This window comes from Colletotrichum scovillei (genome assembly GCF_011075155.1).
Source record: "Colletotrichum scovillei strain TJNH1 chromosome Unknown Contig00007, whole genome shotgun sequence".
NCBI classification, from domain to species: domain Eukaryota; kingdom Fungi; phylum Ascomycota; class Sordariomycetes; order Glomerellales; family Glomerellaceae; genus Colletotrichum; species Colletotrichum scovillei.
Window position 1 is genome coordinate 2,104,152 of NW_023336265.1, and position 1,055,322 is coordinate 3,159,473.

Sequence of the window (1,055,322 nt, forward strand, 5' to 3'; positions counted from 1 at the left end):
CTGGGCAGGGGGAGCATACATACGCAGCACAGAGAGAAGCGACGATTCGACGAAGAAGGGGGGGTTCTGGATCAGAGGCGGTGGCAGTCTGGCAGAGGCGCGAGACAGAACGGAGTCGGGTGCCATCCGATATGGATCCTCTCCCTCACAACTCCCGGGTCTTGGCTTCTTTCTTCAACGCCGATCGTCGGATTTTCTGTCAGGGTCGCTGGCGAGATGGGGGGCGTGACACGGTGACACGCATTGGGGGCGTAGCGCAGTAGTGTCACTGTGTGGGAGGGAGCCAGTCAGCGACTTTCAACTCGCGTGTCTTTGCCCTCGTCTCGTGGGGGATGTTTAAAAAGGCTCATGGTTATGGTTTGGGAGGATTTACAGTGTCTTGCATTCTGCGACTCTGATGATCCTTTCAGTGGAGAAGGATGGAACACTTATTTTTCTTCAACGGGTTGTGGATTCAAGATTGCGTTCTTTCGTGCGACGGGAGTGGGAATCGGTTCAGGACCGTTGAACCGTCGATTCATCGACCACGGGGTTGGAGACTCCCAGTCTCTGGTGCGGCCATTTGCGATGGGGGGCATGGACGGTTGACATGACGATCACCTCACGGTATCTGGACGGAAGCTACGCCGGTGCGATGCTGCGGATGTCACTGTAGGATGCAGAATGGGGGCATTGTTAGGACATTTTATTCAAGAGGCTTCATGGGAGAGTGATACCCTTGGGAGAATGATACCCTACCTGGTCTCTTCGCTCGGGCCTCCCTTTTTTTTCTGGATCGTGGACTGGGGGAGCGAAAGAGAGTGATGACTTACTCGTGGGCTTGCCTCCCGGTTTCCGAGTTACGCTGGGCATTCCAATTGTTCTGACTGGCCAATTCAATGATTGTGGACAAATGTGCCTGTAAGAATATGGAGCGTTCGAAGATGATGGTATGCAATGGGTAGTGACTTCCGAAGCTCCGAGTCAAGATACAGCAAGTAATGCAGCCCATGCAGGTATCTTGATGGTTGATAGAGAGGTATGGAGCATAGGTTCGATGGGTTCACTATGGTCCATGGTCTTCAATCTGCATGTTCACGATCACGTCTGTATTCCGATATGAAGACGGAGCTTGGACCTTGAGTTCCCAATCACAATGACAGATGAACTGACGGTTCGCGGCGGCTACCACGTCAATGAGGGGGAAATGTCAAAAAGGGAGGATTGCTGGTCCACGAGGTGAGCAGAATATTCAAAGCCCTCGCGACCAAAGCTCCTGACTGAGTTTGAGAGGAAAGGTTACACGGCACGGCACTGAGGAAAGGCAATCGGAGGCCCTGTCCAATCCGGAAGACGGCTTCGGAATGGAGGCTGTGAGTATCTTTGATTCAGTGGAAGTCTGTCTTTGCCTCGTCCTGTTGCACGGCGCTTCGGGCACTATCCGCAGGGGTCCAACTCCCGATAAACCGGCGCAAGGTTCCGATTTCTTGCTTCTGCAGCGGGCGCGTATGTAGTTCATCGGGAGTTTCTCAGTGGGAGCCGGTGCTCCGATTTCACGTTTCGCGGTGGGATGTCCGGAACCACGACGTACGTCTAGACTCTGCGGACAGAGAGCGACACTAGCTCGATGCCTAAGACTGACATGTTGTTTCGTTCAAAGTCAGGATCTCTCGAGCGGTCGAGCCATACTTCCCGCCTTTCATGTCTCGCATCAACGATCTTCAGCCGGGCAATCCCCACCACGCAGTGGAGTTGGCCAACGCAGGGGCGCATACTCAAGTTTTCGCCAACTCCACTGATACAGCACCCATACTCCGTACCTTGGAGGCTTGGAATGATTAGACGTACCCATCCTCCATTCCGCGGGAGTTTGTAATTTGTATCCAGGGGAAATCCCAACTCTTGAAAGGTAGCAAGACGTTCTTGTCATGTCCCATGATCGCCCATGTCGCCCACTTTCCGCAATGATTCGGCTCGGGTTGCACAAGACTGGAACATCCAACAGAGTTGCCTGCCGTTGACCTCTTTCTCGCCAAAGCTTCTTTGAAAGAAGCTAGACTCTTTTGTCTCGTAGCTTCCTTTGCATGGCACAGTTCGCGTCTAACAACGTGCTTTTAAACTTAAGCTAGATAGCCTTCAGAGGGCTGATGCTGTTTTTGTGTTTCGATTCTCCCACTTGGCGGGCTCGGCAAATTTGTTTCGTTGTTTTGTTCTCTCAAATTAGCCGCCTCGCTTTTTTTGGTGAACGTTTGGCACGGGCACGATCTCGTCATCAGAGACACGATTTGATTCTTTTCCCGCCGGCCCGGTGCTCTACATGGCGTAAGCACCTAGAATTTTTGATTGCAATTTGCGACAAACCTGCGTTGACAGCTGTCAGGGAGAGTTTTATCCACTGTTACTTGAGTCAGACGCTCGGAGAATTACTGCTCCAATTTAAGCCCAGTTTGCACATAACATGGGCTCAATACTGCAATGATTCGTGAATTGGTCGTCACCACCAGACAAGTAGGCTCGCTATATCAGGTACGACACGCTGCGATTCGGATCATGCATCTTTTTGAGGGACTTCAATGAGCAGTCTGATTATCTGATTTGAATGATGTCCGAGCAGACCGGGGACCTCGATATTGGTCTGATTTACGGCGGGGACCAACACGCCAAGTCTTGAGATTGCGGCGGCAATCAGGATAGCTCACACTTCAGCCCCATCCAATTCCTCCGTTTCAACATGAGTGGCTACTGGCATTGCTAGTCCATCGAACAATGCTGCTTGTCGACAACAATTAGCTCTCAGACGTTGCGAAACTACCTAGTTTTCACTGACACATGTTTAAGTCAGCTGGTGACAGCGATAGCTTCACTTCGAAAATCGGGAATTGGAACTCAACCACTAAGGTTGAAGCATTGAAGGCTCACCATAGCTTCAAAGCTCCAAGAACTTGAATCTACCTCTTCCGTATCAACCGGCAAATCTTCCCCTCCTTCGCATCGCCCCCATTGCAACGCGAAACCAGCATCAGGGCCCACGTGGGTGATTTGGATCGAGGTCTGTGTCCCAATATCACCTCACTGGAAACTGCCAATCACCTGAGGACGTCACTTGTCATGATCTGAATCGCTACACCACGGCATGGTGCGGCGATGCGGCTTCCTTTTTCAAACCGGATGACCTGGGATGCGTCCGCGATAGCCGGCTGAGATCTTGCTTTCGGTCTTAAGACGGCGCAATTATAGGCCATTTGAAGCCAGTGATGGTGGCTTATGGATATAGTGAGGCAGAATATCTATGCCACTATTGAAGACATTTAAACCGAGAATTATACCCGTGTCGGGTGGCTTGACTCGCTGCGATCGAGCAGACAAGATAGTAGCCGATGCGAACGCAACCTCGTGGTGAATGGCGAGTGATTGAGGATTGGGATGCATTGGATAATGCGACTTGGAGTTTCTTGGCTTGACAGGACACCATTATTGCCTCACTGACGAGTTTGGACGACCCGATGGCATCTTGGCTTTGTCACATACCTTAGTACGGGGTGTTGTCACAATCGTCACACGAAGCGCTTCTTTAGTTCTTAATTCCTCCTGTAAATCGCCAGTCAGTGTTTAAGAAAAGAAAAAAGCTTACGGCGCAAAAACTCGCTGAAACACACGGGTCGCCCCCAATGATGTGCGCTACACTGACTCGAGCTCTCGTCGCAGAGCAAGGAACCGGGGTGTTAACGCCTCTCACTTCAACAACGCGGAATCTTGAGATCGTGGGGTTGCAATCTCCTCTTTTTCCTTTTCCTCCCACTCTCCTTTCCAGGCTTCAGTGTTGTAGATGCGCGTGTCACCGATCACAGGCTTTGCTCCAGTATTCTTCTCTTTCCCCGGCGGCAAATCCGTGGCGCATCGGGAAAAAAGACGTGCCTCGTGGGATGTCTTGCCATGTTTCGCTGTTTCGAGGTTAGGCGCCTCGCAGACGCGCTCTGCATGTCTTAGTTGCATGTGAGACCAGGTTTCTGGACCTGGATGCAATGCTTGCACAGGGTCGATCGTACTCCAGAAGGGGAACTAGTCTGCAGCTTTGGTGCAAAGGAAAAGGTGTGGGATGGTGACAACGTGGCTGTCCAAGCTCCTGCAGATTGTGAAGACTGGATTTTGGAATGATCCGGGACTTACAGCCTCCACCTGCCTGCCGGGGCCAACTGTTTCTCTGGCCCTTGAAGACTCATTCGGACGACGACCGGGGACATGGGAGAGACCACTCGAAGAGGCGGTTTGCGAACGTCGCTCCCTGGTGGGAACTAGTTCAACCAGGGGGAGGGTTGGGGTTGTATTCGCACGGACGCCTTCAAGCAGGACCAGACAGAGAGATCAGCACGGCGTCGTGGGCCGCCGGGGCTTGAGAGCTACACAGCGAACATGATGCTTGTCCAGCTTTCTTCGCCCGCCAAAAACAGTTGTGCGAGCCTTTGTTGTTGCAATCTTCCTGGCGTAGTGGGAAAAGGGGGCATGGTTTCGACTGTGGAGTAGAAGGGAACATGAGAGACAGGACCCTTTTCCAAGTCTACGCCTTGCCTTCCCCGGTCTTATCTGTGCATTCGGCATATGTCAAAGTGGGCACGACGAAGAAACGATGGCCCAGGCCCGTTTTCTCATTCCTGTGAGCAGAATATATTACCACGGCCGTGGAACAGGTCAGATCGTTCTAGAGTCGATCTCGTTTTTGGGACCCGGCGTCTATCTTTCTTTTTCCTCTTCCTCCCACAATCTCGAGAGACATGAATGGAGCTTGCTTCGATTCTGACATCTCATTCGTTTTCATTTTGACGTCTTGACTTGCCTTTGGCTAGGCGGTGGTCTAGCCCCCTTTCCACGTTAAACCTCAACCTAAGCTAATGTCTGGTCTGGGTCCGTGGTGATCACCATGGACGGAGCAACAATTCATGCATTGTATGGAACTGCCGACAACTCAGGCGAGCCTACGCCCTTGGTGAACAAGACTCCAACTATCCTAGGCGTGGTGATTGCTTTCGCGGTAAGCTCCTACTTGTTCAAAAACATACCAGCAATGTGACTAACGACGTTGCCTAGATCTTCTCATGGATGTGTGTCGCCTTCCGGATGTACGTGCGGGCCAAGTTGGTTCAGTCATTAGGATGGGATGATTGCTTCGTGATATTGTCGTTGGTGTGTAACCCTCTGTATACTCAATCGATGACGAACAATGTCTCACATGAGGATTCTAACACAGTTAACCACAACAACTGGATCTGTTGGAATTTGTGTCGGTAGGACCCCACCAAATATCCCTTTCTTGCCTTTGTGAAACTAATCCTTTGGTCAACAGCTACCAAATATGGGATGGGAAGACATATCTATACCCTCTCTGCGACAGAAGTCCAGAATTACCTCCGAGTACGAAGTCAACCCGCCGGTAGTCGCCTATGATGACGACCTGCTAACCAAGAACCCCCTCGCCTTAGACCTTCTACGTTGCAAACGCATCTTACCAAATGTCGACCGCCTTTATCAAAATCTCTCTCCTCTTTCAATACCTCCGCATCTTCGACCGACCGTCCTTTCTTCGATCGCTCTGCATCTACCTGATCATCTTTGTCAGCTTATGGGCCACCGCCTACTCGTTTCTGGGATGGGTTCCCTGCGTGCCAGTCGCAGCATATTGGAACTGGACCATCCCGGCCACACGCTGGGCGTACGGCTCGCTCAATTCTGATATATTCTCGGGAACATATGAGAGTCACTCTTCGGTCAACTTTGCCTTGGACGTTCTTGTTCTCGCCATCCCGGTTCCGCTCTACTTCAGGCCCCAACAGTCGCTTAAGTCGAAGCTTAGACTGCTTGCGCTGCTGGTCATTGGCATTGCGTGCGTTTTGCCCCTCGTCCTCCCCAATAGCGGACTATCACTCTCAGGGTTCCCAAGAGCGCTAACACAGTTTATAGAGTCAACGGTGTCTCAGTCGTCCGAGTATACTCCATCATTCAACACCGATCCGCCACTCGTCCGACATTAGACCCCATGTGGTACGGTCCTCTCAGCATCGTCCTGTCCGCCGTCGAAGTCGATCTGGCCATGGTTGCCAGCAGCGTCCCGATTTTCTGGCCAGTACTGCGGCAACGATTCCCCGGTATCTTTGTCACCAAGGAGGTTGAAGTCACGAGAGAAGTTCGGAGACTGGAGAGCGTGGAACTCGAGGACGACATGGAGATGGAGCCGGATCGGAGGTCGCGGGTCGGCAGCGAAGCAAGTCTTCGGCAAGAGAACATCAATCAGGGAGGAGGAGCGGGCGGACGATACATGGATGAGTTTATTGTGAACCAGGTCGATCCGCTGAGGAAGGCCAAGAGTACCGTCACAGAGGTCAAGGCCGGCGATGAGGCTCAGGGGGGTTGGTGGCAGAAGGGCCGCTTTGGTTGACGAGCGTGAGAGGACTGCAGACTTTGCTCATGGCAGATTGGTTAACCAGCTTGTTCGGAATGAAAACAGTAATATCCACATGGACCTCTGAGTAAGAGCAGATCCACCGCAGGCGGTATGATGTGGCTTCTGACCAAGTATGCTCCAATCATACTCCTCAAGTGACTTTGCGAGCGCGGCTCTTAGCCGAGTGTAGCTCCATGAGTAGGTTTAAGAGCTACCATGTTGTTCCATGTTTGGCATCGGCTAGCACTCAGAGACTACATGAAGGCCGCGCAAGACCGGAGGATCTGCATAATACTCTTCACATAGCCAGACTTTCAGCATGACTGATCCTGAAAGTATCAAAGCCATCGTTTATGTAAGGTACTACATATGGGGGAGTCCGGTCGTGTTACACTGAATGTCCGGGTGGCCTACCTTACTTAGGATCTTCCTACCTGCATTGGGGCCTACCTTTTCTGACGCGTTTGTGACATGGGTGTGCGTGAGTAGGCAATCCTACGGTCTTTAAAAAGAGGGATCTGACGAAATATAAGGGTCCATCAAAAGAAGTCGTGCAATGAAATTGAGAATGGAATTTTTCGTCAATCTGAGTCTAAGTAACGACTAGCATTTATATTTGACGGCGGAGCTTGAGCTCAATGTATCTAAAATCTAGATCTAAGGCGTAATGTATTCACAGGGTATCGTATTCCTTCGGACTTAGACTGCGCGGTTGTACCCAGAGCGTCCATCGGTAGTGATGTCAGAGGCTTCGTCACGCCTGTTATAACCTGAGCGTCCATCGGTACCGATAGCAGAGCTTTCCTCACGCTTGTTATATCCGGAGCGCCCGTCTTCAACACTGTTGTAGCCAGACCGGCCATCAGTCTCTTCCCGCTTGTTGTATCCAGACCGTCCATCAGTGGAGGCACCAGCGACCTCCTCGCGACGACCGACTCCAGAAGCTCTGTCTTCTACACCGTTGTACCCCGATCGTCCATCTGTTGTAGCGTCCGAGCCCTCTTCGCGACGATTGTACCCGGAGCGACCGTCTTCCACACTGTTGTATCCTGAGCGGCCATCTGTCTCCTCACGACGATTGTAACCAGATCGACCATCTGTTGTAGCGTCAAGGGCCTCTTCGCGCTTGTTGTAGCCAGATCGTCCGTCAGTCGTGGCTGAAGCGTCATTCTCTCGGCGATTGTATCCTGAGCGCCCATCAGTGCCGATAGCAGAGGCGTCTTCGCGCTTGTTGTACCCGGAACGTCCATCAGTGGTGGCGTCTGAGGCTTCTTCGCGACGGTTATACCCCGAGCGGCCATCAGTTGTGATAGCAGAGGCTTCCTCCCGCTTATTATATCCTGACCTTCCATCAGTAGTGGCATCAGTAGCCTGTTCGCGACGGATGTATCCGGATCGGCCATCGGTTGTAGAGTCAAGAGCCTCTTCGCGCCTGTTGTATCCAGATCGTCCGTCTGTAGTAATAGCGGCATCTTGTTCACGGCGGTTGTACCCAGAACGACCATCCGTGGTCAAATCAGACGTCTCCTCGGCGTTGCGCCGATTATACCCAGATCTACCATCTGTCGTAATAGCCGCGTTTTCTTCGCGCTTATCGTAGCCAGACCGACCGTCTGTAGTCATGACTTGATCTTCATCACGGCGGTTATATCCGGAACGTCCGTCAGTGCTGACAGTCGCCTCTTCGTCACGGCGGTTGTAGCCAGAACGACCGTCGGTGGTAATAGCAGAGTCATCACGACGGTTGTATCCAGAGCGACCATCTGTAGAGACAGCAGTGTCTCCTTGTAGGAGACTAATATCTCGGACGCGAAGCGCCGCGATACTTGTTGCTCCATGAGCTCTGCGCTCGCAGCTCTCAGTGTTTTTGGTGATCTGATGGAACCATAGAGTTAGTGTCATGGAAATACCAACCTTTAAGGATGATAGAAGCTAGTAGAACTCTGAAGATGGACTTACTGCTGATAAGATAGTCTCGCCCTTGAGGAAGGATAGGACCAAGATGCTGGTGAAGAGGGCTACCAAGAGGACACGTCCAACTGGGCGCCGAGCAGGAGGGCTATTGGGCATAAGCCCATGAGTCGGCAAAATCGTCTCTTGTTTCATTTTGGAAAAAGGATATGAGGTAAGAACCTTGATCAAAGCCAGAAAGCTCGCCGTTTCAGGTGTGAATGTTGATATCAAGAGACAGTGAAAGTTTTCAAGCTGGATCCTGTTGTAATACAGGAGCTCAAGGGAGTGATAGACCGAGGTACTTGGTGGTTATTGGATGCTAATGAAGACAGAACACGACGAAACAAAGAGAAGAGAGCCTCTTATATATTGCTACATGACTGAACTTCTCTCAGAGTTCTCGAGTGTGAGGTACATAAACGAAGAGACTGGAGGGTTGAGGCGTAGGAGGCGCAGTCACGAAGCACGCAGTACCAAGATACTTACCGTCGACTCTCATAACCTGGGTAGCAATACGACACAGCCGCTGCAGCCCTATGCAAGTTGCCATGAGCCATCAAGTTGAGACATGCAGCAACAGGTCATGATCCGGTTTCTCATCAAGGACTCAAGGGTTGCCTGAACTAAAGTGGAAACAAGATTCAGACTCGGCCCCCACAACATTGACCGGTGAGATCGCGGAAGTGGTCGCGTTCGCCGCACCCTGCACAAGTCCGTGGCGACCGGTGTTGCACTAGGTGCCAAGCCCGACCCTCATAGGTCGCCCTACAGCCTGCTGCAGTGCTGCCAACGCTGAAGGATTTGGCCTCGCCATCATCGGCTGGAGATGCCCGGCGAAGAAGACGGAATGCGAGCCTGCCCGGTGTTCCAGTTCCTTGTCAGCGGAGATGTCCTTAAACTTCTTTGGGGACTGGAAAGCCAGGGTTCGCGCCCGTTCCAGGGGTCAACCAACGGCGTTTCTAGGGTTTCTTGGGGAGAAGCGGCCCCCAACAGAAAACAAGGGGGGCGGCTGACATCCGGCCGTAGACCCAGCCATAGGCATCGACGCTGAAGGGTGTTGCCAATTCGAGGTTATGATTGGTGTAGGAATGTGATGAGTCTGCTTATCCGGTGCGATCATACTTCTCAATTGCTCCTTGCCTAGACCTCGGCCAAGTCTGTGCCACACTGCTCCGCCTCCGTTAGTAAGATCACGATGATGCAGTCATGTCTTGGGCTGATTGAGTGAGGCTATCTCGTTTAGGAGACAGTAAGTTGTTGCCTGAGAAGATGGGGCATACAAAAACGACGCCATGCGTTAAGATTCTCGAGTGGGTTGCTCGACAGCTGCATGATAAGTTCCAACAGCTGGAAGATGGTGTCCACATGACCTTTTTGCGATAGCCGAGATATGCAAAAGGCCAGACTCGCCTGTCTTGTCGCGGATATGGAGGCACCCTCCGACATCATAATCAAAGCTCATTAAGCCTTACCACGATTGTCTATATCTACGGACTTTGGACTTCTTCTGAACATGTATAAAGCGATGACTAGAGTTGGTTGTGCAAAAGTACCACAAAAGTACCATTTATCACTTACTCTAGAAAGGACGGGAAGTCTGGGTAATCTGATTGGTCGAAAGAACTGCCTAATTGAAGAATAGAGCTCGCAAAGTGTCGTGCGATGCTGACAGGCGAAGGATTCGGTTTACTAGGATCCTGGCAAGCCTGTAGCAGTATCACATTGCATACGGTCACGCAAAGGGAGCGCAAATAACATGAAGTCTGTCATCCATTCATTTCTCGTCTATTTTTAAACCGAGGGTAGGCTAGGTATCCATGGTTGGAGTCTTACCCCCTCGTAGGAGTCAGTCACTTGGGTGCTTCTCCCTTAGAAGTGGGAGCCGCCACCGCAGGGCCCGTCGTGGGAATGACCGGTCAACTCAGCAGCACGCTTGAGGTGCTGGGCCGTGTCTGCAGCCCATCTGCGCTTCTTCAACTCAACAGCAGGAAGGGTTTCCCAGCTCATGGAATATTTGGCGACACTGTGGGCGATGGCCTTGGTGTTGACAAGGTAAGCATCGTTGTCCAGGTTGGTGATATCGTCGCCGATCAAGTGGTAGTTAACATCGTAGGCAACACCGACCTCGCCACCAAACAGCGCGGCCTCGGCCTCCGTCTTGAGGCCCTCTGCGCCAGTGAAAAGTCCACCAGACGGGATGCCGTTCTCGATGAACCCGGCGTAGTCAGAGCGGCCGTTGAATTCCGTGGGTACGTGGCCCAGGCCCTTGGACTCAAAGAACTCCTCAAAGTCCTTCTCAATGACATCAGAACCGGCGGGGCCAGTGAAGTTGAAGGCACTGCCGTCACCATCATAGATGGCGAGCTTGGGGTTGGGGCTGGCGATCATGTCGAAATTGAGGTATGCTCGGATCTTTGAGATTTCCTCCTCAGAGCTGTTGAGCGACTTCACATAGAAGTAGGAGCCGAGCTTGCCGTATTCTTCCGCGCCCCAAAATCCAAGTCGAACGGCGTTCTTGGTGGTGAACTGGGTAAGGGCCTTGGCGACAGTGAGAACACCAACGGTGCCGGAGCCATCGTCGCTGGAAGAGAATATTAGTCAGTTCGTCTTTCCGAACGTATCTCATAGTGATGTCAACTTACTTAATACCAGGGCCAGCAAAAACAGAATCGGAGTGGCCTCCGATCATGAGAACATTGTCATGGTCTCCGCCCCTCGTCTCCGCAATGACGTTATAGTTGACACGGTTCTCGATAATGGAGATAACATTGAGATCAAGAGTCAGCGCTTGACCAGCTGCAAGAGAGGCAACAAGGGTCTGACCCTCCTCACGGGTAATTCCCACAGTCGGGGCGTAACCATCCGAAGCCGCACCGAGGGTTCCTGAAAGCGCGCCAACGTCGTTGTTGTAGATGATGGCACCGACAGCGCCTGCAGACTTGGCGAGAGTGGCCTTGACCGCAAAGTTGCAAGTGCCTCTCGACACGAGCGCAACAGCACCAGAGACTTCGGCAGGGTAGTCCGACGCCTCGCATCCAAGGTTGGCGACGTTGACCAAGGTAGCGCCGGTTAGGGTTCCGCCAGGTGTGTACGTCAGAGGGCGGGCGTCAATGGCATCACCTGCGACGGAGAGGGTCGCCTTGGCACCGGCGAAAGCCTCGGTGAAGGGCTGCTTGTAGACGTCGTAGTAGTCGAGCTTCTCAAGCTCCTCGACAAGCCAGTCTACGGTCGCGTTGTGGCCGCCACCGCCGAAGGCGCGGTTTCCCTCGTGGGCATCCGCAATATCCTGGAGCTTCTGGGACCCGGCGAGGAGGTCCTCGATGTTGATGAGCTCCTGGAGCTTCTCGGACTCGACGTACGGCTTGCACTTGACGGCGCTGACTAGCGCCGGCAGAGCCAATGCGAGAGCGGCCGTCTTCATCTTGTGAACTGTTGCTACACGACCGGCGGGGTCTTGCACAAGATTTGAAGTTGCCTTGTGGTGGCTAGAAACAAAAACCTGCGAGTGGGCGAGCGAGGAGATGTTCCCAATAAGCAGGGCGGAAAGCAGCGGCTTGTTGGCCTTTTAGACTTCCCTCAACCAACGAGCTGGAAGCGACGCATGCATCTCTTCGCTCGCGTGATCATCGCCAAGACGATAGATAAGGAAGCTGGTGATGTTGGCAGTAGCTCACCGACCGGCGCCACTGTCAATTAACCTCGACGCGTACTAGGCTCCCCAGAAACGCGGGGACGTAAGACTTAATGAGGAAGCCCAGAGCCAATATTTTCTTCTGCTCCATTACGACTCTATCGCGACCTGCCTGATCCAGGAACGGCCGTACGCGCCAATGCGATTGCGCAGCTCGGTTACGCCGTGGAACTTCTTGGCATTGCAACCCAATGAGGTTGAGCCGCCGATACGCCAATGGCAATGACACAAAGTTCCAGCCACGATTTTCCATGATTCATTCCTCATTGTGGGAGACCATACCTTACGTTGACACACGTGATCTCGTGAATGAACCTTTGGGACCTGACCATATCGATACTGGAAAGGTCTTGTGTTCACAACAAAGCCTTGCTACTATGTTATTACTACTTCTCTCGCGAGCTTGATGAAGAAACCCCGACTGGATATCCTTGTGGAAATGGCAGCATGGCTAAACGCGGCTTGTCAATGCACAGACAGTGAACAATTGCTTGGCAAATAGTACAGGATTAACCGTCGTCCTCGGGGTGTGGGGATACAAGTTCGGGCCATCTGCCATCTGATATTGGAGTGTGCCGCACCAAGTTAGCATCACGTGAAATAAATAAACGAACATCAACTATTCGGCTTACATGATTCGCCACTCATCCACATTTCGATAGCTTGTATCGTCGAAAGCTTCCGTGTGTTTTCTTCCTAGATGCCACAACGTCTGAATGCGGATTAGTCACTGCGTTGGAGAACATCATGTCGGAAAGCATGTTAGTTCTCCATCAGGTGCGAACTCATCTAGGAGTACCAATTGAGTTTGGTGTCACAGGTAAGCTACTGCGAGGTAGAACTTGAATCGACCCAAATGTGCCTTCAGGCTTGCGAGAATAAGGTTGAGTTTCTCAAGGTAGCATCATTCAGATTGAGTTGGAGATCGATGCGCTAAGACTGCCGTCCTCCGATCTTGGCGACTGCTTTGTCATGAGATAAGGACTGCGCGTCAATGTTGACTCAAGGCCAACGCGAAATGAGACTGCGGAAATAGTAATCGGGGAAAACAAAGACCCCGTTGGAATAATTCCAAAACTTTGCGAAGCCGACGATGAGCTTGCAGACTTCAATCTGCAAGAAGCTATGACCTCAGGAACCCAACGAGCCGCTAAGCCAGGCGCGAACTGCGGCTCGTGAAGGATCCGGGAAAGTAGTTCATGTAAGAGACCATAGAAATCAGGGGTTCAAGCCACAAAATGGACTAACGTTGAAGATCGACATTTGAACAAGGGCCTCGGAAGAGAGCCGTTGCAACGGACTCACGACTAACATTAGCTATCCATCAATGTTAGCACGAACGGAAAGAGCGGAAAGTCCTCGCTATCCAATCGCTGTTTGTATATTAAATATCCTGAACCCTCGAAAAATTGGACTTGAAGCTCATATGATAAACTGCAGTTTCTCATCCTTCTGTATGCTGATGAAGCCTTTACATACACCTGTGTGAAACGTCCACTCCAATCAGTGCAAATTATTTCAACTCCTGTCCCGTTGGGTGACACCAGAAAAGTTGCAAAAGATGCAATTTTCTTTGATGATACTTGGCTCAATGCCTATTGCATATGCACTTCCAACTTTTCCTGGCGCCGGCAGCGGGTGCCCGTTCCAGTCAATTCTACCACCATCAACTTCAGCGCCAGGCTTAGATGCAGCATGCCAGCTAAAGCCTAATCATTTCACGTGGACACCACCAGGTCCTGGAGACTGTTAGTCAAGCTTAATCCATCTGCGTTAAGTCTTCCTTGCTGACAAGCTGCCTAGTACGCGCGCCCTGCCCGACGCTAAATACTCTCGCCAACCATGGCTTTCTACCTCACGACGGCCGCAATATCACTCTCGATGTCGTCATAAAAGGTCTTAAAGATGCGATGAATATTGGAGAAGACTTAGCAACGGCTGCCTTCACGCCAGCACTGAAGTTGAACTCAATACCAAACGCAAATGTGAGGCGACATACTTATATTTATGACATAAGATATTTCATGGAACTTGTACTGATCAATCTCACTTACTGTCTAGTTCATCGATCTAGATATGCTGAACCGGCACAACGTCATTGAACACGATGGCAGTCTATCACGCCGAGACATGTACTTCGACCCGTCGAATCGATTCGACAAGGCGACTTTCGACGGTTTCGTTGCCTACTTTGGTGATGCAACAACGATAAGCACAGCCGCCATGGCCAACGCCCGTGCAAGACACGCTCTAGCTATGAGTCGTATTAATCCAATATTCACTCTTCCCGAATCATCCGCACCTTTGTTCTTGGGCGAAGCATCCTTGATGTTGGCTGTATGGGGCTCTCCGAGCAAGCCGGTGGCCAACAGAGCGTTTCTCGAATACTTTTTCAGTAAGACTTACTTTTCCTCTCAATAAGGTAGTGGAAGTCATTATCCATCGCCCAGGTGCTAAGAATGAATAGGAAACGAGCGTTTACCAGTAGTACTCGGTTGGGTTCCGAGCGATACCCCCATCACCTCATCCATCATCTTGCAAATCGCCAACGATATCGCCAATCAGACACCTTCTGATGTTCCTTTGACTTACACAGCACAGCACTCATGAGCACAAGCGGAAAGAAGACGCGAATGACTCGAAGGTTCGGAAATATATGTGTTATATGCTCTGTTGGGCTGCATGCGCGGGTGAATTCAATCCGCGCGTTGAAAAGCAGATGAGAACGAGATCGAGGTTACCAAGACGCTGGAGCCTCTAAAAGCGCAATGCATTGATATATCAGAACAATAAAAGCACCGCACGAGTGTCTGAAAGCCAAGAAACATGCCTATGCCTGCAATGATCCTCATCCCGTGAGTTTAAGTCCATTTCACACTACATGTTTGTGTCTCCCGCAAGCACCTAGATCCATTCTTTCCAACATCATCCTATAACAGTTACGTGAATCTCTTTTTCCACCTCAAGTGTCTCATCTTGAGCTATTACGTCAGAGGTCCGCCACCAACGTAGAAAGTTTGCGAATCTTGAGCTACCTATTTCCAAAGATGGTCTCTGTCACAGATATAGGTTTGGCATTGTGTCAGAAGATGTCATATTGATCGAATGGCATAGAAACAGGGAAAGCAACGGAACTTTCAGATTCCAGGTAAAAAAGACAGAGAGTTGGGGACTTCAACGCGGCTACACGCTGCAATGTTACATGTCACTGAGGATGGCAAGGAAAGAATCGACTCCATGCATTGACTCAAGTATCATAACTCTTGGGGTATTCGAGAATGTCTCTTTGTTGTTCAAAAATGCCAGAAGATCCTTGCCAGGCGAGGGAGACTATTTTGGCAGCAAGCAATGGAGCGCACAAGGACACTGCCGGATGGCTGACTTAGAAAGGAGTTTTAAGCCGGATCAAGCTTGCTGTAGCTTAAAGGTAGGCATCGGAATGCAGACGCCCCTTTTCTTCACATTCTACTTTAAAACAACACAATGAAGTAGCTAGTATTTACTCGAGGGAAGTCATTACGAAACAAGATAAGGTAGTTGATAGACTTTGACTCTCCGCTGACCCCATTCACCTTTTCGAAAATGTCGGTTAAGTCGGCTCTGAGACAGCGAGACTAGTCATGGTTCCGGCATGAGATGGACAAGGGTGGAACGCAGCGTTGTGGGATGCCAAGGTCGTTGGATCATCGTATACACCCGATGCAGAAACTTGTCCGAGCCGGCCCCGATGCCGGGGCCCCATTTGAAACCCCGAAGTATCGGAGCAGAATCGCACGGCAGTAAACTTGGCATAATATTAACAATAGAGTTTTGGAAACTCGAAGTTGAGAATGGCCATTTGAGAAGGGAAAGACTCGAAAGAGGAGGGGCCGTTCATGATTCAGCCGATACTATTATGAGTTAGTCGACACTGTCGCTTACCTGCTGTCATTAGCGCTGACCAGCAATGCAACGCTGTTACCAGCATGTCTGGGGTTCTAGTTCGATCCACGCCGGTTCATTTGAAGTGCAGCATGTCACGACCTCGGAAAAGGTCCACAACAGCCAACCAACGATTTGTCCACCATGCGGACATGGTCAGGGTTAAAGACGCTTCTTCATATTGGATTTAACACATCCACCATTTAATCAATACCGTCTGGGCATCAGGCCTGTCGACTTTTTCGCCTCCCGGCCGATGTGCCTCTTCAGAACTTCTCGGAAGCGTGCCGTTGTCATCTAACCCCGCCGGCGCTATTTTGACATGGATAACAGAAGGCTGCCTGTCGGCACTGGAATTGAAGATAAATAACGATTGCCACGGTATTCATCGCTGTTGCTTGTTCTCTCCGATTGCCTAGTGCTCTCAATTTCACGAAACTTAGCACCCCAGCTCCCTACGCCAGGAAAGCCGCCGAACGCATCGCAATGCGTATCCTCAACCTCTTCGCGGCGCTGAGTCTCTACGGAGCGACTGCTCTCGCTTCTGAAGGCGACGAATTGTCAGAGGTCCAGGCTCAGGCTATCGAAGCTCTTCAGGCGGCCGAGGGAGACGGTACTTTTGGCAAGAGAGACTCATGCACCCTGTTCAACGCGCGTGTTCGCCGGGACTGGTACGTAAATGTCCAACCAAAACCAAGGTCCATTCACTGATAACATCAACAGGAACTCGCTCTCCGGGTCTGAAAAGAAGGCTTACACCAGCGCCGTCAATTGCTTGTTGACGAAGCCTTCCAAGCTTACGGATTTCGCTCCCGGCGCTCGCAGCCGATATGACGACTTTGTTGCTGTTCATATCAACCAGACCTTGAGCATCCACGGGACCGGCAATTTCCTCACATGGCATCGTTACTTCACGTGGGCCTACGAGAATGCTTTGAGGCAGGAATGTGGTTACAATGGTTATCAACCGGTGAGTAGATAGGATTGGATGGCACTTGGAATTACAGCGGCTGACGATGTGTGTACTAGTACTGGAACTGGCTTTCCTACCGAGAGGATCCTTCCAAGGCGCCAATGTTTGATGGCAGCGAGACTAGCATGAGTGACAATGGTGCCTTTAAATATCACAACGGCAGCACGTCGGGTGGTGGTGTCTACATCCCCTCTGGTGAGGGAGGTGGTTGTGTCACAAGCGGCCCTTTCGCCAAGTAAGCCTCCTTCTGGACCAAAAGAAAGAACACGAGACTGACTCATTGCTCAAGCATGACCGTTCATCTTGGCCCTGTCAGCCCTGGCATCGACGGTCTGGCAGTCAATCCCGGCGGACCTCTGGCCTATAATCCTCGTTGTCTCTCCAGAGATATCAGCGCTTGGACATCCCAGCATTGGATGACTCCTGAGAATGTGTTGAACCTCACCGTGGGCGCTGCGGCAGAGAACATTTTGACGTTCCAGAACGAACTCCAGGGCCGCTTTGGTGATGGCTTTCTGGGTAAGCTTTCGTCAACCCACTTAAGTAAGCAGAGTTCCTAACAATAAGCAGGTACACACACTTCCGGACACTTCATTGTGAACGGTGAAGCTTCTGACCTGTTCTCGTCGACTAATGACCCGACTTTCTTTCTTCACCACGCGATGGTCGACCGAGTTTACTGGCTGTGGCAGGCGCTTCATCTCGGAGAGGCCTTCAACATTGCCGGAACAATCACGATCCTAAACACGCCCCCAAGCCGTGATGCTCGTCTCGATGACTTGGTCATCCAGGAGCCAAACGCGCCCAATCGCCCAATCAGCGACCTACTCAATACGCTTGGAGGAAACCCGTTCTGCTATATCTACTTGTAGAAGAGTTATTGAGTTTCAAGATGTAGTCAAGAATGATACCATTGTCCAAATTTCAAGAAAACATCAAAGTCCTTCGAAAGTTCGAGGATGGAACGGAGGGCCATTGACTTCAAGGCTGTAAACTGCTGTGTCTTCTCAGGCGGAGCACGCACGGCAAGGGTATTCCTCACGGCGCTTGACGCACTAAAAGTCGCTGCACCGTCTCATTCCTGTGACTTTCTCACGCGCGGTTCAGTAGGAAGCTGGGAAGCATTGCAACAGAACGAGCGAATGCGAGTTTTCAATGCGAGTTACCCCGGAGCGCAATCAACCGAATGTTGGGAACTAGATCGAGTTGGTGATAAGTCAAAGGAAGCAAACAATTGCATCGTGTGATGCGAAACATGATTCGACGTAAGAGAGTGAAATGTGGATGATGGCACCCTAGTCCCGGCGGAATTTCCATCCGAGGATGCCTTGTTCTGTGTCGTTGCCAAGTCTAATTGGGGTGATAAACCGCCAACGTTGTTGGCTGCCTTTGTTGAATCTGCTTTGGCTCATCCCTGTCTCTCTCACGTTGGCGGAGCGGGACCTTTTTAAACTGCACACCATCTCCCCGAATCTCCAAAGAGTCACCGAATGCCTCGATAACACACCTCGCAGTAACAAACTATGGCCGATCAATGGAACCACCAAGCCCCTCCATCATGGGCCGATCATCTATCGCCAGAAGGGTCCTTGCCACTTCCACCCGAAGCAATGGTCACAACTCAAGACGGGGCAAGCGGTGAAGGGGACGGGTACTGGACTGCCTCTGCCTCAAGCAACATACTACCATCTTACTCGCTCGCATCCTCGATTCGGGACTACAGCTTCGAAAACAAGAGACGTTACCACAAGTTCAAAGAGGGCAGATATGTCTTCCCAAACGATGACGCCGAGCAAGAACGCGAAGATATGAAGCATTCAATGGTAGTGACTCTTTGTGGCGGGGCGCTGCATAGCGCGCCACTTCAAGATCCTCGGACTATTCTAGACATTGGCACCGGCACTGGCATATGGGCTATAGACAGTAAGTTATTTTGTTGACACCTCTGTCTCGAACAAGACTCACTAATCGCCTTGACACACGGTAGTGGGTGATGAATATCCAGACGCGGAGGTCACGGGCATTGACCTCAGCCCGATTCAACCCGCATACGTCCCGGTTAATGTTTCGTTCGTAGTTGACGATGCTGAAGCCGAGTGGCTGTATCCGACTGAGTCTGTGGATTATATCCACGTACGGAACATGGGCGCAGCCATTCAAGATTGGGATAAACTCCTTGCACAAGCATATAGGTGAGTAAAATCACACAAACATGTGAAATATTCTAAATCTCGTAGAGTTCTAAAGCCAGGCGGCTGGATCGAGATTCAGGAGATGAAATGGAATTTCAACTGCGATGATGGGACAATGCGGCCGGGCTATTCTCTAATCAAAATGATGGATCTGGTATGGGAAGGTCTTGGAAAGTTTGGCATTGAGGCCGACGTTGCAGACACCAATCCCCAACGCCTACTCGACGCTGGCTTCATAAATCAAGTTGAGGACGTGCAGAAAGTCCCGGTTGGTGATTGGCCAATCGACGAAGAGCTTGCAATGATTGGGGCATACTGTCAGGCTGTTCTTTACGATGGTGTGCATGCAGTCACGATTGGTCCTTTGACCAGAGGTTTGGGTTGGAAATCCGAAGAAGTCGAAATCTTTCTAGTTGACGTACGGAAAGACCTCTTGGACACATCAACCCACTCATATGTGTTTTACCATTCTGTCGCGGGACAGAAGCCTTTGGCCAACGATCATGGTGGCAACTAGCTTGAGGGAGGTCTCTCATAGATGCTTCCAACGTAGCAAGGTAGTTCAGCGACAGAATCATCCGAGTTGTGCCTTATCTGTGTTGATTGAAGCTGAGTATGTAGTGGAGTATTACAATGTAAGCTACATACATGTGGTCTTCGATGATGCTTTGAACCGCACCAAGTCGATCCAAGTATCATTGTATCTGGATGATAAATATTTGAGTGTGTCTCAGTCACTATCTTCGATGTCACCTCCCTTTGGTACCGGGTAGTAAAGAGTCGTTTGGCCAAGTGCAAAGATAATAGCTGTGATCAACGCAAATGAGGTAAATATGACGGCAACCTGATACATGTTAGTGCGAATGAAACACAAAACAGTGGCTCCTGGATGCTAAGTACCTTGCCGTTGTCATCAAACCCCTTTCCTCTGCCAATATCTTCGGCAACAGCGCTCCAAACCAAGAAGATCATCCCTGAGATCATGCAGAGAACCGCGCCTGCCAGGAACAGAACTGACAACTGCCAGGCGTAGACTTGCATTTTGCGAGGGCGGTACTTCCACTCAGTGCCAATCAAGACCCGATCTTGGGTGCGCAGAGACTGTCTGATGAGAACCAAGCCATCCCTATGTCCGGCCATTCTATGGAGCCGAATGGTCTGGTCTGCCGCTGTCAACACGCTGGCAAGGGCGAAAGCGATGCCGCAGAACCAGCAGGTCCGTACAGGCCAGGGAGTGGTCGTTTCAGGGGGCAGAAGATTCGGCCATGAACCGGTCGATGTGAGAACATTTGCGAGCAGAGCGGACTGTATATATGTTAGCCCGGCGTATGTGGACACAAGTCACAACTGCCGTAAAACATGTAGGACTGCGCATTGGACTATAGACAAGAGCTCAACTTACTACCACGCCTACGAAGTTAAGCTCTTGCAGCTTGTTGTCCTTCCATTTCTCAGTGAGTCTGTTTCTTTCGTCCTGGTCGTCATGGTTCAGGAGCAAGAGTAGTGGGTCGTATGTCAAGGTTGGTGGAGAGAAGAGACCACCCCGGAAGATGTGGACGATGAAAGACACCGCCCTGCTACTCTGATTTTTAACACTGCGTGAAGTTGATCGCTGTCCCTTATTATTAGCTCACGAACATCTATCTGTCAAAGCTTCCATTCATTAGACTTTGGAAACACACTATTCTAGCTGCTGCCTCCGACTGGCCATTGTTGCCCAGCAGAGGGGTTCTTGTCCGTGGAAGATCGTCTGAATAAGGCATCGTAGCATCCGAATTAGAGTTTGATGCTACACCATGAGATGGCAGACTACCAATTACTTGAGTTCTTCAGGGAAAACCAAAGAGAGCGTCCAAAGCTACCGAAGTTATTAGTCAAGTTTGTCATTTCAACCCCGCAATCGACATCGAGGTCATGCGACACGCCTTGAGGCAGATCATACGTCATTGTGAACGATTCGCTAATCGGAAATGGGTTGGATCGGAGTTCGCGCTGCTTACATAACACACTTTAAGCTTTCCACTGCTTGTGACAACCTGTCCATCCCATCTTCCTTTCATCGTAATCTCTCCTTTTTGGCGATTCTGCAGATGAAGCGAGGATACAAGGCGAGTAGATCTATTAGATCTTATGAGCTTAGTCTTGAGGGGGAGGCCTTGTTGAAATTGAGCTGATGTGGAGAGTACGTCTATCGGTGTAAGTCCTATTGCTGTGAGCAGTGGGCGCCTAACCAAGGCACTTAAGTACTAGAAGCAAGCAGATTCATTTGTCGTGCAATGTCCCTCTTTCATTCGATCTTCTCCATCGATTAAAGAAGGAAGAGGAACATAGTGATCCTAGTTAACCCTACTTCTTGAGGTGACTTGTTCTTAAACACAATGATGCCGGAAGAAGTGACGCCCACACACCTCCCCCTCGCACATGCCAATGCAACACCTTCGACACCAATCGTCTTTCTTCGCTGTGGTTCGGTTTCCACACCAGAAACACCAAGTCGGCTTAGATCCTCGCTTCGTCAACAAATTTGAGAGCTCCTCGCGAGCTGATCTGCTACTCCTACCAATGATTTCTTCGAGCACCTCGCTTCTCGTCATATCTTTCTCAAGCCTGGGGAGCCACTTAACCCAAGGTATCCACGAACCAGCCGTTTTCGCGCCCATGACCAGCATCTCTCCAGCAATGTCCTTCCTTACAAAGATTAGGCTCTCTAGCCCTCCAAGAATTTCAGGAGGAGTCACCTCGTGTCCTCGTTCTGCTGCCTGTTCGAGGACAAAGTCGCGGATGGCCTGTCCGATGATTCTACTCAACATCACAAAGTTCCCCTGAACTGCAATCTCAATTGTAGCCATGGCCTGAATCAGGTCTGCAGTCGGCAGGGGCTTCTGGAAGTTGTTTTGCCACTTACGAACAGCCCGACCGCGTGAAGTCCCCGAGAGCCCAAACTTTTTGACAAATTGCCCATCAAAGCTGATGGCAATTCCCTGGGAGCCAGTAGCCTTGCCAAAAAACACGAGATCGGGGGAGATCACATCGAAGTACTCCTCCCGTTGGAAGCAAAAGGGTGCACCGCAACGTATGGCAGTCAGAGTTTCATCTACTGCTAACAGTAATTGGTACTCCGCGCACATGGCGCTCAGCCGGCTGAGAAGACTGGGTTCCAAGACTCTCCCATTGAACTGGGTTTCCACGAGCTCAATAACAATGCCGATGCACCCCGCTTCTCTGGCGACGAATAGTTGATCACAAAGTTCGTCATCAGAAACACCATCTATGTGAAGCAGGACAGGGTTGCTTCCATAGGGCTTTGGAGAGTCCGAATATTTCAGTGAAGATTTGTGCTTAGCAAATACGTCAATGATGGAACATTTAGTAGGATTAAGTGAGCTCTTACTCCTGGTGTTCTAGTTGACACGGTTGTTGCTGCGGCGTACGTATCAGATAAAAGTGCCCAGCAAGACTGCTTTGCTTGTATATCCTCCCAACCCAATCTCTTCAGAGTATCGTCCTCATCTGTGAAGGGGCTCTCAGATGATTCTGAAGATTCAGACATCGAAATTTCTGCAATCGTCAGAATTATTTTGACCACAGTTTCGGGATCCATGGTGCTGCTGGTCAAGGTCCCGTAGTGGATTGGCATGAAACCACCAAAGTAGTTCCTGCGATGATTTACGTCAGAGCAACTCGGATGTCTTGACGAGCCACAACTTACGAAAACATTTCTTCGTACAAGTGCAGAAGCTGCCCATAACGACGTTCGAGGGCTAAACGATTGTTGATGAACTCTCGCCAAAGAGGATTTGCCATGGTCAGGCTCCGCATTTGATCAAAAGACAAAATACTTCCCTCAGCATTGTTGAAATTGTGATCTAACTTTCGGAGTGGTAGTCCCGCAGGGAAAGCCATTTCGCAAGTTGGCTCTGATAGCGTCGAGTCTTTCAGCCAGTGCGGCAGCCAGCCAGATTCTTTGTTTGAGCTCGGGATCAGATTTTGGATGAACCTAAAGGCTAAGAGAGTTGGGAGACGTACTTGAAGCGGGCCGTAGCAGCTTGGGTATGTGCGTATGCTTTGTGGGACTTGCCAGAATGATCTTGAACACTGTCTTATGTGTTTCCGTCCGCGAGGTTTATATAGTATCGATCGAGATAGGATCTATGGTATATAACGACCTGCTTGCTTTGATATGAAATGGTTTGAAGTGGGATGCCTGACTGACGTGAGCCTGGCTTCAAACGCACGATTATCATGCGGCTCGAACGGTGGCCTCAAACCTGGACTCAGAGTAGGCACTAGCCTTTTGTTATGAGGATACGCATATGCCTAGGAGTTGCCGGTTCCATTTTGGGTCAAGTCTTTGCCGAAGACAGAGGCGCTCTTGAGGGTCGCTGAGAACTTAGGGCCAGGGGCTGCCTCTCTTTAAGCAACCAAGGGTTTACCGGAGAAAAGCTACGGCAGAGGCGGCGTAGACTCCGCGATGGATGCCCTCAGCATAGCTTCTCGGTCGAATGGCTACAAATGGCCATTCCTGGAGAATAGAGCACGCCCGGTGGGTGGCTGAAGGCCGCAACTTCGGTGCCTGAAGCATGGACCACCAATGTGACGAAGTCGAGATCCATGATGGCACACAGTCGTGTGGTCTGGACAAATAGCTCAAGGTTGAGCAATGCAAACGACGTTGAATGTCAATGGCAGATAAACGACTACCGCCTCTCTCGGCCTTTCCTTCTTACAGCCGTACGGAGGAATCAGGCCTGGCCATGTTTCGCCACTGCACTGCTTCGACAGTCTACGATACAGATATGATTGAGGATAATCCAGGTGACGCAGCCACGTGTAATTTGGTAAGAGCCGTCACATATTCAGAATGCAGTGCATCTGGCTCGTGAGATGGCTTAGAAGTCATGTGCCATAAGGCCCCAGATTTGCGGACTTGACCGACCGAATCGGAGTCGGATCGGTGACCGTCCAATGGGGCCATCCTAAGGAACCGATGAAACTCAATCAAGCCGCCAAAAAGCAAGCAAGGAAAGGATTATGCAGTGAAAACAAGAGAAAGTTCTTCGATTCGGCATAACCACTGTCAGTAAGCCTTACTGACAGCAGCATCGGGGCGAAGGATTCGGCTGACCCCTGTGCTCCAGGACACCATCCCGTCGACCCTGGCATGTCACCCCTATCTGATCGGCATCCTGCAGGTTCGCCATCCAATCTGCGCCACAGAATCTGACATGAATTTCCCCGATCGCCGTCCAACTCCACCAATTCCTTCTGGAACAGGACCCTGAATTGTGGTTTGACCCGTGAGTGGCCACGTACATGTTGCTGCGTAACATGGAGCTGCTTGAAACTGTCGAGATCGACAAGACCAGTCGTCTCTCAGCGAGTGATTATGACTTAATCCACTTCAATGCTAATATTCGCCACAGGAATGAGCCTTGCCAAACTCATTGACGAACGATTGGTTTGGGACCGAATTACGCCACAACTTGGGCATAATTGAGGCATTTGGACAGTGGCTGGTGATTTGGCTTCAAGTTCACTCTCTAGGCGACAGCTTTGGTCTTCAGCACTTTCCGGGGCACACGTTCTCCTGCTTCTGGAAACTGGGAAATGTACGCTCCTATTCACTTTTGCCTCTGTCAAGCCAAGGAGAGTTCTCACCTCGGCATTGAAAGTTATCGTAAGTGGGCTGCTCGTGGCTAGAACCTCGAGCCGTTAAGGATAACACTTTCCTGGTCCGCTTTTTTTTGATCACCACACGATGTATCCTTATGATTGAGCAACCGCAGCAGCGAGTATCGAATGGCTCAAGCTTTAGTATCCAGGTGTATTATCTAATTTTCGATCAAAACGCCCTACTCAACTTTCTTCGGTAGTTTCAAGTATCATGATCTTGTGAGACACAAATTTAACCCATGTAAGGCATCTTTGCAGCATAAACATTTGCCGGCAAATATTCAGCGAGCTCCCTACAAGTTTGTGCCATGACTGTAATTTGACATTTAATTCCAACGGTCTGGAGACTTTGATGGCAGCTTAGGCTGCCTCATCTCACATCAAGGCTTCAATCTTGGGGTTTCTGACCCAGAATGGTGCGGAAACGCGTTTTTCTTCCGGTAAGACTAAATCAACCTCAGTAACATTGAATAACGACTAACACCTAACGCCCTTTGCGCCTGTTTTCGATTTGATATCACCCACTTCTAGCTGATGCGGGGTGCTGCGACACGGATCATCGTTCGCTGGAAGCCTTCGTTCTTGTCTCAGGGTTTGAAGCTGCGCTCACTGCTCGTTTCGTGGCCATCATCGTCCTGGCCGGGGTTGCACTCATAGTATCGAAGGTTGCGCAGCAAGAGGTAGAATCCACAAGCAATCAGAGATCCAACGATCGGACCAAGCCAGTATATCCAGTGATAGCTGGGGAATATCCCATCGACCGCAGCGGGTCCGAAAGATCGAGCTGGGTTGAGGGAACCACCAGTGAAGTAGACGCCTGAGGAACGTGATGTTATTATCTACCGTGCTTAGACTGAAGATAGGGTTGATCGTGCTTACCTGTGAGTTCGGCGAGGAAGAATGACAGACCAATACCCACAGGGGCAAGGAACGTAGAGCGATGCTTCTCAACGGCCAACATCAAAATGACGAACACCAGCTGAGCGGTCAAGACGACCTCGATGAAGAAGCCCTGGGCTGTGTTTGTGCCACCACCCAGTCCCGTGGTCACGGAGAGGGGACCAGGAAACATTGTGGAAGCAACCCCGGCTGCACACAATCCGGCTACGATTTGAGTGGGCATGATGAGAAGAGCTCTCAGTAGTGGCAGGCCACCACAAACTGTGAGGGCGAGAGTCACCTATGAAGATCTCGTGTGAGTTACACGTACATGGCAAGTTGAAGCTTCTCAGCACTTACCACAGGGTTGAACATCCCACCCGTAACTCTGTAGAATGCCCACACATTTGCAGTGAGGGAGACTCCGAATGAAAGCGCGATGAAGATAATGGATGGGAGGTTGGGATCCGATCCTGGTGCTCCAAGAGGCGTGTTGGCAACTTGAGTACCGGCGAATGAGAAGAAAAGGAAGAGAAATGTTCCGACAAACTCTCCGAGCACAGCTACAATGTTGTTCCTCGTAGTGTTGGCAATGTTGAGCATGGGTAACGTGCCAGCAGCATTTGAGCTATCGCCTGAAAGCTGACGACCGACTTTGGTGTTCACCATTGCGAGAAGATGATCTGTAATCCAGGAGAAATGGGTTTTGGTTGCGAAATCTGTGATTGCGAGCTTCCGAGCTCAAGATGAAGAATTCGGTTCTTTAAGACACGTCTGTCCTTATAACGAGAAATGAATGTCGATCTCTCCTGTGGTATCCTTTATAACTTCTCGATTCACGGAGGCTTCCCTCCTCACAAGAGGGTGTGCAACTGATACATGGCTCTCGAGAGCGTGTCCCGTTTGCTGCGCAGACACTCGAATCCGCATTCGTCGCAACCTCCATGAGACAGAAAAGCCCAACCCAAAGCGGTTATGTCTCCAAGAACTGGTTGTAGCCGGTGACGCCACACGACCCATGGCGCCGGGTGAGTATGCCAAGCTACGAGGCCTGGACTCCTCTCCGGAACGAGGTCGATGGACCTAACGGCAATTAGCGTACACACGCCCGCACATGGCTGTTAGTCTTCTCCAGACACAGAGGGCATCCAGCAGGAACTTGTCTCGGTTGCGGCACCGGTCATGGTCATTGATGGGCATTAGGCTGCGTACTATGGAGTGAGGACGTCACCCTCGACGTAGTTTGGACAGACGGGACGCTCAATCATGATGAGGTCAAGGAAACAATCGACGACGATCTGGTATTGAGGGAGGGGAGCTCCCAGCTAGTTGCAACTTTCTTCATGTGTACAACCAAACTGTAGTTGCATTTCATCCTTGAAAAGTAAAGTCAAATACTATGCCGGATGAAATCTCAAGGTTTCTCATAACGTTCATGGCTGGCCTGACAGCTCCCAAACGGGACGAAACGTTAAGACATTGTGGACGATTTGACACCTGTCACTTCCCCTTGTCATTGGACGGAATGCGCAGGCGTGTAGTTCGTGAATGTGAAACCTTTCCGTGGCAGTCCGCAGCCTCGCGCATCGCTCCCGTGCGGTCTGATCTATAGGGATCCAGCTTGACAGAAGCGTACGCACCGGGCGAATCTCATCCTCGTGGGCTTAGCGCCGTCACAGGGGCTTACCCTGTTCTCGTCGACATCATCACGGAAGCTAAGGTGTGGAGTCAGGTGGGATGGGAATGCGAACATGGCGTCTGAGACACTCTCTCAGCTGGCAATTTTGACTTCCACAAACGGGGCTAGTCCATATTTGAGGAACACCAGTTCGAGGCGTGTGGTGTTGTGGCAATTCGGCGACGAAAGCCCTCGATTATTCCCAAAAGAGTGATTCGTGAGAGAGAGTCGGAATTTCCTAATCTAACGGTGTTACATTCGCGATTCCCTACATTCCTTCCCCAGAAAACCACCGTTAGAAAGCAATAACAAGAAGCTCCAAATTCGTGACGGTTGATTCTTGGAGTAATTGTGGTCATGTCCGGCCTTTCTTCCACATTCATTTCCCACATGTACTTACAGCACCTATCTCGACATCGAGCTAACAACGCCCTGTCCCCATTTCTTAAGCTTTCCGGATGCTACCCTCGCTTCAGCCCCAGCCTCTCGGGTTGTCCGCTTTTGTTGATCTCGGAATCACCCCCGCACAGACATGAGACCTGTCACAGTATTACCTCTCGTAAGTGTCTTTTTGTTCAATAAAACATCACAACCCAAATCTCTGCTGGGCATTTACAGATCAGCCAGCCATCGGGACGCCGCCATCTGAGGGCTTGTCAGCTGAGAGGTCTTTGAAGACCGAAAGCATCGCGGCCCGATCTCAGATCGCCGACTTGAGATGGTTCCCGCGAAGTTACGGGAAGGTCAAAGGAGCTGAACTTCTCAGGCAGCCTCAAAGATAGCTGTCCTGTTCAGACCCCGAAAGACTTGTTTCAGCATCTTGTCTTCCACCAGGGATGCTAAAGTACATCTCTGGCGGTTCAGAATCCGGGCCTAAGTACTGACGTTAATGCAAAGCACGCTTGGCGTCAACGGAGATCGTGAGCTATGACAGACTGCACTGAAGTAACAGGTACGGCCTACTACTGGGACGCGGCCGGATGAGACGCATCATGGGCACGATTGGCGTTGATTTCACTGTTTGCGGCTGGTATGTTGACTGACGCGTGGAGGCCCGACAAAGACGTGCCCGCCTACATTGGTAATACTAAGCCATTGTATAGCAAGCGACGTACTCAATCAACTGCTATATGGGATTAATACAAACATATCCAAACTTTCCTCCAACTCTGCTCATATACTGACTTTTTGATCGGCATATTACGGGAAATAAGAATGGATTAACAGATGGTTGGCTATGACCCCTCATAAGAGTACGTACCTTCGTAGTGATGCCATCTCGCAGCTGACGGGATACGGATACGTGTAGTCTTGTTATATCTGGCGGTACTGGGGGCCTGACAAACACACTTTCGTAGAACTTGAAGCATTCAACCTCCTTCTCTGGAAAGCAAGGTTACGTAAGCTTGAGGTACTCTTATTGAAGTTATCAAAAAAGTATGAAGTAATAGTTCTCCTTCGACAATGACGTCGTGATCGACGCATCGACGCAGAAGCACTATGTCTCAGCTATCTACCAGTTCCATTACTCACTTTGCATGAATCGCACATCGAATCTACGCAGGCAGGTTCAGCACCATTCCTGGTCCTATCTTGTGCCCGCTCGCAGCTTCACTACCTTGGAGGAAAACGTTTGATATCATCTTGGTCCAAGATTTTGATCGTACATGTATCCATGAGTAGGAGAAACTCTCCCCTATTCTAATCGCGTCATTCGTCCGTCGATGCATCCCGCCTCATTGGCCCCATCTCCTGAGAATAAGAACCATCAATAACCTTTGTGTAAAAGTTGGGCGGATCACCGCCACCCCAAGTACGCGTCAGGTATCTCTTGACCAGGTATGGCAAATGCTCTCTCAGTTGGAACCGTACGAAATTCTTCTTTGGCACCGCATAGATGAGACTCAGCTCTTCAAGGCTTACCTGCTTGGTTTCCTCGACGAGCAAAAAGACCAGAGCAAATGCCACGAGATTGAGGCCAGCGAATAACGCCAGCGTACCATACAGCTTCAGCGCTTCGTTGACAGCTGGAAACACGATCGTGAGTATGCCCGCAAAGAAAAGATTGACGGAGATGGCGGCAGAGCATCCCTAAAATACTACATTAGTCGCGTGCATGGCTTTCAAGAGTCAACATGTCTAGAACTCACAGCCTCGCGCTGAGAAAGGGGAAAGCTGTAAAATAAGATGTTAACAGCCACTAACTCCAGAATCTGACACATATCTGAATGAATAATGAGATATTCACCTTTCAGAAGCCAGTGTGAAGGGGATAGGCCCTGTGATTACGAAGTCAGAAAATGCTCAAACGATTATTCACTGCGCACGTGACTGACCAAGTCCTGGTGAGTACACAGCTGCAAATACTGCAAAGTGTTGGTTATCGAGACAAATGTATGTATCCATCGATGAAACTGACGAAAGATAAATAAGGCAACGATTCCAAGTTGAATCGGGCCCTTGGGGAGAAGAAACGCCAGAGCCCCTGCAGCCAGAAGAATGCACATTAATGGCAGCGTGACGAGTAGCCACCGGCGTCTCCCGAAGACGTCAATCGATCTGATGACTTGTTAGAAAGGGTGTGTTCGAAACAGTGGCAAGTAATTGAGAACTTCACCGGATTGCGAGAAGGCCGAACAAGAAATTCACGGCACCTGTGTTTCTCGTTAGGTAATAGTCCTTTGAGTATTTTACTGGCAAATCCCGATCGCGAAGGGAATGTCAACCACACGTACCAAATCCCAAGCTGTAAAGCATGGCATTGCGAGGACTCGGGTCTCCTTTAATGAAGAAGTTGTCTATTGGCGTGGTAAGCAAGAGCCGCGAGAGTCTATATGAGATAGATAAGATACCATACTTGAGTAGAAGGCAAAGACATTGACTGTAGAAATCAGCAGTAGGTCCAACCATGATACGCTAAGCGCCGGAGAGAGAATCGTACTTCCACAAAGTTGCTGTGCAAGAGCCACTATGCACGTGCTCCAGACTGCATTCCGCAATCGTGGAGTAGTCAGGAGGTGGCTGTATTGCCGATAGGCGTCCGACAAGGCGAACGACATGTGTTTCGCAAATGTTAGGCCCTGTTTTTGGTTCTCCGTAGATACGCTTGGATCATTAGGCGTCTCCGGTAGATCCTGTGCCTCTTCGTATTCAACGTTCTTGTGGATAAGGTAAATATCTCGAAGAGCTTGGAGCTAGTTTGTTTCATTTAGTCAGTGACAGCGGGAAAGTACTCTAACTAAGAAACCAACCTGTGTGTTCCGGACTTTAGACAGGATTTCATAGGCACGCATGGGTCGATAGTTTGGTGTGTTCTTCTGCATATAGAATCGCGGGCTCTCCATGCAATATGCCAGTGCAATGAGCGTGAAAATGGCCGGGACCATGGGAGCAGCTAAGATTAATCGAAGCGCCAAGTCACCTCTGACTTCAAGAGAGGCAGTACTGTCCTTTGCTTCAGGTGGAAAATCCAGAGCCCCCACAGATCCAGCAAGGATTAAGTTGATGGCGTTTCCTAACATGATACCAAAGGCAACCCTGCCATACGCGATATCACCAATGCGTCAAATTCTCTGAAGACAACTGTTGAAATGAAGTGGTCAGGGGGGGCCTACCATAGTTGCCACATTAGAATAGAAGAGCCTCTCCATTGATCAATCGCAGTCTCAGATGCCAGGATCGGCGTGCTGACGGCCTTGATGCCCATACCTTGGATTTTGTCAATTGAACGTATCAGTCGGATCTTATGGCCTTGTGGCGACGTAAACTTTTTGGGAAACGCTGAATATGGAGTTCCGACTCACCGAGGCCGTTGATAATCCTAACACCGAGAAGCTGCTGCCATGTGTGCACAAATCCAGAAGCCAAAGAGCTCGCAAAGATCAAAGCGGCCGCAACAGCTATAGCACCACGTCTCCCCATCCAGTAATTTAGCGGGAGTGACATCGGAGCGCCTAAGATGGCAGCGGCTAGGAATGGCGCCGAGTTCATTCCACCAAGCTGCCACACTAAATCATTCCGATATGCTGTGCTGGAGACCTTGTCCTGAAGAAGTCTCGCGTAGATACTGCCGGCATTGATCGAAGCTTGAACATGGCCCTGCAGCAGAGCTGCTAGCGCCACAGTGACGACAATCACCGTCATGCCACTTTGAGAGAATGCTTTGTCTCTCTCTGCCCTGATTGCTGCTAGTTCCTCTGGCTCCAACTCAATGGGTAGAGTGTCTTGCAGGCCTTCGTCAGTGTATGCCCGGATCTCTTTTGACACTTGGGCTGCTCTCAGGATAGGTTGGAAAGGAACACCAGGCAATATCTCGGCGAATTGTCGCACATCCTCCTCGAGCTCACCATCGTTAAGATGGACTGTGATAATGGTTAGAATGAGAGATCCTACTTTCAGCTCCATATGTCACTTTGACCATGGAGCTGATACACTTACCTAACGGGGCTTCAATTATGGCTTCCGTATTGATGTGTCTCCGAGAGACCTGCGCCCGAAACTTGTCGGCAATGGATGTGGAACTTGCCATTGGTTCGGTCATTTTAATGAGGTACTTTAAGCATGCCTAGATCGAGGACAGAAGCGATGGTTGAACTTGTATTGATAAACTTAATTTCAAAGAGAATAGGAAACTTGTATGCTGAGAGTAGCTAGCTACTTATCTGAGGGGAGTTACCATCGGTTATTCTTCTGCTTTATGCTTTGTTTCGCAAGGCCTCTGGGAAGACTGATATACATCAGATTTGTAATGATATCTAGGGAGGCTATGAGGCTGCCAAAGTGTCACACGGGACGGCAGCCGGCATGCGAATGCAGAAACCAAGAAAAGGCAACCATAAGGCATTTTGGTTAGGCAAAATGACTTACTCTCTTGCCAAGCCATATTCAGCTACCATTGATCAGCGTTGACAATCCATCGTCGATAAAACGACAAGTAGATTTGTCAGAGGCCTGGTGTGCTGCTCGTAAACTTGTGCATTTGGCTCGCAGGACAATAACACTCATAAAGTCTTCGCACTTTGACGGAACATCTGAATATGAAATATGTGAGTGCAAGGCGTGGGAATTCAACCCCGGTGAAGAAAGGTAGGCAAACGCGGGGAGACCCCGCCCCCCACAAGTTGCCCCAGAGCCAGGGATTGCAAACCGTGGCGCTGGATCACTCGGGTCATTGGGCCACTCAGATGTAAGTCAGCCTGTGAGTACTTCTCGTACGGTAAGCGGTGAGAGCGATTTGTAATTATTAGCTAAATCCTATGCATACCGATGTGCAAAGTGCAGAGACATGCAGAAATAAACCATGGCATGGAGGGAGAGCCACAGCCTTGTTGTCTACCGAGAACCTACACCGCGGATCAGCTGGTGACGCGTATGAGCGTATGCCCAGGATCGTTTCACATCCTTGCCAGCCTGAAGTAACCCTGTCGCTTCAGATGGGCTGTGTTCCCGCCCTGATCTTAGGTACTGGTGCCTGAGTCCTGTGCTCCTATGTGGATGGCGTGGGGAAGGGTGGGCGAGGTAGTTCGCCAAAGTGACAGACCGGTTCGGATGGAAATTATCGTACAGTTCGCCCGAAATTCAGGCATACTGCGGATTCAGTTTCTGTAGTTTGTTGTCTAAATAGAAGTGACAATGTTTGTAGCCTGGCAGAACCTGGCTTGCAAAGTTGGCGCGCCCGGTCTGTTACGTACGCTGTCGCGTGATGGCTTCGAACTGGCTAATAAGCGAGGACCGTGACCTGATATTGTCTGATACAGATATCAGTGGGATGATCATAATCACTCTCTCCCTCAGAACCTTCGAACCTTCCAGTCCTAGGTGCCAGTCCTACCTACTACGGTCGATAGTCTCACGAGAAGCATCCCATCATATCAACACTCACCATGGAAGCAGCAGCAGCAGTCATCGGGCTCATTCACCCAACCTGTAAGGCTGCCTTGAAGATACATGAAATCATAAAGTCAATCAAAGACTCACCAGGCAACGTATCGCGACTTCAAACAAGAATCGAGGCCCTTTCCAGCTGTTTAACGCTGCTTGGCGATGCGTGCAAAGAGCGAAGGAAAGCCCACCTCTTGAAATCGGAAGACGAGCACTTCACATGCATCAGAAACATCATAGAAAACTGTCGGACTTCACTCGAAACTCTGGCCGATCGGCTGAATAAGATCGAAAGCAAACCATCCGGCTTCTCTCGCAACTTGCGGATGGCATGGGACTTGGCATTTAGTCGAGATGATGTTCAACAAGCGTCGGAAGAAATAAGTCACTATACTTCCGTGTTGAACCTTAGTCTCTCCACTCTGTCACTGTGAGGAAGATACATGACCCACTGATGATCAACGTTCATAACTAATATCTCTTCCCTTGTAGTGCGCAAACCTTGGAGGCGAAGCAACCGCATACCGAGATAATAGGGAGGGTGCAATATGTCGCGCGCAGACTCCGTGTCGAAGTCGAAGTATCCCAGTGCATTCCTTCACTACCTGGCCCTGGTCATGTAGCCATCGGAGGTCGGGAAGTCAACAATCCCATATTCGCAAGGACTATCCAACAATGGAGTAGATCAGCTGTCAGTCTAGCGGAGGAGGTTCTACTAGAAGGTAACCAGGACCTGAGGATATCCCGACCCCGAGTCCATGGCAGTATTCCTAGAGGATCAATCTCTAGTGAGCGCTCAGAGCCACATGAGCAGGAACCCCCTTTCAATCCTCAACTGCAGCTCTACAAATACAAGAGGACCGTCGAGATTGTAGAGCTATTGCGAGTTGGTGAATTGTTCGAGAGTGCCACTCAACATCTCCAAGACGCGGTGAGCATACGAAAGCTGCTGGCAGAGGCAGGGAAGAAGGAGTTCAATGAACTAGAACAGCAGGATCTTGACGAACAGCTCGCAGATCTCAACATCATGTGTGAGACTGAAGTAGGAACCGCAAAGGCACGAGAGATTCTGGAGGCCTTGAATCATCAATGCGACATGCAACAACCAATCGATCTAATTCGATCGTCCAGACTACATCATAAACTTGGGAAGCTACTCTTCGATAGCCAATATCTGCTTGGGGCTTGCCGACATCTTCAGACTGCTATGGAGCTTCGACTACGGGAAGATCCTAGGGACAGGGAGAGAATTATGGAAACTTACGAACTTTTGCGTCATGTGCAAGGCCTCCGTGGTAGCCACGCCGAATTCCTGGCTATCAAGGACTGGGTTGAAGAAGAAATTGGACCTGTAGAAGACTCGCCTCACAACGAGTTTGAAACGGCCCTGTCTTGGGCTCACAACAAAGGTTTCCACGAAGCCACGTTGGATGACATGAATCTACCCAAGTTTGATGTCTGTGACCTGCAAAAGCGACCACTTTTATTCGCCGCCATCGCAGACGACGATATGGATGTCGGGGTTCTCGAACAAGTTATCCAATACTATCAGAACCTCGAAGTTATCGACAGCAATGGGGAAACACCCCTAATGGTGGCGGTGACAACTGGCCACGTATCGGCTGTGCGTCTTTTACTAGAAAACGGTGCTTGTTCCGACTTCAAAGACAAGCACGGCCGTAACATTCTTTACAAATGCCAGACCGAAGGAGTGGCCGAGGAAATCTTCACAGCGACGTCTACTCGGAGACTCAGCGTCGCTGCGGAGGCTAGCAGACTCCGGCGTTCTTCAACGGCGCGCTTAGACATATCACCTGTTAAAAGCAGAGCCAGTGATACATCTCTTTCGTCGATAGATATCAACTCTCGAGACTTTTATGGTAAAACGGCGCTTTACCATGCATGCGAAAAGGGAAACAGAGATGTTGTATCGGTTCTTCTACACTCCTTCAAGGCAGATACCGAGATCTGTGGTCCAAGAAAGTGTACGCCACTCATGGCTGCAATTCAAGCACAGTCCAACGTTAGAAACGGAGGAACGCCTGGGAACCAAGCTGCCTTTATCAAGAAGAAGGTTGATATTGTTCGAATGCTGATAGCACATGGTGCTGATCGGAAGGTTCCATCTTCCACGCTCCGAAGTGCTGGTGTGGCACATGCGGAGATAAAGAAGATCTTGGAGAGTAAAGTGGGACCGCAGGGGAGTACGATTACTCTCTCCAGTATAGCAGCGTCTGCAAGTAGCGGCGTCGTTGAAGAAGGGTGGCAGATGGTAGCGAGGAACGATGTGAGGCACACGGGCTAGGCCGCTAGATTGCACGCTGGTGGTTTTGGAGGGCAAGGAGTTCGCAGATTCGACTATACATCAGGCTTAGATCTCTTTGTGTCATGAACGTTGACAGGGACATATAGAATATGAGCATCTTATTAGTACCATACCTGACTTACGATACCCTATGAGTCCTAGAATTGCCAAGTGTCGGCTTCGAGGGTCTTAATGCAACTGCCAGCAGTGACCATGCTGCCCGGTATCATCATCAAGGGCTGAAGAGCCTGTCTTCTTGTGTTTTGCAACAAGGATTCTGACAGTGTTCCCCCTCCCCCGAGAATTACCTGTGTCCGAAGCGGGCATACAAGCACGAGGGTTACATTCCATATGCGCCTCAAAGTGCGGACCAACGTCAACGCCGCTAGACTTATCTACTCGAGAAGCGAGTGATCAAAGATCGGCTCGAACTCCACTGCGACCTCGGACAGTACCTATACAGTAGGGAGAATAGGAACGTCTCAATGGATCGGGTTTGATAACCCCCAGGGCGCGACCATCAAGGTCCTCGAATCCCAAGCCAACATGACCCGAGATCTTGGGCGCTAGCAAATGCAAGTCATCGCGAAATCGTTTATAGCCGTCGTAAAGCTTGTTTCCACTTGAACTTGCCAAATGATTCTTCTTGGGACACGGAATATTGGAATCAGTGGCGTTGCGCAAAGCTTCAAGTCAGCTGAGAGCAGGAAGTTATGCGACTTTCAATAAGTGAGACTGCTAACACATTGGTAATTCAGAACCATCAGTACTACCAGGTCCCGTACTTCAATTGACTTGCCTACTTCAGTACTTTGAATACAAATCAGGACTTTTTTCTTTCTGTTCTCAACAGATCAAGTCTTGACGGGGAGAACTTAGAGTTAAGCATTATCAAAATCTCCAGCCCCAAGTGTGGATTCTACACCATTTACCATGTTTTGACCAACGAAGGTTGCCGGGCCGGCATCCCACTCACGCGTGACGCTACATGATTAGCCTGGCGTGGGGCCGATCGCCATCTCCGAAGAGAAACCTTACAGGGACCATGGCAGTCTCAAGCAATCAAGCAAGATGGCAGAGCACGCCCGGCCATGGATGTTATCGCATCAATCAGCAACTCCCCGCTTCGCCAAGACAACTCATTGCATTGTTCGTTGCCAAGTCTTTGAGCCGGCATCAACCATAAGCACATGCCTTTCCCGTCATCTTGGCCCAGCGCCTCATTGCCAGGGTCACTCTCGGTCTTGCAAAGAAGTTGGGAAATTTACGGTGCACTGCTGTAAGGCTTCGGCAAGTATCGCATTTATTCGACACACTATTCGTCGGCGCCAATGGCAAGAGGTTGAACGGACTGGCGTGCTCAATTGGGCTCTTGGGAATGCGTCAGTGAAAACCACTGACCTGCCACCCTACATACTAGTGACCCTGCCGCCTTGAGGACGGGTTTGGGTGAACACCCATTTGACAGTGACACGACGTTCTTGATTTAGCTCGCTGACTTCACTTGGCTTCGACTGCAGTGCAACGCTGTAGCTGCACCATGCAGGCACACACGCGAGAGGCTTACGAGCGGCAATTCGCGGATGATTGTCAATATGATCCGTGCCAGACACACCTCTAGATGTCCTCTGAAAGCCGGGGACTAGACGAGTCACAGAAGACCAGATCATCCTTGAGCGCTTGACGAAGAAATAGATATCGAGGCTTCAAAAGTAACTTTGTGGCTCTCATAATCCTTTCTTGCGGCATTCGGAGAGAAGGGGACAGAGAGGTATGGTATTCAACGGCCCAAGGTCCGATTAGACTTGTTTCTCTCAGCCACTCTCGACAAAAGCCCCTCTCTTAAGGCTTGGCACCTGCCCAATAGAGCAACGATGATCCACAGAGTCTAGAGGGGGAAGATCCGCCGGTAGCCCAGAGCTTGTCGCATTTCCACTTCTTCCGTGCTTCTTTCAAGCTCTACTTGGTCCATAGGGGTAAGTTTAATCCCCTAGTCTGGTACCGATCCACAGACAAGGGTCAGCGCACTAGTCACATCATTAGCATAAAATAGCTAATATAATTAATAATTATAAGATCTTAATTAATTTCTATAGCTAAATTAGTATTTAATATATATTCCGTTAGCATTAATTACTACTTAGTAACGTATTAATATTATACTTAATAATAAGTATAAGAAGTCTTTTAAAAAAGTATCCTAAGCCTTTTTAATTTATTATTATAATATATTATATATAGGGTTTTTATATATTTATAAGCTCCTATATATAATCCTTTATTTAATTTTAATATATTTTAATAGGGTTAAGGTTAAGTAAAAAGCGGTTAAAATATTAAGTAGATATTATAATTATTAAGCTCTTATTAAGTAAGTTAACTCTACGTTATATATTAAAGCGCCGTTTTATATTAAAATAAAGTTATTATTATATATTTATTAATAGAGGCAAATTTAGTTATTAATAAGTATAATATGCTCTTAATAAGTATTAATATAAATATTACCTTAATCTTTTTTTAGAAAATACTTAGTCCTTTTAATCCTTAAAAATATCTTTAAAATATCTAACTCTATTTATATTAATACTTTTAATAATATACATTTAGTCTTATTTTTATTATAATAGTAAGTAATATAGAGTTTATAATAGTAACTACTCATAACTTATATCTTATTTATTTATAAGATTTTTATTAGTTTTTAATAGTTTAGTAAAAGTATTATTAAGCCTAAGTAAAACGTTTAATTTAGTTAGTTTTAAATATAGGTAGCTTATAATAGGTAATACGATAATAAAACCCGAATTAATATAAGGCTATTTATATAACGTAAATATTAAATTAAGAGGAAAAGAGTATAATAAAAAAATAATAAAAGAGGCCTAGCGGCCCTTTTAAAAAAATAACGTATTTAATAAAAGCTTTTTTATTATATAATTATAACTTATAGGTAGCTAGAATATAATATAACTATTATTAATAAGGCTTTTATAACTATACGGACCTAGTTTTTATAAATCTAGTTAATTTAATTATTTAGGCTTATATAAGCTTTACGTTAGTATATAATATATAAATCTATAGGTAATCGGCCTTATTAAAGTACTTTATTATATTACTTATTAACTATACTATATTAATAATAGTTTATTAAAAGTGAGGGTAAGTAGGTAGATAGGTGGTATATAAGAGGAAGAGATCGTAATTAGTAAAAAAGTTAGGCTGGGCTAATTAGTGGGCCTGTGCTGGAATGGCGGCCTCTGGTTGGTTAACTCACCCATGGAAGGTGGGTGTGGGTCAGCCCCACGGGTACTTGACTAGGGGGTTAAACTTTGGCCTGATACCGTAGTACGCCTGCTCCGCGTCGCCCCCCAGTCATTGACCTGCTCTCCGCGTCCTAGTAATGGCATCGGTTGGGGATTGGACTTTAACCTTAGACCAACATTCGCAATTCATTCTAGCAAAAGTACTTGCCAAGAACACCCGACATCGTTCACCTGCCAGAGGTAGCATCGCCCGCGACGCATCGATGCCTCAGTAAACCTGCCGGCCAAGGAGCAGGCCTACCAGACCCTTGGACGCAATTCATCCAAGCCGAATTTTGTCCCGCCATTCTGAGCATCTCTACGACGTTGCGAAGCTATCCGACCCTGCCACGCCTAGGTCTCTGCGGCGAGCCAACCGTAAACACGGCAAACGTCTCCCCCCCTACGTAGGTCTACCGCTATGCTCCAGCACAAACCGAGCTCGCAAACTCCCCCGCTGCTCACGATGCGGTGTCACTGCATGTCGTCTTATCGCGCAATTTTGTTTTCGCCGTATCCACGCTCTTGGCGCGCCGAGGAGGCGTAGACACGGAGCATATAAATGTCCCCGCCTTGCCGCTGGCATGATCAGCTTGTCTTCTCTGTTGATCAGTCCATTCGTTGGGATTCTCCAGAAGCCATTGACAATCATCTCGTGCCTCAATTAGCGGTTGAGAATAGCTTCCATACGCGATGAAGACCGCCACCGCCCTCGCAGCTGCGCTGTTCGCGCTGCGATCTTTCGCAACCGATCCCCTCACAGCAGACAAGGCAGAGGCCGACATCAAGACCGAGGAGTGAGTCTTCCATACTACAATTGGAGTTTATACAGGCGTCTAACGTGTTATTGCCAGACTCGAGCGCAACCTCTGGAACTTGAACAAGATCGCCCGCGACAACGGCGGCAACCGAGCCTTCGGTCTGCCTGGTTACAAGGCCTCCTCTGACTACATCCTCGAGCGTGTACAGGGCCGCTTCTACAAGCAGCTCGACACCAAGGTCCAATACTTCAACCACACCTTCTCCCAAACGCGTGAAATCAGCGTTACCGGCCCGGATGGCGAGGATGTCTATGTTGTCGCTCTTCAATACAACCACCCAACAACTCTCCCCGGCGGTGACACGGCCCCTCTCATTGACACTCCCGTCGATGACACCAGAGGTAGGAGGAATCTATCAACTGAGTCATTGCGACAATAACTGACTAAAACACACATAGGCTCTGGTTGCTTCGCTGACCAGTGGGCTGGCATTGATGCCACTGGCAAGCTTGCTCTTGTGAAGCGTGGTGTTTGCGCCATTGCTGATAAGCTCAAGCTCGCTAAGGCTGCCGGTGCTGTCGGTGTTATTCTGTACAACCAGACCCCGGGCAAGGACATTGGCTCTGCCACCCTCAGCGCTGAGAACCTGGGTCTGCTGGTGCCCGTGGGTCTCATTCCCCTTGAGGATGCTACTGCATGGAAGGCGCGTTTGGCTGCTGGCGAGACTCTCGAGGTCAACCTTCTTGTCGATGCCATTTGGGATGAGCGCGAGACCTGGAACATCATCTCAGAGACCAAGGAGGGTGACCCTAACAACGTGATTGTTCTTGGTGCTCACCTGGACTCTGTCCAGGCCGGACCCGGTGTCAACGACGACGGCAGCGGTACCACTGCTCTTCTCGAGATTGCTGGATCCTTCAAGAAGTACAGCGGCTTCAAGAACAAGGTTCGCTTCATCTGGTGGGGTGCCGAGGAGTCCGGTCTCGTCGGATCTCTCTACTACACTGCCCAGCTTTCCGAGGCCGAGGCCGATGCCATCCGGTTCTACTGGAACTACGATATGATCGGTTCCATCAACCCCGTCTACAACGTCTACCTCGGAGAAAACGAGGGTGACAAGTTCGGCGCCCAGCCTATTCACGACTACATCGCGGCCCAGGGCAAGCCCGCTGCTTTCGGTGGCTTTGGCTCCAGCTCTGACTACGTCGGCTTCCTCCAGCTCGGCATTCCCTCTTCCGGTATCTTCACCGGTGCCGGCGCCCCCACCGACCCATGCTACCACTTGGCCTGCGATACCCTCGACAACATCAACTGGGACGCTCTCACCATCAACGCTAAGGCCGCTGCCCGTGTTGCCGCTGACTTCGCCAACGAACTCCCCGCTGGTCTGCCTCGCCGTGCTACCACCACTCCTGCTCGTCGCAGCCGTGATGCCATTCGCCGCGAGTTCCAAAAGTGGGCTTTGGCTTCTGAGCAGGCTGAGCATGCTAAGAGCTGCTCTCACGGCGAGCACAACGTTTACTAAGCGAGCCAAATAGCAAGTAGTATAGCTCCATAATATTAATGTCATCACGATAACGTCCAAAAAGGCATGATCAAGTGGTTCAAACAACGTTTCCCTATGCAGAGTGATTGGAACGCCTTGTGCCTCGTGGTGGACAACTAGGTATTCTGAACACCAAGTCGCCATTTCCGACGCTCAGATGGGTGGTGGGACACTTGAAAATTTCTGGTCCAACCTCTCGATACTCTGACTTCCAAGTAGCCAAAAGACCCTGGTCCATTGGTGGCTCCTCGGCCATCCACTTGGTGTCTAAAAAGAGGGGATGTACCTACTCCACCGATGATAGGAGGTTAGATAAACCATTCTTCACTCTCAATAGGTAGCCATGGCTTTTGCAACGAACAGAGTCCACTGCAGGTTTCTACATCGTCTCTATTGCTCTCTATACCGTGCAATAGACACTCACTAACGTGTGTCATTTGAGGGTGAAATCACGATCAATTCCCAGAACGACAAGGAATCAACGCGGTCTCTTGACTACCCTTGTCAGCAGATTGAACATTAAAATCGAGCGATGTCCTCCGCCAGGCCTCAACGTAACCATGAAGTCTTCCCGACGTGCAGGAACAGAAGACTGCGTCAAGAACCCTTCAATAAGACCAGCACATTTATGTTCCTCTGTTTTAATTCAGGCGGTAGAACCCTCCGAGAGTCTTATTCCCCGGGAAGCGTCCGGGTGGTTGGCTGAGCTCGTCATCGCCCCCTGCCTCTGTCGCCTTATCATCCCCCGCGATCCCATCTCAACTACTATTGGCCAAGCTCGTCGGAATGACCCCGATGGCTCCAGTACGACGCCAGTTTGCACTGCAAGATGTTCTCAATGAGACGGGAGCATCAGTCTGTCGCCCGGGCCGCGGCACTTGGACTTTTCTACTTTTGGCTTACATGTCCGTGTTGATCATTGTTAGTGGCCATTCCGTGCTATCAGTGCATGTCTGCACATTTACGTGCAGAGATATCATTCAGTTGGTACATCAGTGGAGGGTGAGGAGCACATACTAAAGGCAGTTGCGTCCTGCTAAGTTCTGCGCCTGTTGACTTTGATCGTTCTGCAACCTTCAACTTCGATATTACTCAAGGCGTTATTTCTGAACGTCCACGATGGCAGAATCATCGCCTCAGCCTTCAAAAGCGCCCTCGCGGTCATTTCGCTCTTTCATCTGGGACACGGATACGCACCTGAAGAGTCATGAAGAGCGCGTATTGCTTCGCAAGTTGGATTGGTCAATCTTGACCATAGGATGCTTAGGCTTCTTCATGAAGTATCTCGATCAGGGAAACCTTGCAAACGCCTACGTCTCAGGAATGCAGGAGGACCTCAAGATGTTTGCCAACGAGTATACGTATGCTCAAATGGTTTACACCTGCGCCTATGCTGTGATGCAAATTCCGAGTACTTTGATTGTTCAGAAGATCAGGCCGAGCATATGGTTGGCCGCAATGGAAGTCGGATGGGTATTCCTTGCCCCTCTCGGGAGATCTCAAGCACGCATGCATGCTGACACTATCGTTCTTCAGGGTATCTTTACATTTGCCCAGGCAGGGACGCAGAACGTTGGCCAGCTCTACGCATTTCGATTCCTTGTCGGATTCTTTGAAAGCTCTTTCTTTCCTGTCTTACTTTATGTACTTGGAAGCTGGTACACCAAAACAGAGCTTGCAAAGAGAGTCGCCATATTCCATATGACCGCCCCTCTAGGCTCGGCTTTTGGGGGATACCTTCAAGCAGCAGTTTACAAGAGCCTCGACGGTGCCCATGGCCACGCAGGGTGGCGATGGTTGTACATCGTCTGCGGAGTGAGTACTGCAGTTGCCTCTTAAAGTCGGAATTGGCCAAGAATTGGACAAAGTTGTTAATCTTATGTGGCAGTGCATGACGATTCCCGTCGGCGTTGCGACCCTTTTCGTCTTACCGGACACACCGTACACGACCAAGTCGAGGTTTCTGACCGCCAAAGAATGCGAGCTGGCCATTGATCGAGTAACGAAGGCTGGTAAAGCGGCACCTGCAGGAGTCACCTTGGCTACTTTCAAAAGAGTCCTTCTGAAGTGGAGGTGGTACGCTTTTGTCTTGGGCTATGTCGTAAGTAAATCACTCCTACTTCAACAGGGCATCATGTGTATTACAGAGACCTAACTTACCATCAGCTCTACGGTGAATCTTGCCAATCGGGTGGATATTTTGCCATCTGGCTCAAGGCGGAGAAATTTTCGGTTGTAGACAGAAATGTCATCCCAACCGGCTCAAAGCTCATCAGTGCTTTCTGTATCATTCTCTGGGGCTTCCTGTCGGACTACACCGGAAGCCGCTTTGCATTGATCATCTGCCCATTGGTACGCCACGAACCCAAGTATTGGGAACCACTCTGCGCCATGATTAAGTCTGACATACTCGCAGCTGCTGGCCTTGATCCCAAACGGCATCTTGGCTTTCTGGCCACCAAGCGTGCAGCTGAAGTTATTTGCTTTCCTGACGAGCAGTGTGCATCTCATGACGGCGGTATTGTAAGTCTTTGCCCTGGACATCGTGCAATATTACATTCAAGACCGATTCCTGGGCTGACAAGCCATTCTTCAGCTACACTTGGGCGAATGAAATATGCGCCGGCGACAATGAGGAGCGCGCTTTGGTCATCAGTAGTATGAATGGAATGCAATATGCCGTCGACGCATGGCTTCCCCTTGTCATCTTTCCGCAAACCATGGCTCCAACCTTTAGTAAGTTCTCAAGGAGTCTACTTTGTCTCTATCAACAGTCACGACCATCGAGTATCAGTTACACCTTACAGGAGCACGCTCTTGATTGGCAATATTCGATTGCTCCATCTACGAACGACTACTAATGATTTTTCGCCTTTAGGATACGGGTTTCCTGCAACGTTTGGTTTCATCATCGCCGCAATCATTGCAGTGGTTGGTATCCGCCTTTTAGTTTTCCGAGAACAGAAGCGAGGATCTAAGGATGGAGAGACAACTTTGGAATCTGGAGGAGTGGAATTTCACCCTGAAGGAAATGAGAGCATCGGGGAAAGCGACGGGACCGACAAGAAGTAGAGCGCCAATGCGGTCATTCAGTACGGTGGCTAATACGCGGTACCATCGCGAGCAGTGTAAGAGATGCTTCTAGTCTAGACGATAGTCGCGACCAAGGATTGTCAGCTTACCATCAATACCATCACCTGCAATTTGTTCACCAGCTACCCACATCACGGAATACCGCACAGGGTTCTCAGATAAATAGAGTGCGTATTACTTAGAGAATGCCTGACGCCTCCTTCAAAAATGCTCACACCAGATCATTGTCTCTCTGTGCGTGCACAAGCCATGCGCATCAAGTTCTTGATGGTCTGACACCCCTTACCCACACCAAGTCTCAGGCAAGTCAGTCAGTGTTGAAGTCCCGAACCTGAATAAGACTGTGGATCGATGAACCCCTTTGATGTGGTCAGAGCACAATCAATGCTCGTGTTATGGATGCAAAATAGTGAGCGGAAGTTTTCAGCATTGCTCTCATTCGAAATAACTGAGCATGGTGAGCTCTCCAGCACTTTCCAACTTTTCCCCTTGAAATTTTCTTCCAACAATACTAGTACGTAGAGATAACTGGCTCGCACAGGCCTCTCGCAACCAGCTATCATAATTCTCGCTTTCAGCCAGATCATTTCGGCAGAAATGGTTCAAGTGGGAGCCGAAACTTTCATGATGGATCCACATGCGACTGAGACATGGCCTGGTGCTTCCATTGCCTCTCCGGTGCTGCTTTACTTTTTGATGAACCAAAAGGCCAGCGGTGCTAATACATTCTGACTTTGTCATCAACTGAAAGAGATGATGAGCTTGTAGGCGCACGAGTACGATGAGAGACTCCCCGTACGGAGACTCAACTAACTAGTAGTTCGCTCATCTTTGAGATTCGGAGTCCTCAGCGAATTCAAACTTTAAGCCGCACAGGCCACGGACACAATTTATTTCGAATAAGACGGAGGAACTTTCGACGTGTTACATGCTCACTATTGTAAGGCTTCTGCCGTAGGCAAGCCGTCTCACTTCTGGATGATACGATCTGTCACGCCTTACACCTTTCGCAGCACAAGACCGCGTCCCGCCTTGTATGACGAAACACGAACAAGAAGTCAGGATCATCAAGCAGTCCTGGCCGTAGCAAGCAACCAACTGTTGGCCTCTGCACTCATGCTCAAATTGCACTATGTACCCCTTAGCTCGCTGAATATTGACCGTGCCCTTCGGCAGCTTCGTACAAGCTAGGGTCACTGGCACTGCTCGTCTCGGAATCTAGTCACCCCGCAGCCGGCGCATCCGAGTACGTGTTTCATTGAGCTGGGATAAGCTTCGACAATCAGTGGTTGATAAAGCTAGGGACCGGCACGTATTTCTTTGATGCGATCTTTTAGTGTTAAGGCTGCGTTTTTCATCGCAATTTCGGTCAATTCTCACCCCAAACTTGCATTTGCTGCCCTGCACGACACTTCAAATCGCCATTGCGACGCGAAATTCTCAGACGCGAAATCACTATCACCCCATCCATTGAAGAATCACGGGACTCTCCTCTCGCGAACTGGATCTGACGACTGGAACACCATGACCTCCCAACGGGTCACGATCAAGGGCTCTGCCGCAGTGCCAGGCATCTACCGACTCATCATTATGACCCTTGAGCCAATCTTCGCGCTACTCGGCGCCGTCATGGTCCTCCACACACCGAATCAATACCTCGCCGGAATGACGCGCAACGCCTTCGCATACGAACCCAACACGCAGTTCATCTACACGCAGCTTGGCGGCGGCTGGCTGCATTTCGCCTTCACCGAGGGCGTGGTCATGCGGGTATTTGACGACCTCACTCTCTGGCGCGTTCTCTGTGCGGGTATGCTTCTGAGCGACGCCGCTTTCTGCCACGGTACTGCGCAAGCCGTCGGGGGCTGGGAGATTTGGCTGGACAGATCCACGTGGACTGTCGAGGACTACGTTGCTTTCTTCACGACGGCGCCGATGGTCTTGGTTCGGATCCTGATTGTCCTGGGTATTGGCATCAGCACACCGAAGGAGGCAAAGGGCAAGGAGAACGAGAAGCAGCTTTAGAGAGATTTGGACCGGGTACTATGAAGTCTATGGGACGATGCCGCTAGGCATACTTGCTGTATAAGATTAGCATGCAATTCCACCTTCAGGGTATGCAAATTCTGCATCTAGGAACAGATTTGTAGGACTACTTCCAGCGAATAAAATTGAAAAGACCTGCGCTCTGCTATGCTGGACATCCAGGATCTTGCGCTAATGTGACAAGTTGAAGATGCGTGACGTCAGCTTGTCATGCATATCACATGAGATTGATGCAGGTAGCTCGTCTCACTGGTAGTCAAGGTCGGTGCTTCTGCCGAACCCGTCGTAAGGATGCGTTGACTAACTCACGCAGACCAACGTTAACCGCTGAGTCACGAGCGCACTCATGTGAGGGAAGGCTTTGGTGGCTTACAGACTAGACCTTTTTCTAGAACCCTCAGAAAACTGCAGTCGGGGTGTTCATGAGAAATTGCGTGACTGTGCATTCCACCTTGTCTATTCAATGATATCTCGGACAACTAGCTTCACCTCTGTGTGCTTTGATTATCATTCTCAGATCCGAAATATCATATGTACTTGGCAGTTTCGTAGCTCATGTTCAAGGTCCGGTCACATAGGAGAGTCCCAATGCCTCGCGACGTCCCTTACTGTTGGGGTCCTGGTAAGGCGCTTCACCAATTCCAACCGCCCGGTTTCCAAATCTTTCTCCTTGGTCATCATAATCGAAGGTTGCTGTGTGGAATGTGCTTCTGTTGTCCCAAATGGCTGCAATTCTCTTTAGTTACTTGCACATCCATTCATAGTCACAAATTAAGCAACTTACCGATGTCATTAGCATTTTGCCACTTGAGACGGACTTGTATATCATGGTTCTTTTGCAAGATATCCAGGAACCAATCCAACAGGTGCTTGCTCTCCTCCGCCGTCACGCCGTTGATGTGCTTCACGTGGCCGCCAACAGGGAAGACACTCTTCCAACCCGAGACAGGGTTCGTTCGTACAACGGGGTGGACAGCTTTGAGAATACTGCCAATGTTCTTCGGGTTGCCGCGCGGCTTATCATAAAGCTTGAAGCCGCCACGCTCGGCAGCGGCTGCAAAACCAGGCTGTTCAAAAGTGACCGTAAGGCTCTCCAAGAACTTCTGGTAGGGAGTGCTGAGGCGGTCATAAATCTCATATCCGGATGCCCAAAGGGTATCTATGCTGTCTTAGCTTCATTCCGGTCCCTCCAAGACTTATCATGCGTGTTCTACTTACCGCCGCCAGTCTTGGGGAGCTCAACGAGGCGCAAAGATGAGTAGTCGGCCGGGACAGGTTCAAAAGCAATATCACTGTGCCATTGTGCAGTCGACTGCTTCTTGGGGCTAAGCTCTTCACCCTCCAGAGGCTTGCGGTAGATCTTCTTGTGCTGCACAGAGCTGATGGTGCTGATCTCCGGGTCAGCTCCGCCCAGTTCCCGCTCCGAGTTAAGGACGGGGTGGATGTGGAGCCCGGAGTCGGAGGGTCGGCCGGTGAGCTCTCCCAATCGGAGGATTAGTTGCTTTTGCAGATCATTGGTCAGGTTGTCCTGAGCACGGAAGAAGACGACACCGCGTTGCGAGACTAGATCCCACAGTCAGTCACACCTGCCGCCTAACACTCATTCCTAACCGCAGCGACTTACTTGTGATGGCAAGATCTCTAATCAGCTCATCGGCGTTGGGGGCATTGAGCCAGTCAACCAGGTTTGCCTTTGGGAATTCGCGACCAATGTTTGGGGTTACATCAAAGGACTCATATTGTTCCAATGAGTTCGATGACTTCAGTGGGGTCGGGAGTGAGGTCTTGGTGCTGGTATGAAGAGGTACCTCGGTGTCAATAGCTGTAGGAGCCATGATTTCAGCTGACGAAGTGCTTCAGATTTTGGATTCAGAGGGTATATGCGATCGATCGTTTTGTCTCTTAATTTGCTTTTTCTCCTTCTCCCAACGGGCGTAAATAATGCCATTTTATAAGTCGACCGGCTCGCTCGTGATGCGGAGTAGTGAGGTGCAAGCTATCGCGACATCCTGTCGGCGGTTACGACTTTGAACTCCCGATAAAGCGACATCCGGTGAGAGTCAATCGCTCGGGTATTCCCCGCATTCTACAGTTCGTAAGTTAAGAAGCGCTTTGAGATGGTGAAAGACAGCGAACCCATTTCGTGATTGATCACCCCCTTTACACAATGGCGTAGATCCGGCAAGAATGATGTGATCGAGGTTTCGTCGCGCGGATTGGCCAATGATTGCTCGCCTATTTCACCTCTTGAACAACCCTTTCATGAACAACCTTCAGCTCCTCGATAAGAAGGAGAACTTTCTACTTCAGAATACCTAGCATTTGCATTAGTTTGGACTGCGGGTGGCTGGGGGTTTTCGTGGGGGCAAGCTGATGCAAGCCCGCGTAGGTGCCTTGTCAGCCCGCACTTCAACAAGCGACGAGATTCATGTTCACAAGAACTAGCAGATATTCCATCAGAATGATTAACGGATAGATGATAGTATTTGATGTTGGTTTTGGATGTTGTCTTGCGCAGTTGGGACTGAATCTAACTTCATAGATAAGGGTCTGAAGTGGTGTCTTGCGTCAGATCCCTGGCCTATGGCGAGCTCGAAGAACGCAGCCCAACCCAGACTCGAAGGGAACTCTGAATGGTCACTAAACAGCTGTAACAGTTGCGATAGCGGCGCTTACTTTGTATCATTCGTTTTGAGTCTCTTGTGAGCTGAAGAATCCAGACTGGGAGAGAGTTGAGTCTCTGCACGGCGACTTCGGATGGCTCCCCCCACTCCCCATCTCAGACAAGGATACAGGCGAGCTCAGACTGAAAGGGTGACCTGTCGTCCGACGCCCGCGCTGGGTGATACGCGTTCACAAATTTGCAGAAACTTGTAGGATTCCCTGCGAGTGGAAGTGCATGCATGGAATGTGTCCGAGGATGAGGGCAACGGGAAGGTGAAAGGACCTGAAGTAGGCATTTCCACCCTCACTTCTACGGGAATTTCCATGGAAATGATGGCAGATTTGAGACTCACTGACTGGGATTGTGGGCTCACTTTTACTCCCGTTGAATACTGGCATTTTTAGGTCAACCACGTGAATGTCGTCGAGACATTTCCGGTTGTTCGTCAGGGCACTGCTTACTTCGTTGGCTCTTCTCCCGCATATGGAAGTTTATTTCCCCCTCCAACAAGCCACACACCCTTTGAAAACCCGAGAACAAGGATAATTTGTCTCGCGAGTCCCTTCGGAAGGATATAGAGAATTGCCATATGGGAGAATGGACCCGGAATCCAGACCCCTACAGCTGCAGAAGACGCCGGCGCCCGTCTCCCTTGCAACAACGTGATACTGTGGATCGCATTCGCCATCGCGGCATACCCAGTCTAACATGAAAGTGAAGTCCCGGTGGCGGATGAGCTCCACGATCCCGAAATTTCTGACGAGATCCGCCGACCCGTCTTTTCTTCGTCGCAGTTCTTTATATAGCATTGAGGTGAAGGTCCGAGGAGACATCAAATCCGGCATTCATCTCTCAGCCTCAACACCAAGTCGGAAGGACGACATCATCGTCAGTAACCATGGCGACCGTTCTGGCAAAGAACACCTTCCAGAAGGGGGAGGCAGACCAATCTGCCGTATCTCTTGAAGGCATCCCAGCTCTCGGGGCTCCCATTGAGGAGAAACGGTTTTGGTTCCAGCGGAACAAAGATTTCGACCCTTTCGCCGTCGCTACTCAGGTATGTGGGACGTTAGGTTTAGATGCACATTTCGAGAAACCGCTAACTCTACGATGAAGCCGAGTGTTTTTGACGACCCAGATTCGGCCGAAAAATATCATCCGCGAGAAGATTGGTGAGTTTTGAGAGTGCCCAAAGTACATATCACAAAACTGCATCATCTCTAATGCGTGCAACGTCGTGCAGGGAGAACTACCATCGCTTTGACCCTCTCGCCCGATGGACATGGGCCGAAGAGTATGCTTTGGGTGAGTAAACTTAGCCTCTTTTTCCAATTACTTGCGGTGCACTTGTGCCTGACTAACTTTGAGGAAAGTTCGAAAGATCGACATACGTATTATGATTTGGGCATGTATCATGTTCATGGCGCTTGAACTGGATCGAGCAAACATCAGCCAAGGTGCGCTTAATTCAACTCAACATGCGCAATTGCAGGTCTAACACGCGGCTGTTATAGCAAACACGGACAATATGCTGGGGGATCTGAAGATGAGCACCAATGGTACGTCGTAAACCACAAGTATTGGCGTCGCAAGTAGATAAACACTGACAAAGCTCACAGACTTTAATCTCGGAAACACCGTTTTCAAGCTTGCTTTTCTTTGCGCTGAGTTGCCATCTCAGCTTGTTTCCAAATGGGTTGGCCCCGATCGCTGGATTCCTGCACAAATGATCCTTTGGAGTATCGTAGCCAGCTGTCAGTTCTGGCTCAACGGAAGAGACTCATTCCTTGCCTGCCGTGCATTGCTGGGTCTGCTTCAGGGTGGATTCATCCCCGATGTAAGCTGTCTCTACCTGTTTCAACTGACTTCCCATGAAGTTTTCCCGACTAACATCCAGTGACTAGATCATCCTCTATTTGTCGTACTTCTACAAGCATCACGAGCTATCGCTGAGACTTGGCTTCTTTTGGACCGCCATGAGCATCGCGGATATTCTTTCTGCGATCTTTGCGTATGGATTGCTTCACATGCGTGGCGTTCAAGGACATTCTGGATGGAGATGGTTGTTCCTCATTGAAGGGCTGTTGACACTGGTCATTGGTATCTTCGGCTTCCTTTTGATGCCAGCTGGTCCTTGTCAGACTGCAAGTTGGTTTCGCGGGAAGAAGGGCTGGTTTTCAGAAAGGTGAGTTTGACTAGTGCTTTCCGGCACGGTGTGCTTCCAGAAAGAGAACTAACAAGAGACACAGAGAGGAAGTCATCCTTGTCAACAGAGTTCTACGCGAAGACCCAAGCAAGAGCAGCATGCACAACCGCGAGCCAATCACGCCAAAGTTGCTCTGGGACAGTCTCAAAGATTACGATCTCTGGCCCTTGTACATCCTTGGCCTCACTTTCCAGATTCCCATGACACCTCCGTCACAGTACCTCACCCTGACGTTGAAGAACCTCGGCTTCGACACCTTTCAAGCGAATCTCCTTGCGATTCCGTGGACCGTTGGTCACAGTCAGTACATGTTGCATGTCCTACACCCTTTGCCGGACTAACAAGTGAGATAGTGGTCACAATGCTGGCAATCACATACCTGGGCGAAGTCATCGGCGAACTCACCTTTGTCTCGATGTCTGGTCAGGTGTGGGCACTCCCATTTCTGATCTACCTCAACGTAGTCGACACATCCGGAGTCAACAGATGGGTTCTTTACTCCGTCATCACGTTGCTTCTGATGTATCCGAATCGTAAGTTGCTTTACTTCATACGTGCATCCAAATTTATTGTGTCAAATATTTGAAACTAACTGGATTTCAGCTCACCCTATTCAAGTAAGCTCAACAAATACCGGCCGACAAGACGCAATCATTTGATGTGTTATCGGCTTCAATCGCTGGACAATTGCTAACTCCAATTTAGGTCGGATGGAACAGTCGCAACTCCAACACAGTTCGGTCAAGAACCGTCTCAGCTGCTTGTTACAACATGTTTGTACAGACGGATGGAATTATTTCTTCCAACATTTACCGATCTGGTAAGCCTCTCAGTTGGATATGGCACATGCACGAAGTCAAAGTACTTACTAACTCTATAAATAGACGATGCGCCACTGTACAAACGCGGCAACAGGTCTCTTCTCGGCATTGTCTGCATGAACTTGGTTCTTTACCCATTGGTGAAGGCTTACTATGTGTACCGGAACAAGAGACGTGACCGGATCTGGGAAGGTATGTCGGAAGAGCAGAGACTTGCATACTTGGAAACAACAAAGGACGAAGGCAATAAGCGATTGGATTTCCGTTTCAGCCATTGAGAATAGCATGTCGCATATGTCCTGCAGAATTTCTCACGATCCATTTGTTGAAGATGTCTTGGAACAAAGTGGCAGAATCGCTCTTGATGAATCTCGCATATATACTAGGATACTTAGACGAATGGGAAATATCACACACGACACGTTTACGGATACGCCATTGGTGACCACGCGTAGCAGGTAATTAAAGAAGGGGATATCCCATAACTGCTGGGCTGGATGACGTTGGTACATAAATTTCCAGTTTTCTCCAACAACGAAGTAATTCGGTTGGGTGCGTTGGGAGAGAATGAGGTGGAAATATCTTGGAGTATTGAGGAACAAAATAGGGTTAGTTTTACCCCTCAGTAACGATACGTACTTATGTATCGACGTCAATCAACAGCCGATGGGATGTTGCGCTTTCTTGGTCAAGTAGAGTTTTTCTGTCAGACATTTAATAATACAATGGATACCAAAGCCGCCGATGCTAGGCCTCAACATTTTCGTTGTCTCCCTTCACTGGAATCAGCCCAATCTTTTCAAACCAGCGTTGGATATACCCATTGACCTCCTCACTCTTGAGCTGGTGAAACCAATGACCGATACCCTCTACGAGATGTATCTCATCGAACTCACTACTGGGAGACAAATAGCTTCTTTCCGTTGTGACCCAATATTCGCTGTTTCCCATAGTCAACCGTGGGCACTTAATCTTGCCGTCATGTTGAGCCGCGGAGACCTCTCGCCTCCCAATTGCTTCTGGGTCAACTTGGCATGCGTATGACTGAGCCAGAATGACGTTCATATCCCCGGCCAAACGACGTCTGCCTATCCAGGTCAAGTGCCAAGCAGGGACCGTTGGCGGATACAGCGCGGGACCAAAGAGCATAGCAAGGTTCTGCAAAGTCTGGAGAGGGTCGGTGAGATACTTGTCCACTGTTTCACTTGGGATTGAGTGAAGCGGGTCAAGTATCACCATCGCCCGCATCAAATCCGGCCTCACAGTGGCGAAGTGGTACGCCACGGCCGTGCCGAGAGAATGAGCAATGACGACAACAGAGGAGACTTCGAGGTGCTGCAGAAGGGCGATGAAGTCTAAGGCAGCGGACTGCGGATAGTAGTCGATGATGGTAGGGTCAGCGTCCGGTCCAGGGTATGATTTGATGTCCGGAGTGGGTGCCGGAGCGGATGAACGTCCCTGTCCCCTGGGATCCGGAGTAATCACGCGGAAGCCATGCGTGAGAAGGAAGGGGACCTGCCAGTTCCAATCGTGGAGGTCGCAGGTGATGCCGGGGATGAGAAGCACAGCTTGTGCATCTTGCGGACCCTCATCGAGGTAGTAGATTGAGATGTTCTCGTTGCGCTTGAAATAGGGCATGATGTGAAAAAATGAAGACTGGGTAGAGAAGTCTGTCGTAATAATTCATAAAGAACACAAGTCACTGCAGGTCTGAAGTGAATATTTTCATTATGTCTCCAAGAACCGCCGCGTTCTATATAAGTGAGAAGATAACTTTGATTTGGACAAATCTTCATTGAAGTCGGGTGAGGCCCGATTACTTCCGCTCGGGAGATTGAGGGTCAGGACTTATTGACCACCTGACCAGAGTCTGACCACTGTGCCCAATCATGACAGGGCGTTTTCACCAATGCGGCATTGCCCAGCCCGCTTCCATCGACGACGCCAGAAGACTCCCCAGTCCCGAAATATAAGATCGGCGACTGTCGGGAGGACTCCTACGGGAGAAGGTCGATAGTGTATCCCCATGTGTTCAAAGTAAACTTAGACTATGCTTGACGCGCCTTACCAAGCGGCTGCTAGATTCTGCGCAGAGCTTATGGTTTTCTTCACGCCGTTTCTTCAGACGGATTTAGACTACTTAGATAACACATATTGACAAAAGTACTGGTGTCAGGATGATTTATCGCCGCGCGGCAACATAATTCTTCAGGATGTGAAAGTTTGAGACTAGAACCTATAGATACACTTGACTCATCGATATAATTGATAAGGTGGTTGACGAACTTAATCTAAGTAAAGTCCTGCATTTAGTCCTGTAATATACGTGATTGTGATTGGTGTTGATACTTCATCTTGAGAGCAAGTAGCGATTCTTCATTTGGATTGCACTGCTCAATTGCTGGGTGGGGATAAAAACAACTCGATGGATTTAGAAGAGCACCCCTGCGGAAACTTGTGAGCAAGTTCTTCAATTTGACAATCTACAACTGTGCCATCACCGGATTCCAGGCGGCCTCTATTCCTCCGTCTTACAGGCCCTAGATGGGGCAGCACATCACGTGCCATCAAGATCGTTCCTTCCACTGCGTACTTTTTGGCTATCTCAAATGTAATCAGGAATGAGGTAGGAAATCGAGTAAATCACCAATTCGCCTTCGAAAAATGCTGTGAAATGAGAGAGCTTTATGTTTAACTCGGCAATCAGCTCTAACTCGTAGCATTGTCTGGATCGTGAACATCTCGATTGGCTTCGAAGACCGAACTTGGAGGCATCATTGAGGCTAGGGGTGTGAATTCAGGTTTCGTGCCAATCGAGCTCTCACATCGAACTAAAGTGCTCTCGAGGTGGGCGCCTGAACCGGCCGTGAGTAAGGGTATTCCTGTCGATGTGTTGAGAGATTAAAACAAGTACACGAGAGTTCGAAAATGGTATCCGAGCCTAGTGCAGAGATTGGAATGCAACGGACGCGTTAGGGTCGGAGAAAGCCCCTTTCGAGGTAGCAGACCGGCCGGCAGCTAATTGATGCTTCCCCGCTGCACGCTGCAAGGTCTAGGCAACGTGGCAAGCTACAAGTCATTTTCGACTAATATCTGTCGACTTTGACCGTCAGAATCATGACCAAAAGGTGTACTTGTCATGGAGTTTCTTTTTCTCAATCTTAAATACTCAGTCATCGTGGGATTCGTATGCCGAGAGTTACACAGCATGATGAGCGCAGAAGGATCGGAAGTCTGACTGCCGACCGCCGGAGATCGGGGTCAGTGTGGGCTGGGACTGCATAGAGGCCTGAACATCCGTTGCTTTTTGCGATCAGCTCCGCTACCACTTCCCGGTAGAGCGAGATGCAGTTGGGCGCTGTGCGACTCATCACATATCAGCCCTGCCAGCTATAGGTGCAGCGAAAGATTGTGGGTAGATACGCACCTCGGATGCAATGCAGGTCGATGGTTTTGAGTATTTGAGGAGATAAAGCACATGAATGGTCCTTGGCTCTCATGGGGATTCGGAAGTCAGGACGCAGTCGATCAGTCTGATAATGACGTTGCTTGCATTCTCAGACGGTTTGGTCCACTAAACACGAATGTATAGAGGAGAACGACCATTCGATGACCGCAGGGAATTGGGACGCAAGAGTCTTAGTAATGGACTACGATTGACAGGAACGAGCGATGGAGATTCAGTTGAAGATGGACGTGTTTCGTGAACCTGTAACTCAGCGGTCAAGAATCGACAGTAAACCGGAATGCGGAGGATTGGCTGTCCAGCGCGTGGAAAGAAGTGGCCTAGCAGGGCTAGAACAGTACTCGACCCGAGTCCTCAACCTGATAACCGGGCACCTGGGAATGGATGATACCGGCTTGAACTGCCCTAACGAGACCCAATAAACGCCACCAATTGTCCCACCAGCACTAAGGTACTCCGTACAAGGCACGCCTCACCGGCGAACAGTGACTGGTGTGCAAGGGGGAAGTTCCTACAGGCTCCAGGGTAATGCTGCAGTCATCAATGGCAGAGGCGGCGGCAAGAATGACATGATTCCCCTCTCTCAATACCAGTCTGGCAGGTGGACGTGCCACAATTACGATCGTAGCGCAAGCGCTGTAGCGATCCGTCGCTGGCCAGAAGAAACCGCAGAAGAGGAATGTACCTTTTCCGTGTCCCTGTCCCGACGCTGCTTGTCCGCACTATTGTATAGCCTTGATCGATGTCCTCATCGGCGTCAATGAAAGCCAAGAACATGGAGGACATCGCTTGCCCTTGCTGGCGTTGATGAGCTTGTTCGAGATGCTCTTAGCGTTCGGTTTGCGTTGTGTCTCAGGCCGACAAATCTCTGGGGCCTTCGTGACAGTCACTCATAAGCCATGGACCCCTTCCGGCCGGATAATTCTCCTCGCGAGCCATCTAAATCTGCCGCGTCTGCTCCTTGGTCGGCCTCCTTCTGTTATCTACGCTAGCCCAGATGTCTCACGATCTCGCCGAGTCCCTTGAAGCCAGCATACAGAGGATGGGAGGAAGAGTACTCTGCAAGACAAACGCATTCCATTCTCCAAACCTTAATCCCCTGCACGAATAAGAAGCCTAGACCTCTGAGCGCACCCGGACGCACTTTTCAGCAACCCCGCCTCCACACTCTTGACTCGGACAGACTTCCCGTTCACTAGGTTGAGTGACGGGTGGTCCGATTCATGGGTCATCCAGGCTAGGGTAGCTTGACCTTCGGAGCCAGGGCCGCTAGAGATTACGACGCGAAGTCACAACCAAAACATTGTCATTCTCTCACTCATCCTCATTCCAAACAGTTTCACAGAACTTGGCGAGGCTTTGGATTTCACGCGAACTAAGCTTCAAAGGCCCGAGTACGGCGGTAGCTTGAGCGCATACACTCAAGAAGGTCCAAGCCGTGCTGTTACGATGGGCACAGCAAGCAATCCCGGAAGCCCTAGCAGGGGCCCTTCTGAGGGCTCACGACGCGACAATGATGGTGAGCTAAATTGACTATTCGAATTCGGGGGTGGCCCTATAGAGATTAAAACCTCGAAACCACATATCATATCACAATTGTCGCGTCGGATCGCGTCTTATCAGAAGGATGGTGGTAACAAAAGACAGCAGCGTCAGGATCTGCCGCACCTACGGCTGGCGGTTCAAGTACGGAGCAGACGACGACGACGACGACGACAGTCTCCGATGCAACGACGACATCAACCGATCCAGTTCCAGCCCAATCAAGCATTTCCAGCCCTCCTGTACAAAGCTTCGCCGGGCCCTCCGCCGAACATCCCCTCGAGGCCGGGGGCACCGACGATGATGATGAATTTACTCCCAGCGTCTTTGACGGATCATCGATAGACGACGACAGGAGTCAAAGGACTGACTCAACTTCCCTGAACTCTAGCGTCTATGAGCATAGCTTCCAGCACGGCCGGCGTTACCATAAGTTCCGACACGGACGGTACCCGATCCCCAACGACGAGACGGAGCAAAACCGCGAGGACATGTTGCATGCGATGATGCTGGAAGCCACGGACGGGAAGCTTTACTTTGCGCCCATCGGGGATAACCCGCAGAAGATTATTGATCTCGGTACGGGAACTGGTATCTGGGCAATTGAGAGTGAGTGAAAATATCCGAATGTCTCTCTGAGAAACAAGAACATGCGGAAAGGGGATAGGTCAGCTAACCGAAGGAACAGTGGGCGATTTATTCCCAAGCGCGGAGATCCATGGCCTCGACTTGAGCCCCATCCAGCCCGTTTGGGTACCACCGAATGTCAAGTTCTTAGTAGATGATGTTGAGGATACTTGGTTGAACGGCACAAATTTTGACTTTGTCCACCTACGAAACATGGTGCCTGTTCTCAAGTCACCCGTTGGCCTGCTACGGAATGCGTTCGAGTATGTTCTTTGACTTGAAATCTCCACCTCTCCCGTACTTTAAATTAATTACGCCCTGTAGGCACATGAAGCCCGGCGGCTGGGTCGAGCTTCAGGATGTTGACGGCCAAGTTCACTGTGACGATGGCACGATGCCTTCTGACTGGCCCCTTGTCCGCTTCACGAACCATCTCGTAGAAGCATTCGCGAAGTTTGGGACGAATTCTCATGCCGCTGTGTTTGGACGGCAGTATCTGGAGCAGGCCGGCTTCGTCAACATCCAACATCACACAGTGAAGTTACCGTATGGCACATGGCCCAGGGATAAGTAAGTGCCGTCAGAAAGTCCAAACATATGATTTGTGACACACTAACAATCTCCTCCCTCAGAATTATGCGACTAATTGGCATGTATTACCGTACGGCCTGCGAAGAATTCTTCCCGGTAGTAGGTGCAATCCACTTTGAGCTGTTGGGATGGAGTAAGATTGAGATGGAAGTTCTCTTCGCCGAATGTCGGAATGCCATGAGAGACCCTAATGTACATGCTTACGGTATGATGCATTTCTGGAGTGGACAAAAGCCTTTGTGAAAAAGGCACTGGGGGGTCGCAGAACGAAGGAAAGGACATCCGCTACCACGGCGACTGGGTTGGAGAGGGATAGCAACAGAACACAAAGTCAGGCTCAAAAAAGCCTATTTGATTACACATATCCTCCTTCTTGACGAGAGTGTTTCGCTGAATACTTGTTGAATCCTGAAACTCGACTCATCATCATGATGGGGATGCATTTCCATATTGACGAGTGCTTCAGCGCTCTGGTCTTTACGTTTCTGGGAAATCGGGGCTGCCAACACATCATCATCAAGGATACGACTGCACCGAATCGGGGCAATCAATACACGTTATTACTTGACTATCTTCATTCGTTTAGAGGGCCTTGGCTGCAGGTGAGCCGTTGAGAATGCCAGCTAGGGGTATTTATCCTGCATGCCCCTAACCCTCCAGTCGGTATCCAGATATACGGCATGCCTAGAATGGAGCGAATTGCCCGCATTCAGGATCTGAAGACTTCCACCTGCGCAAGATCCAACCAGCTTAGAACTTGGGACTTGCACCGCCGCAAAGGTAACCAAAGTCGCACTCTCAAGCCGGACACTGCCGGGGTTTTACGGCGGTGCGGGACTCGCGTTTGCCGGAAAGGGAACATGGGGTCCGAAGGCATTAGCTCAACTGTGATTGAACAGGTGCTTGTCGATAGTTTGCCATCTAAATCCTTCAACGATGACCAGAATGTTCTTATCGACGAAAGTCCCTTACGAATAGCTTGAACTCATTGCTCTGCAGGGCACCCCGGGCTGTCCCTGATTAGTCACTGAGTCCTCCAGAGTCTATCACGGCACAGTCCATCTCGACTTCAGAGATGTACAAGATGCCAGTAAGTTGGCATCACTGATATCAAATTGTGATACGAGATACCCCAGAAACTAACTGTCTTGAATATTGCCCAGCCGATCCACTTAACAGGAATGAAAGACATTATCATTACTCAGATTGCATCTACGACGGCTCGGCACGATAAGCAAACAGTCTTGGTACCAGTAAGGGGCGAAAAAAAGGACTTTGGTGCATGTTGGTCGGGAGGAGCCTTTGCTGACGTTGGATCTTTCGTCCAATATTCCACGTCCCGGCCCTACCTCTGGAAGTCTGACGTCGGATGCTTGTGGACTTTGGACGTATCAGTGCCACTATTTCGCCCGAGGCGGATATGCGGCTTTCAATAGTCGACCCACGATCTACTGCACGTCAGAATGATTTGAGTCCAGACGCGTATTCATCCACAGTTTTCCCTCTTTGAGACAGCATTATCTACGTTTGGGAATCAAACAACATTGCCAAGATCGCCTTTGACCAAGATTGCTGACGCCAACCCAACAATTGCCTAGAATGGCAAAAGTATGTCACTACTTACTTTTGCTGGTATGACAGTCAGGGTGAGATTTACTAAAGCTTGTCCTTGCCCGCCTGAAGTGCTCATCTTCATCGGATAGGTTCATCAGATCTAGCTTTCGTTACCCATCTTACACGTTTGGTTGCGAAGCAAAACATAGCCACCACTTTGGGCAGTCGTTGATAATTATACCATGGCGCCATTTATGGAATCAATTGCAGAAACGCCTGTAGGTCTCTCCCCGTAATGAGTCTGAAAATCATCTCTAATACGCGATTTTCTTGCAGCCAAATGGGCAATTGGGGTCGGCGGATGCTCCGCCAAATGCTATGGAGCCCATTGCGATTTGCGGCATGGCGTTGAGACTACCTGGTGGTATCGCAACCCCTGAAGAGTTCTGGCAATTCCTAGTGGATAAGAAAGACGCCCGATGCCAGATCCCCAAGTCCAGGTTCAATGCATCCAGCTACTACTCTGATACCGGAAAACCTGGTCACATCAAGACCCAGCATGGATACTTCTTAGATGACTCCGTCGATCTTGGGGCGCTTGATACTACGTTTTTCCGAATGCCCAAAAACGAGGTTGAGAGAGGTGATCCTCAGCAAAGACTACTCCTCGAGCTGACTAGAGAGTGTCTGGAAAGTGCCGGCGAAGTTGACTATCGCGGCAAGACGATTGGGACTTTTGTTGGATGCTTTGGTGAAGACTGGCTCGAGACTTTGACCAAGGATAGCGAAGTTGTTGGCCAGTACAAGATTACCGGCTACGGAGACTTCATGCTTTCTAATCGGCTTTCCTATGAGTACGACCTCAAAGGACCAAGCATGACCATCAGAACGGGCTGTTCCTCCGCCCTCATTGGGCTTCACGAGGCCTGCATGTCTATCCAGCACGGCCAGTGCAATGCCGCAATCGTTGCCGGATCTAATCTCATCTTGGCACCTGGGCTATACGTTAGCATGTCTGAGCAAGGAGTTCTCTCGCCAAACGGCTCATGCCGAACTTTTGATGCAGCTGCCGACGGCTATGCCCGAGGAGAAGCTGTTAATGCTGTCTATGTTAAACGACTGAGCGATGCCATTCGAGACGGCAATCCGATTCGTGCCGTTGTTCGGGGAACATCATCCAACGCAGACGGCAAAACACCGAGCTTGACTATCCCGAGTTTCGAAAGTCACGAAGCAATGATTCGTCGTGCCTATAGCATGGCAGCTATTAGTGCAACGGGTATTGCCCTGACAGGATTCGTGGAGTGTCATGGCACCGGTACTCCCGCGGGCGATCCTATCGAAACGAGAGCCATTGCAAAGGTGTTTGGTGATTCTGGAGTTCACATCGGTTCTTGTAAGCCCAATATTGGTCACTCAGAGGGTGCCTCCGGCATCACATCGCTCATCAAGTCCATCATGGCCTTAGAGCACAGGACTATTCCCCCTAATATCAAGTTCGACTGTCCCAATCCGAAGATTCCGTTCGAGGAGAAGAATCTCAAAGTTCCAGTTGAACCAACACCCTGGCCGGAAGATAGAATCGAGCGGGTATCTGTCAACTCTTTTGGAATCGGAGGTGCCAATGCACACGTCGTAGTCGAGTCTGCGGCGAGCTTTCTTGGTCGCTTTGGACGCCCATCTTTTCCAAACTCAACGTCAAGCATTTGGGACCAGGCACAGCTCATGACATACTCTGCCAACACGGCTGATTCATTGAGACGACAAGTTGTCAACAATCAGAAGTATATCGCCGAACATCCGGATTCTCTCAACGATATAGCGTATACGCTCGCCACCCGCCGCATTCACCTACCGCACAGGGCATTTTCAATCATGGGAAACGGGGTCGAGCTCAGTACGTCGACATTTGCGAAGTCGCCCAGCACACCCGCGGATCTCGCTCTTGTATTCACTGGCCAAGGAGCTCAGTGGCCAGGCATGGCGCTAGAGCTAATGTTGAGCAACCGAGTATTCGCACAATCGATTCGGCATATGGACAAAGTCTTGAGTCTGCTTCCGGACGGGCCATCATGGACTTTGATGGACGAGCTTCGCAAGCCAAAAGAGTCGAGTCGTCTTCACGAAGCCTATATCTCTCAACCGCTTTGCACTGCTGTACAGATTGCCCTAGTAGATACCCTCCGAGCCACAGCGAGCATCAAACCGTTTGCTGTCATCGGCCACTCTTCTGGAGAGATGGCTGCTGCTTATGCTTGCGGAAAGCTGACATCGAACGAGGCGATTGCAGCGGCATACTATCGCGGAGTAGTCTCATCAGAAGTCACCAAATCGGGTGCCATGGCTGCAGTAGGCATGGGTCGAACTGATGTAACTCCGTTCCTGCGACCAGGCGTCGGGATCGCTTGCGAGAACTCGCCTTCAAGCGTCACAATTTCTGGTGATACTCATCTCGTTGGGGCAGTTCTCACGCAGATTCGGGCGGCAAAGCCCGAGGCCCTCGCTCGTCTACTCAAGGTCGATACCGCATACCATTCTCACCACATGCAGGAAGTGGGAGATCGATATCTCACTTTGTCATCTCCTCATATCGATGCCTCAAAGTCTACGGCCACATCCTCTCCTTTGATGTTTTCTTCAGTGACCGGCAGCCTCCTACCTCCGGGTTGGGTGGCTGATGCGCATTACTGGAGGTCAAACCTTGAATCTCCGGTGCTTTTCAACGCAGCTGTTACTAAGCTGATTGAAGCTCACAAGACTCACAACAGCAACCACCTAGTTTTTCTCGAAGTTGGGCCGCACTCGGCCTTGGCCGGTCCTTTACGGCAGATTCTTGCGCAATTCTCCTTGAACCTGTCCTACGCATCCTGTCTCGTAAGGGCAAAGAACGCGACAGAGTCATTCTTGGCAGCTCTTGGACAACTCTGGCAACTCGGCATGGAAATTGACTTCAACCTTCTCACCAATCCTGAACGAACTGCCAATGTGGTAGCAGACATGCCCTCATATCCATGGCATCATGACCACTCGTTGCTTTTTTCAAGTCGCATTTCCGATGAGTGGCGGCACCGAAGGTTCCCAAAACACGAGATTCTCGGCGTAAGGGTTACCGAAAGCAGTCTCAACGAGCCGGTGTTTCGCAACATGTTGTCTTTGGACCATGTACCATGGATTTCCGACCACAACATCAAGGGCGACGTCATCTTTCCATGCGCGGGCTACATTGGTATGGCTGGAGAAGCTGCGAGGCAACTCGGCACGAAAGACTTCGCCGGCTACTCCATGCGCAACGTTGTAATTGACATGGCAATGGTATTGAGTGCGAACAAGGCCACAGAAGTTATTACGAGTCTCCGGAAAGAGAGGCTTACAGACAGCCTCGATAGTTCTTGGTGGGATTTCACAGTTACCTCCTTCAATGGCTCCACTTGGATGAAGCATTGCAGCGGGCAAGTCAAAACCCTCGAAGACAAGGCTCAAGCCTTGAAGAAACCTCTTCGGGATCTTCCACGCGATGTCAATTCTGGAAAATGGTACCAAGCTCTCCGCAATGTCGGCGCCAACTATGGCCCTTACTTTCAAGGCTTGTCGGACGTCACTTGCTCTCCGGCAGAGAATGTGTCTGCTGGTACAGCAACACATACCATTCAAAACGATTCCTACTACGCAATTCATCCAACCAAAGTAGACTTCTTTCTCCAACTATTCAGCGTTGCTGCAATGAAGGGCATCGGCCACAAACTCAACATCATGAACGTCCCGACATCCATCGAAGCCCTTGATCTTTACGATTGTGATTCTGAGGTACGAATGGAGGTCGAGGCCACTCAGACCCCGCGAGGACTGCTTTTGGGAAGTGGATTTGGACTCGATTCTGAAGAAGGGACGGCCCTCTCACTCAAGGGAGTGAAATTAAGTCCGCTAGAAAACGACGTGGCAGAAGAGAATGTCGATCCTCATGCAGGAGCAAGGATTTTCTGGCAGGCGGATATTGATTTCCTCAAGATCTCGGACCTGATCAAGCCTCATTCTCAACAGAAAGCCTTCAGCCTTACCCGAAATCTCACGCTGTCTTATATCAAGGAGGCGTTGAGACGATTAGAGGGTGTAGTGAGTGTGCAGCCGCACCTATTACGATTCCTCGCTTGGATGCAACAGCAACCAGTGCTACCCGATGTCCAAGATCTAAACAGTAATGGCATTGATCTGGGTCCTTTTGGTCCTCTCGACGTTGCGATGCGTGTCGTTCTGGAACACATTGGCCCGATTTTCAGAGGCGAAACTGAGCCTCTCGAGGTTTTGTTGCCAAACAACATCTTAACTTCTGTCTACGACTCCTTGAACATCACAAACAGAGAGCCACTCTTCCGAGCACTTGGCCACTCAAAGCCAAATCTCAGAATCTTAGAGGTTGGCGCTGGGACGGGTGGAACTACAAGCAAAGTTCTTGACTGGTTGAGAGGACCGACGGGCGCATCACTGTATTCCGAATACACATATACCGACATCTCTGCCGGTTTCTTTTCGGCTGCAAAAGAAAGATTCAGCTCTTCTTCTAACATGTCTTTCAAGGTGCTTGACATATCCAAAGACCCAACCGAGCAAGGTATTGAGCCCGGGACTTACGACTTGGTGGTTGCGGCCAACGTTCTTCATGCTACTCCAAGTCTGAGGGAGACTCTGGTCAACGTCCGCAAACTGCTGCAGCCCCAGGGGAGGCTGTACATGGAAGAGTTGTCATACGATGCCTTACCGCTCAATTTCGTCATGGGTATTCTTCCAGGCTGGTGGCTTGGAGCTGAGGACCAGAGACCCGACCAGCCACATGTTTCGCCGGAGCGTTGGGAATTGGAACTCAGGAATGCCGGGTTCAATGGCCTCGAGGACGTTGCCTATGACTCCGACCGTCCGAACAACTTGCTTGCTTTCATGACAGCCAGGCCCATGCCAGCCGCCACTACTCCCAGAGGTGTCACTATATTGCATGACTTGACTTCTTTGGGCCTCGGAAAAAGCTTGCGAGACGTTCTGACGGAAAAAGGCTCGCCGAGTGTGACTCTGCACGACATCTCGGATGGTCTTCCATCTGAATCAAGCGAGTTCATCTCAGTGCTTGATCTTAAGACGCCATTCTTCGATGGTATCAGCCCGGAGGCATTCTACAAGTTCCGTGGACTCGTCACACAAGCTTCGAATCAACAGGCTAGAATCCTTTGGCTTACCGGCTCTTCTCAACTCAAGTGCTTCGACCCACGATGGGGGCAGACTATCGGTGCTGCACGATCTATTAGAAATGAACTGAGCTTAGACTTTGCAACTTGTGAAGTCGATAAGATCAATTCGTCTTCGCTCAGCGCTATCTCGCAGGTTATAGACAAGTTCCAGAGGACTCGTCATGGTACACGAAGCTCGTCGGAGTACGAGTACAGCATATTGGACGGGACGGTACACATTCCCAGATTGTATCCCATCAGTATCAACGATGAACTGCAAGCTTGTCGTTCAGATCCTGGCGACTTGACTCATGATCTACGCATCGGTAGATACGGCCGTCTGAACACGCTTGACTGGTATCCGAAGGCCAAACAGCCATTGGGGGGCGATGATGTGCTTATTGAAGCCAAAGCTGTCGGCATGAACTTCAAGGTAAGCATGAGATTTTTACGCTTGAAAATAACACTACATGTGATGTATCGCTGACAGCTTGTAGGATGTTCTCATAGCCATGGGCATTGTCGACTCAAGCATGAGCAGTCTCGGTCTGGAAGCCGCTGGAATAGTCCGTGAGACTGGACCCGAAGTTACAACTCTTGTCTCCGGCGATAAAGTCTTTGTCTTTGGCGGCGGCTGCTTTTCCACTGGCATCACAATTTCGGAGAAGTTATGCGTCAAGATTCCAGACTCGTTGGCATTCCAAGATGCTGCCACCATGCCATGCGTATTTTCGACTGTGATTTATGGCCTGCTTGACATTGGTCGTCTCACCGAGGGAGATTCTGTCTTGATTCACTCTGCTTGTGGAGGTGTTGGCCTTGCGGCAATCCAGATCTGCAAGATGGTGGGTGCAGAAATCTACTGCACCGTCGGGAGTGATGAAAAGGTGCAATACCTTGAGTCGACATACGGAATTCCCAGAGAACGAATCCTCAATTCTCGGAACGATTCTTTCCTTGGGGGTATCCAAGACTTGACTAGCGGTCGGGGTGTAGATGTTGTGCTCAACTCTCTCAGCGGAGAGCTGTTACATGCCTCATGGAACTGTGTTGCGGAGTTCGGTAAGATGATTGAGATTGGGAAACGTGACCTGATCGGCAACGGGAAGCTCGCACTGAATGTCTTCGAGCTGAACCGGAGTTACCACGGCGTTGATCTTGGACATCTGATCGAAATTAAGCCTAAAGAAGGAAACAGGTACGAATGCTTGGAGTTCGAGGGCTGCGTTACCTTCCTAACAGATCACTAGATTGTTGAGACGAATCGTCGAGTACTATGAGCAGGGGTACATTGGCCCGATCACACCAACAAAGGTTTTCGGCGCCGACATGGTGGAAGAGTGCTTCAGGTACATGCAGAAGGGCCAGCACATCGGCAAAATCGTGGTCACGATGGAGTCAATGAAGACGACTCTAGCAGTCGGATCTGCTTCAAACGGCCAGCCCTCTTTTGATCACGACTCCAGCTACCTCCTTGTTGGCGGATTGGGCGGTCTTGGGCGTTCTGTCTCTACCTGGATGATCGAGCATGGAGCAAGGCATCTGGTGTTTTTGTCCCGACAGAGCGGAGAGACAGCAGAGGACCAAAGATTTATCGCCGAGCTCGAAGCCCAGGGATGCTCAGCCATCGCCGTCCGAGGAGACATCAGCTCGCTAGCGGATGTCGACCAAGCCATCCAAGCGGGATCGCGCCCAGTCCGCGGCGTGATCAACATGTCGATGGTTCTGCGGGACCAAAGCTTTGCCAATATGAGCCATGACGAGTGGACAGCAGCAGTAAACCCAAAGGTCAAAGGGACGTGGAACCTCCATCACGCCTGTATCAACGCAGGCTTGGAATTAGATTTCTTTTTGCTCTTCAGTTCCATCTCCGGTACTTATGGGCAGAGAGGACAGGCCAACTATGCTGGAGCGAACACGTTTCTTGACGCTTTCGTACAGTACCGGCAGAGTTTGGGCCTGAAGGCTGGTGTCGTTGATGTTGGCGCTATGATGGACTCGGGCTATGTGGCTGACAACCCTATACTAATGGAGAGACTGATGGGACAAGGTATCTACGGCATCAGAATCCCTCAACTACTGGACGCCCTGGCATTGGTTCTCGGCGCACCCGAACCCATTGCTCAATACCCAAGAGCGTCTTTCTTTGTCAACAACGCTCAGGTCGTGATCGGCCATCGCAGTCTCACATCTTTGAGTGACCCGGCGAACAAAGTCCCATGGAAAGAAGATCGGCGAATGGGGTACTACTTCAACTTGGGAAACAGCCAGAAATCTGCAGCCAGCATTTCTTCGGAGCAAGGTGCTCTCTCTGCATTCTTGAAATCTGCAACTGCTGACATATCCATCTTGGCTTCGTCGGAAGCCTCGGTGTTTATTGCAAGACAGATTGCGGTACAGTTGTTCCACTTACTATTGAAGCCGGTTGAGAACGAAGAAGAGATTGACGTGAGCATGTCGCTTCAAGATGCTGGACTCGATAGCTTGGTGGCAGTAGAAATGCGCGGGTGGTGGAAAGGGGTATTTGGATTTGAAATTAGTGTTTTGGAAATGCTCGGCATGGGTAGCTTACTAGCCCTCGGAGAAAGAGCGGTGAGGGGTTTGAAAGAGCTTGTGGGAGAAGCAGGAGATGAGCGCCAGGAGCCCGGCGAGAAACATGATACTGAGGGATACTTGAAGCTGAAGATGCCTTGATAGTATCAGCTCTCAGGCGTTGGGACTACAAACTATGCTTAGGCTATGCAATCTGGTATGAACGGCCCTTTGAATAGAATGTTCTAAGTTCCTTATTAACTGTGTGGTCAACTCAACGAGATAGGCGGCGATGACAGTGGTGCTAATTGTTGCCTTTCCAGATATCTCTGCTTTGGGCTGCCATTTAAATTCGGGAGCAGCATGAGCAGTACAGCGAGGAGACCCGTAGGTTCGACACGCAAACTCAAAAGGCTCTAAGTTGCTACAAAAGCTCTGCCTCGGCTGTCATTCTTGTGTGTGGAAAACCAACGCCATTTTCTGACGTGAAGTTTCGCGCTTCGTGTGTGTACCAAACCATTTTCGCTGGACAGTGCTCTGGTAATGCGGCTACACATTTATCATGAACGGGTTTGCAGTTCCTGATATGTCCTTTGTGACCTCAATTCTAGTAACTCAAAGAAGCACCAAACTGCACTGGAATCTCCGCTGAACCTCCGCCGGTGTTTTTACCGTGCCGCCGCGTTTCTCCCGAAAAGAGACCCACACCGCGTATCCGTTCAACCCCGAGGAAAAAACCAAAGACTATCGGAAACGAGTGTATACGAAGTTCAACCACTGATTGCAATGATAATGTAGATTATCCGAAATGGTATCAACCGAATGGTTCAAGCTTGCTCAGACCCCGCCCAAGTTTATCACGAAGCCGATCTGTAGTTTCCCCTTCCAATGCCTCGTACATGTACATACTGGTCACCCACGTAGCAAGTTTTCTTGACATGCTCACCACATCCAAATAGTCGATGCTGTTGTCATATCATGTCACATACAAACAGGTGTCTGGACTCTTTCCGGACATTGGTCTCATACTATGATTAGCAAAAAAACTCAAAAGAGGCAATGAACAGAGACCCTTGCCTCTGAAATCTAATCTGGCAACATACACACAGTCAGCCCGCAATTTAGTCTCCAGTGCTTAAGTGAATTTTGAAGCAAGCAATGCCCAAGTTCCCTACATACTTTTTGTTTTTCAGATAGTGAGCCGGTGGAAATGTCACTTTAGCGGGGTTCACTGTAGAATTAAGCCTTGCTAATCAGCTCAGCGACAAGAGATGTAAACATCGATCTGCCATTTGAAGTCCATTACACTGTTACACGGCTGCACCTCACAGACGCAAATAGCGACAATGCTTTCATCGGATTCGGCTAAATTATCACTCAGAATGTTCTAAGGAGAAGAATCAATTTGACGGAAACGGAAGTCGCACCTCTAACGATCAATATTGCAATTGCCGGGTTTCTGAATTCCACTTGTGAGACACTTGATTGCTTATCTTAGGTAGTAGCCCAACTGTACCTTGACAATAAACTCGGGATTTGATTATGGATTTGCCGGTAAGACTCCGATCAAGGTTTTCAAATGCGACCAGTCTTCTATTACCCACTGACCGCAAGTCAACCTTGATATATGCTTTGCATTCTCACACCCTTTTCTCCATATGGACGTCTTGCCCCAAGTGTCAATCATATCTATCCACGGGTATCGTACCCTTTAACATGCTACTCACCACTCTCTAAATGAAGGTCGCTCCGGCACTCGCGTCCGAAAGTTCCATACTGCAATAATCAAAATCTCGGACTTGAACCCCTTTTCAACCTTGTCTACTGCCGGACCCTCTACCGAGGATGGCACCCCTGCCGACGCCCCAGTCGGGTGCCGAGGTCGGCACTTCACGCCCAAGCATTTCATCCCAACATGTAGGGTGCGGATACGCACGTCCAGCTTCACCGGCAGTATCGGTGTAGATAAAATTCGTCTCAAATCGCCGCTGCCAAGTCGAACTCGAAGAGTGTTGCATTAGAGTTGATCGGCTCCGGGCAAGACCTCCTGTTGTCGTCTTTTCAAATTCCTTCTGAGGCGGACATTGTCCGAGCGGCCGCCGGTGGGCTTGCATATCCCTCAGAATAGAGAGGCAAGGATATCCGTTGACTATTGACAATCAGTTTTTGGATTTTTGCACGAAAGAGTCGCAGATAAAGGCATCTTGCAATTTGAAGGTTCTGGTGTCTACGCAAAGCGTCTGAGGCGGTGAACGGTTGTCGAAGTGCCGTGTTTTCGCCACAATCTCACCACGTTGACCTTGAACGAAAAAAAAAGAGGATTGGTTTCTTGAGGAGTTTGGATAACAAGAGGTGCAGCATCTATGTGGGGATGTTGCAATCGGCGAGCGAGGGTGCTACGTCTACGTCTGCACATCCGAATAGTCAACTGTTGTCGTAGATCCTCAAAAAAAAAAAAATGCGCATATCCTCAGGGAAGAGATTCCTGGCAGCAAACCCTGACAGTGGTCCAATTCGAAACTGCAGACAAAGGTCTAGAATTTGTAAACGAGTCACAACATCTGGTTTGGTCTAGACGCATCGAAATGGATCATGAACATGGGACGACCGCTTGCGTTTTCCAGTCTAGAGTGTGAGTGTCAATGAGAATGAAAGGTTCAACCCGGCTATGCTGTAGGCAGGGCGGTACTTAGAGTCTGTATCATTCGGAGCATGTTGCTTCTTGTGACTACAGTGGCATTCAAATACTTACACAGTTCAGAGAGTGTGACCGGGATTTAAAGAACACATGAAGAACGGTTCAATACCAAAATCAGTCTAAAAGCGTACCTACCACAGTGATGTTGGGCTGTTCAGAGGCACGACGTTGAATGGAAGTCGCACATATTGCCGTTCCTCCACTGTTATCTCCCTGCAGGTGTTCAATATTCACACTTTGTAAATGCGCAACAGCCCTGTGTATCGCTGTTCCGACTGGGGACTTGGCGGGAACCACGACATCCACAAAACGGCCCAGGGTAAGTTCAATAATCAATGGCGGCATCGCCCATCACGACATGTGATGGTACTCTTCGTTATTAAAATGTATGTTCCCGAGAAACCGCAAATCTACAAAGCATGTTGTGGACTACTCTCGGCGCCCAATCATCTCAAAATTCGTGCTTGTCTCTTACGTTTGTCACTGAGTTGAGAGGTCCTTGACTTCCATCCGATGCTAACTTGAGATGGGATAGAGACAATACTCTAGTGGCGTCAGTGTTCTACAATCCGTACACTGTAGTACTCCGTACAGATACCGACTATCTGGTATTAGTGATTACAGTAGGGATGTCTTGGACAGCAATCATGCAAGGCGCTCGCAATTCCAGCCCAAATTGACCGAACCTTGACGCTCAGCTGCAGCCACAACTAGAAAGGGGCATAAAGTGCCTATCAACGTGAACAGACCTGTCGCCGCCATGAGGGTAATAAGGCAGTGGAGGATTCACCATGGAATAACCGACATTGAGCCGCTAACCCCACGATCGGCGACTGAATTGACGCCGCTTGAGACTTTGCGGCCGTGTCCTAGGGTGGTATCCGCCGTGTCGGCGAGTCGGCGAGACCACCGTGAGCAACATTAGACCGCGTGTCGGCAGGGGTCCGGATCCTTCTGGCATGCAGACCTTGGTCAGCGATGGCCTGACGAACCGGCCACTCAGTTGCGGGCACTACGGCATCTCACAGTTTTGAGACAAATTTCCAGTAAGCGGCTGGTGCCAGAGCGGCAAAAATATCTCAGACGACCCGCACCAAGTTCGCCGTCCGATGCGAAATAGGTAGCGAAGGCGCGAGAGTATCAGGGTTTGGTGCTTGGGGATTGAGTCATCATTTGTATTTTGTCATCAGGTCTTTCTGTCCCATGGAGTGTGGGATAATTTTCCCACATGGTAAGTCTGGTAAGTTAGTAATGCACCCTGACTAACAAGTGCTCTCTCACCTTTGTAATACTGCTTGCACAATTCGTGCGCCTTATGCAGCCATCAGCGTAGTACAAAGCCACCAGTCGAAAACGGTATGGTCTTGGCCAAGAGTCGGAGTACACGTCGGCGTCGCAAGCAGCGCAAGACGCAATGAATTAAGCCGATTTCTCAGCGAACCACCGACTTACGTCTTTGGCGCATTATGAGGGTAATTCCTCAGCACCGAGCGGCTCAACAGTTCATCCTCTCTCGCCGACATTCGTTCTTCTTGATGTTTAGAAATGTACGACAGTGAAGTCACAACGCCGTTATAGAGTCTTCATGTTCCACATAAAGTTCAACGTTTCTTGATCTCCAACAAGGTTTGTTTGTCGTTCACAATAAGCACGGACAGAGAGAACAATATTCGTAAATCTCTACTCCCATCGCAAAGCCAGATATAACATCATCTCCACTCAACAAAATGACCAAGGTCGAAGCTCCGCTGGCCGCAGACCAGGCACCAGTTCCCGGCGCATTGCAAGTCTCAGACCCCGGCTTGATCAACGAGGGAGCCAAAAATGTAAGACCCCTACCCCCAGCGCAGCGAGAGGCGTTCGTCCTGTGGGAATGCCATGCTGCCAGTACTGAGACGGTGACTGCACCGCGGTAAATCCTCCGCGAGGCCACTGTCTAGAGCTCACAAAGTGCCGTACGCGTACTGATTAGCCCGGATGAAAGGTTCCGTACTTCACCCCCATCCAGGACCCAACCGCCGGGACTGCCAGGGACCCTCAGCCAGACGGCACCCTATTCTCGCCGCTCAAGATCCGCGGCCTGACGCTGCACAACCGCATCATCGTGTCGCCCATGTGCCAGTACTCTGCCGACAATGGGCACATGACGGCCTGGCACAAGACCCATCTCCAGAGCTATGCGGTCCGCGGCGCCGGGCTGGTTTTGACGGAGGTCCAGGCCGTGGTGCCCGAGGGCCGCATCTCGCCCGAGGACCTGGGTATCTGGGATGACTCGCAGCTGGTCGCCGCTAAGGAGGTCATTGACTTTGTCCACAGCCAGGGAGGGCACATTGGTGCCCAGATTGGCCATGCCGGCCGGAAAGCCAGCACCGTTGCACCTTGGATTGACCGTAAGGCGGTGGCAGGCGAAAAGGTATCTACTTGGCGTCCTGAACCCCCGTATCCGTACTTTGAAGAGCTTCGGCTCCCGCATCACACACACTTGCGCGTGTGACAGTGATGAGCACACAGCTAACACACATTCGTTACAGGGTCGGGGATGGCCCAAGGACATCTACGGGCCCTCTGCCGTAGCGTACAGTGATGACACCTACGTTCCCAAAGAAATGACCTTGAAAGACATTGAGACTCTGAAAGCGAAATGGGTCGATGCCGTTAAGCGTGCTGTCAAAGTCGGATACGACGTAAGTTTCACTGCCGGGGGGCCCAGTTAATCACTGTCCCTTTTTTTGTTTACAGCTGTTGAATTATTCTACAGACCATCGAGATCCATGCTGCCCATGGGTACCTGATCAATAACTTTTTGTCGCCCACATCCAACAAGAGGACCGACCAGTACGGCGGCAGCTTCGAGAACCGTTCCCGCCTGCTCGTCGAGCTGACGGAACTGACACGCGCCAACGTGCCCGACGACTATCCGGTTCTGGTGCGTCTCGCCGGCACCGACTATCTAGAATTTGACCCTTCGATCCCTCAGTGGGACATCCCTCAAGCCCAGAAGCTCGCCAAGATCCTCGCGGACAAGGGGGCGGATTTCCTCGATATTTCCGCCGGCGGGCAAGATGCGAGGATGAAGGTCGTGCCCGGACCCAAGTACCAGGCGTATATAGCGGAAGCTATCCGGAAAGCCGTTGAGGGCACCGGGACCCTGGTAGGGTCCGTCGGCGGCATCGCGACGGGGAAGGACGCCACGGAAGTCTTGGCGGACGGCCAGGCAGACGCCGTTCTCGTGGGCCGGGCGTTCCTCAAAGACCCTAACCTGGTATGGACTTGGGCTGACGAGTTGGACATTGACGTCCATGCTCCTAGTCAATGTGAGTTGAAGAGTCTCTCCATGTTCTCCAATCCCAAAGAGCGTTTTCTTCTCCATAAATTAGACTTTGGCTAAACTCATGTTCCCAGACGGTTGGCCTTTCGGACGCACAAGGACCCACAGACCAAGCAAGCATTGAGTTCTGAATTCTTGGAATCATGGCTTGGCCTCATCCACATTTCCGTGCCGTTTCCGAGGATCGAACGGTCTTGGTCTTTTAGAATGGGATCGAACGGGCTTCAAGGTGTTAGGTAGTAGTTTTTTTTCTTTTCTCTATAGAGTCCCATGAGTTGAATCATTCAATGATGATTGAATTTTGTCCCATCCTTGTTTTACGCCGTTCTAGAAGTTTCAGTGTTCCCACAGATTGCGTCACCCGTAATTCATATGTCTTCGCCATCATCAGACGGTGGTTGATGCGGATGAGGATGCGGGTGCGGATGCGGTTGACTTTGACCGTGAGATTGTCCAGCTGGTGACTGATTCCAAGGAGGATAACCCAGCGGCTCAAGTGCCTGCTGAGCTGCAAAATAACTGTGGCCACCCAAGACTGAAGCATCTTGACCAAACATTTGTACGTCGCCTAGGATGTCGTCGACTGTCGCATTCTCCAGTGAGAGGGAGGCCTTTCCCTGCGCGGTAGTCAAGGCCTGGACTTGGTCTAGCCTCTGGGCATACCACGCTCCTTCGTGCGATCTCTGCTTGTGGTAAAGCATAGCCTGGTCGCACAGAGCCTCGATAACCCTCCAAGCAGCAAACTTGCGCATGCTAATGTCCTCGTTGTTGTGTCTGCGGAACACAATGTTCATTTGTCGCCATGCTCGGTCTGTAACCGGGTGTTTTGGTTGTTGAGCGAGACCGATGAGAATGTTTGAAATCGTGAAGGGTGTCGTCGGCCATCTGTAGATCCAGCCACAATGGTTTTGGAGAGCCACTGCTTCACCACGCTCTGCTTCCTCCAGAATTTCTACACACTCTTGATAGAATCTAGCGATTGCAAATGTTAGTCAGTGTCAGAGCCTCTTGGCTTTAGGTTCCAACTTACCCCGATCGGAATTCAGCATCTTGACTAGCACCGGTATGTCGAGCCACAACTGTCTCAACTAGAAGTCGCATGCTTCTCATACTTGTTCTAAAGTATGATACAATTATTGCATGACTTGCAGAGCTACCGTCAACGTGGGATATAAACTTGGCCTTGATAAAGTTCTCGGTCTGGTCAATTATCCTGTTCAGCTCTTCTGGGCTCGTGTCGTTCCTCTTGCGCGTTATTGATTGCATCGTCTTGAACAGATGCTGTCGTATTAAGACAAAAGACATGTCTGTGATTCCATCCTGATCTGGAGGGGTAGAGCCTGGTTTTGCAAATCGATTTGGCATCCACTGGCTGTCGTTTGCATTCTTTGCGGGTTGGACGTCGGATATTGATGGCAGGCCAGAGTCTGCACCCTCCAAATTGTACACCGGGTTGTCCATGATTTCGAAGTGAGTCCAGACTCGGCGTCTCATATTTGCTATCCAGGGCGAATAGCTATAGTGACTCGGATCTCGGTGCAATCCAAGTCTTGTGCCGAATCGACCAGCCAATCCGAGGAGAGAAACTGCAATTTCTCCATCACCCGTGATGAATTTTGCTTGCTAGGAAGATTAGTAAAGACTATCTTCGGAGTTGTGAGTGAATGGTAAGGGAAAGTGGCCGAACGAACAATATGATAGAGCAGAGCAAAGAAAGCCAAAACCTTCCTACTCCGCAAAATGTCTGCTCTCTCAAGGGCTAGTTGGGTAGCTTCCTGCAGGTGTCGAAGGAGATCCTTCTTTGGTTTGCCTAACCTCTCTTGGATAAGGTTTGCCGGCAATGCCGCAACGGTCATGGCTTGGGTTGCAAACATGCCTGCCTCCACGTCTATCGGGATTTTGTGGACGCCCACTCGGAAATCTGTGATTTGCTGCCGCCAGTAGGACTCGTGGACTATCCGAACGTAGGGCTCAACATGCGCGAGGAAAAGGTCAGTCAGGATATCTTCCTTTTCGGGTTCAAGGTGTAGATGAGAAAGATCGGCCAGAACGGGTGTTCGACCAATAGGCCAGGAAGACGGACTCGCGGGGTTTTTGCCCGTCTTATCCGAGTCGATACGGAATAGGCATCTTGGTTCGTAGACAACGTCTTGGAGGTTGAGCCAGTAGTCGGGACCAAGATAATAGGAGACATTCTCGTCGTACACCTGCATCCCAGGATCTCCAGCCAGGGACTCGTCTCGTTCGTTGTAAAACTCGCCAAAGTGACTTGTTGCTGGACTCGCAGATGGAAACGAGCTGCTAGTCGCCTTGAGTGATTCTCCTCGAACAGACATGCCCTTCATCTCCTCGATCACCCTTTCCAGTCGGTCGACCCTCTCCTGCAACTGCTGTTGGCTTTCGGGGCTGGGGACGCCGGGCTCCCTCTGGGGGTCGTAGACACAGGAAATGCCATGACGAACACAGTTGAGGCATGGCTTGGCCTTATCGCAGCGGACCTTTCGACGTCGACATCCGTTGCATGGTTTGTTGAAGTTCAACAAATTGGACGACATGGTTGTAGTTGAAAAAATCCCTAAAACTTGAACAGGCAGACTATCTGCTCGGATAAACCACAAGCGTGCTGACAAAAGTTTGACGATGAGGCTCTCTTGGGCGTCTGTGGGGAAAATTGGGCGGACGAGCAGTCTCTTTCGGGAAGGGATGCGGCGCCGAAGCCCTAGAAGGCTCGTCTGGCGCCGGTCCGGATTTCCCGAACGACGGTAGGCCTCAGCTAAACGATACAGCAGTCAGGGGTTCAAAGGCACCAACAAGAGTGCTTGATAATTGCTTCAAAATTGCCAACATATCCGAGCGTGGGCCGGACTCGAGAACAAGAACGGGCAGGGCCCTTCCAAGCGGGAAGAGTGGCGATGGATTCGTCCGTGTTACTGTCCCGGCTCCGAACGCTGATCAAGACGAGGGCCGGTTGCCACGTGTGATGATCGATGTTAAACCTCTGGCGATGGTGAGGATAGAACCAAAAAACTCCACTCCGGTGTGGGAGGAGATGGAAGGTCCAAGAGCAGAAGACCACGTCAGGGCCACCGCCTTTACTGCTGCAGCTGAAGTTCCAAAGAAGGCGACTGCGGCCGAACAGGCGGATCTGGGCGGCCCAATCCCGCTACGAGGGATTTTGGGATCTGAACGAGGGTCGAGGATGGCAGTGGGGTACTTCCCGTAGGTCTGTACTCGGAGGAAGGGCTAGAGCGGTTGGGCGGCGCCGCGGCGGATGCTCACTGCAGTACCCTTGCAATTTTGGGCTTGTGTGTCTCTCTTCCTTCTTCCTGTTCCTTCGTATTGCGCTGTTGACTCTTGCTGTATGAATCAATGTGCTTCCTTAGCGGCCTTTAAGCAGCGAGTCGGAGAATATGCAGTGATTCGTCATCATGACACGAAGATAAATCAGTTTGATCGTGGGAATCCGAATTGGGCCTATCTGTTGCTCTCGGGGCCCGGTCCCGAGTATCACGGAGAAAGAAGATCAGAGCGTGAGCGACTGCGGCCACGCGGCGGCCGCCACGGAACAGGAATCTAGATCGTTGCTGTGAACGATTGGACAATTCACTGACATAATCCTCCGGATGGTCGATGGAGCTTCCAGGTGACGGAACGGCAATGCAATAATGAACTCTAGATGGGACGACAGGGCCGGCCCAACCCGCTCGAGACAGGAGCTCAGAAGTTCAAAGTCCAGAGACCTTCGGCTCGAGTGGTTGGTGTTGGGTTAGGCGACGCGGAGAAGGAAAAGAAGAGTGAGGAGAGATCTGCAGCTGTAGGGTTGCAGCCGTTGAGGAGCAGAAGTCCCCTTTCCCTAGTAGATGAGGTGACACAGATCTCTCAGGGCCGATTAGCTAAGGTGATGTCTCAGGTGAAAGAGAGACCGAGGGACGTCAATACCTGTGACCTGTCGCACTTGTTCGAATGGCCATCTCATTGACGCGCTATTGGCGTGACAGAGCGGATTGAGCGCCGATTGGCGAGAACGAGAATTTTGTTGCTTCCCTTGTACTGCATACTCACAAAGTATCCGCCCATTTCTAGCTTGGCGCGGTCATGGATATTTGGTAGCACAAAAAGTAAAAATAACGAGCATATGTGGAGAGTCCAGATTCATCCAGCATTGCAGTGCCACCTCTTCACATATGATACCACTGCGGTCCGGACCCGCCTGGAATTGGCCAGCCCGGAGGATTCAGCTGGTCAAGGCAAGGAACAACCTCAGCTCTTATGCATCCAGGCCTTTTCACTTATCGTCCAGCCTTACGTAGGGCGCATTACCTTATCTTAATCCCATCGCGCCCTGGGGGCCTGGACAGCTGGGCTCCTCCATGACCCTGGTAGACGGCTCGGAGGACCCGGCCTGAAAGTGGGTCATCCTCCGGGGATAAGTGGAGACATTGGCCTAGCGTAGGGTGGAGCTCTGCCCGGTTCCCCGATCCAGACGGTACGTACTCTTTTGCTATCACCTGGCCCCTGTCGTCAAAAAAGCCCGAGCTTCAGGTACAATCCCACCGAGGCGGGCCGGCTGCTTCCGTGCGCAACCCCGCGGCGCCGTCGCACCCACCAAACTGGACGCGTCTTTCGAGTAAGGTAGGGCGATTTGCAGCTTCAAACCTCGACGGGGGCTTGCTGCAGCGACAGGTGTTGTTTGCGAAAAACCAACGATGGCTTTGCCTCTCCCCTCGGGTCTCGTACCCACCGAAGTGGCTTTTCTCTGCGAGATGGAGCTCGTCACAATCGTCCCTCGTCAGCGGCTGGAAAGCATCCATCTTCTCAGCGTAAGAACGGAGCAGCAGCCCCTTCGAAGCACTTTACCCCGCTACGCGTCGCGGATAGAATTCTTCTGCTAACTCTCGATGCTTTTCCCAGGGTGCAACTCCAGCCTTGCGACCCCCGGCACGTGCCGACTTACCGCTTTGGCTGGCACTCCTCCTCAAGAAGCAACGACGAGCAAACATTGTTCCACCCCAGTGGCTCCATCCAACCTCCCTCGCTAAGATCGTACATCAAGAAACGACACTGAACCCCGACGCCTTCTCTGCTCCCCCGCCACCTCCTGCGCGCGGCGATGCAAGAGGCAATGCCCGTCGACTAGGCGCGACTCTCGACGAAACCCTGTCACCGCCGTTCCTACCCTCGTGTACAGCCGACGCGCCTCCGAATGCGCTCCCTTACCACTGGTTCGAGCTCGCCGAGGTGCTGCTGGCCCACGCATCCGACGATATACCCTCTACTTCCGAGGTGAGGTCTCTCCTCAAGGACCTTCAGGAGGTACGATCTGCCAAGATGCGCAAGAGTACACAGGATCTGTCCGACGGTGTAGGCGGCGTCATGAGTTTACGGGGAGTCGGAGCGATGGAGCTGGCTGAGAGCCGCGGCTTCTTCCTGGGCGTCATAGAGGGCGTGCGGAAGATCGGCGCCAGTGCGGAAGCCAGTAGGCGTGAGGAAGAGGAGGAACGAGGCAGTGGGGACGGCGATTACGACGAAGACGAAGATATGCTATGATACCCAGCGTTTCCAACGCCAATACAACAAAGAAAATTTGCGCGCCTGCGCGGATTGCTTCTACCATGTCCATCGTACGAACTGGGCATGGGGAGGAACCATGTCGGTCCAAGCTATGCTGATTACCCTGGTGCCTCAAGAAATACGCTCCTGATCCTGTCATCAACCCATCAAAGGACGATCATCCACGAGCCTGGCAATCACTTTTGATAGAAGACATGTCACCGGGTGGTAAGGTGCGCGTACATGATCCATATTCTTGCTAGCTCAGTAATGCTTCAATAGGGCAATGTCAATTCGAACAAAATCTACGGCTCTAAAGACCATACCAACCAACCATCTCGTTGCTTGTCTAAATCTCCTTCACGTTTCCCTTATAACACTCTCGTCTTCTTCGCAGGCTTCTCTACTGCTTCGTCAAGCGAGCTGCTTGGCCTCTTTGCTGTTGCCCGCTTGTCTGAAGTCTTTGGTTGTGACTCCCGGGAGCTTGGGTAGGGACATATTATGCGATATTGGGTACGAGGGAACTTGTTCCTTAACGTTGGCACCGCAGTCTTGCCCGTGTCCTCTCTTTGTCGCTTCTGTGGCCTGGCTTCATCGTCTGCGGTGTGATCTTCAGGTCTTCCCCTCTTCCCAGTGGCATTCTTCGTCTTCGTTGCCACAGAGCCGCGTCCGCCTCCTGTTGCCGAGCCCTTGTTGTTGCCACTGGACTGTCCGTTCTTTCTTCCCTGGGCTGTAGAGCCTTGCCCGCCGCTTGAGCCTGACGGCTGCTGCTGTCCCCCGGCAGATGGGTCCGGAGAGTGGCTGGGCGAACGGTTATTCCGAGGGAAGACCGGTGAGACACCGCCCGGCGAGGACTGCCTCGAAAGATTGGACTCGCTACCTTGTCCGTGGCCCATTTCGGGTCGACCCTCGGTTTCGTCGGGGTCGAACATCGTGTAGTCGGGAAGGTGCATCTCAGAATCATCGTCGTCATCCTCATTGCCCTCATAGTCACCTCCGACGTTACCACTCTGGTCATACCGGTTGTCGCCGTCATCCTCGCTTCCATCATGCTCTCCCCTCCAGTCAACTGAGCTTGGATAGTCCTCCAAGTTGAAAGTGTTATCTCCATTATCAAAGGTCTGGTCTGGGTCAGGCCTCTCGTGAACTAACATTTCCGTTTCGTCGTCGCTACCATAGTGAACGATAGTGCGTTGAGGCGGTTCATCCTCTTGTTGAGAGTGTTCGCTCTGTGGCTCACGGGGAACTTGGCTACTCTCCGACTCGTCGCTGCCTGTTTGAGTCGGATCCATGTTCTTTGAACCCTTTCGTTCTTGAGGTGTCTTTGAAGGGGTGGACATGGGCTCAGAGCCTCCTCCGACTGACCCGGGAGTTGATCTTCTTGACCGCGTGGCTTCGTCGGGTGTACCTTGGTCGCTATCCTGTGGATCTTCTGGGTGACTGCCTTCGCTTCTTTGAGAGTTGTTGGTCGGCTCCTCACTGTCGTCACGACTGGCATCATCTTCGGGTTCTTCAGGCTCGGAGCTTTCTTCAGGCACTTCGATATCGCTGTCGGATTCGTCTGCAGATGGGCCAACGGGAAAGTCCGAATGGTTGCTATCAGTGCCATCTTGGCTCTGTGCAGCTGGTGACGTCTGTGGTTTTGTTGCTGTTAACTTGATCTTGATTTTGGTTGGTTTTCCAGTCGGAAGGGGGGTCCTCGTAGGGCGTTTAGGCGGCGTGGGAGTCGATGAAGGACCTGCGGTATCATCACCAGATTCATTATCTGATTCCGCCTCAGATTCCTCGGCAGATTCATCGCCTGATCCAGCCTGAGATCCTTCTTCAGATTCTTCACCTGACTCAACCTCAGGTTCTTCGCCAGATTCGTTGTTAGGTTCATCGCCAGATTCACCGCCAGATCCATCATCAGGACTGGTCCCAGGCTTACCACCGGCTTCGTCACCAGATTCATCTCCAGAGTCAGCATCATGGGGAGAAGGTATCGATGGCAGGACAGGAGTATTGGGCCCCGGCGGCGGCGGAGTAGGTGGTCTAGGAGGAGGCGGAGGAGGCGGAGTAGGTGATCTAGGAGTAGGTGATCTAGGAGTAGGTGATCTAGGAGTAGGTGATCTAGGAGGAGGCGGCGGTGGCGGAGGCGGTGGACCAGTTGGTCCAGGAGGAGGCGCCGCCGTCTGCTGTCCCCTTCGACCCCCGCGCACCGGGCGCACTAAAACATGGTTGCCTTGGGCGTCGTATGCCTCTCCTCTATCAGTGAGCCCTTGCCAGAGGTTGGGCTGCTGTTGTTGATTCCGAGTCTGTGTACGAGTCTGTCGACGAGTATATCCTGCGGGAGGGATCCAGGATTTCGGAAGGGCCTTGCCGTCGCCTTTCTTGGGGGCCATCTTATTGGATGCTGATATACGTCAGCGCTGGAGCGTAAGTGATGGATGAAGATCGTACGCGAAAGGGGAGGAAGATTCTGTTGAAATCGATTCGAGGTTTAATCTGTTGTTGGTTATTTTAGGAAACTTGGCTGGAGATGCAATGGAGTCTGGGTGAGTTGTTTGGTTTAGGTGGATGGAATATGCTCGTTATGGGTTCTTGTGAGTCGAATATACAGCATCTTTTCTAGAATACCGAAGTCATACATATACCAGAGTTCAGGTTCTCGGTCAGTCTTGTCGGCCATTGTGCAATTACTTCAATTCATTCAGCTTTCATGTTTTTGAGTCTTTGACACGGGCGACCTGTCTTGTCTGGCTTACAAGGTTCTTTGGGGCTTGTGTCTTTCATGCATTTGTCTGGACTTGGACGGCATTGTTGTAGAGCAAAAGATCGGCGAATCAAAGGTCTTTCATCATATGACAATGAGAACAACAGATGTTCGCGCAGCTGGATTGGTTGTCTGGATGTCCCTGGTGATTTCAACTCAATTGACCTGGTTGCCTGTGAGTCCCCAACGCGTCATGATATGAGGGAGACGATTCTCGCCCGAGTCAATTGGTCCTAGTTGACTACATATCTCATGGTGACTCGGAATAGATGTTGTAGGGCACTTATCATGTCTTACACCATTTCAGTCAGAGTGAAGACTCAATTCAAGTCTCAACATGAAGGCTTCCCTGGAAGACTCATGATCCTGTATCTTCATCGCTATGAGACGGGAAAGATTTCATCTTCTCTTACATCCATGATGACCATATGCCCAGGCGCATGCCCCATTACCGTGCCCTTGATATCAGCTCTCATCACAGCCTCTTGTGGCGTGACCCCGCACCCCCAGAAGACGGGCACATACTCTTCATCGTCATGCCCGAACACAGTTTTCCCATCCATCTGCAGTGCTGGATCGCCCCAGTGAGGCTTCGTGATATCCGTTACCCCGATCCTCTCCGCCCCATCCCATCCCCACGCGATCGGCTCCCCGTGTGTCGCCACGAAAGGCCTGGTGATATCCCTCACTCTCTCAATCTCCGACACCTTGTAAGGCCTCATGGAGACTACATATGTTGCCCCCTTGAAGACGCCGGCTGCGCAGAGTGGGATGTTGGTACGATACATGGGCACGTTACGGTCATGCGTCATGTGTCGCGGCGTGAGTCCAGACTCGTTGAGAGCCCTCTCGAAGCTGAAGGAGCATCCGATCAAGAAGCCTACGTGGTCGCCGTCAAGCCACTTGTCTTCCACATTTACGGGTTCCCAGACGCCGTTGACTGGGACGTGTTTGCTATCCTCGTAGACTCGGTATCGTGGTGAGTCGTGGCGCAGATCAATGTTTGTGGCCACGGGTAAGATCTTATCGCCGTCTGGTGATCTAACATAAGACTTGAGCTTGTCGAAGTCTCCTGGACTTGATGACTCTGCGAGGAGGGGACAAGGTACTGGGTTGCGGTGGCAGAGAAGACGGAAGTCATCGGCGTAGCGTCGTGGAAGAACGATGAGGTTCGCTTGGAGATACGTTGGGGCTTGACCGGCTGTGGTTGAGGCAAAGGTGCCGGAGCGGCAGGCCAGTCGAGCTTCCTCGCCCGTCTTGTAGATGTTAGTCATGGTTGGTTGGTTGGTTGGTGTGCTGAAGTTGTGGACTGTTTCAAGAGGGTTGCGGGAGACTTGAGTTTCACTTGAAGTGCGATATCAAGAGGTCGTTTGGTGAGGTTTAGTAGCAATCTCATGAATCAACAATTTGTTGAAGTTGTATTCTCGAACTGATAAGGCGAACATCTACATCAACTGATCGACGGGCCCAAGCGCGCTTACGCCGACCAGTTCACTTATCAACCGGCGTGTCGGTGACCCACTCCGATCTCCGAACGCAAGCCGGCATCGGCCTTCTTCCCCGAGGGCAACTCACAGAATCTGCATTCGCGCATCAGTAGCATTCGTGTTATGGGAGAGTTTCAACATAACCATTCCGCCATATGCTATATAGATAATCTAGCTCTATGAGGCTGCAAAAGAGGCTGCTTTATCTCAATTTTGATCACTGACCTTCACCCTCTTCCCCAGATTTCGGGGCCTCGGACGCTGGGGCCGGGGACCCACGCCGACTCCCGAGACATCTCCGCCCCCATCATCACCATTCCCTTCCGTCATCACCTCCATCGAAGGCATCGAGGCATCCTCATTCCTCAGAGAGCAGGCGAATCAGAATAGTTGCCAAAGGCCGCACCTCGATCACCTTGCACATCCGCAGCAGTGACCAAGGCCCTCAACTCCCTCTCCTCCTCCTTGCCCAACACAACCTCCAGCGCTCCCATATTCTCCTCCAAATACTGAATCTTCTTCGTCCCCGGGATCGGCACCACATCCTCCCCCTGCGCAAGCAGCCAAGCAAGCGTAAGTTGCCCCGCAGAGCAGCCGTGCTTCGCGCGCCCGACGGCGGCGAACTCCTCCACGAGCTGCGTGTTCTTCTTGAAGTTGTCACCCATGAACCGCGACCTCTGGCGGCGGAAGTCGCCTTCCTCAAAGTCGTCCACCGACTTGTACCGGCCCGTCATGATGCCGCGGCCGAGCGGCGAGTAGGCCACGGTCGTGACGCCAAGTTCGCGGCACGTCTTGAGGAGGTCTGTGCCGGCGGGGCCTTCGATCTCGAGAGACCAGGGGTTGTATTCTACCTGCACGGCTGAGATGGGGTGGATAGCGTAGGCGCGGCGGAGGGTGGTTGAGGAGCACTCCGAGATGCCAAAGGCCTTGACTTTGCCCTCACTTCACATTCGCCGTCAGTAATCTGGAGCTATTGCGACGACAAGACGCCTAATTATGGTCCAGTCTCAAACTCACTTCTTCAGCTTAACCATCTCCTCAATCGTCTTCTCAATGGGCGTGGTCTCGTCCAAGCGGTGGATATAGTACAAGTCCATAGCCTCAATGCCCAGTCTCTTCAAGCTGCGCTCGCACGCCTCGCGGCAGTACTCGGGCGAGCTATCGATCCTGATGTCGAACGTTCCGTCGTTCCTGATCTCCCCGCGCAAACCGAACTTGGTCGCCAGGAAGATGTCGGCGCGGCGCTCGGGGTGCAGCGTGAACCACTTGCCAATGAGGTCCTCGTTGTCGCCGTACGCGTCGGCGGTGTCCCAGTTCGTGGCACCGAGCTCCCAGGCGCGGTCCAAGAATGCGAGACGCTCTTCGTCGGGTCTGTGGAAGAGATGGAGTTAGCTCGAGATGTCTCTTTAACGACTTGGTGATGATAGGCCGCGAACCCAGGCTTGCCGTAGGCCACGCTGAGGCCCATCAGTCCTACGCCGAGGGCAGTAATCTCGGGGCCAGTCTTGCCAAGGCGGCGCGTGGGGAGGTTTGCTGGAGGTGTCATTTTGAAGTTCTCGGTGTTGCTATTAGCAAGGCGCTTGGTTTGGTGAGAGGGTCGAGCTTGCTGCAGAACAAGACCACTTCATCATCGAGACTGCGGAACGTTTATATAGGTAGTTCAGGCCTCTCTCGTGAGGATTGCCCGTTTGAGTTCTCCATGGCGTCGAAGCAATGATATCCAGACCCGTAGCTGCACAATCCCTGAGATCGAGCGCTAAACTCCGTGAACTTGATCATGTTGCCGGCATCATGCATAGACTTCGATCGCACAACGGCATGTACAAGGACCCCATGTCAAAGGCGGCGACTCGTACTTAGTCAAGTGCCAGCTCTAAACTGCCTCGGTATCGAATTAGACTCGAACGAAATGAGACTAGTCAACGAATCAACGGCTCAAGGAGACCTAGAAGAAGCAGGTTTGGTGGTGCTGGTCCGCGATTGATACTTATATCCGGGCGTGCGGGTGGTGCGGCCGCTTCGGCCGCTCCATTCTCATAACTCCGGTGACATCTCCCTCGACCAACTTTCTCGTCAATTGGCTCGGTGGGTTGCCGTTAGTGGGTATCTTCCGAAAGAGATTCTCCAAGTGAGGCTTTGTTCGCGCACTGCCGAAGTCTGGGTTGCCCTTCAGACTATTGTAAGGCACACAATCACCCCTTGATCGAGGGCAGAAATGCGGCCACCTTAGAGAACCTGGGTCGTGATGCTTTGTTCAGCTGGCGCTGATACCACGGTCGAACACCAAAGAGATTCAAGAATAACTCTCTAGCTGGATGCTTTGTCAAGTGACACTTCATAAGCATGGGTCGATCTGCAATTCGAATGGCGCACATCCCTGCAGCTTGCTCTCTCCAACGACCTCGTCACATCTATACGCAAATACCAGACTCTGTACCACATCCAAAGCCATCTGACACATCCAATCAACCCAACATCTCTCAGCGAGACGTCAGGTAACACAACCATGACAGCCTCAACAAGCCCCTTTTATCTAGCTATCCGCACAATGTGGCCACCAACCCTCCTCGCCGGAATCTTCACCCTCTTCATCACCCCCCTCGAAAAGGTCTTCTACCGCGCTGACCTCTCCATCGCATACCACATCTTCGCCGCAGCCTCAATTTACCTCACCCTCATTCTCAACGCCGTCATCGTAATGACGCCCCTCAAGACCGATTTCCAAAACATCAAGAAGAACGAACAAGTCTTCTCACAAATAGGTATCTTCAACCGCTGGCTCGTCGAGGGCTACCTCCACAGCCTCTTCTTCCTCCCCAACCTCTTCGGCCCCATCATCGTATGCTGGGTTATCTTTGCTGACAACAGGTATCTCGATAACCTCGCCCATCTCTACGGCTTCGTGGTGGGCATGCTGCATGCGCCGCTGCTGCTGAGCCTGGCTGTTCATCTCGTCATTCACCTTGTCTTCCTCATCCTTCGGTGGGTTGTCGCAAAGACGTCGTGGCTTGTATGGACGGTCTCGGAATACGTCCCCCAACACCCCTGTGAATCAACCCAGAAATTCCTTCTTGTTCTATACGTTTGGCTCGAAGAGCTCCCCGATGAGACTGCGGCTGCGATCGACCGCAAATTGTTTCGCACCGAGTGGTTCTTCCTCCAGCTGGTCGCCGGCTTTGCTTGTACTAGTTTGGTCTGTATGCTCTACACCATGATCGTTGACACGTTCCGTCCGTGCTTGCAGCGCCTTGTCGTCCATATCACTGCGGAAGTGCTGTTGTATATCGGAGACTTCATATTCGAAGTGGGTCGTTGGATTGAGGGCCTCGTGGTAAGGCAGACTGTTTGGGAGGAAATGAACTTGTGAGAGGCTGAGGATGCCCGCAGCTTTGTTCAACGCTATGCGACTTTGTCTTCTTTCGCGCCTCTCGTTTCATTTGTAGCTTCTGCCTTGCACCCGTTTCGTGAGGCCATAGGTCTCAAAAGAATGAATAAATACTAGTGTTATTTCAAGCTAGCTTAAGCAAATCGTCTGACCAATCCTGGGGTATCAAACGCCAAAGGTACATAGTACAAGAATGGGAACCGGTAGCCATCCAAGAGATGGGCAAATCCGATCCAGAATACATGATTGTGAGGATGGCCCTCTATTCTAGCAAAGTGATTGATCCGTGGCCTACTTTTGGCCCTTGTAAAAAAGCATCCTCGCCTCTCGTTGTCATCATCCAGCATCATCTGCTGAAGGATCTTTGTACAATGCTTCACAGGATCATGCTATTCTCCGCGGTGTTGGGTTCGATCGACAGAAGCGTATGGCAGCGATGGACACGCCATACCAGGTGAGTCGCCGTCTTGCCGGTACAAGTTCGAAAGAGGGGATATGGTAGGCTGCACAACATTAAGCGGCCGACTGTCCAGCAATGATGATGCCGTCGGAGCTAGTCTCAATGACCTTGTAGCCGTCGGCGTTCGCGGTGCCCTCAGCCGCCTTGGAGTAGGCGTCGTCGCTTCTGCAGAACATGTTAGAAATAGTCATATCTCAACGAAGACCACTGATGAGCTTACCTGTTGCATAGAACGTCGAGATCCTTGTCACTGAGGACCTCGTGATCACCGGAGTACTTAAAGATCTGACCATCCTTCAGCAGCAGAGACTTGAGCGTCTCGCCGTCAAGGTCTTCTTTCAGGTCAATCTTCTGGCCCATCGTCTTAAAGGATCCCTTCTTGATGATTAACTTCTCGAGACGACGCTTGGCGTCAGCGCTCATGAGAAGCTCCTCCTCAACGGTGCCCTTGGTGGCGAGACGGTAGACAATGACGGGGCGAGTCTGGCCGATTCGGTGGCAGCGGTCCTGCGCCTGGAGATCCTGCTGCGGATTCCAGTCACTGTCGAAGAGAATCACAGTATCGGCACTCGCCAGGTTGATGCCCTGACCGCCGGCGCGCGTGGAAAGCAGGAAGATCTTGAACTCGGGGTTCTCGTTGAACTCCTTGATTTGGTCGCGGCGACTTTCCTGCGAGACGGATCCGTCTAATCGGCAGGCCTTCCACTTCCGAAGCTCGCAGTAGTCTTGAAGGATGTCAAGTTGAGTCTTGAACTGGGAGAAGATCAAGACCTTATGGCCCTTGCTGAACAAGGCAGGAAGGAGACGATCAAGCATCAGCATCTTGCCGGATGATGTGACAATGCTCTCGTCAACGGGAGGACTACCCTCGTAGCCCCAAGGATCGAAGAAGTTGTGCGGGGAGTTGCACACAAGACGAAGTTGCATGATGGGGTTTCCAAGCTTCTTAGTTGACATCTCCTTCTTCGCCTGCTCGAGAATGTTGACCTGGTGTTGTTCCTCAGGGGAAAGAGCGGGGGCAGAATCATCGTCATTCTGGTCGGCTTCCTCTGCCTCCCGGGCCAGCTTGGCCTCGAACTCATCATCAGAGAGCTTATCCTCGTCGTCAGGGTCGGAGTCAACATAGCGTCGACGGCCACGGGTGACCCGGCCTCGGGTAGTAGTCGAGGGTGTCGACTGTCTCGATGACTTGGCACTCTTGGATTGTGGGGTTTCGAGAGTGGGTGCTTCCTTGCGCTTGGAGCCAGCCCGGGAGGATGCCTTTGATGAGGCTTTTGACGTTGCTTTGATGGTTTCTTGGGGCTTGGAAGACGAGCTTCTAGCCCGGTTCATCATTGCCGAGAACGCATTAGGTTTCTTGGTCTCCGGCGCTGCCTCGCCCTTAGTCTTTCTAGGACTACTTCGGATCGGAATTTCAAGCTTCTTGGCAGAGATTTTCTCCTTCTTGACAGGAGGAGCGATGGCACTGAGACGGTCGATGACCATCTTCTCCAAGAAGGCGCGAGTATCGACATCCTTGTCGTTGATGGCATTATACATATCAGTCTGCTCCTTTGTCATTGGCGCAAACAGAACGTATTCCCGCTTCTTGGGAAGATGCGCGGCAACATCTGCCTTGACGCGACGCAGAAGAAGTGGTTGAAGAATGACGTGAATCTTCTTGATCAGCTCCTGATTCTCGCGATCGGCAATGAACTCCTGCGCGCCCTCTTCGTCCTGGAGGTCGTCAAAGTCAAACCATGCCTCAAAAGCCTCGTAGCTCTTGAAGATCATAGGCAGTAGGAAATGAAGAAGAGCCCAAAGCTCTTTCAGGTTGTTCTGCAGAGGTGTTCCCGTGATGAGCATACGAGTAGCTGATGCAAAAGTCTCCAGCTCTTGGAACAGCTTGGACTCGAAATTCTTCATGCGGTGGCCTTCGTCCTAATGAATGTGAGCAAGCGGGGTTGATAACCAGGGTGTCAGGCAAAAATACTTACAATGATGATGAAAGCCCAATTGAACTTGCTCAAAGTAGCCCTTTCTCTTAGAACCATCTCGTAAGATGTGCACACCACAGGGAACTTCTTGGTGGGGTTGCCGTTCTTCATATTTGGCGTCAAGTGTTTCCTCTTGATTTCCGCGCGCTTCTGAGCGTCTCCGTGAAAGAGAACGACAGGAAGGGAAGGACACCATTTCTCAAACTCGTCCATCCAATTTGAGAGAGTACTCAAGGGTGCAACGATGAGATGGGGGCCAAGGTAGTTTTCCTCTCTCAAGTTGGCAATCAACGAGATGGTCTGAACCGTCTTGCCTGAATATAGTTAGTATTCGACTCTCCGAAGTATTCTCACACATGAATGGAATAAGAGTGTAAGTTGTGCAAATGATGAGGAAGAAAGACTTACCAAGACCCATCTCATCAGCGAGAATACCAGACAAGCCCTGAAGGCATACTTCCCGCATCCAAGTAAGTCCTTCCAGCTGGTAGTCTCGCATGGTGCCACCCTTCATGATCTTGGGTTGGGCAGTCAGTGATAGACTGTGGTCACCCAAGGTTTCACCCTCCAAGCTTGTACCAACCCGACCCATCGCCTGAGTCTTTTCCATGAGCATCTTGCTGAACGCCTGAGACTTCTTGAGCAGTTCATCCAGCTCCTTGGCCAACTTGAGCTTCTCCTCTTTGGAGAGCTCATTCTTGCGCTTCCTGCGGTTCTTCAGGTTCTGAGACTTCTGTGCGGCTTTGTTTTTCTTGTTATTGTCTGCTTTGGCCCTCGCCTCTTCCTTCATTATAAGAGCGAACTCAGAATCCATGGGCTCAACACTCTCATCCCGCGGTGGTGAGGAAGGGGCACTGGTGTCAAGCCGCTGATTAGCGGACATGACGGACTCTACGTCCGAAGTTGATGAGCTCATATCGATTGCAGTTGAGACCAGATCCGGGGGAAAGTAGCAAGATTATGAGTTCGTGACTTTTCTAGAAGTTGATAACTCCTCGAGAACCTCGCTTTCGTCCTCGACTTTGTGGGTGAATGGGAATACTCCGTCAGTGGTGATGGAATCCGGGAGAGAGAAAAGGGATCCAAATCGATGATGCAAGGGGAGACGCTAAATTTGGCAGTGAAGGTCTGTGCCTCAAAGGCTCAAAAATGTCGAAATAGTGAAATTGATGTTGGGAAAGATGCTATAAAGGAAGCTGGCGATGTAGTGCTGTCTAATTTGGAGTGAGGTTTCCTTCCAGTAGAAAAAAAAAAAGGAGGTTCCCGAGATAATTGCGTGAGGGTGCGGTGGCAAGGGGAAATAGAAAGCAGGAACGAGTGGGCTTCAGCTGCCAAAGGGCGCGCGATCGCGGGGCGACAGGGGAAATGGCAGGGGCGCGACGCGAAGAGAAAGCGCTAGCACGTGATGTCGTGTCGCTTTCAATTAAAGCCCCGGTTCTTCTTTCCTTTTTTTCTCTTTTTTCTTTCAGGCAACCGTCGTCATGAAGTCGGTCGGGGATCGGAAGGAGATCGGGGTCCCAGCGATGCAATCTAGACCCTTGTCTTGCATATTCCTCTTCTTGCATAAAGTAATGCCACTCGAAGCAATGAAAGCTAGCTGTATAATGAATCGTGGTCGTTATCTGCATTGATCAGGTACTCGGTACCTTGAATACAACCGGTAAGATGGGCGGTCTCAGAGAACACTCACCTGTGTACACCGAGGAGTTGGCTCGGTCAGCCCCCAACGCTCACCGAAAGCTTTAGCCTGAGGCACTTAATCAAGGTGAACGGCGTGGAGGGGCAATCCTCCCACCACACCGTTGCTGGCTACCCCGCAGAGCCACACAGGTAAAAATTCCACCTCAGACTCACACCTGATGCTTTCTTCACTACGCGCTGTCCGACCCAGCTCACGCAGCATCTCCCCGTTCCGATTCGCAAGAATGGCCTCCAACACCACCTACACTCCCAACGAGGAGACCGAGATCCAGCAATGGCTCACCACTGCCACTCGTCTCCAGCAGTCTAAGCCCGACGAGGCCTCCCCTATCCTCGATACCCTCAACTCCCACCTGAGCACCCGCACCACCCTTCTCGGCACCAAGCCCAGCAAGGCCGACACCGCTCTCTACTCCGCTGTCCGTCCCCTCGTCGCCTCCTGGTCCCCCGAGCAGCGCACCGGCGAGAAGGGCTACCCCAACATCGTCCGCCACCTCGACTTCGTCCAGAACTTCCCCGCCTTCGCCGCCGATGTCAAGGCCGACGACAAGGTCAAGGTTGACCTCGACGAGGTCCTCTACGTGAAGCCCCCCGTCGACGCCAAGGCCGAGAAGGAGCGTCTCAAGAAGGAGAAGGCCGCTGCTGCCGCCGCCGCCGGTGGTGCTGCTGCTGCTGGTGACAAGGCCCTGCCCGACCGCACCAAGGAGCCCAAGAAGGATAAGAGCGCTGGCGAGAAGGTCAAGGAGGTTGTCGCCGAGGCCAAGGACAAGGTCAAGGCCGCCGTCGGTGCCGGCGAGGGCCAGTCCAAGAAGGAGAAGAAGGCCAAGGCTCCCAAGCCCCAGAAGGCTGCTCCCGCTGCCGCCCCTCTCTCCCCTGCCCTCATCGATCTCCGTGTCGGCCACATCCTCAAGGCCATCAAGCACCCCGAGGCCGACTCCCTCTACGTCTCCACCATTGCCGTCGGCGACGAGCCCAACGATGAAACCACTGAGTACGAGGGCCAGGTCTGCCGCACCGTCTGCTCTGGCCTCAACGGTCTCGTGCCCCTCGAGTCCATGCAGGGCCGCAAGGTCGTCGTTGTCTGCAACCTGAAGCCCGTCAAGATGCGCGGCATCAAGTCGTGCGCCATGGTTCTGGCCGCTTCTCCCAAGCTTAAGGAAGGCGAGGTCGACGACCACAAGGGACCTGTCGAGCTCGTCACTCCCCCCGCCGATGCCAAGGCAGGTGAGCGTATCAACTTTGAGGGCTGGGAAGGTGAACCCGAGGGTGTCCTGAACCCCAAGAAGAAGATCTGGGAGACCTTCCAGCCCGGCTTCACCACCACCGACGACTTGGCCGTTGCCTTTGATGCCGGTGTTGTTGAGGCGCTTGGAAAGCAGGGTCTTGGTAAGCTCAAGACCAAGTCTGGCGGTCTTTGCACTGTTCCCAGCTTGAAGGATGCCGTTGTGCGGTAAAAGTTCTTTCATTATTGTTCAAGTCATGATAAACAAAAGTCCTCGCAGCCATATTCTGCTGAATCATCCAAAATAGAACAAGATTCCATGATGCACCAATGTTATTCTCGCAGCACCTATGCAACCTGTCCGCCTACGAAGTTTACCATGTGACGCTGCCTAAATACCATAATCCCGACCCCTCCAGTAGAATCTACCGGCTGACTACATAAAGACCTGAGGTATTCGTCACAAGCCACATCATGAGACCTCTCTTCTTTCTGGCTCCCTCCCGCTCCTTCCCGGACGACCTTGGTCGCATCTTAATTCTTCGCCTCTTCAAACCCAACATTCGACTTCTACCGGGATATAATTCAGCCTTCATGACCACACCCGAAATAGACTATGCCTCCCACCTACTCACACAACGAAGCTACCCTGAGAGGCGTCCTTCTCACCCTCATACTCGCCAACCTCGTCTGGATCGCAAGCATGCTCGGCTCCATCTACGAGGAAGACATGGAGTGGGATCCCTACACCGGCCTTCCCATGCCCAACGACGACGGCGATGCCCAAGGTCGGACGGGGACATGTGTTGCCACACGAGCTCGCCCGAAACCTACACTTGATAATTTCCTCATCTCTGCGAGGATCGGCACGCCTCAACTTGTCAAATTAGCCGTCCGCGCCTTCTTTGGCTCTTGACCTACGAGTGCATGGGGATATCATGGGATAGCGAACTCAGGGACGTGGTGCCCGAGAAGGATGAGGGCAGAGTCATCAGCAAAACAATACCAGGCCGAACATTTCAGAATGGAAAGAGTGGCTGAAAGGGGCGTTGGGTGATTCTTTCCACGAGCATGAGATACACAAGGAAGCAGCTCAAACAGCATCACAAAATCAAGAAATCAACTGCTTTGTCGCATATTCCTTGATACCCATTAGTATGAACATGTGCTTTGTACATTGCAATAACTTTTGTAAGACCTCTATTCTAGGGTATGACCACAACCACGCCTCGAATCAAACACCAATGCGCGAGAACAAAGGAAATTCCCGCACTCATCTCCTGCCAGCCTTGCTAGCCGCCTTCTTCTTCACCGACGCAACAAGCCTGCTCAACTCCTCATCATCGTCGCCGCCGCCAACCTTCTTGGCCTTCTTCGCCTTCTTGCCTTCCCTCTCCGCAGGCACATCCTCCACGTCCCCGCCAGCCTTTCTCTTCTTGCGACCCTCCTCCAACAACTTCTGCATCGCCTCCGTGCCCTTGAACTTGGGGTTGCTGGGATCAATAGCGAACTCGTGGCTGTCAAAGACGGCCTTGAAACGATCGTCGCCGACGTCCATCTTGAAGTCCTCCTGGAGACCGAGCTTCTCACCGTCGGCGGCCGCCTTCTTGGCCAACCGCTTCGCGGCCTTGCCCTTCTTCTTCTTGGCCTTCTCCGCCTTCATAATCTCGTTCATGTCAAAGTGATCCAGGTGCTCCGCCCCATCCACGTTGTCGTCCGCCATCAGGAGCTCCAGCTGCTTCTTGTGCTCCGCCTTCTCCTTCTCCTCGGCCTCGCGCGCCGCGCGCTTCGCGAGGCGCTCCTCCTTGCGGACGGAAGTCTTGGTCTTGACCGGCTCGTCGGTCGTGAAGAAGGGGTCGTCGAAGCCCAGGTCCTCCGCGCTGTCGTCTGCGGCTTCGACCTCCTCGGCCTCCTCGGCGGCGGGGGCGCCGGTCTTGCCCTCGCGTCTGGCGCGGGCGGCAATACGCTTGGCCTCCTTGCGCTCGCGTTCCTTGCGCTGGTACTTTTCGATCGTCGTCTCCTCTTCCTCAGGCTTCTTGTTCTTCTTGCTCTCCGTCAGAGCGGGTGTGAATGTGATCTCCATCTCACCAACGGGGGCGTTCTTGGATGACTTCTTCTCCTCCTCGGCGCCAAGGCCAAGGGCTTCTCGCATCTTCTGACGGGCGAGCTCCTTCTTAGATAGCTTGGGCTTCTCGGCAGCTTCCTCCTCATCCTCGACCTCCTCGTCGTCGTCGAAGCCCGCAAATTCCTCGCCAGAGTCTTCGCTGTCGCTGGCCAGGTAGGCCTTCAGGTCGTTCTCCTCAATCTGCGAACGACTTCCGGTGAAGGCGCGGTTGATGGAAGCCTTGCGAGCGGCGTCGTCGGGGTTGACGTCCCAGGTGAGTTTGACCTTGGAGTGCTGCAAAGCGTCCGTAGTGAACTCGACAGGCTTGTATCCCTCCGGCAACTTGTCGCACTCGTCTCTAGGCTCGTCGTCGAATGTGGTATCGTCCGGTACGAATCGTAGGTCGAGGAAGTTTGATGAAGACGCGTACTCTGTGCCGTCGGTCGCCTCGTAGAGCTTCTGCGCCGTCGCCTTGTCAGAGACGGTCATGACGGCGTAGAAGTACCGCAGCCGATCCAGCTGGTATTTGCGCAGCGCGTCGTGATCGAAGTCGTCGGCATCGCCCTCCTCCAACAGCTCCTTCTTGATCGCCTCGTCTTCCTCCTCGCTATCCTCACTCTCCTCTTCAGAGTCGTCCTTCTTGAAAATGTCCTTCGGGGGTCCCTCCAGCTCCTCGCGCTGCATGCGCTCCTTGCCGAATTCGCTAGGGTAGACCGCAACCTTCTCGATGCGCCCGCCAGTTGAAGGCAGGAAGCTGTGGAAAAGAGCAAACAGATCGGCCGACTTGATGTTGTCCCAGTCCAGGTTGACAATCGCTATCCGGTTCGTGACCTCGCCCTCCTCGACCTGGGCCTCTTCGTCGCGCAGGCGCGACACGGAAGCCTTGGGGTCAGCGACAGCCGTTTCTTCCTCGTCGGACTCGTCATCTTCAGATTCAGACTCTGACTCCGACTCGGAGAAGCCGCCGCCGCGAGCAGGGTCGTACTTGGCATCCGCCTTTGCCAGCTCGCGCTGGACAACATCGTCGGCCTCGACCTCGATGCCTTCGCCCTCGTCTGAGTCTTCTTCGTCGTCCTCCGCCTCGTATAGGTTCTTCAGCGCCTTCTTCTTGTTGTCGGACTTGACTTTGCGGCCGTATCGGTCAACTTTTGGGCCGGAAGTGAAGGATTCGTCCTTTAGTGCATGCGCGAAACGCTTGTCGATCTTGGTTTTGGTGTGCTTCTTCGAGGGAAGTCGAAACCGAGGGTCGGTCTCGAAGTTTGCGAATCGAGAGTCGGCGACCTTGCCGTTTTTGCCAGATTTTGAAGACATGGCGATGGTGTTGAATTGGCAGTGGTGAAAAGGGCGTAAATTTGCTGTCGCAAGTGCTTGAAGAAGTGCCATTGGAGCGTGGGGTCGACGAAAATTTAGTGGGGCCTCTATTCTGCCACTAGGGCGGTGAAGGATTGTCTCGGTGAGCCTCACCGGGTCTATTCCACTCACCGAGACACCGAGGTAAGCTGCTCAGCATCTTGAGGTTATTCCCGAATTTGGAAATAGTGGGGTAGGCTTTCCATGGCATTGGTTCTTTCCCAAGGCAAGAGAATCACTTCAAAAGAGCGACCTCCTTCCCTCAATCAGTTCTGAGCTCTTTCCTAATGCCAGGCTGATCTGTTGCCGCCCTCCCAATCCTCCCAAGTCTATATAATACACTCATCTTCACCACCCAACCTTGCCTCTCACTTCCCCTCTTCGCCCCAACACACCGATCCCCCATCCTCTGCCCTTTCAAAATCAATTCAAATCATCCCATGTGTTACCTCATCTACCCAAATCTGCTTCCAACTCCACCAAGTTTGCTTTAGGCTTTCGGGTTGTTGAGCCAACTACACTCACTCATCACGAAGCTTCCTATTTCATCTCTCTTTCCCTGAGCTCAATGAGAAATTACTCTATTGGCTGCGCTTTTTTCCTCTGCACTTCAACTGCGCTCCCGCAATTTCCTGTCAATGACCTAGTCACACAATTTCCCAGGGAGTGAGTCTTTTCACTCAAGGGTCTCAGAAAGTTCCGCATAACCCATCATGAATCCTTCTGAAGAGAGTTATCGGGTCATTGCAGAAACAGACAGAGAAACTTCTCCGTCATCACACACTACCACAGCCTCTGATCAGCATTTCGAAGATCTATTCGTGGAACAAGAGGAATGCATGGACAGAAACGGACTCGATGCACCAGATTCAGATAGCGAATCAGACTGTCAGTCGCTGAGCGATGGCGAGTACTCCGATGATGGCTCTGAGTCGGAGATGAGAGAAGAGGATCATCAGGTCACGCTGGAGCCGACTGCGAAATCCAAATCCCAGCAGAGAAAGAGGGCCCCAAGACGAAAGAATGCCAGGGATTACGTCAATGGGGTGGTGAACGAGAATATCCTGAGAAGCCTGAAAAAAGAGATACAAAAGGAAATCGCCAAGAAGAGGCCGACCAGTCATGAAGCTTTAGACATCGTGCCTCCCAAGGCCAAGAGGCAAAGACGGACACGAAAGATCAGCGCAAATACAGCTCAGTCAACTGACCACAAATCCGCCCCTCAAGCATCTCCAGACAATTCTGAGAGTGTTTTCATTCAAATCCCTCTCAGCCAAATGAAGAAAGTCACAAATGCACAAAGGCAGAGGGAGATCACCCGGAAGAAGAACACCGGCAGCAATAATAGACGAAGCGGAACTCAGGCGGCAGACCTCTTGGAGGGCATCAAGGTCTTCGGACATGGCAAGGTCGAGTGCCTCCAAGTTGGCGAAGAAACACGGTACGGCCTTAAAGGCATGGCCGAGACCACAAAGCTTTTGGAGCCCCAAATCGGCCCTATTGCTTGGATGGTAAAGAGAGAAAACGGTCTCGCGCCACCTTATGGCGGTGTCCTGGCCGACGACATGGGAATGGGGAAGACCGTGGTGTGTCTGGCCGGAATCGTGGGTAATCCTCCCCCTGAAACCCCCTCGGACGGCTTCTCTGGAGCGACGCTAGTCATCCTGCCTGGAGATACCACTGTCAGACAATGGCAGCAAGAATTATCCAGACATGTGGAATGTATTAGTCTCAAAGAGGCTTATTATTACAAACGCAACAATCATGCAACCTCTGGTGGCGATATTTCGCGTTACAAGATCGTGTAAGTCGCTTTTCCCCTATGCTATTGACGTCCCGCTAAGGCTTATTCACTACTAGTTTCACAACTTACAGGGAGGTGTTGCAAAGCCTCCCTACTCCTGCGATCATGAAGAAGCTTGAGGAAGACCGCGAAGCTGATGAAAATTTCGATTATGACACGGCTTTCAGAGCTGTAGCTGGCGAAATTTTCTCAGTAATGTGGTACAGAGTCGTGCTTGACGAAGCCCATGAAATCAAAAACATAGCCACGAGAAGTAAGTCTCACCTCCCCCGAATTACAGATATCCGATATCCATACTTATGATGTAACATATAGCCTTCCAAGCTTGCAACCATCTAACGAGGAAGTACATATGGCTTCTCAGCGCGACTCCTTTGATCAACAGAGGAGGAGACGGTAGGACTTCAAAGCAATTCCAGACATCCTCTGAAATAGCCATAGATGATTCGGCTGACACTTGGTGCAGAGATGTTTGCCTATGTCAAGACGCTCCGAGTTGAGGGTATGGACACACGTGAAGATTTTCGAGAGAAATATCTGGGAGAGGTGAGGAATCGCAACGTCTGTAATGACCAATCACGCAATCCTACTAATGATTGGTGCTACCTCATAGGATAACTCGACTGCACTTGACGCCCTGATCAATGTTTGCACGTACAGACGGTGAGTAATGCGATACATCACATGCGACATGAATGCCAGGTTGTAACATTCATAGTACCAAACAAGACGAATTTCTCGGCGAAAAGATTCTCAAGCAATTGATGCCCTTCAAATCTGAAGTTAGATGGGTAAAGTTGTTTGAGCAAGAGAGACTGGCCTACGAGTGAGTTGTAATCACATGTCTCAGTTATCACATCTAACACATTAGCCAGTCTCATGACGGAGACGTACGACAAGGCCAAGGCTGAGGCCGACACCGAGACTATCAGTGCACTGAACATTCGTCAGATGCAGATTATTTCCCACCCCTACGGCGTCGAAAAGGCCTTTAGAAATGACTTGGAGCCCGAGCTACTAAAATTCATATTTAATGGTTTGAGTACACGACCCATCAATGACGGCCCGACAAAAGGTGGCTTTCCAACTGGAGAACATCTCTCCTTGCCACAGCTTCTGCGCTATGCACACAATGAGGCCTTAATGAGCCCCTGTAAATGCGGCATCTGTGGGACAGACAGCATTGAAGAGCCACACATGATCAACACAGTGAGTGCTAGCATTACTGTTGGCTCCCGACATGCCAAATCGGATTCACTGACAAATTTCTTTTCCAGTGCAGTCACGTATTCTGCCGTAATTGCCTTCTGGGCACTTGGCAATTCAAAGCGCAAGAGGGCACTTGTCAAGAGAAGGGCTGCAAAGTCGCCTACGAGAAGGAGACCGATGTCAAGAGAGTCTTGACGCTCAATAGCATGGAAGCAGAATGTGACAGACAGGACGAGACCGAAGCCGCGACTCATGCTTCAGTGTCAAGTCAGACCCCGTGTTCTGGAAGAGGAGCGAAGAAGAAGAGGGCAGCCAAGTCTTCACGGGCCGCGAAGGACAAGCAAGCAAAGGAATTCAGCAACAAAAAGTACGGGGCTGATTACCACGGCGTGCTCCCGGCACTTGATGTTGACGACTATGCCTTCATCAAACAAGGCATGCGAGAGAACGGCGGCATTGTGCCCCTGGGCGCGAAGCTCGAGGTGGCCAAGGAGCTGATCATGCAGTACCAGGACGAGCGAATCCGGCTCTGGGATGAGACTGACAAGACGCGGAAGAGATATGATAGTCAAAGCCCGAAGACTATAGGTAAGCTACCCCCAAGTAAATCCTCTCCAATTAACAGGTTTCGGCAAGCTAACATATCAGCAGTCTTCCACGAGTTCACCAAGACGGCCGTGATTTTGGGTATTACACTGAACGCTCTTGGTATCCCCTTCGTATATCTCAACGGAAAAGTGACTCCGACGCAGAAGAACAAAGCCATTGATGCCTTTCGTGACAACAAAGACATCAAAGTCTTGGTAAGGCCTCTAGCGTCCTCGAAATCAAAAGCGAATACTAACATGATTACTGTTTTCAGATCTCATCCGTCAAGACCGGCGGTCAAGGACTCAATCTGACTTGTGCGAGCAAAATCATCCGCGTAGACGCCTGGTGGAATGCGTCAGTCGAACAGCAAGCCGACGGCCGGGTCCACCGCATCGGCCAAACGCAAGTCGCCTCGTCGGTCGTCATCAAAGCCGAGGACACCATTGATAACCGCATTCTTGATATGCAGGAAGAGAAGTCGGAGGAAATCGCTCGCATTCTCCAGGATGACGCCCACGAAACCAAACTCTGTAGCGAATTGGAGCTGATCAAGTCGACGGCACCGGCGAGATACAAAGAGCTCGTCCGGATGGTGTTTGAGGCCATCAGGCGGGAAGATAACGAAGCAGACAGGCTCTGATCCGAGATTGCGTCACGGGCACTTGCAATGAAGGTGATGACTACAAGGGCAGGTTACAATTTTGGTAGGCCGACATTTGCAGCTGAAGGCAGCTGGTGCTTTCATCACTCGCTTCATAAGGAAGTGGGCTCATATTTCATTTGCATTCTGGGGTTTGACTTTCTGCTTTTCATGACATTAATTCCCAACATATTTACGCATTTCATAGACACAGCATCACATACATGATACTAGATTAGAACTCAAGACTGGTCTCCTTTCACAAAAGGATCTACATACTTGAAGAGAACCATGTGAATAATGAGATATGAATTCTCAAACAAGGCCAATTGTCTACGTAGGCAATACCGGGTCCAATCTATTCCGCGGGTAAAAAGATGATCAGTGAAAAGGTGATCAAGACTCGGCATCTTGATAGCTACCGTGCAACAGTTACAAAGATAATTTTCCCGTTCGGACTCGACTCCGTCGGACGTGCCCTCCGGCCTCGGTTAATTCGGGTAACGGAAGCAGCTGTGACAAGGGGTGACATCACGAACGATAGGTCTGTGACTCATTCCACCCACGAGAATTGTCCCAGACACAGGGATTTCCCTGCCCTTTCGAGGTCTCCATTCATAGGGCTGGGTTGGCCCCAGCCCGGTCTACGGAAGCCGTTCGCAAAAGGCGTTATTCTCAGAGGACCATCCTAGAACTCATTAGATTTCTCCGTGGGGGGCATGAAAAACCGAAATGAAAAGGTAAAGAGGGAATGACCGGTCATCTGATGGTCTCCATGGTCATGAGTGTGGCTATGGCGTTGCCATAGCTCCCCCACCATGAGCCCAGTTATAAGATGATTTGAGTGCTGGGTTCTTTGTGAAACGGTAGATGTCCCGGGTAGTATTGGATGCATAGTTTCTACTCGGCAAATCGGGGCGGCGAGTTGAAGTTCGTCTAATAAAACGCGGGTAATGATAGGCGCGCGACTGGTCATTGTTCGTAACCGGACCCATGCCAAGAACGAACAACGTTCGCGCCAAATACTCTTTGACGGCAGAGAGGCATCTCGTCCTACGAGTGTTGTATCAACATTGCCCTTTGAGGAATGTCTAACGAAGCTTTCAAGATCAGATTTCTGCCTCCTTCAAAGCAGCGAGAACGCAAAATTCCTTTCTGCTCGTCGATGACGGCACGGTACGAGGTCAAGTTGCGACAACGAGAATATCGGCGATCACCTACATACGAAGTAAGCAATACCCGAGTCGGCAAGACCATGGAGTTCCATTGAGATACCCGTGTGAAGATGTCTCTTGTTAGCAAGAGTTTGTGTTAGTTGAGACTGCCTACATAGCTTCTAAAGGCTGCACCGAAGGGATTTGGTGAGGTTGGCATGTAAAGCATTAAAATTCCAAGAACAGGATGCGTGTTGTTTGAGCAGAGATGGCGCATGATCTTGGGCATTAGCCAGACTGTATTCATTGATCTGCAAGTTTTGGTCGCACGTATCCGGGCCTTGGTTTTGAACTCGGAAAGTTGAGGCGCCTCGGGACCACGGGATAACCCAGGTTGCTCAAGTGTGCTCAGGTGTTGTAGGAGGTCCTGCCAAAACCCTCCGAGGTATGAATAGGGCCGTCGTCTGAAAGTCTAGATGGTTGCGAGAGGGTAACGGTTTCCTCAAACGAACTCAGAGCGCTTGCAGGTTGCAACAGGTCAAAGACCCGACATGCTTGCCTGCTTGCTCTCTAAGTGGCTGAACGGCGAACGCGGACTAGACCTTTGAAGCTACCCCGAAATGGAGCTACCCATGATGTCCGTTCGCAAACGTATTCGACGTGCGGGTATCGTTTTCGGTCTCTCGTAACGCTAACTATGGAGGGGCGTCGAGCACGGGAAGATGGAACTAGAGGAAGAGTAATTATCCGCGTATGTAAACGACGTGATGACAGCATTCAATTCGGACGAATGGTCCCCCACAGAACCGATAGGAGCGCCAGGACACTGTAGTCTGGCGCCACGTCGACTAAGAAGATGCTCTGGACCAGGACTGGGATAGTTGTAGGATGTTTACAGTTTCCCCAACCTCCGCAGGATTACAAGACCTCGGGGTCGAAATGTAGCCCAGATGGATGATCAGGAAGCGCATGAATGACGAACAGTGTCGTGCTGGGTAGTAAGTTGGTTGAGGAGCGCCCAAAAATGTGCGCCTGACTGCTTAGAGCGGGTTGTGTGGTGGTTGACTGGCAGGGACAGCCCGACCTGGCTCACCGACAACAATGGTCCAAGTCCCGGAATGAAGGTTAAGCTTTCCATCGCCGACCAGGATGGCACGGCTCGAGTGGGAGTAATCGATGCAGTCAGCCAATCATGAGAATGTTGCGCGAGCAAGATCTGGATGATGCTCGGCAGATGGCGATTTCAGCGTTAGACAAGGGTCAGTGGGCAACCAAATTACCCCATTTGAGCAAGGACTGCGGGAAGAATGAGCCCGGTTCAGGTGCTTGCGTGGTGGTAAACGCCCGAATTTGGCACCAGCTGAATCGGGATTGGGAATAGGCTCAGGGTCAGGGCGACGGTCTGCCACGACGCTGCGTAGAGGCGGAGAGCGGCACATAAGAGGTGTCTGTTCCTTTTCTCGCGTCTCTTACGACGCGTGTTGCGCAACTGACAATTGGCACCTGAAGGACAGACACCAAAGGCTTTGCTTTTCGTCCAAAGGATTGCAAAAGTCGGACCTAGAGCCGAAAGAGGGTAAATTTGTCTTCGTATTCCCAGGTACATACTGCAGGCTACCGCAGGCGACCGCAGGCGATTTAAAAGGGCAAAGGCTAACAGACGGGGTCAGAGCTTTTTCGGATCGTTGGTCCACAGGATGACCGACGCGAGCGAGAGTGGTCTGCATTTCTTCGGTGATGGTGTGCGGGTGACGAAAGCATACCGAGTAGCGTTGCATGTAATGACCCTACCGAAGCACGATACATATCCAGATGGCGCTGATCATATCCGTCTCATGGTGCGGTTTCCGTAGATTGAATCTCGATAGCCAGCAAGCCATCATGTGACCGTAGAGCCTGGTCCCATTGTGTTAGGACGCACACTGCAAAATGCGAGGAAGTAGGTACCTAGGTAGGGAGAATGTGTCAGCGTGAAGAGAACCAAGATAACCCCAATGGCGCCGAGACCTGTCTCGCGCTTGTGTTCTCGGCTCAACAGACTGTCTGCATCTGTAACTCACGAGAGATTGCGAATGGGCTGGCAGGACGAACCAGCCCACATTCGATCCAATGGGCGACGGAAATGGGGGTCATGTCTCTGTCGCTGTCGGCTACAAAGTTTGGAGAGGGAGGAATGTGGTGCTGGTTGTCCCATCGAAAAAGAAAAATACGGGCGTAGACCTGTTCCCAAAACACAAGAACCCAGAAGGGGGAACACAGGGAATGGTGCCTAGCGTCTCGGATCGGTAGCCATACCAACGACGAGGATGGGGTGGACGGGTAGTTGATACCCTACCCAGCTTGCCAGGATGTCAGGTATGGATATGTGCACTTTGAATCGACGCTTCGGATAACGTACAGTAGATACGTTTCGCTTGAGCTAGGTACGCCGGCCAAGTTGCCGTCAGAGATGCAGATGGTCGTCGGCGCCGTCCTTGGTCCGTTGTTGCTGCTGCTGCCAGCGATGCGCGGAAACGGCGGTGTTTCACCGCTCTTGGAGATCGTGAAGTGCTCCAAGATGACACGGATCGGCGAGATCAGATGCCTCGAAGGAATTTTGGATAGGCCACTGATGGTCCAAAATTTGAGCTGATTAGTTGTCTGCAAGGTGGTGAGGAAGAGGGAGACAACGGTCCCTTGGATGAAGCTCGGAGTCGGTGAGCAGGAGCTGAGGAGCGTAAGGTAAGGTACCTTGGCTTACTCATGGGGTGCCTCGAGGTACGTAGTCAAGGTACCCCCGTCATTCCCGCAAGCGGACCAGCATCCGTCATTGTTCCTCACCTCATTGGACAAACAGGGGGTCAATTTCTTCCCGTGGCTCGTGCTTCACATGGGGCATCGGATGCGACGCTCGGGCCAGCCGACTGTAAGGCAAGTATGTACCTAACTTGACAAGGACAGGGCAAGACCATGAGCCGGGCAGGAAGGGAAAGCTGTGAAACAAGGCTCTGCTTCTTATTCTTGTTGGCCAAATTACTACCTCCCTGAGCTTTGAAAGGTATGCTCAGTACATCATACAACGTTATGTTATAATAATGGAAGCAGCGAAGAGAGAAGTAATAGCGATAGTAATGGTGCTTAAGATGCTCGCTCAAAATCGAAATGCCGGGTGATGGTGGCAGATCAAGGCAGGGAAGGAGAGCATGAGAACCCCGAGAACGGTAGGCAAGTGCGTCCAATGCAAGCGGCTGCCCCGTGCAACAAGCAAGGAGTAACTGCAGGCACATCTCGTCTCCTCGGACCTGGGTCTTTCTTCATCATCTTCAGGTGAAGCACTTCAACGTCCAGGATGGAAGTCTGACAAGCCGATCGTCAATACGATCCCGAGATGCTACTGATGGGCAGAAGACTGAGCGCTATGCGAACCAGCCTACTAGGTGTATGAGGAAGTCTAAGGTAGTTGGTGTTCAAAGCGTTGAGGACTGGTATACCTAAAGTAAGGTACATTACCTCACGTGAATATTGCCCGTTCCCTTCTAACCTAATTGTGCCAATTCGTACCTACCTCATATCTATTCGTTCCTTCTGTATACGCTGTACGAAGTACGTACTGGTTGGTTGGTGGTGCCTCTTGGACACATGGAAAAAGGAAAGGGAAGCGCATCTCGTGCCCTGTGCACCGTGACCTGCACCTGCAGCTCTACGAACAACCACATTGGAAGGCAAGAACCTAGGCCACCTTATGTCTCTCCTTCCTGCTCACGTTGCTGCAACCTCAGCTCCTGCCCGTCGTACCTGGGTAGTCAGCTCAGCTCTATCCGTACAAAAGGATACATTGGCTGCGCCAGCTCCTGCCTCATTTCTGGGTTTGCTTGGTTCTTGCCGATCATGAGCTGTTCCCGCCCGTGCTCCTTGCCTCGGCCATGTGCCCGTCGTGCCTTCCAATTATCCCACTTTAGAATCCCGTGCGTCTTGCGCATTCTCTCCGTCCGTGATCACCGCGTCGCACCCTCCAGTCCATCTCACCACCTCACGTTGCGTTGGAACGGGATCTTATTTTCCCATTACAATGCAACTGCGCATCTTCACGATCCGTCATGAGCACTCATTAGTTGCCATGATGTTGCCGCGGCCCTCGGGGCTTTTTCGATAACATGCTTTGCACACGTCAGCACTGGTGCTGGGCCTTTGCCGAGCCAGGCGCTCATGACTCCTCCCGTCTCAACCTGAAGCTCCTCTATCCAATTCCCTCCATACAACGCCAATCGGCGCATCCGTTGCCCGTTTTCGGCTTCAACCTGAAGGGATGGTCGAAAATACAACGTCCCGTCCACGTCACCTGGCAAACCGCAAGTTCGGGAAACGCACCGCTAGAGAGTCCCTGCGCACCCGTCAAAGCCACACATCCTATCTTGACTATTCCTGCGTTCCTCTCCATCTCTACCGAGCTCGATCATCACTACGTTCAAACGGGCTTGGTTCTGCACAAGTTGCTTTATTATGCAACAGGCATACAGACTCTGCCTTTGCGGACCACCACATACACAGCAATATCGCCTCGATCACCAGCTGGGCTGTTCCCTTCATAGCGAAGCCAAGGAGTGGACGGTCCCCCATCCCCCACCATCATGCCGGCACTTCTACCTCTACCCACAGATTACCAGGCGTTCAGTGCCGTTCCCGGGCACACGGCAGCGAGGGTCAAAGTCGCTCAGCGACGGCCATTCCGCATCCGTGGATCAACTTAGATTTGGTTGTGGCCATCCCGTCACCATCCCATCAACCACTCAGTGACATTCATGTTTTGGAATGTTTCCAACTCGACGTGACTTTAGCCGACGGCGGCTGACGGGCGAGATTTCCGCCAAAATACCTACAAGCTACAACAGCATCGGTTGGCCGGGTTTCTTCTCCCTGTTGCCTCACCGCATCCTGGCCCGATTTCGCAAACGAAACTCTCGTTAACCCAAAAACTACTCGCTAGGTGGCGCTTGTGGTTTCCGCCATTCGTCACTTGTCTCGGTTCGCTGAAGCTAGTCATGGGCCTGCTTAGAGCTCTGCTGATGAGCAAACTCGGCCAATACCACCAACAAGGCAGAGCAGAGCACTTGCATACCGTTCGGCTGTCTGCTGCATAGCTCGAGGTTGTCGGCACCTTTCTGACCATACGCATCGCATCGTGAGAAAGTCATGGCTGTCCTGGGGATCACACGGAATGGATGAATGCACATCGTCATCACCGATCGTCACCTCGTTGTTCCCCCATACGCCCACATCGCTGCTTACCTCAGGTTGGTACCATCACCTCAGATGCATAACCGCCCTGTTTGGGAAACAAACACAGTTTTTTGCTTTTTGTTCAACAAGCGCCCGGCGAACCAGACGAGAAGACAAGTCCAGCAGACCTAGACTGCTAGCCCGCCATCCGACCCAACACAGCCGCTTTGCAGTGCTCGTTACCCCTGTGCCGCCGACTATACAGTGTACCAGCAAGTGACTTGTCTCTTTCATGTCTCTCGTTTTGCTTAGGTCGCCGACCCCCAAACCATCGAGGATTATAGGTAGCAAACGCCCACCTATTGTCTACCCCCCTCGGCTCACCAGTACCTATCAACCACCAAACTCTCGCACTCTGCCACACACCGACGCCAACGAAGTCAGGCTCGAAGCATGCTGGCTCGCTCGACAGACGCCCTCACCGCTCTCCACGCCCCCAATCACACGATCGACGCACAAACACACAGACACCACCACACCGCACCGGATGCCTATTCCCTTGGCCGCCTGTTTATTGGCCAAGCTGACATCCGCCCAAAAGCCTCAAATCACGACGCTAATAGCCTGTCTTGCTTTTTTGGGCGCCTCCGACTCCCGTCTCCCCTATTCGCGGTCAAATGTCTCGCCTGCGTCCGTCCCTTTTTAAGCTTCTGTCGCCCTTTCCTGAGCGGCAATCCGATACCAGGCGGAGGACGGACCTCATATTCCACAGACCCTGCTCATTGAAGGCTGAAGGCTTACCAAAATAGGACTTACGTACCATCACCTTTTCCCTATAACCAACAACCTATCCTCTCCCATAAATCCTGGCCATCTGACGAGAAAAAGCACATTTGCATCTCCCAGCCATATCAGTAGTCAACTTTCATCCTGGTCCATCCACGACTGGAAGCTTCCCTCGCAAGATCGTGGCTCGGGTAATCGCCGTAACCAAAGTTATACCTGTTTTCGGTCATCGAGGCAAACAAAGCACCACGGAAACAAAGTTTCGCCCACTGATCTACGAATATCCGACTCTTGAAAAGGCTGGCCGATCACAAGCGGGGGATCTACGGAAATCGAAGCGAGCGTTACACATTGCAGGGAAGCTGAATGACGGGCCAAGAAACGAGCACATCGCAGAAACCCGCAGTTGGACAAGGACAAAAATCGAGGGGTATACAAGCAGATTCGCAGCTTCATCGCCGACTTTTTCAACGCCAACATCAAGCACGAGGGTTGTCTAAGTGGTCAAGATCATATCATCATGAGGAATCCGAAGCCTCCCACGTAAAACGAATCATCCCGCCGACTCCCAGGTTACGTCCGGTGTCCAGGAAACCACAGCCGTCATGGCACCGTGGCCCCGCGCACTGGACAACATTGGTGCATCACAATCACCAGCTGCGTCGCCGCCCGAAGTTATTAGCAGCCGTATAGATACGGCTTATACCCGCATTCCCGATGGGTTGACCGATCACCAGTGGACGATTATTCAATCCACGTCACTTGCTGCCGCTGCATTGAGTTTTGCGTCTGTAACCTTCGCCTTTTACTGGTTTTCTCGGAGGAGGCGAAGCTTCAGACATGAGTGAGTAACGGTCACTCGGGGGTGCATGGCCATCGCTGGATCAGGCTATTCGCACCAAGACGGAAAACGGGCATTGTGCTGACAACTTAACAGTCTCATTATGCTGCTCATGTCGAGTGACATGCTGAAATCGCTGTGGTTTATCATATTCCCGATCGTCGACTTCAAGAGTGGTCCAGTTGCCTCGAGCTCGTCATTCTGCCAAGCCAGCGGCTTCTTCCTTGCAGTCGGCATAGAGGCATCGGACATTGCTGTTGTGCTCATCGCTTTGCATACGGCCATTTACATCTTCAGACCGCGGCATTCCGGGCGACAGAGTGGATTGTACCCCCACCGTCGTCTTGCCTTCGGCGCTTTTGCATTCTTTCCACTTTTGATGGCTTCATTGGCGTTTATCAACTGGCCCGGCTACGTCAACAACGGGGAGTACTGTTACCTACCCGCCCGCCCCGAATGGGCAAGACTCGCCCTGAGCTGGGTTCCCCGCTACATGATCTTGCTCACTATTGTTGCGCTTTACGCCTATATCTATATCTATGTCACTCTTCGCATGCGGCGTTTCGGTCGACTCAGTGCCATGCGACGTGCGAGTGCAACTCATATGCTGGACGACGGGCAGTGGGCCCATATTCCATCGGTGCCAGCCACCCCAACATCACGGCGCGGGTCGGAAACCTCGATGGAAGACTCGGATCAGCAACGTACCTCTTCCACAAACACTACTATGACCGCCGAGATTGAGCTTCTTCACAGCCGGCAGAAGATTCAATGGAACTGGCCGAGCTATGGAAACGAGAACGATGGCCGCATCCCGGAACCCAATGACAATGTCTCTCCCCGTGCATTCGAGGCCAGCACAAGTCCGCTTTCCACCAACTTTGAACCAATTTCACCTCCTCCGCAGAGCTACATACGCCGCGATACGGTCGACTTGAACCCGCCCCAGATACATTATGATCACGGGAGCTTCAGTACCCAGTGGCAACCACCCAGCAGCCCAACAAGCGCTCGAGCCAAGTCGCTCGCCAACATCTGGTCAATCCTCCGTCGAGGCACCTCCCTCGACTCTGACACAGACCACAACAATACTCCCTTTCTTTACCATCCTACTATTGACGGCACAGGGATGGCAAAGACCCGCGATAAGATTCGTCGCCAACTAAGACTACTTTTTGTTTACCCACTTGTATACATACTCATTTGGGCTGTTCCTTTTGTCGCCCACGTCATGCGCTGGGACAACCCAGAGCAAGCCGGCCCCTTCGTGGTTGTGCTTTTATCACTTGTGAGCCTGTCAATACAGGGTCTTGTTAACGCATGTCTATTTTGTGCCGTAGAGAAGCCGTGGATTGACACGCAAGCCAGACATCGGAGGACGCCGTCAAAATTACGGCGGGATAAAGACGAAGCCCGGCAACGGGCAGGAAGGAGAACATCATTAGCGTAGTCATTTTTCGCCTTGATACCACATGAATTGAATGAACAAATATCATTACCACACTACATAAATATTTAATCAATTTCTATCATACTTTATGCTATGCTCGGCGGTGGGAGGTTCATTTATCGGTAGCATCGGGGATGCGGACCCACAAACTCCGTCCCAGGAGGCCTGCACGCACGGCAAGTTCGGTCCTTCGGCCCCACTAGCGCCGTAGAAGCTGAAGACCGAAGCATGCAATGATGCCGACATGTTTGCGACAGTGGTGAGACGTCCACCCAGGTTGCGTATGTCGGCACAAGAAAACGCCAAGTTTGTATATAAAGATGTCCGACGCGAGAAATCGGCGAAGGATCGAATAGGATTGAATACGAGAAGTCTATTTTTTGAAAAGCAGTCTATGTGTCATGTGAGCTATGAGACGATGGCTGAAGCTATTCCTCAGGTCTCCTGAGCTCCTTTTTGGAAAAGAATTCCCTGGCCGCCCCTCTAGCTTCTCCCTTTCCCATGAAAAGCTCTCGTTGCCTCTATGAATGGCATCAAGCTGTCCTTTCCAGGCTCACATTCCAAGCTCTCCTTTCCAAGCGCACTACTTTCCCATCCAGTGTATGTAAGATTCAATCACCTTGCCAGAATAGACTAATCTCCCTATTTCGCAAAATCTCGGTGTGTTCCAGGATGCACAAGTTTGGCTGGATTTATTCCGAGAATATATGGCACCTTCTCGTGATGCGGTCGAAAAAGCAAGTTGTAAAAATCAAAATCGTACGTCGCAAAATTGAAAAGAAAACGAAATGCTGCTTGCATCATGTCGCGCCGTGTCGTATGGGCGCAACTCCAACTCTGATTGCGGTCCATGTGTGTGGTAATTCTCAGTCGTGGAGCTTCACTCCTCTTCTGATTCGTCAGAAAGGGAGCCCATCCGCTCCCGAATCGCCAACCTGCGACTCTCCAACTCCTCATCTTCGTCGTCGGGAACAACGAAACCTTCAAGGTCTTCCTCTTCTTCCTTATCAGAGTCGTCTTCGTCGTCATCCTCTCTGTCGCTATCATCCTCATCGTAGTCAGCCGAGACGTGGTGGATGACTCCGTCTCTCATCGTGACTCTGCCGAGAAGGCTAGCTATATCCTGGAGGCTAATCTTGGGCGCCCTGGTCGTGTCGTCCTGAAGTGCAGCGTCAATGGAGAGGATCTTGTCAGCCTGCAACTGCAGCATGCGCTGCTCAATCGGCGTATCGACGATGAAGCGCACGAAGTGGGTTTCCTTGATCTGACCGATGCGGAAAACGCGGGCAAAAGCCTGCTGCTCCACGGCGTGGTTCCACCAGAGCTCGATGAGAATGACGCGATTTGCTCGGGTGAGGTTCAGACACTGGCCCCCTGCGCGAAGCGACACGATGAGCACCTTGATTTTATCGCCATTTTGGAACTCGTCAACGGCCCTGTTGCGCTGCTCGGTGGTCTGACTCCCGCTAAGGTAGGCAAAGTCGATTCCTTCCGCTTCGAGCATGCGGCCGACGATCTTCATGACGACGTTGAATTGACTGAAGACTAGAAGGCATTCAGTCAGACATCTGGGAAGCACAAAAAGTTGAGATGTGAGAGGGTACATACTAATAATCTTGTCGTCTGAGGCTTCGGCCTGCCATCTCAAAACTGTCTCCTTCAATGCCGCCAACTTGGCACTGGAGGTAAGAGGCAGACGAGGATTTCTATCTGCCACTTGCAGGAATCTGACTGCATGCTTATCATCCTTGTCATCCTCGGTATGCTGGAATCCGGTGCAGTCGAACCCTTTGGCGTACTCCTTATCATTAGGGGCCTTCGCGGCAGACTCTGCATCTCCATCGTGATTGTCGTCGAACGGCGTGAGTGGCTTCGGAAGGCCAATAATCCTGCGACACTTTGGACAATTTCTGCTCTGTTCCCCACCTGAGTTAGCAACGAAAAAGATTCTGGGGGCGCAGAAGATGTATACCTTCAGTGCTAAGTAGGACACAACGCAACTAGAGCAGAAGATGCAACCGCACTTTGAATCATATTAGCTATGCAGACTCTGCAGAAGATCATGTCGGTGCATTAGACTACTCACTTTGCCCTTGACAGGATTCACCGGGGGCTTCTTGCGACAAACGAGGCATTGGGCCTTCCTCATCTCCATGACCTTTTCCAGGTACTCGAGTTGCTTAGACATGTCAAATCCCAGACCGAAATCGCTGCGGCCAAAAGGCCGGAGCCGATCTTCTTCCGCATCGACATCTGAGGACGCTGCATTCTCTGGCCCTGCTCCGGGAATGAGAAACCTCTCCGGTACTAGGCCATCCTCATCCTCTTCTGCCTCGTCTTGGCTGTCGACTTCGTCGCTGTCATCGGCTATCGTGATGATACCCTCGCCGGCCTTGAACTGGGGAAGACTTCTGCCAGCGACATTGCGGTGATCTGGCTCTATAGTCTGGCTATCGTAAGCGTCGAGTAGCTCTTTGCTGTCATCCAGAATCTGTTGCTGGCTGCGCCGGTATGTTTCCTCAATGACCTCTCTGATGCGCTCGCTGGCAATATGGTGCCTCTGAGTCCAAGAGCCGATCTGGTTGTAGATAGTGCTACCGCCTTTGAGGTCCTTCAGTTGTTTCCGGGTTGCTTCCAAGTCACGCTGAGTGAAATACTCTGCCATCATTCCTTCGAGCAAGAAGGGGTGGGTAGAAGCCTGGCGCAATCGAAGTAGCATGACGAGATAGCACCTCAGCTGTCTCGAAGCCTCCCCGGTCTCGATGTCGTGATTGATTTTCCGCCGGAAGCATGCCTCCATCATCCTGACCACTATCAACAACTGAATCGTTCCTGAGGAGCGTTTTTTGACTCACCTGAATATAACCATTTCTTCCTTCGAGAGTATGAGATACTGATGAGTGGGATTGGTAGTAGGCAGGTTCAGGATTGGTTGACCCATGAAGTAATCGCCTTGAGTTCTGATGGAATGGATAAGCCTACAGTTCTTGTAGTTTCAGGGTAGTGATGTTACCTTCTGTACATAACCTCATAAATGAGTTTATTATGCTTCACTCGGCTTTGAGTCTGATAGAAGTCAGTATTTCCACCTACTCATACTTCTTTAGGAAAAATGCCTACCCCTGGGCGATACTCCTTCTCGTAGTTACTGAACTCCTCAATTCCGTCGCATCGAATGAATTTGAGGTAGGAAAAGAACTCTGTGAGCTGTGAGAAGTCTCTCCTGTCATCTGACAACGATATTTTAGACTCACCAGTAGCTGCATTGATGAGCGGTGTTCCGCTAACTGCCCAGCGGTGCTTGGCTTTGAGTTCGAAGCACGAGAATGCAGCTGGAAATTTCGGAAGTTAGCAAGTGAACTTGGACAATCAGTCTCCAGCTCCTTACAGTGAGTGAGGTGATGTTTGATTGCATGAGCTTCATCAAGCACCACGCGGTGCCACTCAATTTGATGCAAGACGCCGGTGGACTCTTGCAGCCACTCCTGATATTTCTCTGGGTCAACAATCTTCGTCAGCATTTCAAGCCTCTCCTTGGCATGAGGGATGCTATCCCGGATTTGGTGGTAGCTAGCGAACCTGTGAACAATCATCAGTCTACAAGGAGCACACACGTTGCTGCACCATACTCACACCATGTTGAAGGAAGATAACTGCTCAATATCCATCTTGTTACCGATTTTGAAATGGATGATGTTCTTGGAGAACTTTTTCTCGCAGTGCTTCTTGACCTCGGACATCCATTGACTAATCATCTGTCCTGAGGGAACAACCACCAATGTTGCTCCCTTCCCTTCTTCTTGGAGCATCTCCGACGCCTGGTTGCCCACAATGCAGGAAAGGGTCTCGATGGTCTTTCCTAAGCCCATGGCGTCAGCAAGAATGCCTCCTCTGGGCAGTTTGGGCGTCGCCTTGAGCTCACGACCCATCATCCAAGCGCCAACAATGAGTTGATGGTGGTGCATCAGAGACTGCAGGCCTTTGACCTCCCAGAAGCCGTCTTTGGCGCGGACAGCGCGCGGTCCCCAAGCTTTGGTTGCTTCCAGAAGCTCTCTTTTCTGCCGATCTAAAAACTTGGGCTCAAAGTACTCAGGTGCAGATTCTCTCATCTTCTTCAGTTGGTCTGCTCTCGTGGTCGCGATGATGACTGGAGCAGCTGTCAAGTCACCTGCTTGCGCTCGTTCCTGGATCGCATCTGTTGGACGAAGCAGCGCTTCTATCTGGCGCTCAATTCTTTTGTTCTCACTTTCATCTCCAGCAGTATTTGCGTTGTTCAGAGTCCTCGCGCTTTTAGTGGCGCGTGAACTGCGTTGAGATGCCCCGGATCTCTTCTGTCCTTTCGCATCGCGGTTGCGGTCCTTCTCTTCTTGTCGAGCCCAGTACTCTGCCGCACTTTTGATGCGAGGGTTCGATTTCTTCTTCGCTTTCTTCTCATTGCCTTCAACTGATGCTTGATCCATATTGGCTGGAGGGAAGGGTACCGCCATTGGCGCTTTGTTGCTGGTCTTCACTTCTTCTTGAGCCTGGCTGAGCTGAGTGATGATCTGGCACATCTCTGATAATTCTTCCGTACTCAGAGCACCTTTGAGTGCTTTCGATTGCAACTCTTCCTTCCTCTCTTCTAATTCCTTGACGAAAGACTTGCTCGTGTGAACAGAGGTGCTTTCACCGGCGAAAGCTTCTGCATCGGGCTCTTGCTTGATACTCTTGTTGATGGAACTGTGATGAGGGTGCTCTACTGGCTCTGTCTTGACCATTGACGATGGAGTAAGATCAATTGTCCATGGGCCTCGTGGCTTGGACCATTCCTCTCGCGCTTTTGATGATGCTTCACCCTGGTCGATGATCATTAGATCAAAGTCATCGTCAGACTCCTCAGACTTGATGGGCACAGCGGCTTCGTGCGAGAGCTCAGCGTTCTGAACTCGCTCATCTCTGAAAACAAAAAGATCGTCCATCTCGTTGTTGCCATGGTATGACGAAGTTGCAGCCTTTCCACTGTCTTGAATGTCGCGACGACATTCCTCGATCATGTCTTCTATAGACTGATCGAAAATGTTTGGCTCTGCTTGTGGGGCAATTGCTGGGCGAACTCTGCCTTCCACCGGACCATCGTCGTCGTCGTCGAAACAGAAAGGCTGTTTCTGGCGCTTGGCGCCCTTTGCCACTGCATTTCCAGATTCGAAGCTGCTCATGATGAAGAGCTTCGGAGTGCCGCAAGTGCAAGATGTAGGCGAAACTTGGAGGTTTGAGGCTTAGAATAGTGACCGAGTGACGGCGATGGAAAGTAGCCAATGAACGATGAAGTAGAGCTACTTAGCGCTGAGAACTTGGAACTCTCGAAGGGTCTGACTAGAAAGGCAGTAGCTACCCAAGCCTTTAAGATCAGTCAGGTAGGGTAGAGGAAGGTAGTACGTGTGTGTGAGAGAGATAGAGAAGAGATGTATGAGGGAGAAGATGTGTGAGGGAAGATATGTGTGAGGGAAGAGATGTGTGAGGGAGGGATGTTTGAAATAAAGATGTATGCGAGAAAAAAGGTAAAGCGAGGAAGTAGGAAGGTGCTGTAAGAGTCTTTCGGCTACGAAAGCGCGCCCGAGATGGCAATTGGTACGAACCTGCTCAATAGTTTCTTGAAGTTTGGATATGTTTTGACGAGGACGTGCTGAGAAGAGTGTAATGAGTTGAAGAAATCGTGTCAGGTACTGCAAGATGAAAATAAGAAGCTCAAGATGTTGGAGAAAGAAGGATTGGGTTTCGAGGTTAGCAGTGGCGGGGAGAAGCTGAAGAAAAGAAGACTCGAGAAGGGTGAGGTTGTAAAAGAGAAGAAAGAGGTCTTCGATGGAGGGGGTAAATGAGGCAGGTAGATTTTGATAGTATTCAAGGAAGGAAGGAAGGAACAGCGCGTAGTCCGTAACTCTGAGATACCAGCCATCCTTCCCAGACAGAGGTAGTTGCGATTTTGGTTTGCTCTTGTGCCGAGGGACTGGAGGGACTGAAAGCGGCAGGAGCTCTAGGCATGTTCAAGATGGATTGCTGCATAGTTCAGGTCAAAGACATGACAGGCTAGGGGAGTGAGAATGGTATCTAAAGCAGTCGCTGATCTATTGGGGTAAATAACTATAAACGACGATGTATCATTCTCTAAGGAAGCGCAGGAAACCACGAGCGATATTGACACCGTCGTGCTCAATGTTCGCGCGGTTGATGGCATCAGTAAACATCGCCTCGTCAAAAATGCCAGCCTTGTGGCGAACGTTGAGGATCTCACTGACGATGGGGCCGGTGAACTCGGGGTGGCCCTGGACAGTGATGAACTTCTTTGGTGAGTAGAACCCCTGGACGGGGCACAGCTCCGTGTATGCCAAAGACTCAGCGCCCGCCGGGTTCTCTGTTACGACATCGCGATGCATTTGGTGGATGCGCTGTGACATGTCAATACTTGTCCACGCAAAACGACCGCCTTCACTCGCGCCGAGTTGAGGGACGGAAGGTCCGGGTTGAAAGCTTACCATCTTCTCCAGCTGGAAAATCTCCTTGCCCTTGGGCGTGAGGTTGACATCCACAACGGCAACCTCCCAGCCGAGGTCGCTCCTCTTGACCTCGACACCTAGTGACCGTCCGACGATCTGGTGGCCGAAGCATACTCCAATGACTCTCACGCGCCCGCTGTCGATGCACTTCTTGGTGAACTCAACCAGCTTCAAGATCCACGGGTCGTTATCGAATGAATTGTGCTTGCTTCCGGAGATGAGAATAGCGTCGATGGAGTCTAGGTCTGGGTAGACGGCATCATCGCCGACGGCGTGGTATACTGAAAGGTCGACGATGCTGTCGAGCGGTGCAGGCGGATCGCTGGCCAAGGCGGCGGTGCGCAGGAGTGCGGTGAAGACACCGCCATATCCGCCGTATTCGGCGTTGGTCTGAGGCTGCGGTGTATCGGCCTCGAGGATGGCCAGACGGATGCGAGGTGGTTGAGAGCCCATGTTGAGTCTGATTGAATGAGTTTATGTACAGGATAAGGAAGGAGATGTTGCAAGGATGAAATTCAAGTTGTTGTTGTAGAATGAGACTGTGTTGTTATTTACGACGAATGACAATGAAGCCAGGGGACAAGGCAGAAGATGAAGGAATCGTGAGAACAAAGCACGGAAGCAAGTGACAGGTGGTGGCTGTCCAGATGCCGGCGCCCCGACCGCGGTCCCGCGGCGATGGTGGGGTTCACGCGGGTCGCGGTTGAGTCAAGTGAAAGGCGCCCACCCCAAGCCACCTGAGTGCCCCGCGATCCGATAGCGGGGGGAACCTGCGGCGATAAGGGACCGCGCTATGGATAAGATAGCGATAAGACAGAGCACCGTTGAAATCCACAAAAGTCAATTGGACCGCCGGTCCCCCAGACTTACTACCGTACGTATCTTAGCTGAAGGGACCTTACGCTGTGCAACGTTCCGACGTCATCCCCACCACCACCACCAACAGCTCCAAGCTGCGAGGACCGCGCCTCTTGATACTCCCGCGGCAACCTGCATATGCAGTTCCCCATGCGTTAATACCACCAACGCTCGAAGCCTTGTTCCAATAAACCTACCTGTTATAAGTCTTCTGTTTCAATGCCTCCAAGGGTCTCCCTCGGCGCTTTCCTCGCCAACGCGAGATCAGCCCTGACAGCTCCGCAACGGGCCAGTCCCTTGACGTTGGTCGTCGGCAACGAATCTGCAGGTACGAGAGACACCCAAGGCTTGGCATTCCTCTATTCATGTGTAAACAAGCTGACGATTCCCTTATTCGCACCCAATAATCAGACCTCGACTCTCTCTGCTCCGCCGTCGTATACGCCTACCTCCGCAGCCATGCTGCCCCTCACACGCTCCACATCCCCATCTCGAATCTACCCCGCGATGACCTCAAGCTCCGTCCCGAGATGACGGCTGCCCTGGCGCACGCCAAGCTTAAGCCGAGCGACTTACTCACCCTCGATGAGATACCGCAAGACCTCGCCGCGAAGGACTCCAGATGGGTTCTCATCGACCACAATGCCCTGACGGGAGACCTCGCCAAGAAGTACAGCAGCAGTGTCGTCGGCTGCGTAGACCACCACGCCGACGACCACAAGGTTCCCCAAGACACGGGCGACGAGCCCCGCGTCGTCGAGAAGTGCGGGAGCTGCGCGAGCTTGGTGGTGGAGTACTGCCGCTCAGCATGGGAGGACCTCGCAAAGTCGGAGGACGGCGGTAGCGAAGTGGACGAGCACCTGGCCAAGCTTTCGCTCGCAGCAATCCTGATTGATACCACGAACCTCAAGTCCAAGGATAAGACGACGGAAAAGGACACCAGCGCAGTCTCCTTTCTCGAAAAGTTTACGAGCGGACGCGACGCGTTCTTTGACGAGATATCTGCCGTTAAGGAAGACATATCCTCGCTGGGATTCCGCGACGTATTCCGAAAGGATTACAAGCAGTGGGAGGATCTCGGCGAAGGGTTTGAAGCGAGCAGCCGCCATCAGGTCATGGGCGTGTCGGCTATTGTGCAGAATCTGGACTATCTACTCGACAAGGCTGGCGGCGATGATAGTGTCCTGCTGGGCGAGTTCAAGGAGTGGGCCAAGGAGAAGAAGATGGATGTTGGGGTCATCATGACGACTTCACACCCCGGCGGGAACTTCCAGAGAGAGCTTCTTTTGTGGGCCTTCAACGAGAACGCTGTCGAATACTGCAAGAAGTTTCATCAAGCATACAAGGATGATCTGGGTTTGGAGAGCTGGGCCGATGGCAGACTCGATGAGGTTGGTGCAGGGGAGTGGAGGATGGCCTGGCATCAAAAGAGTCTGTCCAGCTCTCGCAAGCAGGTTGCGCCTATGCTACGGCAGACGATCAAGGGCGGCACCAAGCTTTGAGACAAAGGAGATATATTACATAGTGCGGCACTCAAACATGAAGCATGGAGTTATCATTCGGCGGACTGCATTGGCTTGGGACACGTTACGCAGGGTGTAGACAGGCAATCCCCATTCACCCTCGAAAGGCGAAATAGAGTTGTGATGGATGGCTAGCAACTAAGTATCTGTAAATAATGGCACTATCCATTTCAAAATTCATCGGACTATTCCTTATATCGAAAACAAAGCGTGGAAGCACGTTGGGTTTCGAAAGAGCAAGTCGTAGAGTCAAACAGCAGTGGAACTCCCAGTTGCTGCCTTATAGCCTAATATCAAAATCGAAAAGGTTGATATAAACCACAGTAACAGCGTTTTCAGAAAATGAATCTCATCATGTGGTCTCAAAGTAGACCAGTAACCATCATCATATTATGGATTATCTTGTTTGGCCTGGACCCGCTACATCATCATTCATCATCTCAAATTTCATTGGCTTTTGTCATGCCCTTGGTATATCCAAAAGCACCTCATCTCATCCCGACCGTGCTGCTTCAAGCAAGCTGAGCAACAATTGCATCCAGCCACTTTGCAAGTCTATTAAACATTAGTCTCTCAACTTCATCCAAAAAGCAAAAGAACAAGGGACGGAGCTTACCTGTAACCCTGCTTGGCAACCTGCATACTAACAGTAGGCTGCGCATTGGTCGTATACGCGCCACTAATATCCTTACCCTCCACAGCCTCACGACCATCCGGCAGAACGACAGAGCACACAAACTTGTTACTCTCCGTCGCCCACGCGAGCGCCTGGGACTCGGGGTCCTCGAGGCTCAGCCCGCCGATCCAGCACTTTGACGCCGTCTTGAAGTCGCCCGAGCTGATCTCGGTGCTGAGCTTCGAGGCCCACGACTTGGCGACGGCCAGCACGCTGCTGCCCGTGCCGGTGATGGACTGCGGGATGTTGGTGTCCCACGCGGCGTGCAGGTTCGTGCTGGACCCGTTGAACTCGACGGCGATGCCGTTGCCGCCGAGCTCGAGGTTCTCGCAGTGCAGGGGCTGGCCGATGTCGCCGGTGAAGTGGATGACCATCTTGGCGGCGATCTGGCGCTGCTCGAGGGAGAGGGCGGGCTGCTGGAGCAGGCGGTTGGTGTAGTTTGCGTGGGCGGAGACGATGCAGCCCGTGGGGCCGCAGTCGCGGTCGAGGTCGATGCCGCACGAGTGCGGGGGGTCGTCGAGGGCGTCGATGTAGTGGAAGGTGGAGGTGAAGGCGCCCTCGGTGGTGTAGCGGTACGAGTCGGCCCAGCTGGCGACGTTGGCGAGGTAGTCGTCCGTGGTGTCGGCCAGGAGCTGCTGGAAGTAGGTCTTGGTCTCGGGGGCGACGAAGTTGGTGGCGATGTAGGCGATTGTCGCGTGGCCCATGGAGCCCCAGGCGAGAGCGGCCTTGGGCAGGGCGGCGGCTGCCAGGAGGGTGAGGGGGGTAAGGCGAGCCATGGCTTTTTGTGCTGTGGGATTGCTACTTTGTGACAAGAGTGAGAGACGAGGTGAGGAGGAGGAGGGCAAGGAAGATGGATATGAAGGGCGGGAGATGTGTCCTTGGCGAGCGGGAAGAGAGGAGGAGAATGTCACGGTAAGGGAGCGAAGCGGGTTATATGTAGCATTCTGGAGACTCGAGGTCCCTTCCGGCCCACGTGTGGCCAAGACCGGCGCGCATTAGTCCACTTCCATGATCGATGTATGTTCCATGGAGGCGGTAAAGGGAGTGGGATAGGCTGTGTGTTGGCACGGCAAGACAGGCGAGGCGCGGGAAGCAGGCCTTGGAGGCTGGGTTGGTGATGCAGCATTTTGCAGACAGCGACCCCATCGTGTTGGCCCTCCTGCTTGTTCGGGCATCGCGAGCTTCACATAAGTACCGGGCTAAGGTTAACCTGGAGCGTCGATCTAGACTGCGGAGGGCGTTTCCCAGACGCTCATTGGTCGACAAGATCCGAGTTGCACAGCTTTGCAATCAGACACTGCCATGCTATGCCGATATCCGGGCGCGAAAGAGAGAGAGAGAGAGAGAGAGAGAGAGCGGAGAGTCAGAGAGTGGGAAACGTCTGCGTGTGATGGACCAGGGGTCGGGATACAACCGGCATGTTCAGACGACGCAGATTGACTGGCGAATGCCATCTTCTCATTACTCACCCGTGTCACCGCGACTCGGCTGATTGTTCAGATGCTTCTCTCCAGCAAGTTGAGGCGGAAACGCTGGCGCATTGAAGTTGGATTACACCTGCATTAGTGCCGAGGTGAAGTGGGAATTAGGAAAAAAATAAAATAAAAATTGTGTCAATGTCAAATGATAATAAGGTAGACTCCGATCCTCCCCCGCAATCCTGCCGGGCTCACCCAGAGATAAGACGGAGCACTTCCCGAATAAGAAGGTCTGGGATTAGAGCTCGGGGCGGGCTGAAAAGAATTTCATCGTCACCAACGCCGGAGGAGGCGCGTTGCAGAGTCGCATTACCCATTCGTGCAGGTCTTTAGACGAGTGAGATATTTTGTAACATGGCCGTCTATCCGTAGTTGGCGTTGTTGTTATTACAGTATGGTACATTTGAAGTTTGCTTTTGTGTTGAGTGTTGTACATGTAGAGGTGAAGCCTCCATCTCTGCCGCGTCTTCCGCAGCTTCATTGCTGAGTCGATATCACAATCGGTCAACATCGGTGAGCGCCGAGTTCCGCCATCGGACCAGAGACGCCCTTGTTTGCAGGCGCACTATCTCGCCAAGAACATGTCCCCTGCCGTCACCCGTGCCGTTGACGTATTCCGCTTTGGATCTTAAAATCTTAGCTTGGAGATCGATTCCAGCTTCCATGTGAAAGGTCTCAAGCGTTCCTTCGCAACGCCTCGAGCTCCTTGAACATCTTGACAAACTCCAACTCGACAGTCTTCTTGCCGTCGCTGGCCACTTTACTGCCGGATACCATGTGAGCGCTGATGTGTTCCGCATTGGGGTCGGCCACACGGATGCAAGCCTTGATATCGGGCCAGATCGTTTCGTCTGGCAGCACTGGCGGCTGCTCAAGAACCATCTCGGGTACACATCTCCGGAGGGCGTCGATGCTCAGAGACCTCCTGTTGATGTGCGCAAAGATGTGAAACACTTCCCGGTATAATGCTGACCCTCTGCGTTCGCTGTACCGTGGGGGAAGACTCCAAATCTCCCAAAATTGATCCATGTTGCGTTGAACGGCATATGCTCTGAGAAGACGTACGAGTTGCGCTTCCGAGGGACAAGATTGCATGCCCTTGAGCATTACAAACTCCAAGTTACTTTGGATGCCCCGCAGCTTTCCTTGCTCAGGTCCGCCTCGCGCAGGTGATGTTGCGATCGCCTCGATAATTGTCGTGAGCATTTCGTGGTCCATGACCGGCATTTGCCGTTGGTGCATCGTCTCAATGACCTTGGTGGCGAGGTCCGCCTGGTCCTGGCCCTGATCCCCCTCCGCTGTAGGCGCCTGAAAGATGCCCCTCAAGAGCCCTAAACAGTCCTCGACCTTCACTTGCTCCCCCTCCGACCGGACTTTATCAATTCGCTGGCGATATTTGTTCAGCGGGTCTGTGACGGGGCTCGAAGTTGCTGAAGGAGTAATACCTGCGTCTTTTGCGCCCACAGCCGCCTGCTCGGTGTCTGTCGAAGGCCGAGAGAGACTTGTGGAGAAGTTCCTCCTCTGCGACGTGTTTGCGTAGTTGGGTTTCCGCGCTCGGATCGTGGTTGTCGGCAAATCACCGTATCGGTTGTGGTAGGAAGAGTCTTCGTCGGCCAGTTTGCGTTCTTGAGCCTCGCTTCGTACGAGCTGCTGGCTCCATAGTCGTTCGAGGTCTAGTTCGTTACGCCGAGACTCGGTCATGACCTGGACAATAATGGTAGATCCAGTAGCTGGTCCACCAAAGCCAGACATCTTGCCTTGCGAATCGAAGCGTTCGCTTTCGCTGTATGTGGATCCGCTGGTACCGAGGTTGACGCAGATCCACCCAGTCGAGATTCCATCGTCGCCGCCCTTTGCAACCATGGCACTCGAGCCGAGTAGCTTTGCCTTCCTCCTCATTCTTCGTAGCTTTGTCTTGAGCTCGCCCGGACCAATCAGCCCATCCGCGTTTGCCTCAATCTTGTGGTGAAAACGGAGCCACTTCACTAGCCGGGAAGCCGAGACGTGCAAGTGTCGCTCGCTTCGCGACGTTGCAAAGAGCATGAGAAGGTTGGGTCCCAGAGCAGGTGGCGGGTCGAGGGCGCGCAGGTCGAGGAGAGAGAGGTCATCGAGTCCCATTTCTTCGTAGACATACTTCAATAGAGGCTCGAGGATAGGAGGTGGGTTGCTCGGCAATTCGGGTAACGGTGACACATCTTCTTTCGGTGGATGTATAGGCGCCTCGACCTCGAGGAACCATGGCGTTTCTTCTTTTTCGCTAACAAGTTGGTCGCCGATATTCTCTCCAACCTTTGCTTCAGCTTCGGGTGCTTGGGCAGGAACTTCGCTTGGCGTCTTGGGTGCCTCGGGCAGGCTCGAGAAAGCTCTTTGCAGGTTCCGAGGTCGCAGGCTTGCGGTAGTTGTGATGGCGGGAGCTCGAAGAAAGGTAGCTGAGCTGGAAGTGACGGCTCGTAACACAGTGTTGCGACACTGGAGACAGCCCAAAGCTGCAAACGCAGGTCGGGAGGCCATCTTCGCTTTAGCTTGCTGCACTCCTCGGAGACTGTGGTTGAACCTGGGAGCTACCTGTCGAGAAGAATTGTTGGCAGCCAAAATTCTTGTCCTTCCAGAGCTTGGACCGTGGCGTGGGAGCGCGACAGTAAATTTTGGCGCATTACCTAATCACCCGGTAAAGTGCCCCATATTTCCGGCCCGTCGCTCCTTGAGCCGCGAACTTTGACTGACGGGAAGGTACTCCGTACTCTCAACGACGTGAAATTGCACTGCAATGGCGGTGTTCGGAGGTATCAGTTCCCCATCGAAATGGCCGTCGATTCATGGCTTACGGCACACCGTTTCAACTTGCCTCGTTGGAGCATATTGCAAGTAACTTGAATCTTTGCACTTTGGATGTGGGCAGGCACAATGGTTCTTGCCTCCCACCTCTTCAGATATAAGACGCGCGCCTGCCATGTCTGCGTACCTAAAGACATGCTTACCTAATAGATGGAGAACCTGCCCGTGCTTAGGGGGTCGTACCAACGAATCAAAAGCTCAAGAATTAACGACCAATTGGATTAGCTCTATGACCCACCGTCCCCTTTTTGAGTGGCCAGAAATTTCCATCCAACGACGTTGGCCATTCCACCCCGGCGGATGGAGTGGGACGACCCCCGATTGCCCGAGTCAAAGGCCAGGAAAAAAAGGACGGCAAAATTTTGATAGCTCGCGCCTCCTATCGACAAGCTCCCGTCCGCCCTCCCCCCCAAAACTTCTTCCTCCACCCAAAATCTGTTGCATCCGCCTTACTGTGTATGCGCCCCAGCATCGCAACGCATTAGGTTCATTCTCTGTACTTTGTAATATAGCCACGTTCTTTTCATACTCCTTTATACTTAATGCACCGATACCTCTCCTAGATCTTCAACAGACTTCCTGTTGTTGTAACGACGTCACTTACCCCGGTCTGTCCTTTCGTCGCGTGAGCTTTCAAGATGCTCCTCAGGAACAGCCGGAGAAGTCTTTCCCTCCACCACGCCACCGTCTTCCGACCTTCTCGACCGACACCAAGATACCCATTGACGACGATAAACGCGAGCGACAGAAGCAGACGTCTTTTTGGCACACAGAATGATGGACGGCCCACGGCGAGAAGAGGTAGCCTCAGCGGCGGGCGGAATCTTGCCACCGCCGTAGATGACCACCAGTCCATCGCGAGCTCCAACTACGACAGACTGGACAGCTCTGTCCTGTCAGCATATCAGAACGTCTCGGCTCGCCCGAGATACCACGAGCTGCGCGCCTTCGATCCCGCCTCGCCACTGGTTCTCCAAGAGAGCAACGCACCGCAACAACCTCGGGGGAAAATCAACAATTTCGGCGTTCCTGGCGATGTAGACGAATTGTTGCCGATATTCGATGCCTGTATTCGCGTTGGAAAAGTCGATCGTGCACAAATGGTCCTCAAGCGCTTGGCTGCTGTCCCAAGCTTCCCTGGCGAAGACTTGATTTTCCTCCACAACCGATTCATCCGAGCCTCTCTCGAGCAGCTGCGCCTCCATCCCGACCGGAAACAAGCTGAGAGCCTTCACAAGTGGTACGAGTTGCACATCAACACCAGGGGCCTCCCCCAAACTGCCGAGACTATCGCTTGCATGCTCAAGGCCTCTCTTATCTCCGAGCGCGACGCCAGCAGGCGTCACCGGCTGGTTACTCGCTACATGAGACTGGCACCCGGCGAGGCGGGCTTGCAGGTCTTATCGATGGCCGAGATCTTGAGCGACCAAGACCTCGCAGTCATTACGGAAATCTGCCCCATATACAATCTCGCGCCTGAAGAAGATACTTCGGCCGCTGAAGCCAATAATGAGCACGTTGCCGTTGAAGAAAGTGAAGCTTCAACTTCCGCTTCCACAAAGCCCATGCCGCAAGTCATGGCCACACCTCAGAAAGGCTTCGGACTGAAGAGTTTAAAGCAGACTCTGAGCCTTTTCGACGAAATCCCTCAAGAATGCGACATCTCCACCCTTCCCCTTCGCGAACGAAGGGAGATCCAAGCCCGTCTCGAGCGCGACTGTGTTGACGCAGCTGTAGAGCGATGGCGCGAGGAGAACGAATCTCTACAAAAGATGGGCCTCAATACTTCGGTTGCTCATGCATCACTTAACTCCCGCTTGTACGACTGGCAACTTGCACTGGAGGCGCGACTCAAGGAGGAAATGGTCAAAATTGAGAAGTCCGAGGCTGTCGCGAAGAAGACGCCTGAAGACTACGACCGATGCGTATACGGACCCTTCTTCAGACTTTCTACGCCTAGTCGTTTGGCTGCTGTCACCATTCTCAGCACCTTGAGTTCCACTGCCATCACTGGTGTCGACCGTGGCATGGGTCTTGCTACCGCCATTAGCGGCCTCGCAAAACTCACCGAGGAGGATATTCGAAGTCAACTCGCAAGCCAGAAGGTGAAGAAGGCCGACAAGAGCAGAAAGGTCGTGATGGCTCAACCTGCAGAGGTTGCAGACGACAAATCACCAAAAGAGGTGGCCAGCAATGAATTGTTTAGCGATGAACAAGCCAGAGAAGCTGTCCTAGCCGATGCGGCCTGGCCCCCTGCGGTGAAGGCCAAGGTCGGCGCGGCCTTGATGTCTGCTCTCATCGAGACTGCCAAGATCAAAGTTGTGAGGGAACATCCCGAAACCAAGACTCTCGTCAGCCAGTTCCAGCCCGCGTTCTCTCACGCTACTCAGCTCAGGAGGGGCAAGAAGATTGGCATGATCTTGCTCAACAAGGAGCTCGTCAACATCCTGAAGCGAGAACCTCAGGGAGACTTCCTGGCTAAACATCTACCTATGGTTGTGGAGCCGGAGCCGTGGCAGGCCTTCGACAAGGGCGGCTTTCTGGAAAGCAAAGCGAGTCTTGTTCGTATCAAGCAGGGTGACAAGGACCAGAGGCTGTACAGCGAAGCAGCGATCGCCCGCGGAGACATGGACCAAGTGTTCAAGGGATTGGACGTCCTGGGCAGAACCGCTTGGCGGATTAACAATTCAGTTCTCAGCGTTATGCTCGATGTTTGGAACAGTGGCGAGGAGTTGGCAAACATCCCGGCGTTGAACCCCGATATCCCTACGCCGCCCGAGCCCGCGCCCTCCGAGGACCCCTCCGAACGCATTCTCTGGATCAGAGCCGTCAAGGCCGCCGAAAACGAGAGGGGCGGCTTGCATTCCGTTCGCTGCTTCATGAACTTCCAGCTGGAAATCGCTCGTGCTTTCAGGAATCAAACTTTCTACTTCCCTCACAACATTGACTTCCGGGGTCGTGCCTACCCACTACCGACATATCTCAACCATATGGGTGCCGACCATGTCCGTGGCATTCTTCGCTTTGCTAAGGGCAAGGAGCTCGGCGAGCAGGGCCTTAAGTGGCTCAAGGTTCACTTGTCCAACGTGTTCGGTTTCGACAAGGCCAGTCTCAACGACAGAGCGGCGTTCACCATGGACAACTTGGCCAATGTCATAGACTCAGCCACCAACCCGCTTACTGGCACCCGCTGGTGGCTCAAGGCCGAGGACCCTTGGCAATGTCTTGCAGCTTGTTTCGAGCTCAAGGCAGCGCTTGAATCCCCGGAACCAGAGAAATACGTCTCTAGCCTTCCAGTGCACCAGGACGGCACCTGCAACGGTCTTCAGCACTATGCCGCCCTCGGTGGTGACATTTGGGGTGCTCGCCAGGTCAATCTCGTTCCCGGCGATAAGCCTGCCGACGTCTACTCTGCCGTTGCCAACATTGTCAAAGACCACATCGCCAAGGACGCGGAGGGTGGCAATCCTTTCGCGAAGGCTATGGACGGAAAGATCACGAGAAAGGTGGTCAAGCAGACCGTCATGACCAACGTTTACGGTGTCACATTCGCCGGTGCCAAGAAACAGGTCTGCAAGCAGCTTGATTCGCTGTACCCCAACTTGCCGAAGGAGTGCGGCTTCGAAAACATCGTTACTGCATCCTATGTGGCTACTCTCGTCTTCAAGGCTCTCTCGTCCATGTTCCGCGGTGCTCACGACATTCAGTACTGGCTCGGTGAGATTGGCGGTCGGGTCTGCAGGGCTTTGTCCGCTGAGCAATTGGAGCGGATCGCGAATGATGGAATCGTACCCGTGCTGTCCAAGACCAAGGCTGTTGAGAATAGGACCTCAACTGACGAACTCCTGGCACAATTCCGCGCCACTATTGTTTGGACCACACCGTTACGCATGCCCATCGCCCAGCCGTACCGCAAGAGCGGAACCCGAATCATCAAGACGTCCCTCCAGGATCTCTCACTCACAATTCCCGAGCGCTCCGATCCCGTACACCGCAAGAAGCAGCTGCAAGCATTCCCTCCTAACTTCATCCACTCTCTCGATGCCACGCACATGCTTCTGTCCGCGCTGGAGTGCTCTGAGCTTGGACTGGACTTTGCTGCTGTTCACGACTCCTTCTGGACCCACGCCGCTGACGTCAACACGATGAACCGTGTTCTTCGTGACGCCTTCGTCAGAATTCACGAGGAGGATGTTGTTGGCCGTCTCGCTGCCGAGTTTGAGGCTCGTTACCGTGGCTCCATCTACATGGCAAAGATCAATGTCGGAACCGATGTCGAGAAGAAGATTGCGGCCCTGAGAAAGAAGAAGAAGGTGTCATTCAAGGATGAGCTCCTGGCTGAGCACAAAAGACAGACGCTGCTCCGCTCCGGGGACCCCGAGCTGATTGCGGAGGCCAAGGAGATGGTGACCCCCGCTAGCATCTTTGAGGAGATGGCGGCTACCGAAGCCCTCGTGAAGGGCGAGGATCTGAAGGCCATCGGCCTCGGTGAGATTTCAGAGGATGCGGACGAGACCGACGTCAAGATGGAGTCAGGTGCTGGCGATGAAGCCAACGACGCCGAGACATCTCATGCCGTCAATGAAGAGCTCCTCAGCGGAGCCAGCTCCCGATTCGCCACGAAAATGCTGAAGAACATGGAAGAATCGCACTTCAAGCAACACCTTCTCGCTAAGCCCGGGAAGTCGACCTCACGTCCTAAGACGATCCAGGTCTGGCTTCCTTTGACCTTCCCCCCGATTCCCGAGAAGGGCGACTTCGACGTTCAGAGACTCAAGGAGAGCGAATACTTCTTCTCATAATTGCGTCTCTGGTCTGTGCATCAGGGCGGAAGCGAGGCATACTTGCCACGCATGAAGAGGACATTTTGTTGGGGAGATATTGACTGCACATTTCTGATTGATTGCATCCGCGATGGCGTTGATGATTGTATAAAAAGGGGGCGTTTTTCTGATGGTCCCGAGGGCGGCGTTTAAAACACAAAGAAGCAAGATAACTCCCAAGAAGGTGGATTTGGGCATGTGTACGATGTTTGATAACTAGACAATTGTATAAATAAGGTGGATGGGACGAAAGAGCTCTTGGCTTCAGTTGTTGATACCAGGCGTACCTCCCACCGCACAAATAAAGATTTGTAAAAGAGACATTTGATTCGGTTAAATAAGGGTGAGATCCCAACACGCAGTTGAAATGTCAAACGTAAGTTAGGGCGTAGTTGTTTGTGATTGGGTGCCCGCTCAACTTGCTGAAATCGGAGCGACACTGGTTCTCGATTCTGACAATACCTATCTTGCCCAGTACTGGAGCTTTTCTTTCCACGCCGAACAACGCGAGGTTCGAGGATGAAAGGATCACCATGCTGTTCTCGGTAACAGCACCCTCGTCAACCGAGTCAACTGTGATTGGATCGCAACAGGAGAGCCTGCTCCAACAGCTTGCGCCAACTGCGGTTCCTTTATCCATGTCTTTTGCTGCACGCCCACCCCCCTCCGTTTGGTGCGTTGGTTGGCGGTAAGGGTTGTTTCCCCCCTTCTCTCATTCTTTCTTCTCTCTTTCTTCATCGTTGTCGCAAAACGAAGCCAAACTTAATTCCAGTGACCAGGTCTCAGTCGCCTGTTTTTGTGAAAGATGGTCAACACGCCAGAGGCCCAGCCGGCTTCGCCTCCTGTCGCGACCTCACCCTCGGTGCCGGCCGCGGAACCCACGACAACGGCCTCACCTCGGAGCCCACCTAAGAGCTCGCGGGGTAACTCGCCGAGCAACCCTCAAGCCACGATTGAAGCGGTGGATGCTCTAGAAGCGCAAGAGCCAGCGAGTGTCCGTCACTTAGGTGAGCTTTGAAAGGACTAAATATGCTGACGAGACTTCCTAGGAAACTGATGATGGCGCTTCCATCGACGATCAAATGTATTGTTCATAAGCTTCATCCCCTTTTGCCTAGCTCACGTAGACTGATCGGGTCTGAACAGTTCCTCGTACACGGCTTCACTGGCATCAAGCGCTGTAGACTATCCCATTGAGTTTGGTCGCCGCTACCATGCTTTCCGCCCTGGATGTAAGCAGCGCTCTTACCATGGATTCATCTAGCACGTTTGAGTGGACGGCTAACGGTTCGGTATCTGACTACCAGCGTACTATTTGCCCAATGACGACGTGAGCGATTCTGCCTTTGCGCACATGTCACACGCGACAATAAGAGCTAACTTTTGCAGACTGAAATGGACCGCCTTGATATGACGCACGACCTTACACTGAGGATGCTGGGATACAAGCTGTACTTGGCGCCGATTGAGAAAGAAAAAGTCAACAGAATCCTTGACATTGGAACTGGCACCGGAATTTGTGAGTCGCTGACGAACTCGGTCCGATCTCGCGACCCAATTAGAACGGCATTAACAATGTTTTAGGGGCCATGGAGATGGGTGACCTCTTTCCTAATGCGGAGGTATACAAATCTCTCGTTGTAAAGCAACTCATAGAAGCTAAAGCAGCCATTCTTAGGTTTATGGAAACGATCTGAGTGCTATCCAGCCAGAATGGTGAGTGTCCAGGGGGACGAAGCCCATGATTACAAGCTAATGTCCGTGTCCATAGGGTTCCTCCGAACGTCAAGTTTGAGATCGACGACGTCGAGAGCGACTGGATCGGCGATCGGAAGTACGACTTTATCTTCTGCCGCTACATGATCGGCTCGATCGCCGACTACCCAAAACTGATCAAGAATATCTACGACAACCTCAACCCCGGAGGCTGGGCAGAGTTCTCAGACATGAGCGGCAAGTACTACTCGCCAGATGGCACTCTCAAGGAGGAGCACGCCACCTTCAAATGGAATGATATGCTCATGGACACCATCGCTTCCATGGGCCGCGAGGCCCGCCCAGGTCCCCAGCTTGAGGGATGGGTTCGCGAAGCCGGTAATTTCCAGAATATTACTCACAGAAAGTTCATTCTTCCCATCGGCCCTTGGCCAAAAGATCCGCACTACCGGGAGTTGGGACTGGTCAACTTGACCCAGATTTTGGAAGGACTTGACGGGTTCTCCATGAGGGCGTTTTGTGGCGTGCTGGGCTGGACCAAGGTTGAGGCCGAGGTCCTGCTTGCCCAGGTACGCAAGGAGTTGAAGGCGGTTCACACCTTCCATGCTCAGTTTGACATGTAAGTCCGATTAGATAGTTCAGTCTGTGGATGTTGCAGCTAACAGGGTGCGTAGCCATAACGTAGTGGCTCAGAAGCCTTTCGAGGCAGATCCTTGAAATAATTGCTTCCGGAAGCCTCTTGTTCTCTATAAACATCTTCTTGATCGAAGCGAGCCACGCGAATTTCAATCACGTTTTTCCCTTGTGATAATGCGCATGCCCGCTCATGTGGCTCAATATGTTGCAGTTTTGATAACTAAGCGCCCACAATGATGAAGAATGTCAATGGCAGCACTTTTGATTTTCAATTAGTGTCTTGCGAAGAAAGAAATTGGATGCTATTTCCGCATCACTACTTATGTAATTGACAAGAAGATACTCCTGCTTTGATGGGCACTCCACCAGGACACACCTTCATGATTTTCCCTCTCAGTCGGCCGGCTTAGTCAAGCTCTCTCTTCGCACCTTTGTGGGCTGGGCAGAGAAGAGGATGCAACCTTTGAAGAAGTTTCAATGCTGCCATGGAACAACGCCAGAATCTTTGGTCACAGACTTCTCTAAGTACCTTGTCATCGCAGAAACTTAATTCTTGTGAGTCATCACAGACTTCTCATGAAGAGTTCTAGCCTTGCCAGGTACTTTAAATTACCGGCCGCCCAGGTATCGGTAATTTCACTGATTGAGGCTTTTTTTCACTACATAAGAGACATACTCTCTTCCTCCTCTCTTGGGGGATCGCCACGTTCAACGCCCTTTTCTTTTCATACTTGCCATATTGGCTCAACGGTCCCAATCTCTTCAATACATCCTAACGTACCAATATTGCCATTTTGGACCGGCCAGTCTCCCCGTGATGGACGATACTTCGGAGGAGGTCGTAGGCGAACCCCAGCCTGGGTCGCAACTCACGCAACTTGCATATATGCCCTGTTTGGTGGTCCTAGGTACTGTCGACATGCTCCTTAACGATGATAGTCTTTCTGGATATCTCGATATAGATGAAGACTATCCACATCCCCAGTATAGGCGCCGCAGGGGAGTGCAAAATGCCACCGGCAAAGACTTGCACACGGTTTTACAACCTCATCAGCCCAGTAATCTTCAAGCATGATATTCGGCAGCATTACGCATCGTCATTGCATTTGTCGGTCAAAAGAAACAAGATTGAGGGTGTCGCGGCTTCACTTCGCCACGGCGCTGATATCAATCAGCCTGATCGGTCGTTGATGCACATTGAAGAAAAAATGCTATCAGACCATCGATTCCCGGATTTGGGAACCCCAGTTGAAACGTCTTTGACCGCTCTGCATTGGGCGTCTTTATATGGATGCACAGATCTGGTACATTACCTCCTCGAGTCTGGCGCCGACGTCCACCAAAGGGCCGACATGGGCTTCTATCACTTTTTCAGCCACGAGTCTTATAGCTTGGAGAAGTTAGAAACCAATGGAGATGATCCCCATAGAGTTTTGTTCTCCGTTACGATCGCAGAATATATCAGCAATCTGGGGAGACACGGAATGGGCAATGTGAGCGATCCGTTACCTTTGCCCATGCGGGCTAACTCGCTCTTCTTTGCCCTGAAAGGCAGTTTCAGTCGCGCAAACCGCTGTAAGTGGGAGTCGGCGTACGTTCATCCTGGGCAGCGTAATGAATTGTATTTGGACACTTTCGTTGATGACGATACAACTGGCTCTCGTCTCAAGATTGTCAAGGCGCTGATCAAGGCTGGGTCATCCCTGCTTACTCGGGAGAGGGGAAAAGTTCATGCACTTCACCAAGCTTGTGCATATCGAGACGTTGAGGTAGCTCGGTTTCTTCTGGAGGAAATGGAAGTCGATCCAAACACTAGAGATTCCAAGGGCGACACCTCTCTTCACTACGTGGCTGCCAGTAATTATGAGTTCGATCCACGCACACAGAAGATTGTGAACCTCCTCATCGACAAAGGGGCAAAAGTCGATGCCCAGAATGCAGATGGACAAAGCCCCGCTGACATCGGCTTGTACACGGAATATAAGTAATGAGTTCTGGGCACCAGGAGGCTCCTATGGCCCGTTTAGGTCGTCTGTTTGGCAAAGGCAGACGAACATACGCAGGTTATCGGAAGCAATCATTACTAAGTATGTATTGACAGATTCCCCAATACAGTATGTCAAGGTGCACTATTATTGTCCCATAAAACCCTGTTCTGTTGTGTTCGTATCTTTGAATTGCCGCCTTTCCCTGTCTTTCAACAACTTCGTTTGATAAGAGACGGAAAAGCCCGCAGAGTCGTGCAATCCCGAGATGCGTACCTCAAGGTGAGAAGAAGGGGATGGTTTATGAATGCATCATAACTTGGGTTGCTGCTTCCAAAGCTCAGTGTCATGGAAGGATTTGTTGAACTCTCCGTAGTTGTCGTCTTTCCCAAAAGATCGTGTCCCAATTGCGATGTGGTGGCTTAAGAGACGGAGATACAGGCCGGTATGCGAAATATCTATTTCGACCCCTACTCAGACTGGTTCAGCACTGCCTTGCCCCTATGACTAGTCAAGAAAACTGGTGAGATTCCAATGATGAGACTACAGCCATCGATGGAATGTACGATTTGATAACATAGAGTCATTGTACAGAAGCGTCATAAAGTAGAGATTCCTGATGTTGGAAATATAATCAAAGAGGAATTATCCACTTTGTAACAAGTGTACGTTTCATATTCTACGATGAGTATCACTAGAAGGTCCAAATGGATTCGAGCGTAGGTGCGAAGGCCATTACGTGAATTAGATGTAATGTCGAATCGAATAACAAATTGGAAGCTGCGAGCCGGTTTTCTAGACTAAATTATACTTGTCGTGCGACTGGTTCATAGCAATCATGAAGTTAAGAATCAGAAAGCTTTGTCCTGATTTGATGTTTGCCTTGAGTATCCTCGTATCCAATATTGGGATTGCAAGAAGACACCGCTGCACACTGAGTGCCACGGATTTGTCGGGTCGACGAGAACAAGATCAAACCTTCTTAAGAGCTATTGAAGGTACATTTCATCAGCATGCGGCGTCGCAAAGTGACAAGTACGAAAGACGCAGGGTTGAACGACTCACCTCCACGAAGACCTTGTTCAGCTCCATTAAAGCTACGTTTCGACCCAAGCACTGCCAGCGACCGTACCCAAAGACGATCTCTAGCGTGCCCTCCATCAAGCGCAGCTTTTCAACGTCGGACTCTATCCATCGTTCTGGTCGGAACACGTGGGAGTCCTGACCCCAGATGTCCTGCCTGCGGAAGATTCCCCATGCACAGTACCCGATACGGGTGCCTTCTGGAAGATGAACACCCTTGAAGTCATCGCCGGCTCCTCCATTCGAGACCTCCTTTGACATTTGGCCGACTACTGGTGGGAATATGCGAAGACCCTCCTTGATGACGGCTTGCAAGTATGGCATCTCGCGAGCCTCTGCATCGGAGACGATGGGCCATGACAGCTTGACAGCGTCGATTTCGGCTCGGAGTGTAGAGGTTACCTGAGGATTCGTGATTATGTGCAGGATAGTAGCCCGGATGGCGGTCGCTGTAGTATCAGAACCAGCTAGTCTTTTTCAATGTCAGAGAGTTTTGCCACGATCGCTGCGTGAGTGTTGGCTCTTACAACTGCATGAGAATCTCCGACTCGGCCTCAGCTTGTGTAAGCCCTCGCGCGACGAACGATCCAAGCATATCTTTCTGGACCTTCTTGTTTGGACCGAAGCGCTCTGATGCTACTTTCTTGGCAATGCTAGACCCGGCGAAGAATGCCAAATGTGAGCAGAGGCGACGCGTAAAGGTGGCTGCGTGGGCAGCAAGTTTTGCGGAAGAGCATGCAACTTGAACTTACCCCATCGTCTTTCCCACGCCGATTGCGTCTTTTTCAGAAGGCATCATGCTCCTGAAAATAGGCGAAGAGAGGAGTGCGAGAAGCCATGGCAGAACACTCGTCACGAGAATCGTTGGCATGTTTTGCTCCATGGTCTTGATGTACTCATGGACATCCGAATCAGTTGCCAAGTCTCCAAACGGCTCACCGAAAGCCAGGTCAGAGATGACATCGAGGGTGAAGTATTGCGCCTTGGCTCCAAAGTCAAAAGCTTCGTCGCGAGAAGCATACTTCTCAATCAAGCCGATGAGGCGGACGACGTTTTGATCAATTTTGGCTTCGAGATCTTCGACTTCCTTACCAGAGTACTATCTATCGTCTTAGTTCACTGTGCCTTTCTCTTATACATCAAGCATTTATGCAATTGCTTACACCTGCGGCCATTTTTGACCGGAGTTTGTTATGCAGCTCATCATCTCGGGTGGATAAGACATTGTCTTGGCCAGGCTTGAGTCGCATTCCATCATACCAATTAGATCGCTTGTAAGTCGTCCGCACATTAAGCATACGCTTCATGAGATCCGGATCGCTGGTGATGAGATCATTCGGCCCGACACGAACTATTGACCCTATTCGGCAAAGATGGAAAACGGTTATTTTTCACAAGCGCTATAGCGCAGGCTAAGGGGTTGAAGTATAAAACACACCATATTTCTCGCACGCCTCATAAAAGTCGAGGTGCGTCCTACCGCCGCCGACGGCGCGAACGAGCCACCATTTCGAAAATCCGGCGCTCGGTGGCCCCTTGATGTGCCGGAGCCTTAGGTATTGGCGAGCGATGGATACGACGCTGTACGCGATAAAGGCCGAGACTGCGATGCTGGCGTATGCGAGGTATTCCCGACTCATGGTCGCACTCGAGCCCACGAGGAACCGATTCGTGTATGAAAAGGTTGGATCATGGGATTGTGAGTGTGGATAAGAGGAGGAAACAGTGTCTCGGGCCACACATGGGAAGGGGGAAAAAAAGAAAGTCTGAGAGATCCTGAGACGAACTGCCTTCTCGGTCAAGGATGCCGCGGCACGGTGGAGGGCACGGGGAGCCTGGGAGGAGCTGGGGAATATTTTGACCGAGAGGACTGCATCGATACGACGGTCAAATCCTTCAATGGCTCTGCAATAGCATGCAATAGCAGCGAACATGACGCCGAAATGTTACCAAAGTTTCTGACGAGTTGACGACCCATGGCGATATCATTGTCGGTTCGGGTCTCTGCCCAATAGCGTCTATACTTGCGATGGGTCTGGACCCCCTAGTCTTTAGGCGGCTTAGATGATTGACACGGCAGACTCGGGAATGCAACCTTCCCGCACGGAGCAGGGGCCGGCGTGACGGGGTTTCAATCCAATGAGATTGTTGCCGTGTTTTGCAATGCCCTGCTATCCCTCTCCTCCTCCTCAATCGCATCGGCAATGACCAATGCCAACGGATGCGTCTAGCGGGGGTATGATGCAACGTTCTACGGGCACGGCTTTGCCCGGGGGACATTGCCAGAAGGAGGAGAAAGAATGCAGAGAGGGGGCAAGCGGTGAGGTCGCATCTCCTGATCTGCACCGTTAGATGCCATCTGCTGGTTCATTACGAGAGGCACAGCCCAACCGTCCAATTAGACTCTGCCTAATCTTCGATCTGGCGGTTGAGGAAGCTTGTGGCTTTTGTTTTTCTGGAGATTCTTCTGCCCTTCACATTTTTTTTTTTTCGCGTTTCACAACTTTTCTTCAATTGCACATGTTAGCTTGATCGCCGTTGAGTTTTGAATTGACACCCCATTAAAAGGGTCTCATCGTTCGGTTCCTTCTTAAGCCTCGACCCTCCGAGGCTCCGACAGATTCAATCATGGCGGATCCAGCACCGGCGGAAGCCGGCCCGCTCGAAGCAGACGTCAGTTTGACGACCTTTCAACATATCTGCTTGCACTCGACAGACCTTGATGCTGATTCTTTTCGATAGAATGGAGAGGAGAACGACAACACCAATGATGACAGCGACTCAGCCATGGGAGTGGTGAGTAGTGGTACCTCGGTCTAGCGGTACAATGTTACGCGTAAGGCTAACCCGTGTTGCAGTCTGTGCTCGGGTCATCTGCATCCATGACAAGCAGTATCATGCGTTACCGCGAAGAAAATGGAAGAACATACCACGCTTATCGAGAGGGCAGTAAGTGATTCAAAGCTCTTCAGTTTGATAGCATCTCACGTTATCCGCGATCGCTTTTGCGAGATAAGCGTTTTTGCTTGATATGACGCGGTAGGTGGTCTTTAGCAGCTTAACCGCCCTTCTCCAACCTCAACTTGGAGCTAACGCGTCGCCTATCTGGAATCGCAGGTCGAAAACGACAGGCTTGGTAAGTGACATAGTATTTGTTCTGTCAACAGAGAGATGCTCATGCCTGCGTGATAGACCTCCAACATCATTTGTACACACTTACCTTTGATGGAAAGCTGTTTGTATCGCCAGCTGGCCGAGACAAGCCTTTAAAGAGAGTATTAGATGCAGGAACCGGAACCGGAATTTGGGCAATGGACTTTGGTAAGATAGCTGTACCCGCGAAGTAAGTAACACAAGATGGCTAATGCCCTCTTCCTGGCAGCCGATGATCATCAAGAGACACTGGTAAGCTCGCCCAGAGCCCAAAAATTCCTTCTCAGGCAAAAGCTAAAGACTGGCAGATAACCGGTGTCGATCTCAGCCCAATACAACCGCCATTGTGAGCACCATCAGGATAATAATCCTGCAAATCAAGGTTTTTCGATGTGTTGATTCACTAATCAATGTGAAGTGTACCTCCTAACGTGACATTCTACATCGACGACCTAGAAGATGACTGGACATACTCCTACAAGTTCGACTTCGTCTTTGGCCGAATGCTCACAGGTTCCATAGCAGACTGGCCAAGATTTATCCGCCAAAGCTACGAGTAAGTTCTTACTCGCTGCACCCGGGCTCCAAAACTGAATATATACGCCTCCGCGGCTCCGCCTTCTTGTCTGACGGTATATCATAGGTACCTCGAACCCGGGGGCTGGATAGAGTTGTCCGACATCCTCTTGGATCTCCAAAGCGACGACGGAACAGTCAGGCCCGAATGCGCAACCCAAAAGTGGGCAGGGCACATGCTCGAAGCGGCAGCGATATGGAAACGACCGCTGGACAGCTGCAAATTCTACAAGGAGCAGCTCGCCGAAGCGGGGTTCACCAATATTGAGGAAAAGATTTACAAGTGGCCGTCGAACCCCTGGCCAAAGGACCCAAAGTACAAAGAGCTAGGTAAACCGGCTTCCTGTTCAGCTCTTACCCGTGACATAGGACCCAAATGCTGACTGAATCGCTTTCCGAAGGCGTGTGGACGTACGAGAACCTAGGAAACGGCTTATCCGGGCTTAGCTTGGCGCTTTTCACTAGGGCGTTGGGTTGGTCGGCGGAGCAGCTTGAGGTCTTCTTGGTGGATGCTAGGAAAGACATGAGAGACAGGTCCATACATGGCTGGTGGCCAGTGTGAGCAATCGCCTTTTCCCTTGTTGGGAGATCGAAGCCCAACTGACAGTATCTCAGATATGTGGTTTACGCACAAAAGCCGGAATGAAGTCAAAAGCGACCGAGTGGCGAACGTATCAAATGGAACGACAGTACACACGCACCACGAATATAGTTAACCCGCGCCGGCACGCAGGCATGGTATTATGTGCTTGAACCAAGCAAGTCTTCAAAATATTTACCTAATCAATCCAATGACCTGGGTTATTATCTGAAAAAGAGACTGCAATTAAAGCTCCCTCATTATTGTTCAGAGTGAGGCGATATCATACTTTTTCTTGATGATATCCGCAATCTGCAATGAAGTTAGTAATCGCGTACTAAACCGCTTCAGATGCCCTTCTTACCTTTTCTCCAGAGGCATAAGTCGTTGCCGTCGGCGCTGCAGTCAACACCATTGGCCAATAACTAACATCAATAACCCTCAACCCCTTGACCCCATAGACCTGCATCTCCGTATCCACTACACCTCCTTTATCCTTGGGCACCATAGCCGCAGTACAACACGAATGGGCATTCGAAGGTGACATGTTCGCAGCCAGCAACACCTTCATCTTTTCTTTGGAAGCGGTATCATACGGCGCCGCCATCTTGGGCCCAAGAATCTTCATCGCCGGCGCAGACATGATCTCCTTCCCCTTCTCAAACAGCGCCACAGCGAGGTCGAAGTCAGTGGGATCAGAAGCAGTGCGAAAGTCAATGACGGGTTGCTGCAGCGGGTTCGTAGAGTTAATCTTCACCGACCCGCGGCTCAGCGCCCGGAGGAAGTAGAGCGTGATACTATTGCCGGTGCCCCAGTGGACCATGCCGAGGGGCACGTCTTGTCCTGCGAGCTGGTCGAGAACGATTTCCCGCTGCTTCCTGTAGCCTTCTTGAACGGATGCAGGGGTACCTGGAGCAAGATACTCGGTGGGGTCGTGGGACTTTGCAGTGGCGAGGATGTCGCGCCAGGAGGAGGTTGTGTTGGCTAGCGGCGGTACGGCTAGGTTTGTGCTCAGGGTTCTGACGATGGTGTACGCTCCCTTCTTTTGGGCGTCGTAAAGGGCGCGTTGTTCGGCATCGTATGTTTTGTTGGTGTCTAGAGCTCCAGAGTTGGGGAAAATGTTGTTCTCAACTGCGTCGTTCTCTTCAGTCACTGTACTTTTGCTCTCGAATCGGAAGGTACCAACATGTGAAGGGAACCTTGAGTTCACCCTGATCCATAAAGTTCTCGCCGACCCCAGGCAGATCAGCAATGGCATCAATTCTAAAGCTCTTCAAGAACTTCTTTGACCCGATGCCAGAAAGCTGTAGAATCTGTGGTGTATGGAGCGCCCCAGCAGCCAGGAGGACCTCCTTCTTCGCGTGGACCTCCAGGCGCTCACCACCAGTTGAAGGTAGATACTCGAGACCAACGGCCCGCTTTCCCTTGAATAGAATCTTGGATACAGTGTGTTCAGCCAAGATGTGGTAGTTGGGACGAGAGTCTTTGACACGTTGGTAATGGTTGATCCGCGCGTGGCTCCGGGTCCGGGTTGTTGCGTCGGCGAGGGTGGGGAAGTTGAAGAGACCGACAGCCCGGTCGCCGCCATTGGGGTCCGGGGAAGGGGTGAGCCCGCTTTGTAGAGCGGCTTGCCAGAAGTTTTCTACGTGATTTTAGTGGAAACTTTACGCCAGAAACCTCCTCCTCTTTGTATTGAGCTACATACCAGCACCGGGGAAGTAATAATTGGGATACGAGGCACGGACAGGTCCGTTGTGGCCGTGAGCCGACTCTACCCACGAGATGTTGGCAGCGTCAGCAAAGTCTTGAGGCGGGGTCGTGAAATTCTCGCTCTAGCAAAGGTGTGATTAGCATTCTTAGTTCCATGCTGAATGTACATCCAGATAGAACTCACTTTCCGAAAGTACGGCAACAGGTCATCCCATCCCCAGCCTTCGGCACCCAGCTGCTCCCAAGCCGCATACTCTGACTTCCCGCCGCGCACAAAGACCATGCCGTTGACAACCGAACCGCCTCCAACTACTCGACCGGCAGGCACCGAAAAGACGCGGTCGTTCAACGCAGACTGTGGTGCGCTGTTCAAGTTGGGCCAAAGGTACGGCACAGGGAAGAAGGCACCCGGGACGAGAACGCTGTCTTCATCCTTATCGAAAGGCCCGGTCTCGATGACTAGAACTTTGACTATATCACATGCATTAGGTAGAGGATTCACGTCTGAGGTAGATGAAGTATGGCACGGTCTCTACTTACTTCTTGGGTCTTCGGTCAGCCGATCGGCAACGGTAAGCCCCGAGACGCCTCCGCCGGCAATGACAAAGTCATAGTCAGTTGCGGCAACCGCATCTCGCGAGGCAATTGTGGCGTAGCGAGGGACCTGTAGTGCTAGTGAAGATGAGCTGAACGCCAGCAACGCCAGCAACGCCAAAATGGCCTTCATGGGTGTTGTAAGAACACTAGGCATCTGTACTACTAGACTCAGACGAGGTTGAACGGGTATCTTGAGGAGGTGGAGGGACAACGACGAGGAAGGGCCGATGAAGAAGGAACACGCCGGAGACACTCTTTAAAGATGAGTCTCTCGTCAACGAGAATGGCAACGATCTCGCCATTGTCGCGATGCAGAAGCCCTGTACGTGCATATGCCAGTAAGCTGAAGTCTAAACGATGTTGCATTGGAGTAACTCAAGCCGGGAAAAGTCGCAGGAACGCCAATCGGAATGTGCTGCGTGAGCTAGTTTTTAAGAACGATGTGAATGCTTAAGCCTAGAATAGCGCGTGTTTGCTTTATTTTGTAGAGGTAACGAATTGAAGCCGATCCTCAAATGACTATGAGTGGAATGACTGCATTCAAGTCGGGTTGTTGCGTGCGGGGGAGGGCTCAAAGTGCGGTGTCAACGGAGGCTGGCACAGACGCAAGTAAGCAGTAGCGACGTCAAGTCAGTCTTGGCATATTCTGCGTGATAGAGAAGTGGCCGTTATGGTTAAGCGCAGACGTAACCAGGCATTGTGAGGGTTGATTGTGAATTGGGAAGGATATTAAATTACGACTAAATCTTTCTGTGAATGGTATCTCTAACCACGATCTCTAAATGAAGACTCGACTCATCGTGCCTCGTACAGGGTTTCGGATATCCATAAATCAATTACGTGAAATCATTACATCAACAGTCTTGGTACATCCAAACTCGATGCTTAGATCTTGCTAGGCAGGTTGTCATTGTTCTCCGCAGGGCGGATCTGGACGTCGTCAACCGCAAGAGTTTGCTGGTCGTTCAACTTGGGGTTCCTCAGGAGGAAGGCGAACGCGATAAGAGGGACTGTCAAGCAGATACCGGTAATAGTAAGAAGACGCTGAACGTGCTGGTACGAGTCGATTATGGCCGCGCGCTCGGGGGTTCCAACGGGGTACTCGGCGATGGCAACAAAAGGCTGGGCGTAGGTTACGGTAGCCAGAGAGTCATTACCAAAGGGTGCAAGGTTCTCTTGAAGGACGGAAGGCAGAACCTGAGTCCAAATAGCGCCAGATACTGTGTTGCCGAAGGCAGATCCAATGTTATAAGTGGAGAGGTAAAGACCGGTCATGATTGCAAGGTGCTCGTGCTTCAGAGTAGTCTGGAGCGAGGCTTGCGCAGGATAGGGGAACATGCCACCTGCAATACCGAGAAGGACCTGGGCACCGATGACACCGCTTTGTCCGGCGGAGGTAGGAGAACCACGGTAGTGGATCAACAGACCGAAAGCGACCATGAAGAGCATGGTACCAGCGATGATAAAGTATTTGAGGCGGCGGACCTTGAAGACGATGAAGCCCAGGATGAAGCCGGTGATGACACTGCAGAAGGAGTAGAGCGACGTGATCCGGGTAGCGGACGCAATGCTGAAGTCGAAAGCAACGATACAGACGGTGTAGAGGTAGTCTCCCTGCATGTACCAAGCCCAGTTAAGACCCAGTGCAATACCGAGAGGGGCCAGGATGCCACGATCGCGCATCAACTTGAAGGGAACGAGAGGGTGCTTGGCCTTCATCTCCCACACGGCGAAGACCGGGATGCAAAGGATACCGATGACGAGGGGGGCAATGACGTGAGCCTCGCGCCACGTTGTCGAGAAGCCACCGGCAATGGTGAGAGGAACCAAAATCAAGGCGAAGATGGCGATAACCAGGATGATACCGATGACGTCGAGCTGCCAGAACAACTCAATGAGGAACTTCTTGGGGCCGAGCATGCGGAAAGGAGACGAGTAAGAGTCGAGCAGTCCCTGCTTCCTAGCGCGGCGGCCGACAATGGACAGGCTGATGATGAGGGGAAGGGCACAGACAGGGTAGATGATACACCACATGCCGATACCCCACTGCCAGGTGCTTTCGCCGAGAACCTTGGCGGAGATGTTACCACTGACCCAGGTGTTGATGATGAAAGGAAGCGCAGGAATGTAACTGAACAGCAGACGGGCGCGGGTGGAGGTAATATCGGCGATGATGACCTCGACAAGCAGCATGATCATAGTGTAGCCAACCTGGTAGACGACGGCGCCGGCGGCGAAGGCCTTAACCTCGGTGGCGCAGGCTTCGACGATGGTACCAACGACGTAGAAGATAACAGAGACGCAGATGAGCTCGACACGACCAAAAACATCGGCAATCTTGGCGGATGTGGGCTGGGCAGCAGCGGCGATGACGGAGCGAAGGACGTTAACAGTAGCCAGAAGGGAGTGCGTAGCGTAGCTGCTCGTGGCGGTGGGTTGGTAGGCGTAGCGGAGGGTTCCATCAAGACCGTAGGCGTAGGCCACTAGGAAGACGCCGAAGAAGATGAAGTAGCGGTCGGTAGTGGTGATGGCGGCAGAGAGGGCCTCGATTCTCGCAACACCAGGCGACTTTTCGCCGAAGATGCTGTTGGACTCATACGTGGGAGGAGGAGGGCTGCTTTGGGAGAGAGGAGCATTCTTCTCTGCGGAGGTGAGATCGGCTGTGGGCGAGACGATATCCGAAGGAGACTCAGTCTCCTTCTTGCGACCAAAGAGACCCATCTTGAGTCACTACAATACCCAGATGAGATGGATGATAAGGGAGCCTGGGATAAAAGTTAGTACGAGAACAGAGAGTTTTCGCGAGAGAGTTGTAGTCGAGATGAAGTTGAATTTCGCAAGATCCCCGGACGAAGTCGGCGAAACTCCACTTCCGCGCCGGCAACCTTGAGGGACCTGACGGAAGGTGACGTTAAAGGACGGCGGCACTTACTCGGGAAGGAGTCGGGGCTCCGGTGACGTCTTGCGGTCTGTGGCAGGAGCTGCGACACACCGAAGGTCAATGCGCCGAGGTGAGCGTTGACCGAGAAGGTGAAAGATCCGGGGTCTAGGTGAAGGTCGTGTCTCTGAGTTTCGAGTCTGCTCAATTGCACAGAGCACACTGCGCAACTATTTGTCAACAGACAAGAAGAGCAACGAGACGAGGTCAAACTGATGACCTGGCCGGGGATGTAATGAATTAAAGAGGGAGAAAATTCAGCAAGAGGATCCGCCTGCAGGGACGACAGGGAGGACGAGGTGGTGAGGTTACATCCAGGGCCCTTTTTAACTTTCCAGACATGGCGAATAGAGCTTTATCATTGTCTCTCAGGCTCGCAGGCAGCCTGCACGCTGCCCAATCAAGGCCGCTCCAGCCATCTCTGCCCATCGGAGCCATTTCGGTGGGCAGCCAGAGACTGGGAAACCTACGGGGAGGGGGCGAACCACTGAGCCAGTCGATCCAGCCTGACGCAGCCAGCGCTAGCCGTGATGATTTTTTCGCATCTTGTTAGTTAACAGACTAGCGCCCTTTCGATCCCTGGCCCTGGGTCTTCAAGCCTCGGAGTTGAAGTCCTTGAGTGTATCCAACACTCCAGGTTGGTGGCGTGAAACTTGATGGTGTCGGGACCAAGGACTCACGCCGTCAGAGAATTTTTTATCAGATCCATCTTATCTGATTTAGCGTGCGCCTTTCGCACCACGAACCGGTGCGATCGATACCGCAAACGGTAACGTCCTCCAAGCCGTCGTGGCGCATTCCATGATCCGCCCACCCATTCCTCGGCACGAAAGTTGCCAAGACTGCGAGTTTGAGTTGGCCTTTCTCTTTTGTCTCATTCTCACTCATCATCTCTTCTTCACTTGTGAAAAAGTACCGCCGCCAAAGAGAGGAAGTCAGCAGAACATCTGCTTGACTCGATCAGGCTACCCGCAGCCACAACCAACGACCTCGGCGCACTTTTGTTGTTTGTTGTAAGAAATCTTCTAACTACAGTCTCCCAGCCCATTTGACGGCTACAGCGTTGCTACCTCGTTGTGCGCACTATTTTGACGAGCAATTATTGCAACAAGCGTCAGGATCCTATTCTCAGTCTGCTGCCTCGTAAAGGACCACAAATCCAACCCAGTTCACCCCAAAAGTCGCCCACAAAGACAGCCCGCGAATCCACGACCCTGTGTCTCTAATTCCGGCCCCCACTCTATGACCAATCTCCGCATGCTCCTGACTGGCTCAGGAACGGGGTGGCCAAGTGATCAGAACATCGGTCAACCCGGTCGCTTTTGACAGATGGATTTGCACCCGCGCGAGCCACGAGGCCGCCTTTGCGCCTGTCAGCACCACCGAAAAAGGGTTCCCGCCAAAGAAAGGACGGCAGCGGCCTCGGCGACTAGAGGTGGTTGGTTTCTCCGTGTGGGAAAAATCGGCTCATGTTCACGTTCAGAGTCTAGGTCTCTTGGCCTGTTCAGAGAATACACCCACCGTACGACCCTCTGTCATCGCTTCACTTGATTCTTCTGCTGTGGAACGCTGTCCACAAAACATTGGAAATCCCGTTAGTCCGGAAGTTCTTTGCATTCAGGCTAGGGGGCCAGGACTCATGATATCTACTCCGAGCTTCCCCCACAAGACGACTGCGAACATGTCGGCCGGTGGGCAGAGCTGAGATTTGATCGCGCATGCCACCAACACTACTAAAACGCCACAAATGATGCGTCTGACTGCCGTCTTTCCACTAGGGTACCGGTACTAGTCAGCGGCACTAACAGAAGTGCCGTCTGCATCAGTGCATCATGGTGTCTGCAAAATACCTCGTTGTCAAGTACCTTTTGGGCTTTTCCCTGGAATTCTACCTACAGCACTAACTAAGGATCTAATCTCTTCTCAAGGCAGGAGGGTCAAGAGACACATAGAAAAGACTATGCAAAACAAGAGGGTCGGCGGGATTTTGCAGTAGCATCGGAGCTGGGGTTCCAGGCGGCGTCCGAGCTCCCCGGCCACCGATCTGTGGGTATTGACCAGAGTGTCGGGTGCGCCAGGAATCTGGCTATTGATCAAAGATTTTCACTCGTGAAAAACTAGTTGCTCACCGCTGGGTCTGGGGTCATGGGAATTTATGTTTCCACCGGTCTGGAACCTAAGAGGAAGTTCTCCAAAGGTTGGGGCTTCAGAAAGTAGTCGTTTGCCGCGGCAAGTTCCTGGTCTAGATCCAACTCCCACGTCCGTCACCTCTTTTCAGCCCAACTCACGAGAATTTGTCGCCGAAGGAAGTGCTAGCAGCGACGAAGAAGATCAAGTGACCCATGCCTACTACGTGTACTGTGTGTACAGTCGAACGCCCTGCCACATCGCCGAAAATTGTGCACCGCGCTTCACGCGATCCAAAACCAAATCCGTTCCAACCAGTTGCGAGGCTTCACCACCGGCCACGTCGGCTCAAGCCGATCAATCTCCGCCTTGCCCGACCAGATGTCCATCTCGGAAATTTTCACAAACTTGGTCTTCTTGACAAACTTGTAGCCTAGAAAAAGTGACAGGAAGATTGGAATGTCAATGTACGGCGGCAAAAACGTCTTGGCACTGAACCGCCCTGGGAAAAACGCATCAAACCCATTGAAGAACGCAACGACGAGACAGAAAACAATGGCAAAGTACGCGAGAAACGGCTGCATCGGGGCCTTGTACGGCAACGTATCGCGATCAATACCATTATGTCGCAGGCACTGGTAGAACCGTAGGTAGGTATAGCACACGCTAGCCCACACAATCAGCGTGCTCACGGCGCTAAGGTTGCTGATCCAGAAAAACACCTCGGCGGCGCGATTGTTCACGTTGAGGTAGACCAAGCACCCCAGCGCCGATGTAGCAGCGACGCAGGCGTACGGCACGCCGAAGCGCTCCCACTTAAGGATCGCGGGCGCCTTGCCGTCGAGTGCAGCAGCGTAGAGGACCCGCGTGGAGGCGTAGAAGAAGCTGTTGCCGGCGCTCCACGCACTGCTGAGGATCACGCCGTTGATGATGGAGGGCAGCGTCCCGATGCCGGCGTTGCTGATAGCGATGACAAAGGGGCTCTGCGCGGCGCCGGGACTGCTGCTGCTGATCGCGTTGAGCAGGTTAGGGTCCTCTGAAGAGACGCACAGCCCAACGAGGAAGATGGCAAGGACATAGAATATCGCGATGCGCCAAAAGACGCGGCGGATTGCCTTTGGGATGTTGCGCCGCGGGTTTTCAGTCTCGCCAGACGCGACGACGACCATTTCGCTGCCGCCGTAAGAGAAAGTAGCTTGGATGAAGACTTTCCAGAAGGCAAGGAAACGACCGAGGGCGCCGGGCCGGAGGTATTCGTTCATCGGGCCGGGGTCGTGCCAGTATCGGAAGCCGATGGCGTCTCCACTTGGCCCGCCACCCACGGTGATGATGAACATTAGGATGATGAGCCCGATGATGGTAGTGAGTTTGATGGCGCCGAAGAAAAACTCTGCTTCACCGTATATGCGCACCGGGAGGCAGTTGACGAGGACCATTGCTGCAAAGAAGATGGTGATGAGGGCGGCTTGCGGTATGGCGTGGTCCCAATAGTCAAGGATGACCACCGAGACGGTAACTTCGATCGGAACGCCGATGGCGAATTGGTACCTGTCTTACGATGAGCGTTCGCTCATTCCAATAGTCTTGGAGCTGGAACTTAGATTGCCGGTGTCTTAACAAGCATAGTTATCTGTCCATCTCCGCGCCTCGCGAAGTCTTCAGGAATGAGTCGCTTACCAGTAGTTCCATCCCAGAGTGAACCCCAACGCGGGATCAACGAACCGCGCAGCAAAGATTGGCACAGCTCCCGGAATCGGAAGCCATGCAGCCATCTCACCGAGACAGTTGATCACGCAGTAGAGGTTGAACCCGGTCACCGCATAGCAGATGAAGGCGGACAACGGCCCGGCCAGCGACAGAACTTGGCCGCTGCCGACGAAAAGTCCCGTGCCGATGGCTCCCGACAGAGCCAGGAATTGAACATGCCGCGACTTCAGTTTCCGGTCAAGTGTTCCGATGTGCTGTAGCTCTTGTTGTTGTTTGAGGTCCGCTACTGTTGCGCTTCTTGTTGTCGTTGCTAGCTCGATGTCGATGTGCGCGGGGTCTCCTGCTCTCTCTGGCCTCCCTTCTAGCTTCTCGCTGGTAGTCTCCATCGTTCTTGTGTGTCTCTGGCAATTGGGAACGAATCCTGAAGCTTGTAGAGGTGTAAACGATTGTGCTGCTCAACTTGAGGCGGCATCCGACAACATAAGATCTGTTCTCCAGAAGACAAACAGGATACACGCAAGCGGGCGCATTAAACGGCAAGGAACAATTTTAAGTAGTAGCAACAAGCGTAACACTTTTTCCGTTTATCGCTTACCCCGTTTCCCCAATCGTCTCTCTCCTACCTCTATGGATCACGCGTTTGGCTTGCAGATCTCTGCATTCTGATCCTGCACAAGCGGCACATGCGCAATTGAAAGTGCGGGGTTGATAGGAAACCACCTCTCGATGGGCAAACAGCGACATAAGAAGACAGGGTGAGAGTGACGGTCATACTGAAAGAGCACAACGGCACAGACATCAGCTGTCGTGTAGTCATCGTAGCATCTATAGTTGTGGAGGCAACTAGCTTATAAGACTCCATCAAATTCCGTCCTAATGTGACGATCCCACGAGACCTGGGTTCAAAAAGGCCTGGCACTTTCAACATGATACTCCTTTGTTGCTGAATATGAGTACATACCTCGATTTATTATATTACTTGTGCACATCTATGCTTCTCGATGTATAACAGAATTAATTATTGGTACATGATATTCTTACTTAATCTTTCGAGCTTCTGAGCATGCCATAAATCATGCGCTGACTTTCTCATACACTCAGTCCCATTACATAGAACCGTGCTCATAGTGAGTAAGATCAGAAGCTTGGCGGGTAAGGTTTTGGTGCATCGAAACATCACAGGACTTCAAAATATACCACCGACGACAAAGAGATAAATCCCACCCTGCTTTGGGTGCCTTGAGTATATTTTTCCGAGTATACCACTATCGGGGAGAGCAGAATTATAACTAATCTCCATTGAAGGCCCGGAGAGCTTCTTCACTACAGCAGACAGTGCAGGTTTCCTCACGACTCACCTAGATGTTTTACCTAGACTTCCACCTATCTCGTTCACCCACTCCACAAAAATGCTTCTACTTGCATTCTCAAGGTCGTAGATGTTCTCCATGAAGCTCGTCTGGAGAAGGCTTGTATGGAACCCACTTTCCAGGAACTTTGTGGTTACGTGTCGTGTTGAGAACCAAGAACAAATGTTTTCATCTAAATCATTTCGAATAGACCTCCCGGGCCCAACTGGGAGGTATCAGAGTTAACAGTTCCTCTAACACGAATTCGCAGTACTGCTGGAGGTGCAGAACCAGGACCAGGCTCCATGTATTCCGTGTATTCCATCAGTATATTCCACCCAATCTTTCTTTTTCAGATCAAGCCCAGTCTGCCCATAGACGATTCAAGGAAGGAACGAACGATTTGTCTACGTAATTTCTGCTTTAGATTTGGCAGGCAGTCTTTGAACTCGATTGAGAAAAATTCCTCCGCACAAACTTTTGTTTACACAAATTCCTGCTCAGACACACTACCTACACAAGCAACGGCGCGTCCTTCCAAAAAGAAGGTGTCTTGGATTCTTTTTTCCTCACCTTTACTTTTGCAATCAGCTCAATTATAACCAATACCCAGTCAGTCTACATTTAGTCGGTGAGACACTGTGAATCTCCTTGGGAAATTTCCATCTGACCTCTTACCAAGGCCCTACCATCACAGACACTCTAGCAATTCTCCGTCGTCAACACCAGCGAAAAAGCTGTACTAAGACAAGATGGGCCATAGGCTTTTCAACGCCAACGCCAGTGCCGGCGCCGTAAGACTAGCCTACATTTCCTTTCTTCCCTTGAGTTCCTTTTGATCAGCACCTCCATTCCCCTCACATCCCATCACATCAGCTCAGGACAATAGGTCACATGACTATACGAACGTCCAAAGCTAACAACAGATTAATAGAACGAGGAGAACGACAAAGATCTGGGCGACAGGGAGCTTTCAGATGAGTATTGCACCCAAGGCAACTGCGAACTCTGCGAGCTGGCTGACGAATCTATCATGACGATCGACTCTGATCTCTATATGACTTTGCACACCGTCAATCAAAGCATTGGTCGTCGCGAAAAGGTGCAAATGGCCAAGGAAGCTCTTGCAGAGAACCAGAGTCGTGTGCATTTTCTCAAGTACGAGACGGATTGCCTTGAGGGAGACCAGTCGGAGATCGCGTGCTGAGAGTCTGACTGCAAGGCTCTGCAAGAGTTCATCGAACACATGGAAAAACACTGAGGCATGTCACTGAGCTCTCACCTGGCTACCGACTGGACAACCTTGCATAAGCAGCGCGACTGCGCTACATTGGGTACCTTACAGATGGATAGGAGGAATGACTCGGAATTGAGATTATGAATGGCCAGTGAGCTGGCTTGGAAATGAGGAGAAGCGGTATGCCGCTTTACGCAGCCAGGGCCACCAGAGGATAATACAGGGCCCTAGTCACAATAGCCAATTCGACACAGTACCAATGAATTTGATTTGTTCAACGACCGGTTATTATGTCCTCCGCGATCTTCTCTACCAAAGCATATACAGCAGACTGAGGGTGTCCTGGCAGAGCAAATGGAAAAGTGCTCGCATCAGCAACTCTCAGTCCCTGGACACCAAACACACGCCCGCGGCTGTCTACCACCGCCTTGCCCGATGTGACATCTTCCTCTTTTCCCATGGCAGCAGTGGACACAGGATGCCACACTTGCCCCACGTTAGCCCTCACATACTCCAGTATCTGTTCGTCGGTCTGCACCGAATCTCCTGGGAGCAGCTCAGGGCCAGTCTTGAATCCGGGAGTATTGGCGGATGGTGAGGCCCAAGCCGTACGTAGCCGCTTGACGGCCGTGACAGCCATTTCTACATCGGCGGAGTCGGATAACCAATTCAAGTTGATGACCGGCTTCGCGTCAATGGAAGCTGACGATATAGTGACGTTACCGCGGGAGAAAACGAGAGGGAGGTAAGCAGCGAGAGTCCCGCTAGTTTGTCCTGGCCCAGTTGAGAAGGATCCTACGATGAAGGAAAGCTGAGGCCAGTCAGAAGGAACCGAAGCAAGCTTGTCGCGAGTTGTTTGCGTGAGATTGGCGAGAGTAGAGTTGGGAAGCCGCTCGTGCGCCAAAAAGCCTGCAGCGGAACTGTAGGGACCGGTGCCAAATTTGAGATACTCTTCGACGAAGCCTGGATTGAGGGCTGGATCATTAGTGAGAGATTGTGCAGAAGGCGTGCTAACGGGGTACGCGACGAAGATCTGGATTGGGTCTTGCAGGTTCTGTCCCACGCCGGGGATGTGGGCGATGACCGGGATTGAGAGAGCTTCCAGTCTTTCGCGAGGACCAATCCCAGAGACTTGGAGAAGTTGCGGAGAGTGAAACGTGCCAGCGGTGAGGATGACTTCTTCATTAGCAAACAGGGTGTACTCGACCCCTTGGGAGTTGACGCTCACGCCCACAGCCTTGGTGCCATCGAACAGGATCTTAGTTGCCTGAGTGTGAGTGTACACAGTGATTTCAGTGTTCTTGATAGCCTGTCGTAGAAAGCTGCTCTCGCTCGTAGATCGCTGCGTATTTTCCGGCTCGATCGTCGAAGGCACCCACGCGCCGTATCCCGCGAGCTTGCCACTGCTGAATCCCTTGGGGCTGATACTCAGTCCGAGGCTCAGAACCACTTGAGCAAGCCACGTCAGCGTCGGGTCGACCCAGTTATTCCAAGAAACCTGCAACGGGCCTCCCTGCTTATCGTAGTCGCTAGGATCGAACCTCACAGTCGCATTCGTGTTCTGCCTCTTCTCCTCGTTCGGCGGCGTGAGGTCGACAGAGCGCTTGAAAAACCTGAGCATGTTCTCCCAGCGAAACGTCTCATCGCCAACTGTCTCGGCCCAGAGGTCATAGGATCCCTTTGTTCCGCGGATATACGACATGGTGTTGATCGCAGAAGACCCTCCAAGCGTTTTTCCCTGCGCATAGTGCACCCGTCGGCCTCCGGCGCCTGCGATCGGTTCCGAAACCAGGGACCAGTCCATCAGGGGCTGCGGTGTGAACTCTGGCGATGGATCGATGAAGGCAATGCCGGTCAGCGAGAGGAGGGGCACGATGCTGTTGTTGCCATTTTCGACCTTGTAGAAACCGCCGGCCTCGACTACAGCGACGGAGGCCGAGGTTGCGGCGAGGCGCGACGCGATAGTTAGGCCGGCGGTGCCGCCGCCGATGACGATGTAATCGTAGCTTGCATTGCGGCCGGGGTACCCAAAGGCCGAGGAAAAGAGGCGGTCTTGCGCCGCCGCGAGGCTCACAAGCGACAAGATGAAAGTCCGCAGCATTATGTTGTGAAGGGTGGGTTTGTCGCTTGATACTTCAATCGATGAGCGCGTTTTGCTCGAAGAATCTTGAAGGAGTGAGCCGAGCTGAACTCCCTGGGGAAGTCCATGATGAAGGTCAATGACTTGAGTCTATACTTATGTATACCCTCCGAATCGCATCATCGTACGTGGGAATCCATCATGGATTGAGTCGTCGGAACGCGGGTCATATGCGCCACTACTGTGGAATCAGGCTAGCATGCTTAAATACCCCTGAAGATGGGCTATACGGGCGTCGTGAGGTTGGTTCAGAAGTGCTGTAAGGTCGGCTCGGATTCTGTTGTTGGATTTAGCCAGCTGTCAGATTCGATAGTCTTTGGTCCCCTAGCAAGACGTCAGCACAGCGTAGGATTTCCTCTCGGGCATGGTGACAGATTGGGGGATGAATACTGGAGGGATTTAAGGGGAAAACGGGCCGTCGCTTAGTGGATGGGATACGTTACATTGTGCGCTGACAGATCCCACACCATGCTGTTTCTTGATTACTGCTCACTATAGTGCCGGTATGTCAAGCTACAGAATATGGTCTGACAAGCCAAGGCCACGAGTTGATGGTTGTGTATCTATGGTAAGTTGAGGGAAGCCATTTCCGTCGTTGAGAAACTAAAGGGGTTCTCGAATCCGCAGGAAGGCAGTAAGGGGTTGGATTGAAAGACAGAAACAAGAACATAAAATAGGAAGATTATTCTCACAAAGCAAGAACCAAAAGCTGATTGCTGCCGACCACAATGGACGTGACTGACCTTGTACAACCTTACCTTTTCAGCCAATCGTTCATTGAGCTACTTTTGTAGGTTGGCCATTCCTTGGCCTGAGGCTTTTTGTCCAGTGGGAGGCACAGCAACTACTTACTAAGTAAAGTACTTTAGATAAGCTGCATCTCACCTGCACCTCGTAATCTCACCATGCCAGGCTTCCTTATTATGTTCAGTCAAACTGTATTCAACCATATCGATATCATCACTTTCAGAACGCGAACCTTTTACGTGGCGGACGGAAGCGGACCTTAGACCTCGTCAAAGTCAAATCGCCCGTGATAAGGCTGTAGCAGGGTCCATGGAGCCACTCGTCAATGATATGAATCCGGAACTCCGAGGTACCCGGAATGACCGGCCGGAGCGAGAAGGGGAGCATGATGGCCTGGCGGCGCGAGGAAATTCGAACCGTCGAGACCATGACCATATTCCGATGGCACCGAGAGAGCATATGCAGCCGGAGAGGATGAGCACCCCTGTATACTTGGTGCTTGTCTCACTAACAGTAATATGCCTCGCCATGGCAAAAGTCGCCTTGGATGCTTTTCTTCCCCCAATCAACTGGTGGATCCCATTCCCATCTCTAGGGTCTGTCTTGGGCGGTAGGGGATCCAAGTGTAGCCCAGTCGTCGTCATCTTCAGAGTCCTGGTTCAGAGGAGCCACCGAGACCACTGCCATTATCTTCAAAACCATCATAGTGATCCTTGGTGGCAAGTACATAATCACCAACGGATCTCAATGTCTCGTCGACTTTTTCCCGGCAGAATCTGGTCCGCGATCTCTCTTGGAAAACGGCACTCTCCGACAAACCCTTACGCTTATGAGCTATTTCATCCTCCCCACCGCAACGTCGGCTACGGTCTCCTCAGTTGTCCCAAACGGCTTCTGCAATCCAAAGGCCAACATTCTACGCTGGTGGCCGCCTCGAACACGAGGTGACATCAGAGCAATATTGGAGGGATGGAGCCGCCTCGCAGGTCTTCACTTGAAAACGGGCGGCAGCATGACGCAGATGTCCAAGTGGAAATGGAATTTTGGGAGAGCTTTCATGTGGCTGTTAGGGGTCGGCACATGGACGACGGTTGAGATTTACTTCGGTCCATGCCGATATTATCTTCTGGCTTGGCGATTCTGGTTTTCGATGGTGTCGGTTTCTTTAGTTTCGTGGTTTCTTGGCAACGCTGAGAAGTTGATTGTGACGAAATGGTCTTCCGTGCGACTACTGCATGTGGAGTTGGCAGTGTATCTGGCAGTCTTCCGCTTGATCAGGCACGCAGACTTGGATGGTTTCTGCTCAAAAGCGAATTGTTGGTAGAGTAAGAGGTCTCGAAGAGATATCATGACGCTCACAATGCGATCGAGATGATGAAATGAACGCGATAGACAGGAAACTATAGAGTGCGTGCAAGTGACCTGTTTTAGGGACCTAGATATGACTAAGTATTCAGAGTCCAACCTCCCCAGTACAGGAGCTCATTTACAGCAGCATTATTTTGATTCCTTATCCTATCTAACAAATCAACAATACAAAAAACCCTCCAAGCACTACACCTTGGAATATAAATGCGCTAACGAGCTGCCAGAACTCGGTAGAGATGCGACGTAAGAGGGCAGGGTATGATCTTAGAGTGCTGGCATGACATGTCAGCCAGCCAAGTACCCAGACGAATCACAGTCGGCTCCAATTCGCAGACTTCATCATGAGTCAGCTGGTTTGCGAATAGCCTCATTCATCTCGAAGACCAGTCTGTGGCGATTTGCCATGGATTGTCATTATCGCCGTTGTCGTGCGATAGTTTTTGTGATGATTAAGCAACAGCACGTCATATTTACTGCACCTTACTCGCGTGTAACTGTCCAAAGCATCGTAGTCGAGAAAAGGCGGGGTGAGGCGTGGAACGCGCGGGGTTGGTTCTCTTTATCGGCGTTAATATCCTTACAAATCACAGCTCACATACCTCGGCACAACTTTCTGCCCACAACTACGTCAATGCAGCTTTAATTGAAAGACTATTTCTTGAAGTCCGGTCTCCTAGTTATCAGAAACTAATTACTGGCTTTTGGACCATCCTCAAGCTCACAATCCAAGACCACTCACCAGACTTCATCTAAGAAGCTCCTCCAACCCACATCATTCACCATGACCCAAAACAAGACCCTCATTTTTAAGAAGATCCCCACCGGTCTCCCGGTAGCGGGGGAGCACCTCACCATCGAGGACCGCCCTATTGACCTTAACGATGCTCCCGAGGGCGGCCTGGTCATCGAGGTTCTCTATGCCTCCTTCGACCCCTACCAGCGTGGCCGCATGCGCGACGCCGGCAAAAAATCATACTCCCCCGCCTTCGAGCTCGACGGGCCCGTCACCAACAGCACAATCGGCAAGGTTCTCAAGAGCAACAGCTCCGACTTTGCGGAGGGCGACCTCGTCTACTCCCACACTCCCATCGCCCAGTACGCACGCGTCACACCTCAGATCCTGCAGCAAGGCCGCAAGGTGCAGAACCCCCACAACCTGGACCTCGGGCTCTTCCTTGGACCTCTCGGAATGCCGGGTTTGACCGCCTGGTCCGGTCTGCACAAGATTGGACAGCCGAAGAAGGGCGAGACTATCTTTGTCAGCTCGGCTGCGGGTGCTGTCGGCCAGCTCGTCGGCCAGATTGCCAAGCGGGAGGGTCTTACCGTGATCGGCTCCGTCGGTTCAGATGAGAAGCTTGACTTTATCACCAAGGAGCTTGGTTTCGATGCTGGATTCAACTACAAGAAAGAGAAGCCCGCCGAGGCTCTTCCCAAACTGGCCCCTAACGGAATCGACATTTACTTTGAGAACGTCGGTGGAGACCACCTCGAGGCTGCGCTCACCAGCATGAACACCGAGGGCCGCATCGCTGTCTGTGGCATGGTAAGTAGTGGAATTGAGACCTTGATACCTATATGGGTATGAATAGGACGCTAATGGGTAGGACAGATCTCAAACTACAACACCCCTGCCGACCAACAAAAGGGCATCAACGGCTTGATGCAGCTCGTTACCAAGCAGATCACCCTCCAGGGTTTCCTCGTTGGCAACCCCAAGTTCGGCCCCGCCCACTTCAAGGATCACCAGGAGAACTTGCAGAAGTGGCTGTCTGAGGGAAGTGTCAAGTCCAAACTGGCAGTTACTGAGGGCATTGACAACGCTGCCGATGGTCTGATCGGCATGCTTACCGGAAAGAACTTCGGCAAGGCTATTCTCAAGCTTTAATGGACCATATCGTAACATTTGAATGAAAATGGAAAAGTTATGACTGATGACATCTCTCGTGCCAAATTTGGTTCCGTTGATAGCTGAGTCGTCTCAAGTAACGGCGGCTACGCAACTCAGGTCATGTCGCAGAAGGAGTTCTCACTCCACCCGCTCTTCTTTGCTTCACGAGTGCAAGTCTAGGCCGGCTTACCGCAAACTGTGGGATCGAAAGTCTCCTCCATTGCGAGCGGAGATTTGATATCAGTCTGTTTCCGACAGCTGAGAATGAGGAATTGTTTTGGCTCATACTTGATGCGAGACACGAAGTTGCTGGAGAGTCATATGAGTTCGGCTCCCCAAGACCGCGTTGCCTAGAGACGACATTCATTGCCGTCCGAACAAGGTTTTCCCGTTTCTCGCAGATCACGCCGTGTATGTCCACCCTCGGAAACAAAGCCGCCCAAATACTTTGGCTCAAGGCTCGCCAATATGGAGGTTCCGCAGCTGCTGACATGGGAGTGGAGAGACTCAAGATCCCCGTGGGTATCAAAGAGTCCAACATCAACCAACAAGCGATTTAAGCTTAAAACTTGGCCAACGTCATTTCCGCAAGCGAACCCTTGCCCGCCGAGGAACACCAAGCGACGACCAAGACAACACCAAGACGAAAAAAAGGGTCTTACTCTTCCCATAAACCTTTCAGCTTGCTGCAATTATTTTTTGTCAAGGTCAAAGAAAAAAAGTTTTGGACCGCCCAGCCTCGGCTTACTCTATTGGGCAACCCGTGCGGGAGGATGTTGGCTCTTCGGGCTCGGCGATGATTTTCGCGATCCACTGCCAGAAGTCAGCTGGCTATCGACTGGTATCATGAAGACATGTTCTCTAGCATTCGATTCATCTCACCTATTGTATCTCAGAGGTTGACTGGAGCTCATCGTTGTCGAAGAGCTCAACTACCTCCACAGGCCTGTCTGAATCTGCATCTGCCTCTCCGAAGGATGGCAAAAAAAAAAAAAGGAGAAAAGAAAACGTCAAGAGGAAAAGAAAACGTCAAGATTCGCAATCAGAAAGTAGCATTGTGAAATACATTCGGCTAGTCAACCGACAACATGGCATCGGGCCGTTTTCTGCAGTTGGCTGGAGAAACCAACCAACGGCGCTTGACCACCAACACCCAAGACATTCACCCGGAGAAAGATGTGGGTAGCGCTGTTCCAAGACGCAAAGTCTCCATATCGATGTCTCCTGTTCGCCTGTCAGCTTTCCCAATTCTCAATATGACCTCAGCCAAGTCATCTTTCATCAAGAACCGTCTCATCGGTGGCCCACGATGTTGGTCAAGACGCTAAGCCGGGAGTGAGAAGTGAGCAAGTACAAAGACGGACGCACATCCTGCAGTCACATTTTACCCAAGACCTTCAAGCTTCGAGTGATCGTCCACCACTACATGCAATTTCCAACTTCTCGACTTGGGTCGGTAGCTGGATAACCATGGCCGAACACAGCACGGCTGTTGAGCCCAATATGACCGAGAAACAGGAAAAGCGCGAACAACCCAGCGACAGCGACAGCCGAACGCCGTCATCGGCCAACAGCAGCCGCGCCGTCGACCAGAAATCAAAGTCGCCTGGAGGCTTGATGGGATTCTTCGCCAAGATGGGCGATCTGCCAGAATGGGGGTTCCGCGGGAAACGTCTCGAGGGCAAGCTGCTCAACTGGAGTATCGGATTCATCGCGTCTTGCGGTTTCTTGATGTTTGGTTATGATCAGTACGTGTCTTTTGCTCCATATGTTTAAGAAACCAGATTCTAATACTAGTACCCAGAGGTGTCCTTAGCTCGCTTCTGACTCTCGATGACTTTCAGAGGAGCATTACCTTGATGACGCCCCTGGACCAGTCAAACGCCCTGTGCTGGCTCGACTACCCCGAAAATACCCAGCGAGACTACAGCCAGTGCACCGGTGATCCGAACACGCAGGCCGCAGCCGTGGCCGTCTATCAGATTGGTTGCTTCCTGGGAGCTTTCCTGATCCTCTTCTACGGAGAGACCTGGGGTCGCAAGTCGTCCACGTTCTGGGGTAGTGCAATCATGATCTTTGGCACAATTCTGCAGGCTGGAGCGCATGAATACGGGCTGTTTTCAGCCGGAAGAATAATCGGAGGGGTTGGAAATGGAATGGTCACATCAAGTAAGACCACTCGCAGTCCTTTTCTCTTGTCTGCTAAGGTCATGACCTAACCAAAGCGCAGCTATCCCAACGTGGCAATCGGAATGCGCTCGACCTCATCAGCGCGGATTCCTCATTACCCTCTCTGGCGCTCTCATTTCTGGTGGTATCATGATTGCATACTGGGTGGTAAGTTCTTTTACCCCACGACTGTCTCATTTACAAGACCTGAAGTTGCAATAGGATTACGGATTCTACTTCCTTGAAGGCACCATCCGCTGGCGGTTCCCTGTAGCTTTCCAATCATTCTTCACCATCATCGTCATGATTGGACTCCTCTACCTTCCAGACTCGCCCCGTTGGCTAGCCATGAAGGGCCGTATGGAAGAAGCTCGTGAAGTGACGTCTCGCCTTCTTGGTAAACCCATTGATGACGAGGAAGTCACTCTCGAAGTCAAAGCCATTCAGGATGCCCTCGAGGTTCAGAGCCAAGGTGGAGGTTTCAAATACAAAGAGCTCCTGACAAACGGCCCTTCGCAAAACTTGAGGAGGACTCTGCTCGGCATTGCCGCACAATTCTTTCAGCAGATCTGCGGTAGGTCAAGTCGGGACAACTGCCCTTTATTAGACTTTTTGACTGACACGTTCCATAGGTATCAATCTGATTACTTACTATGCTGGCTTTTTGTTCGAGAATTCTCTTGGCTTTGGTCCCGAACTCTCTCGACTTCTCGCCGCTCTCAACGGCACCGAGTATTTCCTAGCGTCACTGGTTGCTTTACCACTAATTGAGAGAACCGGTCGACGCAAGCTGATGCTTTTCGGCGCATTCGGCATGATGGCATCAATGGCGATCCTGGCCGGCACTGTCTCAACGGGCACAGTTGCAGATAACGGAGCCCCCAATCTCGAGACTCGCTATGGTGTCACCGCAACAGTCTTCCTCTTCGTCTTTAACTCATTTTTCGCTATCGGTAAGCCCCTCCCACCACTGCCAAGGCCTCTTTCTGATCAGACACTAATGTTCAATCAGGCTGGCTTGGAATGACTTGGCTCTACCCTGCCGAGATCACGAACCTACGAATCCGCATCCAAGCCAACGCCCTATCCACCTGCTCCAACTGGCTTTCCAATTTCCTGATTGTCATGATCACGCCCCCTGCTTTTGCAAACTTGGGCTATCAGACATATGTGATGTTTGCGGTCTTCAACGCCGCCATCATTCCCTGCGTGTACTTCTTCTTCCCTGAACCCAAGGGGCGGAGCTTGGAGGAGCTTGATGTTATCTTCGCCAGCGCGCACGCCGACAAAGTCAACCCTGTCAAACGCGCCAGAGAGATGCGTCACGTTGAGGGGAGAGAGCTTGAGAACGAGCTGGAAAAGTATTTTGGCTCAAGTGAGATGGTAGAGGATGCTCGTCCTATGATGCACTAAGATTAGCGATAGTCATTGTACATAGGCTCTTGAGAGCACTATGTTTCACTTCCATTTTTCACACCTGAGATACCGACCTTGCTAACAAGATTCAATTGATCAATTCCATATATGGTAACGAAGAATTTGCCATGCTCAATGACAAATGAGAAGACTTCGCCTTGGGCTTCCAGTCCTACTTGAGAGATCCGCAGCTTAGGTAGAACCTTGCTTCTCTGAAGCGCATGGGTGTGAAGTTCTTTTGCCCATTCCAATCAATATAGTCCAATAATAGTTGCGATGTTCCAGACTTCGACGCCTCCGAAGCCTTGTCGAGACAATAGCCTTGCTCCTGAGACAACTCGCAACAAGGCCATCGTCTTTAAGAATAGTGAACAACCCTCGGGTTTACTGCCTTGTTTTCTTTGCCAATTCATTCGCACCTTGACAAAGGCTATTGTTTTGTTTCCATTTAATCTGATGTAAGCATTGTTTTAACGTTTCTTTAGTAGAGAACGAAGAATTATCGGTCGCCAACAAAGACTGAATGCGAAGGCGTGTGTCATTGTTTCCAATGTCCATCAGCGTGATAGATTTGTTCAATCTCTGTCGTATCGTGCTACTTGTGTCATATAACTAGGCTCAACGTCGTTGATCTAAGACATTCGGAGTTGTGAGTTGTCAATACATTCTCCAGCATTCTCTCCCACTTGTTCGATACCAATAGTACGACTCACAATGTCTTACACTGACGACTACACGGACAGTTCTGATACGGAAGGTTCTGTATCATCAGTTCACTCGATACAGCATGTCTCTGGCGGCCAGGTCCGTCCTGAAACCCAACTCAACCCCAGTTCACTTCTGACTACGATACTAGGATTCCCTCGAAATAATCCGAAACAGTTCGTCTTCTTCATTTTCACCATCTTGCTATCTTGGAAGCTAGAGATTTACAGCAAACTAGCAACGCCGTTTTATGACTACACTGCAGGGGACTGGGCCACGATTTTCCAGTACACCTTCGTCCTTCGCTACACTCGCCTATTCTGCAATATCTGGGGAAGTTGGCGGTACGAGCCATCCCCCGTTCAGGCCTGGCCGAAGTGGACCAACAGAGACGTCACCGTGATTCTCCCCACGATTGACCCAGGTAACGTAAAGTTTGTTAAATGCATCATCTCCGTACTCGAGAACAGACCAGCGGCCATTCTCATCGTCACCGTCGGCGCCAGAATGCGCCGTCGCTGCGAGAAAGTCGCCAGGCGCTACAAGAAACTGTACCCTTCCACAAGAATCGGTGTGAGTGCCATCCTCCATCCCTCGAAGCGACGTCAGGTGGCCCACGCCGTACCGCACGTCGACACCGAAATCACGATCCTCGCCGACGACCACGTTTACTGGCCCAGCACCGAATTCATACCCTCGGTCCTGGCCCCCTTCGAGGACAACAACATGGGAGTGGTGGCGACATACAAGCGCGTGCTTCGCACGACACCCGGTAAGTGGTCCGTCATCTCTATTGTCAACCTGATCGGATGTTTCTACCTCCTTCGCCATAACTGGGAGCTACGCGCCTCCAATGCCATCGACGGAGGCGTCTTTGTCGTCTCCGGCCGCACCGCCGCCTACCGAACCAAGCTCCTCAAGTCAATGGGTTTCATGGACAGATTCTGCAGGGAGCGTTTTTTCTTTGGTCTTTTTGGCGGTAAAGGTCTCGGCCCCGACGACGATAACTTTCTCACCCGCGAAGCGTACCGACACGGTTGGAAAGTCAAGTTCCAGCAGACCGAAGACAGCGTGGTCGAGACGTCGCTGGGCGACGAAAATGCCGTCAAGTTCCGGGGCCAGCTAGTTCGCTGGGCTAGAACGACCTTCCGAAGCAACCCGTGCATGTTGAGGCGTGTCAGCGACGTTTACACCTGGAGAATGCCATACACCTACGTGGCGGTATACGCAGCGGCCCTCTTCAACTTTGCTTTGTTCTGGGACGCAACTCTCTTCGTGTCTCTGTATCTTTCATGGCATACCAGGGGTGTTTTCACGAGCGAGATGGGCCTGCTTGCGCTTTGGGTCCTGTGGACCAAGACCATCAAGCTCTGGCCGCACATCCTTCGCCACCCTGCCGATATCCCCTTGATACCATGCCAGATTCTCTTCGCTTACGCTCACTCTTTAATCAAGGTTTGGGCACTCTTTACGTTCTGGGATTGTGCCTGGCTGGGCAGGAACTTGGACGCTGTCGACGCGGAGTCCAAGGAGTTGAGGAAGGAACTGGATAAGCACTTTACCTTTGCATAAGGTAACTGGTAGAAACTTCGCGCTGGGCAAACATATTCACTGATTTTGGAGGGCGTTTCGGTTGACTTTCTTCTTCTATTGTTGGGTTCTCTGCTCAAGTAAGTAAGTCAGGTAAGGTTAGGGGAGTTTGAATTTCATCCTGGGATACCCAGTCGCAAGAATTTTGTATCATTCAAACCAATTAAGTTGATTTCATTGATCTACCAGTAGGCCGATCTTCAGTGACGTGTCCAGTCCTGTAGTTCCTCTTATAATCCACTCTGTTCAGCAGCGCAAGGATATTTACACACAACAAACCCAGGCTTCGCAAATACCCGACTAGGCAGCAACACCGTCCATGCAAATCAAGTAATCGAATTCACGCATCTAGCGCGCATTTACTTCCGTTCAATTCAAACTCCATTGCTTGACACGTGTCTTGGACTCAGAATTGCTCGTAAAGAGCTGTTACACGATGAAAGTGCTTTTTTGAACCTGCACGACAGGAACACCACGGTGTCCACATTGCAAAAGGCCACGTCAAATCGAGCTGACCAAGTGCTAATAGATCCTCTCCTTATCTGTAAACGGAGTCCACTATTGTATTGAAACTGTATTCTCCAACTTGTGACTCACAAAGAATCCAAAGAATCCAATCTCGTCGATAACAATGTACCTGTAGAGCTGAAAGCATACGCCCGTGGTTAGTAAAAACCTCATACTAGCGCAGGCCGAAGTCATCACCACACTCCCTTCGAACCGGCAGGCATACACTCAAGTCTGCCTGACTTCTTGACGCAGCCACAATCTGTGTCCTGGGCAAAACACAGCTACTTCCAAGTGACCTCTCCTCCAATTGGCCTGTTTTGGCAGGACGGCACCCTAAAGCATGTTAGTGTGCTTAGGAAGGATTCGGACCCATGCAGATCGGCAGTCCAGGCATCCCATCTTCCCAATTTAGGATCCCGGGATGTTTTTCAGCCCTGTGGCTTGACGCTCTCTTGGACGCTGGACCTATGAGATCTTCTTGTACCGCACCAGAATTCCCATTCCATACCGTTGGTTGTGTGTGGCTTTGCACTTGGCTTGATACGTGCATGTAACATCTGCACTTACACTCCAGATGAGGACAGGTTTTAGGCACCACCTTAAGGATCTGATCTTGATATAAGTCTACTCGTATACCCAAGAATCTAATCCTCAAACTTTGGTCTAGTATCTTCATCCTGTGAAACAATCAAAGCAACCAACAAAAACCAAACACGTGCATCACCCAAGCCAAGATGTCCTCAGCAGCCAGAACCGTCACCCTCCGGCGTCTCGAAATCATCGCCTTCCCACCAGCATTAATCCTCCTCATCGCCCACGGAATTGCATCCGAACGAGCCTTCCCAGCCTTGGGTCTCCTCCCACTCGCCGCCTCGGCCCTCCTTGGCCTCTTCGTCCTCAACCGCGATGCCGTCGCCGCTCTCGGCTCACCGATTCAAGCCCTCTCCGAATCCAACATCTTCTGGGCCGACTGCCTTCTCGCGGTCTTTCACCTAACATTTCTCATTCCGAGTTGGATTCTCCTGACGGATCCGTGGCACGAGCCACTCATTGTGCTGGGGACGTATTGCACTGTATTCATGATGTTTGACTTGTGAGTATTGCTCTTGTCTCGGAGTTGACCGAGCGTCTCAAGGCTGACAATGTTCTTCAGGGGCGTCCATTTGTACATTGTCCTACCGCAGGCGCTTCATTTTCTTGTCAGTCGCAGCTGCGACTGTCCTCACTGCCGTAGTGTATCCAAGGCGGGCTTCTTCTCGTCTACCGTATCCGAGTACACACCGCTTAGCGATGGCGACGAGCCAGAAATGGAAGCTCGGGATCTTGAGGAGGGTAGCGGATCCCGGCGCCTTTGAGGGGGTCACGGAACAAGATACAGGATAGGCCTTGAGAGTAGCTCTCATCGTGGGGGACGCAACCTTAGCTCGGTTTTGAATGGCAGACCTGAGCAGACTTATGGCAGCCTGGCGGGGCGCTAGATATGTATTGCATCCCACACTACCTCAATAGATATAGAGATCGATGTAAGAGTTTTCTTTTACTCAAAATAGTCAGCTGCATGTATAGGCAGCAGCAGAAGGCTCTCGTTAGCTTTGTTGGACTTTGCTTCATTACCGATGCCAGGTAAATCGGGTGCCGTAAAGTATCTGATTGCCAAGTATTTCCGATGCCAGTCAATTTAGTGAGAATTTAAGCCTTCGCGTTCAGAACTGGCTTATAATGACCAAGAAGTCAACTGCCCATTTCTTTTCTCGGGTGTCTGATTAGACACCTTTCTTCGACAAATCCAAGTCGGGGATGACCTGATTAGTGATATGGGTGTAGTATTCAACACCCCAGAGTAGTAGTTTCAACCCAAATATTGAGCCCCTAGCAGCAGATTGGACAATCATGGCAAGGTTCAAACCTTGAATGATATCCCGCTTTCTTGCGTGCTCACTTTATGCTTTCATGGAGACCAGATACTGAGGGGAAGATGACTTCATCACAGGTTGCCTTGTTCCTCTTCTCTTCTTCAGGCAAATTTTCGGCGGAACAGTGAGCGAAAACGATAGCGGAGGAAGTCAAAACCTGAGAAGGAATGCGTTGAAAAGCACTCTAACCCTCCACTCGCGTTCTCATCCTCCGCGAGGTCCTAGGATGGCATGATTGTGTGAACTCAATCTCCATCATCTACACAAACTCCATTTGCCTCCTCCAGTCAATTCAGTGCACGTAGAGCTGTGCACCTATTATAATGATGCTATCCACAGACCTCACGCGACAGGTCGGAATGGGTTATACTGCCATTGGTTTAATCCTAGTCCTCATTATCTATGTAAGCATTGTCGTCAAACAACGGACAGCGGAGAGATGCCTATCCATTCAGTAGAGCCTCTGTGTCACGACGACCTTGCAAGAAATATCGTGCTATCTTCATTCAGTGTGTAGGAGCTGATCCTTCCAGATAATCGACGCAAATTTCAGCAATCCCCTCCGACACATCCCAGGGCCATGGCATACGCTCCTCACCCACCTCCCTCTCAAATACCACGTCCTCAGCGGCCGACGAATGTACTATGTCCACGCGCTGCACGCCAGCCACGGCCCTATCGTTCGCATCTCTCCCCACGAGGTGGCTGTCGCAGATCCAGCAGGCTTTACCGCAATCCACCGCATCGGGGGCGGATTCCTCAAAGCGTCGTGGTACGAGGAGTCCAACTCGCCCGACGGGGGCGAGCCGAGTATTTTTGCGATGCGGGATCCCAGGAAACATGCGATTCGCAGGAGACTTCTCGGTAGGGTGTTTACGAAGGCTTCGCTCAGGAAAGAGTGGGAGGGCATCGTTAGAGAGAAGGTTGATGTAGCAGTAGATAAGATACGTGCAGAGGCTGAGGGGGGTGGGTGCTCGGATATCTTGAAGTGGTTCACCATGATGGCGACTGATGTCGTGGCTCACTTGTGCTTCGGGGAGTCTTTCAAGATGCTCGAAGTAGGCGAGGTAGGCTGTTCCTGATTCTACGCCGACCTCATGCCAGCATACTAATGACACGACGAAAGAAAAACGACTACATGAAGATGCTGGAGCTCATCTCGGTCCAGAACATTACGCGCTACGAGCTGCCCTGGCTGCACTTTATCCGCTCCCGCGTGCCGTTCCTCAAGTCCTCGACAGACTTCGTCGACGCACAAGCTGTCCTTGACAGCTACGGTGATCGCGCGGTTGAGAACCTTCGCCAGAATAGCGATCGCAACAGGACTCTGTTCGCGACCTTGCTGAATGCCCTCGACGCAGACGATACCAACGACAAAGAGGAAAAAGAGAATAGTAGCAATGCGAAGCTAACAGAAGAAATGGTGCAGAGAGAAAGCCGGAGCATGATCATCGGCGGCTCGGATACGACGTCTATCACACTGGCATACCTAGTGTGGGCAGTCGTAAAGCGACCCGAGTTGAGAATCAAATTGGAAGATGAACTTGCGGGATTGAGCCCCAATTTCGACGATGATGCACTGGAAAAGCTGCCGCTGCTCAACGCCGTGATTGACGAGACGTTGAGGCTGTACGGCGCTGTACCGGGACAACTGTCGAGGTCGGTGCCGGCGGGCGGCGCCACGCTCGGGGGTTACTTCGTCCCCGGCGGCGTCACGGTGGAGACGCAAGCGTACACACTTCACCGGGATCCGGAGGTGTGGCCGGGTCCCCTACGGTAGGGCTCTCCCTGATTACTAACGAATGTGGTGTTGCGATGGTTATGGCGTCGCAAAGAAGCAACCAACTGACGTGACAAAAGCTTCGACGAGACACGATTTATGGACCAGAGCAAACTCACAGCGGACCAGAAACTCCTCTTCTCGCCATGGGGCGCCGGCTCGCGGATCTGTTTGGGCGTAGAGCTCGCGAGAATGGAACTCAGACTAGCTGTGGCCGTGCTCTTTCGGGAGTGCAGGGATCTAAAGATGGCGCCTGAGATGACGGATAAGATGATGGAGATGGAGAACTTCTTCATGATCAGCCCTGTCGGGCACAAGTGCGAGGTGAGTTTGCCTTGATGCGCCTGTGACCAAAAGAAAGAATCAGTGTGTGGCTTGTGGGTACGTACGCAGTAGAGTCTGGCTCGGGGTTTCCGGATCGCGCAATTCGAGGCGGTCATTGAGAAGTGGGCAGAATTTTGGGGGATTTGACTCACGGCGGCTATGTTTTCAGAATGTCATACCATGATCAATTGCCGCGACGCGGTGTTTGGCAGGTTTCCCCCCGTTTGGTAGATCTTGAAGATGTTGATCAATTTGGACCTCCACTTACATCGATCTGTCTGACGCAGAGGGACGCCAGGGCTTCCTATCAACTATGCTATCAGCTCCCATCATTAACAAGAACCCCTCATGCCTCTCCCGGTCTTGGAGGTAAGATCCCGTCTTGGCCATGTCTTTCGGGAGGGAGCACGTGGGGATGGACCCTTTCTTGCAAGTGCTCTTTGTCACAGACATTATTTGCTCGGCGCAAGTTTTTTCTTGCCATTCACGTATTCTTCCAGAAGATTTTTGGAAGATTTTCAGATGAACGACTCATGCGTTCGCCTCCCTGTTCGCAGATTGCAACCGGCGCTTCTAGCCACTCACAAGTCTACTTGGTGCTGGAATGAGTGGAATCGGGCCCGCCACATACCGCGCTACCGCGCTTTGTACCTCCGTACCGCCGGCGCAAATGGGATGGGGCCCACAGCACCCCGTTCTCCGCGACCCCGGACCCGCCCGCCTCGGCCAACTTGGGAAGAATTTTTACGTACCTGGAATTGCCATCGCTCCATTTCTCAAAGCTTTTTCTGCGAGACCGGAGATGGAATAGCTTCTAAAGCTTCGTGTCTATGCTTTTTGATGCGTTGTATCAAATGCGACACGTTTGAGATGCCATCAAGACCCTCACTGCATGTGGTAATCGAGTCACCGTGACAGACGACTACATCCAGACCGAAAGCAGACCGAGGTGAAGAGGTGAAGCGCGGCCAAGCTCGGTGAGAGCGCCCAGCTTCACGATCTGCTGCAAGCTCTCATCTTCGCCCCTCATGCCCCCACACTACCCAGGAACGCCCCGCGAACTAGCCCGATGATGCCACTGTCTAGTGCCCAGTCCTCCGGTCTCGCCCTAGGGATGCGAAAAAATCTTGCAGATGGGATTGACTGCCGCTAGGTATTTCATATAATCTCGATATGGGCCCTCCACGTCTTGGAGACCGTACCTTCTGGACAACATTTCCACTGTTCGATCCTTCAAGTTTCGAACAAACATAGGCACCTAGCCCCAAACGGAACAATCGCCGGCTTCAGTCACTGTCCTTGAGAAACAGGATATTCAGCCATGACGGCGTACGATTCCTCCCGGCCCCGGTCCATCGGGCCCGCCGCCGACGACGATGCGGTCCGCGACATTGAGAAGTCTGGCGCCGAGGACCACCACGACCACCACGACGACAAGGCCGCCATTCTGGAGCCCCAGCTCAACGTGGGTGGCCATGGCCGCACCCAGCGCCGCCTGCGCGACTACCAGGTCACCATGATTGGTTTCTGCAGTGGTATCGGAACCGGTCTCTTCATCGGAACGGGCTCGGCCTACGCCAAAGCCGGTCCGGCTGGTCTTCTGCTTGCCTACATCATCGTCGGTGCTGTCTTGTGGTGTGTGATGCAGAGTATCGGAGAGCTTGCGACCTTGGTATGTGTTACAGAGCTTTCCACTGCGGAAGAGGTGCCTGCAGCTATCACGCGCAAACAGCAAGACTGACTCTAAACTACAGATTCCCACCGCCGGTTCATTCCCCCACTGGGCAACCCGCTTCATCGACCCGGCCGTCGGTTTCTCCCTTGCAATCTCATACGGCTACTGCTACACAATCTCCATCGGTGCCGAGGCTTCCGCGGCCGCAATTCTGGTGTCGTATTGGACAGACATAACACCCGCCGTCGTCATCACGATATCCCTCGCCCTCATCCTCTTCTGCAACCTGCTCAGCGTGCGCTGGTACGGCGAGACCGAGGTCGTGGGCGGCTCCATCAAGGTCCTCTGCTTCATCGGCCTCGTCTTCACCTCCATCATCATCACCGCCGGCGGAGGTCCCAACCACGAGGCCATTGGCTTCCGGTACTGGAATAACCCGGGTGCCTGGGTTGATTACAACGGCATCACTGGGTCGACTGGTCACTTCCTGGGCTTCCTCGCTGCCTTTGTGAACGCGTCCTTCTCCTTCATTGGTGTACGTTCTCCCGGCCTCTGCTGTCCCCCCTTCTTCACATCTAGAAACTGACACCAAAAACAGGTCGAGACAGTCGTCATCAGCGCCGCAGAATCAATCAACCCCCACAAAGCCATCCCCAACGCCGCCCGCCGCGTAACATGGCGCATCGGCTTCTTCTACGTCCTCGGCGCCCTCCTCATCTCCCTCATCGTCGACCCCCGCGAAGAAGGCCTCGTCTCCGACTCAGGCAACGCAAACTCCTCCCCCTGGGTCATCGCCATCCGCCAGGCCGGCATCAACATCCTCCCCTCCATCGTCAACGCCTGCATCCTCGTCAGCGCCTGGAGCGCCGGCAACTCGTACTGCTGGGTCGGCTCCCGCATGATCGTCGCCATGACGACGGACCGCCAGCTGCCGCAGTTCTTTGGCCGCACGACCAAGCACGGCGTCCCGTACGTTGCTGTCATCACCGCGTGGTTGTTTGGCCCGTTGGCGTATCTCAGTCTCGGGTCTGGCGGTGCTGCTGATGCGTTTAACTGGTTGCTGAGTTTGAGTACCGTTGCTGGGCTGATCGCGTGGGCGACGCTTTGCTTCTGCTACATCCGCTTCCACAAGGCGATGAAGGTGCAAGGTGTCAGCCGTGATACTTTGCCCTGGAAGGCGCCCTTCCAGCCGTTCGCGGCTTGGTTTGGCTTCATTGGATCGACTATTATCGTCTTCGTCGCTGGCTTCTCCGTCTTCCTTGCCGGTAACTGGTCGACCTCGGACTTTATCTCATCGTATATCGGCATCCCAATCTTCATCGTGCCCATCATCGTCTGGAAGATTGTTCATAAGACCAAGGTATGTTTACTTCTTTCTCTTGATCGACGAGGACATCTTATTAACTGTCTTAGTTCGTCCGCGCTCACGAGATCGATCTCTGGTCTGGCCGTCTTCACGAGTCAGAGTGGGCCCCCGAGAAGGCCAAGCCGACGACATTTAGCGGGAAGGTCAAGGACTGGTTCTCATGATCGACACAGACATCGGAGTCGGGTGCAGCTCCACATTGTCGCTATTCGCGCGCATGAAGATGGAGGTCGTGTAGCATTAGTCTTAGTAATAGAACTACGGAAACGTTTCCGAAGACTCAAAACATCAAGCTCCCCCGTGTGTAAAGTTGATCAAGCCAGACAAGCCAGTAGATACGATACCATTTTGCCCATGGAAGACCTGCCACTTACCATCAAAGCCACGTAGGAAGCAATTTGTATCGCAAACAAGCTACCTATGGTCCGATTATCTGAATCACAAGGGGCAAGTCTTCCATAAGCTTTTCTGCATGGGGAGTTTGGCTATCCTGCCACGAAATGAAATTATCATCGGACCTAAGTCACCTTGTAGAAGATGATTATGGGAAACATCTCTTGATGGGGAACAAGCACTAGGTAGTCTACAAGCCGGTGTTCAAACAAGTATCGATTTGTTTCTTCATAGGCCTATCAGTCAATCATCACGGAAGGGGCTCTTCTTACCTCTCATACGAGGCCTCTTCACCGGCACCAGTCACGACCGTCACCCGCTGGCGTCTGCAGGGCAGTTGTTTATCTGACTGAACCCAACGCCCTCCATTGGATGATTCCACATCGTTTTCCGTCTCGGAAGGTCGGAACCGATGCAAGAACGTCATTCCAAAGTGGCCCAACCCCCGTCAGCCCATCCAAGAAGGGCGAGAGGAGAGCTCAAGTCATTGAAATGAGCTAGCCTGAACTTTGACCGACGTCAAGGCAAAGATGTCCAGATTATCGATAAGCTGACCGCCAGACTACACAGTACATGAGGTGGTCTCGAGCCGTCGATGCCACCCTCCTCCCCGTTATCGCTGCCCTGGCGGGTTTCGAACCCCAGGTTTCCGGCGGTCATGACCAAGATCGTTGCCAATTTTGACTTTGCTTGACTAAGTGCAGTCTCGCTCAAACGACTTGCGTAGTTGGCTCTCGTCGGGTCCCTCCTGCACGTAGGTGTATCCACCACACACGATGTTGGTCAGCCGGGAAGTGAGGCTTGTCAGCCGTACGTCGGTAAAGTGTGTAGTCAGACGTCACACCATACACCGCGCATCCACACACACCTCACACTCGCACGCATATCCCGTACGCCTACATGAATGACCTACGGAGTACACACACAGCCCTTATCCCCCGCGTTTTTTCGTGTCCACGTACCGATAACGGAGTCGCCGCTGTACTACGCCGCAATCCGCCCATGCATCTGCATTCCACGATGTGTTTACGACATGGGGTTTCAGCTACATAGGGGTTTGGCTGGATAGTAGCGAAAGGGCAATGAAATATGACTTTGGGGCTCATGGTTTCCAAAGAGGGCGGCAACGGTGCCCGTCATTCCGAACCAAGTTTACATACATGTAAGGTTCGAACTCGGCGTCGATATCGTGCTAGTGCGACTGGAGCAATAAGCGCATTCGAGCGACCTACACCAAAAGCATGCATAAGAGAGCCACAATACACTTGCTCAGCCACTGTATCGTACACACGAGAATCCAAAACAAGACCAGGAAATCATGTTATCAAGACGAATGAACCAGTCCGCTCTATGGACATTCTACGAGAAAGCTGCAAAAGCTGCAAAAGTCTTGTCGACTCTTTGGTTGAGTTTTGAGAGTCTCGTGGGACTCAAGGGCTTGGCGTAAGCAGGCCCGTAGGACGGCAGATCGGCTGGCTCAAAGAGGTTTGGTCTCCTCCTGCACGAGTCTCGGCCGTTCCGGTACAACGCATTTTTGCGCTGCTGCTGATTTGCTTTTTTGGCCCGTACATTCAACCCCTCTCCCCCTGCTAGAGCTTATTATCGTTCCGGTTGTGCTGTGGTGGTAGCGACTTTTTGACTAGCCTTACCACGCATGGTGGGATTGCAAGGGGTTTCGCGGTTTCGAAGAGACCCTGGCTCGCCATGTTGGTCCTGATTCTTGAGATTCTAAGGAACTTTGTGACCAAGGCCAAGAAAGCTCTGCATTGGAAATGCTGGATGTGTTACCCGATCCTATTATCTGGGCCGCATTCATATATGTGTGTTTACCTGTCAGGCGCCTTTGGATCGCTATTGATTGGGATGCTGGGTGGGTATGATCTGCCAGGCGAGGTTGGAAGAGTATCCTCATCGAGCGACTGGCAGCCGTTGAGATAGGTATCCGTCTTCAATCGATAGTCGCTTGTAGATCAGTCGCCAAGGTCCCGGATGCTCAGGGTACAGTAGGTCTGGTGTCGCACAAGGACTCTGCGAACGGCGTCGCCAAGATCGCGAATGCGTGGCTGGCCAGGCAGGGTCCTTGGAGCGCTCTTGTTTTTGCGAGAAAGTCCCGCTGATGAAGATCACGAGTGGCTGAGACGTATGCAATGACATCGGCTTATTTCTTCGGAATCAATAACGAGACTCTCTTTCTAACCAATCTTCTTCGACCGTAAAGACTATGCTCATGACTAACAAGGCAGAAGGGTACCATGAGCCTCCGTCACCTCGACTCATCTGTGTCTTTCTGAAACGGCTATTGGTAGTCGCGATGACAACACTGCCTAGTATGGTACGAAGAACGAAGGAGTAGCGGACACCTCACATGATGAAAGTTATGATGCCATCTCGAGATTAGTTCGCAACGGCGGTGTCTTCTCCTGGACTCCTGCATAAGAGACGCTGCACCGCCTGCAGCGGACATCATAGAGTCCGCTCTTTAGGGCTGAGGGTGAATCATCGTGGCACATCGACATCTCCAGAGGCCTCACCGTCGTCATCGACCACCCAAGATCGCGGTAGACTCGCCATCAAATCTTTGGCTTCAACGCAGGGAGGGTGTGGCGTACAGACACACCTCCATGCTGACAGGCGAACCAGTGGTAGAGAGTCCACGACTGATCCCCAGAGACACACGTCCCCTTAGGCAGACACACACTTGATATGCAGGTTGCATACAATGTCTCTTTCCCCCCGGTCCAGTCCTCGCACTTCTCGGACGACGTTGGACAGGCACGTCAGTAGGACCTCGGACTAAGTGGGTATGTTTGAATTAGGCAGGGCGGGTAAGGCTGGCAGTTGGCTTCTGGACGGGATCCCGGGTGTGTCCCGTGTGCCAGTAACTCGGCTGCGGTGCCCCCTTCCCACCTTTGGTGGTCCCTTTGCTATCCCCTGGCGTAAGAAGTAGCGCCGGCTGCACCCAATCCAAGGTCTCTGATCGTGCCGCCTTAACGGGCGCTTCTCTTGTTTGGGAATCTGACTCCGAGAAGGCTGATCAAATCGAAAGACGCGAAGGAATGGGGGTGGTGGTGGGCAAGTCCTTGTGGTACATGGAAGAGGGACAATATTCAACCTTGTTGTAATATGTGTTGGGGGCCATTTCCGGCCCCCAAACTTCTTCTTTTCCCTTGGAAAGCTCTTGTTAATAGTCTGGAATTCACTCTTAAAGACGGGAGTTTCGCCCTACCAAAAGCAGATTTCCAAGATTCGCAAATCTCTTTTCTTCTATTCTCGAAAAGTAGGAACAAAACGAACCACAATGACTTCGTCTGCGTGCACCTACGGCGGAACCCAAATCAACTTCCTGATGCCCCGGACACCTGGTGTGGCATGGACCGAACCAGCGGGACACCCAACGGCCCCCAAGTATGATCCCACCCCCATCCCATCCCGACATGCAGGGCGGCGAACACGCAGATCTGGTTGGTGGCAAACGAGAGAGGACAGGACATCGGCCGCTGACATTTTTTTGTTTTCTGATTTGTAGCAGGAATGGAGGCAACAGTGACAGGCCGCAGATTCTCACGTTTGCTTTACAGAAAAGGCCACGGGCGACTCGGGCGAGCGCCAACAAGGTCCGGACGGGATGCATTACTTGTAAGCCAGTTCCACCACGGTCCATATTTTGAGAGAGCTCTCTTCTATGTTTCAATAGTAGCTGATCAGAACATCGTCACAGGCAAGTGAGTATTCTTCCTCGTAGTGAGAGTGAGAGAAAGGAAAGCAGGAATAGCTTCTCACGCCTTGTGGTCTCAGGCGCCGACACGTCAAATGCGATGAAGTGAAGCCCTCATGCCAGCGATGCGTGAAATGGCAAGGGTTCTGTGAAGGATACGACTCTTCCAATAGCTCTTCGGCCTCCCCTCCTAGCTCAGACGACGCAGACAACACCAACAAGACAGCATCCTCATCATCATCATCGTCATCGTCGTCGTCGTCCGTCGCTCGCGTCTCCAAGAAGAAGCCGCTCGTCGCAAACGCCCGCCCCAGATCGCAATCTCAACTAATCGACATCAGCCTCCCACTCGAACCCACAGAGAACCTCTTCGTCAACGTCTTTGAACGCCAATACTTTGACTACTGGCTCTCCCGCCGATACCGCCTCGGCGGCGGCTTCTTCGACGAGCAGCTATGGACCGAGACCATCCCGCAAATGAGCCACCAGCACGCCTCGGTCCGGTACGCCGCCATGGCCGTCGGCGGCATCGGCAAAGCCCTCCGCCACAGCCTGAAGCCGACCACGCCCGCCCAGCTCGGCGCCAACGGGCCCCACTACGGCCTCGCCCTCTCGTACTACGGCCGCGCCATCCGCGAGGTCCACAAGGCCGTCGCCGCGCCCCGCGACGAGACAAACAGCAGCAGCAGTCTCCGGGCCGCCATCGTCTGCTGCCTGCTCTTTGTCTGCTTCGAGGTGCTCCACGGCGATCGCAAGGCCGCCTTTGCGCTTATCAATAGCGGGCAGACGATGATGGATGAGCTGCTGCGTCGGTGCGAGGAGGATAAGAGCCGGGATAAGAGCATCATTGGCGCCGAGGCCGTCGAGACGGAGGCGCTGCATGTGTTTCAGCGGCTTATCCAGCAGTCTTGGTCTTGCGGTGTGCTTCGAAGGCGGGAGAGGCGCCACGTGAAGGTAGAGGGTGATCTCGTCGCGGAAGAGAAGAAGGACTCGTACTCATCTGAGTCGTGGTGTTGCCAGGGAGGGCCGGGGAGGAAGTGCGCGATTCACAAGATGCCCGCCATCTTTAGTAGTCTCCAGGAAGCTCGTCGATGGTGGGATGTGACGCAGCACTACGTGACGCACTCCTCCGACATCGTCTGCCGCGTCACCCAGCTAGGGTTGAGCGAAGACTTCCTCTCTGAATGCAACGAGCGCATCCGCAGACAGCTAGAAGAGAGCGAGCGCTTACGAACCGGAGCCGTCAACAAATCATCCTCGTCCTCATCTGCGGCCACAGGAGCCGAGGACACCGCCTCGCGCTGGCAAGACTTCAGAGACGCCCTAGCACGATGGGAAACCGGCTTCGCGCCCCTCTGGACCGCCGCCCGCAAAGCCAAAACCTCGGACGAGAGATCCTACAGCCAAGCAGCGCACCTCCGCGCCCAATACCTCACCCTCTCCAACTGCCTCGAGTCCCCCCTCGGCTGCAGCTACGAGCGCGTGGCCCGCCTCACCCCGCGCTTCCGCGAAGTCATCCAGCTCTCCGCCGGCCTGCTCGACTACCAGAAGCGCTCCTCCCTCCCCGGCGAGATCTTCACCATGGACATGGGCCCCACCTGGCCTCTCTTCCTCGCGGGGACGCGGTGCCGGGTGCCGGAGCTGCGCAACGAGGCGATCCGGCTGCTGCGGGAGAACCCGCGGCGCGACGGGCTGTGGGACAGCCGGTTCTTCTACGCGCTGATGATGAGGAATAAGATGTTGGAGATTTCGAACTCGAGGGAGGGCACGCCCGAGGAGCAGTGGTGGCGGCTGCAGCACCGGTCTGCGTGCGTTGACGAGCAGGGGGCGTTGATTGCCAAGGCGATGGACAAGAACCCTCTGACGGGGACGTGGGATTTGGGGGAGGATAACGTGAGGAGGTTTCTGTTTGATTGAAGAAAGATTGTTTCTTGGAAAGGGGGAAGAGGCTGGTCTCGTACCCCTTCTTGGTGTATGGATGAGGGAGAAGGTGGACATTTTGGTTGACTCTTCATCTGAGCCTTGACCTATTGGAGGGTTGGTTTCTGAACTTCAGACTGACATCGGAAAGATTTGATAGTTCTACATGTCTTGAAATTGTGGAATCCTGGGTGGTCGTTGTCATGTAAATCCTCAGGCTAGATTGGATCCGGTTATGCCTGATAACTACTAGTATTGAGCATGTATCCAAAGACTTGTATCCTCACAAGGAACCATCACGAGATAACGGGCAATCATGAATACCCCAATTATTGGCTCGTACAGTAATGAGACATGCCTGCTCGTTCTAATATCTAAACGCAAATGTGAAATCAAACACTCGGAGGGGAGTGGTATCCTAAACTCAACACAAACACCATCCAGCCCATCAAACCAAGTCCGTACTCATCAAGGAACCCCTTTAGTCAAACACATCCGTAGCATACCTCTCATTCCGAATACCCTCAAACCACTTCTTCGCCCCCTCATAATCCAAATCCCTCAACTCAGCAAGTCCCTCACCCTTGCCCTCCTTCGCAGACTCTAAAATGACCCTCACGCAAGCCTCCTCTACCGCCTTCCCCACACTCCTCGTCCCGCACACAAACAACTTGGCCCCACGAGCCCACAGCTCCGATACATCCTTCTTATCCCGGTACATTCTATCCTGCACATACCGACAACTTCCACCCTCTACTTCCCCTTCCCCTTGAGCCGTAGCAGCACGAGAGTACGCTCTCCGAACAGAAACAGCACCCATCTTCTCCCAGGCATCGAACTCCTCGCGGTACAAATCATCCGCGCCCGGTCTCCGGCATCCGTAGAACAGCAAAGCAGGCGCAAGCGTCCGTCCCGCAGCCAGCATCGCCGCGCGCTCCTGTACGAAACCGCGGAAGGGTGCGATGCCGGATCCGGCGGCGACGAGAATCAGCGGGGTGTTTTCCGGGTCGCGAGGCAAGTGGAATGCGGCGTGTGAGGGTCGAACCGCGACGTGCAGCTTGTCGCCCTTCTTGAGGGCGGCGAGGTAGCTTGTTGCTACGCCGACGTGGCGGCCTTGGCCCGATAAGGAGGGCGAGTCGAGGACCGAGTAGGTTAGCGTTGCTTGGGAGGGGTTGCGGAGTGGAGAGGATGAGATTGAGCTGAAGGAAGCAAGAAGTTAGCTGATATGTGTTTCGGAAGAGAGAAGCAGAGAGAACATACTATTGGCGAACACGCATGGGAGGGAGCATGGCGAGGAACGCGCCGATAGGCAGCGCGATGGACGGGAATCTCTCTAGGAGATCTAGGACGGTAACCCGCTTTTGGGTGATTTCCTCTTGATACTCATCGCCTGCGAGCTGCTCCAGCTTCTTGATGGTGTCATCATCTTGGGTCGCTTCCATCAGAGACAAAATATTCCGCTTCGTCGCCGGCTGCGCGAGCTCCACATACGCGCTGAGAATATCCAGGGCAGAGATCGTCTGATTGACTGGCAAGGCAGTCCTCTTATCGCCAGAGATGGTCAGGCACGCATCCCACGCTAGCTGGAACCTCCTAAAAACTCTCTCGACATTGCTGCGTGGGTTCAGGGGCAACACCGCGAGGTAATCTCCCGACCTGTACGTCATATTTGATGGGAGCTGGATATCCATGTGTCTCTTCTCGGGTTCACCAGGCGAAGTCAGCATCTTCTCCTCCATAACGACAGCCTCCTGGACATCGGACCGCAGCGTAGATGTGCGCGGGTTGGAGATCTGCACGGCGAGGCCGGATTGCAAGCCACTGCCGTCCTGTGCCTCGGCCACTTCGTACTTTTCAGCAAGAGCCGGCCACAGGATTTCGTCTTCCCAGACTTCAAAGTCGGAAAACATGTCTCGCTCGGCAGCGTCAGTAAGACCCATGGGAACGAGTCTGCTGCCTCCATGCTTCTCCATGGTAGTATCAACCAGATGTGGGATGCGGTGGAAGGTTTGCACCCAGTCATGGTGTCCACAGCCAAAGACGGCATAGGGGACATCCTGCAGCTCCTGGCCCTTCAGGCTCTCGAGCCAGGCGACGAAATGGGCTGCGTTATCTGGTGGCTGGCCTTCGTATGAAGCAGTAATGATGACCACGGGCTGGTTTTTGACGAGATTTTCACGGGCGGTATCAAGAGGCTCGACGACCGTGGCGTCGAATCCGTGGGAACTCGCGTCGGTCGCAAGGCGTTGGGCAAGGGCCTCACAGGTGCCACTGTTGGAGCCATAGTAGATACTAATGGGTCTCCCGCTTCGTGCGGAGGCCTCGTTTCCGTTGGTCTGTTCACCGTTCGCCTGAGCTGATGGCGAAGGCCGATGGGCCAGCTTGGTCTTACTCGGTCCCCTACCCGCGAGTTTGTGCTCCAGCTCTGTGGGACTCATGCCGTGCCGCAGAGTCGCGCGCATATAAAAGTCCTTCGGTTTAATCGTGAGAGACTCAGAAATCTTGAGCTGGTAATTCGGGTCGTCCATGGTAAAATTGAAGTTTTGCAGCAGCATGGCTGTGGCGAGCAGAGCCTCTTGCCAGGCGAATGGCCGGCCGATACAAGCGCGCATACCGTTGCCAAAGGGTTTCCACGAATTCGGGAATTCTTTCTGGGTTCGCTCAAAGTTTTCGTCCAGCATTCTCTCGGGCTTGAACTCGCCGGCATCGTCGCCGTAGACGATAGGGTCAAGTTGGGATTTGCCGAGCAGGCAGGCAATGGATTCGCCCTTCTTGACTGGGTATTTGCCGCCGATGAGGGTGTCTTCCTTAGCTTCAACGGCAAAGGCCGGGATCGTGGCGCAAAGACGGAGAGTCTCGCGGAGAACCTAGCAAGTCGAAATATCAGTGTCATTGTCTTAAGCGCCCGTGTATAGAGCTGTCGAGACTTACGGCATTCAGGTAAGGCAGCTTTGAAAGGTGGTCTATTGTAATGGGGGCTTGCCCAATGACATCGTCAACTTCCTGCTGGGCCTTTCGGTAGGCCGCTGGCTGGCGCAAAAGCTCAAAGAATGCAAAAGACAGCATGCCGGAGGTTGTCTCATGGCCGGCAATAAGGAAGGTAATCAGGTTATCAATGATGCTGGCATCGGTCATCTTCTGGCCCGTCTTGGGGTCCACGCCGTTCAGCATTGCAGACAACAGGTCCTTCCTGTCTGATGGGTTTGCCTTGCGTGATTCAAGAACTTCTCTGGCCGTTTTGCGCAACAGCTCAATGTCGGCGAAGAACTTTTGCTCCGTGCTCCGGAAGAAGTAGTTGGCAAAGGCTGGTCTCTTGTCCCTGTTGCCGCATTCTGTGAGAGCGTCGCCCATGGCGTTGATGAAGGGGTGGAGTTCCTCGCGGTAGTACGAGTTGAAGCGGAAGTCCATTGAGCAGAGGGCAATTGTGTCAAGGGTCAGCCGAGTGAAGTCGTCGGTGACGCGAATCGGTGTCTGACTTCCGTGGCGGGCCCATTTCATGGCCATTTGGGAGGCAACGTCGGCCATCTCGTCGAACATGCCGCGGATGGTGACGGGACCGAAAGCTGGGATGAGGATTCTGTGCGCGATGCCCCAGTTGGGTTCCTCTGGTTTGGCCTGGAAGTTTCTTAGCTAGAATGCTACCATGAGTATGGAGGGGGTTCTTACAGTGAAGAGACCATCGTTGGCGATGTGTCTGACTTCCTGGAAGGACAATTAGCCTTACTTGCTGTCCGGGGGACTCTTGGTCTGTCTTACGCGAAGGACATTGTTCAAGGACTTTTGGAAGCGAGTCTCATCGCACACTTCGTTGACAAGGGCTTGTGTGGATACGAAGACCACAGTCATTCCTGGCATACGTAGCCGGTAAACCTCGCCTGGCAGTATGGTTGTTTTTTTTAGCAAACTTGAGTTGGGCTTATGGAGACACGCCTTTGAAGAAAGTCGATGAGCTTACCATATGTATCAGCCAAACGATGTAGGTCGTTCAATGGGTTCTCAGGATTGAACTCGGCAATGTGTCCTAAGAAGGGAAGACCTCTTGGTTCGGGGATAGGCACCTCCTCTATGGCCGCCATGTTGACAGAGGTTGACGTCGTATGATTTGGGACACGGAGGATGACTGAGTACTGTAGATGGGACGAGAACGGGGGGACAGCGTTCAACTTGTACTCAAGACTCAAGTCAAGTCTAGTACGAGTCTACGTCAAGGGTAGAGCAATATTCCGGAGTTGTTGCAGGGTGGAGAGGTAGAGAAGGGAGATGCGTGTGGAGCTGTGGAACAACTCGGTGAATTCCCACCGTCTCCAATGATCCCTAGCGATAATCTCAATGGCTAATGGCCGACGGCCTTTCGATTTTTAGTAGTATCGTGGCGCCTTCTTGTCAACCCAGAACGCTGGGCATGTGGGAACGCTAGCAACAGTAGTGAGCAGGGGAATCTGAGAGATGCGGACGAAAAGATGATCAAAAGCTGGCTTTTAAAAGGATGATTGCGTTGGTATGGGGTTGAGCGGGTCGACATGTACGTTGGTCCGGATACAGCGCCAGGGGTATTGGATAGAGATGCGCGAGGTGCTCGTAACCTTTAGAGGGCGAGTCCAACTAAGGTGTTCGTACTTGTAGCCCCTCAATCTTTGGCCAGTCATCGACGCTACTTGGTTTGTCTTGCCCCGGTTCTGAAGTACACTAGTTGGTACGGATAGCGGCACGAAACGAAGGATCTTTGCCTGCAGCGGTTGGTTGAAAATGCCTATCCTATGTGAAACTGTTGGTTGGGACGCGCATCTACGGCCCAAAGCGCATAGCTATCTACACATATAGGCAGCGATTGTAGCAAGGACTTTACAGAGACAAACCTAATGCGACAGGCCTAGCTTCTGTGTAAAGTGCCTGGTGTCTCCCAGCTACACTAGGGCTGACGGCGCGTGGGAAGTGGCTGGCATACGAGTACACCCAGTGGCTAAGTTCTGAGACATCAAATTTGGCCGCCGCGAAAATGTCTCTCGCTCGCATTGCGCTGCCTGCCTGCGGTGTCATTCGACTCTTGCGGGGGTGCTTGTTATTCCTCTCGGGCGCCTTTCCAAGCCGCGACGCACTTTTGAACAATTCCCCGAAGCCGATGCATGTTGGTGGAGGACACTTTGTCGTTCAATCGATAATGCCACGACCTGGAAACCAGAAGTGTTCGAGTCGTGATCCAGAGGCCCGGGAGTTGCAACCGGAGCGGGCGAATAGAGTTCGGCGGGTTTGCAACGCCGACCCTCCGGTCGATGGACTCTCATGATGCAGCGATTGGCGGCGGACAGGCCCGCGCTGGGGTGGATTACTCCGCTAATGACTCTCGTCTTTCGGCCCTGAACTCTGTTCTTGCGGGCATCGGTGATCTCAGTGCTGCGGTACTTCTGCCGCTGTGGAGGTAATTCGACGCATCGTCACTGTCATAGCCAACAATGTTGAACGCAGTAATGGCGCTCGTTGCGCGAATATTGCCGGGTTACGCAGCGTCGAACCGCCAAGCAGTGCACTTTCAATAGTGTGGGAGGTTGACAAGCCGGCGAGCGATTTGTGCTGTTTCGTCGCGCTGCGCCGTCGCCGCCGAGAGTAAGGCGCGAATTTCCCGAGGCGAAAACGCCGAAACCGCGGAGATATGGCTTGTCCTGTTCTCCTTTCTCGATCGCATTCTACTCGATTTCGTCAAACGGAGTACTACGTGGTCAGTGCAAGATGACACTGTATCTCAAAGTCCTCGAATGTCTCCGCCCCATGATTGAAATTGATATGTCGTATCCACCGCTGTCCACGGCTGTATCGAATTCAGGGTTGAGTTCAGGCCCGGGACGGAGCTTGGGAGAGGAGTCGGGTAGACTTGAGCTCCGGAGCGGCTTAGGACGGGCCGTGCTTTGATCTTCGATCCCGGGTCAAGCAGGCTGTGGCGCCTGGATTTACACGTCAGCCTTGACACTGAGTACATCTCAGAGGTGGTATCTGGATACCTGGACGAAACAAGAATGATATGATGTACCATGCAGCGGTACGTCATTGTATCTCATTGACAGACATATCTGATTTTTGAGGCTTGTATGAATCTGTGCCGCTCAGAGAGCCGAGTGCAGCAAACATCATATGTCGAAAGGATGAAATGATCACGGAATGATGAGATGACTGGAAAGAATTGAGTCGAAATCATCAAAGCCATCAGGGTACCTACGGATATTCTGCACCTTCCTCCCGAATTCTCGACACTGGACGGAGGCAGGGACGACGGACGATGAGCAGCGGCGGCAATGGCAGGAGCTGGTGCCCCACCGCGGGGTAGCCCGTCGCGGGGTCAGGACCTGCTGCGGTGTACGGAGTACTCCTGCCACTCGGCCACATCAACCCGGGTGCCGATCCCGCCAGCTTTTTTCCATCGTCAACTCCCGTCCCGTTTAAGCCCGCTGCGTAAACTCCCTCACCTCACGATAAGGTACAATCCAATTCCCAAGGTTCCGCCCACACTCCCAATCGACACCATGGCAGACGTCAAAGCAAACGCCGAGGCGTTAATCCCCAAATTCAAGCTCGATCGCGTCCTTAACCAAGGTATGATCCAGCCACACCGCCACCATCATCTCCCGGGCACCAACACTGACGATACCCTCACCAGACCAAGCAGGCCGCCGCACCTCTCTTCTAGGAACAATCGACTCCAACCCGGCCCTCTTAATCCTCGAACGCGCCCCCTTCCCAGCCGACCCCTCCTACCTAGCCGCAACCCCGACAACCCTCTCCTCCATCACGAACCTAGGCGCAAACGACATCTACCACTGGTACCTCGCCAACACCTCCTCCACCTCCACCGACACCTCCCTCGCCGACCTCAAGATAAACCTAATCTACCCCTGCACCGCCACCCACATCAAAAAATACAGCAAACAAGGCGTTCGCTTCGTCACAGAGACTCCAGAGCTCTATGCCTCCCACATCCGCCCCTACATGCAACGCAAGCGCGGCGACGGCCGACTGGACTGGGTCTTCAACATCATCGAAGGCCGCACCGAAGTCGAAGACGTAATCTACCGCACCGAGCTTGGCACCCAAGGCGACGAGGGGTTCCTGCTCATCCCGGACCTCAACTGGGACCGCAAGACGATCGAGGGCCTCCACCTACTGGCTCTCGTCGAGCGCCGCGACATCTGGTCCCTGCGCGACCTCCGCAAGAAGCACATACCCTGGCTGGAGCACATGAAGGCCAAGTTGCTGGCTGCGACGGTGAAGCAGTACCCCGACATCGAGATCGACCAGCTCAAGCTCTACGTCCACTACCAGCCGACGTACTATCACTTCCACATTCACATTGTACACGTGCAGCTGGAGGCCGGCGCGACGCAGGCGGTGGGCAAGGCGGTTGGTCTCGACAGCATCGTGGAGACGCTCGAGATCATGAAGGGAGATGAGGAGGCGGGTATGGATGGTATTGCACTAAGTTACACACTTGGCGAAGCCAGCGAGCTATGGACAGAGGTGTACGCGCCCCTCAAGAACTCTAAGCAGAACGGTACAGCTTCTCAATAGCGATGACAAGATCGTTAGGGCCGGCACCGTGCGGACAGTCCTTCCACTCACCGCCGTCCCGGATGCAGTAAATCTCCTCGTTGAGCCTGACGGTGCAGCTCTTGGTAACGCCAGCCTATACAATTGATTAGACATAGATGAGATAGGAGGGAAATGTGGGCAAGACTTACATCCTTACTCCGGCGGACGCTGTCACGCAGCATACCAACGCCGAAGCCACCGTCGTCCTGGGTAGCACAGTCGTCAAGGGCCTTGATGTCAATGGCGTGTTCCAGAGCGCAGTCCTCGACCAGAGTACGGTCGGGGATGGCGCTGTATTCGCGGGTAAGACACATGGTGAATCCGAGGTTGATCTTGGGATCGGGGTAGAGGTGGATGGCGCAAAGCTCAATAATGTTTCCCATGCCTGTCATCGAGGTTAGCATTCACATGTAGTGCGGATTGTGTTTTAGGTAGGAGCAAACATACACTCGGCAGGGCCGTGCTTGCAGTCTACGCCATCATTCTCGGTCGGTCTAGATAGTGGCATCATCAGTCAGTTTCGTGGACCACCAGAGAGCCTCGAAGGAGAGTAGTTACTTACGTGCCGATATACGACAGGGTAAAGTTGACCTTGTCGAGGGACTTGACCATGGTAGGCAGAACCAAATCTCTCAAGCAGTCCTAAGCACGGATGGCATCAGCATCCTCTCCTCAATCATAGATATGTCATCTCGACATGGATTGTTGCATACCCTAGCATCCGGACACTTGCTCATGATATGCGCCTCCAAAGGCACCAAGCTCTTGGCAACCTCGACCGGCGGCTCCTGAGGCACGATGCGAGATTTGCTGCTGCTGCTCAAAGGGTGACGCAGATAATTCCACAGAGAGTAGGCGAACAAGACGGCCATAGCCAGGGCGGGCAAGATGCCCCTTCTCCGGGTCATCCGCGCAGACATGGCCGGGTAGGGAGGAGGTGTCGATGTGCGGTGTCCGTAATAGTCTCGCTTTTCGTCCATGACAACGGGGTATTCGGACTCGGGGTATCGGTACGGAGAAGGAGTTGCGGATACGGGAGTAGTCGTGGTCGTCGGGTCGATAGTAGATTGGGATCGAGCTTCTTCTTGGCGCTGTTGACGGTAGACGGAGCGGTGTTCTGAACAGCCTCGATGCGCCCCCATTTGGAGAAGAGGAGCTGCAGATGTTCGAGAGGTCCCCCCGAAGCAAAGTTTAGTAATGACGGGATCACGTCGCGAGGGGTGGTGGTGGTGGTGCACTGGCACTGGCGTGTGTGTGTGTGTGTGTCTGTGAGATTGCGACAGAGACGCAGGATGCGCGCAATGCACAATGCACTCTTCAGCCAATAGGAGTATGGGATCCGTACAGAGAGACCCTTAGCAACGACGACGGAGCGGACGTTGGTGGAACGTCGACGCTAGCTGGATGGGGAAACGCTAGCTGAGATTATCAGAGTACATGAGATTATGGTGAGCTCCGGTGGGAAATCAAAGTACTCATATATCTCCACCTTGTAAGCTCCGCGTCCGGCGGCACGCCATCAGCATCAACGGGCAACAGCGGGGGGGCTTCCTGTTCCTGGCGAACCTCCCGTCCCGTCAGCTCCTCACTGCCTTATCTTATCAGCTGTTGCATTCCATCGTCAGGTGCGGGAGGGTCCATTGGCGCTGATGTAACAGTGCGAGGTACTTCTGCCCCTCGACTGTACCTACCCATCTGACCTCATCAGACCTTATTTATGTCGACTGAATAGTAGAATACTCCTCTTTTGTTGGGAGAAACCACAAGAAGAGATGTTGATTTCATAAGATATGTCAAGCAAGTATAAGTTGGCAACGGTACCTGTATAAAGTGCCCGTGAAGCTTCATGTCATATGTACCTATCCCCAGGAAGTGACTCAGTGGCCCGCTCTTGCTTTCAAGTTTCCACTGAGGAGAGGAGCTCTCCCCTTCCTGTTCTGGGCCGAGCTACGACGGCAAGGACATCAGGTGTGGATGATGGAGCAGGCGCATCTCAGCTGAGTGTAACGTGCCCTGCTCCATACTCAATGCTCCATATTGTCATTCTCCCATCTCCTTTTTCCACACATTGCGCAACTTCAAACGTCAGATTCAACTTTTAGATTTCTTTATTCCCGACAACCAGGCCATTTTCAACTCTCTGCCTGTAAAGCTTTATTTCAGCCACCCAAGCGAGCATACCTACCTAATCCGCAAACGAACACCCATCCAACCAAGCGACCGGCCTTGGACCCGGCGAAGCACAGCAAGGGTAGCAGAGTGACATACACAGTAGACAAAGCTACAGATCATTATACAAACATAGAAACGTAGGAAACAGCCTCATCGCCTCGTCGCCTCGCGCCTCACTCACGCCTCACCACCAACCCCCGCGCCTGAGCACAAACGACATGGATCCCGGCTCTACCCTGCAGCACTTCCTGCAGCCCCTCCAGGTCGATGCCCACAAGATTCATACACTGTCCAGCCTTTTCTTGTCCAATTTCAAAGACCTTGCTCTTCACGCCCAGGATCAGTTCCTCTCCACGCCCATCTCAGAGTCCATCTTACGACATGTCAGCCAAGAAGGTCGTGGAAGGTATGATGGTTCCCTTCTTTAACCCCTCGATTCTTTCTCGACTCCACCCGGCTTCCTGAGATGCCAGTCATCTCTTTTAAAGTACTCTTTCAAATCACCCGGAGTAGTGGAAAGTTGTGATGAAATCGGTGTGCGGATTGCCATGTTTGATACTGAAGCTAACGACGCAATGTAGACACCTGGCCATTGACATGTATGTCGCCAGCGCCCTCCCCAACCAAGCTCTTCCAACTGTCTGCCGCAATGCGCATCTCGCCATGTTGCAAGGCTTCTCTAAAGAATGAATCAAATGACTAACCTCCACGTCAGCGGCGGAACGAATCTGAGGGTAGGCCTCGTCGAGCTGGGGCGCAAATACTCCACAGACACCAACAAGACAACCTCATCCTCGGCCAAGCCCAATGGAACCTCATCCTCATCAACCCTCAAACTCAGAGAGGAAGCATGGCCCATAGACGATCGCGTCAAAGCAGATGCCAAAGGGGATCCCCAGCTCCTCTTCGACTGGATTGGCGCCCGCATTGCATCCGTCGTCCGCAATGCCCGCAAGGAGTCCCTACTGCCCGATGATGAGGAGTCCATTCCCATGGGTATCACATTCAGCTTCCCCATGATCCAGCGTTCTATCGCCGAAGCACAAATCATGACAATGGGAAAAGGCTTCAGTATAAAAGGCTACGCTACACTAGGTCCTTTGCTCATCAGGGGCTACGACAAAGCTCGCAATGCCCAATCCAACGGAATCCATAGTAGCCCTCTGCCCCCCATCCACGCCGCCGCCATATCAAACGATTCCGTCTCAACACTAATCACCTTCATCTATCTCTTTGACGACTTCAAGTCGAACCCCAAGACAAAATCAAAGTCTGAATCCAAGTCACCGCCCCTCATTATCAAAAAGGCAAGCATGGGCCTCATTGTCGGTACAGGCTGCAACGCCACCATTTCCCTCCCTCTCACCGCCCTGGGCCCCGGAAAATGGCCCGAAGCTGTGAGCACCCTTCCCGGCGAACCCGCCGGCCACATCCGTATCGCCGTGAACACAGAATGGAGTATCCGCGGTACGGCTCCACCCCTACGTGAACTGGGCTTCATCACAGCATGGGACACAGCCCTTGACGATGCCCTCGTCGGGCCAGGTGAGATTGCTGGCTTCCAGCCCCTGGAGTACATGACGGCCGGCCGCTATCTCGGCGAGCTGGGTCGCCTCGTTCTAGTCGACTACCTCCGTACCGTTCTTGGCTTCGACGAATCCTCATTGCCAGAAGGCTTGCTCACGAGGTACGCGCTGACGACGACGTTCTTGAGCCATTTTAAACCTGCCGATGACAATCCTTCCGACCCGTCCCCTCTACTGTCAATGCTGGAAAAGCAGTTCCCAGTAGGAGAAGTAGAAGCAGGAACGGGACCATCACCCCCTTTCCAATGGACGCAAACAATCGCAGCGGCCCTCTACCACATCGCCAAAGCAATAGAGATCCGTGCCGCAGGCATCGTCGCAGCCGCCACCTTCGCCCTCTTGAAACTCGCAGAAGACGTCCCACCTCCTGTCCCAAAGGGTCACCACCATCATCATCAAGACGAAAACCACCAACACGGGCACCCCCACCACCAGCGGAAGCAAGGCATCCCTCCTAGTATGGAGCTAGGCGTCGGTTACACGGGTGGCTGCATCTCCCATTTCCAAGATTACCTCGCCGACACGCAAGACTTTTTAGACAAGATCGTAAAGCTAGAATACTCTGCGGGCGGACCAGAATCACAGTCGCCTCTGCCGGTGAGAATCGTTCTTAGCCCTTGCCATGACGGCGGGATCAAGGGCGCCGGAATCCTCGTGGCCGCCACGAGGAAAACGTTTAGGCAAGAAACATAGTTTGTTGAGAAGGGAAATGACATAAAGACTTGGCTACAGTCGTGTGAATGAGAGGTTATCCGCCCGCCTCAATTACTTGCTGTACCATTGAGGCAGAATCGTCTCGAGAAGGGACGAGAGAACGGTGAGATGGGATGAGGTATACTAGGAGTGCCTTTCACGTATAAATGACGAATACGCACTCGCTCTGCTCCGTAGGGTGTAGAATAATACATCACCAGACTGGCATACAGGGCGCAGACTCGACAAGCAGAAATAATCATGATGCAAGAAAACCTTTCGATTGACTCGGCAGATCAACCAGAGACCTTGCTGCTGTACCCGAGACGGTTGACTCAAGGCCGGCCTTCTTCTCCGTACTATTAAAGACAGTAAAATAAAATGCAATTCCCTCGCCTTGTGCTTCACAGTAAACCCAATTCTCTCACCGTCTCTTTCTCTTTCCAGAAAGATTCCTCCTCAGTGCAAATATGTACGACGCAAGCAATCTCCTATGCAATTCGAGCGATGGTGAAGAAGCAGACGCTATGCTATGCATGTTGTTTTTTGATATCATCGGCGGCAAATCTTTTGACCCTCTTCTGTCCACGTGCCTACCAACCACCTCCCCCCCCCCCCCCCGTTTTGGTTCTCGTTGGTCCCCAGTCAATGCTCCTCTCATCCCCAGGTGAGGCCGTTTCATTCATTAAAATAAAGAAAAAGAAATATGCCTTTTGTAAATGGATTGCAATATCCGATGATGGCGTCTAGCCACGCATCGCCCTCGTAGATCGATAGTTCAGCCGAGGCGGCAGGGTGATTTCCATGTCGTCAATGCCCTCGTCGTTGTCGGCCTCAATCGGCCCATCGTCTGCCTCAAGTGGCTTCGACATGTCCACCTCGATCGTCTTGGCAACTGGAGTCTTGGTATCGGCCTCAATTTTTGCATCAACCTCGAGCTTCCTAGGTGTGATGGGTGGGTTGCTGTCCTTGGCGGCCGTGAGCTCCCGCCGCATGCTCGTTGGTCGAAGAGTCCGCACCTTGTTCGCCTCGCTGGCCGCCTTCAGCAGCTCGGGCTCTTCTTTCTGGACTCGCTCCATCTCCTTCAGGGCTAGCTCCTTTGTCTCCGCCAACCGACGCTGAATATTGCCAACTTCTTCTGAACACTCTCCATCACGCAGGAACTGGTGTGCCGCGTGCTCGCACTGATTTTGCACGTATTCAAGACACTTGTCCAGCTCGTCGTAGGCATCCGGGGCCCCATCACCCATCATTGCTCCACCACCGCCGGCCTGTCCGGCTCTCATAAATGAAGGACCCCTCCGACCGCCGGGTCCCATCCGCCTTGTGCTCATGTACCGCAGGGACGGCAGCGCGTCGGAGGCACTGGTATTGGTATCTGGCTGGAGATCGCCAGCCTTATCGCCGTCTTCGTCTTCGGGTAGTTCTTGTTCTGCCAAGCGACGAATCTGTGCCACCTTTGCTGCCATCTTGGCCTTCCGCATCAGGTTGCGGCTAGCTGACACAAATTTGACTAGCTCTTCAAAAAAGAGCTGCACGTAGCTGTCGTAGTAGACCATGACCAGCTTTCGTGATCGGTACTTGATCGGCGCGCCTTCCTCGACTGAAAGGACGGAATTCGGTCGGGGCCTCTTCTCTACTACAGCACGAGCTCGAGCTTGTGCCAGGGCCATTGCTTGCTCGGTTTGTTTCTTGAGGGCAGACGGCGTGCCGCTGCTTGGGCTAGAAGGTTGATCGTTGCTCTTCGGTTCGTCTTGGGGAGGCGTCTTGGTGCCAGTGGGTCGTTGAGCGTCGGCCTTCTCGGCATTCAGTTCGTCGTCTGTTGGGGGGATAGCATTGGCGGGTTCGTCCTTTGGCTTGAGTGATTCGGTTGAGCCGCGGTTCTTGATTGATCGCGACGAGCTGTCTGCACCAAGGGCAGCGAGCTCAACTTGACGTTGGTCTATTTGGTCCCCGAGCTCGTCGAGACGATTGAGCCAATCGGGGACATTGTTGGCGATGTTCTTGAGGGCGTCCATGACCAAGTCTTGGTCTTCGTTCTTTCGTGAGCTAGCCGTGATTGCTACAGCGAGTACTAGGCGTTGAGTGTTTGGGGACCCTCAACGTCTAGTTGTAGAAAGTGTGGCAGGTTTGAATCGGGATGCTGTCCAGCAATGGAACGTAGCAGCGAATGAAGCAGGTTTTGAGGGGATTCTTTGGTGGATTCTGGGGCGATGATCGGCGTTGCAGAGTCGTCGACAGGGAAAGGTGGGAAGAGAGGAAGAGATCGACGCGATTATGGGTGAAGCATGGTCCGCTAGCAAGCGTCGGCGTATCTAGAGATGCGTCTCTCGCGCGAGTGTGCTGGTGCGACAGTCTCTGGGTCGGTAGATGCTCAATAGTCGATGATTCCTACAGCAGGCGATGCTAGAGCAAAGGGTAAAAAAGAAGCCTTGCGCTTGGACTTGGGCGGCAATCAGAATCGAGGCTAGCGGCGGTCTCGTGCCGGCAAAGACGTAGCAAAAGTGAGTCGGGCAGAAAGCGACAGACAGTAAAATAGGTGGTGAGGAATGCTGTGCTAAAGGCGTCGGTAGAAAAGGAGCCGTAATTGGACGAGTGTGATCGGCAACTAGAAGCAGAGGCGAGATCTGCACGGGAAGTGTCCAAGCCTCGGATTGATGGGAAATGTGGACGTGGAAAAGGGTAGGTGAGATGTAAAGTAAGGTATGTGGATGATGAAGGATGATGGATCGGTGGATGGATAGGCAGGTAATAAGCGTGGGTAAGGAAGATAGTTTTGGGGGGGAGACAGAGGCTAAGGTATGGATATCCGTACTACAAGCCTACGAGGATCAGAAGAGAGTTAGGTCGGTGTCGCTCATGTGTGAAATGCGGCCAAGTGGATGGATGTACCGTTTCTATGCCTTCGTATGCTTGGCGTCCAGGTTGGGGGTCAAGGACTCAAGGGCACTAACAGAAGCCGCTAGCGCTGGGAGGGAAAGGTGAAGAGGAGAATTTCGGCGGCGGCTTGTTTGTCGAGGTGAGGCGGCTTGATGCTACTCTGGAGTCTGAGGGGGGAAAGTCGGCAGGGGGGAAGACTTGTAGTGTTTTCGATCTCAACGGCTGGATCGAGGGTCTCAAACAAAGACTACCGTGTATCTGTGAGGTATGGCGCGGATGTTGTGCCGTATGGAGGTTTGTGGCGAGGTGTACGGATATAGGCAGATGGATGATTCTGCAAGAAGACAGAGGCACAGATGTGTATCTGCTTCGGAGGATGCTTCGGAAGATGGTGGAGAGGGGGGCAACCAACGGCTACGTTATGATGCACAAAGAACAGAGAAAGACGAGACACGATGGAAGAGGGAGCATCAATTATGAGGAAGAGAGGGAACCCCGAGTTGTGCGATGTGAATGAAGGATGGTGGGGTGGCAGGGCGGGAAACGGGGGAACCCAGGGACTTTGTTCAACAGCTCAGGAGGAGATTGGAGAGGGGAGAGAAAGAGCGGTAGAGAAGGCAGCCGTCAAATAGAGAGGTACGGTTATTCGTCTGTTTCTCTCTGTGGTCGCTGTGTGTATGTTGTGTATACAGTACTTGTTATGTGTGCCAGTATGCGTGTGTTTAGTAGGTGTGTGTACGGAGTATGCGAGAGCGATGCAGAGAGGATGCAAAGCAAATGCAGCCAGTGCGAAAAAGCAGGAGAGGAGAAGGAGAGGAGAGAACCTGAGATGGAACCAGAGTCTTGAGGTACGTACTGCCAACGTGGAGTCCCATCGTTAGAGAGCAGGGGGGGAGGGGGTGGATGAGGAGAAGGGATGGACGAGGGCAAGGAAAGACCACGCTGCATCGCATCGGGCTGGAGACTGGAGACGGGAGAGAGCGAGTGAGGAGGTGGCAGGCCGGGCAAGGGCCAAGGGGACACACGGAGACTCCACACCGGGGGCGTGGTCTCAGCATAGCAGCGGTACGTATCCATCCTCATATGTATACCTACCTTCTTTCCGCAAAATGGAAGACAGGGGGACCTCACGGGGGTACTGTTGTCACTGTGAGGAAGAAGGAGCCATGGATAGAGGATGATGAAAATGGGAAGGGGACAGCGGACGGGAAGGGAAGGAATGGTGGAAGGATGGATAGAAGGAAAGAAGCACACAACTTGGGGAAAGAACCGGACGGTACGTACTTTTGTGTGTCTGTACTCCGTACCGCAGAACGGAAACACCTCACCTCCAGGTCACACCCACCACCTGCCTCAGCATCTCAAAATCAAGATGGAAGGAACGGACACGGAGTATCCTGCAGTACGTACCCACGAACGGCGTAAGGCAAGGTACGTATGCGTACGGAGTATTCCATCTTCATCTCGTGTCATTGGATTCGTCAACGTCAACGTCCACCCTTCTCTTTGCCTCGCTTTCGAATAATCGGATTACAATACGACCTTCAAAGTTGAAGGGCTTCGGCTTCGGCTTCGAAAAGACGGGTGCCGGAGTTCGGATGTACCTTCTAATCTCTCAACTCTGACATTTCGTACTCCCGTCTGCGCTTGATGGACGCTTCACGCTTGATCTGATGATCGTTTCGAACGCACTCAGTCAACCACACTGTCCACACATGCAAGGGAGAATCGGAAATCTCCATCCTCGGTCACAACGAGAAAAAAAAAACAGCACCCCAGACATCCATGCCCATCTCCTTCTCCATGTCTGACAGCGGATACTGGACGGACGGCGACTTAACACGGGGAATGGCGGCTCATCGTCTTTTGAAGCCCGCCTCGTCTCCATAGTACATGGCACTACGAATACTAGCGACTCCATCCACCTGCAGGCCGCACGCCGCACGCCGCGCGAAGATCTTGAGCTTTGCTTTTCTGACGGGGCCTGCCGCCACTCACTGGCCCTTACCCAGTACACTACTGTACTACACTACTGCGTAGCCTTCAACCCTCCAAGTCGAATCCTTGAAGTCGAGAATGTCGATTCAAAGCAACATCTGCTTCACTGCCTCCTCCCACTTACTGCGCCCTCACTGCGAAAACCAGCCGCCATCACTGAGGACGTGTTGAGCTATCGTTCAATGACTGGCCGCCATTGCTTCAGGAACAGAACGTGGTCCTGCGAGAATCTCACTTTGGTGTGGTGTTCTGCATCGCTTGCTCTATCCGAACCACATGGCTTCAACGCGGCAGAAGTGAGGGGCACGCACGCTGGCACTTCGCATGGAACGTATTCGCGAACACAATAGCTGCAGATCCCAACCCCAGCCAACTTTTCTCTATGTACGGAGTACGCTGCCTGTAATATGGAGTATTATTGAGGGCGGTTTGTGAGGCGGCGGTCTCAACGGTCGACATTCAATCCAATGTCTCGCCGCCAGGGACTACCTATGACAGTGGGGCTTAAAGTACGCACACCCGCACAAAACAAGTCTATCCAAAGTCCAACTACGGAGTAGGCACGGTCAATTACACCGTTGGCAGAAGCCAGAATATTTCTCTACATACGAGACCACCAGAGGCTTTTGCAACATGGAGCTGAAATCAATCTGTCACCGGCGCGGATGAACTGCACATTGGCCACAGCGATGAATCGTTCTCAGTGCAGCCATCGATTGACCAAAATCCCAGCAAGAAATCCAGCTCTCAATTGCTTGTTGCGAACGGTGTGAATGGACACTTCTCCTCACATCACACAGCGGCTCTCCACAGACTGGCTGACACAACGTTACGTACTTGACCTTATCTCATCCTTTCCGATTTCGATCGAGGCGTTGGTGTACGGCCACGGATGGCCAAGCCCCGGCGGCCTAGCACTGACATGCAGCTGCACCGTCTTGCGGCAACATGCAAAGTGCGGCACGGAAGTGGCAGAGTCAGAAAAGCGCCTCCTCCGGCCGCTATGTACCTGACTGACCACCCGGCCGTCACCCACACGATACTTACCATGCAACGCCCCCGACGTCGAGAAGGTTTACGGCCGTTGCTTGCACTACCTACACCAGACGCCCAGAGTCCGCGTCCTGATCCCCCGCCGAGTCGCAGCCTTTCTTAATGAGGAGGGCAACGCCATCAGCCCTCTCTGGAGATAACACAAAGGCACCGGCTCTGGCACATGACATCCTTGCCTTGCCTTGCCTTGCTGCTCGGGGCTCAAGCATCCTTCACAAAAGCCTCAGGGCTCCTCTTCGTGTTTCTCGATTGGAATGATGGATGCCCGACATACCCAAGCAGCGCTAATCAGAGACATACTAGTGGTCTACCCCGAGACCTAGTCTCATTAGAAAATGACGAGTCGTCAATCTTCTTTTGCTCCTAATGCGTTTTCACCTAGCGGTGCCTTCTTAGCCCTATCACGATACGAATTCGGCACATTGACCAAACCTTCTTGGGCAGCAGCCGTCACCGCCCCAGCCTACATACAAATTCTAAGTTTCTCACATCGGACGTGGCTCCGACATACGGTGCCGTCTCCGCCGTTAACTTTGCACGGCGCCAGTGGGCAATCGACCGCCCTTGCCATGTCCGTGCTTGAGGTCTTATTAACAGCGCCAATAATAAGGAATTAAATACAACCTAGCATCAGAGCCTGCGACTGGCTGGCGTACGATCGGCGCTGTTGAATTGCAAAACTGCAAAACTCTCGGGCGGCCGTGCCATTTCAACTGTCTATCACGGGAAGAATACCGCCTGCCGGACAATGCGAGCTACCGTGTCGGCTGCCGGCCGAGGAGATCGGCGACTACGGATACGACAACACAAAACCGCCTATGAAAGCAGGCCCGAAAGGGCCAAAAGGCGAGAAGAGTTGATGCTAAGGGCATGGATCACACCATATGGGCCATCAGTCCTGCTCAGCTGCTGGCTATGCTTGGAAACCAAACCAAGCACACTATACGTCTGGGAACTCCTCGTCGCTCAACCTCTGGATCCTCCAAGCGGTTTCGAAAATCACTGTCTGCTGCAACCCTCTTGTTCTTTTCCTCCCTCCCTGGCAGCAAGTCGCTCGACCGCCCAAGTTACCCACAGCCACAAAGTGTACGGATAGGGGACCAAATACAGTGTCTTCCAGGCCTTCTCGAACAAATCATTTAGCGGAGACAAGCAAGGATGAAACATCTCAAAGCAACGGGCCCCCGTCGATCGCCACTACTAGCTAGCCCTATTCCTTCTCGACTCCGTAGGTATTCGTGCCATTGTTCAGACGCTCATTCTGGCCGTTAGCAGCTGGTCAACGGCTTCAATTTCGAAACCCACCCACCGCCTAGGGAGATTAACCGACTTTATTCGTACTAATAGCTCACATTGCCACTATTGCGAGGCAAAGAAGGAGACGCCCGGAGAGTTCAATATCGCAGCTCGAACCTTGTCCGCCGCTTGTGACCTTGCACTGCAGAACTGTCCAAGTCTGGCTTGTGCCTTGAGTTATTAACAGCAACAATTGGTAGGCAAAGGTCCAGGGTCCAGTCCCCAATGCTGGTGGCAGTTGGATAAGGACGCGACGGCACTTTCTTCCAGTGGCACATTCAACTCCAAGTCGAATCATCCATCGCCGCTGATAACAATCACCGGGAATGACGCTTAGAGCCTCAAAGGAGAATTTTCTCCATCACTAATCACACACGTCTTCGATGCTCTCGTTGGTGAGAACCGCATCCACGCCAGTAGCCGGGCCTCAGACTTCCAATGGACAAGGCCGGCGCAGCCTCCCTCGGTCATCAACCAAAGCGGGGAGACGACGCTGTCTCTGCATCTCATGCATACAACGGACACCTGTCCATCCACTCGATGCCTGCAGCGTGCGATCCTCTCTTGCGGCCTCCTTGTTCTCTCGCTTGCTCATGCATGCCGCTGCAGATCAAGCGGCCTGCCCGCCTCTAGTCCCAACCTTCTGACCCATCATTCATCCAGTTGGTTTTATTTTGATGCGTTGGCGGTTTTGCCAGACCGCCAGCAACTGGTTCTGTGTCTTTTCGCTTCTGGCTCTCGGCCCCTGCGCATCCTACGCCACCCGATATGGGCTCTCACTCAAAGATGCCTACAAAGTACATAAGATGGATCGCAGGTGTTTTTGGCTGACAATGCCAATGTCCGTCAAGGCCGGTTGCCTGCGCACTGCGGATATCTAAGTCGAATACCCTCCACAGTGTGCGAGGCAGAGTGAACGCAGGTGGCTGGCGGCACTGACCTTGTCAACGGTTTAGAGCTTGTTCACGCGTACTCGTAGATGAGGGTTCACTACACAAGCCACAATCGCCCGGCTACCTATCTGATAATTCTACCTTGTCCGGGCTTACACGGGGTTTGTCAACGAAGGGTCTGAGAAAAGGGACTAGGATGGATGTACCGATCTGTATCTGTGCCTACACACAACCCTCTATAGGGTGTGTCTAGCCAGTGTGGTGATACTCGGTGAGCGCATCAGTCAACTCTGCTGAACACATTATTACCCCGCAGACTTGTTGGTTACAGCCAACTGATGTTCTGGCGCAGCAGAAGCCCAGTCAGTCTCCAATCGGACCGTCTAACTAGAAACGGTCAAATGAGAACACAACGAGACAGACAGCCTGTCAATTGTAACGAACGAGCTGCCCGGCTCCCTCCGCCCGGAGCAACCGGGGTAAAGTCAGGCAACTCATTGAGACGATTAGTAGAAGTGCCCGCGAAACAGTCCATACTGGTGCCAGGGAGACCCCCGCTCTCTCAAGATGCACCAGTTCACCCTGATCAAATCAGCTCGTACAGCGATTTCTCCGATTGCTACGAGGTAAAGGTAGGTATAGCCTATAAGTCGTCATGAACTCTGCAGGTTGCCAACGATATAGCGTTCATGAGCCTTGTGTTTCCATGAAAGCGTCAGCGCCATTGAGTTGACCCCTCAAACGCTGACCCCTTATTCGGTGGCGGCAAGCTCTCTGGGCGGGCAGCTGAGGGTTTATGATGCCAGTTCAAGTCGGCCAAGTCTTCCGGTATCATCGCGGCCGCGAGCATAGCGGGCGGAAACTGCTTGGAGAAGATGTGCTCTGGTGGAGCTCCTCTTGCAAACTCGGTCCCATGTTGCGGCAAGCAGGACAGGGCAGCGGTGCCCTTGTTCATGTTGGGAGTTCACGAATTGAATACGCAGTGCAGCTCATCGGCAGGGCGACAGGGTGAGGACGGGGTACCAGACCCGAAAATCACGGTGAAGCATCTTCAGCCATACAAAGACGCCGCCAGCACCCACACACCCGAGTTTGTTCAGAGAACGGCGACATGCATATTGGCCGCTGCGCGGTTTGCGATATCCCATGACGAGCGGCAGGTTTCTCCGAGTTCGATGCGGCGCCATGTCCGATCCGAGAGAGATTCGATTCCACTCGCACAGGTGGGCAAGAGTGGCTGTGCGTATCAGGAAAGTCATTAATCTGACGTTTGACACTGCATGTTGTTGCTCATAGCCTTATAACACGCGCATTGCGGCATGCTACCTCCATCTGTGTTGGGACTGACTTGCAAATGTAACAGGGCTCATTGCACTGAGCAAGCAACATATGTGCCGAAGCACATAACCTTTAGCAGTAGGAAAAAGCATTTCCTTCTTCGTTTGGCTAACCTGCAGTAAGTAACTCTGCTCCTTCTTCAGAACTCGTTCTGGATAGCACTCGGTCCTCAAATCGATCCGCGGGACGAAGCGACTACGCGTACGTGTTCGAGATAATCCAGGAGGAACCTTGGCCGAATTGCAGCGTCGACAAATTAAAGTGTCTGAGGACGACGCACGAGCGCTGTTTTACTCCTAACTAGGTAGGCTTTTACTCGCAAGCTCGTTATGACGGGGCAGAGGCCACTTTGAAGCTCTGATCGATCTGAAGTTCTCTTCACAGTGTGGCTACGAAATCATCTCTCATCTGCATGCAAACCTCCCAGGGGCCACCCATCCACAGCAACAGCTCTCTAGCTGCCCCGCTTACATGAGTGGCAACATCCCCTTGAGAGGTGCGATACAGATATTTCGGGAGGGAGAAGGGCCTGCAACAGGGCGGATCCTCAATAGAATCGGTTGGCAGCCTACGAGCTGTCGTGTGTCGACAAAGAACGGGACACGCTGGAGTAGGAAACAACGAATCAACACAAGCGAGCTCCATTGATTCATGGCACCTGATCTCGTGATGCTGCCTCGGCGGTTAGGCGAGCAATGCATGTGCCGGATCGTCTTTCGTTGGGGGGCTATCGGCTTGTACGATGCGGAGATGATCGGTGGCCGACCGCTGATGGAACGCCGCCTCCTTTTGCATCCGGCGCCGTCAACAGCCTCACACGCACGTGGGAGAGAGACAACTGATGAAGCGCGCGGGGAGCTTCCGCAGTGATTGATGAGCTGAGAGCTCAGTGAGCTACGTCGTCTTTACGAAAACAACTTGGCCCCGTCGCGCGGTTTAGAGTTTGGGAACCCTGGCCATTGACGAATCCAGAGTCAGAACAGGGCCCGTATTGTTCGCGCAGTGCGCGCACACGATGTTGCAAGAAACTCCGCGCGCTTCCGCCAACGCCCATCAATCACATACTCAGGACGGAACCGTCTAGTGGCAGTTGGCACCGAGTCACCGACAGCACGCAGGGGATACCGATCGCTAGCTGCAGCTCGAACTAAAGACGGATGCTGCATTTATGCCCTGACATACCCACGCGTTCAAACAACATGCTGTATTGCCTCTAACGCAAGGTAAAAAACGGCGAATTGTTGAACACGCCGTTGCCGTTGCGATTCACGAAGAAGAGAAGGGGCCCTGGACCGAACGGGGCATATCCTCGAAGTACGAAGTACAGACAAAGTATGCATCTTGTCATCGCACATGGGGCTGCATATCCTCTTCGTGGGGATGGCCTGATATCTGCTGCCCTTCCTCGAGTCTCGTGTCTCGTGTCCCGAATGACCCGCCGGAACAAGAAGAAAGCAGGCTGCTGGGGTCTGGACAGTGAGTGAGTGAGAGCAAGAGAAAGAGAGAGAAAGATGCCCCTGCTCTCTTCCTTCGCCTAACCTCCTGTTCAACTTCTTTCTCCCTGTAATCACGCTACGCGCCAAAAGATGGCCGCCCGCCCGCCAAGTATTCGCGGAAGCAGCGCTGCCAGATCCGGAGTGGGGAGCGCTCTCCTTTGTGGTTTAGAGCTATCATGGCTGCCATGTGGAATTGACTGACTAGCGACGGAGACAGGCTGGGAAGTTGTGGCTTTACATACGATTTGATGTTTTTTTTTTCCCTTGCTCTCGAGGGGTTGGTGGTTACCGTCTGCTAGCGTCCGCCCACTCAGAGCTTCCATTCGAACTGGGGATGTTCATCCGCTCATCGGTGCGATCGCCCTATTCGGGATGCCAAACCCGTCGATTTCGTTACAGTAGCAACGAGCAACGGAACAAGCTTGGTGGATGGGGGGAAGAACAGACGTGGTCAACCGTCAACAAGTGTTCTTCATCTCGTTTCAACCCCGTAAAGTCGCTACTCTATCCTCTGAAGCTCGCCTGGGATCGGCTGACTTGCAAATAGTTGGAGTACGAGCTTGGCTGTTCTGATCGGAAGTGCCATGTGGTTTGTGGCAGGGCTATCCATGAGCGGCCGTCTTCGAGACGATTCTTTGTCGATATTGCTCGCCCTCACTCAATTTACCCTTTTTCTCCCTCTGGAGTTTCTCCTCTCCCCCCACCGGGTCAGAATTGCTGTGGATACAAACTACCGACCCGACCGTATCCGACCTTCCAGAGGCCGCGTTGACGAAGAGTAAAGACCAAAAACTAAGATTGAACCTAAGCTTCCGACGCGGACGGGAAGCAGCAATGCCCGCGTCGTTCGGCACCTTTCTTCATCCATAGTTCGGAAAATTGTTCCCATACTTGGTACGTACGCGCCGCATCGCGATCACGCAAGCCCGCGCGTCCAGCAGCGGCTGTATCGTATCGTGGAAACATGCATGCATAACTACTGTGTAGTAGTGATGGTTACTCCGTACGCCGGCAGCCGACGCTTTTGACCAAGAGGCCTCGATAAGTTACAGGTCACAACACGTTGCAACAACAAGGCCCTATCCGCAAGGATCCCAATTCGCCAACTCGGACTTCATGGGGAACTTTGCTTTCTCTCCTTCCTCTCACATGCGTGAGAACATCTCCCATCCCGCGCAGCCATGCAGATCCCATCGGACGTACCATTTTCCTAAAAAGGGAGCCGGCCATTGGGGCCCGCTGAGTACCACTCCTTGCCCAGCTTACTTACGGAGACTTGGGTGTTGGAACACTCGTTCAGAGTCTCTTTCTCCCTCACACCCCTGTTCCAACAGCGCCAGCAAAGGGAACAAGGCCTGCTTCGGGCGAGGAGTCGCAATGTGGATGATGTGTCCGGTCTCTCTTTTTTTTTTTTTTTCTGATCGACCGGTGAACCTTTGAAGAGGGGGTGTAAGCACGGCACGGCTCGGCCTGGTAGCTTGACTTTTTCCCCCCTCGACATGCGACATGCAACATGCAACATGGTACCTACTAGTACTTGGTAGTCAGCCATCTACATTTTTTGTGACGAGTCTGACCAAGTTTTGAGAGTGTTTTCGGTAGGCACGAAGACCTGGGGGGTTCGGACTTTCGGTCTGCTGCTTGAGGCTAGCGCTTCGTTGGCACATCTTCCACGTTTTGAGGCGCAAACAATTGTACGATCATGATGTGAAGGCGCGCGTGACATGGGCTCAGAATGATGATATTCCTTGGATGAGGTTGCGACGCAAAGTCTATAGCCAGTGATGTCTTGAATCTACCGTGCATACGGAGTAGTAGACGGATCTATTCCAATCATGGGTCACCGAGACCTCTCCTCTACGGCCACAGCTCAATCTTCTCCCACCCATTCACCCTCTCCGCACCACCCTCCGTCTCCTCCCCCTCGGCCTCGGCCCCGACGAACCGGTACAGGTACCGTCTCGGGTCCTCCGAGGCGCTCAGGTCCGTCTGATCCACCTCGGTCGGCACAATCACCACGACCCGGAAATTCTCCCTCGCGACCTCGTCGTCCAGGTCCTCGACCTTTTGCCCCAGCTTCAGCGTGTCCGAGGGCGGGTTCGCGGCGCGGGACGTCCCCGGCACCGGGTTCCGGAACGTGCCGCGCATCATGGGCGACAAGTTGCCAAAGTGCGCCGTGACTTCGCGGGCGAAGGACCAGTCCTGTTCCGAGGAGCCGATGACGGTTTTGCCGGAGGGGATGTCTTCCTCCCGGCGGCGTTTGGCGTCTGCCGGCGTCACGGTGCGCATGCGGGCTAGGAGGTGCTCGCGGAGCGCTTTGGAGGAGGAGGAGGAGGAGTCGATGTCCGGGCCGAGGAGGAAGGCTTCGCCGCGGACGCGCCATTGGACTTTTGCGTCGGTCCAGAAGCACGCTTCTACGGGGCCGCCGCCGCCTGATTTTTTGACGTCGTCTTTTTCTCCGTTGGGGTTTAGGAAGTCGGGCACTTTTGCCATGCGGGCGTCGGTTGTTAGGGTCAGGAGGTCGGATTCGTAGAGGGGCGGGTTGAGGTCTGCTGTGTTTTTTGGGTTGACTGGGAGGGAGGCCCAGAGGCCGCGGAAGATTACGGTGCGGAGGCGGGGGGTGAGGGAGGATGAGGCAGAGGATGAGGATGAGGTGTGGATTGTTGCGAGGTTGAATTCTGGTGAGGCCATTTCGTTTACGTTTTTGAGGAAGGGGGCGCGCCAGGGCGCTGGGCCTGGTGAGGCTTTTGCTGTTGATGGGGAGGAGGACATGGTGCGCGATGAGCTGGGTGAAGCTGAGCGTGATGGTGAAGTTGGGGATTGGAGGTGGTGGGTTAGTTGGGATATGCGGCGGGTTGAGAGGGTTCGGATGGTCATGAGTTTATGGGCTGTGATGGATTGTGATGAATGGGCGACGGACGGGGATGAGGTAGGTTTGTTTTATGAGTGAAGTTGAGAGGTGAGGAATGTCGTGTGAGGTTTTTTGAGGTTAGGTGGTTTTTTTGGTCTATGATTCATCATTGGGCCACATGGTGAGTCGCGTCAGCCTTCACAGCAGAATGAAACTTATGGATATTTTATTTATTGAAGCTATTCAATGATACTATCTTAACGAAAAGCAATATTTTTCTCTCATTGATAATTATGTTTGAGCGAGGCAGAAGTGAGATTCTCTGTTGATGTGCGAGGTTTGGCGGGGTCGTCGGGAGATACCCCGCTGTCGTCATGACGTGGATGAGGCCGTACAAGAGGCAAGTCGAGAAATATGCTGAGTTCATGCGCTTGCTCTCCAATTCGCTGCCTTTTCCCAGTCTTCTTCAGATAAGTTGAGAAATCTTTTGAGGTACGGTAGCCTCAATTCATATATTTCCTCCATGGAGTGCTTCACGCCGGGATTGGGGCCGAGATGTAGATCAGACGCAGCGAACGCATCAGACATTTTGTTCGATTGATCAAATATACGCCGTAACGTATACTCTTGAATTATTTTGCTGTTTGAAAGCACGTCAGTTGAGGTAAAGCAGGCGAGGTACCTTAGTAGTAGATAGGTGACATGGAAATGAGAGCATAGTCTGATGGTGAGTCTCCTTCATAGATCTTTCGATACGCCCTCAAGAAACGAATGTCTTTTTCGGGGCTGGAGTATTCTGCATCTTGGTTCTCCTTCAAGGAGATTGTGTCTGCCACCAGGTCTGCCACGAAATCACTGGAGTCTTCACTGCTGTTCTCAGAGGAACTAGCGGGTGAAGGCGCAGTTCCGTTGGCGGCTTTTGCCTCCTGGATCAATTGACGCAGGGTCTCGATGACCTTTAGGGTTTGGGTTGAAGGTTGATTACCTTTCCAAACGAATCGAGCCAATTCCGCTGTGCATAAAGTAAGACGATTAACCATGTTTCCGTCTAAATTGCACGGGGAGTTGCTGACTTACGCGAAACAAGAGTCGTGCCGATACTGCTCAAGATCTTGATCTTTGCACGTTCCCATTCGGCAGATTCGGCAGTGCTCTCGGTTTCTGTGGTCCACCCTGAAAACCTCCACGGGGCTTTACATTCTTCAAGTCTCTGGTGACTATCTTTGAGACTAGTCACTAGGGTGGAACTGTCGCCAAATGAGGTGTCTATTTCTCTAAAGGCAGCGATTGTGTAAAATGTCAAGTCATACAAGAGGTTTTCTGCCTTAGCAGGAGTCTCAGGGCTCGTCGCGTCCAAGGCTGAGAGCGGGTTGTTGTGTTGGCCAACGATATTGCCACTGTCCGATGACTCCATTTTGGTCACGCGAATAAGATGAAGCCAACGACTATGGAAATTGAGGGCGAGAGTAGGCTATATATACAGATGGAGGTTTACTGTTCACTCGTCTTTGTTAGGGCGTCCAGACACTTTCGGCCAACGACTTCTTACATCACAGTAATGCTGTTCATATGTCTTTGTTGATCTACGTCATCTGCCATGGTCAACCTTGCCAGCCCTGGCGGTGACAGGTGGTGCTTTCCTATGTTGTAACAAAGTAGAAGCCATGGTAGCAATGTAACTTGTAGCTGGATTATAAGCTTTGGCAGGGCTGTTGGAGAAGCACCCTGCTGGCATCATGACGTCCGGAAGAGCCTCAAAAGAGGCTCAAGTACACAGCAGACCTCTTGCGGGACGATGAGAGGCAATCGGCAGAGCGACTTGGCTTCCGTGCCAGCGATATTCATTCACGACACCACTGTCTGGCTCATTTCAGCCGGATACCTTGAAGACGCAATCAGAAATATCAAAGGTTTGACTGAGCCTCGAGTGTGATCGTGAGACTATGTGTTTGAATAACTGGCCCACAAACGTGGTAAGTGACTCGAGCCTTGTATATGATAAGTATAGATATATGACACATTAATTGGCTCCGCGGCTTATCGAAGAATCACCAAGTCGGTCTGATATGCCATTGCCTCATCTCCCCTGATCAGGTCACCCCCCGATGCAGCTGAGACTACGCTCGCCCGGTGGAAGATATACCTAAGCATAGGAAAATGAGCCTGCTCCAATTCTTGGGTGTCCTCTTGCGATTCGTTTGTACACCAGTGCAGCTGAGCCTCGACCGATGCATGGAGAACTTTCATCTTGTTACCCCACGATTTTCTCTTGAGATCTTCCCAGGTGAGGCTGTAAGAATGTTAGGGAAGTTTGAAGGCATTTAGTGGTGGCAGATTGGTGATACAGCGATGTTGACATACCGTCCTTCACAAATTTTGTCCAGCGTCAGTAAGAAATATTGTTCAGTTTCAGCGCTGGAGTATCCTTCATACTGCATGTCCACTAAAGATATAGTGTCTGCAGCGATATTTACTGCGTTTAGTAGGTTATAACGTCACCATTTATTCCATCGATTTCTGCGTATCGCAGAAGTTGATTGTTCACGTTGCCTCCGCCGTCGACTTCTGCCTCATGGATGAGTTGGCCCATCATGTCACAGACTCCGTCTTCTGCTATCCGCGCAATAAGTTGCATCATTCCACTATCTCCGTCAGCGCACACCTTCCGGATGAGGTCATGTGTTAACATGTGGTCTCCGTTCAGAAGTTTATGCAGTAGCTGAATCCGTTCAAGTGCCACATCTGTCCCAGCGAACCCTTCACACGGCTCAGCTGATTAGATCCTATCTAAGAACAGGGAGGGGGGGGGGGGGCAAACTTCCGTTGAGGTCCTGGTTACATACATTTCTTAAGAGACCTTGCGATGCGAGTTAAAATCTCGAACTTTGCACTTTGCCACTGAGACGACGGCTTTGGACACACGTCAGGAATCCTCGTGGTAACTCTCAAATCGTCTTTACATAGCTCAAGTCTTTTGAGGCTTCTTTTCAGACTGTCAAGTTCCGGCTCCAATCCAAATCCTCGTCTTGCCTCGAGGTCGCGTGTCAACATCATGGTGGTGAGTTTGAAGATATCTGTCAGTGTTCTTGTCATGTGAGATAAGCGAATCTTATCCACCTGGTATTTCTCTTGAGCCGCCGCTTCGGCGATTGATAACAGAGAGTTCTCTAGGTAAACGATGTTTCTGTCGTTGAGTGTATCCATCTTTGGCAATGAGAGAAGGTGCTGGAGAGAAGAAAAAGCCGACATGCATGAGAATGGCAGGTAATAGTTGGCTAAGTATATAAAGTGGCTTACTGCCGTGGCTTTTTTCTATCTTCAAATATCTCGATGCTGTCGACTAAAGGGCCTTTGAATGACTGTGTTGCTGTTCATGTATCTTTGTTAGTTTGCCCTAGCTGTTGTGGCCAGGCTTTTTAGCCCGGCGGTGAACAACGACATCACCTCATTCTGAACAAGAGTACAAAGGAGTGATGCTAGTCTTCCAACAGACTTAGATGTTGTTCAGACATACGTCACGAACACACTATGGCGTATCAAGGGAACGCAGTTGAAGGACGAGGTATCCAAGAGGGCGGCTGTACGGATTGTGGCGACGATATGGAACCCGGGACGATTGTTCAGCGCGGAAAGCTTGAGCATGGCATGCGCAATTCTGAATGAGAAAATCCTGGAATCTCTTAGTTCCGTTATATCAGCGTGAGGAAGAGAAGACACCTCCAAAGCTAGCAGCTTGAAATTACTCGGCGAAGACGAGATTTCAAGGCCTAGCATCAAAATACCTACAAAGTAGATACAAAAGCAGAGCTGAACCTCCGACCTTCAGATATCAATCGCATGCTAGCGAAGGAGATACTTTCTATTGCCACAATAGTGGTTGTACACTCATCTCTCTTCCCTCCTTCCTGATATGTTCACCTCCCTGAAAAATCAAAAGTGTCACCTTCCCAACTCTTCTAAAGCTCGGTGTAAACGTTCCTGCCTGGCCTCTAAAATGGCTAATCCTTCGGACAACTCTCTAGCGTCCTCATTGGTAAGATGTCCCGTAGGGTTAGCCATAACCCCGGACGGTACAGAGGTACTCAGAATAGGATGATTGATAATGAATCCGGGCTTTCCTACAGTGCGAAGCTCAGCTGATTCTGGCAAAAATTTCTTGAAACCTTCCACCAATTCAGGATCAGCCGAAAAGATACCTGTCGCTCTAGAATAGACTTCTCGGATCGGGAGGCTATCGAAACATTAATCGGGTGGACAAGAGAGCGATGATGGGGAAGCGACTATAATATACCCGTCCTCTTGATATTCTCGCAGCAAATGCAAGAAATCTTTGTAAACCTCAGGTTTTTGGCGTTTGACTTTGTCAACAAAGCCCATAGCTTCGTCGAAAGTGACCGGCTCTTTTTTTCCCTGTCTAATTTGTTCCATATGAGACAAGTCTGCAACGCCGATCTCTGGTGCTAGATCATTACTCTCGTCTATGTCGCTTATCGTACCGTCGTACTCAGTTATGGGTGGCATCTGACTGAGGTCTGAAGCATGGGTTTCTGTCTCCGTATCAGACTTTGAAGGCAGAGCAGCAAGAGAAATCTCCTCAAGGTGACCCCCGAGGTGTTTGAGAATAGTGATTTTGCCACTGCCAGTGTCATTCCGGCACAAAGGGCACTCGGCTTCTTTCCACTCGGGCCCGAAGTGTTCGAGAGCAAGATGTGAGGCCCAGTCCTCACGAGTGCTGAAGATTTCCTTGTGCCCACATGAGGGCTCTAAGCATTGCCAAGGCTGCAAGTCGTTGAATAAGTGTCGCTTCCATGCCAAGTCGCTTTGTATAAGGGTTGGCAGGCCGCATGCTATACACAGAAAAACTGAACCGTTCTTGGCCGACTTGGGTAGGGATGGTAATCGTATTGAGATCCCTTCACCACCGTGGTACGACATAATTGTCTCCGCGTAAGATGAAGGAAGGGATGATCCAATGCCCGAATCGTTGAATTTAGAACTAGCAGCGTCTGAATTCTCGATCTCTTGCAACATGACAGGTTCCAGAGGTGTCCGGGAACTAATGTTTCTCTGCTCTTGACCTCTCAGGAATCGCTCATAATTGGCTTTTCCCAGACTGGTAATGAGCCCATCATCTGCCTTTGGAAATCTGTTGGTGATGATATGTTTGTAAGATTCATGAGGTTCCCATTTGTGCAAAGACGACGGAAGAGATTGCTTCATGTGTCCAATATCCAGAATAGGTTCAGAGAATAAGGTATCGAGTTCCATCAAACTTCTGGTGTCTGTTTCGAGATCTGCAGTGATTTGTTTGATATCGTCATCGTCGTAATCGGATGATTCAGTCGAAGATTCACTCTTTGCTACGGCGTCTTCGGCCTCTTGTAGCAGTTGCCGCAGCTGTTCTACCTTGGCTGTGAAACTCTCTGGAGGTTGCGTCTTCCCAAGAAGGCCCGCCCCAAAAGTTGATGCTACAAGTCCTGATTGTTTGACAGTGATTATCAGCTTCGATGCAATTACAAGTAGTTTATTGGATTGAAGTTTCGTCAGTAAGCTTGAGACTTACTCTCAGTAAGAACCAAACCTATACTGGATAGAATTTCAAGCGTTGCACCTCGCAGTCGACTAGATCGCTCAAATAGGTCATCGGAGGCTCCACTGGAAATTCCGTATCCGTCTGACCAGAGTCGAAGTCTGTCAGAACTCCTTCCAAGACTGACAAGATACGATTGAGACTCTGAATCTCGTTCGACTCCGTCAATCGGACCTTTTTGTATGTCTTGAAACACAGCCATTGTCCCTGCTGCCAGGCGTGCAACGAGACTAGCACCCACATGAGGCGTTGCCTCGGCTGGCGTGTCAAGGAACAACCGAATGAGATAATTCGTGTCAACGGCCCCTTCATCTCTCAGAGAGTTCATTTTGATGATCGTTGGAAATGTTGAGAGTAAAGATAGAGACTGTGAAGGTGAAAGCGGGGTAATTACAGTTCCAACAAAGTCGCCAGCCTGCTTCGTTAAGGCGCCCCGATGCTTCAACCAATGAACCAACGCCTTTTGCCGCCTGCAATGCCAGCTCTGGTACCAACAGCCTCATTCTTACATTTTGAGGTGGGGGAAAGAGCTCGCCCTTACGATCAAAATATGATCTAGGAGCTCTGAACGGTTGTGACAATGGATCCATTCTCTTTGACTTTGGGCCTCTTGCCGTTGGTCGGCGGAGCAATGAAGGCATGCTCTGTTGTCCGCAAGAAATTCAAGACGTTTCGCCACTACTCGCGAGAAATCCGGCGCATCCAAAAGCAAGTTGACCGCCAACTGAACTTCTTTACGAATGAGATCCACCTGTTGCTTAGACGAACTGTTGATGATGAAGAGACGATCGCATTGATGCTCGAGAATGAGAGCACTCAACAATGGCATAGCAAACAGATTGAGGAAGAGATGAGAAAGGCACTAGACAAGGACTATGATGTCTGCCAGGGTGCGATTGAAGACATTGTCGGCGCGGCGCAAAGCTTCCAGGACGACTTCCGCTGCTTCGATGGACTCACGGCAGAGTGTCGACAGGCAAGTAAAAAATGGCATAAGAGGACGCTAGAAGAGAGGACTGACACATCATCACGAAAACAGGGCGAAAGTCTCAAAGATGCTGTGCGCCGGCTTCGCGGACGGGTGAAAATCTCACTAGACGAATCCAGGTTCGAGAAACATATCCAAGATCTGCGAGCGTCCATCGACGACCTCAAACGTATCCGAGAGCAGAGGAGTGAGCTGAGGCGAAATAAGAATGAGCTCATAGCAACGAAGCCGAACCGTGGAAAACTAAGCCAAGAATACGGGCATATCGGTCAAGTCAGGAGGGCATCGAAAGCCTTTCACGAAGCCCTTGCTGAAGCTTGGTCGACCTCGAGTACTTCCGCCGAGGTACTCGGCATGCGCCATACTGTTAGACTGTTTCTGGATACCACGGTCAAGGACGATGTTCAGATGCATGTTGCTATATCATGCATGGGCCATGAGCTTACTGATAGGTAGGCGTTCTTATTGCTCTTGCCGTCGGGATAGTATGCTGAAGATTGTAGGGCTATGGCACAGGAAAGACTCGCTAGAATTCTAGTACGATCACAGATACGGACCTGGATCGCTGAAACCGACAACTCTACGTCGACTGTAGCTGATCCAGACGAAAGGCCCCGACAGAAACGAAGAAAGGTTCGCTTCTCGCAAGACATCCGAGAAGAGGCCGGCAAAGAAGACGATGAAGCCGACGCAACGAGGGATATTCATCATAACCAAGGCCCATCAGTCAACTTGTGCTCAAAGGGTCTTTGCCCGGCCTTGAATAGTGTCTTCAACTTTGCCTCGGAAAGGGCCTGTAGCGACCAATGTCTAGGGTACATTGACAGCTCATCGCAAGATCCCTTCCGGCATTCGATTTACCCGGGATCCGTGGACAACCACAACCATATCATGACCACGCCTCAAGCTCTGATGTCAATGAACGAAGTGCTGATGACTCCCGCCGAGACAACGCTCTCCATCATCGACCAACTCAAACTGGCTCGTGATATGGTCAGCGCGGTTCTCAAGTTCTACTCGACACCGTGGCTGAGAGAGTACTTCACCCTACGGGACCTTTCCTTCTTTCAGATGAGCGGGGACTTTTCCAGGTGCCTTCAGACCCTCCATCTAGGCTTCGACTTTGTCCAGTCATCCGCCGCAAGCCTACCACGGAGCATGGAGGGGATAGAAGCGACAGCCATGCCGGACAGCAACAGCGCCGGCCCTAACGAAGTAGAGACCGCGGCCGAGCGCGCGAAGTTGGAGTACGGTATACGCAACCTGACGCTTTGGAGTCTCGGCATCACTCTGCTTCAGATCGGACGGTGGTCTAGCCTAGAGGCCCCGGAAGACGTTCTCAGCGTTCGGAGGCTATCGCGACAGGTCCCTACTTTGGGGCCGAAGTATAGAGACCTTACTAGGAAGTGTCTGGAGTGTGACTTTGGGTTCGGCGACGACTTGTTGAAGCCGCGCTTGCAGCAGGCTGTGTACGAGAGCGTGGTTTGCGAGTTGAGCGATATGATCAAGACCCTCGATGTCAGCGACGATTGAAGATGTTGGATAGCTTCCTGGGGTAGTTTGCATTTGTGCTGCGACCGGGTAGGACAAGGCATATCCGCAGTACACAACCTTGAAGACCACGGGAAGATGTCATTGCATCGTTTCACAGTATTGCTGTCTTCCTCAACCTCAAGAAATGCTCAGAAATAGTTTTTGTCGACGTCGCGTCCTACCTTCCCATGAAGCTGCTTTGCAAAGACCATCAGGTCTGGCGATGGAAAGATTCGAGTCAATATGGAAGTTGTGACTTGACAAACTCTTGTTCTCCCAGGGGCCTCCAAAGTACCCATCAGACACTAAAAGACGACTAAGCTGTCTCGAGGTGAGATCTCCCCAACAAGCCGATCCTCGAAGTTGACCATATCTCACGCAGTCTACCTTTCATTCGCACCGTGAGCGTCCCACAGGCTCCCGGGAGACTTCTATTCATTTGATGACACGGCTCAAGATCCAGCGATTCTGGACTCACAAGATACAGGCCCATTCTCAACACACTATGATACATCCTCTTTCCTTTCCTCGTATAGGCTAGGCGACGATTCTTCCGAGACAAGAGCCCACAAGAGTGTCCGTCAAGTAAACAACTACGTGGTAACAGTAGGCATATCATGTGAAAACAAAACGCGAACATACCGTGAATTACTGCTACGAACCCTGCTACCTTCAGTCCTTTGCGAGAAGTCTTTACTTTCGGCGTCCGAAGCACCTCCGAAAGAATGACACCGGACGCTGCTTTTCCCCGACCGTGTCGGCGGGAAGAATCCTTTTCAACTCCCACAACCCCTCCAAATAGTCAATGTCCCTGACTATGCTTTCATAGATTTGACCAAACTCATTCAGTATCGCCTTGACCCAGACCTCCTTCCACTCGCTGTCTTGCTTCTCTATCAACTTTGCAATAACCTGGTTGACACTGTCGTCTAGTGCGGTGTAATTCAGTGTAATCCAATGCTTCACGGCTGGGTCGTCTGCAAGTTCCGTAATCTTAGGACGGACATCTTTGTTCGTCACAGTCCGATATAGCGGTACCAAAGCTCCGCAGTCTGGATCGCAGTAGGCACCTTTGGTCCTATCCATCTCTTCACGCAGTTCCCTGACGTTGGTGATCAGATATTCATAAGGCATCTGCTGTGCCCACACAGCCCAAAGTGACGGATCCGCGAGTCCTATGTAAGAGGATGAGATGGTAAGCTTCATGTTCTTTCGAGTCAATAGGCAACTCCTGGAGTGTTTCCGGCAGCTGCATGACCACTTACTCGAACAAAGAACTCTTGCAATGCTGTTCAATTTCCGAAGCGTAAGGCATCGCAACTTTTTCTTAATCGCTACTTCCCTATCCCAGTCTCCAGTAGGAACCCAGTAGTCGTTCGACCATCTTTTGAGTCTTTTGTAAGCTTGTCCTAAGTCGTGCTCCTCATAGAAGAAGTCGAGTGTTCGACCGCGAAGATGGTAGTCAATTGTTTGGAAGACAATAAGCATTTTTTCCACCAAGGTTGCTACACGAGCCGGTTCCATAAAGTTTTTCTCCGTCGTTGCTGCACAAATAGTGTTGATTGAAGCAAGCGCATTGCTAGTACGCGGTGGCGCCATCTTTGGCAGCTCGAGAAGTTGATGAGGGTAAGGAAACGGCTGGGGATTGCGAACGAGACCTGAATATAAGTTTGTAAATGGACAGGTCTGCCGGGATTCTTTGTTTAAGCACCTCAGACTTTGTCCACCTCGATGATTCCTGAAATCGATATAACGCTGTTCATGAGTCTTTGTTGGTCTATATAACCTGCCATGGCTAACCCTGTCCACTTGGACGTGGTAAGGGGATGAACAGTCCTGTCGCTTCATTCTTCAAGAGGACAAAGGAGCCTCGAAATGAGAGATCGGTCGTGCAAATGCCTGCGGACTAGAAGACGGCCCAGCCAAATCCTGGTCAGGGGTCATGTTGAAAATCAATCAAGCCTCTCCAAGTCGCGGAGATTTCAATCGTGGGAGCGCATCGTGGCACAAAATTAAGATGGAAGACGCGGCGTTGTTCTTACATTCATTCATCTATTCTCAATTCATAGGGCCGCACATGAAGTCTGTTGCTGGGAAGGTAGATTACAATGGAACTCCAAGTCCTAATCCAGCCCCGGCAACCACCCATGGGTATCCAACGAACTCAACCCCTCAAAATTAGGACTCGCCGTATCCTCAGACGACTGCCTTGGTGGCTGCGGCTGCGGTTGCGGCGGCGGCTGCATACCCCCATTCCCGCTTGAAAACATAAACAGTTGATCGCTCGCGGGCATCCCGCCTCCGCCTCCGCCGCCGGGCTGTGACGTAGCCATATTCCACGCTTCAAAGTTCTGGTGCCACTTTGCGCCGTCGTTGAGGAACCAGTCCTGGTCTAGGCCCTGGAAGACTTGGCCGGGGGAAAGTTGCTGCTGCCGCGACGCGCTGCCGGGCCCGGCGCGGGAAGTCTGTGATGGGGCGAGGTTGTTGTTCATTGGTGTGAAGCGTTGTTGCTGTTGGTATGTTGGTATTGACTGGGTGAGGCCAGGTTGGGACCATCCGCCTAGAGAGTTCGGCCCCATTCCCATCCCGTTGTGAGATTGGTGAGAAGGTGGTCTTGCACCACTGATCTGCGCAAGAGACGCGCTCGCCATCAAAAGATCCGTCGGACTAGGCGCCACATCCTGCTCGCCAGTCTGCGGTTGCGCAAACTGATTAAGCGGGCTATACTGATCCGGCTTCCCCATCACCGGCGAAACGGGACCCTGCGTCGGCGAAGGCGACGACGCAACCGTAAGATTCGACCTCGGCGACGGCACGTCAGAGGTACTAAACGTGCCGTACGTCTCGTCCGTCCTCCGCAGCACGGCCTCGGCCTCCTCGGGCAGCTCGACGTTCCACTTCCGCGCCAGCACGCTGATGATGCTCAGCGTGCGGCGCGCGCAGAGCCAGTCTTCGGCGATTTCCTCGAGGTGCTTCACGCCGTGGATGATGTCGCGCTTGGCTGTCTTTTCTGGGAGGTTGAGCATGTGGATCGTGCAGGCGCTGTGGACCATGTAGACGGCGATGTTGCAGATTTGCCGGAGGTTCCAGTTTTTCTTGTAGAGGCGCATGAGTTTGGAGATTGCGCCGGCGTTGGCTGTGCAGATGCGCCGTGGGGAGACGTGGGATGGGAGAGGGGAGGCTGCGGGCGTGTATTTTAGGAAGGGGCGGAAGAGGTGGATGTATTGGAGGTGGAAGAACATGCTGGGATGATGTTAGTATCGTGAGTTTGTTTAAGGGGGCGGTGCTAGACTTACTGTACGAGGATTACGTTGGGGAGTTGTCCTTCCTTTGGTTCCAGTTCGTTTGGTAATTCCTTTCGCCAGTCCTCTAACCTCCGATGAAGCTCACTGAGCTTCTTCAGTTCGACAGATTTGCCACTTGAGCGACCGATATGGTTTGGATGATAAAAGAACAAGAGTAAGTCGCTGCTTATCTCGCAAAGCTTAGAGAGTTGCAACCCCACGGCTCGCGTCCTAGATGGCTGGCTGCATGTCTGATCGAACCCTGTATCCGTATAAGGCGCCCATAATTCCGCATCCTCAGAGGGGAAGACGTCGTACTTGGGTACGTTGTACGAGTTCTTTGGTATCTGCGGCAGGCGACCCAGATAGTTCGACCACGCCTTGTCAAAGAGGAAGCACCCCCAAAACGTCATCCGCCTTGCGTCGACGGCGTGCTCGCCGAGATTCTCCTTATCATTAGACATACCGCCGTCGTCAAAGTTGAGGCCGATATCCTGGGCCATGCGGAAAGCCATGCCCGAATACACCCAACCCTTTGCTTCCCGCCCGCAGCCAGCTTCCCTGACGGACATGAGCGCCAGGGCCTGGACGGTAGTGAGCTTGGGTCGCTCGTACTCATCGTTCTCGACAATAAGGCGCTTCGCCTCGGCAAAGAAGTGGTCGCCCTTTGTACGGCTGTCCCCCGGCGTCCCGTACGCTCCCGGCACGCTGGTGAAGTGGCACCCGAGGGATAGCATGGCGTTGACTAGGAGTGGTGAGCAGTAGATGGTGCCTTTGTAGTTGAGTCCGTGCTTCCCCTTGAAGAAGTCACGGTAGAATAGTGTTTTTGATAATGTCGTGAAATATGTGTAGTGCCAGTTGAAGTACATGTTTATGAGGTGGGCGATGAGTTCCTTATCTTGCGTAACTCTCGTCCAGCTGGTGACGGGGTCTTCATTGGTGAGGTTCGTGTCGGATTCGGGCTCGTTTGTGTTGGCGTCGCCTGAGTCGCCTAGGTAGATGAGATGTGATGTGCCTCCGATGAAGCGTACTGAGCCGTTCTCGAGGCGCAGCTCGCCCATCTTGCGAGCGAGTTCCCTCTCACCCTCGATGGGCATGTCGATCGTGTAACCATCGTCTCCATTGTCGTTATCCTCGGCCTCCTGGATCATAGTCTCATGCTTCAAGATCTGTTCAGCGACAGTGTCAAGGCTGTCGCAGGTCCTGATCCTCTTCACAATGTCGGGAACCTCATCCTCGTTTGCGTTGAGGATGGCCTCGATAAGGATCTGCAGTGTCGAGTTGCGCGCCTTCATGCTATCGACCTTTTCCTTGTAGACGCCCTTGCGGCGATGGTCCGAGTTGGGATCATAGACGCACTCGGTGCCGTAGACGCTGGCGCATGCAGCGCAGCTGGGCACGGCTCCATCGCATTTCGACTTCCTCCGGCGGCAGGCGACACATGCTGTGCTCACGCAGCGCCGCTTCTGTGACGCCGAGTCGCCTCCTCTGCGCGACGACTTCTTCTTGGCCGCCGGTGGTGGTGGTTGTGGTGCGGACGACGATGAAGATGAAGGCTGTTCCGGGGGATTGGCCAGGGAGCCGCCGGGTGTGGACGACAAAAGGAGATCTTGATCGTCCATCTTTCTTTCCAAGACACGCCTCTGGCTGCCGAGTTCCGAACTAATGAGATGACGGTTGACGCACCGGAAGTGGTGAAGTGAGCGACCGGAGATGCTGAGTCCAACTTTGATGCGGTGCGCGGAGATGTGGAAATCAGATGGGGACAGCAAGTCCCCGGGAGACGGGGTGGATGCGACGGGCGGCAGCAAGCTGAAGTGACAGCCCAGGGGCCCCCACCGGAGCAATAAGAATCAAGAGCTGCAAGACAGCGATACCCGATGCCGATAGAGGGGGTACCGCAGGGACGGGAGCGAGAACCGTGGAGAGAGAGAGAGAGAGGGGTGTGGAGGGGTAGTTCGCGGGCTGCGGGCGTCTCACCTCTCCGTCGATGTTGAAGGTACCCTGTCGTTGAGATAAAGAAGCGGCAGGCTATTGGGCGTGCAGAGCGTGCGAGTTGGCGCGACGCCTGATAACGAGCCAAGGGAGTCGATTATCAAGGCTTGGCCTTTGATGACGATATAATACTTAAAGACTGGTGGGCTGCCGCTATCTCATCGGTTCTGAAGCAGCTGTGCTCTTTGGACGATATTGCAGCCTCGAGTCAGCCTTGGGTTAGTTATTGTCAGAACGCTCATGAGTTGCCTGGTACACAGCCATCAGAACGTGGGATTTCTCATTGAAAGGATGACTGAGAATAACGGTTGGGCGAGAAAGTACGGTAGCACATGTCTTGGAGTAAAGGTGACGCTGGCGCATCTCAGCCACGGGCAGTTCGGGGGACTAACGACAGTATTGCATATGAGAATTGGCTACTTGCATATTACGTACCAGAAAATGCTCGGCTTGAGGCAATTTATGCGTGAGGTGAGGTATTGCCTAAAAGCCGCAATGCGTTAAGGAAACGCTGAGAAGGCGGGAGGGGCAATTGGACGGCTCGAAAGGGGGCCGAAGCGGATGAGTAAGTTCGCGCCGGCGCCGGTGGGAGAAGCACAGTAGCTTCTATTGTTGTTCCGGGTCTCTGGAAAGTGTGATGAGAAATCCAAAGTGTTTGACTTGACGACTACCTTTGGCCTGAATGCACAGAGGCTGGGATTAACTTGGGGTGTGGCAGGCCAACAGGCGATTGCGGTAGTGGAGAGGTAGATCCGGCCTAGGCACGTTTGTTCCGGCGCAATGTGGAATCAGATGCCGGGTTGCTGCGTGAGGCCGCCGGCGGAGTATAAGGTTGTTGAAGGAAAGAAAATGCTTGCCTTTTCGTCATACTGTGGCACTGCACTGCTGGACAAGGTAAGGTAGTCTCAACAGGGGCCAGCTGACGAGTCTCTTCTGCGTACCCGTGACTGCAAGTTGGTCGCAGAAAATGAGTAATTGAAGAAAAACTTGGAAAAGAGTTTTGCTGACAATTCACCTTCAGAGTCCTGACGGCTGGGACGACTTGAATACCTCCGCGGCCCGCAGCTCCACGAATTGGGAGGCGAGCCGGGAAGAAAGGGATACCCTAGTCATCATGTAATGCGACTGGCATAGTGGGGTTTCCACTGTAGTCTCTACTGGTAGCGTATCTGTAGCAGCAACACTACTAGAAGTCTAAGCTGTAGACGGATAAAGACGTGTTATAAGATGCAAATGACTTTACAGTTATTTGTTTACATGAGCTTTGGAATAAAGACACTTCAAGGTGTCGAAACGTCCAGCTTGAAGTGTCAAGGACTCCTTACTATCATTCACTTAGTATTCTATCCTTACTTAAGTATGTTTAAAGCAACTCAGATCTCGAGCCGACAACAAGATGATTACTCATGATAAACAGATCATTGAACTCATGAAAATCTCGGCAGTAATAGCAGACTCGGACAGATTCATCGCAATTTGCTTGATGATACCATTCTCATTGAAACAGCAGAGGGACATGATGCTCTTCACCCAAGTCCCTGCAGAGATCCGCTAGCGCAAGACATTTTAAGGTCTCGCTAAATACGTGCACGTGCCACACCCCCACCAACTCATCCCCCACCTTCACTTTGATCCGTGCACGCGGGGCTTCCCCGGCCACGGAACGGCCCTCGAATGTTGAAGAACTCCCGTTACTTTGGACTCCCGATACTTTGATCGAATACCCATCTGGCTTCCGCTTCTGACGTCTGTCGATCGATCCTGGGCTATCAGGCTCTTCAGTCTTACTATTCCTTTTGAGCTCCATTGTCGAGAAAAAGCCTAGACGCCATCTTCGTCCACCACAAGTTGTGCCAGATTGGCGCTTCTCTGCCCACAAGAACTTGAGAAACCTTGCGCTGGAGCTATGGCCACTAACCGCAAACACGATACCTCTGAGTCCTAGCTTACATCAAAGTGCTAAATGCGGCAACCCAATGGCCGAAGCCTTAACCGTAATAGAGGTCGCCCTCTGCATCACCGAAGTAGTCGAACGGCTCTGCAAATACATCTCGGCTGTCAAATCCGCCAAAGATGACATTCGCAAGCTCACCCAGGAGCTCCTCGCCCTCAAAGGGGCAATGGACCACTTCCACGTTCAAAATGAGCGAAGCATGGATAATCCGCTACAAGAGCAGGCCCGCGCCATGCTCAAGATGACTCAGGAAACCCTCGACGCCATTCGAAAGAAGCTTGGCACGCCAAAGACGTCGTCCCTGGGCCGCGCTGCCCAGACTCTGGCCTGGCCTTTTCGGCAGGGTGATATAGAGACGTATTTTGCTACTGTTGAGAGAGCCAAGACCTGGTTCATCATGGTCTTGATGCGGGATTCGCTCGATACTACGGCATCTGTGTTGTCAGAGATGCAGAAGCTGACGGCGCTTGTGCATGAGGATATTGTTGCGCGCAAGACGGATCGGATGCTGGAGGAGACGGCTGATTTGCTAAAGTGGCTTTCGCCCGTCGACAGTGAGGACAAGCTTGTCAGTTCTAGGCAGAATCGCGCGCCGGGTACTGGCAGATGGATAGTCGATAAGACTTTCCTGGAATGGCAAAGGAGCACTTCCACTGATCGGCCAGTATTCTGGATCACAGGAAGGTGTAAGTCATGTCGCTCATATTTGTAGCCCGCGCAGCATCCCATTGACACAACAAACAGCAGGATCCGGCAAGACGGTGCTTTTGTAAGCATAAATAAGACTCTCTCGTTGTCCATGCCGTACTGACTGATACAAGCTCGCAACTCGTTGAGGACCTCAGAGCACACCCTAGCGATGAGGCCTCGGAAGAGAATGGCAACATAGGCGTCGGTTTCCATTGCTGCTCCCTAGACGATGCGGCATCCCAAGCCGTTCCGAACGTCTTTGGCTCCATCCTGGCCCAGATAGGAGCGACGAATCCCAGTATCCTCGATCACGTCCGGCCACTGAGGAAGTCGGGGAACAATCTGATTCCGCAGAATAACCTGACCGTCGAACAGATTTACAACGTGATGGGCGAAGCTCTCGGGCTGTTTGATGTCTTTTACCTCATGATTGATGCTCTCAATGAGACGAGCCAAGAACCTGTCATTGTCGAAGCCCTCTTGCACCTCTGCTCGAAGCACTCTAACCTACGGGTCCTGGTTACGTGTACGCGCGAGCCGGTGCAGCTTGAACCCAGCATATACGTCCGACACATGAGCACACAGTCTATTGATTGTGATATCGAGGTGTATGTGGAGAAAAGACTTTCGAGCGAACACAGTTTCCAATCTTTGAGTGCGAAGATACGAGCCGAGATCAAGGACAAGGTCACATCAGAAGCGGATGGAACGTGAGTGTTCTGACTCCACCCCTTCGTGGTCAAGACTTACACTGCTGCAGATTTCGATGGGCCAAATTGTGCATGGATAGACTCAGCACCCTCCGCACCGGGAGAGACGTACGACGAGCTCTAGTCGATATCCCGTCCACACTCAACGGGTTCTACGCCGGTATCCTCACCCGTGTACCCCAACAAGACCGGGCCATGGCCCGCGAGGCTCTTGCCTGGCTCTGCTTCTCTCTCCGGCCGCTGCATCTCGGCGAGCTCGCCGAAGCTATCATCCTCGAAGGCGACGAAGTCAACATTGACGATGACGACCGACTCACCGACCCCTCCGCCATTATCGAGATCTGCCAGGACCTAGCCCACGTAAGCGACCACCACGTCACCCTCGCCCACGACTCCATCCGCACATTCTTACAATCAGACTGGATACGGACTTCCCCTGCCTCGGAATACGCGCTGGACGCAGCCGCCTGCCACCAAAGGATCATGCGCAAGTGCCTCGCCTACCTCAGACTTGAGCCCTTCACCACCGGCCCCTTGGACAAGCTCCGGCACGTGAAAGCCAGGTTCGCAGCCTACCCGCTGCTCAACTACGCCACAAACATGTGGCCCATCCACTCGGAGCGCTTCCCCCTCGCAGACGAAGACGAGAAGCTCATCCTCGACTTCTTCGAGACCAAGAAGCTCTCGCACGGCGGCGCCTTTGAGGCGTGGGTGCAGTTCGTCCTGCGCTCGGCGGACCTGGACGTCATTCGGCACACGGAACCGCTCTACTACGCCGCGTCGTTCAACATGACGTCCGTCTTGCAGTTGATACTGAGACCAGAGTACAAGGTCGACGTCAACAAGAGAGGCGGACGGTTCTCTTCGCCCCCGTTGTTCGTGGCGCTCTGGAGGGATAATGTCGAGGCGGCCATGTTGCTGCTCAGGGCCGGGGCGGATCCGGATTCTCGGGATACGAGTGGGCAGACTAGTCGACGCCTGGCCACGAGTCGAAAGCATCACGAGGTTGTTAAGCTCATGAAGGAGATGAGTCCGGCGGGGGCAAAAAGGGCGCCGACTTGGAATTGGGATAGGGGAGCTGAGGATGAGTGGGCTATGGAAGATGCTCTTTCGCAAGCGAGACTGAGAAGCTATTTGGACGAGGATTCCTGAGTTGATAACATTGGAACGCATCTCCTTACCAAGAGAGGTTAATACAGTTGAATCAAGACATCCTGAGCGTCAGTATCAAGTATATGTACACAACTCGGCTGGGGTTTATCCCGAAGCACTGACATGTTATGGACAACCCTTCCAAGCCACACTCTTTCAGCTGGAACAGTGTCCATAAGGCATGTGGTGTAAGTGTTTAGGCCAGGATATCCACTATAGCTGGGGGTCATACCGGCTTGGGGAATGTCGAAAGGCTTGGTGTGAGGTGGTAATGCAATGTGATGGGTGGTAAAAAGACGCACTGCCACACCGAAGCTGGTGGAAGGTGAGAGGTGCTTAAAAGTGGAGACACGGATCAATGCTGTTGTGGCTCGTGGCGGTGTTCTGGACAATGCAAGATTACTAAGCCGGGAAGTAACCCCCACTACAAGCATCACGTCACGTCTTCCGGTGAAGAGGTACCTCCCCCAGCCTACCTAGCAGCACAGCGCTAACTGACGTGACGGGTGCGCTTGCACTCTTTCTTTCTCCAGTCCACTCACTGTCCACTGCATCATCCCGAGCTTGAGCAGTGCCGCGGGCCTCTCTTTTTGTGATCCCAACAACCTCACCCAACACCCTCACGCCTCTCTTCCACCACCTTTCCTTTTGCCTTTTTCCTTTTCTTCCTCGCACCTTACCTTACTCCGCAGCAGTGGCGATCGGTCCCTTTCCGTTCACTTCCGTGACCTTACTATTGGAGACGTGCGCATGCTCCATTATTCTGTTTAGCTCAGGTACGTCTTTCTGGTTCCTCCAGCTCACATCACCCACCACCCCCAAAGCGGCAGCCGGTCACAGACCCGAATTACATGCCAAAGACACAACTCACAGCATACACTTCTCACATCTGCGCTTCATTGGCTATGCCTTTTGGGGTTTCCGTATAATTCAAGCAGGCTGTGGTACTGACCGTGTTCACGCCAGTCTTTCCACTCGCAGCGCTGCTCTCACCTGCCAGGTACCTGCCGACCTAAGAATACAACGCTGTCCTACCGCACCTTCCGTTCTCCACCGATAACGACCCCAACATCGCTTCGGCTGATGTTCTGCGCTCTACACCGTACACCAATACCAACTTTGGATTGCGCCTGCCCCAACTTTGGGCATTCCATGAGAGCCTTCTTTTCCACTCTGACCCAGACCTCCGGCTACTGTCAACAAGCAGTCGAAGCTCCGCAATAGCTTCAGCACCAGTCACCCGACAACAGCGCAACTCTTGCCTATACTCAAGCTTCCGCCACCCCAAAACGACTCCATAAATCATTCAGTCTGGCGTTCCGAGCTCTTCGCGCTGCCGGCCTCGCTGTAGGCCTTGGTCTTACAGCCCTCGCCGCCTACAATAGCAACCAGGCCGAGATGGACTCACACGCCCCAAGAGGCGGGCACTTGGTTGCCACGGATGGCCGAGAGGTGGTTTACTGTCACGCCTGCTCCCATGAGTGGTGGCAAGATGAGCATGGTCTGCAGTGCCCTCGCTGCGAAAGTGAGATTACAGAGATTGTACGATATATATCCACTGCCCCCCTCCTGCCACATTTGCTGACATATACCCAGGTTTCTCCCGAGAACGACCCTAGAGAGATCGAGGATGGGCCTCCTCTTCACGATTCCCCGAGACTCAGACGTCACATCTACGACGACGATTCGGATCCTGAAGAGGCCGATATAGAGGAGCATCTGCATCGCGGCCCAGGCGGGTTCGTCGTACACCGAGCCATCTGGGACAATTCCCAGCGCCCGGGACAGAGTCCAAACCCAAACACCCGCCAGCCCCCCGACGTGAACGATGGCGACCAGATCATTCGACGCTTTATTGATATGGTGAATGATTTCGGCATGGGCATGCCGCCGCGACCTCCCGACGAGACTCGCCCTCCTGGCTTTGGCACTGGTGGAAATATTTTTGGCGGTCAGGGCAATGTTCGCACATTCCAGAGAACAGGTCCCGGAGGCACCACGAGCTTCACGATCGCCACTGGACCCATCCATGTTCACCAAGGAGGAGCCAACTCACCTGCTGGAGCTGGAGGCGACCCCTTCCAGTCGTACGTCAGCCTTGAACCTCGTGGCCAGCCACCGCCTGGACCTCGAATCACTGTCGTTTCCATTAGAACGAATGCTGACCAACTTCCTAGTATCTTCAGCAGCGTCTTGGCTGGAGCGGGACCCCCTCAACCGGCCGGAATGGGTCCAGGCCAGGGACAGCGGGCGCCTAATCAAGCGCCCACACTTCTCCATGAGATTCTCAACATGCTCAACCCAGCTAATGCCTCGCACGGCGATGCAGTGTACACTCAGGAGGCCCTGGACCGGATTATTTCTCAGTTGATGGAGCAGAACCCGGCATCGAACGCGGCACCCCCGGCGACTGAAGATGCGCTCAGCAAGCTGAAGCGCAAAAAGGTCGACAAGGAGATGCTTGGCCCCGATGGCAAGACCGAGTGCACAATCTGCATTGACGACTTCAAAGAGGGTGACGATGCCACAGTGCTACCCTGTAAGCATTGGTTCCACGACCAGTGCGTCGTCATGTGGTTGAAGGAGCACAATACTTGCCCCATATGCCGTACGCCGATTGAAGAGCCTAGCGGCGGCAGCAGCAGCAATGACAACAACAATAATAACAACGCCAATGCGAGCGGTTCAAGCAACGGCGGCAACGACAACAACAACTCTTCGCAACCCCACCCTGGAGCAGCAGCGCCTGGTTCTTCAGAGAGCCATCAAGACTCGTTCTGGCCCGGTAACGATCCGGGACACTGGGCAAACTCGATGAGAGGGATTCCCCCTCGATCGAGCTACATGGACACGACCCCTCCGGTACCTGCCGACTCCACGAGACCCCAGTCGTCATTTGTCGATGAAGTCTATGGACGCTACGGGGCTTCCAGCACCGGCCGCAGTGACCCGCAACGTCCCCAGGAAACGAGCCGAATGCCCAGCTTCCGATCCGCTAGACGAGACTCTCATTCGCCCCCGAGCCTCCGCCGACACCAGTCCGATGTGTTCCGAGCTAGGCAGCGGAGTCCCTCGTCTGGAAATTGGGATAGAGGTCAGGATAGCAACCAAGACAATAACCAGGACGCGGGATCCAACCACGGCCCGCTTAATTGGCTGAGAAACCAGTTTTCTCGAGGATCGGGTTCGGGAGACAGTAACCCGCGTGAGAGACGGAGACAGTAAGCCTGTGGCAGTGATTAATGGAACGGAACGGATCTGGGTGGTTTGCCAATGAAAGATTTGAGCGAGCCACGCGGCTCCAACACGGCCGGTAGGCATATCACGAATTACGACGAGGGTCGACGGCGTTTAGCATTGGTCATTGAGACCGTTATTCTTTTTTCTTGAGCTCGACCGCGCCGCCGTGGGTCAGACTTTTAGGACCCGCAGGGCGTCTTCTGTACATACTTGGGACCTTGTCACAGGAAAACAGACAGGCATCTTCCTTTTGGTGGCGAGGGTTAGGCAGGATAAAATCTCCGTACTGCAGTCAGCATTAAACAGGAAGTCGCCGTCCCAATGTGAAGTATATGAGTGTGTTCTGGGATGAGCCATTTACGGCGGGATTAATAGATCCAGGCAGATTTAAGTGGCTACCCTAAAGGATGTGTCGTAAAACTAAGTCTCACTTCAATCTCATGGAGGTCGCCCCGAGTGCCCTGCCAGTATCTGAACATCCCTCGGTATTACCGTAAAAGTAAATGGTAACCGTCACTCCAAAGCAGAAGGAATTGCGTGCGTTTCTGTTGCAAATATATTGCTCATGAGGTAGAATAGAGATGTGTATACGCCCCGTACACCGGTGTCAAACAAATAGCCGTCGTTACTTCCATACAAATACACATTACCAGATACTTGAGAGGAAGAAGCACGAGATAGTAAAGGATTCGACACAAGCGGTGCGCGATGCAGCCGTAGCAGTACCCGCACGTGTGTCATCCTTTACATCCCCCTCGCCCCCCCCTTCGAATGCAATCGCTCCTTTTCATCATCGTCTTCATCTCAGGTGCCCGCCCCTCACCCCGACACCTCATAGCTCGTCCCACACACACACTCTCTCTCCGTCTCTCACAGGTGTCACACCTATCTCCTCTTAACATTCCTCACCAAAAACGCACCCACCACGCCCGCCGCGACCGCCACGCCGCTGATGATTGCGACACCCATGAGGCCTTCCTTGGCGACCTTGTCGTCGACGAGCTGGCGCAGGTTGGAGGCCTGGAGGTTGGCGGGCTCTTTTTCCAGGAGGAGATCGTTGTAGCGGCGGGCCTCGCCGTAGTTTCCGAGCTTGTAGTTGCCGAGGGCGAGGTAGAAGAGGCACTCGCGGCGGCGCTCGGGGGAGACGCGGAAGATTTCGGAGAGGAGGCGGACGCCTAGTTGTTGGTCGTTGCGGGAGTCTGATTTTACGAGGCCCTGTTTTTTTGGCGAGAAGGTTAGTTGACGTTGGAAGGTGGAAGGATAGGAGTATGGGGTATGAGATTTGGGGGTAGATGATATCGGCTACATGGGAGGGAAGAGAGAAGGGGAGGCTATCGTACCCATGCGTAGTTGAACTTGGTTTGGACGCCGACCATGTCGCCTTCCTTTTCATATTGGGCGCGGAGGACCTGGAGCTCGGATGCCTTGAGGGGCCTGCGGTGCGAGGGGGGCTTGTTAGTTACGACGCTATCGCATGGGCGGGTTTCGCGGGAGGTGGCCTTGAAGATGAGCAGGAGAATAGACATACGTTTCCGCGTCAAGGGCGTCTGCGCAAATGGTCAGTCATGAAGTTCTTCCCGGCGACATCGTTTTCACAGCATAGGAGAGAGGCGGGGTGGGGAGGGCGACTTACAAGGTAGATCAACCATGGCTGCGATGATGCGGTTGACTCGTGGCTATGGAAATGTCGTGTGTAAAGGTAATTTTCTTTTGTTTTGACGGATCGTACGAGTGTGTTCGAACTTCGTAGTGTTGTCGTGGGATGGATTATTCGATCGTGTGAAAGTTCGAAAGCAGCTGTCACGGTCGCAAGGTATGACAGGGCTGAAGATGCCAAAGCGTTGGAAGATGCTGAATGCAGAAATCGAGAAAAAGGCGGCAGGCTACAATACAGCTGGGAAGAACGGGATCGGGGAAGAGTGGCTGAAGCTCTGACATTTGAAGATGTGTGGGGACTCTCCTTCCGGGCGGGCCACTCTGGGGGGCGGCGACGGCGGCGGCGTCATGTGTGGCGGATGACGAGGTTTGGAGACGAGCTGAGGTGGGGCTGTTGAGTCTGTGACCAGGGGTCACTCACAACCAGAAACTTAGTCATCACTGATTGTCGTCCGGGTGATGCCGTGCGATAAGGTGAGCCGGGGGCAGACGGGTAGCGACAGTTTTTTTGTTTGGGGGATTTCTGTATTGGGGTTAGGCTGGTTCGTTCTGCCGTGCTTTATCCCACCTGCACGATTTCTGGTCGCATAAATCCATCGATCCAAGTCAATCAATTAACGACACCAAACACCACCCACGAAAACAACGCGACATCACGATCTTCCTACCGCGCATACGCACTTCAATCTAGCCGCTTACACAATCTTCCACGGAGACAACACGAAAGAATCAGCCAAGATGCTTCTAGCAGAGGAGCCCGCGACGGTAAGAACCCCCTCCATTCCCGTCATCCCGCATTTTTGATGGCATCTACTTTCTACTCGGAGAAGCAATTCGCTAACAAGAGACATGTCGTTCGCGCCAACAGCTCATCTCGCACACAATCGACAACTTCAACATCCAACCTGACAAGCAAGCCATCGCCCGCATCAATGAATCCCTCTCCACCCTCCAGCAAGCCCGCGAGCTGCGCCTCCGCGAGGCAGAGAATGCCCTCAAGAGTACGTCCTCGTCACCATCCTCCGTCTCCTCCTGCCCCCTCCTCGATAAGTCACACAAGCATCTCTCCTTTCAAAAGCCAAAGTCGCATCCAAGACCTCCTCCTAAAAACCACAACCCATCTTCAAACCCGTATCGAAAAAAAAAAAAACCGAACCAAAACTAACATTCTCCCACAGAACTCTCCCGCCAACTAAACACAATGACATCTCAACACGCAGAACTAACTTCGTCCCACTCCTCCACCGCCCACGCCTCCGAAATAGCCCGCCTCGACACCACGAAATTCCGCACCGCCAAAGCCGCCTCGGACGCGGAAATGGAAGCGGAGCGCCTCGCCCAGCAGGCCGCCGACCTCAACGCCCGCCTGCAGGAGCTCGAGATCCAGGGGCTCGACGGCTCCGCCGACGACCAGGCGCGCCGCCGCGACCCCGTCGACGACGAGGTGCTGCTGCGCCTGAAGGTGTACCGCAGCCTGGGCATCGAGATTGAGCGCGACGGCAAGGACGGTAGCGGCTCGGGCGAGTTCACGCGCGCGGTTGTGAGGAACGACCGCAAGGGGGATGTGCATGTTGTGAACATGGATAAGAAGTTTTCAAAGTTCTTTTATGCCAATTACTTTTGGCAGACTTTGTAAATGAGGCGTTTCAAGGGATAAGTTGGTTTCTGTTTGGGTTTAATGACGGCGTTTGGAGGACTTATGATCGGATACCACGTCTTGAATAACAGACACTTTTCTTCACGATTGTACAAAAGCTGAACAATTACCCTATTCCCATTAATGATGGGAAACACAACCCGTCGCTCATATGGGATTGAACATGGAATTCGGTTCTTGCGACGGCGAATGGCCGCGTTCAAATTGATGATTTCTTCATTGTTGATTCAATGATCGTCCGTCTGGACTGTTGTTGAGATGTGTTACAGCCAAACGCCTACTGACTCCCAGTTCCAGTCCTTAATCCTGTCCGTAGATAGCCTCGCCGGGCCAATATTCCCATTCCTTGTCTGAGACTGTCCTTCATAGAGGATATCCCGATTCTACCTGACCTTCCTCCCATTGCCCGACCCAGGGACTTGATTCATGCCTTGTATCCCGGTTGTAGACAAAAGAAAATGATTCACACAACTCTCTTACACCACCCACTCTCGAAGGCGTACCTTTCTCGTCAACTTCGTGGCGAGGGAGTCGAGATAGGAACCATGATTTTCTCTTTCCGCATCCATTAATGATAACTTTTCGTCATCCACCAGCAGACCAGCACACCACAAACGTTCCTCTCACGCCACGGCAACCTTTCTTACTGACTTGGTTGATAGTGATGGAAAGTAGTCGCCATCGACACCGTCAAGTGCTGTAAAGGCAATGTGCGTGTTGGTCGGTGTCCGTGCTCTTGAGCTGTTGGGCGACACAATAGCAGTGTACCCGCCTCGATTGCTTTCCGGGCTCCGGTTGCGACCTCCCTTCATCATGAGGTAGCCATCACCGCCACCTGGGGTGGTAGGTCCACCGCTAGGGCTTCTGTGGTGATGTCGTTGATACTGGCGATCGGGCAATTCGAGACGTGAGTTGATGGTCATCCACAACTCATCGTCGTTCCCGTTTCCTAGGCGCCAACCACCAAGACCTTCATAATCCCGATCGATACCGACAGAGGGGAATAAGCCGATGCCCCCTGATTCCGAGATGGGTGTTATTGTGCCGACGGAGACGGCGGAGGCAGAAGACGGTCGTCTTGCGCGACGCGAGGCGGAACGCCGTGTGGGCGTTAGCGACGGTGACGGACTACCGGACCCCGGTGCCTTGGAGGCATAAGAAAGATACCTAGGACGACCGGTGATGTACGACGGGAGCAGAGATATCGCGAGATCAAAGTAGACGAGAATGACTCGGAATATGAGCACAGTGAAGGCAAGTGTTGTCGTAATCCCGGCAAATATCGCTAGCGGGATGGTGAAGAGAAAAAGGAAGGGGACAATGATGGCGTATACGGGGTTGATGAGAGCCATGGCTGCGATTGGTAGACGTAAAAGCCGTTTGATTTGGGGTCGTGATGATCGATATCTCGATAAGCCCCTCGTTCACAACATCTCCTCAGCTCCCTCAAAATTGGCCGGTGCGTGGTTTATCTCTCGGTGAAGCAAGAGGGTGGTTCCGGGTGTGACCAGTAAGTCCCGGTGACTGAATCGTATGATCCGGTCACTGTCGTTCGGTCGGCGGTCCGATCGTTCGATAACGTTGTAATACCCAGCCCACTGTCGACGATTCCCGCTCCTTCAACACTTGGAAACAGAAAAGGAAGGGAAAAAACTAAGCAAAGTTGTGTGGATGGAAACCTGGCGGTTTTGTATGATGCGGCAACGGAATGTCAGGTATTGTGTAGGAAGATTTTGTGCACACCTAAAGTCCAAACTTCAGAGACATGGCGGACGGGAGAGGTATGCTCGAGAGAATTGGGATGAGACGAAGGGGAGCCGGGAGCGAGCCTTCAAACCTAGAGGTTGGTGGCTCTCTGGGGTGTGGCAGCACGGAGGGGGGTCTGAACCACACCGGAGAGAAAGCGAAAAGAGTACGCAGCACTCCGTACAAAGTAGGGGTGCAGTCGCCGTCGGATCGAGACTTTGTTTGGTCTCTTTCACATGCCGGAAGCTAGCGGCAAAGCACTAGCACCGCCCTTGTCTTCTTCTGCCCTTGTCCTTGGTCTCCTAGCCCTTCTTGTCCAAGGGGGCGTTCGATGCAGTGTAACGCTACCTTATCAGAGTGAAAGAAAAAACTGGAGAAGCCGAGAGCTGGACTATCACAAGCTACAGGGTCTCGCGGGGCGACTACACCTGTTGCCAGTGACTTGGCTGATGATGGAATGCGAGTCGATTTTGTAGTGCTCTTGACTGTGCGCTCGAGCTTTCGTTTGCCAGGAGAGTTTTTCTGCCCACCATGTACGGGGGCTCCGGCAAGGAGAGAATTTGAGCAAATCCTATGTACTTCGTTGTCGTAGGGCCTGTGGGCTCTCTTTCGTATTCCACAGGGTCATCGTTTTCCGAGCCTGGATACTTCAGGCCATCCAATATTGAATGTTGTTCAAATCAAATCTCGCTGGGACGACGGATGAGTGAACAGAGTTTGCAGTTCCTGGACGGTGTCTTTTTTTCCATGTGAAGAGCGACGTGTTTCTGACTGACAGAAACGGCTGTGGGGAGCAAGCGGAAAACAGAGTTTGCCGGGTGAATCAGCGTCTTGACTTATGCGCCTCCGGGGGTCGGAATCCTTTGCCTGCGAGCCAATGCCCAAGTAATGCGCCCTGGTATTCATGGGAGAGTGACGAAAGACAGCAAACGTGCGTTCCGGACTTGGGATGGGTGGACATTGTGTGTGTGTGTGTGTGTGTGTGTGTGTGTGTGTGTGTCTACGAATAGGTATTATGCCGCTATCAGCGTCGCCAGACGAGACATTGGTTGGTAAAGACAAATGCAAGTCCACCATGTGGTTGGTAGGCAGACAGATAAGAGGTCTGTTTCGGTGAGATGAGTCCGCTTGTTGTCCGAAACCGATCGCCGCGTCTCCGCATCTCCAGACTCAAGGCGTGCCAGGGTCAGGCGTTGTATGGAAGGTCTGGGGAAAGTGCAGGGGAGAGTACCGTAGGCATCCCGAACTGTAGACCCCGCAAGTCCAGAACACAAGAACGTTGCCAGTCAGAGCTCGGCAGCGACGAGCAACGGGCAAGGAGGGGCAGAATGGCTCGAGAAATGTAGCTTTTGCGTGCCGTCGAGGTAACGTTAATTATGTGTGTAATGATTTAGCGTTCTCTATGTATGCAGCAGACCACGGTGGTGCGTGAGCCGCAAAGATTGGACCGATCTTGTCAACGGTAGGTCGACACAGCGAAGATCCCTAGCAAGGGCGAAACGCTCGGCATGGCGAACTTTGGGAGACGAGCCATGGCCATGACTGCCGTCTGCCGCCTGCCGCACCGGGTTGGCCCTGGACAGGCGGGTAAGATGCTCTTGATTTCCCCGCGATATCAACATCGAGCAAGTGGTTTTCTCCAGTCACAGCCCGGATAGCTGGATGAAAATCCCGGGGTGCATGTGGGATGTCTTGGTTGTGCAGTCGGTGTCAACTCCATCTACCCCAGACCAGACCAGCACGACCATTGGCGGTCGTCTGGGGGGAAAGTGTCAGTGTACTCCGTGGTCTGTAGCATTCTTTGCAAAGTTCCCATGGCCCATGCTTCCCTTGTGCGGTTGTTAGCCAGCGCCATTGGTATAAAGGCAGACGCCACAGCAAAAACAGGCATGGTGATCGTCAGAAGCCAAAGCTCCCCGAACAAGCTTGCGACGGCCAACGAGCGCAGACCGCGGAGGGGTCGAGGCACGGCGATGCAACCGGTAGAGTTCTCATTGTCCTAGGTGCAGACTTAGACGCAGCCCTAGACCCGATAGACTGACAAGCGGACGGTGGGACTTTGGGGTCTCTCTAGCGATAGGAAGCCGTGGAGGTGTACTGGAGGGTACGGCCTGGACTGGTCACGTATGTATGGGTTCTATGTGATTCGCCAGCTTGGGGTTTGCCGGTGAGGATTCGATGGTCATCGAGGGTGTCGTCGTTGTAGGGTGGCTGTGTCTGTGTTGTGCGTTTCTGCAGCTGGTGCATACGCTACACGCCGAAGATACCGACCGACGTGGTGTTTGGCTGCGGCATGACATTCGAGAGACGACACAGAGACTGGGGTCTGTTTTCTTGGTAGGTAGGACATCTTCGCAAGATGTCACGGTGGCAGTGACGCTCTTCCTCCGATTTAGAAAAAGTTTGGACGAGGCAACGAAGAGGATGAAGAGGATGTAGAGGATGATGATGCTAACCCTAACTCTTGGGGATTTGGGAAGCTCAACGCAGTAAGGGTCTCGAGCGTCTCCTTCCTGCCTTCCATACCAAGCTCTTTCCTTTCCATCCGCGCTCTTTCCGTGTCACACATGAAGGTAGTTGCCAATCCCGCCCGCTCCCGGTCCCTTCCTTCCCCCGGCCGTCCCCGTCCGTTTCCCGTCGTTCCTTCCAAAACTTGAAGTGATCCATTAGACATGGAAATGGAAATGGAAGTCGCAGAGCCCATGTTCCATCGGGTCGCTCCTGCCCTTGACATCATTCCATAGTAGCCCCACTAATTGCCCGTTCCAGATCTGCCTGCTCTCAGAGGCTCAGAGGCTCAGAGGCTTCAGAGCTGCTGCCCCGCGTTTCTGCTTGTCACTGCCACAGCATCATCGCGCCCTTTGATTTCGATAACATCGAGATGCCCCACTCCAAAAATATCACATCACCACACATCATCACCTTTGCGCCAGTGTGACAGCCTTTCTGCGGCTCTTTTCACTTGTCAGTCGACGGGTATCCATCTCCGGCACCTCAGCCAACACACCACCGCTGCCTCTCCATCTGCGCCCTGAACGTGCCTCGAGGTATTCGTCCACGCTTAGAGACCCCGTCGTATTCGCAACCCCTCCGCCGCCGTCCAAGACCGTCCCAGCGCACCGCGGTCCCTGCTTGCAACCGTCACCCAATCCCATAGTTCCAGCCGTCCCGTTCCTGGCCACTCATTTGCGTTTGCAAGACGGCCAAAGATAGTGGAAGGTTCCGGGGTGCAGTTCACCGGTTGGAGGTAGCGATAGTCAAACTATCTACCCATCGTGTTATACCTCTCCTTTGAGCCACAGCCGTCTCTTTCTGGTTGAGGCCAGGCGATCACCGTCATTTCCGCTTGCCCGTAAAGGTCAACCCAGTACGGATACACCACACAGCTCCAGGCCAGGCCAAGCACCAGCATGTGTGGCCATCACGACGGTGAGGAGCTTACCCGCTCCACTGCCGTCACCTCTGTCTCGACATCATCAGACCCCTTCCCCTGGGAATCTGGCATTTACGATGCTCATTGCCACCCCACGGACACCATGTCCACCATCGAGGCTATACCTGGTATGCGCGCCTCGACCCTAACCGTCATGGCCACCCGGAGCCAAGACCAGGCCCTCGTTGCTGAGGTTGCTGCGTCCCACGGCGTGCGATCAAAGTACGAGCTGTCTCAGGGCCATCTGATTCCCTCTTTCGGCTGGCATCCGTGGTTCTCCTACCAGCTGTTCGATGACACCGTGCCCGAGGCTGAGAGGACGTACCACGAGGGCCAGCCCGACGCAAAGAAGCGCCATTACCAGGCCGTGCTAGCCCCCGCCCCTGAAGACCCCGACTTTCTCGACGCCCTGCCCACCCCGCGTTCTTTGTCGGCCTTTTTAGCCGATACCCGGGCCCGCCTCCAACATCATCCCCTGGCTCTAGTCGGTGAGGTTGGCCTCGACAAGGCCTTTCGCCTGCCCCAAGGACGAACGGACGCCGACGAGTCCTCTCGTGACCAGGCCCTTACCCCAGGTGGTCGCGAGGGGCGTCGTTTGGCGCCTCAACATGTCAAGATGCCCCACCAGGTTGCCGTGCTGAAAGCTCAGCTGGCTCTCGCCGGTGAGCTTGGCCGTCCTGTGAGTGTCCACGGCGTCCAAGCCCACGGTGTCCTCCATGATACCCTCTCTTCGCTGTGGAAGGGTCACGAGAAGGAGGTCGTCAGCAGGAAGAAGCGTCGTCTCGTCGCCGAGGGAGCCGAGGATTTTGATTCCGAGGACGAGCTCGAGGAGGATGAGTTTGGCAGGAAAGGCGTCCCGTCGAGGCCGTACCCCCCGCGTATATGCCTCCATTCGTACTCTGGACCTGCTGAGATGCTGAAGCAGTATACTAACCCAGCCATACCCGCGCGCATGTTCTTTTCCTTTTCATCGGCCATCAACATGGGCACCAAAGCTGGCGCTGACAAGATTGCCGAGGTTCTCCAGGCGTGTCCCGATAATAGCATTCTGGTTGAGAGTGACCTACACATCGCCGGTGAAGAGATGGACGCCAGGCTAGAGGAGATGTACAGAAAGGTGTGCGAGATCAAAAAGTGGACATTGCAAGAGGGGGTGGAACGCATAGGAAAGAATTACCGCGAGTTCATCTTTGGTTGACGTGGGTAGCAAGACGTAGAAATACTACCAAGATGCCAAATACCTCTCCGTGATGGACTCTAAGAAATGTTGATGATGCACTTGTGACAGACGTTGAACAAGGCAGAACGAACATTGCAGTCACGACAACTTCCACACGCGCCCGCAGATTGCGCATCCTATGCATTTACATCCACTAACCACCCACGCGAAACCACTCGTTTCTTTTGTCCCTCTTTATCACAAGCGATTTTCAACGGCCATGGTCTTTAGGATGACGGCATGAGTTTCGCTCAGTGATTGTTCCTCTACTTTGCACCATTAAATCAATACATGATGTATTCGAATCAGTCTCTATCATTCATGATTATCTCTTCATCTCTTAATGGCCATGAGTATCTACATCGACACCCAACCAGCCCACAACACTACTCCTGTTTAGCCCATTGGCCAACAAACGCCAACCACCCGGTAGTATATATATACATAGCAAAAAAAAAAAAAAAACACAAACAAAAATGCGTAAGAGAGAAAAAAAAATAGATGTGATATAGATGCGGGATATCTCTACTAAATATCAATGTGTTTTATACTCAAAAAAAACCGACTCTCTTTTCACTACACTCCATATACATCCCCTCTCCTTCTCTACATGGCAAAAGATGAGACTATCTCACAGGAGTCTAGTTCTTGGTCTCTCCCAGGACATCATCAATATTGGACGCCGTATCCGAGCCCGCGCTGGGGGTATAGTCGCTAGACCCGGGCGTGTAGCTGCTGAACCCGTCGGAAACAATCACCGAGGGGGCGGCGTGCTCGTCGTAGGCCGGGAGCACGTCGTCGCCCATGTACTCTGCGAACGCGGTGGTCGGGGAGGGAGGGGTGATGATGGCGGGGCGCTGGAAGTGGGAGGGCATGAGGTGGTGCTGGTGCTGGCACGGCATCTGTTGTTGCTGTTGTTGCTGTGCCATCTGCTGCTGCTCCTGCTCCCTCATCCGCTGCCTCCGCTCCTCAGCAGCAACCATCTCCGAAACAAGCGTCGCGGCGTTACGGAACTCGGTAATCTCATCCGTCATGCTCTCCATCGTCTCAAAGTCCCTCTCAGACTCGGAAATGGAGGGCCGGCTGTTCATAAACGCCTGCTTCTCCTCGTCTTCGGCCGTGGTGCCGGCCGTGGTGAACATGCGCGACCAAAAGTCAGTGAGGGTCGCCTTGAAGGCTTCCTTGCGGGCTTCGCGGTAGTCGCGGCGGAGGGCGCGGCGGGAGTTTTTGCGTTCGCGGCGCTCTGCGCGAGACTCGCTGTGGCGGGAGGATCTAGAGGAGGAGCGGGAGAGGATGCCGGCGCGGAGGAGGGCTAGGATTCCGATGAAGAGGAGGACTGCGACGGAGATTTTGGCGGGGAGGGGGAGGTGAGGGGGCCCGTGGGGGGGTCCATGAGGGCCTCCGTGCGGGCCGCGGTGAGGGCCTGGGGGAGGAGGGGGGAATCCCGGGGCTGTTGGGAGGGTTAGTCTTTGCTGGTCTTGTGAAGAGGGGAGAAAGGGGGATGGACTTACGCCGTGGTGACCGTGAGGGCCGCGGTGGTCGCCTTCGTGGTCAAGGGGGTGCTCATGCTCAAAGTCGGGAGGGGGTCCCGGGGGCGGAGGGCCGGGGACCGGGAGGACCGCCGTGGTGAGGGCCATCGAAGGGAGGAGGAGGGCCGTGGTGACCGTGGGAACCGGGACCATCATGAGGAGGTGGGGGAGGAGGAGGAGGACCGCCGTGGTGTCCGTGAGGTCCGTCAAAGGGAGGAGGAGGAGGAGGCGGCGGCGGACCATGGTGGTCGTGAGGAGGTCCATGAGGTTCGTCAAACGGCGGCGGAGGGCCGTGGTGAGGTCCTCTCGGGGGCGGCTCAGGGGCATCCTCAGGGGGTCCATCGGGAGGACCCTCTGGAGGGGGCGGCAGGCAGTGGCAGAAGCCCGGAGGAGGGGGACCAGGCGGCGGAGGCTCGGTGTGGTTTCCCTTGGTGTGGTTGCCGCCGTGTCCGGGGAAGGGGAAGCCTGGGCAGGAAGGGGGAGGACCGTGGGGACGACGGCCGTGGTGGTGGCCTTCTCTTCTGCCTCCCGGGTGACGGCCCTTGCCGTGGAAGCCGGGGCCGCCACCGCCGCGGACGCGGTGCATGAGGGTGTCGATTACGCACTTCAGGGAGTCGCAGGAGCGGAAGCCGCGGTGGCTGGGAGGGAAGATGCCGTGTTCTTGGGCGAGGCGGGATTCCTTCTCGTGGATGGCGTGCTTCAAGGCGTGGAGCTGGTGGCGCATGCACTCGAGGTCGTCGAGCTCTGCCAGGACCTTCTCGTCGAGCTCGGGGTGCTCTTCGGGGTGGTGAGGGCGGCGGTGGTCGTCGTCGTGGCCGGGGCGGTGGTGAGGAGGACGCTGTCCCTGCTCGCCGGGGTGGTTGTCCGGGTGGTTGCCGACATGGTGGTGAGGAGGCGGGGGGAAAGGCGGATCCTCGAGGAGTCCATCCTCGTCGTCACCGGGGCGGGGAGGGTGTCCCTCGAACTCGGGGAGCGTCTGGGAGGGCGGAGGCGGGTGGACGTCGGAAGTACGAACGTTGCCGGCGACCTCGATGATGGCGGCGGGCGCAGTCTGGCGGAAGCGGGCGACAAAAGCGAGGTCGGAGGCGAGGGTGCGGCCGGAGAGGGACTCGAGGGTGAAGCGGAGGAGTTGCTCGTCGCCAGCGCAGGTAGCGGACCAGGAGGCAATGAAGGTCGAGCCGTCGTGGTCGCCGGCAAAGGTGCCGCGGCCGAGAGTGTGACCGCCCTGGGAGAGGGCGTTGTCGTTTATCTTGATGTTAGGGTATGCGCAGGGGGAAGGGGCCTCGAGGACTTCCAAGTGGAGGGTCTGTGATGTGTTAGGTTTGAGATATTTGGATGATTAGGGGATGAACTTACGTAGGGCTTGGTCTGGTCCTCGTTGAAACCCGGTGGGATGTCAAAGGTGACAAAGGTTGATGGTGAGGCATCTGGAGGATATTAGTCATGATGAGATGACGATGAGATTGCGGAATGGGAGCTGAGAGAAGAATACATACCGGTGGCCTTTTCCATACCAATCTTGGAGGGAGCGGCGCCGACGAGGGCGGGCGCGAGCAGGAGAGCCTGCGCCAAGCCACGCATGATGGGCGGTTTGGGGGATGTTTGGTTGATGGATGGGATATGAGGTTTACCCTCGTTGAGACTCAACGGTCGTCAACCCCTTGCCTGTCCGAGTAGGTTACAAATCCCCAAATGTTCGTATTTGAAGAAATCCCTCTGCCTGGACTAAATGGGTCCTTGTCGTCGTCAGTCGTCCTTTTGATGTTGTGATGCGTTGAGTTGAGTTAGGTTAAGGTCGGGTTGACGAGGAGTGAAGGGTGAAGGAATGACGGAGAGTGGACGGCAGGGTAAGGTGATAAATGGCTGCCTGGGTAGGTAGGTGTACGTAGTAGGTAGATATGTAAGTCGTCGAGTCGTGTATTGGCTGGTGGTGTGCGTTGGTTCGGTGTGCCAACTTATTTGCTGCTAGTCCAGTCGTCTTACACCGTCGATGATGTCTCACACCTTCTCTCTCTCACACACACTCACAAACCCCCCTTAGGAAACGAAACAAGTATGAAAAAAGAACGAGTGGAAGGTATTCACACTTTCCACGGAGAATGAAAAGTGATGAACTGAGATTGGTGAGGAAGGAATGAGAAAGAGAGAAGGAGTGAAACTTGAAGGATGGCAAGAGATGGAAACAAACACACCCAGGGAAGGAGAGAGGCAGTGTCGAGGGACGCGCAGTCCCTTCCTTCCCCAATGTAGGCTTACACTGAGAGCAAAGGAGGCAAGTGGGCACATTCAGGGACACTCGCACCTGCCAACCTGCGCTGCGTAGATTGGGGCTGCGTGAGCTGCGCAATCCTCTCGGCGCCGCTGGACCGGTGGTGGCCAATCAGCGTCGATGAGCTGACGAGTCCCTCGATTTTCGTCCGGTACGTATCTGCTGCTTGGCTCGTGCACTCCGAACTGCCAGTCCCGAGCCGGGATCCACTTCCTCATACAACCAATAGGAATCAGCGCATGTTAGCTAAGCATCGGACTGGTGGGGTTGATGCGATGGCCCTTGGGAATTATTTCTGCTCTTGTTTCCACCTTCTCGACCGAACACAACACCAACACTAATTAGTACCAAGAAAGGTACATGGTGTATGGTGTTGCCGCCCTGCTGACTACGTTTACACTGCAGCTAGACTCCTAGGCTATCACAATGTGCAGAGACTGCTGCAGTGTCCCGTTTGCTGTAAGACTGGTGACTGCTGTTGGTCTCCTTGTGTCCTCACTGTTGGGCAAACCGCAGAGTCGGGTGGATCCCGAACCACGGGCTAAACACCGGAACGTGGGGGGCGGCGCTAGTCTTCCGAGGCGACGGGGGTCTCCACCGTCGAGGCGATGAAGTGATGAACTCATGGGAATCCGGCACTGGCACATTGCTGCACTTACTGATGGACGCGCATTTTTGCTCCCGACTTCCTGGACGGCCACGCCGCTTCTGGTCCTTTGCCTTGGGGTTGTTTGATTATTTTCGGTCCCTCGGTTCCACGATCGGGTGGAGCTATTTGCACCCATGCGGCATGCCACCCAGAACGAACGGAAATGGGTGGCCATGCGCATTATAAGCGACCCATTTTGGCATGTCACAGACTCACAGTCCTCGTTGCCGCCGTGGGCGCGCGGGTCCTGCTCGACTAGTAGCCGAATCAGTGGCCACGAGGCCATCCACCTTTAAACGACGACGGCGTGGAACATGTGGTACGATGAGAATGTTCGGAGGGGTCAAAGACGAGACCAGACCCAATGCAGAGAGAAGGGGTAGAAGAAGAACCTGATAAGAGAAAAAGAAGGCTCGTTCGCCTATGATTAAGCAATACACTAAGGTAGTCTCTTTCCAACGTAATCCTACAAGCATGTCCCGTGAGAACGCCTGAATGTGGGAATACCCGTCCGTACCTTGTAAAGTCAAGACAGTGAAAGATAAGTGAATATGCCGGATACGCCCCCTTTCCTCCGTTGTCCCATCTTCTCGCCCCGCCGTAGACTGCCAAACGGTTTAACCTACGGATACGCATGCAGGGTCGGCAAGGGAGATGTACGAGACGAACCAACAAACAGAACAAAACAAGCATGGACAAAAGACCACGCAACTCCTCGCGGCTCAAGCTTCGCACCACTGACCACCCAAGAAACAAATAGTGTAGTCAACACTCCCACCCGTCCACGCGTCAACTACTACGCAATGAGAGTTGCATGTGTGTAACATGGCTCTCGGACTCTCTGTTTCCTCCCCACCAGGGAAACAAGAGATCTGCGAAACAATCGCAACTCTGCGGTTCTGCCCCCTAGATTGACAGGCAAAACCGTAGAACAGACCCCGCCGTAACCTAGAGAGCATGAACAAGCAATCATACCGGCACCGACGTCTTACAAGGGTGGCAGGAGGTCCTTCAACACTTGCACACGGGCCCGCGCGACATCCGACCCTTGCTCGCCTTCGCCCATCAACACCATGATCTTGATCATTTTTGCTGCATCACGTTGATTAGCACACAGTGATCATGAAGCCGATAGTGAGAGAATAATGGAAAAAACGAGAGACAGGAGAATAACGGGGGTAAGAAACTCACCAATGTCACTCCTAGCCCTCTGGAACAACGGATCCCGATCCGCCTCCTCCGCCGCAACAGGGTCCTTACCCATCTCCCGCAGCACGCTCCCGATACACAGCGCCTCGAGGAACGCGCGGTGGTTGAAAACCCACCACACCCTCGCCTCGAGCTCAAAAATGTCAAACAACAGGAAAAACGACGTAATCGCCTCGTGCGCCGCCTCCAGCGTGCCCCTCGTATTCGAAGGACACTCTGCGCTCTCGGACGCGTACACGAGCATGATGTTGTGGTGATAATTGCTCGTCAGGAACAGCGTCTGCCTCACGACGCGCTTATTCGTCCGCGCGAGGCTCGCGAGGCTCTCGGCGTCCCAGGACCGGAAGACGTCCGGGAAGGAGCGGTAGACGCAGCGGAAGTCGGCGATGAGTTTGGACTTGTGGCGGACGGTGGCGCAGATGGGCAGATCCAAGGAGCGCGGGGAGCAGATCGTCTCCTGGACGAGGTTGGCGAGGGTCCAGGAGCCGCGGATGTAGGCGATGTCTGTCGGGTCCGAGGAGGCGATGGCGGAGCCGTCGTCGACGAGGTCTTCGACGGAGACGTCGGTGTGGGTCGCGGAGGGGGGGAGAGAGAGGAGGACGGTGAGGAAGGTGTCTTGGAGGAGGACGGCTTGCCAGAGTTTGCGGCGCTGTTGCTTTTCGAAGATGGGGGCGTCGGGAGTTACTGCGATGGTGTTAGTTTATGATGCTCTTTGGTAGATGACTTGAACGTTCGTACCGATATTGGGGTCACGATGTAGACCCATTGCGTAGGCTTGGCGGATGAGTATGCCGGCGAACGCCCACCCGTCCGAGGCGTGGTTGTCGTTGATCAGGAAGTACGTCAACCTGGTCTGGTCAGTATGAACGGTCTTAAGGTTGCTGTATGCAGACCCAACATGAAAAGGGGACCACTTACAACACCATGGACTGAATGGAGCGCAACGAAGCAGCACTCAGGTACGAAAACATGCGCAGCGCCTGATTACTCGCCGACGCATAAAACTCCGCCGTCTGCTTCGCATCGTTTGGCGAACTCGACGTCACAAACTGCGTGCCCAGCGCGAGCATCACAAAAATGAGCCCCACAAACGCCGCGTCGACGCGGTTCTTCTCCTCGGCGCTGAGGCTCCAAAAGTGCTCGTAGTCGGCGTAAAAGGTCTGCCGGTGGATCATGGGGTAGACCGGGTCGACGCACTCAAAGTACTGCGCCAGCAAGATGTCGGCCTGGACCTTCTCGGGCAGGACGGAGATGACCTCGGGCAGGCCGCCCTCGCAGGTCCAGTAGTTGGCAAAGGGGTGCTCGGAGCCGATGCCGAAGACGTTGCTGGCCGTGGGGAGGGAGTAGGGGACGTTGGAGAGGAGGCCCGTGGAGGAGGAGAAGGCGACGGAGCCGACGGAGCCGCGGGAGGTGAAGCCGCGGCCTTCGATGAGGCCTCTGTCTGCTACGTTTGGGATGGTGGAGATGTCGCCTGGGCCTTTTGGTTTCGGGGGTTTCGTCATGCGGCGGCCGTTGGCGAGGGATCTTGTTGTTTCTCTGTTCTTTTGTCAGTTGTGTTTCGAGGGTCTCGACAAGTCGCGAGAGCTGTGTGAGTGTGCTTACTCGAGTATCGTCGCTACAGCCGCATATTGGCATTCCGTCTGGCGTTTGATACATGCTAGGCAGTTGGGTCGACCTCGGTCACACTGCGTGCGTGTTAGTATGAGCGTTGGCTTAACTTGGTGGGTTTGACAGGCCTGCTGCTTTCACTTTGAGAGCAACAGCACTTAATCCGACGTGGTTTACATCGTATGCATGCCATGTGTCAAACCTGAGAGCATCAAATATCGTATGCCTACGTCGTGCAAGTAGCATCATGTGCCCAATGATCAAGAAGACCTCTTGATATGACATTCAACTTTAGTCGCATTGGTACACTCGAACCAACAGCACAATTCAGTGTGGGGGCATAAGCACGCAATGATGAGAAATCAGATCAGATGAAAACACGGAGTGAGAAAAACAAGGCATGAAGTACAGATGACAAAAACACGGGCAGTAAAATGAAAAATGAACAGAACGAACCTTTGTCTTGCGCTCAACGCACTCAAAGCACGACAAGGTAGGCTTATTCCGCTTCTGCTTCTTCCTCGCAGGGCCCTTGTCGCCGCCGTCATCGGGGCTAGCCGAGTTGCCGTCGACGCTCTCATCCGGGTGTTGGTGATGGGTTCCGTTGCCGTTGCCGTTGCCGTAGCTCTTTGGTGTCGCCGTTTGCTGCCGCGCGACGGGCGTCGAGTACGACGGTCCCGACGCCGCTGATGTCGTCGGCGAGAGTGCGGCAGCAGCTGCTCCTCCATTTTGTGGATGTGTGAGTGATGGTAGACGCCCGTTTTCCGGCACTGGCGATGCGTAGGCTGTTGAGGCCGAGCTCGGCGTGAAGGGTTGCGGTTGGGGATGCGGGAGATGGTTTTTGGGCGCCATTGTGGGCGGTTGGAACGTTGCGCGACGCCTCAATTGAATGAGTTGAAGGTGTTGATTAACGATTGAATTACGTTGTTAGATGAGCGGCCGGTGCCAAGACCGATTTGATGCCGATTGTTAATGGCGCCGCGAAGATGAGTGAAAAGGCAGTCGATTCAATTCCTGCTGCTTGTTCCCGCTTGCGGCACGCCCAAGGCGATGCTTCACCGAAAGAATCGCAATTGAGCCGGCGGTTGACTGTCCGGGCGGAGCGTCGTAAGAGACTTTACGGGATAATCAGACACTGTGACCGATTCGAACAATTAGATTGCCCGGACGTCGCAACCGGCCGGGTTGGTTGAGAGCTTTCCAATGCGGTGCCTCCGTTTCCGCCGGGAATAAAGGCCAAGATTTGACGAAGCGGAGGACAGACGGAGTGGATGAGCAACAACTCGGCGCGGCGGCGGCGGGCCTTGCGCAAAGTTTCCCGGGAAAAAGTATAGTGATTTGATCCGTGTCGGTATCGGTGTCGCCCGGTGCTCAAAAAAGGCCGGAGGGATGTGTGTGTTTGTGCGGTGTTGCGCTGGGAATAAACAGGTGATAGAGGCAGTGTGAAATGCGGTGCGGCGGCGGCGTCACACACAACGAAGGGAGGGAGATTGCGATGGGAATAAGGAGGGAGACAAAAGGGAAAGGGAGAGAACGTGCGGAACGCGGCGGGAATTGGGGGAGAGGGAAACTCTCTTTCTCAGCCTGGCCGGGACTGGGACTGGGACTGGGGGACTTGGCCGGGAGCGACACGGCGGAACGTCTCGCTCTCTGTTTCTCTCTCCAACAAATGAACAAGGGCACTCGAAGAAAAGAGGGGAAACACTTGTCTCTGTGTCTTGCTCACTATTCGACAAGCTAATCCAGGTCATGGGATTGAGCAGCCAAAGTCCCTATTAGAATCAACAGCTTCATAAACAGCAAGCCTTGTCTTGAATGTCTTGAACCAGTTCCATTACCCGGTACCGGTTCCCAGGTTCCATGATCCAACGATCCAACGCGATGGATGACCAATTCACTTACGGAGGGAAATCCGCGATCGATGGGGGCAAAGAACGAATACGCGCAGCATCAACGCGCCCGCCCGCCCCTTGATCATTACATGCCCAGTAACAATGGGCAATACAACCCCCAGCCGTCCCATCTTCCAGGTTACCTTTTTGCCTCTCTATCATCCGCCTACCATCTGATCTGATAAAAAACGTTGAGCGGGAAGACACCGAGGTGAGGATCCGTACCCACGGTTCACGGCCATACAGCAAGACCTGTGTACGAATACAGCAAACCCTCCTCTTGGAAGCCCATCCATCCAATGGGCCAAGCCCCCGAATCCAACTGCCGGCCGGTCAACGGCGCAAGGCTTGCTTCTGCTTTGCCTGCTTTGATCATTGATGGCTGGGGGGTTTCTTTCGATCCAGTCAAGCAACTATCCACTCAATCCATCCTTGGCTCCTACACCCACCACCTCGTGGGCTTCCCCCCATGGCATGCTACAGTGGTGGGCAGATCAGCACTAAACCACGCCGGGGGGCAAAAAGGCTTGTCTTGTCTCGGGCCCCAGAAACCCAGGTCAGATTCGCCGGGAAAACCTCCCCGAGTGCCGCCATTCCACCATTCCACCATGCAGACTGCAGACGAGCGTGATGCCAGTTCCAGGACCTGGATCATACGAACCCTTGACATTTCTGAGATATCCTGTATATCCGTAGATCCGTTGGTTGAAAACAGGCTCTAGACTTCTAATGCCTTGCCCTTGGAAAACTTGAGCTCTTTCGACTTACTTCTTCGTGAGAGTGAGAAAGAAAGAGAGGACTGATCAGACACGGGCACTGCGTATACTAGATGCAGACACCATTCGCGGCACGGAACATGCTCTGCATTCTCAAAAGAAAGGGTAGCTTTACCTAGTATCCTGCTTGAACACCATGATGTCTTATCCAATGCGCAGATATCACTGACCGAATGGATCAAGGTGAGCGAGAACGAGATGCAGCATCCAATAGATCCATTCTCATGCATCTTCTCTCTCTCGCACCTGCACAGATACGCTGCGGTGCTCCTTTTGCCTGCCGCGAACTCCCCTGCCCCAGTGGAGTTTTCCTCTCCCCATCTGCGCCCTCGCACTTCTACCCGAACATCGACGTCACCAATGCAACCAGAAAGCGCCCCCAACTTGCAACCAGAAACCCTTTTCAACAATGACCTCGTCTCGGGGGCCAAAGCTTTCAATATGAGCCCCTTCCTCGCAGCCTTCTGCTCCCCAGGCTCTGTGTCGCACAACGGCTCTGACTGGCAAAAGACCACACTGAGGCTTCAGACGACAGCCACCTCGGCTCTCTTGCGAATCGCGCCTCGACCCCAGGGGACCGCCGATATCGCCTGCCGGCTTTTCGGGTACGCGACCCCTGCGAGCTGGAAAGCCCACAGAGGAGCGGCCGCCCGACCTTGCGCCCGCCCTCTGAGCTCGCACGCTTCAAGAGCGGGCAAGCAGCAACGATTAGCATCCAATCACAAGCCGCGTCGATGGTTTAGTGGTAAAATTCTCCGTTGCCATCCAGCAGCGTCGGGGAGCCGGGGGTTCGATTCCCCCTCGACGCATTTCTTTTGCAATTTCGACCTTTTTGATGCCGTAGAGATGCTCTGTTTCCTCTTTTACCTCTGCTCATGTATTTCTGCATCTGTAGTTTTGTAGTGAGTGAATGGTGGGCGTATCGTCACTCGGGGGCCCGAGTGCTGAATCCTCATTTATTCCTGCCTTGATATACGCGTTTTATTAGTAGAGACACCAACTTTGCCAGTTAATAACAGTTGCCTCTGGTCATGGAAATGTTCAACACTACCCTATCACTAATGTTGACCCGGACTCACATGTTTTGTTAGTTGTGCTCAAGTCATCGACATGCAACTCAGAGTCACAACAGTGGCAGGCATCATCCAAGAGACAGCAGTTTTCTTTCTACTCAACTCTCCTTCACCAAGTCTCTATCCGCTCCTCAGGACCTAGGAAAAGTCTCGAGCGAGGCCTGTCTGGTACATTGTTTATCCTCAACCCCGCTGTCCTTCCACCGAAACACCATAAAACCAACACAGCAAAACCCAGCAATCAACTGGAGGTATAGAATAACTGAAGCCGCAGCACACCTTTTCAGAACGAAACCTGCAATAAATGGGGGAGTTCCTTTCGCCTATCCTTGGCTCTCTCCTTCACTCCAGTTCCCTTGAAGCAATCGAATCCCTTTTCCTATAACCTGTCATCATATTCCAACACTCCATCCACCCCTCTGTCGTTCCCCATTACTTTTGACATCCCAAAGGCCGTATTCTCATCTACCATGAACCCTACAACTATATCCCAAACTCCCCACATGCCATATGTGCTGTGCCGCGCTGGCCAAGGCTTAACCAAAAATCAGAGCGCAAGCCCCGTTCCATCGCCGGTCCAACGGTACAAAGCAAGCAGTTCCCGTCGACGCTGGTGCTGCTCGTGGAGATCCTCCGGCACCCGACCCCTGACCTGCGCCAGAGCACTTCGCATAACCTTGCTAAAGTTGCGCTACAAAAGGCAAGTTAGCACCCCACCTTCTTGAAACGAGAGAAGAAGCGTGAAAAGGGAGAAAGGCTTACCTGGTACTCTGTATTCAACGTCACAACGCAGGCCTCATGCGCGCGCACAATCGTCTCGCACGCCTTGACGACACTAGGCGACGCCTCAAGCTGCAACTTATCCGCGATAAGGAGCAGCAAAAACGATCCCTGGAGCAAATAAATGCCAAAGAAGAACGGCATGAACTCCAAGCCCGGGTCGAACTCGAGAATGTGGCTGATAGCCTCGGCTGCCGAGACAGCGTGGCCAGTCGCCGTGATGAACCCCTGCGACGAGATCCAGAGGTCGTTGTCGTCGATGAGGTTGATGGGATCCCATTTGCCCGCCAGCAGAATGTGCAGCACATGCATCACGTGCGTGCCGTACGCCATGACAATCTTGGTCTGGATGTCGCTCTCCGTCATGCGGTTGAGGGATGAAGAGGCGGTTGTGTGGACTGAGTGGACAGAGGGCGTGCCAATATCAGCAATCGGACCGTGGTCTACACTGCCGCTCTCCGGGTTCACTACTACGTCGCCGTTATCATCGAGGTTAATGTTGTTCACCCGCGTGAGGTGAAGCTGCTCGAACCGCCCAAGGCTCTTCTCGTACGCCTCGAGATGGCGCGTAATCTCGCTGGCTTGATCGTCCCACTCGCGAGCCGAGCGGAATCCCACACCGAACCGCGGATGGTTCCTCGCGTGATGGAGGTCCACGATCTCACCCAGGATCGTCATGAGCGGGAGGAAATAGCCGAATATGCTGTGTCCCGTACACTCAAAGTGCGGGCCACGCACACGGCCGCTCGATACGCCGCCGGCACCGGTTGTGGCGTCTCCTCCGAGGCTAGGGTCCGTCGTGGCGTGTGCGGGTCTGAACTCGCCATTCTGCCACGCCGTGTCGTCCATCGGCTGCAGCAGGCCGGCACACTCAAGGTCGAGGAGGAATAGGGGCCTGTTGTAGCACAGGGCTAGGTGGCGGTCGACGATGTACGTGAGCCACCATATCCTTCGGCGCTCCTCACGCTCCTCCTCCGTGATGACGCCCGGGTGCCCGCTGCCCGCCAATTCATCTTCAACCTCGCCGTCTGCGCCATCCCCGTCGTGCCCGTTGCTCTGGTTCATGGAAAGAGGGGTCGGTGGCAGTTCACGGCCGAGTTTCAGCTCCCTGGCCAAGGACCAGGCCGCGTTCCACCACCGCAGGCTCGCGCCCTTGTACTCGCTCGCGGAGACTACTGTCGCGAGGTGGATGTAGGTGATAACGTCGTCGAGGGTGCCGGCGGCTCCGAACGGACCAGATTCGCCCGTCAGCGCGTCCATGCTGATGGACCCCGGAAGCGCAACGCCGAGTCCGCCGAGTGCTACGCCATCGATGGCAGGGCTGGTCACCGGTGATGTGTCCCCTGAAGGTGTATGGATGAGCGGCTTGAGCAGGCTGACGGTCAGCTCCAGCAGCCTCTGGCAGATCTTGCCCCGTGCTGAGGGGACGCTGGTCAGGAAGGGCGCATCGCTCGTCTGGGCTGCCACCCAGAGTATGCTGGCTAGCAGGGCCGGCTGGCACCGTCTCGGTTTGCTGGGGTGGAGGAAAGACCTCTTGCGGAAGACGAAGCCCAGGACGTATGGTGACATTGGATGCATCTGTGCCGAGGACGAGGATGCGAAGTAGAGGTCGATCAAGTCGCATGCCAGAGCCGCCGGGATGAGGTTTCCAAGATGGGGCATCAGAGGATGCAGGACCGGGTATCGTAGTTGCTGTTGACCGGGGTGGCCGTAGCTGCTCGGAGGCATATGAGACTGGTATTGCGCCGCCGGCGGAGAGGACATGGAAATCCACCCGGGAGACGTCGGCTCACCACCGAGGGGGTATGCGCTGATCGGGCTGGCTGCGATTCGGAATGGCGCGCCATTGGTATATGCCGTTGGACTCTGGGTCTGCATGGGATACGGTATGTCGGGATATGCTGATATGCCGCCCTGATTGGGGCCGTACGCTGCGTGGGCCGGTCCCGGCATTATGTGCGCGCCCAGGCCTTGCCTGTCGTATCCTCCGTGGACACCCCCGTAGCCGTTGAGATCCATGGTTGTCTGGCTTTCGAGTTGATCTCTGTCCATCCCATGATGAGCTGCTAGGTGGGCTTGGTGGCTGACCATATCTCCCATGCTATCGAGTGAGCCGGTCCTCTGGCTTTGATGTATGGCTTCCTCGCTGAGCTCGTCCATGGCCTTGCCGATGTGGCCGTGTTGAGAAGTCGTCGTGCCTAGTGATGGCCCTGCCTTGGCGTTGTTGGACTCGGATTGCTCCGAAGGCTGCCCATTGTCGTCGGAAGGCGATTTCGGGCCCTGTTCTGCTCCTGATGTCCCTGCTTGCGCGGCAGCTTGCGCGGCAAGGTCCTTTCGTGATGCCTTGCCTCTCTTCTTCCTCTCGCGGATGTACTCGCAGCCCAATCCGAATTCTGAAAAACATGTCAGTCAGTCTAGTCCAGCCCAGCTCCCCCGCGCCACGCCGATCGTCTATTCAACCGTTTCTTTCTTACCTACGCAGTGGGCACAGGGGTGTTGCCCGTCGCACTTTGTACGCAGCTGGTTGCACTGATCACAGGCCCGACTGATTCTCCTGCGGACGGGACCGGATGTGCTAGAAGAACGACCCGCGGGTCCGCCGCCGTATGGGTGTTGGCGGTGTTTTGTCGACTGAGGGCCTGCACGCGCGAGGTGCGGGCTGTGGACTCCCCCAACCTGCTGCTGGATCTGCTGCAGAGCATAGTGTGAGCTCGGGTCGAGACCATTCGCGTGGGCATGGCCGTTTGGAACATGGTGGGCGTTGGAGAAGAGGGTGCTGGACTGCATGCCATGGTATGGCGAAAAGCGGTGGAGCGGGTTGGACAGCATCTTGTCTTCCTCGTGCTGGGACCAAGCCCGCTGTTGGCGATGTAGTGGCTGAATGGTGAAAGTGCTACTCGAACAACGAGCAACTATCTGCCTTCTCTCATGCAGATAGGGACGTGAATAAGACTGCGAGATGGGCGACTGGAAGGATTCGAAGTGGTCGGACGACTTAGGTCAACCAGCTTTGGCGATGTTGCTCCCTTAGACTGGGGCAAGCGATAGATAATATGCGAGCCTTGAATAACACAAGGTGACTTCTGCTTCGGTCAGCGCTGCCGTAGGCCGTTTAGGATAGTTGGGGGCGTAAAAGGGGGCGGGACGGAGGAGAAGGATGGGCATGGGGTATAGTAATATGAGCTAAACTGAGAACAAGTGGTGGGCGTGAGATCTGCAGCGTCGTTGGAGAACGGCGCAGCATAGAGCAACGACAATCATGGCGGGGTTGATGTACAGACGGCTTGGGTGACAGGGTAAGGAAGACGGGACAAGCGACAGGGTGCCTGAAGGAGTGCGGCGCAGAAGATGGTTGAGCGAAAGAGAGCTTTCTGTGAAAGTGGAATATTGGGACCGAGACCCAAGTTAACTCACCCCTTGGAGATCAACCCGTGAAGTTTATGAATGTCGGTCGTTGCCGTAATTGGGAGAGTTCCAAATAGTTGAGTCGTTTGGTTGCGTTCCGTGTCTCGCGTGTTGTGCTGCGGCGGGAAGGGTATCTTGAACAATTGGTTGGTATATCCAAAGGCGAGGTGGTAGTATCAAGGCAATTCGGAAGCTCGTAAACAGTGGTTATTCTGAAGTTGTATCGCAGGCGTTGTATTCGATGTTGATCTTCGTTTCGGTCGTCTGGCTCGGAGCTCTCCTCCCTTCAAGTTCTCGATGTCCACTTTGGCTCTCTCTGACAGATGGCCTGCGCCCGAAGCTTGGCAAATATGTAGAGATGGCTCGATGGAACGTGAATGCTGTTCAAGCCGTTGAGTTACTGCTCAGTTTAGCTGGTCCGCTTGCTGTATGAAAACGTGGACCATCGCAATTACATTGGTAGGATACTGTAAACGGCGGGATGAAAGGGCGAAAGGTGTGGAGGAGGATGGCTGGTGACAGACAGGGCGGCGGCCGCAGAAGCAGCGAGAGGATGGATGTATGTACGGGACACGCGCGAATGATTCGAGAAGAAAATTAAAATTGAGAGATAGGATGCTCAGCGGCAGCGCATGCGCATGTACAGACAGACGTACAGACGTACCAACGGCGCGTCAGGTAAGGTTCTCGAAGGGGGGGAAGAAGCGAAATGGTGACTTTGTGGTTCCTCGGGCTTAGCTATATTATATGGGACGCTTGTACATAATGGCATGCGAGGACGGGGCAGGGTTGCAATGAGGGGAACAGGGGTGATGGCTCGACGATGGGCGACGGTAAGGTGAGGAGCAACGAACGGCATCGAGAGGAAAACTGGCGACGGGCGGCCATTTACGGGTGTGGATGTGGAGAATCAATGAGCATCTTTGGGCGAGGAACAGGGCCACATGCCCCAAAGACGCTGCGCCGGTCTAGAACGACGGGCTCATCCCATCCATGGTCTATCCTCCTCCTCTCCAGGATGGATCATCTCGTCCTGGTTTGGAGCGACGGGGTTGTATGAGTGTGTGTGTATGTGTGGCTCAGCATTGGGTTCGGTTGGTTGATCAACAAGAGCAGAACAAGGTGAAGGTTAGAGCCAGCCCGGTGAGGGTGATGAACGCGTTTCCGGTCCATTCCTCTGGAAGGATCAAGGCATGACATGGCGGTGACAAGACGGCATGGACTGTCATCAAACCTTTTCCTCCCCACCGGGACAGGATCCCCACTGCTTTCATGGTGTTGCTCGGCTTTGTTTTTGGCCTGCCTCGGGACAAATACCTAGTCACAACATGACAGTCACTGCTGCTTGGGTTAGGACGTCGGCCGAAGATAGCGTGGTGTGGCAGCTATGCTCCGTACGTCTGCGCGAAGAGGGCGGGGGTGTTGGCGCGGCACATTTTGGGCCCTGGGGGTAAACGAGGAGGTGGGAGAGGAAGATGGGGAATCGTCTCTTGGAAGCTTGAGTCTCGCTCGCTTTCTCCAGTCTTCAGGCTCGTCTCCAGACCTCCACCAGCGCGGCCCCAAAGTGGGTTGGGAGCAACAAGCTTGGTTCGCTGGACTGTGCCATCCTGGCCAATAATGCCATTCGGCTTGGCGGAAGGCTTGCTTGGCTTGTTCAAGTTCTCGTTCGGTCTGAGTGCAGCCGAGTAGCAGACGCACCGCCGTTGTTGGAACCGGTCTCGTTGGTCCGGTATAGAGACGACCACGCAGCCTCGCTCTCTGGCGTGAATTGTAGGGCTTTGGCTTGCCCGCCTCCGCCGGTCTTAGCGGTTTGCTCTCTTATCCCAATGTATAGCGAAGTGCCGATATAGGTACGGAATTGTGTGGCTTCGTTCGCTGCTACGACGAAAACGGCAGACGTGCAGAAGGTCCGGCCATTTCGGAGCTACTCGTCGGTCATCTAGCTTTGAGGCGCTATATGTGCCTTTCGTTATGCTTTCTATAGACGGGGTGACGGAGTCGAGCTTCCTTTCCAGCATCTGAACCAAGCGTGGATGGGCTTTTTGCTACTTTCTGCTGGTCGTATCGTCCCAAATGGCGACGCTGCAAAGTGCCCAGCGACGAGCCGCAAGTCATACGGTGGACATGCCCTTGTGTGGTGGAAAGGGTCAACAGATGGCATTATCATGCTCACCATCCTGATCCAAGCTTGCAATGGGATCAAGACGAAATCCTTCGCTCGAAAGAGCGCGCGCAGGCCAAGGGGACGACGTCCCTGTCGAAAGCCCCGGATTCTCGTTGGATACTTTGATGGGAATTGCCCAAACGGGAGCCAAGGGCATGGGGGGAAAGACCCTTTTCGTTGGCGTCTAGAGAGAATCCTTTGCCGTGATGACAATGGCGCACGGATTGGAGCCAACACTAGGCGGAAGCGAACCCCTGGAAGGGTGGCGTTTACGGGTGGTTCTGCAGCCTCTCGCCGTTTCTTCTGTCCGGGACGACATCGCTATCCGTCATCGGTCGAGCCGCGCCACATATGCAACCTCTACTGCGTTGACTGGAGATGAGTTGTCTCGTTTCCCCAGTCTGCGCTCTCCAGGTTTCTGATGCAGGTGCTCGGTGCTGGTGGGTTGTGCTGGAGCTGTCGGTACATGGCAGTACAAACCCCCGTTCAGACGAAAGACGCATAGCAGGGGTCTGTGCGGTAGAAGAACAGTTGGAAGAGGAAGAACCCGACGAAGAGGTGTGCCAGGGACATGGGAGGAGGAGAGGTTAGGATGAGGAGTACTCTGTGAGGATGGAGTAGTAGAGATGGAGGTTACACTAGTATGAGGAGAGGTACTTGGATGACACCGAGTCAATTTGAGTGCTGCCAGTCACGCGGAGGGCCCACTCCGAAAGCCCGTCCAGAGTGTCTTCTCTCCTGCGTCCAAGTTCAAGTTGTCGCTGGTGAACATGTCACTTTGTATCTGCAGTCTTCAGGATGATCCTCCAACACTCTTCAGATGAGGTCTTCTCTTACATCTAGAAACTGAAAGACTTTATCAAGCTTCATTAAAGACGGAGATTGCCTTCAACCCCTTGATGCTCATGCTCTTCGGCGGCGCGCGTGTGTGAAGAACAACATGTGGCAGTCCTTCCCCTGACAGCATCTTAGCAAACTCTTTTGTTAGCCCCCTCCCAAGTTCCATCAAGCCTTCCTTCGAAGAAGAAGCTTCTTCTTACACTAGACACGCGTCGACAAACTCTGGGGATTGGAAAGGAAGGTGCACCCCTCCGCTAGCTAGCATGTCCCCTCCAAGGTAAACTAGGACCATCTATACCGCGAACACTGCCACAGCCACAACGTACCCTTAACAACCCCATCCCTCCGGCAAGATCATCACAATCAACGCCACATTCATCACCAAACTGTTGGTGGTTGTGGACTCTTTGCATCAAGTCGATTGGCTTGCCTTATTCGACTGTGGAGAGACACTGTTACTCCGTACGCTCTGGTTCTCTACGCAAGTGCAACACTCACCACTACCTGTCAGAGCCTTCCTGGTCCAAGGCTCGCGACGACAATGCCCCGTTTCCTCCATACGCACAATGTCGAGGAAAGTCCCGAACGAAGACGCTTGCAAACCTTCAGCTCCGGACCCGCAGGTCGAGTGCCGGTAAATCCAAGGGCATCCCTACCAGCTCCTCCGGACCCAACGACAACGGCAGCCCCATCGTCCCCAGCACAACAGAAGAACCCTTGGGGTTGCCAGAGTCAGCACCCTGTTGTCCGGTGATGGTGTTGACTTAATTTCAGCTAAGGCAGCTGTAAGGGGTATGCTGCGGCCTGCTTCAAGGGCTGCGCAATCGTGCCCAAACCCAAGAAAGGGTTTTAGGTTTTCCCAAACCAATTTCTATCCGTGGCGACGTCGACAGCAACATGTCAGTCACAGCTGAGTAACGGGCAGAAGTCTTGCTTGTTCTCAGTGGATCAAGTCGATAGCGACAAGTCTTCTTCTATGGACGGAGTACCTCACAACGAACTGTGTCATGCACAAGCTGGACCAGCATTAGACTCATCGAAAACGGGCTCCCGCATACCGTCACGGTACCAAAAGGAACATCCAGCTTGGCTCTCCGTCATCCATCTCAACTGGCTCGCGTCCGCTTCAGATGCCTTCTGCAGGCTGCCACACCAATCTCACCTCCTGTACAGAATAGATGCCCAGTGACACCCTCGCGCTTGAGATGAGCATGGAGAAACGGTCAATCTGATCCGGTCCACTAAAACGCCTCCCACCGCTTCTCCGCACATGCGGAGCAAAGGATGTTTCTTTCTCCTCACCTCCCACACCCCGTTGCAGTCATCCCGCCTCCTCCCCACACCACGCACACCACCACTGGGGCTGTTACCACCACCACAACCAAAGATTCCATTCGGTCCTGCCCGAGAGATACGCCGGGTGCGGGACCGTGCCGAATCTCTCGCAAGACTGGTCTTCGAGGTGCCATCTTCACTGTATCTGCTTCTTGAGCTTCCTCGGCCCTTTGAATGAGGCACACCTGCTCGTCTTGCCGACCCGAGTGCCTCGGGTTTCAAGTGCCTCGGAGCAGGTTGAGTGAGCGTCCCTTTCGCAACCTCTTCCTCAAATGTGTTGACCTTTGCTGGCTATTGGATCTAGACGGCCCGAGGTGAGCATCAGCTACGAGCCCTGAGACTAGATATGCCCCAGGCATCCTCCTGGACTGGCACGAGTTGAAGAACTGTAGAAATTGGAGGAGCTAGCTGACGGCGACAGTGAGAGTGCGTGTGGGGCCTTTGGAGAACTTTTGATGGAGGGTCGGCCCTTGGTCCACCACCACCAGCCATGAACCCAGCACCGATGATGACGGCCCTCTCTCACAGCCTCTCAAAGCTGGGGGACCTCCTTTCAACAAGCCGGTCTTGGAGTTACTACTACGAAAGTCACCGACAGATGAAAAACCTCTCCATCCTGGTCGATGTGGTCGAAATCGCGGTCGCCGCACAAAGTTGGGTGGCGGGATGCCATCCTGTGCCGTGTGTGTCTGGCCAACACCTCGCTACCAAACTTCGCATTCGAGTTTTGCAAACCTGCCCGGGCAATCCATGGCGGAGAGAGCAAGTGACCGTAACCATCTCAACATTTACCATTTTCTCCTCAAGAGACTTCACCTCCAGTGTACGACATGTCATGTTCTAGACGACTTCTCGAACAAACGTACTCACCAATGTTGAGCTCCCCTTTCCCTCGGAAAACAACCAGCAACGGAGGGAATCCGACTCTCTAACGATGACGGATGAACGAGAATCCGGCCAGAAGAGTATGGCGCCACCAAATTAGGTTGCTCAAGTGTGCCACGAGGTATTTAGCCTGAATACGGCACGGCGGTCGCGCGTGGCGCCATACCATAACGGTCGTCGGTCCGAAATTCCCCAAGATGCGAAAAGATCGGACGCTCCCCTTGTCACCTCTCATTCGTGGCTTTTGGACAGAGGCCCCTTCTTTTCCTCCGCGAACCAATCGAGGGCCCCTGTTCTACCCCGAATCATCCACACTGCTCATATTACTCCAAACCCCAACATCACCAACCGCTCTTCAGATGTTCATGCTGTACGGAGTACATTGCTTGTCAACGGCAATCGCTTCGTTTCTTACTTTTAAAGTCTCGAGGCAGGCTTCTATCGGCTCTGTGGCCTGCGTCATCGTTGCGGTTTAGTAAGTGCTGGATGTCCTGCACAGTAACTACCTTGTTTACTCCGTGTCTCGCTACCCTAAAATCGGTTACCTTACCACGCCTCCTCTAGAGTCTTTACGGCAGGTATGCTCTGTAACCCTGGTCTCATTCCGTTCCCGACTATATCGTACCTCTCGGATGACGGTGTCATCGTCTCCTTAGCTCATTTCCGTCAGCTAAACGAGGCTTCTTCCGTTCGCCCTTCACACCCACGTGGCAACGATACATGCCGTCTAGACTTTCCGGTCATCTGGGGACATCGGCCGGTGAGCTAGTGTACCGGCAGATCGCCCTCATACCGGGCACTCTGCCTCGTCAATAACTAGTCTTATGCTTACACATTTGCCATCGCCGAAACTGCAAAACTCAAGCCCCACATACAGCTTTCAAATACCATCTACCTATTTGAGACGCGAGCTCAGTTTGCGGTTTCCAATCTGGTACGCGGCGGAGGCAAGTGCCCTGTCATCCGCTGGTATTCAAATCTCGTGCCGTCTTGGCTCAGCTAGGCTACCAAGAAATCCTCTCAACCAACAAATCAACATCAAGGGATCTGACTTCCATTGGCTATTGCTACTGTGATCGGTCTGAGCCAGAACGCCGCAACCCCACACATATTGTTACGCTGCTCCGGGGCAAAGTCAAGTGACGGCGAGTTGCCAACAGGATCTCGCGTAGCCCTTTCCTCAGGTCGCCACATACTCTGCAACTTGATGGAAGGCTGAGGACTATTCTACTCGAAGCAAGTTGCTCCAGGGGCCCACCTATGTTTCTGAAATCCTCGTATCCATGCCCGTCTGGTCCAATACTCGCTGGAGCATTCGGCAGCTGGACCGCCATTCCATCCAACGAGGGTTACGTTCTAGATTCTCTTCCTGGAGCCACCGTCCCACCTTCTTAGGGCCGGACTGTCTAGTGACTTACATATTTTCTCCCATTCTTCCCAGATGTTCATCGAACGAAGCGCCAATAAGGCTCCGATCTCGCTTGCTCGATCAAAGTTCCAGGGAAGACAAGCGATCTGGGCCGCAGGTCCACTCCCGGCTTCTCGGGACCGGCATCATTCTCGGCCTTCTTAGTGGACTATCGGGGAGTTTCCCCGGCCCTTGCTGCATGTCGCGTGAGACCACAGGCGTGAAAGTAGACTTTCGGGACGAAAGTTCCTCCCGTGATCCGTAGCTCCAGTCTGCGCTGATCTTGAGGTTCGTTCACACCCGTGGGCCCAGCTTCAGTCCAGACGGTGGCAGGGACAGCGTTTCTTGACGAGAGATGGGGAAGCCGGACCAAGAGATGGTACATCCAACCCAAAACAAAGAAACACCATGATTTTACGGGCCGCCCACGAGCCGCTCAATAAAGGAGGAAGCGGCATGCGACGGTGCCTGGTCAATGTGGGCAATGATGTGCTACTCTCGGGCGTCTAGGCCCGATCACACCTAATCGTTGCAACCTCAAGATAACCTGGTTGGCCCTGTATAGATGATCATCCAAACAAGGGGCATTCACCCAAACCGTGCCGTTGTCTACTAAGCCAAATGTTCCACGCCCAGTACTTAGTAGAAACATGAATGTATTGCGTTGCGACCACACGGCTCGTCCGGGCCTGCTAACAGGACCCCCCATCAAGGGTTCTTGCTGCCAGGCACAGTGAAGCAAGTTTCCAGATGACCATGAGCCAGGCCCAAGCAAGCTTCCGGCATTTGAACCTCATGACCTGACATCTGCACTCGAAATCCGGGGTCGGGGGAAAGGAGAAATTTCACTGCATGCAGTGGGTAGTATGCTGCCCTTTCCCCCACCCACGTGCCGGCTAAAGTCGAATGTTGAGGCAACTCCGAGCTGAACTGATGCAGTCTACTCTATTTAGACAACGAAGAACTGTCGAAACGTCATTAGCGGGGGAGGTTTCCTCGCCGATGCGGTGGCGGGCTGAGAACTTGTGCTTCATCTCAAAGCTACAATTAGGTGATCTAAGGAATAAGACAATAGTCGAGAATGAGAGAGTTATTCTAGCGTTGATGCCATGACCTGGTCTCTCTCGGTTGCTTGTATACCATCAAAATGGATCAACTCGTCACGCAGCTGTTCTAGCCCGCATCGCCGACCAACCCTACGAGCTTTGAGGAACGACTTCTTCCGTAGACCTTAGATATAGTAAGACATATTGACACGCATTAGAAGTTGCCACTGAGGAGCTGAGGTTCTTGAGGTGCGCGAGCATACGCCCTCAAACAAGCTTAGGCTATCAGCCTCATTGGGTATTCCATGGTAATCTCAAGCTTGGATTCGGTTGATGGCGATGTTACACCCCGCATTCTCAAATGAGGGGAACCACTTGGGTCTTCCCCATTAGGAAGCAATAATCATTGACTCTCGTGTGCTGAAGTTGATCGATAAGAATTCGACCCTAGAAACATCTTAGGGCAGGCCTTCTGTTGTTTCCAGCGCCGAGCAGAACCTGCAGTTGAATACTAGTGCTTAGTTTGGAGGCAATATCACTTTCGGGATATTCCTTTCAAAGAGACATGACTTGTGGAGGCATGAAGCGAGCAACAAGTCCGAGATAAAGTCAGCAGAAGGGTCTTAAATGAGACAAGAGTGAATACGAAAGAGAAACAATAGATGTCTCGGTCAGACTAGAAGGATATATCCAGGAAACATCTACCTTATGTTTATGGCACAGATGTCGAGTGGTCCGCGGGATGGTGCCACTCATAAGGAATCTGAAATTAAATCTTATCGGTCGCTTACTTCTTAATCCTTACTTTTTAATCGATGTATTATGGTGAAGACAAGACTTTCGCATTTGCTCGTGAGCCAAATAGCCGTCTAACGCTGGAAGGATCCTGACTTTCAGCCACATGCTTGATACATATGAACAACACGAACGACAATGTGGAGAATCGCGAGCGGAATACATATTGCGTTCTCTGCATAAAGTCCCGAAGCCTATCGGAGGCTATCGTACTTTTTCCTATCAGGGGTTTGCAGCTGCGATGCTAGTGTCGGTCATGGGTCGCTCTGAGGAATACAAATTCCGCCGCCTCGGACCCCGGGCAAACTTGACCAAAGCGTGGTCCAGGCGATTGGACATCGAATGAGGGGACCAATTCATCCATTCCCATCTTTGGAGACTATGATTTGGACCGACCTCTTATTATTCAATCAAATCAAAACTCGAATATTTTTTGTAAACCTCCTATACTCATTTTTGTCACGTATTGGACCAGGTTTTATTCTTGGAAAATACTCGCAAAAATGGTCATCGATTCTCACGGAGATAAATTCAGATTTGCGGACAATGTATCGTCCGATAGTAGTCTGCCACCCTTACAGGTAGAGCTGCCCGATGTTTCTCCATCATCACCGGCTCCTTACACCTTAGATGACTTCAGTTTACCAGCCTTCCAGACGGCAATCGTGACACCAAAGCTGGGCCCAAAGCTCAACCAAGAGGTCCAGCTAGTCCCCGTGCAACAGCCAGGTCCTGGTGAAGTTGTTGTGAAGATAGCTTACACAGGAATTTGCGGTAGTGTAAGTTCCCCGAGTAAATCCTATGATGATTCTGAACAGCTTTTATTTACAACCTTTACTTACAGGATGTTGTCTTTTCTCTCGGCCCAGAGGACGGCCTCCGTGGACCAAACCATATCGCAGGCCACGAAGGCATCGGGCATATTGTTATGAGCCACGATCAATCACTTCTTGGGAAACCAGTTGCGGCAAGATATCTAGCATCCTACTGCCGAAGCTGCCATTACTGTACCCGCGGCGTTCCAGAATCCTGCCCAAAGCAGACGACATTTCCTCGCCACCACAACGGCACATTTCAGCAGTACATGACCGCACCTTATACCTCACTTATGCCTCTGCCAGATTTCATCTTTGATGACACAGCTAGTGTGGGTCTTGGTCTGTATACTACGGCGCTGTGCTCTGGTGCCACGGCACTCAGAGCCTTGAAGGCGGCGACTCCTGTCCCCGGGGATGTAGTCGTTGTTAGCGGGGTGTGCGGCGGGATAGGACATCTGGCCGGTATGATGGCTCGCAACGTGTTTGGGGCAAAGGTAATCGGCATCGATTTGCTGTGGAAAGTTGAAGCATTGGGCTCAAGGGCTGCTGACGTCTTTGACGAATTCATTGCTGCCCCTTCCAATGCGTCAGAGAGGATTGGGGTTGTGGAGAGAATAGCAGACGCCTGTGCCCGTTTACGCCCTGTAAGAGAGGCTCGCCGCGGCGCAGACTCTGTTCTGGTCACATCAGGTGACGAAAGTGCTTTTGAAGGGCTGATTGACTACGTTTGCGACGGCGGCTCGGTGATTTGCGTAGGGTGAGTTTACTTTCGGGCTATTTGTGACCGAAATTGCTGACATCCTTCAGTGTGACGAAATCCCGGGGCGACTTGACAATCCCCTTGGCCTTGATGGTTGAGCGCTCCATCAGGTTTCAAGGTCTGTTGATGGGTGGATGGGATGAGAGTTATCAGGTCATGAAGTACATCAGGGATGGTAAAGTGAAGCCTATACTTACGGAAGTCTGTCTTGAGGAGATACCATCCCGAATGGAAGCTTTTGGGAATCATGCAAACACGGGAAAAGTGGTTGTTAGGGTGAATTAGGACAAACGCCAACTTGAATTTAGAATTGTCTGCCATGAAACTCGCGTTATCGAATCCATACCCTCATCAGTAGTTGCAAGGTGTGATCAAATTTACTGACTTGTGAGGGAATCTATGAGCCAATTGCTCGTCAATAATGACGTGAGCCTGACACTCCGAGTACGCCTTGCTGAAAGTCACATATCACGCCATCCCTCACACTGAGTGTGGTGTCGAGACCCGAAGGCTTCAAGTGGTATGCCGGGATCGCCTATACTATTGTTATGTACAGTCCGGCAATGGAGATATTGAGAAACTGACGCCTCTGACGTGAATGATTGAGAGTAACGGAAACTCTAGGATTTAAGTCGTGATATTGGTGTGTAGCCTATGTTGTTGTGCTTGCCAGGGCTATTCAGGCAGGTGCGTAGGAAATTGAGTGTTGTCAAGTTCAAATTGAATCGAGGACAAGAAACGGGATTTGACACATCTGAGAAAACGATTTTGCTTGATTTTTGTCACAGATTCACAACCCCAACACACTGGCCCCTTTCCCATGCCACCAATTCCAACCTTCGGAGCCTCAAATACCTTAAGGTCTTTCGACTGTAACCCCGGAAGATGTATTGTAATGTCGAACTAAGCCGACTGTTCCTCCTTGGACTGCATCTTTTCTTCAATAACGACGGCCTTGTCCGGAACAGACTCAGAGACTGCGTGGATCGTTCGAAGGTTCTTCTGCCACGTCCGTGAACACCATGCAGGCACATTCTCTTCAAACAATTTGTCAATCTGTTGGAATCAGTCATGCGCATGAGACTAAGACTTTGATTTTTCCATGCAAGGCAACTCACCTCCATCCTCGAAAGCCCCGTGAGTTCTGGGACACAGGTGTAGGCCCAGACGAGGGACAGAACAGTCATGCCAAACCAGATGTAGGACACCTTGACCCCGAGGTCTCCGGCAGTCTCGTCAATCATGTAAGGCGTAACAAATCCAATCAGCCACGTGATGATCCAGTATGCCGTCAACACGATGGAAGATTGGTAATTTCTCGCACGGTCGGACAGAGGCTCTGCCATCAACAGCCAGCCTACATAATTTGTCAGTGGAGTTCTCTTCTGCAGAGTTCTAAGGCAGACAACTTACCCCCGATACCCCAAGTTGGCGCGTATGAAGCAATAAAGAACACCGCTCCAACGATCAGCATCATCTTGTCAGCCTTGCTATCTGGAGAAGCGCTATGGATAACGCCGGTGAGTAATTGGGCGAGTCCCATAAGGATCCCGCCCGCGATCAAAGATCTTCTCCTTCCCAGGCGCTCAATGAGGTACATGGAAGGTGCTGTGAAGACGCAATTGGTGATGGCGAGAACCAGAGAGATCAGGTACGAGTCGTCGACACCCGCCGCGGCAAAGAAGGTTGTTCCGTAGCCGAACCAGAAGGTGATGCCTGTGGATATGGTGAAGAATGACATCGCCACGCCAATGAGAGTTCTTCTGAGATCGGTTCCTCGGAAACACTCGATGAACTTTGCGCTTCCGTTCATGTTCTGATCTGTAATGTAATTTTCGATATCGACCATGGCGTCGTCAACTTCTAAGGAGTTGACGTCTGCGTTGCGGAGAATGGCGAGAGCACGGCGAGCTTCGGATTTCTGGTTCTTCTTGGCAAGAAGAAGCGGCGACTCGGGACAGAAAAAGACACCAGTGAAAATGATCAGAGCCAAAACCAGCTGGAATGCGATCGTAATGCCTACTTCTGGATCAGCCTCTGCCAATTTGTGGTCATCGTATTTTCGCAATTTACTTACGCCAACTTCGGGAATCGTTATACTTGGAAGTTGCCAGGCTGATGCCACAGGCTATCACGTTGCCTGTGGTGAGGAATTGGGTGTAGAATGCCATCAATTGTCCTCGATTTGTCGGCGTAGAGCATTCCATGAGATAGGCAGGAACCTGCATCATGATAATCAGCCGTCGTTCACACTAACAAGAGGTGTGAAGCGGAGTTCTTACTGTGATAGAGATGAGGCCGAGAGCAACACTAAGTAGAATACGGCCCACGATGAATACGGCGGGGGCAAGTCCAGCGGTCTGGAGTGCTACGCCTGCAGCATAGGTGATTGAGGCTGTGAATAAGTTGCCGCGCCGGCCAACTACGGAAGATCAGCAAGTTTGGCAACACCATAAGTTTAGAACTGCCCAAAGACTTACTCAGGTTGGTAAGAGGTGCTACTAGCTGACATCCTACAAGAGCTCCAACGACGAATAACGCAGAGAATATGCTCCGAGTATACGGAGTCAAGTATACGTCTCCGGTGACGCCATGCTTAACGCCGTAGATTCGGATGAAGTCCTCGGATCCGAGCACGCCGTTCAAGTATCCGGAATCATACCCGATGATAGTTGCTAATGTAGCTTCTTAGAAATGGCACGATCGTGTTGCCAAGACGAACTTACCGCTCGAGAAGATGATGCTGTACACGAGAACTTTGCGGGCTGATAACATTTTGGTTAAGAGATGAGGAAATTCGAAGATTGATGGGCTGCCTTGCACTCGAACTGTCTCATTGCCGTGAGCGCATGCCTCATGAATTAATAAGTCGAGCCATCAATACGTATAGACTAGACTCATAGACCCAGCCTTCTAGCCAGGGTCATTTGGAGGTGGCCATAGGATTTGGTGAGGACCTTTCCGGAAATGGTCTATCAATCATTCTGGTGGTCTCGTCAAGAGATAGGAATTCGCATTCCGTCTAAGGGGGCAAAGGCCTCTCTTATCTCACTGGCCTATGAGCTTGGGCTTTGCGACAATCCGCCAAACTCTAAATTCCAGTAGCGATAACTCCTTATCAGCTGCAACATGGCTACCTTAGATTGCATGGCTCTGATCTACTATCAAGTTGAGTCTTGCCTTACAGTGTACTGCGGGATGTAAAAGCTTATCTACCCTAGGGTTGGCCTTGCTTTCAATGCTTGATCAAAGAATCGAAATTGCCGGGTCTTTTAGCCCCTTCGTCAGATACCTCCTATCAACGAGATTTCAGAGTCTGGCCTAATCTTAACGCTTGACAGCGATTGAGACGCTGGGAATATCAAGTCAAGATGAGGTTCTTTGAATTAAGCCGACATAGGAAGTGATACTACTTCGGCGGCGATCAATTTTGAAAAGTTGAATGCCTACATGGGCGAGGGGAGTTTCGTGCGCTCCCGCCGTTTCGTTTACGAGGTGCAGAAATGCACATTCAACGTTTGCATTGAAAGGTCTATCGTACCAACCATAAGAAGGCACGAGAAGATATATTTTGAAGTTTCAAGTCTTATTTGCAACGATGTCCCTCAGCCAACATGAGCCACAACTTCGATTTCCACGCGCATGTCATCTTCTCCCAAACGTGGAACGCCAACACAGGTCCAGAGAGGTTGATGATCCGGCATCCACTTCCTAAAGTTACGGACCATCGCTTCCAGAGCTTCGTTGTTGATTGGGACATGATAGGAGTTGACACGATAGACTTGGGTCCATCCTTTGCCACCAGCGTCCTTAAGGCATCGTTCCACATTCTCGAATGCCAGATCGATTTGGGCGTTGATCTCCTTTTCGAAGTCTCCAGTGATCGGATCCCAACCGCCTTCAGTAAACAGGGTTAGACGTAATTTCGATGGAACAGGCAACAGGTGAGGCACTGGGGAAAGGTTGTGATGGGCGAGCTCACCTTGTCCCGAGCATTCAATGCGATCGCCGATTCGCACTGCCTGGCTATAGGAGAACCTTTTCTGCTTTTCAACCCCCTGTCCCTCGTACGCGAAGAATTGTAGATGAGACATGGCCCTTGGATTCCTTGAAAGAGGTGGCGTGATAGCTTAGAGTGAGAAATGACGACAGACTTGCGACTAGTCGATAATCGATGAAGCCGAAAGGGTTCGTTGCAAAGAATTGGATGCAAGAAAATCGGCCGGGAAGTCGCAGTAGAAGAAGAATTCTCCCTACGGATTTTGTAATGTACACGAATTGAATGTCTTGGAAAGATCGAGGAGTTCACCAGGGCATTTGATAAACTCCGAGAATAGCGAAATACATAGAAAACCCTCACGCACTTGTGAGACTTTGATCCGCGGAATTCATATCCCTCGTGAGGTAGCACGGGTGCACGGATCGCAACCTCCGTCCTCAAGCGAAACCGAGGCGGAATTTGAATTCCTTGAGGATTCTCGATATCGAACTGGGCTCTTACGTCACACGCGATGGACGAGCTGGAACCGCAGTCTGAGTATTACTATGCGCGTTCAGAGGGCCAGTCCCCTAATAACCGATGGGCCGCCCTCTCACCACTCAAAACTGCTGCCTCCACGCCTGCATGGGCGAAATAGTCACCTGCTAACACAATACCATCAGGCATTTCGGCATGAAGTGAGTCCAATGTTGCAAAATGGCCCGGCGGTGAAAGTGAGAGACCCCTCTCGTAGTGAAATATCTCGATGAAGTCAGGCTGAGGCGCAGCACCAAAAACCTCGGTCACGGCCATCAATGCTTCATTTTTGATTTCTTCGTCTTCCATATCCGCGAGAGGCGGCGTGTAGAAATAAACACCAACTGCTTCCCCGCCAGCAGGGACCGAGTTTGGATGGCGATGGCTCAGTAGCACGCAGGCGCCCCATTTTCTCAAATCAGTTGCCGGCAACGCCACGGACGCCGGGAAGTTTGGCCAAGGATTCTTTTTGTAGCAGAGCTGCACGTGGGCATACTCTGAGTAGCGGCAGTTTCGAAGCTTTGCTGCTGACTTTATTGGGATGATATCGTGCAGGAGATCGGCGGCCACAGCAGGTTCCGGCGCCATCACCACGGCGTCAACCTCATAGGACTTGCCGCCAGCGTCGACAAAGTAGCCTCCAGCATCGCGTGTGCGAACGGCATTGACCGGGCAGAATAGATGGAGATCTAGACCGGGTGAACCCTCCACTAACCACTGGCTGAATTGACCGACGCCCTCTGGTGGTACCTGCAGTGAAAGTTTGTAGAACTGCTGGACGACACCTTGAAATAGTGGGGTGGATTGCCAATGAAGAGGAACTGCATAGAGAAATCCCATGTACGGAAGAGTCAGGTAATTGGTACCTTTCTTTCCCAGTACACGATCAGACCAAGTGTCCAACGTCTCGCCATGATCGTATCGTGCAAGTTCAGCACCATCGAAGAGTGATTTTGGTCCAGGAGAGAGTAACTGCATGATGATGCTAATTCCGATCCTCAATTTATCGAGCAAGTTGAAGACGGGTAGTTGAATAAAGCTTGTGATCTTGTCGAAGCGTGCAATGTACCGTTGACGATCCCAGTCAACGACATGAGTGACAGGCTTCCATGGCACTAAGTCTTTGTGGTGGTCGAGCTCCTTGAGGATGGCGTTGGTTCGAGGATAGATACCTCCCATCAAGAAGAGCGCCCCGGTTCCGAGATTGAAGCCTTCTTTGAGAACTTGGCTGGTACGTCCGCCGATGCGGTTATCGCGCTCGAAAAGATGTACATCGCAACCGGCCTTCCGCAGGGTGTACGCCGCGGTACAGCCAGCCGGTCCACCACCAATGACGGCAACTCTCATCGTTATTAAATGTCGTCCTTGGGCTGAGGTATGAGCCGTTGATGTACGGAACAAGATTCAATTCCAGAACTTTTATGTACACAAGGAACTGGGTCTTCGCTGCAATCGCGACATATCCACCGATAAATGTGTACCCACACCCTCGGCCGAGGTGAAGACCATCATATGATACGAGAAACTGCTCGGGACGGAGGAAACCCATCTCGCGACGTCTTGAACCCACAGATTCCCTCCAATTTTACCGTGCAATGTCCCGTCTAAACTTATGGATAAGGTGTAGCCTTTTTTTCCTATGGAGAAGTGGCTGACGCTGTCCAACCATAGACCCATGGTCTACTTACCAAGTAATTCGGTAGCGTTTATCTTCCGGGCCCGAGGCCGAGCCCGAGCCCGGATTGACGCTGAACATCCATGCAATGCCAGCGATGATTCAACTTGCAGTGCTCTGGAAGTTTTCATCAGCTCAAGCAAGATCAGCTGCGAGTCACCTCTGATAGTAGGTCAATGTGTCAAAGTGCGCATGAAACGCAGGTCAATTTTCTCAGATTGGAGCAAGGTCCAGCGAGAACAGCTGGTTGAGTATCCAAATAAATCCTTCGAGGTCGATGCCCGTCAAGCAGTGCCATCGCTGCAGTAACTCCGGATGTGCCAAGCATAGGTGATAATTGCAGGGGATCGTATCGGAGATCTTGAAGATTTCGGAGGATACAGGCATTGTTAAAGTTCGTTAAGCATGTGAAATTCCAACATAAATTGCTCCAGGCCCAAGGCAGTCCGAATCTATAACACAAGCCTGAACTCCCTCGTCCTATCGTAAATTGATAAACCATCGGAAGATACTCATTCGTTAACTGTTCTCATAGTTTGAAATGCCGTTTTATGCGTTTCCGAGTCGACTCTTGACTGCCTCACGTCCTCCCGCAATCCGCCTGCTACACGCAAGAAATCACCTGCTCAGATCGAAGAGATGGTTCGCCAACATATGCTCAGCCCTCCATCCTGCTGTACCAGCTCTTACAAAAACGCCTTCTTCAAGTAATCAATTCGATGTACTCGTTATAGGGGCTGGTGCTAGCGGAGTGACTACCGCCGCGCTTCTCGCCGAAAAGGGCTATAGCACGCTCATCGTCGAGGCAAAAGAGCGCATTGGCGGTCGTGCTTCCACGCGATCAGTCGAAGGATTCTTGATCAATACTGGCGCCCTTGTAATTGAGTTCGACGGCGCTGTGGCTGCCACGTATCAAGCACTCGGGTTGCAGCTCAACCTACACGAACCTGGTCGCGGAGCAACTGTTATACGTTGGGGGAATCGTGATATCAATATTGTCGAAGGCATCTTTGGCCTGCTTCGCAACGCTGGACCTAGGATGCTCGCCATCATGCTCTGGAGCCTGCCTTGGCTGCGTCCCAAGAAGAACGAGTCGACTCGTTCATGGCTCAGCAGATTCACGCACAATAGCACCATCCATGACTTGGCCGACAATGTTCTCGGATCCATCTTTGCAGCACGAGGCGATGTTGTCTTGGCGGAAGTCTTCCTGCACTACTTCCTAAAGGATACTTCTTTCAAAAAGATTGGACTTCCACCAGGCGGGACAATTGAGGTCTGGAAACCTTTGGCACGGCACGTGCAAGCTTCTGGTGGCCAGGTCTGGCTAAACTCAACTGTCTCTAAGTTATTGAACGGCCCTGATGGCAGCATATCAGGGGCTATAGTCAAAGACGGAAGTGGTCGCGAGATCAAAGTGTCCTCTAAAGTTATTGTGAGCAGCATCGGGCCACATGGTACTGCCCTTCTCGCCGGCGCCGATGTGCTCCCAGCTGATTACACCGAAACCTTGCAGCGATGGAATAAACCAGCTGCTATTCTGACCATTCACTTTGCAAGTCAAAAGCCTCTCGCAACTTTCCCCTGTCTTGCCATGTTCAGCAAGACCCGCCGCTTGGTCTACGCAGGAAACTTCAGCGCTCCCGAGCTCAATCGCTGCCCCGAAGGATGGCATCTGTACTCCGGAGCATCTGTTCCGATACCGGCGATAGGTTCGTTCGACTTGGAGAAAGAAAAGAGTTTGTTGATTGAGGATCTGCGCGTCAACTTCCCTGGTTTTGATGAAGCTAAGATCCTGGCTATCGACGTTACTGCCGACGAATGGCCTGCGCAACGTGCTGTGTCTGGCTATGATCAGCCGCAAACTACCCCTTTCCCGAACTTGTTCAACGTTGGAGATGGCACAAAGCCGTGGGCCTCGGGTGGAACAGCCGCTTGTTCGCGGTCCGGTCAACTTGTTGCTGAGTTGATCTCCAAACAGTTTCCTTTGAAGATGTAGCATTGATAGACATCACTTATGAAAAGCTTCTAACAAGTAAGACCGAAAGCATGGTCTATATGCATCTCGTGAAAGAATGATGCCCGATGACATGTTTGCCCAGTTCTGTCCCACTGCCCGATCAATGACAACCCCGGGACAGTAGACACAAGTCCGAAGCGGCGCCCCCTTCAACGTTACCGACCCAACTTTCACCTCCCAGTCAATTGATCGATTATTCATTAGTCAATTGGTTGGGTTGGTTGCGACTAGTTGATCAAACGTATGCACTTCAAATTTGAAGTATGTTACTTCATGTATAAACCAATGTGAAGTGCAAGAGCTCCTCACTGTCTATCGCTCAATCGACCATGGCACTAGTTTTGGCAACTTACTATTGTGGCGGATATGACTAAACCTGTGGTGCTGAAATATTCTAACTGGATCAGAGCGATTTGGAAGGCCGAGTCCGGGCCCGAAATGGAAGAGAACAGGGTGGCGTCGGCCTCGGCTTCGCTGTTTTTGGGGGCGGCGGCTGAATTCCCGGTCATAGCAACCCTAGGAGTATCGCACACTCCATCACTGTCTCAGCCAAGTCTTGAGGGTTACTGTTGTTTACCCTAGGTTCTGCCTCCCTTCGTTACATCATTTTATGCCCCTAGCCAGACGCAAGCTAATGCACCCCGCGATCAATCAATCATGACACCCAATTACGTGGTTGCCCGTAGTGGTGAATTTCAAGCATTTACTTGTATGGAGAGACTGCTGGAGATCTTATATATTGCATATCTGTGACTTCAAGCCGCGATCAAGAGGCAATGAAGGAAATTCTCTTTATGGCCCAATTTGAGTAAACCCTCAAACTCGACTATTCATATACCTTCGTCTTGAAACAAGAACGATTTCAGTACCCTAATTTCATTTTGGCATTTGCAATGTTCAATCCTCCCAGTTCATCCCTTCTTCTTCTGGCCGCTACTGTTCTGTTCTTTCTTTGGAAAGTCAGCAAAGTGGGATCTAGGCCACACGGCTATCCACCCGGTCCACCGACACTGCCTATACTAGGCAATCTGCATCTTGTTTGTGAACCAATAAACTACACTGAGACGGCGATCTCACTAATAGTATGGATATAGATGCCGAAATTGAGACCACATCTTCAGCTGCAGAAATGGGCCAAAGAATATGGGTAATACTTCATCTTTACCCTTTCGGAGGATAATCAAAGGAATAAAGCAGACAAAGAGCCGGGGGAAGTCATAGTATTAATGTTGACTCAATGGTGCGGTAGGCCGATTTACTCATTGATACTCGGCACAAAGGTGATGATCGTTCTATCCTCGGATACAGCCGTCAAAGAAGTATTGGACAAGAGGAGCGGCAACTACTCTGACCGGCCAGATATGTTTATCGGTCAAAAGGTAGCTAGCGGCGATCTCCGCCTTGTTGTGATGGTAAGTGATATCTGTCACAGGTGCGAAAGGAAACCAGACAGCTGACAAAGTGCAGAGATACGGAGACAACTGGCGCATGATTCATCGCATGGTACATAACATATTGAACATTAAGGCTGCTGTCACGTACGTCCCTTATCAGGACCTCGAGAACAAGATTCTTCTGAAAGATCTTTTGGAGACTCCTTCTGATTTCCTTCAGCACATCAGGAGATTTACTTACTCTCTTTCCACGCAAATGATATACGGTTATCGCTGTACTGATAATCATGACCCAAAGCTTTTGCAGCTGTTTGAGGTAATGGAGTCTTCCCATCACAGTAAAGTCCTACACAAGTTAATTGTGCCCAATACTGACAATTAATGAACTAGAGCTTTGAGAACTGGGGGAAGTTGTCCGGAAGCTCTAGCGCTCAGCTAGCGGACATATATCCTTTCATCCAAAGCCTACCTAGTTCTATTGCGCCAAACGTCACTTACGCCAAAAAGTTGTATGAGATAGAAAGCCAGAACTATCTCCGACATTGGATGATGTCAAAGAAAGCGCTTGATGACGGAACAGGACTGGTGAGTGCCACAGTACGAAACTCAGGATTGAGAAATCCATGCAGGGAACCCTTTCTGACAAGTAACCCAACAGCCCTGCTTCTGTAACGACATCTATCGCGCTCAAACGAAAGAAGGCTTCAGCGACGATGCAGCTGCTTATATCAGCGGTTCGCTGCTCGAAGCAGGCTCGGATACGACAGCAGGAACTCTCTATGGTTTCATCCAGGCCATACTTGTGTGGCCAGAAGTACAAAAAAAGGCTCAAGAGGAGATTGATCGTGTCATTGGCGGTGCCCGTCTCCCCACCATCGACGATTACCAGGACCTGCCGTATATCCGCTGCTGTATCAAGGAGAGCCTGCGGTGGATGCCAACTGTCTTCCTTGGTGTGCCTCACGCAGCAGTCAAGGACGACGTTTACATGGGTTATAACATTCCGAAAGGCGCGGCTGTTATCAATAATGTGTGGTGAGTGAATCTCCTCAGTCGTATCTCGCTGGAACTCCTTATCTGATGGTTGAACGTAATACAGGGCAATCCACATGGATGAAGAGCGTTCGCCCAACCCCCGCGTATTTGATCCTGAACGCTTCAAGGATGACCACACGACACTCTATCAATCTGCCATGGGGGACACGAAGAAACGTGACAACTTTGTATTCGGCGCGGGAAGACGGCTGTGTCAGGGTATCCACATCGCTGAAAGATCTCTCTTTCTGGGCATGTCGAGACTCTTGTGGGCTTTCGACTTCTCCCCGGCTGTGGATGCCCAAGGCAATCCGGTGAAGTACGACATTGAGAACCTCGTTGGTGGTATCACTGTCCAGCCATCTGATTATCCAGCTCGGATCAAGCCCCGGTCTGCGGAGAAAGTCGCTATTATCAAAGACGCCGCTGAGGAGTGCAAGCAGCTGCTGAACCCGGTCACTATGCAATGGAAGCAGGTTCCAGAGGGCATGGCCTTCAGTACATGGATGCCGGACAGCAACTATGAGAACTTCGACAACATCTAGCTATGGCTACCTGAGATCAGTTAGAGTCTGATCAAGAACTGAGATTATCCGATACCGTGTCTAATTTGAAGTCATGTATAGTTCAATGAAGAGCGTCAGAGAGTTTTACTTGGATAAACAGTTTTTCATGAAATACAATCATCATAGTTGCACTACTTTGAGACTTGGAGAAAAAGATCTATACGATAAGCAAGTTGAACTTTCGCAACACTGATACAAGCAAGAAGTCGACGAATATTTCGTGTCAACTCATAAACTGAAAAGGTGCCGGTGATGTGAAGGCATTTTAGGTCAAGGACACATGAGGAAAAACATGTGCTTCACCATACCTTAAGGCAGGATAGTTGAGGCAAAAAGAATGTACACGGCCGAAGATGACTAAACCGACTTGAACAAAAGTTTGCTATGAAAGACTATGGGGTTCCCGAACATCCGCCTACTCGCATCTGGGCTACCCCAGTTCGCAATGCCTTCTGCCTTCACTTAAAGTTCAGAAGTCACTTCTATTCAAGGCTTGCGTCTTCGCTAACTGCCTTCCTTATATCCATGACGATGCGCCCAGAAACAGTACTCAGGACCGCAGCTGCGATTGCTGAGGATTCCACTGCCTGAGCTCTCCAGGCGACGTGCTGGTCTGGCCGAATCAAGAGAAGATTTCGTTCATACAACGCTCTAGCTTGCGCTTCTCCTGAAAGATTGATCAGGGACAGACTTAAACCCAAATCGCTCGCGGCTTGGACGATATAATATTGTCCCACATTAGTTTCGGTGAAGCAAAGAAGTGACCAGTGTTTCCCGAACTTGTCGAATATCGGGGTACCATCGGAGAGAAAAAGATGAGGGGGCCGGCCACCAGGCCACGTTGTCGGCGTATAATAACGCGGATCCGAGGGAGGCTCACTGCCGTCGTCTTCCCGGTGCAAAACGATGTGTGAGTTGTACCGGTATCCCATCTCTATCCCAAGGTCCCTATTTTCCCCATCATGGCTTTGGTAGAATTCGTGAACACGCTGTCTGAGAATACGTGCTTCTTCAGTGTCGGCGTCGACGCGATGCGGATCACCGCCGCCGAGCAACGTCTGCAACTCATTGTGAACCTTGAAGTGATCATGAGACCGCTCCACATTTTTGAGGGCCACTGGCTTGCGCTCCAGCTCATACGACTTGAGGAGCTCTGACCCGCCCTCACCGTTGATGACTGAGGCGAGCTTCCACCCGAGGTCGAAGGCATCTCCAATACCCATGTTCATCCCATATCCCCCGGTGGGAATGTTCTGGTGTGCCGAGTCGCCGGCGAGGAACACGTGCCCTTCGTCGCTTCTCCAGCGGCGTGCCACGGCGACGTTTGGCCTCCAGATGGAGCGCACCAGAATCTCGTCGATCTGGAACTTGTACGGCTCGTAAAGCCCTCCAAGGACACGGTAGACTGCATCATGAGATTCGATCTTTTCGGGCTCAGCATCAAGGGGCAGGAACAGATGGGTCGTCCAGGTATCCTTTTCGTCTTGTGAGATAATGGCCCCTTCAAATCCGCCTGACTGGCCGAGGAGGAAGATATGCCAGAACCTCCCTTGTTTGTGTAGTTTCGTTAGATCACGAGACTTGAAATGAACCAGCAAGGCACAAGAGGGTCTGGAGAGGTTTATTAGAGTCTAAACAGGAATCGACGGACTGGTCAAAACTTACATTGGGCCTCCGTCGAGAGGAATCGAAAGTGAAGTACGCGTTCGACTAGAGGCGCCGTCGCATCCCACGACATAGTCGGATCTTACAACGGTTCTCTCTCCGGTATTGACGTCTGTGATTGTCGTGTGTGCGAAGCCCTCTTGCTCTTCAACGTGTTCAACTTTGAAGCCATAGTTGAGGTCAATAAGAGGATCGTTGTCGCATATTTTCTTCAGCCATCTCTCAAAGATGGCTTGCGAGACTCTCTGCCAAGGCTCTTGGGGCTGTGTGCCGTCATTTGTGTTCTGGATTTGGGTTCTGAATTTCTCTACTCCTGGCAGATCCCACTGCGTGAGAGGCTTTTCGGCAGAGAGCCCAGTGGATATTATGACATTCTGGTCGATTTCCGGCGGAACGCCTTGCTTTCGGAGATCATCTGCGAGGCCCAGCTTGTGAAAGATCTCCATTGATCGAGCGTTGGTCAGGTCCATTTTGGGCCACTTGGTGGTGGCCTTATTGCGTTCGAATAGTTTCGACTTCACACCATAGAAGGAGAGAACTCGCGCAAGTAGCAGACCGATTGGTCCACCTCCCGCAATGACAACGACTCCCCTAGGCAGCAGCTCCATGCCAGGTTTTGGCGTCGGTTCGTTCGAGACCATGATATTTTTGCTGCAATTCGGCATGTTTGTTGAATTCTATTTCTTGGAAACGTCTGAATGTCTCTTGGAGGACCAGCTCTTTTTATTTCATCACACGCGGTCCATGCACATAGGTAGGCAGAGGGACCACAAGATGGACCTACATATAAGACTTAGACCACCATCGAATGCAGAAGAGTGGCCTGCCTCCAATATGTCCTTAGCCAGATGCCGGACTGGGTATTGTGTCGCTTGGATAAGTTGCACTAATGACTATGGACATGCAATATACCATTCTATTCCCCGGCTTCCCTTTTTTCAGGGTCTTGGGTAGCGGCAAAGCCGATCCATTTGTTACTTGATAGGGAATTCTCACTGAAGGGTTGCCGTCACTCCACGTTTACTCACTATACAGCTAACTTTCAATATGGAAATAGTTGCTGCAGTTTCTTACCGTACTCGAATCAAAGGGGCGCATACTCGTGGGTTATCTGAGGTGAGACCAAATGCCCCACTCGATGCGGCCCGGCTACCTTCACCCGGCCCCACATATGCCGACGAGAAGTGGACCCCGAGCCCGAAGCCGAAGCCTAAGCCCGATAATGCGCAAGCCGTAGCCGTGCTCACACCCACAAGTGTGACCCTGTTTTGGTGCTAGTTCCATTCTTTTTTGGATACAGCCGGTTTTCTCAGTACATTCATTATTTCCATTATTTCCGGAGTCACTTTCCAATCATGCACCCTTCTCGGAAGCAAAGTTTCTGAACACTTCGGCACAGTATTTATTCATGGACTATTGCATCAATACTCCTGTCAAAAGCCGAAGTCGAACCTAGGCTTCTAAGAAACTCATTACTTCCCTATGTTTAGGAACTCCCTAAATTAATCACTTTGTTGTTGATAATTTGAATGTTTTGCTCGTAGCCAGACTTTCCTGAGGTCGGTTACGGAAGGGACAAAGTCGTTCTCATCTTCAATGACCGAGCCGAAGTCTATACCCGAGCCTATCATTGAATTAATAGACATTTCTTTTTTCCTGCTGACTTAATTGGACGGCATAATGCCATTAAGCTTTGTTGGCGAGTAGACACGCTGGAACCTCATCTCTTGTGGGTTCTTGACACGCTTTGAGGCTCGCTTGAGGTGTATCGATACCGGCCACGCTCCCTAGGCTAGCCATGTTCCGATTCACACTGACGTCGCAGACTTACACGTAGAGGTAGTCATATTGTCGATCGAAGCAGGCACAGAACCAAGTTGCTGCCAGCATTGATGTACGTATCATAAGGCACCCTCAATGGTTCGAATCCGTTCATTCGTGGGGTGGCGAAAGGTCAATTGACTCTATTGTGACAGTGTGCAAGGGGAGATAAGAGGGCATTGGGAAATTGATCAAGTGGCCGTTGGTAGCCCCCGCGGCTGCCCTGACTCGCAGTCGTGTCGGGCTGGAAGTCCGGCATCTAGTCCGCTGCAAGGTTCGGCCGCCAACGCATGCTCTTGTTTTCTGAACGGTAAAGAAGCTTTTCAGTGTACATTGACACCACCCCAAACCGGTGCTGGCGTGATGTTACCAAAGGACGTCAGATTGAGGGGGTCTCGAGGGCCATCAAGGTTGATTTATGTACGTACTGCTAAGCTAAGGGGGTAAAATTCAATAAGACTCGTTTCTAGTCCACCTGCCGGCTTGAGGAGTCGGCGTCTTTACCCTGTCCTTATCGAGGGCACTTACACAGTACCTGGTCCTGTAGTACCTGCTCCTGGTAGGGGACCGTGGGGACGTGAGTCTAAACTTTAGCCCCATGCTGATCCCTGCAAGTCAAGCTAAGCACTTGGTCAAAACGGCTTGTGGGACTTAGGTCCACTCAAGTCGATCTACCCTGGAACAAAAATGACACTAATGGATCATATGGGCAGCCAAAGGCAGTTCGCTGGGGTCTGACACGCTGTTCATGTACGGAGTACTATCCAGGCGGAATGAACTCTGTCTGTCTAGTATGACCTACCTAGGTATGAAGACAATGAAGCTCAAGATGTTAGCACCCAGCTATTCGGGACGATGGCTGGCCTAATTACCTTATATCTTGCAGAACAGAGGAGAATGATGCTTGAGACATCATTGCTGAGACTCTCATTTCGTGGTACAGTCGGCTGCCCTTTTCTGCTCACGACGGCCCTTGTACCTCGCTTGTACAGTCGGAATGGTTGATGAGGGTCATAGTGTGGGGCAGGATACTCGACGGCTTGCAGGATCTTGGGTACTGACATGATAGGTCGTTTCCCTAGACAGGACTGGACGAGGTATTCCCATCAACTCACAAGCAAGAAACTGCAAGCACTCCCATGACCCTGGAGTTGAGGCATTTTATAGCAGGCTGAAGGGCGTTGGCTGCTGTGCCTTTAAGCACCTGTGGAGGCGACGCTCTGAGGACCGGACATCTAGAGCCAGCAGAAGCTCGATTGGATATTGCCAACGGGCGGCAGGCCAGCTATAAAGGAGGTGCGTTTTTCTTCGACAGCTAGTTCGCTGACATGCCTTACGCTGTCAAACATCGTTTTCCATATCACTTCGGATTTTCACCATGGCGGCCCACGCTACCGACAATGAAGCCGCAGTCCATGAGGCTACCACTAGAGGTGAACCAGGCGTCAAGCCAAGGAGCGCCCTCCTCACCAGTGAGGCTGCGGATGACATCTCTGGGGATAATCATGAGCAGCGCATGAAGGACCGTGCCCTTCTCTCCGCTGAAGAAGAGAAGAAGCTCTTGCGCCGCGTCGACTTCCGCTTGATGATCTTGTGCGCTATTATCTTCATGATCAAAAACGTCGATTCAAACAATGTCAGCATCACCTATCGCCTCATTAGTGGCGACAGAACTGATGTATAGCAGGTTGCAAATGCCAGAATCATGAACAAGGGCACTCCCCGGAACATCATGACGCAGCTGAAAATGACAGCCGATGACTATAACTGGGTCAGCACAATCTACAACGTGAGTGCCTTGAGGCCGATATACTGAACAGTGGTCAAGCCAACATAATTCACAGATTCCGTTCATGATTTGCGAGATTCCCACCAACATGGTCGTGAAGAAGATGCTCCCATCACGATTCCAGTCGCGCATCATGGTAAGCCCCGCACCGAGGAGCATATTGCCTTGGACCTGGCAATAGCACGTCTTGCTGACCTCCATAGGTAACTTGGGGCATTGTGTTGGCTTGCCACGCTGCCGTTACATCTAGTGCTGGCCTCCTTACCGCCCGCTTCTTCCTTGGTCTTGTGAGCTGTCACTGAAGTGGGCCTACACGATTAACGATACTGACCACCAAACAGGCCGAGTCTGGCATGTTTCCAGGTATTATTCTGCAGATGAGCTACTGGTACCGCGCCGATGAGATGACTCCTCGACTCTTGATTTTCTGTGCGTAATACTTCTCTTCATACTGTTCCAGGGCTGTGAATAGAACGGGCCACTGATGTAACAACAGACTCATTCGAATTCTTCGCCAACATTGTTAGTGCTGTTCTGGCCTATGGGTTCAGCGGCATGAACGGGCGACATGGCTTGTCTGGCTGGCAATGGTTGGTTTGCTTTTCCTCCCGTCGGCTGCTTCCAACCCTTGAATTGACCGCTAACTGGACATGGTTTACAGGTTCTTCCTGGTTGAGGGTGTGATTACAATTGGCTTCGGCGTGTTGCTTCTTTTCATTTTCCCTGATTGTAAGACCGCCTACCTCGAACATGTCTTAACGATTGCTTACGATTCGGGTATCTAGTCCCCGCGCAGGCCAAATGGCTTACCGACAAGGAAAAGCGATTCCTCCAAGCTCGCCTACCACCAAACGCTCCTCGCTCTTCCGAGAGCAATTTCAAGGCGAGCGAGATCTGGGACACTATGAAAGACCAGCGCCTCTGGTGGTTCGCGTTCATCTGGGCCACCAAGACGATTGGTAGCACCGGTCTTTCGTTCTACTTGCCGACAATCGTCGCCAGTCTGGGACTCGCGTGAGTGATAACAAATGCCGTAGCGAATGCCCGTAAAGTCCAGTCCTGACTGATGTCTCGCAGTTCCATCGCCGAAAGCCAACTGCTTACCATCCCATCCTCAGTTCTGGCCATTATCCTCATTGCTGTCAGCGGTTACTTAACTAACTCGCTGGCTGTGCCATACCCCCTTGTGGCACTGGTGTACCTGGTCTCTAATTTAGCGTGCTACGGCGTTATGGTCGCATACCCGAACAACGGAGGCGTGTATGCTGCTACGCTGATTGCTGCGGGTGTCTCGCTGGCCTGGTTCGCTACCATGTGGCCATGGCGTCTTCAGACGACGTTCAGGGCAACGGGCTCGGCCTTTGCTATCGCATGGGTAAACGCCCTTGGCGGGATTGGTACTATTGTTGGTCCCCAGATCTTTCGCTCCAAGTACGCACCCGAGTATACAGTGTCGTTCGCGGTGGCCATGGGCATGACAGGCGCATGCATCCTCGCCATCTGCTGGACCTGGTGGATTACAAGGGAGACGGAGAGACAGACCCGTCACCTGAGGAAGAGGCGTCTCGCCGCTCACAAAACCAACGAGGTCATTTTGGATGATGTTGACATCGACGCTGACTTTAAGACATCGAAGGTGCACAATTAGGTGAATGTCGGACACTTTGTGTCTGCAGCTCGATCGACTAGGCACTAGGAATGATATGATCAGGTACTAGGTAGCGTAAGGTAATATCAAGATATATGTAAAGTATGTATGTGTATGTATATATTAGTACTCCTCTGAGCATGCTGGGCTGAAGGCTATGATGTCTAGGGTCTTGCTGGCTTTCTTATGTTCACAGGCTGCTCGGGGGTCTGGTAGGTAGTTTAGGGCCTCCGAAAGCTCGTGCAGAAGCCTGTGAATCATGCCAGTAATTCTTTTCCGGGAGTGAGAGTGACGGCGCAGGAATGCGATTTTGCTTTTTCAGCCCAGCAACCTGTTCAAACCAGAGAGTACAGGCGCGGTTATGATGAGCCATACCCCTGGAATTGGCATATCCATACCTCGGATTTCCGCATCAGCATCAGCTCGGAAAGCCGAGCAGTCGCGAAAAGATCCAACAGTGCGAGTGGGGCGGCTTCACGCCCCGGTGAGACAGACGACTGCAAACATGTCCATGCCTAGGTCGACAGTACCGGTTTCATTGCGAATAGATGCACAAATGAGAAGTGTGATTTCTTGTCCGTGTTGTATTAAGACTACAGACCTCTCTGATTCCTCCAAGGCCTCGTATGATCGCATCTTTCCACGCCAGGGCATATCAGTCCTGGCACACAGCCTGTGCGCATCAGCGGACATATGCAATAGTGATGCCAGAGTTATAGCTTCGTTGCCGGAAGCAACATCAGCGGTCCAACTTAGAGGTCCAAGCATAACTGACAGCTCATTCAACTTCTTTCAGGAAGCTACTCCATCTAACATGTTACACAATGGTCAAGAACTACTTGCTTTGTGTCGGCAGGTCTTACCGATTTTGGACAGAATTCCATCTTATTTGACAGCGCCGTTGCATCTCGTATTGCCTGGAAAGGCTCCCAGTGAAAGTGCTCTGCTTAAGTCCTGTATCACTGTGCTGTGCTATGAAGGTGGGCACGGGAATCGTCTTCCTCCGAGCTCCCCTCGATGCATTCATAACCTCTCGGTGCAAGTGGCAAACTGCATGGGACGATCACTTTCTTCACGAGATCTTCTTCGCTAAAATGGCTGGAAGTTTCGAACATCGCACAGGTGCTATAATTTATGTCCAAGCTGCTCTCGTTGTCAACGCTAATTGCTCAGGTACCTCCATGTGTATTTACATGAAGGTGATGATGCAGATTTTTCAAGAACTTCCAACCCGTAGTAGATATACAAGCGATAGATCTTGGTAAAGTGATACAGAATGGCTCTTGAGTTGGCGTGAGGTCATAAGACTGGTTTCGCCATTGCGAGGCCGAGTAAGAAATACCAAGGTAAGGTAGGGACGAATCCCGCGCCCAGTGTGTGACGACCACGGGCTGATACGTTTCCGAGCTGCAGAGCTATGCACAGCGCTGCAATAGACATAACCAACGCAGCTTTCTCCTCGAATTTAGGTCCACCAAGGACAGGTTTTCAAAATCTTAGAGGGCGCTTGATTAAGTTGTCTTACACGGAAGATCAGAAGGGCGCTTTAAGCGGTAGTTTACTTTTCACAAAGACGAATGATCTTTCTCTCAGAATTCTTTTTGACAAATACATGTATCCATGTGGCTTGATGAATTGATCAAGTTCGAACTTTAAGTTAAGTTGATTGAGGGCGAGCCTTTGGGGTTTGACTGAGCCCATCGTTAAGTCGATTATTGAAGTTGCGTTGAGTGCATAAGTCGTACCTCTTGTGGGGCCGGGAAGTAATTATCCCACTCGGGCCTTCAGCTCGTGTCATTGAACCCGACCAGTGGCACCTCGTATGCCACTGGCTGACGTTGAGAGACTCGATCGCTATGAAAATGCTCAACCAGTTCAACGATTCATGGTGCAGGCAGATGCAGTGGCTGCCAATAAACAGGGCGCAGATGGATTGCTCGTATAATCCTTCTCCGTGGATCGACAACATTGGAATGAAAATGGCAGGTAAGTGTGACATCTGCTCACTTTCCGTCAGGAGACAGCTCGGTTGCCGAGCAAAAATAGCTCGGCCGAGCAGAGCTCGCAGCTGTCTGCTCTGTTAGGTTAGGTTGTCAACGAGGCAGCAGACGGCCATTGACAGGCGTGTAATCAGATTGATTGATTGATAAGATGCATGTAAGGTACTTCGACGTGATAAAATTGGACGAGCATGGTTCATGGGTACTGCATACGCGATCCCCACGCTGTAACCGTCCGGGTCTTCGGATACTCCACGTCTGCGTCAAGAAGAAGCATGCGCCGCCGCATTGGCATACATTTGAGAAAGCCTTGGTAGCCCTTAGCGTGCGCCTCAGCCTTTTAACCGAAGTAACCTTGCCGACTTCATGACATACACTTTCCAGCGATCTTACGAAATAAGCTTACTTACTACCTCGTTCGCAGTTTGACAAGGTCGTCCATTGAACGGAGGGGAAGTCGGATCTTGATATGTACGCGTACATCTCTATACTTGGTGACCAATGATGTACCGTCTCCAAAGCGAGAGCTACCCATCGCAAGAGAAGGCAAGGAACGGCACAGACACCTGATACAGGTGTTCACTAAAACAATCTTACGATAGACTACTGGTAGGCTGCACGTAGCCTCGAATCTATCCTCTTGAGTACATGTACCTAGTGGGAAACAGATCCCACAGACTGCCCATGGTGGGCTGGGAAGTTGGGCTTCCCGCAGGGATCCTCCAACTGCAAGCCCACCTTCCGCATGGCCCGAATCCCTCCGTTCATACTGTCTGCAGCGTATCCTTTCGCGCGAAGAACACTGGTGGCAACGCGGGCGGAGTCCCCATCATAGCAAATGATGAGTGAAAGCTTGTCCCGAAGCTGAGAGCAGATGTCTTCGTTCTCAGAGCTAAGCTTGGCCTCAAGCTCCCGCCAAAGCGATGCCAACACCTCTGGATCTGTGAAGGGGCTTGGAGTGCTTGCCTGAATAAGCGGGAAGTTCACAGATCCGGGGAGACTGAACTGGTCGAAGTCCTCAGGTTGGCGCAAGTCAACCACGATAGTGTCTGGCGACGGAGCTATGATTCCTTCCCAGCCTTGCCGTTCATCTGAACGTCTCTTAGACAAAAAGAAAAGGAGGTCTCTGGTGAGAACCTTGTCCAAACGGTAGAAATCGTTTAGGGCCACTAGTGGGTCCTTCTCCCAGGCCGAGTCGTAGCGGTACAGGTCAACGTCACTCAATTCCTAGGTTTTGCAGGATTAGCAGGATGTGGCATACCGCGGGTATGATGAAGAACATATGCATACCGAGTTCCTGATCGGAGGGAACTGCTCAGCTTCCAGCTTGGCAAAATACTCATCCATGTATTGGTACGGGAGATCGCAACACAAAGTGACGCAGTGAAGCTGGCCGTCTTCCCCTGCCAGCTCACTCAAGGTCCCTTCCTTCTTTCTTTTCTCGATGAACTGATAAAGTCCTTGGAGATTAAATCCGGAGGATGGGCCGCAAACAATGCCGTTCCGGCAAAGTTCCAACGAAAGCGAGTACGAGGGGTGAGATGCAACCTCTTCAATATGATCCACAGCTGACTTCCAGGGGAAGTTGACTGGAGCTAGGAGAGCCAGGGACCGTGGTCCTGGAACTCTGTCGCCTGCGGCAGTGCACACGCTGCGATTGCTGTTAGAAGGCACTGTGAAGCGGGCGCATTGGATTTCTTACCCCAAACGGAAGACGGACGGATTCTTCTCCTTGAAGAAGCTCCCCAAGCCTGACATTGTACCTGAACACCATACTTTTAGACTTGTGACGTTGAAAGGAACTCAAGGCTCTTGAAGATGGGATGTACCAGAAGTTCCCATTCCTGCGCAAATGAGGCTTATTTCTGGGAGTTGTTCCAGAATCTGCGGACCTGTCCATCGCATGTGAGATTGCCAGTTCTAGAATACTTGATTAGCAGCTGTAAGCAATCCATAACTATCGGCTGAAATCTCACCAGATCATTGTTATACTGGTCCGGGTTGAGCACGGATTCAGATTCCTGGGCCCAGCGGTATGCAGCCCGAATTCCGCCACGCTCGTCGTTCGGTTCGGGTTGGGACGGGCCGCCGAATAAAGTACTGTGATATAGCCATAAGTATCTAGCATAATCACGGCGCACAGAAAGGGATGTCACTTAGCCAAAACAGCTCGACTTACATGTTAAGACCAAAGAATTGCATCAATTTCAACTTTGCTGCTGTCGTCTTATTGCTTAGGAAAGCGTGAACATCTCCCAAGTCGTAAAGTACGCGAGACATCAAAGCCATGGAAATGACAGTTGATCCAGAGCTGTACTCAACTACCGTCTTGGTCTTATCTGGAGCTACTCCATGCTCCAGGAGATTGAGAGCTTAGCCGATCCACATATTAGCACTTTGGATTTCGTCTTTGTTCAGAGGGTCTTCTCGGCTTGATTACCTGGCATAGATTTGACATTGTTTGCTGGGTGCATAGTCATCATTTTGGCGTAGATGCGGACGCCATCTTGTCGGTAAGGATTGAGGGCGTTGGGAAGCTCCACAAGGGGCAGTGGTGGTGTCTTGTCAGGATTGAAGTAGTCCTTAACAGAGTCAGGACCCTTATAAACGTTGAGATTGTTTCGTGGCTGCATCTCGAGGTTGTCGTTACAAAAAAAAGAAAAGTAGTTAATGTGTGAGAAGTTTCTGTTAGGAAATGTATAGCTTGGGAAATCTTCAGCTGTAGGAATGATAGCCGATGAAGTTAGTGCTCCAGGTGGAATGATGTTATATTTTAGGGCAGGCTGTTCTATGTATTCAAGTACAGCAGCGAGCCTTGTGATTGTCGCATATTCATGGCTGGACCAAATACCCAAATACACTAATGAACGATCTGTCTGAACCATTCGACCGCTTCCGAGCCTGGCGATATTGCATCACGTCTAACCTCTACACCTGTCCATCGGACGGGACAGGGGGTACAAGAATTCACGAGAGATTTTCGCCGTCAGAAACCGATCACACCAAACAAATGGCTCACTGGGTCAGTCATGACTCAACTGACAGGAAGTCAGCTTAGCTATGAGAGGTTCATGTTGAAGCTTTCCATACTTACACGACGATATTGTCAACGAAAGGATCGCGAAATGCATACCCCGGTCGCGAATTGACACCCCACATTCCCTTATAACCTATAGACGTAGTGACGGCCAGGTCCGATAACACCGAAGGGACCCTCTTTTGTCCGAGTGCGACCTGGCATTGCTTGTTCTGCGTGATGATCTGCATCATGTAACCTTGAAGGCCCGTCCCATGGAACTACCAAAGTCTTGGGGGTGTGGATTTAAGACCTGGCATCGAGCGACATACCTGTCAGTGAAGACCGCATCGCAGTCGGCATCCAGACTGTGACGGCGGATGGCGTGTGGAGCAAGCACAATCTATTAAACTGTTAATGGCAACAAGCCCGATGAACAAAAGTAAAGATCTCTACCAAACTCAAAAAAAGGAAAACCCGGCAATTCCAGCGCAACGTCATTACCAAATACTTTGCTGCTCCACTGACCCTGGCCACTGAATTCGCAATGCTGCGCATACGGCTGGGGAGTGCTGTACTACCAATCAACAAAACCATCTGCCAAGAGGTTCAGAATGTCCTGCCACGTCATTTGAAGCTTTCGAAAGAGTTTGACGCTGGTCTCAAGGAAATCTCCGGGCTATAATTTGCTCCAAGATGTCGCTACAGACACAAGTAGCCAGATAGTCAACAGATGAACAGATACGAATTTTTTGAAGCATCCTTCGCCCGAGTTCACCCATCCTACCAGCTATCTTTTCTGACAATGTTTAAGAGCACCAACTCAGCAAACCGCAGCGCTCAGGAGGCTGCGGACATCAATGCCAGCAACCCCGGAAGCTCTCATACGCCAGATACGGCGCTGGAATCGCCGACGCCCACAGACAAGAAAGCAGAGACACACGTGTTCAACGAACAGACAAATTATGTGTCCAAAGTCAAGGTCATCACGGTAAATCACCCCGCCTCAAAGGATTTTCAAGTCTCAATCTTGATTTTACCTCCGATGTGATGAAGTGACACATACTCACAAGAACAGATTTTTCTAGCATGCGCCAGCGTGGATCTCGTAGCACTGATGGACCAGACTACCTTGGCAGCTAGCTTGTCTATTGTTGGCAATTACCTTCATGCAGGACAACAGCTATCCTGGCTCGCTAATGGCTATTTCATGTACGTTATGTTTCGCCTGATGGCGACTCTTCCTGATTGATACGTCTGCATAGAACATCCACAGTCGGGCAACTCCTATACGGCCGCCTCTCGGACATATGGTCGCGTAAAGTCATTCTGATGGTCGGGCTTGCCATCTTTGGCCTCGGGTCGCTTGCATCCTCCCTGGCCCAGACAGCTACACAGCTCATTGTTTTCCGCTGTTTTACGGGTCTTGGCGGTGGCGGACTCATGACAGTTGCACAGATGATCGTTAGCGATGTAGTGCCTCTTCGTGAGAGGGGGAAATATCAGGGTATTTTGGCAAGTTTCTCCCGCCGGTCACTTTTGCATCCCCACCATAGACTCTATTCCCTGTCAGAGTATCAGATTTGATCAGATATTTTTGTCTCGCCGGGTAGACGAAAACTCACGCCCCCATCCCCTGCAAGCGCCTTCATTCTGCTAACGCCTCGGCTTCCTCAGGGCGCCGTCACTGCGTTGGCCAACGGCATAGGCCCCGTCATCGGCGGCACTCTATCCTCCAAGGGGGGCGACTCATGGCGCTGGATCTTCCGTCTCAATCTGCCCCTAACGGCGCTATCTGCGGGATGCGCACTATTCTTCATGCCCCTCAGAAAGGTCGAAGGGGACTGGAAAGTGTGAGTTGTCTTCTTGTTAACCCACCCCGCACAAGCTGACCAAAAGCATCTCAACTTAGCAAGACACGAGCCATTGACTTCGTCGGCATCTTGCTTGCATTAGCTGGCACCACCACCTTGATGCTTGGCCTGACATGGGGCGGTGGAGAGTACCCCTGGGCTTCTGTAGCCGTTCTCACTACCCTAATCGTCGGTGCCTTTATCTGCGTCATTTTCATCTTGTGGCAGTGGAAGGGACCAAAACACCCGCTCGTGCCTCGTAAGATCCCACGTCTCCCTTGTTTACGATTATAGAACTAACCCATGTTCTTCATACTCACATAGTGGACATCTTCCGCGCCCGAATGACCATTGGTGCATGCATTACAATGGCCATAAACGGCTGGAACTTTGTCGTTCAGGTCTACTACATTCCCACCTTCTACCAGCTCGTCTACAATTATGGAGCTACTAGGTCTGGTGTAATGCTTCTTCCCATCACCCTGGTTCAGACCGCGAGTAGTACTCTCTCTGGACTCATCGTCCACTGGGTGGGACGGTACCGTGAGTGCATCTTGTTCGGCTGGCTCTGCTGGTCAGTTGGTCTGGGTCTCATGTCCACTCTCAACGAAACTTCCGGCCTAGGAAAGCAGATCGGCTATTCCTTGCTCATTGGCGTGGGTGTGGGAAACACTCTTCAGCCGTAAGCGTCTAGATTTCGCCCGATGACTGTGTTGTTTACTGATGCGGTCGTCGACAGTGCCCTGGTAGCCATCCAAGCGGGCGTCCCAAGAAAGGACATGGCCGTTGTCACATCCTTCCGCAAGTTTGTCATCTCTTGGCTCGGGACCGAAAATGTGACGGTGCGACTGACGCTGGTGAAACAGCTTTGTTAGGAACTTGGGGGCTACATTCGGACTTGCCATTTGCGGCACAATTTTGTAAGTCAACTTCCCAGAGGTATGCACAACTTGCTCTATCGGGCGATGACCTGACACCTCCAAGGAACAATGTTGTCAAGAACTCTGTCAATGGCCTGGATCTAAGTGCAGATCGACGAGACTCCCTTCTCAGCAACCCACAGCAATACTTGTCATCGCTTTCCGACGAAGACGCGCAACGTATTCGCGACGTTCTCGCACCTGCGTATCAACGATCGTTCAAGGTCATATTTGAGCTTGGTTCTGGCTTGGCAGCAGCAGGTTTCTTCGTCGCATGGTTCTTGATGCCACACATTGACTTGGCCCGCCCTGACGACCACAAATTGAAAGAGGAGGGCCACCAAGCGCAACTCCAAGGGAACGCGGAAAAGTCTCCCTGATTATCGGTGAGGCTGCAACCAGGACATCTCTAGGGCAATTCCGAAAGAAAACCCTCAGCGATAGGAAGTTGGTAAAGACTTGCGGGGCAGGCCGGAGTCGGCTTCAACTCGACAGGGCAAGATCAGCGCTCTCTGGAAGCTGACTGACTTGATTTTTGGAATTATATTGACTCAAAGCGTTTGGTGGGATTGCTACAAAGCTCACTAGTAGCACTCGATCGACCTTGACTTGAAAATCGAATAATTCTGCCAGAGTGCTTTGCGTCTGCATGGGTTGAGAAGGGTTGACCTGGAAGCTGTATCCCAGCGTATAGTGACACCATGGATGAACATGAGGCCATATCCCACCGTCTGCTACCTACATCATGTAACAGTAAATCCGATGCTGATGCGGCAACACCTGTCCGTGATTGGTGACCACAAAAAGACCCAGAAATCTTCACTGTGTCCAAAGCTGCTGACACAAGATCCTTGTTGATGTATGATTAGATTGATAAGCATTCTAGCCGCCATGTACTCCATCAGACTAATGCACTCCGCGGACCACAAACCTAAATCTTCCCGGGGGCCAAGGTCATCTAAACACACGCCATGTGATATCTCCGAAGTGGACCGACTGTCCGAGGCGGCGAGGTATTCCTACAATGTAACCCGAATCCGAGCAGTTTCCTTACGTGGAATATGCCATGCAACGCAGCCCCAGCCGTTGGAACGCCCGGGTGGGCCAACGCAAGGACCTAGTCTGTAAGTACTCATCCGTACTCTAATTTCTAGGGTCCCGAAAGTAGGCAAGATCGTGACATCAAGGTTGCTCTCCAACTATCGCCTCCTTGGACTCGACAACTACCTGACTGCATGCAACAATTTTAATCACTCATTCACAGTGGATTTCCGGCTGGGACTCGGAGGTAACTTAGAACTGGAGTTGCAGCTATACACGCAAAAATTCCTCAATCATTGTCACTAGTCCTGAGTACGTGTCGATATGCGCGATGGAAGGTTCGTAGATGGATTCAGTCCCACATCATAGTAATATGAATATAAGCAATCGAGGTCCGATTCCGGATCTCAAGATTCATCATCATCGCCCTTCCAAGTCGCCAGGCTCTCCAGAGTGACAGATATTGTCTATACGCAAACATCACAATTTTCTATCTATCAGCTCTGCCATTCCCCAAGATGATCCTTCACACAAGCTCAGTCGTGCTGGCTGCCCTGTATGCTGGCTCAAGCCTTGCAGCCACCGACTCTCAGCGACCACTGCTAAAGGACTTTGACGCTCTGGGCGCTTGGTTTGAGGAAGTAGCCGCTATCAATGCCACTTCTGGCCTCCAAGATGCTGAGCAAGCCAAGAACACCACCATCGCCATCGTTGGAGCAGGTATCACGGGCCTATCCACGGCCCTCATGCTCGATAGTGTTGGTGTGCACAATTGGGAGCTACTCGAGGCTAGTCACCAGATCGGTGGACGCTTGCGGACTATATACGTTGGAGATACTCAAGAATGGGCAGAAATGGGCCCTATGCGTCTTCCCTACAAGATCAAGTACAAGAGTGACAATGCGACCCTCGAGTACTCTGATCATGCCATGACGTTTCAGCTGGCAGATTGGCTCAATGAGATGAACCAAGACAGTCACACCGACCTGAACATCAGCTTTATCCCCTGGATCCAGCACTCGCCTAATGAGTTGCTGGCTTTGGGCACTGGCAGACATCCCGACGGCAGCATTCCTACTCGTGCCGATATTGCTGCAAATTCGAGCCTTGGCAGGCCGGCGCCAATGAATACACAGGAGTACAAGGATGTCAAAGCGAAGATGAGCGAGATCCTGCTTAACGAAGAAACACTCAGAGAGATCCAAAAAGACGTATGGAGAGTACATGGGCGCACTATGAAGAGAGGTCTCGACGATGTCAGTCAGCAGAGCATGATGCGCAATGTTTGGAACGCGAGCGCCGAAGTAGCAGACGCCATTCATGGCGCTACTGATTACGACGTCTTCTGGGACGAGATGCATCACAACTCGAACTTGGCACAGGATGGCAGCAAGAGCACCTTGGGCGAGACAGAGTGGCGATGTGTCGATGGCGGCTTTAGCCGCTTCTCTGATGCTTTCCTACCACACGTCCAAGACCGCCTCGTCCTGAACCGTCAGGTCCGGGCGATTGAGGCTGTCAAAGATGGTCAGAACATGGTCACGGGCACAAAGGTCTCTTGGATCGACGTTGATTCCAACAGAACCCAGACGAAGCCAGGCCCTCAACAGAGCAAAACTTACGACTATACAATGCTCGCAGTACCTTTCACCATGACGAGAATGATGCGTCTTCCATCTTTCTCGCCCACGCTGTCCCGGGCGATGGCCGAACGCGGCCTCCGCTTCAAGGACGCCTGCAAAGTTGGACTGCTCTTTAGCGAACGTTTCTGGGAGAAAGGTGACCGTCCCATATTTGGTGGTTACTCAACACCTCCTGACGCAGCTGTTGGTGCTCTCTACTACCCAGTGTACGGGCATAACGAGTCGGGGCGCCCAGGTCTCATTCTGCACTATCGTGGAGGCGATTGGAGCAGCCGTTTCGCCAGTCTCAGCGAGGAACAACACGTCGGCATGGTCCTCGATGCTGTTGCTTCACTACATGGCGAGCAAGTTCGAGAGCTATACACGGGCGTCTATGAGCGGCTGTGCTGGCTGGACGAGCCATTCATCGCCACTGCTTGGACACGCCCGGATGTGGCTCAGCATGCGTTGTACATCCCGGCATACCATCGGACTGAGTCGAATGTTATTGTACTCGGTGAGCATACGGCTCCCACACATGCGTGGATCAGCTCCTCTCTGTACTCTGCCGTTCGTGGTGCCGTTCAACTATTGCTTGAGATTGGTTTAGTCGACGAAGCCAAGCAGCTGAACCAGCGGTGGATGGGACGATGGATTGATATGGAGTAGAATACAGTCGCCTAAATGTGGAAAGATTCAAGGGTTTGTGGTTAAGTCAAACCCCCCACTTCCCGGCACCCCCCTGTTTCTGGCACCCACAAAAACGCGAAAATCCACCACAACGCAATGCCCACCCCCAACCTCCTTTTATCACAACATTTTCAATTCGAGTCCAAATGGGCTCATTTTTTGCACATACCTTCTTCTATATCTAATGCCTCAATATACCGAAGATCAGCTTCGTCAGGCTCTCGAGGACATCTCAAACGGCAAGAGTCAAAAGAGAGCCTCATTGGAGTATGGGATACCACGATCAACCCTCCAACTACGTCTCCAAGGTGGTCAGACTAGGAAAGTGGCTTTGCTGACTGGCAGAGGCTGTCTCCTGACCAGGAGAGTAAGCTGGCACAATGGGTTCGCATTCAGGCTTCGCTGGGCCTCGCACCAACGCACCAACAGGTGAAGGAATTCGCAGAGCGAGTTCTGGCTGCTGCTGGGGATACCAAACCATTAGGAAAAGGCTGGATCTATGCCTTCGTGAGAAGGAACCCTATCATTAAGGTTCAGAGAAGTCGTTCCATCGATTCTAGACGCGTTAATGGGGCATCTACTGAGGTCATTAGGAACTGGTTTAAGTTCCTTGCTATCCCTGAGATCAAGGACATCAAACCAGCCAACAGATATAATATGGATGAGACTGGCATCCTCGAGGTCAGGGAGCTAATGGGTTAGTGCTGGGCATGGCTGAGACGACGTCTGTTCAAGAAACAACCTGGGTCGAGGGCATGGGTCTCTATCATTGAGTGTATCTCAGCCTTGGGTAGGGCACTTCGTCCTCTTATCATTTTCAAGGGAGACGGTCCAACAACAGTGGTTTCCATTACATCTGGTTCCATACGATGGGTGGGAGTTTACAGCAACAGATAATGGCTGGACTACAGACTTAACTGCCATTGAATGGTTAGAGAAGGTGTTTATCCCACAGACTATGCCCGAGGCTGAGGGCGAGGCTCGACTGTTGATTGTGGATGGGCATGGGAGTCATACGACGACAGACTTCATGTGGAATTGCTATATTAACAATATCCATTTACTGTTCTTACCACACTCCTCTCATGTCCTCCAGCCACTTGACCAGTCTGTCTTCAGCCCTGTTAAGTCAGCCTATCGGAAGGAGCTCGGTTACTTGTCTCAATGGAACGACTCTACCATTATAGGTAAAGGAACTTCCTGGACTGTTAGAAGGCTCGACTTGCTGGTCTATCAGTCTCGAACATCAGAAGTGGTTGGAAGTGGACTGGTCTACACCCTGTAGCGATGGTTAAGCCCCTGATGAACCCTGGTATTACCTGAGCCTTCTGCTAAGCCCACCACACCCAAACCAACCAGTCGGGGCAAAAAGCGATGCCATAATGGTCAACAAACTACCCCTGTTGAGCCATGGGATTCTGCTTCCTCTGCAGTGGTCTGGTCGACACCCAGGAAGCTGGCAGAGCTCAGCGGTCAACTGCACCACCCAACTCGACAATGATACCAGCACTCAACGGCTGCTGTTCAGGAAGGTGAAAAACTTCACAGAGCAGGCCTGGCAACTGGCAGCTGCCCAGCAGCAGCTGGCTCACCTGAGGGCTCAAGTTACCAACGCTGCAGTTAGGAAGAGGAAGACTGTTCAGATCGATCCCAACACGAAGTTTGCGAACATCAGGGATATCCATCGGGCTCAAATCGAAGCGGGTGAAAAGGAGGTTATTACGGCTGAATCCAGCGACTCTGAATGCCCTAGTGAGGCTGGCAGTTGTATTGTAGTGGGTGTGGTTGAGGATCAATAGTTAATAGTAATGAGGAGGTTGGGTTGTGATCCCATCGTTTTTGTGGGTGCCAGAAACAGGGGGGTGCCAGGAAGTGGGGGGTTTGACTTAATGGTTATCTGTTGGAGGAATGTCAATGAGAGAAGAGCCGGTGGCGATAATTTGAGATAGTCCAGATAGCAGCGTAAGACCAGTTCAATCTTGCCGACATAATGAGATTTCACTCAAAAACCATTGTAACAAGCGACACTTTGGCAACCATCCATGTAACCCGCTTTCTCGTCCTCAAGTCTTCAATCAACCAAGCCATTGTCTTGCTGGAGCATATCTGAATCGCAAGTGGAAATAAGGGAGGATATGTTCAATTCATCTACGTAAGAATTGGGCCACCGCTAAGACTACCACCAACCTCCGGCACTTTTAATATGCCTTCGCTCACCAGATCGATCGCTAGCCTACTCAAAAGTCCATCACAGCCCTTCGCCGCAAGAATGCCCACCGCCACCGGCAGCTTCTCACTATGACCGGTCAGGGTGCTGAAGCTGGAGACTTCACCCACTGGGTAGATCAAGTCAGGGCACCCGGAAAAGACAGACATACGGGCCGCTGAGAAGCCAGCGAATGGCGCTGGTGGCGCTATGTCGTATCGGTTCCTCAGAGACTGCGTCCCACTCTTGCCGGCATATAGAATGAGCCCGGACGAACATTGCAAGGTGTCATTGACCGGAGGTAAGATCTGATCATTGAACCAGTTCATGAACATTGTCTTGTTCTGCATGGCCTCATCCCAGGAGTAGTTGGCAGCCCAGGCCCATCGTGCCAGTGGGGAAGGGTTTATAAACGGCTGACGACCGTCGAAGTGTTTGGCATAATCTGCAAAGAATGGCTGAACCACCGCGTCGTCTTGACCCTTCCCAGTAAGAACTGGGTAAGTGATGTTGAAAGTCTCGGTGAAGTTGAGTCCGGCGTTGGGGTTGGTTTCGCGCGTGCCCCAACGCCGAGCCACGTTCAAAGTGGTCACGTTGCCACCCACAAACCTAGCCAACGCGGTCGCGAAGTTGTTTAGCAGTAAACCTGCCTCAGTGCTAGAATTGGGGTACGAAACCGTCATGATCTTGGTCGGATACTTCGGCTTCACTTCCGCCAGAGAAGTGTAGTTGGGGCCGTATGTGACAGCCTGGAGTTTATCCCATAGCTTTGGGTCTCGGGCAAGGAAGCCAACAGTATCCAGAGGCTCAGATAGCGGCATGATGTGATCAGCACTCACAGCACCGTGCGATGCTCTGTTGCCAAAGACGCCGTTGACACCTGCAGGGCTACGGATGCTGCCACCCGTATCAGTTCCGACGGCAGCGTCAAGCCAACCATAAGAAGCAACAGAAGCACCTGCGCCCGAGCTCGAAGAAGATGGGTCCTGGTAACCATCTCCCCTCGGATTGAAAGGACTATGGTAGTCAACCCAGTCGACAGTGGCAACCTCGCTCGTTGCAAACTGGGACAACTTCTGCGTACCTACGATGATGGCGCCGGCTTCAATGAGTCTCGAGATGGCTGTTCCCGTGATGTTGTTGGCCGGGTATAAATGATACCAGGCCCGGTTCCCATTTGACTGTTTGACTCCGGCCAGCGAGAAGATGTCCTTGACGGCAATGCGGACACCAGCCAGTGGCTTGGTATCTGAAGGCTCGTAGTATAACCGGGAAGGCACGCCGATGGTGAACGTAGCTGAACCAGCAATCTTTGCTGACAAGACTTGAAAAGTGCCATCATTGTTGTCTAGCAAGGCTTCGGTGAAGGCACCGGCAGTATCGTCGTAAAGACGGTACGCTTGGTGTAGGTCTCCGGTGCCTTTGCGCAGAAAGTAAGGACCCTTCGGCACGTCGGACCTCGTTGTAAAGCTGACCACCGCCGAAGGTGTCTCATTGGTAATTTGAATGTCTTGTGCTATCGATGTGTCCGAAATATTTGTCTGATTGAGGAGAAGCCGCATGAATCCGGATTGGAACACGTCGTCAGTATCCTTCCAAGCGGTGAAAATTTGGGACACATTGTCTGCTCGGCTCGCAGCTGGCAGGACCGCGACCGGAACAAAATCCAGAACGTCCTCAACATATTTGGGGACACCGGATTGGAGCGAGAGAGTTGCCGCGATGTGGGGGCTGATGAAGTACGGGATCCCGTTCAAAAGAAGAGTTAAGCCAGTCGATGTGATCTGTGACATAGCTAATGGCAATGCCATCAAAATCCATACTCGAATTACTTGCATTTTCATCGTTACAGCCAACAGATGTGGAAAGTTGATTACACGACTATGCTCGGAGAATGATATCGACCACAAAGAGGCTGATTATTTAACGAAAGCCAAAGCCATGTTCAATCGCTAAGTGTATGCGGTATGCCCGGGGACGGCAATTTGGCTAATCTCATTGCTCTAGTACTTACCGTACGTGATCGCCCGAGAACCGGGCTTGCACCCCCTCCCTCTTTCTTCTGCCAAGTTATCATAGACGAAGTAGCTCGATGCATTCCATTTTTTCGACGCCCCATAATGAGTCCACATGGAGTCAACTTCACCTTGAGAGCTGCAGAAACGTACAGGGATCCGCCAAGCGTTGGTGCGAATGTGGTACCTTGCTCTCGTCTCTAAGCCCTGCAGAGAACTACATGTATTCTCCACGCAGGATATCACTATGGGACGTATCACCGGGGCTTTCTACGATGCGTTCGTACCCGGATGGCATAGTCAGGATCTCATTGCACACCGTACTAAAGCCGAGCTTACACGGAGTGCCAGGATCTCGCAGGCACAAGTCACTCTTCACCGTAGCTATCACTGCTGGCCCCTGCAAGGGCGTCATCCCTGCTACCTCACTGTGAAAGTGCTTGATCATTCCAAATGCGCCGAAGGATCGAAGGAAGTGGCGTATGTCGCGCGGTACGCGGCGAATGATTTTCCCCGGTCTTTGGCACGTAATGTTGTCTTCTTTATCCGTACTTTCGTCCATCCACGTGGGGTAAGCGACACGGACTTAGGCTCCACAACAGTCTTGTCCGTGCATGTTGACACTATCACGTCACATCTTACACCTCACGAATTCCCCCGCACACTCAATGGCGTACATTCAGGCTATCATATATACTGTTGGTCTCTTGACACTCAGTCTTGCCGGCCTTAAGGCAGTGAGCTGGATTGCCGTTTACACCCTTCCTTCGAAACTCAGCCGTTATGCGCACAGCTCATCGAACGGCGATGCGCCCTGGGCTCTTGTGACGGGTGCTTCAGACGGCATTGGTCGCGCTTTTGCATCTGAATTGGCGACACAAGGATTTAATGTCGTACTTCACGGACGGAATCATACCAAGCTCACCGTCGTTGCGTCTGAGTTCCGAAAAAGACACCCCTCGAGGTCTTTCCGCATACTGGTAGCAGATGCGAGCGCTGTGCCAGGTGTAAACTGCAATGGGGTTGAGCGGCCGCTTCAATCTGTCGACTCATCACAAGCTCCTCTCGATTTTGCATCAATACAAGCGGAAATTCGTGATTTGCATCTTACTGTAGTCATCAACAACGCGGGAGGTGGTCCCACCAACCCGGTCTTCTCACCTCTCGTCGACTGCTCAGCGGACAGGATCGCCAGCAACGTCAGCCTGAATGCGCTCTTCCCACTTCATCTTACAAGAGTGCTTCTACCGGTTCTCCGCCAGAACGCGCCGGCCTTGGTGATGAACATTAGCTCCATGGCAGACGAAGGATTCCCTCTACTAGCGTCTTACAGCGCCAGCAAGCAGTTCCTCATGACTATGACACGTGCCGTGGGTCTTGAGCTGAAACTCGACGATGCTAGCAGCAATGTGGAGTTGTTAGGTGTCCGGATCGGCCGAGTTACGGATGTTTCGCACTTGAAGGAGGCTCCGTCGCTGTTTACGCCCGATTCCCAGACTATGGCCCGCGCCGCCCTGGCACGAAGCGGTCGTGAGCATGGAATAGTTGTTGGATATTGGGGCCACGCGCTGCAGCAAGCCAGCTCTATCTTGTTGCCGAGGTGGGCTAAAGACCAAGTCATGATGGCTATCATGCGTGAGCAAAGAGCTGGAGAATTGAGAAAACAGTGAAACAAGACATGTATTTCCCATGCAGGCTGCTCTTATGGGAGAGCCTTTGTCAATCCGTCTCTATATGGCATGCAATGATAATGAGTTGGTGAATTACAAGCATTTTGGCTGATAGTGTTTTGTTATCAATGCTGACGACATATCAATCCAGCCTGCCCACTACATCAATCGCGTATCTCAAATCTCCCGCTCTAGAGCTCCCAATGACGAGAATACCTATTTCGTACTCAAAATCGCCGCTAGCGGCGACTTGTCCTACCGGTAAATGGATTAATCTGTGGCCAATGAAGCTCCAATCAGAAAATTTATCACTTACAGAAAAGACCTCCAGAAAGTCGATACGAGGCTCAGTTAAGCGCTGAGTTGAGGAGCCCATGATAATGTGAGCAGCAAACGGCGAGTCGAGGCTCTTCCCATTCACCAACTCCATATGGACCGACCCAAGCAAGACCAGTTCAGTCGTACTGCTCGTGCCCATGCTTTGGGTTGCCGCAAACCCTTTCGAGACGCTGTGCCTCCTTAACGTCACTACAGACCATGCACCCTCTCTGCATTTTGATATCTCTGTTGAGCATAGCACGCATGAGCCTTGGGTTAGCATAGAACAAGATGCCTTTCAAAGGATTTCGATCACCGCGGGGGCAGATTCATCTCACCTGCAGTCCCATTGAAAGTCCCGCTAGGACTGATGAATGTTGCTTCATTCGAGAATACGTCGGTGGCCAGTCGATATCCTGCGTCCTCAGCCTTGGAATCCGCGAGCTCGTAGAAGGTAGCGACAAGGCTTTTGGCCTGAGAAGTAATGGAATCAGACAACCAGTTGGTGGCGTTCGTGACGTAGCTCATGGTTTCTCGGAGTTTGTTTGAAATGCAATGTTATGACAGAGTAGTATGACAATGCGACTAGGTAAACCTTGAAGAGAGGGAGTTCGATGTAGCGAGGTAAGCAAATGCTTATTCGTGGATATAGCATGTTGAGCTGGGGATAAGAGAGAAATACTGTCAGCGTCAGATGACGCACCTCTGGCTCGGAGATCCGTCGCTTTCTAGCAAAACGCGAAGACGCGCTTGCCCATTCGCTTTTCGTCGTATTTTCGTCTCTTCGGGATCGGGCTCGGGTTAGAGTCCTGGAGGAGACCATCAAAGAATCGAGACATTAGCGTCAACTACGCAGTCGATCATTTGGTGCTATTGCCAACGTTCTCATCAAGTGCCTTAGAAATGAGGGGAAACAAATGTCATCGACTTCCTTCCTACAATGTTCAGTTGTCTGAACTTTTGCTCGACACATTTATTTACCACTCAACTGCACACCCAAAAACACGATCTTTATCATCCATACAAAGCACTCCAAGGCCGAACATAGAAGAAGATTGGTAAAATTTGAAAGGAAGCATGTCACAAATTTCCAAGGGTCTCGACTACGACGCTCCAGTTAGCAAGGTCAAAAGTCCATCGGGCCTCGCCCACGTCGTACTACGAACCGGCAACCTCCACCGCCTGGTTGAGTTTTACACCACATTTCTCGGAGGCAGCGTCACCTACGGCAATGAGATGATATCATTCATCACCTATGACGACGAGCACCATCGTATCGCTTTGATCGGGGTTCCAGGAACGGCGACCAAGAACCCGGCGAGCTGCGGCCTTGAGCATATCGCCTTCTCCTTCGATACTCTGGAGGCTTTGCTGCTTGCCTACCGCCACCGTAAGACCCGGGGCATCGAGCCCGTCTGGTGTGTCAACCACGGCCCTACGACTAGCATCTACTACAAGGACCCGGATGGCAACATGCTAGAAACGCAAGTCGATAACTTTGATACGGTTGAAGAGGCCACTGCGTTCATGATGAGCGACGCCTTTACCGAGAATCCGATTGGTGTAGACTTTGATGCCGAGGAGATGATTGGAGCCTTGCGCGCTGGAGGGGACGAGAAAGGATTGAAGAAGCGGCGCGAGATTGGCCCGCGCGGATTGCCGGACTTTTCGAGCATGTGATATTACCTTGACTAAGCTGATGAAACTGTTCGTACTTGTGGTAGATCAGTAGTCACAATTGTCACAGGGAGTTTAACTTGGGGTTCCTGCAAGACCGAGAGTACAACATCCCGGGCTCGGCTTCGGCCTTGGCTGTGAGCTTATTGGACTGTCGGGTTCAGAACTCCATGTCATTACATATCCCTAATCCGGGGTCGGCCCAGGGTTCGGCCCCGGATTCCGCCCCGCATTCCGAGCCCGAGTAAGCTGAAGTGTCGCATTTTGGGTTCATTCGCTCAATCTACGAGAAGTTCGTTTCTGTAGTGGCTTAAGGTAGTTGAGGTAACTATGGTCTGTGTTCCCAGGAGCGTTTTGTGATGGTGCGTGCAATGAACCAAGTGTAATTAATGCTAGGAAGAGGCAATACTTGAGGCATTGTTTTTGCTAGCAGTCATCTGAAAATCTCACCAAACTCACGATCAGCTAATCCATTGATATGGGGTCTTTCGCTTGTGAATTAGGGGGGTTTAATTAGCGACGTCTCACTTCAATCATGCTTGATAGAGCTCCCAAAACACCTCCCGAAGCTTGGCTGGATTCGCATGCCCAGTAAAACAATTTTCCTCACAGCATCCTAAACAAACAAAAGCCTCATGCCTTCGATTTTTACCATATGTAATTATACATCAAGGAATATTGACTAATTGCTCGAACAGAACAAGAATATGGGTCATGGAAATGTTGGTGATTCCAAGAAGTATACTACCACTGGACTTGGATTGAGTCTTCCATGTTGGGTACCGTAAAACCAGCGAGGTCGGAGTAGATCGTATGGCCATTTTGCGAAATTTCTATCTCTCGAACGTTCGGAACGCCAGACACAGGATGGTCCTCTTCGCTAACGGCCTCCATTCGCGAAGATTTGGCCAGGGGAAGCAAACTAGTGCCCGTGGTATTGAATGCACTGATGCCTTGGCTAGCAGTGATTGAATTGCGTGCATAGACACCCGTCACCTCTGCTGGCCTACCCTGCGTAGAGGCATCACCCTGCAGGGAAATCTCCATAGATGTCATGAGATCCTCATAACTCGTTGTGCTCTGAATATTTCGGCTATCGCCCTTGTTCTTATAACTGTCGACAACTCTCCGGGCCTGTCGGACAAATTCTGTTGTCTTTGTAAAGGCAGCTTCGCCGGATGTGACGTACTCGAGGCGTCCAAAGAACCCAACGACTGTTTCCATGAGGGCTATGTCGCTCTGGTTACGGCTATCATGTGGGTTGGACACCACATGGACGAAGATTGTGGTCAAGGCTGTGAATGGATAGTAGAAGACGAGCCTTCCAACATGTGCGAGGTTAGAATCAGGGAATCATCTGTAAGAGAGTAGCGAAACGAGTTATCTGTCACAACTGCGAAAGCAATCGAAGCTGTGTGGGGGCTTATGGATCGTCCAACAACCAGATTCCGGTAACGACATAGAAAAGTGTGAGACATACCATGCCGGAGTGAAGCTCTCGATATCCAGGTGCTTCGTGAGCAAGACAATGGACCTTGCGGCCTCTATGTGCGATATATGAGACTTTCCATCGATAAGATGTTCCACATCTGTTTTTCCTTGATTGAACATGGGTGATCCGCGTCTGAAAATAGAGCACAACGCGTAGTAGTAGGATGAATGTAGAACAATGATTTGTACCCGTGATACCCCCTGTCTCCCGAGGATTTTACCAAGTGGCCTACCAGGCCGGACCTTAATAGGAATAGATTTCAGCCACCTCTCCAATTCCTGCAGCAAGCGATTTAATGCTGGCACTAGCCGAGATATTGGCATGAAGAGAGCGCTCGCAGAATACAAGGACCGGGATATGTCACCACCAATACGCGCAAGCTTTGTGAAGTATCGGAAAAAGTCGACGTCCAACTCTTCCTCGCCTATCTCTGTGACGTTGGTTGCTGAACCCGGATGGGCCAAGTCGATTCCTCGCGGGAAAGGACAGCTGATTTCTTCGTCGCAAATGACCGCAGGTCGACCACAGCGTAAGGCAATTGATTTGTCCAGACAATAGACTGCCCAGAAGACACGGTTGCGCTCCTTCTTCTCGACATCAGAGAGACTCCATTCGGGAGGCGAGGCGCAGTTGAGCCCAATGCTCTGGGCTAACCGTAAAGCGACCGAGGAGAGAGTATATTCGAGCCTCTGGGGACTGGACAGCCCTTGTGCGAAGACGGCCATCAAAGCCACTGCTTGCACAGCTAGTAGGTCGGTGGCGCCGTGAACAATCTGGGACTCGTAGGATAGAGCTGATCGGAAGTATCCCCATGCCTCAGAAACAGATGTTCGAAAAGCCTCGGAAGTCTCATCGGAGAGTGAGGCTCGAAGCCCCGAAGCTACCACGACGTTCAACAGTGCTAACCAAGACGGCTTTTGAACAACATCAGAACCATCTCCCATTTCAGTCAGCTGAGAGTCAAAGGTATCCCGGTCCAGGATGGGGAAGACGACTTGAACCTCCGTGAAATAGGCATCGATATACTCAAGCAGCTGCGGCCGAGGAATGTCTAGAATCCGATGAGATGTTGATAGCGCGAGTGGCAAGTCTTGCGTGATGCACTTCGGCTGGCGAATATGGACGAGAATGGCGTTTCGTATGTCCTGAATTGTCTCACAAAGGAGGTTCGAGTCGGGGACTTTATCTCGAATCCAGTTCAGACCGAGGTCGGAAACTGTGGAGATGCCGGAGGAGGGGCCGGTGTATTCGTCACCGTCGGTGGTTCGGCCCCACAAGGCCGGGCTGGCGTCTTTGAGGCTCTCCAAGTCCTCATCACCGTCAAGGATTTTATCAAGTAGACTTTCACCTTGGGTAGAGGTGGAGTCGGCTGGAGTTTGGAGGATGACCTCGCCGTCGCGGGCCATCTGAGCAAAGAGGCTAGCCATGGAGTTGGAATCCATGGTTTGCCAGTCAGATCGAGCGGCAGGAGCGGCGATAGCGATGCTCCAGTCCAGACAATCTGATGCGGCGTCATTCTGCGCCGTTCCATCCGGCATGCGGTGTGTTAAACGGGTGGTAGACTGGACGCACAGCCCTTGTTCAACATGGCACGCAGCGGCGCCGGCATCGGGCTGTCTCGGCAAGGAACGCTGGCCCAGGTCGATGACACTCGGGCTTTGGTCATTCTGAGAGGTGGAAAGACGTCTGTTGTCAGCGTCGGCTTCCGTCCAGCGACGTACCCGTCGCTCGCCGGCGTACGAACAGTGACTGGCTCGTTGTCTGCAATTTTGGCAGACGGGCCGGACGCGGTCGCATTTGATCTTCTTCGCGCGGCATGCTTTGCAAGCCATGGCTCAAACATGAAGCTAAATAAATAGTATGAGCCACGCGAAGATCGCCGAGGTATGTGGAAGAGTGGTTGAGGAACGAAGAACAACATGAAGAAGAATGTTGGTAACCGGTTCGAAGTGGGGCACCAGCAGGCCGGCAGAATCCCCACAAGGCGCCAATGCGGCATCCTGCAACTTAAACGCGGGGTAACGGGAATGGAAAGATACATGCTCTTTCGTACAACTTTTGAGTAGGTCGAACCAAGTATTCTCAGTATATTATGTGATTCCGTTCAATATAACCTCGAGGAAGGCCCTTGTCAAAGCTTTCTGACGTGGATCGATGTAGAAGAAGAATACAAGTATCAGCAGACCCAATCGTTGCGTGTGTTCATGGCCATCACTGAGAGTACCTTACACGGACTCAAAGTAGGTAAAGCAGGTTAAATTGGGACAATGAAATTATTTCGAAACAATACTTACACGAAAGGCCACGAAGTAGGATGACTTGTTCAGGCCCTCGGATCCAATGCCTACTTTTGTCACACACATGAGCCCACTTGGCTTCACGAGGCAGTTCGGGCCCGAGCCAAACTTGCCAGCTTTCAATCTCTGAGCCTACGCGAGTAGTCCAAGGGTGACGTGTCAAAACAGCCCTAAGACTTGGCCACAAACAATCATGCTCTATCCTCATATCGAACTGCTATCTGGTCCTTCGTCTCCCCACAAGAAGAAAATGTCCAACTCATTGGCAGTCAAGCCCGTCTCCCCAAGCGCTCCCGCGTCTACCACGTTACCTTGAGTGAGTTTATGCTGACCCAATACTGTTCCAGACCCTGTAGTAGTTGTGCCAGAACTGTCCGTTGTCTCCATGTTTCTTTGGCTTGCCTCCCCATCTTCCCAATTCACCGCCAATCCAGAGTCTGTCTCCTCTACTGCATATGCACTTCCACCTTCTTCTCCCATGCAATGCAAGCCTTGGGACGAAACTGCTGCGGCGCCTATCGAAGTCTCCGTAACTACCGGTTCCCGGACTTTTCCATTTTCATATCTCACTCCCTGGACACCCCGTGGTAGCTTCGTTTCGAACACGCCAAAGCCGCTAAAACTACGGAGAAACTGTGCGTCATCTGGTAGTCGGCCCTTGCTAAACGCTACATCTATTGTGAATGCAATTCGAAGATACCATCTGGGTTGGAAGTTCAAAGCCTCAATTGAACCACTCACACCAATAGATCCCGGCCTGCTCCGCTGCAGCATCGACGGCTCGGCGTCCGTCATGGCGCCGACCTGCGCAAGCTTAACCACCTGGTTGATCGCGTCGCTCACCCATTCAACCCCTTCATACTGGAATCGGTATACCTCCATGGCGCTTTTGAGAATCTTCAGTCGGTACTTCATCAGTTCAAGACGCTGTGGATTTTCATTGTCCGCTGCCGCGGAAGACATCTCCACGTCCAAGAAATGTAGGAGTAAAGGTAGCGCCGTGCATGAGATGGCCGTAACGGGAAGTCTCTTGATGAGTTGAGAGGCAAGAAGCTCTTCCAAACATCCCACTGTTCCTATTGCAGCAGTCTGGAGCTCAAAATGCTTCTGTATGTTCTCTGGGGTATCAGACGGGCTGGCAGCTGTAGTGATAGCGGCTGTCCGGAGGATCTCGTAGTGACCCAACGCCACCTGCGATGCGCTATCCAAGGTAGCATGTTAGCAATTGAGTATCTCAACAAACCTTGATCGATCTTTGTCAAACAAGGGCTGATTTCTTACTAGTAGTACATCCAGAGAAGGTTGGCAAAGAGAACTAGCGACCCCTCTTGTTCACCTTTACAGATCCGTGAAGTCTGGCTCTTATTTGGAAGCCGAATAGTCGCCTCCCGACGCCAACCCACCAGGGCCTTCTGGCAATTCTGTATCTGCCTTCCAGCCTCTGCGTTGGTCCGGCCGTGTTTCAAACAGTCTTCAATCGGGAACGCCAGGTCCAGTATGTCGGTTAAAATGATGCACAACTCCACTAGTAGCCCGAGGATATCTCCCAAGAGAATCTTTGTTTCGAAATCGTACACCAAGCTCCGAGTAGCCTCATCTGCAAGATCAAACCGGGAGAGAGGGACGTTGCCGACGATGGTGGACTGTTCAGGCGTGAGCAGCATGGCTCGACGCATCCCTAAGGCGAGAATCCTGTCTCGAATAATACAGCCCCACCACAGCCGCTTGCGGACCGCATGCTCCTCTGAGTTGACATCGAATTTTTCGTACTTGTGTGCTTCGGCGTCTCTGGCGTGATGTATAGCGATGGAGAGCCAGGGGATGTTGTGCTTGTGAGGGGCCTCATACGCGGAGAACGAATACGATGCCAACAGCAGCGCAGCTTGCGACTTTGCCATTGACGAGCACTCAGTATCCAGGTCGAAAAGGAGTTTTGCCCGCCGGTAGAACATCGCACGCGCTTTCCGGGTCGTCCCTAGGCCGAGTTGGGTGAGTGTCGTCTGAGGCAGAAACTTGCCATGGCAGCCGAGTCAGTTGATGGATTTCGTGACGATGCTTTGCAAATAGTTCGTGAGGCGGGGCCAACTTACATTGCAGCAAGAAAAAAGCATACTCTGGAAGAGAAGTAGCGAGATCTTATCATCGCATGGCTGCGATTTAGGACGCTGATAGTAAACGTCCCAGAATGCCCCTTCGTCGATTATTGGCAAAATTGGGTGAACGTATAAGAAATAATGGCGTACGAAACCGTCGAGGATTGTGGGGGTTGGGATGTGAAGACATCCTTGCTGTTCAAGAAACCTGTAATCTTGTGGCGGCATGGAAGAAAGGTTGGTCAGGACAAGAAATTGGTAGTAGGCATAGCTGTTGTACCACAGCGAGCAAAATACATTCGCCGTAAACCCATCCATCTCGCTCATCATGCCCTGCCTGTCGACATAGCTGGCTCGTGGAGTCGTGGAAGATGTCATATTCACGATCCCTGCGTCTTCTGACCGCCAGCCACCGCAGGCATCAAGATGTTTCGCCGTCATTGCATTGAGTTCCGCCTGATCTATTGCAGAAGCTGGATGAATGCCATTATCGTTGCCCCGGGTCGAGCCTGGCTGCCTCGGGACTCCAAACAACGAGTTCAAAGGCCCTGGGCTTCCTAAAGTTGGATGCATCAAAATAGAGTTGACGGGCGAGGGCAACTTCTCGGATGTTTCTAAGGGCCCTTCAAGTCTTGAGCTTTCGTTTTCAAGGTCGCCCCTTAGATTCAGAGATGGTACTTGTCCGGAACGGCGTGGTCTGGAGAGGCCAAAGTTGCCTCTCCGGGGGTCAAAACCCTTCGCGCGCCAACTTGAAGTACATGAAGTGTCATAATCAGTGGTCTGCTTGGTAGTCACCTCTCTTAGTGTCTGACTTACTGTCGCTTGGTTCGTCTAGACCATTTTACTTCGCATTCGTCGCCGTCAAGACGACAATTCATGCATGGAGGACCACGGACGGTGACATCGCACCTCACTTTGCGAGCCCTACAGACTAGACAAGCGTGGGAAGCTCTTTTGTGGACCTTGGTATTATCCTGTGTGGTGACCGCCTTGTCTCCAGCTTCCGAAGCCATTGTATCGGTGTAGGCTTGTGGACTTTATCGGAGCCAAGTTGACTCTAAATAAGCTCTCCAAGTGCCCTTGAGCAGTAACCAGAGAGCAACAGAAGTATTGCGGTTGAAGACATTAAGTACCGAGGATCCTAAATAAGTATCAAGAAATATGGCCAGGTTTGATATGGCCAGGTTCGGCAATCCTTCGCGCAGAGTGGATAGTAGCAATGGAGAACTGTCCAACGATAGGGAAATTCCAGGCATCGGCCGTAGAGAAGATACCTTGCTCCTCAGAATCCAAGTCTCAAAATTTTCGTCTAGCTCCGGGAGCCCACGGAGTCGCAATCCTGTTCCATGCTATTTTGTCTCTCCTGCACCAAGTCCATATGAAGTTGGGTTACCTCGGCTACTTCTAGGCCACGTTCCACCTCGTAGAGCCCGAGGCCGAACCCGGGCGAGGTGTTTCGGGGAACCCCACCATGCCCTTTCATTTCTTGCATTGTCAAAATCCTCGAGCATATCTCAGACATAATCGATTCGGCATTTGCTTCATTTGAGCAACCGTTGGTGCTATTGTGGATGTTCGGCTTCTTTTCACGCTACGCCCTCGGCATCAGAGTGCGGGTTTCTCAGCCACATGTTCATCGGCCAAATGGAGACTTTCGGTGATGGCACACCTTTCATAGCGTTCACAAAGATCGACTCACTTGATGTGATTCGTAACTCGATGGTCAGGCCTTCCTAGCCTGTCAGCGGCCAAGCCGCCGACCTAAGGTACTTGTCAATCTTCAGTACACCTTTCACTGGCCAGTCACCCACCTATGCGTGGCTCCAAATCGAGACATCCCGGGTTCCATTTTTTCTGAAGAATTTCAGAAGAAGTCGACATGACGTGTTTTATGTACAAGACACAGACTAAGGTAAAAAGATGAATCTTCAATGAGCTGGTGTGCCAAACCAAAATCCAGCACAACGCAAGTAGTTCCCTTAATCTGAACTAAAGATTTCTCAGAGACATTACTTCGGGATCCTCCGTAGTATGCTCCTTGGTGTTAGGTATCTGACGCCACTCCATGGCCCAGCTGACTAGCCAAGCAAGGGCCGGGGTTGCAAGGGCAACCCAGAAGACCTTCTTCAAGGCAGAGTTAAACGCATCGATGACAGCTTCCAAGAGCTGTGGAGGGACAATGCTCCTGAACTCCCCTGCACCAACTGCCACAACAGCTGTACCATCGATTCCGTCGATCGCGTTCAGCATCCGCAGGAGTGTATCCGTGAAGAGGTTCTGTCCGATACTGGGAGCTAGAGCACCTCCGAGCACCTGGAAGAACATGATGATCACGAGACCTGTAGGCACGTCCGTCTTGTCGAGAACTACCTGGACCGCAAGTATCGGCATCTGGCTACACATTCCGTACCCAAGCCCGGACGCAATTTGGATAGGGACCCACTGACCGCGCGGGCTTTGAGAGTGCACTAGTTGGTAGAGACCGCCTCCTACAGCAAGAATAGGAGCACCGATCCACATCAAAGGGACATAATGCCCAGACTTTGACGAGATCCAGCCCGCGCAGAGTGTGCCGAGACTGTTAGACACAATGATTGGTAGTAGATATATGCCTGAGTCTCTGGCGCTGTTGTTTCTGACCGACTGAAAGTAAATCGGCCAGTAGTACGAGTGCAGTACTATGGCCACCTGAACAAGCATCATGAAACAACATGATGCAACGACGGTGCGGCCTCGCAAGATGCGGAGGGGAACAGTAGCACTAGCATGAGATCAGCAGGCGTTCCAAACGAGAATATGAGGCTCCTAGACTAGTATGAAAGAATCACCCACGTTTCTTTGCCCCGGGCTTGCAAACTAACGAAGCAAATGAGCAGCAGGCCAAATCCGATTAGGCATCCGAACACCTTGGGATTCGACCACGGATGCACAATTCCACCCCACTGCAGAGCGAGATTCAAACACGACGTTGCACCAAGTAGTAGCGTAGCGCCTAACATGTCGAGTTGCCGTATCTTGTGCTTCCACGGTAGATTCCCCTTGACAGCAGGAGGAGGATTTCTCAAGCTGATCCAGATGAGGGCCAGCCCGATAGCACCAAATGCTATCATCTGTCAATAAATGGTGAGCAGGGAGACTCCGGGAGACCGCACTTACGAAGGTTGAGCCAGAAGATGAAGCGCCAAGAAAGCGTCTTGCTGTCCGTAATAGAACCACCTACCAGCGGTCCTATGGCCGATCCAGTGCTATACAGACCCAGAATGACCGGTGACAATTTTGCCTGCTTTTTCAATGGAACGCAGTAAGACAAGATTGTCGTAGTTCCGCTCACCAAACCGGCAGCTCCTACACCAGAAACAGCCCTTCCGATAATGAGGGCCATTGAGTTCGGTGCGACGGCCGATATGACGGAGCCGACCTCGAAGATGATGAGCGATATGCAGTACACCCATTTGATGTTGTAGAAGGCGTAGAGGCGACCGCAAGTTGGCAACATCGCCATTTGCGCGATCAGGTAGGACGAACCATACCAACCGATGTCATTGAGACTTTTGAAGTCGCTGGTGATTTGTGGTATTGCAGTTGCTGATCGAACCCTTTTGTCAGTTCAAAGTTTTGCCCAGACAAAAGTGAGAAAGTCTACGTACCTAAAATGGTATTGTCGAGTGCCAGCACGAAGCAAATGGCCATGAAGGCAATGACCAGAGAAACAAGTGCCCATCCTTGCAAGTGCGTGTTTGGTTGCTGCTCTTGGTTTAGATCCACTCCATTCTGCTGGATTTCGGGCTCATCTATAGTTTCTCCAAGGGGAGGAGGAGGCTCTACAGCTTGGCTTGCCATGCTTGTCGTCTATGAATGCTGCACGAGATGTGGCCGACACTTAGGGAGACAACCTTCAACTTACGCTGAGTGCTGATTGTCGTCTGGTTAAGAGAGGCAACTTTGTTGAAGCAAACGTCTGATGGATACCCGCCTGACCGATCAACGCAATACGAAGTGAGACTGAGTTGCTCCTCTTACTTGGCGTTGGTTGCGTGTCTGACTTTGAACGACTTTCATTCGTTCGAGATCCTGGTCCACGCGGATCACCCATTTCCAGTCACTTCTCCGCTGACCGCCTATCCAAACCCACATGAATGTGAGGTTAGGGATTTCGACAACCCTCTGAATTTCGAGCAGTTGATAATTGACGTCTCCCGGCTGCGTCACTGAAGGCCATAGATCTGGCTATCTAACTTTTCTAGCGGTGTCTGAATCTTAACGAGCGAAGACTGATATCGCGATCAACAAAATCAGTGGAGTCGACTGAGCTATAAGACAATTGCGGCCTACATTATGGGACTTCTCTGTGCCGTGGAAAATCCTTTTCCTAGGTTTTTTATTTACCATAGCTCGCATAACGGAAACGGCGAGGTATCAACGCATCGGTACGTACTTGGTGAGCAATCGATCAATTAACAAGAAAGTGACTCGATTCGTATTTAGCCTTAACTAAATAGCCGGAGAAACCCTGCGGTTCGTTGGTGCACGCTTGTTGCTGCGAGGATGAGGTTGCAATGTGAACCAACAGATTCTTCGAAGGGTTCAGCGAAATGTCTAAGTATCGATCAGCTTTGCAGTCTCGTTGCCGGAGGTAAATGTCATGTTCCTTCTTGGCATAATGAGTACTTCGACCCAGTCTGCGGATATGAGAATCCCAGACTACATAGATCACACCTCGATCAGTGTGGATAGTTGATGCCTTGCAAAGTATTACCCGCCTCGTGATGAAGCCGACTCGAAGTCGAGAAATCTCCCAAGATATCGAACACGGACTTAGTATCAAACCTCATCACCTTGTCCGAGGTTAATCTCCAAAGATACTGACGTCAAGGGCTAAAGTACAAGCCAACTGAATTACGGGCAGAATTTCGAAGACCGTAACATTTGTCATCTTGTTCATCGAGATTATTCGTTACGCAGACTACCTCCCTATACGGATTGGATAAAACAAATGTGGCGCATCCGTTGCTCGTTAAAAGAGGGAAACTAGCATTGTTGATTAATATTTCAGAATGTATCTATTGATCAACTCTTCTTTTGTGGCCCGCTGGTTCAGCGTCATCACGTGCGAAATCGCTGGGCCACAAGCGTAACAGTATCTTGACTCATTACCCTTCGTATACAAAGTAATGGTCCTAATCTTGGTCCAATCGGCTACATGCATTATTGGCTCGGCGTACCGTACCGTAGCATTCGGAGACGCTCCCGGTCATGCATCAAGCCTACTGCCACTCGAACACAAATTTTTGCCCGTCACACGCGCGGGAGACACTGCAGCAGGTAAACACGGGGTAAGAAGATAATCCTTATCATTTCCTCGCCATCTTCGCGTCGGGCCAATCTTGTAGCATCGGTAATCTTCCTTGCTGTGGGCGGTCTTTACCGTGGGCGATCTTTACCAGGAATCGGAGGAAATCCAACCCGAAATATGCACAACCTATGTAGGTAGGTAGATTGGAAGAATTCTTTAGGTCATCTTCCAGAACTAGCAGCCTGATTCCTTCATGAAATGGCGTGGATTGAGGAAATATAGAAAGAATTAGAGGATCACAAAATCACCATTCGCCCTCCAGCTCTTTCATGTAGGACAACCTTTAAGCTGGTAGAATATCGGCAATTATCCATCGACATGTCTCCAATTCCTGTTTCCGGCGGCTCCAGCCACAGCCTGGTACCACTTCATTTCGATACTTATCCTTTGGGGACGATAAAGCCTAACGGCTGGTTCCAAGATCAGCTCCGACTTAGTGCAAAAGGTCTTGGAGGCAATTTGTTCTACTTCTATCGTTTTGTCAAAGAAAGCACTTGGCTCGGGGGTACATGGGAGTACACCCCCTTGAACGAGGCAGCCCCGTACTGGTATAACTACATTGTTCCCTTGGCATACACGCTTGACGAGGCATCAGATCCGAATTTGTATATCGAAATCAAGAAACAGGCGGATTCCTTTCTTGATTACACGTTGTCTCACCAAGCTACGGATGGCTGGCTTGGACCAGAGACAACGCCCCATACTCGGGGTATCTGGGCGCGCTGTCTCTTGCTGCAAGGCCTCATGAATCATGCCATTGCGGACTCAACAAAACGGCAGACCATCATGAACGCGATTTTCCGTTTTGTTAGACTAGTGCACGCCATGCTCAAAGATAACTATGCGGGGTACATCCCGCAGAAGGACGATGTTTTCGACTTACAGCTCTTTGGTGTTGCCCGCGCCCATGAGCTAGCACTAACTCTTCAATGGCTCTACGACCAGACCGATGATACTCAAGATCGCAGAATCATTTGGGAGGTCATGGAGATGATGTGGCAAGGATCTCGAATAATGGAAAGAGATTGGACTGTCTTCTTCGGGAAAGACTTTCCACAAGAGCCGTCTGTCAGATATAAGTCTCTCAACTTCAAGCATGGTGTCAATGTTGCGCAAGGTTAGTCGCTAAGATGGGGACGCACGCTGATATTGACATCACATACACAGGACTCCGTTATCCAGCTCATCTATATCGAATGCACCCATCTCTTGAGCTGGCGAACTTATCCAGAGATGCTGTGCACAAGACCTTCAAATATCATGGAACTCCCGCCGGATCAGTCAGTAGCGATGAGTACATCGGTGGCCTCTCTCCTCAACGGGGCTCTGAGCTTTGTTGCTCCGTCGAGCTTATGTTCACATTGTCATACCTTTACCAACTCTTTGGGGACAATGACTTAGCCGACCGGGTGGAACTAGCAGCGTTCAACGCCATTCCAGCTGGAATTAGTGCGGATTGGTGGAGCCATCAATACATCACTCAGGTTAACCAGCCGTGGGCCTGTGAATTGGAACTTGCCGAAGACGAGAAGACGCCATTTTACGATGTTTGTCGATACGCTAATGTCTTTGGACTAGAGCCAGAATTTGTTAGTGGTCCGTCTAAACATCATGGGACTTTTTACTGACTGGATATGAAAGCCTTGCTGTACTGTCAATCATCCTACCGCATACCCCAAGATGTTGATGAACGCCTTTCTCCGAGGTCAGACAAGCCATGGCAAGCCTTCAGTGGTCCATGCCCATCTCATCCCTTCTCGACTGGACATCGACGGAATAAGCATCAATTGCGAATCAAACTACCCTTTTGTTCCCTGCGCATTGCGTTATTCTATCCATGCGCGAGAGGCATTCGACTTCCTCATCCGAGTTCCACATTGGTCATCGACCTCCTCCACGATAGAGCTACGTGAAAGCGAATCACAGTCTCGACGAGAAACACAACCTTTCGGCTCGACTGCTAGAAATGAAGATCCAGAATCCTTTCACCGTCTCCAGATCCCGTCTGGAGGAGACTTTGTCATTTTCGTTACGCTGAACGCGGATGTGAGGGTTGAGGAACATGACGACAACTCTGTTAGCGTTTACTATGGCCCCTTGCTCTATGCTTACGAGGTCGGTCACAAGACGATCACGAGACTGCCACGCGACTACAAAGACCAAACCTCCGACTGCACAGAACTTGCAAATATCAGCGATCAAGGCGATGAGCCGTGGAGGAAAGCTTGCCGTGATCACGACTACCTCCCAAATTCTCGTTGGAACATTGCAATTGACCCTAGCAAGGGTGTCAAAGTGGTCGTGGAACGAGACTCTTGGATAGAAGAAGGGGTTGAGAGACAGGTGGCTGCCCTCCCGAACCCAGTTTGGGCCTCAGGCACTTCGCCTGTACATCTCGAGGTCGAAGCTGCTTGGGTAGATTGGCCTGTTCAGAATGGAACAGCAGCAGACCCCAGTGCAGTTGATACAACTTCGCATGGGGAGAGTTTTGTGGCCCGCTTGGTCCCATACGGCACCGCAAAGCTACACATAGCACAATTCCCTGTAAGGTACTGAGAACCGAGAAGACTTGACAGCGCGTAAGGACTGAAGGGCGCGCTGAAAACTTTAGATTGGATCACATTCGGTGCTGAACATCCCCGCGACTTTTACCTCGACTTGTTGATGAAGTGATGAGTTTCTTGACTGACAGAACTTATCTTACTTACTCTGAGGTCTGGTTTCGATAAGACATGTTTTTGGTCTAGTCACTTACTGCTTCTTTGTAACCTTCTTATCTAATAGCTTTCATTAGACGTACTTATAACGTAAGCTATTGATCAGATTTTCTTCATCAATCTAAGTCTTAATCCTTCTTGCGAAATCGACCTAGATTGTATCAAACCCTGGGACCCATTTCTTCATTCTTTGGCTTGGGAGTGAGTAACATGGGTTGGACAGCCATCGATCATGTTATCAGAAGCTCTTTTCGCTTCCGACCGATTGACGGCTCAATTTTGATTATCATTCTTGATATAGATGTTTTCTTTCGCATTCCTAAGCTTGAATAATGTCAAAATCAGAGCAAGAACCCAGATCATCCATACCCTGATCCCTACAGGGCGACTCCCCAGATCTCTAGACCCCAAGAAGGACGACCAAGTCGAATTGAGCTATGTTCCATTGCCTATTCATTGCCTAGCTCTCAGGCCTCACGAGAAAGTTGAAAGTCTGATTTGAATATTCAAGCCGCTGTCTGTGCCGCCAAAGGCGAAAGTGAGGTTGTCTTGGTAGTCTTGGCGGTTCCATTCGTCTGAAACGTACTATCAGGGGTGATCTTGAATTGCCCTGTGGCGATGTCGAATCGATTGCTAGTTCTGTTGAAGATTTGGAAAGCAGCAGCCGGTTGGAAGTCTACTGAGAGTTAGCGTTTACCAAATCGAGACTTATGGCTCCTTCGATACGAGCTGCGGGACGAAATCACTTACAAGGTATCTCATGTCCAGCATTCCACACTCGAGTGAAGCTAAGTTTGCCGTATTGCCTAGTTTCACCATAGGCTTCGCCGTTCACCATCAAGCTAGTGTAGCCTGCGTCACGGAACTTCTCGGCCCCGGACCAGTTGGCAGTGACTGAGAGCGCCTCACCGCCCAGCCAGTTACAGATGTAGTCAGCATCGCCATAGACCAACGACACCTGGACATCAAGTTCAAGAAGCTTCTCAACATCCGGGAGATATCCAACCGCGAAATCACCTGAAAGGGTGTAAGCAGTATAGAGCAAATTATTTGACGTGTAGTTCAGATCAACGCCAAGCGCATTTTGTGCTTGAGCGGTGTTCAGCCAGGGCTATTCACTCAAGTCAGCTTCAATACAAAATTTTCTTTAGATATCTGAAGAACACGACTCACACGCCAGTTGTCAGGTGGGACATCTTTGCCTGATGGAAATCGCTGAGAAAGGTTAGCGAAAGCAATCCACAGTGCAAGATGGAACGAAATAACTGACAATATCATAGGTCCCTCGGCCTTCCAAATTGAAAGTATAGTACATGCCCTCAACATCGGATTGGCAAATGAATTGTGCGGCAGAACAAGCCGACCGTCGAACGATTGAGTCGCGTTCAAGATAGTCACAGTAGTCAAGCTTCTCTTGGCAGCCGCCAGGGCGATCTCGGTTCCACTTGCCGTATTCATAAATCGTGTCGTTGACGAGATCGACGCCATAGCCATTGTTTTCGCCTCGAGTGAAGTCAAGCAAGTATTTGGTCTGCACATGCTCATCAACGATGCCGTTAACAATGCCGAGACTCTTCAAGTTGAGCTTGCGCCCAACTGGAGTGCTTTGCTCAAGCTCAGAATTGCGCTCGTTGAATAGGGTGTAAAAGGCCGGGCCCCAATGCCCTCCAAATGACTCTGTCTCATTGTAAGTCAAAGTCGTTTCTTTTTGTGTCGGCGACGAATGCTTACCAGCCCAGAGGTGAAAATCAATTGAAGAAATGTTGGAAGAGCTCAGCTTCGGCAAAGCGTCATAGAAACCTTGTACCACTTCCCAGCAAGTGATAGCAGCCAGGCGACTGGTGTCTTCTTTGGTAGGGTCAATGACTGACCAGCGGCCTTCGCGCTCATCGGAGCTTCCTGGCTCCTTGTCTACTAGAAGGTATGTAGGGTCAAGAAATCCCACCTCTTTCTCGCTGTAGGAGAACCCTGTTCATATTAGATTGTGTACCTGAGCCGAAACTACATATACGCTTACCTGTTCCGACTGGTTGTGAGAGAAATAGGACGTTCGATATTTCATTCCAAGCGTAGTCTCGCAGAACGGTGGTCATGTTGTCAACCACTTCGCAAGGCCCAATCTCCTCAAAAAGACCAATCAAGGAATCGGAACCAGGACCACCATTGAGCCAAAGCGTCACCTTCAAAATTAGATGGTCATTATTGTGAAAGCGATTTTTGTTAGCTTAGCGAATAACTCACCGGATCATTTGCAGGATCTCTACGTGACTCAAAGAACCAGAAGAAGACATGCACGTCCGGGGCGATATCGATGTATCCACTGTAAGAGTTGACTCCAGGGGTAGTCTCACAGATGCCATCTTTACCGGGCTGCTTGTAGCGTATCTGTGAGCCTCCCGGACTAGTGATAGTTGTCACGCCTTCTGCAGCACCCGGTGCTTGTCTAGGAGGCAATACACCGGCGATGGCGGGGACCGCTGCCACAGCGAAAAGAGACACCAGCAAACTCTGAAGCATCATATTGCTCTAATTGAAGTCAAATATCAATAAACTCGATAGCTTTTCAGGAATGACTGCTTTTTCTTCTTTCTTTCTTTTTTTTTTTTTTTTTCATTTTGGACTTCCGTGATATTTAATCTCGCTGCTAGGCATGGTCCATTCAGTTCGATCAACTAAGTAGGAAGCTCGATAATGCAACACGCAGTGCCCGTGGACGGACCTCCCACAACTTGGACCTGGCCTCGTATTCCTTCTATCACGGCAGACTTGTGGTCTCGGCGTATCTTGACATCCCGGTCATCACATTGCAACGCCAGAATCATATACAATTGTAATTAGGCACCTGATGATCACAACGCTTGCTCGTCAAGACGTCATGTAGGTTTAGTCGACTTCCATTGTGGGCGAAGCGGGGAAGGTTGACTTGGTTCCGGCAGCAAATATCCGCACCAATCGGACATGGACAGTCTACCAATAATTTGCAAATCGGAGTGATGCTACGAACTCAAAAACTCCATTGCTACTGCAGCGATGGAGGTGTTGATTGTCACTGAAGATCGTTGCTTTATCCTACGTTACTCCGGACAGCACTCCGATCTCTAATGCTTATCTCTCGGATGGCCCGAACTTGCATGACACCCCTGTAGTGATTTCGACATCATCCGAATTTCAAGATACAGTCTCGAGAAAACATGACAACTACCAATGTCAACATTGGATATCATTGTTACGGGCATCTTCAGTGGGAGTGAAGAAACGCAGCCAGGGATAATTCTCAGACAACCATTAGCCCAACAAAAGTTGCCCTTTTGATATCGCTTTACTGCCACGACCTAGGCACACAGTGAAGGTGATTTCTCAGGTCCTCCATGATGTAGGAACCAACCGGATCTCAAGAGCGCATTTGGATCAATTTCAACTGCAACTTCACAGGGGCATTAGATGTGGACAATGAGGGATAGGAAGTGCTGGCGAGCTATCAGCGTCGATGACTACTTAAGTACATTCTCATCATTTCCGGCTTGTTTCCAATACCTCAAATTATCAGATGATTTCAAAGCTCTCCGCTTTGCCTTTGCTACCAATCTTGGAACATTTGTTCAGAGGCGCGATAGCTGCGAGCATCACAAGGCATTTCGCCTTGATAGTCTTCAATTTCCAATTGATTCGAAGCAGTAAACTTGCTGTTGTAGGCCTTTCTTATCAGAAGGCATTTCCAGATGGATAATGCTTCAATATTATCAAGATGTGGGACTTCGGGCCTACCTCCTGAAGTGCGCGACATGAAGTACGGAAATCGCGGCATAGCTCTGGGCTCACAGTCTGCGTTGAACAGCCTCAAAGCGAATGCTTCGTGGCATCAGTATCATTCATCCTTGCCCGCGGGGTATTAGCAAAGCGATGCTGTGCATGCCGTCCGATCTTCTGGTCATGGCTGGATAATTGCTGACATCAGGCGGAAACTGTGTAAGATTCCGCTCAGTAAGGGGATGGCTGCTATTTCAGGCTGCGAGAACATGCAAGGCGGTGCCACCAACGAATAAATGCAACGCCAGGAAGTCAGAACAACGATCTTGTCTGCAAAGAATGGAAGACATGAAATTGCTGCTCGTCAGGTGGATAATTTCAATGGAAGCACAGAGGCCGACTGCGGCACCGGAGCCGATCTGGAACCTGTCGTGGTGGCAATGGGTCAAGTCCGATGGACGGGAGCTATTCGAAGTGAGAAATATAACCCGGTCATTCAAGCTTCCTCTCCGTTCCGCTTCCTTCCTGGTCCTCACGGCCTCGGTTACCACATCATCATCACTCGTGATAACCTGACTGTGTTAGATTCAGTCTCCGGGCACCACCCCCATTCCGCATTACACGTTTCCTCGGCCAGTACCGGAGCCGACGGCCCTTCGCGCCACCCAAGATCATCCCTTCGTGATACCGTCACTGCTTTTCATTCCTCCAGGTCACCCCAACGCTACAGTTTTATTGCACTTTCGATGTGGCTTACATACGCCCCCACCCACTACTGTCTCGCTTTCATTCGCTCCGACTATGTCTTGCATCTACTTGTAGGGTCCTATACCTCTCTAAATAGGCCTCTGCTTCCGCTGGCACTGGGATGCTGGTCGACCTAAACTTCTGAATATCACTTTATCCTCATTGCCGAAGCATGTTTGTCGTCATTCTTTCAGAGACTTATCTTTCTCCTTCTGGGAGCATATGAGCCTACCCCTTTGTTTCGTTTCTTTAAATCTCGCATTCACCCTTTACTATCAGTTACACCGCCGCAGGGAACCTTTAAACCCTGGCATTCGCGATCCAGACTCCGAAAAGCCTGTCGAAAGAAGCAGAGCTTATCGATATGAGCCCACCAAGTGGCCGAGGGGATGATTTTTCCAAAGTTCCAAAGGTCAAATGAACTTGGCGGGTGGGGTGCACAAAGAATTGGGCGATGCTGTTCAGGATTCATGGAAGCGTTTCGTGGAACAGTTTCTTTGTTTCCCAATCAGTCACCAACTCAGATATCTACTTTAAGAAGCAATAATTCCCAACCGATTCTGCCATTTGCATCTTCTCTTTTCTGCGCGCACGCAGCACATGACTTATAACAAGCAGGATTTTAAACCCAGTCCGCAATCAACCTTCCTAGTCAACACGTCAATTCAAAAGCCCCGAGGCAGGTTTGAGTTTCATTTTACCATGAAGGATGCTAAGAAGTTGAAAACGGTATTTGTCCGTCCTGGTGAGCACTCAGAATGAGCCTACGTGTCGATCACCTAAGTCTCTGACTGAGAACTACCTTCTAGACGAAGTGAGGGCGGCGGTCCTCGCTTGCATGGACTTTTTGGAAACCCAATTACCAAAAGGCATTGTCATCGCCGGTTCCACGACATTTCTTTTGAACGGAGGTATCTCGTTCAAGATTGAGGAGAAAATAAAAGTTGAAGAATATCAGGACCTGAACTGCAGAGAGATCGTGCTTGCTGTGCTTGGGCACATCTACCTCTGGAAGAAGCGGGACGTGGGCATGGGTGCGCTAGTGCCCGATATTTTGGACTCTTTTCTGAAGGACTCGTTGAGTTACGTCGAAATGAGAAACCTTTTCTCAGACAGAGTGAAGCTTCCTTCAGTGGAGTATTTGATGGACCTTAGCATGAAGCTAGATCATAGCACAAAAGACATGAAAGAATGGGTCAATGAGCATAAGAAGGCACAGACCTCTGCAGAAATTAAGATTGAGTTGCCTGCCTCGCTGTGCGACGAGCACCGTAGGCGCTTGCAGAATTAGCCACAGAGCGTGCACCGATGGTCGTTCATAGATAGCCGCACAGGAGCGAGACAGAGTTCTAGAGTGCTTCAATTCATGCGATTCTTAGATCGAGGGGTATCAACCGATTTGATTCCGGATCCAGTCTTTCTTCCTTCGATAGCTCAATAAATAGACACATGCTGATTGCCCACAGACTCGAATCCTTAATTCATTAATTCGATGAGAAACCATCGTTAGACAGATGACAATCCGAATTGCGTAATTCGCGTATTGGTGGATTGAATGACTTCTGAACCTCTCTTCTGGGGGCGTGAGTGCCAATACTGTTCCACTATGTTGTCTGGATTGTGATTGAACTGTAATCCCTTATCTTTAAGCTCAACTCTGCGCAGAAAGCCCATATCTGTGTCCGTCTTCTAACCGCTTTACAAGTCTTCGGGTTAAGATCTAGACATGACTGTCCTGTAAAGGAACTCAAATGACGCTAATCAACAGTTGAATCATCAATGTAGATACCCTACAGGTCAATGAAATAGGAACAAGCGGCCAATACCTCCAAACCTTATGTAGCTTACAGAATTGGATGCATACTATCAATAGCCAGAAGGTGTCAGTACATCCGTCTTGAGCCTTTCTGTAATTACCGCTCTATCTCGAACTATTCACCAGCAGATGAAGAAAGGTAGGGTCGGACAGATACACAATCCGTTCTTACCCCTCAAGAAAGTGAACGTAAGTATGTATTGATGATATCCAGTAGTTATGAAGGTTGTTGGACCTTCTGTTTTAATGCGTGTATTAGAGTTGCGGTTGAAGCTGAACAGACCAATAGCATTGCATCTGGAGTCGGAAGCAGCGATAACGGTGACCCCACGTCAACAACCCCGCCGGCCTCAGTGCTATCTCTCCGTGCTTGGCTGCGGCTTGCGACGGGTTCCATGCACCCCGCATGGAACCAACAGTAAAGAAACAATGCTCGAATAGGAACTTGGAGATAGGCATGATCTGGGATTCCCTTGCTAAGCGGGCCAGTCATGCCCAGTCTTATCAGCCACCTTGAACTACTTCGCTTTCGGACGTGGACTGCCGGGAATACGCTGAACTAAGAAATGCTATGGGCAACAGTAGTGCGAAACCCCGCACCCTGATTATTGGAGGTTCGGACAACCCTTCCGATATCTTTAGTATTCTGGCTTCTGTGCGAGACGTCACTCGGATACCTCATCCACCGTACACCACAGCTCTCGCTGCCCTACGCCGCCAGCCTCTGGAAGTGCTTCCGAGTTTTGAGCCAAGTTGGGAAATAAGTTCTTGTGGCCTTAGAAATGGAGTCTTCTAACACTCAACGACGTATCACGAAACGGTCATCTTACGCGTGCGTTACATCGAGTCCCCCTCGCTACTCATGAGGCATGGCCTTACTGATAGGTCATCATCAGCTGCTCGCGATGTCGGAGGCAAAAGATCAAGTGCTCAGGCCTTCACCCGTGCAACAATTGCACGCAGAGGCGGCTAACATGTATCTTTGACGAGCGGGACAACAAGGTTATGGTAACGCAGGGGTGAGTAGTGACTCAGTGCAATAGTCGACACACACTCGATTAGGTTGCACTTCTCTAACACGGTGTTTTTGTCACAGATATCTATCCGAGTTGCAACAAAAGGTGGCACAGTTGGAGCGCGCTCAAGCAAGAGCATTAGTGGAGGAAAGCTTGAGGCATGCCGACGGCGACGATGATGCCGTCGCGTGTCGTGAAGGTACAGTCTCCTGGCTGAGTGTGAGTCAAGCCAATGCTCATTCAGCTAGATGATCCAAATAACCCATCACGCTTCGATGAGCGCAAACGGAGTTATCACACGCCAGACGGGACAGGCGGGAACTCACCACCTGGAGATGGAGATGGTCCAGACTTGACGAATCCTTTGACTGCAACGCCATCTCGATTCTGCATGTCGGAGTCCAATGGACAACCCTGTGAGTTTGTCACTCTAGTAACTGCACCTTACAACACACAACTCATCCAAGCCTAGACTTCCTTGGCTCTTCCTCAAACTGGTCCTTTTCCCGCCAAGTCCTAAGCGTCACACACGAACACGTCTGTCAATCACCCCTCCCAACAAATAGCCTCCTCTTCGACGGCTTCGCCTATGACCTCGGCTGGGACGGCTCCCGAACGACACAAATGCTAGATAACAGACTCATACCGAGCCACGACTACGCCATCTTCCTCATCAACGCCGTCAAATTCCACTGCGGGCAAATGTTCCACCTATTTGAGGAGGAAGAGTTCATGTTCCATATGCAGACGTTTTACGCCAGATCGTCGGCCGACCGAGCGGAAGAAAATAGCCTCTGGTACATCCACTTCCTCGTGATTCTGGCGTTTGGTAAGAGTCTCATCCAGAGAAAGACGCACGGGAACAACAGACCGGCCGGGGCGGATTTCTTCGTGCGGGCGTTGCAGCTTCTTCCTGATGTGACGGCGTTGTGTAAGGAGCCTATCATGTCGACGGAGATTCTGTGTTCAATGGCATGGTATTATCAAGCGTTGGATTTTCGGCATGCTGCGCACAATTTTGTGAGTCTAGACTCATGATGGTATCTTTGTTGATAATCAAAGTCGAGACTAATGAAAGTCAAACAGATCGGGCAAGCCAAAAGCGTGGCGATGAATCACGGGATGCATACAGATATGCCGATAATGGACTTAGGCCCCGGTCTAGTTCAACGATGTCGCAAGATCTGGTGGACAGTCTATGTTCTCGACCGGCAGATGACCTCCCTGATGGGGTTGCCTCAGTCGACTCTGGACGAGGGCGTCTTTTGCCAGCTACCATCCTATCCGGGCTCCGTTCACCGCACCACGGCACTGAGCATGCAGATCAAGTTTGCTCGAATCATTGCAGAGATAAGTAGTAGTGCGTCCAAGCCTTGATCAACATACCTTATCCTCATCTTTTGAAGTTCTAAGTGCTAACTGCTTGTCTCCCCGCATCTAGCCGTCTATGGCGCGAAAGGCCGCTTGAACAAGAAATTCGTCCTCAGTACCAAGGCAGTGCTGCAAAGCATCGTTGCTGTGGCCGATGAGCTGCGTACTTCATTTCCGCTGTTTGCCGATGAGCGTTTCGACGGCATTTCGAGACTTTCTGCCCACCTGCATCTCCTATACTACCAGGTGAGCAATTTTGTGTCGGCACTTTTCAGTTTTGACTTTTGAGTTTTGTGCTAATTTTATGGTTAAGTGCATCATTCTCGCGACACGACCTCTTCTCTTGTGCTGTCTGATCAAGAGGTTCAACTCTCCGCTTGAGGCCGACTCGTTGATGGCATCGCCAAAAGTTCGGAATCCGCTTCAGATGTGCGCCGAGTCCGGTATTCAGATTCTAAACATCCTCGACCGTCTGAGAGCGCAGGGACTTCTCGGTCAGTAGTACCAGGCTGCTGCAATTGAGGGACTATTCTAATGCAACGCACAGAAACATTTCTCCCACTAGATCTAGACTCCCTCTTCGTGTCGACAGTAGCGCTCCTCGTCGCTCGCGGGGTCGACTCGCGACTCATAGAGAGCCAAGTTCCCTGGCTCGACAAGTCGCACGCCATCGTCGAAGAAATGGTGGCCAGCGGCAACCTCATCGCCGAGTTCAGAAAGAATGAGATGCAAAAATTGGAGGAGATGCTGCTCGAGTTCGACATCACCCGACCGAGACTATTAGCCGACTCAACAACCATTGTCGCACAGCAGCAGCAACAGCCAATACCACAACCAGACTGGCAACAACCGCCAGACGCACCAGCCTCCCTCCCACCGGCCCCTCTGCCGGCGGAGACGGGATTGCCACTGAGTCAAGAGACCATGCTGCCAGTGTACAGAGAGTTGAGCAAAGACAGCAGCAGTCAGGCGGAGGACTTGACGACGCAGCAAATTATAGACGTCGTTAACTCAATGGAGTGGGAGGACAATGAGTGGATGTCATTCACAATGGTCCAGGATGAAGCATGAGGCTGTGGGTCTCTTTGGGAGTTGTCGTTTGTAAGAAGAATGCACCCTTAATTCATTCCCTTTAAAAGTTAATTTTCATCTCCTGAGTCGATTAATATCGGCAACACCGACTTCGGTATCGTGAAACATCCCACATAAGCCAGAAAACCTTATACTTTGATGATCAACCAAGTTGAACGAAGCAAGACTTTTACAACAGCAATTCTACGTTGACAATTCGCGTTGTTCCTCTTCAGGCGATTCGCAACCGCGGCGCCAAGTTATCAGATAATCAACAGAACTAACACCCCAGACTGGTTAGTGGAGCTACGTTGCAACCAACATCCTCGCGACCGATCGACCCAAACGGCCCATACGAAGTACGCAACTCGGGTTCGGTCCCGATCTAAACTCGCTACCCCAGCAATGAACTAATTGCAATTCAAAAGGGGACGTTAAGGCTCCACGAATGGGATGGGGGAGATGGAAGACAAGCACTACTATACCCTCGACTTGATTCCCGTATCCGCACCCGCAAAGTAAAGACTAGCCGCCCCGCTCACGTACAAGGACATTTACATCCGGCAACCCCTCCATCTCGCCAGATTGCAGAGAACAGCAACCGGACCTGTCGATCATTGGGTAATAGCCGACAAGGCGCGCAAGGTCAGACGATGCGACCGAATGTTAGAGCGCCCTGGCTCGTATCAATGGTTCCCGAGCTTCTACAATGGGTGACGGGCTCCAGATCGCATGAAACCATGGGGAAATTAGCGGTCCATGACGCAGATCAGTACAGGAAATGCTACCTCACTGATGATGGAGGCATTTCGTAGTGCCCATACGGAGGACTCAGTGATAAATAGAATGCGCCTCCCGCCTTGGCTAGAACAAGCATTAGCCATCGTTGTGATTGATCGAATCGAAACGGTCAGCTACATCACTCACGATGTTTCGGACACAACTCCTCCCAGCCCTCACGCTGGCGCTGACGTCTCTCGTCAACGCCCAATCCAGCGATGATCTCGGCATAGCAAACGGCTTCCTTGACTTTAAGGCTGGCCAGTTCACCGGCCAGCTCGTCAAGGACTCTCAAACCCTCGCCTCCCTCAAGCCCGGAACCGACTTCGACTTCCTCCCCTCGGACCTCCTCGCCAACCTCACCTTCAACTACGCCCACCACATCGGCGACGTCACCTTCCGCTTCAAGCTCGACGGCGCCGGCAACTGGACATCCGTCGACTCCGCTCAGGCCAGAAAACCCGTCAAAGCCCTCGCGGACCTCGCCCCGGGCGTGATTGCCGGTGCAGACCTCGCCGCGACGCTGCCCGCGGGCGTGCCCTTGACCGTCACGCGCGAGTGGCTCCCCGCCGGCGACGGCCTCGCTCTGCGAGTCAACTTCACCAACACCGCCAACGGCACCGTCGAGCTCGGCGCCCTGGGTCTGCCCGTCGCCATCAACAACATCTTTTCGCGCCCGTCGGCCGAGGAGACGCAGGCAAAGTGCTCCCTCGCGGACCCGTACATCGGTCTCGATGCGGGCTACGTCCGCGTCTCCCCCGTAAAGGGCCTCGGCAACGCCCTTGTGGTCGCGCCGCTGGGCTCGAGTCCGTTCGAGGCGTGGAGACTTCTTGGGGAGCCGCAGGGTGATTACTACTACCAGTCGCAGACCTACGAAGGCACTTATGAGTGGATGATTCACTCCCAGGCGTGGGCGGAGACCGAGTGGAAGGGCGCGACGCCCTGGAACACGCCCACCTCGAAGACGCTCGAGGCCGGGGAAACATACTCTGTTGGACTCAGATTCGTCGCCGCCGAGAGCATCCAGACCATCGAGGCCGCCGTCACAAAGGCGGAGATCCCGCTCGCCGTGGGCATCCCGGGCTACGTCGTGCCCACCGATCTCACAGCCAGACTCTACCTCACGCACTCGTCCCCGGTTAAGACCATTGACGGCTCAGCCTTCACCATCAAGCAGGACACCGCCGCAAAGGGCTCCCCGTACCTTCTCACGCCGACCGCCGGCGCCTGGGGCCGCGCAAAGGTGACAATCACCTACGAGGACGGCAAGACGCAGGTGGTGCAATACTACATCACCAAGCCCGCGCCGGAAACAGTCTCGGACCTGGGCCACTTCCTCACCACCGCTGCGCACTTCACCGACGCCTCGGACCCCTTTGGCCGCGCGCCGTCCATCATGGGCTACGACAAAGAAGCAAAGGCCATCGTCACCCAAGACGAGCGCGTCTGGATCGCGGGTCTAAGTGACGAGGGCGGCACGGGCGCCTACGTCGCCGCCGCCACGAAGCTCTTCGTTCAGCCCGTCGAAGCCGAGGTCGCCGTCCTGGACGACTTCATCCACGACACCATCGTCGGCACGATCCAGCCGGCAAACGACACCTTTGCCGTGCGCGCGAGCACCTTCTTCTACCAGCCCGACGCCGTCAACTACACCTATGACGCCTCCCGCGACTGGACGTCCTGGGCGTCGTGGACCAAGGAGAGAGCGTACACCACCGTCCGCGCGTATAACTACGTCCATCCCGTAGTGGCGTACTGGTCCATGTACCGCGTGGCGAGGGACTACCCGCAGGTCAAGACCCGCGCCGACTGGACCTGGTACCTGACGCAGGCGTACAACACGGTGACGCACTGCATGAAGAACGGCGCGGCGGACTGCGACTACGGGTTGACTGGATTGATGGGCGAGACGGTGTTTGCGGAGCTGCTCGAGGATCTCAAGAGGGAGAACATGACGCAGGAGGCTACGACCTTTGAAGCCAATATGCGCTTCCGCGCCGAGTTCTGGGAGACGCTGGCTGTTCCCTTTGGCAGCGAGATGGCGTGGGATAGTACCGGCCAGGAAGGCGTCTACTACTGGACCGAGTAAGCTCGTTTTAACCCAGATCACCAAACTCTTGATACGCAACAGCTAACACGAGGGCAACAGGTACTTTGGTCACAACAACACCGCCATCAAAGCAATCAACAGCATCAGAGCCTACATGCCCACCGTCGCCCACTGGGGCTGGAACGGCAACGCCCGCCGGTACTGGGACTTCCTCTACGGCGCCAAGAACCAAGGCATCGAGCGCCAGCTCCACCACTACGGCTCCGGCCTCAACTCGCTCCCGATGCTGCACCACTTTGAGCGGAACCCGTCCGACGTCGACGCCCTCCGCGTCGCCTTCGCCGGCAACACGGCGCCCCTGACGAACATTGACGCCGAGGGCTGCCCCTCGGCGGCGTTCCACTCGTTCCCGGAGCATTTGGCGTGGGATCCGTATACCGGCGACTACGGTCTCGGGTTCTTGGGTTTGGGTCTCGGTCAGGGTGTGTATATTGTCAACCACGCGACGTACGGGGAGGTCGTGTTTGGCGGCAACGTCGTTTCGTCGACTGAGACTTCTGTGGTTGCTGAGCCGAGGGACGCGGTGCGGAGGCGTGTGTTTGTTGCGGATTTGGGGTTGAAGGTTGATCTCAGCGCCGGTGCTATTCAGACTGTTACTTATGATCGCGAGGGCCAGACGGTGAAGTTGAGTCTTGGTGCTGCGGCGTCTGAGGCGGCGCTGAAGGCTAACTCGACTATTGTTTGGCTTGAGACGACGTCGGGTGATGCCAAGTTCACGGTGTCTGGCGCGAGTGTGGCCAGAGGAGGATATCTCGTCGACTTGTCTGGCGGACAGGTTGAGGTCACCATTTCCAAGGCGTGAGATGGTGGTTGGATTATACTTTGAATTCTAGTACATATTTAGATCCTAGCACACGGGGCTTCTCAGCCTTGTAAATTCTATTCTTATTCAGTTGTCAATCATGTCACATTGGTAAACACTTTCGCTAGGCATTATATATTCCCATCATCTCTTTACGACCGATCTGAACAGAGCAAGGACTTCCACAAAACCAGAAAGCAGCGTCAAAGTCTGAACCGACGATTACAACCTGGAACCCAGCCCAGTCAATAAGTATGGACAAGTCAACTCAAACATCAGACGGCGACAACTTCAGATGAACCAAGTCAACTCAACTCAACTACGGGAATGACTAAGAGAGGTGAACGCCAAGAAACAACGTTCCACTTCTCCAGATTACCCCACAAACTTAGCTGCAAGACTCCTCCTTCAAACCCCGCACGCTCCTCCTCCGTCTCTTCCCATTGATCCTCTTCTTTCTCTTCTTCTTCCCCTTCTCTTCTCTTGATTTGTTCCTTGATTATTACCGAAGATTCCCCCTGGCTCTCTCTGCCAAGCGATCGACTCCCACCCTGTCTGCCCCCTGCTCAAGATCCAAAGGAACCACGACTCGTGTTCGGCTGCAGAACTGCAGAAAGTTCCCCAAACCTAACCACCCATCATTGACCCGAAGTCACCGAACCCCATGGGGCCGGAGGAAATACCACATCACCTCGTGCCCGCCATTTCCACCAAGAAACCCGGACCCGAGATGACAATGACACCAAGGACAGAGGGACCCTGCGGGGACTCTCTACTTAGCCTAATTCGAGGCATTGACATCACTTGAATCCCCAGTACTTGGGTCAGGGGAGAAACAACATCAATACGCTTGCCTCGGGGTAGCAATGCCGCGATACACCACCCCAAAAGCCTATGAAGCTGCACAACATATCACGAACCGACCAACCTGACCTCTCTTCCGCCTCACGTCTAGATCTCGAGACTAGGCAGGGTGCCAGACCGCACCGCATCCGTCCACAATGGTCTCATCCTCATCGTCCTCCCTCCTCCTAGGCCTCGCCCTTCTCTTCACAAACACAGCAGCCCAATCCTGCTGGCGCAACGCAACCTGCACCCACCCAACCGAAGCCTCCTTCCCGGGCCCCTGGGACGCAAACATATACGCCCCAGACTCCCGCACAGCCCGCCCAAAGTCCATCCTCTCCCTCGCGACAGGCGACCAACTCGCCTCCTTCCCCTCTCCCGAGTCACAAACCCTCACCGGCAATGGCTCCGCGCTCGTCTTCGACTTTGGCGTCCTCGTCGGCGGCCTCACCTCGGTGAACTACACACTCTCCGGCACCGGCACCGGCAACACCACCGAGCCCGTGACCCTCGGCCTCGCCTGGACGGAAGCAAAGAACTGGATCGGCGAGTACTCGGACAACTCCAACGGAAACTACCGCGGTCCGGGCCAGACCCTCATCTCCGTCGACGGCGCCCTCTTTCACCAAATCACCGTCCCCGGCCCGGGCTCCTACACCGTCCCCTTCCCCCAGCTCCGCGGCGGCTTCCGATACCTCACCCTCTACCTCATGACAAACACCTCGTCACAAGCCCTCACAATCGACGACGTCTCCCTCGAAATCGTCTTCCAACCAACCTGGTCAAACCTCCGCGCCTACCAAGGCTACTTCCACTCCTCCCACACCCTCCTCAACAAAATATGGTACGCGGGCGCCTACACCCTCCAAACCAACGCCGCGCCCCCGGAAACAGGCCGCGTCCTCACAGAAGACATAACCAACGGAGGCTGGTCCAACGACGCCTGGCTCGGCGTAGGCTCCTCCCTCCTCCTCGACGGCGCCAAACGCGACCGCTGGATCTGGCCCGGCGACATGGGCGTCGCCGTCCCCTCCGCCTTCGTCAGCACCGGCGACCTCGAGTCCGCGCGCAACGCCATCCAGACAATGTTCGACTTCCAGCGGGACTCGGGCATCTTCCCCCGCGCGGGCCCGCCGTACCTGGACGCCACGAGCGATGCGTATCACATGTGGACCATGATTGGCGCGTACAACTACGTCCTCTTCTCCGGGGATACGGACTGGCTGGCGGCGAACTGGGCGACGTACCTGAAGGCGATGGACTACATTTACGGGAAGCTCATACCCGAGACGGGGATCCTCAATGCCACGGCCGCGGGCGATTGGGCTCGGTACGTCAACTCGCTCAACGGCAGCGCGCCGAACATGCTCCTCTACCGCACCCTCACCACCGGCGCCTTTCTCGCAGACCTCGCTCCCGCCAGCAACACATCAAACCTCACAGCACCAGCAGGGACAAACCTCACAGAAACCTGGCTCGCCCGCGCAGACGCCCTCAAGAAAGCAATCTTCACCCACCTCTGGGACCCCACAAAGGGAGCCTTCATCGACGGCTACAAAAACCGCACCCTCTACCCCCAAGACGCAAACGCCTACGCCCTAGCCTTCAACCTCGTCGCCCCCTCCAGCCCCGAAGCCGCCTCCATCTCCAAAACCCTAACCCAAAACTGGACACCCATCGGCCCAGCGTCCCCCGAGCTACCAGGTAACATCTCCCCCTTCATCTCCAGCATCGAAATCGAAGCACACTTCGTCGCAGGCCGCCCCGATCGTGCGATGCAGCTCATCCGCGACAGCTGGGGGTGGTACCTGAACCACCCCAACGGCACGGGCTCGACCGTGATCGAGGGGTACCTCGTCGACGGCACGTTCGGGTACCGCAAGGGCAGGGGGTACACGGATGACCCGAGCTACGTGAGCCACGCGCACGGGTGGAGTTCGGGTCCGACGAGCGCGATGACGGAGTACCTCGTCGGGCTTCGCGTCACGGCGCCCGCGGGCCGGGAGTGGAGCCTGAAGCCGGCTTCGTTTGGCGGCGAGGCGGAGGGGTTGCCGGCGGAGGCGGAGGCCGGGTTCACGACGGCGCTGGGGCGGTTCAGTGCCAAGTGGGTCGTTGAGGAGGGCGGTGGGTTTGCGAGCGTGGAGTGGGATGTTCCTGAGGGCACGAGGGGATGGGTGCAGCTTGGGGCCGAGGAGGGACGGTGGGTTGAGGGCGGGAAAGGAAGCGCGAGAGTCGCGTGTGGAAAGGGGACGGAGGGTCGGGGGAAGAGACGCGCGGCCTCCGGGCCGTGATGGAGTGAACGCGGATAGTAGTTCTGAGTACCATAGATAAGCCTTTCTTAGAGGTGATGCGTACCTTACGGATAAAATATTCTGACCTCTTGGGCAATGTTTGTGTGATTCTACCCCCGAGAACCCCGTTATATTAGAATACGAGTTTTTTGCCCAAATACGAGGCCCGAACACTCCGCTCGTCGATAAGGGAACCCACTTCAACGGCTTTCCTTGGTCCCTAGACTCGAAGAAAAGGATGGCCTCTAGGTTCCCCCGTGGACTTAATGATCTCTTCCCACCGGATACCCGGCGGTGATACCTACCAATCACCCCGGGGCTCCGCGGCCCTGTTGGCTCCGTTGGCTGTTCGAATACCGAGACATGCTTCACTAGCTCGCGAGTGCGCACATTGCGAGCTGCTAGTCCCAGGTCCAGATGTCTGTGTGCGAATGTGAAGGGACCATTGCCCTTTTGACATTCATCACACAGGCGCAGTCCAAGCGGGATTCGAGCTAGACCTTGGGCTACGCACGGATTTCCTCGAGAGAAAATAGTAGCACTTTGAGAGTATCTGAATAGCAAACAAAGCTGCAGTTTGTGCTTTCAATAAAAGTCGTGGTGAGTCACAATCATCATGAAGGAATTGCCCTTTTGTTCAACTGCGTTTTCCTAATCTGGGAAACGTTGAGCCCCTTACAAGTAAACATGAACCTACAAGACCTTTCTTCTAAAAGACCAGACGACGATCCTCTGGATTGACTTTCCTGACATGCACCGAAAGCCGCCGCCACTGGACAGAAGGTGGCCAACGTTTCAAACGGTCCGAAGCCTCTCGCAGCAGCCCTAAACTCTCGTAAAAAGTCGCCGCTAATGTAACCGTCATTTGGGGGAGTACACAGCTGAGAGCCCGGGTCCGACGGAAGTGACGCACGTCGCTAGTGATGGGTGATGTAAACTCGATTGCATGATGAGGAGCAATGTGAGAGAAATTGAGGATGTATGATGAACTGTGCTGGTTTTGATATTGACAATTCCGGGTATCTTTTCTGTTTTTGTGCCTTCAACGTGAGAGAGTTGGAGGCTATTCAAGGTCCTATGTTCCGTAAGAACTTGATGAACCATCGTCTAGAATTACGACACGGCTGTCGGATATCCAAAATCTCTCTGTGTCTGCGCCATGATATCCCAAAAGTGTCATTCTCCAGGCGAAGAAGGAGACATGTCCGTTTCTTCCCTCAGTAGTGTCCTTCATGAACGTGGATATTCGTCTTCCCCCGGCCAAGACCAGCACTTGCTCGAGGCCGCACCAAATCCATTTGCCCATGTCTCATGAAATCCCCGTACCCTTCATCTCCTAAACGCCAAGAACACCCCAAGCCCGAACCCAACAAAATAACTCCCAATGCAAAGAGGTCAGCACCCAAGAAGACCACGTCCCGTCCCGAGTCCGTCTGCATCATCAACTCGGCACCACCTGCGCCGTCTCAGGATCACTACTCCCAATACCCGCCCTCCTCTCCCTCCTCTCCACCTCCCTCGCCCTCCTCCGTGCCCGTCTCCGCCGCTGCTGCTCCGGCCCGCCCTCCTTACACGCGTCGACGCAGTGCATGGCCATGTACAGGAAATGCAGCACCGCGGCGATGAGCTGCAGCCACATGTACCACGGCGCCCACGTCTCCTTTTCGACCCTGAGCGGATCCTCGCGCCAGGCGCGGTACTCGCGGTCCGGGCTCCCCGTGCGCCAGCCGTTGAGGATGATGAAGTAGAAGAAGGCGACGAGGCCGAGGACGAAGAGGACGAAGTCGCCGACGACGATGGCGCCGGTGCGCATGCGGGGGATCTGGTGGGTTGAGTTTGCGAGGGTGACCATTTCGGCCATGGAGAAGATTATGCCTGAGACGGACTTTTTTGGGTAATTAGTACTTAGTCTACATGGTCAGGAAAATGCGTATGAGGCTTACTGTGACGTATCCGAGCGGGAAGTGGAAGCCATATCGCGATAAGGTGATGAGGGCGGCGAGGGCGCACACCTCAAAGACGACGAGGGTGAGGCGGAGGCAGAATTGGAGGATCCCGTAGAGGGCGGGGATGCGCGGGCGCGTCATGCTGGGTTGACGGCGGCGACGGGGTTCCGCCTCGATCGCGAGGTTGAGGTTGCGGGGGCCTCTCTATCGTGGAATCATGCGGCGGTAACCAAGAGGTCTGGCTCATGCGGCTTGCTTGACAAGTTGGAAATTCAAGTGCGGTGGCACAGCCGGTCTTCGTTCGGTCGGTCGGGATCGGGGGTTGTTGTCGTTTGTCGAGGGCGGTGGTATCGCAACGGCGACGGCCTCGGTGAGTGGCAGCGACGGATGGGCCGGCCAGAGAATGAGATTCCCGGAATGCTTGAATTTCCTTCGGGTGCGGCGTCTAGGCGTCGTTTCTCTTTACCGTAGATTCAAAGGTTCAGGTAGTTTGCCGACACACCTGCGACGACGGCCCGTTCGACGGGAGAGAAAGAAGTTGGAGTCAAAGGTCGGAGGTTGGGAAGAAAGAAAGGAAGAAGAAAGAAGTCAGAAAGTTGCCAATATTGGGCGGAGGTTGGGAAAGCTGTCGTCGAATTGATTCGTTTGAACTTCTTTGGAGCTTTTTTTCTCGCATTCAAGGCCCCAACCAACCACTTTACAGAATGAATGCTCCCCTGGTGTGGCCCGCGGGGTGTTTGCTTGGCGATTGAAGATTTGGGCAAATGGAACACAAAGAAAGCGGGCGGGCGCAAATCGCTACAGAAGGGAAGGTCGAACTACTGCGAGATTGTGGGTTTCCAGCCGTTGTTACCGTCCTTTTTTCTGAGAGCTCTGCAAGATGATAGGAACAATGGAGGGTGAGTGGATGGGTGGGTGGTGGTCGCTTTCGAGGTAAGGTAAGGGTCGTAGGTAGCCGGCCGGGATAAGCGGTGTAACCGATCCAGCAGGTTGTCTCTATGAAGAAATCCCGGGATCTCGACGGTGAGAAGAAGAGGAAGGGAAAGTGAAGAAGGAAAGAAACAACCACAAGCTCTGACTAGACACGAGATTTGCGGGGGTTTGCTGACGGCTAGAATAGAACTGAAGAAAAGTTGAGAGGACGGGAGGCAAAAGGATGCCCGCCCGCCTTAATCCAGAATGGAAAGTCGAAAAGGAACAGCGCCAAGCATGTCCAGGCAAGGGTGGGCGCAATCCAGGATGGACAAACGTAATGGGTGGGTGGGAGAGAGAGAGAGTCGCAAGGCCGAGGGATTTGGGGATTTGCAGACAAACTCAACTCAGATGGAAATCCATTGACGATGTTTGGACGGACGGGGCACGGGAGGGAGAGGCATTGGACCAACGATCAAGTCTTTTCTCTCTCCCTAATTCGACTCTTGGGCTGTCCCTTATGCATCCATGCGCTGGTGTTGTCCGTCTTTGAAAGGCCCCGACGACATACACACACACACACACGACACTCTACAGTAAGGTAGAGAGAGATAGGTCTTTCCCCCTCCGTCTCTACTCTTTAGTTTCTACAATGTCAATGTCCGTCAGGTGGGCTGTGCGGCGCGGCGCTGCATGAGAATGGGCAAAAAAGACAAAATGGGGTTCCGGCCAATATGCATGCGACGGCGTGGTCGGGGCAGGTCCTTGGAGTAAGGTCCATCCAGGAGAAACCTTTTTCTCTCATGGATGATGGGACTGGGTCATGTTTCCATCTAGACCTTGAACTGTCAAGGAACCACACGTCAAACTGCCAGAATCCAAAGAGAAGATAGTTTCAACGCCTAAAACGCCATCATTCCTCTTCCCTCTCCCCCCCACCGATCCCAGCCTAGGGCCGGTCTTTGGCATCCCACCCCTTGGCGGAGTCGCGGGAAGATCCCGGATTGTCTCTCCCGCTATGAACTCCCCGATGGACTCTGCTAAATTACTCCGTAGTCCGTACCAAGCCCTGCTGCCCTACTGGCTCAGGTAGCGTATCCGTACCTTACCTAGTCTAACCCGTCGGTAGGGCTTTACCAGGGGCCAAGACGCGTACGCCCGAGGCATTGACAACCCGTAGAGTAGTAATTTTGCCAATTGTGCAAGCGTTGAAAAGTGCTCAAAGCATCGGAGAGCAGTAGCTAGAACCTGCTGGCATACTACGGAGTAGATTAGATTCCACTCACTGTAGAAAATTGTTAGTGACGTGTGCTTGGCAAACGGTAACCGGCAAACGGGCCAGACGGGGAGCTGGGGGCGCATCCCATCGGACCAAGAAATGCCATTGCGTCATCCCATCAACTCGCCCCAGCGTCGCAACGAAACGATGTCACTGGAAACACAAACGGTCCAGGTCAAAACGTGACGGGAATGGAAGCCATGAACCCTTCCTGTTGTTGTTATGCACCTTGAATCGATGACATCTCGTGGTGCCTCCAACTAAGCCTTATCATGAGACGGGAATGAGAGATAATGTCAAGATTGAAGAAGGACTGTAAGATTATACATGAAATTGGGCACCCAGTAGGATGATCAAAAAGCAGGGTCCTTCCATAAATAAATCAGTGGCGCACCCATCCAAGTTTCCTCCCAGTCAGCCCGGTTTCTGCTGTCTCCACATCGCCACCAGTGACCAACTTCACGGACTACACCTTCATAGTACTGTGTAGCCGTAGTATACTGATGGTACAGACACTCAACATCAAGAACTCAAGAGTCCTCAAGCGAGAGAAGCTTACGAAAGGATACGCCTCTCCCGAGTTCCCGTCAAGAAAGCGGGCCGGCCAATTACTCCGTCAGGAGATGACCGTCGCGTTATGAGATCAGATGGGGGGCCACACCATTGCGGCTCACGGCACGTTCCCTTTGTGCCATTTTCCAACCAACACACCCAGTGGTCCCAGTCCAGTTCAACCTCACAGAAACGTAATAGGAGTGGAAGAGCGCGGCAAGCTAGAATGTCACTAGAGCCCACAGTGAGGCTCAAACGGCACCCGCCGCAGGAAACCTGGCCGAGCCTGGCAACGCCTGGGTCGATGAATCCGGTATATCGAGGCATCTCCACCAAGGAAATCCAAAATACCAAGACGGTTTACACGGCACTCACGCGGCACTTGGCCCGGAAAATCCCCCCACAAGCCCTCACAGCTCTGTCTGCTCTGGACTCCTGAGACCAGAATTGCTTGAGTCCAGACAAGTGAAGGCTGCAATGACACTACCCTTGTCCCCTCTATGGACTGCTCTGACGTCAAATTCCCCGGTATTTCTGTATGCTTCTTTTTCCGGGGTCGGGAGTGTGATGCTTGGTGATGTACTTTTCAATGGAGAACTCCCGGCCGGTGGTGGGATTTGACGTAGATGGGAGAGTGCTGCATGGAGACGTGGGCTTGAAAGGACGGTCGCAAGCAGGTTGACGGCGCTGTCGATGACGGACGTCGACGCGTTCCTTGGCCACGATGACGGACTTGTGTCAAGACAGTGCAAGCAGGTAAAGTATAAAGACATCTTCTCGAAGTGCCCCAAGCAGGTATTCTCTCTCATCATCATCAAACACAACCACGACCACCAACACAACTACAATCTCATCCGAGTACCACTCATCATCACCACACTACAATATCCTAAGGATCTCAGACCCTCAACCAATAAACCCATACTCTTCAACACCCTCTACCCCAAAGATCAAAATGCACAGCGGAAGACAAGAAAACTATGGCTCCAGCGGCATGGGCGGCGGCATGGGCGGTGGCTACAACGACGGCCCTAGAGAAAACTACGGAGGAGGCATGGGAGGAGGCATGGGCGGCGGCTACGGCGGCGGCCGCGAGAACATGGGCGGCGGTGGCATGAGCGGCGGCATGGGCGGAGGCTACGGAGGCGGCGGCCGAGACAACTACGGTCCCTCCGGCGGCATGGGAGGCGGCCCCGGTCCCCGCGATAACTACAACGGCGGAGGTGGTATGGGCGGCGGCATGGGTGGTGGTATGGGAGGTGGTGGCGGCTACGGCGGTGGCCGTGAAGAGTACGGACATTCCGGTGGCCACTCTTCCCACGGACGTAAGTTTACTCTTTGGATTTGTCTTGACAAGGCAGGACACAGCGAAGCTAACACCATCATAGGCCGCAACAGCTACGACCGTCGCGATAGCTACGACCGCCACGACAACCACGGCAGCCACGGCAGCAGTCACGACAGCCACGGCAGCAGTCACGACAGCCACGGCAGCAGCGGTGGTAGCGGAGGAGGTCTCCTCGGTGGGATCCTCGGCGGCGGAGGAAAGGATAAGAAAGAGGAGAAGAAGAGCGAGGGGTTCACTGACAAGTTGATTGACGGTGCCGCTTCGTACGCCAAGAAGAAGTGGTAAACCCTCAAAGAGCATCTTTGACACACGCGTCGGAAAGATGAATGATGTAACGAATACCTCTTGTATTAGTAGCCGGGCCTACATCATGGCCTGTAGTAATAATTCCATGATTATTCAGAATTATTGCTAGAGACTTGTCGTGGTTGCGTGTTTGTTTATACTTACTCTCGAGCGTTTGTTGGTCTTTCGATCCTTTCATAGTCCCCTTCACACATTAGATGTCAATAATGTTGGGCGGTCCGAAATCTTGCTAGCTCATCACCATACACAGAGATCACGTTCAAGCGCGTCCGGAATTGCAGTCATTATGAATCTTGGGCGATCTCATCGCACCTCATTCAAATCTGCCAAAGTGGCCTTCGGGGCATTTTCGCTTCCCGGTGAATACTCTTGTTACATGCCCTCAAAAACGCCAAATTTCATCCTCTCTCGTCAATCAAAAAGGGGTCCGCTTCCCGAAATGTCCACTCCGAACGACAATACCCCCCTTCCAAGTCTCTCGATAGTATCCAGAGACACTGCGTAAGTCAGAAGGATCACCAAAAATCAAGGCCTTTCCTCCTCCTCTCGTAACAGGTATGGAGCGAGATTTTTGTAAAACCCAATTTCCCTTTTTTGCCCACCTTCCAGATCTAATCCGGGGTACCACACCCCAATGCTGATGCAGGTTGTCCAAAGCAAGGCGAAACAAAAGAAAGCCCCAGGCAAGGGGTTGAGTAGGGCAAGTTTGAAGAATCAGTTGCAGGGGCTAGGAGACCACAATCCTCCAGAGAATCCTCGATAAACTCCGATGATAAGAGGTGCAAGAATGCTCTGGGTAATGCCCCCTTTGCCAAATGTACAGGTCGAGGCCAAGAGCGTCGATGGGTAGTTCGGTATGTACCAACTGCGAGATTGTCGCCAAATCAAGAGGTCGTCAGGCGTCAAGCCGGGGCCGTGAAATTTACACCGGATCAGCGAGTGCAATTCGCGAATCGCACGTCAAGGCGCGCTCACTCTTCCTTCTTGGGCTTCTCTGCTTCCTCAGTGGGCTGCTTCTTCTCTTCATCAGCCTTGGCCTTGGCTTTCGCCTTGCCCTCGTTGTACTTCGTCATCTTCTCAGACATGTACCGAACGGAACGGCCGACGCCCGCGGTAAAGAAGCCCTTGATTGACTGGGCGGTTGCGGGCCAGTTTACGGTCTGGCGAATGACCTTGCGAATGGACTTTTGCAGCTCCTCGGGCTCATCTTGGACGATACGCTGCTCGAAGCCACCTCCCTCGCGACGCTTGAAGCTTACGGCGTCCTCGTCCTTGGAGGCATCCATCATGGCCTTGAAGTCAGCAGTCGGTACCATGAACTTCTTCTGGTACTGGAAGTAGAGGCGTGAGCGGAAGGCCTTGGGCAGGCGACGGACTATGTTGCCACGCTTAATGGGGTCCATGTCCTGGTACATGGCGCCGTCGTACTCGGCGTCGGCGACATGCTTGCTCTGCTGGTCGGCTCCGTCGGCGAAGTCAACGTTGGGGAGAGTATTGAGCAGCGGGCCGTATAGCTTGCGGAAGGAGACCATGTTGTTGTCCACAATATTGGAGATCTTGCTCTTGTTCTCGGTGGGGAGAGACATGCGCGGATCACCGAGGTACGAAATACCGGCAATGGTCGAGAAGAGCTCCTTCTCGGTGAACTTGGGAGGCAGAAGTAGAAGAGCTGTGCGGACCGCCGAGATCAGATTGACCTGATTCGCGAGGCGAACTCGGGGGTGGTCACGCAGGATCTTAACCGGCTTGTGAAGTCTTCCCGCGAGGTACAAATTGTTCCAGGTCGAGAGGTCGGTACAGAGGTTGTCGATGGACGTGACGCCGTACTTGATGAGCATGCCCTTCTTGGTGACGTAGGGGTTGAAGTAGACACCTGCGCCCCAGCGATCCTGGGTGGTAGAGACGAGGCCCGAACCGAAGCTGGCCAGGCCAGAGTAGTGGTCACGGTGCTGCCTGATGTTGAGCGAATGCCAGTGCTGGGTGTGGGTCACACCGAAAATGAAGTCAATCATCTTGGGGCCGCCTTTCTGCACTTCCATCAACGAAGGAGACGGCTTCGGGTGGACAGCGCGAAATTCCTCGTCCGACACAGAACGGCTGATTTTGGACTGCGGGAAGACACCTGAGCCGTACGCCATGGCGTACATGACAGGAGCGCGGAATTCCCGGACAACCTCGGTCAGAACCTTTTTGAACTCGGCATTAACCTCCATGTGCTGGTTGATGCCAAACTCCTTGTATGGGAGTTCCTCGAAATCTTCAATCTTGGCATCAGGGTGTTCCTCCCAGTTGTCCGCCGACAGAGTCGGGCCAGTCCTCTCCTTCTTCTCGCGGCCCCAGTGAAAGTTGATCGCAGAGCCACGGTGAGTGTAAGGAGGAGGGCTATCCTCCTGCTTGTTCTCACTTGTCACATTCTCGTCCTTCTTGCCAGCATCCGCTGAGTAGTAGCGAGCTTGGTGGGAGAAGCTGAGCGCAAGGCCAGGCACGGCCACGGCTCGAAGCGCCTGGCTGGTGTTGCCTCGGAGCTATCCTGCACATCAGCCACGGTCGTTCCTAGCTGATTCGCAAGTTTTTGGAGAGAAAATGGGGCTTACAAGGAGGCGCGAGAGCGTCATGATGGCGATTTGCTGTTTATGGTGGGATTTTGATAGTGTTGATCTTTCGGTAGTCGATGTTGGGTTGAAGGGAGAAAGAGCTGAAAGAGGGGAGAAGCAACAGTCTCCTGGCTGCCTGTGACTTCCACCTGCTCAAAAGAAACACAACAACTACTTCAAAAGAGGCGGGCACACTGATGTTCTCAAGGCGAGAGCAGCTGGTCGGATCCCAGTTCGGTTTAGACCGGGTCGTCAAGCTTAGTCGTCGCAGCCAGGCTCAGCCTTGTGCTCAGTATTCCAACCGGCCCAGCAGCAGACCCTGTTATCCAAAAAGCCTGCAATAATTCTCTGTTTCTGATGAATCGAGGAGCAAGGCTGAGTGAACGTTGATACACTCTTGCCAAGGGGATCGCAGTGGTTTCGAGCTCGGTTGTCCCGGACAATAATTCTCGTGCTGAGTAACGGCCCCTTTCGTATGCCCCAATTGGCCGAGCTTCTCCTTCGCAAGCGGTTCGATCGAGGAATCGTTATAGTGGACGTCTAGGCTCGGGAGGTCGGCTCGGCGTGGGCGTTTGGGGAGTTTGGTTGGGGTTTGCGGAAGGGGGGTAATCCGGAAGTTGAAGCTATCGTTGAAATCTGCTTCTGAGCACCGGAGCTTGGGAGAGCACAGCAACGCTTAGTCGCAAGGGCACGGAGCGGATCCTGGTCCATGCTGCCGCCAAGTCAGGAACAAGCTCCAATACATGTGGGATGTGCCCATCACGTCATGGTGCAGCTGTTCCCTGTCGCCCAAAATACCCCAGTACTATGCTCGTACCTGTTCTCTACCCGTTTGTTAGTTTGAGCCACAGGACCACTGGGTCTAGAGCCTTTGGTGTTTGTCTTACACTATGTAAAAATCCGAGCCGGCTGGGTAATGGTGGAACTGAAAGGCCATGTGGATGCCTGCTCGGCTAGTGTTTGATGAGAACAAAAGAGCTCATCTTTGCCGCATAATGGCCCTTGGCTCTTCCCGGCCATGGAATGATGGGCAACTGGCGAAATCCGTTTTTGTTTTTCTGGATAGATGATAATCTCACTTGGAGGTGCCGGACTTTCTGATGTTATTATTCTGCATGTCTCGAAAAGTCGTGGGAATCCTATGAATAAGGTTTGGAAGAAGATTTGGTCAATGGCTCTGCCTGAGGCTGGGAGAAAAGAGCAGACCGAGAGAGCAAGGTAGTTACGTTGGAAAGTGGCAGAAGCAACTTGTCGCGAGAGAGGGAAGGAGCGATTTGAAGCTTTTTTGTTCTCCTAGTTGCTGGGGAAAATAGACAGACAGCGACCTACTCACTGCATAATCGCAACCTATCTGACAGTCAAAAATAGATTCTCAATTCTCTCCGCTCTACATTCCGTTTCGATCCGATTTATGTTGTGATTCAATACCAAAGTTCATCATGTCCGACATCGTCATAGACGAAGACGAAGACTCAAGAGGCGCGCAAGAGATGGGCGTGCTGCTCAGGAAGAGCCAGCGACATCCCTCCCGCTCCTCACCGCGGGGTGCAGTGACACCACCAACAGCAGGGCCCTCCATGTTACGTCACGTGACTCTATCCCCAGCATCCCCGGCCGTCAACAACCGCCAAAACATTGGCCGATCCTCAGGGCGCGTTGAGACGAAGAAGAAGCTCCTTCAACAAAGCACCGGCGCAATGAGGTCGCATACCCCCTCGGGCGACCCTCCAGGGAGGCGCGCCTCCGTCACGAACCGTTTCCGCAATAGCACCGGCGGGAGCGCTCTTCCCAGACCCCATACTTCCTTGAGAGAATCCAGGGTACGCTTGGTTGCCTCTAGTAAACAAAAACAATGAGAAGCGTTGGCCCGCTGACAACGGAGAGTTAGACTTTTCGCGCAACACAACCAACATACAACCTCTTCACCGGCGGCGATGCCAACAGTAGGCCAGGCTCGCGCGCAAGTCTCGCCGCCCCCGACTCCGTCCGCGCCTCATCCCACGAGAGCTCGAAAGAAAACATGGCGCCCCCCGATGCCGCCGAGTACGAGTCTCAGCGTCAGGTCATTGAGGAGCTCAAGGCCGAGCTGGGTACCCTGCGCTACACCATCAGCACCTTTGAGCAGGAGAAGCAGATGGCCGACGCCCGACACAATGCCGAGCTCGAGGACCAGCGCCGTCGCGCCCAGGCCGATTTCACAGCGAAACAAGCTGCCGAGAGTGAAAAGTCCCAGGCGGCGCGCCAGCTAGAGAATACCCAAAAGGAGTTGAGCGACCTCCGCGACAACATTGCGGAAGAAAAGACGAGCCTAGAGAAGCGTGCGCGCGACGCGGAAGAGGAGGCCCGTTTATTACAGGAACAATTGGAAGACTTATCAAGCTCCAAAGACGAAGCCGCGCGCATCAATGAGAGAAAGACGATCGACCTCGAAATGCAGCTTCAAGCTGCCCAAAAGTCGACGCAGGAGCTGGAACAAGAAAGCCAGGCCCGTGAGGCTGCTCTTCAGCAGATCCAGTCGCAGCTCGTGGACAAGGACAACCATGTAGCCGACCTCGAATCTGAAGTTCTCCGCCTCAAGGCCCAGACAGGCGACGCCGACACAATGGCCATCATCAAGCGCGAGCTCTCGGAGCAGGTCGCGCACATCCGCAGCCTCGAGGCCACAAACCGTGAGCAGCTCTCAGAGCTGAAGCACCTCCGTCAGATCCACCGGGCCGTCGAGGTCGTCGAAGAGGAGAAGCGATCCCTTCAACGTAAGCTCGAGGCGGCCCGGTCCCTCGAGACGGAGCTCGCCGAGGCACACATCCAGCGCCAGCGCCTCGAGGACGAACGCATCGCCTGGACGGGCTACCTAGCCAGCACAGACAACGGCAGCGGCGATCTCGAATTCGACTCCCCTGAGGCTGTCGCCCGCGCCCTCGTTGAGCAGCGTTACGAGAACGCCGCCCAGCTCGACAAGATGGGCTCCCTACAAGCCGAGCTCGCTGCGCAAGAATCCTCAATCAAATCTTGCCAGGAAGAAATTACCACCCTCAAGTCTCAGCTCGCCGACGCGAAGTCCGCCGCATCAACCCCCCAAAACGTCGACAAGACCCGCCTTCGTACGGAGCGCCAGCGTGTACTGGCCGTCAAGGAGGTGGAATACCTCCGCGCCCAGCTCAAGACCTTTGACGCCGAAGACGAGGCTTTCCAGCCCGAGGCCGTCGACGAGACCCGCGCCCGTCGTATCCAGGAGCTCGAGGATCTCGTCGACAAGTACAGAAGCGAGGTGCAAGCTCTACACACGGAGATGTCCTCCATAGAAGCAGGTAAACCACCCGCCGCCGCAGACCCAATACCAGCAGCCGGCACGAAGCGCCCGCGCGACGAAAACGACGACGCCTCGGCCGCGCAGGAACAACTCGGTCTCCTCACCCGCAAAAACCGCAAACTCCAAGACCAGCTCGCCGCCGTGCAAACCCAACACGCCCTCACCCAGAAAGAACTCGCCGTCACGCAAGACCAGCTCAAGGCCCTCAAGACACAATCCAAAACCCGCGTCCTGTCTCTGCGCTCGAACCCGACGTCAGACTACGAAGCCATCAAAGTCGCCAAGCTCAAAGCCCTGGAGCAGGAAAACGCCGACCTCCTCGCCCAACTCAACGACAACGAAAACGTCGACCTCGTCCCGCGATCCCAGCTCGACGCCGCAGACCGCCTCGTGGAAGAAGCCCGCGCCGAGACCGCATCCGCCCAGAAATCAGCCAAGCGCCTCAAGGAGGTCTGGTCCAAGAAATCCCTCGAGTTCAAAGAGGCCATCTTTTCTACGCTCGGCTGGACCGTCATGTTCATGCCCAACGGTAAGATGCGCGTCGAGTCGACGTTCTACCCCTCCCAGACGGACGAGTACGAGAACTCTATCGTGTTTGACGGCGAAAAGGGGACCATGAAGGTCGGCGGCGGGCCGAGGAGCGCTTTTGCCCGGAGAATCGGCGACCAGATTGGCTTCTGGGTCCGGGAGAAGGGGTGTATTCCTGGGTTTTTGGCGGCGTTAACGTTGGAGTTTTATGAAGAGTATTCGAGGAATCAGATGCAGACTGAGTAAAAAGGAGCAATGACGATGAGGCTGGATGCTGTGTATAGTTTGTCATGGGATGGAATACACGGCGGGCCTCTGAGGGGGAGGGGGGACGAGAGCGGAGTTTTCTCGCGTACACATGGCGTGACGGCCAGAAAGCTGCTTTCGCCCACTGCATATTTATTACTACCACCTAGCTAAGACGTGGCGCGACGGAACATGAGGACGGTGGAGAGGGAGAAAGAAGGAGAGGTATAGCCTCGGATGGGAGGCTGGCTTGTACATGTTTTGATATCACGATGATACCTCCACCTCACGCCCCAAAGACGCGGTGTTGAGGGTTTCGGATGCTTGACGGATAGTTATCCTTAATGATACTATGGCTTTTTTCCTTGTTCATACACACTCTTTGCGCTTTGCACTTGGTACTTCCCACTTCAGCACACCTAATTGGTAAAAGTCACACGAGTAAAGACACCGGGTATCTTGAAATCTCTCTTTTTTTTTTCATCATATCGGTACAGAAACTACCTACAAGCAAAGCACCCCTACAAAAAAGTCCGTCTCCGTCATCAAAGGGATGATCCCGCAAACGAGATCATACTCCTCGAAAATCCAACACCAGACAGAAGATGGGGAGGTAAAAATCAACAAGTGACTGAGCCAGACAAAATGATTATCCGGGGGGTGTCTTCTTTTCCTCTCCTGCCATGCGCTCGCTATGTAAAATGGTCTGTCTTCCAATGGCAATACAAAGTCTAGCACTTTGAACGGGTATGTACACCTCGCCACCACATCTTCCTCATTAAAAAAGTTCATGGTTGCAAAGATTACTTGGCCTCATACTTGCCGCTAGTAATCTTCTTTACCAAATTCACGTCCACCCACTGCTGATCAGCTGGCAGCGCCGGCGAGGTCGGGTTGTCGTCGGCAAAGGGATCGGCATCTTCATCCTTGCCCTTGCCCTTGGTTTCTTCCAGTCGAGAAATGGTGATACCGCTGCCCAGGGTCTCCGGGGTAAGCTCCCAGCGGGCTTCGATGTGGCCAGGCTTGGGTTCCGCATTCTCAGCTCCCACGATACGGCACACAATCTTTTGGGTCTCGTTTGTGAGCGTCAAGTCGCCCAAGCGCCAGTACACCAGGTGCTTGTCTTTCAAATGTGTTCCCGTCGGCTTTGTCTGGGCACCCGAAGCCTTGGCACCCTCGTATGTGGCGACGAATACGACGTTCTGCAGTGTGACAGGAGCTGTCAGGTTACTCGCGGGGTTCAGGGAATACTGCAAGAGAAGTCCGAGCTTGTCACCCTGCGGCTTCCAAGCCGGGCGGATCAGTAGAGGGACTTGCGCCGCCAGACCGGAGCCGTCGGCATCGCCAGCGTGTACTCTATACGTAAACGCTGTGGATGTCTTGTTGAGATGCGACACGTCCAAGTTGAATTCATCGGACTTTCCGGGGCTGTTCTGAACAAAGATACGGTTGGGTCCAATAACTTCAAGGCTGGGGAAGTTGTTGATCCTGATCGTCTCATGTTCTGTACAAAGTTAGCATTTTGAAGTCGGCAGAACGAAAGCTTGACTTACCTTGCGGGGCATCACCAGTTGCATGGTAGGCAAAAGCAATCTCGCCGTGAACCTTCGCACTCTTGACGGTTCCATCCTCAAAGGTTGCGGAGACCGTTTCAATAACGGAGGCATTGAGTCCAGGCTGGTGCATTTCGGGATGCTTCAGGTGCGCGAGGCTCACGAGGGAGTTTGCGGAGCGGATCGACTGCGTGTCTGACGTTGCGGCGATGCTTGCCTCGGATGTGAGAGCAGCGACGGTTGTGGGCTTGGACGACTGGCTCGGCAGTGATGGCGAGGTCGGGAATGGGTTTTCGTTGGTAAGCTCGGGTTCCGGCAGGCTAGGAGGCGGGACGTAGATGGTATTTCTCACGTCTCTCCGTCCTCGCACAGTTCCTAGCTTGCGTGACGGAGCAGCCATCTGGGTCAACGTGTTTGCGACATTCGACATGGCAGCTTGCTTCGCATCGGCATCCTCCTCGGCGATGGGCGAGCTCGCAATGTTCAGCTTGAACATCTGCTCATTCTCCTCGGCAGCCTCGCGCTGAGCCTGGGAAATTGGATCATTATCGGGTGGCCGGATCGTGAAGCCTTCGTCGTCCTTGGCTTGGGAATCCTTGCCCTGTGACGGCGGAGGACCGGGTGGAGGAGCAACATCCAAAGCATCGGTGTCGTGATTTCCGTTGACGGGACCAGCAGAAGAGCCCAACCGAGCACTGTCCGAGTGGAAGTTGCTGAAGCCGTTGGTGCCTTCGTGGAGCGGTCCGTCTGTTCCGGAGGATTGAGGTGGTCTGGGAGAGTCGGGTGTTTCGGGAAGAGCGGAAAGACGGTTGTTCGTCTCGTTCAGGTTGTTCGACGATGCTCGGGGAGAAAGGCCGGGGCGAACGTGAGTGCTACTGTGACTGCTGCTGAGGCCTCGGCCGAACGAAGGGACACCGCCCTTGCCGGGAGAGATCTGACCGAACCCGCCGTGGACGCTCTGCCGACGGCGGCCGAGCATCGTGCCGATTCGGCTTCGCAGCTTCGACTCTGCGCTCTATATTAGTCTCCCAGTCTCTGGATAGCATTACATAGTACAACATACCGCTCTTTCCTTCGCCCAGACCGGAATGTTCGCTTGCGTCATCGTCGTGGTGGCCGAGACTGCTGGGAGGTGGTGGAGGTGGTGCCAGAGTCTGGCTCGTGGGGGCATTGGAGGATTGTCTAGACGCCGTGGCCCTCTTCTCCAACCTTGGTCTGCCAGACAGGATTCTTTCCTTGAAGCTCGCGATTTCTTGCTCGGTGCTGATCTCCAGCATGGAAGCCAAGGTGTCGGCAGCGCGGCTCTGGTTTCGTTGCGCCTGGTCGCTTTCGTGAGTCTCGTATTGCGTTAGCAGGTCGCGCAGCTGGTTGACGCGTTGCTCGTCAAGGGCTTGGAGGGTCTCGAAGATGAAGGGAGCCTGCGAGTCCCACTGCTGAGTGGTAGACTCCAGTCTCGCCGTGGCATCCGCCATCTTCTGGGCGTTCGTCTTGGGGCCTTTTCGAGCCAAGGCTTCAGTCTTCTTCTGGGCATCTTCGAGGTCCCGGGCCATGGAGGTCAAGTTGGCGGTGATGGTCTGCATGTTCTGCATCTCCTTGCGGGACGAGAAGTTACGCAGGGGACCCTCGACATCTTTTTCGAGTTGGCTCGCGAAAACGTGGTGGGAGTGGGCAGTTGAGTCGACGGATTGGAGGATTTTGTCCCAGGGACCTGAAAAGACGCTGCACAGTTTATCAGTATAGGGTCCTACTCCTGAGAGCCGAATGCAATGGTCGGGCAACCTACCCAAGCTCCGACGAGCTGTTGGGGACCTTGAAGGCGAGCAATTTCTTGAGGCTTTGGACGTATTGATCTTCGACTCGGCGGCGTTCCTGAGTAGGAGTACAGTTCAGCATGGGGTTGTCCTGTGCTGTCGCATTCTATTCATCGTGGGTGGTGCCTTACCTGCAACCAGTCTGCGATCTCGGTGTTGATCTTGTTTATTCTCTTCACACGATCGGTAAGGACGTTCACGGCCTGCATGGGCTGGAGGTGCTCCTAAACAAAGGGGAATGGCAGTCAGCAAAACAAATCGCAAACAATGCGCTCCAGCCATGGCAATGGAAGTACATCAGTCGCAGTGAGGTGGATTGTGGAAGGCCAGCCCGACCTCGGCTTCTGCCCGGTAGGAGGGCCTTTCCAACCACTGGGGGAAATAGTGACGGATTGACGGGAATGAATGGGGGAGGAGGGGGGAAACATTACCAGCATGGCCGGGTACTCGGCCCTGGCGAGATCATCCATTGTGTCTAATTAGTGCGGCGCGCGCAAAGTCATGTACGATGAATGCAAGCAACGAGAGAAAAGGCGCGCATAGCGATGCTGTCTATGATGCGGGAAAAGGTGTGGGCGAAGTGAGGAACATTCGCATCGTGGGAAAGTCGTGAGGTGTGAGGAAGGTGGGTTGTCCTGCGAGACGGCGGCGGCGGGAATTGAGTGGATGGTTGGAATGGTCCAGTTGGATGGTGGATGGATGGAACAATAAGGCAGGCCAGGAAGGAATGGAATGGCGCCGCCGCTGCTGCTGCTGCTGCCGAACAAGACGAAGCCCGGTCAGGCAGTCACCAGGTGCAGCAGGTGCAGACTGTGGTTGCCAGTGATGTGTGGGAGAGTGGGCCCTTTGGACTGGAAAGCCGGGAAGAACTCCTGGTACCTATCCACAATGGAGGTCACTTCACACACTCGGTACAGCTAAAAGTGACTTGTCTCCCTCTTCTTTTATTTAGTCTTGGGCTGATGATGAAGTGTGGAGAGGACCGGACCGGGGGGCATGGGCTGGGCTGGACTTGGGATTTTTTTTGGTACATTCACAGGTCGGACTTGAACAGCCCGATTCATACCAAGTAAGGTACCTACGTTGGTATGAACCTGGAATACTTGTATGTACAGCAACATGAGCATTCGAGGTCGAGGTTTACGGCTCGCCTCAATCAACATCGAGACGCGTCAACTGCATGCAAACGCAACGTGGTAAGCCCCGTCTCATCATCTAATGCTGCCTTCTTGCTTTAGCTTGTTCAATGCTGCTGCGTGGCCTCGACGCCTCCTTGGTCTCCCACTGGCACCTGGGTGTCAATGTCATCCAACCTCATCCTTGAGATGTCTCACGTACCTTTTTTTCTTCTCGAATGCGTCGCCAATTGGCCCGAGTGCTGCCTCGTCGTGACCAAAGGTTCAGCGCATGTTCCACTGGCGCCAGATTTGAATTTATTGGATTCGGATGGGACAATTGGCCCGGGAGCTGCGGACAAGGACGCACCATCCATTAAAATTCACAGTCATCCACAAGATCATGAGATACATATACTATTCATAACTGGGACTTAGCAATTCCGCTTCTCCTTTTTCCTTTCCTCATTCTTGTCATCCCGGTATGAGTTCTTAGTGGCAATGAGCCGGTTAAGACGAATCAGTCTCCTTTGCACAGCTCAATCCTAAAGAGACAACATACATCTCAACTCCAGTTCCACACTGACCAACCACCCTCATCTCTCTGTGCTTTGGGTCTGACAGGGCTCCTGTAGTCGAAACAGGCTAGCTCGGAGGGGACCTCTGCAAGTACGTCACGCACCTTACAGACCAAGTTAGCACAATCCTCAGCTCGAGTTGGCAACCGAGGAAGAACCCAATTGAGCCCTCCAGCTTCGAAATGTCCTCATCTGAAGCTGACAAGCAGTACGGAGTACAGCAGGCAAGACAAACGTGATCATGAAAAAGTACAGAGGCACCGCTCGTTCCCCCGATGCTGGAAACAACGGCGGCGGCGGGCTGCATAACCCAGACCACATTCCGTCAACCTTAAGCAGCTTCCCTGCCTTCACTTTGCCTTAGTCACGTTGATCCTGTTTTAAGCATCCCGCATCCGCCTGGCAAGGTTCAGAGGAACGGTGCCTGTATGAGATGACGGGAAGTGCCCTGACGTGTCGCGACCGCGTAAAGTCTCTGATCGAAATTCAATCTCAACCCACCTCACGGAGACCAAGCCGGCGCAAGAGGGTAAAGGGGAAAGAGAGAAAACCCCATGACTGAGCCGCCCCCATCCTTGCAGGTTGTCAGCTGCGCATGAAGTTTTATTCTGGCCCTTAATTCAATCGCAAGGATCTCGATCTTCAAGCCAGAACACCACCCACAAAGTATGAGTATTGAAGAAAAAAAAAAAAGGACCTTCCTGGCACGACTTGCCGGCTGCCCTCCATGAACTGCACGGAGTGAGACCCAAGAGTGGTGCGCATTAGCGCAGAAAAAGACCATGATAATCCTTACGCCTCGTGAGGCTAAGAGAGAAGCTAAGATTGAGTCGAAGAAGTAATTAAAGACATATTTTGACGCCATGGGACGCCCCTCGTCAGGTACCCGGAATTGCGATGCCCAACCAGGCATTATGTAAGCTTATTTCTCTTCCTGTTCATTCTTTCCACTCGAAAAGGAGACGGCAAGTTTGCACTGTGCGAACGCTGTTTCCCGCCGAGATCTACCCCGGCGGGTCCGGCCCGGACAGTCTTTCTACCGTCTCCGATCTTTCTCACACGGTACGTACCCAGGTCTACTGCGCTCCCGCTTTCCTGGCTGCATCACAGGGATCATCATCGAAAGGTGCAACGACGCCTCATCCCTTCCCGTCTGGTGCTCACTAAGAACGGTCAATTGAAAGCAACGCCAGTGCACCACCGTCAAAGTCTCGTCATCCTTGCTCGTCCACCTCACGCCAACTTCCTCCCTCGACAGCCGCCCGGTTCTCATGGCAGACGGCGATTGGAGGACGCTTTTATCGGCGTCAGATCGATATGAAAACATTCAAAAGATGTAAGTCAGAAACCTTCAATTTGTTTTCAAGCCATGCTTACACCAATGCCTCTGCAGAAAGTCCGTCTTGGAAGCAGCTAGTCCGAATGCCAAAAACACGTCACAATCGGACGCATTTTCTGTAGAAAACCAGGCGTATAAAGACTCGTCGTCCAGGGTGAGTTTTCCACCCTATATTTCACCTTTTGCCAAAGTTCAGCGCTCACATGTCAAGGTCAGGCTCAATATGACGAAATCTGCCAGCTAGTCGGCTCAGCCAATTTGTCTCGCCCGGAAGCTCCAACACCCGCTGATGACCAACCTGAAGATGCTGGCGTCAACATCGGTTCTTACAAAAACTGCGTTTCTTTTGCTAGTGGCTTGACATCAGAAGTCTACCGATGCAAAGATCGAGCGCTCAAGGTCATTGTGGAAACACACAACATTGAGCCTCACAATCCGCAACGCGAGGCCAAGATTCTGGCGACCTTGAAACGGCCATGCATTCCGCTTTTGGAAACATTCAGGGACCAAAAACAAAGATTTGTTCTGGTGTTTCCTTACAAGCCCATGACACTTGCCGATGTCATTGACAAAGAAGCCATCCCACTGCCCCAGATTAGACGTCTCTTCAAGGATATCTTTACTGCACTCGTAGATATCCACGGCCAGGGCATCATACACCGAGACGTTAAGCCGGAGGCCATCCTGCTCGATGGCCCGGATGGGCCAGCATATCTTTCTGATTTTGGAACAGCCTGGCACCCAGCCATGTCGATTGTCTCAGAGCCGGCCAAATCCAAGATTCTGGATATCGGGACCGGCCCCTACCGAGCGCCTGAAGCGCTCTTTGGCGATAAAGCCTATGGTCCATCTGTCGATATGTGGGCGGCTGGAGCCATGCTGGCCGAGTGCTGTCGCAGCCCCCCAAAGTCCTTGTTCGAATCAAGACCCGCCCATGAGGACGGCAACCAGCTGGGGTTGATTCTGAGCATCTTCAAAACCTTGGGCACGCCGACACGCGAGACTTGGCCCGAGGCTGCAAGCTTCAAGACGCCGCCCTTTGAGATGTACCGCATGTTTGACGGCCAACCGTGGACAGAGATTCTTCCAGAGGTTGATCCCCATGCTCGAGAGCTGATCTCGAGCTTGGTGCGCTTTGACTCCAAGAGGGCTACGGCGGAGCAAGTGAGTTGCGGAGACCGCTTTTACCACAAGCAATTGTTTTACTGACTATACAATAGGCCTTACAGCACAAGTTCATGATGGGCACTGAGGAAAGTCAAGCGTAGGAGACCACCCGGTCTTCGAGGACAACGTGACAAAGATCAGGTGTATTTGAAGATGGGCCACCTTCAGTCCTTGGAAGGTCGAAGGAAAGGGATCAACATTGTGCTGCGGGTATTCAAAGCAGATTCTTTGTGTTTTCGGCCTCCATTGAGTCCCATGAGCCTTGGAACCCGTTCAGAACGCTCCGACGAGACCTCGGTATCGAAGAACAAAGGCCCCGGGATCTCGCACCAGGTATTAATGTCCGCGGTCCTGCGTGTCATCGTCACCCAACCACGTCAAACTCAACTTTTCCCATCTCGCAAGATCAAGTCAGTTCAGCACACTGCTAGCCTCATCCGTGCTTCAGAAGTCGAAGAAAGCTGCCAAATCATGGCCCCTCCTGGCGAAAAAAGATCAAAAGATCGCGCGCCCTCTGGCCCGAAGAAAGTGAAGAACCGTAACGGCCCGAACATTGGCACTCAGAACGCACCGGACACGTCGGTCCTCGGGGGCCAACCCGAAGGGTCACGGCGACAAGAGGGCTCAAAAAAGAAGAATACCAACGCCATCGCAGACTTGCCAAGAAGGTCAGCAGGAGGCAAAAAACCCCACCATTGTCCATCAGGAGAGCACAATAGCGACAGGGCTTGCAGAAAAGGCCGTTGTCTTATAAAGTGCTCTGTATGCGCCTCCAATCGCTCTACGTTCGGAGGATCGAAATGTTGGGTTTGTAAGAAAACCGAGATCCGTCTGGCACAGATAGAAGAGAGGGAGGCGGGTGGTATCGCCAACAAGGCGTTGCTTCCTCGGCAACGGCCTACGCGCGTCACTAAAAGGGGGACGTGGCTCCGTATGGGATCCCTCGGGCGTCACTACCAGGTCGCGCGGGCCAATCGGCTCCGGAGGGTCATCTCGGAGAAGGCTCTCGAGGACCTTCCCGAACACACCTACGCCAACACGGCTATGGACGTCTGCTTTACCCCCAGCGTGATCGAATCCGACACTTACATGGGCGATGTCGATGACGAGCCTGATGACGAGCCGAACCTTTCCCCTGTCGACACCAGCTTGGATAGCAATGAGAAATTGAGATTCATCCCAGAAAACGCGGGCGTTGTGTGTAACGAGGAGCAACGAAATCAACGTGTCCGGGATGCCGAGGAGATTCTTAAGCTTGTTCGCGAAGGTCTTCATAGGCTTATTTGAGTGCGTGAAGGATTCTCTGGTTGGTCTCATGGTGTTACGCGGGTTCACGGGTCGGTAGAAGTTTAGCAATTTGAACGTTTCTGCTTTTTATCATCTATCTACTGCCAATCCTTTGGCATTTTTTCATGCTCTGTTCCACACTCTCTAGAATGTGACTTTTTACAAGAAACTACACTTTCATCTTTCTCATCTCACGTTTCTTCTTTTCCCTTCCCCCTTTTCCCCTTGTAGTTCAACATGGTTCTCTCAACCGCATCACCCCACAAGAGACCCAGCTACCTTACACCACATAATCCGACTGCCCCCTCTTCGCCCTAGAATCATGGCCCAGGTAATCGATAGGGTTACGGCACAGCGGGCACGTGTTCTGGTTACTGCTCTGGAACCACTTGTACAGACAGGTGCGGTGGAAGAGGTTCTTGCACGTGGAGCACCGCTTGTCGGGCATGCGCTTGTCGGAGGAGATGATGGAGTAGCAGATGGCGCACTCAGACTGGCCCTTCAGTGCGCCGACAATGTTTCGCCTAAAGGCGGAGAGGCCGTCGATGATGCTCCCGTTGGAGAAGGTAATCACGCCCTGCGTCGTGAGAAGCCAGCTCTGCCACTTGCGCTCGTTGACCGCGACGCGGTTAATTCCGACGACGGCGACGCCTTCGATGGGGTAGCTCGCGGGCACCTTGACGGCGATGGAGGCCATGCTCTCGTCGATTTCGACACCGGCCGTGATTTCTCTAGACGCCTTGCTGACCTTTACAACGAGCTCTTTTTCGTCGTCGTCGGCGGGCGGGTCTTGGGCGGCGGCCCAGGCGGCCACCTCGTCGAGCGCGTCCGAGACGATGATGGGGGAGAAGTAGCGCGTCATCCAGCCCTCGACGGCGATGCGCGTCTGCTTGGAGCGGCAGTCGAGGTACCACGTCTTGAAGAGACCGGGGGTGTATTTGAGAGTGAGGTAGTAGAGGTGGACGAGCAGCCAGTGGAGGTTGCGCTCGTCGGGTTCCGCGTCGGCGAGGGAGACGCTGTAGGAGGTGAGGTGCTGCGTCGTCAGGCCCTCGCGCTCAAGGTTCAGCGGGTGCGCGGCCGAGTGGCCCAGCACGTCGAACGTGAAGTCCATGAGCGGGGCGATGTAGTTCTCCGTCTTGAGGTGCTCCGTGTAGTCCTGGCGGACCTTGAGGGAGGCGGTGCTGAAGGCGTCGAAGATGAGGTGCCACGAGAGCAGGTAGGAGCGGATGGCGAGGGGGAACTGCGCGAGGATCTCGTCCGGGTAGCGGTCGAGCGTGGGCGCGTCGAGGAGGAGGGAGAGGAGCTCGTCGGGGAGGCGGGCGTCGGTCTTGTCGAGGAGGACGTTGACGGAGAGTTCCTCCTGGCGCGCGGGGAGGGCGTAGTGGAGGAGGTTGAAGGCCGCCGTCTGGATCGAGCGGGAGTCCGCGGCGATGAGGCCGTAGAGGTCCGAGAGGTCGTTGATGTGCTTCAGGGGGATCTTGTTAACTTGTCTGCAGATGATGGCGTCGACGATCTCGAGGGGCTGTGTGGTCTTTTCGCGGTCGAGCTTGAGGAGCTCGATAAGGGAGAGGGATTTTGTCTCGGCGAACTCCTTGATGGCGTCCACGAGGTCATCGTTTGGCTCCGACAGCGTCTCCAGGGTGGTCATGAGCTTCAGTGATGCGTGGATGTACGGCAGCGAGTCGTCGAGACGGTCGTCGGAGGCCCTTGCCCAGAGTGCGGTGGAGAACTCAATCGTCTTGTCCCAGTACGAACCGTATACGTCCTTCATGCATGGAAGTAGCCTCTGTAGGGATCTACAGATCTCGGCTGACAGCGCGGGTGTGAGGCTGGGGATGTCGTCCATCCAAGACGTGATTTGGCGAACGGCGAAGACGATGCGGTTGTTAGCAACGGGAACCCCGCCAACCTCGTACACTTGCAGGCATGCGTTGAGGAGGACCAGGATAAGCAGCGTCTTTTCGGCCTTTTCAGGCTCAACACTGGCGCCCGCAATGTCGCTAACAAGACGGTTGCACAGATTGTTGATGGCTTTTGATGACTCTAGACTCTCGCCGAAGCCGGCGAGCACAGCCGTCGCCGCCAGGATCGTTGGTGGTGTGGCCTTGAGTGTGGCCAGCTGGTTGATCTTCTCGTCCCCGGCAGCAGGGAAACCGTGCTTCTCTGCAAGGTTCTGGAAGAGGTCGCTCAGCGCTCTAGAGCTGTAGACGCCCAACGGGGTGAGTTCCTTGGTCTCCTGCGTCATGATGGCGATGAGACCGTTGATCAGCTTTGTAGAGCCAGTCTCCGAGCCGTCCCTCCATCCCTTGGCTTCGTCGACAATGGCATTGATGGTCACGCGGGTGGAAGAGACGAATGACTCGGCAGAGGCAAGCGCGTCTCCCATCTCGAGGTTCAGGAACAGCTTGTTCTCATCCATGAGTGTAATCTGGTCCGATACCATCTGAACCGCGACACAAAGGAGGTAGAGCAGCTCAACCTGGAAGCTGTCAGGCAGACTGGAGACCGAAATATCCGATGACAAGAGCTTGGAGGTGTAGGATGCCATTCTGGCCGGGATGGAGAGGCCATCTCGGTCTCTGCGCACACGAAGGCGCTGGTCGGACTCAGTAGGTTGAACGAGGAAATGAGCGCCAGCCAGACCGCTAGTAATCGACAATGACGGGTTGAGCTTGGCCTGGAAGAACTTTGAGAGCTGCTGCATCCAGATGTTCGTGCTCGGGAACAAGTCCTCGATGGCGACAGACCCAGCTTGGGACGCCTGGAGGGCTTGTTGTACCAGTGTATCGACGCCAAGTGACTGTGGCCCAGCGTCTTCGAGGTTTCTCTGGATAATGGTGACGACTGGCGATACCCCATCCGCGGGCTGTTCCAGTAGCGCTCTCAGCGAGGCCGCACGGGAAGAAATTGCCCTGTCGTTTAGTTCGGCAAGTCCCAGCAGCTCAGTCACGACCGCCATGTGCGTTGACTCGTCTTGCGACAAGAGCCCAGGCTTGTTATTCGCAATTATCTCCAAGGAGCGAAGGGCCTGGCTAGAGTGCTGCTTGTCTTGCGACAAGGCCGACACGCTGTTGTCTAGCAATTGCTTGGCGGTTGAGTCGGCGATGGCATTGTTGGCAAAGGCGGCCTCGAACAGACTCCAGGCATCCAACTCTCCGCGGGCTGTGCTGGAGCACTTGGACTCGATGAACTTTTGGAGCTGCTCGTGTGATTTAGAGAGCTCTGACGCTTTTTGGTTTGCAATGAGACGCTCGATGCCCCTAATGGCCTGCGAGTCACCGGACAAGCTCAACAAAGCCTCGATCCAGGTCTTCCAGATACCGGCGTAAGTTGCATTTTGTCCCTCGAGAGTGCCCAGTGCATTGACGCAGTTCAGCAGATCGGAACCAGACCGTGACAGAATCAAGACATCCATGCGATCTCTGCCTTGTGTTGACAGGAATTGCTCCAGAGCTTGAGCAGCTTCCGCGTCTCTCCACACGCGCGGAGCGTTCTTGCTCGCGCTGTAGAGCACTGCAGCTGCTCCATATGGCTTGAGATTTCTCGTCGCCAGTAGGTCCACGCTGCATTTAATGATGGCCCTTGAAGGCTCGATGAAGAGAGTGTCTGTTGGTTTTGCCTTTTGAACTTGGCCAACGAGGGTGAACCAGCGGGCGCCCTCGGAAGCAATAGCCTCTTGAGACTTTTCATAGTCCTTTGAGACCTCTGGGAGTGAGTTGGATATTCTACCACAGAAAGCCGACGAGAGCAGCCCCAGCTTGTCGGTTGTTACCGCCTTAAGTTCCTCGGATGATGAGCCGACAGAGACCTCGTACACTTCGCCTAGCACAGGGAGTCGTCCGTTTCCAGCAATCTCCCATAACGAGTTTTCGGGTGTGGGTAAGAGGAAGTGCTCAATTAGAGGGAACAGATGTTCTTGAACAAGTGTTGCCCTCTCACTGTCGGAAGGAAAGTTTTTCAATAGATGCTTGGTAGTTCTGGCATAGCAGGTCCACGCCGCGGTAGCGTTCATCCGCGGTTCCTCTCTGCTTGTAATTCCCGTCCTCATTGACTTGAGCGCGTCAGCTGAGGCATCGACCGTGAAGAGATCAGTTGGGATGGCCTTGATTAAGTGCTCGAGGTGCTCCCAGTACTTGGCGGAGCTGCTCTGGGAACCCTTCTCCAAGAATCCATTCAGCCTAGTGATCGGGGTCTTCTTCTCGCTTGAGCTCGTCCAGATCTCGGGGAACTTGGTCGTCAACTTCGTGAGAACTCTGACGTATTCGACAGCCGATCCCACTTGACTGCTCTTGAGTCCCTCGGCGACGAAAGTCTTCTTCAAGCGAGAAATTTGGGAGGATACGGAGTCGAATCTCTTGTCGAGACAGGCCCACAAGAGCTGACACGCGGTTTTCTTGACCGAACTGTCTCCCGTGACCACACTTTTCCAGACCTTCTCTTCGGCGAAGAAGGTATCGTACGCCTCCTCTTCCTTTTGAATGTCGGTCGACTCGAGCTTTTGCAAGAGACCAAGGACAAGGGAGAGACTTGCCCCTATCACCCGGAGGTATTTGGCCTCGGCATCGTCGGCCGTCGTGGATCGTTCGTCGCTCAGGGTGTCCTTGGTCTCTTGGATAGCGTCGGTCGCATATGTCAAGATCTGTGACTGGCATTTGTTCCAGAACAGCGCGACCTTTTCTGGGCTGCTGAGGAACGAGGAGAGGCCATCGTTGGCTGCTCTCGACACAACTCTATCCTTGTCGTATAAGCCAGCAAGCCAGGTTCCGACAATCTTAGGGACACGCTTTTCCATGCGCTTCCGTGCCGACTTCATCAACTCGAACTGTAGGGTGTGGGAGAGTTCGCGGACGCGGCGGGAGTTGTCTATCGAGATGCGAGGGTATATTTGAACCTACACAAATCAGTACATGGTCGCCAAGCTTTACAAGATTCTGGGAATAGCGTACCCATGCTTCCAAGATGGACTCTTCTACACCTCCTTCTACTTCGAATGGGTGAGCCTGTACGTAGGCGAGGAGGTCCTCGAGTGCCTTTGCTTTCGTTGTGGCATCTTTCTTGAGGGCGTTCTTGAATGCGACAACGACGTTCGCATCGGATATGGAGGTCAAGTTGGGAGGCTCAGAGAGGTAAGATAGGCCACTACCGCCGGCAGAAGAGAAGCCACCGAAGCCAGCAGGCGCTGGACTGCCGAAGCCCCTCGCAGCGCCGGATGATCGGCCGCCTTTACCAAAAGCACGCGACATGATCTAGTGTGAATGAAGGTAGTGTTGAAATACTGCTGTTGGGATATCGGTGTAGCTCAGATGCACGAGTTCGCGCGGCGCAAGAAGGCAGCTGGAGAGCTCGAATATGACGTTGGCGGGGTAATTACAACGGAGGTGCACAAATGCCAAATGCGAAATGCGAAATGCGAAATGCGGCGGGCAGGGCACCACCTTAATTTCCTTGTTCGAAATATCGGAGATAGATGAGCGAGAGGGACTGATGGCGGAGATGGGTATGCAAAAGTCTATTAGAAAAAGAAAGGCTTTCTCCGACTGAATCGTCCCCCAAGGTAAGATAGTGAATGCAAAATGATGACCAAACGAAGTCGAATCCGAAGAAAAAGTTTGGGTCGCAATCGAAGAATGTTGCGCCGCAAATGCCTCTACTACGTAGGTACCTAGCAGCACCGAGTTGACTCAGGCCGAGTGAACAATTTGAGCCCCGGCCAATGTGCAACAGCGGCGAATGAAAACGGACGAGATGCCCCGCCAAAGCTGCCTCTGATGATGCTGTCATCGGTACCTGGTCCAAGCCTTTTTCTCTGTCTTAGGTAAGCGTGTCTCTAGGTACTTACAGACAGCTTGTCTTAGGTCAGCATTATACACGTGATTCACTCGCTTCCTGGCTTCACCCGTGCACACTTGCATTCTTATCGCCCACTTCTTATCCATTCGCGTCGATTGGGCCGCATTTATCACAGCTCCAAAGTGGTAAGACATGGTGCTCCACTTTCCAGCCACTGGCGCACCTCTGCAACTGCGTCACTGGCCAGTTGCCCCAATTCGGGGTCGTTCGGCGGTTTCAAGCGTTCCTCGGGCAAGAGGGCCACTGTCCGCAAAGGCTTACCCCGCAAACTGCCCTGCTGAAGGCTCTCCACCTGGGCGTGCACCTCAGTGGCCCTCAGCCCACGGTGCCCACTCGGCTCACTGCGGGAGCAGCGCTAGGGAGCGGTAACTGTGGATCCCACCTCTCCCATTGCGACCTACCAGTGTCCCAACCCGGCCAGTGATTGCCGCTTGCTTGCTGAGGTGCTCCCTCTGGCCCGTCAATACCTCTTGAACTCTCGCTACCTCTTTCCTTCTAACCTTGCTCGCCTCTCTCTTAACATCGCCGAGGTGGCGGATTGATTCTCAATTCTTACCTTTTCAACTCTTCGTTTCAAGCAACATTGCGACGTACAGCCTACATGCGGGTCGTGATACGAGCAGCTTCCCCCCTCACTTCTCCCTCGTGTAAGTCGTTCCGGTTTATTCACGTGCGCTCGAGTCCAAATACTCGCTGGCCGCATTTGGCCGGCCACTCTCTGCCCTCGAGAAAGCACGACGCGACCGCGCTCGCTGGATTCATTTTCCGCTGACTCCTGCATGGAATTAGTCTCGGGACCATGGTAAAGGCACAAAGCTAAAATCCATCGTCATGCTCGCCACCGTTTCTCGCTCCTCGCCTCGGGCGGGCGGTCTCTACCCCGGGAGAGCCTCCACCGTGGGATCACTGGTATCCTCGAACCAGACGCCCGTGAGGGCAAGCCACTATGGCCAGACTCGCGGCTTCCGCTTCGGTGCGTGGTCATCCTACTTGGATCCCGAGGTCCAGCGTCAGCTGCGTCTTCGTCAGCGCCACATCAAATACAAATACATGGAATCGATCAATCGCAAGCTGTCCTGGGACCTAAACTCGCGTGCCCAAGACTCGAGAATCGTGATGAAGAAGATGTTGGCTCAGTGCTGGATCAGACAAGGTCATACCCGCTCTGGTGGCAGATACGTGAGAGAGGAAGACGTGAAGAAGGGTGGATCGGGCGAAACCCCAGGCACCCGACCCGGCCAGAACATTGAGGATGTCGAGCGCAGTGCAATCAATGCTCTCTTCTCCGGCAAGCGCGCTAATCCGTTGGAATATGACCTGTGGCAGTCTCCTCTGCAAAACATTCGCAACTATCTCGGTAGCCAGACCAGGAGCAAGTATACGGCTGCTGCCGGTCGCGACGTTTCGCCCGACATCGACCCGATTACGAACCGAAGAATGCACTCCTCACACGCGCCCCAGTCGGTGTTTGATAACTCTTCGGACAAAAATACTCAAGAGCCCTTTTTCCCAGACGGGGTCCCCCCCGCCGACGAGCTCAAAGAGTATGGCAATGTCGCCATTGACAGTGCCCCATGGGCCGAAGCTGGGTCCAGTAGTGGAGTTGTGGAGACCCCGCAATATGCGGATCTCGACAAGTACAAGCCGGTCATGGATGAGAAGCTTGATGCTAAGCAACTTTCCGAGGAGCCGAAATACGACGACTTGGGCAAATACACACCGGTAGGCCTCAAAGATTTCTTGGAAGAAGTAGACGCTACGCCTAAGTATGAGGACCTCGGCAAGTATGCCAACCCGACACTGAACGACCGCCCTCCCGAGGAGCTCTCCCAGCCTGCATACGAGGACCTGGACAAGTACCGTCCGGTGATGCACAATGAGAATGCCGAAGTGCCGGAGCCGTACGAGCGATATTCGGATTTGCACAAGTATGGCCCCATCATGCATAATGAGAAGGATGTGGTGGAGGAGAAGCAGCCCTACGACGACCTCCACAAGTACGGCCCAATCATGCATAACGAAAAGGACGTCTTGGAGGAGACGCAGTCATATGACGACCTCCACAAGTATGGACCCAGCAGTTTCAACGAACCTGAGGGATTACGCCCCCGTTCCGACGAGGAGAAATCAAAAGACTACGACGACCTTCACAAGTATCGCCCGCATTCTTTCAACGAGCCCTCGGGTCTGCGCCCCGTGCATCCCGAGGAAGCCTCCAAAGCTTACACTGATTTGGACCAATATGGCCCCATGTCGTACAACGAACCTCACGGACAAGCTCCCATGCACCCAGAGGAGGCATCCAAGGCATACGCAGACCTCGATGCCTACAACCCCGTCGGCTGGAATGAGCCGCACGGCAAACCACCAATGCACCCAGAGGAAGCCTCAAAGCAGTATAAGGATCTTGGAAAATACTCCGAGGAGTTCAAACGCGGTGATGCACCGCCACCAGAGGGTGTTATTGCTGCGGTTGAGCCTGAAGAGGCGGCCAAGCACCAGCCTGTGCAATACAACGAGCCCGAAAGCCAGCGCCCTAAAAATGACTGGGATCAGAAAGCTTTCGACGAGGCCAAACAGTATGAATCTTTCCGCTACAATGAGCCCGATGGCCAACCTGCCGCCGTTGTTGACCCTGTTTCCAAGGGGTTGGGTGACTTCGATGCGGAGATCGCTGCGAAGGCAAACAGACGCAAGTCTTTTGCTCAGGCGTCAGAGAAGGAGAGAGCTGACGATTTGGACTTGCTCCGAGCCAGCGATGTTCGGGCCAAAATCCCGACGTCCTCGGGCCAGTCCCGGAGAGAGTACAGCACAACGAACAGACAGATTCTCGAAGCCGATCTTCCCCGATATGCCGTGAACTGGGATATCTCGAGCAAAGCTGCCCGTATTGCAGTGCGCCAGTCTAGAAACAAGGCGTGGGACCATATTCCCTCCAAGAAGGAAAACCTTACTGGCAACTATGTCAGGGACTTCCCCGAAGACTTTTCGCGGAACTGGAACGACATTGTTGCGGCTGCCACGGATAGTCAAAAGGTTGAGGAAAGCAAAGACCAAGACGAGGTTGAGGCTGCGTCCTTTGATGAGAGTTTTCCGAGTCTGGAAAACAAGTTGGAGCCATCCCTGGACCGGTCGTCTTCCTTTAGGACTACTCGCATTGCGGGAAAGAGAGGTCAAATTGACCAGTATTCAAAAGAGCCTCAGGGCCTTGAGGTGAGCTACTCCGAGGAGTGCGGTGGCAAGCAGACCTGGCCATCCTACGTCCGCACATATGGAACCGTGACGGACGCCATGACCAATGCCTCTTCAACCGCACAGGAAGCGGTTTCCGCTGCCAAGAGCCAGGGTGTGGTACCTTCGACCGCAGCCGAGGCACCCCGGGAGCCTACCATTTACAAGATTCTTGCCTACGACCCGACGATGCAGGCCATCAACACAGCCGAGACCACGTCGGTCGTGCCCGACAGCGCAACACCGCTGACGCCAGCGGAGGTTATTCTTCGGTTGTCGAACCCAACCAAGTTCTTCCCCTACTTTAGCACTCTGCAAAAGGAGGGATATGAGATTGTTTCCGGAAGCGGAGACGTCCTGGTATTCCGCAAGGTCCGCGAGGCAGAGACGGCATCCAAGGAGCAGACTGCTGTCTCCTTCGCCCCTGCGATCGAGAAGCCGACAACATACCAGGCGCCAAAGGTGAACCCCATCGACATGATGGGGAGCGACCCCGTAGTACCAAGCGCTTACTCTTCCAGTCCTACAGGCTACCTCAACTATGATTACCCCGGAGCGGAGACAGCAGAGAAACCCCCGCCTCCTTTCAGCCCGCTGAGGAGGCGCAACACGATATCCTGTGACAGCCAAGACTTCGAGCCTCCAAAGCGGCCGAAGAGGAGCAGGGCCAAGAAGGTTGTTCTTGGCGCCGTATGGGTCGGTGGGATTTCTTACGCGATCGGTGTCGTTGGGGAGTATTTCAAGACTGGAGGCAAGGATGGTCAGGGGCCTAAGGGTTTGTAGGCAGACGTCGTGAGGAAGGGTTCTGCGGATATTGATTTGGGATTTCGTTGGGATGGATTATATACCTTTTCCGGTTGTAGGATTCGGCTGCCATTTGAGCCAGGCAAACTCTCCATTGTATCAGTAGCATGCCCAATGATGCAACAGTCACTTCTCACTTTCGTCTCAGGCTGCTGCGATTGACGCAATTTGAGTGACTTGTTGATTCTCTTTCACAAGCGGCACTTGCAAACAAAAAGGTGACATCGGAGCCATATGGGATGATGCGTATTTGATGATACAACCTAGTAAAACAATTTTTTAAACGCCATGCCTTCCTAGCCATTCGACGGCGACTTCATCCATGCCCTCCTCCGCACCAATCTTCATGGGGATCGCTTCAAGGAAATCTCGTCTTCATCAACACACCATTCCCTCTCAACACCACCATCGCCCATCCATTGTCATTAACCGCAGCATGTTGCCAATTCTAAATTTCACATCTGTGTTTTGCACAGCTTTTCCCTCATTGTTTTGTCGTTTCCCCCCTTTACGAACGCTCAGTGAACCCAGGACCAGTCTTCACGTCCTCAATGTGACTCATCTGCAGCGCGCGCTTCTGGTCCTCCTGATTCCAGCTCTGGCGGCGCTCGAAGGAGGGTTTCCAGCTGTTTGTCGTGGACTCGACGATGGCGCGCGGGGTTGTGGCTGAGGGGGAGGATTGCTTGTTGGAGGAGGTGGTTGGGGAGGTGGTGTAGTTTGAGATGTCGGGTTGGGCCGTTTGTTCGGATGCCATTTTGAGAGCTGTTGGAAAGTTTGGCTGGTTTACAAGGTCTCTTGAGGCTTGGGGGTTTGTGGGGGGTTTATGTGGATGTTGGAAAGGTTGATGTTTTGTGTGATTTGAGGTTTTGTTTGGTTTGGTGATGTAGGTGAGGCGGAAAGCATAGGGTGTTTTATATTCGGAGTCGTTGGAATGTAGAAGGTTTGATTACACGGCGACGGGGTGCAGGGCAACGAGACCGAGATGAGCATCACGAGAGGAGAGAGTGGGGAAGTTGAAGAGGAGGAATGAGATTCTTTTAAACTTCCCATGTTACCTCCTCCTTTACCATACGTTCTTTCCTTTACCACTTTCAGGGTCCAATGCGCCTTTGAGATTTGGCGTTACACGCACACCACCACCACACCACCACCCTCTTTCCGGATGTGTTTAACCTTTTTTTTTGCCTCACTCCTCCTCTTCGCCTTCCTTCTCGGCGATCGTCGCTGCAGGAAAACGATTCTCGAGAAACTACCTTGCCTTCTTTACCTACCTATCTACCTGCCGTGCTCCCGCGTTTTGATGATACCTACGCCTGTCTAACGCAGAGATGACGAACCCCCCTCAGCTCTGAAAGGCCCCGTCAAAACATTCGTCTAACAACAAGCAGACGCCAAAATATGCATGGATGCATGGACACTAGCCTCGAGAGGTGTGGTGATTGAGAAATCTTCCTGTATCAGACGACGATTAGCCCCAGCAGAGGCTGAACGCACAACATCATACCCGGTAGCTCCTCTGCCTCTTTTCGTTACCTTCCGTTGGCGGTGAAGTAGGTAGGATGGGCTAGCTAGCTAGCTACCTACCGCCAGAACATATCGCCACTGAACATCTGTGGGATCGTACTCCCGTATGTAATCGGCACCTCTCTTCACACCACAAACCCCTGTCGTCATAAAACGGTCTTCGAGCATTTGTCTTTCGACCATCACCCCCCTTCCACTCTCAGATCAGCACACAAGGCGAGGATGCTCAGGATGATGCACCTCCATACGCCTTATTACGTGGATGGCTTCGACTAGGTATTGCCTCAGTCTAATCGGCACCGAATCCTACGGTACGGTAGAGACCTATGCGCTGCCTATTCACACTCTGACAACACAAAACCATCACCTTACCCACGGTCTGTTCACTGAGCCATCGAAGGAATCTAGATCAACATCCAGTCAGTCCATTCAGGCAATCCGAGAGCGTGCGTGCAAAGAGACATTCACACCACCATAAATCCACCTTACACCCCAGAGAAACAAGAGCAACCACCGCCGTCATTGCGGGGTAGGTTCGGGGGGGCCCAGGCCCATACTAAATTAGGCTTATCGGACGTTATCAGTCAAAGAGGGTCCGTGCATCGAAGTTAGTCGGCCCCACACAAGCTCCGGGATCACCGCGCGAGCAACGAACGACATCACGCTGCAGATTCCGGCTTCCTTTCGTCTTAACATACCTTACCTAATTTGAGCCGTTGTTCGATAACAGTAAGGTATGATGACAGAATTGCAATTCGGACCTTGCTGAATGCCTCTTCGGTGAGCTCAGTAACAGAGATAAGTATTCTTAGAATCGCATGAGAGAAAGAGTGGCATAGTTGGCCCACGTACCTATCCGGAGCCGAAGTATGGAGTGAGTTGTGTTTTTACAGCACGAGCTAGACGCGGCAGGGATGAGCGCGTGACGGCGTGGACCCCATTGCATCTCAGCTGGTTCACCAGTATCCTGTCAAAGGAAAGCCTCATCGGACGCCAAGTCACTCAAGATCCCAGGCAGCCTCATTAGAACAAACGTGATTTTTATTCGCCAGACCTCTGATTGAAGATAATACTTCAACTTTTTCTAACCCCCGCCTCCTGTCCATCCAACACCATCCCATCCCATTCGTCCCACCCATCATCATTTCCCATTTCCGTGACCGACCGCCCGCCAGTCCCAATTCATATCCCATCCTTCTTCGTGTAACCCTTGCAAAAAATCAAGTTCAAAAGACGAAACAGGCGAGACGAGAAAAATCCATCAAAAATCAAGAGACACACACTCCTCGCTTCCAAATCGTATGTAACCTGGATGCCGCATGTATCTCATCTAACGGGGTCGGTGTCGGGGTTGTAGGCGCGGGCGTGTTACGGTGATTTTGTTTCGCGTGCCTTTGGGGGAATCTTTGGGGTAAAAATAAGGAGGCCGCCCTTCTCCGGAGATATAGTAGTAGTAGTGGAATCGTACAGTAATAATACGTTGAAACAGAAAAAAACGCCTTGCGCTATGCAACCAGTACACACGAGTTGGTTTTGCCCAATGGTGGCTTTTGAGAGCCAAGGTATAGACAGTAAAAAGGGTGTTGTGCAAGAGGAGAGAAGTGAGAGGCCATGCTCGGTGAATGCACGCCATCAGTTCAGCCTCAGCAAGGCAAAAAGGGCGTTGAGACCCCGAAAAAAACATGGGATGAAAAGCGATAGCTGGAACAAGGTTCAAGGTGTACGGGGGCGCTTCCAGTAGTATTGCTAAACCCAACATGTTAATTTCAACCTCTTCACTTCTTGGCTTTAGTAATCTTACCTTGTGCTGCTTGCGACACGCGCGCAGGCTGGGCTTGCGCAGACCATCCGTCACGGCAAGGCGGCGCTGGTCGTCGTCGTCGAACTCGGGAACGTAGTAGTACTCGCTCTCGAGCTGCTTGCCAGCAGCGTCCTTGCCCTGGCGTTGGATGATGCCAATGCATGCCGTTGCCTCGATCAGACTTCGAAGCTGATCTTTGGTCAACCCTTTGCGCTCTTCCGACGGCAGGTTGTTCATGATGGTCGACAGGGGGTTGGACGACAGACGCGAAAAGGCCAGCTGGTTGACGACGTGGTTGCAAACGGTAGGATTCTCGTAGGGGGGCTCCGCTTCCTTGACTTCCTCCTCGTCTTCTAGCACCTCGCCTTCTTCTGCTTCGTCTGGCGACTTTGGCGGCGCGGAGATGGGGCTGGAGGGTCTAGACTCGTCGCTGACTGTGGGCAAGGCTGCCCGCTTGAAAGGAGGGAATTTGGGAGACGCGGTAGTGATAGAGGCGAGACGATTGGAGATATCTGCCCCAAAGGGTCCAAAAGAGTGAACAATGGGGTCATTCTCCTCGTCAGGGTCATTCACGTTCTCGTCTTCCGGCTCACTGAGTTCGGACGAGAAGGAGTTGGTGGCCTCGGTAGCGAAGCTCTGACCAATGATTGTGCCCGAGTCAACCAGCTTGGGAAGCTCGGGCTCGTCTGCACTCGAGTCCTCATAGATTTGCACTTCCCCATCTTCCCTGGGCAACAGAGCTTGAAGGCGCTGCGAGCTGCTGAGATGCGCCGTTGGTGAGTCTGGGGACTCGATGCGCGAGGGCCGGCGCAGGGGACTCGACTGCAAAAGGTCGGCGGCAACGCGGGCAGCAGAGCGAGGAGGCGAGTCACCCCAAGCAGAATCATCGGGGCTCGCGAGGCGGTCGCGACGGTCCCGCTTCGGCCATTGGATCATGACGCGGGCGTCCTGAACGTCAATCATGATTTCGGTCCCTTCTGTTTCAGACGTGAAGGAGTCGCCCTTGAGAAGCTCCCACGTGCGACCCTGGCAGTGAAGCTTCAACCCGTTCCAGCCATTGCAGATGATTTCAATCTTGTTGGGCTCCAGAGCGGAGGGAGCAGGCACGTAGCGGGCCTTTACGTGGATGCGGGACACGAGGCGGTTTGCGGACAGCTGGTAGTGGGACGAGTTGCTAGAGCGGCCCATGAGGAGAGTTTCGCCATTCTCGTTCAGTTCAATGGAGCTGACAGCACCGAGGGGAGTGCGCTCAGAGGCGGTAGAGAGTGCTCGAGACAGACCACCCGGTCTTGAGTGTACGCGGGGCGGAGAGGAGGATAGGATGCCGGTGCTCGAGGTCGGGATCGGGGTGGGATATTTCAGATACGCGTTGCTTGCTCCCACAGAACCGGGACGGGCTTGTCGTTTGGAGGGTCTAGGGAAGCCCGGGGAGGAAGAGAGAGGTTCGAATGCCGGGAGAAGGCTCGGGGCAGGACGTTTGGTGCCGGCCAGAGGAAGCGTAGGCTCCTGGGTCTTTGATTGGGGCGACGAGTCGAGCATTATGGCGACGACAGCATGCCCAGACTAGGAGAGTGAGAGTGCCGGTCTGAGGATTATAGAAGGGCGTGTTTGTTCCTTGTGCAGTGTTCCCTCTTGTAATTCCTCGAATTCGTGTTCCTTGCACGTCGTTGGGAGGTGGGCGCGTTATGCTCGGCGCGGGTGTCGCTTCGACTATCGGACGTGGGATATTGGCGTTGTGCGGGTAAGCGTGTAAGTGGCTCTCGCTCTTCCGGCAGGGGTGAGATGTACAAGAGTCAGGATCTCGAGGGATATATCCGTGGAAAGGAGAGAGAGAGGTAGAGAGGATAAGGTCTTCAACAGAGTTGAATATCTCGAAGGAGGTCTCTAGGATCCAAGCCTGGCCACACGTGAACAAAAAAAGAGAGAGAAGGCTTTGGAAGAGTGAAAACTGTCAAAGTGGTTGCAGGTCTGATGGAAGGAGGCCCGGTGGTGCGGCCCTGGACCTTTTTGAGGGGGGCCCTTGCCCAAAAAACGGGAAGCGTGTCTCTCGCGCGTCCACGTCTTTCCCGCGTGTTGGTGGGCGCGCGCCGAATTGTGCTGTGCAGGCACCTCACATTGTGCTTTTAGGTACTTTAGGTACGTAGAGTGGGGAGCGAGAGTCGCGTGCCCGCTGACGGTAGACGGGTTTATAGGCACCTTCACGGGACGATGGATGGCCACAGCGGGTAGATGCGCTAAAGATGACCGTGTTTCCAGGCCATGGTCGCTGGACGCGGGCCGTTGTCTGAGCTTGTTGCGGCGGTCACCCGCTAACCGTGGAGTTTAATTGCTTCCCCAAGGAGTATCTGTAGCTGTGTTCACCTCACCAGTCTTTACGTCTTCATCACCAACTCTTACTCTCACTCCCATACTCATTCTGAGCCTTTGGGCTCATGACTTCTCTACCCGTAGACCGCCATTTCTCTTCCAGCCTCTTGTGTGCAAAACTTGCAGTCATTAGGCCTCACAATGACCGTTATGCCCCTCATCAAGATCCGATCCAGCCTCCCCGAAATCACGTCCGAGTCTCCAAGTCCCCACCATGCACGCTTTCTTGGGTGAGAGACGAGTAAGAGACTGCAAGAAAAAAAAACCAATAGTGGCCCACTTCCAGTGCGCGTCTCTCTTACACCACCACACACGCACACACGCTTTCGATCATTGCCGATGGTCAGCATTTCATCCTTCTTCCCAGCTGTTGACGGATGAGCTAAGGTACCTTACTTTGACATTACGGGGGCCATCCTATCCAACGGCGAAGAGCGCTGAAGAACATACTCATTAGCCGCCCAAGGCCACCACCGGTGGATGAGAGTCCACTCTGTCCAACCGTCTGGCCCATTCGAACCCCGGCGCATCTCAAGCCTGGCCGAAGTGATCTATGCTAACCAGGAAGGTAAGGTAAACTGACTGAAGTAAAGTATCTCCCTCAGCATGGCGTGTCCAAGACAAGATCAAGAGGCTTGCAATTTACATTACTAGTACGTTGCATAGCTAGCGGAGGTTTCTCTCAGAGCCTTCTCCAAGTCTCCAAGAAAGCCATGCATTCCATCACTGTGCGCTGTTCCCCCCAGTCCTTCGTCCATCCCTGTGCTTCACAGCCGAGACTCATACACCCTAAATCGCGATATCGCACTGGACCGGTTCTCGTCTAAAACCCTCCTCTGAATTCATTGGTTCCGAGCACGGTCATTTCTCTCTTCCTGTGGCTATATCCGCCTTCCCTTTGCTGCCACAAGCATCATAGATGCGCCAAAGGTCCGCCCGTCTGGTGAGACTTTTGAGTCTTGACCCGCCCCGTCGACTAGGATGCGGGCAACCGGTGCCAGACTCCCAGACTCCCAGTCCCAGATCGCCTCGTTCCAGGCTGCCCATGCAATGCAATCCGAAGGGGGTTGAAACGAGCATCGCGAGACCGTGTTTGCTGCGCGTAAAGTGTCCTTCACACTTGGAAAACCTGAGTCCCCTTCAACTCTCATCATTATGGTCCCTTGATTTATATACCATGTTCCAACCTTCCGAATCCCCTGCACTTTGTTGCCTTGTTGTACGCAAACCAACATATCTTTACAACGCGTACCCAAGCGAATATGACTACCCGTTCCCTTAGCACGGGTGGAAATGAGCTGTTAGGAAGCGCCAGACACTTGTACCCAGAAAGCCGTGCTTTGAAAGTAGTTAAACCCACGTCTTCCCGAACCGTCAATCATCGCGTCCCGACGGGAACACCCCGCATCGCTAAAGCAAGTCGCGCTCCCTCCCATCTCATTCTCACACGACCCGCTGAGGCTCTTGGGCAAATGATGATCCCGGCGTTCCCAACCGGATTCCATTGGATTGAGAAAAAAAACTCGTTGGCATGTGCATATTAGTGACCGACCAACTTACAATGGCAGTCCGGCCCACAACCCACGTTGCCCACACTTTCTCAGAGACTCTTGGATGCCGGGACCCGTTTTCAGACTGAGACAATGCTCGTGTGTTGAGACTTGTAGGCAAGTTGATTTCCATGTCCGTCGGTAATAGGAGTGAAGAAGCGTTGGTCAATTCTCACACAAATCGCAACTGTGGTGCAAAGAGTTGAGACGTTGCTGCCGAACGCGCTGGTCGACTGTTAACTCGGCTGTCCTCGGCTGACTTTGCATCTGAAGACGCGATATCAACCACTCAACGCGTCGAGACATGTGCAACCCGTTTTATGCAGTGAACAGAGTCTGACCGTCGAGGCCGAGGCCAAAAACTTCATCTCAGGCCATTCATTCCAATAAATGCATCAGTATCGAGACAAGACCGCCAAACTGTGCACTCAGGTCAGCAACCAAGAAACCCAGCAAATCGCGGCGGCGCGATGGGTGCGGTTGGAGCTAAGGTCCTTCACCGAGCACTCACCTCGGTCAGGTCAGACCGAAACGGGACGCACGGACCCCATCGGCACCGGCGCCCTGGATCCGCCGACAGGACATGATCCCTGTCGTTTTTGGCCAAAAAATTTCTGGACGACGGTCCAAAGATTTCTGGTCGCCCCCACCATATCTCTTTCTGTAGTCGCAGTATTGAAGTTTTGCCAGAACCAAAAAAACCACACGACGAGCCTTCAACCAACCCGTCAAACCAGCAGTCATGGCTCCCTCAAAGACCGTCGCCGTCGCATCGAAAGATGTTACGCCCTCAATTGACCCCGAGCAGGTACAAAACTACCACTACTTTCCCCCCGTTTGCCAATAGCGCAACCAACTTCAAGATCTCCCAAATCGCTAATCCGATGCGCGAAACCTTAGACCCTGAAGGCCTCCAAGGCTCTCCTGGCACACATCAAGAAGGCCGCCAAGGAAAAGTCTGAGGAATCCGGCAAGAAGAACCTCCTCGCCGACGAGACAGAGGACCTCGCCAGCCAGCCCATCTGGCTCACCCTCACGACCAAGCGCCACATCGCCGACAGCGCCCGCCTCAAGCCCGGCAAGATCACCCTCCCGCACCCCCTCAACCAGGACGAGGACGCCACGATATGCCTCATCACCGCCGACCCCCAGCGCGCCTACAAGAACATCGTCGCCTCGGAAGAGTTCCCCGAGGCCCTCCGCAAGCGCATCACCCGCGTCGTCGACGTGGCCCACCTGAAATCCAAGTTCAAGCAGTACGAGGCCCAGCGCAAGCTCTTCGCCGAGCACGACGTCTTCCTCGCAGACGACCGCATCGTCAACCGCCTCCCCAAGGCCCTCGGCAAGACCTTTTACAAGACCACCGCCAAGCGCCCCGTCCCCGTCGTCATCTCCGCCAAGCCCCCGCGCGGCGCAGACGGCAAGCGCGCAAAGGCGGCCCCCAAGACCCCCGGCACCGTCAACGCCGGCACCCCGCAGGACATCGCCGTCGAGATCGAAAAGGCCGTCGGCGCCGCCCTCGTCAGCCTCACCCCGTCCACCAACACCGCCATCCGGATAGGCTACGCCGGCTTCAAGCCCCAGCAGGTCGCCGACAACGTCACCGCCGTCGTCGACGCCCTCATCGCCAAGTGGGTGCCCGAGAAGTGGGCCAACGTCAAGAGCATCTACGTCAAGGGCCAGGAGACCGCCGCCCTGCCCATCTGGCTGACGGACGAGCTCTGGCTCGAGGCCAAGGATATCGTCGCCGACGACAGCGAGCAGGCCAAGGCGATGAAGGAGAAGGCCAACGTCGGCAAGAAGCGCAAGTCGATTGGTGCTGACGACGAAGAGACCGAGACTGCGACCAAGCCCAAGAAGGCTAAGAAGGCGGCCAAGGAGACGGCGCAAAAGGCTCTTCCCGAGGGCGACGACGAGAACCTCAACAAGCAGATTGCCGAGCGCAAGGAGAAGCTGAAGAAGCAAAAGGCCAAGGCCAAGGCTGCCGTCGACAACTAGATGCGTTTGAGACCCAGGGCATGGCTGTAGAGATGGTACCGAAAAAATAAAAAGGAGGAAGGGTATTTACGTGCGGGATTATACCATGCATGGTTTGTGGCGTACGGCGTTGGTTCAGACAAAAATTAACCATGAGAACTCGTGCTTAGAAATTTACCAATAAGAACTAGTGTACAATTTTTCCCTTTTGCACTTTTCCCCTTGTGTCGCTTTCATCAAGTTACTACCCAGCATTCTGATCCAATCGCATTACAACTCCTCAAAGACGGGAACATCCTCGACCGTCTTCTCAGCCTCGAACGTCTTCTTAAACGGCCCAAAGAACTCCTGGATGGTCTTGTTGAGCGTCTTATCAGAAATCTGCATGTGCTCGCCAGGGATCTGGCGGAAGCGAAGCCCGCCCTTGCGGTCCAGCTCCCTCAAGCCGATCCAGTCCTCCTTGTAAATCGCCCGGGCCCGCAGCGGCAGGCTCTCGGTGCCGTTGACCTCCTCGAACCACGCCGTCTCCTTGGGGATGACGGTCGTGTCGTCCTCGAACATGACCATGACAAAGTTGGCCAGGCTGGCGAGGTTCTTGCCGTACCGCACGTTCTTGAGCTCGCGCTCGTTGTTGATGTCGGCCAGGAAGTTGGACGACTCGAGGTACTTTTCGTACTGCTCCGGCTGCGGGTCGCGGTAGTACTGGGCCGGCACGAGGCGGTTCTGGACGAAGCCGGACCAGGTGTTGAAGCGCAGCAGGGCCATGGCGCCCTTGCAGAGGAAGTCGCCGTCGCCGCAGGCGCGGAACTCGACGATGCCGTTGTGCTGGCTGCCGTAGGTGACGAGGGACCGGACGGGCGGGTTGTTGCAGCGCTCGACGTAGCCCCTCAGAAATTGCCCGCCCTGGCTGAAGCCGATGGCGTCGACGGCGGGTGCCGTGGAGAGGATCGGGTGGGCGGCGAGCTCGGCGCAGACTTCCTCGAGCTGGGTGGTGACGTTGCCGAAGAAGGTGGCGGAGCGGTCGGCGTTGGGGTCCGCGCCGACTTTGATGGTGTAGACGAAGGTGCCCGGGTTGAGCTCCTCGGCGACTTCGCCTAGGCGCTTGATGCCCTCGCCGTCGTACGAGTCGCCGAGGCCGTGCCAGACGATGAGGGGGATCGGGTGGTCGTCGGTGTCGTCGGAGGAGCTTGTGTGGTGCTTCGGGGTCGCGGCCGTGTAGGCTGCAGTGGCTAGGGAGCCGACTGTGAGCAGCGTGGGGATGGAGAGGGACTTCATTGTGGATTCTCGTATTCTCTGGTTATTCGTCTACTACTATCAAAGCTGGACTATGGTTGTGAGGTTGGAGAGCGACCAGTGTCCCGGAGACTATTGTTGGTCTTTCTTTGGATGTCAAAGGGATGGAGGGGAGTGTGGCAAGGGAAAGCTGACGACACCCAACCTAAGCCCGTGGACTGTAGCTGCGCGGTTGGGTGAGAGCAGGAGCTTGGCCGTTGCCGCCTGCCTATCGCCATGCAGTGCTGACTTATCGATTGAGCTTCCCATTGGCCACGGACAAAACATGTGGGCTGGGGGATGTTCCGAGAGCCCGTCCACTCATCTTTACTGAACGTGCCTTGACACGCTTAGGTCAGCACCTTACCAGCGGTCCGTGCCATCCAATTCACGAAGTTCCCAGGCCTCAAGGGGTTAGCGTCTCAGGAGCTTCAACCTCGACAGCTCTCAAGCCGTCTCTTTGGCCCGGTGCTCTCTACCACCGTGATGCCCAAGTTCAACTACTCAGCCAGACGGTAGACCTAGCCTCCCCTGTCAACGTCGGTCAAAAGTCTTGGAGGTCCGGCGGTCCTCCTCTGCCAAGTTCACAGCAGACAGACTAGAAGCAGCAACAGCTCCAGCCAAGTCCGTCGGGGGCCTTGTCAAGTGTCGGTCCTCGTTCCTGGGAGCTAGTCGCTCACGGATGGCGGTAGAACGCAGCATAGACGTTCGTTACGTCGATTGACTCGAGTGGCCATCCCTCCCCCCAGCCGTGTGAGTGTTCAACGGCTCAGTGGTGGGTAGATCCCAGGTCGGCGGGATTCCCTGCCCTCTCTGCCCCTCTGAAACGCTCTCGGTGCGAGACCAAAGATGCAACCAAGAAATGGTCCCCTGTTTCACGCAACCTAGCCTCTCACGCTCTCTTACTGGTGTTTCCCCCCCGGAGTACCACCACCACAGTCTACGACACACCCTCGTACAGGGACAGAGGCTGACGACGCTGAAGACCGAAGGGTGCATGAAGTAGCCTTGTGGCTGGGCGACGTTGATCGGCCGATCTTTTTGCGGCCTTGGCTCGGACGGCATGTGTTCGGGTGAACCGTCTTTGCTGGCGGGTTACGTGGGTGGGCAGTGTTCGCGGGTTCCATAAGTATGGACGACGGTCCCTTCTCGAACGACACTTGAAACACGGGAAGACGAGTATGCTCATTGAACTGAATACCCATCTGCAGAGTTGTCGAGTTTGTCTGATCTGAACAACTGCATCTCTCTATTTCCATCCTTCAATCTAAATATACGCCTTTGCTCTGCATTTCACTCTTTTCGTCTCGCTCATCAGACGTTTCCATCTCACAGTCCGCCCAACCGATCAAAATGCAGTTCTCAAAGGTTCTCTACGTCCTCTTCCCGGTTGCCGTCCTCGCGGCGCCGTTCAAGACCTTCGAGGTCCCGACGCTGGACCCCAACACGGTTGCACCGGTGGTTCCTGCTATCGACCGCCGTGTTCCTCAGGCGGACACTTGTGACGAGTAAGGTGGTTTGTGGAACAGCACCGAGGGAAGATGTGGGCGGCTCTATCGACGTTTCTCGAACATGACGCCGGGGGATGGACATGGATGCGTCCGTATGTTACTCGGTGCTACGAGTAGACCGGTGATATCAAAAAGGTTTGTCTTTATCCAACAGCCTCCACTTACGTCCATTGTAACTTTCCTTTACGACTTATATACCGTCAACGATGTTTCAGTACGGCATTGCACACAATGACACCAAGCAGCCTTTTTGATATTCCTTTACAACCCTTTGTTGTCTAAAGACATGAGGCATGGCACATGGCTAACGTCCCTCTCAGATACCCCTATCACTAGTCTACATGCTCAATCTGCGAGGAGGAACGTTCAGAGACGGGTCTCCTTGGTCCCATTGTCAACACGGTCCGGGTTCAAGGCCTCACCAGCCGCACCTTGACTCCCCACGCGGCTGGAAAGGAGGCTTCAATTCCCCGGGTTCGTTTAGTGGAAACGGAAAAACGTTTGGAGAAGGAAAGAATATTATTGTACCTACCTTTGAAGGCGGTCTTTCGAACCTGCGCTTGGAAAAAAAATAGACGCCGAGATATCCACCACTTTCTCATTTGACTTTATGCTCCCAAACTCAACCAGTTGACGATACCTTCATCGTTGAGTGACCACAGTTTCGCCGTGCTCGTTTGGCCGTCGCCTCTTGAGGGTATTTATCTTGCTATCGACAATTGCAGTCTTATCGCAAATCTCTTTGCGAAGCTATCGTTGACCCGACTCAAGGTTTCAATACTCTCTTTTCGAAGTCTTCACGTTTGAAGTTTCTGCATTCGCTCTCGAGATCTACGCCACCAGTCACTTGCTATCGACTAAGTCTACTTGGCAACTGAACTACCTTGGTCGATCATTCTAGCTCATCTTCGTCATCGAGCAGCTTCTTCGTCGAGCGGATTCACATTGACCAGCTGACTACAATCTCACCTACACTCTCTTTTACTCTCGCCTCTCTGGACATCATGGCAAGTTGATTTCCTACCTTTTCGAAGACCGTTAGCAATATCCTCTACTCTCCAGAGAGCGCTAAGTGAATATCTATCACGTTATCAAGTTATTCAGTCATGGGGACAATTTATGGAACTTCATCCCCAAACGCTCTTACTACTTACGCACATAGAGATGGACGATGAACTAACACGATGAACGAACACAGAAGTCTCTTATAGTTATTCCAGCTGGGATGATTGCTCTCAATGGGTACTATGTTCCTGCCAACTCTTCAATTCCTGGAACCTCAGAGATCAAGCAATTCGACTTCACAGTTGACGGCCATCCCAAGTTGATCCGTGTCTTGCATCGACAAGACCGGTCCGTCGAACCGCCCCGCTTCCGGCTCCGAGTCGTGGAGCACCCCAACTGGGTGACACGGTCCGTGCGCAAAAGAAAGGTCGACTGGGACGCCGCCGTGGACGCAGGTCCAGCACCGTTCACACACCCCACCGCCACTCTGCCGGACATCTACAAGGCAGTTTTGGAGACCCTCGGACGCGAAATCTCGGAGGCTACGCTGGAACAGATCAACAACCTCCACGAAGACGACACCACTCTCGACCTGCCCCTCGAGGGAGACAAGGTCTGGTTCGATGACTACAGCTGGATTCAGCTTCCCATCACGCGTACTTCGTACCTAGCCATCAACGACGACGACGACGACGACGGTGACTCTGACGACTCTGGCACCGTAGGCGACAACGACCGCTACCTCGACTGCGATTTCGACTGCGGCGACGCATTCAAGGACGAGAACGAGCAGACATTGCAGGGCGACTCAGACACGGCTGGCGAAGATTGCGACGGCGACTACACAATGGCTCCCTCCGGCCCCAAGGCGCAGAGCGTTGCGCAGAGTGCTGCTGCCACGAACAACTCAGCACCTGCCCCCGAGCCAGCGGCGGCCAAGGGTCCGCACCCTGGCCACATGCAGGTGTCTTGCCAGTTCACGAGCGAGCAGAGATTGAGACGCATGCTGCGAGACAACAAGAGCGACCCAGCTAGGGAGGATAGCTACCGTCTTCAGGGAGTGCAGCTCATCGATAACGTCCGCACCATGCTGCGCGTGTATGTTGGACCCTCGTTCTGGTTCCGATGGCAGGAGCTTGCTGAAGTGGTGATGCTGACTTTTTACTCGCAGCCCTATCAAGACGTTTGACACTGCTTGTGTCTACTTCCACTGGTTCAGACTCTCGTTCCGCGACGCTGAGTACAACTATTCAGATGCCGCCATGGCTTGCCTCTTCCTAGCCTGCAAGGTCGAGGACACCATCAAGAAGTCCAAGGAGATCCTGTGCGCTGCGTACAACATTAAGAATCCCGAGCACCCCACGACCCAGGACGACAAGGTGTGTGATGACTAGTAGCCTCTTATTTGGCTGGGACTAACCCAATCGCAGATGTTTGAACAGCCCTCCAAGATCATCATCGGCCTGGAGCGCCTGGTCCTCGAGACCGTCGGCTTCGACTTCCGCTGCCGCTACCCCCAGTCCGCTTTGCTGAAGGCAACCAAGAAGATCTTGGGCCCCCAATCCAAGAACGTCTTCGCTACTGCCATGGAGATGAGCGTCGACCTGTATAAGACCTTTGCCCCAATCAAACAGACAACCTACGCCCTGGCCCTAGGCCTTCTAGAGCTCAGCGCCCGCCTCCTCGGCCAAGGCGTCGACAAGGTAGAGAAGATCAACTACGCAGACTTCCACACGACGCGCCAAAACGTCGTCGAGACGGTCCTCGACCTCCTCGACCTCTACACCCAGCATGGCAAATCCACCAAGCTCGGCGTCCAGTTCGACCTCAACAAGTTCATCGAGGTCAAGATCGTCATCAATAGCGAGGTCGACAACACCCCCGGCCTCGTGCGCTACGCCCACTGGTGCACCAACTGCGACGGCGGCGAGGACGAGAACCTCTCCAACGGCGTCTCCGTCCTCAAGAACATTTCCTTCTTTGGTAGCAACTCTGCTAAGCGCAATGGACGCAGCCAGGACGGCACCATGCGCTTCGTGTTTGACCCGGACCGCGCCCGCCAGGAGCGCAAGGAGGTCGAGGCTTACTACCGCGACGAGTACGAGGAGTATGAGGTCGAGGTTGAGGTTCCCATTGAGCCTGAGCAGCGCGGCGGCGGTAACAACAACAACAACCATAACCACCGCGATAAGCGTCATGAGGGCGGCGGTGGCGGTGGTTGGGGCGGTCGTCGTAACCACCACGGCCGTGCCAAGGGCCGCGGTTACTACTGAGCTTGCTTGCTACGTCTATCATCACCTTCGTCTTTGAATTCGCTCTTCACCGCGCGGCGGTCATTACTTCTGTCGACGCTTACATAGCACCCGCCAACGAAGGAGGCTTTGCACATCAAGTGGATATGGGAAGAAAGGGGAATTTTGTCCGATTATTTGGCGTTGACGGTACCAAAAGATACCCCATGGGAAAAGAATTTGGAATGCTTTTTTGTTTCCGGGAAGGAAAAAATTACTACTATGGTGGTTTGAGTCCGCCCGCACGTCACATTGTAAGAACTACAATTCATATCACGAGGCTTGTATAAGCAGATAGGAATTGAAACATGAGGTTGCAAGTTGTTGTGCAATTGGGTTTGTGCGCAATTGCCTACTAAAAGCCCAGCCTTGAACAACCTCGCTCGGTACACCGAAGGGCCAAATTACGAACGAGCTCGATCAAGGCGTTCTACGTAGTAGAGCATCGGGGAAGAAAACAAGACACCCCTGATTGAGGCCCTCGGGCTTGATCGAGGTGCTGAGGCCACGTCAACCATGTAGACTGCCTAGGCATACTGGGCCACATTACAGCGGTTCTCACTGCCTGAGTTGAGCTGAAACAGCGAGAGAGCCTAACGGGTATTGTTGGTGTTGATAGATAGCCTGGGTGGATGTCTTCGCTTGGGACTTGGCATGGAGGCCGCCCTCGAGAGGTGGCTTGCAGAGCTGAGCCTGCATTCATCGTGACACCCGACACGAATCCGGGGACTCGCCTCAGTGGCCTCACCTGTAGGCTGTCTTTAGTGTCCTTCAGTGACAGTCTGATGCTGTGCCGGTTTTCCTTTGGAGGCGCATAGCAGGTCGGCGCAGGCTGGGAGGGGGAGCGGTTGTGTTACACATACCCATGCCCGATAGGCGGTTATTTCGAGTTCATTCGCGAGGCAGGCTGGGAGGCTCACTGAGAAAGTGCATGTTTCCCTTATTTCACTACACAACGTGTCATGCGCAGCTTTGCTGTGCATCTTCGGTGTGGCCTCACGAATGAGGCGGAGACATTGAGATTTTACTCGATGTTGGATGCGGCGCTGTCTGAGGCCACGCGCCTGCTTACCTTGAGGCGCTCATTCTAGTCGTCTCGCTATTGTCCGGCGCAGTCTCCTGGCTCAAGTTATAAAAGATGGACATCGCGCACTTGGCAATGAGATTAACCATTACTTCGCATTACCATAGCTACCCAACAAACACACACACACGATCTACTGCGCTCATCAAACCTAAGCCACACTACTTCATACACCAAATCTTCCGCATCTATGATCATCGATGGAATGAAGCTTGGGCGATATAGCATCGTGTATTTAAAGAGACTGGCTGTTCTCACACAGTTGTTTGAACTGCTCATTGAATCTCCTTCTCGTCCGCTTCTCCACGCATTGCGATTCATGTTACTAGACCATGGTCAATATAAATATAAAGTCTTTGCCCACCCCGAACTTGTGTTTTAATAATGTGAGTCTTCATGTTCCTCAGTCCCAATCGGAAGCAAACTTCCAACATGTCCTCAGACCTGACATACTTTATTCACAGTCTGAGACCGAGCTTTGGGGATGAAGACAGACTTCATCCACCAACAACTATATGGTCTCAAAACCTGTAGGCTCCCCATGTCCAACGTTTGGTATATTACCAGACACATATGTTGACCTTGAATGCATCGCCTTAGCTCTTCACCTCCGGCTTCAGCTCAAACACCAGAGAGCACAGGCTTTACTTACCCTGCTGCCCTAACTTTGGGCTCTAACAATGAGGCGACGTACATCTCATCTCATGGAGCATGCCCACATGACTTGTGCTGCCATGCTTTGCATCATGGACCGCTTGGTGGTTGCTTTCATGGTACCAACGACAGCCTCTCACGCAGCTCCTCCTACAGCGGAAGCACATTGCCAGTTGCTGGCCCCTCGCTCTCAGACGATCGCTTCCCGGATCTTGACCTGAGCAGTGTACCCTACTCAATCAACGACTTGTCCGCACATACCAGTCAACTGGATTTCCAAGCTATTGGTGCTTTCGAATGGAACAGTTTGCAAGCTCCGCAACAGTCCCTCGCAGATTTGCACATCACCGACAATGCACCATTGACAGCACAATATCCAGATGTGATCCCTTTGCGCCAGAGCAACGATACTGGCCTCGTTTCTTTGGACATCCCAGACGACCAGTCTGTCCACGCTCTTGGATCATTCGACTTCTCTATCGGAAGTGGATTCGACAATTCGATTTCAGTATTCCTCTCAGATTCTGCGAGCCCCCAAGGACCTCTCCCACACAAACAAGGCGTACAGCCCGACGCTGCTGACTGGGGTTTTCAGGCCCCCCTCACTCGGACTGATAGCATTAAACGCTCTAGAGATGAGTCCGACTCGGATGATTCGTCAACCTCGGGCGATTGTCCGTTCTGTGAAAATTTCAGTGGAGATGCGAAGCAACTTAGGTTCGTGTGCTCGTAAGATCCTCAACTTCGGCTCGTGAATTGACAATAGTACAGAGAGCATATCAGGTGCCACATCCGGAAGCATGTCTGCGCGGTGCCCCAATGTTCTCTGCGGTTCAGCACCGCAAGGGATCTACAGAGACATGACAGGTCTGCGCACCGCAAGGAAACACCCAGATGCCACATCTGTAATGCGACCATTCGTGGCGGTCGTGAAGACAACTTAAAGAGGCATGTTAGACAGAGACACTCATTATAAAAACATGGCTGGTTCAGTTTAATATTCTTGCAGAGTGACGACCGTTCTATGCTTCGTTCTGTTGGCAGCTTGGAGTTGGAAGCGCTCATTGTTACATTTTGGGTCCGTCGTATTTAGGAGTACACGAGTTGGGCAATTAGTTATGCACGCCAGCGCGTTTTCCAAAATCAACTTCTTCTGGAAGTTATTTTCTACTCAAAAAGTTTGAGTGTAGAATGCCTCCAATGATGATGCCTTTTCCAACGGGATGCCAGAAGAGAAGCAAAATTCGCAAATATGCACGTGAGGACAATGTTCCCATGTATGTTCAGCGGACCATGGAGGTAAGCCGCGATGAAATGAGATATGTTCAAGCACATCAGTAAAGACTGCGCAAGTTGGATAGTCCTGCAGCCTCAAGGTTCTCCTTAATCGTTCCATTCAAGTGAACGTTGAACGGACCCAGTTCCAATGGACAGTAGTGTTCCTTGCCACACATGGTGTCTTGGAAGTAAGATCGAATGGCGGCGAACGCACACATGTTGTTCGTGGCGACAGTGGTGTGCTATGATACTGTTAGCGCATTGCACCTGTGAAGGAGATGTTGAGATTGAACCTACACCCATGCCATCAGTGACGAGTCTTCTAGCGTTGGTATACTTGGGCGCATTCGAGATGGCGCTGAAAACTCTCGTTAGCGAGGTTTACAACCGTAAGCAGGATCAACTTACTTCTCAATGGGTGTCGTAGGATCGTACGTGTTACTGGCGAAGAGCATCGGGTACGAGGTGTTACCTCCATACGGACCCTTGAAAACGTCGTTGGATCTGATGGGCCAATCGAGGCATGCAAGCATCGCCCTAGACCAGACTTCTCCCACGATACTCGTATCCTTCAAGCCATCCAGGAGAGGCTTAATATCCGCGAGTGACTTTCCATACCAGGTATTGCTCTGATCAGAGCACAAGACGCCAAGAGTCTGTTCGGGATACACGTATCCTCCCAAATTCGGGTCGCCGTAGATCGCGTTCGTCTGCTCGGTCCACACAGCAACGGAGTTTAACGAAATGGCCTTCTCCAATGCAACAAAGACATCCGAAATTCTGCCAAATTGGGCCAGTGGTTGCACCACCGCACTGAGAACGCTGACTTTGAACGTCACAAGTGCCAGACCAATGTCGGTAGCATTCGCCCAGCCTTCTTCCTCAGCCTTCTGAGCGTCAAGCTGCGTAAACGAAGCATTCCATCTGCTAAATATGTCCTTTGGCGTGTTTCCCGTGTAGAAAGAGCAGAGATCCGGGCCTGCGGCATGACAGTACACGAAGAACGCTCCCAAAACGCCGTCGACGTGGTTGATGGAGCTCGAAGTGAAGTTCGTCTGGTAGCTGATCGGATCCACTAGCCCATCGATAGCCACATGACCAACTCTATCAGGGAACATCGACGCGAATGTCTGACCGAGCATGGTGCCGTAGCTCACACCGTAGTAGTTCAGCTTACTTGAGTCAAGCACCGTCCGGTTCCCATCAGGAGAAGCCGAAAATGCCTCAACGATGCTGAGCATGTCGCGCGCAGTGACAGCAGTCGTCATGTGCGGACCGGCTTCGGTATCAGCACCAGCCTGAGCTTGACACTTTTCTCCGAGCTCCTTGCCAAAGTCGATGAACTGTTGGTAGTATCCATCAACTACCCGCGGGGCATCTCGTCCGGAAAGTGTACCATTCTTGCCTATCGAGATGCCTGCTGAGCAATTGGGTCGTGGTTCGCTAATCCCAACACCGCGGGGGTCGAAGCCGATGATGTCAAAGTTAGAACCGGCCGCGGCTTGAACCGTGGTGCCATTGTAGCGTGCCAGCTCGATCCCAGACGCTCCTGGTCCGCCTGGGTTGATGAGGATGGCGCCTCGGTAGGGGCCGTCTGGGGACTCGGCGGCGGCAGGTATTTTGAGTAAGGGGACGGAAGCTCTGCCAAGGCTCGGATTCTTGTAATCGAGAGGTACCTGGGTAACTCTGTTAGTTGGAAAGAGAGGGGGGTTGGAGATATGACTTACATCAAGCTTGGCGCAGAAGAATTGGCCTTCACATGGGCACCAGACGAGGTCTTGGGAGGGCGTGATCGAGTCGAATGTGCAGTCTCGAGCTCCGACAGCTCGGAATCCTACGAGGGCAAGTGCCGCCGTCAATTTCCAAGATGTCATTGTAGCTGAAGGTGGAGATGAACGAAGGTGGTAGTTTGGTGTAAAGATTGAAAAGAGCAGAGGAGCAAAACTCTCAGTCGCTTCTCGGTTGGTCTGGGTACTGCTTTGATACACCAGCATCGGACGGGACTTTGATTTAAATATATATACAAATCCTCAGGAAATTTGAACCGATACAAGAGGACATTCAGAAAGGAGTAGGGGTGTTACACTAGTGAGTAAGATGGCAAACACCCCTTCCGAGACAAAACCTGTCTTCGTTGGAACTCCCTAAGCTTGGCTCCGTCACCACCGCTCTCGTCATCTTGCACCTTGCATCATCAAGTCCGAAGCCAAGTTCATCATTGCTGCCACTTACACTGATTGGAGCGTGAGGGGTTTCTAAGCAGCATCCGAGGCTGCATAGAAAAGGAGATTAGAAGTAGGCTGTGCTCGACCTGCGGGTCACTTCGCAGGGTCTAAGAATAACCTGCAGCTGGACTCTACAAAAATTCGATGTTTCAAACACGGCCATACAATACTTAAGCTTGTCTTGATGTTTCCCGATGGAGAACCTCGACGTAGGTAGTCAATCTTAGGCAGCAGTCATTCCTCCTCCATACTCCCACCGGGCGAGCCAACCTGGGAAGATCGCTCTAATCGAGGACACGTTGATGTTGTAGAGGGGTATCTTCCACCATAGCCACGATTGGGTCTCTGGATCTCGGATACGAGATATCTGTAGCATTTTCATTTCCTCTTGCGGCGATGTAAATCACTTTGATGATAGGAATCCCTTGCTTACGCTCTGTGATTGGTGGTGAGCGACCACCACGCCCATACCATTGGTCTGAGAATCATTGCTTGCACCGAAGGATTTCCATAGACCGTGGCATCTAAGTCGTACGATCTCCAGATCTAAGACTCCTTGCAGGATATCAAGCTGGTGAAGGTGTAGTCGAGACAAGCAGGCGATGCCACACGTGGGGATATCCCCATTAGCGAGACTATCCCGCTTCGCGTTAGTGTTATACGAGCAAGACAGGGATCGAGGGGAGCCTGGCAACAAACCGAGTGGCTCCAAGACGATAGAGACCTAATGTAAGTCACATTTGAATTCCATTTCTGTCTATACGAAGGCTCCGACAAAATCTTGCGAAACATTCGATGGACGAATTCTTACATTGGTTCAGCTGTTTGGTCTATAGATATGGTAGATTCTTGCTGTTGACTATTCACGGAATAGCCATACAAGGCCAACATAATTTGGGCTTAGATGGGCCTCTGCGAGGTCGCGAATGGCTCGCTCAAGCAACAACGGACGGCGAACCAGAAGATATCGGCCATGGACGAGGTGGTTAGGCGTGGTTCTTTGGCGAAGACGATATCAACAATGTGGAGTATGCGGCTTCGGGGATGATGGCCTGATCCTACCCCAAGAGAACGACATTTGGGTCCAACGGGTGGCAGAAGTTGGTCGGTCAGGGGCTTCAAGCCTGGGTGATGGATGCTGACCGCATCTCCAATATGGATATGCCGCGGGCTATTGAAACGAGTCAGTATATCAAAGAGGTTGTCTTGGAGTGTTCGCGATCTAGCTAATCTAAAAGTCCGCTCCTTGACACGGTTGGCATACAGACAGGCAGCGAGAAACAGGACATGGAGGCGAGGAATGTGTGTTTTTGTATTCGTGCGTTTTTTTATCCTCTTTTTCTCAGTTTCTTTCTTTCTTCTTTCTTAGCATAATTTACAATTCTGCTGTTCCCAGTCCTCATCAGGTAGAGGAACAATTTGAAGCAAGTATCAGATAGTGTGCAACAGACTCAAAAGCACAACCACTGTCAGGTATCCAGATAGCGCGCGCAGTGCGTTTGAAAACACAAGGAAACCTCACTTCATATGGATGCCAAATCCATTATAGGAATGGCAGGCAAGTCCCTACTTCAGTTTTCGTGCGAAAAGTGTCAAAAGAGGCACTTTTCTCTCGCGGGCGTTGTCCACCGTACGTACCCGACTTTACTCCTATCCACCTTTCTGCGCAGTCTGCAAAGAAGAGCCAGACTCTCCCTCGATCACACGTCCTTGGCTGTGCTGGGCGTCAGGTTGCTTGGTGAAGAAGCTGGTGGCGCGCCACTCGCCATCAAGAATGTAGCCTGGGTGGAAGATGGTCTGCAGCAGCACAGCCAGGCCGATCATGGCGCCCTCAAACACCATGAAGAGCGTCTCGGCGTTGTCACCCGCAGCATTGAAGCCGTTGCGTAGCTCCTCGACGCGGAAGGCAGAGCGGGCAAGGATCAGTAGGGCGGCCGCAAAGGATCCTGAAAGAGTATCAGCACAAACGGGGAACCAGCTAAGACTGAAGACACACATAAACTTACCCACGAGGAAGTAGATGAATGCTCTGTGCTGACGGACATGAGCATACCGCGTGGTCCATGTGCTCCGGTTCCGTAGCACCCGGATTCCCATATCCAGCGAGAGCAGGACGAAAAGACCTAGACTGGCACACTGCAGTCCCAGACCGGCCCGCAGCAAGTTGAGCGCCCGGTCGAGATCCTGGGGATTGATATCGTCGGCCTGCGTCCATGCCGCACCGCCAGCTTGAAGAATAAGACAGATGATGTCAAGCGTGACGAAGATGATGGTGTAGGATCGATGGGGCATGAGCGACACGTGGGGGCCGTAGATGAGTACGATGCGTCCGAAGCAGAGGTAGATGGTGTAGCAGAGGAAGGCTGGGGCGATGGTTATGGTCACGATGTATCTATGACAGAACAATGAGATAACCATCAGCTTTACGTGTGATCGGAGAAAGGAAAGGGGCGAGAAGGGAGGGCCGCATTCACTTACACGATGAATGTCTGGTTGTCGAACGGGTCATCTCGGAGCCTGATACGCTCGACATAGCCAACCACCTCGAGCACCAGCCCGCACGCCTGGCCCGCCAGGTAGCTCCAGGTCTTATACCGGATTGCGAGGACTACCTGTGCTATCAGGATGATTCCGAACCAGGCCACCATGAAGGCGTTGCCGCCCAGGTTTGGCAGGAACCCAATCCTAGACAAGCTGACCGGGCAGGTGGTCAAGGTGCAGTCGCTGGTATCCATATCTAGTCTCTGTGTTTCTCGTTTTGTCAGGCTGGCTAAGAAGAGTATTAAGAGAAAGGGGAGAGGAAATTGTGAAGGAAGAGGCGCCTCAGGTCTTTATGGATGAAGATGTGTATATAACATGCAGACAACTCGCTGGTAATAAAAGGAAATGATGCCCGCCCTTAAATGAGTGTTTGAGCAACCCCGTAGTGCTGAGACCCTGATAAGTACCCATTTCTGCCTGTCCATAGTAGCAGACTAGAAACTGTGAACTCCCTCTTTTCGTCGTCCTTGGTTGGTGATAGTTCTCAACCTCCCATGTAGATTATTGAGCTAGCTATCAACGGGCAAGGAAAACCAAGCTAGCATCAATGACTAAGCGGCAAATTTCCTCTTTCGGATGCAGCATAGCCCTGCTGGACACGACAAACCGGCATACGCAAGTACAACAGCAGGAAGAGGACGTTCCCAATGGCTCTCATAACCCCGATGCTTATCAAGAAGGACGCGCACGTAGTAAATTGCTCGTCACATACCCGAGCGGTCCGTTTGGAAGCAACCGCAATTTATCCCCGCCCAGGATCGGTCTCTAATGGGAAACTTGGCAGCATTGAGTTCCGCTTCATATTCCGGCCGGGGAAGAGAAAGACGATGCTACTGTATTCATCAGCCCCAGCACTACTACGTGCGACTAGTGGGATGCCGTCTTTGTCGTTGACTATCAGCTGAAGTACAAGATTGATGATGGGAATCGGACACATAGGCAGTCCGGTAAGCATGATGCACGCGGCGTGGCTGTATAAGCCACTTTGACCAGCGAGGTCTGCGCATGAGCTCGAAGATGCTCCCGTACCCCTGCCGGTTCATCAGCCGTGTCGCCAGCTTGACTGGTAGTGTCGTGTGATTTCGACGTAGGCGAGCTGGGCGGCGTCAATGCCAGTCTGGGCCAGGAGATCGCGGTAAAGGTCCTGCTGCATGGCGGTGCTGGGATACGTGATGGAGACGGCGCCGGCCAAGTCGACGCTATACGAGAGTACGCCCCAGCTAAAGTGACGGTTAAATCACCCCGGAACAAAGGCGTGATGCAGCACAAAGTAGTAGACGTCGACGGCCTCATTAATGTTAGTATGGCGGTGGCCGTCGGCCGCCTGGCCATAAGTGGAGTGTATCCACTCGGCTGGTCCGACCCGGGGCGGCACCCGGCATTGGCGGTGGGGCCATAGGAGGAGGTGTTTGTGACGGCTTGCATACCGTCTCTCTAAGTTGTTTTCTAGAGACCCACTATCTACTATTGTCATTCAGTCTCAAGATCCAGCATAGCCAGTGCCTGTTGTTGACCAATACAAATACGGGTCATTCCCACCTCAAGATATTTAGCATTATCGAAAAACATACATGTGTAACCATCAAGCAATTTACTTGACGTGAGCAGCCATAGTCATAGCACGCTTGGACAATCGGATCACCTCGGCCACAAAATCGTCAACGGTATTCAAGTCAAGCTCATAGGGTGGGATCGAGCTTCTAGCACAGTCCACGCTCACGAAGTTCGGGATGGATTCGAGGAGTCTCAGGTCGTCTGTCGACTGGTCGTCCAGTGGATTCCGCAACAGATTGAAAAATAGAGTGACTACAGCAGATACGGGGTAGAAGAGTAGTACCCTGTCGAAAAATACTTATTGCTCAGCAACTGATCATCGGATTGAAAGAGCGAAAGGAAAGTAGAAAAGGGGGGTTGCTGACCAAAAGGCAGCTCCCATCAGGGAAGGAGCAGCATCGCGAAAGTACTTTAGGCAAGACCGGCTGGCCTCGACAGACAAGGTCTGACTCTGACTGGACCCCAACGGTAAGGTCGCCGCCGTTGACACAGTTGCTTCGCCTCCCAAGGTGAGCCATGGGCTCGCGGCTCGGTGCAGAGCGGCCACAAGGTGCTGGTACTCAAAGTGCAGCACCATAACATGCATCCTCTGGCTGGCGTCCAAAGTCGGGTCAAGCCAGCAGGCGCCGTTGTTGTTGCCGCTGTAGCTCCGGCCGAGCAACATGGGCCGGAACCGGGCCGGGATGGAGAGGCGCCACCGCTCTAGCTCACTGTCCAATTCGCGCACTTCGCGCAGCAGCCCGGCGTTGGGTGTTGGGCGGTGATGCTGCTGGTTGGACGAATACTGCTGTAGGCGGACCGAGTATAGCAGCCTGCAGGCCTTGGACTTGATGATGCTCAGCCGTAAATCGCCCGGCAGGCAGCAGAGGGCGCCACTACTACTGCTACTGCTACTGCTACTAACGGTATCAACGTGGTCAATGTATAGCCCTTCTACGTAGCCCGGAGGTAGCGTGAGGTCACAGTGCTCGTCGTCGATGCAGGGAGGCTGGCTGGTCCGAAGTGCCACAATCTTGTCAAAGGTGTAGCAGAGCCAGAACAGCTGGCGCGCGTGGCTTTCTGTCCGGCTTTGCTGCTCGGGCGCATCGCTTGCTGCGCTGGGCTGCCTGTGTGCTCCTAATACGAACAACAGGCGACAGGTAAGAGCAAGGGCCATTGAGGCCATCTGGATCTTACCGCAGAAGAGGTGATACATACACTGGTTTACGTTAGAAGCCGAAACGTACATTGGTAAGAACAGCACAGCTTAGCCTCTCCTTCCCCTTACGAAGCCGCAACTCACCTGCATAAGGCAAGTTTGGAGTCCCGTAATGTCCTGACTCGCTTGGGCTAGGGGCATCAGGCGCTGGGCCTGCCAGACGCATGCCTCGCTGTCAATGATGACGGCCATATTGCGCGGGCTCCATTGTGTATGAGTAATGATGGCAAGAAAGGAGAAGACACAGGCCTGGGCTGCTGGGTTGGCTGCGTGTTGCGGATCGTAAGCCTGACTGACGGTTTCTTGAAATAAGACACCGTCGACGATTGGAAACACGAGTCGGAAGGGAGTCGCTCGGAACATTTGTAGATAGTCTTCGACGACATGTCGAGCCGGCAGTTCGATCTGATTGCAATCAGCAGAATAGTAGTCGCCTCCGGCACAGGAGGATGATGATGACAACGACGACGCTGGTTCGAGCCCCGACAGGTTAGAGAAGACGTGAGCCTGTCCCGTACACCGGCGGATCCAGGTCTGGTGGTCGACAGAGAAGAAAGGTGCACCGCTGGGCGAGACAGTCTCGCTCAGATAGTATCGGGCAAATCTTGGTCCACATGCCAGTGGCACGGAGGAGGAGGACGACGACGAGCCCTCAAGGCTGATAATCGAGGTAGTTACAGTAGGCGAGGCTGCGAGCGATGTCATGTGGGTAGCAGTACGTGGTTGAGGTCTGGTCATGCACGTAGTGTTGACCTCACGGTTGCTGCTGGTTCTGCCGGCGGTTGCTGGGATCGAGGATAGGCTGGTTCTTGTCGTTGCTGTCGTGTGACTATGAAGAAGAAGAGTCAACAGCTCTTAATCGTCATGCGTTGAACTCAAGCTCGCCCGGATTCGTGGGCGAGAATGAGCATCTTACGATGGGCGCAATGACAACTCACAGTGTGGTGGAGGCTGCGCGTCTCCTCCGATGCACGACGCGATTGAAGGTGCACTGTAGCTGGTGATGGCTGCACCAGTCGCACTGGGGCACGGCCGCGTCACATTGAATCTGCAGTTGAGACAGCTACGGTCAGTAAGGTCAAGCAATCAAAAACCACGAGTCACTGTTGCACATGCCTTCCTATGATGGCACGCATCGCAGGCACGCTTTCTATCAGTGAAGAAGCTGGCCATGGTTGCGTGGTGGGTTTGGGCTGCGAAGAGGGAGATTCTGCTTCCGTGTTGGCGTACGATGGAGTTATGACTATGAAGAAGATGTACTCGTGCCAGGAACGAAGGAATTAGTGCCTACGACCCAACATAAGTAAGGTACTTATATAACACAGTAGGTACGTATCGGTGAGCGTGTAAGTGAGAAGCGGGCGGTGAGCTCGGTGAAGGTGGGGCAGAAGAATGTCACCGAAGGTCAGGAAAGTCAGAACTCGCGGCAACTCACCGAACAAGACCCAGTTTATTTTTTTATCGCAAAGCAAAGACCCCACTAAAATTTTCTTATCGGGTCCTCCCCAACTCTCCATTTCTCTTGCGCCCGAGTCTGCTCCAAACAAGACTTTGTGGTTTTTCATTGTACTCGTCTTTTGAGAACTTTTTCACACTGCTCGACTAGATTTTAATTGACGACATACCAGCGAGAGAACTCCGGTCCCAAATACAGATCCCACCATGTCAGGCTTCCAGATCCCCGGCCTGGGGTTCGCGAAACCGAACGAGACCCTGCCGCCGGTGCCCGCCGACGTTCTCGCTGCCGCCGCGAGCTTCGAGGGCGTCGATCCCGAGATTATCGCCGCCGCCAACGGCACCTCGGAGCAGGTCCAAAGCCAAAATGAGGATGTCAACATGGGAGAGAGCACGACCGAGTCGCAGCCCGCCCCTGCGCCTGCGCAAACAGCAGAGCCCGTCGCGGCGGCACCCGTAGCTGCCGCACCACAGGAGGCTACCGACCCCGATGCCATGAACGTCGACGATGCCGCCGAGCCCCCTTCTCTGACAGATGCCCTCGAGGCCATGATCAGCGGCCTCGATCACACCCCCCCAGCCCAACCAGTCGAAGTTCCCCAAGAGGCGCCCGCAGCGGCTCAAGAAGCGCCTGCGTCTGCGTCTGCACCTGCGACCGCACCTACACCCGCAGCACCAGAGATGATTGACGCCCCCCAAATGCTCGAAAGACCCCAAATGATCGATGCACCGACCTCCTCCACCACAGTCCAAGACCAACAAAACCCCGCCGCCGAAGGCGAAGGCGACCACCCCGAGTGGGAAGCCGACTCCTCGCCCTACGAGTCCTCCTCCGACTCCTCCAGCGACTCCTCCTCGGACTCGGACGACGATTCAGACGCAGGCGGCTACCAGCTCCTCGGCGTAGAGGAGACGGCGCGCATGCTCATGGAGATGGAAGGCGGCTCAGACGACGAAGGCGGCGGCGACGGCAAGAACGGCGGCGGCGCGGGGGCCGGCGCCTCGGGCCACCTGCGCACCAAGAACGAGGTCGCCGACGTCGCGGTCCCCGCCAAGCCCGACGTGACCCTCACCGCGGACGACAAGATCGAGGAGCTCGGGCTCGTGGAGCAGATTGTCGAGAACATCATGGTGGTGAGGGCCTTCACGCCCGGCGAGTACCAGGTCCTCGACACGGGGTCGGTGCTCTGCACCGAGGACCGGAAGGTGTTTGGCGTGGTGTGGGAGACGATTGGCAAGGTGCTGCAGCCGCTGTATACCGTCATGCTCTCCACGGCCGAGGAGATTGCCGAGGCCGGGCTGGCTGTCGGGGTGAAGGTGTACTACCCGCCCGCGCACGCCAAGTTTGTCTTCACACAGCCGTTGAAGAATTTGAAGGGCTCGGACGCGAGTAACATCCACGACGAGGAGATTGCCGAGGACGAGATGGAGTTCTCGGACGACGAGAAGGAGGCGGAGCACAAGAGGCAGATCAAGCAGAAGAAGAAGGAGGCGAGGTTCGGCAAGGACGGTGGCGAACGTGGTGGACCTAGCGAGAAGAGGAGCAGGAATCATCGCGAGCCGCATCCGCTGCGGAACGAGGTCAGCGCCTCGGCTGCCGGTCCTTCTGCCGATGGCGGACTCAACTACGACGACGAGGACGATGGTCCGTACAAGCCCCTCGCGCGACCGCCTGGATTCGGCCAGGCCCCGCCTGCGCAGCAGAGTTTCACTACGGAGCCTGAACCGGGTCGTTTCGGCGGGCGTAGAGGTGGACGTGGCGACTCGAGGGGACGCGGCGATAGGGGCAGGGGAGGAAGTCGTGGTCGTGGACGCGGCGGGTACGGAAACCGCGGGGATCACAGGGAGGGATACTCGGCGCCTCAGAGACATCACTCGGGCGGCGGTGACCAGCAACATCAACATCAACAGCAGCAACAGGGTGGACAATGGGGCGGCGCCAGCGCGACCGGGTTCCAGGCGCCTCAACAAAACTACAACAACCAGCAGCAGCAGGGTGCACCCGCGCCGACGGCGCCGACGTTCAACTTCCCGTTCCCCGGGATGCCCGTGCCGCAGCCGGGACAGCAGGGTTTCCCTGCCGTTCCGCCGCCGCCGCCGGGCTGGCCGACGCAAGGTGGTCAGCCTGGGCAGGGCGCGCAGCAGGGTGCTTATATCAACCCGGCCTTCTTTGCCGCGTTGCTTGGACAGATGCAGCAACAGCAGCAGCAGCAACAAGGCCAGCCGCAACAACAGGGAGGACAATATCAAGGCCAGCAGCCCCCTCAGCCTCCACAGCCGCCACACCAATGGGGTGCTCAGCCGCCTCCGCAGTAGATCGACTTTCATCAAGGTCGAGCATGAGATCCCTTCGTGATGCTGGTGGTAAACAGGTGAAGGTGCAAAGCTCGACGTACCATACGAGGCGGGAGGCAGCGTGGGCGTGGAATCGGAACCTCTGTGATTCTGCACCTAGACGGATTAAGCCAAAGGAGACATATGCCAGCTATCAGCGTAGACGAAGTCTCGGAGAAAGGGACGTGCAAAGCCTTCGAACGCATGGCTTGCTCTAGCTGTCACATTTGGCACACTGAACCGGGAGGCTACCAGCTAAGGTAAAGCCCAACCGCAACCTACAATAGCAAAGCTAGAAAGGAGAGCGATCAGTGTTGGGATTTGTATCGCTTTGTAATGATTAGAACTGTGGGAACTCGCGACGCGACTATACGCGAAGAGGAGGTATGGATAGATAAAAGTGAAAAAAATAAGTTTCTATTTCGACGTTAGACTGTGTGTGTTACGCTCTGACTGACGGAAGAGGCTGTCTCCGAAGGGTCCCCTTGGAAATTCCGAAATGAACCGGCGGTATCTATTTTGTTCTAGGCTCGCTCGCTTTGATGATCAAATGCAGCAATTCAGCCATGAATGAATGGCCTTTGAATATCAACGATGCCCGACGCTACACTGATTTATTGTAGGGAATGCAGACGATCGAGATGAGACAGGTTTGTCGCGGAGCTGCATCAGGCCGGTGTACGGATCGCTGCCGCGGTCCTGTCTCTGTCTGTTTTCTCCCGCGTCCAAATAACCGGATGCGCAGCAGGAGATCTCCCTCAGATCAAGACAAGGAAGACGGCAGGTCTGACTAGGATTAATTGAAACATTCCATAACCTACTCCGTACTTCTCGGGCTATCCGGCTGATTGCGGGAGCATGCCGCACAAAGGCAGTAAAATGACGCTGTGCCGATCTACGACGTCGAAGACAGGTTTTCTCGTTGTGTTTGCATAATACATTGTCTGAAGTGCTGACACTGCACTTTGTGTAAGGCATGGACGGTTTGCTGTGCTGCATGGGGAGGCAATGTCAGGGACGCGACGTTCCCCATACCCGGGAATGAGGATTGCGCGGAATCCTGCCCCCAACTTCGTTCTGACGGAGACGACTCCATTCGCAATGTTGATATTGCCGGCGTGTTGGTTGCCTGCGAGCACCTACAGGCTGCGGTAATTGACCCCGTACGCTGTACAGTCACATCCGGGTCTTTTCGTTAGATTGCCCGCTGATTAGCCATCATGTTTCCGCGTGTTCTCGCATGGATGTCATGGATGTCGATGGATAAGGCTGGTGGGCGGAGGTCATCTCCAGTGTGGAGAGATGGGCCACAATGCGAGAAAAATGCCAGCATCTGCCAGGTAGCCAGGTACCGAAAGGCGCTTGGCAGTGGCATGCTGTGGAGGCGGGCAGATCATGGGGGAGGGAACCAAAAGTTGAGACTTGACAGTGATGGCGAGTGCTCACTGCGCGACGGGTACGAAATAGGCGAACCAAACCTAATGGCACGAGCGGACGAACCGGCTTGTTTCAAAAGGTCTCTCCAATTTCGGTGTCACGGGTGTGTTGATGGAACCCTCGAGGGCCCAGGTAAGAGCGGTCTTGTGGCTTTAGGCTTTTTGGTGGCTTGACGGCGCCGTTCGATGCATGTCTTAAAATTAGCCTCTAGGTTAGGATTTGTTGTGTGTTTTCTTTGCTTGTTTCCCTGAGACCACGCAGGAGATCTTGTTTGAATTTTCTTCCGGCGCACGGCGGGAAGTCTAAACGCAACCGAAAAAGCAACGAGATCGAACGGTGTGCAGTTCTCAGCTCTTGAAGTCTCGACCGCTTGTTGGACACGAACACACCGACTTCTGTCAGGCAGACAGGACAACAAAAAGGTCTCCTCGCGGCAACGTGGCCTGACAAGTCTCGTATTCGAGGCAGATGGGCGGATGATGAGCACTGACTGCTTTCTGTAGCTTGAGAAGATCAAGAAAGGGCAGTTGGGTGACGGAGAAAGCTGAAAGGCCCTTGCGACTCGCGAGGGAGAAGCACAGAGCATGTCGTGTCATTCTTTCAAAGACAAGATTGCTTCTTGAGGGGTCTTTAAGAGAGGCGGTGTCAATGGGTGGTTTGGTGATAATTACGGTAATGGCCGTGGCATTCTACTGTAACTTGTAAGTGTATGTAAGTCAGCGCTGCCTATATCAACCCTTGCGAGGTTCCGGGCCGAATGGTGAGATGAGGATGGGCAGGCCAGCTTCGCCATCACACACGCCAGGCTCTAGCCAGTCTTTTCGTTTATGAGGCTATCTTTGGTATCTGTTCGATGGTGGCTGTTTTCCAGCTTTAGAAAATGCTATTTCGGTGCATTCTTGCTAACTCTCTTGTGGCGATAAGCTGCCTTTGTGTGTGTGGCTCGCATGAACATGGCAGTCTTGCCGTGCTTCTCGAAGGCGACGGGATAGGATGGATGCTGTTTGGGCGGGAAAGAAAAGGGACCAGGCCGAATGGGAACAACGTCGCGTGCGCAGGCGAGAAGGGCAGGAGACGGCGCGTATCACAGCATTAGTACTCCGTAATGGTGTATGTGTGCCAGTCTGGTGTTTGTGTGATTGGTATTCCGTACTCCGTACGGATTGAATGTGTTGGTCCCCTGTTGGCGATGACGATGGGGATGTTGGAGTTTGGGGGCTGCTTGTGATGGTTCACTGGTGGTTGAAGCTCGGGCCGGACAAACGCCTTCTTTTCCCGTCCCACCTGGCAGGGTTTGATTGGACGAACGGCTCAGGAACCCCGAGCAAACAATTTCGTTTATTCTGTGGGTGGGTGGTGGATACGAGTGGATCCATGTACAAGAGAGCCAATCAGACGGGGTCGGTACCTGACAGGCACGGCAGGATAGGCGTTGGGAGGCCCCTGCTTTAGCGCGGCCCGTGCATGTGCGCTGATGAAGATGGGCGCCGGTGTGGATGGGCAAGCTGCAAAATGCGACCGGCGGATTGAGGTCGGTACCTACGTCGGAAACCGATGGGATGGGTGCGGGATTTGTTGCCTTCCATTGAATGTGCTCGTATCAAGATGGATGGAAGCCTTGTGATAAATGGCAGTCGGTTATTCGCACAGTGATTACAAGTGAAAAGATGCCGTTTCGCATGCACGTAGGAGAGGACAGCCTGAGGTAGATGGATGTGTAACTATTCAAAAGTGTTTGTTTGTTTCCTCCCTGATTGTGTGCACCTCTGCTAGAGTTCATCCCAAGCGCAGGGAGAGGCCAGAGACAGGGCGGATGGTGAAACGCTGACTCGATGGTGTGGACGTGGATCAGATGCATTGTCGAATGACCGTTGGAGCCGCGGTTGCATTCTTTGTGCGCGTTTATCCCAATCCGGCCAACTTCCATTTGTGCAAAATGTGATCCGAGCCATCGCCCACCGTTACCCAAGAGACATCAGCCAACTACTTTACGCAGAAGAAGTTAGGTACCTTTACGAAGTAGACCGCAGACTGTGATATCCCCGGACGGCACTAAGACGGCAAAGACTGCAAGCCCTGACTTTGACCGTATCGCACGGCCGCCTTTTCCACGCGCCATTCCCTTTTTATCTTGATATCTCACGGTCCTCGTGCAGTCGCTCCCCCATCAGTTCCTGCCTGCTGTCTTGGTACCTGTGCCCGTGCCTGTATTCGTACCTAACTTTACATAGTACGTACAGCAAGTGATCCTGAGAGCCAAGATGGAGGGTGAGAAAGTGAGAGTGAGAGTGAGAGCAAAAAGACTGAGGGTACCTGTCACGGCAGGGATCTGCTTCCCATCCACACCCCAGTCGTCCGACCCTTGTCATCCGTCCAACGTTGCTTGGGGCCTCTTTCCCAACTTCCCATTCGCCCAGGATCCTGAACTGGCAGTCTGCGAAGTGCGTGCAACCTCAATGTCCCCGGTTCTCTTCTTCTCACTGTCCCTTCCCACTTTCGTATGCGCCCTCTTCTTCCCATCCCATCCCATCCTCCCCCCCGTTCCGTCCGAACTGCATCTCACTCGCTGAGCCTGACTGCTTCCTGCTGTCGCTGCACTCTCTTCCCTTCAGAGACAGACAGAGAGACTTCATCGTCGTCCGCTCTCTCGCAGCTTCCCAAGAGTCACGGTGTGCAGATTCATCCGTTCTTTCCTCCCACAAACAGAACATCATCGACGTCCCCCCAATCGTCTTCATGACAATTCACTAAGACGGTTTGTGACTGTCCAATGACTGTGAGCTGGTAGTGAGATCTTGCAAAAAAACAACGACCTCACCTCACCCACCTTCTCACTTTACTCTCCTTCCATCGGGCCCAGAGCCACTTCACATTCGTTCAATTGCACGCACACGTACGCGCAACAACACTCGACTTTCAACCCACAACACCAAGGCAGCCAGTCTTTCTCTAAATTCAATCGTCCTCGACCACCGCGACTCCCTGGTCGGACCTGGACTTATTCACTGCTTGCTGGTTCATTCTTTCGACGATCGCCTCACGAACATCACAACCTTTTCCCTTCTGGAGCCGGATCCCTTGAGCATTCCCATCACCAGCCTCTCCCGTGCACGCCAGATATCCTCCCTCCATTTTTCAGATACCCCGCCTCGACCCACGAAACTCACGATACGAATCATTCATTACGCGCTTCAAACGCCTCGCTTTATCTTCAACCACCCCGACGACTTCTGGCTGGACTAGTTGGATTTGATCCATTTCCATTAACCCACGCCCGCAATTGCCGCAATGGCTCACCATCACCACCTCCACGCCCGCAGGCATATCGCGCCTCGCAACCCCGATTTCTGGAGCAATGTTGGCGACAAATTCAAGGATCTGAATCCCTTTGCCTCCAATGACGAGGCCACGACAAGCAATGGAGGTAATCTCAAAATCAGACAGGACGACGACGATGATGATGCCACGACCACACGGCGCGCTAATACGAAGAAAGGCCGCTCGACCGTTATCAAGACCATCTACCAGACCGTCACTGGTGATGATGCCGTCGCCGCCCCCACGAGCACCACCTCAACCAAGCTGATTGTCGCTCAATCACCCCTCCCCACGAGGTCGAAATCGACGACAGTTGACTCCACCGAGACTACCATTGCCAGGGCCGGCGCCCCAATCATTAAGACTGCCGACAGCTCATCCACCACCATCGATGCCGCGTCTACCTCGTCGCTGCCCACCGTCATCGAGGACCCCTTGACCGAGAGCATCCAGACCACGCTCGCTATTGCCACAGACGCGCCCACGTTCGCAAAGACCACCAAGACTGCCGCCACTGCAGACAATGCTAGCATCATCTCCAGCGCTTCCCCTAGCGCGACGTCAACCACGGACAAGTCGACCAGCAACGAGACCAGCGGTGCCGCGAAGGCTGGCATTGCTATTGGTGTTTTGGCCGGTGTTCTCGTCGTCTTTTTGCTCGTCTTCTTCCTCTTCAACCGTCGCAAGAAGCAGATGGAGCAGCAGCGTCTGGCCGACGAGGATGAGAAGAGCCATGGATTCGGAGCCGCCGCCGCTGCCGCTGGTAGCCAGAACCCTCGCGCTCCTCGTATCAGCCTCCGCCCCGTTACCCAGTTCTTGCCCAACTTGAACCTCGACAAGCGCGCCAGCAAGGGACCTGCCGGAGGACCTGCCGTCAACATGAACGCCAACCTGGCCCCCGCTGCCGCTGCTCTGGGCCTTCGCAACCCTGGCCAAGGCGCCTGGGACAGACCGGCAACGAACCAGAGCTCGAACCCCGCGAACCCCTTTGGTGCTCAAGCCGAGAGAATCAACGGTCCCATCGCCGAGGAGTCCGTCAGCTCCATGAGCCTCAACGAGAAGCCCCTTCCCAACGTCGGCGAGCCTGCTCCGGGCACTGCCGTGAGTGACATCCCCGCCAACGCCGCTCCTAACGGTGCCGCTATTGCCGCAGGTGCTGCGGCAGTTGGTGCTGGAGCTGTCGCCGCCGGAGGTCTGGCTCGCAAGGCGTCGACCCGCAAGGACGGTCCCAAGGCACTGGACCTGACTTTGCCCGCGCCTCCTGCACCCTTGTCTACCATCCCTGCTTCTCCTTCTGGAACCACGTTCAGCGCCGACTCTGCCGGCCCTGGTCACCAATCAAACGGGTCCACTGGCTCTGCTGCCATCGCCGCCGCTGGAGGTCCCGCCAACACCACTGTTCACCGTGTGCAGCTTGACTTCAAGCCCACTCTTGAGGATGAGATGGAGCTGAGAGCTGGCCAGCTCGTGCGCCTCCTCCACGAGTACGATGATGGCTGGGTAAGTTATAATGTGCATCATGATGAGTTTGTAAGCTGACTTTGCCCTAGGCGCTCTGCATTCGCTTGGATAGATCCCAGCAGGGTGTTGTACCGCGCACCTGCCTCTCCACTCGCCCGGTTAAGCCTAGACCTCCTCAAGCCCAGGGACCTAACCAAGGACCTCCTCGTGGTCCTCACATGGGCCCTGGTGCTCCCCGCGGTCCCGGTCCGAACTTCCCTCCTGGCCAGCGCCCCATGAACCCTCAGGGCGGCCCGCCCTACCCCCGCCCCGAGTCGCCAGCAGGTCGTCCCATGAACGGTGGTGGCCGACCTCAGTCCCCCGCCGGCAATGGACCTATGGGCCCCGGAGGCCGACCTCAATCCCCCGGTCCTCGCTACCAGGGTCCTCCGGGACAGCGACCGCAGAGCCCTAACGGAATGGGAGGTCGCAAGCCAAGCCCCCCGGGACCTACCAGAATCCCTCAGCCCAGCCGAATGAACCCTAATGGTCCTCCCAACGGTCCCATGAACGGCCCCATGAATGGACCCCCAGCCCAAGGCCGCCCAGGCCCACCAGTGGGGCCTGTCGGTCGCAAGCCCGTCCCCGGACAGGCTGTGTAAATGACAACCGAAGCAGCGTTCATATACACTGACTCCCTGCGTATATAACGTCTTTTGGCACAAAGACTGGGGATTCATCTTCGTTTGGCGATAGACTAGGGTCTACTATGCATTCTGGACAGCACGGGCACGGCGTTTCTGCGAACTACCACAAAAAGAACTTGGGAGAGGTTTCCCCTTTTACTGGACTCTGACGATGAATCCGATCAAGGGGCGAAACGAACCCCGACGACGCGTTTATACCTTTCAAGTCACTCATTCATGACACCCGCTTTTGATACACCCTTTTTGCAGCCTGGTATCAGTCGTGGCTTGCAATCTTCTTTTCTTTTTACGCTTCTTCACACTCGCTTGAACACCCACTGTTTCGCGATTTCGATTCACCTACCTTGGCCCCATCTTGTGCCACGCGACTGCAGCGGCGGCCATGGAGGATGGGGCAGGGATACGCCTAGTGCTTAATGTATATTGCTCACTCTTGTTGTTTGTCGTTTCTTTGACACATCTCGTTTCTTCTTGCAGCTCTGGCGGCTGTGTTTGGTCGTTTAGCAAATATGCCGAGCGACCTATTTTGGCAGGATGAGACGCGAGTGCTTCTTCTGTTGGTTCCTTTTGAGATGCCTTGAAGCGGCATGATTGGGAACAGCATGGTGGATGGAGAGATGGAGGTTTGGTAGTGGTTGAGACAGATCGAGAGAGAGAATCTAGGTCCTCCTGAAAGGAAAGGGACGCTAGAGCTGCTTCTTTGTGTCGAGCAAGCTAGGTAGAAAATGAAATGCCTATACCAGAAATCTATGTCACGCGTTGTATTGAACCAATGTTTCTGAAGTTGATGAACCTGCTACTTCCTTAAAGTCTGGCTACCCTGTGGTATCCGAGCTCTAAAGTACCTTTTGCCAAGAGCCGTCTCACGAACTCAGGATCGTTGTGCCAGTCGTAATCTACTAGGTTTCAATGATACATACTCTGATCTACACGGTTTTCTGCGGGCCGGTGCCGGAGGAGTCGTTTTGCCACTTGCACAGAAGTTGGCACTAGGGGAGATGAAAACAAGTGGTGTTTTCGTAGATGTTCAATCACGGATACCGATCCGAGAGGTGAGAGCAGCAGCTATGGTGTGTGACTAGACAAAAATACGTAAAGCTACTCATTCGCCATATTACCGTGTTTTTTTTTTTCTTGCCTTATCGACAACCGTTGGAAGGAGACAGATGTGTTAAGGATGATGAGCAATTCACAACCTTTCGCCTTGGGGATTGTAGAATGAGAGCTAAGTCCAAGTTACGTTATTCATGTGTACGCTAGGTTGAGATCCATCTCTGTAGGTAACCTTGGGAGGTGCAACGCCCATCGTTCACAGAGCGATACGCTATGGAGATCCCTCAAAGGTATGACGGGGAGATGTCGCCATTCTTCGCAATGATGTTGTCATACTTGTCGCGACTCATCAGTAGTCCCTTTGATTCGCGCGGGCGGCCATCGTAGCAACGGGAGCCCTAAGTCGCGCAACAGGCTGTTGTAGATGTCCAAGTTGCTGCAGCGAGCCTGAATGCTCGCTTGAAGTCACGACTTGCCAAACCAATAGCGTAAATTGGACTGATTTAATCGGTTACGTTTTGATGCTTCTTACTTGGAAATGGTATGGCGAGTTACAGTGATGCCGTTACGAGGGCTGTAGATTCACGACAGCGTAGATTCACGGCAACGTACATCTTGATAGAGCGGGGTTCACCCGCCTCTTTCACATGTGTCGCCGACGTTACAACTTAGACGCGGCTAAAGACCAATTTTTCACTATGAATCTTGACACTGACTTACTTATTGTATGAAAAATGTACTACTGTAGCACCACCGGGAACCCGGCCGCGGCTCTTTGGCTGTAAACAAACGGGGACCACTCACGTCTTGTCGACCCGTGGATCGCCGACACAGCAGGTCGTACGTGGAGGGGGTTGGATGCTTCTGTCCGAGGATGTTACCATCTCATCGTCTGGAGATATCTTTTCAGAGCGGGGAGAGTTAGGACGATTTTCAAGGTGGGAGAGAGGTACACAATAAATGAGAAAATATAAAAGGGTTGAATCTTCTGAGTGTTTGACCTCGACGGATCATCTCAGATCATCATCCAGCAGCAAATCTCATCAAGATATCCCTTCCATTAGCCTCACCCGGCATTGAACTCTTTTCCAAACAACCAAAAACAACATGAAGTTTTCAGTCTTGATCCTCCCCGTCATGGCATCAGGCATCACCGCGCTCTACGTGCCCGACAAGCTGGTACAAGCGTTCCTCAAGGACTCGTCAGAGGGCAACTGCTGCAACGAGACGCCCTGCTTCATCGGTTGCCCAGTGGAGGGAGTATTCCGCGTAAGTTGCCTTTTATTCTTCTTCTTGTTCTTACTATTCGATCTCCACGCAGTTCGTGTACCCTGGCTCAGCTGGAGTTGAGTAAGTCCAATATACTGACATATTCATTCGACGGATCAGCTTTGCTGCTGAACAACGAAAGCCCGCAGGCCCAGATCAATGGGAGCCCCAAGGGGCCCAGGAGTGGTCGTTGTATGGAGTTCTTCTATGGAAGTTTAAGCTCGGCCGACCGAACGCACTGGGGTGAAGGGGGAGAGATTGAGGAGGACCGATGCCTTTCGTTATGTTGCTGCTTCTTGGAGGAGAAGCAGAGCTGTTCCTGGTACCGCTGATCTCCCCTGAATGATGAAATGATGAATGAGACGATCCTTTGACATGGCTTTGCTCTTCGTCTCTCTGTGATGTTTTGGAGTTGCCCTGTTCCCGCGCTTGCATATGCCCGAATGAACCATGCAAGGGATTGCAAGATAAATAACTACCTCGACATAGCATAGGAGCGGCCCATCGTTCGTTTTTCGGATCGAGCTCTTAGTACTACGTAATGCATGTCCAGAAACTCCTTGCCGAATAAGTGGCCGTCGCCTTTCAACGCCAGTATGTCCAATAATGCTGGTATTCAGCATTGGTCCCCGGTGGCCTATGGTGGTTTCGGTAGCTATATCATGACATCCGACGAATGTCACGATGTTCTTCCTCCAACTTCCTGTCTATTTTTTTGGACACGACATACTTGATCCAGGGGCAATCCGGGGTGGGCTTCCCCGACACAGAGATCATCAGCTTCATTGGAAGTGCTGGTAAAAGCGACTTTGACGAAGTGTGTGAAGTACAGACGCGGATACAGGTGCTTTCACAGCCTTGGAGACGCTTGCCTCGTGGTCTAGAGTGGTCCTCTTCGGGCTGATACCCAGGGATGGTCGTGATCTGGAGTTGAGACCCACTCTTGAATTACCTTTACGACCATCGTGATTGGCCGAAGGCTCAGTTATGCTGTCACTGCTCACGGCTCGGCCCTTTGGGTCTTGCTCGCGTTTCTAGGTGAGTATCTCATAGTTGATGACCGGGAACGTCGAGGTGAGCACAGGCGATTCTGCATTTTCGAGATCTGCTTCTCAACCATTGAGTGGAGGGGTTCGTCGATCTCCTTCTGGTCAAGGTCGCGGGCTCATACAAATCGAGCTTATTGTATGGCAAGAATTTGGACGCCGCCGTATCAACCGGTCTTTCAACAACTCACGGGAAAACACAATCCATGTATCACTGAGGGCGGAGCAATAAATCGCAGGGTCTTCCAATGTTCGCAACTGCCGCTACCGCGCGGCGCTCAATTCCTGGGGTACCGTATTTACATTGTACAAAAGTTTTCCGACCGTCCGAGTCGTCGTTTATGAGTTCTGAATCGCCTCCGCCTGCGTCGTATCCTTAGCCTTCCTCGCGGCCTGTTCTCTGTCGTACTCGATCAATTGCTTCGACCAGCTGTGTTTTGTAGTGTCAGTCCGATACTCTCTCTCTCTCTTTCTTGCGTAATGACCTCAAAATCGCAGAGCGAGATGGAAACGTACTATCTGCTGGGGAAGAACCGGCCCTCCTGAGGCATCACGTAGCGCACCTCCTTCTCAGCGCTGATCTTCCAGATAACGGCAACAACACCGGCCATAACGGCACCGATGACGGCGGTGTTACGCTTCCAGTTCGCGGGCTGGGCGTACCAACCACCGGCCGGCGACCAGACGTGCTTGGGGTAGCTATCGTGGGTATTAGAGGAGCTGCTTTCGAAGGATCGGGGTGGTTCGCATTCGATGGGGATGTGCGCTGGGTCAGAACTTACGGAACCTTAGGACCGCCTCCCTGTTCGTGAGTTAGCAATTGACCAGCAATCACTGAATGAGAATTGACGTACCATTTTGACTGTATTTTCAGTATGAGGGGTTGGATAGTGTGGTGATGGCAATCGCTTTCCCGCCTCGACTCGATATTGGAGCTTTTACCCTTGGACGTCGCGAATAGTGAAGTGCTGCCATCCATTCCTCCCGAAAAGTGGGACCCAAAGCCACCCCGGAGCTGCGGAGGAGCGGATATTCCGCGCCTGCTTCTACTGACTTTCTCGCATGGCTCGTGCACGGTACCCCCTAGCATGCTGGAGCTCACACGACTTCCAATCGGTCGGCTCCAGAAACTTTTTCGTGACGGGAGACCGGCGCTGTTCGAGAGAATTCGGGACGTGGAACTTTTTTCCCTTGCCCCCTTTGCGATTCAACCCCCAGCGAATACCGCATCCACCCAATTGCTCTCGACCGCGTTGTACAACACCTATTCTTTCGTTGCCTTTTTTCTATTCGTTACGTTGTTACTGGGCTTTCGAACAGCTCAGCAACAACCCAACCTCGACCACCGAATGGCGTCCCAGATGAAGAGGTTAAGGATATCAAGATGCACCGGGCAACTGCTCAACGCCCAAGCCAGGACACACGCCTCGCCGTGCCTGACGCCCATCTCCTTTAGAACACAGCTTCACAACATCAACCCGGCGCGGACACTATCGACCTCCTCCCCGTCCTTGGCAGCAGTAGCAGAAGAAGCATCATCCGACGCCTCAGCCAACATCACCACCACCACCGCCCAACCCCTCAAGTCGAAGTCGAGAAACCTCCCGTCACCCGCCCCCGAAAAGGCCCTCCAGTCGGCCAAGCTCGCCGCTCTCCACGCCCGCCTCTCCCTCCCCGAGAAACTGCCCCTCCAGTCCCTCGCGCGCACCCTCGTCGACCCCTCTGCCGACTCAAACCCCAACTTCAACAATGCCAACCTCGCCGTCGTCGGCGGCTCCCTCATCAGCTACCACGTCTCAGAGTGGCTCATCACCCACTATCCCCGCCTCCCCATGGCCATCCTCTACGAAGCCATGCGCGCCTACGCCGGTCCCGACTCGCTCTACCGCGTAGCCAGCCAGTGGGGCGTCGAGAGCGCCGCCGCCCCGGGAGGCGAAGTCGACCCGGGCCTGCTGCAATTCTCCCAGGACCCCGAGTCCCACGGCCTCGTCCACGGCCGCTGGGGCTACGTCCGCAAGGAGCACCTGGAGCTCGACAAGTTCAAGTGGCGCCGTTCCGTCTCGTCCCGAGTCATCCTCGACGACGAGTTCGGCGACGTCCTGCACAAGCCCAGACGGAACCCGCTCGAGCCCCAGCCCGAACCCAATGATCCCGCCCTGCTGAAGGAGCAGCGCGAGAAGCTCCGCAACGACGCCTACGCCGCCCACGTCCGCGCCGTCACGGGCGCCGTGTACGCCCACGCCGGCCGCGACGCCGTGCGCGCCTTCATCGACGCCCACATCCTCAGCCGCCGCGTCGAGCTCGAGAAGCTCTTCAGCTTCAGGCTGCCCACGCGCGAGCTGGCGATGCTCTGCGCCCGCGAAGGGTTCGAGGCCCCCGTCGCGCGGCTCGAGAGCGAGACGGGCCGCCTGAGCAGGACGCCCGTCTACGTCGTCGGCATCTACAGCGGGCGCGACAAGCTCGGCGAGGGCACGGGCGCCAGCTTGGACTTTGCGCGTCTGCAGGCGTCGATGAACGTTCTCAAGGCGTGGTACCTCTACAGCCCCGGCGCCAAGGTGCGGGTGCCGAGTGATATGCTTGTCGAGGGCGCGAAGCCGTGGCAGCCTGCGCACATTGACATGGGAGAGATTATCTAAAGAAGATATGTTGGGGGCAAAATGGGGAAGAAGCAAAAGAAAAAAAAAACGAAAAGCAAAATGCATCGACTGTAATTCATCCATCGGAGAAAGAGAGGAGAGAGGGGCGATAAGGGAGGAGAAGTGACGGAGAACGTTGTCAAAGGGCCGGGAAACAGGTGATCCCGGACTTTATCAAGATGCCTTTTTGTTAGGCAGTGTACATTTTGAAGCAAGGACATGTAGAAGGTCAAGCATGTCTCTGTAAGATGAATAGATTTGTAAAAACAATGACACACTCCTCGAAACGGGGCCATTTACTGAACTTGACCTCTCTTTATCAACCCCTATTTGACACTTTCAATCGGTTGCAAAATACTTCAAAGTAACAAACACACTTTTCATTACAATGGATCTACTTCCAATGATAAACCTACGCCATCCTTCAGAGAATCCTCCTCCACCTTCTCGGGTATCTTCATTCCAGCAACTCTATAATCCGCCTCTTCAACTAAACTGATCGCCCTCGCCCAGCTTGTGCGCCATCCCCCGCCTGACCAAGCTCCGGTACCGATCCTTCTTGATCCCCGCCTCCCTCTCCAGTCTAAGCTTCTTCTTGCGCTCGTAGACGGCCCGTACCGTCCCACGAATCTGCTCCCGTCCCTCGGCATAGTTAGCCCTCGCCAGCGCAGCCACCTTTTCAATCTGGTCAGGGGTGTAGACAAAGTTCCACGTGCTCAGGTAATCCGTCGTGCCGGGGTTGATGCCGGGCGCCTTGGGGTTGGCGAGGTACGGCAGGTAGATGATGGCGATGCCCGCGTCGGGCTCCATGAGCTGCCACGAGTTGGACTCGGTAATCGCCTTGGACGGCGGCGGGGTATCGGACGACGACCGCTCCTGCGTCGTGCCGACCCAGACGGTACAGTACCCCAGCTCGCCCGACTCCTCGTCGCCGGGCGTGAACTTGGCCGCCTGCCCGCTCTTCGTGTCCTCGTCCGGCTTTCGGTGGCCCTCCTCGGCCTGGTGCTCGCGCTGGTGCGCCTTGGCCTCGCGGAGCTTCTGGTTCGCCTCCTGTGCGGACGCGGCCTGAGCTTCCGAGAGCTCCTCGCGCACCTCTTTCGGAGACTCGCTCGCCTTGGGCCAACCGACGCCGACGGGCCAGCCCTTAATGCCGCGCTGGCGGGCGTAGCCGTCGGCGACGGCGAGCCAGTTGTCCGTCTTGATGTCTGCGGAGGCGTCAAAGGCGACGACGACGTCGACGTCGCGGCCGGGGCGGAGGAGCGGGTAGATAGGAAGGTTGTTGGACATGCCGGCGTCCATGAGCTGAATGTATTCGGTGTTGTAGGTGCTTTTCGGGGCCGTCTTGGGCAGCTTGTCTTCCATACCGTAGGCAAAGTTTGCGACGGTTCCGGGGTCGATTGGGTGAACCTTGCTGAGGTCCTCGTTGTAGCCTGAGATCATGCCGTCCAGGGCGCCGAACCCGGCGAGGCTCTGCACAAGGGGTTTGATTTCGTTGTAATAGTGGCTCAGGGTCGCGCAGAAAGCGCTCCCAAAGACGCCGAGGAGGAACGGCATGCGGGTCTCTGGGAGATGGAATCCTTCCTCGGGAGGCACGTCGACGCCGTTCTTGAAGCGTCGGCCCATGGCCCAGGTCGGGATGCCGGCGGAGAACTCCTCACAGAAGAACTCGTATGGCGTGATCTCAAACCACTGGAACCAGGCTTCCTTCTTGGCGACCTCTTTCGCCGCGTCCGAGGTGGACGGCACTGTCCCGCTTCCGTCAATGTCAACATCGGGGATCTCGTGTCGGACGGCTGTGTAAATGGGTAGCGGGTTCTGGCCATATTTGATGTACTCTCGTTGATTGGACAGCTTGAAATCGCGATCGCTCACTTCCAGCTCGCCTTTGGGAACCAAAAATCTCGTCGCCAACAGAAGGCCGTAGACGTCGACCAGCCCAAAATCCGCGCGGGGGTCACCCTTGAGCTTCTCGACAAGACCGCTAAGGAGATACTTGCTCGTCGGGGCAGAGAGAAGGGTCTGGAATGCCACGGGCGGATAGGCGATGTGGATGCCGGCGCGGGCCTTTAGGTGCTGTAGAACCTTGGGAAGACTGCCCTCTGAGATGGAAGAGTGGTAGAGGGCCTGTAGCCAACATGAACCGCTTACACCAGAAGTGTACGTGACACAGTCGAACAGCCCATCTTCGTCTGCGGCGAGCATGGAACCGGTGCCGGCGACAAGGGCCCTCAGGCCACCTCCGGAGCCGCACATGGCAATGGTAGGGACATCGTCCGGATGAACATCCCTCTCGTCGATGTCGAGATACTTGGCTAATGCCATGGTAGTGACTCGTTTCCGCCTTGCCAGGAATTCCTTTTCCTCATCACATAGATCATTGGAAACCCTGACCTTGGCGGAGTACTGTACTTCGGGGTTAATAAAGGGGTCATGGGCTTCTCGCCAAATCTCATCTGCTAGAGATCCGGGGGCCATTGACAGCTGGTGGTGTTAGTCGATGGTGATAATTGGCTATATTGAGCTGAACCTCACCTCTCTCTGGAGCTTCCGGATGTATCCGGGGACCAACCTGGACCATTCTGGTAGGATGAATCCAACAATCTTGTCTGCAGTCCATTCGACGTCGGCAGAGTCGGACAAGGTCTCAAACTTGAGGGCAAAGTTGTACCACGCAGTCTGGTCAGACTTTGTGCTTGTCGCATTGCTGCGGACTCCCTTCCTCCTCTCATTCTCAGCCAGGGATAACCGCTCAAACTCATCAGACGGATAGAGCGCCCAAACCACCAGGCCGACGGCAAAGATGGCGACCGGGATCGACGTCTTCTTGGGCGGGACCTTCTCCCTCGCCGTGAAGAAGCCGTGCCGCGACTGGCGGGACAGCGTAGGCCTCCGGTGAACCAGGAGGCCGTGAGTTCTAATGCGGCCGACAGTCACGCTGTGGTGAAAGGATCTCGCAGCCCGGCGCATGGCGTCGCGGGAATACGGCGCGAATAATCTCATCTTGGCGATATTGAGAGGCTGAGGTCGTGGGACATGACTGGCTGGCTGAGCCAGAAATGAACGGTGGTGTTGTTTACCTTGCGTTGATCAGTTGTGAATTGGGGGTGGTGTCGTGGCGTAGAGTGGGATATTGGTGGTGGTAGTGGTGATTGCTATCGTCCTAGCTTGCTCAGGAATCTCGACAGTTACGGTTTCGGCAAATTCGTTGTCTTCATTTTCGATCCAACAACTAAAACTGTCCAGTGCTACAGATGAGAGGGAGAAAAATTAGAGACCAAGATGGCCGCGGCTACTCCGGGGAAAGAGCACCGAAGCTGAATTAAGCGCAAAGCGCGAGGCAATGACAGCGAGGTTAGCTCAACAACTTTCTCTCTCTCGCTCTTTCCCGACCCTGGTCTGCTCCTGACATCATTGAGGCATGATTGGGATTGGTGGATCGAAAGCAAGGAACTGCAAGGGGGCCTCCATTAGGTGAGTTAGACCGATACTTTTATCTTGGCGTAGATGTATAGCTGAAGAAAGTACCGCTCTATGCCCACAAATCTCCACCGTCCGTTGAGAAAGCTCCGGGCGGGTTCATTCGCCAATTGAACTGGCGGACCACTGGACCCGGCCGCCGCTCTGGCCACTCTGTGGCGCCAGGTTTTCCCTTGGCCCACCCGGCCTCTGCCGCTTCCCATGTGACGATGACATGTCTGTAATGTCACGGCTCATCGTTCGGGTGAGTCTAGAACCTCGGAGCCTCTTCAGACGACTCCATGACACTGCTGATGATCGGTTGGAGGTCCAAAGGAGAATCTTCTAGCAGTTTGGGACAATTTTCTTATAAGCCGGCTCAAATGATGCCATTACTCGTTTGAGAGTCTGCTTTTCTTAGAGATTGAAGTCTGAACTGGGCTGTTGTCGTCAGTCACAAGTTTGGGAGAATATCGCAACTCTACTGAAGGAGTTCATCCAAGCCATATGCCAAGGTGAATCTTGCCCATCGAAAGACGCCAAACCTTACCCTTGAGTCGGGACAGTGCGGTCCGAGAGCTGGCTCCTAGAACGATCCATGGTGGTTTGCAATCTTGTGACATAGCTTCGACTCTGCAGATGAATGGGCCAACGTTCGAAGAGATGAAGCCTGCGCCGTAGTCAATCAGCATCATGAATTTCCACTGGAAATGGGATCATTGCTGTCATGCATGTTACTTTGAGAACTTTATCAATAGACAATTCCCACCGCGCATGCGACTGCTACAAACATGGAGACTGACTGATGGGAATCTATGTAATCCCAAGCCGTGTCTGCACCACAAGACTCAACAACAAGAACCTCACGGAAATACAGGCTATTTTGAAACCGGTCGCCTGTCTTCATGAAACCTGGATGGGACCAGTCTTTGCTAAAAGATCGCAATCGATCAGTCGCGGCGCCCATGAGCCACTACCGACTCTTCGTGGCAGTATCTCATCTTCATGCTGACCTGGATCACTATGGCCAAGGGGATCGCTCAACTTCTGCACCTCGCCTTGCCTTTGCCCTAGACATTAGATCTATTTACGAACCCGGGATTTACGCAAGCCAATGACTGTCGTATGCATTTTTGACCGCAACTTGAATGGCTCAGTCTACCATCTGCACTATTAGGCTAGATGTCAAGCAAGGGCCCAATCTCCTCGAAGACCAAAGGTATCAAGCGGTTCTCTGAACGTTGTAAACTGCTAGGAGATAGCCGGCGTAACACGTCGGAACATTGACTGTCGGAATAGCGGCATCGGATGAAGAGAATAAAAAATGTTCACCGTAACTCTGACTGGAAGCTCTACGATAGGTAGGAAGAATCGGGAATCAGGATGCAGATTCCCTGACTATGACCTCCGCTGGGTGAGTGAGTGTGTCCGAACCCGACAATGCCGAGAGGGTATTGCAAAGGAGTACATACTCCTGAGAGAGATCTCGACGTGAATATATATTCCGAACCATCTCCCTGTCTAATGCTCACCAGTCAGAGCGGGCCGTAGGTCTCTTGATACACAATGTGTCTAGCTTGTGTGCCCTTCACATCGAGGAGGAGGTGCAAAGACAATCTGAATGGTCACTTGAGACTCGACTAGCCTCGACACCAAATGTTCCAGTATCTGTACCAGACCAAGGCATGTCTCAAACCCTTGCCGACGGAGTTACACATCTCTTGGTTCGAAGACTTATGCTCTCACTAGAGTAAAAGCTATCACACGCTATTGTGTTGAGGAATCACAGGTGATATCCGTGTGATGGCCAAGAACCAAATTCACCTAGCCGTTCGGTAAGAGATGCCCAAATCTTGGTGGCGGGAGTATTCAACCTAGACCGAGTCGGAGCACACATCAAAGGCATCGGGGTAGAGCCCCACAAATGCGGGTGTTTGAGAGCCGGCTATCTCACTTCGGGGCCGGAGTTCCATGAACGGGGACAGGACGTCAAATCTTACATCCATGTCTCCTCGAGTTTCTCGCAGCTGTAAACTGATATATCTCAGGCTTTGGAAGCGCAAATTTGACGTCAGAGAAAAGCCCTGGTCAAAGACTGCACTTTTGTTCTGGACCGACAAGAGATCGCTGTTCTCGGAGGCCGAGATGCGGCATCCCACGGGTTAAGACCTCTAGAATCGAGGCAGAGCTTTCTTGCGACTTAGATAGAAAGTCGCACTATGCCGCTGATGCGTTTATAAGTTGCGGCCATGGGCCTCGACGATTCTGTTAGCTCGAATTAGGGCTGTAAGGGTTGCGAACGCAAGGCCGAGGCGTCACTTCATGACATCGAAATTACCATGCGAGCGCCGCCAAGTTTAGAGCGGCGAGGAGAATGCACCACAAGTGCAAGACGTGGATTGTCCGACTCGACAATAAGGAGGCGGAACACCCTCCTGGTCCGCTGTTAACAGCGTAGGAGATATTGGGAAGCGTGGCTTGCTCCGGCAAATTGAAGTGGCAGGCGTCAATGGTGTTTGCGGGCGGTTTCTGTCACTTATAATCATCTTCTCCCGTTTGCCTCTCTCTGCCGCCGTCTGGCTCTTTGCTGCAGGATCTGCGCGAGGCAGATCAGCGATTTGTCCGACGCAGGGAGTTTTGGGGCAAGACAAGTCAGACCCGAGACACGGCAAGGCTGGCTGCCAAACCTGCATCCCGTGCCTCATCTTGGTTGGTTGGGTGGCTGAATAGCAAAAATTTCAACATGCCACACTGCAAACTTGTCGCTTCACTAGTCGGGCAGTCCCTCGACGTGTTGGACCATAGCTGATAAGGTGGTGACGCAGCTTGCATAGTCTCCGTGGTAGGTGGTCGGTCCGCTTCTTTTTCGGCATGCCACAGGAACGATTGGCCGCCGACAGCTATTTGGCCACGAAGCACTCTTTAACCCTCTCCAGCACGACCTCGTACCTGCAACTGTGGACGAATGACACCCTCTGGATGGACAGACTCATGAAGAGGCCGCGGTGATGTGGATGCCTCGAAGTGGCTGAAGAGAACGCAGCTAATGTAGTATGACGGCCGGGGCACCTTTCGGCAGACGACGGGGTGTGTTGCTCTAGGTTTCTTCGGGGCAAGTGATTGGCAAGTCCCGACTCCCGGGGGGGAAACGTCTGCGCCTGAGTCTGAGAGAGAGGGCCATCAGGTGTGGCCCGGGTTCAGGGACTACTCCTGCAGGTCCACGGGGTCTCGCTGCAGGTAAAAGTGGCCAAGAGGATGAAGGGGGTGTGAAGCCTGCAGCGACAGCAGGGCATAGCAGAAGGCGAGCGAGAAGCTGGGGTGAAGCCTGTGAAGTCAGTGTCAGAAGACGGCCCGTGTGTCGGAACGTCTTTTTTCCCGTTCCTTGGGGGCCGAGTGGGTCTTACCTCAGGTACCCAAGTACGGAGTATCTGAGAATGAGATTGGGGGTCACCCAAATTTGGTGTGCCGTGTGTGCCTGAGGCGCAAGTTGTTCACTGAATTGTGACCAGGATGCCATAGACAAGAATGGGTGGATGGCTTCCTCCCATTTCCCATTTGGCCCCATTCCATCTCAGTCTATCCTCACACGGCGGGATCCACGGTGGTCCATGCCTTTTTGCCAGGCCGTGCTGGTTTCTGGTGGCTCCGTTATTATTACTGACTGATACTGGCTATGGCGCTGTCTCTGGTTCCGCCGTCCGGGCACAGGCTCTTTTGTGTCGCGGGCGTACCTCTCTTCATCCCATGGATCATGGATGAGACGTGGAAATTGGAGGTCGGATTCCTGCTTTCCCGGCCCTCAACGCAATCACAGTGGTCACGAGCACCTAACGAGAGCTTGAGACTGCTGCTTGCTGCTATAATCTGTACTCCGTACCGCAACAGTAATATCGTTCTGCAGGCCGGGGCACACATAATCGCTGCGTAGGGATAGGATCTGCTAAAGTACAGCATGGTTAAGCAATACCTGCCAGTCTCATCCTCGTCCCAAGTTTTGACTTTTTTGGAGAAAGAAAGCCGAGTACGCAAGCACTTTGCAGCTTGCGTGCATTATTGACAGTACCTTATCGCACAAGCACGCGGGAATCCAGACAAGGCCAACAGCCCAGGACGGCAAAAAACTCAACTTGTTTCATTCTCTCGGGACACCTGTCAAGGTCGTGATGCAATCATCTCACGTGGGCTTTCCTTGGCCTTTGAGCATGGGTGGATAAATGACCCCTTCAAATGTTCACATTAAATACTGTGTGTTGGACGCGAGGTAGCGGTGCTCAAACGCAGCCCCAGGTTGTTTCTGCTTCCGTGCTGTCCCCGTGGCCTGGCCGGCAAACAGTTGGCACTCTACTTTGTTTCTGAGTGGAGAAGATGCCAGTTGGAAAATCATCGTAAATCGCCCAAGCGTCGGGCAGGAATAAGGGGTCCTCTCTGTGTCGTGGCTCTTGAGATGGACGATAATACGTGAGGGGACGAGACCGACAAAGACAACAGAGTTTTGAATAGTGAGGAAGAAAATGGAAGAATAAAGACATTGACAGCCATCAAGAACAAAAATAAGTAGTGCAAATCTTACCTTGTCTGTGTTGAATTTCAATGTCTGTCGTTCCTTTCCCCAATCTCCAGATGCTCCTTTTGGCGGTTTTTTTTTTCTGATGCTTCATTACGACCACCGCCCCCATGGCCAATCATGTCGCGCCGTTAAGGGCAACCCCGGTCTCTAATTCTCCTGCTCCATCCAACACCCTTGCTCGGGATCCACCCAAACCAATCTAGCCCAACCGGGATTAGTCCACTTCAACCCCCTTTTGCTTGGAGAGGAAGGGGACAGCAACGTGCTTCTTCCCCGTCCATCATGCACCGTGGCCCAGTAGGCCCAACACCATCTCCCATCCCCCATCAGGCATGCTGGTCCCCTGTATCTGCACCTCGTAGCGGCGGGCAAGCAGCACCATCAGTCCCAGGTTCCGTCCCTTCCCAGTGGCTGTCCTCTGTAGCCGTACGTGTACTCGTTTACGTAGGTAGTGTCCCTTGGTAAGTAGGTACTGAGCGTAGGGAGAGAGCAGGCCAGCAGGATGTAACGCGCTGCTTGAAAAGAGTGGTACGGTACGTTTTGTGACCTGAGGTGAACCGTAAAGGGAGCACCGACCGTCGTCAGGAAACGGGGTCACACAGCCAAATCTTTCTTGTCCCCGTTGCACCCTAAATTTCCCCTTCCCACCCCCAAAACGTACGTTCATCGAGGAACCTACTACCTACCTCACCCTACACCTCTCCTTCTCTACCTTACCTTACTTCGTAACCACCACACCTTTCTCTCCCTTGAGGTTGTGATTCTTCTCTTCGGCCCCATCATCAACTTTGCCCTCGAGCATTTCGCCATCTCCTCTTTCGGTACCGAGAGGTCCAATTGTCTGTCGCCAGACTCTCACAACCACTTTCCTCCTTTTCTATCGTTCGTTACCCATCTGCGACGCTCCTTGACACGCGACTGCTTTGTAGACGTCCAGGTATGTGAATCTTCCCTCGTCTCTCTTCCCATACTTCTCCTATCGTCCAAGATTCGGCCGAGGAAACAAACCGGCCACACAATCTACTTCCTTTCCCTCCTTCACTCAGCCAGCTGGCATCATCTTGCCATTGCGCAATAACACAACCCCATCACCGACTTGCGTCGTCCCATCTCCTGGGCCAGCCTTTTCCCGCTTTTCAGCAACGTTCTGCCTCACATCACAACCAAGCTAACACATCCTTTCTGTTCTCTAGATCCAGATATTTTTCTTGAGACAAACATCTCCAAGACAACTCCCCTGATATTCGCAATGGGTAAGCAGCTCGCAATCTCATGATCTACAAATCAGGACCGGCAAGGCAATACGAGAATCAGACCGTAACGATCATGTGCTACGTGGGAAACCGTACACGACCATTCCCAGAGAACCTGTCATTCACTCTCGCTCGACGCTCTATTCAATATATCTTGGATGCTATTCCCTGGCTCCCAACACTCGATAGCATAGCCCGGAGACGTGGACGTGGCGGTGGAAGACAACAGTCGGGCAATAAACGACAGACGGCATACCCCTTCGCATTTCGAAATTGGACAGCCCAGATCATCTTGTTCTCGCCACTGCCTTGCCGATTTGCCAAATTTCAATCTCTGGAAAAGAATCATCACTGACCTGAACGCAGCTGACGAAGGTTCTCCTGCTACCTCCCCGCCGCCCTCGGCGCCCACTTCGCCCCCCGTCGAAGAGCCCTCATCTGACTCCTACCAAGCTGGCGGTGCCCCTTCGGCTCCTTCCAGTGATCTTAGGAACATTGTTCGCCGCAAGCTTACTGGCTATGTCGGCTTTGCCAACCTGCCTAACCAATGGCACCGCAAGAGTGTCCGCAAGGGCTTCAACTTCAACGTGATGGTTGTTGGTATGTTATTCTACCGTTTGCTTCCATGACGTGGAGTATCCGTTAACAGTATTCAATCTAGGTGAATCTGGACTCGGAAAGTCGACCCTGGTCAACACTCTCTTCAACACTTCTCTCTACCCTCCCAAGGAGCGCAAGGGCCCTAGCTTGGACATCATCCCGAAGACGGTTACCATCCAGTCCATCAGCGCCGACATCGAGGAGGCCGGCGTCCGCCTTCGCTTGACCGTGGTCGACACCCCTGGATTCGGAGACTTCGTCAACAACGATGAGTCCTGGCGCCCGATTGTCGACAACATTGAGCAGCGTTACGACGCCTACCTCGACGCGGAGAACAAGGTCAACCGCATGAACATCGTCGACAACCGTATCCACGCCTGCGTGTTCTTCATCCAGCCCACTGGTCACTCCCTCAAGCCCCTTGACATCGAGGTCATGCGCCGCCTTCACACCAAGGTCAACTTGATCCCCGTCATCGCCAAGGCCGATACCCTTACCGACGAGGAGATTGCCAACTTCAAGTCCAGAGTATGTAGACTATTGTCCAGTAACTCGTGCCAGCCACTAAATCCTTCCAGATCCTCTCCGACATCAAGCACCACGGTATCCAAATCTTCGAGGGCCCACGCTACGAGCTTGACGATGAGGAGACCATCGCCGAGAACAACGAGATCATGTCAAAGGTTCCCTTCGCCGTCGTTGGTGCGACTAACGAGATCACCAACGCCGACGGCCGCAAGGTCCGCGGACGTAGCTACCCCTGGGGTGTCATCGAGGTCGACAACGAGGAGCACTGCGACTTTGTCAAGCTCCGCCAGATGCTCATTCGGACGCACATGGAGGAGCTCAAGGAGCACACCAACAACAGCCTGTACGAGAACTACCGTACCGACAAGCTCATTGGCATGGGCGTGTCGCAAGACCCCAGCGTTTTCAAGGAGGTCAACCCCGCTGTCAAGCAGGAGGAGGAGCGCGCCCTGCACGAGCAGAAGCTCGCCAAGATGGAGGCCGAGATGAAGATGGTCTTCCAGCAAAAGGTTGCCGAGAAGGAGAGCAAGCTGAAGCAGAGCGAAGAGGAGCTCTACTCCCGCCACAGAGAGATGAAGGAGCAACTGGAGCGCCAGCGTATGGAGCTCGAGGAGAAGAAGCAACGAGTCGAGAGCGGCCGGCCCATCGAAAAGGAAGGCAAGCGGAAGGGCTTCTCGCTCCGTTAAGATGCCTCCTTCTTTGGTCTCTTGACGCCACACGTTGCTCGCATTCTTCTTTCCACGACCCATGTCTAAGTACCAATGATGCCCATACAATACCAGCACACCGCGCCTCTTTGTCGATTCTCTTCATGTTCTTTCTTATCACCCCCTTTTTCTGGACCTCTTTTAATCACACACCCTCATCTAATCACTTAACGGAATCCCAGCATCATCAAAAGTCTTTACGAAGCAGTCACGCAGGGGGCTTGATGCAGATTAAGGAGGGAAAGACGCGAAAGGAACGAGGAGTCATTGCTTCTCTTTGTCAGCTTAGTTACAGTGCTTCGAAATGATGATTCCCTAGACCTTGTCCAAAGTGCCTACTTCTGTGATGTGTTTTTTCTCGGTGATAGTTCTGAGCTCGATTACTAGGCGTCGACTTAGAGATTATGGTCCTTTTAGTGTGACTGGCGCCCCAAAAGAGATGTATGGTATAATATGTCAAGGGTGGGCATCGAGGCAATAAGCCCCCTACTCCATCAAATCCTGAAATCAGTGCACAATGGAGTTTTATAATAATATGCTTGATTTTTCTTCAATTGATGATGTACATAGACGACTACGTCTACACCTTTTTACATGCAGTCCTACAAGTTTTTGGGGATCCATTTCCTGTTGTACACTGCCGTCTGATCTTTCCAACGGCCATCTCCTCTACTGCACCACGACTACCACCACGCACAACGCCTAAATCTTTACATGCAATGCTCAGCCCCTCCTCAGGTACCAGTTGAAGGCCAATTGGTTCGTCTCGTAGGTGAAGGGAGTGGGCACCTCGGCCAGACCGCGCCTTGCGACGGGGTGACGGAGGTAGACGGCGGCGCAGATGTTCTGGTTCACCTCGAGGTAGCGCGGGATGAAGGCAAAGGCCGACATGTAGCGGCGCGGCTGCCAGGGGGTCCAGTAGGGCTTGGACTCGTCGATGGGGTTCTCGGCGTTCTGGCGCAGGAGCTCGGCAAAGGCGCTCTGCTCGGCCTTGCTGAGGCCGCTGAGCGCGTTGCGGACGTCCTTTGAGGAGATGAGGTCCGTGACGGCCTCGGTCTCTGCCTTTTCTTTGGCGCTCGTCGGCTTGGAGTGGTCGGCGGCTTGTTCCTGGCCCTCTGCTTCGGGGGAGGCGACGGCCTCGACCTTGTTGCCCTCGAGCTTGAAGTCCTTGAGCAGGGCGGTGAGGTTGTTCATTACGCCCTCGTGGTCGAGCGTGGCGACGGCGTCGTCTGTCACGCGACCCGAGGTGGAGAGGGCGCGCTTGGCTTCGGCCATGAAGGCCCGGAGCTGGCGCTTCTTGCTGGGCTTGAGGCCGTCTTGGTCCCCGAGGAAGGTCTTGACAGAGCGGACAAGGGATTTGAGCTGCTTGTGGAGCTGCTTGGACTTTTCTTCCTCAGAGAGCTGGCTTCCCTCCTCCCCGTCGGCCGCTGCTTCTGCTGCTTCGGTGGCGGCCTCGCTGCTTTCTGCGGCGGCATCAGCTTCTTCGACGGCGGCATCGGCTTCGGCAGCCTCGGGTGCTGCGTCACCAGATTCCTGTTCTGAAGCGCCCTCTTTAGTCGCGGATTTGTTGGGTTCGCCGGCGTCGTTCAGGGATTGATAGTCTTTGCCAGCGAGCCAGAGTGCGTGGTTAGGAGTCTTTGCCCGGCCGGTGGCAAAGAGAACATTGTCGACATCGACCTGGAACATGTCGCCGGGGTTGAGCTTGTAGGAACCGTAGCGCATCTAGAATCGGATGGATTAGGTGTCTGCCGTATATACAAATGGTGGAATCTTGTGTATCTGGGCTAGAGAAATATGGGATCACTCACGACTTTGCCGTTGACCTTGACGGCTCCGTGTGTGCAGAACTGTTTTGCCTGCAGCGTACTGCTGGCGAACATTGCGCGGAAGATGGCAACGTCCAGCCTCCGCTCGAGGGGGGCGAAAGCCATTTGCATGTAGGGCGTCATTTGCCGGACGGGACGGGCAAGCATCTCGGTCTGTGCATCAGTTCTTTTTGGTGAAGTTCTGCCATCTTCTCTCCGTTGCCTGGCTGCTTCGAGCTTAGAGAAATGGTATGCGGTTGGCGTGAGGTCCTCTGATCCCGGCTCGGCGTGCAGACCGGAACCGCGGCCGGCCGAGTGCTCTGATCCGTCGTGCTTGGCGAGGTACTCAGGCGGCATATCGACGGCGGAGAAGAGGCGGCGGGAGAAATTGCGTGACCATTCCGCCTCCTTGACGTGGGCGCCGTGGTAGCCACGGGTCATTGACTTGGCGGTCCATTTCTGCTGGAAGAAGGTTCTCGAGGTTCGGTTTCGTTTCAAGTTGAATGTGGCGAGGTTGAAAAGATTGTACTTGTTCCATGACTGACGAATTTTCTGTTCGAGGAGAAAAGGTGGTAATGGTTAGCTCCAGTTCATCCATCGTTTGTTTCAACATCATGCGATGAAAGTTGCCCAGAGCGATTTCAGGGGAAAAGCACGATGCGATTGACGTCGGGGCTGAATGGAAACGAATGGGGTGATGACTTACTGGCTTCGTCAAGCTGTACCACCTTGGCTTTCTACCTCTCATCTTGGGCTAATTGGGGCTGACTGGTCGCGAACTTGGAGCTGGAGGGATGGCGACAGCTTCAGGAGCACGAGACGACGCAAAGACGGAAATTTTGGTGATGGAACGGCATGTCCCGGTTGTCGGTACGTACTCCTTCTTGCCTGCTGTGAGAGCTGTCACGTCGTCACGTGTAGAAACTGGAATGGAAGAGCAAAATATTGCTTACCTAAGTCAGGTAGCTTTTCGAGGCTTTGGGGTTATCGCAGTACGTACCCAGCCTCCCGTACCGATGTAGCATTGGCAGCCACCCGTGTGGTTGATTTTTTCATTCTCCCCACCTCGCCAAGTGGAGTCGAGTTGCGGGCGGTGAGCCTCAATTGCGCGCAAGCCGCCGCGGCAGAAACTGGAGCTCTCGCTCGTGCATGCGAATTCTGGTCGCAAAATCCTCACCACTGGAGAAACGGGGGACTTTTTTTTTTTTCTGCCATTCCCGCTTGACCAAGAACTATCGCCTTTCTCCGTTTCCTGTATAAACTCTGAAAGGCAAGACACATTTCACGAAGAACGCTCAACCCATACTACGGTCGCCGAATTGCATTGACTGATTTTTACAATGTAAGCTTTCTCCGGATTACTCACTTTCCCCTCTGACTCTTTGCGGTTGCCTACCCCGCCACATAATAAATACTGCCGACCTTGACTTCTTCCCGAGGCTGGTGTTGTGTTACTCACCTTTGTCGCGCAACAATCAACGTCTAACTGCGACCAAGAAGATATCATTGACAACATTCTTACTTTACAGACCATTCAATACTTCCCAATTCCCAACCCGACTCGCCCTACGATGAGCGCCGCCGAGGAGACCAAGCCCATCGAGGCTGTTGCCGCCGAGGCGCCCGTTACGGTCGAGGAGCCTGCACAGGTCGAGGAGACAGCTAAGGCCGAGGAGAAGGCCGAGGAGGTCAAGCCCGCCGAGGCTGAGGCCAAGGAGGCCGACATCATCAAGACGACCGCCCAGATCGACCAGAAGACCCACGCCAACAATGTCAAGTTTGACCCCTCTCTCCTCAAGGAGACAGACGATCCTGTTGAGATCCGCAAGCAGGTAAGATGCTCCAATCTGAGGCGCCCCAACTGACCGATTGACTAATGTGATTGCCTATAGGTTGAGTTCTACCTGTCGGACAGCAACCTTCCCCACGACAAGTTCTTGTGGGAGCTTGTCGGAGGATTCGACAACAAGCCTATCCCCCTTAAGACCATCACCAACTTCAAGCGCATGCGCCGCTTCCAGCCCTACTCTGCTGTCGTCGCTGCGTTGAAGGAGAGCACGCAGGTCAACATCGCTGGCGAGGAGGGTGAGGAGACTATCCAGCGCAAGCAGGCTTACACCTCTGGTAACGACAAGTTCAACGCCCGCTGCGTCTACGTCAAGGGATTCGGAGATGAGGAGCCCACTACCCAATTCGACCTCGAGTCCTTCTTCCAGCAGTATGGACCCATCAACTCCGTTCGTCTCCGCCGCACCAACGAGAAGCTCTTCAAGGGCTCCGTCTTTGTCGAGTTCCCCGACGAGGAGGCGGCTCAGAAGTTCCTCGCTCTGGACCCCAAGCCCAAGTGGAAGGAACACGATCTGAAGATGATGCCCAAGATTGACTACGTGAAGGAGAAGTCCGCTCTCATCCTCGCCGGCAAGCTCGAGCCCAACACCTCCCGCCGATTCTTCGAGGGCAAGGAGGGTGATAGCCGTGGTGGCCGCGGTGGCCGCGGCAGAGGTGGCCGTGGCGGCAACTTTGGAAACGACGACTGGAAGCAGCGCCGCGACCACGACCAGAAGAACGGCTTCAGGGGTGGCAGGGGCGGACGCGGTGGACGCGGCCGTGGCCGTGGTGGTGACCGCCGTGGTGGCCGTGGTGGACGTGACAACCGCGAGAACCGCAGGGATCCCAACGAGGTCACCAACGACCGCAACGCGTATGTATCACCGCATCTATCCAACATGGACAGCAGTGCTAACCAGTCTCACAGTGGCAAGCCTACCATCCAGGCTACGAACGGCAACGGCGAGGCCGTCGCGGAAGATAAGAACAGCAACGGCAAGCGCGGACGCGAGGAGGACAGCGCCGCCCAGCCTGAAGCGAAGAAGGTTGACACCAAGACCGACGTCGCCGCATAGGGTAATGAGATGGAAGCCCCCTCATTACACCTCGGATTCCTCTGAAACAAGATACCACTTCCAAAAGCAACTTTTGTCGGACTCGAATTTTTGGCTCTCCTGCCTGTTGATAAACGAGGCACACGGTCTATGGCGTTCATGGGACTTGACTTTAGGTATTACTGGTTTAGAGGTCTGGTTGTTACGAATAGCATGAGCATGTGACCTTACTCGGCAGTGTCTCTGTCTGCAACAATGCAACTGCGAGAATGGACTACTCACCAGCAGATGTGCAGTTCTCTGTTGAGACACAATCTAGTTCAATCAAAATATTTCTGACCCCTTTGAACAACTGTTGTCTTTCTCGGACCGATCGCATTAGTGAGCGCCATTCTGAGGCCACCACCTGCTCGTGCTGCGATATAGCTTGGCCAAGGTGGTAGCTACTGCAATGCCAGCAATGCACCCTCACATTGTTTAGTTACAGCCGGAAGACCAGTTGTTTTTGAAGGGATCAATCTTCTACCCTGTCCAGCTGCTCAGGGTTCCGTATCTATGCATAGGTTACGGACAATGGCCGAGACCGCAAAAATCTGAGGCGCCCGAGTATCCTCGCCGTCACAGTCCTGACGCCGAAAAGGTTGCACGCTGTGACAGCCGAAGCCGATAGACAGGACGCGTGTGGAGATGGTTAGCTCCATCGCAAACCCAGACCAACCAACAAGAGCGGTCATCCGAACGTCAGCGACCCTGGATCGCTGCCGATTCGGCACCGTGTGCCGTGCTGGGGCCCTCTCCAAGCTCCGAACCTCACCAAAGAGAGGTCCAGACGAACGGATTACGGAGGCGGAGGCAAAATCCGGACTCACATCTTGTCAGCTCCTAGTCAGTTTTCTTCACGTTGCGCCCACTTAGACCACGGCGTTTGTGGTTCTCTATATCCGCTTTGAGTAACTTGACTAATAGATGCACCCAGTTTTACCTGGTTTCAATGCCAAAAATTTCTACACGCCCACCGGAAGCAAAGACATCTGGGTCCAGGTACCCGAAAAACGAGAGAGAATGGAAGCGGCCGAGTCCATTCAGCCTTCAGATCTCGGGGATATCTGTGCCTAGCGCCGCTTCAGACGGCGTCATGGGGCACAAGGAGACGACCCTCGCCCCCAACGCATCTCTCGGCCGTTGAGTTGAGCTGTGTGTGCCTGCGGTCTCTGCTAGTAGTCACACATATCTTATGCTGACCTGCCGACGGACGTCATTGGATAACACGAAGCTAATAAGCATGCTCGGCAGAATGACCACCTTCCCGAAGCCGCAAGTGCGGGCATGCGCCGATGGAGAAGCGATGTGCGGCGGGCCGCCTTCTGGGGAACACGTTGGGGCATCCCCGGTATTAAGAGATTTTAATGGCAATGATTCATTCCTTTGCCCTCCTTTCTGGTGCTGGTAGCTGTTCTGCATTTTATTTAATTGGGGCGTGTTTCCGGTCGTTTGGAATTGGTTTGCCCCGAGTTGAGCCTCTTTGTTACTTACTTCTACACTATCTCACCTACTAATAACCACTACTCCTACTACTACTCACTTACATACGTCATTGAATCTCCTCTCATAAGAGTATTCAGCCCACACCAAGGTGACTGGCCTGGCATGCTCACAGAAGCTAGTGCAACTATAGCATACACATAACGTAACAAGGAGATGGCGGACTCAAGCAACTCGCCACACTCAATCCAACAAGGCTCACACGATGGGGAAGACCGATCCGCAATCCCCCAGCGCACGACGCTGAGACAGCAGGTCGAGAGGCACATCACCGCAGCTTCGGAAAAGCAAGTCGAGGAAAAGCAGACAGACTCCTCACGACACTCATCCTCGTCAGACGATAGCGACAGCAACTCAGAACACAGCGCAAGCGTCCTCCACGGCGTACGGAGCTCTAGGTCAAGATCCCTGTCGAGGACGGTATCCGAAGTCAGAGATGGCATCGAGAACAGACGAGACTTGGAACGCGGCGAAGAACTCGATCTCGAGAAGACCCCGACAACGAGAACCGTTCGAGATCCGAATCTCGTGACATGGGATGGGCCGAACGACCCTGGAAACCCAAAGCAATGGTCCATGAAGAGAAAATGGGCCGCCGTCTTCTGCAGTAAGTTAAGTTCCTGGTCACCAACTCGAAGACTACTAACAAGTGTATAGTATCTTGCTTTACTCTGCTCTCGCCAGTCTCCTCATCCATGGTAGCACCCGCTTTGGAGGCCATCGGATCCGACCTTAACATCACAAGCTCCTTCGAGAAGGCCCTCGCCCTCTCTATTTTCGTTCTCGCCTACGCCGTAGGACCGCTAGCCTGGGGTCCTCTCTCAGAACTCTACGGCCGTGTCATTGTCCTCCAGCTCACGAACCTCTTCTACATGTTCTTCAACCTCGGATGCGGTCTCGCCCAGACAAAGAGCCAGATGATCGCCTTTCGCTTCCTCGCAGGTCTCGGCGGCTCAGCTCCCCTAGCCATCGGTGGCGGCGTCCTAGGCGACTTATTCGAAGCCGAACAGCGTGGCAAGGCAATCAGCATCTACTCTCTCATGCCGCTCCTGGGCCCGGCCATCGGCCCCATCGCCGGCGGCTTCATCACCCAGAACACGACGTGGCGCTGGATCTTCTACAGCACCACCATCCTCACGGCCGTCATCCAGTCCATCGGCTTCTTCGTACTGCAGGAGACCTTTGCGCCGGTGCTCCTCACGCGGAGGAAGAAGCGCCTCATCAAGGAGACGGGCAACACGGCGCTGCACACCGACTTTGACCACCCGGACCGCACAATCGCTCGCACCCTCGGCATCGCCTTCACCCGCCCCTTCCGCCTTCTCGGCACGCAGCCTCTGGTCCAGTGTCTCGCCCTCTACATGATGTACCTCTACGGGCTCATGTACCTTGTGCTCTCGACCTTCCCTACCCTCTGGACGGGCGAATACGGCGAGTCCGTTGGCATCAGCGGCCTCAACTACATCTCCCTCGGCCTCGGCTTTTTCATCGGCGCGCAGACGTGTGCCCCGCTCCAGGACCGCATCTACGCAGCCCTCAAGCGCCGCTACGTTCCCGACGGCGGACCGGGACGTCCCGAGTTCCGCGTGCCGATGATGATACCTGGCGCTGTGCTCGTACCGATGGGTCTCATTATCTACGGCTGGACGTCGCAGTACCACACGCACTGGATCTGGCCCAACATTGGCGCGACGCTGTTCAGCGCCGGCGTGATTATCGGGTTCCAGTGCATCCAGGGCTTCTTGGTCGACACGTATACGCGTTATGCGGCTAGTGCCGTCGCGGCGGCGACGGTATTAAGAAGTTTGGCTGGGTTCGGGTTCCCGTTGTTTGCGCCGAGTTTGTATAACAAGTTGGATTATGGCTGGGGCAACACGCTGCTCGCGCTGTTGGGTGTTGCTATCGGGTGGCCCGGCCCGCTGTTGCTTTGGAAGTTTGGACCGAGGTTGAGGAAGAAGAGTCAGTACGCTGCTGGCTGAGTGATACCCATTGGAGTTGAGATATATGTAAAGCCATGACATAGACTGATATCTGTAGCCTTTCCTATCATACTGTTCATCTTGCAAGAGTATCATATGACATTGAGGTTGGCTCTGATGTGCCTATACACAATACTACATGAGCCTGGAAACAACTGCCTAAAATTCAAAATCCAGTTTTGCTGCATCTCTACTTGCTCTAGCACAAGACTGGCTAAGATGGTGACATAACAGTTTGCCGCTCAATACCTTCGCTCTGTTTCTATTATCCCTATTTACTGCTACTATCACTATCACTATCACTACTTTCTATTCCTCATAACACACTTCAGAAAGCATACAGTAATGACCGGGATCCTGTTGTGTTGGCCACTTTGGAGGTCGTCGGCCACGAGCTAGGACTGGGCATCTTTCTCGACGATTATGACATTGCGAAGGATCTCATGCCTGCAAGTCGTAGCATTGCGGAGGACATGGACTAGAAAGAGGTAAAGCACCCAGACATGACAGAGAGATTCACAGAGAAGGCCGAGCCCCTTAGATGATTAAAGGTTGAAGGCCGTCTGAATTTCTCATGTATGGACTCCGTACCTTAGGTGGATCGTGATAATCCGGCGACCCGGCAATGGAAGGCGGTCATCAATTTGCGACGGGGACCCTCCGTGCCGGGCCGGGCAACGGACACAAGGCACAGGCTGAGCCGCTGACTCAATAAGCCGAAGATGCGAGCTCATCGGCCGCACTGATCCAATTGCTGATTAGCTGACCCCATACCGACCATTGAGATGGCGAAGAGACTTTGGCGTCTGATAACGCAAAAAAGATATATCTTGGAATGAGATGCTGTTGAATTTTGGCTCTTCACTTCCAAGATCAAGTGACAGTTGTCGGACTTTCACTGCGCCAACTTCACGGCAAGTTTGCCTCTTAGACTATGATGACGTAGGAGTTAGTTAGCAACCCGAAGGATCGTACGACGAGTGGGTTTGAACAATGTCAAGTTTTCTGTAAGCGAAGCTCGAGACACTCGCCTTTGACCACCCCATGAAGTTGAGTCTCTGGGAATCGAATTACCATAGCCAAGGACTGATCCGGTCTAACCGAGAAGAGTTGTCGGGATGTGGGCGGGCGTAGTCGAAAAAAAAAAAAGCTCTACCAAAAAGCAACGAGAGCATAGCCCATGCCATTGAAAGACTGACTCGTAAACAACCCCTTTTGCGCCCCTTTTCAGGCCCCCTTCCATGCAACTTTGGTGTACCTCCAGGGCCTATTGACAGGTTCTCGGAATGTGGGCGGCGTTCCGCGCCGTATTAGGAAAACTTCGTGCGGTTATTCCAGCAAATGCTTCACTTACAGGATTAGGCTCAGGCCTGACCCAACAAACAAGCATTCAGACCCGCTTAGCAACCTGTTTTATAGACTTCTTATAGGCGCCCTCATCCGCGCGGTTGCCAAGAAATGCTTAGCTGATGGATTTGACAGACGATCGTTCCAGGTGTATGCCTGTTAAGCCTCCATGAAGTCACTATACGGGCTTCCCGAGTCTTCCACCACGTAGTGGACTGACTGGTTCAACGGTCTTGACCGGCTACTTCGTGGGAATGGGGAGGCGATCATCGGGGACGAGGAGAAGAACGATAAAAGGGTCAAGAGACTCTCGCCTCGTAGCTTCATGTTCATAGTCTCTTCACTCTCACTTCGACCGTAACAAGGACTTCAAGCCAATACATTCGTTCATAAAAACTCATTGCAATTCTCGAGATGCACTCCACTCTTTCAACAGGCTTGACGGGCCTTGCCGCCTTGGCATCTGTTGTCTCTGCGTTCCCATTCAAGCTGGCAGAAACCGCAAACTGCGCAGCTGTAAGTGGTACATTCGAAATCGAGAACTATAAGCTCTATCCCGAGAATCTGGATTGGGACCCTATTCACTGCAAGCTCTATATAAGGTATGGTTGCATTGCAACTCTCCGACGTCCGATCTCGTCACATCTCATATCCTAATCTGGTCGCCCAAACTTTAGTGCCAACTTCAACTCTACTGTCCTTGTCTACGATCCGTACAAGGCAACCTACGACATCCTCTCTTTCGACGGCATCACTGGCGTGGACCCTTACCACGTATCCGGCATCGACTATGACGCGACGACTCAGTCCATCCTCATTTCCGCCAACAGCGGAGAGCCATTTGTGACTTCCGGCTCGAACATGACCGGCGGCAACAAGGTCATTCGCTGGGATACTAACACGAACTCCGCCGCGTACACGGTCGACCTGGCAGACTTCACGTCCAAACTGGCAATCAACAACTCAACTGGCGGAGGATATCAAGACTTTGCAGAGGACAAGGAGGGCAACACCTACGTCCCCTCGGTCTTCCACGTCCCCGCCATCGCCAAGATCACCAAGGACGGCGAACTGTCGAGCTGGTACATTGGCGAGCCGAGCTCATCTAGCAAGTACATGTACCTCGGCATCATCTTCCACGAGGCCTCTAACAAGCTCGTCATCACCGCTCCCTACCTCGGCACTTTCCTCTCCTTCGACGTCGGCTCGTCCAGCCCGGCGCCCACTAACGTCAGCATGACCTGGCCCGCGGACGGCTCCTACACCGCCAGCGACCTCGAGTGCGACGGTCTGCTGAACCCGGCTCGCTACAACCGCGATGTCCTGCTGTGCTCTGAGAACGGGCTGCAGGCCATCACTCTGTGGGCGTCCAAGGATGGCTTTGCTTCGGTCGAGTACATTGGCAAGGTTATGGACAACTCGACGACTGATATCGCGACGTGGGGGTCACCGACTGCTACTGTTCAGATCCAAAACAGCATTTACATCTCGCACGAGTACTTCCACGACCTTAATGAGTTTGATGTCGCTGGTAACCGTTCTACCTTCCCCTTTGTGGATGCCACTGCCGACTTTGATAAGTTGGTTCTGGCTGCTGGCTATAACGTCACGGACTGCTAGATTTAGCACAAAGAGATTGTGTTGGTATCCCTATTATAGGGATATTGGTTGATTGGTTTAAACCGTGGGTTGACGTAGTAGTAGTTTAATTAACTATATAATTTTGCTATGTACGTGTAGAAAAGAGATTCTAACTATAAGTTAGGTAGGTTATTATAATTAATTATATAATTAATAGGTAGCCCTTGCGCTACTACGAGGTTAAATTAGATTTTTAATTTAATATTAACTTTTTTTTTTTTATTATTTAATAGTAGCAATTAGAAGTATAATTCGACTTTTACTTAGCCCGTTAGATTTACTCCTTTTTCTTCTTTTTTTTATTTTTTATAAGTAACCTATCTTTTTTATACTATAGCTTTCCCTTACTAACGAATTATTTTAACCTCTTATTAAGTATAGTTTTTATAAAAGCATTAGCTAGGTTATTATTTTTATTAATTTAATAAATCTCGAGGATTTTTATTATTTATACGATTACCTAAGGGTTATAATATTAATTATGAGCTTTTTTTATAGTACTTAATTTAACGAGGTACTCGTATAATAAATATAAATTAATATAAATAATTATAAGGATCGTAAAAGGTCGAGTTAATTTATAATTTTTTTAATATAATAGAAATTGCGTAAGCGATATTTATATTATTTATTATCCTATAGACTTTAAATACTAGTACGCTCTTAGTAATTTATTTATTTTTATTAATAAATAATAAATTATATTACCCGATATTACCCCGGATTATAAAGTTATTTTTACTAAGGGTTTTATTAGCGAGGATAATAATATATTTTAATTATAAGGTTAGGTTATTATTATTTACGAATAACTTATTAATAAATACGTAGAGCTTTATAATAGTTAAGTTAATAAGCTAATATACAAGATTATAGTTATAGTTATTTTATTATTATTAGAATTATTAATTAAGAATATTAAAATTATACTTTATAAGCTCTATAGTTTATATAGCTCTAGCGTAATTAAAAATAGCTTTAAGTTAATAAATATTCATAATATATACTTTTATACGAGCTTAGCCCTATATTATTTTTATAATTAGGGATATTAAGTTAACGAAGCTAATCTTTTGCTTTATCCTTTTATTAAAAATTATATTATTTTTTTAATTATAAGGATCCTTTATTGAATACTAATAAGGATTTTGTTATAAGGATCTTTTTAGCTTAGTTACGAATATTACTTTCTAAAGCTCCTCGTCCTCCTTTTTATAAACTCAGTATTAAATAAACTTAGTATATTATTTATTTATATTCTAACAATACTAAATAGATTATTTATATATATAGAAATTAAGAGGTAAGGATTATATATCAATATAATTATTAATAATTAGTTAATATAAAAGTTATAGTATATTACTTATTAGTAAGTTCTTAACTTTACGAGATTATATAATAGTTTAAGTATTTTAATAATCGTACTTTCTAAGTATTTATTAATTATTTTTTTAATAAGTATGCGGATTTTTATAAGCCTAGTAGTTAATTAAGTATATACTTACGTAATATTATAACTCTAAATTTAGTATTTTTTACCATAGTAATACTATTAGTATTATTATAAAGCGCTAGTTATATTATTAAACTATAAGTAACTAAGTAAGTAGCACTTTTTCAATATTACTATACCCTAAATAACGTACTTCGATTTTTATATAGCTAGAGAGTACTTTTTTTATTTTTCATATTATATATAATTTAAAAATATAAATATTTACGTATTTAATTAGATCGTAGAAAATAAATTAATAAACTTCTCAATTCTATAATATATTTATTTTAACAAGATCTAATCCTTTATATAGCTTTTTAAATATTTTAATTATACTATTTTTTATAATTATATAGCGAGCATAAAATTAGCTTTTTTAGTTATATAAAATATAGTATTTATTTTATTATTAATAACAAATTATTATAGTAGTACCTTTTTATAGTTTTTTAGTTATTTTTTGTTAGTAAAAGGATACTTTTTCTTCCCTTATTATTTATTTATTTTATAATAACGATTTTATTAAGGATGATTTTTTTAATTATTAGGTTACTAAGAGGATTCTTTTAGCTCTCTTTTTTTATAGTATTAAAATCTTTTTATTAAGATTAGTATAATATAGGCGTATTATTATAATTAATATTTTAAGTAGTTAGTTCTAATCTTTAGCAACGATATATAACCGTTTATTAATAGAGATTAGTTTATATAGCTTACTTACTATTTAGTAATTTCTTTTTATACTCTAATATCTAAATTTAATAATATATTAAGGTTAGTACTTATATTTAGCTTATTATAAGTAGCAATAGTTTTATTAGTTTACTATTTTATATTCGCTTTAAAGTTTTTATTACTTTTTAATTACTTAAGCTCGCTAGGTTATATTTAGTAATAGTAGCAAGGCCGTTATTATTTTTAAGTATATTCTAAATATTAAAAGTATTAGGATTAGCCTTTTTAAGCTTATAGTATCGTTATAATATTTAAGTACTATTTAAAAATACTTTTATCCATAGTATTAGGCTCTTATTATAAATAATTTTAAATACTCTTTTAGCTATTATATTTTTTTACTTTACTAATACTATAATACGTTTTAATAAGTACGTTAGTTATATATTATAAGTAGTAGTATTATTCTTAAACTCTATTAATTTAAAGCTAGTACTAGTATTAGTTCTAATCCTATTTAGTAATCCTTAGTATATATCAATTTAAGCCTTTTTAGCATTAACTAAATAGTCTTAGTTTATATATCTTAAAAAATTATCCTTTTTAGAATATTATAGCCTTATTAATATATAATATTAAGCAATTATTTAAATAAAAGATATTAATAACGATTTCTTAATTAAAGTTAAGCTCGTTATATAATTTAAATTTAAATTTGCGCGGGCTTTATATATTTATTTAGTATTAGTAATATACCCTCGTTAGCTATTTTAGAGCTCCTATTTTTATATTATTTTTAAATACTTAAGGAAGTTATATAATTTCGTAATTAACAAGTAGCCGAAGCGTTTATATAATTATTTTAGTTTGCTCTTTATAAAATAATTAATAAATTTAATATCTAATTCGAGCTTTATAAACGCATATCCTTATTATTATTTAACGAGCTCGAAGTATTAATTATTAAATAGTTAATTTTTATATTATTAAATACGATCCTTAATTTATTTATATTTTTAAATATAGTAAGAATAGTGTATTAATAGGGAGGATATAAAGATTATTATGCCGAAGCGTATAGTGATTTTTATTATACTTAAAATATATATTTTTTTACCTAGGCCGAAGCTAATTTTTATAATACCCGTTATTAACGTATTTAATATAATTAGGGATATTTTTTAGAGCGCTTAGAATTGCCCTTTATTTCTAGTTAATTATTATAATACTCCTATATTTAGGATAATTTTATAAAAGATTTTTGGGCCGTACTGCTTATTAGTATAGAATACTTAGGTAGTATTATTAATTAGTTTTTTTAAGGAGTATAAAAAAAGAGCTCTTAGCCCCTCTATTACTTCTTTTTTTTTAATAAGATTTTTGCTAGTGACTTTTTAAGTACTTATAGTAATGTTTTTTAGATTAAAGTTATTAGGTACTACAATATTTAGCAAACTTATCCTCTAGGGGATTTACTTATTTTAATTATATAGGAAAGCCTATTTATTAAGAACTTATATTATTTTTATTTATTTAGTATAGTATATTTTTAGTAATTAACGGGGTAAAGAAGGAATAGTTAAGATTATTAAATTTGTTATTATTAATTTTTTTATATATGGTTAAATCCTTATTATTTTTAATACCTCTTAGGATAGCCTATTTTAGTAGTGTCGTTCTTTTTACTTATTTACTACCTTGTAAGTAATAAGGAAGTAGTTGAATTGATTGCTATTCGTTTTACTCTATATACCCTTTAATTTTTTATATTATTCATACAATTTAGTATACTCTTTTTTAAAATAATTATTTAATTAATAGCCGTTTTTTTTATATATAAAATATTTCTTTTTTTATTACCCCTATTTTAAATTAAATTAGTAACTAATTAAAAAATTTATTTTTTTAATCTAGCGGCTATTATACTTAGCCTCTCGTTCTTTATTTTAGTATATATAATTAATTTAGTACTATTAGTAAGGGCCGTTATAAGATTAGAAGTGCGCCTAGCGAGGTATTTAGGCCTTAATATTAAAGCTAGATTTTAGTTTTAAATAGAGTATTTTATATTTTTTAAGTAGTTAGTATAGAGTTATCCTTGCTTTTAGAACTCTTTATACTACGGTATAGAAATATTTAATTTTTTACTTATTTATCTTTTTATTTAGCTACGTCTTTGCTAGCTTGTTAATATAGTTAATAAGCTTTTTAAAAATCTCGAGCTTTGATTTTTTTTTTATTATTCTAGCTATAGATTTAAATAAAAGTACCCTTAGCTCGGATAAGAGCTCTAAACTCTTATTATAAGTCTCGAAGTAGCTTCGGATTGCGTTAATAATATTAAGAAAGTTAGTTCGATTATATATACGTACTGCTTTATAATAATATTCTATAGCTTTACTAGTTAGTATAACGTTAATTATTAAGTAGTACTACTACTCTAATACTAATTTTTATAATAATCAAAAAATATTATAAGGGTTTTTATAAAACTTTATACTTCCTTTAAATATATTTTTTTAGAAAATATTTTCGTAAGGTTTATAATTTTATGTGTTTATAATTATTAGGTTACCCTTTTCGTAAGTCTTTTATAAGTTAAAATAATTATATTAACTTTACGTAATTAATCTTATACTTTGTTAGCTAGCTAGTAGTATACTACGTATTAGTAGCGTTACGTAGTTAGTTATAGAAATTAATAAAATTATTATTAGTTATTTTTAGGGGTAATTTTTTAGCTCGTGTTATGGCTAGCGTTAAGATATTACTATTAGTAATTTTTAGTAAAAGTCTAGTTAGTTTACTTATTTATTAAACTCGTTATATTTTAATACTATTTTATTAACTTAGTATTAATCTTATAGTATAAATTCGTTAGTTACGATTATTATAATAAGTGTTTTATAGGCTCTTTGTTTTACCCCTTATGCTAATAAAATACTTTAGTAATAAAAAAATTAATTAACCTTTTTTATAACGTTTAGATTAGCACTAGCAAACTATTTATTTTTTTAGTTACCTAGGTCGTTAGCGATTTTATAAAATAGGGGTTACCCTTCAAAACTTTTCTAAGTATAAATTTTTATAATATAGACTAATACCATATTAATTTACTTACTATTAGGGTTATTAGTCTTTTTATATACTTATGTTCCTTAGTACTTTAGATTAATTACGACTTAATTATTTAGGATAAGAATCCTTTTTTTTAAATTATATATTAACTTACCCTTCGTTATACCCTAGCTCGTACTCTAATTTATTAAAATTAGCGTATTTAATTTTAATAGGGTTATGTTAGAGCTATTTACTAGTTATAATATTAATATACTATTATTATTCGCTAAATTTATTAGGGTTTAGAAGCTTTTACTTTTTTTTTTTATACCTTACCTTATTAGTATTAGCTTTTTAGTTAATATAGTTATTTATTATTTTTTTATAGTTTTTTTGCCCCTTAATTAGCGTTAGAAATAGATTTATAGGTAGCTTAACGACGTTTTAATTACGTAGTGTTTTTTTAAATTAAAACCCGAGAGGTATATATATATATTAAATAAATTATTATTAGTTAGTAGTTTATTTTTATTTTTTTAAAATTAGTAATTTTGTGCTATGGAATAGTAATATAAAAGAGCTTTTTAAAGGCCCTCTAGAGGATTTTTTTTTTTTTTTTTAAAAATAGTGCTTTTTTTTTTAATTTTAATAAGGTTTAAGAAGATATTTAAAGTGTTAGTATTAAAGACCTTAGCTATTACGTTTTGAAGTTTTGTAATTACTAGTCTTTGTAATTATTATAATTTTTAAATTCTTTTTTTTTATAGTACCTCTTATATAGTATTCCGTAGTAATATTCTAGTAGTAGTTAAGGGGGTTATAAGGAAATTATTTAGATCGCAGGCCTTAAGGTTAGATTTATAAGATTTTTATAGTAATTAATTTTTTTATACGTTACTAACTTTATTATAAGTTTTATATAAAGCTAAATATTAAGTAAGAAGCGGAAGGTAGAATTTAATTTAAGGATTTTTTTATAGGTTACGTAGTGCTTTTTATATTATATAGTAAGGCTCGTTTATTATACTAGTTAACTAAGTAGGTAATTATTACATAAGTAATTTTTTTTATTACGTAGGTTGTTTTTTTAATTACGGGCTAGCTATAATGAAATTAAGTAATAGAAATATACATAAGGTTAATAATAGTAGCTCGGTTACTTTAGTACTTTTATTAATTAGCGGGGGTTATTTTAATATAATAGACGTTAATTTTCTATAAGTAGTTAAGAGCTACGATCTTTTTATTTTATTTTATTATAGAAATTTGTGTTTTATTACTTACTTTTCGTAAGGCTAGATAGTATAATTCTTTTGTTACGTTTTGTTTAAAGAGGTCGTTTTATTTACGTATAAGATACTTTGCTAATTTATAATAATGGAAATTAATTACTAATTAGTGTTAGTATCCTTATTATAGGGATATTAGTTGATTAGTTTAAACCGTGGGTTAACGTAGTAGTAGTTTAATTAATTATATAATTCTATTGTGTATGTGTAGAAAGGAGATTTTAATTATAAGTTAGGTAGGTTGTTATAATTGACTATACGATTGATAAGTGGCCCCTGCGCTGCTGCGAGGTCGAATTGGACTTCTAATCCGACAGATTGCTTGTTGTAGCTTAGAAATGACCCATGAGTTTGAACTTAGAAAAAAAGAATATTGTTGAGAAACTTGGATTGCTGTGCCTACAAGCTCTAGGCCTTCCCCTTCCTTGACATGTTTGTAATTAGTATGTTGTACTATCGCTCAGCTTCATCTGCTTGGCCAGCTGAACGATAGAGGTCGATGAGGTTTCGAATAGCCCTTAGTGATTGGTGCTTGTCTTGTCTCTGAAAATGCTCTGCCGCATGCTCATATGCCTTGCACCCATACGCGACAGCCTCCTCAACTGAACCAGTCTGATAGCATAGCCGAGCCATGACTTCGTAGTGAGACAGCTCCAAGAGAAGCCATGGCCTCTCAGGATTTCCCTTGTTCTCCTGTATCAGAGAGTGTGCGCGTGCCAGAGCTTCCTTTGCTAGCTCATATTCCTGTCCCCATGAATAGATCCCGGCCACTACCGAGAGACATTCGCAGGAGCTTTGGTAATTTCCTTCTGCAAAGTGTGCTTCGCTGGCGGCAGTGTATTTGGATAGGAGCTCGCCAAACTGGCTTACGTCTGTCTCACCTGGTCTGTCGAGAACATTTGACGTCGAGCCGAGAGCTAGTGCTACGACTCTATTCAAGATTCCCTGTTGTCCTTTGAGAAGCTGAACACTGCTGCCAGCCATCATGCCGAGGGTCGTAGCACGAAGTTCAAGTGACAGGCACTTGAACCTGCTCCATACAAGAGCAAGGGGATGTTGAGGGCCCAATATCGTCTCGTGCATCTTGTGGATGAAAGCAACAACAGGGTCGGATATCCTAGGCCCAAGCTGCATGGTGCGGTAGGACAGGATGTAAAAGAGAAGCGGGTCTTGCTCTTTTATGGCGTGGCCGAGCGAATCGAGGCTATTATTCAAGGCGCGAAAAGCAGCCTCTAGCTTGTTCGTCCCCAATAAGGTAATTGCATTATCCAGATCCGTGCGCATTTCGATGACCCGTAACTGACCGAACTCATCGTCGAATCCATGTATCATGTCCTCCTCTATTGCCCATCCGCCTTCCAAACCCCCCTCAAAGTAGCCCTTGAAGATCCGCAGCATCTCTTCAGGTAGCCGTACTTCAGGGGGCCCACCTATGAAAGCGGGAAGTTCAAGAGATGGCGAGGGTGTTCGGCAGATTATGTCGAGGGCTGCATTAGCGGGAGTCTTAGCGGAGGCACGAAGCTTGTGGCGCAAATCGGGACGTCTCTCCAAATAGCGCTCTACTCTTTCCCAATGGACTCGCTGGTTTCGAATGTAGAACTCTGTTTTCTTTCCCATAGCTTCGCGCTCTCTTTTAAGCTGGGCTATATGCAAGGCCTCGGACTCCTTGAGCTTCTTCTCGAGCCCCCAGCTCCGAAGGCGAGTCTTGTACATTCTTTCACTTTGGATATCGTTAGCTCTTTGCTAGATACGTATGCAGTGCTCTCGGGCGAAGCTCACGTGGCATGAAAGTTGTAATCACGCTCCATAATCAGCTTAATTTGCTTCAACGGCTTTCTATCATCCTGGTAGAGTTTGGTAATAATCGAACGGTGGCAGTCCCAGACTTCCTCTGTGGCGTAGGTCTTCCCTGTGACTAAGTGTGTCTCAACATCGCGCCGGGTACCCATAGCGTGGTGGACAAGCCAAGTATAGTATCGTGACTCGATAGTACTTGCGACTTAAAGATAGCTGATTTCTTGACAGAACCCAGTGGCCTTTGCTCGGTGCTCGAGAAGGGTATGAAACAGGAACAGTGGTAGAATCGCTCCCTTAGCAAAGTGAGGTCGTCTTGGCGTTATGGAAGCTGCTGAGGGCTACTTAGGCACGTCTTCGATGGCCAAGAACAAAAGGACTTCGCATATCTGATCAAAGGTGCAGTGGAAGTATATCAACTATCAACCATTGGGGGCACTTGACCGTTGGCCATGTATCTGGTCACATTTGGCGCGATTCGCGATTCTGCATGGTGGGATTTCATCCTGGTCACTTCAAAGGTGCATCGCTCCATACCAGACCGGAGAGACCCACTCGGCCCGAGATGCGAACCTCCCTCGGGCCTTCCTCCACGGCTTAGATAGCCAGTTCTTAGACGAACGCACAGTCAAAATAGAGTCATTAACACTTGTCAAATGACACTTGTTGCTACCTGTAGACGCTTTCTCGTAACTGCGCGTGGACTTTGCTCTTCTCCCAACAGCCATTAATTTTGTTTTCTTTGATCCATGATCTCGTTTCCCTGGGAAGGACAGGCCTCTTGACTGAATGGACGCGCACCCCTGCACCCAACATCCTCGATTTCAGGTGATGGTTCCATCACTTTTCATTGGTTTAGGACAAAAAGACTTCGCATTGATAAGTGGGACTCGGATATCAACCCCGGTTATGCATGTTCATCCCAAATCCAGATCGGTCACTTACATGCTAGCCTGATTTCATTACTTACAGAAAAGAAATCTTGGACTGCAACCTGCTTCACCAACTACAACATCTTCTAACCCTAGGAAAGGTCCTTATTTAGACTAAACACCGGCGGCTCTTGTCCGGCCTGACGTGAGAAACATTATCTGCCTTGCCGCATGCGTGATACCTTCGTTTACTGGGGGCCAAGTATCACAGCCTTCTTCTGTGTTACGGGGAATGATACGTGTACCGCCTTATTTCCATAGATGCGCCAGCCTGCTGATCGACTGTAGCGTTTTGATGCGTTGTGATAACAGGAGGGATGAAATGAATGCACAGTTGGGGGCGCAATTGTTCAGCTGGGTCGATCTTTACTTCCGGAAGGAGCAGTTCTGACGCAGAATGTCCGAAAATGGCGAGCCTGATTGTGACGAGGGAAGGTTGCGAGTATCTATTCAGCCCCTGGCGTTGCATTTGGTGTTACATGGACATTATTAATACTGTGTATCCCGCTGATCGCGTAAGGAGTTTCCACGAATCATGTAAAACCTTATGCAGTCGAAAAGCACTGATATCACGGAGGCTGGAGTGCTCTCTTGTGTACTGAAACTACTAATGCTATTTGGGCCGAGCCTCGTCACCCATGTGAAGGATTTCAGATAGACTGCATCGACCTCGGCGCCGGAATGGTGGAATAAGCTTCCACATAACCCTGAGGTACGAGTTGTCTCGTCTTTCTGGACTTCTACTCTTTCTTACTCTCCAATCTTTGTTTTGTCACAAGCTGCAACGATCCAACAACAGTAATCGAGCTCATTTCACGCTGGAGTGTCAATGGCCGGTGCGCAGACTTACAGCACCCTCGAGGTGGACCCTCGTCGACCAGAGGCCGGCCTTGAGGTACAACGTGGTCAAGGAGCAAATGCCTGGGATACTGAGAGCCGGTACCTTCAACGAACGTCGGACATCCGCCAGAAGCAGGATCAACAGAGCTACGACCAGCCCTTTCCCCAGCAATATGACGACTCAACAACCAAGCCTGAGCAGAAAGGTACCATCTGTGGTCTTTCCCGACGAGTGTTTATCATAGTGCTTCTTATCAGCTTGGTTATACTCATTGGAGCCATTGCTGGTGGTGTTGCTGGAGGTGTGCTCAGCCGTCGGGATACCGCCAAAGACTCTAAACGCCACTGCATACTTGACGAATCAAGGCTTGCAGCAGCGAACCGAACGGTCCAAGGGAATGCGCAGAGGACTGTCTTCTTCCAAGATGGTTCTGGCGCTCTCATGGCGCGAAATCTACTAGCACCTTCAACGAGTTGGACGACCACAAACTTGACGCTATTCTTTGAATTCACAGAAGATGCAGTCACCCTTCCTCCCGGTGCTCCCATGGCAGCAGTGGCCTGCAACAACTATGGTTGTGGCGACACTAGGCTCTTCTTTCTGAGTACAGATCAAATGATACGCGACGTCAGTGACGACAGCGCAAAAGGTGGCGTTAACTGGTTCACCCACGGCCAGGTAACAGACGCTAAGTTACGCCCAATGCCCGGCTCACAACTTGCGACAACATTGACAGAACGTCCCGCAAACGAGGATGACGAAGGTTCAAAAGACGCTGCGCGAGTCAATCGACTGATTGCTTACCAGGGGCTGAATGGGAAGATCTTCGTCTCCAATGATAGTGCGCGCTACACTTCGCCACGGCAGCTAGATCATATGCCGGCCTGGACGACCAACACAAGTCTGGCTGTAATTACACAATTCGGTGGCACCATGCTTGATGAAGTCAGTCTCGTAGCAAAGGCTCCAGGGGCGACGGACGCCTCAACATCTAAGGTCAGCATGATGGCAGCGAGGTATGATGCAAATCAGACAATCTGGAATCAAGGTAAGTTGCACATACCCATTGGCTTGTCAAGCAGGACTACTCAATGAGATCTTTCTAATGTTTCCACCTGTATATTCAGACGGTGCTATTCTAGAAAGTCTCTCTCCGACCCAAAGTTCAAAATCGATAGCGAGGTCACAATTTGCCGTTACGATGCGAAACAATTGGTTAGACAGCGTTTACTTAGCACTCAACTCCGACGGAACAATGACTGGCCGTATCATAGGACAGCACAATCAGACGATGAGTAAGATCACGCTTGAAAAATCAGGTGGGGAGCTAGCAAAGTTCTCGGCTATTGCAACCACGAATGACGGGTACCTTTATGGCATTGTCGACGACAGCATACGCGAGTACTCCTTCGATACCTCTGATCCTTCGATTTTACATTTTAGTGAAACCGTCTACAACTGTACGGGAGATGGCTCTACTTAGCTTCCTTTTAGACCGTCTTTTCAGATTGGCTACCGCCATGGGCTGGATCCAGCCCCGCAAAGTAGAGGGGAGGACAACTAGTGGTTGGAAGTGAGTCAAGCAATCTCATTAGCGTGGTTGGTCGCTGGAGACAATAGAGCCATGATCAAGGTTGCAAACTAGTTGACGACAACATTGTTCATACCATAGATGCTCAGTAAAACCGGGAACCAGGCCAGAGTTTAATGTATCTAGTTGTTTCTAGTTTTATGTCGCAGGATTTCTGAAAGGACGTTTACCGCATTCTCTTTGTATGATGCACGAATGACAACCGCTGCATTTCAATTCATCTATCTTCTGCTGTCTCCGACTCACTTCAAGCAGCAAACGCCGACTTCATCCGCCTCCAACACTCTCTCTTCACCGCGGTGTGCTCATCCGTTGTCCTCAACACCGCATCGCGGTTCTCCACAGCTCTGCGCAGTAAATACGCCAGACACTCACTCATGGTGCCCCACGTAGAACACTTGTACACAGCGGGGCTCTCCACGCCCTCCTTCTTCGCCTGAAGCAACGAGAAGCTGACTTGGTCCGACATACCGTGAAGCTGGCCAAAGGATATCGGGACGGTGGGCATGCCATTCTTGACCCGGTCCTGGTGTAGCTTCAACGAGGCGAAGAGGCTCTCCTTGTTATGGCTGGCCAAGAACAGATCGACTGACGGGAAGGCCTTTGATGTGCCAAACTCGCCAATGCTGCGCTTTACAGCCCCTTGAGAGATGTAGTTGTACGCATGATCAGTATCCTCCTTGGTGTCGTGGATCATTGACCTGTTATCGGAGAGGATGTAAGCTCCCCTGACCAGTTTGAGTCCGAGGGTGAATCCGTCCTTGGCAGCTTCGGTGAGGTGGTTCGTGACGTTAACGGGCGTGTGCTTGAGGTAGGCCTGGTAAGTGTTGTAGATGGATGCGACTCCATCCGTGTTGAAGCGACGCATGAGCTCGAGTGTCACTCTGTCGATGGTCTTCTGGAAGTGTGTTGACTCGGCATCGACGATGATCTTGATACCCCTCTGTTTGCATATCGTCGCAATCTCAGTCAAAGCATCTTGCATTTGCTGTGGCGGTAGTTCATTGTTTGCGAATGAGGTGGTCACGGCACGGCCGGCACCAGTCAGCCTAGAACTTGATTAGCATCTCTGACCCAGGGTTGCATGAGAATGTTGTGTCTTACTTAATGGCGAGGTAATCACCCTCCTCAATCTGCGCAGCGGTCTCGAGGGTACCCTTCTTCCACGACTCAATATCCTCATCAAACCCATCCGCCGACGCACCAACAAGCTTCCCATGCTCAACAGAAGACTGCGTCAAGTGATCAAAGACAGTCTCTTTAGCATACGTGAGAATCACCCCCCTGAACCCCAAATCCTTGAGACTCTGCACAGTCGCCTTGGTCTCCTGCGGCGTCTCGCCGGTACAAAACTGGTCATAAAACGTCTTTCGCAAAATCTTGTGCAAGACGGGGTTGCGGTCGACGTCGAACAAGATCGTCCGCCCCGGCTTGGCGAGGAAAGATAAGGTTTTGAGTGCGGGGATGAGGAGGAAGCGGTTGGAGGAGATTGTGGTGACGAGGAGGGACCGTAGGAGTGTGCCCGTCGGCATGCCGGACAACGGGAACCCATCGACGGGCTTCCTGTTTGTCTTTGCTGGCGTCAGAGCCGGCTTCAACGTCAAGGGAGTTGTGTCGTTTATTGAGGCGTGTGGTGAGTTGGCGGCGCCGAGTGACTGTCTTGGCTCTGTCGGTTTCCCGTAGGCGCGCTTATCAGATCTGACGGCTATCGTGGTACCCCACGAACGCCTGGCGGCGAAGAGTCCCAAAGAGGACTTCATCTTTGGCGTAGTAGGGGCACAGCTGTGTCTCTGTTTATGGTGTGATGGAGGAGTTGATGGCTGCAGGGTTATGAAGAGAGTACTTTGAGTTGTGAAGCGATATAACCTTGCGCTTGGTATCTAAGTAGGAGGGAAATGGCATGAGGGTTGCTCTAAATGCCCAACCTCTATCGCACCGGATCGTGCCGTTTCGGAGCTATGCCGATTCAAACACCACCGCAACTAGTCTAGTATACATCCGATACCCGGAACCAGATGCATGGTGATCCCAGTGTACAAGCGATGACGCTTCAGTCTTGGACCTCCATGGCGGAGGAACTGATTCGCTGACAATTGACAAACTCTATGCCCGTCCGCAAGTTCGGGCGTCCTTGACACTCGACAGCCACAACGGCATCAACGCCAACTGGCTATCGGATACGTGTGTCGTTGGCTGCCGTGGGCCGCAGTGAGCGGGCGTAGATAAGCTACGGCTCGTCCGTGAGGGGAAGCGCACGTGGCGTAGGTTGCTATTACCCCATCCGGGCAGCACTCAGTACGAGGGACCGGAGACGACTCCGTATCGGACCCACTCACCGGGCACCCCTCCGATACGACCCCACCATCTTTTCAACATCACCCCGAGGGCTCTTATCAGGTCCCCCCGCCTTCCCCTTTTATCATCGGGGCATCGTACTTGATCTGCCGGGATTGCATCTTATCTTCGCTCCGGAGTGAAGACGGACCGAAATAGTTGCGACGTGCGAGTTGTTATGATGAAGATACTACCCACCATCTTCCGTATTGGTGCAATACAGCTGAAGTAACTTCATGACGGAACTCACATCTCGTGTCAAGAGATCTGCCGGCAACATCTGTTCTCGAAACGGAGTAAAAGAGACGAGCGATACGACTGCCAAGAAGTACGAGAAGGAGGAATTCCATGCTCATTGCTCCCATTGACCGAGTCTCAACGCCCGGCGTAAACCCGCGCCCCCAGTGACGTCGATCCCAACCACCAACAGTCGCTAACTATCTGCGTAGCAACGCTCTGATACCAGCATCCTGAACATTTCCCAGGATTTTGATAAGCGTGACCTTGTCGTTGCACCATTCGAGAATGGGGGGTTGATGCAGTTCAGGGGCGCGAAATCGCGTGCAAAGATAATGTCGCATACAATCGGACGAGGATTGAATTGCTTTAAGCAGACGGAATCCCGCGTAGAGTCTGGGCGTCCCTTGAGAATACGTAGATCAATTGACCTTTGAAACACAAAAACACTACTTGCATCGTTTTACAGAATGACTGTAGAGGAGAAGAAGCTCGATGCCAGCGAAGCGGCCGTTCAGCCCACGTCTAGCAATGGCGAGGGGGAGATCGAGCCACAGCACCCGCAGTTGTCGAGGGCGCTCAAGGGTCGGCATATGCAAATGATTGCGATCGGTATGTCGCTCATCACGGAAGCCATTCAGAGTCTGATTTAATCCGCCTCCTCCCAGGAGGTTCTATCGGTGCAGGTCTCTTCGTCGGGACAGGAGGAGCATTGCGGACGGGAGGTCCAGCTGCTCTGGTAAGTATCTCTACATCAATATCATCTACCAAGTTGAAGCGGAGCTGAGTGGTCTGCAGCTCATAGGCTTCATCATCATTGGTTGCATGATGATGTGTACCGTTCAAGCTCTTGGAGAACTTGCGATCATCTACCCGGTCAATGGAGCTTTCTACGAATATGCCGTTCGCTTCATAGACCCAGCTTGGTGAGATCCCTTCTAGCTGCGTAGTCGTGTATAAAGATCCGTTCCGACGTCTAACGTCTCGCCAGGGGCTTTGCAATGGGATGGGAATACTCCATCGGATGGATGGTCACACTTCCCTTCGAAATCACCGCAGCCGGCATCACAATCGAGTTCTGGAAGAGCAGAGAAGAAGTCAACCCCGGCGTGTGGTGCGCCGTCTTCATGTCTCTGTTGATCATCATCCAAGTCTTTGGGGTCCGTGGGTACGGCGAGGGTGAGTTCACACTCCCCTCAAGTCAAGCTACGATGCTGCCCCCATCCCAATGCCCCCTAGAAGTGAGACATGAGATGTTGTGACTAACTCTTCTATACCATAAGTCGAATTCATCCTCGCTATCGTCAAGATTATCGCATGTATCGGCTTCATCATCCTCGGCATCATCATCAACGCCGGCGGCGTACCCACGGACCCGAGAGGCTACATCGGCGCGCAATACTGGCACGACCCAGGCGCCTTCAGGAACGGCTTCCAAGGATTCTGCTCCGTCTTCGTGACTGCCGGTGAGTTCACCTCCTTCTCTTACTACATTACCGCCCCTATATCCACGTCAAAGTCTATAATGGTTCGAGAGCTCTGGAAACTAAACAAAAAAATATCCCAGCCTTCTCCTTTGGCGGCACTGAAATGGTGGGCCTCGCAGCCGCCGAAGCCAGGAACCCGCGCAAGACCCTCCCGAAAGCCACCCGCCAGGTATTCTGGCGCATCGCCCTCTTCTACATCCTCAACATCTTCATCATGGGCCTCATCGTCCCCTCGGACAGCGACGTTCTCCTCGGCGCCAGCGGCGCAAATACAAAGGCATCCCCCTTTGTTCTGGCCGTCCAACTCGCCGGCATCCAAGTTCTCCCTCACATCATCAACGGCGGTACGTCTGATATCATCTCATTTTCCTCGTCTTCTCCCATACACCCGTTCTGAATACCACTCAAGCTATATCATCAAGTGACTCTAACACTTCCAAACACAGTAATCACCTGCGCCGTCATCTCCGTCGCAAACAGCTGCACCTACGGCTCAACCCGCGTCCTCCAAGCCCTCGCCCAATCCGGCCGCGCCCCCTCCATCTTCGCCAAGATCGACAAGTCCGGCCGGCCCATCTACTGCGTCGCGCTCCAGGTCGCCTTCGGCTTCATCTCCTTCATCACCGTCGCCGCCGACAGCAAGACCGTCTTCAACTGGCTGCTCGCCGTCACGGGTCTCTCGGGCCAGTTTGCCTACGCGAGCATCATGATCGCGCACATCCGCTTCCGCAAGGCGTGGAAGGTGCAGGGGAGGAGTCCCGAGGATATCCCCTGGAGGTCTGCGCTGGGTGTGGTGGGGAGTCATGTTGGTGTGTTTTTGGTTTGTTGTTCGCTTGCTGCGACGTTTTATTCTTCGCTCTTTGTAAGTCTGCAGATCTCATTCCTCTTTTCAAGCGTTGTTGACTATGTTACTCATGCTTGTACAGCCCGTCGGAGGGAAGCCGAGCGCAGAATCCTTCTTTCAGGGATACTTGGCTGCTCCCATCACCATCTCCCTCTTCTTGTTTTGGAAGGTCTACACCAAGGATTGGGGCTTCGGCGTCGACTTGCACAGCGTTGATCTTGATATGGGAAGACGGCCCGAGGAGGAGCTCGATGATGTCTACGAAGGGACTGAGAAGAAGAAGACTGTTTGGAAGCGGGGCTTGTCGGTCATCTTTTAGGTCCAGTCAATGGCCTTCCATGATGACGTTCTAGAAATTTCATGTCCTAGGTATGATAAAAACGCATATCGATGCTCGAGCATTTGAAAGGTTGCACAGTAGTGAATAGATGTACTTATGCTCTTTATTGATGGGCACAGAACTCAAATCTTGTTCTGTAAAGCTTCTGGGTGACCTCATGTGATTTCCTGCAAGACAATGCCGGCGATCTCTTTGGCCCCTCAAGACTGGAGGAGATTGCGCTTTGCTCTACAGTTCTTCCTGCTGCTCACGACCTTGTCCCAGCTATGAAGTCTGAGAGTTGATCCGGTGCTCAGACTGTTGTGGTGCCCAGCGACTGCCATATGGCCATCGTCTTTCTGAAACATTATCTGCCCGTGAAGCTTCTCGATCTCTCACATCCTGGATACGTGTTGTAACAAATACGGCTGCATCGCCATCAGGATAGTTGATTGCTGAGCCATGTCAATCCTTGGTCAAGATGCCCGGCCTAACTGCAAAGGCAGCCCCCCTAGACAGCCTTATGCTTTCCTAAAAGATGGCTCAAGAATCCGCCTTCAAAGGTACAATCATAACGAAGGGTCACTTCATTTCTTGTGCTTGAGCAGGCAGTGACGGCCCCATTTCCGCTTAAACTGCTCTGGGACGAACGGAAGGTTGGGCACGTAGAGCGCTCTGGCCAAAACATGGGTATTCTCCGCGTCCAAGAAGGGGATGCACTTGACAATCTCCCAGTTCTCTTCATCAGCGATATAGTCGGGCTCGTTTGGAGGCAGGGGAGCGGTTCGTTCAGGGTATTGTGTGTCCACCATGAAGCCACAGAATCTCTGGTCGACATATTTACCCATATCCTCTTGGTTTCTGTCGTTCATGCCATTCGTTGGCATCCAGGTACCGCTCCAGAAACCGAATCCAGTGCGAGCCTCGGAGAATTCACCTGGGAGCAAGCCCCTGAACTCTGAGCGAACGAACTTTGCGTGCATATCGCGAGGCAGGAAGTAGGATGACGGGAAGCGATACCATTCCTTGCCGAAGCAGACATTGTCGCCACGCACACCAAGGCCTTGTTGGCCACTGACGCCAGCTCCGAGAGGCTTGTAAAGACTCAAAGGGGCAGAGTAGGCAGACCAAATGCCGTACACTCGGGAAAGACTAATATCGAATGACAGTAGCAGGGTGATGGTGACCAAGGACAGCTTGAGCTTGGCAGGGATCTTGCCAACGAGGGTCTTTGGATCGGAGTTGCCGAGCGCGGTAAGTACAATGTGCAATGACATTGCTGCGTTCAAGGCAAGGAAGGGGTACGCAGGGTACATGAAACGCTCTTCCTTGTGAGGCTGAAGAGTGAAAATCCCGAGCCACAGATAGAAAGGCGAGATGAAGACCAGTGCACGAAGACCGGTCTGGAATCCCTGGCCAGAGGGAGAAACGATCTTCTGCAGCAAGAACAGAGGCAGGCAGACGAGCGCAAGCGCGAACCAGATGTTGAAGTTCAGGGTTAGGTTGCGGAAGTAAAAGGTCCAAGGTTCTGTGCCGTACAGTTCAGGGCCGCCGGTCTCCGAGAAGATGTTGTACTTGACAATGTTCCAAGCTGCGACCTCGATTTTCTTGTAGAAGAAGGTATTGATAACGCCATCGAAGAACTAGTTGGTATTAGACAGTGATTGGTTACGAATGAATCAGTACGCCAACTTACAAGAACAATGAGGCCCGCAACGACGCCCCTCACCACGCGCATGATAGCTTCAATCAAGCGGTCCGTATCACTCAAGGCAGCGAAGAGAGCCTCCTCGACGAGGAATGGCGCGCAGAGTGCCGCGGCAAAGGGCCAGCCCACCACCGCACCGACAGCAAACCAAAAGATGCCTTGAGCGGTCTTGAGACCACCCCGCCAGTTCATGAAGGACGAAGCGCCCAGCATGGCCATGTACATGGCAAAGCTGGAGGGCAGATAGGCGGTGCTTGCGTGGAAGTTTCCAGGGCTGAAGACGGTGGCCAGAATGAAGAACAGGCCGATGCGTGCATTGAGGGTGAGGCTAATGACACGGAAGAGAAGGGTCTGGCACAAGGCGCAGCCGAAAGCGAGTACGTAGCGGATGAAGAAGAACTCTCCGACCTGGTGATGGTTAGCAATTGGTCGCAAGTAGTACTCTGTAGTGCGGCAATGCACTTGCCTTGGTGGACTGTGGCATCAAGCGGCGAATGTTCCCAACAATGGCATGTAGACCAACGTATAGCCAGCTGCGAATCGCGTAGGTGGGGGAGTATTCCCACGTTTGTAGGCCATAGCCGTGGGACAGGTAATGGGTCGGTTCATAGTAATTGAATGTTTCATCGCAGTCTTGAATCGGGGCGAAGAGAGCAGAGATGATGTTGGCGATCAGGAAGCAGTAGAATGCCGAGATGGGCTCGATAGCGAAAGCGCTGGGGGGCCTGTTGAGAGGTTGCTGTTAGTGGAGGGGCATTTTCTAGATGAAAGAAGAGGCAAAGAAAGTCGGGTAACTCACTTCTTCCGAGCATGTCCAGCTTCGGGATGGACGAACTCCCTTGGTCGAGGGGCTGCTTTTGGAGGCATCGTGGCTGTTTGTGGTGTCGAGCAGTGCGCAAATCAACACGGCCGTCTGGTCGATGGACTGAGGTGAAGCCACGAAGCTGCAGCCCTCAACATTTCGAAAAGCTCGGGAGCTTGTGACGCCACAGCTTCCCCAATTGAGCAGGGGTAATGGGAGCAGTGGACATCTGTAAGATTGACACTGTCCAAACGACCGAAGGTTAGCCGGGAAGGTACAGTGTGACTAAGCAGACTAGATGCGGAGAATTCTCATTGGTCAAAGCTTTATGGACTCGACGGAGCTATCACCTGCAGCTGTCGCACAGACCAGGCGTGATGATGACGAAAAGAAACGAGCCGATGATTGTGGCTTGACACCAGGCCAGGAAAGTCCGGAGCTAGCGCCAGTGGTGATGAAAGAGTCTCGACTCTCGAGTCTCCTGTCCAAGGCACAGCTGCGTCCAGATATCGACACGTAGGTTAGGTATCTAGGGGATGAGCATTTCGTGCTGCTTTTGTCACAATACCCCTGCCAGATTCATTCGTCATTGGAGGGAGCTCTGGCCATATCATTCCATTTCCATATTATCGACTACACATTTGAGTGCAGAGACATGCGTGTACCACCAAAAAAATGGCTCTCCCTTCTGCACTGCATGCACATGCTTTTCAGTGGCCCTGGTGTTTGCTGATATTTCCCGTCCTGTTTGGGGCACGGATTTTCTGCCGTCGTCTCATCTTCACACTGACCTGACGGACGGTTGGGTTCTCGCGGTCAGATCTCCTTCCTGTGCCGCCGTTGAAGACGGGAAATTCCAAAACACTCGAGATAAAAGGAAACATTGAGCTTCTTTGCATGTGTGTGGCAGCGCTCATTCGCCAAACACGATTCTCTGTGTGACGCTGGGATGAGACGGAAACAAAAGCCAGAGAGCCCTGTCTTTACCTGTCTGTCATTTAAAATCTGGAGCAAATCCCACTCCCTCGCCCATGGTCGGAGTGCAGATCTGCCGCTTCTGTGTCCAGGACCCTAGACTGGAATTTGGGGAATTTTGGGTATGTACGAATACGTATTCCAACCTGGAAGCTCAAAAATACCTGGTAGCCACACAGAAAATAAGAATAGAAAAAAAAAAAAAAAAGAGGGACCGACGGCGGGAAGGAAAGAGGGAACCGACCAAAGGGAAGCACGAAGAAGGAAGCAGTGACGCACCGACGCACCGACCACCGCTTTCCTCAGCTGGTCCAGGCTCCATCTTCCCTCCACCCCCTCCGTCTCCTCTGCTCTGCACTGGACACTTCCATGCACACTGGACCAGCCACTCGAGTCCCCGCCGCCGCATCACTTCAACTTCTTGCGCATTCTGGCCAGCTTTCCCCAAAGTCAACCCAGCAACTGCATCTCCGAGAAACTTCTCACACGACACAAAAACCACCAGCTTACCGTCGCAGCTTTCTCCTCAACTACGACATCGCTACAGAGTACCAATTTCGACTGCTGCATCGAATATTCCACACACATCTGTTCTGCCCTTGAGAGCCGCCGCACTCAGAACGCATCACGATGGCTCCCCCTCCGCCTGCCAACGTCCCTTTGACCCAGAGGCTTTTGCTTCTGGCCCAGACCCTGCAATGTATGCTGATTCCCGTCTTTTCGCCTGCATGTCTCTGTCGCTACAAACAGCTGCTAACATCTCCATCAACAGTCGCTTGGTTCGCCGGGTATGTACAGACCATCCTGATATGACGCCCTGCTCCCTCCCTGCAACCCGACGCCCCGAGATACGCACGCGGAGATGCCCGATGGGCTCACAGTCGACGAAATCAACCTCTAATCTGCAAACGTTGGCTGATAACTCTTGCTGCAGACACTTGTCCCTGATTTTTGCCGTTATCCGTTATGGCTTCTCCTACATTTCCTTCAACTACTACAGCCGGATCGCCCGCTTCAGCTACAGACTCACATTCCTGTCTGCTGCCCTGACCTACGGCATTGTCGTCTACAAGACTCTCCGCGCACGCAGTAAGGCTGGAGCCAAGGCTCCCCAGAGCCCTCTGGCCCTGATCGCCGACGAGAATGTTCAGTATCTTGGTGAGTTTGCATCCTTGCTCTCTTATTGCGGGGGAATCGCTTCTAACCATGCGACCCCAGTCATGTCCCTGGTGTGGCTTCTGTCCCCCCAGTACCCCCTGGCCATGCTCCCTTACGCCATCTACTCGATCTTCCACGTCGCAACTTACACCCGCGCCAACGTGATCCCCACCATCACTCCTCCCAAGCCCATCACGCCTGCTGCTGGTGCTTCCCCTAGCGGCAAGGCCCAGTACGCGAACAACCCGATCGCCGACAAGATTGGCGCTTTCGTCAAGGAGTACTACGATGCCTCCATGTCTGTCGTGTCCTCGCTCGAGATTCTTCTCTGGGTTCGCCTTCTCCTCTCTGCCATTACCTTCCAGCGCCGCTCCTGGATCTTGATTGCCATCTACACTGCTTTCCTTCGTGCTCGCTTCACCCAGAGCACCCACGTCCAGAACTCGCTCGCCCTTCTCGAGTCCCGTGTCGACTCCGCTGTCGGCAACCAGGGCACTCCCCCTGCCGCCCGCCAGGCTTGGGAGACCGTCAAGGGAGGCGCTCGCCAGTTCTACGCCTACACTGACCCCAACCGCTACCTCAGCGGCACCGCCGTCCCCAAGAAGACTTCGTAAAGCTTTGGCGAAACAAGCGAAACGATTAAAAGTCACGAGTACCTTCAAGGGTGCAATGACAAAAGCCTTTTTCGAGATGAGGCTGATTGTCTAGCGGCTCCGCCGTTGCGAAGAGCCAGGTTGCAAGCCAACCAGGATGACAATATTTCTCGACAGGGGACGATTACGCAAAGAGGTTTATAACGAGAGTATACGGTCGCAAAGGAAAAGAAATGAGCGGGAGGGTTCATGGCCGGCCAAGGTTCACATGGTGTTTCGCCGGTAATTCAGGTTATTATAGTGTAGGCGAGTTTGGGGCCTGGTGGTTTACCTGGTTGCTCTCTGCATCACACGATGATTTCAGGTTTCCCGTTTGCTCACTGGCTCCGGCCTTTGTTTGTTAGTTTTGATTGAGCAGTAAATCCAAATTCGCATGACTACACAATTATCTTCTTCGTCCTTTCCTTGAATCTTTGCGGTTTGCGGAGTTTGCTAGAGATACCAACACCAAAGGCTAAGTCAAGGGCTGAGCACATGCTGCCAAGAAGCCGGGTCGGACGACGGCACTAGCCACACCCGAAGTGGCGTAGCTCGGCAGCTCTTCCCCGGCTCACCCCACTACGAATGACGTCGCCCTCCCCTGCTTGGAGGCCGACGTCAAGGCTCACTTCCCGCACGCGACCAAGGCGCAGCTACGACACAGTAGGCCGTCATGAGGGAGGACGCCTTGGTTAGACTTCCGATCGCCCATTTATACTACAAGCGCTGCAACAGTCCCTATTTCCTTGGCGCCCGTTCGTCCTAAACCTTGCTCCGCTTTCCTGGGTGCATCGATAGATTTGTCTCCATCATGGCCTCTTTACTTCGACAGATTGTTGCGGGACCTCGAGCACGGCACGCCGAGTCGGACTTGGATCTTTGCTATGTTACCAACAACATCATTGCAACGTATGAAAGCACTCGTATAGCAAACACTATCTCAAAGGAAAAGAGCTAACTCCTTTTAATTTACCCAGATCTGGTCCTTCAGGCACATACCCCCAAAGAGCTTACCGAAACCCGCTCGATCGGCTCGTCACCTTCCTCGACTCTAAGCACAAGGATCAATGGGCGATATGGGAGTTCCGCGCAGAGGGAACGGGGTACCCTGACGAGGAGGTCTACGGCCGAGTGCGACATTACCCGTGGCCTGATCACCACCCGCCCCCGTTCCGCCTGATTCCCATGATCATGGCCAGCATGCGGAATTGGCTTCAGGGAGGCGATCTCGAGCCGGGCAATGTTGCCGTCAGCGCTTCTGACAAGGCTGCGGAGAAAAATGACAAGAGGGTCGTCGTCGTTCACTGCAAGGCTGGCAAGGGCAGGAGTGGAACAGTATCCTGCAGCTACCTTATCTCTGAGTGCGGCTGGAAGCCCGAAGAAGCTCTCACGAGGTTCACGGAGAGGAGAATGCGGCCTAAGTTTGGAGCGGGCATCTCGATTCCTAGCCAGTTGCGAACGATTACATACGTCGACAGGTGGACTCGGGGTGGAAAGAAGTACGTTGACCGGGCTATTGAGATCATGGAGATCCATGTCTGGGGTCTGCGAAGTGGCGTCAAGTTTGACGTCGAAGGCTTCGCGGAGGAGGGAAAGAAGATCAAGGTCTTTCACACATTCAAGAAGAGCGAGAGGATCGTCGTCCAGGGCGATGCACCAAGCGGGGGCGGAGTCGGCTCGATGGTATCCGATCTCGCCAGTGTCAGCGTCAAACCTACGGAGAAGGCGCCTGCCGCGGCGCCTCTGTCGGAACCTACCAACACCAACAATGCAAAGAAGAGCAGCTCGGACAAGGATGCTTCGGGGCCTGAGAAGGATGATACTATCCCTACCCGAAGCGAGTCAAAGAAGTTGCGCAATGCGGCGACGACATCCTTAATTCGCACACCCGAGCCGAGCGTGGCTCAGAAGAGAAGCGATACTGATGCTCCGTTGGCGGAGCAGTCACACGCCAAAGCCCAAACGAAGTCAAATGGTGGCGAAGACGGCGAGCCCGGCGGTATGGCTGTCATTCTCAAGCCAACTGAGCCCATCCATATTCCCAACAGCGACGTCAACATCTCAGTAGAGCGTCGCAACCGCACCTCATCTTCCATGGGCCTCACAATGGTCACCGCTGTTGCGCACGTCTGGTTCAACGTCTTCTTTGAAGGTAACGGCCCGGAGCAAGATGGCAAGGCTGACGCCAGCGGCGTCTTTGAGATCAGCTGGGATGCCATGGACGGCATCAAGGGATCTAGCCGTAAAGGCTCCCGCGCCTTTGACAAGATCGCCGTTGTCTGGCGTGTGGCAGATTCTCAGCGGGCCGAAGACGGTGGCGACGAGGTGATTGCGCCCACGGCCGGCGAGATCATCAACGAGCCCTCATCTGGGTCACCCGTTCCGCAGATGCAGGCTGCTGATTGGAAGGGTCATAACAAAGAGGACCCCGTGGCAGAGAAGCACCTCGGACTGAGGAATGAGAGCCCTGAGAGCGCGGATGTGAGCCGTGCAAGCAGCGTCAAGGACGATGCGGGCGTGTTGAGTGGCGGCAAGGATGGTAATGATACGGATTCAATGGAGGGGGTCAAGACGAGCGGGCCGTTTGGCGAGGAGCAGCTCGATGCCGAGGATGTTGATATCAAGAAGGTGGAGAGGGAGGTTGGGGAGGGGAGTCTGAATAAGCAGGCGGACCCTGGGCCCGAATTGCTTGATTCCCCTGATACCGCGAGCGGGACGACGGCGATTGGGAGCACGGAGGTGAAGAAGTGAGCATCTATAATGCTGGTTGCGGCGCTTGTGTAGAGCGTTGTTGTTTCATGTATGCATATTTCTGGGTTGTTGATACCATGATGAGGGGAAGGATGGCTATAGACGACTAATCCCATTCACGAACTTCTTCACTGGCTGCGTATTTGCCAACGAGATTTGAACTCGCGATAAAGTACTACCTGTTTCAACTGTTTACTAGTCCTGTCTCAAGACGCACTCCGAGAGAACCAAGCTATGAATACTTATCTCATTATTCTATCATTTCATTACTATTGCGGGAGCGTGAAGTGACACTCGGTAGGTCTAATATAATAGAAATATGAAGAACGAGTAGATGCAATGAACCTGAGTTTTTCTTATTTCTTATATTTCATATCAGCTTCCTCTCTTATAAATTTAATTTCTGATTATAGACCAAAATTTTCAACTGCTTAAGTCAAACCCCCCACTTCCCGGCATCCCCCTGTTTCTGGCACCCACAAAAACGCGAAAATCCACCACAACGCAATGCCCACCCCCAACCTCCTTTTATCACAACATTTTCAATTCGAGTCCAAATGGGCTCATTTTTTGCACATACCTTCTTCTATATCTAATGCCTCAATATACCGAAGATCAGCTTCGTCAGGCTCTCGAGGACATCTCAAACGGCAAGAGTCAAAAGAGAGCCTCATTGGAGTATGGGATACCACGATCAACCCTCCAACTACGTCTCCAAGGTGGTCAGACTAGGAAAGTGGCTTTTGCTGACTGGCAGAGGCTGTCTCCTGACCAGGAGAGTAAGCTGGCACAATGGGTTCGCATTCAGGCTTCGCTGGGCCTCGCACCAACGCACCAACAGGTGAAGGAATTCGCAGAGCGAGTTCTGGCTGCTGCTGGGGATACCAAACCATTAGGAAAAGGCTGGATCTATGCCTTCGTGAGAAGGAACCCTATCATTAAGGTTCAGAGAAGTCGTTCCATCGATTCTAGACGCGTTAATGGGGCATCTACTGAGGTCATTAGGAACTGGTTTAAGTTCCTTGCTATCCCTGAGATCAAGGACATCAAACCAGCCAACAGATATAATATGGATGAGACTGGCATCCTCGAGGGTCAGGGAGCTAATGGGTTAGTGCTGGGCATGGCTGAGACGACGTCTGTTCGCAAGAAACAACCTGGGTCGAGGGCATGGGTCTCTATCATTGAGTGTATCTCAGCCTTGGGTAGGGCACTTGTCCTCTTATCATTTTCAAGGGAAGACGGTCCAACAACAGTGGTTTCCATTACATCTGGTTCCATACGATGGGTGGGAGTTTACAGCAACAGATAATGGCTGGACTACAGACTTAACTGCCATTGAATGGTTAGAGAAGGTGTTTATCCCACAGACTATGCCCGAGGCTGAGGGCGAGGCTCGACTGTTGATTGTGGATGGGCATGGGAGTCATACGACGACAGACTTCATGTGGAATTGCTATATTAACAATATCCATTTACTGTTCTTACCACCACACTCCTCTCATGTCCTCCAGCCACTTGACCAGTCTGTCTTCAGCCCTGTTAAGTCAGCCTATCGGAAGGAGCTCGGTTACTTGTCTCAATGGAACGACTCTACCATTATAGGTAAAAGGAACTTCCTGGACTGTTACCAGAAGGCTCGACTTGCTGGTCTATCAGTCTCGAACATCAGAAGTTGGAAGTGGACTGGTCTACACCCTGTAGCGATGGTTAAGCCCTGATGAACCCTATGGTATTACCTGAGCCTTCTGCTAAGCCCACCACACCCAAACCAACCAGTCGGGGCAAAAAGCGATGCCATAATGGTCAACAAACCCCCTGTTGAGCCATGGGATTCTGCTTCCTCTGCAGTGGTCTGGTCGACACCCAGGAAGCTGGCAGAGCTCAGCGGTCAACTGCACTTATACACCCAACTCGACAATGATACCAGCACTCAACGGCTGCTGTTCAGGAAGGTGAAAAAGGCTTCACAGAGCAGGCCTGGCAACTGGCAGTTGCCCAGCAGCAGCTGGCTCACCGCCTCAAGTTACCAACGCTGCAGTTAGGAAGAGGAAGAGTTCAGATCGATCCCAACACGAAGTTTGCGAACATCAGGGATATCCATCGGGCTCAAATCGAAGCGGGTGAAAAGGAGGTTATTACGGCTGAATCCAGCGACTCTGAATGCCCTAGTGAGGCTGGCAGTTGTATTGTAGTGGGTGTGGTTGAGGATCAATAGTTAATAGTAATGAGGAGGTTGGGTTGTGATCCCATCGTTTTTGTGGGTGCCAGAAACAGGGGGGTGCCAGGAAGTGGGGGGTTTGACTTACTTGTAAGGAAAGAGACTCCCACTAGCACTTTATGCATGATTTTCAAAGTAAACTGTCTAATCAAAGCCTACCTTTGGCCGGGAATTCCGTGCATAAATTCCCTGACGCGAGCTATCAGCATCATTAATCCGCACTGGAAGAAAAGTGTAACTTGCCTGCATTTCTCTCAGAAATGCTGCTATATCTTTGCGGACATATCAACAGAGGTCCTGGAACCCCATCTTACGGCTAAACTTTCTTTCCCATAGATTATGAAGGATGAGGTACAAAGCTCAGTCTTCTATGTGAGAAACTACCCCAATCCGATGGAATTTCCGCTGCCTTTCCCGCAGCCCCTTATTGAGGTCGTTGTGTTCTCGCTTTATAGCGATGCAAACGAGAGGAATGGCATTCTGCATAATTAGAAGCCGGATGTGAGGAACCGGGCTCTTTCGCGCTCGCATACCTAAGTCAATAGCGCTCTTGCGTACGATTGGTAAAGGCTTGGACAGACTCGCTGCAAAAGGACTCGCCTGAATCAAAGTGAAGCACCGGACACGAGACGACTAACACTTCGGTGCTCCCCTCTTCATTTATGAAGTGCCCTCTTCCCTGATGCTATCCACGACACTGAGTGTGCCTAGCAGAAATACCGTGCCAAGTTGATGCTCGTACTGAACGTGAAGGGAACGTTCGAAGCGGTGCTGCCAGAGCGGCTCAAAGGTGGCCGTAGAATATCACGTACTGGGTTGAGAGCTTTTCCCTTGGTAAGGGGAGATAGCAAACGCGTCGACCTCGAGCCTGGGCTACCTACCCCAGGGCTCACCAATGCCTCCTATCTTGATGATATACCATGAATTCTCTCAAGGTCGTCTGGTTGTAAACAGGACGTAGTCATCGCAATAGAACGCACAAAATGCAAAGTTACATGGCAATGTCATTGAAGTAACGCGGAAAAAGTACAACATTGGCTGCCTGCAGAGTTTGGCGGGGACTGAGAGGGGGGATGGGGATCAAACTTCTATACTTCACAAGGAGTTTTCACTCTAGAGCGTATATATACGTGAAGTAGGTATGGCAAATGATATCTCACCTCTGGGGCGAAAGAGGAGGGAAAAATTGCTTCATTCGGCAATTACCTTACCTCACCCCTCTTGCCATGCCCGCTATCGGTAGGAGCTACCAGACCTAGTCTCATCTGTCAAAGGGTGAGGCGGGGGTTCGGGGGGAACATACTCCAGATAGCGAGGCGATTCATCGTCCCCAGGTGCCACGGAGATACCGGTCCGTCCCCACTTTGGTGTTCACGTCCCCATCCGGGCCGTGTTCCGTTTCCCCCAAAAAACCAATGAGAGCAAGTTTGACTGATATGTGAGACTTTGCTAGGTATTTTACGTGGGTATTGTTCACATGTTTTGTTCTTTTGGTTTGGGATAGTCGTGAGTTAATAGGCTGCAAGCGGGAGAGTTGCGGGCTACGGGGACCAAAGATTCGCGAAGTCTGGGGTAAACGGGGCCGAAGTGGAGGGAATGCGAAGGGTGCATCTGGACAAGATACCAAAACCGCAGTCCAAGTGATATATAAACGTCGGCGTTACCATGATCGTACCAAGTCGTAGGTTGTTGAGCAGGATCAAAGACTTTGAGGTTCTTCTCAAGACATCATTCATCGAGCTCAAAGGCATTTTGCGGGGGTGGTTTTGTTATTGTATTCCTTTAAATTAAGTATCTTGCAACTCTTCCGCCCTAGTACCTAGAAGACGTGGGTGACTTGCATCATCAACTCGAAGAGTCAAAAGAAAGTGTCATTTACTCTTCTGCCAGCATGGACGACCACGCAAAACCCCTCGACGACGCCGTCAACAAGGACGACTTGGGGAACGCCATAGCTCCTATTCCCAGCAACACCCTTGGATCGATAGCGGAGTTCAAGACCGGGGGACTAAGCGACGTTGAGCAAAACTTGAAGGTCATCGAAGAGGCCGTAGAAGCTATCGGGTTTGGAAAGTTTCACTGGCAGCTGACAATGTCCTGCGGCTTTGGCTTCCTTGCCGATCAGGTTTGTTTCTTCAAGTCCGACATCCCAGCCTCAAAACCTTGAGACATACGGAATGGAAGGGAACCTTTGGATAATGAGCCTATCATGACTAATTATCTTTCTAGATGCTCCTCGTCTCGATCTCTCTTGTCGGTCCTCAACTCACACCCGAATTCGCACCTACCTATCCGACCCTCCTCCCAGCCTCGAATTATGCAGGACTCCTCGTCGGTGCTGTCGCAATGGGTCTGTTGGCCGATAATATTGGTCGCCGACTCGTGTGGCAGCTTTCCATTTTTGGGATATCGATTAGCACGATGCTCGCGGCATCGTCGCCTAATTGGGCGGCTATCAATGCCTGGGTTGCGATTTGCGGATTTTTCGGCGGTGGAAACCGTACGTAAAAACATTTCGTAGCCGGCCATCCTCTCCTGGATAGAATGAGGCTGACTGAGGCGCTTTAGTTGCCATTGACTTGACGATTCTAGCCGAAAATATTCCACGACGATGGTCCTTCATGTTAGCCGGTCTTGCGTGTGTCTGGGGTCTCGGAAACTCCATCACAGGATTCCTCGGTACGTCATATCCCTCCTTTACACATCATCAACGCAGATAACTTACGCACCTCAACAACAGGATGGGGACTCCTCGTCGATTTTGGCTGCCCACAGTATGCGACCCCCTCCACCTGTCCCACATCGGCAAATATGGGCTGGCGATACCTCTACATTACTCTCGGCGGCCTCTGTCTTATCATGTCCATAATCCGCGCCGTGGTAATCCGCACACATGAATCACCCCGCTGGCTTGTCTCTTGTGGACGCTTCGATGAAGCTGTCGAGGTTGTAAATCGAATCAGTGCGATGAATGGGTCTGAGTATACAGTTACTGTTGCACAGTTTATTAGAGAATCAAGACAACAAGGAAATGAAGGGGGGATCGTGGCAAATCATGGCGAAGAAGACGCTGTTGCAAAGACTCAGTCCCTTGGTGAGAACCTACGCCGTGCGGCGAGGCTGTTTGAAGGCTGGGCGCAGGTGCGGTTGATGATCTGTCTAACTTTGCTGTGGGTGCTGGTTGGCATAGCGTAGGTTCTTCCCCCTTCTTCTCTTTAGGCACGCACGCATGACTAAGTTTGTTCTTCTATCCCAGATATCCCCTATTCACTCTCTTCCTACCCTACTACCTCCGAGCCCACGGCGCAGACCTGGGCGACTCGAGCAACTACAACACCTACCGCGATTGGGCCATCACTTCGGTTGTCGGCATCTTCGGTCCAGCCCTCAGCATGTGGATGGTCTCCAACAACTGGCTCCGGAGCCGCAAGTCCCTCGTTCTGACGGGTGCCGCGTGCGCTGCCTTCTCAGCTGCCTTTACGTCTGTCAAAACCCAGTCTCAGAACCTGGCGTTTTCGTGTATGATTAGCTTCTGGCTGAATGCCATGTATGCCATTATTTACGCGTGAGATTTTGTCTCCAGTTCACCAGTTGTTGATCTAAATAGAGAAGCTGACTTGAGTCACAGATATACGCCACAGGCGTTGAGTGTGGAGAATCGAGGATTGGGAAATGGGTTGCTCATGGCTGTCGGACGGCTTGCATCTCTATCTTCGCCGTTCATTGCAACTTTTGCTGACGTTAGTACCCCGGCTCCTATCTGGGTGGCTTGTGGTTGCTTTGCGATGATTGGGATAGTCGGCTTGGTGCTGCCGGTTGACACTGTTGCCTACAATCTCGTTGAATAAAAGTTAGAGGACATAGTGTGTCGAAGGTCTTGCTAGTAATAGGTCCAAGATTCTAAGGTAAGGGCCGATATATTGGCGATGATTTGGCCTCCCATGTTCTCATAGAGGACAATACAATATTCCTCACAGGCCGTGCCACATTCCAGCAGACGTGGTTTCCCTCTAAAGGATATTCAATACGTAATATATGACAAAAGATCAAAAGTAATTTTAGCGACTATAAAGATAGCAATAAGAATAAGAAGAATAAAAAGAACAAGCCACCTCTATGATCCTCGATGATCAGTGGGACTGGACACGGAACGAACACTCAGGCATCCCGCCGGAGCACTCCAGACATTGGTGGAATCAGCTCGAGGATTACATCTTCACCGGGCATTCCGTGACAGATGATCCGGAGGAACCCAGAACTAGTGTATGGGACAAGTGGGATTGAAGATCGGGCAGAAATCATTCAGCGTCACTAAGGCAATACATGACAGCCTGATTAGCAACGACGTCAAGGACATGGCTCGGATGTTCATCTCTACATTCCCAGAGAATTGGACTGTAAATTGGGGCCCCGGTCCTTTCACCATGCTCCAGCAAGAAATGCACGGCCATGATACTGAAGACCGCTGTTACGGGCATATTGACGTTATCGATTTCGTTACCTATCGATGGGAGCTAGCACAGTTGACCGATTTGTTCCTGGCTAGGTTCAGCCTAGTTGCCCCTGAGGGTTAGCCTTGTATCTCATGGACGCGTGAAAGCTGGCAAACATTTGCAAAGCAGAGATACAAGAAGTATTACAAGCGGTAAACCAACACGTTCCGACTTCTTGTGGACGAGAAGTTCCTACCCGAGCCCACCGAAAGCCAGGGACCCTCTTTTGCCCGTATCATTCACTACTTGACCGCAGCCATTGCATGGACGCCGAATCTCTCTGACGCACAAAGGGACGAAGTTGTTGGACGTTTGGTGGATGAAATGCAGAGGTATAAGGATTTCTACCTGAATGCATGCCTCAATGACAAGGGGATCATCAGCAGGAGAAAAGAGTGGCTGGACAAGAATGGCCGATGGGTTCGTTGGTCTATACCCATATTTAGGGGCCTAACCCTTTATTTGGGGCCTTTGTAGTCTCGGTTCAAGTATCCAAACGAATTGTAACGAACAGAAGTTTGCCTTTGAGACGCGAAACATAGCTTGAATTCTGCAAAGGGAGTTTAGTCGGGCTCGGTCAAATAATCCCCGAGGCCGGGCAAGCGAGTCACCAATGGGTTTCCAGGGAAGCTTGATCTGATGGTCCGAAACTTGGGATGTAGATTCAACCCACAAAAAATCTTTTGTAGAGAAGAGGCAGAAGGAAGACAACTGTTAATCGCCTGTGGATGTCTCGCATTTGCGTTGAAACGCGCCCGCATGGCAGCGCTTCCAGGTGAATCAGATGACAAGATCCGCAAACACAAGAGGAGGACACTGTGTTGGCTAGCTAACTTGACAGTCTGGTGGAAAAATTCAATGCTGCAAGGAAACCGTTACAGAGCCCGCTTTGGAATCACAAAAGACATGGTTTAGGGCCGTGGATCAATTCCTACCTCCTCTTCGGTATGGAGATTACGACGACCTTTCGTATTAGCACGCCTACGACCAAGAAGTTAAAGAGTTGGATGAACCTGAGGGAGAGAATCACTAAGCAAGATTTCTGCGTACAATTGAATATTAGGATCTCGAAGACTCCTAGGATGTCACTGATGACTTTTTTGCGAAGCAGATTTGGAGCTAGGACTCATGAGCGCTGCAGAGTCTGGGATTTGAGTTCTTCTCGTCATACACAGGAGCTAGTTCCTACAATCAACCGCACACATACACGAAGTTACAGTGCATTGGTAAGGAACACGGAACAGACCCAACATTGGCTATCTGCAGAGCTCGTTAGCAATCTGGCCCCCATTAGGAGTACGTTCCATGTCTCGAGGTTCCTCTGATGGTCGGCTTACTGCATCAATTTGCGGCGTAGGTATTCAAGGCAGCAACTTGCTACCAACGCCAGTAAAAATATATGTTCACAATCTTTCTCCTCCTCAATTTCGAAGTCTCCTCCGATTCATTCGCACATATTTGTTATTGAAGCTCGAACAAAATCAAGTACGCAGAAGACGGAGGTCACAGCTTGTCGACGAGAGTTTCGTCGGTAAACAATGCTAGAGATTGAGAAGCATGTCTCAAGCAAGTCTAGACTCGAATACCTGGTACCTCCTCTCAGATGCCAGAGTCACCAACATCACAGGTCCCATCACAGGATGCTTGCAACAGACCTCCAATGGACTTCGAACCAACTCATGCGACGATAAAGAGACTATGGCATGGCAGTTCCAGCCGGTAAACTCCACCAAAGGCCGGTATTTAATTCGATCAAACGCAACAAGTGTGAGACTCCAACTATCAGCCTGCTGGGACCCGGCAGAAACGGCAAATGGACACACGGCAGTCTGCATGAGGAGAACGACCTCAGACAAATCACAGATGTGGGATATACTCGACTGGGGCGATGGCACATTTGACCTCTTCAACGCTGCGAATGGTTCCAGCTACATCGTTGAACGCCACGCGGGCAGCGGCGTGTTCATGTCGGACCAGATTGCGGGATCAGCCGTTAGCGACTCGGTTGATGTCCCTGGTCAGCGCTGGATTATTCGGGGTGATCGAGCGGTGAATGATCCCGCATATTCGACAGTTTTCAGCGTAAGATCTTCTGATGTATCACAGGTGTCCTTTGCTCATCACAGAGACTAATATTTCGGGTCTTCGTTTGGACCTTCAGGAAGCGCCCAGTTCCACATCTACTACAGCATCTCTTCCTAACACAGAGCGGAGATCATCCGGAGGTTTATCTTCGGAGATCATCGCCGGGATTACAGTTGGCATAGCTTTGGGCGTCATCTGCTTTATCACTATTATGATTTTCTTGTCACGTCGACGGAAACTTCATCGTGGTGCCAAGCTTTCTGGCAATCGCCAGCAGAAGACCATTTTCAGTTCTTACGATCAGAGAAGGCCAATCATTGACCAGCATGCTATTGAGAGTGGTGTTCGTCTGGTGACAAATGTAGAGGAGATGAGTAGCAGTGTCCAGGTGGCTTGAACTATATTGGTACTTGTTCATTTGAGTACAAAAAAGCAAGTAACCAAAGCAGTTAATCAGTGGAGGTTCGAAGGCTAGTCAAGCCTTGCTGCTGTTGACTCGGGCGAGCTGAACCCCGTGGCTTCAGATGGGATTCCTCTTCACCAATAGCCTGAGCATGCGCCCCCCTCTTCCCCCCCGCAGAGTACAGTTTGACTTACCATTGCACAAAATAGAGGTGCTCTCAATCTTCGTCAAGACTGATAGAAGTGGGAAACATCACGGTAATCATTGCAAGTGCCCGACGAGGAGGTGAAGCAAGGTTACCACTGGTGCCTGGGTAGTAATGATAAATGATCTGCCTTGCCAACAACGATGATCACAGCCCAAAAGCCCTTGAGCACGCCTTCGGCTGAGACCTCCGATGTGTGGGAGACATCTACTTATGGAATCGCAGGAAGTATCACGCTACAACATTTCGAATCACTTCAGCATCCGTCCTTATCAATCAAAAGCTCATTCGATTGCACGAAAACCGAATTCAGAGTCGGCCATCCTCAGCCTGCTCTCCACAATCCGGCTGCTGACCATGGTAGGATCAATTGGGGGGCTGAGCCTGCAGCATTTATCGTTCATTGTAGCATTCGTCTAGTGCAACCATTACAATATTGACAAGGCGACCTATGACGTGTAGCTACAAAACGCTCTAAGTGTATCGACTATCGTTCAGCCCCCATTCCCGCGCCCTGGACTTTGCCGCTTTCAGAAGCTCAGAATCCATGTTAAGTGAGGCGACTCAGAATGGCCCGTACCTAGCACTTAATCATTTAACGCGATTGAGAGAATATTATAAAGTCTGGAAGCCCATTTGTAAGTGAGAACGTCTATGAAGCCTCCCTGCGTTTAACAAATTGAGGTCGGCGATAATTTCTGCCAGTTTACCCAAGTTATCTGGCGTCGTAACAATGGGCTCGAATGACGAAACATCTTACTACGGGGGATACGGTGCCTTCACGCCTGGAGTGCAGAGTACTGCGAAATTCGCCAATACTCCCGCAGCTCCCACCAAGTTGACGACATCATCGACTTACACGACAAGTGTTCAACTAACTCGTCCCACAATAGAGGGAGGGTCCAGCTCGTCAGAGAAATCAACATGCACTGGTACAGCAAGCATCCTTACGTCGAGTACTGCTGCGGCAAGGTCTCCGACGTCAAGAATTTCCTCTGCCGAGCCAGCTCACACCCCTGCAAGATTTGCTCAGATGGTTGATCTTCAGGATCCCATACTGTATGGAGTGACGGAAGAACAACTACTGAAAACCTCATTTGGCGACATTTGTCCGTCCGGAAACTGTGTCGACGACTGCAAGAATACAACTCGAGTATTCCAGGCAATCCCTCAAGGCCTCCAAGTAGATCCGCTACGCTACGGACGAATGGAGGACCAAAAGGCAAACGTAACCCTGTTCAGCACTTGTAGTAATCTTGAATTCTCTACAAACTTTGCTACTGCAGAAGAGAATGTCAACTTCACACCCTACTTCTCGACAAACGATTCTACAGACCTTTTTAAAGTGGCCGCAAACATAGCAAGCTGTTTCGTTGCAACATGCGAACAAACGCGAAAACCTACTCTTTGTGCCGATGCATGCTCCCCGGCTAAGTTGTTGTCATCTCCAACGACATTCGATTACATGTTGGGTCTCCCGGACTGTGTAGTCAGGCTTTGCGACAATACCTGCTCGTTACCTTATGTGGATCCTGACGTCTTGGGCATTGGTGTGAGTTCCCCTCCCGGCATTAACAGTAGGCTTAAGGGTCTGAAGTATTGATCTACTACTTCATTAGGTTCTTATCTCGTACTTCATTCAAGCGCTACTGCTCGTCATCTGTGCTACGGCCATCATGGTATCGGCTGGATTCCAATTGTGGAAAGTATCACAGGCTCAACCAACTGTCAGAGAAAGTCTGAGAAGCCCGTTGGAGACATTTGTGAGAGTTCAAGCTCTGTTTGGCAGTATGTACCTACCTATCTTGGTCCCTTGGATGGTATTCTTATCACTATCCATTGTCTATTGCAAGTGATCAACTGACTGATTGGTCTAGTTTCTTTGGCTATTGCAACACTAATCATGCGGCCCGATGAGATCGATCCATTGAACGGATATGCCTTAATCTTGACAGCTATCATGGGCTTCCTCCCACCAGTGTTCACCCTAATGTTGCTTCATAGCCACGGAGTTCGATCGCGTTTCTCGACCGCATTGGTATTTGTAAGCTATTTGCTCAACACCGTGACCTTCTTCATACTCGTTCGGAACCTCTCGATTTCTACACATGACAGGCTCTTTCTGGACAAAGCCATAGACAGCCTCTTCAGTGCCAAAGCATGTGGCGGTGGCCCGGCTATATTACTTTGCTATCAGTTGACTGGTACGGACCCCGTCGGTTTCCTCTCCGGCTTTTACGACAACAGTTCCTTCGCAAACATCAAGACTGTACCACTCCTATGGATATGGACAACGCTGGTGCTACTCGTGTTGATCACCAGACACCTTGTGGCTACCACACAAAAGAGAAGCGACGCAGTGGGTCAGTTACCGCCTGCCAAGCCCCAAGGTCTTGATCGGAGCAAGCGACCTTCCGGATTTCATGCATTCTTGAGTAAACCTCTGTTCACGTTCTTTATACTATCTTTGGCGACAAGTCTGTTCTTCTTATGCCTTCTGTATCAATACCTGTTGGTGAGAGCTAATGCTTTGATGGATGTGGTTGATCAGAAAGGTTGGTCGTTCGGACAAGTCGTGGCTTTGTTGTTCTGGGTGCCACCATTCCTTGATATTCTCCGGTCAATGTATGAGAAGGAAAAGTATGAAAAGGTTCAGAATGCGCATGAAAGCCAGAGCTAGTGCAAAGATCAGGTCAAAGGACTCTTCAATTTCGTACGCTGTATTTCTCGTTGCATTTATGAGAGTGAGGGAGCTTGTAGCTCAAATTCAGTTCAATTTTGTAGAAAACCTTTGCGTTTAACTTTAATCGTGGGGAACTTTCACCTTCAGAGAAAAACAACTGCTCAAATATCTTCAGTTGCCTAGTCCAGCTCCTTACCAATCTTGTCAAACTCCCGACGCCACTCTGCGACCTTCTCAACCTTCTTGAAGGGGTCAAGGTTCATGGCCTCACTGTCCACGTACACGCTCTCCCCAAGAGTGAGTTCGCCTCGCCCAACGAACCTGCCCAGCTCAAAGCTCGCATACTTGGAGCTGGTATTAGAACGGTCACCGTCTTCCCAGACTCCGACCTTGAAGGTCGCACCCGGTCGGAAGAAAAAGTTGGACCCTTTGGCGGCGCCACTCCGCGTTCCACTGTTGACAATCTTTGCCGAAGTGTGAGGCTTGCTGGACTCATCCTCTTTGTGAATCTGGGAAGCATTGTTTCCGTTGCCGCCACTTGGTTTGCTGTTGCTGGAGGTTACCTTCCCGCCACCGTTGTTGCTGCCGTTCCCGTTGCCACAATCGCGGCAGTCGGTATCCTTTGCGGGACCGTGCCCTTGAGATCCGTAGCCCTGGGATCCGTAGCCCTGAGATCCGTAGCCGTAAGAGCCATAGCCCTGAGAGCTATAGCCTTGGGAACCGTAGCTTTGAGAACCATACCCTGGGGCACCGTACCCTTTGGGCTGGGAACTGTTGTCCTTGGTTGACACTGAGAATGACATGCCAGGAACACCAATCTTGAAGCCTTCTTTGGAGGAAGTGGTCTTATCGTTCTGAGGCTCGGGGTTCTTTCCACCTTCTTTGGCAGTGTTCCCACGATAGAAATCGTCTTGGGGAATGATGGCGGCATTCTTGCTACCAATCTCAATGTTCGACGGGAATGGCTGCATGGGCGCCTCGCGGACATCCTCAATGAGAAGGACCAAGGGCTTCTTCCAGATTGAGTCGTCCACCTTCTTGTAGAAGTTGAGCTTACAGCGGCCAGCGGATAGTTGCGTGTTCGGTGCACGAGTAATGACGTGATCAATGTTGGCTTCGTTTGCTGTATGAACTTGGTAAGCCAAATGTCAGAGGTAAGACTAGCAGTTTGAATGCACTTACGAGTTCCGTAGAGGTAGAATGGCATGAAGGTATCCGGATACTTATCAAGGCGATACTTGGAGTTCAATGGGCGGCTAACAACGGTCTTCCCCAACTGAACACAAACGTCTTGAAGGATGATGCCGCTAAAATCGTTAGTGGGATCCATTCCTAACACATAATGTGCCACGAGTTGACATGCTCTTACGACTCTTTTGTCATAATCTGACCATCGAAGTGGCCCTTCTGCTCAATGACATCCTTGGCCATGACCTTGCGCTGAGTCACGAGCAGCATCGGCTCGGTGGGGTTCGACTTCTTCAAAGCAATGTACTTGGCCTTCGACTTCTCGTCAAAGCTCGCGTTGACTATGAGTTGCTGTCGATGGTTCGCCACATGGAACATAGGCAGATGGATCAGGTATATCTCCTCTGTGCCCTGAATGAGGAAACTGTGGAAGTCCGGTGCCGGCGTATTGCGCTTGCGAACGATCTGCAAAAGTCGGTCAGCTATTGACACAGAACGATACACTTTTCAGGAACAGACCTCAGTCTCCTTCGCGACGACGTCATAGAAGATGTCGGCGAGCTGATTTGTGAAGTTGCCGTCAGTAGGGAATGGGGACATGACGACGTTTCGCAACACCATCAAGTCTTGTGAACTCTGCTCTAGGCCGAGTCGCTTGACATAGTTTGCCTTGCACTCTCCGTACAGTTCGTCTGAGAATTCGGTGGAAGTCAAGAAGAGAGGAATCTTGGTGGGATCGTCGTCTGGGCTGTCGACAGAAAGGGCCTCAATGACTCTCTGCATGAGGTAGTTGGCCTCTTCGATATCATCGTTCAAGCGTCCGTCTTCGTAGCGGAAGTTCAGGGCGAAAGCGTTGATGTTGAGGTCTGAACCCAAACTTCTCAGAAGTTTCATGACCTTTTCGTCATCCGGTCTGGCTTCATCTTCGGCAATGATGGAAGCGTTCGTCTTTTTGACAATCTCATCCCTGATACGCTTCTTCTCGGCCTCGATCTTCTCTTCGGTTGCATTTGGCTCAAGCTCAGATGGGAGCATGTTGAAAGGCACGCAGACGAAAGGGCTTTCGGAGTCTGTCAACGCTGCCCACTCTGCCGACAGCTTCATTGAGTGTGTCAGCATGAGAGTTGAAAGACAGAACAACGAACCCTGAGAATGATGGAGAAAGTGAATGAGACATACCCTGCTGCAAGTCCAAGTAACCTCTCCAAGTAAGGCACCATAGCCTTCGGCATCAAGACCAATTGTCCTGTTTGACAACCACGTCGAAACCGCAGAGGCACCGGGCTTACTACAGTGAATATGAATATTTAGTTTCTTCTCCATCACTGCTAGATCTCTTCCAATAGGTAGACTGACCTTCCTTCGACACCGTAGATGCCAATGCTGGTGACCGAGCCTCGCGATAAGTAAGGACTCGTCCAGGTGACCAAGAACCGCATACGATTGTCACGGTAGCAAAGACCACCAGCGGGATAAGGGATATAGCCTGCTTTGTGGGGGTCAACAGTAATGGAGTCGGCAAAGCGCATGGCGAACAAATCATCCTGAGTCTGGGCACGAAGTGTCGCATCTGGCACAAAGCCATCGGCCGCACCCATGTCAGTGGGAAGATTCATGACATCTCCTGGCCGATAGTCCTTTGGCAACATGGAGCAGAAATATCCACCTGAAATGAAGTTAGCGCATTCAGTTGCAAACGGAGTCAATTCTCGAAGGCTCGGAACACTGACCCCAGGCAGCGTCGGCATGAACAACAAAAGATAATCCTTTCGCTTGGAATTGCTTGCGCAGGGCTAGAACACCGCTGAGAGAGTCCACGGCACCCTCTTTGAAGGTTAGGTCAGCTTTTTGTCAACTCAGTGCGGTCCGTTGGCTCTCTCTTACCTTCCGTGGAACCTATGATAGCAACCACCGCATAAACGGGCTGTCCTTTGTCAAGATTCTCCTGCAATTTCTTCTCTAAAGCGCCCAAATCCAGGCGAGCTCCCGCATCGACTGGAATGCCGATGACATTATCGGAGCCCAACCCGCTAATTGCTAGATTATTTGAATGTGATTAGTCTCCAATCAGGACATTGAAAGAGAGGCAATTACTTACCAGCACCCTTGGGCCAAGAGTAGTGCCTGGTATTCGACAACATGTATTGGCCTGGTAAATCAAGCCCGAACTCTCGCTCCAACTCATCCTTTCCGGTGGACTGGATGGTAAATTTCTTCATTACATCTGAAAGGAATGCATTGGACACCCCGTGCTCCTGATATAGTCGATCGGGTAGATCAAGAATGTCGAATGGCTTCAAGTTGAGCAGATCCCAGGTCGATAGATCAGTGAACAACTTGGTTTCACCCTTGCAAGTCTCAACTTTGAAAGCCTCCGACAGAAAGTTGAGTGCCTCGCCATTCCCAAAGGCCTTGCGAAGCGATAGGGGATAGAACTTCAGGTTTCGAGCTGGGAACGTATGAGTAACCGAGATTGTAAGGCAACAGTTGATACATACCGACCCTGGAAGTTAGATGTTAGCGTCTGACAGTATTGTAGGGACTGAAGGATCTTACCACATGGATTCCAGATTGGCAACGGTGCCATCGCAGGTCACATGGCCCCAAGAAGTAGGTGCTTCGGCGTTGTCCTCCTTGATGTTGTAACCAAAGAGATCGCACAACTGCTCGCCCACTTCTATCTCTGCCAAGGTTGACAGTGGACTGGCTTCGAACGCGACGTTGTTTGGATTGTAGAGCATCGTCATGAAGTATCCCAGCATTGAAGGCATGGTCAGGTCAGTGCACCTAAGTCAATCAGTTCAAGAATGACCCATTAAAAAGAGGCTTAGCGAAAAGCACTGACATATGAGCTTCATAACGAGGGGACCAGAATGGTATGCTTGACTTGCCCAAGATGTTGGAGGCCTTCCGAACGGCATTTTGGAGCTTGTCCATGGAATTGCGGAAAGCAGGCGTGTTCTGTGTCTTCTCATCGATGAAATTCTGCTTCATATCAGCATCATGACTGATTTGTACTTATCAAGCAGTTGAGTATCTTTAAAACGTACTCCATCTTCAGGGTAGTAACTCTTTCGCGCACTCTCGAGTTCATCTAAAATGATGTTGATGTTCTGCTTGAAGTATGGAAGGTTCTCGGCCTGGGGCCCAATGAAGTACGACGAGATGATCTGATGAGACTCATCCTCGTAGGTGGCCGTGGTATTGTACGCCGTGTTCTTGGAAGTCATGATGGAAGAAGAGGTAAGGAGGTGGTTGATGAGTTTCAGCGGTCAGCTTGGGCGACGTTTTCCAGGACTGAAGGCGAGAGGAGAGGCCTTATAAATACAATTCGATCCAAGCATTCTCCAGTGGCCGCCTCCTGAATCTCGTTGAAACTTCTTTCGACTCAAGTCGCGGTCAAACCAATGGGTAGATGGCACTGCGTTTTGCAGTTTCGCGGTGACGAAACAATATTATGCAGGCTGGCGATCAACAACCGCTTTCGCCTTCTAGGACCTTCATGAATTCACCCATTTCTATGCAAGGTCTTTATCGAGCGGCTTGACCGGTCAGACCTTGCATCTTGTATGATGCCAGTTTCAATGACCCCTCACGGGAATGCCTTCCACATACTCACCGGTGTCATCTCAGCGAGGTTCCGATCAACTAGAAAATGCCCTTCCGTGAACAAAACGTACGAATTACTAGTTAGAATATCAAAGATGTTCGATTCTCATGCATACCGTGCTGCCGTAGAAGGTTAGATCCGGGCGGGCTTTGCTCGAACTCGCAGCGGGAGCATGCGTGTCTCACATAGCCGCCGCCTATCATGGAAGAGACAGGCAACGGCTGCAACCTGTTGTATGAGTGAATATCTGCACGACGTGGACATGAGCCACTGCATCGCTGCCATATTTCTGTGACGAGGAGAATAAGAAGAAATTGTCGATGTACGTTACTTAGACTGAAAAGAGTGGACAAAAATCCAATATCGAATGACATTCGCCAGCCCTTCATTTCGAGCTCAAACAGACCAATTACCCGACGAATGAGGAAGCTGTAATGTCGCTAAAATGGCTGGCACACTAAACCTGGCGAGGGCCGAGAAACGAAGAGACTTTGTGTGCTATACTATTCAAAAACTCACAAATTTCCCGGGGGTCGTGATAGGTCTGGTCCGATCGGGTATGATCCGGAACTATCACCGTCGGCCCGGGGAGATCGCTCCTAGAGTAGCACTGGCCACACAAACTGTTCGGCTACACCCGCACACGTTAGACTAGATCGAGCTGGCTGCAGGAGAGGAGGGGTTTCAGGCTTGGCAGTCCACCTGTTGACTTTCATCGAGCTTGAGCCTCTCGAATGGAGTTGTACAATTCTGAGACAGCGTGAGGTAACAGGCCCAGCAGGTATTCCGACGGAAACCGATTGAGCTGCACAAGTGAGGGGTTTGTGATTCACCGGTCGCTTTGCCAATCATGTATTACATGTATGCACGAATCGTGACGTGGATGTCGACCATTGTGCGGGGCAACAATACCAATTAGGTGTGGTGGTGATCTCATTCCAGCAACTTGAACTTCGAATACTTGCTCGCTTACACGGCTCCTTCAGTACCTGAACGCATATCAGACGGGTTCAGAAAGCGGACATCGGGATGGTACCGATGTGATAAGTAAGGTAAATTAGACTATTATTTGGGCTCTATCTATAGGACAGAAGCTGTGTACGAAATATCTCTTCGAATCGTTGGCTCAGGTACAGATTGCAATGGCGAACTTTAGCCCTTCGAATGACAGATTTGATGTCAATCAAAGTATTCTTAGTTTGCAGACAGGAGGGCTTTCCACGCATCGATGACTGAACGATTGGGCGCAGCTATTTCGATGACCTCTTTGCTTGTGGTCGACGCCGGACATTTACCTTCCCACAGAGTAACTGGAGCTGCCTTGATCGAGGATATCAGGTTCTTGGACTCTTTTGTTGCTAATACCATAGCGTCCACAAGAGACACATCCCTGTACTCGACGTTGTCCACGGGCTCACCAATTGCCTCCTCCACCCACTGAACAATGTCTCGGCCAGTCACATCCGTAGGCCCATTCAGAACATACTTTGCCCCGTTATGCCGAGAAGGATCTTCTTTCCACAGCAAATGAGCAGCAAAAGTACCAATATCGTCAGGGTCTATTGCGCCTACGGGTGCGTCCTTGTCGGCGATGAGTTTCAGGATCCCTTGCTTCTTCGTTTGACGGTATTCTTTGACAAACTCAACCGCACTGTATAGGTGTGCCGAGAAGAAAATGTTTGGCTGTAGGGACGTCCACTTGAGTTCTCTGAATTCTGGCGAACTCAACATGGTCTCAATAGCCCAATGAGTCCGCGGGTAGTAAGCCTCGAAGTCTGGACGGACGTTGGCAGCCGTTGTGGAGATGCGCACAACGTACTGTACGCCGGCCATCAATGCGGCCTGGTGGAAGGTCGATTCCTCGGCGAATTGGCTCGGACCGTTGTGTGATGCGATGAAAGCCTTGATGACGTTCTGTTCGCGCAGCCAAGAGGCGTTGATATCGACCCAGTTCTTCTCGATCATTGTAACACTAGGGAGACTTGCAAGATGCTGGGCGGCCGACGAATCGATGGAACGCGTAAGAGCAAGGATGCGGGTATCAGGCGATACATCGCTATTATTCAGAAAATGGGACAGAGTCTTGACGACGCTCCGACCAGTGTTGCCTGTTGCGCCAGCGATGAGGATTGTAGGAGTCATGATGGTTGTAGATAAAACTTCGAAATATCGCGACCCTCGAAATTTGCTAGAAAAGAATTTGAGACAAAAGCCTTGAATTGTCCTTAGAATCGATAATTGTACTTTTGTAATGCCACGACACCTGGTAATCATTCTATGGCCTTTATATCTAACCTACCTGATGGCGAAGAGTCCTTGCGGAGATCTGCGCCGCTGCGGAGTTTGCGGACAACCCACCGGGACGTACACAAATCGCCCTTTGTAGAAACCAGACTTTGTCACTAGTCCGCAACCCATTAGTAAGCTCTGCAACGTTATGTCGGCGTCGTGATGGCATCTTTCACCCAAGGCCACGCCTCAATCGCGTAGTTTCAATGATATAATCCCTAAAATCAACTTATTGGTGTTGTGGATAGGCTTGTTAGCAAGACTTTTGTGTCTACTCCCCATTTCCAAAAAGAAAAAAAAAAAAAAAAAACCCTGCATCTCTATTACACATCTCGATGCCCAAATTACGACCAGGCGACTGTCTGCCAGAAGAGCAAGTACTCACTGTAGTTTGTCCAGTTCTGCGAACAAACATCGAGTTTCCAGTACCGCAACGGTTGATTGCGGCGCGCTAAGATGCTCCCGCCTTTCCGCGTCTGTTCGCCTTTCCGACGTGATGCTACAATCGCCTTGCCTAGTCATTCTTGCTCTCAAAGGCTCTTCTAAAGAAAGCCGTAGCCGCATAAGTTTGGGCTTTGGTGGTCACCTGATGGCATTGTCCAGGTAGATGATAGGGGGATCAAAATGGCGGGGCTGGTAAACTTACAGGTGTAACGTCGAAATAGCTACGCCACGTTGTGCTACTTGCATCGCGCTCTCCGGTGGCCAATGAGTAGACCATGAGTGCCATGCTACAAATGCCCGAGACAATAAAGTTATGCCGTTTTTTAGTGAATAACCCCAATCGTTGTCTGCTTTAACGGACAGGGACAATGCGAGGCAAACAAACAAGCGTGCACGGTGCATAGCGATTGGACTGAATTCACGAACTCGAATCACGCAGGTTCCAACAGCTTGGTCCAGCCAGGACACCAACTTGACCGTTCGATCTTTGATAGTGTGGTGCGGGATTAGGCGTTCGTTGCTGCCCGCGATCAAGTCGTCTTTGCGACAACTCTTTCCAAGGAGGTCGCAGATGCACTACCGCGTACATAGACAGATTAATTACCGTACCTGGCCTGCCTGGCACCGCTGCTAGCTTCTTACGATTTCCATACAGCCGGCGGGATAGTTGCCGTAATAAGCTTTTTTCGGAAGCTTACACAAACTCTAATCGGTTCCGATTCCTTGCAGGACAGTTTCAACCTTCCTATGGCAACTTTCCTATGGGCAGCAAGGCAGACGTTGACACAGGTGCGAGACACTTCGGCCACAAACAAAAAGCGAAAATTGGTGTCGTCGCAAGGCCAGTACACTAACAAGCAGCACTTCCAGGGGGTGGTTCATGATTCAAGGGTGCCTGCCAGGGGCACATCAAAAGCATGTTTCCCGACGAACCCAATCTGATGGGGAAACGAACTAAACTCTTAAGAATCTTCTCGTCCGTACCCTCCCCTCTCTGCCGCGTCCGTGGACGATCACTTCAACCTACGACACGGCAACCTTCATGGGCAGTTCAGGATCTCAACACTGTCAAACGTCCCCAAGTAGCTCATGATGAAGGACTCACAGGTTTCCCGCCTGCTCTTGGGCGTCGTGGCATTCGTTATCGCTGCGACGGCCGTCAATATTCCTCAACCTGTCGGACCAGCCCATCAGGAAATCCAGGGACCGATAGTATGGGCAGCTTGTCCCGGGGACATTCGACCTTTCAAAGGCAACAACGCCACATCGGCTCTCCAATGTACAAACTTCTCGGTTCCATTGAACTACAATGACCTTGGGGGTCCTCAAGTTCAGTTGGGGATAGTCAAACTCCCGGCACAAGGCAAGCGCATTGGCAATCTCTTTGTGAATCCCGGCGGGCCTGGAGGGGCAGCGTCGAGCATGGTCGCACGAATGGCTTCGAAAGGGATTTACATCAGCGACGCGGTACGCCAGTCGTTCGACATCATTGGAATGGACCCCAGAGGCGTTGGCTTGAGTACACCGCAGAAGTGTGACACGAATCTGGCCAATCAGCCAAGCGAGTTTGATGCGACTACGCCGGAGGGTTTCCAGAAGCTGTTCAACTACAACAAAGCTGTGGGTGAGTCTTGCCGGGCAATGACTGGTCCGCTATTCGACAACATGGACACAACGTTCGTTGCCAAGGACATGGAGGCTGTCCGTGTGGGTAAGGTCTATGGCCTATTAAATTGTCCTGGCTGGAGGAGCTGACAATAGACAGCTACTGGCGGAGAACCCATGAACTATTTCGGAGTGTCATATGGAACACAGCTTGGGGCTCAGTATGCTGCACTGTTCCCCAAGGCAATCCGTGCCATGGCGCTTGATGGGATGTTGCAGCACACTGGATCTTTCGCATCGAACATCATGACACAAGCCACGTCCTTGGACGCCACCATCCAGGCATTCTTCCGGTTCTGCGAAGCTAACGCTACTAATTGCGGAGAGGGAGGGCAGGACATCCGACAGACATGGAACAAGATCCTCGAAGTTGCGGGCGCGGGGAACCTCAAGGCTGCTGAGTGTGACGGGACCATCAAAACCGGCTGCTTGCCTGTTGCCACACCAAACAACGTGATAGGCTCTGCGCGGTCGACTCTGGAGTTCCCCCAAGACCGGAGAGCATTTGCTGAAATGCTTAAGCTCGGGGCTACCGGTAAAGGCTCCTTCTTCACTCCGGGCCTACTATCTGGCGACATTTTTACCGACTCTCGCTCTTTATCCATTACAAATGTGCAGTGCCAGGACGGACATTTCTTCGCTGCCAAGGATCATGTCGAAGTACAGCGAGTTGCGGACATGACCCGTACGTTCACGACTACGCCAGGCATGGGAGAATTTTGGCATCGGGTGATTGACTGCACCGGGTACCCGGTCAAGATTACGAATCCTCGGACAGCGTTGAATATCAAGGACACGCCGCCCATCTTGCTCGTACATTCAAGATTTGATCCGGCGACGAGCCTGGTGTATGCGGCTGGTATGATGGAAGAGTTTCAAAACGCGACTTTGCTTCTCAGAGAAGGGTCTGGGCATACAAGCTATTTGCTGAAGGGTGATGCCTCACGCGTTGTAGACGACTATTTGATCAATCTTAAGATGCCGGCACCTGGCACGGTGGTTTCGAGTTAGCTGAACCGAGTAAAGGGAAGACTAGAAAGTGAATCAAATTCGACTTAGACAAACAACACGAGTTGCGTTGTGATTTCTTTCGTTGTTCACGAATTTGTTTCGCAACCGTGAGAACTCCCCTCCAAGTCGCGCGAGATCGCCTTGACAGGTAGTCGTGGAGCATGGCCCCTTCGTACTGCAAGAACTATCCTCTCGAGTACCTAGTTATACCATTGTAGAAGGGGATCTTGTTACCTCATTCACGTATATTTAGAAGCGCGTGAGTTGCGGGGCGATTTCAATCACTTTCTTGGCTGGAAAGTAGATGACCACATCATGCATCAGATGAACTTTCAGCCAGGTACCACATCAACTGACTATAGACCCTCATGGGTAACAGACTTCTCGAAAACTTGGGATCGTCAGGATCTACAGGCTCATTGTGAAAGGGTCTCGTCTCCAAAGCTTTAGCAGCCTTCAGGATATGCAAAGGGGACGTATCAAAGTCGAGGGGAAAAAGCTAGATCTTGAGTGCTTGCTTGCGGTTAAGATTCGAGTTGTCGGGCGTAGTTACAGATGATGAGAGCTGAGCAATGATGAGTTCAGAAAGTCACAGAAGGACAAAAAGGGCACGACCTGGATTCGAACCAGGGACTTATGCAACCACCCTGCATCGCTCTGGCCTACGAGCGCTCGTGCCTATAGATATCTTTGGAAGATATTCAAGAGAAATAGACCATGTACTTTCTGCATGGTGCGAGAACACTCTGTGAGTCACTCCGAAAGGACATAATGGTATCTTGGAAGATGGTCTCGACTATCAGGGTACGCAGACCGGCGTGGCACACCTCACTCCCTATACTGAAGAGAATGATGTTTTATTACCAAGGCCTATGGAGTAGCGAGGAATATCTCATTTAGATTGCTTCACTTGCATAGCTTTTGTCTCCGAGTCTCGTGAGAAATGTCAGCATCGTTACACCTGTGATGGACACAGTCTCCTAGAATGTTCGGAGGTTCGTCGCGATGGAAGCCGAGCTTTTGCTTCTTCTAGCCATAGATTTGAGTAAAGATAGGCTTGTCGCACGATGTTACACAGCAAAAGGTTATAGCCTCGCTTCCATCCTGTACCTGCGGACTCAAAGGACTGATAGCGTGAGCTTGTGGTTGCTGATATTCATCGCGCATCTGTTTGACGTAGGCTAATGGCAATGATTGACAAATGAAGCAAGTAAATACGTTGTCATATTCATATCAACATAGTCGCAAGTACATAACATACAGAGTATCGTTAAAAACAGAAACCAAATAGGAAAAGCCTCGCAGCTGATATCCTTTCACGGTCATATCGATTTCTTTGACGCCTGCACCTCCATATAAACCAGTCCAGCACCTGTCTCATCCAACTTAAACATCAAGCTGCGCTGATAGGAGGAGCTTGAAGAATCCATTCTCCGATAATCTTGATGGTCTTTTGCGTTTTGATCTTGGCGTCCTCGAGCAGAACCGGATCACGGACAATACCGTCCAGATGCTGATCGAAGCCATGGACCGTATCAGGAACCAAGAGCCACCGGTAGCGGCTTCCGTCAGCTCCAGACACCTCGAAGTGGTAAACTTCGTCGTCTAGCACGAGCTCGCCATCACCAACAACTTCAGGCTTTCCAACCTTTGCTGGTGGAGGCGGGCGGCCCGCAAGCCTGTGAATGAGCCTCTGACCTTCCTGGGCAAGCATGTCCAGCTCGCAGCCGATCATAAAGACCTGCTTGGGCAGAGCCTCCTTGGGCGCGAAGGTAGGACTGAGTAGCGGGTTGCGGCTGTCTTCGCCGGGAATCTTGTAAGCCCAGTCAAACACTGGTGCAATTCCTTGCAAGAAGTCTTTCTCCTTTGCACGGAAACCTCCAAGCTCAGGCTTGTACTGTCGCGTCGGGGCCTTCTCTTCTCCCGTGATGGAGAGATCAGCCGCCGGGTACAACGGCACAATGCAAGTGAGATGCTTCCGGACTGTCTCGAGTTGCGCGACAGCCAGAGTCAGGTTTCCGCCCGCAGACCAACCGGCCAGCGATACTCTGGTACGGTCCAATGGAAGCGAGTCATCATTGAGCGCGGCGAGGAAGAGCTCCTCGCAATCATGGATCGGCTTGGGGAACGGGTTACCCGGAGCTTTGGCGTAGTTGAGACCAATGACGATTGAGTGGTGCTGCGAAGCATACGTCTGATTCCAATCGTCGTTGTCGTTTGGCGTACCGAGCACGAATCCACCACCATGGATCGTGAAGAGAACCGGCAGCTTGTCTTTGGACGTTTTGTCAAAGCATTTCGGGAAGAAGACCCTGGAACGTGTCAGCGTCTGCGCCAGTGCGATGAGGATCCCTAGAAACTGGGCTGAAATGAAAGAACGCACCTCACGGGTAAGTACGGCCTGCATTCGTACGTCTTCACGATCTCTGGACGGTTCTCAGGCGGGATGACATGTGCTTTGACATCGCGAACGAAGAGTGCGGGCTTCACCAAGAGATTTTGGATCGCAAAGGCCGTAGCGCCGTATCTGACCTTCGAGAGAAGCGGCAGCTCTGGGACGCGATGCGAGTCGTCCGTGGTATTCTGATCTTCGGCCATCGTTGAAGCCAGGCGCGCGGCGACGGGTTGAGTTGAGTTGAGTTGCTTTGGGTGCTCGAGTGTTGCAGCGGATGTTGCGTTGGAAGAAACAGGCGGGGTTGGGATGAGAAGCGTCGCTGGCTGGTGGGAACCGCTCGGTAGTTGTAGTCGCATGCACCTCGGTTTCGCGTTTAGAGGGCCATAGCGAGGTTCAAGCCGAGTACGAAACAAGATACGAAACCTTGTACCATGGACAATATGATCGGATAATAGGTGCTCGGAGAGGTCATGTCTTTATTTGATGGTACATAAACGAAGACATGACCATCGACTACGGATTGAGGCGCAAGTTGCAGTAAAATTACACTACGCCTTCAATTGCTGACGGCATCACAAAGCATCGGGGACTTGTCAATGAGTGCCGGCCTTAGTAGCCGAACCCGCACCGCCGGCGGGTCTCCACTTTAGACCGGTAACTCGGGAAACTTCATGAGAGCGACAACTGCACAGTCCTCGACTTATCATGCATTGCCACGACGCACAAACCGTCCAGCGTTCAATTTCCAATCAAGTGACGCCTCGAATACCCAAAGTCATGATGGCGCAGCTGCGCTCATACGAACAGCAACTGCAGTTTGTGGCGAACCCTGAGAATTGCAGAGTGTTCATCGCCACGGAACGGCAAAAAAGAAATGGCAGAATGAGGCGAAAAGTGAGTTCAGGGGCACTACTATCATGAAGATGGAATAATCTGGAGCTTACGGCACGTGATCAAACAGTGAAGATAACTTAGGTGCGGTTGACTGCTACGCACCTCAGGCCTCCTCAGATGAAGTGGAACTCAGTGACAGCTTAATTATCTCAGATCTCTGCGATACCTCAGTAGATACGCTGGTAGATGGCCTACCAAATTATTACACTTCTAGTATCTACCACAATGCTAGTTTTCCTGAAGATTCCGAGGTTGTATTGTCAGTTTGATCTTACAGACCATGGAAGACATGAAACGTGCAGTGTGCAATGGCTTCGGCATTTTCACACCTCAGCCAGGAATGAGAAAGTCCAATAAGAATGTAGAAATGTTCTCATGTTCCAATTGTGAAAGAGGAAGGATGCTCTCGTTGGCTCTTGCCCTTTGACGAACGCATAGTATTGAGTAGGTCGAACCTCAGGTGTCAAATTCCCAGGCCTCTACCGGAATTTCTCAGTGACCGACTCCTTCTATTATTCTTCCGGTCCTTGCCGCTTCAACGGCAGCTCTTTCTTCCATCACACGCAGCTTTGCATGAGACTCTTCCTGAGTTTTCTGCATTCAGAGGCTGTCGAGGGCTGTCAACGAGGTTGGCAAATTCACGCCGGATCCCTGGAACACAGTCATCCCTTTACCACATCATCGGCAACATTTCGAGAGGCCACCAGAATTTCTCTCACACTTTGGGGAACACAATGGTCACCATGATTCGACCTATGCTTGACATGAGCAAGTAAGTGATCTCATCATTGCCGTAAAGGGTATGGCCACTGACTGTCTGTGTACAGAGTTCTCAATTCGCCGCAAATCGAATATCATGTCGGCGAAAGCGGCAAGTCATTCTCGGTTCCCAGAGCTGTAATGGAATTCCTCTCTCCAAAGCTTATGCGTATGCCGCCTTCTGGACAAGGACAGCCCAGTTCCGCTTCAATCACTCTGAGAGATATCGATGAGGCTACATTCACTCGACTGGTGGAGTACGCATATCGCCAAGACTACACGGTTCAAGTTCTCAAAGCCCGCTCCTTTGCCTCCGACGAAGTCAGCTTTTTGCCTTCACTCTATGATAAGCTCGAGCGGGGAGACGAGTATTCAGAGAGCAACCCCTTCATCCACGATTCTGGCATGAACTTCCTTCGCGAACTCAAGGGTAGCTACATAATGCTCGACAAATCGATCCACAAAGAAGCTCTCGAGGCAAAGAAACTCCCTGGCCGCAACGTTCGCTTTGACACCCTCAACGCCCACATCGCCCTTTTGAACGTGGCGCACACATACGATGTCCATCCTTTGAAGGATCTCTGCAAAGCGCACTTCCGCGAGTGTCTGCTTTTCATGCCTCTCAACAGGTACACCGTGGCTGATCTGCTCACTGTCTGGGATTCTGTTCAGCACATCGCTGACTGCGCTCCCGGCAATGAGATTCGCAAAGTCATCCTGGAATACTTTGTCGCCACTCTCCCCACTTCGAGACATCATCCGAGATTTCGGGATACGCTCGTGCAGGACGAAGCCTTCACCCGCCAACTGCTCGACAAGTTACCGAATGTAGCTCCTCCAATTGACGACTAAGGGTCTTGCGTGTTACAGACTGGAGTCTATGGGGAAAGCTTTGGGACGGTGGGAAATTATCTTCGTCACAGAAAGGGCTCGACAGAATACTAAGGCTTTTTCGGAGTTTGAGTGGTGAATAGCGTTCATAGGGACATCAAAAAAGACAACGAGTTCACGTATTCATTATCCAAAAGTGTGATGCCAATGTGTTTGACATTTTCTCTCGAATCCGTCATATCATTCTTCCTTCCTTCATAGGCCTCTGCCCACGACGCTGTTTGATAGATTGCCGAAACGATAATACCAGGAAAGAAGGCACCTCATACCACTCGAGGCCTATACCCGGCACAAAACAGCCAACGCCGGTATCTCTAGCCGATATCTTCGCCATGTAAGGTAATGCCAAGGAGGTCACCGCAAATCATCAGTGATAAGAAATGGCACTAGCACAAATCCATGTCAACGGGGGTGGGGTTACTGCGGGGTTGCGCATGGTGATAGCTTCAATGTCCGGCGCGATGTGATCCATGGGACCGAAATGTCGGGATGATACCGCGTGGCTCTCCACTTTTCCCCGACCACCCTTATCTCTTGAGGCATTTCGCCGACCATGGCACTCTCAAGACTCATGGACGGTGTCGCTATTAAAAGGTGCTGAGTATGTGGGAGTTGATCAGCTTTGCCATCTCATCGCTTGTTGGACCGCTATCACCTGTCATATTACAAGATGCTCATTTCACAAGTACTATTGGCGCTGGGTGGAGTGAGTTTAGGCTCGGCGCATTTCATAGTTCCCAACGACGACCAGGATATGTCCGGTCTCACGGTCAACTCGATCCCAGCAGCGAAACGAGTCGAGTACATGCAAAAGGTTGAACCGTCTGGGCGCTAGGTTCTTGTCTTATGCCGCCGTCCGTATGCTAATGTTCTCCAGGCGAACGAGGCGCTCTTCCGGCAAAGCGGACCGTAAGTGTCTATTTTCCATGTCGGATTCAAGTACAGTCCTGGATCTGACTTACATCCTCTCAGCTGCCCCTTTGCCGCATTTGGAACCATCATCGTAAACCATACCAGCGACGAAGTTGTCTGCGAGGGAGCAAACTTCCGAACTGGCGACCCTACTAGTACGTATTGAGAACTATGGTAATTGTAGCTACGACCTACTAAGAAAACTTCCAGTTCACGGAGAGATCTCAGCCATCAACGCATGCACAGCCAAGTTTGCTGAACAAGGCATGACGCCAACGTAAGGCCTGCAATTGACTGTTCATGAACAAGAGCTCACATTTTCGACAGGCAGATCTATGCCGCATGGGGAGAGCTATCAATATACACGAACGCCGAGTCGTGTCCGATGGTATGTGCTTCAAGTCACCAGGAAGCTGGCAGCACCGGTAACTAACAGGTTCCAGTGCGCTAGTGCAATCCGGTGGGCGGGTTTCAAAGGCAAGTTTATCCCCCATGACTGTTATTCCCGCCGAAAACTAACAACGACTTGTCAGAATACGTCTATGGGACCACAATCCAACACAACTATAACGTCGGCTGGGGTGTCATGACTCTCAGCAGTGTAAGAGCCCCTGCAACAGAAACATGTTAGGGGCATTCTTGCTGAACCAACTCATCTAGTACGACGTATTCCAGCAATCTCGCCAGCTGCCTGGCTATCAAACGTCCATGATCGGACAGATCCTCACAAACGAGACGGACCCTCTCTTCTCATGGCAGTACAACGCAAGTGCGCCTTGCCCGAACGATTGTTTTCGTGTCCCAAGCGCGACTCGAGGCGGAACGACCTGCTCCAATGTCACGGTCTCGCGAAGGGACTATGAGGCGCTGTAGATAGACAGCGGTCTAAGGACTACAAAAAGAGACTTGGAACTTTTATTGGCGATCCGACCTCAGCCGCACTAACAGCGATAGCGGTGTCATGGAATCACTGAAACGTGGCTCATCAAGTAGGGGGAGAAAAAGCATTTATCGCGGTATAGGTATCCTATCTACCTCTTTGATTGTCGTTGCTGTTCCTATTCTTCGTCTGAAAAGTATTCTCTACTGAATATATGAGAAATATCTCCTTGAAAAAATGGAGATTACGGATACAATAAGGATGAGAACTACCTATATAGTGGTAATAACAAGTAGGTAAGTGAGCATCACAATGTTTCATTAACCAGCAATTGCGAAATATACGTGTATTAGAAGGGGAAACAAGCGGAATTCGGCATGTTAGTGTTATTACGTGATAAATGGGACTGAATCTTTTAACCACGTCCAAAACAGGGAAGAACGTCCGGATACCTCCTTCCACTAATCCACCTGTTTGCGGCTCTGCAAGTTCTTAAATCCAGAAAGACTCTTAGAAGTCGACTTGAAACTTCTCCACTTCACCTCCAGCACAGCAGTCATGGAACCACCGAAGGCGACCCCCAGTCGGGTTCCGTTGTCTCTAGCAGAACGATGTGGACGTCTCCCTCACCGTTCCACAGCGGCTTCGTTCAACAGAGGTATACCTGATCTTGAAGGTCTTGAAGGGTACGTGACATTCAGTTTCGGTTCTGAACATACCACATACTTACCATTGGCCAGCGTACTCACCTCACGAGTGGTCACCTTTCGGATCGGTCCAGACCGAAAGCCATTCCAGATCCACGAGAAGCTCGTAGCGTCCCGATCAGTAGTCTTCGACCGCATGCTAGCCAACCACACGCGCGAGTCCCTCGAGGGTGTCGTCGAGATTGAAGACGTCGAGCCAGAGGTGTTCACGAGTTTTATCCAATTTGCGTTCTACGGAAACTACAACGTGACGACGTCGCACAAACTTCAAAAGGCTAAAGATCAAAAGCCCGACGACGCCAAATTGATTCCGGGAGAGACCTACGACTCCCTTCTGGAGCACGTCCTAAAATACGACTTCAGATTATCCAGCAAGCAACCGTATCTGAGATAAGTCAAACCCCCCACTTCCCGGCACCCCCCTGTTTCTGGCACCCACAAAAACGCGAAAATCCACCACAACGCAATGCCCACCCCCAACCTCCTTTTATCACAACATTTTCAATTCGAGTCCAAATGGGCTCATTTTTTGCACATACCTTCTTCTATATCTAATGCCTCAATATACCGAAGATCAGCTTCGTCAGGCTCTCGAGGACATCTCAAACGGCAAGAGTCAAAAGAGAGCCTCATTGGAGTATGGGATACCACGATCAACCCTCCAACTACGTCTCCAAGGTGGTCAGACTAGGAAAGTGGCTTTGCTGACTGGCAGAGGCTGTCTCCTGACCAGGAGTAAGCTGGCACAATGGGTTCGCATTCAGGCTTCGCTGGGCCTCGCACCAACGCACCAACAGGTGAAGGAATTCGCAGAGCGAGTTCTGGCTGCTGCTGGGGATACCAAACCATTAGGAAAGGCTGGATCTATGCCTTCGTGAGAAGGAACCCTATCATTAAGGTTCAGAGAAGTCGTTCCATCGATTCTAGACGCGTTAATGGGGCATCTACTGAGGTCATTAGGAACTGGTTTAAGTTCCTTGCTATCCCTGAGATCAAGGACATCAAACCAGCCAACAGATATAATATGGATGAGACTGGCATCCTCGAGGGTCAGGGAGCTAATGGGTTAGTGCTGGGCATGGCTGAGACGACGTCTGTTCGCAAGAAACAACCTGGGTCGAGGGCATGGGTCTCTATCATTGAGTGTATCTCAGCCTTGGGTAGGGCACTTCGTCCTCTTATCATTTTCAAGGGAAGACGGTCCAACAACAGTGGTTTCCATTACATCTGGTTCCATACGATGGGTGGGAGTTTACAGCAACAGATAATGGCTGGACTACAGACTTAACTGCCATTGAATGGTTAGAGAAGGTGTTTATCCCACAGACTATGCCCGAGGCTGAGGGCGAGGCTCGACTGTTGATTGTGGATGGGCATGGGTCATACGACGACAGACTTCATGTGAATTGCTATATTAACAATATCCATTTACTGTTCTTACCACCACACTCCTCTCATGTCCTCCAGCCACTTGACCAGTCTGTCTTCAGCCCTGTTAAGTCAGCCTATCGGAAGGAGCTCGGTTACTTGTCTCAATGGAACGACTCTACCATTATAGGTAAAAGGAACTTCCTGGACTGTTACCAGAAGGCTCGACTTGCTGGTCTATCAGTCTCGAACATCAGAAGTGGTTGGAAGTGGACTGGTCTACACCCTGTAGCGATGGTTAAGCCCTGATGAACCCTATGGTATTACCTGAGCCTTCTGCTAAGCCCACCACACCCAAACCAACCAGTCGGGGCAAAAAGCGATGCCATAATGGTCAACAAACTACCCCTGTTGAGCCATGGGATTCTGCTTCCTCTGCAGTGGTCTGGTCGACACCCAGGAAGCTGGCAGAGCTCAGCGGTCAACTGCACTTATACACCCAACTCGACAATGATACCAGCACTCAACGGCTGCTGTTCAGGAAGGTGAAAAAAGGCTTCACAGAGCAGGCCTGGCAACTGGCAGCTGCCCAGCAGCAGCTGGCTCACCTGAGGGCTCAAGTTACCAACGCTGCAGTTAGGAAGAGGAAGACTGTTCAGATCGATCCCAACACGAAGTTTGCGAACATCAGGGATATCCATCGGGCTCAAATCGAAGCGGGTGAAAAGGAGGTTATTACGGCTGAATCCAGCGACTCTGAATGCCCTAGTGAGGCTGGCAGTTGTATTGTAGTGGGTGTGGTTGAGGATCAATAGTTAATAGTAATGAGGAGGTTGGGTTGTGATCCCATCGTTTTTGTGGGTGCCAGAAACAGGGGGGTGCCAGGAAGTGGGGGGTTTGACTTACCTAACGCTTTTCATCAACCAAGGAACCCCCGGAAAGCTGTACGGCATGCCGCCCGGGTTGCCGTGGAACAAGGACGAGGAACTCGAGGCAAATTTCGACCTCATGGTCGCGAATCGCCTGTTTGGGGAAATCTGCATGCATCATGTCCGACTCTACATATTCGCCGACAGATACGACATTGCGCAGCTGAGGCAGGTGTGCCTTCACCGTCTCCACAGCTCTCTGACGCGCGCGAGACTCGGCAACCCCGGCTATCAGCTTCTGTTCGGCGTCATCGTATTTGCATTCGCCAACACGATGCCGGGAGACAAGATACGAAAACTGCTGATTCAGACGTGCGTTGCCGACTTTAGCATGGTGCGCGCGATGCCCAGCTTCACCGATCTGCTGCATCGCGTACCTGAGCTGGGGGTTGAAATCATGACTGAGCTCCCCACGTATTGGGAGGAAAGAAAGAAGGCGATCAATGATGTCAATGCAAAGTTTGCATCGGCACAACCGGACGCGACGGCGAGCAAAGAAAAGTTTTGATGAGACAGGGATAAGTGCTTCATCGAGTTATGCGAATCAACTTGCTTGCAAGAAGGATAGGAATAGGCAATTGAGGTATGGTGCGATGGTAATTGCAAGTGCTGAGCAGGAGAGGATCTTTCTCTCTAGAAGTTCATCGCAGGGAAGAAGGAAAGGCGTTCTTGAGCAATCGCATGTTTTTAAATAGCAAGCAAATTACGAAGCTGCATTCATTTGAGGAACGACTTGAACGTTGAACGTGGATTCTAGAAGAAAGCAGCTAACTTCTTTGGCCAACAGAACATGACAGTTCTGGAACATTCACATAGACAGAATACAAATCTCTTTCGAGAAGCTCTTTCCATTTGACAAACTCTTCTGCGCTCCAGCTTCTAAAATAACTCTTTGTGGAAGAGTTCTTGATGAAATTTGTTCATCCCTTGATCGAGTGTTGTGATTAAGGAGCAAAGCTAACAAGGTTTGTTGAAAGTGAGACTATCTGGAAAACAGGAAATGTTACATTCCCGTCATTTCGATGAACCTCTCAGATGCCGGGTTCCCCTGGGACGTGCCCGGTCAACGACAATCTCAATCCCCTTTTGAAGTGACCTTCACCACTCCGACGAAGCGTCCACCGATATTCCACGCGTTTCCCCTCTGACAAGATCCCTTGAATGAAGTACCGGGCCTCAAATGGCTTTAAGCATCTGGTGACTCTGATGCTCGACCTTGAAGTTCTTCCCAGTAGGTATGGGGTATCTCAAGCAGCAGTTCTACAGCATAGTCCGCAAAGTCGCGAATCAGTTCTTCAACTCCGTTTTTCATTGTGAACACCATATCCGCAACGAGGTATCGTAAAAACAGCTTGCGAAGTTTGTCCTTGGGTAACGTCTGTGCATGGAGGAATCGAAGTACGGAGCAGATGTGGCCAATCAACATGGTGTCTCCAGCCGCGTTGCACAGCTTGCGGTCCACATCATTGACGCATAACTCCTTGAGGTCCTCGATGAAGTACCTGTCGGCGAGAATGTAGAGTTCCGATGGCTTCAAGAGGTCATCCAATGTGACAGTAATCTCTGAATTCTGCCCCTCAGATTCCTCTCCCTGAACCAAATGGTCCCTGCTTGGTGAAGGCAATTTCCTGACTCCGTACTTGCAGAAGTGCTTCTTGCAAAAGTTGAAAACTGCGAGGTGTTCGTTGTTGTTCTCTAATGACATGGACTCGATCCATGTTCGTAACGACTCGTAATGGACTGTCTCTTCTCTTGCGTCTCCTCCTTCTATTAAGTCATATTCGATGTCGCTTGTGTTCCCGGGGTAGGGTATCGGGTAGGAGCCTTGGTATGCGTAATGTGAAAGGAGGCGATAGGTGGCAGGTTCGACATCGTCCCAAATAATCTTGCCCTCGAGGGCTTCTTGCGTACCGCCCGTAAGTAAAGCTTCAAGAGGCCCCGACAGATGGGCCAGAGCTCCTTCGTGGACACCGTATTCGCGCTTCGAATCGCCTTTGCCAACAACAACAGTGATCATCCGGGAGTCAAGTATCCTATGAGATGTTACCATAAATTCAATCGACCATCGACTTCGTGTATAAAAAAAAAAGAAACTTACTCGTCGATTCCTCTCTTCCGTTTGAGAGACATCGTGGCGGCTTTCGCGATGTGGTGTGTGTATGTGGTGTCGAGAGTTGGACAGACCACGAAAAGAAAGCCTCGTAGAGGTTACTTTAAAAGCAGAAGCTGAGAGGGGCCAGAATTTTGCCCCCTGCCGTGGCGAAAGGAAGAAGCTGGAGCTGACTTGTTCTTTCTTTCTGTAAGTAGAGTGAGGGCAGGTTCCAGATCCAGGTCCTCTGTACTTTCCTGTAGGATACACACACATGTGTTCTTTGTTTCTCGTCTACTTCGATGATTCTCTCGTTGAAGCATTGCGCTCCGTGTTGAGACACTGCCTAAAGAAGGTGCCTTGAGGAATGGAGGCCGCCAAAAGGTGACTGATTGGAAGCAGCCCTGTCCACAAAGAAGACAGTGTTTATCAGAAAAGACAGTCCACGTAAGAGCAGAGACATTGGGGTAAAAGATAACTGAGGTTCTTGTGTCTCGGGAGTTTAGCGATGAAAGGCTACTGGCGCCTCCGGTTTGATGTGTTTCCTGCGGCTTCTCATAAACAGCCGCGAGGCTTGGGTAGAAGGAGCTGGGATGTATGGTGTCATTGCTACATGATCACGGTCAACAAGTCAGGTACCTGATCGCTCAAAGTTTGGATTGGACATTGCTAGGCACACTCAAACGACAATCAATCCAACTTCAGATTAAAGAAGTCTATCCCTGCGTGATGATATAGTACACGCTCGAGAACTAATACAATCATTCTGATCCTTGGTATTGTGTGCTATGCTGTCTAAGGTGTCCCGGCAAGTGAAAAGCCTCGCCATGTCAGACTTCCTCTGGGTCACAGCCCCAAAGCGGTTTCTCTGGGATCCCTTTCCATCATCTTTCCATGCTCTCAAATTCCCATGTCCCGTGATCTCATTCCCCCTTCCCTCGGCAGTCCTTGCCTGGCTTCTCTCGATGCTCGAGCATACATGAAGTATGTAAGTGAGAAGAAAGTGAGCTTGACTGTAGAGGCCTCAGATTAAGGCCTGGCAAAATGAGTTGCAACGATGTCCCTTCAGTCTGTGGAGTCCTCTGTGGAGTCCAGTGCTCGCCAGTAGTGGGCAGGCGCATTGCGTAGAATAGTAACAGCGATCTCAGGGATTTCGTCTAAGACGGGCCCAAACTTGTCAATATTGAGGACGAGCGCATTTGTTAAGTTCGTTAGAACGAAGTCGATGAGAAGTGATCGAAGCTCGTCTTTGGGCAAAGTTCTAGGCCAGACGAAAAGCAAGAGCTTGCAGATGGATTCGTGGAAGCTTTCGGTTGTAGGATGCTCGTAGAGAATTCGCTGCAATTTCTCAACGCAAAGCATTGCCATCTCGACAATGGCATACTGATCAGCCAAGCAGTAAAGGCGCGCGTGGGCCATGAAATAATCCTCTGAGTGAAAGTGCAAGAGGTAATTGCCAACGTCATCCGGATCAACCCACTTTGGCAGATCTTTGAAACGATCTGGGCAGTGACTGAGTGCTGGCGCAGATACGCCATCTTTCCACTCCAGGATATCGTTTTTGACAATACGATACTCTAGTGAAAGACTAACCTCGTAGTAGTCGTACTGGTGGCCGTCGCAGTAGTCGTAGATCGTGCCCCATAGGTCGTCGTCATCGATTGTGCCCCGTCGTTCGTTGTGGTCGCGAAGAAGTAGCTCACGGCCGTATGCGTACTCAACCATTTGAGCAAAGACCTCAGGATCGACCTCATCCCAGACAAGAACACCCTCCATAGACTCCTTCATGCCGTTGGTCACGAGTGCTCGGAGTGGGCCGGAGAGGCCACTGATTGCTGCTTCATGGACATTGTATTCGACCTTGTCCTCTCCTACGATGAACTTGATGATTCTAGATTTGAGAATCCTGTATCTGTGTTAGCGATGCTACTTGGAAAGTGGAAAGACGTGAAAGATGGCGGACGTACTCGACTACGTCAATTTTTCGCATCGGCGCCATTGTGAGGCATTTCGTGACGGTGACGAACTTGTTCGGGTGATAAGAAAGCTGAGGACGAGTAAGGAATGATGAGTGAGTTGAGAATAGAGCAAAAGCGAACGCGCGTGAGGAGAGTGGAAGGAAGCGGATGTGAGTGAGATGGAAGGAAAAGTGAAGGAAAAGTGAAGTGGAAAGGGCTTGGAATCAAATGGATGTGAGTCGATTTCTCCGCCCTTCTTCCTTCCGTGCCTAATCTTCCGCAGCAACGGAAGGAGCTCCCTGAGGCGCGTTAGACGCGTTTGGTTTTTTGTTGAAGGGGTTGCCTAAGTGAGTCCTCTGAATACTCGTGAGCGAGTATCCACCCGAGACACGAAGCCCCCTATCAACCTGTGGTGTATGTAGTACCCAAGGTAAAGAAATGCGCCTACTTACGTTACCTTGTGTGGCACTGATACATCACATCATAGGCGATATCTGGCCTCTCACTCTCAGGCTGTAGTGAGGCCAAACTGCCCTTGAAGAAGCTATCTACAGGCAGTCTTTCACCATACTCAGACATACTTATGTTCGAACTGACTAGGAATGTATGAGAATGGAAGGCATCACGCTAGCTTGGGACTTCAGAATCTTGAAAAGTTATTTTATTTTAGGAGACGAGCGTCCTGGGGGTGATCACAGTCGCGATCTGGTACTATTAGATACAATTCTGGCGTCGTCTCGTCATTGTGGCATTATGATCAGGGCCCTTACTGAGGGATGCCCAACTCCTTGTAGAAGGCTTCAGTGCTAGGCTTGCGTCCAAGGAACTGCTCCAGGGTCAACATCTCCTCCTGGCTGCCACCCTTCTCCAAGACGGTGTGTCTGTAGCGGCGGCCCTCCTTGCCGTTCATGGGGTCGGCTTTGAACACGGAGTAGAACATGTCGGTGGAGTAAACTTCGGATGAGAGATAGCCGTAGTAGCCGGCATCGTAGCCGCCAATCAGGTGGCCGAAGCAGGCCTGTCCGTTGCCCCAGGTGCTGTGTCTGTTAGCCAAGTGTGATTTATAACTGGAAGGAGTTTCATACCTCTTCTCTCCCTGAGCTTCGGGGCCCTTGATACCAGCGATCTGGCCGCGAAGCTCGTTGTAGGTTGCTGACAAGTCCAACTTCTTGATGGCCTCGTGGCTCTCGGGAGTATGGACAGTCATGTCAAAGGTACCGAAGTGAAGCTGGCGGAGGTTGAACAGGGCAGCGTTGACGTGCTTGGTGGAGATCTGCTTCTCGATAAGGTCATCGGGGATCTTCTCGCCAGTCTCAAAGTGTTGAGACAGCGCCTTGATAACACTGGGGGTCCAGCACCAGTTCTCCAACATCTGTGACGGCGCCTCAACGAAATCTCTGACGGTGCTGGTACCGTGGAAACGGCTGTATGTGCAGCGGCCAGCAAGGTCGTGAATACCGTGTCCAAGCTCGTGGAAGAGCGTGACGACCTCATCGTGCTTGAGAAGTGAGGGCTTCTTGGGCGTGGGCTTGCTGAAGTTACAGACCAGGGCAGTGGCAGGGTACCTGCGCGAGCCGTTGGCTTGCAGGTAGCCGGGCTGCAAGTTAAAGTTGGCGGCGTGGCCGTACTTGCCCTGGCGAGGGTGCAGATCAAGGTACAGGTAGCCAACGAATCCTTCTCCTTCGGAAGCATCATCCCAGACACTGAAGATGATGACATCCTCGTGCCATGCGATATCCTCACCCTTGCCAGTGGGGCTCAAGGCCTTGCGGTCCTCAGGCTTCAACTCAACAAAGACGAAGCCCAGGAGCTCCTCAAAGATCTTGAGCATGCCAGCAATTGTCGAGGTGATGGGGAAGTACTCGGCAATCTTGTTCTCGTCGATGCTGTACTCCTTCTCAATCATCAATCGGTCGTAGAACTTGTGATCCCACAGGTAGTAGTTGCCGTCATTCTCAACGCCGCGGGCGTCAGTGTCGGCCTTCTTGAGCTCCTGGAGGTGCTCGACTTCCTTGGCGCCGCCGGCAGTCAGACGAGAGCGAAGGTCGCCCAAGAAGTCGTTCACAGTCTTGGTGGTCTTGGCCATCTTGTCCTCAATGCGCAGGGCAGCGTGGTTGGGGTAGCCGAGCATGCGGGCAGCCTCATCACGGAGAATGATGGCCTCCTGGAAGAGGGGAACGTTTTGGTTGCACTTGTTCTCGTTCTGGATGAAGACCTTGCGTCTCGTCTCAGGGTTCTTGGCGAACTTGAGAGTCGGGAAGAGGTCGGGATACTTGAAGGAGAGCTTGAGCTTGCCCTCGTTCTCGCCGGTGCCCTTCTCGAGGCCATCAAGAACGTCATCTGAAACACCATCGAGCTCCTCCTTTGTGAACCAGATGCCGCCGTTCTCCTCGTTGAGGTTCTTTGTGAACTCGATCTGGATTTGACTGAGACGCTTCTTGATCTCCTTGAAGCGATCACGCTGGGGCCCAGCGGGGATGCCCAGACCCATCTTGATGTAGTTCTTGTAGTCCTTCTCCAGCAACCTCAAGCTCTCGGGGTCCAGGCCCTCTGAGTCTTTGCGCTGGTGGAGAGCCTCAATGAGCTTGTAGACATCCTCCCTCATGTTCACCTCGATCGAGAACTCGTCCATAATGGTATCGGCCTGGGTCGAAGCCTCGCGTAGGGCGGCGTCGCTCGAGACATATTGGTAGAAGCCAAGGATGCGGGTCGACAGTCCGCTCTCGTTCTCGTATTTGGCGATGGGCTTCATAACATTCTCAAAGGTGGCCTTGTCGGCGGGGTAGTCGGCAACAAGCTTGTCGAGAAGGGCGCGAGTCTGGTCGCAAATCTTCTTGGAGTCGCCGACGATGGACTCCTTGGTGCCGGTGAAGACGGGAGGCGCCTGGGGCGGCGACTTGTACTTGTCGGGGACAGTCATGGCGGCGGTCACCAAGGGTCGGTATGTCGATAGAGATGGGGTGGCAACGAGGGGTAGCTGGACTGGTTTGAAGCGCAGCTGTGCAAAGAGAGAAGTAATTCTCGGGACTGCTCTTGGGGCCGCCAGGATGAGAGCTGTGAGGAGGAATATGAGAAAGAAGGTAAGGGAAAGGAGGGGACGCTTGGAGGACGCCACGGCTACCGGACGAAACACGGTTCGATCAGTCGGTGAGTTGGGTGCGTCGGGGCGGGGGAGGGGAAGGAGGATGAGCAGCTGCAGGACCCAGGTCTTGGACACGGGGCAGACGCGGATGGATGCAGGTGGAGGTGTCGATGCCGTAAGTTGGTAGGTGACAAGCGAGGTTAAGCGCGAAGGTACATGTAGCTACGCAGAGAGTGGACTGAGAGCGGTGACTTGCAGCAAGCTTCTGGTAGTTTGCGGGATGATTTGTGTATGTGTGTGTAAGTGGATGAAGGTTTACGTTAATCTTGACGAGTACGGAATGCGACGGGGTCCCCTTCTCTTTCACCTTCCAGTTGGAGGTTTCCTTGGCGGGCAGTCGCGGCCTGCCAGGGGAGCTCACGTCGAGCTCCCGGCGCTACGACGTTCCGGGCTGTAACGCCCCACGCTGAAGCAAGCGGGGTCTCGCTGATGTACCAGTACCAACAAGAGCCATGTTCTGCATCTACTATTGCAATTCGATGCGAGTCTTCGCATGTGTATTTGGTAAGAACCTCAGTACACACACAGACGATTCAGCGATTCTAGTATCAAAGAATAGAGTACTTTGACAACTGTTGGGGCGATTAAGTTGAAGGTCCTCCATCGGCTGGGAACATTCGGTACCGCAATTCTGCAGGTCCAGGATGCAGGCCACATCGCCTGACCGAAGCGAGCTTACATAAGACGACTGCACCTACCAGATTGTGTGGGGTCCTTTGTTGCTGGGCAGACGGGCCAAGGCCTGGTGCGACATCATGGCTGAGGCTGATGGATCAACATGCATAGATCGCGGAGGCCGTAGCATAGTCGTAGAGCCGCAAGGAATTGTGCTTTGCATCCAGCCCTTTTGGTGCTAATGACATGACGCAGTGAATCTATCGCGATGTCTAGTCCTCTCGTCCCAACATGCGTTTCCAAGCAGGCACAACCCCTGACCACTTCGTAAACGTCCATCTTCTGGAAGGATCGCACGCGCGATGATGTTGGTATCATGGTATTTATTTCTTTTGGTATCGGTTCTATTCAGTCCCGTACATGTGTCGTGTGGTCCGGGGCAACGCCTCTAAGCAGGCGGGGGTGAACTCCAGAATACCCAAATTCCCTACAATAGCGAACAACGCAATCGCAACGCAAAAGCAAACGCCATTTCCCATCGTGCCAGCCATGCAAGTGTCTCTTTCTTCTCTTTTCATAAACTGCCTCCGGCTCGTTCCTCTGATCTGTTCGTACAATGCTCGCTCGCTGGATGTATCTAGTTGGCGAGAATGGTTCGGACAAGCTCTGTTGCGCGGGTATCAGTAAACACAGTCTTCAATGCTTGCTGTGCAACGAGTTTGCTGAAAGGTGGTGGCTTACCAGTGTAGTTGACCTGGCCAGAGCTGGTGTCAACAGCCTTGAGAAGCTCGTCGACCTCTTCATCGGACATCTTCTCGCCGAGGTTGGTCAGGATGTACTTAAGCTGGCCGACGCCGATGAAGCCCGTCATGTCCTTGTCAAAGACCTGGAAACCGCGGCAGTACTCCTCGGGTTCACCGGGGTCGCGGAAGCCGCCGGGGCGGTTGAGAATGCGCTGGAAGGTCTCAAAGTCGACTGCGCGCGCAAACATCGCTGATCAGTATCGTGTCTCTATGCTGGTGGCATACATCGGGTTTTCGATATGCCGTGGGCGCAAGGAACAAAACTCACAGTCGCCGCCGACATTCTTCTCGAGGTCGCGGATCTCGGTCAGGGTAGGGTTCTGGCCGCAGGCGCGGAGGAGGTCACCCAAGCTATCGATGGCAACACGGCCGTTACCGCGCTTGTCGAACAGGGAGAAAGCCTCCTTGTAGTTGGTAGAAGCCTGAGCGTCGTACTGGTTAGAAGACATTGTGATATGTTTGTGTGGTTGTGATTATGCGCAAAATTGAAAGGTCGCGATGTGTGGCAGAGAGCAAGTGACGTTTCGCGGGGTGGTTGTGGAAATATCAAGAATGGGATGTAGAGGTGGAAAATCGGAAAGAAGAACGGTTGCAGGATGAGGAATGTCGTGATGCAGCCGTATGTCGAATGGTCCAGTAGTTTGCGCGGGAAAATTGGCGCTGATCTTCTTTCCTTGGCTAGCTGCGCTGGCAGTTGGTGTCCGATCCGTTGTTTGGGTTGCTCCTGTTGGCTGGTGGATGGCGCTGCTGCTGCGCTGGTGGTGGTGGTACTGCTGCTGGCAGCGTCGGGTGCTAGTAGTACTGCGTTGCTGTGTGTCGCCCTTTGCTGCAAGGTTCGCCGCTGAACCAAACCGGCGCTAAGGCTGTTTTTTGTCGGCCATCAAAGGGGTCGAAAGGGGTCGAAAGACTCGAGAGGGGGGTAGGGAGGCCGCTGAATGGCTGGATCGAATTCCTTTGTTTACATTCCGGCTGATGGTGGGAGGGGTGCCGCCGTCCGCGGGGGGAAAACACAACAAAAAAAAAAAAGCAACAGAGGGGAGGGGGCCGGATTGGAGGGACAGAGACTCACCATTTTGGTCTGTGTGAGGTGGTATGTGGTATGTACGTGGGGGAAGAGAAAGTAAACAACAGATCAAAAAGCTATTTGCCTTGGGATATCAAACAGGACGAAAAAAGAGACAGAGAAGAGTCGTGATGATGTTTCTTGGAGGTTGCTGTCTGCCAGTCGAAACACTTTATGCTTGCACTTTCCCTTTTCTTCGTCTCCTTCCCCCAGTCTGTCAGTCGGTCACCACCTTCCGCTATCTGTCATGTACCCTCAGGCTCAGTATTATTTTTATCCAATGCATCGAGTGCACACGCACCCAATTGGCCTTGGGTTCGAAGTGTCATGGGCCATGGGCATTCCCAGTCTCCGTTATTCATGCGTTTTGGGCTGGCGGTGGCAGCAGCGGTGTGCACCGGCACCCAAAACTATCGAAGGCCCCTGGAGGCGGTCTACCTATGTACCTTACCGTTTACCTACAAAAGTGCGGCAAGTACGACTGACTGTACGTGGGTGGTGCCTTCCTCCTACAAACACAGTGCGCCTCTGCAACACAAGGCCAAACTCCTGAAACCTGACGGGGCAACCACCGTCGGGGGCTCCTCTTTCCCAATCTTGCTAGGTTATCACAGCCAATCACGGCTCTCGGATGAGTTGCTGCCCCCCTTGCCTCTTTTGCCCGGTCCCAATGTCCACCTGCCCAATGGTCCACGACTCCATCTTCCAATATTCTGCCATGGCTGGAGACTTGCACAAACGCTATCGACATCTTTCATTGCGGTGAGCCGACACAACCTACACCACCTTACGTCAATCTACGGATACGGATATGTCTTTGCACTAATTCGAGTTGTGCCGAATCACGACTACCCAGACCGTCTAAACTCTCAATCGACCCAAACTTGTACGCTGCGGTTCGTCCCGACTCTTCAGACTGCCATATCAGGCTCGACCTGCGAGTAAACCCACTTCAGCTTCGGCACAAACGGAGCATTTCTCCATGATCTCTCTCTCTCGCACTTGACCCCGTCACATCCTCTCTCTGCAGGTAGAGTCCAGAAGCCGTCACTTTCTCTTGGCCAGGATGATAGTCGTCCCCCATACGGCCTCAACTTCGATCTCCCGCCACTTATCCCCCGCAGCTTTCCACTCCGGCACCGCCTCCAGCAACCGATCGAACAACAGATCCGCAATATCTCCTTCCGCCCCGCCCTCCGCCCGGCTCTTCAGCTCCGGGTGCGCGTCTTTCCACCCGCGGTACGCGCTGAAAGTGTGCACGTAACCTTCAAACTCGCCCAGCTTCATCGTCTTACGCTGCTGCCACGCTGCCCGCGGGTCTTCAGGCTCCATCACCTCCGTGTTGGCATCGGCCTGCGAAGTCTTCCTGTCCGGGTCGTACACGATGCGCTTCACCTTCTCCCACTCCGACTCGGGGGGCACAACTGCCGCCAGGTTATCCCGCAGGATCTGCCGCCCGGGCTTCTCCCAGTACGGCCCCATCGTCTCCACCCCGCTACCGGGCGACGACTCCCCCTCGCCGTAGCAAAAGTGCATAAAGATATCGTTAACCGCCGGGAAACCGACGAGAATATTGTCCTTGTACCCCCAAAATGCCAGCGTACCGCCGCTCTTGACCACTCGCGCCAGCTCTGGCCACACTTTATCGTAGTTGAACCAGTGCGCCGCCTGGCCAGCCACCACGAGGTCTACCGAGGCGTCAGCCACGAATGACAGATCCTCGGAGCTGGCCTGGCGAAAGGTGATTTTTGAGTCCGAGGTTGAGTCTGCTGCTTGCTTCACCATGCCCGCACTGGGATCAATAGCGATGACGCGAGCGAAGCTTGGACTGAGCTCTCGCGAGATGAGACCATGACCGCAGCCCAGGTCCAGCGCCGTGCCGCTGGTTGACTGACTGTTATGATACGCCAGCACCGTCCTGAAGAGTGATGCAGGGTAGGATGGGCGGAAGGCCGCATAGCCTGCGGCCGAAAAGGTTGAACGTCTGCAATCACATGTCAGCTTGAGACCGATGGCATTTGGAATTCTGCTGCCAAGATGAGTTCGCCCACGTACGCAAAAACAGACATCGTTAGCCGTGTAAGGAAGGTAAGTTATTATAGTGAAGCTGCAAGGTTGCAGTTGCTAGCCCTGGCGAGATTGGTGGGTTGGTTGATGGTCCAATAAAGACTCAATGATGTGTAATGCGTGTAGTCGCACCCGTCTCTTTGACCGAAAAGACGGCGGCCATCCTCCATTTTATTCCATGCTTCTCTCGGGCGGGATCCTTCCGACGATTCAGGGACCACGGCTATCCGGAACAAGACCGTCAAAGAAAACCTGCTATGATACATTGCCACGAGGGCATTTGGAAGCCTCACAGACTCAATCTCACATATCGAAACCCAAGCCCTGACTAAGATCCCAGAATAAGGCAGGTAGTAGCCGCGGCTCCGTGGTATGCATGGCAGACTTACAGTGGCAGGTCGCGTCATCAGCCGTGGCCCGCACGCCTCGGCCGCTCCCCAAAGGGTCCCACTGACGTGCTCGGGGGTCGGAGCTCCCAGCCTGGCCCCTCGAAACTCCATTTCAAGGTCCGAGTCGCCCGCCCGAGGAACCCCTCCATCTCCGTCCTCCTCGCTCTTCAACAACTCCCGTCGCCGCACCTCGAATACACTTTCCACAACTTGGCCCGTCCCGAAACTAGTGCCCGACATGTCGACCGAAGCTACGGCCCGTGTTTTCTTTTCGCAAAAGTTCGTTGCGGTGGTGGGTGCCAGCTCGAACCCTGCCAAGTTTGGCAATAAGAGTGCGTTGTTCCCCCGCTGCTTATTCCCGCTGGACACTTGCTTCAAGCTTGGTCTAAGCTTGAGGAGCTGTCACTCACTCATTCACTCACTCACACTCATCTCACTTGACTAATCTCACCTCACTCTCACTCTCACTCTCACTCACAGCACTCTCTTGAGATCTCCAACTTCAACCGTCACTAACATCCCTTGCAGTCTTCGCCTGGTACTTGAACCACTCCATCCCCGCCACCCCCATAAACCCGACCGCAAGCACCGTCAACGCCCTCGGAAAAGACCATCCGGCCCTCCCCAACCTCACGGCCCTACCTCACCCCAAGGACACCGCCGTCTCCATCATCACCCCGCCGCCAGCGACACTCAAGGTCCTGCAAGAGGCGAAAGAGCTAGGCGTGCCTGCCGTCTGGCTGCAGCCGGGCACCTTTGACGACGCGGTGCTCGAATACGCGCGCGGCGAGGGCGGCTTCGAGGCCGTTGTTGCCGGGTTCGGGGGCGGTACCCGCGGCGGGGAAGGGTGGTGCGTTCTGGTTGATGGTGAGAGGGCGATGAAGGCTGCGGGGAAGCTTTGATCGGCCTGGAGGTTTGTCCGATTGACTCGTGATATAAATCGTGGACCGTTCTAGAGTATTGGGAATGAGGGCCTGCTGAACGAGGGGTTCCTGAGATGAGATGCTGTTACGAGATGAATGAATACTAGTTTCCTACCAAAAAGGGTCACCAGCGACCCCAATGCGAGACTATAGAAGCAAACTATACTTGGGTTCTGTTGATCCATGTACTAGACTCTGGGGTCCTTGGTTCGTCTTCATGGATTCCCCATCGTGAGAGATGCCGCGTTGGCGATCTCGTGCCGAGATAGCTCCGTCCTGGTCCGTCTTTAAAGTTGTGACGGGCGCATCTTCTGCATCGTTTGGACCGGCATTCGCTGAAGGTCACACCACCCCTCCATCCATCTTCCAAATTCAAATCTCCAACCCTTCTGATGCATCGACAGGACGATCGCTCTTGGGATCTTGGGTTGCTTCATGGTACGGACACAACTCCCCTCAAAATCGAGTCAAGGGCTGTGCTGCCAAGTCTGGGGTAACGGGTAGCGTATAATGCCGGGGCCGCATCTGCCGCCCTCCCCCTCCTTCTCTGCCCCCCGACAACGCCTCCCAATTGAGCCTCAAGTGACTCCATCATGACATGTACATTTATCGATTCTAAGCCCCATGCCAAGTTCCGTGGGTGGCCGGGTTGCAAGGACCATTAGCCCAGTCTGACTGTCAAGTTTCGGGGTGTTGAACAGTCTTCTTCTCAGACCAACTCAACTCATCTTTTCAGGTCCAGCATCCCATCTCTCCCCGACTCCCAACTAAACTTCCCAAGCCCCTTTGTTCATTCTCACTGTCCTTTTCCGTCGTGCCGTGAGTTATGGGGCATCTCAACGGAGTAGGCAATAACTCTGAACATGCAATGATGGAACGCACACGCCTCATCCGCTACCCCGACGCTCCCCATCCCATTGACCCGTCACACCCCCTAGTCTATAGTCAGATAGCGACAAAGTGTGGTGAGGTGTAGAGCTTTCCCCGCAATACCTCTAGCCTGCCCCACACGAGCTGAAGCTTCCCTTCCCCCCTCGTCCTCCATCATAGGTCTCCCCCAAAACTCAAACCAAACCAAGCCCAGCTTCCCCTTTTCGGAATACTAAACGACTAAGGTACGCTCTTGAGTCTTGACTCTCGACGTGGTAGATCATGGATAGTACTGGACCGGGGGCAGGAAAGCAAACGACGGACGTAATTCCTAGGCGCTACTGCAAGACCGGTCAGATAAAACTGTTGTTCGCTCCCGTCAAGCCAAGGAGACTTCGCGGCTATCCTTCCTTATTCCCAGACTACATCCATGTGCCGCTCAATGCCGGAGTAGGTTTGTGTGATTGTTCCCCATCCACGCTATTCTGCATACCAGAGTCAGAAAACTTCCGTTCCTCCATGTCGTTCATTCGTCCGCCCGTTGATTCGTTGGTTTCCGTTGGCATTTGCGGTTCCGCATCCTTACCCCAGCTTTTCGCCCAGGTCCTGCCCATTGACGAACTCGTTTCCATTCCCACCCCCAACTTCCAACAAGCGCCGCCACCGGTGGTTCTCCCTTGCCTCCACGCGAGATTGTTCGAGTAAGCCTCAACTGGGGCAAGGTAAGGTATTGACTCGCTCAGAGCCTTAGACACACATGCCCCAGAGGCCGTGAGCTCGACACGTCCAGCAGTGACACGCCTTAAACCTCAAACGCTCAGTTCTGCATCCGCGCGAACCCTTGACGACTCACCAGTGTGATGTGACGGGAGCCCTGGGCAGGCGTGGCAGGCGTGGCAGGCGTGGCAGGCGTGGCAGGTCTTGCCGTTTCCTCTTCTCCTCAGCCCCAAATGTGTTCAACTGAGACATTGACGGGTTGACTCTTCCCAGACCGCGTGCCTTCACACCCTCACCTGGGGAAAGGAGACGGAAAGACACAGAGACGTTGTTGGTCCAAGACAGGACGCAACGCTCCATAGAAAGCAAGCAAGCAAGCATCTTGCCTTTTGCCCCCAGCTTTCTACCAAAACCATGTTCAATCCCCAAACGTGCTGTCCCCCCAATCCGATATCCTCCCCAGTGGTCTACCTCCATACGGATACCTCGTTCGAACCATGCTTTCTGCGGCAGCGAGCTTCCAACGAATCATCCTCGTGGATCCTGCATCATGCCCACCCTCCAGATTGCAGCCAACCCATCCATCCCTTGTCCCGAATCCTGGGGTATCCGTCTGCCGGTCGTCCTAGCCCCAAAGTGGGTTCGGTCGATGTGGAGGAGCCTCTTGCCTTCTTGCCCACTTGGCCTCCTCACGGACGCGTTTGTGTCGTCGGTCGTCGGTCGTTGAGAGAGATCTACCTCTAGATAACCCAGTCGTGGTCCTCGTAAACCCCGGTATTCCGTTTTGACGTGTGGGCGACCGGGGGGGAGTCGGGGGAAGAGGAGGAGGGGGGGCGTGGGAGAGTGGTGATGATGGGAAAAGACTATCCGACTCAACCGTCCTGCCAGCAGGGCTCCCAAGGTGCCAAGATGGCCCCGGTCCGTTGCTAAACCCCCCCAGTCTTTGCTTTTTTACGTCTTGGAAACGCTCTTTAGGGTGTGGATGAGAGACACTGAGAGAGAACGCGACAGATTGAAAGGAGATGTGTGTGTGGAGGACTAGACCCGTTACGGCCGGCCTGGATCTTTATACATCTAATGGCCCAGTTCCCTCCTCTCGAAACACCATCTGCGTTCAGTCTTGGTTGTCATTCCTGTCGTCTCTTATTTCCTCCGTTCATCCAAAGAACATAGTGTACCATCTGTATCATTATCCCTTTCCTCAATTGCTCTGTCAATTCCTTTGATACCCCTCTGCCATCTTAATCAACCTCCACAGACGAAACAATGGATAACAAGGAAGACATCCATGAAGTCAACTCCCATTCCCACCACAACGAGCACCGCCGCCCGTCGGACCCTCACCAGCGCGTCGACAGCCACCATCGTCGTGTGCCCAATGGCGGCGGCTACAATGGCGAGTACCCAGAGGACGAGTACATGGCGCCCCATGCCAGCCGCGACGACGCACTCAAGAGGATGAGAACGGCCGGGTCAATCTCCATGTCGCCCGAGCTGTTTGAGAAGCTGTATCTTTCACCGCAGAATAACGTCAAGGGGGATCTGCGCAAGACCTTTGGTAACCCGACTCCGATGTAAGAGAATCTCATACCTTGGTCGACGATCATGGGTGAAGGCGTGTTGGCTGACACTTATACAGCGCCATTGTTGGATTCCTCATCTCACTGACGCCTCTTGCTTGTGACTTGATGGGTTGGAGAGGAGCTGGCGGAAGCGGTGCGGCAGGCATGTAAGTCATCCCACAACACTCCCCCCTCATCAGGACGCCTCTCAAACTCACACGTTTTCCTCCACAGCGGCTCATACTTCTTCTTCGGCGGTCTCCTCATGTTCGTAGGCGGCCTCCTCGAATGGGTCCTCGGCAACACCTTCCCCTCTGTCGTCTTCCTTACCTTCTCCTCCTTCTGGTTCACTTTTGGCGCGACTCTGAACCCCTCCTTTGCCGCCTTCTCATCGTACGCACCCGCGAACGCGACGTCTGGGGCCGAAGGTTTGACGACGCAAGGGTTCAATGCTAGTTTCGGTCAGTCACTGCCTCTTGCCCCTTTTCTTACGTCTCGATGGACTTGAACTGACACAGGTTACTTTGACAGGCTTCATCACACTCGCGATGGGCATGATCTGCGTTGTATTCCTCATCTGCTCGCTCCGCACCAATATTGTCTTCTTCCTCATCTTCTTGACGCTCGTTGCTGCGTTCGGGTTGATTACGGCCGCGTATTGGTTCCTTGCCATGGATTACACTGGCAATGCTGCCTACGCCGCAAAACTCCTCCAGGTAAGTCTTGAGGGTATGGGATGTGTGAGGAACTAAAACAGTACTGATACCATCTTGTAGGCTGCCGGTGCTTTCGCGTTCGTGACTTGTGCCGCTGGTTGGTGGCTCATCTTCGCTATCCTCTTGGCATCGCTCGACTTCCCCTTGGAACTTCCCGTTGGAGACCTGAGCAGAGTGATTCGTGGAAAGAGCGAAAAGAGCCAAGTTTAAAGGTTCTCCTTCAAAACTGATATCTAGAGGTGCTGGCGCAGGAGGGCAAGTCGTGTTTGTCCGTGATGTTATCTCGTCAGCAACATTTATGCGTGGAGGATGATGAACTTTATACTCTGATGTCTTGAGTCACATGTGATTTAGTCTTCACACATGGAACAGCTGTAACAATGCATGCCAAATATTTAATTCATGCCCGAATCCACTCCGTCAATCTCCAGTGCCCCGGTCCTGACTAGATGCGTAACGAAGACTGCAACTCCTGTCCGTCCCTCTTTCCCTTCTCTAGCACGACCCCGCAACGAATTGAAAACAACATCAGATATGTTCTGAATGGTCATTATCCTATCTCCGCTTCATGTAATCCTCGTCCGCCTTGTTGCTCAATGTTGAACCTAGTCTTCCTATTCTTCAGCTGCTGGTTCGCTAGGACCCTCACTCAACTCCTTCCAGTAGCTGTGGGGAATCTCGTCGAGCAAGTCAAGCCCAAATTCAGGCGTGATTCTTCGTAGTTCCTTGAACCTCTTACCGGTATCGATCCAAGTCATGTTGGCGAGGAAGTACCGCGTGATAAGCCTCCGTAATGAGTCCCCATGGACTGTCCATGAATAGATGATCGGCACGGATTCGAAAAGGACGGTCTTCAATTGTAAGGTCCCGGGACACTCCGATAGGAAATGTCGGATCCTAGCCAGGCACATCTTCTTGAGATCTTCGATGGCGTACTTGTCAGCGAGAAAGTAAAGCTGAACGTGGTGCATGTACATTGGCCTCAGGTGTTCAACATGCCGGCAAGCTTTCTCGAACGCCTCAATGCCGGTAAACTTCTTCAGAATAGCCTGAGTCTGGTCCATAGGCGGTGGCTTTTCATCGCGGCCCTTCCCATGGAAAAAAAATCTCATTTACAAAGTGGTGTTGTGAGCCTCTGTGTTCGGTAGCCCAGAAGTATCCTTGCATTGAAGGGGGCAAGTTCTTGGGTGCGTCGCCATCCTCAGGAGCCTCATTCTCTTTCGTAGGCAGAGCTTTGGATTCCGGCAGTGAATAGTCACCTCGGCAGGCGAATTGTGCCAGCAGGACGAAAGTGATTGGATCAGTATCGTCCCAGATGACATTGCACTCCCTGGACTCTTGAAAGCCTCCCGTCAGGAGGGCGCGTAGGGGCGGCGAAAGATTGGCGAAGCGGGCTTCGGGGACGCTGTATTCTATCTTCTCCGGACCGACAATGAACTTGATGTCCCTTAGACTTCATCGCTCTGGGCCATATGTTAGCAAGCCTAGGTTTAAGGGGAAGGTGGCGGGGTTGCATATACTCATCCAAGTCCTCGAAGGTGTCGAATCGTTTCCGTTCGCCAAGCATATCTGCGAGGTGAGGTGTGCTTCGCAATTTTGACTGGCGTTTGCAAAGGATGCTTGATAAATTTGGAGAGTATGAGACAGGAATAGTAATGATATATTTCTGCTCAAGAAGCCTCCTGCTGCACAAAGGTTGTTGACCGGGGGTTCGGGTTGGCGAGTGGAGGTTTGCAATAGGAGGGTGCAGTATGGGCGTGGCTAGACGATTTAGGATCCTGATATCCGGCTTCTTCTCTTTTGAGCGGCAAAAGAATTGACTGGGTCAGTAGAAGCTACCGTGGGTGAAAACCTCAGTCGCTCCTTCCTAGATGTCTTCCATTGCGGAATACACGTGATAACATCAAGTTACCAAGCAAGGCAGTACGATACCCAGGCGGACTCAACCTACTCCGTCGACGACACTGGTAACATCCAAAAATCTTCTCAAAGCCCAAGATGTCGGAAAGCAAACCTCTGTTACTACCTAAGACCTCTGACTCTCAAGATGCGTAGCCTTACCTTACCTTGGCCCTTCAAAGAGGAAGTACCCGGTCGTTTGATTGTCAAGGACATGGCTCGCCTTACCTGGAGCGATCAGACAAAGAATGACCTAACAGCTAGTATTTGGCTGGTAATTATTTTGGCAAATGAATATTCCATTAAAGACTTCCTTCGAAAAAATATTTTTTCTCATTTTTGGTACTCCAATAAATGCAACGGGCCGGCCCGCATCATTCTTTGTTGTTGAAGGCCCTCCTAGGCGGACTTTATTCTACAAATACTCCCTCAACCTCCTACTCAGATGATTACTGAACATATCGACGCCGCAGGCAATACTTGGCCGAGAAGCTTCGATTTCCAGAACTGATCCAGGTAAACGTCCGTGCCTGCGGCGACATGCCAGCGTTCGGATCTGCCCCACAGATCTACGAACGGTGAAAGCCAAGTCCGTTAATCTAGAATGGCGGGGGGAGTGCGTGGCATCGCCGAGAGCCGCAAAATGTCGACGTTTCTACGTGGCCGACTTGCCGGATAGTCAGGAGAACCCCCTTAATTCATCATGTATATAAATCGTCTTTGTCGTCAAGGATCCATGACTCGGCAGCTCACTACTGATGACACTTGTTCTTGGCCATATCTTCAGCTATGTCTCTCCTCACTAAGGCCGCCGTCATTGCTTGCATTTTACCTGCTCTCGCGCAAGGTAGCAAGATTCCTCTTGCTATGCGACAGACCCTCAACACGACTTGCGCTGACATCCACTATTTTGAGGCTCGAGGCACAACGTTGTCCTACCCCGGAAGCTTGATCACGGTCATTGACCCGCTCATGGAGGCCTTTCCCAACAGCAACTATGAAGATATTGTCTACCCGGCCACGGACGAGTCTGGAAGCGACAGCTACTTTGTTGGAGTTCGCGATGGCGCCAAGCAGATCATCTCTTACGCAGAGGCTTGCCCTGAATCCAAGATCGTCTTAATGGGATATTCTCAGGGTGCTATGGTTCTTGGAGATATCTTGGCTGGCGGTGGTGATGGCAACATCCTGGGCAATTACACCAAGCCTCTGGTCGATGCTCGCACTGTCGGAGACCACAGTAAGGCTAACTATAAAGTTTGGTTTAAGAGTAACCTGCTGACATCGTTGTCCAGTCGCGGCGATCTTGCTGTACGGCAACCCCCGACACATGCCGAATCAGACCTACAATGTTGGCAACGCTTCCACGTTTGGTGCCACAGGCGTAAGTTTCAACCTCGTTGAGAAAAGCTTTGGATGGCTATTGTGACTAACGCTGTTCGCAGAAATATCCTCGTACCGCTGGACAACTTGCTTCCTTCAACGTCTACGCCGACAGAGTCCACGACTACTGTAATTACCAGGACGGAGTCTGCGATGCTAGCGGCAGCAACCTCACCGCGCACATGGCGTATCCGTCGGATTACGACACCCAAGCAGTTGCCTGGTTGGAGTCTAAACTCCAGTGATGCTGAGAAGCATTCCAGACTTTGCCGAAATCTCATCTATTTGAGTATAGAGGATGCCCAGAAGCCGCTTGTCACTTACCGAAAACCCAGAAGGGAGAGATAGGCAGCAGCCGGGAATTCTTCTGGCCCTTGAAATATGTTATTATGATGAGTTCATAGCTTGTTGTAAGCAAAACAAAGTCGTAGATGCTGATGGGTAGAGTCTAAGACCGAAGATGTAATTGATGGTCGAGGATATTTCCGAGTTCTGTAATTTTTGCTTCGGATCATTTATATACACCAGATAAAGCTCAATTGAAAATCGCTGAGCCCGTCTGTTTCACATGGTCTGCGATATAGGAGGAATTCATGAGTGTGGTGAAGCCCGAAGTAAATCCCACGAGGCAGGCCCCAAAATATTTCACGTTCCTTCCAAATCCCCACTTCCACCACCTTCCTCCAAAGTTGGTTTACTCTCCCGCTTGCCTTCCCTCACCCAACCCTCGATTCAAGCAACCACAATATTCCTTGAGATTCATCAGTCTCAAGCTTCTTCAAATTACTTTTTCTTCCCTCACCTCCAGCCCCCCAACTTTTCTTCCGCCTCAACGAGCTCGTGACCGAGCTTTAGCTCTGCAATAACATCGATCCTCACAATGTCGCTGAAGCGCAAGCGTGACATGAATCAGTTGGGTTTCCTTCACTTGGACGTGTTTAAACCAAGTAAAGCTGACATGAAAGTCTAGGATCTTTCGATCTAGGACAATTACGTTCATCATCAGCAAAGATGAGACAGAATACACAGGCCACGAATCCGCATTCTTAGCAATGTCCCAATCTTTCAAAGATTTCGTCAGACGAAACATAAGGACTACATTTAAAATAGTCGGCGGAAACCAAGTCGGGGGTGTCTCACATTGCGTAGAGTGGGAAGATATTGAGCCGGCTAGTTTTGTCAATTTGATGGAGTACGCCTATTCCGGCGACTACGCGGTGCCTGCCCTGTCCAAGTCCAAGACGGATGACACCTCCAACGCAGTCAAGGGCGGCCACAGCAGCCATGATACACCTGGTACAGAGCGCGATGGTGGCGACGTTAAAGTCGACACGCCAGCCAGTACAAGACCGTCGACAGCGAAGAGACTTGTGCCCCCGCGTCTCGGGATGGGAGCTACCCGTACTCGACGAAATGCCCCGCAGCCTGAGATATCATCCCTGTACACATGGATCAGGAACGTCTCTCAAGGTCCGCAGTGTCAGCAACATACAAGCGCTCAGTATAAGTTCTGCGAGGAACACTTTCCCATTCCCCTTGAAGCGACCGAGTCAACTACTGAAGAATGGCTCGAGGACATCAAGTTACAACACCAGACAGGCTACAAGGAAGTCTTCCTCGCACACGCGAAGCTTTATCTCGTAGCAAATCAGTTCGAGATTGTTGAACTCAAAAGACTTTGCTTGCACAAGCTTCGCCAGAATCTGTTGCATGCCCCAGGCACCGACGAGATGCTGCGAGGCACGACCGATACGATTAGGCACGTTTACTCGAACACCATATCCCGAGATGATGATCTCAGAAAACTGCTTCTGCAATTCTGTCTCACCGATATGGAGTGGATGATGAGGGACAAGGATCTGGAACCAGTGCTGGAGAGTGTCCCTGGTTTCGCCATTGACCTGTTTCGCGTAATTCCTCATGATTACTGGAGAGAGATCAGAGATGGGGGGGCTGCCTGAGAGGCATAAGCGAGTATATGGGGAACAGGACACGATTGATGGCGTATTCCCGAGAAAGGGGTCGAGCGTGCCTCACTATCATGACGAACTTTTCATCGTGGTCAATGTCGAAAATATGCAGGGCAAAGTTGTTTGACCTCGGGGAACGGATTTCTCAGAGTGCGGTAGTTCAGGAAGAGGTACGAAAATAGAAGTTTGTAAGAGCAATTTCAGGCCACAAAAAAACACGCCACTAGAACCTGCCCTGGATAAAATGTTCATGGACAGTCCATAGCGAAGTAAAAGGTAATTTACGGAGTACCTTGCGTTTGCTTTCTTAGTTGAAGTCGGACATGGGGGCTGATTGATGACTAACACAGTGTGGCTGAGAGCCCTGCCACAAAACGGACAGGGCGATGATGAGCCACACCCCGCCGGACCCACCAGCTAGCAACGGAAACAGAGGTTGAATGTAAACAAACGCGATCGGGATGGCCAATACAGTTTGGTGTCTGCCGCACCAAACTCCAATCTTTTGGTTTGCTCAACTCCGATTCTGTTGCAACACTCCCGCAACCGACGATTGAAAAACATTGCTCCCCTCGATATTTTCTTTCGACCATTCCTACTCTTCGAAGACCGACGCGACCACATCTCAACCTATTGTGACCCAATGCATTCTAGCCGCGAATAATATTTCCTCCCTGCGATCGACGCGTCCGTCCTATACATCTCTCTGGCGCAGCTGTTCGCGCCTCAGATCGCGACCAGCTTTACTTTGCACAATTTCTGAGCTTCACAGGTGTTAGAACGCCAGAGATAGCCCAGCATGACAGAGAACTTGGCCTTTGAGGGTTTAGTCCCGAATGAATACTTCACACAAGATGGCCGCTTGGGCTCTTTTCATCAAGTCTACCCTGCACCAAAGCGTCGTCAATCAGGCGCGACCAAAGGCGGGAAAAACCTCACATGGCCGCACATGAAATACTTGCTGCCAGAAGATGTATGTCTGCAGTCGGAAGAGCTTAGCAGAAGACGACGCGTGTACTAACTTGCCGCAGCTCGCGAAAGCAGGTTTCGTCTGGCGGCCGTTCCCCGAAAACCCCGATAACGTCGCATGCTTCCTCTGCAACAAATCTCTCGATGGCTGGGAAGAGGGTGATAAGCCCCTCGAAGAGCACTTGAAGCACTCTCCCGAATGCGGGTGGGCCATTGTCGCGGGTATCGAAGCCAACCTCAACGGTCTGTCATCCGAAGACCCTTCTAGTACTCGAATGATCGCGGCCAGAAAGGCGACTTTTGATGGACGTTGGCCGCACGAGGGAAAGAGAGGCTGGAAGAACAAGATCAAACAGGTCAGTCATGGAACTTTGACCCTACCTTCCTCTGCTGACTAGCTCTTAGCTCGCCGAAGCAGGGTGGAAATACACGCCTTCCCTCGAGTACAATGATATGGCAACCTGCACCTACTGCGAGCTTGCTTTGGACGGTTGGGAACAAAACGACAAGCCTATGTACGTCCCCTCAGTGTCGCGTTCGCAAGCATTATCTAATCCAATTATAGGGACGAACACTTCAACCGATCCCCCAACTGCCCGTACTTCGCTTTAGTAAATCAATACGCTTCCACGAGAAAGCCGAAGGGCAAGGCCGCCCGAGGCTCAAAGAACACATCGAGGCTATCCGTGCAATCAGTCGCGACATCGATTTCCGACATCACATCCATAACAGACGTTCCTGCGGAGTTCGATGACAGCGTTTTGACAACGACCTCCACAATGGGCGGCAAGAAAGGTACCCGTGCCAAGAAGGCCACCACGACAAAAGGCAGAAAGACCAAGGCAAAGAAGGATGAGCCTGTGGAAGTTGTCGAGGATGAGGCCATGCCGGAAGAAGACATTGCGCTACCCCCATCGAAGCCTACCCGAGGGCGCAAGCGCACGAGCGAAGAGGTGGATGATTCGGCGCTCACAGTCTCTGAGGCACCTGCACCAAAGAAGCGTGGAGGACGCGGTCGCCCCAAAGCTGCTGCTGACAGCTCGACCATCGAACAATCACAACAGGACATTAGCATTGCCGATGCACCGCCGCCGACGAAGGCAACAAAAGGCCGCAAGACTGCACGTGCGTCTGGAACGAAGGGAACACGGAAAGCCTCGGGGACTTCACAGAGGTCAAACGCATCAATGGCGTCCCTGCGAACTGCACCCGGCGCATTCCCCGAGGACGACGATGAGATTACCAGGCAGCTCGAGGCTGACCTGGAGCGTCCGCTGACGGACGACGAGGATATCATGCAAGATTCCGATTCGGAACGAAAGAAAGCTCCTGCCCCCAAGGCAAAGTCAAAGAAGAGCCACTCGGGCAAGGAGTCTGCCGGCAGCCCTGAGCCGTCAGACAACCATGAGATGTTCGACGCGGAACCGTACGTGGCAGACGAAAAGGATGTTGACGACGAATTGAAGCAACTGGAGGCCGAAATGACTATCGATGAGCCTGAGGTTCTGGAAGTTCCCAAAAAGGGGCGCAAGGCTGCGGCTCCCCGCAAGGTGTCTAAGCAGACCAAGGCTCAGAAGGCCAAGGCCGCGAAAGTGGTCGTTGAAGAAGACGAGCTAGTGGTCCCAGCAGAGCCCAGCCGCCTCGAACAGCCTGCTGACATTGAAGAGGATGAGATTAGCACTGCCACGGTGATCACGACAAAGCCTGCTCGCGCAAGCACTGGGAGGAAACGCGGACGCCCTTCAAAGGCGTCATTGGCGGCGCGTGCATCTATGGAAAGCGCTGGCAAGGTTGAAGAGATGGAAGCTATCGAGCCGGAGGCTGCAGCTGCTACTGCTGGAGTCGAGCCGGAACCTGAAGCCCAGGTTGAGCCTGAAGCTGAGATGGAGACTGAGGCCGAGGACGCGTCAGCGCGTCAGTCTTTTGCTTCGGCACGGCAAACGCCAGCACCAGTGGAGCCTCAAGACGAGCCTGAAGAGGAACACGAGGAGCTAGAGGAACCAGAGCAAGAGCTCCCCGATGAGCTTGCAGACGAGCCGGAAGAGGAAGAAGAGTCCGAGTTGGAGCAAGTAGACGAGCTTGGGCCTGAGCTTGAGTCTGAGGCACCTGAGCCCACACCAAGGAGCGCACTGAAGACGAGCTCCCCGCCACCGCTATCATCGCCCGTTCTCACCTCATCTGCTCGCCGGAGTGTGCAACATCAATCAGGCACTCCACGTATCTCTCCTGCCCAGTCTGCTCGCCAGGCGGCTGTTTCGCCCTCGCCATCTCCGCAGTCTTCAGATGCCGAGAACCAGCCTCCGTCTTCAAGACCTTCGACAACTCAAAAGCGGGTGACACATGCGCCTATTTCATCAACCCCAGCAAGACCTAACTCGCCGACCAAGCGCAAAGCTTTGGCAAGTCTTCAAAGCACCACGCCCTGGAACCCCGTTGATATTGACCTCGTCTTCGGATCCCCTGAAAAGTCGGACAAGAGGAACCCAGTCGACAGGCTTCTTCACAAAGGCAGCGAGCTGACAAGCCCTGAGATGCGCATGACAGTGGAGGAGTGGATTCACCACAACGCCAACCAGGCCGAATCGAAGCTGCGACAAGAGTGCGAGGCTATGGTTAGCAAGTTCGAGAGCGAGGGGAGCAAGGCGATGAACGTCTTGGAGGGCTTGATTGTAGATTGAGTGTTTGCATAGCGTAGTTTCGTTGGGAGCACCATTCAAAGGTTAATGATTGGACTATGATCATGATACAACAACAGACAACAATTGTGTGCGCTTACCAACAGGCTCAGTCGGCTGTTGGTAATTGGATTGGTGCAAGGCAGCAAGGTTGAATAACGACACTTTCAACCGCCTTGGGAACATAAGAGGCAATGATTGGCTCTCGAGCATTTACACATGAAAGGAGAACTGCAAGGGGGAGCGTTTTGTTCTGACAGGCAATTGTCATTATTATTATTGATTTTTAAATAATGAGGGTGTTTGATCTAATCTATGTTCATTAAGAAATCCCCTCTTAAAAATTGTTGTTTGGAATGTTTCCTCGTTCGTCTAATTCATGATCCCAGTGGTATCGTTTCCGAAATGTCGATGTTTCATTACTTGCTCACTTCACCCACTACTGTCCTTCACTTCGTTTTAATGTTGCCTTTTCTCAAACACAACTGCGTCGCCTCTGCGAGGAGCACGACTTAGGTGCAGTGCTGAACGCCGTCAGCGTGGGTGTGGCACTCCTGAGGAGCACTGGAGGTCGCCGCGGCGGTGGTGGTAGCGGCGCCAGCAGCAGCGGTAGTCGTAGGCGTAGCATCTTGGTCGTGGTCCTCCTCCTCGAGCTCGCCGGGGCATCCGACGCCGGGAGCAGCGATGTCGTAGGCCCAGACGTCAATGGCGAAGTACTGCAGCGCGTCGCTATCGACGACGGAGTAGGTGGCGTTGTTCTTTGCGAGCTCAAGTGCCTCGGCGTAGTCTTCGGCGTAGTGCTCGACGGCGCCCTCGGAGATGAGGGGCACGTGGAAGACGCGGTGGAGGAGGTCGGTGGCCCAGAAGGTGTTGAGCTTGGAGTTGGCGACGTTGTAGCCCAGGCCGCAGACGGAAGTCAGGGGGCGGCGGATCTCAAAGGAGAGGGGGCAGATGACGGTCTCCTGGGAGGCGTTGGCGCCGCGCCAGTGACCCGCCCAGCCGGACTGGGTGGCGCAGTTGCGGTCCGGGTCGTCGCAGCGGAAGGTCATGCCGTTCTTGTCGGCGTTGACGACGCGGTCGTACCAGCCGACGGGGGTGGCGGTGGACGAGTTGCCAAAGTACTTGCGGACGTGCTCGGAGCTGTTGCCGAAGCGGAGGATGTGGTCGCGGGCGTGGGCGGCGAGCTGCTGGGCCTCGGCGAGGCCGACCTCGAGCTGGGCGCGGAGGGTTGAGTTGCAGGACTGGTGGATGGGGAAGGTCTTTTGCCAGCCGGCGGACCAGTCGTAGGGGACTTGCGGGGTGGAGGCCGGGGCCGCGGGGACGGAGACGGTCTCGGAGGTGGGGGAGGAGGCCTGGCGGCGCGCGAGGGGAGTCGCGTCCGTGAGGGCGGAGAGCAGCAGGGCTGCAGAGGCGAGGCTGTACTTCATATTGACTGGTGTGTTTTGAGGCTGAAAAGCTTGAAAGTGCTATGGTGGACGGACTGATGAAAGTCTTGTTGAATATGAGCTTGAGCTTTGGACTTGGAGCTTAGGAAACAGCTTGAAGAAAGGAGCTTGATCTTAAAGAATGCGAGGTATGTGATGGTCTTTTATATCTGCAAGCTCGCCATGTGCATGAGAATTTTCTCTGTCGGTCCCATCGCCTCGGGTCTCCAATGGTGCTCGAGAGGCTCTTCGAGATGTCGAGCCAAGACCTGCTAGCCATGCTATGCTTGCTTGCCTGGGCAGATTCGTTGCTCATGTCCACAAGTAGGCAAATCCTTCCATCCTAGCCAGGTTGTAAAGTCCGTTGGGCATGTGCCACCCCGTCTGGTTGCCCTCTTCCTCCGAATTCTGCGTTCGTCGCCAGCCATCTCTGCTGCTCGTTGCAGTTGGATAATCCCTCCATCTTGCCCGGTTCCCCTCTCGTCGTATGCTCGTCAACAAGCTTCTTTGATGAAAAGGATCCAATATTACGCCAGTGGAGCCCATGTCGTCGGTCACGATTGCCTTCTTAGAACACTCTTGGCCATGCGTGAGGTATTAGTCGGGTGTCGCCAAGGCGTGGGCAGCTCTGTGCCAAGCTCACGATCACCTTGATGTTCTTGAGGTCGATTGGCCAATGGACCACATGGCGAATGGCAAGTCTCGGTCGTAGAGACTCGACTCCACGGCCAAGAAGTGCTAAGTCGTGTTGGCTCGTGAATTCGCTGACGTTGGGGCGGACTTTTACAGCTGGAAGCTGAGTCGCCCGGTGGCCATCCGGGTTCTCGGACCCCCGCTCGACTCGGAGGACATCAAGGTGTCGGAACCGGGGTCCGGCATAGACCCGCTTTTTGTTTTGTTTTCGTTCTCTTGTTTCCCGCCCCGCCTCGGTCGTCTGCTCTTCTTGTTTGCAATTGTTGGGCTTTTGTTCAGCTTGTGGGCTACATGCTTGTCAACTTTGTCTAACAACTGACAAGTGTAACCCTACATGTTCCTCTCCCCTCCCTCTACACAAGATCAGCCACGCGATGTGATCAAGACATCACTCTCATGGACCGCGGAGACCCCGAGACAGTCCATTAGCACTTCCAGCCGCTTGGTAATACTAGTATCTAAGTGGCTACGTTGTGGCATGCGCGAATAGCGTTGGCGGATGTAACTCTATTGCGTAAAGTAGGCGTCGAACACCTGCAGGACCTTGCTTCCGTCGCGGGGGTTCCCGTTGTTCTGTCGTTGGTCGTGGTCCAGGAGCGCGGTTTTCGCCTTCAACACTTCATGGCTGCGGCCGGTTCTTGCCTTGAGGGATTTATGAATTCCTTGGGCAGGGTATGCGACGAGTCCGAACATTGCTAGCCACGCCGCCGGGTTAGCTTAGACCGAAAACTCTTGCCAAACTTGATCTGCTCTAGGTGAAATCAGTCAAGGTTTGTTTGCTTACCAGCTCCTGGCTTGAGAATAAGGCCGAAGGACCCCGTGGCAACTCCCTTTGCTAGACCAAGAGCACCTCCTTCCTTCGCGCCTTTGTAGGGATCGGTGAAGACACCCGTCAGTCCGTCATAGAATCCGGTTCCAAAGGTCTGAGTGCACGTCAGCCGTGGTCTTGGATGATCTCATCTGATAACTAAGCTTACCTTTGCGGCTACAGCTCCTCCGCTCTTCCAGTCTTCTACCTTGCCATTGTCTCGTACCCTGTCGCCGTACAGACTGGGAGCGTTGTGCAGGCCTTCTGTGATGGCAAGCGGCATACTCACGAGACCGCCCTTGACGATCGCTCCAGACATGGAGGCGAATCCCTTACCGACGGCCATTGCGGCTGCACCGCTTGCTGGGCCAGCCTCGTGACCAGAGGCGCGGGAACGCTTGTACTCCTTCCATGGATCAATGAAGGTGCCGCCTAGAGCGACGGTGAAGTCGGTGACGGTGCCCAGGAGTGAAGAGGCACCCCCGGTGATGGGATCCCATCGTTTCACATCGGTGTCGTATTCTTTCGTTCGTAGAGGCTTCAAGTCAGACATCTTCATCTTCTTCGCAACGATCAGAGCTGATGCTGCTTGGTTCGAAAGCCTCATCCGCTTGGTGCCCGTTTTGGACTGCGTTTCAAACAGCCAGGCGGCGCGCTGACCAGCAATCAGATCACAGCCGAGATCGCTGGCAGGAATATTACGATGGAACGATGCTGTGGCGGTATCGACGCCGCGTTCTTGCCGCATGGCGCTGGCTACTTCTTGGACCGCACGACGTGCTTCGGGCGATAGACAATACTGAATAGCCTCCACGAGCTTCTACGTGTGGAGCTCCTTTTGAGGAATCGGTAAGGGTCCTGCTCCTGACTTTGCAATGACCCGACCCCAAAACGGCTGGTCGCCGAAGAACGGCACAATGATAGTCGGTCGCGCGTTGATCAGACCACAAGCTGTCGTTCCAGCTCCTCCATGATGCACCACGGCTGACACTCGTTTGAATAGCCACTCATGTGGACAATCTCCGAGATAGAACACGCTGTCTGTGTTTGACTTCCCCTCGCCGAGCTTGCTCCATCCTCGCGAAATGATGACACGGATGCCGCAAATACCTGCGGCCTCGAGAATTACGTCTGTCAAACGTCCTGGGTCATCGACAACGATACTACCGAACCCAACATACAACGGAGGCGGACCGGCTGAAAGAAAGGCGTCTAAGTCGGCAGGTGGCTTGTAGGATGGCTCGTCGCGCATGAAGAAGCCGCAAACGTCAATCTCAGGACCCCAATCGGCAGGCTTAGGAACCACGGCCGGCGACCAGCAGTATGTGTGCGGGATTTTGAGAAACGTTGTCACGCCTGGTCCCATGCTGGCGGGAATCGGCGCGAGCTGGAGATCTTTCCTTCGCCAGCTGTTGATGACATCGCCCAGACCCTGCCAGGTCATCAACTCTACGACGCCATACGACAGCCAATTGGTGACCTGTGGCTCCAGGTCCTTGCTGCGTTGGATATTTGCTAGCGGGTGAGGGAAAGCACGAGTTGCTGTCCAGGGCATGGTGAACATGATGTGGGCTGGAATCCCGAGGGCTTGCGCACAATGTACATGGGCGAAGCTTGGGGGGTTCGCGATGATGGCGTCGGCTACGAACGGTCGGTTGCTGATGGGATCGGGATCAATGCAGGAACGCCAGCATCCGTGGAGCATTTCGCGTATCATTCGTCGTTTCTTCCCCACGTCGCCGCCCTTAAGAGACTCCATAGAGGGAATCAGACCAGGATTTCGGACCATGTACTTGATATCCGTCAGTGGCAAGCGCAGGAAATGGGAGATTCAAGGAGGAAACGCAAGACTTACCGACATCAAGTCGGCGGGATCTCCGCCAATCGGGAAGAATTCTAAGCCAGAGTCGGTCACGAATTTGGCAAAGGTGTCATGCGTGGCTAGGCGAACCCGATGGCCGTAACGGCGGAGAGCTGTGCCAAGTGCTATGAATGGCTGAACGTCACCTGGTTACACTGGCATTAGTAGGCAGCATCCACAAGTCAAGCTTCACGGCCATTTACCGTGAGGAACTCACCGCGGCTACCCACAACCTGTATCACGACGTTCAGGAAGGGTACGGGCTTGAGGTTGATGTTCGACAACGCAGTATCCTCGGCTGCGGGGAACGGGGGAAGCTGCTCCCACAGCTCCACTGGGTTCTGCGACTGAAAGTTGATGTTCACATGGCCGTCAGCTGCTTGAAGGTCAGTCCCAAGTACGGAGTATGCAAAAGGGCATGCTATTCTGACACTGTATTGCAGCCTCGCTAGACAACAGCGCCCCGGTGGAGTGCAGCTCGTATGGAGGAGGGACGTTGCAGAGAGATTCGGCGTCCTCCGTCTCGGCAGTCGCCAAACTTCTTTTCGAGTCTATGATAGACATGTTTTCCGTAATTGGCAAAGCGGCAGTTGCAGTAATGGACAATCAGAGTATGATGCGAAAGGGCATCGATGAATTTATACGACATCATTGAAGATCCGCGCCGAAAACAGTAGATTTGACGATGGACTCAGGTTTGCGTAAGCGGCGCTGAAGCGGAGTTTTCTCTACATCGCCGGAACGCCGTTTGAGGCTGATGCCGGACCGCAGCATGTTAGTGGCTCGCATTGTACGCGTGTTCGCTCTTTCTCGTTCTTTACAAGCAAAGCTGGTGTTGGAATTCCACCGTTTCGGCATTGCCGTTGGTGAGAACCCATCGCGCTGCGAATAGTGCGGATAGTGACGTGGGTTTTCCGAGTTTACGAGGTGCTCGCAATGCTCGGGTTCTAATGATGAATGAGACGAAGTTGCGATGCTTTCGTATCAGTTTCGGGTGACGGATCTCCACTTGGAGGTAAACAGCCACATTTTCCATCAGCCACACATCGAGAGAAAAACCAGCCACTACTTGTGTAGCAAGTGGCTCGTGCAGTGGCTGAGCTCACGTGGCGGTTGATGACTGATCATAGATGAGGATGATGCTTAATTCTTTTCTCTCCTTTTGAGGACCTCGGAAGTAAAATCATTGTGCAAGAACCACTAGGTAGAACTCGTGTATCCATAGTACGGAGACCCCACGGACGCGGCTTGGCATGGCATTGACAGCATGACTGACATGACATGACTGACATGACATGACTGACCCTTGACACGCCAAGTTGGCGTGTAAGACGTTAATCGACAGGGCTGTTTAAGGTTTCGCGGACCAAAACTCTAGGGAATGAGCCGCTAAATATAATCAGACGAAGCAACGCAGGTACCACTCGGGCGGGACGAACACGTCGTTGAGAACCACTTTCACCGTGGTTTCCACGTTGAATAAGGACAATCTCCCAATCTCTCCGCTGGACTGATTGATCATCACAAGAACGGTTTATTCGATCTCACTGAATCAGCAAGGCAATCCCATCATGGCTAACGAAGCAACACCAACCGCCATTTTGTGGGACTGGGATCAGTCAGATCTCACAGCAGCCATCGAGGACATGCGACGACTGGTGGGCAACGTATCACATCTTGCCGCCACCAAAGACGTCACACTGCGCGGTGTCAGGGCGGCGAAGGATTCTCAGGCCGCATTACTTGCAAAAAGTCTCACTTCAAGCGATAAAGCTACAATCAAATCGTGGATCACTGAGTCCCGCCTGCCGACCGAACGAACTGAGGCACTCTTACAGGAACCAGAGGTTTCGCTCGCACATAACACCGCCATCCTGTTATCGCGGCTCCCAGCTCTCAAGACGCTTGAGGTGCAGACCTATGACCGGAACGACCACGACGAATGGACACAATCCCGCCCACCCGGGGATGGTTTCTTGAATCTTTTGAGCCAATTAGTCGCTTCGAACTCTATTGCAGGCTCTTCTTTCAGCAATGTGGAAATAATCAAGGTTTTAGTTCCAACCCCTGACGGAGATTCAGCAAACGAGTTCAACTTTTACGTCTACGCTGAGAATATTCTCCCCTTCTTTTACCTTCCGCAAGTTCGAACTCTTGAGCTTCATCGAGTGGAAGATGGAGGGCAATCAATCATCTGGCCTGCTCCTCATCCGAAGCCATCTGCAGCTACACTGGAAGAGCTGGTTCTGAGCAGATGCCAGCTCTCCGAGGAGAACGTTGGCCAACTCTTGCAAGCTTCCCCGAATCTCAAGACATTCCGTTGCGAATACGTTATTGACGCTGAGTACGCGTCTGACTGGGTAGACTTGGAGGCACTGAGGAGTTCGCTCGACACACTGAAAGCATCACTCGAAGAGCTCTCCTTTGCTCTGACGCTATGGACGTCCACGGCCATCGATTGCGGCGAAGTCGGGCCCTGGGGAATCCGCGGCTCATTCGCGTCACTCAAGGACTTCTCGCGACTAACTCGTCTCTCCATCTCTCTACCGGTACTCCTCGGCTGGGAAACAAAAGGCTCGTCAAAGCTGGTGGATGTACTCCCCGAGGGCCTCCAGGCTTTGACTATCACCAACGAAATGTTCTTCTGGTGGCATTATCGATGGGACGACCTCGATTGGGAGGAAGATGACCCGGTGGTTCCCATGTGGCAGTCACTTGAGGCCAAGATTGTCGAGTATCTGGACAGCCGGCCCCGACACTTGAAGGAACTGAAGTTGGAGATTTCAATGGTTGGCGAGGAGCAACGGGCAGAGGAGATGAAGGCCAACTTGATCGGCAAAGGATCTGAAGCTGGAATAACTGTCACCGTAGAGTTGAAGCCATAGATAGGCAAGGGTCTTAGAGGCTTGTCACTGTAAAAATCTGATTCTGATACCAAGAGATTCACCGTGTCTGCCTTTTCTTTCTGCATCGATATTTACAACAGTGTGCCTGAAGCCAACATCACCGGTGACATCACAAGATGGGACAAGTGTTTGAACTAATGAAATATTTTGACTGTAGACTAAGTGATATCTCTAGACCAACTAGAAGAAGGAAAGGCTCAAGTTCGTTGGTCAAATTTCCCCCGCAACAACCGTCATTATTATCCACGCAACCTCTGCACGCGTCTAGCACGGGCATCCATCACCGCCACCACAAGCATTGCAATCAGAGTGGTGCTGGAAATTGCAAACAAACACACCAAGACCGCTCGCGCCACCCAAGCAGTTCAAGCACTTAAGCGCAGCAGCCTGACAGTTCGGCAGCACGCCGGGAATCGTCTCAGGCATAGACGGAGTGCTCGGGACAGGAACAGCGCAACCAGCAGCCTCGGTGGCACCAAACTCCTTGTCGCCGACAGTCGCGGCGTTGTCCTCGGCCAGACGCCACATGACGAGGTTAGCAATCACGGCGTGGCCGCCGGGACGCGGGTGGAACACTCTCTTGATCTCGTCGCCGATGAAGTCAGAGACCTCAATGTTGTTGCGGCCCCTGAAGGCCGGGTCCGCGGCGCTGTTGTCGGCGAGGGAGATGACGAGGCTTGAGTTGCGCTTGCGCGCTTCCGTGATTTGGTCGGCGATGTATTGCTCCATTGACGGCGACGCAGCCGTGCCCTGGCGGACTTCCAGGACGGGTGTCTTTGTGTTAGACTTGGTGGTTTGTCTGCGAGGGAACGAGCTCCAGATTTGTCCAGCGCGCTTAGAGAGGATGGACAAGAGGCCCAGCTTGCTACTGCGCATCTCCAGAGATGAATCAACGTCGCCAATCGTGGGGGTCGCACGAGGAAGCATCTGGTCGTTGTTGAAAGATGCGACCTCGGGCTCACGTCTCGCGAGGGTGGTATCGTCGTTCTTGCTAGACCACTCGAAGAAGAGAAGACCATCACGGTTTCCGTTGGGCTCCTTGGTGGCACCCTCGCAGAAACGGCCCTGAAGCACGGAGAAGTACTGGTTGTAGTCGACAAATTCGAACGAGGCACCGGCTCTCCTAACCGCGGCCTCGATAACGTTGTTGACGGCGGTCGTGAGCTCGTTCATTAGCGTTCTGCGCTCAGTGGTGAGCTTCTGCTTGTTAGCGCTGTTGAACCAGAACGACCAGCTGACGTCGTCGCAGGCAGTTGTGGTGTTGTCAAAGAAGTTGGCGTAGCCCGTGACGTAAATCTTGCGGCCCGGGTTGATCTTGTTCTTAAGACCAGCGTACAGCTTGTCCAAGTTGCCTGGCAGAGTATCTCGGATGAGGTTCAGCGTTGCCTGCATCTCGTCGGGGCAGTTGGCAAAGGGGTTCCACTGGAAGATGCAAGCATTGAGGATGCTGGTCAGGCCGACGTCGTTGCCGCCGGCGCTGACGGTGATGATGTCGTAGCCGGTACCCAGCGCGGAGACCTGGTTGGCAAGGATCTCGGGGGCGGTGGCGCCAGAGCAGGCAAGAAACTCGAACTGAGCAGACTCGGGCATGAGTTCGTGGGATTGCATGTAGGCTGGGTACGACTGGTCGTAACGAGCGCAGGTGGTTGAGCTGTTGGGATACGGCGAACCGGAGCCAATGCCGGCGGAGCTATTCAAGACAATCAAATTAGAATGATGAGCGCTGGCCATCTGGTTGGAGGGGAACTCACTAAGAATCACCAATAGCAGCCCACTTCTTCACCCATGAGAGGTCATAAGGGTCTGCGGGAGCAGGCTGGGCGGTATCCCAGCCCTGATCGCAGAAGCAGGTACCTCTGTTAGATAGGCAGGTTAGTTACCATTGACATTGTTGGATCATGTGAAGAGACTCCAACTTACCCTTCACCACACCATGCGCCACCACGGTCGGTGCCACATTTTGTGAGGCAAGGTGATTGATCAGGGCAGCTGTAAACACATGTGTCTTGAACAATCTCCCTGGAACGATGTTAGTGCTTGTAGAAGACGTGCTATAACATGGTATACTCACTCAGCAAACTTCTGAACCTTGAGGCAACGATGAGGTGCGGTAGAATCTTTCAGGCACTGGTCAAAGTTGGCCGTGCTGCACTGGTCGATAGCTCCAAAGACCTCCTCGGCCGTTGAGTCGCTCTGAGCAAGTGCGAGCCCGGCAAGGAGCCCGAGACTCAATGTGTAAGCCTTCATGTTTGGCTAAGAACAAAAAAGAGTGACTTTGAAATCAGAAGCGCAGGTTGATGCTGAATGAGTGGAATGGCTTGCTCAAATCCCCAAACAAACCCATCAACGACACGGCGGTGGTTGCATGACTATAACTGCTGTTGCAGCATGAACCATTCGCAACTTGTCTCCGCGCCAAGCGGGCTGCAATGTATGATGGATCTGGAACATCTCAAAGTGCCTTAGTCTCTATTCCCTTAATTAACTCTAAGCGTCTTGTCGTGGCGGTGCGTACCGGTGCTCGGGCCGAAGAGCGAGTCAGTGTCGTCAGGTATCGTACGGGCACTCGCCGACTACATACGGAATACGGACATCATAAATGAAGCAAAGGCCCTCGGCAGCCCCGGGCGTATCATATTTCTGCTCGTTATTTCCTTTTACTTTGCTGCCCGCAACAGCGCCGTGGCGGTTGAGATTGATTTTGAGTTTTACGGTTTTACCGCCTTGCCGGCAACCGCGCGCGCCAAGATCAAGGCTGTCACAACATGAGACGAAACTCCTCCGCCCCAAGAGCCAAGGCCACCAAGATAACCGGGCATACCGTCGTGATTACCTGCCCACTGATATGTATACTCGTATATCTAATAAGCTATACTCTTCTTGTCAATCGGTCTGCCCACACGTGGATTTCGCTCCCAGCGTCGCCTACAACCGCCGCGGGCGCCGACTCTAATTAGCCTTACTGTTCCTTAAACTCTATCTCCCTTAACGTACTAGATCGGTTCCGTCGGGCAAGTATTTCCACTCCGACGCCGGTTTTGGGGGCTATTATTGGTATGGGTTTGACTTCGACCTTTAATCAACGTCAGGCGAACTAATGGCCCTGGCCAACTCTTGCTGGGATGTTGAGAAAGCTGTCAAATTACTGCCAAGAAACAGTTTAGTTTACAAGTCAGTCACAGAGTTCGGAGCAGTTGTTCGTAAGTCCATCTGACAAATAACTTAACTATGTCATGGGCAACTCAGCCCGGTTTCTGAAGGTAAGTCAAACCCCCCACTTCCCGGCACCCCCCTGTTTCTGGCACCCACAAAAACGCGAAAATCCACCACAACGCAATGCCCACCCCCAACCTCCTTTTATCACAACATTTTCAATTCGAGTCCAAATGGGCTCATTTTTTGCACATACCTTCTTCTATATCTAATGCCTCAATATACCGAAGATCAGCTTCGTCAGGCTCTCGAGGACATCTCAAACGGCAAGAGTCAAAAGAGAGCCTCATTGGAGTATGGGATACCACGATCAACCCTCCAACTACGTCTCCAAGGTGGTCAGACTAGGAAAGTGGCTTTGCTGACTGGCAGAGGCTGTCTCCTGACCAGGAGAGTAAGCTGGCACAATGGGTTCGCATTCAGGCTTCGCTGGGCCTCGCACCAACGCACCAACAGGTGAAGGAATTCGCAGAGCGAGTTCTGGCTGCTGCTGGGGATACCAAACCATTAGGAAAAGGCTGGATCTATGCCTTCGTGAGAAGGAACCCTATCATTAAGGTTCAGAGAAGTCGTTCCATCGATTCTAGACGCGTTAATGGGGCATCTACTGAGGTCATTAGGAACTGGTTTAAGTTCCTTGCTATCCCTGAGATCAAGGACATCAAACCAGCCAACAGATATAATATGGATGAGACTGGCATCCTCGAGGGTCAGGGAGCTAATGGGTTAGTGCTGGGCATGGCTGAGACGACGTCTGTTCGCAAGAAACAACCTGGGTCGAGGGCATGGGTCTCTATCATTGAGTGTATCTCAGCCTTGGGTAGGGCACTTCGTCCTCTTATCATTTTCAAGGGAAGACGGTCCAACAACAGTGGTTTCCATTACATCTGGTTCCATACGATGGGTGGGAGTTTACAGCAACAGATAATGGCTGGACTACAGACTTAACTGCCATTGAATGGTTAGAGAAGGTGTTTATCCCACAGACTATGCCCGAGGCTGAGGGCGAGGCTCGACTGTTGATTGTGGATGGGCATGGGAGTCATACGACGACAGACTTCATGTGGAATTGCTATATTAACAATATCCATTTACTGTTCTTACCACCACACTCCTCTCATGTCCTCCAGCCACTTGACCAGTCTGTCTTCAGCCCTGTTAAGTCAGCCTATCGGAAGGAGCTCGGTTACTTGTCTCAATGGAACGACTCTACCATTATAGGTAAAAGGAACTTCCTGGACTGTTACCAGAAGGCTCGACTTGCTGGTCTATCAGTCTCGAACATCAGAAGTGGTTGGAAGTGGACTGGTCTACACCCTGTAGCGATGGTTAAGCCCCTGATGAACCCTATGGTATTACCTGAGCCTTCTGCTAAGCCCACCACACCCAAACCAACCAGTCGGGGCAAAAGCGATGCCATAATGGTCAACAAACTACCCCTGTTGAGCCATGGGATTCTGCTTCCTCTGCAGTGGTCTGGTCGACACCAGGAAGCTGGCAGAGCTCAGCGGTCAACTGCACTTATACACCCAACTCGACAATGATACCAGCACTCAACGGCTGCTGTTCAGGAAGGTGAAAAAGGCTTCACAGAGCAGGCCTGGCAACTGGCAGCTGCCCAGCAGCTGGCTCACCTGAGGCTCAAGTTACCAACGCTGCAGTTAGGAAGAGGAAGACTGTTCAGATCGATCCCAACACGAAGTTTGCGAACATCAGGGATATCCATCGGGCTCAAATCGAAGCGGGTGAAAAGGAGGTTATTACGGCTGAATCCAGCGACTCTGAATGCCCTAGTGAGGCTGGCAGTTGTATTGTAGTGGGTGTGGTTGAGGATCAATAGTTAATAGTAATGAGGAGGTTGGGTTGTGATCCCATCGTTTTTGTGGGTGCCAGAAACAGGGGGGTGCCAGGAAGTGGGGGGTTTGACTTACCGTGTGTCTCTCTCATGATGCTATAACCATCGTCGCATCATACTGTCACTCTCTTGAACTCCTCCGCGGTTTCGCGTCAATTCATTCCTTATCCGGCTTTCCGCCCTTACACTCTTTTTGCCAGTCTATTACTGGAAGTCCTGCTCCAGAATCTCAAGTAGTCTCAAAGTAACCCACGATGTGGTTTAACGCCGGCGGTAGCTGGGGAGCCAGTCTCTCATCACTCTTTTTGCTCTTCACCCTCATCCTCAACGTCGCTGCTCAGACGTTCGGAATCACCCTCGACAAGGCCGCGCGCGACGATGCACAACGTTTCGTTTACTCCGCCAAGCTCACCTTTGAGCAAGACACCGGAACGCTCTTCAGCGATGGTCAGCTCTACGGGCTCGCTCGTGCAGCCTTCAACGAAATGCAGACAAAGTTCAATGCGGATAGAGTCCGCTTCAACAGACAACCCGTCATGATGGCCGCCATGGCCCTCGGCAAGGACGTCTATCTGTCTTCCAACCTAAAGGGTGGGCCCTTCTTGTATACCTATGCGGACTCGCGTCTTAAGCCTCAGGTTGTCGTTGCGCTTGAGCGATGTCAGACTAGCTTGCAGGACGCGGCAAGGCGTGGCACCACCGTTGATAAGCAGCACCGAACACAGGCCAGCTGCGCCGAGGTCGCCGCTGTTCATCAGGTTAGTTCTACTCCAACTAGACATGATATTCACTTACCCCGATCGATGGCATACTGACGCTTTGTTAGTACTACTTGGACGACGCCGTTACTGAAGCTGCTCGCAACGATCCTCCTCCGACACGCATTGTCGCCTATGGCAAGGCCGGTCAAGATGGCCCCATTGGACGTAAGTCAACTTGTTTATGGAGCATGTGAGAGTAAAAATGAGTTTGCTGACTTTCTTTCCTTGCAGCTCAAAATGCATGCGGTGGTGGCGATGTTGTAAAGAACGGCGTCCTCACTTGGGGATGCAAGCAATTCATGGCCGATGAACAAATCACTGTGCCGCGGAAACCGACCAACAACCTCAACTTGAACCTGCCCAATCCCTTCCCTAAGTTTACTACAACACAAGTCAGTGTCATGTGCCCTGGACATAAGAAGCCTTAATAGTCCACGACCCAATCACCAGACGGGATGCAGGGGTTATTTGTCGTGGTAGTGGGTTGCTCAATTGGCTCTGGGATATGATATCGAATCATCGACTCATTGGATAAGGGCTAAGAATTCTGCAAACACTCAATAGTATAATGAGATCACAGACTAGAAATGCTTTACACACATCACTATTTCTGGGAGTATTGCAAAGCATGTCCGGGTGAGCACAATTGGGGACGTCTACATCATCGGACGGACGCTTACAATTCGCACAAGCTTATTGATGTCTGTATTACCATTGCAAATATTTATACATCGGGAGCTACGCCTAAAGGCACTGGGAAATCTTTGAGCTTCTAATATTTGGGCCCAAATATCTTTCCACATGAACGAGTGCATGTCCATGTTCTGGATATATGCATCAAAGCCAGGAGAATATTGATAGACAAAAGTTAATCCTCCCTCGCCCATCCCTTATTATGACTTTGCCAGCTTTCCAGAGACTCTCTCGCGGTGGGCCCTCACAGCAGCATCGACTCTGCTAGACTGGTATGGTAAGAAGACGAGCCTATTGCCGTCTTCAAGGGGCTCGGCCTGAAACCTCGCAAGGCGCTGTTGCTGAAGTCTGGCGGCTTCACTATTCTGATCGATTGCGGAATTCTGAGAGGATCCGCCTGCCGTTGTCGTATTTACACTATGAATTTGGCTGGTGAGTCGAACGATCTTTCTCATGATACCATTTAGACATGGACGGAGCAGTTGAAGGGGCAATTGTACTCAGAATAAGTCATTGTTGAGAAAACAAGCCTCTGACAGCTGATTTTGTTGCAAACTGTAGCTTCTGAGTTTTAATCAAAGCCAGTCTTTGGATAGCAATGGCGTATCAAGCCTGGAAGTGTACGAAGGTGAGGCGATCTCTTGAACCTTTTGTATCCTCTTGCAATGCCGCCATGCCACCAACGGCCGATCATGTCTCCCAGCCCGCAAGCGACCAACGTCGATTTTGTTTATGTTGCTTCAATCGAAACAGAAAGTTGTTCCACTTGCTTGCGCACCATCCAACCCACAAAATATCATCAATTGTCCTCCTGGACGGGAACGTTGTTGGCGGAAGTGAGGCGTTTTGTTGCCAACAGCATGGCACAGCTAGACTCATGCGGGCGCTTGGGATTTGAGGAGCGCGGGGTTGTTGCGTCTCGAAATGTGCCTTGAGAGATTCGCACCGGTATGTCTTGAGTCTTTGCTTAACCATCTCGGACGGATGCCGCGATTGGGCTGTCGGTGCTAAACATACCCCACCCCCACCTTGATTCTGTAAAGGTAGCACAACAGAAGCGAGGCGCACCCAAGACGTATGCAAGAGCATAGTAATGGGAGGCGGCGAAAGATCTCATGGTAATTCAATGATAGTCAGGTTGAACTCACAGTTGAGAGGAAGAGGCAATAATCACGAGAAGTTTGTTACCTTTCGCAACCAGCTTCCGGTTTAGATGTTGATTCGCTCGACAGATAAGTTCTATAATCGTACATTCTTATCAAACACAAGCAAAATCTTATAAGAGTTTGATCCTTGATGAATCGTATGAGCAGTGGTGTTGCGACCCTTGAACAATGGGGGCAAAAGACATCGTGAGTCAAGACAACTCTGTCTCGAGGCAACATGTGTTTAACATGTAGGTGTCGCTTTGGGTATGCACACTCGTGGCTCGTACCTCGAAGACTTTAACTAAAGGTTCGATTATTACAGGAACCTGAACCGAAGTCATGCTATAGTAGCAATTGCCACTTCAATCCACGATAGAGAGTTGGCTATTCAGCTACTAGAGCTCTCCATATAGAACGACTCGAACTTTTCGAGGAGTTGCAATGGTGGTTCTTGCGTTGAAGATCCGCTGAACCCTGATTACCATATTATTCGATCAATACGCACCTAGGGTAGCTGTAAGTGGTGGCAAGACAAAGTCCGGCTCTGGAGCAGAGTGCTATAGTCTAGGCTTCTGGGCTCAATACTCCACTACACTTCGAAGAAGCAGACACATCTGCAGCACTACGCAGTAGAGGTTTACTCGGTTCCAGGGTGCAGCATAGGGTTCGTGGCATGTCGTGACTGGCCCAATCCAGTGATGCGCCTGGATCACAAGGTGCTCTTCTTCAACCAAGCCAGCTGTATTGCCGCAAGGCGCTCTGGACTTCTACGGACCTCACAGACGGAGGTTGTATGATTTTGTGATGAACCCTGTGTAATAGGCAAAGGGTTGATTGCTGAAAGAAATTGGCGAGTTGCAGCGGAGATTGAGCTTCATTCGGTATGCTGCAATTCGTTTCGCTGATCGACCTCGAGGCAGCCAAAAAGGCCTCGATGCCTTGCGTATGCGCCTTACTTTTCTGCGAGATGCCTCTGATGGTGACGCGGCAACATTTTGTGTCCAGTCAAAATGTCAAGGCTTGCGAAGTGAGATGCCTAGTGGGCCAGCGTATGCATGTCTGCCTACAAGGCGGATTGTCAGCAGCGGGGTCAGGCTGACACGAAATTAGGCAGCAACCCTTTTGTGGCGTGATGATGACGCCAATCCTTGTGTTCTGGAATGGACACCGAAAGGTGACAGATTCCCTGCCAAACTCGGGGGCGGAACTCTGCTGCAGTAGGGAAGTCTTGATATTGGTGCTGTGGATGTGTTGCCCTTGCTTCTGCACGTGACCAGGTAAATGGTTCAGGTCGATTTAGCACGTGACTATGAAGCATCGAATAGCAGTGTACGCTTCCAGGAGTGTTGAGGATGACTGCGGCGATGTCGATATGTGGTTGTTGGACTGTAGGAGAGTATGAAGAGTTGGACAGTGTGTAAGAGAACGGAGGCGGCCTGGGCTTGAGCGGTATATACGCTTTTGGTGTCAGACCACAGCTATTGGTAAAAGACCAAAAGAGCGAGAGATGAGAGAAGGGGTTGGTAAAGGTAATAAACTCAAGCAAGACTTAAGAAGTGGAATAGCTCATCTGGATCTGAGTTGGAAGGGACGAGGGACCAGACTGAAAGTGATGGGAAGTAGACTGATCTTATATTTCATTTCTCGGTGAGAGCAGGGTATGTGATTGGTCAATGGTTTACGGGCCGCAAATTATGGGGGCGCAGCGCAAAAAGATGACCAATGACAAGTGCAGGTGTCACCGATTTTCAGACGCGACATGTCGACCAACGTGAATTTAGGGCGGTCATAACCAGACCCAGATGGGAAATTGTTATGAGCTGGCATACAGACTTGCCTATGGACTTGGTTCGCAATCGAGCGCATTGTGTCATTTGGCATAGCTGGCTAATACGCAAAGCAAGGCTCAATTTGCTCACCTAGATCTGACCTAGAGCCAGTGTCAGTATTCTGAAGATATGTGTATATGTTTGAGTCCAGCCATGTTGGAGGATTTGAGCAAGCACTTGGAAACATCACGCCTTGCGATTTAAATAGCTTGAGATCAAGATCCATACAGGTCAAGATTTCTAACGATGTTGTCAACGAGTATTCTCTCGTCTCGGAACATCATTCAAAGTTTGTATCCACGCGTACTTCCTGACCTTAAGATTGCTTTCTCTATCACTATTCAAACTCATTCTATTTGGTTCTCGGGGATCTTCTATGAGTAATATCTCTTATGGGTGTAACAAGTCATGAATAAGGATAGTAGTATGAATGTGAGGCAGAAAGCTAGCGATAATAAAACGGTTCTCTACCACTATCCTCGCTGAGATGGAGACTCGAGCTAGAGTGAGACTTCCCGCATGGATTTGAAGCACAATCAAGTCACTGCTTGAACGCTTGCAACGAAATTCAATAGCAGACAACATGGAGTGATATATCCTCTTAGTAAATTTCACAGCCCACGGTCTCAACAAGAAAACGGTTGCATCAAGACCTGGTACAAGGCTGTGTTCTCCTCTATCGATCAACCATTCTTTCGTCCAGGAACATCATTCACAAAGTTCCCCTGCCCTGTCTTATTCGCCTTCATCTCCAACCTCGTCTGAAGCCTCCTAGCTGCCTTCTCCGCCTTGTCCAGTTGCTTCTGCTTCGTCAGCAAGACGCTCCGCTGCTCGGCAGACGACAGATGCGCAAGCGCAGAGCGGTCATTGATGCTCAAGTGGGAAAGCTGCGTCTCAAAGATAACGTCGCGCTTCTCGGCGCGCGTCAGGGCTTTCGTATCGAATTTCTTACCGGGCCCAGATGGAGCTGTTAGCTGAAAGCTCGCTTCTGACTCGTTGATACCTGAGGAGCCTTCAGTGACGAGGTTGTCCGAGCCAGTAGTGTCGGTATTGGCGCCGACCCTGTTGCGAGGTCTCGATGACCCCGGTGCAGAACGGTGAGAGACCTGTTTACCAGCTGGTAGATGGATCGATCCGCGTTCTTCCAGTGCATCTGCAATGGCCCTCTTAGTGTCCTTTCCTCCTGAGCTCTGCTCCCCACTGTCCGAAGACTGCTCGTAAAAGTCTCGAAACTCCGACTCCTCCGCTGTGATGTCGAAGCGGCAATGGCCTTTTCCGATCATATGCTGTTGTACCGCAGCAGCCGTCCGTCTTTGCGTTCCACACTGCAGACACTCGCGATATCCGAAGACGACGAGGCGGAGGTACTTCACCAACGCCTCAACGTCGACGATGAGCTTCTCTTTGTCGGGGATGAACATGCCATGCGCTTTATGCATATGCGCGACATTATCATCCAGAGAATCCGAGGTGGTATTGCAGAATAAGCATTCTTCCGGAATGAACTCATCGTCATCGTCATCGGCATCGCTCAGATCAGCATCAGAAGCAGATGAAGACGATGAATCGGAATCCGCTGTGGGGCCGACCTTGTCCGGAGCGGCGGCCGGTTGTGTGGAGACGACGGCGGCGTGCTGCTCCGCGGTGAGGGGCTCTAGATCGGCCATGCGCCGTTTGAGGTTTGTGACGTGCCATTGGCTTTTTGAGTGAGCGCGGCGGGTGTCTGGGTTGTCAAAGTGGACGGCGCAGGTGCCGCATGAGGTTGCTGAGAGCTTGAAGTGAGAAGAGGCGTTTGAGTGCTCCATGGTGGTGGTTGTGGTATTGGTAGTTGAGGTTGTGGTCGTGCTCTGCATGAGATTCAGATGAGAGTGATGAATAGAGATTTCTTGTTCGTCAAGTACGTATCTCAGGTCGTTGGGGATGCTTGGTTAAGTAGTCTGATGAGAGACGTTTACTAGATGTGCTTCGGTTGTGCGACCATTATGTACCGAAGGCAAATCGGTAAATCGTCACTTCATAGCTGTCAAAGCAAGGATTTGAACCTAAGGCAAACGGAGCTCATTGTGGCAACGATCAAGACTTGTCAATTCATAGCGATATCTCAAACGCAATTGGCGAATCAGCAACAGATTACCAAACTATTGCCCTCACAATGCCATTCATTACTCGATGCCGTGTAGCCGCGACAAATCCCTTGACTCAAATTGTGGGGTCCATTAGCTAGCACATCTCAAATACAACATCGAAACAAACCGTGGTTGTCCTAAAACTGGATGAAGGATTCGCAGCCTGTGCAATTTCTTCGCAAGTAACCGAAGACTGCTGGAGATCTTGGAGGCGGCGTGACTCCCCAACGCTGCAAGAGGAAAGCGATTGGAGGAAGGGGACGAAGATGAGTCATACCCCGGGGCCGAGACCTTCCCTATCGGGATGCGTCGTCGCTGGCAATTGAATGAGCCATCATGAATCGACTCCACTGCGGTCCGGGTTACAGGGGGGTCCTGCTGCCGTGGCCGTGCCGAAGTCAATTCCATGACATGGCGGACTTGACCTCCGACAATGAGAATACAGCCCTCCGAGGAGCATGCTCGTAAGTCAATTCAACTTCGTCCTTGCCCGCATCTTTGGAGCTACTGATGCACTCAAAAGGGGGTAGCATGGTAAAATGCCATCAATTTGCCGTGTTCCTATTCCTCACCAAGTTAAAAAAATGACAGACCATGTATCTCTCCAAAGAAGCCTTGTCCTAGCCATTCACTACGACTCGGTCAGCAGCAAGAAGTGAAAGCAATGAATTATCTCGCACCCAAGGCTCTGAGGAGATTCGAGAGTGATTGCCCGACTAGATGTAGGTCGATACAGTGCGGACAACAAGACTTGAGTACGTGGATTTGTTTCATAAGTTGGTATCGAATCACTTTTCAGCCGTAGCTATCTAACCCCCCCTCACGCCCTTTGCTCAGAGAAATCGTCAAATGATCTCTTGCTCTACCCCATCTCTCTAGCAACACATGACATGAATCGAACCTGCCGTATAGGTCTCGTAATCCCGGCCCAAAAATGCTCAACCTCCCACAACTCCTCTTGATATCATCGCCGCTATTTCTCTAGTAGCTGCGGCCGAACATGGTCCACTTCTGGGCCTTGGCCTCGCACTCGGGGTTGAGGCACTTGGTCTCGCCGGGGATGAGACCGCTCTCGGGCTGCTCAAAGGGAATGCAGAGGGACTTCATGCCCATGCTGGGCTGCTTCTTGCCCTCGGGAAGGGTGGCGTTCTCGGGGGGCTCGCTGGTGGTGAGCTCCTTGATGCGGTCCTCGCACTTCATGCCGAGGCAGAAGGGGATGACGACGACGTTCTTGGTGTCGAGAGCGGGGATGACCTTGTCCCACTCGGTCAGGACGAGGCGGTGCTCGCGGAATGACTTCTCGGCCTTGTTGTACATGTCGGACTGGATGGTCTCGAGAAGCTCGGGGACCTTGGTGGAGATCTCGGCAAGGGGGAGGGAGCCCTTCTCGCCAGTGTCACGGCGGGCAGTGGCGACAACCTCGTTGGCGGCATCCTTGGGGCCGAACTCGAGTCTCAGGGGGACACCGCGGAGCTCCCACTCGTTGAACTTCCAGGCGGGAGTGTAGCCGTCTCTCAGATCGGACTCGGCGCGGACACCGGCCTTGCGCAGCTCGTTGCGGAGATCGTCGACCTTGTCCTCCAGCTTCTTTCTGTCCTCGGGGCTGGTCTTGGCAGTGATACCGACAGCGATGAGAACAACCTGGGTCTTGGCGATACGAGGGGGAAGGACGAGACCCTTGTCGTCACCGTGGATCATGACCATGACACCGATAACACGGGTGGACAGACCCCAAGAGTTCTGCCAGACGTGGATCTTCTCACCCTTCTTGTCGGGGTTCTCGACGGTAATGTCGAACATCTTGGAGAAGTTCTGACCCAGGCAGTGGGAGGTGGCACCCTGGATACCACGGCCGTTGGAGGGGATGTAACCTTCGACAGTGGTGGTGTAGTAACCACCGGCGAACTTCTCGTTCTCGGTCTTGGTGCCGCGAACGACGGGGACGGCGAGAAGCTGCTCATAGACACCAGCGTAAAGCTCGAGAATCTCGAGAACCTCCTTGCCAGCAAGCTCCTCGGTAAGATGAGCGGTGTGACCCTCCTGCCACAAGAACTCTCTTGTGCGGAGGAAAGGGGTGGTCTGCTTGGCCTCCCAACGGACAACAGAGTTCCACTGGTTCAGGCGGAAGGGGAGATCGCGATGGCTGCGAATCCACTTGGAGTAGTAAGGGTACATGACGGCCTCGGAGGTAGGACGAACTGCGACGGGGACCTCGAGATCCTTGTCACCACTGTAGGTAGGATATCAGCATTGGCCTTGGCGCAATTATCAAGGGAGAGACGACTTACGCCTTGGTGACCCAGGCCAATTCAGGGGCGAAACCCTCGACGTGGTCCTTCTCCTTCTCGAGAGACTTGGAGGAAAGGAACATGGGGAAGCTGGTCTCATCGACACCCATCTCCTCGATTCTCTCGGAGAACCACTTGCGGATAACGGTCCAGATGTACATGGACGCAGGGCGCAGGATAAAGAAACCGGAGATCTCGTTGTAGTACTCGACCATCTCAGCCTTGAGAACAATCTCCTGGTACCAGGCAGAGAAATCCTCGTGCTTCTTGACGGTAATACCCGTGATGTCCTCCTTCTTCTTGCCTCCGACAACGGGGAGAGCAGCTTGCTTGGCGGCCTTTGCAGCCTTTTCAGCAGCCATCTTTGCCTGCTTCTCGGCCTTCTTCAAGGCGCTCTTGGACGGCTCAGCGGGGGCGGTAGCGTCGGCCATATTTGCGGTATTGACTGCAGGTCGCAGAGTCGTCTCGTGAAGTCGGGTAGGGTCTCGTCTTATGGAATTGGCGACGCGTTGACCAGATCGGCCTGAGTCACTGGGAGATTTTGGGCAGAGAAGGCGGTGCGATGCAGCGGAAAAAGTGCCCCGCACTAAAAGTGAGTCGTGTGTCGAGCTGTTGGGTGGGAGCGCAGTGAGGGGTCAATTGGGCTCCAGCCACGGGGTCGGAAGGTGGCCCGGGCTCCTAATCAATTGTGGAGCATCCCCGGTTGTTTATCTCGGGTCAAGCCACACTGGATGTCACTGCGCTACAGAGAAGGACAGCGTTGATAAACATTGCCAGAGCAAACACACAATTGATGATAATACTATGAGAATGACAAAGAATGCTGAAAACTACTTCGCAAACTTTAACTTCATTGAATATTCTTCAGGTATTAACACCTTGCGGATGGGCTGCCGACTGTATGGAACGTGGGGAACCATCAGACATGAGTTGCGCTGGCAGGGCCTTGCAGACCCGATAAGATAACAAGCACCAGCCACATCCCCGGTTCCTGGAACAACCCCGGCTCCGATAAAAAAGTTGCGTCGAGGGGAGACAAGGCAGGCACAGCACAGAAGCTTCTATTGCTGTCCAGGCACACACCGACCGAAGCTCCTTAAACCACCCCCCATCCACCACCTCCAAAACCCGCGATCCAACCACAACCGCTGGCAGTGAGGCGCAAAAATGGCTTCCATGTTCGAGCAGTCAGGGAGCGGCACGCTTTTCCTCGGTGGCCAGAAGATTTCCGGCGCCGACATCAGAGACCAGAACGGTATGTCAATATCCCACTCCCCCCACCCGCCAAATCACAACGAAGCTTCATCTTGCTGACAAACTTGCAGTTCTCGCGACCCAAGCTATCGCAAATGTCGTCAAGAGCTCTTTCGGCCCCAGCGGTCTCGACAAGATGATGGTGGATGATATTGGTGTAGGTTATGTGGCCCCCCCCCCTGGACCCCGCTCACCCCCCGGCGCAGGATGTCACGGTCACGAACGACGGCGCTACTATTCTCAGCTTGTTGGATGTCGAGCACCCGGCGGGCAAGATCTTGGTCGACCTGGCACAACAACAAGATAAGGAGGTCGGTGACGGCACAACCTCTGTTGTCCTGATCGCGGCAGAGTTGCTTCGCCGTGGAAACGAGCTCATGAAGAACCGCATACACCCCACTACCATCATCACCGGTTACCGACTTGCCCTGCGCGAGGCCGTCAAGTACATGAACGAGAACATCAGCATCAAGGTCGAGAACCTCGGACGCGAATCCCTCGTCAACATTGGCAAGACGTCCATGTCCAGCAAGATCATTGGAGCCGACTCTGATTTCTTCGCCAACATGGTCGTTGATGCTATGCTGGCAGTCAAGTCGACAAACGGCCGCAACGAGACAAAATACCCCGTCAAGGCCGTCAACATCCTCAAGGCACATGGCAAGGGCTCCCTCGAGTCCCAGCTGATCAAGGGTTACGCTCTGAACTGCACAGTCGCCTCGCAGGCTATGCCGACGAGAATACAAGATGCCAAGATTGCGGTGTTGGATATGAACCTGCAAAAGGAGCGCATGAAGTTGGGTGTCCAGATCACGGTGGATGACCCTCAACAGTTGGAGCAGATTCGCCAGAGAGAGTCGGGCATGATCCTGGAGAGAGTAGAGATGATCCTCAAGGCGGGTGCCAACGTCATCCTTACCACCAAGGGTATCGATGACATGGTTCTCAAGACCTTTGTCGAGAAGGGTGCCATGGGTGTCCGCAGATGCAAGAAGGAGGACCTCCGCAGAATCGCCAAGGCGACGGGCGCAACTATGCTCAGCACACTTTCGGACCTTAACGGTGACGAGAAGTTCGACCCCTCATACCTCGGACACGCCGAGGAGGTTGTTCAGGAGCGCATTTCGGACGACGAGTGCATCCTTGTCAAGGGCACCAAGAGCCACTCCTCAGCATCCATCATCCTCCGCGGACCCAACGACTTCACCCTGGACGAGATGGAGCGCTCCATCCACGACTCCCTCAACGCCGTCAAGAGAACGCTCGAGAGCGGCAGCATCGTTCCCGGCGGCGGTTCCGTCGAGACCGCCCTGCACATTTACCTCGAGGAGTTTGCCGGCACCGTCGGCTCCCGCGAGCAGCTGGCCATTGGCGAGTTCGCCCAGTCGCTTCTTGTCATTCCCAAGACTTTGGCCGTCAACGCCGCCAAGGACGCATCAGAGCTGGTCGCCCAGCTGCGTTCCCGGCACGCGCTGTCTCAGCGCATCCAGGAGGGTGAGGCCAACGATGACGAGAAGACGGTCGCGCGCAAGAAGGCGTACAAGAACTACGGTCTCGACCTGGTGCGCGGCAAGGTGATTGACGAGATCAAGGCCGGTGTTCTGGAGCCCACCATCAGCAAGATTAGGCAGCTGAAGAGTGCCGTGGAGGCATGCATTAGCATCATGCGTATCGATACCCTGATCAAGTTGGACCCCGAGCAGCAGGCCGAGGACGATGGACACGGTCACTGAGGAACGTGAGCGATGTTTGGAAAAAAGAATTAAAAGCAAAAATGGGCCAATTGCGGGAGTGTTCAAGGTTAGACGGTTCATAGATCACTTTGCTAATGATACCTCGTCATGCCGGCCTGGATGTCCAGACCTGTGAAAGTTTTTGAAGTTCCTATTGAATCAACGTGTTGCCACTTGTATAAGCCTGCTAATTATATGCAAAGTATGTGACCAATCGGTCAGCACCAGCCAAACTTCTCATTGAGCACCCACTCAACCTCTCCTTGGCCATACCACATGAGGCTGGCGATGCTATCATTCTCCCTCTCGATGAACTCATGCGGAATGCCCGCCTTTTCAATCAACCCCCTCACCCTAGGCTCAGGATTCCACATCTCGACACCATTCACCTTCCACTCCGCCGCCTGCGCCCTCGCCAATCTCAGGAGTGCCTCAATAGCCCCCTGCACATACTCATCCCCGCTCCCTTCCTCGTCCTCGATCGCAAGACGCAGGATATGCATCGTATTCCCCTCGGGCTTCTTCAATCCGCCGTAGTAACCCCTCGTCCACACAGCCCATACCCGCGACCCGTGCTCGCCTACGACCCCGCCGCGGACTGTGGGCGTTTGACCAAAAATGTGCTTAGTCATGTAGTCCTCGCGCATCAGGTGCCAGAGCATGGCGTCCAGGTCCGGAATGAGGGACACGCGGGTCTTGCTGCTCTTCTTGGCGAGCTTCGCCCGGATGAGACGCTCATCCACCGAACACAGCTCTGCTAGTTCATGGTACCCCAACGGCGAGGCCTCAACTTGCACCGCTCCCACCGCCCCCTCTCCCGCGTCCGAGGGTGGCGGCGATGCCTGCGGCGGGAACTCGAGGTGCGTACTCTCATACGGATGCCACCCATGCTTGGCATAAAACTTCTTCCCGATATCAGAATACAGCACCGAGCACGCGACCTCCCCGTCCCGAATATCCCCCCACCGCTCACCGCTCTTCATCTCGGCGCCCTGCCAGCGCGCGAGCCGCGCGCCCACGAGGTTCATCATCACAGAAGCGTACCCGTTGCCGCGGTACGCCGGGTCCGTGAAGACGGAGCCGACGGCGTGGGTGATGGCGTCGACGACGGTGCCGTCCGGCTTCGCGACGAGGACGGTCTTGCGGATGCTCTCGCAGGAGGAGAGGATGGGGCGGGCGTCGGGGGGTAAGGTCGGGTCGGTGAGGATCCATTGGGTGATGCCGCCGTTGCGGGAGACGGGGACGGTGGTCATGTAGGATTCGCGGCGGATGTATTCTTGGAGCTCGAGGGCGGCGCCCCAGTTTGCGTAGGTTGAGGTGTAGGTTTTTAGGCGCTCTGCTGGGGTTGGCTGGGTGAGGACCAGGTCTGTTTCGTGGGTTGAGCCCATGATGCGTGTTGATTCTCGTTTCTGGTCTTGGAGTGGCCTCGGTGTACAATTGTCTTGATTTTGTGTTTCTTCTTGTCTACGGTGTCAAGGTAGGCAAGATAGCTTCTGGGTGTATTATGGTGGGTGGTGTCTTGTTTGTTTCTGGTCAATCACGTCACACCACTCATGAACAAACATGAGAGAGGCAGAGGCAGGCAAGGTAGTTGCAGAATGTGAAAATGGGAGGAAGAGAGTCAGATTCAGCTTCCAGAAGCTGGGGTTGGGACAGGATAAAGTAAAAAAGGGACAAAGCGCCGTCCTCTTATCAATTTGGTTCGTGTTCCAGACGGCTTCAGGAAGTACCTTGAGTCTGGCTTGTACTGGCGCGGGCGTTGCGTTGCGCACAAGACGTGCCCCACCAGACGATGGGAAGCGTTGGCGGGGAAGACCCAGTCAAACCCCAGGTATTCCAGGATCACAGCGCCTCGTTCGAAAGATGTGAGATACGGTACGGATTGGAGGGGGCGTGAGGTAAAGGGCAAGGGGGCTGGACTGGCAAAGACAGCCTAGTGTGAGAGTGAGCTGATGTACAGATAGCCTCGATCGATACACAACAAGCATTCTAAAAGCACAAAAAGGACCTCGAAGCCCCCTCTTCTTCGTCTTCTTCTCCCCCCTCCGTCTCACCAAGGCACAGGAATCAGGATACCAAAGATGGTCAGCAGGTCCACAATGCGAAGCGGCTCATTGTGGTGAAAGCCAAGTCTTACGTCACGGGGTAGCGTCTTAGCGGATGTGCTGTGAAGGTGATACAACTGTTGAGAAGTACGGACGAAGGATAGTCGAGACTTAAGGAACTGTGCCAGGGAAATCTGGGACACATTTTTAGGTAATTGTTTGTGGCTACGTGCCTATTTAGTCTTCCGCCTGGGCCGGGGAGTGCGCAACGGGCAGGTCTCGCCGGCGGGGTGAAGCAGTCACGGAGGCCGGTGGAAGCCGATGGTAGGCGGGGCCGGAATTGCCCCGGTTGAACGCGGCCGTGACGCCCGCACCATCCTCTTACCGACTGTGTAGATACTTACCTACCTACTTATACTACGATACCGCTAAGGTCGTGAACCGGTTCGAGGCGAGGGATTCCCTTGTCTTGGGAGAGTCGGCTGACTTGGCTGATGTTCTGACAGATGGGTTGTGCGGCCTGTGTCATGGTGGGAAAGTTTGGTGTTGGTTGCGGTGTTCATGCGCCACCAATGATTGCAGTTTAGTACACAGTAGTCACCCAGCCAGAAGAGTTCCCTTTTCTCTTTTCTTGGGCCACGTTGCAGTCTGATTTGTCCATCTCTCGATCTCTTGCAGAGACTCTGAAGTTGTACCTTGTTCCTCTGACAATTGAACTCATATCTTCCAATTGACTGGTATCAAGTTCTCATCTAAAACACCCGTATCTTTAGAACATGGCCTTATCTCCCAATCCACGCTCTTAATTAACCTGTATGCACAATAGTTCCTCCCACCGGTGCTCGACATGATAAACTCAACCAAACAAAGTCACCCCTCCACCTTCCATTCCCGTCGCCCCCCTGCTCCGTAACAACCTCACAACCTCATCATGCCCCCTTGCAGCCGCGCACTGCAACGCAGTCTGCCCTCTACCCCCCCATCCAGCCCCAGCCCCAGCCTCGATCTCGGCCCCGGCGCCCAGCAGCGTCTCGCACACCCGCACGTGGCCCCCCTCAGCAGCAGCATGCAGCGCCCTGCCCCCCTTGAACCTGCTCCCTTCGGCGTTGACATCCGCCCCCGCACCTGCACCGCCTGCAGCTGGCCCCGCCGTAAGGAGCAGCTCGACAAGCCCCGCCCACCCGCCGTAGCTCGCCGCCTGCAGCGCCGTGAACCCTCGATTCCGACACGCCGGCGCGTTCACCTCTGCCCCCCGCCGCTGAATCAGCATCGCCGCCATCTCCTCGAACCCGCCCTCGCACGCTGCCTGGAGCGCCGTCCGACCTGCCGTCGACGCCGGCGGCGCGTTCACGTCCGCGCCGTGATCCAGCAGCAGCGCGACGGTGTCGTCTAGACCTGCAGCACAGGCGCTCTGCAGCGCCGTCATGCCAAAGTACCGCGACGCGGGGACGTTGACCTCGGCGCCGTGGGATAGCAGGAGTTTGACGATGGCCAGGTCCGGCTTCCCTGCCGCGATCTGCAGCGCGTTCTTGGCGCCGTTGTTGCCGGGCGTGTCGTTGACTTCCGCGCCGGCTGCGAGGAGCGCCGAGACCACGGCGCCGTGGGAGGCTTCGCAGGCGGCTTGGAGGGCTGTGCGGCCGTAGTAGCCCCGCGGCGGGGCGTTGACGTCTGCTCCTGAGGCGAGGGCTGCGTGGATAGAGGGAAGGTTACCTTCGCGGGCGGCGATTTGAAGGGGGGTCCAGCAGTCGTCTTCGTCTTGGGAGTCGGTGTCTTCTGTGAGATGCTGCATTCTGCGGCAATGTTGTGTTCTCTTAGGTACCGCGTAAAGAATGACTCTTTCCCCTGAAGTTGGTGAGACTGTAGAGAGGTGAAGAGAAGCGAGAAGAGTCAGATTTGAGTGCGAGTGAATCCTTCGACATCTCACCTTCCCCATCAGACAGCTTACGGAAATGCGGCACGATCACGCCCTTCCGCTCATGTCATCGTCAAAAACAGCGATGAACAGCAATGTCTTCAGCATCACTGAATTAAAAGAAATCGACCAAAGTAAAGACTTGCGAAACATCAATGGGGGCTCACATTAATAAACACTATGAAAATGTTGACTAACTAGTCATCAGTCTCAGCCTTCTTTTTGCTCTCGCTCTTCTTCTCAGGCTCGCCCTTTTTCGGCTCATTCTTGGACCCTGCCTCATTCTCATAGCCGCCGCCCTGCTTCTCGTACTCCTTTGCCAGTTTCGCTCCCTACGTAATCAGTCAGTTGACCACTCAGATAGAAATTTAACCAAGCATAGAGCCGTGAGGATCGAGCAAGAGGGGTGATGTACCTTCCATGCGGCCCATTGTCCCTCTCCTCCGCCCGACTTGTTGGGTTCTTGCTTAATCTCTGGTCATGATGTGAGCATTGGCAACTTTCCATGCATCTCCCTCATCTATCCATACCTTCCTTTATCTCCTCCCTCAACTCGGGGTCAGTAGGCTTTCCCTTGGATGAAGGCATCTTGTGTGATGAGTATGACAGAAATCTCTGAGCCGGGTACAAGTATGAAAGTGAGGTTGTATCACGTAAAACTAGATAAGATTTCGCGTACACAGGAGTGCATGTACGAGTAAAGGCCTGAAGCATTTCCAACTTTAAATGATACTTAAAGTCAACAGCGCTTTGAGAAACATGCGAAACAGGGATGAACTAGATGATGCTGTGAACAATCATCGATGACGCCTACAACGCCAGCCACCCGTACGCTCGGTCGGCCCCGTTAGCGGAATCGGGCGACCCACACATAACCTCATGTCCGCGCCGTCCCGAATACTTAACCAAGATTTGCTATTCCCACCTACGTATCCCAGGCATACAACTAAAGCTGTCGAGCTATCAGTTAGAAGTCTGATGACGGCTTTCTCTCCTATCATTCTCGACGTTACAGTTGTATAAAGTGCCTCATCAACATGCACAAGCTGCCGAGACTGGGATCGTCTTGACTCTATCGAGCGACTGTATGTTTTCGGACTTGCATATTGGAGCTTGTAGCTAATTTTGTTTGACCTATCTACTTTAAAACATGTGTTGCTGCCTCTGTGATAATCCTTCAAACGCGAGCAATACAACATATATTGTCTAACGCCTGCACGATGATCGTTCAAAATGGCTGAGGCATTACTAGCATGCCTGGGGTGATTGAACTATTTAGAGTACAGGTACAAGGTCTTGACCGTTCGATTGTATCAAACCATCACTTCGGGCCATATCTTAGCGTATGATGCCAAAGGCTTGATGACTCCTTCGTAAATCGACTCTCTAAACCGTACGTCTGATAATACCGGCCTTGGGCCAAATGAACAGTCTAGACAACGCCTAACAACATCCGCAATATTCGGTCCACTTTCACCTAGCACCTTCTTCGCCCACCGTTGGGCAGTAAGCATATCTGTGAGCTCATTAGGTCTGTTGTCCTGGAGATAATCTTTTCGGAAGCGGCAATGGCTGATGTCATGCCCAAATATTAGCTCCAAAACTATTACGCCGACAGTAAACAGGTAGTTGCGGGCTGCCTGTTCCGAAATGTTCTTCGTGAACATCGATTCTTCGGTGGGCGGGCTATCTTCCTTGTCGAGCTCGAATGTGTTTGATAAAAATGGATGACAGCTCAAGAGCGTCTCGTCGTCAACAAGGAAGTAGAAGCTGCTCTTCGTCCATGAAGAAGGCATCCAAGGCGAGGGGTACGTGTTGAGTAGGGCCGCCGATATGTGGGCTGCTATCTCGAACCGTGACTGCCTTGAGAGGGTTATATCCGCTTGATGGTGTGCTTCTAGCAACTCGGTAAGAGACAAAAGCCTCAATCTTCCGGGAATAATTCGTCGCAAGCCTGATGAATCTTTATTGAAGATGAGGTGCCTGTCGAACTCGTCATGCAGTACGCCCTCGTTCCATGATGTCTCCTCCAAAAAGGCGCAAAGGTTTTCGATTTTCTGCCTGCTGGACCGTTCGTCACTAGTCCGACAGGGAAGGGAAACCCCGCCATTCTTCATAGCAGCTTCGTTTTCGGACGGTGTGATACATATAGCTGGACTCGGCTCCAAAAACTTGACATTCTTCGTGGGGGTTGATTGGTTTGAGCCAGTGATTGCAGCCGGTTTAGGTTGAAATCTGTGAGAAACCCTATCAAGGAATGACGGCCTCGATTTGATATATTGTGTCTTTTGCTCCGTAATGCTTTGGATGTGAGATAAAGTCGCCGATTCATGAACAACTCCGATGTCTGTCGATGTGGCTGGGTTCCGGTCTTTAGTATTTTGAATCATGACCTCGTAGGCCTTGGGCTTAAGTGAGGAATCCGTGCTGTCCCCGGTACCCCAAACAAGAACCATGGATAAAGTCTCGGGAGAAGATTCGCCGCACAATCGCAAGTGTGCTTTGTGGCAATTGCAACCTTGGTGGCATCTCCAGTGATCTCTCAGTGTTTCATACACCCGGCAAGCGTGTTGGCGAGCGCTCTCCAGACGGCGTACTGGGCCGGAACTCTTTCTCCGATCAGATATCGGCAGAGTGCGCTCACTGAATCCCACCATATCTCGCAGAGTCTGGTTGAGTTGATCAAGCTTTTGCACCTTTCTATGTTTGCCTTTGGATAAGCTCAACTGCAGCCGCTTGCAATACCACTGCACTGGGTTGTGTTGTGCCGTTCCTAGCCAAGGAGCCTATTCAACGAGGGATCAGTCACAACTATAGAGCTGACGGAATCTGGAAACAATAACCTTTCCATCTTGAATTTGAAGAATCTTATAGAGCTCCAACATCACCTCGTGCATCCTCTCGATGGTTCGAAGGAAGCGGTCCAGCTCACTTGGGAAACGGTCCTTCAAATGGTCCTCAAGGCTACTGTCCTTCCATCGCACATCGGTGGGGTCTCCTATCAGGGTCATAAGACTCTCATTGTCAGGAATGATAGGGTTGAGAAGTCGAATGAGATTATCATGATATTTCATTTTCTGGTGCCTGATATCGTCGACAAAGTGGATGAAATAATCTCGGAAGTGCCACCAATTGTCCATCGGCTCAAGGGCTCTGTGGTAATAATCTATGCAGTTGAGAAGAATTGGGAAGCCACCTAGAACAGCGCCAGCAATCTCGAATCCTGACATGGCGGCGATAAGTGTGCGCTTCTCGCGACAATCATTCCCGTTGGTCACAGGCAATCTTTCAAAACGAGTAACATCGTAACACTGAGAGATTTATCTTCAATCGTCTACTGCGGGGTAATCTGAGTCATCATAAGGCTCTGGAAATGAATACCGAGGAAACGTTGGTCTGGACAAATCAGAATGAAGATGTGCATGGAATCTTGCATACGCGCCCTGATGCACGTTGGTTCCCCTGACTACTCCGGTCCCAACGAAAAGCCCCCTCATGACCTCAATCAACCTTCAACCATTTCGCAAGTAACGTCTTAGGAACTGAGATCAGCCGGGAAGATTACGAAGAGAACTCAAACGCGATTTTGAGAATGGCGGACCCTGAGATTTCCCAAGCCGCACGCCGCTGCTACGACAGTCTCTCGAGTCTTGCCCAGGAGTTCGAAAAGAGCAGAAACACATGGGAGCATGAACTCACAGAAAGAGACTTCGCGCAACTGCTTGAAAGATTCGAGCAATGGGCTGGGAACCTGGGCGCTCTTCGACAGCCTAGCTCCAAGCTATCGCTCGACCATCGCCTACGCGATAGTCCCACGGTCAGAGCCTCCATTTTCAGCATACTTGAGGACTTGAACGAGTCTGCCAAAATGGGTACGTTCCAGTTTGAAGTTTGTTTCCCAAATGTTAACGCGTGCTTTATAGCTACAGAGATCGTCTCAGGCCGTCGACCTAACAGAGTCATGCCGACATTGGACATTACTGATGAAGAATTGGAGGAATTCGATATTTCCTCCAGCAGTTCTGAGTCAGGCGCATCTACTACTTCGAACAGCACTCGGGATAGTCGAAACGGCAAACCCTCGGAGATACAGAAGCTTCTATCAGCAATCAGGACAAGCCTCAACAGCCTATTCAAAGCTTCAGTATTCATCCGCAAATTCGCGCCCGAGGACAGACGCCAACGAGCCTCCAAAACGAAGCCTTTCGTAAACACTGCTGATTTGATGTACATCAAAGATAAGTACAGTATCCTCTGGGAAACCAACGAACCTCTGGCAATACGTCTAGCGGAGGCAAATGCTCGGCGGAGACAATACTTCAAATATCGTCAGCAACATCAAGAAAAGTTGGCTTCCCAACAAGATGGCATAATCATGGGCAGAAGAGACGCCCATCTACAGGCCGAGCCCAAGCCAATTGATAGAGAACCCCTCCCACAAGGGTCAATCGTGTCTGCTATGACCAAGCCTAGCATTCTAGCGGAGACTGAAGCCACGGAATTCGTGAGAAACAAAGAACCAGAGACCCAATTTTTCGCATTTCAAAGTCCAGAGCCTGCCATGTCGGTCTTCTCGATGGCGACCACAGTTGTGGAAGCTTCTGATGCAGAACTTCAATTTCCGCCGATACCTCAGGAGGGGCAGAAGAGCGATTCGTTCTTGTGTCCGTATTGCTTGGAAATTGTTCTCTGGCAAACGAAGAACAAAGAAGTGCAATGGCGGCAAGTTTACGGAGCCCGATCCGTTGATATCATTACTGATATTCATATAGGAAACACATCATCCATGACTTGGAGCCATACGTGTGCCTTGACCAGAACTGTACTTTGGATACCTTTAATTCGGCTCATACCTGGTTTGAGCACGAGTTACTAGCCCATCGTACGTTTTGGGAATGTCCATTGTGCGCTAATACGGTTCAGAACTCCGAGGATATGCAAGAACACATGCATAACTATCATAAAAGCGATGTAGTGGCCAGTCAGCTTTCGTCGCTTATTAGCCAATGCAAGCGACCAGCAAGGCAAATTTTGGCCAGCGAATGCCCATTCTGTGACGACGAGTGGGCTATCGTTGAGCCGCACGCCGGGTCGTCTACGCAGACTGACATCAAGGACGAAATTGAGAATGCTGACGTTTATGTCGATGCAGATTCATTTCGAAAACATGTCGGCCATCATCTTGTACAGCTTTCTCTCTTTTCTCTCCCACGACTTTACTCAGGTGAAGTCGGAGATTTGAACAGTGCAGGCGCTGTCCCGGATGGTGAGAGATATTCCCAAGAGGGTACTCCGTTTCGACTAGGCCAAGATCATTTATCGCGTGGCTGGCAAGTCCTGATCAAGAGAATGGGCACACTGGCTGCCATCTCTCTATTCTTCGTTTTACAAGACAAGCAAAGGCGTGGCAATGTTTATCCCGATGAGCTGGCTATCGTCACTTTCGAATCATTACCGCCCAGCCACAAAGACAGAGGAGATGGATGGTTCATTGTCCATAATCCTGCTATCCCGAAGATGTTTGACTTCACCCTCCTACGCACGGGTCAATTGGATGACACAGATACCGCTGTGTGTTTTAGTCTGCAAGGACATTACGTCGGAATATGCAGCGGTCGTATATTTCAAGTTCTAAATATTGAAAGCGAAGAACCCATTTGCAGCCTGCACTCTGAAGAGATAGTAGGGCTGATCGTTGAGGTGGATTATGAAGATATGTTTTACAGGGACGCCTGTTTTCATCCGAACGGCAATTTGTTCATTACATGCTCAGAGGATAAACTGATCCGGGTCAGTCCTTCCGAACGTGCATAAGTGCGCCTTCCCCATCACGACGCTTATCTTAAGCCTTATAGGTATTTGACATCGAGTCCCGAAGTGTCATCCAAACGCTTGGCGGACATGAGAAAGGTGTCTACAAGGTAAACATGTCAAAAAATGGCAAGCTTCTTGCTTCTGGGAGTGCAGATTGCACGGTTCGACTCTGGAGCACCACTACCTGGGAGTGTTTGCACCTTGTTCAGTTACCAAAAGTTGTTATAGGGTTGGCATTTTCGAACCAAAGTGACTTTCTCGTTGCTTCCACTCTCGAAGATTTCGCGCGAGTATGGAAAACGGACACGGCAATAAACGTTGAAGAACCTTTGGAACAAGGCCAGACCCAAGCCAACACTTGGACGTGCTACGGCCATTCGGACTCTATTTATGATGTTCGATTCTCTTCTGACGACAAATACATGATTACAGCATCTTATGATAAATGTGCGAAGGCTTTTTCGGCTGTAAGCCAACAACGCGACGACTCGTCAAAGTCCCTGAAATGTCTGAGAACATTAGAGGGCCACTTGGTATGTTAAACCGTTGGCATTCGACTTATATTGGAAATTGACTACGTACTTAGGGCCCTGTAATGGGCGTAGAAGTTACGTCCAATGGGTGGGCTTTGACCACCAGCACGGATAGGAGTGTGCGATTCTGGGACATAGAAACCGGCAGATCAATTGCCAGACTGAACGTCCATATGGGTTCCATGATGTCAACGGCTGTAGGACCAAGCAGGGAGACTGGCTTTATGTTTGCTACCGCTGGAAGCGATTATGAATGGCGCTTATGGTCTGTTTCTCTCACTAGGCCTAGAGATTCGATGTTAGAGGGGTAAACTTGTAGACTCTAGGCCTAGACTATGAAGTTCTTGGATGCCTCTCTCCAGTGCATCATCATCTATTACCTATGTACCAGCCTTGTTGATGATGACCATTTCTTTGACAAAAGCCTTCGTAGCTATTACTCGGACTGCAAAATGTCATCTCCGTGATCCATCAGACAAGCAATTCAAGACTAAGCGATGCGATGATTATGTTCAATTGTCGATAAGCTAATCCGTCTACGTCACTTCAATTATTTCATAGTCTCGTTTTTGTGTGTACATAAAGACAGAGATAATCAGTACTTATCCGTCCTCAGTTCCATTTCGTGATACATTGTCCTGGACAGAGCAGGCGGAAACAATACTGATGAGATTTCTTAAGAGAGAATCTCTCTAGATCCGACCTGAGACGATCACCGTGCTGTTATTTGTGGCAAGGCATCAGATCATAACTCTGCAAGAATATCCTATTCATATTATCCTGAGGGTTTCAAGGGCTGAAGGTGAATCTTTCAGCAATGTTCAATGCAAGCTTGCATACGATACCACGAGGACTACAACTTGTTGAGACGTACACTGATTGTGATATCGTATCTACCTTCGCTCACCCCTTCTCATCTCCAAAAGATTGCCGCACCATCTCTCTGAACCTAGTTTATACTGTCTTACGCTCACCTCAACCCAAGTGAACCTTCTCGGAGCCAAGTAGAGCCTTCGGCCACGGTTGACTGTCTATGCTGTCCTTCGGTGGCGCTGAGTAGACTTGTACCACTTCAGAAGCTGGTCGTTCAGCAACATTTTTAACGGTTACGGTGACGAGTCTCTTGACTTTTCATGCTTTGAAATTTGATAGCCTTCCAAAGAGTACCCTGAGATTAGGGACAGGCTGAGCGTAACCCCTCCTTCAAATCCGCATTCCAACCTCAGCAGTCAAATGTGAACATTGCTGATGAAATTTGAGTAGACAGAGAAGCTACCTTGTACATGGTCAATATATATTCCAGTACAAGAAAAACGTTTCAGGAATACATCCCAATCTTTGGAAGTAATTTCCAGTACATTCAACCTTAATAGAAGTACCGCACGAACGTGATTGCCTGATGTTTTCCGGGATCAGTTGCCCGCTGAGGCCATCAAGGTATCCCATGACAGGAAAAGATCTGAACAGATCGCGAAGTGTTCACTTTAAACTACGGAATCTTTTATCCTACCTTCTTTCATAGTATCTATGTACGGCATTGCACCAATCCACCAAGGCCTTTTTCTGTTTCCGACTCCGAGCCCCCTTCGTACTGTCATGAAGCCCACCATGAGCAACCATTGTAATCGATCCCTCCATCCCTCTCAATGAATAGAAACAGCCTCAAACTCCTCAACTCCTTCAACGGCCTCTCCATCCATGATACCATACACGTACGCCGCGCCCACAATCCTCCTCATCCCCTCCCTCTCACCACTCTTCCTCAACACGAACGGCGCGTTACACCCCTTCATAACCCACACCTCGTCGCCCGCCTCGCTCCCCTCCGGCACCATGGCAACATACTTGCCGCCCTTGGCCAACACCAAATCCAGCGCCGCGCGCATCGGGAAGATACGGTTAATCAGCACCTGCGCCGCCGCCTCCAGAGCCTCGTTGGCTTCCTCCGCCGTGCAACCAGACATCGTGATCTCCTTCCGCAGGATATCCCGCTCCGGCCGCGCGGCGTCGAGGTCGTCCTCCTCGACGGCGGTGCAGAAGCGCCACGCCAGCTTCAGCGTCGTGGCCGGGATCTCGTCCTCTTCGCTTCCCTCTCCCTCTGTGCGGAAGAAAGTCAGCGCGCGGAGGATGGCTTCGAGGCCGGTCTCGCCTGTCGGGTACTTTGAGTCCTCGAAGCCGGAGATGTTGGACAGCAGCTGCGAGAGCGTAACCATATCGCGCTTCACCCACAGGGACGGGTGATCAGCATGCAGATGCGCCGCGCGCGGCACGCCGCTCATGTGCTCAATCGTGTCGACCTTGATACCCTTGAGAAGCAGCTCGTCCTCCTCGGCATTCGGATCGAAGCCGAAATCAAAGTCCGTCTCGCCCGCGGCCTCGGACTCAGCCGCGTCCGCGACTGTCATGCGCCGCCAGGGTCGACGGAAGTCAGGCAGCCAAGAGGGGAAGTTTGCCGTCGCGCCGTTGTGCTTCTCTGCGATGCCGGCGTGGTCGAGGAGTTCCTCGCTGAAGGGCTCGTGGAGGAGGGTGCGGCCGAAGCGGAGGGCCGTCTGCTCAAAGTTGGCGGAGTAATCCGGGCGGAACTCTTCTCTGTCGCCGTCGAGGGCGAGACCGAGGAGCGCGAAGTAGAGGTCGCGCGGGTCTGTTGCGTCGACTTCGCGGAAGGACATGAGGAGGTTGAGGAGGTCTGTTGAGCGCTTCCCGCCGTCGTCTTCGTCGTCATCTTCTGATTCCCATTCGCCTTCATCGCCTTCGGCTCCCTCTTCGTGGTCGTGGTCGTGGTCGCAATCATCGCCATGTTCATGGTCATGATCGTGATCGTGGTGGTCATCATCATCATCATCATGGTCATCACCACCACAGCATCCACCACCATGCTCGTGCCCCCCTTCATGCTCATGAGACCTCGTGTTTCCCCTCATAGCACCAAGCTGATAGAACCGCAACCTCTGCGCCATATTCGCCATCAACTCCGCCGCGCTCTCAATCTCCTCTCCCTTGGCATCCACCAACGGCCAGGGCGGGTTCTCCGGCTCTTCGAGCGCAATTGTGCCCGGCCACAGCTGCGACCAGTTCACAGTCTTCTCACCACACATCATCATCACGTCCCGCGCTAGGATAAACTCCTGCACGATCCACACCCTGCGGAACCAAGCGCGGTTCCAGAACCGCGAGACGCTCAACCACTTGTCTGCGCCCACGGGAGGCAGCTCCGCACCAGCACCTGTCGGCGCATCGGGGATCGGTGCACCCAAAAGGTCCTCTGCGAATGCGCGCGCGCCGGCGTTCAGCGGGTTGGGGATGTGGACGCGCCAGTACCGCTCGATGAGCTCCATCGCCTCGCTGCTGCCGTCGGCCTCTTCACCGAGGTAGGCGAGGACCCTCTGCGCGCTGAGATAGATGTCGTGCATGAGCATGATCTGCGTCTCCTTCTCCTTGCTGTCAGTCTGGTTGATGCAAAGCGCATCTGCCCAGACGAGGCGGGCGCGGTCTTCGAGACGCACGCGCTTGAGGCAGAGGTACAGGCTTTCCGTGATGGGGATTTTTGCGCCGGCAGAGGTGATGATGTGGTGGGGCTTCTCGTTGGAACCCCAGACGTAGGAGATGGCTTCATATGATTCGGCTGATTCGGGCAGCTCGTTCTCGTGTTTGCTTGCCTCTTCGACGTAGATGTCGATCGGGCGGGTGATGAGATCGCCTTGGAGGGCGTCGTCGAAGCGGCCTGCTGCGAGGGAGAGGACGCGAAAGTCCCGCTCCCCGAGAGAAGTATACTTATACTCGGCCATGATGAATCAGGGGGCGCAAATGTCTGAAGCGCTCTCTTTCTTCAAGTTTGGGGAGTACGAATGTGTGGGTGTTGAAGCTAAAAGTTTTGGTGTGACTTAGTGAGTGAGAAAAAAATCAGAGTTTGGCGGCGTTTTTGGGGATTGTGGAGTGAGATTGGAGCTGAGATCCAGGAAAACGCCTGCATGAAAATGTCCACATCTGAAAGATTGGATTCTCATTGGCAGCGACCGCTGATCCAGGAACCACGATGGAGAATGAATTTTACTTTGGCATAGTTGCTTTGCACTGACACATGGATTTTTTCGAATTTCATTACAGTAATTGCGCTTCTCAGGGTTGACTACAGCTTCATCAATTTCCAGCTAGAACGGATAGAGGTGAAAAATAACTTCTTGGCTTCACGTTCTTGAGTATAACTAAAGTAATTCGATGTAATTGGCAGAGTGAACATGATTATCTCACGGATTTTAAACAAAGCAAATTGATTCATCAGTCATCTCACATCTAACAACCCGGAGCTGTCATCCCAACATCGATGGCATTCTCATCTTCTTCAACACATACACATCTTCCCTCTCATTGATCAACACCATACCCTAAGTATTCAACCCCTCAAAGTCCCAAAGCAGAGTTGAACGCATCAGCAGCAGCCTGCCCCTTCAGCCCCTTGGAAGCAGCCTCACCCTGCTGACAAGCCGCAACAGCAGCCTCATCCGCCTGACACCGGCTCTCCAACTGCCCACAAATGAACCCCGAAATCACACCAATGTTCAACGCACTACCGTGCTCAAAGTCACCCGCGGGCGCAAACGAAGCCTCCTTGCGCCCATCAAGACCCTCAGCAAACTCAATACTCGGGTCCTGGCACTCGCCAAACTCAAACGCCTGGCGACCCTTCAACAGCGCCGTCGTCGCGATCCTCATCCTCCTCGCACCGCGCGCGTTCAGACCCGACGCGCGACGGAGCTTGGTCTGCGACGAGGCCGCGAGGCAGTCGTCCTCCTGCGCGTCGCAGTCCGAGACGGAAATGTCGCCGGAGCCAGAGTTCGCGGCGTTGGCGCAGGCGTTGTGCTGGACCGCGCAGGAGCGCTGGAGGGCCGCGCCTGCGTTGAGGAAGGTTGCGCCGTTGACGGAGAAGGGCTTGTCGGCAGAGGGGTCCGAGGTCACGGGCGGAGCGGGGCCGCCGAGGGTGCCGGTGAAGGTTTGGACGTTCGTCGTGCCTGTGGCTGCGTCGGCGGTGCTGTTGTTGGCGCTGGCGTCGGCGTTGTTGTTGTTCTTGTTCTTGTTCTTGGACTGGCGACGGGTCATCTCGGAGGCGGAGGCGCTGGTGCCCTCGATATCGCGCTGGGAGAGGATGGTACGGCTCAGGACGCTTTTGTTGCGTGAGCGGCTTGCTTTGCCGGTTGAGTTGGTCCCGCCGGACTTGGCGTTGCCGGCACCTCCAGCAACAGCGGCATCAATCTCCTCTGGGGTGGCGTCCTTGACAATGAGGTTCTGGCTAAAGATGCATCCCTCCGTATCATTGGCATCGTCGCAGGTGTTACCGGCTCCGGTGTTGTCGTTGACCTGTCTACACGTTAGTCTTCTTATCCTAAGAGCCTGCACCTTATCGCGGGAAAGGACTTACATCACCAGGCTCGAAGGTACCGGCATCAAGCGCAAGCTGCGGATCAGCCCCAATAGCAGAAAGCTGCTTGGCCAACTCCAACGTGATAGCCTTATTCGTCTTAGCTGCCCCATCCGAAGCCGGATCCTGATGCTGGCTCAGCGCCGCAATCTCGGGGTTCGCGGCTGTCTCGCTGCACAGCACGCTCTTGAGCCCGACTTTGCCCGTGTTACGCTCCACGGCGCGGAAGACGAGCGCGCTGGCCATGCCGTCGACGTCGCCTGCGGCCTTGGCCGTGGTAAAGGCCGAGTCGGCCGTCGTCTGGTGCAGGCAGTCGAGGTTGGTCACGTCGCCCGCGCCCGCGGCGGCGGCGGCGTTGCCGAGGAGGCCGAAGACTGCGTCTTGGATGTTGTTTGGGTTGTCTTGCTTCAGGAGGGCGTTGACGGCGCGGAGGTACTTCTCGTGGGAGTGCTCTTGGGGCACTTCTGCGGAGGCGAAGGCGACGAGGGCCGCGAGGGCGGTGGAGGTTTGGAACTTCATTGTTGCGAAGGTTTCGAAGGAGACTCTCGTTTTCGGATTTTGTTCGAGAAGGTAGAGTGTATACTAAAGATTTAAAATGTTCAAAAGAAGGGCCGGCCCAAGAGAACACTTAATGGACAAAGAGCCTAGTTGAAGAAATGAAAAGAATGAAGATTTGATAGAAATACAGAAAGTTTCCAGAACTGAACGAAAGAGAAGGAAAACGGTGATGGCATAAAGACAGAAAATAATCTCTCTCTCTCCAACGGTTGAGCAAGAAGAGCAGGCGCCGAGTTATATACAACATACTCGCGGCATCCCCATCATCTACGCCAGGGGAGGGGTGGACAAGTCTCAGAGCCCACCACCATCTTGGGTTCGTCTCATGGCCGCGACGTTGAATCCTCCCCCTGGGCAACCCGCTTGGGAAAGCCAGCCCGTCGATCAACGTGACGTTGGTACGGTAAGCGCTGCCGGGCTCGATGATGCGGCCTTGCTTGGCGGAATCGTCAACAAGAGAACCCAGAACGGAGGCGCTGGGGTGGAGTAAGGGGAACCGTCGGCTGGGCCGCAGGCCGATACGGTTTGGCACTACAATGGTGACTAGAATGGAGACAGGAGACGTGACGACCGTTCGACGTGTGCGAGCCAAGAGTTCATCCCGTTCCGGAGAGACGGGGCGGCGTGCCATGCGGCTCATGGTCCATGGTAGCGTACGGCTCGATCTGTTTCGGGAACTGGGCCGAGACTCGAGTAGGACTGCTGCGTAGAAGTGACGGGACTGTCGAAGAGAATTGGCAAGGGGTAGAGGAGATAAGAATAACCGGGCCTCATTCTCTGCCACTGTCTCGGTGGAGGCAACTCAATGAATGCGATTGATAATGCTGCCCAGGTCTCGATCCGACTCAAGCTGGAGGATGCGCTCGAGTCCATCGGCCGTCGTGGTAGAACTTCTCCCTCTGCCGAAAGCCGCATAACCAAACCCATCACTCGATGAATTTCGGTACCGCTCTTCCGGCCAACCTCACTCGGCATCCGCCTCTGCCATATCCGATATCAAACTCAAAAGGAGCCTCATCGCCAGATCGTCGTCCAAGAGATGGTCCCGGCTGCCCCCAATCGACCTCCACCGACCCCCTGTCCTTGGAGGGGGATGCTGAAGTTGAGCAGAGTTTGAGGATCTTGCAAATCAGACGGCACCCGTCGCGGAACAGCGTCTCATCCACTCTTTTCCTGCCGTCTTTCTGTGTGGCCTCATTGGCTCAACCACGTTCTGTTTGGCAGAGGTGTGGGGACTCGGAGCCGCAGGGGCTTGGGCCGGGGGTAACGGGCCCCAGTCCAACTTCAACCTGCCAACTTTTTCGACTTCTGTCGTTGTTACCCTTGCTCGCTTGCCAAGGGAATAGGTTGTTATTGTTATCGCTTCCAAGTCGGACTTTGCGACACCAAGATCGATCAACAACCTGCCGTCCCATATTTTATCGTGGCCTGAACTTTGGATGGCGCCTAGATCTACCTAAGCTTAGTACTCTTTGCTGGGCATCATCGCCGGATGTTCTGTCCGATTAATGCCTGGCGAAAAGTGTCATCTCATCAAGTCGGCAAAACACGTCGATCTGTTTATGCCACCTGCTCTCAAGGTTCAACCGGACCAGAGTCAATGACCGATGGCGGCACCCGAGTCTTTGAAAGTTCGAATATGAATCGGTCTTCCCTTTTCCTTGATATTGACTGCGAGGTTATATGCCCATCTAAGCGTCTGGCGGGGAAACCGTCACCTAGTATCTATCTCTTGAACTTTGATGCAAAACTTGAATGCAGACGAATCGTCCTCTCCACGTCATGCCTTGTCAGTCCCTGCCGTGGTCACCACATACCATAACAAAAGTCCAGCGTGAGCCCCCAGGTCAATGATCAGACAGTCATCCCACCCTCAACTGAGGGCAAGGCATTGTTCATCATGCGCCGTACGATGTATCCCGTCCCCGGAAATGCCCAGACCGCTATCTGCCGAAAAGGTGTGGCATCCATCCCCGCGGGAATCGAATGTGCTATGAAATGACAGTCTCGATAGTGGGACGCCGGCTCTCAGTCCAGTCACACCCGGGATCCTCGCTCCGAACCAACGTTGACTTGTCACATGAGCGCGGCCCAGTCTGATCGACCCCCCGTCACATTTGTTCCGAACCGTAAAATATCCAAACTCTCATAAGAAGAAGACCTCCGGCCGATGACTGCGACGTCGTCTCTGCATTTTCGTGCCGGGGTATTGGTATTTCGAATCATGATTTCGTGACTCTTTCGTTGCCTCGGCTTCTTCTCTGATATCAGCTACCTGCAACATCACATTTACCTGGCCAACACCTGCATGTTGTAAAAGTTGCGAAGACTTGCTTGTTCCTGGACGCTCATTGACTTTTGTACATTTGGCATTATTGCCCTAGGGACACGTCTAAGAAAAAAGAAAATGGACACCTCTCTCTCGTCTTTGTGGGAACCCAAACCAGCACCAGCTCGGTCTCCGATGCAAAAGAAAATGTTGTTCTAGTAGTTTGTTGTTGCCATCATTTCGGCCAATAGCCCTCCCGCATCCCTCGAAGGAGTGGAGGGGGGTTTCTGACCTCCTTTCGTACTCTCTCTCCCGCTGCCGTTCGTCTTAAATACTCATACAGGTGATCCCGCTTAACCAATGACCAGCTTGCCCTCCTCGGGGAAGTCGTACTCGGGGATCTCGAGGTTGAGGGGAGCGGGTCCCTTTCTAATACGGCCGGAAATATCGTAGTGGGAGCCGTGGCAGGGGCAGAACCAACCGCCAAAGTCACCGGCCTCGCCAATGGGGACACATCCCAAGTGTGTGCAGACACCTAGGAGACGAATCGTTAGCTCACGTGTGCCGATGCGGGGATTGTGTTTTGGTATGCGGTTGCTGGAAAGAATTCGATCCTGGGTCTCCGGCACTAGCTGCTGAAAGGCCGCAAAATCTCGCCACCAAAACAATTGAATCGGTTGTCGTCAAAAGATACGTACCCAACATGATGAGCCATTCGGGGGTCTTGACACGGTCGTCGTCCTTCTGGGGGTCACGGAGGGAGGAAACGGAGACCTTGTTGGCCTCGTCGATCTCGGACTGGGTACGGTGGCGGATGAAGACGGGCTTGCCTCTCCACTTGATAATGACCTGTCGTCCAGAAATTTCAGTACGGCCGTCTCAATGTTGCGTGCCGCCGCCCGGCTTTTCAATCGAGCCAACTCACGTTCTTGCCCTCAGGGATGGTGCTGAGGTCAACTTCAACCTTGGCCATGGCCAAAACGTCGGCAGAAGCGGACATGTTGACGAGGAATTCTGCAATTGACACCAATCCGTCAGCCATTATTTCCTTTTGGTTCTGTTTTCCGCCCTTCCCATTGTTCCGTATCGTTTTGCAAAATCTCGGTTTCGGTATGTTTTTTCATTTCGGGGCAACGGAAGGAGGTAATTCCCTACCCTGGACGGTGGACTTCGCGCCGGCGGCGGTGATGGCGCCCATGGTGCCGACCATGAAGTATCCGAAAAGCTGGTTGGTACCGGCAGAGCCCTTGCTCATGTACTTGCTGAAGTCGGGGATGCTGCTGCCCTTCTGGGCGCCCTTGAAGGGGCTCGAGTAGCTCGTGGCGGTCGAGTCGTTCCGGGCGGCCGAGGTGCTGAGCGCGCGCGCAGCCGTCGACGGGCTGGTGCGCGCGATTTGCCGCAGGCAGGTGCGGGAAACGTGTGCGAGGGGCGCCATCTCGTAAATCGGAGGAGGAGAGGAGAGGGTTTGCGGCGGCAAGAGGTTGTTGCGAGATGCAATTGGGGAGAGGGATGACGTTTAGCAGGAGAGCGTCTTTTTTCGTGATGCCCGTGGTTTGAGGATTGCCGAAAGCTTTCTGGCTAGTCGCCTCAGGCAGAAGGTTCTGAAATTGGTGCTTGTTGATTGGTTGGTGGGTACAGCTGGGACCCGGCCCTTTCCGGAGTGGCACGAGTGATGACTGCGACGATGTGGATAGATGCAAATCCCCCATTAGGAAAATCAACATGGAGACAAATTTCTATCTTTTTCATCCCCAGATAGTGGATCATGATTTGTATGTCTTCCACAACATCAATTTGTGAGGCAAGAGGATAGAACCTCTTTCATAATCTAGGAAATGTCTTGCTTTGCACCGTCTTTTACGTTTAGCCGTGGGCGTCATTCATTTCAAGTCCATTCGCCCAACTCCCCATTTCTAAATATCCTACATCATCCTATGCTGCTTTAATGCATGCGCTTCAACTCTTCTACCAAGTTGCGCATATTCTCAACCGTTGGCCCAAGTCCTGCAACGACGGCCTCCTGTTTAGCCTCATCCAAGTCTAAAAACCGCTCAATCAGCTCCCCATCAACAAAGCGGAAGGGCGCATCTGCCGCGCGCTTTGCGTTCCGGAAACCTCGCCATGACATGAATGAGAGCCCGGCACCCGGCGCGTTGTCAGCTTGACCCAGTGTCTTGACCACTCCGGCCAAGTTCTCTTGGAATTGCAATAGTAGACTTTGGTGCTCTGGTCTAATGTCGGCAAAGACATACACCGATCCTTCAACCTAGACAATGTTAGCAACCGTTTAGCATGACCGGGTGGCAGTCCACTTACTGTTGCGAGGAACGCCTTTGGCACGATCGGGTCGTTCTCATTCGGAACAATGTCGAGTGATCGGATCTTGTTCACTTGCTCTCCGAGGTGAAATTCACTGATGACTTCCATCTGCTTCTGGTCGTGCTCTGTCGGCGCGTTGGGGTTCCTCCGTAGTACCATGAGATTGCCTTGCGCATCGGACTCGAGCCACGAATGCTCTTCCAAGTGACATACTGACGTGGCCCAAATGTACTGAAAGTGACGAGCGCGCTCTATAAGCTTGGCTTTGTCCCCATCTTGTGCCGGGATGAACTCGACTAGGGTCATCGATTGCATAAGATCAGCGACCCCAATCATGTTGCCATTGACATCAATGTCAACCGGGAATGTTGAAGGGCGGAAAGTAGCCAGCTTGCGGAGTGCTCCAGATGTGCTCGACTCTTCGTCGTAATCGTAGACCACTACCGTCTTGCTTAATCCAGCGACAATCTTGTCGCCCATTACTCCAAGACTGCGACACGCGCCCTTCAGCGCGTGGCTGACTATCAAATAGGGGTTCTTGTCAGAATCAACGCCCAACACCAGAATCCGTCCCTTGATATCGCTGTTCTCATCAACCTCCGGATCTGCCAGATAACTTGTTCCGATAATGAATCGTTCGGCAGGCTGCCCCATACTGTCGGGCAACTCTGCTCTAATGACGCTTTCGACCATTTCGGCTGACGTGGAGCCATCCAGGTGGAATGCCTTGCCAACAACGCCAAGAACCACCTCGTCAACCAGCTGGAATGAGCTTGATACCGCCTCTTCATTGTTGATGAGTTCTCTACGAATGGTGCCTATGCCAAAAGCACGGAGTGCTGGCGAATAAGCCACTCTTCGAACCGTCTCGCGTAGAGGAAGGGGGTTGACATGCGTTCTCCTTTCAGCATCGATGTGGGCGATCCGTACGTTACGATCCGTGGCGAGGAAGATGGCATCTGGGAAGGCTTCAGAGTCGAAGGGCGCGATATAGGTCACGTCTTCTGCAGTTGCCGCAGAGTAGATGATTCTCCCTTCTGAGCTGTAGATCAGACTAGAGTGCTCGGTCGTAGCAAACACATTGCTGATGCCTTCGTCGTCTGGTCTCGGAAGAACGTGTAGCCCAGCTTGTTTGCTACCCAAGGTGACGCTTTTGCGACTTGACAAGGAGAAGTCATCTTTCGACACGTTGAACGACACAACCTGACCATCTTCCATAGCGACGAACAGCGTTGGGCCGAGAAGGTGTGGTGGGTGCAGTTGCACAAGAACCATGTCTCTAGGAACCGAGACGCTGTCATCGGTTTGCTTAATGGTTTCACCCTGAAGAGCGTTGAGCGTGCGGAGGTCAATTATGGACACAGAACCCGTTGCCCAGAAACCTACCACGCCGACATGGTCGAGATCGCTGGCTGCATGTACGCAAGAAATCTGGTCTTCCTCGCCCCCAACGCCGAGGCCCAAGACTTGCTCTTGAGCTGCCAAGTTATCGACCAAGTTCAATGATACCAGAGAGGTGCCGTTGATAGACAGCAAAACCCATTTGCTGTTGGCAGAGGCATTGACGATGGTCTTGCCGTCTGGTACCGACCAACTGTTCAGAGTAACGCCGCTCTCCAGATCGAGCAGAGTCACGATTGCTGCGGTGACCTGAAGTAATTGACCACTGGGCAATGTTTTTGCGATCAGAGTAGGCTGGTCCAAATTGAGCCCGTGAAACTCAAACACTTCTTCAATACCACCCTCGGCATCAAAGCTGAAAACTCTGGTTTCCGTCATGAAAGAAACCACGAGAGTGTCAACTTTTTCAGAGCCGTGCGACTGTAGACTGAAGAGACCTCGGGCATCCTGCAGGTCTTCCAGAACACCAATATCTTCCAGTCCGACACTGCTTCGAATACTCCGTAGACTGCCGTTTTGATGCACACCACAGCCGGCGACGATGCGAGCTTGGCCTGACGAGAAGGCGTTGCCAATCTGGCTGTCTCCAGCGTTTCCCAAATCCATGATCGCGAAGTCGAGGATAGGTGCAATATTGGGAATGGTCTGCACAAGCTTCGTCGACAATTCTTCGAGATCCACCTGTAGTAGTTGCGAGTCGCCGTAGTGAGAGCCCAGGAAAAGCATGCCGTCTCCCATATACACTAGACACGATGCGCGAGACGTTACTCCAAGTGTTCTGACAGTCATTCCGAGAACAACAACACCCTCGGTCTCAATCGTCAGAAGATGGAGATTGCCATAGTCATCAGAAAGGAAAAAGTTTGTGTCATCATAGGCAGCCCATGCCACGAATATGGCGGGACTTGCCATTGGACTTTCCACGACAGACTGCGTCAAGGTATCGACGTAAACCAGCAGAGTTTCGCCAACGACAATCAAGCCACCCAGTTGTGCCTTGGCCGCTGAAGTGTCTCTTTTGTGGTATCGCTTAACTTCATCCTCGATGATGTTCACAGGAATGAGGATACGGGCATAAGGGTCTTTGATCTCAATGTCGAGATCTCTATTGCGTTCTGGGTCGAACCTCGAGACAGCTGTGTTCTTATCGTCCGTCATGAGTCTGTATATGGCGAGTCGCGCGTCCTCTTTATCGATCTTGGACTGGTATAAGAAGGCGACGGTGGGATGACCAGTCTCGGTGGGCACAAAGATGCTCGCCTTCATGAAGAGCTCGGAGAGGCGGACTTGTTCCCATGCATCGTCAAGGCGAGCGAGCTGTCCTTTCCTAGTCCCCAAGCGCATGACGTTCATGACACCCTCCCATAAGTGCATAGCCATGAACCTGCCTGTCGGATCGACTAGGCACTTGTCCTGGCTCTGAGCTTCGCGCATGTGAGGCTCGGCGGTATCCTCTACGACCTGCTCCGTGTGTAGCCTCTGTGTGGCAGAGTCCCATCTTGCCGTAAAGTATTGGAATCGATCGGTACCGACGAAGAGCAGGTCAGCTTTACTGTCCCTAGGTCGCAGGCGCTGGAGGAGGAGGATGGTGCCGTAGACTGCGGCAGAGCCGAGCAGGTACATATCGGTGGGCGTGATGCGCCATACTTCGAGTCTGTTTGATCGTCTTGGAGCTTGTCAGTATGAGGCGATAAAAGTCCAAGTTCGCCTCTCTTCTTGGGTACGGCAAGCTGGAAATGGGTAAAATGTGAAGGTAGGGAGGGGCAGTACGGCAGGGGAGCAGACTCACGCTACCACCAAGCTCTCGCTTTCATCTTCCTCAGACAGGCGTATCCTGATGGCCTGGCGGATGCTGCTTGGTCTATGGATGGGCGCGATGTACGACATGGTGCCGGTCTGTGAGGTGTGAGCTGCAGCTATGTCAGGTAGGAGCTCTGATCCCACGCGATGGCAGCCATGGACAAAAGAGACGTCGTGGGGGAAGAGTTTCGATTCAGTCGGTGCTCTTCCTGACGTCGGAGTTTAGCAGTGCAGGTCCGGGCCCCTCCAAAGCAGCAGTGAACGGCAGGTTCGATTTCATCATCAATTCCAGCGCTGACAGCGAGAGGAAGGTGGGGCCGTGAGCTTCGGCTGCCCGTAGGTGCAGGGGCCACATGCCGCCGCCCGACCTTCTACTGTCTGTCACTGCAGTGCTGCACCTCACTAAAAGGAACTTTGGGTAACCTGAGATGGAAGGCGGGAGTCTGGCGTGGTGTTTCTTATGTAATCCACACTGTCCGGATGCCCGGCCAAAGTGTGCAGCCGGACAGTGACATCTACAGTGTTTCCGCCGCCGAGAGGTCCTTGCACATTCTATCGGGGAGGCCAAGCAGGGCTGCAGTGCATTTGTTTCTTCAGAACAGCAAATTAATACCTTAAACTACGGATGTGTCGCTCTCCGGCCAACCTCGCCTATCAAACCACCCTCTTCGGACTTTGTCATAGTTCCATGAGATCACTATCAGAAGGATTCATCTTTCGGGTCGCCGTTGGTTCATCCCCTCCGTCTGAGATGTCCAACATCGGATATTCACCGTTCAACCGGCCGCTCATGGACATCGCCGATTGGGAAGCTCCCAGAGCATCGCCCAGTTGATGTGAGGCTGCTCCAAGCCATACTGGCTAAAGTCGATCAAGTACTCGTCGATATCCTTGAACCCAACCTTTTGGTATAGATGATGGCCAGCTCTCGAAGACTCGAGATATGCCGGAACGCCCAATCGAACAGCTTCCTGCACTATGGGTGTCATCAACTGCCACCCTGCTCCCCGTCTTTGGTGCTTTGGGTCCGTCACCAAGATATGCAGATCTGTCGCCTGCGTTAGCTGTCATTCACCTCCGCCACACACGCATCAAATGTGCCATATCCGCCACTTACAGACGACCTTCTTGCCACCCATCAAACGCTGGCGCATCTCGTCCAAGCCATGGAACAACTTGTTACACGCCTCTTCGTTGCAACCAGGTCCCCAGACACGTGGTTTTGGCACCGGCAGCCCCTCCGAGTACGCATTCCACTTGCTCCAAGCAATAATCGCCTCGTCGCCAGAGAGATCCGTGTCCACCGCTTTGTGGAAGCGCACGGTTGTGTCCTCTCGAAACTGTTTGGCCAGTTCTTCAGCTCGAATCCCCATCATATCCTCCGGCATGGGTCCGGGGAATAGGACTGGATCAAGTGGGCTCCCCGAGAACGCCAGTTTCTCAATCTCGGCGCACCGCCGAAGATCGCTCTCCAACACCGGCTGAATTTCGATTGGCATGTTTCCTGATATGCTGCGCTTCCGAATAGTCTTTGTTGAAGTTGGAGCGACGTACCTACTCGAACTTTTTGTCGCGGCGAAGACCACGCCTGTACTTGTACACCTGTACAGACCACGCCGGGTGCCTATTATGCGGGGTTCTTCGGCGGGGGGGTTCCTATCCAGGTGTTGGTTTGGAACACAATCGGTCTGACTCATCAAAGGATTCGTATTGTTTTTCGTCACCCTATAGATCAGCTTCTCGGTGACCGTCTAGGAAGCTCGTCAACGAGTGAATGTTTCCTGCATGCATCATGCGCGAAATGGGACATCTCAACAAGAATACGCAAGGTGGCAAGCTGTCAGAATTTGTCATTTCTGGCAGCTGCAGAAGGAATATGCAATGCTTATATGCAAATGCATTTTAGCCTCAAGGTTTGTCCTTAGCACCCTTGAAGGCTTATTTCACCAGGGAAATGTTGAAGCCATGATCGCTAATGTGACACTGAGAGGCTATTAGATGGAACCGGTCGCGTGCCTTTTCCCACCAGAAGGACAGCACGTGGTCTGATTCAACACTGGGTTCATGGTTCGTCGTGTATGGATCATGGATGACGGTTGACATGACCAGGCTGACCGAACGAAGCTTTGATTCTTAGGCAGGGACCGGAAAGCTATGTCCATCAAACGGCAGTGTCGTTTTCGTGTCGTGGACCCAGACGTTGACCACCGAATTCACGTACGGAGCTATCCGGCCACCCTAGTAGAGCCTCATTCAAGGAGTTTGCGGGGACGTCCCGCCGACGTCAAAAAGTTCGGATATTCTTGATGCACAACCAATGGGCTTGGAAAGTGGAGAGATCTTGTCGGCCAGGGATGAGGAGGCGCAGCGATACATGCGCGCGACACCAAATTCATCGACAGCATTCGTCAAAATTGTGTGTCCACGAAACACGTCCGAGCATTCACCTTGCGTCCCCGGTCAACTGGCATTGGCCACATTTCGACAACAGCTTGGTGTCTCTTGTCGTTCGTCTCATGTGGTACTTGACGGCTGCGTCCCGGAGTGTCTCCTCTTGAGGCACTTAAGAGTCTCCCCGAGCTCCACAGGCCTCGATGTCGTCGCCGCTGTCAACATGGTGCGGTCCGTTTCATGGCTCCTGCAGCCCAGCTGTCGCCGCGACGCCAGGACCTCATCCCTGTTGCATCGGGACCTTGCCTTCCCTTCCTGCACCGAGTTGCGCGCACGGCTCAGGGGTTTCTTAGCTACAGAAGCTTAATCCTCCTTTCGGCCGCCGGTTCACGACCGTTTAGCTGTCTTGTACCTGTCAGGCTGTCAAAAGTGGGTAATGGCTGCAGACCAGTACTTCCCGGCCGAGAATCACGGACGTCAACACAGACTTTTGTGGTCTGTATCCAGAGGATCCTTGCGTCGGGGACGCAGATGCTGGAGTCGCGAAGGCTGCTTCCCAGCCTGGAGACAGCGTTCTCAGGTTGTGAGCTACTGCAAGCTCAAGGACCACTGACGTCCTCACGGTACGGATGTGTCTCACGATTCCACGTTCCAGGCGCAGACGGGAGCTAACGAAGGCCCATCTTCCCATGTTGGTCCTGGATGTGATCTGAGCTTCGATCACCACAGGCTGGTTGCCAAAGCTTATAAAACTATTCGATATCCCACCGGAAGAGAACGTCTTTTTGGAGCATCAGACAAGGATCTTAAGAACGATAGCTTGGTTATTCCCAAAGCCTCAATACTTTCTTCGAAAACCTTCAGACCCTTCGTCTGTTATCTTCACATCAAAATGGTCACCATGCGCCTGACCCTTGCTCTCTTCGCCCAGGCGGCCATCATCACTGCCGCACCTCTCCAGCCTATCCGAATCATCCAGATCGAGGAGAGAGCTGCAGGTGATCTTGACACCATCGAGCGTGCTCTGGCTCCCGTCTCCGAATCCCTTGCCAACGTCGATGCTGCAGTCCTCTCTTTGGATGGTGGCCCAGTCACGGCAAACAACCTCCTCATCTTCTCTCAGCAAGCCCAGGTGGCTACCGACCAGGCCACAGTCGACATCCAGTCTGCTGGTGACCTTAGTGCCTTCAGAGCTGCCAGGCTTCGCCGCACTACCGACGCTCTCATCGATCAGACGACTGTCACCGTGAACGACCTAGTCTCCCGCAAGCCTGTTCTTGACAACCTTGGCGTCAGTGGTGTTGCATTGGAGTCCCTCCAGAGGCAGAAGATTTCCAGCATGGCATTGACTGCCGCGCTTGAGGAAAAGGTTCCCAGAGTCGGGCAGAGAATCGCGGCTGAGGGCAGGGCTCAGATCGAGTCCGTGATGGACCAGGCAATCGCAATTTACTCTGAGCCCGCCGTCGCTGCTGTCCCGGCTGTTGCTCCTCCTCCTGCTACGCCTGCCAACCCCAACGCCATCCCTATCGCAGTTCCTCCTGCTGCTGCTCCTCCTGCCGCTGCTGTTCCTGCACCCCCGGCCGCCGTCCCTGCTCCTCCTGCAGCTGCTCCGGCCCCTCCTGCTGCCGCGCCAGCGTGGCCCGATCAAGCTCCTCAACCTCCTGCCGCCGCTGTCCCGGCTGCTGACCCTAACGGCGCTGTTCCCCAGGCTGGATCTCCTGCTCCCGTTCCGGCTCCTCAGCCGGCGCCCGCAGTCGCTGCTCCTCCCGCTGTTGCCCCCGCTCCTGCTCCTGCGGTCCCCGTCGCTACAGTTCCCCTGGTAGCACCTGTCCCGCCTCCCCAGATCACACCCGTTTCCGGCCGCAAGGCCCTCAAGGACAAGAAGAAGAAGGCGTCAAGAATCAACGCGGTTGAGGTCGAGGGCGAGACTGCTAAGCAGTAAACACATCTATCAGTGATGATTATGAATTGGAGTTTCAAGGTACCACAAGCGCAGGAATTGGATTGAACGGGTTTACTTCAGAATGCTATAATATCATCAAAAATAGAATGATCTAATGCATATTAATGCACATTACAAATGTTTGCTTGAAAAAGAATATTCATCGCTCAGTGACAGCCTGATAGGCACTTTGCGCGTGGTCTCGACTCTCCCAGTCCTGCCACCCTAGTCAAACTAGCTAGTGTATACGTGAAAACGAGCTAAGAGCGCAAGGAAGTGCAAGATTAAGACTGAGCGTACATAAAGTTCGATGCCATTGACTGGGCAGATGCTATCCTACTGCAAAACACGACATTGCAGATCACAACAGTGCCATACATAAAACACACAAACAATCTCAATTGTGCAGCAGCAGCAGCAGCAGCGCGGCGCTAATGCAGGAGCTCAGCGACGCTAGAGACTATCGTGACTAGTTCCTCGTGGATTTTCGCGACGGATGGCTCCGCGTCGACGACGGTCAGCTTTTCGTGCTTGCGGAAGTCGTCTACCACGAGGGAGGTTGTGGTTTCGGAGGTGAGGAGGCGGTTTCGGATTGCTTGCATCTAGTCGTCGAATCGGCCGCGGGGGAGGAGGCGATGGAAGCTTGTTTCTGAAGAGCATTGAAGTACGAGGAGGGAGGTTATTGGGCCGATGAAGGTTTGGAAGTGCGTTGATTGTTCTATTGATCTTGGGAATCCTTTCGGTTTGGGTTTGGGTCACCTTCTGTGTTACAGAATTCCCGGGGGGTTGCAGAAGCGGCTTACCATCTAAAATGAACACTCTTGTGCCACCCTCCATCAACTTCGTGATTCGGTCTTTGAGAATGGCCATGGTGATTTCAATCGGACCTATTGTGCCTGCAAGCATGTTGGCTCTGATGATGTCTGCGTGGGGGCTTTCTTCCCCGCGCTCCATCTCCTCGCGAAGGATGTCGCCGATGCTGATGTGCGAGAGGTTGAATTTCTGAGAGAGAAGGCGGCATTGCGTGCCTTTACCTGAGCCGAGTCTGCCTAGTATGCTGATCACCACAGGTATTTGGGTATTTTGTTCCGGTTGAGGTTTTTCATGTGGTTTTTCCATGGTATAGATATTGTATGGATTGTAGTTTCAGAACCACATATTGATGCTGAAAAGCTGAGAAAACATCACCACATCGAAAAAGACTACGAAAATCTACAATGTGGCGCATTGAAATCATCAAGGTTGTGGAGTCAATTCTTGGTCAAAGAGGTTCAATTAAGGTTGTGTTGGTTTTCGTTTCTGTTGGTTTGGTGTTTTGTTGGTTCTCTTGTTTCGCGTGATACAAATACCCATGCTTGCCACTTCTGGCTGGGCAGAACTCGATTGAATATCATCTGGTTCAAAGTAATATTCAACTTGGAGATGTGACTCAAGTTAGTTTGTCATTTCTTGTTGTCTCTTTCACGCGTTCCTTGATTTGTATGGTTCAATGTCACCACACAGGAGGGTAGATGTTTGCCGGTGCAACCTCAAGTGAGGTTCGGGAGTTGACCAGATGACGGGGGGTTCCCAGGCGGACAACTGGGATGTCCGCTGCTCGCAGCGGTTGATGCAACGTGGGGGTTCGATTATTTCCCCTTCTGGGATCCCGCGGGCCCTCGGTTCCTCCTCGAACCACGGGAACCTCAATACAAACGGGCAGTCAAAGACTCGAGTCCCCTCTTATCGCCAACCACGCATGAACCGGCCCATAATTAAGGCTTGTGTTAAAGTGCAAGTTAAGCGCCAGCTGAATATGTGTTTCAACGACGAATAATCGTGATGGGAAAACGGCATTAGGCTCTCTTGCGTTGATGCCTAGGGAGGGATGATTACTTAAGCTCTGAGGTAACGGTCGGGAGGAATCCGAAGGTCCGGGAGCAGAGCAGCGCACGGATACATACAACATTCAATAGTGTCGTTTTTGTTTTTTCATAAAAAAGATATCACCGACAGAACATTGCTTTTGTACGCCCCGGGAATGAGACTCGAACGTTGGAAACCGAGCACGATCAGCTGAGTGAGATCGAGCCCAATCAACCATTTTCTGGACAAATACCCCTCAGATGAACAATGGGATTACTCAGTGGCCACAATACCAAGCATGTAATCTGGCCTGAGGTCCACGTCATCTGGACTTTTGAACTCCAAAGTCCCCCTTTCCTTGGCCGGAGATCCATCTTGGACGGAGTTCCAGACCTCGTCATAACGCCGGTCCACGATGCTTTACATATGCAACAGGACTAGATGGGAATAAGTTCGAGCTCTTGGCTACACACACCAACTCCAAAGTACTCCAAAGTTCTCCAAATCACTTCAATATCATTGGAGATGAGTACGCAGCCCCATTTGCCCCCGTATCCTCACCGGTTGAAAAAGGGGGCGAAAGGAAAGGAAAGAAAAAGCAAATCAGATTGTGTATCCGTACGGTTTACCAGAAACGAACAATATGACGCCGAGTGGCTTTTTCCCGACACTTTTGCTGAATCCCCGATGGGGCCCTTGGCTGTCTTGACCCTTGACTGCATCCGGGGTCCCGGTCCAACGAGGGTCCCTTTCACTCCTTATCAATTATCTCATCGTCAAAGCTCAACGCTCAACTGCCGTTCAGCCCCTTTCCCGAGAACAGCCAGCTGAGCTCCCAGCCCAGGGAAAAAAATTAACGGGATACGGGATCGGCACGCACGACTCAACCTGACATTTCCCTTTCCCTCCCTTCCCACCCCAGTTCTTCAAAGCGCCACTGCCCACTATGAGGCCCTCGCGCCCAAGCGAGATGATGGCATGCCATCAGATTCATAAAATCCCACGAGGACCGTAGGCCCCGGTACCGAAGCTAGACAGGCCCCCTTCGAAGCGCTCTTTAAAGTTCCTGAGCCGCCGTCCCGGGACTACTACATCTCAGGGCCAGTTCCCAATCCCACATGTTGATCACCTTCCCTTTTACTCCTTCACACATCGCACTCTTCTCATACTAAGAAGGACCTGCGACTGACAAAGATGGGTCTCATTTCACAACTGTACAGCCTTCGTTGGCTCTTCGCGGCGATCTTGGTAGCTGTGTACGTCGGCCAGAAGATCAGGACGTATAATCGACTCCGAGCGTTCAAGGGCCCGGTCCTGTGCGGCTGGACGGAGGCGTGGCATGCCTGGGCGATTCTGACTTTCAAGTCTCACCTGAAGTACGATGAAGTATGCAGGAAATACGGTGAGCCTCTCTTCCTTCCCATCCGTTAGGGTTTTCTCCCCCCGAGTCCCCTTCACCGTCTTCTTCCTTACAAGCGTCGTGATCGACCATGCTGCCAAGTTCGCAGCATGGCCCGAGCTGAACATGAAGGAAAGCCCAATGCTGAACCCATCCTCTTAGGGACGATTGCTCGCGTCGGGCCGAACGACTTGATCACTTCTTCGCCCGAGCTTCTCGTCTACATGAGCGGCATCCGGTCGCCGTATACGCGGACGGAGTGGTACTACCGCGCGTGCCGGCACATGTCGGAGAACGATCACGTCTTTAGTGAGATGGACGAGGAGAAGCACAGGGTGCTGAGGCAACGGATGGGAGCCGGGGTACGTTTTTGACGATCTTCACTTACCTAGTCTGATACGGACCATGCCAGTACTGACGAAACCAACATCAAAGTATTCTGGAAAAGAGAACCTCGCGCTAGAGGACTCAGTCGACACACACGTGTCGGAGCTGGTCCAGCTCATCCGGTCAAAGTACATGTCCACAGAGTTCGCAGCGCGGCCCATGGACCTGGCCATGAAGATGCAGTACCTCACGCTCGACGTCATCAGCAACATCAGCTACGGCAAGCCCTTTGGCGACCTGCGCGCCGACGAGGACATGTTTGGCGTCGCCGAGTCAGCCGAAGTCGGCATGACAATCTTTACGTACAAGATCGGCCTGGGCCTCTACAAGATCCTGCAGAAGCCCATCGTGGCACGCCTCCTCGGCCCCAAGGAGACGGACGCCTCGGGCTTCGGCCGCATGTTCGCCAACGGCCGCGCCATCATCAAGGAGCGCCTGGCGCGCGACACGGAGAAGCGGTCGGATATGATTGCGTCGTTCATCCGGCACGGCCTCAGCGAGGACGAGATTCTCTCCGAGACGACGCTGCAGATGATTGCCGGGTCCGACACCACCGCCGCGTCGCTGCGTATCATCATGCTCTACCTCCTCACCCACGCCCGCGTCTACGCGAAGCTCCAGGCTGAGATTGACGCGTACGTCAGGGACGGGCAGATCGGGTCCCGACCGTCAGGTATCGTCTCGGACGCGGAGAACAGGCGGATGCCGTATCTGCAGGCCGTTATTAAGGAGGGCATGCGCGTGCACCCACCCGTGACGAATATGGATCCCAAGCGGGTGCCGGACGGAGGCGACACGGTCGTCGTGAACGGCGAGTCGGTGTTCTTGCCCGGTGGTACGAACATCAATGCCGCGGCGTGGCCGATGCACCTCAGCAAGGAGATCTTTGGCGAGGACGCGGACGAGTTCCGGCCTGAGCGGTGGTTGTTGGAGGAGGACGAGAGGCGGTTGGTGAATATGCATCGGGTGCACGAGCTTATCTTTGGGTATGGAAAGTATCAGTGCCTTGGCCGGCCCATTGCGATGATGGAGATTGGCAAGACTATTTTCGAGGTGAGTCGAGCACAATATCCCTCAACGCATCTCTTTGAATGATCTGCGAGCTGACATATCGGTGCAGTTGATGCGCAACTTTGACTGGTGTCTTGCGAGACCCGATACACCGTGGAAGGAAGTCAACCACGCCGGTGTCTTCACCCACAACGACATGTGGGTACTTGCTTCCGAGCGGCCACAGTTTCAATGAGTAACTCTCGTGTTCAATGGCTTTTGGGGTGACGGAGTCTGGGAGTAGGTCAAAGAGATCTAAATAAACGGACTCGGTAATGGGAACATTGGGATTCGGGGAAACAGGACCCTACATGGCTGGCTGAGTCTGTCGTCGTTTGGCTGGCGCGGGTTTGGGGTTTGGAGCTGTGTGTTTCCGGACTAATTGACGGCCGGCGGGATTCTGTTTTGATAGATCGTGGCTGCGGCGCAGCCCGGGGTTCAGTGCCCAGCCTAGCCGATCGCGGTCTGGCAGCCGCTCGGTGGCTTAAGCGATGGTGAGATATGTTTATGCAGTCAGCAGAAAACCACCAATGGGCGGTTATCTATAAACTCGTATCAAAAACGTATATGAACCCAGTATTTCCCTCAATCACCCTCAGATGCTCGTCTTCCGGTGTTGTTCTTGAAAGACATCATAGTACTAGATTCAGCCATCCATCCAACAATACCGGCATAAGAGATCCACATTCAATCGAAAGAGCCAAATCTGTCAAAACCCCCTACGAAAGCTATATTTAGATCAAGAACCATAGCCATGGGTCAATCGCAAAGCATCGCGGCAGAGATTGAAATCCAGGCCCCGCCGTCGGCCGTGAGATCAGTGGTATGGACCCTGCGAAATAGGGCGAACCCGAGGCGCGTTTCGGACAAATGATGGAAACTTCCATTGACGCTCTGTGCTGACTTCGCGTCTGATTAGTTTCTGGAGTTCAGCAAATACAAGCAGTGGAGTCAGAAGTGGACTATCGAGCCGACTGAGCCGGGCAAGGATCCCTTGGAGCTCAAGGATGGCGATAAGATCAAGGTTGACATGGGAGGAATGGCATTCAGCCCAGTCATCATGGTAAGGAGTTTTCGGTTCTTCTTCGCTAGATGGGCTTTGCTGTCTACAGAAAGGTAGTTGTGATTGAGTTGACTGACTCTCTTTGAACAACTAGGAAAACACAAGTGAGACGCTCCATTGGGTGGGGTCGGTTCCGTTCTTATTCACTGGCAAACATGAGTTTTGGTTCAACCCGAGTGAGCAAAACTCCGGAGGCACCAGGTTCATTCAGGTCGAGGAGATTCGTGGCCTCTTGGCATTTATTATGGCACCAATGTGGGGTTTCAGGCAGAAGGTTCTTTTTGGATGGAACCAGTTCAATGAAGATCTGAAGAAAGAAGTCGAGAGTCGCCCGTTCTGAGATAACATCTTTCTCGATCGAAGAACTTCATAGAACACTTGGAGAGGCATGAGAGAGACGAAGTCAAGGTTGGCCAGAAGCTCTAAACATGACTGAAATGAACTTTTGGTAAATGAAAGGCTATTTTCTCAAAGCAATTTACACTCAAATTGGAGTAAGAAGAACCATTTGCAGCACCAATCAAACTCTTTGTCGCCAACTGTAGTGCTCCTTCGGGTCCTGCATCAAGTCTCTCATATCCTGCACCTGCTTCGCCCGTGGACCCTTCTCAAGCATAAACTGCTCTTCAGCAAGCTTAGCATACTCGAGCGCCTCCTTTTCCATTCCCAAAGAGTTGTAATTAAGCGCAGCAAGTCTGAATGCATCCGAACCGTGAGATTGGTCAAGCTGCTCTTGCCGGTAGAGCGAAATGAGCTCCTCAATCATCTCCTCGTCGACCTTGGCGCCGTTCCAGTGACTCATTTGCTGCTCGATTTGCCACATCTTGCCGAGGCGTTGATCAGAAGAGCGGATGAAGGCCTCGGAGAGACTGCATTGCTGACAAGTGCAGCCGAAGCCCCAGTTGCGCTGAGCTCGATCTTGGCGGACGGCGCGGGAACTCAGGGAGTCGACGTAGGAGATTGTGAGTTCCTCGCCAGGTTGGATGTCTTTGATGGCATGAGTATAGTGCCGCATGTCTGAGTCGTCGATGTAGAAGGCAACGCTCGGCTGTGTTAGCTACATGAAATGACATAACATATAGCTCATAAGCCATAAGGGAACTTGGGTCACTCACTTTGGCCTACAATCGTGATTGTAGCGCGAGACCTCTGGGTAGTTACCAAAGTGATGACCATCTCTGATCCCAAGGCCAAGCTCGAATGAGTTGGTGTGCATGATATCGTGCACCTTGTGTCCCGTAGATTGATGCTCGCGAGACTGACCCATCTGCGCCATGAAAGTTTTTCGGGTATCCCGCGGAAGCTTTCCGGCGGCTACATCAAGCAGACGGTACTGATTCTCAAGATCAATGTCATCAACGAACCTGCGATGTACAACAACAGCCGGCGGGTGAGCCATGATCCGCTGCCCACGCCGGATATGCTGGTTCGCAATGACACCTAGCCCCTTGCCAGGCATCTCCACCACACGGAACAGCTCGCTGTCGCCTTCACCCTTGATCGACTCCTTTGCAAAAGCTGCTAGATGAGACGCCTCTTCGGCGTTGTACGCTGTGCTCACGAGGACGATGCCGCGGCCATTAGCAAAGGATGGCCGCGAGTAGGCGCAGTACGCTCCCGCGCAGGAGTGAGGGCCTTGCCAGCCTTCGTCCGAACGCCAAATGTCCTTCTTGGGCGGCTTCGCTGTCCGATTTCCGGCGACGTTGTCCAAGACAGGCGATCCTCCAGAGGTCAAGATTGTGGGTTTGCTGCAGGCGAGTTGGGAGTCTGGAAGAAGCGGGCTTGCGGCGCATGATTCGAATAAGGGGACTTGAGTCTTGAGGCCTAGTGTCTGGCCAAAGGCCAGGCCTGCGAGAAGCATGCGTATACTCATGTCGATAGTCGTTGATTTCGTGTTTGGTGATTTTGGTAAGAAGAGAAAGTTCGGTCTGATGTATTTTCGCGTCGCTGTCGAGAAGAAAGCTCGGGACGACGCTCAATGGTCGTTCTTGATGTTTCAAGGGCGCGTTTCAAGATCGCCGCACCAAGGTCCGTGGGTCGCATGCAAGTTCTGAGCTTGTTGCACACCTTAAACGCGAAGAACTCTTGGGGATGTGGGGCCTAATTGATTCTTTTCCTCAATTGCTGTAGCTAAATCGGTAATTTTGCTCTTAATTGCTGTCGATAGTCATGCAAGTTGATGGAGGCACCTTTCATGCGCGGCTACGTTGACAATTTTGTATACATCATCAAGCTGAGGTACAAATTGATGTTGGGAAGGAAACCAAGTTGGGCATGGTCGCTGTCGTAATCAGAAGTTCATCTTGATTACCTGGTAGAACTTGTCGAATTGTCGTCAGGAAGAAATAAGCGGCCTTTTCCAGAACTGTTTTGCTGACCGCTTTGTAAGTGGCGCGGCTGTCAACCGTCCTCACCAAGTAATCCAGAAATGGGATATGCCGTAGTCCAGACTCCATGCATTTAGTCATATTGATTGCAGCACAGGTACTGACCATCATCTTCCATTACACCCGCTAAGCTTTTGACAAAGACTTCATTGGTGTTGTCTGAATAGAAGCAGCCTGCAACACAGAGAAGCCCATCTGCGTCGTTCCGAATCTGGGACATGGTTTCGACAAAGTAGTAACAGCCAGTTCTGCTTCTATAAGATTGAGTCCGCTGAAACTTTATCTTCCCGACTCGCTATCTGATGTGTATACGGGTATGATAGTCATACCGCTGGCTTGAGAAATGGACAACATGTTGAGACTAGATCCTTAGTCAGGAAAGATATTGAGAGGATAGAAAGTTTGAAGGTCGAGGAAAGTTATGGGTTGGGAGTCCTTACTGTTGGGGCCCACGAGCCCGGCACATGGTTTCGGGACAGTAATGGCCGGGTTATTTTGCTTGATGGCTATGGGTTTAGGTATTTATTCAACGATCACTTCTTGAGACATTCAGAAAGATGATTCCCGAAGCAGCATTAAAACAACTGCGTGGATTCAATCATCGATCTGCCACACTGGGATACGCGACGGAAATTCAAGTTGGGTCCGGTTCTGTGGCTTCACGTGCGGCATGCATAAAGTACTTCAATATCGTGTAAGTTCAGGTCGATGTTTTCATCAATTGTTGCTAACAAACTCTCAGAAGCCACGTATCGTGGGCAACCGACTGAGAGGGTAAACTAGGTACTAAGAATTATCTACGTCGCATCACGCATTATCATCGAACGTCTTCGTGTCTCTCCTCCCGTTTCATTATCCAGCTTCAAGGAGCGGGGGTGGCAGCGGGCAGGCAGGCGCAAGCACTGCTAGCCTGAGCAACCTTATCCTCCTTGGCGCAGTTCTGCACCGCGTGCGCGGGGAGAACGCTAGCATCCTTGACAGGCTTGCTCAGGAACGACTTGCAGAAAGCCTGCGACTCCTCGAGACGGCCAGGGATGGTAGTGGCGCGGAACGAGCGCAGGCAGTTGTCGGCGTTGCAGACGGGGGCCTTGGGGCAGTCCTTGCCGGTCAGCTTGACGACGAAGGCGCCGCGCTCGATGGTGTTGATGAAGATGTAGCCTGAGGGGAAGTAGGCATACGAGGACCAGGTTCCGACGAAGCCGACGTAGCCGCCGCCCTCGAAGTCGTCGTCCTCGGGGTAGATGTCGAAGTAGGCGGCCTCGCAGACGCCGGCACCAGTGGGGTCTGTGGGGATGGAGGTGCCATCGAGGACGCGGAGGCCGGCGCCGTAGTGGGATTGGTAGATGTAGTTGTCGATGACGTACTGGTTGTGGTCGATGGCCTTGGTGGGGTGCTTGAACTCTGTAGTGTTGTTAGTCTTCCATTGTGTCTTGTGATAAGTTGTTTGTGGTTACACACCTCCGGTCTGCTTGGGGTTCTCAAGGTCCCTGATGTCCCAGATGAAAGTGACGGGGTAGCCGTCTCCGCCAGGGCCATTGCCGCGAACCTGTAGGATCAACGTTTAGCTTTTGCTGATACTTAGGATAATGCAATTTAACATACCTCATCAAGCTCGTCATCCAGGACAAGGAACTCCTGGTTGTTCACGTCAAGGACCCAACCCTGGTGAGTGTAGGAAGCACCCTCGTACGAGATGCGGGAGATGATGTTAGTGACGTTGGCCTTGTCGGTAACGTCGTAGATGGTGAGGGTATCCTCGTTGTAGCCGTAGCAGATGTCACGGCCCTGGTAGCGCTTATCGGGTCCACGGTAGACCAAGCACTGGGCGTCGTGGACGTATCCGTCGTCCTTGGCGCAACCCAGAGAAACGGGGTTGGAGGGGTCCGTCAGGTCGAAGAAGTTCAGACCAGCGGCGCAAAGGGGGTCGGTACGGGGCGCGGCACCAACAGCGACACCGTAGTTGAGCTCCTCGTTGATGACGACGTTGTGAGCACGGCCCAGAGGCAGGAGGGCGTTGAAGTGACCGGTCAAGTCAGCCTTGGCGTCGAAGACGACGGGGCTGGCGGGGTCGATATCCAAGAGCTTCTTCATGTCGAAGATCTGGATGCCGTGGCCGACGGCTTCGGAGCCGATGACCATGTAGTGCTTGTAAGAGCGGATCTCGCGCCACTCGGAGGGCGCCGAGTACTGGGGTAGGCGGCCGAGGTAGACGAGCTTGCCGTCCGAGAGGATCTCAGCGAAAGCTGTACCCTCATACTGGCCGATGGCGACGAACTCACGACCATCGTCGTTAGTCCATCCCCAAGAGGAAGAACCCTCAGCAAGGGGTCCACCGAGGGCAGCGTGGCTGACAAAGGAGTACAGGTCGGCCTAGAATGTGTTATTCGAGTGTCTCGGCAAGAGCCATGTTTCTGGTGGGAACTTACGTTGTGGCACCTGAAGGTGTTGTTCCTGTCTCCAACGACGGCCTCGGCCCAACCGTTTACACAGGGGGTGTAGCCCAGCTCGGGCCAGACCTCACTGTTGTAGGCACCAGCTTCTCTCTGGCGAGCGAACTCGGCCTGGCGTCTTTCGTCAGTCACATTGCCTGTGGTGATCATCGGGGTTCTGAGCTTACCTTCTTAGCAGCAATGACCTGTTCGTGGACCTTGCCAGAGTCGTAGAACTCAGCCGAGATGGCATCGTTCATCTGGATCTCCTTGGCCATCGCCGAGGCGGCGAGGACGGCAAGGGAGCCGAGGTAGGATGAAGCGCGAACCATGGTGTCTGATGTCCAATGCAAACACTCTGAACGTGTTTTGCGTATTTGAAAGGGAGGATTGGACTGAGATGAGCGAGGGAGGTGAATTGGAGGCTGGATTCCCTTGGAGATCAAGGCAAACCGTTCTGATGAGAGGTGGGCGTGGTTCTGGATTTATATCCTGACCCAGTCAGATTAGTATGGAGGGACCTTAGCAACCAAAGTCCCAATCGTGTCTGCTAGTCATTGCTTCCTGTCATGGAAGCTCGATATGCAGTCATGTCGGGATGCCTGCTCGCGCCTGGGACTGCTGGAGTCCATCGATCTGGGCATTGTCTCGGCGCTACCAGGGGGACGAGAGTTGGTTGAACAAATGTTCCTCCTGGAATTGCAACCCTGGGAAAGTCGGATGCGACCAAGACATGCCAGGCTCACTGCACCGCAACATGTACTAGGCCATGTTGCCGGATGCAAGACAAGCGGGCGGTGCAGACAACAGCAACGGTCGCCGGCCAGTCACCAACGGCGGCAGGGTGACATCGCACAGTGAGGAGTACTCCCGTACAAGTGAGGTACCCAACTATCCACAGACGTAGCAGTGAGCGATAATTAACGAGTAATTCCGGGCGACGGTTCTGCTCAATTGGCCACCCGCTGGAGTGTTCTTGGAGGCTCTTGGCGGGGATCCCGAAAGGGCAGGTCCCGGGATTAGTATGGCCTTGGCGGACAACGGTCCGGGGAAGCTTCGCAGTCACGGCGCAGGAATAGCGGGACTTGGAAGTCCACTACTCCGGGATGGCCTCCTTTTCCTTGGGCCGCTTCATTTTGATCTCTCTTAATGTCCTTCGAAGCTGGCAGCGTATACGAGGTACGCAATCAGTTGTCTGCGTGATAAATGTCGCAAGTTGTCCCTTGGTCATCCCAATAAGAGTTCCATCCCTATGCGTGTTAAGCGGGCAAGTGGCAGTTCCCACCAAACGGGGAGATTGAGCGCAGTCAGACTCAAGTTAAATCGCCAATGTCATGATTGATTGTTCCGTTGCGACCAACATTGAGCTTCCACTCCGGATCTGCGGATGAGTTGGGGTCTGGGGGCATGCTCGACTGCATGCGACCTCACCGCATCAAGCCCATGACGACAGCTCCCGCGTGGAGCCCCTGGGTGGCCGAGGCGTCCGAAGACTCTCCCCTCACGGCGCGCAGGACGGCACAAGAATGAAAGTGGTGATGAGGCTCGCGGCAGCAAAAGTTCTTTCGGTGCGCGATGCATCGGTGCCAAGACTGATAGAAGTGGACCAAGTACCTGAATCAAACAGAACGTCAGCACCTATTGGTTGGATAGAGACATGTTGATAGGCAAATGCCAAGCAAACAAGCGGCCAGTCCGTCTTGTCTCTCAGGCTGCCATGTCCAGCAAAGAAGTTGGATACGATGGAAGGCCAGAGTTAGCCGTCGACGGCGTTGCTTTTCCTGACATGGGGCGCGATGGTTTCCCTGTCGTAGAACGGCTTTCGAGACAAAACGTCTAGGTCACAGCGCGTAGGAGATTACCAGGAAACGCGCCAAAATGTTAGTCAGAGGTAGCCCGTATTGACTTTCTTTGATCGTCGACTGCCGTCTACGGATAGAAGGTCGGTGGGATTAAGCGACGACACCCGAACTCTATCTAAAAGTTAAAAGAGTTTATTTCCCCTTCAGGCACCTCCTGGCGCCTGCGTCTGCAAAGTCAACAGGGATCGTATCAAGCCCCAGTGTGAATGGTTTCCCAAATCTCCACCTCCAAATTGGCTTCCATCGGCTCTTTTGCCTCACCCCATCCATAATTGCCATTTTCTTATGCGGACTCGGGTCAGCAATGCAATGTTTACCCGCTTGATAGCTGCATGGAGTGACGGGCTGGGAACGAGGCTAAAGAGCATTGGGTTGAATCGACAGAGTCTGAATAAGAATGACTGAATCGACAGCTGAAGCGCACAGACGAGGAAGACTTTACCCACTGGTCTGACTAAGAATACCTACGAGACAGTCAAACAAGCTGTCAGAACGGGTCAGAATATGATCGCGAGGCATTTGAGTCTTCACTATTTCCCATGCAGTGAACTACTGCTGCTGCTAGCCTGCTACTGCCCCGATTGCTTCTATTGAGCCGCTTCCCTGCAATTAAGAGGGCACACTTGGCGCTCAGTTCGTAATGACTGACCCGACATCCTCACTATCTCCCCCGCTTTAACTGTCCAAGCCTTGCTAGACTTGAAATGGCAGGAGACCAGAACCATTACTTTGGACCAACATCACCAGGCCTACAGCCGATTCGATGTCTCCACCTCCACAAGTCATCCAACATTCATGATTCTCGTTTTACTTAGAAGGTACTTTCGTATTCACAATCATACCCTATCAGCCAAGACTTCAGTCTCCAATTGTTGCGTTGGTCCATCCGGGTTCCTCTCTCTCGGGCCTGCTGTTGGAGTCCTCTTGAGCCAGCCAACAATGAGGGAATGCAACCTCCCGAAATTGACGTTAGTGCTCGTTGTCTTCACGACAGTCGAGCGTGCCGAGGTGGGCAGAATACCTGGTCAAAGCCAAGAGTTTAGCAGCTCTCCAAAACAGCAATTCTCCCGCTGGCCCACGCGTTGACTAGACGAAGAAAGCTGGTTGATGACGATAGACGAGAACGGCAAGACGTGATCAGTCTACGTTTCGCAGGATTTTTCGTCCGCAAAATGTTGTCTTCAAACCCAAGAGAATCTAGAGAATTCACTCTTCTTACAGGACTCGGGCTTACTTGACCGGTTTGCGCACTCGTGCTTGTGCATGGTAAATATCAGGGAGTAGCATTTGACATAGTCCACATTGAAGTCTTCCCGACTTGAGCCGCTCAGGAACTGTTGTACTCTGTACTCTGTAGGTAGCTTCCTCTCCTGATCTGCAACTCGCAATGATTCGCACTAGATGCCTGTTCGTTCTGTTGCATCCATGCACATGTGCATCTCGCGTGGCTGCACATGGTCAGTCGACGGACGCATGGGTATGCGGGACGGGAACAGCATGAACGTCGCCTCATTCCGCGCGGCTTCCGTCGCTTCAGCTCCATTCTCCCCATCGGGCTGATGTAACAGCAGCATTCTGCCTAGACCGTCGTTCTTAGATCTAGAAGCAGAGGGTGGACTCATGGGCCCAAAGAACGGATGATCGATCGGCATGGATGCGATTCGGTCCCTTGGCAGGGGCTGATCTGGGAGCTTTGAACGCAGATTTGACCGCCTGTCATTAGGTGCTCGAGGTGCATGGCCCAGGCTTTGATCCAAACAGGTGGAATGGAGGAATTGTGAGAAAACCAATGTTGGTTGTTGATTGTTGCCGGATTTACTGTTTTTGAAGCCATTCGTTGGTACTTGCAACGTAGAGCCTTGCGATCCAGTAGATGTTGGTATTGTGATGCGCACACGTCCCTTCAAGGCAACCAACGACTCCCTGTGTACCTACCGTAAATGAAATGCAATAAAGACCAACGTCATCGCAAGAGACAACTCCGGAGCTGAATTTGCACTAAGTACTGGGAGGTGCAGAAATGGTTGCTTGCATACCTGTGCCGTCTGGTGCCAGGAAGTTGAGAAAAAATCCTTAGTTCTGATGGAGCTATCAAATCACTACAAACACAATACGATCTCGTATTCGAAGGTTGAATGCTTGTTATTACTTCTTGAACTTGTGCTTGAGGTCACACTCATAGATGTCTCGACTCCCAAGCGTTATCATTCCATGATTGCTTGCTCGATACGAGATTCAGTACGGCGACCGAGATTCGAGGGAGCGAAGAAAATGGAAACTTTTGAATTTGAAGTGCCAAAACCGGTTGATGCGACCAATTGAGCTCTTTGTCTCTATGTGTCATTGAATGATCGTAAGCACCGACCTCGCCGCGGCGTCCTTGCAAACGGTTTCTGAATGACACTGATAGCAGAGTGGTCTGGTGACTCTGGTCCCATTTTCCTTTGTATGATGTTTTCGTGCTACCACTGAGCCAGTCATCCGGATGGGTAGAGGAAAGACTCATAAACAAGACTGACGACCCATTGGAATCAGTCTTAGTTTCATGCTTCATCGAGAACACGCTCTCTTCCATATGGTAATCCCTCGTATCGGTACACCCTTTTGCACGTAATAACACAATGTACGGCTCTACTCTCCCCCTGATCATCTGCGCCATGGCCGTAGGCCTAGCCATAGCCCACGCAGTCCCAATTGATACGACCATTGATCCGAGATCTCTTGATGAGCAAGGCAGAGAGAAGAAGCCCTGGGCAGCCCACGAAGTCCAATGTCACAACGAAGCCGACTTCCCTGGCCACGCCGATATCAACCCCAGCATGCAATGGGAAGCTTCATTGGATTTCTGCGCCAGCGACCAGGGCAAGCGCATCTTCACGACGTACCATGACCCAGCGGAAAACCATTACCCGATTGTTTTCAGGTCACGCTACAGGTGGAAGGATAGCTGGAAAATCAACTACGACTTTTACGTTCAGTGGGTGGCTGGCTGCAGGACCGCGTTCGGTGCGCAAAGGGTCGATGATCCTTTGCTAAGCAAGGACGGAAAGCCGTCCTGTGCATCCATCATGAATGACAATTTCAAGAAGTGTAAGTCAACTGAGGCCACGTCATCATTGGATTTCAACCTTCTTAAGCAATCGATCAAAGTCGAAATCAATCGATAAAATATCTGGCACTGAGCTGATCCTGCAATATTCAGGCAACAACGGTGGCGTTGGCGGTGCAACCCAAGTCGGCTGTCTTCTCTACACGTTTAACGGTGGGAAAGGCGATAATCTACTCACGGTGGCTGAACTTGAACAACGCAAGATCTACGACGAGAAGTACAGCATCACGAGGGGACCAGACCCTTGAGTCAGACGTAGATTTTCTCATCACCTGAAGACTCAGCACGGTTTGTGCTCAATTGGGAATATTTCGGACGAGTGCCGTAGTCATTGGGCGATATTGGGCTATTTCCAGGCTCTGCACTGTAGATGTGGTGTCTCTTATTCTATAATTCTCAAGTTGATTCAATCCCTGGCAGCTATGTTGAGGCTGTCTCCTCAATTGCATAGCTTCTTTTCTTCACTCAGTTCGGGGCGTCCGATACTTCCGTGTTCTATCACGACTTATTCTACCTGAGATGATGCAACCTAACGTTACGAAGTTCGGAAGCAAGCCTATTCTTTGACCGTCTGCTCATTAATGCCGATCTTTAGCGTGAATGTGTATGTGCAATGCTGCAAATGACTTGTTCCATTGTAGAGGTGGCCATGGAGGTTAAAACCATGATCGCTGGAATAGTGATAGTGGAATCAGCTCTTTACATCTAAATTTGATCTGACGACGAGGTAGAAAATTCATGGAGTTTTGTTTTTAATTCTCGTAAGAATTTGGGCAGGTAAGATGTATCTAATCGTAGTCGTGTACCGGTGGTTGAATAATCTTGAAATCACATTTTGTGGTCTTGAAGCTGCAAAAAGTGCTGCATTGTGAAGAAACGAAACCGTATGTTAGTCTGCAGCTTACGGCTTCGGAACAGTTCCGTGGGCAACTTCATTAGTAATTGAGGTCGTATCGACATAGGGTGGGGTGCAGAAATGGTATTAGGTAGCTGTGACCCCTTCCAATCCAAATCCAAATAGTCTATCTCATCCATACGGGTAATGCGAATTGTGCTAATTGAATCGCAATATCTCATTGCGAAGCCCCAAAGTCTCTGGAGTTGCGCTCAACAAAGACGCAGAATGTCACTGAGTAATTGCTGCAATCTTGGTGGCTCACCAAACCCCACGAAGCAAGGCGGGTGCGGGTAGCACATGCGGGGAAATGTGCCGGAGCCCGGATCCCAGTCGGTATTCGGGGGTAGCACACTTCGTACTTAACCCCCACTCTTCCCCCAGCCTGTCGAGTCGCGGTGCAGCGCAACTCCTTTGAACTCTAACGGTGGCCAGCCTCCTGACCAGATATTCTGTCGTTTCTGCGACTCATCTCGCACATCACAAACTCCTCAAGATGACAGTAGAAGACGAGGACTTTGAGCTGTCAGGTAACGAAGAAGCGCAGTCTCCAACGACAACATCGGGGGGGCGCAGGAGGTCCGTTGCTGGCTCGACGCATCCCACGAGGTCTAAGCGTGCCAAATATGCAGCTGCTGCTTGGTGAGTGAAACCTAGTCTCAAGATCTCATTAGTGGAGGCTCACCATGCAATAGCACCGAGTGTAAGAAGCGGAAACTCAAGTGCATCAGATTAGAAAATGAGGAAGAATGCCAGAGATGCATGTCAGGCGGCGTTCCATGCACCTTCGGCCCAGCTCCTTCGCAAGATGGCGCGACTGGTGTCAGGGAAAGGGTCAGAAGTAGGAGAAAGTCGAGGCAAAATAGGTCAGTACGCCCTCTTGTTCAAGCATGCTTAAAATGCCTTGTTTTAGATGCTAATTCGCACCAACAGCCAGCCAAGTACTGATCTCCGGAGCGAGCTCTCCATGCTCAGAGAGCAGGTGGCTACCCTCGCCAATACCGTAGGAAAGCTGGCCTCGGACAAGAGCCGTCAGGGAATGTCAGCTTCTCCAGGATCCCAGCAACAACTATCTCTTCACGACAATTCTTCTGTCCAGGGAGAACAAGAACCGAAGCAACCGCAATTTGTGGGACCTACCAGATCAGCGTTTAGTCTCAAGGTTGCCGAAACGTCATTAACGAGGATGGGGATCTCAGCCCAGGATCCGGTCACGGCAGCGGTCAGCGAGTCTCTTGCACCAACCCGATACCCGACCCCCGAACAATCTGAACCCCCGCAGTGGGCACCTGGAACAGATATCCTTCTCACTATGCCACTTGGAGAATTCGTAAGACTTCTTGAAGTTTTTGAGGAAGAGGTTGAGATCGTCTACCCCTTTATCGACACCCGTGAGATGATCTCGAAAGCAGCAGATATTCGTGCGTACGTGGAAGCAAATACAGATTGCATGGTACCTGGCGCCATGACAGGCGGAAGTGTTGACATCAAAGATGCTATACTCGCAAAAGTAGCTATAGCTATAAGCATGGTGGTCGAGGCGCATGGCAAGAACCTATCAAGCAGCAAGCTGGTTGAACCTGTCAAACATCTGATCTACCAGCTTACGCTCGATGCGGAAGCTGATCTCAAAGTCATTCAAATAATGGCTATGATTGTAAGTCCGACAGACCCGTGGTTCTGGTAGTGGAAGCGGCTGACACGATGAAAGAGTATATACTACTTCTTCTCAGACGAGGAGTTACTCGCATGGAGAAACATTGGCATCGCAGCGCGAGCATCTCTGGAGATGGGCTTACATCAGAATCTGAGTCTCACAGACAATTTCCCAGACCCCAAGACGCGGAGTCTAGCAGTACGGGTGTTCTGGTGCGTCTATGTATTGGACCGTCGCTGGAGTTTCGGAACCAGTCTATCGTTTGCCCTGTTTGACCGGGATATCGATCCAAACTTGCCTGAGCCAGTGAGTATCCCTACCATTTCGTAAGAAGCTACTTTGCTAACCTGAATTCTAGTCTGAAGATTTCCAATACCTTCGTTGTTTGATAGGTTACGGACGTTTATGCTCCAAGGCATGGGACGCTCTACCCCCATTCAGCGCACCATCTCAGTCTATTCCAAAAGACACGGTGGCATTCCTTGACTTTACAGCGCAAACTTGGCTCAACTCAATACCTCCTGATCTTCAATTACGTCATCCGCAACATGGGAGTATACCGACAGCTCAGCCCCGATCCATCCGCCGGCTGCGAGCCCTCCTGTACTTGCGGGGCAATCACATAAGAACTCTAATACATCGACATCATGTCATCAGCTCTGCAAGCATCGAAGCTGATGTCGAGAAGGCACGTCTTGTCGTGGATATTGCTATCGATAGTATATCCGTCTTGGTTCATCTGAGCGAAACGAGCGATATTTACGAACGGCAGCAGAGCGCGTTCAACTATTTCCTGTTGAGTTCTCTGGCGGTCATCTTTCTGGCCGTCTGTCATGGCACCAGAATATTTGCCGAGCCATGCAGAGACAGCTTCCTCGCCGCGGTGGAGCTCGTCAAGTGCTTCTCTCGCCAGGGAACAGCCAGTCGCAGACTTTGGAAGAGCATACGGGGTCTCTTGCCCCTAGCTCATCGCATCGGGCTCCGCGGTGATGAAATCGCTGGTGGCCGACGTGCTGATGCAGGCGCGCAACAATCTTTGAACATCATCTCCAGTTCTTCTCACCCCATGGACACCGTGATTGAGGAGGAGAATCCCACGTCGGCTGTGGGTTTGGACTCGGAGTTTGCCCCAATGCCATCGGTACAACCCATGGGTATGAGCGCAGAGTTCGGTGCTGGAGCTCCGGATGCATTTGCTCTCAGCAACGACTTGATGTTCCTCTTCGACGCTTTTGGGCAGACTGAGGATATATGGGCAAATGGGATGCAGGACTGCGTGGGTGGCAGCGAGCAGCAGCCACCATTGTCTGGAGAGGAGGAGATTTCGCGTCACTTTTGGGGTTTGATTTAGGCTGCTATTATGGAATTGACCAAGGGCTTTCTTCAGCACAAGTCTTTGTGAATGTAAAACTACGGCTATTTGTCGCAGCCTCTGGCAGGAATGGGTCGCAGAATTGCATTATCAGTGAGCAGGGCAGCAGGGAACGAAAGCATTGAGCCTTGGAATTTCGGGGTCTTCATCTGTATGGTAAAGCGTCCCTACCTGAATCAAGTCATCCTTCGCTCACAATTAGGATGCTGAGAATGTAAAAATATATCTTGATCTTGAACTAAATTGCATTTGGTATTCATCCCCTATCTAATTGGAAACTTCCTGTCAAGCTCACCTCTTCCAACCTCCTCCAACCTCCTCCAACCTCCTCCCCTCCCATTCACATCGAATACTTTCATCTACACCATCGCCCATCAACTCTCCACAAGCACCCCCATTACACCTTCTCTTCGGTAGCCTTCAGCACATCACTCAATGTGCTAGTATTGCGAGGCACAAATCTCGCCTTGTACGGCCTAGGCATCGCTACAAGGGAAGTAGGATCGGCGTTGCCAGAAACGGGATGGTGGTCCACATCGTCGTGCTTCTCAATCTTGAAGCTGTTGAGAAGTCTCATGTAGACAAGGTAGAGCTCGCGGTTGGCCAACAAGGAGCCAGCGCACATGCGGTAGCCGACGCCGTATGTAAACAACGGCGCGTCAGGTTGCTCAAACCACCGCTCGGGGCGGAAGACCTCGGGGTCGGTCCACACTTCAGAGTCTATGGGGTGTCAGTGAAGTACTTGGAAATTGAGGCTCGAGGTGAAGGATTTGTCTTACCCATATTGCAAGCCCACGCGTTGAGGAAGATGACCGATCCTTTGGGGATGACGGTCTGTCCGTAAGGAACATCACGAACCGAAGCTCGGGGAAGAGCAAGGCGAAGGACAGTGTAGTATCTCAAGGATTCTCGCACCAAGGCCACGATGTACTTGCACTGTTGGTCGTCCTCGGCGTCACAGAGAGGTTGCTTCTCGCTGTAGAATTCTCTAATTGCGGCCGCGGCCTTGTCTTGGATGTCTGGGCGCTGAGAAAGCATGGCGATGAACCAAGCCACCTGGGTCGTGATGGTGTCGAGTCCTCCTGACAGCATTGTCAAGCTGATGGAGGTCAGCTCTGCCTGGTTCAGCTTCGCGTCCTTGTCCATGATGACGTTGGCCTGGATACAGGGCTTGTGAGTGCCGTTCGCCATGCGCTCATCCAGTCCCCTGTTCAGAGCGGTCAAGTAGACGTCACGTCTGCTGCGCATCTCCCGTGCTTTGGCTGAGTGCATGTTGATAGGGTTGATGCGCAGGAGAGGGATGTAGTCTTGGAGGTTACCAGTAGTTGAACGGAAGCGGCTGATTTCCTCCTCGACGTGAGTGATCTCCTTGAATAGGTTATCCTTCTGACTGCTCATGCGAGTACCCCAGTTAAGAGTCAAGGCAAGGGACAATGACAGGCGCTGAATCATTGGCATGGGATCAACGGGAGCCTGTCCAGCCTTTCCATACTCGTAAAGCTCCTTAATGAAGTCTCGCGATTCGACATCGAGATGCGGCACATAGGTGGCTACTGAGGGTCGGTTCAAGGCTGAAGCAGCGCCTTTGCGGCGACGCTTAAGAGAGTCGCTGTAGGGAGATGTACCGATGGTCGTTCCAGCCGTATCTGAGAGAACCTGAAGTCCTTCAATCAGCCTCATTGCCAAGATATTGGTCTAAAACACCATGCTATGTCGTCGTCTGCTTACATACCTTGTGGAAAGTGTAAAACTCTGGGCGAGAACTGAGTGCCTGAGCATTCTGTCCGAAGAGAGCCCTGGCCGCAGAAGCAGAGTTCACGACAACAACAGGAACATTGCCTAGTTGGATCTGGTAGACAGAGCCAAACTTCTTGGCCCATTTACGGTACTGCTCAGCCGCGTTGACCCGGATATCCCACAGGTTGCCGATAAGTGGCAGCCCTCCAGGACCGTCTAGTTTTGCTATCCTGGCCTTGGAGCGAATGAATTCATTTGCAATGACGTAGATGAGGGGTAGGAGGAGAATTGAGATGGCAGTCGACTGCAGAGCGTGGTCGAATATTCTTTGCTTCAAAGCAAAGATGGCAGTTGAGATGGCCATGGCGTCGAATTGAGATGTTTCTGTGCTTCAACGTGTTGTAGACGATGAATTGTGTTGCAAATCTGATTCATTACTCGAACTCGCTAGCTAACCACCACCTCCATGATATACGGACAGACCCAGCTCGCCGTGCTTACCCGGCTTCAGAGCCGCTCTCTGAGTCTCAGAAGCTTTCCTGCCGGGTCCCGTCGGTACTGTCCTTCCTGGCAGACCGCCATCTGGAAACAGACCTCTCGGAACTGGTTTATTACAAAGTACACTAATTCCCCGCGTTCCCCACCCCCAGGTCGCTTTGCAGATGCAGCCAAGAGTATGACCCCCCGCACGGAACGTCGGGATGGCTTGCAGAGAATGCGGGGTGCGTTCCGAGCGGAAGCTATGGGGTTCCGAGTAGCAAGCAGTGTCGTTCCCGAGCCTTTCCTTGGACTTTTGGACCTCTCCAGGCCCGATAACATGGCATGAGCAGGCATTGCCTTGCTTGAAAGTCGGATGCCAAACGTGGCTTGGACTTATTCCCCTATTTTCTCATCTACAACTAGATACGGCAGACAGACGTGTCAAAGGTAAGAGTAAAGATATCGTAGCGGTTCCTTATCTTTCGCCATGAGTCAGACAGTGAACAAAGACACGTTCAGCAGATATGGTGATTCTCTTTACAAGGATGGCCGGCATCATCACAAATGACCAATCAGGTGACCAAGTACCTACCTTACTCCTCATAGGTGTCCAACACTTCTGCAACATCAGGACCTTGCCTCTCGTCGATCACGGAGGGGGCTGCTTATTGTTGTTTACTGAGTCTGTGAGGCGTGTTGCATTTGGTGACCCCCAAACCCCCAACTGCCCTCTCTCGGAATGCGGAAATCGCCCATGCTCCAATATCTCGCTTCTCGACGAGAACGGTCAAGCGCCGCCACCGGGCATTGTCACCAATTCCTCAGCCCTGAACGCGATTCCCATCCAACTAGAAACACCAAGAGCCTGTTAAGATCAAAGCATTAGCAATAATTATTCTGCTAGGCATTGTGCCACTGCTGCCGCATCATCAAAGCCAGACTGGCGCTGATAGTTCGCGCTGGGTAATCCCAATCCCCGACATACCCGCGTGACTATCAGTTTGTCACATCCCCTTACTCTTCGAAATTCTGCATCCGCCGTGCCCGGTGCCCCAATTCCGTGTTCCGGACTCGAAAAGAAATAAGAAAGAAAGCAAACAAAGTTGAGTAGGAAACACCCAACAACAAGAAGCGACTCAGACAGAATGGCTCGAAACTCCATCATGGATCAGAACGAAACAAAGACCGACGACCAACTCAAGGCAGTTGATAGCATCCCCGGCTATCTAGTCCTTTCCGATGAAGAACGGCTCGCGCAACTCGGCCATCAGCAGGAGCTGAAGCGGCAATTCTCTCTGACAACCTTGGGGGCATTATGCCTATGTCTTATGGCAACATGGGAAGCACTTTCCACTGTCATTGCCCAAGCACTCGTGAATGGCGGTGCGCCATGCCTATTCTACAATTTGTGAGTTGATGTCAACCACTCGAGTCTGTCTCTGTCACGCAGTGGAGCACTGGAGAGTTTCCAAGTCATCGAACATGGGTTGACAATCTGCTCAGTGTTCTTTCCTTTCTGTGCTCTGTGTGCATAGCATCATCTCTTGGCGAGATTGCGTCCATCTATCCTACTGCAGGAGGTATGCTTCCCTGAAGACTCTGGCTTCTACCTTCTCAAAGCTGATTACTCCATTCTAGGTCAGTATCATTGGGTCGCCGCCTTGTGTCCCCCTCGTAGCCGATCACTCGCAGCCTTCACGACCGGTTGGATCTCCGTGGGCGGCCTCATTGTCTTCTGTGCATCAGCAGCGTTTGCAGCTGGCCTGCAGACCCAGTCGTTGATTGTCATCAACGACGACTCTTACATACCGGCGCGATGGCAGGGCATGCTGTTCTACTGGGCTGTGCTCCTATACTCAGCGGCGCTCAACATCTGGGGATCAAAGATGCTACCCCACGCAAACATGATCTCAGGTAAGGAAGACAAGAGGAATAAATCTAAAGTCTATTTACGCGAAATCTCGCTGACAATGCCAAGGCATTCTCCACGTTGTGGGTTTCGTAGTCATACTGGTGGTCCTTGGCGTCATGGCTCCCAAAAACACCGCGTCTTTTGTCTTCACCGAAGTTGTCAACAGTAGTGGCTGGGAGAATGATGGTGTGTCGTGGCTCGTGGGCTTGATTAGCGCGGTGTATCCTTTCCTTGGGTAAGTTTCCGCTATGGGCTATCATTCCATCTATGGTCCCATAATAGGTTGCTAACTTGGTTTATAAAAGGTACGACGCTGCTTGTCACATGGCAGAGGAGATCCCCAACGCCCCACGTAATGTCCCCATCGCTATGGTCGGAAGCGTAACTGTAAATGGCCTGATGGGCTTCATTTACTGCACAGTCCTCCTGTTCTCGACAGGGTCACTGGAGTCCCTCTTGACTACACCAACTGGCTTCCCCTTCATGCAGATTTATCTCGATGTTACCAGATCTCGGGCAGGGGCCACAGTGCTCTCGCTCTTAGTGATCTTGATCGCAATTGCTGCAACAGTAGGCGGCATTACCTCCGCTTCCCGCACGCTCTGGGCCTTCGCTAGAGACAGAGCTGTTCCATTCGACTCGCATTTCAGTTACGTCAACAAGAAACTTCAGGTCCCAGTAACTTCAATAGTCTTTGTTACTGTGGCCCAGATTCTTCTCGGCTTTCTCTACTTGGCCAACACTACTGCTTTCAATGCAGTCTTATCTATGGCGATTATCGGCATCTATCTTTCCTACAGTATTCCTATTGCTTATATGTTATTCGTCGGCAGGAGCAAGCTCACTCGCAAGGAGTACGGGCCTTTCAGGTTGGGCCCGGTTGTGGGCCCGGTCTTGAATGCGATCAGTCTTGTCTGGATGACTGTTGTCATCATTTTCAGCACCTTCCCTTCATCTCAGCCGGTCACTGCCCAAAATATGAATTATTCTACTGTTGTCATGGCAGGCTGGTTAGTCTTCGGCCTTGTTTATTATTTCATCCGAGGCCGGGCGAAGTTTGAGGTTCCAGTTGTAGTTTCGGATATTGTGGAAGGAGTTCGGGATAATTGAGCGTTCAGGTCGGTCCAGGGAGTTGTCATTTCATAATGAATTTCTGTTCTTCATACTGTCAATTTGTTCCAACCTTCTGCGTTACTATCAAAGCATCGTCGGGAAGTTTGGCTTGGAGACCTCCGTAGTGCTGTACGGCCTTGGCCACGTATACGTATGTTCAATTAAGATTGGATTCTAGCCATATATACTGCCTTAACTGGTTGCAAGTATGGTAAAATCCATGCGCTTTCAGCTAATATTGTATGAAGCGTAAGTGATACATCACATCATGTTAGTGTTGAACAACTTTCAATCTGTCTCTCCGGAGGGAAGGAGACTTAGGGCTCCTGCGAACTAGTAAGCGCACAAACAGGTAACGATATCTTTTGAAAACACTTGCCTTACACAATGTATCGGTGCAAGGTGCTGTCTCCTAAACCTCTTGATACAATCTGTTTCATATATAGCTGCCCTAATGATACGAATTCCAACTCGCTTATGATACTACACATTACTCTGGCCTTTTGAAGTGGGAGACCAGTCCCGTCCAACTATCTTCGCTGTATCCTTTCTGAACCTTCTGACATGTTTCCAAGCCCCAATCCGTCACTCCAATCATCAGAGAGCTCTCAAACATGAAAGCCATACTTCCCTCGCCAATCTTCTGCGGCTTCAACTCGGCATTTGACGCCCGCTCAAACGTGCTAGCATCAGGGCCATGGGCAGACATGACGTTATGCAGACTTGCTCCAGCAGGTTGGAAGCCGCCACCAGTCTTTGCGTCGTAGTCGCCGCAAATGAGACCCATGAACTCAGACATGGTGTTCCGGTGGTACCATGGAGGGCGGAAGGTGTCTTCCTGCACAAGCCAACGAGGCGGGAAGATGACAAAGTCGGCCACGGCCGTACCTGGGTGGTCAGACGGGCCAGTGAGAACCGTATAGATGGATGGATCCGGGTGGTCAAATGAGATGCTGCCTATGACGGAGAAGCGCCCAAGGTCGTACTTGTATGGGTAATATTGTCCATGCCAGGCCACAACATCGAATGGTGTGTGGTTCTGTGTTGCGATAAAGAAGTCTCCGTTGAACTTGTTGACAATTGACCATTGACTTGCGTCCTCATCAAAGGCTGCCGTCGGAACTTGGAAGTCCCGTGCATTGGCCAAACAGTTGGAACCGATAGGACCTAATTCTGGGAGTACAAAATGACCTTGGTGAAGCTCAAGGATGTAGCCTCGGACTGGTCCGTTGGGTATGTTGACCTGGTATCTGATACCGCGTGGAATGACGGCAATTTCGTTGGGACGAACTAGCAGGTTGCCCAGCTCGGTCTTGATGTCGAGCACACCATGCTGGAGAACAATCAACATATCTCCGTCAGAAGAGTACATGGCCACGTTGGAATCCATGCTTCGTCCAGCAGCAAAAATGAAGATCCCGAGACCCGTCTTCATGCTGGGATCTCCGGCGCCACCGACTGGTCTGAGGCCGCTGATCCAATCTGTCTCATTGTTGATGTCAAACGGATCCCAGCGCAACTGATTCGGGATTTGGTGAAGTTTGCCTCCGGAGTCAGGTCTGTTCTGCTTCAACGGCTCGAATGTAGAGTGTGCGGCCGCTGGAATGATACGATAAAGCCAAGTCTGAAGATTTTCATGACGAGGCGCTGTGAACGCAGTGCCGGATAGCTTCTCGGCATACAAGCCGTATGGCGCTTTTTGTGGAGAATTGGCACCGATAGGAAGAGCCCCTTTGATCGCTTCTGATCTAGATAATTGTTGGTCAATACCAGGTTGACGGATTAATGGGGTTCGGAACTAGTACTCATTCAAGAAACATGAACTTACTCATGAAGAGACCCAAATCCATTGAGATACTCGTACTTCTCCTCAGTGGAGAAATTGGTCACAGGCATGGTTGTATGCTGGATGAGGAACGTAGTTCCGAAACACAGTTACAGTCGTGAAGATTGATAAGGTAGGCAATGGGTGTATCTTGAAAGCAAGCCTCAATTGTTTGGTATGAAACAGTGCTTATCATGTTCCTCGAATGCAAATCTTATGTAGTATAAGAAGCCTTGGTTATCTGCATGTTTGGGGTGGCACGTGTGATTGGGATGCGCACACTGGGACAGCACCGCTGCAGTCGAAGCGACCAACCCCGCGTTGCAGTGATCCGAAGGGAAAGGCAAATGAGACATGACTGAATCAATGCTACGGAACTAACTGTCACGGAAAATTACTTTCACTGCAAGATGCAGTGTTTGAAGTCAATTCGTGCATCCTCTCGGAACTGCGGAACACAAACGGTTCCGAGGAAGTTGCGGCTCATGAACACGGCAACGTCAAGGGCGTGGACATCTAGAGGAGGGGAGATAAGATTACATCAGATCTCAGCTAGACCTTGAGCTTCTATTATCTAAGTTACTCAGCTGTTGCACAACGCGGAGGAAGCCCCAAGCTCGCCAAATGTCTGCAGTTGGGGAAAAATGCAATAGCTTGTTGGCCACCTTGTCGGAATGGACTCGTCATGCAGCCATAATTTTCGATGTTCAGTTTCCCTTGATGATCAGCCTTGAAGAAAATACATCCATTAATAGAATGTGCAAAATACCAGTTGGTTGTGCCTGGTCATCACTGTTCGATAAAAATGAGCAAAATATAGCACCTTCAAGATCAACACTTCCCAGCTGTGATATTATGTGACTCTGATGGCATGATGTATTGACTATGTAACTCTAAAATCGCCGATTTTTCATAGGCCTATCATTGCTTTACATTGCAATTGGAGGCAGTATTTGGCCAACACACTCTCCAAACCCAACTAATTGGCCATCCTGTTCGCCAGCCCAGCCGCGAATAACTACCGTGTCGCCGTCTTGGATGAACTTCCGCTCTTGCCCGCCATTCAGTTTGATTGGGACTTTGCCTCCTTGAGACTGCTCCAGCAAGCTTCCCTGCGTCCCTGCTTGGTCCCCTGAAATGGTGCCAGATCCGAGAAGGTCTCCAGCACGAAGATTACAGCCAGAGATTGAGTGATGAGCCACCATCTGCGGCCAGGACCAGAGAAGATTCTTGGCAGATGTGCGAGTAACGGTTGTTTCCTCGCCTTCTGAAGCTGCATCGTGAAGAAAAGGGTGCTTTGATTAGCCTGGTTCTCTTCCATCACAGCACATTTGCCCTGTGCGTAGGGTAGTCGGGAGGTTTCAACTTACGAGCAAGAGTTACTTCTAACTTGATGTCAAGAACGTTGTCAGACCGATCTTCTTGGAGATACTTCTGTAATTGGGTCTCGTTCTCTAGCCCTTTTGTTCTGAATGGCTCGAGTGCGTCCGCAAGCACGACCCAGGCGCTGATCGTGGTTCCGAAGTTCTTCGCGTTGAACGGGCCAAGGGGTACATATTCCCATTGCTGGATATCTCTTGCACTCCAGTCGTTCATCAAGACGTAGCCGAAGATGTGCTCTTCGGCATCTTTGACAGACACCGGGCTACCAAGGTCGTTCGGCTTGCTTATAAACATGCCCATCTCAAGTTCAATGTCGAGGCGCGCACATGGCCGGAAAACGGGCTCGGTTGCGCCAGGGGCCGGCAGCGCCTGTCCCCAAGGTCGTCTAAGAGGAGTTCCAGAGACAACGACTGAGCTTGCACGACCGTGGTAGGCAACGGGCAAATGGCTGTAATTCGGCTGAAGGGCGTTGGCCGGTCCACGGAACAGAACACCGACGTTGTGAGCATGGTTTCTGCCAGCAAAAAAGTCTGTGTAGTCTCCAATGGCGAACGGGAGGTGCATAGACACCTCCGAAATGGGCCTCAAAGCCGCCTTTTTGAGGGTCTCATTGTCCTTTAACACGTCTGGATGGGGTGTGTCGTTGAGAAATAAGTCAAACCCCCCACTTCCTGGCACCCCCCTGTTTCTGGCACCCACAAAAACGATGGGATCACAACCCAACCTCCTCATTACTATTAACTATTGATCCTCAACCACACCCACTACAATACAACTGCCAGCCTCACTAGGGCATTCAGAGTCGCTGGATTCAGCCGTAATAACCTCCTTTTCACCCGCTTCGATTTGAGCCCGATGGATATCCCTGATGTTCGCAAACTTCGTGTTGGGATCGATCTGAACAGTCTTCCTCTTCCTAACTGCAGCGTTGGTAACTTGAGCCTCAGGTGAGCCAGCTGCTGCTGGGCAGCTGCCAGTTGCCAGGCCTGCTCTGAAGCCTTTTTCACCTTCCTGAACAGCAGCCGTTGAGTGCTGGTATCATTGTCGAGTTGGGTGTATAAGTGCAGTTGACCGCTGAGCTCTGCCAGCTTCCTGGGTGTCGACCAGACCACTGCAGAGGAAGCAGAATCCCATGGCTCAACAGGGGTAGTTTGTTGACCATTATGGCATCGCTTTTTGCCCCGACTGGTTGGTTTGGGTGTGGTGGGCTTAGCAGAAGGCTCAGGTAATACCATAGGGTTCATCAGGGGCTTAACCATCGCTACAGGGTGTAGACCAGTCCACTTCCAACCACTTCTGATGTTCGAGACTGATAGACCAGCAAGTCGAGCCTTCTGGTAACAGTCCAGGAAGTTCCTTTACCTATAATGGTAGAGTCGTTCCATTGAGACAAGTAACCGAGCTCCTTCCGATAGGCTGACTTAACAGGGCTGAAGACAGACTGGTCAAGTGGCTGGAGGACATGAGAGGAGTGGTGGTAAGAACAGTAAATGGATATTGTTAATATAGCAATTCCACATGAAGTCTGTCGTCGTATGACTCCCATGCCCATCCACAATCAACAGTCGAGCCTCGCCTCAGCCTCGGGCATAGTCTGTGGATAAACACCTTCTCTAACCATTCAATGGCAGTTAAGTCTGTAGTCCAGCCATTATCTGTTGCTGTAAACTCCCACCCATCGTATGGAACCAGATGTAATGGAAACCACTGTTGTTGGACCGTCTTCCTTGAAAATGATAAGAGGACGAAGTGCCCTACCCAAGGCTGAGATACACTCAATGATAGAGACCCATGCCCTCGACCCAGGTTGTTTCTTGCGAACAGACGTCGTCTCAGCCATGCCCAGCACTAACCCATTAGCTCCTGACCTCGAGGATGCCAGTCTCATCCATATTATATCTGTTGGCTGGTTTGATGTCCTTGATCTCAGGGATAGCAAGGAACTTAAACCAGTTCCTAATGACCTCAGTAGATGCCCCATTAACGCGTCTAGAATCGATGGAACGACTTCTCTGAACCTTAATGATAGGGTTCCTTCTCACGAGAAGGCATAGATCCAGCCTTTTCCTAATGGTTTGGTATCCCCAGCAGCAGCCAGAACTCGCTCTGCGAATTCCTTCACCTGTTGGTGCGTTGGTGCGAGGCCCAGCGAAGCCTGAATGCGAACCCATTGTGCCAGCTACTCTCCTGGTCAGGAGACAGCCTCTGCCAGTCAGCAAAAGCCACTTTCCTAGTCTGACCACCTTGGAGACGTAGTTGGAGGGTTGATCGTGGTATCCCATACCCAATGAGGCTCTTTGACTCTTGCCGTTTGAGATGTCTCGAGAGCCTGACGAAGCTGATCTTCGGTATATTGAGGCATTAGATATAGAAGAAGGTATGTGCAAAAAATGAGCCCATTTGGACTCGAATTGAAAATGTTGTGATAAAAGGAGGTTGGGGGTGGGCATTGCGTTGTGGTGGATTTTCGCGTTTTTGTGGGTGCCAGAAACAGGGGGGTGCCGGGAAGTGGGGGGTTTGACTTATGTCCTGAAGGTATGAACGGACGGCGCGATGCACCGGTCGGCCAAGCTCAGCAAAGGCGTTCAAGGTGGGCTGTGAGAACGCTTTTGCATGTTCGGCGGACACATTTGCTGCTTTACTGAAACCTCCGCCTGTAGCAAAAGCATCAAGGTCGAGGATGTGTTCTCCGATGGCGATAGCGGGTCTGTGTAATTGCTTATCTTTGCTCGAAATCACCCCGAAAGGAATGTTCAGCAGCGAAAAGTGCGACCGGGGTGGGATGGGGAGCCAGGACTTCATCTTGCGTAATTAGACGTGGAAAGTCCTCAGCAATTCTGTTGAATCAATACCTTAGTAATTCGAGTTTGTTTGATTTCGTGTATTAACATACTTCTATTTACCTTTCCATGATCACCATGACTGCCATCTTAATGGTGGGTTCCGAGAATCCGAAATTTGGTTCCGACGGCTCGGAACGCAAACAACCCCCTCATTCAAGCACGAATCTGCCGCTGCCGGCGGTTCAGGGATCTTCGGCAATGGAAGTTTCTCGGCTTCTGTGTTATTTGTCCGAGTGTAAAAACAGCCGACAAGAAAGTTGATCTAGGGAAGGTGAGTCTGCCAAGTTTCAGTCTTAACGCCAGCTATTGATCGAATTACACGACAATCACTACAACACAACGACAACAAATTGCCCCGTAATATTTGATACTCTAGAAGACCCAAGTCATTAGCTTCACGAAAATGTCTGAACAAATTACGAGAATCACTCTTTTCAAGATTCCAGACGAGGAGAATCAAAATAAAGTATTGTCGCTCTACCAGCAGATGCCCCAAAAGGCCTTGAAAGTGAGTATAACCACCTGGGCTGTTGTTTACGGAGTCAATCTCCATCTGGCTAGCACTGTTTCGATACCGTATCATGAGCTCTGAGCTTACCAGTTGTAGGATGGCAAGCCGTACATCATCTCAGTGAAGGCCGGCCTAGCTGTTGCTGATCAAAGGGCCCAAGGGTTCACGATTGCGGCTATCTCTACATTTTCATCAAAAGAAGACATGGATTACTATGACAACGGCTGCGCAGCACATCAAGAGCTGAAGGGGGTTGCTAAGGGGGCTCACCAGGGCTTTGCCATGGTATTTTTCAAGGGTTAGGTTACAAATACACTCAGTTGCCATCAACTAAAGCCTAGAAAATATTCAGTGATCCAAACTTTTAGCATTATGGCTGAATTCCAAACAGATCAAAGGAGACCAATGACTTGCAGTCATATTCAGGTGTGATCTCAAGCGACAGTGTACTTCATGATTCCCTGCCTCCCGTCATATGTACCATATACCTGATAGTATTATGTCACTTGAACATGGAATAGTGCAATGTGTATTAAAACTGAGAGCAACAATACCATTCTTCTGAGATTATAATGAGAAGATCAACCCCCAAACCATACAATGACGTATAGGGACGATGCGGAAGATAGCGACTAAGCTTGGTATACGTCGAATGAGATTTCTTCCGGGACTTCGAAAAAGGTGATTATAATTGGATGAAGTAGTATAATAACTCCATTATACAACAATAACGTAGAGTTCCGTCTCATTCAAACGAAACCTGCATCAAACTAAGGTTCTCCGACAGTGACTCGCTCACCCCTTATTCTTCCTCACTTCAATAGCCCAATGCAAGCAAAGACATCCTCGGGTTTCTTCTGGAAGTCAATCTGCGTCATTTGTGTTCGACTTTCTTAGAAAGTCATTAAGTACGGTTCCTTTGTACTAAAGGGAAGTTTCTCGCTTACGCTTGAACAAATGATACCACTGAGTTCTCCATTGCTGAGCGTCCTCTCTCTCAGCCAATCCTGAGTGGAGGCCAAGTTCGAGCCACTTAGTTGGTATCTCACCAAAAACTTCCGCCAGCGTTGTAATTGCAGGGAGCATTTGCAAACCTTCTCAGGCAAGACACTGACAGCTTTTCAGAGTTATTTTTAGTTGCAATCCATGGATCTTAAGACATAGCCTTGATTGCTGGATCTGGCTGATGTTAGAGGCCTTATGGTTGGTGTAGGGCACTTATCCCATTCCAACAATGACGGTAGCCCCCAGACAAACATGGCAAGGTGAAAGGCGCCTACGTGTTTCCAACAGTATGTTGGCCAGCAGGATACGTGCCTCTCACTTTGCGCACGAATCACAATCAGAACAAGATTTGGGGAAACTGAGGCCGCTCGTGCCTGCTCTCTTCAATGTTCATCTGCACAAAACGCCTCGCCATGGATATTGAAGATTCGACCTAAGTTCTCCCAAAAGATTTTACGACTCCTAGATCAATACCTCTTGAGTTGTGTATACTTGGTTCGGCGCATCCCCCATTTTCCCCCTCACTCTTACACAGAACTTACTCATCAGCCTGGGCGTTCCGACAAATCGATCATCGTACCCCGACTAGCTTCTCGACCGTGGATTCGGAAGGCATGGACAAAGATCGATGGATCTGTCAAATATGCGGCCTGTCCATTCACAGGACCTTATATGGAGGGCCATTGTTAGAGGACATCGAAACTGGCGAGCTCGTTAATCCTCCGGAATTGGAAAATTTCGGCGACTTGGAGGACAAGTTTAGATGGCTCACAGAAGCCCGTCTGCTTTGCGACTCTGACGACGAGTTTGGGAACCTTCTTCCAAACTACGCAGAAAATCTCATGCACCAGTTGCCAGGATATGACGATCTACCAACCACAAGTGATATTCGGCCGAGATCCCAAGCTTCAGATATCGAGGTTCATGTTGCTGAAGCAAGTGAAGGGCTCAAGCTCCTCAGAGTTGACCCTGACGGTAGCCGACAGCATGTCAGCTTTCAAGGGAGCGAGGGTTACTCGTTTGATGACCGGATCTACGCTGCTGTCCACTCCGAATGCTTGGGCATCGCTGAACGAGTATTCGCATCCTCAACGCTAACGCATGTGCGGGATCTGCGTGGTTTGTGGACAGCTCTTAGATGGAGGCAGAGCATCACTTTCAAATGCGGAGGCTGCTGGGATTGTCATCCTCAAGCAAACTACACTCTCAGCCGCAACAACTACTATGTGCCTCATTCCACCGTGGCTGGTGAGCCAACCTGGGAGGAAGAAGATTTCTCTGGGCTGCATTGGCCTGGCCCTTATTCCTCTACTCTATCAAATCTATACTACGTAAGTGCATGCTGTGCTCCTTTCGTCTTCTCTAGTCATTGATATCCATAGACTCTCACTAGCAGCCCCTTGAATATCAAGGGATTAACGAGCTGTCTGCTCCAAAATTTAAGCGCCTGCCGATCCAAAGCCACTCGAACCAAGAAGGGTACCGAACTTGCCAACAATCTTTCCAAGCTGCCGACCGAGATCCTTGATGACATCTTCGCGGCCATGGGACGCGGCATGCCTCCCGAGTCTTCCCATCTCTTGCCCCAGAGATTATGGAAGGATCAACTCAAGGCCGGGTCCCGCGGTCTTCTCCCCTGGCTGTGGGATATTGATCCAGCTTGCGTCGACGCAAAAGACTTTGAGCCCTGTCCTGGTGGTGAGTCTTTCGAATGGGACTGGGAGCTGTTGGCGCGGCAGCTCAGCCGGAGCGTTGACTTCGGTGTTCTCCCAGGTGTACCCGACACTGTCAGAGCCACACCCGGCGTTGCTGGCCCTCAAGGCGAGCCAACAATGGCTGGAACCGGCTATCATACCGATCTAGCCCATGTACCCGCTGGCCTACACAACCGACGCCGCATATGGCAGCTTCTCGAGGAGATATTCGTCGGTGATACATTGCCATGGCCAGCCAGACAACGCTGGCGTCATGCTTGCGTATCACGCATGGGGGCGCAACGGCAGGGCGTTCCCTTGTGCTGGGATAAGGCGGGAAACATATTGGCCCGTCCAATCTGGATTCCTTCTATCGACTTCGGATACTCAGAAGATCCAACAATCGAGGGCCATCCCATGTTCTTCAAGAGGCTTGGGGGTGGGGTATACGGGAGACGCGGCAAGGCGAGACCTCAGTACTGGCAGCGGCGTGAAGTGCAGAAGAAGCATGGTGTCGAGACTGGTGAGACTGAACAGCAAGGCGATACTGAGACTCCGGCAGCGACTGTTGAAGAAATCTATGCCGTTCTTCGAAAGCTAGGATACCCAGTCTGACATGCCAGAGCAGTGCGAGCAGATGCCTTGCCCTTGATAGACGAGTGCGTGTTGAAATCCTTTTCGCGACAGATAGAGCCCGTCTATTACTGGCTGGAAGTGAACAACCAATAAAATCCCTCCAGTGCGATCCAACATGCATGATGCAGGCTGCCTCTCTGAACCACCTCTTCTTCAACACACTCATGCTCCTGGGAGCCTTTTAATCCTCTCTCAAACCGTTCCATTGTACAAAAGTGTTCAGTTTCAAGCAAGAGCCTAGTAAAAACAGGAGTTGATGTCTTCATTACACCGCCTTATAGCGCAAACATGTTCACCCACGCCCCCCTCAACGAAAGTCGCCGAGAAATCAGGCTCGTCAGGATCTGCCCCCCGCGCGGCAAACAAGTCAGCGCCAAGAACACGGTCGCACTCGAAGTCAAACACGCCTCGCTAGACGAGCCAGGACTGTCATACGCGGCACTCTCGTACGTGTGGGGGAGCGCCACCGACACGACGCCGATTGAGATCGAGGGTGCCTCTTTCAGCGTCACCTTGAACCTTCATGCCGCGCTCCAGCAACTGCAAATGGACTCGGTCGACTCCTGGCTCTGGATAGACGCGCTCTGCATTGAGCAGGCCAACCTCGAGGAGAAGAGCTGGCAGATCAGTACCATGCGGAAAATCTTCAGCGGCGCCGACATGGTCTACGTGTGGTTGGGCCCCGGAAACGAAAAGAGCGATTTAGCTATGGACTTCATATCCCGGACGGGAACCACGCTTCAGAAGTACGACGCTGTAGACTTGAGGTCGAGATTCAGGGATAACCCAGAGGTCAGAGTATACATCCAGGAGCGCTTCTCTCCCCAGGGCGAGGCAATCAGTCCTTCCGAGTCAAGGACAACCGTAGAGGAAGCTTATAGAATGACAGAAGACTCCACGCCACAGGAGAAATCAGAGGTCGATAAGACAGAACCCCTGATGAGGTTTAAGATGGCCGTATACGACGTCTTGTGTGACTTTTTCGGACATCGTTCACTACGAACAAGCGAGGCGATTCGTGATCTCCTTGACCGAGAGTACTGGCAACGCATCTGGATCATTCAAGAAGTGGTACTTGCGCGGAGCACCTCTGTTGTAATTGCTGGCGATAGAAGCGTCTTGTTGGATACTTTCGACGCTGCTCTCAAGATATTGTGGGATCATCGGGGCGCAGTCAATCTCGACCATCAATCCTGGACCAGGTTTACTTTACCGATATCAGGAAAGCTCAGAGGAATGAAGTCTCTGGAAGTGCGACACCAACGTCGACGGGGTGTTCGCGTAAGGCTGGAGGACATCTTATGGGAGCTGACCGTCGCACCGGAGCGACCTCATTACTCTGCCACGGACCCGAGAGATCTTCTTTTCGGATTACTTGGCATACTCAAAGAAAGCGAGAAACATAGCTCCCGAGTAGACTATTCGCTTTCCATGGAGGGTGTCTTTATCAACATTACAACCACTATACTTGATTCTCCTGGTGGCGGGCCCTCCCGCTTTCGTCTCGATTCCACGGTGCCAGGAGACCGAAATGGGACGCTCCCAACATGGGTGCCAGACTGGCAAGCAATTGGCCAATATGGCGTGTTCACATGGCCGATCAACTACAGCCATGAATTTAAAGCAGCCGCACAGAGGAAACAGCGACGGAAAGCTTCTGACTGCCTGGTGATCCAAGACGGCAGAACTAGCATACTCCAGGAAGGATGTTACGTCGATGAAGTCACACAAGTAATGGCAGCTCCCAAATGGGAACAGGCTGACGTTTACACTGCGCTCCGGTTGAAAAGGCCCGATGACTGGTTCTTTTCGATTATTGAATTCGTCGGTCTTGGACCCGAGCCAGACCCTGAAGAAGACCACATTTGGCGTATACTCAGGCGCGCCGATTACCAGAAGATCAAGGATAATCGTCGCTACACGATCACTGTGGAAGTCACCGACCTTTGGCGGAGAATCATGCGAGTCCAGTCTTTAGATGCGGCGACGTTGACCACAGAAGAGAAGGAGTTTATTATTGCAGACACTCCTAGCCGCACCCTCCCGAGATCCCATGAACACATCAGTGTAACTGACGAGGATCTAAGCAGGTTTGCGCGAGATGTGCGAGGATATTTGGGCGCGATCAACAGGAACCGCACGCTCTTCAAGACTGCAAAAGGGAGGATTGGTCTCGGGCACGTTGGAGTCGAGGTAGACGATGTCGTGACGCTGATTTGGGGGGCATCTTGTCCCGTTGTCTTGAAGGAACGGTCTGAAGGGCACTTCTACTTCGGGGGGGACGCATACCTAGACGGCATGATGTTCGGTGAATTCCTTGAAACTGAGCCCGCAGAGGTGGAGTTTAGGATATTCTGATGGGAAGTGCCACAGCTGACCTTATACATATCAACACTGGCAGCGCAACTCGAGATAGGTAGCAACATCAACTTGTAACTTTTGTCTCATTAACATCAACAACATGTCGACATTCGTGAACATCTTTCCTCCCCTATATCTAAGGAACCCAGTAACGAAACCGGGACTCTAGCACTGGAGCACGGAAGGGGGTTGGATCCCCACCACGCGTCTCTCTCTCTCTCTCTCTCTCTCTCTCTCTCTAGCCTGTGTATGGGATCAAAAACTTTTATAATAAAGCCCCGACCTCCAAAATATGACAACGTAAAAGCCCGTTCTCCTCCACCCCGCCCCATCTTCTTGTTTTGCCATCCCTCGGCCCCAGGAGCCAGATGAGAGAAAAGATAGAAAAACTTTGGTCGGGTCGCCGCGGGAGGACAGAAAGGGGAGGGGGAGGAAAATCATTCATTTCCATTCATGGACACATACAGCCATTTTCCTCACACTCTTAACACTCTCACACATGAAACAGCGGAGGGTGCGTCGCGTGATTTCTGCAATTAAGTCGACCGGGGGAAGACAGCCTTGCCAGCAGCCTTGGCGGCGGCGAGGGCGCCAGACAGGCCAAACTGGGAAGAGAAGCCGTCGATGCGGTGGGTGGCGTTGAGGTTCTTGACGACGACCATCTGGAAGCAGGTGGCGCTGCCCTGGCGGGAGGCGATGACGGACCAAGCGAGGAAGAGCTCCCAGATGCGGTACCACTTCTGGCCGTACTTTGCGTGGACGGTCTCGGCGTTGCCGAGCCAGTTGCGGTACCAGCGCCAGAGGGTGCCCGAGTAGTGGACGCCGACGGTGTCGATGCTCTTGATCTCCCAGCCGGCGCTCTCGAGGCAGCCGACGTAGTTGGCGAGCGGGGTGGAGGCGTCGGCGCCGGGGAAGATGTGCTTGTTGAGGTAGAGACCCCAGATGAAGTCCTCGTACTGCCAGGCCTTGCGGAGACCGGAGAGCTGGACGTACATGGCGCCGTCGTCCTCGAGCATGTCGTAGCACTGGCGGAAGAAGGTGGTGAGTCTGCGGATACCGACGTGCTCGCCCATCTCGAGCTGGGAGATCTTGTTGAACTTCTTGGTGGGGATGTCGCGGTAGTCCATGCAGAGGATCTGGCTCTGGCTCTCGGGGATGCCGGCGCGGCGGAGGCCGTCGTTACCCCAGGCGGCCTGGTTGCTGGCGATGGTGGCACCGGTGACCTTGGCTCCGTAGTTGACACTGGCGAACTTGGCGAGGGTGCCCCATCCGCAGCCGATATCGAGCATGGTCTCGCCCTCCTTCAGGCCGAGCTTCTCGCAGACGACGGCCATCTTGTTGTCCTGCATCTCCTCGAGGGTCTCCTCGCGGCTGAGGTCGGAGAAGAGACCGCTGGTGTAGACCATGCGGGGACCGAGGAAGTAGGAGTAGTGGTCGTTACCCTTGTCGTAGGTGGGCTTGATCTGGTCCTCATCCTGCTGGCGGGAGTGGAAGATGACATCGGGAGCGAACTCGAGGAAGATGAAGCGGAACAGGGAGTAGGTGAAGGCGAAGTTGGACCAGTCGTGGCGGTACTCGAGGGCGTCGAGGAGGTCGCCGTTGATGTCGACGAGGCCCTCGGTGTAGAGCTCAGCGAAAGTCTGGATGGGGATCTTGTTGCGGCCGCTGTACTGCTTGCGGTCCTCCTCGTTCTTGAAAGTGAGGTAGTGCTCGACGGGGCGGCCGGGGAGCTTGGCCTTGTCGTTGATGCGGGGAGAGAACCTTGAGGAGACGGTCCAGAAGGCGATCAGGAGGGGGACGACGAAGAGGATGAAGAAGAAGATGAAGGTCTTGAGACCGCCGCCGAAGATGCGGGTGACCCAGAGGGGAACACCGGCGAGGACAGCTCCGAGGATCCAGTTGGAAAAGGATTCATTGCCAGGGCCCTCGGCAGGAAGAGGAGGGTTGTTGATGGTGGGGTACTGGACAGGAGAAGGTCAGCTCTGGGTCATGGACGCAGGGAGACAAAGACAATTGAGCTTGTTTGTGATTATTCGCAGTCGATTGAGGTCAATCCGCGGGATAGGGGGTTTTGGTAGAAAGTCCTTACGTTGGTGGTCTTGACACCGCAATCCTCGCCAGTGCTGAACGTGGAGGGCTTCGCGGCAGGGGTCGCGATGAAGGTGATGTCACCCTCAAGCTGTGCGCCGTCCTTGCGCTTTTCGTCGGCCATGATGGACGATGTAAGCTGATGGTGCTTATGTTAGAAAGGAAAGCTCCGCGGTTTCGATCTTTGTCGCACGCGCAGCTTCGTTTTCTAACCGCGTATCGGGATACAAAGGAGGAAACGTGGTTGGAGATGTAGTTGGAGACACCGCCTGTGGAAAAGGTGTGGACAGATTTAAAGCTGGAGCTGTTTCCGACGCGGGTCGCGACCACCAACAGAAATTGGGGGGGCCCTTGGCCCTTTTCGGGGGGGGCTACGGGGGCCTACGGGGGGTGGTAACGGGGTGGTTTACTTGGCTTCTAGCAGCGTTTCTGTCTTGGCCTAACCGCATTGTGTGTTTCTCGGACGCCGCTGGGTCCGCTTTTGTGGGCAATTTTATGCAGGGGCGCTGATAAAAGAGGGCAGCGTCGCACACAACTGGCTGAAGTGGCCCTGGCAATCCCAAGGACCCCTGCGGGCAATGCACCGCCAAGTCAGTTGAGGCCACGAAGTCACTTACTACGTAGAAGTCAGGAAAGATTTCACGAAAAAAGTCTTCACCGCCCGGAGGCCGGAGGGGTACTACGTATATGGATACTGTATGGGTGGCTCTTCTGGCCTTTCTAGACCGTCCAATCCTCCAAGGTCTCGACATTCCCCAGATCTTGGTTGAGACTTTGATAGCCAGCCACACACAGCGTTGCACAGAACGGTAGACCGTAGAACCTAACCATCCAATTTCACCCTTCCGGGTTGTGGGTTTAGATAGCCCGGACCTTCAACAGGACCTATCCATGTTGAGTCTTGAAATGATGATGGCCACGTTGAGCCAATCAGAAAATGTCAATTTGCGAAACCAGCCAGGTCAGAATGAGCGGTGATGGGATTCAATCATAAGGTAGCGAAATGAGGACTCATTGTCGGTTGCTGTGCCGTTTAAATATGCATTTTACTTTTTGCACGATAGTAAATGCTGAATCCGATTTCGGCCGAGAAATGGCACGAGCTCAGGGTCCAAGGAACCTTATCTCAAGGTGCCTTATCAATGACCCCAGATTGCTCCGGATCCGATCCGGGGTCCATCCGGGTTCTCGGGTCCCGGAACGGCTTTGGTGGATACATCTAACGGCAATGTGGAGCCCGCTGTTGCCGACCCAAGTCTCTCTCTAGCAACGACAAGTCCGGCCCGGTTCCGAGCCATCGTTACATTGCAGACGGTGCTGAGACTTTAGTCGGAAGGATCCAACGCCTTGCATCGCTAAAAGGTAAATGCCACCCAAGCCAATCAGGAATGCAGCCTTTCGAGTGGGTCGTCCGTCATCAACAGGGCGTAACAGATCCCTTCCAAAGTTCCAATGTCCCTGATTTGTACATCATAGACATCCTCAAAGTGATCTATATAGTAAGGTGCCGTACTTACATAGATCCATCGTACATAACCAAGCTTAATTCTTTATCTCTAGCTCAACCCATAGTGTCACACTACCTTGCTTTCAACATACCCCACTACCCAAATTACACGTTTATCACCATACACCAACATGTCCCTCTCAATCCACGAAGTAGCAGCCAGCGCAGTCCAAGCCAGATCCCGCATCGCCTCCCACATCTACACGACCCCCCTCCTCCCAGCCCGCACAACAGGCCGCGACGCCAACGCCCGCGTCCTCTTCAAAGCGGAAAACTTCCAACTCACAGGCTCCTTCAAACTCCGCGGCGCAACCTCCAAAATTTCCGCATCCCAAGCCCCCGACTCCGACCCCCACAACAGCAACCAAAAGCTCATCACAGCATCCTCAGGAAACCACGGCATCGGCGCCGCCCACGCAGCTAACGCCCTAAACCGCTCCCTCACCGTCGTCCTCCCAGAGACAGTCTTCCCCGCCAAACTCGCCAAAATCGAAGCCCTCAGCGCCACCGTCATCCTCCACGGCGCAGAGACAGGTCTCGCGGAACAGCACGCCCAACACCTCGCCGCCTCGGAGGGATACACCTACATCTCGCCCTACAACGACCCCCTCGTCGTCGCAGGGCAGGGTACAATCGGCCTCGAAATCCTAGAACAGTGCGCCGCCCAGGGTATCGCCCGCCTCGATAACATCTTCATCGCCATGGGCGGCGGCGGACTCATCAGCGGCATCGGGTCCGTTCTCAAGGCGTTTGCGCCCCACGTGAAGATCTACGGCGTCGCGGCGACGAATTCGCAGGCTCTGGCGGAGTCTATCCGCGCCGGGAAGGTTGTGGAGACGGAGCATTTGCCTACGCTTGCTGAGGCGGTGGCGGGCGGGATGGACGAGGACTCGATTACGTTGCCGCTTGCGAGGGAGGTGGTGGATCGGGTTGTTGGATGTAGCGAAGAGGAGATTGCGGACGCGATGAGGAGGATTGCTGTGGAGGAGAATATGGTTGTCGAGGGGGCTGCTGCGTTGGCGCTGGCGGGGTTTGAGAAGGTCAAGGGGGAGGGGGAGGGCCAGACGAGTGTTATTTTGCTTTGTGGGGGAAATGTTGATCAGGGGTATGTGAAGAAGATTATCTATGGGTTGGACTAGCAAGGGTAATTTGGATCTGGGCTCTGTAGACTCTATCTCTGTATAGCTGTTGAGCTGCTTCATAAGCATGGTAAGTGTCGAGAGTTTCTAAGAGCTGGGCTCAAGCTAGCAGCCATGGGCTAGACAGGACCGAGCTAACAACATGTTAGATTTCCAATAGAGAAACATCAAATGATGTGATATGAATTATTTACGTATTAGGAGCGTTGCAACTCCGAGTCTACCAGGGCCAATTTTGTCCCTCCTTGATGATGTCAACATATATCCAAAACTCCAAGACACCAGAGCCTGACCGAACCAACCCACCCAAACCTCCTAAACTCATCCCATCTTACATCCACATCAAATTCCGGCTCTGCCTCCGGTTCTGCTGCCACAACGGCCTCTCCTCAGACCCATCAGCCCGCTGGCCTGCGTTCGTCGCCCCAGCGCCAGCGCCATAGGGGCTCCCGTCCGTACCCGAACTAGTCGCTCTGTGTCCCCCTTCACCCCCGCGCCCAACAGCGTCATTATACCCTCGGGAAAACTCCTCCATCTCGCCCTGGTGCGTGAGCGGGGTATCGTCCCCCGTCGACCGGGACGCACCGGACGCAGAGGCGCCGCTGGCGGGGTTATATCCTCCGTGGGGGGCGGACGACGGCGGGCTGTTGGCGGATCGGCCGCCGCTGATGGAGGTGGTGTTGCCGTGGGCGCCTGGCATCATGGACGGGTGACCATAACCTGCCTGGTCGAACATCATCTCGCCGCCGGGCACGGGTGCAAAGTCCTTTTGGTTGGTTTGGGGGCTGCGAGAAAATTAGTTTCGTTGACTTGGGGATTATAATCATGGATAGGTTTATACTGACACATAGGTGGGGCCTTTACCAGCGCCAGGACCGAGACGCTTGTTGCCGCGCTTGCGCTTGCGCATCCAGAGTGCTACTGAGACGAGGGCGACGAATGCAGCGCAGCCGCCGATAACACCACCGATAATGCCCCCGTTGCGTCTCAGTCCTGCCGCGGCAGCCTCGGCGTTTACTGGAGGAGCGCTGCTAGTGGCTGCTGGCGCAGACGAGGTTGATGACTCTGATGCCGTCGTGGAGGTGCTTGAAGATGAGCTAGTCGTGGAACTGGTTGTTGAGCTCGAAGAGCTTGAAGTCGTAGAAGAACTGCTCGACGAGCTGGAGCTGCTGGAGGATGAACTACTCGACGAAGCGGTCTCCTGTCTCGTGACAAGGCCTGAGATGTGCGTAATGGCCACCGTAGTGCTGAGTCCTGAAGCAGTAGCAGCAACAGTCGTACCCTGACTTGTCGTACCACATCCATACTGGTAAGCACCCCCATCGAAACTGTTGCGGTAGCAGACATTGGAGCCCTGGCAAGTGAAGATGTACGGATCCGAAGCTGTTTGAGTGGGGCTGTTCTCGTCGACACAGCTCGTGTAGACACCCGTCGTACAGGCGGCGCCGTTCGGGCAGCAGCCGATGGCCGAGACGGAAGCGTCCATGGCGCAGTGGGAACCAGCAGAGCACGTCGCCGGCAGGTTTGGGTCACCGCCGAGATACCCGCAGACTGTGTTGGTGCTGTCATCCTGCCTCCTCATAATGCCCAGCCATGGCGCTGGTGTTGCCAGCGGCCAGCTACGGACGTCCAGTGTGCGGTAGGCGATGTGAATTTGAGCATGCTCTGTTTGGCGGGGGAGAGCGCCGGCTTCGGCCAGGGCGAAGATATTCGAGAGAAGCAGTATCGCCGCGGCCGTGGGCGGTAGCCGCGCGAAGCAGTCGTTCAATAACATTTTGGTGTTGTATGTAACTCTGCGAGAGGACCTTTTTCTCCTAGCTCGGCCCTTCCAGGGACTTTCTTTCCTTTTTCCCGTTCCAAAAAGTGACCTCCGCTGAAGACTAGGATGATTTATGACGAGAGATGTTGCTCAATGGTATCCATATAATTAATAACAGAGCAAAGAAACAAAGGAAACTAGGAGAAGGAGACGTGGAATCTAGAACGATGAGTAAAAGGATACTAGGATAGGCAAAAAAGGAAAAGAATGAGAAGGAAGAAACCGATGCTGACGAGGGATTGGGCGACGGAGTGTAATTTAGACCGGAACAGGGACCTCTGGAGGGTGGAGGAGGGGGGTGTTCATCCTCCGGGCCCCCGGGGGGCGACGCCAACGAGGCTGACGCTGATTGGGGAGCTGTGTTTCAAGGATCCTCCGATCGTGAGCATACCAAGATTCGACTCTCTCACTCGAGAAAAGAAGGGAAGGGGGAGGGGCTGCCGGCCCCTCCTGGGCCCCAAAATGCAACAAGAAAGCATGCCTTACCGTCGTACCACAGCCCGCAGATTCGCACCGCTCGGGGCGTTACTGGGGGTCTGAAGATCTCTTGGGATCATTCATACATTGGGGTCTTTGGAGGGGAACGTTTCTGCCGTGTACCGTGGCGATGAGAGACAAGCGCCCGGGACCAGTCCGTGCGGATCTGAGAACCGCGCAGGCAGCAGACAGGCGAAGGAGGCTCGGTGCCGGTGAGAGTGCGAGGTGAGGCTAGTGAGTTCGAGCTACGGGTGCTACGTAAGAAAAGAAGGATTGGCAGACGGAAGCTAAGAAGGGAAGCCAGGAACAGGCGGAAAGCTTTGGGAACTTTTTTTTCACTCGCAATTTGCTTCTGCCCACCTACCGGCCGAGCGAGTCGCTCATGCTTTTCGACTGGCCTGACCTGAGCTGGTCTGAGTATGATCCTGATTGCTCGATGGGGGGGAACAATAAGACCTGACGTGAAGCCCGGTTGTGGTTCGTGATAGAGTGATCGTCCCGTCGGGCTCGCTCGCCGCTCGCTGTGTCCGGCTGCAGACTTCTGCGCATGGCTCCCGTGGCCTCTGCAGGAGGTGATACAGGATCATACAGACACAAGACAGCGGCTGGCCCCCAAGATGCCAAAGCTATTGTTTCTCCTCTGTTGGAACCTTGAAGTTGTACCTTGGCCCGCCCCTCCCTCTCTCTTTCTCGTCACCATTGTCTGGGACGATCTTGGGGGCAGCCGTTGGTCTTCTTTCCATGGCCCTTTGTTCTCTCGAGGGTCGCCCAACTTGTCAAACTTGCATGTTGGTTTGGCCGTTCGGGTCCAAGTAAACAGGGATCAGAGAATAAATGGTGGAAGAAGTCATTCGATGGGGGATATTGAAGGAGTTGGGGACCCAACGGGGGAAATGGAGCTGGATCGTTGGATCGTTGGAAGGAAGTGGGTTTGGGCCAGAGAGCAGGGGCCATTGAGGCGCGTTCGTCTTCGCTTGTTTGCGCTGCCTCCACCAAGCCAGATCCTCCGGACATTGCATCAAATATTCGCACTATATCATCATGTAAGATGTGTGGAGGACACACAGTGCCACAGTGTCCGGCCATTGCAGACTGGCGGCAGTCATGGTGCTTTTTATAACACGCGCTAATTCCCGCGCCGGGTGGATCCCCGTGGCGATGCTGTCGAATCGTCGAATCAGGTACGTTCCACCTTACCTAATCAGGGTCATACGGTACGTACACACACCACGACATGAGAGGAACATCAACTCGAACCTTTGAACTTGCCGCAGCATCATCATCATCATCCAAACATGAAGTGCGATGAACTTATCACAATCCCCCAAAGTCTTCACCTGCGATTATTCGCTCAAAAAACCAGAGAACAGATGTGCCGACATACTGCACACGCAGTCCATTCCATTCATGCATGCATGTCAGAAGCAACGCTGTGTAGGTTGTTTCATGACGACATTCCCAAGAGTCCGATTGGTGTCAGCACGAACTAGGCACCTGAGGTGAGGTAAGAAGCTTGTACTCGGACACATCAAAGGTCCATCTAAACTGCCAAAACGCCCGAGCTATTCTACGCTACACTGATTTTACACATGATGCCACAATCCAGGACAAGGTGAGTAAGTACCTTGGCTCGGAACAGTGGCAGTCATGTTCCCCCTCTAAACATGATGGCTTCCCCTAGCGCCAGTCCTGTCATCGCTGTCATACTCATCCGCCGCCAACGGCCTCTCCTCCATAGCGACATAGTCACCCTCATCACTATCCACCTCCAAGCCCGCCGCCTTCTCCTTCTTCTTCTGCTCCCTCGCCGCCTTCTTGGCCAGCTTGGACTCCCTCTTGGCAGCCTTCCTCTCCAGCTTCACCTGCTTCTTCTCCTGCCTCGACAGCCGAGGGAACTCGCTGTTCTCGCCCCTGAGCACGATACCCGGATGCACAGCGTTGAGCAACACGAGCGCGAGCACCATCGGCAGTGCGTCGAGCCCGAACGCGTAGTTCTCGTTTGTCAGAATCGGGTTGTCCATGTTCGCCCCCGGTCCGAACTCGACCAACCGAAAGATGATCCGGATCTCCGCGAAGAATAAGTGTCAGCTCGGTCCGTTCATCCCGTCTTCTTGTCAAACATGTTCTGTCATACAGGGGTGGGGGGATAAGGAGGTGCAGGTTGCAAAGACAACTAAGAAAAGAAAACAACTCACAATGATGAGAACCAACACCACAAACATCACCAACACCATGGCCCCGATCCGTTTCAAGTCGAGGTCGAATCTCTGTGCCCGCCTCATCTTGACGTAGAAGCGACCCATGAGCCCGCAAAAGACGACAATAAAAGCGAGCTGCAGCCCGCACCCAATCATGTACACCTGCTTGCCGGTCCTCAGGATGGGGTCGTCCGATGCGACCTCCGTGTTGGACATCATCGCGCCGCCCGCCCCTTGCACCAGGAAGCAGACGACGTCCATGGTGACAAAGATCTTGGTGAGGGCCGTCGCTTTGACGCGGAACACACGCTGGTCGGGCAGGACGAAGTAGACGAGTCTGGCGGAGAGCATGTAGGCGAATGCATTGATCCCTGGACGGCGTCAGCTTTCGACTTTGGACTTTGGCTTGCCGTCACGCAGATGCGATACCGAGCCATGTAGGAAAACTTACAAAGTGGAGCGAGCAGGAACAAGAGCTGCCCGCCAATCTGGTAACCAATCTGCTGTTGATCCCTGGCGCCGAGGGACCGGAGAATGAAAGCTATCAGTTCCCACGAGGCGCCGACGCAAAGAACCCAGCAGAATCTCTATCTCGGCGTTAGTTTCAAGCTACTTGGACGGGAGGACAAGTGGCATTGCGTACCTTTCTGTAGAGAATAGCTTGGGCAATGTGCGCGACAAACGACATGCCAAAGAGAACGGCAAACGCGACGTTTCCTCCAAAGCTGGGATCAAAGGCATAGTACGAGTTGCAGGCGTCGATCGGTACGTGTCCGTACTTGCCCGGAACTGCCGTTGTGCATGATGGCAGCGAGTCGGACGAAGTTACGCTTGCGGTAGACGCACTGGTATATGTTGCTGTAGCCATGGTTTGTCTACAATAAGTTGTGTGTGGAAGCTTGTCGTCTGAATCCGTCCGAACTCACGTCCGAAGTCGTGGGTGTTATATCCAATTCCCCCAACAGAGCGTTCGCTCTCCAAAATGGCAGACATTCATCACGAAATGCAGAATGAGGCTCAGCTCTGGGACTTTGGTATTGGTTTTACTCGTCAAATACAGCGCCGCGCCGCGTCACTGGACGAAAAAAGCCCCTCGAATCCTTCGATCAGCTAGGCAGCCACCCATTGAACTCGGTTAAGCACCAAAGTCCCGGTTGAACGGGGCGTAAATGCCAAAGTTCTCAAGCTCAGCCAGCCTTATGACTGATAACGTTCCGCAAGTTGGCGGCTGGGCTCATCCTCCATCGTGACGCGGCTCTGTTGAAGCTGCAGCATCTCTAGGGCTGAAGCAGGTATACGGCGAAGCTCAATACGTGCATACGGCGTCTGGATAGATACTAGATGACGATCTATGTGTGGATCGAAAACAAAGACAAGCCTCTTGGGTGGGTACGTCTGAAAGCTTACTTGCCTATTCCGAAATATCTCTGGCTCGCGAGTGGACGATTGGAAGCCGGGTGTGGCCTGGTGAGAGAAGGGCCCATCGCCAATGCCACGAAAACGTAACGTAAATCCGAGGAATTGATGCCGTAATGAGCTTGGCATCGACTGCCGTTTGCGAATATGAGACATTCACTTGGCACTGTGGACTATAAGATCTTGGGTCATGTCTCACTACGTGTATCTCGTATGGAGAGTACCTTAGGTAGTCTCACTGTGTGACTGATAAGAAATGAAGGCATTGATAAGCTCAAGTCCCAAGATGTGTGATGTTCCTGGCGAAGCTTTTCATTCTTAGCAAGGAAGGAAGCTGCTGACCTAAGGGACTGAGGTTCTATGTACTGACGCTAGACTCAAACAGACGGAGACACCTGCACGGGCCAATGGCAGTCAGTTGATCCGACCCCGCGCAGGTCTCCACCAAAGTTCCTCGTTTCCAGTAAAAACAGGGTCCACTTTACCCCTGTTCTGCGCCGCAAAGACCTCCCGTCCCACTCCACTTTTGGCACTGGTTGGAGACGGGAAGCTCAGCTATCTTCGTCCTCGGCCGACCGCTTCTCAGCATCCTGTTTTTTTTCCCCTTCTCTCTGTTGACCGCCTCCGTCTCGCGCTTTGCACCGTGGCTGAGTTGGAATCTTCTGCTTGCTGCTGCTGCATGCCGTTGCCGTTGCTCGTTTGCTTCTGCAGCTGCAAGTGAGAAATTTCGCGGCACATCTTCCCGAGTACCTGTTAACCAGATCAATCAGGGCGTGCTGACCGCTTGGCGACCCTGAATTGCTGACCACCGCAAGAAAGGAGACATCTTTTCTCACGGCTATTCCCAATTGGCCAATCCGAGTTGCATTCCTCTGCTGCAGGATCGCGTTGCACACACACGAAAGAGAGGCACCGAGTAAGCACCAGCCAAGATGCCTATCCGCGTCAAGTCCAAGAAAATGCCAAAGTCCCGGGACATGAGCCCCGTGTCCATGCACTTTGACACGTTTGAGCTGCCCGACATTGACACGGACGATACCTTCCGCGAGGTCGTCAAGAAGCTCTCCGTGTAAGTTTTGCGCCCCTTCGTCTCATAAGATCTAGGCCCCGTTGAGAGCGGCGATGCTCTCCCGCTGCCCGCCGCCCCTGGACGGAAAACGGTTGTTCGAGTTTTTGCTGACTTGACGGATCCGGTCTAGATACTTCACCGATGTCATTGTCCTGCCGAGCACCTTTGAGCAGCTGCGTACCACCCAGGCCGGTGAGCCGTTGCGAGTCTTGGTCGATCACTTGAATGCCACCTGCACCAACCGGGCCATTGTCAATGCCCTTCTGTAAGTCAATCTCCCCATGCCTCTCATTCACTATGCTGTCCCGAGAGTCTCCCGAGAGGATTAAGCAATAAACCGACCACACACCAGCTCAGTATCTAACACATTCCAGCGCACTGAAATGGCACTATGCCGTCGATGAGGCCGAGTCCAACAAAGGCCTTTGCGAAGCCCGCGCCAACGCCTGTGAGATTGTCGCCTGGCGCTTCCTCACCCGCCTCTCGGAGCGCGAGGCCGTCGACTTCTGCCTCTACGAGATCCCCGACCCAAAGGAGCCGGCCACCCCGCCGCCCAACGCGGATCTTGAGAGCAATGAAAACTCCCCTCTGCTCTCCGGCGGCAGCTGGTCCAACCGCAGCGGCAGCCGCCGCGCCTCCGTCCGCCCGGGAAGCAGCGCCAAGCGCTACCAGCTCTTGTCCTCCCTCTCCAGGCTCACCATGAGCATGCACGCCGACCAGGACGAGGAAGAGGAAGACGACCCGACCTCGCCCTTCACCAACCTCAACGCCCTCGAGATCGCCGCCGTCGCCGACGCCAAGCGCTTCCTCAGCCAGCACGTTGTGCAGAAGATTGTCACGGGCATCTGGAACGGCGACATCATCTTCTGGGACAGCCTCTCGGTCCACGCCGAGAAGAAGCCCCGCTTCTACAACGCCCACACGACCGACATCTTTTCCCGCCTGCGCGTGCCCAAGTACCTCAAGTTCTGGGAGGCCTTCTTCTTCTTCATCTTTCTGTGCCTGTACTACTCCGTCCTCGTCACCCAGAACACCGAACGCATCACCCACAACGAAATCGTCCTGTACGTCTGGCTTGCGGCCTTCCTCTACGATGAGCTCAGCGAGTGGGCCGATGCCGGAACCATCTTCTATGCCACGGATATCTGGAATTTGTTTGACATGATCATGATAGGCATCGGCATCACCTTTGCCGTTCTGCGTAAGCAACTCCTTGCTCCCATGATCATCCCTCCCGCAACGAACTAACACAGCATCACAGGCGTTATCGGTATTGCCAACCACGACATGAAGATGACCGACACCGCCTTCAACGTCTTTGCTCTGGAGGCTCTCTTCATGGTCCCGCGCGTGTTCTCCCTCCTCAGCTTGTCACCCTACTGGGGAACCCTCATCCCCTGCCTGAAAGAAATGAGCAAGGATTTCATCAAGTTCATGGTTCTCGTGGTCATCATCTACCTCGGCTTCCTCACCACCTTCTCCCTCATCGGCCAGGACGCCTACACGTTTTCTCACATGACCATGATCCTCACAAAGATCTTCTTCGGCTCCTCCTACGTCGGCATCGAAATCATGGACGACATTGACAAAGTCTTTGGCCCCCCTCTCATGATCATGTTCATCATCCTCTCCTCCTTCCTCCTCATGGGCTCCCTGACCGGTATGCTCTCCAACTCCTTCTCCCGCGTAATCACCCACGCCCGCGAGGAGTACCTCTACGTCTACAGCGTCTACGTCCTCGAGGCCTCGACCAGCAACCGCCTCACCCACTTCTACCCGCCCTTCAACCTCATCGCCCTCGTCATCTTCCGCCCCCTCCGCCTCTTCCTCCCCTCGGACGACAAGTTCCGCCACGGCCGCATCATCCTCCTCAAGGCCACCCACCTCCCCATCGTCGGCATGATCCAGCTCTACGAGAGCATCCGCAGCCGCGTCCACTCGGACGAGTACGCTGGCTTCAAGGGCCCGCGCGGCCTCACCGGCGCCACGAAGCAGCGCTCCCTCGGTGTCTTCCAGGCGAACCGCCCTTCGTCGGGATACCGCGCTAGTGGGAGGTCGCCACGCCCCGCGGAGCGCAACAATCACCCTTCCTCGCACCACTCGTCGCGCCCGCAGACCCGCGCTGCGGAAGCCGACGACATGGACGCGCCCTCCGTGGTCGAGGTGCGCATCTCGGAGCTCACTGACAAGATTGATAAGCTCACCGCGCTCGTCGAGGCTCTGCAGTCGCAGACGCAGCCCGGTACCTCCCCCTCTACCTCCTCTTGAAAGCTGGACTACAATGGTCCACCCATTTTGGTCTAGATAGGTAAGGTTCGGCCTTACCTGAATCTGGCTTTCTCCCAACGTTGGATTGATGTCAAGATGTTGTGTGTGTCACGCGCGCATGTGCGTCTGTGTATGTGTGTATGTGTCTCGTCGATCAGTGAGAATCTCGGTTGGATCTATCTGCATTGCCCGGTGCATTTTCGGTGCCTGTCTTTCTGTTTTTGGTTTTGGTTTTGGTTTCAGCTCGATGTGCATATGCGTTTTGCTCTTTTCTGGATGAGATGAAAGTATGTGGGACTTGGATGTAGTCATGCTGATGCTAACGCTTTCTCGTGATCATTGGACGTCTTTTGAGTTGGTTGTTCACCTGTTGGTCCTTGCAGTTATAAGCGAGCAACTTGTTAATTTTGGGACAATTGTGTTTCGAGTAGCGCTGGTGTTGTAGTACGTTAGCGAATCAAATTTGGTCTTGCTATGATTTCATATGGAAACGTGCATCTTCTTCTCGGACGTGACGTGCCAGAATCTAAACATGGCTGCACTCAATATCTGCGGTGTAAGCTTGCCTGTAGGCGGAGGCACGCAGGGAATTGCAGACACATTTCCTTCGCTTTTGAAGAAATGGGCCCACTGAACACGATGAAGATACACAGTAATCCACCATGCAGGATCTTCTTCCCAGAGAAAAGCCTCTTTTCCCACCATTTCTGGAAAAATCTCAAGTCCATGAATTCAAGAAGTGAGGTTCGAGGAAGGGTATCGCAAAGCCACCCCCACTATCCACAGCCACAACCCAAAAATTTACCCCGCCAACGCCACCCAAATTAGCACAGAAAAAGAAAGAAAAAACGAAAAGAGGTTTTCATACTGCGATTCTCCAACAACCAAAAGGCTCTAGTCAATAAAAATGCAAAAGGAAAGGCTTGCGCCTCGTGTTGTGACAAGAGTGGGATTCGAACCCACGCCAATTACTTGACTAGCACCTGAAGCTAGCGCCTTAGACCGCTCGGCCATCTTGCCTTGATGAATTGTTGTCAATTTCTGCCGGGCAAAGGCTCAAGTTGCGTGCGTGAGTGGGTGGCGGGTGGGCGGCAGACGACGTAGTGGGGCGGGAGTGTCATGCGAGGGCGTTGTTGTCCCAGTCAGGAAGGAAGCCCTTTGGCAGGTGTTGCAGACGTCGGATTTGCGGGCAGGGAAACAGTTTCCACGGACGTGTGGCACGAGCGTTTTCTTTTCGGGGAAGTGAGCGTTTTTTCAGTTGGAATCGGTACCCGGCCGGTTCAGTGCCGATCTTCGAACCCCGCTTCGCCGTTGGATCGGACCAAACTCCGACGTCCTTGGCACCTCGCTGGCTACCTTACACGCAATACAAAAATGTTGCAGGTGGGTTGTCGAGATTAAGTTTGATCTTTCCGCGTGATCAATGTCACCTGACTACAGTCGCACGGCCATTCTCGCATGAAAGAGTTCTAATAACAGCGGCGGTAGTAGTGGCGATGGCACCTTGACGGAAGATTTCGACCTCGCAGCCATAAAGATGGGTTCGGACAGCGATGGAAGCCTACTGGGAGGGGGGGGGGGGGGCAATCTGATCGAATTTGGCTTCGTCTTCTGATGTCATTGTATCAATGGGACGCAAGAGCTGGCTCTCAAAGTATACGCAGCCATGCTAAACGTTGGAACACCCCAGGGGACCTTGATCAAGTCTCTCAAATGTGTCTTGAAAACCGCACCCACTTCATCGTATGCATCAATGCTTCGAGGCGGCAAGGGCCATTGCAACAAATACGTTCCATTTACGTTGCTTTCCTAGGCTACAGGGTGCAATTACGGCGCTGGACCCTCCACCCTCTTGGTGTCGATTCCCAAGGCGCGCTTGTTCATCCCGTGGGGTCAAGCTGAACCCATTTGAATCATGAGAACTATGTATAAACCACGCAGCGTGAGGATGGGAGAGAATTCTGCAAAGCAGCAAAGCTAGCGGACGCACCACCCATCATGCTTGTGGCAGTTTCAAGTTAAGGTTACTCTTCAATCTACTTATGTCCCGTGACTTCTGTTCTTCCATTTCTTTAACGTCAAGCCACTGGACTCGAGAATAGCCATGGAAACGCTTAGATATCATAGACAAGCTCACTAGAGCTCCTGTTTGGTAGTCTACTTTGCACGTCATTGCTGGCTGCGAAAGCGACTGGCAACGAGCGCAGCTATAACGTATCCCTCAGTTCTGCGAAATTCGTGGATGAATTTCTCATAAGGATAATCATGCCCAAGATGACGCTCCTAAGCTTAACCACAGCAATCCTCGATCTGCCACTCTCACATGTAAGATACCTCTACGCGTATATTGTGTGATGAATACTCACCGTATGCCGGGCAAGGAAATCTGGAGGCAATGGTCGCCTATCCTCCCGAACCCGCTGCGCCTCGCCCTCCGGCTCCGGCTGTGGGTGGGTGAGACACACTGGTCCAATTTGGAAGCTCCGAGAGGACTTGGATGGAGTGTATACATTGGCCCTGTGCCACAAAAACCTTAGCTAGCAATCTAACCTCTCTCATACATACACTGACCCCCCCCCCCCCTAACTGGCCAGCATCCTACTCCGGCTTCCACCTCCCCAGACCCACAAGCTCCCAAACCCGACGCCCTTAGCAAGAAGGGCGCCACCGGCTCTTCGCATATTGATGGACCAGGCCGCCCACGGGGTGCTCTGTTGTAGCCTTCGGTTTCAGCGACGCGTGTTTAAATATAGAGGAGATCGTGTCGCATCATCACGTTGACGCGGAAGATCTAGACTAAACCTGCACCACGCCTTCTACAAGGGCATGGGGTGCTATGAGACAACCTTGTCATCCATCGAGCTGAAAATGACCCGGGCTGCCTCATCCGTCTCATCGTAGACACGATGAATGGAGAGGCACATCCAGGAGGAGGACTGTCTACAACGGAAGGGACACTTCTCCACAGCTAGATACCGCCGCGATCCTCTCAGAAGTAGATTATGGTGTGTCGTGAAGTAAGAAGCTATCGAACAGTCCTACTTGAGACAAACTAAGGTTCGACTAGTACACGGGGGACGGGCCTAGATATGGGCGACACGCTACCATGAATAACGAACTTTTCGATCACATTAAAAGCCAAGAATTTCAATTAAAAAGCAGTACGCAGGCCTACGTATCCTGGGAGTAGAAACGACTGAGGCTATTCATTGCAGAGAGACTATCCCTCTGGTAGCTAAGACGTACAATACTTCACTTGCAAAAGGAACTTAATACGGAGCATCATGGAAACGCTCTAGAGTATCGAGGTATAGAGTTGGATACCGACATGGACGAAGGAACCCAGGCCTGGTGTTATTCACCAATGCCGATGCCGGCGTACCAGACATATGAACTGACCATCGTCAAGTGCTTGATCTCACTGTCAGATGTAAGATAGGCCAAGCTGAGCATGTGAGGCGACCAGTATGATTCAAGTCGTCAACGGCCGCTCTATGAGATGTCGACAGCTTCGTCATAAGGGTCGTACCAAGCTTCCACCAACGATAGCGGTGATCAAGTGCCTCGTTTCTGTTGATACAGGAGGTGTCGTTCAATACACCAATCCCACCTCCTCAGCAAGTAAATCTCATTCACAAAAGACGCATCTAATCCCTACGCCCGCCACCGCAATCTCAGCATACGTGAGAGAGTCTATACCTCCTTTGTCTTTTTCCATACGTATATATATCCTCTTAGTGCACCTCAAGCAGCCACCTAAGATCGAAACCAGTCATTGTCCTGGACAAGGGGCAAGATACATCGGTGTAGACGATAGAGGCAGAGCTGTGTTGCGAAGTCCTACGTTGGCATAAACGCCGCTCTGCTATACTTCACTTAAAAGGCAAATCACCAACCCCCATTCAAGCACTTCACCATCCTACGTTCCCTGGATATACGCACCCGAATACACATCAATCAACAGCCAGAGACCGACAGTTCCTCATAGAATCTGCCATTGTAATGCCACAGCATGAATCCTAAAATCTGACCCCAGGCTCAGGCTGGACCCCTACCTCATCGCTAGCAGCAACGTGCGACAACAAGTACAACAAGCCGGAGCATACGCAATGCTTGGCTCTTCCTCTTCTTCTTCCTCTCGGGACATTACTTTTATATACATACCTGAGTCACCTACGAAGACGCTAACTACTAAATCACTTCTATACCTCGAGTAGGACCTAAAAGATGAAAGAAGTAAATATTAAACTCCAAGGGGGACGATCGTCTATGAAACCGGAGCAATCGTAGGACGCGGAGAAGTAAAGGCTTAACCACCGCACTCAGCTAAACGAAGCCCACTTGGCTGGATCCTACCTATCTTCGTCACCATTCCTCAACTGTCATGGAGTTCCCTCTTCGCGATCCTTAAAAAACACAGCAAAACCTACTCACAGCCGGCCATCAGAAACGAGACACAAGCACACCAAGGATGGTATCAAATGCAATCAATACTTTATCTAACATTATATCTACGACAGCGTTGCGCCATTACCCACCATGATCCTAAGCTAATCATGCCGGACTCGCACAGCGCCTACAGCCACTGACTGACAATAGCCACAGCCAAAGCGTATCGCTCATCTTTTTTTTCTTCGCCTTCCTCATGGGGGCTTGCCATCCGTCTTCTAGTGGTTGTTGTGGCATCTATCTACAAAAGGGTGTTTCGTTCCAGTTCGTTTGTCCGTTCCGAGGCCTCCGTGTTTTCCCGTCTTTTTCTTTTTTGGTGCAGTCTCCCTTCATCGCGCCAAACCCGCAGGTGCTTTCCATCCAACTATGTAAAGTCGGTCTGCTATTTATATACCGCCGTGTTCAAAGGCCGACGACAAGAGAGTTAGCAACTTTCCGCGGTTGATAGCATTCGTCGCGCGCATTAAGAGTATAACTTTCTTCGCAAATACCGCTTCCGAGCGGATTTCGGCGGGAACCGCAGCAGACCCGAATCCGTGTCCGTGGTCCTCCATCCATAATCCTCAGGAGTAGGCGTCGTCTCATCTTCACTGGCCGTCCATGTCTCCTCTTCGCTGTCCGGCTCGGCCGCAGCGCTTTCCTACTGGCCCGCAGCGCTAGCCAGCTCGTTAAGCTTTCCTCGCTCCTCCTCGGTGAGCATGCCGTACCATTCCTGGAAGTTAGCCACGTTCTCGCGCGCCGCGCGCATGAAGAACTCGGTCAGGTACGCTTGCGTCTCGTCGTCGCGTTGGCGGGCACCCGAGCCTTCGATGAAGGACATCAGATCCGCCTTAGTGCCGCCCAGGCTAAGGTCGAGCGTCTCGGGCTCATCCTCCCATCCGTCGTCTTCATTCTCCTCATCGGCGAACTCTGCTGCGGCGGCTACTGCTGCGGCATTTGCAGCGGCATTGGCTCCAGACGCGGAAAGAAGCTCCTCGATGAGAACCTTGAGAATCTTCAAGGAGGCGGGAATGACGGTGTATTGGTCAGGGTCTATTGGTGACGTTAGCAATCAGGCAGTCCACTCATTCAGCAGTTTACCCACTGGCTTTGGCGCGTGAGCGCGTCATAATCCTGCCATCGTTGTTGCTATTCACGATGAGGTCGCCCTTGACCATTGTCTGAGCGAGACGGGGGTCGTTCAGAGAGTAAAGCTTAGACAAAGCAATGACACTGCAAGATATCAGTATTGGTTCACAAGGCTGATCCTAAGACACTTACTTTTGGCGGATCTCATCATAGCCTGCAAAGCTGACTGAGTTCTCAAGCCACTTGCTCAAAACGACCTGCAAACCGGTGTTTCCATGGATCTGAATCTGGCTGAGGAATTCGACAACATCGCTAGCGCCGACGAGAGACAGACGAGCAAAGACAAGGATCAGAGACTGGATGAAGGGAGCAGCCTCAGCAGACGCCAATCTGGTAGCAACAGCTTGCAATAGCTGAGGCAAAAAGGGGCCGAGACGCTCTTGTCCAGCCTTCTCGACGAGCTCTGCCGCGAGTCCACCAACCTCAGAAGCAGAGTTGTCCTCGACAGAAGGTCCCAACAAGCGGTCGATGATGTGAAGGCACACTTCCAAGCCCGAGCGGTTGTTCTCGTCGTGCCAGCCGAAAACTTGGTGGTGGTCATGCATCAACAGGTACTTGACAGACTCGGCACCAGGACGGAGGACCTCGCCCTCATTCGACTCCATCAACAGACGGTTGAGCTTAGGAAGCGTGGCGGCGACGAAACCAGCAGGCAGGGGCTCGGAGCCGTGCTCGACAAGCGCAGTAAGCAATTCGGTAGCAACGGTGACGAGAGGATCGTCCTGGGTGACGTTGGCGGTGTTGAAGGCCGCAGTAAGCGTGGGCAGAATCTTGGCGCAAAGCGCAGTGTAGGAAGCGGTATCGGAGAGGGCGCGAACAATCTCCTCAAAGGCCTCGCAAATCAACATGGTAGCCTGGAAGTTGGAAGCGCCAAGCTTGGCAACCATGAAGAGAAGGTCGACGGAAGGGACATCCTGGGAGAGGACAATTCTGGTGTCCATGTTGATGGCAGCACGCAGAGACTCGGCGAGGGTAACGAGGAGCTCGTCGGCATCCTCCATCTCCTCGGGGTCCTTGTTCTGCATGTACTGCGCAATAGCGTTGATGATGGGAACTTGGCGGTCAGACGTGACCCTGCCGGAGCGGATGAAGCCCTCGACGGCCTTGATGCAGGCAACCTGAACAACCTCGGACTCTTCGGAGGTGATGCATTGGATGATGCGGTCGAAGAGAGCGGGAGGAGTCTGGAAACCACGGGCAAGGGTGCCTCCAACGAGGTAGCCTCGGGCTCTCAGGAGGGGCTGCTCGTTTTGGTTGACAGCGTAATCGACCAGGCCGAGGTAGGCCTCAGACAACGCCTCGGGGATGGGCTTCTCCATATCCTGGAAGTCGCTCAGGAGCATATTGAAAAGGTAAAGTGACGCCTCCTGGCTTCTCCACGTGGACCCATCGCCGGGGAAAAGAGTCTTGGTGTAGCCAAACAGGCCCTCGACTGCCTTTTCGCTGTACCACTCGCCAAGCTTGATGAGCAAGTCGCCGGATGCCGTGCGCGCAGTGTAGTTTGCCGTAACGCTAGTCTCCTCGGCAAGGTACAGAGAGCAGTCGATATCCCATAGCTCCTCCTCCTCGCGGCTGATGCGAGAGTATCCGACAACCATCTTCATGACGTCGACCATCCAGGGCGTCTCCCCTGCCGAAGCGTGGGCAGACAGCTGGGCCTCGAGCTCGGCCTGGACGGGCGGCGCGCGGAAGCACTGGTTGAGGAAGTCGAGCTCCTCGAGAATCAAAAAGTCCAGAGTGTACGGCAGGCTGTCCGAGTCCTCGAGACGGCCCTGGGCCTCGTGTCCGATGTAGAGGTCCTCGTGGGGCTTCTGCAAGAGGGAGAGCTCCTCCCAGACGGCAGTAAACAGGCTCGTGCTGTGCGGCAGGAGCAGGTGCGGGAAGACAGACTTGACCTTCAATAGAGTCTTGACCACCTGCAGCTTGAGTGCAATAATGTGGTTCCAGCTTGGGGGCTGGCCGTTGCTGGTGAGCTCGCCAGCGGCTTCGGGGAGGCGGGACTTGAGCACCTGGGCGAAAAAGGGGTACCAGTCCTTGAGCGCCTCCTCGGCAAAGCCCCTAACTTCCTTCATGTGGTCCTCCTTGACGATATCCATGAGGTCGAAGCACGATCGGAAGACGGAGATGGCGAGAGCGCGCAGGTTGGGTTTCCGGTTCTCGTTGAGGGCGACTTCGGTGACTGCCTTGACAATATCCCGCGCCATGGTGAAGAATTGGTCCTCACTCAAGCTCTCATCAATAATGTCGCCCAGGACTCGCAGGGCGCCGTGAAGTTGGACATCGGTGCTCGTGGGAATAACGCCCAAGACGGTGGGCAGTAGGCTGGGCCATCGCTCGGGGAAGTCGGCCGACGCAATCTTGCCGATAGCATAGCTAGAGATGGGGAGAAAAGCACAAGTCAGCAAGGCGGTTGTTCTCTCTTTGGGTTTTCCTGTAGACGACGATTGGGTTCGAAATACTTCGGGCGACGTCGAATTGGGAACTCCTAGGCAGAGACGAGCGCACCACCATACCTAGCAGCAACCTTGACAGGTCTCTTGTCCTCATCGCTGAGGGCGATCTCGAGCAGAGTATTCCGCAGCTGCTCGCGTGACGTATCGGAAATGTCGACGGGGGGCTCATCAAAGCCCCTGTCCTCTGTGTTCCAGTTCTTCTCGATAAAGAGGCGCAGAGTGCTGAGGGCGGCCTGGCGGATTGCCACGTCGATGGAGTTGTGGTTGGCGATGTTGGCCAACGAGGTAGGGAAGGCCGGGTTCGCACGAGCGTGCTTGAGCTCGATCTCGGCCTGCTGGCGGGGACCCTGATCGGAGCTCTGGGTGTTGGCCAGCAGCGAAACCAGCTGGTCCTCCATGTTGGGCGCGGTTTCGAGGGTTCGTAACTGTATGTGTGTATGTGTGTTATAACCCGTGCTTCATACGCTCTTGGGTATGATGGTTGCGACGGTCGGGAGCGACGTGCGTGTGTCCGTTGTTGGACTGCGTCGGGCTTCTCGTTGTGGGTTGTTATGCGCCGGGTCGGTGGTCTTTCGTCCCCAGGAGATTCGGAGGCGAGAAGGAAAGCAGGTGAAATGCTTAGCGCGACCCCCACGGGATATTGTCCAGGAAGGAGAGAATGAAGAAAGAGAGGTGCGGTGTAGAGCAGGGGGCCCTGTGGCTGACTCAACCCAAGGTAGACGGGTAAGGGAAGAGAAGGCGGTGGGTTTGGGGAAAGAGACTAAAAAGTGGTGGTCGTGAGGAAGAGTGGACTCCGTGGGTTATGTGAGAGTGTGAGGAAGGAGAGGTGTTGTGGGAGTAGGTAGATTGTGTGTGTGTGTGTGTGTGTGCGATGGCGGGCGGTGGTGGCGGTGGTGGTGGTGGTTCTCTGGTGATGTTTCTCACTTTCTTTTTGGCGGGGTGGTTTGGTTTACCGTTTACCTTAGCTAGACGCGCGAGTGGAGCCTTGGGACGTGCCACAGCCCACTTGCACGTTTCTCGGGCACTCTCACAGGCCAGACGTTTCTACAAAGTATCCGTACGTCCAGGGCAGCAAAGGTCCAGGGTGCCTGCCTTTGGAGGGGTTGTTTACAAGTACTTGGCGCAAAGTACCTACCTCCTCACAGGCTTTTGTCTCGTTAGGTCCCTAAGGTAGGCACGAATACAAGGAAACAAGTGGTGAGAGCAGGGCAGTCAGCCAGCAGCAGACGGAACAGCCCACCATTGAAACAAAACCCCCGACCAGCGCCAGAGCCAACGCCGCACCTCTTGCTCGCTACTGCTAGTGGAACCCGGTGCCCGCAAAAAGAGGGAGGCACCCGATGGAGAGAGAGAGAACTTGGAAGGAGGGGTTCGCTCGGCAATTTTCAGAGTGGCAGGTACCACACCACACCACACTGCAAGATACTAAAAGATAGGTACCTTCCCATGGAATTAATCTTACAAGTTCCAAGTGCGAAAAAACACAGGTAAACATGAAAAGGGAAGGGCACGGGCCGTCTTGCGCCTTTAGCAAACCCTACTTTCCCCAACTCGAGCAGTGCTTAGGTAATTACACAGCAAGTAGGTACAAACATTGGATGCCACCAAGCACTCGAAATATCCCAATTCTTCACGAGGGATGCCACTAGGTACCTCAAATGCACTCTAGGGAAGGTAGCGCGGGGTCGGACCGCAATGTAAGAGTATCTTTAGTCGGAGGTCTGGGCGGTGTACCACGCCTGGCTTTCTTTGTACCCAAGCACCTCAACTTATGGCATTTCAGCCAGCCCAATGTGTCTCTGACGTAAAGTACCTAGAAGGGAAAGAAATAAGAAACATCTGTTCACCGTCTTCCGATCCGTGACCTTGGGACAGCGGTTGGTACGACGGTGGAAAAAAAAAAGGGTCCATCCTCTCTCAGCCCAAAGGACGATTCCACCCTAAGCTTGGGCTTCACGGCATTAGATTTTTGCCAAGAATCATCATCTCCCCCTCTACTTGCCAAGAGGGCGTCACTTCTCACATTTCCATCCCCCTCAATCCTCACTCCTCACACTCCTCACACTCCTCACTCAATGCTCACAACCTTTTTTTTTTTTTTTTTTTTCATCTTGATGCTTTCGATTCAACCCAGTCTATCCGGGATACGCACTCACACACACTGCTCTCAGTCTTCTCTCAATACCTACAACATCTAGACCGCCGCAGACCCTATTCCCCTCCACACACCAACCAGAAAAAAAAGAACATCCCACATCCCACATTCCGTTCCTTCATTCAATCCCATCCAACCCGTCCAAACCATCCGCCAAAAAGCCAAAGAGTCCAGTGTCCCTATTCCATCCCGTTCCATTCAATCCCCATCACCATCCCTAAACTGTCCGTAATCTACCCCGTCCATCTTGCCTTGTCTGCCTGATGCCCACCTGCCTGCTCAGACGCAACTGGACGGGTAAAGGAAAAAGAGAAAAATAGAGGCCCGCATCAAACCCGTTTCTCAGGCTTGTTCTCGAATGCCGGGCTTCTTTTTTTGCATATACCAGTAAATCAAACCAGTAAGCAAGTTGTAGTAGTGGTACACCCCGTACCTGTTAAAGAAAACCATGGACTCGCTCGCAACGCAACTAATCCGCAAAAAATGAACGCCGCAAGCCCCCTGTCCAATCTTATACACACACTCTTTTCTCGTTCTCTCTCTGTACCGTGAAGTACCGCATCGCAGTTCTGACACCAATTTTGAGCTCGACCAGATGTTTCTTCAGTCGGCACCCTTCATGACCGTCCGCAAACTGACAATCTCCCTCTTCAACCGCGCATTCTCCTTCTTCACCCTCGCCGTCTCCTCGCTGTGCTCGCGTAGGCTTCGGATGAGCTCTTCCTTGTCTTCTCGGCCCTTGCCCTTGAGCGCCTTGACAATCTTGCCCAGCTCGCTGTTGAACTTTTCGTACATGAGCTCGTTCTCGGCCGTCGATTCTCTGTACAGCTGATCGATGCTCTTGACTTTTGTCTCGGATGCTCTCAGCGTGCTCTCCATGTCGCGTTGGATCGCCGTCTGTCGGTCCGTCAGCTCCGACATCATCGTCGGGATACGTTCCTCGAGCGTCTTGACCGAAGCTGTCAGCTTGCGCAGGTCCAGCGTGTTGGTGCGTCCACCGAGACCAGAGTTGACTCGTGACATCTCTTCGGCAATCTTAGACAGCTCCGACTGAAGTGATGCGTCGACATCCTCAACCGCCTTCTTCTCTGTCTGCAGCCGCTCCCGAAGTTTCTGCGGCGACTGCAGGCGGAGCTTGCCGCTTCCCGGTGGCTTGCCAGGACTCGTAGATGGTCTGGGGATCGAGTCGGTCGATTGAGAGACTGGGCCTATCGGGCGAGTCGGTCTGAGTGTTGGGATATTGGAAGTGGACAGGCCTCTAGCATGTCCCTTTGGTGTGCGGCTGGGAGTATTTTCGCGATCGGGGGGCGCTGGCGGCGACGAAAATAACGCTTCAGGCGACATGGGGTTCTCCTTTTGGCGCGGTGAGATCATGCGAGGAGACCGCAGGCTCTGGGATGTCGGGCTTATCGGTATCCTAGATGGCGAGGGTATCCGGGGCGTCGAGTTAAACTTTTCTGATGTCTGCTTGTTGATGCGCAACGGCATCATTGCTTCCTCAATCTTCTCCCTGGGATCCGTGATCGTCGCCGCCTCCATAAGGCTGCGCAGATCAGATAAAGAGCTACGCCGCTTCTTCTTTGATGACTTGACAGGAGGCGTTGACTCGACGTCGGGCTCACCAATCGTCTCCAGGCGCATGTCAGGCCGTTGCGAGCTGCTCGGTCTGGGAAGCTCGTCAAAAGCACCAGCAATCGGTGGTCTGTCCCTGGAGCCGGGTCTTCTCAGCTTATTAGGCCCCGGTTGTGTTCCCGAATCGATTGACCTTGCCCGTGACGATGTCATCTTGGATAGACTAGAACTCGAGGCTGCATCTGCAGAGGCAGGATGCCGACCATGTTTACTGAGCGTGCGCCAGACGGATGGCCGCTCCGAGTCGTTCTTGCTGTTCTGCCGCAGCAAAGTGTCGAACCCGAATTTGCGTCTGATTGAAGACGTATTTGAAGTCAGCGATCCCGAATGCGACTTGCCGCTACGAGAGTTCATAGACTCGAAGGCTTGTTGAACAGTCAGGTTGACGCCGAACCCGGCATCGTCAAAGATTCTATCGCAGTCTTCGACAAGACGGTCCAGCAGGTTGATGTAGGCTTGCGCTGTACCGTCCGAAACGAGAAGTTCTGCAAACGAAACCGTCAGGATGCCTCTGTCGCCATCATTGCCACAGCCATCGAGCAAGTCAGCAAGCAACTTGATTAGAGCCGTAAATGCCCTTTGGTTCTGTGGCGCCATTTCCTTGAAGATGAAGTTGACAAAATCGGCAAAGTTTCCTGGTACTTGTCGGTTCATACGTTCCAGCAACGTATCCAGGGTCTGCTTCGTCATAATTGGCCCCATCTGCTCGCCCCAAGCGATGCGAATAAACTTCTCAAAGGCAACAAAGATGACATCTGCGCTACACTCGGACGAGGCGTCGAGATCAAACGGACTCTCAATCAGCCGGTTGTAGAGATCATTAACCAAGAGTTCGTCGGCAAGGGATCGGTTCAGCAGCATCCGCCCGATGATACTACCTTTGCGGGCCTGGAGACTGGCGACGTATCCTGTAAAGGTCTGCTCGAGTCTTACGAGGGGGTTCTCGGGGCGGTCGTCGCCGCCCATTTTGATCCCGTCTTTGCCCCTGGCCGAGCCGTAGATGGACCCTGCTTCGCTATTTGCTCGTGAAATTGGTGGAGGAAACACATTCGTCACGGGTGTTCTGCTGTGCTTAGGCGGGCTATGTGCTTCAGTGTTGGTTGAGCCACCCCAGATGCTGGAGAAGAGTCCCTTCACTGGGGAAGAAGCAAGGAACGACCTCGTCTTCTCTGCCCTCGTCATGAGCGGCAGGCCTTTAAGAATCTTGGTGTAGTATGATACCAACGCGGGTGCCAGTCGCATATTTGACACACTGAACTGCGTGCCCAGCAATTGGATGACTGTGCTCAACGTTAGCATTTTACTTCAATATAGCAGATATGCACAATCTTACTTCGTCGTGTGAGCGTCGGCAAGAAGTCGTCCAGCGCTACATCGTCTGTGAACTGTTTGCCGTTCAAGCCAGCTGTCACCATCTTGACCTTCTTCAGGTCGCCGCTGTTGACGTTGACCGTGATCTCAACGCCGTAATGTCCAATCGGCGCACCCTTGGTGCCCTTTTCGTGGTCGATGACAATGCGAATTGGCGCAGGCTCCCTCCGGCCATCAATGAGCTGGTCAGCACCTTCCTGGAAGACGGCAGCGAAGAAACCGAGGTTGTTATCCGACATTTTGATAGAACGCAGGGTCCACGAAGGGTCCTCGCGCTCCTTTTCCGAGAACCGACCCTCCACACGGGCCTTTACAATGTCTTCCGTCCACTTTGACGCTCTCGTAAAGGTCTCCTCCAGCAAGAAGCACCGCGACGTGACAGCGGTGCCCGTCACCCACTCTCCTGCATGCGCTCCCTTCATCTCCTGGGTTGAAGCCATCCAAATAAGCTTGCCGTCTGTCGACTCTGTGAAGCGCACGTCTGCCAAATTATGCCAGCCTGTGAATGCAAGCTCGTAAGATGGCTGGCCACCGGCGGCATTCGTCATGGACAAGAGAAGACCCGCTGCTGAAGGCTTGTCAATTTCGCGCAACAGGTCCTTGCCAGACATGGGCTTCGGCCCTAATTTCTTCAAAATGACCAGGCAATCTGAAAACAAGACGAAAATACCGGCGCGCTCCGCCGCCTCCGGCGGATCAAGCACACGGTAGGGTGCCGGGAGCTCCACAAAGTCGGCTGCAAGGATGAGTCTTCCTTGGGGCTCGAGGTCAAGGGGCCAACTCTCAACCATGTTGCGCAGGCGGTTCGTCACTTGCGGCTTATCTGGGATAGGCTCATCCATGGAGCAGATATTTGTGATGATGTCGCGGGCTTTGAGCATCGATTGCAGCGCCGGATGTGTCATGGGAAGACAGCTCACAATCTGGTCGATGAGCAGACTGTATCGGGGAAGACGTTGAACAGGTTCGATGAGAATCGAGCGAACGGTCTGCTCGCCTGTCTGCAGAACCCGTTGGCGGAAGCTCGACTGTTGGTCCAGGAACGAGTTGAGGAGCGTGGGAAAGTGCTGGCTGGCGCGAATGTACTCCTGGTAGCAGTCTGTGAACTTCGGGAACCACTCAAGGAATACCCTCGCGATCGCCAGTGCGCCTGTGGGATCCTTCATCTTGGATGGCGACCCCAGCCTGGATCCCGTCAGTGCAACCGTTGTCACCTCCATATCCCTGACGGCCTCCTCCTCCGTGTCGTCCATAATCTTGCGCAGCTCCTCCATGAAGGCGGAGTTGACCTGTAATATCCTATCCGCCGACCGGGGGAAAAGCTTCTCGAGCTCTTCTTCGGAAGGGCTCAAACTGCTCGGGTCACGCTGTTTCGCAGATTGTCTAAAGTCGTCGGCGATGTGCTTCACCAGCTCATTCAGCTTCAGCACGTATCTCTCCTCAGTGTCGACCAGCTCCCCGAGCTTCATTCTCAGATCCACCTTTTGATCCTTGGAGAAGGACTTGCTGCGATTCAGCGATGTCGGCTTAGAAGGCGCCCGCCGTAATCTGGAGGTGGGCAGGAAGAGAGGCTCGCCGAGAAGCTTCACCAGTGATGTGTACCCTCCATATTGCCGTAGAGTCGGGTCCAGGAACTCGTCGTCATCCTCGGGCGCGTCGTCGAGATCTTCGGGTTGCAGCGGCACAATGGAGCCGGGAGGCAGGACAAAATCGACGTCCACGTTGCTTAGGTGTTGGGTCTGCAGGGCCGTCTGTAACGTCTCGAGAACTTCGACGGTGTTTTCGCTCTTGATCATGTTCTTGGCGAGGTCAGCGGCGTGCTGCTCGCCAAAGAGGGCCGGCCCACTCCCCGGGCGGCGCCCCCTCGTGGTCGGGTATGTGTTCTTGAGGTGGTTCTTGACGACCTCGGGCAGCTCCTGGAAGTACTTGTAGAGGCCAAAGGCGAGGCCTCGGTAGATCTCGTCGCCCTGCCATTCGCGCGGCAGGTGGTTGACGACGGCGTAGAAGGGCGAGTTGGGTTGGATGGTCAGGCGCGGGAACGACTGATAGCCGGCGGGGCTGTAGACGTGGATCTGAACGCGGGAGCTGTTGAGGGTGTAGTTGGCAGTAGTAGAGGCGCCGTGGAAGATGAGGACAGGCAGGTGTCCGAGGAGGGGGTCGGAGGCATGGTATAGAGTGAGCTGCTCTGCGGACAGAGCCAGCTCCTCGGTGACACGAACCATTGTCGGGGCTGGCGATACGGTCGATCGGTCGGTCGGTCGCGTGGGCTCGTTTAATGGGCCAAGGTCATTGCTGACTGGGCGCTGACCGAAACACGCAAAGCAAAGGAAAGTAAAGAGCCGTCAGGGGTGTAGGAAGTCGGCAAACGAGTGTATCGGGTTCGGTATGCTGTGGTGTGTGTGCGTATGGTGTGTGTGTCGACCGCGTCAGGCGCAAGGTGGTGGTGGTGGTCGAGCCGAGTCGAGTGGCGGCTGAGTCGATGACTGAAGGCCAAGGGTAGCAACGGGCATTCGCGATGCGACTGTCGACAAAATGGAAATAAGGCTTTCGACGTGCCGGCAAAGGGAAGAAAAAAAAGAATCAGGGGGCAAAAGAGCGTGAGGAAAAAAGTTGGCAAATTGCCAGGTTGGCTAGCGCGACCAAAGTTGGACAGATGAAGATTGCAAGCGCAGCGATAATTATCGTGTGGTGGGAGTGGTGGTGGTGGTGGTGTCGGTGTCGGTGTGAGTTGGCTGGCGTTGAGCGCAGCCGGGGTCGAGTCGAGTCCGTGGGTTTGGTTGACCTTGGGACTTGGAGAAAGCAGCGGGCAGCAACGGGGGACCTCAGCAACGGCAGCAGCAACAGAGCCCAGGTATACAGCGACAGCGACAGCAGCGGTGGGTATCCGTCAGATAGGTAAGGTAGGCAATGTAAAGTAAGGTAAGGTAAGGTAAGGTAGCAGTGTATCCCGTAGTTTGGAGGTCAAGGCCTGGATGCACCGGGCTGGGCTGGGCGGTCTGTGGTCCGTGGGGCGCTGTATGCTGTGTGTGTTGTTGTTTGTTGTGATTGCGATGGAGCTGCAAGCAAGAGAGGTGAAGCCCAATCCAAGGTTGATGGAGTGTAATACCGTAAGGCAGAGGGGTCCTGGTCGGGGTCAGGAAGATGGCCCCATCAATGATTAAACAGCAGTACCGCAACAATGAGATCCTGGCTCAGTCTGCCTGCCCTCTCAAGCAACTTTGTTGAACCCTTTGTTGATCCTCAACTTCTGAAGCAGGCCAAAGAAGCAGTGAAACCAGGAAACCAGCCTCTTGTCCTCCGTCAGCTTCCTAGTGGTTGTGTCCTTTTTTTTTCTTCCTGACTAGGATTTTCTTGGGCTGGCTTCCCTCTGTGCCTCTTCACCGACACTCCCATGCAAATGCAAGTAAGTGGACGAGAACAAAGAGGGTTAGAGATGTGACGGGGGGCGAGAGAGCGGGAGAGGGAGGATGACGAAAACGCCAGACAAGGGGAGGGAATTAAGCGACGAACGCCTCAGTCCTGGACTCGGGCTAGACTCTTTACCTTGTTGATAAGAGAACACACTGATAATTTCAAGATCTCTATGGACAACAACAGTACATCAACAAACCATATACTATCCGGACTAAAAAGTCAAAAAAGAAAAGAGTCCTAGACGACGGAATAAACACCCACTATTGACTGGGAGTCGCGTGCTATGCCGACCGCCTTGGATCTATTGGCTGACTTTAATTAAGATACCTTCTCCCTGATCCTGTCTACATCTCGAATGTACCAAAAATGCATCTTACCGCAAGTCCGTGATAGAGAATTTTTCGTCCATTGCTTCTGTGACTGGATGCTCACAAACAGCAAGATGCAGGTGCAGGCAGGTTCGGACTTTCAGCATCGCATCGCTCCTCCCCTCTCTCGCTTTCCACCAGAAAAAAAAGTGGTCTCGAAACGTCAACATAAACAGATCCAACGCGCCCCGCCCATCGCCCAAAACGCGTCCACTCAGAGCTGTCAAAAGGTGCACTCAGGTTCCCCACCCGTAACCTTGCCGGACCAGCAACAGCCGCACTAAAACAAGGCACTCGGGCCCACGGTACGTACACGTAGGTATCGAAAAAGCTCGGATATTCGATTCTGCCCAATCATGCATCTTTCGATCTCTGAGCCCCACCAGATCCCCTGCCAGAGTCGATGCAGCCAATGACAGGAGCTCCCCGCGAACCCCTCCTCCTTCCTCCCATGAATCCCATCGCATTCCGTCCAATCTAATCGGCCCTCCGTCCCAAAATCTCCAAAAGACGTCTCTTTTCCCACCCCGCACCGATTACGCGACTGCTGATTCGACCTCACATTCCCTATCAAAGTTTCACCGGGCTATTACATCTCACTCCATCAACAACGTCGTATTTCCCATAGATCAAAGACGATACCTCCGAGTCAAGCACCATATCTCGATACTCAAAAACATGTCTACCCAAGACCCCGGTATCCCCTTGACCCATGCCCCAGACGCCAGAGGCTACAAGCTCATGGAGCTGCCCCCCGACCTAGAGGCCCTGCTCACTGCCGAAGATGCTCCGGTGTAAGTCAACCCCCCGGCCGTGCCTCAGTCCACTCTGAGCCTCAATCACGACATCTCACTTCACCTCACCTTACTTGAACCACACTCTCCTTCTCCAGGTCTCACTCGCCTTCACCGTATAGCCATTCCCTCTTATCCATCCCCTAATCTATAATCCACGTCACCTCTCTCACTCACTCATCACTCATTTACTGGCTATCTCAGTCACTCAGTCACATATCACTCACTAACACACAACAGCATAACCCTCACCTCAACCCCAACAACAGCCCTCCTCAAAACCCCAGACAAAACCTACAAACTTCTCCAGAAAAACACTTCAAACTCTCTCATCCTCCTCGCCCCTCACTCCGCCACACCCTCACCAGACTCCTCGGACGAGATCCCCGTCGCTGGCCTAGCCGCCATCGCCACCATCCACGAAACCATCGAGCTCGTCGCCCAGACTGAGCCGCAGACGATATCAAATCTCAAAAACACTGGGAGCAAGGGAAAATGGCACGAGAAGTTTGGCCGGGGGCGGTGAAAATCCTGGACATACACACACTTACACTTACACGCGCACATCATACATCTCACTAATCAATTCTTTGCGATTCACACAAGATATGGAGAACTCTCTGCTTTTTAAGTACCTGGAGCGTGAGATGCTCCGTAGTTCACACACCCACGTTTCACATGCCATGTATCTGCTTCACAAAAAAACCACTTTTATTGATGGTATCTTAAATGATGTATACCATGCTGGCATGGCACTCGCTTCCCCCCCTCTCCCTCCACCATGAGTCCTCGATGAATGCTAGGGTAATGAGATGGAGATGCCCTCCAACGCCGTGCTCAAATGTCATCCGGTAATCACCCTGATGAAAACCACCTGAAAAGTAAAGAAAGTATTAAGAAAAGGAAAACGCAAGATAACAAACTCGTATCCTGCCTTCCACGAACCAAACAAGACCACGCTTCCTCCTTCCTGTGATGTGGTAACGACCACCCAACAATGCTGGCTTCTCATCGCTTCATCGTCCTGTAAAGAAAAATGTGTAAGAGCGGAAATAGGAAGAACCCCGGAAGACGGCAATCAGTCCATCTTGATAGGATGTTCTCTGCTTCCTCCGGGAAGATTCGCCCCGCCACGGTAAAAAGCACGGTGAATAGACATCTGTCGTTGAAATTCGCGACCTGCGTCTATAGCCCGTTGGGCGGCTTCACTCACGGGTGCCGGATGCTGATTATCTCGATTCGCTACGCTGGCCACAAGTTCTGCAAGTCCGTGATTGGGGCCGGCTGCGATTCGAGCTGCAATCAAATTGGCCCCGGCCTGCTGCACGGGCTCTTCACGGTAAGGTTGACCTCGGAGAACGACCAGGCTCTGCCGCATGGCTTCGCGTTCCAGCTGAGGCGGTTGCTCGGCTTGTTGCGGTGCCTGTTGCTCCCCGGCTTTCTTATCAATGTTCGGTCTCGCCAAGATGTCGGGAAGCGGCTGGGCGTTCTTATCGCAAAACTTCTGCCTCTTCAACTCTCTAGGCTCTCCGTACTCTGGACCCCATTCCTCTTCGAAACCCAAGTAGTTAGGATCATTGAGTCTGGCCTGGCCGGGTGGCGCGATGGCTGGCACTACTTGCTTCGCAGGCTGAGGAGCGATCATCGGCGGCTGAGGCGCAATCATCGGCACTGCTTGGGCTGCGGGCTGGTAAAGCACGCGAGGCGGGTTAGGATTGTGGAACACCGCTGGCCGACCCTGTTGACCCGCCGGCGGCGGTGGTACTGGGATTGGTTGCAAGTAGGGAAATCTGGGATGTTGCGCATTTGGGAAAGCGGGTCCAATGATTGGGCGGTGCTGCCGATTGAGCATCAGGTTGGGATTATGGCCCTGAGGGTATTGAGCCTGTACCGGACCCCTTTGCAACTGCAGATTCGCGACTCCAGCAGCAATATTTGCCGGCGGAACCGGCGGAACTATCGCATGAGCCTGTGGCTGTGGCATCATCGGCTGAGGTTGAAAAGGCCTGACCGCGTTGGCGAGGGGCATGCCAACGACTGGATTCATCCCGGGTGGGACAATCTGGGCCTGAGGATTTTGCGGTGGAAGCTGTTGTCCGTAGGCAGCTCGCACTGCTGGGGGGTTCTTGGAGACCGCCGATGCCAGTTCTCCCGAGTTGACTTTGAGAAGGTCTTCCTTTGCCTTCATCGAGGGGTGTCGCTCGAGAATATCTTGACGGGCTTTTGCCTCGGCCTGTTGCACTTCCTCATTGTGGCGTGTATTGACATCGTCAAAGAGGGGACAATTGCCCTTCTGTCCACCTCTTGCCTGGTCGTCAAAGTGGGCATAGTCGCATGACTTGGAACAAACGTAACACTGGACGTTCCTACATCCACGCTTTGTACAGGTCATCTTGTTGCACCCTGATTCTTTGACAAACGCCATGCCACCTGGGTTAGACGTCAGTATCATGTGCAATCTAATCAATTGTCTTGGTTCAGTCGCCAAAGAAGCAAGGATACTCACACTTGTTGCACTTGCGGATGAGCGCACTGGACATAGCCTCCTCAATTTGACGCCGAGCACCTTCTGCGCTGTCCCCAGCAGCTTCATCACATGTTCTGGGTATATGGGTCTCTTCTCTGCAAAGCCGGCAGCTGACCACCTGGCAGTCGGGATTCTCGCACTTGAACTCCTTGTTGATATCGACCGGTGGATACTCGGCGGCATAAGGGCAGAAAGGACAGGTCTCCAGGCCGTCAATGCCAGCCATGCGGAGATTAGCCTCGGATTCGATGCGATCTAGGGCTTGACTAAGTTGGTTATTGATGAACTTGGAGCGTTCATTGTGAGTGAAACCAGAATCGCATCCATCTATGGACATGCAGGTAATCTCATACTTTGAGAGGCCAACCACTGTTTCAGCGTTGCGGCGTGCGCATTCGAGACAGAAGTACTTGGAAGGGTTAGCAAAGGTCTGAAAGAATGGAGTGTCATAAGCTTACATGGTTGTCATTCTCGCAACGGACCATGCGATTGAGAGCGAACTCGCTATAACAGCAGCCACAGTCCGTAAAACTGCCAGTCACTTTTGCTTCCTCAAAGTTGGCAGCTTCTCTGGCAGCCTCGAATCTAGCTGCTTCCAGCCTGTTACGGGTAACCATCAGCACTTGACGGGCGGCCACCAGTTCTTCCAAAACTCTCTTGTCGTCGTGAGTCGCCCTTTCGAGAAGTTCATGCATTTTCGTACCCTCGAATATACGATCCGATGGTGGGGTTGGTCTCTTCTTGAGTGCAAAGCCGTAAGGGAGACCTTCTTGAACACCGTTCTTCAGATCCTCAACAGCTTTATCCACGGCAAGGTACGTAGGCAGTAGTTTGCAGGCATTGTCGTAAAAGATCTTCATGACGCACTTCTGAATAACATGAGGGAATTCATGCTTCAAAATCTCCTCCCTACGTCCAGTGTCAGTCTCATCTATGTAATGAGCATATAGCAACAAGGTAGTGGCCAATTTTGATGGCCTTAACCGTGGAAGCTGGGCTAACGAAAGGAATGAACTAGACTTACGACCTGGAGATGTACTGCTTTCCCCTTTCCCGCTCTCGGCCAGGGTAAGCATAGAGGCGGAGGAGGTTTTCCTTCTCCTTCTCATCATCATCATCATCTTCTTCAGCCGATCCTTCACGCTTCCGCTTAAGACTTTTCTGGCGGCGGGATGCTTTGGGGTACGATCCGCTTTTCTCAGTGGAACCCAAAATGGTATCGATGGTTTGGTCGGCGTTATGGTTGACCTTGGCGGCTGTCTCCTCCAGGTACTGAAGGCATATGTCTGGGAAGACGCTGAGAACTGTAGCCGCACAGGCGTCCTTGTCGTGGTTGACTTGCTCCATTGCTGCGCTAGGAGGCTCTTTCAACCGGTGATGTATCACAAGTCCATGAGCGAGAACAGTTTTGACGTGCTGCGCGACCCTTGGCAGAAATCTAGAGTTCCTTCGGGCAACAATGTCGTTTGAGGCTCGAGCGATTGGTTGATGTGCCTGGACTCTTCGAAGTCGACTATGCTTTTCATGGTCAGCAATCTTTTTACTTTGATACCATTTGCTCAGCAAGGCAAACATGATAGGCAAGCTAGAGAAGCAGCGTTGAAATTGGACCAAAAACCAGCCCAGCAGGCTCATCGTAGAGCAATGAGTACAACACAACCGAATGAACAGGAATCTTGTGGGTAAACGTGAGCTCGCCGATGGAGGCGCATGAAGGGTAATAGAAGGAAACGAGACATGAGCTCAACACACTTGCATTGAATATCGGGAGCCACTCACACCTCGCCTGCGAAATTTCTCTGTGCGCCCGCCCATAAAGCTTGTGAATGTGAAGAGTCCCCAGGAGTGTATGGGAAGGATTGGACACGTAGGTAGGAAGGAAGGTTCAGGGTAAATGAGCAACCAAAGAGGCTATTCGCGAAAAATAGCACAAAACGGAAGCGCCACCAAGCCTCGAAATGAGAAGGAGGAGAAAAATGACAACAAAGTGCTGCATACTTACCTGCGGGAAGGAGATGCCACTGCGGACCTTTTCGTCTTGGATTTGCCTCCTTGATGCGAAACGAAGGAGGTGTGAGTGATCTAATGTTGACGGTCTGACCGAGACTCTGGAAGCGCGTGATGTTCGGAAGAAAATCGATATTCGCCGTAGGAGGTGAGGTGGTGAGATATGGGATTGCGCCGAGCAATCAGACGGGAAGTGGGAAGTGGGAGGTGGAAGGGTCAAAAGACTGGAGGGTTGAAGATGAGAGAGAGAGAGAGAGGGAGAGAGAGGCGGTAGCGGGTCGAGGTGGGTGGTGAGATGCCGTCCTCGACGTCCTTGACGATAGGCAGGTACGGGCAAGACCAGAACCGTCGTGCCTTGCGCCTTCCCGAGGACCCTTTTGGTTCCAAAGATGATTTTTTTTCCCTTGTTCCTTTTGCTTACTCCTCTCTTTTATTTGACCTCTCTTCTGTTTTTGCCCTCCGGAGGCGGATCGCCAAACACCTGTGTGCATGTGGCTTATGAAAATAAATAAACAAACTTCACCACTAGGATGCCCCAATACTGAAGGAAAGAGTAACCTGGAGCCTCGCAGCCTTCCAAACGGCCTTCACCTTCTCATCTGCCTACATGAGAAAAAAAAATCCTCACCGTCGTTCGACAGCCTGGGAATCGCCTGACCCCGTCTGACCGGACGATTTTACCCCTCGCTCCCGGTGCGCTTCGCCTTGCCGCGCTTCTTTCGCTGCCTGTCTCACCTCACCTACTGGTATTTTCTAGAGTTTTTCCGTTTTAGCCCTGTCGCTGAGCTATAAGGCTTCGAAAAAACGGTGACACGCAACTTGGCGCCCACGAAGTTGCGATCCGCATCGTCGGTCAAAGGTGAAAGGGGAGCATGAGGTGACGTTGGGAGAATCATCTGGACCTGACTTAAACCGATCGGTGGATCGTCAGATGGCCCCGGGAAGTTGGACATCACCCCCGGCCTCTCGTTAGCGCAAATCTTCAGCAGGGGAGGTCCCTGGGAGGTGGCTCGAACGGGTGCGCATTCCCATGCCGAAGGTGTCATTGGGTGCCTCTTGTCTCACTTACTGTCACTGACATGGCGACCGCTCGTATTAATGAGTACTTTGAGTAGACAGACGAACAGACGACGATGGCCAATGGCCATACGCTTCTTGGGATGCGGAAGGTTTCACATTCATGCTATGGTATCTTCTATCAAACAAAGGCTATCATCGGTTTCTCTTGCGACTCCAAGTATCAGGCTGTGTAAGAAAGTAGATAGGTAATTCACACGCTGACACCCTCTCTTCTATTGGATACAATGTCCACTTCTGAGGATGATCAGGTGCTCTCGAATCGACCCGTACATACACTAGCAGAGTCGCAGAATCAAACCCTTTCAGTCGGGCCAGCGCATCTCGGCATACGAGCTGAAGAAGGAATAGTCCTCCATTGGTGGCTATAGCTAATAATGCCCCCATCTATGCATCTTGCGACGAATAAGGATGGTGGCACACCTATTGTACTACAGCCGCCTGCCAGCTGCCCAGTTTTGTCCACGACTCTCAAATCCCGACGCACAGTGATGAAAATCCTCAGGCGGTTTCCCGTCTTGCATGATCTCCTTCGAGCCTAGATGCTGATGCACTACTCGTAATCATCGTCCGAGGCCACGAAGTCGTCATCGTCGTCCTCTTCCTCGTCCTCGCTCTCAGATATGGGCCTCCGCCGGCGCCTAGATGATCGTCTCGCCACTGCCTTCTTCTTGGGCTTCGGTTTGGCTTTCACTGGTGCAGGCAGAGGCTCGGGTTCGGGTGAAGCTTCCATCTGATCCTCTGCATCTTCCGCGTCTTCCGCGCCATCCGAGCGGTTGACAGCATGCTCCTTCTCAACGTGGCCGTGATCCACTTGCAGGGCGTCATCCATGTCTTCATCTTCGTCGTTCTCATCCACCACTGGGAAGAAGCCAGAGGTGAATCTCTTGGGTTGTTCAACCTCTTCCTCGTCGTGCCCTTCGGGAAAGAACCCGCCTGCCATCTCTTCTTCTCTCATCTGCATCGCTTCCGCGTCCATCTGATTCTTGTCGTCTTCTTCTTCTTCGGCGTGAGCGATTTTGGTAGCCTTGGTTGCCCCGTGTTTCTGGAACACTGGCACACTATCGTCGACATGGCCGTAGTCCTGGCGAATGCGCTCGACGATCCTGAGGCCCTTCAAGAATTTGCTCCACATGCTCAGCGCTGCTTTGCGTCGCTTTTCGTCCTCCTTCCGCGCTCTCTCTGCCTCGTCCTTGCGGATCTCTTCCATAACTTGGTCGTGATACTCCTCGGCTATGACAACCCCTTGGATGACTGGGACGGCCATTCGATTGCCAAACTCAAAGTCCACAACGGCTTCGGCATAGTCGATCCCGAGCCTCTTGCAGACCTTGACGGCTCCTCGGAACGGGACGTGTGCGGCGCCTTCGGGGCACATGTGCTCGGCAAAGAGATCGATGTTACTGGGAGGTGTTAGCATTTGATGTCGGTTAACAAGCACGCAGACATACCCATAATTGTTCTTCGGGATGACTCCATCTTTGATAGGCGGCGGAATAATCCAATCCGTCTGCTCAAAGCTGTACAACCCTTGAAGAACCTTTTCGCCGCTGGCAGCCTCGGCCTCGGCGATCTCTCGTCTCCTGTTGGTCGTAGCCGCACGATATGGTACCTTCTTCAGGGGCATCTCGCCAGGTTTGGGTGCCCTGCCTTGCTTGTGCCATGTCTCTGCGCTCTTGACGTAGACCACGTCCTTCCTCGAGTAGACTGGTTCTGGAGAGAATTCTCCGCCCTTTCCTTTGTGGAGGAAAGTCTTGACAGGCTTTGCTGTAGGTAGCAGGGCCTCCTCGCGCTTCATGTGACGCTCGAGACAGAACTCTTTAGACTGCTTGTAGTACGCCATAGTTTCGCTACCTTCCTTGACCTCTTTCTTCTCTGGTTGGGCGGGTTTGAGGTCTGTCGAATCCTCAAGGTCGTCCTCCTCGGTGAGTGGGTGCTTTCGACTGCCCTTGACATAGCCCTTCATGGCTGACTTGAACCAGTCGAATTGGTCGTATCGTTTTACCTTCCCGTGTCTGTTGTAGATCGGTACCTTTTCCAGTGGCATCCTCGCCCCTTTTGTACGACCTGGCCACAGTTGCTTTCGTAAATAGCGAACCGTTACGTCCTTAGCTGTGCCATCCGGAGAGAATCCAACAACATATGCCATGACTTGTTTCGCTTTTTCTGCCTTTGCTCCACGCGGCTCCAGAGACTCTACCAATTCTCGATTCGTACCGACAATGTTCTTGACGATTGGATCTGCCGGCAGATATTTCTTCGTGACCGGCGAAAGCACTTCCGTCCAATAATGTGGAAACTCCAGGTCCTTGTCAAACTTCTTAGACACCGCTTTTGACTTTCGTGGGGTCACTGCTAATTCTATGACCGAAGCATCATCGCTGTCCGGATGCTCCAAGCCAAGCTCATCATCCGAGTCATCTATCTCAATGACGGCGCTCTTATTGCTGGCTTGTCTCGTGCCAGTTTTTCGTCCTGACGCTGTTTTTGGTGCCTGCTTTGATGTCTTCTTCACCGGGGTATTCTTAGTTGTAGTAGTCGTCTTCGGCCCCCTTTTCGCCTTACCGCGTGTGCCATCTCCCGCCTCGCTTGCTTCGTCACTGCTTTTTGGTGCCGAAGTTGCAGTCTGTTCCGTCTCAGGATCTGCCTCCTCCAGCTTCGTCCAGCCGAAACCAACTGGCTGGAGATTCGCGACCATCCGTGCATGCAACCCCAAAGCCCTCATAAGCGCGGTGAATAGTTGCGATCCCACATCTCGGCTTCCTGTGCAGTCCTGAGCGCATTTGCGAAACCCTTCAAGTCCATTAATCCGCTCTCCGTACTTTTCCTCGTCTTTCCCTTCCTTCTCCCAGGCTTTTCGCAACCGGCCAAGTCGTTCAGGCGGCATGTATCCCCACTTTCGAATCCCGGGTGCCGTGACGCGGAAGCGTTGCCTCCACCACGCCGCGAGAGCCCTCATAAGTCTGAAGAGTGGATCGCCGTGGCTCATGTCGACAGCACCTGCCTCCAGCCTTTCAGCGGCAGCGCCCCAATCCCGAGAGTCCTCGTTTTCGGTCTTCTTTCCTTTGCCCTTTCCTCTGGTCTTCTTCGCTGGTTTGGCCACTTTCGTCGGTATTTGCTTTGGCTCGGTGTCTAAGCCGCTGGTCCTTCTCCATCGCTCTACTTCTTCCCACAAACGAGGGGGCACATGAGACATCATGATCGCCTGGACTTCCTGGTCGGATATCCATGAGTTCCTAATGGCGTTGTGCCAAAGAAGGTACTGAACGTGAATGCAGTGCGTTACATTGCGAACCTTCTTCTCACGCTTCGTAGGTCCCTTCTTGTCGCCGTAGGGATCAGTCATAGCGGTACCGAGCCCGGCATCAAGTGTGAGTTGCAAGTCTTTGGAAGTAGTCGGTGCCACTGCCAAAGTAGTTCTCGGCGCAGGAACATCCTCAAACTCGATGTCGTCGTTATCGTCATCTTCGGAAGCTTCCTCCGTCTTGCGACCGTTTGCAAGAGGCACATCCTCAAAATCACCGTCGGATAAATCGCTCAAGGAACTGGTCTCGTCACTGTCGCTGATGGTATCAAGCGCAGCGCGGCCGACCTTGGATGACTCAGACGTGGTGGTAGCATCCAAATCGTCGTACAACGTCGGCTTTCTGCGGCCGGAGCTGGCGGGAGTCTTTCCTTGCCCTTTCGCTACCTGTTGGCGTTTGGGGGTCTGCTTGACCGGCGACTCCTCGCGCAACCGCTTCCGCGGTACATGAGGAGGCATTATGTCGCGTTGGTGTCAGGAAAGAAACATGGCGGTAGTTCAGAAGCGCAAGCTCTGAGAAGCTTTGCAGGGGAGATGCGACAGGACCGTTAACAACGTCATTGATTCGCGAGAAACGCGCAGGTACGCGACCCACTTTAGGGGTCCGGAGACCCGCTAGATCGGATCCGATTAAATACTGGGTCACATCCGGGGATCGCCTGGGTCGCCCCTCCATTAGCTCCGGCTCTTCGCCGTTATTTCCATGTCTCTCAAGGAGAGCAGTTTGGATGACCAATATCCACAGAGACATTTGACTTCCCTCGGCACATTGCGGAAGCTTCATTGACTTTGTGATTCGGTATGTCAAATTAGCTCACATCATGGTAAAGTTGCGACTTTGGTTAGTGAGCCATGGCCCATTATGGATCTTACCCTTTCAGGCTGCCAATGGCCACGCACACGCTGTACTTGGCGCCAACTCTCAGCGGTTGCCCCGCTGACAGCGACCCGTGGACTGAGTCAACTTAACTGAGCGAAACCCGCCAACTGGCGCCTTCCAGACCCTTCCGCCGCTATTTCTCATCAACCCGACATCGCCATCTCCGATACTGCCACTCTCAGCCTCGTGCCACCCACTGCGCCCACCTTGAGGTCTACGCAAGCTCAACAAATCTCCGAAGACTGTTCAGTATTATAGATAAACAGACGGAGACGACAAACACGTCATCGCAATGGCATCCTCATCCACCCCCGAAGAGACGAGCTACGTCAAGATGGACGAATCCAAAGACGGCTTCGACGAGACCCTCGTCGGCAAACACTGCGAATACGAGTACTGCAACCAGCTCGACTTCCTCCCCTTCTTCTGCCAGAGCTGCAAACACACATTTTGCCTCGACCACCGATCCGAAACCACACACAAGTGCGCCAACGCCGGCGCCTGGGCCGAACGCCGGCGAAAGGCGGAGCTCGCGAAACCCTCCTACGGCCAAGGCCGCCAACTGCGCGACACCGTCACCCAGAAGCCCTGTGCATCACCGACCTGCAAGACCACCATCGGCACCTCGCTCGTGACCGGCGTCCACTGCCCGGGCTGCAATCGCGACTACTGTCTCAAGCACCGCCTGAAAGAGGACCACGATTGCAAGAACCTTGTTCCGCTCGGCGCGCGGCCAGGATCACAAATCGACGTCGCGGCGCGGACGAAGAGCGCATTCGACAAGTTAAAGGCATGGGGATCTGCAAAGAAGGAACAAGCTGGCAGAGCACTACCCAAACCGAAACCTACATCCGCATCTGCGCGCCTGATCGCTGTGAACAACCTCAAGAAGACGGCAAAGGGCGACGATAAGCTGGCGCAAGAGAAGAGAGTCTACCTATACGTTGAAGCAGAAGCCGCAACCGCAAAAGCAAAGTTCCCCAAGGGCGAATTCTTCTTCTCCAAAGACTGGGTGGTGGGCAGGGTACTGGACGAAGCTGCGAAACGATTACAGGTGGAGAACCTCAACAACCGATCATCGAATGAGCAAGATAAGCTACGGGTGTTTCACGTGGAGGGAGGGCGACTTCTAGAATTCAACGAAAAGGTTGGAGCTTCGCTTGTCAGCGGCAACACTGTCGTATTGCTCCGCGGTGTTGGGCCGCCGCCTGATCTCATGGAGGTTTAGCGAATGATGATGACTTGATGAATATGTTCATAGTGGCATTTTCCGTATATACCCTCAATTACACACCACACGCCGCCAAATCAAAGGCCGTGCCAATCGCTTCCCTTCAGTGCCAAACTCCGTGAATTGGAGATTTCCTTCATGCGCCGAGCCAAATCCGATTGAGTTGTGATCAAAATCATCCTAAACGCCACGCCTACAATTCCTTTTCCTTTGGTCTCTTCGCCAATAGGTCTTCACGACCGGTGGCTGGTGCATTGCCAACAAACTCCTTGCCACCGTACGACTCGAAGCCCTTGTGGAAGATCCACTCCACGGCGTTCTCGACCGGCTCGTCGAAGAGGCTGGGCAGGAAGGGTACGACGGCAAGACCTAGACCAATGGGGCCCCAGGTTCTAATTTTCGGGTTCTTTGCGTTCTTGAGGGCTCGGCCAGAGTACCTCACAACGCTGTGGATGGTGAAAGCAGGGAGACCCATACTGGCAATGCTCTGGAAGATGCCTCGCTGGATCATGACAGTCCTGTAGTCGTCCAGCGGCGCAACCTTGCCACCCGGAACCACTTCGCTGGGGTGCGTCGCATCTGACACGGCATCCGGCAGTCCCGTGATCTTTGCTTGCCGTGCCGTAAGCTGGAGGTGCGGGTTGAGGACGCGCTGGTTAGCCCAGTACGCCTTGTAGCCCTCGTAACTGACATCGCCGAGGATGTAGAGCCACGAGATTCCGTAGGCGGTGCGGACGAGACCGGGATGCGCGACGGGCCGGAAGGATTCGCCAATATCAGAGGTGTAGGCGACGTATCGATGGGCGGACATCATGATGGTGCGGATGCGCGTCACGTAGGCGGCATAACGGACGTTGGATTCGGTGGACTCAGGCGCACTGTCGCAAGTCAACTCAGCACTCTAGTTCAGTCGCAACGGTCGGCACTCACTACCCGTCCACCAGCTCGTCGAAGAAGTTATCCTCTCTGTCTGACTTGTCGACTATCTTCTGCAGCGCCGCTGGCAGCTTCTCGCGTGCCGGCAGCTTGTTGGGGTCGAACGTCTTGGCGCCATCTTCCTTTGGCGACTCTTTCGGTTGTTCCGGTGTCTTGTCCTGGCTTCTTCCCCACATGTTGTATGCTTTTGGTGTTGATGTACGGATTACTTCGTCTGAATCTGAGCTATTACCACTCGAGTTCGCTTCTGGGGGGTTGACAGCTTTATGTGTGCATGGATGGCGGCAGTGCTGGGGGAGGGGAGCCTAAAGGGTAGTGTAGTCGCCCTGCGCCAGCGCGCGCCGGAAACGCCCGCGGCATGAATCTTCTGATGTCGGTTGTGACGTCGGCTGCTGCTTGGTTAAGAAAGGTGCATCGGGGAGCTTCAGCCACTGAGTTCACTTGCATAAACTTATCCGCCTGTGGCGCAGCAGCGATACGGAGGTACATGCTGGTGGCTGGAAATCCCCGCTCTCCCGATAAGGTACTGGCCAGAGGCTTAGAGCCGAACATGATGGCCTGACAATCCAGGCATTTGATTCTCCAGCTTCCGAACGAATTTCGAGCTCCGAGTATCGACATCCACGACGAATCTCATCCATCTCCAATTGCCTCCACCCCATCGAACCAATTCACCCCCGAAGGCTTGCAAACCCCCTAATACCGCCAAAATGGTTCAGATGTACACTATCGCCGGCCGTCAGATCGGCTCCCACTACGTATGTCGCTATCCCGAGCGCGCCTCCGTGCCTCCGCTGCTCCCTGCAACTCCCGAACCCGGCCCCCGAGCATCATCCAAAGGCTAACCTCTCGTTCCGCGCAGCTGGCCATGGGCGTCCTCGCGACCCTCTTCGGCGGCGCTTCCTACGGCCTCAGCGGCAGCAAGCCCAAGGCTACTGCCACTCCCCCCATCAACGCATCCAGCTCCGACGAGGCCGACTTCATCAAGTGCGTCATTTCCCCCTGGACGGACAGGAATCCCTTCCCCATTTGCTGACGAGGAGACGTAACAGGAAGTTCCTGGACAGCGCGGACAAGGACGAGAAGGCGAAACACTAGACGGGCGATATTCCGGGCGAAGTCAATGGTCTCCTTGCGACCTAGTGTATTCATAGAGGGCTTGGTTGATGGGAATGAAGACATTTTCTAACCAGCAAAACGCGACGACGACATGTACCGCGAGGGTGACTCGGAAATCGATATCAATACGCAATTTTTTCACGATCTTTATCCAGCAACAAATGGTCTGGACGCAAGACGGATGATCCAATTGATAGGAGGGGTTACCAGGGGACCAATCTGAACTCGCCGTCTTCAAACTCCCAAAACGTTCCCGAGGCAATGACGCCCTTTTCTGACTCTACTAATCGTACAAAGACTTCAGCTCCATCCACCGGCTCTTTGGTGCCGCGAAACCCGTTGAAAGCTGTCTTGCAATGCCCGGGGCTAGTTGCCCAGAAGACGACTTTGTCATCAGATGTCCTTCGTTCTTCGGCCAGGTGGAACTGCAGGGTCAGCATGTTCAACGCAGCTTTTGCCATGCAATAGTTGATGGAGGCTGCTGGCGGAAGCTGTGTGTTGTGTGAGACAAACCTGCTACCGAAAAGTGCGGAAAGTGATGTGTACTTACCTCCCCATTTGCTGTTCTTGTCATGCTGCCTCGAGCACTCGAGGTCATGATGACGCGGGGATATTCGGATTTGCGAAGAAGCGGGAGGAATCCTTGAGTGACGATGAGATTCGAAGTGACACAGTTTGCGAGCACGGAGTTGGTCGCAGACCGAACATCGACGAGGTTAAGGGATTCTGCGACAGTGACTCTGGCAGCATTGTTGATCAGAACTACCAGTATTAGCTACCCGGGTTCGCAATGAGAAGATACGTGGTAACTCACCATCAAGTTTGCCATACTTCTCTTCAACGATGGTAGCAGCAGCTATAACGCTTGCATCATCCTCGATGTCAAAGGGGAGTACATCTAGAGCTTCTTTGATACCAATGTCTCTCCATTTGCGAACGGCCTCTTCGCCAGACTCATGAGTGCGACATCCGACAAGGATGGTGGAGTTGCTAACTCGACCGGCGATCGCCTGGACAATACCAAACCCAATTCCTCTGTTCGCGCCAGTGACAAGAATGATGGTCATGATGACTGCACTGAAATACAAAATGCTTGGCACCAGAAATCTTTCGATAGACTCTACAATTGCTTTTATATCATCACACCGTGCTTTATGGTGAAGCTCGCTGCGTGTCGATCACCGGACTTAGTAAGTCGTATGGCCATAAACCCGATGTTGGCGCCGGAGCATGTTGTATAAGCCCGATACGGCGCCAGTAAACCCTACCCACATCGCCCGAGCCCGTTTCGGCCCCAGTCACGGCAATACCCCGTGCCGGAGCTCATGGCAGGCCGATCCATCATTAGACGCGGGGACTGATCCGGACTTTTGCGGTTTATCTCTCAACTGAAAGTAATGGAGTATTACGACTAAGAGAGGGAAGGCGAATTGGGGGGGTTTACAGGTGTTTGCTGCAAACGTGCTTCCCGGTTCAACTGGGGCCGTAGGGGTTAGTAATTTAGCTCAGCCAAGGAGTGTCAATGATAACCAACTCACCACAAACAACAACCCAGATAATATGTGTGCAAACAGAGCATCTTCACCATGACAACCATTGAAGAGAAGAATATCAAGTCCGTGGCGACTCCAGTCGAGGTAAGAGACTATCATCTACGGCTCGTAATGAGAGTCAACTACCCACTCAGATCTACATACTAACTGTCGAGTAGAAAGGCGATCGTCTCACTCCAACGCCAGCATCACGTCCCAACTCAAACAAGGTGAGAACCCCAGATTCCGATGGAATCTTCTTTAAGCTTCTAAAGGGATATCTTGCAGGCGGGCATATCAATCATCCAATACGACCCCGCTCTTACGTCCATAATCGGCCCAAGCCCAACTCACGCCCTCCTCCTCTCCTCCCTAGACGCCTCAGCCAACGCCTTTTTCCACCGCGGATGCGTCTACATCCCTTCCCGGAAAGAGCTATGGACGACCTCCGCCCCCCTCGCAGCAACCGACCCCACGCGGCCCCCGACAATCCTCATGTCCAAAGTCAACGTCGAGCCCAGCAAAACCAACGACACGCTCGCCGTAAAATGGGCCAAGATGCGCCCACCCCCAACCATGCCCATGCCGGCGGGCGGCTGCTTAGTCGGAGACGATGTCGCCGTGTGGTGTTCCCAAGGAAACATGGCCTCGCAGACGGGCGGCGTGCTGATGATGCAGGCGGGTAGGCACCCGCAGCGCGTGGCGTCCGGCTACTACGGCCACGACTTCAACTCGCCGCACAGTGCCGCCGTCTCGCCGCTGGACAACGGCATCTGGTTCACGGACCCGTGCTGCGGGCACGAGCAGGACTTTAGGGCGCGTCCTCAACTGCCGCCGCAGGTGTATCGGTGCGAGCCGAAGACCGGGGAGGTGAGAGCTATGGCGGATGGGTTCAAGCGGCCGACTGGGATCGCGATTGACGAGGAGTTTGAGACGGTGTATGTTGCGGATGCTGGGGGTGTGCGTGTTGATGGGAGTCTTGACTTGACTGAGTGAGTTCCTTGTTGCCTTGTTTCCTCGTCTTGTTCCCCTTCAGCTGTGACTAAGTATTCTAGACCGCGGAGTATCTACGCTTTTGATATTGTGAAGCGGAGTGGTTCCGTCTTCTTGGCGAATAGGCGGCTGTTTGCCCTGGCTAGGAGGGGTGCTCCCATGCACCTCATGTGCGAGAATGGCAATGTGTGGACGGCCTGTAGCGACGGCATCGAGATTTGGAGTAATGGCGGTTCATTACTTGGCGCGATTCTAGTTCCAGGCAAGTTTGACCGCTCTGGATCTGAGATTTTCGATTCATGTGCTCCTAAGGATGCTAACATGGCCTCTCTGATAGGTGGTGTCATGAGCTTCTGTCGTGGGCCAGATGACACGGTATTTATCTGCGCCGAGCAGAGGTTGTGGAGGCTCCAGCTTTCTGGTGATCATTCAGTTGCTAGCCCAGAGTTACTTTGAGCTACAGTGATATAACTTTGAAGACTGACATGAGGGTATGGCTATCAAAGTCTTCCTCATAACCACGCTTATTTTCAAGGGGGTGAGGGAGTTGTCGGAAGCATGGGTGTGCAGTGGGCCTAGAAAGTAGCGTGGAATTCCTGTAGCATCGTTAGACAATTATTTACTCGGCCCGTGGTGTCTTCAAATCGAAAGACGAGGCACTTGACTGCAAGATAGTAGGCTGGGAGATGGGGAAGATTTTGGATGTCCGTGACTGCCTTTGGAAGTCGATGTGACCGCAGCCAAACCTCAACCTAAACCAAGCACAATAATATTCATTGGTTCTCTGGAGGTCCCAAAAACTAGACGTATTGAACCTGCTCACGGTGCTTCTTGAGTAATACAGTCATATGAAAACTGGTAGTTTACACACACGCGGGAGCCTGCCTGCGCGACTGACCTCTTCTTCTCATCGTTGTACGTTTATCCTTGAACAGACGCACCATTTTATAAACGAAATAGGAGTCGAGCTACGTGTAAAACAGTAATAAAGGTCAAAGCCGATTTCTGCTTCATGTGCGGGCTTCGGAAAGCGACATTTAGACAGTGGCACAATCTAGTCGTTGTGAAGGGCCAAATCTCAACTTTATCCCGAGGTTTTCTTCATACAAGATCGCAGTGAATCAGATGGTTCAAAGATTTCTCACTTTGATCACAGAATCCAGTTCTATCGTTCCACCTGGAGGGCGCACTTGTGTAAAGGGCTCGCTCTAGACGGTCATCATAGCTAGATCGGGACATATTGGGGACTGAAATTGATTATATGAGTATGTCATTGGTAACTGCGTACAAGTCAGGGGAGACCGTCGCCATCGTTAAACATTGACAATGATCATTTCGTTTACCATGAAGAATCTTTTCTTGTCGCAATCAGTTGCATACCTCTCTTCATTTACGTACCAATAGAGATGACTAGGTGTGCGCTTCTCCTGTTCCAACCTATCGTATCGCATCCCAACTCCTAGCCTAATGACCCAAAGGGTATGAAACTTATGCTGTAAACCTCGAGAAACTTTGATGAGTGCAGGAGTCTTCGGCAGAGGAGTTGTTTACGTCAATGGGATGAATGCTATACGCACGAGGAGCAAGCCCACAATAGATATGATGGACTTTACCTTCGAGAACAAGCACATACGACCATACCCATCGGAAAATTCGGGATCCCGTCCGCTCTCCCATAGACAAGCCGATGAGGGCCAGATTAGTAGTTGAGTCGGTGACGATCAGCGAATACCTGGTGTTGTATGTTTTTGATTTTTTATCGTTTGCATCACCAGATCTGATGGTGGGCGACGGTGGTCGAAAGATCACAGTGGGTCAGCAAATTCAACAACCGTTAATATGTAGGCCTCAAGGCCCAGATCATTGTATTTGTTTCAACAAGGACTACTTCCAGCAGTAATAGTCTAAAAACCTCCCTGCCCTGTCGTATCGAGCCGTCTACACACACCAAACTCCTGCAACATCTGTCCGACGACAACCATGCCCCCTATCGCAGGGGTAAAGCAAATCGCCGCGCCAATAATGACATACAGATAGAACGACGTCTCAATGATGCGAAAATACTTTGCAACCAACCAGTCTATCGCCCGCTGCATAAACGTCGCCCTATCAAGAGCATACGCTATCGCGTCGTTGGCACGAATCTTGTAAACGCCGTGGATCTCGGAGGGAAACACAGTGAGCATCCTAATGACTGGACCCATGACGATACCAAAGATGAGCCAGCTGAGAATCCAAACTTGCTGGTAGATGGTGCTGTGCCCGGGGCTGAACCCAGTCACGCCTGCGACGAGGATGGCCGGCATCAGGAGAAGTACCGTCGTGACGGCAAAGTACGACGCATGAGCCGCTTGAGAGGGCCAAAAGGTCCGCAAGGGCTCCTTGATGCTGTCGAGGTCGACGCTGGCAACCATGCCGGAGAATCTGCCCCCCAACCTCTTTGCCTTGTCGAGATCGGGGGTATGTACGAGGTAAATGCAGTTATACTCTGGCGTAACAAGAAGCGCAATGAGATTGACGAGAGACATGAACGCATACGGCGCCACAGTCACGCCAAAGGCAGCATAACCATACCGCTGGAGCTGGTCGCCCTGCGTGCGGTAGACGGTCGTCACGCCCCACGCGGCTTGGCCCAGGGCGAACAACGCCTTGGGGATGTTGTATGTGCTGCCCAGCTGGATGTTGGAGCGGTCGAGGTAGGCGGCCCCCGAGCCCGGCGGCGGCATCAGCGGCGTGCCTACGGGCACCTCTACCAAGATGAAGCCCTTGGGTAGGACGCAGGTCCCGTGGATGGTCCGGGAAGAGTGCACCCACCGACCGGCGCCGCGAAAGCGAGAGCGATACCATTGGGGGGTGGGAATATCGTACCTTTCAGCATGAACAAAGTTAGTCACAAGCAAATGCGTATTGATTTGAAATGCTTCAATATTCTAAAGCGGATTCTGTTCAACACTTACCAGCTTCGCGCCCTCTCAAAGTTCATCCGCCTCAGGGACGTTTCTATCCACGAGACCTTGGACCTCTCCGTCTCGTCGACGACCATGCACAGCGCCCCGGCCCTGATGGCCCGGCTGAGCTCGTCGCGCCTGACCGTGCCGGCGTGAGAGAGCAGCCAGCGGGCGGCGCGCAGGGAGCCGGTGCTGGGTAGGAAGAGGGCTGTCAGGACGGTGAAGCAAGTCTCGAGGATGGATTCGCCGGGACGGCTGGGGAGAGTGAGGGCGTGGACAAAGTAGTTTGTTGCGTAAAAGATGACAAAATCGGTCCAGATGGGAGGCGTGCAAATGAGTCTCGGGTCGCCATGGTTGACGGTCCCCGGCGGGACCGTGATGGTGATGTTCATCGTCGGCCCTGAGGTTTTGTAGAATTCAGACGCATATCCATGAAAGTGCAACTTGAGCAAGCTGCTCGAATTGGAAGAATATCTCAAAGGAAACGGAGAAACGGCAAATGACTGAGTAAAGGTTTCGAGTCCCCGGACACCGAGGTCCAGTATAGAGAGTGTCTACGTCCGTTAAGAAGAAAGCTCAGCTCTCTTCAGAAACAACTCGTAGAATCAAAGTCTTTGCCAATACGGGTTAACGTTGTAAGTCGACAGAGCTCATCTGTCCGTGTATCTTGTAAACCCGTCACACCAGGCAGTGACCTGTACTAGGAGGAAAGGAAAACACATCGTCAGCGAGTAAGTCTCAAGCAAATGGACATGCCAAAATCCCGAATTTCCATCACACATGAACGTCAGGGGCGAATAGGAAAGATTCGACGGCTGAGTCTACCGAGATGATGTTGAAACGACTTCTCAGCTCAGACTCGTCGGATTGGCTGCTCCCATTCGCCCGAAGTTCAGCAGAGATGGAACAAGCTCCGGCGCATGGAGACGCTGCAGCCGGCAAGACCCTTGCTCCCCGGGAGGGCTTATCTTATCAGTTGCGAGCCCCCTTAGTCAGCAGAAATGCACTTTAATGAGACGCGTCCTGACGCGTCTTCCGTGGGGCATTCCATTTCGAGGATCAATTTCGAGGATCAATTTCGAGGAGACATCTCAATCCAGAGAAACCACAGAAATTTGCTTTCCCAACATCTTGGACGCAACAATGGCACCCGCAGCTGTCGAATCCGCAATCATGTCTACTCCCGAGAACCCTACGAAGCAGAATGGCGCTGCCCCCGCCAAGCGCCACGAGGAATACCAGTACCTCGATCTCGTTCGCGAGATCCTCGAGGAGGGCGAGCACCGTCCGGACAGGTAAGTAGAAGGGAAAGCAACCCAAAGTAACGAGCACCATGATTTGACACAATTACCAGAACTGGCACCGGCACCTACTCAATCTTCGCCCCGACTCCTCTTAAGTTCTCCCTCAACAAGAACGGCGAGCCCCTCCTGCCCCTCCTCACAACCAAGCGTGTCTTCCTCCGCGCAGTCATTGCCGAACTCCTGTGGTTCGTCGAGGGCAACACATCATCGCTCGCCCTGAGCGAAGCCGGCGTCAAGATCTGGGACGGCAACGGATCGCGCGAGTTCCTCGACAGCGTCGGCCTCTCCCACCGCGAAGTCGGCGACCTCGGCCCCGTGTACGGCTTCCAATGGCGCCACTTTGGCGCCGAGTACGTCGACTCCAAGACGGATTACACGGGCCAGGGCGTCGACCAACTGGCCGAGGTCATCCACAAGCTCAAGACGAACCCTTACGACCGCCGCATCCTCCTCAGCGCATGGAACCCAGCGGATCTGAAGAAGATGGCGCTCCCGCCGTGCCACATGTTTGCGCAGTTTTATGTCTCGTACCCGCGAGCCCGCGGTGCCACGCCCGCAAACGAGGAGAAGCCAAAGGGCCACCTCCACTGCCAGTTGTACCAGCGGTCTTGCGACATGGGACTCGGGGTGCCCTTCAACATTGCCAGCTACGCGCTCCTCACGCACATGATTGCGCGGGCGTGCGATTTGGTACCGGGAAGCCTCACGCACGTCATGGGCGACGCGCACGTCTACGCGGACCACGTGGACGCGCTCAAGGTGCAGCTGGAGCGGGAGCCGAGAGACTTCCCGCTGCTGGAGATCAACAACAGGGAGCCGGGGTGCAGCATTGACGGGTGGAAGGTTGAGGACTTTGTGGTCAAGGGGTATGAGCCGCATAAGACGATTGCCATGAAGATGTCTGTGTGAGAGAGCGACGAGGCCAATGCGTCGCGGCGCGCGCGCGGGGGAAGGTGGATGACAGTTTTTGTTTTTTCGTTTTAATGTTTAGGGAGGGAGGAGGGGTCTGGATTTTGGCTCTTTGGTTGGCTTGGCATTGGGAGTTGGGATCGGAACTTGCATTAATGAAGTGCGACACACCTTCAGCATGTGGCATGAATATGAGGGAGAAGCTGTCAGCATTGAAGGAAAAGTAGGTAGCGTATTTTCTTGTCCGAGGTAAATAGACTTGTGAGAATATCAATCAGCATTGAACGGCAAGCTTGCTTGACGGAATAACAGGCCATTTCTGTGGTGACTGAAGTACATTGGAATTGATTCGCGTTGGATCATCAACTTCGTTTACTGGCATTACGCCGAATGCATGTCGGATTCAACAGAGTGATCCAATTGCAAAACGGATATGAAACTTATCCGTCAATGACAGCTGCGAGTTGATGCAACCCACGCAGAGAAGCTTGGGCCAGGCACCCTAAATATCCGGGCGCTGAGGAAGAAACGTAACCCAAGGATAGGTACTTCGGAAGATACCTCATGGTGGTAGAGACAATGGAGGGCAACTGTGGTACCGTACCAGGAGCCCATTGGATGCATAAACAAGTGACATGCAACCTTGGCGGATCTCCCTCGAACCGCATGTGCTGGCTGAATAAGCCGTGTTACAATCCCAATTCGTACGGCCCTCGCTTCGCTTGCAGCTAAACACTTGCGCTTTCCCACATTTTCCCTCTCCCAGCTTGCTCCCTCCTCTTCCTTAACCAAAACTCCCCCCCTTTCAACCACTTCGTACACGGATACAACGATTCTTCCAAACCACACCACGACACCCAGACCACCACTGGCGGCCCCCTCGGCCCCCCCTTCATCCGATTAAACATCCTCCCCGCCGCGTCTTGCACATATTCACATTACCTCAATACACGGGCTTTTGTCCACCGAGCGAAACCCCCGTTCGTCGCAAATCGCGGTTTTCGGTGGTGGTGGACGCGCGCGTCGAGCATCGGGAGGATAGTTACCAAAACGGAAAAGAGAGAAGTTCTTTCATCCACCATGTCGGACCACGACCACACCCAAGACGCCCACCACGACGCCGCCCACGAACTCCACCACGCCTCCCAACAACCCGACGTCCTCCCTGGCGGCCCGGACCCGGACGTCACCGGCAGCCCCGTCGGCGGCACACCCAAGGAGCGTCACTCCCTCACCCTCGATCAACGACGCGCCCTCCGCCGCTGGGCCAATGCCCAGACGATCCGCCCCAGCCACAAGGCCTGCATCGACTGGTTCTACGCCCAGTATGGCCAGCACATTTCCCAGTCCACCGTCTCCCACTCCCTGAGTCCCAAATACTCCCGCCTCGATGGCGACAACCCCCAGCTGAGCGGCAGCCGCCTGCGCTTCGGCAATTGGCCCGACGTCGAGAAGCTCGTCCTGCGATGGTACCAGCAGGTCCAGGCCACCGGCCGCCACCCGACCAACGAGGAGCTCGGCGAGAAGGCCAAAGCAATCTTCACCGCCCTCCCGCGCTACAAGGACGAGACGCCCCCCGAGTTCTCCCCCGGCTGGATCCACCGCTTCAAGAAACGCTACGGCCTGCTCATACGCCGCCAGCGCCGCCACGGCGACGGCGGCATCAACCCGGCCGAAGACATCGCCTACCTCGCCGATTGCGTGCCCCGCCTCATGGCCCTCTCCGCCGAAACCTCTCCCGCCGCCATCCGCGAAGCCATCCTCCGCGCCCTCGGCGTCGAAGCGAGTCTCCAAGTCTGCGCCCTTGTCCGCGACGAGGTCCTGCGCCGCCTGAGCGCCGGCGGACCCGCCACGACGAATCCCATGTCCCCAACCTCGGCCGTCCAACATACCCCCGACCCGCACAGCGCCGACACAAGCCTCGTCGGCCCGCCGCCGCCACCACCCCCGCCGGGGAGCGACACGCCCATGTACGGCGACGAGGACCCGGACATTGTCCTGCAGAACGCGCTGCGCCAGCTGCAGCAGGAGGAGGCCGAGGCCGAGGCCACGGCGGCCGCGGCGAGAGAGGAGCGCGAGCAGCGGGAGCGCGCGCAGGGGACTGCTGCGGCGGCACTCGCGACGCCCGCCGTGCAGAGGGTCGTATCTGCGTCGAACCGGTTCATGCCGTCTACGCCGGAGCTGAACCTGACGCCCATCAAGAACGACGACCCGGTCTCGGCCAACGAGCGGCCGCTGCGCTGCCCGTTTTGTGTGAATCAGCGTATGCTTAGGACGATTAAGGAGGCTGTCGAGCACATGTCTACGCACGTTGTTGTCTAGGGAGATTCGATTGCAGAAGACTGGGAAGGGTATTAAAGGTGTGGTGTTCTAGCAAAAGGGAGCAAAATGATTATTGAACGGAAAATGGAAAATCCCCAGCGAGGGTTATTGCAGGAGTTGGCAATCCATATTTCGGGCTGGCCGGCGTATATCAGGAGGGTTATTAGAAGGCGATGGCCCAGTCACCACTTTCACAAAACGAAAAAAAGGCTCTTTACTGTCAGATATGGGAATGCAGGTATCAAGGGAGGAAAAAAGCACAGAGAGAAAAGGCACAGAGAGAAAAGGCACAGTCACGTTGTGCGTGTGTAGTCGTGTATATAGGTGTATGAGCGCGGATGCCTAAGGGAGTTGCTACCTTTTGTAACCTATTATTACACAAGGTACCTTAATGATGAATCGTAGGAACGCCATTTACTCTTCGACCTACCATGCAGCTAATCTAACTATTATTACCTGTCATGTCTGTATCTTGAGAATCATGCAATGCCAATTTTTTTTACCTTTTATGACATGCAAAAGGCAAAAAGCTCAGCCCCCTACAAGAGGGGGCCTACGAAAAAATCCTTGGAGGCCCATACCGACCTCTGCCGTCATGTGAAATGAAGCAAAGACCTTTTACAAGAAACGGGACTCGAACCAGTGACTCGTAGGTGCGGCGCAATTCAGAAACAGAGCTGACTTTCCACGCTACGCTACGGGCCTTGGTGATGGAATGAAGTATTGCCATTTCATTATAGAGGGTATCGAGGGGGCGGATGGGAGGTTGGAGTACGCTGGAGACGGGTAGGTTCTGATATATATTCATCAGTGGGGCGTGGCGCGGACAGCAGGTTGTTTAGATACACGTCTATGGCTTGTGTATATGGTTGACGTCCACACGCATTTGAAGACTAGGTAGGGCTCATTGAACAGGCTCGTCTTGATTCATCTCTGGCTAAAATACGGGTATAGGGTCCGTCCCTTGCCCATCTGTCCGAACCTCATCCTCATTCGTCTTCACGTTCGTTCGCTCATCGTCAGAGGAAACCCCAGAACCGGTCTTCCTTCCCGTGCACTTTGCCCGAGTACTGAGGACCAGGCCACCGAGGGGAAATCCAGTTGAGAAAGGGTTTCGTGCTAAAATAAAAAGAATTGTGACAGCTCAAGTCAGCCGTCTAACCAATAAACGCCCGCCAATGTCCTCTCTCCGTGGTCCTCGTGGTGGAAACAAATCCGTCTTGCGTCTTTTTGAGAAACTCTTGGACAGATATAAACCCTCGAGGGCTGTATCAATACTTCTTTTTCCCCATCATCAACGTCAATACCATCAAAAAGAAAATCGTAAGTGGGGACCCTCTCGAGGGCCAAAGAAGTGTAAGAAAAAAGGGAGCGTAGCCGCTTGCGCGAAGGAGAGTCGATCCACTGGCGCATCATGGTCGTATATCGAGTCCAGCTACTAAGAGAAAACAATATAGAAGTGAAAATCAGCTATCGCCTGTGTAATAAGACAGTAGATAGCAACGCGTCGCGTGCGCTGGGAATCATGAAGTGAGAATGCAATGGCGGGTGGGGGGTATGCTTTTGTCTCTCAAGTAGTCGTGAAAACCATCTAGGAAAAAGTCCGAGCCGAGTAGCACCTTGTCGAGCCTTAGACCTGTTCGACGTAGAGGAGGAGCTTCTCGTTCCTTTGCAAGGCGTAGTCCAAGTCGTTGTCGCTCATGAGGTTGGGCTTGTCGCCGGTGGGTTCGTCCTTGTAGAAGAGCTGGATTTCCTCGCCTACTGGGATCTTGAGCCTGTCCACAATCTTGTCGTACAGCTGCTGGAAGGAAATGTCTGTTGCAACCCGAATCGCAATGAGATCGCCGTTGAAGTAGAGCTTGATCTTCATGGCTTGAACTTGACCCTGACCGATGGCAGGAGAAGGCTGTGACTGCGACAGAGACGATGGCTGCCGGTTCATTCCGGGTTGGCCCATCGCTCGTTGCTGAGCACCGTAACCATTGCCGTTTAGATTATTCTTGGAGGATTGTCGTGAAGCTGCATCTGCTGGTGATTCGTTCGATGAAGGCTGCGAGCCGCCCGATAGTCGATATTCGTCGCTCGGCGCATTGGGGTCCATCTCGTAGTCGCCTTCTCTGGGGGCGAAGAATTGCTTGACGAGGGTACACCTTGCAATGTAGGCAGGCTGTGCAAGGAGATTCTTAACGTAGGCATCTAGGTTGTGTAGCCGGCCTTCCGTGATTTGATCTGTCACATAGTTTACCGGACCAGGCATGTATGGAAGTGTACGCTTTTGCGTGCCGGTGTTTCCTGCCTCGGCCGGGAATTCGGTGAGCAAGGCAATCTGGAAGTCGTAGAAGTCTTCGTAGTATCTGGACAGTTCCCAGTGACGGCCGTCCTCCAGCACTGCTTCGATAACGAACCAGTACTTGTCTTCCGCAAAACAATACCTCGGGATGCGGGCTGAGATGGGGGCGTAAAGCTGCGACGCTGGTTTGGCGTAGGGACTGGGTTGGGCAGCTTGCTGAGAGTTGCGTGATTGCTGGTAGCCAGCTTGTTGTTGCTGCTGCTGTTGCTGTGTAGCCTGCATTAGCCTCAAGGTTTCAATGATAGAACGAAGATAAACGTACATAGTTGGCACCGTTCTGTGAACTGGTGCGCCCGCCTTGTTGAAGACTCATGCGTTCCATTCCTTGCTCGATGGAGCCCTGTTGCGGTGCACCGTTGTCGAACTTGCCCAGTGTGATGCTGCTATTCTTGTAGTCGGCCGCCATCTTCTTCCATTCTTCGACCTTAGGGATGCCGGCCTTCTTGATTGCCCCGGAAGCGTCTCCGACAGCTGTGTCAGTCGCCATATCGCGTATTTCGACAAAAGATACGGGTATCAAGCCGGGTCCTCCCAATCTGCCGATAGGCTTGGCGACAAACCACTCGGGGTTTGATTGAGCAATGACGATGATGGCCTCACCAGCCTTAGCCTCCAGCTCGTCGGCGCGCTCTGCAACAAAGTCGTACATGACGATACCATAGACCATCGCGCCGGATCTGCTGCCGGACCTGGACATACGCTGCGTCGGCTGAGTTGCGGGTGGTGATTGCATTGCGCCGGGGGGCGGCGCAGCCTCGGCATAGCCAGAATCGTGATCGGGGTTCTTTGAAATTGTAGGAGACATGGTCGGTGGTCGGGGCATAGCACCGTCGGACTGGCCACTATCTCTTTCGGTTCGGCCTAATGCTTGGAAAAAGGCTACAGGTACGAGGCCGCGGGCGTCGGGCAGTGCTGGGTTGCAGGCTTCGTACCAGTCGGGGTCGTTCTCTCTGCCGATGACGTGGAAGAAGTCACCGCGCGAAAAGCTCAGCTCTTGGTTGGACTGGGCTTCATAATCGTATAGGGCTCGGATAACCTGGTAGGTGGATTCGAGCGGTCAGCATACGGAGTAAATGCGATTGCGTAGTTGTCAGCTTTCCCCCCACCATACGCATACGCGCGTGGTGGGGGCCCAGGCGCATGTGGCAGCATGGGGATTGAGGCATCTATCAGCACATACCTTCTTTGGGGGGACAATAGCAACGGCAGACTTGGGGGCAATGTTGACTTTGGCATTGTCCTTTTCGCCCTTGATGGACCGACGGAGGGCCTGCATAAGGTGAGGGACTGTCAGTAAGTGATCGGAAAACCGATTTCTGGACATTGATTCGCGATTCATCGTGGGTATGAGCATGGGCGCATGCGGGGTTGTTCATATACGGCGGAAAGTGGGAGAAAGGGAGCGCAAAATGTCGCAAAAGGGCTGAGGGCAGAGGTACTGAGAGGCAGAAACGGAGCGCATGTAAGATTGTGCACCAATTTCTTTTTGGAGAGGATGTGAAGTTGTGAGAAGGAATCGCAAGAACACAAAAGTGTTGTTTGGTGTTGGTAGTGGTGGTGGTGACATGCGCCCGCACACGACTGGGTTTCTGGAAAGAGGGAGAGAAACTGTTGATAGGGGTGGGAAGAGGGGGAAAGAAGATGAAAATGCGATGCAAGAGGCAGAGAGAGAGAGAGGATTGCACGACAGCAGGTGCCAGGAGGCAGGAGGGTGAAGGATGACGAACCTTCATCTTGTGTGACGCTCCCTCACTTTGGGGAGGAGAGGACAGCTGCAGATTCTGGCGAGAATAAAGTGCGATGCTGTTGCGAAAAGGAAGTTGAAGTGGGAGTGGTGACGGGGGCCCTGTTGCACCACACGGGAAAGTACGAAGTGGTCAGGTACTGAGTGAGTAACGGACTGACTACTGACTGATGTAAGGCAGGTGCAGGTGCAGGCAGGTCAGGTCGAGAGAGGGAAGATAGGGATAATTGGGTGGGAAATGCTCCTTCCGCCAGGCAAGGCAAGGCAAAGTAAGGAAGGCAAGGCGTGATTGGGCGCAAACCAGGGGGTCTTGGTAGGTAGGGGGTGGGCGTGGATTACGTGGATCAGTGTGCAACTATAAGCGACACTGCGACAAGAGGAGACCTAAATGTCGATGTCCGTTGAAGGTGCAAAGTAAGTGGTGCAAGTATGAGTGTTGCAGTTGCTGTTCTTGTGCGTATACCAGGCGGGATTCTCTCCAAGAGGTGAAGGAGGAAAGGTGTTTGCTAGGTAGGTTGGGTTTGAGTTGAGAGTGTTGTTCCTTCCAACGATGGTTTGTTTTCTTTTTTTTTTTTCCCTTTTTTTTCTTCCCTTCGACGGAGGGAAGGAGAGAGGGGGGGAAATTGATTGATTGGGACTGGTAGGTCACCGGGACCACGCTGATGCCAGTGCGAACGGGAAGGAAGGAGGGGCGATGATGACTGGGTCGCACTTTCCCTTCGGATTGCGTTCCTTACTTGAGTCGTGGGGGAGGTGCGGTTGGTGGTGGTGGTGGTGGTGGTGGTGGTGCTTGCCGTGGACCGTTGGGCTTTCTCTGAAAAGGAAAGCGACGGGCTGAGAAATGGTGCGGCAGGCGGAAAGATCGACGGGTAAAAGTCGTTCGTTCCTTCTTGAGAATGTTCTTTATCCTCCCAAGTCTTCTTGTTCGACGTCGTCGGCCTCGGTGTTTGGCGTTGGTTTGCTTTGCTTTGCTTTCCTTGCCTTCCCTTTTCTCTTTTCTTACACAGCTCCTTTCTGCTCTGTCCGTGCGACTTTTCGATCTTTCTCTCGTCTGCCCGTTTGTGCGAGTGTCTCTCCAATACGCTTTTACCACGCGATCAGTTTCGACAATGTCCTTCCGAGTTTTCCGCTTCGTTTTTAAATTTTCTTACTTCACACGGAGCAAAAATAAGAAAAGAAAACTCTTGTCCACTGAATATCGGGCTGGCGCAGTACTTCGTGGGAGTGTCTCTCCTCTGCTTTCTTATTCGGACTCGGAAGACGGCTGTATCTTTCTCTCTTTCTCGGCCTCCGAAACAGGGTGACCCGCGACTCAACTCGGGCTACACGGTACTCGGCGGGGTCGCAGGGGTCGGATGTGAGGTTGGCAGATGCACAACTTCTCGTCGTTCCTCGATCAATGACTGTCGTCCAAGACTCCAAATTTGAGCTTTTCGAATGCGCGACCAAGTGCAAAGATTGCGCTGAAGTGCGGCGTGCGGCGGACTTGCTGCGAGCGACCTGGAGGGTTGAGGGGAGGTGAGGGAAACGACTCGAGAGAAAGCGGCGCGGACAGACGAGGGTAGAAAAGGCTCGTTCGCCCAACCAAGCATCTGCCCAAGGTGCCTGGGTACCCCGTACTCACTACCACCTACTTTACTCACTTTACATTACGGAGCGCTGCGGCACACACACATACCTAGACACACACACACTATGACCACACTCCCACGCCCGGGATGGACTCCCATGGCCCAAATTCCACCAGACCAGACGAATCGAGGGGGAGACGGTTGGAGAGGGCTTGACTGGTGGGACTCGCCGACGAGGGTCGCCGACACCCCGGTCTGTACCCGTCTGTCCAGTCTGCCCACTGGGCGTGGGTGGGTAAATTGCGCTAGGGTTACGGGTGGGTGTCCTGCCCTCCAACGAGGGTGTCAACTTGCAGATTGCTATGGATGGTGGCATGCGTCTCGCCACGGGAGTATGTGGGCAAAGGCCCTCGTGCGCCGTGTCTGTCACCTTGTGTGCCGCGCCGCCTGCCTTTTGCATGCTCTGCTGCCAGGCTGTGCGAGTCTGCGAGACAATGCTACTGACCATCAACAGTGCTTCAAGTTCATGGATGCCATCCATGGGAGAATGTTTCTTCTTCAACCTTCGTCTACATTTGCTTCAGCCTTTGGCGCACCAAGTCTCCGACAACCGTCACTTGGCAGTACACTTACACCATCACAGCTAGAACAGCAGCCACCGTCAGAGATCGCTCCGTGTGGTAACGCAGCAACAGCAAGTTCGGGAGGCACCCGGTGACAGTTGACTGACAGACCAGTCCGAAGACATGGAAGCGGTCGCCTACGAGCACGGAGACTAAAACCGTCTTACGTACGGACCGGGCATTGCGCGAAACCACAGCGGGCGTGGTGGTCCAGCAGCAGCAACCCTCGGATGGAAAGCTTAAATCACCCCCCAAGTCTACCATGGAGATAGCAGTCGGGAACTGTCACGAGAGCCGATTCTATGCCATACAGTCCTCCTTCCACTCAGCGGAACCACAGAGAGCCAGCTCTCGGTACATTGGACGTCCAGTTGTCAACGCCCGATGGATGCCTTTGGTCGCATTCTTTGTGCGGCATAGTCATTTCAGGACCCAGGGACTAGCAGCTCGAGTACCAGTCGCATCTTGCAGCTGCATGTCTCGCCCTTCTGCTCCCTAAGCCTCATGCTGGAGGCAGCCACCGGCTCTGAGCCGAAGCACCATACCTAGCTCGAATCCTTGGACGACAGTGAAGGGTTGCGACAGGCCAGCTGTAGCAGCACAAGACTCGGTGCGTAGTGCCTATGACGACGGCACTGGATTTCGTCCAAGGGCGCTAGAGCAGCAAGCAATGGGGATACAAGACAGCTAGTTACCAGTCAGCGAGCATGACTTTTACCCTCCGACGACAAACTAGAATTCACCTTCTTTTTCAGCTATCGTCCAAGACGCCCTCGTTTAGCGTATAGCACTCAGCTTTCCAATAGTCTTGTCCTTCTCTCCAGCTTACCGCAAGAAGGGCTGGAGCTGTTCAACCGTCAACAAGCCAATCTGCCGCAGTAGTCGACATCGCACATCGAGAGGCCTGGCTGGCGGTTGGGCCGCTTTCCGTCAATACTGTCATACCCTGGACTCATCCCCTGAGGGCATCCTCCCCCGCGGTTGCTCAGCCTTTGCCACTGTCTCCCTGGGCGCGCACATGGCAAAACCTCCACTCAAACACAGACCTTTTTTGGATTTTCGCAAACACACCTCCTCAAGCTAGATTGAGCTTTGCACGCCCCCATACGAAACATCAGTTTACAACCAATGACAAGAGCAAAGAGCTTTTGACACTTGCTTTTGCATGAACCGACCTCGCTCTTGAACAGCTTATCCCGTCTCTGGCAGAGTTGGATGAGCTCCCCCGGATGGCAGTGCGACGCAGGGGACTGGTCAAGAGATGGAAACTCATGGCGGCACCTTATCGATTAACGCAAAGACTCCTTCGCTCCCTTGTGATCCCGAGCAATGCAGGAAGAAGGGGTATCCTGTGCCCCCCATCTATCGGCCACACTCTAGCAGAGTTCTTCCTTTTTCTCAATCAGGGACAGCTCACTTGAACAAATGCCTCTTGGTTAGGACCCCTGTACGCGGCGGGCCCGGACGGTAATTATCTCTTTGGGACCCATTGAGTTCCAGCCTAATAAGTTCAACGGCCTGGACGCCACTTCGGCCTCAACCCAACCTACGGTCGAGCCCTGTCACACGGAATCTTTCCCCGGCCACCAGGCCGAGACATCACGGCCTATCCGTACCTTAGACCTCTCCGGTATAACGTGAGATTGCGGCGTCTACCCGTACGGCCTGTTAATGTCGCGATTAGTCTCATCGAAAAAGCTGCACATCTACGGCCAGGCGGTAGGCTTAAAAGTCTTGCGCAGACTACGACATTGTCACAGATCTCATCGGTTGCCATGCGGCTTCCGGGCGGCCTGGAACGCCGCGGATGACGCAGCATATCCCACCAAAAAATGCTAGCAAGCAATTGCATGGCAAATATCCCGACGTTTATTACAAGGGTCTCGTGGATCCAGTGCGATCCACGCCAAGCTGGCATCGCGAATCTTTTTGATATCGTCTGTTAATACATACTGGTCATGCGGACATCGACAGGTCAATATGGGTAATGGCACACATTCGACTCCTTATGCACATTCCAACCCTTCTTACAATGGCCTCCACCGTCGAGACGGCTCAAAACCTAATCGGCTTTTTGTCTGAACGACATGGCGATCTTGCCCTACCGTTGGAGGTTCAAAGCCTGCGGAGTGAGGGTACACTGGTCTTCACGCTAGCAAAATACGCTTGCGAGGATTCAAAAGTCTAGGCCAGGCCAGAATGCGTCTTAGCCAATTGATCAGCAATGAATGGAGGACCAGCTTACGCGCCGACGCGTCGGTTCAGGCTTCCTGAAATTGGCGCGCGCATCCACAAAACAGACTTGCAGCCATTGTCAACCAAGTGAACCAACAATGTCGAATCGCATTCCGCCGTTGTCAAAGTGCATTTTCTTCCATTGGTGCCGTCAGAGTACCTACCGGGCCTTTCTGCGAACTACATGTCAAGGCCAACGGCGTTGTACCGTGCATAGACGTTGCCCATGCACGCCTCATCAGAATGACTTCATCTACCGAATTCCCTGGCAACACTACTCTTCCCAATCCGTCCCAGGTTTCCGACGCCTCGAATAGATTGCTACGTTCTCCATTCCCCCACCCGTGGTGCTCTTGATGGCGCCTTGGTCTTGTCCAGGTTCCAGGTGCGCTAAATGGCCGTTGCAGAGAGAAACCCCGCCGACGACCCGTTTCAGTGGGACGGTTCAGGAACGGTATCCTGGCCCCCTCTTGGCCTTTCCACTGCTTGACGGATGTGGCAGGGCTGGCTGGAGACAAGCTGGATGCTTTTTGTCCGCATCTCTCTGCCGCTGCTGTCGATCGCTACCGGTGTTAGTTTCTGTACAGCATTCACGGAACGCGGCTGGCGCTCGAGATACACGCGGATCGAGTTGACGTTGCAGGGGCTCATTTGGGATTACCAAGCCTACGGTACGGACACTCTGCACTGCAACTTGCGCCGGCCCCATTTGGCTCTTACACCAATGCTTGGTATAACCAAAGCAGCAGCATATCGAAGCACTTTAATGGGCGTGACGTAGGCCGAAATATTGGCAGCAGAGCCGCGTCTTCTGCCGGCCCCATGGCACCATATTCCCCGTTCTCATGCGCACCGATACACAGTTGATCAAGTTGGCCTGACATGTCTCCCGACTATGCTAATTGTCGTCGACTCTAGAAGCTTCTCACATTCACAGCTCCCCGTAAATCGCATCTGCAACAGCGCGTCGTACGTCCAGTGCCATCCATGGCATGCGAAACCCGCTGATATCCAAGCAAGACAATGCGCCAGGCATGTCAAGCCCGATAGCGAGACTCGCATTCCAAATACCCTGGGTCACGTCAACCCACACTTTTGCATTTATCTTAGCTACTGCTACTCTATTGAGCTTGCGGAGCAAGGTCTAGCTTTAACCTCGTGCCGCAGTTGTGTTCGGATCCAGCCCGTCCCGTTCGCGGGCACGACACAACTTGAAACTCGACGTCCCATGTCGCCTGAAACGGGGCAGAGAACGGCACCATCACCAATGGAAGGCCAGGAAAACGCACTCATTCTTTGCGATTTCGAGTGCTTTCAGAGTTCCAAATAGGAAGGAGAAGAACCCTGGCCCGTCCCTGGTTGATGATCTTCAAGTCAGGGTTGCCTCACATCGGGATGCCCTGGCCAGAAAGTGAGACCTGTCAGCCCCAATCGCGGGGTGACTGAGAGAAACGGAAGTGCAGTACCAGATTCTTGAGCATCAAATACGTAGCGTTGACCCTGAACGCCCGACGAGAATGGCTTATTAGGCCAAGGATCGAATGCTCTGTTGAGACGACGGGCGATCACTTGCAGTGACGATGTCTCTAGTCTGCTTCTACTATCACGAGTCGTCAGCTGCGCCAACAGTATCAGAGTGAACGGACAGACTCAGTAGAACAAGCTGTATCCAGCCAATGGACGCCAATTGTGCTCTCAACAGTGCCTTGAAAAAGCAATTTCGGAAAGACAGGCTACACCTCTTCACCACCCATACTCACACCTCGAAATCAGGCCGAAACAACCACAGAAAGACAGCCGGCATGCAAAGTCCCGTTCACACCATTCCGTAGCGCCGATCTTCCGCCGCCGACTCGCGGGCTCTAGGAAGGACATCAAGTGCCACTGCCGTTCGATGGTCGACTCTTGGTAGCGAACGGTTGACTTGGCGTAAGGGGAAGGGATCTCTCGCATGGCCTTGGTCCACGATGCAACGCCAGAACACCAGGACGCGTCCTCCTCGGCCCTTGCAGAAGGCGCCCTTCTTTTAGTCTTTGTCGGCCTTCCTCGGAGTGGCAAACCGTGGCGGCCCTTCCCGCGGGACACTACTGTCCCCGGTCAATCAGGTATCTTGGACTCGGATTCGGCACACGGCACGCGGTCTTGCGGGCCAATGGATTGTACGGACCAACAGTCTGCCCGTCCAGAAATAGCATACGCAGTCCCCTTCGACGACCAAGCATAGTATAAGGTAGCTGGGGTTACAGAATGCTCTCGGAACCCTGCTCTCAGTTTAAGAGATCACACCTGTTCGAGTGGCTTCACGGAGCATTGCATTTTCAAGAGGCCCGGTATGCGACATGAGAACTGCCGTCGATGTGGAGTATCAATCGGCTGCCTTTCGCTTGCCGTATCCCGAACAGGATTCGTCGTGATTTATACGCGTGTACGAGCATCCAGTGAAGAGGATCTGTCGCCTTCTCAACGAGGATCTAAGCCAGCTCGGCCATGCTGGTGATACTTGTCGATTTCTAGTGACGTCTTCCGCAAGCCTGGCCTCTATCATAACAAGCAAGAGATTGCAAGTTCTCTTCTCCACCATGAACACAGAGCAGTACCGCGAGACATGTAAAGTTGTCTTACACCACCAATAGGACCTTCTTCGGCGCTCTACTCTTGGGCTTGAAGCTTCACCGAAACTCAATCCAAAGTATCCTTTAGCAAACACCCCTATCACCTTGTTGTTTCCATTCGGCCCCCTCTCCCTAGCTTGAAAGCTTGCTCAGACGATGCTATAGCTTCTTAACCTTTCACCCTTTTGGTTTCCCATGCAGCTAATACCATCCATCACTCCCTCAATGTGCCTGACCATCTAAGCCCGGGATGAATGGCGTGGTGAGATGGGTGGACAGACGCCCGGGACCCCGTGCGGGTTGTGCGTGCGTCTGCAAGTGCACGGCCGGGGGATGTCATGCCGCGCGAGGGGATTTCTGCTTCGAGCTGTTGTTTTCTTTGAACCGACGACAAGCCGCAGGGAGAAAACCCAACATCTGAGGGCGGAAAGCTCGAAAGATTGAGAGACGAGGGCAGAGTTTGGCCTCATGATTGTGTGGATTTCCAATATCTTACTGCTGCTGCTATCGTGAGCTTACACCAGGAGCTCCAGCACGGCTCTCCCTTAGACCATCTCCAATGAACGTCTGTTCCCTTTCTCCCTTTTAGACCGGGAATGAGATGCCCGTGGTTCGCCTGAACCTATGCCCGGTTCGGATGAGTTTATCCCGTCTGCAGCTAGTTGTACTTGGAGATGTCTATGCGAGAGTCGCTGGGGTGTAGGCCATATCTGTGGAGGAACTCGGTGGAGGTGGAAGTGGGCAGGCAGGTCAGTAGGTAGGTAGATTAGTAGGCAGGTAGGTAAGTAGGTTGGTAGGGTAGGTAGGCTATCTTCCTCGGCCCTGATCGGGCAGTTGGTAATGTGCGGGCATGCTGGAGATTGAGGTCAAGGTTGAAGTTGAGCCTTGTACGTCTTTCCGGCGTCACGGTCCCGTAATGCTTGGTGGAACTTTTACTAGAATGTGACCTTGTTAGTCTTTCCTTCGTGACCTAGGATATGACACGGGGGTGGTGGTGCATCGTTTCCTGACATCGCGGTCTCAATGTCCTAACCAGAGGGAAATTCATGAGTACTCTTTACGGTCTTGACTATGGTACAAACCACCCCTTCAGAAGTGGCTTTCTCTGATCCGTTTCCTTCTAGTCACCCGTATTACGTCCATCCAACAAAGAGGACAATATTTAGGATCAAGCCTGCTCTCCTCATCTTCTACGAAGATCATACCTGCAGTATAGGTAGTACGTGACTCCTTTCCTCCTCAGCCCCCCGGTTTTGCAAATCTTGTCAAGGTAGAGGTGAGTGGTGACGAGGACGTCCTGCAGATCTTTCCAGTATACAAATCTACAGCGCCAGGACCTGTTCATCTGCTCATTATAAGGCAATAGACAACCCAGCAAGAACCACAAGTGTTTCTGAAACCCGCCAGATACTGGTTCGGCGGCGATGAACGTTGTCCAGGTGGTCTCGACGAGACCTTGGCCGATGTGTATGGAACCCGAGGCCGCGAGATGTCAAGTCTTCTTCCAGCACGGGGGCCTGTTGGGAAATGGATCGCGTATTTGTGGCGCCGACTGTTCATGGATGAGTGAGATCCATCAACTCTGCTTTCGCTGCAGCTATACCCTATACAGCCAATGGTAGGAAAGCACCGAGGACAAGATTGGGATTGCCATCAAGACGTATGAGAACCGCCGTTGAAGCCATCAAGAACGAAAAATAAGGACCATCTTGCACGTCATAGAGGAAAAGTAGCAAATGTATGGATTCCAAAAGGTCTGTAGACCGGACTGCTACCAGGCTACATAAGGCAGCCTGCAACATTTCCATTAAAGCTGAGTGACGTATATGCAAACGTCCAGAACAAACTCCAGTCGCCATCTAGCCGTCATGGAGACAGATCCCATGTATTTTCCGCTCAAACGCCATCCTGTTGCCTCTGCTAAAGCAGGGCGAACGGGTATCATGCCTATAAAGCCCCCAGAGCCCAAGACCAGCACCAAGCCGGTAGTATCGGTCATCATCAGCGGCGGAGCCACTGTTGCGCATGCATCGCACCCCTCATCCAGCGCTGTCTTCGAGAAACAACCGAAGATGTCCCCGCTGCGTGGAGCTGTGCGTAAGCGTCAATGCCATCAGAAGGGGGGCGGGCAGCGAGGTAGGAATCGATAATTCGTAAGCTCGTAACCAAGAACTGGTATTAGACGTCTTCGAAGGGCGCAAGTGATGCAAGGTAAAACGACACGCCAATGTTGTGAAACTGTCGGTAGGAAAACAAGAGAAGAAAGAGGAAACGAGGAGGAACGAGTCCACAGATCGAAGCCTGTGGACTTTGAAATGAGAACCGGAGGGAGGAGTGGAAGCAAGACCTCGCGAATGGCTTTGGGGTCGGCGGTAGGGGTGGTTAGAAGTTGTGTAGAGCAATTTGTGATGAGAACAGAGATGACGAGGAATTCATATCTGTCCTTTGATGTCAACTTTGCGGAAAGCCTCGCTTCTGGCGGAGTCGAAGAGGGCTCCGGCTTTGCCGGTCAAGAGAGCAATAGACTCTTGTCGTTCCTCGAGCAGATGCTGACCATTGTAGTCGACAATGAATTGAGCCGCATCAACGTCGGACTCGAAGCCGAGTTCCTCAGTGATGAACCGTAACTTTACGTCTGGCTTGTATCTATGTCCAAGTTAGTAAGGTGATGCCATACTGTGGATAGGGATTTGGACTTACGCTTTGCAAATGTTGCACAGAGCGGCTAGACGCTCACGAACGACGAACATGTCCATGAGGTACGCACCCATGTTGGGGGTGTCCAGGTAAAGCTGGAAGAACTTGTGGTAGTTGCCCAAGGCAAGAGCGGACCGCACCTGGAGCGCATGCTTGATGGGTCGCTCCTCCTTCTCTGCTGTGGTTAGATCTGCCAAGGCATCATTCAGGCCGGTACGGTTGGCAGTGTGAATAAAGTACAAAATGCGATAGGCCTTGAACTCGATGGGGTTTCCTTTCAGTCCCTTTGCGTACAGAGTACGCAGCTGGGTTTGGCACTGATTATACTCACCAAGGTCCCCCTTCTCCAACGCAATTCGAGCGTGGAGTTCGTAAACGGTGACTGTAAAGTCGTTCTTGATCCGCTGCACTGTCAGATCTTGCCGCATAGATTTCAGCTGGTCGCAGATGTAAGAGTAGTTGCCCTCCTTCTTCCACTTCTTCTTCAGGAGATCCATCGTCTTGTGAAGGACGCGCTCGGGCCGAACCATGGAGGCCACGGGAGGTGCGGTCAGACGCAAGTAGCGCTTCTCCAGAGTCTCGCTGGTGCCGACGACGGGTCCATCAGAGGGCGGAGGGCTGGGCGATCGGTACGAGGATTTGTAGCCGCCATCGAAGCGGCGTTGACGTTTCTCCAACTGCTTCTGGAACTTACTTGACTTGGGCAGTGGCTCATCGAGGTTGGCGCGTTTGTCGGGGGAGGCGAAGGTGATTCGGTCTTCCAGTGCGTTGGATCGGTTGCTGTTAGTAGTACGCCAAGGCACGGCAGAAGACTTTTCATCCGGGGTAAAATCAGACGACTTTCTCTTGGGGTTGGCAGACATTGAACCATCATATCGCGATGCAAATGGAGATGAGACGTTCATAGCGGAGTTGAGCTGGGACTGGCGCTCGTTTCGGATCAGATCGGAGGGAAAGGGCATCTTCTCCCAGTCGGTTGACTCGAGAGTGCCGTTCTCCATGTGCTGGGAAATGGTCTCCTTCAACTTGGCTTCAATCTCGGGGCGTGGCACGGAGGGGTCCATGTTGTGAGGCAGGAAAGACCGTTGGACGTAATCGCGGACGGAGGGTGGCCATTCAACCTTTCGTGGAGCCGGGGCTGGAGCAACAGGAGCAGCTTGGTCGAAGGGAGCAGCCAAGGGAGGCGGCGAAGTACTGTAGGCAGGTGCAGCGGGTGGGGGAGGATACTGGCCGAAGCTTTGTCGAGCCTGGACTGCGGTGTATGCTGGATCTAGGAAATCAGGGTCAGTAAATCAGATCAGAACACAGTCAGTCTGAGAGGAGGAAAAACTCACTGGGAGGGTAAGCATAGTTGGCGGGAGGTGCTCCGTAGGCAACGCCTGGAGGCGGTGCCGGAGGCCAGCTAGTTGGCATCATTGTGAGGGCTGCGAGGATCGATCTTGAATATTTCTGGATCAGAAATTAGTCTTGATCGGTAAGAACAAGTATATCTATCGATCTTTCGTGGTTGAGTCGACCGAGAAAGGCGTGGAAATGTCGAAGAGTCAAAGACGCGGTGGTGGTGGAAGGGGGGGGAAAGGATGAAGTGAGGTCGGGAAGAAGCCGTGAAAGGTGAGGGCGGTAACAAAATGACGGTGGCCCGTGTGCGGGATTTCAGGTAATAATAGTGGAGATCCGAGCCAAACAGTGCCCTTGTGCCTTGTGGCCAGAAACTTTGGTTGTCACTGGCACAGGCATGACAGGGCGCCACCTCAGTGATTACCTAATGCATCATGCCTAGGTGCACCACTGCACCCTGATGCACACCGCTAGCAACAAAAAGGGACTATCGCTATAGTGGGTCGGCGACATCCCACCTTCAATGTCCAGTTCCCCCTCCACTCGACCGGTGCTTCTCCATGGGGCAGTTGTGTTGCGAGAGAGATAAACTGACGCCTGGCATAGAAGCTGTTGGTTGAGTTTCTTCAGCCCCAACAACATTCTACTGAAATTGGTTCAGTGTTTCAAAACCTGTGGAGTTCTTCTCTTCTACCCTCGAATCATGCGCAACCCTTGAAATAGCTGCGAATCCGGCTTCCGATCCACTCCTCGAACCAGCCCGAGACTGTCCCTGACGTATGCGACAAACCGCGGCAAACAGCCCATGCCATACTTCAACACCTCCCAACCAAACCCTAGTTTTGCGCGAGCTTCAATATTCTCAGTACGCTCGTGAGTAATATGACGGATGTTTCTAAAACACATCGACCTCACGACCGCTCTCCGGCCTTCCTACCTACCGGATGAAGTCTTGTTGTTCGTCCAGGACAATGTTGGGCTTTATGAAGGGTAAGTACGATGGCTCTGAACCTATTCCGCTCTTCTCGTCATGATCTAGTACACTAACAAGAGATGCTCTTCCTCCAGAAAGTTCAAATTACCTCAACAGCAAAACGGCCAGGTGTACTTGACATCCCACCGAATCTGCTACGTCGACAAGGACGAGCCGCGCAAGCACTCCGTTGCCCTAGATCTGAAAGACATTGATCGATATGAGTTCTACGCGGGGTTCCTGAAATCTTCTGCGAAGATCACCCTGATTCCCAAGCCAATAAAACGCTCGTCGCTTCAGACTAGAGCGTCTGCGATATCTACACCTGGGAGAAATGGCGCGGGGTCACCAGCTCGAGCCGATGGTCCCTACCGACCGCCACCCGAACCAGCAAGCGCAGCAACCTGGGTTTGCACCATCTGCAGCTTCTCCAACCCGGTCCCTTCAAACTTTGACCCAACGACGGCAAACATACATACCCCGCTGCCACCATGTCTTGCTTGCGGCATCAAGCCGACGTTGGCGCACGTTCTGAAGGCTTCTATATCGAATGCGACCAGCCGTGCCCCGCCGGCCACCCCTTCGAGCCCAACAGTCAGCTCGCCCCTCGCGATGCGCCCTCGGTCGACCTCCAACAGGCCCGACGACAACGCGGGGCCTCCGCCTCCCTGGCCAGCGGCCTCGAACATCAACGGCGGCGTCCCACCGAAGCCATCAGATCCAAGCGCGACGTTCCAATGCCCTCGATGCACGTTCTCAAATCACCCGTCCCTGCTGTCATGCGAGATGTGCGGGGCGCCCCTAATATCGCAAGACCTGCCCCAGGCAGTCGTTACCCAGGCGCAGACGCAAAGGACAGAGTCTCCAGGCCCAGTCCTCACAACGTCCTCTCCCGGTCAGGATACCGCCGAGAACATTAAAATCTCCTTCCGCGGAGGCGGAGAGAAGATATTCTACGAGCGACTCAAGGGCGCGTTGACGCAGCGTAAGTGGCTTCTGCAGGGCGCGCCGCCCGTACCCAAGAGCAATCGCACGATAGACGACAACGGCGCCCTCGTACGCGCGCCCGCGGCGGTCCCTGGGCGTCCCAAGGGCGTGGGCATCGCGGGTCTGGAGCAGCGCGGGCTCGACATGCGCAAGAACAACGAGGTGATGATTGGCAGCGCGTTCGAGGATCTGGATGCCCTAATGGCCTCTGCCAAAGAGATTGTGGCCCTCGCGGAGAGGTTTGCGCGACAGAACGGCGGGACGGGCGCCGAGGCCAACGCTCTGCTAGCCGAATCGGCGAGCCAGCTCGGTCTCGTGACGACCAAGGATATTGTAGGCGGGAGCAGCTCCGAGACGCTGTACCTGTCCGAGTTGTCGAGGAATCTGGCAGAGTTCCTCACAGACGACGCGCGAGGTGTTTTGAAAAAGGCGGGCGGGATCATCAACTTGGTAGACCTGTGGGCCATGTTCAACCGCGCCCGGGGCGGCGTCGAGCTCGTGAGCCCCATGGATTTCGAAAAGGCCTCACAGATGTGGGAGTCACTCAAACTGCCCGTCCGGCTGCGAAAGTTCAAGAGCGGTGTGCTGGTCGTACAGAGTAGCGATCGCACCGACGAGACCACGATCAAGGCGCTGGTGTCCTGGCTGGACGACTTGCACGAGTTCCCGCCGGACAAGGAGCTGGCGTGGGACTGGCGACAGTTTGGCCGCGGGGTGACGGCGCGGGATGCGGCGGAGCGGTTCGGCTGGAGCATCGGCGTGGCGGAGGAGGAGCTGGAGATGGCTGAAGAAAGGGGCGTGGTCTGTCGAGAGGACGGCATCGAGGGGCTCAAGTTTTGGAAGAATTACATTGACGTTGGCGATGCTAAGCACCGCCGGCGCAGGAAGCATCGCGAAGAGGACGAGGTCATGAAGGCGCTTAGAGAGAGTGGGTTGATGTGACATTGCGGAAAGCTAGCTGTTTTGTGTGACACTGAACCTTGGATATATATATATCTATCTCCGTGCTAGGTTCGACCTGGCTGGCGCGATTTGCAGACGATTAGAGCGCGCATTACTATTCTACAAGTGTGTCTTTGTGTGTGTGTGTGTGTGTGTGTGTGTGTGTGTGTGTGTGTGTGCTTTGGGGGTTTCTCCCGGTCTGTCGTCTCTATGTAAGATGCCCAGTTTCCTTGAACCCGGCGGTCTGGGTTTGGTACCGCCTCCCAATGTCTTGAACCCATCTAATGCCAAAGGAAAAGCCCGGAAACGCCGCCCCATGTGAACCATTGCTAAAGAGAGAGGTTCTCAGTAAACATAGAAACAAGTCATCTGGTCACCCGTCAGGTAGCTCTTGATCGGGAAAACCACGTTCCAAAGGAGGTAAAAGGGGACACAGGCTCATGTACTCGGATCCTTTCACTTCTCCGCTCTGTCCATGAGACTCAACCTCACCTTGCGGTTCACGACACCGCCAACACCATACGCCGGGATGATACGGCAGATTCTCGCCATGGTGCTGATACCCCAGTTCTTAGCCACGGACTGCCACCGGTTCTGCCACGACACAGGGGTAGCAGCGGCGTTGGGCCGGTTATACACGTCCAACCCGAGCAAGTGCAGCGGCGTGCTGGCGAGCTGCACCATGGCCGGCGCGGCGAACTGCACGACGGTCAACCCGCTCACCTTCTTCCTCATCTCCTCGCCCATCCGCTCGTTCAGCCAGGGGCCCAGCCTCGGCGGGACGTTGAAGCTCGCGAAGATGGTCATGCAGTCGCGCAGCGTGAAGAGCGCGTACGTGAGCATCGGTACGGGGCGGGGCGTGGCGCCGGGGGGACCGAACATGCGCGCAAAGACTTGGTCTTTGTACATGCAGATGCCGATGTTTGCCGTGCTCGAGGCGGCGAATTTGGCGGTGCCCGAGGTGACGGACGAGGCTGGCGTGTTGTGGATGGTGGAGGCGGCGGTGTCGAGGGTGTTTGCTGTGAGGTAGGTGCCGCCGTAGAGGGCGAAGATGAGGGCGAAGGGTTTGGAGAAGACGACGGCGTGGGGGCGGAGGAGGAGTTCTTTTAGGCAGGAGCGGACGCATTCGCCTAGGGGGCGGCGGCCGGAGGCGTTTTCCATGATGGAACTATTCAAGAGTCAGTTTCTGGAGCAAACTCCAAGGTGTAGGAGAGTTGGGAAGAGAGGGAAGAGGGCTGCTTACCGGTCAATGATGGAGACCAGGGGCGCGACCAAGGTGCCGGCGCACGCTGCGCTGAAGAAGTCGGTGCCGAGGCGGAAGCCCAGGTTCTTGGTGTTCCATTCTGACTTTGCCTCGCCCATTTTGGACTCCATGTCGACTTTTTGGGCCAGCGCCAGCGGACTTGGGGGTTTGATCTTGAGCTCTGGGGTGACGGGTGCGGATGCGGCAGCGGCGGCGGCAAGCCCTTGTGGTCTTGAGTCTCGTTCCGCCATGCGAGCGTAGCTGTGTGTGTATGTGTGTTGGAGCTTCGGAGGAGTTGGAGGTTGAAGCTCTCACGATGCTTCGGTTGGGTTTCCTGGTAATCGATTTCGCAGGCGGCGGGGGGTGGCAGCGATTGCGCTGTACCGGGTGGTTTCCCGACGTTCGGTTTGCGACGGGTGATGTCAATAGACTGGTTCGGGGTTGGAGGAGGTGACGTATCGGCGTGGGTGACGTCGCGAAGGTCGGAGTTTTGGGGAAGCTAAGGAAGCTCTCTCCAAGGACGGGACGACACACACGAATGGGATGAAAGAGGTTCCTTTTTGGGGGAGTTGACCTCAAGAGGAAGGATGAGGCGGGGGAAAAACCAAAGGTAATGGGGAAAGTGGTCTACTAGAAGATGGGAGAGAGAGAGAACAAGGGAAGACCAGGACGAAAAAGGACAAGAGCTATGGTAATGGCAGAGCTACACTATGGACACAAATCCCATGGGCAGTGAAGAGAGTAGAAACCAGACCAGCCCGGGACGCAGCTTTTTTTGCGACCTTGGTGCCGGGCACGACGCGCCCAATTATGGCCGTCTCGAGGAGCCCAGAGTCAGGCAAGCGACCCCCGGGACGGGACCGTAGTCCGTGGCAGAAAGGAAAAAATAGCAGAGCCCTGGGCTCGTAGAGTCCCATGAGATAAAATAAAGTGGACTACCGCAAGGTGTTCCGTATCACATCCATGGTGCTACGGATGAGGGTGGACGAATGGTTGCTCGAAAATTTCAGCTTACTGGAGACCGAAGTCGGAGATAGTCGGTACGATGGGGCCCGAGGAATGTCCACAGGTATCTACATCTACTTCGTACCTTTACCTTAGCTAAGAGTCAAGTAATTGTAAAGTGCAGGGAGACAATGTTTTGACATTTGAAGATAAGGTACTTTGCCTTGGGCAATTAAGCAAGACATGCCATACAGATCTCCGGCTCGTTATCAGTTCGTGTGACGGTTCTTCCAGGAGTTTCTGTAGAGTCTACTCCGTGGATTGAACGGACATGGCATTTTTCTTTAATGTCTCCATCGCAGGAACCCATCCCGAGCCACTGTAAATAATGGGGGTCTTTTGGGGGGTTGGCGCACTTTTGGAGAGCTGGGGCCCTGGGGGACGTGAGTCGGACTCGGGAAGCATGGGACGGGACCAGTAAACACCAAGGGAGACGCTCGTTTTGGTGATTGGTGGGGGTCACACGGGGTCACTCGCTTGGTGGAGGCTCCTGTTGATGGGGACCAGTGCCTCCAAGTGATTTGACCAACTGAACGGTCCACGGATACCGTCCGCGTTGGCTGAGTCCTGAGTCCTGACATATGAACATGTGGGCAGCCCAGAAATCGCATGATGGCATGACTTTGAGTGTCGAAAGTGTTTGTTCGCTTCGGACATGCACCTAAAATGACCAAACGAGAGAAGACGCCCGCCTAGAGGCATCTCCAAGAGTGGGTCCCCTCGTCGGCTACTCTCCCGTTGGCCGTCCGGTTTCCTTCCGGGGGAGCGACACTGACCCACCCAACCTCGGGGCTCTAGGATTGGATGATTGGGTTCACGCTACGTACCCGACCCGACCGGTGGGTCCTAGGACTTGTGAGAGTACGTTCCGCGGCTTAGCTAAGCTTTCACCCAAGAAGCCGGGGGGCCGCGTGGTTGGAGTACGTACCCATTTCTGTACCTTTCCTTTCCTCTTGGCGGATGTCTCTCCAGCATGAAATGCTCCGGGGCTCAGAGGCCGTTCAATCCGAATCAACAAGCTTGAAGACGCTACAAAAAGACATGGGAGGAAGCACGGCAATCCTCTGAAGATACCCAAGATCGATTTCACACAGAATTGCGTGCTTGCTTACCTACGACCCTCTTCACCTAACTCTACCTTAGGTATACGAATGCAGATACGTTAGGCCAAACAGGCACCAGCATGGGCAACACAGCGCACATCCCATGCCATCCAATTCGTCCCTAGGTCTACTTCCAGAGCCGGCTAAGATATTCGCCGTCTCCAAAACCGCCCCGAGGCCCAAGCAGGAAGGTAAGAGGAAGGTAAGCAATCGGACAAATTCAAGGGAACTTTGGAAGCTTAACGTGTCGACCTACAAGGGCTGTCGCGTCCCCGGAGACAGCATGCGTCACCCTCATTCGTACGTCTGGTCAAACCGCTGCCTTTTTCAACCGCGTCTGATCCTCTCGCAGCAAAGTGTCAGCATCATAGCTTTTTTCAATTGACTTCATCTCACCGTATTGAGGCCATCGCGTTGCATTTCGTCCCCCAATTGTGAATACCATCTACATTCCAAATTCACAACCGTCAATCGGTCCAACATGCGCGTGACAAAGGAATTCACCCCCGAGGTGCTCCTGAGCGCACCCCGCCGCGGCCCCGCCGTCCCGAGCCCGGACGGCAAGCTCATCCTCTACACCCAGTCCACCCACAGCTTCGACGACAACAAGACCCTCAAGGAGGTCCGCCTCATGCACGTCGAGTCCGGCGCCTCCGATCAGCTCACCGACGACGACAAGGTCCACGACGCCCTCTGGCTGCCCGGCACAGCGAGCGACATCGTCTACCTGAAGTCTGGCGACAAGGGCACCACCCAGATCTGGATCGCCAACGGCGCCGAGCCGGCCAAGGAGCACTACGTCGCTGCAGAGTACGACGCGCCCATCAGCGCCCTCAAGGTCAAGGCGCTGGGTGATGGGAGTGTCGGGTTCGTCGTTGCTGGGCTGGTCGGGCCCGATGGGTCTCTGTTCAATGACAAGACCGAGGAGAAGAGATCCACGGGGCGCATCTTTGACGATTACCACATGAGGCGTGTAAGTTGGGAGAAAGGGTTTGGCGGGCGCAAAACGGTGACATGTTTCGTGACTAATATCGTGTTAGTGGAACGAATTGATCAAACCTCACAAATACGCCCTCTGGTACTCGACTCTCGTCAACGCGCACGGCAAATGGGGCGTCGCAGGCGAGCTCCAAAACGCCATCAAGGGCAGCCGTCTCGAGGCGCCGTCGGGCATGTACGACGTCAGCGACCCGACGGACGCATTCGACGTCAGTGAGAAAGGCATCACCTTCATCGCAGAGGACGCCGGGCTGAAGCCGGAGGACGCGGGCGCCTCTCACGTCTACTACGTCCCGCTCACATCCTTCTCGGCCGCCGCGAGTGCCAAGCCGAGGCCGCTTGTCATGGGCATATCGGAGGCCAAGGCGTATTACTCCAACGTGAGGTTTTCGCCCGACGGCTCCAAGATTGCGTTTTTGCACGAGCCGCTCGAAAACCCCGCGGACGCGAGGCTGTATATGGGACACACTGCGTCCTTTGGCGCTTATGATGTGCACAAGATGATCTTTGGCAAGGGCCCGAATCTGCCGCCCAAGGGCTTTGAGTTCGCAGGCAGCTCTGACGCCATCTTTTTGCAGACGGAAGACTGCGGACGGGTGAAGCTGTCGCACGTGGAGCTCCGTCACGGTGCCGAAGCGACGACGCTGACGTCGAGCGGCGTCGTCTCGGCTTTCTATCCTCTCAAGGAGGGCAGCTATGATAAAGTCCTAGTGACGAGTAATAGCTTCCTTGACAGCAGTCTGTGGCAGATTATCGATGTCTCTTTGAACACGGCACCAAAGATTGTGTCGTCGGCTACGAAACACGGCGCAAAGTACGGGTTGTCTCACAGCATGGTCTCTGAGTTTTGGTACGAGGGCGAAGACGACAACATTGTGCACTCCTTCATCATCAAGCCGGCCAACTTTGACAAGACCAAGAAGTATCCCTGGATTCTCTTACCTCACGGCGGGCCGGAATCATCTTGGACGGATTCATGGTCAACAAGGGTTAGTCACACAATTTCTCTCTCATACCAACCCCCGACTAACACCTACCACCAGTGGAACATGGCCCTCTGGGCCCAACAAGGCTACGTCCTCATCGCGCCCAACATCGCAGGTAGCACCGGCTACGGCGTCGACTTCACAGCCCGCATCTACCGCTCCTGGGGCGGCGCCCCCTTCCAAGACCTCGTCCGCCTCATGGACCACCTGCAACAAGTCCCCTACCTCGACCAGGACCGCGCCGTCGTCGCGGGCGCCTCGTACGGCGGGTACATGATCTCCTGGATGAACGGCCACGACCTGATCCGCCGCTTCGCCTGCTCCGTCTGGCACGACGGCATTTTCAGTCTGCCCGTGTTCATGCTGCAGAGCGACGTCGTCGACGGCGGGCCCGATTTCGGCGGCCCGCCGTTTTTGTGGGATAATGCCGAGGAGATGGAGCGGTGGAACCCGGCGCGGCCGGAGCTGTTGCGGAATTGGAGGCACGCGCCGCCGACGTTGATCATTCACAGCGAGAAGGATTATAGGTGTCCTATCACGGAGGGGATCGCTGCGTATAATACGCTCATGTGCCAGGGCGTCAAGACGAGGTTCTTGACGTTTGATGATGAGTGCCATTGGGTGCTGAACCCGGAGAACTCGATGGTTTGGCACAAGACTGTTTTTGACTGGATGGCGAGGTTTACAGGGGAGAACAGGGTTTGAAAGGGTGTTTCTGAGACGGAGATGGAGTCTACATACGATGAAGTTATACGGCGAGAGACAGTTAGCAACAATGAATGGACCAACATGACAAAGTACCAAGATGTCAGGTGAGATGGACGCTTTCTCTCATCCGAAAATATCTCCATCTAAGTCGACGCTTCGATGCTGAAGTTGGAAGTGCAGCTGGTGATCGGGCACATATACCCCCGAGACCCCCAACCAAGCCATCGGGACTTCAAATCGCCGCATCAGAGGTCAAAAGTGGATCTCACGGGGGACTTTAAACCTCCGTCTCCTTCCACCAATTAACCGGACATTTCAGCAGTACTACGGTAGCCCGTTCATCCACTCGGCTCCGGACGGTGCTACCCCGAGCTCAGTCTCGACGCCGTAACCCAATCGGTTGACGTGAAGCTCCTCAAAATGTGGAGAGTTAGCTTGCCCCGGAAGGTGACCCCGATTCCCCCGGTCTTCAGCCGGACCGTGTAAGAGGGAACATCGTAGCTTTGCGAGTTTTATATATAACAGTGCGCAAGTCACGTCGTTCAACTGCCTAGTTTCACGATGTCTCAGTGATCTTGTTTGCAGGCGTGGCATATCAGACTGAAAGGGTTTACTACATCTTACATGATAGAAACCTTTGAGTCGCAACATCCAAGATGGCATCCCTCATCTGGTATGAGCTCAGCAAAGGCTGGACGTTCAAACAGCAAGATGACGCCTCGGAGGAGGCATGGCTCGCTGTGCCTAGTATTCCCAGCCAAGTCCATGTCGCTCTGCTGGCAAACAAGAAGTAAATTCGCCCCCTCGCCTCGTACACTTACAGCCAGAAACAAGACGAACCTGACATCCCAAACACAGAATCCCAGACCCCTTCCTGGACATGAACGAACTCGCCGTCCAATGGGTCGCAGAAAAAACCTGGGTCTACCGCCTCGCCTTCCCAACACCGCCAGACTTCACCACACCCGCAGCAGAAGCAGAAGCAGAGGTACCAGGCACCACGGTAGTAACAGACCTCGTCTTCGAAGGTCTAGACACCTTCGCAACCGTCACCCTCAACGGCACGCAAATCCTCACCTCGGACAACATGTTCCTCTCCCACCGCGTAAACGTCACGCAGCACCTCAAGACAGACGGTGACCGCACCAACCTCTTGGAAATCGTCTTCGACTCGGCTCTCCTCCGCGGGAGACAGCTCGTCGAGGACCACGCCAACGAGCACAGGTTCATCGCCCGGCAGACGGAGCAGGGCCGCATCCCCGTCCGGAAAGCGCAGTATCACTGGGGCTGGGACTGGGGTCCGATCCTCGTTACCGCGGGGATCTGGAAGCCTGTGTACTTGGAGCGGTATGTTGCGCGGATCGATGATGTTTGGGTCAAGAGCGAGGTGAGTCCGGATTTGGGGAGCGTGTCGGGGCAGGTTATTGTCAAGACCCAGGGGTCCGGCGCGGAGGAGGTCGCGGTGGTGTTTAGCCTCGGAGACGAGGTTGTTTTGGAGAAGCGTATGGTTGTTGCGGAGGACGGGACGGCAAAGGCAGACTTTCAGCTTGAGCAGCCGAAGCTGTGGTATCCTCTCAACAACGGCCCGCAGACACTCTACACAATCACGACGACCCTCCACCACCACGCATCAGACGTCTCGGAGCGAGAGCAACCACTAGCAATGCACACCCAAAGAACGGGCTTCCGCCGCGCGCAACTTATCCAAGAACCCGACGCCCTCGGCAAATCCTTCTACTTCCGCGTCAACAACACCGACGTCTTCGCCGGCGGCTCGTGCTGGATCCCGGCAGACAGCTTCCACGCCTCTATCCCGCCCTCGCGGTACCGCGCCTGGGCCGCGCAGCTCGTCGCCTCGAACCAGAATATGTTGAGGATATGGGGCGGCGGCGTCTACGAGTCTTCCGCGCTAATGGAGGCGTGCGACGAGCTGGGGGTGCTGGTCTGGCACGATTTCTGCTTCGCGTGCGGGAGTTACCCGACGTACCCTAGCTTCCTGGCCAGCGTCGAGGCGGAGGCGCGGCAGAACCTGGCGAGGTTGAGGCGGCATCCGAGTATTGTGATATGGGCGGGGAATAACGAGGATTATCAGGTGCAGGAGAGATATAAGCTCGAGTACCGGTTCGAGGAGGATAAGGACCCGGAGTCGTGGTTGAAGTCCGGGTTTCCAGCGAGGTATCTGTATGAGTATTTGTTGCCCAAGATTGTGGAGGAGGAGAGTCCGCATACGGTGTATCATCCGAGTAGTCCGTGGGGTGATGGGAAGCCTACGGCTGATCCGACTGTTGGGGATATTCATCAGTGGAATAGTAAGTTTTCTTTAACCCCTTTCCTGGACCACGTAGGCTAACACAATCAGTCTGGCACGGCGCAATGAACAAATACCAGGAATCTCACCTCCTAACAGGCCGCTTCGTCTCCGAGTTCGGCATGGAAGGCTACCCGCACCTCACCACCACGACCGCAATGCTCACCTCACCCGCCCAGCGCCGCCCGGGCTCCATGGCCCTCGACTTCCGCAACAAAGCCTACGACCACGAGCGGCGGATGATGACGTACGTTGTCGAGAACTTCCGCGTGAGCTACGACCTCGAATGGTTCACCTACCTCACGCAGCTAATGCAGGCCGAGACCATGACCTTTGCGTATAAAGCCTGGCGGCGGGATTGGGGTACGCCCGGAAAGAGGGGGTGCGGCGGCGCGCTGGTGTGGCAGCTGAATGATTGCTGGCCGACGGTGAGCTGGGCGATTGTGGACTACTGGCTCGTGAGGAAGCCTGCTTTTTATGCGATTGGGAGGGCGTTGAGGGGGGTTGATGTCGGTGTTGGGAGGAGGGTTGACGAGTGGACCAAGTGTCATGCTGATCCGACGCTCGCTGCGAGGGGCACGGAGTTTGACGTGTGGATTGCGAGTGCGAAGACTGACGCTGTTGCTGGGGAGCTCGTGGTGAGGTTCATTTCTATCGAGACGGGTGAGGAGGTTAGAGACAGGATTGAGAAGAAGGTTGTTGCGGAGGGGAACGCCACGACGGAGGTTGTTGAGAAGCATAAGGTCGAGGCCTTGAAGGAGAACTTTGGGGACGCGAGTGTGCCGTTTCATCTGGAGGAGGATGACCCGTTTGTCATCCATGCAACGCTGTTTGTTGATGGGAAGGCTGTGGCGGAGGATACGGCGTGGCCGCAGCCGTTGAAGTATATCGACTTTTCGGACCGCAAGGTGCGTGTGGAGGTGAGGGATGGGAGGCTGGTTGTCTCTGCAGAGAGGCCAGTCAAGGGGTTTATCATTCAGGAAGAGCGCTGGATGAAGCTGAGTGATAATGGGTTCGATGTGGTGCCGGGTGAGGAAAGGGTTGTGTGTGTTGATGATTACGATGTGCAGAAGGTGCGGTGGACGTATTTGGGCGCACCCGAGGCGTCTTTGGGGTTGTCTGCATAGACACTGGCATAGTTACGATAGTTCGAGATGATCACTAAGATATATGAAAGGAGTTTTGAAGAGGGGAACTGTGTTCAAATTTGGGCATTTTGTCATAACTCATTACGGGCGTACAATTACAACTACTCGAGACAATCTGAATTAATCATCAATCTTCCCGAAAGCGCCATTGACTAGATAATGTCTCCTCCGAATCCTCCACCAAACCCTCCCCCGAACCCGCCGGAGCCTCCAAAGGGGTTCCCGCGTCCCCCGCCGTGTCTGGGCATGCCACCCGGACCAAGGGGGTCCCATCTGGCACCCGGCGGCGCTTGGGGGTCGTAGCCGCCACCTCCCTGAGCACCCGGCCCTCCGAAAAGGGGGTCATCAAATGTGGGATGCATTCCACCGCCGCCTCCAGGTCGGGGGAGTCCGCCGCCACCGATGAAAGATGCTCTCAGCGGGTCGTTAGGACCAAGACCAGGGGGGTTGAGGTCGTCGTGGCCGATGTTGTAGGGTGATCGACCGGGAACCCCCAGTGGGCGAGGGGGTCTGTTGATTTCATACTCGTCTTCAAACCCAGGCGGTGGGAAGTCTCCGGCAGGAATGGGTCGTCTAGGAGGCTGGGCGAGAGGATCATTGATGGGGTATGGGCGCGCGGGATCAGGCAGGTCACCGGGTGCTGGCCGTCCAGGACGACCGGCCTGGGCACGGCCTTCTCTCTGTGCGTTCTCCGCTGCGTCCCTGTCATCGGGAGACTCTTCATAGCCTTCAACTTGCAGCTTGGGAATGAGCTTTTGGATAATCTCCGTCTTGAATTGATCAATCAGCTTGGTAACGGCAGACTCTGATGCAAAAGCTTCCTTGAGCTTCTCGATTAGATCGCTCCTGTCCTCGGAGCCGTCCTTGGTGAGTGTGATGCGCAAAGGCAGCTTTGCGTTGTTGATGACGTCCTTCGTCGTGATTTCAAATCTGTGGATAACATCGTGGCCGACGGCGAGCCCGCTGATTTCGACTTTGCCGCCAACTTTGCTAATCCGAATAATGGACGTCATGGACGACTGCTTGTGGGCGTAAACAAAGCGGAGAGAGCCATAGCCGGCGTTCCATGATGCTGGTAGACGCGGGGCGAGGCTTTGGACTTCTTCTTCTGCGGTGGGTGTTAACTGGGGTCCTGGAGCACAGTTATCGAAGACAGTAGCCATACCTATCCTCTTCTCCTCGTCGAATCCCAGAAGACGGAACTTGAGGGACGCCATGCAGGCATGCGTAAGAAGGGCAGGGAGCTCATAGCCGCTGCTAATGTCGGAGGTGGTGTCGCCTTTGGGGTGGGTAGGCAGGGCTTCTGCCATTTGTTGCAGTACAGACTGCGAGGTGAGTGGATTCGCCATGGCGGGGATGTGCTGATGCGGGGTTGATTCCTGAGTTCTACGTCTTTGTGTTTGTAAATGGTGAGGTTCGAAGAGAGGTCTGGGAGATGCTTCAACGCTTATGTAGACTGTGAATGGGGCTTAGACGGTGTTGGGCTTCGTTGTTTGGTGTTGGGTTGGGCTTTACAGACGGATGCTGAGCGATTGACAAAGTGTAGAAACGTCCCGGGGACAGGAGGGAGCTAAGCCCAAGCTTTGGGTCGCAGCTGGGGGCTGGAGGGGTTCGCAGAGTGGCGTCAGAGACTCGCTGCCTTCAGCCCTACAAGTGGATAGCCCCGCACCGTTGCAACCAATCGTCGGCGGCCTCCCTGCTGCCTGGATTTGCAAGGCAAAACCACGTGCAATCTACAATCATGTGACATGGCGTGGAGGTCGCATCGTTCCCCGTCGCGTGGCCCTCATCACCACCGCGACTCTTCCCTTTCTCTGCGCCCCTACCAATTCACGGTGATCCGTACACATGAGACCGAGCTTCCATATCGCTCTACCATTAGAGAAATATTCGTCTAGCGGGAAAGCGTGATCCTGCTTGATCGATTCACCAGAAGCCATGTCTTCCAGTTCAAGACCACCAGATTCGGCTTCAGCACCACCAGTGGCCATCCCGCGACCGCAAGCAAACACCATCCTGACTTCGTTTACAACATTTCTCACGCTCACGATACATACGATATTGTACTACAGGCGTCTTTACCCGCAACAGACCTTTCTCATGACCAAAGCCCACAACCTGCCAGTACCCCAATCCCGCCATCCAGCCCTCTGCGAATGGATCAACTCGGCCCTAGCTGCCATACAGGACCAGCTTGCACTTGGTGCCGTCTCAAAAGTCTGTGTTGTCATCCATGCCGCAGAGACAATGGCTGTCGTCGAGAGATGGGTCTTTGACGTCACCAACTTCCCGGTCTGGGCTACAGGCAAGGGCAAGGAGAAGCTCGGCCAGGCGCAGAGATTTCAGCGACGTGAGGAAGACGACGATGACGGCTCGGTAAACTGGGTTGATGTGAACGAGGCCTATAGAGGAGCCCTCAGGCGTCTGGCCTATGCTGCCGAGATGAAGGGGCCATTGCCAGAGGGATGTACCTTTACCATGGCTGTTGAGCTCCGGGACGAGGCACCCGCGCCAATAGGGGTAGGCATTATATCTCCTAATTCTCGTCAGCTTCATGTGGACTGACATCTGAATCAGCATCCTCAACCTTGGATTCCTTCCGAACCCGCGCTTCAGCCTGCCTCAAAGACGAACCCTGTACCAGGCCCAAGTATCGGAGGCGCCTCTACTACACCACTTCGTTCCGTCGAAGCCGGTCCACTCTTCTTCGAGTGTTGGATTGAAGAAAGCAGACCTCCAACTTCGCCACCTTCTACTCAAGATTCTTACTTTTCATGAGGATAATGCTCACTTCACGTTCTTTCCCGATGCCGTGCCCAGTGAAAGTCAACATCAATGCAGTAACACTGGATCAAGGGTATCAAGTTTGCCGCGCTCTCTTGAAGTATCAAGGGCCGCCAAAACTCAATTCTATGCGGCCATTGTTCGATAGACGACTGTTGGGACAAATTTGAGAGTTCCTAAAGCCTCTCAATTATGAGAGCCATACAGACTCTAACGTCAATCTCAACTCCTGCGAAAGAGGTGGAAATGGGCATCCGAAAACTTTCACGTTGTTGACTTTTCAACTCATCGTGCGGCCCCTTCTAGACCACCTCTTAACATGCAGGGCTGGGGAAGTGAAAAAGTATTCCAATAGTCAACGGGCGTGGCGCCTTGTTGCTAGTAGAAGGGCATGCGAGCTGAACGCTTGCTTGATTATTGCCCATCAAGCCTTGAGCGTCGGGCTCTCGCCGACACGAACATGCAAGAAGCCGCATGGAGTAATACATTGCGGTGGAATTGCGACAGTAAAACTGCATGTTCAATAACCACAAAATCCGGCGACGAGGCGTGTGCGGAGAGTCGCTGGTGCTTATCTGGCCGTGGCTCGCGTTGGGCGTATTACGTCTTCTCCCCTGTCAATGTCGCAAGGTCGCCGTCAACGCCCCTCTGGATTTCGGCACAGATAGCCGGCGCTACTTTGACCGACGGACAGTCTCCGACCAAGAACCACGAAGGCCTTTCGAAAAAGCTGGATTCTGTACAATACACATCTAAGGAATAGCCCTCGAACCCTTTACGGATAGCATGCAACGTCGTGAATCGTAGTCAACCCCCTCAGTCCGAGGTCGTCGGGATGCTCCACCAGCACACCACACCACGCGAAGCACGTCTTCGCCTCTTAATTTGATATCATCATGAAGGATTCGCGGGTCTTTGCCGCAGGTATTTCTTGTTGGTTCATATAAGTACACCAGCAAAAGGTTGTCGAGTTTTCTCGACGCCAAGTGGAATCCTCTTGCGTAGACCCTGCTCCTAAAAGACTTGAGTTTTTGTAGCTTATCGTTGGACTGCAACAGAACCAAAATGGGCGTTCCAGAGCAAAACCCAATACCAATTGCGGCTGAATTGCCTCCGGCCCAGCAAAAAGACGACGGCTCCGGATCTGAAAGTGTTATTACACCGGCCGCGAGCAATCGAAAGGATGATATTGATCCCAAAGACGAGAGGGCTTTCGTAGGTTCCCGACATGCTTTGTGCGGTCAATGCAGTAACTGAACTATTGTACAGCTTTGGCGCCTGGATCTGTTCTTCTTGACAATTGGTTTCTTGGGTTACATGTTTAAGTGAGTGTTGACTGAGCTTCTGCCGAATAGGGTGAAAACTGACACCCCTTGATAGATACATTGACCAGACAAATATCGTATGAGCTCGGTTTCTGTACAGTCTGGCAAATACAGATACTGACACGACGTGCTTTAGAGCAATGCATACGTCTCAGGGATGAAAGAAGACATCAACCTCTTGGGGAACGAGCTTAACTACTTTACGACATTCTTCAAGTGAGCCTGCACTTTCTACTGGACATCAGAGTCGCAATCTAATAGTGATGTGCCATGCAGCATCGGGTACATGATCATGCTGTATCCTTCATGCATCATCATCTCCCACTTTGGCCCCTCGAAATGGCTGCCAGCATGCGAAGTTAGTTTTCACAGAGACCTCCTTACGCGACGACATACTAAGTGACATCACAGCTCATCTGGGGTATCCTCACATGCTGCCTGTCACTTGTCACCAGCGCGAAGCAGGTAATCCACCCCCGGCCCAATGCATCGCATCCAGCGTATCGCTGACTCCGAAGCAGGTTTACGGCCTTCGTTTCCTCATTGGCTTCTTTGAGGGCACTGCTTGGCCCGGTTACTTTACCCTCATCAGCCAGTGGTACATGCCCCACGAGGTCGCCCTACGCATGAGTCTCTACAACATTGCTCAGCCAGCTGGGGCGATGCTTTCGGGCGCGATGCAAGGGGCGCTTTCAACAAACTTTGAGGGTCTGCATGGACGTTCTGGCTGGCGCTGGGCGTTCATAATCAATGTAAGCTGCGGCGTAGTCCTTGAAGCCGATGCTTGGTATGACTGACTTGACTTCTTTCAAGGGTGTTTGTACCATAGCCGTAGCTCTCGCTGCGTTTTTCATTCTCCCCGGCTACGTGAGTGCTTTTGTGCTCCCCATTAGTTTTCCATGGGGTACCGAAAACAGAATCGCTGATCAACGAAAAGCCCGAACGCCCGAATCCCCTTGCAAAGTTCTACTTAAAGCAAAAGCACATTGATATTGCCCTTGCCCGTGCTCGCAGGGTCGGCCGCAAGCCTCAGATTGGCATCACGATCAAATCTTTCGTTCGATGTTTCAGCTTCTGGCAACTATGGGCCTTCGCTAGTGAGTGTTGACAGTCTTATTACTCTTCAGCATCTATACTGACATTACACACCACAGTCGCGTGGCCCATCGGCGGCAACTTTACGCCAGCCAGTTACTTCAACTTATGGCTCAAGTCTTTGAAGAACGCAGATGGATCGGTCAAATAGTGAGTACTGGCCTTGCTCTTAGAACTTCAAGGACACACTGACGGATCCCCCAGCTCTGTTGCCATGCTCAACTACTTGCCCATCATCGGCCAAGCCGTCCAACTCGTGGCAGAGCTGCTCTTCAGTGGTCTCAGTGACTACTTTGGTGTTCGACTGCCATTCTTACTTCTGCATTCAGTAATCATCTTGGATCTTCAGACTTCATCTTGCTTGGCTAATATCACGCAGGTCATCAACATCACTTCACAGATCATCCTCATCATACGACCCAGTAACCAACAAGCCTATATGGCTGGCTGGTATATGAACTACATCGGAGCGTAAGCAAGACCTGCACAAAAGCTCCTGAATAACCAATCTAACTCTATCAGTGTCTCCACGATGCTTCTCTGCTCATGGGCGTCCGCCCACCTCCAAGGCGAGCCCGAGGTGCGTACCGTCCTCTTCGCCAGCGGAACCGTCCTCGCCTACATCATGAGCGCCTTCATCCCCATTGTCGCGTTCCCGGCATCCGAGGCCCCGCACTGGCGTATCGGCGCGAAGCTCTACCTCGCCTTTGCCTTGGTTTCGGCTGTCATTTTCGTTGGGATTCACTTTGCTTTCAAGTGGGAGGAGAAAAAGAAGGCGAAGGAGGCGGTCAAGGAAGGTTCGACTGGCGAGCCTGATAATGCGCATTCGGGTGTCAAGTCTGTAGATAGTGGGGAGATTTCTAGCACTGTTGCTGGTGAAGAGGCTTTGGGAAAGTTTCAAGACAAGCCCTGATTGCTGAGGAATACAGGAGCCGGAGTGTAGTTTACAAATGATGGAAGGATCTTTGATGCTCGGTCTACTGAAGTCGAAACCTCGCACTCAAATGGCCGAAAACAAAGTAGGGATACGAATGCTCCTCTGTGCCGAAAACTTCCCAAAGGAGCACCGAGATACATCCCATTCAACGTTGCAGCATTGGGGTCACGTAGTATATGAAAACCTCCCTGACGCCAGTTCTGTCCGCTGTTGCTGGCATTATTCCAATGTCTCTGCTGTCTAGAGTATTATTGTGATTGACCTATATCCACAATGAATTTTCAAGTTCCATGGTCCCATCTAAGCTTTATACAAAGCAGTTCAGGCTACTTTCCCCCTTAACCCCCGGGCATTCAACTCAAAACGGCACAAAGATATTCGTCTCTCTATTTCGGCGTAAGGGGAAAGGTTCTTTGTCGCGGTGAAGACCTTGCGTTCCTTCCACTTTATTCTCAGCGTTGAGACGGGTCTCCCTGACACTCAGTATTCAAGACCAAGTTCCTTAGATCTCGTAGGACGAAGATTTCTATACAATACTTTGGCTTTCCAGTGCATTAATTCTCCTTCATGCTGCAACTCGTATTGAAAACTAAAAGCAGAAGTGAAGGGCAACCCGCCGGATTTGAAATAGAAAGATTGAAGTCTCGAAGTCGGGTGCCATTGCTTGATAATTATGCTACAGACTTATGTTGTCTACTCAGTCGTTCCAATAACAGCCCTTGGGTCTTGACTCTATATCCGTAGAGGACTTTCTTCAAATATTGATAGTTTCAGGACTGCAATAGACCGAGATGATACAACACGAGCTTGCCGCTATGCCAAATCCACTCTTTCGCCCATCAACACGTTGGGTGACGACACTTTCTGTGTTAAGGATGCTACTCATACGACATGTTGGGTACAGATACTTGCGCCTTTGGTCAGACAGGTCTAGTAGTAGCTTATCGAAGAACGCTTTGGATCATCGCCATCCTTGAAAATGGATGCAAAGGGCTCAGGTATCATCGTCCGTAAGTTGGCTTAGTCACAGTAATCGCATAACATGTCTAGATGCCTGACTCTTGATGATAGTCGTATCCAGCCAACCGCAGTAAATTGCCTGAATACTTACGAATCCTCGATCACATTCTTCATGGCCTTCAGGAGCCTTCAAGGTTTCAGCACTTAAGAGAATCTCGAAGAGGCGACGTTTTTGTCCGGGAATCAGGAGGCCCTGGCCTTCTTCGGTCCAAGATACTGGAGGTTATCAACCCTGAAATCCTTGCCATGCTGCAGGGTGAGAAAATCAGGTCGGAATCTCTCCTTCGGGTGAAAGAGTACGAATATGCAACCGACGGCTCTTGCCCTTGGGCAGTGTATCTTCATGTCATCTGCAACCAGAATAATACTGCCGGTATATATGCCGGCCAGTCGCAGCTCCTCAAAAGACGTATAAGAGAGCACACCCGGGAGCGGTCCCAATTCCAGCAGAGAATCGAAGCCGAGAGAAACATCGGGGATCATGAAAAGTTGCCCTCCAGTCATATTGCCTTTTGGGTTCTGAGGGGAATGAATGATATCTGGCTCAGATTTGCACAGTTGCCACGGCAACCCGCCACCGAGATTGAAAAAGATCGACAACAGCTACTCTTGACAATTCTCGAAGAGTACGCCGCCCTAATCTTCCGGACACTGCCACTGAGCGAGCTAGCTCTTAGGCTGCCCCCAGACATTGAACTTCAGCCTTATCCTTGGGCTGGGCTCAATATCTGTGATCCCTTGGACCAGCTGATAAACGGTCCGAGGTTATACGCGAAGAGCTCCAAGAATAGCAAAATGGGGAGACTTGGACTTCAACTTAATGAAGAGTTCTGAAGGCATGTGGACATCTCGAAAGGCGACTCGGAAACTTTTCCCATCGTCTGCGGGGAGTGTAGGGATGCATCGACTGGTCGACTAGATGAGGAGCCCTTATTTGAAGTGTCATCAGGAGTTTACCTGGCCATGTCGAAGCACTGCAACAAATGCAGCCAAAGGCGCATGCATGTGCCAAGGGATCATGCCCGCCCCTGGAAGACCTTCGGTTCTGCCAAGAGGACGTACCTCAGATCGAGAAGTCAGCTTGCAGCAGATGTGGTCGATTTCACAATGATGACCTCTTACGAACTTGCGCTGTGGATTCAGTCGCACGGAATTCAGGCCATGTCCTCGGAAAGAAAACACAACCTATTGGCGCGAGCCGAAGACATTCGGAAGAGCCTGCTGGCTGCTCAAGACGGGAAGCAGAAACCAAGCTCTGGAAATGAAGAAAGTAAGGCGGCTGGCTCTGAGCGTGATCACAAAGTGATATTGCCACAATGGATGCTCGGGAGATCTTGGAGACAATGAGAAACTAGCGAGATATGGCAGGAGTTAGATATTAGACTTATCAATACACTCACCGAGTGGTCTTTGTCTGCAAATGCCAAGACACATCGGCCAATTAGCCTGTGGCGGTCGTACCATCGCCTCTCCACCTTGAATCCTACCGAATATCGGGACTGCACTACTAGCCTACATCTCTTGGAACCTATCGCCCCATCTTGTCCACGGCTCAGTTGAACGCCAGCTTATTCAGTCTATGGGATAATCTCAAGAATATAGACTATGATTTATTCAGGTTGTCTTTAATCTACAAGTTATCAAGGCAGTTACTTCATTTCCCATCGTTCTTGTGCCGCGACCGGGGTGAAAAGTAGTCAATCTCGCTCTCAGGAATAACCTCTATGATCCTCGAATGATCCCGCCCCCGACCCTCAAAGTACTCCCTAAGATCATATCGCCGCGAAGGCCTGCCGCGAAACTGCTCCCATCGATTACTTCCCGCCTGTGGCTGATGGTCCGGGCGATGCTGATGCTTTCCGATAGTAGCGGCATCACTCTTTGGGTGACTGTGTCTATGCTCGCTGATTACCGAACCACTACGTCTCGGCACATCCATACCCCGCCTCGTCGCCTGATTGTCCCTGTTGCTACTTGTACTCGTAGAGGAGGAAGAACTCGAGCTTCTTTCGTTGTGTTTCTTGTATCGATCGTGATGTGGCGGTCTCACAGTGACAGGCACAGGAGCTCTCCTGACTGGAGCAGGACTTCGTCTCATCGGGATCGGACTCCGTCTCACAGGCCCAGATCCCCAGCTCATACGCCTCCTGGCTCCTCCACCACCACCTCCCCCTCCACCAGGAGGCCGTCTTGGAGGACGGACGTCAACAATCTGCGCCGGCCCGTCACCCTGGAAGATCTGCTTCACCATCATGCGCGTATAAGTCACTTCTCTCTCCGTCCGCCTCGCCATAACCCGCATAACCTCGTCCCCAAGCTTCTTTACATCGTCCTTGATCTGCCACCAAATGAAACGGTGCGCAAAATCACATTTGTACACCGCACTCCAGTCCGCAAAACTGTTTTGCTCACCGTGCTTCTCGAAATCGGCCCGGACCTTCTCGTCGAGATCCCCCTCGCCCCACGGCGCGCCGTTGTGAATGGCCTCGGCGCGGTACCCGCTCGCGATGAGGAACGGCCGCTCGAGCTCTTTGAAGGTGCGCCAGAGGTCGCGGAGGGTGAGGTAGTGCAGCGGCAGCGTCTGTTCCGCGTAGGAGAGAGCGGAGCGGGCTTCGTGGCTGGCGTGGCGGTCGCTCAGGTTGTAGATGCGCTGGCGCAGCTTCGTCTTTGTGCGAATTTCTCGAGACTGGTGTCGTAGGGCTTGTCTCTCTTCGCAGAGTTGTTGTCTGAGGTTCCCTAGTGAGTCTCGTATTTCGTTGGGCGCCGATCTTATTGTTGCGACGAAATTACCGTAAAGGGCTATCAAGTTGAGAGTTGTGAGAGCGAATGAGAGAATGCCCGTCACGAAGGATACCCAATTCAGTGAGTTGGGGACTTCTGCCGCCATCTGGGGCTATCGATGGCTTCCATGCAAGATCATGATGATCTCGGGTCTCATTTCTGCAACTTGCAACCAAGGGCTGTGCTCGCGTCTTAAGGTAGACAAGAAAGAATGAAGCTGGGTTGCGTGTAAGTCTTCACGTGGTTGCTAGTGTCTCTCATCAGCGCTACTTTGCTGTTAGCCCGAACCAGTTTAGATGGCGACATAGCGTTGCCAGTTGTCCAAGGATCGTGAGCTATCCGTTAACTAAAACTCAGAATTTCACCCGTTGATTCGTTTGTAGAGCTCAACCTATGGGAAGTAGACTGCATGGGCTGCATCCCTCTCATAAGGCCGGCACGTTATGTCCAGTCGCCTCAACCTAAGCTCGCCACAGGAGATGAGCGCAACACTTTCGACAGCAACGCAAGGGTGTGCTTGCCATGAAGTCACAAGCCAATGCACCGGCTGATACGGGTATGAACCTATTATCCACAGCCAATGCGACTGACGTACAGCTTTGGACGTCCAACGCTGAAAGCACAAGGTGATGTGCCGGGGCGTAGGAACTAGAGAGATCCTTCAGACTACTCATGCGGCAGATGATCCCATAGTGTTGAGACCGCTTACAACATTTTGGAGAGTTTTGATTTGCAGCATTCGTTACAGACCAAATGTGAAGGCGATGTAACGGCTGCTCTCATCTGGTGTTAATGGCTGCGGAGCCACATTGGTGGAACTGAGCTATACTTCTCAAGCCAAGTCGTTCCCAGGCAAATTGAGTTCCGTCCATCTAAGGATTGGCGAACACTTCGCTACGTTGATGAACTTCATGTACTGTGGTCCATTGAAATGAAACACTGGCAAAGAAAATAATGGTCTCAATTGCCTTAGGTCAACTTGTGTTTCTTTGAGGAAACGAGGGTGTAGTCAAAGAAAGGAGCTACGAGAAGGTCGTCCCCCACCTCGGACAAGGATGAGCTCCAGCACTCTTATCGATAAGCACTGACGTCCATCCCGCCGTGGGGTAAGGACTCACCGGCGCAATCCAAAAATTTCCCGACTTCAAACCGCAAACCACAATCCACGGGGGAACAAGAGTCACGAAGTGACCAACAACCACAACAATGACCGCCCCAACAGCAACAATGGAGCCCGAGGTCAACGAATCCTTCGACCCAGACCCCGTCGTCGCCTCCTACGATGTCTTCTTCAACCCCTCCCTCCCGCAGGGCCGCAAGCTCTGGGTCCTCCAGCAGCCCAACCGCACCGACCCGCGCACCACCGCCCCGACCGAGATGCGCCTCAAGGGCCGCTCCGGCATGGTCGAGGTCGACGTGCCCCTCGACTACACCCAGTCCTACGACAAGGAGAAGGGCATGAAGTGGGGCCGCCAGCTGAAAGCCAGTCTCGAGTCCAAGAACGGCGGCACACACGGCCTGTCTGGCGGCTTCGGCGTCGGCGCGCCGCCGCCTAGGCAGAAGAGACGCGGCGACGTCGATTTGGAGGATGACTTGTACCTCGAGTGGCCCGAGGCGGTGCGCCAGGACAAGGTCCTCCGCACGCAGACGCTCGGCGGTCAATGTCCTGACCATAAGGAGGTTCAGTACATGATTGGCGTCTTCCAAGGAAGTGAGTTTCTCCTCTCGCCTCCCCTTCTAGCCCTCGACATGTCCAGTCTACTAACTACAACTTCCCCTGCTCAGAGGACCTCCACCTCACCCCCGTGACGAACCTCGTCCACCTCCGCCCCCAACTCCACCACGTCGACGCCGTAGCCCAACAAGAGCGCAACGCCTCCGCCGCAGCGGCCAAGGAATCCGCCGCGGCAGCAGCCGGGCCCGGAGGCGCAGGCGGCGCGGGCCCCCAATCGGCCGCCGCGCGCGCGATCCACATGACCATCAAGACGACCCAGGACGGCGCCACCGCAAAGAGCGAAACCATGGCCGACCGCCTCCGCTCCGTCCAGATGGAGAACTGGCGTAAGCTAAAGTACACCGACGAGGACAACGAGGCGGCCTGGGAGATTTACCAGGAGAGTCTCATCATGCGCGCTCCCGGGGAGAAGCCCGCGCCCATCGCCGACGAAGAGGACGAGGAAAAGAAGAAGAAGGCCGCCATTGACGGGGCCGAGGAGGAGAAGCCAGTGGTGGATCTGGCTGACAAGGTGGCGAGGTTGGAGACCAAATGGGGCGATGACGAGCTCTTGGAGGCTGTCAGCGGTATCAAGAAGCCAAAGGTCCCGACGAAGGCGGAACTGGAAGCTGAGGCGGCAGCTGTGGCCGCTGCTCAAGAGCAGGCGCGCAAGGTGAAGCCCAAGGCCCGGGGTGCTGTGGGCGCACGGCGTGGAGGCAAAGCAAGAGCTGCGCCTGCGCAAGCATCCTCAAGCATGGATCTCACATAATGAACTGTCAGTCTACTCGACGGGAGGGTTCGTTTTGCATAGCTTAGGCGTTACAGTGTTATAGATAAGGGATCACTCAGAAAAGATGAGATTTTGCTTAAACTTCAAATGCAGATTTTATTTTGCTTTAACTAGCAAGACTGGTCTCGACCCACCCCTGATACTCATATGGCGGCGCCATCTCATAGAGTCGTGTGCGTATTGTACACAAGATATGTTTGTGCATATTGCCACGGGACAAGCCATCGTCGCATGTTGAAGCCTCCATCAAACTGCAGTCCCAGTACTACAGCCCAGCAGCGGCCCCAAAGCCCTCAAAAAATCACGGGCCATGCGTCGTAAGACCCTTTATATCCCAAGCATCCCAACGCGTTTCTTCAGTCAATTGTAATGCGCTCCAACCGCGAATGGCGCAATGAACGCCGCGATTGCACGTTCTCTTCCACTAATATATCCCCTTACTGAAGCAATTCGACATCCAAACCAATGGAGTGCATGAAGAGGTTGACAGTGGCCAACCGAGTAGTTGCCATGGCGCCCGGGAGCGTCTTTGCGTGCGCAACGGTGTCGAGGACGCGGTCCTTGACAGCAAGGACCAGGCGTTGCTGCTGCTCAGGGTTGGCACTGACACCAACCGCAGCGAGGAGCTGCCAAACCACAACGTCTTCTCCGGTGTTGACGCTGCCGGGGAAGATGTGGTGGAGGGTGGGCTCAAGCTTGTTGAAGAACATGTTGAAGGTTTGTTCCCTGGAAAAGTGTTAATACATGTGGGTGCTGACTAGATGTTGCTTTACTTACCACTCAGCCCACAGCTGAGGGCTACCTCCGCCACCTTGCTTCAGAAGCTCGGCTCGGCTCAAAATGAGAGTCAGCATTGAGCATCCAACCCGAGTCTTGGCAATGAGATCAATGTTCAACTTGGTGCTGATAAGACCAAGAACGCCCGTCACAATGTCCAACTCCGTCTCGTTGAAGTAAGCAAACAGGCTCGGCATGACGGCTGCCGAGAAAAGCTCAATGCTCTCACGCATAGCAGCGTTGAGGCTGACCTCGCCGTCAGTGGTCTGAGCTCCATAAACCACATCAAGCTGGTCCAGGTGGATAATGATCATGGTCAAAATCGTGGTGCGCTGTTCGAAGCTGATGTGGCGGAAGACGCGGGGAATGGCCTTCTTGCCCTTGGGGAAGGACAGGAATGCAATGAAGGGGTGGAGGGTAGTAGCGCCAATAGGCTCATGGACCTTAAGATCGTTCCAGAGCTGCGCATTGTAGGCTTGAGCCGTCTCCAACCACTCCTGGTGCTTGGCATGGAACTCTTCGTCGTTTCCATTTGTGGGAGGAGGGGGAATGAAGCGGGCATGATCTTCCATCTTCATAATGGTGTTGTAGACCTTCTCAATGTTTCGCAAGATAGCCTTGCGGTCCAGGCTGTTCGACTCGCCGTGACGCTTGCCGTTACCAGGACGGTTGGCATCTCCACTGCTGTCAGTTCGCTTGATGTTCAGGAGGGGCTTGGGCGTCTTCGCGTTGCTGAAGGAAATCTTTCCGAGACTACCAGCGATGACCAGCTGGGGGTTCTTCGGCTTGTTCTTGGCAGCCTCGACAGCACGTTGAACTTGCTGCTCCATTCGCTGAACATGGTTTTCGGCCGCACGTCCCTGTCTTCTCATGTTGCCCTGGCGGCTGCCGGTTTGGAAGAGGTAGGTTTGAGCAAAGTTGTTCAACGGCTGGTTGGGGTTCTGACGCTGGCCGCCACGGATCTGGCTAAGGACCTGGTAGTAGAAATCCTCAGTCAACGAATCGTCGTTGGTGTTGTCAATAGGGTTGCCAGTGGCCGAGACCAGTTGCTGCAGCTGGATGCGGGTAACGAAATTCTTGTCTTGAGGTGTCATAAGGCCATTATCCTTGGACAGGAGCCAAATCTTGTGATTGCGCTTAGCACGTTTGGTTTCTTGGTCAAGGTAAGCGGCCTTCTCGTCCTCTGACAGGTGTGCAAGATGCTGCTGCTGTTGCTGCTGCTGCTGATTAGCGGATGGAACCCGTCCCATGGAACCTTGCGAACGGTGTCCTTGGTGGCCGTGGGCCGGGTGATGAGCTTGAGGGCCATGAGCGCCAAGCCGTGCGGCATCACCTGAGAGTCTGTTGGGGTTCTGAAGAATCTGAGTCGGCTGCGAAGGTGGGGCCTGGGAGTGAGGAGGCTGAGCAAGCGGGCTGGGAGTTCCTTGAACGGGCGGGGTCGGCTTGGAGGTAATAGACTGAGGTCTCTGCAGAATCTGTACGGGATGTCCATGGCCAGGATGCTGTTGAGGCTGGCCACCGCGCTGTTGATGATGTTCAACACCATGGAAGGACTGCTGTTGGGCAGGCTCGGGCCGTCCGTAGCCGTACTCAGGCCCTGGGTAGCCCTGAGGAGGCGGCGCGGATTCCGAGAAAGCTGGCTGAGGGGTTCGTTGGGTGGCTTGCTCTCGCATTGCCTTCTCCACCTCTTCCAGACTCATGACCTTCCTGCTGGCGGACGGAACAGCCTGCGGCTTCGGGGAAGGCTCGGGGATAGCGGTCTTCTTGGAAGGCATGCCCCAAAGCGACGCGTCGACGTGCAGGTCGGGAATGGGTTCCGCATCCTTGTACTTCTCATAGCCAGTGCGAACAGGTCTGGGGGCCTGCTGGCTTTGGGGGTAGTAGTATTGCTGCGGATGTTGGGCTTGCTGATAATGCTGCTGAACGGGCGCAGGAGCAGGAGCAGGCTTTGCGGCAGGAACTTGACGGCTGTAGCGGACCTGCTCCTCTTCGATGGCGTCAGACACCTTTGCCGTTTGGCCAAAGAAGTCGAAGTCCTTTCCGACAGGGGCATTCGAGATGGTAGTCGGGCCACCACCTCCGAAAGTATCGTCGTTGAAAGCATCGCCGCTTTCCTCGAGTTGATCGCCTAGTCCATCATACGTATCGTCGAATTCGACAGCGTCGTCGTCCTCGGCATCGCCGCGCGAAAGGCCGGCGAAAGGATCGTGGGTCTGAGAGAAGCCTGGCGCCGCCGTGTTATGGCCAGCAGGGCGTGTAGGGTCGAAGCCGAAAAAAGACATGTTGAACAACTAGTCCGTCTTCGTTTCAAATAAGAGAAATAGCTGTATACTAGGTCGTGGTCAGCATCGGAGTTGGGTCTCTGATGAAGTGAGGCAAATAGATGCTGAGGAAGAGATGTTGGAGATAGCAAGGTAGGGTGAGAGAAGGGAGAAGCCCAAGGACTGAGATGGGCCTGAGAAGCTCAAGAAGGGAAAGAGTGAGTGGTCCCTCCCGCTTCATAGGATCATCGTAGCTAGAGTGGTGTGGCAAGGAAGCTGCCCGGCATCTCTCTCGCCTCCATGAGTCCAGGCAGTGGCCGCAGCTGCCGCTGTAGAGATGGACTGCAGGGACAGAAATCGTGACAAGAAGCCCCCAGTAACTCAAAATCAAGATCAAAAAGACAAGAGAGTTTGTGCGACTTACCACTAAGAGAACGAGAGATCTGTGGATTTAGGTGTAGCAGCTCGCAAAACTATCATGATGTCGTCAAAGACAAATTCCAAAACGGAGAGCAAAGCGACAAGGCATAAACAGGGGTGCTGTGGCCGGGTCTGCTCAGTGAATTGACATCCAGAGACAAGGTATTCACCAGAGCACAAGGTTGAACACAATGCGCCAGGTGAGATTCGGAGCGTGAAAGGAAGCAAAAAGAGTCGCGTCGCTGAGGTTGGGTTGCGATGGCCAAAGTGGTGATGCACCATTCGCATCCGTGGGGAGGAATTGAGGCTCGAGAGCCTTGGGACCCCACTACATGGCTCACTCCGAGCCAATGAGCAAGCTTGAACAGCTTAGCTGGGAGGACTGGAGTCACGTGAAAGGTTAGTCATACGCCGGCTGCTTGGGGGATGGCCTGGGGATAGCCCCTCTCGTCATCGTGGCCTGTATTTGCTCGCCGAGTGTGGATAGAGGGGTCCTAGCCAGGGATCTGGATGGGTGACACCCATCATCAACTGCACCCTGCTTTCTAGGTGATGCAATCACACTTGTCCGGGCTGGAATGATTCTGTGGTCTGTCTAGATTTGTTCAACTGTGTAGGAAGCTTAAAATTGGGAGACTCACAGTCCGCCACACACTGATGGTTGCTGTCAATATCTCTTGAATTAAACTGAAAAGTGGATATGTCTGCAGCCTTGTTTAGAATGCTGCCTTGAGGCATCCTGTGAACAGTATTTATCTGTTTTATACTGACCATTCACCTTGTTTCACTCATGATAATGTCAACATCTTGATATTGTGGATAAAATTGAGCTGGATTCATCTCGACAACTGAGAGGTCAGTGTCTATAGATTGTTTGCATTGTAAGGCTGTCTTCGACATCCCCCGTGCGAATGAATAGCTCAGTTCAGTCGGCAATCTATATGTTGTCCGATGTCAGAAAAACGATTACCAAGTGTTAGCAACAGAGCAGGAGCTCAAACCAAAATTTTGCTACTTCAGTTGTGAAGCATGGAGGCTCATGACAATAACCAATATCACTGAAGGCCTCAACTCTCGTCTCGACTCTTCTCAATACCTAGCTGTGCTGTTTAGTCGACTCCCTTGACTCAGCCATCAAACATCGATAAGAAATCGGTGGGTTACGCACATATTCCAAGCTCTCTTCTCACATTTGAGCACATCGATGAGCGATACTGGCCAGATTCAGTTGGAACGTAGGGCACTTGTGACGCCAGACAGGAATCTACCGCCCAGCCGGGCTCATCTGCGCGGCAAGCCTACCAAGCAATCACAAGGAAGCGACATGTTGACGGGTTCATCCCGTTTGGTGACCCCGAATCAACTCGACTAGAATAGACGGTCGAACATGGTGGCTGGCTGTCTCTTCGGAATGCTCCATGTACCAAATAAGGCGCTTGGTTACAGATTTGACGCTGCGGGCATAAGAGCACGACCAGCAAAGCGCTCTGTGCCCTGCATTGTGGTGTTCTGATCTTCCGGGCAGTCCGCTGTCAACGGTGCATCATGTATCCTTCGGGATGATTGTACATCTCTTGAAGAAGATCAGGCAGTCGCATGAACTGCTTTGGTCGAACGTTTCCAGATGCAAGAGCAAAGCCGAACGCGAGCACATGCTGACAACTGAATACCTCTGCACCTATAGTACCTATTGCTATGTCGTTGTTTGCAGACGAAAGAGTCGGTTGCAGCATTTGAGCTGAGCTCCCGGCACGAGCTTTTGGGGGCAAAAGGCACGGCGATCTTTGCTGCACGGCACCGGGCGGGATACGAGCGGCAAGCAGCTAAAGGGCACGGAAGCCACACGAGCCTAGCAACAGAGCCAATTTGGCGTTATCGAAATGTGCTCTATTGATTCGATGCTGAAAAAGTCGCCAAGAGCCGGGTGAGAATTCCACGATCCGACACTATTGAGGATGAGGTACTTTTCTCCCGGACTTCCACAAGAATCGCGACTCGTACGGTATTAGTAGGCCCATCGTTTGTGTGGAATCTTTGGATAAAATAAAACATGTCCAGACATCGAACTCAGCGTATCTGCACATTGAGCTAATATACACGAGGCAGCTTGATCTGCCAGGGGCAATTAAAATGGAAATGTGTACGGAGTACGAAGTACATGTCCATCGCAGAAGAAAGCACAGGGGGTTGAGAAGCTCTGGAACGCAGGGCAGAAGGGATGACAGTGAGTTTCAGACATGATGATTATCTTTTCTGGGGTATCAACCATGTGTACAAGCAGTACCTGCTCTAGACTATACGTGATAGCGTCCCTAAGTCTACCATTGCTGAATGGCAGGGTGAAGTTGGATGGTACGGAGAGATTTCCCGTCCATTGGGTCCCGTCGCTCAGCCAGTGCCAAATGGAAGAGAAAGCTCACCCTCTGACCCCTGGTCTACGGACCTGACTCCCAGGGCTGACGGGAGGCCGCTGCAGCAGATTCCGACAGTGGCCACGTTCCCTGTCCCCGATCGTATGGAGACAGGATGCCCAAGAGCTGGGAACGGGTACGCGGCAGCCCTCTGCAGCGGAAAGAGGTACGTGGAGGATACTTAGTTGTCAAAAGCATGCCATGCCCAGAATGCATGTCTCGTGTACTTTGTATCGTCTGCATCCGCGATTCTGTGGTGATACCTATTCGACCTCTCCCTGCCGTCGTCCATATGTTGCTCTGCATAAGCATTTTGAGAAATGCCCAGATAGAGCCATGTGGACTTTCGCACGTAATTATACATCCTCGTTTCTGCATGGGGTTTGTTAGAAAAAGATATGGGTGAATGCAGCTGTTGAGTTCAGGTCTGCTTCCATCAATCTCAGTCGCGAGAAGTGGGAGATACCTCGAGCTGGAAGCCGAAGTAGAGATTCATACAAGATTGAGCGTAAAGATACTTCTATATGCCCCCTGGCTGCTCTTTTTGAGTTGCAAACCTCCTGGGAGCAGGCCAGTTGTCGCCCCACCCCCTTTATTCCACCTCGCGGTACTTCCTGCTAGCGCTCCCTTTTCTCGGGGTGGACGCACCGCGTACGCTGCATTCGTACCTCCCAACCCTGTGAGATTCCTTCAGGTCCCCCAAATCCAGTGGGATGCGTGGCTGCTAGCGCGCTCCTGGTACTCCAGCTCCTCTGAACATTTTCCTGAAGCCATCCTTCTCTCTCAGCCGGTCGACTCGTACGAATACGTATCCCTTCCTGTGCACCTCTTTTCTATTTTTCCCCTTCCCTTCCCAGTCGCCCTTGTTCATCTCGGGGGAAGAACGGGATTTCTCTTATTCTTCCATTCTGCTTCATCCATTTTCAACCGAACCAGGCTTCCATTCAAGGCCTGAATACACCGGTCAAGATGGCGACAGGCTCAGCACGCTATGTGCGATACATTCTCTTCGCCTTCTTCGTAAGTTGATCCCCAGCTCCCACTCTGCGCGAGCGCAGTCAGCTCTGATCCCTAGACGCGCGGCACAATGCCTTTCGCATCTCGACGACATTCCCATGATACACACGTTAAAGAAACTTCATGACTTCGTGCTTACATCCACCTTCTCGCGCAGGGCCTCGCCGTTTTCTACTTCATTTCCCACTCTAGCTACGAGGGTGTAAGGCTTCAGGATGGCTCTTTCAGCAAACCCGGCGGTGCTCCAGCCGGCGGCCAGCAGCAACAGCAAGGCGAGAACAAGGAGGGCGAGAAGCCCAAGCAGCCCGCTCATTCCGAAACCAAGAGCCCCAAGGTCGGCGAGCCATACAACCCCAAGGACTGGCCCATGGCCATGACCCCGAACGAGCCTGGTTGGGATGAGCTCTCTGGCATTGCAGACGGCCCGCGCATGAATGCCACCTTCGTCACCCTCGCCCGTAATTCCGATATCTGGGACATTGCCCGCTCCATCCGTCAGGTTGAGGACCGATTCAACCGCCGCTACAACTATGACTGGGTCTTCCTGAACGACAAGCCTTTCGATGCCACCTTCAAGAAGGTCACCACCTCCCTTGTTTCCGGCAAGACTCACTATGGCGAGATCCCCAAGGAGCACTGGTCTTTCCCTGAGCACATTGACCAGGAGAAGGCCCGCAAGGTTCGCGAGGACATGGCCCAGCGCAAGATCATCTACGGCGACTCTGTGAGCTACCGCCACATGTGCCGTTTCGAGTCTGGTTTCTTCTTCCGCCAGCCGGCCATGATGAACTACGACTACTACTGGCGTGTTGAGCCCTCCATTGAGCTCTTCTGCGATATCCACTACGATCCGTTCCGCTTCATGAAGGAGAACAACAAGAAGTACAGCTTCGTTCTGAGCTTGTACGAGTACGTCGAGACCATCCCCACTCTCTGGGACAGCACCAAGAAGTTCATCAAGAACCACCCCGAGCACATTGCCGAGGGCAACTCCATGGGCTTCCTCAGTGACGACGGTGGTGACTCTTACAACCACTGCCATTTCGTAAGTTGGCCTACTAAGAGGACTTTGCTAGTGACATTGCTGACTGAGACTAGTGGTCCAACTTTGAAGTTGGTGACCTCAACTGGCTCCGCTCAAAGGCCTACATCGACTACTTCGAGTCCCTCGACCAGGATGGTGGTTTCTTCTACGAGCGTTGGGGTGACGCGCCTGTGCACTCCATCGCCGCCGGTCTCATGCTGCCGAAGGACCAGATTCACTTCTTCAACGATATCGCCTACTACCACGTTCCCTTCACCCACTGCCCCACTGGCGAGAAGGTTCGTCTCGACAGACGCTGCCATTGCAACCCCAAGGACAACTTTGACTGGAAGGGCTACTCTTGTAAGTTGGCTGTGATAATGACCTCTTCGCAAACACCACTAACAATGAATCAGGCACGAGCCGCTACTTCGAGATCAACGGTCTGGACAAGCCTGAGGGTTACGAGAACCAGCAGGACTAGAGCAAAACGGGGGCGTGATAAAAGAGTGGCATGTAACAACAAATTCCAGAATTGGCCTTGGGTAAGGCCACCAATTGAGTTTACCTGCATCGATGAGAGGCACTGGTCAGGCACATGGGTACCAACTGTGGAGTGGCGTAAATGGTTCTGTAAGACTTGGACACGTTTTTTGCTGTGTAGATATAGGCAAATGGAAGGGTCCGTCTGGTGTTTCTCCAGCTTTAACTTGAACTTCTTGAACATGCCTGAAAATTGTGAAATCTCTTTTGGTATTTTGTACATTGTAGTAGTACACGTCTTGATATGTCTCATGGTGTCTAGTAGTCGTACACCGCAACAAGGCAGGAAATGCCCGTCCGCTCTGAATCCCTTCCACAGCGCCTATCCAAGCGTCTTCCACTCATATCATCCTCCAAACTGAAGACCTCCAACTTTAAGAAACAGTAGCCTTCTTGGGCTTCATCGTACCATACTTGGACCGGGAAGTAGCACGGTTGGCCACACCTCCGAGATCGAGCGCGCCACGGACGAGATGGTACCGCACACCAGGACAATCCTGACTGCGGCCGCCGCGGACGAGGACGACGCTGTGCTGCTGGATGTTGTGGCCTTCGCCGGGGACGTAGGCGGTGACGTGGCGGCCGTTGGAGAGGCGCACACGAGCGGTCTTGCGCTGGCCAGAGTTGGGCTTCTTGGGGCGGGTGATGCCGACCTTGAGGCAGACGCCCTTGAGGGCGGGAGCGTTGATCTCGGACAGGGCGGGGGAGACGGCGTGACGGGCGCGCTTGCCCTTCTTGTGGCAGCCCTATGATTTTGAATAATTAGTTAATATTTCGTGGAGGAAGTGAGGGAGGGAGGACGAACTCTCAGGACCTGCATGATGGTGGCATTTTGTACGGGCGTCGAGGAGAAGGATCGGATCAGGGGGGTGGTGATGGTGGTCGCTGTCGGTGTGAGGATGGATGCGGCGCGAGGGAAAGCCGCTGGCCTCATCGCCGGGGCGAAGAGGGATCTGAGGAGTGTGCTGGCCATGTCGGGCAATTGGTGTCGAGTGTATTCGGCGTCCAATTGCTGTCGTCACGATCTGGAAGCTATCGTCGCGACTGGGCACCTAGGTGTGCATTCGAATCCCTGGAGCTGGATTTTTTGCTTACCTAAGTCAATTGGCTATCGCAAGGGGTTGAACTTGAACGATAATCGGCGCCTCAGGCCAGAGGAGCGCGTTCCGTCCCCCGGACCCACTTCCGACCTTTTGCAACTCGGACCACGGACGGCATCGGCTTAGGTGACTCGCACTGGGCGGCTCTAGAGGTGCATCACATGCCCGTTGCAAGAATTCAAGTCCTGACGTAAGCGACTCTAGCGTCACCGTGTCACCCATAGAACCCCAAGAAACCCCTGGCATGTCGCCCATCTGGGTGCTACGCCGTCGGCTTTCCCCCAGACTTGGAGCAAAACTGGGGACTCTGGGACAGTGTTGGCCCCCCAGTGTCTCCCCCCGCTGCGGGATGGATATCCTCGGCTGAAGCGGGCGCTGTGTCTGTTCGCCAGCCGCCAGGTACCGTGGCTTCGAATGGCTTTGAGGTTCACGGCCTAGGGCGCACCGCATGTTTGACTTGTTTTGTGTGGCCTACTCTACTCTACCTACACATTACTCCTGACTTGCTCTCCTTGTCTACGATTAATCTTACCTTATCATCTCACGCTGTATTTCGGGAAACCGTTCAACGCCAATTGACCGTTTCCGTCCGGGCGTTTGCCTTCTCTCTGTTAGCTGCCACCGCACGGCCGAGCGAGACCATAAGTAGCCGAGGAGTTCCCACGATCCCCAGATCTTCCCGCACCTCCGGAGTTCTTCTTGCCCTGTTTTCTCTTTGCTATTACCGACTTGCTTGAGTGATCTCGAGACTATATACACACCACATCGTATACCATGTCGTCGATTGCTAGGGCCGTTCGCCCTGCTTTGAGAGGAAGCCGTGGTGTTGCTGCCCTCGCGAGGGTGAGGACTTGCACACCAGGCAGAGCGCTCTCCCCACTCCAGCAGTAAGTCCGCAACTCCTCGACTTCAAGCAAAGATACTAAAATATTTACCCTCTTCCAGAACCGCAAGACCCCTTTCCACCACCCAGCGCCGCCGCAATGCCGACCACTTTGACATCGCCGACATTCCCCCAACGCCCATCACCCACCTCTCCGAGGTCGAGGCCGCGATGCAGGAGGCGGTGAGCAAGTTCGCCAACGACGTGATCGCGCCCAAGGTGCGCGAGATGGACGAGGCGGAGAACATGGACCCGGCCATCGTGGAGCAGCTGTTCGAGCAGGGGCTCATGGGCGTCGAGATCCCCGAGGAGTACGGCGGCGCGGGCATGAACTTCACCAGCGCCATCATCGGCATCGAGGAGCTCGCGCGCGTCGACCCCAGCGTCAGCGTCCTCGTCGACGTGCACAACACCCTCGTCAACACGGCCATCATCAAGTGGGGCAGCAGCCAGCTCAAGAAGCGCTTCCTGCCCAAGCTCGCCACCAGCACCGTCGGCAGCTTCTGTCTGAGCGAGCCTGTCAGTGGTTCCGATGCGTTTGCGCTGGCGACCAAGGCGACCAAGACGGAGAGCGGGTATAAGATTAGCGGTTCCAAGATGTGGATTACCAACTCCAAGGAGGCCGACTTCTTCATCGTGTTTGCCAACCTGGACCCGTCCAAGGGGTACAAGGGCATCACGGCGTTCATTGTCGAGAAGGATGCCAAGGGATTCTCTATCGCCAAGAAGGAGAAGAAGCTGGGTATCAAGGCCAGCAGCACGTGCGTCATCAACTTTGACGATGTCGAGATCCCCAAGGAGAACCTCCTCGGCGAGGAGGGCGCGGGTTACAAGTACGCCATTGGTCTCTTGAACGAGGGACGTATCGGTATCGCGGCTCAGATGACTGGTCTCGCTCTCGGTTCCTGGGAGAATGCCGTCAGGTGAGACCGCCCCCTTTTTTTTTTTAAAAAAAAAAAAAAACTTCTTCGTAAACCTTGTCTTACTAACACCGCTAAAGATACGTCTGGAACGACCGCAAGCAGTTCGGCCAGCTCGTCGGCGAGTTCCAGGGCATGCAGCACCAGATCGCGCAGTCCTACACCGAGATCGCCGCCGCCCGCGCGCTGGTCTACAACGCGGCGCGCAAGAAGGAGGCGGGCGAGAACTTTGTCATGGACGCCGCCATGGCCAAGCTGTACGCCAGCCAGGTCGCTGGCCGCGTGAGCGGTCTCGCCATCGAGTGGATGGGCGGCATGGGCTTCGTCCGCGATGGCCCCGCCGAGAAGTTTTGGCGCGACAGCAAGATTGGCGCCATTTACGAGGGCACGAGCAATATCCAGCTCAACACTATTGCCAAGTTGTTGCAGAAGGAGTATACCGCATAAAGGGGGTGGTAGCTATCTCAAGTCTATCGTGATGTTAGAAGAGGGCGAATTGCAAAGTTGCAACGCTTTTTCCATGGGAGTCGTGTAGGTTACTAGATGGCGTCTTTTGTTAGTAAAAGCGACACGATTCGGTGTTGGGGCGCATTGCCTCGCGAATGATGATTCGTCAGATGCTCTATGAAATCTCATGTGGAAAGTCCCTAGAGCCTCATTGTTAAGTTGCGTCCCCTGCGTGATTCGAGTCTCGCCATACCGCGATGCCTCTATCCGCTCGTAGGACTTTGGCTTGCCTTCATAACTTCATGGCGTCAGCCTTGAAGGGCACTTTCGACAGGTACTCTGAGTCGACCATTGCTAATGATGGTTGGTGTTTCTAGTCTAATTATGACAATGGCCAGAGGGCATTGTCAAGTGGAAGTAACTTGATTCACTCCCGGCAAAATACTAGTCTGCCGAGGGCTTCTACTCCAGGCTGATGGAGTAGGGCCAACCTTGGGTAGCATCTGGCAGATCGAGTTGCAATTTCCTACCACCAAAGATGAAAGTTGACATGATGTCATCCTCGGAACCTACCCATCACATAAGAACTACAGTGTGGAAAGTCTAGGTGACTATTCATAGGCTGCATCTCATACCTCGTACTTCATGCTCCAAATCGAGGCGGAACCGTCCTTAGGGAATTCCTATGGCAGAGGTCATTTCATGAAGCTCAAACCAAATCGCTAGATGAAATGAATTACCGACCTTTTGTGGAAGCCAGGAGTCGTTGACGTTGACATATTTCATTCATCCCATTTTAGGCGTCCAATGTGCAAATGCCGCATTCGCTGCATGAGCTCAACAGCAATTCTACGCTTCGCATCAAACTTCAGACCAGAACACAGACGCCAATTAGAAACACACAGACCAATGGAAATTTGAGCGGAACGTGACCCGAGGAAGGCATTTACGAAAAAATGCTCAAATCACTACGCGATGACATGTCCGAGCGGATCATGATTGGCTTCATCGCATCTCGACGATCTGATTAGGGACGATGAGAGGCATGAGTAACAGAAGTTGATCGGCTTGAGCCGCAATCTTCGAACCAGATTAGAGATACAGATACAGTGACAGTCTCGGGAGGTTTCTTTGGCATTACGCGGACCGGGTGGGTTGGGGCAAGGGGACCACCTTGGACGGCGGCCGCGGAGAGAGGGTGGGTCGAAACGGTTCCGCGACGTCAAGCCCTCGAAGTTGGCGGGCTGGAATTACGTGTTCTCCCACCCCCTCGGATAAGTCATAAGTGGTTGTTGTCACTTGTGTTTCCATGGTTGGCATTAACCTCTTGAGTATGCATTTGGGCGGCTCAATGTGCTTCAGCATGCTTGGTTCAGCTGAGCCGCGTGTAGTGGTTGGCAGCGAGTGAGCTGCTTGGTTGGGAGGTTTGTTTCAGGTAAGCGTTACAGATGACATGCTGAGCCGTGGTATGGCATATCCGTTGACCGTGTCTTTGATTGGGACGAGAACGATAGGACGAGAGGTGACTTTTGAGGAAGTAACAGGCGGTGACCCGAATTCGGGGTTGATGGGCTAGCTATCCACATTTTCCCCGTCCGGAAGAGGTAGGTCGACTGTTGTCAGTTCGTATTCAAAAAAGGGGACCCGCGTGTTTGATCATTTATCGAAGTTCAGCAGAGGTGTGGGTGAGAGATAGCTTGTGTGCGTGTGTGTGGAATCTGGGGGAAGTTTTGTGGTGTTAGTGCCTGGAGTAGAGGGCTGAGGACTTGGCCGTCGGTGTGGCGCGGCGTTGGGCCGGAAAGGCCGGCCGGCAGCTGTGTGGTGGCGGGAGGGGCATTTTGGTGAGACCTCTCCGGCAGAGGTGTCAGCCGGGAGGCTAAGTCGGCCGGTGGTAAAAACCCCCCAATCACGAGGTGGGCGGTGGTGGTATAGAGCCCTGTGGCGATGGCGTTGGCGAGGAGGCCTCTTGTGTTGAGGAATTTGTTAGATGCTTGAGACGTTGCTGGGGGTTGGGAAAAAGCATGACGGGCATTTCTGGTGTATACTGAGAGGTAGAATGGTGACTCTGGAGTAGTGACATGTGCTCGGTAACGTTCATGGGATTATCGGCTTTTAGAAGCAACTTGAATAACTCCTACGTAGTCAGCGTGAACCTGGGGGTATGCGTCCCATCGTACTTACTGTACGAAAAAAACAGACTAGAGCAGGGCTAGACGTAGAGACGGAAGACGGGAGACCTAGGGCTGCATCATCAGATCATGGCAAGGTGACGGGCAGCGCGTGTGTGAAGTGTGATTTGTGCGTGGTGGTCGTGATGGGGGATCGGGCGATGATGCAGCTGCTGCAAGCCCGGCGACTGCGAGGATGGGCCGTGTTGGGAAAACTGGGCCGATAAACTCCCCGAGACTTGGAGATGGTGGTACAGATATCGTCCGCTGTGTACAATGCCATACAGTATCCGTGCCTCCATACATAGAGCAAGATGAGTGCTTCAGCTGGGAGGTGGAACCTTATCAACATTGCCAGGCAATGTGTATAAGTGACCATGACGTTCTGTCTCCTTGATGTGTGACCCATGGGTGAGAGACTGGGCTCACTGGAGTCTGTCTCTCCAGACAGACAAGAGTGTGGTGAGGTGTAGATGTGATGAGAGAGAGGTACGGAGTACTGTGTGGATATATCTGAGAGTGGATGTACAAAGGTACATTGTCCTTTGTATCATCAGCTTAAAGTGACAAGAGTGAGTCTGAACCCGGGAATGCGAAATGATTGGCGCAGAGCAGAAATGAATCTTCACCACGGTGAAACAGTACGGTAGGAAAAAAAGTCCTAGGAAAGCCTTGGAGCCCCACGTCCGATCCAGGACTTTTTGCAGGTCGCTTGCTCTGCGAGTTTTTGTCTTCCCCTCTGTGAATCTGCAGGGCGCCGCCACAAGTTGTTGAATTGTTTCATTGCCTGCCAACTATTTGGCTGGTGACACCGAGATGCCTGAGATAGGACTAATAGAAGGCGACCGGTGTGGAAGAAACGGAACAGTCCAGCTGAGCTTTGCTGCCCTATGCGCCCATCTTCCCTGCTTTGCAAGATGCAAGTGAGTTCGCCAACCAGTGCGGCCTTTTCACTATAGCCTGGAATACGACATCAAACTTGTGCCATCCTAGAGCAGCTGGCCCTGGTTCTAGCCTCTAGGTACTCCGTACATACTGTAGGTATGCAGTTGCAGGCAGGCTGTAGCAGTGTAGGTAGGTATCCGCGCTGGCCTTACGGATACTGGGCATGAATACCCGCATGGGAGAGGGACAAACCTGGTAAGCGCACCCGCAGCGAGTGTTGTTGGGCATCAGAGGAAATGGGGATGATGAGACGCCGATGGATCCCCCCGAGGACGGTCGAAATAACATTGCGGATATCTTTGATGATCTTTGGCCTTAGCTACTAACCCTCGGATCAATGTGGGATTGCAGTGGCACGAGTGGTAAATGACGGGAATATGAGGGTAGGCAAAGTAAGGTAAGGTGCCTTAATTGAAATAATCGTCTGAATGTACCTTGCTTTTAGCTCGCCTGCCATCTTCACATCGAGTTACAGAGTTGCCTCGTCCGTGCCGGGTGCTTTCGTAACACCCCTCCATCACGGCAGGAAGCACCTCAGGCAAGGCAGGACTGCTGAGGTCGTCCCCCTCCCTCCCCTCCAAAAGAGATACATATCTAATACCTCAGGTAAGGTACCTTACCTTAGGCACCTTAGGTAGCAGTAGGTATTTCCCAATTCCCGTGCTCTCAGAGCGGGCAGCCCAAAGGCAGGCCGCAGCTCGGGGATTCAGGACTGGGAGTCAGGGTCGGAGGGATACTTTGTTTCTAAGTATCTTTTGGACCTATCAACACACAAAAGATACATCTTTCCCGGTACCCCGTCCTCTCCCGCTGCCCACCCGTCTCCTCGTCCTCCCTCACCCACCTCCACTCTGCCCGCCTGCGCACTGGCGGCCGCGAGAGACAGAGAGAGAGAGCGACCCCTCCCGAGAAACCCCCCCCGTCTTTGCGTCCCGTCCTGCTCCAAAACCCACTGACGACATCCTTCACCAACAGCCCAACCTGCGAAAAAACAACACCACCTCACGACTCGAGGGCTGGCTGCACCCACCGATCTTCTGTCGTGACAGTTCCGACAGACCGATCCTCCCGCTGTGCTAACCTACCCCGAGCCCCTCCGGCGCCGAACCTCCGGTATCCATCCATACGCATACTTCGCTACTGAACTTCGTACCCATCTCTTACCTACCTACCTCACTCCCGATCACCCTCGCCCTCTCTCTCTCCTCGCGTCGTATCCTATCAATACCATACCTCGCACCCACTACCTCGCCCACCTGCCACCTGCGCGACATTGAGGTGATCACAACAGAACGGGCGAGAGAATCTGCGTACATTATACCTAAACGCAGCAGTCGCTCCTCTAGGGCTGTTCTTGAACTTTCAAGTAGCTTCAAAGCTCATCCTTTTCCCCTCCAACCAAAAAAATAATCAACATCAACACAACGCATAGTTCCCGCGCGTGGAGTCGCGCAACCCCACCGTCACAATGAACGACGAAGATGCCATCCAAAACATCCTCAAAAAGATTGAGCGCGAAAAGGCTCTCCTCAACGCCGCCAATGCTATGAGAGCCCAGACAAACAACGAGGCCGTGCGATCACGACTCGACTCCCAGATGCGCGATGGCCGTCGAAACCTGCAGTTCTTCGAAGAGAAGCTTCGCGAGGCTCAGCTGCGTCGGGGTATGGACAACATGTCCATGGGATCTCCTTCCGGCGACGGCAGACCTCTGAGCGGCGACGTTGAGGATGCGCCCGCCCCTCCTCCCAAGGATGCGAATGCCTGGGCAGAGCGTGGCGGATATGGTGCCGGGAGCGCAACGTCGGGCGGCAATGTCCAGTACAGCCAGATTGGCGGCCACGCCGACCTGATGCCTCCCCGCCATCCTTATGCCAATCCAGGCCCCTCTTCCTCCATCCCTAAGCCGCGCCCCAACTTCACCAAGCTTGGTGCGCATTACCCCCGAAACCTTTTCAACGAACCTGAGTTGTTGACTATCCGCTGCAGATCTTATCAAATATGATACCCCGTATCTCGGTCCTCGTATTCAGCTCATGCTGTCGCAAATTCAGTTCAAGCTCAACGTGGAGGAGCAGTATCTCAAGGGAATCGAGAAGATGGTTCAGCTATACGGCATGGAAGGAGATCGCAAGAGCAAGGCTGATGCTGCCGCTAGAAGAGTCGAGAGCAAGCAGAAAATTCTTTTGTTGAAGCAGGCTATGAAGCGCTACGAGGAGTTGCACATCGACATGGACACATCTGATGCCCAGGATGGTACGTAAAATTTGGGAATTTTATGCTCGCGGAAATCTATCTCGTCGGACTGCTCCTGCTAACACTTCCTAGATGACTCTATCAACATGCCTAATCTCCGCAAGCCCCTCTCTGGCCAGCTCACCATTCGTGTCGGACAAATCAAGGATGTTGATCACGCGTCCATGAGTCGCTTTAGCCGAGGACCCGAGACTTTTATCGCCGTCAAGGTCGAAGACAACGTCGTCGCCCGCACGAGAGTGACCAGAACCGACAAGTGGGAAGCCGAGTACCATACCCTTGAAGTCGACAAGGCGAACGAAATCGAACTTACCGTATACGATAAGCCTGGCGAACATGCCATTCCTATTGCCATGCTCTGGGTCAGAATCTCCGACATCGCCGAGGAAATGAGAAGAAAGAGGATCGAAGCAGAGATAAACAGCTCTGGCTGGGTGTCGGCCGACCGTATGGGTGCTCCGCCGGCGCAATTCCCAATGAACCCCCAACAGCAGCAGCAGTCAATGGGCGGTCCCCCCCCCTCTCCCGGTGTTGGAGGACAGCAAGGTCAACAAGGACAACCTCCCATGGCGAACCCCCCGATCGCTCAGCAGCCCATCGATGGCTGGTTCAACCTCGAGCCTGCTGGCCAGATTCAACTATCCTTGGGATTCCTCAAGCAAAACAACGCTCGCCGCCCCGTCAACTTGCAAGGTCTCGGCCGTGTGGGTGCTGTTCGTCAGCGCAAGGAGGAGGTTCACGAGATGTACGGACACAAGTTTGTCCAACACCAGTTCTACAACATCATGCGCTGCGCCCTTTGCGGAGACTTCCTCAAGTATTCGACAGGCATGCAGTGCGAGGACTGCAAGTACACTTGCCACACTAAATGCTACTCTAGCGTTGTCACCAAATGTATCAGTAAGAGTAACGCTGAAACTGATCCGGACGAAGAGAAGATCAATCACCGCATCCCCCACAGATTCCAGGCCTTCTCAAACATGACAGCCAACTGGTGTTGCCACTGCGGTTACATTCTGCCATTTGGCAAGAAGAACTGCAGGAAATGTGCGGGTAAGTTTGCGAGAAGTACCAAACGGGCAAACTAAAGACAATGCTGACTTTTGAATAGAATGTGGCCTCACAGCACACGCGGCATGCGTACACCTTGTTCCTGACTTCTGTGGAATGTCAATGGCTGTGGCGAACCAGATTTTGGAGGGTATCAAGTCTACTAGAATGATCTCCAAGAACAAGACTTCCACGTCTCTTAGCGATCGGACGCTGCGGCAGAAGCCGACAAGCCCAACTAGCACTATCGGCTCTCCTCATAGTGGAGGCCAGCCGTATGCTGGAGGGTCACCGGAGGCAACTGAGGCTGCCAAGTTGATGTACCAACAGCAGCAGCAGCAGTCTCCGCCTGGCCAGCGACCAATGCACCCTGATCGTACTTCTTCAAGCACGGCAGCGGCGGCTGCAGCGACGGCGGCGATGAGCGGATCAATGGCTTCCCAGCAAAAGCCTCAGTCTCAGGACTACTCAAGTTACGGTGGACGCCCTGGGTACCCGGCTCAGGCAGAGCAACCAGACTCGTACAACAGCGGCGGCCCCAAGTACAACCCGGCAGACTACGCGCAAGTCAACCAGCAAGCTGGATACGGCCAACATCCTCCTGCGCAACAGCAACAACAGCAGCGACCTGTTCAGCAGCAGCCGCCGCAGCAGCAACAGCCTCCCCCTCAGCAGTACCAGCAGCCTCCCCAACAGCAAATGTACCAGCAGTCGCCCGTCTCCTCGCCTAAGCTGCAGGAGCCACCTCAAATCTCACCCATTGCATCAACTGGTGGTGTTCCTAGCTCTGGCGCTGGACGTAAGCCGTTGCCTTCCGCCACCGATCCAGGAACTGGTCAACGTATTGGCCTTGACCATTTCAACTTCCTGGCTGTGCTTGGTAAGGGTAACTTCGGAAAGGTCATGCTCGCGGAAACGAAGCGATCCAAGAGGCTTTATGCTATCAAGGTGTTGAAGAAGGAGTTCATCATTGAGAACGACGAAGTGGAGAGCATTCGCTCCGAGAAGAGAGTGTTCCTTATTGCCAACCGGGAGAGGCACCCATTCTTGACCAACCTTCACGCATGTTTCCAAACTGAGACACGTGTGTACTTCGTTATGGAGTACATTAGCGGTGGTGATCTCATGCTGCACATCCAGCGAGGCCAGTTTGGCACTAAACGAGCGCAGTACGTAATTCCTTGCCCATTCTCACCACGACATTTACTGACCAAATTCTAGATTCTACGCCGCCGAGGTTTGCTTGGCGCTCAAGTACTTCCACGAGAACGGTGTCATCTACCGTGATCTGAAGCTTGACAACATCCTTTTGACCTTGGATGGACACATCAAGATTGCCGATTACGGTCTTTGCAAGGAAGACATGTGGTTCGGCTCGACTACGAGCACCTTCTGCGGCACTCCAGAGTTTATGGCACCCGAGGTATACTCATCCGCCTTTCTTTACAAGACTCCTGCTGACTGTTGGTCCAGATTCTACTCGACAAGAAGTACGGCCGTGCCGTTGATTGGTGGGCATTTGGTGTCTTGATTTACCAGATGCTTCTCCAGCAATCACCCTTCCGAGGAGAGGACGAGGATGAGATTTATGATGCCATTCTCGCCGACGAGCCTCTGTACCCCATTCACATGCCCAGAGACTCTGTATCGATCCTTCAGAAGCTCCTGACCAGAGAGCCCGACCAGCGTCTTGGAAGCGGTCCCACGGACGCGCAGGAGATCATGAACCAGCCGTTCTTTAGGAACATCAACTGGGATGACATCTACCACAAGCGTGTTGCGCCGCCTTTCATGCCGCAGATCAAGAGCGCGACCGATACCAGCAACTTCGATTCTGAGTTCACAAGCGTTACACCCGTCTTGACCCCTGTCCAATCAGGTATGTATATCTACGTTGTCATCACGGAGATATCAGCAGCTAACCAGGCTATAGTCTTGTCGCAAGCCATGCAGGAAGAGTTCCGTGGTTTCTCTTACACTGCCGACTTTGATTAGAGCCATGATGGAAACTAGATTGGAAATGAACCCTGGATGTTGCTGGATCCTTTCAGTGACGTCTTTGAAGAGGGTGAGAAGGAAGTAGAATGCCGAGCAGGTACAGCGTGGATAAGCGCCAGCTCGATGTGTGCTATACAGGCACGTCCAGCACGAGCGATGCTTGTTGATGTTGCGTGAAGACGCTGCGCGTCGTCGGGGGTTGTGACGATAAACCGCAGGCGGAAAAAACGAAGTGACGGGCGAACACGATATATGAAGCAAAAAGTAGTATGGCCCCGACTGTTCACCATTGAACATTGGAAAAAGGGACCAAGTCGGCGGAATCGTGACTAGAGGTATATCAGCGAGGTTTTGCGCCACCCCTGCCGCAGCTTCTTTAATAGACGGAACATTCAGCGGATGACAAGATTGCTCGCCCCGTGTTTGCTGATGATCGATGTGGTTGTTTTTGTGCCAATATCGAAGAGGATGTTCCCTCCATGCTCTCTCTATATGGTATCATATTGTACAGATGAATTTACAATCACGTTCTAGTGGTGATGTGATCCTTTTTCTCTCTTCATGTCCTCCTCACCAGCAGCAACGCCAGAGCTGCCGCAAACGTCGCTCCAGCGGCAGCGCCCTCGAGAGCCAAGATGGACGCATCGCGCATGCGGAGATCGATGCGGCGCTCACTGTACAAATCAGCGATTTTCGCCTTTAGAAGCTCCGGGTCGGCGAGGAGCTCGCGCCATGATTCGCGCCATGATTTCGCCTCGGGGACTTGCGTTTCCAAGACCTCGAGCGCACTCGCGACCTCACGCTCCATCTCGTGCTGGACGGCCGGCTCCTCGACCTTGGCTGCCAGGAGCTCCTCCGCCTCCTCTGCTGATGTGGGTTCCGCCCCGGCTAGTGGTGTTTCTTCCTCCACTGCCGCAGCGGGTGTTGTCGTCCCTGTCGCCGCCATCGTGGACGCCATGTACGCGGCTACATCATCGGCAGTAGCGGCATCGTCATACGCCTCCCTCTGCGCCAACGCGGCTTTGAGCCCAGCCAGCTCGGCCGTCACGCCCTCGAGCACGGCTTTTTCTTCCTCGACGACGCCGCGGACTAGACGTCTGCGCTTCCACGGCTCTGCGATGAATTGCAGCACGATGAAGAGGAGCACGTTGACGCCCATCAGGCCCCAGGTTCCCCATGTCGACGCGCGCCGGATGCGGTCGGACCAGATCTGTTCCTCGTGGTAGCGTTTGAGTATCCCCGCGTTGAGCTGCTGGCCCAGAGCTTGCTCTGCGTGTTCTGCGTCGGTCAAGGCTTCGGACGCGGCGGCGACTTCTTGTTCGAGGGAGTGGTCTTGGCGGTAGAGCTGGGTGAAGCGCTCGAGGTCGGTGGGGGACCACATTTCCTTGCGCGCGAGCAAGGTTGTGACTTCGCGCTGGGTCGTTGCGCGCTTGGCGTTTGTGGTTTTGTAGGTTGTTCGGGCGGTGCGGACGAGGTCTTGGGCCTGGGCGAGGCGGGTTTCGAGGAGGGTGTTTTGGCGTTTGATTTCTTCGATGGGGGCGTAGCCGGTCAGGGTGTTTAGGGTTGTCGAGGCGGTTAGGAGGCGGGTTTGGGCTGTGTCCATTAGGTGGGAGAGTTTTTCGGAGAGGGCTGGGGGGAGGGCGGTGTAGATTTTCGTTGCTGTGTCTGGGAGGGGGTCGTCGGGAGATTGGTTTTTGGGGGGGTCGGGTTTGGGTGATGAGGAGGAGGAGGAGGAGGAGGAGCTCGTGGTGGTGTCATTGTCTGGTGTCGAGGACGAGGAAGAGGATGAGTCGGGAGCTGTGGAGGAGCTTGCAGTGGTCGCATCCGAGCTCTGGGCGGACGGGTCGCTGCTCGTCGTCGAGGAGGTCGAGGTCGGGGAAGCTTGCTTTGGCTCTTCCTTCGGCGGCGGAGGGGCGAAGATCGGTGGCAGATCCGAGTAGAACCGTCGAGAGGAGGGCGAGGACGACGACAATGTGAGGTTATGGCGCGGAGATGGCAGAGCCGCGAGGGTCCTCCATCGTGAGAGGTTTGCCGTTCCGAGGCGGGCGTGGACTAGGCGCGACGCCGGCCTGGCGATGGAGTGCATCCTCTCCCGTTGAAGGTTTGTCGGAATACGACGATGGTGGATAGAGAGAGCCGAGCTTCTCTGTTCCTTTCCTTGACAGCAAAGAAAGGACGGGAGAGAAAGTGGCCCAATTGGCGGGTTTGGGGGATGGGCCGAGGTGGTTCAAAACGGACGGGGAAGCCGGGTCGGCGGACGGAGGACGGGAGGGATTTTGGGAGAGGTTCACGAAAGTTTGGACGAGAAGTAAGGCAAGGTGGTTAGCTGCGGTCTTCTGGGGCGGAGCGAGTGGGCTTTTTCGGGGCTGGACTCGGCATCGTGTTGAGCGCACCGGGCGGGTCTGGCGCTGGTTTTCTGCCGGGAGAGGTTCAATTGGGGGCTTGGAGATGTTTCACCGCTTGCCGTTCCGGATATAGAAACTCCCGTCGGGCCGGTGCCGGGGTTGAAGGTGTGGAAAGTGGGGCGGTAGAAGGGCGAAGAAGACTGACGGTCCGGGATGTCTACCGAGCCGAGTTGTACTACTTTTGAATGAGTATCAATCTGGCAATAGACTTATGACGAGTAGCTTTCAAACTGGCTTGGCGTCAGCCTTTTCTCGAATTGTCGATAATGATAGCCTGAGTGTTAGTCGAAGAACTCGTTTACGTGATCTTGGCCGGTTTCTACGAAGAAGGCTCCTTGCTTCATGTTTGGTTTACTACTCAGTAGATAAGCCTCGAGATGGTGATGCAAAGGAAAGAAGAGTATTAATATTGAATGGAGCAAGCTTTGACTACAAGGAAAAGATTTTTTTTTAAAAAAAATCTTTTTTTTTTCTTACTGGGCTTCATGTGTCATTCAAGAAATCATGCCTTATTCTGAAAGTATCCTTGAGGTTTCTGCACCACACCCACGTGTTGTCACCCGCAACTAAGAATGGTCCCCGACTCGAAGACTAAGGTAATCCGCCAAGTACTCGCCTACAACGCCAGGTCATTATGCACCTATAATGCACTGAAGCAACTGCTACTTTACCCGGCCCGAGGCCGTTAGAGATGCGCTGTAGGCCAACATCTGCGCTCTCAGGGTCCATTGGTCGTGCGCTGACTCGTTGCAAGGGTCCGTCAAAGCGACGGTTGGACAAGAGGGGCGGATGTCGTCACTGGAGCGGGACTAATGGTGGATTTTCCCTCTTACTTGGACAAGTTTGCTAGACACTGGAAAGCATTACCTAGTGTTGGGAACTTGAGAAGAGTCTTACTCGCTGTATTCCAGCTCGATTCAAGGATGGGCCACAATGGTAGTAAGAAAGACTAATGAGTACAGCCAGTGGGAGGCGCGGAGTGCCTCAATTCGAACCCTCCGGCTGGGCATGTACCGTTGCTGTTCCACGTTGAGCATTGATGGATTTTTCTCAATGTGCATGTAAGGTACTCGCGCATACAAGGATCTGTAATCTGAACTAAATCTGTTGGCAATCCTCCGAGCCTTTTGGTTTTACCCCTCCCCCTCTATCCAAATTTCTAGTCCCTACAAACCTCCAAGACAGAAACACACAATTCCTCCCACCTGCCCACGAACCTACCGAGAAGCATTCACTTGTATTCTCACCATCATTCCAAGAATCGCACTCTTTGACATTTCTCTACTACACCGACACATCCAAGACCATCAAAATGGGCTCCCACGTCAGCGAAACCCCGGCCCTGGCCACGAACCCAAACTTCATCTTCTTCACCGACTTTGACGGCACAATCACCCTCGAAGACTCCAACGACTTCCTCACAGACAACGTAGGCTACGGCTACGAGAACCGCCGCGCCGGCAACGTCCTCGTCCTCGAGGGCAAGAAGCACTTCCGCGACAGCTTCCAGGAGATGATGGACTCGGTCAAGCTCCCTTTTGACCAGTGCATCGAGTACCTCAAGAAGAACGTCAAGCTCGACCCCGTCTTCAAGGAGTTCTACACCTGGTGCCGCGCCAACAACGTCCCCGTCGTGATTATCTCCGGCGGCATGCGGCCTATCATCCGCGCGCTGCTCGTGCAGTGGCTCGGCGAGGAGGAGGTCGATGGGCACATCCAGATTGTGAGCAACCAGGTTGCGCCGCGCGAGGGCAAGGCGAGCATCAACGAGGAGGGCGGGTGGCAGATTGTCTACCATGACGACAGCATCCACGGGCACGACAAGTCGATTGAGCTGCGCAAGTACTCTTCGCTGCCGGAGCGGCCCGTCATGTTTTATGCTGGTGATGGTGTTTCTGATCTGTCTGCTGCGCGCGAGACGGATTTGTTGTTTGCCAAGCGCGATAAAGGTGAGACTCATTTTACCCCGCCCCCGCCATCGTTCATTCTGTTTGTTGCGATATCGGCTCTCGACGGGACGTCACTGACAGGATTGATAGATCTCGTCGCGTACTGCGAAAAGGAGGGCATCTCCTTTGTCACCTTTAACGACTTCTCCGATATCTTGTCTACGGTTAAGCAGATTGTTGAGGGCAAGCTCAGCGTCAAGGACGCCGCGCGGGGACGTATCCACTAGACGACGAACGAAACGCCGAATGATGGACATATACAGAAATACAAGAGGTGCTTCTAGAAAGGAAGAGAACAGAGGCGGTATAGATACCAATAAAGCGAGGACGGGAGAACAAGGATTTTCCTTTTCTGATATTAGATATAGACATAGACTGGGTCTACGGGATATACAACGAGCAATGCCTCACTATTGCGTTTGATTTTGTTTTACATATGTACAGCTTGTTTGATATTGATGCGATGCCAGTGGGGATCAAAAATCCCCGATCCGGATTGTGTTAATACTCATACTCATCCTGTCTATCATTAGAACCAATTCCCAAAATACTTCAAGCTCTGGGGCCCTTCCCGTCAGCCATATAGTTTGTCGACCATAGCTAGTGGGTGGTTGGTCATTGGGATCTACCCCATGTGCCACAACTTCTACAAAGCACTCATACACTCCTCTTCCTGTCGTGCGGCACACCATACCACGAAGCCATCATCAGGGCAAACAAGCCAATCGCAATCGGATGCAATACCCAAGGCCCAGCAGCCTGCGCAACCATACCCGTCGTAAACGGCGCCACCGCACCCCCGGAGCTTCCAAACGCACTAATCACTCCCATTCCATTCACCCTCTCCGTCCTCGTCATCCCCCTCATGAAGACGGCCGCCGCGCACGGGTAAATCGGCCCCAGCAACAACCCGACAATCGCAACCGATACGGCGGGGCCGACGACGTTGGGCACCAGCCACACGAGCAGCTGGAAGACGGCCGCACCGACGGTGGCGAGGAACACGAACAGCTTCTCGCCGACGCGGTGGGCCGGGTGCGAGAGGCAGAGCCGGCCGATGGTGATGCCCGCCCAGAAGCCGGCCGTGACGTAGCCCACGGATTCCGGGTTGCCGTTGCGCGTCGCGATGAGGAAGGAGATGACCCAGCCAGAGATGGAGACCTCTGCGCCCTGGTAGGCGAAGACGAAGAGGGCTCCCAGGAGGACGATGCGAATTTTGAGGGCGGTGAACATGCTCAGGAGCTGGGAGGACGACGACGTATTGGCTGCTGCTGCGGCCTCGGCGGCGGGCGTAGGTTGGGCGCCGCCGGCGGGGAGGTCCCGCTCGTAGTGCCAGAACGTGTAGGTCGAGAACACGCCGTTGAAGATAGCGAGGCCGAGGGGGATAAAGTAATACGTGCTCCACCTTGCCTTCGCAGCCGTGACGAGCGCGGTAGCAATCAAAGGCCCGACGGTGCCGCCGGCCCCGTAGGCGCCGTGCATGAAGCCGAGTGCGGTGGTGGCGTTGCGGAGGGAGCCGCAGAAGACGTTGTTGACGGCGAGGGTGATGGACATGCCGAAGCCGATGAGGAAGAAGGAGACGACGACGACGGGGAAAGGGGCCTGGGCGAGGATGGGCGCGTAGGCGATTGTGATGATGGACTGGGCGAGGGCGAGGAGGCGGGCGCGGCCGAGCTTGAGGCGTAGGGATTCGAGGAAGACGGCGCCGAAGATGAAGCCGAAGGCGTTGCCTATGAAGATCAGGGATACGATCGCGTAGCCGATATCGTAGTGTCTGGTTTGTGTTAGTCTGTCGTTCTCACGGACTCACTGGGCGGGCTTAGGTATGGGGGACTCACTTCTCCATGTAGGGGATCAAGGCACCCGGCGCGCTGTCGTTGAGCCCGTTGCCAAAGTTCATGAGACACGACGCTGCCATGCGGTAGCGGTTCATGTGCGGGTCGGTGATGCTCTGCAAGACGTCAAAGGCCGTCGGCGTCGAGGGCCGGCTCATCTCGATATCGCTTCCGGAGCCGGGGGTCCGGGACGGCGATTGTGCCCGGGAAGGGCCGGCGCTGCCCCGCGGCGTCCCGGCCCTGCTCTTGTTGTTGTTGTAGTTGGCTGTGGTGGTGTCGATACGGGCGAGCTCGATGGAGGACCCGTCGCGGTGGTGTGGTGCGCCCGGGTAGGTTCGCGGGACGGCCTTGGCGGGGGCGGCGGGGAGGAGAGGAGGGTGGGCGTCTAGGTCGCGGGATTCGACCTCGACGAGGGTCTTGAACATTGAGGCCTCCATGTTTGGTGTCTAGCGTACGGGACTTGGCTGAATTGGGTTCAGGGTTCTGGTAGGAACACGCTGGCCAAGGCCTTGGTTGAGGGAAGTGAGAGTGGGAAGTTGACAATGTGGGAGGGATGTAATAAAGGTTCAAGAATCTGTTAGAGGAACTAGAAAGATAAGTGAGTCACCAAGGTACCTCAGTCAGGTAGTGAAAGCTTTTACAAATACGGCAGGTAATCGGGGGGTTAAAAGGCTAGAGGACCACCCGAGGAGGTAGTAAAAATGTACAGTAATTAGAAATCTCACGATAGTAGCAGCCACCGTGGATCCTTGACAAAACTGTTCAACTTTCCAAGAGCGTCATGGCGTCTAAGGTGTGCGAGCCTCCCTGACCCTTTCACCTTGCGGGTCGGAGGGGTTCATTATCTTAAGCCTATGAACAAGAGGCATATGCAGGGTTCAGATAGTCCTGCATGCTTCCCCACCTGACTTTGAAAGAAAAAGACGGGATAAAAAAACTTGCAAGGCTCGTGAGAGGGAAGAAGATGGGGACCTGGTCTTGTGGACTTGCGGCCTGTGTACTCTGGCCGGCGAGCTGGAGTTGGTCTAGCCTCCTTGATGGCATTCGATAACTATCCCCGGTTGGAAACACAGACATGTGGGGGACGGACCGATTGCGATTGGGGATGGATTCGAGACGGTGTGAAAGCAGACGGGCTGCTGCAGCGATACGAATACAAGACTTGTTGGTGACGACGACTGTTCTCTATCCACTTGAAAACATTGAGTTCGGATCATGAGCGAGCTGTTGTGTCACGAGCAATGATTGATCAGCAAGAATCGTCGGAGCAAGGTGAGCACTAGGTACGGGAGGTTGGGGAGGGAAGGAAAATGGTTTCCAGATTCTAGTCTCGACTGATCGCGGATGGCGGACCCGAGACCGCGTGGGAAAACGCAAGTTAGCGCGGCCAGGTGGTCGGTGTTGCTAGAATCCTGTCCCCGGGGCGCGGAGAAGCTCCGCCGGCAGAAGCTCGGTTCGTCTGCGGGGGAGCGCCGGTTGAAGCTCCCGGTGTTTTGCCATGCTTATTCCCCGTAGCCCTTCTGATGCCTGGAGTGATACCAAATACATTGATTATGTTTTCAAAGGCTTCAATGACTTAGCATTGTCTAGTTAGATGTTTCAATTTATTTCCAAGTCTGGTGGTTGGATTGACTTAATTCTTCTTCATGGCTCTCCAGAGAAAGAACCTGAGCTCTCAAGTGCCCGGAGTACGTACTCCACAAAGTAAACACCCCGCCTCCATCCTCCAAAAAACAATCCCTAGACGGAAAAATTACCCCACCATTGTCACTCACCACCAGAAAAAAAAAGTTCCCTGATCCCATCATCTTGCTCAGTCTCGAACATCCTAGCAGCCAGCCATAAACCCAATGGGCAAACCAAAGCGCTCCGCCCTCCAGGCGGCCGAAGACACCCTGACTCCTCCCGCAACCCTGGAAAAGAACCAGGCCATCGTGCGCGTCGTCAAGGCCGAGGGCAACAACCTCTACGCCTGCGAGCTGCCCAACAAGAAGGACTTTATCCTGGAGCTCGCCCAGCGCTTCCGCAACACGATCTGGATCAAGCGCGGCGGCTTCGTCTTGGCCGAGAAGTACGAGGAGAATGACGGGCGCGTCATGGGCGAGATTATCAACGTCGTTCGCGACGAGAAGGCCTGGCGCAAGCAAGCTTACTGGTGAGCTTTCCCACACTATTTGCAGATGTATGTGCTCTTCACTTCGGTTACTGACTGATGAATTGCCAGGCCCAAGGAGTTTGTAAAGACGAACACGTACGAGGACAGCGACGAAGAAGAGTCCAATGTGGGCAAGATGCCGCCATCCGATTCCGAGGACGACTACTGATGCGAGATGCGACTTTTTACATGACTTGAACGATTTCCCCTATTCAAGCACCACCACCATTGCTATCGCATCACCGCTTCTTCGACTCCGGCTTTTCGGCCGGCGCACCCTCATCTGCCGTGCCGAACCACGTAGCCGCCACGGTGACCGCCATGACGCCCACGACAACCTCCGAACTCAGGTCGGTACTGGGATACACGTTCCACGCCCACTCCTGCGCCGCCCAGAGGATATACACCACGTAAAAGGGGAGACCGCTGCGCCAGAGGAGGTACGGCGTCGACCAGGCTAGATAGGCGTAGAACTGGTAATGGAGAGACCGGGCAAAGAGGAGGCCCATGACATTGGCCGAGAGGATCGTGGTTAGGATGTAGCGCGGCGTCACCCGGCTGGCCACCTGGGCCTCCTCCAGCGCCGAGAAGGGGGATTTGCCTCGGAGCATCGCCGGGAGGAGGGACGACAAGGGTCTCTGCATGGGCTTGAGCCACCGCGTAAAAACAAAGACGAGCAGGGCCGTCGCGTGCAGTCCCAGTAGTGCAATTGAAAAGGGCTTGCTGAGGAACGTCTCCTCGCCCACGAAGCGCCAATTGACCGTCCACTTGAAGAAGAATTGCCGTGACAGCTCAAATGCACGACCGAGGTACCCCTTGGCGTTGTTCGAGAAGAAGGGGATCCCAATGACGATTTGCACCTGTGCCATGAGCCATGCCGCGCGTAGACTTCCACCAAAGCCGCGTCCGAGGAAGAGCACGATTCCCACGGCGGGGAGGACGAGCAGCAGTGACATTTTGATTCCCAGGCCCCAGCTGTATAGGATCGCGCCCGGTGTCCAAAGTCGCTTCTGGAAGAAGAAGATGGCGAGCCAGAGGAAGAGGGTCGCGAAGCAGTCGTTGAAGCAGCGCAGAACAAAGACGCTGTGGAGGCGCTTCGAAAGGATCAGGAGCGGGAAGATGTAGGGCGGGACCTGGTCGTGGGAGAGAATCGTCAGCATTCAATTGTCTAGCTAACCGTGGTCCTGGGGCAGGAGCAGATGGCGTACCTTTGCTTGCCAGTAGCAGGCCATTACGACGGCAAGAGTCGCCAGGTATAGGATCGCAAACAGCTGCTGGGCGAGGAAGATGTTCTTGCCCTCGTCGGTGAGGTAGTATAGGCCCGTGTATGTGTACACGTGGGCGGCAGGGTATACGAGCGGTCCGGTGCCGCCTTTGATCTTGGTATAGTCGCGTTCGCCCGATACGTATTGGGAGATTTGCTCCATGTAGGCTACCCAGTCGATTTCTGTATCTACAGTGCCACAATTAGTACTCTGTCACTTTCATTCGGAAGTTGGTCGCTGCTTACAGGGGATCTTCCAGATGATGAGCCCACAAAGGACAGCATCTAGCGCAAGAAGGACGGGTGGTATGGCCTTGGAGAGTGCATGCCGGCCATTGGCAACATCCAGCACAAAGCGAGATGCCTGCACGTAGATTGGGGGCGCTGGCTCGGCCATGGTGAGGCTTCACAGGCTGAATTGCGCAGGTTGGGAAAGCTTGGTGATGCACAGGAAAGCTTCTGAAAGCTGTCGCCAACGGCAGGTGGAGGTTGCACTCGTGGCTGCAGGGTCCAAGTTGCACGGTGCCGCCTTTGCCATCTTGGGGGCAGATCACACTGTGGTACAAGAAGCAACTATTGTCAGATGGCTTTGGTTTGTCAATGTCAGCTTATTGCTCATTATTGTTTCTTCTAATTCTTTATTTCGCTTCATATAAACCAATTGCCATTCTTCAAACTCAAATCCAACCTCAAGATGCAAAAAGCCTACAACTTGCTTGGCCGGTCCCAGGAAAAGAGCTTGGGTTCAGCACCCAGATTCTCCCCCTTCTCCGCCCGGATCTTGTTCACCAACTCAACAACACCCTCAGCCGTGCCATAGGACCCCTGGTATCCCCATCCAGCATGGCCGTAGTGGTGCACAATCGGCGTGCCATCCGCCAACGTCGTCTTGTCAATCTCGAGCCTGAGCCCGCCCTCGCGGTACGGCCGCAGACCGACGCCGTGGCGGATGATGCTCAGCGCCTCGATGCCCTTGCCGCCCGTCAAGCTGGGACACAGCTCGACGCACCGCTTCATGATGCGGATCGCAATGTTGGGGTCCGGATTGGCGTCCCAATTGCCCTTGTCGTACGTCCCGCCCAGGATCGTCCCGCCGCCCGCCGCCCGCGTCATCATGTAACACACCTCTGTCGGCCCGTCGTCCGTGCCGGAGATGGTGGCCATCGGCTCGACCTCGTTGCGCACGACGACAACCTGCCCGCGCGCGGGGATGACCTTTTTGTCCTCCACGCCGCCCAGCTTGCACGCCAGAAGGCCGGCGCTGTTGACGATGATGTCGGCGGGCTTGCCCGAGTGGTGCAGCGCCGTCAGCTCGTTGACGTGGGCTACGTCGCCGCGCTTGAAGACGACGCCGTTCTTGCGGCACTGGCCTACGAGGTAGGGCAGGTAAAGCGCCGTGTTGATGCAAACCGAGGTGAACTCAGAACCGGAATAGGCGTTGGACGGCAGCTCATCCTTTGCGAGCTCCCGGTAGTCAGGGAGGACGTTGCGGTACCACGGGTCGACGGCGTAGAGCGCGTCGTAGGGATTGCCGCCGGCCTCCATGTCCTTCTTGCGTCTGAAGACGCGGCTCTCTGGATATAAAGGTCAGTATTCTAGGGGTTTCGTGCACGGTGGCAGCATTTTGGGCTCTGAATACACACTTTGAAAGTGAATACCGGCCTCGGGGACCTCGGCGGCGAGACGGTTCAGCTCAGGCCACGTCCTGCGCTCCCATCTGCTATCAAGCTCTAGGGCCATGCTGTGAATCTAGCTTTAGTTCCATGTTCCCTCGCGTCGAGGGAGGTGCGTGATCTTACGGCAACATATTGGCGCCAGCCCACGGCGAGGTGTACTCGATATCATAGTCGCCTGGCATGTGCTTGGAGATTACGGTTATGGAGTTGCCTTTGCTCTTGGATAGCAGCAGGGCGGCGGTCAGGCCAGAGACGCCAGCGCTGGACACGGTAAGTGACTGGATATTGAGATGGCCTGGTGTCTGCTTACCCGAGCACAACAATCTTGTTGGTCATTGTGAGATGTCTTGGTCGCGATATAAGCTATCAACTCAGAATGCCCCGATTGTCTTTCAAGCAAGGTTGGTAAGTCGGAGATGTATAGGCATATATAGAAGTAAGTACCTGGATGAAGGTATTGTTGGTTGCAGGCTTCTTTATCTTTGAACGTAATTGGGCAGTTTAGATATGCCCAGCTTCAAGGAATTATGTATCAATCAGGAGGATTAACTTGAAGCTTTAAACATGTCAACCAACGCCTTTTGGTGACTTGTGTCTACATGTACTCACACTATCGCGCCATGTTTATCTCCCAATTGACACCATGTTGTCGATTCAGGGCGCCCCCCCTCCCCGCGGGCAAGTGTCCCCGCCCACGCCGAGCCGAAAACCGGCGCGGGGCCCATCGGTCAGGAACTTTCCTATTGATTTTTTTTTATCTCAATTTTTGAGTCACCTCCCGGCCATAGAGCGGAAACCGACCGCCAAGAGCCGACGAATGCCGCTACACGTCCGCCATCCCTATGACAGATTAGTGATCATTCAAATAGATAGGCTGCCGCGCTTCAATCAGAGAGACGCAGCAGGCGGTCAGATGGTTTACGCAGCCATGTCAGACGCTGATGCTCAAGGAAATGCACCACTGCAACACAATCATGTATAAAATTAGAGTCCTCGAGAGGAATAACGACGTCTGCGTGATGTTCTTATCTCCATACGCCGAGCGACAACACGATTCCCGGCCTGGACCTTTTGAAAGTCTTGAGATTTATCTTTGTTTTATTTTTCCTTGTTTGGTATCTTAAATTGCGGACCAGCTCCACACGGCATAGCTGTCTCCCATCCTGCCCCCCTCTTGATCAAGTACGTTTATTCCCTACTCCGGCTTCGCCTCAGTTGATTCGGCAGGCTTCTCAGCAGCGGCCTTGGCCTTGGTCTGTTCCTCCTGGAATTCGGCGACGACAGCTGCAATGGCCTTCTTGAGGGCGGGGGGGTTGGCGCCGACGATTTCCTGGTGCTTCTCCTGCTTCTTGAAGAACATGAAGGTAGGCATGGCACGGATGCCGAGCTCTTGGCTCACGTCGGGGACCTCGTCGACATCGATCTTGACAAAGTGAATGCCCTGGTTCTCCGGCTTCTCGGATTCCCTGTGGGAGAAGGAGGGTGGTCAGAGATTGGTTCATGTAGCAATTTTTGGCAACTGGGAAGGCTTGTTACTTACTGAGCCAGGATGGGGGCGATGGCCTTGCAAGGACCGCACCAGGTGGCAAAGCAATCAAGGAGGACGACGTCGTTGTCCTTGAGGGTCGCCTTCCACTCCTCGGCGCTGAATCACGAACAAAATGGTCAGCTTCATGTACAGAGTTGTGGCAGATCCTAGTTTCCTATGGCGCATGCAGATTGAAGGCCGGCATAGAAGCGTGGACGGGTGGGCTGAAACTCACTTGCGGACGTTGTGGACAACCATGTTGGGCGATGTAGAGTGAAAGGTTCGATATGTGGTAGAAAGTGAAGATGTCGCGATGCGTTGAAGAGGGCGGAAGAGTCTGGTAGACATGTGGGATGGTAGGAGGGGCACTTGGGCGGTGACGTGGGAGGAAATCAAACTATATACCTCGGAGGGGGGGAGGAACGCGTGTGGTTGGGCAAGCAATGGGCGACTGTCTGATAGTGTAATGCAGCAGAAGTTGACGGGAGCAGACCTGAGAAACGGGAAGGAGAGCTCGGATTTGGTGCTTCCCAATTGTGTGGAATGCGCGTTACCGGTAAGGTACGGAGTACGGAGTACGGTACCTAAGCACCTAGGTAAGGTACCTAGGTAGCGACATGGACGCTGCTAGTAAATTTCCTTCTTTGATTTGTCAGGGGTACAGGGGGTCGATGACGCGAGATGCGTCCATCCGCGGGGCACCCGATACACATGTACTTGCGTTTGCGTGGTAGCTCCCATAGAATCACAAGTACTATTATCTCTGGTCTGCTTCCTGTAGATACCCCTCCGGGTCGCTTCCATTTTCTTCCCCTGCGGTAAGGTACCTACCTTATGGTGAGGTAACGGCTCGGCCGTCGCGTAGGAATCAGCTCGGCTGTCGCTGCCCGCGATGATTTCACAACGCACCTTCCAGATTGCCTTCAAACACCGATAGGTCTCTCGTTACGAATTGCGTCTTTTCGCCCATTGCCTTGCTGATTCACCCCAGGTCGGGCTTTTGATCCTTGGAAGACGGCGATTACTCGGTGACCTGTCGCCCCCATCTAGTTCATTCTTTGCCAAACCTGGTGCGATGCCGTCTTCTGAGGCTGAATAATCCTTGCTACCTATTACCGAGTCCCGCTGCAGATCCAATCGCGCAACGCCCTACTCCTGCATGACAAGTCGCATCGTAGGGCGCAGTTACGACAAACATTCAATGAATTCCAGAACCTCGGGTCACATTCAATGTTATAAAGTGACAAAGTGACAAAGTTCCCCGTCGAATCTTGTCAACTTTCAAGTCTCTCAGTCTAAAACTGTAGGGACACAACCTCGACTGCATAATTCATCCAAGATCGTCCATTACTTGCTCGATCTCTACCTGGCGCATCTGCTTAGCGAGAGAACGAGGACTGCCCTCCATACATTCAATGCCGAGCCCTCTCGCAAAATGGCTACACAGGCTGGCCAACTCCCATTCAACATCTGACATGGTGTCTCGCTGTGGCATCAGTGCCTTGCATCGCTGGTCTGGATTAGCACCCTTCTCCAGGAGCAGTCTCACAACCTCTAGACTACCGGATGCTGTCGCTGCCATGAGAGGAGTAAGTCCGGAGCCATCTTGCTTGTTGATATCGACAGCGCCAGAAGCCCCAAACTGAACTAGAGAGGGTTTGCCCCAGAAACATGCCAGCATGAAAAAGTCCTTGGCTACCAAAGTAGGGTCGTTCTGAAGTTTGCTGGCGGCTTGTGCCAGCCAGTAGCCGAAGCGGTCATCCATCGCAACCACTATTGCTGTCACCTCGACAAACCGCTGGCGGGAAACAAGAATGCCCTTGGCCGAAAATAGATCGAGAAGTTGTGTGGCATCTTCGAAGGAGTTACCAAAGATCGGAACAAGTCTGAATCCTTCAAAGAGCTTCTTCCGAGAAGCCACAGCGTTCCCTATAGTTTTGAAGCAGGATTCTTTCAACTCAGATCCCATATGGCTGTCGTAGTACGTCGATAAACCTTCAACAAGAACCTCGCGGGGGTACGCTATGCTATTGATGGACGCCGCTGCCGTTTCTGCGTCTCCTATGGCGCAACTGAAGGCAAGACCCTTTCCCTGGTCCAAGGCCCCCATGGCACCCAGCTCACGAATGCTGTGGCGATCACCTCGATAGGAGGCTTCTAACAAACCCGTAGACAAGTCAAGGCCGATGGCGGCGTCGGAAGGAAGATGTCTCAAAACCACCGTTCGGCAACGCGGGTAGCCCAGTTCTGTCGCCCGAACCAGCACTTCTTTGAGAACCCGTGGCAAGTCTTCAATGGTCTGGGACCTGCGGTCTATTAGAAGTGCCAAGGATTCATGGCATCCGTTTTCCGCAGCTGCCATAAAGTCCTTGCCACAAATGGTAAGGCCTCTGTTCAGGAGAGGTTCCAGGAACTTGGGTTGTCTGAGAGCGGGTAGAGTGAGAGAATGAAATCTCGCTTGTGCTTCATGCTCTGGCAGCTTGATTCGTACTTGCGTATGGAGAAGTTGCTGGAACATCTTCCAGTTTTCTTCTGAAATTGTGCGCTCCAGAAAATTGAGCAGATGTAATGTTGCATGATCGGTATTCTCAAGAATCCAAAGAGCTTGCTCATCTTTACGGGAAGCACAGTGGTAAAGGAGGTCGTATCCAGATGCATCCAATTCTCCTGGCGCGCTCGTTCCCGACTCCAGCAAGCCCCGCGTAGCGGCCGGAGAGCCTTTCATTGTTGACCAATGAGCAAAACAACGACCGGCGCAATCACCGAACTGGGGACGTTGCTTTCCACTACCGGCAAAGAACTTCCTATCGACGTGCAGGTACCACCAAGCACCGAAATATGGTTTAGAAGAGTCGCAGATGGTGCGGACAGCATCATATATGGCAGACGTAGACTTGAAAACCTCGTCGCCCCCGAGGTGTGACGCCCACTCCGCTGAGGCATATACATAAAAGCTTTTCGCCCAGCCTGGTAACTTGGCTAATAGAATCTCGTTCGACTTCACGCGTTCTTCTTCTGTCATGGGACGCTGGGGCCTTACGGGCAAGCCCTCGAGCTGAATGAAGCCGATGCAAGTTCTCGCCAGGCTGAAATTGGCCAGTTCGAGGTCGACTCTGTGGATCGGTTGCTCTTGAAGGAGGTTTGTTCCACGAGAAAGAAGGAAATCTCGCGCCGTTTGGTGGACCAGAAAGACCGTTGAGTCCATAATCCGAATGAAGAACCCTCCCAGTTCTTTGATGGTGTGCTCAATGTTAGGCTCGAGCTCTCTGCTCAAAACCTCGATTGAGATTGTGTTTTCTTCAAAATTGAGGGCCACGTTCAGCTCATCGAGCTTAAGTGGACGCTTGGCAGCCAGCACTATACTCAACAGCTTGTAAGACGCTTCGGGGTCGACGAATGTTGCTAATGCTCTGTCGTAAAGTTGGTCTAGATCGCTTGGCAAGGACTCTAATGACCTTTCGATTGAGCTGAGTTTTCGCGACTGGAGCCGTTCGATGGCATCAAACACCAAAGAAACCCAGAGGAACGTCCGATCGGCTCCCTCGGTTAAGATCTTGGCGACCAGGGAGCTGGCTTCTTTGGACAGAAATGAGGATCTTTTGAGCTCTCGCACTCGATGCTCAATCATTCTCTCCACATCGGCAGACAGCGCCGGCGATTCATCTTCACCTCGAAGTCGAATAGATAGCAAGTTGGAGAAGCGGCTCTCTATGCTTGGCCATGGTCGGCTCGTGACGAGTAATTTCAGGTTACCGACAGAACTCAGGGAACCGTTGGCTGAAACTGCGATGACGAGCTGATTGATGAAACGGTTTCTCGATTGATCCGAGCATTCATCCAGGGCGTCGATGACACATATGACTTTCCGGTTGCCGAGACGACTCACAGCTTCGCAGAGAATAGCCCAGAGTGCTTCGATGTCTTTGGTGAAAGAGGGAACGTCCTTGCTGCAGTAATCTCCCATAGCTGCCTGTACTAAGTCCGGGACAGTGACGAATAACTGATGCAAGAGGACACAGAGAGCCTGGTGAGAAGATCGACGACTATCGATGCCAGCTTTGAAAAAGAACGAACAGACAATGGGCTGGCTACTCTCATCATTCAGCGTGTCTACAAGGAAGCTGGATAGGACTGATTTTCCGCATCCAGGATTCGCTGTCACCCAGAGAAGAGAGGAGGCAGAGCCTCGTTCCCAGTTGACAAACTTTGGGTGTCGAAGGAACCATTGACACGTTCCAGGGACGGGCTTGTCGATACCGAGCCTCTGACTTTCGTAATCTCCACTGGTTGCATGAAGATTTCGCAAGCAGTCTGCTATTGAGTCAGCGTCCGCATTCTTGTAATTCGGTTCACGAAAGGGCCGATCTCGTTACTCACCTTTCTCCTGCTCTGAGAGATCTTCCAAACGCAGCGCTCTGGATTTTCCCATGCGCAGATTCACGAAATCATCCGACTCAATATCCACCATCTTCTGCGCGCATGCCCTGACGTATTTCTCTGTTGCCGCTTCTCGCAGATGGCGTTCCGTGTTCGTGCGGACCATGCCCATCAACTTGTGGTTTCCCAGGTCCACGCCTCCAAGCTCGGGGACGCTGTAGCGAAACAGGAGACTGTCTTTCAACATATCCTTATGTGACCCTCTGAATCGATTCCAGGTTTCCTCGGTTTCAGTGACTAGCTTGGTCAGTGTTCTCGCTAGGTGAATAAGGTTCCCCCTGAGAGGAACCGACGGCTTGGTGCCCGTTCCGATACTGATTAAGAATGCCTCCTTATCCGGCCACTGGTCTCGAGCTTCTTGACGGACTTGGAAAATGGGGTTGTTGCTTTTTAAAGCGCCGTCCAGATAACCGGCATTGCCGCGACGATATTCTTTAAAGTACGTTGTAGCAGCTGACGTGGCGCGAAGTGCTTCCCACAGCTGGAACTGTTTGGAGTGTTTGTCGAGTTCTTGCCTCGTTTCATACGAGCGCAGCAAAAGTAGCTCATTGTCATCTGTCTGAACCGTTGTAACGAATCTTTTCCATTGTCAGCTCAACTTTCTGGCGGTTGTCGTCTTGCATCCATCTTCTCACACTTTGCAGACACCGTCCTCTGTAAAATCACTCAATGGGGTCTTCTCGCTACCCGTCCGTGCTTTGATAATTTCTTTGACCACACTTTCCAATTTGGACGAGTCGTACCGTTCGCTGGCGGAGAAGAAATCGACACCACGGCTGAAAGCGTTGTATTTCCATCGTTTCGGCTTGAAAATTGTTTTTGCAAGACGAATGTACGCCTCTTCACACTCATCGACCGTCATGCGAAGGCATCCGAGCATTATAGCGATAATTCTTTGGGAAACACGTGTCAGAGTTTACGATCCTCAGCCATCTAGATAGGTGCGGACTCTGTTCTCACCCGCCCGTACTTGTACCTCCAATGAGATCGAAGACTTGCCAAGGTTGGAGCTGGCTATTGGGATCACGATCTTGATTCACATGGCGCATCAAATCTTTTAGAATCAAGATGGAGGAGAGCCCGCGAATGCCCCCGCCATCTACCATGGCGCGTATATTAGTTGATGATCATAAAGATAAGTGGCATGAACTGGAAGACATACCCAAGGAGAGAAGCCGGACAGGCCTTTGGTCGTCCATCTTTGACTGCTTGCACCACATACTGAGCAGCAAGAGTACGACAACGGTCGCCTACGTCTGAAAAGGTTGGGACTGCGCTGGTCATACATACCTTCAAGCCCTGTCAAGAGGGACCTAAGACGGCCACTTGAACGCCTCGCAACCGCATGAAGATGCACCATTCTGGAAAAGACAAACCAATCACGGCGAGATTTCGAAGTCAACTAGCGTACTACGTATGCGCTTGTCAACGAGAGGCGGATCATACCACCAGCCGCACTAGGCGCGGGCCGTTAGACAAATCGAGAGGGTGGGAATCGGAGGCCTGCGCGATGTCGCCTTGACGTTGTAGTGGAGACTCATCTCAGGTTTGCGCTTACGCCATTGGATTGCAGGGTTTGGTCAAGAGGCAGATCAATGGGGGTGGCTAAGCGCCGAGACATTCCGGGCGCGTAGATTACCCTGTGAAGAAGAGGGAGCATTAGTCAATTTTTAGCATTGAGAGTTCAGGACCAGGTAGGATGGGTGTGTAAGAACTTATCCATGAATTCCTTCAGTCCTTGGCCCAAGTCTGTAGGCAAACAGAGACGGGCCGCAGATTGCTGACGGATCTAGTTTGCGGCCCGGTCCCGAGTCCCGTCTGAGATTGACCCACAAAGGCCCGGACCGGGGTTGCACAGGTGCCGCCCACTTGGGTCTCGACTTCGGAGAGCCACCATCAACAATATCTAGACCAAGTCATCTGTGCCTAAGAGCCATGTGCAGGTCGTGTATAGTGTCCGTTCAATTAGTTATTCCTATGGCGTCTGAGTTTAAATTAGGGTCTAGTGATTATGGTGTCTACAAATAGGTAAATATGAAAAAGAAACGAGTGTCCTGTATCCTTATGCCCCCTTTAAGTTCCCGATCTAACCGAAAATAATTGTCATTCCCATACTCCCCGCAACCTCCCTCCACGCTTCAGCGCCCGTATTGCAGCCGCCGTTAAGTTCTCCCGACATCGCAGCAGCCCACTGATGAAGGACAACTGCACGAGCTCTTTCGATGTTGATCATGCCTTGCCTTCGTTCAATTTCAATAAAAGCGTACCTTGCGAGACCCCGGTCCTGATCCGTGATAGCTTCGCATGCTGCCACGAATAAAGGCCAGAGGAGCGCATTGACCGGCCCACCAGAGGCGATGACCGCAACGCAGTTCTCCAGAGTAAGATGACAGTTTTCCTGAACCGCAGGATGGTCGACGGGATGGTCGTGGATCGACCGGTTCAGGTATACCAAAGCACCGTGACGATATGCCATTGAGTTGTGAACCATGGCGCGGAATGCACCCTGGGCATCCGAATCGCAGAAGGACTCAAAGTCCTCGTCTGACTGCACCGGAGGCGCCCAGTCTTGGAGAGCCTTTTGTACTGCCTTGACTGTGGATTCGTACTCCATCAGAAGAACGGCGGCTTTGGCTGGTTGATTGTTGGAGACCGCGCCATCCAAGTCCCCTTTCAAGGATTTGAGAGTGCTGAGACGGTAAAGAACTGGCCACAGATTGCCAGTCATACCGAGAAGTGGATCAACAGGGCCATTTTGGGCCGACTTGGACGAAGGTGATGCCATGGAGTAAACATGCTCAGTTGCGGGCACAGTAGAGACTGGACTACGTCCTAAAGAAAGGGCAGTGATGACGTCGTAGAATTGGAAAGCCTTTTCGTTGAATTAGTCATGGCGCCAGTGAGACCATAGGAGCCAAAACACGTACCTTTTCAAGGAACAAGATACTGCGGGTTTTCTTGGACAGTGGAATCGAACTCAGGACGAGGAAGGCACTTCTGAGGTGCTCAAGAACCATGTTGGTTGCTCCTGTCAGGGTGAGCTTTTACTGGTTAGCATCGATCTTATCTTGAAGGCCCTTTTATGGAAGAATGCTCACAGATTCGTAGTACACGAGCAGCATGGTTGCCGCCAAAACCTCTTCCTGCCGGCAGTTCTGCTGCACAAGTTGAAAGACACCCTCAGCAGCAAGAACCCTGTAGTTTGAAGAATGCTTGGAATCTTGCACGCCCATATACTCAAGATGTCCCTTGGCGAAGGCACACATGGCGTGCAGGACGGGTGAGTTATCAGAGCATAATGGCAGAATGAGACCCTGAAATAGATTGTCCGGCTCTTCCGTGAAGACGATCAAATGAGAAAGAACACTGGAGAAATGGTGAATGAGTTTCCTTTCGTGAGCGCAGTCTGTCAGGTTTGAGAATGATGGTTGCGGTATTTCGAGGCCAGACAGCAGGGACGCGATGTCGATAGTGCTGGACTGGGATAACTCTGCGTTAAGCGGAACAAAGTCGAACCGTGAGCTACTCAGTGAATCGCTCTCTCGATCAAAACTTGCGAGCTGATCAACTGGCTTGTCACGGAAGTCGAATTGGCTGAAGCTGGCCCACTCTGGTGTCTCAGGGGGTGAGTGACTTGATGTAGAGTGAGCATCCCTTGGAGGTTCAGTGAAGCCGCCATCTGAGACAGCCTCTAAAGATCGTCTCGATTTAAAGTGTTGCGTGGGAGAAACACTACGGGGTGTCTTCGAGGCTATCCCGTTGGCATGTTTGCTGCGACGTGGCTCGACAGGGTTGTAGATGCACTCCAACCCTCTCTCGGTGCAGCGTGTGCATCGAGGCTTCCGCTCGCAGCACTTTTTTCTCGCTTCTTTGCTGGGAAGGTGTGAGCAGCTACCAATCAGCCGAGGCATGAGATCACCTACCAGCTAGAGCAACCTATATGTCGACACTGTCAGCTATATGTTCCATCCCGTCCTCGGTACCCGTGTGACTACATACCTGTTCTTGCTCTCTTCTTCCTGATCTTTGGAGGCATAGGCTTTGTAAAGAGTAGCATGCTGTATAATTTGAAGATGCTTTCTTGTTGGAAGAGAAGTGAGTCGTAGATGAATTGACGAGAGTGTGTCTTGTTATCAAACACAGCCGTCGGAAAGTGGCGCAGCTCGAGCTGACCTCAAGCACAATTTAAAGTAGGTGCCTTCGTGGAAGATGGCGGAAGAGTGTGGTGCGTAAGCGATGGCAATAACCTTCTTCGAAAAGTCTTCTATGCGAACCTCACCGGTAAAAGGATCTGCAGGAAATCGCGTGCCGATATTATTGCCATGTGGGAAACATGTGGCCAAGATGCATCATGCAGGAAGAAGCGGCCCAATTCGGATTGCTTGATCTCTACCCCGCCAATTTCAGAAGACGAGGCGTACCTGTACGACTACGTTGTGAGGTTAAAGCAGGTGTAACTTGACGTTTCAGAGTCTTGTAGACAAGGATGTGATATTAACCGCTTCTCTTGCTCCGGCAAATATCCCCACCGGGGCGCCCGTCAAGCTGAAAAGTTACGATCATTACCCTCATTGGTATTGAGGCACGCAAGATGACGGCCACTCAACCCTTGCTGGGAAGGTGTGCCCGCAGGAGGGGAACGAATTCCTCGATCGGTTGCCTAAACCTCTTTCTAGAAGACGTCCATGCTTGGACAAAAGGTCAAAGAGTCGTCTGACCAACCTCTGTTGGCTGCCACTCAACCTGCAAGATTCTGGGTATAATGGTCTCGCTATTCCCTTCCTGTCTCCAAGGTTGTATGTAACTTGTCTAGCGCAAAACTGCCAGACACGCGTGAACCATCTCTCGTGTGATCCAACATGCATGGGCATGGATCTGGAGGGACATGGTGTACGTTTTAGGGACGTCAACAAGGCCTCAGGCAACTGTACGACTGTATAATCGAGTTGAGAAGGCGTGAAAAGATTCTCATTTGAAGGCCGCAGGCGGGGAAAGATATATCCCACCGGCCTCAACGGTGGTGATACGACCCTGCAGTGATGGCAATGATGACAATCACCGGGGAACCAATCAAGCCGTTGAGCGGACAAAAGCTGGGGAAATAGGCGCATGTTCTAGGCGATCATTCATGTCTACCCCAGCTTTCACCCCACAAACCGGTATTAGTCCAAGCCCTCCGCAATGCTCATTGGCGCGCGTCGAATCCTGATGCCAGCCACAAATCCAAGATGTGGCTCGGAAGGGAGCCATTGGAGCGCAAGAGAAGGATCCGGAAATGGTGTCTACGTAACAGATTCAGCTTTCTGCAGTAAGAAGGGGGGGGCGTAGCGGGCGTTCTATGTTCCTGACTGCGCCCGTCGCGCATCACAAAGTGTATAAGACAAATGTGGAGGCCGTGATGTGAAAGCTTTGACCCTGCGAAGTTGCATATGCGCCTGCAACCCAAGGCGCCGCGATGGCCATCGTTTACTTCGAGACAAGCTGGGCCATCTTGAGCACTATCGGCGTGGCCAACACACTTTTTGGCTTCATCATTGCTGGCATCACAGCCTTTTCGCCCGTATCACTTATACCTATTGTTGTTTCTGTCGCAGGCTCTATCGCAAATGGGTTATGTTATTACAGCTTCTATGCAGACTACCCCATCTTGAATACGGCGGTTGCGTCTGCTGTTGCGGATGTCATGTGGATGGTACGCCGCGTTTGCATTTTCTTTTCAATTCAGGCTCACATGGATAGACTTCAATCTAATTTAACTTCAGATTCAAGAAGCAGGCATTTCATTCTACAGTTATGCTATTCTCACCCGCGTTCTGCGCAGCCGCGACCGTATCATTTTCATGACTCTTTTCTGGATAGTGATAGGGACCATTTTTGTTCTCAGGATGATGATACTGGTTTCTCGGGTGAAGATACTCGTGAACGGAGAGTCTGATCTAATGCCGACCATCAACGGTCTCCATGTTGGCTATTTCTCATCCTTAGCTGTGCTTGAGTGTCTCAGCGCTTTCTTCCTCCTGCGCAAGTTTGCCGCGGCGAAGTCGATATCGCAAGGGGCATCAATCGCACCAACTCTCTTCCAGCATTTGATGCGAAGCACAGAAATCCGCCTCGCAATCCTGGCATTGATCGGAGTTACGAGAGCAGTCACCTACTTTTTCCAGCCGGCAGTTCAGCAAGCCCGGACAGTGGCAGGCCAGATCGACAGATTTGTGTACACTCTGGAGTGCATGTTTCCGGTGATGATCTTGTAAGTGTAGCTCTTGACCTGTTGACTTACTTTGAAAGACTAATTTTCACTGCAGCATTGACATCCTGGCATCCCGCCTCGTGCATGAGCAAACGACTCATGAGAATTCATCTTTTCGGCTTGCGAATAGACGGAATTCAAGCCAAGAACGACTTCCTTCAGCTGGAGGCAATGGAACACAGGTCGCCTCCGTATGGAGCGGTGGAAAGAGAGTGAAGTTACAGGTTCGGAGGGAGTCCGGCACAAGCCGATCGTCGCTCTTTCCGCCGGAGAATGTGAGCGATGGCTCAGATAGGAGTACCCGCGATTTTGGCGTGATTGATTATACCCTCAACTCAGGGATCACTAAAACAATCGAGATCAAGGTCGAAAACAGTGCTCGCAAGCGGTCACAAGATGCTGTAGAGACAGGTTCTATCTAAAGTATTCTTGTGCCACCATTCATAATATAATCACCCTAATATTGAGCTTGGTGCTTTCTTTTCACTATAGCTGAAGGTGAGACCCTTGATATTTCAGCCCACATTTCAGTTGCTGTTGATGGGGATACTAAGCACAGGTTCAGGCAGCGAAAGCGGAGCAATGAGCTTGCAGTTAGACAATGAGTATCGCGTCTGGGTTATTCAAGGGTCGACCTTAATTACGGAAGCTCACCAACGTCAAGATAACAGAGAATGGAGGCGACTCTGATCACGGATCTTATGACCAAGTCCACGTTGACTATTGGCCCGATTTGTCTTGTATAATTAAGCCTGCAAGTTACTTTGAGAGGTGTCGATTCTCCGGGTCAGTCTACGCGCACCCCTACTCAAAAACTGATGTGGCACTGGTGATGTCGATCAGTAAGCAACAGTTCTGATATTTCTGCGGCATGGAAAAGGCCTCCATCAAGATAGTTGTTGCTGTAACGCCACAGCAAACGTTCGCTTTCAACACTCAACGTCTCATTGGTGATCTAGACAGGGTAGAGAAGCACCATCTTCGAGTCTGATTGCTTGACCTTCAAGGCTTCCGATTAGAAGATCGAGGTGGTTTCACTGAAATCGAGAGACTAAAGAGGAGCTGCAAGAGTCAAAGGTTACATTGCAGCTCAAATTTTGCTGAAGGGCCCCATGATCTACCTATTTAGCCTTCTTCTGCATCTTGCCAAGGCGTTTGGACCCAAGTGATTAGTATGTACCATGCTTGCTAGCCACAAACGGGCAACGAAAACAGCCACCGGCCTTGTACTTTGAACACTTGTTGGGTGTCTGTTCCGGGACGGGAACACTTCGTCATAAGCCAATGACTGTAAAAGTTGCTCTGGTAATTGAGGTGGCTGGAGTGGGCAAGGCAGGTAAAATGTGTGACAACTGGTCACATGAGAGTACCTCGAATGTCGGCTATCAGTGAGGCCCAGAATTGTCCTGTAGCCAAGTGGGTAAAAGAAAGAATCGAACCCATTCTGTGATAGAAAGCGTCCGAGGATCTGCAGTATGCCTTTCGTTGCTGGTCTGCCGATGACCAATACCGTTGCCACTTCCGCATGTCGGTGCGACCTCGTGGCACCCGCGGTAACGGTAGAATCCCATTGATGCGGTTGGTCATCGTAACTTTTATCCGCACCCGGCGTGGTGCAGGTGGACGGAGAAATACTTATGTTACACTAGCATCTACTTCAGGTACAATACATCCATCACACAGAATTTTGTGGGCTCTAGTCGCGCGATGAACGATGCCAACGGTCATACTAAAGCTTTTATATATTACGTGGGGAAATATACCAAGTCAGTAATCTTATACTCATAACTCAACCTCACGCAAAGCATATCAGGTCAATTCGTGAAGGCCAACACTCTTTTGGAAACATTTACAACGGAAACATTGTATCACTGACCGATAACCTATCATAAAGATGAATGTCTACAGCTGGTCTTTGAAGCACGCTCTGCTGCTTTCTTCGGTCCTTCTTTGCCATCTCGGCACTGTGCAAGCCGACAATCCTATTGTCCAAACCTCCTACACTGCGGATCCTGCTCCTCTTGTTGTGGACGACCGAGTCTATCTCTTCACTGGTCACGACGAGGATGGCTCAACAAATTACGACATGAGAGAGTGGCTTCTCTTCTCCTCGGCGGACATGGTCAATTGGCAACATCACGGCAGCCCCATGAATATCAGCACGTTTTCTTGGGCCAGCGCCAATGCCTGGGCCGGCCAGGTTATCGGCCGGAATGGGAAGTACTACTTCTATGTCCCGGTTACCAGTCGCGATGGCCTCATGTCCATCGGCGTTGGTGTCAGCGACAGTGTCACTGGCCCTTTTGTCGATGCTATTGGTGGCCCTCTTCTCGCCAATGGCCAAATCGACCCCACCGTATTCATTGACGATGACGGGCAAGCCTACATGTTTTGGGGCAACCCGGACCTGTGGTATGTCAAGCTCAACGAAGACATGATCTCGTACAGCGGCGAAATCACAAAGGTCGAGCTGACGATTGACGGTTTCGGCGCTCGCGATGATACCACAGTGCGCCCCACGGCCTTTGAGGAGGGCCCTTGGGCCTACAAGCGAGGAGATCTCTACTATATGATCTATGCAGCTGTGTGCTGCCCGGAGGATATTCGCTACAGCACGGGTCCCACCATCGTGGGGCCATGGACTTATGGAGGCATCGTCATGCCTTCAGAAGGCGGCAGCTTTACGAACCATCCCGGCGTGGTCGATTTCAGCGATATATCATACTTCTTTTACCACAATGGCGCCTTGCCTGGTGGAGGTGGGTTTACTCGGTCTGTTGCGGTCGAGAGCTTTAACTATTCTCCCAATGGATCTATCCCAGAGATGAAGATGACTACCGAAGGCCCGGCTCAAAGAAAGGGTGTGAACCCTTTTGAAAGACAAGAGGCAGAGTTGATTGCTTGGTCTCAGGGTATTGAAGTGGAAGTCTGCAGCCAAGGTGGTATGGCTGTTGCCTACATCAACGATGGTGACTACATCAAGGTCAAGGGCGTCGAATTTGGCAACGGAGCGGCAAAGTTTACGGCCAGTGTATCATCCGCGACCGCCGGTGGTAACATTGAGATACGCGTCGACAGCTTCGATGGAACTCTCATCGGTACTTGCGCTGTTACTGGCACTGGTGGATGGCAAACTTGGACGACCGTGACGTGCCCTATCAACGGCGCTGAAGGCAGCCATGACCTTTATTTCAGCTTTACTGGGGAGGGGACCGACTATCTGTTGAACTTTGACTGGTGGCAGTTCGAGTAACAGAGCCGAACTCCACCATCTCACCTATTTACCTACCATGACGTCAGATTAATCAGGAATTGATGGTTTTAAGAGGACCACTGATAACAAAAATTGCCAAATGCCTGCTTTCCTTTAAGTGCAAGAATACAATATCGGGAATATCCATGTGATGAAATTCTTGGATTTCTTCCATACATGAGCTTTGGGTTGACTTGTCTTGTGAACGCTTGGTGATAGTCCTAAAGATCAAGCCATATGCATATCGAGTGTGGTGTCGAAAAGAGTATCGAATACGTGGACGGAAAAAGATAAGCTGAGGTGGATGTTTCCATGAATGCAGAATGTCCTGAGCCGCAAAGAAACCCAGTGATTCAGCAAACATGCAATGAGTGAAGAAGCTGCGGAGCTAAGAGCCGGGCTGTTAATGAAAATGTAAAAAAAAGGAAAAGCTCGAACAAAGTCGTGACCCGAAAGGGCTTGATATCGCATGGTACTTTCGCATTCGAACCAATTGTGTTGCGAGGTAACCCCTCATTATTCTGCAATGGGGCTATGCCGAATGTCAGACCAGTTCATGCTAGGTAACATTGCAAGCTTGATCTGGGGAGCGAATCAACAAGTCGCATCTAATCGTAGGCCCCGGCAGTGCAAGCCAAGGCTAAATACCGCAAAGACCGCGTCTTGAGCAAGTGAGGGATGTCTAGTGGCCATCTATCTCTCACAATGGCAACCCAGAGACTCACAGGAGCTGTCGCGTTCACTTACTCCCCGCTCAACGAAGATCGGAACGAGATACGGGTCCTCAACCTACAGACTATTGAACGACCACCTCTTGCCAAGCTCCGGGATGAGCCACCTGAATGGCACGGCCTTGTCCATTGTACAATCGAGCACGTTTCACTCGATGCACATCTGCCAGACTATAGAGCTTGGTCGTCGCAAACGCCGCAGCTGTCACGGAGAAATAGCGACGAGCGATGGCGACGGTTCTCGAATGAGCGATATCGATCATTGAGCCCCACAAGAGTAAGCTCGCCATTCGAGAGGCCACGTGCGCATCATCGCTATCATCGATTTTCATGGGGTGACTACGGAGCCTTGAGCTACACTTGGGGAGACCAGACTGTGAAAGTGCCTATCATCATGAATGACCAGGTTGTGCTTGTCGGTCAAAGCTTAGAGGCAGCTCTGCGAGCCTTATCCTCAGATCCGGATTATATCGATGGTCTCAAGATCTGGGCCGATGCAATCTGCATCAATCAGAGAGACCTGGCCGAGCGCAATCGCCAAGTGAAGCGCATGCGTCAAATTTATGGAAGAGCGCTCATTGTCTCCATCTGGCTAGGCGACATACCCAATGACTCTATTCCCGACATGGCTCAGCTCCACGAACTGATAGTCAAATCAACAGACAAAGCTGCAGCATCTGAGGTGTTGGAAACAGCGATGGCGGACCCAGAGAAGAAAGAGACTATACGCAGGGCCATCGACGTAGTTGTCAAGAAAACATACTGGTCTCGGATTTGGGTAATTCAGGAGAAATGCCTGGGTCCCTTCAATCCTTCAATTCTTTTCGGGACGTTTCGCATGGGGTTAGTGCCGTTCCATAACTTCCTCCAGGGCGTCACGAACATCCATGGCGCTGTAAGGGCTCGTGAGAAAGTTTGGCGAATCTTGAAATTGGTGGAGTTAGTAACTGCGACTCAAGAGCGTGTTCGCCGCCGTCGAGCTCAGACCAATGAAGAGCGTAGGCAAGATCAAGACGACCTTGGACTGCTCTTGATGATTGGGAGGATGGCAGGCTCACTCGACTTGAGAGACCGTCTGTACGGATTAATGGGGATGATACCGGAATATGTGGCCAAATTGATCGAGCCGGACTACACGAAGAAGGTAGAAGACGTGTTCTCGGATTTTGCCATCGCTCTTATCACTGGCTTCGAATCTTTCGACATAGTGCTGACTGGGACGACGGAATCTACTCTGAAGCTTCCTTCCTGGGTGCCAGATTTGACATCTCCGTGGGATCCTTATCTCTGGGGGACAGACTGTAATGCCAGTTGGGGACAGAAAGCCAAGTTCAGGGTGGAAAACGACGGGAAGATTCTCACCACTAGCGGATACCTCGTTGATGTGGTCGAAGGCTTGGCTCCTTTCTTAGGTTGGAAACATGGTGGTCTCGGTGTTTGGCAAGATGCCGTTCAGCCAACATCTATTGAGATGCCAAACAATCCCAAGGCGGCAATCGTACGGACTCTTCATCGAGCTGCAGTCTATGACTGCGATTCACGGACGACAATTCTCGATATTCCTTGGCTCGAAAGCCTGAGTCCCGACGACCCAGATGTTCTGGCGCTGGAAAAGCGTGGCTGGGGCAAAGTTCTCAGGCACGCCAACCTCAACGATCTGACTCAATTTCGCAAGCAGCTCAATGACAATTTCCAACCTTGGGGTCGGAAATTCAAGTCCTTCTTCCCTCAGGTGCAAGATGTCGGAGATTGCGTGGACCCCAAGCCTTTCTTAGAATCACTTGACAAGCATATTGGAATCGTGTACCCAGTCTTCACGACGGAGAAGGGGCTATTCGGCACCGCAATTCTCCAACAAATACGGAAGGGAGACTCGATCTTCATTATCCCGGGCTGCTCAGCGCCCTTAATTATGCGACTGGAAGATGGTCACTGGCAGGTCATCTCACAGTGCTTCGTGGATGGCCTCATGTGTGGGGAGGCAAGGACTGCGGTGGGAGGAGATGGCTGCAAATTGACAGAAATCCGAATAAGTTAGATTCAGAATAACCTCCAAATTTCACCTCATTTCTTTGCATAGATTAGTTGCCTTATTGAGTTTCAATGACTGTCCTGCTAGTTTGAGGTGTTTACAGTCTCGAGGCGAATCTCTAGTTGAGGCCAAGACTTTATTGCCATTGTTGCAGCCCAATAGTGTCTTGGGTAGCAAGGGATCGTTTCTATGCCTCGACACTATCCCTTCAATGCAAAGCATCTCTCAATGTTTTCCGCATTATTTCCCCACCAGTGCGCCATTACTGCTCCGGTTGTACCAAGAAAAATAAAGATGAACAGGAGATTGGCGTTAAAGCCGGTGTCCAAAGCTGCACCACTGATGTATGCCCATTTGTTCCAGAAAGCGCGACGATAACGGTAGAGGTAGAAGTTGAAGAAGGTTCCGACCAGGAAAGTTGTAAAGGGCCCAGTACTGAGATTTCCGTGGAATGTTGCCGCGCTAGCAAAGAAGATTGTTGAGTTCCAAAGATCGAAACGGGCTCTTGGAAACTTCTTGTGAAGAAGCCAGATAATGATCGGTGCTATTGCGCCAGCAGGGAAGCCGTAGAGCACAGGCTTGAAAAAGGAGGATGCGAAGAGCTTCTTTGGCCCCACAAGTGCGTACTGGATACCGGCGGTATTGTAGCTCTTGAACTCTTGGCCAGTCCATTGTCCTTGAGGATCCGCGACTCGACCACTCACGTAGTCAAATTTAGATGCAATGACCCAACGCATAACGCCGTAGTTGATAGGGAGAGCTATCATATTTGCGATGATCTGGACCCCAATCACGTCTCGAGGGGGAAGATGAAGGTAGTGCCCAATCTAGGTTTCGTGTTGGCGTCACTTTGATCAAGTGATTATTGAGAAGAACACTTACCTTTTGGTCTTCCAGAACAATACGAGCGTCGTACCAGACGTTGCCAGAAATAATCCGATAGGCTAGCTGGCCAAGGGGATGGCGCGACGATCCCTTCGCGTCGATCATGTCTATAGCCGCCGTCAGCCACATGTGCCTCGATATACCATGTTACAATAGCCTTGGACTAACAGCCGTAAATAAGTTCGTTGAAGAACCCAACCTTGATCGAATAACCAGACATCGCATAAACCAGACTCATAGGCAGCATAGCAGCGCCGCCAAAACCCAGAGCGACGAAGTAGGTCCAAGTCGGCATCCAGACAGACTTTGTGGCGACAATAACGAGCAAAATGCCAATGGGAATAATGGTCAACAAAACCCATTCCCTTATTGATGGTGTTTAGCCAAAGTTTCACTGGATATCTTGCGTATAGAGTCCCGAGGGATGTGAACTTACCAAAGAGTGAGGCTCGGATACTGTTGGATAATACGACTGAATAATCAAAGTCAGCAAATAGCTCTTAGCATCTCGACATATTAACCAACCTCAACCTATCTTGGTGATACTCTCCCTCTGCTTTTCTTGCTTTCCAGATCTTGACTACTTTGGGGCCCAGGAATAGGCCACACCAAACAAAGGAGGAAATGTACGATGCGTACCACTTTGTTTGATTAGCAGTTTCGCATGCAAACAACACTCGAAAGGTCGCTCACCATGAAGATTTCCCATGTGTACTGAGCCCCAGAGTACGCCAGACCAACCTCGTGGTAAGCTGTTTCATTGACATGCTGAACACCGCTCGAGTCCGTGTAGACTGGATCGTAGCTGTCAGCACTCACAACAAACCGTTTACATGACTCTCGATGGATTGTTGTCTTACTCAAAGATTCAAATGGATAAGAGGAGCCGTTCTTTTGGAACACACCATTCGACATAATGTCGTACGTAGGGGATCCCCATAAGTTGCCAAAGTAAGCAACGGGAATCAAAATCCATGTCTCGTGAATAGTTAGTACAGAACATTGAAAAGAGGCATAGAACCTACTGTGATAACAAAGCCAACGAAGATAGTCACTTGAACACTGTAAGGATAAGTAATGACGGTGGACGTGATGTTAGACCAGTTGAGTGTGATATTGAGGAGCCCAATTCCTCCACGGCCGGCACCAAGGAAGTTGACAGTGTGATTTCGACTCGCAAACCAGCATAGTGGAGCAAGAGCAGCGACGAAGGGAAAAAGATACTCGGGAAGAAATTGCCAGAGAAATGTGCCCAACAGAATCCACCAGAACACCTTGATAATATTGTTAACATGGTACAGGATTGGCTGACGCTTCTTTACTCACCCTCATCTGTTTCTGGGAAACACTTTTGTGTAACTCAGACTTCCCTTGCATGCTCCTATACAATGTGACCTGTTGAAGAGACAAAGGGAAGATGAACTCGGGATCATCAATCAGAATCTTCCGAACTTTAGTTTGTCAGAGACTATCGTCAACAGCACAGGGTGATTTAGTCTTACCCATTGCAGCGAATGAAAAACCCAGTAGAGAGGCACCCTGATTGCTTTTAGTATTCAAGCTTCAAGTCCTGATTGTTCAATCTCACCCATCCGAAAAAGAGTGCAATAGCTGGATTCATTGTGATGCCGTAATACAGTGCTGCATTGGTTGGCAAGTAAGCTAGTCATTGATATTAGTTGGAGCTGGAAGTGGGTGCGGCAGAATTTGTCATAAGTAACTTACTTGCCCACTGGCCTTGACTGCCCGCGTTGGCAGCAATACCGATGATTGCATGTTCTTTGATGGAGAATGGCCCAGGGTTGAGGGAGAAAGAAAAGCGTCCGAGGGGCACCGTATAAGCAGGTAGAATACGTGCCAATAGCCGACCAAGAGGAGCAGAGGCTAAAATGACGAAGAACACAGGGAATGGAGCCGTTGTAGTTCGAAAACTGTTTGCTATCAGCAACAGATCAGGCTGCTTAATGGAGATGGGCGATTTACTATGAAAGCTGCGAAACAATACTTCCAGTTGTGCAAAAGATTGCAGAAAGAAGGATTGCGCGGAAGGTGAGCACTGGCAAAGTTGGGTCGTCTTCGAATCCAACAACATTGCGTACAAGTTCTGGAATGTTAACGAACTCTTCAGACTTGAAGTCGTACTCGGGCTCTGAGTCTTCGGTAGACCCTCTCTTGGGTCCGTTTGAGCCATCGTCGATACCTCCAAGGAATAGCTTTTCCGACGTCTCAAAAACAGAATCAACAACAACCTTCGGGTTGGTTGACTCTTTTGAGTCGTTCAGAGTGCTATTAAGTCAAACCCCCCACTTCCTGGCACCCCCCTGTTTCTGGCACCCACAAAAACGATGGGATCACAACCCAACCTCCTCATTACTATTAACTATTGATCCTCAACCACACCCACTACAATACAACTGCCAGCCTCACTAGGGCATTCAGAGTCGCTGGATTCAGCCGTAATAACCTCCTTTTCACCCGCTTCGATTTGAGCCCGATGGATATCCCTGATGTTCGCAAACTTCGTGTTGGGATCGATCTGAACAGTCTTCCTCTTCCTAACTGCAGCGTTGGTAACTTGAGCCCTCAGGGTGAGCCAGCTGCTGGGCAGCTGCCAGTTGCCAGGCCTGCTCTGTGAAGCCTTTTTTCACCTTCCTGAACAGCAGCCGTTGAGTGCTGGTATCATTGTCGAGTTGGGTGTATAAGTGCAGTTGACCGCTGAGCTCTGCCAGCTTCCTGGGTGTCGACCAGACCACTGCAGAGGAAGCAGAATCCCATGGCTCAACAGGGGTAGTTTGTTGACCATTATGGCATCGCTTTTTGCCCCGACTGGTTGGTTTGGGTGTGGTGGGCTTAGCAGAAGGCTCAGGTAATACCATAGGGTTCATCAGGGGCTTAACCATCGCTACAGGGTGTAGACCAGTCCACTTCCAACCACTTCTGATGTTCGAGACTGATAGACCAGCAAGTCGAGCCTTCTGGTAACAGTCCAGGAAGTTCCTTTACCTATAATGGTAGAGTCGTTCCATTGAGACAAGTAACCGAGCTCCTTCCGATAGGCTGACTTAACAGGGCTGAAGACAGACTGGTCAAGTGGCTGGAGGACATGAGAGGAGTGTGGTGGTAAGAACAGTAAATGGATATTGTTAATATAGCAATTCCACATGAAGTCTGTCGTCGTATGACTCCCATGCCCATCCACAATCAACAGTCGAGCCTCGCCCTCAGCCTCGGGCATAGTCTGTGGGATAAACACCTTCTAACCATTCAATGGCAGTTAAGTCTGTAGTCCAGCCATTATCTGTTGCTGTAAACTCCCACCCATCGTATGGAACCAGATGTAATGGAAACCACTGTTGTTGGACCGTCTTCCCTTGAAAATGATAAGAGGACGAAGTGCCCTACCCAAGGCTGAGATACACTCAATGATAGAGACCCATGCCCTCGACCCAGGTTGTTTCTTGCGAACAGACGTCGTCTCAGCCATGCCCAGCACTAACCCATTAGCTCCTGACCCTCGAGGATGCCAGTCTCATCCATATTATATCTGTTGGCTGGTTTGATGTCCTTGATCTCAGGGATAGCAAGGAACTTAAACCAGTTCCTAATGACCTCAGTAGATGCCCCATTAACGCGTCTAGAATCGATGGAACGACTTCTCTGAACCTTAATGATAGGTTCCTTCTCACGAAGGCATAGATCCAGCCTTTTCCTAATGGTTTGGTATCCCCAGCAGCAGCCAGAACTCGCTCTGCGAATTCCTTCACCTGTTGGTGCGTTGGTGCGAGGCCCAGCGAAGCCTGAATGCGAACCCATTGTGCCAGCTTACTCTCCTGGTCAGGAGACAGCCTCTGCCAGTCAGCAAAAGCCACTTTCCTAGTCTGACCACCTTGGAGACGTAGTTGGAGGGTTGATCGTGGTATCTTGACTCTTGCCGTTTGAGATGTCCTCGAGAGCCTGACGAAGCTGATCTTCGGTATATTGAGGCATTAGATATAGAAGAAGGTATGTGCAAAAAATGAGCCCATTTGGACTCGAATTGAAAATGTTGTGATAAAAGGAGGTTGGGGGTGGGCATTGCGTTGTGGTGGATTTTCGCGTTTTTGTGGGTGCCAGAAACAGGGGGGTGCCGGGAAGTGGGGGGTTTGACTTATCCTTTTCTTCACGTAATTGAGACATGGTTAGATGCTGGCATCACCGAACTCAAAATGTAAGTAGGGTTCATAATGCGACGCTTGCGACAAGTATAAGTAAAGCGACCAAACCCCCGCCGATTGTTCACAGGGAGGGAGCAGCATGCAATTGCGGATCTACGTGATGTGCTTGGGAACAGCGTCGTTGCGTCGCCACCTCGGTAATGCAAAACCTCTTCTAGTCGGGAATAGCTTATCGACGCCTTTGATTGGAAGTTTCCCAAATCTTATTGGAGGTTCATCTGTATTCGGGATAGACTACACAGAGAACTATCCTCCAAAACCCGAAACAGCCTCCTAGACCAATGATTCCCTTGGGCATGCTACTGGCCCCAAGGGTACAATTTAATCCCAGCAGACGTTGGATGTGATGTTGGTTGCAGTTGGTCTAGCGTCGGCTAATACACCCTGGTGATTCTACCGACCGGCATCGGAAATAAGAGGAATGGATGAAAGACGTTGATGCTGCATGCGAGGCCTGCATTATCTGATCGCGTTATCAAGGCGCAATGCAGGTGGAGTATGTCGAGATCGACCAGTGGAAGCGGAGGAGACCCGACACCTCCTCCCCAGGTTTGATAAGAACGCATCGCAGACATAAGCAGACCACTGAAAACATAACCTTGAAGACATGGTAGCGCGGGCAGTTCTGACTTTCGAGGCAGTACGCCCGGTCTCCCGCCCTTGGCGCATGGGATAGTCTTGCTGTAGCTCTGCGGTTAGATATCATTCCTTCATCACCTGCCGTTGGAACGACCTTGGCAACGTGAAGATAGCTTGTCAAGTGAGACCATCGGACGAGATCCGATAGCGCACTTCTAATGCATCTTCAATGTAACGTGATCTACTGAGACGTTGCGAACAATGGCGAAGAAGATAGCCATAGATAGCTTAATCCCACTCTTGCCTGCAAATGTCTGTCGACGGCTTGGCCCATGATCTTCTGCTTCTATATGAATGAGGTCGTACTTTTCTATCAAAGCCTAAAAGTCCAGCTACAGTTGAGGAGAATCGATGTTGTAGCCAAAAACCTGTGGTCAAGTATCGCTCCAAGATGTATAGCGTCCATACATCATTGCTCAAGGTCGATAGAGGTCTGTGTAATTCACAACTAAGTCTCTTCGAATATTCCAATAATGGTAGCGAGAGGCCACACCTCGAAGGATCATTGTCTTGCGGCAGGAATATGTCGTGCGGAGAATTAACTCATGGAGTTCATTCAATATTGTAGATCTCCAATTCTGCGTGATCGTTCACAATCAGGTGGACAATGCGTAAAAGTGCCAACCTGAATATCTTTATATGTGCTTGGGTATCTATGTTTCTAAACTTAAAGCAGCTTCTGTGCATCTACAAGTGCTTCCAGCAGGTGTTACATTGAACGACGTGATCAATCTAGACCATGTCTAAGACGTGTAGCCATCAGCCCTATCGACTGCGGTTGCCTGTGCCAACTTCGCGTCATCTACACTAACAGTGGGAAGGTATCCCTGAGGGTTGACACCACCTCCGGTGATGGCCAGTCCATCGGCAGTCGAGTTGACACCAATCGTAATCTAGAACTTCTCATTAGCACATTTTGGACTCCAAATTCATTTGGCAAGTCATCCACTCACGTATCCAACGAGGCCATCCTCAATGTTGTCAGTCAACTGGCTGACGCTGATGACAGCACTGTACCCGTCGGCGCTGGCATCAGAGTACAGCGAGTCTTCCTCGTTGGTAGTACGGTTCAGCGTCGTAAGGTGCTCACTGTACGGGCTGACAGCATACACCTGGCTCAGGAGGTCCTCCTCGAAGAAGAGCTGACCGATGTGCTGCACCTTGCTGGCGGAGTAGGACGTGCCATTCGCAATGTTGGTCTGAGCAGTGACATGAATATGAGTCGTTCTGGTGATGTAATATCCGGGGAACTTTGTAAGGAACTCCACGACACCGTTCTGGTCGGTCGTCTGGATCCCGCGCAGGAACGTCTCGTCGTCCGTGGTGCCGTCCGTCCTTTTAGACCAGTTGTCCAGGAGCTCTGCGGTGTTGGGGTCGATTCCGGTGAAGGAGGAGTACGAGCCGGTGGCGTTGCAGTTCCAGATCGTGAGTGCTGTACCGACGAGGGGTTCGCATGTCTCAATGTCGATCACGCCCATGTCGAGATAGAAGTCGATACCTCCCTGCGTCTCACGCAGATCGTGACGATGGATTTCTCCATCGACGCTGTCGCAAAGTCAGTCCCCACATCAACCTCAAAATCGAACCCGTCGTAGTTGACTAACCCATAGGGTCCCCAGACGGTGTCAGGAGCCAGAACGCAAGTGTCGTTCTGAATGGTGGTGTACTGCAACGAGTTCCGGGACATCAGGTCTCGGGTATCGACATGGCCGTTTTGCATTCGGCGGGCTTGCAGACGAGCCGCTCGCTTCGCAAACATTTCTGCCTTGCGCTTCTCAATCGCCGCGGCGCACTTGTCGGTGCTTCGGCCAATGAGCTTTGCCTCATGCTTTGCTTGTTCGGCAGTGAGCTTCTCTGGGTGAGCGAGGGTGGTCCCTGCGGCCAGGGCAAAGAGGAACAAGTCGGTGAACAGCATGTTGAAGATGGGTATACTCCGTAGTAAAGCGAGGGTTTCTGACGAATGAGAGTCAAGTCGTGTTTAGACTGTGCGATGAGAGTGAGGTCCTAAACTCCGCATCTTCTCCCGAGGATTCCATCATCTCTTATACGACAATGCCTTCGCTCGATTATTTCCATATTCTGTTGTCCATCACCACTTTTGGCATTGCTCGGGGTTCTGTAGCCATCCGCTAATCAAGTTCTCCTTAATGGCTTACGTTACGAAGGCTTTGATTGGAACAGCCCCTTGCGCTGCTGACGTCCACATCTACGTTGTCGGCCGGGAAGTGGGAGAGTTTGTGGAGTTGAGGCTCTAAAGAGGAGTATAGCGACCGCAGTCGCCACGGATGCCGAGGTCTTGGCTACGGACTACCCGTTGAATTTCCAGCTTGCATTCGTACATACTATCGGTCGTAAGACAGAATGATGGGTATTGGCGTAGAGCTGGTATTCAATTTAGGGCTGAGCTCTTTAGCATGTTGGTCTTATAACGGGTGTTAAGGATCTTCGCCTCCTTTCCGCGGCGGCTGTGCACTGGCATACGCGTAGAATCGCGGAATATCTCCATTTTTACCCGTTTAGGCAAGTTCTCGGCGACCACCATATCGGGTTTTGATGTAAGGAACAGCAAGTCTTCTGAAATTTCGGACTTTGCCCGAGCTTGCGGAACAAGGAACTAACACGGCATTGTTCAAGACCGATGTTCTAGAACTTAGAAGACTAGGAATCAGGACGAGGGAGCAACTGTAACCCCAAAAGGATCTTGACACTTGATGAATTGGGTATTGGTATGGGTGGAATGGCAATGCGCGCTATCCATCGAGATTTCTACTCGGTTATTATGTCTCATCGGGCACGAGTTTCTTTCAACCGCGTCGAGTACGTTCAGAACAAATATAAATCGTCGAGCCCAAAGACGTGGAAGCCGTCATCTCCGAAGGAGCGGCTCAGATATCTTGATATCAAGGGAGGAGAATACTTGTGAAGAGATGACCGTAAAATGCATCTGTCAATATCACGCATGAGCGATGAACTATTTTGATCCTCTAGAGTAGGTATGCTACAATATACATGGACTGCGAGTGACGTAGTGTGGACTATTTGTGGCGCATCACGGCTCCCACCTCCTTAACGCGTCATGTTTAGGGAGGTGGGCGTCGCGAAGTGGGATGTCGAAACGATTGACTAATACAGAGTCGACTAAGAAATGCATGAGGACTTTCACATTCAAGAATATAATGCCGACTCCCATAAAAAAGTCTTGAGGATGGTGGACGCCCTCTCTCGTGTTTTCTGGTCGACGCACGGTCAAGAGCTCAAAGGAAAGTTACCTTCAACCCGCTGGGCCCGCTCAGGCATGCAACTTAACGGACGAACCGTCCCAAATTGCATGTACACATTCACTCCGATCGTCAGACCTAACAAACTCAAGCACATGAGATGAATTAGAAGAAAACCTTGATCATAGACATGAAGCATCGTGGAAAAGAACGGAGGATCATTTACCTCCCGAGACTTCCTTCCCCAGATTGTTCAGGTTCTAGAGCCAGTGCCACCACCAGACCAGGAAATTAAGAGGGCCGTGAGAGAAAGGGTCGCCTAGGAGGCTAAGTCTGCTAAGCTTGCTAAGTGAGCGACCTGAGACACGGTAGAAGTGATCAGCTTTGGCTGGTCGCAACCTTCTTTTTAGACTTAATTTGGGTTAGTTGGGTCTGCAATTTTGTAATGAGTCGGAAATGCGACCGGCCACGTTCTTGGTGGGATGAGGTAAGCTTGAATGAATTTCCGCAAAAGAGTTTCTGCTTCGCAATTGTGATGACTTATGCACTCAGAAACCTTCTTTATCCCAATTTCCAATGGAAATTGGCTGGCCTAATCCCGTGAAGATGATTCCTCTATCTCCTCCAGCTTCAATTCATACCGGTCTTCAATGGAGCTGAAACATCCCAACGAGGGTCCCGCCGAAGACGCTTCTCTATTTTCCCATCGGCTAACCAAATCAGCCTTCACAAGAATAATCATAGTCCAGCCACAATACCTCTGTCTCTTCAAAACTCAAGGTCACTCTAACGCGACTAGATAGTAAGGCCATACCCCGCTATGACACTTCAACTCTTGGCAGCCGACCTAAACCCAAATCAACCATCGTCAGCGTCTCTACATTGCCAAAACTGGCGTGCCTGAGCAAAGCCAAGTAGTTTCGCCGTTCCCGATGTAGGACGCCAGCTCTGGGGCACTAACTCATGATTCTGCTTTTCGTAGAACCGTCACTCTTGCGGTACATCCCGAAGTAGCAAGGGGGGGACGCGGGAATGAGATGATGCTCGACCAACGACCGTCCCATGTTGACCACGGCCTGATGTCTGTGTGTGCCCGTCGACGGCGGCAGCGCTTTGGGTTTATGTGAGCGGCCAATCAGGTTGATGTTCTGTTTTAGAGTCCTAGAGGTAGTTCAGGCCGGTCGACGCGAGGGTATCGTGATTATCTAGGTGTTAAGTAGGTCCAATTTGTATATGAAGCGTTCGACATCCCATGTAGTGGCTGGTCACACTCTCATCCTACCTACACAGGCAACTCTGTGCAGGATTTCCATTTCTTTTCAGTCCGTCTCTTTCTAATCCGTCGTTCTTTAGCATCAAGTCATTCGTTATTTCCTAGTATCATCTACACTCGTTCACCATGCAGCTCCCACCGAGAGCAGTGTCCCTCGCGGCACTTCTCCTCCCCCTCTTCGCATCAGCACAAGACGCAGACAACACCCTCAATGTCTACCAAATGCCCGCCGAAGAGCCCGCGCCCTCGGGCCAAGTCCACATGGGTTGCTACCAAGAACGCACCCGCGGTACCGCCCTCATCGCAACAGACCAGGCCGGCACCACCGACGTCTCCACCTCGCAGGGCACCCGCTCCGACAAGATGAGCCCGTCGACCTGCGCCACTTACTGCTCCCAGTTCAAGTCCAAAATGTACGGGCTCTCCCGAGGCACCGACTGCATCTGTGGCAACGCCCTGCGTGCAAACACCCAGGTGGCCCCGCTGAGCCAGTGTAACACCGCTTGCCGCGGTGACGACGGCGCTTTCTGCGGCGGCGTCAACTACGTCAACGTCTATGGCCCGGAGACGATGATGACGGCCGCAGCGTCCCCATCCAAGGCCCAGCACATTGGGTGCCAGCGCATGCCCGCGCGCGGCGACCCTCTGGTCGAGTACCCCAAGCTCCGCTCCGCGCAGATGACGGTGCAAATGTGCCAGGACCACTGCGGGCTGTACCAGAGCAAGTACTTTGGTCTCGGCGGCGCCGGGCGGGATTGTTTCTGCGGCGACGTGCCGAGCGATCGCGGCAACAGCGGAAGCAGCTTTTGCAAGACGGCGTGCGCGGGCGACAAGGGCGCATTCTGCGGCGGCGGGACGGGCGCGGCTGGGTATTACAACTTGTACCAGCTTGACTTTTCCCAGTTCCAGAGCATCGGACAATGGAGCGCCCTGGTCAAGTTCCCGGTCGTGCCGGTTGCCGTGGCTTTGTTGCCCAAGACTGGAGAATTGCTGGCGTGGTCTTCTGGTTGGAGGTTAGTTTTATGTTTTCCTTCCGTAACTGCCGAAAGCTTGATTTGTTGATCAGGATGGACGAACTAACGACGACCAGAAACCGCTGGACATTCCCCGGCAACGGAAAGACGTACACCTCGATTTACAACCCGTCCAGCAAGGAAGTCACTGAGGCCCTAGTCGAAAACACCCAGCATGATATGTTTTGCCCGGGTATCTCCATGGACGCCGATGGCCACATCATCGTTAGCGGAGGCTCCACTGCCGCCAAGACGAGTATCTTTGATGAAGAAACCAATTCTTGGGCTGCCACTGGCGACCTGAAGATCCCTCGTGGATACCAGTCCAGCACGCTTACTTCTGACAACAAGGTCTTCACCATTGGCGGCTCGTTCCGCGGTGGTGCCCAAGGGAAGCACGGTGAAATCTACGACACCGTAAGCAAGGAATGGAAGAAGCTCGATGGGTGCTCAGTGACGCCCATGTTGACCCAAGATACCCGTGGCTCTTTCCGGGCCGATAGCCACGCGTGGCTTCACGCATGGAAGGATGGATATGTGTTCCAGGCAGGCCCCAGCAAGGCAATGAACTGGTACTCCACGCGGGACTCGGGAAGCGTCAAGGGTGCTGGAAATCGAGGGAGTGACAGCGATGCCATGTGCGGCGTCAATGTCATGTACGAGTAAGTGGTGCCCGTCCTCCTATCGCCAGGTCTGATCGCTAACAAAAACTCTCAGCGCTGTTGCCGGAAAGATTCTCACCGTAGGAGGTGCTCCTCGCTACGACGGCGTGGCATCAACCGCTAACGCCCATGTCCTTACCATCGGTGAGGCTGGCGGTGCTGTTGAGGTTGAGAAGCTTGAGAATGCCAAGTACAACCGCGGGTTCGCCAATGGTGTCGTGCTTCCCGATGGCAAGGTCTTCATTGTTGGTGGTCAGAGCCGTACTGTACTCTTCTCGGACGCCAACCCGCAGCTTTTCCCCGAAATGTGGGATCCTGCTACCAAGAAGTTCACTACGGTCAGTTCATTGAGAAAGCTTACAGGCTACAGCGCTGACTTCCTCCTAGCTCAAGTCACACACTACCCCCCGTAACTACCACTCGGTAGCCCTTCTTATGCCTGACGCGACCATCTTTTCTGGCGGCGGTGGTCTTTGCAACGGATGTACCGCCAACCACTTTGACGGACAGTTCTTCTCGCCGCCCTATCTCTTTGAAGCTGTAAGAAACGATGCCGAAATTTTGGACTGTATGGTGAGCCACAATGCTAACTTAGCTACAGGACGGGCAAACTCTTGCCAAGCGCCCCGTCGTTTCCGACATCTCAATCTCCGAGTGCAAGGCCGGCGACAGCTTCACCATTACTATGGATGAGGCGGCGAACTACACCTTCTCCATGATTAGGATGGGCACTTCGACACACGCGGTCAACACCGACCAAAGACGTTGCCCTCTGGAGGCTCAGGCCAACGATAATCAGTACACGGTGACTGTTCCCGGAGACGCCGGTATCGCACTCCCTGGCTACTGGATGTTGTTTGCTGTGAACGAAGCTGGCGTTCCTAGTGTTGCTAAGACTTTCAGAGTCGCAGTGTGAAAAGGGTGAACAACCGCTCGATTTCTGCAAAGGGAGTTAGGAGTACGATGCTTGACCGTATAATGTCCATATGTTTGGTTGTACCACTACTTACCTCAATATCTATAATATTAATTGACAATAATCTTTTCGATAATTTCCAGTATCAATATACAGGGGATCGAAGAACGTTCCTTGTGCTGCTGGGGTCGGTCGAATCGCCGAAAGAAAACCGGAGGCACCAGAAATCAAACCCCACCGCGGGCAAAAGCCGTGGAGGGCCGATCCCGGGCCCCGCACAAGCCTCGATCGGATGTTGCTTCGTTTCTGCAGATCCGTTCTGTGCGCGAAACGGCATCCGTTGGTTATCAAACTCCTCAAGATATACGATGCCCAGACGAGAAGTCCATATGCCGGGCCGAGACTTCGACATGCTGACATGTAAGAATGGCCGAGTCGAGTTTGCGTGACAGCGGGCATTGATGAGCTCTCCGGCAAATAGGTGGCTCAACGCATTCTGGAGAGCGAAGCATCTGAATGTCTCGGCCAAGAATGCGGGTGCGGCTCAGCAAGGGTCCCATCAACACGAAGCCAAGCATGCGTAAGGCGCGGGGAGGAATGCAGGAAACCCGCAATCCTTCAAGTCAGCGTGGTAAGAGTCCCCACCTCGACGCTGACTGAGGCCCGAAGACATGCATTTTTGGGGTCTCGTTCAGATTGAGCTTGATAGCGCCGAGGCAGTGCTCAGTGCTTACAAGCTTGACGGATGGGCCTGATAGGATTCGAAGCTGAGCTGTGGCCCCAGTGCGAACCGCCTGGATGCCTTTTGAAAAGGAATAATCGCCTGCTTATTTCTGTTTGAAGTCAGGGGCTGTCGCTAGGTGCCAAAGCCGGCAAAGTTGGGATGTCTTATGCATGCCACTGAAGCGATTGCTAGTCCAATTTGTTGTGTCCGTAGGGGCTCATAGAAAAACCTGATGCCCCCGACAATAATGGGAGTGAGTGAACCCTTAAGGGAATGTCCTTGTCCGCATCCGTTGCAAAATGGGCGTGCCTTGCCACCGTTGGTCGTCGCCTCGAGGTGGGCAGGATCTCGGAGGACCTATCAGTGGAGGCCTGTACGGTAAGAGACCCGTTTGGCAGGCATTGCTCGTGATGCGGGCGAACAAATATTGTGATACACTTTGCGCAGGTAAAAGGGTCATTCGATCGGTCGTGGGCGTGGCCAATGCATGGCGCGTGCGGCTGGGATTTGACTCGTGCGATGCATCTTAAGAAGGAGTTGATTGTGTGATTGTGTTGGATTTCGCCCTTGGGACGTTGTAGAGTCGGGTTTGGAGGGTTAGCAGAAGGTGGAGGGGCGCAGCCGGCGGCCAATCATGGACAGCTGGCGATTGATTGTCAGCTTGACTTGCCAGGCGGAGCGAAGATACGTACCTTATCCGTATCAGCCTGCGCCCCGGAGCATCAGGTCGGGTTCACCTCGGGCGGGCATGTTGCATGGTGGGGTCAATCGGGCAGCTGAAGCAATTCAGCCATGGAAAAGCGCTGCACGCAGCACCACCGCCGCACTACGATCATCCCAGACCTGACCTGGCCCCAAACACCGCCGTCATTGTTCGCAGGGCAAAGTGGGCTGCTGTCTGGAGCTAGCTCGCTGCTCCAGCGCATCTGAATGCTGTTGACTTTGTATGAGCCACCGCCAGTCTAGACTGCTGGACATTGATTGTCTGGAATCTTGGCGTTGTGTTGTCTAGTGGTCAACATAGGCGAGTAGCGTGGTGCCGAATTTTGTTGACTGAACAGAGATTGAGCTTGATTCCGTTGCTAGGGCAAGAGCGACCGACCCAGGCCATCAAGCACCCAAATCTAGGGTGGTTGTCGCATGTTGGGGTGACACGGGCCTATCAGCCGTTGCAGAGGGCCACATTCCTGGCTGGTCTTGACATCACCGGCCAGGATGGTGGACGCTTCGATGTGACCTTGGTTTCCCAGCACATAGGCACAGGCATTGGGATAGGAAGTACTGGCACACTGGGTCTCGAATGGGGATAGGCTGGCACGCTGGCTGATCTTGGAGACAGACTCGAAAGCGGTTGACGTGTGTCGCATTGTGTCAGACGAATAGGCTTGCAGGCGGGAGCCAAAGAGATGACAGCGCTGAGTGACTTGCGCAAAACATGCGTTGCAGGAGAATACGGGGCGACGTGGAAGACGGGCTGCCGTTGGCGCTTTCGTCCGGTCATTGCGTCGAGTGTTTTCGAGAAATTTTGCGAAACAGCAAGACACAACGGTCAGCGACCATATCGAGCACGAGTACGACAGCCGCTAAGCTTCTTCCCGGCGCTATCCACTACTATGAGGTGGTATGGTAGGCTTGACTATAGGGATTGTACTTGCTGAGTGCTTGGAGTCCCAACTTTTTCCCAGCTTGAACTGTTCGGGTGCGACTGGGTTGAAGCCTGATAAGGCGGTGGTGTGGGAGGTGTTGGTGCGGAACAAGGTGCGTGTTCGCAGACAGTAGTGTAGACGCAATGGACGGACTGGTGTTGGGATGGGATGGGATGGTCTGAAGATGGTGTGCATGTCGTTGCTTAATGCGCTCGGTGGGTGTCGTCAACGTGCACCCGTCTTGTCTATGCGCACGTAATGAGGCTGATGGACGACATACTCCCCGCTCGCGATGTATCGACACTCTTTGAAGTCATGCTTGATAGACGCCAGGCAAAGATTCGAAAGATGGCGGAAGGAGTGGGTGTTGAAGTGACAACCGGCCAACTGTCACTGTCGGAGTCCGATATCAAGGGTCTGGCCGATGAAGAAAGGCGAATCAGGATGCCATGGGGCGCCAACTGTGACCTCATTAGCCTCATGTATTCGTGCGGGTTGTTCTGTTTTTAATTTTACCTTTTTCCCGTACATGATACAGCAGCATCTCCCGACTGCAACGTCTCTGACCGCCCAACAGGCCCATGACGGACCGCCGTGGTCACGGGTCACTGGTGTGCGATTCGGCTTCAAACGAGCTGTTCCAGATACTCTTAAAAGGTGGTATTCAGAGAGAGACACTGGCGACACTGTGAAGAGACAGGATCAAAGCTGTGTGGTCTCTGTGGAACGAACGTAAGGAAGGTAGGTACTTAGTGTACTACGTACTTACCTTGGTTGGGTGGGTGTTGAACTGCAGTGCAGTGAGGTGCGCAAGAAGTGGCAGGCAAAGCCCCTGGGCCCCACCAGTGGCTCTTTCCAAGAACAGGGTGCGTCCCACGCTGCGGGAAAGCGCTAAACGCAGCTTCCCCCACTGCTACCCACCCACACGAGTCTTCTGATCCAATCAGATGACTCAACTCATAGAAGGTACCGGGGGTGTTCTAGACCAGGTCACCAGCATCTCCTGGTCCGTCCAACCGCACAGTTCCAGCCTGGTTCTTTTTTTTTTTTCTTTCTCTCTCTCCTCGGCCCTGACTTTTGGGATCCCAGCTTCGCTTTCCCATTTTGAATATCCCCAGCCTGCGCAATTCGCTTGTTTCTGCTTCTCCCATGTTCATGCTGCACTGCACGTCTTGTTCAGTTTCTTGACCGGGGTCAAGCACTCTTCCTGTTCCCCTCCGCCCCATTCTGCATTCTCTTATCAGCCAAGCTCCCGCCGTTCGTCTGCCTTCTCCCACGAACCTCTGGTCCCTCTGCAGATACCTACGCCTACGAATCCCCAGGCGAACAAGACCTGACGCCCAACCGCTGTTCGTCCAGCACCAAGCGTCTGCTTCCTGCATACGTCCTACAAAGTCCTATTTCCTAGATACGGATACCTTCTGTTAACGACCCTTTACGAACTTGACGAAACGAACTCAACTTCTTCGCACCTCATCTAAGCTCAGCTCTGCATGCAAGTGCGCTGACGCAAGCTGGTGTGGCGAAGACAAACTGCCGCCGTCAATACGAGCACCACACCACCAACTAACTATCCGTACGCACACTGCGCTACCTCCGCACACTGCGGCGACTCCATCCTACTCGGACCCAATTCCTCGACACAGCCTCCCAGCGACCGTCCATTCTCACATCGGGAAAAAAAAGCTGCTGTTCGACCCCTCCACCGCTATCGACCTCGAACTCCTCTTCTCCGATCCTACTATTGCACTCGGCATCTCGAGCACTCCCCTGTCCACAAGAAAGACGACTCTTCGACCCGCCTAAGCTTCGCCAAGATTGTTGACATTCGCCTGATCTCGATAGCCAACAGCCCGCGAAACGTCAAATCACACAAACCGAGTCTCGACTTACTCCTACCGATTGAGGGTTTCTATGCCTAACGCCCTGGATATTTTTGTCAACACATCTACCCCCGATCTTTCATATCGTAACTAGATTAAGCGAATGATCACGAAAGTCGAATAACAAGGGCCCCTCTCTTCGATACATCTCCCCGGCGACCAAGTCGCCGGCGTACCCAACCGCCGCAATGGAGCAATCCGCGGAAATGTTGACGGCGGCGCATGAGATATACGCACGGATGGGCGGTTCAACTGGCGATACTGCCACGAGACCTGCCTCGTACAAGGCCATTGGTATTTCCTTGGCTGTAGCCTCCGGCGCATTTATCGGAACCTCCTTCGTCATCAAGAAAGTCGGTCTTCTGAAGGCCAACGAGAAATACAATGAAGCTCCCGGTGAGGGCTATGGCTACCTCAAGAACGCCTGGTGGTGGACGGGCATGACCCTGATGATTTTCGGCGAGATATGCAACTTCGTCGCGTATGCCTTCACCGACGCCATCCTCGTTACCCCGCTAGGCGCCCTATCCGTTGTCCTGACTGCCATTCTATCCGCCATCTTCCTCAAGGAACGCTTAAGTATGGTGGGCAAAGTCGCATGTTTCCTCTGCATTGTTGGCTCTGTCGTCATTGTCATGAATGCGCCTGAGAATTCTGCCGTTGCCAACATTCAACAGATGCAAAGCTATGTCATTCAGCCCGGGTTCCTGTCCTATGCCGGTGTCATCCTCGTCGGCAGCGCCATTACCGCGTGGTACGCAGGGCCGAGATGGGGCAACAAGAATATGCTGGTCTATATCTCCATCTGCAGTTGGGTTGGAGGTTTGAGTGTTGTAGCAACGCAGGGTCTGGGTGCGGCAATCGTGGCCCAGGCAGGTGGTGAGGCTCAGTTCAACAAATGGTTCACCTATGTTCTGCTGGTCTTCGTCATTGGCACTTTGCTGACAGAAATCATTTACTTGAACGTGAGACTACCTATTACCACATGGCTGAGAAACGCGAGGCTGATCGAAATCACAGAAAGCATTGAATCTTTTTAACGCCGCCCTCGTCACACCAACATACTACGTCTACTTCACCAGCACAACCATCATTACTTCGGCAGTGCTCTTTAGAGGTTTCAAGGGCACTCCCACTGCTATTATTACTGTGGTCAACGGATTCTTGACCATTTGCGCCGGTGTCGTGCTCCTCCAACTTTCCAAGTCAGCCAAGGATGTGCCCGACACCGCAGTCTTTGCCGGAGATCTTAACCAGATTCACACCATCGCCGAACAAGAACAACCCGAGACCGAGCCCAAAGCAGATGCTATTCGTGGAGCTGCTGCGATCGTGCGTCGCTTCTCCTCCGCCAGACAGAAGATGGAAGAGGCCGAGTTCAAGCGATTACAGGAAGAGAAAATGCGAGAGTCGCTGGAGCCTGTGAGCGAAGATGGCCAGCCCGTTTACGAATGGGACGGGATTAGAAGGCGGAGAACTATGACGGTTGGAAGTCGAAGCACCAGAGGAACGATACGATCGCCTTATCCTCTCTCGCAAGCCGGTATCCCTCACACGCCGACTGTCATCCCTCCCGCTTCTCCTCAGGCCCATCCACCCCTCGGCATGTCGCATTTCCCCACTGAAGAGGAGTTGGCCGAGCACGATCGGCCTTCCTCTCCCGGTATGCTTTCAAGCATTGCAGGTACCATCCGAGAGCGAGCACGTAGTGTTCTGTCGCCGAACCACCCCCAGTTCCAGGATCCAAGAGTTCAGAGCCCTATGCATCCAGTTCCCTTGACAGAAATCGCCGTATCCACGATCAAATCAGACGATGACCAGACACCGTACTACGGCAAGAGCAGAGAGCATGTGTACGGGCTTCCAGCTGGTGAACATGGCGACTTGGAATATGCCGGTGCTGCCGGCGTGTATGACCAGCGTGCTGTGTCGCAAGGTAGTGGCTTCAGCGGCACCAGCTCGCATCTCGCACCTACTCCACCACCACATTCAGCGAAAAGACAATTTTCCTTCTCCAACGTCTTCAAGAGACATCACGCTGATTCACCGCACCACGAGGACGATCACCAGCAGCAACATCCGCAGCTCCGACCCACCAGCCGCTATGGCCTTGGTTCGCGGGGTTACTCCAGTCCGCAAGTCAAGAACGCTACTGAAGAGGAGCGACTTGGTCTTGTAAAGGGAGACTCTCGCTCGATGCCTGCCTTGCAACGCTATGATGACGAGGATGATGAGGAGGACTCGTTCAATGACGACAAGTTGAGACATGTGGACTCGAGCCCGAGCCCACCGCAGGCCTCGAGATACGGACGCGGTATCACGACGCCGCCTAGGAGAGGAAGTGATGGACGTGATACGGACTTTGAATCCGAGGCACCTACACCGCCCCCTCATCGGTCACAGCCTGGCGGTGGCGGTGGCCGCCCTAACGCATTCCTCTGAGCGTATGATTAGCATGATTTTGGATTGATTCAACGCCGAATATGACATGACGTGGAAGGCTTTCTGCTTGGATGCCTCGGGTGTTCTTCACCTCTGTAAAAGTAATGGACGAGTGGGTACATATCAGCATTGGGAGAGGCCGCGTCCTCATGGGATGGATAGACCATGGGAGGTCAACTGTAGATGGGAGAGAACAGGCTCAGTAGCCTGCAACATGAGCAAGGCCATTGTTGGCTCATCAATACTTATATAAAACACAAATATAAACACGTCAATCAAACATCCTTGGCTCCGACTTGCCATCAATATTAGTGCTTGCAGACTGGACAACTTTTCTCGGTGAGCGCATACAACCACGACGGTCGACTTAAGCGGGAAGAGTGCCTGCCCTGCTACTCCTCAACTGTGGTGGGCTACAGGGTGTAGAAGCATGGCATTCCTAAAAAGTATGGCCAGAAAGTCAAAAGAGTTCACCCCCCCGGTGGCGAATGGGGACTACATCTCTGGCGCTCATGCTGGGACTCGAACACGGGACCTCTGAGCCTTCACCGATTAGGCTGTTCGTGGACTTCAACCACTCCACCACCCAGCCAGTTTTGACCTGACCCCCGAGGGGGCGCCTGCTGGCTGGTGACTGGAATGGAAGGAAGGGGGTGTATATGGGCTTGTGGTTGTTGTGTATTGAGGTTGGAGGGATACGGGCGAAGGGGTTTACGTGATGGCTGGCATCACTTGTGGAAGGTGCGGTCCAGCCACTGACTCTCGAAAATATGTGTCGAAGCTGAAGTAAGGTATGTAGGCACAGCAGGTATCGTAGGCTCGCAAAACGCACATTTGAGAGCGTAAAGGAAAAAGAAAGATGATACTTATGCTTCACGGTCTGGTTATGAAAACAAATTTCGGCGTGTGAACTCGGCATCCGTTTCCTCGTCCCCTCCGACGAGGATTAATATGTTCCGGATTAGGTAGGCAAAGGATCTCGAGAGAGCTCTACAATCATTTTCGAGTAGCACGAGTAACACAAAGCAAGGGTAGATATTCTCCTTCAATGCTATGGCCATATGCTCTTCACTCGTATGCAAGGGACAAACGCAAACAGCTGAGCAAACTTGGTGCAGCTCTACATGTAGAGCTTTGCATGAAGCTCTCCGCACAGAGTGTCGGTATCTGCACCCAGGAGCTGGATTTGATGCAAGCTCATGTACGTATAAGAACATCACAGTGAGCTAACTGAGAAAGATCTTTGATAGAGGCTGAGAGCTGTATTGATGTTGCCTCCTGTACATCATTTGGCGTAGAACCCTAGCTACGTCGTTTAAATGAGGCAGTCTCTCCGCGCCTTTCAATGTGTTGAGCAAGGAAAACTAGGATTTCACATATATTCATGTGCCTTGTGGCCACGCAATGGTGAGGTTACGCATTTGTGGTCAAACTCTAGGAGTGACTTGCATCCTTACTACCCACGGCATACAACTTCCAAGTTGTGCCTTAAATCGATAGACACATGTACATATAGCTAGCTATCTGGAACAAATTTGCTGAGATAGCGATGTTGAAACATAACATGTCTTCACAACTGGACTGGGTGATTTCATCAAACCAAGTAATAGCCTCATCAACATAGGAAAGAGCGAATGAGTTATCCTACATCGCACCTTCCCTCTTAATCACCTTGAGTATTCGCCTCCTTCACCTTTGAGCCTCTTGAATACCCTTACTGACCGCCTCGCTTGATAATTAGCTCGTTACCCCTTCCCACACATCTCATTATTTCATAGCTTCTGGGAGACAATTCTTTTCTTTCCTCTACACATCCCTCCAACCCACACTCTTCTTCCCTAGGCACCTCAAACCTGGAGATTTCTTTCCCCTTACTTCACGGAACAAAAGCTTTTCAATTTCTTTGTTCTTTTCACATTCTTCACAGTTAACATTCTATCCTCGTTTTGCGCAATCAACAACTTCCTTCACGCAAGTTCACCATCCTGCTCCGCCAGAAAATATGGTAGCTTTCAGTCTCGCCTCTGCCTCACCCGAGGGAAAGGGAGTCATGATGGGCATCTTCTTGCTCATTGCACTCTTCCTCCTTGGTGTTGACGGCGCTCCGGCTCAGGATGGCCGAGTCATCCCGCTCGAGTATGACTGGGACCCCGCCAACCCTCCCCTCTGGACCATGCGCCCTGAGGATCGTGAGCGCTTCCTTGAGAACAACATCTTCAACATTGGCAAGCGCGACAACAAGATCGGTAACTTCACCTCCATCACCCCTCTCAACTACACCTGGGACCCCGCGAACCCGCCGCTCTGGACCATTCGCCCCGAGGATCGCAACGGCTCTTCCCATGCCAACACCAAGGCCAGTAGCGAGCAAGTGAATGCCGCTTCCGCCGAGCCCTGTTCGGACAAGACCAAGCCCGCCACGCTCTATTACGAGTATAAGGCCGAGGACTGTCCCCCCAAGAACAAGTTCCTTTCTTTCAAGGAGGGCATGATGAAGTTTGACACATGTGCGAACTGGAACACTGGTGGCGATACGAGATGGTGGAACGACGGATGCACTTCCTTCTGTCAGCTTCGTGAGTCCAGATCTGATGAATCTTATTGTTTTCAAGTTCCAAGTTGTCTTGCTCAAATATATGCTGACTTGTCTTTTCTAAATAGGAACCACTTTCGAGTGGGCTCAAGAAGTTCCTTTCCCAGGTTCCGACTGTCATTCTCCCATCAAATGCGGCATGACTGATTCTGAGTCAGTCGGTTCAGGCTGGAGTGTTGGTGCAAGCACCAAGCTTCAATTCCTGAAGGCGTTCAAGGTTGGTGTCTCCGGCGGTTGGTCTCACAACTACGGCCAAGCGAAGGGCAAGAAGTGGGACATCGAACTGGAGGCGGGTGAATGTGGCTACTTCACCTTCGTTCCTGTCAAGAAGGTTGTCTGGTAAGTAGAGCATCCAAAGCTTACGCTGACAAAATTGCGACTTACTTTACTAACATCAATGTTACTCTAGTGGTGGCATGACTACTGCCAGCCGAAAGCCTACATTCTGGGAATTGAACTGCTGCAACCTCGGAGACATTCAACCCGTCAACTGGAAGTCCTGCGATAACCAAATGTGGATGATCGAGGGAGATAAAATGGATGGCGAATGGACTGGACATTTGATTCCTGACGGCGTCATCATCTTCGTCTACACCGACTGCCGCACTCGTCTTCCCTTGCCCATGGAGAAGCAAGACCCTGTCTACCGAGCTCCCGGCGTGGCGCTTGCTCACAGCGTCATCGACAGCATTCAGCAAGGCTGGGTCTGGAACACGTGCTACTTCTGGAACATGAAGGTCCCGGGCAAGAGAGCGCTCTACATCCGCGGCTCAAACTTCAAGGACGGTGTCATTGGCACTTTCGGCGAGAACATCTCCAAGCTGGTCCGTTCTTGTGCTGGAGAGGGCGGAGTTTCCAACATGGAGTTCGACTGGTATTACAATGGTAAGCCCGACGACACGCCCAAGGAGAAGGGTCCCGTCTGGATGTATCAGGCAGATGTGCCTGATACCATTCGACCTGGCTGCATTGGCGAGGGACTCATGGACATGGGTGCTGTCACTCAGGACCAGTGCGTTGGAGACAAGCTCCCGAACTGATTCACTACCACGCTGATTCCAACTGAAATCGGGCAACATACGAAGCATCGGCAGTAGGGGTGGATCGATGATGATAATGAGGATTGATGGGCGATGAAGATATCTTTTCCGATGGTTCTGGCAGCATGATAGATGGCTAGACAAACTCGGGATAAACCAGACAGCAGAAGAATTCTACAACCTGCAAAGAAGTCTTCTATTACCGTGTGCGTGTGATCTGATCGTACTCGGCCGTTTGATTCTCTGATGCGCTCCGAACATAAATGCGTTCCTCGTTGTATATACTGCATAGCTAGTGTGTAGTTGATGTCAGCTTGACCGCGGATATACGGCTCAGAAGTCCGTATGGCCGAATCCGAAAAGCTGATCAACCTCGGAAAGCTTGGACAAAGCCAAGCAGAATCACAACCAGCATGGAAAGTGAGCTTGTTCTGCTTAAGAATGCTTGGAAGCCCAATTTTATCACAGAACCTTGTCCACAATCTCGTTGCGTTGAGAGAGCAGATTCTCAGCCCAAAGACATGGTTCTGACAGCAGAGAAGGACAGATGAGAGACGGTGTGTGCGTAATACATCTCTCCTCACACTCTGAGAGTTCAACCTAAAGTTTGGGTGATAACACTCATTGCCAGATGTTATTGGTCAATGGAAGCTTCCCTTGTCTTCATTTGGGAAATAGACGCACCGCTGGGTAAACTCGTCTGATATCCCAAGCAAAAGCTTCAGACAAACTTCGACGAGTTGGGCATCTTACCTTCTTCGCGTTTAAAGCGAGACCGAGCTTCCGAGTCCTAAAGCGGGCCTATTTAAATGGCCATAGCTCCGCGAGGTGTCTCTTCTACAAAGCTTCCATGTAAGAGGATCTACAACAGCTCTCTCGGGTTTTCATATCTAGCAAGAAGACCGATACCTAGTTGAAACACCATAGCCATGGCATTGGACGCACTCCCAGTCATAGTCGTCATCGGCGGCGGCGGAATCGGCTTAGCAACAGCCCACCGCCTCGGCGCAGGCCACCACATCCTCTTCGCGAGCCGCTCGCCGTCCACCATCTCCGCCGGCGCCGAGTCTCTCAAACAAGCAGGCCACAAAGTCACGACGCAGCGAGTCGACGTGACATCCTACGAATCCGTCGTCACTCTCGCAAAGGTGGCCTCGAACCTGTGCGGGGCCATCGAGACTGTGGTCTTGACCTCGGCACTCAGCCCGGCAATGGGCTCAGCAGAGATGATTCTCGCTGTCGATGTTGTCGGCACGGCAAACGTGATTGAAGCCTTTGGTAAAGAAGTTGAGATGCCGTACGGCTCGTCGGTCGTTTGCGTGGGAAGTATGGGCCAGCACATGATCCCGCCTCTCTCCCCGGCCCTCGAACGACACCTTGCGACCGCGCCGCGGACATCCCTTCTCGAGAACAAGGAACTCCACGAGCTTATCGCGGGCGTCAGCGCCACGGCGTATTGCATCGCAAAAAAAGCGAATAGTCTACGCGTTCAGGCGGCTGCTGCGTCCGAGGCGTACGCGGGAAAAGGCGTGCGGGTGAATCTTGTCGCGCCGGGGATGACGGAGACGAAGATGCTGGCGGCGGAGATGGAGGGGGCGAGTGGAGCGGGGATCAGGGAGATGATGAAGGCGCATCCTTTCAAGAGAGCGGCGACGGCAGAGGAGGTCGCGGATGCGGTTGGGTTTGTTGCTGGGTGTCGGTATGTTAATGGGACGGATGTGTTGATTGATGGGGGTTGGTTGGCGAAGTTGAGGTGGGGAGAGGGGCCGATTGTAGAGGAGATGAAGAAACATATGGCGTAGGGATAGACTATGCTGATGAGGTTCTTGGGAGGCAAGACGTTGGATGCTTTGAAGAGAGGTAGATGATCTTCCTGGAGCTCGATAGCTAGTGTTGGTAGACAAATCGAGACTCTTTCTCAATCTGAGAGTCCGTTTTCATGATCGCTAGCTAGGGCCCTGGGACAACACTCCAGTTCGACCTGTGACATGTGAGCGATGCTTCATTACCGTTCATCTACAAGTGAGAGAAAGAGTACGATGCCGAGCTCCAACGACCTTGAAACAGAACTTCAATTTGTTCAATTAATCCAATATGTAACTCCTTGGTTTTCCGTGGTTATACTACAATCCAAAACCCCTTTTCATGATTTCGTATCTTCGTTACAGACGGCTCTTGTTGATCAAATGGGCATTGACAGGCGTGACGGCCTTGCCGGTGCTCGCAAAAGAGAGAATGTTCTCCATACCAAGCCTCTCGAAACCCATGTGGGCATCAAGAGAAGCACCGGCATTGTGCGACAGAACCTCGACGTTCCTCATCTTGATGAGCTCCTTGTTGACGTGAGGCTCATTGTAGTGCACGTCCAGGCCTACGGCCGAGAGATGCCCGCTCTTGAGCGCCGCAACAAGCGGTTCCTCCTCAATGAGCTTTCCACGCGCAATGTTGATGAGCTTGGCACCCTTCTTCATCTTGGCAATCGCAGCGGCGTCTAGGAGCGTCTTGCCCGCAAACGGCGTCGCCGTCAACACACAGTCGGCCGTGGCGAGCAGCTCGTCCATGTCCTTGATGTACGTCGCGTTCGAAGACTTTTCGAGGTCGGCAGGCATGCGGACGACGTCGTTGTAGAGAATCTTCATGTCAAAGGACTTGTGGGCCTTTTCGGCGATGCGGCGGCCAATCTTGCCGAAGCCGATGATGCCCAGGCTGAAGCCGTTGGGGTTGCGCGAGACGGCGCCGAGGTTCTTGTTGGCGTCGACGAATTGGTCTGGGTCGCCTGAGCGGGCGGCAACGGAGGACCAGGAGAAGAGGCGGAAGGTGGAGAGAATGAGCCAGATTGCGCCGTCGGCGACGGATTCTGTGCATGCTGCGGCGGCGTTGCAGTAGATGATGCCTGCGTGGTAGAACTTTGGTCAATTTTTGGCTCATGATTCAATTGAGGCACTAAGAAGCCAAGCATGGTCGTCTTTATGCGCTCATGTCGCGGGAGAACCAACCTCTGCTCGCGAGAGTCTCTGTGTCAACCCAATCGAACCCAGCGCCGGCGCTGGCGTACACCTTGCATGAAGAGGGCAGAAGCGAGATCAGTTCCTTGTCCCAGTTGCCCATCTCGCCTCCCGTGTTCCAGAAGGGGCGGTAGATGGCAAAGAAGTCGCCAAACTTTTTGTCCTTTAGTGCTTGGATGAACTCGGCGCGCGGCATGCTGTATGACCGGCGGATGTCGAACTTTGAGGTGAATTCCTTGTAGAGGTCATGGTTCCACTTGATGTCGTCGCCGAGCTGGAGAACAATTGGCTTGCCCATCTTGACTGCTTGTATGCGTACTTCTGTTGTGCTGCTAGTGGTTTATGGGGTGTGAGCCTGGTATTGTCGCGAGTGAAGGGGAGGAATCGTGAGTTGAAGAGACGAGAGCTGGAGTGAACAGTCGCGCGGGATGGCCAGTCAATTGAATGAATTGAGCTTTCCAGAGCTCGGTGAGCTCTCCGCAGTGATGTATAAATCAGACGAGTCGTGCGCTCGGAATGTCTTGCTTTGCTTGCTCTACATCATAATCAGCAGGCCCCGATTGGGTTTGAACATGGTTTTGTTGGGTTTTGGCCGGCGATATTTGCCATATTCGGAGAGCTTTGGGGCAGCTCTCCCGACTCCCGGCAGCAAACCCTGGCGCTAAGTGGAACGGCCTGCAACGCCTGCGTCGAGCTACTGGAGGCTCTGGAGCTAATGCTCTCCCCCGCCCCCCGCAAATAGCCCGCAACGGCTCCATAACCCGCGGGGAATTTCAAGCTGTGACGTCCCCAGTGGCTCCATTTGCCGGTTGGTCCAAGGACGGTCAACAGCCCCGAACCCCGCCAAGCCCGAGCACCACCGCAACTTCGGACTCGGTACGGATGGTGGGATGCTCCCCATCGCCTACGGTTTGCCTAAGTTCACCGCCTGTGTTGACTTTCCGAACCTCCGTTTGACGGGGCTAAGAGATCGTGAGAAGTTTCGCGCTGAAAGCTTTGTAGTATTGAAAATCCAGCTGGCGAGTAGTCCCATCAACTGACAGTTTGGGAATCGCCACGGTGACATTGGATGAGAACAAGGCCTGATTAGAGGGAATCGTGTCAGATATATATCAGAGAACTGAAGAGAATTCTAGTCAAGTGTGATATTCTAGTGACTGTTAGCTTGTTGCTCGCCTCCAAGATCAGGTTCGAATGCTAATCGATTTTGCCATTTTTTCTTGTTCTGAATCGAGGCCACTTTGAAGAGTCTCGGGGCATATGCTTAGGTCACCTAGGCAATGCTTGTGCTGCAATATTTTTTTTTGAAATACGAGCATGGAATGGCTCAAGCCTTCAAATGTATTTGGTCGGAAGCCTCGCAAGTTTTTTCGTCGGGCCGTGTCGCGATGGCATGAATTTTGGTGTGGGCTAACGTCCTTGAGACAGAAACACGGAACGGGCGAGTTCCAGATGCAAGAACTGCCAATTCTTCGCTGAACTGTGATCGTGAACGGATTCAATCAAGAATACGGAACACAGGAGACAGTGGCTAGGCGAGTAAGTACAAATACTCATGCATCCGCCAATACTAAGGTACAGTGGGTGAGCCTCTACTTCACGCACAGTTCCTGACGAGGATCAGCAAGAGGACAACAGAAAAAGAATAGAAACCAGGGCTAGTGATCACTTAATTTATAATTCACGCTCCTGTCCGGACTCGAACAGCGCGCCCTTCACTCAACCCGGACTCTGACTTCATAGAAGTACTTGTTTATTTAGCCACTCAACCACCTCGCACACAGCTTGACCTGACCTCGCCGACCTAGACGGGCGCTGCTGTGCTGGTGACAGGAACGAAGGTTAGACGCTTTAAGTACCTAGTACCTGTAGTAAATCATAGGCTGGTACGTCACGTGGACAGCCGTCGCGGTGGAAGGAGGGACGCAGCTGCGAGAAGGTGCCGGTGAGGCTGTGTATACTCCCGGCCAAAAGAAGACCCGGCAGGTATGTTTACTCTGTTTCACCGCACCTGCCCAAGTGCCATATATCTATCTAGTAAGGTACGTTGAAGATTTTGCTAGAGCGATGATCTTGAGATAGCAAACTCTATCGAATTCCGACGCCGTAAGGTCAAATTGTGAACATCTAAAATACACCACCATTGATCATAAAACTTTGGTGGCTCAGTATTACTTGCTCGCCTCATGGCAAGGCTGATGAATACATATGGGTTAAGGTAGTAAGATGGCATAGGCCGGCGAACAGATCAATCGTAAGAGGACCCCAGTCAACATTTATTTTTGCCCTGTCCTCTCGCCAGACATCTTTTTCATGTCAAAGCTGGAAATTCTGCCGCTAAATGACCTCTCAACGCTATTATAGCGGAAGTAGAACATTCGTGATCGAAAGTGCCGACTCACGATAGCCTCATAAGTCTTGCGGCAATAATAACTCATCCTCAGTTTCTCTGCTATTCAAGATTCTCAGACCAAGGTACCAAACCTTGGGATCACCGAGCAAGTGCTGTTTCATTCTGGTGACTAAAAACGACAGAGAGGTTGATGCGGCCGGCCCTACCAGCCTTGGTAGTGTATGTTCCTATCTGAGTAAAGCCAACTTGAGTAATATTGTAACACCTCCGCAGGCCGATATCAGGCCTGGTGACATTCTCAAGTCGGCACTGGTTTTGCATCTTAGAGGCCGGCAGTCGTATCCCGACGATCAAGCTTCCGGGCGCCATAACTATCAGCGTTGTAGTCGCTAGGTGTAATTAAGTTGCGGAGAGCATCACGGCTACCAATCATGTGACCATTGCGCGGCTCGCCTTCGACACGATGTTCTGATAAGACACACCGGCATCGCGCTAGGCCAGAACTCGATATTTCTCTGAGTGTCAGAGATATTTGAGGGATGGTATCTTTGATGTTACTTCAATTGAGAATTTGAGATTCCGGAAGGAATATGCCGAATGGCTCTGGGTGCGTGGAAGGACACCTCAAGCTAGTTCATCCACCCCAAACTGATGATGGTAACAAGATTCGTCTTGAAGGCTTACCAGCAGAAGAAAAAGAATAGCTTCAAGCTTGCTAGCCGATGAAGCCCGAGGCAAGCCTTACCCCCTCTCGACCGGCTAGAGTACATCGCTGCAGTGCGGCGAACCACATCAGTAATCACATGCAAGCTGTGCTTTCATGAGATCCATAGGTTGGCTGAATGCTGAACGTTATGCCCCCTCCTTTGCTCTTTCATCTCTTATACATCACTTACATATCACGGCGAATTCCTTTCTGGGAAAGTTCATGAACCTACATGTAACCGATGGGCCCCGGTGACCCCGCGGTTCCGGCAATGCTTCGGGTCCACCTGCGGGATCCGCTTGTAGGCCGAGCTCCGGCGCTTAGGTCCCATAATTCAAACTCTGAGAAAGAGGCTATTACGAGGGCCTGGAATTTGAGGTCACTCCTCAGGATCATGGAATGACAGTTGTACGGCTTTGGGTTTTCTAAGACTTTCCTGTTTCTGACTAGGAGGAAAAGTACTCCCTTGTTCAATCAACATTGGAAACTTGAAGGGGTTCCTATCTGGGCAGAATATGCGGGGGCTGAGCAGCTCTCAAACTACTGCGCAATCCGATGTCCTTGCTGCGCAGGCCAAGTCTGTCGCAGAATACCCCTATTTTGGTAGAAAGGGCTTTCTTGATGCCTTTGCCTAGAAAGCTGACCAGTGGCTTCCTGTCTTTTGGGATGACCTGCACAAGATAATTCTCGGCGAAGCATTTTTCGCTCCTTGCCTAGACTCAAGACTCAAGAGATGTCGTTGATTGATGAAGCGGAGATTTTCCTTGCGTGACCCCTTTGCGCCTGTTGAATGGAGACAACAATAAAACCCGAACCCACCGGGCCATAGCCAACAAGCCTCAGTTTCAAATGACAGCAAATCCTCAGCCAACATGATAGCAGATTGTGGCAGTACGGAGTACTCCATATATCAGTCATCAATACTTGACCTTGGCGAACCAGTGGGATGGCCTTCAGGACGGTGTCGGCCGATCCGGCAGTTGCGGCTCCTGCGAGGTCACGCTGCAAAAAGGAGAATGTTGCAGGAGACCCTCAATCAAGGCAACTAATGTCCGCGTCCGCGTCTCTTGGGAACCTTGGCTTCCGACCGCGACAATAGAAGGTCGAGCTATGATAGTCCCTTGCATGCGATAGATTGAACCAGCTTCTCGGGTTGCCTCATATGTCGCGCTTGTTTTTATAGGCTTGATTTGTGATACTGCCCCAGTTATCGACTCCATTGGCCGCCTGATTTAGGGTTTAGAGGCTTCAGATGAACGAGTCTTGACAGGCATCTTCATGCCATGCATGCCAGAACACTGGATACTGAGTTGCCCGAGTAACCTGTTTGCAGCGATGCTTTGACCACCCTCGTCAGCTTCAGCCAGGTCGGCAGGTCGCCGACTTAGCTTGAGTGAAAGGTGAAACTCGCACCAAGTCGCACGTTTGGAAGTCAGTCATCTTGGTGACTGGAGCTTCGTAGGTTCATCCAAACCGTTTCTAGACTTCTATAGGGAAATCGAATTCTCATCACGAGTTTTCCAGAGACCAAACTAAAGTCTTGGAAACGTCCATGTGTCAAACAACCTTCATTATAGTTTATCGTCCCGACCTGCAGGTCTAGAATGTATTTGGAAGAGTTGAAGCTTCTTCTAAATCTTGTCCTGTGATTCACCGCAAAACACTCTTGATATGTCTATGTAATCAAGCCTGATTCGAGTCTCAGCGAGATTGGCTTGCTCAACGAGACGAGTCTGCAAACCACCGTGTAATGTGGGACAGATGGGCCCGAACGGTCGTGGTATGCCGTAAACTTGACAGCAGTAGATGGAAGATTAGGTCAGGTCGGCTTTGACGGCGCTGAATACTGGTCGACAAGCAAGCCTGGGCCGTTTTAATGCCTCGGCTCAAAACGTGGCAACTAACATAACCGACAAAGTTTAGTCCCCCATACGTGCCGTTGAAAGCTCAAAGTGCTTTTTGGGGGCGTTGGAGAGTAGGTAGCTTGCGAATGACGCTTAGAACATTCCAAGCCAACGACTCGCCGCATTAGGCCAAGTGGATGTAACCCCTAGCTACGCAAATGACAGGGCTTGAGAGGAAGTGGTATTCGTACGTACGAGCGGAGGGTGGCATGCAGCAAGACGATCTAGTGAAGGTTGCATAATCCCATCGACCACATCGCGGGGGTGGCCAACTTTACATGTGCTACCCGTTTTGTGGCGTCCATCACCGACGGTCATCTTGCGGCGAGACAGAAAAGTTGATCAGTACACCGCGTTGTGAGCTAGCCGTTGTGAATCGCGAGAACACGCGCACCAATGGCCTAGCGCCATCGGTTTAGCGGATCGGTGCTGCGCCATGTCTCAAATGCGTCCGTTTCACTAGGTAAGATAGAAGACCAAATAGCCGTTGGACGAACAGACAATCGTGTATCCGTGATGGTGTTCACGTCTCAATGGGACTCGCATGTACCTATTGTCTCCTCGACCTTCCCTGCAGATTCGATGTAGGGGGCTTCTTACAGACACTGACGCGCCAATTGTAGAAGGCAACCTAAGCGAGAAGCCGCCCACCTCTTCCAAGCCTGAATGGATGTCATTCATCTACAAAGAATACGCACATGTCTTGAACAAGGCAAGTTTAACTGCGAATAGGTTGCGGCATGTCTTAGGAGTCGTGCTATCGAAACAGACGGCATTTGAGATTCGCTGGTGGCCGTGAGGCAGTGTCAAACACCAAAGAGGCAGGTTAGTAAATACAATGACTTACAGGTTGCGGAGTACAGAGCAGTGGGAAAAGAAAATGTCTCTTGCCGCTCGCGCCGGCACCGTGCCGACTCTGGGGACGTGTGTAAAGGAGGGACGGAATCGAGAGGGATGCTGGGATGCACAAGACTGGGGCTCCTTGCATCTGAATCGCGGAACCAGGGTTGTCTGGGGTGCCGCGCATCCTTTTTAGGGATTGTATTCGGCGATGGGACGAATCTGGATACCGGCGATCATCCCCGATCGCCATGGGCTACTGCAGCGTACATCAAGACCTTACGAGACAACCGAGGATCACTTTACAGGCCTCTTGGCTCAATCAACCCTAAAAGACTATATCGTCGCCTTTGAGCTCAGCTGAGAATGTTGGTCAGCGTGACTAGACGAGCTACCGCGCGGGGCCAAATCAACGCTTTTGTTCGACGTTTCGACCAGAACGAACCTTAAATGATTCAGTAACCATGCATCGGCACATTTCTCGCAACCGCTTCCTAGCTGCAATCTCCGGATGACCTGTCCCAGAAACCGGTTCTACTCCACTTGGCCTGTCAACCACGTGTGGCAGTTACAGCTGTTGTTGCTGAGCAAGCAATCGCTAACACGCTGCAGATATTGCGCCACCTAAGACAGCTCAGATAGAGCCAGGGATGTTGTGTGAATTTGTCCGACCCTGCCCTTGCCCCCCCTCCTTTCCCCTGATGCTCTTCCCGTAACCCCTTGTCTTTCTTTGGTCCATTCTACTGGAGCAAGTACGGATCCGTAGGTGTTACTCGGTCTGGGCCAATATGTCGTCGTTTAACGCGAGCGGCGCTTGTCTCTCGGCTGCCTTGTTTCCCCTGACCGTTGTGGGGAAGAGAGTTCACAATCGGCAGGTAAGACCGGCAGCATCAATAGCAGGCAAATTCGAAGTCTTGGAGGGTCGTTATCAGACGAAGTAGTCCCATCTCTAGGGGCAAGTCAAATCATATATCGGGTCGTCCCGAGTCGAGATACAATTCTGCAACTCCTTGCGTCTCTACTCACTCGTTACTGTACCTTTGTACATACGCACAAACACTCGTTCCTTTGCTCTTAAAGTCCCACTCAGACACTAGTCACCATGGCGTACGTCGTGAAGATGGCTGTGGCTGTGGCAGCAATGCCGCTCCTCGGAGCGCTTGCTCGTCCGTCCTCTCCTTCAGTTTGTCTCAAGCGACAGAACGACACAAATCTGCTGCCTAGCTACGACTACATCGTTGTTGGCGCCGGTGCCAGTGGACTTACTGTTGCTAACCGCCTTTCAGAAGACCCTGGTGAGTCGCAAAATATTGTAAAGCGTCAATCAACGAGTCGAATAACTAACTTGTCATAGCCGTTACTGTTCTTGTGATCGAGGCCGGTGATCTGTGAGATTACCCAAACGGACTAACAAATTTTTCATGTTCTGACGTACAACTTATAGTGACGCGGGCGAGGATTACGTTAAAATTCCTGGATTGGCTGGCGGCGCCGTTGGAACCAAGTACGACTGGAACACGACCTACGCCGCAAACGACGCCCTCGGAGGCCGGTCCGTCTCGATTCCCCAGGGAAGAGTTGTTGGAGGTTCAACTAAGCTTAACCGCATGGTATTCGACCGGGGCTCAAAGTCTGATTACGATCGTTGGGAAAGCCTCGGAGCCACTGGATGGAACTGGGATTCTTTGCTTCCTTATTTCAAGAAGGTAAGTGCTTTTGTCCCCTAGTGAAAATCGTGAAGGTAAATCGTGTCGGTAATCTAACTCTATTTCACCATACAGAACGAGAAGTTCACACCCCCGAAGGCCGACATCGTCTCTGAGTGGGGCGTTCAGGTCGATGATGCTGCTCACGGCACCGATGGATTGATGCAGGTCACCTACTCGCCTTTCTTTTGGCCTACAACTAGTTGCGTTTCTCCTACTCAAAACCATCGTAATGTCTAGGGACACGATCTAACCTCCTAAATAGAGTTCATGATCGACGCTGTCAAGGAGCTTGGGATCACCGTTGCGAAGGACCAGGCCAATGGTAGCCCGATTGGAGGTTACTTCTGCCCTCACAACCAGGACCCAACTTCCTCCACTCGTTCCTCCGCCAGAGAGGCTTACTACGATAACTTCACTGGACGCAAGAACCTCCATCTTCTCACCGGACGCCAGGTTACCAAGGTTGTCACCAGCGGATCAGGGGATGCCATCAAGGCTACAGGCGTTGAGGTAAGTTTAGGCTGCTCAACCGTTGAAATGGGGTCATCCAGCTAATGGTGTGTTCAGTTTGCCGCCAGCAAAGGTGCTCAGGCGCAGACTGCCACCGCTGCCAAGGAAGTCATCCTGGCTGCTGGAGCTCTGCACTCGCCCCAGATTCTTCAGGTTTCCGGCATTGGCGACCCGGCTCTGCACACTAGCATCAACGTCCCTACTGTCGTCGATCTCCCCGCCGTTGGCCAGAACCTCCACGACCACGTGATGCTGACTGTTGTCAACACCAGTATGAAAGAAAATGTGATCTGAATATTGTCCTGACGCCAGCTGACTTGAAAATCTAGTCAATACCACTCTGCCCGTCAGCTCTCTGCTCCAAAGCAACGCCACCTTCGCCGCCGAGGCCAGAGCCCAGTACGACAGCCAGAAGAACGGCCCTCTCAGCTCTCCCACCGGTGACTTCCTCACTTTCCTCCCGCTCTCGACATACTCCAAGGCTGTCGATACCCTCAGCTCCGAGGCGTCCGCTCAGGATGGAACCACTTTCTTGCCTTCAGGCGCCCCCGCTGAGGTGATTAAGGGATACCAAGCACAACAGAAGGTCCTCAATGAACGTCTTACCGCCACCGACTCTGCACTCCTCGAGCTGATTTGGGCCGATGGTGTTGTTGTTCTCGGTCTCCAGCACCCCTACTCCCGTGGCTCCCTCAAGGCTGCTTCCTCCAGCACTTTCGATGCTCCCACCGCCGACTCCGCGTTCCTGAAGAACCCCCTCGATGTTTCTTTCTTGGTTGAGGGTGTCAAGTTCGCTCGCACCATCGCCGGCACCGACGCCGTCAAGCCCCTTCAGCCCTTCGAGGTCGTTCCTGGCGCTAACGTTACCACTGACGCTGCCATCACCGACTTCGTTCGCCAACAGAGTGGTACTTTGTTCCATCCCGTTGGTACCTGCAAGTTGGGCGCAAGAGAGGAGGGCGGTGTCGTTGATGCCAGCCTGAAGGTCTATGGCATCAGCGGACTCCGCGTTGTTGACGCCAGCATCATGCCTCTTGTTCCTGCCACTCACATTATGACTACAGTCTATGCTGTTGCTGAGAAGGTAAGCTTTACTCAACGCCACTAAGCGCTTCTTAACCGTATCTGAGGTCGTTCGCTAACAATTCTGATTTTAGGCTGCCGACATCATCAAGGGCAAGACCGCATAGAGGGAATGACGATCATGAAGCACGCTTATTTTCAAGGGGCGGAATTCAGTTTAACCCGGCCCATGTACATGCAACGCAAAATAGCATTTAGCAAGATTTAGCTCTTTTATGTCCGATACAAAATCATGGATTTCATGGACCAGCCACGAGGTGATTTTCTTGAGCGCACTTGTTGTTTCCCCTCTTGTGTCATGAATCAGGCTCATGTGCCTCATCTGGCGCTATTCGATATCATTAAATCAACATGTATATCTCGTTTACGACGACATGATTTCATTTCGAGAAGATGAGCTAAGTTTCAAAAACAATCCACGTAGCTTGATTCATGGTGCACTAATGCCCGACAATAGGGCAAAATATTCAACGAACTAAATAAATGTAGGCACTAAGTATAGCTCAGATAACCATGTAGTTCTGAGCAAGCTTAGACGATGGATTTTGAGCCAGGTAGAAACGATGGAAGCATATACTATACTTAAATCAATCAAACTGAGTAAACTCGAGTCCATTCACTCCTTGAGTAGGAGCATATTAGTCGATATCGGCCCGCCTGACTTTCTTTATCGACTTGACAGACAATCGGCACCCCGGTACGAGAAGACCTTCGGCGCAATGAGCCCATCTCAAAGCGCTTATTCCATATCGTTCTTCAACTTTGAGCCAAGACCTGACCTGAAGAGGACAAGTGCCTTCGATCACAAGCTCTTCCGCAGACTCGGGGCGTTCTTCCTCGCTCCCTCTGATTCGCATTTTCTTCTGTTTGGCCTTACAATTTGAGGTGATCTGAGGCCATGAAATTTAGAGTAAACCCTATGTATTCACTTGGCTAGGTTCGACTTACCATGCATATCTTGATATTCCCAGTGCCTGAAACTTCGCAGATGACGAAGAAATGACCATAGGCTCGCTGGGGTAGGCCATCGATGAATCCCTTGGGCAACGCTTCGGGGGGCTTCAAGATGCATCCCACATATTCAGGATTCAAGTCATTTTTCGGTTTGTTCTCGACTATTACCCACTCCGAATTATGACCATTGCCCTCGTGTACGTTTGTATCGGTAACCATAGCAGTATCATGTTGGCTTGCGGACTGAGACAATGTTGTCGGTTACGTTGTACGATGCCCGTTATTGGATAAAACGCCAAATCGATTAGATGTCGGAATGGTGTGTAGAGGTGGCATAGCTGGCACAAACAAAGACTCAGCTTCAATATAGCGAAACAAGTTGTCGCTAGTTAGCTGGCTGCAATCTCAAATCGAAGTAGCAGTCGCGTTATAACGGGACAATGTCTGAGTTTGGTCTAGATCAATGTGCTTTCGAAAACAGAGTTCAAGAACATGTTGGGCGGAAAAAGTAGCCGCGCAGCCTGACGTGATTGTCTCCCAACCTTGGCGGCTTGGGCTACTTCCGTAACCCAGGAAATACACATGGAAGGTCTGGTGGCTATTGTCACTTATGTATCTTATTGGACAGCAACAGGCTGTGAGCGGAAGACTGCATCGCCTGATGCCAGACCGAGACGGCCAGTCTTTCGGTGTTCTAATTGGATGAGCGAGGTCAGAAGAAGTCAGGATCTCGCTCAGTCTGGAAAACTTCTGTAATTAAGATGTTGACTTCGTCTGATTCTACCCTGTCACAATAAGAGAAGATAGAGAAAAAGAGAGGTCTGAGGAGTCAAACAAAAGAGAAGGCTGGTTGTGGTCGAGAAGATAGACATCGCATCAGTGGCGCCCCTTTACATACTTCTCTCCCCCCTCCCCAAGTACATATTCGTGTTCGACCCGAAAGCCTCACGATGGTTCACGCAATTGGCAAAACGGGCGTGCCGATCCAGTGCCATGCTCTCACATGCCTACCTCTATATCGGGATTTCTTGCTTTTCGTAATAACGGCCTGTGAGCTTGATTGATGTGGAGGAATGCAACTTGACCGCTGCATCACCCGCAGTAGAGGCGTTTTACACGACAGAAGTCCAACCTCGAGAGCGGGATTATTGTCTCTTCAAACCTAAAGAGTGAGTCACTTTCACAGAGGAGCTTTCAATTCAAGCCTTGAATGCATGTAGCAGTCAATCAACGCAGCTAAGTTGGTGTTGACTGATTGTAGCGACGGACGATACTAGGGAGCACTACTCTTGACCTTGACGCAACGATCAAGGCTAGCCCGAAATTTTCATGCGAGTCGTGTCTATTAAAGCTTTCAGGGTTGAGTGGCCCGTAAGACGAATACCATCAATATCCTAGCAGCCAAAGCTCCGTCAGGAACTGCTTTCAGGTGCTGTCATGCGTTAAGACACTCCAGTCTATCCACAAATGATCACAACATCTAAGCTAGGTTGCATTCTTGTTCCCTTCTAGACTTTGGGAGCGGAATTGTGTGCTGAGAAAAGCTTCCCCGAGGTCTATAGTCGCTGAGTAGCGATTGCGAAGTCGTATCCAACTCGGTATTCTTCGCGCCCAATGAGACCATGAACGCCGTGCTATGCAATTGATTGAAATCAGAGGGTGCCGCCAACATGTTTGCAAGCTCAACTCCGTAAGACTACCAGTCCACCGCCCAGCCGTTCTCCTCGAGAAACTCTTCACAGGCTTGTCTAAGGCCAAGATTAGGTCTCAACTCGGATGGCAGTAGGGGCTCGCGTGTGAGGGGATCGCTCGGGTGGCGACGGAGATGCTCCATGATGGATGCCCTCTCGTATGACTTTCCAGTCTTCGTCTAAGATTGTGTTAGTAGGCAGCAAGCAAGCAGCAAGTTGACTAACTCACAAGTACAGGATCGACCATAATGCCGAAGCTGATGTCGTCGATAGCCCACTCCGGAACCTCACGTCTCTTCTCCTCGGCAGAGCGACTCTTCTCAAAGGTACTCCTCAGTATCTCGATCTTTTGCTCCCATTCAGCCTCAATCTCCCTCTTTTCCCCGTCGTCCATTGCGTTCGTAAGGGCTTGTTCACGTTCTTTCTCCATCAGCTCAATGACTTCGTCCTCGAGGTGTCGTGCTTCCCGTGTTCGCCGCTTCTCCATCCAATCCCATCTATCTTTCTTCGCGCGCAACACCTGGGCGGTGATGGCCGCGAGTGACTTATCGCCGGTCTGTACGCAGAGCTGGTGGGCCTTTTGGGCATTCGTGAGGGCCGAATCGTAGTCCTTGAGGGCGAGCTGGGCTTGGGAGAGGTAGTAGTGGGCCTTGAGGTTGTCGGCTGTAAGTCCGAGACACGATTCGCAGTCGGACACAACCGAATCCCATATCTCGAGCTTGAGGCGTGCCATTGCGCGATTGGTGTATAGAGCGGGGTTCTTCGGGTCGGCAATGATGCTATAATAGACCAAGAATTAGCTTCTCACTCGATATGATTGCCATGTCTAGCTGTCCGGAACACATAGCAGGTGGATCAGGCTGGGGCTGGCTCTGGATCCGTTTAGGTGAAGCTTACGCCTTGGAATACAGGGCCTCCGCGCCAGCATAGTCGCCCTGCTGGAAGTGGCGATTGCCTTCTTCCTTGAGCTGTATTGACCTCGACATTATTCTGTTGTTCCCTTTGCAATGTGTAGTTGCTGTTCGGAGAGTACAGTTCCAGCCCAATATTGTAGGATTGGAACTAACAAGCGGAGGAGGCGGCTCAGCGGCGGGCTGGAAGAACAGGTATTCAGTCGTATTATAAAGATGCAAGGTAGACGCTGAATGCAACGGTGCAACCTTGGCGAGTCTCGCCGTCCAAGTAGAAATCAGCCCGTAAGATGTCTGTCGAGGATCAGAACACCGAGACAGAAGGCTGCGCAGAAGCCAAGGAGGGTGACCTTCAATGCGTATTGAGGCGTACGGACTGCAGTCAGGGAAATTGGTTCGGTGATGAGACTGGCATTCGGCTGGTGTGGAGGAGAAGCCGTTGGGCACACCGGCTGCTGCAGCTCAGCCTCGGGGCGTCACTATGGTGTGCCAGTCGAAGATTCACTGCCCTCCGACGTTGCTGCTGCTGCAGTACGTGTTGGCTGCTGTCACCACTCCAGTGGACGTTGAACGCGGGACCCCCGCCAACCCGCGCCGATGGGTTGGACGTGGATTCCAAGGGTCGCTTTCTCCGCCAACCCCACCTTCGCCCGGGACTTGCGGCTGTCATTACCTTCTCGAATCTTCCGCTTAGAAATGGGTGGCTGAGCCTCGGCCGATGCTCGTCCGACCACGTGATGTGGCTCAACAACCGGAAATGTCATTCGGGCCCGCGAACTCGGCCGGAAGTGGGCCTTCTCCTACATCGGCACGGAGATCTTCGAGTTCAAGTGCCTTATCCTTATGGAATTTACTCCGTACCTTACCTACTGTCGATACTTGAGTGCAGTTCTCGACTTCTCCGTCAGTAACGCCAGTAGCCCTTTATCTTCGATTGACACACAACACAGTCCACACGACTAAACCCTTCACGTTTTACGTGTACTTTCTCGTCAATTGCACATCCATCCTGCTTCTGCTACTTGCTATTATGGCTGAGTCTAGCATGAAAGCACGGGCAGCCCACGAAGTGGGCATGTGGAAACTATGCCACAACAAATCAAGCCCCTAGTCGGCCATGTCTAGCCGAAGAACAGAGAAAGAGCGTCTCGTCATCTTCCATGAGTATTACCGTTAGGGCTTTGAAGCAATTGTTCCCCCTCCACCGATGCTATGGTCCTCCAGACTTCAAGCAGCTGATCCAAATGTCGCAAACACGTCCTCAGATGCCCTCATTCCTAAAAGTGGAGGTGTAGTGGCCATCTGAATCCTTGTTTGATGTTCCGAATTTCTCCACCCTTGATGAACAACATGAAGAACAGCCACAGTCCACGGGCAATTGTTATAGCGGCGACAACAATCGCTACGATCTGGCCGACAGATAGTGCTCGACCGCCTTCTAGTTTGAAGACACCTTTTTCGTCTCCAATCGATATCTCCGCTGCGGCCATAGCAGCAACCATGAAGAGTCCGTAAACGATGTACATGAGCGATACCGTTGTTGGGTATAAGGCATATCTCATGTCCTGCGAGTGTGCTCCAAGCCAAGCTCGAAGTCTGCCTCGCCAAGATCGTCCCGAGACCTCGTTGTAGTCTTCACCCAAAGATGGGTGCGTTATGCCCTTGAGAGTGCCCGTGGGATTCTTCTCGGCTTTGTGAAAGATCTGTGTATTCATGAGCCCATGGAAACTGCTCTGAATGTAGACAACACATCTGAATGTGTAGTATAACCAGAACACGCTTGGTTCGTTTCTCTTGGAATCGATTGACGGGTCTTCGTTGTAGAAGAAGTTCCGTAGCTTTCCCCACCAAAACACTTGGATAGATTTGCACTTGTCATCTGGAGTTAGGTGCGTATCGGATAGTGTACCGAGGAATCCTCGAACTAAGATGGGTATGAGCACCATGCTCATGGCCTGGCAGAAGATCACTATGCCGACTTGCCACCTGGATGCGAGAGTCTGTTTGTTGATGAGGATGATCGAAAGAGCCATGTTCTGCGAGTCGAGAATCATGGCCCCAAGGATTGCACTCGCCGAGGTGAGTATACTGCGTCTCTCCTGATCCTTCTCTTTCACTTGGATGAGTTGAACAAGTACAGCAATAGCCAGGGAGAAGTGAGTGATGATAAGGCCAGCGCCAATTTCCTTGGCACCAGTGACCTTTGAGTGGAATGTTCCAGCCAAGGCAATGAAAAAGATGACGAATTCTTGTGCCCAGATAGCTATACGAATACCATATCCTCCTACATCGGCATCAACCTCAGCTCGGCAGGTCGGTTTTGTGAAAGTGTCTTTTCCAAAGCCCTTTTCGAGATCGAAAATAATCGGGATAGTAATTATCCCAAAAATGCCGACAGATATGGGTGCGATCAAGTACTGGAAGAGTAGAAGCGATTGACGGGTCATCTTTTTGTGAAAGAAGAAATGGAAGGAAGCTTCGATGCCTAGATAGACGATCTGAAAGGTAAGAAATATAGCCAAGATGGCCAGTCTACCTGGTGTCGCGATGCCCATTGTGTTGGGAGTGCTCAGAAGCAAGCTCCGAGATCCGTCGGTCCTGGATTGTAGATGTTGAGTTTTCCTTTCAAAAAAATCAGCCAGCGAAGCTTTTATAAATGTTTGGGAGGTAAGCCAAATTATGGCTTGAGAGCCTTACCACGGAGCTCAAGGGAGGATTTGAAGAGGTGCAGCTGACACACCCTCACAGACGGCCAATCCTACTTATAGCAGTTGTAAAATGAGACTTGTGCAAGGCAGACCAATTAGGTCATTTGCCACGATCCAGAGGGATGTACCCGTGAGATCAGCGTGCAACCCTAAGGACACATATCTGTTGTCTCGGTGTAGCCTCACAAGCCTCAGGTCACTGCCTCACTCACAGGCTGCCTGTGGCATTAGGCGTCGAACAAAAGTTGTCCTTTATAGTTGTCATCATCGAAAGGCTCCCTTTTGCGATAGGAAAAGGAATAAGAAACTTTGGAAAACTGAGAGAAAGACGAACCAATATCTCAACCTTCCATTTTTTTAGGCGTTAGATTCAGTCAGGCAATCTTGAACTCTTTGGACGATTCTACATCAAAAAGAAGCAGAGTTAGGCGAGGCCGTGTTCGTATGAGAATTTGGCTCATACTTCAGTCTATTATCTCATATTCTTCTGTCTTATTACATTGCTCTTTCAACTCTTGTATAACTGTTGAACATACGGGAGCATTGATAGGCCTCTTTCTAAAAACGTTTTCTGCTACTTGAAGATTTTTCGACACTAGAAACTTTGGTTAAGTACTTGAGGCTTAAATTAAAGGGCTGCAGCGATTTTTAACTATTAACGGACTGTATCTCTTGACCCTTTGGTCAATAACACTGTGTAACACCAAGATGAGTTGCCTGACACGCCATTATTTTGTTGTGTTCTGCTAATTGAGCCAGGCTGGAGTTATGTAGACCAACAATACCACAGCTACCATTTGCCACATCGTGGACTGGATGCTTGAGTGGGCTATTGTCTCGGTGAAGCCACCCGGGGTATCTCGTCTTTTGTTTTTCAATTCACGTTTCAGCTAGATGACCTCTCTCCTTGGGAATTCATTCCGCCCAAAGTGCCGGTTTTCCCGGCCTCGGACCGCTCCGGACCGAATTATGGAATTCTCTTGCAATCGACAGCATTATTCAATGGGCATCATCACATCCGCTGAAATTGGAGCCGGTCTCGGCTCCGCCACCCATACTAGCTCGACAAAGGCATCAGAGTCATGTCAAGTCGTTCTCGGAGATTCCTGATTCAGCCGATGTGATCTGTCATGGCGCTGAGCTGTCATGGCCCAAAAGAACCCGGCCCCCGAGTAAGGCTATGTCTTGACTTTTTAGAGTTGGACCCCTAGATGTTACCTACGAGATCGAGTCCCTGCATCTTGTGGGATAACCGCCTTATGCTAGCCTTCTATGGATTCGTCTACCTGTCAAAATCTTCCTAGTTGCCCACCGGGTCATTGACAGCTGCATGGCCGTAGGGCCGTCCCGCCCGGGTCCCACATCCGTGATTACAGCCGATGGGATATCTCGACCCTGCATAGGAAGAGTTGATACATCACTTTGACTGCGAGTTGTCTCTTGTTTAATACCGCTTGATGGCATGTATAGAGATTCTATTATCTCCACCAAGAGTCAAAGACCTTCCAGTCTTTATCATTCTCTAAGGCAATGGTGCATTTCTGACTGTCTGCCATACTGACCTTCCTCTTCTATCGCATGAATTTGAGCGAGAATTTGCTAAGCAAGTCGTACGATGGGACGAATGTGGTGATCTCGGCCAGTGGCTTCGCCTTGGCGGCCTCTCGATTCTCATCAGGCAGTTGGCGTGGGCGGCGCTCAGATTGATGTGTCAAGATCGTGAGGAGGGGCTATCAAGCCTCGTCTTCGGAACGACTGAGCCCAACGACAACACGAGTCATTGTTACATAGTCCTGTACTCTGATGCTTCATGGATTTTGTGTGGTCCTTGATCGCGTAAGCTCATGGAGAGCTAGACCAAGCCTCGTGTTGCCTTCGAGAAATCTATAAAGACAGACTCTTTCCACCCTCAGTCGAGATATTCCAGACACCAACACACCATCCTCTCATCTTACAATCCAAACAACCTTCAACAACCAAAACCCAACTCTTCAACCAAGGAACCCCCTTACCAACCATCAGTAAGCGGTTTTCCTCTCATCATCCAAGAGTCAGAACAGCTAACTCGATCATAGAAATGAAGACTTCCGCCATCATCGCCGTCGCCGCCCAGGCCGTTGCCGTCTTTGCCAACTGCAGAGTTCAGGTCCTCGACGCCAACAACTTCCAGATCGGCACCGCCTGCATCCCTAAGGATGGACAGGGCTCCGTCAGTTACAACGGCCGCAACTACTTCATCACCGCCACCTCCAGCTGTGGCCTCGGCTTCATCAGCACCCAGACTCACCCTGCTGGCTGGCAGCTCAAGCTCCTCGGCAACTGCTAAGTTGTATATACCGAGTTACACAACAGGTAGTGCCGGGCTGTGCCTTGGGGACGAATTTGGCATAGTTTTGATGGCTAAGGGATAAGCCAACGATTGGCGAGAAAATGGGGAGGTTTAACAGAGAGTGGCAATACGAAGGATAGATAGTTCTTACTTGGGTAGACTACGACTCTCAATGCTCATTAAATTACCTGCCAGTACCTGCTTCTTCTTAAACACAGTGAACATGTGTGGGTGAATGTGGTCAAAAATCACCATAATTGGGAGTATTAAAAGTGAAACGGCGTCCTGACCGTTCTACGTACTATGAATGAAGGACAATGTGACCATAAGAGTACTGAAGTAGGCTCAGTCGGTTTGACATCCACTAGTACGAGTCTACAACTATGAGAATTACATGCCAGAATTCCTTTTCTGAAAGTCTCCTGCTGCTCCTGATATGCCAAGGACTCAACATTCCAACGCTTCTTCTTTGCGTCTCTGGATTCAGTGAAATTGTCTAATGAATCTCTTCCCAATTTAATATTACCCAGTGTCTTGATGAATCAACTTTGCCATTGAGCTGACAGTTAACATGTACCTGGGATTTTGCCGATCCGATTGCTGTCCTGATATGGACCAGAAGTCATATTCAGGAGCTGTGAGGTGTTCACTATGTCTGAAAATATTCCTTTTATTGTGTTTTAAATTGAGGCAAGTATCACAGAACGGCAAAAGCTAGTTGATTGAAAACAACTGATTCCATATCCTTCTCCGACTCAATTACCTTACATCCTTCAGTCCCAGGGAATTTCCAACAAGAAGAAAACAAAAGAGGAACGACCGAACAAATTCAGAGAACAGCTGAAAATGGATCTACTGTCATTATTCTTTCATTTCTTAATATGTAATCGTCTTGCGAGGGAGGCATATAGTCATTGGTTGTGCTCTGACCTCCCGATAGTTGAATCCTCTAACATCAACAACATTCTTCAGGCGCTCTTTCTAGTGTTGGCTTAATTCAAAGAGAGGAATCTCAACCTATGCGAATCAATCGTCTCTCTAGACTAAGTCTTTTCCGGTGTGTTATTTGCCATGCCACTGAGCCGTAGATCTTTGAGGTGCTGTTCCGCATCTAAAAGTGCCGGGAGGTGGCTTAGTGTGTGGCTTGCATCCCGCCTGAACAACCCCGCAAAACCCCGCAAGTTTCCAAAGCATTTGAGGATGGTTATCGCTAGATAAGATGGGATCGGAAGAAACCTGGAGAGACACCGGACGAGACGCTCCAAGAGGGGAACTCCCGGTAGGCCGGCGCTGACTCGGTCAAGAGAGGGGTTGGACGGAAACCCATCGAGCCTGATTTCACGGGAAGGATGGCAGAGGAAGTACAGGGCGGGTGACAGTCGTACGATCGTGCCCACAATGAGGATTCTGTTTGCTGACACCGGGAACAAGCACCATCTGAGATGGAATGGGTCTGAATGCGGAAAATAGGCGACGAACGGCTGCAAGCTGAAGCTGAACCGAGGGGTAAAGTCAAGACCGACAAGGTCAGAGTAGGTGGGTGTTACAACAGGTCGGCGACTTCAGACGAGAAGACCAATGAAACCCTTCTCCCAAGGCGACGGGCCTCTTTTGGTGGTAAGGTTACAGTTTTGCTTCTGTTGCTGCGAACAAGAGTGTGCATCTTCACTCTTACGTCGCCTTGATGCTACAGTACCTGATATTCCGTAGCGAAAGTTGACCCAAGGGGCCAAGGACGGCGGGGGTAGTACGTCTCGTGACGCTTGGCGAACGAGGTTACACTAGGTGCCGCGGTAGGAGGAAGGCTTTGTAGGTGTACCGACCACGGATGCGTCGAGGACCTCGAGGTGAGAGGCAGCGCAGCGTCCAAGACTAGGTAGCAGCGTCAAGGATTCCCGGAGCAAACATGGCGGGCCGCAAGCGACCTGTCATTCATGTTGACAAGCTGAGCTATCTCGGGGCGAGCGAACGGGTTCCTAAGAGGCACCCGATCAACCGAGTGCCAACATATGCCAACCAAGGAGACCAGGCGCGAAGTGCAGAAATGTGGCTGCACGTGGAAATCCTGCGCAGCTGTGCCGCTGCGTAGCCTGCGTCTCTCCTGGCGTTTCGGTTCCAGATCTGCGTGACGCTGATGAGCCTTACCCGGGCCCCGGCGAATAGGACGGGGTCTGAATCAAACGGGCTTTGTATTATCAGATCATGTACAAATAGCAAGGAGCAGGCACCGAAGCATCTAAGTTCATGGTTTGCGATGTGTGTGGGGATAGCCTTTCGACGAGAAACTAACGGTTTTGGAGGGGAAGGATTCAGACTTTCGAGTGACAGATAGCGCTGGATGCTTTCGAGAAGCAAGCTTCCCATAGGTACCTAGATCCGGGGTGATGCTACCCAAGACGACCACGACGCCAAGTTTGTTCAGTCAACTGAGTACTCCGTACGGATATGTCACGGCATATATCGGATAGAAGAAGATTTGGGACGCAGACACAGCCGAGAACTGAGAGAAATGACTGACGGATGGAAAAGAGGTGACAGATGATTGACCTCGGATAAGATAAGATAAGCGGCGGATGTGAGTGGACGAAGGAAACGCCGGTCCTCAGGGTGGTCTTCATTCCTGCCCCGACTTTTCCAAGAAGCCGAGACCCCCCACAAGGTCGGTGTTAGTCGGTACATGTGGATACGTATCTCTCTTCCCCTCACGCCGGGACAGGACCCGAGGGGAAAAGTCTCGAGACTCTGTTGCCAAGTCCCTAGATGAACCTATGGCAAGCCGGTAATTACTCACAAGTGGACCTAAGCCCGTGCACGCCAGTCGGTCGCAAGGTCCAACTCCCGGATTCCGGGATTGGCCGAACGGGGGAAAGGGCAGTCCTGCGACTCTCCAGAGTGCAGACTGCGAGACTTGAGTGCGTGAGTGTTCCCCCCCTTCACTCAAGTGCCTCTCATCTGCCATCACCATTCCTCTTCCAGCCGACTCTTCCACTCGCCCCCTGGCTCTCCCACCCCTCCCACATCCAGTTTGGCGGGCCACAAGTGTGTCGACGTCAGGATTTATCTCACACAAACCTGCATCCGACGCCTACTCGACCACCCTCCCCCACTGCGACTTGACTCGACAGCCAGAGCCAGAGACCAGGGCACACGCGAAGTACTCCGACGCACGCCGCTTTCTTCCCGACATACAGCACCATCCCGCAGCGAAGACTCAGTCAGCCAACTTCCCCATCCCATCCATCCCGCCCGTATCGCGCCTGCGCTGCAAGCCTGCACCTCTACGCCGATCACTCATCCGAGTCCACCCCAAGGCGCTTCCGCGATCGAAATACCGCGCGCAGGATCGAGACTGCCTCTTCACCCCGCCAAACACCATAAATCACCCACGATAACGACCCTTCTGTTGCCGTCACCCCTCGGTTCCCTGAGCGACGCTTCTACATACACACTGACGAGCCTACAAACAACGGAATCCCCAGTTTGAGTGCCCCTCTCGCCTCGCTGCGGCTCCTCATTTCTCTTCCCCGTGCGAAACCGTCTTGCAGCGCAAGCTTGGACGTCTTGCCCTAGGATCGACCCGGCTCGGGCACGGATGACAGCATAAACCCCAGCAACCTAGAGGGATATCATACCGGAGAATAGGGGTCCCCAACCGAAGCGCTTGCTTTTTTACCCTTTCGTCGGCGGAACCTCCCCGTCACGTCTTACGTCAAAACACGGCAATCTCCTCACTCTTCTGCAACGACACACGCACGACCGGGTGCGGCTTCGATCTGCATACTACGAATACAACCACAGTACGGCAAAGGCGACCGATGACATCGCGGTTCGACACATCCACGATGCCTTCTCAACGACCTTTCTTCCTCTCCACCTTCTTCAACTCCTTTAGACAACAGTCTCCTTCGGCGACGGTGCTGTCATCGCAGCAACCGAATAAGCATACCACGCAGACATCATCGTCATCGTACGCCACACAATCCGCCGCTTCAGCGCCACGAGCCATCTCCTCGAATACATCAACAAATAGCGGCGGAAACAACGCTAACGCCAACTCGACGACCCGTTCGACATCGGGAGTCGTGAACCAATACCCACTTCACTCCCCGCGGGGTGGCATCCCCATTCCCGGTAGCGCCAACCGACGGCGCGGAAGCGACAGCAGCAGTGAAGGATTCCGCGATGTATTAGGTGCCGATAAATGGTACATCGGAGGGCGGACTGCCGGCGGCGAGGAAAAGTTCTTCAAGCTGGGCGTAGTCAGGAGGGTGCGCAGTAACGACGGCCTGAGTCTGGATCGACTGAGTTTATAGAAGTGAAGGATGGCGGCGACGGCGATGATGATGACGACGACGACGGATGACGGCGACACGGGTGATCGTAAGAATGATCAGACACGACGAAGGCTTTTAAACATGAAATGGGTATATAGGCGGAACTTGGGAAATCGGCATCATCAATGAGCCCCCTTTAACGATACATCGATGGGAACATATCGGACAAATCCTCAGAATCATGAGGCCACTGGCGTTTTGGAAGGATTATGACTTTTCTTTTTTGAATCAAATAGCAACCTGAAAAAGGCTAAGAGCACACGTGAGAGTGCAAGAGAAAAGCATCAAGTTGAGCAAAACAAATGGACAAAGTCACTTTTTACATTTCTTCTACCTCGATTCTTGCCCACGAGTCTGTATTGACTAGCCTTCAGGAGGTGAATTTCTTTACGCAGGGCAGTGATCCATCTACCACATGAACCGCTGCAACCGACCATTTTCCAATACCCTGCCATCCTCTGCTCTCCATAGGTACGGCTTGGCGAGGAATATATACATGGTGACCAAGTTGACAAGCACGAACCAGAGAGTCTCTAGCACAAGTCGCACATCAAACTTCTTTCCGAACCTGACCAACGAGCCCAGGATGGGCAACTTCTCGGCCTTTGAGAGGACCGGATGTGTGGCAGCGTGATCGTGGAGTCTCCATGCCGGGACGAGAATGCGCCAGAAGACCCAGGGGAGTATGAAGTAGCGCGGCTCGACGAGGGGCGCCGTCATCAGCGAAAGCGTAGTCGCGAGGAGGAGGAGAATCGCGGTCGATGAGGCGGTGGGCTCTGTGGTGTAGGATGTCTGGTCTGCGAGGGTGATGATGGCGTATGGGTTGTGGCGGTCCTTGAGTTCTTTCCCTTCTGCGTCTGTGATGGCCTTCAAGTGGTCAACAGGCTCTGTTGCAGGGGGCTTTTCTTCGCGGTACAGGGTTGCGGTACTAAAGGGGTTATTCTGCCATGGTCCGGGACGAAGCGCGGTGTGCCGTCCCGAGCATTCTGCGGTGTGGTCCGAGAGAAACCCGCCTTGGCCGCAGCCGGCGAGTGCGTCCCAGCAGAGCCACCGGGCGAGGGTGTAGGGGATGATGAGGTAGTAGCGGAACAGGCCCGGGCGGCGGATCGTGTAGCGGAAGACGTAGAACATGTAGTGTCTATTGTCTGCGAGAGTGAAGGGGTGGATGATGGTGTTGAACCTTACAACGAGGAGAGTCAGGAGGAGGAGGGCGGGTGTTAGGAGGACGTGGTAGAGTTTGGACCCGATGAGTTTCTGGAGGGTGATGAGGATGAGGGAGGTTGTTGGGGTGGTTGCTGAATCGAGTTGCTCGGTAGAGACTTCAGTTTGGAGTTTCTGCTTCTTTGAAGAGCTACCTTGAGCAGGTCCGCTGAGAGCGTGCTTGCGGCCGTGTGTGCTGCTATCGGAGTCTGCGGGCTTGACTGTGCTCGTCTTGAAGGTGGTACGGTAGAGACCGTGAACGAAACGGAGGACCCCAAAGGCGGAAGGTAGGAAGAGGGGGAAAGAAAAGAAGGCGAAGAGAGGCCAGATGTAGAGCATTTGGGCGAGGTGGATTGTCGCGACATGGTTGGATTTGTCGCCTGACGGCATGTTAGTCCTTGTATTCGTTGGAGTTCTATGAGGAAACATACCGAGCACGACGCCGCCGTTCCATGCAACGAAGCCGGCGAAGAGGGCCATGATGGTGATGTGCGGATAGACCTTCTTCAGCACGCGAAGAGGGTTAGCTAGAGCCGCGATGCCGATGCTCAGGGCGGAGAAGAATAAGTCTACCCATGTCAGTAGAATTCCTTCCACCCGTGTTTCAGTAGACTCACCATCTGGCCAAGCTGTGTTGAGAGGCGGATCGTGGACTTCCCCAACAGAGTATCTCCACCCGTAGAACTTCACAACCTCGCCGAGTGTCTTCATGCTGGGCTTAGCCACCGGATTAGGACGGAGGGCCTTGACAGCGGCGACAGCCTCCAAGCCACCCATGTACACGACAACCCAAAAGACATTGGTCTGTCTCATGACAAGAGTCAAGACGCCGAGGACAATAGTGATCCAGTCACTCAAGAAAGAACTGCGCTCCTTACGGACGCGGTGAAGATGGTGGTAGTAGGCAACAAGGACTGACAAGGTCGAGACGACGTCGGTGTAGTACAGACCCGAGAAGAAGAATAGTACAGGGAAGAGGGCAATGTTCCAGCCCAGGTGAATCGCGTGGAAGGAGAGCACTGCTGGGGGTGCTGGGGACTTGGCGTCGGGGCGGCGAGTCTCGAGGAGGTGGCGGCAGTGAGTTGCGAGGATGCCGACGCCAAGCACGGCGATGATGTTGACGCCACGGAGATCGAGGACGGAGCAGCCAGGTCTCATCATCACCTGCAGATAGTATTTTGATAGAATGTATCTGGAAATTTGTTAGCTGGGTATGGTGATGGGTCCAGTGAGAATGGCGGCTTACAAGCCGGGAGGAGTGGTAATTTTGTCATCCCACTCGCTCCATTTTCCCTGGCAAAACTTCTGGGCTTGAGGGATATGAAAGATCTCGTCCTATTTCCTGTCAGAATGGTGGAATGGTGTCAATCTTGCATAGGGAAACCGAGCTCACCAGGTATGGCTTGTCGACTTGGGCCATGACATTGCTGCACCAGATCCAGCCGAGGATGAAGATGATGATGTACGACACGCGCATGAGCACATCGTAAATCTTGTTTGTCTTGGGCCCCGAGGGGTCGGGATTGGGCATCTTGGGGGTAATGACCCATAGTAGAGAGTAGAGAACGACGACGGACAGGATGTTGAGTCCGTCGACAAAGGCTTCGACGGCCTTCATCTTCGATGTGAGATGCACAGAGGGCAGACAAGATTGAGGTGACTGGCCGTGGGTTTTTGTTGGTTCTGTTGGATGTAATCACTCAAGATGTGAAAAGAGGCAAAGAAGGAACGGAACTGAAATGAGTGTCGGAGAACTAGGGGAATATGCCTTCGCCTGGGGAAACAATGAGTGTTGGCAGCAGCAGCAAGTGATCTCTTACACAGACAAGTGAGGTGGGAGAAAGTGAACAGTTCATCATTTGGCGAAGATGCAGCAATTACGCGTCTTCGCACTGTTTGCGCACGGCCTTTCACTGAAGCTACTTGCTCATGAAAGGGGAACTTCAGCTCCTTAACAAAACTACTTTTACCAATGCTGTGTTTTGAGATGATGCGTAGAAAATACATAGCACAGAGTAGTTAGGTTGACTTAGTTTTCGAATCACTGCCTTATTCAAACACATCAACTAAAGTCAAAGAGTCTATTGTATCTTTTATACAAGCCCCGAAGGGTGGACATCCCTCCATCCCAACACCTCATTCGACCATGCTCACCACATTTTCAGCATTAAAAAAGCATAGCCGGGTCATGAAAGGCATTTAGAATGGCTGTTTGTCTAATGTTAGCATATTGCCTTGGTAGTGTACGATCTCGAGGGAAGCTCACGTTGTCAGACGCAGGGGGAACCTCCTTGAGGAACTTGGGGCCAACAATGGGGATCTTCTGTAGTGGGCGTCAGTTCTCAGGCGAGTCCACTTCGGAGACGCAGTCTGCCTTACAACAAGGATGTCGTTCTGGATTCTCGGGATGCCGGAGGTGTAGAAGAGGGCGGCAACACCGGCGGCAGCGCCGAAACCAGCAGCGCGGGTTCCGCTAGCACAATAGGTCAGCCAACCCATTCCAAGTTTTCCAATTGTGTTCATCTCTGTCTTCTGACGGCATCCGATATCCCCTCGTCGCCTCATGTCGTCATTTGTGACTTCCATGTCGGCGGAACAGTGGTCATGGCAGTGTCGGCTTCTTGAGCCAAGGGACGGAATCGTGATACCGGATGCCCGGCGTAGAGTCTAGAGGGCAACTCACAGCTTAACGACGGAGGCAATGGTCCAGCCACCAACGTTAGGGATGGTGTTGTACCTAGATTCAATCAGTCAGCCTACTGTTCTCTTGGTCCGTTGCTCGGTGCGTGATTTCTGTCTCGGGGTTTCGGGAGTTCGAAGGCACTCGAAGAGCCGCAGTCGAGAGGGATCAATCGTATGGGTATCGTAAGACGTACTTGGGGCCGAACTTGCTGCGGAAGGCAGGGTACAGAGTACCGACGCGGGCCTGCATTGCGACTTTTGTCAGTATTTTGTCATGTGTGAGTGGCCACAGAAGCGTGAAGCAAGAGCGTGGGAGCTCAGGGAGCAGTCTGGCTTACGGGAGAAGGCATCTTGACTGTGGTGGTCGTGCGAACGAACTGTGGGGTATTCAATTGCAGATGCAAAAGAGTGAGGTCGTGAAAGAATGGTGATGTTGCGCGAGTTTCTTAGCGGGAAAAGCCGGCCGGATTTCCAATGCGCCTCAGGCTACAGGCTGGGAGCGAGCATTGAACCCCGGAGCCAATGGGCGTGCTGCCTCTGGTGGGCCTACAGTACGGTCTAGCGGAGCTCAACTCAGCCTTGCACCCAAATCCTCTCCTTCACACCACCAGCTAGACCAGCGATCTCGGCCGATCGACGACTTCCGACCACAGCCATGGACAAGATTATTGACGCGCGCTTCGAGCGCGTTGAGAAAGCACTTGCGGTTCTGATTGAGTCGGTATCCAAATATCATCCCCACGCCAAGCAGGCATTGGACCTCCACGAAGCAGACCATGACCTCACAAAAGGCCTCGACGAGGGTAAGCTTACCTCCGACACAAGCTGCCAGGCTACCGTGCTAATCCCACGATCACAGTTCAAATCCATCAAAACAACAATCTTCGCCTGCAGCAACTCCGAGCAACAACTACCTCCCTCGACACGCAAATCAGAGAGACGCTCTCCAGTCTAGCAACAACACGCAAGGACATCACCACGACCCAAATCACTGTCCACCCCGAAGGACCCAACTACCCCGTGAAATACGACGAGCTTCTCAACTATGCCCGCCGAATCAGCAAAACCACCCTCCCGCCCGCCGCCCTCACAAACGGCGGCCTAACCGCCGGCGGAGGCTCCCCCGGCCCAGACCCGAACGCAAGCATGACGACCAACCCAAACACCCCCGGCGCAAACGGCCTCCAGAGCCAGCCCGTAAGCGCCGCCCCGACACCCAGCCAGGGTCAGACTCCAGGCCCCTCGGGCGGAGCAAACGGCAGCCCCGTCGGCGGCTCGCAGGACCTCCTCCCAGGAACGCAGCAAACGACCGCGACCTCGCTGCCCGACGGCCTGCGCAACCACCTCAACCCTCACTTCAACGCAACGTTCGTGCCCTGGCCGAGCGAGGGCATGATCCGCGGCGGCGCCATGGCCATGTATCAAAACCTCGCGGACTCGGGCACCGATCCCCGCGGCTACGATCCGCAGCAAATTGCCGAGGCGAAGCGGAAAGAGGAAGAGGAGCGCAAGGTCCGCGAGGAGCAGGAGAAGGCCGAGATTGAGAGGAAGAACCGGGAGTACGCGGAGAAGATGGAGAAGATTCGCCGCGAGCAGCAGGAGGCGTACCGGCGCGACAGTGTGGCTGCTGGCGCTGGTGCCGGCGCGTCCTCGGCTGGCAAGAGCAAGCAGTTCCAGTTTACGAGTCTCATGGACGACGACGATGACGACGAGTAGCCCAGGAGCCATTCCACGGGAAATATCCTACAATGTTATTCGCACAAGACAAATCAAATGAAGGGAACTGTACATGCGCTGTTGTTTTACTCAAAGCTGGAGGCAGCTGGCTCCCGTCTACCAATCCCTGCCGTCTACCATCTAAAAAGAATCTCATTTTTTGAACCTCATGACCAACCACGCTCTGCTCCTAGGCCAAAGCGTGTCATCAATACTACAATGCAACGCTCGGGGGACGAGAGTGAGTATTCGTACAAAAACATTGATACAATAGCATGAACCTGTCGCCGGATGTCAACGCCCGAATGCAATGCCATTTAATCAATCTTGATGGAGGCGTAAATCTTCCTGACGAACCACCAACTTGCGAAGTAGCCAATGGACCCTGCGAAGCGAGGTTAGTATAAATCGAAGCTGAGGGGTGGCAGGCAAGCTTACCAGTAAGAATGAAGAACAAGAAGGAGATCAGAGCACTGTAGCCAACGTAGAGGACGGTACCCGCCAGGTTGCTCAAGTTCAGCTTGGTGAACAGGTACAAAAGGCAGTTAAGGAAGATGTAGCCACCACTCATACCCGCAGCGAGGAATGATCGCCACTGCCAGTTGTAGTTCTCGGCGCAGAGCAAGAAGTACACCATGAGAATGGTGACGGCAGCAGTTGTGACGATCATGAGACCGTACGAGAGGAATAGGAAGCCGAACATGTAATAGATACGGCTGAACCAGACGGAGCTCATGATGAAGTAGAGTTCGACAAAGATGGCGCCAAAGGGCAGGAGACCGACAATGAGCATGCTGGGAATCGGTCTAAGATAGGAGGTGGCAGGAGGAATCTGGCGAGGAATCTGGTTGGTCTTGACAGGCGCCTCAACGGGAGATGCGCGGAAACCCATCCAGGATCCGGCGAACGACAGAGGCACCGACAGGATGAACCAGATGGCAATGATGACCAGCATGGTAGTGAAGGGCACGGCGCCGGAAGACTGCTTCGCCCAGAGGAAGAGATCGAGGAAGAAGAAGGCACCAAATACGATACTCGGCACCAGAATCGGGGTCAGCGCGATGTTCATCTTCCACTTCTCGCCCTGCAGCGACTTGTACGTTCTCGCCGAGATGTAGCCACCCACAAAGCCCAAGATGGTGTAAAGAAGCAGGATGATTGTTCCGAGGGATCCACGGTTAGAGGGCGACAAGAAGCCGAGAAGGGCGAAGCAGATGGTGAAGCCCGTCATGACAAAAAGCTGAACACCGTTTCCGAGCAGGACCGAGAGCAGGAGAGGGTTCGAAGGGTTGCGGAAGACGTCTCCGTGGACTAACTTCCATCCCGAATCCTCCTGTACGCCATCTTCTAGCGCCGAAGTACCAGAGAGGTCGTCCAAGTTGATCTGGTCAAGGCGATTGTACCTCGCGATATCCTTCTTCAGAGCTCTGACGAGGATGGACATTACGGTAAGGATCAGAATGATAACGATAATTGCGGTGTCAACGAGCCAGAACCAGTGGATCTTGGGATCGAACACGTGCAGGTACTTGTCCCAACGGGTAGCCCAAGCTGTCTTGGACTCGATCCAGAACACAGAGTACGAGAACTTGACCTCCTTCTCAGTGCCGTCTTCCTCGAAGATGATGGGCTCCATCTGGTTATTGCAGTCGAGCAGACCGGGGTAGGCACGCGAGCTCGGCTCGACAACGACACCGACGACGCGCAGCTGCGACTGATCGCCGTTGACGGCGTGGTATTCAACGTTGATGTCGTAGTGATTGTTGAAGATGACGTTGCCGTTCTCGTCCTCGCCGCCCATCAAGAATCCGGGGTTGTAGAAAGTCGTGTTCGTAAAGTCATCGTAGATCTGCTGTCCGGCGGGCAGGCCGTCCACAAGCCAGTTCAGGCTGTAGCCCTGCTCGATGCGGCGCTTGACAAAACCGACAGCCGCCGGGGGGTATTTCTGGATGCAAAGTGGCTTGCACTTCTCGTCGTTCTTCATGCGCAGCTCGAATGGCGAGGTCATGATGCGATCTCCGAAGAGAATACTGCCCAGGCTCTCCGACACATACTCGGGACGGGGTTCGGGCTCGCAGAACTTGAAGCCAGGGTGGTAATAGTCGTAGGAAACAATTGAGTGCAATCGAGAATCGGAGGGAGCGGCGACCGGCTTGATGCTGTTCACGTAGAGAGGAACGACGTCGCCTTTCTTGTAAGAAGTGGGCGCAACACCTGGCAAGTAGAAGGCGGAAGCGAGCTGTGGGATAGCCAGCAAAGAGGCCACGAGCGCCGACGAAGGCGCCATGTCTCGTAGTTGCATCGTGTCGAGATGTCGGAGCTCTGCCCAAAAGTTGCGATCAGTCTTGATACTTTGCGAAAGAGAAGATGGTGGCCAGAGGCAAAGTAGCGTGAAACATGAAACCGATGGGAATAGCTACCCCGATGGATGGATCGCGATTACGTACCCTTGGTTCTCGGTAAGGTCCAGGTAGCGGAAAGCGGCTTATAGCCGGTGGGTCATCCGGGTTCCGTCTGCACCTGGATGATGGCGGTAAAAGCGGTTCGTCAAGAACACGGCGAGCTCGCGGTGATGTTTGTGCAAGAAGCAGAGTTGCTTCGTGGTGGACAGATGGCCAATTGCCTTTGTTGTATCAGGTCCGGGAGCTTCGTATCTCATTTACAGGAGCTCCTGCTGCCTCTCGAACAACTGTCCCAAATATGGCTTAGTCACCATTCACCCCTGCAGCTCAGCTCCAGAAGTACGTGCATCTAGGTACCTTCCATACCGTCGCACCTCAGGTAATAGACCAGCCGGAACATTGTCTGTCCGGGGTCTTGCGGCTGCCCGGTACCTTCCAAGGGCCTGAGGAACCCACCTCAGCATGGAAACATCCATACCTAGGTACGTAGCGGAGACCGGTGGTCGGGGTCCACAAGGTCCGATGCACCGGTCCCCGCAATAGCGCAGATCAGTTTAGCAGTTGCAAAAAAAAAATCCTGCACCGCGCTCTTGTTCCGTTGCGATCTCAAGTTTTCAACGAACAACGTACAGCATCGCCAGATTTACAATGGCGGCACCAAGCACCCTTCCAGCATTGCTGGACTCTTTGACGCAGTCATTGACGACATCACTCGATGCGGCACCAAAAGGCTCAATTGCGTCGCCTCAGAATGGAATTTCACTTCTCGATACCAAGAACGAGCTTCTTGCATCGTACCTGCAAAACCTGGTCTTCTTGATCCTTTTGAAGTTGCGCAACGCCAAGAAGCAATCCCGCGACGATGACAATGCCGGCGAGACTATGGAGACGGTTGTCAAGAAGCTGGTCGAACTCCGACTGTACCTCGAGAAGGGTGTCCGGCCCCTTGAAGACAAGCTGCGTTACCAGATCGAGAAGATTCTTCGCGCCGCGGACGACGCCGAACGGAACGCCCAAGCAGTCAAGGCCGCGCAAGGTGCAGGCTCAGACGACTCTGACGACTCTGCTTCCGACGGAGAATCTGGCAGCGACGAAGAGGAGGAGGAGATGAAGGCAGCCCATCTTCAAGCTCGGCCAGATGCCTTTGTCAGACCAGCCGCTGCCTCTGCTGCCGTTGCAACCGCTGCGAAGAATGGCGTCTACCGACCCCCGAGAATTGCGCCTACCATCATGCCCTCTGAGCGCAAAGAGAAGTCTGATCGCCGCCCACTCAAGTCTCACACCATGGACGAGTTCATCGAGCACGAGCTGTCGACTGCCCCCATCGCCGAGCCCAGTATCGGAACGACTATTGTCAATGGTGGTCGCAGGATGAAGACGGCCGCGGACCGCAAGACGGAAGACGAGCGTCGGGAATACGAAGAAGCCAACTTTACCCGTCTCCCCACGTCCAGCAAGAAGGCAAAGAAGGAGGAGGCTATGCGTACCGGCAACGGCAAGCGTATGCAATTCGGCGGAGAGGAGTGGAGAGACCTCGGCGAAGGCGTCGACCGAATCAACAGACTCACGGCCCGCAAGAGCGGTGGCGGCAGCAGCCGCGACATCCTCGACAAGAGCCGGAAGCGCGGCCGGGACACCGCGGACGGACCAAGGGGCAGTGGCCAAGCCGAGATGGGCGAGAGATTCCAGAAGAAGGCCAAGATGTTGGAGGCGGGCAGACGCGACAGAGGCAAGCGATAGACGGAGATACCCACAATATACACGGAGCAGCAGCGGCAGTAGCAGCAGCCATCACAAAGGGCCATGCCGAGGTTCTAGGAGCCAATTCATTTCTTAGTTCGTCCAACTTTAAAAAGGAATGAATCACCCCATCGTGTTCGTGTCTGTGTGTTGTGTGTGAGATGCGCTTCAAGCGTGTTCCTGGATTTCTCAATTGTTTGGGTGGTGCTGAACCAGGCTGGCAGCGCTAAGGCAGGCCGGGAAATGGCGGAAGGGCATCCGATCGGCCACTGATCTCCAAAATTCCCGATGAAAAAAATGCCTCTTTAGCTCTAGACTGCCACGACGGCCCAACCAGCTTCATTGGCCGAGGCCTTGGTTCTCGGACTATGCACCAAGGCCCTGCCATGCTGAGCCAGTCTGGCCTTGGTTCCCATGTCAATTTCTCTTCATCTTTACCCTTCACACAGACGTTGTACATACCTATCTGTAAGGTATACTTCGTCCACAGAGTTTTTGTCATGCCATTGGGTCGTCCTTTTATTCCGGAGGAAGAAATACATACTGCGTGGTTTTCTCAACGACTGGACCAGATGACGGCCCAAGCCCCCCCTGAACTGTCCCCGTATGCGTCCAATTAGGGAGACATCTGGCGAGACTGAGCCAAACCCTCGTCTTCACATGCTTCAATGCGGGCGTTTCAATGGGTTCCCTAGCGTTCTTGGTGACGTCAATCGTCGATAATCGGGTGGGCCTGTTCGCCGGTCGTCTCAGTCTTACCTCACCTTACAGGCTCACCTTGGCAGCAGCTACCTACTCCTGCCTACTTACTGCCTACCAGCAGCAGCGGCAGCGGCAGCATTGCACCAGGGGCAATGGGAAGAAGAGCTCACATGCCAGCCACCTGCCCAGAGCTCCCGGAGCTCCCTAGGCTCATCACTCATCCATAGGTAGCAAAAGTAAGTAGTGCGGAAAGTACCTACTCCGTTTGACACAGGTAGGGTTTAATACAGCTTCGTGCCCTCTCCCTTCCTTCACATCGTGGTTCTTCGTGATTAACACCTTTTGCTTCACTCCAAACACAAACCCAGCTGTACCAATTGCTGTTCACCTGCTTCCCATACACCACCGACTTCGTCCAAGGCTTGCGGCCTACTCGCCACGATGCCGTCCGAATCTCGTGTAGAGAATCCCTTCTTCCACCCCTTCCTCTTCGTCTTCCAGATATGGCAATGGTTCGCCGATAAGATCTTCTCGCCCACCCCTCCCGAGCCCAGCACTCGTCTCAGTCGACCCAAGGTTGCTGTCATTGGAGCTGGTATCACTGGTGTCACTTCCGCCGCGCACTGCATTGGCCATGGTTTTGATGTGGTCATCTTCGAGGCCGGTGGCCGCGAGAACCTCGGTGGTATCTGGAGTGTACGTCGCCCATCGAAGCCCAATGCTCCCTCCCAAGCTGACACTAACGATTCAAACAGAAAGTGAACAACTCGTCCAGTCTTCAAATCCACTCCATGATGTTCCGCTTCCATCCCTCGGTCAAGTGGGAACGCGGGTATCCCGATAGACAGCAGATCCTAAGCCAGGTAAAGCAGCTTTGGCAGAAATATGGACTTGAGACACGCACCAAGTTCAACACACCCGTCGAAAAGGTCTACCAGGATGAGAAGGGCAGATGGGTCGTCAACAACACCGCCAATGGCCATTTCGAAGGCGTCATCGCCGCTGTAGGTACCTGCGGTGAGCCCAAGATGCCCCAGCTTCCGGGCATGGAGAAGTTCAAGGGCAACATCTACCACTCCAGCCAGCTTACTGGGTATGTATGTTCCCCGCCTTTAGCTCCAAGCTTGCTAACCAAATTCACAGTAAGAACGCCAAGGGCAAGAAGCTCGTCGTCATCGGAGGTGGTGCCAGCGCCGTCGAAGCTCTGGAGTTTGCTGTGGACGAGGAAGCTGAAAAGACCTCCATTCTGTCTCGCAGCGACAAGTGGATCATCCCTCGCAATCCCATCGTGAACATGCTTCTTGCTATGAACATCCTCGGTCAAGAGACTCGTCTCTCGTGGATCCCGGAGACGCTGCTTCGCAAGTTTTTCTACCGAGACCTGCAAGACATCGCACCGTACGACAAGGGCATCTACATGGATACGCCAATGGTAAACAGCCATGTCATGGAGACCATCCGGTCCGGCCACGCCGAGTGGGTTCGCTGCGATATTGAGGGCTTCACGGCGGAAGGAGTAATTGTCAACAGACGCGCTCAAGGTGTACCCAAGGGCGGCCCTGGCAGAAGACAGGTCATCCCGGCCGATATCATCGTCATGGCCACTGGATTCAAGCGCCCGTCGCTGGAATTCTTGCCTGATGACTGCTTCAACGAGCCGTACTCGCCCCCCAACTGGTATATCCAGACTTTCCCTCCAAACCACCCGTCCATCTCTGCTATCAACTGGTAAGCATCTTGCTAATGGCTCCTGCGAATGAACTTGGCTCTGACAACTTACAGCACGTACGTTGCTGCTATCGGCACAGTCGGAAACTGGCACATCGGCATCTATACCAGAATCCTTCTGATGTTCCTCATTGACCCATTGACAAGACCCCATCCCTTCTGGATGAAGGCCTGGATCGAAATGACCAAACTTCTGAAATCTGCGTCGCCTACCGGTGCTTTCGACTTCTTCACCTATCTCGAGCTCATCTGGTGGTTCGCCTTCAGTGTCACCTTCAACCCATTCCGCTGGAAGTGGGCATTCTTCGTCTTTTTCGGATTGGGCTTCATGCTTCCTAAGCGCGTCGTTGAGGTTGAGAGTCGGATTCGCAACGGAATGGGTTTCCACGAGGATGTCGGACGCGATGTAGGACACAGCATTTAGAAAAATGCCAAGCGTGCTCCGAGTCGCGACTGAGCAACAGCCGACAAGGAGCTCTATGAAGTTAGTCCTCACATGATCACCTGGGCGTTGGTGTTTCACAAAGCCCTGGAGAGAGTCTGCAAGCAAAATGCACCGCGTACGATAACTGGCATCAGTGAACGAGACTTTTGAAATGAGACATCGCTGCTAGTTTAGATTCCTCATCATGCACTCCAATCCAACCAAAGTTGACTGCCACGCTGCCTCTCTATCCTACCAGCGTCCGTTGTGGGACATGGTCATCAAGACGAGAAGTTGATTGATCCCACTACCGCGGAACTCCTAGCACATTGAGCCCTTGGGGATTCTGCAACCGAGTCCTCAGCACTATGGGATGCTTTCGTGTCCCTCGGTTCGGAGCTTGAGCCACAAAAGTCAAAGGGAACCAATCGCTGACCACATCCCTAGACCTAGTCTCACGCAACGAAGCTCTTCCGCCCTGCGTGTGGATCACCGGCAGAGACACGCTCCCCGGATTTCCAGCTCGGGCTAGCATTGCATCCGGCAAGTCCGCTTCAGTCGGCCGTGAAAGCGCCACATTTCCGTTTTGAGAAGCATCACATATCAGCAACGTTCAGCTCTCGTACAGGCATTCCAACTCTGCGGTGCTGAGTTTCAATAGTCACAACACCTGCAAGCCTCGTAGCTTTCTTTTCTGCCAATGGATGCGATCTTCACGAGTTTGTGGAGATGATTCTAAACTTCATCCGCTCGCGGGTTAGCTCTGCAAAGGTTACACATCTCTAGCAGCCGGAGGCACCGACGTCCCATCAGATAGAAGTGCCGGTTCGAACGGTCGCATCGACGAACGTCGCTCACTTCTATAAGCGGGGAATGCCATTCTGAGCACCCGTCATCGAGATCAGCCAGCCACAAAAGGTGATAACGTTTTCACAGCACAACCATTTTCACATTAACATGCATTTCTGAAGCTCCCGCTGCATACACCTACCATCTGTTCGGGAAGAGGGGTTGTCCGTTCATCGAGACATGATTCGGATTATCAAACATCTCATTCCCCCTCCTTCAGCGCAGACTTGACTGTCTTGGGACACATCTTTCTTGCGTAACATCCCATTGGCTCTATGAACGAAGCCCAGTCGGCAGACCGAGGTGAACTTTACCATGCCCTTGAGGACATTCTGCGATGCGAGCATCTTGAGGGAATTGCGTTAAATTTCTTGGGCCACTCAAGGTCAACCTGGAGACGCCCGTGTCTCAAACGAGCAATATGATCTTCAGCCCTTGTAAAAACTCGGGATACCCGTTGACCTCATCCATGCTGGTGTACGAGAAGTAGATGCTTTTCAGGATCCCTTGATACTAGTCAAGCTGCTTATAAGTTGAAGCAGTATTCCCTTAAACTTGAGAAAGCTTCAGGACTGCCCATCTGAGAATGCTTGGATTCCGCAGAAACCCATTGAGTGTGTTTACTTCCCCCTCTTTCCTCTGCAAACATTATCCCATGAAGAATCCCCGCTGAAGTGTACATCTTCAAACAGGTCGTAGGAAGCCCTCGAACTCCTCATCTATCTTGTCGGTTAGCTCAGACAGCCAGTCTATCGACGACGTACCAACAGTAGCAGACACGAAGATGTCCGTCTACGCAACTTCGAACCAGGGCTCTTTGGCCCGAAACTCCACCAAGCAGGAGTCCAGCGTCGTACATATTGACGAAGTTAACGTCAGCGACGCTTCAAGGTCGTCGTCTATCAGCTTGGATGCCTTGACCATGGTCGCCTCCAACGACGGCCACACGTCATACCGCGTCGTGCGTGTCATTGACACAGCCAGGCGTATCCAGAAGAAGCTCGTCCGCGAGTTCGAGGAAGTCACCCACAATCATTTCCAGACCATCGATCTGAACGCTTACCTCGCATACATCTCCGATGAGCGTCTGACACACATGCCTCCCAAGGGCAGTCAGTGGGATCGCGTTCTGAAGTCGGCCGAGTTCTTCGGTCTTCAGTTGGACGAATACTCGCGCCACGTTCAGTCCTTCATTGAGGGCTGCTCGCTTGTGCGCGACACAGCGTTGGCTACTTGCTACCTGTTGCTTGAGGTAAATCAAACAGTTTTACAACTCTCCGGCTACAACGCCGACGCTGACATTTCCCTACCCAGCTCGGACACGATCAAGCACAGGCACTGGAGCCGACCTTCAACGCTCTGTATGAGCTTGGCTTAGTGCTCGGCCACGCCATCAGACTCAATGGCATGTTCACCGCGAGCGATGCCATCCGCTACGAGCTGAGTCGCATCTTTGATACCATGCTCAAGCTCGTCGGTGATGTTACCATCTACTACCGCTCCCGGATCAACAGCATCTACAGCGGCTCGGTGACGATTGATTTTGACGCCCAGTTCGGCTCACAGATCACCAGGATCTGGACCCAGCGAGAGAACCTCTTCAACCACATGTGGCAGTACAAGCTCGGTTCCAAGAACCGCCGGCTAGACATCACCACACTTCGTCGTCACTTGCTCCCCACACGGGAATCAGCAAAGTCTCATATGTATGGACGTGTTGCCGATCGCAAGTTGCGTGTCGATGGGACATGCGAGTGGCTTTCGCATGACTTGCATGAATTCTTCAACAGTGATGACAAGATCTTCACTGTTACTGGCGGAGAGGGCTGCGGCAAAAGTATGCTTGCCGCATGGGTACGGGAGAGGCTGGAACGCCCGATCAACCGTGTCCAGTACGAGACCATCTCCTACACATTCTGTAAGTTCTCTCGGTGTTTGTACGTACCGTGAGTGATGCATGAGCTGATGTTTGGGGCCTAGCAACCGATATCCCCTCGGAGACAACCCCCATCGCCTTCCTCAAGAGCCTCTTGTCTCAGCTGCTCGAGATCAACGTTGGTGACGTCGCTCTTTTTGAGAAGCTCGAAGCCATCTTTGATCATTCTTCGCCCTACCACAACAGCGCAAAGCTAGAGAGTGACCTATGGAACGCCCTCGACTCGAGCTTATCTTCAATTAACAGCAAGAAGGTCAATCTCAGTATCATCATCGACGGTCTCGATGAGGTCTCAGGTGGCGCTACTAAGGCAGGGGAGCTTCACAAACGCCTCCACGCTAGCATAGGAAAGCTTCCCAGGGCCCAAGCAGTGACATTCTCACGGCCCATCTCACACCTTGGCGGCAGCGGTTGCAAGCACGTAGTCGTCACCCCTGATCACGTTCGGGACGACATTGAGCTTTATCTTGCCAACAGACTTGGGCGGAGCTGCTGCTTTGTGGCACAGAGCGAGCAGGCAAGAAGAGACTTGCTTTGCCAGCTTGCGGACCAGGCCAAGGGTTCGTTCCTGTTTGCCTACCTTGCCAGAAGGCTTTTCTTCGCGGTTTCGGACTTTGGAGTCTTCAGAGGCATCATCGCTGGCTGCAGATCCGACGTCAAAGCCGTCATTGGAGAGCTGATGAAGAAGGTCAACCTCAAGGAGGAGTACGGCGAGAGCAAGACCTACAACCTCTTCACGTTCATGGTCACCGCCCAGCGCCCGCTCACACTCGGTGAGATGACAGACCTCCTGGGAGTCTCATTGTCGACACGCACGGTTTCTTCTGGTGCTGATGTCAAGGGACCTGTAAGCAACACCCAGGGTCTTGTGGTGATTCGCCACGGCACCCTGCGATTCAAGCACTCCACCATCAGGAAGTACGTCCAGAGTCTTTGCGGCTCAACCCTCATGTCTCTCCACGACTCCCACCGCCACCTCACCATGGCCCTCCTTCTCTTTGCCAAGACCAAGTTCAGCAATTATACTTGTGAGCCGTCGATGGAACCGGTAGGCGAGGAGACGTTCCATGAGTGCTTCCAAGCGTACCACATCGTCAGCTACATGGTGCGCCACTGGGTTTCCCATTTCCGCTCATCATCACTGTGCGGCCAAAACGGCACCATCACCTTGACTTCCGAGTTCAAGGATGTTTTCCCCGACTCCATCTTCTTCACCATGCTGGAATGGCACTACTGGCAAACACAGTACGCCATCAAGGAGACCATTGAGATGCACAGTCTGAGTCTTCGGATCCGCTCTACTTGCTTCGGCGAGAAGAACCGATCATACCTCCAAAGCCTCATCATCCTCGGAAGCCTGCACCGGAGTCAGTCTGAGCATGCTTTCGCAGCCGAGTTCTTTTACAAGGCTTCGCATCTAGGGCAGACTGTCCTGTACAAGTTCAGCCCTCTCGTGGTTTCATGCACGAACCTGTTCCTCACTTGCACCGAGACTCTCACCTTCACCAAGCGCACTCAAACGGTTACGCACCGTGAAGAGATGATCAAATTCATGATTGAGATCTCCAAGAGCAAGCAGGGAGCCCGCAGTGATGCCGTCATCAAATGGTATGAGGCACTCGCTAAGCTCTACATCGATATCAAGGAAGAAGAGCTTGCGATGTCTATCTACAGCGAACTCCATATCATCATTACCGCCCGTTTCGGCAAGGGCTCGAAGAAGGAGGGTTCGATTGCCGAAGCCATCTCAGGCATGACCGTTGTTCTGAAGGCTAGCGACAAGAAGGTCCACAACCATAGCCAGTGGCACTCTCTCTTGTTCGACACTGCGGACGACTTGTCGTTCACCGATGTCCGTCGCATCAAAATTCTCATCAGCCTCGCTGTTGAGTACGAGTCCAAGGGCCACCTAATTCAAGCTGAGAGGCTATACATCAGCCTCTGGCGGGGCATTCTCGAAGTCTGCCGTACTACCAAGGTGACAATCGAGCTTCACATTCAGAAGATCAACATTGCCATCGAGTATATCAACTTCCTCAAGCGCGTCAAGCGAACGGAGGAGGCTTGCAACATTATGATATGCGTCTGGGCCGAGTACGAGAACCAGTCCTTTGAGTCCGAGATTATCATGATTCGCCTCAAGGAGCTTGGTATCCTTGCGAAGTCTTTCGGCATCCTCAGTGTATCCATGTCCATCCTCAAGAAAGTTTGGGGCTGGTTCAAGGAGAGGAAGACTGTCGAGAGCGAAGAGGCTCAATCCACTACCACCATCATCACAGAGGTCGTCGAGGAGATCACCGAGACCTATGTCGAGACCAAGACCACCACCACCGTCGTCGAGACCGTTACCAGGGAGATCTGGGAGACCAACTACCAACGCTGCCGAGGTCGCAAGGCCGACAGAAACTTTTTCAAGTCTTGCTTAGCTATGGTTAACCTCTATCTCAAGCTTGAGAATTGGGCCGAAGCCGAGGTCGTGATTCGCCAGTCTCTCGAGATCACCTGGAAGGGCGTCTTGTCAGTCGACTCCAAGTTGACCATTGAGGGCGAGTTCATCTCTGAGCGCATCCTCATCGCGCAGCGCCTCGCTCTGTGCTACCATCGCCAGAGACAATTTGAGAAGGCGGATGCAATCTACCTCAGAATCTACAACGCCTGTTTCTCGACCCTCAAGGCCGACAATGTGTTGATCTTCGAGGCGGCTGAGGCCCTGGTTCAGTTTTATGAAGACTTCCACCGTCACGAGAAGGTCATTGACATCTACGTCAAGCTCCTGCAGCATTACCGCAGGCATTTGTCTTCTGGTCACAGCCTGCAAGTCAGTATTCTTTACAAGCTCGCCGCTGTCTACCACAAACTTGGCCGCAGAGAGGCTTACGACTGCTACGGCGAAATCGTCACCATCTTCTCCAAGGACGGGTGCTGCCATGGAAGTGCACTAGATGCAGCCGTCATCGTCCTGAACCACTACCACGCTGAGAAGCGCTGGGCTGATCTGCAGAAGATTTGCGTCACGCTCTGGACCACGTTTGTTCATCACAACCGTGAGATCAAGTTCACGCAGGAGGTCGTCGAGCTCATTTACGAGCGATACCGATATGTCCTTGAGTTCCACGCCAAGGCCGAGTTCTTGGTTCGCTACAAGCTCACGATTGAGTATCGCGAGACCGCGACTAAGGTCTTTGGCGCCAATGCTGCCATCGTCATCAAGGCCTTGATCGCTCTGGCGGAGTTGTGTGAGACTTCCGAGGAGCACTACCATGAGTCCATTACCATCTACGAGGAGGTTATCAAGAAGACTACGACCACCAACGTCGTCTCAGAGACCACGGTCAGGACGATCAAGAAGCGTCTATCGAAGCTCTACGTGACTGTCATCACAACCAACAAGGTGACAACCACCACAACCATCGATCGCGCGATCGGAGTCAGTCTTGAGATCTACGCTCAACTCAAGATTGAGTTCGGCTGGTGGCATGAGAAGACTCTGTCCAAACTCAAGGAAGTCGTATTGCTATACAAGAAGATTGGTAACAAGGAGGCTCACTCCTCCATCGCCCAGCTTCTACAAGTTTCCATCATTGAGATCATCACTACTGTCAAGATCTCCATGAACCTTCATGCGTCAGCCAAGACGCTGGCGTCCATCTACCTGTCTGCGGGAATGGTCCACTACGGCCAGGATCTTCTCCGACAGCTGCGATACCTGCTTCTCTTCCCTGGATTCGAAGGCGGAGAGAAGGATGTCAACATCAAGGTCTCCGGCCAGTCGAGCAAGGTATACCTGGTATTCTTGATCTCCTTTGAGCAGGCTCTCAACGGAGATGCCAAGGTACGGTACAGCTTCTCTGAGCTGATGGCAGATGTGCTCCTCGAGACAGTTCTCTATGAGCAGTACATGTCTGTTATGGCTACGTGCACCGATTCGACAAGGATCGAGACCATCATTGAGCCGGCAGCCCGCCTTCGCTTCGTCTGGCAGTCCCGTGGCCGCAATGGTTTTGTGGATGTCCTCGACAAGAAGCTTTTCGCCCTGTTCACCTCGCGTTACTTCAAGTCTTCAAGCTCCCAAGACGACAGGAATGCCAGATTCGCCTTCTACGTCGCGCTTCTCAACGAGATCGGTGGTGGTATTGCCGATAGGGGTACTGTCGACTTTGGTCTGGTATCCTGCAAGGCCGCCTACACTGCTGTCAGAAGACTCATGGTCGAGGAGAAAGACTTTGTCAGAGCTCAGAAGGTGGCGCAATGTGGATTTGACTTTGCGCAATCCCAGCGGTTCTATCACCAGCGCAACTCCTACGTATGGGGTTTCCGTCTCGCCGAGGTCCTGGCTGGCATCCGCGTAGACACATGGAAGTCTGCCGGCAAGCAACAGCAGGATGAGCTGCTTTCCATCAGCCGCAACGTCTTGCAACATGTGTTGACGGTCTTGAGAGACGATAAGGTTGAGTTTACTAGCCTTCGCTTCGAGGATATTTCCGGACTTGTTCGCCTCCTTGGCGAGCAGAAGAACTGGGCAGAACTCGAGGTAAGTTTCATACAATCTTCAACGACTAATATTTCTGTGCTCTTTACTGACTGTCTCTTTACAGAGCCTTCTTACCTCGCTTTGGCGATCCAGGGAGGTCCAGCGCAACTGTGGCGTGTGGTCTCCTGATATCGTTCTGACAATCGGCTCCCTGCTGGTCAACGCGCACGAGCTTGCGGGCCACCTAGACCAAGCCATCACCCTCTGCGAAACTATCTACTACAACGTTCGTCAGTCTCGTGGTGGCTTGGATTCTTCCGCATTCTACTTCTCGAACCGCCTAGCCTACCTCCTGCGCCATGCCAAGCGTCTTCGCGATGCTGGACGTGTGCATCTGGATGTCGTATGCGATCTTGACGAGCACCTTTCCGCAAGTCAAGGCGCGGATAAGGACGAGCGTCTTCGTGCCGCGGCCGACATGCACCTCGACGGCATGCGACGATGTGGCTGGGCCACCCGCGGTGACGTGAGAAACACGAGCGAGATCCTCGAGAGACTGAAAGGATATGGCAAGCTCAACGTGCCGTCCATTGAGAATTGGTCCGCAGCGGATGAGAAGAAGGAGACGAGCCTTCTGTGGCCCGAGGCGATCAAGTGGGATCTCGGCAAGCCTGAGGCTGAGGTCCAGGCACCGAAGAAGAGAGATTTGTTGTCTCCAGCCAAGGAAAGATGGAGTCGCTTGGGATTCAGGCGGCTCGGGTCCGAGGTGGCGCACTGAATTTAGAACTGAGATTTTCTAGTTTGGATCATTCTGCGGGTCTGTCGAGAGCATGAAGGAGTTCCTGGGGAAGTTTACACACTGGCCAACACTGGGTCACGTCACGTTTCTTTGAGTCATGTTTCCTTAGGTTTATTCAAATTAACGCTGTCTGAAACGCTATTACCGCAATTGATTTGATCAATATATTTACTTATCTATACGCGGACAGATGGCTGTAACTATTCTACATGTTTCTGGACTACTGGATTCTGGGACTGCCTTGGTGTAAGGTAAATCATGGTTCATTCGACGCATCATACCCCAATATCCAGGTTCTGATCCAATATCCTTCTTTGGATGTATCGTTCCAAAGTCTTCCCGATACTCTCGGAGCCATCGCGTTCGAACTCGAATTCATGAGCATACGAGTCGTCATTCTTTTCTGTTCCGTAACCCACCCCATAAACGCCATCTTGTAGAGCTAGCCCCGCAGCCAAAAGCGTGCCCTCAAATTCCCAGAGGTTCAACTCCTTGGCAGTGTTGAATACTGGATTATTGGCGTTCATTTCTATGTGGGCTCTGAAAGCCTCCGTGTATCGATCGACCCAATTGTCATAGGCCTTGTACCATGTCTTGGGATATCTCTCTAAGAGGTCGTCGTCTTCGACAGGCTCGCCGCAGAATTCGGGATTCGCGGGCCAGTTCCAGACGTACCACAGGAAATTTGTCCCAAAGTCCTCCCAAATGCAGTATTTATATCCTGGTAAAGAAGGCCCGTACTCTGGTAGAGCTTCTGATTGGTCGCCTGGCTTCAAGGGATTCTCTTTATGAGCCTGCACCGATGTCGATTCTGTCCTTGACTGCTCGGTTGAATTTTGCTGCTCCATTGGAGACAGAGGCTCGTCTCCGACCTGGGTGACTGGGACCTGTGGCTCGACATGTACTGTTCGTGGCTCGTTGACCGACTCCTGATCCTCTGTCTGGGATAGGGGTGCGGACGTAGATTGGATGGCCGATGGTTCCTCTGGCTTTACTTGCGCTGCCGTGTTGGCAGGGAGTAACTTCATGTCCTCCTCCTTCAGGCGAACTTCGAGAGAGTCGCCTGAGAGCTCAACAACAAGGCCGTAGGGGGTGGAAATGGAAAAGTGAATTTCTAAATTGGAATTTTCGGCGAGTGCCAGTAGTGCTTTGATGGATTTAAATGGAGGAGACATTGTAAAGTATTGATGACTTGATGGAGTTCTGAAGAAATGAGATGTTGATTAGCTTCAGCAAATGACTGATCTGGTCGAGAGATAATTCACATATTACATGTAGTATCGTGAAAATAGGGAAATGAGGCCGCCCGTGGCTGTGCTAAAAGCGCCTTGCAGCAGTCAGAGCCCACAGGTGACAGAGGTAGGTAAAGCAGGTAGCATTGTCATCCATGCTTATTATGACACTTTTCCACTTACAGGGGTGACGGCCAGAAGGCCTAACCAACAGATCTAAACAACAGACCAGAACAACAACAATTGAGATCTCAAAACAACTGGAGTGGGCGCATCCCATTTTGAGGAATTTCCGAGCGCTTAGGGCAGAATACAGGGGCCATGGGTTTTCGGGTCCGCTCCCAGCGCCTACGTGCGATGAAATGCCTGAAACCATAAGCACCAACTGACGAGGAACTAGCAGAGCATTGCTCACAACAGGCCCTTCCAATTGGTCTACAAACCTACCTGTATCGAAAGACGCCAGCACTTACAGGGAATAGGTATTACGCCGTAGACAAAGCTCACCGTGTCTTGCACACTTGGACATGCAAAGGCAAAGGGACCGATACCTCTTCCATACTTATACTAGGTAGTTCATGCTGTTTACAGGTACTATCCCGCCAACTGCTAGATAGCATCAGTGCACCGTCTTCAGCCTTTCTCTAGGTCTGTTTAGCATCAGCATCCGCCTCTACTATTTTTCCAGGAATATAACTTTACTCCGGAGTTATTCATAGGCGGATCCAAGGAAAACATGGTCGGACTGTATGTTTGCGTACGCCGTCTAGCCGTTGATGGGATGACCCGGTCTATGAAGTAAAGTCGTCAGTGTCAGACGTGATCTTCAACATAAAGCACTTGAGGTTCGACGTAGTCAGACGTGATCTTAGGTACAAAGACTGGCAGGAGAATGAGAGGTAGTAGATGGTCGGACGGTGACAGGATACGCGGATGGGACCGCTGAAGCACAAGATTTCTTGCTCTTCTAATCTACTGCTCAACAGTGTATCAGTGATACCTACGGTAGGTACTATGGTGTAAGGCACTAGATACATAAAAGCCTGCCGGTAACGCCTTGGCACATCCATTGTGCCTTCGAGAGTCTCGTTTGCTCAATCGAAATTCCATGAACCGTCTCACTTGTCTCTGTTGAAGAACCTTCCCAGGTGGGAGGTTTTCGCCTTTGACATAGCTGGCTCCTTGAGCCCTGGGTGGTGATGCGTCTACCTGCCGTAGTCGCCGCCTCAACAAACATGGGTATTTTCTCTTGTTGAAGCTCCCTAGGGATGCCCTTGCCTTCCCACGAACCAATCTTGTCGTCGCTTCCAACCATATGTTGCAGGCCGGACTTGGAAGTCCCTTCTTCAATCCATAGGTTGGGCAGGGGGTTGGACTGCCCTGAAATCTACCTTTAAGCGCTTGGAAAATTCCCAAAGGTGAAGCGGCCTCCGCAGGTGGTTGGGTCTCTCGTTCTGGCCTCGAGTCTTTTACCCCCGGTAAATGGAAAAAGTTGAATAATACCACCTCTGACTGTTCGCGCCGACACAGCCACGGCCTCGGCCCCGATTTCCTAGATACTAATACGGCCAGTATCCCTCAGCCAGTTTGTTGCTCAGACGATCCGCAACCCTTTGTTTTCAGAAATTCATCAAATCCGCACCTTTCACTTTTCACCTTTCAATGGCTCCTTCTATCGCATCCATTAAGGCGTTATTAGCACTTACCGAACACTCTAATTTTGATGTTCACTTTTCTATCACTACCCCTTATGGCCTTACTCTAAAACTGTCAGGCGACTCTCTTCAAGTTCGCTTGGCGGAGGACAAAGACCCGCTGTCTGACACCCCTACGGCACTGGCCGAGTCCCAACTTCCAGTCACTCAGGCCCTCTCCGAGCCCCTATCTAAGGTAGAGGAGGAAAATTCCGTCCATGAGCCGCCAACAGATACGCCTTTACTCCAAATACACAAAGAGGGACCCTCGGAGTCGGAAGATCAACTAGAATCTGAATCTCAATTGAACGAACGGCCAGAACCCCAGGAGGAACACGGATCTTCCCTGCCAGGATACAAATACTCCATTTGGCCAGACTACGGAACCAATTTCATGTGGTACACCTATGGGTGGCCCGCGAACCCCGAAGGCGGCGACAATATCGACGACGACGACCTGAAAGAGAGATATCCCGAAGCGTGGTTTAACGCTTATACGGATTGGTGGAAGCAGTATACCGAAGCTTTCATAGCCCAGGGGCTTGATCAGGGTTACGATAATCCACTGTTCCAAACTGCCGAGAAAGAAAATGTTTGGAAGATGGAAGGCGCACTGCTGGCTGCGTGGCTGGCACTGCAAGACGGTGTGCACGCGGTCAATTATGCGCCTGAGAATGTGGACCGTTACAGGTTCGATTTTGAGCGCGACAGTATCGAGAAGACTTTGGGGAACTTTCTTCAATCTATAAAGCTGGATCAAAGACCATTGGAGGCGGCTGCTGGGCCATGAAACTCCATTAGCTTGGTTATGCAACCGCTCAATATGTCAGATTGTGTCAATCATCATTGGGATGTGGTACATGCACGTTCTGTTATGAAGAAGAATATAGAAATCATGGGTTCAGACGATGACCATAGAGATCATCCCTACCACAAAATGCAATAAATCAGTGAAAATTCTCCGCCACATCAATACCACTCAACTTAGCCAAGGCCACAGCTGGACCTTGAAGCTTTCATTAGCACATACACTATTGATTCAAATATATAAGTAAATGCGACAGTGAGCAATTTGACATGTATCTTTTTGTACCACGGGAAATTTTCTCAACACTAGATACCATCAGAGATCATAATCTGTTCCGTAGGTGTAGGTAGGGGCTTTCAAAAAGATATCTCAATGCCACCTTGTTTCACGTAGGTAGGGCTCGCAGACGTAGTATTATCGGCCGCAACATGAACGCCTGCTCGGAAAGTACTGTCAACGTCGTCTGCAGTATTGATATTGGGTCCTCTAGCTCACATATCACTACATCTGCAGCTTTTCGGACTGGCCACATGGACCTGCGCTGAGCACCACTCCGCTCTTGCGTGAGCTAATGGATGTCTAGTGAGATTGGTCTTCCCAGCCCAGCTTCGAACTCTCAAACACAGACCATTCTCCAGTGTTGGTGTCGTTGGTCAAATTAGTCTGCTTCGTGACGCCGCCTTTCAAGTTCCCAAACTCCACGCTGCCTCCACCAACAGGGCGCCGTAGCTTGTTCTCCCCAGAAAGGACCGTGAAATTTGCCAGCGCGATCTCGAGTCCATTCCTCGTGGCGTAAGTGGGCAACCCAAAGAAGGTAGCGTTGACTGCATCGTAGTCGATGGTCATCTCAAAGTAGCCGCGGTAGTAATACTCCTGCCATTGCAGCTCTGGGTTCGCAGCTGTCATCCAAGCGCTTCTGTTAAGAGCTTTCTCTTGGGTGATGTTCTGACCCGCCGATGAAGGCGAGGTGACGGCTGTGCCGGCGAACTCAACCCCGATGGAACCGGCCCCAGTTTCCGAATTGTAGTCCTTTTCGCCAAGCCAGACAAGGTCACTGACCCACGACGCATGACTATCGCCGGCCAAAAACACTGTGTTGTCGATGTTGTTATCATAGAGAGTCTTGAGCGTCCGGTTTCGGTTAGCAGCATAACCGTCCCACTGGTCGTAGTTGAACGGGTTCTTGGGTCCATTGGAGATGCTCTGGTTCATCTTGCTGAAGACTACCTGGTTACCAACGACACGCCATCGTGTTGTCGAGGCTGACTCTATGAGCTGACGGTAGAACCAGTTTTCTTGGCGAGAGCCCATCAGCGAGCGGCTGGTATCATCACTAATGGTGTGAACGTAGCCTGTGTTCCAGTATAGGTCGGTGATAGAGCGATCATAGTTGCGGGTGTCAAGCATGATGAGATTGAAGAGGTCGCCGAACTGGAAGCTACGCCAGATGCGCAGGTTGTCGTCCATATCAACCTGACGGAGGGGCACTTTTGGGAGCAGGCAATGTTAGCGTGGACAACTGGGAGATTTTTTGTCGTTGGGCAAATAGGACTCACTCCATTCGAAGTATGCGCGCACAGCATTCATCTTGCGCGCTTCCACAGATATGCCGTCGTCTTTGATAAATGACTGTTCGGTGTTGTTCATTGCTGCGGAGCCGTCTCGGTAAGGGTTGTCCATCACCTCGTGGTCATCCCAGACAGTTATCCAGGGGAACCTTTGATGGCTAGCGCGAAGGTCAAGGTCGCTGCGGTACTGGGCAAGGCGTCGTCGGTAATCGTAGAGACTAAGTGTGACTTGAATCAGTCATGAATCGTTCAATAGATAGGCGTTAATAAGATTTAACGCACGTGTGACATGAGCGATTGGGCTCGGGGACACGACCGATAGAGTCTCCCCATCCTAAGCCGCCGACGGGATACTCGCCGTTCCCATACTCGTAAATATAATCGCCGAGGTGGACGATATAGTCCACGGAGTCTTTCCGCTCGGGATTCCCGTAGGCATTGAAGAATCCGAATGCTGATGCAAACACATTAGCTTGAATAACATAACTACACTATTTTAACATGTAGTTCAGCGAATAGCTCACGGTAGTTGGCACAGCTATAGACAGCTAGCTTGATTGCCCGTCTCACTTTGGTACCTGACTCCGGCAGGGTTCGAGTTCTGCCGACAGGGGACTTGACGTCGGAATTGCAGACATTAAACTGGTAATCTGCTTTGCATTAGATCACGTCTTTCAGCTTAGCTTGCTAAACCAACAATAAATCGTGAATGGCTTGAGAGCCTTTGCTTCGACCTGTGGTAGAGTAAGTGAGTTAAGCCTCGGGCGTTTGCATATACACGTCCACTCACCTTGACGGTGAAGTCAACATCCGAGCTCGTATAAGCCGTCCCTGACTTAATCGGTTGCCCATCCATTGATGCAGACCTCCCGATCTTCCAGTCAACGCAGATTGGCGACTTGCTTGCCTTGACGAAGACGTCGTTGTTGTGAGCGTACATTGGAGCGGTGCCCTCAACAGTCACGTTGCTGCGGTCATTATCCATGGTTGGTGCAACACGAGTCCAGAGGATAACGCTGTCGTCATACGGGTCACCGGATGCTACGCCGTGTGTGAAATTCAGCTGCTCCGGTGTCCATGGCGAACTACCATCAGATCTACTTGCTACTTTGCGAATAGAGATACCGAGGAATGGGTGGTGGAGTGAGGGAGAGCCATAATTAAGGTTGCCCGCATATGTAGAGGTAGCTACGGCAGCTAAGCTGGCTGTGCAAAGAGACTTCAGAAAGTGCATCTCAACAATAAAACGAGTGACTACTTAGCAATCAAGCCAAGGATGAAGAACTCTTTGGAATAATAATTTCCTGTAGTACGAAAAGGCCAATTGCCACTAGCTCACTTGCTCATCTCCTCCTCATAGCAAGAACTGAAACTAATCTTATAAGTCAGTCGTGCACGTATTCAAGCGTTGTTTCGGTATCCCACCGGAAGGGTGGGGGAGCACAGCCAGTAGATAGCTAGGTAGCCGAAAGTCAATTGTAAATTGGGAACCTTAATACTCAGTATCCAAGCGGCGAAGTCGGGCTCTTCGTGATGCCGAACGGTGCTCCTAGGGTTGTAAAGCGAATCAGCAAGTGATTGGCGGACTTGACTTAGTGCGAGATGACAGGTGCCAAAATACCGGGTAGAGGTAATTAGTAGTGCACAAGAGATTGTCATCTTCATTTCAAGCTTCAGGTGGGTTACACTGAAAAAAGCTTAACTGTACGGCTCGACAGCTCCAGCCTGACCTTAGTCTTCAAATGGGGTATACTGTACTCTGTGCTGTACCACTCCGTCGTGAAGGAAATATGACCTCGGGTCGTTGACGATTTGTTTATTCCTGTGACTGCTCATATGCTCAGAATACTACAGGATTCTCCAAGTTGATGTGAGCTTAGACATTCACCCTTGGATACGCGGCGTTAGGAGCTCGTTGATTCCGTTCACCTAGGTATGTTGGATCGTAGTGACTTCTTACAAGCAGCGTCCCGAGATGACCGAGTATCCATTGATACATGTAGAAGTTGATTGGTATCCACAAAGTAGATGAGTTTGAGCGCAAATAGTACTGGTTGACAATCTATGCTGGACTCCGGTAATCCGAAGTCCCAGGCCTAGATACCTCACTTGGTCAGAAGTCTTGCCGGGAGGCGCTGTTCTCGCTCGCGGCGGCGCCGAGCCCCCAGTCGGAAAGGGTCAGACAGCTACTTTCCGTCTCCCATTTCCTCGTTTGCCACGGAAGCTATCTAGGTGGAGAATTTGGCCTTTCCGATTCGAGACTTGTAAGACAAGATAACCGGCAGTCGGAGTTCTGTACTTCCATAAATCCCCGTGAATCCATTCTCGACTCCTACGGGCCTTCGAACTGAGGATTTTGATTTCCCAGTTTCCATATTGGACCCAGCTGAGACTTGCAATAGTTTTCATAGCTACCGATACGGCATTAGGTCACGAACATCGGATCGACTCATTATACCTCAAACGCAAGATGTGTGTCGTGGCCTCGAATCGCGATGCTTGGATGTCAGTCTCCCAGCGCCGCTTGTTGGTTACAGCCCTTAACAGCATCACAATCCTCCCGTTCCTTTGGATCAACTTCATCGTATTCGTGCGAAGCAAGCAAACTCTGCTAGACATAGTCATTGTGCTTTGCGGAATTATCTGCATTCCCTGGCCTATCGTCAGCTTCTGGAACTCTGCAATTGGCTTGTGTATCATCCTGTTCGGCAACGCAGAGCGATCCGTCTACCCATATTTTCGACCTCGAGGACCTCTGTCGAATCTTAGGTCTACGACAGCGCTCACGATTTTTATGCGTAACGAAGATCCAGGTCCAGTGCTCGACCGCCTCTACGCCATGTATGAGAGCCTTCGGCAAACTAATTGTCTCAAGCACTTTCGCTTTGTGCTACTTAGCGACACCGACCACGTTGACGTAGCGCGATCGGAAGCGGGGGTATTTGCTCAGCATGCCGTATCTCTGAGCGAGGGTATGGCTGAGCCTCTGTTCTATCGACGCCGTGGTAGAAACACCGGGTACAAGGCTGGCAATCTCAGGGATTACCTCGACAACCACTCCAAAGGAGACGACTTCTTCGTCACTCTTGACTCCGACAGCGCTATGAGCGGCGACATACTCGTCCGGCTGGTTTCTAGCATGGAAGAGAACCCCCTCATCGGCTTATTGCAGACCATAGTCATCGGTATGCCTGCGGTCAGCGCGTTTACGCGGCTCTTCCAGTTCGGCCTGCGTCATGGGGTGCGAACATACAACATGGGCTTCAGCTGGTGGGCTCACGACTGCGCGCTGTATTGGGGTCACAACGCCATCATCCGTACTGATTCCTTCCACAAGCATTGCATGCTGCCGAAGCTCCCTGGAGAGCCGCCGCTGGGCGGTTACATCCTTAGTCATGATCTGCTGGAAGCAATGTTCATGCGCCGAGGCGGCTACGAGGTCCGAGTGCTGCCTATCGAGACGGAAAGCTACGAGACCAATCCGCCTACCTTTCTCGACTTCCTTCGTCGCGAATTACGCTGGTGTCAAGGGACTATGCAGTACTGGTTCATGCTAAGCGAGCCTGGCATTCATCCAATCAGCCGCTTTCAGGTATACCAGACCTTGACCACGTACATTGGCCAGGCTTGCTGCGTCTTGATGACACTAGCATGGATCGCGAAGGAAGTCATAGGAGAACCTAGCGTCGTTCAAATGAGCCTCGTCTTTGGCTGGACTCCGCACCTTGCTCTCGCTGCTTTCGGCATATTCCCCAAACTTGCCGGTGTCTTCGAGGCTGTTACAACATCTTCCAGGCGCTATGGTGGCAGTTTTCGCTGCATCCTCTCAACATTTGTGGAGTTGTTCCTGATGACTTTCATCGCCCCGATTACAGCTCTGGCTATTGCGCTATTCTTGGGTGGTCTACTCAGGGGCAAGTCCATCGCATGGGATGGGCAGAACCGCGATCGGCTCGGTCTCAGCTGGCGCGACAGCTTCCGTGTTCTGTGGCCGCAGACTTTTCTCGGTTTTGGAGTTTTACTTGCTCTTCGAGGGACTGCTGAGCTGGCGTGGGCTGTCCCATCAGCCGTAGGTCTCTTCTTGGCGATACCCGTTGCTGTAATCACGGCGTCGCCCCGTTTCGGGGATGCAATCACTTCTATGCGCCTCTTCGAGATACCAGAAGAGGTTGAACTCCCGCCCTTGTTGTCTAAGCTTGTTCCAGCAGGGGTCGTATTGAAGAAAAGGGGCTGAACAATAAGATGGCGAGTTGCTGGGGAGCACCTGCTTCGGTACTTTTGCTGCAATGATTCATAGCCTGTACCTAGGGTATTATAAGGGCGAAAGATTCGCTTGTCTCAATCATATCACGAAGCTTTTGCCAGGTAGTTCAGTAGAAACATTTATCGTTCATTACTTCAATCATACGCTCAAGAAAACCCGCAAATCTGCAACCCCTTTTTGCACAACAATGGTATCATCCAAATCCAAATCACCGACCCCTTCATAAACCTTTTACTCCTTTTCAAACATGCTTAGCTCCATCATCAATGCCCTTGGAAGGGCCAAGAACTCTCTCCTCATCGTAGTCCTGGCTACTGCTAGCATCATAAGCGACACGGATATCATCAATTTCCTCTCCAACTTCCATCCACTTGTCGCTGGTGGCGGGGATAGGAGAGATCTTGCACAGGCCCCAGTACACGCCACCAGAGACGATGAATCCAGCGAAGAAGTTGAGGTTGTAGATGTATGTCGCGCCGATAGGGACATCAACGCCAATCGCACCGACGAATCCGACCACATTGGGCAAGATTCCGGCAATGTAGGCGGCATACCCACGCCAGTGGAAGCCGTAGGTGAAGAAGTACGGGCCGGTCTTGCGCGCATCGTACAGCTCTCTGATCTCGAGGTACCCCTTTCTGACGACGTAGTAGTCAGAGCACATGACGCCTGCGATGGAGCTCAGGAAGACGCTGTATGCCGAAAGGTAGGTAGTGAATTTGTTGGAATCCGTGAGAAGGGTGTACGGGCACATGGCCAGACCGATAGCGGCGCAGATGTATCCACCGCGACGGATGCTCAAGTACCGGGGTAGCAGAGCTGTCATATCGGTACCTGCGGAAACGGAGTTGGCAGCAATATTGGTACCGAGTTGGGCCAGAGCAAACGCAAAAGCGATGACGAACACACCGAATCGCTGAGCGGAACCGCCGTCGTCGATGAATCTCTCGAGAAGCTTAAGGGGATCCCAAATCTCCTCACCGTAGATGACTGCCGAGGAAGAAGACACCATAATGCCGATGAATGAGGTAAATGCAAAGCCGATCGGAATCGTGAAGAGCTGAGACCAGAGAGCATCGTTCGGCTTCTTGGAAAAACGGGAGAAATCGGGATCGTTGACGATGAGGGTTGCAAAGTTGGCGATGGACGACATGACGCCCTTGACGAATTCCCAGGCCAAGTCGCTGCCGTGAAGCTTTGCGGGCTGACGAACGATGGGACCGATGCCGCCAGCGCGGACAATGGCCCAGATCATGAAGGCGATTCCAGCGCATGGGACGATGTACGACTTGACCGTGAACAGGTGTCGGATCTTGTGAACGGGAAACCAGATGGCGGGCAACGACAGCACCCAGAAGAGGAAGAAAGACACCCAGTCAGCGGTGGTAGTGCCGGAAGATGCAGAGAAAGTGTTCGGAATCGTCTCTCGGTCCTGTTTTGCATCAGATTTGAAGCTTCTTAGGCATTCTAGAGGCATTGCTACTCACCCAAGACTTCCAGATGGAACGGATCATCAGGTAAACGCAGTGGCCGCCGATATAGGCCTGGACACCGTACCAAACACAAGCTGGTATTGATCAGTGAAGTTCAACTTTGGGAAGAAGCAACAGGCTTACCCATGGCGGCACGGTTGAAAACGGGCCACAAACTTCCCCAGATTCCGAAAGATGATCTGTTGACAACGGGGAAACCAATGTGGTACACTGCACCGATGCGACCAGTCATGCAGATGAAGCATCCAGCAATGGCGTAGCCGATCCAGACACAGAGCCAAGACTGCCACCAAGAAAGACCACCTACAATCATGGAGGACGAAATCATCCATGTGTTGACGTTGAAGGAGTCAGCGACCCAGAAAGCGACGAAGTTCCAAGGTCCCCATTGCCGTCTCTCGGGCTCAACTCTGTCTCGAGGTCAGTCACCATGCTCTTGTAGGTGTCGCGTGCGCTTTTTGCAGTGGCATTACTCACGGTTTGAGATCATGGTTCGTCAACTGTAAATTGAGAATGTTAGAACGGTTTCGGATGGCTCAACAATTTTTCGACTGGCAAATCTTACCATCAGCTGAGCGCTGGTCAACCCAGGCTCTGATTTGACAGCGATCTTGTCCGCCAAGTAACCCAGTCTTGAGCCGTGGGCCTTTTCCGGGCGAGCGGTAGTAGTTGCAGTATCCATGTCCATTTTGGCGACTCTTTCTGACGGAAATGGACTTTGGCAAGACGTGTCGAGGGGTGAAGTCCGCGACTTTCGTGCTGACTTTCGGATGATTTCGATTCGGCGAGTTGTCGAAACACCAGTACACGGACTGGCACAGGTTGTGATGACGATATGCACGTGAGGACGAGACGGGGAACCGAAAGACTGGGCTGCAGGGTGACACGGGTCGTGATCTGCAGGATGACACCCCAAAAGAAGTGGCGATACCAAGGCAGTCAAGTCTGGTTGTTCGGTTGAGGGTGGGAAAACTCCAGCTGATCTCTCTCAGACAAAGAAGCGAGGCCGAGATGATGGAGGAGATGTCGACTGATATTTATTCACATGCTGGGCCGGTGTCGCTCTGGATATGGAGAGGCTGATAAAAGACCTCGCCAGTTCCACGAAAACGAGTCGGCGGTACCTTGGTGTCAGCGATTATCAACTGATGGACCCGGAAATCGCTGCGACAAACCCCCACATGGGACAAGCGTGACAAGCTCTTCAAGGTCGTCGCCTCCATCTGTTCCATCCCGCTGGCGCTGGGCAAAAGAGGAGGAGACGATTGGGGAACCGGAATGCAGACGGGGGGGGGGGGGGGTGACAAGCCCAAGAACGCAAGACAAGACGACGCTACGAACCGCTTTCAGACAAGGGTGCTGCCGGTCTCGCCGTGATTGCAGCAAATTGAAATGCTCCCAAGTCGACAACGACGTCAAATCTGATCGAGTAAGAGGACGAAGCCCTGGCACCGGAAACCATAAAACTCTGGTCCTTTGGACGCATTCCGCGGCTCTCATTGGCTCCTCCCAGAAGAGAAAATGTTCTTATCAGGGGCGTTGGAGGTGGCACCGCGTTAGTACGGCGACGAGGAACGGCTCCCGCTCATCAACGACGCACCATGATGCCTGTCCGGCATGGGACGGTGCGGCTATGTATGATAAGTTAGCTCCTCTGACAGGGGTAGCTTATCATAGATGGCGCCCAAACCCCGCATGTTATCCATTACTCGATCTCATCGAGTCAACCACCAAAATGTGCGACTCGCGGCATGATATCGATCGCCTCACGCAGCCTCAAGATACCCGACAACCAACATGATGAACTAGAGAAATTTCTTCACATCACTTGTCTCGTATTCTTTCAGGATTTCCTCTTCTGTCCTCGTCAGTCGCAAATTGACGTGGTAGTCTCACACCAGAGACGCAAGACCACAAGGTCAACACGCTGCGACAACCTGGAGAGAACAGATCTTTCATTGGATCCGAATTGATGTCAAGGTCAATTACATGCTCGTAAACCAAACAATCTGCATATCATAAATCATGACGTTGCCTCACAAATGCCATCATTGTCCGCTTGTCTGGGCTTTGAACAGCTCGCGTGCTAATTAGCATTCCATATCTTCGGTATTACCTGGGGCTCGGAACCATTCCCAGACCAAACTTTTGCCCTGCAGCCACCGGTACTTCTTGGTCGGATGGTCCCTGATAAGACGATGGCTGGAATATCCTACCGCATCAAGAGCGAGATAAGAACTGGGAGAAGCGAACCCTTGGCCCCACTCGCTTCACACGGCTGGGGGATCTTCACCCCGTTCGATCAACACACCAACTCGTTTCCACTTATCTCCAGACGCTCCCAAGCTCCCCCAATTTCTCCCAGACGGCAGACGCGACGGTAGAGTGTACAATACCTAGACACTCGAGACATCTATCTAAAGCCTGGACGAGCCCAAATAGGGTGCCTCTCACTCCCTAGGTGCCGGTCTTGGTTGCTAAATGTGAAATATTTAGGCGCTGATTCCCGTATGTCGCTAACGAACCATGATAAGATGGTGGCCGCCGGCGCAGAATGCTGAATTTCTCACTCCATTCAGCCGCAGATGCGACCGCAGGACTGGCATGTCGCCAGGTCCCGGATCGCGTAGAGTCGTTACTCTGTTGGCACTTTCTGATATTCTCCGATGAAATCCCACTGGACGGGAACAGACACCATCGTACATGTGATGTTGAAAGAGAGATCTGTTTACCTTGGGGTCGGGTGGCGCGCTGCGTTACGAGCCGTCGGGAAGATTTGAGCATGGTCACCCTAACAAAGTACCGAAGGGCGGCCGCGCCGCCGGCCACAGCAAGGTTTCGGCTGCGGAGATGGCATTTCCAGCGCCACTATCTTCCTCGTGGCTGACAGCTGTGACAGTGGCTAGTGCACAGCAAGCTGATGTTCTGGATTCGTCTGGCAATCAACACCCCACGTTCTAGTTGTGTTCTGGATCAACCAACTATCTGGTACTGCCAATTTGAACGACATGGTTTCGTGGGAGAAAAGAGCTAGTTTCCGAGTCTCTTGATCACATGCTACGAAAAGCGAAGTTGGGTGTCTACTAGCAGGTCACATACGCAGCCAAGCGATGGCCATTTACTTCCAATTCTTGGGTTACAAGCCATCAGTACACCAATAAAATCGTCTCGTATTCGACCGACGGCCCTTCCGAAACGAACAAATTTGAAGAACCTTGAACACAACTAAGATGGCTGAGAATCACACCGATAAATCCGTGCATGACACGAGGTAGTAGCCAAACTACCTTGTTCTGGATTGCCTCATTCTCACACATTGATCATTCCTTTTTACTATACACAGCTTGTATCAATTCATGACCCGGTCTCTTTCACTTCGGGAGGCATGCCAAAGAAGGATCGACCCAAACCCTACTCGTCATATCCCCAACATTGGTCTTTTACCATGTTCCTCTACCGTGTCAGTTCCTCCAGCGTTGGTTCTCAAGCCTGATTATCAGTGAGAGATCTCAAGTTTCGCAAGCTGTAATGTTCGTGAAGAATCGATTCTCCAGATGGTCATCATTGCCAAGATTTGATGCCAAATTCGCAACAGCCTGTACAGTCAACTATGGTTCACTTCAAGCTCAGTCTGTGGGTGCGAATGATAATGATTCAACAACGCGCTGTCCAAGAGTCAACAGCAAGAAGTCCGTGATCAAACTTCTATAAGATCGGGGTTGACTACTTGTTAACACTTCAAACTAGGTATTTGAGCGTTGGTCAAAGAAAGGGGGAAGACATGATTACAGGTAGGACTAAGAAGCCCGCGTCGTAGCGAGATTCAGAGATTCCACTCAGCTACCCTTGAGTACCTTGAGTCAAGGAATCCGAACCCAAGCAAGGCTTTGAAAAGTGTCAAAATCCTTCCAAGTTAACGACATTGATTGATCGAAACCTACTTGCGTCAAGGAAACGGCTTAGGACAGAAGTGAGTAAGCATTAGCACCGAACTCTTGCACGTCTGGCATATTGGCCTTGACATCCATTTCAAGTAGATCAAATGGGCGTTTGGGAAATCGAACTGCCCTCTTCTCACGCATTGCCGGTAGGTTGACACGTATGATGGCAAGAATTAAGTCAAACCCCCCACTTCCTGGCACCCCCCTGTTTCTGGCACCCACAAAAACGATGGGATCACAACCCAACCTCCTCATTACTATTAACTATTGATCCTCAACCACACCCACTACAATACAACTGCCAGCCTCACTAGGGCATTCAGAGTCGCTGGATTCAGCCGTAATAACCTCCTTTTCACCCGCTTCGATTTGAGCCCGATGGATATCCCTGATGTTCGCAAACTTCGTGTTGGGATCGATCTGAACAGTCTTCCTCTTCCTAACTGCAGCGTTGGTAACTTGGCCTCAGGTGAGCCAGCTGCTGCTGGGCAGCTGCCAGTTGCCAGGCCTGCTCTGTGAAGCCTTTTTTCACCTTCCTGAACAGCAGCCGTTGAGTGCTGGTATCATTGTCGAGTTGGGTGTATAAGTGCAGTTGACCGCTGAGCTCTGCCAGCTTCCTGGGTGTCGACCAGACCACTGCAGAGGAAGCAGAATCCCATGGCTCAACAGGGGTAGTTTGTTGACCATTATGGCATCGCTTTGCCCCGACTGGTTGGTTTGGGTGTGGTGGGCTTGCAGAAGGCTCAGGTAATACCATAGGGTTCATCAGGGCTTAACCATCGCTACAGGGTGTAGACCAGTCCACTTCCAACCACTTCTGATGTTCGAGACTGATAGACCAGCAAGTCGAGCCTTCTGGTAACAGTCCAGGAAGTTCCTTTTACCTATAATGGTAGAGTCGTTCCATTGAGACAAGTAACCGAGCTCCTTCCGATAGGCTGACTTAACAGGGCTGAAGACAGACTGGTCAAGTGGCTGGAGGACATGAGAGGAGTGTGGTGGTAAGAACAGTAAATGGATATTGTTAATATAGCAATTCCACATGAAGTCTGTCGTCGTATGACTCCCATGCCCATCCACAATCAACAGTCGAGCCTCGCCCTCAGCCTCGGGCATAGTCTGTGGGATAAACACCTTCTCTAACCATTCAATGGCAGTTAAGTCTGTAGTCCAGCCATTATCTGTTGCTGTAAACTCCCACCCATCGTATGGAACCAGATGTAATGGAAACCACTGTTGTTGGACCGTCTTCCCTTGAAAATGATAAGAGGACGAAGTGCCCTACCCAAGGCTGAGATACACTCAATGATAGAGACCCATGCCTCGACCCAGGTTGTTTCTTGCGAACAGACGTCGTCTCAGCCATGCCCAGCACTAACCCATTAGCTCCCTGACCCTCGAGGATGCCAGTCTCATCCATATTATATCTGTTGGCTGGTTTGATGTCCTTGATCTCAGGGATAGCAAGGAACTTAAACCAGTTCCTAATGACCTCAGTAGATGCCCCATTAACGCGTCTAGAATCGATGGAACGACTTCTCTGAACCTTAATGATAGGGTTCCTTCTCACGAAGGCATAGATCCAGCCTTTTCCTAATGGTTTGGTATCCCCAGCAGCAGCCAGAACTCGCTCTGCGAATTCCTTCACCTGTTGGTGCGTTGGTGCGAGGCCCAGCGAAGCCTGAATGCGAACCCATTGTGCCAGCTTACTCTCTGGTCAGAGACAGCCTCTGCCAGTCAGCAAAAGCCACTTTCCTAGTCTGACCACCTTGGAGTAGTTGGAGGGTTGATCGTGCCAATGAGGCTCTCTTTTGACTCTTGCCGTTTGAGATGTCCTCGAGAGCCTGACGAAGCTGATCTTCGGTATATTGAGGCATTAGATATAGAAGAAGGTATGTGCAAAAAATGAGCCCATTTGGACTCGAATTGAAAATGTTGTGATAAAAGGAGGTTGGGGGTGGGCATTGCGTTGTGGTGGATTTTCGCGTTTTTGTGGGTGCCAGAAACAGGGGGGTGCCGGGAAGTGGGGGGTTTGACTTAGGGTTTAGAAGTTCCCAAAGTAGAAGATGGCGTTACGGAGGGATGTAGAACGATGAAGAATTGCAAGGCCAGATTCAAGCCCTACGAGTCATCGGACTTCAAATTCATGTCAGTGGTATTCCTTCATTCGTAGCGAACATCATTGATATGTGGTGGCGGCTGCCTAGGAAGCCACACCCAGCCGTTCTCTAGAGGCCGTTGCCTGCGCTAATTTCTGACCTGAAGTTTGGTTATCGTTGTCCCTCTTGCATTCCGAGGGGCTGGATTTCTGGAGTGGCTGATATTCTGTCCACTCACAAGGCGATATGAATATGCACAACATAGCGGTATCCCTTTCCAGCCCTCGGTAGGACACAATAAGAAACTTGCAGCGGTCATGGCATAGCTAAAGTAGACTTATCTCAGATTCTATCCAATCGATTCGAGGTTTGTGTCGCATGTCGCTGTTTTGCAGGGCTGACTTGGAAGAGAAGAGGGGTAGTCTCCCGTCCTCCCGTCATAGGCGACCGAGATACACGCCTACGTATCCCTTGGTTTCCAACAGCGGCTTGTTGAATATCAGAGCAGTCCCCGCGATTTCCGTCTTCCGGACTTAGTCCATCTGTCTTTCTAGTCACACATATTATACATACTGCTAGCGTTTAAAGTTGCTTTCTGTTCAACAGCATGGTTGTCGCGTGTCCCGGTGCAAGCCCTTGTCGGCCCATTTTCCGAATTATGCTCAGTGCCTTTCTCTTTGCCATACATGTGGCCTATGCTCAAGAATGCAACTATGCTGGCGGCTGGTCTCTTCGGTTTCCCAGTTCTTCCTGTCCTCAGGATGCCCCTTTTGAATGTGGAAAAGCCGGAGGACTCCAAGTTCGATGCTGTCCCTCGGGGCTGTCGTGTGCGGGCAACGGCAGCTACGATGGGAACTACTGCTGCCCAGGTTCGTGAACACATCTTGATATCTTTCTCACTTCGCATCATCTGCTGACGCTCTTTGTCTTGTCAGACTCCACCGACTGCTCGTCCTCGGCATATACTCACCCCAAGGTACCTCGCACCGTTCCCCAGTGCGATACACCGAAACGAGTATCGTACTAACAGCCCAGTGCCCTGATCCATCATGGAGTATGTGGGTAGCAAATGATACTGTCAACGATAAGCCAGACACTGGCGCATGGTGTTGCAAGCCAGACTACAAGGGCGTGTATCGGGACAATGGCACCGCCAACTACTTCTGCACGGCGACATCTATCTCCACCCTTCAGCTTAGCTACTACTGGGCACATATCCTCACTACTACCACATCATGCTCTTTGACTGCAACGCAGGTTGGTCTGTCAACAGCTACGTCCACACTTTTATCCTCGGTTACACCAAACGCAACGTCTGTCGGGACCCGAACAGGCACAGCATCCAGCACAGGCACCCGGTCTGAGTCGACTGGCACAACATCTCCGGCCAGCGAAGAGCAGACCGGAATCCCAATCGGAGTCAAAGTTGGAGCAGCAGTCGGATGCGTGGCGGGTGCCGCCCTGATAGTCGCGGGTATCCTCTTCATAAGAAAAAGGAAGCAAAAGACGATAGAGGGAGTTACGCTGACTGGGGATACGGAAGAGGGACGCGGCAAGCCTGAAGCCAAGAGGAGTTACGCTGACTGGGGATACGGAAGAGGGACGCGGCAAGCCTGAAGCCAAATACTTCTATAAGGGTACTCGGCGCCCAAGTGAGCTGGAGACAGTCGAGCGAACTGTCGAGCTTGATGGCGCTAGACCTAGGTATGAGCTTGACGCGACGAGGAAAGAAGACCAATATGACGTTGTGTCTCCCATGAGTATGTGACCAGACAACTAGAAGGTTTCAAGGATAAAGGGGAAATGATAAATAGCGAGACGTAATAACACACATAGCTTTGAGTCAAGGATGTTTTGGAAGCGTGTTGATAGGTACAGACAGGCCTTTCATACAGTAATTAATACTCGCATAGCTGTCTCTTGGTGGAAGGGATGCCGTGGGCTCAGCCTCATTTCACGGATGAACAACTGTTCGGGCCAACTAACAATCGATTTCAACACATCTATGTAACAACTTTGTCCGTTCTGTGACTTTACATAAGGTAGTTCCTGGCACATCATGAATCAAGCAGACTTTGATGGATGGTCAAGCCGACTGGAACTTCTACAGGTCTCCGCAGAGGTTCACAGCACGCGTGACTCATTTCCTGGCGGCAAAATTGAGTCTGACATATCTTGTGAGCCTAAGATCTCCCGCATCTATGCAAATACTTGTCTCCCAAGACTCCACGATGCGTCTGAGGCATTTGGCAGCAACCCTGATGACCAAAAGCAAAAGATTGATCAGTGGGAGGCTTGAACTCCCGGCCTTGGCATTACTCAACATTTCTGATGAAATATTAGTACCACGCTCTAACCAACTGAGCTAACCGACCAGCTGTTGTTGATGTCAAGATTGTGGAAGTGAAGCCCTAAACCCCACTGCAGGCAGCCCGCAACGTGGACATCGTGAGATTGGGGGATCCACCGTGAATGGAGTCAACCTTGAGCTTATCCGCTTCACTGAATGGAGACCGGATTCTCTGATAGCTTGACTTGTATCTAAAAATGTAGCACTTGAAATTTGGGCGTTTTCTCATTTCGTACATCTATGCCTAGGCTATCCCATCGAGTGCGGATGGCGTCAACAAGAATATCCTCGCAAGTCATCTTCTTTCCAAATCAGCTCTTCATATAGGCTTTTAGTTCATGTATCCTAGGATCAGGGGCACGAATGCGCAAAGAATGTAACTCTTTACTATTTAGTAAGAACATGTCTGAGCCAATTACGCGCTCCACGGGGACACTTTCAACGAGTTTAATGTTGGCTAAAGAAGTATTTATGTCAAGTCTACTACATCTGTGTCTAAGGTGACGTGGTGTACTCCCAGGACGCCCATTCCCTTGGACTTGTTCCCGTCGACCCATTCCAGTATACCTTGATATTCGAATGGCGTTTTATGGTTACAGGTTCCAACGGCTTTACAGGCTTCCAAGGGTCTTACATGCTCTTGACCATAACTTCCTGAGGCCGAGAAATCTTCATTCTATCTCCGATAACATTGGTGGTAGCAGAGGTACCGTAGGAATAGATATATAAATGAAGTCCTTCTCCCGTAATTATTCTTAGATTCTCTGATCAATCCCATTCTCTCTTCTACCAAGTCTCAGAATCTCAGAACACACCACCCACTCATCCACTCGTTCTGAGATTCTCAGACAGCTCTGCTCCAACGTCACATCACACTCATCAAGAACACCACCTCACTCTACCAACACCCAACAAACAGCTCAAACAACCCGAACGCCATCATAATGCAGTTCTCATCTCTCCTCGTTCTTACCATCGCTGCCATGACCAACACAGTCTCAGCCAAAGGTGGCCCGGCCAAAATCTCCATCCCCCCCTCGGCTAATCCGGAACTCTGCCTGAAGCGCCTCGACACCTTTCCCAACCGCCAAATTCAGCGCGTAGACTTCCTCGGCGGACGCTGCATCCAGTCTCGCACCTACAAGGGCAAGTTCGGCCCCTACAACGGCGACTTCTTCTTCGAGACGTGCTGCACCGACAAAGATGGCAACTTTGGCGAGCCGACGTACGTCAATGTTGACGAGTGCGTCATCTTTGACCCCGTCAAGGGCGTTCTCGGGTGGAATAATCTCAATGAGAAGAAGATTCGCGATCACTGCGGCATGTGCACTGTCGGCAGCACTCTTGCGCCAAAGGACGGGTTGCCTGCTGGCGGCTACTTGACCTGCGATTGTAAGAAGGACAACGGTGAGGTGGTCCAGGCTAAGATCTGGTTGGGAATGGATCTTAATGAATCCAGGAAGCCCAAGGATGAGTTTTGGGTTAATGAAGGGGGCAAAATCACCTGCCACAAGCAACCGAAGCAGCAGAAGTAGGATGCTTGCTGAGCTGCTAGGGAGTCATCATGATCACGGTGGTTCTGTGTACGACAGAGTGGAGAGTATATGATCTTCATCAACGGTACAACACTTCATGGATTAGAGCAGCAGGGATCTCCTCTACGAACATGACCACCACCGTCCGAGACCTGCGTACAACATGTACCGAGAATGGCGAAAACGACATTGGAGATTCAGGATGATGAGGAGAAATGCGCCTGAGCAGGCAGGGATGCCTATTGCATGAAGCTACCTTGGTCAAAAGCAAAGCATTGGGGAGGTTGCTTGACCGATAGAGCTGGATTGATGGGGAGGTCCGAGCAAACACAAGCAATAGCCACAGGCCTCTAGAGATGGACTGCTGTAGACTACATTAGGCGTTCAAGGCGTTATATGGATGACACATCGTTTGCATTCTGCTAATACCCAATAAGAGCTCAGTGCATCCTCAATAAGTGCCATCACTTGGTGAATGTATTCGTAATACTCGTCGTGCGTCGTGCTTGTGCCTGGTGTTTTCCTGTTTCAGACTCAAGGCACGAACATAAGTCTGGAAACATGATGATATCGCTATTGATGCTCGCTCTATTCGTTCTCATTCTACACTTCTAAATTTGCGTTACCTCGCGGCTGCGTGAACTTGCCAACGCGAGCTGCAGTGAGGGGTGAGAGGTTTCCAATGTCGGAACCCAATCTGATATCGTGAGACCAACGCCGTTTTATCCAAGACAATCTTTATCGAGCATTCTCGCATGATGAGAGAGAAATTAAGCAGAGGCGCAGTGCCCACCGTCGACACGGAGGTCTGCACCGGTCATGAAAGAGCTGCCCTCGGACAGGAGGAAAACGGCCGGGGCCTTGAAGTCCTCGGGTGTGCCCAGGCGCTGGAGAAGGGCTCCCCTCATCCAAGTTGTCTCAACCTCAGGCTCGGCCTGCAAAAGCTGATCGGTCATTGCGGTCCGGATGTACTGTAGATGACTTAGTAGTGAAGCGCGGTGATAGTGGATGAGTGGGACTTACACCGGGCGACAGAGTGTTCACGCGGATACCGTATTGACCCCATTCCTGAGCGACCGACCTGCACATCTGCTGAACGGCAGCCTTGCTGGTGTTGTAGGCACTGCATGTCAATCCCTGGCGAAGAGTGTTAGTCCAGAAGTTCTGATGATAACCAGACCTTCAAGATCGGGGTGTAGATACTTACTCTGTTGGCAATCTCTCCAGACATGCTCGAAATGAGCAAGATGCTGCCCTTGCTCTTGCGCTTCACCAAGACGCGGGCGGCGTGCTTCGCCGTCACAAAGACACCCACGACGTTGACCTTTTGTATCCGCTCAAAGTCGGCAACGGGGTACTCGAGGGCGGGAATCTTCTGCTGGATGCCAGCGCAGGCGACGGCGCCCCAGAAGGGAGCACCGCGGCTGTCGGCGGCGTCTGCAATCTCCTCAAAGACCTTTTCCGTAGCGTCCTCGTCGGTGATGTCGCACTTGTGGTATGAGATGGAAAGGTTCTTGGAGGTGGCGAGCTTGGTAAGGTGCGCCCATTCGATGGGTGAGGGCTCTGGGAGGATATCGAGGCAGGCGGCGTGGCCTCCGGCTTCGAGGATGGCGAGGGCGAAGGTGATGCCCAGACCGCGGCCGCCGCCGGTGATGACGATGGTCTTGTTGGCGAGAGAGAAGAGCTGAGGTGTTGCGACGGAAGAGGCGAGAGGGTCCTTTGCTTCGGGGAGGGGGTGGACGGGCTCCGCGGGGAGGTCCATGTCGCTTACTGCTACGGGAGGCATTGTGAATGAAGTATTGGGTATCTTTAGTGAAAGGCGGACGAAGAAAGAGAATTACAATATGCGTGTTGCTACGAAGGCAGACTATGGCTCACGTAGAAGGTTGAAAGTTGAATGAGGTGAAGGAATACTGAGTATGAGTAGAGAGAACTGGTGGTAGGAGACTCGAAACACGGAAAACATTGTGGTCACGGGATGGTTATATGAGAGACCATGGACGTCGGGAAGTACGGGGTGAACGGGAGAGGACACGAACGGGCGTCGCTTGGAGTTGTGTGAAGCGTGCGAAGCTGCGAGATGCCGGCCGAGCCTCGACCATGGAAGGTCCCGTTACGCCGGGGCCCCAGGCTGGATGTTGTGTGTATTGAGAAGTTGGGAATTTTTGAGACGGCGTTCGGCATTGAGTCCGCGCAGAGTGACAAAATGGAGGGGTGTAATGGGGAGGGTGGTGGAAGGGCAAGTGGAAGCGCTTCTTGGCGGGACGCGGACGCCAGATTGGCAGATGGCGGGGTGAAGGGTGAACATGGGGGGCCGAGGGGAAGAGGTCGGCAAGCGTCCGAGAAAGGAAACAGAACAAGCATGGCACGAAGGGAAAGTTTGGGATCTGCTGAGGAATTCAGGGTCTCGACTGGACTGATGGGCGTGCGGCAGAGGTAAATCGTGATGGGTTCGTGGATAAGGTTTCGGCGGCTATGGTTGTATGTGAAGCCACAGAGTCAAGAATAGTTCCGGAGAGATTTATTTGCAAGATGCACCGGGCCCATCGGAGCCCAATGTTTCGATAAGGAGGCGGCTTGGGCCGCAGATGGAACGATTCAAAGTTGAGAGAAGGCCGAAGCGATGGACGGGTAACTTTCTCAAGGGACGGCAATGGGAGCCGGCAGAGTGGGCATTGTGGAAGCTCATAGCTTAAGGTAGGTTGTGAGAACTGAGAACTGTTTGCATTCTTCCTTTGGCGGGGGTTTCGAAAATGTTTATTAGGTAAGACTGGGTCGTCGAATCCAATAAAGTCTTTGAGACTGTCGTGGATCGTCAACCAGGAGGAACTGGACGACTTGAGCTCCGTAAACTCTTGGAGGATGGACAGGGAAAACCGCGGGTGTTTTGGCGGGGAAGACGGACGAGACGGTGAGTGGTCAGGGCTGATTATGTAAGAGGTCCTTGTACTCTGTACCTACCTTGAGGGACCTAGTGTGGCACGTGTTCGGAACGTACTGCAGCGGCGCTTCGAATCTCCGAAATGGTCGAGCACGGGCCAAGGCGGGAACAGACTAAAGACCCGCACTTTAACCGCTTCATCCAATCATCAATCCCCTAGAGCTACTCAGTCGCCCGAGTGCTCGGCATTCTTCCCTCCTCCTCTTTTTTTTTTCTTTGTTGCGGTTATTCATTTTGCCCACCTCATCTTCCATTGTCTTGGGTTAGGTACTCGCAGCAAATCCCACGCATCATTGGTGTGCAGAATTACTCATTTTCTGTTCCAATCTCAACTTTTTCGGAAGCTTCCCATCGTCCGAATATCTTGTTGCGCTTCTGCTCACCCTGAGATCAAAACGGGCACACAATACATACAGTCTCTAGAAGTCTAGCCACGCTTCCTCAGACTAAATTTCAGCTTCGTCAAGTGACACTGGAGCTGTTCTTCTGCCGAGTCCAATCTCACCCCAAAAGGGAAAACCTAAGCGCTACTTTCCTGATACTGCACTGCTTCGCATTGCTGGCCATCCCACTCTCCATCCCAAAGCGGTCATCTCAACCACGCAGAGGGGTCTCAAGTTGCACCGTTGCCCACGATTATATCTGTTGAAATGGCCGCAATGAAATGTCCTTCGTCTTTGTCTTTGCTATCTCATCATCTCTTGCCAGAATTCTTTCCTCATTCCCAAGCAAGAGGAATTCATTGATACCAAGTGCTTCTTTGCATCCTCCTTACGATTGCGTCACGTATTGCCCTTACTTTACGTTCACTATACCGAGCACAGTCGACCAAGAAACCCGACGGCCAACTGCTACTGCTACCCCTCATAACCACAAACCCGAGATACCCTCATCCTTTAATAACCCGTCGACACATCAAAATGGCCCCCAGTGCAGTTCCCTCAGAGCCCGTGGCTCAGGGCATCGTCGCCGCCAAATCTCTCAATGGCACCAACAGCCAGTTCCAGCTCACCGAGTCCGAGAAGAAGGAGGTCGATTTCGTTCTCCGCACATTCCGCTGTCTCATTGCCGATTTGTGTGAGCAGTTCAAGGGCGGCCACCCGGGCGGTGCCATGGGCATGGCAGCCATTGGCACATCTCTCTGGAAGTACGCCATGAAGTACTCGCCCAAGAACCCAAACTACTTCAACAGGGACCGTTTCGTCTTGTCAAACGGCCACACTTGTCTGTTCCAGTACAGCTTTCTGCACTTGACCGGCTACAAGAACATGACTATGGAACAGCTCAAGTCATATCACTCTGCCCGCACCGACTCCATCTGCCCCGGACATCCCGAGATCGAGCATGAGGGTATCGAGGTGACGACCGGCCCGCTTGGCCAGGGTATCGCCAATGCTGTTGGTCTGGCTGTTGCTACGAAGCACCTTGCCGCTACCTACAACCGTCCCAACTTCCCCGTCGTCAACAACATGACATGGTGCATGATCGGAGACGCCTGCCTGCAGGAAGGCGTTGCCATGGAGGCGATCCAGCTCGCCGGCCACTGGAAGCTAAACAACCTCGTCGTTATGTATGACAATAACCAGATCACCTGCGACGGAAGCGTCGACCTCTGCAACACCGAGGACGTCAACGCAAAGATGCGCGCCTGTGGCTGGAACGTCATTGAGATTGAGGACGGCAACTGGGACCTCGAGGCAATCGTCCGCGCCATGGACCAGGCTCGCAACAGCAAGGACAAGCCTACCTTCATCAACATTCACACCGTCATTGGAGTTGGCAGCGCTGTTGCTGGTGACGCCAAGGCTCACGGTGCCGCGTTTGGTGCCGCCGACGTCGCTAACATTAAGAAGACCTTTGGCATGGACCCTGAGAAGCACTTTGTTGTGTCGGACCAGGTCTATGACTACTTCCGTCAGGCCGTGTCCCGCGGTGAGGAAATCGAGGCCAAGTGGAACCAGCTGGTAGAGGGATACTCTCGTGAGCACCCGGAGCTCGCTGCTGAGTTCAAGAAGCGTGTTTCTGGAGAATGGGTCGACGACTGGCGCAAGTTTATCCCCGCCAAGGAGGACTTCCCTACGACTCCTACTCCTTCAAGAAAGTCTGCAGGTTTGGTCTGCAACCCCATCGCCGCTGGTGTGAACAACCTGATGGTCGGTACTGCGGACCTGTCTCCCTCGGTGAACATGATTTGGAAGGGCAAGGTTGACTTCCAGAACGTAAGTAGATGAGGATGAAGCTACTCCCACGGCTGATACTGACAATCCTTAGCCTGACTTGAGAACTTCATGCGGCATCAACGGTGACTACTCCGGCCGCTACATTCACTACGGCATCCGTGAGCATGCCATGGCTTCCATCTCCAACGGTCTGGCTGCCTTCAACAAGGGCACCATCCTCCCTGTCACCTCTAGTTTCTTCATGTTCTACATCGTAAGCCACCTCTCTTTCTCTTTCGAGCGCTCCTCTTGGAATCTATCTACCATACTTCCGGATGTGTTCTGACCTATCTCATTAGTACGCCGCCCCTGGTGTGCGTATGGGTGCCCTCCAGCGCCTCCAACAGATTCACATCGCGACGCACGACTCCATCGGAACCGGCGAAGACGGCCCCACCCACCAGCCCATCGCCCTGCCGGCCCTCTACCGCGCGATGCCGAACCTCCTCTACATCCGACCCTGCGATAGCGAAGAGACGGCCGGCGCCTTCATCCTGGCCATGGAGGCCAAGGATGCCCCCACAATCATCTCCCTCTCCCGCCAGAACCTCGAGCAATACCCCCAATTCTCCTCGCGCGACGGCGTGCAAAAGGGCGCCTACGTCTTCCAGGAGGCCCAGGACGCCGACGTCACGCTCATCGGCGTGGGCGCGGAAATGGTCTTTGCCGTCAAGACGGCCAAGCTGCTCGCGGAGAAGCACGGCATCAAGGCCCGCATCGTCAGCTTCCCGTGCCAGCGCGTCTTTGACCAGCAGCCGATTGAGTATAAGCGCGAGGTGCTGCAGTACCGCTCCAAGGCGCCGCGCGTCGTTATCGAAGCCTACGCCGTCAACGGGTGGGAGCGATACGCCGACGCCGGCTACTCGATGAGCACTTTCGGACACTCTCTTCCCGGCCCCGACGCGTACAAGTACTTTGGCTTTGACGAGGCTGTCATCGCGCCCGAGGTCGCCAAGCTTGTCGAGGAGGTTAGAGCAAACGGGGTCGACAGCCTCAGGGGCGAGTTCCGCGACCTTAACCCTGTTCACCACCATTAAGACGTCATCATCTATGAATCATCTATGAAAGCCCCTTTTTTAGATGAGGTGGTTCTATTGTTTTTCTTTTGACGGAAAAGTTTTGGATATGGCGGGTTCTGTAACGGAAATGGGGGCACTAGCGGCGTTCAGGGCAATGGGGGAGAATTCGGCTGGCAATGGAATTGCATAGAACACGGATCACCCTTGATTCTCGATAATAATTGAGTGCGAAAGAGTCACGAATTTGTTCGTTTTTGGAAGTATGAACGACGGGGACGCTGCAGCAGGCCGTCAGCTGGTTGCATCCCGAGTCATTGGAGTGAACTGCTGTCGCATAGATGGCTCGCTGTGGGTGAGGTTTGATTGGGCTCATTTCGAGCGGTTGACGTGGTGAAGATCGCACTTTGGGGTTGTATTTCTTATTGCTGCTCTCTCAGGTGAGATTTGAATGAGAGCCGAGCCCAACGTATGAGTTCACAGATAGACGTGCGCCTCAACTCACTCTCATCTAGTCTTCACGTCAAGCTCACATACCTTACCCAAAACTGCAGAAGAAGATTGTTTTGGAGCCCGAGAAAACCGAGACCGGAGACGACGCTTAACAAGATCTTACGCAAGTCCGAAGGGAGGATCTGGAACGAGGGTGAGAAAAGCTTGAGGGTTGCCGTCGGTTCCTCTTGCTGACAGGGTGTGGGGGGCTTGTGGAGTGCTACTCCAACAATTACCACAACACAAAGCCTCAAAGGCGAACTCATCCTTCGCTCCCACGGCTAGCTTGACGGAGAGACTAAGAAAGGATGGCGGGGTTGACGGGCGTGACGGGGAGCTCCCAAGAAGAGGAGTGCCACCCGTGACGAGGGCTGTTGGGGGCTTTTGGGGCTGCGAGACTGTGCAGAGTTTGTCCCAAGTCGGAGTCAACAAGGATGCCCCATGCCATCCCCGGGCCAATCTTGTTAGCTCTACGGCAGACGGCTGCGGATAGACAGGAGACGCCAGTTTAGCAGAGTCCGTCCGACACCGCTTACAGCTTCCCCCAGACTTTCTCCCCGCAGAATCTCTCCCTCATGCGTGTGTCTCTGTTTTTTCGTCCGTCTGCCTCCCCGTGGCATTGTAATTGTCTGGGTGCCATAGCTCCCTCAGCCACAGCCAAATACGCAGCCGCCCTCACGAGTCTTCATCGTAATCAACGGCAGAGCAGAGAGTCAGTTGCGATCACATTGCTGTGAAGAGGCTGCTGCCATTGGGCATCAACAAGTCGATCTGAAGTTCGTTGACTGCATGTTGCCAAGCGCCGGGGTACAGCGGATGTCTGGCTCTCGGCAGATGTGAATAGTAAACTCTGTTTGATATCACACGTCTTGCGGACCGGGGAGCTAACGCAATCCCGCAAGATACCCTTTTCTCTTTTACTACCCTTCACTACTTTCAACGGCTGTTCCAAGTCCTGGCTCCTGACCATTGGGGCTTGAGGGTTCACCGACGTGGCCCATATTATTTTGCCTCTCCTTGCCTTATACACATTCCATTTCGACCTACTCACAGCCGCGCCCGCTCCTCCGTGGAAACGCATGTCGAAGCGCTTTTTGCTCCACGAACATCTCACATAACCTTTTTTCCACTTTCAACCAGTTTCCCTTTTTTTATCTCTTTCCAATTGTGGAGGGGGACATACCCCCGGCACCACCCGTTCTGCGGCGGATTTGTGTCAAGTTCCACCACACCGGAGAGTTGCCGCTGCGCTTACGGATTGCGAATTCGGATGCCCGAGTCCAGACGGTCTAGACCACGCCGACAGCTCGTGCCGATGAGCTCGACTCCATCATGGCCGCCGACGACGAGACGCACCGCCAGCCGTCTCCCGTTGTCGACGATGACAGGGGCCCACGCCCCCCGACCAACCCGGCCACGGCATCGGCCGATGGACCTCCGCCGGCAAAGAAGAAGAGGACCCGAACCCGGACGGGCTGTCTCAACTGTCGCCGCAAGAAGCGCAAGTGTGACGAGGGCCGTCCGGCCTGCGGTGGGTGCTCAAGGCGGAAGGAGATTTGCGAATGGGGTATCAAGGTGACATTCCGGGCCGAGAACGCCCAGACGATATTGCAGGATCACCCGTCGATGAAGAAGGCCCGGCGGCCGCCTCCTCGTCGTCACTTTGAGATACTCGACGTCACCAGCGAGGTCATCCGCGACTATCACCTACCACCCGGTTTCCACGACTATGATTCAGATCGAGAGCTTGAACCGGATATATCGCCCATCGAGAGCGGAATACACGGCCCGCAACACGACGACGATGACGCAAAGAACTTTGACAGTCCCGTGTCCTACACCACCTCCACGGCCGGCGGCAACACTGCATCTGTTGCGGGATCGAGCACAGCAAAGAGGACATTATCTTCATCTGGCCCTAGCTCTGCACCGACGGACCACGTCTCCATCCCGGGCTATGGCTCCCTTCTGACACCCTCGACACGGCGGGAGGATGCGGCGAGCGACAAAGGACCCCATCCGACAGGCGACCGCATGGACTTCCAGGCTTCACCCTCCTCAGCATCACAAGTCATCACTGACAGCGCTGTTGCAAATCTCATCTACCTAAGCCAGGGAGGCGCAGGCCAAGGAGCGCACGAGCTTCCCGTTTCCACTGTCACCGGTCTTCCAGTCACAACCTTACCCATTGACCCTATGATGGATGCGCCGTTTGACTTTATGGACCAGATGTTCACGCCCGAGGGCTCCTACGAAGATGGTATCTTTTTGCCGGGCTCGGCATACCACGAGCTCCATTCTACGTTGCGAAACCATCTCATCCAAGAGGTTCGCTCCAATGGTCCTACGAGACCAGCTTCACCGGCCTCTGGCCAGAACTCCAGACGTAGATCCATCGACGCCAGCTCCGGGCCTTCTTCGTCGAATGAGGCGGTCGAGACAGTTGGCGAGATATCTTCTGATCACGAGCCCCCTCGTCTTCCACTGGAGGAGGAGTGCGCGCTATGGAAGAACTGGGTGGACGAGATCTCTCCCTGGCTGGACAAGTTCGACAATCAGCGCCACTTTCAGCATTCTCTCCCAACAATGGCCCGGTCACACGATCATTTGCGGTATTCTATGTTAGCTCTTTCAGCCCGGCAAATGGAGCTCAAAGACAGGAGTCGGCCTACAGACCAGAGCCTGGCTCTTTATCAAGAAGCGATACACCTACTCTTACCCCAACTGCCGACGCGAACGACAGCTGTTATAGCCTCATGCGTTGTGCTCTGCGTTCTAGAGATGGCCAGCTGTTCCCCCAAAGCCTGGCGCAGACATCTCGACGGCTGCGCCAGTCTGATGGAGGCCGTCGGGATGAACGGTTTCGTGGGTGGCGTCGAGCAGGCGCTATTTTGGTGTTTTGTCCGAATGGACGTCTGCGGTGGCCTCATCTCGTCGGTCAAGACCTTGATACCCGTCAGCCATTGGGCATCACCTGTCGATCTCGAAACAGACGCTGGCTTGTTCCTCACCAACCCCGGTCACGATATGTGGGCCAACTACGCAGTCTATCTGTGTGCCCAGGTTCTCGACTTGCTTGCTCCACTAGCCAAGGCCAATCCAGGTGGACTATTCTTTGACGGGCCGAGAAATGACATGAGATATCGAGTACGATGGATGAAGCTTTGGAGATATGTCGAAGACTGGCACAGCCGCCGGCCATCCGAGATGCAGCACATCATGTCGATACCCTCATCGGACGTGGAACCCTTCCCGAAGATCCTGTACAGCAACCCTGCCGCCATCTCAGGGAACCAATTATACCACACAGCGTCACTCTTGATGCTGCAGAATAGGCCAGCCTCGCTACGACTATCACCGAGGCCTCGCTCAGCGCTCTGGCACGCCAGGCAGATTTGCGGAATTTCAATGACTAATCATCACCATGGGGCGTGGACCAACAGCGTCCAGCCCCTTTGGATTGCGGGACGTTGCATGAGCCATCCCGCGGAGCATCGCGCGATACTAGAGTTACTAGAAAAGATCGAGACAGAGAGCGGATGGGGCACCAAGTGGAGGGCAGATGACCTGAAGGAGTTTTGGGGTGACTTGGGAGACGGTTAGTATCCCGGTGACGAACGAGACAAAGACTTTTCTTACGTTACGTTACGTTTTTCTCTCTCTCTTTCTTTTACTTTGATGATTTAAAGATGGAATGAAGTGCTCTGACACTAAATCTCGTGTGAGCAGCTCTAGCCGCTGGGGAAGGCGTTGGCGCAACGAGACCTCCACGTAACGCGTCAATATTCAGTGTCGGCTCTAGTATCGGATCAGCATCAAGTCTATGAAGAATACCTACCGCGCGTGGCATTACCGTTACTACTGATACCTCATTACTTCAAAAAAACCACGCGACTCAGTCAAGGACCCGTCACAGTGGTTGACAGGCACGCGGTCTCCGAACTGCTGGAATCCGAGGCTAGCATCAAAGAACAAGCGCCGTGCCCCTCCTCCCCTCCCACCACCCCCGCGGGTTAACAATCTGACGTTGGGATCCAATCTGGTCACAGGAAAGCTGCCCCATGGGACGAGATTGGCGGGTCCAGATGTCGGGACAAGACGGTTTTTCCAAGGTCAAAGGCGTGGGTCATCATCTCCACACTTTCCCTTCCCCCCCTCCCACCCTCTTCGATCCCCAGGAAGCTGTCCGCGAGTAACACTACTAATACTACGGAGACCAAGCACTCCGTAGCGGCTTACTGACGGCAGGCGGAAGCCTCCCCATGGTGCGGCGTTCATGCGGGTTTGCGGAGGAGTGACCAGGGACCTGCTGGGGTGAGACAAGAAGTACGAGGATGACCTCATTTCCCCTTCTCCTGCTAGGGATGGTTCGAGGGATGAAATAAGCGCGGGTGATTTGGCATGGTCCCGGTCCTAACAGTTACGCTACCCATGAGATGGCTGAGATGTACTTCCCCCGACAGGTGATGCGATCGGGACGGCAACCCGAGGCGCATTCGAGATGAGGTACCTTGAGATGTGGCTGATCAGATGTGGTCTCATGCGTCCCGGCATTTGAAAGACTACCACGTTGATTGCTGTAGCACCAAGTTAGTTGGTGCTGCCACTGCGGCGTTCATCATCCCGCAGCAAGCAGACCTGTCTCACCATCAAGTCACAGGGATCTTGCTTAGACGGGGAAGAGGAATGCTCGCTTCTGCTTGGACAGATTCGCATTGGCGACAAGATCGGAGAAAAGTCCGTCAAGGGTTGATGAATGTGGTTTGGAGCCAGAGTGTGTGTGGCAGGTCGAGCCGCAGGTCTTGTCCAGCGGCTGAGCGGCAACCTGCTTACTTTCTTCCCAAATATGGCGCTACGAGTAGCCTTTCCTGGAATTGAATAATAATTATGGGAGGGCGTCGACGCCGGCTTCAAAAGACACGCGAAGGGAGTCTTGTTCAGCCATATCTGGTCGGCCGTTGTTGGCGTTACGCCTCGGAGGGAGCCGGAGCACCGAAGAGGCACAGAAAGAGGGTGAACGGGTGAAATCCCACCGGTCGCAGTGAAAAACAAAAAAGCGCTTTCAACTTCCTTGATTTTCCTGCAGAAGGCAGCTCCACGCATCTTTACGCCATGGCCCAAACTCGGCGATTTTCACCCTTGTCCCTGTCCGTTTAGTCTCTAGAGACTCTAACCCCTCCGGCAATAGCCCCCCGGATTCGCAGCCGGAACCTTGGCTTTTTCTCCCAGAGTCCCAAGTAATTGCGTAAAGCAAACAAGCCTATCCGGAGGTTGGGCGAGAAGGACGGTTCCGCCTGCATATAGAAAATGCATACAACGTTGTTCGTAGCCATATACTTCCTAGTCTCTAATACCGTTAGAATTGGGAGGCTGAGAGGGGGAAAATTCTTTCGCGCCCGCATCCCGGAAACTCGCGAGCTTGGAGCAAATAGGACAACGGTACTCTATTCAAAGTCTACCCCGTCGCGAGTCATTTGGACGGCCATTCTCACCCAACTATGCGCGTCCAACTGCCCGCAGAAACTGTGACCAGGCCAGGGACCGTATCCCAAGTACAACCCTCCTGGTCCTCTTCACCCCGTCAGCATGTTGTTTTTGGTTTGGCTTAATCAACCTCCGCGTTGGGGTCCCCGCATTGCGGTACTCTTTGTGGGGGGAGAGAGGGACTCTTCTCTCCCATCTTCAAGGTGGGAGAAGATGCAGCCGACTTGACACACTTGGGTCTCTACAAGGTTTTGCAGCCATCAAATGACGTTGTTTCGAACGACGGTAACAAGAACGGACTGGCCAAGAAGAGATTGGAGCTAGCGGCTGCAGTGTACCCTTTTTCTCCTTCAACACCAAAGACTCTTTTCCTTTGCTTTGCGTGGCATGCTTGGATCTGTACATATAGAACCACGTTCCCCATCCATCGTGAAAACAAAAGGGGTCCGTTCTTTGTCCACCTCCCTGGCCTCGAGTCATCTCAACTCCTTTTTTTTTTTCCTTCTTAATTTCATCTCGCGATCCAGCCCCAATCGCGTGAGGTTATCTTCATCCTTTCAGCCGCATTTCCCTCATCGTCTCTCCAATCATATCTCCCGTTCACCATGACCATCCTCGTCGGAAGGCCTCTCAACTGGGCCATCACGGCCACGGCCGGCTCCGGCTTCCTCCTCTTCGGCTATGACCAGGGCGTCATGTCCGGCCTGCTCACCGGCTACGCCTTCACCCGGACATTCCCCGAAATCGACACCACCAACGGCGGCGGCGGCAGCTCTTCGCTGCAGGGCACCGTCGTGGCCATTTACGAGATTGGATGTTTCTTTGGTGCCATCTTCTGCCTCCTTGTCGGTGAAAGACTCGGACGCCGCAAGTGCATCATGCTGGGATGCATCGTGCTGAGTATCGGTGCCGCGCTACAGGCCTCTGCTTTCGGAATCCCGCAGATGATTGTGGGACGTATCGTTGCTGGACTTGGTAATGGCATGAACACTAGTACTATTCGTGAGTCACTTTCTCATGGCCTCCTCATCACGGTTAGGGATGACGCTAATTTCCGGCAGCTGTGTGGCACTCGGAACTCATGAAGGCGGATAATCGCGGCAAGGGTCTTGCTATTGAACTAGCCATCAACATTTTTGGCGTCATGTCTGCATACTGGGTGGACTACGGCATGAGCTACGTCTCCAACGACGCTCAGTTCCGCTTCCCTCTCGCCCTGCAGATCTTGTTCGCCCTGGTTACATTCCTCGGAATACTGGTGTTGCCTGAGTCGCCCAGATGGCTCATTGCCCATGACCGCCACGATGAGGCCAAGCATATCCTCTGGGCGGTGGAGAAGGACGCCACGTCCATTACCGAGAACGAGCCCAAGCTGGAGCGAAACCTGGCCGAGATCCAAGCTGCCATCAGAGAGGAGCGAGAGGCTGCCAACACTGGTAGCTTCAAGATGATGTTCAAGAACGGCGACCAAAAGTTCCTCTACCGAACCTTATTGGGTATCGGTGGCCAGTTCATGCAACAACTGAGTGGTATCAACTTGATCACATACGTAAGCTTTCTCCTCTGTTTGCCCTCAAGTTTGAGCAAACGATATATTCTGTATCACCTGAACCGTGATGCTAACTTATCCAAGTACGCCCCGGTCATCTTCCAGGAATCTGTCGGCATGTCACACAACCTCTCACTCCTGCTCGCAGGATTCAACGGTGTCGCCTACTTCTTCTCCTCCCTTATCCCGATCTGGATTATCGACCGCCTCGGCCGCAGAAAGCTTATGCTGTTCGCCGCCGGCGGCCAATGCGCATGCATGGCCATCCTCGCAGGCACCGTCTCCAACGGCAGCGTCCCCGCCGGAATCGTCGCCATCGTCATGCTCTTCCTCTTCAACTTCTTCTTCGCCGTCGGCCTGCTCGCCATCCCGTGGCTGTTGCCTGCCGAATACGCGCCCCTGGCCATCCGTACCCGCGCCGCCGCCCTCGCGACCGCTTCGAACTGGATCTTCACCTTCCTTGTCGTCGAGATCACACCCGTCAGTATCAAGAGCATTGGGTGGAGAACCTATGTCTACTTCTGCATCTTCAACGCCTTCTTCATCCCTCTCATCTACTTCTTCTACCCCGAGACGCAGAACCTCAGCTTGGAGCAGATCGACAGACTTTTCACGGGCGGCAAGGTACAATTGTACTGGAAGTCGAGCATGGGCACGCCGGGCGAAGCGTCGCACGCTCTCAACGAGAAAGATTCCGAGTCCGGCTCTGGAGATGTTCTCCGTGTGGAGAACAAGGAAGAGTTTACTCACTAGGTTGAAGACCACCGTAGGGAAGGGGGAAAAGTGTAATGACTGGTTGGGCCCATACCCACCGGGCTGAAAAGGGGTTCGCAATTTGTTTTGGAGGTTTATGATATCCAGCGGTCTGCGCACCGCATAGCAGTAAAGGAGATGATGTTTCCATGTCCAGACAGCAAGAGTGAAATAATACGATTCCCTCAGATTGACCAAGCTACGCAGCTGTCCTTAAAGCTTACTATCCTTGTACACAGGCTTCCTCTTCTCGACGAAACTCTTGACGCCTTCAGTCATGTTTTCTCCCGCCTCCATCTTGCGATAAATCGTCTGGTCAATGAAACCCGTCGCCTCTATCGGACCCATCGGCTCCCATCCAGTCTTCAGGCCCTCTCTCGAAACGATGATTGAGTCCGGCGAGTTTCTCGCAATGGCCTCCGCGGCACCCAGTGCAGTCTCCATCAAGTCGTCGGGCTGCACAACCTTGTTCACAAGTCCCCAGGATACCATTTCCTCAGCCGTGTAGTCCGTTCTCCCAATCAGGGCCATCTCCGTGGCGCGCTGGCGACCCACCGACTTGATCAGACGAGGGAGAGCGCCAGCGATGGCGATGACACCGATGGTCACCTCGGGAAGTCCAAACTTGGCCTTCGTGGATGCGTACACGAGGTCCGCATTGATGATCATCTCCATCCCGCCGCCGAGACACAGACCGTTGACAGCAGCAATGACAGGCTTCTTCCCACCGCGATTCGACAGTCCGCCGAAGCCGGCGGTGGATGGCCACTTTTCACCTGGCTTGGCGTCCGGGTGGTCGGCCGTCACTACCGGAGCTTGTGGGGCCGGGTCTGCGCTGACGGAAGAAGGGTTGTTGGATTTGCCCGTGGTGTTGCGGACGTTCCACTCTTTCAGGTCCGCGCCGGCACAGAAGGCGCGGCCGGTGCCCGTTAGGACGGCACAGCGGAGGGTTGGCTCCGTGTCGTACCACTCGTAAAGCCGGGCGAGGGAGTAGTGAAGTTCCGAGTAGATTGAGTTCAGGTGGCGGGGCCGGTTGAGGGTGATTAACATGATATGCTTGCGGGGGAAGGAGACGGCAGCGTCCGGGCCGACGTCGGGAGGAGGGCTGGCGAAGTTGGGCGTGTGTGACATTGTGGAGGTGCAAATTGCGTGACTTGACCTGTGCAAGGGACTTCGTAAAGCTCGTGGATCAAGGTGGTTGAGGCGGAGGCGGAGTCGATGCTCAAGCGGGAGTGAGGCTGTTTCACCGGGGTTCAAGGTTGAGAAGAGAGGTTTTGAAGTTGTTGAGTTGTAGTCGCTATGTGCCACGTACGATAGGTGTGATTAAGTTCCAACTTGAATGGATTGAGTCTTTGAGGGTTATGTTGAATCTGATGAGATGTATAAAAAGAGTCCATGGAGAATGCGAGAGGCTAGCGAGGTTGGGGGATATCCGGGGTAAACATGATGTGTTACATCCATTTGCCTCGGCTCGCTTGAGTAATCGGAACTAGTTTCCGTGCGGGGTACACCGAGCTCGGTGTAGGCCGGTGAAGCTCCGGTGGAGATGCTAATAAGTTGGGGTTATAGTTATGGAGACGCGGGGAACACCTTATCCACTCCCGTTCCACGCTCAAGTGAAGTCTGGTCGAATAAACAGGCGCACAGCACTAGTTTGGCGGATAGGAATCTTGGCTTCCGGGCTCACTTGATTGTCTTTGACTAGTAAGGTTTCATATAGATCACTTCATAGTAGATGATAAGCGTCCCATAATGCCCTGAGTCGATAAAAATATTAGAGTACCTTACTTGTAGCCTATTGTGTTCATTACATATCGCTGGATGCTTCCTTCCAATTGAGAATGAATACCACCTAGACATCAGGTAGGTATGTGACACCGATCGTTATGCAGGCTTCATTGCCTTGAGACAGTTGTACACTCTACTACCGGAGAACACCCGTGGTTGAGGTGGCTTCCTGCATTTACAGACAAATCCAACCGGCAAGGCTGATTCTTCATCTGAACCTCAGATACTGTTTGAACTACATGTACTTTTATGCATGGATTGAACACAAATTTATAGGGAGCTTAATACATCAATTAAACCAAAGAACTGCTGGAGATTGGGACAATGACTTAACTCCCAAAATGGATGGACAAATGATATCTATTCTTACCCTCGCCGGCTGTAGGTTCTACTGTCTACAACAATTCAATGAGTCATCTCAGAAACCTTTTTAGTCGCTCATGTTCCCCCGAGTTGGTAAACAGAGGAGCATAGCTAAGGCAGTTGTGGCTCAATTATCACGGACGCCGATGACCGGCGATGAGAATCGGCCTGTTTCATCTCAGCGATATCTGAATGGCACGTCGTGACCAGAGCAGTGGGGTGCTACAATGCCCGAACTGATTGTTACATGCAAACCCTGAGGAAAAACACCCAGTGGGCGACGGTTTCATCGCAACTTGAGACTTCAGGCCATAAGATCAGCCAGTACAGATCTCTTGGGGTCTGTATGTCAATCAACGTATTGATGAAGACGGACTTCAGATCGGATGGAACCTGATGGAACGAACTTTTGGTCCTCGGACGGCACTTCGCGAACTTACATATTAGTGGAGTTGCCCTGTGTCTCGGAAACGTTCGCATCACGCAGTTCTCCACGTTGACTGCTGGACGGGCGTCCTCGTACGGAGAGCATCACCCGTTCTCAGAATCATTGGTGATTCAAGTCATCTTGCGTGGCCTGGCCCTGCCCAAACATGTATAAAGCAAAACTGTGGCAGAATTTGCGCGTAATTCTATGGGCAGCATGCATGACGGAGTGCTCGGAATGCCCGGCGGCCTGAGTGGGAGACAACATATGAGCAGTAATATCAACGACAGGCTAGTAATATGTGTAGGGCGGAGAGAAATTTAGACTCATCGTCCGAAGATCCCGAATCCGACTCCATGGAACGATGACCCCGTACCTCCTAGAACGGTGAACATCATGTAACGAAACTCGAACTTCTTGGCCAAAACTCCCTGGATTGACTCGAGCACGTCGTCTCCTCGACCCCTGACAAGCCACACCCCTGTTTGACAAGCGCCGAATCGTAAAGTCTCCGACTAAAAACTGCCCCAGACTCCTCCAGCAGTTGCGTGCCCGATTAAACTTTTTGGAGCCCTCTTTGGCCGAACTCCTTTTTTTTGTGCCCAGCACACCATCTCGCGGACCTAGGCAAGTGTCAGCATTGTCGCAATGCGGCTCTGAATTTTGACTTTTACACCCAAAACATCAGACTACGCTACAGAACCATGTCAAAACTTCCGAGTCAGAGAAGGGGAAACTTCGTCGCAAGTCTGCGGACAGATGCAGTCTGAAGTCTTGAACTCTATCTTCGGATGGCATGGGAACGATGGCGATGGTCTCTGGCATCTCTTTCTGATGGCGTATAACATCATGAGCGACGCCTTTGGCCCCATGCAAATAGGAAAAGTAATCGTCACTCTCTCTTCATTCCTTGGGTTCAACTCTCTTTTTCGCCTTCTTCTTTTGCAACTTACTTTCTTTTCGCGCAGTGCCGGCCATTGCTTTTCCATTCGTTTGTAAACGCCAGGAAACTAACTCTCACGTTCTCTAGAGTGTCTCGAGACCTAAACGTAAATCAAAATGAAGCCCTCTTTCCTTACCCTCGTTGGTCTCTTGGCCGCCTCTGTGGCTGCCAACCCCGTTCCCGCCATCGGTGGTGCTGTTCTAGCGCCCAGAGGCAATGGAGCCAACAATAACAACAACGGCGCCAATGCTGCCAAGGGCAAGCAGAATGGCAAAAAGAATGGAAACAACGGTGCTGCCGGAGGTGCGGCAAAGAACGGAACTGCTAATGCCGGCGGTGCTACCGCTGGCGGAGCCGCTGCGGGCGGCGCCGCTGCCGGTGGTGCTGGTGCAAAGGCCGGGAACACGTCTGCTCTTGTCTTACCTGATGGGCGTATCAAGGCAGACGCCACACCCGAGAACTTCAATGTCCTTGAGAGTGTGTTCAAGAGTGCTGTAGTCAAGGGTGATGGTAAGTTATGTCTCGATACTAGTTGATCGTGCTCGGATCAAAGCTAAGTATCGGTTAGGTCTTGTTTTCAGCGACATCATCACTTTCCCCGAAGGCCAGGCCTCACTTGTACGTATCAACTCCACTCGACTAGAGATTCTTGATTGTTACTTACAACTACTAGTTCGACAAAGCAACCAACACCAAGGCTTTTGCCATCAACATTGATGACAAGTCTGTCTTCGTCCCCAAGGGTGGTGAAGCTCAGGCGAACATCCGTCGTGCCGATCTGCTCCCCAGTATCAGATCTCAGCTCAACGATGTGGCCGTCACTGGTGTCCGAACGATGCACTTCTCAATTCAGCGCGACGCTACGAAGCCTCTCAATGTTACGCACGACTACCAGGTTTTCAACCTCGAGTCCAAGGATTTCTCCTTCCACCAGATTGATGTCCGCACTGGAGCCGACAACGGCAACGAGATCGCGGTCTTTGGTAACTCCAAGACAACTCCGGCTGCCAAGATCTTCTCGACACCGTTCGGCGAGGGTCAGTTCGAGAACTTTGCCATCAAAATGGACTTCAATGCCAAGTATGTGCTTCTTCACGATATACTCTCTAGTAAATACTCATTCGACTAATCGTGTCCCGTAGCACCGTCCAAGTGTTCCACAGCACCGCCAATGAGCCTTTGAAGCAGGTCACTGAGCCTGTAGCCAATGGTGAGTGGTGCCATACCCAATCATGGAGAGACTGCCAGGCTAACAGATTTCAGATCTCGCCGGTCTTGGTGAATACCACTTCTCTCTGCAGAAGAACCCCGTTGGAACGGCAACTCAGCCCACTGGTATCAAGGAGGCAATCATCTTTGGCGGCATCTTCATGGAGGACTCCACCTCCGGAACAGTTACCCTTCAGTAGCTGTTCTAGTTGTTCAACTCAGTCATGGCTATTGTTCTGCGGCAGAAGGCAGTGTGTTATGGCCAGCATCAGGCGTCAAGAATCAAGAATCAATTTAGAGCTTGCCGCATCGCTGCACTAGAATTGCCAACGTGAATGATGATTTCTTCTTGGAACTAGAGATGACACTGTATGGCATTTCAAACTTCTCCATGGTGTTTCTCACCTGTCTTCGCAGTTCTTAACGTCAAAAGTCTTGATGGTTATATGCGTGACGGCGTAGACCTCAAAAATATAGGCGGGAAAAAATCAGAAGACCTTCTCCCTGCGCATGAAAATACTGCACACCAAGCAAATTGCTCCAGCAGCAATGATTGGCACATAAGCCAGTTGAATTGCTCGAGTGATGCCATGGATTGCCTGAGCTCTCACTTCGGGTGAGGCCGAGTCGATCAAGCCGCTACCCACGCCTGCGAGGGCGTCGGAGATCACGTCGGCAGAGACATCAGGGAACACTTGCGCCAGTGCACGTTGGCCATAGTTGACAAAAAGCGCTCCTGACATGCCCGTGCCGAGGACGATGCCGATCATCTGACCAACAGTCATGAACCCAACACTGTAAGGGATCTCGTTCGGTTGAACCTTCATCTGGGCAACGGCGAACCCAGCTTGGCAGAAACAGCCGACGCCTGTGCCTAGGATGATGGTGTATCCGTAAATCTTAGCATTTGAGGTGTGTTCATCAACGATGTCTGATTACACAGGTCAATAGACGTGCGTTGAAAGAATAAGGCCATGACTTACAGAGAAGAACGCCGCCGATAAGTTCGAGAGCGGAACCGGCGATGTACCATGGGTAGTAGTATCCAGTACGTCCCATAAATTGCCCATTGAGTAGGTTGAAGGCTACCAGAAACAGGATGAAAGGTAAGAGATGAACGGATGTCTCAACTGCCGAGATTCCACGGGTAAACTGATAATACAGCGGCAGGTAGAAGATGCCAATGAAGCTTCCGAAAGTCGCAAGCACTGATAGTCTGGTATTAGTAATCGCGGGGATTGGGCAAACAGGACGGAGCGAAACGTACTCATTGTGAAGAAAAGGCAAATCATGGTTCGGCTCTTCCAGAAGTGCATGGGAAATAGACGATTCTCTCGCGATGTGCCAATGAAGTAGACTTGCTGCAAGACGAAGAGAATAGTCAAAACGCCCGCTGCCACAAACAAACCAATGCTTTCGCCCTCGTTCCAACCCCAAAGAACCCCGCCAAAGTTCATGGCCATGATAACGCAGAGCATAGCGCCAATGGATAGAACGGTACCAACGTAATCAATTTGCGCCAATCGTTGAGCGAGAGGCACGCCAGCTTGCGGTTTGAAGTCTGGAAGTAGGATGATGTAGATTGGTCCCACGACAGCACCGACCAGAAGGTTCAGATAGAAAGCCCAACGCCAAGTGGCTTTGCTCTCGCTGATGGCACCTCCGACCACGGGACCGAGAACAGTACCAATGCCCCAGATGAATCCGGTAAGACTCAGATATTTGGGACGTTCAACATTAGTGGTAGTCACTGACAACAGTGTGAGGAGTCCCATGTACATTCCGCAACCACCAGCACCCGCGATTGCGCGACCAACAATGAAGGAGTTGATGTCGGGAGCGGCACCGCAGAGAGCGGAGGCGGCCATGAACACAGTCGTAGACCCAAGATATAACTTCTTAGCCGAGAAGGTTCCGTATGCTTTCGACCAGGGAAGAGTCGTGGCCGCTGAAGCCAATGCAAAAGAAACACCAAGCCATGGAACGAGATCGACGCGGTGGTATGTCTGGACGACTTTTGCTTGGACATTAGCGACAACAGTGTTGTCTAAGGCGTAGAGGAACAAAGCTGAGAGAAGGGCGCAAATTACGAGGAACCACTGAAGAACAAATACCTTAGCTCAGTTTCGCGATGGCCTTGGGGGAAAGGGAAGGGGCTGAGAGGGGCTGGTAGGATGATACAACATACCTTGACACCGTGAATAGTTCGTGGCGGATCAGCATCTTGAGCCTCATTGAGAACCTGAGTGTCAACGGCTTGTTCCTTGTCTGACGGTTCTGATGATGGCGAAGGTGGTGTCAAGACGCTTTCGTGGCTCGGTACGGCCTCCTTCTTTTCCAAATCAGCCATGTTGTATTGGGAATCCAGATAGAAGCCTTTAGAGACTTCGAAGTAGTTTCTTTGTGGTAAAGTTAAGAGAAGTAGATAGAAGAGGGAAAACTGTGAGAGAAATCTTCTGGTAGTTTGATTGAGGTCAGACCGTGACGTCTAGGCCTCTTCATGGCAGCTTCGTATATGTAACACGGGCGGGGTTGACTACATCCACGATCTGTCTATCGACAGGATCGAAGCAAAACTTTGCAAGTAAACAGAAACTCCACGGCGATTAGAAATCAGCTTGCCGAATAAGGAAGTGCCATCATTGCAAATCGAGAATACTACCTATGGCGAATCTTTTTTGCAACGGGTAGTGGGCCTGGCCCCCCGGTCCGGGCCGTCGTAAGTAAGACCCGCGATGCGGCTTTGCCGCAGAAGACCCCTAGGATTTGCTGCAGGGCTAAACTTTAATACTGCTGCACTGTGTAATAGTATGTGGCTGTTGACAGGGCTAGTGACCAGATTTGTCGATGAGGTATAAGTCAAGGGTGCTTTGCATCATCGCGCCCTGGAAAAGTTTACGTGTTGTGGGAGACCCCCCACGGAGTGAGGATTGAAAAGCTTGTCTAAAGCAACGATGAGCAAGCAGCACATGTGACTTAGACTTCAAAATCATGTCATGGTCCTTTTCACATAGCCATAATACAAGGACAGATCCGTCGTTGCCAGACTCCAGGTTGCAAACAAGTCTCTCTGTTTTGGACCCCAAACTGATTTACACCATTTGTTTTGTCAAGATTTCGGACTCGAGCCAATCATCATGATCATCACGCAGTCTCAATCTGTGTCTGACTCGCCGACACCTGTCCGACTCCATTATCCCCAGGCAGAAGGTGCAGCTCAGGCTGTCGACCCTGGCAAGGTTCTCGTGTCTTTCCTCGTCTCTCCGATCAACCCACAAGATTTGTTGGTCATTGCAGGTCGATATCCCGTGAAACCATCCTACACCCACGATGGCGAGCCCGTTTTGGGTTACGATGGCGTCGCGCGAGTTGAGGTCGTAGGAGTCGAATCCTCGTCCTCGATGGCCCCGACCTCAGCGCTACGGCCCGGCGATCTCATCATCCCGCGTCGCCATGGTTTAGGAACTTGGCGAAGTCAGGCTATTCTCAACTCTGCCGATGTGATCCGCCTTTCACCTACGGAAGATCTTATCGGTGCATCGCTCCTTCGCATGGCATTCTTGCCTGCCTACCTCCTTGTTGAGGATGTGAGAGCGCTGAAGCCCGGCGACTGGATCGTCCAAAACATAGGATCCGGAACCATCGCGCGACTGGTTTCTCAGTTTGCTCGCATCAAAGGTGTCCATACTGTCAGCATTGTACGCGACCGCAGTCTAGATGCTTTGGAGACCTTGAAGTCCGACCTGCTGAAAGACGGTGTTGATGCCGTCCTTACCGAGTCTGATCTCCAAGCACGAGGTGCCGATGCGCATCCTGCTCTTGCCGACGCGGCGGCCCGCAACCGTGTGGCCCTAGCCATCGATGGCGTCTTCGGGGAGCCTGGAGAGCGACTCGCGTCTTTGCTCTCACATGGAGGGACTTATGTGAACTATGGATCCCTTGGCGGGGCGGATGCGGTCTTGCGTCTTTCGCAGCGCCTCTTGTTCTGGTCTGAGATTAAGTTCCGCAACTTTCGGCTTTCTGAACAGCTCAGTCAGCGAACACCCGCGCAACTGGAGTCTCTCCTCCTCTGGTTTCAGGATCTTCTGGCTCAGGGTGCACTGGTGACACCCAAGGTGCAAACTATCCAAGTTCCGATCTCAGCCGAGGGAAGAAACGATTTTGAACAGAGCATCAATGTTGCCGTCTCTTCTGGCTCCGGAGCGGGAGTAGGGGATGCAAAGCGCGTACTGGGGTTTGTCCATACTTTGGCGAGACACTGAGCTTTGGTGTGTAGATTAAGGTAGAGAATTTTAAGCAAATCCACCCAGGTATCCATGCATTTAGCTCGGGGCATGTGTTTCCACGTGGGATGACTCCATCGTTTTCGAAGAGTGTGCAAGTCTTGAGGGCCTGAAGTACTCTTACTTAACCAAACTTATACAGAATCCGTCCAACACGCAAATCAAGAGCAAAAAATAACCTTAGGAGTCCCACTAGCAATTCTCATTGAGATTCATTTTACTAAGTATCATGATGCATCTCAATTGCAGGCCCTAATCTTTACCCACAATCTCAGTCTACATATTGCTTCTCCTTCTCAATGGTCTTGGCGTTGTATTTGCGCAACTGATCCTCCAACCCTGGGATCGGTTCATCAAAGTCAATGCGAGCACTGTTCATGAACCTGGCCAAGAAACTATAGATGCCCTGCACGTAGAAGATCTCCGTAATCTCCTCATCACTGAAAGTATTCTTGGCTTCGACAATGGTATCCTCGTCAACTTTATTCTCGCGCCCGAGAGTAGTAACAATGCGACCGAGAAGGCGTTGACGCGCGGTGAAGAGACCCTCCGGCAAAGGCTCGTGGGCCTTGCGCAGAGCAGCGAACTGTTCTTCGGTGAATCCGAAGATACGAGCAACAGGCTCGTTCACGTCCCACTCGTAAGGAGCATTCAAGGTGGCTGCAGTGCGTAGAACGATGAGCTGCCAATCTGTGGAACGGATCTGTCGCTGCTCACTCCAAGCCGAGGACAGGAGGTTCATGAAAGGTTTAAAGAACACATTGCTGTTTGCAAGAAGCTGTGTTTACTGGCGTCAACATCGAGACATTTCAAAGCTTTTGCTACAATATTGGGATATTTGTGGGGTCTCAATCGCACCTTGAAAACATTTCTCTCAAACGGAAGAGTTTGGAGAGCAGCCCTGATATCGGGCTGAGCTGTGCTCGAGTCAACGTAAGGCAGCAAGTGCTCGTTCGTGACAGTACGATCATCCCAGGAAGCCATGTTCGCAGATGAGATGCTAAAATCTTGTAAATATTTGAAAAGTAGAAAATTAAGGTTGACGAGATGATCGTTGTAGAACGTGGTGACGAACGAGCTTATAACTATCCGGTCTTCAAACGACGTTCAGAGCGTCGTCTTCTGTCAGTATCATCAACACCATCTCATTTTCTCGCCATCTTGCATCATCCCATCAATGGCGCCATGTAATGAGAAGATGATGACCTGCTCGATATTCCCTCCGTTGAACATGGTCATCTCTTAGAGTTTGAGTTGAAGCGATTCGATAATATGCGGCTCAAGCCTCCGGTTCATCTGATGTGGAGAACGAACAAGGAAGATGGGCCACGGAGAACACAGTCAAACGAACACTGTGCGCGCGGGGGTTGCATTTTACTTTTGTTGAAGACTGCATCTGAATCGATTCAGGAACAGCAACCCTGTCAGCGAGACCATGTTTTTCCTGCCTCTTCAACCCATTCGGGATTTTCGTAATATGGCGGCCCCTGTCACGTAACATCATTCCCATTGTCACTGACTACGTCTCTCCGATAGACAAGCTGTAAAGCAGACTTTCATGCACAGCATAGGTTGGAACCTTCAAGGGTCACGAGCGTCACGCCTGCCGCGCTTCCGTCCGGCACTTCGAATAGCATGCCAGTCTTGATGCTAAGATAGTTGCATGTATAACGAGATCCCTTGAATAGGATATTGTGTGACGGGATATGACTCGTAGGATCAATCTGAGTATCGTCCGCGCATGGTCTTCCTCATGTTATTGTCTTTCATAGCTTGAGGGGGACGGCTGAAACCAGCGGGTCTCGGTGTTCCCGCCGTTTTGTGCATCAGTAATTAATGGTTTACACTCCGATTGCCTTCAGAAATCTCCTTGTAACTGAACCTGGATGAAAGAAGACATATCCAGACCGGCGATGAGGCCGAGAATGTCTCTCCTCGACGTTCCAATGAGCCATTTTCCAACCACCTCCACGCCGAAGGTGACTCTTGATGCAGCAACGAAAGTGCTGTCACAGCAGACAAGTTTGGCCCCTTGTTGGAACTTATCATGTTCTACGCCGAGTAAGGACACGGAAGTTGAATCGGCCTCATCGGAAAGAAATCAGCTGAAGCTCCGCAAAGACTGACTCGAGGTGGAATCTCAAGCTGTCTAGACGCTTGAGGGCCACGATATGCGTCTTACAAAGTCTGGGTAATCTATCACGCGATGATGGTGTCTCGGTGACACATCTACAAAGCTGCACAACCCTGGTCAGAAGGATTACGGAGTTTCAGACGGGTCATTAATTCCGATATTTCGACTCGTAAACGCATCCATGTCGGCGTATGGCCCGATTCGAGACAAGGTCGTAAAGTTGGCGTCCGCGTTGGGGACGCGGGTCGAAGGGAGCACGCCATATCTTTACCACAAGGAGCCAAAATGCGACTCGAGATCTTTTCCGTCCAGCTGCTGGATCTTTGAGGCAACTTTTGTCTCTATATTCGCAATCATCTGGAAAACTGACGAGATCTGTTTTCCAAACGGAAGTCGGACGATGTGGCGATGCTTGGGCTAGCCTGGATGAAACTTGCTGCAGGTTGTGACATGCAAAGCCCAAAATCGCTTCCACGCGTGTACTTAGTACCTATGGGTTGATGATGATGTAGTGAACTTGAGCTGTATGCTTGTGGAACTCCCATGCTGTCGCTGAGGAGAAAACCCATCGGAGGCAGGACTCGCGGAAGGGCAGCGAGCGGTTGGTTGGAACGCTCCCGATTAACATTGATTCACTTGTTTTTACTTATAAGCTAAGTCTTTTGCTCGTAATGGTGATAGACAATATTCTAGAAAAGCACAATCAATCTTTTGCGTCCGTACTGCAGCATTTCCAATCTCCGTATCTACACTTTTCACCCTCTTGGACCTTTCGTTCCCTTAAGTTTTTGACTGCTACAATGCAGTTAATCCGCCATATCGAGAAGCACGAGGACTTCTTCCTCCCTAGTGCTGACGACCTTGCTTTCGGCATTCACGACAAGCTTTACGGTAAGGAAAGCTCTTTAGCCTTTTCAGAGGTTGAAGTTAGGTTTCCTGCAACAGAGATTCAGCAGGGAATTCTCACTGAAGATGTCCAATGGGCGGAAGTTGAACTTTTTGCTGGGAAGCCATCTTCCTTTGGTCTCGAGAACATCTTCAATGCTTGGAACTCTCTAGCCTCACACCGTAAGTCCCATATCTCTTGACATCCTTCCGACTACCAGCTCAGTGTTAACTAACTCTGCTTTTCATCAGATATCTGCCTGAGATCCTACATCACGAACGATACCGACTCAGGCCAACCGCAAGTCGTAGTTCTCCGCAGGGTCGAGGGCATCCGATGGGACCATCCTGACAAGAACCCGGATGAAGACAATCAGACTCCAGCTTATGTGACTGTTAAGAGCACTCGCCGGCGAGATGCTATCAGCCTGGTACTTCACTTTCATCGTGCTCTGATCGATACAACGTCTTTGCACATGATCAAGCTCGACTACGCTCTTCAAGTCCATGGGCTACCCAGCCTCGAGACTGCAGGATTTGCCACATATATACGATATCTCCACCATCAAAGACAGAATATTGGAGCTTCGAAGGCTTTTTGGACTGAAGCCCTGTCCGGCCTCGTCCCCCGATCCGTATTCAGTGTTCACTCTGATGAATACACTCAAACTACCGCCAGAGGTAGACATGGTGTCAGTGCTGTTATCAGTGGACCGGATTTAACGCAACTCAATGATCTTGAAGCTCACCACGGCCTGGGCTCTTGGCGTCAGACATTCTTCGAGGTCGTTTGGGCATATGTGATAAGCACTCATACCGGCTCTGCCGATGTCACTTTCGGTACGGTTCGCCGGGACGAGAGTTTCATCGGCTCAAATAACTGCGTTGGATGTGTTGATCAAACATATCCTGTCCGCTTCCATGTCGACAGCGATGGGGGCTTGAATATCGGTGAATCCTCCAAGACTCTCGACGGCTATCACAGTCAAGCTGGTCGCCATGCCTTTGTAGGACTCGAGGAGATCCAGCGTCACGCCCCAAGCCTCGGTTTAGTCGAAACCGCTGTCAGTTATAGTCAAACGACGAATACGCCATGCATTGCTCCCGGGCTTCGGAAATTCCCCGTCGTTCTATGCATCAGCGACAGCGAGGTGTTGAGACTCACTCTTAAGTGCAAGTCCTACATTCCTCTTGAAGAGGTTGAGGTTGTCCTGCAGCACTTCGTCGCTGGCATCGTCAGTGCCGCGTCCAAGTTGAAGAATGCAGGCGAATGCAAGCTGTTAGCCTCTGATCTTATATCTGAAGATGAGCAACGGTTCATCATGTCGCAGTCCCTGTCAACACGCACTGCCGAGCCTACGACTATACCTCATCTGTTTGAAAAGACCGCCGCTGCCTTCCCTCAGAGAATCGCAGTTGAGTCGGAAGGCAGGGCACCTGTCACATTTCTCGAGCTCAATAGCCAAGCCAATTTGCTCGCGAGAAGACTCAAGCTGGAAAAGGGATCCTTCGTACCCATTCTTGCCGAGAGGTCTGTGGAGCTTGTCATCGCAGTCCTGGCCGTGCTCAAATCCGGGGCGGCCTACACCATTCTGGATCCCAACACTCCCTCCAGCCGCCTCGAACACATCGTAGAGGATCTCAGACCTGCCACTGTCTTAGCTGGCCATCGATTTGTCAATATGCTCTCCAACACCTTAGATATTGAGCACACTCTCTCTTCTCCAGGAGACAATCTAGCAGCTTCTCCACCTTATGAGCTGGGTAATCTTAGCATCGACATCCACCCGGAAGACCATTGCTACGTGATTTACACCTCTGGAAGCACAGGCAAGCCCAAGGGTGCCGTTCTCACACATCGTGCGGCTACGAGCGGCATAGCCTATCAGTCTCTGAACGGTCTTGAACGGTGGCTTCTATTCTACAACCCTAGCTTCAGCGCTGCTCAGCGTACCATCTTGGGAACGCTTATCCATGGAGCCACTTTGGTCCTTGCTAGTCAGGAATCTCTGAATAGTGACCTTGCCGGTATCATCCACAGGTTCTCAGTTGACTCCCTTGGTATCACTCCATCCGCTCTGTCGCTTTTGCAGCCTGATGAGGTGCCTAGTCTCAAGCAAATCACCTTGGTTGGTGAGCAGATCTCGCGAGATCTTGTTGAGATCTGGTCAGCGCAGAAGGGCCTACGTCTGAGGAATACCTATGGGCTTAGCGAGTGTACCCAGCTCAACTTTGGAAAAGAGCTGCAACTGTCACTTGGAGGGACTTTCAACCACCGCTTAGTTGGCTCTCCGACCGATACTACAGATGCGTTTGTTCTAGGTCAAGATGAAGATCAACTTGCGCCTCTCCTTATTGCGGGCGAGCTTTGTCTAGCTGGTCCACAGCTCGCTGAAGGCTACCACAACGAGACAGCGCTCACAGCGCGCTCCTTTGTCGACAACCCATTTGGTACCGGCAGGCTCTATCGAACTGGCGATAAAGCCCGTCGACTTGCTGATGGTCAGATTGAGATCTTGGGGCGGGCTGATATGCAAGTCAAGATCAATGGCCAGAAGGTTGATCCCTCAGAAATTGATCGGCTATTGCGCTCTGTCGATGCCATTGCCGCATCCGGCACTCTTGGCATCAGTTTGAATGATGATCGCAAAGCCCTGGCTTCAGCTCTGGTTCTTTCAGGCGACACCACCTTTAGGAGCTCGGTGGTTTCTGCCAGGGAGCTCTTACACCAGAGCTTGCCTGCCTACATGGTGCCCAGCATCTGGTTTCCTGTTGAGAAGATTCCAAAGAATGCCAATGGGAAGATTGATTATCCCTTCCTTCGCAACTCAGCCGAAAAGCTAGGGGCCTCCGGGTTTGCTAGGCTCATGGATATTGGCGACGGCGACGACGACGTGGTTGACGGCGCTTCCAACAAGGCAGAGGCTGCTATCGCATCGGCTTGGTCAAGGGTTCTGAACATCGAGCAATCAGTCATCAGACGATCGCACTCATTTACAGACTTGGGTGGATCATCCATTGAAGCTATCAAAGCTGTCTCTAAGCTGCGCAAAGCTGGCTTCTCGGTCGAGCTGAGTGAGCTCCTTGAGGGAGCATCCCTTCAAATCGTGGCAGCTCAGTCACAGGTATTCAGTGCCGAGACCGACGAAAAGCCCGAACCATTCGTCCTCATTGCCGACCCGGGTCTTGCTTCCGACTTACAACGTGACGTCAACATCGTTGACGCTTATCCTGCCACACCATTCCAGGAGACTATGTTGTCAACTTTGAACACGCCATCCGACCCGTATACTTACTCACGGGCTTGGGACGTTGCTGCGGTCGACCTTCAGAAGTTGAGAGCCAGTTTTGACAAAGTGTTTCGTTCTCGGGACATCCTTCGGACGGTATTTCTTCCACACAAACGATCCTTCCTACAGATTATCCGCGATGATCTCTCACTTCCTTGGCACGAGTCTTCGGAACTACTGGAGTCCTTCACTATGAAGGTCAAGTCTCGCCAGTGGGACTTGGATGCCCCTCTATGGGATGCCACAGTACTTTCTGGCCACGTCCTGGTGGTCACAATGCATCACTCACTCTTCGACTACTGGTCTCACAAGTTCCTTTATGAAGATGTGGCAACAAACTATCTGGGTAAATCCGCTACAGTTCGGCCAGCCTTTAGCAACTTTGTCAGGCATTTGCACTCCCAAGACAGCGCTACCAGCCAGAGATTCTGGTCTGAATATCTCGAGGGAGCGCAGACCACGAAGCTAAATCACTCCCCAGGCGAGGAGACCAGCAAGGTTGAAGTTGAACTTGGTTTCAGCGTCAGCCAGCGATCTCGACAGCTCGGTTCCACGCTTGGTGCAGTCGTCTATGGTGCCTGGGCTATCTTGCTTTCCCACCACCTAAGGAGCGACGATGTCACATTTGCAACTACCGTCTCTGGAAGGGAGGTTCCCGTAGTTGACATAAATGAGATCGACGGTCCGACCATGACCTCGGTGCCACAACGCATCAAAGCAGATCCCGACTCCACCATCAGAGATTACTTGAAGGGGACTTTGTCAGGATTCGCGCAGCTCCTCAGACATTCACAACTTGGCGTTGTTGGCGCCCTGCGTGCTGGAAATCTTCCCAGCCAGGCCTTTGACACACTCGTCAACATTCTCGTCAGCCAGAGCGATGCGGGGGGTGCTTCTAAGCAAAACGCCGAAGAAGTCTTCCGTGTACATGGTCGTCGACCTCAATGGGCGTCTGGTTCTGATACCACTGTTCTTGAAGTAGAGGAAGCGACTGCTACAACCGTCATTCGTTTGGCCAGTACCATGGAACCTCGCAGGCTTCACTTCATCAAAGACTCGTTTGTTCACATCATCAATGTCTTGCTGAGTCAACCAGACATGAAGCTCGCGTCGGTCTCAGTCATGGATTACGCAGAGACTGACTATGTCTCCAACACGCTCTCCAACCGCACAGGTCTTCGAGTCCCTGAGGCAGAACTTCTTCATAGTGCATTCGAGAGGGTCGCAACCAGCACTCCGGACACTATTGCCATTGACTTTGACGGGAAAGAGATCGTGTCGTATGCATTGCTGGACAAGCTTTCGAATCGATTCGCTCACACTCTCATTGCTCATGGCGTCTCTACCGGACACCTGGTGCCTCTGATGCTTGAGAAGTCAGTCGACATGATGGTTGCCATTCTAGGCGTCATGAAGGCGGGAGGAGCGTATGTCCCTCTGAGTCCAGATAATCCGAACGAAAGGAACGGCTTTGTGGTTTCCGACACAAAAGCCAAGCTCCTCGTGGTCCATCCGCAGCATGCTGAATTCGGAGCCTACGTCAAGCAACTCTACGGCATTGAGTCACTGGCCATGCCAAGTCACGAAACGCTTAGCACCGTCTCGAGCGATGGATCCGATGCCAACATTGCGCCGATAACACGCACGACACCCGACAATCTTGCTTACATGATCTACACATCTGGCAGCACTGGCATGCCCAAGGGCGTCATGGTACCTCACCGAGCGGCCGCGGCTGCAGTCACCAGCATGGCACAAGTGGAAGGCCGATTTGAGGGCACCTGGCGGACTCTGCAGTTCGCCAACTACGTCTTCGACGCATCGGTTCAAGACTTCTTCAACACTCTCAGCACTGGTGGAACACTCTGTATGGCGCCGACCGAAACTTTACTTTCCGACATTGCTGGGTGCATCAACCGGATGGATGTTAGGCAGGCAATCATCACGCCAACGGTCGCGAAGCTCTTCAGTCCAGAAGATGTGCCAGGCTTCGAGACTCTGATCGTGGGTGGTGAACCTCTGACACCAGATGTTGTTGAGGTTTGGAGCCCTCACTGCAAAATCTTGAACGTTTACGGTCCGACAGAGACATCCATGGTGGTGACGACCAAGAGCATCGAGGCGTCATCAGGTGTTACCACTCATCGTATTGGCAACATTGGAGCTCCTTTCTCAACCGTCATGGCTTTCATCCTTAGCCCAGATGGTGAGACTTTGGTGCCGTACGGCGCTGTTGGCGAGCTGTGCATCGCAGGGCCACAAGTGACCGACGGCTACTTGAACAAGCTGGACTTGACAGAGGCCGCGTACGTCGATAGCGACTCCCTTGGTGCGCGCATCTATCGTACAGGAGATCTAGCGCGCTGGCTTCCCGAGGGTGAGATCGAGTGTCTCGGAAGAAAGGACAACCAGGTCAAGGTCCATGGCCATCGCATCGAACTTGGAGAGGTCGAAAACTCAATCCGCCGTTCCGGACTGGTCAAGGATACAGTGGCATTGGCCGCGACCATCCAAGGCAAGGCTCATCTTATCGCATTCTGCATCTTTGACGAAGCTTCTGCAGCTGTTGGCCCAACTGGTGTTCAAGATCCGTCAACTTTCCGAGGCTCTCTTGCTGAACTGCGCGAGAATCTTAGTTCACTGGCGACCTACATGGTTCCGAAGTTCGTTGTTCCAATGAACGCTTTCCCCAAGCTTCCCTCGCGCAAAGTCGACCGCAAGGCACTCAAAGTGCTAGCCAACGAGCTCGACCGGGAGTACCTGGCGCAGTCTGTGCTAGAGACTCCTGGCGAAAATCACCAAGTTGTCCCAGTCGAGACACCATCAGAAGGGATCCTGGAGCTCATCTGGGCTGAAATCTTCAGCATCCCTCAGAGTGGTATCGGGCGTGAAGCGAACTTCTTTACGCTTGGGGGTGATTCGATTTCCGCCATCAGCCTCACGGGCCAGTTGCGACGAGTAGGCTACTCGCTGACGGTGCTTGATATCCTCAAGACCCCCAAGTTGAAGGATATGGCTTCCACTCTGCGCAAGATAGAAGCACGCGGTGAGGTGGTCGAGCGCTCCTTCGAGATCCCTCCGTCAATCAAGGTAGCTGCCCAGGAAGTTGGGATAGCATGGGATACAGATGTTGATCATGGTAGGTTTCCTCTTGCACAATTTCCAGTCAGAAAGCCAGCTGACAACTCTTCCAGTGTACCCATGCCCTCCCGGTCAAGCCGAGTTTCTCAAACAGGGCAGCCGAGAGTCGCAAATGTGGGCGCTGCAGACTGTCCGACGTATGACGGCGGACGTTGATCCGGATACGTGGATTGAAGCAACGACTCGACTCACTGAACTCAACGAAATTCTGCGGACGACTTGGATTGATACACCCGAAGCTGGCTGGGTCGGAGTTGTACTTCATGGCTCCGAGCTAAATGTTACCAAGGTGACCTTGGACTCCGAGTCAGAGTCTTCGAGCTTCATTGAAGAGTTTTGGCAGACTCGTTTTGAGTTTGGTCGTCCCTTCATCAAATATGCTGCCATAACCCATAGCGATGCATCTTGGGATCTCGTCATCAAGATGGATCACGCGGTTTACGACGGCACTTTGCTTCGTGTGTTCGATGACCACTTTGGCGCCATTCTTCGGGGCGAAATCATACCGCCACCAGTGGAGTTCCGCGACTTCTCTCAGCATGTCTTTGCGGAAGACAAGACAGCTAGCCTTGGGTACTGGAAAGCAAAGATGGATGGGCTAGGGCCTTTCAATCAGCAGCTGCATGGCCGAGATCTTGCTAAGGCCCCATCGCCAAAGATCACTGCCAGCTTACGAAGAGAGATTGTGACGACAGACATCGACCAAGCAGCTTCTCGCCTTGGAGTCACTCCGAGCATCGTCTTTCAAGGAGCGTTTTCCCTCTGGCTTGCTGCAGCAACCGAGGCTACGGATGTCCGCTTTGACTATTTGCTGAGCGGCCGCAACGTAGCGCTGCCGGATCCTCAGTCCATCAACGGAACACTGGCCAACTTCTTGCCATTCCGAACGCCCGTTGGTCCGAAGGAGTTGGTGCACGACTTCCTCGCGAAGTTACAAGACGACTTTTGGGATGTAACTGAGAACGGCCTTGTCGGCCTTGACGATATTTACGGCGTCGCTGATCTATCTCGCGAGACACACGGTAACCGAATCTTGTTCCTCTCTCAACCGTTTGAGCCGGCAGCCAAGAATGATCCGAATGGCCGCTACCGATGGCTTGTTATGGCGAAGTCGAAGGTGCGCATGTACCAGCCATACGCGCTGGTCGTCGAGATGTCCAAGTCGCTAGGTGATCGTCACATATTGAAGGTCATGTATGACGACACCATCTTGGATCTGTCGGTGGCGGAAAGTATTGCGGATGGTATCGTTGCCTTGGTCGAGGTCCTGACTGATGCCACCAACGCGAATCTGGCACTCGAAGAGTTGTGACTAGGACCGAGGTCTTGCTGTAGGACGATAGAGGTTTTGCTTGATACAGAATAAATGATCTCTGCCCACTTTGAGTTCCAATTCCATACAACTCCGGGGATGATATTCTCGCAAGCTGTGATCATTGAGATCAACATCGCTGGACGACGCTTGAAGAGACGGTGTGTGGTCATGATTGAAGCCTTGGCGCTCAGTTCGGCAATTACCTCCGGAAATCAAGACATAATGTTTCTTGGCAAAAGGAAATGCCAAGTGGCCAAGTGGGCAAGACATCGACCAAATTGACTGAAGCTTTGGGGCGTTGGGACCACGGACAGGAGTCCTTTCTTGGCTAACCCTCCACAGTTCCTCCACAATCCTCCATCCACATCACGACGCGGGGGGGAACTGACAAGGGGAGCAAAATTTCCAACAAAGAGATGGATCACTGGGGGAGATTGCGGCTTTGTGCGGGGGAATCTCGACTAACGACGCAAGTCGAATCCATCCGATTGTTGGCTAGTTTTCTCCGTTGACCACGGTCTAGAAATTCCATCAATCAGTTGCTCGCGTAGATCAGACGGCGCAGTCGACCCTGGAAACCGACATGCAGGCAACCTGCACAATCTCCGAATCCACCTCAGCTAAAGCTCGTTGACCCGCATCTTCCCCAACTTCTCCCCCTCGTCGCGATGGGGTTCGAGGCTGGTCAACCCGTCAAAACCCCATGGGCGCACGGCTGGGGGAGCCTGGAGAGTCTGGGGCTACTGCGAGGCCGGCGAGAGACCCGGTGCGGCGGTCTGCTGATTACGCGGGTGGACTGATGCGGGAGTACCAGGACGCTGAACGAGAGGAGAAACGAAGGCTTGATAGGTGGAATGGGTTGTGTTGTTTCTCCTTCGCGCATTGCGTCCTGGTTATTTCCAGATGGCTGGGCGTAGCGAGACTAGCTTGCTATCGCCCCAACTAGCTGCTTATTTTTCCCCTGCCATGTTACCCCGACTTTGGAGAGACGTCGAATATTTTCATAGCCGAAGAGCTGTTGGTAGCCATGATGATCACTTGGGGTGTAGAGCAATTGGGAAAGAAATGTGACTTGGCGATGCAGGTCCATTGCCAAGCGGAACGAGTATATGAAGACGCTCGCGCTCTGGGAGTTCTTCTGGATGGCTGATCACCTCCCCCGAGCAGCCTCCTTACTTGGCAACTCACTTGGCAATCCTACTCAACCTCGTGTGTGTGTTTCCATCTCACCACTCAATCCCACACGTAGCCATGAGAGTCTCTTCCATCTTCGCCGTCCTGGCGGCTGCCAGCAGCGCCCTTGCCTACTCGGCCGAGTTGATTCCGGCCGGCGTCCCTCGCAACGTGGACGAGTTTCGCGTTAAGCACCCTTACCAGAAGCGCTCCAGGGGCTGCCGTAACACCTACACTTTGCGTGCCTCGGAGAACGATCTGGATGACGTCTCTGACGAGTTTGTTGAGGGTCTGAAGCTGGCCAACAACGGTGGCACTCTGCACCTCCCCGCCAACCAGACATTCATCATTGGAAAGCCGCTCGATCTGACGTGGCTCAATGATATCCACGTTCACTGGGAGGGTGAGATCAAGTTCACCAACGACACCCCGTACTGGCAGGCCAATGCCTTCCACCACCCGTTCCAGAACTCCATCATGTTCTGGAAGTGGGGAGGCAAGGACGTCAAGCTATATGGCCAGGGTGTTTTGAACGGTAACGGTCAGAGATGGTGGAACGAGTTTGCCGGTCTTGAGTAAGCTTTCGACAGATCCTTGACTTGCTTTTAAGCTTATCTCTAACAAACTTTCAGGATCCTGGACCCCACAAACGCTTACCTCCGGCCTATCCTGTTCTATGCGGAGAACGCGACCGGATTGTCCATTGAGGGCATCCACTTCAAGGACTCTCCTTGCTGGACTACCTTCATCGTGACTTGTAAGTAGTGCCACCATTGTTACTGCCAGATGGCCAGCGCTAACAGAATATTAGCCAAGGACATCTCCTTCACGGACGTCATTGTTACCGCCGAGACCAACAACCACACTGCCGAGCCCAAGAACACCGACTTCTTCGACTCTCTGAACGTTGAGGATGTCCGCGTCAAGCGCGCCTGGGTGAACATTGGTGACGACTGCTTCTCCCCCAAGTCCAACGCCACCAACGTCCACGTCGACACCATGTACTGCAACGGCACCCATGGACAGTCCATCGGATCTCTTGGCCAGTACGCTGGCGAGAAGAGCTTCGTCAAGGACGTCGTCATCGAGAACGTCTGGATGCTCAACGGCCAGCACGGCGCCCGCCTCAAGACCTGGGCCGGCCCCAACATCGGCTACGGCTTCATCGACAACGTCACCTTCCGCAACTTCTGGCAGGCGAACAACGAGTACACGGCCTTCATTGACTCGTGCTACTTCAACATCAACGCCACCACCTGCGCTGCGTACCCCTCCCAGATGAACATCAGCAACATTCTATTTGAGAACTTCTCTGGATACTCGAGCGGCAAGTATGGCCGTGCTGTCGCCAAGCTGACTTGCTCCACCAACCCGAACGCCGTCTGCGACAACATTCAGTTCAAGAACTTCAACATCACTACCCCGTGCGGTGGTGACCCCGTCATTCTCTGCGACGGTATCAAGGGAGACATTGGCACGCCCTGCGTTTCGGCCACCAGTGATGAGGGTAAGGCTGCCTTGGCGGCTAAGTGCACAACTGCCCTGGCTGTAGCCACTCCATGGGACGTCAGGCCCTTCAAGGGTTGATTAATGATCCGCTTACATTCGTCTCTGAGTACATGTAGTGCTAGACATCAGGAGACGAGATGGGGACGGCTTAGATTCTTGTATAAAATTAAATTTCACGTATACAATTTTGACAACCTCTGAAGTTCATGCCTTGTCTTTCCTGCCGTGTTGCAAGTATTTCCATAACCCTCTCACAAAAACGCGGCAACGCCCACAAAACCAGCGGCAACGGCAGCGGCTGCAATCACGCCGGTCTGGCGGGTTCCGGCATTGACGGGAACCTGCGTTGGGTTGTTACGGCCACTTGTCGCACTAACACCGGCACCCGTGCCAGCAGCAGCTCCAGTCTTTGTCTCGCCGGTAGACTTGGGATAATCGCCGCCAGCAGCCGTGGTCTTTGGTGCAGAAGAGCCAGATTCCGTAGCACCACTGCCGGGTTCCGCCGTGCAGAGCGGGATCTCGGTCTCAAACTCGGAAAGAGTGGAGCAAACGGACACTGCCGACGCGATCGAGGCCGAGTTGGCGTCGACCCAGCTCAGAAGCTCCGAGGTGTAGCTCGAGTACTCGGCGCTCAGCTCCGCAGGGACGGTGATGCTGCAAGGGTTGGTTTGCGGAGGAGCAGTCATCTCATAGGAGAGAATCTTGGGAGGAGGAGTGGGTGCGTTGGCGTAGACTGTGCCTAGGGCATTGAGGCATGGGTCGGCTGAGAGCTCAGTCTGACGGGGAACGACATCGCGACGGATGCGGTCCGGTCTGACGTCGAAGACGGCAGTCGCTGAGCCAGCCAGGGCGGCGATCAAGGCGGTCTTGGTGTACATGTTGAGGGAAGTGAGTGTGAGATCTGGTAAAGACTGTGAGATGAGATATACAAATGATTGTCAATGAACAGGTTATGTTGTTAGAAGAACGGATTGAAGTTGATGAAGACGTCGGGTCATCGGAAGTGCGGCTTTCATCTCATTAAATATGAGAATGAATGAAGACGGATCGCATGCCCCTGGACACTGCTTTGGTGTAGCTTAATCTCAAGCATGAAAATAAGGATTCCTGGCTTCAATCCGCTGCCACCGTCCATGGCCGTGCTCTCTCCCTAGTGTGCACAAACGTCTAGAAAGATCAATCATGGGGAAGACAAGCTTCATGAGAAGTGAGCTGGGTGCTGTCAAAGCGGCATGCCGATGACTGACGGCGTCATCCTGGCTTTTGAGAGGATCTTAGCCATGGCTCATGAAATGCCAACAAGCCCTTCAGCTAACCCAAAATACTAAAGGAGGATGAGTTGCAGCTTATTCGTAGAAACGGTTGGCTAGAGAAGACTTGTTCAATATGGCTCTAGTTTCGTTTCGATGTAAGGCACTAAGATGGCCAAATCAGGGGAGATGGCGAAGCTAGTGCTAGAGGATGTTTTGCCTAGAGCTATTTTAGGCTGTTGCACACTACTCAAGAAGCCTGGATGGGGATCCAAGAAACGAGATCGGTAATACCCGCCTCTGGTTTCTCAAAAAGGAGGCTTACTGGCAAACAGGCTCACTGTGGTTAGTCATGATGCTTTTCTAAATGAATCTCACTACTGTCACTTGGGACCTAAAACGCATTTCAGACCAATCGCAAACCTCTGATTGCTTTACACTGGCAGGCAAGAGAAATTTGAAAGACAATTAATGGTCGAACTGTGTCTCGTTGTGCAGGTCAGTGATCCGTCACAGGAGTTGGACTTGCGGAGTTCTTTAGTTGGGTTGGTGAGAGCCTCTATCCTCGTTAGCCGAGTAGCTACGGGTTCGTGGCCCGTGGATGTGACTCGATGCAGCGAGAAGGATCACTATTGGAGAACACAGGTTTCCCGTCACTATATTCACGCAATGTTCCAGCCTTACGCCAATTGTTTCTCGGTAATTGAAGCTTTCCCACAATGCCAACTGCCTGGTAGTCCTCGGGGCTTCGTGGCGTTCATCGCGACTCCTTCAATCTTGCCGGTGCGCACGTGGACTCAAGCTAGATGAGGCTGTTTCCGAATGGCATTGCAAACTTCTGGGGAGCATAGCAAGCGATAGTATAACTTGAAGATTGAACAAAATTTAGTGTAGTCTCTCTCCGAATCTCTATTGTTGCCCTGTCGTGACCACGAACTCGAAAGGAAATCTTATTCCTGGAGCCCAACGACGCCGACCTTTAGGTAGTGATCGTTGTTCTTGATCTTCTCCCCAATCACGCCGCTCTTGAGCTCATCAATATCCCACTTGGCCCAGACAAAGCGGCCATGCAAGAAGCGGGCCTCCTCAGATGCGGCCCAGACGGCGAAATTTCCAGCCAAGTCAACTAGAAGCCAGGCATGATTAGCAGGTGCACACCAATTTCTTTGATCTCGGATTACACATACCATGATCAAACGGATAGACGTCCTCGGGAATCCCAGCGTTCTTGAAAGCCGAGGTATGTACCACACCCGGGTGGAAGTTGAGAACCTGCATCTTCTCGGGAGGGGTGTCCTTGGCAATCATCTGGATCAGCATCGTTCCTGCGTTCTTGCTCGCGCTGTAAGCAGGCCAAGGTCCCGATTTGGTGAAGTTGTGACTAGCTTCCGTAGACACGTTGACGAGGAACTGCAGCCATCTTGTTAGTTCTGGCTTCCGTCACACACTGCATTGAGCTTGCATACCTTCTGGCGACCCTCGCCATTCTTCTGTTTATAGAACCTCTCAGAGAGATCCAAGAGTGAGCGGACGTTCATAGTGAAGGAGCTCCAGACCTCATCTCTCCCAAGAGACAAGATGGGCCCATGTTCCGAAATCTTGGCGGCATTGAGAACAAGGACATCAATGACGGTGCTGTCCTCCTCGAAGCCCTTCCAGAGCTTCTCCACGTCTGCGAGGTCGTCTACATCGCTAGAGTATCCGTCGAACTGCACCTGGGGAAACTCCTTCTTGAGCTCCGAGACTGCCTCATCGACGAGGTTCTGGCGGCGCCCGAGGATAATGATGCGCTTGGCATGGGCCTGCGCGAAGCCTTTGGCGATGGCGAAGCCGATGCCAGCTGAGCCACCGGTGATGAGGACTGTTCGTCCGGCCTGGGAGAGCTCTGGGCGGGAAGGAAAGATGGTTGGGTAGGTCTCTTTGTGCTCCTTCTTTGTGAAGGTCATTCCGGTCTCGTAGATGGAGGTGGAAGTCAGTGCTGCGAAAGCGGCGGCGCCAATATCGCTATCCATGTTGAAAGTGGTTTGAGAGGTCTCTTGGGTGTATCTGGAAGGGGTTTAAGGTGTTATTGAATTTGATGCGATATCAAGAATGAAGAAGCTGATGATCTGGTTTCAATATCTAAGGGATACTTCATTTGGTAGAATCATTGCAGCTTTATATCGTTTGCTAGTGCTCTTGGTAACACAAAACACTAGCCCTTCATTCTTACCGATTCAATGAGCAAAAGACGTGATCAATCGCTCAACGTTGTTGTAGATCCATAGTTTGTCATCATATTAGCCATCCAAAAACCTTTCGATGGCTAAAATCCGTTCAAATCCGACATGCCCAATCGCTGCAGCCGGGAAGCCGAGTCCGCAAACCACCCGCACAGAATTCCCGCAAGTTTCCCGCAAGTCTTCCGCTGAAAACCCGCAAAACCCGCACCGGCGCTGCGCGGTGGCCCCACTCCGTACATTGCTTACGGCGTCCCGAGCCCGCGCCTTGGCTGTTAGCGCTGACAAATGCCGTCATCCTCTCAACTCATAGGTTCTTCTGCCCGGTTTCTGCTTCAGCAATCATAGTCTCGGATCTGTTGCGAGATCGTTATGATGACAAACACGGCTTAATACAATCCAAGACACAGTTTGACAGCTGAGCACCTCATCTGATGTAACTCGGGGGAAGCCTCATTCACTCCGCCATTGTCGACCCAAAGAAGCAAGTATCGAGAGATGACTCGCCTCTCCAAGCAAAAGGCATGCATAGCATGCACAGAATCCAAACGCCGCTGCGATAAAGGCCTACCATCATGTTCCCGCTGCGACGACCGCGACGTGGACTGCCACTACCCCGTCACAAAACGACGCCGGCGGCCCGAGACCTTCAAGCCGCTGCCGTTCTCTGACCCACCGGCACCGTCCCCGGTATCGCTACAGCAGCAGCACTCCATTCCGGCAACGGTGCCAGATACGCTCCTCTTCGACGCATCCCCTCTGACAAACGGCATCTGGAGCATGCCCTGGTCAGACCTAGAGTTCACCACCCCAAACCTCTCTCTCTCAGCAGTATCAGCCTTCTCCCTCCCGCCACCAAAGCCCGCAACATTTCCGCAGCAGCAGCAGCTACACCATGAACCTTACATCACCAAACCAGACTACCCTCGCCTCAAATCCTCCGTAGCTGCCTCCCTCGCAGGAAGCCAGTGGTTCCTCGCCCCCCAAACATGGAGGATAGACCACTGGCCCGCGCCCCCGCGCGACGCCTACCCCGTCTCCGTCCTGACCAACTTCACCCGCGGTTTGCAGGCCTGGGTCCGGCGGTGGGTGATGGACGGTCACAACCCCTTTATCCACCGCAGTCTTTACACCGAGGGTAATCACTTCCCATCATGCGTCCAGGACGCTTTTGCCGCGGCGTCGGTGTACTTCCACAAGACGTCTTTGAATGAGGCGTTTGTCCATCGAATCTTGGATGAACGCGTCACGGCCCTGCTGGCAAGTCAGCCCGCGGTAGAGGGCAATGACTCCATGTCCGTTCCATTACTCGAGACGAGAGATCATCTAGCTCGCGTACATGCGCTCTACGTCTACACCATCATCCGCCTCTTCGACGGCTCGGTAAGCCTACGCGCCGCCGCCGAAGAACACCTGCCTACCCTAGATCTCTGGTCAAAACAACTATGGGAATCCGCCCAAAGAGACGCCGATACTCTCTACAGGAGCCAATGTCCCCCTTCAACATGGCAATGCCAAGCACAAAGGGACTCGGACCTAGCAGACCAAGTCACAGCAAACACCAACGCCGCCAACGCTGCCAGACCAGGCAGAAACAATAACGGCGACAAACCCAACCACCCAAAAGAAGAAGTCTTCAACCGCGACCTCTGGACCTGGAACCTCTGGGTCCTCTCCGAATCTGTCCGCCGCACCTGGATCATCGTCGTCTGCACTCTGGGCGTGTACAATGCCCTCAAGGGGAAATGGGGCGAGTGCTCAGGCGGCGCCCTCTTCACCGCCCGTGCGGGCCTCTGGGACGCGCCCTCGGCTCCGCGGTGGGCGGCGCTGTGTCGAGAGACGTCCGGGAAGGGGGCCAGGGCCGGGCGAGGCAGAGGTGGTACCGGCACCAGGGTTGGTGCTGCTGCCGACCGCCCGGGGGCGGAGTGCAGCGAGGACGACGATGCCAACGGCTGCGGTGATCGGAATCTCTTTGTGCCTTCGCTCGATAGCGATGGGTTGCTTCATAATGCGGCCGCGGCGGATGTTGATGAGTTTGCGAGGCACTTGTTTACTTGTATCTGGGGTCTCGATCGTGTTGAAGATTGGGCATTAAGAACGGCTTCAGAAGGGGAGGTGAACTTGGTTTATTGAGCTTGAGCATCGTGGTTTCGTGTGTGGCGGATTCGATGTTGTGAGGACTTAACTGTCATGCCCTTCGACAAAAGGCTATGGATGTCAAGAGGTTTGAGTTTGTTACTGTGAACGACATGGGCGATATTTTCGGAAACAATCATTCACGTCAGCGGGTGTGAGATATGCTCTAGACCACATACTTCGAACCACGGCTACTGGAACATCATTACTTCAGAGGCTTCATGTTATAATATACTTTTACATACGGATCTACTGGCGAGACCGTAACGTCATGACACAAAAAACATCTTCCATTTATTTGCAAGGCATGATCATTACCGTCAACGCCCGTCGAGGCAGGGCCATTCGACATCTAGGCCTTTTACGATCCCCGCACCGTCCCTAATCAAATTGCGTTTTGAGATACCGAGCACACGGGCTACCTACTCCTCATCCTCTTCCGCCTCGGCCATCTCCTCGTCGGCGTCCTCATCGGCCTCTTCTGCCTCTTCTGCCTCCTCCTCGGCCTCCTCGGCCTCCTCAGTCGCGTCTGTTCCGTTGACCTTCGTGACCTCGGCGACTTGAGGCGCGGCGCCACCCTGCTTCTCGAGTTGAAGCCACTCGTCCCACTCGGGGAACAGGTCTTCGTCTTCTACCGGAGCACCGACCATCTTGGCGACGCGGCCCTTCTTGCCCTTTTCGAGGCTTTCCTTCCACTCCTTGACGACATCTGCCGTCAGACTGGGCTTGTATGTTTGCGAGAACAAGACAGCCTCCGCTAACCGTCCAGTCTTGGTAAGAATCTCCACGCAGCCAGCAACGTCGCCCAGCAGCCACTTGCAGCTGAATGCCACGTTGTGAGCGCCGGCCTCTTGCGCTTGGTCGGAGAGTTTTGACAGGCCACTGCGGTCGGATGTGGAAGAGTAGAGAAGGAGCAATGAGCCAAGGTCCTTCGCATGTGTAAAGCACTCTTGCGCCACGGCCACCTGCCATCCGGCAAGGGCAGCGTCTCCGACTGTCTTCCACTTGTGCTCAACATCTGCCTCTCTCGCTAACTCGAGAGCAGTATCCAACTGACCCAGTCCGAGAGCGAGGTCAAACTTGTGTTCGGGATCGGTAGCAACCTCCAGCGCAAGCTCCTTGTGGCCCTGCCCCTCCAAAAATCGTGCGATCTTGTTGAGTTGGTCTGCAGGAATCGTGTGCAAGAGTTCTTGTGCAGTCTCCATATCGTCACGAAGAACCAGAGTCTGGTACTCGAGCACCGGCAAGGACAAGGAGAAGGAGGTGACACCGACGTCCTTATCAGCCAGGTAGATTCTTGAATCACGCTGAATATAACCCAAGATGTACATGGACTGGTCGAAGTGCGATACCGTGTAAGTCTGGTCGCCCACAAGGTAGTTCAACCGGTTGGTGCTATTGGTGTAGAGGAAGCAATCTCCAACCCACTCTCCGGTGCGAACACTACTTGAGCATTAGCATCTAGTTGTTTGAGGCGTAGACAGACAGCTTACCTCTCGTTGATGTCCGTGATCACCTCAAAGGCGGCCTCGACGCCATCTTCGTCAATCTGGTTGGTTTGGACACCCTCGACATAGGCTTCGCGCGAGAAACGCAAGACGTAGAAGGTGTCTTCGCATGCGAGGGCGACCAATTCGCCGCTATCAGACCAGTACACCTGTTCAAGTTAGCACATGGACCCGAAGCAGCGCAGCAAGAAACCAACCTCTCTAGGCTCGACCTCAATGCGTCTGACTAGACCACCGGTCTGCCAGTCAAAGAATGAGATACCCCCTTGGCCCTTGACACCGAGAAGGACACCTCCAGTCAAGCCTTCAGCCTGGAAACCGACATCGAGGCCGCCAGCCTTCTCAACAAAGTTCTTGTACACCTTGACGCTGGTTGCAGACTCTCGGATGGCGAAGTCGTTGGTGTTCTCCTTGGATGCCCAGACGAAGTCCAGCGCAGAGCCAAAGGCCTTGTTACGCCAAGCCAGAGCCGTGTAGATGATGTATTCTCCATCTCCGCAGACTGCGACAAATCGACCATTCGGGTTGTGTACAAGAGTCGAGGGGTACACTTCGCAGGTACCGAGCTCCTTGACGGGAAGGGAAATGGGCTCGTTGTCCTTGATCGAGGCATCTAGCAGTGTTAGCAAAAGGTCTGAGATTCTAGACTAGACGCAACATACCTCCACCCTTGATAATGGCAGAGACAACTTCGTTGTGGCGGGCCCAAACAAGCTTTCCTGACGCGTCCATTGACACGGCTGGCTCCTCACGACCCAGCTTCACAACGACAGCACCATCGTCGAAACCAACAGCTACGCCCTGCTTGCCCTTCTGGTAGGAAACGCACCATGCGCGCTCCAGGCCATAGTTGAGAGACTGCTCGAATCGATATGTATTTGCGTGCCATATCCTGATGGTGCCGTCTTCGGAACCGGAAATGATGACTGGCAGCTCGGGGTGGTAGCATGCGAAAGAGACGTTGTTCGTGTGGCCCTCGAGGGTGGCGATCAGAGATTTGGTGGTGTAATCCCAGACCTTGACGGTGCGATCGTCGGATGTCGTCAGAAGATAGGGCTTGTCAGAGTGAGGGTAGTAGTCGACGTGGTTGACACCCTTGGCCTCGTGGGCCTCGAGAGTGAAGTTGGGCGTCGCCGAGCCGAGACTCCAGATCTTGACAGTACGGTCAAGGGATGCGGAAGCAAAGGTGTTGGTATCCTTGGGGTTGATGGCGAGGCCCATAACGTAATGGCCGTGGCCCTCAAAGACTTGGACGCACTTCCAGCCCTTCTCCCAGTCCCAAAGCTTAATCGTCATGTCATCGGAGGCGGTCAGCACGAAAGGTTGTGTCGGGTGGATGGCGATGGCGCGAATGTAATCGGGATGGGCCTCGAAGGAGGTGATCTTCTCTGAGGTGTTGTAGTTGTATACACGAATCTGAAAGTCATCGGAACCGCAGACAATCCAGTTCTTTCTTGCGACGAACCGGCCGGCTCGGACAGGGACATCGGTGAGCTCAAAGGTCTTGACGATCTGCTGAGTCTCGTATGACCAGATGTAGACATGGCCGCTGTACAAAGTCGTAAGAATCCATGGCTCTTGAGGGTGGAAGTCGATGCCCTTCACCCGCTCGCTGCGGGCGAACAATTGTCGCTGGAAAGAATAAGTCAGCTACCCAGAGCTATTCAGGGGACGACAGGCTGGCGAGAGCTATGCAGCTGCAGCTCTGGCTAACTCAATAGCTCTTGCTCGATCAATGCGCAGAGCTTAGGAATTCCATTCGGTCTGGTTCGTACCTTCACGTCGACCTTCATGTTGACGACCTATGCGTGAATACCAGCAAGGGAGAAAGTTGAAGGAAAGGTGATGGTGTCCTCGAGAAACGAAGTGGGGGAAGAGTGGTTCCTGCGCTGGATAGAACACCTAAAGGGGAATCATACGTGGCTGTCCGACTAATTCGAGAAAAGGAGAGAGGATTAGCAGAGGCCGCTGGAAGCCGGTCGCGGAGGAAAGAGTCGGGGAGCCTCGTCAGCTTGTGTCGTGGGAATTGATGGCTTCCAGAGCTTTGGCAGGCGCAATTTTGGCCAAGTCGGTATTTCGAGCTTCAACAGATGTGTCCCTACCGTCGCCAGGTTCAGGAGCTGATTGGTGCCTGAATGATGTGGCTTTTGCCTAAGGCATAGACTTTTGAGCCACGTAAACTGAGGTGCCCTTCAATTGCATCGCTTATCTTATCTGCCGGCCAAAGCCACACCCACACCATCAGCCACATCTCAGTCACCAGGTAGGTGGCAGCACACCAGCCACTCACTTCCACGGCCTGTACTACAGTAGAAACCTCGTTTCTGAATGCCCTCAGAAGGCAACTGGTAAGAATTTGCGACGGCTCTTTTTCATATGGGAGTTTCCACGCGTCTTTAACATTTTGGATTCAAACAAAGTCTGCTGAGCTCCATTGACCTTGATACACAATTATCACATGTAAGATCCATGAGAGTATCTTAGTTGTATTGTCTCTTGTCACATGCACACTCTTCAACGCCTAGGCCGTCTTCACAAGTTTCTTTCGGGGTCATCATTCACGATTCGCGAGGTAGACGATTCTGTCAATTTTGTAAAGTGTTTGAATTTGTAGCTCAGATTTATGAATCTTGATCCTGCCATGTAGCTCGGATTTCCTCAGAAATAGCGCTGAAATTTGCGCTGCCGTGATATCCTCAAACTCCATGCTTGTCCCAGTGATATATGCTAAACTCCGAAAAATCATGCCCGTTAATTAGCCGTTAATCGTTACACGTCAAAGCTTTCCGGTGAGTCATTCCTCACTGTCGGCCTGGACCTTGCGGACGACGGCGGCCAACATGGGGTGAATCTTCTCAGAAGATTGGATGCCACAAATTTTGGTGACAGCCTCCTCGGGAGAATTCTCAGACATGAGCTTGGAAAGCTCCTTGCTCTCATCATCACCCTCCACATCCTGGAAGCGGAAGGCCATCTCAGCTGCGCGGAGCAGAGCAGTGCAGTCCTCACCCTTCTCGGCAAGCTCAGCCGCGGGGCCGACGAAGCGCTCCTTGCGGCTCAACTTGCGAAGAGGCGCGCGTCCGACACGCTCAACAGCATCCTCCAAATGGGGGTTGCCGATGCGGCGAATGATCTTGGCAGCATATTCACGCTGAGCCTTCTCGTCGATGCCGTGCTTGCTGATGATCAGGTTGCTGGTCTCCTCAAGAGCCTTGCGAACTTCAGCCATGATGGCCTTGTCCTGAAGCGCATCGTAGACGGTGCGCTTACCGCGGTTGTAACCGTGGTAGGCAGCAGTGGCGTGGCCAGTGTTGACGGTGTAAAGCTTGCGCTCAATGAAAGGAGCGAGCTCATCGACCCAGTTGATACCATCAATACTGGGGATCTCTTCGAAGGGTGTACGTTCGACAACCCACTCGTAGAACTTCTCGAGAGTGACATCGAGACCAGCATTGGGGTCCTGAGCAGGAACGATGCGGTCGATGGCGGAGTTGGCGTAGCGAGCACGCTCGTGGTGATCCTCCAAGCGGTGGGCGGCAGTGTTGCGAGGGTCCTTGATGTGCTCAGCAAGGGTGTCGGTGGCGCCAATGGCGTTCTCGCAGGCAATGACAGAGATGGGCGCCAGGTCGCTGGGACGCTTGTCAATACCCTTGGCGATGACAGGGGCAATAAACTTGAGGATGTTCGGGCCGACGGAACACGTGACGACGTCAGCTGTGGCAATCTCTTCGACCAGCTCTGCCTCGTGTGTTCTTGAGTTGATGGCGCGGTAGTTTGTGATGGTGTTCTCGTTGGTACCCTCGGCGCCGACCTCGATAACCCGGTATGAAGGGGTCTCGTTCAGCTTGTCAATGAGAGCATCGGCGACGTCGGCGAAGACGACCTCGTAGCCGGAGTTGTGGAGAAAGCAGGCAACGAATCCACGGCCGATGTTGCCGGCGCCGAAGTGGACGGCCTTCTTAGTGAATTGTTGTGTTGACATGTTGGGCGTGTGTGTAAGGTGTGGATAATGAAAGGGTGGGGGGTTATTGGATGTGGTTTGATAGAATAAAAGGCGACTGTTTAAGCCTGGAAATGTTTTGGTTTATCAAGGTCGGTCAAGATCGAGTATGTGAGTGGGATATTGAATGGAATGGTGAAAAGGAAAACTTGTGATCAAAGGGGGGAACAGGTTGTCTTTATAATCTGAGCGTGTCGCCTTCACGAGAAGGACCACGACGATGTAATGGACGGCGAGTGTGTCTGGGAAGGCACCATGGGATGGCCTTGACGTGTGAAAGGCTCATTACAGTGGGGGCATCGGCTGGAAGGGGAAAGCATGAAGGAGTGGAGGGGGACCCATGCAATACGTCGTCCATGACGGGACGTAAGGATGAGGAAAGGTTACCTCAGGTACTTCTGGACGGTTCATCGCACGTAAAGGTACATCGGGGGCCGGGAGGGCAGGTACGTATTGTTCATGTACTCCTTTTTCCCGCACTGAGATCATCACGTACCCGGAGTACTAGGTACATCTGGGCGGGCTCCCACCAAAAGACCTCAGAGTGTCTGTGTCAATGGTCAAGGACTGCCCCCCAGAGCAATGACATAACACCGCATCCCCCTTCAACCCCAGCCATGCCATCATCCCCAGTATTTTCTGGCCTTGCGGCAAATAGACAGGCCAGCTTTCTTGAGTCCATCCCGTCACCTTGTCCGCAAGGCTCCGCTTCATTGAAACAGAGTCGGCGCCGCCTTAGCTCTTTGGCTACCGCCCTTTGAGCCAACGAACATGCAGCATTTCGTCAACAAGTACGGAGTACAGCCTAACGTCCCCACTGAGGGGTGATTGCAGAGGGGGGCGTGCCGTCAGAGGGAACACTATGGAGAAAGTAACAATGGGCGCAGTCCAAAGTGATGCAACTGCTGAGAGGGGACGAGGGTACGGAGTGTGGTCCATGGAGGGGTTGCAGACTCGCTGCCCCTCCGCCAGGCTGGGTTGGACTTGGAATGGATGCCGATTGTGGATGAATGGGGGATAGGCCTTGAGCCTTGAGGCACAGGAAAATCAAGGGGGAGAAAGGATGTCCGTAGTTTGCATCCTTCGCCAATCATCATGAGCTCTTTGTCGGCAGCCTTTATCCCTCTGCCATTGTTGACTGTTCGCTTAATACCTGTTGGTTTGCAAATAGACGGCAGAGACATCTCGGTGTCAGCCATGCCGGCCTGATGACTGTGTCTCCATCGCATGTGAGGAATCATTTTGTATTAGCACATGCCTTGTCTCTAGAGTTACTCCTAAAATTCTTTTCTGCTATCTTCGCTTCTGGCTGGTGGGAAGTTATCGGCTCTCATGCCCGTCAGACAACTTTAGAATAGGAAGATCCACTGAATCTGAAAAGCACGGTAGAGTGACAGTTGATGGCAGCTCGGAGAGGCGAGTGAGTACCTGAGATACGCAGTAAGGCCCAAAACGGTCATCCGTGGCCCTTCACCAGCATCACATGTGCTGGGAAGTTCAAGGTACAGGTGTGCCTAGGCCTGTTTGTGGTGCTGAGTGTGTATGTCTGCAGGAATCACACATAATGAGGCTTTTTTGATGCCCTGGTGTTCTGGTGCTTTAGCATTCGTTGTATCGCTTCGAAATAGGGTAGCCGAGACATTGATGCTGGCTGATCCTGAATACTAGGTACTGTTGCCTATCCACGGAGAATACCGTACGCCCGCTGTACGGAACCGAACCCCCAGAATCCCTCCATCTCTTTAGTGGTAGTGGTGGATGGACGGGTACGTGGGCAAATGGATGGATTTCCATGCCGGTTCCGTCCGGTCTGGAACCGCAGGAGCCCTGAATTGTCAACAGCATGGTAGTCGACTCGGGACATGTGGCTGGCCGCGGCAACGATCTAATGTGATATGAAGAGAATGGGTGTTGCCGTTGGCAATAGCTATGGGCATCGAATATTGCGCGTGGACTTTGCCGATGCGGCAGGTGTATCGAGGAGCAACAATAGTGGTGTATCCAGCATCCGAAAGGGTTGCCAAGGAGGGGTACGGAGTAGGTTAGAAGAGGCATTTCTTCCCTTATCGTAGCATCTCGGATCGCAAATCGAAATCGTGGATCAGTAACCTGCTACCGACAAGTCGCACTACGTTTTGCCAGGGGCTGGTGCCTCCGTGGCCTGTTCCTGAATTTCGCCGCGCCGCCTCACGATGAATGGTCCAACGGCCCGCCGAGAGGGCCGAGGAACCGTGGAAATTGGAGAATGCATAGGGTTGTTAGAGTGCGTTCGCAGGATTCGTGGCAGATGAAAGGGCCAGCCTGCCACTCGGCGCAAGTAAGTTGGCTCAGCGCTATGCAATGCCACGTCCGATAATCAACCGGAGACTCGTCAGAGAGTTAGATGAAGGCGGCATTGCTGCGATCGTGAGAGTTGGATATGGATCAGTGGTCGAATCAGAAGGCGGCATCCGGGGCCCATCCTCGGTGGGCTTGATCATTGATGGCCTGTGTACGGAGTACAGTCCACTGATACGTTCTAACGAGTGCCCCTCCTTCTGTCCTTTTGGCGTGCCTGCCCTGCGGCTTGTGCTGGCGAAATGTGCGAACTCAGACTCAGCCATGAAACGGGACGGATTACCGTGGAATCTGGAGCTTGAGGGATAAATTACGGCGGCGGCTGTTCTTCCTCGTCAGGCCTGTCCGCCTAGGAGACCCTTGCATAGGATGCAGGCCACAAACGCGAGACTGCGATTCGTGGAGCTGTCGACATGGCGCCACTTTGGGGTTTGTCGTCGCCGCGCCCAGGCGATTGGGATCCGCAATTTCTCGCTTTGTTGACGCCGACGGTGACCAAGAGGGCCAAGTGCAGCGGAGATTCGGAGACATGGCCAGCGTGTTTGTAGTGACCTTTGTACGGTGGCGGCAACTTTGTTGGGTTTTGTGGTTTGCAGGCCGGAGGCTGTGGGTGCCAGAAGGAGGCAGCTCATCAGGACCAGTCATGGCTGGAGAATCCGAGAGCGATAAGACGACAAGAAGTGGGAATTCCGGGCCTCAGGCGGCGTTGGTATGCCTCGACTGCTTTTGGCCCGAAGATATGGGGCTTCGTCGGCCAATACGGTCCGCCTCGTGAAGGTAGCCCCGTCGTGATGATTGGACCAGTTCATATTGTAAGGACGGTGATGGATGGTGCATTTTGCAGAACCAGAACCGGCGATGCTTGAGCCCAAGGTTTAGAAAGAGAATGCGGCACGGCGGGGGCGCTAGGTAACCTCTTTGCTCTCTCCTCGTGTCCCCGTGTACTCCTCAGGCTGTTGGAGACCTCCACAGCCCACAGTTGCCGACGAACACCTGCAGGAAGGCTGCAACCTCTTGAGCGAAAAAGGACATCAAGACAAGACGCAGGCGGGACATTTGGGAAATGAGATTCTGCCTGCGATCCCGAACGCGAGTCTGAAGTTGTTGACCTTGGTGAGGATGATTCGTCAACAGGAGAAAGCTGGGCCGCAAGGGCTCAGCTTCGATTGCCCGTCGCTTCTCGCTTACTTCCCTCCCCTGCCTGTGTGGTAGGTATGCGATGACTCTTGGTGATGCCTGGATGAACCACTCGAGATTGGCAGTCGATATGGATAGTCGAGTGGATTAGGCCGAGTTGAGCCCCGATAGTCGAATGTGGTTATGCTCATGTTGTGTCACCAAACTGGAGCACGTTGCGTGTGTGTTGAATGAACTTCACGATGATGTCTTGCGGTTGTGGCTGTTTGAACCTTGGGTTGCTTGGGAGGGTCCATCATGTAGAGGCGAGAGACATCCGGAATCTGCTGGAACATGTACTTCTCCACGTTGTGTCAGGCAGAAGCTACCTCCACCTGGGCCCAGCATTGTGTTTCTGGTGGGGGTCGTCTCCGTTTCTGGTCTCCAAAGAAAACGGCTCTGCCCCCAGTATTCCTTCTCCTCAATGGCGCAACTATGAAGTTACCTCTGTGTCTGGACTCGGGAAAGAACAGAAGACGGACGACATTGGGTCCCGTATGGAGATGGCACTTGCCCACTCGAGTGGAGGAGCGAATCGGCGAATCATCGACAAATATTATAACTGCTCCTTCCTTGAGGTTCGAGAGTCTGAGGTACATCCCTCGATACCTCCTTCTTCCCTTTGTACCTTGAGTAGGGTACCTGAAGAAGGTACTTACTTGGCTCTTGCCATCCACTCCTTGTTCCTTCCCTTTATCCTCTCAAACGGTGGGTCTCTTATCTGTGGAGACGCTTATCCGTCTCGCCCAAGGAAACCACGGCACTTCCGGTACTTCCGTTTGCGGTCTGCGATATCTGGCGCAGCTCTGGCCCGAAATCCCCCGCCCACGCCCGTCTCAAACTCTCGCTGATTCCGTCTCTCCGCCGGCCTGGTGCCCACTGTTACCGACCATGTTTCCCATGCCTTCGGGATCGCAAGCCGCCAGACAAGAGTGTTGCGACCCTCGCCTTTGCCCTAATCAGAGGGATCACATGAAGTTGCCATAGATCTTAATCATCGTCCCTTCGGCTGACTGTACAGATAGGAAGCATCCTTTCATCGCGTTGCAGGGTGCGTCCGGCTGAGCAACCACCACATCCGATGCTGTGTACCGAACACACAAGATCCCGGCATTCCCTCCACAATACTGGTACATGTGCTCCTCCAACAGGATGCCAGTCCTCCTCTCTGCACCCGCGACACTATGCAAACTTGCCTGTCAACGTTACAGACTTTGACTTCCCGGCGAGACCAGCCACAGGAGCGCCCAACAGCTTTCGATGCGGTGGTGATACACTCCACCAAACGAGCGACATGGGTCAGGCTGCACTTAATTTACGCTCTCTTTTCAGATGATGCTCGAAGCACAATGTTCATCTTCTCAGCAATGTTGAACAGCTAAAGGTAGCTTGGCCCTAGCAGTCCTCTAGTGGCTGTGTACTGTGGAAAGCGAACCATCTCAATACCACAGGGCAGCGAGCGTCTGGCGGCCGAGGCGCCCATATCACCTTTCATACGCCTCCAGTTCGCTGCCAAATAACTCCCTCAGAGGAAGGCCGGTACTGCCATCATCATTTTTTCAACAGCTGTGACCTACTTCAGTCCCTCGTGACCTCTACTAACGCAGCATGCTTGGGTTCAAGCTGCGGTCCCTAATGCAGCGCAGGTACGCCAACCCCGACGCACGGCGGCTGCCACTCTGCCACGGCGTTTCTCGCTATCCTTTTTCGGTCAGGTTTCAGCGATTTGGGACAGTGAAAGCGACGCCTAGGAACAGGCACATTTCAATCATCAAAGTGTATTGTCGTCATCGCTTGCTTTGGCTCCCGAACCATGTGCCAACCACCCGGATACAGGTGCTGGAGAGGCCATTGACTTTGGATTCATGTCACAGAATGTGCCGGCCCATGGCTTCTCCCGCCCGATGGCCTCCGATTACATCGAGCCTCGATCATCACCGTCATAGCCTTGACAGGCAGTCCCCATGCTGATCAGCGCAAGGGATCCCCCCTCTGCTCAAGTAGCCTCAGCGACCGCGGGGACTACAGCTCGGACGTCCGTCTGAAGACTTGAAATGCATGCTGCGTTTGTTGGGCGTCGGTGTGCATTGCATCGCGCCGCACGGCATGTCTATCACCAACCGTCTCAAGCGTCGACAGTGTAGCAAAAGAAACCTCGCAGACATCTTAAGGGACGGAATGACGTCGATGTATCGCTCAAGCAAATCGAATATGAACTCAACGGTCCAAGGAAGATTGAGTCTATACCACTTTGGACGTCGGGCTATGTATCACATTAGATACTACAGCAGTCGCGTTACAGCTTACCAGACGTTATCCTACCATCGTGTACTACTTCAACTATGCGCTCAAGCAAATCGGCTAACCAGTCGATGTACTCCATTTCGAAATAAGCCACCATTGCACAGCAAACCCGCGGGTCTCGTCTGTGTCCTCCGAGAGAGCGTGCCTTGATTACCGCCCGGCATTGATTACCCTACTGGATGGATTGGACGCCTCAATCCTGGCCCAACTCACGATGTTGCGCTAGTCACAACTTGAGAGTGGCCGTAATCATTGAGGGAAACCCCAGTAATCCCACTATCACAGACGTAGTGTACGTATCCGTACATACGAAAAGCAAAGTCTCTTGAGGACTCCATTGCGGCGGAGCCAGGCACATTCGTCAATTGGCTAGGGATTGAGGAGATTCTATGAGAAAACGGCATGCAGACACTTTTACGCTTTCTGACTGGACAAGGAGTACAATCAGCAACCTAAGGAACTCATGCCGACTGCGAATGTCCTCACTCTTCAGACTTGGGTCTTGGCATGCGTCATTGCTGGAGCTTTTCTATGCGTTCACGCCCGCCAGTCCATGTCAAGCCCCGCGGACCCTTTTCCCACCAAGACGCTTCTGTGCAATATGACTGGCTACTGGCTTCGCCCGCCATTCTGCACCAGGTAATCCTAGGCATCAAGGGTCTTGTTAGCCTTTTGCGAGTCGCAGGTACTTGGGTTAAAGGCCCTTCAGGGTGTGCGATTAGCTCGGAGACCCTGGTCCTGGCTGGCGCCCGTTGCAGCTTGTACTTTACACATTCACGATGCGCCAAGTTGAGGTTTGTCAGAAACTCAATGGACCCGTCATCCCTTCGATGATGGTCGGCTACGACAGATGGGGCTCTGGCGATTTAGTCAAGTTATCGCTCGCAAGAGCACGTCATTCCACCTCGCTAGCAAACAAACCCGGCGCTCAACTGTCGTGAGTCCTCTTGAGTTTCGGACTCGATTGCCGGGCATTTCTCCTTGGGCTTGAGTCGGAATATGACCATGTTTTGCAACAGTTGCTCACCACATGCCGCATGTTAGCAACAAAGACGTTCAAGTTTCAACAAATCGATCGTCCAGCTTGGGAAGAGATATTCAGGACCAGCTGCCTTTCTGGATCTCGAATCCCATCGCTACACCCGTACATCTCTCGGCTACAGCGTCTATCCCACAAGATAAACGGTGGTCATAGCAATGCTTGAGTCGTTGTCGGCCCGCTAGTGGACAACCCCAGATGATCCCAAAGGTGGTGATGGATCAACGGATGGTCGTTGTGGATGGTCGGTTCCACGTGAGGATGACAAGAGATCAAGCGATCCACGAGATGGGACTGGTGTGGACTACGCGTTTGGCGCGGCCACCATGGACGGTTGCGGCGGTTGGGCACATGCACCTGGATCGACCCCTATCTCACGCATCGCATTGTTGTTGGAAGTCCATGGCAGGATGACACTATTCATAAAGGTCCACGTGCTGGTTTCTACCAGATTGCTACATTTTTGTCAGCCTCACATCGTCCCGAGGCTTGCCACCGTTCAGAAGCTGATCAGGCCTTCAGAGCATTGCCGCGCACATCTTCTCAACTTCAGTCGTCCTCATGCAGGTAGGCATATGGAAAGGCACATGAGACTTCATGGAGATGGACTTTATCCGGCGACTTCATTTCCCAGGACGCAGGTCCATCACGTTGCCAAACGCAACCATCCACTGCAAGGTTGGCTTGGACGGCCCGATATCAACAACAAACGCCAATGTCTCTCCTCCGGGCAGCGGGATATTTTCCGGCACAGGCGAGTCCAAAATCTGGAAATAGCTCACCACGCTCCCATCGTCGGCGGCCTCACCTGCCTTTCATCCGGCGGAAAATCCCACTGCACCTCAGCGCTTACCGCCCAGATGGACGTAGACTGACTCGGTTACTTTCTCACTCCTACCCCGTGAAATGCTACGGATGTTTATCGGTACTCTAGGTCACATATGTAGGTTCTCCACGGGGTTGACTATGCACGTTGACCAAAAAAGACAGAAAAAGTCGCCCGGGCAGCACCGCATCATGTTCCCGAAGTGGGGCCGACTTTCTCCGATCCACACAAAGTTTCAACACCGGTGTTCTTCTGTTCAATGTTCACACTTGGCCATTTCGACTGTCACTCGCTGGATGTATGTATTCAGCTGCTTTCCGATGTTTGCCCTCGGCCGACAAGGTGGGATTTGAGACATACCTAGGCTTTCTGATGCCACAAGTATCGGCACCCATCTTTTCTATCAAGCTTGTGGCCATTGATGCACAAACACAATATGGCACTTGGCTTGTGAGAGTCCAAGACCTTTCAGCCTCTGGCTGCCTCCGGCTGCCCGGGTCCTTCACGTTTACACAATTACTACCTTTTGCAGCACTGGGTAACTGGTTAAGGGTGTGCTAGAAGTTGACTGCGGCTAGAGCGCCTTTTGCAAAAAAAAAAAAAAAAAAAGGTAAATTCGAGCTGACATCAGCAACCTGTTGGTGCAATCCTGTAGACGGGCGATTGACGGCTAGCCATCGGCGGCGGTCGGCTAGGCGGCAGGGCAAGACACCCTTGGCGGGACGGCATCCGTGGACCATCACGGTAGTAGGCCAAGAGGCGGAGAACGACCAGTCCGAAATATGTTCGGCACCGTCCTCAACATCGGCTTACCACGGGATCATTCGTGTTCTGTCCATCCAAATGCGCTTCTAGTTCAGTCACAGCAAACGGCCGCCGTAGACTATATCTTTGGGGACCCGATGTGTCAAGAAAACGGGTGTCGCTGTCGATCAACCCGCGCCGGGAGTCTACATAGGTAGTGGGATTCTATGCAGTTCAGAAAAAGCTGAGAACTGAGCGGTTCAACTCGACGGTGGCGAGACGCAGCAGACGCGGTGCCTTTTTCGCTGACCCAGCCAAGTCGCTAGTCAGAGCCATGTCCGCCATGCGTGCCATGCACCGACACCGCACCTCCCTCCCGTGCCTCTTTGGGCGGGTGCAGATGCGAAGACACGTCTTGAAGTCGAGTGAAAGCACATCTCCACACTGGATTCGCCTCTGCGGGGAACAATCGGTACAGAAATGTGCTCCCCGAGTCCCCAGACCAACCAGCGGAGCACGCCTCTTTGGTTTTGAGGAAAGGGAGGGAGGAGCTGCTATCTGTACCCGCAAAGATAGTGAAGGCGTTCGTGGAGCAGGCGAGATAAACGTGTGCCCGACGAACTCTTTACGGGTTTCCACTGCTGTCTAGACACCCTTTTCTTCGTGGAGAATCCGCCGTGGAGCATGCGCCGTCCGCTCTACACTAGTTGCTTGCTCCATCATCCATCCTTGTCCCGTCTGCTCGCAGCTAGAATTATGGATCCTCGGGGTTTCGTATCGTGCTAGAAACCCCCCCCGGCGTCTACAACACACACGCCGTTGTGGAGTTCCTCTACGGATACATGAGTAGGCGAAGAAGCGGCTACCTTAGCCGCTACGAATCGTCTGGGTTGAACGTTGATCCAGAGTCGAGATGGAGACCTCGCTGAGGGTCCATCCACATCGTGAACACCCTCACGGAGGGGCCACGAGAGGATGCAGTCCAAAGATTAGTCTGGACGTTCGAGACCTGACGATCGCAGTCTTTTTCTCCATTGTGATTGATATCGCTGCCCAGTAGTGTGGAGGGAGTTATGTCCTTCTTCATTGAGGTAAGTTCCCTGACGATCCCATGGGAATTCCGGGCTCTTGTCAGATCATACTATTCCGAAGTCAACAACTGCATTCGACGATGTTTCGTCGAAGAGTTTCTTCCACGTTGTGACCTTTGACCCGTGCACGTGGAATAGAGATAGGATCACAATCATGGCATTGCAGTCGTGGATGGAGTCATGGGTTACGAGTTGATGTGCTTGTCCTCAACATCCGCATGGCACTCAGTCATCAACATCATGGCGACATCCCGAAGAAGAGTTTCCACAAAGTCCTCATCGTCGTAGACGATTGCGATTTCCTTCATAATGGCACCTTCCGCTCCCCACATGGCGCCATGAATGGTCATCAAGAGTACGCAGTATGTCTTGCGGGCTGGATGCCCACCTCTGACCTCGAGTATAAGTTCCCGCAACCAATAAGTATGTGGAACCCATAGCCATCTGGCGTTCTGAGACCGTCGTGTCTCTCGTACTCTGCGACGATCATCCGTTCCCACAAGTACACTTGCTACGGACTGGGAAATCTGCCCGTGTAGAACTCAGGGACGAGATCATAGCGCGTGGATAAATCTTTCCAAGCGACGCCTTTCTGAAGAATTTACTATCTTTCACTTCGGCCCGCTGGCCTCATATTCATCAGTGATTCAACTTGGGATGGAGGATAGTGAGAGCTTGTAAAGCGCTGCTTTACCAATCAAGGACGACATTCCCTACTGTCCACTACTCACAACATCAAGATGAGATGTGTGGTTACTCAAGGGACCACCTCCAGAGTCTTAGTCCTACAATGCACGACTGGTGCGTGTGAAGTTCGGCCTTCACATCTACCACGGACTTTTATACAATCGACTAGCTAGGCCTGATTCCATGTATCGAAAGCCTGATATCCCAGCCACCGCAGAGAGCTATAACTTGACGTGTCTAGGGGTGAGAAACTGCTGCGTTGCTCGTGAACAGCGCCTAGGTTGAGCCTCCTACCGAAATATCAGCGCATCTAGACGCATCTGGGGCTCAGACCCGTGACCATATGGCTCTTCAACACTTCTGGCTATCTGATGTCGAGATGTAGGCCCCTCCCTGTGAGTGCGACAGCCTTGGGCTCTGCTTGAGATAATGGTCCATTGACTTGGGGGTAACTCATGATGGTAATGTTACACTAGGCGACATCTTGTCGACATCGATTAGACAGTATTTACTCATTCGATCGGTTCGCAGGCCTATTGGAACATGGGCAAGGAAATTAACTCATTAGTAGGTTCGCAGTAGATGAGAAAATTGGTCCCATGCTGTTTATGTCTCTGCTCGGCACGGGAACATATTACAGGGCGCTATCATAGACCGAATAATCGATGAACGAAATCCCCCTTTCAAAGAGGAGTTTAAGTGGTAGTAGGTAAGTATATTGTGGTCTCGATGAGAGATTGACACAAGACCAGAGATTTTATCATGGCTAAAAGCCCGTTTCTTCTAACACATGAAATGCACAAATACAACGTAAAGAACCCAACACAGAACTTGACACTCCAGCCCAAAGACTTTACTTTTAACTAACATAGGATTCAACGTTTCGATGCCAAAAAGCTAGAGGAAAACTCAGGAGTGAACCTTTAAACTACAGTGCCCCTCATTTCCCGATCCCACTTACACCAGGACTACACGTTATCAACTCATCATAAGCTTAGATGCTCGACCTGCTTCGTAAGTATGCAGTTATGACAACTTCATGTCAGGTGTGTTTTGTAGAATAGATGCCAGTGATTCAATATACGCTAATAGGATGACATAGATTCTGTAAGACACACCTGACATGGATACTTCGAATGAACCGACGGCATACTCGCTGCCCATATTCCGTAATGCCTTCAATTACACTCTTGGTCCGTTCCTACATACCAGGTTAAGAGGATCTTGGTACAATTAAACGCTTTCGCATGTCTCATTCGCTGCCGCTTACTCAAACTTTGAGACATTCATCATATGCAGCTAGCATCAACGAGGTCTCGGATACCAGCTGCTGAAAACTGGACTCCTTCAAGATTGAACCCCAGAGTCAGCAAAGGCGGACATCGACTGTAAAACACCAATGTTCAAGGGGGAAAGTGCATGTCTTTCTTGCGTGGATGCTCCTTATCCTCCCAAAAAGGGAAAAGAATCTAGATGACGTCTTTACACCTCTGAGATGTTCATCTCCGTCATGCATTCTAGACACAAGAGACTGCGAGTAGCAAGCAATATCAGTATCACGCAGTGCAAAGTGGACTCATGTGTGGACAAGACTTCTTCATTTTTGCATGCTGCTAGCTTCATCGGGACGTGAACCGCTCTTCACGCCACCCCTTCTCTTTCCAATTTTATAAAACTACCAAAGGACAGAGGAACATTATTCATTACAAGTTGGAGTACTTCTTGAAAGCGCCAATCAGGCCGCCAGTGGAGGCGTCGTGGCCCTCACCGTTGCCGGCCTCGTCAAGCTCCTTGAGAATCTTCTTGGCCAGGACCTTGCCCAGCTCGACACCCCACTGGTCAAAGGCGTTGATGTCCCAGATGGCAGCCTCAGTGAAGGTAAGGTGCTCGTAGTAGACAATCAGAGCACCAAGCTCGGCGGGGCCAATGTGGCCACCGACCAAGATGCTGGTGGTAGGGCGGTTGCCGAGGAAGATCTTGTGGGGGACAAGCTCCTCGGGGGCACCCTCGGCGCGGACCTGGTCAGCGGTCTTGCCAACCATCAGGGCCTCGGCCTGGGCAAAGTAGTTGGAGGCGAGCATCTTCTGGTGGACACCGTCGCCGATGGGGTTGTGGCTCTTGGCGGCCAAGATGAAGTCGGCGGGGATCAGCTTGGTGCCCTGGTGGACGAGCTGGAAGAAGGAGTGTTGGGCGTTGGTGCAGGGCTCGCCGAAAAGGATGGGACCTAGTCGTGGTTGTTAGTCTTTGCGAGCACAGTCGTATCAAGGCATGTACTTACCAGTGGTGTACTTGGCGGGAGTTCCGTCAGAGGTGATGGTCTTGCCGTTGGACTCCATGGAAAGCTGCTGGAGGTAGGCGGGGAAGCGGTGCAGGTACTGGTCGAAGCTGTTTGCGACTTGTTAGAACCAAACAATCTGTTGATGCTCGGCGTAGGAAACACTCACGGAGCAACCAGGTGGGTCTGGGCCTGGAAGAAGTCAGAGTACCAAACGCTCAGGAGACCTCCCAGAACGGGGATGTTCTCCGCAAGGGGAGTCTCGCGGAAGTGCTTGTCCATCTCGTGGGCACCAGCAAGGAACTTGTGGAAGTTGTCGTAGCCGACGTAGATGGCGACGCTGAGGCCAATGGCACTCCAGACGGAGTAGCGACCGCCAACCCAGCTCTCGAAGCCGAACATGTTCTTGGCGTCGATGCCGAACTTGGTGACCTCCTCCTCGTTGGTGGACAGAGCAACGAAGTGCTTGGCGATCTCGCCCTTGCCGTCCGTCTTCTCGAGGAACCACGACTTGGCCGTGTTGGCGTTGGTGGTGGTCTCTGCGGTAGTGAAGGTCTTGGAGGCGATGAGGAAGAGGGTGGTCTCGGGATCCGAGTTGGCGAGGGCCTCGGCCATGTGGGTGCCGTCAATATTGGAGACGAAGTGGAGGGTTTGGTCCTTGGCACCGTAGTGCTTGAGGGCCTCGGTGACCATGACGGGGCCGCTGCGAGGGATGTTAGTTGGAACCCCGGAGACTTCTCTGTGTTTACAGGTAGGAGGGGGGAGCAGAAAAGACTCACAGATCGGAACCTCCGATGCCGACGTTGACAATGGTGGTGAGCTTCTTGCCGGTGTAGCCCTTCCACTCGCCGCTGCGGACCTGCTCGGAGAACTCCTTCATGTGCTCGAGAACCTCGCGGACACCGCCCTTGTTGCCCATGACGTCGACGCCGTCAACCTTCATGTCCCAGTCGCCGACGTTGCGGAGGGCGGAGTGGTAGACGGCGCGCTTCTCGGTGAAGTTGATCTTCTCGCCGGCGAACATGGCATCGCGCTTCTTCTCGAGGTTGGCCTGCTCGGCGAGCTTGACGAGGAGGTGGAGGGTCTCATCGTTGAGGAAGTTCTTTGAAAAGTCAAAGAGAATATCGGTGCCCGAGGCCGAGTTCTTGAAGGTACGGCTGAACTTGGCGAAACGATCCGTGTCGGCTGCGAAGGCTTCCTTCAGGACAAAGTTCTTGCCGACGTTGTCGCGGTGAGCCTGGAGCTCGGCCCACGCGGGAAGGCTGGATGCTTGAGGCATTTTGGGCGGTATGGAGTGGTGTCGATAGAAGCTAGAGATTGGAGGATGGTGATCTGCGGAGGAAGAGAACGTCAGCAATGGGATTCTATGGGCATGTATGCAGGTGTGGTGATGGGAAGCGTACCTCTTGGGTATCGAATTGACCAAGAGAAGGTATATAGAGATCAGGCTAAAAACAAGAAAAAGGGGGTATGTAAGAAGTCAGGTTAGGTAAAAGGTGTGTGTGTGTGTGTTGTCGTGGACTGACTATGACAGTGGGAGGAGTAGGACGGGGAGAGTTGCGGCGGTTCTACTGGGACCTAAGCAACCGTGGAAGGAAGTGAAAGTGGGATGGAATTGGATGGGTGCGGCTTTCAGAGCTCGAAAGCAGCCAATGGGAGGGCTCAACTTGAGGTGGCATGTCTGGCGTGGAGGGGTAATTGCGTACAAAAACACTGCTGGAACGCGGGGCATGGCACGCTGTATTCGCACCGAGTGAAGCAAAAGCACTGACCTTTTGGGGGGAAATGACGCCAGGTGAATTACCTAAGCGTGCTAATGTACCTCAAATACCTTACCTAGCAGAGATTCTGCAAGTGGAAGAGAGCTAGGTACCTAAGGTAACAAGGACGCTCAGTAAGGCAATGGCAGGGGATGAGCTAGATAGATGGGGGTATCAATGTTGGTAGGTTAGAGAAGATGGAAAAATGCAAGGCAGAGAGGGAGAGGAACGAGGGAAAGGGACAAGAGCAAGAGGATAAGCAATGTGGGAGGGCTGCGCTTTAGAAGAAAACGGAACACGAGACGACGATACCTCTCACACGTTCACCCTTCACGTACGGATATTGTCAAGGCCGTCGGATATCTCTCACGAGCCGCGGGAACTTACCTCGAAAGAAGTGGGCTGGGAACCGGGTCCCGTCGCTATTGTTGAGTGAATTGGTGAGCTTCTCGTCCAAGTTTCTCCGTCATCGTCCACCGTCATACCCCCTGCCCCGCCGTGCCCCCCCCCGCCGGCGTCGCTGGGACAGCCCCGAAGCAGAACGAAGCTTACCTAAACACACGATACCAAGCTCCGTACCTCGCACTTCCCTCGTCTCGACGGTCTCCCAGCCATCCACTAACACCTATCGCCATCTTCCATCCACAATCTCAGCCAACCGTACCAATTGACGCTCCTCTTTCTTATCTGCTATATCCGACAGCCGATTACTCATGGCGGATGCATTGAAGCTACCTTAATAACCCCCCATCCAAACCCCCACCAACCAAGTCCCGAGGACAAGTTCATTTTTTTTTTCGGCCCTTGAACTGGAGCTTTAGTGTACTTTACCTGCCTGCTCCCGGGATAATGAGATATTTTGTCATCGGGATAATTCTGTCCGGGCGGATACTTGAGGCTGTTCATGGAGCACATAAACTCGGCCTCCGACTCCCTGCGGCTACAAAATGTGCCAAATCGATTTACTTCCCCAAGCAGCTCAGTTGAGAGGCTGGCATGCTGCAGAACATCGTGAACCTTGAGATGACAGGTCTTGAAGCGGTCACTCCGATATGGTGGGCCCTGCGCTGACTAACTCCCGCTACATCCCGTCCCGGTAGATCCGACGTCCGATCTCTTTTGTCAGACACCACCATGGACGTCCCGGCCCGATTCCGTCCTCTTTCCCCAGGCGGGGATTTGTCAACATGTACCAATTCCAAGTTCGCAACTTACATTCCTTGGTACGTTAGCTTAAGGTAGAGGACTATGTGTTGAAGATGCCATCAAGGATTAAGAGTGCATCACTACCATGTCAAGCTGGAAGGTGCAGAAAAAGATGCCCATGAATGATGATGCTGAGAGCTGATTCGTCTGTCTGTCTGCTCAATGATCTGTGCCTATCTACATTTCCTTTTCCCCAAAAGGCGTCATCATGCCCATTCCAGAACGCCGTTCAAAGACGAAGATGCAAAGCTGTTTGTTGTCGAGTGCGCGTGCGCACTCAATGTGCCCCCGACCATTCCCTGTCGAGTTGCTTTGCTGTGAGCTTAGCTTAAGCTAAACCCTTGAATCACCAAGCCCACCCCACACAATATCATGCTTCGCTTTCTTTCTAGCCCTGCCCTGCTCTGCCCCCTTTGCTGAGCCTGCTTTCTCTCCATTTCTATTCTTCAACCATGCTCAACTCGTCCACTGACTCGTTGTGCGCAAGCCGCCTATCGGTTGTCCTGGATGCTGCCCACAAAGGAAGGGTCCTTGACACTGCCTCCGGCATCGCCCAGACCCGCAATAGGTCGGTTATAGCTGAAGCCCTGGAACTGGTTCTGCATCGTCTGCGAGAGCATCGGGCCCTCCACGTACGAATCCTGGGGTGCTTCTGACGTGAACTCGGGATCGAAGTTGGCTGTGTCAAGAGCGTCCACCTGAAAGAAAGCGCGTGTTAGCGGAAGCTGCCATGGAAGCAAATCGCACTTATTTAATTTTTTTGGGCAGTGCCATCATCATATCATTACTTACCACGTTGGGCTTGAACGCAGGCTCGTACTTGCGCTGAAGAAGCTTGCGCCAATCAATGGCGTGGAAGAAGGGATGGGCTTTGATCTCGGCCGATCCATTGGCACCAAGACGCTCCTTGGGGTCGCGGTTGAGGAGCTTGGTCAGGAGATCCTTAGCCGCGGGGGGCACGACGTCATGACCGGGGAAGTGGAGAGGCTCCGAGAGGATCTTGCGATACATCTCGTTCGTGTTCTCGTCGTAGAAGGGAGGCAGTCCCGTCAACATCTCGTACAGGAGAACACCAAGGGTCCACCAGTCCACCGTCTTGTTGTAGCCCTGACCCATGAGCAGCTCAGGCGCCAGGTACTCGGGTGTACCGCAGAATGTGTTGGTTCTGTCCTCGTCCTTCATGTCCAGCTTGCAAAGGCCAAAGTCGCAGAGGGCAATGTGTCCCTGGTAATCGAGGAGGATGTTCTCGGGCTTGAGATCGCGGTAGATGACGTTGAAGCCATGGAGGCACTCGAGAGCGCACAGGAGTTCGGCAGTGTAGAAGCGCGAGCGGTTGACGTCGAATCTTTGCTCCTTTTGGAGGTGGTGGAAAAGCTCGCCTCCGTTGACAAAGGCCAAGACGAAGTAGAGCTTCTCAGGCGACTGGAAGGTGAACTTGAGGGGAACGATGAAGGGGTTGTTAATCTGCGCCAATACCGAGCGCTCGGCAAGGGTATGGGCGACCTCGGATCTGGAGATGATGTGTGCTTTGCGGATCGTCTTGAGGGCGTAGATTCTGTTCGTGTCCTTCTTGCGCACCTGCATGACCTTGCCAAAGCTACCCTTGCCCACCACCTTGAGCAACTCAAAGTCCTCAATCTTGAGCTTTCCGGCGCGGTTCTCGACGTACTCGACGCCGATCTTGACCTTTCCGGTTCCGTACTGCACATCCACCCACTCGACTCCGCTGTGACCGAGGGCGCGCTCACGGGCGGCAAAGTCAGCCGCAGCCTTCTCGCGATCCTTCTTGCTGAGCTTGGGGTCCTCGACGAACTGGTGCTTCTCCTCGAAGCGGGGATTGATGCGGGCAACACCGAGGAAGATGTCCTGGCTACGACCGGATCCGGGAGCAGCGAGGGGGTTGCGCATGTACAAGTGAATGACGAGTTCCGTCACACGAGACACATCGAACTTGTACTGGGTGTTTCCTCCGGCCCAGAGGGGGTTCTCTGGTGTTCCCTCGACCGAGTTGACAAAGACCTGCATCTTGTCGAAATCCAGCAAGGCGTAGGGCATGTACTTGCCGGAAATGCGACCATGGTTGGTAGGAATTCCAGTAAAGCCACCGCCAGATGTCTGTGGCCGAGCCGCGCCATTGATGAAGGAGCCGACAGCTCCTCGTTGTGAAGAAGAGGGACGCACGGAGCCGGCGACGCTGAGGGCACCGCCTGTGGACAGCGAGCCTTGGTGTGAAGAGGCAAATGCTGCTCTGTGTTGTTCGGGGAGGGAGAATCCGTGACCCTCGTGGAGGGTGACGACGAGAATACCGGGCTTGGGAGGGTTGACGACCGGTACTTGCGCCATGGCCTCAGAGGCAGCTGTAGTAGTTGGGTTAGTATGAAGACGAAAGGAGTAATGGGTCGGTATGGGGGTATTGGAGGTTCGTGGACGGGAAGACGTACCGATAGTGTTTTCGTTCGTGGGAGTGGCCGAGCCTGCAATGTTGGCCTGAGCCTTTTCGCTGCTGTCGGTAATGGTAGATGTAGAGGGGGATCGAGAGAAGGTGTTGGCCAAGGGACCCAAATGGGTCTCCTTGAGCTTCTTCGTCAACTTCCACGACATTTTGGCAGGAAGAAGGTACGAAGGAGGGGGGGGATTTATCGCCGAATGCGCAGATGGCGAATCGGACTAGTGGCGATGAAAACGGGTATTGAGAAGTCAAAGTCGGGTTGTATGGTGATGCGTGCGATCGAAGGTGAGGAGAGTACCGTCGAGGAAATGCGAGGTGGTGAGGTGAGGTTTAGGTGACCCTTCGAGGTGAGGCGAAGCGAGTCGAGGCGGGGCGAGGAATAAAGATTGTTGTTTGGTGTTTTTGGGGGTGCGGTAGATAATGCACAGGTAGGTACGGTACCAAAGAGTACGGTACGGTACGGTACGAGCACGGGTACGGGTAGGAGTAGGACTCAAAGAGAGAGAGAGAGAGAGTATGTGTGTGTGAGTGAGTGAGAGAGAGAGGAGAGGTCGCTCTGGGGTCGTGATTTGTTGGTGGAGGTTCAAGGTTGGTGTACAAAGACGCTCGTTGGATCGTTGTGCTAGAGGAACCCCGCAAATTCCGCCCCCTCTCTTACTGCGTAGGCCTTTGGCTTCTTTTTTGGGGGTGGACGGACGGTACGTGTGTGGTGAGACAACCTGGCGCCGCTGGGCTGGGAGGTTTGGTTGGTTAGCTGGGTTCTGGTCGCTGTTGCTGCTGCGCTGCTTGGTATGGTACCTTGTGCTGGGGATACCTTATTGCTGACAAAAACGGGGTGACGGGGTGGCACAGTGGTGCAAGATTCCAAGTTCCAAGAGAAATCCAGTGGCACTGTGGGTGGATGGCGGGGTGAGGAGTGTGTGTGTCTGCAGGAAGAAGAAGAAAACCCGCAGGACAGGGGCCAGAGAGGGAAGAGAATACTGCGAGATGCGAGGTGTGGAGGAGAGAAGAGGAGGAAGTAGAAGAGCAAAAGAAGGGATTCCGAATTCCTTACCTTGGTTCAGATGCTATTCTCAGCTGGGGAGATGATACGGGCTGAGCTTGGGAGCTGAGCAGTACCGGGTACGAAGAAGTTGAGTACGGAGTCAGGTAAGGAAGGTAGACGTTGCTGAGGAAGAGGGAGGACGGGATGGAGCCCAGGGCAGAAAAGGAGAGGGAGGCACAGGCGACAGGAGGTACCTTCCTTACAGGTAGGAGCCGAGAAAGGTAGGAACGGGCCTGGGAGTACAAACCAGGTAGCTCCTGCCACAATTGTGTCTTAACTCACCTTGTGATTTTTTGGATGGGATTCAGGGGCTTCTTTCCAAAGAAAGACAGTTTGCTCTAACTTTTACGAAAAGTAAGCACGGAGTGATAGGTAGTGCACTCAAAATACCTACAGAGTGTCGTCCAGATGTACAAGCAGTAGCCAAGTTGGGACAGGATTCAGGAGGCACAGGAGGGATGGGAATAGGAGGTGCGTCAGTACCCAAGACTCAGGAGGCGGTGCATTTTGGGCCCCGGGGAACTTGGAAGGCAAGACCTAGGGGTCAACGAGGGGGGGGACAATGATGAAATCCCTCGAGTTCACGCCTGGGAAAGCCTGTTCTGATACTCACACGGTACGGGGAGAGCGATACAAGTACCCGGCAAAAGGCGAGACATTTCGACAAAGGCACAGGGAGTCGGGGACATGCTCTTCACACAGTAGCAAAAGCCCACATGGCCGAGAGGGGCGGTGGACACGGGAGAAGGGGTAGGTACGAGACAGGTACAGTGTCCTCTCCCTCAAGGACTGTGATTACCAAAGATTCAAGATGCTGACCAAAGCTGCACAGCAACAAGTTAGCTCGTTACCCCCCAATTTGACCACCAAATTGCCTCTCTTTTCCATCAGCCAACCACGTCTCGCAAACCCCCGGCTGCCTCTTGCTGAACCTGGGCAACTGGGCAACCGGGCTGATGGTTTGACGTCCAACCTCAATCAACTGTCAACTAAGCGAAAGTCAATCCAAGTTGGATAGTGCGCCTGCATGCACATTGCATTGGGCATCGGGCACCTGTACGGAGTATTGAGGACGGCTTGTTTGCATCAACATGTATTACGTAGTACACCGCGATCTTGGGCCGCATCCAAGCTCATTGCCAGAAGCTTGAGCAAGAAATTCGACAAACTTACCTAGGTATGGCTGTTCCGATGTTATCTACCAAGGCTGCTCTGGCCTGTATCACACATATAGACGTTGAACATTGCTGGGTGATGCACAGTACCTTCCAGGACATTGGCGAATGAACAAACCGTACGGCATTCCGTCCTTGTGTGTTGTGCATATGGACAGATCGTTCATCAAGGATAAGGTACCTAAGGCAACTGCCATATTCCGTACGGACTGAACTAATAAGGTATCACACGCAGCTACCTGATTTCCGTGCACTTCATCTGTTCATCAGCGGATCCAGGATTAAGCGGCTCGATAGTCCCTCAAATGCCCCTTGTGTATCCGTACAATATATTATATGTCTGCGTAAAAGCACCTGCCATCTGCAGCCCGGAGCCCCATCCCGCCAAAACCCAAGACTCGGACTAACAATTGACAAGTTTGGAGAGCCCGTTGCAATATGTGCACTAGAGGCGGGAGCCCTGCGTCGATCCGTTACAGCGCGGCGCACGTGAGCCAGGGGACCCCATCCACGGGAAGAAGCTGCACTGTGTTTGCGGCCCATTGTCAAATCAAAGCTAACTTGACTTGCAAAAGACACAGTACCTATCAGAACGGATACCTACCTATTTCTTCAGGGGCAACTGGGCAGCTGAACTTAGGTAGGTGTACTCAAGGAAAGCTTTCTTTGCATTATCCGAGTGTTGAGAAGATCGTCTTTCGAAGCTCGCACTCAAGAATAGTTGCATGTGATTGACTGCTCTTTGGCATTATGGACGTTTCGTCAGCCTTACTCCTCCTCTTCTGCGCCGATTGACCCATGCTGATGCAACATTATGCCATATCAAGCTGGCGCATGATATGTCGAGTCTCGTCTCTCGCAGGTACGGGGTTTAAGGGGAACGATGCCGCCGGTGGGATGTGAAACTCACGAATAGGTACTTTCCATGTCACGTGCGAGATCGACCTCACTGCACCCGACTCCTGAAACCGCGGGATCTCAAGATCACTGGACGTCTCACGTGATCACTACGACATTGCTTACATAACTCACACTTGGCCCCGAAATGGCATGAACCCACCCACAATCCCGGGAGAGCTCCATTCCTTCCAGACTTGGGGTGGAAACAGCGAAAACGGGGCCTAACGGGTTGCCACTTTCGATGCTTCACCGAACTCAGACGTGTTCGGTGAACTTTTTGCCTGTGATGCCTTTGAGCCTCAAGTGAGCACATCATCGCAACACAGCAAGTTGACATCAAACGGGCATGCTTGCCGGTCAAGATGTTGTCGCCGACTCGTATCGGGGAATTAGCAAGCTAACTAGCCAGGAAGGATTCAGCCCCTAGCCAGGCACGCCAGGCTGTCCTCTACGCCTCTGGCGCAAAGCACCGACTAGCCCGACATCTATCAGGCCATCATGCCATGTTGTCCCTAATCATTCCGCTGTCGTCGTATCAAAGGTCATTGGCGACGGCCATGGCGAAGATCTACAGATATATCAACTCAGTGTCTTCGACAAGTGTCATTCCACTCCATCTATGCAGTACATAGAAAAACACACCACACAATGTCAACGGCATCATCAAAGGAAAATCCTGCCCCCTCCGACGTCGCAGTGGCCGAAGCTTCGGCCTCACAAAGTGCTGTTGTCGAACAGCCAAAGGCCGATGCAGATGTTGTCGCAAAGGCCGAGGATCATATAATCCCGCCTGCAATCCAGCCACTCCAACTGGGTGACGAACCCTCCGATGCTGCTCCTCGTACAGAGCCGGAGTTGATACCTCCCGTATACATCACAGGATGGAGGCTCTACGCCATCATATCCGGGTATGCAACGCGGGCTCCGTTTCTTCGGCCGCCTTGGCTAATACCTGAACCTCCAGATTGTGCATGTCGCTCTTCTTGTCCACGCTTGAGACCACCATCGTTAGCACGTCACTTGTCTCCATTACCAACGCTTTACACGGGTTTGAACAGCGGGATTGGATCGTCACCTCGTATCTGCTTACTTACACTGGCAAGCCTGCACCTCAAGTCTTCTCCTTGTTCATTGTGTCGCCGCCGTCTGACACTGGCCAGGATTTCTCATCATATTCGCCAAGTTCAGTGACGTGCTGGGCAGAAAATTCGTCGTTCTCCTGTCTTTGGCCATCTTCACGATATTTTCCATCGTGTGTGGTGTAATATCGTCCATGGTACAGCTGTAAGACAGCCCGAGCCGTTCGTCGTCTGATATCGAAACTGACTTGGGAGGGCAGTATCATCTTCCGTGCCTTTCAGGGAGTCGGAGCGTCTGGCATATATGCCATGGTCAACGTGATCAACCCTGAACTGGTTCCGTCCGACAAATGGGGCAATATCGTCGCTGGCACCTCGCTTGTTCTCGTCTTCAGCTCCGTGTTAGGCCCAGTCCTAGGAGGCGTAATCAACGACCACTCGAGTTGGCGATGGGTCTTCTTACTCAAGTGTGTTTTCCCTCTCTCTTCCCCTCAATCGCACATATCGTAGGATTCGCACTTATCGTCCATGGTAGTGCGCCGACGGGCGCTTTTGCAACCGCTCTCCTCGCGTTCCTTTTGCCGTCCAATTTTCCGCACCAGGGCCGCGGGGTAAACCAGCCAAGCATGCGGGACAAGTTCAGCGGAGCCGCAATCGCCAGGCTAGACTTTGTAGGAGCCGCCGTGCTGCTCGCAGCATCGATCCTTCTCGTCTTTGGCTTCGAGGAGGCCGGCTCAAGATATCCGTGGAACAGCCCCATCGTCATTTCTACGATTGTTTGCGGAGGCAGTCTCTTTTTGGCCTTCATTGCATGTGAGTACGTGGTTGGCAAGCCAAAGTATCCACAAGAGCCCGTATTCCCTCTGCGGCTGTTGAAGGATCGACACTTTGTTGGCCTGTTTTTGTGAGTCTTCTCCAACTTTGCTGCAGCGCCGAGGCGTAGCTCACCAGTCGTGGCAGAACCGCCTTCTTCACCGGCCTGCCGTTCATGACCGCCTTGATCAACCTCCCGCAGCGCTTCCAAGCCGTCCACGGATTGACCCCCTTTGCTGCGGGCGTCCACACGCTCCCTCTCCTCCTCAGCTCCCCACTTGCCGCCGCAGTGTCTGGCCCGTTGACCACCAAGATGGACGTGCCGCCTTTCTATCTGTTGCTTTTTGGGACGTGCATGCAGATTCTGGGCGTGGGCCTCGCTAGCTCCGTAACTCCCGATAGATTGAGAGACTTGCTGGGGTTCGAAGCGATCATGGGCTTTGGCTTTGGTATGACACTGGTGACGGTCCTCATCTATGTCCCTTTCCTGGTTGACCGGCCGGACCTTGGTAAGCATCACCATGCAGCTGTCATGCATTTACCTGACGAATAAACATAGCCGTTTCAATGGGAGCCGTAACACAGTTTCGGACATTGGGGGGCACCATTGGCTTGGCCGTGGGGTGAGTGCCTCTTCTCCATCAAACATGTCGTCTCACTTTGTTGCAAGTTGCTGATTCGTCTTCCTATGCAGGGCGACCATTCTCAACAACCACCTCGCATCCAGTCTCCCAAACTATCTCACCCCCTCAGAGATGCAATCCATTTCTGATTCGGTTCAATTCATAGACAGGCTACCAGCCCCCACACGGACTGCCGTTCGATCCGTGTTCAGCGAGGGTTACAACAAACAGCTCCGTACCATGCTCTACTTTAGCGTCGCCGTTCTCGTCTCCCTGACACTCATGTGGGATCGAAACCTTAAACGGGCCCGTGACATGAAGGGGTATTGAAATTGCTCCGACATTGGAACGTCCCAATGCCCGTACACCATTGGGATACGAACATCGGCCAAGCTTTGGGACGGACCTACCCTTGGGATTGGAAGGTTCAGACGCCGTGAACACCTCTTGGAGCTACACGCAAAGCTTGGAGAAGTAATAGTCAGTCCAGCGGGGGAAGCTGATGCTTGATAGGAAGACCCAACTGGGAGCGGCGATGCACACAGGAGAGCTCGACGGATGCCCGGGGAACCGATGCAACGTGGGCCGGATCCTCGAAACGCGCAGTAGGGAGTGCATGTAGACTATAGTCTCAAGCAACGCCGGGAACATCTTCCGAGCGGCATTCTCCAAGACTCCACAACGGATAACCTCAAGGGGGAACGACAACACCAACTCTGCTCTCCTGCATGCGCCTAGCATACACCTTCCACCGTCCTGCAGCAACGCATGGTTGGTGGCCCTTGAGAGGAAACGGCGACACGCTGCAGAGGCGATTCGCTGTCCTGCAACACTTAATGGCCGCCCGCAGCTATTTTGATTGCTTCAAACTGTCTGACATGCAAACAATGTCCCCGAGATCGTTGGAGAGGGGTGGAGAAACCGGCTGGGTAGAGCTGCAAAAGCCTCCAATCGTGAGTCTCGATCTAGCCAAGAGAAGGCACAGCAAGCTTAGACTTCAGGCCTGCGACGATAATTCGGCGATATTTCGGTGAGTGAGCTTGACGTCAAGATCTCCTGACTCGTTCTTGCTATTCCTGAAGCTGCCCTTCTCCTCATCTGCAAAGCCTGGGTGTAGGGACTTGGCCTGCATCGAGAGGTTTTGGAGGAATATGACCAACGGGCTAGACTTCCCCCCCATCTCACCCCCAGACTTTGAATTGCGGGGTGCAGAAACGCGGGGGGCGCGGCAGTCGACCCTTGGACCGGATAATGACCACTCCAAAGCCAGGACCACTTGGACCCGGGAATATCGGGCCCTGTTGTGTGTCCGATGCTACTATGCGGGGGACTAGGAGTGAGCTCCGGCTCCAAGCTATCCTAACCATGTTTGCTTGGAGCTCTCTCAAAGAGTGAGGCAAAACTGGAAGCTCCCAAAATGGGATATACTGCACTGATTCGGGATCCAAGGTTTGGAGTGCGGCTCAACTTGTAAGGGAGACCAGGCATTGGGCTTCCTCAGACTCTCTTGGCAAGTCGGGCGAGCACTACTCCGCATATCCCGCCAATTGCCTGCTCCCGTGGCGGCCGCGTTGAGCGAGGAAGAGACTATCATCGGGCATGCGGATGTCTGGGTGCTCACTTTCATTCTGGAGGGAACATCGGCAGTGAGTTCTCCTCCACCATTGATCTACCCAACAATTGGCAACGGCGTATCAATGGCACCGCATGAAGCTGATGGTCCTGCGCCTTTGGTGTCGGTGAGTGCGGGGAAAGCTGGGAGGGCATGTTGATCGGAGAGCATAGCCATGCTGCCATGCATTGGCTTTGGGTGATACACTTTCACAGACGCGCGTCGGTGATAGGTCGCGAGCCAACAAACGACACCGGATGACACGGACTCTGCATGCTTTGGACCAAATCACATCGCGAGGGCCACGGATATCCTGGAGGGATAGTCCATGACTTCCCCTCATCCTCGCCCTCCCTGCCGGATCTTTGGTTTGAGATCCTGGAGGGTCTGGAGTAAAGTCGGGGTCGAGAACCATCCTGCCAGGACGACGAGGGGTAGTAGCGAGCAGGAAGAAGCATAGATGACTTATGCATTGCTTCCTCCCATCTCTTCATATCTATTTAACGACCGCCCCGACGGGTTGGAATTCATCTAGAACATCCTTCAATCATTCGAACGCATTAGCAGTGTTGCAGTTGACCTGGCACGGTGTTCACGCCGCTTTGACAACTGCTGCTCGACCTCTTGTACTAAACCAAGTGTCCTCAAAACTTCTTTTGATATCCCACCGGAAACATGAGTGGAGCTATTCCGGACGAGTTTGACATTATTGTCTGTGGTGGTGGCAGCTGTGGTTGTGTCGTTGCTGGACGGTTTGTCTCATCTATGCAGATTGACAGTTTGTCAGTAGTTGTTTCTCGAACAACACTAATATCCAACATAGACTTGCCAACTTGGACCACAATCTCAAGGTGCTTCTCATTGAGAATGGCGAGAGCAACCTCAACAACCCATGGGTATTCCGCCCAGGTATCTACCCACGGAACATGAAGCTCGACTCGAAGACGGCTACGTTCTACGAGTCCAGGCCGTCCAAGCATCTCTCTGGACGCTCGGCCATTGTTCCTTGCGCCAATATTCTCGGCGGAGGCTCTTCGATCAACTTCATGGTCAGTACTATATTATTTCTGGAGAAAGATCGCCAACTGACTTTTGTGACAGATGTACACCCGTGCATCCGCCTCCGACTACGATGACTTCCAGGCAAAGGGCTGGTCTACCAAGGAGCTCCTGCCTCTGATGAAGAAGCACGAGACATATCAGCGAGCTTCCCACAACAGGTAAGTTGCCATAGAGAGTAATTGAACGGCACTCAAGTCTTTGACTGACATGCCATGCGTTAGGGACACTCACGGATTCGACGGGCCTATTAAGGTTTCCTTCGGCAACTAGTAAGTTCAGCTCCCCGCAGAGTCGAACCGTAATGGAAGAATCCGAAACTAACCGTCGTTACACAGCACGTACCCCATCAAGGACGATTTCCTTCGTGCTGCTTCGTCCCAGGGTATCCCTGTCGTCGACGATCTCCAGGATCTGTCAACTGGTCACGGAGCTGAGCACTGGCTGAAGTGGATCAACCGAGACGTGAGCTTATTCTTTACCATTAACACTATCGAGGAATTCATGTTTTGAGTACTAACAATGGCATTCAGACTGGACGTCGCAGTGACAGCGCTCACGCTTACATCCACGCAACCCGGGCGAAGCACTCCAACCTATACCTTGCTTGCAACACCAAGGTTGATAAGGTCATTATTGAGAACGGCCGAGCCGTTGGTGTCCACACCATGTAAGTGATTCTGCCACTTACCCCTACCTGCTCCAAATCTGATTGTGAATCATAGCCCGAGCAAGCCACTTGTCCCCAGCGAGGTTAAGGGACGCACGTTCAGAGCTCGCAAGCAGATTGTCATTTCCGGCGGCACTCTTTCTTCGCCTCTCATTCTCCAGCGCTCTGGTGTTGGTGACCCCGAGAAGCTTCGCCGAGCTGGCGTAGAGCCCATTGTCGATCTTCCCGGAGTTGGTCTCAACTTCCAGGACCACTACCTCACGTTCTCGACCTACCGCGCGAAGCCCGGTACCGAGAGTTTTGACGATTTTGTCCGCGGAGACCCAGAGACTCAGAAGCGTATGATTTCCAATGCCCAGTGTATAATGATTGCCGGACTAACATGAATCTCAGGCGTCTTTGATGAGTGGAATATTAAGGGCACTGGCCCCCTCGCCACCAACGGCATTGAAGCAGGTGTCAAGATTCGCCCTACTCCCGAGGAACTCGCCGAGTTTGAGAAATGGCCCACTCCACACTTTAAGGACGGTTGGAAGTCGTACTTTGAGAACAAGCCCGACAAGCCAGTCATGCACTACTCAGTCATTGCTGGCTGGTTCGGTGACCACATGGTGATGCCCCCCGGAAACTTCTTCACCATGTTCCACTTCCTCGAGTACCCCTTCTCTCGTGGATCCACCCACATCAAGTCGCCTAACCCCTACGACGCGCCTGACTTCGATGCCGGCTTCATGAACGACGAGCGAGACATGGTCCCCATGGTCTGGGGTTACATCAAGTCCCGCGAGACGGCCCGCCGCATGGACGCCTACGCCGGAGAGGTTGCCAACATGCACCCCTTCTTCTCGTATGACTCAGAGGCGCGCGCGAGAGACATGGACCTCGAGACCACCAACAAGTATGCCCTGCCCGGTAACCTGAGCGCGGGTATCCAGCACGGCAGCTGGACTCAGCCGCTTAATGAGGCCGAGAGCAAGGCCGACAAGATCAAGACTCTCTCAGCTCACCGCGTTGATGCTCGTGATGAGCTCAAGTACTCTGATGAGGATATCAAGGCTGTTGAGGAGTGGGTTAAGCGCCACGTTGAGACCACCTGGCACAGTCTCGGAGTAAGTCCCTCAGGTCTTTCCAAGGTATACGAATACTTGCTGACTATGATTTAGACCTGCTCCATGGCTCCCAAGGAGGGCAACAGCATCGTCAAGCACGGTGTCTTGGACGAGCGTCTGAACGTCCACGGCGTCAAAGGCCTCAAGGTTGCCGATCTTTCCATCTGCCCCGACAACGTCGGTTGCAACACGTACGTCTTTGGGTCTCCGACTTTCATCAGAAATTCACAAGGCTAATAATGTTTTCAGATACTCGACCGCTCTTCTCATCGGAGAGAAGGCTGCCATGCTCGTCGCCGAGGACTTGGGTTACTCTGGCGAGGCCCTCGAGATGAAGGTGCCCACATATCACGCGCCCGGCGAGTTTGTCCTTCAACATCGTCTCTAATTGGATGGCACTACCTTTGTGTGCCCCAGCCTCCACAAAATTGGATGTATGTACGAGACCACAATACCTTGCGACCTCTATATTGCTTTGTGTTGTTTTTAGTTTGTCGATAGCCAATTTCAATACTGTCAAATATGCCTCGATGTGTTCAGTGACGTACCAAGAACTAGAGTCTTCTTCAGTGGATGCGGTTATTTCAAGGTTTAGTAGCATAGGCTGTACTACGGTCGGATGTCGGCAATGATTTGTATTACTTCGTTAGTTGTTGATACGGGTCTATCTGAGCTCGCATGGCACCAGTGAAACGGTTGTCTGAATCTACTACTACAACGCAGATCTCATCTGTCATCTCATGTTTAGTGTGAGACTACGCACGCTGGCGAGGACCGGCACGGACGGCCGGGTCAGTGGAAGCTATTGCGTAGTTCGGCTGATGAGCTACCAGTTACGTCATGACTGGGCCTGTCCTAATCTCATTTTCACGGTTTTTACTCCATGCTATACAATTTAAAAAGGGTAGTTGACATGTTGCATTCAAAGCATCTGCCAAGAGTATATTTGGTATCTGTAAGTTGATTCGCAAGAAGCTTGTTCCTTTCATCCATTATAAGCTCAACATTAGACAACTCGATGTCAGACCCCAACTCTCCCCACATCAAATCGCGCGATACTCCATCTTGGGGCTTGTATCAGCGGGAGAACTTTTGGAAGCTAAATGAAGGCGAAGTTCCCCAATTCAACACTCGTGAGTCCCCGTGACAGAGACGCAATGCTCACCTTGGATCGAAACTGATCAAACAGACCCCGACAAACTTGAGGAGCTTGCCAAGCAGAAGTTGACTCAAAATGGATGGTATGGGTTCGCCAAGCAAACTCATTTCTCATTTTCTAATACAGATACAGGTACTATGCATCTTCGAACGCGGGCCTTTCACACACGCATCTCGCAAACCGGCAGGCATTCTTCCGGCACAAAATCGTCCCTCGCCAGTTAGTCGACACCAACGAGCGTTCAACCCGAACCACCATCTTCGGTTATGAGGTTTCTGCCCCCTTTGGAATTGCTCCGATTGGCATCAACAAGATTTACCACCCGCAAGGCGAACTGCCCGTGGCTAAAGTGGCCGGAGAGCTGGGCATCCCTTACAGCCTCTCAACAGCCGGATCGTGTACGATTGAGGACGTCGCTCAAGCTAATGATGCTGGCCGCGCTTCAGCCATCGAAGCTCAGTCCGCAGACAAGTCCAAGATCCCAGAGGGCCCGCGCTTCTTCCAGCTTTATATGCCCCACGATGACGAGCTTACCCTCTCTCTATTGAAGAGGGCTCACGAGTCTGGCTTCACGGCATGCATTCTCACCACAGACACATGGCAGCTGGGATGGCGACACGACGACATCGCAACGTCGAATTATGCGTTTTACCGCGGTATCGGTGCTGACTTAGGCCTCGCCGACCCCGTGTTCCGGAAACGCCTCGCGGCTAAGGGAATCGATCCTCAGAAGGAGCCGGAGAAGGCTGCCGCAATGTGGATCGACAGTATCTGGCACGGCCGCGCGTGGTCCTGGGATAAGGCCGTGTGGGCAAGGGAGCAATGGCAGAAGATCAGCGGTGGAAAGCCATTCTTGATCAAGGGCATTCAAAGGGTGGACGACGCGGAGAAGGCGGCGGATCTAGGGTTCGAGGGTATCGTAGTGAGCAACCACGCTGGAAGGCAGGTTGACGGGGCGATTGCGAGCTTGGATGCGCTGGAGAAGATTGCGGAGAGGGTTGGAGACAGGATTGTCGTCACGTTTGATAGCGGTATTAGGGGTGCGGCGGATGTGGTGAAGGCGCTCGCGCTCGGTGCCAAGTTTGTTTTCATCGGGAGGTTGTGGATCTGGGGGTTGAGCATCATGGGAGAGCATGGGGTGAGGCATGTGCTGAGGGGGCTGTTGGCGGATTTGGATATCTTGATGAATGTGGCGGGGATCCCAAAGGTGAAGAATATTGACAAGGACTTATTAGAGTCTTTGCCCAAGTCTTATGGACTGACCTCGGAGAAGAGCAAATTGTAACTACAGTCTCAGAAACGGAAAGAAAACATTGAAATCCTCGTCTTTCAATCTACAAGTCCAAACTTCAATTCTACTCCATCGGCACGACATCTGATGAGGGACTAGGTGTCCTCAACGGCGTGACCACCACTGATCCCGCCAACTTCAACACCTCGTCACCAAATCCTAGGCGCCTCTGATCGGTCGACGTTTGGTTCCAAACTGGCGTTGTCGGCGTTCTTGAGAACACCATCGGCCTCGGTACTGACAGGGTAGGCTCACTTGAGCTATCTCCATCTACACTGCTTGCCCTACTTGTTTGCATGTATCCAATGGCGATTAGATATCGCAAGCTCTTCCTCAGAGACAATTTTACCGAGTCCTGGTGTTTTAGCTGGTCATCAAGCGTCATTGTCCCCGGTGGCTGACCGAGTTTGCCGCCGGTATCTTCGACAAAATGGAGAACTGGCCACAACCTGTGGCTTGGCCCTTTTGCGTTGACGTCTTCGTGCAAGCTTCTCAACCATCGTTTGCAGTCCGTCGGCTCTATTGTATGGCCTGTTTCCTGTCTGACGATGTCCCAGTACTCTCCCATGGTGAGGCCGTTCAAGACCTTCTTAACAACCTGAAAATCTCCGTTGCTTTGAGGGGAAAAACAACTGTCGAGAACCGTCTTGGCTACGAGATCAACGCCTGCAGCGGCGAGCCACAGGTCACGTTCGCTGTCATTGAACATCCCAATGTCCAATGCACTGGCGGTCAACCGCCAAAGGAAATCGTCCGTGTTGGAGATGCCGTCAGAAGAACTGCCCATGATCAAGCCAGGTTTGATAATCGTGGCTAAACAACCGAAGCCAGCATTGATCAGTCGTTCAGCGTATCGCGCGACTAGGATCTCGGCGACAAATTTGGTCTGACTATAGGCCGGATACGACTTCAGCTCCGCAGCGATTTCCCCGACATCGTCTGGAGAAGTGGACAAGTGACCGCCTGATACGTAAGTCAGGCGAACTGGACGAGATACTGTCGCTTTTGTCAAAGCTGTGAGAATGTTGACGGTCGAAAGGATATTGGCTGGCGTTAGCGCCTTAAAGTCGGCGATCCAGTTGACAACTGCCCCATTGTGGACGACTGCATCGATCAAGTCACCACCGACGCTTGTGCCATCGAGTCGAGACCATGAAGCGTCTGGAAGACCGAGATGTGGGAGAGATAAGTCGCCATGCCAGACTTCGATGCGATCGACATATCTTTCTTGCCACCAACTGCTGCCACGAGCAAGAGACAAGAGCCGCTCAGTGGCGTGGGCTGAGTCTTGACCTCTGACTAACACCACGGCCTTGTGATTCTGTGGCCGTTGCAAGATCTGCGCCAGCAATTGGTTCCCGAGAAATCCGGTGGCTCCTGTTAAGAGGATGGTCTTGGGGGTATGTGATGTCTCAATCTCTGCATATGATCTTCGCAACGGCGAGGCTGCGAGTGGTCGATCATGAACTTCAATCTCATGCATCAAGTTGATGGTGTTGTCATCATGCGACCCTTGCTGATCTTCAAAGACCAATTGAGCAATGTCCCTGATGGTCGCCGCGCTGTTCATGTACTTTTGAATCGGGATGCTGACATTGTAGGTTTTCCGAACGAATGTTGACAGTGAAATGACCTGGATAGAGTCCATCCCAGCGTAGAAGGGGTTAAAGTTGTGACCACGCAAGGTTTCTGCTCTCTGAGAATCGCCAACCGATAGAAGCTCGGCAATCTTGTTGCTGATACACAAAGCAATGTACTCGCTAGCCGCTAGCATGTCGGTTTCTTCCTTCACCATGGCACGTTCTGAATTCTCAGCAATGCACAAAGTCGAAGCGTGTTCTTTCAATGTGCGCCGGTCGAGCTTCCCAGTCGGCGTGAAAGGAATGACCTCGACTGGGATCAAGTGCGAGGGAACCATGTAGGCAGGAAGCACGGAGGCCAGTTGCTGCGTCAAGCGACCAGAAATGCCCTCGATGATGTCTCTCTTCTCCGCAAAGCCGAACCCATTGTCTTCTAGCTGAACGAAAGCCACAAGCGACTTACTTGAAGATCCAGAGAGGATGAGGGCGTCAACAGCTACAATGGAGCCCGGCGGCAATAGCTGAGTGAGTTGATGCTCTACTTCTCCGGGCTCGACTCTTTGTCCGCGCAGTTTGATTTGTGTGTCTTTCCGTCCAAGATAAGATATCGAACCATCGTAATTCAGAATCCCAAGGTCGCCTGTCTTGTACATTCTTCTGACAGCAATGCCAGTCTCGAATTGGGTGATCCAAGCCGGATTCGTGATGAACGCCTTGGCTGTCTTGTTTGGATCGCCTAGATATCCACGAGCAATACTCGGCCCTTCGATCAAAAGCTCACCGACAGTGCCGATTGGCGCCAGGATGTCATGATTGCATGGATCGACGATCCAGGTAAGAGTGTTGGCTCCATGACCAATAGAATCTGTCTTGAACCCACCACTACTGATATCAGCGGTGGTACAGACACTGCCTTCGCAGGGTCCATAAGCATTGATGAGCTGCACAATCCCAGACCACGTCTCGATGCAATCCATGGTCATTGCCTCTCCACCCATGCAAATCGTCTTGATGCTGGGGAGATCTTTCGGCTCAAGAGTTCGTGCGAAGGACGGAGTGAAGAAGGCCCAGCTCGCCTGAGACCTCGAGATAAAACCAGCGAGGTTATTCATCCTTTCTTCATCGGATGGTACACAGATGCAGGCTCCAAGAACGAAAGAATTGACAATCTCAATGATGCTGACGTCAAAGACATGAGCGGAGAATTGAAGGATCCTTGAGCTCTTGGACATGCGCATCCCACTAGAATGGGCATTGGCAGCTGAGCACAAGGTCTTGTGTTCCTGAATAACACCCTTGGGCTGTCCAGTGCTGCCAGACGTGAAGATGACAGTTGCGGCATTGCATGGTTGAACCTCATGGTTGGAAAAGGTGGCAATTCCAACTTCCTCAACCTTGGTGAAGAAGTTTGAGTCAACAACAACAGTGCGAACATCCAGCTCAGAGAATGCATATGCATTGCTACCAGAAGCGACAACCACGTTTGCCATTGTTTCGCGGACAATGAATGCTTTACGGTCTCGTGGATGTGCAGGGTCGAGGGGGACCATCGCGCCTCCAGCTTTGAGAATAGCAAGCATCGAGATGACGGTATACATCGACTTTTCGAAGCAATATGGTACCATCGTTTCTGGTCCAACACCCAATTCCATCAAGACTCGAGCAAGCTGGGATGCCATTGTGTCGAGTCGAGAGTAGGTCAGACAGCCATCCCATGCGAAAACGGCTTGAGCCTCAGGTTGATTGCGCACATGTTCTTCGAAGACTGCGTGAACGCATGTATCGACCGTTTGAGGCGGGAGTTTGTTCCATTCCTCAATATCGGACAGATCCTTTGCGATGGGATTGCGGAAGAAATTCTCCAGGACTTGATGTTCGGAAGAGGCCAGGAACTCAAGAGCGCTTGCGAAGTAGTCGACAAGGCGTTCCATCTCGGCAGCTTCGACAGACTGAGGATCGTAATTCACATTTAGAAAGACCTCGTCCTTCCCAAGATTGCACTCAAACATGATATCGTGAGATCTGAACTTGTCAAGGTCCTGAGGCCTATGATAGCTTATGAATGGACTATTTTCCATGGCCATATCGACCTCCGGCTGTACGATCATCATAGTTTGAAAGTCGCAGGCTGATCGGCATGAAGAATTGATGCGAGCAATATTCTGTATTCCCATCTGCTCGAAAGGGATCATGTTGATCGTGCTCATCTGTATGCTATCAAGCAAGTCGCGGACCGTTGATGTGCCATTACACCATATCCTTAATGGGACAGTTGCGATGATTGGCCCGAGGATGGACTCGATATTGTCAAAAGGGGCATTCCTCCCAGACGATGTGACACCGAAGACGACGTCGTTAGAGTTGCTGAAGCGGCTGATGACCAATGCCCAAGCTGCACGCAGCATAGTAGTTGCAGTGGCATCCGTACTTGACGTCGGCACAGGAACCTTCCGAAGCACAAAAGCTGGTCCTTGATGCTCCAGAGCACCATGCACTGTTGATGGCTTCCTCGGGAACGATACGAATTCTCCTCCCTCGAAGACTGAGCTCCAGTACCTCGATGCAGATTCCATATGCATGCTCTTGAAGTGCTTCATAAACGAGGCAAAGGAAGTTTCAGTTGGCTCTAGAGCACCATGGAAAGCATCCCGTACTGATTGAAGGGTGAGGCCAACGGCTTGGCCATCAGTCACAGCGTGGTGCACCGTCCATACCATGTGAGAAGCATCCCCTCCTACATTATAGACGATGCCGAACCGATTGAGCGGCACTCCAAAGGTTGAAGGTGCGTCCAAGTCCACCGCGAGATATTCTTCGAGATTGAAGCTCTCATTCCAAGTCAAGTTCTCTCGGACTATGACTTGGAGGATACCCGAAGAAATAGTGTCAACCAATCGAACGCGGAGCATTCCGTGAGCCTCGGCGACAGTCTCCCAAGCCATCTTCAACCTTGCAATATCGGTTTCGGCGGCGATGTCAAGAACGTACTGGACCAAGTAAGATTTGGAAGTTGAAGAAGATAGTGCCATGAGACCTTCCTGTAAAGGGGTACAAGGAAGTACATCTTCAACGTCTCCTGTGCTAATGGCACATTCGCAGGAAATCTCATGGAGCACTTCCGTAAAGCCTTCCTTGTTGACAAGCTCGAACGGCCGTACCTCGAGAGTTGTCTTCTTGAACTCAGTCGCAAGTAGGCAAAGATCTTGTAAAGATGGACTCTTGAAAATCTGAGCTACACTCAGTTGCAACCCTTTTCTTCGAGCAGCAGTTACTAGACTGATAGCCGCAAGCGAGTCTCCGCCAAGACGGAAGAAACTACTAGTAGCCACGATCGCGACAGGCTGGATTCCGAGCACCTCAGCCCAGAGATCTCGTAGGAGACAGAGCTGTGGCGTCTCTTCGACCTGCACGACAGCGTCGGTCTGGGCGAAGAGGTAAAATTGCTCGACCGTCAAGGATGCGGCTTCACGTCGGAGTCTCTTGACGTCGGCCTTCCCATTTGGACTCAACGGAAAGTCAAGGAGAGGGATGTAGATTGATGGACGCATCCATGATGGAAGCTTTAGAGATATCTCCTCTTCGACATTGGGGATTGCTTCCAAAAGAGGTGGGTGCCGTCGAGTCATGATATAGTTAGACGTGGTGTCTGGCCTTTGATCAGATTCTCTCTGGAGGCAAACAAAAGCGACGAGAACCTTAGACCGTGCCTTTGTGTCTTGAGTCGGTCGATTAAGCACATCCACGATGATATCCTGGGTTCGAAATGCAGCTCGGAGGTGGTACTCGACCTCTGAAGCCTCCAGACGTTGCCCAGATATCTTAAGTTGGGTGTCCTTGCGGCCTTCGAAGTGAATCACACCATTCTCGTCGAAGCGGCAGAGATCTCCGGTTTTGTAAAGTCTGGACCGGCGGCCATGTTTGGCAAGCCAAGGCGGATCTCGAACGAAAGCTTGGTTTGGACCTTCGTTGTCCGCAAAGTTCAAGTAGCCTCTGGCAAGTTGAGGGCTTTCTAAGAGCAGCTCGCCGACTGCCCCGAGAGGTGACAAACGGTTAGGATCTTGAGGATCGGTGATCCAACAGAGTGTACCAACCCCGCGTCCGATCGCCCCTGCCTTGGAGGAGAGTGACAGTGGGTGCATAGTGGAAAAAACGGTGTTCTCGGTAGGGCCATATGCATTGACGAGATTGCGGCCTGCTGCCCATGCTTCGATGATATCTTGGCCTAGAGACTCGCCGCCGACGACGACAGTCGTCAAACCCGGAACCTCCAAAGGCTCCAGCAGACGAAGCACTGAAGGCGTAAAAAATGCCCAGTTTACCCTCTTCTCTTGTATGACAGCTGTGATGTTGTCTAGCCGCTCATCTGTGGATGGGATAACTATACAACCCCCGAAGGCAAGTGTAGTCAAAATTTCCGCAATCGATGCATCGAAAGTGTGGCGAGCATATTGGATAGTCCTAGTGCTAGGACTGAAGCCAGTTGCTTGCCCGTGGGCGACGACACTTGCAGCGCAAGCAGAGTGATCAATCATCACGCCTTTAGGCTCTCCTGTGCTTCCTGAAGTGAACATGACATACGCCAGGTTCCACGGCAGAATGGTCGAAGCGCTTTGCGAGATGGATGAAGGGGGCACTTGGAACCAAGAACTACCCAAGCCAAGTACATCCTGGGAAAATTGCAGCAGGTGCTGGGTGTAGATCTCAGAACATAAAATAACTTTTGCGTGAATCTTTTCCAAAATGGAAGAGGTTCGCTTGTCGGGTTGCGAGGGGTCCAGGGGAACGAATGCACCGCCCGCTTTGAGAACTGCCACAGTAGCAACGATGTTCCAAATGCTCTTGTCGAAGAAAAGCGCAACGGTGCATTCAGGGCCGATACCACGCTGACGAAGCTCATGGGCAACTCTGGAAGAAGCCGCATGTAGCTCGGCGTAAGACAATTGACCGTCCCACGCATCTAAAGCAGGGCTGAGGGGAGAGTCCTGGATGTGCTTGTCGATCATCTTGTCCACACTGATATTGGCATGGTCTGAGGAGCGCTCATTCCACTCGAGACACTGTTGGTAATCGCGGTCATTCATGAGCTCAATCTCCGAAACTCTGGAGTAAGGATTTGAGACGATGTTCTCCAGCACCTGCCGAAAGGTGGACAGAATGCATCTAGCTTCCCAATCTGACAGACAAGACACGGTGTATTCGCACTTCAATAAAATGCCTCGAGTGAAGTGGTCCCACTTGGCAGTAAAGAGCATTTCTACCTGGATAAGTTTAGTACAGAAAACATAAGCAGGTAATGTGCAGGCAGCAACTCACATTTTGGCAGACTCCTTTCAGACTTGCCAGTGACGGTTGATTCTCAAATGTCTGAAGGTCTTCCTCAAGAGCAGAAACTGATAGCGCATGCCTGAAGATATCCTCGTCCACTGGCTGACTGATTTGCGGGGTGTCAAGTTCGGCTTGGAGTAAAGGTAAAACTCTGTCATTACAACTGATGCTTTTACTCCAAAGTTGCCATGCCTTTTCTTTGCCCTGGAAAGCCAAGCAGATACGCTCGCTGGGCGAGAAAGCCTGTAAACATATTGCGCATGCAAGTCGAATGATGGAGGAGGCTGAGCATTGGGTTTGTTCTTTGAGACTTTGAAACTTGTGGTACTGGAAGAAAATCACCTCAACAGACCTCGAGGGTAGGCGGGAACCTAGATAGGCTGAAGCTGCCATTCTTCAGGTCCTTTTCGTAGACAAGAGATTGAAATTGGTGATGGAGAGAATTGGTTTTTGAACAGTACGCTGGTGCGATTTGGAAACCTCTGTGATGAATAAGTTGCAGACGCTTTATGAAGCCAACATAAGCATCGTGTTAGATCAGTCAGAGAGCCGCCCATCTACCTCTTAAGGCTTCCGTCTCCCAGATGGTCTTTGTTGACGCAATAAACATGGACATATCGACCATCGCTCAGGGGCACAGAGGAGACGCTCCTTCCGAGGTTCGACTGCGCCTCAGGGACAAAAATTTCTTCAACAGGCTGATTCCATCATCAGAGCATCTGAATTTGCCACGGCCCAGGGTAAGGGCCTGGTCACATACGCCCAACGCCCAGCGCCTTGGGGTGTTGGGAAAGTGGTTGCCTCGCCTCCGTCCTATTGCAGGACAAGCTTCGTCACATCCTTCAAGATTCCTTCCCGACACTGTCTACAAATCTTGGTAAGTAGGCGACAGTCTCACCGGATTTGATATAGTCACAAAGCTAACCACATGAAATGAGGTAAGACTGTAGGCGATTCGTCAGCTTCGTGAATACGTGATAGCCGGAATACCGCAGTCTGGAAGATTCGGACCCACGCCATATGAAGGTTTCGTGACACAAAGAGGATACTGAAAACTTGAGGACCAATCGAGACCATCGGGCACAGATGACAGGAACTTTTTTCCTCGAATGTGTACAGCCTCTATCCTGTTTCAGGGGACGGTCAGGATGCTGATCCATCCGCGCCAATCTAGCCATATTCCTCGGGCGAGATATGAATTGACGACAGGCTAACGTACGAGAGAGGCTAGTCACGGAACAGGAAGTAAAAGTCAACCCTGTGAGACAGTATTCATCATCTTTGCAATTCTCTGGTATTTGCTTAAGTTGAGAAGCTGAACAAAGACAATGCATAGCTAAGCTCAAAGGCCGGGACTATTAGTCACCAAAACAAGTTATCAAACTTGAAGTCCGCAAGGCTCACTTTGTATCTCAGATGGGACGGCAATGCAGCCTTATCATGTCGGCAGTGATCGATTGCAGCTGCAACACGCAGTTCAAGAGTGGGGCATATACTTCTTTGAATGTTTGTCTAGGCTAGGAAGCGGGATTGGTTCTCTGATCTTGTGGACGTTTCAGTCCCTTTCTCACTGCTTATCAATTCCGGAACTAGTCGCGAAACTAGATGGGATCTGTCAACCGAAATGATTACATGGAGACGAAATTCATACTTTACGAGGCTATGCCTTCTCTGGAAGGTGAGGACTGGCCACACTTTTGTGATTCGGAAGTCCGATCCTACCAATCAATCGAAAAAGCAAATCTCTCATCAAGTTAATGGATGCACTCGGATGTGCAGGTTTTCAAATGTTCTCAATGGACCCGGTTGAAGGATGAGACCGCTGGTAAGCAGCTTCCTCTTCCGGTATCTTTCTGTCTAGGGTGAACGCCTTATTGAGAGTATCTCTTCGTATCTAACTGGGCTGAACGAATATTGTGCCGCAAGGATTGACGCTAAGAGTTGTGCAACCCATGTCAACCCAATGATGACACAGAGGAGTTCACAGACCCAAGGCTATCCTCGGGCCTTGGAACTGCTATATTTCGCCCTAAGCTTCCGCAATAGGCGCTTACCCTGGAAACCTAGCTTCCCGGATGTCCATCCGGAGACATACCAATCCTTTGTCTGTCGGGCATGTCTAGATCCAGGATGCTCGGCCGATGGGAGCGATGGAGCACCGTTGCTGATGGGTTGGACCCCTCCGGTTCGTCCAGGCTGCAGGTCTAGATCATCGACGCTGTCTTGCTAATCCACGTATTTTCTGCGGGTTTGCATTCCCGTAAGCCGGGATGCTGGGCGTTGCAGCCTTTTGTGTAGGATCTAAGGGTATGAGCATTGAGTCTGCTTCAGTCAGCTCTCAGGCTCTGAGTAGAAAGTTGCCACCTCGTTGTGGTTCGTAGAATGGAAGCGCAAATGTGTCTCTCTCGTTTAGGAATGTCTGGCGGCTTGATATTCGGCTGTACTAGCTCCCGACGCGAATTTCATGCAAACTTCGCCTCGTACTCTCAAGCTTTTCTCTATACATATACTCAAGAAACCCAGAAGGTTCTCCTAAGATATTGAGTCTACTCACATGTCTCACCATGGCGCCACTACAACCAGAGCATACGGCAATGATTCAGACGGAGGCGAAAGATTCCCTCCCATCAACCTCTAGCAGCTCAAACCGCGCTTCTATTGCTGGAGAACGGGAAATCATCATTGATGATAAAATAAACAATGTACTTTCGACTGTCGAGAAGCCTAGTTTAGAGGCCGAGGAAGCAGCCCACGCAGAAGAGATCGATGATGCAGGTGTCGAGTATCCCAAAGGCCTCAGGCTGGTTTTGATCATTTTCGGACTGGCTATGGCTGTTTTCTTGGTCTTCCTTGACATGACACTCATTGCTACCGCTATTCCGGCTATCACGAACCAGTTCAACTCCCTGCAACATGTTGGATGGTATGGCTCTGCCTACATGCTCAGTGTAAGACCCAAACTCTCATAAATCGTACCATTCTCACTAACAAATACGAAGCTTTGCTCATTCCAACTGGTCTACGGAAAATGCTTTGAGCTCTTTTCTCTCAAGTGGACCTTCATGGTAGCCATCGCATTCAGAGAAATCGGGCTGGCTGTCTGCGGAAGCGCCCCCAACTCGATTGCTTTCATTGTCGGACGAGCCATCACTGGGATTGGTTGCAGTGGCATCATCATCGGCGCCTGGGTGGTTCTCGCACACAGTGTACCCATTCGTCAACGTGCTGTCTACACTGGATATCTTGGCGCATTCTCAGGTGTTGGTGGCATCATCGGGCCCCTCATTTCGGGGGCGTTGACGGACAGCCATCTCTCCTGGAGATGGGCGTTCTACGTCAGCATACCAATCGGAGTTGCGACGTTGGCATTGATCTTCTTCTGCTTTCGACCACCGCAGCAACCCGACCAAGGACAACCCCGGACTCTCAAGCAGAAGCTCATGGAGTTTGACATTCTCGGGCTCTCAATATTCTTTGCTTGCATGATCTGCCTATTATTAGCCTTGCAATGGGGTGGGTCCCAGTTCGCTTGGAACAGCGCTCCGATGATTGGCTTGTTGGTTGCCTTTGGTGTTCTGCTCATCACTTTTATTGGTGTTGAAATCTGGAAAGGAGACAACGCCGCATTACCTCCTCGTCTCATGAGAATGCGGAATATTGCATTCGCTTGTTTTTACGCTGCATGCATCGATGCAGCCTACTACACAGCCGATATATGGCTGCCAATTTGGTTCCAGGCTATCAAGGGAGAGTCTGCCAGAGAATCCGGGATCAAGCTCGTTCCCTACGTTGGCGGAGAAGTTCTTGCCGCTCTAACCGCCGGCTACCTGGTCACTTACACAGGGTGGTATAACCCTTTCATGCTCGTAGCGACCGTGTTGGGGTCATTGGGTCTTGGCTTGATGACGACTTTCGAGCTCGATACCGGCCCAAGTAAATGGGTCACTTTCCCCGTCATCGCCGGCGTGGGAATTGGGCTGGGATCCCAGCAGCCGATGATGGGTGTCCAATCGACCCTCGCGCTTTCTGATATACCGGCTGGTACAGCCGCCGTCACTTTGTTCCAGAACCTTGGTCCGGCTATCTTGATGTCTGTCGCGAACACTGTCTTTGCTAATGGCTTAACGAAGCATCTGCATGGCACAGGAGGACTTGATGGACAAACAATTGCGGATATGGGGGCCACGAATCTCAAAGATTTGATTTCCAAGGATCTACTCCCGGTGGTCATTGAAGCATACAACAAAGCTCTCAAAGAAACTTTTACTGTGCCGATGGCTGTCGCAGTCATCTCCATCATCGGGGTTATAGGCATGAAATGGGAAAAACTGCCTGGGTAGGCATGTAGTCCGTCAAACTTCTCCAGCAACGCAGGCGAGATACTTGATCAATAAATGCATGAAATATGTCTTTGCTTCAGATTACTAAGATTTACTTCAAGATGCTTTGACGCGAATAATATCTTTGGCCTCTGAAGATCATGCGAGATATCCGATAATCAGCATGCAATACTTTGGGCGGGTCAGATTCACGATTGACAAACCAAAAAGATGTAAATACAGCGATCTTGTAAGGTACGAGACTTACAAATTTTTGCTGCAAGAAACATTCGAACGCTTGCATAAATTTGAGCCTCTATTAGGTTCGTTCAAAGTGCAATGCTCCGTTCTTCTATCTCCCTGTTGTTAGATGGCTAACATTAGGTTCGAATTCCGCCCTTTTGATGTAGACTCTAGGCCAAACACTTGAAGCCAACTACCTTATCTATTCAAAATTTAGGCCCTACCGAAGAAGCGTCTTGTTTTCTATATCCTGCGGAGGATGGTAGTCTATATACTGTGGTTAGCTACATGTCCAAACGCGGTTAGGCGAAAGATTGAGTCTTTCATACGAGGGGCCGCTCTGCAGCGTGGTGACTGGATGGAGATTTTCGTACTCAAGCCTAATCTCAACCAATCTCAGTCACACCCCTAGATTGCTATGGAGGATGTCAGATCTAGAGGATCAAATGGGACTTTGGTAGAGTGAGATGAAAGATATAACCAAAAAGAATTCTTCCTAGCGCCGAGTAGGATTCTAAGTAAGACTTCCAACAGAATGTTGCCAACGTAAACCAACACAAATCTGACAGGTGAGATACCCCTTTGGGAAAGATGGAGCACTTCGGCAGGGTTGATCCGCGCATTAACTGCCGTTGGTTCAATACGTATGTCATTAAGCAAACATGTTTGCTACTCAGTCACCAGAACAGGAATGCTCCCCGGCAATATTGCCTCATCCATGAGTGTTTCCGCCTGGATCAATGAGCCAATGGAAGAAAGAGGGCCAAGGTAATAAACCTGCTTATCTTCTTCAGCGGCCCTTTCTTCCTTGTCGAAATGGGTCACCCGTGCCCACATGCTCAGAAGAATATCACCTTTCTCCACAGTGTGGACTGTAGCCATCAAGAGGTGGCATGGTCTGGGGTATACAAGAAACGTATTTAAGATGTGTTCGGTCCGGCAAATGGGGATAGATTCAAGGCTGGAGATCTTGACCTCAATATCATCGACACTGTCAACATGGCTCCCCTCTTCCGAGCTGACCAGATCGGCTCACTCATTCGGCCCGCCTTCCTGCTCGAGGAGAGGGGTTCTCTAGGCTTTTATGACAGCAAGCTATCCGAAGACCAGGCTGCTGCCACATCTGCATCAATCAAGTACGCCGTTCAGAAGCAGCTGAAGCTTGAAATCAGACCCATCACCTCTGGAGAATATGAAAGAACCATCTTCTTCAGCGGCTTGTTTGAGAATCTTCAGGGAATGACAGTCAGAGACGATCTGAGGATTCCCCAAGACTTCCGACCCAACCTACCTACCTTCATCGGACTTGCTAAGATGGGGTACAATCACTTCTCCGCTGTGCCCGCCACAGGAAAGATCAAGTTCACGGATTCGGCTTACCTTCCTGCCTGGGAGATGATCAAGAAGGCAGTCCCTCAAGAACGCTGGAAGGACTGTAAGATGTCCATACCGTCCATCTCCTGGCAACACATGTACCTTGCAAAGGGCACAGCGTTTGACCTTGGCGTTTACGCTTCTGACAAGGACTATTTTCTCGACCTCGCGGCAGCATTTCGTTCGGAGATCCAAGCTCTTTATGATGCAGGTCTTAGATCGATACAGGTTGACGATCCAAATTTGACTTTCTTCGTCACAAAGGGCTTCAGGGAGGGTCTGAGGGGTGATGGCATCGACCCTGAGGCCCTGTTGGACCTCTACATTTGGGCACACAACCAGGTCTTGAGGGATTTACCACCCGACTTGCATGTGGGCATACATCTTTGCCGCGGCAACATGCCTGGCCAGCCTTCTTTCGCCAAAGGATCTTACGAAAGGATTGCCCCTAAGGTTTTCCCCAAACTCAACTACCACACGTTCTACCTAGAGTTTGATGATCCTCGAGTGTCTGGACACTTTGATCCCTTGAGATTTGTTCCGCAAGGGAAGAATGTAGTTCTTGGTCTCGTGTCGACAAAGGTGGCAGACCTTGAGACCAAGGAGGCATTGATCAAGAGGGTTTATGAGGCTGCTGAAGTCATGGCAAAGGCGCAAAGACGGGACGTCTCGGAAGTTCTAGCAGACTCACTCGCTGTGAGCCCTCAGTGCGGCTTTGCTAGCTTCAGTGTCAACCAAGGCGTAACCACTGAGGATAGAATGTGGGAAAAACTTGTCCTTGTCAGAGATGTGGCGAGGTCTATTTGGAAAGATGCCGTTTAATGGGGGCGCCCGCTCCGAGTTAGTTCTGGAATTATATCGAATGCAGCCATTTCCCGACTTTATCTAAGTAGTACTACTTGTAAACTGTAACTAAGTTTATTCCGCCATGGTTTTAACTGCGATAAACCTTGGCATACAGCGTGAAAAGTTCAGAGACGTTAAGCACTCGACCCAGCAGTGGAAACCCGTAACGGAACGTTAGGTACCGGCACAGGAAAGAAAAGATTATGATGATAGTCTTGTCAACTCAGGTTCAAGTGCTTTCGTGTCTGAAACCTTACTTTACTTGTAGCACAAAACAATGTTTCTGGCCCAGAATCTCGGGGCGTAGCTTGGTCCATAATGATTCTGGATCGGAGGCGGCGTTCCAAACAAGCGCCGAGGCCGAGATGGCAGGTGGGCCGCGCAACCAAGTCCCGGACAGCAACTTGGTTGATCGTCGTACCACGCAATTCATCTCTCACTTGGGGTATCTGCAGTCCTAGTTAGGGACAATTGGTTCTTAGATGCTCCTATCATTGAGAAAACCGAAACCGAGCAAGATGGGCCAGCAAGAAGAGGAAGCTGGTGGACCACAACGCAGATCAGCGCTTGAAGAGGTCAAGCCTGCCTACCCACTACGCAGTCCTCGGTTTGCTCGTTGAAAGCCATATCTGGCTAACACATCGCTAAGCGTCATGGCAATGTATAAATCGCTGATGTTATCAGGTGTTGAGAGGAGTCGTCTTGCTAGACTGGCCGAGAGACCGAAGATGCGACACATATCATTGAAGAAAAGCTGCTGGCCTGGGCCCTGGCCCTCGGTATGGGTTTGAGCACTGAAGCGACTGACTTGAGGTTGATTGAGCGTTTTCAATGAAACAAATGAAACAGGATGACCTAATCTCCATTAACGTCGCAAGCATGTCCAATGTCGAAGTGCCTACGTTTTCAGTAGAAGTTGAACTTGAAATTGATGGAACGCTATGATGAAATAGCAGCAAGAACAAACATTATGTAAACACAATGAATTGGCAGGGATAAGGGCCCCACCATAGCTGCGCGAAAACCTACAGGGATACTGACCTTTACGGGTACTTGCCCCGCGCGCGCATCGAAGCTCCCCACCAAAACTCAAAGCTGTCGCGATTAACTTCAAGAAAGCTCCGACGTCACTCTGCTATTTCCCGCGCCTTTCCATTTTCTCGACGTTTCTTCGCCGACCACGAACAATGGCGACGATTGGAACTCTCCAGCGCATCAGTGCTGCCAAACTCTCCGCGCTGCTGTTAGCAGAACAGGCTGCAGGCACTTCGTCTGTGGCCGTCGTGGACGTTCGCGACGATGGTTAGCCTTTTCCTTGACCTCAACTACCTAGGTAAACCGCTTGGGTGCACTGCTAACCTGTATTCGTTTCATAGACTACCTCGGCGGTCATATAAAAGGCTGCATAAACATGCCCTCCAGAAGTCTCGATGCCACAATGCCCACCCTCATGCGCCGCCTCGAAGGCAAGAAGACGGTCGTTTTTCACTGCGCTCTGTCGCAGCAACGCGGACCCAGTGCTGCCCTTCGATATCTCCGAGAGCGCGATCAGAGTCTCGCCTCTTCTACTACTACTACTACTACTACTGACTCGGCGGAGGACTCGGCATCTGCGGAGCCCCAGACAGTATATGTTCTCGATCGCGGATTCGTCGGCTGGCAGGAAAAGTACGGCGAGGACGAACGATTGACTGAGGGATATAGCAAGGAACTCTGGAAAGATGGCTACTGGATGTAAGCTTCTACAACCTAGACTTGATGCTTTCGAGTCACTGCGCTTCTAGCCAAAATATCGTCATGCCCGATGGCCCAATGGGTACTTGCTCGGCCTTTCGAGTGCGACTCCATTTCCAATGGCTCCAGTCGCAATGCCGTGTTACAGTTGCAACGTTGATGTGTACCCTGAATCTCAAAACTCCAGCTCTTCCAAGTCAAGGGGCAACGTTGGCCGAGTCACAAGACAAGTTTAAGTTGTTTTGTTGAGCCATTCGGATAGGCTGGTAATTGTGCATTGATAATTCAATTGTTCGATGTCAAAACGCATGTTTCTCACCTGTGAGACATATCATTTGATCGAATTTTCTCGCGGTGTGGCATTGCGATCTCTACGGCGCCACTACGACCCTCAAGACACGTTCTCTACTGCTAGATCAGTCTGAAGCCTACAGAAAGCAAGTCTCATTTCTCTGTATCCTTGTCTTGAGTTTCTGTAGGAGATTTGCGACGTCGTGGGACTTGGCCCAAATATTGTCAACTGAGGTCTCCCAGTGCTTCTGACCGCCTGAGAAGGAGGCTATCAAGGTGGCCTAGTGAACATACCTGATTTTGAAGCTCAGGCTTGTGCATGTCAATCAAGGTACCAGACATCAGTACCCGAAACCAGATGCATTCAACGGAGAAACATTAATCTAAACTTATACATATCCAAGATCTGTTCAACTGGCGTTGTATCTCGATATCTATTCACTTGGTACTCTTCCACGGCATTGCCTCGAATCACTCCAAAAGCGTACGGCCATTTTTGCAGTGCTCGCACTCAGATTTCATCAGACCAAGAAGACTGTAGTTCAGCTGCACTATAACAACGCTCAGAAAGAGCTATTCGCCATGTATACTTCTGGAGAAATAGCCTTGATTGTCATCGGAAGCTTCGCAATACTGACCTCGGTCTTGTGGACTGCACTTTTTGCTCATGCGATTGTCTCATATAATCAGGAATATCGATCAGAAAACAACAAGCTCTCATTTTCTGAGTTCGCCGCCGCCTGTTGCCTGGTGTTCTTTGGATTTCTCATCCTAACGCCGCCGATACTGGCCTACAGCATTGTGGTTCTTTGTCTGGCAATTGCCGCTATCATCCCTGGCTTTCTCTTCAGAGCTTTTGTCGAACCCGTCTGCGGTCCTTTTGCTTGCAGCAAAACCGCAAACGTGGTCGACATCTTGGATATCGCCTCCTATCCTTGCCTTTATGTCCTCCAGTACTGGAAGGTCTACAGTATGTGGCTTGTCGGAGACGAGTGGAAGGAACCAACACTTGCAAAAGCTCCAACGCCGAAGATCGAGGGCTCAGAGAAGGCAATCGAAAGTCAAAGCGGCGAGCCAAACTCCAAGTGACCGAGGTAAGCAGGACGATCTTCTCCGACGGTGTCTCTGGCGCTAGGCTAACAACACTCAGGAAACGAGTCTTGCCGACGCATATGCAATCCGTTGTGGTGCACTTGTATCATGTTAAGTGTCTAAAAAGGGTACGATGAGATTCAATTCGACATTGGCGATCGAAGATCCTTTAAGGCAGATCTTACAGACACGTCACCTTTCAGTATGAAGTCGTCCTGCCTTAGGGTATGAACACGAACGCAGGTCCATTTCAATTAGTTCAAGTATCGATGTCTCCCTAGTCAGTTGATTTCGAGTCTGCCAATAACAACAGTAGTTCACCTTCTTTTCTTGTGTTAATTACCTGGGTGATGAGTGTCGTTCAATCCGCCTTGATCCTGAATCATTCAGGTTTCCACATTGCCACGCAGCCAAGATGCCATGGTTTCCCCATCGCGGACGGAACTGCATATGATTTATTTCTCCGTCATGCTGAAGGAATTTATCTCTCCAGACCCTCGCCGGCGTTGCTACCCCAAGGCGGAACTCGGCTTCGCCCCTGTCATCTAATTCGCCTTGGCTACCTTTCAAAGTCAAGCCAAGCAATTGGCATTCTCAGTTTCCAAACATTCCAACTAATTTCTCATCTGAATACTTGTCACACGGTTGGTCTTTCTTAGCTATAGGGTGCGCTCGTGGTATCTGCGCGACATGTCCAGCCATAGGTCTACTCGTGAACCTAGTAGCCGACTTGCATCACAGTTCGATGGACTCAATGGGAATACCGCATTACGGTTCGTATTTGTGAGCCGAAATTTGAGTAGAGTACGCAAAGCTCCATCATCATCCTCAGGTAAAGTATTTGGCTGACTCAAAGAACTGCCACCTCAGCTAGATTCGAAGTGAATGAGTGTTGTATTTTCTCATCTTCACTCTGGAATTTGCATACTCAACGTCAACTTCGTGAAGCAGCTTCTAGTTACAATAATTTCTTTCAACAAGGACTATACACTGTGTGCCATAGCCACTTCTAGCTAATTTTGACTCCATAAATTGGCCGTAGTAGATCCCAGCATGGAAGCAAACGCGGATCGTAGACCATCGAGCGGGCAAGTCCATTATGCTGTCACATAGTTCGCCTCCTTCAATTGGTGGGACTATAATGAGCACCCAGTGTTAGAAAGCCAAGGCAGTGAGTTGTTTTCAGTTCGGACCCCATTTCTGCGCCAACTACGGTGAATTCCGGGTCCCAAGGCTTCGAAAAAGGAAGCTCTGGAGATTATCCAAGGATTCTGTCAGCCATTAAGATTTTCCGCGACTCAAAGTCATTGTATATTAATGAACCCTTGGTTCATACCACATGTGTGGATCATTCCTACCTGAGGTACGTCACATTGCTCAATGCGAGCCCCCTCATACAGCTCCCTCTCTAGGCGTCGAGACTAAATGGTTTCTGTACTGAAATTCTTTATATAATGTCCCCGCTGCATTCATCATGGGGACGAGAGTTCTACATCCCAATCTCGAATTCCTATATCTTCAAGATTTGCTCGTTAGTTCCATTCAACAATACTTAGAGCAATGCTCAGCAAGATCGTAGTCCTCACCGGCACCCTGCTCGGGGCTCTTCCCATGACTTTGGCATGCTTGGGTTATGAAGGCGGTTTGCCCAAGCCCACTTCCAACAAACAAATATCTGCTCCCATCTATGTCAAATCTGGCGAGGTGTTTGACGGCGGTTGGGCCAAGTATGATAGAAACCCCACCTCATGCAGAGAGCAGGTGGAAGGAGGTATGGTTGGGAAACTCATCCGTTCAACTCAGTCTTCCTGCCTTACGTTGCGGCATGCGTAATCGTACTTACAATTATAAAACAACCTTAGGTGAGAAAGACACAGCGTTCGTTTTGCAGAAGGGTGCCACTCTGCGAAACGTCATCATTGGAAAGACGGCCGGAGAGGGTGTGTACTGCCTAGGAGGGGGCTGCAACATCGAATTCGTCTGGTTCGAAGATGTTTGCGAGGACGCCATCTCCATCGTGAGTCCTCGACCGGTATTTTCTGCACGTTCTGAATTGCTAAGCCACATGAATCCTTCAGAAGAATGACAAAGCTGGTGACGTTACCTGGATTGTTGGGGGAGGAGCCTACCATGCAGCCGACAAGATCATCCAGCATAATGGCTGTGGTCGTGTGAACGTGAGTTGCCATTTACCCATGCAAATTCGCCGTTGACTAATTTTCAAAAGATCATCAACTTCTATGCAAATGATTACGGAAAAGTCTATCGCTCATGCGGAACAGTAAGCCATCTCACCTCCAGCTTCGTAAGAGTTTAGCATAAAGCTCACAACATGATAATAGTGCGAGAAGTGCGCCCGTGAAGTTTATATTGAGGGCGTGACTGCCCGTAATGGAGGTGAGGTTGCTGGAATCACCAAGGCCAATGGTGACAAAGCAACTCTAGTAAACGTCTGCACCGATGCCAAAACCCCTTGCCAGAACTACAGTGGTCCTGGCGTCAAGGACGGCCCTTGCTGAGTGAGCAATTGAGCCTCGTTCTGTGCATATTGTCTTACATTCAGCATCCCTAGTATTACAGTGGAGGATCTTGAGGTTCTTCTTCCATTTCCAAAAACTGCGAGTCGCAATTGTAGACGGGATGGCATACGAGACTACCTCATCCACTCATTGGAATTTATCTAAATCATCCGGGTCAAAATCACGATCATCATCAGTGCAACGTGCATTTCTGCCTACATTAATACTGCATTGCCGGTCCCTAGAATCATGAGAGGGTCTCGAGCCATAGAGCATTGCCCCAATCAACTAGTTACTGGGGCTTCAAGAATTAAGATGGCCAATTTTTTAGGTTCGTGCATATTAGCCCTTCTTGTCATGCTGCACTGGAAGTAGCTCAGCACCCCGCCAATGTTCAATAGTAGCTGAGCAGGCAGTTCTGTCATGCTACACCTCCCTAGCGATTTCATAGTAGTTGTCTCGATGTGGTATTGGCTATGTAATTAGCTTCTAGGTACAAGTCATTCTGAGGCCGTCGTGTAAAGATCGACGAGACCAATCCACGCCAATTCCCACCATGTGACCATGCTACCGTGTCTTCTGCTCCTTACGCCACGACCAATGATAAGGGCTGTGATGACGAGGTTTATCTGATATAGATCAATCCCGTGGATTCCGGTAGATCCAATATCAACAGAATGCGGGGAAAATCAACTTAGATACGGCTTGTGGATAAGCGTTGCCGCTCCGAGTGGTTGGCATTACCGGGTAATGCTTAGCCGCAAAAGCCACACCTCAGACTCACCGAGCGGGTAATGCCCAACCGCGATACAGGTCTCCAGGAGGTCAACTCCAAGGTCAGTAAAAAGATAGAACAACCCTGCTGAAATGTTGCACTTCCGCGGAAGTGAGAATGTTGGTTAGTCTGATTGATCGGCGACTGGGAGCTGAAGATAGGGATGTCTCGAAAGATGGCACTTGTTGGAGTTTTGGTGTTCTGAATGGGAAGCATCCGCTCGAGCGTTCCTCTGTCTTCGATAGGCCTAATCAGTGCCGGATCCGTGAGAAGGAATGTTCACGATATATAAGAGCCAGCTGCCTCAAAGTCAACAGAAGATGTTTACTCCAAGGCATCATCACTACCGGAAGTCAAACTTTAGGAAACAGTTTCTCATCCATTGATTACTGCAAGTAAATATCCGTTCTTACTTAAAGATTAATAACAAGTTAACTCAGTCACAGTATCGATTCACGCTTAAAATGGTCCAATTCAATCTAACCGAAGACCAGAAGGCTTTGCGAGCCAAAGGAGCCAAGGTTGCAAAAGAAGTCCTGACACATGCCTATGCAGATTACTCTAAGCACTCTGACCAACTCACGCGGTTCCGAGCCACTCGGCCTTACTACGGCAAGTTGATAAAAGAGGGATTACTCAAGGCTTTCATCCCCAAGGCCGCAGGCGGTGGCGCAGATACCCTCTTGGAGACTGCCTTCCTTCTGGAGGAGCTTTATGCAGTCGAGTCCAGCATTGTGATACACCTAGTCGGCAGTGCTTTAGGACTCTTACCTCTGGTTCTTGGCGGTACAGCCGAGCAGCAGGAGAGGTTCTTGAAGCCTTTTCTCTCCGGTGAAGGCGATCCCCTGGCAAGTCTGGCTCATTCCGAACCAGGTGGTACTGCAAATCACCTTGAACAAGGAGGGAAGGGTCTTGGTGTAACTGCCAGGAAAGAGGGCGATTTCTACATTGTCAATGGCGAAAAGGTAAGACATCTGTACAGCTTGGCCGAGCTAAGTCTAATTTTGCAATAGCTATGGACCACAAACAGTGCCGGCTGGGACGGCAAAGGAGCAGAACTTACGTGCCTGTGCGCACGGTATTCTGAGGACGGCCTCTCAGAGAAGTCCGGCGTCAACCCCGCAGACAATTTGATGGTACTTATGGTGACTCGAGAGATTGTGGCTCAAAACACCCCAGAGGCCTTTGAACTTCTCAGCGAACCTGAGCTCTTCGGGCACATTGCTGTCACTGGTCCTCACACCCGATACACCAACTTCAAAGTGCCAGCTGATCACGTTCTTTTCGCCCCCGGCAAGGCCGGACCATACATCGAACAAGCCTTTGGCATCTCCGGAGCTCTGGTTGGGGCCATGGCAGTCGGTACCATGCGCGCCGCTTTCGAAAAGGCACTCGAATTTGCAAAGAACGACCATCGCGGCGGATCCATGCCCATTATCCAAAGACAGAGTCCCGCAGACCTGCTCATCAGTGCGAAAATCAAGATTGATACTTCCCGAATGCTCGTATGGAAAGCACTCGACAGCTTGGACAACGGTCCAGGAGATGTGAAATCTCGCTTCGAATCCTGCCTTACAGCCAAGATCTACAGCAGTGATTCAGCAGTCACCTGCGTCTGGGACTGCATGCAAGTGGTTGGCATGTAAGTTGGCATTCGGTCTTGGACTCAGTACTTGAATGCATGCTTACGAAAGACCAGGACCTCGTACGCCGAAAGCGCTGGCTTCTCGCGTCTTCTGGCAGATGCTGCAGTTTTCCCCTTGTTTGATGGTGGAAACGTTGGCATCAGGCGACGTCAGTTCCAAAAACTCATGTGTGAGGAGGAATACAAGCCGTGGGCAAATCTGTAGTCGCTTTGATGCGAAAGACGCTAGTTTCTCGTATCTAATTGCATGTCCCTTCAAAGACTTCCCAGTTGAGGCCACTCAAAAACAATAAGGGCGGAGGGAGCTTAAGGCAGAAGTCTTGTCCATAGCACACCATAGCCTTCTCGGTTTGTCCCATTAACAGTAATCAAATCATTCAAAGAGAAATCGAAAATCCGGCGGTCTAGATCCTCGATTGCAGCATGATTTCTACATATTTTATTTAAGGTTCATCGGGAGGAATTTATACTAGCAAGCACCGCAGCGACCGGCTCTCAATACGGGCATACTAAGTACCTTGTTGGCATGACGATATTGCTCTGACCATCTCAAGTGTTCATTTGCATTCCACTCTCGCAGTCTCCACTCTGCTCTGAATAAATCAGTTCTTGGCCAACCTCGATCTTGTGTAACCATCACGATCACACTTTGAACTCAATCCGAATTCTTTGACAACTTCTTCTTAACTTTGATCAAAGCCATGAATCCTCATCTGCAAGTCCTAGTCAATCACTCGGTGGTGATGGCCACCGTGTTCTCTGCAGTCGTGTTGGCGGTGTCCTTCATGACGGCGGCTATCGACATGCGTGAAGACAGCATAACACCACGACCTCAATGTCCAACCAAACCGAAATCGCGACTCGTCTTCTGGCTCCTTCTCTCAATTATACAATCAATCATCATGCTCCTATGGATGACTGGCTGCGTGTTGTTTGTGCCAGTCGCGGTCGTGCAGATGGCTATCTATTGCCCCATCGCGGTCATAGGCTTCGTCATCCAACAGACAAGCGGACATCATTATGCCGCAGGAGTAGCTTCTCGCATTTGGGACGCTGCTACTGGCTGTAGAATCGCACCTACAACCCTGAGAAAACGGTCCCTCGATGCAACTGTCTGGCTTTCAGGTGGTTTCTGGTCAAGGCGGCAATGCGGGGATCCTGAAGCACAAGAGCTGATGGATAAATCATCGTGCAGGGACGAGAACATGGAATGATATTCGCTGAAGAGGCCATGAGGGCTCTTCTTGCAGCATGCCAGCTTTCGAAACGGCGAATATAGGATGTACCTCCGTACTAGAAGGTTGTTGGGACAAGAACTAGCATAGCATCGAGTGCCAAGGTTTACCATCTAGAAAAGTGTAGCAAGTCCAGCTGTCCTTCATGGGACAATACGTCGTCTTTTTCGTCCTTTATTGGACGGTATAAAGCTTTTTCACCTATATTTGGGCCTGAACACGCTCTTATTTGGTGCGATATAAGGTGCCTTAGTTGAAGAAACCGGCTGGTTGTAGAAGTGTGATTCTTTGTCCATTATTGAAGTGATTATATTGGATATTTATGAATTAGTTTGAAATATGACGAAATCAGTTAAACTCCTCGCTATGCAGTTTCCACCATGTCCACGTCAAGAGACGCTCCCAAACGCCTGGCAAATTAATCACGGAACAATCAGTCAGCTGCATGCTCAATTCTTATCGAAGCCCACTATCGAAAGGTAGAGCATTCTCGCCATGTAATTGTACGTAGTCGTCCCAGGCCGCACAAACCTCGCGGACATCATCAGGGATCTTGCTCTGTCGGACTGTCTTTGGCTTGACCAAAAAGTTGATGTAGAGACCAACGCTAGCATGCCACGCAGTATGGCAATGGAAGCTCCAGATTCCTGGATTCTTTGCTTCGAACTGCACAACAAGATTACCGTTGCGCCGGAGAAGTTCCGTGTCGGCGCGGGCCGGGTTCTTGGGATACTTCAGAGTGCCGTTGTAGAACCCATCCGATTCGCTCAAAATCTGGAAGTCACCACCATGAATGTGCATCGGATGGACGGAGAAATGGTTGTTGAGTACAACACGAACATGGCGGACATCGTCAGGAATCGTGGCCAAGATGTGCTGGGGATCCTTAAGATACTCGGCGTGACCATCTACTGCCTCGATGTACAACGGGCGGCTCCAGTCGGCTTTGAATGTCACGTTATTCATCAGCCACTGATGATTACCGCTAGCGTTTGATCTGAAGTCGATGTCGTAGAGAAGTGTGAGATCAGGCTCAGGGACGCGCTTCTTGTAAATGGGCTTCTTCAAGTGAAGATCAGGCTACCAAGACAGGTTGAATTAGCATGACGTTTTAGTTGGAAGGGAGATTAAAATGAGTAGCACTTACATCACCGCATGTTGCAGTGAAGCTTGGCAGAGGCGCAACAGTTTTGGTGGCTGGAACGACCGTGGTGGGCGTCTCGTCATAGTAGATAGTGCCCAGTGTCTCGTTAACTTTGGTGGCGGCACACTGAATTCTCGAGCGCATGTAGTAAGATCGCTTCGGGTCTCCATTACCCTTGACAAGAACTTCAGCTCTCATGCCGACACCGAGGATGATGTACTCCACTTCGTAAGGCTCTACAGGCACGAAGTCCATAGTGGTCACTATGAGCTTGTGGCCGTCGATGGAAAAGATTTGCATAGCCTCGACACTTGTGTTGATCAACCGGAGCTTATGAACTTTGCCAGACTTGAATCTCAAGGATGCGCGTGGAGCATTGCTCTTGCAAGTCGAATTCGCGGGGGCAAGAGAGCAGTTGAAGTGATTCATTCCGTTGATCAACTGGTTATTCGACTGAGGGGCGAAGACGCTGGTATCGTTACTGGTTGATATGGCATCCGAGGCAATCTTCTCGTAAGGGTAGTGATAATAGTCGGAGAGTGTGACGGGGCCCAAGTCGAGATCGTATTCGACGTGAGAAGGGCCGTATATAACCATAGGACCCCACAGACCTCCGCCATACTGCAGCGCATGATGGCCATGGTACCATGTCGATCCATACGTGCTGGCTTTCCAGCGATAGGTGAAACTCCCACCAGGTACAATGGGGCATTGCGTGATACCACTGACTCCATCCATGAGTCCAGTCCCTTGCTGGTGTATGCTTGTAACAGCGTTAGCGCAAAGCAGCCAACGGCTGTGTGGACGTGATCGATTCCGGACTCACCCATGCCAATGCATCGCTGTGCCTTCCTCCGGACCCGTGATGTTGTTGTGGACGGTGACCTCGACAATATCTCCCCAGTTCGCCTCAACGAGAGGCCCAGGGAACTGGCCATTGACAGTGAGAAGTGTTTGTTCTGCAGGCAATGACTATGATCAGTCACTAGCCAGGGATAGACGAAGAATGCAATCTGCCTTGCTCGATCGAAATAGAGATCATCCGATGGTGAGGCTAAAGGCTGATGTAACGTACCAAATCCATCCGGTGCTAGGACAGCCCGTTGTATCGTCCACTCGTATTTTCGCACGACGCCAGTGTCAGGCACATTCTCAGGATCAGATTCGCATGTCCGGTTACCCCACGGTGGGCTAGCTTTCTTCTCGCTCGATTTGGCTCCCAAATATCGGGGCAAGCAGGTTGGGGTTGGCGTAGTTGTAGAGATACTCGCCGCAGTCCCAGACAAGGCATGCACTGTCTGTGAAACACCCGAAAGGAGGCCACACAAGCTTGGAGTATGTTAGCGCTGACGAAGAATAGGCTCGCATGAAAAGATTTGAAATACCTCAAGGCCGCTGATACTGAAGGCTTCATCTTGTTGTCGAAACCAAAGGCAAAGGCAGTGATGGAAGGGTTGAAGTGACAGTCAACCGGACCGAAAAATGCGACCCAGACGTCTGCGTACGACTTATAACTAATGCATCAGAATTGAAAACACTGCCATCTCACTGTGCATTTCATTTGTTTGAGAAGGCCCTCACGGAATTCGTCGAACTGCCTAGCCGGCCGGCGACATTCATGGTCCCGGCGCATAGGGTTAGTTTGCCCCCAGACTTACGCCAAGGGCGAAGAGAAAATAGAATGTCGGAATTCCAGGGTCGTACGGTGCTTCCGAAGTGGTACGCTCGTGGCTTTCCCGTCGGGTTGGGCTGAGCGTTGAACGACTAGGCAAGACGTCGAGCTGCATGTGGCTTGAAGCTGAAATGCCAGCAACTGAGGAGTTGCCGCACGCGGCCAACGCCACAATACCTGACATGCATGCTTGCCATGCCGCTAAAGCACGGATCTGCCGGCATACTTGTAGACAACTTGTTTGCAAAGTTTGCTTAATTTGATACTACTCATCGAATGGAGGCAGGGTCTGCTGCTGTGCTTGTTTGCTGCCGACCTGCAATTTGCCTGATATTAATGTATTGGTGCCGTTGAGTGATCCCCCTTGCTGTGGCAAGTGTGCTAAGATATTCTCGAGTACACCACCTGGTTGTTTTATTTCTGGTCTCGGAAACTTATTAGCTCTGTGTCACTATCGTCGAAGCGTGGCACCGCAGGGCCGGTTCTAGGGCTGTGGAACGAGCTAGGCTGGCTAGATCAAGTTGAGTGAGTCGACTGACTGGGCTCGCAGCGGCTTCCATCGAATAGGAATAGCCACTTTGACAAAGGATTTAAGGTACGAGCTAAAGGTTGGCTCGCTTGAACTGGTCTAGCCGAAGATGTCAAGCCGCTTGCATCCTACATCGATTTTAGCAAAGGGCTGTCAAGTGTCGTTCAGATGAATTTCTACTTTTCGATTCTCTTGAGCGAATGGGACGGTTTACCCAAAGACACCATAGCAGCTAGCCGATTGGCGCCAAGCTCGAAACGGCTTCAAAGACCCTCTGGCCCGAATTCTGGGTAAGCCACGATAGCTGTAGAGTGCGAGCTTCTCTGCCTGATATCCGGTGAGGCGGAAGCCCCCAAGATTGCCAAGAATGTGCCGCAATTTCCGGTCTTGGATGGAGGGGTTTGCTATGAGCCTTGGATAACATGAACACGATGTGAGGGGAACCCGTCGAAAGATTCTGATGCTATGGATTAGATGCAAGAGTTCGCCAACAGATATGGTGGCAAGTGATATTTCATTCTTTGGCAATATTGTATACTTCGAATTCTCTCCGGTGTCCCCAGTAATTCAATCCGGAATCAAACGCCTTACGCCAATAAACCTGCAACTGTGAAACGCCACCCAATGCTTTTGCTACAGCAAAGGCAGTTGCACCAGATCAGAATATGGTATCCTTGAAGAAAGATGAAAGAAGGTGAATGAGAATCTTAAATCCGCCAGAAGCCCTTCTGTCCAACCTGCTTGATCTTCGCAAGTGCAACCAAAAGACCACCCAGCAGCATGGAAGCGCCAGCAAATAGTTGCGCATAGAGAAAATCGCCGTGATTTAGCCCAACAAGACTTCCGCCAATGGGTGGACCAGCAAGACAAGCAAAACTAACAATGGTGAAGACCATGCCGATGCGTACCCCGAGCTTCGACATGTCCGAGGTGACCTCGCCCATGGATGCCGTGAAGAGCGTCTGCACTGCGTTTGCGGTAAAGGCGTACGCAATGACCCAAGCGTAGAGTCCAGCCATGGAGCTCACGGCGATCCAGGCAAAGACGTTGAGGCTACTCAAAAGCAGTGATATAACGAGTGTTCTGAGAGGTTTGATGCTCTTGTCAGCAAGGTATGGGGGTACAAGTCGACCAATGATGCCCACGGCCGACATGACGATGAGGACAGTCAAGGCTCCGCTGTCATCGAGCCCGAGCTTGTTGCGACTGAAAAGGGGGACCTGGTGAGGAAGATGTCAGTCTATCATTTCTGATGAAGATAGCAAGAGACAATCGGTGAAGATACGTACATAATAATATGCGAAGTAGACGCCCAGCAAGGCGAAGAACATGCCAACGGTGAACAAGAGATACGGCAGTTCCTTGAATGCTGACAGTTCGAGCAAGGGACCACCCTTGCGGGTCGCAGGTTTGGGTCGCGCAATGAGGTAAATGACGATGCTGTCAGCAAGAACCAAGAAACCCATAGTGCGAAGCGTCCACTGGATTCCCGCTCTCGGGATCATCTCACGAGCGATGATGGTGAAGATGACGGCACCGATGGGAGCACCGCAGGAACTGATCCCGAGCGCTAGACCCCGCCTCTTTGTGAAGTATTGCGAGACCAGCCAGACGAGCGCGGTGAAGTGCATCCCGTTGCCGATACCCGTGGCGATGCCTTGTGACAGCAAAAAGTGCCAGTATTTGCTGGAGAATGAGGCCCCAAAGATGCCTCCAACTTGGAAGACGATGCCGGTGATCAAGGTAATTCTGAAGTGGCCGGCGTCGATGAGCCTGCCACTCAGGGTTCCTAGGAGAAAAAGGAGGAATATTTGCATCGAACCGATCCATGAGATGTCGGAGGTTGAACTGTCCGGTAAAATCTTGACGTATGATGCCTGGAAAACACCAAAGGCAGTGATGAAACCGAAGCCGTCTAATACGAGCAGAAATGCGACGAGGACTTGAAGCCAGCCTTGGAAGCCTCCGTCTGGCCCGTCAATAATGGGAGGAACTAGTTCAGCCTTTTCTTCGTCTGCCTGTAGTGATCGTTGTTGGCCTTCGGAAAGACTCTGGCTTTGGGGTCGGACATGATGCTCGTCGTTGTTCGACATGATTACTTGGTTGTGGTTGTAGGTTGTGGTGTGGGCGTGGGCGTGGTGCTCGGAAGGTGCCAGTTGATGGTGCTCATCGTATTGCACGCTTTGGACGATGGGCAGAGTTGGGAGATCTTTCTCCATCATGATGATCCAAAATGTAAGCAACTTGAAGCTAGTTGGTTCAGTAAAGTTACCGAAGAATGGGAAGCAATTCGAGGAATGAATGCCAAACTTTCGATTGTGGATCAACTACAACAGAAAACGAGGGGTTATCATGTCGACAAAAGGAAATCGAGATGCCCAAGACGCAGAATGCTATACCGAGCCATTGGTTCTTTTACGGCAAATCGAAAATAGCTACCCAAAGTCTCCGGATACGGCATGTAATTGAGTTTACCAGACCAGCGCCTCGTTCACGACGCCGGCGATACCAGCTCAGCCTGGCTGACTAGGACACACAACAGTGATGACCGGAATGCGACGGGTGAACCAACAAGTTCAAGACACAATGGTGATGGATCATTTTCCCAGCTTCACGAACCTAAAATCGGATGGGCTTAGCTCAAGCACTGAGACCAGGACTAATCCAGACGTGTCAATCCATTGGCTGACCTGCTCTGGGCCTAGTAGCCGACAGCCAAGTCAAGCCTCTCCAGCCAAACGACACGGTTAGGGCTAGGTCGTGTTACGTTCCAAAAGCCTCCGAACGTGGGAGGTGTCTCCACAAGATTCTTGGATACCACCAAGTTCCCATCTGTTCTTGGCAATCATGAAAATCAGGGGACGCACGCGCGGGCAGTGGGTAAAGCTAAGGATTCGTGCCCATGATGCCGGTATAGCCGGTGTTGACCTAGTCTCATCGCCGACACGAGGTAAGACAATGCCTTTTGCCTCCAGATTGGGACCATCAGGTGTGCTTATTTTGAGTCAAGTCAGGTAAACGTAGTTAGACCATTGAGAAAGGCAACGCGTACCCTCGGCCGCTCTGCAGGTGCATGCAGACATGGCCACTCCATGTAACGATGCATATCCATGGCCAGACTCCAGCCTTGGCTTGTGGTAGCTCAGCCTAGACGCCACAGTGCACTGCGATTCAAGCCTGGGCTTCGACAATGGGAAAGTTTCCGAGTAGCGTCCTGAATGCATGCGGAATACTACGAGATATCCAGATGGCATTCTCTGAGGAGGTCCCTACCTATTCCAGGTTAAAGTGAATCTCAAGTATAAGAAGAATCTCCAAGACCAGCCATGGTTGATATCGATTATCTACAACCCAGATCATTCTCTTCCTCTAATACAATCAAACAACATTTCCTTTCTTCCTCCTTGAGTTCATTGCCATCGTCTTCCGGCATTCACCTTCCCCAAATTCCTTCTCCAATACCTTAGTAAATCATCAAAATGGCCATCTCCGCAGCAGATCCCGTCCCCGTTTCTCCCACGGACGCCAAGAAGCCGGTAGCCTCCACCGGGAAGCTCATGGCAAGACCGGTTCTCCAGCTCCGTGCTCCGACCTACAGACGCCCGAGTCTTGGCTCGGAGCTCAAGAGCCCCCTCAGCTCCATCTCTCCCCTCAGTGTCTCAGACTTGAGAAGCCCCCTCAGCCCTCTCAGGCAGATGCGTGTCGAGTTCTCCGACCTTGAAATCGGTTCTCCAATTGACCCCGTCGACCTGCAGCCTCCTGAACAAACTTTGAGGAGCCCTGTGAGCGCAACCAAAAGTCCCTTCAGTGCTTTCCATAGCCCTTTGAGAAATGCTAGCATCGATGCTGTCATCGACGATGTCGTTGAAGGAGGTGAGATACATCCATCATGTGGCTTCGAGAGACGTCCAACTAACACGCTGAACTTAGATGCCCCTACTATCACAGAGACACTTCCCACACCTCCTCTCGAGCAGTCTTCTGAGCAAGTCGCTCACAAAGTTCTGGATGTTCTCCAAGCATTTGGAAGACACATCATCCCCGAGGGTCAGGAGAACCACGAGTGGCTTGGACGCAAGATGTTCCACGGCCGTGTTGAGGAGTACGTCAAGAAGGGAGAGTCAGTCAAGATGATCATCCCCGCCTTCCCATGGAAGAGCATCAACCGCACCGACAAGGTGACGGGTGTTCTCCCTGATCTTGGAGAGGATCTGGCACTTGCAAGACTCAACGACCTCTGCGTTGAGATTGGCAAGGTCTATACCCACGGTGCCGAGGTTCACATCGCCACTGATGGCTTGGTCTTCAACGGTAAGCCCTTCCATTTCTGGATAGCCATACTTGTATGTCCGATAGCTAACTCGCCGATTAGACGTCGTCGGCATCTCGGACGACGAGACCTGGGAGTACGGCGCCACTCTCATGGACATGGCCGCGCAAAAGGGCTACGATGGCATCAAGCTCCTCCGCGTCATGGACTTCCTCGGCCTCACCAACGAGAACGAGCCCCTCACCAAGGAAAAGTACATGGAGCTTGTCGACGAGAGCCGCAAGACCCTCGAGGCTCAATTCGGCGACCCGGACAAGGACGTCCGCGCCCTCATGGAGACGGACAACGACACGCTCATGACCTACCGCGGCTTTATCCGCTTCCTCGAGACGGATCTTCGCAACAGCCCCGTCGCGGCTCACGCTACCTCGGGCCACAAGTACCGCAAGGTCGTCAAGGAGGTCGCCATGAAGATGATGATGCGCGCCGAGTCCTTTACAAAGATCATCCTCGCTACCTGCCCCGACCACGTCCGCCTCTCCATCCACCCCTCCAGCGGTGCCGTCAAGCTCTCCATGCCGCTGCTGGTCGAGAAGCACAACCCCGACGGCTTCCCCCGTACCCCATGGCACAGCTCCATCGCCGTCTCCCTGGACGGCGGGTACCGTTCCCTGCACGCCAAGGACGTCCGCGATACGCACGACTTGGTCATGAGGGACGGCCGTCCTTGGTGCTTCCGTGAAAAGTCTGAGCTCTTTGATCTCGGCGAGGACGTCGAAATTGAGCACCTTTACCCCACTGGTATCGAGGTGCGCCCTCGCGAGGAGAAAAATGGCGAGGTCAAGCTCAACGAGGCAGCCCGCGAGAAGCTGGTGAAACTTGCTCAGCTTCAGCCTGTAACCGTTGTCGGCTTTGAGAATGCGCCCGAGTTCGTCGTCGCAGGCCAGGAGTAGACGTAGTATCCGGTCTTAATCTAGCATCTAGAGGAGGATCGGCGGTTTGCATTGCTAGGAAATCATCAACGGCATCATCATGGAAAAGAGGTGGCAGTGGAATATGATTATACGGAGGAAAGGATAGCTTGATAGGCACCGATTGCTGCCAGGTCATACGGAGTCGGGCGTTTTGCAGTTGCTTTTCTCCTTCATTCACAACGCCGCAAAGGCATTCAAATTAGTAATACATCAAATATTCTTCAAGCTTGTGTTGCGGAGAGGAACTCACGATGCGCGATTCCATAAATAATTTGGTTGAATTATGGTGGCTTGCGGCGGCTGAGTTCTCGGGATAGTCTCCTGAAGAGTCGCTAGGTTGGCTTTCTCGGGGTCCGTACAATCGATCTACTCGATTCATACGATGAGAGCAGATGTCAAGGGCCCGGATGATTCTGCACTGAGCAGTCAATCTTCTATTTGTTAAGTTGGTATTCTACGCCTGGTCCTTAATCTCCCGTTTTATCTTTGTTATTGTTCCCGGTCCGCCGTACGTCAAGCCAGTGTACACCATGGCCACGCTGGCGCCCGCATTGAGGATCTTGAGCGCCTGCTCTCCATTTGTGATGCCGCCTGTCGCGAAGATGACCTTTCTCGGCGTATCCTTGCCCTCGATCAGATCGTGGAGCTTGCCGGAGAGGGAGCCGTCAACATCAGGAATAGCAGCCGCCTCCTCGGCCGAGCCGGTCTGGAGGGTCTGGGCATCGAGCTTCTTGCGATATCTTCCGACGAGATCCAGGGTTCTGCTGTACATGGCGGGTCCCGAGTACCCACCCGTCTCCTGCAGCGCCTTCTGCTCCTTGACAGTAAGCTTGACACCTTGGGGAACGATGCCTGTGCGACGGTTGGTGGTGTTGCCTACAATGACACCGTCGACACCGCTGCTGCAGACAGCCTGGACGATGCCCTCGATTTGGGCATCCTCCTCCTCGTCAGGGGAGACCTTGACCATGACCTTGGGGGCAACCTTGCGGTCCACCTTGCGAGCCTCCTGAACCACGGCACTCAACAGCCTCGTCAGAGGCTCGGTGGCCTGCAAATCGCGGAGACCAGGGGTGTTGGGGCTGCTGACGTTGACCACCAGGATGTCGGCATACCTAGCAAGACGTTGCACGCAGTAAACGTAGTCCTGAGCAACGGCATTGACGTCCTTCTGGTCCGTCTCCTTGTTCTTGGCAATCTGCACAGCCAGCAATCTGCCGGGAAGCAAACTGCCAGCAGGGACACCAGCCTCGCCGTCCAGAACCTCCTGCTCCGTCGCGCCAACCTTGCGAGCGAACTTGCGCACGCGCTCCCTCAGTGTGATGGCCATGCTATCGGCACCCCGCGAGTTGAGGCCGTATCGGTTGATCATGCCGTCAAGACTGGGAACGCGGAAGACACGCGGGCGAGGGTTGCCGTCCTGCGGGCGGGGCGTGCAGCCACCAACCTCAACGATGCCGGCACCGAGGGCGAAGAGGGCGTCAGGGATGTCGGCGTGCTTATCGAGGCCGGCGCTGATACCGATGGGGTTGGACAATTTCATGCCGTAGACTTCCGTCGCAAGAGCAGGGTGTTCGGCGAGGGTTCTGTCGCGTTCGCGGATGTGTAGGCCGAGATCGTAGAGAGTCTTCATCATGCCAGTGCCGGCGTGGTGGGCGTCCTCGGCGTCGCTCCATGCAAAGCGCATCAACATGGGTGACAATGCGTGGATGGAGGCCCTCGTATCGGTTACATAGAGATAGGAAACGTAGAGGGACCCGGCGAGGGCAATGCTGTACAGGCCAGTCTTCAGACCCGAGCCGGCCTGGGATTCCGTCGAGGAGCCGGTGCCGGTAGAGGCATGACGTCGAGGGATGTTGCTAGGGAGTCTGGGACGAACAGTGGTAGAATTTCTGGCGGATCGGAGGGCGGACTGCACGCGGCAGGATCGCATGCAGATGGACGCCATTGCAGAGGAGAGTTGCTGGTCCTGGCCAGCACTCAATGGCTCAGCGTTGGGGAGGAGTTGAGGGTTGTGATCTGGACGAGGTCAAGGGCCCGAAGACGGAATGGGCGCGAAGTTTGAATTGGACTTTTGGCACGGAGGGTACAGTGCCAGTACAGTGTCGACTAACACGGTACAAAGTCTAAGGTATTTTTTCTAACAATAAAATCGTATCAGATCATGACGTTGTCCATGTCTCTATGGTCCGTCTCCGTCTAGCCCAACGCCGTCCCGATGCACTACAAAAGAAAATGATGCTGCCAAAGAATGTCTAGGATATCTATGCTTTCCGCTCCTCTCCTCTACGTCGTCAAAGTTCAAGCCTCCATCTTTACCGAACTCTCGTGAGCAGCGATGGCCGGCACCGCATGCGATCTCTCTTGGATTTCCTCTGCCTCCTCGACGACCTCAGCCTGTCTATTCAAGAAACTGAGATATGTCTGCCATCCGACAGCAATCACGCCCGAAAAGACGCTGCGGTATTCCATCGGGATGAAAGAGAAGCTGAAGGCCGTCACGGCAGGCCACAGCTTGCACGAGTTGACGATGCTCACGGGCACACATTGTCGGATGCGGTCGATGATTTGGTCAAAGTTGTCGCCAGCAAGGAACGCCTGCATGCCGAAAAAGTACGAGTTGAATATGGGTGTGAAGCACACCTGGTTCACCACGACCTTTGTGGCCAGCGAGAGGAGCCGCGAGGCATAGTTGAAGTTTTGGGAGAGGAAGATGAACCTATTGGACACAATACTGCGTCAGTCGCTGTTCGAATAGACGAAAACCACACGAGAGCTGCGAGTACGAGCACGAGCATGAGAACGAGGACGACCGAACCTACCACTTATAACTGGGAATGGAAGAAATGGCGCCAATGATCAGGGAGCGCATCGTCCGTTCCGGGTTGTAGTCGTTGCCGCTCATGTTCTGGGCCGAGAGGTCGGCGCAAAAGTAGATGACCAAGGAGCTGATGAACTGCGTCGTCAGAGGCCTCTTGCGCTGGGCTCGGGCATAACCCTCGCCGGCGCGGGTCAAGGGCCCGAGACGCTGCCATAATGGGATTGTCGTGATGGTGTTTGGCACGGGAATAGGATCCTCTGCCCTCTTCGGCTTGGGTGCTTCGGAACTGGAGTTGGCGCGGCGCTGTTGCTGCTGTGCCAAGCGATTTCGCAATCCTTGGGCTCCGGGTGTTTGACGGCGCAAGAACACTCGGAACAGTGTTGTGGTCGTTGCCATGCTCGGTTCGGTTCGGTTGTGAAGTACGGTAGGTGTTATTGAGGGATCATAGTCGAAGTTGTCGAGGGAGAGAGAGATTTGTAAAACGACTCTTCGTCCAAGGTATTCTACTCTTGGTACTTTTCTGCGCAAGGAAGGGTATGCCGAGAAGTATGGCCGAGATGATGGCCCAAAGGCGTAGGGCGGCATGGACACACGCACACACTGTCACACACCCACCCAGCACACCCATTTGGCAGTCACCCACATCCACCCACCCACCCTGGACTTCCCGCCTGTGCCCGCCTGGACCCCTGGAGAGCAAACCGGGAAAGTGCGGCAGTGGCATTGCCGACGCCGATGGCGGCCCTTCCGTCGGGGTCCGGGCCCTGCAAGAGTGGGTCCTTTTGATGTTTCTCTTCTTGTTTCTGTTTGGTCCGTTGTTGCGTGCTTTTCCCCTGCGCTTGTACCGGTACCTTACGTAAGGTCGATGTAGGCACGTGCAGCTGCCAGGGGTGATAGGCCCTAGTGTAGCTCAACGTCAACTCAGCACCACCCGCCGCCATCTGTGCTCCCCTTACTACCAGCTGGCGGCCGTCGTCAGCTGCCCCTCCCCCAGATGTCACTTGGGAGCTGGCGGGGCACCTGTGCGTCCACCTGCGCACCGCACTTGACTTACACACCTCGAATCACCAAGCCATATGCTCCCATCTCGTGACGTTTTGCCCTTTTCTGCTTTAACTACCTTACTCAAAACAGACCAAGACGGCTATCAAATCGTTCTGCTGGCTCTTTGTTTGTCACCAAATCACGCAACAAGGCGTCCATCGAACTCATCATGGTAGCACCCTAGACTGTGCCCAAGGTGTACGAGGCTGTCGGGCTGTAGTACATCTCTCTCGTCGCCTCTACAGCACTTACATTTGGTTGCCTTGCCTGGCCTGATAAACCATCCATAATAACAAGGCTTCGGTACCGAAATTGAAGGGACGAGGAAGACACCACAGACATCGCCATCAATATGTGGCTTCTCGATACAACCACTTACGAACTGCGCATGTTCATCATCGGCAGTACTGTCCCCCCTTACGCCATCCTCTCCCATACTTGGGAATCCGATGAGGTGACCTTCCAAGACATCCAAAATTTGCCCCTGGCATCCAAGAAAGCCGGCTTCATCAAGATTCAAGGATGCTGCACTCAAGCACTTCGTCACAACATTGGGTGGGCCTGGATCGATTCCTGCTGTATAGACAAAACATCCTCCGCAGAGCTGTCCGAAGCCATCAACTCCATGTACACCTACTACCTCCTCGCCCGTGTCTGCTTTGTCTACCTCGCCGACGTACCGCCCCTATCCTCCTCCCCTCCCATGGATCGGCTCTCATCACTCGCTTCTTCCAAGTGGTTCACCCGCGGTTGGACACTCCAGGAGCTCATCGCGCCCCGGCGGACAATCTTCTACACCTCGGACTGGTCCCGTCTCGGAACCAAAGGCGTCCACACCGATGAACGCCCCTTTATCCAGGCCCTCTCCTCCATCACAGGAATCTTTGAATCTGTCCTCGCCAAAACTCGCCACCCGCGCGACTATTCCGTCGCAGAACGCATGTCCTGGGCAGCAAATCGCCAGACCACCCGCGCAGAAGACCTAGCCTACTGCCTCATGGGCCTCTTCGGCGTCAACATCCCCGTGTTATACGGCGAAGGGCTCAAGCACGCGTTCCAACGTCTTCAACACGAGATCATACGGACATCTCCCGACGAAACTATTTTCGCGTGGAGGGCGGATCCGCAGCAGCAGCTCGTGGACCCGTACACGGGCGAACGCCGATCCAGGACTGTAACGTCGGGCTTGCTCGCCGACTCGCCCGCCGATTTTGCTCACTCGCACGACGTCCACCAGCGTGCGTTGCTCCCGCCGTCTCCGTTTCGGGAGTTCAGCATGACCAACATGGGCCTCTGCATTACTGCCAGCCTTGTGCGCTTGACGCCTGCTACCGGCGGCGGACCCCGTGGCAGTCCAGCGCCGCAGACCATATTTGTGGTGCCTATCGGTGCGAGCGGCCGGTCAAACAGAACCTCGCCGCGTACCCGGGTCGGATTGTATTTGGAGCCGGTGCTCGTGGCGGCGAGTCGCGCGGGACACCAGACTTCGTACTTTCGCCGTATCATGTGCGATAAGTTTTGTTTTGCGTCGACTGGCGAGTTTTCGCAGGGCGAGCTTGCCAATATTTACATCCTCGAAGATGATCAGTTCGCCGAGATGCAATTCGCGGATAGGCCTCCTACTCCAAGGCCAGGCTCAGCATCAGGATCTGGCTCGGATGGGGGAGGAGGACATTGGTCGCCCTCGATTGGAGCTAGGTTATCGCTCTCGCCAAGTCCATCCCCAAGGCCTTTTCCAGAGAGTATGCTCCCATAAACATATAGAAGATGATAGTCATAATGGAAGGAAAGCAGGACAGAGAAAGTTAGGATAGTGAGGTATAGCTTGAGGGAGGCACTCGTTAAAATGAGGGTGGTAGATGGTGGATAGAACAATGAGTTGCTTTTGTAGAGATACCCAGGTTCTTTATGCATAGGAGGGCCAAGATACATGATAGAAAAGGAATTGCAAAAGGACACCCAGTCAATTTAGAGTGTTCAGAGCAAACACGCTCGTTTCAAGGTTTCTCATTCACCCGGTACACCTACAGTGCACCACTACTCCCGAACACGAGTTACTCGGGTATCTCATCCAGGAAAACCCTCCTGTTGTTATGCCTTTACTACATACATGACTTCCTCCCCTTTAGCAAAAAATGGCAGCGCATCGCCGCGAATGCTCGCTCTTTTCCTGTTTTTCCCCATCCTCCTCTGAATTCCCCTCATTTCGTGCTGTTTTCCCCATCCCCAAATCTAGGTTGTTTCCCCGTCTCCTCGGAGAGAATCGCAGAGCATTCATCAAAGGAGTGCGCAGGCGTGCTGTCACTGCCGGTCTAAAGGGGTTGGTTGTTGGGTGCGCAACTGTGACCCTTACACAGGGTCACATTGAAAAAAAAGCCAAAAAATCTCAAATCATCTCGCTTCCCCCTCCTACTCCTCCTCCCACATTTTCCTTCGGAAAGGGATTGTGGAGGAAAGGGGAACGGTGGAAGGAGACGTGGTATCAAACGTTGTATTCTCGAGAACATGAAACGAAGAAACAAGTGCCACCGCGCAGAAACGCGTACGTAGAGAACGCGTCGTCATCGTCGTCGGCGGAAAGAAGAAAGGTGCGGGTCGTTAAGGTCGTATCGTACATCAGATGAATCGCAGAGGAGCCCACAACTCTTGAGGCAAGTTCCGCGTCGGTCGGTATTGGGTGTCGTTGTAGGCGGGAAGGAGAAGAGTCGCGTAGATTTTTGAGAGCGGGGGCGAAGATGTGGAAGAGAGGAGTCGATGAAGCCAGCCAAGTCTGAGAGCATATCCGGATTTTTGTCGTTTTCCAAGTGTTTTTGTGGTTTTTGTCGTCAGTGGCAAGGAAATAGTATGTAATGAGTGAATATGGTCGGTGGATAGATAGAGTTGTAAGGAAATTGGTAACGAGTGTCGGGTGTCGATGTATATCTCGACGTAGAGAGATAATAAGGAAATTTCGAGTGATTGTACGTCTCATAGGCTTGGCTGGAGATTCATCTTCCCCTGTTCATTAGTAAAACATCTTCAGTAATCCCCCGAAACATAATCTCATCAAAATACTGCGTCAGTGCTCCTCCTGTGGTCAACGCTCGAGCGGGGAGAAACCTCGAGCATCTTGGTGCTCCCGGCGCTCACATGCCTGGCGTTGCCCCTGCTGAGGCTCACGCTCGTGGCGCGTTGAAGCTGGGGCGTCTCGCCTTCTTCGGAGCCCTCGGGCGACGACATGCTGTCTTCTCCATAGGACTTCAGCATGCCCTCGCGGCTCTTGACCCTCTGATGCTGCACGACGGTGGCACGCTGCCTGTCGACCGACCCCCACTTCATATCCGCGTCTTCCATCACCTCGTCCTCGTCGCTGCTGGGGAACGCGTCGCCCGTCGACTTGCGCGGGGTACGTTCTTCGTCGGCGAGCATTTCGCGGGATGGCGTGGCCAGGTTGGAAAGGTACTCATCGTCGGCGAGTTCTTCCTCCGTATCGTTGGGCGATGCAGAGTGGCTAACGTTCTGAGGCGGGAGGCGGTGCATGCTGCCCCGCATGCCGGACGAGCGGCGGGCGCCAACGCGGCCGGAGAGCCATGATCCTTCCGAGTCGATGGACGCAAGAGAAACAGGCTCGGGGGATGGCTGGATGCTGTGTCGCAGCGACGTGGGCGTCTGCCTCATCTTCTCCAGCTTCTCCATCTTCTCATCGACGCGTCGCAGGTCTGATGTCGGTGTGTCGTGTCTCACAGCAGGCGTATCCTGCTGCGAAATCTCTCCCGACTTGGACTCTGAGACAACAGGCAGAGGCATTTCCACTTCCGGGGACCCTACGCGCGAGTCGGGTGGGCTGAGGGGCAGTTCGGGCAAATCCTCCCTGAAGCGCGACCTGGTCCGCTTCGGAACGCCGTTGCTGACCTTGCGAGGAATGTAGTTGACAGGTGGGGGGATCGCTGGCATCGGCACTTGTACCGGCGCCGCGGCCGCATCTTCCTGCTGCTGGGGCACATGCGTTGCCGACTGCGAGTAGATCTGTGCGGCGGCGGCTGATGCCTGCATCGTCTCGCGCGATGTGTTCGAGAAGGAAGACGGTCCCGAATTTCTCCTATTTCTTTTGCCCAGGCGGAAAAGCGCTGAGAAAGAGATGCGAGCGCGAGTATCCTTGCGGGGGGTCTCGCCCTCATCCTGTCTCGACGAATATTGCGAGATTGCGTGCTGGTCAGACTCTGTGGCATTGGGCGATCTTGATCTTGAAATTCTCCGCAGGAAGCTCCTCTTCAATCTCATGCTGGCCTTGGGCGTAAGTTTCGTGCTCGTCTTGCGCTCCGGGACAGGCTGTGTAGGCAGCGTCGGTGAAGGCGGTGCCTCTGGCGGGATGCTCGTCGTCCGGTGAAAGTGTTGGATGGCCGCTGGTTCCGGCTCGATGTCCCTCGTCTCAGGTTGCGGTTCCTGCTCCTGTCCTTGTTCCTGCGCCTGCTCCTGCTCCGGCTCGGAGTCCTTGGTCGTTGAAATCTTCCTTGAATGCCGTGATGAACTCCATGACCGTCTCCTGGAAGAAGTAACCACTGCAGACGCTGCGTCAATTCCCAAGCCGAGTTCGCGGCCGAGAACACCACGTTCCAAGTTAACCGGCGGTGGTGACCCACTGTGACGGGCTTCTGCCACGGCCTCGCGCTGCTTCTCTGATCTCCGTGCCAGTCTCCTTTCTATCCGTTCCTGGTCTCTTTGGCGTTTCCTTTCTCGTCTCCTGTTATCCCTCTCCATCAGTTCCCTCAGGTCTGCGGCGTCCAAATCATCCGCAAAGCTATCGACCCTCTTGTGTGCCCTTACCACTGACTCGGGCACCCTCTCTGAGACTTTCCTCTTCTGTTGCTGTGTGCGCGATGGCGCCGAACCATGTCCGGGACCCCATCGTGGGTATACTGCGTATCGTAATGTTGGTCGGGGCGATAGTGCCTCGAGGGCAGAGACTCGGAACGAGTGTAGCTCCGTGTCGGATGACATGCTGGAGTGAATCGATATCGGTAATGAAACGTCCGACTGCGGGTTTTCGAAGCTCCTACGGAAGCCGAGGCCGGTCTTGAGTCTCTTGCTCTGTTTCCTAATGGGCCGCCCTGACGTCCAAGGGTCGGCCGCCGGTCGTACCGGGGCGAAGTTTGCCATGGCCTTGATTTCCGCCTCGCGATCCGTCTCTTCTCTCCTCCTCTTGCTGGTCTTGCGTCGAGAGGACCTCGACGGTTGGCCGTGGCGTGCATTATGTAGGGTTGGCGCCCGCTGCCACGCGGGATCCCCTTTTTCTTCTCCGTCATTTCGGTCGGCTGGGAAGAGCCCTGTCGACCGGCCAGGTCCTAGTGGAACCGAGCCTTTTTGCCCCGCGACACGGATGGAGTCATTGCGACCGGGGGAGAAGCTGTAGGTGCGTTCTCTTCTGGGCGCCGGTTGCTGCTTCTCGAGGCGTTGCTTCTTCGGCATGGCCGCCCTCGGCGCAGTGGCTTCGCCCGCTGTAAGACGTCGTGCTTGTAAGGATGATGTTGGTGGTGCCTCGACGTCTGAAAGGTTTGCGCCGCTTCGCGAGCGTTTGCGACCGCTCCTCCGGCGGAAGGGCCAAAGGGCCATTTTCCCATCAGCCGACGCGGGAAAAGCGTCGTGGTCAGTGGGCAGAGTATGTGTGTGGTGATGAGTTATCGAAGGATACTGGGGTGTCTGTCAAAGGACCAATGTCTGAATGGTTGCATGATCGTTGGCGTATTATTCAATATCGATGAATAGTAGCATATGTGTGTCCGTAAGGTATCCGTACTCCGTAGTGTGTGTGTGTGTGTGTGTGATCAGTGAGTATGAACGGGCGGCCTCGTTTAGATCTCAATACTTCCTGCTGACCAGAATCGCCACCAGTTTCGCAATGGACGAGTAAAACGAGAGGTGTGCTGGGGTTGTCCCGAGCCAAAGGAAATGCGGAAGCCTGTCTGCTTAAAGAAGGATCCGGGATTGTGCAGCAAATATGGGATTGGGTCTTTGGAGGAGAGGGTATTGGCCGGGCTTGTTTAAAGCGAGTGGAGGGGAGGAGAGACAAGAGACTAAGAGTGTGGTGTCCGTAGGTACGGGAGTGACGGAGCAATATGGATAGCAAAAGCAAGGTATCCGTACAGTACCTCTCCTTTTTTAGTTCGAGGATTAAAAAGAAGGACAAATAGTCATATGCAACCAATGTATTCGTAAAGTGGCAATAGCTGGGCTGGATATGATGGAATGACGAATGGGGGAACCTTCACAGATCAAGCAGGCTTCTTGAGAAAGAGACCAGACACGAGACGGGGCACGCCCGAGCAAGACTCACCTCCTCTCTTCCTTGGACTCTGCCCTGGGTCGACCTGACCTGGTGGTCGCTGTTGCTGCTGGCCCTGCCTCTGCTTCTTCCTCTTCTGCTGCTGCTGCTGATGGGGATCCTGGCAAGGACTGGGGGAGAGCTTGTTGCTTGGCTGGGCTGGCTGGCTGGCTGGCGCCGGTGCTGGAGCGGTACCTTGCGGTACCTATCCGAACTAGGCCATCGAGTGGCAGGGCAAGGGAGCATAAGCCGGGACCTTTGGGGGACCACCAGATCAGACCAGGAGGGATGGGACGGCCAGGGCTGGTTGGTTTGGGCTGGAAGAAAAAGTCAAGGGTCGGTCAAGGACTCAAGGGTGAAGGGGTGAGAAGAGGGAGGGGGGGAAGGGGTGTGAGTTGACCAGGACTCTCTGGACAAGGTGTGGTGTGTGCCCAAGGGTTGGAGGGTGCGTTGCGTTTTGTGTTTCTTCCTGCTTCCCCTAGCTTTTTGATGGACTGGCAACTGGTCAATTGGTTGATGCATACGCAGTATGGGTCCCAGGGACAACGTGCCATGCGTCTCTTCCGTTCTTTCAGGTCGAGTTGAGTTCCATTGAGTTGTCGAGACTGATGGGACTGGATCTGTACAGAGATGGATCTCGAAGTCCTCATAACCAATGACAGTCTGGTACGAAGATAAAGACTGGAGGAGAGGAACCACAGGAGAAGGTTGACGTGTGCTTCGCGTGGTTTTCCGGGAACCAGTGCTGTGCCTGTGTGCCTGTGTGAACGAGGGATAGATGGCAGCCAGCCGCCAGCGAAGTCTCCTGCCGGCAGGGGGAATGTCAATGTCGTCGATGGAATCAGGGACTGGGCCTGATCGTCGCGAGTTTTTTCTGCTTCGGCATCAACGGAGTGGACCCAACCAGCTTTCCAGCACACCACCTGCTGCTCGGCTCCAAGTGCTGCCCTGGTTTGCGGCTTGCCCTGGTCTTGTTCCGGTCTGGACTGAGAAGATCAAGAAGGAGTGAGAGATGTGTGAGAGAGAGAGAGAGAGCGCGTGGACTCGTAGAGGGGTCCAGCCAGAGCAGGACGCAAGATTCAAGAAAGCAGCCCTCAACGAATCCAACCAGTGATGCGATGCGATGCGATGCGATGCAGCGCGAGTCTGCCGTGGCGCTGGTTCCTGGCCTGACTGACTGCGAGCGGCAACAGGTCCGGCTTTGCCTGTTTCTCACTACTGGGATCTCTATGGACGACTCGCGGGTCTTGACATCCAGCCCCTGGTGTCCCAATGTCTCACCGTCTGGAGGCCTTTCTGGTCTCCCCCGGGCTTGTCTCATATGCCGTTGTCTTATTCTGTGGTTTTCGGTGGCTTGACAGCCTGAAGATGACTGGAATCGTGCTTGTCCGTAGTGTCGAGTGGCTGGCCACCTTTAGTTATCGATAGATCATAGCCGTAACGGTTCCAGCATGCCTCTCGATGCAGTAGTACAGCAAGGTAGGTATCCATATGTGTTAAAGTTTCTGCTCGTTCAACCTCCAACGGTGGGCTCATGGGGCCCGTCCCCCTGGCTGCCGCTGTGCCCAGCGCGATGTACCGCGAGAAGCCCGTATGTGCAAGTTTAAAAGGAGAAGAAAAAAGGTAAAAAGAAGGGATGTGGGAGCGGTTCAGTCAACGTACCCGCCGCACCTCTTCGGTATCGCTTCGTATCCGCACCGCAGACCCGTCTGAGTCCCGTATTCCGCGGTTGCTCAGATCTTGCAGCGACATGTACCAATGCTCCGTACGAACATCTAGGTTCCGTTTACTTCTGCAATAAGTCAAAACAGCAGATGCGTTGTTGGCGGCTGCAAGTCGTCTGTATTGGAACGCTGCCGAGTAGCGCTCCCGGAGCTGAGTGATGGATGGCAGCGTCGTCCACAAGTACGCAGGCTTCAGGTCTGAGAACCACAGCCTGTTTGCTCTGCAGTGACGCAGTAGGGCTGTGTTAATTTCACAGGACTCTTACTCGGTTGAAGTGTTTGACTTTGCGTGTGTCCATCCACCCACTTTGTGCCTACCCATCGCTCCTCTTAAGCCGTCAGGACGTTGTGAAAAAGACGAGGGCTGGAAGGGGATTCGCCCAGGCCCTGAGTCATCCCCTCGGAAGGGATAGATAGATCCGGGAATTGAAAATCGAGACGGACTGGATCTATCTCAGCCTCAATTAAGAATCGCCGTCAATGGACATGCCCTTGCAGTGTTCCCATGGTGCTGTTCCTTGCTGTGCCACATATTGGGAGTCTAAAATAACCAAGAGTATCCCAAATCCGCCGGCTCAATAACAAGGGCAGCCCACCCGTGTACTAAGAGAGGATTAAATCTGGAGAAGCCCTTGTTTCCGGACCCTCATCCCTCAGTGGGATTCCGAAAGGGAAACAGAAGGGTGGCAAACAGAGTTCATCGTCACCTCTGGCCACAACTCTTTGCCGCATCGGCCACAGGATGGTAGCGCCCCGCAACCTGCTGAACCGTTGCGGTGCTCTTCATCAGATGATGTGGCTAGGTAGGTACTGGTGCCGTTTGTGCATCCATACAAGTATTCGCAAAGTTGCACGAACACTGTTGCTATGCGCCATCGCGCCCACCGTTCGCTGTCGGAGGGCGTTCTTTCAGGATTCGCGCCATCATCCTTCCCCAGATATCGCTCAGCCCGCTGCGTTGATTCTGAGAAATGTTCTTTGGCGTTAGCCTCTTTCTAGCATATCCTATTACATGACCGTCATCTTGCCCTTTGCTTCTGTCCACTGAGCTATCATTTCAGCTCACAGACAGCTGCACAGGGCGAGGCGTGCGCGGGGCGTTGGCCTGAAGGTTGCTCCAGCCACTAGGGCGAGTTGACGGTGATACTGACATACGTTTGACGCCAATGACTACCGGCCGTCCCGCCGTCATTTTGCGGGCGGATGATCGACTGGGAAGGGCCTCTGAGCAACGAGAAAGCTAGACTCTTACTAGCAGCCCGGCCGACTATCAATTCCTTCTCCTTGCGCACAAGCTTATTCTTTCACCTAGTGTAGGTATTCGGGGTCCTGGTAGACAAAGCGAACAAAGATGATGAGCCAAGACCAAAGTGGCCTTAGCCGTTGAGAACTTGAGGGGACACGGGGAACACCCAGACACATCATCTGACCGCTCCAGCTCCCAGAATAGCGCCCGCCCCGTCACCTCCGTCGGCCGCGTTGCTACGGGGCCGGCTGCGGTGTCTTTTGGCCACCCGCGAGAGCTTCGATCCCAGGCGAGAGACTGAGGAGACTGGACGTTGCGGGTTGCCATTCGGTTCGACGGTTGCGCAACGTTCTGCCCTGCCGGCCGGTCCTTGACTCTCATCCCACAGTATGCGTGGCCTGTAGGGATCGTACTTGTTGGAAAACCTGAACGTGCCTGTTTGCGAGGCAACAGGGGCCATTTGCCATTGAGGCAGGGATCGTTCTTCTTCTCTAAAGTACCGTTACCTGCGGAGCGGGACGTCAATACTTCTGCGATGGAGTAGCCAAGGCCATCGGGGGCCGTATCGAGCACAACGCCGCTTGAGAGCGGTTACATGAAGTCTGGCCCTCTTTTGTACGAGAGAAAGGCTTGGCTCGATGGGAACCTGCAGGTACCTCGATTGCAAAACCCTCAATTCTTGCTCGTATTCGTCCTTAACTGCCCTGGAGAAGCTGGTCGAAAGACGCTGCAACCCGTATTTGCTGCGGCCTGCCCACTGCCTCGGGGCCCGGCACTCGCCGCCCACGACGTAGCCTGGAAGGAGTTGGAACCAACACTCGCAGCTTGTAGGGTCCCCTTCCAGCCCCCTTCTAACGAGATCGTGAGCCGTATCCATCTGCTTACTGGCTTCACGGTGTTCTGGCCATTTGTTGCTGTCAATGCATCGCATGGAACCGTAGCCTGCCACGACTGCAAACATGTGAACTCCTGCACTCCGCCATGCTGTAGCATGTCGTTCGCGCATGGCTAGTGCAGTTGCTGTGGGAGAGTATTGATGCCCCGAAATATCAAAGAAAGTGCGTGTTCCTGTATAATGAGCACCTTGGCAGTCTCCGGGCGGCGGGTGTCCCTAACTTATGCCCTGTATATTGAAGGTTTCGGTCATTATGTCATGGGAGCCGCTGCTGGCCCTTCATGGAGACATTCCATCCAGGATATGCCGTCGGCCCTGCTGAGTCCAAGAGTCAGGACGTCGCAATGGCGCGCGGGCTGCAGATTGTGCGGCATAAGTCCAAGTGTCGCAACTTGCAACTGCTTCATCATCGGTACGTGTGGCTTCAAAGGCTTTGCCTGCGTGCCTGCCACTCCTGCTTGAGGACTTGAGCCAGCGGCAGACCGGGGTGACGACTCTTAGCCGCCTTGGGGGCGATCCTTTTAAGATTGGCGTCCCATCTCAACGTCATTGCGCCGGGGTTCTGGTCTTATCGACCTGCCAGCCTGCCGTAGCGGCGTAGGGTAATTAGCTGCGGAGGAGTTCGTCATCCGTCAGCTTCCACCCGGGCTTGATTTCCAATTTCCATGTATCCGTCGGTGCTGTATCCGTATGCTTCGTGAGCTCGCTTCATCATCCATAGTTCTCAGGGGCGCATCATGCTGTGCAGATAGCCTGCTACTTCGAAGCAGTGGTCGAGTACCCTTCAGGCGGTTGCGTGGAAGATGACCAAACATAGGTTGATACGGCCTCATTTCTTCTTAATGGTCTGGCGTGCTGCAGGTGTCCGCAGCATCGTTTCTTTCGCACCTGTCAGACTCGACACGTAGTGCAAGCTTCCCCCTGGATAATGCAAGTGCAGGCACAGCAATGTAAAGCCAGCAGTGTGGTCATTGATGGGTCTCGATAATCCGTCTTCCGGCTTAGCCATGGGCCATTGCTCGACTTCGGCTTCTGCAATGCTCCTATCAGTCGAGCAGGATAACATGATGGTCATGCTGGCTTGATGCTGTGCACCTTCATTCGCACATAGAATAAGCTAGCGTGCGCCGAAGAACCTTTATCCTCGCCCTTGGATGCCTCGATGGACTTGTGGAGGGCGTAATATCCTTTCGATGTCACCAGTCGAGGCTTCGAGGGCGGGGTTGGTGTGTAGACTAGTTCTCCCTCATTGACCTTGACGAATGAATCACCATTGTTCAGTGATTACGGTCGCTCGCTAATATGACCATTAACTGGTTGCAGTTCATGCAGGTAGGCTTGATCCAGAGCATTAGGAACTACTCACAGCTCGCAGATGCCCACGTTAGAGAGGATTTTGGCAGCAATCTTCCTATCTGGCGATGGAAATTTGAGTGCTCGCATAGCTGGCCAGTCAGGGAAGATTTGCACCAATAACGGTTGGTGAAAATAAAACCCTTTTCATCTGATGACATCCCCCCCTGGCGCCTGGCGGTGACGCTAGACTGGGACTTCCCGAAAAGTAAATCCAAACTGTTTCACGCTCGGAGCCTCTGTCAATGGGAGTCTGTTGTTTCCAGCCAATGATAGCCCATGGCGAGGGGCGTTTCAGAAACGATGTCGATGGGTAGACGGCAACAGGGCTCATTGCGAAATGAGACGGCTCCCTTTTGGTCCATAGAGTATTACGGGTAGAATCCATTTGGCGATGCGGAAATGAAGGTCAGTGTCCGTAGTTTTGTCAGGCCAAAGTCATCGGAGAGAAGAAACCCAGAGATACCTGGACGCCATGTGGGAGGAGGACGGAAACTGGCTGGGGTTTAGCGCAGATCTCGGCTGGCGCGAACTGTGAGGGTGTGTTCATCTGCTCATCTCTGCACTTTGTGGTTAGGGATTAGCACCTTTCTGGCCTGGTTCGATTGGCCTCTCTGTCTCTGAGAACGCAGGCGAGGTCATCTGCTTGGAAGCGCAGGGGATGAGGATGGTTCTAGGCTCGCCTCTTGAACCACTTGGTCCATATCCAAAAATCCGATTTGGTACTCTCTCCGAATCTCTCATTTTGGTACGTAATGGTCCAGCAGTAGTACTTTGTAGGCGCCGTGTAGGCCATGGCATGAGAGATTCACCACCGCAGTGGATTCCCGATGGTATCTCTTTCGAATATGACTGTACTCCGTATAACCTGGTGTCTTGAATTGAGTTTGAGGCACAGGACGAGACTGGTGTGCGCCCAAGTCCCGGATTGATGAGGTTGCTTCGAAGTTGCCATTAGGCATAAGGTACCAGTGTTTCTCGAGTCAGTGCCGAGCAATGCGGCATGCGAAGCTTTGTGACAAGGTTTCCTGGAGCTCCGAGAAGTGAGAAGTGTTGAAATTGTTCTGCGACGTTGGCGAGTCGGCAAAGTGGAAGTGTTCAAACTCTGGAAGGTCGCGTTGGGTTTCTGGATGCCACTGAGGAAGGCATGAACCCAAGGCCACGCTAATGGAAAGCACCAGCCACGCCCAATCTAAGGTGGCCTGTGGGTGGCCTGTGGAAGGTACGGAGTACCTAGGTACGCTGGCAAAAGAAAGTCCCCTCCCTTTGCACCTGCCTACAAGCACTAGATATCTCGTACCTTAAGGTACCTTACCTATAGGTATGCACTGTACGGATACACAGCACCAATACGCATCGATGCGACGAGTAAAAGGGTACACTTTCCACGGCGTTTCTCTCTTCTTCGCCCATGTAACACTTGCGCCTGATGTACCAATGTTGATGATGTGAGGTGGCTGGCACGGGGATGAAGTCAGTGGCAGACATGAGCGCCGCAGAAGAGCACAGGCTACCTCACCTTAGGTACACCGGCAATAAAGGACAGAAAGCACGTGGCCTCTGGTCATGTGACTATCTTCTTACGTAAGGCAAGGCACTTTAGCCCCCTAGATCGTTATCGATAAGAGGCGGGTTGTCGGAGCAACAAGGCCGATAAGCTGTTTACGGCAATCTTTTGATGCCAAACCGCGACAACACCACGCCCAATATCTACACACACGCCTACGGAGTCGAATTGACCTTCGTCTTGTCGCATTGCATCCAAGCCCGACCAGCCAGTATATCTCACCGCTCCAAGGAGCCCAGATCAATCATCAATATGTCGTACAATCCGCGGATGAGCATCATTCCCGCGACACAGACACAGTCGCGCAATACCCGCAAGAAAGAAGATGAAGCCGACGCGTTCATGCGCCTGCCGGACAAGGAGATTGTCGGCTGCATAACAGACATCGGAATCCCCTTCAACGTTGCCGACCTCCAAAAGCCGAACCCATTGCAGGTGCAGATGATTTTCGAATGGTTTGCCGAATTGCTCCTCAATGCGACCCGCGAGACCGTCGAGCCTGCCATGCGTGCTGCTGCCGAGGACATCTGCGGCGAATACTCCGACATCGTGCCCCCCGACACCCGCAACTTGATGGGCTTCTACGTTTCTCTGCGAGGTCTTCTAGCAGAGTGCGGCATTCAGGACTTCAGCTTCAACGACCTTTACAAGCCCACGCACGACCGCCTTGTCAAAATCTTTAGTTACCTGATCAACTTTGTGCGCTTCCGCGAATCTCAGACAAGCGTCATTGACGAGCACTTCAACAAGGCCGAAACGACGAAATCCCGCATAGAGAGCCTGTACTCGGAGAATCAGGACATGGAGTCGCGTCTCGTCGACATGAAGCGCAACCGCAAGGCAATGGAGGCACAGGTGCGCGAGAAGACGACCCGCAACGAGGAACTCAAGCAGCGACTGCTGGAGCTGCGGCGTAACCAGGAGCGCGTGGCCGCTCGTCTTGAAGACGCAAAGGTCAAGAAGACGGAGCTCACGACGGCTCTGGAGGAGAGGACAGCACAAAAGCTTACCGCTAAACAAGAGAGCGCGAAGCTTCGGCCCTACGTCATGCAGAGTCCTTCGGCGCTGCAGGCGACCCTGACGGAGCTAAGCAACGCGCTCAACAGCGAAAAGTCGCACATCGAGGCCCTCGATCGCCGCTCGCGCGCCCTCCAGACATCGGCCGATTCCTTCTCGGTGGTCTCTACGGACGTAGCATCATGCATCAAGGTGTTGGACGAAATTGGCACCGAGTTGGCCAAGGAGGAGGACGAGAACCTGAAGAACGTCAAGCAACGCGATGCACTATCGGAGCGCGGTAACAACGTGCGAGAAGTCGAGCGTACGGAGGCATTGCTGCAGCGGCAATTGCTCAAGTGGAACAAGCGTACCGAGAAGCTGCGCGAGCAGAGTTCCGCCAAGGCCCAGGACGCCAAGGAGAAGATGGAGGAGCTTCGTGCTGTTCACCGTAAGCTCACCGAGGAGAGGACGGACAAGGGCAAGGATATCGAGAGGCGCCGTGTTCGCATTGAGCAAACCGAGAAAAAGGTACATTTACCCCTGAACTTCCGATATGGGACTGGTTGCTGACAAAAAGAAAATCAGATGTTGGACCTTAAGGAGAACATCGAAAACGAGATTCACAGTGCCTACGATGAGTTCCTCAAGATGGACTCTCACATCAAGCTATACATTACCGAGATGGAGCAGGCTCTTTAGATTATCATTGTTTTGGGTCGGTTATCTGTCACTTTGCCACGATGAAATGAGTTATAAGGATACCATGGGTTTGGCGTTCGAGGCAGGGTTGGATTCTGTAGATGTTGGAGGGGGGTAAAGACCTGGGTGTTACACGGTCATGCCCAACGTATCGATACAATGAAGCTTTCGATCTCTTTCGACCCATATCGTTGCCTCGATCCAGGTTCTGTGCAAGCCAAGTACTAAAGATCCCAACGACCAGTCTGGAAACGAAACCAACGGCCCAATACTCGTCTCACCTCGACGGTTCTCCCCATCCAGACGCCCTCGCTCCTCCTTGAACTCCCGCTCAAGACCGGCGCATCATCCCGCAGCAGTGACGTAAAGTCTTGATGCCCTCCTGCGCCTCTAGGCTCAACGATGACGGGTTTGAGTTTGGTGTCGGCCCGGCGGGCTGCCTCGATGAGCACCGCGGCCGAGCTACTGAGGCCTTGCGCGCTCCACTCGCTGCTATCGCGGTGGAGATCGAGAAACCCGTACACCAGGAGCAAAGGCGGGCGACTCTTCGAATCTGACGATGGGATATTTGGTGGAGGTGGTGTCAAGGAGTCTGAAGTGTCAAAGGCGGACAGGAAGGCGCGTAGATGTGTCACGCTGGGGATGAAGAGGATGCGGATGTGACGGGCAATTGCGGTCTGGAGGAGTGTTGCTGAGAGGAGAGGTAGCGGAGGCAGGCCTTCGGGCTGCTCATGGTTCTGTTGGGAAATATTTTTGCGGCTGTCAGAGACGAGAGCTGAGATGAAGTCCTGTCGTTGATAGCAAATGAGGAGTGTCGTTGGGTAAGGCTGGAATGTGACGATGTAATGAAGCAGCTCTGCTGGTGAGGCAGGCGAGAGCACTGTCGGGTTCATTGGTAAATATTCTGAGAATAATCTGTTTTTTTCTTTGCTAAGTGACACTCTTAGACCCTCGAGAGTATTTTTTTTCTTACGGTTCGGGGGTTTTCTCTCATTAGATCAGTCCTTGACGATGTAGGAGGGGGATGAAGGAAGAGTATGATTGAAGCCAATCAGTGCGCCAGGTAGAGGGACCCACTTCAGCCACTTTTCTGTGAGAGACTCGATCTACGACTGCTGCTTCAAGCGGTCGTAACAGTGACAGCAGCATATCACCATTTCTTTCATCAAATAATTTGGGCCTTCAGTCCTTCTTGTTGACACTCTAGAGTACTGGCGTCTCGTAATGCTTGCTTCCGTTGAATGCTCTTGGTCATCTCATCACATGGGCTACAGACGGGCACATCCCATGAACCTAGGCCACCCTTAGTCTTCATCTCAAGGATCCTAGTAAACACTTTGAGCTTGGATTTCATGAACTGATCACAGTCTGAGAGTTAAAATTGTCAGCGAACAGCATCATATTTATCTCTTGGAGACATATTTACACTGTCAGGTTCAGAACCAGGCTTGGGCATACTTGACGAGAAGTTGGGTCAAATGGCCGACGGCGCGCAATGGGGCTGAGGAGACTACGTATAGAAATAGAACTTATCTTCAGTTCCAATTTCATCATTCACTAGTAGGTCAATAAAATACTTGAATATAAGTATTAGAAATTACTAGTCAAGATACTTTGCAATCGAGAGTAGTTCGATAATCTTGCTTCCTATATAAGCTCATTAGATCTCCCTCGGGCCCCTCTACCCGCGTCTATCGATACCTCTTCTTGAAGTTGCAAACTTATGAGTAAGGGAAAGAGTCTAAGAGGCTTGGATTAAATTTCTTTAGGAACTCAATAACCAAAGTGTCATGTTTCCCGCTCTCCAGAAAGACACCCTAAACTTACTATGCTACTAGACGTTCCAAAACCCCCTGGATGTATTTCCTCCAAGCCTATTGAGGATCGGAATTAAATTTGAGAATATGATCTAAATTGTCAATCAATCGCCAGATTCTCACCAGAGACCAAGACAAGTTTCCAACCTTGAGTGGAAGTGAGTGAGCAGGGGATCGGTGTGGGGCTGGAATCGTCCGCCGTGGTGGAGCTACCTTACCTATCGAGCCCCCGCCCTCTGCGGATACAGCAGCTAAAGCCTAAAGGTACCTCAACCGCCCCGGCCTCTGCCCCTCGACGGCCACCTAGCTCAGTCAGCCTCTCGAGCACCCGATGAGACGTCATTTCTCTCCTTGCCACAACGACCCGACATCTCCAAGGCTTCAAAGACAAACACCCGCCCGACTTCTTCAGGCCCGACAGCACTGTCGCCCGCCATGGAGTCCATTGCGCGGATATCCAGTCTGCTCGAGAGCGGTGCGCTTCTTGCTCCTGTCGTCATGTCTCCTCGCTAACGTTTACCTCGTCTCAGCCCGAGAGCTCACTCTCGATGCCGCCTCAGCCACGCGCAGCTCCCGCAGCACCGGCCGCCCTCTCGACCGTACACAGATCAAGAAGCTACTGGACAGTCGAAATGAGCGCGAGGTGCTCGACGGCCTGCGCCGCGTCCTCTCGGTAGGCATCGCGCTCTTCCCAGCCAGCCTTCCCCTCCCTGCCTTGGCTAATCGACCTGTTCTGCATAGATGATGTACCGCGGCCAAAAGACGTTACCCTTCTTCTCCTCCATTGTCAAGAATGTCGCCTCCCCGAACATCGAAATCAAGAAGCTTGTCTACATCTACCTCATTCATCATGCCGAACAAGAACCCGATCTGGCTCTGCTTTCCATCAACACCATTCAGAAATCCCTCTCCGATACGAACCCCCAAGTCCGCGCCCTTGCTCTCAAGACAATGTCTGGCATCCGAGTCCCAGTCATCAGTCAGATTGTATCTCTCGCAATCAAGAAGGGTGTGGCAGATATGAGTCCCTATGTGCGCCGAGCTGCCGCCCTCTCCATCCCCAAATGCTACCGCCTCGATCCCACACAGTTGCCGCAACTCCTCGAATACCTAACTGCTCTCCTTGGCGACAAGCAGTACTTTGTCGCTGGTGCGGCAGTTTCGGCCTTTCTCGAGATATGTCCCGACCGAATCGACCTCATACATCCCCAGTACCGGGCGTTGGTCAAAAAGGTCGTAGACATGGACGAGTGGAGTCAGCTGGCGACGCTGAGAATGATGACATATTACGCAAGGAAATGCTTCCCCAGGCGAACACGCAGCGTTAAGAGTCAGGAAAAGGCTGCCAACTTGGGCGACTTTTACGGAGAAACATCGCAGACTGGAGGCGAGGAGCATGAGGTTGCCGTCGTGGACCCAGATCTCGCTTTGCTCCTCAACGGCATCAAACCGCTGCTACAGAGTCGCAATTCAGCTGTGGTCATCGCGGTTACGAGATGTTACGTCGATATTGGCACGCCGGAGTACGTCAAGACAGCGATTGGCCCACTCGTTGCGCTCCTCAGGGGACCACAAGACATCCAGCAAGTCGCCCTCTACAACATCGTCTCGGTGTGCCTGACGAGGCCAACCGACTTTGTCAAATACGCCAGCCACTTCCTTGTCAGGGCTACGGACCCTGCGCAAGTATGGGAGCTGAAACTGGAAATTCTGACACTCATCTTCCCTCACGCACCGCCACACATCAAAAGCCTCATTCTGAACGAACTCGAGCACTTTTCCGGCTCAACGAACAAAGCGCTGGTAAGAGAAGCAGTGCGCGCTATTGGACGGTGCGCCCAGACGGACTCGTCTGCGGCTCCCAGGTGTCTTCGTTTACTACTCGGACAGATCACGAGTCTTGATGGAACTTTGGCAGCGGAATCTTTGACGGTGATTCGGCACCTGATCCAGCAAGATCCCCAGGGGCATGTAGGCACAGTTGTTCGTTTGGCGAAGAACCTGGACTCGGCAACAGACCCTCAAGCAAGGGCAACCATCATTTGGCTTGTGGGCGAGTTCTCAGGCCTCGAAGGCGAGGACAATATTGCCGCAGATGTGATGCGGATTCTTCTCAAGGATTTCGCGAGTGAGGCAGAGGTAGCCAAGGGACAGATCCTCCTTCTCGCTGCCAAGGTCTACCTACATCACATAAACCGACAAAACGAGAACAAGGGCGAAGACGATGCGCCCGTACCAGTCCAGGACGACCACCCCGTGGCGAAACTCTGGGATTATGCGCTATTACTGGTCCGCTACGACACATCGTACGACCTCCGCGACCGAGCCCGGATGTACCGAGCCCTCCTTTCCGTGCCCCAACTAGCCACGTTGATGTTGTTGGCACCGAAGCCCGCGCCCCAGGCTCCCAGCCCATCAGAGACACGCAAGGGCTTTATGCTCGGCTCGTCAACGCTTGTGTTGGCCGGTGGAGGTGGCATTCACGGGTTACGTGGTTACGATGCTCTCCCCGAATGGGTTGCGGAGGGCTCGGAACCCGACAGGAGATTACGAGAGACAGAAGCAACATCGAGCTACGGTGAGGATAAAAACGTGCCGGCAAGTCAAATGCTCGACAGCGCAGTCAGAGCGGCGCCAACGAGGACCAACGGTCTCGGTGCCGTTGTGGGTGCTGGTGCTGCAAGCGGGGTTGGTGTCAAGACGCTCGATGACTGGCTCGCCGAGGAAGAGAAAGAAGAGCAACAGGCAGCCTTCCACATGGAGGAGGAAGAGGATGATGAGGACGACGAAGAAGAGGAGGAAGAAGAAACAGACGATGAGGATGAAGAGGACGAGGATGATGACGAAGAAGAGGAGGAAGACGAAGAGGACGAGAGCAGCGACGACGACAGCGAATGACATGCCCGTCGTCGCTTGTGACCCGGTAGCCAGAAGCTGCTCTCGTCGACCTGAAGCATATAATTAAATAACACACATTCTGGCACTTGGGCCCAAAGTTTCTATCGTGACAGTCACCAAACGCGTAGTTTCGCGGTAGGCTGGGCTAAATTCATGAATCGGTCTGCAGAGAAGATAGAAGACTACTAATTTGAAGGTGTTGCATCCCAGAGCAATCAGTCTTATGGGGCAGAACTCGGCGACAGATTAGCGGAATGGGCAACGGGTGGCTTTCTTGACTGGCATGACAGCATTCCTCCTACGCTTCGGAGAGATTGGTTGCCCCGACTGTCTGGGTCCAGTACTACGGTCACTGGGTCGCAGTTGCACACACGAATACATTTACATTAGTCTTGATGGTTACCACGCGGGCGGCAGGCATATCATCCAAGCGAACCGAGAGACCCGAACCATCACCTTTCGGATCCTCCCTGGGCCTCTAACCCGCCGGTGTTTCTAGCGGGACTCGGGAGAAGGTCGAGTGATCCCTGTCGATATCTCGGTTAGGTGTTCGGGTGGCTGTCTATCAGCATCGCTTACCCCGTGTTATTCGGATAGGAAACACCCCGATGGGTGGATTCGGTGCGGACCCGAGCCAAGGCGCTAGAATGATGCTAAGATTCGGGCGTTGGTCTCTCTGTACCGTCTCTCGGAGTCTCCCCCGTTTGTTGCCTCAACTGTCTCTCCTCTTGACTCTGTCCGTTGTCTCTTGAATCTAGTGTTCGAGACAAAGGGTGTTGGCTGCACTGGGGATCCGCAACTTGATCTCGAGTCACCTTGTCAATTCCTACTTGTGAAGTCTGAAATCCTGATAAGATCTTACTGTCGCATTCAATATGATTACAGACAGATCCAACATGTCACAGAACGTCCGAGGGCCCAACAGAGAGACAACCATCATCCAATGGCCGCCCATCACACACACACACAAAGTCCGTAAGCGGCAGGCGCAGTGGTTTCCATTTCGAGCGGGCGAGCGGGTCCTCGGGTAGACGACGAAGATCTTGGCTCTGTCCTTAGCGTCACCGTTTGCTGCTAACCCTTGTCGCTCTTTTCGCAGAAGATGCCATCTCGTTTCTCTCGTTTTGCTCGGTTTTCGTGTTACTAACCTATACGCTGACCAGTCATATGGCAGAGATGACCGAGGGGAGGGCTGTCATGGATCTCTGGACCCTGAGATGGTGGTCTTTCTGCCTGTCAGGACGCAGATACTAAAGAGGCAAAGGCTGCTGTCCATGTTGTAACTAAAGCCCGAATGTTTCGCATCCATATATGTAGATGACAAACCTCGTCCGCGTTCCTTACTGTCATTTCTATTCGACATCTGCATCTTGGCTCAGTCCAAGTTTTTCTTTTCTTCTAACCCATCCTCGACAAAACTATTGCCTCTTCAGGCTCGTGGCAACAATAATAGATACCAAGAGAGAGGAAAGAAACGAGGGCTCGAACACTATACCATCCACTCAAACTCGCGATCGATCGCTTTTGTGATTTCGGGCACCTTAGGAAGATTCCTATACATCCCGAGCCTCAACGAAGCCGGACGACTTTACTCAACAGCACATCCAAATCGACCGTCATCATGTCGGCCAACGACACCACGACACGGCGGCCTTTCCGCGAGTGTACCGAAGTCTCACAGCTTTGCCCCGTCGAGATGACAGTCTTGTCCTACTACCCCAACTTCGGCGCCAATATCTTCTTCGCCGTCGCTTTTGGTTTGATCGTGCTCGTGTCAGCAACCATTGGAACATGGAAGCGCACATGGACGTTCATGGCTCTTGTGACGGGCGGCTGTGTCCTCGAGACAGTTGGTATGGAGTTTCCTCCCTGCCTCGCCTTTCCTCAAACACGAACCCATCATCCCAACTTACAACTGGATGAACCATGCTTCCGTGCCCCTAGACCCGTAAACATCATCAATAATCCCCCTTTCTAACGACTAACATGACTCCAGGCTACGTCGGCCGCACCCTCCTCCACGAGAACCCCTGGAACAAGGACGCTTTCCAGATGCAAATCTGCACCATCATCCTCGGCCCGACCTTCATCTGCGCCGGAATCTATCTGACCCTAAAGCACGTCTCCGCCAACCTCAACCCATCCCTCTCGCGCGTCCGCCCTCGTCTGTACCCGCTCATCTTCCTCCCCGCCGACCTCACCTGCCTCATCATCCAGGCTATCGGCGGCGGCTTGGCTGCTGCGGCGGGCCAGACGAATAAGAAGCTGCTAGACGGGGGGAACCAGGCCATCATTGCGGGTATCGTGCTGCAGGTCGTCGTGTTGATGCTGTTTGGGATCACTGGTGCGGACTACTGGATCCGCGTGAGGAAGTGGGCGCACGGGGCCGATACCAGCGCCGGCGATGTCTCGCTGTACCATGCCAAGAGGTTCAGGTCCTTCATCTACGCTGTTACGGTGGCGTACGCTTGTGTGATGATTCGTTGCATCTACCGGTAAGTTGGGCTGGTATACCGCAAAAAGAGTAAAAGAAGAGGGGTGACTGATCTTGTTACAGTGTTGCTGAGATGGCCGGTGGATGGGGCAACCACATTATGCAGGACGAGGTTTCCTTCATGATCCTCGACGGCGGCCTAGTCTTGATCTGCGTCACGATGCTTACAGCCTTCCACCCGGGCCTATTCTTCCCGCAAATGGCGAACGCTCGCAAGGCCACTGTCGGAGAGAAGTCGGAGGCGACGACGACATCAACACCCGAAAACACCAAGATCGAGTCTGGGCGCGAGTCCGCATGAAGAGTCGAAAGAAGTATGTTAGAATAAAGAAGATGGTATTAGACGGATGAAGAAGGGATCATGGAAACACTGTTCTCGACAAATAGTCAGCTCAGTTGGGAATCGGCGCAAAGGCGCTATCTCTTTTCTCGAAACCTTGTAGACTGTGGATTTGTACTTTGTCAAAGAATTTGACACAATATTCAGTGAACTTCAACTTCGGTCTTTCTGTGAGCTTTGTCGAGTATTACTTATGTCGACATACCAAGTTTTACAATGTCTGCTACCAGTGAATCGACAAAGAATTGATTGTTTATTATTTAACAACCAACGTTTGTTCAATATTTATAAAGTCCCCTCTACAATATCCACAGGTCATACCTGGACAGTGACCTGGCTTCTACAAATAAGCTAGATATTTTCCCTTAGATTCTCCACGGAAAACTGTTGACAACCTCATCTAGAATACCCTCCACCAGCCAGACATATCGTATGAGATAGGAAAGTAGTCTTTGTAAGTAACTCCCATCACAACTTTACTCACGATGTGCATCGCAGACGTAGTCCACTACATGTGCGGCATCTGCAACACCCGTCTAGGAAAACCACGTCGCCGAGTCCTCGATCGATGTTCCGCTGCCACCCTGAACGGCGAGAACCGCCAACACTGCGGCGTCCTCTACGACACGGTCCCTGAACCGTCCGCTTCCGATCCGGCACTCAATCATTCGGGACTCGAGCTTGAAGTCTTGAAGACAGCGTTGGGATACACCCTCATCGAGCCACAGCACCGCCGTCCGAAGCCAAAGGTAATTCGATGCGACTTATGCGTGGACCATCTTGGGGAGAAAGAGGCCGAAGTCAGGGAGAAGTGGTGGAGGACAGAAACAAAGGCACTGGCAGGTACCAGAAAGAACAAACGGCTAATCCCAGGACCTTCAACTGCGGGGTGGTCTGACATCTATCGATGAATGCTTTCATTGTTCTGGTAAGGGTAATTTTCCCAAAGACCCTAGAAATCTAACATCCTAGCTTGACGGATGACTGTTTTTCACTCCTTGCCTCCCAAGTACCGATAAACGACGGAAAAGTCCCGCCCTTTACACTGTTCCTCGGCCTCAGCAGAGGCGTACACCTCGGTCGCCTTGCCCGCCAACTCCAACTTGGCACCAGCCTCCCGCGCAGCAACGACAGCCAACCCAAGATCCTTGCGCATCAGCCCGATCCCGAACCCGCCCTTGTAATCCCGCCCCGCGGGACTCCCCTCGACGACGCCCTTGACGGGGTTATTCACCTCGCTAGGCCAGCACTTGCCCGTACTAACGTTGATCACGCCCGCGAGAACCTTGGGGTCCAACCCCCACTTCATGCCCAGGTTCATCGCCTCAGCCGTGGCAATGTTGTTAATGGCCAGTAGGTAATTATTCGCCAGCTTCGCCGAGAGACCCGTCCCCTGCGGTCCGCAGTGCAGCACGCGCTTGCCCATACGCAGGAGCGTCGGCTCTACGGTGGGAAGGTGTGTAGCGTCACAGCCGAGCATGAAGGTGAGCGTGCCGGCCGTGGCACCGACGACGCCGCCGGACATTGGGGCGTCGACGAAAGTGCCCTGGTCGCTGGTTGAGGCCGAGACCGAGGCGGCGACCTCGCGGGACGAGGAGGGATCGATGGTAGAGCAGTCTATAAAGGTGCGCTTGCGGGAGGGCAGGTCTTTGAGGATGGAGGCGTAGACTGCTTTTACGTGAGATGGTTCGGGGAGAACGGTGATGACGGTGTCCTGGTGAGTCTCGTTAGGATTCATGTCTATAGCAAAAAGTTGGAGCTTGAAGAAATATGGCATGAGATTCTCGAGATCAGAAGACTTAGGAAGTTGCTTTACTCAGTGGACGGATGTAGGCCGCCTCATAGTTGGCAAAACAGTTTTAAGAATGCATCATACGAGCACAGATGGGTTATCTTGAAAGATGGAAAAAGGAAACACGGCAACTTACAGCTTCAATTGACGCATCTCGTGCAGTGTCAACAACAGCAACCTTTGCGCCGCCGGCCTGAGACTGGTCCATTTCCTTTGCCAGCTTGGATACAGCGTCTTTATTGATGTCAAAGATGCGAATCTCATCTTTGGGACTCAACTTAGACTGAAGGTTCTTGGCCATTTGGTAACCCTGAAATGAACGGTTAGCTTCATGAGGGATTAATGTCATTGAGTGAGGGAGGGCCATACCATTTGTCCTAAGCCGATGAAGCCATAACTCTCCAACCGCCGGTGCGTCGTCGCAAAGCCGCGCTGTTGTTGGACGAGTCTCGGCAGAGCTCGCAATGTCGAAGCTGCCCGCATATTGTGAAATGTATTCCAATTTCAGATGAGGAAAAGCGACAGGTACTTGATTGAAAGTGAAAGTGAAAAAGAGGCAGTGTACACTCAAAACCGCAAAGATGTAAGTATACAATTCTCTTGTTCAAAAGTTGGATGAGAGACGGGCATTCCAGCCGATCGTAACCCCAGCTTTCCACTTCCACTTTCACTTCACCCGCTTGCGCGCTGCGGGGGAGCAAGCCAACGGTTATCCGGGGAGCCGGCCATTGCCGGTGTTAGCCATGCCCGCTCGTGCCTACCCCGAATGATGCACGCGGGCGACCTGAGCCCTTGGCCCCTCCCCCCGTCATCCGAGACCTTTGTCTCCCAACCCATGCATTGGCGCGTCTGCAGGAGCGGCCCTGAATGAATTGGAGAAGAAAAGAGTGGTTCCGCACCCCTTGCAGATGATGCTAAGAATACCGCATGGTGCCGGGAGAGCGTACGGATATAATAACGTCGCTGGGGAAAACGTCAAATCCGAGCTCGGCCTTCTACTCACGATGAAAAGGTGAGTAGGAAAGGAATCGACTTTGGCTTCTCAGACATCGTGAGAAATTTCTGATTTTTATATGCCGTGGCGTGTGGACCGAATGACATCAGTTTGACAAACATCATCTCCATTGCCGATGGAGACAGTTGAGACGACGATGGAGACTGAAGGGATAAGTGGTGGAGATTTCGGCGAGGAACTGACTCTTTGCCAAGGGCCTTCCATGAAATAATGGGACGTCTGACTGAGTAATAGACGGTTGAGCCATTGTTTTCTACCAGCAGCGGCTGGGATAGGTTAGGGACAAGGACCTCGTACGGCCAAGTTGCAATATACAAGCCAGTCAACAACCCAAGCCCCTCATCATCTTATGTACTAAGCTATGTAGGCGGGTACTACGTCGAAGAAAGTTGTGGAGTGACTCGGACAGAAACCGAATGAGGCTCTGCCTGAGTGAAATGGAGCATTCGGGTAGCTGGATTCACAAATACAGATCGTATCATAGTCAAGGTAGTTATATATTGCACACGTCCAATAGGGAGAATGACACAACACCCTTTCACTGCTTACGAGCGACATAGTTGTCAAGACGATTACGCCTCGAAGAAGCATCTCTTGCAACGCATGCACCGTATCCCATTCGACGCCGAAAAGCAGAGAAATACCTAAACAATACATCAACTACAATTGCCTCAATCCTGAACCACGGCCCTTGCCCTCCCGCGTATCCCCCTATCGCCGTGGGAGACGATGTCAATGTACACTTATTTGATCCCACCCAATATTCCACAAGCAACGAGTGAAAAGAAAGCTGGCCCGAGTGCCCTCGGGCTCTATCTGGGTATGATGAGTAAGGCAATAAAACGATATAGAAAGGCTGCCGCCGAGTCCTCGGCCTGGAAAACGGGCTTGAGGTAGTCAGAATACCGTATCTGATATTCCACGACTGAGAATCAACCGTCTTCACTGCAACCTAGAGCCCCCCGAAATGCTCCCGACACGCCAAATGACGTCTCAGAAAGAACCGACAAAGTACGAGAATGCGCTGCATATTTTGTTAGCGGATTTTAGTCCCGTATGGCAATGAGCAGATCAGAGATACATACCCGACGGCCAGTGACACGGCACTCAGACCAAACAAAGCCCGGTTCCGTACGCGGAGCTTCTTGACTTGCACCTCGGTGGTCTTGGCCTTCTTCGATCGCGGCTCCTCAACGATCTCCTTCTCCTCATCCTCATCATCTCCTTTTGAAATCTCTTCGGCTCCACGCTTGCTCTTGGCCTTGGGACTGTCAACGCCTTCTGACTTGATGGCGGCCGCCTCGACCATTTGCTTCGCCTCCGCAATCATACGCGCAGTCTCCTCAGCAGATGGTGGCTCTGCGCTCAACAGAGGAAGCTCTAGTGACACGGCAGTGTGCTTGGTCTCGTTGCCGTCCTCATCCGTCTTGATAGCTTGGTCAACAATGACCTTGGCCTTGAGCTCTTCTTCCCTAGCCTCGAATACAAGCACTGGTTCCGTCTCGACAGTCTTGACAATGGTCTTGATGTCCGCTTCGGCGTCCTTGTCCTCTTCAATTACGCCATTGACTTCCAGCTTCGTGGCAATTGTGGGCGTAGATTCTCTGGGCTCAACAGAGTCAGCCTTGGCCCTGCGCTTCCTGGGCGATCGGACAGGTCTAGGGAGCGTCGTGGCAGCGGCGGCCTTGGTAGGGCTTGCTGAGCGGCGAGATCGAGTGCTGCGAGGGAGGGAAGTCGGGGTAGGAGGAGCAAGCTGAGGGTGAGCCTTGAGGAGCTCGTACTTGGGGGGCGCCGTAATCTTCTTGGGAGGGCTATCAGGGGTGTTGGAAACGGCAATAGTCGCGGGATCCAGCAGGGCGCGGATCCAAGGCCCAACGCCGTACTCCTCAGCCAGCGCCAACGCGTGGTCTGGAGGAATCCAGACGTTGCCGGCAGTCTCCTCGGGGCTGGTAGAAGCGAGCGACTTGATGTACTTGCGTTCGGCCTCTTCCTCGGCGGCCTCGGCGTAAGGGAAGGTGGCCTTGAACATTCCTGTCGCAGAAACAAAGCCATCGTGGCTGCGTCGCATCAAGAAGTAGCTGTTGGGGCTGGACTTGAAGATGCCAGAGACGATACCCTTGGGCAAGGGAGCGCGGAGGTGGGCATAGTCGAAGACACCGAGAGCAGCGCCTTCCCCTTCGGCCAGGTTGACCATCTTGGCCGTCAGCTGAGTCTGACCGAGTCGACGACGGGCTACGAGGTCATCGTCTAGAGTCTGGTTAGCAAGCACAAAGTGCTAGGCGCAGTCAATTGTTCGTACAACGAGGCACATCCTCAGTCATGAGGGTGTTGCGCTTTGCGGGCAGGTGCCGCTCGTGAGCTGTAGCAGAAGGCATTTCGGAAGTGTGGGACGGAGCGCGCAAAATTGGCGATTAAATTGGGTACGTTCAAAGGAAGTTTGCGATGCGCGCTGGCGGCAATCGAGGAGTGGTGTCTTCCAGGTCGCGTCGACGATGAGCTCGATCGGAGAAAGGGACTAAATCGTCGCGTCAGCTTGAGGGCAGGTAGAAGCGCAGAGGCGGCGCGCAAAGAAGAGAATGATGGTGAGGTGTGTGGTAGGTGTCGCTTACCGAAGACTCGTTGGAGCTGACGGGAGCTGGCGATGGAGTTGGATCCTCGGAGCGCCGACGTGACGTGACGGGTCTGTCGCGTAAAAAAAGGGTGCAGGGGTGGGTTTGGCGATGCGGTTGATGAAGAAAAAAAAGATTATAATTGATTGTAGGCAATGGGAACAGCGATCCCGATAAGGGCACAGGCACAAAGGGCAAAGCTGTCTCAAAGGATGGATCGAGGGGAAGAAAGAAGATGTGGAGGGAATGTGTGTGAGAGAGTGAGGTGTGGTAGTGGTGGTGTGAAGGAAAGAAGGAGGGACGAGTCGCGGGATGAGAGAGAGAGGTGGTGGTGGTGGTGACTTGTGAGGAGGAGGACAGGAGAGGAAATGGAAGGAAGAGAGGCGGCCCCGGGACGGAAAGAGCCTGAAGCTGGGCGACTTTTGCGCGCGCAAATTGGAGCAGTACGGTAGGTACCTCACCACTCGAGTCTCGATCAGTGGCAGCAGCTGCAGTACCTTAAGGTAGAACAGTGAGAGAAAGAGAGCTTCACCTCAAACTTTGGGGGTCCTCCTGCTCATTGGGTAAGATTGGAGGGAGGGGTGGAACTGCGGGTTCGGAAAGCGAAGCGTGACGGCGTGACCCTGACGCGGGAGAAGCCTGAAGGTCGAAGAGCACGTAAAAGGCACTATTGGAGCCAGGTATGCGACATAGATGGCCACCTTTGTTATGTATGGCTATGATACCAGAGGAGATGTACCTGTCTATCGCGACTGCCACTTGCCGCATTTGACGACCAGCACTCCCGGCGCTTTCCCCGGAAATGCAGTACCTAAGAACGGATACATCGATACATCCTGCCAGCTGCGCAAAGTCGGAAGGAAAGTCCCTGACTCCTGAGGAAGGAGGGAAGGAAGATTATCGATGCGACGGTCCCTTCCTTCTTTGCCTTTACCCGTTGCGTGACCCATGTCGCTTCTTAAGCCAAGCCGAGAGAAAGTTGAGATTTTGACACTTTTCTGTCCCAGACTCCCAGTGAGCACACGTTTCCTCAGAGAAGCTCTTCAGTCTGCCCCCCCCCAGTCAGTCAGTCCCCAACAATTCTCGTCGCGAACGCGCAAAGCTTTGGACACCCTGGGCGCCGTTCGCAGTCTCCAGCCAAGCGGAGACAAACGAGCCACAGGCCACAGGCTTCTTCAAGCTCAAGAAGGGTCCAGTGTCTCTTCTCCCTTCTCACCAAGGTACGGAGTACTGAGTACTGTGTCCGTACTTCTTCTCCAGCATGTCATGCAGGGATATCCCCCCTTTCGACTTGCCCGACATCCTTTCCTTGCACCGAGACTGAAAGCGGCGGCGGCGGCAGCACCAGAGCACGCAGCGCGGGGGGCCCGCACCCGGCTACGATTGTGCCTGGCAACGGGCGAACTGCAGCTATCCCGCCTTCAGCCCATCATTCGACCACGTTTCCCCCATCCCGTGCATTGCAGTATCTACCTACAGTATTAGCTGCAGCAGCTGCAGTCTAATCGATAAGGCAATAGTGCTCGCTCATGAAAGTCCTGGGTTCGGTTGACACAACAGGAAGTCCATCTTTTCTGTCGCCAGGTGCCTAAGACAAATGAGGCCGATGGTCAGCCTCTAGAGTTCCTCATCTCGCCTAGGCTGAACAGCAAGAAAGACGGATCCAGGAGCCAAGTACAATAGGACACTGCTGCCAGAGCAACGCAACAGTGCCAGGCTTGTTGATACACGACGTTCTTGTTACTGAGATTTTGGATGGCTTACCGGCCAGAGACTTATTCAGAACCACGCAACCGTGAGAAGCTGGAGCTTGGAAACGGGTGATGCTTCCTTATCTTTAAGATGGCCTGAATGCCGATGAGATCGGTTCAGTCTTGGTACCCATTACATAAGCCGCAATGTGAGTACTGCATACATATACGGGGCTCTTATGTGCATAAAAATCCCACGGGTCATAATAATGCAAACAAGCGACAAGATCCACTAAAGAGAAGCTCTGGCCTCCGGCAACGATGCCGCTGCCAGCAAGAAAGCTCTTCAACACTGGCGCACTACGGAGTACGTAGTGCGGATAGCTCATTTTCATGGATGGCCCGCATGAAGCATCTGCCACCTGTCAAGCGCGGACTTACTAGACGATATTCTCACATTGCGTGGTGCGAATGCTTACAAGGTATTCAAGCAAAGGGGCGCGGGATGAAGTAAGTGGACGTTCGTTCTGTACTTTCTTTGCGGTCTCCCGTCTTGAGCAGTGGGGAGCACTGGATTTCTGAAGCTTGTCGATTGTGCCCCTCATCAGGAACCATTCCAGACCGCTCATCCAGCCGATACACGCAGAATCGTGGTTGATATGGATGGATGCTCTCCTCTTAGGTACCTATCCTCCCATCCCGTATCGAGATTGGCTGCAGAAGACACTTGGAGGGGCAGAAAGCTGCATAACAACCTAGGTATTTGTATCTAGGTATCCAAGTACCTACACAGCTACTTGGCTCTCCTGGGGTACTTGGCTTGGGCAATGTGGAACGGTAAGGTCGCACGGCATGATAGTCATCGAGGGGCAGCAGCAAGATTCCATTCAAAGAGGTTGAATCTTTGTGCTGACTGATGATGCTGCTTTGCTATACAGTTGCCTATGCTCTGACTACCTAACGTAATTGAAAGGGGAGGAGATACGGAGTACATAGGATGATAGGAGGGCTTTGGTGATGGTGCCTGGTTTCGTGTGTGAAGTTCCATCTTGTTCCAGATGTTGGCCAATCAATGCAGGTCCAGATCCAAAGATATTTCGACCAATGAAGTCTCTCGTCTCGTCCAGTCAAGGCCGGTCCTGAATCCATCAGAGCCCACTTTACAGCGCCCACAGTCCCTCAATTGGCCCTGACGCGGTGACGCTTCCCCCCAATGCCCCCCCTGCCTCGTCGTCGATTTTTGGCTGGCACTGACTGGGAAGAAGGCAGACCCAGACTCCCAGACCCAGCCAGACCTGAGCAGAATGAGGGGCAACGGGAAGCGGTGACCTTTGCCGTGCGCTGCTGCTTTGCTGCTTGCCTCGTCTTGACTGGCCGGGGACAAGCCATGGCCTTACCTCAACTCCATTCGCCCTGACCTTACTACTATCCTTTCTGATCCTCAACTTCTCTCCTCCAGAGTAAACATTGTCACAGCCTTCCAATTTACGGCCTCATCACACACCTGTGCTACTTTCCGCCCATAGCCTCCGATACACCCGCTCTCAAACCAAGCTTCCACAGCTCAAGCTTCAGCTCCAGCTCCAGCTCCCACATTTACCCCACCATCACCATCCATCATCACCATGGCTTCCCACGAGCAAGAGGACACCATGCCCGAGGAGACTCAGGGCTACAAGCTCTCCCAGCCCAAGCAGAGTCTGGCCGAGTACCAGAAGATGGGTAAGTCTTTGACTCTGTATTGATTCTTGCTCCCCATTTGGTTTCTTTCAGTTCTGGGTGCTGCTGTTTTGGGGGCGGGATAGCTCCAGCTGGGTCCCTCCAGAAATGCCCCTCACACACCTTCCTTCACCTTGCCTTAGGATCGGTGTGTGCAAGATGTGAACCTCTCCCATCTCTGCACTCACCTCGGTGACAGGAGATGGCATGCTCGACATCCATCTCATGGCACAGTTCACCAAAGAACCAGCAGGAGAGGGAAGGCACCCAGCTGCTTGCACCTTCCTCACCCACGCCCACTCCCACGCCCACACCCGTTCTCACACTCATTCTCGCACTTCACTCACCTTCACCTTCACCCTCACTGCCTTTCAACCACTTTTTTCCATCATCGCTACCACCGTCACCGTCACCAATCGCGATCTTCACTTTCTCCGTATTATCACTACGATATCAATACCACAGACACCTCACATGTAATATCCTCTCACTACCATGGAGGCGTTATATGAGGGTATGCGTCGCATGATGCAGAGGCGCAACCGCAATAACGCCCTCGCTAACCGGAACTCTATTGAGCTTCCCCCTGCTCCTCTCTCAACTCCCTCGGGATCGCGTCCTCAGTCATTTAAGATGATGGAGGAGAGACACCTTCACCGAGCAAGAGCTCTATCACACCCTGTTCCTCCCAATCCTCCCAACTCACCCCGCCTCCAAGAAAACATGCTCACCCAAGATCCCAACTTGATTCGGGACTTTTATATGTCTCCCCTTGTTGTTAGGGCAGCACATGGCCTGGCTGTTCTTGAGCCCTTGGATCTGGAACAATACGAGATGAGAGATGACCAGCCGACTAACAGCACTACAGACGAGAACGATGAGTCTCTCCAGCGCTACAAGGAGTCTCTCGGCCTTGGCGGCGGCAAGGACCTCTCTGACGCTTCTGACCCCCGTGTCTGCATCATCCTCTCCCTGACCATGGAGTCTCCCGGTCGCGACCCCGTCACCATTGACCTGGCTGCTCCTGGCTCTGAGGCGACCCTCAAGGATAAGCCCTTCAAGATTAAGGAGGGCGCCAAGTTCACCATGGTTGCCAAGTTCAAGGTCCAGCACGAGATTCTTAGCGGTCTGCAGTACGTCCAGGTCGTCAAGCGCAAGGGAATCAAGGTCAGCAAGGACTCTGAGATGCTGGTAAGTCTTCCCTCCCCTCACTTTCATCTCATTACAGTGATGCTGACTGTTATCTCTAGGGCAGCTACGCTCCCAACACCGACAAGCAGACCACTTATACCAAGCGCTGTAAGTTTCGCTTCTGAAGCAGTGTCGCTTGATGTAGTAATACTGACCCTTTGCGCAGTCCAAGAGGAGGACGCTCCCTCCGGCATGCTCGCCAGAGGTCACTACAACGCCATTTCCAGCTTCGTCGATGACGACAAGAAGACTCACTTGACCTTTGAGTGGTCTTTCGACATCGCCAAGGACTGGTAGAGTGGACGAGCCCCCGATGGCTGAATTACCCCCTCGTCCTGTCGTCATCCTCATCGACCCGAAATGCTGTCCTGTCTCTCTCATCTACAACTTGGCCTCCCGGACTCGACCCCTTTACCGGAAGGAGAACGAACGCATGCGTCAGCAGAATCGAACCCGATCACGGGTAGGAGGATATATGTGGTGGAACTCGAGGCAGGCATGCAGGACAACATCTCACTCGCTCATTCCCAACACGAATAGAATTACAAAAGGTCAAACTAGGTCGCGGCCAACACGCAGGAAACATGGGTGATGAGCGAGGCCGATGGAAATTCCCCTTTTCTTCTCTTGCTATACAACACACACATACACACCCACACAAATTTTGCTCTCAACCTCATACACTGGTTATTGCACATGAAGTCACGATTACAAAAAACAAAAACAAAAATTGGACGGTTTAGATGGCAGATACTTTTTTCGTTCTGCCGGGCCATCATCTCTTGTGCCCAAGCTACCAAAAATACAGATCCCGTTGGATCCTCATCAAATGTTCGTCTATAAGTCGTCCCGTGGCGTGAGGCGTAAGACGTGACATCTTCTCAATGTACTCTAATCGTGGTGGTCTCGTCCACCTGGCCATTCTGATAATGACCTTTTATAAGAACAGCTTGGTGATGCATCTGGATACTGGGCTCAGACCACACGCCATTTTCTTGCTCCTGTATACATCATCCCCTTCTAAGATCGTCTAGGCACCAAATGCAGACTCCAGCCGCGCATTACAGGAAGTAATCGGGAAGGGAGTTGCCATCTGCCTGCTTCTCTCCACCACCCAGCTGCATGTCTTTATGCTGGTCATTCTCTGGTGCTGCAGCAAAGACGTTGAAAAACCTCTCGCCGGTATCGCTGACCTCCAGAACACTAGCCATATTTCCACATCGGTAGCAGTAGTTGGGCGCACTCCATACTGTACTCAAGCGATCGTCGTATAGAACTTGGAAGCCCTCCTGGCATAGCTGGTGTGCTCTCAGGATGTGGTCCATATTGTTTACAGCCAAGAATTTCTTGACCACTTGCGCGCCAAAGGTATAGCCAGCTCCACGTGGACTGAGGGAGAACTCGTCGCGCTCGGGATCGGGGTCAGACCAGACCAGGTCGGCCATGGGGCCTTCGTGAGGAATCTCGCGGAAACGGTCGATGATTACGATTTGGTCGATGGAGTGAATGGATGGGGAGAGGCCTGGAGCATACAAATCAGCAAACTGTCGAAACCGGTAGGTAACGGCGAAGGCGGGCGCGTGGAGATGTAGGCTGTCTTACCGCCGTGGACGCAGAAGATCTTGTCGTTGATGACCACGCTCAAAGTCAGAAAGTCGAACATGTCGGTAAAGTAGTGCCACACGTTGGCGTTTCCGTATTTTCTTGAACATTCGGTATAGAAGCCATAGGACTGGGTGACGCCGCGAGACTCATGGTTGCCTCGAATCAAATGCACGCGATTGGGGTATCGAAGTTTCAAGCACACAAGCAAAGATATCGTTTCGACACTGAACATACCGCGGTCGACGTAGTCTCCTGTTGGGCAGCCAGTCAGTCAGCCTTTGCATTACCAACGTTTGGTCCAAAGCGTACCTACCCAGAAACAAGTAGTTGGTGTCTGGGCACCATCCACCAATCTTGAAGATCTCGATCAGGTCGTAGAATTGGCCATGGATATCGCCGACGACGGTAACGGGGGCGCGAACGTGAACGACGTTGCTCTCGCGCATCAGCAGCTCTTTCGTTTTGGCGCAAATGGCCTCGATGACGGATTCGGCGAGAAGTTCCCTCTTGTACAAGCGTGAGATGCACTCGTCGAGGTCGACGGAAGCTGTAGTAGCACAAAGTGGTCAGAGGAAGTGCATAACCTGGGGGACAAGAGCAATTCCTACCTGGGAGCCCAGGCATCTTTGACGTAGTGGTATGCGACAGCAGCTGTGAGGCCGGTGGTATCTAGTTGATTTTGGGGTGGAAAAGGTGTAGCAGGACTACAGCGAAGGGTTGTCGCAAAGGTCGGCGGTTCAAGAAGCAGGTCGTCGGAGACCACTTCTACTCAAGAGGCGGGCAATGTGTACTGGGGAGCTTCGTGGTTGTAGTAACATGATCGAGGACGACGTGTCTTTACATGGGAGCAGGAAGCGCGCGGCGGCAGAATGGACAAAGTGGACGAGTTGAAGCGCAGGCTGAATCGACGAAAGATATGGGGTGGGGGAGGTAATAGTGCACGCCTGTGTTGGGTGGGCTTTGAATCGTCAAATAGGACCGGTGGCTCAAAGAACACAGTCGCTCATAGCACAAGAGAGGAAGAGAACGAAGGGAAGCCGTGGCGATGCCCTCGTAAAGAGAGCGTGGTGAGGTAAGCTGCCCAAGGCAAGGCAAGGTAAGGTACCTTGTTCTTCAGTCGCAGTTGAACATTCTTTTTTGGAATGGATGGGTGGTAGCTCTTACGGCGGGCAGCGAGGGACGTCATGCTGTGCTGCAATGGACAGACGACGCCCATCTCAAATTGGAAGCAGCTGGGGGGCAAGCTCGGGCCCGGCTGAGAAATCCCATCCAAACATCAGACACTTCACCTGCTCACGTACCTTTTCCGTGTGCTTACCTAAGGCAGAGTGGCATGGAAGACGGGATGTAATTGGGCGCGGCCATATACTAAGGCCCCGCATTCAAACCTGGCAGTGGGCAGACACGGCAGGCTCGAGGCGCTTACGTAAACATCGAACAATTTAGGGGGTTGTCGTTCGCTACAAGCCCCTAGCAAAACGCTGCAGAAGCGCTGGGACTGCACCACGGCGCAAGATGATGAATGGGCAGCAGGGCCACTACTGGCCAAGGAAGCCCCGACTTGCTAGGTCAGCAGGGGGCGCGTCCATCAATGGCTGCCCTGGGCTCATATAAAGTCACCTTCCCCCCCCCTCCGTCTGGTTTGACATGGCGGGTGCGCCCTTTTCTTTTCCTCACCTCACGCAGTTGCGTCCGTACAAATCACCTCCACTACCAAACTGATGGTACTCAGGTCGTCCCGCTTCCACCGGCCCGACGAGTTTCCCCGTTCATTGTCATTTTCCTCCGCCAGCAGCAGCTTTTGGTCTGCGATTTCCAGAGAGACAAACAGAATCTTGGTTGCTATTGCGAGCCCCGGCAGTGGACTGTAGTTCGATACTTTATTTCCTTGGTTGTTTTCAGACGCGTCTATTATTCACTCACTGAGAGATGCTGGGCTGCCGACCCCGTTCGTTCAGATCAATTCCTCACCGTCTCCAGGGTTCAAACTGCACCTGATATCTGGATCGTCATAGAAAAAGCAGCCACACTTTCCCTTCACCAACCTTGGTTTTCCCTCAAAGTTCCCAGGCAACCGACATCTCTCTGGTCTGCCAGCTGGTCTTCTTGAATGCCACGCCCGTCTATTCACCTTGGTCTCTATTTGAATCTAGAATACCTAGCCTTTCTTTCATTTTCTGTCTTGACCGTCTGTCTCGTCTTGCTCCTGGTTGAACTCAGATGCCCTGCGCCTGCGTCTGCGCGATGGAGTAGCATCTAGATGGTCCCAGTTGAGATATTCGTAATCTCTACCTTTTCAAGCCTCGCTCGAACAGCTCCAAACTGCCCTTGATCATGGCATGGCATAGCATCATGGTCTGCCAATCTAGCCCAATGACAGCAGATGCGAGCTCCTCAAGATCTGGCTCATGACAACCTCGAGACTTGAAGACAAAACCAGTCCCTGATGTCCCAGGAGACTTGTCATGTCGTCAGATATTGCCCCTCTGGATCCTAGTTTCTCAGATGATCTAGATGCACAAAGACAGTGCGTGCTTCACTGCTTGTGCATGACATACCAGCCGTGTGGTCTTTGATGCTGCAGGCACAAGACATGCATCCATATGACATGCAGCAATAATCAAGCTGCATTGTCTGTCAGCTACCTTACTTAGGTACTGCCTCTTCCCAATGTTCTCGAGTCTGAATCTGGCTGGACCGTGTCTCCTGCTGCCCTTTCCTGTCCTAAAAGAAAGCATGCCCCCCCCCTCCGGCCCGATGAATTTCCGGCCCCTTTCAGCCTTCCGCGCGGAAGGAGTTGCCGTGGGTGTTCAGCTGTGCCTCACTGGGCAGGTGCATTTGCCCCACTTTACGCCTGAGCCTGGGCGCGCAACCTCCGTCCTTTGGTCAACTTCGTCGCGCTTTCCCACAACCTCATCCCAGTTGCCCTCTCTGGAATGAGACAAAGCCCACGATAGTCGCCTGGTTTGGGCCTCGCCATCAAGATTCCTCACTTTGGAGGTCGGGCTACGGCTTTCATTACCAGCCCATCTCACCGTTCCCCCCATACTCTGGCCATCAACAGGCGATGCGCCACTCCAGACTGCCTAGGCGCATCCGCTAGAGAGAGACATTTGAAGGCTCCGAGGCATCGTCACCTTGATCAATAGACTGCCTGCCATCTCGTGTCTCAGTCAAATCAAGAGACCATCTCTCATATCCGCCACTACATGGTCTGGGGTCGGCCGTTATCAAGCATCTCCTTCACCTGCTGTAAGCGCAGCGCGAACACCAAGGTTTGCGTCTCTGACTCTCCTTCTCCCTCTTTGCCGAGCACCTTCTGATATATCAAGTCTTCTCTTATTCAGCTCCTGTTGGCAACCTCATCCGAACTATTTCTGCTAATAGTATACCAACACTTCTACCCTTCTCTACTTTTTGTTTTCTTACTGGGCCACTCCCGGCTCATAGATGCTATCCAGTGTCTCGTTACCTTGGTCGCGGTACACTCCCTACACTCTTATTGATCTCCCCTTCTGGGCCTGGGCCAAAGCTGTACGTCGACCCAAGAGCCAAGACACGACCATCATCAGCCATGGCCGACCACGCGCCAGGAATGGGGCCGTCCATGAAAGAGCCAAGCTGCATCAATTGTGGCGGCGTTGGCCATTGGGCCGTAGCTTGCCCGGAACCTGTCAGAGCGAAGCCCGCGTAAGTTTTGTGATGCAGAATCTTGTCGGACGTGACAACAACTGTCCCTTGCTTCAAGTTTGAACCATGACTGACTCGACCAAAGTGGACTGTCCCGGAAAAATACTTCGAGTGGCCATGATCATCATGGCCGGAGTGGTGAATATCAACACGGCGGACGCCGGCCGGGTGCTGTTGTGACCAAGTACTCGGCCCCACCAAGCGGCAATCCGATCGTCACTCGCTACGCTCCGCCCCCGGGTCAACCCCATGCTCCTCCGTACCCCGGCCCCCTGCCTTCCTATCCTTCATATCCTCCACCTCCGAATGCCTACTCTCCCCCGCCGACAGGGAACTACCCCGGCTATTCCCAATATTCCCCGCCGCCGCCGCCTCCCCCGGGTGCCCACCCACCACCTCCCGCTCCTCCTGCACCCTACCATTATCCACCATCTGGCCAGTATGGCGCGCCTCCGCCTCCCGGTCCGTCTGGACTGCCGCCTCCTCCTTATCAACCACCACCACCACCACAATACGCTGGGAGTGCTCCGTACCCTCCTCCTCCTCCCCCATCTTACTCTTCTAGCCCTGGATATCACTCCGGTCCTCCACCTTCAGGCGGCCAGTACCCGCCCTCATATAATTCAACACCTCCGGGAGGCTATCCTCAGCCGCACTATGGGTCTCAACCGCCCCCAACACCGAGTGCTTACCCTCCCTCATGGGCGCCGCCACCTCCAGGATATGGTCACCCGCCTCCTTTGCCTGGCCCTCCACGTGCTACACCACCGGGGCTCCCGCCAATTCCTCCTGCGAGGAACCAGCCGCCAAGAGACCGGAATGGGCGACATCGCCAAGGGCATAATAATCGAGATCGTCCTCGCCGAAATAAACAAGGCAATCAGTCGAAACGAGATCCTTCACAGCCTAGACCAAAGTCGGAAAATAAAGCCAGGCCAGGGCCAATACTGCCACAGCTCGAAGCCGGATCAAAGGTCGTCGTCGAGGCGCCATCAGTCGCGAGCGATACACCTAAAAGCGTAAACATCAACAGTGCTTCAGAACAGGAAGCTGATGAAGAATACGATTGGAACTGGGAAGAAGAGATGATCTTCAAAGAACTAGAGAAAACTCACCAACCAGACCCGATTGCCAAGCCGTTACCGGGGCCTGAGGAATACCACGATAATATTGTGTTGCCTCCGGCGTGGAACGCCACTTGGATTCAGTCTCAATTTGCAACAGAAGGCAACCTCATGGAATTCTCGCGGCCGATACGAGAAACCGAGTTCTTCGTCACATTGCAGTACGACCCAGCTTTCTGGAAGTGCCCTGAGGGTAGTGCTCCAAAACAACCCCCTGAGCCCCGAGAGAGGCCCAGCACGTTCAAGTCCAGTCGCCTTCCAGGGTTTCCGTCTCTCCCTCCGAAACCTCCTACTCCAGAAAACCGTGAATACCGTCTGGTCAATAATCGAAAGCGGACTTTGGACGATTCAACATACAAGAACTCTCGAGCCAGGGGCGTCCCAGAAGGTGGCGAATGGGCGGATCATCGTCACAAGAGGCACAAAGTTGACTCGCTTCCCGGCTATAATGCCACCTCACCGCACAATTCTAGATCCAGGGAGGACTCGAGACCGACGGATCGCTATCGTCACCAAAGACCAGAACGCACTGATTCCGATCCAGGCCATACGCTCCTCATGTCCTTGGACGAGTCTCAAGACGCCGGCCCATCAAGGCGATTTGAAGACGCGGGTCTCCAGGATTCTGGATACTACAGCTCTCGGAATGTTCGCAGACAGACATCGACCAACGATTTCCAGGAAAGGGGGGCATCGCCACCTATGCTTCATCGCGGAACATCGCGACCAGACAGTCGGCCACATAGTCGACAGGCGTCTCGATCCCGATCTCGTTCTCGCCGCTCCCGCCGCCGTGGATCTCACAGCAGCCATGATGAATCACGTCCAGCTTCTAGGCACTCTGTAGCGTCCTTTGGTTCTGATGCATCGGAACTATCTGCACTAGAGGCCGAGCTCCTCGGCATTGCCCCCAAATCCAAGGCAGACCGAGATGGCAAGCCGGAAGGAATGAAGATGCGTAAGCGCGTCACCAAGGTTGATTCGGCTTACAGGTAAGTCTTCTTTCAAGGTCTATCGTTTCCTTTTTATTTTCCCTCTTTCACTAACCCGACATCGAAGTCGCCGATGGTGATTTTCTCCTCAGCTCCCGTCCATAAGGACGCACTTTCATGATTCAGCAAAAGCATAACATCTGGGCGTAGCAGCAATGCTCTACCCGTAAACAACGCAGACACTTTCTGCGCAAATGTTCGCATCGCTACACTTTAAACGGCAGCAGCCTAAACATAGAGGTACCGCTATAATACATAACAGTCTGGCAGCATAGCATCAAAATCCGGCGTTGGGATGGAGTGAACCTGGCGGCCGAGGATTGGATCTTCGGCCTGGGGAAGGGCGTCATGTGGGTAGAATACTCGTTGAATGATTGACAACCATCTCGTTTCTTGCAAGCAATAGACACCCTCCGTCCATCTCTTTTTTTTTTCTCCAGTGGATGTATGGCCGAGAGAGGCATGCGAATGGCCAGGCCATGATCAAATTCACAAAAGAATCGCAATGTTTCCTCCGCCGCTATTGGTCAAAAGTGTTTAGTTTCCTGCCCGCCTGACACAAGTCCGGTGTCAAGTCATTGCAAGACCGAGCAAAAGGGATATGGCCTGTGCAACAGAAGTCTATTCAGCTTCGGACGAGGGCAGCATTTGCCTCCAAGTATTGCCTGATTAGTATCCTCGGGTCATTTTGTCTGTTCAACTTTAAGCATCTGTTTTGTCGGGTGATGGAAGTATGGGCGCAGAGGTCTGACTGTCAGGCTGACGAACTATGATGTTTGCTTTGCTGACCTTGTCACATAGGATCACATCACAGCGAGAGTGTAGAAGAAGTTTTTCAAACTCCGATCGGCGTCAATTGCCTATGGAAAAATGACGACCTAATAAGAAAAATAGTATGTAGGAAATAAAGAACGGTCGTTTCCAAAAAGCTCTATACCCAAGTCTGGAATCCACCAAGCCTCAGAAGTCCCTGACTTCCTGCAGCGTCGATCGGGTCCTCCAAACTCCCAGGTTTGACACACCGAGAAGATCCTCATCAAAGAATCGCTGGACAAGCCGCTTATGCGCGGTTGTTGAGCTCCATGCGCTTCTTGAGACGGTAGGCAATGGCGCGCTTGCGGCCGGCGGCGGACTGGGTGAAGGCAGCAGAGCCACCGAAGGGGCCGGCACCAGCACCGTTGCGGACACGGACGACGCAGACGTTGGAGGCCATGCCGACAGTGCCGTCGCAGGTCATGCCAGCGGGCATCTGGACCTTGATGGGGAAATCGGTGTTGGTGGCGAGGGACAGACCCTGGACGCCGAGGCCCGGGACGTCAGTGGTGACCTGAGCGCTCTGGAACGCCTCCTCCTTGGTGCCGCCGGAGGTGCCGTCGACATCGGCGGTCATGGGACCGGCGCCATCCTGGTTGATCTGGCGGAAGGTCATGGAGATGGTGCCGTCGTCGGCGGCGGTGGGCATGCCCTGGGAGGCACCCATACCAGCAGTGGCGGCGACGCGGGCCTCGGGGGGACCGTTCTGCTTGTTACCCTTGTTCTTGCCACCGCCGCCGAAGAGGCCGGCGAGACCCTGGCGAGCGTAGAGCTCGGCGCGCTTCATGTTGGGGATGTTGTCCTCGACACCGGTGCCAGATGCGGCGCCGTTGTTCTTGGGGGCGGCAGCACCACCCATGAAGTTGTTGACCATCACGGAGGCGTCAACGGGGCCGTTGCCCTGAGTGCGGCCAAGAGGGCCAACCTCACCGGAGGCGATCTCGCGGTCACGGATGATGGCAGTGTCGGCCTGAGAGCCGCAGCCGTTGGAGGAGCAGTCACGGGGAGTTCCATCAGCGACTGAAAGGTGAGTGAGTTAGTTATTTGTGTGTAGGTGTGTGGAAGAGCAGACCATGTTGCTCAGGAAAGTGGTAAAAGCTTACTGGTGAGACCGGGCATGGTGACGCCATTGGCGCCCTCGACGGACATCAGCGTGCCGTGGGCAGAGACGGTAGCAGCCAGGGCGGCGACGAGGAGCGATTGGGAGCGCATTTTGAATGAGAGATTCGAGCTTGAGGAAACTAGAGTGAATCGGAGTTGTTTTTAGAGATTAAGAGATCCTATTCGTGAAGAGCCACCGGGGCTGAGATAGGTAAGGAAAGTGGAAAGGGTGAAGAAGTGAAAGGCTTGCTTTGTTGATGCTGTGTGATGAGGTAGGAAAAAAGGTTAGACATGATGGTGTGGACGGGACTGTTATATAGAAGGTCTTGACTGGACTTGCTTGGCATTCCATATCATGGTCAGGGGAGACGAATTTGACAAATTCCTTGGGTTGAGATGGGATGGATTTTGGGTGGGAGGTTCGGAATCAGATCGTTCCATGCTGGGCCACCGTCGTAGCAAGCAAAGCAACGAAGCAGTGCGGTGCAGGCAGAGACAAGGCAAGGCCAGGCGGGTGGGTAAGCAAGCAAGCAAGCATACGATGAGGTTCCAGGGTCTGTTCTCAGCTGAACCTCACCTCCTTCTCCTCTTCCCATACATGCGCGCTCATACATACGCAGAGGTACATTAGCGGCAAGGAGAGACATAGACTCGCCCTTGCCGGCCTACCTTGCATCCCCGATTAGACCTTGCACCCTGCAACCCTTCGTCAGTGTCAGTGTGTTCCCAATGGCTAGGACCTTGAAGCCGTCAGTCAAAGTCAACCTCAAGCATGGCTCGGTATCGCGTCGGCTCAAGCAGCATAGGGAAACAAGAGGAGGGGCGTGGGCGGGCTGGCTGGGGGTGTGTAAATCTCGGATTCTGTCCTTTGATTGACTTCACAGCTGAACGCGAGGGAATTGGAATTGTGAAAACCCTTCACCGTGATTCAACCAGGTGAAGTTGGGACGACAAGACCACGGCGACGTCGGAGGCGGGTCACTGGACGGCAAGCGTGGACATGCGATACGAAGGAGGCTGGGGTTTAGAAGTTGAAGCATCACAAACGGATCGCCAAGAGGCAGCTCAGAGCAAATCGCATCTACGTTGCTGGATTCGTCTTCCAGAAACAGAGACGTGGAAGCGTCCCGAGAATCCACCCGCCCACATACAGATCCTGGGGGTGCTGCTAGGCTTGGATGGGTTGGGGCTACTGCGCCTCGTTGCCCTTGGTAAGGTAGTTGCTGCGCGCGCGCGCGCGTGTTTGGTGGTGTACGGCGTGTTTAGGAGACGGAATGATTTGAGTGATGTGCAGTTTGGATGTGCGGCGAGGGGCTCGCGATGTGGAGGATGCGCGAGGATGTGTCGATGTGCTGCCGGGTTGCTAGCTCGACGCTCGAGGCTCGAGGGGGAGAGACATCGAGGGACGATGTGTGGGATTATTGGGATGTGAAGTTAGGTTCTCGGGTGCATGAAGCTTGGCGAATCTTTGCTCGCGAATCTGTTTCAGTGGAGGTCTTGGCGACGAATGGCCGTGCTGTGCCTTGAAGTTGATTTGAGTGACGATGTGAGAGGAACACAGCAACTCAGGGACTCTGGAACTCTGCCAACTCAGGAACACGCGCGTGGCTTGTAGTCAGCAAGTCGGTTTTTAGGTGTAGGGGACGCACGAGAAGAGGCAACCAGAGTTCCGATTGGTTCAAGAGTCAGAAACTTGATGCAGCCTTCTTACGGTAGCCAAGAGGTTTACGGTTTCGGTGATCGGACTGGAATGCTTGGGACCTAGGGAAGATCTGGAGTCGCCAGGCCAGAGGCGAAGGGGAGATCTTCTGTGGTCTAGGTACCACTATGGAATGGAGTATCTACCGTGATGTTCACAGGGACTCTCGATGGGCAACCGTTAAGCTCCGTCCGCTAAGCCTTCGAGGACCCGTTTATTTCCCCTGGCTAAAAGTCTTGGTAGTAAGGATTTGTATCGCCTCAGCCCTGAAGCAGGCCTGGAGAGCCTCCGAGTCCAGGCTCGGAAACGCTGGTCCACGTTTGGGAGTCAGGAAGTGCGGCCGTTGCCCTGGCCGTGTGTACGGATAGAAGGACTTTTCTTTGGTTACGGAGACATGCCATGGTTGCGGTGATTGTGGTTTTACGCTCGATTAGTTGGCGCCGGATGCATGTCAAGACTGGTAGCCCTCTCCACATCCGGGGTAAGTAATAGTAAGAGAGACACGGTCTCGGAGTGCTCGAGTAAGCCTAAGATGAGATCTGCTGATGCCGCTGCAGTCTAGGACAGCGATTTTGGAGTGTTCGTGTTTCTCCGGCGGGCGATCACCCGCGATGTGCGTCCGCGATATGCACCCAAGTGGTGCGAAAGGAAGGTTTGCCTGTCGGCACCATGGTACGACTATCTGTTTCTATGGATCAAGGAGGGGTATATGGTGAGCAGAAAACCTTGTCTTGATGAGGTTGCTGCGAGGTGACGAACAACGAGCGAAGCACTGCATGAGAGATCGACTTAAGATCCCGCCGTTGTAGCCTGCAGTAACGCGAGGAGCAAACGGTAGAACGCGGGCTGCAGCAATGGAAGCTTTCTAGCGGGCTTGGAGGGCTGTATGTCAACCAGAAGTGGTGTAGACAGGCTCTCTGTCTGTGGCTCCCCTTCTAATGGGTGGTGTGTTATGACAGACAGATCAGTGTGGTTGTCAGTGCTCCCCCTTTCCCATAATGAGTCTGACCTGAGGTGGCCGTGTGACCAAAAGAGAGCGGAAGAGCGTCCGAGTTACGTCAGGCCGTGCGAGGGATACAGTTGTTTCTTCAACGTGGTGGCTGGGAGCTAGTGTGACTCTGCGCGTAAGAACGTAAGACAAGCAGCATTCGCAAAGACACGGAGAAGCAGGCCCGGCCTGAGACTGACGCGAGCGTTTGTGTTCGGAGAATTACGGCGGGAAGAATACCTAGGAGACTACGGAGTAGGGGGGCAGCAGATCTCATCACCTCAGCAAGGCGTGAGCGTGGCAGGGGTTGTAGGTGAATCAAGGATAGCAACGTACCGAGGCCCCCTGCTTGAAGCTTGAAACGGGACCCAAATTTAGAGGCAAAGCTTGGACTGTTTAAGCTCGTGGCATCCGAGGCAGCGGACAGCCAACTAACGCCCTCTCGAATCTTGATAGGCTCTCCAAGAGTCCTGCACATGGATGTACATGTAATTCTTTACATACTTACATATTCAGGCAAGGTAGTAGAAGCATGTAGATGCAAGTGTGTACGGAGGACATGTAAGTCTAAGTAAGTATAAGTGTGTGCACAATGTACACGTTTTCTCCGCGTCATCAAGCAAATATGCTTAATTGTGCATGGCAGTAGTCTTGTCTCTGCTTGGACCAGTCCTACTTTACCTAATCAAGTTGGTTGATTGCTTTCTTTCTGACCTTCGTTTTCGGCTTCCTTCCCGTGCCTGTGCTTGTTCCTGGTGGCTCTCTTATTCCCCGACCATAGTCCATCATCCACGACTAGTGCAGGCACGATGCTAAACTAATCTGTCATCCCGCAACTTTATCACAACCCGCCCTTGGCGCATCTCGTCTTCAGTCAGTTTAGCCTATTGACTTTTTCTCACAACTATACACGGGCTACTTCATGCCCTATGCTACCTTGCTATGGAACAATTGCTTGAACTTCTTTCCAAATCAACACGGTGCAATTGCCCATTATGGTATCTCGCTTTCGTCCCTTTAGCCCCTAGCCCCTCGGGATGGTTCGTTGCCATCCTCACTATGTCTTCACCTTTCTTCGCCAAGACGGTTCAAATTCAGCGCTACCTCTCCTTCGCCATAGCCATGACAAACATGGCGCAAATGGAAGACAACCCGCCCCTTGACCCTCGTCATCCGTGGATGGACTAGCCCTGCTCCCGGTGGCTGACATGACATGTGGCTCACGTCCGCTCTGACATGCCACCAGCAGGCGCAACACGTCTCTCAGACCTCTTCTGTGACAACCTTGGTACACCTGGGCAGACGCTGCCGGCCAAAAGCAAAATCAGACTTGGGATAGCTGTATGGGCCACTCACCCTTCGCGACGTCTAGCGTGCTTCTCACGTCCGCGATGGCAAGTTCACACACCTGCGATCTCTAGCCCTGTCATTCACCGAGCTAGCGAGGAATCCGCAACATTTTCAAGCCGGCATCGATGTTTCCCCGACCGACTGAACATCGGTCCGCGGCGATCGATCTCATCATTCAGATTCTTCTTCAACGTGTCTCAGCGCGGATCACGATGCCTCCGTTTCCTGCCATCTCTTCGAGGGGCTGACCGTTCCCCTCCCTGCGCCCTTTATCTCCCGAATGGTAAGTAAATAGTTTGCCGCTGCTCACCGATGGAAAGATCCTTGACGCACCCTAGCTTCTTGATCACCCTGGAGTCCCTTCTCAAAACTCAGGCTCTTGGAGCCTTGGGCAGAACGAACTATCGAACCAATGCCAGCCGTTGACTGATTTCAGGCACAGTTGCCAGGTTGGCCCGGGTATGCCTTCAGGCAACTCTACAAGGACTGTGCAAAATCCGATGAAATGATTTCAATTCTTATGGTTCTGCCAAATAACCTACACGGAGGTCCCTGGTCAGTACCACCCATCTCCCCTTTAACCCTATTCGCCCCAAACGCTCCCTTGTCTGACATTCGTCCCTTTGTCTAGAATCGCTCCCTTTCATGGGCGAGTGTTGACGAATGCGAGCGTCGAGAAGACGAGATGGCCTAGCTGTTGACCAACTCCTTGCGATCTCATACCCGCATCATCCTTACATTCCAGCTTACCGGTAAGAACGTTAACAACGAGCAAACTGAATTGATGTTCTGCCCATCACTGTGTTCTTCAATATACCCCAAGGTGCTGATTTCAGCTTCCTGCACGCCCGTTCCAACATGCATTACCGATATCCTTTCATCATTCGCTGACGACGGTATCTTGACCAAACAGATGGCATCTGTGCACACCTTCGGCTTCAGACCGAATGTCAAACACGTCGTGTGATCTCAGAGAAAGCGACACCGAGTTTGAGGGCCGTGGAATAAAACTGAACCGGGCTCATGATATCAACAGTGACCGGGCAAGGTGACTACTGCACCTGGTTATGCTTAATCACCTCATACACAGAGCCACCCGAGCTGATTGGGTCTGACAGCAATTTGTCAACTTGCGATGCCATTTCAGGGAGCGGTTCAGATGACTTGAGCAATGGAGAAAGCTCGTGCAACGTTCGTCCACAGCGGCCATTTCCCGGGTAAGCTCGCTTGCGGTATTGGTCTCTTGCTGTCTCGCGGCTTCTGAGACGACGACTGGTGGCGATAACCTGGTTGCCGCTTCTATTTCTGGCTTCGTAACCCAATCAAGCGTCAGGCTGTCTCTGATTGGAACATTTTGAAAGCATCATAGGCCCATCAGTCTCCTTGCTTAGAAGTGCTCGCTTTGCCCCCTATGGGCTTCTTCCCATCTGGACTTCATTTCCATCCTCAACTGCCGATCGAAATAAGGCTATGCTGATATGTTTTGCTTGAGATCGTCAGTCATAGTTGCAAAACTCCGCACTGCTAACTTATCAAATCTCATCTTTTGTTATCTAACTGCGATGCATGCCAGGAGCTCACAGGAGACGTTGGGAGTTGCGGATGTAGCTTTTGGCTCCCCTGCCACCTTTCACTTGTCGAACGAATACGAGTACGTTATAAAGAAATCGCAAGAGAGGAACCAAAGCTCGTGTCGAATACTGGCTGTCAATGTGATTGTCTAATGTATGTGTCGCCTCGGATACCTTGCAATGTTCTCAGTCACGACGTCTCGATCCCACCATCCTTTCATAACAAGTGCTTTCATGGTGGCAGTCTTCGGAGGTGTCGGTCACGTTCTTGACGCTAGTTGGTTCTTCCTTCACAGCTTCTAGGCGAACTGACACGAACTTCGAAAATCAAATTGGTGAAACGAACCCCTTTAGTTTCAACCATCCCCACTTGCGGAGGAGCGTATACAAATCCCCAGGCGGTTCTCCGGTTTCAACTTTCATCCTGTCCAACTTCGGGACGACTGTGCAGTGGGCTTATATACCGAAACCGGACCGGCTGAAGGAGCCGAGGCCGCATTGCGCCCGTTGCCAAGACGGCCACTGTGGCGTTGAATCTGATTTTATGATTGTCCGGTCTGGTGAAGAGGGGCATGGTACTTCATCTGTAAAATGCCGGTATGTAAGGTGCAGGTATCAGAGGTATCCGTTAAAGAGAGATTTGAGCTGTCCACCTTCTGCCGTCCTAGCTTGACAGATATCCAGGTGGCAAACTAAATATTGCAGCAAACTTCCAACCGGCTTTTCGTTGAGTTCACTGATATGCTAGACTCGCTTTGAATGTAGACACTGAATCAAACGGCCATGAAAAATGGGAGATTGCTCTGATACATCATACTCATAAGGTCACTGGTAACACACGTATGGTCTTCTGCTCAATCCTCTGGTGAATTTTCTGAATCGATGCTACTTTAATAGCTGCATATTATCGCCATTATCTTCTTTCTAGATGTAGTCACAATTGTAGTCAGCTTTTTCTGGCTCCTGTTCAAGGCCAAGTAGCTGAGGTTACAAATCTTTGGAGGGAGCTTTCAGCATCGTACCTTAGGCATGTGTGGAATTCTCGGCAAATATCTTTAGACTCGACCCTCAATATCTTTCGGGGCTCAAGGTATTATGTCTAGGGACTAGTAAGATGCTGATTACGATGGGTTCTTTGCACTTGATCTGAAATACTGGCAGACTCCTTATCCGTACGATGTCAATGGATTCGAAGATGAAGCATGTGCCTGATGAGTTTTGGCGTTCGAGTTGAGGTACCTTTCCACGCAGTGCTATTTCTGAACGAACTTGAAGTCACCGCAACTTTCAAATGCATGTTGACGAATAAAAACAAGGATTTAGCATGCTGTTATGAGTTGCTACGCAAAATGATATCGCGTGCTCGGCCTCTCACGACTTGACGCTCCAGACCCTGGTTTCTCTTAATAACGCGACGGCGGATTGTGCGTTGTGCATTACGAAATCCATAAATATTCATTTAAAGTCCGAATTCATCTAGTTTTATTGGAGGAAACCAAATAGGATTACGTTTCTTCGGAGTGACGTTGAAGTATATGCTGTTTGTGTGACTACATTCAAAAAGGGGCGCAAGGATCAAAGTGTGTAACTCGACTGAAGTCATCGAGCTGGGTCAGAAATGTATTGATTTTGTTCGGGGTGAGCTCGGCTTGGATTACGTTTATAAAACCGGTTATGTCAAATGGAAATCGTAAGAGTAGAGGTTAGGTAATGGAAATCCGCGTTCTCGCTTGGCATGCCTCTTGGCCACTCCAACCTGGTGAACGATGCTACGATTCTCCAGATGATTCAATAACGAGAGACATCTAAACTCTTGTGGAACCACGACTTTTGGGATTTAAAGGGTTCTATGAATCACAAAAGAGATTCCGAGTTTTCTCGTGACGTCTTACTCCATCACAGGCCCGCGGCCGCGATCTAACTGTCTGTCCCCTATTATCAAACGACATTCAAGATTACAACATCACCTCAAGAACAGATACAAACCTCTCACAAATTATTGCTGTTACTATTCTCCAGGTTCAACCAGAATGTACGCGTATGTCCAACCAGCTAGTCCGTGGCTCTCGGAACACATCAAGTCCTATATCCGAAAGCACGCGCCGGATGCCAAGTTCATCGACAACTTCGATCATTTCCCGACAAACCCCAGGACAGTCTTTCAGTTTTGTGATGGTTGGGCCTTGAATCGGAACTTCGCACTCTTGAACTCAGCGACCACGAGCCTGATTAACGCCTACCCGAACAGCGACGCTTTGGCTCGGAAAGACTATCTTGCCAGGGTTGTGGAGTTGTGGATAGCTAAGAGACCAGAAAGCATCCTCAAAAGTCATGTGCCGGCTACAGTCCGTCTGTCGTTAGACTATGCCGAGTATGTCGAGGAGTCTTTGACTGCTGCAGACGACCTTTCGCTCCTGTATTCACTCGAGGCAAATGAGAGCAAGCCCCCATCGGAACGCGATTGGTGGATTATGAAGCCGGCGTTGGTCGACTGTGGTGCTGGTATCAGACTATTTAGCACAGTTGATGAGCTTGCCAATCATCTCGAGCTTGCAGAGTACGAGGTCGAGGAAGAGGATGACAGCATCCTGGTATACAAGAGTCAACAACCTCTTCCAGATACGACCCCCTGTTCAGAAAAGGGCGACCCGGACTTCTCACCAACACTATCCACACCTGGTCTAGACTCTCTTGATGTGCTAGTTACCGCCACAGGCGCCTTGTCGCTGAAGCACAACTTGGAAGCGATCCAAAGAAATCCAAAGCCCCAGTACCTTTTCAAGGAAGGCGGTCGTATTCCGTCAGCCCAGATGCGCGAGTTCGTCGCTCAGCAATATGTTGTCTCTATTCCGCCGATGGAGAAAAGAAAGTGGCACGCTAGAGCCTACGTTCTCTCTGTAGGCCGTCTCAAAGTCTATGTCTTCAAGGAAATGCTTGCACTTCTTGCTGGAGAAGATTACGAACCGCCCTGGTTGTACCCGAGCCTCAAATCCTCTCTTACCAACACAGCCCTTCAAGACGAAGATGTTTTTGTCAATCGAGAGTCAATGAGAAACTTTTGGGATGTTCCAGATGATTTGCTGCCTGGAGACTGGAAGGTGCACGTCTTTGAGCAGGTCTGCGCCGTTTCCGCGGAGCTGTTCCGAGCCGCCGCACACACAATGGCGGACAAATTCACGACAGTGGACAAATGCTTCGAACTGTTCGCGGTGGACTTTCTCATCGACTCAAGCGGTACCGCGTGGCTGCTTGAAGTCAATGAAACCCCGGCATTCTACAATGTTGGAATTGCAGGACCTTTGGCACTGCGCTTGATGGAGTCTGTCATCTGTGTGACTATGGAACATATGGGAATGGTTCAGCCTAAAGGTCACGATGACACTTCTGCAAAAGAGGGGCTGATTCAAGTATTGGACGAGACTGAGAAGCTTGCCAAGAGCAACATCACGGAAATTCTGCCCGAAAGCTAGTTGGAATTCAATTGACTAAAAGACTAGATAAGGGATTCTGAAATACACACCAAGTTGGTCTTACACACATTGGTTCCAAAACGTTCATAATCGCTTTCGTTAAACATGATATCGAAGCTGGACATTGGGAATTGGGTTTTGGCAAAGGTTGCCATGTCTGATGCTTGCATTGATACAGTTTCGTCGGTAAGAGTAATAACCGGGATTAGTCGGAAGGCCGCTTTCATATGGAGAAATATTCTAGAAGAACTACCCCGCTTCAGTTTTCTCGCCCTTGACTCTGCATTTCATGCTTGTGTCAAGACGGGCATTTCACTTCGTGAAACTTAAGTCGTGACCCAAAACGGGAGATTCAAATTCCAAGTGCTAAGCGATTAGCTTGAGAGGCCATGCTACGCACAAAGATTGCTTCTTTCAGCCTCTATTATAAGCCTCTTAGTATGAGAAGGAGGCCCCATGGTATACAGATGATCCTAAGGTGCGCTTGGAGTGGACCTGTCTCGAGACTGTGGCAGGCGTCAAATTCACCCTGATGTGCTAGGAGCCGCCTGTCAAGTTTGAGACAACCGCGAAACCGGCCTGTCATCCCATTTGTGACAACACATGAGCCTCGCGCCCAGGTTTACGGAATGCATATAAAATGAAGACTTCAGGTAGAACAGGAAAGTGAATATTAAGCTTTTGAAAAGAGCATCTCATTTCCACAGTCCAGACTTCGCTTGAGTTCAATGGATTAACCTCCTGGCTGGCCCAATCCTCTTCACTAAGACTGAAACCCCGAAATATACCATTCCATTTCAACTCCCATTTCAAGAACTCGAATCATGAAGCTGTCCTCTGTTTCCTCGGTCACCCTGATCGCCTTTTTCGGCCTTGCTGCAGCCTCGCCTCAGCGCGGCGGTAGCCGACAGCAGCAAGCCGCGGATAGGAAGGCTCTTCAAGATCTCGCCGGGACTGATGTTGACCCTAATCTTGAAAACGGCACTGTACTTCTTTCAAGTGGACAAGGGGAATGCGTTGCCGTCTCCGGGAAAGCGGTCTGTTCTGATAACACAGGGGCTACATTGTGAGTTGACCAAGGACGTGTGGTATTCTGTGGCTGTATTTACTAACAGCTATGGCAGTAATCCTAATTGAGGGCACATGGTATAAAGATTGGAAGAAAGCTAGAGTTGAGCGATAACCTATTGGAAATACAGTCAGCTTTCTTCACGATGACATTCAAACCATCTTGCTGCCGATTGTGGCCTGCGTCATCCCAACAAGGTACAATATGCCTACCTGGAGGTGCAGGCAGGGCTAGAGAGGGAATTTGTGAATGCTGTTGAAAACACATCTGGCAAGACTTGAGAACTTTCGCTTCGTTTAGTCAAATTAACGAGGTATAAGTTTGCTTGGGTTGAATTATGCTGATTTGCCCACGATCATTGTCTGAATATGCCCCTGTGCTTCGACTCTACCATTTGTGAACCGTTGGTAATGTGTCTAAACTTTAGTGATACGGATAGGTACTCGGAGAAAAGGCAGTAACGCCATGTCGTACGCACAGACGCCCGCGCTCTAACTGATGATCGATAAAATATACGTAGTAGAGATGTCTTTGATAAGTCTCGATGAGTCTGATACTGACTCTGAACTGTTTGCAAAGCCCAGTTTCTGAGTGCCTGGAGCAAGCATTTTCGTAAAACCAAAGGGACAGTCCGCTCACCTTGAAGCTGGGACAATGTACACCGAGCATGAGTTGATGTACCTAAGGCGAGTTGAGGTGGACCAAGGTGAGAACAGGTAAGGCCAGGCGGAGCGCAGGCAATCAACCGCTAACCGAGATTCTGGGGACCCCTGGCGCGCTAAGCGTTGCTGGGCTGGGCTGATCCCTCCACCGCCGTTTCCTCCCCACCATCAACACAACAAATGCGCTGCCTGCATTTGGAACCAATTCAATGCGACGCGCGCCTGCGTAGACGACATCCCCCCCCCCCCTATACTCCATCCGAAGGGAGACGCAAGACAAGAGTCAACTTTGATTCTTCGAGACCACTTCTTGCAAGCAAAATGTCGTCATGGCGACTCTGCCACCCAATTCTCTGCTTGCACGGTCACGCCAACCGCGATCGGGCCCGTCGACCAAGACCCTGAGCGCACCCCTCAACGCCTCGATATCTACGAGTACCGCGCCTACCACCAATGCCTCCCTCTTTTTGACCAACCTTCGCTTGTTGGACTTTCCCTCGTTCCCAGACTGGCCAGACTTCGATGCGCAGACCTTCTCTGTGCAGAAGAAGCGCATCCACTGCGTAGAATGGACTCTCTACCAGCTCTTCGTGCTATGGGACCCGGAAGAGGCGCGGAATGTATGTGCAAATCGCGAGTGTCCTGGACTCTGCTAATTTTTGGTGGTTTACAGAAGCTTCAACCCTTCTTTCCGCCCCGAGACCATGTTCAATCCATGAACCTACGAGCTGCCCTCCTGCGAAGTCTCGACCAGGCCAAGAAGAATGGAGTCCTCGGACGAGACGCCGTGGTTCGCAAGACCATGCTTGATGAATGCAAAGGGGAGAGATTGGAAGAAGTTCTTGCCGTCTTCTCGTCCGCCGTTTTGAAAAAGATGGTGGCCGAAGTGACAGAAGCCGAGCACGAGCATCCAGCTATCGCCCAGCAAGTTGCGTTAGAAAATCGGGGGTACAGTGCCGAACGGACGGAGCTTGTGACTCTTGCGCTTGCTCACAGAGCCTCCATCACCAATGCTATGCGGAAGAAAGATGAGGCCAGGAAACAATATCGCGACCTTGCTGAAGTGTTGAGCCAGAAAGAGAAAGGCATTGCACGGAGGCAGGAGGAAATCAAATCCGCTCGAGAAATGACAAGCGCTCGAGACCTACCAGACAATCTTAGATTGGACACTTGGAGGACGGTACGAACGAACTGGGCTGGCAATGAGAAATGGATGGAGACTCTTCTCTACGGTGACTCCGACGCTCGGAAGGATGGCCTGTTGTCGGCCCCTTTTGATAGAGTCTGGCGGCGCTTGGAGTCTGGCCGACTTACCGAATTGGAGACACACGATGCAGGGCTTTTGGAGCAATTGGACGACCGTGTCAGGACGCAGAGGGAGAGACTTGCGAGATGGCAGGAATTCCGAGCCGGCATGTTCGGCGAGCGACGCAAAGCCAGAACGTCCAAGACGTCACAGCCAACGACAGCAAAACGTGGCATCGACCTCGACTTCGACTCACATGAGAGCTTACATCTGGGAAAGACGAGCCCGAAAAGGCAGCTTGCAAAGAAGAGCACTTCATTGTCAAGGAATTACTCCAATCTTTTGGATGACTGTCTGGCAGAATTGGCTGAAGTAGGCTCTCTGCCTGTGGTTAAGCTCACCGAGACATTGGGCCCCCGGCCTCGCCAACACGAGAAGCCAGATGGGATTCAGGCTACGAGAGAAAGCCTCGGAGACGAGACCATATCAGAACTCAGCGAATTAGAGGACGATTTGCATGGAACAAGCAATTTACCCCGGCGTCCGTCGCTGCAGGAACCCCATCTCAGACGCGTCGAACGTCCCGCCATCAACGTTTCTTCCCGGACCAGCAGTTCTGACCTGCCAGCCCCGTTACCTAGCCCATTGCTACTACCGCCAGAGTCACAGGATGAACTGGCTATCCCTCCGCCAACCCCCCCTTTACCGGACGAAGACGACATTACAGAGACAATCCCCAACCGCATTGCAACTCCGCCCCTGGAAGAACAAGGGGAGGCGGAGGTTCCGTTTGAAAGGGAAGACAGCTCACCCGAGCCACCCAAATCACCAACACAAGAGCTGGCAGACCAGATCTTGAAGGACATAGACGTGGCATCCCCCTCACCTGTCAAGCGCTCCAAACCACGTCATACCCTGTCCCTCGCAGAGCGGACGCGGTTGTCAATGGCTCGATCCTCGCGTAACGTCAGATACGACCCAGACGACGAGGAAGATGACACGCTGACCCTGAGACCATCCTTTGCCAGTGCTAATCGCCGGACTGGGGAAGTTACGATTCGCGTGACGGATGAGGACGACCTGGTGGCTCGCACACGCAAGAGCATGGTTGGGTTTGAGGCTGCCCATCAAAAAGCACAACTGGACAGACAAAAATCGCTGAAGAAGTCACGGCCTCGAGCCCGAACCGAGAGCCAGATCCCCGTCGTTGAGGAGGAGACGATGGAGCTCGACCCTGATGCATCGATACTTGCCGAGGAGTTGATGGCCGTTGAGGACATGGAAGCTGTATTCCGTAGCCGGCCGAGGATCAAGACGAGCCCGGCCCCCTCACCGTCCAGGAAGCCACTTGAGCAATCTCTGTAGACACCTATACACACTCTGCGCTCTCGAAATGCAGACTTGAAGCCGCTAATAATACCCCAAGTAACGCATTGGGACAACAAAATCTTTGTGATTTCTACATATTGTACATCTTGTAGACACCATGTGCTACATCTTCCCCAGGGATATTGTCACATGCTAGTGTTCGCTCCTACCAGCCTTGATTCTTGAGCTCCATGACTCTCGCCACTGTTGCCTTGAACCCTTCCTTGAAACGAGCCCTCCATCGCTCGCTCTTCTGTCTCTTGCGCTTCTTTCCCGGGCGCTCATGGAACTTCTGTAATTGGAACTGTCTCTTGACCTTGTTCTTCCTGCAGTTGAAGTCAAGAAGCTTCAGGGCCTTGGCCAAGTCCGTCTTGCTGGTAAGGTGTACAGTTCGACCAGTCTGTGGACGTGTGCGCAGGTCGGGCTCTTGTTTGCTTGTGGGGTAATGCTTCTTGAGGAATTCATCCGATTCCATGGCGATGATTTTGGAAATATCAAATGTGTCAGAAGTGGCGTCATATGCGTAGGGACTATCGGACTTCTCCTGAGAAGAGGCAGCCGCGTCTACGGCCGGCGGCGGAGGCGGCGGTTGGGCGTAGTTCGTCGGGGAGGGCTTGGAGAACAGGCCTTCAAGGTTTGATCGTGAACCGGAGCGAGGGGGGGCCGAGAGGATCGAAGAGGTCGCAAAGGCACGCGGGTGAGCCCATAATGGCTGTCGGAACGCTTTTGATGCATGCAGAGAGGGATTGCGGATGGTGCAGGTGGTGAGCAGTCTTTTGCTCAGCAACCCGATTTCCGACGCCCTAGAAGACATTGGTTAGTCAAGAATCAACAGTAGTACGAGGAGAGATTCTCACATTGCGATTGAGTGTCGCCGAGGCCAGGCGAGCACAATGCAAAGGGAATCGATTTGGCGCAGCTTTGGCGATTGACCTTATGATATTTCCTTCCAAAGCCCAGACCTGACGAGTCGCGAATTCAATCGATTGGAAGCTTGTTCGGTGAAGGGTATCTCCGAGATGCCGAAGGGGCCCACCATCGAGGATCGACCAATCAAAGAGCTGTCGCGTTACAAGGCCAATTCGCGTTGGCCTCGCGCCGAATTTTGGAGAGAACTGGATCAGGCCCTGAGAGACTTGACTACAGAGACAGACCAAGAGCTTCAGTGTTCAACTTTGGAGCTCTGCGTCCCACCTACCGCCACGCTCTCCGTCAGCCTCCGTCTACCACGCAGACACTTTCGCCCCTTCCCTTCCTTCGATCTGAGCGGCGAGGTCTGAATCGGAGCATCACCGACAATCTGTTTATCACTGACAGCATTTTATCTCCGCGACCCAAGGCAGTCTCGGCAATTGCAGAATCGTTTGGTCCACGATCCCACATCTACCTCTACCCTTCCGTCAATAACTCCGTGGATTTTTCCACGATGTCCTACAATCCTTATGGAGGTGCGTCGATCTTCGAACCTCCCAACGATCCGTTTCTCACTCATCTCTGCAGCAGGAAACCCGTATGGGCCGCCTCCGACTTACGGTGGCTTCCCGGGGTCCAATGGCGCCCCAGGCATGGCTCCTCCACCTGGTCTAGGTTCGGAACACAATGCTCTGATACCAAGATGCTCTGCTAACTCGTCTTCAGGCCCTCCGCCAGGCATGTCTTCCGCTCCGGGAATGGCACCACCTCCCGGTGTCCAGCAGTCCAACAATGCCCAAGCTAACCGACAAAGCGGCCTGCCGCCTAACTTCCAAGCTCCCGCGAACCTCCCAAATATCAACTTCAGTGCACCCGTCATTCGTCTTGGTACCATAGGTGGCAAGACAGGCGGCCCTGATGTCGGCAGAAAAGACAGCAATGCTCCGAGCGGCGGACGACAAGGATTGGGTATGGACCGCGGGTACGATCAGTCCCGCGCTGCCGCACGCGAGCACATGCAGTCCCTGGTCCCGCCGACCAACGAGGAGAAGTTGAGAACATTATTCATTCATAAAATTCCTGAAGGCGTAAGAGGCGATGAAGGCATTGAATCCATCCTCAACTCTGTCGGAAAACTTCGGAGATGGGACGTCGCTACTTCAGTGCTTTCTGACGGCAAAGGAGCAAAGTTTGGCTTCGCGCAGTACGAGGATGCCGATTCCTTTGCAACCGCTTGCGATCTGCTCCAAGACGTCGAGGTCCCCCTGAAGCGACAAACCCCATCCGAAAGTGTACCATCGGAAGGCGACTCTTTCGATGGAGTTGAAATGGTCAAGCTTCAAGTCGCCATTGACCCGAGCTCTCTCAAGTACATCGAATCTTACAAGGAAGGCAGAGGTGATGATAGTAGTGCCGAATCCCGGACAAAGACTGCCAAGGATACTCTGAAGCAGGTAATCCGAGACCTGGTGTATCCCAAATCCGCAAGCACAGCCGACGGCGAAGGCGATGTGTCAATGGGCAACTCCGGAGAGAACGTCGAGGTTGTCAATATCCCTCTGGCTCAAGATGACGAGCTTGCAGATATCCCTGCGGAGATGAGAGAAGTTGTCGCCGCAGAGATCGCAGCATTCAGAGAACGCAGCAACAAGCGAGATCTGGAGCGTCTCAAACGCGAGGAAGAGATGGAGGAGATGGAAAGGAATCGCAATGGACCCTCACGGTCATCACGGCTGGATTCTCCGCCGCCCTCTAACTCCAATAATATTCCTGTTGGACCCCGTGGGATGCACAACGCGCCCTCGGGCCCCAGAGGACAGAATGGGTCCCGCACGACATCCTTCGTGAACGGGGGTATTTCGAACGCCGAATTGTCTATTAACCGCGAAGACGAAGATACGGAGGCCGACGACGAGGAGATCTACCAGCGGGAGCTCTCGAAGCAAAAGTCAGAGGAAGAAAAGATGTATCTTGAGGCGGAGCGGAAATGGGTGAACAGAGAACGTTCCCGTGCTGCAGCCTTGGAGAGAGAAAAGGACCGTGAATTGCAGGATGAGGAGACGCTGGAGAGACGCGTACAAGAGCAGCTTGAACGGGAAAAGGCCTGGGATGACGAAAGAGAAGCGTCTAGAAAGAACCACTTGTACTACCGCGACCATGCGGGCTGGGTGAAGAAGCGACAAATCGAACGAGCCGACGAACAAGCCAGGGACGAGGCAGATCGGAGGGCTGAAGAGGACGAGCGCCGGAGAGGGGCTGCAGACATGGAGAGGGCGCGCGGCATGGCCGACTCCTTCCTTGACCAACAAGCCCATGAGATGGAGCAGCGACAACAAGCAGCCGCGTCCGCACCAGCGCCCTTCAAGTTATCGCTGGGTGCTGCGGCTCAGCGCGCACAAGCCCAACGCGTGGCTCCCCAACGACGGACTGTTGCTGAAGTGGAGGGTCTTCTCGACGACGAGGAACAAGACAGCACAACGAGAAGACAACTTATCCCCATCCAGTTCGAGCCTACGACTGCGGCGGATAAGATGACCGAGGAGGAGATCAGCAAGGCCGTTCGTGCTCTTGCCCAGGAAATCCCGTCAGAGAAAGACGGCCTATGGAACTGGGCTGTGCAGTGGGACTTTTTGGACGATGCCATCATCCGTGACAAGCTCCGTCCATTTGTCGAGAAGAAAATTGTCGAGTATCTAGGCGTACAAGAGGAAATGCTTGTCGAGGTCGTGGAGGAGCATCTTCGGAAGCACGGGAAGCCTTCCGAGCTGGTGGAAGAGCTTGCAGCGGTACGTATACCATTCCCCTCTCTTCTCTTTGTAGGGTCGCTAACACTTACCGCAGGCATTGGATGACGAGGCAGAGGATATGGTCAAAAAGTTATGGCGCATGGTCATCTTCTTCACGGAAAGTGAGAAGCGTGGATATCCAGCATAGTCTAGGCAGTCCCTATTGTATTTTATCGACATTCCGGCGGCAGCACAGCTGCTCTTCGAGGAGGGCGGAAGAATCATCTCAGCAAAAGCCTGCTTCTTGGCTACAAGTGCGGAAAGAAAAGTGAGCGAGGCCGTAAAGGCAACTACTCCCCCGAGTTCACGGACATCAGGGAACTCACTCTATTTACTAGAATATCCGAAGTGGTGAAACCTTCCATGGTCTCTAATCCAGAACCTCTGCGTTGTCGAGTGAGATGATTAGGAAGAGAAGCCGTAGGCCATGAATGTACGTGTCATTCGTCATTAAACTATTGATCCTTCTTTAGGTCTTTCGTCACTGTCTACTATGGAATCAACAGGCATTTCGGTCTTCCATAGGGATCCGAATACACCTCCTAGAACCATTGCGATACCAGAGTACAACTACAAGCCAGTCAGTTCAAGGGTTCGAGAATCTTAGTCGAGGACTCTTGGTGTCCTTACCTCAAAGTTCAATGCGTGAGGTGACGAGAGGAGGGGAATCGTCGAGGCTGATAGGAAACCCAAACTCTGGGCATAATTTTTGGCAATGGTGCTCGATACACGGACCGCCCAGGAGACGAGAAACCCTCCCATGGCTTGCAACAGAACGAAATCCCAGACCAGCGTCGTGTAACCAAGGAAAAATCCTTTGGTGCTAAAGTCTGACTGCCACAAGAAGCCGCCGAGTGCACATAAACAGCCGTATGCCGCCAGCTGAGCGTTGCGAACCATGAAACTACGTTCTGAGGACTTCAGGACAGCTTCCATATAGACACCAGCGAAAGCGCTACAGCAACCAGCCATCAGCATGGCGACAATTCCGAAGGCCCTATCTTTGCCTGCGTCATCGCTGTTGACATCGCTCAATGACGACGGTAGAGAACCGACCTGTACCATGACTATTCCTGCTGCCATCATAACCAGGCACAGCCATTGATGAGGGTGCAGTGTCTGTTTTAGGAGGGTTTTGCTGAAGATAGGTGTCAGGATGAGCTTGACTTGCGACAGCATCAGGTACGGCAGAATGCTGAGGTGGTAAGCCCCAAAACTCTGGCTGGTGGCCGAGAGCGTGTACAAGAAAGCCGGTATGGCAGCGTTGTCATGGCCGCTCCGCACGTATTCTAAAAATCCGGAAGTAATTGCCGAGCGGTCTTCAGTATTGTTGTAAGCCCAGGCAGCACCGCCGAGGGAGATGAGCAACTTCAACGCCTCGGAAAGGACAACAGCACTGAGAGGCTCATACCGAGCGGAATTGTCCTGCGGGCGGCTCTGCACCTTGTGCTGCAGCTAATTATCGATCCCATCAGTCATATTCTAGTTGTCCATGATTGAACTGCAAGTAAGGCGCAGTCCAAGGCTGTCAACTCACCAATATGCTGGCCGCATTTTGACAGACGAGCTTCAAACGTTCTGTCAGATCTTGTCCTCGCCAACAGGCATTGGTTTATGGAAACTTACCATCGCAAGAACGACGCCAGCCGTGATTCGAGCGTATCGGCGACGCGCAAAGTTGCTTGGCGCCATAGTATCGTCCGTGTCTTTGAATACTCATTGATCTTGTACGTTTTTCATCGTGATTGTGGTCATTCTCCCGCTCTTCGTTTGGGCACTGGCAGCAATTCCCCTACCGCGTTCACGGCGCCGGAATCACTATCCGAAAGTTGCGGTAGCTCAGGGACACAGCGGGGGCTGACCCTTTCGTGTTGTTGACTCGTTGATCAGTGATTCATATCGACTCACTCTCCACTTCATAACTCTAAGCCAGGGGGACCCATCCCACACCAAAATGGCGTTAGTCGAGCCACCCAGGAAAGGGAATTGCTAGTTGGGCAATATTCGATACCGGGGAGCTGAGACTGACGCTGACAATCGATACAGTACGTTTAATGGATTCAGCATCAGCCCAATCAAGCCATTGGCCAAGAGAAAGCTATACTCTTGTTCAAAAAGCACGTTTCTTCCGAACCACAATGGCCCAAAACACTGACAGTGACCATCCTGACAGCTTGGCCTCGGCCCCGGGCACTCCGCGTCAACGTTAGATTTGCGCTAGCAACCACCCTTGTCGCGCCCCAAGAACCCCCAAGAGACTAAGACTGCCATTGATCCCTAAATAGGTGCGCGTCCCACCCGTCTGACAGTTGGGCCCTTGGATACGAGGTCTTTTGCGCCAGGAAGCCCTGCCTCAACCATAGTTCTTTACGGTGAAGATTCACTTTTCCGAAATCAGCGGTAAATCGTTCCTCATGCTGTTAGCCTCCTTTTGTGAAGAGGAGGGGCATCGCTGCAGCCCACGCCAGACTCAAATAAGGAGGGCGGCATCCTAGATCATGGAACGGTTCCTTCGGCCCAGGTTAAGGTTTTCGTAAATTCCCCTTGATTCAACGAGCCCTTCTTTGTTCATCGTCTCTCCACGTAGGGTTCTTCATGGACGTAGACAAACGGTAGCCGAGGCCCTACCTCTGTCTCAATCCTTTCGTGGTATCAGGTCACCTCAGTCGGCTGTCAACTCAACCGTCTTGCTTCTCGTTGCCAATCATGTTTATATCAACGAAACGCGCCGTTGCGCTGACTTGCGGAGTCTTCGTCTTCGTTCTTTTGACGGGTTACCAGTCGATAAAGTACAATTTCATACCAAACCCTCTACATAATGTCCTGGGGAACGGCACATTCGATAGACCGGGCTCGCTCGCAGAGCTGAAGCCGTTCTGGACCACCGAGCAGCTAGAACCTCGATTTGCATATGTTCAGTACGCGACGGACATCAACTACCTGTGTAATGCAGTATGTCTACCCTATGACTTTCTAGGGGGTGGCGTGGTACATGGGAGATCAATTGCTAATGCGCAGACGATTAGGTGATCAACTTCAACCGCCTGCACCGCTTCGGCGCAAAGCACGACCAGGTCCTGATCTTTCCCAAAACTTGGGCGGAAGGGGATTCGAAGGAGGCCAAAGCTGTTCGAAACATCCAAAAGGCTTTACCGGACCTCGTCATGCGACCATTTGGTCTACTCACTACACATAAAGGAGAGGCAACATGGTCCAAGAGCCTAACCAAGTTCCACGCCTTCGATCTTACGGATTACACACGAGTGTTGGCCTTCGATTCCGACTCGCAGATCTTGAAGAACATGGATCACTATTTTCTGGCACCAATGGCGGCCGTGGCCGTCCCCCGCGCGTACTGGCTGAATGAGAAGGATACGCCCATCGTCAAGCAAGTCCTTGGCTCCCATGTCATGCTCATCGAGCCCAATAAGTCACGGTACGATAAGATCGTGCGCGAGGCGCTCAAATCCGGGGATTTCGACATGGAGGTCATGAATCACATGTTCAAGGACTCGGCCATGATCCTCCCGCATCGTCGACTTGCACTTTTAACCGGCGAATTCCGAGCCAAGGAGCACCAGAAATACCTTGCGCCCGACGACGACGAGGAATGGAACGCCATGGCCGAGGTATCAAGAGCCTATCTGGTCCACTTCAGCGATTGGCCGTTGCCAAAGCCGTGGCTCTCCCGTTCGGACGCGCAATGGAAAGCTGCCTTGCCGGACTGCCCCGACGACGAAGAAGACAAGCCTGATCGACCCCGGTGCGCCGATCGGGTTATGTGGGAAGGATTTTATGAAGATTACGAAAGCGACAAGAAGAGATATTGCAAGTCTTGGTTATGATCGCCGCATACATACCAGTACAGAGCATCATAATCCAAAAGCTTGCGTCTCAACCCAAGGGGTCGCGGAATACAGCGTCTCCGATGTCGGTACGCCAAGTTGTGAACGATCTCGTGTTTCGGCCAAGGACGACGACGATGAAAAGCCTCGGAAAATTCCTCAGGGCTACCTCAGAGAGCTGTTAGCCATGGCATACAATTCACTCCTGAAGCATCGCTAGCGGGCGGACGGCGGCATCCGGCCCTTCCGACTTACCCGGCACACACGGCGCAGAAGCGGCTCGGGCATGCCGAGCTCCATGATCACTTACTATCAAAGGCCCCACGACGGGCGAAAGGGTGGTCAACTGGGCCGTGCCAGCCGGCTCTCACAGTCTTTTCGCCTGATAATCGGAGAACGAGAAAAACAGGCATGTTGGCTTGCCAGATATTGCGAGGATATAAGCCACACTTGGCATTCCATTCCAGCTGGCAAAAGTTGCTCGTTGGCTCCAATCTGCCAGTTTGGCTGCCATTGGGACTTCTTTCACAGCAAGACGCGGCAAAGATCCTAATCCGTCAGGATGCCGCGAGAGTCTAAGCCAAGGATGCGCCGAGGGAAGCTTCTAGCAAGAACTCGTCTCCTGAGAAATCTGGAAATAGTGACCTTGGCAGGAAAATAGAAACGCTGAATAGATATAGAAGAACGTAATTGACTATCTACCGCATCCAAGTGAACATCTTTCGCGTAGCCCTGTGCTCATCGTCCGAGGCGTGCCGCGATGCCCTGATATGCGATCTTCAGACCCCATGTTTTTAGCGACACTTAATGCCGGTACATGAGCTTTCTCGAATATGTGCCTCTTTCAAGGTATAGGGCATCGCGCTATGCCCGAGACCTCCGTCATCAGGCTCTATTCTACGATGACAATCAGAGATTCTGCATGGCTTGACAGCTCGACATCTTATTCGGCTTCATGCTGCTCTTTCGGCTGTGTGCATATTGGAACCGATAGTTGCCAAGTCCTAGTGTGGGAGATGCAGAGTCCGTATGATTGGGAGAGGAGCCCAATGAGCAGTTCGTTTTCTCTGGTAAGCTGCATTATTATTTCCTTAGACACCATCCAGGAATGTTGTCATCGGCGCCTAGTACGTTTAGATCGCAAACCTCAGAACTTACCGGAAAGTGTTGGACGTACCAGCGTTGGTAGCTATGAGGCCAATACCAAGCTCTAGGCTGACCTAAAGGTTGATTGTTAATGCCAAGTGCTCCGAATTTAATGTGATCATAAGTCGTATGACCGCAGCTGTTTGAAGTAGAAAGCACAGCAAACAAGACTGATGATGAATATCCTTTCTGGGCATTCGCATTATTCCAAAGCTGGCATCGGCAAACTCGAAATCGGTATGTCAGTGATCACATCTGAAGGTATGTCACTAAGTTAGGAGGTGTTGGTCAACAAACGACTTCAACAGTCTGAAGAATGCGTAGCTAGCAAGTGCAGGTTTTATACAGACGTGATAATTTTGGGAGAGATTGTACAGCCTAATTGGTGCGGTCCCCAAGTTGATACTGGTGCTTAAACCTAGTGACTCGGAACTTAGTTTGACTGAGTGGGTTTGCAAGAGTCTCGAAAATGAAGTAATAAAGACAAGCTTCGTCTGTCTAATCCACTTAAGCTCACTATTTGGGGGTTGATTTGTCACACTTCAAGACCAAGGCTAGGGGAACCCTCTTGACAACCACAACATAATGATGGACGGAAATATATAACTTTGTGAGCCAATATCGTATAGCTAAGGAGAATATCGGTGAAGTGACAGGGTAGAGGTTCTGAGCTCTATTCAGTAAGACGTCACGAAGCTGGCCCACTCAAAGATTTCTCGTATCAATTCTGGCTCAGTCTTCCTCTGCTCCCCTCAGAACCCTTACAACATATAGAAGGCTAAAAGTTGTCGGACTTCTTGACCAACTGAGCCCACTCATTGAGTAAACACCTAGTTGCAAGTAGGGTTGTAGGTGATAGCGGGGTCGTATGACACGCAGCGGTTATTGCCGCAGATGGGAATATAGTTGCAGCTGGTCAACGAGCCACAGCAGTCGTCATTGCATCTGGCATAGAGTCCTGTGCATCTCTCTACAATTTCACAGCTTGATTAGAGACAGATATACAACGCGAAAGGTGCCGTGCATTTACTAACTTTCGATGGCAAAGAGTGCACCGGCGTCAGCGTTGGGGGAGGATGGCACTGCAGCAGCTAGAGAAGCAAGGCCGAGGATGGCGATTTTCAGAGTTGCATGCATCTTGATGGAAAAGTGTCTCGGTCGTACAGAGTGTTGGAGGTGTCAAAGTGTAGGTGATTAATTTGTCAATTATAGTCTGATGATAGAAATCATGCATGATGGTCAAAGGCGTCAAGGCTAGTCTTTATAAAGACTGCTGAAAGGCTGTAAACTGTCGGAGTAGGTACAGTCATTCGTATTGTTCGTATTGCTTCGTACGTTGTACAATGTTCTCCCTCTGGAACCCACATAGTAAGGTTTTGCGGTCATCCGCGGGATGGATTATTGATATCCAGTTTTCCCGGAAATTGCAGTTATTATCTCGGCTAGTCAGATGTATACAAGAAGAGGCTTCGGTTGTGGTCAGTTGCGTGGGTCGCCTATACAATAGAGTTCTCACTCCTCTTCCCATACTACTCTACATCTGCAGTGTCCTCCAAAACATAGCTCGCCCAGCCGCGGATATGGTGCTTGGGGCAAGTATGCAGAGTCATCCCGCCGGTTTATGGGGACACATAAGGTCGGAGATGATTAAGTAAACGGAAACTCCGTATTGATTACTTTTCAAATATATCATAAATGGACTATCAGTGTGGAGTTGTTTGCTATTTCGAGGTATAGTAGTAGGCACAGACATGTCACCCATGCGCCTATAACCTTTCTCATACGGATATTCAAAAGCCCATTCCTCATGCAAGTTTATTGCAAAGCAATTGAGAGGAAGCGTCAGGAAAAGTGGCAGTTAAGACCCCATCTGAAGCTGGAACAAGCGTATGCCAATTGTCAAGACATGATAGGGACTTGGGAGGTGGACCGAAGGCTTTGGCTAGGGACTTGCGAAACATGCCTTTGTCTCCCAATCATGCCAATATCAATTGAGAGAATAAATATCATATCAACGCCGGTCTAAGCTCAATTACCATTGAGCAACTCTCAATTACATGGAAGTCTGGGTCATCAGATAGAACATGCCACGATCCTCATGATTTTCAAAGTTGAAACAATTGCAGCCGAATCTTTGTATGACGATCCCACGTTTGTTTCAATTTCGAAAACTCAAGTGTTTGGATTATCCAAAGTAGGACAGCGGGATCGGAAGATGAAAGAAGCCCGGGGGCCGGCCAGATAAACACAACTTGTAGTGAATGACCCGAAACCCAAACAATCGGCTCGTCGCGACGCGATCTAAGCCGGCATGCACACACACAATTTCGGTACCGGAGCGGCGATCGCAAAGAACAGGAGAGTTTCAGAAGTCTGGTCAGCTGTGTTGATGAGTCAGGGAAACATAGTTATCCGGCGAGATCCGGCTCCGACTCACAACAGCCCGAATTGCCACATGTGGCACGGGTCTGAAGGAGAGGAACAACCCTCGGACTAGGATCCAAGCTAAGGATGTCATTTGCTGAGAATCTCCACACGCGGCTGCGTCTTGCAGCGTCTCGCAGAAAAGAGAAAAGAAAATTAAAGACTCCGTAGGCTCTGTCGTTGAATTTGAGTCGTCCGAGTTGTTTTTGGTTTCCGGGAAGGCAGCAAACATGGCCCAAAATCCACCGGTTACCGCCGTGCTGCCGGCCGTGTGGGGGCCCGAGAGGTGTCCGAAGTCGCATGGCGCCGATGGCGCAATATGTCGCCATACCTGAGCCCCAGCGCCGGGCAAACCTGCATCTTCTTATCGGCAATTTTTGTTTCCCTGTCAAAGAGCTTCTCCTCAGATGCCCATTGACTGACTGATCTAGGAAAGGGGAGACATTGGGTATGATGCCAGGCTTGATTGGCCAATACTGCGGCGTTGCCTTCCTCCCCAGTGCATGGGAAACTCCGAGTGCCACACCGGACGCATGGCATGGTTGTCCACTGCGGATCTGAAAAGGTTTATCCTAGCTGCATCAGAGTTTTGAAGAGCCGATGACACCTTCCTTTTCTTCCATCTGCTGGCTTGCGGCTCTGTGAATCTCTCCTCCACACAACCAAATCGATCACCATGACGCGCTCAAAGACATTACAAAGTGGTGAAGAAACACAGAGGGTAGTTGACGAGAGGTCGCCTTTGTTGTCGAACACTCGACGGGGGTCGAGTTCGTCAGGTGAGAGCTCTTTGACTTCTTCGTCGTCTAGCGGAGACTCGGACGGCCAATATCTTCCATGGCATCTCACACGGTCGTCAGAAGTCGTCGATTCGAGCGTCGATGTCGAACAAGTAGCACCCGTTACAACCGCCAGCGATGATGCAAAAGCTAGAAAGACCTCGACTTGGGCAGTTATCAAGATCGTGTCTATCCTGCTGGTGGGAACTTTCACTGCGAACGCCGATGGCTCTTTGGTGATGGCAACGCACCCAACGATTGCCTCTGAATTCGATGATCTCGAAAACTCCAGTTGGCTCTTCGTATCTTTCGCGTTGGCAGGAGCGGCAACTCAGACTTTAGTTCGTCATCCCTCCCTACCTAGTTCAAGTGTGTCCAATTACTAATATGGCGGAAAGTATGGCAAGCTCAGTGACATTTACGGGCGGCGTGCCCTCCTCATGGTGGCTTATACCTTGTTTTCCATTGGATGGTAGGCTTGATCAAGGTTATCCGTATGATTGTCAACTAACTGTTCACAGCGCAATGGTCGGCGTCGGTCGGACAATGTGGCAAGTCGTGCTTGGACGGGTCATTTCAGGATCTGGTGGCTCAGCATTGAACGTCCTCGGACTGCTCTTGGTGACAGGTAGAACATGATAGAGGACCCTTGATGTAAGGACTAAGCTAACCTTGATAGATCTCGTCCCACTCCGTGACGTGGCTGCATGGCAAGCAGGTATCAATCTGGCCGCAACAGTAGGAAGAAGTCTTGGTGGACCTGTGGGAGGTTGGCTAGCCGATACCATTGGGTGGCGATGGTCTTTCCTCGGCCAGGCACCCATTTTCCTACTTGCTGTCTTGCTGTGCTGGTTTTTCCTGCCAAAAGGCAAGCAAGTGGGCAAGGGAGATGAAGGTGCTGAAGCAAGCGGCAAGCCCATCAACGGCAAAAAGGGCTCTCTGGCGAGGATCGACTTCCTCGGCGCTGCATTGTTGGCACTCTTCATCTTGACCTTTCTTCTCCCGATTGAGATTGGAGGTACCAAGATACCGTGGAGCCACCCGCTCATCTTCGTCCTTTTTGGCGTAGCTATCGTGTTTGGTGGGCTCTTTGCCGCCGTCGAGGAGTGGTGGGCCAAGGAGCCAATCTTTCCCCTGGAGCTGTTGAAGCATCGCGACATTATTCTGACGTACGTCATTAGCGGTGGTCAAGTCGCAGCTCAACTCGGCCTCATGTTCTCCGTCCCGCTCTATTTTCAGGTGACACAGCGTGTATCCAACACTGTTGCTGGAATACATCTCTTCCCCGCTGTCTTTGGGAATGCCATTGGTGGCGTCCTTGCTGGATATCTGATCAGAAAGTTTGTCAATCCTGAAGATGCAATTTGTTTGGAGCGACATGCTGACCTGCACAGAACTGGTCGTTACAAATTTCTATTGATTATTGCGACGATCGCATCGATGTTCTCCTACTCGCTTTTGCTGCTCCGGTGGCATGGAGATACAAATGCTTGGGAGTCGCTTTACATCGTGCCTGGTGGATTTGGGGCTGGCCTGGTACAGTCGGCGGGTTTCATCAGCATTCAAGCCGCAGCCAACCCCAAGCACAAGGCCGCAGTGACGTCGGGAATGTTTTTGACGTTCCAAATCGGCATGATTCTCGGCCTGTCATGTGTTAGTGCCGTCATGATGGAAACGATGAGATGGCGGCTGGACGCATTGCTGGAAGGCATGGACCTCAGCGCAGTGGTGCGAAAGCAGGTAAGCAGAGAGGCCAGTCGATGTTTTTCTCAAGCCGTCGCGGGTACTCACATGAACTGGGGTAGATTATCGCAAAAGCGACGTCGAGCGTTGACTACATCGATCATGCGGATGGAAAGGTTTCAGCAGCCATTGTGCAGGCGTACGTCGAGGGTTTGGGCTTTAGCCACGGTTTTTCACTCATCTCATCAGCGCTGGCACTAATCGCGGCTATTTTCGTAAGGGAGCATAAGTTGTGATGTAGAGCATTGGCGGGGCATTGATTGCTTATGTAGAGCCATGAAACCTACTGGTCTGCGCACCTAGAGAGTGAAGGTAGACTCTGGCGCCATTGCATGTTTTTATAGAATTCGAGCAGACAAGAGAGGAAGAGCCGGGGTTTAAAATGACCTTGGATCCTGTGAGGATGCATCTGCAGGTGCACACAGTCGACTGGAAGCCTTACACCATGTCCCAACACTGTGTGTTCCTTGATAAGTGGGCCGTGCATAACGCGTTTTTGTGGCCGGTGTACTCGGTGAATTCAAAGCGGTACCTCGTCTCATCAAACAACCGCCGCGGCAGCATTGAGGAAGTTCTTTTTACCAGAATATAACCAGCCATACCATCTTCCAAATACCTAACCAGTGACGAAGAAACCGGCGATACTCCTACAAAAGTTCGACGTTCAGAGGAAGCACTGCAGTCTGAATCAATTCGGCCACCCCCCTCGTTTGCCATTCCGACCTCGTCGTCGCCTCATCACCACTACCTTCAGGTACTGTTATATCTACCGACATCATCATACAACAACTTCTCCCTCAGGAAATATAATATTCGTTACGCATAGAAATCCGCAACCATGCCGCCCAGGCGTGTGCGTCTCGATTTCTCCGCCGCTGAGCTACACGCCTTGGGTATAACACCCGACATGGACCCTCGCACGTTAATAGAAGTGCTCCAGAGACTCCAAACCAGCGTCCAGGAAGCCTCAGTACAGCCACGGCAAGAGCAAAAGAATCCCTGCCATAATTGCCTTGACCGCTATCACAAGACGAAACATTGCCCGTTCCCCTGCGGCCACTGCGGCCAGGCATGGCACAACGTGGACGCCTGCACCAGCTCCAAGCGCAATCGTTGCCGCTGCAGCCCCTTTCCTCAACGACACCTCGCCAAGCAATGCCCCAAAATGTGTACGCCGGGCGAATGTCCCACCTTTCACATGGGCGATGGGATCACAGCCATGATGTGCAAAGCCCGCTGCTGCATGTGTGGTATTCCGGATCACGCCGGTCGCGATTGTCACCTCAAGAAGTGTCGCTGCGGAGGGCAGCACTTGACAGTCGACCACATGCCCATGGATCGACAGTGTATTGTGGTGAGCTGCCCGCGGTGGTTCTGCGCCAAGCATTGCCAGGCCTGCGAGGCCGAGCTGGAGAAGCTCAACGACGAGGTATGCCAGAGCTGCGGCTCCAAGCAGGAGATTCGTCCATCTGTGCCGCGGTCGCACCAATGGGCGAGTCCTGATTTTGAATATGTGGATGCAGCGTTGGCATGGGGCAACAGCAAGTATGGCAAGGCGATATTTGGTAAAGATGTCGCATTTTGAAATCTGTTTAGGGAGGAAATACCGGTTACCAAAGAAGCACAGCGTGGCTTGCGACAAACAGCTTCAAGTTGTCACGATCAGCATTCTAAGCCCATTTTACGACTCCGCTGCGTCCGAATAGTAGAGCAGTCATAACCTATTAGGCTCCAGATATCATCAAATAGACCCTTGGGATTACTAAGCCCGAAGATCTCGAGCTGGAAACTACCTTTGCAAATCTAGACCCGAGGCAATGTTGGGGTCCTGTCAAGAATGCCGCATGTATGGTGGATGGTATCACGCGACGAAATCATCCTTTCAACTCCCCGCCAAAAAGCAGACCTGCCCAGATGTGTGTAAAGAACCTAGCAAAACGCCCTCCATGAACATGAAAGTACTCTCCTTCAGTCATCCTCCCAGCCGCAGCCGTCGTCATCCACCTCGACCTTGGTGCCAAGAGCCTCCCTGCCTTGGCGAATCATCTCCTTGAGCCTCTGGTTGAAATCATTAATTCGCGCATCGGTGTCATGTTCATCTTTGATTCGTCTGGCTGCCAACTTCTTGGCTTCTACGTCGAGCCGAGGGCTCGCGCGGATAGAGTCCACTCCGAACTCCTTGAGTTTACCACGAGGTGACGCTGCTGAAGCACTGCTATTGGAGCGGCGATGCGAGCGTACAGGTGGGCTCATTAAAGATTGTGCTGGCGACGGAATGGCACTCTGACGCCGGGCTGAGACGGTCGTCTTCGCGAACGGGTTCGGGCTCGAGCCGGCAGACTGCATTGGCAGTGGGATTCGGCTCGGCGAGGGCCCGGTCAAGGTCCTCGGCGGCTCCGGAGATCTCACACTAGCGAAGCTTGCTGGTTCCTGATATGACAGTGGTGCGGTGTCCGGAGCATTGTATTCGTGGCTGGCCGTAGACTGGCGGCGGTTGTGGATCGGGATCGAGCTGAGACGAGGCTTGGGAACACTAATCCTCCGGCCTGTGACTAGGGAAGGGCGCATGTTGCGGGATGCTGGTCGCATCGATGCCCTCGAAACTGGCCTATTGCCTGGCGCTGACTCGTCCACCACAACCCAGTTTCGCAGCTCGTCATGATTCCCTGCACTCGTCTGTCGGCGTTTTACGGCGGGTCGCGAAGGTGTGGCCTCGACCTCGACCTCAACCTCAACCTTGGGTTCGGGGTTCAGGGCTTGGTCTGGCTCTCGGGCATACGATGTGAAGAGGGGCTGAGGGAATCCTCCGGGCGGTGTGGTATCTCCAACGGGCGTATCCAAGTTTTGGGGACTTTGCTGTTGTCTCCATTCGTATTTTTCGTTGAACTTCTCGGACGGCTCTGGCTGAGGCGCAGGCAAAGCCGAGTTAGCAGCTGAAGAGGGACGGATGCTCTGGCCATCAATGGTGTAAGCCTTGCCACCCCCAGCAGAGAAGCCAATGAAGGCCCCAGCCTTGCAGAATTCCCAGACTTTGCCTACGACCCCACCAATAGTGTTGAACGCAAAGCGGCTCCAGCCGCCGGCGACTGGGTGGCTAGGCTGGACCAGTACAGTCGGCTGGCCTGGAATAGGCGATTCCATCTCTTCGTGCGGTCGTTTTGATCCCAAGGCTCTTCGATAATCGCCGTCTGAGTACATGCTCTCATCCAAGTTACCGTTGTCGTAAGGCGTGTTGATGCCGGCACCAGGTGTCTCGAGCTGGCCAGCCAGGGTGTATCGGGCTCCTCGGATCGGTAGAGGTGTCTCGTGTCTAGGGAGTTCGCTCGAGCTGTCTAGATTCATGTTGCCATCGTTCCATTCATTCAGCGGAGTAGCTTCGCGGGAGACATTGTTGCGCCGTTTTCTTTTTGCCTGAGCTGAAGGTGTATTTGCTTCGGCGTGGAAGCTGTTTGCTCTGGCGAAACAGTAGGAAGAACCGGCGGAGGGGGAAGTGGGTGGTCGGAAGACGCCAGGGTGAACTCCGGCGGGTTGTGCGTCAAAGTAGGTACCGGGCATTCGGTACTGGGATGTGAAGGCCATGGTGCAGGTCGGTGCAGGCGTCGGAGGTCAGGGCGACGGAACAAGGGATGTCGAAGGGCTCACGGGTGAGGCAGGGAAAGGAGTTGCGGCAACACCGGCAAGGGGTCGGGCGGAAGCGGTGACTGTTGTGGTGTTTGTGTGGTGATTCACAATGTCGCAAAGCCTGAACGAAAGCTCATGATCGATCCGGAAGCTAAATCCCAGGCCTGAGTCTCGGGTGTCGGGTGGGCTGTAGAAGACGAGTCGTGGTGCGCTGGCTCGTTGGTTGTTCGTCGTGCAACAGGCCGTGCGATGGCTGGCAGCAGGCGAGCGCTGTCAGACGGAGGAAGGAATCGCTCGAAGATGAAGCGAAGAAGGATTCCCGTGTTGACAATGCGCGCGTGCTTACTCGGCCTACCTATGTGTTGATGTGTCGGCAAGCGGCTGTGGTCGGGCTGGAGACGAGCGGCGCGGTCAAGTTGTTTTTTGGGGGGTCCCTGGGGCGAAATAGGTTGAGTGACCTGGAAAGTAGCAAGGAACAGCTATGGGCAACCAACAAGCTCGGTCCTGGCGTTGGGGAGAGCTTCGAGTGCCGGCAACAGCCGTTGATGATGAGTGTCTTGATTGGACGTCGAGCGTGTGTCGGTTGGTTGGTCTAGACCCTGAGAAAAAGTGACGGCGCTCAGGGTGACGTCGGGATTGTCATGCGCTCCTTTGGAAGAACGCAAGGGAAAGTAAGGTACCAAGGTAATATGTACCGAGAGTCTGAAGATGTCGTGTATAAGGTAGTAATCGTTCGTCTTTACCTAGGTACTGATACTCCGTACTGGAATCAAGACCAACGTCGATCGATGCAGATGGTAAAAAGAAAAGAAGACGCGATGAAGGGAAGGCACACCGACAGCACAATAATTGTACGGAGTACGGATACCGGCCTGGATGTATGCGTATCCGCCGCCAGTCCCTGAATCAAAAGTCGACACTAAAACTCAGACGAGGCGAAGAAGGATGAGAGGTTGGCGAGGAAGGATGTTGGACAAGGGGGATTATGGAGGTGCACCCGTTTTTTTTATTTTTATTTTTTGTACAGTGAGCCTGTGGCTGCATATCGTGTCATTTTGTTCCGTTCGCTTTGCCTTTCCGCACCACCCGGTGATGCACGTCTGTCAGTGTCAAGCTGACATTAAAATTGATATTTCTCAGGGTCTCGCGACGGCTCCTTCAAGGTTCCCTGCAGTTGGGTGCACCTTTCCCCCGGAAAATCACAGGGGGAAAAAAAAAGCCAGCCACTTTTTTTTTGTTAAGCGAAAAGACTTATAGCTGTCTCAAAGAAGGAAGGCGCCATCGGTTGCTGGGGTGGTTGATCATCTGGAGGTCCAAGCGCGTGGCTCAGCAAGAAGGTAAACAGAGGGGCAGCACAACGGGGCGGTGATCCAGCGCCTGCCGTCGGTATCGGGAAGCACTCACACCCAGGAACCTCACGCGTGACGCGCATAAGGTGCTCCTCAGTTCATATTGATAAAACCATCATCGTTGGTCCAGCTTTTCTCTAAGCCCCAGGTATCATCTATCATATGCTACATGCAACACCATGTAATGCAAGCAACTTGTGCCAGGACCCGTAACTCGATTTCCCCCCCGCAACACAATGACGCCTAGGTTCACGGTGGCCAACACCGCTGGCAGGTTTCACAGTCCCACATATCTGTACCCAAGTACGGTACCACTGTGCATAGCGCTCATCAATCATCTATTCGGCGCGTGCATCATTTGCGCTCGTAGTAATCATCTTGCTGCTGTCGCCGGTCTTCCTGGACACCGCCTTCGATACCATCCTCGCCGTGGACGTGCTGCTGGGTGCCCCAGAAATGTTCGCGCTCCTTGAGCAGAGCGTCCGCCCATTCCTTGGTCTCGGGCAATGTGAACTTGGTCGCGACGTATGCAAATTCGCCCAAGTCAAGCTTGCCCTGCCCGCGCTTCTCATACTCCATCATCTGGAGAAGCAGCTCCATCTTGTCCAGATCGTGTACGTAGTGGCTGTTGAGGGTCTGGGAGTCCTCGTACTCTTGCCAGATCTCGCGAATCTCGGCACCTGGGATACCGCCGTAGACACTGCCAAGAAGGTTCTTGGTGATATAGTCCATCGTCTCCGCCTCACGTCTGTTCTTCTCGGGCTTCGCCACGCCATCGACGGGTGTGATGTCTCCGACCAGAGACTCGGCCATGTCGTGTATCAGGCACATCTTCATGCATCGCGCGAGATCGAGACGGGGCGCAAGAGCGGGCGGGGCGAGCATCGATAAAAGGGACATGCGGTACATGTGGTCGGCGATGGATTCTCCTCTGTCAAAGCCCTTGCATTAGCGAATATCGACATCTATATACCTTGCGATGATTTGCGACGTGGGACACCAACCTCGCGATACCAAAGCGGCGCCAACCCTCCCGCTTGGTTGTCTTGAGGCGCTCAATCAGATGGAAGTAAGGGAGCGGTGAGCCGGCGTCCGCAGGTCCTGCGGTGCCTGGAGAGATCTCAAGAGCCTTCTCGACGGTCCATGTCCCTTCAACTTTGGGGGTTTCGACGTGACCCAAATCTACGCAAACGGTCAGCAAAGGATGGCAAGAGAACAACCGCGTAAGCCCAGCGAACCTACTCTTGATGTCCACCACGCCATTGGTGCTGGAAGCACTGTTGCTGCCGTGGGGAGCTGCTGAAGACATGATTGTAAAATCGCTTGGAGATGGGAAAGGAGCTTTGTAGTATGTCTGTTCTGGTTTCGCGGAGGACAATTGCGACAGAATAGCTTTCTCGTGGAGCGGGGCAAAACACGCAGAGTGGAGGGAGAGAGTTGGTGGACGAAGCAAGGCAATTATCGCGGGGTCCGTTGCTGGCGCTAAAGTGACGGACTGAGCCCAATGCAAGATGACTGGTGCTGGCGTGAAAGGACAAGAAGCGAAGGGAGACCGAAGGAACAGGCCTGACTGATATCAGAAAATGAAATGCGAAAGTTGAGAAAGCGCAACGGAGGGAAACGAAGGGGAAAAAAACAGACGGCTTAAGCGCAAAGGGGTCTCTCCGTTCCTGCCTGAGTTTGCTTGTCTTTCGTCTTCCAAGGAAGGGACATCCCAGCTTTGATGTCACCACCGTCACAGGCAGCTAAGGTAAGGTAACTTACCTTAAGGTACCTTACGACTGCAAGCAGCCGGACGCCGCCTGCCTTATCGGCTCTTTCGCATTCACAACAGGCGGCAGGCGGCCCCGACCGAAATGGAAAGGAGCCAATCCGTCCACCTGCCCTTCCATGGAGCCCGGCCCCACCCACATTCTGCAACCATTCAGCGGCCCGCCATTTGCGATCCTTCCTTGACTGGCTTTCCATCTCAAGTTTCCAGAAAGACAAACATGAATGATCCACGACGTCTTAACCATGCGCAAAACCGCTACTTTGGCATCATGCTTTACTCTGGTCAAAAGTTTGCCATGCAATTCGTGTGGGCAACGGGCATTGTTGTTCAAGCTTTACTGGATTATCTATTCCTCCCAAGCTACTCAAACTACGAATTCACCTACAGATCATAGTCCGGAATATCAATCGTACTGTTTGCTTCCAATGCATCCTTGATTGCTTGGCAAACAATCAGTGCACCAAGACCTGCCTGCGGCGAGCAGCTGGGTGACTCTTTGCCTTGGATTACACGACAGAAATGGGCAAGCTGCAGCTCAAACGGAACCCCATCTTCTACCGCCAGCTTCTCTCTCGCCATCTCCGAATGCCACGACTTATTCGTGCCCTTGTATGACCATATCGACAAGTCAGGTACGCTGAGTGATCCATCGGAGCCAAATATCTGGTAAAAGTTCTGTCCCGTCTTGGGGATAAGAGGGTTCTCGCCTGTTCCCGCTTCAAAGTTGTAGGGTGATGGCACGTTGTCTGAGATAAGGAATGTCCCGACAACGCCTGATTTGAATCGAATCGTGAGCGCCGCACCTTCTTCGGCTTCATGACCTCTTTGCGAAGTCGTCTTTTCCGCATGGACCCTTGTAATCGGCCCCAAGAGATGATGAAGCAGGTCGATTTCGTGGATTGCATTGATCAAGACAACTCCTCCATCTTTTCCCTGCCTCCATTCGGTAGGAGCCTCGAAGTAATCGCCCGGCTTGTAGGTGGTCCAGAGTCCGTTGATGGCTATAATCTTGCCTAGAACTCCCGACTCGAGTACCTTTTTTGTACTGATGATGTAGGGATTGAACCGCCGATGATGGCCCACAAGTGTCTTGACCTCAGTGGTTTGGAGATGACTCAGTAGTTCGGTGCCACTCGGGATATCAGAGCTGATGGGCTTTTCGACGAGCACATGGACGCCTCCCGAGGAAAGCTGTTTCGAAACGGCGACGTGCGTGTGGTTTGGGGTGCAAACGATTGCAGCTTGAGGCACATGCTCCGACCGCAAAAGGTCGCTGACTGAAGTGTAGTGTGCTACATTCAACTCAGCTGCTAGTTGAGCTCCAGCTGGCGCGGGATCGACCACTGCAACAAGCTCTGCATCGGGGCTTTCAACGACTGTCCTAGCATGTCTCGGACCAATCAGACCGGTGCCGATAATGGCAAAAGAGATTACGCCTTGGTGGCTCGTCATGTTTGGACAACTGGTGATTGGTAAGGACTTCGAATGTCCTACTCGCAAGTATGAAATGTGCACGATGCGAAGTCAAGTGGGCAAGGACGGAACCTTGGGTAGTGCTTCGAGTCAGAATTCACTCAATGACCGGACGCAGGAGCCTTGCTCCACCCTGATTGTACGCTGGAATGGAGCAAACCTCAGTCTCTATATATCAGAGTCCGCGACATTGAATATCCGGCTTGACGCAAGAGCGGAACTGCGTTTACCCTGCGTCGGATATAAGTCCAGCTGAATCTCCAACTATTGGCGTACGGCAAAGATATCATGCGTCGTGTGCGCTGAGAATGATTTCAGGCTTGCGGACAGGTGGTGGCTGGTACGATAATCAGCTAGGCCCCACCCCCCGCATAGCGGACCTAAGTGTGGGATGGCTGAACCCCGCATTCCCTGGCCCATCGCGGGGGAGGACTTACGAGAAGGCCGAGATCGGTCGTGATGAAGACCTCATTACCTGCTTCGATTCATCTACCCAATGCTCTACCTGAATTCATCACGATGGAAGTCGACGGCTTCAACAATTTCGGACACAAACGCCGCATCCCCTTGTGGCCTCTCACATTTACCCAGTGCCGTTTTGGCAAGTTGTATTCACAAATGGCTGATTCCCGTGTTAGGAGACAAGAATAGGTAGACATGATGGATGTTGCGGCTCTTTCCAGCTCAATATGTCAAAAATGAATAGTTTTAGTTTCAGGATGACAGTCTCACAAGACGTATTGCTACGAATAGGTAACTTAAAATCAAAGCGGCTACCGAGAAGAGCCTGGCAGGAATAGAAGAAAAGCATGTTCCAATCGCGGGCCTTGAAAATCTTGCGAGTATCAAGACAACCACCAGAGCCTTCGACGAGGTAAGCAGCATTTGAACCAACTGTGGGTGGAGAAGTTGCTTAAGATGCGGGGTCAACGGGAAGCGCTCCAACGGGGAGAGATCACCCGGCCTGGGTGCTGTCATGAGATCAACACTAAAATTTCCATCAGGGCCCGTCATGACCGAATGCTTTGTGATTCGAGTGACATGGTAGTGTTGTCAATGATACACTTCCTTGGGCCTTGTACGCATTGCGCGTCCCAGGATGTGCCCATACTTTCTCTCTCCCAAAGTCCTCTGATCTCCTCGAACGGTTCGGCTCGATAACATCCGAAGTTGTTAGGCAAGGTTTAGATTTGCTGGCTTCTAAGTTCCAGCTCGTGAACGACATATAGAGGAACAAAGTTTAGGCCGAAGCCTTCGAATGACATTGCCAAGCTTGCCAGGCTTACTCTGCTATTGAGAGTAAATTAGATTGTACAATTGGAGTCCTCCTCGCTAGCGCTCACAGTACTTAGATACTACCCCGTCCCTCCATTAACCTCATCCCGGAGGGACCAAACCAGAAAAGTTGTGTACCCCAGGGCGAGGGATGACGCACCCAACTAGCAGCACCAACGAATGTGAGGGGAAATTGTGGACCTTTGGGAGGCTCGCGCCTTGTTTACAACAGAATGGACAAGGGGTTCACTCTTCCGATGGGATGAAGGATTGCCGTAACCTGTTGCTCGGGCTTTTAAGATGCACTCGTCGCATGTCGCATTCGAAAGAGGGGCGAGCAGAGCGCCGAGGGAGAGCGGTATAAGAGGATGGCTATGATCTCCTGGAGAAATGCCCATCTTCTCAGTCGATTGTTGTCCGAAGATTCCAGTGGCTCAAAGCCCCGAACCCTCTTGTCGATATGCGGCGCATTGCTGCTCTACTTGTGGCATCGCTGCTATCACTTGCCGTCATCGCCGACTCAAACAAGGGAGATGACCAAAGCCCCAAGTTCTACAACTCGGCGCGCCATGCAGCCGCGGACCCTTACGTCTTTTACGACTCTGAAAAGGGCCAGTACTATGCGTATTCCACCGAGGGGGCTGATGAAGGGTACCACTTTGCAGTTTACATTAGCCCTGACCTTTCGACATGGAGCAAACATCCAGGAGGCGTCTTAAAAGCTTGTTACGATGATCAGATGAAACAGATTGACGGTGGTCAAGCTTGCTGGGCCCGAGATTGGTACTGGGCCCCTGAAACCTACTACAACGAGAAAACCGGATGGTACTTTTTCATTTTCGCTGGTCGTTTGCGGGAAGATCTGGCCAAAGACCATTTTCGATATTCCAAGTTCGAAGAGCCTTCCAAGCTAGGAATCGCCGTCTCCCGCTCGCCTACAGGGCCTTTCAACGAGATTCGATCAGAGCCAATCGGCTACTATCCCTACGATCCGGATTATCACGACATCAACCTGGTCATGGATGATCAGCAAATGCTGCCGCCAGAAAGTCTGGCCCAAGGTAAAACTGCGCCAAAGGGCACATACATACCTACCATAGATCCCAACATTTTCTTCGACAACGACGGCCGGATTTACTTGTATACCTCACGAAATGCCTACCGAAATTGGAATTGGGACAGTACTCTGGGCAAATATATCGAAGAATCCAACATCATCGTGGTTGAGCTGGACCGAAAATGGTGGGATGACCCGTTTGCACGAACCATGCCTGAGATTGCGTCCTCTCAAATAAACCTACACGCGAACAATGCCACCGAATTGCCGTCGAACATCACCTCCTACAACGGCACTGGCGAGATTGGAGATCCTCCCCGCAAAGACGGTTGGAAGACAGTAATCTCCTACGGCGCTGATCCGCAAGATTGGGAGAATTACCACGTGGATGATTATGTCAAGTTCAATGGCACGAAGAAGAACCGCCGCTGGTCGGAAGGCAGCACAATTATCACACGAAACGGCAGTGACGACAAGTCGGTTTATATGCTGACGTATAGTGCGAACAACTACGAAGCTTCCAATTACGGTGTTGGGTTTGCAACGGCAGAATCACCGCTAGGGCCGTTCAAGAAATCGTCAAAGAACCCTGTTCTTTCCCAAAAGCCCGACGGAGAGTTCCCTATCTACTCAACCGGCCACGGAAGTATCGTGGCATCGCCTCCTCCAGACATCAGAATCAAATTTGGCGCGCAAGAGGTCACCAGGAAAAGTTTGGATGGCACAGAGCTTTTCTATGTGCATCATGCACGTAATGACACAACGAGGGACCGCTCTATCTTCACCACACGCATGAGCCTCAATGATTCAGCAATCTTTATTGGCTCTGATGATGCCATCAGCATGAGTCTGACACCGCTTGACCAAGCCCTCCCCAAAGACACATACCCGATCAACTTCCAAGTTAGTTGCTCCAAAGACCGAAGCCCCGGTGCCCGGTTTGACGTTCGCGTCATGTCAAGAACTGGGGCCTCGTTTGATCTTATGGAGGGAACAAACAGAGTAGTTTCTCTCCCTGGTGCCGCTCAGGCAACCTCCATTGAACCCTCAAGACGGCGAGATGGTGGGTACGTTCTAAACTTCAACAACACGTCAGTGAGGGATTTGGCATATCAACGACTGAGTGTCGACGGTAACTGGGCGACAGTTGAAAGCAAGGAGATCAGATGCAAAACAACGCAGCGGCGTTTTCTGAAGCAGCCGTGAAAAGCAAGACCATGTATGAATTGGAAGCAGACGAACGTAAACCAGCATTCATCGAGGAGGAGGCCTGAGTTCCCCGTATCTTCGAGCTGGTATTTGATGGTCAAATTTTGAAGCAGCTCACAGCTGTTCCAAAATGGCGAAGGCAACCATAGAGATCATTGGCATGATTCTGCAAAGATACTGATAAATAGTCTGCTTTTTCTCTTCGCCCTTGAGACATGTAAAATCTCATACAATCTCAATCATTAAGACACATCTAATTACCTGATATTGTGAGTGACGTCTCTAGGTACGGGTCGGAATCCAGAATCCCGATATGTACTGGAAAAGGGACGTCTTGCTAAGAAACTTTGTCACGAATTTTTATCAACAAACTATCTATGGGATTCAAGATAAAGATTCTCAGTCAATTGATGCAGTGTGATATCTGGAAGAACAGGCGGGAGCAGTGTCCGGTGTCTTGTCATACAGGTAACCCAAATGAGGGCTTATGATAGATTTGTGATTTGAAGAAATCGCGTGGAATTTCCCTTAACAAACAATCTGAGATCCTAAGACAGACTTGTTCCTACTAGCATTTTACCAGTCTTTGGGCACAGCATCAATGTACAGGCTGACAGGTCCCTGGCTGGTGCAGACTGTAGAGCCCAAAGGACCCGCGTGGCAGTACGTGGGGACATCTCTGTAGCCAGAGGCGCCGCTCCTGAACTTCAAGTCAGTTAATAGTATAGAAGAAGACGAAATGAACCAGGGAAACTTACGCAACACCCCAGCGGTGATAAATGCGAACACCCTAGGTGTCATAGACTCCCTTTACAAGGGCAAAGCTGTATTTGCTACTGCCGCAAGCATATTTTTCTCCAAGAAGAACCTCCCCGGTAAGCCCGCAATAAAGATTGTCGGCACCATGAGCGGTAATGTGAAGGCCGACACTGTCTACTGCCCCATCGGGCTGGTGTCGGGTGGAGAAGTCGAGGATCAAGACATCCTCCACCGGAGGGAAATCAGCCTGGGGAGCCGGGGCAGCCACAGCGACTGATCCGAGAGCGATGAGTGTGACAGTTGCGATACGCATTGTGTCCTAGCTCCGTGTTAGTAGCTTTCGCGGAAAGTGATATCGTTTGATATAGGATTACACCTACAGAGCTTCGAGTAAATTGTGGGAAGTTGCGGAAGTAATGAATGCCGATAGTGGGATGTTGAGGATGAGTTGAGTGACGGGGAAATCAAGTCATTAAATATTCCTCCGAAAACTTCATCAGCCTAATCATGGACCATTATCTTTTTAGAAGGGAGACATCACAGGGTAGAGGCCCTCAACTGCAGTAACCGAATCTACGATCAAAGACATGCAAATGCGGGCCTCGTTTTACGAGATGTTACATTCCGGGCCGTCTTGCAGCCATAATCACGCATCACAAGACCAGTAATAGTGAACCTACACATCAAGGGAGAACGCAGGAAGCGGACTTCCATTGTGCACGATGTGCCGCCTCGTATCAGGGCTTCCGCCACTCTTCACAAATCTGTTAATAGCATGAGCACCCCGGACCCCCCGAAATATTCAGGAATCTATGTGAGACGAGCCAGATAGAAGACGCGTGAAGGCTTGTCATAGCTAAGCGACGCTGACAACCTGTAGCTGCAATTTCAGACTCCAAACCCCAGGGTACTAATAGAGTCCAAGTCTCTTCAGCTATCACGCTGTCTTACGGAACCACGACATGTCTTCCTAGACATAAGGTGACAAAAGAAATTAGTTGACATGACATGAAATTTTATGCTTGACCATTCCTCTTAAATGGATTATTGAAGATTGGGTAAGGAAGCATTGGGAATACGAACCCTATCCCGGGTTCCGAGCTTAGTCTGGGTGCATCAACTAGATCACAAACTGCTGTTGCTTACTCAGGACCACCTCAGCGAAATGCAGCTTGATAAATCTGGCAAGGCAGAGCCACCTTACGTGCCAAATGAGCATACACACGCTACGCAACAACATTGACGCTGACTAGGATTCCTTCAAATCGAGAATCTTGCAGTTAAGACAAATAAGTCATCGACTCATCGTACACGACTGCTTGGCTTGCGACAATCGCTGGATGACGTAACTAGGCGGTTCCTTTCAGATCATGCCACGCTTAGCTCCCGCCTGTCAATCACGCAAATGTACGAAACATTCCAACCCATTGCATTCACAGTGGGCTTATCTCTAAGGCTACTTCAATTGATATGATAGTTTCTGATTAGTGAATACTTGAAGGTCTATGGCCTTGGCAACGATGAAAAGCTAGTCTTTCAGTCTCCAATGTTGAGTATACATTTTCGAGAGTAGTTATGCTTTTGATGCGTCTAGTAAAATAAGCAGCTAGCTTAATATTTGAAGCCTGGTACTCTTAGAGAACTGGACTATAGTTGGAGAGCTTTAACTCCCATAAATCTTGAACGAGACCTAGCTCTGTGGTTCTTCACCAATATCTTTCCAATGTCGCTCCCTCATTTCTCGTTCGGCAATGACGTCGCCTAGGACGCTAGTTCGTGAATAGGGTTGGATTATCTCTGATGGTCGCGAGGTACCATCGTCATTTTAAAGACCTGATCGAATTGCTGTTCTAATCTCGGAGCAATACATATTGTTCACAACTTTTGGTTGCATATGGACATGTTTTTGCTGGTTATGACAGCGACACACTGTGAATGTTGTTGTTGTGAACTTGCGAAGGGCGAATGGGGTGTAGCTTATCGGATATATTGGAACAACACAGATTTGAACATAGCCCTCATGGGAAGGGACCAAGTGTCGCACATGGCAATCTACGGGAGATTTGGGGGAAGATGAATTCCATGTCGGGCACACTTGCCGCATTTTACGCCTTATCGGACTGGCCGGCCTGCGGGGCCCGGGTTCTCCTGCCCAGCTAGCTAAGGTACGTCTGCGATCAGGCCCACTTTACTGAGGTAAGGTATCCCAAAATGGGTTGCAAGTGAACGACCAAAACGCTGTTTCCGACACTCAAGGTAGTCCAACATCGGCTTCTCTTGCATTTGTTGATTGACGCCCGGGACTGATAGGCAAATTCTAGCTGCAACCTAACAAGATGGCAAAGTCATTTCGTAGGATATTTGCCCATCTTTCGCCTGAAGTATAGGTGAATTTAGACACTTACCTGCAACTCTGACATGGCCCCTTGTGTGGGCAGTTGACTCGGCTTTACTTAACGAAATAGAAAACATGGCTATGAAGACCTAGATATCACTTCGATACTGTGTATAGAGAAACAGTATATAATAGCTCGATGTTTCCAGTCGAACTTACTTCCTTTCACCTCATCCAAATCGGTCAGACTAGATCAACCTCCAAGCCAGCCTAAACTTCTCAAACTGACGTGTATCCCAAGCCTAGCTTATACCATCAGTCATGGACGACAAAGGTGCTACACTCGACATGTCTCTGTTCTTTGGAACAGAGGAGCAGAAGCGGCAATTTTGCAACGAGCTACTTCGGTTGCTCAAGTCGCGGGGCGGCGTCAAGATTCAAAATCACAATATACCCGCAGAGGATATCCATAAACTATTCGATATGGTATGTTCGAAGTATATGGAGTAGATGACATGAAGGCTGACCGTGGCAATAGAGTCGAAAATTCTTTGCTTTGCCTCTGGAGGAAAAGATGAAAGCCAAGCACCCGCCTCAAGCCAATCCGAACAGAGGGTATAGCTTTGTTGGTCAAGAGAATGTTGCAAATATCAGTGGCTACGAGAAGGGACTAGGCCCAGGCAAGACCCGCGATATAAAGGTACCCCATACCGCGAGACAGGAGACGCCATATGCTCAGTTAACTAACATCAGTTATTAAGGAGACTCTGGACATGGGCAGTTCGCACGACGATCTTGTGGATAATCTTTGGGTACCTGAAGAGAGTCTTCCTGGATTCCGGAAGTTCATGGAATACTTCTACGAAAAAGCTTACAAAACCGAACTGCATCTTCTCTCCGCTCTTGCGATTGCTCTCGGTGTTTCGGAAGACTACCTGAGGGCACTTCATAATCGTGCGGAGAACGAGTTTCGTCTTCTTCATTATCCGGCGATTCCGGCCACGGAACTTGCGGACGGTACCGCGACGCGCATTGCCGAGCACACCGATTTTGGAACGATCACCATGCTTTTTCAAGACTCCGTGGGAGGTCTTCAAGTGGAGGACCAGAACGAGCCTGGAGTGTTCCGAAGCGTGGAATCCTTGGCACCCACCGACATCATCCTTAACATTGGCGACTCTCTTCAACGTCTGACGAATGACACGTTCCGTGCTGCTTGCCATCGTGTCACGTATCCACCGGCAATCAAAGCTGGCGACAATATTGAGATTCCCGAACGATACTCCATTGCGTATTTCGTCAAGCCGAATCGCCTTGCATCCCTGCTTCCCATGAAGGAGTTTGTCACCGAAGCTACCCCATGCCACTATGACGATGTTACTTCATGGGAGTGGAACAACCGGAGAATTGCGAAGCTATTTGGCTAGCTGATATCGCAGCGAGGGTTGTTTAGACGACCATAGGCTCTGCTTGGAAAACAGAGCAAAGCTGCCGAGATTTTAAGGATGCGGCCCTCTCGGGTGTGTGGAGCTGGTTTGACGTAGCCAATCCAGCGATAGCTTCCGGGGTCACTTTCCAGTTTAGCCTAGACCCCACGGAATAGTCACAAGCAATCTGGCCTATGTCCTCTTGTTCCATGTAATGTACTGTATCGTCAGGATTGTTTGAAAATCTCAAAGGCAAAGTTGCTGAACGTTAGTCCCGATTCTGTACGAAATGAGAAAATGATTACAACGGTCCACGATTGTCCCTCGCATTTCATTGATCAATCTTTTTATCTTGACGAGCGGTGCAGTTGCGATTGGGGCAGCAACTAACGAAAAGCATCGCACTTGTTGCCAGTTGCTCCCGCGGAAGCTTGCTCATGTTACGCATGTTACGGACCTAATTAGCCGGTGAAATCAAGGTGTAAAATAGATAACCAAACACCCCGGAATCCATGCTGTCCGTCTTGCTTCATAAACGCCGGAGGATGTCCCCAAACTGGTATTTTCTTATCGCTGTTCCATACCTTTGCTATTTGCTTTCTGACGAACAGCCGCTCGCGGTACATCCTTTAGCGGTCGACGGCATTGCCTGATCCGTATAGTACTGATTGCATCATGCACACGTCGAGATCCAGGAGCGCACATTCTTTTGAAGGATGCAAGACATGCAGGAAACGTCACTTGAAATGCGACCAGACCACACCAAGGTGTAAACGATGTTGCATCTCAGGCTTGAAGTGCGATTTCAAACCGGTTCTTCGCTGGGTCCTAGTAAACGGTTCAGACGACTTGAGCACGGCGGTTCCTCCTGCAAACGAAGCTGCACGGTATTCTCGGCGTCACCTATATTCTGGTGAGTCTGAGGGCCGTTATGACCTCAACATTGCTATTGTGAAGCTGACTAGGAAGGAGAACAGATGATTTGAGACAGGTGATGAGTACTTCTCTCGTTGCAAGCTTGCCTTCCACTGTCAACGAAGCCATTCTTAAAATCGAGAACGAGGCCAAATCAGTGGAATCCAGGGAGGAAGTGGAAATTGCCATTGGTCCTTTCAACGTGTTTCATGGAGTATATCAAGTTCCAGACGGAGAGTCTGAAGTCGGTCTAGGTGCAAAGACTAGCACCCCAGTGATGGAGGAACACGCTATCGACAAATGCGACAACCTGTCTTCCTCGGAAGGCACCGTCTCACCATCGAACCTGGGCAAGTCTATACGGGCTACTGATTACGCAACGGCCGATGGCGCCGGAAGCTGCGGTCTCATTGTGAACGACCTCACCGTGTCTGACGCTCTTGACGAGCTTCTCTCGAGCTCTCTAGATGTCCTTCAATGGGGGGACTTGTTCACCTGGAATGCCGAAGAGAACCATTCTCCCCTTCCGAGCTACTCTATTAACGAAGTCCCATGTTCCAACCAAGGACCACCCGCTATCCTAGACGATTGGACAATCCGTGAAACTATCAACCAGCAGATGACGGAAATTCGAGGGTCCAGCAGTGTACGGCCTAGTGTCTTTCCGGAGCTGAACGATGATCTAATTGCGGATGCTCCGCTACTTTTGAAACACTTTTACGATGAAGTCATAAATCAAATGGGCTCGCTACCGATCAACGAGAAGTCTGCATGGAGGATTTTAAATTTTCCTTCCGCCATCGTCACACTGAGTCAGCTTACTATTCTTGAACTACCCAGTCATGATATTCGACACGCCAACTTGTCGAACCTTTACGCCCTCATCGCGGTATCAGCATTTCACCTTTCACTCAACTCAGAGAACTTCCCAGAAATGAAGAAGCCCGAACGGTACTGGAAATCTCTATCTGAGAGGACATATGAATGCGCCAAATTCCACCTGAAGCTTAGCTTGGAGGAGGAGTCTGCCGCCCCAAAGAAGGCCAAGTACAAAGAACAACTGATGGCCGCCGCAGCTATCCTTGCAACCGCTGTAAGTATTTTCTTTTTATATCGAGCTTCTACTAACTCCGATTACCTTAGTTGTTGTCTGGTAACGAACAAGATACATGTCGATATCTCGTAGAAATGGAGAGGTTAATCCGTACTCGCGGGTTGCAAAAGTCAAAGTTATCACGTCGAGCACGACTGTTACACAATATTTATGCCTGGATGAGAATAGTCTCGGAAAGCACTAAAACTTTCCACGATGAAGCACCAGTACTCGATCCAATTGGCATCAACAATGGTTGGGTCACCGCTCAAGACCATGTTCCTGCTCACGATCAGTCTCAAGCTGGAATAGCGTCGCTCAGGCCAAAAATCTCAAGCGCGGAGGAACTGAGAAAGGTTTACCCAGAAATTACCCTGGATAACTTCCTTCACTTGGAACCGCTCCAGCTTCATCCCGAAACCACTCCCGGCAATATCATCAACGACGAGATGACGGGTACGAACAAAGACATACATCTGGCAACTTCGCTACAGGATCAGGAAGACATGTATATGCAGATATACGGCGTGCCCGAAACCTGGCTGAGACTTGTGTCCCAGATTACGCGACTAGCTAATGTTATGGACCGTCTTGCGCCAAATGAAAGCCAACTTGACGCCATCAAAATGGCAGCACTACAACCAAAAGCATCCTATCTAGAAGAAGCTGTGTGTGCCTTCAAAGCAAGATACCACGGACAGTACGAGCAAGATTTGAATACCGAGAAGCCTCACGTACATATGGTGCGGGCACTACGCCCGGCCTTGATGATATTCTTCTATCGCAGGATTCGAAACATCAATCCTATGCTGCTTCAAGAAAGTGTCGATGAGGTGATGGAGGCATTGCAAGGATTTGACGATGCTTTGAGTCGGAATAAGTTGCTCGGGCCAGGCACAGCTTGGCCAGCTTTCATTGCAGGTGCAGAAGCGACGAAACCAGAGAGAAGGGCGCAGTTCAGCTCTTGGCTAAACAGAGCATACACTAAGTCAGGATGGAAAGGCTATTGTGTGTCTAGTGAAGTTTTGTGTGAGGTTTGGAGGCACCAGGATGCGGATGCAAACACGTCACGGAGCTCAACATGGGTAGACGTTTGTAGGGTGAACCGCCGCTGGCCGCTATTATGTTGAGCCAATGTGTCAAATCAGCGATTATGGATGCATTACCTAGAAGAGCAAGATGATACAACAAGATTGGTCGCGGCCTAGCCAACGTGAAGGCAACCCCTGAGAGATGGGCGAACAATCGAATGGCATCACGTCAAATTGGGGGATTTATTCAACAGTCCACTACGGATCCACCTTATCAATATACATGAGTGACAGTCTGACAGATAGTATCCTCGTGAATTATGATCTAGATCCGCTTCTCGTGCAGCTCACTGACGTTCTTGTTGAGGTCGTCATCGTCGAGCTTCTTGGCGCTGGTATCGCCTCCGGTCAATTCGAATACTTCACGATGAGATGCGTTAGCAGGTGCAATTGTAGGCAACTCATGAAGGGAGGAATTTGAAGTCTAAGTGAACTGAAAGTATGAGAAGAGTTTGACCTACAATCAACGGGTGTGGTCGCGAATTGGCGAGCCGGAGTCCTCTTCTGGAACAAGTAGTCGAGCTCTGCGAAAGTGCGGTTCTTAGTCTCAGGGAGGAAGAAGAAGATAAGTACAGCCCAAAGGCAGCAAAGTCCGAAGTAGAACAAGCCAGTCTTCGCACCCCAGTTCCAAGAATCACTGCTAGAGTTCAGCATGCGAGGGTTGAGCTGCTGTACGACGATTTGGCCAACGACGTAGATAGCGCGCCCCAGAACAATGGTCTGAGCTCGCACACGACTGGAGGACATCTCGCCCACTATAGTGTATGTTGTCGGGCCCAGCGACAGTTTGAACGTCAGGTTGACAATGATCATGACGACAGCCACAGCCAGAGCAACATTGGTCTTCCCTGGAATGAAGCCTAGGATGCCGATGACGAGCATGAGGAGACCGATGATTGAGGAACCCCAGAAGAAGAAGACGCGACGCCCGACTCTGCCCATCAGGGAAATGGCAATGGCGGTGCCCACAATATTGCCTGACTGGATACCCATGCTGAAGTCAAATGCTCGGACCTCTGGCATACCGGCTGATTGCAAGAAGATGGTGGCGTAGGCGCAGATAGCCTGGCCATTGAGAATCTGAATAAGCCAGGCCATGGCCACGATGCCTGTGCGGCGCAAGTTGGTTCCATGGAAACAATCGCGGTAACTGGCGCCAGCTGACTCAATCTTTTCCATTTCGTTAGTGTGTCTCATGAGGGCCAATGTTTGAGCCATGGTCTGCTCAGTATAGAAGTTCTTGCGTGCAAGACGACGTAGCGACTTCTCGGCTTCTTCGATGCGACCTCGGCGAACGAGGTACCATGGGCTTTCCGGGGCAAAGAAGCCAACAGTGAATAGAGGCACCACCCAAACCCATTGGAGAGCGTAAGGTATCTTCCATGCCAAGTCTCCTTGAAGTCCCAGTGAACCACGGAGAACACCGGCGGCGAGGAAGGAGCCACATCCCCAACACATGGAAACCCATGCGGTGAGGTATCCTCGCATAGCAGCAGGGCAAATCTCGGCAGCGTATGCAGTGGTGAGAGTCTGAAAGATACCCCAGGGAATGCCGCACAGGATGTTGGCGGCGAAAAGCATTTGGACGTTGACTGCGAAGAACAATGAAAAGATTGTCCCGCCCATGAGTGCCATGGCACCCATGTAGACCCGTCGAGAGCCATAGCGAGACTGAAGCCAGCCGTTCAAAAGCAGTCCGATGATGCTTCCCAAATTGTTGCCATTGCCGATGGCAGCCTGCCATGATGTCGGGATGTGTTGCTTGCCATTGGCGTCTGGCCAACCGAACCTCCTCAGATACGCCTTTTGTCCAAAAAAGTTGTTGACGAGACCAACGTCCATTCCCTCCATGATCAGGGCCATACTAAGGAGCATGCTGTAGATGGCAGCTGGCAGATATCGTGAAACGAGCTCCTTGCGAGGCAGCCTGGTCTCTTCTTCGCTGGCGGCTGCGGCAGCTTGGATAAGAGCAATATCGGGAGTGTATGTGCCGTATTCTGCATGATCGACAGAGCGGGACCTGGCCTTGGCCAAGGTTTCGGGCAGCCCCTTTTCGTTGTCGGTCATCCTGACGCTCCAGTTGTCTAGTATGCTAAGGATTGCTGGGAAAATGACAGTGAGAGGTGATATTGGGAGGGAAGACAGGAGACTTGCTGGAAACAGAAGAGCGGAACATTGAGAAGATAAGCACTCGCGCATTTGCAGGTGCGAATACCATTGTCCGGACCGGTTCCCTGGTTGCCAAGATGCCAAGGAGTATCCTCCAACCACCTGCCCCAACGCTGGGGTATTCGCGCAAGTTCAACCCCGAGTCTGGATTGCGTGAACTCAATTTTCCCCCACAGCCCCCATGGGGTTGACAACCGACTCTTTGGGGAATGCGTAGACGAAGCGGGGAAAGAGCCCAATATCCTGGGGTATCATTCGACCGAGCGCGGGACTAAATGGCTAGGGGAGGAGCTCCTTTGAGCCGGTGGATCAGGTGCCTCGTTGATGCAGAAAAGATTGCTAGGATCTCATCCTCTCATTTCAATCTGCTCTTGATGTAGCGAGTTGCAGCTTGCTCGTGTCTGGATGAACCACTGCATGCTCAATGCACTGTTACCTAAAAGCTGATGGTCTTGTATAACTGGGCCTAGGTATCGGCTGCACGCAGCAACTGAACAAAAGCATAGGAGTACAGTCGTTGAAGTTCACAAAAAGCGATTAGAGTCTCGTACTGTCCCGAGCTACGATTAAGGCATGTGTAGGTAGGGAACCTGGAAAATGCAGTCAGAAACGACATACTACTATTCGTACATGAGCTCTGCTCGGACTCGTAAGGGCTATCCGTACATTGCCCAGTCATTTGATGTCGGTTCGTCTTGAGATTCAGCGAATCCAACTTTGTTCTCTCTCTGTCGGGCCTGCCCAGTGCAGTGCCCAGGTAGTCTTGGCTCCTTGGCTCCCTTGGCTCCCAAGCCGCTTGCGCCGCAGCTGCAATTTCACATCGGATTCACACACTTGATATGGATTAGCCCACATCTGTCGCTACCTGATAGCCCGGTAATTATTGTATGAACCCCGAAAGTGTTGAAGATTTGGTGAGTAATGATATATTTTACGTGCGGTGTTCTTAGTTAAGCTTATCATGTGTTACTTAGTTCGATGTGAGGTGGGATCAAAGTCGATGCGAAACAAAAGGCGGGCAACGACTGACTGAACTCTTATTACTAGGCGACTCTATTGGCCTGATGCGCCCTCCGTCTGGGGACTTTTGCTGGGGTAACGCGGGGTGGAGGTGACACTTCCGAAGTTCTGGTTCATTCCCCGCTTTTTCTGACGGTGACTGCAACCTGTTATCCGCACGCTGGCACATGGTCTGAGCAGACCGTGACACTTTGTCATTTCATTAGGTACTTAGTACCTTACTCGGACACAGCCGACTCAGCAATATCGGTGTCCTCTACATGCGTGACAGCATCGAAGCAGCTGCGACACTTGATTCTGCTCTCTCAAAGGTCCTCATTGTTAGTCGGATGTAGACATGAAACCGAGGTACCTACGCAAGTTGGAGATGAGGAGGAATCCCTCGAGTTCCATTTATCGTCAGGTCAAGGCACACCTCGGTCGACTTAGGCCGAAGGCCAAGACAAGACATAGTTTGCCCAGCCTTGGTAAACGCCACCAAATATTGATTCCACCACTCATGTAGGCTTCCCTGAGGGCTAAGGTATGTGGCAAACACACTCAAGTCTCAAAGGAAGAGCATCTGGGGTTTTGGAGGTTTACCTACCAGAATCGAAAGACTGTGTGTGGTTGCTGCTTCAATTCTGAAAGTGTGTTTACTTTGGTAAGCCTGAAATTGTCTACTTCAAAAACCTCTACGCCATCTCACATCTTTTATTTCCCATCGAGTGCCTTGGGAACTCAGGAAGCAGCCCGCGTCATCGAAACAGAACCAAAGAACATGAAGGTGACCGCCTTTTGGTTAAGGATACTAAGTTCAGACTTGTAATTATTCGATCCTGGAGATGATTGTGGAGATGTCTAGTGTGGCTGATCAAAAAGCAAAGAATCAAGTAGGAGCCATCTATGCAGAAAGTGGCTTGATTCTTTCGAGCAAGGGGCAGTAACGCGCAGAGTTACGGGTAGCGCTGGGAGATGACCTACTTACTCAAAAGACTGACTGCTGAATCAAGGCCCCGTCAAGAATCAACGAAAAACTCAACAAAGGAGCCAATCAGTACAGAGTCGGAATCAAGATTGTGAGGCGAATGTTGATTGCTTTCTTTTTAGTACTTAACTAGGTATGCAACTGATTTGTGTTGCAAAGCAGACTTCCAGCATATGCCATGTCGAAACTGTTTCAGATCCAAACACACAACATATCATTTCGACCCAACTCCAGGCCGATGGTCTATTCTGCTGTCCCACGGAAAGCCCCCTTCTGACAGTTCACTTCTCTTCTTTCCCGTTGATATGACCACCACGCACGAGTGCTCCGTTGCGTTAAGGCTGATTAAATGGTAGATACCACGAGCCAGATGTTTAGTAACCTGCGCCACGATATGGTGAACGTCTTCATTGGTTCCAGCGCGTAGTATGTGAAAATCCGAATCGCCGTTCATGTTAACGTAGATTATGTCAACCTTGCTAATGTCGATGTACCCTGTGGTCTCGTTCGGCCATCTAATCGTGTCGGAATGGATCGAAAGGTTGACAGAGTATAATACTGGAGTGGTCATTGAAATTGGTTCCGGCGCTGCTTCAGGCTGAGAGTCCTCCTTGTCCCACGGAAAACCATCTTCCGATAATTCGCTCCGCGTCTTGCCCGTTGACATGACCACCACGCACGAGTACTCCGTAATATTGAGGCTGATCAGTTGATAAAGACCGCGGATTACGTGCCTATGTACCTGCCGTAAGACAGGAATGTGTCCGTCGGTGCCGATGCACAGGTTGCGAAAATCTGAGTCGCCGATCGTGTATGTGTTAATGAAGTCAACATTAACTTTGCTGATATTTGCCTGCTCGACAGTTTGATGCGGGGTCGGCCAAGAAGCCGGGTTAGTTGAGGGGTCAACCGAATAATCAGCTGGAGTTGCCATGTCGAGCGGGGGTGGTAATTCAGTCCAAAAAGATGTTTCCTCGTTGGGGGTTTCCGGAGATGCAGTTTCGAATGGATTGAGGGAGAAAATATGCCGATGTTGCACTTTTAAACGCGTCGTTTGTCTTAGTAAGGCAGTGACGTGTTGACCATATCAGAGTTTTGGTCACAGCTGACTTGGTCTCGCGAGTCTTGACTGGTCAGCCGTACATGGATATGGCATCCAAATTCACTGTCAGTTCCGCTATGTACACTTCCACTACCTCCGCCACCAATTGCCCGACTCTGTAAGGCAACTTCGTCATCCAACCTCAATCTGGGTTTCGTACTCCGAGGTCCACCTCTCGAACCCAGTGGGTAAGCTGAATCTTTGCCATCCGAACCGCTGGAGTGCACGTGTTTTCCTCGCAAAGCCCTGAGCAATGGTTTGAAACTAGGAAGGCAAGCAGAAAATATGCCCACAGAAGGTTCAACAGATGACCATATGGCTACAGGACCCATCATCCATGTTACGTCTGTTGCCGTCGAAAAGACGTTGAGGTAGTGGACGCGAACAGCACTAGCGATACAGACGCTGGCGAGTGAGTCAGTGAAGTATACCCAAGACTGCTTTGCTGATAACTTACAAGCCTCCTAAGCCGAGAATGCCACAAACTGCAATCTTCTTGTCCTTTCTCATTTGGAGTTTGAGGATCTCGGGTACAGGAATGACCAGAAGTATCACATCTGTGATGAGATTGATAATGGCCAGGATAAAGAAGAAGCGACCGACGTTTATACACGTACCGGTAGTGCCCTTGAATTGAGTCCAGTAGTGTGAAAGAGGACTACAACAGACCCCCATCGTGATCATGAAGTAGACAGGGTATGAACCGACGAGAAAGGCACCTGTCCAAATCGAAAACCGAAAGGAGAGCATGTTTCCCATGAAGACACGCCAGTAGAATAGGAGAATCGAGATCTTGGTGGTGAGCACCGCGGTGCAGAAAACAAAGCTATAGATATATAGCAGCTACAATTGTTAGGACGCAGTTGAGATCGAGCTAGTCTTAACACTTACCTTTGAAGTCTGAACGAGATCATCAACGCTAAGGGCCCAAACGTGGCGACCAGCCCCAGCTTGACCGACTGCAGTTCGTCATTATCCTTCAGAGCTCAGTAGCATCGGTGTAGTGTCTCTCTGAAGACTCTTTGAACCTACTGGCTATAACCATTCCGGCCGTCGCGGCCACGAACAATAAGGCTACGACAATGGCGTAATCATCGAGGCTGAGACCCGGACCATACTTGCCACGGGCGATCAGACGGCCGGCAACAGAAAAGGTGGCAATTGAGAGAAGGATGATAACAATAGCATTATTTTTGGTGGCTTGGTTCTCCGTAAGGTCAATACCTTCAGGCGGTGACCCGAACGCGGCTTTGATGAGGGGATCTAACGCCATGGTAAACCATCGATGTGTTTGAGGAAACAGAAGTGCGCTCCCGAGACGGAGAGTTCAAGAACACTTTATCACCAAAGCTGCAGACGAAGAGAAAAGAAAAACAAGCGACTTCACACAGGATTCACGGGAATTGAGGTGTTGGAATTCAGCCCTTGGAACAAGCCAGAGCCCTAGTAAAATGCCTCGTATCTGAACATGGGAATGCTTGGAGATTACAGTCACCACGGTCCGCAGATAGACTGACCCCTGAGCCATTTCTGTTATTCCCTCCCCTTGTACATCGATGATCATAAGATTGGTAAACAGAATCAGTTGTTCCCCGGTGGTTTGCTTCGGAATACAATCCGCGAAAGGAAAGCAAGTCGTTGAAGTTCCGCCATCCAGCCCGGCCAACATCAACCAAGGGAGAGCCCTCATAGGCTGAACGCTACATGCAACGGAGGGTTTTACTTAAGAGGTACATGTGGATACGAATCAACGGGACTTTCGTGGTTAGGTTAAGCAAGTTTGTTGAACCAACGTCGCGCAGTGGAGAAAGGCCATCGGCTACACGCAACTGCAGGCATCATTTGAGTTGCATGCGTGGGTCCAAACCAACGGAAGTTTGCTCAAAGTCCCAACCAACAATGTGCAGTAATAACAGATGATGTTTGTCTGTTCAACCCCCTCGAAGTCACACCAGGACTACCTAGGTGGGACTATGCAAGGGTTAATTGGCTTGGTAGTGGATTCGCAAAAGTCCTCTGTCGCCTCGACAAATATTTATATTGGTCAAAGAGCATTTTTGATTATTGCTTTCATGTCGAGCTTTCACATAAAATATCACATGTCCTGACATAGAAGATTGTCTGTGTCTAACAAAAAACACGAACGAACGTTCTCGAAGCGATGGGATCTGTTCCAGATAGACACATCCTCTCGGGGATTCCGCAACTCACCCCTCTTGAGCAGATCAGCCCCAGGGGGTGGGTGCGCTATCTCTTTCCCTTCAGACTTTCGGAGAACTACGACCCTCAAGTCATCGCCAGGATTCTTCGTCAGAGTCTTTCGGCTACCAAGGAGCGTTTTCCAACATTGGCCTGCGAGGCTTTGCCAGACCCTGAAGCCAGACAAGCCAACGCTATCAAACTCCAAGCAATTACCGACAACGATATCGAGCCCGTCATCATCAATGATTTACGTCATTCAGAAATTTTCAAACCTTCTTTTGAAGAACTTGAGGCCGAACACTTCCCGGTTTCCAGCTTCCCAGCTGAAACCTTCACCCGCTGCGCCATTTGGCCTGCCCCTGGGGAACGCATACCTATCACCACTGTCCAAGCTAACTTCATTCGAGGCGGCTTGATTCTCAACTGGAACCTGTTTCATCTCGTAGGTGACGGGCAAGCATTCTACAACTGGATTCGAGTGTGGGCCGAGGAAACTCGCCGGGCTCAAGGTCTCGAGATATCGGACCCGATTTGCTATGAAGATCACATCTACATGGACCGTCAAATTGCGCAATGTATCCCTCAAGCACTTCCAAATGACATGGCTGGACGTATCGAAGACCATCCCGAGTACACCATCGTCACCGACCCCGCGACTCAGCTGGCCAAGATTGCGACAACGGATGGACATATCGGGCAAATCTTCTATCTATCCCCAGAATCGTTGAAGAGATTGAAGAAGGACGCTCAGCCTCAAACAGACGACGGGTCCTATGTATCAACCAACGATGCCCTCTCGGCTTTGATCTGGCGGAGCATAATGGCAGCACAGTTTGACGCCGTCCAGCTGGACGGCAGCGAGAAATCTGTATTCAACATTGCCATCGACGGTCGAAGACGAAGTCAACCGTTGATCCACCCGGAAGCTATGGGCAGTTTCCTCGGCTTCATCCAGGTAGAGCTCCCCATCAAGGAGATTCTCGAGAGCGACAGTCTCGCTGCCTTGTCTTTGCTGATCCGCAGAGCTATCATTACAATGGATACAAAGTTCAGCGGTTCCTTCATCAATGATGTCATTCAGCTTGTCAACAATCAGAACGATCTGGGCGCATTGATCCCAACATCGTTTTTGGACGTACCAGGCCAGAACTGCGCACAGACGTCTTGGGAAAAGTTCAAAATGTACGATCTAGACTGGGGCCACGCTTTGGGAGGTAAAATTGCGGCTATTCGCTCACCTAGCTGCGGTATTTTGAATGGCATGCAGATTATGTACCCTCAACATCCTGATGGAGGGCGTGAGATGTTGGTCGGTATCTATGAAAGTTGCCTAGAGAAGCTTTGCAATGACCCGACTTGGACTAGATATGCAAAGCGTCGATAGAGACATGTTGATGTCATTAGTAGCCGGTTCTTGAGTCGCAATTAAGTAACAATTCGCCGGAAAGGAGAGTAACTCGGAGGATTGGGATACCCAAGAAGACCTCAGTCTTTCTATCTTTCAGACAATTTCACGGAAACAATCTCAAGTGACACGCATGTTTTCGTATAGAGCAATTAAAGAAACAAATATTCCATGTTGCAAAACAAAGATACACATCTTGCGTGCTGATATCCAATGAAGTCCAATTCATTATGGACGAATGATCCTATGGCAGGCTATAGACAGCTTGGCGACGTATGAAGTCAGTACACGCCGACCTTTGATTTTACGTTGATAGCCGAAGCAGAAGCTTGATATAGAACAGAGAAAATTAAAGAAATAACCTGCACCCCGACGTCGACCAGATATAGCTCCTCTCAGCGCATCGTTCGAGCTTTGATCTCGAGGTTCGAGGCTTATCTATTTGCATATATATATCCAGGTCCTGCAGAGGGGTCTTTGCCTGGATCGTACCTAGGTAGACCATCAACTGGAATCACACTGAATTTCTCTATGAGATAGAGCATATTGTTCAACGCACTGCACCCGAGACTATTAGTCCGTCATTAGATCTAAGTGCTCTAGGAGCGCGAAAATTAGACTTACGTATTCCTGTTCTTCTCACTTGGCGTACTAGCGGAAGCGTTCAGATCAAATTTGATGCTGTAAAGCCTGTTCCGATCATCGAATTCCGCTTGTGGCTCAGAAGGTGGGAAGATCTGCTTGTATTCGTCCAGGTATTGCTGACCAAGATTCTGTGAACCATAGCGTCGCCACATTCCGAGGTCTAGTTCATTGTGCCCGTAGAAACAACCGACATCAAGGAACATGATTTCATCAGTATTCTTGTCCGTCCCAATGTTGCCTGCCCAAAGATCACCATGAACGAGACGGGGCTCAATGGGATTCAATCCCAGTTGTAGTGGGTCCAACAAGCCTGGCACAACACACTTCAGGAGATGATCGGCAGCTCCAGTTAACTCTGGCCAGGTTCCGTTGGCAGCAGCATCTGTCTCAACAGACTTTTGAACCATTCGAGTGAAGTAAACCCTCCAGCTGGATTCCCAGCCTTCAGGATGTGGTGCAATTCCGTCATATGTAGGTACCCCGAAGCCGAACTTGGCATTCGGGGAGATCTGAGTGTGTAATTGCAACACGCGCCGCACCAATCTAGCGGGACTGGGGAGAGCCATTTCCAAGTCATGAAAGTCCTCAATGAGGAAGAAGGTTTCTGGGCAATTGGAAGAGTATTTACCCCAACCCACTGCCTTGGGGGCCATCCCGGGGATGAGAGTGTTGACCAGGCTGAGGGCGGAATATTCGCCTCGGCAGAGGCGCCGACCATTGTCACCCACTGCCAACTGTGCCCAATGTTAATACTTGGGAGTGGCTGTACAAGTGAGTCGAAATTTCGCGAAGATTTCGCACAGCACGATACCTTCAGAAAATAGTGTTTCACCCCTCCATTGAAAAGGGAAATGGCAATCCGCCCTGTCTGAGTGCATGTCGACTGTCCGTAACATTCAGCAGTCAGGATCTTTGACTTAGTGGGCAACACTGGCACGGAAAAGAGTCAGCTTTTCAATGGCTCTACTAGCGAGCTGTGTGTCGTTCGTGGAAGGTTTACCTTCGTATACTGCCAGGTCCAGAGGAAAATATCCTTCAGTATCCGCCAAACTCCCTTGTCTTTGCTGGGTAATCGAAGGAGACATGTCGCAGATACAGAATAAACTGTCTATCTGCGGTGGACACTGCCTGTCCCTGATGCTCGAGGTCCGGACGTAATAAATGAAAGGAAGAAAAAGCGGATGTGTTAGCCCACAAGCCCCAAAACTTGTATGCTCCCCAGGAGAAGATAGAGAATGGTGGAAGTAAGAGAGGATAAACTCGGACATAAAAAGTGAGGAATTCACTGATCTTTAATAGACTTACCCCGCAACCGGTTTTCTCGGCAACCCTCCTCCCCCCCGGTTGAAGGACACCGTATGACAAGTCACTTGCAGACTGTTGGATTTCATTCATGAGCCAACATAACAAAGGGCCGTATGCCCCATTCCAATGTTTGTCCCACGTCACCATAAACTACCTATGCTAACTCAAGTAAAGATCCTTACGAGATAAATTGGTTTGCCTATGCGTAGTTCATAGTGCCGTCCAGTTGCATTGATAGTACTGCCTTACTATGAGTGTGAATGACCGGAGCTGCTAGCTCATCATTATGCTCATTAGGCACATTGCGGACGCTTACATAAGTGGTAGGAAGCGCTTCTACCGATATGAGATAGCACGCCGTCTAGACTTAGCCTTTGCTCCCTGCGTTAGACGGATAAGACGACGAGGTATTGATTCAAGCTTCATACAGCGCAACGGCTGCGCACGCTCAATTTCTTGAGCCAATTATGCAGCCCCTATTGACCGCTACAGTATGATATCCACCACTGCTCGGATCCTCATCGGCGACGCGAAATTTTCAGTGTGTTGGCCACCGTTGGACACCACCTAAGGTATCATATGCCTTGAGGCTGTCCAGGAGCTACGAAGACTGCGAAGCAATTCTAGAACCCCGACTGCATCATAGATGTCGCGTTGGAAAACAATTTTCAAAATGCAAAGAGCCAATATAAATTCTCATGGCCCCGGTAAAGGCCGGGTTAGGCTAGGCTGAGAAAAGATTGTCTTTTAGTTATAGAGACAGGTGGAGGGGCATATTTTAGGGGTATAAGGGAAAAGAAGGTAAATGTTAAGGTGTTGTTTAATATTGCATTATATAGAAGCCCTTATCGTGAAAACACTGACTGACGCGCTTCATATCACCATTCATAGTCGTTGTCTTTGAGGGACAGCGAACTTTGCCAGAGCTATAACCCTTCGAAAAGCTGGGGTCAATGACTAAGGTACTACGAACATCAATTAAGGAACGAAGCCTAGTTCTCCTACTGCACGATAGTAAGCGGTGGTATACGAGGCTTGCTTTGCTTGAATTGTATTCGACATGCTCGATGATATCTCGACACGCCGATTACCGCACTGACTCTTTCTCTGGGAATTATTGTGAGAGGTCATGCGGGACTGTGTAGGCAAGCGTCCCCCTAATCACGTGTGCTAGACGAAGATTGGCCTTCATCAGGTGTGTCAGTAGTCCATTTGTTCTTAATCTCGAGAATGTTTTCTCGTCGGTGACAATATCGAGTTCCTGAAATGGGTTACCCACATTGCGAGGTACCCGTATTATTTGAGAAGCCCCGTTGATATCGGCATTAGATTCCATTAAAGTCACTTAGCGCGAGATCTCATTCCCGTGCTTCACCTTCCTCTCGCGAGCGAGTTTCATGGCCATGACAATCTCGAATGAAAGTATTCTATTGATTTCTCCACTGTTCTTTGGATCACCCCTAGCATCAACAGCATGTGGTAGGTTCTCGTTGAAGGTCTTGATCATGGTATTGATTCGACCGCGATGGTCTTGCTCAGCGTCTGGCACGCGTGAGGAGGCGATCATAGGAACCGCTTGTGGTTTGAAGCAAAACATAATCTCCCAATAAGATTTAGTTGGAGGAGTGCTTCTTCTAAGTCGAGTGATTGGAACTGTTTAGGTTAGGAGGCACAGCAAGAGGCCATCATCAAGAGTATTTATGCACCAGGGTGGAAGGTCTCTTATCGAAGTATGGGAAGCTATCCAGACGTGCAACACCATTACTAAGTATCGCAGCCTCAACTTTTGCAAACAAACACCTACAACTACCTTAGCTGGCCGTGATAAGTATGATCATGTCTATAGGAAGGTCACTGCAGGACACTCATTGAGGGCAAGAGAACCCAATTAGAGCCAAATATGTTATTTACTAGATTTGACTGGACGGAATTCAATGGAAGCTAGTTCTTCCACTGACATACCAAAGTGGGCAGGTAACTGCTACATAATGCCCGTGGGTCTTAATACCCAGCAGATTGGTCTTTGATGTGCCGAGTTCCCCGAATTCGTCACTTCTTCGCACCAACGAGAAGTTTAGGCACCTTCTACTTTCCAACCACCAGGCATCAACTGTGTGAACACGAAACCCGGATCGTACTTGGCGCGGATGTCCTGCATTCTCTGCAGATTGCCGCCGGCATATCCTTGAAAAACGGGCTGGTCCGCGCCGGCGTAGTTCAAGTACAGAAATGGTGAAGAGATGTCGCCCAAGTCAGCTAACTGCGAGGTGACGTTGGCGTCAAAATCCTTGAGAAATGCATCGACTGTGGCGTCACTGGAGGCATCTGTCCATAGGACAGTCTCCTCGACCAAGATGTAAGTTCCTTGGGTAGCGTCCACATTCATAGGATCGCCACCGTTGGCCGCAGACACACTCAGGAAATGTTCCGTAATAGGAACAAAGGCAAGGCTGCCGATGAGATTAGTCACATCAGATAGCTGTGCTTTCATCATGTCGAAAAACACATCGTGAACAATGTCAAGAGCTTGTCGGTTGGCCTTAATAGTGACGACGTGAAAGGAACCCCTCAAACCACGCAACTGACTCCGGCTAGAGTCTGCAAACTGCGTCCAATTGTACATGGAGGGCCGTACAATGAAGGAGGAGTTGATAGGTTGCATCGTCTGCGTGAAGTTATCGAGGGCGGGCGGAGATGCAGTATCGCCGTTGTTGAATAGAATGGAGTAGTAGCCTAATTCTGGAGAGTTTAACGGAATCCACTGGACTCTGGGCTCAATTCCGACGTGCTGGTCATTAGAGCCATCCAGTGCGAAGCTGTAGATGCTGTCCAAGAATTGCGACCTCGAGCTCGAGTCGTACTGATTTTCGCCAACTGCGACCTCGAGGAGACTGAAAGTCTTGAGGTGAAATCCAGTAATGATGGCAAACGAATTACCACCACCATGGAGTGCCCAGAAGAGATCGGAGTAGTCGTTGGAGGATGTAGCCGACACGATATCCCCGTTTGCGAGGACGCACTGGAGAGCAATGGATTGGTTAGCCTACAAGCCTTGAAGCCTTTCAAAATCTAACGCCTATGGTCATTTCCGTAGAAAGATGATTACATGTTGGTGTGAGCTCGAGATGTGAACCTACATCATATTGAACAACGCTGGTAGAAGCCCAGCCGTATTCATTACTGAAGAACGAGATGCCGCCGCCAAGGAGGAACCCGGGGACGCCAACCAGACCTTTCCAAGTTAGTCATACTGGGGCTTAGTAATGATATGAAGCCAACTGACCTGCTCGTCCACCTACAACCGCAAGTTGGTAAGGTTCCAGGAAGCGATAAACATCCGACCAGGTATTTCCTGCGCCAACTTCGATGGTTGCTTGATCTGCCGAAAGGGTCAAGTTGTTCAAATTAGACGTAGATATGAGAACACCAGGTGCATCAATATTTGCAGCGTTGGAAATGGTCATATGGCCACCACCTCTAACTGCGAATTGGGTTTGAGTCCCGTTGAAAATTCCAATGATGTCCGACATATCCTGACTAGTAGCTGGAGCGACGACACAGGAGGGAGACAGCCATGCAGCGGAACTAAAGTAGTCTATTCTAAATTGTCAGTCATAGTCTTAAAGTGGAATAAGTACCTTCTACAGACCTTCAGTCGCGCTAGTATAGCCGTCGCTGCCAGGTACATACGTAACAGCCTGAACGGTCTCCTGGAGAACATCGCAAGCATCCGAGGTTGGTTGCACGGTCCCCTGGGCGACTGCACTGCCCAAAAGACCGGTTAAGATCATCTTGGCTGTATAGGAGGAGAGTGCCATATTGGGAGGATTGCGAGAGTAATCAACTTGAAGGTCTAGTAGTGAGAGGACAAAAACAGATGTAAGTGAATAAGGGCAAGAGCAAAGTCTACGCGTTGTGAAGATACCAGGCATTTGAATCTCTTTATATCTCGAAAGGAATATACTCGCGAGACCTTCTCGACCCAGCGACGTAGAACTTTGAAGACCTCAGGATCCGGAGATCTCTTGTCCCAGCCAACGCCAATTCATTCCGAGAACGAATGCTTCGTGATTTTACACCGAAAACGAGCCCCCTAGTGTTCAGGCCAGTCGTAATGATCAACACGCAACCAAATCTTACTGTCGGACCCCCTCTTTTGTTCATCAAAACCTTTTGCGTCCCGAAAACGAAGAAGCCTTGGCTTATCCAGTGACGATGCGCTGCCGAGCGTCAATGTTGAGTGTCATGACGGGACTTTCCGTCTTCTAGTGGCCCACCGAGGAGGACGGTCTGGCTGTGATTAGAAGTTTGCTCCTTTCCGGGTCTGAACCTTCGGAGATTGGTCAAATAGCTAAGCCCTGCTGCTGTGTCTGCCGATATCCGCTCTGCAAAGAGCTGAACGTTGTGAGAAAATGGGCTGCGCATGCATGGAGTGATCTGATGAGACTGAGTACGTAGAACTTTGCCTCGCCTTCGCACATGGAAGGCTGGGGTTTAATAATAGTGCTTAACCGAATGAGCCCCGGGAATCTAAAGTAATGAATTTGGAAATGATGCTCAATGCATGCGGCCGATAGCATAGTCTCACTAGGTGTGGTCTCAAATTTCTATCGTACTTCTAGCTAATTGATTGGCGCTGGCTAATTAGAGGGTGACAGACTCTGGAAATCTTGACCTTAGGACCCACGATCCTAAATGCGGCTTAGTGGAGTAACCTCGCTTAGCTTTCGTAAACGAGCTATTTACCACTGCAAAACTATTCAGTCCGGATTTAACACCTATTTACTAGTATGCGTATATAGTTGCGAAATTATTTAAATATTATATAACTATTTTAATTTGAATGAAAAGATTATTACTACTCTACATTAATAAAAGCTGTGGACTGTGTATACTGATGACAAGCAATTGCAAGATGGCAACTGCGGCTCTGGGACGTTGGTCCAAACTTGGCGTCCTACAGATAACGATAATGAACGCCTCGTCGGCGTGTCATCATGCATTAAGGAGAGACCAGCACTGTCACAATGCTCCCTCGGTCTGAGACTGTTCTTCGAGCACGAGGAGGAAGCAGAAGAACCGAAGCAAGAACAGACGACAGTGGCAAAGCCTGCACCAGGACCCGTGTCGAATCTGAATGCAGCCAGTACCGATGGGTCAGAGTCGGCGACTGAGTCAAGTGTAACACCAAATCCTGTAAAGCCGAAGGCGAAGGTAAATCAAAAGAGTGAGATATGGCTTTCGGGGTCTCTGGGCTACCGTGACCACAGTATGCGGAGTTTGGATGCTGGTAGTCCAAATCAATCGCGACATGAACCTTCTGATAATTGAACAGTGAAGGGATTCATTGACCGAGCTGAGAGCGAGTGTGTTGAGACACTGGCTGTTATCTGGGGCAAAGACCACTAGATCTCAGTGTGCTCCGTGTAGCATATGTCGCGGAATATCCTCGGGCACTGCTTAGATGCGCACTAACAAGAAATGAACAAGCTTCGACTCTATTATTCTTTGCGATGACGCCTCTTGCGCGTTGCAGTGTTTTCTCCCCGCATTTCGCTTTGCATGCCGGTCCGGGGAAGAAAATGCGGGGGAAGGACGTGATCCTCCACATTCCGCCTCAACCCCTGGCTCATCACAAGGGTGAATCAAAGGGCCTCGTTGCGGGTTATACCGAGGTGCTGGAGGGGTGATGCAGATCCTTCAGGTAGGTGTAGGTGGCAAAAGACCTTGGACCTGCAGAATACCTAGGCATAGACTCGCGGAAAGATAATTTGATTCTTTGATGAGCGGAACGTGTGGGGTACCGAGAGTTTTGTGTCGTTGATATTGAGTTACGTTCGTCCCAAGCTGACCCGATATGATATGTTCGTCGGGCTTGGACGTGAGCTGTGTAAGCTTAGGAACAGAGTTAGGTGAGTGCTTGATCATTATCTTCTCGATGCGCTTTCAAGACCACGGGCTGAATTCGTCCGAGGAGGATTAACGGCGGATGCTATATAATGCATAGTGATCCTTAGGATTGGAGAGCTTTTGTAGCCTCCATTACCGCATGCTTACATTGGGGTATTATGTCCTCATCCTACCTTTCAGATGATGTCCCATACAATGTCTATGTTACTCTCCCTAATCCTAGTGGCCTCTGATATCCTAGCTAGTCATGGAGGCCATGTTACGGAGCCGTCTACGTATCAGAGGGCTCGATTCCGATGGTGGTGGCCCGGAGGCTGGATTTCGCCAGACCGAGTCGAGGCGGAACTCACCAGCATCGCGGATGGTTGGTTCGGCGGCGGCGAGATTGCTGACGTCAGGGATAGTGTGAAAGGGGCCATGGACCCTCATGTGTACGGATGGGGCGAGAGTAGATGGAAAGATGGTATTCTCGCTGCTTACGAGCAAGCTGCCAAGTGAGTCAAAGCCTCAAAGTTGTGTTGAGTACCTACCCAAAACGGTAGCTTACAAGCCTGTTCGCAGACTCAGGGTGCATGTCGACATGACCTTGGGGCCTCATTGGCCAACCGGCTTTCCAGGATACACCCCAGATTCCCCTGAGACGATGAAGGAACTCGTTCATGGACTTATTTTTGTGCAAGCTGGAGAGGTATTCTCGGGAGCCCTGCCTGTGCCTGTTGCAGCGCCATCTGGAAATCAGACTGGAAATCTAGTAACTGCCACACCAAGGCTTGTTGCAGTACTGACGGCTAGGACGATAACTACGAATGAAAGTGCCGCAAATATCGAGTTTAACCCAGAGACTGTGACCGTCATTATAGATTTAGTTTATAATAGAACCCTTATATAAAAAGCACTATTTAACGGTTCGTATATCTTAGTGCCCGCTTATGCTCATGGCACTAACCTGATCCAGAATATATATAATAGTAAGTACTTTCGAGTCTATATAATATTAGTCCCCCCTTAACATTATACAGAATAACTTAATAGGCCTAGTATATACGATTTTTAAAATCTTAACTAGTTCTAATTAAAGCTCAGTCTTTTATTAATTATATATTTAAGCTATATAAACCTTTTTTATTTTAAAAAAAATATAATACTAAAAAACTAATTATCAATATAGGGCTAAAGGGTTAGGCTTAAAAGAAATTTTTAAAGTTTATAAATCTTAAATATATACCTTAGTATTACGACCTAATACATATAATAAGACTAGGGCCAGCCCTATAAAACCTATAGTAGCTATTATACTATTAATATAGGCCCAAAGGGTTAGGCTTAAAAGGATTTTTTAAATCTATAAATCTTAAATACGTACCTAGCTAGCTTTTTACTCACTAATAATAAGTAAAAGAATTATTTAATTTTTTTTTTTAAATTTATAAATTTTAAATACGTACTTAGCTAGCCTTTTACTTATTAATAGTAAGTAAAAATTATTTAATTTTTTTAAATTTATAAATCTTAAATACGTACTTAACTAGCTTTTTACTTATTAATAGTAAGTAAAAATTATTTAATTTTTTTTAAATTTATAAATTTTAAATACGTACCTAGCTAGCTTTTTATTTACTAATAGTAAGTAAAAAAATTATTTAATTTTTTTAAATTTATAAATCTTAAATACGTACTTAACTAGCTTTTTACTTATTAATAGCAAGTAAAAAATTATTTAATTTTTTTAAATTTATAAATTTTAAATATATACTTAGTTAGCTTTTTACTTATTAATAATAAGTAAAAGAATTATTTAATTTTTTTAAATTTATAAATTTTAAATACGTACTTAGCTAGCTTTTTACTTATTAGTAATAAATAAAAATAATTAACCCTATACTCTATTTAATTTTAATTATATTTCTTATTTTAATCCTTTAATAAATAAAAGTAATAGTAAATCTATTACTTTTATTTTAACTTTTTTTTAAATTTATTATAAAACTTTTATTATTTTTAAGTTTTTATTTATTAAAATCCTATTTATAATACTAACTTTTACTATATTATATAGATCTTATATAAATAGTACCCTTTTACTAATAAACTATAAACTAATTCTATTTTTTTTTTTAATAAATTAATATTCCCCGTTCTCTCTTAGCTCGTAATTATTTATACTATAAATTAATATTTTTTAATAAAAATATTAAAATACTTAATCTTAATATATTAATTAAAATCCCTACGGCTATAAACTAATAAATTATATTTAAAAAGCCTTGCTCCTTTTTTAAACTTAACTCTTTTATAAAATAGCTTATTAAATAGTTATTAATACCCTTTCTGTTACGACCCAACACGCATGACAAGGCCAGGGCCTGCCCCACAGGACCTACGGCGGCTACCACACCATATATGCGGGAACACGAACTCAGGGCGACTCCTCTCGGGACGGAAGAACTATGGGACAAGTCACGTGACGATAAGAGATAAGGAACTCCGTACGTTCGAGATACGGGGTCCGTCCTTTCACGATACGGAACCCGTATGTTCAGAACACGGGAACCGTTGGGTAAACATACGGACAAAGAATATGTTCAGGAACGAGACTTGTATATAGTGTGGACTTGAGCCGGGCACAAGGACAGACTTCCATAGCTTCTTCAGCAATCAACTTAGTATCAGATCTTACGATCGCTTTCAGCTATCTTCACTGAGAACCCTTCTGACAAGACTACGATTGATCACCGAAGCCTTACCCACCTTACGATTTACAGACATAGCTTCAGGAAGCTATCCACGACTACGACACTGTTTACTTAGTTATCGCAGCCTCAACTTCTGCTAACATACTCACTACGACTAGCTGGCCGTAACACTTTGATTGCTCCTGTTCAGTAAGTTCACTCTACGAAAAACTAACTAAACAGTACGAACGATGTCGTCCCGCGCCTCAGCCAAATCTCCTACCCCGGGCTCTTCAGCCTCTTCCAAGCAACCTGTTCGAAGCCTGGCCGAGGAAATGGAGACAGCTCCTATGAACGTCGACTCCGACGATGAGGTCACCCTCAAAAAAGAGACCTACGATCGACTCCGCGAGAGAGTCAAGAAAGGAGACGCAGACATCGCCAAGGTACAGACCATGTACAACGAAACCGCGAATGAGCTCCAAAACCTCAAGATCATGATCCAGCAGTTCGGGAATGGCCCTCAGCGCATTCAGGACCTGGAGAACGAAGTCATCCGACTCAGAGAACAAGAAGCAAGTACCAATGTTCAGGCGCTTCAGGAGAGGTCAACACTCCGAGCCGCTGCCAACATCATTGGTACCCCATCCAGGGAGGACGACAGAAACTCAAACTCAGCGCACCCATCACCTATGACGGCACCCCAGGTACTCTCAAGGATTTCTGATTCAAGTCAAAAACTATCAGAACTTCCATCACGGAGACTTCACCAGCGAAACCGAGAAAGTTGTGCACGCCGCCAGCTTCCTCAGGGGACGAGCCCTCAAGTGGTTTGAACCTATCCAGGAAGAATATCTCAGCAAAGAAACTCTTGACGAGTGCTCTACTGAAGTACGCGACATCTACAGTAACTTCAATGGATTCGAAGAAGCTCAGGTCCCTATTCCAGGACCCTGACGAGAAACGACAAGCTGAACGCGACCTAGCGCAGCTACGACAAACCAAATCGGCAAAGGAATATTCCGCCGAATTCAGACGTCTCAGTGCCCAACTGGACCTCACTGACGACACCAAAATGTTCATGTTCTACCAAGGACTGAAGGACGAAGTCAAGGACGAGCTGGTCAAGCTCGACAGACCAGAAGACTTCCTTCAGTACGGAGAACTCGCCATCAGAATTGACAACCGACTCTATGAACGCAAGAAGGAAAGGAAGGAACGACCTAACACCGGACGCAAGTACCAATGGCAACCTCAACGCAGTTTCCAGGCGAACCAGCGACCTCGCAACAACTGGAACAACAACCGACAAAGCACTGCCTACGGACAACATGACGGTCCCATGGATCTCAGTGTCGCCAAGAGAGAAGACAACCGCCCCAGGAAGGACTTCAAATGCTACAACTGCGACAAGCCAGGACACATGGCTAGAGACTGCCGACAACCCAAACGCATCCAACACCAACCCGTTCCAGAAAAACGAGCCAATATCGCGAGCAAGGAAATTCCCCACGCACAACTCTCATGGACGGCTTGCTACGACGACAACTGCCTTATTCACCAAGACAGTAAGGAACAAACCGGATGGTACCCTAAAAAACCCAAGAACAACGAACGACCCGGATACGACACCACCCCACCACCTGTCAAGACCTAGCGGTGGCAACCAAAGAAGAAGAGATACCCATCTACCGACCTCTCACCCTCGAGGATAACAACATCGAATGTGTCGCCATACTCTCTCAAATCTGCCAGAATATAGAAGAGAAGGCCAAGACAGACCCCATCATGAAGGATACCCTTCATCTCCTTGAAGAAAGAATCATGCAAAGACTTCAGGCAAGTACAAGGGAGCAACTCCTCAAATTCGAAGAAAGAGGCCCCGACACAGAAGAAATCATGGGTAATCTCGTCCACATGGCACGACGAAACAACAAGAAACAATCCCTTAGGAAGAAGGGACCCCATCGGACGACATCCCGACCAAATCCATCTGTGTGATGCGACGAGACGACGGAAACAAAAAATTCATTCGCAAGGTCAAAGAACAACTCAAGAACCTAGAACGCGAAGACAAAATCGAAGTAATCAAGAGGCCCAATCTTGACTTCGAAATCAAGAATGGAAAGGTAGACTTTCGACTCAAGAAGGACGAACTTGAGATCGGCTCCAGCAGCCACACCTTCGACGAAGAATCACCCTATGATTCGGACGAACCTCGCGACGTCGCTCGACGACGTGCTCAGACGGAGATCGACCATGGATTCTATCCTAGTGTGGACGACACCAGCTCTGATGAGGAACCCGAAGAACCACGGTGTAAGAACATTGATCCGTACGAAGACGACCAGACAGTACAGTTCCACGGAACTAGTCAACCTAAGGAAGTACCTATGACACCACTAGTCAGGAGATAGCTCCTTGCTCAACACCAAGGACGCATTCCACGAAGAATTATTTTGGGCAGAATGCCTCGACGATAAGTGTCTCTGGCATCTCTCACCCAAGAAAGAAAGTCGCTTCTACCCCCGAAGACGCGACGACCGACCTATCAAGGACGTCTACGTCGACGACCAACTACCGAACTGGACGCTCACATACTTCAATGGACTCGACAAGGCAACATTCGAACCAGACCCATGCTTTCCTATGCGATGCCAGAACAGCAACGACATGGAATGGGACGAATGTAGACACGACCATTGTCAGATCCACTACGTTCCCAAATCCCAAGCCTGGAGGAACGAGAGGAACAAATTGAACAAGAAGCACGACTGAGAAACAGACTGTCAAAAACTAGGAAGGCCAATCGCAAAGGAACGACGAAAGGCGAAAATCGAAGACAAGTTCCTATGTGCAACCAGACAGTGCAACGACGCACACCTATGGGTCAAACTCGAAATACACGGACACAGACTGCGCGCTATAATCGACAGCGGCGCACAAGGAAGTTTCATATCACCAAGAGTAATGAACAAACTCGACCTACCATGGGTATGGAAGGACAATCCATACAAACTACAAACGGTAGAAGGAGAAAGAGTTGACTATGATGACGGATATGTCAATCGAGAGACCGTACACCTTTCGACATATATCAACGATCAACAAGAACAACTACAGTACGACATCACGGAGATTGGAGACATCGACGTCATCCTAGGAATCTCGTGGTTACGAAAACACAACCCACGGATAGATTGGACCACTGGCCAGGTCCTATGGGAAAATCCAGTCACTGAACGACCTAAGAAAAGGGTTCAAACGGATTTCAAGCAACACCTGAAGAACAAGAACAAACACGATACATAGCCTTCATCAGGACGATAGAAGACGACAGGATGTTCGCACCGGTACCGACGATCGAGGATCGCAACGACTCCAGACTATACCCGAGGAGTACCGGATATACACGAAACTATTCATGGAACCTGAAGAAACAGGGTTACCAGAACACAGCAGCTGGGATATGGAAATCGAACTCAAAGAAGGAACGCAACCCGGTTCTATCCAATATACCCTATGAATCAAGAAGAACAAGACTATCTCGACGAGTACATCGACGAGAAGCTCGAAAAGGGACATATTCGACCTTCGAAATCCCCCGCAGGATTCCCCTTATTCTTCGTACCAAAGAAAGGAGGAAAATCGAGACCAGTTATCGACTACAGGAAACTCAACGAAATCACGAAGAAGAATTGCTATCCTTTACCCCTCATCACTGAGCTCAGAGACCTACTTCACGGAGCCAACTGGTTCACCGCGATAGATCTCAAGGAAGCATTCAACCAGATTCGAATCAAGGAAGGAGACGAGTGGAAGACGGCATTTCGGACTCGCAGAGGACTCTTCGAGTACCTCGTCATGCCCTTCGGACTTACCAATGCTCCGGCAACCTTTCAAACGATGGTCAACCACGTACCCGGGAGTTCGTTGACATCTTTGTTGTTGTCTACATTGATGATGTTCTCATCTTCTCTCCCGACCTCGAAACACACAAGGAGCATGTCCACATGGTATTTCAGAAACCCAGGATGCCAAACTGTACGCCGAACCTCCAAGTGCGAGTTTCACGTACAGAAGGTAGACTTCTCGGATACACCATCACGCCAGGACAAATCCACATGCAAGCATCAAAGGTGGAAGCAGTCAGGGACTGGCCTACACCGCAGAACGTCAAGGACGTACAAGGACTTGGGATTCGTCAACTTCTATCGACGATTTCAAGGACTATGCCAACATCGTCAGACCTCTCAACAACTTGACACGAAAGGATGCCCCATTCATTTGGGATCCCAAGTGCGAAGAAGCATTCACAAGGTCAAAAATATGGTCGTCTCGGAACCAGTTACCAGAATTCCAGACCCCGGAAGCCCTTTGAAGTCGAGACTGACGCCTCAGACTTCGCCATGGGAGCGGTCTTGGGACAACGAGACGAACAAGGAAAGCTTCACCCATGTTGTTTCTACTCCAAAGCATTTCACGGAGCAGAATTGAATTGGCAAATCCACGACAAAGAACTGATGGCCATCATCGAAGCATTTCGAGAATGGAGACCACAGTTATCCGGAACCAAGCATGAAGTCACAGTCTACACAGACCACAAGAATCTCGCGAACTTCACGAAGAACCTGAACAAACGACAAGTCAGATGGAGCGAGTTCCTATCTGAATACAACTTCCGAATCATTTATCGGAAAGGTTCAGAAAACAGCAGAGAGACGCTCAGCAGAAGACCCGACCACGAAGTCACGGTCCCCGAGGAGACACAGGTTATCCTCAAACAAGAAGAAGACGGTAGTGTACCAAACGAAGCTTCTTATGATAGCCAGAAGGATCAGTACCAGCCCGACTGGAAGGATGACCCTGAGCTCATCATGGAAATTCACAGTGCACCTGCACACGGTCAGGAGTTTAAAACGTGGAAACGGATTCGCCAGCACTACGACAAATCCGCCACACGCGCAGAAATTGCGGAAGCAATTAAGGACTGTGCGACCTGCAAGAAAAGCAAGAACAGCCGCACAAGCCCTATGGCGAGCTGCAACCATTGCAACCACCAACGGAAGCATGGCAATCAATCTCATGGGACTTTATCGTCAAACTACCAAAGTCCAAAGAACCACTCACGAACGTATGGTACGACAGCATCTTGGTTATAGTCGATCGACTCACCAAGTTCGCCCACTTTATACCACGCAGCGCAGAGAGTTAGCGTACACGTTCCTCAAAATCGTTGTTGCCAACCACGGTACGCCGAAGGAAATTATCTCTGACAGAGGCTCTCTGTTTACTTCAAAGTTTTGGAGATCCCTGATCTCGCAACTTGGTACAGATCACAAACTGTCAACCTCTTTCCACCCGCAGACCGATGGACAGACAGAAAGAATCAACCAGATTCTCGAGACATACCTCCGTTGTTATGTGAACTACGATCAGAACAACTGGGTAACATTGTTACCAATGGCCCAATTCGCATACAACAGTGCAGTTGGCGAAAGCACAAGAGAATCCCCGTTCTACTTGAACTACGGATATCAGCCAACAGTGTACGGAGAAGCACGACAAGGACCACAAGCTGTTAAAGCAGTGGCCAGCGTGGCAAAACTCAAAGAAATCCAGAAGAAAGCATCTTTGGATCTCGA

The 1,055,322-nt window shown here is 52.3% G+C and overlaps 311 protein-coding genes across 311 annotated transcripts; 160 read left to right on the forward strand and 151 right to left on the reverse strand.

The window, feature by feature from the left end:
- Window positions 1–4,894: 4,894 nt before the first annotated feature.
- Window positions 4,895–6,406, forward strand: HER10_EVM0004175 (uncharacterized protein; the record flags this gene model as incomplete). The annotated part of the gene is made up of 6 exons (XM_035473827.1): window positions 4,895–5,005; window positions 5,062–5,157; window positions 5,222–5,258; window positions 5,318–5,385; window positions 5,454–5,854; window positions 5,932–6,406. 6 exons carry the CDS (start codon window positions 4,895–4,897, stop codon window positions 6,404–6,406), a joined length of 1,188 nt encoding a protein of 395 aa, XP_035331397.1.
- Window positions 6,407–7,111: 705 nt separating this feature from the next.
- On the reverse strand, window positions 7,112–8,681 carry HER10_EVM0003239 (uncharacterized protein; the record flags this gene model as incomplete). Its single annotated transcript, XM_035472923.1, has 2 exons — window positions 8,372–8,681; window positions 7,112–8,287 (listed from the first exon to the last, which is right to left on the reverse strand). Exons 1-2 carry the CDS (start codon window positions 8,516–8,518, stop codon window positions 7,112–7,114), a joined length of 1,323 nt encoding a protein of 440 aa, XP_035331339.1. The 5' UTR covers window positions 8,519–8,681.
- Window positions 8,682–10,121: 1,440 nt separating this feature from the next.
- On the reverse strand, window positions 10,122–11,946 carry HER10_EVM0001156 (peptidase family M28). The gene is made up of 2 exons (XM_035470912.1): window positions 11,008–11,946; window positions 10,122–10,946 (listed from the first exon to the last, which is right to left on the reverse strand). Exons 1-2 carry the CDS (start codon window positions 11,784–11,786, stop codon window positions 10,235–10,237), a joined length of 1,491 nt encoding a protein of 496 aa, XP_035331200.1. The 5' UTR covers window positions 11,787–11,946; the 3' UTR covers window positions 10,122–10,234.
- A 1,671-nt stretch (window positions 11,947–13,617) lies between these two features.
- On the forward strand, window positions 13,618–14,666 carry HER10_EVM0005747 (uncharacterized protein; the record flags this gene model as incomplete). The annotated part of the gene is made up of 4 exons (XM_035475351.1): window positions 13,618–13,804; window positions 13,860–14,041; window positions 14,118–14,451; window positions 14,524–14,666. 4 exons carry the CDS (start codon window positions 13,618–13,620, stop codon window positions 14,664–14,666), a joined length of 846 nt encoding a protein of 281 aa, XP_035331493.1.
- Window positions 14,667–16,463: 1,797 nt separating this feature from the next.
- HER10_EVM0007635 (uncharacterized protein) lies at window positions 16,464–17,822 on the forward strand (the record flags this gene model as incomplete). The annotated part of the gene is made up of 5 exons (XM_035477187.1): window positions 16,464–16,648; window positions 16,701–16,947; window positions 17,007–17,185; window positions 17,240–17,469; window positions 17,521–17,822. 5 exons carry the CDS (start codon window positions 16,464–16,466, stop codon window positions 17,820–17,822), a joined length of 1,143 nt encoding a protein of 380 aa, XP_035331608.1.
- Window positions 17,823–18,473: 651 nt separating this feature from the next.
- Window positions 18,474–19,659, forward strand: HER10_EVM0002964 (methyltransferase domain-containing protein; the record flags this gene model as incomplete). Its single annotated transcript, XM_035472655.1, has 3 exons — window positions 18,474–18,873; window positions 18,938–19,142; window positions 19,188–19,659. The coding sequence occupies 3 exons, from the start codon at window positions 18,474–18,476 to the stop codon at window positions 19,657–19,659; spliced, it is 1,077 nt and encodes a 358-aa protein (XP_035331315.1).
- A 70-nt stretch (window positions 19,660–19,729) lies between these two features.
- HER10_EVM0004107 (uncharacterized protein) lies at window positions 19,730–21,020 on the reverse strand. The gene is made up of 4 exons (XM_035473760.1): window positions 20,825–21,020; window positions 20,545–20,754; window positions 20,043–20,447; window positions 19,730–19,986 (listed from the first exon to the last, which is right to left on the reverse strand). The coding sequence occupies exons 1-4, from the start codon at window positions 20,903–20,905 to the stop codon at window positions 19,873–19,875; spliced, it is 810 nt and encodes a 269-aa protein (XP_035331394.1). The 5' UTR covers window positions 20,906–21,020; the 3' UTR covers window positions 19,730–19,872.
- A 430-nt stretch (window positions 21,021–21,450) lies between these two features.
- Window positions 21,451–23,045, reverse strand: HER10_EVM0003601 (uncharacterized protein; the record flags this gene model as incomplete). The annotated part of the gene is made up of 4 exons (XM_035473272.1): window positions 21,451–21,598; window positions 21,663–22,444; window positions 22,534–22,798; window positions 22,852–23,045. The coding sequence occupies 4 exons, from the start codon at window positions 23,043–23,045 to the stop codon at window positions 21,451–21,453; spliced, it is 1,389 nt and encodes a 462-aa protein (XP_035331362.1).
- A 2,357-nt stretch (window positions 23,046–25,402) lies between these two features.
- Window positions 25,403–26,363, reverse strand: HER10_EVM0005900 (MIP family channel protein; the record flags this gene model as incomplete). Its single annotated transcript, XM_035475502.1, has 3 exons — window positions 25,403–25,632; window positions 25,695–25,995; window positions 26,055–26,363. 3 exons carry the CDS (start codon window positions 26,361–26,363, stop codon window positions 25,403–25,405), a joined length of 840 nt encoding a protein of 279 aa, XP_035331501.1.
- A 2,719-nt stretch (window positions 26,364–29,082) lies between these two features.
- Window positions 29,083–31,912, reverse strand: HER10_EVM0013268 (uncharacterized protein; the record flags this gene model as incomplete). The annotated part of the gene is made up of 12 exons (XM_035482632.1): window positions 29,083–29,463; window positions 29,523–29,547; window positions 29,621–29,651; window positions 29,709–29,738; window positions 29,792–29,931; window positions 29,990–30,026; window positions 30,108–30,170; window positions 30,230–30,566; window positions 30,624–30,909; window positions 30,987–31,080; window positions 31,176–31,733; window positions 31,810–31,912. The coding sequence occupies 12 exons, from the start codon at window positions 31,910–31,912 to the stop codon at window positions 29,083–29,085; spliced, it is 2,085 nt and encodes a 694-aa protein (XP_035331979.1).
- Window positions 31,913–33,578: 1,666 nt separating this feature from the next.
- Window positions 33,579–35,557, forward strand: HER10_EVM0002671 (uncharacterized protein; the record flags this gene model as incomplete). The annotated part of the gene is made up of 2 exons (XM_035472373.1): window positions 33,579–33,682; window positions 33,745–35,557. 2 exons carry the CDS (start codon window positions 33,579–33,581, stop codon window positions 35,555–35,557), a joined length of 1,917 nt encoding a protein of 638 aa, XP_035331295.1.
- Window positions 35,558–39,202: 3,645 nt separating this feature from the next.
- HER10_EVM0008423 (peptidase family M28) lies at window positions 39,203–41,151 on the forward strand (the record flags this gene model as incomplete). Its single annotated transcript, XM_035477946.1, has 3 exons — window positions 39,203–39,662; window positions 39,720–40,027; window positions 40,085–41,151. Exons 1-3 carry the CDS (start codon window positions 39,559–39,561, stop codon window positions 41,149–41,151), a joined length of 1,479 nt encoding a protein of 492 aa, XP_035331660.1. The 5' UTR covers window positions 39,203–39,558.
- A 1,140-nt stretch (window positions 41,152–42,291) lies between these two features.
- On the forward strand, window positions 42,292–44,244 carry HER10_EVM0008897 (pantothenate transporter liz1; the record flags this gene model as incomplete). Its single annotated transcript, XM_035478404.1, has 7 exons — window positions 42,292–42,858; window positions 42,931–42,987; window positions 43,061–43,273; window positions 43,339–43,524; window positions 43,589–43,695; window positions 43,769–43,908; window positions 44,051–44,244. 7 exons carry the CDS (start codon window positions 42,292–42,294, stop codon window positions 44,242–44,244), a joined length of 1,464 nt encoding a protein of 487 aa, XP_035331695.1.
- Window positions 44,245–45,572: 1,328 nt separating this feature from the next.
- Window positions 45,573–46,450, forward strand: HER10_EVM0005304 (uncharacterized protein). Its single transcript, XM_035474926.1, has one exon. The coding sequence runs from the start codon at window positions 45,589–45,591 to the stop codon at window positions 46,288–46,290; it is 702 nt and encodes a 233-aa protein (XP_035331467.1). The 5' UTR covers window positions 45,573–45,588; the 3' UTR covers window positions 46,291–46,450.
- A 420-nt stretch (window positions 46,451–46,870) lies between these two features.
- On the reverse strand, window positions 46,871–48,229 carry HER10_EVM0013356 (TfdA family Taurine catabolism dioxygenase TauD; the record flags this gene model as incomplete). The annotated part of the gene is made up of 4 exons (XM_035482718.1): window positions 47,936–48,229; window positions 47,530–47,874; window positions 47,096–47,470; window positions 46,871–47,037 (listed from the first exon to the last, which is right to left on the reverse strand). Exons 1-4 carry the CDS (start codon window positions 48,144–48,146, stop codon window positions 46,871–46,873), a joined length of 1,098 nt encoding a protein of 365 aa, XP_035331984.1. The 5' UTR covers window positions 48,147–48,229.
- A 1,645-nt stretch (window positions 48,230–49,874) lies between these two features.
- On the forward strand, window positions 49,875–52,281 carry HER10_EVM0013402 (phthalate transporter; the record flags this gene model as incomplete). Its single annotated transcript, XM_035482762.1, has 12 exons — window positions 49,875–50,033; window positions 50,093–50,148; window positions 50,220–50,281; window positions 50,350–50,433; window positions 50,491–50,535; window positions 50,596–50,813; window positions 50,881–51,161; window positions 51,226–51,482; window positions 51,536–51,715; window positions 51,786–51,799; window positions 51,888–52,002; window positions 52,067–52,281. 12 exons carry the CDS (start codon window positions 49,875–49,877, stop codon window positions 52,279–52,281), a joined length of 1,686 nt encoding a protein of 561 aa, XP_035331985.1.
- Window positions 52,282–52,677: 396 nt separating this feature from the next.
- Window positions 52,678–53,707, reverse strand: HER10_EVM0008261 (uncharacterized protein). The gene has a single exon (XM_035477789.1). The coding sequence runs from the start codon at window positions 53,639–53,641 to the stop codon at window positions 52,751–52,753; it is 891 nt and encodes a 296-aa protein (XP_035331655.1). The 5' UTR covers window positions 53,642–53,707; the 3' UTR covers window positions 52,678–52,750.
- Window positions 53,708–56,649: 2,942 nt separating this feature from the next.
- Window positions 56,650–58,556, forward strand: HER10_EVM0005440 (methyltransferase). The gene is made up of 5 exons (XM_035475058.1): window positions 56,650–56,988; window positions 57,117–57,620; window positions 57,700–57,901; window positions 57,963–58,208; window positions 58,271–58,556. Exons 1-5 carry the CDS (start codon window positions 56,919–56,921, stop codon window positions 58,470–58,472), a joined length of 1,224 nt encoding a protein of 407 aa, XP_035331475.1. The 5' UTR covers window positions 56,650–56,918; the 3' UTR covers window positions 58,473–58,556.
- Window positions 58,557–60,025: 1,469 nt separating this feature from the next.
- On the forward strand, window positions 60,026–67,690 carry HER10_EVM0008552 (putative KR domain-containing protein; the record flags this gene model as incomplete). The annotated part of the gene is made up of 4 exons (XM_035478069.1): window positions 60,026–60,061; window positions 60,120–65,429; window positions 65,494–66,194; window positions 66,247–67,690. 4 exons carry the CDS (start codon window positions 60,026–60,028, stop codon window positions 67,688–67,690), a joined length of 7,491 nt encoding a protein of 2,496 aa, XP_035331670.1.
- Window positions 67,691–71,953: 4,263 nt separating this feature from the next.
- Window positions 71,954–73,678, forward strand: HER10_EVM0005500 (NADH:flavin oxidoreductase/NADH oxidase; the record flags this gene model as incomplete). Its single annotated transcript, XM_035475114.1, has 5 exons — window positions 71,954–72,052; window positions 72,211–72,639; window positions 72,758–72,910; window positions 72,985–73,540; window positions 73,629–73,678. 5 exons carry the CDS (start codon window positions 71,954–71,956, stop codon window positions 73,676–73,678), a joined length of 1,287 nt encoding a protein of 428 aa, XP_035331478.1.
- Window positions 73,679–73,922: 244 nt separating this feature from the next.
- Window positions 73,923–76,109, reverse strand: HER10_EVM0001977 (uncharacterized protein; the record flags this gene model as incomplete). Its single annotated transcript, XM_035471708.1, has 3 exons — window positions 73,923–74,526; window positions 74,585–75,177; window positions 75,246–76,109. 3 exons carry the CDS (start codon window positions 76,107–76,109, stop codon window positions 73,923–73,925), a joined length of 2,061 nt encoding a protein of 686 aa, XP_035331249.1.
- Window positions 76,110–78,050: 1,941 nt separating this feature from the next.
- Window positions 78,051–79,553, forward strand: HER10_EVM0007055 (uncharacterized protein). The gene is made up of 2 exons (XM_035476621.1): window positions 78,051–78,374; window positions 78,466–79,553. Exons 1-2 carry the CDS (start codon window positions 78,261–78,263, stop codon window positions 79,099–79,101), a joined length of 750 nt encoding a protein of 249 aa, XP_035331571.1. The 5' UTR covers window positions 78,051–78,260; the 3' UTR covers window positions 79,102–79,553.
- Window positions 79,476–81,620, reverse strand: HER10_EVM0001383 (uncharacterized protein; the record flags this gene model as incomplete). The annotated part of the gene is made up of 1 exon (XM_035471131.1): window positions 79,476–81,620. The coding sequence occupies exon 1, from the start codon at window positions 81,486–81,488 to the stop codon at window positions 79,476–79,478; it is 2,013 nt and encodes a 670-aa protein (XP_035331209.1). The 5' UTR covers window positions 81,489–81,620.
- Window positions 81,621–82,049: 429 nt separating this feature from the next.
- HER10_EVM0000303 (uncharacterized protein) lies at window positions 82,050–83,289 on the reverse strand. The gene has a single exon (XM_035470091.1). The coding sequence runs from the start codon at window positions 83,131–83,133 to the stop codon at window positions 82,240–82,242; it is 894 nt and encodes a 297-aa protein (XP_035331134.1). The 5' UTR covers window positions 83,134–83,289; the 3' UTR covers window positions 82,050–82,239.
- Window positions 83,290–83,711: 422 nt separating this feature from the next.
- On the reverse strand, window positions 83,712–84,892 carry HER10_EVM0012312 (aldo/keto reductase; the record flags this gene model as incomplete). Its single annotated transcript, XM_035481709.1, has 3 exons — window positions 83,712–84,288; window positions 84,364–84,717; window positions 84,783–84,892. 3 exons carry the CDS (start codon window positions 84,890–84,892, stop codon window positions 83,712–83,714), a joined length of 1,041 nt encoding a protein of 346 aa, XP_035331916.1.
- Window positions 84,893–85,852: 960 nt separating this feature from the next.
- On the forward strand, window positions 85,853–86,713 carry HER10_EVM0012479 (uncharacterized protein; the record flags this gene model as incomplete). The annotated part of the gene is made up of 1 exon (XM_035481873.1): window positions 85,853–86,713. The coding sequence occupies one exon, from the start codon at window positions 85,853–85,855 to the stop codon at window positions 86,711–86,713; it is 861 nt and encodes a 286-aa protein (XP_035331931.1).
- Window positions 86,714–86,890: 177 nt separating this feature from the next.
- Window positions 86,891–90,444, reverse strand: HER10_EVM0007953 (SNF2 family domain-containing protein). Its single transcript, XM_035477491.1, has 4 exons — window positions 89,576–90,444; window positions 89,168–89,481; window positions 87,412–89,111; window positions 86,891–87,356 (listed from the first exon to the last, which is right to left on the reverse strand). Exons 1-4 carry the CDS (start codon window positions 90,081–90,083, stop codon window positions 87,245–87,247), a joined length of 2,634 nt encoding a protein of 877 aa, XP_035331632.1. The 5' UTR covers window positions 90,084–90,444; the 3' UTR covers window positions 86,891–87,244.
- Window positions 90,445–90,998: 554 nt separating this feature from the next.
- HER10_EVM0002362 (methionyl-tRNA synthetase) lies at window positions 90,999–92,727 on the forward strand. The gene has a single exon (XM_035472077.1). It carries the CDS (start codon window positions 91,027–91,029, stop codon window positions 92,320–92,322), a length of 1,296 nt encoding a protein of 431 aa, XP_035331272.1. The 5' UTR covers window positions 90,999–91,026; the 3' UTR covers window positions 92,323–92,727.
- A 636-nt stretch (window positions 92,728–93,363) lies between these two features.
- Window positions 93,364–95,505, reverse strand: HER10_EVM0005767 (uncharacterized protein; the record flags this gene model as incomplete). The annotated part of the gene is made up of 1 exon (XM_035475371.1): window positions 93,364–95,505. The coding sequence occupies one exon, from the start codon at window positions 95,503–95,505 to the stop codon at window positions 93,364–93,366; it is 2,142 nt and encodes a 713-aa protein (XP_035331494.1).
- A 752-nt stretch (window positions 95,506–96,257) lies between these two features.
- On the forward strand, window positions 96,258–99,788 carry HER10_EVM0004237 (SNF2 family domain-containing protein; the record flags this gene model as incomplete). The annotated part of the gene is made up of 10 exons (XM_035473889.1): window positions 96,258–97,348; window positions 97,405–97,601; window positions 97,664–97,744; window positions 97,815–97,894; window positions 97,962–98,011; window positions 98,067–98,174; window positions 98,224–98,557; window positions 98,626–99,145; window positions 99,209–99,360; window positions 99,420–99,788. The coding sequence occupies 10 exons, from the start codon at window positions 96,258–96,260 to the stop codon at window positions 99,786–99,788; spliced, it is 2,982 nt and encodes a 993-aa protein (XP_035331403.1).
- Window positions 99,789–105,678: 5,890 nt separating this feature from the next.
- On the forward strand, window positions 105,679–109,272 carry HER10_EVM0008221 (uncharacterized protein). Its single transcript, XM_035477752.1, has 2 exons — window positions 105,679–107,768; window positions 107,862–109,272. Exons 1-2 carry the CDS (start codon window positions 107,530–107,532, stop codon window positions 109,213–109,215), a joined length of 1,593 nt encoding a protein of 530 aa, XP_035331649.1. The 5' UTR covers window positions 105,679–107,529; the 3' UTR covers window positions 109,216–109,272.
- An 823-nt stretch (window positions 109,273–110,095) lies between these two features.
- Window positions 110,096–114,577, reverse strand: HER10_EVM0010096 (SNF2 family domain-containing protein; the record flags this gene model as incomplete). Its single annotated transcript, XM_035479566.1, has 8 exons — window positions 112,849–114,577; window positions 112,604–112,794; window positions 112,470–112,547; window positions 112,336–112,415; window positions 112,071–112,201; window positions 111,302–112,019; window positions 110,824–111,130; window positions 110,096–110,760 (listed from the first exon to the last, which is right to left on the reverse strand). Exons 1-8 carry the CDS (start codon window positions 114,408–114,410, stop codon window positions 110,096–110,098), a joined length of 3,732 nt encoding a protein of 1,243 aa, XP_035331765.1. The 5' UTR covers window positions 114,411–114,577.
- Window positions 114,578–115,321: 744 nt separating this feature from the next.
- HER10_EVM0007743 (glutamine amidotransferase class-I) lies at window positions 115,322–116,421 on the reverse strand. Its single transcript, XM_035477288.1, has 2 exons — window positions 115,725–116,421; window positions 115,322–115,637 (listed from the first exon to the last, which is right to left on the reverse strand). The coding sequence occupies exons 1-2, from the start codon at window positions 116,196–116,198 to the stop codon at window positions 115,350–115,352; spliced, it is 762 nt and encodes a 253-aa protein (XP_035331617.1). The 5' UTR covers window positions 116,199–116,421; the 3' UTR covers window positions 115,322–115,349.
- A 203-nt stretch (window positions 116,422–116,624) lies between these two features.
- Window positions 116,625–118,288, forward strand: HER10_EVM0011846 (exopolyphosphatase). The gene is made up of 2 exons (XM_035481263.1): window positions 116,625–116,931; window positions 117,015–118,288. The coding sequence occupies exons 1-2, from the start codon at window positions 116,823–116,825 to the stop codon at window positions 118,103–118,105; spliced, it is 1,200 nt and encodes a 399-aa protein (XP_035331885.1). The 5' UTR covers window positions 116,625–116,822; the 3' UTR covers window positions 118,106–118,288.
- A 254-nt stretch (window positions 118,289–118,542) lies between these two features.
- HER10_EVM0008090 (S1/P1 Nuclease) lies at window positions 118,543–120,381 on the reverse strand. Its single transcript, XM_035477624.1, has 2 exons — window positions 118,743–120,381; window positions 118,543–118,681 (listed from the first exon to the last, which is right to left on the reverse strand). Exons 1-2 carry the CDS (start codon window positions 119,576–119,578, stop codon window positions 118,639–118,641), a joined length of 879 nt encoding a protein of 292 aa, XP_035331643.1. The 5' UTR covers window positions 119,579–120,381; the 3' UTR covers window positions 118,543–118,638.
- A 574-nt stretch (window positions 120,382–120,955) lies between these two features.
- Window positions 120,956–122,791, reverse strand: HER10_EVM0005910 (uncharacterized protein; the record flags this gene model as incomplete). Its single annotated transcript, XM_035475512.1, has 1 exon — window positions 120,956–122,791. The coding sequence occupies one exon, from the start codon at window positions 122,789–122,791 to the stop codon at window positions 120,956–120,958; it is 1,836 nt and encodes a 611-aa protein (XP_035331502.1).
- Window positions 122,792–123,522: 731 nt separating this feature from the next.
- On the forward strand, window positions 123,523–128,221 carry HER10_EVM0012842 (DNA-dependent RNA polymerase). Its single transcript, XM_035482223.1, has one exon. The coding sequence runs from the start codon at window positions 123,754–123,756 to the stop codon at window positions 127,915–127,917; it is 4,164 nt and encodes a 1,387-aa protein (XP_035331953.1). The 5' UTR covers window positions 123,523–123,753; the 3' UTR covers window positions 127,918–128,221.
- Window positions 128,222–128,683: 462 nt separating this feature from the next.
- On the forward strand, window positions 128,684–130,520 carry HER10_EVM0008147 (umta methyltransferase family protein). Its single transcript, XM_035477679.1, has 9 exons — window positions 128,684–128,932; window positions 128,988–129,022; window positions 129,085–129,170; window positions 129,246–129,268; window positions 129,328–129,457; window positions 129,523–129,560; window positions 129,617–129,654; window positions 129,710–130,273; window positions 130,329–130,520. The coding sequence occupies exons 1-9, from the start codon at window positions 128,744–128,746 to the stop codon at window positions 130,369–130,371; spliced, it is 1,146 nt and encodes a 381-aa protein (XP_035331646.1). The 5' UTR covers window positions 128,684–128,743; the 3' UTR covers window positions 130,372–130,520.
- Window positions 130,521–131,252: 732 nt separating this feature from the next.
- HER10_EVM0008109 (ankyrin repeat protein) lies at window positions 131,253–132,278 on the forward strand (the record flags this gene model as incomplete). Its single annotated transcript, XM_035477643.1, has 1 exon — window positions 131,253–132,278. The coding sequence occupies one exon, from the start codon at window positions 131,253–131,255 to the stop codon at window positions 132,276–132,278; it is 1,026 nt and encodes a 341-aa protein (XP_035331644.1).
- An 848-nt stretch (window positions 132,279–133,126) lies between these two features.
- On the reverse strand, window positions 133,127–135,192 carry HER10_EVM0008733 (cytochrome P450; the record flags this gene model as incomplete). Its single annotated transcript, XM_035478243.1, has 6 exons — window positions 134,797–135,192; window positions 134,522–134,718; window positions 134,111–134,457; window positions 133,886–134,011; window positions 133,341–133,830; window positions 133,127–133,264 (listed from the first exon to the last, which is right to left on the reverse strand). The coding sequence occupies exons 1-6, from the start codon at window positions 134,996–134,998 to the stop codon at window positions 133,127–133,129; spliced, it is 1,500 nt and encodes a 499-aa protein (XP_035331682.1). The 5' UTR covers window positions 134,999–135,192.
- A 1,477-nt stretch (window positions 135,193–136,669) lies between these two features.
- Window positions 136,670–137,810, forward strand: HER10_EVM0009172 (methyltransferase domain-containing protein; the record flags this gene model as incomplete). Its single annotated transcript, XM_035478671.1, has 7 exons — window positions 136,670–136,679; window positions 136,741–136,763; window positions 136,820–136,857; window positions 136,930–137,067; window positions 137,155–137,417; window positions 137,489–137,645; window positions 137,703–137,810. The coding sequence occupies 7 exons, from the start codon at window positions 136,670–136,672 to the stop codon at window positions 137,731–137,733; spliced, it is 660 nt and encodes a 219-aa protein (XP_035331711.1). The 3' UTR covers window positions 137,734–137,810.
- A 194-nt stretch (window positions 137,811–138,004) lies between these two features.
- On the reverse strand, window positions 138,005–140,128 carry HER10_EVM0011684 (uncharacterized protein; the record flags this gene model as incomplete). Its single annotated transcript, XM_035481108.1, has 5 exons — window positions 138,005–138,798; window positions 138,854–139,309; window positions 139,373–139,499; window positions 139,562–139,848; window positions 139,918–140,128. The coding sequence occupies 5 exons, from the start codon at window positions 140,126–140,128 to the stop codon at window positions 138,005–138,007; spliced, it is 1,875 nt and encodes a 624-aa protein (XP_035331871.1).
- A 390-nt stretch (window positions 140,129–140,518) lies between these two features.
- On the reverse strand, window positions 140,519–143,556 carry HER10_EVM0012399 (major facilitator superfamily transporter). Its single transcript, XM_035481795.1, has one exon. It carries the CDS (start codon window positions 142,693–142,695, stop codon window positions 140,860–140,862), a length of 1,836 nt encoding a protein of 611 aa, XP_035331922.1. The 5' UTR covers window positions 142,696–143,556; the 3' UTR covers window positions 140,519–140,859.
- Window positions 143,557–145,323: 1,767 nt separating this feature from the next.
- Window positions 145,324–146,208, reverse strand: HER10_EVM0002648 (amino acid permease; the record flags this gene model as incomplete). The annotated part of the gene is made up of 2 exons (XM_035472351.1): window positions 145,324–145,854; window positions 146,014–146,208. The coding sequence occupies 2 exons, from the start codon at window positions 146,206–146,208 to the stop codon at window positions 145,324–145,326; spliced, it is 726 nt and encodes a 241-aa protein (XP_035331292.1).
- Window positions 146,209–146,712: 504 nt separating this feature from the next.
- Window positions 146,713–147,132, reverse strand: HER10_EVM0000759 (amino acid permease; the record flags this gene model as incomplete). The annotated part of the gene is made up of 1 exon (XM_035470527.1): window positions 146,713–147,132. The coding sequence occupies one exon, from the start codon at window positions 147,130–147,132 to the stop codon at window positions 146,713–146,715; it is 420 nt and encodes a 139-aa protein (XP_035331170.1).
- Window positions 147,133–148,847: 1,715 nt separating this feature from the next.
- HER10_EVM0012413 (uncharacterized protein) lies at window positions 148,848–149,302 on the forward strand (the record flags this gene model as incomplete). Its single annotated transcript, XM_035481809.1, has 2 exons — window positions 148,848–148,889; window positions 149,030–149,302. The coding sequence occupies 2 exons, from the start codon at window positions 148,848–148,850 to the stop codon at window positions 149,300–149,302; spliced, it is 315 nt and encodes a 104-aa protein (XP_035331923.1).
- Window positions 149,303–149,606: 304 nt separating this feature from the next.
- Window positions 149,607–152,193, reverse strand: HER10_EVM0012271 (choline dehydrogenase; the record flags this gene model as incomplete). Its single annotated transcript, XM_035481669.1, has 1 exon — window positions 149,607–152,193. Exon 1 carries the CDS (start codon window positions 151,431–151,433, stop codon window positions 149,607–149,609), a length of 1,827 nt encoding a protein of 608 aa, XP_035331913.1. The 5' UTR covers window positions 151,434–152,193.
- Window positions 152,194–154,206: 2,013 nt separating this feature from the next.
- HER10_EVM0011554 (zinc-binding dehydrogenase) lies at window positions 154,207–155,478 on the forward strand. The gene is made up of 2 exons (XM_035480982.1): window positions 154,207–155,130; window positions 155,197–155,478. Exons 1-2 carry the CDS (start codon window positions 154,369–154,371, stop codon window positions 155,470–155,472), a joined length of 1,038 nt encoding a protein of 345 aa, XP_035331858.1. The 5' UTR covers window positions 154,207–154,368; the 3' UTR covers window positions 155,473–155,478.
- A 1,500-nt stretch (window positions 155,479–156,978) lies between these two features.
- On the forward strand, window positions 156,979–161,337 carry HER10_EVM0004740 (sugar transporter stl1; the record flags this gene model as incomplete). Its single annotated transcript, XM_035474373.1, has 8 exons — window positions 156,979–157,223; window positions 157,280–157,536; window positions 157,576–157,644; window positions 157,706–157,809; window positions 157,867–158,218; window positions 158,277–158,597; window positions 158,657–159,019; window positions 159,833–161,337. The coding sequence occupies 8 exons, from the start codon at window positions 156,979–156,981 to the stop codon at window positions 161,335–161,337; spliced, it is 3,216 nt and encodes a 1,071-aa protein (XP_035331429.1).
- Window positions 161,338–162,396: 1,059 nt separating this feature from the next.
- HER10_EVM0011336 (uncharacterized protein) lies at window positions 162,397–163,249 on the forward strand. Its single transcript, XM_035480770.1, has 2 exons — window positions 162,397–162,958; window positions 163,019–163,249. The coding sequence occupies exons 1-2, from the start codon at window positions 162,600–162,602 to the stop codon at window positions 163,218–163,220; spliced, it is 561 nt and encodes a 186-aa protein (XP_035331846.1). The 5' UTR covers window positions 162,397–162,599; the 3' UTR covers window positions 163,221–163,249.
- An 852-nt stretch (window positions 163,250–164,101) lies between these two features.
- Window positions 164,102–165,897, forward strand: HER10_EVM0003122 (TRI11; the record flags this gene model as incomplete). The annotated part of the gene is made up of 4 exons (XM_035472808.1): window positions 164,102–164,182; window positions 164,312–164,845; window positions 164,905–165,554; window positions 165,639–165,897. The coding sequence occupies 4 exons, from the start codon at window positions 164,102–164,104 to the stop codon at window positions 165,895–165,897; spliced, it is 1,524 nt and encodes a 507-aa protein (XP_035331328.1).
- A 785-nt stretch (window positions 165,898–166,682) lies between these two features.
- HER10_EVM0009915 (amino acid permease) lies at window positions 166,683–169,095 on the forward strand. The gene is made up of 4 exons (XM_035479386.1): window positions 166,683–167,554; window positions 167,637–168,092; window positions 168,156–168,917; window positions 168,971–169,095. Exons 1-4 carry the CDS (start codon window positions 167,204–167,206, stop codon window positions 169,085–169,087), a joined length of 1,686 nt encoding a protein of 561 aa, XP_035331748.1. The 5' UTR covers window positions 166,683–167,203; the 3' UTR covers window positions 169,088–169,095.
- Window positions 169,096–172,614: 3,519 nt separating this feature from the next.
- On the forward strand, window positions 172,615–174,948 carry HER10_EVM0013251 (uncharacterized protein; the record flags this gene model as incomplete). The annotated part of the gene is made up of 2 exons (XM_035482615.1): window positions 172,615–172,721; window positions 173,112–174,948. 2 exons carry the CDS (start codon window positions 172,615–172,617, stop codon window positions 174,946–174,948), a joined length of 1,944 nt encoding a protein of 647 aa, XP_035331977.1.
- A 326-nt stretch (window positions 174,949–175,274) lies between these two features.
- On the reverse strand, window positions 175,275–179,993 carry HER10_EVM0011673 (bifunctional reductase). Its single transcript, XM_035481097.1, has 6 exons — window positions 178,907–179,993; window positions 178,708–178,826; window positions 178,618–178,653; window positions 177,883–178,566; window positions 176,212–177,818; window positions 175,275–176,150 (listed from the first exon to the last, which is right to left on the reverse strand). The coding sequence occupies exons 1-6, from the start codon at window positions 179,025–179,027 to the stop codon at window positions 175,433–175,435; spliced, it is 3,285 nt and encodes a 1,094-aa protein (XP_035331870.1). The 5' UTR covers window positions 179,028–179,993; the 3' UTR covers window positions 175,275–175,432.
- Window positions 179,994–181,463: 1,470 nt separating this feature from the next.
- Window positions 181,464–182,505, forward strand: HER10_EVM0004498 (scavenger mRNA decapping enzyme; the record flags this gene model as incomplete). Its single annotated transcript, XM_035474140.1, has 2 exons — window positions 181,464–181,533; window positions 181,598–182,505. The coding sequence occupies 2 exons, from the start codon at window positions 181,464–181,466 to the stop codon at window positions 182,503–182,505; spliced, it is 978 nt and encodes a 325-aa protein (XP_035331417.1).
- A 47-nt stretch (window positions 182,506–182,552) lies between these two features.
- On the reverse strand, window positions 182,553–183,668 carry HER10_EVM0008630 (uncharacterized protein; the record flags this gene model as incomplete). Its single annotated transcript, XM_035478145.1, has 4 exons — window positions 182,553–182,911; window positions 182,974–183,020; window positions 183,089–183,168; window positions 183,240–183,668. The coding sequence occupies 4 exons, from the start codon at window positions 183,666–183,668 to the stop codon at window positions 182,553–182,555; spliced, it is 915 nt and encodes a 304-aa protein (XP_035331676.1).
- A 905-nt stretch (window positions 183,669–184,573) lies between these two features.
- Window positions 184,574–187,198, forward strand: HER10_EVM0009500 (hexokinase-1). Its single transcript, XM_035478986.1, has 3 exons — window positions 184,574–185,104; window positions 185,280–185,297; window positions 185,414–187,198. The coding sequence occupies exons 1-3, from the start codon at window positions 184,917–184,919 to the stop codon at window positions 186,975–186,977; spliced, it is 1,770 nt and encodes a 589-aa protein (XP_035331723.1). The 5' UTR covers window positions 184,574–184,916; the 3' UTR covers window positions 186,978–187,198.
- Window position 187,199: 1 nt separating this feature from the next.
- On the reverse strand, window positions 187,200–190,748 carry HER10_EVM0008036 (uncharacterized protein). Its single transcript, XM_035477573.1, has one exon. The coding sequence runs from the start codon at window positions 188,993–188,995 to the stop codon at window positions 187,724–187,726; it is 1,272 nt and encodes a 423-aa protein (XP_035331637.1). The 5' UTR covers window positions 188,996–190,748; the 3' UTR covers window positions 187,200–187,723.
- Window positions 190,749–199,573: 8,825 nt separating this feature from the next.
- On the reverse strand, window positions 199,574–200,957 carry HER10_EVM0012062 (uncharacterized protein). The gene has a single exon (XM_035481465.1). It carries the CDS (start codon window positions 200,806–200,808, stop codon window positions 199,789–199,791), a length of 1,020 nt encoding a protein of 339 aa, XP_035331899.1. The 5' UTR covers window positions 200,809–200,957; the 3' UTR covers window positions 199,574–199,788.
- A 3,709-nt stretch (window positions 200,958–204,666) lies between these two features.
- On the reverse strand, window positions 204,667–206,718 carry HER10_EVM0004553 (uncharacterized protein). Its single transcript, XM_035474194.1, has 3 exons — window positions 206,346–206,718; window positions 205,074–206,259; window positions 204,667–205,013 (listed from the first exon to the last, which is right to left on the reverse strand). The coding sequence occupies exons 1-3, from the start codon at window positions 206,698–206,700 to the stop codon at window positions 204,722–204,724; spliced, it is 1,833 nt and encodes a 610-aa protein (XP_035331419.1). The 5' UTR covers window positions 206,701–206,718; the 3' UTR covers window positions 204,667–204,721.
- A 138-nt stretch (window positions 206,719–206,856) lies between these two features.
- Window positions 206,857–209,337, forward strand: HER10_EVM0000395 (uncharacterized protein). The gene is made up of 3 exons (XM_035470180.1): window positions 206,857–207,348; window positions 207,412–207,812; window positions 207,864–209,337. Exons 1-3 carry the CDS (start codon window positions 206,953–206,955, stop codon window positions 208,891–208,893), a joined length of 1,827 nt encoding a protein of 608 aa, XP_035331141.1. The 5' UTR covers window positions 206,857–206,952; the 3' UTR covers window positions 208,894–209,337.
- A 1,327-nt stretch (window positions 209,338–210,664) lies between these two features.
- Window positions 210,665–215,116, reverse strand: HER10_EVM0012218 (fungal specific transcription factor). Its single transcript, XM_035481616.1, has 2 exons — window positions 212,190–215,116; window positions 210,665–212,136 (listed from the first exon to the last, which is right to left on the reverse strand). Exons 1-2 carry the CDS (start codon window positions 213,797–213,799, stop codon window positions 211,017–211,019), a joined length of 2,730 nt encoding a protein of 909 aa, XP_035331909.1. The 5' UTR covers window positions 213,800–215,116; the 3' UTR covers window positions 210,665–211,016.
- A 345-nt stretch (window positions 215,117–215,461) lies between these two features.
- On the forward strand, window positions 215,462–218,758 carry HER10_EVM0002071 (ankyrin repeat protein). The gene is made up of 4 exons (XM_035471797.1): window positions 215,462–216,812; window positions 216,871–216,895; window positions 216,948–217,526; window positions 217,577–218,758. The coding sequence occupies exons 1-4, from the start codon at window positions 216,149–216,151 to the stop codon at window positions 218,676–218,678; spliced, it is 2,370 nt and encodes a 789-aa protein (XP_035331253.1). The 5' UTR covers window positions 215,462–216,148; the 3' UTR covers window positions 218,679–218,758.
- Window positions 218,759–219,165: 407 nt separating this feature from the next.
- On the forward strand, window positions 219,166–222,455 carry HER10_EVM0004941 (uncharacterized protein). The gene is made up of 2 exons (XM_035482973.1): window positions 219,166–220,220; window positions 220,275–222,455. The coding sequence occupies exons 1-2, from the start codon at window positions 220,077–220,079 to the stop codon at window positions 221,901–221,903; spliced, it is 1,773 nt and encodes a 590-aa protein (XP_035331444.1). The 5' UTR covers window positions 219,166–220,076; the 3' UTR covers window positions 221,904–222,455.
- Window positions 222,456–223,812, reverse strand: HER10_EVM0008759 (mitochondria fission 1 protein). Its single transcript, XM_035483077.1, has 2 exons — window positions 223,259–223,812; window positions 222,456–223,133 (listed from the first exon to the last, which is right to left on the reverse strand). Exons 1-2 carry the CDS (start codon window positions 223,442–223,444, stop codon window positions 222,804–222,806), a joined length of 516 nt encoding a protein of 171 aa, XP_035331685.1. The 5' UTR covers window positions 223,445–223,812; the 3' UTR covers window positions 222,456–222,803.
- A 348-nt stretch (window positions 223,813–224,160) lies between these two features.
- HER10_EVM0009117 (uncharacterized protein) lies at window positions 224,161–225,219 on the forward strand. Its single transcript, XM_035478616.1, has 3 exons — window positions 224,161–224,339; window positions 224,443–224,575; window positions 224,753–225,219. The coding sequence occupies exons 1-3, from the start codon at window positions 224,313–224,315 to the stop codon at window positions 225,208–225,210; spliced, it is 618 nt and encodes a 205-aa protein (XP_035331708.1). The 5' UTR covers window positions 224,161–224,312; the 3' UTR covers window positions 225,211–225,219.
- Window positions 225,220–225,370: 151 nt separating this feature from the next.
- On the reverse strand, window positions 225,371–227,321 carry HER10_EVM0002285 (uncharacterized protein). Its single transcript, XM_035472003.1, has one exon. It carries the CDS (start codon window positions 226,581–226,583, stop codon window positions 225,855–225,857), a length of 729 nt encoding a protein of 242 aa, XP_035331266.1. The 5' UTR covers window positions 226,584–227,321; the 3' UTR covers window positions 225,371–225,854.
- A 2,515-nt stretch (window positions 227,322–229,836) lies between these two features.
- On the forward strand, window positions 229,837–231,608 carry HER10_EVM0004877 (uncharacterized protein; the record flags this gene model as incomplete). The annotated part of the gene is made up of 1 exon (XM_035474506.1): window positions 229,837–231,608. Exon 1 carries the CDS (start codon window positions 230,388–230,390, stop codon window positions 231,606–231,608), a length of 1,221 nt encoding a protein of 406 aa, XP_035331440.1. The 5' UTR covers window positions 229,837–230,387.
- A 662-nt stretch (window positions 231,609–232,270) lies between these two features.
- Window positions 232,271–232,771, reverse strand: HER10_EVM0009925 (uncharacterized protein; the record flags this gene model as incomplete). The annotated part of the gene is made up of 1 exon (XM_035479396.1): window positions 232,271–232,771. One exon carries the CDS (start codon window positions 232,769–232,771, stop codon window positions 232,271–232,273), a length of 501 nt encoding a protein of 166 aa, XP_035331750.1.
- Window positions 232,772–236,601: 3,830 nt separating this feature from the next.
- Window positions 236,602–240,394, reverse strand: HER10_EVM0009445 (fungal specific transcription factor). Its single transcript, XM_035478931.1, has 6 exons — window positions 239,350–240,394; window positions 238,888–238,970; window positions 238,204–238,821; window positions 238,024–238,133; window positions 237,268–237,969; window positions 236,602–237,168 (listed from the first exon to the last, which is right to left on the reverse strand). The coding sequence occupies exons 1-6, from the start codon at window positions 239,743–239,745 to the stop codon at window positions 237,065–237,067; spliced, it is 2,013 nt and encodes a 670-aa protein (XP_035331721.1). The 5' UTR covers window positions 239,746–240,394; the 3' UTR covers window positions 236,602–237,064.
- Window positions 240,395–243,064: 2,670 nt separating this feature from the next.
- HER10_EVM0001455 (uncharacterized protein) lies at window positions 243,065–247,639 on the reverse strand. Its single transcript, XM_035471200.1, has 3 exons — window positions 245,889–247,639; window positions 243,397–245,807; window positions 243,065–243,325 (listed from the first exon to the last, which is right to left on the reverse strand). Exons 1-3 carry the CDS (start codon window positions 246,241–246,243, stop codon window positions 243,182–243,184), a joined length of 2,910 nt encoding a protein of 969 aa, XP_035331215.1. The 5' UTR covers window positions 246,244–247,639; the 3' UTR covers window positions 243,065–243,181.
- Window positions 247,640–255,795: 8,156 nt separating this feature from the next.
- Window positions 255,796–257,155, forward strand: HER10_EVM0004200 (uncharacterized protein; the record flags this gene model as incomplete). The annotated part of the gene is made up of 3 exons (XM_035473852.1): window positions 255,796–256,071; window positions 256,137–256,867; window positions 256,918–257,155. 3 exons carry the CDS (start codon window positions 255,796–255,798, stop codon window positions 257,153–257,155), a joined length of 1,245 nt encoding a protein of 414 aa, XP_035331400.1.
- A 618-nt stretch (window positions 257,156–257,773) lies between these two features.
- On the reverse strand, window positions 257,774–259,844 carry HER10_EVM0007288 (monosaccharide transporter; the record flags this gene model as incomplete). The annotated part of the gene is made up of 7 exons (XM_035476847.1): window positions 259,597–259,844; window positions 259,351–259,545; window positions 259,153–259,292; window positions 258,948–259,092; window positions 258,284–258,889; window positions 257,989–258,227; window positions 257,774–257,926 (listed from the first exon to the last, which is right to left on the reverse strand). The coding sequence occupies exons 1-7, from the start codon at window positions 259,643–259,645 to the stop codon at window positions 257,774–257,776; spliced, it is 1,527 nt and encodes a 508-aa protein (XP_035331584.1). The 5' UTR covers window positions 259,646–259,844.
- Window positions 259,845–260,475: 631 nt separating this feature from the next.
- Window positions 260,476–260,964, reverse strand: HER10_EVM0006126 (endoribonuclease L-PSP; the record flags this gene model as incomplete). The annotated part of the gene is made up of 2 exons (XM_035475720.1): window positions 260,476–260,768; window positions 260,853–260,964. 2 exons carry the CDS (start codon window positions 260,962–260,964, stop codon window positions 260,476–260,478), a joined length of 405 nt encoding a protein of 134 aa, XP_035331515.1.
- A 2,751-nt stretch (window positions 260,965–263,715) lies between these two features.
- On the forward strand, window positions 263,716–265,060 carry HER10_EVM0002808 (uncharacterized protein; the record flags this gene model as incomplete). The annotated part of the gene is made up of 2 exons (XM_035472503.1): window positions 263,716–263,737; window positions 263,796–265,060. 2 exons carry the CDS (start codon window positions 263,716–263,718, stop codon window positions 265,058–265,060), a joined length of 1,287 nt encoding a protein of 428 aa, XP_035331303.1.
- Window positions 265,061–265,974: 914 nt separating this feature from the next.
- On the forward strand, window positions 265,975–268,055 carry HER10_EVM0011035 (cytochrome P450 oxidoreductase; the record flags this gene model as incomplete). The annotated part of the gene is made up of 7 exons (XM_035480477.1): window positions 265,975–266,118; window positions 266,176–266,228; window positions 266,331–266,493; window positions 266,549–266,791; window positions 266,866–267,060; window positions 267,134–267,510; window positions 267,575–268,055. 7 exons carry the CDS (start codon window positions 265,975–265,977, stop codon window positions 268,053–268,055), a joined length of 1,656 nt encoding a protein of 551 aa, XP_035331829.1.
- A 503-nt stretch (window positions 268,056–268,558) lies between these two features.
- HER10_EVM0000213 (FAD binding domain-containing protein) lies at window positions 268,559–270,349 on the reverse strand (the record flags this gene model as incomplete). The annotated part of the gene is made up of 2 exons (XM_035470006.1): window positions 268,559–269,687; window positions 269,742–270,349. The coding sequence occupies 2 exons, from the start codon at window positions 270,347–270,349 to the stop codon at window positions 268,559–268,561; spliced, it is 1,737 nt and encodes a 578-aa protein (XP_035331125.1).
- A 2,591-nt stretch (window positions 270,350–272,940) lies between these two features.
- On the forward strand, window positions 272,941–274,999 carry HER10_EVM0004146 (uncharacterized protein; the record flags this gene model as incomplete). The annotated part of the gene is made up of 9 exons (XM_035473798.1): window positions 272,941–273,198; window positions 273,250–273,351; window positions 273,407–273,487; window positions 273,555–273,638; window positions 273,693–273,780; window positions 273,848–273,941; window positions 274,013–274,080; window positions 274,137–274,365; window positions 274,429–274,999. The coding sequence occupies 9 exons, from the start codon at window positions 272,941–272,943 to the stop codon at window positions 274,997–274,999; spliced, it is 1,575 nt and encodes a 524-aa protein (XP_035331396.1).
- Window positions 275,000–277,653: 2,654 nt separating this feature from the next.
- On the reverse strand, window positions 277,654–279,632 carry HER10_EVM0005357 (cysteine synthase A; the record flags this gene model as incomplete). The annotated part of the gene is made up of 7 exons (XM_035474978.1): window positions 277,654–278,226; window positions 278,290–278,650; window positions 278,702–278,762; window positions 278,829–278,919; window positions 278,976–279,099; window positions 279,179–279,371; window positions 279,440–279,632. 7 exons carry the CDS (start codon window positions 279,630–279,632, stop codon window positions 277,654–277,656), a joined length of 1,596 nt encoding a protein of 531 aa, XP_035331469.1.
- Window positions 279,633–280,820: 1,188 nt separating this feature from the next.
- On the forward strand, window positions 280,821–283,168 carry HER10_EVM0003373 (MFS drug transporter; the record flags this gene model as incomplete). Its single annotated transcript, XM_035473052.1, has 9 exons — window positions 280,821–281,006; window positions 281,094–281,227; window positions 281,281–281,479; window positions 281,693–281,868; window positions 281,928–282,127; window positions 282,193–282,550; window positions 282,608–282,673; window positions 282,735–282,788; window positions 282,853–283,168. 9 exons carry the CDS (start codon window positions 280,821–280,823, stop codon window positions 283,166–283,168), a joined length of 1,689 nt encoding a protein of 562 aa, XP_035331348.1.
- Window positions 283,169–284,347: 1,179 nt separating this feature from the next.
- Window positions 284,348–286,120, forward strand: HER10_EVM0003871 (L-amino-acid oxidase; the record flags this gene model as incomplete). The annotated part of the gene is made up of 1 exon (XM_035473533.1): window positions 284,348–286,120. One exon carries the CDS (start codon window positions 284,348–284,350, stop codon window positions 286,118–286,120), a length of 1,773 nt encoding a protein of 590 aa, XP_035331381.1.
- Window positions 286,121–288,289: 2,169 nt separating this feature from the next.
- On the reverse strand, window positions 288,290–290,191 carry HER10_EVM0002343 (uncharacterized protein; the record flags this gene model as incomplete). The annotated part of the gene is made up of 1 exon (XM_035472059.1): window positions 288,290–290,191. One exon carries the CDS (start codon window positions 290,189–290,191, stop codon window positions 288,290–288,292), a length of 1,902 nt encoding a protein of 633 aa, XP_035331271.1.
- Window positions 290,192–290,968: 777 nt separating this feature from the next.
- On the forward strand, window positions 290,969–292,032 carry HER10_EVM0002533 (short chain dehydrogenase; the record flags this gene model as incomplete). Its single annotated transcript, XM_035472239.1, has 1 exon — window positions 290,969–292,032. The coding sequence occupies exon 1, from the start codon at window positions 290,977–290,979 to the stop codon at window positions 292,030–292,032; it is 1,056 nt and encodes a 351-aa protein (XP_035331283.1). The 5' UTR covers window positions 290,969–290,976.
- A 1,395-nt stretch (window positions 292,033–293,427) lies between these two features.
- On the forward strand, window positions 293,428–294,030 carry HER10_EVM0012367 (glyoxalase/Bleomycin resistance protein/Dioxygenase; the record flags this gene model as incomplete). Its single annotated transcript, XM_035481763.1, has 1 exon — window positions 293,428–294,030. One exon carries the CDS (start codon window positions 293,428–293,430, stop codon window positions 294,028–294,030), a length of 603 nt encoding a protein of 200 aa, XP_035331918.1.
- Window positions 294,031–294,771: 741 nt separating this feature from the next.
- HER10_EVM0013207 (uncharacterized protein) lies at window positions 294,772–297,057 on the reverse strand (the record flags this gene model as incomplete). Its single annotated transcript, XM_035482571.1, has 2 exons — window positions 294,772–295,348; window positions 295,508–297,057. 2 exons carry the CDS (start codon window positions 297,055–297,057, stop codon window positions 294,772–294,774), a joined length of 2,127 nt encoding a protein of 708 aa, XP_035331970.1.
- A 4,841-nt stretch (window positions 297,058–301,898) lies between these two features.
- On the reverse strand, window positions 301,899–302,609 carry HER10_EVM0006901 (MFS transporter; the record flags this gene model as incomplete). Its single annotated transcript, XM_035476474.1, has 1 exon — window positions 301,899–302,609. One exon carries the CDS (start codon window positions 302,607–302,609, stop codon window positions 301,899–301,901), a length of 711 nt encoding a protein of 236 aa, XP_035331559.1.
- Window positions 302,610–303,015: 406 nt separating this feature from the next.
- On the reverse strand, window positions 303,016–303,749 carry HER10_EVM0000986 (MFS transporter; the record flags this gene model as incomplete). The annotated part of the gene is made up of 2 exons (XM_035470750.1): window positions 303,016–303,494; window positions 303,557–303,749. 2 exons carry the CDS (start codon window positions 303,747–303,749, stop codon window positions 303,016–303,018), a joined length of 672 nt encoding a protein of 223 aa, XP_035331184.1.
- A 1,831-nt stretch (window positions 303,750–305,580) lies between these two features.
- HER10_EVM0013320 (uncharacterized protein) lies at window positions 305,581–307,818 on the forward strand (the record flags this gene model as incomplete). Its single annotated transcript, XM_035482682.1, has 3 exons — window positions 305,581–306,363; window positions 306,393–306,851; window positions 306,904–307,818. The coding sequence occupies 3 exons, from the start codon at window positions 305,581–305,583 to the stop codon at window positions 307,816–307,818; spliced, it is 2,157 nt and encodes a 718-aa protein (XP_035331982.1).
- Window positions 307,819–308,485: 667 nt separating this feature from the next.
- Window positions 308,486–310,499, reverse strand: HER10_EVM0000309 (serine carboxypeptidase; the record flags this gene model as incomplete). The annotated part of the gene is made up of 7 exons (XM_035470096.1): window positions 308,486–308,655; window positions 308,730–309,090; window positions 309,153–309,194; window positions 309,250–309,656; window positions 309,711–309,947; window positions 309,997–310,159; window positions 310,221–310,499. 7 exons carry the CDS (start codon window positions 310,497–310,499, stop codon window positions 308,486–308,488), a joined length of 1,659 nt encoding a protein of 552 aa, XP_035331135.1.
- A 4,499-nt stretch (window positions 310,500–314,998) lies between these two features.
- HER10_EVM0003103 (fungal specific transcription factor domain-containing protein) lies at window positions 314,999–318,077 on the forward strand. Its single transcript, XM_035472789.1, has 9 exons — window positions 314,999–315,121; window positions 315,186–315,308; window positions 315,386–315,504; window positions 315,554–315,721; window positions 315,778–316,325; window positions 316,392–316,665; window positions 316,747–316,922; window positions 316,990–317,170; window positions 317,224–318,077. Exons 1-9 carry the CDS (start codon window positions 315,072–315,074, stop codon window positions 317,745–317,747), a joined length of 2,163 nt encoding a protein of 720 aa, XP_035331326.1. The 5' UTR covers window positions 314,999–315,071; the 3' UTR covers window positions 317,748–318,077.
- A 598-nt stretch (window positions 318,078–318,675) lies between these two features.
- HER10_EVM0007799 (uncharacterized protein) lies at window positions 318,676–321,439 on the forward strand (the record flags this gene model as incomplete). The annotated part of the gene is made up of 2 exons (XM_035477343.1): window positions 318,676–320,612; window positions 320,677–321,439. 2 exons carry the CDS (start codon window positions 318,676–318,678, stop codon window positions 321,437–321,439), a joined length of 2,700 nt encoding a protein of 899 aa, XP_035331621.1.
- Window positions 321,440–322,139: 700 nt separating this feature from the next.
- Window positions 322,140–324,576, forward strand: HER10_EVM0002732 (bacterial alpha-L-rhamnosidase domain-containing protein; the record flags this gene model as incomplete). Its single annotated transcript, XM_035472433.1, has 1 exon — window positions 322,140–324,576. Exon 1 carries the CDS (start codon window positions 322,441–322,443, stop codon window positions 324,574–324,576), a length of 2,136 nt encoding a protein of 711 aa, XP_035331297.1. The 5' UTR covers window positions 322,140–322,440.
- Window positions 324,577–325,612: 1,036 nt separating this feature from the next.
- HER10_EVM0009504 (uncharacterized protein) lies at window positions 325,613–327,627 on the reverse strand. Its single transcript, XM_035478990.1, has 2 exons — window positions 326,520–327,627; window positions 325,613–326,461 (listed from the first exon to the last, which is right to left on the reverse strand). Exons 1-2 carry the CDS (start codon window positions 326,661–326,663, stop codon window positions 326,018–326,020), a joined length of 588 nt encoding a protein of 195 aa, XP_035331724.1. The 5' UTR covers window positions 326,664–327,627; the 3' UTR covers window positions 325,613–326,017.
- A 1,512-nt stretch (window positions 327,628–329,139) lies between these two features.
- Window positions 329,140–330,974, forward strand: HER10_EVM0013125 (uncharacterized protein). The gene is made up of 2 exons (XM_035482492.1): window positions 329,140–330,590; window positions 330,654–330,974. Exons 1-2 carry the CDS (start codon window positions 330,221–330,223, stop codon window positions 330,896–330,898), a joined length of 615 nt encoding a protein of 204 aa, XP_035331967.1. The 5' UTR covers window positions 329,140–330,220; the 3' UTR covers window positions 330,899–330,974.
- Window positions 330,975–331,229: 255 nt separating this feature from the next.
- HER10_EVM0000912 (uncharacterized protein) lies at window positions 331,230–334,136 on the reverse strand. The gene is made up of 2 exons (XM_035470678.1): window positions 333,514–334,136; window positions 331,230–333,444 (listed from the first exon to the last, which is right to left on the reverse strand). Exons 1-2 carry the CDS (start codon window positions 333,532–333,534, stop codon window positions 331,891–331,893), a joined length of 1,575 nt encoding a protein of 524 aa, XP_035331180.1. The 5' UTR covers window positions 333,535–334,136; the 3' UTR covers window positions 331,230–331,890.
- Window positions 334,137–334,952: 816 nt separating this feature from the next.
- On the forward strand, window positions 334,953–338,009 carry HER10_EVM0007892 (spindle assembly checkpoint component MAD1; the record flags this gene model as incomplete). The annotated part of the gene is made up of 2 exons (XM_035477432.1): window positions 334,953–335,333; window positions 335,402–338,009. The coding sequence occupies 2 exons, from the start codon at window positions 334,953–334,955 to the stop codon at window positions 337,595–337,597; spliced, it is 2,577 nt and encodes an 858-aa protein (XP_035331625.1). The 3' UTR covers window positions 337,598–338,009.
- Window positions 338,010–338,097: 88 nt separating this feature from the next.
- Window positions 338,098–341,694, reverse strand: HER10_EVM0011894 (SAFF domain-containing protein). Its single transcript, XM_035481307.1, has 6 exons — window positions 341,393–341,694; window positions 341,093–341,185; window positions 340,934–341,019; window positions 340,214–340,869; window positions 339,151–340,158; window positions 338,098–339,101 (listed from the first exon to the last, which is right to left on the reverse strand). Exons 1-6 carry the CDS (start codon window positions 341,429–341,431, stop codon window positions 338,401–338,403), a joined length of 2,583 nt encoding a protein of 860 aa, XP_035331889.1. The 5' UTR covers window positions 341,432–341,694; the 3' UTR covers window positions 338,098–338,400.
- A 2,231-nt stretch (window positions 341,695–343,925) lies between these two features.
- Window positions 343,926–345,261, forward strand: HER10_EVM0007915 (uncharacterized protein; the record flags this gene model as incomplete). Its single annotated transcript, XM_035477455.1, has 4 exons — window positions 343,926–343,990; window positions 344,048–344,147; window positions 344,210–345,157; window positions 345,214–345,261. 4 exons carry the CDS (start codon window positions 343,926–343,928, stop codon window positions 345,259–345,261), a joined length of 1,161 nt encoding a protein of 386 aa, XP_035331628.1.
- A 370-nt stretch (window positions 345,262–345,631) lies between these two features.
- HER10_EVM0003087 (uncharacterized protein) lies at window positions 345,632–346,447 on the forward strand (the record flags this gene model as incomplete). The annotated part of the gene is made up of 1 exon (XM_035472773.1): window positions 345,632–346,447. The coding sequence occupies one exon, from the start codon at window positions 345,632–345,634 to the stop codon at window positions 346,445–346,447; it is 816 nt and encodes a 271-aa protein (XP_035331324.1).
- Window positions 346,448–346,654: 207 nt separating this feature from the next.
- HER10_EVM0011954 (uncharacterized protein) lies at window positions 346,655–352,123 on the reverse strand. The gene is made up of 2 exons (XM_035481362.1): window positions 351,394–352,123; window positions 346,655–351,338 (listed from the first exon to the last, which is right to left on the reverse strand). The coding sequence occupies exons 1-2, from the start codon at window positions 351,688–351,690 to the stop codon at window positions 346,728–346,730; spliced, it is 4,908 nt and encodes a 1,635-aa protein (XP_035331890.1). The 5' UTR covers window positions 351,691–352,123; the 3' UTR covers window positions 346,655–346,727.
- A 672-nt stretch (window positions 352,124–352,795) lies between these two features.
- On the forward strand, window positions 352,796–356,456 carry HER10_EVM0004409 (uncharacterized protein). Its single transcript, XM_035474057.1, has one exon. It carries the CDS (start codon window positions 353,129–353,131, stop codon window positions 356,309–356,311), a length of 3,183 nt encoding a protein of 1,060 aa, XP_035331412.1. The 5' UTR covers window positions 352,796–353,128; the 3' UTR covers window positions 356,312–356,456.
- A 100-nt stretch (window positions 356,457–356,556) lies between these two features.
- Window positions 356,557–357,345, reverse strand: HER10_EVM0003206 (uncharacterized protein). Its single transcript, XM_035472890.1, has one exon. It carries the CDS (start codon window positions 357,084–357,086, stop codon window positions 356,841–356,843), a length of 246 nt encoding a protein of 81 aa, XP_035331336.1. The 5' UTR covers window positions 357,087–357,345; the 3' UTR covers window positions 356,557–356,840.
- A 1,616-nt stretch (window positions 357,346–358,961) lies between these two features.
- HER10_EVM0010570 (transcription factor Tos4) lies at window positions 358,962–361,610 on the reverse strand. The gene is made up of 2 exons (XM_035480026.1): window positions 359,658–361,610; window positions 358,962–359,602 (listed from the first exon to the last, which is right to left on the reverse strand). Exons 1-2 carry the CDS (start codon window positions 361,194–361,196, stop codon window positions 359,570–359,572), a joined length of 1,572 nt encoding a protein of 523 aa, XP_035331804.1. The 5' UTR covers window positions 361,197–361,610; the 3' UTR covers window positions 358,962–359,569.
- A 2,624-nt stretch (window positions 361,611–364,234) lies between these two features.
- Window positions 364,235–365,650, forward strand: HER10_EVM0012985 (uncharacterized protein). Its single transcript, XM_035482359.1, has 2 exons — window positions 364,235–364,382; window positions 364,475–365,650. The coding sequence occupies exons 1-2, from the start codon at window positions 364,317–364,319 to the stop codon at window positions 365,570–365,572; spliced, it is 1,164 nt and encodes a 387-aa protein (XP_035331961.1). The 5' UTR covers window positions 364,235–364,316; the 3' UTR covers window positions 365,573–365,650.
- A 26-nt stretch (window positions 365,651–365,676) lies between these two features.
- HER10_EVM0000693 (palmitoyl protein thioesterase) lies at window positions 365,677–367,015 on the reverse strand. Its single transcript, XM_035470463.1, has one exon. The coding sequence runs from the start codon at window positions 366,824–366,826 to the stop codon at window positions 365,822–365,824; it is 1,005 nt and encodes a 334-aa protein (XP_035331166.1). The 5' UTR covers window positions 366,827–367,015; the 3' UTR covers window positions 365,677–365,821.
- Window positions 367,016–367,281: 266 nt separating this feature from the next.
- Window positions 367,282–371,818, forward strand: HER10_EVM0012172 (C-type cyclin). Its single transcript, XM_035481573.1, has 4 exons — window positions 367,282–368,324; window positions 369,555–370,437; window positions 370,511–370,718; window positions 370,770–371,818. The coding sequence occupies exons 1-4, from the start codon at window positions 368,177–368,179 to the stop codon at window positions 371,610–371,612; spliced, it is 2,082 nt and encodes a 693-aa protein (XP_035331905.1). The 5' UTR covers window positions 367,282–368,176; the 3' UTR covers window positions 371,613–371,818.
- Window positions 371,819–374,702: 2,884 nt separating this feature from the next.
- On the reverse strand, window positions 374,703–376,520 carry HER10_EVM0007009 (uncharacterized protein; the record flags this gene model as incomplete). Its single annotated transcript, XM_035476576.1, has 4 exons — window positions 374,703–374,888; window positions 374,944–375,004; window positions 375,055–376,322; window positions 376,374–376,520. The coding sequence occupies 4 exons, from the start codon at window positions 376,518–376,520 to the stop codon at window positions 374,703–374,705; spliced, it is 1,662 nt and encodes a 553-aa protein (XP_035331566.1).
- A 2,001-nt stretch (window positions 376,521–378,521) lies between these two features.
- Window positions 378,522–379,606, reverse strand: HER10_EVM0008421 (RTA1 like protein; the record flags this gene model as incomplete). The annotated part of the gene is made up of 3 exons (XM_035477944.1): window positions 378,522–378,817; window positions 378,878–379,263; window positions 379,350–379,606. 3 exons carry the CDS (start codon window positions 379,604–379,606, stop codon window positions 378,522–378,524), a joined length of 939 nt encoding a protein of 312 aa, XP_035331659.1.
- A 1,047-nt stretch (window positions 379,607–380,653) lies between these two features.
- HER10_EVM0005643 (fungal specific transcription factor domain-containing protein) lies at window positions 380,654–383,433 on the reverse strand. Its single transcript, XM_035475249.1, has 5 exons — window positions 383,281–383,433; window positions 383,103–383,212; window positions 382,249–382,993; window positions 381,332–382,164; window positions 380,654–381,250 (listed from the first exon to the last, which is right to left on the reverse strand). The coding sequence occupies exons 1-5, from the start codon at window positions 383,335–383,337 to the stop codon at window positions 381,004–381,006; spliced, it is 1,992 nt and encodes a 663-aa protein (XP_035331484.1). The 5' UTR covers window positions 383,338–383,433; the 3' UTR covers window positions 380,654–381,003.
- Window positions 383,434–383,826: 393 nt separating this feature from the next.
- Window positions 383,827–385,935, forward strand: HER10_EVM0006489 (NAF1 domain-containing protein; the record flags this gene model as incomplete). Its single annotated transcript, XM_035476072.1, has 2 exons — window positions 383,827–383,926; window positions 384,056–385,935. 2 exons carry the CDS (start codon window positions 383,827–383,829, stop codon window positions 385,933–385,935), a joined length of 1,980 nt encoding a protein of 659 aa, XP_035331536.1.
- A 3,811-nt stretch (window positions 385,936–389,746) lies between these two features.
- On the forward strand, window positions 389,747–393,598 carry HER10_EVM0009638 (variant SH3 domain-containing protein). Its single transcript, XM_035483101.1, has 2 exons — window positions 389,747–392,208; window positions 392,259–393,598. Exons 1-2 carry the CDS (start codon window positions 390,679–390,681, stop codon window positions 392,808–392,810), a joined length of 2,082 nt encoding a protein of 693 aa, XP_035331735.1. The 5' UTR covers window positions 389,747–390,678; the 3' UTR covers window positions 392,811–393,598.
- Window positions 393,599–396,461: 2,863 nt separating this feature from the next.
- On the reverse strand, window positions 396,462–397,165 carry HER10_EVM0002677 (uncharacterized protein). Its single transcript, XM_035472379.1, has 4 exons — window positions 397,078–397,165; window positions 397,006–397,025; window positions 396,740–396,922; window positions 396,462–396,653 (listed from the first exon to the last, which is right to left on the reverse strand). The coding sequence occupies exons 1-4, from the start codon at window positions 397,078–397,080 to the stop codon at window positions 396,563–396,565; spliced, it is 297 nt and encodes a 98-aa protein (XP_035331296.1). The 5' UTR covers window positions 397,081–397,165; the 3' UTR covers window positions 396,462–396,562.
- A 184-nt stretch (window positions 397,166–397,349) lies between these two features.
- HER10_EVM0001330 (cytosolic phospholipase A2 zeta) lies at window positions 397,350–402,202 on the reverse strand. The gene is made up of 2 exons (XM_035471083.1): window positions 401,392–402,202; window positions 397,350–401,340 (listed from the first exon to the last, which is right to left on the reverse strand). The coding sequence occupies exons 1-2, from the start codon at window positions 401,857–401,859 to the stop codon at window positions 399,346–399,348; spliced, it is 2,463 nt and encodes an 820-aa protein (XP_035331206.1). The 5' UTR covers window positions 401,860–402,202; the 3' UTR covers window positions 397,350–399,345.
- HER10_EVM0006352 (54S ribosomal protein L3) lies at window positions 397,585–398,859 on the forward strand (the record flags this gene model as incomplete). Its single annotated transcript, XM_035475939.1, has 1 exon — window positions 397,585–398,859. The coding sequence occupies one exon, from the start codon at window positions 397,585–397,587 to the stop codon at window positions 398,857–398,859; it is 1,275 nt and encodes a 424-aa protein (XP_035331525.1).
- Window positions 402,203–407,179: 4,977 nt separating the features above from the next.
- HER10_EVM0010402 (septin) lies at window positions 407,180–410,290 on the forward strand. Its single transcript, XM_035479862.1, has 4 exons — window positions 407,180–408,135; window positions 408,502–408,735; window positions 408,797–409,263; window positions 409,314–410,290. The coding sequence occupies exons 1-4, from the start codon at window positions 408,132–408,134 to the stop codon at window positions 409,947–409,949; spliced, it is 1,341 nt and encodes a 446-aa protein (XP_035331786.1). The 5' UTR covers window positions 407,180–408,131; the 3' UTR covers window positions 409,950–410,290.
- A 276-nt stretch (window positions 410,291–410,566) lies between these two features.
- Window positions 410,567–412,618, reverse strand: HER10_EVM0000335 (S4 domain-containing protein). The gene is made up of 3 exons (XM_035470121.1): window positions 412,482–412,618; window positions 411,779–412,327; window positions 410,567–411,692 (listed from the first exon to the last, which is right to left on the reverse strand). The coding sequence occupies exons 1-3, from the start codon at window positions 412,521–412,523 to the stop codon at window positions 410,694–410,696; spliced, it is 1,590 nt and encodes a 529-aa protein (XP_035331136.1). The 5' UTR covers window positions 412,524–412,618; the 3' UTR covers window positions 410,567–410,693.
- A 365-nt stretch (window positions 412,619–412,983) lies between these two features.
- HER10_EVM0011106 (La domain-containing protein) lies at window positions 412,984–415,120 on the forward strand. The gene is made up of 3 exons (XM_035480545.1): window positions 412,984–413,607; window positions 413,668–414,476; window positions 414,531–415,120. The coding sequence occupies exons 1-3, from the start codon at window positions 413,347–413,349 to the stop codon at window positions 414,676–414,678; spliced, it is 1,218 nt and encodes a 405-aa protein (XP_035331833.1). The 5' UTR covers window positions 412,984–413,346; the 3' UTR covers window positions 414,679–415,120.
- Window positions 415,121–416,100: 980 nt separating this feature from the next.
- HER10_EVM0008425 (major facilitator superfamily transporter) lies at window positions 416,101–418,245 on the forward strand. Its single transcript, XM_035477948.1, has 2 exons — window positions 416,101–416,806; window positions 416,857–418,245. Exons 1-2 carry the CDS (start codon window positions 416,356–416,358, stop codon window positions 418,176–418,178), a joined length of 1,773 nt encoding a protein of 590 aa, XP_035331661.1. The 5' UTR covers window positions 416,101–416,355; the 3' UTR covers window positions 418,179–418,245.
- A 1,694-nt stretch (window positions 418,246–419,939) lies between these two features.
- HER10_EVM0005685 (uncharacterized protein) lies at window positions 419,940–421,145 on the forward strand (the record flags this gene model as incomplete). Its single annotated transcript, XM_035475291.1, has 2 exons — window positions 419,940–420,127; window positions 420,203–421,145. The coding sequence occupies 2 exons, from the start codon at window positions 419,940–419,942 to the stop codon at window positions 421,143–421,145; spliced, it is 1,131 nt and encodes a 376-aa protein (XP_035331489.1).
- Window positions 421,146–428,141: 6,996 nt separating this feature from the next.
- Window positions 428,142–429,637, reverse strand: HER10_EVM0010847 (uncharacterized protein; the record flags this gene model as incomplete). The annotated part of the gene is made up of 2 exons (XM_035480294.1): window positions 428,142–429,408; window positions 429,468–429,637. 2 exons carry the CDS (start codon window positions 429,635–429,637, stop codon window positions 428,142–428,144), a joined length of 1,437 nt encoding a protein of 478 aa, XP_035331822.1.
- A 2,164-nt stretch (window positions 429,638–431,801) lies between these two features.
- Window positions 431,802–432,738, forward strand: HER10_EVM0000931 (uncharacterized protein; the record flags this gene model as incomplete). Its single annotated transcript, XM_035470696.1, has 2 exons — window positions 431,802–432,303; window positions 432,383–432,738. 2 exons carry the CDS (start codon window positions 431,802–431,804, stop codon window positions 432,736–432,738), a joined length of 858 nt encoding a protein of 285 aa, XP_035331181.1.
- Window positions 432,739–433,052: 314 nt separating this feature from the next.
- HER10_EVM0002243 (proline dehydrogenase) lies at window positions 433,053–434,783 on the reverse strand. Its single transcript, XM_035471963.1, has 2 exons — window positions 433,951–434,783; window positions 433,053–433,895 (listed from the first exon to the last, which is right to left on the reverse strand). The coding sequence occupies exons 1-2, from the start codon at window positions 434,604–434,606 to the stop codon at window positions 433,094–433,096; spliced, it is 1,458 nt and encodes a 485-aa protein (XP_035331264.1). The 5' UTR covers window positions 434,607–434,783; the 3' UTR covers window positions 433,053–433,093.
- Window positions 434,784–435,887: 1,104 nt separating this feature from the next.
- On the forward strand, window positions 435,888–438,067 carry HER10_EVM0005850 (amino-acid permease inda1; the record flags this gene model as incomplete). The annotated part of the gene is made up of 8 exons (XM_035475453.1): window positions 435,888–436,029; window positions 436,086–436,156; window positions 436,216–436,343; window positions 436,409–436,596; window positions 436,701–436,883; window positions 436,985–437,248; window positions 437,351–437,766; window positions 437,831–438,067. The coding sequence occupies 8 exons, from the start codon at window positions 435,888–435,890 to the stop codon at window positions 438,065–438,067; spliced, it is 1,629 nt and encodes a 542-aa protein (XP_035331498.1).
- Window positions 436,723–440,921, reverse strand: HER10_EVM0002444 (Alg9-like mannosyltransferase). The gene is made up of 4 exons (XM_035472155.1): window positions 440,575–440,921; window positions 440,242–440,500; window positions 439,764–440,183; window positions 436,723–439,710 (listed from the first exon to the last, which is right to left on the reverse strand). The coding sequence occupies exons 1-4, from the start codon at window positions 440,640–440,642 to the stop codon at window positions 438,655–438,657; spliced, it is 1,803 nt and encodes a 600-aa protein (XP_035331277.1). The 5' UTR covers window positions 440,643–440,921; the 3' UTR covers window positions 436,723–438,654.
- Window positions 440,922–441,638: 717 nt separating this feature from the next.
- Window positions 441,639–443,751, forward strand: HER10_EVM0005205 (endoplasmic reticulum protein). Its single transcript, XM_035482977.1, has 2 exons — window positions 441,639–442,710; window positions 442,771–443,751. The coding sequence occupies exons 1-2, from the start codon at window positions 442,362–442,364 to the stop codon at window positions 443,322–443,324; spliced, it is 903 nt and encodes a 300-aa protein (XP_035331461.1). The 5' UTR covers window positions 441,639–442,361; the 3' UTR covers window positions 443,325–443,751.
- Window positions 443,752–443,969: 218 nt separating this feature from the next.
- On the forward strand, window positions 443,970–446,311 carry HER10_EVM0008939 (dual specificity phosphatase). Its single transcript, XM_035478444.1, has 2 exons — window positions 443,970–444,251; window positions 444,320–446,311. Exons 1-2 carry the CDS (start codon window positions 444,154–444,156, stop codon window positions 446,091–446,093), a joined length of 1,872 nt encoding a protein of 623 aa, XP_035331698.1. The 5' UTR covers window positions 443,970–444,153; the 3' UTR covers window positions 446,094–446,311.
- A 3,894-nt stretch (window positions 446,312–450,205) lies between these two features.
- On the forward strand, window positions 450,206–452,162 carry HER10_EVM0003538 (membrane transporter; the record flags this gene model as incomplete). Its single annotated transcript, XM_035473212.1, has 6 exons — window positions 450,206–450,439; window positions 450,544–450,814; window positions 450,883–450,993; window positions 451,055–451,505; window positions 451,571–451,879; window positions 451,943–452,162. The coding sequence occupies 6 exons, from the start codon at window positions 450,206–450,208 to the stop codon at window positions 452,160–452,162; spliced, it is 1,596 nt and encodes a 531-aa protein (XP_035331359.1).
- Window positions 452,163–454,364: 2,202 nt separating this feature from the next.
- HER10_EVM0002047 (transmembrane alpha-helix domain-containing protein) lies at window positions 454,365–455,289 on the forward strand (the record flags this gene model as incomplete). Its single annotated transcript, XM_035471774.1, has 2 exons — window positions 454,365–454,887; window positions 454,973–455,289. The coding sequence occupies 2 exons, from the start codon at window positions 454,365–454,367 to the stop codon at window positions 455,287–455,289; spliced, it is 840 nt and encodes a 279-aa protein (XP_035331252.1).
- Window positions 455,290–458,362: 3,073 nt separating this feature from the next.
- On the reverse strand, window positions 458,363–462,601 carry HER10_EVM0007719 (pyridoxal-dependent decarboxylase domain protein; the record flags this gene model as incomplete). Its single annotated transcript, XM_035477265.1, has 12 exons — window positions 458,363–459,306; window positions 459,366–459,490; window positions 459,553–459,836; window positions 459,891–460,469; window positions 460,551–460,659; window positions 460,728–461,037; window positions 461,102–461,197; window positions 461,256–461,408; window positions 461,470–461,806; window positions 461,951–462,158; window positions 462,217–462,356; window positions 462,422–462,601. The coding sequence occupies 12 exons, from the start codon at window positions 462,599–462,601 to the stop codon at window positions 458,363–458,365; spliced, it is 3,465 nt and encodes a 1,154-aa protein (XP_035331614.1).
- Window positions 462,602–464,175: 1,574 nt separating this feature from the next.
- Window positions 464,176–465,123, reverse strand: HER10_EVM0001989 (uncharacterized protein; the record flags this gene model as incomplete). Its single annotated transcript, XM_035471720.1, has 1 exon — window positions 464,176–465,123. The coding sequence occupies one exon, from the start codon at window positions 465,121–465,123 to the stop codon at window positions 464,176–464,178; it is 948 nt and encodes a 315-aa protein (XP_035331250.1).
- A 1,680-nt stretch (window positions 465,124–466,803) lies between these two features.
- HER10_EVM0004215 (uncharacterized protein) lies at window positions 466,804–468,390 on the forward strand (the record flags this gene model as incomplete). The annotated part of the gene is made up of 2 exons (XM_035473867.1): window positions 466,804–467,425; window positions 467,480–468,390. 2 exons carry the CDS (start codon window positions 466,804–466,806, stop codon window positions 468,388–468,390), a joined length of 1,533 nt encoding a protein of 510 aa, XP_035331401.1.
- A 1,266-nt stretch (window positions 468,391–469,656) lies between these two features.
- HER10_EVM0002822 (uncharacterized protein) lies at window positions 469,657–471,081 on the reverse strand. Its single transcript, XM_035472516.1, has 2 exons — window positions 470,774–471,081; window positions 469,657–470,702 (listed from the first exon to the last, which is right to left on the reverse strand). Exons 1-2 carry the CDS (start codon window positions 470,986–470,988, stop codon window positions 469,784–469,786), a joined length of 1,134 nt encoding a protein of 377 aa, XP_035331305.1. The 5' UTR covers window positions 470,989–471,081; the 3' UTR covers window positions 469,657–469,783.
- A 1,341-nt stretch (window positions 471,082–472,422) lies between these two features.
- HER10_EVM0005269 (uncharacterized protein) lies at window positions 472,423–473,290 on the forward strand (the record flags this gene model as incomplete). Its single annotated transcript, XM_035474891.1, has 2 exons — window positions 472,423–472,451; window positions 472,507–473,290. The coding sequence occupies 2 exons, from the start codon at window positions 472,423–472,425 to the stop codon at window positions 473,288–473,290; spliced, it is 813 nt and encodes a 270-aa protein (XP_035331464.1).
- Window positions 473,291–473,999: 709 nt separating this feature from the next.
- Window positions 474,000–475,114, forward strand: HER10_EVM0006598 (uncharacterized protein; the record flags this gene model as incomplete). The annotated part of the gene is made up of 8 exons (XM_035476179.1): window positions 474,000–474,143; window positions 474,207–474,238; window positions 474,302–474,396; window positions 474,452–474,518; window positions 474,569–474,629; window positions 474,685–474,718; window positions 474,775–474,842; window positions 474,902–475,114. 8 exons carry the CDS (start codon window positions 474,000–474,002, stop codon window positions 475,112–475,114), a joined length of 714 nt encoding a protein of 237 aa, XP_035331542.1.
- Window positions 475,115–478,147: 3,033 nt separating this feature from the next.
- HER10_EVM0007121 (uncharacterized protein) lies at window positions 478,148–478,633 on the forward strand (the record flags this gene model as incomplete). Its single annotated transcript, XM_035476687.1, has 2 exons — window positions 478,148–478,299; window positions 478,321–478,633. The coding sequence occupies 2 exons, from the start codon at window positions 478,148–478,150 to the stop codon at window positions 478,631–478,633; spliced, it is 465 nt and encodes a 154-aa protein (XP_035331576.1).
- A 678-nt stretch (window positions 478,634–479,311) lies between these two features.
- HER10_EVM0013244 (uncharacterized protein) lies at window positions 479,312–480,255 on the reverse strand (the record flags this gene model as incomplete). The annotated part of the gene is made up of 2 exons (XM_035482608.1): window positions 479,312–480,158; window positions 480,224–480,255. 2 exons carry the CDS (start codon window positions 480,253–480,255, stop codon window positions 479,312–479,314), a joined length of 879 nt encoding a protein of 292 aa, XP_035331976.1.
- A 1,024-nt stretch (window positions 480,256–481,279) lies between these two features.
- Window positions 481,280–482,602, reverse strand: HER10_EVM0011785 (uncharacterized protein; the record flags this gene model as incomplete). Its single annotated transcript, XM_035481204.1, has 2 exons — window positions 482,182–482,602; window positions 481,280–482,120 (listed from the first exon to the last, which is right to left on the reverse strand). The coding sequence occupies exons 1-2, from the start codon at window positions 482,211–482,213 to the stop codon at window positions 481,280–481,282; spliced, it is 873 nt and encodes a 290-aa protein (XP_035331880.1). The 5' UTR covers window positions 482,214–482,602.
- A 12-nt stretch (window positions 482,603–482,614) lies between these two features.
- HER10_EVM0004718 (peptidase family M3) lies at window positions 482,615–485,574 on the reverse strand. Its single transcript, XM_035474352.1, has 2 exons — window positions 483,258–485,574; window positions 482,615–483,209 (listed from the first exon to the last, which is right to left on the reverse strand). The coding sequence occupies exons 1-2, from the start codon at window positions 485,090–485,092 to the stop codon at window positions 482,939–482,941; spliced, it is 2,106 nt and encodes a 701-aa protein (XP_035331427.1). The 5' UTR covers window positions 485,093–485,574; the 3' UTR covers window positions 482,615–482,938.
- A 721-nt stretch (window positions 485,575–486,295) lies between these two features.
- On the reverse strand, window positions 486,296–487,507 carry HER10_EVM0004629 (myosin regulatory light chain cdc4). Its single transcript, XM_035474265.1, has 3 exons — window positions 487,001–487,507; window positions 486,671–486,904; window positions 486,296–486,595 (listed from the first exon to the last, which is right to left on the reverse strand). The coding sequence occupies exons 1-3, from the start codon at window positions 487,179–487,181 to the stop codon at window positions 486,567–486,569; spliced, it is 444 nt and encodes a 147-aa protein (XP_035331422.1). The 5' UTR covers window positions 487,182–487,507; the 3' UTR covers window positions 486,296–486,566.
- A 1,001-nt stretch (window positions 487,508–488,508) lies between these two features.
- On the reverse strand, window positions 488,509–489,987 carry HER10_EVM0002122 (methyltransferase domain-containing protein). The gene is made up of 2 exons (XM_035471848.1): window positions 489,851–489,987; window positions 488,509–489,779 (listed from the first exon to the last, which is right to left on the reverse strand). The coding sequence occupies exons 1-2, from the start codon at window positions 489,862–489,864 to the stop codon at window positions 488,843–488,845; spliced, it is 951 nt and encodes a 316-aa protein (XP_035331257.1). The 5' UTR covers window positions 489,865–489,987; the 3' UTR covers window positions 488,509–488,842.
- A 43-nt stretch (window positions 489,988–490,030) lies between these two features.
- Window positions 490,031–491,389, forward strand: HER10_EVM0005118 (CoA binding domain-containing protein). The gene is made up of 2 exons (XM_035482975.1): window positions 490,031–490,583; window positions 490,780–491,389. The coding sequence occupies exons 1-2, from the start codon at window positions 490,235–490,237 to the stop codon at window positions 491,151–491,153; spliced, it is 723 nt and encodes a 240-aa protein (XP_035331456.1). The 5' UTR covers window positions 490,031–490,234; the 3' UTR covers window positions 491,154–491,389.
- A 2,465-nt stretch (window positions 491,390–493,854) lies between these two features.
- On the forward strand, window positions 493,855–495,249 carry HER10_EVM0003722 (GPR1/FUN34/YaaH-class plasma membrane protein; the record flags this gene model as incomplete). The annotated part of the gene is made up of 5 exons (XM_035473386.1): window positions 493,855–494,335; window positions 494,401–494,490; window positions 494,558–494,784; window positions 494,855–495,039; window positions 495,100–495,249. The coding sequence occupies exons 1-5, from the start codon at window positions 494,028–494,030 to the stop codon at window positions 495,247–495,249; spliced, it is 960 nt and encodes a 319-aa protein (XP_035331372.1). The 5' UTR covers window positions 493,855–494,027.
- A 404-nt stretch (window positions 495,250–495,653) lies between these two features.
- Window positions 495,654–496,606, reverse strand: HER10_EVM0002760 (uncharacterized protein; the record flags this gene model as incomplete). Its single annotated transcript, XM_035472456.1, has 3 exons — window positions 495,654–496,112; window positions 496,156–496,492; window positions 496,560–496,606. The coding sequence occupies 3 exons, from the start codon at window positions 496,604–496,606 to the stop codon at window positions 495,654–495,656; spliced, it is 843 nt and encodes a 280-aa protein (XP_035331302.1).
- Window positions 496,607–497,727: 1,121 nt separating this feature from the next.
- Window positions 497,728–498,566, forward strand: HER10_EVM0007686 (axe1 cleaves acetyl side chain groups acetyl xylan; the record flags this gene model as incomplete). The annotated part of the gene is made up of 3 exons (XM_035477234.1): window positions 497,728–498,178; window positions 498,234–498,322; window positions 498,384–498,566. 3 exons carry the CDS (start codon window positions 497,728–497,730, stop codon window positions 498,564–498,566), a joined length of 723 nt encoding a protein of 240 aa, XP_035331611.1.
- Window positions 498,567–499,508: 942 nt separating this feature from the next.
- Window positions 499,509–500,282, forward strand: HER10_EVM0010027 (uncharacterized protein; the record flags this gene model as incomplete). Its single annotated transcript, XM_035479497.1, has 1 exon — window positions 499,509–500,282. One exon carries the CDS (start codon window positions 499,509–499,511, stop codon window positions 500,280–500,282), a length of 774 nt encoding a protein of 257 aa, XP_035331757.1.
- Window positions 500,283–500,868: 586 nt separating this feature from the next.
- On the forward strand, window positions 500,869–503,938 carry HER10_EVM0007987 (AT hook domain-containing protein; the record flags this gene model as incomplete). The annotated part of the gene is made up of 4 exons (XM_035477525.1): window positions 500,869–501,264; window positions 501,323–501,616; window positions 501,666–501,775; window positions 501,826–503,938. The coding sequence occupies exons 1-4, from the start codon at window positions 501,091–501,093 to the stop codon at window positions 503,936–503,938; spliced, it is 2,691 nt and encodes an 896-aa protein (XP_035331634.1). The 5' UTR covers window positions 500,869–501,090.
- A 509-nt stretch (window positions 503,939–504,447) lies between these two features.
- Window positions 504,448–505,362, reverse strand: HER10_EVM0006273 (uncharacterized protein; the record flags this gene model as incomplete). The annotated part of the gene is made up of 1 exon (XM_035475864.1): window positions 504,448–505,362. The coding sequence occupies one exon, from the start codon at window positions 505,360–505,362 to the stop codon at window positions 504,448–504,450; it is 915 nt and encodes a 304-aa protein (XP_035331521.1).
- A 1,197-nt stretch (window positions 505,363–506,559) lies between these two features.
- On the reverse strand, window positions 506,560–509,285 carry HER10_EVM0005065 (uncharacterized protein; the record flags this gene model as incomplete). The annotated part of the gene is made up of 7 exons (XM_035474690.1): window positions 506,560–506,747; window positions 506,837–506,975; window positions 507,030–507,680; window positions 507,741–508,652; window positions 508,716–508,867; window positions 508,939–509,097; window positions 509,153–509,285. 7 exons carry the CDS (start codon window positions 509,283–509,285, stop codon window positions 506,560–506,562), a joined length of 2,334 nt encoding a protein of 777 aa, XP_035331453.1.
- Window positions 509,286–510,162: 877 nt separating this feature from the next.
- HER10_EVM0007779 (uncharacterized protein) lies at window positions 510,163–511,616 on the forward strand. Its single transcript, XM_035477324.1, has one exon. It carries the CDS (start codon window positions 510,293–510,295, stop codon window positions 511,604–511,606), a length of 1,314 nt encoding a protein of 437 aa, XP_035331619.1. The 5' UTR covers window positions 510,163–510,292; the 3' UTR covers window positions 511,607–511,616.
- Window positions 511,617–511,847: 231 nt separating this feature from the next.
- On the reverse strand, window positions 511,848–514,137 carry HER10_EVM0004122 (uncharacterized protein). Its single transcript, XM_035473775.1, has 4 exons — window positions 513,699–514,137; window positions 513,548–513,646; window positions 513,379–513,483; window positions 511,848–513,317 (listed from the first exon to the last, which is right to left on the reverse strand). Exons 1-4 carry the CDS (start codon window positions 513,872–513,874, stop codon window positions 511,892–511,894), a joined length of 1,806 nt encoding a protein of 601 aa, XP_035331395.1. The 5' UTR covers window positions 513,875–514,137; the 3' UTR covers window positions 511,848–511,891.
- Window positions 514,138–516,949: 2,812 nt separating this feature from the next.
- On the forward strand, window positions 516,950–517,884 carry HER10_EVM0003246 (uncharacterized protein; the record flags this gene model as incomplete). Its single annotated transcript, XM_035472930.1, has 3 exons — window positions 516,950–517,453; window positions 517,522–517,621; window positions 517,688–517,884. The coding sequence occupies 3 exons, from the start codon at window positions 516,950–516,952 to the stop codon at window positions 517,882–517,884; spliced, it is 801 nt and encodes a 266-aa protein (XP_035331340.1).
- A 3,925-nt stretch (window positions 517,885–521,809) lies between these two features.
- Window positions 521,810–522,931, reverse strand: HER10_EVM0008757 (uncharacterized protein; the record flags this gene model as incomplete). Its single annotated transcript, XM_035478267.1, has 2 exons — window positions 521,810–522,778; window positions 522,869–522,931. The coding sequence occupies 2 exons, from the start codon at window positions 522,929–522,931 to the stop codon at window positions 521,810–521,812; spliced, it is 1,032 nt and encodes a 343-aa protein (XP_035331684.1).
- A 1,097-nt stretch (window positions 522,932–524,028) lies between these two features.
- HER10_EVM0007898 (prolyl-tRNA synthetase) lies at window positions 524,029–526,117 on the reverse strand. The gene is made up of 2 exons (XM_035477438.1): window positions 525,541–526,117; window positions 524,029–525,482 (listed from the first exon to the last, which is right to left on the reverse strand). Exons 1-2 carry the CDS (start codon window positions 525,969–525,971, stop codon window positions 524,234–524,236), a joined length of 1,680 nt encoding a protein of 559 aa, XP_035331626.1. The 5' UTR covers window positions 525,972–526,117; the 3' UTR covers window positions 524,029–524,233.
- A 487-nt stretch (window positions 526,118–526,604) lies between these two features.
- On the forward strand, window positions 526,605–528,653 carry HER10_EVM0003266 (T-complex protein 1). The gene is made up of 3 exons (XM_035472948.1): window positions 526,605–526,795; window positions 526,866–526,951; window positions 527,001–528,653. The coding sequence occupies exons 1-3, from the start codon at window positions 526,708–526,710 to the stop codon at window positions 528,525–528,527; spliced, it is 1,701 nt and encodes a 566-aa protein (XP_035331343.1). The 5' UTR covers window positions 526,605–526,707; the 3' UTR covers window positions 528,528–528,653.
- A 47-nt stretch (window positions 528,654–528,700) lies between these two features.
- HER10_EVM0002981 (uncharacterized protein) lies at window positions 528,701–530,941 on the reverse strand. The gene has a single exon (XM_035472672.1). The coding sequence runs from the start codon at window positions 529,913–529,915 to the stop codon at window positions 528,746–528,748; it is 1,170 nt and encodes a 389-aa protein (XP_035331316.1). The 5' UTR covers window positions 529,916–530,941; the 3' UTR covers window positions 528,701–528,745.
- Window positions 530,942–531,428: 487 nt separating this feature from the next.
- On the reverse strand, window positions 531,429–532,415 carry HER10_EVM0012751 (uncharacterized protein; the record flags this gene model as incomplete). Its single annotated transcript, XM_035482137.1, has 1 exon — window positions 531,429–532,415. Exon 1 carries the CDS (start codon window positions 532,359–532,361, stop codon window positions 531,429–531,431), a length of 933 nt encoding a protein of 310 aa, XP_035331946.1. The 5' UTR covers window positions 532,362–532,415.
- Window positions 532,416–532,681: 266 nt separating this feature from the next.
- On the reverse strand, window positions 532,682–533,072 carry HER10_EVM0009486 (uncharacterized protein; the record flags this gene model as incomplete). The annotated part of the gene is made up of 3 exons (XM_035478972.1): window positions 532,682–532,816; window positions 532,900–532,958; window positions 533,015–533,072. The coding sequence occupies 3 exons, from the start codon at window positions 533,070–533,072 to the stop codon at window positions 532,682–532,684; spliced, it is 252 nt and encodes an 83-aa protein (XP_035331722.1).
- Window positions 533,073–536,009: 2,937 nt separating this feature from the next.
- HER10_EVM0004748 (regulator of conidiation-1) lies at window positions 536,010–539,221 on the forward strand. The gene is made up of 5 exons (XM_035474381.1): window positions 536,010–536,356; window positions 536,408–537,206; window positions 537,257–538,274; window positions 538,340–538,831; window positions 538,885–539,221. Exons 1-5 carry the CDS (start codon window positions 536,077–536,079, stop codon window positions 539,140–539,142), a joined length of 2,847 nt encoding a protein of 948 aa, XP_035331430.1. The 5' UTR covers window positions 536,010–536,076; the 3' UTR covers window positions 539,143–539,221.
- A 1,253-nt stretch (window positions 539,222–540,474) lies between these two features.
- Window positions 540,475–542,665, reverse strand: HER10_EVM0009934 (uncharacterized protein; the record flags this gene model as incomplete). Its single annotated transcript, XM_035479405.1, has 3 exons — window positions 541,231–542,665; window positions 540,742–541,194; window positions 540,475–540,684 (listed from the first exon to the last, which is right to left on the reverse strand). Exons 1-3 carry the CDS (start codon window positions 542,614–542,616, stop codon window positions 540,475–540,477), a joined length of 2,049 nt encoding a protein of 682 aa, XP_035331752.1. The 5' UTR covers window positions 542,617–542,665.
- A 520-nt stretch (window positions 542,666–543,185) lies between these two features.
- On the reverse strand, window positions 543,186–545,238 carry HER10_EVM0002950 (uncharacterized protein). Its single transcript, XM_035472641.1, has 2 exons — window positions 544,245–545,238; window positions 543,186–544,183 (listed from the first exon to the last, which is right to left on the reverse strand). Exons 1-2 carry the CDS (start codon window positions 544,761–544,763, stop codon window positions 543,230–543,232), a joined length of 1,473 nt encoding a protein of 490 aa, XP_035331314.1. The 5' UTR covers window positions 544,764–545,238; the 3' UTR covers window positions 543,186–543,229.
- A 3,683-nt stretch (window positions 545,239–548,921) lies between these two features.
- HER10_EVM0012986 (CPSF A subunit region) lies at window positions 548,922–552,847 on the reverse strand. The gene is made up of 3 exons (XM_035482360.1): window positions 552,581–552,847; window positions 549,388–552,457; window positions 548,922–549,337 (listed from the first exon to the last, which is right to left on the reverse strand). The coding sequence occupies exons 1-3, from the start codon at window positions 552,676–552,678 to the stop codon at window positions 549,014–549,016; spliced, it is 3,492 nt and encodes a 1,163-aa protein (XP_035331962.1). The 5' UTR covers window positions 552,679–552,847; the 3' UTR covers window positions 548,922–549,013.
- Window positions 552,848–553,157: 310 nt separating this feature from the next.
- HER10_EVM0004412 (uncharacterized protein) lies at window positions 553,158–556,924 on the forward strand (the record flags this gene model as incomplete). Its single annotated transcript, XM_035474060.1, has 1 exon — window positions 553,158–556,924. The coding sequence occupies exon 1, from the start codon at window positions 555,875–555,877 to the stop codon at window positions 556,922–556,924; it is 1,050 nt and encodes a 349-aa protein (XP_035331413.1). The 5' UTR covers window positions 553,158–555,874.
- HER10_EVM0009071 (acetyltransferase) lies at window positions 553,380–554,090 on the reverse strand (the record flags this gene model as incomplete). The annotated part of the gene is made up of 2 exons (XM_035478570.1): window positions 553,380–553,639; window positions 553,709–554,090. 2 exons carry the CDS (start codon window positions 554,088–554,090, stop codon window positions 553,380–553,382), a joined length of 642 nt encoding a protein of 213 aa, XP_035331705.1.
- A 3,039-nt stretch (window positions 556,925–559,963) lies between the features above and the next one.
- On the forward strand, window positions 559,964–561,801 carry HER10_EVM0004815 (cytochrome P450; the record flags this gene model as incomplete). The annotated part of the gene is made up of 4 exons (XM_035474447.1): window positions 559,964–560,171; window positions 560,331–560,530; window positions 560,604–561,608; window positions 561,676–561,801. 4 exons carry the CDS (start codon window positions 559,964–559,966, stop codon window positions 561,799–561,801), a joined length of 1,539 nt encoding a protein of 512 aa, XP_035331435.1.
- Window positions 561,802–562,206: 405 nt separating this feature from the next.
- HER10_EVM0010987 (uncharacterized protein) lies at window positions 562,207–563,188 on the forward strand. The gene is made up of 3 exons (XM_035480430.1): window positions 562,207–562,428; window positions 562,525–562,668; window positions 562,763–563,188. The coding sequence occupies exons 1-3, from the start codon at window positions 562,360–562,362 to the stop codon at window positions 563,006–563,008; spliced, it is 459 nt and encodes a 152-aa protein (XP_035331827.1). The 5' UTR covers window positions 562,207–562,359; the 3' UTR covers window positions 563,009–563,188.
- Window positions 563,189–564,541, reverse strand: HER10_EVM0000420 (uncharacterized protein; the record flags this gene model as incomplete). Its single annotated transcript, XM_035470203.1, has 2 exons — window positions 563,189–563,711; window positions 563,784–564,541. 2 exons carry the CDS (start codon window positions 564,539–564,541, stop codon window positions 563,189–563,191), a joined length of 1,281 nt encoding a protein of 426 aa, XP_035331144.1.
- Window positions 564,542–565,917: 1,376 nt separating this feature from the next.
- Window positions 565,918–567,816, reverse strand: HER10_EVM0009217 (uncharacterized protein; the record flags this gene model as incomplete). Its single annotated transcript, XM_035478710.1, has 5 exons — window positions 565,918–566,456; window positions 566,514–566,601; window positions 566,658–567,425; window positions 567,482–567,616; window positions 567,673–567,816. 5 exons carry the CDS (start codon window positions 567,814–567,816, stop codon window positions 565,918–565,920), a joined length of 1,674 nt encoding a protein of 557 aa, XP_035331712.1.
- Window positions 567,817–571,967: 4,151 nt separating this feature from the next.
- On the forward strand, window positions 571,968–572,703 carry HER10_EVM0006324 (uncharacterized protein; the record flags this gene model as incomplete). Its single annotated transcript, XM_035475912.1, has 2 exons — window positions 571,968–572,436; window positions 572,549–572,703. 2 exons carry the CDS (start codon window positions 571,968–571,970, stop codon window positions 572,701–572,703), a joined length of 624 nt encoding a protein of 207 aa, XP_035331523.1.
- A 1,066-nt stretch (window positions 572,704–573,769) lies between these two features.
- HER10_EVM0003805 (fungal specific transcription factor) lies at window positions 573,770–576,423 on the forward strand. Its single transcript, XM_035473469.1, has 5 exons — window positions 573,770–573,992; window positions 574,046–574,216; window positions 574,284–575,007; window positions 575,062–575,313; window positions 575,366–576,423. The coding sequence occupies exons 1-5, from the start codon at window positions 573,847–573,849 to the stop codon at window positions 576,356–576,358; spliced, it is 2,286 nt and encodes a 761-aa protein (XP_035331380.1). The 5' UTR covers window positions 573,770–573,846; the 3' UTR covers window positions 576,359–576,423.
- A 353-nt stretch (window positions 576,424–576,776) lies between these two features.
- HER10_EVM0009617 (cytochrome P450) lies at window positions 576,777–578,480 on the reverse strand (the record flags this gene model as incomplete). Its single annotated transcript, XM_035479101.1, has 3 exons — window positions 576,777–577,099; window positions 577,159–578,035; window positions 578,112–578,480. The coding sequence occupies 3 exons, from the start codon at window positions 578,478–578,480 to the stop codon at window positions 576,777–576,779; spliced, it is 1,569 nt and encodes a 522-aa protein (XP_035331732.1).
- A 1,261-nt stretch (window positions 578,481–579,741) lies between these two features.
- On the forward strand, window positions 579,742–581,618 carry HER10_EVM0011567 (amino acid permease; the record flags this gene model as incomplete). The annotated part of the gene is made up of 5 exons (XM_035480995.1): window positions 579,742–580,004; window positions 580,100–580,176; window positions 580,235–580,510; window positions 580,575–580,743; window positions 580,814–581,618. The coding sequence occupies 5 exons, from the start codon at window positions 579,742–579,744 to the stop codon at window positions 581,616–581,618; spliced, it is 1,590 nt and encodes a 529-aa protein (XP_035331861.1).
- A 493-nt stretch (window positions 581,619–582,111) lies between these two features.
- On the reverse strand, window positions 582,112–583,517 carry HER10_EVM0002499 (homogentisate 1,2-dioxygenase; the record flags this gene model as incomplete). The annotated part of the gene is made up of 2 exons (XM_035472206.1): window positions 582,112–583,369; window positions 583,450–583,517. 2 exons carry the CDS (start codon window positions 583,515–583,517, stop codon window positions 582,112–582,114), a joined length of 1,326 nt encoding a protein of 441 aa, XP_035331279.1.
- Window positions 583,518–584,375: 858 nt separating this feature from the next.
- On the reverse strand, window positions 584,376–587,631 carry HER10_EVM0011728 (fumarylacetoacetase; the record flags this gene model as incomplete). The annotated part of the gene is made up of 3 exons (XM_035481151.1): window positions 584,376–584,605; window positions 584,817–585,500; window positions 587,373–587,631. 3 exons carry the CDS (start codon window positions 587,629–587,631, stop codon window positions 584,376–584,378), a joined length of 1,173 nt encoding a protein of 390 aa, XP_035331874.1.
- Window positions 587,632–588,075: 444 nt separating this feature from the next.
- Window positions 588,076–588,486, forward strand: HER10_EVM0002153 (stress responsive A/B barrel domain-containing protein; the record flags this gene model as incomplete). Its single annotated transcript, XM_035471878.1, has 2 exons — window positions 588,076–588,180; window positions 588,280–588,486. The coding sequence occupies 2 exons, from the start codon at window positions 588,076–588,078 to the stop codon at window positions 588,484–588,486; spliced, it is 312 nt and encodes a 103-aa protein (XP_035331258.1).
- Window positions 588,487–590,744: 2,258 nt separating this feature from the next.
- On the forward strand, window positions 590,745–591,497 carry HER10_EVM0001692 (uncharacterized protein; the record flags this gene model as incomplete). Its single annotated transcript, XM_035471432.1, has 1 exon — window positions 590,745–591,497. The coding sequence occupies one exon, from the start codon at window positions 590,745–590,747 to the stop codon at window positions 591,495–591,497; it is 753 nt and encodes a 250-aa protein (XP_035331227.1).
- Window positions 591,498–591,674: 177 nt separating this feature from the next.
- HER10_EVM0007452 (uncharacterized protein) lies at window positions 591,675–593,876 on the forward strand (the record flags this gene model as incomplete). The annotated part of the gene is made up of 1 exon (XM_035477007.1): window positions 591,675–593,876. Exon 1 carries the CDS (start codon window positions 591,807–591,809, stop codon window positions 593,874–593,876), a length of 2,070 nt encoding a protein of 689 aa, XP_035331593.1. The 5' UTR covers window positions 591,675–591,806.
- Window positions 593,877–594,086: 210 nt separating this feature from the next.
- Window positions 594,087–596,941, reverse strand: HER10_EVM0001291 (cyclopropane-fatty-acyl-phospholipid synthase). The gene is made up of 2 exons (XM_035471046.1): window positions 595,969–596,941; window positions 594,087–595,840 (listed from the first exon to the last, which is right to left on the reverse strand). Exons 1-2 carry the CDS (start codon window positions 596,089–596,091, stop codon window positions 594,416–594,418), a joined length of 1,548 nt encoding a protein of 515 aa, XP_035331204.1. The 5' UTR covers window positions 596,092–596,941; the 3' UTR covers window positions 594,087–594,415.
- Window positions 596,942–597,392: 451 nt separating this feature from the next.
- HER10_EVM0010937 (threonine dehydratase catabolic) lies at window positions 597,393–598,613 on the forward strand (the record flags this gene model as incomplete). Its single annotated transcript, XM_035480381.1, has 1 exon — window positions 597,393–598,613. Exon 1 carries the CDS (start codon window positions 597,606–597,608, stop codon window positions 598,611–598,613), a length of 1,008 nt encoding a protein of 335 aa, XP_035331825.1. The 5' UTR covers window positions 597,393–597,605.
- Window positions 598,614–598,856: 243 nt separating this feature from the next.
- On the reverse strand, window positions 598,857–600,734 carry HER10_EVM0008882 (uncharacterized protein). Its single transcript, XM_035478389.1, has 2 exons — window positions 599,459–600,734; window positions 598,857–599,398 (listed from the first exon to the last, which is right to left on the reverse strand). The coding sequence occupies exons 1-2, from the start codon at window positions 600,385–600,387 to the stop codon at window positions 598,945–598,947; spliced, it is 1,383 nt and encodes a 460-aa protein (XP_035331694.1). The 5' UTR covers window positions 600,388–600,734; the 3' UTR covers window positions 598,857–598,944.
- Window positions 600,735–602,567: 1,833 nt separating this feature from the next.
- On the reverse strand, window positions 602,568–603,975 carry HER10_EVM0001923 (RTA1 domain-containing protein; the record flags this gene model as incomplete). The annotated part of the gene is made up of 4 exons (XM_035471655.1): window positions 602,568–602,975; window positions 603,105–603,478; window positions 603,559–603,694; window positions 603,751–603,975. The coding sequence occupies 4 exons, from the start codon at window positions 603,973–603,975 to the stop codon at window positions 602,568–602,570; spliced, it is 1,143 nt and encodes a 380-aa protein (XP_035331244.1).
- Window positions 603,976–605,094: 1,119 nt separating this feature from the next.
- HER10_EVM0012068 (ion transporter) lies at window positions 605,095–608,158 on the forward strand. Its single transcript, XM_035481471.1, has 4 exons — window positions 605,095–605,592; window positions 605,723–605,857; window positions 605,967–606,793; window positions 606,854–608,158. Exons 1-4 carry the CDS (start codon window positions 605,456–605,458, stop codon window positions 607,858–607,860), a joined length of 2,106 nt encoding a protein of 701 aa, XP_035331900.1. The 5' UTR covers window positions 605,095–605,455; the 3' UTR covers window positions 607,861–608,158.
- A 4,260-nt stretch (window positions 608,159–612,418) lies between these two features.
- On the reverse strand, window positions 612,419–616,803 carry HER10_EVM0013063 (importin-beta domain-containing protein). The gene is made up of 4 exons (XM_035482433.1): window positions 615,951–616,803; window positions 613,570–615,810; window positions 613,394–613,521; window positions 612,419–613,341 (listed from the first exon to the last, which is right to left on the reverse strand). The coding sequence occupies exons 1-4, from the start codon at window positions 616,286–616,288 to the stop codon at window positions 612,950–612,952; spliced, it is 3,099 nt and encodes a 1,032-aa protein (XP_035331965.1). The 5' UTR covers window positions 616,289–616,803; the 3' UTR covers window positions 612,419–612,949.
- A 1,234-nt stretch (window positions 616,804–618,037) lies between these two features.
- On the reverse strand, window positions 618,038–624,146 carry HER10_EVM0007752 (RhoGEF domain-containing protein). Its single transcript, XM_035477297.1, has 2 exons — window positions 621,011–624,146; window positions 618,038–620,957 (listed from the first exon to the last, which is right to left on the reverse strand). Exons 1-2 carry the CDS (start codon window positions 623,268–623,270, stop codon window positions 618,649–618,651), a joined length of 4,569 nt encoding a protein of 1,522 aa, XP_035331618.1. The 5' UTR covers window positions 623,271–624,146; the 3' UTR covers window positions 618,038–618,648.
- Window positions 624,147–625,508: 1,362 nt separating this feature from the next.
- Window positions 625,509–626,150, forward strand: HER10_EVM0010038 (uncharacterized protein; the record flags this gene model as incomplete). Its single annotated transcript, XM_035479508.1, has 2 exons — window positions 625,509–625,624; window positions 625,865–626,150. The coding sequence occupies 2 exons, from the start codon at window positions 625,509–625,511 to the stop codon at window positions 626,148–626,150; spliced, it is 402 nt and encodes a 133-aa protein (XP_035331758.1).
- A 495-nt stretch (window positions 626,151–626,645) lies between these two features.
- Window positions 626,646–631,003, reverse strand: HER10_EVM0003434 (uncharacterized protein). Its single transcript, XM_035473109.1, has 4 exons — window positions 629,176–631,003; window positions 628,610–629,060; window positions 628,131–628,560; window positions 626,646–628,054 (listed from the first exon to the last, which is right to left on the reverse strand). Exons 1-4 carry the CDS (start codon window positions 629,496–629,498, stop codon window positions 626,703–626,705), a joined length of 2,556 nt encoding a protein of 851 aa, XP_035331352.1. The 5' UTR covers window positions 629,499–631,003; the 3' UTR covers window positions 626,646–626,702.
- A 498-nt stretch (window positions 631,004–631,501) lies between these two features.
- Window positions 631,502–635,045, reverse strand: HER10_EVM0007782 (Rad4 transglutaminase-like domain-containing protein). The gene is made up of 2 exons (XM_035477327.1): window positions 632,687–635,045; window positions 631,502–632,638 (listed from the first exon to the last, which is right to left on the reverse strand). The coding sequence occupies exons 1-2, from the start codon at window positions 634,996–634,998 to the stop codon at window positions 631,789–631,791; spliced, it is 3,162 nt and encodes a 1,053-aa protein (XP_035331620.1). The 5' UTR covers window positions 634,999–635,045; the 3' UTR covers window positions 631,502–631,788.
- Window positions 635,046–635,226: 181 nt separating this feature from the next.
- HER10_EVM0003950 (uncharacterized protein) lies at window positions 635,227–637,971 on the reverse strand. Its single transcript, XM_035473611.1, has 2 exons — window positions 637,581–637,971; window positions 635,227–637,528 (listed from the first exon to the last, which is right to left on the reverse strand). Exons 1-2 carry the CDS (start codon window positions 637,760–637,762, stop codon window positions 636,844–636,846), a joined length of 867 nt encoding a protein of 288 aa, XP_035331385.1. The 5' UTR covers window positions 637,763–637,971; the 3' UTR covers window positions 635,227–636,843.
- HER10_EVM0006621 (AN1-like Zinc finger) lies at window positions 635,712–636,647 on the forward strand (the record flags this gene model as incomplete). Its single annotated transcript, XM_035476202.1, has 1 exon — window positions 635,712–636,647. One exon carries the CDS (start codon window positions 635,712–635,714, stop codon window positions 636,645–636,647), a length of 936 nt encoding a protein of 311 aa, XP_035331544.1.
- Window positions 637,972–638,159: 188 nt separating the features above from the next.
- On the forward strand, window positions 638,160–639,010 carry HER10_EVM0000405 (uncharacterized protein). The gene is made up of 3 exons (XM_035470188.1): window positions 638,160–638,344; window positions 638,449–638,573; window positions 638,639–639,010. Exons 1-3 carry the CDS (start codon window positions 638,297–638,299, stop codon window positions 638,682–638,684), a joined length of 219 nt encoding a protein of 72 aa, XP_035331142.1. The 5' UTR covers window positions 638,160–638,296; the 3' UTR covers window positions 638,685–639,010.
- On the reverse strand, window positions 638,909–639,772 carry HER10_EVM0004729 (uncharacterized protein; the record flags this gene model as incomplete). The annotated part of the gene is made up of 3 exons (XM_035474363.1): window positions 638,909–639,196; window positions 639,256–639,467; window positions 639,520–639,772. The coding sequence occupies 3 exons, from the start codon at window positions 639,770–639,772 to the stop codon at window positions 638,909–638,911; spliced, it is 753 nt and encodes a 250-aa protein (XP_035331428.1).
- Window positions 639,773–640,227: 455 nt separating this feature from the next.
- On the forward strand, window positions 640,228–641,856 carry HER10_EVM0000991 (uncharacterized protein). Its single transcript, XM_035470755.1, has 5 exons — window positions 640,228–640,342; window positions 640,417–640,467; window positions 640,526–641,229; window positions 641,293–641,492; window positions 641,568–641,856. Exons 1-5 carry the CDS (start codon window positions 640,292–640,294, stop codon window positions 641,684–641,686), a joined length of 1,125 nt encoding a protein of 374 aa, XP_035331185.1. The 5' UTR covers window positions 640,228–640,291; the 3' UTR covers window positions 641,687–641,856.
- A 1,278-nt stretch (window positions 641,857–643,134) lies between these two features.
- HER10_EVM0010609 (uncharacterized protein) lies at window positions 643,135–644,810 on the reverse strand (the record flags this gene model as incomplete). Its single annotated transcript, XM_035480063.1, has 2 exons — window positions 644,188–644,810; window positions 643,135–644,098 (listed from the first exon to the last, which is right to left on the reverse strand). The coding sequence occupies exons 1-2, from the start codon at window positions 644,568–644,570 to the stop codon at window positions 643,135–643,137; spliced, it is 1,347 nt and encodes a 448-aa protein (XP_035331807.1). The 5' UTR covers window positions 644,571–644,810.
- A 511-nt stretch (window positions 644,811–645,321) lies between these two features.
- HER10_EVM0000456 (thymidylate synthase) lies at window positions 645,322–646,391 on the forward strand (the record flags this gene model as incomplete). Its single annotated transcript, XM_035470239.1, has 2 exons — window positions 645,322–645,473; window positions 645,533–646,391. 2 exons carry the CDS (start codon window positions 645,322–645,324, stop codon window positions 646,389–646,391), a joined length of 1,011 nt encoding a protein of 336 aa, XP_035331148.1.
- Window positions 646,392–647,157: 766 nt separating this feature from the next.
- HER10_EVM0002892 (centromere binding protein B) lies at window positions 647,158–649,139 on the forward strand. Its single transcript, XM_035472585.1, has one exon. It carries the CDS (start codon window positions 647,472–647,474, stop codon window positions 648,711–648,713), a length of 1,242 nt encoding a protein of 413 aa, XP_035331308.1. The 5' UTR covers window positions 647,158–647,471; the 3' UTR covers window positions 648,714–649,139.
- A 364-nt stretch (window positions 649,140–649,503) lies between these two features.
- On the reverse strand, window positions 649,504–654,718 carry HER10_EVM0011101 (SH3 domain-containing protein). The gene is made up of 3 exons (XM_035483139.1): window positions 652,244–654,718; window positions 651,326–652,099; window positions 649,504–651,270 (listed from the first exon to the last, which is right to left on the reverse strand). Exons 1-3 carry the CDS (start codon window positions 652,415–652,417, stop codon window positions 650,344–650,346), a joined length of 1,875 nt encoding a protein of 624 aa, XP_035331832.1. The 5' UTR covers window positions 652,418–654,718; the 3' UTR covers window positions 649,504–650,343.
- A 6,588-nt stretch (window positions 654,719–661,306) lies between these two features.
- On the reverse strand, window positions 661,307–664,199 carry HER10_EVM0007186 (GANP/Nin1/mts3/eIF-3 p25 family protein). Its single transcript, XM_035476750.1, has 3 exons — window positions 663,880–664,199; window positions 662,549–663,815; window positions 661,307–662,494 (listed from the first exon to the last, which is right to left on the reverse strand). The coding sequence occupies exons 1-3, from the start codon at window positions 663,959–663,961 to the stop codon at window positions 662,281–662,283; spliced, it is 1,563 nt and encodes a 520-aa protein (XP_035331579.1). The 5' UTR covers window positions 663,962–664,199; the 3' UTR covers window positions 661,307–662,280.
- A 573-nt stretch (window positions 664,200–664,772) lies between these two features.
- On the forward strand, window positions 664,773–666,785 carry HER10_EVM0004193 (EAP30/Vps36 family protein; the record flags this gene model as incomplete). Its single annotated transcript, XM_035473845.1, has 2 exons — window positions 664,773–664,873; window positions 664,952–666,785. The coding sequence occupies 2 exons, from the start codon at window positions 664,773–664,775 to the stop codon at window positions 666,783–666,785; spliced, it is 1,935 nt and encodes a 644-aa protein (XP_035331399.1).
- Window positions 666,786–666,920: 135 nt separating this feature from the next.
- Window positions 666,921–668,970, reverse strand: HER10_EVM0001702 (uncharacterized protein). Its single transcript, XM_035471442.1, has 2 exons — window positions 668,029–668,970; window positions 666,921–667,953 (listed from the first exon to the last, which is right to left on the reverse strand). Exons 1-2 carry the CDS (start codon window positions 668,277–668,279, stop codon window positions 667,242–667,244), a joined length of 963 nt encoding a protein of 320 aa, XP_035331228.1. The 5' UTR covers window positions 668,280–668,970; the 3' UTR covers window positions 666,921–667,241.
- Window positions 668,971–670,022: 1,052 nt separating this feature from the next.
- Window positions 670,023–672,933, forward strand: HER10_EVM0002751 (prolyl oligopeptidase). The gene is made up of 3 exons (XM_035482908.1): window positions 670,023–671,109; window positions 671,177–672,124; window positions 672,179–672,933. The coding sequence occupies exons 1-3, from the start codon at window positions 670,618–670,620 to the stop codon at window positions 672,824–672,826; spliced, it is 2,088 nt and encodes a 695-aa protein (XP_035331300.1). The 5' UTR covers window positions 670,023–670,617; the 3' UTR covers window positions 672,827–672,933.
- A 552-nt stretch (window positions 672,934–673,485) lies between these two features.
- Window positions 673,486–676,264, forward strand: HER10_EVM0010278 (glycosyl hydrolase family 2; the record flags this gene model as incomplete). The annotated part of the gene is made up of 3 exons (XM_035479743.1): window positions 673,486–673,619; window positions 673,688–675,138; window positions 675,189–676,264. 3 exons carry the CDS (start codon window positions 673,486–673,488, stop codon window positions 676,262–676,264), a joined length of 2,661 nt encoding a protein of 886 aa, XP_035331773.1.
- Window positions 676,265–676,346: 82 nt separating this feature from the next.
- On the reverse strand, window positions 676,347–677,812 carry HER10_EVM0006575 (PI31 proteasome regulator). The gene is made up of 2 exons (XM_035476158.1): window positions 677,451–677,812; window positions 676,347–677,393 (listed from the first exon to the last, which is right to left on the reverse strand). Exons 1-2 carry the CDS (start codon window positions 677,632–677,634, stop codon window positions 676,438–676,440), a joined length of 1,140 nt encoding a protein of 379 aa, XP_035331540.1. The 5' UTR covers window positions 677,635–677,812; the 3' UTR covers window positions 676,347–676,437.
- A 261-nt stretch (window positions 677,813–678,073) lies between these two features.
- Window positions 678,074–679,063, forward strand: HER10_EVM0012491 (HORMA domain-containing protein; the record flags this gene model as incomplete). The annotated part of the gene is made up of 2 exons (XM_035481885.1): window positions 678,074–678,805; window positions 678,863–679,063. The coding sequence occupies exons 1-2, from the start codon at window positions 678,224–678,226 to the stop codon at window positions 679,061–679,063; spliced, it is 783 nt and encodes a 260-aa protein (XP_035331935.1). The 5' UTR covers window positions 678,074–678,223.
- A 310-nt stretch (window positions 679,064–679,373) lies between these two features.
- HER10_EVM0011867 (major facilitator superfamily transporter) lies at window positions 679,374–682,402 on the forward strand (the record flags this gene model as incomplete). Its single annotated transcript, XM_035483162.1, has 12 exons — window positions 679,374–680,284; window positions 680,339–680,394; window positions 680,450–680,471; window positions 680,531–680,610; window positions 680,671–680,752; window positions 680,806–680,859; window positions 680,916–681,146; window positions 681,208–681,261; window positions 681,332–681,491; window positions 681,549–681,639; window positions 681,694–681,939; window positions 682,012–682,402. Exons 1-12 carry the CDS (start codon window positions 680,135–680,137, stop codon window positions 682,400–682,402), a joined length of 1,617 nt encoding a protein of 538 aa, XP_035331887.1. The 5' UTR covers window positions 679,374–680,134.
- A 2,698-nt stretch (window positions 682,403–685,100) lies between these two features.
- Window positions 685,101–686,333, reverse strand: HER10_EVM0010022 (uncharacterized protein; the record flags this gene model as incomplete). Its single annotated transcript, XM_035479492.1, has 1 exon — window positions 685,101–686,333. One exon carries the CDS (start codon window positions 686,331–686,333, stop codon window positions 685,101–685,103), a length of 1,233 nt encoding a protein of 410 aa, XP_035331756.1.
- Window positions 686,334–687,394: 1,061 nt separating this feature from the next.
- Window positions 687,395–688,710, forward strand: HER10_EVM0007106 (DNA-directed RNA polymerase III complex subunit Rpc37; the record flags this gene model as incomplete). The annotated part of the gene is made up of 2 exons (XM_035476672.1): window positions 687,395–687,938; window positions 688,013–688,710. Exons 1-2 carry the CDS (start codon window positions 687,434–687,436, stop codon window positions 688,708–688,710), a joined length of 1,203 nt encoding a protein of 400 aa, XP_035331574.1. The 5' UTR covers window positions 687,395–687,433.
- A 124-nt stretch (window positions 688,711–688,834) lies between these two features.
- Window positions 688,835–693,079, reverse strand: HER10_EVM0000394 (topoisomerase II-associated protein PAT1). Its single transcript, XM_035470179.1, has 2 exons — window positions 689,509–693,079; window positions 688,835–689,457 (listed from the first exon to the last, which is right to left on the reverse strand). The coding sequence occupies exons 1-2, from the start codon at window positions 691,788–691,790 to the stop codon at window positions 689,169–689,171; spliced, it is 2,571 nt and encodes an 856-aa protein (XP_035331140.1). The 5' UTR covers window positions 691,791–693,079; the 3' UTR covers window positions 688,835–689,168.
- A 2,149-nt stretch (window positions 693,080–695,228) lies between these two features.
- Window positions 695,229–697,369, forward strand: HER10_EVM0005680 (glycolipid 2-alpha-mannosyltransferase). The gene is made up of 4 exons (XM_035475286.1): window positions 695,229–695,620; window positions 695,775–696,662; window positions 696,716–697,004; window positions 697,058–697,369. Exons 1-4 carry the CDS (start codon window positions 695,570–695,572, stop codon window positions 697,123–697,125), a joined length of 1,296 nt encoding a protein of 431 aa, XP_035331488.1. The 5' UTR covers window positions 695,229–695,569; the 3' UTR covers window positions 697,126–697,369.
- A 51-nt stretch (window positions 697,370–697,420) lies between these two features.
- Window positions 697,421–698,265, reverse strand: HER10_EVM0012847 (ribosomal protein S12). The gene is made up of 2 exons (XM_035482227.1): window positions 697,990–698,265; window positions 697,421–697,930 (listed from the first exon to the last, which is right to left on the reverse strand). Exons 1-2 carry the CDS (start codon window positions 698,155–698,157, stop codon window positions 697,559–697,561), a joined length of 540 nt encoding a protein of 179 aa, XP_035331954.1. The 5' UTR covers window positions 698,158–698,265; the 3' UTR covers window positions 697,421–697,558.
- Window positions 698,266–698,558: 293 nt separating this feature from the next.
- HER10_EVM0006652 (acyl-CoA dehydrogenase) lies at window positions 698,559–700,810 on the forward strand. Its single transcript, XM_035476232.1, has 3 exons — window positions 698,559–699,171; window positions 699,230–700,090; window positions 700,168–700,810. Exons 1-3 carry the CDS (start codon window positions 699,059–699,061, stop codon window positions 700,532–700,534), a joined length of 1,341 nt encoding a protein of 446 aa, XP_035331547.1. The 5' UTR covers window positions 698,559–699,058; the 3' UTR covers window positions 700,535–700,810.
- Window positions 700,811–704,432: 3,622 nt separating this feature from the next.
- On the forward strand, window positions 704,433–709,345 carry HER10_EVM0003014 (calcium-independent protein kinase C). The gene is made up of 7 exons (XM_035472703.1): window positions 704,433–705,578; window positions 705,637–705,903; window positions 705,976–706,956; window positions 707,015–708,122; window positions 708,175–708,376; window positions 708,427–708,832; window positions 708,887–709,345. Exons 1-7 carry the CDS (start codon window positions 705,116–705,118, stop codon window positions 708,946–708,948), a joined length of 3,489 nt encoding a protein of 1,162 aa, XP_035331318.1. The 5' UTR covers window positions 704,433–705,115; the 3' UTR covers window positions 708,949–709,345.
- Window positions 709,346–709,401: 56 nt separating this feature from the next.
- HER10_EVM0008615 (She9/Mdm33 family protein) lies at window positions 709,402–711,392 on the reverse strand. The gene has a single exon (XM_035478130.1). It carries the CDS (start codon window positions 711,035–711,037, stop codon window positions 709,511–709,513), a length of 1,527 nt encoding a protein of 508 aa, XP_035331674.1. The 5' UTR covers window positions 711,038–711,392; the 3' UTR covers window positions 709,402–709,510.
- Window positions 711,393–712,442: 1,050 nt separating this feature from the next.
- HER10_EVM0001353 (2,3-diketo-5-methylthio-1-phosphopentane phosphatase) lies at window positions 712,443–713,976 on the forward strand. Its single transcript, XM_035471103.1, has 2 exons — window positions 712,443–713,305; window positions 713,396–713,976. The coding sequence occupies exons 1-2, from the start codon at window positions 712,669–712,671 to the stop codon at window positions 713,530–713,532; spliced, it is 774 nt and encodes a 257-aa protein (XP_035331208.1). The 5' UTR covers window positions 712,443–712,668; the 3' UTR covers window positions 713,533–713,976.
- On the reverse strand, window positions 713,828–716,148 carry HER10_EVM0009572 (major facilitator superfamily transporter). Its single transcript, XM_035479057.1, has 2 exons — window positions 715,144–716,148; window positions 713,828–715,079 (listed from the first exon to the last, which is right to left on the reverse strand). The coding sequence occupies exons 1-2, from the start codon at window positions 715,575–715,577 to the stop codon at window positions 713,963–713,965; spliced, it is 1,551 nt and encodes a 516-aa protein (XP_035331728.1). The 5' UTR covers window positions 715,578–716,148; the 3' UTR covers window positions 713,828–713,962.
- A 748-nt stretch (window positions 716,149–716,896) lies between these two features.
- HER10_EVM0011343 (uncharacterized protein) lies at window positions 716,897–718,999 on the reverse strand. The gene is made up of 3 exons (XM_035480776.1): window positions 718,806–718,999; window positions 718,504–718,748; window positions 716,897–718,428 (listed from the first exon to the last, which is right to left on the reverse strand). Exons 1-3 carry the CDS (start codon window positions 718,954–718,956, stop codon window positions 717,535–717,537), a joined length of 1,290 nt encoding a protein of 429 aa, XP_035331847.1. The 5' UTR covers window positions 718,957–718,999; the 3' UTR covers window positions 716,897–717,534.
- HER10_EVM0000897 (translation initiation factor 1A/IF-1) lies at window positions 716,991–717,464 on the forward strand (the record flags this gene model as incomplete). Its single annotated transcript, XM_035470664.1, has 2 exons — window positions 716,991–717,295; window positions 717,365–717,464. 2 exons carry the CDS (start codon window positions 716,991–716,993, stop codon window positions 717,462–717,464), a joined length of 405 nt encoding a protein of 134 aa, XP_035331179.1.
- A 265-nt stretch (window positions 719,000–719,264) lies between the features above and the next one.
- On the reverse strand, window positions 719,265–720,571 carry HER10_EVM0001278 (FAD dependent oxidoreductase; the record flags this gene model as incomplete). The annotated part of the gene is made up of 4 exons (XM_035471033.1): window positions 719,265–720,133; window positions 720,203–720,300; window positions 720,359–720,496; window positions 720,546–720,571. 4 exons carry the CDS (start codon window positions 720,569–720,571, stop codon window positions 719,265–719,267), a joined length of 1,131 nt encoding a protein of 376 aa, XP_035331203.1.
- Window positions 720,572–721,430: 859 nt separating this feature from the next.
- On the reverse strand, window positions 721,431–722,021 carry HER10_EVM0007665 (thioredoxin; the record flags this gene model as incomplete). Its single annotated transcript, XM_035477214.1, has 3 exons — window positions 721,431–721,701; window positions 721,776–721,880; window positions 721,999–722,021. The coding sequence occupies 3 exons, from the start codon at window positions 722,019–722,021 to the stop codon at window positions 721,431–721,433; spliced, it is 399 nt and encodes a 132-aa protein (XP_035331609.1).
- Window positions 722,022–722,867: 846 nt separating this feature from the next.
- Window positions 722,868–727,535, reverse strand: HER10_EVM0009806 (ankyrin repeat protein). The gene is made up of 5 exons (XM_035479279.1): window positions 727,363–727,535; window positions 727,161–727,299; window positions 726,836–727,093; window positions 726,141–726,778; window positions 722,868–726,074 (listed from the first exon to the last, which is right to left on the reverse strand). Exons 1-5 carry the CDS (start codon window positions 727,418–727,420, stop codon window positions 723,094–723,096), a joined length of 4,074 nt encoding a protein of 1,357 aa, XP_035331742.1. The 5' UTR covers window positions 727,421–727,535; the 3' UTR covers window positions 722,868–723,093.
- A 751-nt stretch (window positions 727,536–728,286) lies between these two features.
- Window positions 728,287–729,466, reverse strand: HER10_EVM0005735 (uncharacterized protein; the record flags this gene model as incomplete). The annotated part of the gene is made up of 3 exons (XM_035475340.1): window positions 728,287–729,072; window positions 729,128–729,241; window positions 729,299–729,466. The coding sequence occupies 3 exons, from the start codon at window positions 729,464–729,466 to the stop codon at window positions 728,287–728,289; spliced, it is 1,068 nt and encodes a 355-aa protein (XP_035331490.1).
- A 2,189-nt stretch (window positions 729,467–731,655) lies between these two features.
- On the forward strand, window positions 731,656–732,872 carry HER10_EVM0004268 (uncharacterized protein; the record flags this gene model as incomplete). Its single annotated transcript, XM_035473918.1, has 3 exons — window positions 731,656–731,892; window positions 731,963–732,450; window positions 732,506–732,872. The coding sequence occupies 3 exons, from the start codon at window positions 731,656–731,658 to the stop codon at window positions 732,870–732,872; spliced, it is 1,092 nt and encodes a 363-aa protein (XP_035331406.1).
- A 1,472-nt stretch (window positions 732,873–734,344) lies between these two features.
- HER10_EVM0006812 (uncharacterized protein) lies at window positions 734,345–735,703 on the forward strand (the record flags this gene model as incomplete). Its single annotated transcript, XM_035476387.1, has 1 exon — window positions 734,345–735,703. The coding sequence occupies one exon, from the start codon at window positions 734,345–734,347 to the stop codon at window positions 735,701–735,703; it is 1,359 nt and encodes a 452-aa protein (XP_035331554.1).
- Window positions 735,704–736,408: 705 nt separating this feature from the next.
- Window positions 736,409–738,472, forward strand: HER10_EVM0004600 (heterokaryon incompatibility protein; the record flags this gene model as incomplete). The annotated part of the gene is made up of 1 exon (XM_035474236.1): window positions 736,409–738,472. The coding sequence occupies one exon, from the start codon at window positions 736,409–736,411 to the stop codon at window positions 738,470–738,472; it is 2,064 nt and encodes a 687-aa protein (XP_035331421.1).
- Window positions 738,473–738,666: 194 nt separating this feature from the next.
- On the reverse strand, window positions 738,667–740,857 carry HER10_EVM0001045 (OPT oligopeptide transporter; the record flags this gene model as incomplete). The annotated part of the gene is made up of 10 exons (XM_035470806.1): window positions 738,667–739,293; window positions 739,349–739,458; window positions 739,520–739,716; window positions 739,788–739,823; window positions 739,877–739,992; window positions 740,045–740,145; window positions 740,212–740,329; window positions 740,377–740,625; window positions 740,678–740,802; window positions 740,854–740,857. The coding sequence occupies 10 exons, from the start codon at window positions 740,855–740,857 to the stop codon at window positions 738,667–738,669; spliced, it is 1,683 nt and encodes a 560-aa protein (XP_035331193.1).
- Window positions 740,858–744,947: 4,090 nt separating this feature from the next.
- Window positions 744,948–746,119, reverse strand: HER10_EVM0010058 (protocatechuate 3; the record flags this gene model as incomplete). The annotated part of the gene is made up of 3 exons (XM_035479528.1): window positions 744,948–745,097; window positions 745,158–745,749; window positions 745,809–746,119. 3 exons carry the CDS (start codon window positions 746,117–746,119, stop codon window positions 744,948–744,950), a joined length of 1,053 nt encoding a protein of 350 aa, XP_035331761.1.
- Window positions 746,120–748,753: 2,634 nt separating this feature from the next.
- Window positions 748,754–751,286, forward strand: HER10_EVM0005875 (galactose oxidase; the record flags this gene model as incomplete). The annotated part of the gene is made up of 5 exons (XM_035475478.1): window positions 748,754–749,708; window positions 749,786–750,370; window positions 750,426–750,708; window positions 750,758–750,910; window positions 750,972–751,286. Exons 1-5 carry the CDS (start codon window positions 748,822–748,824, stop codon window positions 751,284–751,286), a joined length of 2,223 nt encoding a protein of 740 aa, XP_035331499.1. The 5' UTR covers window positions 748,754–748,821.
- Window positions 751,287–754,729: 3,443 nt separating this feature from the next.
- On the forward strand, window positions 754,730–758,258 carry HER10_EVM0011582 (uncharacterized protein). The gene is made up of 2 exons (XM_035481010.1): window positions 754,730–756,504; window positions 756,560–758,258. Exons 1-2 carry the CDS (start codon window positions 755,728–755,730, stop codon window positions 757,979–757,981), a joined length of 2,199 nt encoding a protein of 732 aa, XP_035331862.1. The 5' UTR covers window positions 754,730–755,727; the 3' UTR covers window positions 757,982–758,258.
- Window positions 758,259–759,983: 1,725 nt separating this feature from the next.
- HER10_EVM0004097 (uncharacterized protein) lies at window positions 759,984–762,470 on the forward strand (the record flags this gene model as incomplete). The annotated part of the gene is made up of 4 exons (XM_035473751.1): window positions 759,984–760,557; window positions 760,643–760,913; window positions 760,984–761,586; window positions 762,434–762,470. The coding sequence occupies 4 exons, from the start codon at window positions 759,984–759,986 to the stop codon at window positions 762,468–762,470; spliced, it is 1,485 nt and encodes a 494-aa protein (XP_035331392.1).
- A 73-nt stretch (window positions 762,471–762,543) lies between these two features.
- Window positions 762,544–763,416, forward strand: HER10_EVM0002548 (short-chain dehydrogenase/reductase SDR; the record flags this gene model as incomplete). The annotated part of the gene is made up of 1 exon (XM_035472254.1): window positions 762,544–763,416. One exon carries the CDS (start codon window positions 762,544–762,546, stop codon window positions 763,414–763,416), a length of 873 nt encoding a protein of 290 aa, XP_035331284.1.
- Window positions 763,417–763,750: 334 nt separating this feature from the next.
- On the reverse strand, window positions 763,751–765,170 carry HER10_EVM0000440 (D-isomer specific 2-hydroxyacid dehydrogenase). Its single transcript, XM_035470223.1, has 2 exons — window positions 764,611–765,170; window positions 763,751–764,507 (listed from the first exon to the last, which is right to left on the reverse strand). Exons 1-2 carry the CDS (start codon window positions 764,915–764,917, stop codon window positions 763,777–763,779), a joined length of 1,038 nt encoding a protein of 345 aa, XP_035331146.1. The 5' UTR covers window positions 764,918–765,170; the 3' UTR covers window positions 763,751–763,776.
- A 6,354-nt stretch (window positions 765,171–771,524) lies between these two features.
- HER10_EVM0007125 (GMC oxidoreductase) lies at window positions 771,525–773,831 on the forward strand (the record flags this gene model as incomplete). The annotated part of the gene is made up of 8 exons (XM_035476691.1): window positions 771,525–771,717; window positions 771,777–771,810; window positions 771,867–772,128; window positions 772,204–772,330; window positions 772,394–772,641; window positions 772,699–772,912; window positions 772,971–773,725; window positions 773,799–773,831. 8 exons carry the CDS (start codon window positions 771,525–771,527, stop codon window positions 773,829–773,831), a joined length of 1,866 nt encoding a protein of 621 aa, XP_035331577.1.
- Window positions 773,832–775,996: 2,165 nt separating this feature from the next.
- HER10_EVM0004251 (U-box domain-containing protein) lies at window positions 775,997–777,901 on the reverse strand. Its single transcript, XM_035473902.1, has 3 exons — window positions 777,267–777,901; window positions 776,599–777,148; window positions 775,997–776,548 (listed from the first exon to the last, which is right to left on the reverse strand). Exons 1-3 carry the CDS (start codon window positions 777,353–777,355, stop codon window positions 776,375–776,377), a joined length of 813 nt encoding a protein of 270 aa, XP_035331404.1. The 5' UTR covers window positions 777,356–777,901; the 3' UTR covers window positions 775,997–776,374.
- A 656-nt stretch (window positions 777,902–778,557) lies between these two features.
- HER10_EVM0003060 (uncharacterized protein) lies at window positions 778,558–779,835 on the reverse strand (the record flags this gene model as incomplete). Its single annotated transcript, XM_035472747.1, has 1 exon — window positions 778,558–779,835. One exon carries the CDS (start codon window positions 779,833–779,835, stop codon window positions 778,558–778,560), a length of 1,278 nt encoding a protein of 425 aa, XP_035331321.1.
- Window positions 779,836–781,694: 1,859 nt separating this feature from the next.
- Window positions 781,695–782,314, forward strand: HER10_EVM0008963 (uncharacterized protein; the record flags this gene model as incomplete). Its single annotated transcript, XM_035478468.1, has 2 exons — window positions 781,695–781,764; window positions 781,902–782,314. The coding sequence occupies 2 exons, from the start codon at window positions 781,695–781,697 to the stop codon at window positions 782,312–782,314; spliced, it is 483 nt and encodes a 160-aa protein (XP_035331700.1).
- Window positions 782,315–785,292: 2,978 nt separating this feature from the next.
- Window positions 785,293–786,911, forward strand: HER10_EVM0008504 (uncharacterized protein). The gene has a single exon (XM_035478022.1). The coding sequence runs from the start codon at window positions 786,133–786,135 to the stop codon at window positions 786,628–786,630; it is 498 nt and encodes a 165-aa protein (XP_035331667.1). The 5' UTR covers window positions 785,293–786,132; the 3' UTR covers window positions 786,631–786,911.
- Window positions 786,912–787,059: 148 nt separating this feature from the next.
- Window positions 787,060–789,838, reverse strand: HER10_EVM0002946 (DIE2/ALG10 family protein; the record flags this gene model as incomplete). The annotated part of the gene is made up of 5 exons (XM_035472637.1): window positions 789,245–789,838; window positions 789,098–789,186; window positions 788,469–789,043; window positions 788,283–788,420; window positions 787,060–788,231 (listed from the first exon to the last, which is right to left on the reverse strand). Exons 1-5 carry the CDS (start codon window positions 789,467–789,469, stop codon window positions 787,060–787,062), a joined length of 2,199 nt encoding a protein of 732 aa, XP_035331313.1. The 5' UTR covers window positions 789,470–789,838.
- Window positions 789,839–789,843: 5 nt separating this feature from the next.
- On the reverse strand, window positions 789,844–790,976 carry HER10_EVM0012220 (uncharacterized protein). The gene is made up of 6 exons (XM_035481618.1): window positions 790,872–790,976; window positions 790,728–790,777; window positions 790,535–790,588; window positions 790,231–790,324; window positions 790,118–790,174; window positions 789,844–790,059 (listed from the first exon to the last, which is right to left on the reverse strand). The coding sequence occupies exons 1-6, from the start codon at window positions 790,881–790,883 to the stop codon at window positions 790,051–790,053; spliced, it is 276 nt and encodes a 91-aa protein (XP_035331910.1). The 5' UTR covers window positions 790,884–790,976; the 3' UTR covers window positions 789,844–790,050.
- Window positions 790,977–791,188: 212 nt separating this feature from the next.
- On the forward strand, window positions 791,189–792,249 carry HER10_EVM0008560 (uncharacterized protein; the record flags this gene model as incomplete). Its single annotated transcript, XM_035478077.1, has 2 exons — window positions 791,189–791,336; window positions 791,393–792,249. The coding sequence occupies 2 exons, from the start codon at window positions 791,189–791,191 to the stop codon at window positions 792,247–792,249; spliced, it is 1,005 nt and encodes a 334-aa protein (XP_035331671.1).
- A 317-nt stretch (window positions 792,250–792,566) lies between these two features.
- On the reverse strand, window positions 792,567–794,551 carry HER10_EVM0004685 (endomembrane protein 70; the record flags this gene model as incomplete). The annotated part of the gene is made up of 2 exons (XM_035474321.1): window positions 792,567–792,634; window positions 792,688–794,551. 2 exons carry the CDS (start codon window positions 794,549–794,551, stop codon window positions 792,567–792,569), a joined length of 1,932 nt encoding a protein of 643 aa, XP_035331425.1.
- A 726-nt stretch (window positions 794,552–795,277) lies between these two features.
- Window positions 795,278–796,481, forward strand: HER10_EVM0006163 (Sas10/Utp3/C1D family protein). The gene has a single exon (XM_035475756.1). It carries the CDS (start codon window positions 795,300–795,302, stop codon window positions 796,389–796,391), a length of 1,092 nt encoding a protein of 363 aa, XP_035331517.1. The 5' UTR covers window positions 795,278–795,299; the 3' UTR covers window positions 796,392–796,481.
- A 1,053-nt stretch (window positions 796,482–797,534) lies between these two features.
- HER10_EVM0011850 (monooxygenase) lies at window positions 797,535–799,245 on the forward strand (the record flags this gene model as incomplete). The annotated part of the gene is made up of 4 exons (XM_035481266.1): window positions 797,535–797,789; window positions 797,849–798,186; window positions 798,237–798,821; window positions 798,876–799,245. The coding sequence occupies 4 exons, from the start codon at window positions 797,535–797,537 to the stop codon at window positions 799,243–799,245; spliced, it is 1,548 nt and encodes a 515-aa protein (XP_035331886.1).
- Window positions 799,246–800,680: 1,435 nt separating this feature from the next.
- HER10_EVM0005556 (uncharacterized protein) lies at window positions 800,681–807,279 on the forward strand (the record flags this gene model as incomplete). The annotated part of the gene is made up of 5 exons (XM_035475167.1): window positions 800,681–800,708; window positions 800,787–801,346; window positions 801,409–802,012; window positions 802,075–806,561; window positions 806,626–807,279. The coding sequence occupies 5 exons, from the start codon at window positions 800,681–800,683 to the stop codon at window positions 807,277–807,279; spliced, it is 6,333 nt and encodes a 2,110-aa protein (XP_035331480.1).
- A 296-nt stretch (window positions 807,280–807,575) lies between these two features.
- HER10_EVM0000973 (uncharacterized protein) lies at window positions 807,576–808,475 on the reverse strand (the record flags this gene model as incomplete). The annotated part of the gene is made up of 1 exon (XM_035470737.1): window positions 807,576–808,475. The coding sequence occupies one exon, from the start codon at window positions 808,473–808,475 to the stop codon at window positions 807,576–807,578; it is 900 nt and encodes a 299-aa protein (XP_035331183.1).
- Window positions 808,476–810,194: 1,719 nt separating this feature from the next.
- On the forward strand, window positions 810,195–811,016 carry HER10_EVM0006922 (uncharacterized protein; the record flags this gene model as incomplete). The annotated part of the gene is made up of 1 exon (XM_035476493.1): window positions 810,195–811,016. One exon carries the CDS (start codon window positions 810,195–810,197, stop codon window positions 811,014–811,016), a length of 822 nt encoding a protein of 273 aa, XP_035331560.1.
- Window positions 811,017–811,613: 597 nt separating this feature from the next.
- Window positions 811,614–813,836, reverse strand: HER10_EVM0012258 (PhoD-like phosphatase; the record flags this gene model as incomplete). The annotated part of the gene is made up of 6 exons (XM_035481656.1): window positions 811,614–812,329; window positions 812,369–812,521; window positions 812,591–812,820; window positions 812,885–813,056; window positions 813,127–813,252; window positions 813,383–813,836. The coding sequence occupies 6 exons, from the start codon at window positions 813,834–813,836 to the stop codon at window positions 811,614–811,616; spliced, it is 1,851 nt and encodes a 616-aa protein (XP_035331912.1).
- A 1,560-nt stretch (window positions 813,837–815,396) lies between these two features.
- Window positions 815,397–816,836, forward strand: HER10_EVM0000794 (glucosyltransferase; the record flags this gene model as incomplete). Its single annotated transcript, XM_035470562.1, has 2 exons — window positions 815,397–815,443; window positions 815,501–816,836. 2 exons carry the CDS (start codon window positions 815,397–815,399, stop codon window positions 816,834–816,836), a joined length of 1,383 nt encoding a protein of 460 aa, XP_035331173.1.
- Window positions 816,837–817,011: 175 nt separating this feature from the next.
- HER10_EVM0009912 (uncharacterized protein) lies at window positions 817,012–819,645 on the reverse strand. The gene is made up of 5 exons (XM_035479383.1): window positions 818,925–819,645; window positions 818,837–818,859; window positions 818,483–818,769; window positions 818,354–818,433; window positions 817,012–818,298 (listed from the first exon to the last, which is right to left on the reverse strand). Exons 1-5 carry the CDS (start codon window positions 819,045–819,047, stop codon window positions 817,108–817,110), a joined length of 1,704 nt encoding a protein of 567 aa, XP_035331747.1. The 5' UTR covers window positions 819,048–819,645; the 3' UTR covers window positions 817,012–817,107.
- Window positions 819,646–825,455: 5,810 nt separating this feature from the next.
- Window positions 825,456–826,167, forward strand: HER10_EVM0008219 (uncharacterized protein; the record flags this gene model as incomplete). The annotated part of the gene is made up of 2 exons (XM_035477750.1): window positions 825,456–825,917; window positions 825,964–826,167. The coding sequence occupies 2 exons, from the start codon at window positions 825,456–825,458 to the stop codon at window positions 826,165–826,167; spliced, it is 666 nt and encodes a 221-aa protein (XP_035331648.1).
- A 1,526-nt stretch (window positions 826,168–827,693) lies between these two features.
- HER10_EVM0003286 (uncharacterized protein) lies at window positions 827,694–828,284 on the forward strand (the record flags this gene model as incomplete). Its single annotated transcript, XM_035472968.1, has 1 exon — window positions 827,694–828,284. One exon carries the CDS (start codon window positions 827,694–827,696, stop codon window positions 828,282–828,284), a length of 591 nt encoding a protein of 196 aa, XP_035331344.1.
- A 770-nt stretch (window positions 828,285–829,054) lies between these two features.
- On the reverse strand, window positions 829,055–830,070 carry HER10_EVM0008488 (short chain dehydrogenase; the record flags this gene model as incomplete). Its single annotated transcript, XM_035478006.1, has 3 exons — window positions 829,055–829,255; window positions 829,308–829,421; window positions 829,492–830,070. The coding sequence occupies 3 exons, from the start codon at window positions 830,068–830,070 to the stop codon at window positions 829,055–829,057; spliced, it is 894 nt and encodes a 297-aa protein (XP_035331665.1).
- Window positions 830,071–832,134: 2,064 nt separating this feature from the next.
- Window positions 832,135–834,481, forward strand: HER10_EVM0000565 (transketolase; the record flags this gene model as incomplete). The annotated part of the gene is made up of 3 exons (XM_035470340.1): window positions 832,135–833,444; window positions 833,497–833,658; window positions 833,744–834,481. The coding sequence occupies exons 1-3, from the start codon at window positions 832,146–832,148 to the stop codon at window positions 834,479–834,481; spliced, it is 2,199 nt and encodes a 732-aa protein (XP_035331153.1). The 5' UTR covers window positions 832,135–832,145.
- Window positions 834,482–836,284: 1,803 nt separating this feature from the next.
- HER10_EVM0007737 (uncharacterized protein) lies at window positions 836,285–838,555 on the forward strand (the record flags this gene model as incomplete). The annotated part of the gene is made up of 1 exon (XM_035477282.1): window positions 836,285–838,555. The coding sequence occupies one exon, from the start codon at window positions 836,285–836,287 to the stop codon at window positions 838,553–838,555; it is 2,271 nt and encodes a 756-aa protein (XP_035331616.1).
- Window positions 838,556–841,041: 2,486 nt separating this feature from the next.
- Window positions 841,042–842,738, forward strand: HER10_EVM0007625 (uncharacterized protein; the record flags this gene model as incomplete). The annotated part of the gene is made up of 4 exons (XM_035477177.1): window positions 841,042–841,438; window positions 841,498–841,582; window positions 841,613–841,985; window positions 842,070–842,738. 4 exons carry the CDS (start codon window positions 841,042–841,044, stop codon window positions 842,736–842,738), a joined length of 1,524 nt encoding a protein of 507 aa, XP_035331607.1.
- Window positions 842,739–842,951: 213 nt separating this feature from the next.
- HER10_EVM0000725 (enoyl-CoA hydratase/isomerase) lies at window positions 842,952–843,997 on the reverse strand (the record flags this gene model as incomplete). Its single annotated transcript, XM_035470494.1, has 2 exons — window positions 843,579–843,997; window positions 842,952–843,518 (listed from the first exon to the last, which is right to left on the reverse strand). Exons 1-2 carry the CDS (start codon window positions 843,867–843,869, stop codon window positions 842,952–842,954), a joined length of 858 nt encoding a protein of 285 aa, XP_035331168.1. The 5' UTR covers window positions 843,870–843,997.
- A 2,378-nt stretch (window positions 843,998–846,375) lies between these two features.
- HER10_EVM0010997 (uncharacterized protein) lies at window positions 846,376–847,668 on the forward strand (the record flags this gene model as incomplete). The annotated part of the gene is made up of 5 exons (XM_035480439.1): window positions 846,376–846,769; window positions 846,828–846,877; window positions 846,933–847,339; window positions 847,402–847,469; window positions 847,523–847,668. 5 exons carry the CDS (start codon window positions 846,376–846,378, stop codon window positions 847,666–847,668), a joined length of 1,065 nt encoding a protein of 354 aa, XP_035331828.1.
- Window positions 847,669–847,956: 288 nt separating this feature from the next.
- HER10_EVM0013188 (uncharacterized protein) lies at window positions 847,957–849,818 on the reverse strand (the record flags this gene model as incomplete). The annotated part of the gene is made up of 4 exons (XM_035482552.1): window positions 847,957–848,399; window positions 848,452–848,676; window positions 848,736–849,567; window positions 849,657–849,818. 4 exons carry the CDS (start codon window positions 849,816–849,818, stop codon window positions 847,957–847,959), a joined length of 1,662 nt encoding a protein of 553 aa, XP_035331969.1.
- A 787-nt stretch (window positions 849,819–850,605) lies between these two features.
- Window positions 850,606–851,730, forward strand: HER10_EVM0003264 (uncharacterized protein; the record flags this gene model as incomplete). The annotated part of the gene is made up of 1 exon (XM_035472946.1): window positions 850,606–851,730. One exon carries the CDS (start codon window positions 850,606–850,608, stop codon window positions 851,728–851,730), a length of 1,125 nt encoding a protein of 374 aa, XP_035331342.1.
- Window positions 851,731–852,022: 292 nt separating this feature from the next.
- Window positions 852,023–852,735, reverse strand: HER10_EVM0001666 (uncharacterized protein; the record flags this gene model as incomplete). The annotated part of the gene is made up of 2 exons (XM_035471406.1): window positions 852,023–852,529; window positions 852,610–852,735. 2 exons carry the CDS (start codon window positions 852,733–852,735, stop codon window positions 852,023–852,025), a joined length of 633 nt encoding a protein of 210 aa, XP_035331223.1.
- Window positions 852,736–854,685: 1,950 nt separating this feature from the next.
- HER10_EVM0004783 (uncharacterized protein) lies at window positions 854,686–862,513 on the forward strand (the record flags this gene model as incomplete). The annotated part of the gene is made up of 3 exons (XM_035474416.1): window positions 854,686–854,953; window positions 855,023–861,199; window positions 861,255–862,513. The coding sequence occupies 3 exons, from the start codon at window positions 854,686–854,688 to the stop codon at window positions 862,511–862,513; spliced, it is 7,704 nt and encodes a 2,567-aa protein (XP_035331434.1).
- A 1,254-nt stretch (window positions 862,514–863,767) lies between these two features.
- On the forward strand, window positions 863,768–865,276 carry HER10_EVM0002308 (glycosyl hydrolase family 28; the record flags this gene model as incomplete). Its single annotated transcript, XM_035472025.1, has 4 exons — window positions 863,768–864,264; window positions 864,322–864,446; window positions 864,501–865,033; window positions 865,094–865,276. 4 exons carry the CDS (start codon window positions 863,768–863,770, stop codon window positions 865,274–865,276), a joined length of 1,338 nt encoding a protein of 445 aa, XP_035331270.1.
- A 173-nt stretch (window positions 865,277–865,449) lies between these two features.
- On the reverse strand, window positions 865,450–866,076 carry HER10_EVM0006518 (infection structure specific protein; the record flags this gene model as incomplete). The annotated part of the gene is made up of 1 exon (XM_035476101.1): window positions 865,450–866,076. One exon carries the CDS (start codon window positions 866,074–866,076, stop codon window positions 865,450–865,452), a length of 627 nt encoding a protein of 208 aa, XP_035331538.1.
- A 1,322-nt stretch (window positions 866,077–867,398) lies between these two features.
- On the reverse strand, window positions 867,399–868,460 carry HER10_EVM0011306 (short-chain dehydrogenase; the record flags this gene model as incomplete). Its single annotated transcript, XM_035480741.1, has 3 exons — window positions 867,399–867,574; window positions 867,636–867,858; window positions 867,915–868,460. The coding sequence occupies 3 exons, from the start codon at window positions 868,458–868,460 to the stop codon at window positions 867,399–867,401; spliced, it is 945 nt and encodes a 314-aa protein (XP_035331842.1).
- Window positions 868,461–869,016: 556 nt separating this feature from the next.
- On the forward strand, window positions 869,017–870,968 carry HER10_EVM0008141 (uncharacterized protein). The gene has a single exon (XM_035477673.1). The coding sequence runs from the start codon at window positions 869,166–869,168 to the stop codon at window positions 870,798–870,800; it is 1,635 nt and encodes a 544-aa protein (XP_035331645.1). The 5' UTR covers window positions 869,017–869,165; the 3' UTR covers window positions 870,801–870,968.
- Window positions 870,969–871,006: 38 nt separating this feature from the next.
- HER10_EVM0000078 (coatomer WD associated region) lies at window positions 871,007–874,442 on the reverse strand. Its single transcript, XM_035469873.1, has 5 exons — window positions 874,087–874,442; window positions 872,974–873,943; window positions 872,509–872,924; window positions 872,297–872,460; window positions 871,007–872,246 (listed from the first exon to the last, which is right to left on the reverse strand). Exons 1-5 carry the CDS (start codon window positions 874,102–874,104, stop codon window positions 871,226–871,228), a joined length of 2,589 nt encoding a protein of 862 aa, XP_035331120.1. The 5' UTR covers window positions 874,105–874,442; the 3' UTR covers window positions 871,007–871,225.
- A 458-nt stretch (window positions 874,443–874,900) lies between these two features.
- On the reverse strand, window positions 874,901–876,576 carry HER10_EVM0012481 (mannitol dehydrogenase domain-containing protein). Its single transcript, XM_035481875.1, has one exon. The coding sequence runs from the start codon at window positions 876,291–876,293 to the stop codon at window positions 875,106–875,108; it is 1,188 nt and encodes a 395-aa protein (XP_035331932.1). The 5' UTR covers window positions 876,294–876,576; the 3' UTR covers window positions 874,901–875,105.
- Window positions 876,577–888,096: 11,520 nt separating this feature from the next.
- HER10_EVM0006944 (phosphoglucose isomerase) lies at window positions 888,097–890,867 on the reverse strand. Its single transcript, XM_035483026.1, has 4 exons — window positions 889,570–890,867; window positions 888,960–889,493; window positions 888,794–888,900; window positions 888,097–888,739 (listed from the first exon to the last, which is right to left on the reverse strand). Exons 1-4 carry the CDS (start codon window positions 890,067–890,069, stop codon window positions 888,219–888,221), a joined length of 1,662 nt encoding a protein of 553 aa, XP_035331562.1. The 5' UTR covers window positions 890,070–890,867; the 3' UTR covers window positions 888,097–888,218.
- Window positions 890,868–891,873: 1,006 nt separating this feature from the next.
- On the reverse strand, window positions 891,874–895,749 carry HER10_EVM0005553 (uncharacterized protein). Its single transcript, XM_035482985.1, has 3 exons — window positions 894,198–895,749; window positions 892,549–894,113; window positions 891,874–892,454 (listed from the first exon to the last, which is right to left on the reverse strand). Exons 1-3 carry the CDS (start codon window positions 894,355–894,357, stop codon window positions 892,248–892,250), a joined length of 1,932 nt encoding a protein of 643 aa, XP_035331479.1. The 5' UTR covers window positions 894,358–895,749; the 3' UTR covers window positions 891,874–892,247.
- A 2,224-nt stretch (window positions 895,750–897,973) lies between these two features.
- Window positions 897,974–900,170, forward strand: HER10_EVM0006637 (major facilitator superfamily transporter; the record flags this gene model as incomplete). Its single annotated transcript, XM_035476218.1, has 8 exons — window positions 897,974–898,233; window positions 898,290–898,423; window positions 898,486–898,609; window positions 898,665–898,871; window positions 898,940–899,308; window positions 899,365–899,726; window positions 899,777–899,840; window positions 899,912–900,170. 8 exons carry the CDS (start codon window positions 897,974–897,976, stop codon window positions 900,168–900,170), a joined length of 1,779 nt encoding a protein of 592 aa, XP_035331546.1.
- Window positions 900,171–902,127: 1,957 nt separating this feature from the next.
- HER10_EVM0012653 (GMC oxidoreductase) lies at window positions 902,128–904,678 on the forward strand (the record flags this gene model as incomplete). The annotated part of the gene is made up of 10 exons (XM_035482045.1): window positions 902,128–902,204; window positions 902,276–902,501; window positions 902,554–902,672; window positions 902,736–902,783; window positions 902,850–902,976; window positions 903,045–903,181; window positions 903,237–903,520; window positions 903,575–904,290; window positions 904,345–904,481; window positions 904,540–904,678. The coding sequence occupies 10 exons, from the start codon at window positions 902,128–902,130 to the stop codon at window positions 904,676–904,678; spliced, it is 2,010 nt and encodes a 669-aa protein (XP_035331941.1).
- Window positions 904,679–905,234: 556 nt separating this feature from the next.
- Window positions 905,235–906,734, forward strand: HER10_EVM0012741 (FMN-dependent dehydrogenase; the record flags this gene model as incomplete). Its single annotated transcript, XM_035482127.1, has 3 exons — window positions 905,235–905,423; window positions 905,480–905,531; window positions 905,582–906,734. Exons 1-3 carry the CDS (start codon window positions 905,309–905,311, stop codon window positions 906,732–906,734), a joined length of 1,320 nt encoding a protein of 439 aa, XP_035331945.1. The 5' UTR covers window positions 905,235–905,308.
- Window positions 906,735–906,804: 70 nt separating this feature from the next.
- On the reverse strand, window positions 906,805–914,038 carry HER10_EVM0012924 (non-ribosomal peptide synthetase; the record flags this gene model as incomplete). The annotated part of the gene is made up of 2 exons (XM_035482301.1): window positions 906,805–913,578; window positions 913,634–914,038. 2 exons carry the CDS (start codon window positions 914,036–914,038, stop codon window positions 906,805–906,807), a joined length of 7,179 nt encoding a protein of 2,392 aa, XP_035331959.1.
- Window positions 914,039–916,209: 2,171 nt separating this feature from the next.
- HER10_EVM0001041 (MFS transporter) lies at window positions 916,210–917,985 on the forward strand (the record flags this gene model as incomplete). The annotated part of the gene is made up of 2 exons (XM_035470803.1): window positions 916,210–916,593; window positions 916,645–917,985. The coding sequence occupies 2 exons, from the start codon at window positions 916,210–916,212 to the stop codon at window positions 917,983–917,985; spliced, it is 1,725 nt and encodes a 574-aa protein (XP_035331192.1).
- Window positions 917,986–919,206: 1,221 nt separating this feature from the next.
- On the forward strand, window positions 919,207–920,403 carry HER10_EVM0005178 (uncharacterized protein; the record flags this gene model as incomplete). The annotated part of the gene is made up of 1 exon (XM_035474801.1): window positions 919,207–920,403. One exon carries the CDS (start codon window positions 919,207–919,209, stop codon window positions 920,401–920,403), a length of 1,197 nt encoding a protein of 398 aa, XP_035331459.1.
- Window positions 920,404–921,535: 1,132 nt separating this feature from the next.
- Window positions 921,536–922,312, forward strand: HER10_EVM0009577 (uncharacterized protein). The gene is made up of 2 exons (XM_035479062.1): window positions 921,536–921,729; window positions 921,804–922,312. The coding sequence occupies exons 1-2, from the start codon at window positions 921,615–921,617 to the stop codon at window positions 922,163–922,165; spliced, it is 477 nt and encodes a 158-aa protein (XP_035331729.1). The 5' UTR covers window positions 921,536–921,614; the 3' UTR covers window positions 922,166–922,312.
- Window positions 922,313–925,104: 2,792 nt separating this feature from the next.
- Window positions 925,105–926,063, forward strand: HER10_EVM0010541 (polysaccharide lyase family 3; the record flags this gene model as incomplete). The annotated part of the gene is made up of 5 exons (XM_035479997.1): window positions 925,105–925,315; window positions 925,407–925,561; window positions 925,623–925,721; window positions 925,772–925,825; window positions 925,887–926,063. The coding sequence occupies 5 exons, from the start codon at window positions 925,105–925,107 to the stop codon at window positions 926,061–926,063; spliced, it is 696 nt and encodes a 231-aa protein (XP_035331801.1).
- A 1,239-nt stretch (window positions 926,064–927,302) lies between these two features.
- Window positions 927,303–928,688, forward strand: HER10_EVM0001901 (uncharacterized protein; the record flags this gene model as incomplete). The annotated part of the gene is made up of 3 exons (XM_035471634.1): window positions 927,303–927,803; window positions 927,852–928,480; window positions 928,538–928,688. 3 exons carry the CDS (start codon window positions 927,303–927,305, stop codon window positions 928,686–928,688), a joined length of 1,281 nt encoding a protein of 426 aa, XP_035331240.1.
- A 1,136-nt stretch (window positions 928,689–929,824) lies between these two features.
- HER10_EVM0004772 (putative multicopper oxidase) lies at window positions 929,825–932,276 on the reverse strand (the record flags this gene model as incomplete). Its single annotated transcript, XM_035474405.1, has 6 exons — window positions 929,825–929,940; window positions 930,246–930,798; window positions 930,866–931,625; window positions 931,689–931,821; window positions 931,938–932,191; window positions 932,248–932,276. 6 exons carry the CDS (start codon window positions 932,274–932,276, stop codon window positions 929,825–929,827), a joined length of 1,845 nt encoding a protein of 614 aa, XP_035331431.1.
- A 1,494-nt stretch (window positions 932,277–933,770) lies between these two features.
- Window positions 933,771–935,282, reverse strand: HER10_EVM0009930 (major facilitator superfamily transporter; the record flags this gene model as incomplete). The annotated part of the gene is made up of 2 exons (XM_035479401.1): window positions 933,771–934,283; window positions 934,353–935,282. The coding sequence occupies 2 exons, from the start codon at window positions 935,280–935,282 to the stop codon at window positions 933,771–933,773; spliced, it is 1,443 nt and encodes a 480-aa protein (XP_035331751.1).
- Window positions 935,283–936,413: 1,131 nt separating this feature from the next.
- Window positions 936,414–938,532, forward strand: HER10_EVM0011749 (pyoverdine/dityrosine biosynthesis protein). The gene is made up of 3 exons (XM_035481172.1): window positions 936,414–936,936; window positions 936,994–937,374; window positions 937,436–938,532. Exons 1-3 carry the CDS (start codon window positions 936,543–936,545, stop codon window positions 938,284–938,286), a joined length of 1,626 nt encoding a protein of 541 aa, XP_035331877.1. The 5' UTR covers window positions 936,414–936,542; the 3' UTR covers window positions 938,287–938,532.
- Window positions 938,533–938,761: 229 nt separating this feature from the next.
- On the reverse strand, window positions 938,762–940,255 carry HER10_EVM0006663 (dihydroorotate dehydrogenase; the record flags this gene model as incomplete). Its single annotated transcript, XM_035476243.1, has 1 exon — window positions 938,762–940,255. One exon carries the CDS (start codon window positions 940,253–940,255, stop codon window positions 938,762–938,764), a length of 1,494 nt encoding a protein of 497 aa, XP_035331549.1.
- A 353-nt stretch (window positions 940,256–940,608) lies between these two features.
- Window positions 940,609–941,524, reverse strand: HER10_EVM0005432 (dihydroorotate dehydrogenase; the record flags this gene model as incomplete). Its single annotated transcript, XM_035475050.1, has 2 exons — window positions 940,609–941,026; window positions 941,130–941,524. 2 exons carry the CDS (start codon window positions 941,522–941,524, stop codon window positions 940,609–940,611), a joined length of 813 nt encoding a protein of 270 aa, XP_035331474.1.
- A 694-nt stretch (window positions 941,525–942,218) lies between these two features.
- Window positions 942,219–943,957, forward strand: HER10_EVM0007870 (heterokaryon incompatibility protein). The gene has a single exon (XM_035477411.1). It carries the CDS (start codon window positions 942,525–942,527, stop codon window positions 943,926–943,928), a length of 1,404 nt encoding a protein of 467 aa, XP_035331624.1. The 5' UTR covers window positions 942,219–942,524; the 3' UTR covers window positions 943,929–943,957.
- Window positions 943,958–944,254: 297 nt separating this feature from the next.
- HER10_EVM0005401 (uncharacterized protein) lies at window positions 944,255–948,386 on the reverse strand. The gene has a single exon (XM_035475021.1). The coding sequence runs from the start codon at window positions 947,759–947,761 to the stop codon at window positions 945,218–945,220; it is 2,544 nt and encodes an 847-aa protein (XP_035331471.1). The 5' UTR covers window positions 947,762–948,386; the 3' UTR covers window positions 944,255–945,217.
- A 7,121-nt stretch (window positions 948,387–955,507) lies between these two features.
- Window positions 955,508–956,953, forward strand: HER10_EVM0010784 (Nuf2 family protein; the record flags this gene model as incomplete). The annotated part of the gene is made up of 3 exons (XM_035480233.1): window positions 955,508–956,209; window positions 956,261–956,782; window positions 956,840–956,953. The coding sequence occupies 3 exons, from the start codon at window positions 955,508–955,510 to the stop codon at window positions 956,951–956,953; spliced, it is 1,338 nt and encodes a 445-aa protein (XP_035331819.1).
- A 224-nt stretch (window positions 956,954–957,177) lies between these two features.
- On the reverse strand, window positions 957,178–957,846 carry HER10_EVM0002497 (uncharacterized protein; the record flags this gene model as incomplete). Its single annotated transcript, XM_035472205.1, has 1 exon — window positions 957,178–957,846. One exon carries the CDS (start codon window positions 957,844–957,846, stop codon window positions 957,178–957,180), a length of 669 nt encoding a protein of 222 aa, XP_035331278.1.
- A 1,242-nt stretch (window positions 957,847–959,088) lies between these two features.
- HER10_EVM0005799 (uncharacterized protein) lies at window positions 959,089–961,745 on the forward strand. Its single transcript, XM_035475403.1, has 3 exons — window positions 959,089–959,245; window positions 959,301–959,443; window positions 959,512–961,745. Exons 1-3 carry the CDS (start codon window positions 959,206–959,208, stop codon window positions 961,666–961,668), a joined length of 2,340 nt encoding a protein of 779 aa, XP_035331497.1. The 5' UTR covers window positions 959,089–959,205; the 3' UTR covers window positions 961,669–961,745.
- Window positions 961,746–963,289: 1,544 nt separating this feature from the next.
- On the forward strand, window positions 963,290–964,463 carry HER10_EVM0001325 (RTA1 like protein; the record flags this gene model as incomplete). The annotated part of the gene is made up of 3 exons (XM_035471079.1): window positions 963,290–963,521; window positions 963,665–964,163; window positions 964,226–964,463. 3 exons carry the CDS (start codon window positions 963,290–963,292, stop codon window positions 964,461–964,463), a joined length of 969 nt encoding a protein of 322 aa, XP_035331205.1.
- A 524-nt stretch (window positions 964,464–964,987) lies between these two features.
- HER10_EVM0004018 (uncharacterized protein) lies at window positions 964,988–965,413 on the forward strand (the record flags this gene model as incomplete). The annotated part of the gene is made up of 1 exon (XM_035473678.1): window positions 964,988–965,413. The coding sequence occupies one exon, from the start codon at window positions 964,988–964,990 to the stop codon at window positions 965,411–965,413; it is 426 nt and encodes a 141-aa protein (XP_035331387.1).
- HER10_EVM0008223 (3-hydroxyisobutyrate dehydrogenase) lies at window positions 965,391–966,890 on the reverse strand. Its single transcript, XM_035477754.1, has 3 exons — window positions 966,664–966,890; window positions 966,431–966,604; window positions 965,391–966,216 (listed from the first exon to the last, which is right to left on the reverse strand). The coding sequence occupies exons 1-3, from the start codon at window positions 966,775–966,777 to the stop codon at window positions 965,494–965,496; spliced, it is 1,011 nt and encodes a 336-aa protein (XP_035331650.1). The 5' UTR covers window positions 966,778–966,890; the 3' UTR covers window positions 965,391–965,493.
- Window positions 966,891–967,834: 944 nt separating this feature from the next.
- On the reverse strand, window positions 967,835–970,333 carry HER10_EVM0002161 (KilA-N domain-containing protein). Its single transcript, XM_035471886.1, has 3 exons — window positions 969,609–970,333; window positions 968,395–969,556; window positions 967,835–968,333 (listed from the first exon to the last, which is right to left on the reverse strand). Exons 1-3 carry the CDS (start codon window positions 969,682–969,684, stop codon window positions 968,303–968,305), a joined length of 1,269 nt encoding a protein of 422 aa, XP_035331259.1. The 5' UTR covers window positions 969,685–970,333; the 3' UTR covers window positions 967,835–968,302.
- Window positions 970,334–973,446: 3,113 nt separating this feature from the next.
- Window positions 973,447–974,816, forward strand: HER10_EVM0008083 (RHO protein GDP dissociation inhibitor; the record flags this gene model as incomplete). The annotated part of the gene is made up of 3 exons (XM_035477617.1): window positions 973,447–974,519; window positions 974,579–974,627; window positions 974,686–974,816. Exons 1-3 carry the CDS (start codon window positions 973,824–973,826, stop codon window positions 974,814–974,816), a joined length of 876 nt encoding a protein of 291 aa, XP_035331642.1. The 5' UTR covers window positions 973,447–973,823.
- Window positions 974,817–975,580: 764 nt separating this feature from the next.
- HER10_EVM0000362 (calcineurin-like phosphoesterase) lies at window positions 975,581–976,748 on the reverse strand (the record flags this gene model as incomplete). Its single annotated transcript, XM_035470147.1, has 4 exons — window positions 975,581–976,041; window positions 976,122–976,376; window positions 976,438–976,671; window positions 976,733–976,748. The coding sequence occupies 4 exons, from the start codon at window positions 976,746–976,748 to the stop codon at window positions 975,581–975,583; spliced, it is 966 nt and encodes a 321-aa protein (XP_035331137.1).
- A 1,042-nt stretch (window positions 976,749–977,790) lies between these two features.
- On the forward strand, window positions 977,791–982,744 carry HER10_EVM0012812 (zinc knuckle). The gene is made up of 3 exons (XM_035483191.1): window positions 977,791–979,814; window positions 979,900–981,930; window positions 981,998–982,744. Exons 1-3 carry the CDS (start codon window positions 979,699–979,701, stop codon window positions 982,008–982,010), a joined length of 2,160 nt encoding a protein of 719 aa, XP_035331952.1. The 5' UTR covers window positions 977,791–979,698; the 3' UTR covers window positions 982,011–982,744.
- HER10_EVM0006876 (cell surface protein) lies at window positions 982,679–983,955 on the reverse strand (the record flags this gene model as incomplete). Its single annotated transcript, XM_035476449.1, has 2 exons — window positions 982,679–983,763; window positions 983,847–983,955. 2 exons carry the CDS (start codon window positions 983,953–983,955, stop codon window positions 982,991–982,993), a joined length of 882 nt encoding a protein of 293 aa, XP_035331557.1. The 3' UTR covers window positions 982,679–982,990.
- A 7,527-nt stretch (window positions 983,956–991,482) lies between these two features.
- HER10_EVM0002939 (TTL domain-containing protein) lies at window positions 991,483–992,922 on the forward strand (the record flags this gene model as incomplete). Its single annotated transcript, XM_035472630.1, has 1 exon — window positions 991,483–992,922. One exon carries the CDS (start codon window positions 991,483–991,485, stop codon window positions 992,920–992,922), a length of 1,440 nt encoding a protein of 479 aa, XP_035331312.1.
- Window positions 992,923–994,924: 2,002 nt separating this feature from the next.
- On the forward strand, window positions 994,925–997,264 carry HER10_EVM0002298 (uncharacterized protein; the record flags this gene model as incomplete). The annotated part of the gene is made up of 2 exons (XM_035472015.1): window positions 994,925–995,273; window positions 995,327–997,264. Exons 1-2 carry the CDS (start codon window positions 994,983–994,985, stop codon window positions 997,262–997,264), a joined length of 2,229 nt encoding a protein of 742 aa, XP_035331267.1. The 5' UTR covers window positions 994,925–994,982.
- Window positions 997,265–997,309: 45 nt separating this feature from the next.
- Window positions 997,310–998,221, reverse strand: HER10_EVM0012417 (uncharacterized protein). Its single transcript, XM_035481813.1, has 2 exons — window positions 998,125–998,221; window positions 997,310–998,070 (listed from the first exon to the last, which is right to left on the reverse strand). Coding segments are annotated over exons 1-2 (639 nt in total). The 5' UTR covers window positions 998,127–998,221; the 3' UTR covers window positions 997,310–997,433.
- A 160-nt stretch (window positions 998,222–998,381) lies between these two features.
- Window positions 998,382–1,001,113, forward strand: HER10_EVM0001668 (uncharacterized protein; the record flags this gene model as incomplete). Its single annotated transcript, XM_035471408.1, has 4 exons — window positions 998,382–998,715; window positions 998,768–998,854; window positions 998,906–1,000,965; window positions 1,001,021–1,001,113. Exons 1-4 carry the CDS (start codon window positions 998,694–998,696, stop codon window positions 1,001,111–1,001,113), a joined length of 2,262 nt encoding a protein of 753 aa, XP_035331224.1. The 5' UTR covers window positions 998,382–998,693.
- A 455-nt stretch (window positions 1,001,114–1,001,568) lies between these two features.
- Window positions 1,001,569–1,002,657, reverse strand: HER10_EVM0005056 (UDP-galactose transporter; the record flags this gene model as incomplete). Its single annotated transcript, XM_035474681.1, has 3 exons — window positions 1,001,569–1,002,420; window positions 1,002,503–1,002,532; window positions 1,002,592–1,002,657. The coding sequence occupies 3 exons, from the start codon at window positions 1,002,655–1,002,657 to the stop codon at window positions 1,001,569–1,001,571; spliced, it is 948 nt and encodes a 315-aa protein (XP_035331451.1).
- Window positions 1,002,658–1,003,465: 808 nt separating this feature from the next.
- Window positions 1,003,466–1,005,524, forward strand: HER10_EVM0012145 (glucose N-acetyltransferase). Its single transcript, XM_035481546.1, has 2 exons — window positions 1,003,466–1,003,917; window positions 1,003,992–1,005,524. The coding sequence occupies exons 1-2, from the start codon at window positions 1,003,672–1,003,674 to the stop codon at window positions 1,004,808–1,004,810; spliced, it is 1,065 nt and encodes a 354-aa protein (XP_035331903.1). The 5' UTR covers window positions 1,003,466–1,003,671; the 3' UTR covers window positions 1,004,811–1,005,524.
- Window positions 1,005,525–1,006,786: 1,262 nt separating this feature from the next.
- HER10_EVM0010883 (uncharacterized protein) lies at window positions 1,006,787–1,007,093 on the reverse strand (the record flags this gene model as incomplete). Its single annotated transcript, XM_035480328.1, has 2 exons — window positions 1,006,787–1,006,926; window positions 1,006,991–1,007,093. The coding sequence occupies 2 exons, from the start codon at window positions 1,007,091–1,007,093 to the stop codon at window positions 1,006,787–1,006,789; spliced, it is 243 nt and encodes an 80-aa protein (XP_035331823.1).
- Window positions 1,007,094–1,009,056: 1,963 nt separating this feature from the next.
- HER10_EVM0004040 (major facilitator superfamily transporter) lies at window positions 1,009,057–1,012,487 on the forward strand (the record flags this gene model as incomplete). Its single annotated transcript, XM_035473699.1, has 7 exons — window positions 1,009,057–1,009,500; window positions 1,009,558–1,009,631; window positions 1,009,681–1,009,787; window positions 1,009,839–1,010,499; window positions 1,010,554–1,010,899; window positions 1,010,965–1,011,041; window positions 1,011,752–1,012,487. 7 exons carry the CDS (start codon window positions 1,009,057–1,009,059, stop codon window positions 1,012,485–1,012,487), a joined length of 2,445 nt encoding a protein of 814 aa, XP_035331390.1.
- Window positions 1,012,488–1,012,645: 158 nt separating this feature from the next.
- On the reverse strand, window positions 1,012,646–1,015,469 carry HER10_EVM0012420 (uncharacterized protein). The gene has a single exon (XM_035481816.1). It carries the CDS (start codon window positions 1,014,479–1,014,481, stop codon window positions 1,012,871–1,012,873), a length of 1,611 nt encoding a protein of 536 aa, XP_035331925.1. The 5' UTR covers window positions 1,014,482–1,015,469; the 3' UTR covers window positions 1,012,646–1,012,870.
- A 523-nt stretch (window positions 1,015,470–1,015,992) lies between these two features.
- On the reverse strand, window positions 1,015,993–1,017,597 carry HER10_EVM0009631 (uncharacterized protein). The gene is made up of 3 exons (XM_035479114.1): window positions 1,017,115–1,017,597; window positions 1,016,877–1,017,054; window positions 1,015,993–1,016,803 (listed from the first exon to the last, which is right to left on the reverse strand). Exons 1-3 carry the CDS (start codon window positions 1,017,179–1,017,181, stop codon window positions 1,016,227–1,016,229), a joined length of 822 nt encoding a protein of 273 aa, XP_035331733.1. The 5' UTR covers window positions 1,017,182–1,017,597; the 3' UTR covers window positions 1,015,993–1,016,226.
- A 430-nt stretch (window positions 1,017,598–1,018,027) lies between these two features.
- HER10_EVM0010366 (uncharacterized protein) lies at window positions 1,018,028–1,019,098 on the reverse strand (the record flags this gene model as incomplete). Its single annotated transcript, XM_035479829.1, has 1 exon — window positions 1,018,028–1,019,098. One exon carries the CDS (start codon window positions 1,019,096–1,019,098, stop codon window positions 1,018,028–1,018,030), a length of 1,071 nt encoding a protein of 356 aa, XP_035331781.1.
- A 1,756-nt stretch (window positions 1,019,099–1,020,854) lies between these two features.
- On the forward strand, window positions 1,020,855–1,022,657 carry HER10_EVM0000692 (beta-xylosidase; the record flags this gene model as incomplete). Its single annotated transcript, XM_035470462.1, has 1 exon — window positions 1,020,855–1,022,657. The coding sequence occupies one exon, from the start codon at window positions 1,020,855–1,020,857 to the stop codon at window positions 1,022,655–1,022,657; it is 1,803 nt and encodes a 600-aa protein (XP_035331165.1).
- Window positions 1,022,658–1,026,075: 3,418 nt separating this feature from the next.
- On the forward strand, window positions 1,026,076–1,027,181 carry HER10_EVM0002103 (uncharacterized protein; the record flags this gene model as incomplete). The annotated part of the gene is made up of 3 exons (XM_035471829.1): window positions 1,026,076–1,026,240; window positions 1,026,293–1,026,454; window positions 1,026,516–1,027,181. The coding sequence occupies 3 exons, from the start codon at window positions 1,026,076–1,026,078 to the stop codon at window positions 1,027,179–1,027,181; spliced, it is 993 nt and encodes a 330-aa protein (XP_035331255.1).
- A 1,192-nt stretch (window positions 1,027,182–1,028,373) lies between these two features.
- On the forward strand, window positions 1,028,374–1,030,319 carry HER10_EVM0000635 (uncharacterized protein; the record flags this gene model as incomplete). Its single annotated transcript, XM_035470408.1, has 3 exons — window positions 1,028,374–1,028,985; window positions 1,029,040–1,029,189; window positions 1,029,240–1,030,319. 3 exons carry the CDS (start codon window positions 1,028,374–1,028,376, stop codon window positions 1,030,317–1,030,319), a joined length of 1,842 nt encoding a protein of 613 aa, XP_035331161.1.
- A 226-nt stretch (window positions 1,030,320–1,030,545) lies between these two features.
- On the reverse strand, window positions 1,030,546–1,032,347 carry HER10_EVM0007734 (uncharacterized protein; the record flags this gene model as incomplete). The annotated part of the gene is made up of 2 exons (XM_035477279.1): window positions 1,030,546–1,030,640; window positions 1,030,742–1,032,347. 2 exons carry the CDS (start codon window positions 1,032,345–1,032,347, stop codon window positions 1,030,546–1,030,548), a joined length of 1,701 nt encoding a protein of 566 aa, XP_035331615.1.
- Window positions 1,032,348–1,035,495: 3,148 nt separating this feature from the next.
- HER10_EVM0008810 (uncharacterized protein) lies at window positions 1,035,496–1,036,811 on the reverse strand (the record flags this gene model as incomplete). Its single annotated transcript, XM_035478319.1, has 5 exons — window positions 1,035,496–1,035,943; window positions 1,035,996–1,036,381; window positions 1,036,430–1,036,497; window positions 1,036,571–1,036,612; window positions 1,036,646–1,036,811. The coding sequence occupies 5 exons, from the start codon at window positions 1,036,809–1,036,811 to the stop codon at window positions 1,035,496–1,035,498; spliced, it is 1,110 nt and encodes a 369-aa protein (XP_035331688.1).
- Window positions 1,036,812–1,037,699: 888 nt separating this feature from the next.
- On the forward strand, window positions 1,037,700–1,039,124 carry HER10_EVM0006847 (uncharacterized protein; the record flags this gene model as incomplete). Its single annotated transcript, XM_035476420.1, has 1 exon — window positions 1,037,700–1,039,124. The coding sequence occupies one exon, from the start codon at window positions 1,037,700–1,037,702 to the stop codon at window positions 1,039,122–1,039,124; it is 1,425 nt and encodes a 474-aa protein (XP_035331555.1).
- Window positions 1,039,125–1,043,169: 4,045 nt separating this feature from the next.
- Window positions 1,043,170–1,044,625, reverse strand: HER10_EVM0008049 (FAD binding domain protein; the record flags this gene model as incomplete). The annotated part of the gene is made up of 3 exons (XM_035477585.1): window positions 1,043,170–1,044,114; window positions 1,044,233–1,044,327; window positions 1,044,379–1,044,625. The coding sequence occupies 3 exons, from the start codon at window positions 1,044,623–1,044,625 to the stop codon at window positions 1,043,170–1,043,172; spliced, it is 1,287 nt and encodes a 428-aa protein (XP_035331638.1).
- Between the last annotated feature and the right edge of the window lie 10,697 nt (window positions 1,044,626–1,055,322).

Bases quoted from the DNA above. Each gene is read 5' to 3' on its own strand.
- HER10_EVM0001156 (XM_035470912.1), bottom strand. From the start codon at position 11,786: ATGAAGACGGCCGCTCTCGCATTGGCTCTGCCGGCGCTAGTCAGCGCC. The intron at 10,947-11,007 runs GTAAGTTGACAT...ATTCTCTTCCAG, and splicing joins TTTGCTGGCCCTGGTATTAA to CGACGATGGCTCCGGCACCG.
- HER10_EVM0004107 (XM_035473760.1), bottom strand. From the start codon at position 20,905: ATGCCTTATTCAGACGATCTTCCACGGACAAGAACCCCTCTGCTGGGC. The intron at 20,755-20,824 runs GTGTGTTTCCAA...AATAAGGGACAG, and splicing joins CGGAGGCAGCAGCTAGAATA to CGATCAACTTCACGCAGTGT. The intron at 19,987-20,042 runs GTACTTAGCATC...AACATGTATCAG, and splicing joins GGTTTGATGACAACGGCAAG to GTTGCCGTCATATTTACCTC.
- HER10_EVM0005304 (XM_035474926.1), top strand. From the start codon at position 45,589: ATGCGATCTTTTAGTGTTAAGGCTGCGTTTTTCATCGCAATTTCGGTC.
- HER10_EVM0008261 (XM_035477789.1), bottom strand. From the start codon at position 53,641: ATGCCCTATTTCAAGCGCAACGAGAACATCTCAATCTACTACCTCGAT.
- HER10_EVM0005440 (XM_035475058.1), top strand. From the start codon at position 56,919: ATGGGCACAGCAAGCAATCCCGGAAGCCCTAGCAGGGGCCCTTCTGAG. The intron at 57,902-57,962 runs GTATGTTCTTTG...TACGCCCTGTAG, and splicing joins CTGCTACGGAATGCGTTCGA to GCACATGAAGCCCGGCGGCT. The intron at 58,209-58,270 runs GTAAGTGCCGTC...CTCCTCCCTCAG, and splicing joins GGCACATGGCCCAGGGATAA to AATTATGCGACTAATTGGCA.
- HER10_EVM0007055 (XM_035476621.1), top strand. From the start codon at position 78,261: ATGGCTTTGCCTCTCCCCTCGGGTCTCGTACCCACCGAAGTGGCTTTT. The intron at 78,375-78,465 runs GTAAGAACGGAG...TGCTTTTCCCAG, and splicing joins AAAGCATCCATCTTCTCAGC to GGTGCAACTCCAGCCTTGCG.
- HER10_EVM0000303 (XM_035470091.1), bottom strand. From the start codon at position 83,133: ATGACTAACATCTACAAGACGGGCGAGGAAGCTCGACTGGCCTGCCGC.
- HER10_EVM0007953 (XM_035477491.1), bottom strand. From the start codon at position 90,083: ATGAGCTCATCAACTTCGGACGTAGAGTCCGTCATGTCCGCTAATCAG. The intron at 89,112-89,167 runs GTAAGTATTTTT...CACATTCATTAG, and splicing joins ATTGGGCTTTCATCATCATT to GACGAAGGCCACCGCATGAA. The intron at 87,357-87,411 runs GTAAGCTCATCA...CATGTTCTGCAG, and splicing joins CTCGACGTTCTATGCAACAG to AAGCGACGACGCCTACTCCA.
- HER10_EVM0002362 (XM_035472077.1), top strand. From the start codon at position 91,027: ATGCTTTCTTCACTACGCGCTGTCCGACCCAGCTCACGCAGCATCTCC.
- HER10_EVM0008221 (XM_035477752.1), top strand. From the start codon at position 107,530: ATGGCACCGTGGCCCCGCGCACTGGACAACATTGGTGCATCACAATCA. The intron at 107,769-107,861 runs GTGAGTAACGGT...ACAACTTAACAG, and splicing joins AGGCGAAGCTTCAGACATGA to TCTCATTATGCTGCTCATGT.
- HER10_EVM0007743 (XM_035477288.1), bottom strand. From the start codon at position 116,198: ATGGGCTCTCAACCACCTCGCATCCGTCTGGCCATCCTCGAGGCCGAT. The intron at 115,638-115,724 runs GTAAGCTTTCAA...GACATGTCACAG, and splicing joins TTTTCCAGCTGGAGAAGATG to CGCATCCACCAAATGCATCG.
- HER10_EVM0011846 (XM_035481263.1), top strand. From the start codon at position 116,823: ATGCCTCCAAGGGTCTCCCTCGGCGCTTTCCTCGCCAACGCGAGATCA. The intron at 116,932-117,014 runs GTACGAGAGACA...CCCAATAATCAG, and splicing joins CGTCGGCAACGAATCTGCAG to ACCTCGACTCTCTCTGCTCC.
- HER10_EVM0008090 (XM_035477624.1), bottom strand. From the start codon at position 119,578: ATGGCTCGCCTTACCCCCCTCACCCTCCTGGCAGCCGCCGCCCTGCCC. The intron at 118,682-118,742 runs GTAAGCTCCGTC...AATGTTTAATAG, and splicing joins GTTGCCAAGCAGGGTTACAG to ACTTGCAAAGTGGCTGGATG.
- HER10_EVM0012842 (XM_035482223.1), top strand. From the start codon at position 123,754: ATGCTCCTCAGGAACAGCCGGAGAAGTCTTTCCCTCCACCACGCCACC.
- HER10_EVM0008147 (XM_035477679.1), top strand. From the start codon at position 128,744: ATGGTCAACACGCCAGAGGCCCAGCCGGCTTCGCCTCCTGTCGCGACC. The intron at 129,269-129,327 runs GTGAGCGATTCT...TAACTTTTGCAG, and splicing joins ACTATTTGCCCAATGACGAC to ACTGAAATGGACCGCCTTGA. The intron at 129,655-129,709 runs GTGAGTGTCCAG...CCGTGTCCATAG, and splicing joins AGTGCTATCCAGCCAGAATG to GGTTCCTCCGAACGTCAAGT.
- HER10_EVM0012399 (XM_035481795.1), bottom strand. From the start codon at position 142,695: ATGGGTCTCTTTGGTCGCAAGAAGGAGACTGAGTCTCCTTCGGATATC.
- HER10_EVM0011554 (XM_035480982.1), top strand. From the start codon at position 154,369: ATGACCCAAAACAAGACCCTCATTTTTAAGAAGATCCCCACCGGTCTC. The intron at 155,131-155,196 runs GTAAGTAGTGGA...TGGGTAGGACAG, and splicing joins GCATCGCTGTCTGTGGCATG to ATCTCAAACTACAACACCCC.
- HER10_EVM0011336 (XM_035480770.1), top strand. From the start codon at position 162,600: ATGTCCTCAGCAGCCAGAACCGTCACCCTCCGGCGTCTCGAAATCATC. The intron at 162,959-163,018 runs GTGAGTATTGCT...AATGTTCTTCAG, and splicing joins GTATTCATGATGTTTGACTT to GGGCGTCCATTTGTACATTG.
- HER10_EVM0009915 (XM_035479386.1), top strand. From the start codon at position 167,204: ATGACGGCGTACGATTCCTCCCGGCCCCGGTCCATCGGGCCCGCCGCC. The intron at 167,555-167,636 runs GTATGTGTTACA...TCTAAACTACAG, and splicing joins TCGGAGAGCTTGCGACCTTG to ATTCCCACCGCCGGTTCATT. The intron at 168,093-168,155 runs GTACGTTCTCCC...CACCAAAAACAG, and splicing joins CGTCCTTCTCCTTCATTGGT to GTCGAGACAGTCGTCATCAG.
- HER10_EVM0011673 (XM_035481097.1), bottom strand. From the start codon at position 179,027: ATGGCGGCCATAGAGGAGGTGCCTATCCCCGAACCAAGAGGTCTTCCC. The intron at 178,567-178,617 runs GTAAGAACCCCC...AGAAACTTCCAG, and splicing joins CCAACGATGGTCTCTTCACT to GCCAAACCAGAGGAACCCAA. The intron at 176,151-176,211 runs GTATGTTCTCTC...TGCTTCCTTCAG, and splicing joins CCCATGCGTGTTCGCCAATA to CTCAATCTCATCCTCTCCAC.
- HER10_EVM0009500 (XM_035478986.1), top strand. From the start codon at position 184,917: ATGGATCCCGGCTCTACCCTGCAGCACTTCCTGCAGCCCCTCCAGGTC.
- HER10_EVM0008036 (XM_035477573.1), bottom strand. From the start codon at position 188,995: ATGGACGCCCTCAAGAACATCGCCAACAATGTCCCCGATTGGCTCAAT.
- HER10_EVM0012062 (XM_035481465.1), bottom strand. From the start codon at position 200,808: ATGACCATCCGAACCCTCTCAACCCGCCGCATATCCCAACTAACCCAC.
- HER10_EVM0004553 (XM_035474194.1), bottom strand. From the start codon at position 206,700: ATGAACTCTCTGAGAGATGAAGGGGCCGTTGACACGAATTATCTCATT. The intron at 206,260-206,345 runs GTAAGTCTCAAG...TCAAACAATCAG, and splicing joins AGGTTTGGTTCTTACTGAGA to GACTTGTAGCATCAACTTTT. The intron at 205,014-205,073 runs GTATATTATAGT...ATGTTTCGATAG, and splicing joins CGAGAATATCAAGAGGACGG to CCTCCCGATCCGAGAAGTCT.
- HER10_EVM0000395 (XM_035470180.1), top strand. From the start codon at position 206,953: ATGGATCCATTCTCTTTGACTTTGGGCCTCTTGCCGTTGGTCGGCGGA. The intron at 207,349-207,411 runs GCAAGTAAAAAA...TCACGAAAACAG, and splicing joins TCACGGCAGAGTGTCGACAG to GGCGAAAGTCTCAAAGATGC. The intron at 207,813-207,863 runs GTAGGCGTTCTT...TGAAGATTGTAG, and splicing joins GGCCATGAGCTTACTGATAG to GGCTATGGCACAGGAAAGAC.
- HER10_EVM0012218 (XM_035481616.1), bottom strand. From the start codon at position 213,799: ATGGACGATCAAGATCTCCTTTTGTCGTCCACACCCGGCGGCTCCCTG. The intron at 212,137-212,189 runs GTAAGTCTAGCA...ACATCATCCCAG, and splicing joins CCCAACGTAATCCTCGTACA to CATGTTCTTCCACCTCCAAT.
- HER10_EVM0002071 (XM_035471797.1), top strand. From the start codon at position 216,149: ATGGCCGAAGCCTTAACCGTAATAGAGGTCGCCCTCTGCATCACCGAA. The intron at 216,896-216,947 runs GTAAGCATAAAT...GACTGATACAAG, and splicing joins TCCGGCAAGACGGTGCTTTT to CTCGCAACTCGTTGAGGACC. The intron at 217,527-217,576 runs GTGAGTGTTCTG...ACACTGCTGCAG, and splicing joins ACATCAGAAGCGGATGGAAC to ATTTCGATGGGCCAAATTGT.
- HER10_EVM0004941 (XM_035482973.1), top strand. From the start codon at position 220,077: ATGGACTCACACGCCCCAAGAGGCGGGCACTTGGTTGCCACGGATGGC. The intron at 220,221-220,274 runs GTACGATATATA...ACATATACCCAG, and splicing joins AAAGTGAGATTACAGAGATT to GTTTCTCCCGAGAACGACCC.
- HER10_EVM0008759 (XM_035483077.1), bottom strand. From the start codon at position 223,444: ATGTCTATTCTCCTGCTCATCTTCAAGGCCACCTCCCGCGAAACCCGC. The intron at 223,134-223,258 runs GTACGATAGCCT...CCAAAAAAACAG, and splicing joins CCAAGTTCAACTACGCATGG to GGCCTCGTAAAATCAGACTC.
- HER10_EVM0009117 (XM_035478616.1), top strand. From the start codon at position 224,313: ATGCTTCTAGCAGAGGAGCCCGCGACG. The intron at 224,340-224,442 runs GTAAGAACCCCC...TCGCGCCAACAG, and splicing joins TAGCAGAGGAGCCCGCGACG to CTCATCTCGCACACAATCGA. The intron at 224,576-224,752 runs GTACGTCCTCGT...ATTCTCCCACAG, and splicing joins GGCAGAGAATGCCCTCAAGA to AACTCTCCCGCCAACTAAAC.
- HER10_EVM0002285 (XM_035472003.1), bottom strand. From the start codon at position 226,583: ATGGCTCTCATCAACCCCGTATACGCCATCATTGTCCCCTTCCTTTTT.
- HER10_EVM0009445 (XM_035478931.1), bottom strand. From the start codon at position 239,745: ATGGCGCCCAAAAACCATCTCCCGCATCCCCAACCGCAACCCTTCACG. The intron at 238,971-239,349 runs GTTCGTTCTGTT...ACACGCACGCAG, and splicing joins GCGTTGAGCGCAAGACAAAG to TGTGACCGAGGTCGACCCAA. The intron at 237,970-238,023 runs GTACGAACGTTC...ACACCATCGCAG, and splicing joins ACATCGTGACCCCAATATCG to TAACTCCCGACGCCCCCATC.
- HER10_EVM0001455 (XM_035471200.1), bottom strand. From the start codon at position 246,243: ATGCTGTCCAACCCGCTCCACCGCTTTTCGCCATACCATGGCATGCAG. The intron at 245,808-245,888 runs GTAAGAAAGAAA...CATGTTTTTCAG, and splicing joins CCCCTGTGCCCACTGCGTAG to AATTCGGATTGGGCTGCGAG. The intron at 243,326-243,396 runs GTAAGCCTTTCT...TGCCTTTTGTAG, and splicing joins CGTTGAATACAGAGTACCAG to CGCAACTTTAGCAAGGTTAT.
- HER10_EVM0003103 (XM_035472789.1), top strand. From the start codon at position 315,072: ATGGAGTCTTCTAACACTCAACGACGTATCACGAAACGGTCATCTTAC. The intron at 315,309-315,385 runs GTGAGTAGTGAC...TTTTTGTCACAG, and splicing joins AAGGTTATGGTAACGCAGGG to ATATCTATCCGAGTTGCAAC. The intron at 315,505-315,553 runs GTACAGTCTCCT...TCATTCAGCTAG, and splicing joins TGCCGTCGCGTGTCGTGAAG to ATGATCCAAATAACCCATCA.
- HER10_EVM0009504 (XM_035478990.1), bottom strand. From the start codon at position 326,663: ATGACGCGCCCGCGCATCCCCGCCCTCTACGGGATCCTCCAATTCTGC. The intron at 326,462-326,519 runs GTAAGCCTCATA...TACCCAAAAAAG, and splicing joins TCCCGCTCGGATACGTCACA to TCCGTCTCAGGCATAATCTT.
- HER10_EVM0013125 (XM_035482492.1), top strand. From the start codon at position 330,221: ATGCACAGCGGAAGACAAGAAAACTATGGCTCCAGCGGCATGGGCGGC. The intron at 330,591-330,653 runs GTAAGTTTACTC...ACACCATCATAG, and splicing joins TGGCCACTCTTCCCACGGAC to GCCGCAACAGCTACGACCGT.
- HER10_EVM0000912 (XM_035470678.1), bottom strand. From the start codon at position 333,534: ATGACGCTCTCGCGCCTCCTT. The intron at 333,445-333,513 runs GTAAGCCCCATT...TGTGCAGGATAG, and splicing joins TGACGCTCTCGCGCCTCCTT to CTCCGAGGCAACACCAGCCA.
- HER10_EVM0011894 (XM_035481307.1), bottom strand. From the start codon at position 341,431: ATGGATGATCTCGCCAGGGCCGAGTACCCGGCCATGCTG. The intron at 341,186-341,392 runs GTAATGTTTCCC...CCCTTTGTTTAG, and splicing joins CCGAGTACCCGGCCATGCTG to GAGCACCTCCAGCCCATGCA. The intron at 341,020-341,092 runs GTAAGGCACCAC...ACTCCTACTCAG, and splicing joins AGATCGCAGACTGGTTGCAG to GAACGCCGCCGAGTCGAAGA.
- HER10_EVM0011954 (XM_035481362.1), bottom strand. From the start codon at position 351,690: ATGTCGCGTGCTTTTGGTAAAGGCGGCCGATCATCCGGCGCTGCGAGG. The intron at 351,339-351,393 runs GTACGCTATTCC...TGATTTGTGTAG, and splicing joins AGTCCATCTTGGAAGCATGG to GTTCAAATATACCCTCGCAT.
- HER10_EVM0004409 (XM_035474057.1), top strand. From the start codon at position 353,129: ATGCTCGCCACCGTTTCTCGCTCCTCGCCTCGGGCGGGCGGTCTCTAC.
- HER10_EVM0003206 (XM_035472890.1), bottom strand. From the start codon at position 357,086: ATGGCATCCGAACAAACGGCCCAACCCGACATCTCAAACTACACCACC.
- HER10_EVM0010570 (XM_035480026.1), bottom strand. From the start codon at position 361,196: ATGCTCGACTCGTCGCCCCAATCAAAGACCCAGGAGCCTACGCTTCCT. The intron at 359,603-359,657 runs GTAAGATTACTA...TGTTGGGTTTAG, and splicing joins CGTGTCGCAAGCAGCACAAG to CAATACTACTGGAAGCGCCC.
- HER10_EVM0012985 (XM_035482359.1), top strand. From the start codon at position 364,317: ATGGCTCCCTCAAAGACCGTCGCCGTCGCATCGAAAGATGTTACGCCC. The intron at 364,383-364,474 runs GTACAAAACTAC...GCGAAACCTTAG, and splicing joins CCTCAATTGACCCCGAGCAG to ACCCTGAAGGCCTCCAAGGC.
- HER10_EVM0000693 (XM_035470463.1), bottom strand. From the start codon at position 366,826: ATGAAGTCCCTCTCCATCCCCACGCTGCTCACAGTCGGCTCCCTAGCC.
- HER10_EVM0012172 (XM_035481573.1), top strand. From the start codon at position 368,177: ATGCAGTTCTCAAAGGTTCTCTACGTCCTCTTCCCGGTTGCCGTCCTC. The intron at 370,438-370,510 runs GTATGTTGGACC...TTTTACTCGCAG, and splicing joins GTCCGCACCATGCTGCGCGT to CCCTATCAAGACGTTTGACA. The intron at 370,719-370,769 runs GTGTGTGATGAC...ACCCAATCGCAG, and splicing joins CCACGACCCAGGACGACAAG to ATGTTTGAACAGCCCTCCAA.
- HER10_EVM0005643 (XM_035475249.1), bottom strand. From the start codon at position 383,337: ATGGCCAGCTTCTTCACTGATAGAAAGCGTGCCTGCGATGCGTGCCAT. The intron at 382,994-383,102 runs GTGAGTTGTCAT...TCTTCTTCATAG, and splicing joins CGCGCAGCCTCCACCACACT to TCACACGACAGCAACGACAA. The intron at 381,251-381,331 runs GTCAGCAACCCC...ATTTTTCGACAG, and splicing joins CTGATGGGAGCTGCCTTTTG to GGTACTACTCTTCTACCCCG.
- HER10_EVM0009638 (XM_035483101.1), top strand. From the start codon at position 390,679: ATGGCTCACCATCACCACCTCCACGCCCGCAGGCATATCGCGCCTCGC. The intron at 392,209-392,258 runs GTAAGTTATAAT...ACTTTGCCCTAG, and splicing joins ACGAGTACGATGATGGCTGG to GCGCTCTGCATTCGCTTGGA.
- HER10_EVM0002677 (XM_035472379.1), bottom strand. The intron at 396,923-397,005 runs GTAAGTTCTGAC...TACCCACGATAG, and splicing joins GGAGGCGGTCCTAAGGTTCC to CTACCCCAAGCACGTCTGGT. The intron at 396,654-396,739 runs GTACGTTTCCAT...TACAAAACACAG, and splicing joins CGGTTCTTCCCCAGCAGATA to CTGGTCGAAGCAATTGATCG.
- HER10_EVM0001330 (XM_035471083.1), bottom strand. From the start codon at position 401,859: ATGAGATTATTCGCGCCGTATTCCCGCGACGCCATGCGCCGGGCTGCG. The intron at 401,341-401,391 runs GTGAGGTTCAGC...TAACACCACCAG, and splicing joins TCCGGAAGCTCCAGAGAGAG to CTGTCAATGGCCCCCGGATC.
- HER10_EVM0010402 (XM_035479862.1), top strand. The intron at 408,736-408,796 runs GTATGTTATTCT...TATTCAATCTAG, and splicing joins CTTCAACGTGATGGTTGTTG to GTGAATCTGGACTCGGAAAG. The intron at 409,264-409,313 runs GTATGTAGACTA...AAATCCTTCCAG, and splicing joins TTGCCAACTTCAAGTCCAGA to ATCCTCTCCGACATCAAGCA.
- HER10_EVM0000335 (XM_035470121.1), bottom strand. From the start codon at position 412,523: ATGAGAGGTAGAAAGCCAAGGTGGTACAGCTTGACGAAGCCA. The intron at 412,328-412,481 runs GTAAGTCATCAC...CTCCTCGAACAG, and splicing joins GGTACAGCTTGACGAAGCCA to AAAATTCGTCAGTCATGGAA. The intron at 411,693-411,778 runs GTGAGTGATCCC...ATCCGATTCTAG, and splicing joins TCAAGGTCAACGGCAAAGTC to ATGCGCTACGGTTCCTACAA.
- HER10_EVM0011106 (XM_035480545.1), top strand. From the start codon at position 413,347: ATGAGCGCCGCCGAGGAGACCAAGCCCATCGAGGCTGTTGCCGCCGAG. The intron at 413,608-413,667 runs GTAAGATGCTCC...GATTGCCTATAG, and splicing joins CTGTTGAGATCCGCAAGCAG to GTTGAGTTCTACCTGTCGGA. The intron at 414,477-414,530 runs GTATGTATCACC...CCAGTCTCACAG, and splicing joins GTCACCAACGACCGCAACGC to TGGCAAGCCTACCATCCAGG.
- HER10_EVM0008425 (XM_035477948.1), top strand. From the start codon at position 416,356: ATGGCGGACTCAAGCAACTCGCCACACTCAATCCAACAAGGCTCACAC. The intron at 416,807-416,856 runs GTAAGTTAAGTT...ACAAGTGTATAG, and splicing joins ATGGGCCGCCGTCTTCTGCA to TATCTTGCTTTACTCTGCTC.
- HER10_EVM0002243 (XM_035471963.1), bottom strand. From the start codon at position 434,606: ATGAAGTCCTCTTTGGGACTCTTCGCCGCCAGGCGTTCGTGGGGTACC. The intron at 433,896-433,950 runs GTAAGACACAAC...ATCAAGTTCTAG, and splicing joins GGTGATTACCTCGCCATTAA to GCTGACTGGTGCCGGCCGTG.
- HER10_EVM0002444 (XM_035472155.1), bottom strand. From the start codon at position 440,642: ATGCCTCCAAAAGCAGCCCCTCGACCAAGGGAGTTCGTCCATCCCGAA. The intron at 440,501-440,574 runs GTGAGTTACCCG...ACCTCTCAACAG, and splicing joins GCTGGACATGCTCGGAAGAA to GCCCCCCAGCGCTTTCGCTA. The intron at 439,711-439,763 runs GTAAGTTGGCGT...AATACCAACTAG, and splicing joins TTGCGGGCCTCATTGTTCTT to TTCTTCGATGGCGTTATCAA.
- HER10_EVM0005205 (XM_035482977.1), top strand. From the start codon at position 442,362: ATGACGCCCTGCTCCCTCCCTGCAACCCGACGCCCCGAGATACGCACG. The intron at 442,711-442,770 runs GTGAGTTTGCAT...ATGCGACCCCAG, and splicing joins CGAGAATGTTCAGTATCTTG to TCATGTCCCTGGTGTGGCTT.
- HER10_EVM0008939 (XM_035478444.1), top strand. From the start codon at position 444,154: ATGGCCTCTTTACTTCGACAGATTGTTGCGGGACCTCGAGCACGGCAC. The intron at 444,252-444,319 runs GTATGAAAGCAC...TAATTTACCCAG, and splicing joins ACCAACAACATCATTGCAAC to ATCTGGTCCTTCAGGCACAT.
- HER10_EVM0002822 (XM_035472516.1), bottom strand. From the start codon at position 470,988: ATGGCCGAAGATCAGAATACCACGGACGACTCGCATCGCGTCCCAGAG. The intron at 470,703-470,773 runs GTGCGTTCTTTC...GACACGTTCCAG, and splicing joins AGGCCGTACTTACCCGTGAG to GGTCTTCTTCCCGAAATGCT.
- HER10_EVM0004718 (XM_035474352.1), bottom strand. From the start codon at position 485,092: ATGACTGTCCCCGACAAGTACAAGTCGCCGCCCCAGGCGCCTCCCGTC. The intron at 483,210-483,257 runs GTATGAAACTCC...TAACAGACACAG, and splicing joins GAAGCTCAGGGAGAGAAGAG to CACCTGGGGCAACGGACAGG.
- HER10_EVM0004629 (XM_035474265.1), bottom strand. From the start codon at position 487,181: ATGTCTTCTAACCAGTACGACGCTCAGGCTTCTACCAACTACAAGGAG. The intron at 486,905-487,000 runs GTGAGTTTTGTT...TTGCGCGCGCAG, and splicing joins GAAGAATGTCGGCGGCGACT to TCGACTTTGAGACCTTCCAG. The intron at 486,596-486,670 runs GTAAGCCACCAC...CCCGCGCAACAG, and splicing joins TGGCCAGGTCAACTACACTG to AGCTTGTCCGAACCATTCTC.
- HER10_EVM0005118 (XM_035482975.1), top strand. From the start codon at position 490,235: ATGCATGGCAGACTTACAGTGGCAGGTCGCGTCATCAGCCGTGGCCCG. The intron at 490,584-490,779 runs GTGCGTTGTTCC...CATCCCTTGCAG, and splicing joins TGCCAAGTTTGGCAATAAGA to TCTTCGCCTGGTACTTGAAC.
- HER10_EVM0007779 (XM_035477324.1), top strand. From the start codon at position 510,293: ATGGCTAACGAAGCAACACCAACCGCCATTTTGTGGGACTGGGATCAG.
- HER10_EVM0004122 (XM_035473775.1), bottom strand. From the start codon at position 513,874: ATGAAGGCTTACACATTGAGTCTCGGGCTCCTTGCCGGGCTCGCACTT. The intron at 513,647-513,698 runs GTGAGTATACCA...ACATCGTTCCAG, and splicing joins AAGGTTCAGAAGTTTGCTGA to GGAGATTGTTCAAGACACAT. The intron at 513,484-513,547 runs GTAAGTTGGAGT...CCTATCTAACAG, and splicing joins GGCGCATGGTGTGGTGAAGG to AGGTACCTGCTTCTGCGATC.
- HER10_EVM0007898 (XM_035477438.1), bottom strand. From the start codon at position 525,971: ATGGCCGACGCTACCGCCCCCGCTGAGCCGTCCAAGAGCGCCTTGAAG. The intron at 525,483-525,540 runs GTAAGTCGTCTC...TCCTACCTACAG, and splicing joins TTGGCCTGGGTCACCAAGGC to TGGTGACAAGGATCTCGAGG.
- HER10_EVM0003266 (XM_035472948.1), top strand. From the start codon at position 526,708: ATGGCTTCCATGTTCGAGCAGTCAGGGAGCGGCACGCTTTTCCTCGGT. The intron at 526,796-526,865 runs GTATGTCAATAT...ACAAACTTGCAG, and splicing joins CGACATCAGAGACCAGAACG to TTCTCGCGACCCAAGCTATC. The intron at 526,952-527,000 runs GTAGGTTATGTG...CCCCCGGCGCAG, and splicing joins TGATGGTGGATGATATTGGT to GATGTCACGGTCACGAACGA.
- HER10_EVM0002981 (XM_035472672.1), bottom strand. From the start codon at position 529,915: ATGGGCTCAACCCACGAAACAGACCTGGTCCTCACCCAGCCAACCCCA.
- HER10_EVM0004748 (XM_035474381.1), top strand. From the start codon at position 536,077: ATGGCGGACCCTGAGATTTCCCAAGCCGCACGCCGCTGCTACGACAGT. The intron at 538,275-538,339 runs GTCAGTCCTTCC...TAAGCCTTATAG, and splicing joins CAGAGGATAAACTGATCCGG to GTATTTGACATCGAGTCCCG. The intron at 538,832-538,884 runs GTATGTTAAACC...CTACGTACTTAG, and splicing joins GAACATTAGAGGGCCACTTG to GGCCCTGTAATGGGCGTAGA.
- HER10_EVM0002950 (XM_035472641.1), bottom strand. From the start codon at position 544,763: ATGAAGTTCCAAACCTCCACCGCCCTCGCGGCCCTCGTCGCCTTCGCC. The intron at 544,184-544,244 runs GTAAGTCCTTTC...ACGTGTAGACAG, and splicing joins GTACCTTCGAGCCTGGTGAT to GTCAACGACAACACCGGAGC.
- HER10_EVM0012986 (XM_035482360.1), bottom strand. From the start codon at position 552,678: ATGTCGTACATCGCGCCCATCCATAGACCAAGCAGCATCCGCCAGGCC. The intron at 552,458-552,580 runs GTGAGTCTGCTC...ACAAGCTCCAAG, and splicing joins AGCGAGAGCTTGGTGGTAGC to ACGATCAAACAGACTCGAAG. The intron at 549,338-549,387 runs GTAAGTGGACTG...AACATTGTCTAG, and splicing joins CAAAGGCGTTCCTCGCAACA to GTTGAAGGATCGGTGTATGT.
- HER10_EVM0010987 (XM_035480430.1), top strand. From the start codon at position 562,360: ATGGGTCAATCGCAAAGCATCGCGGCAGAGATTGAAATCCAGGCCCCG. The intron at 562,429-562,524 runs GTATGGACCCTG...GCGTCTGATTAG, and splicing joins CGTCGGCCGTGAGATCAGTG to TTTCTGGAGTTCAGCAAATA. The intron at 562,669-562,762 runs GTAAGGAGTTTT...TTGAACAACTAG, and splicing joins CATTCAGCCCAGTCATCATG to GAAAACACAAGTGAGACGCT.
- HER10_EVM0003805 (XM_035473469.1), top strand. From the start codon at position 573,847: ATGACAGTAGAAGACGAGGACTTTGAGCTGTCAGGTAACGAAGAAGCG. The intron at 574,217-574,283 runs GTCAGTACGCCC...TCGCACCAACAG, and splicing joins AGAAAGTCGAGGCAAAATAG to CCAGCCAAGTACTGATCTCC. The intron at 575,314-575,365 runs GTGAGTATCCCT...CCTGAATTCTAG, and splicing joins ATCCAAACTTGCCTGAGCCA to TCTGAAGATTTCCAATACCT.
- HER10_EVM0001291 (XM_035471046.1), bottom strand. From the start codon at position 596,091: ATGGCCGACGAAAAGCGCAAGGACGGCGCACAGCTTGAGGGTGACATC. The intron at 595,841-595,968 runs GTAAGGACTTTC...TCTCCTGTCCAG, and splicing joins GCGGTGTCAAGACCACCAAC to TACCCCACCATCAACAACCC.
- HER10_EVM0008882 (XM_035478389.1), bottom strand. From the start codon at position 600,387: ATGTTATTGAACGACTGCTTCGCGCGGCTACCGCCCACGGCCGCGGCG. The intron at 599,399-599,458 runs GTCAGTATAAAC...ATTTTCTCGCAG, and splicing joins GGTAAAGGCCCCACCTATGT to CCCCCAAACCAACCAAAAGG.
- HER10_EVM0012068 (XM_035481471.1), top strand. From the start codon at position 605,456: ATGCCTATCCGCGTCAAGTCCAAGAAAATGCCAAAGTCCCGGGACATG. The intron at 605,593-605,722 runs GTAAGTTTTGCG...GATCCGGTCTAG, and splicing joins GTCGTCAAGAAGCTCTCCGT to ATACTTCACCGATGTCATTG. The intron at 606,794-606,853 runs GTAAGCAACTCC...ACAGCATCACAG, and splicing joins CATCACCTTTGCCGTTCTGC to GCGTTATCGGTATTGCCAAC.
- HER10_EVM0013063 (XM_035482433.1), bottom strand. From the start codon at position 616,288: ATGGAGGACCAGCTGGTTTCGCTGCTGGCCAACACCCAGAGCTCCGAT. The intron at 615,811-615,950 runs GTATGGTGGTGC...CCCCATCTCTAG, and splicing joins CCTGTCAAGGTTGCTGCTAG to CTATGCTATCGGCAAGATTG. The intron at 613,522-613,569 runs GTAAGTGTCTTA...GATATCTTGCAG, and splicing joins TATGATGAGATCCGCCAAAA to TGTCATTGCTTTGTCTAAGC.
- HER10_EVM0007752 (XM_035477297.1), bottom strand. From the start codon at position 623,270: ATGGTTCGTGTCACCGAGGAGCTGGCTCTGTCCGCAGAGCAGCTCACT. The intron at 620,958-621,010 runs GTAAGATTGTGC...CGTTGAGCACAG, and splicing joins GCCGACGCTCACACGACGAA to TCATCCAATTGCTGGGCACG.
- HER10_EVM0003434 (XM_035473109.1), bottom strand. From the start codon at position 629,498: ATGGAGCAAGTCAACCACGACAAGGACGCCTGTGCGGCTACAGTTCTC. The intron at 629,061-629,175 runs GTAAGTCTAGTT...CACTGGACGTAG, and splicing joins AAGCAGTACATCTCCAGGTC to GGAGGAGATTTTGAAGCATG. The intron at 628,055-628,130 runs GTGAGTATCCTT...CGTCTAACCCAG, and splicing joins CATCCGCAAGTGCAACAAGT to GTGGCATGGCGTTTGTCAAA.
- HER10_EVM0007782 (XM_035477327.1), bottom strand. From the start codon at position 634,998: ATGCCTCCTCATGTACCGCGGAAGCGGTTGCGCGAGGAGTCGCCGGTC. The intron at 632,639-632,686 runs GTATGTCTGCGT...AACACCTCCCAG, and splicing joins ATCCCGAAGAACAATTATGG to TAACATCGATCTCTTTGCCG.
- HER10_EVM0003950 (XM_035473611.1), bottom strand. From the start codon at position 637,762: ATGTGGGGAAGAAGCCAGGACAAGACACCGGAACAACCGAAAGAGTCG. The intron at 637,529-637,580 runs GTGAGTGCCGAC...GACTTGCGACAG, and splicing joins GACGAGCTGGTGGACGGGTA to TGCGCCTGAGTCCACCGAAT.
- HER10_EVM0000405 (XM_035470188.1), top strand. From the start codon at position 638,297: ATGGTTCAGATGTACACTATCGCCGGCCGTCAGATCGGCTCCCACTAC. The intron at 638,345-638,448 runs GTATGTCGCTAT...CGTTCCGCGCAG, and splicing joins GTCAGATCGGCTCCCACTAC to CTGGCCATGGGCGTCCTCGC. The intron at 638,574-638,638 runs GTGCGTCATTTC...GAGACGTAACAG, and splicing joins GACGAGGCCGACTTCATCAA to GAAGTTCCTGGACAGCGCGG.
- HER10_EVM0000991 (XM_035470755.1), top strand. From the start codon at position 640,292: ATGACAACCATTGAAGAGAAGAATATCAAGTCCGTGGCGACTCCAGTC. The intron at 640,343-640,416 runs GTAAGAGACTAT...ACTGTCGAGTAG, and splicing joins CCGTGGCGACTCCAGTCGAG to AAAGGCGATCGTCTCACTCC. The intron at 641,230-641,292 runs GTGAGTTCCTTG...TAAGTATTCTAG, and splicing joins GGGAGTCTTGACTTGACTGA to ACCGCGGAGTATCTACGCTT.
- HER10_EVM0002892 (XM_035472585.1), top strand. From the start codon at position 647,472: ATGTCGGACCACGACCACACCCAAGACGCCCACCACGACGCCGCCCAC.
- HER10_EVM0011101 (XM_035483139.1), bottom strand. From the start codon at position 652,417: ATGCTCATACCCACGATGAATCGCGAATCAATGTCCAGAAATCGGTTT. The intron at 652,100-652,243 runs GTATGTGCTGAT...TCCACCTACCAG, and splicing joins CTATTGTCCCCCCAAAGAAG to GTTATCCGAGCCCTATACGA. The intron at 651,271-651,325 runs GTACGTTTATCT...CAGGCTACACAG, and splicing joins CACAGAACGGTGCCAACTAT to CAACAGCAGCAGCAACAACA.
- HER10_EVM0007186 (XM_035476750.1), bottom strand. From the start codon at position 663,961: ATGATGCCAACTAGCTGGCCTCCGGCACCGCCTCCAGGCGTTGCCTAC. The intron at 663,816-663,879 runs GTGAGTTTTTCC...CTGATTTCCTAG, and splicing joins CAACTATGCTTACCCTCCCA to ATCCAGCATACACCGCAGTC. The intron at 662,495-662,548 runs GTAAGTCCAAAT...ACTTGGACATAG, and splicing joins CTGTGCAACATTTGCAAAGC to ATACAAGCCAGACGTAAAGT.
- HER10_EVM0001702 (XM_035471442.1), bottom strand. From the start codon at position 668,279: ATGGCGGAACGAGACTCAAGACCACAAGGGCTTGCCGCCGCCGCTGCC. The intron at 667,954-668,028 runs GTAAGCAGCCCT...ACTCTTGAATAG, and splicing joins CTGGTCTCCATCATTGACCG to TTCCATCATGGAAAACGCCT.
- HER10_EVM0002751 (XM_035482908.1), top strand. From the start codon at position 670,618: ATGCGCGTGACAAAGGAATTCACCCCCGAGGTGCTCCTGAGCGCACCC. The intron at 671,110-671,176 runs GTAAGTTGGGAG...ATATCGTGTTAG, and splicing joins ACGATTACCACATGAGGCGT to TGGAACGAATTGATCAAACC. The intron at 672,125-672,178 runs GTTAGTCACACA...ACCTACCACCAG, and splicing joins CGGATTCATGGTCAACAAGG to TGGAACATGGCCCTCTGGGC.
- HER10_EVM0006575 (XM_035476158.1), bottom strand. From the start codon at position 677,634: ATGGCGAATCCACTCACCTCGCAGTCTGTACTGCAACAAATGGCAGAA. The intron at 677,394-677,450 runs GTATGGCTACTG...CACCCACCGCAG, and splicing joins CGACGAGGAGAAGAGGATAG to AAGAAGAAGTCCAAAGCCTC.
- HER10_EVM0000394 (XM_035470179.1), bottom strand. From the start codon at position 691,790: ATGTCTTTTTTCGGCTTCGACCCTACACGCCCTGCTGGCCATAACACG. The intron at 689,458-689,508 runs GTAAGTAAAGCA...ACACTTTTCCAG, and splicing joins CCTCAGCTGTGGGCTGAGTG to GGAACAAACCTTCAACATGT.
- HER10_EVM0005680 (XM_035475286.1), top strand. From the start codon at position 695,570: ATGGCGACAGGCTCAGCACGCTATGTGCGATACATTCTCTTCGCCTTC. The intron at 696,663-696,715 runs GTAAGTTGGCCT...GACTGAGACTAG, and splicing joins CTTACAACCACTGCCATTTC to TGGTCCAACTTTGAAGTTGG. The intron at 697,005-697,057 runs GTAAGTTGGCTG...ACAATGAATCAG, and splicing joins TGACTGGAAGGGCTACTCTT to GCACGAGCCGCTACTTCGAG.
- HER10_EVM0012847 (XM_035482227.1), bottom strand. From the start codon at position 698,157: ATGGCCAGCACACTCCTCAGATCCCTCTTCGCCCCGGCGATGAGGCCA. The intron at 697,931-697,989 runs GTTCGTCCTCCC...TCAAAATCATAG, and splicing joins CCATCATGCAGGTCCTGAGA to GGCTGCCACAAGAAGGGCAA.
- HER10_EVM0006652 (XM_035476232.1), top strand. From the start codon at position 699,059: ATGTCGTCGATTGCTAGGGCCGTTCGCCCTGCTTTGAGAGGAAGCCGT. The intron at 699,172-699,229 runs GTAAGTCCGCAA...ACCCTCTTCCAG, and splicing joins GCGCTCTCCCCACTCCAGCA to AACCGCAAGACCCCTTTCCA. The intron at 700,091-700,167 runs GTGAGACCGCCC...ACACCGCTAAAG, and splicing joins TCCTGGGAGAATGCCGTCAG to ATACGTCTGGAACGACCGCA.
- HER10_EVM0003014 (XM_035472703.1), top strand. From the start codon at position 705,116: ATGAACGACGAAGATGCCATCCAAAACATCCTCAAAAAGATTGAGCGC. The intron at 708,123-708,174 runs GTACGTAATTCC...ACCAAATTCTAG, and splicing joins TTTGGCACTAAACGAGCGCA to ATTCTACGCCGCCGAGGTTT. The intron at 708,833-708,886 runs GTATGTATATCT...ACCAGGCTATAG, and splicing joins CTTGACCCCTGTCCAATCAG to TCTTGTCGCAAGCCATGCAG.
- HER10_EVM0008615 (XM_035478130.1), bottom strand. From the start codon at position 711,037: ATGCACTCCATCGCCAGGCCGGCGTCGCGCCTAGTCCACGCCCGCCTC.
- HER10_EVM0001353 (XM_035471103.1), top strand. From the start codon at position 712,669: ATGGGCTCCCACGTCAGCGAAACCCCGGCCCTGGCCACGAACCCAAAC. The intron at 713,306-713,395 runs GTGAGACTCATT...CAGGATTGATAG, and splicing joins GTTTGCCAAGCGCGATAAAG to ATCTCGTCGCGTACTGCGAA.
- HER10_EVM0009572 (XM_035479057.1), bottom strand. From the start codon at position 715,577: ATGGAGGCCTCAATGTTCAAGACCCTCGTCGAGGTCGAATCCCGCGAC. The intron at 715,080-715,143 runs GTGAGTCCCCCA...AACACAAACCAG, and splicing joins TTGATCCCCTACATGGAGAA to ACACTACGATATCGGCTACG.
- HER10_EVM0011343 (XM_035480776.1), bottom strand. From the start codon at position 718,956: ATGGCCGAGCCAGCGCCCCCAATCTACGTGCAGGCATCTCGCTTTGTG. The intron at 718,749-718,805 runs GTAAGCAGCGAC...GTGGCACTGTAG, and splicing joins CATCATCTGGAAGATCCCCT to ATACAGAAATCGACTGGGTA. The intron at 718,429-718,503 runs GTACGCCATCTG...TCCCACGACCAG, and splicing joins CCTGCTACTGGCAAGCAAAG to GTCCCGCCCTACATCTTCCC.
- HER10_EVM0009806 (XM_035479279.1), bottom strand. From the start codon at position 727,420: ATGTGGTGCAAGCAGTCAAAGATGGACGACCAAAGGCCTGTCCGGCTT. The intron at 726,779-726,835 runs GTGAGAAGATGG...ACAATGGAAAAG, and splicing joins GAGGACGGTGTCTGCAAAGT to ATTCGTTACAACGGTTCAGA. The intron at 726,075-726,140 runs GTGAGTAACGAG...ACTCAATAGCAG, and splicing joins TCTCTCAGAGCAGGAGAAAG to ACTGCTTGCGAAATCTTCAT.
- HER10_EVM0011582 (XM_035481010.1), top strand. From the start codon at position 755,728: ATGGAGCAATCCGCGGAAATGTTGACGGCGGCGCATGAGATATACGCA. The intron at 756,505-756,559 runs GTGAGACTACCT...TCGAAATCACAG, and splicing joins CAGAAATCATTTACTTGAAC to AAAGCATTGAATCTTTTTAA.
- HER10_EVM0000440 (XM_035470223.1), bottom strand. From the start codon at position 764,917: ATGGGCAAGCCAATTGTTCTCCAGCTCGGCGACGACATCAAGTGGAAC. The intron at 764,508-764,610 runs GTTGGTTCTCCC...TCTACCACGCAG, and splicing joins AGAGACTCTCGCGAGCAGAG to GCATCATCTACTGCAACGCC.
- HER10_EVM0004251 (XM_035473902.1), bottom strand. From the start codon at position 777,355: ATGTCGAGGTCAATACAGCTCAAGGAAGAAGGCAATCGCCACTTCCAG. The intron at 777,149-777,266 runs GTAAGCTTCACC...GGTCTATTATAG, and splicing joins GAGGCCCTGTATTCCAAGGC to CATCATTGCCGACCCGAAGA. The intron at 776,549-776,598 runs GTGAGTTAGTCA...ACACAATCTTAG, and splicing joins TTATGGTCGATCCTGTACTT to ACGAAGACTGGAAAGTCATA.
- HER10_EVM0008504 (XM_035478022.1), top strand. From the start codon at position 786,133: ATGACATCGCGGTTCGACACATCCACGATGCCTTCTCAACGACCTTTC.
- HER10_EVM0012220 (XM_035481618.1), bottom strand. The intron at 790,589-790,727 runs GTACGTCTTACG...GATTGAATCTAG, and splicing joins CGCAGCAAGTTCGGCCCCAA to GTACAACACCATCCCTAACG. The intron at 790,325-790,534 runs GTGAGTTGCCCT...CTATTGTGCTAG, and splicing joins ATTGCCTCCGTCGTTAAGCT to CGGAACCCGCGCTGCTGGTT.
- HER10_EVM0006163 (XM_035475756.1), top strand. From the start codon at position 795,300: ATGGCGGCACCAAGCACCCTTCCAGCATTGCTGGACTCTTTGACGCAG.
- HER10_EVM0009912 (XM_035479383.1), bottom strand. From the start codon at position 819,047: ATGGACATGGATACTGCAACTACTACCGCTCGCCCGGAAAAGGCCCAC. The intron at 818,860-818,924 runs GTAAGATTTGCC...CTCAATTTACAG, and splicing joins TGACCAGCGCTCAGCTGATG to TTGACGAACCATGATCTCAA. The intron at 818,770-818,836 runs GTGAGTAATGCC...ACCTCGAGACAG, and splicing joins ACGAACCATGATCTCAAACC to AGTTGAGCCCGAGAGACGGC.
- HER10_EVM0008141 (XM_035477673.1), top strand. From the start codon at position 869,166: ATGACTCGCCTCTCCAAGCAAAAGGCATGCATAGCATGCACAGAATCC.
- HER10_EVM0000078 (XM_035469873.1), bottom strand. The intron at 872,461-872,508 runs GTTGGTTTCTTG...TAACTTGAACAG, and splicing joins TTGAGGTCGAGCCTAGAGAG to GTGTACTGGTCTGATAGCGG. The intron at 872,247-872,296 runs GTAAGCTGTCTG...ATGCTCAAGTAG, and splicing joins ATCACGGACATCAACGAGAG to TGTTCGCACCGGAGAGTGGG.
- HER10_EVM0012481 (XM_035481875.1), bottom strand. From the start codon at position 876,293: ATGTCAACACAACAATTCACTAAGAAGGCCGTCCACTTCGGCGCCGGC.
- HER10_EVM0006944 (XM_035483026.1), bottom strand. From the start codon at position 890,069: ATGCCTCAAGCATCCAGCCTTCCCGCGTGGGCCGAGCTCCAGGCTCAC. The intron at 889,494-889,569 runs GTGAGTCTTTTC...CATCCCTCGCAG, and splicing joins GGCATCGGAGGTTCCGATCT to CGGCCCCGTCATGGTCACCG. The intron at 888,740-888,793 runs GTAAGTACATGC...AACCACGACTAG, and splicing joins TCCCGCCAAGTACACCACTG to GTCCCATCCTTTTCGGCGAG.
- HER10_EVM0005553 (XM_035482985.1), bottom strand. From the start codon at position 894,357: ATGTCGTGGAAGTTGACGAAGAAGCTCAAGGAGACCCATTTGGGTCCC. The intron at 894,114-894,197 runs GTACGTCTTCCC...CAACTACTACAG, and splicing joins CACGAACGAAAACACTATCG to CTGCCTCTGAGGCCATGGCG. The intron at 892,455-892,548 runs GTAAGTAATGAT...GCTTTCTTTCAG, and splicing joins CTGCGTTCAAGCCCAACGTG to GTGGACGCTCTTGACACAGC.
- HER10_EVM0009577 (XM_035479062.1), top strand. From the start codon at position 921,615: ATGGCGACGATTGGAACTCTCCAGCGCATCAGTGCTGCCAAACTCTCC. The intron at 921,730-921,803 runs GTTAGCCTTTTC...TTCGTTTCATAG, and splicing joins CGTGGACGTTCGCGACGATG to ACTACCTCGGCGGTCATATA.
- HER10_EVM0011749 (XM_035481172.1), top strand. From the start codon at position 936,543: ATGGCCATCTCCGCAGCAGATCCCGTCCCCGTTTCTCCCACGGACGCC. The intron at 936,937-936,993 runs GTGAGATACATC...CGCTGAACTTAG, and splicing joins CGACGATGTCGTTGAAGGAG to ATGCCCCTACTATCACAGAG. The intron at 937,375-937,435 runs GTAAGCCCTTCC...CTCGCCGATTAG, and splicing joins TGATGGCTTGGTCTTCAACG to ACGTCGTCGGCATCTCGGAC.
- HER10_EVM0007870 (XM_035477411.1), top strand. From the start codon at position 942,525: ATGTGGCTTCTCGATACAACCACTTACGAACTGCGCATGTTCATCATC.
- HER10_EVM0005401 (XM_035475021.1), bottom strand. From the start codon at position 947,761: ATGGCCCTTTGGCCCTTCCGCCGGAGGAGCGGTCGCAAACGCTCGCGA.
- HER10_EVM0005799 (XM_035475403.1), top strand. From the start codon at position 959,206: ATGGAGTCCATTGCGCGGATATCCAGTCTGCTCGAGAGCG. The intron at 959,246-959,300 runs GTGCGCTTCTTG...ACCTCGTCTCAG, and splicing joins ATCCAGTCTGCTCGAGAGCG to CCCGAGAGCTCACTCTCGAT. The intron at 959,444-959,511 runs GTAGGCATCGCG...TGTTCTGCATAG, and splicing joins GCCTGCGCCGCGTCCTCTCG to ATGATGTACCGCGGCCAAAA.
- HER10_EVM0008223 (XM_035477754.1), bottom strand. From the start codon at position 966,777: ATGCGGGCAGCTTCGACATTGCGAGCTCTGCCGAGACTCGTCCAACAA. The intron at 966,605-966,663 runs GTATGGCCCTCC...CGTTCATTTCAG, and splicing joins TCATCGGCTTAGGACAAATG to GGTTACCAAATGGCCAAGAA. The intron at 966,217-966,430 runs GTAAGTTGCCGT...GAGACTCACCAG, and splicing joins GAGATGCGTCAATTGAAGCT to GACACCGTCATCACCGTTCT.
- HER10_EVM0002161 (XM_035471886.1), bottom strand. From the start codon at position 969,684: ATGCCTTCTGCTACAGCTCACGAGCGGCACCTGCCCGCAAAGCGCAAC. The intron at 969,557-969,608 runs GTACGAACAATT...ACCAGACTCTAG, and splicing joins GACTGAGGATGTGCCTCGTT to ACGATGACCTCGTAGCCCGT. The intron at 968,334-968,394 runs GTATGTATCTCT...CAAAATATGCAG, and splicing joins GCCGTGTCACTGGCCGTCGG to CGCATTCTCGTACTTTGTCG.
- HER10_EVM0012812 (XM_035483191.1), top strand. From the start codon at position 979,699: ATGGCCGACCACGCGCCAGGAATGGGGCCGTCCATGAAAGAGCCAAGC. The intron at 979,815-979,899 runs GTAAGTTTTGTG...ACTCGACCAAAG, and splicing joins CCTGTCAGAGCGAAGCCCGC to TGGACTGTCCCGGAAAAATA.
- HER10_EVM0012145 (XM_035481546.1), top strand. From the start codon at position 1,003,672: ATGTTTATATCAACGAAACGCGCCGTTGCGCTGACTTGCGGAGTCTTC. The intron at 1,003,918-1,003,991 runs GTATGTCTACCC...GCAGACGATTAG, and splicing joins TCAACTACCTGTGTAATGCA to GTGATCAACTTCAACCGCCT.
- HER10_EVM0012420 (XM_035481816.1), bottom strand. From the start codon at position 1,014,481: ATGGCCTTCACATCCCAGTACCGAATGCCCGGTACCTACTTTGACGCA.
- HER10_EVM0009631 (XM_035479114.1), bottom strand. From the start codon at position 1,017,181: ATGTCTTCAGCAGCTCCCCACGGCAGCAACAGTGCTTCCAGCACCAAT. The intron at 1,017,055-1,017,114 runs GTAGGTTCGCTG...CCGTTTGCGTAG, and splicing joins TGGCGTGGTGGACATCAAGA to ATTTGGGTCACGTCGAAACC. The intron at 1,016,804-1,016,876 runs GTTGGTGTCCCA...GGGCTTTGACAG, and splicing joins CGCCGCTTTGGTATCGCGAG to AGGAGAATCCATCGCCGACC.